This window comes from Callithrix jacchus, chromosome 15, assembly GCF_049354715.1.
Source record: "Callithrix jacchus isolate 240 chromosome 15, calJac240_pri, whole genome shotgun sequence".
Lineage (NCBI taxonomy): Eukaryota > Metazoa > Chordata > Mammalia > Primates > Cebidae > Callithrix > Callithrix jacchus.
This window is the reverse complement of record NC_133516.1, coordinates 101352335-102505767: the sequence shown is the minus strand read 5'-3', so window position 1 is coordinate 102505767 and position 1153433 is coordinate 101352335. Positions and strand designations below refer to the sequence as shown.

At 37.5% G+C, this 1153433-nt stretch overlaps 3 protein-coding genes, 2 non-coding genes and 3 pseudogenes across 42 annotated transcripts; 6 read left to right on the top strand and 2 right to left on the bottom strand.

The window, feature by feature from the left end:
- Positions 1–84288: 84288 nt before the first annotated feature.
- On the bottom strand, positions 84289–219276 carry NECTIN3 (nectin cell adhesion molecule 3). 19 transcript variants are annotated; one of them, XR_013527727.1, is made up of 12 exons: positions 218394–219276; positions 171147–171488; positions 163841–164137; positions 160856–160973; positions 156964–157115; positions 149204–149774; positions 146971–146992; positions 144082–144160; positions 138713–138851; positions 136538–136619; positions 88573–88635; positions 84289–87804 (listed from the first exon to the last, which is right to left on the bottom strand). XR_013527727.1 is itself a non-coding variant. In XM_078352281.1 (10 exons), exons 1-10 carry the CDS (start codon positions 218737–218739, stop codon positions 87855–87857), a joined length of 1629 nt encoding a protein of 542 aa, XP_078208407.1. In that variant the 5' UTR covers positions 218740–219276; the 3' UTR covers positions 84289–87854. The 19 variants fall into 19 exon arrangements, 11 of the variants coding, with proteins under 11 accessions (XP_078208407.1, XP_035130319.3, XP_078208410.1 ...); XM_078352281.1 differs by lacking the exons at positions 144082–144160; positions 146971–146992; positions 149204–149774 and adding an exon at positions 137241–137324 and having other exon boundaries at positions 84289–87860; XM_035274428.3 differs by lacking the exons at positions 144082–144160; positions 146971–146992; positions 149204–149774 and adding an exon at positions 137241–137324.
- LOC108588531 (large ribosomal subunit protein eL8-like) lies at positions 158830–160101 on the top strand (annotated as a pseudogene).
- LOC108588530 (large ribosomal subunit protein eL6 pseudogene) lies at positions 177666–178563 on the top strand (annotated as a pseudogene).
- LOC100414943 (uncharacterized protein NECTIN3-AS1-like) lies at positions 218104–390437 on the top strand. 3 transcript variants are annotated; one of them, XM_078352286.1, is made up of 8 exons: positions 218104–219814; positions 219907–220134; positions 239570–239637; positions 336364–336606; positions 378323–379008; positions 379238–379429; positions 383057–383123; positions 383218–390437. In XM_078352286.1, exons 5-8 carry the CDS (start codon positions 378784–378786, stop codon positions 383484–383486), a joined length of 753 nt encoding a protein of 250 aa, XP_078208412.1. In that variant the 5' UTR covers positions 218104–219814; positions 219907–220134; positions 239570–239637; positions 336364–336606; positions 378323–378783; the 3' UTR covers positions 383487–390437. The 3 variants fall into 3 exon arrangements, with proteins under 3 accessions (XP_078208412.1, XP_078208413.1, XP_078208414.1); XM_078352287.1 differs by lacking the exon at positions 336364–336606 and having other exon boundaries at positions 218104–220134; XM_078352288.1 differs by lacking the exon at positions 383057–383123 and having other exon boundaries at positions 218104–220134; positions 383310–390437.
- Positions 390438–440765: 50328 nt separating this feature from the next.
- LOC144579619 (uncharacterized) lies at positions 440766–1075527 on the top strand. Of its 18 annotated transcripts, none has more exons than XR_013527747.1 (6): positions 440766–443799; positions 444190–444720; positions 631736–631841; positions 735503–735597; positions 802419–802499; positions 803208–803312. XR_013527747.1 is itself a non-coding variant. In XM_078352289.1 (4 exons), the coding sequence occupies exons 1-3, from the start codon at positions 444314–444316 to the stop codon at positions 735548–735550; spliced, it is 561 nt and encodes a 186-aa protein (XP_078208415.1). In that variant the 5' UTR covers positions 440766–444313; the 3' UTR covers positions 735551–735597; positions 756843–758523. The 18 variants fall into 18 exon arrangements, 3 of the variants coding, with proteins under 3 accessions (XP_078208415.1, XP_078208417.1, XP_078208416.1); XR_013527737.1 differs by adding an exon at positions 709567–709686 and having other exon boundaries at positions 440766–444720; XR_013527743.1 differs by adding an exon at positions 612474–612526 and having other exon boundaries at positions 440766–444720.
- Positions 545140–566953, top strand: LOC118147761 (large ribosomal subunit protein eL18 pseudogene; annotated as a pseudogene).
- Positions 707442–707571, top strand: LOC118148198 (U6atac minor spliceosomal RNA). The gene has a single exon (XR_004734974.2). It is a non-coding gene; the product is annotated as a U6atac minor spliceosomal RNA (small nuclear RNA).
- LOC118148194 (small nucleolar RNA SNORD41) lies at positions 1013621–1013689 on the bottom strand. The gene has a single exon (XR_004734970.2). It is a non-coding gene; the product is annotated as a small nucleolar RNA SNORD41 (small nucleolar RNA).
- Positions 1075528–1153433: the final 77906 nt, after the last annotated feature.

Sequence of the window (1153433 nt, the reverse complement as noted above, 5' to 3'; positions counted from 1 at the left end):
ATCCCTCGCTGTGCCACAGCTGCTAGAGGTGCACCCCAGACAAGCAGGGTCTGGAGTGGACCTCAACAGTCGTACAGCGAAGGGGCTAGACTGGTAGAAGGAAAACCAAGCAACAGAAATACTTCATCATCAACATTCTGGGTGTCCACTCAGAGACCCAATCGAAAAGTCAGCAACTACGCAGACGACCAGCGGACAAATCCACAAAGATGGGAAGAAACCAGCGCAAAAAGGAGGAAAACACCCTAATCCAGAACACCTCGCCACCTAGAAAGGACCAAAACTCCTCACCAGCAAGGGAGCAAAGCTGGACGGAGAATGACTGTGATGAAATGACGGAATTAGACTTCAGAAGATGGATAATGAGAAACTTTTGTGAGCTAAAAGATCATGTATTAAATCAATGCAAAGAAACTAAGAACCTTGAAAAAAGATTCGAGGAAATGATAACAAGAATGGATAACTTAGAGAGGAATATGAATGAATTAAAGGAGCTGAAAAACACAATACGAGAACTTCGCGAAGCAAACACAAGCTTCAATGGCCGAATTGACCAAGCAGAAGAAAGAATATCTGAAGTCGAAGACCAACTCAATGAAATAAAATGAGAAACCAAGATCAGAGAAAAAAGGGCAAAAAGGAATGAACAAAGTCTCCAAGAAATGTGGGACTATGTGAAAAGACCTAACCTACGTTTGATAGGTGTACCAGAAGGGGACGAAGAGAATGAATCCAAGCTGGAAAATACTCTTCAGGACATCATCCAGGAAAATTTTCCCCCACCTAGCAAGACAGGCCAAACCTCAATTGCAGGAAATACAGAGAACACCACAAAGATATTCCGCAAGAAGAGCAACCCCAAGGCATATAATCGTCAGGTTCAACAGGGTTGAAATAAAGGAGAGAATACTAAGGGCAACCAGAGAGAAAGGTCGGGTCACCCACAAAGGGAAGCCCATCAGACTCACAGCAGATCTCTCGGCAGAAACACTACAAGCCAGAAGAGAGTGGGGGCCAATATTCAACATTCTTAAAGAAAAGAACTTTCAACCCAGAATTTCATATCCGGCCAAACTGAGCTTCAGAAGTGAAGGAAAAATAAAATCCTTTGCGAACAAGCAAGTACTCAGAGATTTTGTCACCACCAGGCCTGCTTTACAAGAGCTCCTAAAAGAGGCACTACACATAGAAAGGAACAACCAGTACCAGCCATTCCAAAATCACACTAAAAGTTAAAGTGCATCAACATAATGAAGAATCTACAACAACTAACAGGCAAAACAGCCACTTAGCATCAAAATGGCAGTATCAAATTCACACATAACAATATTAACCCTAAATGTAAATGGACTAAATGCACCAATCAAAAGACACAGACTGGCAAATTGGATAAAAATCCAAAACCCATCAGTGTGCTGTATCCAGGAAACCCATCTCACATGCAAGGATACACAAAGGCTCAAAATAAAGGGATGGAGGAAGATTTACCAAGCTAATGGAAAGCAAAAAAAAGCAGGAGTTGCAATTCTCATCTCTGATAAAATAGACTTTAAAGCAACAAAGATCAAAAGAGACAAACAAGGCCATTACATAATGGTAAAAGGATCAATACAACAAGAGGAGCTAACGATCCTAAACATATATGGACCCAATGCAGGAGCACCCAGATACATAAGGCAAGTTCTTAATGACTTACAAAAGGACTTAGACTCCCACACAATAATAGTAGGAGACTTTAACATCCACTGTCAATACTAGACAGATCAGCCAGACAGAAAATCAACAAGGATATCCAGGGCTTGAACTCAGACCTGGAGCAAGCAAACCTGATAGACATTTACAGAACTCTCCACCCCAAATCCACAGAATACACATTCTTCTCAGCACCACATCACACCTACTCTAAAATTGACCACATAATTGGAAGTAAAGCACTGCTCAACAAATGCAAAACAACTGAAATCATAACAAACAGCCTCTCAGACCATAGTGCAATCAAGTTAGAACTCAGAATTCAGAAACCGACCCAGAACCGCACAGCTTCATGGAAACTGAACAACTGGCTCTTGAATGTTGACTGGGAAAACAATGAAATGAAGTCAGAAATAAAGAAGTTCTTTGAAACCAATGAGAATGAAGACACAACATGCCAGAACCTCTGGGACACATTTAAAGCAGTCTCTAGAGGAAAGTATATAGCAATAAGTGTCCATATGAGGAGAATGGAGAGATCCAAAACTGACACCCTATCGTCAAAATTGAAAGAGCTAGAGGAGCAAGATCAAAAAAACTCAAAACCCAGCAGAAGACAAGAAATAACTAAGATCAGAGCTGAGCTGAAGGAGATTGAGACACGAAAAACCCTTCAAAAAATCAATAAATCCAAGAGCTGGTTTTTTGAAAAGATCAACAAAATAGACAGACCACTAGCCAGATTGATTAAAAAGAAAAGAGAGAACAACCAAATAGATGCAATAAAAAATGATAAAGGGGAAATCACCACAGATTCCACAGAAATTCAAACCATCATCAGAGAATATTACAAACAACTCTATGCACATAAACTAGTAAACCTGGAAGAAATGGATAAATTCCTGGACTCCTGTGTCCTCCCAAGCCTAAACCAGGAGGAAGCTGAAACTATGAATAGACCAATAACAAGGTCTGAAGTTGAGGCAGCAATTAAGAGCCTACCACACAAAAAAAGCCCAGGTCCAGACGGGTTCACAGCCGAATTCTACCAGACACACAAGGAGGAGCTGGTACCATTCCTTCTAAAACTATTTCAAACAATCCAAAAAGAGGGAATCCTTCCCAAATCATTTTATGAGACCAACATCATCCTGATACCAAAACCCGGCAGAGACCCAACGAGAAAAGAAAACTTCAGGCCAATATCCATGATGAACATAGATGCAAAAATCTTCAATAAAATATTGGCAAGCCGATTGCAACAGCTAATCAAAAAACTTATTCATCATGATCAAGTAGGATTCATCCCAGGAATGCAAGGCTGTTTCAACATACGCAAGTCTATCTATGTAATTCAACACATAAACAGAACCAAAAACAAAAACCACACGATTATCTCAATTGACGCAGAGAAGGCATTTGACAAAATTCAACAGCCCTTTATGCTAAAAACCCTCAATAAACTCGGTATCGATGGAACGTATCTCAAAGTAATAAAAGCTATTTATGACAAACCAACAGCCAATATCATACTGAATGGGCAAAAACTGGAAGCATTCCCTTTGAAATCTGGCACTAGACAAGGATGCCCTCTCTCACCACTCCTATTCAATATAGTACTGGAAGTTCTAGCCAGAGCAATCAGGCAAGAAAAAGAAATAAAGGGTATTCAAATAGGAAAGGTGGAAGCCAAATTGTCTCTATTTGCAGACGACATGATAGTATACCTAGAAGACCCCACTGCCTCAGCCCAAAAACTCCTGAAACTGATAAGCAACTTCAGCAAAGTCTCAGGATATAAAATCAATGTGCAAAAATCACAAGCATTCATCTACACCAATAACAGACTTAAAGAAAGCCAAATCAAGAGCGAACTGCCATTCGCAATTGCTACAAAAAGAATAAAATACCTTGGAATACAACTCACAAGGAACGTAAGGAACCTATTCAAGGAAAACTACAAACCACTGCTCAACGAAATCAGAGAGGACACAAACAGATGGAGAAACATTCCATGTTCATGGTTAGGAAGAATTAACATCGTGAAAATGGCTATACTGCCCAAAGTAATTTACAGAATCAACGCTATCCCCATCAAGCTACCATTGACTTTCTTTACAGAACTGGAAAAAACCACCATGAACTTCATATGGAACCAAAAGAGAGCCCGCATAGCCAAGTCAATTCTAAGCAAAAAGAACACAGCGGGGGGCATCACACTACCGGATTTCAAACTATACTACAAGGCTACAGTAATCAAAACAGCATGGTACTGGTACCAAAACAGAGATATAGACCAATGGAACAAAACAGAGGCACCGGAGGCAACGCATCATACATACAACTATACAATCTTTGATAAACCCGACAAAAACAATCAATGGGGAAAGGATTCCACGTTTAACAAATGGTGTTGGGAAAACTGGCTAGCCATGTGCAGAAAGCAGAAACTGGACCCCTTCCTGACACCTTACACTAAAATTAACTCCAGATGGATTAAAGACTTAAACATAAGACCTGGCACCATAAAAACCCTAGAAGGAAATCTAGGCAAAACTATCCAGGACATAGGAGTAGGCAAGGACTTCATGAACAAAACACCAAAACATTGGCAACAAAAGCCAAAATAGACAAATGGGACCTAATGAAACTCCACAGCTTCTGCATGGCAAAAGAAACAGTCACTAGAGTGGATCGGCAACCAACAGAATGGGAAAAAATTTTTGCAGTCTACCCATCTGACAAAGGGCTGATATCCAGAATTTACAAAGAACTCAAACAGATTTACAGGAAAAAAACAAACAAGCCCATTCAAAAGTGGGCAAAGGATATTAACAGACACTTTATGAAAGAAGACATATATGAGGCCAACAATCATATGAAAAAATGCTCATCGTCACTGGTCATCAGAGAGATGCAAATCAAAACCACATTGAGATACCATCTGACGCCAGTTAGAATGGCGATCATTAAAAAATCTGGAGACAACAGATGCTGGAGAGGATGTGGAGAAAAAGGAACACTTTTACACTGTTGGTGGGAGTGTAAATTAGTTCAACCATTGTGGAAGACAGTGTGGCGATTCCTCAAGGCCTTAGAAATAGAAATTCCATTTGACCCAGCAATCCCATTACTGGGTATATATCCAAAAGACTATAAATCATTCTACTACAAGGACACATGTACACGAATGTTCATTGCAGCACTGTTTACAATAGCAAAGACCTGGAATCAACCCAAATGCCCATTGATAATAGACTGGATTGGAAAAATGTGGCACATATACACCATGGAATATTATGCAGCAATCAGAAATGATGAGTTGGTGTCGTTTGTAGGGACATGGATGAATCTGGAGAACATCATCCTCAGCAAACTGACACAAGAACAGAAAATGAAACACCGCATATTCTCACTCATAGGTGGGTGATGAAAAATGAGAACACATGGACACAGAAAGGGGAGTACTAAACACTGGGGTCTATTGGGGGGAAAAGGGGAGGGCCAGTGGGAGGGGGAGGAGGGGAGGGATAGCCTGGGGAGAAATGCCAAATGTGGGTGAAGGGGAGCAGAAAAGCAAAACACACTGCCATGTGTGTACCTACGCAATTGTCTTGCATGCTCTGCTCATGTATCCCAAAACCTATAATCCAATAAAAAATTAAAAAAAAAAAAAAGATGCTGATTTTCTATGCTGTGGATTGAAGATAGTCCTGAGTTTTGATGTGGACATGAAATAGATTTTTATTGAGCAAAATGTAGGTGAGATTCTCAAATGTTTACTACAGGATGCTAACCTTGACATTCCCTGCTCATCTGGTATCTCAGTCAGAACGAGCTGTCCTATTCAAGAGAGTGACGCAGCTTACTCACTCCACTGGATACGATCAAGAAGACAAATCACGATGTTAGCTCATCTGCATTAAGCCTTTGTCAGTAATTCATTTGTTTTTGATAACACCAATTAGCTCCAACATGTAGTCAGAGAATCGGAATATTAAAATTGGGAGATACTCTTTTAATACTGAAATGATTAAACATCTCCTGTGAGTGACAACTTACTACCAAATGAGATAGGCTCTCAAACTTTTAAAGCACTTGAAATGGAAGAATGTTCTATTTAATGTTCTCTAACAATTATAGAACAATTGCTTCTGCCTAATTCTAGCTGAAAGCTCTCTTTTTGCCCTCTGTCACATATAGAAAATGCATAATAAACAGAAAACATTCACTTAAAACCGCTACTACGCTGACATTTTAATTATGCCAGAGGCCAAAAGTTTGGTTTTGCTCATAGTGATGTACAGCACAACGAGGTCATTTCAACACAGGAAGCTCATAAAAATAGAGTGAGCCCTTCATAGGCAGGGGCTCTGTGTGTCTAGATGGAAACAAACACAAATCGAGACTATCTTAAAATCTGAAAATAATACAAATTTTAACATGCAGTTTAACAAATATTTATATAGCATTTACATTGTAGTTGATATTGAAAGTAATCTAAAAATGACTTAAAATATAGAGGAGGAAGTGCACAGGTTAGATGCAAATACTATGCCATTTTATGTAAAGGACTTGAGCAGATGATGGTATCCATGAAGGTCCTGGAACCAATCCCCGCGGACACCAAAAGATGATTGGATTGCTTCTTGTGATGTCAGCATTTGTCTCTATTGCCTTAACCCAACTTCACCTCCCCCTAAGGTGGAAAGTAAGTCCATGCTTTTTATGGGCTGCCCCCAACACCCACCCTTTCTAAATGATTAGATTAGGGAATATGTTAGCAATTTGATGGCGGACACTTGAAAGCTGGTGAGTAAAATAAATGAATATTTAAAGAAAGGAGAATAGAGAGTATATGCAAAGGAGAACTGAGCTGGCAGATCACCAGGCCCTAAAGAATGGAGAAACCATCTTTGATTTCTGGTGACTTACTGTTTCAACAATATCTGGTTACCGTGGTCCCAGTCCTTGGATCCGATGTGCTTTGTGTCCTGTGATATCCTCCGACCTTTATATGACCTTCTGATTTAATTGAATTTCCGTTTCTAAAAAGTCGGATAGCCCTGCCTGAAGAGGAATGAAATACATACTTCCTAAGTTTACAGATAGAGAATCTAAGGTAAAGAATTATATTTACAGTAACTTAAAAACAATGTTAGCTGTAAATCATATTAGCAGTTAAAATCCTCCCAGCTAAGTTCGATTGAATTTAGCACATAAAAATTCAATGACAACATTGTTTTAGAAACCTTTACATACAAAATAATGGCAGGTATCTGACTAAAAGAAATTAACCAGGACTCCAGTCAGCTTTTATGGCTCCCAGTGCAGGTATATGCGTACGAAGAATTAAGTGCACCTACTGCCATAGAGCCTCTGGAATTTGGCTCTGTTTCATGGTACAATGCTGATCCAACACACTAACTTCTCCCAGTTTTATACTCCTGAAAACCAGGGGCTCTGACTGACCTGAGAAGGCCCCACTTTAGAGAAGACTGTGAATTTATTTTTGAAATATATATGAGGACTCTTCTTCACACACCTTATATCTTTGAATGTGCTGTAATTCTAGGAAGATAGGTTACATCTGGTCAAGAGACAGTGAGAGCAAATGAGGGACAGAGTAGGTCATGGTGGTTCTATGGGAAGATATGGGTAACATGTGAGAATGACTAGTCTGAAACACGATTCACAGTATTTTCCAAAAGGGAGTTAGTACCTCATAGCACACAATTTTACATCATGCTGCTTCATATTTTCAAGCTGCTTCTCCATTCTATTCCAGACTTTCACGCGTCGTTTTTAACACATGCTGTATTGTTCTGGACACCAGTTATTTTGAAAATAGTATAGAATAAAGTGCTCTCTCATCACTTCATATTCCTGGAGCTATTGGTAATTTCATTTGGTTTGTAATATTTCTTTTTGGAGGGCTTATGAACTAAAGCCTCAAGGTAATTATGCATGAAATAAAAACAGTAGAAAGCAAAAATCTACCCCAGAAAATTACCATTTTCTTTATGCTACAGGGAGTTCTCTATTGAGAATTAGAGTGGGAAGTAAAAAGGAGAAAGGAAAGACAAGGACCTCATAGTTAAAGTAATTTTTAGTAGGCATGGGGGTGAAGACGACATAAATTACATTCAGTAAAACCAAAGCAAAAAGGCAGAGTGAAATGAATCACAGAAATAATGTCTATTCAGAATCTGGAAATTAAAATAACTGTTTTGAATAGACAACATATGATTCCCAATTGAACAATGAGCTGAAATTCAGGAAGCTTTCAAAAATAAATAAAAGGTAGTTACAGTGAATAAGGATGAGTGTACCTTCTCATTTACATAAGCGGACAGTCGTTCTGTAGCCGCTAGCTTATTAAAATGGATTGTTACCCAGACTGCAAGGAGCAAAATGAAATGGATCATAAAGCAGTTCACTTTAATGTTACATTCTCTCAATGAAAATTTATTTTTAAATTGAGGTATAATATGCAAGATGAAATCTTAACAACATTTGAACGATCACATTGTTGGGAAAGATTCTGAATTGGCCAACAAATTATTGTTTGGTTCAATATGAGTTTTTCTCTCAGTGAACTATCATTATAATTCACGGGCTTGTTAGGAGGCCCCTGTAAATCCCTCCCTCGTAGACAATCCCTCACTCTGTGTTGCGAGAGCTCACCTTTGCCAGGTAACTGCAGCTCTGCCTTCACTCCTGCAGAGTAACTGAAATCGCCATGAGGTTATTTATCTGAGCATATGTGAGAAAAGCTCTGTTCTCAGTGAATTTTCATATCTGTAAGTCAGTTATCTATTGGTGCTTCAGAAACTATTCTGAAACTTAGTGAATTAAAACAATTTATTGGCTCATAATTCCACAATTTGGGTTGGACCACTCAGTTCTTCAGCTGATCTTAACTAAGATCACTCGTGGCAGTGTGACGAGGTGGTTGGTCCAAGATGGCTTACATAACTAGATCTTCCAACTGGGGCACAGACTGGTTCTCTTCCACATGGCTCTTCCACATTTCTTACATTGGGGCAGCTGCCTTTGAAGAGGGCAAGCTTCTATACACAAGTGTTTATTAAGTCTCAGCTTACATCATATTTGCTGATTTTATTGGGCCATTCTTGCACTGCTATCGAGAAATATCTGACACTGGGTAATTTATAAGAAAAGAAGTTTAATTGGCTCAAGGTTCTACAGGCAGTATAGGAAGTATAAAAGTTGTATCTGTTCCTGGGGAGGCCTCAGAAAGCTTACAATCATGGTATAAGGCAAAGCAAGGGCAGGTGTCTCACATGGCGGGAGCGAGAGCGAGAGAGTGGGGGAAGTGCCACACACTTTTAAACAACCGGATCTCATGAGAACTCACTCACTATCATGAGGACAGTACCAAGAGGATGGTACTAAACCACTCATGAGAAATCCGCCTCCATGATCAAATCACCTACCAGACCCCACCTCCAACATCGCGAATTACATCTCAGCATGAGATTTGAGAAGGGACAACATCCAAACTGCATCACTGATATTCCATTAGCCAAAGTCACACAAGTCTCATAGCCATACTCAGAGTCAATGTGAGGAGAGAAACCACTCAAGTATATGGCATAGCAGAAGCTGTGATTCATTCAGGTTATCAATGTACTAATCTACCGAAACTTTCACTTAAGGTTGACCATAAAATACAAATGTCTCAGCCTGGCATTCATAACTATATTCTGCTTTCCTTCTGATGTCCCGCTGAGTCCCACAGAAATGTTACCATAAAAACAGCCACATGATGCCACTTGAAGGTATATTTGCACACTGTGACCAAAATTCTTTTTTTTTTTTTGGTTCTTGTTCCTGAATTGTACCTCATGACTCACTCCTCCAACTTACCCACATTCTTCAGGGACTGAGTCCTAAGTTAACTCTTCCATGAATGCTTCTATTATTGTTCAATAAATGGGCATTTTCCCATTCTCTGAACCTAGTACGAAGCTGACACAGTGTAGTAGAAAGAACCCAGGCTTTGGAATAAGATAGTTTCAAACCTGAACCATTCCAATTATTAGTTATATAATGAGGGCACACTACTTCAACTTCCTTAGCTACAAAATAGGTGAAATAATACCTATCTTTTAGGGTTGTTGGGGGGAATGAGGAGAGGGAACATGGCAAGGCATTGAGTAATTGATGATGCTGTGTGGATTTACGTGGTACTATGAGACAAAGCCCTTCTATTTATGACCTGGAGGTTTTGCCTGTTTTTATTCACTTGTTTTGTGAATTATTGTCTGTCATAAAATATGAATCTTTAAAGATGATAGGAATAAGTGTTTTACCCCATTTTATTGCTATGGGGTGCCTCTCTACCACTCTACTCTCTAGTGCTTGATCAGTGTTAGTTGAGGCAGAAAAAAGGAAAAAAAATAAAGAGGCAAGAAGTACAGTGCTTCTTCTTATGAAGGGAAAATAGTAATTACTGCTTGGTAATTAAGGGTTATTGCAACAACTGAGTGGCTAAGACATATTACGTGTCATTTTAGGAAAACATTTTTTAAACTATGGTACGTTTCCATTTGATTAATATTAATATTATGGATTTGTATGCTAAGAAATTGGTTAGCCGAGCTTCTCCCTTCATACAGAATTGCATCCAGTTCATCATGACAAAAGAGAACCTGCCTTGGCACTAGAGAAAATAGAGATTTTTTTTTTTCCTAAGAGAAAGCATGGCAAGTCCAAAACTTGGTTGGACTCTCACTGCAGAAGTGCTGCTAGGAAGATATTAATCATGGACATGTGACCTCTAGCAGGCCATTGATAACACTACTCGTTTTCCCCCAATCACAAGGATTTGTCTACCAGCCTGGTTTGCAGCAGGGCCAAAGGGTTGTTTGGGAGATTACGGGAGGCATTAAGCTAACAGACACGGAAACTTGGGACAATATGATTTGAGTTGGGGAAAGGGGAGCTTGGGTAAGTGGGTTTAAAAGTTACCCATAGAAGAATTCTTCAAAAGAAAATTTTCATTTTTATACAGATTTTTAAATGTCCTCATTTTGCACAGAACCATATAAAAATTTCTAAACCTATAATTACATGTAGTAATGAAAAACCACATTCCTTCCCCACATCAGAATAAGGCAAGGATACAAATATTATTCAACATTACTGGAAATTGTAGCCACTGTAGTAAGACAGTAAAAATGCACACACATTGGAAAGTAAGAATTAAAACTATCCCCACTTACGTATTTCATTCTGCTCTGTATATAAATAAATAATAATTAATTAATTAATTTACAAAGCATCAAACCCTAGAACTATGAGATTATTAAGATCGGAGGATACAGGGCCAACATATAAACAATCAATTTTCTTTCTTTCTTTTGTTTTTTTTTCAGCAAGGCCAGTTTTACTTTCTGCAGAAAGGGTGCTGCTCACTAGCAATCCTGTCACAAGAGCACACCAAACCAATGGGACAGGCACATTTATAACCTGATGCAGTCACCCTACTGCTGTGTCCAGTTTCCACTGGCCAAAACGGGACCACACATTCTACACTTGACCCAATTGGGTAACAATTTAAAACTTTCCTAAACAGGCAAGTGGAGAGAGAACAAAGAAAAGGAAGAAGTTAGTCATCAGATGGTCAGGAGATGCTACCAAATAAGGAATGGTATGGACCATGACCTAGGCTTGCCCAGGCCTGTCTGAGCATGTCTGCCTCAGTTAGAATATGAAAATAACAGCGAGCAAGGATATAATAAAGGATATACTAAAAGTATAGGGAATGGCTATTCTTTAGTGTTTAAAATGAAAACTTTAAAGAAGAACTTCTCTTTTACATTCCACACATATCTATAATTGTTATTAGTAAGTTATAGAATATAGCTACAGGAGAGAGATAAATTAAGGTCAGCAAAAAGGAATCTAACAAAGGGGAAAAAAATTTAAAGTTCCAAATTATTGTTAATATTTCGCATTCCCACCAGCAATATGACACTTTCAGTTACTACGGTACTTGGTATTGTTTGATTTTTTTATTATACTTTAAGTTCTGGGGTACATGTGCAGATCTTGTAGGATGGTTACATAGGTATAAACATATCATGGTGGTTTGCTGCCTCCATCCCCCTGTCACCTACATTAGGAATTTCTCCCAATGTTATCCCTCCCCAATCTCCCCAGCTCACACTATCATTCCCCTAGTCCCACAGCCTCTAACAGACCCCAGTGTGTGATGTTCCCCTCCCAGTGTTCATGTGTTCTCATTGTTCAACACCCATCTGAGTGAGAACATGCAGTGTTTGGTTTTCTGTTCTTGTGTCAGTTTGCTGAGAATGATGGTTTCCAGCTTCATCCATGTCCCTGCAAAGGACATGAACTCATATTTTTTATGGCTACATAGTATTCCATGGTGTATATGTGCCATGTTTTCTTTATCCAGTCTATCCTTGATGGGCATTTGGGTTGGTTCCAAGTCTTCACTATTGTAAACAGTGCCACAATGAACATACGTGTGCATGTGTCTTTATAAAAGAACTATTTATAATCCTTTGGGTATACACCCAGTAATGGGATTGCTGGGTCAAATGCTATTTCTATTCTGGATCCCTGAGGAATTGCCACTCTCTCTTCCATGATGGTTAAATTAATTTACACTCCCACCAACAGTGTAAAAGCGTTCCTATTTCTCCACATCCTCTCCAGCATCTGTTGTCTCCAGATTTTTTAATGAGCACCATTCTAACTGGCATGGGATGATATCTCAATGTGGTTTTGATTTCCATTTCTCTAATGACCAGTGATGATGACCATGTTTTCATTGTATTTCTATACACACACAATACACTTATGGAAAATGAAATTAAAAGTACACTATCATTTACAATTTCTCCCAGGAAAACAGAATAGATAAAACATGTACAGAACTTTTATGCAAAAATTACAAAAAAATACAAGAAATCAAAGAACTAAATAAAGGGAGAGACATGCCATACCCATAGATTAAAAGGCTCAACATAATAAAGATGTCATCCTCTCCAAATTGATCTATAAGTTTAATAAAATTACTATTAAAATCTCAAATAATTTTTGCTAACATAGATAAACTTACTGTAAAATTTATATGAAAATTCACTGGCCTCAAATAGCTAAAACAATTTAACAAAAAGTGAAAAGAGTCTGTATACCCTATAAGAGAGAGCCTTACTCTGTAGCTACAGAACTTAAGACAATGTGAGATTGGTAGAAAGAGACACACATAAAGCTATGGAACAGAATAGAGAAACCATCAAGTCACACAAATAAGTCCAGCTGATTTTTTTTACCATTATAATCATTTTGAAGTGTATGGTTGAGTAATGTTGACTATATTCACATTGTCATAAAACAGACCTCTAGAAATTTTTTATCATGCAAAACTAAAACCATATGTATTGAGCAATCCCCCATTTCCCAACAGCCCATGGCAACCACAATTCCACTTTCTGTTTCTATGAGTTTGATTACCTTAGATACCTAATATAACCAGAATTATACAGTGTCCTTTTTGTGACTGGCTTATTCCACTTAGCAAAATGCCCTCAAGGTTAATCCATATTGTAGCAAGTGACAGGATTTCCTTCTCTCATAAGGCTGAAGCATATTCCTTTTTATGTACACACCTCACGTTCTTTCTCCATACAGCCATTGGTGACATTTGTGTTGCTTCTGTTTCTTGGCTATTGTGAATAATTCTACAGAAAACATGGCTGTGCAAATACGTCAAACAGATCCTACTTTCAATTATTTTGGATATATACCCAGAAGACAGATTTCTGAAATAAATGGTCATTCTATTTATAATTTTTTAAAGAAACTCTATACTGATTTTTCATAGCAGCTGCACCATTTTACATTCCTACCAACAGTACACAGAGGTTCATGTTTCTCCATATTCTCAGCCACACTTTTTATTTTCTATTTTTTTATAGCAGTCATCTTAATAAGTGTGGGGCAATATTACATTGTAGTTTTGATTTGCATTTCTCTAATGATTGAGTGATATTGAGTTATATCTTAGTGTTGGCATATTTGGGTTTATTCTATTTGAAATTTGTTGAGATACTTAAACTTTTATGCCCATTCTTCCTCAAATTTGAAACTTTCGGGCCATTATTTCTTCAAATAGTCTGTCTGCTGATTTTTTTCTCTCTTCTTCTGAGATTGCCATAATGTATATCTTGGTCCACTTGATGGTATCCCATAAGTTACTCAGGCTCTTTTCACCTTTCTTCATTCTGTTTTTCTATTATCTGTGTCAATAATTTGAAATAACCTATCTTCAAGTTAACTGATTTTTTTCCTTCTGCTTTTTAAAGTCTTTTATTTAACATCTCTAGTGAATTTATCAATTTATTTATTCTATTCTTCACTCTGGAATTTCTGTTTGGTTCTTTTTTGCACTTTCTATTTCTTTGTTGATATTCTCAATTTGTTCATGCATCATTTTTTCTGATTTGGGTAATTGTCTCAATGTGTTATCTTTTAGCTTATTAAACATCCTTAAGACAGTTATTTTGACTTCTTTGTCAAGTAACAATAGATCTCTATTTCTTCAGGGCCAGTTTCTGAAGATCTAGTTTGCTCCTTTAAATGGGGTTTTACTTCTTGTTTCTTTGTATGCTTTGTGACCTTTTGTTAAATTTTGATTTAAAGACCACCTCTCCTGGTCAACATGGTGAAACCCCGTCTCTACTAAAAATACAAAAAATTAGCTGGGCACGGTGGTGCGTGCCTGTAGTCCCAGCTACTCAGGAGGCTGAGGCAGGAGAATTGCCTGAACCCAGGAGGCAGAGGTTGCAGTGAGCTGAGATCGCACCATTGCACTCCAGCCTGGGTAACAAGAGCGAAACTCCGTCTCAAAAAAAAAAGACCACCTCTCTCAGTCATTACTGACTGACTTCATTCAGGGAAGGCTTTCACCAGTCAGTACAGGTAGAGATTCTGGAAACTTCTCAAACTGTTTCTGGAGCTATGTCTTATCTGTGCTTATGAATGCAACTTCCCAGTTAAAAAGTTTTTCCTCCATTATTTTCCAGGAGTTCACACTTTGCTGCTCCTTGTGATGTCTTCGCATAGTAACATTGTCTCTCCAATGCTTCAAAAGCTGATTCGTTCACCTTTTTGACTCACTTAGCATCCCCAAAGCATGCAAACTGTTCCACCTCCCATCAGGATTTTGTGTCAGCTGAGACAGAAAACGGCCTTACAGAGAGCTTTAAAAAAGTCAGAACATTTAATGTACATTTTATTTTTATTTTTCCTTCCTAAGGGAGAAGCCACAAGTTGAGAGTCTTCTTCCAATCAGACCACATTGTGCCAGCCAGGGAGAGGGGATACAGCAAGTCAATGCAACAAACTTTCTTACCTGTTTGGATGTAGTTTTTATCGGCTTTATACCCACCTGGGGTTTGCAATCTATTGAATGGTTTCTGGAGTTCTCAGAAAGGGAATCAGGCCCACATATTGGTGTTTAGTCAGTGTCTCGAGGGAGGAAATAAAGACTAGAGCTTTCTACCATCACTCTGGTCAACTCAGTCAAAAGTTTAGCTCACTTCGGCTGTATCTAACTGATTGTTGTCTCTAGCCTCCTGCCCAAATGACTTTTGACAAGGGTTAAAAAGCAACTTAATGGAGTTTTCAACAAATATTTCTACAACAATTAGACATATTTAGGGGTAAAAGAAGCCTTTCCATAAACCTTACACTTTATTTAAAAATTAACAAGAATGAATCATGAATCTCAACGTAAAACTCGACAAAACTTTTCAAAAAAGGAAAAACAGAGAAAGTCTTCAGAATCTGGACCTAGGCCAAGAGCTCTTAGAGTTCATATCAAACACACAAATAATTGATAAATTAGACCTCCTTATAACTTTGCTCTGCAAAATAGCCTATGAAAGGGATTTTTTAAAAAAGCTACAGATATAAAGTAAATATTTGCAAACTACATATCCTATATAACTACTATCTAGAATACATGAAGAAGTCTCAATACTCAACAGTTAGAAACAAAAAACATCAATATACATTTCACTGAAGAAAATATACAGATGGTAAAAAAGCACATGAAAAGATGTTCAACATCACTAACCATTAGAAGACTGCAAAATTAAACCTCAATGAGGTATCATGACATAATTATTAGAATGGCTAAAATAAGAAGTAGTGAAAACAACAAATACTGGTAAGGACTCAGAGAACCTAGACAACTCAGACATTGCTGGTGGGAGGAGAAAATGGTATAGCTATTCTGCAAATTAATGTGGAAGTTTCTTATAAAATTAGCATGTGATTTCCATACATCCCAGCAATTATATGCTTGGTCATTTATTCCAGAAATATGAAAATTTGTTCACACAGAAACCTATACATAAATGTTTATGGCAGCTCATTTTTAACAGATTAAAAACTAGAAACACCTAAATGCCTTTCAATGAATGAATGGATACACAGTGTTACATCATTATCATGGAACACTACACAGCAAAAAACAAACTATTGATATACACAATGGTCTGGGTGAATCTCCAGAGAATGATGCTGAGTTTAAAAATCCAATCTCCAAAGGTTACATACTACATGATTACATTTATAAAACATTTTTGAAATGACAAAATAATAAATATATTACAGATTGGTAGTTGCTGGGAGTAGGTCGTTAGGAGTGAGTGTGGTTATAAGAGGACAGAAAAAAAAAGATTCTTGTACTGAAACTTTTGTACTAATAACTTTATCAATGTTAATATTCTGATTGTGATGTTGTACTCTACTTTGCAAGACATTATTATTGGAGAAACTGTGTAAAATTTACAGAGGATCCTTCTGTATTATTTCTTATGCTGTATGTGACTTTAAGATTATTTCAAAATAAAAAGTTAATTTAAAAAAATCACTAGAGAAGCAAGTATAGTAGTTGAGGGTCTCTAAACACTGAATGTTTATGCCCTCCCAAAATTCATTAATTGAAACCTAATTCCCAATGTAATTGTATTTGGAGATGGAGTCTTTGAAAGGTGATTTGGGATTTTAGGATCCAAGATGGCCGACCACTAACAGCTCAGGATTGTAGCTCCCAGTGAAAGCCCAGAGAACGAGACGACGCCACACTTTTAGACGAATTTTCGTCACTCACCGATCAGCCAATTCCCAGTGGAGGAGCCCCACGGGTCGCCAGCGCGGCTCTTGTGGCCGCCACAGCGGTTTTGCCGGCATCTCGGCGCAGCAGCTCTTCATGCAGAGCCAACGGGACTGCTTCCCCTACTGACCGGAGTTTGGAGCTCTGGGAAGTCAGAGCCGATTGTTGCGGACTCAAGAGGGAAGCCAGACCAGAGATTCCCAGGCAGAAGAGCACCATCAGTTTTATCGCTGCTATTTAGGCCACCACAGTGGGTTGCTCGGATCCCAGCACTGGGAATCAATAAGTTGGACGTCAACTCAGAAACCTAATTAGAAAGGCGGTTCATCTACAATGAAGGGAAAAAAACAGCCTAAGAAGGCTGAGTATACTCAAAATCAGAACCCATCAGCAACGGAACAAGCCCTGATGGAAAAGGACTCATCAGCAACCAAACAAGCCCTGATGGAAAAGGACTCATCAGTAACAGAACAAGCCCTGATGGAAAAGGACTGTGTTCCATTATCTGAAGTAGGCTTTAAAAGGTGGATGATAAGAAACTTCTGGGAGTTAAAGGAACTTGTTCTAACCCAATGTAAAGAAACTAAGAACTGGGAAAAAAGGTTAGATGAAATGTTGAAAAGAATAGACAATATAGAGAGGAATACAAATGAATTTATGGAGTTGAAAAATACAACACGAGAACTTAGTGAAATATGTACAAGCTTAAACAGCCGAATGGATCAAGCAGAAGAAAGGGTATCAGAGGTCGAAGATCAACTTAATGAAACAAAACAACAAGACAAGAATAGAGAAAAAAGGATAAAAAGGAATGAGCAAAGTCTCCAAGCAATATGGGACTATGTGAAAAGACCTAATATACGCTTGATTGGTGTACCTGAATGTGACGGAGAGAATGAATTCAAGCTGGAAAATACTCTCCAGGACATTATCCAGGAAAATTTTCCTAATTTAGCAAAGCAGGACACTATTCAACCCCAGGCAATACAGAGAACACCACAAAGATATTCCTCAAGAAGACCAACCCCAAGGCACATAATCGTTAGATTCACCAAGATCGAAACGAAGGAGAAAATATTAAGGGCAGCCAGAGAGAAAGATCAAGTTACCCATAAAGGTAAGCCTATTAGGCTTACAGCAGATCTCTCAACAGAAACCCTACAAGCTAGAAGAGAGTGGGGGCCAATATTCAATATACTTAATCAACAGAACTTTCAGCCCAGAATTTCATATCCTGCCAATTTAAGCTTTACATTTGAAGGAAAAATAAAATCTTTTAGGAACAAGCAAGCACTCAGAGATTTTATTACCACCAGGCCTGCTTTACAAGAACTTCTAAAAGAAGCGTTATACACAGAAAGGAACAACCAGTATGACCCTTTCTAAAAATACACCAAAAAGTAAAGAGCATTAACATAAAGAAGAATTTTTATCAATGAAAGGACAAAATAGCCAGTTAATATCAAACGGCAGCAACCCTAAATTTAAATTGACCAAATCTCCCAATCAAAAGATACAGACAAAATCTAACGGTATATCCAAAGATATACATAGACTCAAAATAAAGGGTTGGAAAAAAAAAACGTACCAACCAAATGGAGAGCAAAAATAAATAAATAAAAAGCAGGAGTTGCAATTTTCACATTTGACAAAATAGATTTCAAAGCTACAAGGATACAAGGATAAAAGGATTAATGTAATAATAAGAGATCTTAACACCCAGATACATAAGACCCATAATGAGATTTAGATTCAACAGACAGATAATTGATAACGATATCCGGGACTGGAACTAAGATCCAGAACAAATAAACTCAATAGTGCTCTCCATTTTAAACACACAAAATATACATTATCCACAAAATCTAACGATATATCTAAAGATATACAAAGACTCAAAACAAGGGGATGGAAAAAAACTCACCAACCAAATGGAGAGCAAAAATAAATAAATAAAGAGCAGGAGTTGCAATTCTCACACTTAATAAAATAGATTTCAAAGCTACAAGGATGCAAGGGTAAAAGGATTAATGCAACAATAAGAGATCTTAACACCCAGATACATAAGACACATAATGAGATTTAGATTCAACAAGACAACAAATTGATAACGATATCCAGGACTTGAACTCAGAGCCAGAACAAATAAACACAATAGAGGTCTCCATTTTAAACACATAAAATATGCATTAACCACTTAAACACTCAAAATATTGATCTGCCATTATTGAAACCCATTTCAGGAATGAAGTAATATTCCTTTTTCCCTCTTTTTCTTTTTTTCCCCTTCTTTTTCTCTTTAAAAAAAAAAAAAAAAAGAAAGCATAGATTCTTTAGGGACTTTATAGTGTTAAAAATGTATAGCCATATTACAAATGTATAGCCGTATTGTGTTAAAAATGTATAGCCATATCAAAGATAATACCAATGTCCAGCTCCTGCTGAGCATTTAGGCTCTAGTTGGGAGCTTGATATAGTCAGCCTCTTTGTCCCCACCCCAATCTCATCTAGAATTACAATATGCATGAGCTTGGGTAGAGGCCTGGTGGGAGGTGATTGAATCATGGGTGTGGACTTCTCCCTTTCTGTTCCTGTGACAGTGAGTTCTCATGAGGTCTGGTGTATTAAAGTGCGTTTCACCTTCCCCTTCACACTCTATCTCTCCTGCCATGACATGTGAAGAAAAAAAAAAAGAAAGGTGATTTGGTCATGAATGCAGAGCCCTGGTAAATAGAATTAGGGCCATTATAAAAAAAGGCCCCAAAGAGCGCCCTTGTTTATTTCATCACACAAAGACTGTCAGAAGATTGCCATTTATGAATCAGGAAGTGGGTCTTCACAAGACATGGACTCTGCCAGTGTCTTGCTCTTAAATTTCCCAGCCTCTAAAACTATTTGAAATAAATTTCTGTTTTTTGTACACTACCAGTCTGTAGTATTTTGTCTACAGCAGCCTGAATGGACTAAGAGATGAGTAGAGAGTTTGTTGTCAGATACAACAAATTTGCAGTCCCAGTTCCATCAATAGCTGTTTTACTCTGGACAATGTCTCAACATCCCTGAAACTCTAATCCCTTGTCTATCAAATGGAGTTAACAACAGCATCTACCCCACAAGCATTTGGCAAGGACTTAATGAATTAACGCATAGGAAGCCTTATCTCAGAGCTGGTCATATAATAAGTACTCCATAAAAAACCAGTCCTAATTATTATTACACAGCTCCGCTCTCTCAATATTGTTCATAGTCGCAAACATAATTTTAGATTCATAGGAGAAATAACAAGAAATAAAAATTGGAAGACTGAGCTTTACATTGAAGCTGTGCAAAGATTTAGTGTAGAATTACTCAGACGCATAAGTTATAATGAGATACAAATGCATTTGTAATTAAACTAAGTAACTTTTGGGACTCCTGGCAAAAAGGTCGAATAGGAATAGCTCCTGTCAGAAGCTCCCAGAGAGATCAACACGTAAGGCAGGTGATTAACTGCATTTCCAGCTGAGGTACCAGGTTCATCTCATTGGGACTGGTTGGACAGTGGATGAAGCCCAGGGAGGGCAAGCTGAAGCAGGGTGGGGCATTACCTCACCTGAGAAGCACAAGGGGTCAGGGAGCTCCCTCTCCTACCCAAGGGAAGCCATGAGAGAATAAGCTGTGAGAGACTGTAATGGGAGGAACAGTGCACTTTGGCACAAATAATGTACTTTTCCCAGAGTCTTTGCAATCAGCAGACCGGAGATTCCCTCTGGTGCCTACATGACCAGCACCTGGGTTTCAAGCACAAAACTGGGTGGCCATTTGGGCAGACACTGAACTAGCTACAGGAGTTTTTTTCTTTTTTTTTCATACCCAGTAGAACCTGGAACACCAGTGAGCCAGAACCATTCACTCCCCTGGCCAAGGAGCTGAAGCCAGGGAGCCAAGTGGTCTGGGTTGGTGGTTCCCACCCCCATGGAGTCCAGCAAGCTAAGATGCACTGGCTTGAAATTCTCACTGCCAGCACAGAGTTTGAGGTTGACATGGGACTATCAAGCTTGGAGGGGGCATCTGTCATTGCTGAGGCTTGAATAGTTGGTTTTACCCTCACAGTGCAAACAAAGCCACCTGGAAGTTCAAAGTGAACAGAGCCCACTGCAGCTCAGCAAGGCTGCTGTGACAAGACTGCCTCTTTAGATTCCTCCCTTCTGGGCAGGGCATCTCTGAAAAAAATGCAGCAGCCCCAGACAGGAACTTATAGATAAAGCCCCATCTCCCTGGAACAGAGCACCTGGGGGAAGGGGTGGCTGTGGGCACAGCTTGCACAGACTTAAACATTTCTGCCTGACAGCTCTGAAAAGAGCAGCAGATCTCCCAGCACAATGTTCAAGCTCTGATAAGGGACAGACTGCCTCCTCAAGTGGGTTCCTGATCCCTGTGCCTCCTGACTGGGAGATACCTACCAGTAGGGGCCAAGAGACCCCTCATACAAGAGAGCTCTGGCTTGCACCTCCTGGGTGCCCTCCTAGGACAAAGCTTCTAGAGGAAGGAACAGGCAGCAATCTTTGCTGTTTCACAGCCTCCGCTGGTGATACCCACGCAAACAAGGGCCTGGGATGGACCTCAAGCACACTCCAGGAGACCTGCTGCAGAGGGGCCTGACTGTTAGAAGGAAAACTAACAAACAGAAAGGAATGGTATCAACATCAACAAAAAGGACATCCACTCAGAGACCCCATCTGAAGGTCACCAACATCGAAGACCATAGGTAGATAAATCCATGAAGATGGGGAACCACCAGTGCGAGAAGGCAGAAAATTCCAAAAACCAGAATGCCTCTTATCATTCAAAGGGTCACAACTCTGTGCCAGCAAGGGAACAAAACTGGACCAAGAATGAGTTTGATGAATTGACAGAAGTAGGCTTCAAAAGGTAGGTAATAACCTCCGAGCTAAAGGAGCATGTTCTAACCCAATGCAAGGAAGCTAAGAACTGTGAAAATAGGGTAGACAAAATTCTTTCTTTCTTTTTTTTTTTTTTTTTTTTGAGATGGAGTTTCACTGTTGTTACCTAGACTGGAGTGCAATGGCACAATATCAGCTCACCGCAACCTCCGCCTTCTGGGTTCAAGCAATTCTCCTGCCTCAGTCTCCTGAGTAGCTGGGATTACAGGCACGCGCCACTATGCCCAGCTAATTTTTTTGTATTTTTAGTAGAGATGGGGTTTCACCTTGTTGACCAGGATGGTCTCGATCTCTTGACCTCGTGATCCACCTGCCTCAGCCTCCCAAAGTGCTGGGATTATAGGCATGAGCCACCGTGCCTGGCCACAAATTTCTAATTAGAATAACCAGTTTAGAGAAGAACATAAATGACCTGATGGAGCTGAAAAACACAGCATGAGAACTTTGTAAGCATACGCAATTATCAATATCCGAATCAATCAAGTAGAAAAAAGGATATCAGAGATTGAAGATAAACTCAATGAAATAAAGCGAGAAGACAAGATTAGAGAAAAAAGAGTGAAAGGAAATGAACAAAGCCTTCAAGAAATAGGGAACGATGTGAAAAAAACAAATCTACATTTGATGGGTATACCTGAAAGTGACAGGGAGAATGGAACCAAATTGGAAAACACTCTCCAGGATATTATCCAGGAAAATTTCCCCAACCTAGCAAGGCAGGCCAACATTCAAATTCAGGTAATACAGAGAACACTACCAAAATATTTCTTAAGAAGAGCAACCCCAAAAAACATAATCATCAGATTCACCAAGGTTGTAATGAAGGAAAAAAATGTTAAGGGCAGTACAGTTACCCACAAAAGGAAGCCCATCAGACTCACAGCAGATCTCTCAGTAAAAAACACTACAAGACAGACAGAGTGGGGGTCAGTATTCAACAATCTTTACCCCTTCCTTACACCTTATACAAAAATTAACTCCAGATGGATTAAAGATTTAAACATAAGTCCTGACACCATAAAAACCCTAGGAGAGGCTGGGCGCAGTGGCTCAAGCCTGTAATCCCAGCACTTTGGGAGGCCGAGGCGGGTGGATCATGAGGTCAAGAGATTGAGACCATCCTGGTCAACATGGTGAAACCCCGTCTCTACTACAAATACAAAAAATTAGCTGGGCGTGGTGGCGCGTGCCTGTAGTCCCAGCTACTCGGGAGGCTGGGGCAGGAGAATTGCCTGAACCCAGGAGGCGGAGGTTGCGGTGAGCCGAGATGGCGCCATTGCACTCCAGCCTGGGTAACAAGAGCGAAACTCCGTCTCAAAAAAAAACCCTAGGAGAAAACTTAAGCAATACCATTAAGGACATAGACATAGGCAAGGACTTTGTGACTAAAAAACCAAAAGTAATGGCAACAAAAGCCAAACTAGACAAATGGAATCTAATAAAACTTAAGAGCTTCTGACAGCAAAAGAAACAATCATTAGAATGAACCAGGAACCAACCGAAAGGGAAAAAGCTTTTGCAAGCTCCCCATCTGACAAAGGGCTAATATCCAGAATATACAAAGAACTTAAACAAATTTTCAAGAAACAAACAAACAAACAAACAAACCCATTCCGAAGTAGGTGAAGAATATGAACAGACACTTTTCAAAAGAAGACATTTATGCAGACAACAAACATATGACAAAATGCTCATCATCACTGGTCATTAAAGAAATGCAAATCAAAACCACATTGAGATGCCATCCCATGCCAGTTAGAATGGCGATCATTAAAAAAATCTGGAGAAAACAGATGCTAGAGAGGATGTGGAGAAATAGGAATGCTTTTACACTGTCGGTGGGAGTGTAAATTAGTTCAACCATTGTTGAAGACAGTGTGGTGATTCCTCAAGGATTTAGAAATAGAAATAAAATATGACCCAAATAGAAATCCCATTACTGGGTATACCCAAAGGATTATAAATTGTTCTATTATAAAGACACATGCACATGTATGTTCATTGTGGCACTGTTTACAATAGCAAATACTTAGAACCAACCCAAATGCTCATCAATGATAGACTGGATAAAGAAAATGTGGCACACATACACCACAGAATACTATGCAGCCATAAAAAAGGATGAGTTCATGTCCTTTGCAGGGACATGGATGAACCTGGAGATTATCATTCTCAGCAAACTGACACAAGAACAGAAAACCAAACACTGCATGTTCTCACTCATAAGTTGGCATTGAACAATGAGAACACATGGACACTGGGAAGGGAACATCACACACTGGGTTCTGTTGGGGGTTGTGGGGGCTAAGGAAGGGATAGCAAGGGGTGGGAAGATTGGGGAGGGATAATATTAGTAGAAATACCTAATATAGTTGATGGGGGGATGGATGCAGCAAACCACCATGGCATTTGTATACCTATGTAACAATCCTGCAAGATCTGCGTATGTACCTCAGAACTTAAAGTATAATAATAAAAAATGAAAAAAGATGAGAGAAAAAAAGAATTTTCAACCCAGAATTTCATATCCAGCCAAACTAAGCTTCATAAGCAAAGGAGAAATAAAATCAGATGAGTTTGTAACCACCAAGGAGACCTTACAAGAGCTCCTTAAGGAAGCACTAAACATGGGAAGGAACAACCAGAACTAGCCACTGCAAAAACATACCAAATTATAAAGACTATAGACACTATGAAGAAACTGCATCAATGAACAGGAATATAACTATAATCATAATGACAGGATCAATTTCACACATAAGAGTATTAACCTTAAATGCAAATGGGCTAAATGCCCCAATTAAAAAACACAGACTGGGAAATTGGATAGAGAATCAAGACCCATTGGTGTGCTGTATTCAGGAGACCCATCTCACATGCAAAGACACACATAGGCTCAAAATAAAGCGATCGAGGAAGATTTAAGAAGCAAATGGAAAGCAAAAGAAAGCAGAAGTTGCCATTCTAGCATCTGATAAAACAGACTTTAAACCAACAAAAATAAAAATAGGCAAAGAAGGGCATTACATAATGGTAAAGGGATCAATGCAACAAGAAGAGATAACTATCCTAAATATATATGTACCCTAAACAGAAGCACCAAGATTCATGAAGCAAGTTCTTAGAGACATACAAAGAGACTTAGACTCTCACACAATAATAGTGGGAGACGTTAACACCCCACTCTCGTTTAAAATCAACGAGACAGAAAATTAACAAGGATATCCAAGATTTGAACTCAGCTCTGGACCAAGCAGACCTAATAGACATCTACAGAACTTTCCACCCCAAATGAACATAATATATATTCTTCTCAGCACCACATAACACTTATTCTAAACTTGACCACATTATTGGAAGTAAAACACTCCTCAGAATATGCAAAAGAATGGAAATCATAACAAACAGTCTCTCAGACCACAGTGCAATGAAATTAGAACTCAGGATTAAGAAACTCACTCAAAAACACATTACATGGAAACTGAACAACCTGTTCCTGGATGATGACTAGGTAAATAATGAAATGAAGGTAGAAATAAAGATGTTCTTTGAAACCTATGAGAATGGAGCACAAAGTGCCAGAATCTCTGGGATACATTTAAAGCAGTGTGTAGAGGAAAATCTACAGCACTAATTGCCCACAAAAGAAATGAGGAACGATCTAAAATTGACACCCTAACACCACAACTAAAAGAACTAGAGAAGCAAGAACAATCAAATTCAAAAGTGAGCAGACGACAAGAAATAACTAAGATCAGAGCAGAACCGAAGGAGACAGAAACATGAAAAACCCTTCAAAAATTAATGAATCCAGGAGGTGGTTTTTTGAAAAGATTGACAAAATAGATAGACCACTAGCCAGACTAATAAAGAAGAAAAGAGAAAAGAATCAATAGACAAAATAAAAAATAATAAAGGGGATATCACCACCAATCCCACAGAAATACAAACTACCTTTAGAGAATACTATAGACACCTTTGTGTAAGTAAACTAGAAAATCTAGAAGAAATGGACAAATTCCTGGACACAAACACCCTCCCAAGGCTAAACCAGGAAGAAGTCAAATCCCTGAATAGGCCCAGTTCTGAAATTGAGGCAGTAACTAAAAAATGTCAAGGACCAGATGGATTCACAGCCAAATTCTTCCAGAGGTACAAAGAGGTGCTGGTACCATTCCTTCTGAAACTATCCCAAACTATAGAAAAAGAGGGACTCCTTCCTATCTCATTTTATGAGGCCAGCATCATCCTGATACCAAAACCTGGCAGAGACACAACAAAAAAAGAAAATTTCAGACCAATATCCCTCATGAACATTGATGTGAAAATCCTCAATAAAATACTGAATCCAGCAGCACATCAAAAAACTTATCCACCATGATCAAGTTGGCTTCATCCCTGGGATGCAAGCCTGGTTCAACATATGCAAATCAATAATGTAATCCACCATGTAAACAAAATGAATGGTAAAAACCACATGATTATGTCAATTGGTGTAGTAAAGGCCTACAACAAAATTCAACAACCCTTCATACCAAAGACTCTCAATAAACTAGGTATTGATGGAATGTATGTCCAAATAATAAGAGCTATTTATGACAAACCCACAGCCAATATCACACTGAATGGGCAAAAACTGGAAGCATTCCCTTTGAAAGCCAGCACAAGACAAGGATGCCCTCTCTTACTACTCCTATTCAACACAGTATTCAAAGTTCTGGCCAGGGCAATCCAGCAAGAGAAAGAAATAAAGGGTATTCAAATAGGAATAGAGGAATTTAAATGGTCTCTGTTTGCAGATGACATAATTATATGTTTAGAAAGCCCCATTGTCTTGGTCAAAAAAGTCCTTCAGCTGATAGCAATTTCAGCAAAGTCTAAGGATACAAAATCAATGTGCAAAAATCACAAGCTTTCCTACATACAAATAATAGACAAACAGAGGGCCAAATCATGAGTGAACTCCCATTCACAGTTGTTATTACAAAGATAATAAAATAGCTAAGAATACAACTAACAAGGGACATGAAGGACCTCTTCATGGAGAACTACAAACCACTGCTCAAGGAAATAAAGGATACAAACTAATGGAAAAAAAATGTTTATACTAATTGATAGGAATAAACTTTATCCTGAAAATGGCCATATTGCCCAAAGTAATATATAGATTCAATGCTATTCCCATCAAGCTACCATTGACTTTCTTCACAGAATTGGAAAAAACTACTTTAAATTTTATATGGAACCAAAAAGGAGCCCACATAGTGAAGACAATCCTAAGAAAAAAGAACAAAACTGGAGGCATCACACTACCTGACTGCAAACTATATTACAAGGCTATTGTAATAAAAATAGCATGGTACTGGTAGCAAAACAGATATATAGACCAATGGAACCGAGGCCGCCAAAATAATCACACATCTACAATCATCTGATCTTGAACAAACCTGACAAAAACAAGCAATGGGGAAAGGATTCCCTGTTTAATAAATGGTGTTAGGAAAACTGGCTAGCCATATGCAGAAAGTTGAAACTGGATCCCTTTCTTACACCTTATACAAAAATTAACTCAAGATAGATTAAAGACTTAAATGTAAGACCTAAAACAATAAAAACCCTAGAAGAAAACCTAGGCAAATCTGTCAGGACATAGGCATGGGCAAAGACTTCATGACTAGAACACCAAAAGCAATGGCAACAAAGGCCAGAATGGACAAATGGGATCTAATTAAACTAAAGAGCTTCTGCCCAGCAAAAGGAAAATCATCACAGTGAAAAGGCAACCTACAGAATGGAAGAAATTTTTCCAACCTATCTATCTGACAAAGGGCTAATATCAAGAGTCTACAAAGAACTTAAACAATTTGCAAGATAAAAACCAACAATCCTATCAAAAAGTGGGCAAAGGGTATGAACAGACACTTTTCAAAAGGACATTTATGCAGACAACAAACATGAAAAAATGCTCATCATTGGTCCTGAGAGAAATGCAGATTAAAACCACATTGAGATACCATCTCATGCCACTTAGAATGGTGATCATTAAAAAGTCAGGAAACAACAGATGCTGGAGAGAATGTGGAGAAATAGAAACACTTTTACACTGTTGGTGGGAGTATAAATTAGTTCAACCATTGTGGAAGACCATGTGACAACTCCTCAAAGATCTAGAACTAGGAATACCATTTGACTCAGCAATCCCACTGCTGGTATATAACCAAAGCATTATAAATCATTCTCCTATAAAGACACATGCACACATATGTTTACTGTGACCCTGTTTTCAGTAGCAAAGACATGGAACCAGCCTGAATGCCCATCAATGACAGACTAGATAAAGGAAATGTGGCACATACACACCATGGAATACTATGCAGTCATAAAAAAGGATGGGTTCATGTCCTATGCAGGGACATGGATGAATCTGGAAACTATCATTCGCAGCAAACTAACATAAGAACAGAAAACAAAACACTGCATGTTGTCACTCACAAGTGGCAGTGGAACAATGAGAACACATGGTCACAGGGAGGGGAATATCACACACCAGGCCCTGTCATGGGGTGGGTGGCTAGGTTGGGGATAGCATTAGGAGAAATACCTAATGTAAATAATGGGTTGATGGGTGCAGCAAACCACCATGGCACGTGTATACCTATGTAAGAAACCTGCACGTTCTGCACCTATACCCCAGAATTAAAGTATTAAAAAAAAAAGTCATGAGAGCTGGGTGTGGTGGCTCACGCCTGTAATCCCAGCACTTTAAGAGGAGAAGGTGGGCAGATTGTGTGAGGTCAAAAGTTCAAAACCAGCCTGGTCAGCATGCTGAAACCCTGTCTCTACTAAAAGTACAAAAATTAGCCAGGCTTGGTGGCGAGCACCTGTAATCCCAGCTACTCAGGAGGCTGAGGCAGGAGACTTGCCTGAACCTGGGAGACAGATGTTGCAGTGAGCTGAGATCACACCATTACCCTTCAGCCTGGGTGACAAGAGTGAAACCCTATCTTAAAAAAGAAAAAAAAAAAAAAAAAAAAAAAGAAGGAATGAGATAGTGTTGAAGATGAAGCCCACAGCAGCAGACCATCCATATCAATGTGTGAGGAAAAATATTCATCTTGTTCGTGCCCTAACTGAAGAGGACCAATGATTAACAGCAGAAACAATAACCAACCATAGACATTTCAGTTGATTCAGTTTACACAATTCTGACTGAGAAAATAATGTCATGCAAACTTTCCACCCTAAAATTTCTAAAAGCATTGCACCCAGGTCAGCTGCAGACAAGAGCAGAGCTTTTGAAGGAAACTTTTTACAAGTGGGACGAAGATCCTGAAGCATTTCTTCAAAGGATTGTACCAGGAGATGAGACCTGGCTCTCCCAGTACCATCCTGAAGACACAGTGCAATCAAAGCTGTGGCTGCCAGGAGGTGGAAGGGTCCAGTGAGAGTAAAAGCAGACTGGTCAGGAGCAGAGGTCACGGCATCAGTGTTTTGGGATGCTCGAGAAATTCTGTTTGTTGACTTTTTAGAGGGCCAAAACTTAAGGAACATCTGCTTACTATGAGAGTATTTTGAGAAGGGTAGCCAAACTTTCAGCAGAAAAATGACCGCAGCAATACTGCTGGCTCATTCCTCCTATGGAACAAGGTTAATTCTGTGAGAGTCTCTAAGGGAAATTATTAAGCATTCACCTTCCAGTCCTGATTTGGCTCCTTCTGACTTCTTTTTGCTTCCTAATCTTAAAAAAAAAAAAAAATCTAAAGGGCACCCATTTTTCTTCAGTTAGTAATGTAAAAAAGACTCCAATGACATGGTACAATTCCAAGGACCCTTAGTTCTTTAGATATAAACTAAAATGACTGGAATCATTGCTTACAAAAGTGTCTTGACCTTGATGCTGAGAAATAATTTTATTTTTTTCATGAACTTTTTGAAGTTTTTTTATATATGCTGCACAAAGTAGTCGCTGGTTTCACTTAAAATTCTTTAGTCTAAGAAACATTCCAGATAAGACAAATAAGCAAATTTTTCCCACTAAGTGTGTTGAAAGCATGTGGCTGCATCGTTTAATGATGATAAATCTAGGGATCAAACGGCTTGTCAATCACTATTAAAATTATGTTTTCACTGACAATATAGAGGAATTACTCAAATTTACCAAAAAATATGGGAAATTTTTAAGAATGATTAATAAGCATATCCAGTGGGAACAGCGTGCTTACTTCATATTTTGTCCTTAATTCATAATATAGGACAAAATATGAAATTTATTTTTTCTAAATTGTTCATTTCTTTGTATAATTTTCTTATTCATTTGTGACTAAATATAATCATATCATTGTATCATAATTAAATGCACAAATGAGAAAAAACACCTTTATTAGTCTCTACATACAAATTATTGTTTCAAAAATAAAAAAACTAAGCAACTTTAGGAACTCAAAGCAAAATCACTGCCCAGGTTTTTGTATCTTTTTGTTTTTTTATGAAACAAAGATCCAATCAAACAGCCTGAGTGAAAGCTTGAATGAGCATTGAACAGAAACATAAGAGTGATGAAAATAATTCCTTACTCGTTTTCTCAATTGCTAATGATACTAACCAAAATGAATTCAAGTATTTTTAAGATGCCCTTTTCTCTTGCTTGGAAAAAAACTTTTGAGATATTCACCCTTCTGTGAGAATTGAATTTTCCAGGTTGGTGTGCTGCTTTCATTTGGAGAGAAACCTTTTCAAAACCAAGAGAGGACGTAATGACATGAAGACCATCCTTTCCAGAATACTAGTCGAAAGAGATAAAGCAGGCACCTGAAGACTCTTTAAAACAATGTAAATTTGTTCTAGCAATTATTTTTATCTTCTTTCCTACCAAATATCTAACCATCAACCAAATAGACTGATCAGCAGTTTGCATGTTTATTTTGCCCTATTTTAACAGTATACCACCAAGTGATAAAAAGAGGAAAAGAAAAGCTCTTAGAAAGGACATATTTTAAACAATCTGCGGTATCCAGATTATCTGGATAATATTTGTACTTTGAAGCATATTGAATTCAGGAATTTATGGAACCTACCTAAACTATGAAGTACAGAACAAAAGAACACTGCATAACATGGAGAGTATTATTTTATTAATGAGATTCTGCTGTTACTGTAGATGAAGCTATTACCCAAGTGCAAGGATATTAAAATTGACAAAATTTAGTCAAAACTGAAGCTCCTCCACTTACTAGCTGCATGACTTAAGGTATTACTAACCTCTCTGACTTGCCTTTTTTTCATCTGTAAAATTGGGATTAAAGTAATTAACATGCTGGTAGGTGTGGAATCAAGTGACATCATGTGGACGAAGTGACCACCTCAGTGGCTGGCTTGTAGCAGGAGCTGAGGATAGTGTTAGATCCTTTCCTTCTCTGCCCGTATATCTTTTGAGTCTCTTGTGTTGTGGCTCGTGATAATGCTCAGGTTATCCCCAGCTTTTGATAATGACATTTCTTCTCAAAGACTGAACCCTGACATTTCACAGTCATACTTAAGGAAGATGTGATGCCTATCGAGCATAGATACTCCCTTTCCAGATTATTGTTGATAAAAAAAAAAATCCTTCTGAATTAAATGCAACTCATATATACCAAAGCTCACAGAATGTTCATTCTTTGAAATACTAATAAAGAGTGAAGGTTAAAGAAATGGAGTTTGGAAAAGTGCTTATAACCACCGACTGGAGGTACTTCATACATGTGTGGATTCGTTCTCATAATCTTGTAAATGATCTGCCCAACACCTTAATCAAAAATCCCTGGCTAATGAAGTAAAGCTTAAAAGTCTACCTTAAACCTACTTTCAGCCACCAAAGTTTCAGAATAACGAGAGTAGAACAGTGGTTGCCTCCTTGAAAGAGAGAAGGGTAGTAGTAGCTATCGATCAAGAAGCAAGAATCTAGGTTTAAGCCAAGGTTGGAGGCTCTACTGATTCTTTATCCATTATGCGTCACTTCTGCATTATTCTTTTCATGATTGAATAGAAACAAAATACCATTTTGGGATGTATTCTGATATGTGACAAAACACTAATACTGTGCATGACACAGTACAGAGTCAGAAAACTTTAATCCATTTACAAATTTCTGGTTGTTTGTTCTTCACAGTACATATGGTAGATTGATACAATAGTGGCTTTCAGTGAATGACATCTCTCTACGTCCACACCTCTTTGCAATGTGACTTGTCATTCCTCTCATCAAGAGTTAGTCGGGCTGGGCGCGGTGGCTCACGCCTGTAATCCCAGCACTTTGGGAGGCCGAGGCGGGTGGATCACGAGGTCAAGAGATCGAGACCATCCTGGTCAACATGGTGAAACCCCGTCTCTACTAAAAATACAAAAAATTAGCTGGGCATGGTGGAGCGTGCCTGTAATCCCAGTTACTCAGGAGGCTGAGGCAGGAGAATTGCCTGAACCCAGGAGGCGGAGGTTGCGGTGAGCCGAGATCGCACCATTGCACTCCAGCCTGGGTAACAAGAGCGAAACTCCGTCTCAAAAAAAAAAAAAGAGTTAGTCTGTTTCCCCATTATCTGAAACTGAGCTGGCCTTGTGACTTGCTTTGACCAACAGAAAGTAGTGAAATGACTGTGTGTGACTTCCAGCACCAAGCTCGAAGATGCTTTCCAGCTTCTGGTTTGCCTTTCTTAGAACACTTTTGCTATCATGTAAAGAAGTTTTTTATATGGAAAATGAAAACGCACATGGGCCGTGATTCTCAGTATTATACTTGACAAAACTGCAAACATTTGGAAATTTCTTAAAGGATCTTAATACTAAGAGATTTCCAACCTGACTGAAACTTTGTATATTAAACTGCACTCAAAGTATTTTGCATCTTCACTGAGAAAAGCAAAAAATGGGAGAGTACTATTCTTATTGCAAACCCAAAGATACAGGTGAATATGAAATTCAAGTGTTAAATACTCTCATGTAACTTGCTGCTTAATTACCTTTTTGTGGTCCTCACTTCTGTATTGAAGGATGCTTCTGCCACTTCCAAATATGAATTCACATGTAGCTCTGGGCTTCAAAGAATGAAATAAAATAATAATTTCCATTTTATAAGTCCTCGGAGTGAAAACAACTGAGATGTAGCTTTTCTTTGGCTGTTGTGTGTCCAATCCCTGCAGGACAATTAATTTCTTTCAAAGCCCCAGCAAGGGCTGGAAGGTTCATTAAAATGTGTGATTTTTGGAAAAGGAGAAAAGCAAACCAAGTGTAATATCTAGTGCACATTCCTCACAAGCTGCCTTGGAATCAGCATGTAATTAACCAGCAGTGAGGCGCAGCACCTGTTATTTTCTCCATTTCTGTACAGACGCGCACTGTGGGTGCAGGCACCGAAGTCTCCGTAGCTGATGTTTGCCGGGACTACTCTCACTATTTCCTCCCCTTAAACGGGACCCTGCTTTTTGGTGACTTTATCATTGCACCATCCTAATACTTTCTCCCATAAAAAGATTCTTCCGTACTGCCCCTCCTCCAAAACTCCAAAGGAAAAGTTTTCTTATGCCTCCTATCACCCCTCTACACACAACTTACCCACATATTATATTGCTGTGCTTGTCATGGTTGAAGCTCCTTGGTTAATTAATGAATGGCCTGTGATATGCTAACCCTCTCTGGAAACACCTGCATTTTAACTGACGGTCCCGTAAGATTGTCAAGTCCAGCCATGGAAAGTGTGGTAGCCAACCTCAAAGACCCCACTGACTTCTGCTTTCTGATATCACAACTTTGTAAAATCCCTTCCTGAATTTTATGAGGGTTTATCTGAGTGACCGATAACATGACAGAAATAATGGTGTGTCAATTCCAAGACTAGATTATTTTTTAAGATTCCATTTTATTCCTCCTCCTCTTCCCCCTGACACCCCCTTGTTACTTGCTATTTGCTCTGGGGAAAAGCATACTCCTGCTTTATCTTTGGAGAATCCGCCGTAGCAAGGAACTGAAATTCACGTGCATGATCTTGGAAGTAGTTCCTTTGGCCCATTAAGCCTTCAGAGACCGCAGACTTGATCAATTCCTCGGCTGTAGCTTCATGAGAGATCGTCTTCCAGAACTACCCAGCTAAGCCCCTCCCAGACTCCTAACCTCCAGAAACTGTGAAATAAACATTTTTTTTGTTTTAAGCCACTACGTTTTGAGGTAACTTGTTAATACAACAATAGATAACTAATATAGAAGGTCAGGACCTTTCTCACATGGTGGGGCCATTTAGCAGCACACTGAGGTGACCTGCTGCAGTAGAGGGAGCTATGACCTCTTTTTTCTGTGAGTCTAGTAAGAAAGAGAAAGGAAAGCAGGCATTTCAGGAAATGTACCACATGGTATGTGGGGACTAACAGGAAGATGTTGCTGGGCAGGCTCAGCTGGGACTGGAGAAGAGAAGGGGAGTTGAATGTTCGGTGGTCCAGGGATTTTCCCTTGTCAGGTTTGATGTTGAACCTTCCTCTTTTCCACTCTTTGTCTCTTCCTGAAGCCTCAGCCACTCTCAGGCTGTAGATAAACCAAGTGTTGCTGTCAGTCTGTTTAAGACTGCCCGTCTCATGTCATCTCTGTTTAGGTGTGCATCTCTTTTCTTTCTCTGGGCCAACAAGATAACAAATAAACCCTGTGGTACTCTTGTACTTGTTCAAGCCCACAGTAGATGCCCTAGTGTTCATGTTTGAGAAACAGTTTGCTAGTTTGGAAAGCATGTTATGGCACCAGACGCCTCTGAGTCCAAATGTAGCCTCTGCAACTGAATAGTGGTAGGTGGGGTCCTCTGAGCCTTGGTTTACTCATCTATAAAATGGGAATAATATCTAACTCATTAGCTTGTTAAGTTCATTAAGTGATATAACATACATGTATCTCCAGATACAGTTTCTGGCATCCAGAAAAAGCTCACCAAGCACCAGTACACTTTCCTTCTATTCTCCCATCTGAATTATTCAAAGCCACTCTAATAACTCACACAGATTTAGAAAGAATTCCAAGGTTTACTGTGTGATTCAAGAAAGAGTAAAAGTATGTTATGACCCATTTGGATGAGCAGGAGCTTACAAAGAAGGAGAAAATCAACTGTATGCCCCGATTGTATGTTATTTATGCTCTACCACCAGATAGTACTTAAAGTACATGTGATTCAAATACACCTAGACAAGTCATGTAAATCACAGATAAAGCGGGGGTGGATTTTATAACAAGAACAATCTCTGTTAAAAAGACTTAGAGGTGAAAGGCAACTCGAAGCACACCCAGACTAAAGTCATGTCACACATGAAAACCTCAACCTGACCACCTTTTAGAGAGAGATGGTAATGAAATGAATGTGTATATTCAAATCCCAGCTCTGCCCAAGTAGCTATATGAACTTGGGCAACAAAGTCTCTGAGCCTCAATCTCTTTACCTCTAAAATGGGAATAATGATCATACCGGACTTCAGGGGTTGCTGTGAGAATTGGCGGGGGCGGGGTGGGGGGGGAGTGTGTCGATAGACAGATATGTAAAATGCTTATACCAATGCCTCACAATGACTAAACGTAAGGAGTCGCTATCATTTTCAAGTGTCCCTTGAGCTCTACGCTGAAATTGTAGAGACAGAATTCAGGGCCCTAAAAGACAGACCTTTCATTGTTGGACAGTGCCAGTTCTCCCCTGTGGGTCAAAATAAAGCAAGGTTACTCTGTATCCAGCAAGGCAGATCTCTTGATAATCAGGGGCAACTAGGTCCTTTCTGTCCTGTCCCTCTTATCGTGAAGGCTTTCAGATCTCCCTACTCTGGCCGCTTTCCTCTAATTCCTCCCCGTTTGTCAATTATCTTTCTGGTATGTTTCATGCAGAATTAACGCAGTGCCCCGGATGTGACCAGGTAAAATAGGACTAGGGTTTCCACCAGCAAGGAACAACTCCGTAGTAACAGAATCTCAGTGTGTTCTTTTGTTGTTGTTTTTATCTTGTTTGTTTATATACAATGTTGTAAGATTAACCTTATTTTGTACTGAATATAGGTGTTTGTCTCTTGAGTTTTACCTCATTTCAGCCTTCCGTCCATTCTGTCTTACTGAGAGCACTTTGAATTCTATTTTTCCCAATTTTTTGTCAACCACAAAGCTACAAACCAGACAAGTTTTCATTCAAGTCATAGGGAAAAGAACATTTTCTTAAATTGCTGATAGTGGTCGGGAGTAGGTGGGGGAGAGGAGGTGAGAATTACTCTATCTCAGTGGATTGAAGAGAATGAGGGTGTTGGGCATTTTTGAACCCAACTGTCCATGTATGATGTGGCCTATAGCGGTATAATCTCTGTAGGCCAAGAAAAGCCACTGATCGATACCAAGATGAATGAATGAATAGTTAGGAACTCACGTGGAGGAAGAAACAGGCTAAAATTTACACAGAACTAGAAATTACTAACATCAGATACTCCTTGAGAAATGTTTTATGGGAGGTAGGTGACTGGATTTCTTAACAGGGCAGGGGGAAAAAAATCATAAAACAAGATAACTGGAAACATTCCATAGAAACTTGAGTTATTTCACAATTCACTGGGCTCTAATAGAAGCAAGACTTTTCTAGAAACTTTGGAGGATTTTTTAAAATTTCGCAATAGATATAGATTTCATGTCACATAATTTAGGCCTTCTGTATATGCAGATAACTATGTTGATATAAACTGCATAGTTTTTTTTCCTTAAGGAACTTGCTTTAGAATTAAAGAGAGAAGATGAATACACGTAAGTAGAACACAGGAATCTTAAACACGAGAAGCTATGGGAGACTGAAGGAAACACGGAAAGAAAACCAAAATGTTATTGAGAGCATATTGTGTGCTAAGTACTTTTCTTTTTTTTTTTTTTTGAGACGGAATTTCGCTCTTGTTACCCAGGCTGGAGCGCAATGGCGCGATCTCGGCTCACCGCAACCTCTGCCCCCTGGGTTCAGGCAATTCTCCTGCCTCAGCCTCCTGAGTAGCTGGGATTACAGGCACGCGTCACCATGCCCAGGTAATTTTTGTATTTTTAGTAGAGACGGGGTTTCACAGTGTTGACCAGGATGGTCTCAATCTCTTGACCTCGTGATCCACCTGCCTCGGCCTCCCAAAGTGCTGGGATTACAGGCTTGAGCCACCGCGCCTAAGTACTTTTCATTCATGATCTCTTTTATTCTTCTGCAAGATTTTTTAGTGTAAATAACCCATTTTTTATAGAGGCCAAAACTGATGCTCAATGAGTTTAAATAATTTCCTCAAGGCACACAGGTAATAAGAAGCTGAATATGATTCAAAGCAGGTTTGTCTGTCTCCAAATCCTACATTCCCTTAATGCAACGCTTTGTCTGTTTGGTTTATAGTCTGTCTGGGGAGGATATATATATGTTGAACAAAACAATTTATACCAGAAAAAGTTAAATTGAGAAGTTGATTGATAATATTGATAACCTCATAATATAGATTGAAAATAGTTTTAGGGATCAAAAGCAAAGAAAACCAAAGAAGCCTGGAGATGTCAGAGAAGGGAGCTTTGCAAAAAAAAAAAAAAAAAAAATGACCAATTGATCATGTTTTGTTAAACCTTGAAGGATGGGGATGGAATTTGACTGGAGGTCAAGGGCTAAGAAAGCATAGGCCAATTGAGGAAGAAAAGAGAAGTTTCTTAAGAAAATGTATTAAGACCTAATATGAGGCAGGACATGGGACGTAAAGGATAGGAAGTATAATGGTATAACCATTGAAAAGGGTCAACGGAAATAAGAGAGAAAGATGCTTTTAGGGGAAAGATAATCCATTATATTTTTAATTGTTGAATCTAGGGTAACAGTGAATTGTACAAAATAAAGTATCAATAAAATAAAATTGATGAGAAAATAGGGCTTGGGGTAGAAACCTGACGGGTACTCTCAATTGAAGTACTAACTGAATTTAAGGATCTTACCAGTAAAGATAAGAGCGTAAGACAAGAGATAGTATATTGCTGAAAATCCACAGTTTCCTAATCAAAGGATCTAGTGAAAGGTCATCAGAAATGCAGGAAGAGACACAGAATGACAGTCACAAAAGTCAGAAGGAGAGTGTGTCAGTGTGACAGACTGAAGGAATGGCTCCAATTCGCCACCATTACCAACATCTACACCTTTACCATGGAAACAGTTGTAGTGCTCCAAGCCTAGGCTTTGGGTGTATCCACGTGACTTGTTTTGGCCAATACTGTGTGTAACAAAGTGATTGTGCCAGTCCATGCCTAACCGTGTGAGGCTTTACATGTTTCCACTCAGCTTTTGTATCTCTACCATTTCCATGAGAAGAACATGCCCCAGATCGCTTTTTGGTCATAAAAAGAGGATGAGAGAATGTGCAGAAGAAAGAGCCCCCCACCAGATGGCATTAATATCAAACAAAGCCACCCCAGCAGCCATGAGCTGACGCAAGAGCCACCGCAGAAACTCATCCTATATCAACCAAATCCCAAGCAACCTACAAACGGAGTGAGCAGTAATATGTGGTTGCTGTTTCACGTCACTGAGTTTATGTTGGTTGCTATACAGTTTAAGCCTCAAGATAGTCGACTTTGGCGAATATGTCAGAAATGATACACAGAAAAGACTATTACGTTTGTAAACAGGAGAGTCACTATAGAGCTTAGAGAATAAATAATGGTGTTTTAGGAAAGTAGCAAGTGCAAAAACTACATTTCTTTTTTTTTTTTTTTTGAGATGGAGTTTCGCTCTTGTTACCCAGGCTGGAGTGCAATGGCGCGATCTCGGCTCACCGCAACCTCCGCCTCCTGGGTTCAGGCAATTCTCCTGCCTCAGCCTCCTGAGTAGCTGGGATTACAGGCACATGCCACCATGCCCAGCTAATGTTTTGTATTTTTAGTAGAGACGGGGTTTCACCATGTTGACCAGGATGGTCTCGATCTCTTGACCTCGTGATCCACCCGCCTTGGCCTCCCAAAGTGCTGGGATTACAGGCGTGAGCCACCGCACCCGGCCAAAAACTACATTTCAAGTAATTAAGCACAGCAGAAGTTTCCAAGAAATAAAGTCATAAGGAGAGATCACGTAGTTGAGAAGTCTTGAGGTTAAAATAAATGAGAACATAGTATCATATAGTATTGGAAGTGTCCTAATGTAGAGGAAGGAGTCTCTGTGGGCTGGGGGGAGTGAGGAGTGAATAGCTTATAGAGGCTGATGATGTTATAGTGGGGAAGGGTCCTCAGAAATCAAATAGGAATAAAGTACAACGCAGACAATAAAATCAGTGACTTCTGCAATCACCAAGGGGATATAACAAAGGAACTGATGTCAGGCAGTGTCAATAGGCCTCATTTCACGAAGGAGGTATTTTTTCAGGAAAATTATTTGACTCTGTTGATCGCCAATTACAAAAGTGTAAAAGATTTTCCTGTGCTTGTCTCTAAAAGTTCTGTTGTTTATACAACTCTTGACTACAACTCTGAAGAATAAAATTTGTAATCAAGACATCATTCAAAGAGTTATAGTTTTTGTGATGAGAGAAGGAAATTGACATGCTATGTAAAATTCAAGTCCATTGCTTTGATTTTAGGAGGTTTCTAAGTGAGCAGGCATAATTTCAAATGGGAAAGTGAAAGATCAAGTTGGTCACTACGTGAGGAAAGACATACCTTGTGCTGGTATGTTGGAAGGAAGTATGGTGCACAGATGCTGTTTGCTGTTCCTGGGCCACTCCAGGCTAACTAGAGTGCCAAGATCTTAGTGTTTCTATTACCTGGAAGTTCAAGAGATTTTCCTTTGTTGAACTGACTCACAATCTCCCGTCAAATATATGGGTTAGTATCTGTGTGGAAGCCCTTTAACATGACATAATAGGACGATGGAAAATGACTATAAGCAATTTATAGATGAGGCTGGTTCTATTTTGGAGCACTGGTTTCCAGTGACGTGCATCAAATGTATTAGAGCCATCTGTGTAAAGTGGAATGGGAGCCGACTTTCTAAGATGTATTCTCTGCAGGGCTACTGCTGACTCCCCAGGATAGAGAGTGAGCCCCACATCAACCACGCTGTCATCGGCAAGTTCTTCTGCCTCATTTCCTCTCTAATAGGAAGTCAGGATTATATTTACTTTGCCTGTTCTTCTCCCAGTGGAGTGTTAAGAAACCTGCCCCATGGTGCAGTGCCTCTTCCCGCCTACATACCTCAGGCTGTATCTAGATCATCGGTGAAAATTGGACACTCAGATATAAGATGCCACTGGCCCATTGGCTTCAGCCACACCTGTATAAGCAGCTAGTACCTGGGTTTATGTATCCACAGAGCACAGTCAGGTGGGAAAGCCTACTTCTTAGGGAACAGGAGAGTGTGAGGAATGAAGGAAGCATCTCTTAGAAGTTACAGTAAAGAAAATACAAATGCACTCTGCAATTGAAAGAGTAGAATTCTGCAATCTAGCATACTCCTAGACAGTCATTTCTAGAGGCACATTTGGAAGTATTACTTGGAGCAGGAGAGAAGCGTGCAGGATGGGTCTTACGATGTTAGGTAGAATATCCCTAGGTCCCCCAGGATGAGATTTAATTTGTCCTTTGCAGATGTCAGATAGCCGATTCCTGGCATGAATAAACTCTATAAATCATAAAATGAGAGTAGTTCTCTAATCAATGAGTGAATAATCTGTGCTGGATATTGTCTGTTAAAAATCAAAGCACTCCACCCTTTTCAGCTCTGCTCTGTAGTGCAGGTTTGAGGAACTGCAGTTCCCCGATTCCCTTGGGAACCTAACGGTAGCGCTCAGTCAGATTTGGTGAACGAGAAGCACTTGTTTGAGATTTTAAGGATAGAAAATAAGCGTTTTTTTCCCCTCAGCTGTAGATCAGTGTGTAGATATCCGCAGATGGAAGGTATGGCAGGGATTTTACCTGAGGCTTTAAGGCATTCTCCTGAGAGCCACCCACTGCTCCACACAGGAGTCAGCTGAAACCACTGAGGGCAGCTTCCTAAAGCCTGTTTTTCCAGGTTTCCTGGAAGCAGCCTCCATCCATGCTAATAATATTTACTGAAGGCCTCCTGGTGCCAACATGGTTTTATGTGAGCAGCAGCTCACATTTTAGCAAGAGAAGAAAGATTATAAACAAGTGAAAATATGACACATCAGATAGTGATGGGTGCTATGGACACTGTGCTGTGGGGAAGGGTTCTTTAATATATGGCAGTTGAAAAAGGCCTCATTGATAAAGTGATATTTGAACAGTGATCTGAAAGAAATGAGATAGTCATGGAACTTTCTGGAAGAGATTTCTCTCAGTGCAAGGTCTTCAAGGCATGAAGTTACGAAGCCTGAGTGAGGAAACAATATGCCTGGAGCAGAGTGAGAAACAGGGAGAAGAGAAAGAGATTGAATCAGAGAAGTGACAAGGTCTTATAGAGACCATGAGAAGGATTCTGGCTTTTACTTTAAGTGAAATGGGAAACTGCTTCACTGAAGAGTTTCAAGTATGTAATGTTTTTAAATGAAGAAGACAACAAACTAGAAGATACCTTTATTTTAGAAGAATAGAGCTTGAGATAACATAGATACCACATTCTATCCTCAAAACTGCACTTCACCGTCGTTTTGTTCCCACTGGTCAGTGACTCCTCAGACCTAATCCTATCAGCTTCTTGGTTTTTATTTGAATATCCCAGTTTCTGCCATCCTAACAATCTGGCTTTTAAAGTCATTATAAAGGAATTCCCCATCTAGCCTTTACCATAATATTCCACAAACTTCAAAATAAAGGCTGAGTTCCTTGGAGGGATACAAAATAATGTTGCATTTAAGGAGAGACAAGAGGCTGAGAAATAATAACTTAATACTAAGAGAGAAACGCATGTAATTTGGCTGAGATGATTTCCCTGGGAAGAGTGCCCACTTGATATTAGAGTGTCTCATTGGAGGGAACTGTAGCACGAGAAGCACCATGAAAGCTTCTTATAGCTACATTCCACATTCCACTGTGCTGAAGAAGACACCAAGAGGCACTCGTCCCTTGCAAGAGTTCATTTCAGTTCTTAAGGGCTGATCACAAATACTACACTAGGACTTGTCCAAGCTCAGGGACTCCAAGCAAACCTCGTAGCTAAAAGCCAAATGGGTATTGGAAAAAATGATGGCGGTGTTGAGGGAGGAAGAAGAGGGGAAGGGAGGAGAAGAAAAGAAAAAAAAAAAGAATATTTACTGTCCTAGGCAATACTCAGTGTGTGTTGTGAGGGGATGAAGGGAATCCCTCAACAAAACACTGGGAAACAGAGAGAAAATAACTCAGTTTAATTAACTAAGCATAGCCAGTAACACAACGAGGAATTCTAATTTGGCTTTAGAAACATTTTTAATGGAAGAATGAAAGAGGTTATTAGAGCTCTTATTTGCTGTTTGGTTCAATCCGGTCCTTTTCCTCATAAACTCTTCACCTAAAGCCTAGTTTGGGAAAATAACATGTATCTTTTAAAACATAAAAATCATCAAGCTCTATGTAGACATGAGAATGTTTTAAAATATCAGTTGTACAGCCAGAATTCAAAGGGTCGCTAACATACAAACAATCACATTTTTAATAAACGCATTTCCGTCTCTAGCAGCTGACCACATCAAGACCCTCCTCCCACCCCAGCCTTCCCCCTCCCATCCCCGGCCTTCCCCCTCCCCCACCCCCGGCCTTCCCCCTCCCCCACCCCCGGCCTTCCCCCTCCCCCACCCCCGGCCTTCCCCCTCCCGCCCCCGGCCTTCCCCCTCCCCCACCCCCGGCCTTCCCCCTCCCACCCCCGGCCTTCCCCCTCCCCCACCCCCGGCCTTCCCCCTCCCCCACCCCCGGCCTTCCCCCTCCCCCACCCCCGGCCTTCCCCCTCCCACCCCCGGCCTTCCCCCTCCCCAACCCCCGGCCTTCCCCCTCCCCAACCCCCGGCCTTCCCCCTCCCACCCCCAGCCTTCCCCCTCCCACCCCACACACACAATCCATACCGCACTCCTTTCACTCGGCTATCATTATGACCAGCTGCGCCTTCAATGATAGAAGGTTGACCGACCAACCATCCCAGTTTGCCTGGCACTCAGGTGTGTATTTGGGATACAAGACTCTCCACAGAATATTGAGAGGCCTATCCTTAGGGGCAGTAGGGTAGAGAAGTTCTTCCAGAACTTTCATGTGCATAAGAATCACCCAAGGACCTTGATAAAATGCAGATTCTGATTCAGAAGGTCTGAGGTGGGCTCTAAGATTGTTCATGTCTAGCAGACCCCCAGAGTGAGCCACGCTTTGCACGGCACTGGTTTAGTGGATGGCGCTGGTTTAGTGGACGGCGCCGGTTTAGTGGACCTACACGGGGCTTTGGAAGCACCTGGGATGGCACCCTAGCGGCAGCGCTTCCCAGATGTTATTCTCACTTTCCTGATTCACTTCATCCTACTGCCCTTGAGGATGCAATCACTTCCCACCAGGGCCCACTTCAAAACTGGGGATTATAATTTAACAAGATTTGGGTAGTGACACAGATTCAGACTATATTCAGAATGCCAAGAGTTCGGCCAGCAAACATTTGATAAGATTAGTATAGACAGAAGGAAGCCAGATGCTACAATTCATCAGGACAATGGAAGAGACCCAGAAGGCATTTCTGAGACCTTTGTGGCTGCCACATCTATCACAGGCCCAGTGATTCAGGGTCTTCAAGGCACAGTGATTTCAAAGAGGAGCCCACATCGCCCCTGGGATCACGAGGCTCATTCCCCAGGGTCTCCTGAAGTTTCTTCTCCACACATTCAGGAGGAGTTCCTTGGCCACCCCAATTATGGCTCATGTGGGCCAGGTTTAGCTCAGGCTAATCCTTTAGAAGGCACAAGCATTAAGCCTTGGTGACATCTACACAGTGCCAACTCTGCAGCTGTGCAGACTGCAAGAGCTGGGGAGGTGTGGCCACCTCCACCTAGATTTCAAATTGATATCTCAGAGAGCCTAAAGGCATAGGAAGAGAACTGCCAGGGGAGCAGGACTGCAACAGAGAGCCCCCAGTAGGGAAAGGCTTAGTGGAGTCATGGAGGACAGGGTATCCTGTAGAGCTCACAGTGCGTTACCCCAGCCTGGGAGAGCCACAGGCACCAGACTAAAACCTGAGAGCTGTGGCATAAGCTGTGCCCAGAAAAGCTATGGGGGTGACGCTGCCCAGAGCCTTGGGGGCCCAACCCTCGTACCAGGGTGTCTAGAAGACAAAATACAGAGTCAAAGAAGATTACTCTCAAGCCTTGAGGTTGCCTTGTTGGGTTCTGAATTTTGTCGGGACCCATCAATCCTTTCTTCTTTCCTCTTTCTCCTTTCTGAAATGGAAATGTCTCTCCCATGCCTGTCTTAACTATTGTATTTTAGAAGCATGTGACTTGTTTGATTTCATGGGCTCACGGTTGAAGAGAAATTTGCCTCAGGATGAATTATACCTTGAGTTTCACACATATCTGATCGTATAAAATGTAACTGAGACTTTGGACTTGAACTTTAAAGTTGATGCTGTAATAAGTTAACATTTTTGGGGCTATTGAGATGGAATGAACATATTTTGTAAGAGAGAAAAGGCCAAGAATGGAATGCTATGGTTTAAATGTTTGTGTCCCCTTCAAAATCTATGTGGAAACTTAATCACTTAATCCAAGTGCCACATAATTAAGAAGTGGGACCTTTAGAAAATGATTAGACCTTGAGGGCTTTGCCCTCATAAATGGGATTAGTGCTTTATAACAGGGCAGCAGGGAACTAGCTAGGAGTCTTTTCCTTCTACTCCTCCACGATTTGCGAACACAGCATTCATCCCCTCTGGAGGACATAGCAACAGGGCACCCTGAAAACCATAAATAAAATTCTAAGCTCCCTAACTTACTGAAGAGTTGGCCAAGGGGATCCCCAAGAAACCTGAAAAACTGGTTCAATCCATGACCGGAAGTGGGGATTGGACATGCCTCATTATTTCCTCCTCCTTTTGGAGTTTAGGCACAACTGACTAGCATTAACTTTAAAATGGAGATCTTCAGACTAACAAAGCAGACTCTTTGTGGCATAAATCTATGAAATTCCAGCTTGACTCTTGTATAGCATCTCATGACAGGTAGTGGGCCCTGAAGTAAATCAAAGTATTTTACCCTAAAATGTATTCCTTTGACATATTTTGAAATGGATCTGCAAAGCTGTCTCTTATGAGAGAAATTTGCATTCTGTAGAGAATCGCCTCCTCTTACTAGGTCCTTTCCAGAGTCTGGCACCTTTTAAGGTTCAGTAAGAGACGTTTACTATCTATTCTCTCTGGAGCCTGCAACCTCAAGCTTTCCTGTACGTGACAACAACCTTGCTTTCCACAACTCCCTCTTTTCTCAACTCAAGCATTTGTTTATGCTGACTTCAAACAATTCAGGCAAAGTTTGGCACTTTCAACCAGCTGCAAACCACCTGTGACCCGGAAGGCCTCACTTTGAGAAGTCCTATCTTTCCTGGCTGAACCAATGTATACCACGCATATATCGATTTGTATCTTGGCCCATACTTCTCTCCCCCTAAAATGTATAAAACCAAAGTATAACCCGATCACATTGGGCTCATCTTCTCAAGACCTCCTGAGGACGTGTCACAGGTCATGGTTCTTAACCTTGCAAAACAAACCTCCAAATTGATTGATTCCTGTCCAAACGCTCTTTGGTTTACATCTCCCTTGGAAGCAGGCAGCAAGTCCTTAACAGACGCCAAAACTGCCAGCACTTTGATCTTTGGGTTTTCAACCAAAATAATTTCATAGTTATTTCTCCTAACTGTGAGAAGTAAATTTCTGTTACTTACAAATGACCCAGTCTACGATATTTATTATAACAGCAGAAACAACTAAGACGCCCGCCCACACCTACTCACATCCACACACCGACTCTTCTTCACTTCATTGTCTCCCAAGCACTTATTAACATTTAAAATGTTTTATTTATTTATTTTCTTTCTGTTTGCCTTTCCCTCCTGGAGCATAAATTCTGGGAGGTCAGGGATTTTGTTTATATGTTCACTCTTCTAGCCCCAATACCTACTAGAGATTCTGACACATGGTAGGCCCTCAATAAATATTAATAGATAAATATTATAAATGTTTTGCTCTATTAAGACCTTCTATATAAGAAGATGACCATAGTTAGCCAGATTGAGACACATATTAACCACAAAAAAAATGTATCTGACTTCTATTCCCTTTACAATTTTTTTTGTAGCACTTACGACCTGAGCTTAAATAATTCCAATGCCTAGGTAGGTGTCTATACATTTTCAGATGTGTACATGGGCACAAATGCACACACATACACAGACGGTTAATACAGACCACAGGAAATATGCACTATAAATGTTTCTTCTGTGGCTGAGTGAATTCTTCATGAGCCCTGAAATGCAGCATGGTGCCAATTGCCTTAGCAGAAAGCAGGAGAAAACTTGTCTTGGAAAGAAAGAGAGTGGTGATTTCTGGATAAAGCAGAAAGATAGAGGTGTCTAAAAGGCTTCTTGGCTGTTTCGCGATGGCCTTAATTTAGTGTTAATGGTTTAATTTCCAGGTTGTACCTCCTCCCTCCTAAAACAGCACTTAGTGTAATTGATGTCAAGTTAATCACTGTGCTGCCAAGAGAAGTGTCCATGGGGTAGGAACCACATGCTGCTCTACCTGTGCTTAAAGAGGAAAATGTCACGCATCTCTGAAGAAACAATGTGGACTGAAAAATAGCGCCAAGTCTCACACAAGATCTTTGTGAGGAGTAAAGCATGAGCACAAAATGAGAGTAAACCTTATCATTATTCAAGAATTAAAATGGTGATTAAGGTGATTACCTTTATCTTCTTTATTTTTAAGTAGTTTGCAAAATTTTAACAATAGGTATGCCTTATTGTATAATTATTGACAACATGGTGTTATGTAAAACAAAGTATGTTATATGAAGATATTCTCAATTTTAGTTGGAGCTGTAAAGAACTATAAGACCATGCAGTGAATCTGAATAGCGGGATTATTGCTAAACTTTATCTATTCTCCTTTGCTTCTTATTATCTTCTAAATTGTAAGCAGCGATTGTATGCTACCTTCGTAATTTAAAAATAAAGTTGGTCAATTTTCTAAAAATTGTTACCAGCTTCTATTTGCAATAACAAAGTATTTTGTCTGCATTGGGTTTATTTTAAATAAGTGTCATCTCTTTTTCTTGTGTCATACTAATAAGAAGAGAAAAATTTAATTTAGGGGAAATAAGAGGGTTTCTCTTAAAGTGTGTCACCTTTTAGAAGAAATCTTTCCATCCCACTGGTTCCTGTGATTTCTCCATCCCTAGTGGAGACAGGGCAAGCATGAAGCTTTGCACCCCGGGGTTACATCCTTTTGAGTCTAGGGCTAGAGCATACCTTCAAGATCAACCAACGGCATCTTCCTTCACAGCGGAGGAAACAGTTCCTGAGAGAGAATGAGATTTGTTCATGGTCACACAGTGTTGTGGACATTATAACAAAGCCAGGTCTAGAACCCCAGCAAGAACATGTGTCTCTCTTTTCTGTATGTTTATTCTGCTTATTCTTTGCATTCAAAAATAAAATAGGAAAAGAACTCCATGCACAGTGCCTTGTATATAGAATACTCAGTAAGTGAATAATTAATGAATAGGTAAATTAAATTAAAAATGTTGAACATCGATAATAACGACTTTACAAAGAAAAAGAGGCTCTGGAAGTAAGCATCGGCTCCTTTTTCTTATCTTAAGAAAAAGAAAGAAAACACAGAGAAAGAGCTACCTTAAAAGTAGAGAGTGTACCACTGTCTGTGGCACATGCTGGCAGTGGGTGCCCAGGACGGTCTCAGAGAGGCAGCAAATGCCTCTGATGACAGAAATGCATGGACAGACCCACTTATATCCTCCCCTGAGGGCCCAAAGAACTCAGAGGAAATATGAAAGTGTTTCTATATGTTCCTGGCAGGTCAAGAGAGAACTTGATTCGGTAGTCACAAGGGAGCTCCTCTAAGAAATTGACTGAAGCACCTGCAAAACCCAATGGGATGTTGCTTCAGTGAAAACCGAAGAAGCTGACACGTGACAAACTATAAGTAGCAAAGGGAGGTTTAAATACACCCTGGAGGACATAAAAGGAACAGAAAACATTTAGTCTTAAAAGTAGGGATGGTTTTAGAACCAATAACAACATTTTTAGGATTTAGTAAGACGTAGTAATAACAATACACAGGTTTCTTAAACGACAGATCTACATAAAATACAGGGCTTGCTTTTCTTCTATCATATTCAGACCAACTAAATTTTCCTGTTGCTTGGATTACTCTGCAAGGCACAGTCATTGCATTCAACCTTTCATGCAACTTGGGAAGCCACAGCATTCACAAAATATGGCAGCTGCCCTAGTTGACAGAAAATTCCATCATCCCCATTTCAAGATGCTCCAGCACCACACTTCATATTCATCCATCCAGAGATACCTTTCCTGAAGATTTTAAATGGTCTTTTTTTTCTTTTTTAGAGGCAGGGTCTTGCTCTGTTGCCCAGGCTGGAACATAGTTCCATGATCACAGCTTTCTGCAGCCTCAGACTCCCAGGCTTACATGATCCTCCTGCCTTCACATCTGGAGTAGCGAGGAGTGCGTCATCATACCTGGCTATTTATTTTACTCTTTCTTTCTTTTTTTTTTTTTTTTTTTTTTTGAGACGGAGTTTCGCTTTTGTTACCCAGCCTGGAGTGCAATGGCGTGATCTCGGCTCACTGCAACCTCTGCCTCCTGGGTTCAGGCAATTCTCCTGCCTCAGCCTCCTGAGTAGCTGGGATTACAGGCACGTGCCACCGTGCCCAGCTAATTTTTTGTATTTTTAGTAGAGACGGGGTTTCACCATGTTGACCAGGGTGGTCTCGATCTCTTGACCTCGTGATCCACCTGCCTCGGCCTCCCTGGGATTACAGGCTTGATATTTTACTCTTTTTTAGAAGCTGGAAAGGTAAGGATATAAATTTTCCCCTGGAGCCCCCAGAACAAATGCAGCTCCACTGATGCCTTAATTTTGGCCCCGTGAGAGCCATCTCAGACTTCCGCACAGCCGTAAGATCCTAAATTTGTTTTGTTTTAATCCACTAAATTTGTAGCAATTTGTTATAGCAGCAATTGAAAACTACTACATAATCTAATTGAAAAGAAATATTTGAGAGTTACTCATCAATTCATTCCTCACTCTTCCTTAAAGAGATGATTAAAAGATGGGAAAAGCCATCCCAGAGATTTCCAATATGGACTCTTCCACTAGACTCTTCCAACAAAACCACGCCCCAATGACCCACAAGAATGAGCACAAGAACCATGCCCACCTTTACTTTGGCCAGTGTGCATTTCACCAAGCTATACGTAATCACAGCAATCAGTTCTAAATTATAGAGAGTTTTGCTCTGAAAATCAGCTCTCTGGCCTCCTTTTTAACTCCAGATTATAACAAATTCAAATACCTCTGTAGCACATGAAACAAAGACATCGCCTAATGTGTAATTTGGGAGGGAATTTAATGATACATCTGTCTGTTTTGACAAAGCACAGCCTTGAAGTATCTATTTAAAATAAAATCAGCAGATTGGCAACAATTAAAAATGAAAGCCTATAAAAAGTTTAGGGAAAAAAGCATTAAAGTCTAATAGCTCTTGGTTTATGTGCCAGCACTATAGTAAATATTTCCAGCACCAAATTTCTCTACTGAAATCTTGGCATTAGCTACTGCAGAAAATACCACCATTAAACACACATACAAAATCCATCTTTTATGAAAAATAGGCAGTGAGTCCATCTGGGCTCCAGTAAGACTGAGAATGCCTAATAGTTTAAGATATTTTATTGGATGTTGCTAAGCATTATCTTCCAAACCAGGAAGGTAGTAGCAATGCTATTACTTTGTATAAAGTGCCTTGAAGCCTTTCTGTTCACTACACTGTTATTTTACCTGAGCAATTTACTAAGAAATTTTGGAAGTTTATGAGTTCAGGATATTTTTAATGATCTTGGAGATATGGTACATAGCCATAAAATGTATCTATATCTTTTCTCAAAAGCTTTAGAATAGTTACACTTTAAAACAATCTGCAATGATGAGACAGATACTACAAAATGAACTTCTAAGTCAAGTTAGTTATAAAATTGCAGGAATTGTCAGTGACTGAATGATACCTGTGAGAACTGTGGGGGCAAACGTTACTTCCTATGCAGCAGTCCCAGCCCTGGCACCTACTCTGCCAGCCTCTGGTACATGAATTATATCCCAATGACCGATGTCTGTTCCCTCCTGACGTTAATTTTGCCGTACTCTCTGGCTCTGATCATACTTTGCGTCTAGTTAGGTCTCCTGCTTCCTTTTCTCAAATTATCTTACTAAAATTTTTTGGGGGATTATATCTTATCTGGTGTCTACCTAGTGATATAAATTCTGTTGGCCAGGCGCAATGGCTCACGCCTGTAATCCCAGAATTTAGGGAAGCTGCGGTGGGCAGATCACGAGGTCAGGACATCAAGAACATCCTGGCCAACATGGTAAAACCCCATCTCTACTAAATATACGAAAATTAGCTGGGTGTGGTTGTGCACACCTGTAATCCCAGCTACTTGGGAGGCTGAGGCAGGAGAATCAATTGAACCCAGGAGGCGGAGATTACAGTGAGCTGAGATGGGACTGCTGTGCTCCAGCCTGGTGACAGAGTGAAACTCCATCTCAAAAAAAAAATTATCTTGCTCAAGTTCCTCATGCTATGGTGAAGGCTTAGCCACACTTAGTGGCTCTCCCAAGAATTACTAATGGAGGCTTCCTAAGAATTCTGGAGTTTTATGGAACTAATTAACTGTGTAAGTGGCTAGAGATGATTTGTGACACGGCATGGGACTGCAAATGTGGATATTTATTCTATTATCATAGCTACTTCCTAAGCATATAATTGTCCAGGCCTCTCCAAGGACAAAGTAGACGTAGAAGAGAAACTGATAAAGGAAAGATGTTTATTCTTTTAGTCAATATTTCTTGTATACCTACTATGTTCCATGGCTTGTGCCAAGTATTGGAAATACAATGAAGGATAAGACAGACATGATCATGGCCCTTTTCTTCATAGTTAAAATAAATGCTACAGATCCAGCCATCATATATACATTCCAACATGTAGGGAGGGATAAAAAAAGTACATGTCTCTTCCCTTTAAGGGAGGAGTTGTTTACACTATCACTTAAATTCCATTGACCAAATTGGAATTTTCTTAGCTTTCTTGTAGGACAGTGCGAATATTATTACATATTTTAGCTGTGTGTCCAGCTCAAAATTAGTATTCTTGTTTCTATGAAAGGAATAATAGATCCTTGAATTCAACTAGAATACTCTGACACTGCATCTTTATTTCTTTTGCATTCAATAGCATGTAACCTAACTATAAGCATAGGAAATATTTTGTTTGTATGATGATCAAATGTGACAAAACAGCTTTGCAATCTGTAAAGTGTCACATAAGTGTAGAATATTATTACTGAAGATAAAAATCTATTCGCTGTTAATTCAGAAAATTGGTACTTTCAACATCCAGTGTCTGAAAGTATATAGTAGGAAAAGACCAGGATCAATTACATTATATATAGACCTCTTCTTTGCTAAATTAATAATTATTTCAATCTCAGATTTATTTGGTTGCTAATATTGTTATTCTTATTAACATTGTCTTTTAAATATTTAATGTTTTCAATGAAGATCATCTGTTCTCAGGGATTTCCATCTAGAATACACCACATACATTTCTTATTTGTTAAAATGAGTCAGGTATAAATTCACTCATTCACTCATCCGACATATGTCTACTGAATGCCTACGTTGTGGCAAGTTTTAGATCCCAGACGATAGACCATTCAATATTTAAACAATTCTGCGATGGTTACTTTCAGGTGTCAACTTGAATAATGAAATACCTAGAGAAACGGTAAAGCATTAATTCTGGGTGTCTCCTGGAGGGTGTTACCAGGGGAAACTGGCATGAGAGTCAGTAGATTGAGGGAAGATCTGTCTTCAGTGTGGGCAGGCGACATCCAACTGGCTGGGGCCAGGATGAAACAAAGGCAGGGAAAAGGATTTCCTCTCCCTCCCTGAGCTGCGACACACAATTCTATTTCTGCCTTTGGACATCAGGTCCCCCAGCTCTTCAGCCTTGGGACTCCAGGACTTACCATCGTCAATCCTAACTCCCTCTAACCAGGCTTTCAGACCTTCAGCCTCAGACTGAGAATTATACCATTGGTTTCCCTGGTTCTCAAGCTTTTGAACTTGGACTGAGCCACTTGACCAGCATCCCAGGGTCTCCAGTTTGCATAAGGCCTGTTGGGGGACTTCTCCACAATCGCACAAGCCAATTCCCCTAACAAATGTCTTTTCATGTATATATATATACATGAGCTACATATATCTTACTGGTTCTATCTTTCTAAAAATGCTGACTAATACACATGCTTTTATATTTTAGGGGGAGAAGAGAGGAAAACATCGAAAAGATAACCTTTCTTTTTCTTGCTTTTCAATGTGTGTGTGTGATACGAAAACAGAAACAGAAAACCACTTAATGCCTCTTCTATAATGATAAGACAAGCACAGCAATAGTAAAAGTAAAGATGGTACCCAGGACAAGCAAAGTTTGTAGCATTGAATGAACAAGTTCCACAAGTCACTACTTTATGGTAAGAACAGTAAAAACAGTATAACAAGAGAGAATGTTGATAAATGTTAATTAAAGAAATAAGTGGCTGGGTGCGGTGGCTCCCGCCTATAATCCCAGCACTTTGGGAGGCTGAGGCGGGTGGATCATGAGGTCAAGAGATCGAGACCATCCTGGTCAACATGGTGAAACCCCATCTCTACTAAAAATACAAAAAATTAGCTGGGCATGGTGGCGCGTGCCTGTAGTCCCAGCTACTCAGGAGGCTGAGGCAGGAGAATTGCCTGAACCCAGGAGGTGGAGGTTGCGGTGAGCTGAGATCGCGCCATTGCACTCCAGCCTGGGTAACAAGAGCGAAACTCCGTCTCAACGTCTCAAGAAAAAAAAAAAGAAAAGAAATACACTCCCCCGCCCCACCCTATCACATCCCATCATAGCAAATGGTAATAGTGCAGAATGTTTTGCTGATGTGGGCGTGATTTGGAATCAGACAGACGGAAGGAAGGGCAGTGGCTTTTATTGTTCTTTGACATCTCAGCCAATTAAAAAGCTCATTGACTAAGTGAACAGAGGCGGGGCCCCCCAACACAGAACGGATAAGGCATCGTCAAGTTGGATTTGAATGGGAATTTATTTATCCATCCAGTCATTGTGCTACTAGGGCTAGAGATAAATAACAGACATAATCCCTGTTCGCAAGTAGTTTCTAGTCTAGAAACATAGATATTAAGGAAGAACAAATATGTATATATTTGTGTATGTGAATATATTTAGAGAATTTTTATATTATTTATAAATATATATTCATAAATTATGTACAGTTCTGTGAAAGAAAAGACAGCAATGAGGCATTATAACATGTGGTTCTTAGTTAAACTGGGATAGAGGGTGGTCAGTGGAAACCTTTCTAAGAAAGAGACCTCTAGGCACAGATAAAGATAAATAGATGTTGATGGGAGAAGAGTGCGTCACTTCTGGGAAAGCAATAAACATTAGAGGTCACTGCTGAGAAAATAAATTTTGAGACCAAAGTCACTTAAAAACTCACAATGTGTCCGTATTGCAGATGATGCATTTGAATTATATATTGTAGAGCATTTTCCATTAGTTCTGTTTAATATGTCCCTAGCACTGGCGTGCTGGAGCCAGCTCATACGGACTCACCAGAACCTATTCTACGTGTCCTTTCCAAAATCTGCATTCAGTGGCATCAAAATGGTAACAGGAAATTGGCAATAGCAGGAGTATTTACATTATGGAAATAATTGTAAAATTGGCAAATGTGACAAATCAGGGCTTCCCCGACCCCCGCCAAGATAGCTAGTTGTAAAACAGTTATGCCAGGATGGCCAAGTAAGGAACCTGGAGAGAGGCGATAAAAAGCAATAATTAAATTAAATAATTCAATTAATAAGTTAATATAATATTTTTATATTTCCATAGTGGTTTAACGTCTTTATAGAGAAAGCATCAAGGTTATTTTGTGAATAAAATATGATAATCGGACATTCAATTTGCTGTATCTTTAGTAAATTGATTAATAAAAATGATTCTAGAATATACTTATATCTGATAATATCACTTCTAAAGAGAAAGTTGGTAATTTTTGAAAATGACAGTGTGTTTTATTGATTCATGCCGCCTTTTATCTATTCAACTCGAATCATTCAAAAACTATTTTCTAATTACTAATTTTTGTGTCTGGTTCTGTGAAGGAAATACAAAAGGAAATAATAATCCCAGGATGCAGAGTTTTCAAATTCATTGGAATTAAACTTTAAAATAAAAAAATATTTAAATGTTAAAAGGTCACACTTGTGAAGGAATAGCTCAAATATTATGAAATATAAGCTAGAACTGAGGACAGATAAAAGTAATGAGGGAAGGATAACCTCCCTGAGAACTTAAATTAAGCTACGTCATCAGACATGTGTGGAATTTCATTTTATTATAAAAACAATATTGCATATTGCTGGTAGAAGTGTAAAATAATGCCGCTATTCTGGAAGAGTATGGAAGCTTCTTACAAAACTAAATATGTGCTTCCCATAAAACCTTGCAATGGGGCCGGGCGCGGTGGCTCACGCCTGTAATCCCAGCACTTTGGGAGGCTGAGGCGGGTGGATCACAAGGTCAAGAGATCGAGACTATCCTGTTCAACATGGTGAAACCCCGTCTCTACTAAAAATACAAAAAATTAGCTGGGCGTGGTGGCGCGTGCCTGTAATCCCAGCTACTCAGGAGGCTGAGGAAGGAGAATTGCCTGAACCCAGAGGCAGAGGTTGGGTGAGCCGAGATCACGCCATTGCACTCCAGCCTGGGTAACAAGAGCTAAACTCCGTCTCAAAAAAAAAAACCTAGCAATGGTGTCTTAGGGCATTTGTTACTGAGAAAGAAAATTTATGTTTAACCCCATATTCATACACAATTATTTGTAGCAGCTTTATTCATAAGAGTCCAAATCTGGAAATGAACCACAGTTTGTTTAATCATTTACCCTTCAGTAGAGGGAATGATTAAACAAACTGCAGATCTATACCGGGGAATACAAGTCGGTTAGATCTCAAGGGAATTATGCTGAATTTAAAGAGCCAGTATCAAAATATTACATATTATGTGATTCCATTTATATTGCATTCACAAAATGGCCAAAGCATAGAGATAGAGAACAGATTAGTGGTTGTCAGGGGTTAGAGACTGGGGAGAAGGAGGGAAGTGGCTGTAGCTGTAGAAAGGTAGCCTGAGGAATCCATATGAAGAACTGCTTTGGGTTTGACTGTGGGAGTGATCACAGGAATCCATTCATGTGATAAAACTGTATCACACTAAATACATAAACACACAAATGAGTACAAGTAAAACTGGTGAAATCTGAATTAGGTTCATGAATTGTATCAATGTCAATTTTTTGTGATATTGTACTATAGTTTTTCAAGATATTACTACTGGGGAAAACTGCATAAAAGATATACCTTCTATCTTGTTTCCTCCAACTGCCTGTGAATCTATAGTTATCTCAAAATGAAATGCTTATTAGAACACCATAACAGAATAGTAGGTAGAAAAGAGAAAATAATTTTTATAATGCCATCACACTGTGAAAACTATATGCCATTCCTTTTAGACTTATGATAGTAGTCAGATTAACACAAAGAATGAGAGGGAGATTATTAGAATACCCAAATAATAATGTGCTATTTTAATAAGAAAAAATGTCAGTGTTATTTATTATCCACAAACATAGACTATAAGAAGAAAACAGTGCAGAACCACAGTACACTAATGCGGTTCTGTATGTGTCCTACCCACTGTGATCAGCATGTCATACTACAACCGTGCAGAACCACAGTACATTAATGCGGTCCTGTATGTGTCCTACCCACTGTGATCAGCCTGTCATACCACAACAGTGCAGATCCACAGTACAGTAATGCGGTCCTGTATGTGTCCTACCCACTGTGATCAGCATGTCATACTACAACAGTGCAGATCCGCAGTACACTAATGCGGTCCTGTATGTGTCCTACCCACTGTGATCAGCATGTCATACCACAACAGTGCAGAACTACAGTACACTAATGCGGTCCTGTATGTGTCCTACCCACTGTGATCAGCATGTCATACTGCAACAGTGCAGAACTACAGTACACTAATGCGGTCCTGTATGTGTCCTACCCACTGTGATCAGCATGTCATACTACAACAGTGCAGAACTACAGTACACTAATGCGGTCCTGTATGTGTCCTACCCACTGTGATCAGCATGTCATACTACAACAGTGCAGAACTACAGTACACTAATGCGGTCCTGTATGTGTCCTACCCACTGTGATCAGCATGTCATACTACAACAGTGCAGAACTACAGTACACTAATGTGGTCCTGTATGTGTCCTACCCACTGTGATCAGCATGTCATACTACAACAGTGCAGATCCACAGTACAGTAATGCGGTCCTGTATGTGTCCTACCCACTGTGATCAGCATGTCATACTACAACAGTGCAGAACTACAGTACAGTAATGCGGTCCTGTATGTGTCCTACCCACTGTGATCAGCATGTCATACTACAACAGTGCAGAACTACAGTACAGTAATGCGGTCCTGTATGTGTCCTACCCACTGTGATCAGCATGTCATACTACAACAGTGCAGAACTACAGTACACTAATGCGGTCCTGTATGTGTCCTACCCACTGTGATCAGCATGTCATACTACAACAGTGCAGAACTACAGTACAGTAACGCGGTCCTGTATGTGTCCTACCCACTGTGATCAGCATGTCATACTACAACAGTGCAGAACTACAGTACACTAATGCGGTCCTGTATGTGTCCTACCCACTGTGATCAGCATGTCATATTACAACAGTGCAGATCCACAGTACACTAATGCGGTCCTGTATGTGTCCTACCCACTGTGATCAGCATGTCATACTACAACAGTGCAGAACTACAGTACACTAATGCGGTCCTGTATGTGTCCTACCCACTGTGATCAGCATGTCATACTACAACAGTGCAGAACTACAGTACACTAATGCGGTCCTGTATGTGTCCTACCCACTGTGATCAGCATGTCATACTACAACAGTGCAGATCCGCAGTACACTAATGCGGTCCTGTATGTGTCCTACCCACTGTGATCAGCATGTCATACTACAACAGTGCAGAACTACAGTACACTAATGCGGTCCTGTATGTGTCCTACCCACTGTGATCAGCATGTCATACTACAACAGTGCAGATCCACAGTACAGTAATGCGGTCCTGTATGTGTCCTACCCACTGTGATCAGCATGTCATACTACAACAGTGCAGAACTACAGTACAGTAATGCGGTCCTGTATGTGTCCTACCCACTGTGATCAGCATGTCATACTACAACAGTGCAGAACTACAGTACAGTAATGCGGTCCTGTATGTGTCCTACCCACTGTGATCAGCATGTCATACTACAACAGTGCAGATCCACAGTACAGTAATGCGGTCCTGTATGTGTCCTACCCACTGTGATCAGCATGTCATACTACAACAGTGCAGATCCACAGTACAGTAATGCGGTCCTGTATGTGTCCTACCCACTGTGATCAGCATGTCATACTACAACAGTGCAGATCCACAGTACAGTAATGCGGTCCTGTATGTGTCCTACCCACTGTGATCAGCATGTCATACTACAACAGTGCAGAACTACAGTACACTAATGCGGTCCTGTATGTGTCCTACCCACTGTGATCAGCATGTCATACTACAACAGTGCAGAACTACAGTACACTAATGCGGTCCTGTATGTGTCCTACCCACTGTGATCAGCATGTCATACTACAATAGTGCAGATCCACAGTGCAGTAATGCGGTCCTGTATGTGTCCTACCCACTGTGACCAGCATGTCATACTACAACAGTGCAGATCCACAGTACAGTAATGCGGTCCTGTATGTGTCCTACCCACTGTGACCAGCATGTCATACTACAACAGTGCAGATCCACAGTACAGTAATGCGGTCCTGTATGTGTCCTACCCACTGTGACCAGCATGTCATACTACAACAGTGCAGATCCACAGTACAGTAATGCGGTCCTGTATGTGTCCTACCCACTGTGATCAGCATGTCATACTACAACAGTGCAGATCCACAGTACACTAATGCGGTCCTGTATGTGTCCTACCCACTGTGATCAGCATGTCATACTACAACAGTGCAGAACTACAGTACACTAATGCGGTTCTGTATGTGTCCTACCCACTGTGATCAGCATGTCATACCACAACAGTGCAGATCCACAGTACACTAATGCGGTCCTGTATGTGTCCTACCCACTGTGATCAGCATGTCATACCACAACAGTGCAGATCCACAGTACACTAATGCGGTCCTGTATCTGTCCTACCCACTGTGATCAGCATGTCATACCACAACAGTGCAGATCCACAGTACACTAATGCGGTCCTGTATCTGTCCTACCCACTGTGATCAGCATGTCATACCACAACAGTGCAGATCCACAGTACACTAATGCGGTCCTGTATCTGTCCTACCCACTGTGATCAGCATGTCATACTACAACAGTGCAGATCCACAGTACAGTAATGCGGTTCTGTATGTGTCCTACCCACTGTGATCAGCATGTCATACCACAACAGTGCAGATCCGCAGTACAGTAATGTGGTTCTGTACATGTGTCCTAGCCCACTGTGCTCAGCATGTCATACCACAACAGTGCAGATCCGCAGTACACTAATGTGGTTCTGTACATGTGTCCTAGCCCACTGTGATCAGCATGTCATACCACAACAGTGCAGATCCGCAGTACACTAATGTGGTTCTGTACATGTGTCCTAGCCCACTGTGATCAGCATGTCATACTACAACAGTGCAGATCCACAGTACAGTAATGCGGTTCTGTATGTGTCCTACCCACTGTGATCAGCATGTCATACCACAACAGTGCAGATCCGCAGTACAGTAATGTGGTTCTGTACATGTGTCCTAGCCCACTGTGCTCAGCATGTCATACCACAACAGTGCAGATCCGCAGTACACTAATGTGGTTCTGTACATGTGTCCTAGCCCACTGTGATCAGCATGTCATACCACAACAGTGCAGATCCGCAGTACACTAATGTGGTTCTGTACATGTGTCCTAGCCCACTGTGATCAGCATGTCATACTACAACAGTGCAGAACTACAGTACAGTAATGCAGTTCTGTACGTATGTCCTAGACCACTGTGATCAGCATGTCATACTACCTGCATCATTCTTGGCTCTCCTAAGAGATACAGTTTCAAGATTCATAGCTAGAACATCTGATTACCATTTAGAGAGAATGCCATACCACCTGACAGCTTCCTTCCCTACCTCTTGTTAATTTTAAAAGATACGTTGACAATCAGTACCTCTATAGTCGAGTCAATCCCAAAGTCTTGGCCTGCTGTTGTATTGGAATGTAAAATTTCAGGCACAAAATGGGAGTGAACCTTATTTTTTCAGATAAGGTACAAACCTATGCATTAATCTGTTTAGTTGTAAATCAGAATCGTGGGGATTGGATTTTTATATATAATACTCCCCTCCGTCCTCTCTCCGCCGCACATTCAAAACATATGCATGTTTTATGTTCTTCTTATAAATGAACATAGGAAATTATATAAAACTTACTGATAAAACCAAGCCATAAATTTGACATTTGAATGCCTTCGCCTGTGTAGCCCCAGGTAACATCCGAAAGTCACAATTTAATTTTAGACCTACAGTGAAAGGTTTATGAGTGTGTTATTCAAACAAACACATGTTGCTGTGAAATACCACCCTTGCCAGGCCATCTGTTTATCTGGGCAATTTCATTTAGTACAGAGATCTGACAGATAAATCAGCTGCTCTTTGGAATACTGGGAGACTGCAGAGAAGCCCAAAGTCTGTAATTCCGCTTCGGCTCATCATTGGCCAAGTCAGAAGTTATAATCAGAGTCAGTGGCAAGTGGCTGATTTGAAACAGCAGGCACTGATCTCTATTTCTGAAATCTCTATAGAAGATCCTTCAAGTTCAAGTAGACATAGAAGTCATAAGTGTGTCTCTGATGCTTGTATGACCCAACTAGGTATTATGTTGAGAATGTTAATTATAGTGTTTGTCCCTTCAGTTATTTTTTATGTGATTGTTTTCAAAATATGTTTATGGTCTTAGGGTAAAAGGAAGTAGTTAAGGTTAACTGACCATTATTGTGTTGTTTAATGAAGATGTCACAGCTAAATTTTACAAATATACCTTTGGAAAGCAAAATAAATTCAGATATTATTCATTTGCACTTTTTAGTGTAAAATAGTGAAATGAATACACATCTGAGATCAAACAGACACATATTTAAATATCCACTCTCTTTCTTGACTAGTCGTGTAGCCTTGGGAAAGTCACTTTACCTCTTTACACATCACCTCTCTGAATCTGTTTCCTCACTTGTAAAACAGCAGTAAGAAAAACCAGCACTCAAGGTTTCATGAGAAGGGACTGAAATGCACACTGAGTCGGTGCTCAATGAATGCCCACTAAGTGTTCACACTGAGATTTATCTGAGTAACAGAATGTTTTGTAATGTTGTAAGAATTGGCCTAACTGACTGACATACCATAGGTGCTCAATAAATGCTTGTTCTAGCCCTTTACTGAGATATTTTGGGGGTAACAGAGTGGAACCATTGAACAGGAACTACCATTGAATTCAAGGTGCGTATGTATACTAGTTAAGAGTGTAGATCCTGAGGCAAGACAGCCAAGCTGTAAATACCAGCTCTGCAACCTTTCATTTAGACTTGGACAAGTTATCTTATCTATCAGTCTCCTCATCTGTAAAGTCTGGATAATAATATCCTACCTACTCATAATAACTAAGTGACTTAATATAAACACCACAGTAAAGCAATCGCAGGTTTGTAGCAAACCTGGGTAAATAGTAATTCTCAGCATTATTATTACTGTGTATTGTTTAAAATATTTATTTCATGGCTCGTATCTATCACTAGTCAATTATTTTCGAAGACCTTATTTTGTTTCCTTTCCTATCAATCATTTAATAAAACTATTTTTTTCTACTGATTTATATTTTTTAATGCTTGGGTAATTCCAGCTCTCTTTCTTCCTTTCCTGCTTCATCAAATCTTCCTCGGTGATTACATTTCAAATGAGGGAACCAATGACCTTTATAAATCTCTCAGGAAGTAGAGTAGGCTCTGAGATTCTATTGAATGTCTGATTATTTTTTTCTGGTAAGCCTTAAGGCTTAATGTTCTCTAGGGCTCCTTCCTGCATTAAAATTCTGTCAGGAAATTCTTTTCCACTCTTGGAGATGATTAGGGAGAAGGAAACAAGTTTATCTAAATCTCCATGGGAAATAAATGATTAAAATGGAGCTAAGACATTGTTACCCCCTCCTCTTCTTTAATGGTGACTCCATTAATATACTTCAAGGCCATTCTGTCACAAAGGATTTAAAAAAGAAAAACTTATTTGGCTTTCCATTTTATAAAACAGCATATTTAATGGCACTAAATAAGAACTTCTAAAGCCTAGCATGACAGCAATGTTTTCCTTTGCAGTCAACAAGGTGGCACCTGTTCTCCATCAGCAGGACAAGTATTTACCTTGGGGGACAGATTTGCACCTTTTTCTGAACACACTCTGTCTCACTTTGGTTGCCTCAGGCTAGGAAAGTGGGCTTTCTCCATAGCCAGGGCACAAGGCACAGCTGCCAGCCTACACCATCATTAAGCCTCTGAGTTGGTTGCGACAGTCTGTGTTTTATCGACCAGTTCAAAAAAATTGTAAGCCAGAGGGAATTGGACGACAGCTCATCTCAGTACTCTGGCTGAGAACATCTTTATCTTCTAAAGTAAGGGACCAAGATAAGAAACTATCTTTAAAAGAACATCCCGAGACTCTTCCTTGCCAAAAAAAAATGCGAGTCCTCGGCCGGGTGCGGTGGCTCAAGCCTGTAATCCCAGCACTTTGGGAGGCCGAGGCGGGTGGATCACGAGGTCGAGAGATCGAGACCAACCTGGTCAACATGGTGAAACCCCGTCTCTACTAAAAATACAAAAAATAGCTGGGCACGGTGGTGCGTGCCTATAATCCCAGCTACTCAGGGAGGCTGAGGCAGGAGAATTGCCTGAACCCAGGAGGCGGAGGTTGTGGTGAGCCGAGATCGCGCCATTGCACTCCAGCCTGGGTAACAAGAGCGAAACTCCGTCTCAAAAAAAAAAAAAAAAAAAAAAATGCGAGTCCTCATCATCTTTCAGATCCTGAGTCATATCATATCCATGAAATATTTGACTCTTCCTGGAGTTCAAGAAAGAAGAGTTCATACTTCAAAGATTAAGATCTTAAAGATAAAGGTGACCTTATACAGAAGAGGGGGTACTTAGCCACCCAGTGTCGTTCAAGAGGCTCTGGGAAGCACCCTGAAATTTCTCCCTTCCTGCCTTCTCCCTCATTAGAATTGACTATTTAGATATTAGCTGCAAGTAATTTGTAATTTGAGATAAATTGTCTTTAGTTGAACTTTGAAAAAAAAATGAAACTGCCACTGATAAATAGGGGAGGACACACCTAATTAAAAAAAAATGCTTCCCGACTATACAGAGTGTTTTAAAAGCTTAGAAGTGAAAACACTAAAGCTCCTTCAGAAGTAAGGTTGGAGATGGCTGAAAGCTGCCAGCCTGCTAGTCCACAGGTGGTAAAGTAATTATGCACAGAGCTATCCAGGGGCAAGGGCATCGGAGGGAAGAGCTGCTGCCGAATTTAGGTTGGAGTAATTCAGCCCGGGTTGGGAGGGAATTCCAGGCCAGACCTCGTGGACTCTCCAGGGCTTTCTCAGGACAGTCAGCCATAAGTACAGCGCTACGAGAAACAGATGTGCTGGGACAGCTTGATTTCATGCTTTTTTTTTTTTTTCTTTTAACCCAAAAGAAGCATTTTACTAAATATAACTAAATATGATCTAATTTGTATATTTCAAAGCCTTTTCCAAGACAAGTTGAGGAAAAGTATCGTTATTCCACATGTTCTGGTTTGAGGTTAGGAAAATACAGCTTTTCTAGTAAAGAATGCATAATTCGGAGCTGAGCAACTCGGTTCCAAGGAAAGAGGACCGATGGTGGGCTGCAAGCTGAGGCCATTGTGGGAGTCCTGGGAGTACAGGATGCCTCACCTGACTAGAATGCGGGAGAGAGAAGGGCTCAAAGCTTGTCTGCAAGGCCTTCCAACCGGAGCAGGTCAGCTGCAGCAGGGAGGAAGGGAGGACCCTGGAGCAGTATTTGACACGATAGCCGCACTGTGGCTCAAAACACCAAAGCACACGTGCACACAACGCTTAAGGCGTCTGAGGGTCGCCTCCGTTCTTAAGGACCTGACTCCTCCATCCAACTATTCATTGTCTTACTCTTCACACAGAAGACTCCAGGACAGTTTTTCTAGGATTTTACTTAAAGTTTGTTTCAGGGAAAATGAAATAAGTTTAAAATAGAAGACACTTTTTGTTCTTGAAGTTCAAAATTACTTTCTGTCTTCCTGTTATGTATTGAGTTTATTTGCACTTCTTTCTTTGAGAAGCTCCACAGTTTATGGCAACATTTTCACATCCAGAGAGGGAAGACCTGACATAGTGAGCCTACTCTGCATACCTTTCTCTGGAACTTTGGCAAGAATCAAGAGGGTATGATGTTCAAAGTTAGCTGTTCAGTTTAAGCTCTAGAAATCTTATTAAACAGGTGTGTTAGTCTGTTCTCACACTACTGTAAGGACATACCTGAGACTGGGTAATTCACAAAGAGGTTTAATTGACTCAGTTTCCTGCATGGCTGGGGAAGCCTCAGGAAACTTACAATCATGGCAGAAGGGAAAGCAAACATGTCCTGCTTCACACGATGGCAGAAAGGAGAAGTGCTGAGCAAAAGTGGGGAACCCCCTTTACAACATCAGATCTTGTGAGAACTCACTATCACAAGAACAGCAGCATGATGTAATTACTCCCACTGGATCCCTCTCATGACATGTGGGGATTATGGGATCTATAATTCAATATGAGATTTGGGTGGGGACACAGCCAAGCTGTATCAGTGGGTTGATCTCAACAAAGGAAATTTTATGCCACCATGATTGTCATACTGAATCCCTTGATAGTTTCCCTTGGATATAAAAAAAATAAGAGTTACATACATAAGCTAAGAAGCTGAAAGGTTGTAATTTCTCAAGCAATGTAATAAGAAAACTCACTGGGAAATGAACATTACTATTTTACTTGACTGTTTCTCTTATCAACTGCTCGAGAATCTGTGACTCAACAGCTCCCATAGCTAAAAATGCTTACATTGAATTCAAAATCTAACTACCTATGTGTTTTTTATTCTATTTTTGAGGTTATAAAAGTAATACATGCTTATTCTAGAAAATCTGAGAAAACATAGAAACATAAAAATAAAATAAAAATCTATTCTAGCCCAATAGAGGGGTGCTGTTAACATTTTAATGTAGTTACTTCAGCCTTAATTATAGAATTAACAAACACATGAACACACGGTACCACTGTGGACATAACCAATGTCACAGAATATAGCATTTTGAATTTTCTGTTTTCACTTAATATTATTAACATTTCCCATGCTTTAAAATATTATTTGAAAACATTTCAATGGCTGCATAATGTTCCATAGTATAAATGTATATATTACATATTAACTTTTTTCCTATTGAGTTTTTGTATTGTTTCTCAATATTTACTATTTTAAATGATACAGGAACATTGGATTGTTTTACTATATTTTTAGGGTAGGTTGTTAAGTGGGAAATTATTGGGTCAGAGTGTATGGGCTTTTTAGAAAGATGTATTAGTTTATAATCCTAGAAGCAGTGTATGAGAGTTTTTATTATCCCATTTTCAATACTGAATATTATAATTTAAAAATTCTTTATTACTACAAGGAATGAAAAATGGACACTTATTTTTTAAAGCTTTCTATTTTTAAAGAGTTTTCCTTTTCATAGAGAAAAGAGTATAACTGAGTGTATAGCATATTTTCTTCAAACCATGTATAATAGGCCTACCCATAGGGCTTCCCTTAGATATCATAAATTGAACCATTTGGTAGTGACTATGGTACTCTTAGCGCAAAGCACACCCTCGGAGTTTCAAGAGAAACCTACCAGACTCTGAGGGGATGCTTTGCAGAATCAGCGCATCAGAGCATCAGCTGCAAAAAAGAGAGGAAGGAGGGGCAGTTCTCGAGCCTGGGCATCACCATGGAAAGGGCAGGCTGTAGTCAGAACTGCTACTCCAGCATGAGGACTTTGGACACTGGGAAGGAAGATGCTGGAAGATAGAAAACAGTCTTAGATGATGTGGAAGGAATTGAAACACTGTTTAGTGGCTCATTTTGCTGGAGATGTTCCTATTGAGAAGAAAGCTTACCAAGTTTGTTGAAGCAGAAATCATTAAACACTCACATAGCAGAGGGTGTCAGAGTAAGGTGCTTGCTGGAAATGAAACAGGTCGGACCTACTCATCTGGTGAGCCGCCTCTTGTCAAGCAGCGGATGGTAGAAAGATGTCCGTTGAGGAAGGCACAGTATGCCATGTGGAGGATAAGGTGGTGGCTCTTACCCAAGCAGACAGCACTTAGCCGGGATGAGTATCTTCAGTGATCACTGATGGGTGTACTCTCATAGGGCATGGAGAGCTAAATACACTGTCTGCCCAAATATGAGTCTAGGTCAGGGTGTTTCAACATGCAAAAGCAGACTCTGAGCCCTTGGTGTAGCTCACAAGAAGGACCAGCAAGGGTAAGGGGACACTGGATAACTTGAAGATTTAGACAAGCTATCAGGTCAAGCCCTTGGGTCTGGGACATCCAAACAGTAGGCCAGTTACTAGGGTTCATGGCAAGTTACAGGCTGGCTGAGGATATCCTCAAGACCTGTGACACTGACTCAACACATTCTACCACCAAGGCCTGAGACTGGGCCCAGAGCCTGCCAACAGGTGAGGGATGAGAGGGCTCAGCTATGGCACCTGAGAAGACTGAGATAGCAAGACTTAGGACTAAGATTGAATTGGCAGGGTGCCAGGAATGTCATCAGAGAAAACAAGGAAGCTGCTCTCAAGGACACCCCAGATGAAACTCAGAATATCTCATTTCATTGTCACCCTTCAAGCTCATGAAGAACTGGAAACTTCAAATGATACATTACAATACATTTATGAGTAAAAAAGATAGGTATTAGAAGAGCTCTAGGAGGTACTGAGCAAAAAGTGCAACTATTTAGTAGACAAAGAGGAATAAAATGAGCAGCCAAAGTGAAGTGTGCATTAATACCAGCAAGGGGGTATTACAAGCAGGAGGAGGATTTGTAGGGACACATTTTTTTTTTAAGTCTGCTTATAAATCAAGAGCATGAGATTAATGATGACTTTAAAATGGCTAAGGTATTGAGCTGATTTCCTTAACCTGTCTTTAATAAGAGAAATGGAACCAAGCAGCCGTTTCAATTAGGTGGTAATGTAGAGTTTGCAGCAATGTCCACAGCTGGTAAGGAAATCTGGCGCCTGTATAAATATGCAGTTCATCAGGTCTTGATGAGATTGAGCCTTGAAAGTGATGCCCGCAAATAACCCACACAAGGCAGAAAACGGGGACGTAGAGTGGGAGAGAGCACTAAGTATGGGGAAGGAATGAGAAAGGCAGCCAGCTATTTGGCACCTAGAGCAGATAGGTATCATGTATGTGAAATATATGAGATATCTTCATTCCAGTCCTTGAAAGCAGGCATTAAGGTGTGTTACAATCCCAGGAAATACTCATTAGGAGAAATAGTTAAGAACACAAGGAACTGTAGGTGGCAGTTAGCATCACCGTGTTTTTCCATGTGTCTTTAATATATTCAATAGGTTGCCAGGTCACTATGTGAAAGCTTAGTTTTGAACAGCGTATGTTAGATTTTGTTCTGTCTAGGAAACTCTTACCAAACACATATTACCTGCCTCATCTGTGTTGGGAGGGAGAAATAATGCAAAGGTATATATCCAGTCCCTGCCTTTGTGAGCTTACGAACGCATGGAAGCACTTAACAATAAATCAGCAAATAGTGCAAAATGATGTAAGCCAAACAGTAAGTCCTGTGAACCTGCACCTCACAGTGAGCATGTGAGGTGCAGGTTCACAGGGCCAAGCCAAAGAACGGAGGTGCTCACACTGGCTTTCAATATTAGGGAAGATACTGAGCAGGTGGCATTTGAAATAGGCTTTCAGGAAAGAAAGATCTAGGCAAAAAAGAGAGGGTGGGCTTTTCTTGCAGAGGTTAGACTAGCAGGTAGTATGTATGGGGGTGGGAAGAATAAAATAAATGGACTGGAATAGGGAGCTCATGCTGGGAAGTTGGCGGGGGATGGGGAGCGGAACCAAGTAGAGAGGAAGACGGCCAAGGTGCAAAAAAGAGGACTAGAAAAAGCAACAGAACATGATTTGGTCAACAAGGAGTTACTTTGGTTTCTTAAGTAAGAAAGAACCTTAGAAAAGTGGATTTTTAGGAAGACCAATTCAGCCCTGGGGAGGCAGAAAGGATTGGAGCACGAATTGTTAGGAGGGTATGCCTTCCAGGTAAACTCTTACCTTTTCCTGCTGCCAGGGTGATCCAAGTTGCCACAGGCTCAGCTGACGCCTAGAACTGGTCTCTTAACCGGACTTCCCGCTGCCATCACTTCCGCCTTTGGGCAATTTCAACAGGGCAGCCAGAGAGATCTTGTTAAAGTTAAGTAGACCGCTCCTCTGTTAAAAACCCTCCAATGGGTCCTCTCGCACTGCAGGAGAAACCCACCAAGGAGGACCTGGTCCAGCTCCTACTCCCCATTCCTTCTCAGACCTCATCTTCTGCTATTTGTCCCCTCAGTCCTTGCCATTCTTCAATTATGATGGGCATAGTCCTGCTGTAGTACCTTTGCACTTGCTGTTCTGCTCAGATAATTTATAATTCTTCCCTTGAATGCATGACTCCTCCCCCTCTATCAGGTCTTCACTTGAAGACCAACTCATCAGTGCGGCCTGCCCTGGCCCTCCCATCTAAAACTGTTTCCCCTTCCCTTCTTCTTTTGTTGCAGTTACTACTCTCTAGCATACTCCCATGAGTTTAGGAACTCCACGGAAGGACATATTCATGTTGTTACTAACATACAATGCTTTTTTATTAAACTGTTCACTGTCTCTTCCCTCCACTGCCCCAATGAGGCAGAGATTTTTGTTTGTTTTGTTCTTTGCCATATTCTCAGCATCTAGACAAGAACCCTGCAGGCACTCAATCACATTTATTGAACTGATGGATGATTGAAGGAAGGAAAATCACAGTCAGGTGAGAATGGTTGCAGATATAAAGTGGGTGAGAGCTCTAAGAATGGAGGCAAGGAAGGTGACTACGGAGAGACTGCATAAAGGTGCCGGAGCCTTTGAATGCCTGCAGGAGGAATTAAGAAAACACGTGTCCCTTCAGGAGAAGCACTACTGTTACTCGACATGTCTGAATGATGGGCTGATAAGGCCAGAGTTTTATGACAAATCATCTCTGAAGCATGATAAACACCTGAATGAGACCCATTAAGTGACTTGCTAAATGAGCAAATCTCAACTTTTTCTTTCCAGGATATTCCCAGTGAGGTTTTGAAACATGTACTTTCTCTCATTCTATGCTTAATTCTGCTTGATATCACTGCACGAGAACCCATTTTAATACTAGTTTGAATTCTAAAATCAGTATTAGTATGTTCTAGTCACTTTGAGAGCTCATTTTTAAGGTAGCATTTTGAGGTTTTTTATTACAAACATTACAATTCATTGTTTTATAATTAGAAATGTCAATGAACCTCACATATGTGGAACTTGAAAATAAGAAATAAAACATATATGAGGTGAGTAATATGAAGGAAAGGAAAATGAATGTGAGAGTGACAAATATTGAGAATAAAACCAAGAATGCATGGGGCCAATTTTTTTTTTTTCCTAAAGTGCTGTTACAAATAATCACTTGTGGGACTGGGATTGAGGTTAGATCAATGCAAGAAAAAGCAAATGGGATGGGGGCGCGGGGAAATGCGGGCCTGTTCATGCTCTGCCATGGACAGGAGAGGACTGGGGGAGACCCTGCACCCAGTGTTTAACATACTCTTGGCATCATCTGTCAATATATGGTCCAGATGGCTTAAAGACAGACTGGGAGGCTTAGAGGACCTGAAAAATTAGGAGAGGATGTAGGGATGGAGGTACTGACATGACAGCATCCTTTACATATGTGAAGCAGGGTTTTAATCGGTCCATACAGTCAGGTGTGCAGGAAACATCACATCTCCTTATTTTCTCCTATGAAACTTCTAAACCCGTGACCCCATACAGCAAAATGAGCTGGAAATCCAAAGCTATTCTAGCAGCAACATTCTTATGCTTCCCTTTTCCATTTCAGGATTGTGCCAGAGTCCTGGGATCCTACACAGCATGGTGGTGGGGTGGCAATTGGAGATTACTGCTCAGACACCTGTGTGTCAGCCCATGTGTCTTTTTGGGTCAACCACTGCATAGTTTCTTGGCCTGGCCTGGGACACAGGACAGCCCAGCCTTTTGTATTTACTTAGTAACCACTCCCTCTGAGGCTCTACTGCGTACACAGGGAAATAGGGAAATACGAGACAACATGCTTGCTGTCTTTCTTGGGATACCTTTTATTTAGTTAGAGAGAAATTGTTTTCTCTTCAAACTTTATTTTCATAACAATGGCTTTAAGAGTTGGGGAGAAAATCAAGAAAGGAATGGAAAAAATATCTCCTAAGATGAGGAAACACAAAATGGGGGAAATATAGGGAGAAAAGTTAATAAATTAAATGTCATTTTGCCATTTATAGAACCTCCCTATCCTGTAAACAAATTAATAGTAGCCCAACAGAAGGAAAGTAGCTCCAGCCTCCTTGAATTCCTTTCCCAGTGTGCCAGACATGAGAATGCACTGGCCACATCCCCCTTCAAGGAGAGACTTGTTGCCCCAGCTATCAGCCCTTGCTGTGGTAGCTCACATCCAGACCGAGGGAGGCAGGGGTATCAAAGTCTGGCTATTTCAGCCCAATATGGAACAACTCAGAGGGGCCATACCTGCTCCAGAACTCATTGCTGGGGTAGATCAGGGTCTTGTGAACCTGCACCAGTTCTTCCGTCTCTCTGTCTAATCTTGTTTACTGACCCTGCCTTCCACAATTGTTCATTTGTAGAGAAATACCCTTTGTGCCACACTCCATTTCCACATCTGCTTCCTGAGAACCCCACCTACAAACAGTTCTTTAAGAGTAGCCCTGGAAAATAGCGAAAAAGATGACCAGGCACGGTGGCTCAGCCTATAATCCCAGCACTTTAGGAGGCCCAAGTGGGCGGATCACAGGGTCAGGAGATGGAGACCATCCTGGCTAACACGGTAAAACCTTGTCTCTACTAAAAATACAAAAATTAGCCAGGTGTGGTGGCACGCATCTGTAATCCCAGGTACTCAGGAGGCTGAGGCAGGAGAATCGCTTGAACCCAGGAGGCAGAGGTTGCAGTGAGCTGAGATTGCCACACTGCACTCCAGCCTGGGCAACAGAGCAAGACTCCATCTACAAAAAAAAAAAAAGCTAAAAAGATGTGATTTTGGAGCCAAATCCCTACCCACCTGACAGTGACAGGCAATAAGGACTGACTTGGTTATAGATAAAATACAGCCATCCCTTTACACAAATTGATGGTCCAGTGGTGGTCAAATGTCATAGTATGGCCACAGAAGAGAATGCACTAGCAGGCGAGATTTATCAGGTGTTGGAGAAGCGAGGGGAAATAGTAACTCTAAGGACAATGGATTACATGAGTATTGCTGAGAGCCACTGATAGCCTAGATAATAAAAAGATGCAGGCAACAGGCCACTGAGAACTAAATATGTAAGCCATGGGATTGCCCTGGTGGTTTTCAGAGAGATGTTCATATCCTATAGCAGGAGGGCTGAGGAGCTGAGGATCAAGCTCAGAGCTAAATATAGTGCTGCTTTCCAGATACACTTAAACACCCAACTAGGGCAGAACAGTTATTTCAACATGGTTGGGGAAAAACAGGACCCTGACACTTGAGATGGGGACATCTGGGAAGAGTCCCTGAATATGTGGAATCCCCAGAATCCTAAGGTGACCAACTCTCTTGGTTTTCCAGTGACTGGGGAGTTTCCTGTGATGTGGGGCTTTCAGTGCTAAAACCGGGACAGTACTGGGCGAACTGGGGCTGTCATTCTGCAATTCCTCTGAATCCTCTGAGCCTACAGAAGTGGCCTATCCTCCCTACTTAAAACTCGCACTTCTCTCTTGCTTGAAACTAATGCTGTCTCTTTCCCTCAAGACAGCACATACCGCCCCCCCACCATAATCTCCCCCTCACCCTCTCTTCCTGCCCATTAGATGTATAAGTAGGATTAATTCATAATCAGCCCAGAACATGCTGAGCTCGATAAGGAAAAAAAGGTACTCTATTACAAAGAAGGTGCAAATCCTAGGCAATATATGCTGGCAGATGCCAGGGCAGTACCAGTGGGGCTAGATTTTGAGGCTGCTTGACCAAGAGGAGTTGGAACATAAGATTGGAGAAGGAAAAGTTTATTGATTTCAGAATACTCTCCAGGGACACAGGATTTACACCTTGGCGAGGCCCCCAGGAAATGGTGTCACCTTGCTACTAGGATGGCTCCCAGCAGCATGGAAAAGGCAGTGGCTCATACTAAGCAACGATGGAATGCCAGAATTTCCCTGGCAGATGGAAGAATGGCTTAAAAGGCTTGAGGAAGTGGACACGTTAGACTGAAAGTACTATATATATATTTATGCGAGGACCAAACACCCTCCAAAAGACTGTGTTTCACAGAAAGGAACAGAGGACACACCACTTACTAAGGCCATGAGGAAGGCCACACAGGTGAGGGGGTTCAGCCTCATTAAAGTGTTAAACAATGAGGAAAGGACTTCGAATGTGATAGGACCCCAATATAAGAGGCCAGGTAATGATGTGTAACCGCACGAAGCAGCAGGTGGGTACAATCGTCCTAATGCGTCCTAAGGCTGGAGTGGCAGCAAAGGCGGCCTGATGTGCGGCTATGGGGATGATTGCAGCGACCCCTGGGCCAGCAGCAAAGGCGGCCTGATGTGCGGCTACGGGGATGATTGGAGCGACCCCTGGACCAGCAGCAAAGGCGGCCTGATGTGCGGCTACGGGGATGATTGCAGCGACCCCTGGGCCAGCATCACCTGGGAACTACTTAGAAATGCAAATTCTCAGGATCCTCCCAAGACCTGCGGAATCAGAAAATCCCGGGCTAGGACCCAGCAATCTGTGGTTTAACAAGCTCTCCAGCTTATTCTAATGCAAGCTAGTTTCAGAACCACTGAATTAATAGAACATGGCCTCTCAAGGATTAAAAAGGTAGACAGGTAAGAGGAGAATTGGCCATTTTGCACCATCAGAAGAAACTGAGAGATGATTAATAAGCAAGCTGGAAACTGATAATTAAAAAGTCAAAAGTTTTTGCCATTTCCGAACTTGAGACAGTTTTCAGACCAATACTTGACTGACCACAGGTCTGCATGAGAAAGAAACTTGCAGACCTACAGCAAGTATTCATGACAAGAATTTCCCCAGTTTTTGTCCAAAAAAACATATGGGTATTTATTTAGGCAACTGTACACTGAGGACACCAGACATTTCAAGGACTCTTGAGTCCAAGTTGACATTGATAGTTGGAGTCCCTAAGTGTCACTACACCCTCCCTTCATTAGAATGGGCACATACAGGGAGCTGCAGACCCACCTGATGGTCACTTCCCCAGTCAAAGGTATAGACACACTTGATAGTTGGCACAATACCCATATTAGGTCTTTGGCCTGTGATTAAGAGTTAACATAATGAAGAAGTCCAAATAGAAGTCCCTAAAACTGCCTGACTGCTGAGTCAAATAGTAGATATATAATATTGCCACCCAGGGGAGATGGCAGGAACTGTGCTACACCTAAGCGTTTAAAGGATGATGGTCTCCATCATATTTCCATCACATTTACCAGGCTAGTTCTTGAAGAAACTAGATGGAAGCTGGAGGATGAGAGTAGACTCCCACAAACTCAAAGTAGTATCCCCAGCTATATCCATTGTGCTAAATGTGGTATCTTCATTAAAGCAGATTAATAAGGTATACATGGCCACCGATGTAGCAAGCATTATTTTCTATTCTGATTAAAAAACAGGATCAAGAGATCAAGACCATACCGGCCAACATGGTGAAACCCTATCTCTACTAAAAATACAAAAATTAGCTGGGCGTGGTGGCGCGTGCCTGCAGTCCCAGCTACTCGGGAGGTTAAGGCAGGACAATTGCTTGAACCCAGGAAGGCAGAGGTTGCGGTGAGCTGAGATTGCGCCACTGCACTCCAGCCCAGCAAAAGAGCGGGACTCTGTCTCAGGAAAAATAAAATCGGACAGAGTTCACATCCATGTGCAATGGGTGACAATATACCTTCACAGTTTTGACTCAAGACTATATCAGCTCCACTGCCTGTTTCATAATGAAGTCAAGAGAACCCCAGAATCATTGAACACCCCAGGGAATACCTCAGTGACCCACCAATAGTGGGCCAGGCTTAGAACTGGCATGACACATGTACTCCAGGGGGCAGGAGACAAGGATTCCAGAGCCTGAAATGCCGGTAAAATATTCAGTAACCCAGTGATCAGAGGTAGCTAGAATATTTCCTCTAAAGTTTAAAATAAATAATTGCCTCTTGCACCATCCAGCATAAAAAAGTAGGTTAAAAAAAAAGCAAGTACAGGCCGGCCGCGCTGGCTCAAGCCTGTAATCCCACCACTTTGGGAGGCCGAGGCGGGTGGATCATGAGTTCAAGAGATCGAGACCATCCTGGTCAACATGGTGAAACCCCATCTCTACTAAAGATACAAAAAATTAGCTGGGCATGGTGGCGCGTGCCTGTAATCCCAGCTACTTGGGAGGCTGAGGCAGGAGAATTTCCTGAACCCAGGAGGCGGAGGTTGCGGTGAGCCGAGATCACGCCATTGCACTCCAGCCTGGGTAACAAGAGTGAAACTCCGTCTAAAAAAAAAAAAGCAAAAAGCAAGTACAAGGCGTGGGAGGCCTCTTCAGGTCCTCAAGGCAGCATATTTCACACCTGGGAATACTGCTTCCAGCAGCTACAGGAGTGCAATCCTCTGTGGCCAGAACAAAGAATGGGAGAGTGCGGATGTTTTTGTAAACAACTGCAGGAGAAAACAGGATTGCCTGAAAACACACCAATACCACAGGCTACACCTCCACATCACACGAGCTCAAAAGTAGTGATGCTTAAGGTTACGGCAGAGGGCACAGACCCTGGGTGTCGAACCCAGCATGGTGACAATCACTGTAACACGCTCCAGGACTTAGAGGGATAACAAGGCTGACTTTGGAAAGCAGGACTATGCCAGGAAATCCAGGACATTTGGCTGAATCACAGCAGGGCACATCTGTGCTAGAATGTCCTTTGCATTTTAGAAAAGGCATTGCTTTTTCTTTAGCCAAGAGAAGAACAGGATAGTTTGCAGATAAAATCACAAATTGTTCAAGTCCCTTTGCCCTGCATGTTTCTATTTGGGAAATTTCAAATTTGGGAAATCAGTAAGTTCTGATGAAATGATCAGCCTGTCTCTTGACAATAAATAGCTCCAGCTCTTCTACACTGAACAAGGTGAGATTACTAATACTTCTGCCCAGTAAAGCTGATTCTTTCTTTGCTTTAATTTAAACAGACAAATATAGGTCAAAGCATCAATCCTTCGCTGAACTTTTGGCTTTAACACCAGTAGAAAGGGAGATATTTAGAAAAGGTTGTGGCAGCCCAAGAGATTGTGGATAAAAAGGATTGGTTATTCTTAAATATAGTACGTGAATCCCCATTTGGAAACATATTAGACAAGAATTTCAAAAGGGTATTTATTTTTTAGAGACAGGGTCTCACTCTGTCACCGAGGCTGGGAGACAGTGGAGAAATCACAGCTCACTACAGCCTTGACTCCTGGGCTTAATTGATCCTCCCCAGTAGCTCGGACTACAGGGACATGCCCCCATACTGGCTAATTTTTCTTTTTCTTTTTTAAGAGATGGGATCTCACTATATTGCTCAGGCACACCTTGACCTCAAGTGATTCTCTGAGTAGCCGGGACTACAGGTACCTACCTGCATACCTGGCCAACTTTTTCTTTCTTCTTCTATTATTTTAGAGATAAGTTCTCACTATAATACCCAGGCACACCTTGAGCTTCTGGGCTCAAACAATCCTCCTGCCTTGGTCTCCTAAAGTGCTGCAATTACATTCATGAGCCACCTTGCCTGACTTAAAAGGGTTATTTAAAATATGAGACATAAACTGTTTATTTCCCGGATAATTCACCCTCTAAATCTCTCTAGAACTTTCTTGCAGCAATTTCAGAAGGTGTAGAACAATTTTTTTCCATGTATATTGTTGTTTTGGTAGAAACAGAAGTCTGAAGTTGAGGCTTTTCCTGGAACCTCTGGAAAAAACTCAGGCAAAATGTCTGACGGCATACTGCATATCTGACTGCTTAGACGAATCTTCTCGAACTTTTGGCTCTCACTTTTGAACGCTTGCACAAACCATCCATATGTATGAAATGTCTGTTTTCTTGTTTACATGGCCGTTTCCAGTCTATTGAACACCCCAACTGCAGGGTAAATGCTCCTGAAAGCAATAGCTTAGTGTACACTGAGAATGACCCTGTATGACACACATACCTGAATGTGTTTCCCAAGCTAGAGAATCCAACAGTGGCCAACCTGGAGATTTGCTCCTTGTCTATGAGGAACCATCTGAGCCCCTAGACCATCCTGTGGAACACCAGCCGTACAGGGGATTGGGGCCCCGAGTTTGGGTCGAATGAAGGTCGACAGATGCAGGTTGTTAGGTAAAGGAGATTCAGTGAAAATGTTAGAGAAACTGCATGCCTTTTGCAAGCGGTGGCAGTTCTTCTGGGCAGCCTGCCGCCACTGGACTCTCTCCCTAGTATGTAAGCCCCAGTAAAACCCCATGTCTTGTTTGCTGGCTCTGAGTCTCTTCTTCAGCCTCTTGAATGTAGTGCCATCCCCATTACCATCAATAGGAGTTTGGCACAACACCAAGATACATTTTCCAGGATGTTTTCTGGATGGATCTGAACATGTTAACTTCTGTTGCTTTGCCTTTATTCCAGTGTGGGTTGTTTTTTTTTTTAACATTTTTGGGAGGATGCACGTTTATATACTTATTTTACCTTGTGGAAATGTAGCTATGATTCCAGGGCAATGAAGGCTGAGAAAAAGCAAAAGGCTATCTGGGAGCTTCATAATCCAATGAGAAGGGGTAAATATTCTCCCTCCCACTGGATGCTTGTAGGAAGACCGACGACAGCCTTAAAGATGTTACCTCTGTTTAGTGATTACTTATGTCATGCAGTCGGTAGTTACACCAATAATGTGCTAGAGTCAGCTGGTACCAGCTTGCAAGTGCTGATACTGCACATCTCTCCCCAACTTCAGGTTCAGTGGTGCCATGTTAGTAGCTCAAAACTGGCCCTGGTGATATCAGGTACATTATAGAAATCAGCAAAAGATGCAAGTCAAGGTGTTTTTTTGTTTTTGTTTTTAAACCCAGCAAGCCGATTTACCAGCACTCTACCTTGTATATTCTTTTTAACCTTCCATACCTATCTTTAACGGGTTCATGCTTTCCTCTATATTCTTTAACATACAGAATGTATTTATGACAACTATTTTAATGTATTTGTCCACTAATTCTATTCTCTAAGTCAAGGTTCGTTAGCTATGGACCAAATCCAGTCTACAACCAGGTTTCATCTAGTTTATAAGCTAAGAATGGCTTTATCTTCTCAAAGGGTTGTAGAAAACAAACATCACTAGCCATCAGGGAAATCTGAATAAAATAGAAAATGCAATACCGCTTTCCACTTATTAGAATGACTACAATAAAACAAAACAGAGATAATAACACATAGTGAGAATGTGAAGGAAGTGGAACCCTCATACACTGTTGGTGGGAATATAAAATGGTGCAGTAAGTAGCTTTGGAAATCAGTTTGGCAGTTCCTCAAAAAGTTAAACCACAGTTACCATATGATCTAGCAAGCAGATACCCAGGTATATATGCAAGAGAAATAAAACGTGTTCACTCCATAACTGGTACACAAATGTTCATAGCAGCATCATTCATAATTCATAATTATTTCCAAAAAGTGAATGACCCAAAAGTCTACCAAGTGATGAGTAGATAAAATGTGGTATATATCCATACAATGGAATATTCTTCAGCAATATAAAGATACATGCATGCTATGACACGGATGAACTTTAGAAACATTATGTTAGTAAAAGATGCCTGTCACAAAGAACTGTATAGTATCTGATTCCATTTATATAACATGTCCAGAATAGACAAATCCAGAGACGGAAAGGAGATCGGTGGTTGCAGGGACTGGAAGCAGAGGTGGACGACCACTAATGTGCAAGGGCTTCCTTCTGGGGTGATGAAATACTTTAAAATTGATTGTGGTGATAGTTGTATAACTCTGTGAATATACCAAAAACCACTGAATTTCTTTAAAAGGGTGAATTTTGACCCAGGAGGCGGAGGCTGCAGTGAGCCGAGATCGCGCCATTGCACTCCAGCCTGGGTAACAACAGTGAAACTCCGTCTTAAAAAAAAAAAAAAAAAGGTGAATTTTACAGTATCTAAAAAGTTATTTTTAAAAAAGAAGTCCCTAGACTCTGGGATTTCTAAGGCCAGTAAGGCATCCCCAAATCAAAGTTCAGGAATCTATTATAGATGCCAGCTTTTCTTTTTTGGGGGTTGGAGTGGGGCAGGGGGCCAGTAATGAGAACATTTAATGATCATTCAACGCTAATATCATTTCATAAAAGGCCATTTTAATTCCTAAGGATTAATTAGGAATGAAGAACAATTATTTAAGTGGAATAAACGTAGCCTCACTAAAAAGGTATTAAGTTATTGTTGTAATTACAGTAAGTAATATCATATTTAAATTTTTTTTTTTTTTTTAGACGGAGTTTAGCTCTTGTTACCCAGGCTGGAGTGCAATGGCTCGATCTCGGCTCACCGCAACCTCTGCCTCCTGGGTTCAAGCAATTCTCCTGCCTCAGTCTCCCGAGTAGCTGGGATTACAGGCATGCGCCACCATGTCCAGCTAATTTTTTTTGTATTTTTTAGTAGAGACGGGGTTTCACCATGTTGACCAGGATGGTCTCGATCTCTTGATCTGTGATCCACCCTCCTCAGCCTCCGAAAGTGCTGGGATTATAGGCGTGAGCCACCATGCCCAGCCTTAAAAAAAATTTCTAATGCTACTTGATGCATAAGGGCATTTCTATTATTTTAAAAATCTTTTAAGAAAGGACTAAAGTATAGAAACTTAGTTGCCATAAAAAATGTTCTTTAAATCTTACATTTTATAGTCATGTAATTAGGTTTTTACATGTATTTTAATAATTTATTGATAATAATGTAAATGAAAAATCTTAGTTGATAAAAACTTTATTCAAAACATGTAAAGAATCACATAGTTCAAAACTGCAAAAATAAAAGACAATTTCTGGTAACTGAAAAATAAAGTATATCTAAAATCCACCACATTAGCATCTACTATTTATAATACAATCTCCAGTTCAAAGCTAATCTTTGTATTTCTGTCTAACACTTGAGCTAGAATCTTCCTCACTATCCAACTACACTGTTATGAAGCCCTTTGTTTTAACATTTAACAATACAACCTGGGTATAATAAAAATAGTTCAAATGACTAGAAACTAATTAAAAAAACAGGTTAGTAAAACATTTCTTTTGAACACAATGGGTGAATCAGTATTCTGAATTGAGTTAGAGCACATTTCTGCTTGAAGACTCTCGATATTAGGCACGATGCATTTATACAGCACAGAACAACTGCAAAATGTTTTTCACCATTTATTAGAACCCACAACACCTGGACGCTGGGAACTAGCTGATTACCTCAGTTTACACAGGGAACACTGAGGTGCACTGTGAGATCTTGCACAGGCCAGAGTGATACCTCATCAGCTTCTGAATGCTTCCAGGAAGGGCCAGGTGTTTCTTTGTGGAGGACATCAATTTGTTTAATGACAGGAGTAAAAGTATGTGGGATCTGTCTTTGGGAAAATTAGTTTGGGCTCCATATATAAAAAGTTCAGAGCATGAATAAGGTAGAGATTTCACTGTGAAAGGGTTAATGAGGAGAAGGTTAAAACCAGATATGACTCTTTCAGACAGATCACTTTTCAGAAATAAAAATAGCAAAACAAGACTAGGAATTTCTAACCCAAGGGGACTTGATAAAATAATTTTAAAAGAAGGATCTCTCTCTTAAAACAACCCTTAAACATCTTTTTTCCCCTCTCATCAAACCCCTGTGAGGTAGAGAGCACTTACTTGCAGGGATGAAGCTCAGAAGTAAAGAAGTTAAGAGTTTAAAACCACATGGAGAGGGAATAGGCTGGAGCAGATGTTATGTCTTAAAGCACTGGCTTAGAAATAGAAACAGAAGGTAGAGAATAAACAGGAACTTTAATGGATGGACAAGTGGGATAATGCAGTGGTCTAGTAGCAACACCAGCTACTTAACGTATCTTTTAAAAAGGACTTGGAATTTTAAGTATGCAATGAGCCCTAAAATGACAAACACTTGTCTGAGTACTGAAATGCTCAGCTGAAGGAAATACACGCAGTAAGTTCTCATAAGACCATGTGGGAAGAAGCAGAGGCCTAAATGAGCTACAACCTGGGCAAGAGCGAACTAACGCATTTAAGACAAACTGCTATTACCTCCAGCTAAAATATAATGGGCACTGAGCTATCAATAAGACTTGAGAGAGGAACTTAATTTAGCCTGATCAATATGCTAGGGTAGGTTTTTAAAAATACCAGTCATTACTGGAAAGGGTGTTTAAAACCGAAACAATGGCGCCCGTTCACTTGGAAAATCATGCACAACTCTGGTAGTCAAAGACCCACTGTGATTTATTAGGATAAATTAACTTCTGAAAGACACATAAAACATCTCTTAATGGTTGACAGACACATCTGTAGTAGGACAGGCCACAGTTCCAAGCCAGCGTAGCAAATCTGATGTTCTGGATCTCCAGGGAAGCTTTCCCTCACAGTCTCTAATCAACTTTCACAGTCAAATTCCATACCATCATAATAAATCCAACCAAGTTAGGTCATGGAACCGAGGATCCTGCTGGGTCACAGAGCACATGATTATAGAAACTTTATAAATTCTATTGCTGGGAAAAACCACAGAGGGCAACTGTTTGGTTTCCCATCTTTCGATGCAGCAAAAGATGACATAGCTCGCCTGGGTTTTATTAAAGATTGTGTGGGATGGCATTTATAATCTAATCATCTTAAGTCCATGAGTGTATCTTCTTGGGTCCAGCTGCTATGCGTCTTCTACAAATCATGTGCTAGTGGCAGCTGTAAACACAGCTACCAAATGGGAGCATTTAGGATAGCACCCTGCCCATTTTCAACTCATGAAAGTGTTGTTTTCCATAAATATACATGGCAATAATATTCAAGGCATCTATTCCTCTTAAATTAGGGAAGTGAATCAGTTTTGATACAGAATGTAACTAGGACTTTTTGATGTAGGGAGGCATGTCATTTGATAGATATCATAACCTCAGCCCCCAAATACTATCTAGAATATTCGGGGGAAGGAATAATGGAATGGGTTTATTCGTAACTAACGGAATGGAAGATGTTTTCATTTGTTAGTGGCAGTTTCCTCTCCCTGAGACTCAGAGGGAACTTGTGCATCATCACCCCAATTGATAACCTATGACAACATTTTTTATGTTCTTCTGAATTATGTTCTTTTTAATTTTAGTCTACTCTGCTTCAAACTTCTACAGTCAATTTAAAACTTGAGTGGAGAATAACAACAAACCCAAAAATAGAAAAAAAACTAGAAATAACCTAATGTTTCATGTGCTGAGACTGGAAAGGCACATGTCGCCTCTCTGCTCTTGCCTCTAACCTTTGCGCAGAGTTAATGTTAACACAAATATAATAAAATGTGTCTGCATTAGTGAGAAGTTTGCAGGGGTGTGATTCTCTTGTATATGTGAACCGCAGAATGTTTTCTGAGCTGCAAATTTTTAGTAGCATTTCTTGCACACACACACATACCTCTAAGAAAGAACAGGCTCTGTCACTAAGGATAAATGCCATTCCAATCTAGGCAGCAGGTTGCTGAGTTTAGAGTGGTAAAGAGCTCCACCCCACCCTACTGTGAGGGTATAATAATCTGCAAAATCTTTAACAAATTCTGTTCCACTTGATATAATTTCTTTAAATTATTTTGGCATATGTTAATCAGTCATAATACTTACTCTGGGGGTGGTTGCTTAACATATGACGTACCCTAATCAGGAATACAACTTCAGGGCTGTTAGCATTTGGAAAAAAAAAACAACTCTATAGTCACTTCAGAGACTATCACAAAAGCTTTATTTGTAACTTAACACCAGAGACTTTGTTAATAAGTAAATATTTCCAATGGTCAAATTAATAGTGTTAAAGCTATGTGGATTAGCCCAAGTGTTGTAGGGCACCCTTCTCCTCCCAGGAGCAGTATATACGAATCTGATAAGCCTAGCAGCTTGTGATTCCTAACTTATTCTGTTAGAAGTGAAACTAAGAGTTGACTCGCCTGACTGAATCTGCTAGAATATTCCTGGATTCACTTTTTAAAATTGCATTTTAGGTTTTGGGGTACATGTGAAGAACATGCAAGATTGTTGCATAGGTACGCACATGGCAGTGTGATTTGCTGCCTTCCTCACCATCACCTATATCTGGCATTTCTCCCCATGCTCTCTCTCTCCAACTCCCCACCCGCCACTGTCCCTCCCCTATTTCCCCCCAACAGACCCCAGTGTGTGATGCTCCCCTCCCTGTGTCCATGTGTTCTCATTGTTCAACACCCACCTATGAGTGAGAACATGCGGTGTCTGATTTTCTGTTCTTTTATCAGTTTGCTGAGAATGATGGTTTCCAGGTTCATCCATGTCCCTAGAGAGGACACGAACTCATCATTTTTGATGGCTACATAATATTCTATGGTGTATATGTGCCACAAAAATGCTTATCATCATTGGTCATTAGAGAAATGCAAATCAAAACTATATTGAGATACCATCTCGCGCCTGTTAGAATGGCGATCATTAAAAAATCTGGAGACTACAGATGCTGGAGAGGATGTGGAGAAACAGGAACACTTTTCCACTGTTGGTGGGAGCGTAAATTAGTTCAACCATTGTGGAAGACAGTGTGGCGATTCCTCAAGGACCTAGAAACAGCAATTCCTGGATTCACTTCTAATAACTCTTCTAGGTAGGATAATGTTGGGTTGCACAGCAGGACAGAGTTGGGACTTTTTTAAGCTTACAGGACAGGTTGCACGACTGCTCTGGTTGCTCATAAACACGCATGCTGCAGCACTCGGTCTAAGACCTGATGTCAGTGTAAAGCACCACCTGGTGAGGATGGGAGACCTACAGCCCTCACACATTTCTATCTACGGAAGGCTGCCGAAACAACCTAGTAATTATGAGTTCCCAAACTGGCAAAGGCCAGGTTATAATGTTCTCTAGCACAGGAAACCCAGTACTTTTATAGATGTAACAGTATCGATCCAGTCATAGTCAACAGCTGAAATAAGCTTGGAAATAGCAGCTTCTAGTTTAACAGATATGAAACTCCCTGGTCCTGCTATAAGGCCTACAAAGGAAGGAAGGAAGGGAGGGGAGGGAGGGAGGGAGGGAGGGAAGGAAGGAAGGAAGGAAGGAAGGAAGGAAGGAAGGAAGGAAGGAAGGAAGGAAGGAAGGAAGGAAGGAAGGAAGGAAGGAAGGAAGGAAGGAAGGAAGGAAGGAAGGAAGGAAGGAAGGAAGGAAGGAAGGAAGGAAGGAAGGAAGGAAGGAAGGAAGGAAGGAAGGAAGGAAGGAAGGAAGGAAGGAAGGAAGGAAGGAAGGAAGGAAGGAAGGAAGGAAGGAAGGAAGGAAGGAAGGAAGGAAGGAAGGAAGGAAGGAAGGGCCTTAGCCAAACACAGGAAGAAGGGAAGCACAGAGCTGAGCCACAAGTGGGGACTGGGACGTTTCTATTTGATGCTTTTCTATTCTTCTGTCTTTCGGACTTCTTTCCACTTGTCCAACATAGTGTTGCCACTCCTGGGAGTTCAATAAAGGTGAAACAGACAAACAGAGCAATGAGCATATTGAAGAAGCAAGTTGAGGGGGGATGTTAGAGAGGTTCGTGCCCACTAAAGTTGAGCCAACTGGGATGAAGCGCTTGTAATTTTGGTTGGCTGTTTTTGTAGCTATGGGTAATCTAATGAATATGAGATTCTGAGCATTTGGATTACCCATGGTTAAGTAAAAAAATGAGCATATGTACTTGCTTTCATCTTAATAAACATTTCTGATGGTTTTATTCTATATACTCTCTTATATCTCTGCTTTAAAAATAATTTAAACTATATTCTCCACACCCCTAAAGCAGATTTGGGAGAAGTAATAGCCAAGTGCTGCTCAGCATGCCCTAAGATTATATCGCAGGGGAGTATGAGCCTGTGTATCTCCACGGGAGCTCCTGGGAAGAGGGCAAAACAGGAGTCTGGTTCTACTCCTTGAGATCATTCATGTAAGGTACTTGCCCCGGAACCCAATCCATACTATATACTCCATAATGTCACTTGTTATTAGTAGCAACTTTTAAAATAAGAGCAAATACTGGTAATAGTAAAATGCATTTTCAATTCTAGCTAAAGCCTAAGCAGCTAAAATTCAGATAAAGAGCTTTCCACATGGCAATTATTCGTTATAGTAAAAGGAACTTCTCTAACTTGCACTTGGCTATACGTGAATTTGATCAAAGTGAAATTTTCATTTTGCCACTTGGTAATCACTAGGGAAACTACAGTACTCTAATGCTGGTGAGGACCCTGGACGTTTAGGTTCAACATGCAGCAATAAAAGAGTCATAGACATTTGTCAGTTTGAAGGAAAACTGTAATTCTCCAATTTCCCATCCATTATCATCTTCTTCAGCTCTCACCACAATTCTCAGAGGTTGCAAATGATACCCCAGGCAGGTTAAGTGACTTGCCTATTTCAATGGCTACAAAGAGGTGAAGCTGGGAGTACCTGCTCTTTTGATACTTGGTAAATGGTCTACCTTCCAAACTCCAGGGAATGAGGCTTAATAGAAAGCTCTACTGTATATAAAGAATAGCACCAAAAACCAGTATAGTGCAGGAAAAGAGTGATAAATGGAAAACCAAATAGTGAATTTTAGACTACTGTGAAAGGGGTTCCAGGAAATCATTTGCAATAACAGGAAGAAGAACCTATCTTGTCCCTATAAGTAAACAAAGCCATAGGAAAGTAATAGGGAAACCTGTTTATTTAGTTTTCAGCATATTTCTTAAGTATCTATTATGTACACAGAAGCCTAGCCCAGTAAGAATTTTATATTACATGCCCCAAAGAACATGGACTTCTTATACCATTACATCAAGCCAATCGTAGGTGGTGTGCATGCTCTGTTCTTAGTGTGGTGTGCAAAGAACATGGTGATCTGCTACCGTAGCAACAATGCACACTCCTGGAGCTTGGGCTATCTAGGCAATAAATGCTGTGTGTTAAAGGTAAGCATGCACACCCCACCCAGAAATGCAAAGCTGCAACCATAAGTAGATAAGCACGCTGGGGATTTATGTTTCACAGTGTTTTAGTAAACGCGTTATGGGAAGAGGATCTAATATCAGCTGTGGATTACAACCCTAAACCTCAATCACTGACCTTTCAGAATCTAATTTCCAAATTTAAATGGCATTGTCAAGTAGTCTAGTCTCCAAATTTAGAGATCAACAGGCTAATTTTGGATGGCAACTTCCGGTTGAGAGGGCTGGCTGATCAAACCGTTTGAAAGCTGCTTTCTATTTAGCCCAGTTTTTAGAGAGAACAGATGGAATGTACGAGGATAAGCTGTTATAGAGCTTACGTGACCTGTGTAAAGGGCCAAGAGCTATATGATCTACCAGTTAGTTAAAGAAGTATCACAGGTGACGCAAAGGCTAAGAAGATATTGAACTCAGTGGCTGCAGGAGAGGTGACACTACATCCTGAAATTTCTTTTTCATAACTACACTGAGAATTTTAAAAGGTAGACAGAAGGTTCCTCATGATAAGGAGGGCGCTGAAGACAGGCCACAGGGCTCCTAAGAACCAGTGTTTCCAAATCCCTTTCTCTTACGCAAATAGAGACAGCCACTCCCCTGGGTCTATGGTATGCTTTTGTGAAACTGACCGAATTCAACAATTCACTTCCCAGCAGGATCCTGGAAACTATCCCCAACATGTATGGCATTGACATTTTCAAAGCTTTCTAAAGGAACTGGTACACCACCTTACTGCCTCCATAACATCCAGTGTCTGTGAAAGACTTCCTGGTCAAGGAGAGCTCTGATCACAGCCATCATCCTATTGGAAAACAATTGCCAAGATTCCTATACCTTCTATGATACTAATTCAGTGTTGGTCTTCCAAATAATAAAGTTGAATATATTCTTTGCTACAAAGGGCAGTAAACTCCTACTCTGAGGTAGCACAGTAGCAATGAGCATCCTTGGAATTCACCCTTTGATCCTTCCAGCTATAGACTTTAACATTGCTAATTACCTAGCTAAAGCATTGAGTTGGAATTTAAGCATCCTTTCTCCCATAGTTGTTGGTCACTCAGGTAAATGGGGGAGAAAATATTTCTGCTGTAAAACTACCTAGATAATTTGATAAAGCATGGCGACTAAAAAAAGAAACACACAAAGAACTAGAGCCGGCACAACGTAAGTCGTTAGTGTCTTTGGCATCTCATTAGAAATCTCTGCTAACATTCTCCTCTGCCCTGGAAATTTAGGCTGCAAATATACACTACTTTATTTATTTTATTGCTTACATCACTCTTTCCTCACATATGCAGAGTTTGTAGCATTTTCTGTGTCTCTGACACACCTCTAATCTTCCAGAACACAGAGCAAGATGCTTTTCTTAAGATGTGAGGGAAGCGATGGACATTCATGTGAAACTGTGTTCCCTCCACCTCTGCTCTATAATTACCTCTGTAATTACTACTGTCAATCTCAGAGAAGGAAAGTTGGCAAAGGGAGATGAGAAAACTCAAGACAGACATTTATAGGCACTACAGCGTTACGGGGTACCATGGTAGATAAGTCACTGTATTTACTTTTTAGCACCTCGTGACTCTTGGTGACCAGGTAAAGCAGGAGAAGGGATAAAGAACATGGGGATTTAACAAACATACCATATTGAAGTGCCTTTTAAGTTTTCAAAATTTTCACCTGCTTTTAAGAGCAGAAGTTATTTCATGGTGACTTTCCAGCAGGCTTTTCTGAGGTAGATAAAACATGGATTATAAGTGGTCTGAAGAATGCAGAAGGGGAGGTAAAGACTGTCGCTGGTATTGGTTTGAAAGAAATTTCAGAAGTGAAAGCTGAGCCTGTCATGTAAAATACTAGAGAAAGAAGAACAAGGTTAAAAGCTGCACACCATTTAAACAAGGTTTTTAGAATTTAATAGGTGAAAAATAGGCTAATCTAGCTAGCAAAGAAGAGGACTGTAGGAAGAATGACAAAGCAAAAGAAGAACGTTTGTTACACACAGGGAGTCAAGAGTAGGCAGGTAACAGCAAGAGGTATGTATCCCTCAGGGAATCAGTGGTCAACAAGGAACATGTATCATAATAACAACCAGTGGGCTCAAAGTTTTCAACTGCCTTTTGTTGCTTTTGTTGCTATTTGGATGAAGAACAAACTTCGCCTCTTTCCTCAGGTATTGTAATTGTATTAAATATGTCAGGGAAATCCAAATCCCAGCTAAATTATTAGTGAAACAGATTCTGAACTCACTTTCACGCCCGTGTGAATTACAGATGAACAGGCTAGCATGCCTGAGACCCAACGAAGTTAACAGTACCAGCTGGGGCCTTTCTCTCTGGAGAATCTCGGCAGTTATCACAGGCAGATGCTGTACTGTTAAATGAAAATGCCATTGCAGGGCAAATGTCAGTAGTTAAACACCATCGGCACAGAAACACACAGGGCTGTAGTCAAGTTCACAAACACAGCTGGTGGCTAAGAAACCCTTAATGAAGACAAGAAATTCGCTATTGGCTTTGCGTCATTCATTAAGACTTCCAATACCCTTGGAGTGGGACTGTTCTATATGAGAGACAATTAAATAACTATTGGCCTCAGTTTCTCTCCCCAATCTAAGAATAAACATTTGTTAGAATGCTCCTTGGAAAAAGAGGAAAATCACACATAATGTTCCTGTGGGTTGATGTAGATTCTCTTAGCATCGTTTTGATGATGTTTGCCAGGGCTCCGGTCTTGGTAGCACATCTGATTGTAAAGACGGTACGTCTGCTGACTGCCATCTTCCCCAACTGGATTCTCGTCTTCATAGTCAAAACTCCTGCTATTTAGTACATTCTAAAAATTCAAACATTGCTTACGTTAGCAGAGCAGCTGTTTGCATCTTCCTAGCACTGGGAAAAAGAGGCAAGAACAAACTCATTACAGTTTAGTGTCCCTGACTCATTACTCCAAAAACTTAAATGACAAGGTTAAAGTTCAACAACTTATATTTTCCAGTGATTTGTTGCTTATTATATCCTGAATCAGAAAAGCCGCAGCTCCTAAATACAAAATTGTGACTAAGGGGGACTGAGATCAGTTTCAGGCTTTGAAATTTGGAGTTGCTATCAGTTAAGGTAACCTACAGAAGACTGGGATTATAAACCTCAGGAGTCTCTCAAGCAAGGTTCAAGCTTGAAATGAATATAAGAGATATACAGAGAGTTCAACCAACCAAACAAAAGCAACCTTGACTTAACTCTGGGGAACTGGGGAAAGGACACAGCAAAATGAACTGGCATTTGAACATACGCCTGATAAAACTGAAAACATCTGCCAAATGTCTTGACCTTTCCTTGTGGCTTGACCTTGGGCCTCATAAAATGAACCCCCCATGATGTTCTGTGGTGTCTCTGGTGCAGACTCTTCTGCCTGGTTATGGGTTTCATAAAACTGCATTACTTCTAAGAGTAAACAAGCTCAAGGAGTTTACTAAATCTTAGCAGAGACACTCAAATAGGGGAAAGATGAATAAAATGAACTTGTATCCAATTAAATGATATTTTAATAAGCATGTTAGCTGCCAGCTTCACCCGGGCGGACACCCACAACATGGTTACTTACAGAGTGCTGAAGACTGCCAACTTCTCTCTCTTTGAACTCAGTCTGCAAAGGCAAGTGTTCAGGCTGGAAGAAGACACAAAAAGACATGCACTTTAAAACACATGGCAAAACATATCAACCACTAAGATTCCTATTTTTAAAAGAGCCAATCATGTCTTGTTATAAATGTCTACTAACTAAGCAAAATGTTCCACGTGAGAGTAAGAAAAACAACTATATTTTTTAAAAGTTTCACTTACTCTCTCCTGGCTTGTGACTTCTGGAAGGAAGAAAATAGAGGGCTGGGCACAGTGGCTCTCTCTCGCCTGTAATTCCAGCACTTTGAGAGGCCAAGGCGGATGGATCACTTGAGGCCACGAGTTTGAGACCAGCCCAGCCAACGTGGTGAAATCCCATCTCTACTAAAAATAAAAAATTAGCTGGGCATGGTGGTGCACACCTGCAATCCCAGCTATTCGGGAGGCTGAGGCAGAAGGATTGTTTGAATCAGGGAAGCAGAGGTTACAATGAGCCAAGATTGTGCCACTGCACTCCAGCCTGGGCTACAGAGCAAGCAACACTGTCTCAAAAAACAGAAAAACAACAATAACAAAAAAAAAAAGGAAGAAAATAACATCATTTGCCTCAGAAGTTGTCATGCAAACTTATCTACCTCTTATATGAGGGAGAGCTCACCACAGAAGGTCTCCTGTAAAAGTGGTTTGGGGGTGGTGATGAGACATTATTTTTTGTCTTTATACATAGATTTAAAGAATATATGATCATCCTTTTCTTGCTTGCTACTTCCATCCCTATCCCTACCCTCACCCCGCAGAGATTACGGAGTTCATTTTCAAACCTCACCCTAAGAAGAAACTTTTTCAGTTTTCCTCAGCTTACAAACATATGACTTACCCTTCAGACTTCGGTTCTAACATCGCCTTTCATGAAGCCTTGCACAACACCCTCAGGCAGAGATAGCCACTCTTTTTGTGACTTCATAGCATTTATTATCACAATTATAAGTCTATTTGCTTTTCTCCTTTTCCAGATTGAGAGTGCTGGTTGAAGTGTTTCACAAACATTGTATCAGCTAATCCTCGTATGTACAATACTTCTACAAAACTGCTGTCTTCATTTTACAGATGACTGAGGCTTAGCTAAGCAGGTTATCTCCAGTCACAAAACTGGTAAGTGGTAAATCGTAATTCCAGTGTGGCTTTGTCTAATTCCAAATTCTGTATTTTTATATCCCTGCTTTCCTTTTAGTGTCTGGAAAATAGATGTTCAGTCACTATAATAAAATAATGCCTGAATGTCTCCACATGCAGGCATCTGTCAGCAAGCTCTGCGTTTCACTATCTTTGCTCATACTGTCCCTTTTAGTTTGGAAGGACAACTCTTTGGGAGTAGAAATTCTACCTATCCGTCATGGCCTGATGAAAGTCATTTTATTCACAGGGCTTGCCCACAGTCCCTGTCAACGTTAATCTCTTTACTCCTAGTTTTCCTATTCTTGCTTTTATCTCTATTGTAGCACACATCATGACTATCTTGTTTTATGGTCCCTAATGTCTGTAACTTTCAGCTCCGGTAAGTAGTGAGCCTTTTTTAGTCATTGCTAGTGGTCTGAGTATTTGTGTACTCCCACAGTTCCTATGTGGAAACCTAATGGCAATGTGATAGTACTAAAAGGTGGGGCTCCTAGGAGGTGAATAGGATATAAGGGTGGGTCTGTCTTAAATGGGATTAGTACCCTTGTAAGGGATTGAAGAGACTAGAGTTCTTCCCTTCCTTATGAAGTTACAATGCGAAGACAGCCATCTATCAGAAATAAGACCCTTGCCAGACACTAAATATGCTGACACCTTGATCTTGGACTTCCCAGCCTCCAGAAGTATAAGAAATAAATTTCTGTTTTAGTTACCTAGTTAATGGTGTTTTGTTACAGAAGCCTAAATAGACTAAGATAGTCATCCTCCTCCATCCCCCTACCTTAGTTTGGGTTTGTGCAATAAGAATAGTTCACTGATGAGTTTACTGGAATCTAAACTATCATCAATTCTTGATATCTTACGTCAACATTACCTGTATTATAAAGTATGTGGCACGTTCACTCCTTCTGTCATGGTCAGCATAATTCTACAGTGCTTCCCATATGATCAGGTGATATTAGCAGTACACATTGGTAAAAGTCCAAGGCAGGGCCAGTCACACAGGGCCCCTGGGGTTTAAAGCTTTTAATACTTTGCAGTTGCCATCTAAGATTTTTTAATAATTTTACTGTTAATTTCCGTTTTACAAGTGGTCTAATGAGAAAAGAGCATGTTTCAGAGACTAGCAGGCTAGGCTCCCAGGCATCCCTGCCTCCTGTTGTCTGTCTTCAATTGGTTCTCGGGCACCACTTCCCCATCTTGCTGTCCCAGGTCCTATGTGGCATCCCCCTTGCTGTCCCCTCTCCAGTGACTGCTGCTGTCCTCGGCTTAGGCAGATGCCTGGGCATTGGTTCAATAGCACATGCCGAGTCATGGTGCATATGGCAGGTATCTGGAGGCCACGACTCAGTAAAGATGAACCTCTCATTCACCTCCACTCTAGGTGCCTCATAATGCCATCTTGACAGCCTTAATTTTTGAACATAGAGCCTGGCATTTTCATTTTGCACTGGGCCTCAGGAATCACGTTGCTGGTCCTGGTCAAAGGAAAATACACTTGGGAAAAAATATCTTATATTAAAATCAGCATTTTCATTTGTTTATTCTTCTTCTTCCATTAATACAGATAACTAAGAAATGATCTCCCATTCTCACCACTGCATCTAACTTGACAAGAGGTGGTGTAATTAGAAGCTTCTCTGTAGAGGGGGTGGGTATAAAGTTTTTAAGCCACTAAAACAGTTAATCCATTTTTTTTAAAAGTGGTATCTGGATGTCTTTAAAAAACTGATTTATAAACTCATTTTCTCCCATTTCAAGTCTCTCTTTACTACAATAATAAAACCTAAATATATTTGTGTTGATTTTTAGAACAAGTCAGTAGAAGCCGTCATAACCCACTACCTCTTTTATCAGCATCAAGGCACCTCTGACAGACATGCCACCGTCTTCTACTCGTATCATTGGCTTCAGCAGTCCCTCATGTCTAACAGTGTGACTTAATTTCCAAGTCTGACACTTATAGAAGAGAAAAGCAATTTAAGTGATGTTCTAAGCAACTTTGGCTTCCAAGAAGTAAATAACAGCTACCAAATGGAGGGCAACCAAAGATTTCTGGCGGTTGTTTCTATTCCTTAATAGTAGTACAATCATGTGGAAAAGTTAAAAAAAAAGAAAAAAAGGAAAAGAGATCTTGAACATACCCTCTGCTAACAATATGGTCCTTGCCTACTCTTCATGGCAGTGTGAGGGAAAGCAGGGGTACAGTCAACACTGGAAGGGAGCATATTCTAGAAACACAGTGTTTATGGTTTCAAGAGTTCAAGGGAAGATTTGGTTAGAAGATGTGCTGTTCTGTTTATGCTCTAAAATTCTAAATGGCAAATTTAACACTACCAGAAGATAAATTATCATTCACACTTTGCTGACCACCCTGGGTTAAGACCTGCATTTGGTCACCACCTGTTAAATGTGGGAACAAGTTTCAAGTCCCCGGAAGCCAATAATGCAGTATCATAAGTAACAATATAACAAGTATTAAGTTAATAGTATTTGGGAACCACAGAAGTAAATAATCTGTCTATTCTGCTTCCATACAAACAGATTTTAAAGAGCCATAGCTTTATGAATAAAAACACTGCTGCCTTTTTCTCATGGTAGAAGATTTTTAAAAATAGCCAGAAGTGGTGCATTTGACAATAAAGGACAAGAAGGGCAAGTTCTCAAAACTGAACAGGAAAAAGTGGTGCCTGGAAACTTCACATGCACTGACTAAACAATAAATGAATGGATAAGTTCCTCTTCTCCATCCCATATTCTGAGTCTTCATCATTAAATCATTGTAACTTTTGTAATACAACATTTAATAAAATTGTGTATGGAGAGAAGGACTCAACACGCCCTAGGAAAGTTCTGCATTAGGGAAGTGAGGCTGTGGAAAGCCTTATGTATCTGTTTCTGCACTGTGTGGCTATCTAATCTCTGACAAGATTTGGTGACATTGGCTCAATACATAAGGAGCTTAATCTAATGACAGATGAGTATCTGCTCTGTCAATCCACAGACCACCCGAAATGTTGTATATACTAGCTCCTCTTTTTATTTAACCAATTTTATTTTTCAGTGGTTTTAAGTTTATAGAAAAGTTCAGTGGAACATACAAATAATTCCCACATATCCCCTGCCCCCATTCCCACAAACTCCGCAGCTATGAACATGCTTGCACCACAGTGGTATATACATATGTTCCTACTGAGGCACCTTTTCACACATCATCACCTGAAGTTTATAGTTTACATTCGAGTTCACTCTTAGTGTTGTACCTTATTTGGGTTTTAACACACAGATCATGATATGGATCTACTCTTGTAATACAATACAGAATAATTTCACTGGCCTGAAAATTTCCTGTTCCGCCATCCTCCCTACCCACCCAGCCCATTTCAATAACTTACCTTCTTACAGTCTCCATAGTTTTGCCTTTTCCACAGTATCATATAGTTGAAGTTATTCAGTATGTAGCTTTTTCAAATTGGTTTCTTTCACTCTGTAATATGCATTTAACATTGTCCCATGTCTTTTCACAGCTTGATGGCTTATTTCTTTTTAGCACTAAATAATATTTCATTGTTTGGATATACTAATTTATTCATCACTTGCATATTGGTTACTTCCAAGTTTTGGAAATTATGAATTGAGCTGCTATAAACATTCATGTGCAGGTTTTCTATGAATGTAAGTGTTCACATCAGATGGGTAAATGTTGAGGAGTGTGATTTGCTAGATTGTATGGTAAGGGTATGCTTAATTTTTGTTTTTCTGTAAAGACAGAGTCTTGTTCCATCACCCAGGCTGGAGAGTAGTGGTGTAATCATGGCTCACTGTAGTCTCAAACTCCAGGGTTCAAGTGATCCTCCTCCCTCAGCCTCCCAAGTAGCTGGGACTATATGCACACACCACATGCCTGGTTAATTTTTTAAATTTATTTTTTATAGAGATAGGGTATTGCTATATTGTGCAGGCTGGTCTCCAACTCTTGGCCTCAAATGATACTCCCACAGTGTTGAGATTACAGGCGTAAGGCACATACTTAGTTTTTAAGAAACCACCAATCTGTCTCCCAAAGCCTGTATACCATTTTATATTCCCATTAGTAATGAGAGTCTAAGCTGCTCCACATCCTCACCAGGATTTGCATTTTTAAAAATGATAATTAACAGAATATCTTACATATGTTTGAAAAGTCTCTTAAATAATACTGTACATGTTTGGTGACTAATAAATATGTACTAAATGAAACTGTAATACTTTAACTGATGGATACATAGCATATATTATTCTATTATTGTATCTTTTCCTAGAAAGCCTTAGGCTACTCTAAATCTGTAACACGTTTCAACTTCTCTACTTACATGTATATTACAGCGATTTCTATTGAGTTATAATCGATATTCACTCTCCTGATTTGCTGAAGTCACAGAGGCTTTCATCTCTACTTTCTAAAGTGCTAATACTAGTTTTTCAGGCTTCTTTTAACTTTTATTTTAGGTTCAGGGGTACATACGCAGGTTACATAAGTTAATTGTGTATCATGGGGATATAATGTACAGATTATTTTATCACCCAGCTAATAAGCATAGTATCCATTAGGTAGTTGATTTTTTGTATAAGGTATAAGGAAGGGGTCCAGTTTCAATTTTCCGTATATGGCTAGCCATTTACCTGAGCATCATTTACTGAATACAGAGTGCTTTCCCCATGCTTGTTTTTTTGTCAGCTTTGTTGAAGATCAGATGATGTTAGCTACACAGCTTTATTTTTGGGCTCTCCACTCTGCCGTAATTGATCTATGTATCTGTTTTTGTACTAGTACTATGCTGTTTTGGTTACTGTAGCCTTGTAATGCAGTTTGAAGTTGGGTAACATGGTACCTTTAGCTTTGTACTTTTTGCTTATGATTGCCTTGGCTATTTAAACTCTTTTTAGTTCCATATGAATTTTAAAGTAGTTTTTCCTAATTCTGGGAGAAACTTTAAAGTTCCATGTTAATTTTATTTTATCGTTTCATTTTTTGAGACAGTCTTGCTCTGTCACCCAGGATGCAATGCAGTAATGTGATCTCAGCTCACTGTGACCTCCGCCTCCCAGGTTCAAGTGATTCTCGTGTCTCATCCTCCTTAGTAGCTGAGATTACAGGTGTGTGCCACCATGCCTGTCTAATTTTTTTGTATTTGTAGTAGAGATGGGGTTTCACCATGTTGGTCAGCCTGGTCTTGAACTCCTGACCTCAAGTGATCCACCCACCTTGGCTTCCCAAAGTGCTGGGACTGCACTCGGCTCCATATGAGTATTAAAATATATATATTTTCTTCTAATTATGTGAGGAATGTCATTGGTAGTTTGCTAGGAATAGCACTGAATCTGTAAATTGTTTTGGGCTATATGTCCATTTTCACAATACTGATTCTTGCTATCCATAAGCAAGGAATGGTTTTCCATTTGGTTGTGTCATCTGATTTCTTTAAACAGTGTTTTGTAGTTCTTGTTACAGAGATCTTTCACCTCCCTGGTTAGCTATATTCCTAGGTATTTTATTCTTTTTGTGGCTATTGTGAATGGAATTGTGTTATTCATTTGGCACTCAGGTTGGAGGTTCTTGGTGTAAAGGAATGCTACTGACTTTTGTGCACTGATTTTGAATCCTGAAATTTTGCTGAAGTTGTTTTTCAGATCTAGGAAATTTTGGGCAGAGGCTATCTGGTTTTTAGGTAAAGAAGTATATCATATGCAAACAGATAAATTGACTTCCTCTCCTCCTATTTGGATGCCTTTTATTTATTTTGCCCGATTGCTCTGGCCAGGTCTTCCAGTACTGTGTGGAATACGAGTGGTGAGAGTTGGTATCCTTGCCTTGTACCAGTTCTCAAGGGGAATGCTTCTAGCCTTTGCCTGTTCAGTATGATGTTGACTGTGGGTTATGATTATCATAGATGACTCTTATTATAATATTTTTAAGTATGGTTCTTCAATACTTAGTTTGTTGAGGGTTTTTAACATGAAGCAATGTTAATTTTCATCAAAAGCCTTTTCTGCATCCATTGAGGTGATCATGTGGTTTCTGTTTTTAGTTCTGTTTTATGTGATGAATCACATTTATTGAGTTCCATTATATTGAACCAACCTTGCATCCCAGGAATAAAGCCTAAAAGATTGTGGTGGATTAGTTTTTTGATTTCCTGCTGGATTTTGTTTGCTAGTATTTTGTTGAGAATTTTTGCATCTATGTTCATCAAGGATATTGGCCTGAAGTTTTCTTTTTTTGTTGCATGTGTGTGCCAGTGGGGGAGGCGAGCTCTGTGTGTGTGCACTGGCAAGGAAGTAGGGGAGTCGTGGGGCATGAGTGTGTCCTGGCAATGTGGTAAAGAGAGGCTGAGGGTGGGCTGGTGCATGTCAGTGGAGGCCAGTCTGCTGGAGTTCTGCGGCAGCTAAAGGAGCTATTATGCAGGCCTCAGGAAGCACCCTGCTTGGGTATTCAAAGTTGTGTGGCAAGCAGGCGCAGCCAGACTGGGAGACGCCAGAACAGAGGGGAGCATTCAGATCAGTCTAGCCCCATCCCAAGGGCAAGACTGTCCTGTTCTGTCCAGATACGACAGTCGTCCTAAGGCTAAAGTTTCTTAGGGGAGTATGGCAAGTCTTGAGAAATGAGCACCCTTGGCCATGCCCCACTGTATCTGTTCACACACCAAACTCTCTGTTTTCCACACAGGCTGGAGTGCTGCCCCCGTCACCTCTTTAAGCAGCTTTTCCTACCTGCTCAAGGGTCTGTGGAGGTCATGGGTCCCTGCCTGCTAGGATCCCAGAAGTCCAAGGCAAGAGTGAGCCACTCCTATCTCTTCACCAGGAGTTATGGGGGTTAGAAACAAGTTCTGGTGCTCAGCCACCCTGTGCAGAGTTCCCAGCTTCCTCCCCATTCAGCCCAGTCCCAGCCTCCTCCCTCCATTCACTCTCAATTCCTTCCCTCTTAAGATTTTCTAGGATTGGGCTAACCTTCCCAATATTCTTGTCTCTCAGCAGCAGATGTTCCTCCTTGCTGCATCTAGTTGGCTATCTTGAATATGGAATCTTATTTATCTTAGTACCTTCGCTGAGCCAACAAATAAACCAGAGCCTCTCCTCTGTAGTATGTATTATATTTAATCCTGTTTCCATGTAGATAATACCATGTAGATAATTCCACCAGCAGAGCTTTCAGAGTTAAGGTTTATTCTCACTGATGATAGAACTAAGATTTCAAGTTGCTATTGTCATAGGGCATAAAATAACCCTAAACACTCTCCTGGCTCTGGCAGTGAAAAACCTTCAAGCTACAGTTCCATTTAGAACCAATGTCCCTGGTGCCAAATTTAAGTCCCTTTAATCTTCTCTTTTCTTTCATAATTTCATCCCCAAAGCTCTGTACTTCCTTCCGTAGAACTATACATCTCTTTTACCCTAACTCACTGCAATTTGTAAACCTTAAACAATGCTATTTTTAAAACACACTCTCCTACCTTCTCAAACTTTCCCCTAGCCCCTTGTCTCCAATTGCTATCACCAACTGGTAAGTACCTCTTCCAGGATTTTCTTAAACCTGGAGAGAGCAGAATTCCTTCTAGTGACCACCTGTATAGTCACAATCGCCTTCCCATCAAGGACTTTGGCATGTAGATTATTCTTCTGCATTCTGTTTGGGTCATTTTGAGGAACCTGGATGTTCACAAAAATTACTCATCTTATGCCTCCACCTCACTCTTTTTTGGCTTTTCTCTCCACTTCAGCAAGTCACTCCCACACCTTCAAGAACTTCCATATCATTTCCTTATCTTGCAACTCTCTTACTTTTCTTGCTACTGATTCTTTCCTCCTGGAATGCAAGCATGTTTGAGCTTCTCCTATCTTAAAAATAAAATTAAACAGTAATCTTTTAAAACTTCAGCTTCTTACGTTTTCAAAGGCCCTTAACTTACCTCTGAAAACCTTACCCTGACAAAATACTTTAAACTCACAACCTTCCTGATGAAGGACCATCGATCTTCCTTCAGTTCCTAAGGCTGTGAGTGAAGAAACACTAAGCACCCTACATCACACCTCATGTATAACTGGTCTGTCCTCCACTGCTGCCCTCCAATTCAAGCCGTTTCAGAGCTTCCCTGTCACATCCTTGGGTAATTTTCCATTACCACATACTAGACATAATTAAATATTTTAATGTGCACTCACTGTTTTTTAAGGAGAGAGTAGATTATATGAAGAATGCATGAATAATTAATATATTACTTAATTACTTTGATTCTTCCTGAATTCCTGTCTCATGTCTTAGAAAAAAGGAACAAATTACTATATACTGCTCTCTTATGTCTGTCAAGAAACCCTTAACCCAAGTTATAATACAAGATTTTTACATTGCTTTTTCCTTTCTAGTTTACTTCTATTTGTGCTTCTGTTATTCTCCTAATTCCACTGTTGACCAAGGGAACTGTATGTCTTTTCTTTACTCACCCACCAAACTTGAGATTAATACTGAGAATTTTTGTTGAAATTATTTTTCATTCAATGCTAAACAGAGAGATTTCTGGAATTACTGGATAATAAAAAAACTCAGTCATTTTCTCTGAGCTGAGTCTTTGTTCTATGACCTTCCTATTTATTGTGCTGGTTTATTTTCTACAAGATGCTCTGCATTTATCTGTTGGCATTTTCCCTCTCTTCTGCTTATAACTCCACATGGCATTGTAAAAGATTTCATTTGATTGACATGCCCTAATGCTTCTTCTTTATACTGACAAGTGATACATTTTTACTTCTGCTGCCAGTCATGATGAAGAACTAATACCAGACTAACCTTCTTGTCATAAACTAATAGAAAATTGGACAACATATATAAAATGACAGTTTTCAGACACTGGACAACTATGTTGTATAGGACCGGGATCCCAGAGAATGGAAAAAGACATACAGATTATTTGCACACGTGCGTGCACACACATACACATGCACATGTGTTATCTTTTGATAACTTTTTTTTTTGGTAACATAAAAAGAGAAAAATTCAAGAAAGCACAGGATCTTGCTGAACTGAGGAAACAGAGTTTGGCATTCGGGAAAGTTGAGCTGACTGAAATGTGTGGGACAGGGTCCCGAAGAAGAGAAAGATACACATAGAAGAAGCTCCAGAAATCTGCATGAGAGTTTCCTTGGTTGAATACTATGCTGGGTGTGCACAGAGCAAAGAATAACTGTTGGAGAAAGAAAATTTGCTAGGAAGCTGTTATCTTAACAATTACCAGAACTTTATCAGAGCTGAGTGAGACTTACGATCCAACCAGCTGAAGCAGAAAATCCTCACTGAACATGTGAGACATCCAGCAGAAACCCAGATTCACATCTTAGAAGGCTAAAGTAGCTTTAGAAGATAGGCTATTCTAGAACGATCCTAATAAATCTTAAAAACAAACTTCCAGAAGAACAGGTTGATTTTGAAGTAAATTAACTGATTTCCAGAAAATAACTGAATTCTTATGAAAAAATAAGAGCAAAATTCAAACCATTGAAAACATAACATACACAATGTCCAGCATCAAATTAAAATGTACTGACAGGCTGGGTGCAGTGGCTCACGCCTGTGATCCCAGCACTTAGGGAGGCCAAGGCGGGCAGATGACGATGTCAGGAGATTGAGACCATCCTGTTCAACATGGTGATACCCCGTCTCTACTAAAAATATAACAATTAGCTAGGCGTGGTGGCACATGCTTGTAGTCTTGGGAGGCTGAAGCAGAAGAACTGCTTGCGGAGGCTGCAGTGAGCAGAGATCGCACCAGTGCACTCCAGCCTGGCAACAGAGCAAAACTTCGTCTCAAAAAAAATGTACTGACCGTGATAAAAAAAAAAAAAGTGGGAAAAAAATAAGTATGTAGAAACTAAAGCAGAAATAACATGTCTTAGTCTATTTTGTGTTGCTATAACAGAATACCACAGACTGGGTAATTGGAAACAGTAGAAGTTTATTTGGCTCATGAAGGCTGGGAAGTTCAATATCAAGGTGCTACTGTCTGGCAAAGGCCTTCATGTTACATCATTCCATGATGGAAAGCAGAAGGCCAAGCAAGCACGCAATGCAGAGAGAAAGCGGGGCTGGAGTCTGGAGACAACTAACCCACTCCCAAAATAATGGCATTCATCTATTAACGAAGGCAGAAGGTGATTAGATCAACAGTACTACGATAGCAATTAAATCCCAACAGGAGGTTTAGGGGGGATATTCAAAGCATAACATGACAGATATGATGGAATTAGCAGATAAAATCTTTAAAATGGCTATTATAAATATGTTTAAGCCTATAAAGGAAAACATGAACACAACATGAGTGCTCACAACTACAGAAAAAGAACCAAAGAGAACTTCAGAGCTAGAAAAAAATATAGTATCTGAAATGGAAAAAATTACTGGATGGCAGTGGCAGAGTAGATACTGCAGAAGAAAAAATCACTATACTTAAAGGCAGAAACTATCGATACAAAGAACAGAGGGAAAAAAAGGCTGAAAAAATTGAATATGGCCTTAGTAATCTGTGAGATAACATCAAAAGAAATCTAGCATTTGTATAACTGGAATCACAAAGGAAGGAAAAATTACAATATTTAAAGAACTGCCAAAGTTTTCCAAATTATATGAAACCTGTAATTCTGTGAAGCTCAATGAACCCCCACAAGGGTAAACATAAAGAAAGCCACTCCAACACCTTTCAAAATATACCTGCTAAAAACTAACAATAAAGAGGATATCAAAGATGTAGCTAGAGGGAATAACGAGACATAATACAATAAGAGAAATAAAGCATTATCACCGGCTTCTCACTAGAAAAAAAAGGAGTACAAAAGACAATACAGCTACCATTTTAAAGTGATGAATGAGAAAGAAAAAACCCACAATTCTATATCCCACAAAATCTTCAAAAATAGGCCAGGCATGGTGGCTCATGCCTGTAATCCCAGCACTTTGGGAGGCCGAGGTGGGCGGATCACCTGAGGTCAGGAGTTCGAGTCCAGCCTGGCCAAAATAGTGAAACCCCGTCTCTACCAAAAATACAAAAAAATAAGCCGAGCATGGTGGCGGGTGCCTGTCATCCTAGCTACTTGGGAGGCTGAGGCAGAAGAATCACGTGAACCTGGGAGCTGGAGGTTGCAGTGAACTGAGACTGTGACATTGCACTCTAGTCTGGGCAACAAGAATGAAACTTCATCTTAAAAAAAAGTGAAATAAAGGAAAAACTGTCTTATCAGTATATCTGTACCATACAAATTGTTACGGAAAAGTTATCAGGTTGAAGAAAATGGACTCCAAACATAACTTTTATCAGTTTGTACAATCTTTTAAAAAGATACATTATGGTTTAAAACAAAAATAGCAATAATGTATTGTCAGGTTTATAACATAGGGAGAAATAAAATGCATAAGATGATAAGGAAAAAAGGAAAGAAATTGAAATGCATATTAAAATTCATCCAACATATATGAAGTAGTATTATGTAATATTAAGGTAGATAGTAATATGTTAAAAATGTGTATGCTAAACTCTAGATAACAACAAAGTGGTAAACCTAATAATTCAATAGACTGGCTTTAAAAATACCAAATCACTCAGCTAAATTAAAAGAAGGCTGAAAAAGTGAACAAAAGGACAAAGATCCAGTGGGACAAACAGAAGACAAATAGCAAGACGATGGACTTAAGCCCAACCACAGCAACAGGTAAGGTAAGTAAAAATGGCAATAAACACAAACATAGCAATTTAAGGTAAGGACTTTTATATTGGTAACAATACAATAATCATTGTAAATATATAAGAAATATATTGGCTAAAAGCAAAGGGATGGAAAAACACAGACTATGCACAAATCATAAAAAAAAAAATTGAAAACCAGAGTAGCTATAGTAATATCAGACAAAGTAACTTTAGGACAAAGAAAATTACCAGAAATAAAAAAGGATCTTTCATAAATGATAAAAGGATCAGTTTATTAAGAAGACATTACAATCCTAAAGGAGTAAATATTCAGTAAGAGAGCTACAAAAATCTATGAAAAACTGACAGAACTAAAAGGAGAAATGTACATATTCATAAATGTAGAACATAACACTCCCATCTTAGTTCTACAGAAATGAAAAGGGAAAATCAGTAAATATTTATAAGACTTGAACATCACTATCAATCAACTTGCCCTAAGTAACATTTATAGAATACCACACCCCACAATGGCATAATATACATTAGTTTCAGTATACATGGAACATTCACTAAGACAGACCATGTGCTGGGTCTTTAAAGAAGTCGCAATATACTTAAAAGACTGAAGTCCAACAGATATATTTTCTAACCTTAAAAGAATTGATAGCTTCTGCACAGCGAAAGAAAAAATCATTAGAGTGAACTGGCAATCAACAGTATGGGGAAAAATTTTTGCAATCTACCCATCTGACAAAGGACTTATATCCAAAATTTACAAAGAACTAAAACAGATTTACAAGAAAAAAAAACCCATTCAAAATTGGGCGAAGGATATGAACAGACACTTTTCAAAAGAAGACATATATGAGGCAAACAAACATATCAAAAAATGCTCAACATCACTGGTCATTAGAGAAATACAAATTACACTGAGATACCATCTCACACCAGTTAGAATCTTAATCATTAAAAAATCTGAAGACAACAGATGCTGGAGAGGATGTGGAGAAATAGGAACACTTTTACACTGTTGGTGGGAGTGTAAATCACTCCCAGCAACAGTTCAACCATTGTGGAAGACAGTGTGGCGATTCCTCAAGGACCTAGAAATAGAAATTCCATTTGACCCAGCAATCCCAATACTGGATATATATCCAAAGGATTATAAATCGTTCTATTATAAAGACACATGCACACGTATGTTCACTGCAGCACTCTTTACAATAGCAAAGGCTTGGAACCAACCCAAATGCCCACTGATGATAGACCAGGCAGGGAAAATGTGGCACATATACACCATGGAATACTATGCAGCCATAAAAAATGATGAGTTCATGTCCTTGGTAGGGACATGGATGAACCTGGAAACCATCATTCTCAGCAAACTGACAGAAGAACAGAAAATAAAACACTGCATGTTCTCACTCATAGGCAGGTGTTGAACAATGAGAACACATGGACACAGGGAGGGGAGCATTACACACTGAGGTCTGCAGTGGGGGACTATAGGAGGGACAGTGGGGGGTAGGGAGTTGGGGAGGGATAACATGGGGAGAAATGTCAGATATAGGTGATGGGGATAGAGGCAGCACATCACATTGCCATGTATGCACCTATGCAACAATCCTGCATGTTCTTCACATGTACCCCAGAACCTAACATGCAACAAAATATATATACATTTAAAAAAAAAGAATTGATGAAAAATAAAACATTTGAAAATTTCAAAATGTGTGGAAAATATATTTCTAAATAACTCACTGAGCAAAGAAGAAATAAAAGAAAAACTAAAAAATATTTTGAACTGAATACTATCTTAAAAAACCAAAGTTTGCATAATTTCAAGCAAAGAAGTGCTCAAAGGAAACTTTATATTTTAAATGCTTATATTATAAAAGAAGAAAAGACTCAAATTCATGATCTAAGCTTCTTAAGAAACTGAAACAAGAAGAGCAAATTAAATCTAAAGAAAGTAGAAAAAAATACAGTGAAAAATCAATAAACAAGCAAACAAATAAACATTGGAGAGAATTAATAAAACCAACAGCTGTTTCTTTGAAAAGATTAATAAAGTGGGAAAACCCCTAGCAAGAAATATGGAGAAAACACAATATCAAAATAAAAAAAGATGACGTTACTGCTGATCCCATATAAATTGAAAGGATAAAAAAGCATACTATGAAAAATTTGACACCAATTAATTTTGACAACTTAGATGAAACAAATATATTGAAAGACACAATTAAAATCCTTCCACAAAGAAACTCCAGGCCCAGATGAGATCACTAGCAAATTCTACCAAACATTTTAAAGAAGGACTAACAGTGCTCTTAAAAATTATTTCAGCAAATGGTGAAAAAGAGAACATCTCTGAAATGTTCATGAGATTAACATCATCTGGATGCTAGAATCAGACAAAGATATTATAAAAAAGGAAAAATGTTTCTTTCTTCACAACACCTCAAAACTTTAAACCAAAATGGTCCTCAGTAGATGAATAAAAAAAATTATAGTATATTCATAAAATGAGACACTTCTCCAGCAATAAAACAAAGTTTATTCATGAAATAACATGGGTGAATCTTAAAAACATTATACTGGGCAAAATAAATCGGACACAAAGGAGCACTTTGGGATTCCATTCATGTGAGGTTCTTTTAAAGTGGCGTAACTAATATATTGCGATGGAAATCACATCAATGGTTGCCTGAGATAGGAGGTGTGTGGGATGCCGGTGGTGGTGGTGATGTGACGGCAGAGGGTGTAAGTGAGAAAGTTTTCAGGGGATGGAAGAGTTCTTGTTTGGGGCAAGGGTTACATCAATGTATACATTTGGCACAATATACAATTAAAATACAGTATGGTATTATGTAAACTGCAACTCAACAGAAAAACCTTTAAAAAAGGTTAGAAAAAACCTTTACGCTCCTGTTTTATTATAATTAACTCCATTTTGGAGAAACATGGGTAGGGAGATGGAGGAAACTGAGAAGTCAGTGACACAGTACGGAATCTACTATGATAAAAATACATATTAACTAAAGGAGTAACATATAAATAACTAGCCCCCATATATAATTCACAAAATATGGATTCTTCAAGGCATATAGGCTATTACCCTCATATCTATTAAGTAACTCTCTAAAATAATTAATATGATATTATTAAAACTGTGAACCAAAGGTTGATTTCGCTTTCACTCTTATAGTTATGAGAGGGGTTGACCATCTTTCAGGATCAGCAACTATAATAACTGTGTTCTAATCAGGTCAAATTTACAACATTAATTGGGCAGTTCAGTGAGACACGTAATTGTTAGTGTTCTCCTAGATAATTACACATATGGGTGTGCTAGTCACATGAATGTCTCTTATGATAGCAGACCCTTCATATTCATAGATTTAACCTTGCTGGTTCCAAGCACTCATGAGTAAGCTTAAAATGTTTATGACAGTTTGTAATTTGTAATTTTGTTGAGACATAAATTGGAAACAAGACCATGGAGGTTTTCAATATGAGGCTAATCTAGCCATACCTGTCTCTCAAGGTGTCTTTTATTCTCAACTCTGACATATGAGTTTTATAAATGATAAGGGTTTTTAGTAATGTAGGGTTTCTCAAAATTCTATGAAGTATTCTCTGTCTGTGAATGTCAACAGGGTTGCTATATTATTAATCAACTTTTTTCTTTAAATGTGAAAATCTGTCTTTATTTTTTAAGTTCTTAGTTCTCTAATATTTATAATCGGCTGTGATCAATGCAGACTGCCACCGCATATTACACAAGTTAAATGTGTAAAGTCTGCGTGGATCTTATTCCCTAAGACTTGAGATTAATTTGCTTACAGTTCCTCTAACCCAATGTCTTCTGCTGATGTATCCCATCCCATAAATCGTCTCCTGTTGACTCACTAAGAGAATGACAGAGACTTCTTCCAGACCACACATGCTGCTATCAGAGTATGTGTTCAGTATACACTTAGTGAAAACTTACCAATATTTAAGAACTGACTCCCACTTTTAGTGAGGGGTCCCCACAGGTATCTTGGGTATTAGATTATTTTGAGAAACCTGTGCCAACTGGACTAGAAATCTTGAGGTCTTAATTACTACTTGTAAAGAACAGGGCAGAGAAGGGACTGAGACGGTTACTGGGAAGGGACTGAATGCTGTGAAAAGAGGTTCTAGATCCTTGGGGCTTAGGACTATCTTTTACAGATAGACTGCAGGAGAGGTTTAGCATTAAAGAAAGAGGGCAAGGGAACACAGCAGTTGGCTTAATAATGGCAACATGATTAAAACAGACATCATTACACTCAGCTTATAAGAACTGGCAAAACGATTTTTCCCCTACTACCTCCCTTATCCATTAGCTAATATTCTTTTTTATTTTTTTACTATACAATCTCAGGCTAAAGACTTCAGTTGCAAATGTTTCAGCGATTAAACATATCAATATAATTACATTTTCCTGAAAGTATAATATAGCCAAGTTTTATTATAGCCAAGATTTAGTAAGGCAAGCACTGTTTAAGATCCTTTGGTTAGGCAGTATCATTGTCCCCATATCACAGATGAGGAAACTGAGGCTTAGAATGATTGAGCAATGGTTGCAAGTACCTAGAGCTAAGATTCAAGTTCATATTTATGTAACTCCAAAGTCTGTGTCTTAAACCCTGACATACAACTTCTCATCTTGAGTATATCTAGTCTCTGAATCCGTTTCCAAAACGGGGCTGAAAAGCAGTAAGACAATGAACATTTGAAAGGGCAGATGGCATATAAGTGAGGACAAAGACTAGTGATGTTCAAGACTGGTCAGCTTTACCACCTGCTCTGGTTTATCTTCATCTATATAAGTCTAAATTACTTCATCTCCTGCTTGAAATCTAGCCTCAATTAAAATAAAACCAAAGCAAGGCTTTTCTCAAGTCCAGGGCCGAACACACAGTGTTCACTTGTTGTAGGATAATGCCTTGAAAATTTCCTAGGAGAGCATTTCCCCTCTCGTTTTGAGTGTTTGTGTATACCCAGAATGATATAGTTAGTGCAGCACCTCAAACTGCAATGTCTAACCCTCTCATATATAGTATCATAGATTGTAATCAGGCAGTTAAAGAAGAAATAACTACAGTAAGAACGTCCTCATGGCAAACTTTTCAAATATAGGCTAAAATAATGAGGTTCATTTGCAAGATAGAATACTGGATATTTTATCCCACAAGGTAGCAATGAATTTTTCTCATGTCACCACAGAACTGTAACAGCTTAGTTGCTGAAAATGCTGTCTTAACCAAAAGAAAGGCAGTGTTTCTTCTTATCATTGGTAAATAAACTGCATTACTTTTACTGAGTATACATTCTAGGATTTAATTTTTCAAAGCAAAATTTGATATGACATGTTTTAATGAAATTTCTTATCTCGGTTTATGATCTTGCTTAATTCTTATATTAAAATACATAAGAAAGTGATATTTTATCTAAATTGTAATATGTATGCAAAGCAAAGTATCTAATTAAAGCAGATAGATGGTAAAGGTGATGAATTGGTTGCAGGTAAATGATACCAAAATATAATTCCAAATTGTTCTTAATCATAAATCCTAACCATTTCTGTGGTACAAATGCACATATGTACTATTTTCCATAACTAATAAATGCCTACACAGTTTAACATTAGAAAACCATACTGTCATTTTCCCAAGGGGCATCTCTGCTCTTCAATGCCATGCTCTAATTGTACCTAATTATCCACTCATACCATTTTATCTCCAAATTTCCCCATAAGGTAAACCTCAATTTCATCCACACACCCAAACATCCTCAAAGATGTTAACTGCCTTTTCAGCACCAAGCACAGTATTGTCATAAAGCCAACAAGTATATAAATATTACCTATCATCATACTACTACATAGTATCTTAAAAATACACATATTAAAACGTGTTCTCAGAGAAGCAATGCCAAAAGTCATTCCATTACTGCCTTAGATGCTGTAATGATCAAAATTTTACATGCTAAAATAAAAACCAAAATTGAATTCCTCTCTAGAGATCATGAACATGGGCCTTCCCAAATCTCTTATTTAATCTAGTATTTAAGTTCCTTCTTGCTTTCATGTCTTCCTTATCTGCATGTATAATAAATAGCAATTAGAGAAAAATTAGATACATATTTTTGAATAATAAATGAATAAAAAGACAAGGGTATAATAGATAAATGTGGACTTCCTTAAAAATACCACTCTATTTCATATATTAACTTAATTCTTATTTTTAAAAAACTTAATTGTCTTTTGGAAATAACCTTAAGTAATTTCAAAGCTAACTGCTGACCCTTAACTCACAGAATTGGAAAAGACACCCTGTTAAGATTTTCTATGTGGTTAATAATTTATGCCATTCATTGCAAAAATAAAAGTAAAAATCAAAACAGAAAAGGTCTCCTAAAATCTTCAATACTAGATGTATTTTAGATCCTGAAACAATAGGCTATATACTAAGTGAAGAATGGCACTTACTTTATATTCTTTCCGATGAGGCAAAACAGAAATGATTTCCCTTATCAACAGTCTTTCCTATTGAGGGTGTAACAGGTAAAACACAAAATACAAAAGCGTCTCCATCCATTTACCTAATGGTTACTTCCTATAAGCCTCCTAATTCTAAGTTATCCCTTGAACATATTTAGTTATTACTTATATGTATTTTTCTTGGGATCTTAAATTTAATTGAATGATATTTTTCAACATTTTCCTAGAAGAAAAAAAAGAAAATATAGGTAACATATAGAATTTCTCCTTCTGAAGGAAAGATAAGCTAACAATACTTAAGAAGGTAAAATACAAAGAGAAACTATTTGCTACGAAAGTTAATATTAACTTTCAAGAACACCAATTTTGCCTGAATTAGAGAAGTAACTATAGTCTCAATTTGGCATTTTCCCCCACAGAGGCACTAAAGTTTTAAGTGACCTACACAGAGGCAGCTTGAACTGGAATCCAGCTTATGAGTTTTAGGGAAAGCCAGAGTGTATCAGTGATTAGAATGAAAGTTCACAGCACCAGTGACTTTAAAAAGGAAAGTGAAGCCGATGATACAAAAGCTGGAGAATCCTTCCAGTGAAGGTAGGTTGCATGACTAATAAAATGAGTCAAGAATTTTTCCTATGTCTTCAATTCACTTATAGTGTCACTATTTAATTTTTACATAGTGAAACTGACTTAGATGCTAATCTATGAGGCAAGAAACAACAGTGAAAACTATTTTCTCTTCATATACACGATTCAAGTAGAGTTTGGGTGTTTTCTATTGGCCCCTAAAGGAGACTAATAACTACAAGTAACAGGCCATCTACTTAGTGTGGAATTGGTAAATGTCATTGCAAGATGACATTCCTTGACCTGCTAGTGAAAGGAGTCACTCTATTAAGACAGGAGCATTTTCATTATAACAAATAACTAAAGGTAGACTTTTGGAAAAACAGTAGAGAAAATAATTTTTTTAAAATACCAATGCAAAAAAATATTTAATAGTTAAAAACAGATTATTTTCTCTACTCCCTGAACAAACTAGAATGGCCCCACCCTCTTTGTGACCCTGGCTGGAATTGGTAATACCTAGGGAGACCTCCTTGGGAGCCATCAGAGGGTGTCACTGAAGCAGAAGCAGTTCTTCCCTCAGTCCCAGGAAGTTAGTTAAGACAAAGTGTTAATGAGAAATGTCATCATGCTTGCAATATCTTATTTGTAATCTGATGAGAACTGTGTCTAGGAGAACCGAACTCTACATAGGTGAATGGACTGGAAATTAATAATTTGATCCTCTGAAATAATCTCATCATAAGTAATATCTACTTGTAAAAGAACCTATGGGCCCCTGCCCTCCAGGAATTTATAATCAAGTCACATGAAACAAATGTGACTTGTCATTCAAACAGTTAACAATTTGAACCAAGGCAGGCAATTTGAACACAAGTGGGAAGCCTTCCTATGCTTTTACTTGTCCTTATCTCTCAAGGTACTGTTAGGGAAAGAAGACAGAGAAACACTGGGTAGAAGAGGGTGTTTGCCTGGCAAAGGTCCCACCCTCAAGCCTGGAAACCTGCTGCCCTAAAAGGGGACAGGCATTCCTGTTTTCACACCCAATAAGTTGACTTTTGGCCTGCCACACTGACTATCCTGTACTCACATAAACTTGAACCCCAGGCTCCAGAAGGAGACCAGCAGGCAAAGAGAGGAGGGACAAGTAGACAGACAGTGGAACAACGTGGCAGAGAAATAGAGAAGAGGAGGAAAATCTGAATGCTGAGAGGAGGTGAGTGGGAGTCAGAGATGAGTCTGGCTGAGGGTGGTCAGAGAGGAGTTTGGCCGCTGGATGGCCAAGCTCCAGGGGAAGATCTCCCCATTCCATCCTGGCTGCCAGTTCCCAATCCATCCTACTGACAGCCATGTCCATTACTCAATAAAGTCCTGCATTCACCTTTCAAGTCCGTACTTATCCATTGAGTCCGTGTGTGACCCAATTCTTCTGGGGTGCTGGACAGAAGCTCAGGATACAAAAAGCTGTCACACTGGCCTTGCAGAAAGGCAGAGGGTCCACTGAGCTGGTTAACACTCAAGCTATCTGCAGACAGCAGGGCTAAAAGGGCACACTGTTAACACATGCCCACTTGGGCTCTTGCATCTGTCCCTCTGCATACTCACCCCCACACCCTCACTGGTTTGAGCAGCTGAAGCAACAAAATACGTGAGCCACACCCCTGACGTACATTCTGCAAGGCGGATTAAGGAACCCTCCAGTTTCAGTACCCAGTACACTGTAGGCATGTAACTACCTGATGACCTGGTATGATTAAATAGCTAAATCACTACAAGTTCACAATGTCTCATCTGAAACTTTTTTTTTTGAGACAGAATCTTGCTCTTGTCACTAAGGCTGGAGTGCAATGGCATGACCTTGGCTCACTGAAACCTCAGCCTCCCAGGTTCAAGTGATTCTCCTGCCTCAACCTTCCAAGTAGCTGGGATTACAGGCACCTGCCACCATGCCCTGCTAATTTTTGTATTTTTTAGTAAAGATGGGGTTTCACCATGTTGGCCAGGCTGGTCTTGAACTTCTGACCTCGTGAACCACCTACCTGCCTCAGCCTCCCAAAGTGCTGGGATTATAGGAGTGAGCCACTGTGCCTGGCCCTCTCATCTGACACTCTTAAAACCAGATGTGTTTTTAAAATTCAGAATTTTTTCTATTTTAGAAAAGTGATAGGTACATATTCCACATATTTATAAAGCACCTCCAGCAGGATATGGTACAGAACCCCATGATCAAGCACTTAAATATAGCTGCAGTAGAAAATTAGTGTTCATATTGAGATAAATAATGATTATGAATAATACCATGAGAGTCAGTTTAGCTCAAGGGGTTAGGAAAAACTTGATTTGCTTAGAGATTTTTGAAACTGTAGATAACACACCAAAGACTTATAGTACAGACTGCAGAAATGACAGGGGTTCACAGGCTATAGCAATCAACATAAGCTATGAAGAAGTAAAAGTTAACCAGTATTAGTGAGGACTCACACTTTATTGGTGGGATGGGAGAACTCACTGGATCATAATGGGAGTACTGAGTTACATATGGTGGGGTAAGATCACATAAGGCTAGACTGAGAGTCCCAAGCCTGCAGAGCCACCCAGAGCCTTGGTGAAAGCAACACAATGACAGCAGGACTTGAGAAACACTAATCTGGATTATGATGATGATGATGACGGTGACAATAGCTAGGTTGTCAGAGCCCAGGAGAATCCAGGGTTTTACTAGCAACAATAAGGAGTGAAGAAGGGGAATTAAAACCAAGGAGAAAGGAACACCAGCTCAACTGATGAAAGGAATGTATTTAGGGGGTGACTATGGGGAGAAGCGATTGTTCTTCAAGAGAGGAAAAGACTGTAAATTCCCTGGGTGGTGAGTAAGCAACTGTATTACAGACACTGAACCAACTGTGAGGTTCAGGGAGGTGGAGCAGAAGGTATGGGACTGCCATGAACTGAAACAGATGCGTAAGACTTCATGGGCCCTTGCAGAGGATATTCATTGAAAAAATCATGTATGATTACAGGTAAAAGATCTAGAAGAGGTGAAAGCTGTTCATGTTTGGATAATAAGATGTAAGAAGAAGGGAGGGGCTAAATGTTATCACATGGAGGAAAAGACCACTGGTCTTGTAAAGATGTGGAGCAGATGCAGCTTCAGAAATAGACCTTCCTTGTTCACAAAGATGAAGCATCTTGTATTAAAGGAGAGAGACATGCTCTTGGAATAAGAGTAACGTTTTCCTAACAGACCCAGAAAGGGTAACACATCAAAGAGAATATGCACCATCTGTGTATTGAAGGAAAAGGCACAGTTGTTTGCTTTTGACTGCAGCCCTATTTCTAAAGGAATGCGGGCATTTGTATGAAAGTGGCTTGGAGGCAAAAATGGAAAGATCATACTGGATATAAGTGACTCCAAAAGCTGCAAAAAATCTTCTATCACTTTTCTTCCAAAGCAGCTTGGAATGATTTGCTGCAATCTCGTGTTTAACTCAAAAGACCTGAGGTAGGTCTTTTCTAACATATAGAATAGAACACAAAGGTTCTCAGAACAATGGTGCAAGATTTCACAAGTGAGTCTAGATCCTATAAAGTGTTTATAGAAAAATGAGGCCTCCAACCAATGTGCATGGTAAACGGCAGATCAAGGAAACAGGCCAATAGGAAAAATATCCGCCTGATGACAATTTGTGGGTGGAGAATTCTACAGTAAGTATTATGTCACCATTAAGAATGAAAGTTGAATTTGTGAGCATGTTCAATGATTCAACTGTAGGAGCCACTTAACTTTTTCCCCTTCTATTAATACCATTTTTGAACAAATACCATCTTATATATAGTACAGTTTGAAGAAATATAAGCTTTTAAAAAATGAGCACATAAAGAAGCTTAGGTAATTCAAAGTTCTGTAGAACAAAATCCAGGATAACTCTGGGCACTTTACATGTATAAAAGTAGATGGAATGGATATTATTTTTATTTCTATCCTTCCTCATCCAAGATGTAAAAATGTTTTAATGCCACCTCATATGTATCTTAACATAGTATCATTAAGCCTTCTGCATCAAAGTGACAAGGGCACAGAACAGTACATGATGTGCAGGTATGCTTGTGGGCACATGCATGAGTGTATGTGGAGCTGGAAGTGGGGGAACCACGGTGATGAGAGGCACTACAATGAGGAAGTTAGAAGGAAGAAAGAGGATCATGGAAGGAAGCAGCTGCTACTGACACAAGGGAAAACGACAAGCATCAAAGTTACAGGGCTTACAAAATCTACTTGTAGAACTCATGGAGAAAACTCTTAAAATATGGCAAGTGGCCGGGCGCAGTGGCTCAAGCCTGTAATCCCAGCACTTTGGGAGGCCGAAGTGGGCGATCACAAGGTCAAGAGATCGAGAGCATCCTGGCCAACATGGTGAAACCCCATCTCTACTAGAAATACAAAAATTAGCTGGGCATGGGGGTGTGCGCCTATAGGCCCAGCTACTCAGGAGGCTGAGGCGGGAGAACTGCTAGAATCTGGGAGGTGGAGTTTGCAGTGAGCCGAGATTGTGCCACTGCACTCCATCCTGGTACCTGGTGACAGAGTGAGACTGTCTCAAAAAAGAATGGCAAGTGTCCACAAGAAAAAGGAGTTGTGGCAGTACAAAGTCCCCAATTTCTTTATCTTAAAATATCATTTTAGTTGAATCTGCATTTCATTCAAAACACGAAAATGCAGAATATTTAGATGACTCATGTCAGCAAAAATGCATCTTCCTTATTTTATAAGACATTGAAATAATCTACTTCAAGTACTTGGCCACAAATCTGTGTAACAGACGTTTGGCAGGGCAAGTTGGATAATGAAGTAAATTGTTCTAAGGAATATGTGCACTTTACATTGTAACATTACTTTTTATTTAAACTTACCAGGAGAGGACATGTATGTCTTTCAACCGTTTTTGAAGTTTTTTTTTTCTTTTGAGGTCCCACCCACATGTGCAGTACGGTCATATGCTATCTCTGTAAATAAGTTTCAAATGTTAATATGCACTGGTCTATGGAGCCCTGTCCTACAGAGATGCAAAGGCACTGATGTGTTGGAAAAGGATGGTACATTAAATTGTAGCAGCTGAGCATCTTCTGGGTACAATCCCACAGGCTGTAGAATAACATAACTTCTAAAGTCTAAGGTTATCCTCAACAATTGATGAATGAGACGCACACTTGCTCAACCCCTTTCATCTGATCAGTCTAAAATGTGAGTGCAAGTAGTCCCTCAGGACTACGGAGAAACAAATGCCCTCCTTTTACAAGAAGAAACTGAGTTGAGGTGAAAGGATTTCCCCCAAGGGTTCAGTCATGACAGAGCTGGGACACAAATCCAAATCTATGCTTCTTGACTCATAAGCCAGTGATCTTCTCAGTACTTGAAACACTTGCAGGCTCTTGAACTGGATTGCATGGGTTTCAATTCTACTTTTAATAGATGGCAGCACTGATGAAATGATTAACTCTCTGAGCTTCAGGTTGCTCATCTTAAAGGTGAGGATAATAATAGCATGTGCTTCACAATGTTGTTATGAGAATTTCATGAGGTAATATGCATCAAGAGCTTAGAACAATGCCATAGAGAAAATGCTAAATAAATGTAAGCTTTAATTAGCATTAATGCATGTTCTCTTGGTTGGTAGGCACCAAGGAATAAATGAACCCAGACTCAGAAGCTGTCTATCAAAGATGATCTTGGTAAAATTACTTAACCCTTGACAAAAATTCCTTGCTTGTCCAAACTTCAGTCAGTCTTCTGAAACTTCTCTGAGGCCCATCTGTGCACTTCCTCATAAAATCTGTGTTTTAGCAATCCCTGCTAAGTCAGTTTAGCAATAATCTCCCACCCACCCTCAATATATGGTCACCCTAGATAGCTCATCAGGTCCTTCATCCTCCACCATCTCCCAGGTAATGTCTCATCACCCTGCCCTGTCTTCAGCAGGAATCCTGCTAGGTTGGCTTAGCCAGAAATTCCCCTTACCTCTGATGTCGCCTCTTAGTAATGTTTTCATCCACTGACCGCCATTCTGATCCTTGGCTATAAATGCCCACATGCATATGCTGTATTCAGAGTTAAGCCCTATCCTTCTCCCCTATTGCAAGACTCCCTGTACCTATTTCCATGTTCCTGAATAAAGTCTGCCTTACCATGCTTTAACAAAAGTATCACTGAATACTTTGTTTTCCTTAATACTCCTCAAAGCCTCAGTTTCCTCACTGATAGAAGGGAGAAAACAGTGATATCCAACTAAGGGGTTGACTGTAAGGATTAAGTGAGATCATTCACATAAAGTGCTTGGAACAATGCCTACCATATGAGTAGTGCTCAATAGATTATCGCTATTATTCACAATATAGTAACTCAATAAAAGCTTCAACTTTTTATGACCAATCTAATTCCATCCTACCCTCACTTACTGTCTCCCTCTACTTTTCACTTTTCTTCATCTTCATGCCTAATAAAGAAGAACAGAGCCAGAGATGTATGCTACAACATTAAATATGGAAAGAAAGAATAAAAGTTTAAAGAGGATTTCACTTAGTACATGAAACAGCCGAGTCTATCCAAGACCTCAGTAGATAAGAGCTCACACGTTGGATAGAGACAAAGCGGGGCACACAGGAACACTTTCAACTGGCCAGGACCTCACTTAGTAGCTAATAAGGGATGTACTTTCTTCTCAAATGCTGTCAGTGGCATGAAGTATAAATTCACTATCAATAACCATCAAAATTAAAACCCATGTTTCCGTGACTTTTCACTTCTAAGGGATTCATTTCATTGGTATGCTTCCATATGCATTAATATTTATATTTGCAATTTCATTACTGCAGCTGAATGTAACACTGTTGCCCTAATTCTTACCTCGAGATTTTAGGCATCTTTCCAGGAGTGAGTTAGGAGATAAATAGAATATATGCGTTGCTGAGTGTTTTAACGGAGAAATGGCATCTTCACATTAGGCCATGGAAGTGAATGGAATAATCATCAACAACTTTAAAATGTGCTCTAGTAACTGTGCTTACAATCTATTAATTCTATGACAGTGCATTTTACGTATCCTCGAGCATGATTTACCAGGCAAAAAATATTTATTGACAATATCACAATATCATTGTTGTATTATGCTTGATGCCAAATTTTGATTTAAAACATAAAGCATCTCGAATATCCAACTGTACTCACCTTTAAAAAAAAAAAGTTTGAATAGTCCTGATAGACTAGTATAAACTACATTCATCCTAGGATTTCCCTTCTTTTTAAATAAAGAAAGCACATTTTTTTTCTTTTCCCTAATCATTATTCTAGTAATCAGAAAACTTACAGAGGCCCAGGACAAGGTAATATGGAAAGAAGTATAGAATTAAGAGCTAAATGATATAGATCTCAACCTAGTAACTACACATCCAGCCATCCATCCGTCAGTGTACTGAATGCCTAATGTGTGCCAGACATACACTAAAAGGCAGCAGTAGGGGATTCAAATAATTAAGGCATGCTCCTGTCCTCAATTCTGATTAGTTTTGAAAACCTATATTCTTTTGGTAGTGTCTGAACTTTCCTTTGCCCAGAATCTGCTTCTGCAAACTATCCCTATAGCAGCTTATGAACTGTCATCACAAAAGATAAGATCATGTCACTGCCCTTCTCAAACACCTTTGATTGATTAATCCATTCAATAAATATTTGAGCACGAACCATTTGCCAGACACTTTTGTAGATGCTTAAGACAGGCCAGTGCTGACAAAAAAATAATCCCTGTCCTAATGTAGTCTAATAGGGTAGAAAAACATATATATATATATATATACACACATACATACACACGTTTATACATATACAAACATGTTATATATATGAAACATCTTTATATACGTGTTTTTTAATATATATAAACATGTTTTATATGCCCTCTTTCTAGGTACTTGGGAGGATTATGTTTTCCTAATGTATTCTGATAGAAAAACGTGTGTGTGCATATACGAGCGCACGCACGCGCGCACACACACACACAAGGTTAATAAGTACTAGAGGAAGATATAAAAGGGAAAGGGGCTAGGAGGTCTGTGTATGCATGTGTGTAGCCACATGCTTGTGAGTGAGCATATCTAGCTTATTCCTGTCTCCCCGTCACTGCTCACCTATTTGCTCTTCCTGGGAATGTCTGCTGCTGCTTCTCTACCTACTAAAATTCTTCCTATTTTAAAAAACTACTTCAAATTACTCTCTCTGTGCAAAGCCTTCACAGATAACTAACTAGAATTAATGACTCTGTCCTATCCTCTGTACTACCACAACTCTTTGTATTTCTAGCATGTTATATTTTTCCCCTTATCCGGCTATTCATCCAAGGTTACTACAGGTTGAGTATCACTAATCTGAATATCCAAAATGCTCCAAAATTCTAAACTTTTCAATCACTGATGTGACCCTCTAAGAAAATGCTTTTTGGATCATTTTGGATTTTCAGATTAGGGATGCTCAACTAACTGGTAAGCACAATACAAATATTCTGAAGTCTGAAAAAAAAAATCTGAAATCCTAACACTTCTAGTCCTAAGTGTTCTGGATAAGGGATACCCAACCTGTATGGAGTGCCAACACAGAGGCTGGTACATAATATACAAAAAATAAGTGACTTGCCTAAGATTAGAATACTGTCCTAATCTGTTTGTTGTAAAAAAGGGGCTTTTCCCAATGACCAGATACATATACTGATGTGTGTATATAACACTGATACACAGGGAGAAACAAAAATACCAGAAGCAAAGGAGACTGCTCACCTCCACAGTTTCTAATCCCCAGCATTTAGTCTCTCATTATTTCACATAATTCACAGACTTATTTTCACTATCTTCATCAACCTACTCAAAGTTGTATCTCCTATGCACCCAGCTTTTATACTAAAATTGAGCTTTTATTTGTTTTTGTAATTATAACAACAAATATAAAGAATAGGTCAGTTTTTAAGAGGAACTCACTTCATTCTTCTATTTATGGCTAGCATAAGCACTTTTACTCAGGAAGAGCTAGTGTCTTATTACAACTCTCAATATTAGAAGAAATTGCATGTTGTTTTAGATAGTAATTATGTACTTAAAAGAGGAAAGGGGGTTAGATAATGTGCTTTTTGAGGTCCCTTCCAGCTGAAAATGCTGATTCTAATGCCTGTCTTAAAATAGCACTAACCAACTAGTCTGCTAGTCTTTATTCTTGAACTATTTCCCAGCTGTAGAAATATCTCCAGATGTAGAGTTATCGCTTTAAATATCTTTTGATTCATTGCAAGAATTCACTTCTAATTGACATTCAATTTTACAAAGTGAATGTGGCAACAAAATGCAAAAATTACTTAGCTCAAATGGGTGAACCACCTACGTGTACATCCGGTTCAGTCATTTATGGGTGCAAATCCACCTACCTACCTACCTACCTACCTATCTATGGTAAATATTACCAACGCTATTTACTACTTGTATATTATTCCTACATTACATGTATTCACATATATATAGTATATATAGTTTTAGTGATACAAATTCTAAACAGAAAGATTACTAAGGCTTGAGATGCAGCCCAAAGCAATGGACCTAAAGCTTTCGTTCATTACTGTCAAGTGAGTATCACTTCCTTCATGACTATCAAAGGCAATGTTTATGCACATCTAAGAATCCACATTCATGCTGCACGCAGGAGTTCTGTCTCTTAAAGGCAGACTTTAATCTAGATTGATCCCAGACCTCAAATTAGATGAATATCAAGTAGGCACGGAAAACAGGATAATATAAGAAATTCATTTACCTTGGGCTGATTTCCTAGTGTTAATTACAACTCGGGAAATAGCTAATGCAGTCTTATCTGAGACTTCTGCAGGTTCTACAAAGAAACCTGTGAGTTAAAAGAACATGTTGTAGCCCAATGTAAAGAAACTAAGAACTTTGAAAAAAGGTTTGACGAAATCCTAGTAAGAATAGACAACTTAGAGAGGAATATAAGTGAATTAATGGAACTGAAGAATACAATACGGGAACTCTGAGAAGTATGCACAGGTTTAAACACTCGAATCGTTCAAGCAGAAGAAAGGATATCAGAGTTCGAAGTCCAACTTAATGAAATAAAATGAGAAGACAAGATTAGAGAAAAAAGGATAAAAAGGAATGAGCAAAGTCTCCAAGAAATGTGGGACTATGTGAAAAGACCAAATTTACGTTTGATAGGTGTACCTGAATGCGACGGAGAGAATGAATCCAAGCTGGAAAATACTCTTCAGGATATTATTCAGGAAAACTTTCCCAACCTAGCAAAGCAGGTCAACATTCAACCCCAGGTAATACAGAGAACACCACAAAGATATTCGTCAAGAAGAGCAACCCCAAGGCACATAATCATTAGATTCACCAGGGTTGAAAAGAAGGAGATAATACTAAGGGCAGCCCCCACTCTCTTCTGGCTTGTAGAGTTTCTTCTGAGAGATCTGCTGTAAGTCTGATAGGCTTCCCTTTGTGGGTAACCTGACCTTTCTCTCTGGCTGCCTTTTTTTTTTTTTTTTGATTTTGTAAATAAAGTTTTATTGGAACACTGCCATATTCATTTGTTTACATGTTGTATAAGGCTTTCGTCCAGCTACAACAGCAAAATTAAATAACAGCAACAGTGACAATATGGCCCACAAAGTCCAAAATATTTAACATCTGGTCCTTTAAGAGAAAGCTAGGGAACACTTGAGCTGAAGAGTCTGTTATGGAATTTCTGAAAACATCTTTAGAACTGTGATAAATGATGGTCTAGGGTTTTCTAAGATCACATCAAAACAGGACAATTTAAATTATCTTCAATATCATTTAATAAAAAGTTTTATCTGTTTGTGGTGTGTTGAAATTTGGTAATCTGCTTCTTTCATGTATGATATTTTCTAATACTCAGATGTGATTTAACAAGATTCCCCCATTACGTAACATCATGAGATTTAATTTATTGTAAGCATGTTGAGGATTCATTTATCAACTTTCACAGATGATGTATCAACATGCATTATTATTAACCATAGCTGCCAATTAGCCTCTTTGGTAAGCCCAGTTCTTTTAACTCACAGAAGTTTCGTATTATCCATCTTCTGAAGCCTGATTCTGGTTAATGGGATGTGCTCCTTCTCCATCAAGCCTTGTTCCCTTGTTGATGAGGAACTGTGATCCTCTTTAGAGGGAGAGGCATTCTGATTTTGAGTATTCTCAGCCTTTTTACGCTGGTTTCTTCCCATCATTGTAAATTTATCCACCTGTCATCTTTGTAATTACCAACTTTCAAATTAGGTCTCTGAGTGGATGTCCGAGTTGTTAATTCCCAGGGCCGAAATATGAGCAACCCACTGTTCCGGCCAAAACAGCGGCGTTAAGACTGACGGTGCTTTTCTGCCTGGGAATCTCCAGTCTGGCTTCCTTCTTGAGTCCGTAATAGGCGACTCTGCCTTCCTGGAGCTCCAAACATCGGTCAGAAGGGGAACCAGTCCCGTTTACTCTGCACCAAGAGCTGCCACACCGAGGTGCCGGCAAAACCACTGCGCTGGCCACAAGAGTCGCGTTGGCAACCCGTGCAGTTCCTCCACTGGGAATCTTCTGCTCCGTGAGCGACAAAAATTTGTCTGAAAGTGTGGCATCCTCTTGTTCTTTGCGCTTTCACTGGGAGCTGCAATCCCAAGATATTAGCGATCAGCCATCTTGGATTGTTCTTCTTGTTTCTTATTTGCTTTTTTTCAGATTTTTGATAGTATTCTCAGCTCTTACATGTCTCATTTTTTCACTGGGAAATCTTTTCCTGATTCTGAATTGTCCATTTACTTTGTAGATCTGCTCTATCCATTTATAAAAGTTAGGAAACCCTCTTTCTCAAAATATTATTTATCCGAGTAACTGCAGTCATGACAATGCACCAAGAAAAAAAAATCACTGTGACAAAAATATTCATTAATGAAATAACCATCTATAAAATCAATCTTCCCTCAAACAACCTTCCCTAATTAATTCCTTCCTACTAGTATAAATATTTTGCCTTAAGTCTTTCACTGGTCATCAGATATTATGACCAGGTAATGATGTATAACAATACAATGCAAATATAATGGAAATTAATTATAAAGTGACATTACAAATCTTGCAAAAATTTACTGACCTATATTGATATTTACCCTGAACTTTAGTTTTATATTTTTATGTTTCAAAAAGTTCTGGATATATGACAACACACAAAGGACACAGATTGTACTTTCCAAAGACTGCCACATTATTTCTAGTCACACAGCCTTTCCAGAATACTGATACTCTGCCATTAAGAATTGGAGTTTATATACCCTTGCCTTGTATCTGAGTAGGCCTTTGTAGCTGCTTCACTATTAGAGTATGATGGAGGTAATCCTATGGAAACACAGCTTTCACTTGTCTCTCTCTCTGGGAACATGCCACTCAGGAATCCTGAGCTGTCATGTAAGAAGTCTAGCTACTGGAAGCTACCAAGCTGGAGAGACCATGCAGAAAGACTATATAGAAAGAGATCCTTGGGCAGTGGGAGTGCAAACTGTTCCAGCCCCCATCTGTTTGTGTTTTGTTATCCCGGGAACCAAACAAGCGAATAAGCATTCAGATGACTATAGCCCCAGCCACCATCTGATTGCAACTTTGTGAGAAACCCTAAGCTGCCCAGGGCAGAATCATGAAAGAGAGTAATAAAATGGCTGTTGTTCATTTAAGCCACTAAGTTTTAGCTGTTATGCAGCAATAGAAAGCCAAAAGATTTTTACACCTGGAAGGAGAGTGCTGCTGTAACAAAACCTAAAACATGTGGCAGGAGCTTTGGGATGAGGCTACAGGCACATATTGGAAGGGCCTTGAAGAGACAGCTGATAGAAGCTTGATGACCTTCAAGGAAGTTCCTGGTAAAAGCTTAAAGGAAGATCAGGAAAATATTATTGGAAGCTGAAAGAGAATCCTTATTATATAGTGGGAGAAAGTTTAACAACACTGTTGGCTTGGTGCTGTAAACAATATTATATATATAATGTATTGGTGAACTTATGAGATTTCTAGGCAGCCTGATTGCATCAGTCTGTTGTCACACTGCTATAAAGGACTGCCTGAAACTGGGTACTTTATGAAGGAAAGAGGTTCAATTGACTCACAGTTCTTCATGGCTGGGGAGGCCTCAAGAAACTTACAATCACGGCAGAAGGGGAAGCAAACATATCCCTCTTCACGTTAGCACAAAGTGGAAAAGCCCCTTATAAAACCATCAGATCTCATGAGAACTTATTACCATAGAACAATAGCACCATGGGAATAACTGACCCCATGATTCAATTACCTCCCACCAGGTCCCTCCCATGACATGTAGGGATTATGGGAACTACAATTCAAGATGAGATTTGGGGGGGGATACAGCCAAACCATATCAATGATATAAGTGTCAACTATTTTAACTGTATATGACTGGGGTGAGTTGTTTTTTTAAGGCAGTGTTTAATTTTTGAGATCTATTTCACCGAGGAAATAAATCACCATGAGTGACCTTCCACACAAACAAAAACTCTGCAAGGCATTGCCAAATTCGAGACAGAAACCTTAAGAATCTACATGGAAAGGGATCCTAAGGGGTTGGGATCAGAATGGAAGAATCACAATGTTGACTTAAAATCTGTTTATACAGATATGCTGAGATTCTGGATTCAATGTATTAGAGTGGCTGGCAGTGGCTCCAACAGGTTGGTTGGCTGACTGAAATCCAGGCCCAAAGGTGGACAACACTAAATGAAGGTGAAATTCTAGAACTTACTTGACATACTGTAGAAGAGAGAATCCAAATGCTTAAGGGGATAAAATGCTAAGGTGGATTTATCTTATGTAAGACCTATTTAATCACCTGTTACTTTTTCCTTTAGAATAGCTATCACCAACTTTTTTGGAACGAGGGATGGGTTTCATGGAAGACAATTTTTATAGACTGGGGTACAGGGATGGTTTCAGGATAAAACTGTTCCACAAGGGGCACTCGACCTAGATCCCTCACATGCGCAGTTCACATTAGCATTTGTGCTCCTATGAGAATCTAATCCTGCTGCTGATCTGACAGGAGGTGGAGCTCAGGTGGTAATGCTCACTCCCTGCTGCTCACCTGCTGCTAGGCAGCCCCAATCACCTCCTGCTGTGCCTAGTTCCTAACAAGGCACAGAAGAACACTGGTCTGCGGCCCAGGCATTGGGGACCCCTGCTCCAGAAGGTCATGAGAACATTCCCTTTACTAATTCTGTGTGAAATATATTCATGAGGTAAGATCTGCAACCTTGAAATCTCACTGGTGGCTATTCCCTGTAGGCCCAAGCATAGCAGTGAGTTAAATTAAATAAATGGCATTTTGCGGTGACAAAGGCCAAGTGGCCGCATTAAACCACAAGCAACAAGGTGGATGTGGTGCCAGACTAACACCCTGGAACAGCAATTTCTGTTAGAAACTCTAATTACCTCATTAGTATAATATACCCTATGTCTCCAGGTTGTGTTTGAAAAGCTTTAGAAACTGATACATAGCTAACATTTCTCCCTACTCTACTTTTACTCCATACCTTCACACTTATTCTTACTTTCAAGATTATTAGAGATATAAATTCATTCTCTAATTCTGTTCTCAAAAACTCATCTTCCCTAAACTCCATTCTATTTTTCTCTCCCATTAGCTCCAATTTTTCCATTAGAAATAATTTTTAAAATTAGAAAATATACGATCATCACTTTGGCTACAAAAAGAAAACAAATCTATACAGTGGAGAATCATATAAAGTAAAACAAATCATATAAAAAAGTTGATCAGAAACATGGGTAAAAATAGCAGGATACTGTCTTTAATACAAAGAAAAGGATATAATAATAACTGATTTTGATAATCTAACTGGGTTTCGTCATTTCGTTTTACTGTTGTTTTAAGTCTTAACACTTTGGTTGCCCATTTTTTCACATCAGTTCAGAGCACCAGAAAAATCAAAATTTGTGAAAATTTACTGTAAAATCCCTGGCAATATAGGAACATTAATCTAAAATAAAGGTTAAATTTAGGGAAACACAATTAGGTTGACAAAATGAATATATCTGTATGGAAGATGTCTTAATTGACAGGGATTTTAAGATAATAAAAGAAGGTAGGTGGCTGTGAAATATACATACATACATACATACACACAGAACTGGAAGCAGAGAATTTTAACAGAAGTACAGGGATTAGAAAAGAGAAGTTTATAAATTCATTTGGCACTTACCACCATGGAATATTCTATTTGTTACAGACAACACATTTCACGCAAAGTATTAGAGTTTGATGAAACAGAGGGACCAGGGAGGGGAGATAAATTACATTATATAAGGAATGGCTAAAAACACTGTGAGTACTCAAGTTGGTTTAAAGAAAATAATGGGAGCAAGTCAGAGAACTTTAAATATTTGAAAGGTTATAAAACAATTCCTGAAAGATTATTACAAACATTTAAGGTATGTATAAAAAGTGGATTAAAAAATTTATGTTCTTAATAAATGTAGCTTAAAATGCTTAAGAGATTTTAAAAAATTACAGAGATTATAATCAGGACCAGTTAAATCGAAAAGAGACTAGATTTCTAATTTGTTAGCAATTTGGCCTATCAAAAAAGAAAATGTATCTCATGAGGTAGTAAAATTGTTCATCATGAAGTGTTTTAAGTTGAAAGCTAGATGATGACCTTTTAGGAGTGATGTTAGAGGAAATTTTGCCTTGAGTAGAAGACAGAGCTTTGAGGCCTCAAATGATGTTTTCAACTCCAGGGCAATGACTCACACTTGCCATGTGCTGGCCTGACAGCTCTCTCCCTTGTCAAGTTAGGTAACTCATAATATCACATTCCTCACTTAAAAAAAAAAAAGTACAGTAGATTACTTAATTAATTCCAATTAGTTCATTATGGAAAATTACCATCAAGGACAGGATTATTCAGCTGTAGAAGACTTTATAAACTCAAGTCACTTTTCATGAGGCAAAAACCATGTTGATTTAAATCCCTGTATACAAGAACTAAAATAAGAGTGGAGGTGAAGGAATATTCCCTCAGAACAATTTTGATGTTTGGACTTATAATTACACGCAGTATTCTGAGACATAAGAATAGAAAACCTACTAGAGCAAAAATGGAAAATAATAAATTTAAGTATAAATTGTTATAAGCAAATGTAAAAATAGACTTAAAAAATGAATTGGAAGTTACTAATATCAACAATTAGTTGAGTCAGTCTTCTTAATGTTAGCAAATCTAATAGATGTGCAGTGGCAGTTCATTGTGGTTTAACTTGTATTTATCTGTTCACTAATAATGCTGAAGATCTTTTTCTGAGCTTATTGGCCATTAGTACATTTTCTTTGACAAAAAAATCTAAGTAAGTCTGCTCATTTAATAAAACTGGATTGTGGTCTTCCTATTGAGTTTTAAGACTTCTTCATATATTCTGGAAACAAGTCTTTTGTCTGATACAGCTGTAGCAAATTTTGTTTGTGTCTGTTGTTTGCCTTTGCTTTCTTAATGGTGTCTTTCAAAGGCCTATTGTTTTTAAGTTTAATGTAGTCTGACTTATAACTTTAAGTTTTGATGTTCTGGTACAATTGTTTTGTCTGTATGTATGTGTACATGAACACCTGGTTTAAAAATTATACATACAGTTAGTTCATATCTCAATGGGAAATAACAGTAAAATTATTCAACTCTGTAACTATCTTTGCTTAAATACAGCCTGCTATTTCTCAGGTTCTACTTAAAAGTAAAGCTACTATTTTACATCATTTTCTTCAAAAAGGTATTTGTGGTTTCCATGGGAACACACACATCAATAATAAGGCATCTGAAAGGTTTCAAACAAATACATTTACATACCATTTCTTTTCATAAACAGGATTGATAGTCTAAAGAATTACTGCCCGCCAAACATCTGAAATTAAGATTATTACCTTCTATGAAGTGCCAATGAATTTAAAATGGGAATCATCATAAAGCTAAGCATTTCCTTTTAAAGGCCTTTAACGATTCTCATTCTTCTGAAGTTACTTTCAAACAAAAAAGATTCCACAGATAGCAAGTTTTATCTCTCATCTAATATTCATTGTGGTTAAAGCTACTGTAAAGATATCATTTGAAGTGCATTTTAAGCTTCTAGTATCTATGTGAGCTGTCAAACAGTCATAATTGTAAACCAACTATAAGACAATGTTTAATTCACATTTTTAACAAGAAAATATTCTTTAAAAAAGCAAAAAAAATTAATTTTTGTTTACATTGTTTTCTAAATTCAGTATTTGGATTGGCAAGGGTTCTTAAAATGAAACTTGAAAACATCTACAGAATAGTGTTTGTTACTCCTATTGTGTGTGCTTTTATAATGACCCAGTAGCTAATCAACTGTATAGTTAAATGTTACGCTCTGAATCACATTTAGAACTTTGGTCTCAAGTAATACCAATGTTACTTTTCAATCTACCACCTATATTATTTTCCCAGGGGAAGAAAAGGAGTCAAGACATAGTAGGACTAGAAGGGGCCTTAAAACTGAACTTTATTCCCAATGCAGAAATGCTTCCTATAAGCTAGAATAACAGACAACAGCTGAGTCCAGTACACAATGTCAGTATTACTTTGCAAGGTATCAATCAGCCTCATTATCAGACAAACCTAATTATTGGAAATGTCATCTTTATACTGAGTATTCAAGTCTACCTACTTGTGACCTTCACCTTGCAGTTCTAGTTCTGTTTTTTTAAAATTATAAAGAAAAACTACACTCCCCAGTCAATGGAACAATAAGAAATCACCATGGACTTTGGTTTTGTGGAAAAAACAGACAAATTAACTATGTTAAATAAACTCAAGCTGGATCTCTTGAAAAACCAAAAGTAGGCCTAAAAGAACTTAATATATTTCAAGTTCTAAGTTTTTTGTTTGGTTATCATGGAAACTCATCATAAAGAATGATCCTGAATATGAATGTATAACACATGTATTTTGCTAACAAAGGTAACGACAGTCAATTGTGACATGTTCGTGAATATGAAAATAATTTTAACAGGCCTAATGCATTTTGAAAAATGTTTGTAAAGCAGTATCAATGATTCAAGCTAAGGTACTACTACAGATAGTTCCCCTCCTCTAAAACAGTGGGTCTTATTAACTTTTCAATAATAAAATTATGTTTTGTCTGAATTTGAAGATTTACATTTTAATGTACATGCCCAAGAATGCACATATGTTATTTTGGGTCTTATTTCTCAGGGTAAGATTCCCAAGTAGCAAGTGATATATATTTAAAAAGATGGAGTTACCAACTGGCTAACTGCTTGCCCTGAACGTATTCCCAATTAAGAAATATCAATAAATCAAATAACGGGATATTACCGTACAAAAAACTCAGTGGATTAACATTTTGGTTTGAGAATATGTGCCAAGAAATCAGCAAAATAAGTTTGGAATCAAATTAAAATAAATTTGGAACCAAATTTAACCAGTGGTGAAAACATGTCTGGGCAAAGAGAGAGGTAACTGTGTCTATTAGCATGCCTAGGAACAGGAAATTTGAACTATGGTAGCTTGGGAACTAAGGAAACTTACCCGACAGGTTGCCAAAGGCAGACGGGGTTAAAAATTCCCATTCTCAGAATATGAAATAATTTGGTGGCTGCAGGTCAAATGACTAAGGTCAACTCCACCAAGAATAATCTGTGGTCATGACTACTTTCCCCCAAACAAATCCTTTTGAATGTTTTTCCACATATTCAATTATTTTTAAAACTTTCTTAATTTTTGGCACTTTAAATCTTTCTAACCCAAAATGCATCTTGAATTTCATTTAGCTTTCCTAACTTATTTCAAAACTGTAGGATTTAAAAAGTTATGGTCTTTTTTTTTTAAACCAATGAACTCTTTAAAAACATTTAAATTAATTCATTCGAACATGTCTTCCTCAAACTTGAGATGTTTCTCAATAAAAATTTTATTTTAATGAAAATGTTAATTCTAATTTCATTTTATTTAAGGCATCTGAATAGATTCAAAAACACAAGTGTGCTAAGTATTCAATAAATTTGTTCTAAGACACTTTCAGAGTACTGAGAGCTTTAAGCACCAGTGAGGGCTGGTGATATGAGACAAATGTCTAAAAGAAAAGTCGTGTTCTCAGTGGAATCACTATCACAGGAGTTAATATAACACCATAATTATTTAGGAACTCAGAGTCGGGCTAGACGGACTTAAATACATACTGGCACTACAACATAAATATGTAAAATCAAGGCAATCCTAAGCATTCTAGGATGTAAGATTACTGTGCTAATACATAAGGAGTGTCTTGATAATAATCAATAGCCTGAGACAGTCTCCCCATTGGTATTTTAATGTAAACAGGTAGTAATAGATATTATTAATCTCTAATCCTGGGAAGCAAGGCAGGCACTGAGGTCTCACTGGCACTGCTCATGTCACAATATGAAGATAGATACCTTGGACAACTCTCCATTTAGGGAAGCCTTAATTTAGCCAAGGATGCTATCGTTTAATCCACTTTAAAGGAGAAGTCTAAAAAAAAAAAATCACTGAGCAATGCTTACTACAATTTACTGAAGAAATGAATTACCACTCTAAGTCTGGACATATGAGTAACATTTATCTTAATGTATTATTGATGTTATTCTCTCAAAAGTCCATATGTAGACCAATTTTCTATTTTTAACATATCAAAAGAACTTCAACAAAACCATCTGTCTAGAATAAAATGAACATGAAGTGGCCAAATCTGAAGTAAAATTAGATTGATATTGGCTATGTAAAATTTAAAATTCATGAATAATATGTCCATTCTCTGTCAACAATTTAGTTGCTTTGTTCTGAACATTTCTAATAGTTCAGCTCTCTGTCCAGACTTCTTTGTTTATATAAATTGTTCCCAATACATAAACATGAGTGCTTTTATAAAGAAAGGTACTAGGTGCTCTGAAATTGGGAGGAAATTTCATTGCACTTGGCTTACCATATTTAACTTCAATGGTTCCTTATTTCTGTTTACTCATGAGTCAATCAAATTTTGATTAAATAAAATGACAACAAAATTAGGTTCTCCACACCTCCATTCCAGAGATAGAAGCATGGCACTACGTGGTTATCACATAATCTAAACATCATAAAAATTAAGAATTTCTCTTAAAAAGTCGCTGTTGGCCAGGAGAGGTGGCTCATGCCTGTAATCCTAGCATGAGCTAGGCCTTTGGGAGGCCAAGGCAGGCAGATCATGAGGTCAAGAGATAAAGACCATCCTGTCCAACAGGTTGAAACCCCATCTCTACTAAAAATACAAAAATTAGCTGGGCATGGTGGCATGTGCCTGTAGTCCCAGCTACTGGGAAGGCTGAGGCAGGAGAATTGCTTGAACCTGAGAGGTGAAGGTTGCGGTGAGCCGAGATCGCACCACAGCGCTCCAGCCCGGTGACAGAGCAAGATTGAGTATCAAGAAAAAAATAATTCACTGTTAAAGAGAAGGACAAGCACGAGAACAGGAGAAAATATCTGCAAATCATATAGCTGACAAAGGAGTGGTATCTAAAATATATAAAGAACTCTCAAAACTCATGAATAAGAAAATGATCCAGTAAAAATGAAGTCTGAACAGATACTTCAGCAAAGAATGTAAACTGATGACAAGCCAGCAGATGAAAAATGTTCTACATATTAGTAACTAGGAAAATACAAACTTAAACTTAAATAAAATACAACCATGCAACTATTACAATATCTAAAACTTTTAATGTTTGACCATAACAAGTATTGGTAAGGGCATGAAGCATCTCACATGGCTGATAGGAACAGAAATGATAAAACCACTGAACATGACAGTTTGCTATTTTCTTAGAAAGTTAAATACACACTTAACATATGATCCAGTCACTCTACTCCTAGGTGTTTACCCAAGAGAAATGAAAGCATATATTTACACAGAGACTTGTTCAACAACTTTGTAATAGTCCCAAACTGGAAACAAAAATCTCCACCAACAGATAAATATATAAACAAAATGTAGTATATTATAGCTACCTAAAAGGAATGAACTACTGATCAACACAACATGAATGAATCTCACAATCACTATATAAAGTGAAAGAATCAAGACCAAAAGAGAGAACATACTGTGTAAAATTCCAGAATATGTAAATTAATATACAACAGAAAGCAGATCAGTGGTTAGTTTCCCAAGAATATGAAAGAGAAACTGGTAAAGAACTAGAGGGGGTAGATTACAAAGAGGCACTAGGACTTTTGGAAATGATGGCTATGTACAATATTTTGATTGTGGTGATATTTGCCAGATATATTGCGTGTGTGCACAGTATATGTAAAACATACCCAATTTACATTTTTAATATGTGTTTAGTGTGCTAATTATACTTTAATAAAGCTCTTCTTAAAAAGTAAGAAAGTTGTCATCATAGGTATTGTCCATTCATCACTAAAATGTAAGCTCCACAATTTTTTTCATCTTTTTATTAACTACATATTCTCAGTACTGGCACATATTAAATATTCAAGAAATATTAATATAATAAATGACAAAGAAGAAAATCAGAACACTACTATGAATCAAAAAGTGTAGACTCCATATATTTTAGTTTCATTTCAAGCACTACTAAGCTTATAATAAAGATATCAATATTTCCAAAAGAAATATATGCTGAATTTAAATAAATCTAAGTAGCGTCAGTTTTGTTTCTCTATTGAAATAATTTAACTGCTTAGCATCTTTAATATTTTTACCCAGTATTATACAGCTTCTTTTTAAATAACAATAACCGCAGATGCGCAATAGTTACTGTGTGTCAGGTGCTATTTGAAAGATGTAGCCTATATTACTTTACTAATCCCTATCAAACCTCATAAAGTAGCCTTATCTTTTTCTCATTTATAAAATAGATAGCAAAAGCTTCAATATTATAAAGACATCAATCTTTTAGACTTTACATGTTACAACTGTATCTCCTTTAAATTAATTTTATGATTCTTGACAAACATGTTTAGATACTTAGATTTTTAAATACTATTTCTTTTTGTTTTGAAGGGCCTTCCCCAACTAAAATTAGTTTACAAATCATTATTTTATTCAACCTCTGTTGATCACAAAATTTTTTTTCTACCTCAGAGTAGAATAAGGCCCAACAATACCTTCACTACTTGTCTGAATAATTGTCAGTACTTACTAACTGAAGGAAATATGGAAGATAAAAACTTTTTCTACTCAAGGGGAATACCATGCTAGAAACCCTCAATACTTACTTGAATAATCCATTCGGTCATATACTTTTCTATAATTTGGAAAAAAATGTTAACTGTTCTATCATATTCTTTCCTCCCTTCCCTAATCCCAAAGATCACAACTAACTACTGGTAGTGTCTAGAAACATGTTAATATATTCAGATCTTGGGAAAAAATAAGACCATCAATGATAACTAACAAAAGAAGCCTACCTAAAAATTATTATTGAAAAATGGCAATGATGTATTAGAAAAACGACATTTAAAAAGATACAATGAAAATGCATGAAACTATATAGTGTAGAAAAGTGAAAAGGTTCAAGAAAGGCTTAAATGAAATACCGCCTGATTGTAACAGAATACCTGGAGGGACTTATCGCTCGAACTTAAATTCTTAAAACCACAAAGTTTAGTAACATTTGAACTCAAGGCATAACTGTTTTGCTTTTCTTAATCTTCTTATAACATAAACCAATGGGGATATATGATTCATCTTTACTAAACTGTTTTTGCCAGATTTGGGTATCATGGAGCAATGCACATACCATTCATGCTAAAATCAAAACAAAATATTTTCACATCTACTCATAAAATGTTTACAAGTTCATCATAATTCTGTCTAATAAATAAAAAGACAAAAGAATGACAATTTTCAGGAAAAAATTCGCTTTTTAAACACCTGAAAAGACGCAGAGCTAATAAAAGATTGCAAAATTACAATCATATGTACCTGCCAATTGGTGAGGTTGTGGACAAACAGGTATTTTTAATTATTGGTAGAAGTCCAAAATGGTACAATTCTTATATAGGTTTATTTGGCAATCTCTCTCAAAACTATAAATACATTTACTGTTTGATGTAGCAAGATCAAATTTTAAAATTTACCCTGCAGATTATACTTGCATACTAACATAAGAGCACATATACCAGACAATTCATTAGAGCATCATTGGTTTATTAAAATCTTTTGACATTACAGGCTATATAATATACACACATTCCAATACTATGTAGATAGAAAAAAGAATGAGAATGCTCTCTGCATCTCATTAATAAAAGAACTCCAGTATATTTTAGAGAAAATGGCAAGATATGTAACATGGTGTATATATATGTATACACTACCTCTTATACGAGGGGGAAATAAATAAAAATGCACATCACTGTGTTTGTGTGTGTTTTCTTGCCTATGCTTAAAGAAACAGTACCAAGACAAATAAATTAATAAAAGTGGTTATCTGTAGATGCGGTAGGGTAAACAGGAATGGGAATGAGACCTTAGAAAATACCTCCTTATATTGTTTTGTATATATTACCTATACATATTACCAAAAAAATGTAAAAACATTTTTTTCTACACTGTCATGAATATTTACAAACATTTCCTAAAAAATGCAACATTTTTTTCAGATAGTTAACATTGCTGACACCATGCATAACCAGTATGACGAACTTAACACTCCAGTCCAGTGACTCAGGTGTTCAAATAGATCTCTCTTTCCCTATACTAAAAGGCTACTTACAGAGGAGAAGAAGGCACTGCAGAAAAAAACAGAAACTACAGAAAATATAACAAAAATAATATTCAGTGAGAAGTCTATTATAAAGATAATCGCTAACATCTTAAAATATTTCTATAGTCTCTTTCTCTCTGTTCGTTTGCATACATTTTATGTTGCTACCTTGTACTTGATACACTGATATTATAGACACTGACATTAAATATACTGAAATGTAATACCTGTGATATGGATATTATAAACGAGAGAGAAATTTTCACAGATCATAAACTGAAGAGGATATAAAGAAGGGCTTAATTCCTTCACCTACTCATTCAAAAACTGTTTGATATCAGAGTATGTAAGGTAATGCACATGTTAATTTGCTTGATTTAGTTATTCCACATAAATTAAAAATCACATTGCATGTTGTTTATCATAAATATATATAATTTTGATCGGTCAAATTTAAAAAAAATTATCAGGCACTTACATGTGCCAAGCACTGTGTCATGAACCAAGAATATGGTACTAAACAACAATGACATGATCCCCGCCTTCATACTGCTTACAGTTTACAACAAGAGTTCTCAAATTTTTGGCCCCAGGACCCCTTTATAAACTTTTAAATTTTGAGAACCCAAAGCACTTTCATTTATAGGAGTAATAGCTAGCTACATATATCATGTTATTCACTTAAACTATGAGTTTTAAAAAATTTAATTTATTTAAAAAGAATAGGACACCTATTATATGTCAATATAAATAGTATCTTCTAAATTTTATAAATCGTTCAGTATCTGGGTCAAAAGAGAAAAGTTTGATTTTCATATCTACTATAGCATTCTGTCTACCATAATATGTTGTTTAGTTGAAGTATACAAAGAAAAAAAAAGTTTCACACAGATACATAAGCTGGAAAAGGAATACTACTTCAATAGCCTTCAAATAATTAGCAAAATACTTCTTCAACACTAAACCAAAATGCTACAAGGGGTAGTTTCTTAAGGTTAGTTGCTATGTGGAATCTAAAAACATATCAATAAACTTTTTATATTCTGTGTCATTCATACAAGTACTTTATGAACATATTACATTTCATCACTTAGCAAATTTACACACACACACACACAAATACGTTATTTGTGTATATATAAACAAATATACATATACACAAAAATATACATATTTGTGTATATATAAACCAAATGTCTTAAGGCATGAAAATTGATATGTATATTCTTATACATGAAATACTGTTCATGAAACAGTTTCAGGGTTGTTAAAAATTAAAATTTACCAAAAATCATCTGACAGGTAACTTCCTTGAAAATAGAAGAGAAAATTTCATGAGAGTTCAAGCGATTGAAAAGCTTTTATTAATATGATATGTCAGCACTGTAAAAATAACTTCAAAAGCCTCATTCCCCATAATATTGCTGCTAGACTGAAATTCCTATTATCATTCTCAGTAGAGTCAAATAAATATCCATTCCATGGAATCTCCTGGTCATGTTCTATAAGATTAAATGCTACTTTAGGCTGGAACACAGACTATTCTAAAAGATTTACATTTACATTCAGATTTTTCCATATCAGAAATCCAATTATATTCAAAACATTAAATATGTTTTTCTGAAAATGTTCCCTAGATCATTTTAGTAGGTTTGGAAAATATTTTTTACAATATTTTATAACTCTTCCAATTCAAAGCCAAAAATTGGCATTATTAATAGAATGCAGTGTTTCCAAAAATTTTAATTTAAGGAAATTCTATACTAGTGTTCAGTTATTTCATATTAGATTTAAACTGAACAACATAAGGAAGCCCCTCATATGTATTCCCCTGAGAAATCACAATATGCAAGGGATAAAGCGGAGCACCATCATTTGCAGCAAATAGATTACATTCCTAATAAATGCAAAAAATAAAAATAAAAAACCATTAGAATGAATCAGAAATTTGATAACAGAGGCTGTATATACTATTTATATTTTTAAAAAGGCATTTTTATAGGTTAATAACAGCCAACTTAAAAAATCCATGGGAGGAGGGAAAAGAGAAATCCCAGTGACTATCAAAGTACTTAAAATGCCTAAAGTAAACCTAATAGGAATGTGAAAAGCACATAACAGAAAAGAGACTTTATTCCAGCATACAGGCACATACCACTACCACCACCAGAATAGAGGCTTCTATCTGGTTTCTAGATGGAAAGAAATAACATTATCGTAAAGTTGTCCATTCTTAATAAAGTAATTCATTGGTTCAATAAAATTTTTATGGAATCTGGGAAGGTAATTTTGAAATAGACAGGAAAAAGAAAAGTCAAGAAAAATTTTGAAAGGAAGAATAGAGATAAGGGAATTTACTGAATATCTAACTATATTCTAAAACAATTATAATAGCAATATCTTGGTTTCGGAAGAGAAAGACATAGCAATATAACAGAATTAAGAGTTCAGAAACAGATCTAATATGTATAAGAATTTATTTTAGGATAAAAGTGCTCTCAAACCATGCAAAAGTACATGTAATTTAAAATATTTGGACAACTGATCATCCCATTGGGGAAAAAAACAGGTTTCTACCTCATAATCAAGTTTAATACAGTTTCAGATTAAAATGAAACATAAACCATAAAACTATTAGTTTTCTCAGACTTTTTTTACACTCTGGCTCAGGGAGAGAGAAGGAAATGGAAAAAAGCCATTCCAGACAAGGCACAACTTCCAACAAATAAAAGGAAAGAGACAAACAGATTTTTACTAAATAAAAACTTAAAATTTTCTGTGTGACACTACAAGGTTAAAAAATAAGAGATGAATACAATACAAAAGATTACTATCCACATCAGAGTTCCTTAATCTGAGAAGCAAAGTTCAAAAAGTAACCAAAAATTTGAAAAATGATGCAAATAGGCAATTTACAGAACTATTAATACCTATAGGTAAGTGATTGAAAAGTAGATCGACTTCATCTAGGAATCTACAGAATGTTTTAATGAGCTACTTTTTCAGTTATCTAACTGGCAAAAACCCAAATCAAAACCAAAACCAAACCAAAACAAAACAAAAACAACAGTTCCAGCAATTTTGTGACATTTCACACCACTTGTCTATTTCATTTATTTGCCAAAAGAGATGTGAGACTATACTCTTCATTTGAAAACAAGAGGTCTAAAAAGATGGCACATTTTCACCAGCAGGACACCTAACTGTGCAAGATGACGAAGCTAGCATCTGCTAACAGTTGGTGCACGTGCCAGGGAATGGTCCTCCCTGCCCCGTGCGTGGTCAGTAGACTGACCACATGGTCAGCTAAGGAAGAGAAGCTGAAAACATCTTGGTTGGCAGAAACATTCCTTTAAAAATTTTCCACCAAATTAAATCAATTAACTGATAGGCTAATGATTTGCCTTATTCAGGCCAAAGATACAGGACATACTTTAGGAGGAAAGTATTATAGACTATTCCCCTAGAGGTTATAAAACCCCAGTACAGGTTTAGAGATCCAATATGTTGTATGGGTAACAGAGAAAAAGACCAAACAAACAAATAAAAAAACCCCACTAAAGTTGAGAATTAGAGACTTCAAATATCGATAGTTTAAACTTTCCCTAATACCAAGTACAGCACATTAATACAGGTATAAAATACAAGATAAAAGCACTGAATCAATACTTTCACATGAATTAATGTGAACTGATTCCAAAACAGAATAAAATACAGTACATTCCAAGGAAGAGCCCTTCATGCTACTCAATAGATACTCATTTTCTACTTTTTATTTTACAATAAATCTGTATGTCAATAAAACTGTATTAACAGTACATCTTCAACAAGTATTTAGTAAAAAGCCTAATATAATGTTGACTTGTCTTATCTATACTAGCCATAACTTTTCTTGTTTGTTGACAAAATGCAATCTCTTAAATGTTTCAGAGAAATGATTGAGCATGGTAAAACTTAGGTATTGCTATGTAATCTTTAATGCATAACGACTAAACAACATTTTGAAAGAAGTAATATAAATGGCTTAGTATTTTTTATTGTATCTTACATTATCTTGTGTATAGTCATGAACACATACCTGACATAGGTCTTTCTGAGGCAAAGGTGGGGATCGTTCTTCATACACAGGAGGTGGTTTATGTGTGGGTGGAAGGTCAATCCTGCATTGCAAAGGTTAAAAAATGTGATTGCCACATTTAGGAAAGAAAAAAAAGCAAAATCAAGGTTCTCATAAAGTTTGAGAGTATTTTCTTCATACTATATATTTATACGAGTCTACACTTTAATTCACTTCTTATATTGCCATTAATCTATGAAAGATGAAAATAAAAGTAAATATTGGTTTTTAAAGGTTCCCATATGTGGAACCAATCATGTTTAAAGAAGAAAGTAAAATAGAAGAATTGAAATTATTAAGTAATCCAATATATGACTTTACTTAAGCAGTGCGTATTTTAATATTTGACTATGTCCATCAACATTTTAGAGACAGTCAAATGCGTCACCTTTCCTCCAAAGTGTCATAATGAAAAAAGTTTACACTTTATTTTAGAAATACTTCCAAACTGATTTTCAAAAGCTCTAGCACACTTAGAATATTCGCCAGATAATATTTTCAACCTACAGACCATTATAAATTTTCCCACCTAAAATAAATAAAATCACCATTACATTTTCAGGAAATGCATTTATTTTTTCCAAAATGATATGATCTATCAAAAAAATAAATATTTTCATATTTTAAATATTGTTTACTTATAACAAAGATAGGTTTAATATACCTTGTAGCTCTCTGCATTTCACAAAATTTTGTAAATATATTCTCATGCTTTTGAAGATCACAGATAACATTTTCAGTACTTGTGCTTAGTAAATCAAACAAAAAGTTATATTACAGGATTAAGGAGAATGAAAGCTATAGATGCTGAAGTAATAAATTCTCTGTGGTCTAATAATGTCTCAATATGAGCATAAACTAGTATTTTAAATGATTAAAACTTACACTAATTTGTTAGCCTACCAGTAAATTATGTTTTTAAAATTACAGAAAAGTCTAAGATAATCTCAGAGTTAAGATTAAATTAAGCACATGCTAGTCACTCTTGGAAGACTGAAGCACTCCAGTCCCACAAGCATTATACTGAAAGAGCAATTTACCATCCTTTATTTAAAATAATTGTTTCTTCTTATCTAATTAAAATTGCAGCAAATTTCTAGCTACAAGGTGCCACAGGCCATTTAGGTGAGAAAAACGAGGCTCACTGAGAGAAAGTAACTTACTTGGTCATGGTCATAGGACTAACTTGATCATGAAAGAGCTGTAACTAACACACAAGTGTCTTTGATACAAAGACTCGTGCTAGAATTATGCCAAATTAGAGAAGCAAAGACATACAAAGCATTTTACGAAGACAGAAGAAATATATTCTCTGGAAGTCAACCTTATGTCCTAACATAAAAACATTAATAAACCACATAAGAAATAATGCCACTTGTAAAGAGCTTCACTTCATCATTTATGAAATACTGTCTTACTCTCCTCTCCTCTCAACCATGTGAAGCAGGAACAGCACTATTCAGATGAAGTAACAAAGATGTTACTTCTTTGATTTCTCAGATGAAGTAACAAAGCTGTTGATGGAATTAAGAGAACTGAGACACCAGTCATCTGATTCTACAGCAAGGTGCAATTTCTGCCTGACAACTCTATCTCAATGACTAGGCCAAAAATACTGCTTATTCTTTAAATAAGAAGATGCGTATTTTATAACTCACCAAACCAAAAAAAGTACTTTTCTTAAGGAAAAAGTTTTAAAACTCAATGTATTTAATAACTTGATAGTTAAAAGTTATATCTATACATAAGACACACATATAAAATCTGAAGAAACCATTAAACCTTCAAAGATATTTTTTACATGTCTTTTGTTACCATTTCATGAAAGGCCTTCATTTCTACTGAGAAGGCAGGACAACATGAAGTATTACTATGTTACCCTTTAGAAAGATGTCTAATATACTCTAGGTGAAAAATGTAAAGCTGTTCTTTACCTCTAGCAATTTACTTCTAGACAATGTTCATTTACCAAGATACAGTTTGAGATATTCCCATGAAACTAGGGTCATCTAACAAAGCCCTAACATTAACCTTTCTTCTATCCCTTAAGTACTTTATGAGTAGCTATAAAGGTAAATATAAATATTGACACATACTGATATTCATAGTTGAACAAAGGCAAAAAACGTTACCTACATTTTGTCAAGATAGGATGGTCTCTTTTTTCGAGGAGTCAGCAGCACAGTCACAAAGATAGCAATGATGAAAAGAGCAAGAACAGCTCCAATTACCGCTCCAGCTACAGCTATGGAAGAGGTCTGCTTAAATGGAACATCTGTAAAGGAACAAAAATTAGGCTTTTCAAATAATCTTAAAAATAATTCTTGAAACTGCATATCTTAATTTCTACAATGTGCAAACTATCTGACTGAGTATATTAACAAACAGCCAGGTTAGAGGACCCCAAATTTGATTCATTAGGTTTAGTGGCATTATGCTAAAACCCTCCCTTCTTCCTTGTATTACATTAATACACAAGCTTAATTTTTTAAAAATTATGTAAATATACCCAAACATCAATAAGAAAATATATTCTCAATGTGTAAAGAGTATCTAAGAAGACAGAGAAAAAGATGAAAGTAATTTTAAGTTTGTACTCGAAAAGGTAATTTTAAAAATCAGTATTCTCTAGTAGAAACAACCCATAATACAGACATTTAGCACTTTTATTCTATCAAAATTAAAAAAAACTCTATTAACAAAATCAAAAATTTTCAGGGGCAAAACAGAAAATATCCCAGATTAAAAAAAAACACACAGTCAAAAAGTTAACATTATACATCTTAAGATTTGAAAAATATTTAAAATATAAATATTAAAACAGGACTTGTACAAAATTTCCCTTAATTCATGCACATTTAATACAAAGTACACTAAAAATAGCTTCTCTACTACAATAAATAGAAATTCTCACTATCTCCCGGCGACAGACTTGTCATTTCTGAATATCAGTTTCTCTTTCCCAACTGCACCACAAATTTTGTAAGAAAGGATTTAAAAACCATTATTTGGCTGTTAGCATTTCACATTTTTCCAAAAAATTGAATCACTATTTTATGAACTCCCAAATAAGGTAATCTACTAAAACTATTACAAGTACTACATATTTTCAAATGTAAATATAAAAAATATAACAAAACAATCTTTAGGTGTATTAATGTTGACAATTTCAACTATATTAAATCCATCAACTAAATTTTGTGGAGATTCATGAATTACAAAGTTCCTTCACACACCTGATTATATCTTTCTTACTAATAAAAAAAGATACTGAGATACCATTCTATACATAAAGATACTGCAGTTCTCAAGTTAAATCTGCCAAGACCATTCAATCATAGTAGAAAACACAGAGAGAAATAGTTAGGTTGGAGCAGGGTGGAAGCCTCCACTGTTACCCCTTGTTCTAAGAGAAGAATGTTTTCATTAACATATATAATGCAAACTAATGAAGAGGTCTCCATTTTTACTTAAATTGACACAATCTTCACATATACACTTAAATAACTGCAATAATTCTTAGGACCCAGACATGGCAAATTTACAGAACTAGAACTGTTGATTTTGGAATATGTTTCACCTACTTACCATGATAGTATTCCCATAGAAATACATATTCAGAAGTATTTTCCAATTCTGTTTTTATTAACATGGTATTTTAGATTGCCAAAAAGAATGTTTTACTTTCTTTCAAATTATAAAGATGTCTTTAGGATATTAACAATCCTGAGACATTTATTAATGGCTCATTTTATTAAGACTCATTTTGAAATAAAAAACTTACACCAGTAAGTGCAAGTCACTCATTTCAGTAACATTTCCAATGAATACAATCTAAAAATAGTAAAAAAAAAAAAATACAAAATTATTCTGAAACACTATAACCCACTTAATCATTCATGGTGACCCCTCATTTGATAATACAAGCCTGGTTTGCCTATTGTTACTTAATTTTTTAATCTCACTATCTCCGTTTGAATATGTGCTAGATAAGAAAAATATCTGAAACCCAGTACAGTCAAATGTTATTCTGCACTTGTAAATTTGAAAGAGATTTGGGATAACTTATGGATAATCTATACTATTATTTCCCCCACCATAAAGATTATAGCTTTGACAACTTAATATAGCCATAAAGTAGATGGTCCTATTCAATCCTTAATAATAGGTAGGTTGAAACTATTAAGGTTATGCAGTTTGACCAAGGTCACACATCTCTAGTCAATTGCACAAATAAAAAATACTCATTGTCAAGTACGGTATTTACTCCATACCAGGTATTCTCAAGGTTTCCCTCTCTTGGAAATTTTTCTTTCACTAAAGATGGCCTATTATATTTGCCCAGCTGTACAGAATTTAATTTTTTGTTCTTATTTTGATGATGACAATGTTAATACCATATTTATAGGTTTTTTTCTAACTTACTTTTGAAAAGTTCACGTTCCTCTTTGAGTGAGGCCAAATTAAGATTCTCAAATCTAATGATTATAAATTTTTCAAACTATACATCCCTTCTAAGAAAACCTTTCATTTAATTTTAGCAGTAATCTGAAATTTGGTAGTGCTCTGTAATAAAACATCATAATGTCCACTTTTAATCTCTTAATTTCCAACTTTAAATAGATACTATTTTAAAAAACCTGAATACTTGTCTAAATAGATATTTCTTAAACATTTTAATTACAAGCTATCCAATTCTATCACACTAGTCTTATAACTTCTAGCTCTAGGATTCTATAACTGAGTGTTGACTGTATATCACACTTCCTTCTATCTTAATTTGGGCATCTTTATTTCACCTGGTTCCATTCATTCTTTATCATATGTATCCTCTCTTTCTCACATACCTCTTTGTAGTATTAGAATAGTCTGGTAGGTGCTAAAATGAGCAAACAGAGGAAAAACTAGGTATGAATCTATTTCCCAACTAACTTACTTTATTTAGATAAACCAAGTATGCTAAATATGCATATGGGATATATTTCATATTTTCTTTTCCAATTCTTCTAATTGAGAACAAAAGAGGTTAAGTGCTTAAGGTGTTAATAATTTAAGGGTATTAACAGTTGATAAAAACCAGTATGACCGCAGAGGAGGAGCACAAATCTTTTGTATTCAAGTAAAGCATTTTGATGAAAATTGGTAATTTAGCCCCAACACTGTTTCCCATAAATCCTAGCCCAAATGGACAAGTATTCTGATGAAAACTGAAAATTTAGCCCCAACACTGTTTCCCCATATCCCAGCCCAAATAAATACATACATACTACATAGACTGTATATTCCAACAAAACCACTACAGAGGAAAAAAATTAGTGATAAAATGTATAAACATGGAATTTTTAAACACTAAGGTAGTTTACTGAGTGAATGCCATGAAACAACATTACCATCATCCTAAAGAGATGTTCTACTAAGAGCAGTGACATGCTTACAAGAGGCAGAAAACAAGACAAAAATTATAAAATATTTGTCATTAAAAGACTGGTGCATGCATTTCTAAAACAAAGACTAGCTTGCTTTATCACAATAGTAATGGTAACTCATATTCACTGAAAACTTACCTCCAAAAATAGAAAAAGAGCATTCCCCAATACAAGAGTATGCTACTGCCCCTAACTAAGATACTATGTACATGTCTTCTGGAGAAGATGTTTAAAAATCAACTAGTTACCAATCAATATAGATATAAGAAATGAGTTTCATTACTTTTTGGGAAACAAAAGTACACAGTATTACAGATCATAAAGTTTTTTTATCAAACACAAATAATTTTTTAAAGAAAAGCTATTCAAACATATGTGTACACCTAATTCACATCTAAAATTGAGACATAATGCCCTATGTTTTCTCTTCAGGCCCTTGGACAAAACTTCAGTGATGACACCACAGATTTATGTGTTGGCTTACGAACTTATCTTCCCACCTTTGATTTGCTTCCATACTACGTATCACTGCATTATCAAATTTCCCCCAAACAATCCCATTCTTCATTTTTAATAGACCTTTTAATATTTATTTTCTCAATGTGACTTTTTGATTCAGTGATTGAAAGGTCTCATATCACGATCAGTGTATGTTGATACTTGGTTTTTACATGTGATTTGTGACACCTCTCAAAAACATAGATTCAAATGGAAGAAATACATTGTTTGAATGTTAACAGTTTTCATCCCAACCAATATTTTTAGAGCTTGTCTTTATGTTCTGGGTATTTGGTTCTTCATTGAGACCTTTCAATCAATGAATCAAAAAATACAAAATCGGAAACAAAAAATGCATGAAGCACATTTGATCACGTAGTTTTACCAAAAATGTTTTAGTAATAAAAGTTGACTTTTACAATGAAATGCAATCACACTATTTCCCAAAATCTGTTTTCATGAGAAAAAATTAACATGTTAAACATATTACCATATAGCTAAAATTTCCATTTTGTGTATTTTACAATGTATGTAGCAAACTGCTATAGTAGCACATGTATAATTGGAGTACATACTAATTTTGAACTGGTAGGTACACTCAAAGGAGTTTTGACTGATCTAGAGAAGTAAAAACTAGAATAAGATGTGAGGTTATGGTACACAGATACAAGTTGATAGGAAGCAGCATGACAATTACTAAGATATCTAAGTATATGATATGGTAAAAGAACAAGGTTAATAGATCTAGGCTTCGAGCACCAAATGGCAGCTAATAACACACAAAAAAGTAGGTATTATGTTCTTTCTGATGGAAAAACACAGCACCGCTTACATGTGATGTAACCTTGCCCTCAAATTAATCCTCCATGGTATCACTACCAATTTACAGAAAATACAGACAGATGTATGTGGGATGCAAATGACAGAATTTAAGTTGGAAAACTTTAGAACAAATAAAGCAGTTTCTAAGAAATAAATTGCAAGGGGCAATGGACTGGAGGGGAAGGAACAGAGTAAAAGATATTTCTAGCAATCATCATGTATGGATCATATTTGGAAAACCTGATTAAAACTGCAAAACACATATGACTAGAAATTTGAATGCTCACTTGACACAATGTTAAGAAATTATTACTAACTTTTGGTGTAACAATGATACTGTGGTTCATTTTTTAAATGGTCCTTAACTTTTAGAGCTATATACTGATTTATTTACTGATGAAATAATATCAGGAGAGATTAGGTAGGTAAGGGTCTAAATGAAATAAGACTGACCAGGAATTGATGACAACTGAAGCTAGCACATGGAGATCCATTTCATTATTCTGTACTGTTTTTGTATCATTTTCCATAATAAGATGTGGGGTTTTTTGGTTTTTATTTATTTTATTTTTTTAAAGAGAGGCCAAGGCACCTAGATCCTGCCCTTGGCTTTTAGAAAAAACTGATGCTTTACAATTAGGTTTTCCCTGGGATATTTCTCATAACTGAGACTGTACAACTTGCATATCATGTCTTTGCAGCAATATTTTGCTTATAAGGAAATGAGGCTCTGACCTATTCTCAAGTTTTTAAAATTACCTTTTAAAGTTATTGCTCTAAAAGGTCACTTTCAATCAGCTTCATTAGCACCCGACCAGAGAAACACAGCAGCTATTACCTAAAAGGCAAATTAAACAAGATATATCCCAAAATTGAATCATGTTTTAGCCTTCTAAACTGAGATAAACATAACTGTCACCAAGGTTCAAGAAAATAAATGATACCTAAGGGAATACAAGGCAAAAGCTTTTGCAAACAATGTTTGATTTCAAGTCTTGATAAAAACCTAACACTACTCGAGTCAAAGTAGTCAAGTTAAAGTATATATGTACTTTATAAAAAGGCGGATGACTAAACTATCAACAGAAAAAAACAGATACAAACAGAATTTAAAAAACTAAAGTTGGTTTGCTGTGCACACCCCTCAAAGACTATTTCATACATGAATTTTTTATTAGGATACCAAGAAGGGAACAAAACAACCCAGTCTGTGTATTTTAAAGAAAAACACTGCTCAAAAACAGTTTAGATACAAATATGTAATTTAAAATGTCAGAAATAGGAAACAAAGTGATACATCACACGGTGATTATAAATAATTCCAAGCAATGGCAGCCTTACTCTGTCACCCAGAATGGAGTGCAATGGCGTGACCTCGGCTCATTGCAACCTCCACCTCCTGGGTTCAAGAGATTCTCCTGCCTCAGCCTCCTGAGTAGCTGGGATTACAGGCGCACGCCACCATGCCCAGCTAGTTTTTGTATTTTTACTAAGAGATGGGATTTTGCCATGTTAGCCAGGCTGGTCTCAAACTCCTGACCTCGTGATCTGCCCGCCTCAGCCTCCCAAATTTCTGGGATTACAGGCATAAGCCACCATGCCCAGCCTTCAGCAATGGCATTTCTAATCAAAGTAAGCTCACAATAAGTAATAAGTAAAAAACACAAAATGGCAACTTAAGAAATACCTTATAAAATGTGTTAATTCCAAACTGAAAGCCAATATATAAAATATGACTTATGCCAAGGTAATAGTAAAAACATCTAAAATGGGTTTTAACAGCTAGAGCTACAGAGATATTTATAACAACAGAGAATGTTAATTCATAATTTGAAATTAAATGGTTAATTAAAATCAAATTTAATAGCTAATGCAAGCTGGGCCTCATACCTAGGTAATTGGTTGATTTCTGTAGCAAACCACCATGGCACTGTTACCTATGTAACAAACTTGTATGTGCACCACTGAACTTAAAAGTTGAAAATAAATAAATAAACCAACAACCACACACACACACACACACACACCAAAAGAAAAGAAAAAAAAAGGAAAAAAATATTTTATAGTGGCCTACATGCCAACTATCCTTAACCTGATATTACTGTCTTGTTTTAGGAAAACAGGTTTCTAATTCCCACAAAACATTAATTAAATTTTTATAATTGAACTAGGTTACACACACTTACGCACACAAACTTTAGTAAATATAATGACCATTATACAAATACACACATATATATACACACACACTTCAGAAAATATAAGGACAAAGAAGGTAACACAGAGCCATGAACTTATTACAGAAGTATGCCTCTAAAGAACTTTTGCAACTTTTATTTAAAGATTTCTTGCGTGGCTATTGGGGCTAACACCTAATACACAGCTTGGTTAAAAAATAAAAAAGTAAAAAAAACCACCAAACCAAAAGAAAACAAAACTTAGCACTGGTACAAACTAAAATCCAAACCCAATATATGAAAAATTTGAGAAAGAAGCTTTTTATGAAGGATGCATTTTCTAATTAACAAGTAGATAGGAAAGACAATTCAATCTCAAATCTAATCCCCTATTAGAATTAAAAATTCAAAATGGGTACCATTTATTCTTTCTTTATATTTTACGATTACTTTCATACATAAACAACTTCTTACTTGTTCATATACTGTGTTTTATCAGTATTTATAAAAAACAAACTTAAATCAGATGTTTTCACATATAAAATGGCTACATTTCTCTCAATTTCTCTACTTATACACTGTATTCCTACAGCTCCTTAATGCAAAATAGTTACCCATCGGTTATCTTATAAAACTTTCCTATATATGGCTATTAGAACTAACACTTACTACTGAAAAACCTTAATAGTTTCCTAACTTAACAAATAACCCTATTAGGCACATGGTAAAATACTAAATCTTTCAACTATCAAGTACTTCTCAAATATCACTCTTAAAATTAACCCCTAGTCTACTTTAGATTCAATGTATTTTAATAAAAAGGGCAGAAAAAGTAAGAGTTACATTCGTCATTATATTATTGAAATATTCTTATATTATTGAAATATTCTCAACCAGTATGAAAGAAAACTCTCAAGTGAATTTACAACAATGCAAAAACAGTTCAAACCATAAGAAAGAAAGAAATATAAATATGGCCAAAAATAGTACAAATATTCTTTCATTATTTTCCAAGATAGAATTTCTTTTTTAAAAAATTATTTATTTATTTATTTATTTATTTATTTAGAGATGGAGTTTCACTCTTTTTTTTTTTTTTAAAAGATGGGGTTTCACCATGTTGGTCAAGCTGGTCTTGAACGCTCAACCTCAGGTGATCTGCTTGCCTTGGCCTCCAAAGTGCTTGGATTACAGGCGTGAGCCACCACGCCGGGCCGATTGGAGAATTTCTATATATACCTGTCAAATGGCTATGAATATCACTGGTATTCAAAAACTAATTTGTTTATTTAATGACTATTTGTGTTTTCAAACAAGTTTCTAAGTACAGTAAATATGCATAAAGTTCTAATAAACAATAGTGCAATGCTTCCCAAAGTCTTAAGCTCTAGTATCAGATTCTTAACAAGGCAAAAATCTTTCAGTTTGCCAAATGATTGGATTAAGGATATAGAATATGTCAAATACTCACTTGTGGCTTTCCAGGTCACCCTCTCCCATCATGAAAAAAAAAAAAAACTAATCAAATACATAACCACAATGTAAAAAACGTTCATCATCAGTAAGTATTTATATTTTTGAAATATATTTCTTAAAATACATTGCTAATGTCCTTCAGATTATATTCCAGTTGAGATTTACATAGAACCCTAAATATGATTATTCTGATCAGATTCATACAGTATTTCAAACCATTACATTTTAAAGATGAAATTTTGATTTTTAAAAAAGCCACAGTTTTACATCTTTCATGGTAAGAAATTTTAGACCCATCTTCCTTGGGGCCAGCTCATCACTGAAACTTAAATTAAAAATAAAGTCACTTTAATCAATGTTTTATCAAGGAAGTTTTCTTCCAAAATCTTGCACTAAAAGTTGTAGTATCTGTATATAAGTGATTAACCCTATTAAAACCCAGACATTTTTAAGAAGATATAAGTGAACTTTTATTTAACTGTATCCTTAACCTGATACTATATATAGTCTTACACTAAGTATTTGGGAAGAGAAATAAAATAGGTTTCTAATTTCCACAAAATAGCGCTAGTTAAAATGAAGAACCTAGATTATAATCCTTCAGAATAAAGCTTTCACTATTTGCAAGATACTATGAACATGTTAAGAGTTTTGCCCCCTAAATTTTTTAGATTTGGTGATTATTGGGAAAGGGCTGGTTGGGGGGGTTTTAAAAAGTATCTACTACTTTGCCTTTTTATTAACTAAATAATATTTAATTTATGACTCTCCTACTAACATCAACTTCATTGCACTGGCAAAATAGTCACTTTTTCAAATGACTTATCAATAGAAAAACTTATTCTTTAGGCTTCAAAATAGTTGTCATTATATCATTTTATAAGACTCTACTGTAGGAGCAATTTAATTACCTTACAAACAAAAAGCACATCTGAAGTATAGGTAACATTTCTATCTCAAGGAATATATTCCTTGAGGATTCTGAAGGAATATATATGTAAATATGTAAAAAAAACAAAAACAGAAAACCTCGAGTTTCCAGTTTTAATTGTAAAAACAAAAATCTTAAAATGCGTAACATACACTTAGGAGGAAAAAGGAGATGAATGTCATTAGCTATCAGCAAGTGTTACCAACTGATTCTATAATTCAAATTTTTGTAGTTAAACCCAATGTTTCCAAGTTTATTCTAAATTTTCTTTCTGTACATTTACCCGTTTAAACAACATCAACATTAAATAACTAAAACAAGATGGTCCAGAAAATTCTTTCTATAGATTCTTAGGCTGTAATGTCTCATTTCTAAAAGTAGTACCTCAGTATTCTGAAATGCCCTTGCTGGATCTTTTCGTTTCTATGTTTAGGAGATAAAGCATTAAAATAAGGCTACTGCCAAATGTACCAAAATCAATGTTCACATGACAACATAAGAACTGTTTCTCAGAAAGGGGGAAAAAAAAACTAATAATTATCATGTTTGAAAGACATGTATTTTATTACTCTTGGAAGTATTTTGAACAAAAATATTGACCAGCTAATTATGCTCTTCCACACATCATGTTCACTGAGTTTACTACCACAGTTTTAGTGCAACAAAATATCTTTTAAAAGCCACTCTACAGTAATTATGGCAAGGCTCATTAAAATGCAGAGGTAAAGGTTTCATTTGTATAGAAATTCAGAAAATAATGTTTGAAAAGGAAAGCCATTCCATCAGGCTAAATACTTTTTGTATATTAAAAAATATATATAAATATTTCTTGAATTAGTTTTATAGTCAATTTTGATGCAGTGTCATTGAGTGGTAATAAATTTTGAGAGGTATATGTTAAACAAACATTATACTTGAGATTATAGTCTTAGGTAAACATTTAACACAAAATGCCAAGGTAGTTCCCTTTTTAAAAAAATTTTTGTACCAAATAACTCATACATTTAATGTTGACATTTCTTCTTACCTGTGTGCCTCAGATCAATAAAGTACTCTGCATTAAAATTTAAATCTTGAGACAGTAGTACAGCATTGAAAAAAAATTGTAAAGCAGCTTAGATACACTGAACTCAGATTTTACATTTTCATTTGTCAGATTAGAATATAAAAAGCTTGAAAATCAACTTGAAAAAGCTTATTCTTCCTCAAGAAAAAGTATGAACAATCTGGAAATGATCAACTAGTATGAATGAACATTGTATATAGTTAAGTCACATTTAGTGGTTACTAAACATACCACTCCCTCCTGGAAATTACGGAACCATCTACATGTGAAACTAAGTCATCTTCATTTTCATCATAATGTTCATCACTGACGAACTTCATTCCCATTTTTAGATCTTCATAATAATCCATTGGTCTTTCAAACCTATTGAGATTTTCTACATTGTTCCACTGAGTTTTTTCAGGCTCTTCTAAGTAGTCTTTACGTATCAGATTGTTCACTGGATTTTTGTTTTCTTTTTTTACACTGTCTGGGTAAGAATCAAGCTCATCTTGTTGAAGAACATCTATTTGTGATTCTTTTTGCATATCTGATGGTGGAATGTAGTTCTTGGCAAAGTAGTCTCCACGAAACGTCCGTCTTCTCCTATAGCAGAATATTCCAGCCAAAACACTTACAAGTACTATGAAGAGAGCCCCACCCACTACACTAGCAATGATCGTGGCAATTGTGTCATCCTTAATTGTTGCCAAAGTTGACAATGGGAAGGGTAATTTTTTAGGTTCTGTTGCTAGATTCTCGATGTCAGCAGTTGAGGGATGCCACTGAATTGTAGGCTGAAGGGTGGTAGTAGTAGGAGGATCTAATGGAAACAGTAAAGATAGAGAAGACACAGAAAGGCAAAGAATGTCAATGCAGGCTGATCCAGCAGCAAGTTGACAAGACAGCACAGTTAATGAATATATTCATAGTAATAATAGTTTTTCATTCTTAATTTGATTAAGATTAGAATGTAGTGGTACTTATCTATTTAAAAACAAAACAAAACTGACATGTAGTCAGTTACCAATAAAGAGAAAGGAATAAAACCTACGGTGTAAACCTATGGTGCAATTCTTCTATTCTCCAAGTTAACGAGTGATAATTTACCCTAGAAAATAGGTACTTATTTTTTTAATGAAGAATATTACTTAGGTGTCCTATTACACAGATGGCTTAATAATTACTATAACAAAAAAGTAAATCACATAAGTCAAATGTACATTTTCTTGGCCAGTAGCTCAAGGAAATAAAACGAATGAAAAAATTAAAGTTTTTCTTAATATCCATTTTTACCCATGAATAATTAATATGGTTTATTTTTATAAGATATGAGCATATCTTTAAAAGAATGAAAAACTATAGACTCTTGTTAAGTGGGCATAGTATAAGCTCTTGGTTTAATAATTCTCTCAAAAATATTTTCTTTAAATAAAAAAACTCAAAACGTTTTGGAAGGAGATATATAGTAAATATTATTTAGTAATAAAAAAAAATAAAGAAGCATGTGTTTAAACCATGTTAGCCAGACAGGCTATTATCAAAGGAGACTAACAAAGTAAAAACATGTTGCAAACTGATAAAAATGTCATCATCATGTCTAACACCCCATGGGCAAATTATCTAAACATTCAGAAATTTAAAAATTTCAACTATATCTGCAAAATTTAATGTCACTACTTTAGGACGGAATCTCAAAAAGAGCAGCTAATATTTTAGAGAGAACATTCTAATAGTACTTAAATATTAGATGCAAATGAACCTGTGTATTGACATTAGATTACAGAGTAAATAGCCATTAATATTAAAAAGCAACTAAACATGAACAATAAAAAATAAAGACTGGTTAATTATCAATTAAGTAGTATTTATAGGTCATGTAACACAAAATCGTAGTGTTTGAAGAAAGGATAAGTTTAAATGTCTTGAATTTCTTCATAGTGAAAAAAATAAATGACCCAAATGGTAATCTCCTATAATTAATTTTTGAATGAGTGATACTGATAGAGCTTTAAAAAATGAATGTTAGAAAAATACTATATCTACATGGGGTAAGTTATTCTAATATTACAAGCTAAAGAAAAGTACTTACTGAAACAGGTTTCATCACGGAATGCCGTTTGTATAGAATGTGGTAAAAATTTAGCAAGTATAGTATAAAATTTAATAAGTACAGTATAACTAATTTTCTATGAGTTTAACCTTACAACAGGTAATCCTGTCAAGTATTTTGAGATGAATATTAGTTATCAGAGTATATTTAAGTGAATCAAGGAAGTTTTAATTTATGAAAACATTCACTGATGGAACAAATTCAATCTCAAGAAAACAAGTGTAGAATTGAAGGACCATGTCCAGTAAAATAGTAAAGTCTCATGTAATTCAACTTCACAGCATTAGAAAACTAAAAATATAGGCTAAAAATTAAATCATTTGTAAGACACTTCATGTATTTTCTGAGGAAGCAGGAGTACCAACCAGGAAAGTTGAGTTTAATGTATTAAATGCCATCTTTATAACGATTCTCTAAGAAAAAAGTATTAAAATAAACTGGCATCAGCATATTTAAATAAAAGTAAAAATCATCTAATTATTTATAATTTAAATACTTTTCTGCCAGTAAAGTTTTAAAGTTTTTTTGTGGTTCTTTATATGAGTTTTTTTCAGAACAGTGATTATACCTAAGCTCTCACCAAGTAAGACAAAACTGAACATTTTTACCAAGTATCCTAAATAATGAAACTCTGACATTTATTATTTCCACTTGCAAATTTCTTTATATGAACACAAGTCGTCATCTATTGTCTATTTCACTCAGATTTAACAAAATATGGCTTTGAGAAAAATCTAACCAAAAAAATTATTTTAAAATCTTATCTTGTTAATGGTTCTAGAAATGTTTCAACCCATCATCCCGCTCCTTAATCAGTGCTAAAAATAGCTGAGCCTCATTAGTAATATCACTCCTTTAAAGAGAGGCTATTTAATACTTCATTATGTTGCATTTTAAGCGATAGAAATATGATAATGCATGCAAAATATTTTATCTGTTTTTGAATTTACAATGAGAGTCACTAGCCAGGTGTGGTGGTGCATGCCTGTAGGCCCAGCTACTAGGGAGGCTGAGGCAAGACAATGGCTTGAACCCAGGAGTCAGAGGTTGCAGTGAGCCGAGATCGAGCCACTGTACTCCAGACTGGGTGACAGTGCAAGACACCGTCTCAAAAAATGAAAATAAAAAAAAAAGAAAGAAAAAAACAAAAATCAATGAGAGTCACAATTATTATAAGGCAGTACTATTTCTAATACATCACGATTTTAAGCCCCTCCCAAAGCAGTCCTCATTTTTCAGTTAGATACTGTTTTTCATATTCTTTGCTGACTATGTGATAAATGAGTATGCAATGGATATGACAACTCTTAAGTTCTTCTCACCCAAACAAAGAACTTTAAGTTTCCTTTTCTAGTAAGTGCTGCGAAACCACAAAATGGAGTCAAGTAATGCCCTGTAAATGATATATTTTAGTCTTCTAAGGTATATTTTTAGTGTCATAAAAATTGGCTTATTTTTCGTTTAGACTTCATATAGGTTGTTTAAATATACGAAATAATGTATTTTAATGTTTAAGGATTGCTAAGTAGCAAATTCTTAAGTTTGATACTACACTTTGATCCTAAAATCCGTATGAACTGAAATTCAAGTTTTGCACAAAAATAAGGGTTTTAGGCATTGGGGGACTTATTTGACACACTAAAGTAACAGCTGTCAGTTAAGGGAAAAATATACATCAGTAGCAAACCAGAAAAACAAAATTTCCAGTAGTCAGTAAGTACTAGACAAGGAACTACTATACTCCTTGAGAGCATTATTATTCTATAATTAAGTACAATTTAATAACTAAAATAAAATATTGCTATCCTGAATCAGAAACCTCTTACCAATATCTTACATTTATCAATGTGGGAAAATGTGTAACAAAAGTAAGAACAATTTCCCTTAGAGTTGCTTACTCTGTTCTGAACAGAACTTTTCATCTCTAGTCCTAAGATGCATTTATTTTACACATATTAAAAATTATTTCTCCAATTTTAAAATACCTATTTTAATACTGAGGTAAAAATTTTTTCCTAGAAAAAAAATGAGTACATGTAACAATGAAAAAGATCAACTGGTCATTTACTGTGTGAATTATGGCTTCTTATTTTCATAAAAAACTACTAGGTTTTACTAAATAGTCATTCTGGAAAGGCAGCATTATACCTAAGATACTTGACATACTCCAACCAGTTATTAGATGACTTAACTAATCTCAGCATGGTATACTATATTACAGACTCTGGATAGAAAAGTCAAGTCTAATTACTGATTAGTTAAACAAAAAATTCTCAGATGGGTGCCCTGGCTCACTCCTAAATCCTAGCACTCGAGGAGGCCAAGGCAGGTGGATTGACCGAGATTAGGAGTTAGAGGCCAGCCTGGGCCACACAGTGAAACGCCGTCTCTACTAAATTACAAAAAATTAGATGGGTGCGGCGGCATGTGCCTGTAGTCCCAGCTACTTGAGAGGCTGAGGCAGAATTGCTTGAACCCAGGAGGTAGAGATTGCAGTGAGCTGAGATCATGCCTGTGCACTCCAGCCTGGGCAACAGAGCGAGGCTCTATCTCCGTTAAAAAAAAGAATTGTCTCTAATAACGCTACTTCTTTGAAAGTGCTTAAACTGTGATTTTGTCCATATTTACTCAAAATTTGATTTCCCTTTTTAAGGAGTTATAGTTACATAAAAGCAGATTCTGGATTTGTAAGTTGATTCCCAATTGTTTTAGTCTCAAATTTATTCATTCATGTAACAAAACTGTATTGAATGCCTATCACATGCTAAACAGCATTGTAGATAATGGGAACATAGCAGTAATTAAAGCAGACTTTATGTTTAGACTTACGTTCTAGTAAGTGTAAAAACAGACAAGCATATAAAAACAATAAAATATGTAAATATTTTACATATTTATATGGCAATACATGCGGTTACATGGCAATACGTACTGAAGAGAAAAAGAAGGGGGACCAGGAGTAGTCAAGGGGTGGGAAGGGAGGTTATTTTATTTCAATATAGTCGTGAAGGAAGACCTCACTGAAAAATGTGAGGGCAAAGGCCTTAAGAAGTGAGGGAAAGAGCTATGAGAATACCTGGTGAAAGCATTCCAGGCAGTGAAAACAGCAAATGCAAAAGACTCTGAGGTAGGAATGTGCCTATTATGTTTGAGGCACCAGTAGTGCCTTAGCCAATAAGCAAAACATAGTAAGAAATGAGATTAGAGAGATCATCTGGGAGGAGGGTATGTATAGAGCCTTGTGAGTCACTATAAGGATATGGTTTTCATTGTGGGTAAAATGGGAAGCCCATGGAAGGTTTGGCGGAGAAGAGACATGATCTGACCCGCCCTTTTAAATAACCATCCTAGCTGCTCATTTGCTGACAAAGGGAAGGGGGACAGAGGCAAAGCAGGGAGATTAAATGGTTACTGTAATAGTGAAGTAAGAGTGGCTATGGCTTAGACTAGTGTCGTAGTAGAAGAGTTGAACTGGTAAGATTCTGTATTTAACATAATGGAAGAGCTAGCACTGATTTGTTAATGAATTCAACAGGGTTTGAGAGAAAAAGTAAAATCAAGAATAACTGTCAAGGGTGGTACGCTGTACAAATGTAAGGAAAGAAGGACCAGTAACTTAAAGAAGGAAGACGGGTACAGAAATATGTGTGGTATCAAGGAACAGTAGAAAGGTGAGAACCTCAGATTTGAATATATTAAGTTGCAAATACCTATCAGACTACCACAGAGAGTTAATGATCATTAACAGGTAACTGGATGCACAAGTTAGGAGTACTGAACACTGAACTCAGAATGCTAACAGAGTATAAAGTTAGGATATCATCAATGAAATCAGTACATATAAGAGTCCAAAATAAGCCTTGATATTTATTAATTAGTTTTTATTTTTATTTTTTTGAGACAGAGTTTCACTCTGTCATCTATGGCACAATCTGAACTCACTGTAACCTCTGCCTCCCAGGTTCAAGTGATTCTCCTGCCTCAGACTCCAGAGTAGCTGGGATCAGAGGCACACAGCACCACGCTGGCTAAGTTTTATAATTTTTGTAGAGACAAGGTTTCACCATGGTGGCCAGGCTGATCACAAACCCCTGACATCAGGTGATCCGCCCACCTCTGCGCCCCAAGCAAGGTGTTGGGATTACAGGTGTGAACCACCACGCCCAGCCAAGCCCTGATATTTAAATGATTACATAGACATATTGAGTCTAATGTTTACAAGTAATATCCACACCAAACTGTACAACAGAAACACAAAATAAACAGTCCTTAAGTGTATTTTAAATGTGCATTTCCCTGGTTTACTCTCTAACTAAAGAAAGAGAGACTAATGTACTAATATGTAACCTCATTCAGATTTCCAGCCAGGCACAGTGCCTCATGCTTCTAACCTCAGCACTTTAGGAGGCTGAGGTGGGCAAGATCACTTGAGCTCAGGAGGTTCAAGACCAGCCTGGACAATATAGTGATACCCTGTCTCTACAAAAAAAAATACAAAAATTAGCTAAGGGTGATGGTGCACACTTGTAGTCTCAGCTACTGGAGGCTGAGGTGGGAGGATTGATTGAGCCTGGGAGGCAGAGCTTGCAGTGAGCCAAGATCACATCACTCATTCCAGCCTGGATGACAGAGTGAAACCATGTCTCAAACGAAAAAAAAATACAAACAGATTTCCATGAAAGCACTGATACTGGCAGAAAGGGATAGGGCAGCTCTAAGCTTTTTGCTAGAGTCATGGAAAAAAGAAAAAGTTTACATTTCTATCATGTGCCAGGCACAATGCTCATTGCTGAGTATGCAGTGGTGAATAAAGCAAGCACAAATTGCTAAATTGTGAAGGTAAATAGTAAGCAAAGAAATGAGCATACAACTAAACATTTGTGGTGCCTGCTCTAAGAAAATAATATGTGGTACTGTTCTTAGATTGATCACACAAGGACTAAGAATATAACACTTAAGCAAACACAAAATTTCTCCAAAACCTCTAATTTATCTAGTTCTAGATTTGAACAAAGCTAAAACTCTTAACTGTTTATTCCAATAATTACCATACAAACCTGCATTTCTTAGGTTCTCTTCCTTTTCCCTCTTAATTTTCCATTTGTTTGACAGGAAGATTGCTATATTCTTGCAATCAGTAAGGAGTAAGAACTCAAAATATTTTATTGAATTTTTTTAAAATAAGCATTCTACTGATAATTTATTACCTGAAGCCACAACCAGGAAAAAATGTACTTTTAGTTCTCTCTATATTTTATGAATGATCGAATTTATACTCAGCCAAATTAATAAAAATATTCACAATGAAACAAACAGAATGTGAAAAATCTAAGCTGTTAGTGGTTTAAGGACAATAAAAAGCATCATAAATTTTATTTCATTAACACATTTTCAGTAGCATAACTATTTCATCACGTCTCAGTAACACAATATGGTATAGTCCCATATTAAGTGGCAAACAATGTTATTTAACAAGCCAAGTCATCAAATTTAATAGTCCATTTTATTTACCAGACAACTGTGTACAAAGTGGCCATCAAAGGAAAAGAAAACAAAAATCATTATTTGTTCTTAGTATAAAATTAAAGAATCTAGAAAGTCATACTATTTATTAAATAGTCAATACTGCTGAACTAAAAAATTAACTGTATGTACAGGCTTCAAAATGTATATAAACTTGTTGCATAGACATTTTGACATTTCAATATAGGATGCCACATTACATACCTATTTCAGGATTAGGGTTATTTTATCACATTCCTTTTAGATTATTTGGAAAAACTTCACACTGAGGAATCTATATCTTTGCATGTAAAAATTATTGCTTAGGATCATACTGTTATGATGATTATTCAGAAATATTTTAAATAACATATTTTGCAAGCAGATAGTAACTTACCTGAAATGTAGATGACTTTTTGGTCACTTCTTTGACCAAGGGAATTGGTCACTTTACAGATATAAACACCAGAATAATTGAAAGTCAATGGATGAACAAAATGAAGAGTATTGTCTGAAGCTAATAAACCGTCAGGCCATTGTCCATCCAACCTAGATTTTAAAATGCGTAAAATTATTTTAAATATCTTCAGACTACATTTACTGACAGCTAGTTAAAATGAGACATTAAATTTGAGATGTTAGTCAAAATAAAAAGGTATCTTTTATACAAAATTCACTAAGTATACAAAAAGTAACAAATTTTCATTTTAATAAAGATGAATAAATGCCATTAACACCCATTCTTCCAAAATAGCAGTCCATGTAAGAGTTGCTATACCAACATAATAAAATGGGAGAAAAGCAGAAAAAAAATATAAAAAAAATTTATTCAGAAACTGGAAGTTGGAAAAATATATTATTTGAAGATAATATACATACATACAATATCAGAGAAATTAAAATTCTCACTGAATCAGTGAGAATTTTATGACATATCTACAATATGTCATATTTATTTATGACATATCTACAATAATCTTAATGAAGTCATCTCACTTAAATATGTAATCATGTTTTAACACCCTCTATAACATATTTATAGAGCATCATTTAATGCTAATACCAATAGACACTGTTCCATCCAAACATAGTTTCTAAAGCAGCAAAATGGGTTTTCTTATAAAATTATTGCATTTGTAAGGTGGGCATCTGTGACAATAAAAAGCGAGACACTGCCGGGTGCAGTGGCTCACGCCTATGATCCCAGCACTTTGGGAGGCCGAGACAGGTGGATCACAAGGTCAAGAGATCAAGACCATCTCGGTCAACATGGTGAAACCCCATCTCTACTAAAAATACAAAAAAATTAGCTGGGCATGGTGGCGCGTGCCTGTAATCCCAGCTACTCAGGAGGCTGAGGCAGGAGAATTGCCTGAACCCAGGAGGCAGAGGTTGCGGTGAGCCGAGATCGCGCCATTGCACTCCAGCCTGGGTAACAAGAGCGAAACTCCGTCTCTAAAAAAAAAAAAAAAGACAACCAATTGACCAGATATAGTGCTTCCTAATTCCCTAAAATCTCACCAGAAAGAGTTCAGAAATTAAAAAGTTATTAAAAACCCTGGAGGAGAAAAGAAAACAGGAGGCAGAATTCAACAGACAAGATGTTTCAACAAACTTTCAGAAGATAGAAAATAGATTTAAAAACAATATATGCCTTCTGAATTCAACAGACAAGATGATTCAACAAACTTTCAGAAGATAGAAAATAGATTTAAAAACAATATATGCCTTAGAGGTCCATGTTTCTCAACCCAGGGATGGTTCTAAATAGACTACAATTCATAGGACTGCCCACTACAAAAAAGAAGTATCAGCCTAAAATATCAACAGTGCCAAGATTGAAAAGTTTTACTTTAAGATGAAGAGTTGCTTACAAAAGGCACACGATGAGAAAGCAGCCAATTTGGTCAAATAATCCAAAAAAAAATTTGGAGTTTGATTCACTATACCTCAGAAGACTAGGAGGCCAAGAGCTAGTTAAAAGATACACAACAAAACAATAGATTCCTCCCGACTCTGTACAAATACCAGACATTTATCTCTCAGGCAAATAAAATGCAGGTTAATTCTAGAAATAAACTGGCCGTGAAGTAAAGGCTTATACTCTTCTATTAGTGATATCTGGAGTCTCCCCAGGAAAATAATCACATCTCCATATTATCACTCTAAATGGAATCTTAATGAGCAATCCCGACTACAGAAAGAGCATCCACTAAGCATTTTATTTTAATGCTTCACAGTGAAAGACCAGACAACCAACAAGATGAAGAAATATGTACACAATGAAAGACCAAACCAAAAAACCAAAGAACCTGGAAGGAAAAGAGACAATATGCAGGAAGCAAAAAAAAAACTCTCTGGGGAAGAAGTAACTGGAGTATCCCCAGGAGTAACAAGAAAGATACTACATTCATCAAACAGGTGCTATAAAAAAACATTTTTATTGTTGGCCTATTTTCAGTTTATAAGAGCATCTTCTCATTCTCTAAAGAATATTTTCTTAAGAAGATGCTCTTATAAACTGAAAATAGGCAAAAAAAAATTTTTGTATCAAGTCAATGGAAATTTTTTTTTAAATCAAGAAAATCTTCTAGGAAGAACAGTAAGATCACCTGAAAATACACACACACAAAAAGAATATTTATTATACAATAAATAGGAGTTCTAAAAAGAGTGAACAGGAATGAAAACAACAACAACAAAAAGGAGCTCTCTTCCTGCCGCCCAAGACGCCGAAAGGAAAGAGGGCCAAGGGGAAGAAGGTGGCTCCAAACCCACCCCGCCCCCCGTCGTGAAGAAGAAGGCCAAGAAAGTGGTGAATCCCCTGTTTGAGAAAAGGCCTAAGAATTTTGGCATTGCACAGGACATCCAGCTCAAAAGAGACCTCACCCGCTTTGTGAAATGGCCCTGCTATATCAGGTTGCAGCGGCAGAGAGCCATCCTCTATAAGCGGCTGAAAGTGCCTCCTGCAATTAACCAGTTCACCCAGGCCCTGGACTGCCAAACAGCTACTCAGCTGCTTAAGCTGGCCCACAAGTACAGACTGGAGATGAAGCAAGAGAAGAAGCAGAGGCTGCTGGTCCGGGCCGAGAAGAAAGCAGCTGGTAAAGGGGACATCCCCACTAAGAGACCACTTATCCTTCGAGCAGGAGTTAACGTCGTCACCACCTTGGTGAAGAACAAGAAAGCTCAGCTGGTGGTTATTGCACATGACGTGGATCCCATTGAGCCGGTTGTCTTCCTGCCTGCCTTGTGTCGTAAAATGGGAGTCCCTCACCCCATTATCAAGGGGAAGGCAAGACTGGGATGTCTAGTTCACAGGAAGACCTGCACCACTGTCGCCTTCACACAGTTTAACTCGGAAGACAAAGGTGCTTTAGCTAAGCTGGTGGAAGCTATACGCACCAAATATAGTGACAGATATGATAAGATCCGCCGTCACTGGGGAGGCAATGTCTTGGGTCCCAAGTCTGTGGCTTGCATCGCCAAGCTCGAAAAGGGAAAGGCTAAAGAACTTGCCAAGAAACTGGGTTAAATGTACACTGTTGAGTTTTCTGTACATAAAAATAATTAAAACAATACAAGTTTTCCTTCAAAAAAAAAAAGAAATGACCAAAAAATTAAAAAATTATTCAAGTTGATACACATCTGAAGATCAAAATGGGCCCTAAATACTGATAAAATATGAATAAAAACCTTAGTATAACAGTTTGAAATTTCATAGAAAATTATGCACATAGTAATTATACAAGTAAAGAGGCAAATATTAGCCATATGGAAAACAAATGGCCATAGACAAGAGAAAACAGAAGTCTGGTATATTATTTAGCTCTTAGTAACATCTACCTGTCCTAGAGAGGCAGACTCTAGGACAGGTAGATGTTACTAAGAGCTAAATGATTACTGAGTTTAATTAAAAGTAGCTAAATGTTCATGTGGACTATGAAAGGTAGAGATGTTTGTATAGGGATGTGTTTGTGAATAAAGGAGTAGACATAAAATTATAATTATTTATCTAAGAAGTCAACAGTCAATGTTAAAAAGTATTAAGAAGTAGCAGCTTAAGGCCTGTGACTGTAACTAACCATAAGAAACTGCTAAAATTGCTGAAGTAGCCTCTGAAAAACAGAACTGAGGGAGTAGGAAGGTGGGACAGGTAGGGCAAGAGAGGACAAAGTAAAATGTTCTGCTATTACTATAATCATGTATTATACAGATAAAAACAATTTTGAACGTGGATTAAGAATGTTTCACTTTTAGATAATTGACTTTTAAAGTATATGACATACCTGCTCCACACAGATTTGAATGGTGGTGGATTTGCATCAGCATTACATTTGAGATTAACACCTTTTCTTCCTACAAACCAATTTCCATCATAACCTGTTACCGAAACTTCAGGAGCATCTATAAAATAAACGCATGACAGGACAGATTATCTTTTGTTAATGATAAATGCAATATACATGGTAAAACATCTATTAACACAATAGACTAAGCCTTGAAACAGGAATCATTTTTCCTTACTCTCAACATATATAATCTATATGGAAGACACTACTCCAGAAGTATTGGCTGGCTGAAAGAATGAAATGAATGGAGAATGAGTACCCCCAAATGGGTAATTATAGTACATACAGTTTGAGTAATTAGACATGCTAAATGTTAAGGAATATTCATAAACCTATAATCACCAAAAGCAAAATAAAAGAATCCCATTATGTGAGATATAGAGATACAGGATAAAGCAAATATGTTACAGTATTTAATTAAATAAGACATGGCATTTAAGTACCATGTAGTACCAACTCACCATATAAAACAGTTTTTAAAGAGATATTTAATCTAAAAGGAAATATCCTCTAAGAGATAACAGGTCAATTACAGAGATTAGATTCCCTACGTTACAATTAGTATTTTGGGGTCATGTAAAAACACAGACTTTCTATGACTACATACTTACAACAAAAGTAAATTATCTAGGGCCTCAAATGTACTAAAACAAACTTTTATGCATTCCATGTACCCAAAGGTCATAACTAGTTGAATGAGCAATTATCCATATCTATCAGCAATGTAAATATGTATCTCCAAACTACTAAGTCCAATACCTATCATTCATTCAACCATCATTCTGTTTAGCTCCTTATAAATGCCAGGCATGGCACTTAGAAATAATATACTCTTTTAGGTGTTTGGTATACATAAAGACTTAGATACATAAAGTTTACATTCTAATAGTAATAGGGAAGATGACATTTAAAAATATTGAACTAAAACTCTATGAGGGCCAAGAAGAAAAAGAATAGGATGCTATGAGAGAAGATAAGAAGAAAGGCCTAATTTAGATTGGGGATGGGGTGGAGGAGGTGATAAAAGGCTTCCCTAGGGAGGTGTTAGTTACTTACGTATGATGCAGAGAATATCTTTCTGTGAACTACATAGAAACCTAACTTAGCAGCAGATGATCTGATAAAAAGCTAGAGAGAGACCAGGTAAGTTTTTACCTTTGCCAGGGAAGACTGTCCTACTGGAAAGCAAAGTTTACAAAAGGCATTAAAGTATCCCAAAAGGATATTTCTAAATTTTGAGGTATAAGTTTGTGATATAAGACAATATTTAAGTTTGTTTACATGTTCTATAGGTCTCTAATTTACAGAAGGAAAAAAGTCATGACTATTCAAAAACATTTTAAGGGCAAGCCAATAAATCAAAATCATGTTATAAACACTCACATTAGAAGAAATACTTCATATATCTAAGAATTCATTCAAGAAACAAAAAAATACAAATTGATGAATATATCAGTCATTATTAGACACTGAAAGGAAAACATATATGCATACGCAAAATAACTTACAATTGGGATCTGAATTTTATGAGAAAGAGAAAAAAGTTAAGACTCTGTAAAAGCAAGGTAGGAGAAGGAAAAAAAAATTTTTAATGGGATTCTCCAGAGAATTGATAAAAGATGGTATTAGCATTTAAGAATGCAATGGGAATAACATTTTGTAAACTATGGCTTTTCAAGTTAACCCTATAAATGTTGAAAAAGATCTTGGGAATTAGCTTTAAAAACCATTACACCAAAGTAATGAATTTGTGTAATTTAAAATTCCATGCATGTCATATCAAAAAGCAAGTAAGTAGCAACAACAAAAAAGAGAACAACTCCTTTAATAACACCTAGATTATAATCTGCACATGGATAGAAGTAAAAGCAGAACCTAAATACTTTTCCCAATGTTATCTCTGATCTACCTAATTTTCATTATCCTTGCTATAAACTATCTGCAGCCATCACCTTTTCTCCTACTCCAAATGTTTAAATGGTATACAAATCACAAAGATTGTATTAAAAACTAAGAAACTTTATTTAAAGGGAAAAGCAGATAGAAAAGAATATATAAACACATAGAGAGGAAAGTATCCCTTAACAAAAGTATACAAGTAACAAGGTGGCTCAGCTTTGAACCTGTATCTACAATGGTTATTATCCAATTATGTCTTTAAAATACTATTTTTTACCTAAAAAAATGCTTATAACATGATCAATGAGACAAGATTAGAAAAAATACTGAAAAATACAGATTTTCAAACTAATTAATATGTATCCAAAGAAGTCAAAGAAAACAAGGCTGGGCACAGTGGCTCATGCCTGTAATCCCAGCACTTTGGGAGGCCGAGGCCAGCGGATAACAAGGTCAGGAGTTCGAGACCAGCCTGGCCAATATGGTGAAACCCAATCTCTACTAAAAATACAAAAATTAGCTAGACGTGTTGGCACAAGCCTGAAGTCCCAGATACTTGGGAGGCAAGAGAATCACTTGAACCTGGGAGGCGGAGGCTGCAGTGAGCCAGAATTGCACCACTGCACTCCAGCCTGGTGATAGAGTAAGGCTCCATCTCAAAAAAGAAAATAAGATGGGAAGCATCGGTGAAACTAAGTAACAGCTAAGTTAGTAAGAATGTAGAAGTTGTTTGTCCTTAAGCATTGTACATTTTGAGGTACATGTTGCCAGAACTCCCTAAGTCCAGCCAACTTTAAAGATCATAAAAGAAACAGTTATACAATTTTAAGTTGGAGAGCAACTTTCAAGTCATCTGTTCATCTTTTAAAAAGTGATTAAAAATGCTTTGATTAAATACAATTTCCACAAAAACATAAAATTAAAAGAAAAACAACAAGGAAAAGCTATTAAATATTCAAAGTAAAAATAGTTTGATAAATATGCTGACAAATATTAAAAAAGCAAATGTTACTATTTACTTACACTGTATGTCTAATATGAAAGAGTATCGGATGTCCTTTTCCAAGGCTGGATGTTTTACAACACAAGTAATTCGTCTTCCTCTAGCAAATCTGGTTGGAAATAGCTTGTACTGGCTGACAATTGTTGCTGTTTCATTTGGAAACGAAGTTGTAGTGGATTCCATTTCACCAAGATCACCTTCCCAGTCAATATGTGCAACGGGTTTTCCAGTGGCTGCGATACAAATGGCTGCTACTGTTTCATTTCCTCCATCAATTAAAGAATCTGGCCCTTTTATCAGGCTCACAGTAGGTTCAACTGTTTAAATATTTTTTAAAAAATTAGTTACATTCAAACAAGAACATCTTTATCTTTCCAAGTCACATCTAGACATATTTCACAAGCTTAAGGACAACTGCATATAAAATCTACACACTTTTTTGGTAATGCCATCATCAATTACATTCGTGGAAAAAATGCATATAAAATCCACACACACTTTTTAGGTAATGCCATCATCAATTACAGTCTAGGACAAATGAGACCAAGAATTCATACTACCACTAAAAAGATGGCTTTACCTGATAAAAATATACATTCCTTTAGGGACAGATGAATTCCCTCCAACTTTATACAAAAAATTTCTGTGAACTAGATCACAATTCCCTTTATGAGATTAAAGATACTACTTCTCTGGAAGATAAGGATATACATATATATCTCTTCATTTTACAGCAAAAAAAATTTTAAAGCAAATACTTTTAAAAATAAGTTATGATTATGACTGTTAAAATGTTAAGAAAAAATAAGTTCCTTTGAGCCTACCCATTGAAGGTGAAATGTTTTTCTTGGTCCAGTAAGTGACTCACCAGTTTCATTTAAAACACTGCCTTTTAAACTTTCAACCTTTAACTCCTCATGTATCTACAACAACCAATTAGGGTTGCTAATGTGTTCTACTACTTTTATTTACAACATATACTTTAAGCTCATGCTAACATGTAACATCACTAACAGTTAAGTTTATTGGAATGTACATACCACCCATCCTTCTTCCAATATAAGAAAGTTCCGCAGGGTAAAGCAACAATTTTAGAACCTCTCCATCTACTCTGGCCCCCAGTATCTCTTAGTTATCTTTTCACGTTTTCCAGCGATCGTTATGTGGTTCTTTGTGTGTAAATTCCTCAGTAGTGGCTTCATAAATTTTGTGTCCAGTCTTTAGTTTACTGTGTGCATTGAGTTTTTATTTCAATGATTTTTTTTTCATTTCCAGGATTTGGAATTAGTTCTTTCAATACCATCAAGAACAGATGGTATTGTAAGAACCAATTTTTGTTTCACATTTTACTTTGAAATCTATTTTTATTTCACATTTTCCTCTCATGGATATGATTATTTTCCTTATGTACGTCCTTTTACAAGATGTAGTGTAAAATAACAAATGAAAAAGTACATGCAGCATATGCAATGAACAATTTTATAGCAAACATCCATGAAACCATCACACATCTTAAACAAAATTACTGGAACCTCACAAGTTCCTCACATTCCTCTGCTATATCTTAAAACCTTGCCTCCCTCAATGTGAAACCATTATATTGACTTTGGAGATCAACTGTTTATTTTTCACTATAGTTCTACAACCAAGAAATGCAAACCTAAACAACACAGTTTAGTCTGTTTCTGAACTTTTCAAGAATGGAACTGGACTATATGTATTTTTGTAGTTTTTCTTTGACTCAACGTTGTGTTCTGGAGATTCATTCATACTCAAAACATTTAGGTTAAATTTCTTGTTTTTGGAATTCATTTTATTTTACTTTATTTTTAGATCATTTGGATTTACATACAATTGTATAGATTAGTTTTAACTGCTTTACAGTTTATTGGAGGACAATAAAGTTCCACCTTCATCTGAACAATTTTACAAGAAACATTTCCATTCATGTATGTTAGCATATTTGTGTACAAGTTTATCCCTAGTAGTAGAATTGCTAGTACTTATTTTCAACTTTATCAGATAATTTCAAAAACCTTTCCAAAGTACAACGTACTCCCAATCTTAGAGCTCCTGCTGGTCCATACACTCACCAGTTGTTATTGTCACCCAGCTGATACTGTCACAGACCTTTCAGTGTTTGCAATCTGATAGGTATGTAATGGTATACCACTGAGATTTTATTTTGAATATCTCAGATTATGAATAAGGTTGAAAATCTTTTCATATGGTTATGAGCCATTTGGAATCTTTTCTTCTGCAAAATGCCTATTATAGCCAGCTGTCTATTTTTTTCTTACTGGTGAGTAAAAGTTCTACATAGATTTGGGAAAACAATCATTTGCAATTATACATTCCCTTAATTTGGTTCTACTACTATCACTCTATTGAAACTTTAATGTCATCAAAGACCCCTCATCTAAAACTCAACACTTTAATGTCTCTTCCCAATCAATTGAAAAGAATTAAATACTAATGTGTTAAAGTATTTGTTTTAAGTCATGAATTAACTCCTGGGCTGGCTATGAATTTAGAATTATACTAGCTACATGCTGTCCTTAAAAGAAACTACATAATAGTCAAATATTTTCTGTAGGGCTTACTTCTTACTGTAACTCTAGAGCAACATTTTCTTAAAAACTTTCGTATCTTTTCTTGATATATTACTCTGAGTTATTCTCATAACTCTCTCTGACTTTTTCCTATTTCTTCTAACCTCTTTCTTAATAAATAATCAGTCCTAGGCCTGCAACAACTTTTGCATCTCACTTCAAAACTTCAATCTGATAAACACTACTACCCAGATGATTCTGAACGTTCTTTGATATAAGGCTTGACACCTCAGATTCCTACACCTGGTTATCTCCACCTCAAAATCAATAAACCAAACACCAAAATCGTTTTATCCTCCCAATCACCAACACCCGCTTTTCATTCAGATATGCCCATTTAATTAGCATTAACAAAATTTAATCACAAACTTTCAAAACCTGTTACTGTTCAAGCTTTCCTTATTTCTTATATCCAGTCAGTTACAAAATTCTGCTAATTATTCCTCTGTAATAGTTCCTGTCTTCATTCATGTGGCAGAAATTACAAAATTAACTGCAACTCTTCACAGCCTCATGGCTGAGACATTATGATTTAAGGACTTCTTCATTTCAGTCGATCACAAACAGCAGACCCATCTTCCTAATCACAGCTGTCATCACATTACTCTAAATCAGGTGAGCTGTTAGTTAGGCATTCATCTATATGATACGATCAAAGCAGTGTTTCTCAAACTTCACTGTGTCTACAATCACTCAGGAATCTTGCTAAAATGAAGACCACCATTCAATAAGCCTAAGAGGGGTCTGAAACTCCATTTCTTTTCTTTTCTTTCTTTTTTTTTTTGTTGAGAGGGAGTCTCACTGTCACCCAGGCTGTAATGCCATGGTGTGATCTTGGCTGACTGTAACCTCTGCCTCCTGGGTTCAAGCAATTCACCTGCCTCAGCCTCAGGAGCAGCTGGGACTACAGGAGTGCTCCCACCATGCCCAGCTAATTTTTGTATTTTTAGTAGAGACTAGGTTTCACCATATGGCCAGGCTGGTCTCGAACTCCTGACCTAGTCATCCACCCACCTTGGCCTCCCAAAGTGCTGTGATTACAGGCATGAGCCACAGTGCCTGGCCTGAAAATATTTCTAACAAGCTCCCAAGTGATGCCAATGCTTCTGGTCCATGAACTATGTTTTAAAAAGCAAGGGTCTGAGAATAGAAGACAGGTGAGAAGCAGCACAACCATTGTATACAAAATATGAATTTCTAATAATATAAAACTCAAATTCCATATCCAAGCATTTAAGTTACTTTAACATGGTCCTACTCTATAATTCTGAACTTTAATTCTTGTACTTTATAAATCCTTTGGACAAAGGAATCACCTCAACAAAGGGTGATTCCCCACTAACTCCTGCTCCCCTTTTGAGGACACTTGGCAGTGTCTGGAGACATTCTGAGTTTAACAGCTGAGGAATGCTATTGGCATTTACTGGCATAGTGTTTAGAGGCCACAGATGCTGTCTATGACAAATAGTACAGCTCACTACAACAAAGAATCCTGACCCAAAATGTCAACAATACTGGGGTTAAGAAAACTTTGCCTTAATGTTTAGTGGTTCCTTAGCACACCCTCACGGTGGGTGGTGAGGGTTGGTTCCACGGTCCCCGAGTATACTCAAATTCATGCATCATCAAGTTCTGCAGTTGGCCCTGTGGAATCTGTGTACAGGAAAAGTTGGCCCTTCATATATGCAGGTTTCACATCCCACAAACACTCTATTTTCTATTTGCAGTTAGTTTAAAAAAATCTATGTATAAGTGGACCTACACAGCTCCAACCCATGTTGTTCAAGTGTGAAGTGCATATTGTTTTCTGCTTCCCTGCCTTGGTTCACATACTATCAAATTCTAGAATACCATTTTCCTACCCAAAACCTACTCACCACTGAGGACTGACTCAACTCTTTCTCCTACAAAATATTTCTTGACTACCAAGTTCACTAATCCATTCCTATATCCTACTCAAATAACACTGTATTACTGCTATACATTGGAAACTCTTACTGGCTTTAGGGACATAAAATTAAATTTTAAAATGCACAGTCACTGTCCACCACGTTTACAGTGGAGAAAACATAATAGTGTAGTAACTGCTACAATAAAGATAGTTCAACATAACAAATGACAGCCAAAAAAGCATCAGATTAGGGAAAAGGGGTCAAGAATGACTACTAAAAGGATGTGACTTGATGAGTAACAGTTAATATAGAATATAGGAAGAAAGAGAGGACAGAAAAAAAGGCAATCCAGGCAAAAAGAGAAACACCAATGAAAACGTAGGTTAAAAAAACTGCAAACAGTTTATTATGATGGTAAGACTTGGGTTTTTGAAAAAAGAGCAGCAAGAAGTAGAATAGATAAGCGAGAGATGTATGCATTGGCAAAATAATGACTAATCTTGTAACAAACAGCCTAGCTGTTAAGCCAGTAAGTATTGTATTAATTAAGAGGGAACTACTAAAATTTAAAGCAAAATAAGAAGTGATTTTATCCCCATGAGCTAGCTCCTTCACAGGCAAAGCACTTGTCTTCTTTTTTTTTTTTTTTTGGAAACAGAGTCTCATTCTGTTGCCCAGGCTGGAGTGCAGTGATGTGATGATCTTGGCTCACTGAAAACTTCCGACTCCCGAGTTCAGGTGATTCTCAAGTCTCAGCCACCCAAGTAGCTGGGATTACAGACATGCACTACTATGCCTGCCTAATTTTTGTATTTTTAGGAGACACGGGATTTTGCCATGTTAACCAGGCTGGTCATGTACCCCTCAAGTGACCCAGATGCCGCTGCTTCCCAAAGTGTTGGAATTACAGGAGTGAGCCATGCCATACAGTACTTTTGTTACCCTTTTTTTTTTTTTTGAGACGGAGTTTCGCTCTTGTTACCCAGGTTGGCGTGCAATGGCGCAATCTTGGCTCACAGCAACCTCCACCTCCTGGGTTCAGGCAATTCTCCTGCCTCAGTCTGCCAAGTGGGTGGGATTACAGGCATGCACCACCATGCCCAGCTAATTTTTTGTATTTTTAGTAGAGACAGGCTTTCACCATGTTGAGCAGGATAGTCTCGATCTCTTGACCTTGTGATCTACCCGCCTCGGCCTCCCAAACCTTTTTCTTTTTTCTTTTTTAAGAGACGGAGCCTTGCTCTATTGCCGAGGCCTGAGTGGAGTCTCGGCTCACTGCAACCTCCACCTTCTGAGTTTAAGCAATTCTCCCGTCTCATCCTCCCGAGCAGCTGGGATTACAGGTGCTCACCACCATACCCAGCTAATTTTTTGTATTTTCAGTAGAGACAGGGTTTCACCATGTTAGCCAGGATGGTCTCGATCTCCTGACTTTGTGATTCACCCACTTTGGCCTCCCAGAGTACTAGGATTACAGGTGTGAGCCACCGTGCCTGACCTGTGTTATGACTGATGTCCTGCAGGTGAGTTTTTGGATATTCATGCCTTGCCTTCTAATCAGAAAATTTCTCAAAAATATCAATCTCTTAAATGTAAGTTATATTTCCCCATAGCTCTTAGGCCAGTGTCTTAAACATATTAAGCCTCAAATATCTAATTTTATTTTTATTTTAAAATAATCTCTCTCAACATGAAAAAATATATAATACATTTAGACAAAATTGGTGTCCTCTATTTCAGAGACTAATATTACGTCCTTAAACATTAGGGGCTATTAATTTGTTTGGTTCTCTGGGAAGCAGACACTGTGATGTGAGAAGTATAAGAGGCTTATTAAAGAATGATAATTGGGAGAAAAGGGAGAAGGAACATTGAGTAAGGGGAGCTATCAGCACCTTGACAAAGTCTCCATCAGGCCAATGAGCAGATTCCATTAAAGGAGTCCCACTTTGGGTAAAAATCTTCACACCACTATCTTATTCAATCACTGGCCCCAAGAAGACCTTACCCTTGGCTACCACGGCCTCACTTAGTCACTGGCCTGAGGTCACTCACAAAAAGAATAGCCCTGACTCAGAAACTGAAGTAATCTTAAAGGAGCCAACAGCTGGAAGCTGTCAGCTACCCAGATTACTAGTAGCTGTCTAAATAGAGCCTAAGCAGTAGGTTATCATGTCAGCAGCCACCAGTTGCTATTACTTCTCAATCTTCATTTCTATCATTTAAAAAGAACTTATCAGCATTTCCAAACTGGTTTACATTTCACTGCAAGTAGCTTAAGGTTCACAAGCTTTTTCACCATTTTACCATCAACTTTAACAGTTATCAGATAGGAAATGGTGAAATATCACTATTAGGAGCAAAAGCACAATATTCAGATAGCTAGGCAAATTTAAAATAGCAGAAATAAAATTGGATATGAAAAATTAAAACACGAGGTGTCAATGACTTGTAGATTCAAAACTATTTTTTTTAAAATGAAAATACTTAAGATGGAAATTTAATTAGAGGCTGAAAATTTGAGGGGAAGTAAAGAAAATAAAGTGTCAAAGGAACTCAGAACTTAGTATATAATCAAAACTCAGCATGATCTTTCGTAAAGAAACCAGCTAAAACTATGTAGTATTATATAGATAAGTGGTTATATAAGAAAAGATTTTATTTAAAGAGAACCTAGGACCATAAATTTTAAGATCTTAAATCATATTTGAATTCCTTTACTTTAAACCTAAAGTTAAATAAAATTTCAACCATTTTATTGAAAATATTTTTATTATAACCGTCACCACTATCACCAAAATACATAATTCAACCATACCTACCTAACACAGTTACAGTTGTAGAGGACTGGGCATTTCCAAGCGGGAATGTAACAGCTTTGCAGATGTATTTTCCAGAATCAGAGAATCCTATGTTATGTAGAGTAATTGTTGCATCATTAAGAGAATAGTTTTTAAACAAGACTCTTCCCTGATATTCTCCTTGAACAGAGAATCCATACTGAGGATGATGAACTGCAACAGTCTGTGAACTTTTGCCATGTATCTTCTCCCATGAAATTTGTGTTATGGTTTCATTTACTTCAATTAAACACTTCAATGAAACATTCTTTCCCCATACTGCTGTGACATGTGGCTCCACGATAATTGGTCCAGCTAAGGCCCCTATGGAGGAAAAAAAAAGTACTGCAATTCTTAAAATAGAAAAAAGTTGTCAACATTCTCTTCTCTTCCTGCCCCCATCTGTAACTATCTTTAGCTACATACACACATGCACGCGCGTACACACACCCACCCACACACACATACACACGTGCACTCACACGCACTGCACACAAAACTTACAACTATCTTTAGCTACATACACACATGCACGTGCACACACACACACACATACACACATGCACTCACAAGCACTGCAAACAAAACTTACAACTGAGTAATAAAAAGAAATGAAATACAAGTTCTCTGGACTGGATATGAGATCCAAATGTGACTAGCAAATAAATTAACAATACACCAATATGTGTTGTGGTGAAAAAAGCACTAGATTAGGACTGAGTTGACTTGGAAGGAAGATCCTTCTCCAGTCAAGCCTTCACATGAGTTCCCAGCTCTGGCTGACACTTTTGACTCCAGCCTTGTGAGACCCAAGTAGAGGACTCAGTTAAGTCATGCCTGGATTCCTGGCACACAAAAACTGAGTGACAATAAATGGATACTGTCTTAAAGCTACTATGTTTTGGGGTAAATTTTTTACACAGCAATAGATAACTTATGTAGGATCTCCCAAACCAAATATAATACCAAAGTATCTTCTTTTGGAGAGTCCCTAAATCAAGTATCTCTACTGAAAAGTCACTCAAGACAGATCCTATTGCCAGAAAATACTAATGAAGAAATGGTTATATAAATGTAAAATAGTTTTTCCATTTCAGAGTTAAAAAAAAATTCACAAGCAAAAGTTAAAATGACTTCAAACTTCTTCCATAGAATACTTCCTTCCTAAAAGCAATAGAGCAAAACTTACAATGTTTTGAGGGAAATAAGGCTAATATTGATGACTACTATAGTCAAGCAAGATTCTGCTAATTGACAAGTATATTAAAATATGTATAACAATTCCTTGGAGGTCTACCACTCACATTTGCAGCCTAACAAAATAAATGAGCAAACACACAAACCAAGAAGTAAACCAAAATAAGCACTCAAAAATGGAAACTGTATAAACAATAAACAATACCTTTAAAAGTTACATCTAATTAATATTTTTAAATGAATACTGAAATGCAGAAGGGTTTCACAAGATAATAAAAAAATGCATTTAACCATGTTCAAACATGTCGAAATAATGTCAAAAACTTTATGCAATGTTATTTCCATTAATATTTTTGGAGGAAAAATCAAAAACAAAAAGTAAATTATAAGGCAAATTTTATTATCTACCAGATGACTGAGGATATTACAAAAAGGGACTCACAATGCACACTGACTGTGCTTAACAGCTATGAATTAAAAAGTTTCAGTTTTTAACCACTGCCCCAAAAAAGTATCAGGCCCCGAAAATTTGCTATCACGTTCTATAATGCTGGAGTACAGATAACTACTAAGCTTTAAAATTAATCCAAGATACATGAAATATGAAAGTATTCTAATGTATTTTAGCAACCCATTACAACCTTGGTACTTTATAAACAAATAAAAAAGCAGTCTCATGCATATTAATTAAAAAATTCATTTATTATGAAATAACAGCTCTGTATTTAAAAAAACTACACAGCCAAGTAGGACTATTCCAAGAACACAAGGACATTTTTAGACTATTCCTCACATTAAGAGCTCACACCACTTTCTTATTTGATGTTAAAAAGGCATTTAATAAAACTTAGCATTTACTATTTGATTTAAAAAGAAAATCTGAGAAAAGGACTCTTAATAAACCAGATTATTCTCAAATCAGTGGCCATTATCAACATTAAACAGAAAGAGGCATGGCTATTAAAAAAAGATCAAGATAAGATGATGCACCATCATTACTATTGTTCAACTGAGACTGGAAATTCAATCCAGTGTAATAAGAAAAAGGAAACAATAAATATTAGGAAGAAATAGAAAGAATTGTTACTTGAAAAATCCAAGAAGATGAAATAAAGGGCTATTAGAACCAATAATGTGGTTGCTTATAAACATATGCAAAATGTATATGAACTATATAATCAGCATGTTACAATGGGTGATATATTTACACATTTATTGCAGAAAAGGGTTCAATTATATTTGTAAACATTAGTATTTAAAACACTCATGAGTAAAACTGTAAAAAACAAACTTACAAATCTGACTTGAAAAAATGGAGGCTATGCCATATTCCTAAATAGGAAAACTTATTTACCTGTCAATTCTCTGTATATTAATACACAAATGAAATGCAATTATAGTGAAAACTCCAATAAAAATTTTAGAAAAACAGAGTAGAAGTAACTGCCAAAAATATTTCAAAACACTAACGGACTACTTTAGAGGAGGAAAAACATTAAAGTAAAAACAATAAAAAGTTTCATATTAGTAACATAAAATAATTCAAAGAATACAAACAGACCTATATATAATAGAATGTGGTATATAATAAAGCTAAAATTTTGAGTGTGGAAATAATAAATTAGTCAATACTGAAAGAGCCTGAGCAAAATACTTGGAAAAATACAGATCCCTCTTTGATACTAAACACCGAAAGGAAAACAAACAAAAACCCTAGATTGACTGAAGACCTAAAAGTAAAAAATGATTGCCTGTACATACGTACGCAGATAAAACTTTTCTGTATATCTTGACAAATAACACTAATTACCCTAGAAAGGCAAACCTAACATTACTGAGGACCAAAGAAAAAATTTCTAGTTTTTATTTTACCCTCAGATGGAGGTAAAACAACAACAAAAAGTAGAATAAGAGAAGTGTCACGGAGTGACTGTGTCCTCCCTAAAATTCATTCTGAAGCTGTGCCCTCAATGTGATAGTATTTGGTAGAGAGGCCTCTGCATGATACTTAAGTTTACATAAATTCATGCTGGTGTGCTCCCCTGCATGAGAGCTTGCTCCTTCTCTTTTTCTAGGTCATGTTAAGATACAGTGAGAAAGTGATTGTCTACAATTCAGGAAGAAGATCCTCATCAAGAACTGGATCTGCTGGCACATGGATCTTGGACTTCCAAGTCTCCCCAGCTGTGAGCAATAAATGTCTGCTGTAAGTCACCCAGTCTACAGCATTTTGTTCTAGTAAACTGAGATGGTTTGGATGTTTCGTCCGCTCCAAACTTCATGGTGAAATGTGACCTCCAATAATGGAGGTAGACTTGTGAGAGGTGTTTGGGTCATGGGAGTGGAGCCCTCATTAATAGGCTGGTGCTGTCCCTGTGGTAACGAGCAAGTTTTCACTCTCTGAGTTCACAGGAGAGGAGATCTGGCTATTTAAAAGAGCTCACCCTTTGCCCTTTCTTGTGCTCTCTCTTAGTATGTGATGTGTCAGCTCCCCTTCACCTTCTGCCATAATTGTAAGCTTCCTGAGGCCCTCACCAGAAACAGATGCCAGCACCATGTTTCCTGTGCAGGCTGAAGAATGGTGAGCCAAAATAAGCCCTTTCCTTTATAAATTACCCACTATCAGGCATTACTTTATAGCAACACAAATGGACTATAATACACACCCCAAATTGACTAAGACAGGTAGTACTGGCCTAATTATATCTCCTTAAAACCCAGAAAAACCACAGCCTAGTGAACCACCGTTACTAAAAGCAGTATTTGGAGATACTGTGGGGTTGAGGGGAAGTGACCCATTGGTGCAAAATTATATTTTAAACATCCTACAACATTTAGATTGGGAAAGCCTGTCTCTCAGCATGACAGCAGAGATACAAAAATCACCAAATAAAAAAGGCTGGGAGACTTAATCAGAAGGGAGTAATCCCTAATGAACAAGGTCAATATTTACAAAAAAAAAAAAAAAAAGGTATAAGTGGCTATTTTTTAAGGTGTTGGCTCTACTAATACACAAATACTAATGTAACTAACAGGATTTTTTTTTCATCTTTTAGTTTAATTTCTAGAAAGTAATGAGTGATTTTTACTTTCTAATTTTTCTATATTATGAGTTTTACTATTTGTTACAAAAGTAAGTTTTGGTGTATTTTTTGCTTGTTTCAACCCTTAAACCTTTTGGCAAAGCTTTGTACTACTCTCCTAGTATTGATAAATTTGGCCCACCCTTAGATTCCATAAGCCTCTAATTACATATCTCCTTTTTTATGTTTTAATTAGCCAGAGTTCTGTTGTTGCAAATAACAGAATCTAATACATTTCCATTCCTGGACTAAATCCAAAAGTTAAAAACCACTTCTGAGTAAGATCTTCCCCTATGGAATCTTAAAATGTGGAGAAACAGATTTCTGTTGTGGCTCTTAAACCAAACTCCAAATTAGAATGCCTCATTACTCAGAGACTACCAATCTTTGAGCCTATTACTTCATCCCTCTACTTTTCACATGAAGCTGAGTTTAACTGGAGAGCAGAAAGATCCTGGAGAAACATAAATGTTTATTATTAAAGACCTAAATTTAAAGTAAGTTCATCACTACTGGTAATGTAAGTCTAGAATACAAAGTGGCAAAAAAATAGCAGATAACTGAATCTTCAATATCTAGCAAGAAACTAACCTTGTCATAAGGTGGTCCTGGCTACTGCACACTCTCTAGAGTGTGCGAAGGAAAACCATGATAAAATGGGATACCCTGTTTCTACTCTGTCTTCCTGCTTTAAAAGTTTAGTTTTGTATCATTAGCTAATTAAGTAAATTGAACTTATTATTCTTTCAGAGAGAGAGAGAGGATTTATTCCCCTATCTGTAGCTCTGCAAAAACACTATATCCATGAAAACACAGTCTTTGGAGTCTTCAAGTGTATTTGAATAGTCATTCAGTCAGTATTTACAGAGTGCCTTGGAGATACAAAGCATTTGGAAATACACACATTCAAGACGCTTGTGACTGAAAAGAAAATGTAGTAACATATATAACTACTATGGGTTATTTAAAAAAACAAAAACAAATGAAGTGAGATCCATATTAGAGATCACACTGAAAGTTTCTGAAAGGAAAATATGAACAAAATGGCATCCATTTCCTTTCTTTCCTCCCTGACTCTCAGCAATGAACCAAGAAGTAACAGAAACCATCACAAACTTTTGATACTATTCTTTTTAAGACTCTGATGCTCTCTTTTACCACATTTCACTTCTCAACCTACAGTAATGACATGCACGTTAGACATTTCAGTTCCCAGGGATCTTTCAAATATTAAGATCTACACAATGGATATGTGCAAATATGCTATAAATGAAACATTTATTTTAGTGTGTGTCCACCTAAACACCAGCTTTGAAAATCTCTAAGATATAAATCCTTTCAGACTCCTCAAAATTATTTTAAATTTTGAGGAAACTAATAAAATATACATCAATAAACTAGCAATATAATAGCATAGAGTTATCCTCAAAAAATTCATCACAAATACATTTCAACAAAACAGATTCTGGATGAATCAAATTTATCACCAGCACATTCAGTAATTAACCTGACTTGTTTTAAACAGATAGGTAAGTCATGTCAACTTTGAAAATATAACAAAAAGGTTTTTCAATAAAATCTCCCAACAGTACTCAAAACAGAAATAAGCATGTAAGAATAAAGCCAGGTGAATTAAATAACATTCTTAACACTATAAACTGCAACCAAATATCAGAGTATGAAAGAATCTCTAACTTCATCTCGTGTCATAACTAGAAATAATAATTCTGGTATTAAAGGTTTCTATATTCTAAGGAGAACCTGGGTTACATGCCAAAAATTGGTTGAGAAAACCAACCATTTCTTCATCATTGATTTATCAATATGTGTTGGATGAACACTTTGTGCCAGGCACTGCTGTAGGTGCTGAGCCCTTAGAGAGTTTGCATTTTAACGGGGAAACAATTAGCAAGGAAGTAAAAATACAGAGAAGACAGGTGTAAATGTCAAGGATCCATCGTGCATTCAAACATTTAAATTGAGTAGCATCAATAAAGTTGGCCAGGGAAGAAGGAAGAGAACCAAGAGGGCATCCTACACATTAAGTGAAGAAAGTACCGAGAAGACAGTGGTCAGTTATTCCAAATGTTGCCAAGAGTTGAAATAAAAAATAAAATAAAACAATGATAAGTAACCACCAAATTTAGCAACTGTTTTGGTGGAGTGGTGAGAATAAAAGCTTGATTTGAAATAAGAGACTTCCTCTTTCCCATCTTGCAAGATGGCTGGTGAAAAAGCTGAGAAGCCGGATACTAAAGAGAAGAAACCTTCCTGAAGCCAAGAAGGCTGATGCTGGTAGCAAAGTGAGAAAGGGTAGCCTCAAGGCTAAAAAGCCCAAGAAGGGGAAGCCCCATTGCAGCCGCAATCCTGTTCTTGTCAGAGGAATTGGCAGGTATTCCCGATCTGCCATGTATTCCAGAAAAGCCTTGTACAAGAGGAAGTACTCAGCGGCTAAATCCAAGGTTGAAAAGAAAAAGAAAGAGAAGGTTCTTGCAACTGTTACAAAACCCGTTGGTGGTGACAAAAACAGCGGCACCCCGGTGGTTAAACTTCGCAAAATGCCTAGGTATTATCCTACTGAAGATGTGCCTCGAAAGCTGTTGAGCCACGGCAAAAAACCCTTTAGTCAGCACGTGAGAAAACCGCGAGCCAGCATTACCCCCGGGACCATTCTGATCATCCTCACTGGTCGCCACAGGGGCAAGAGGGTGGTTTTCCTGAAGCAGCTGGCTAGTGGCTTGTTACTTGTGACTGGACCTCTGGTCCTCAATCGAGTTCCTCTACGGAACGCACCAGAAATTTGTCATTGCCACCTCAACCAAAATTGATATCAGCAATGTAAAAATTCCAAAACATCTTACTGATGCTTATTTTAAGAAGAAGCAGCTGCAGAAGCCCAGACACCAGGAAGGTGAGATCTTCGACACAGAAAAAGAGAAATACGAGATAACAGAGCAGCGCAAGATTGATCAGAAAGCTGTGGACTCACAAGTTTTACCAAAAATCAAAGCTATTCCTCAGCTCCAGGGCTACCTGCGATCTGTGTTTGCCCTGACAAATGGAATTTATCCTCACAAATTGGTGTTTTAAATGTCCTAATAATCTAATTAAATAACTGATTACCTTTAAAAAAAAATAAAGAAAGAAATAAGAGACTTCTCCTTTCAGACTTGGAGTAACAAGATTTATCCTTTTGCCTGAAATAACCATTTCAAGATAATAGTCAACAAGCAACAAAGTTCTGATCCCTCAGACACAGTAGACAAACAAGGTGAAGCACAAGGACAGAGAAACTAGGGCTAAGCAGTCTTTGAGTTATATCCAAAATTGTACTGAAGGTTCTAGTTAGTACAATCAAGCAAGGAAAATAAATTAAAAAAAAATCCAAATCAGAAAGGAACAAATGAAATGTCTTTATTCATGGAAAACACAATTGTCTTTTGAGAAAATATGGTAGAATCTACAACTAAGTTACTAGGACAAGGGTGTTCAGCAAGGACAGTAGTAGTCCTTATGCAGGACCTAAGACCAATATACACATATCAATTGTATTTCTATGCATTAGTAGCAGAAAATTAGAAATCAAAAATTATAAAACATTGCTACCTAGAATAGCATCAAAAGAAGAAAATAAGGGCTGGGCACAATGGCTCACACCTATAATCCCAACAGTTTGGGAGGGTGAGGAAGGCAAATTGCTTGAGCTCAGGAATTCGAGACCAGCCTGGGCAACATGACCCAACCCTGTCTCTACAAAAACTACGAAAGTTATACAGGCACAGTGGCTCGCCCCAGCTATTCAGGAGGCTGAAGTGGAAGGATCACTTGAGCCTGGGAGGCAGAAGTTGCAATGAGCCGAGATCACGTCACCGCACTCCAGCCTCACAGAGCAAGATCCTGTCACCAAAAATAAGTAAGAAAAAAGATGAACTATGGATAAATCTGACCAAAGGTGTGAAAAAACTGTATAGTTAAACTATAAAATTTGCTGAGAGAAATTAAAGAATATCTAAAGAAATGGAGAGACAGACTTTATTCAGGGATCAGAAGATACAATATTGTTAACACTAATTCTCTTTAAATTGATCTACAGATTTAACACAATCAAATTCCCATGTTTATTCAAAACTGTCAAGGTGTTCCAAAATTGATCTAGAAATGCAAATATCTGTGATCTTAGGTTAGGCAAGTATTTCTTACGCATGTCACTAAAATCACAATGAGTGGATTTCATCAAAATAAATTCTGCCCTTCAATCCCGAAGCCCCTAATTAGGAGAAAATTGTTACAAAAACATGCATCTGGTAAAGGATTTATATCTGATAAGAACCAAAAGATATAAACAACTCCCAAAACACAATAAAAAGACAAACAAGCCAATAAAAAATGAGCAAAAGAGGCTGAGTGTAGTGGCTCATGACCAACTCCAGCACTCTGAGAAGCCAAAGCAGGAGGACTGCTTGAGCCAAGGAGTTTGAGACCACTCTGGCCAACATAGTGAGACCCCATCTCTACAAAAAGTAAAAATTAGCTGGACATAGTGGTGCACACCAGTAGTCCCAGCTACTCAGGAGGCTGAGATGGAAGAATCACTTGAGCCTAGAAGGCCGAAGCTTCAGTGAGCTGCAGTCATACCACTGCACTTCAGCCTTGTAGACAACAGAGCAAGACTCTCTCCCTCCAAAAAAAAAAAACAGAAAAAAAGAAAGAGAAAAAAACATTTAAACAGACATCACCAAAGATGATACATTAATAAGCATATGAAAAGATGATCGCTGGAGGACTCAAGATGGCGCTGTGAGAACAACCCAGGATTGGAGCTCTCGTTGAATCCGCAAACGGTGAGTCGGAGCTGCATTTCCAGACTGATCTTTGTTGCCCACAGAACAGGGAAACTCCCAAGTATAAAAAAGACATGGGACGCCAGTCAGTAGGTCTGCCTGGCGAAGCCGGCAGCCGGGGCGGCAGCGGCCGGCCCTACCCAGCAATCCCCACAGGGCGTGCTTGTCCGGGTGCCCTGTTGAACCGGCAACCTGAGACTTGAGAGGGCTGGACTTGAGACTGAACGAGACTTGGACAGTAGGCCAGCCCAGGGGATTGCAGGGACAGATTGTTTGGGACACCCGGTGGGACCAACAAAACCGCGATTTCAAACTATCCCGAGCAGACGGTCCGAGACGCTCTGTGGGGGAGGGGCGTCCACGACTACCGAAGCAACCCGCCCCAACTGAGATACACGCCCACTGCTGACACAGCCTGCCGTTGCTGAGGCAACACGCTACAACGAAGAGACTCCGCCGCAGGGCATGGCGGAAACCACAGCAGAGCCTGCAGGAACAGGGCGAATCACACAACAGCAGGGCGGAGCCTTGGCAGCCAAACAGTGGCTAATCTGCCTTCTAGCTGGGCAGGACACCTCATTGGACATCGAAAAATACAGCCCGAAACCCCCAACACAGAGCATTTGAGAAAAAAAGGGTTTTTTTTAATGAGCTCTGTTGCAGCAGAATCAAACATAGCAGCGTAACAGCCCTGAATGAACAACAGAGCTCACAGCTCAGCAATGAGCTCCAAAAAAGTACAGACTGTCTCCTCAAGCAGCTCCCTGACCCCTCTATATCCAAAAGACTGACATTTGGCAGGCATCATCCTGGAACAAAGATAGCAGAAAAAGAAATGGGTAGCATCCCTCACTGTGCCACAGCTGCTAGAGGTGCACCCCAGACAAGCAGGGCCTGGAGTGGACCTCAGCAGTCGTACAGCAAAGGGGCTAGGCTGGTAGAAGGAAAACCAAGTAACAGAAATACTTCATCATCAACAATCTGGGTGTCCACTCAGAGACCCAATCGAAAAGTCAGCAACTACGCGGACGACAAGCGGATAAACCCACAAAGATGGGAAGAAACCAGCGAAAAAAGGAGGAAAACACCTGAAACCAGAACACCTCGCCTCCTAGAAAGGACCAAAACTCCTCACCATCAAGGGAACAAAGCTGGACGGAGAATGACTGTGACGAAATGACGGAATTAAACTTCAGAAGGTGGATAATGAGAAACTTTTGTGAGCTAAAAGAACATGTATTAAATCAATGCAAAGAAACTAAGGAACTTAAAAAAAGATATGAGGAAATGATAACAAGAATGGATAACTTAGAGAGGAATATGAATGAATTAAAGAGCTGAAAAACACAATACGAGAACTGCGCGAAGCATGCACAGGTTTCAATAGCCGAACTGACCAAGCAGAAGAAAGAATATCTGAAGTCGAAGACCAACTCAATGAAATTAAACGAGAAACCAAGATTAGAGAAAAAAGCGCAAGAAGGAATGAACAAAGTCTCCAAGAAATGTGGGACTATGTGAAAAGACCTAACCTACGTTTGATAGGTGTACCAGAAGGGGACGAAGAGAATGAATCCAAGCTGAAAAATACTCTTCAGGACATCATCCAGGAAAACTTTCCCCACCTAGCAAGACAAGCCAACACTCAATTGCAGGAAATACAGAGAACACCACAAAGATATTCTGCAAGAAGAGCAACCCCAAGGCACATAATCGTCAGATTCAACAAGGTTGAAATAAAGGAGAAAATACTAAGGGCAGCCAGAAAGAAAGGTCGAGTTACCCACAAAGGGAAGCCCATCAGACTCACAGCAGATCTCTCGGCAGAAACACTACAAGCCAGAAGAGAGTGGGGGCCAACATTCAACATTCTTAAAGAAAAGAACTTTCAACCCAGAATTTCCTATCCAGCCAAACTGAGCTTCAGAAGCGAAGAAAAAATAAAATCCTTTGCGAACAAGCAAGTACTCAGAGATTTTGTCACCACCAGGCCTGCTTTACGAGAGCTCCTACAAGAGGCACTACACATAGAAAGGAACAACCAGTACCAGCCATTCCAAAATCACACTAAAAGTTAAAGAGCATCAACATAATGAAGATTCTACAACAACTAACAGGCAAAACAGCCACGTAGCATCAAAATGGCAGTATCAAATTCACACATAACAATATTAACCCTAAATGTAAATGGACTAAATGCACCAATCAAAAGACACAGACTAGCAAATTGGATAAAAATCCAAAACCCATCAGTGTGCTGTATCCAGGAAACCCATCTCACATGCAAGGATACACGAAGGCTCAAAATAAAGGGATGGAGGAAGATTTACCAAGCAAATGGAGAGCAAAAAAAATCAGGAGTTGCAATTCTCATCTCTGATAAAATAGACTTTAAAGCAACAAAGATCAAAAGAGACAAAGAAGGCCATTACATACTGGTAAAAGGATCAATAAAACGAAGAGCTAACGATCCTAAACATATATAAACCCAACACAGGAGCACCCAGATACATAAGGCAAGTTCTTAATGACTTACAAAGAGACTTAGACTCCCACACAATAATAGTGGGAGACTAACACTCCACTGTCAATACTAGACAGATCAACCAGACAGAAAATCAACAAGGATATCCAGGGCTTGAACTCAGACCTGGAGCAAGCAAACCTGATAGACATTTACAGAACTCTCCACCCCAAATCCACAGAATACACATTCTTCTCAGCACCACATCACACCTACTCTAAAATTGACCACATAATTGGAAGTAAAGCACTGCTCAACAAATGCAAAACAACTGAAATCATAACAAACAGCCTCTCAGACCATAGTGCAATCAAGTTAGAACTCAGAATTCAGAAACCGACCCAGAACCGCACAGCTTCATGGAAACTGAACAACTGGCTCTTGAATGTTGACTGGGTAAACAACGAAATGAAGGCAGAAATAAAGAAGTTCTTCGAAACCAATGAGAACGAAGACACAACGTGCCAGAACCTCTGGGACACATTTAAAGCAGTCTCTAGAGGAAAGTATATAGCAATAAGTGCCCATATGAGGAGAATGGAGAGATCCAAAATTGACACCCTATCGTCAAAATTGAAAGAGCTAGAGGAGCAAGATCAAAAAAACTCAAAACCCAGCAGAAGACAAGAAATAACTAAGATCAGAGCTGAACTGAAGGAGATTGAGACACGAAAAACCCTTCAAAAAAATCAATAAACCCAAGAGCTTGTTTTTTGAAAAGATCAACAAAATAGACAGACCACTAGCCAGATTGATTAAAAATAAAAGAGAGAACAACCAAATAGATGCAATAAAAAATGATAAAGGGGAAATCACCACAGATTCCACAGAAATTCAAACCATCATCAGAGAATATTACAAACAACTCTATGCACATAAACTAGTAAACCTGGAAGAAATGGATAAATTCCTGGACTCCTGTGTCCTCCCAAGCCTAAACCAGGAGGAAGCTGAAACTATGAATAGACCAATAACAAGGGCAGAAGTCGAGGCAGCAATTAACAGCCTACCACACAAAAAAAGCCCAGGTCCAGACGGGTTCACAGCCAAATTCTACCAGACACACAAAGAGGAGCTGGTACCATTCCTTCTAAAACTATTTCAAACAATCCAAAAAGAGGGAATCCTTCCCAAATCATTTTACGAGACCAACATCATCCTGATACCAAAACCCGGCAGAGACCCAACAAGAAAAGAAAACTTCAGGCCAATATCCATGATGAACATAGATGCAAAAATCTTCAATAAAATACTGGCAAGCCGAATGCAACAGCAAATCAAAAAACTTATTCACCATGATCAAGTAGGATTCATCCCGGGGATGCAAGGCTGGTTCAACATACGCAAGTCTATAAACATAATTCACCACATAAACAGAACCAAAAACAAAAACCACATGATTATCTCAATTGACGCAGGGAAGACATTTGACAAAATTCAACAGCCCTTTATGCTAAAAACCCTCAATAAACTCGGTATCGATGGAACGTATCTCAAAGTAATAAAAGCTATTTATGACAAACCAACAGCCAATATCATACTGAATGGGCAAAAACTGGAAGCATTCCCTTTAAAATCTGGCACTAGACAAGGATGTCCTCTCTCACCACTCCTATTCAATATAGTTCTGGAAGTTCTAGCCAGAGCAATCAGGCAAGAAAAAGAAATAAAGGGTATTCAAATAGGAAAGGTGGAAGCCAAATTGTCTCTATTTGCAGACGACATGATAGTATACCTAGAAGACCCCATCACCTCAGCCCAAAAACTCCTGAAACTGATAAGGAACTTCAGCAAAGTCTCAGGATATAAAATCAATGTGCAAAAATCACAAGCATTCGTCTACACCAATAACAGACTTAAAGAAAGCCAAATCAAGAACGAACTGCCATTCTCAATTGCTACAAAAAGAATAAAATACCTTGGAATACAACTCACAAGGAACGTAAGGGACCTCTTCAAGGAGAACTACAAACCACTGCTCAACGAAATCAGAGAGGACACAAACAGATGGAGAAACATTCCATGTTCATGGTTAGGAAGAATTAATATCGTGAAAATGGCTATACTGCCCAAAGTAATTTACAGAATCAACGCTATCCCCATCAAGCTACCATTGACTTTCTTCACAGAACTGGAAAAAACCACCATGAACTTCATATGGAACCAAAAGAGAGCCCACATAGCCAAGTCAATTCTAACCAAAAAGAACACAGCGGGGGGGCATCACACTACCGGATTTCAAACTATACTACAAGGCTACAGTAATCAAAACAGCATGGTACTGGTACCAAAACAGAGATACAGACCAATGGAGCAAAACAGAGGCACCGGAGGCAACACAACATATCTACAACTATACAATCTTTGATAAACCTGACAAAAACAAGCAAGGGGGAAACGATTCCCTGTTTAACAAATGGTGTTGGGAAAACTGGCTAGCCATGTGCAGAAAGCAGAAACTGGACCCCTTCCTGACACCTTACACTAAAATTAACTCCAGATGGATTACAGACTTAAACATAAGACCTGGCACCATAAAAACCCTAGAAGGAAATCTAGGCAAGACTATCCAGGACATAGGAGTAGGCAAGGACTTCATGAACAAAACACCAAAAGCATTGGCAACAAACGCCAAAATACACAAATGGGACCTAATAAAACTCCACAGCTTCTGCACGTCAAAAGAAACAGTCACTAGAGTGGATCGGCAACCAACAGAATGGGAAAAAATTTTTGCAGTTTACCCATCTGACAAAGGGCTGATATCCAGAATTTACAAAGAACTCAAACGGATTTACAGGAAAAAAACAAACAAGCCTATTCAAAAGTGGGCAAAGAATATGAACAGACACTTTACGAAAGAAGACATATATGAGGCCAACAATCATATGAAAAAATGCTCATCGTCACTGGTCATCAGAGAGATGCAAATCAAAACCACATTGAGATACCATCTCACGCCAGTTAGAATGGTGATCATTAAAAAATCTGGAGACAACAGATGCTGGAGAGGATGTGGAGAAAAAGGAACACTTTTACACTGTTGGTGGGAGTGTAAATTAGTTCAACCATTGTGGAAGACAGTGTGGCGATTCCTCAAGGCCTTAGAAATAGAAATTCCATTTGACCCAGCAATCCCATTACTGGGTATCTATCCAAAAGACTATAAATTGTTCTACTATGAGGACACATGTACACGAATGTTCACTGCAGCACTGTTTACAATAGCAAAGACCTGGAATCAACCCAAATGCCCATTGATAATAGACTGGATTGGAAAAATGTGGCACATATACACCATGGAATATTATGCAGCAATCAGAAATGATGAGTTTGTGTCATTTGTAGGGACATGGATGAATCTGGAGAACGTCATCCTCAGCAAACTGACACAAGAACAGAAAATGAAACACCGCATATTCTCACTCATAGGTGGGTGATGAAGAATGAGAACACGTGGACACAGAAAGGGGAGTACTAAACACTGGGGTCTATTGGGGGGAAAAGGGGAGGGCCAGTGGGAGGGGGAGGTGGGGAGGGATAGCCTGGGGAGAAATGCCAAATGTGGGTGAAGGGGAGAAGGAAAGAAAAGCACACTGCCATGTGTGTTCCTACGCAACTGTCTTACATGCTCTGCTCATGTACCCCAAAACCTAAAATCCAATAAAAAATTAAAAAAAAAAAAAGATGATCAACATCATTAAGGAAATGTAAATTAAAACTGCAATAAGGTACTACTACAATAGCCATAAGGGTGCACAAAAATTAAGTTATGAAGAAAATATGGATGAATTGGAACTCTTCTACATTGCTGTAAAATGTAAAATGGTAAAAACCACACTGGAATACATTTAGCAGTCTCTTAAAGTTAAACATACCATATGATTCAGCCATATCATTCCTGTGTCTTTATCCATCAGAAAACAAAGCATTTGTCCATACAAAGACTTATACACTTGTAGACCAATGTTCATAGCGGCTTTGTTTGTATACCTAAAAACTAGCAACAATCCAAAAGCCCATCAAGAGATGAATGAATACAGAAATTGTGGTAAACCCATACAATGAAATATTAGTCAACAACACAAAAGGACATCCAAATAGGAATGGGGCAACTTCCCCAAGTTGATAAAGAACATCTAAAAAATACCCACAGGCAACATTATACTTAATGTCAAGAAACTAGAATCTTTCCTACTAAGATCAGAAACAAGCAAGGATGTCACCTCTCACTATTCCTTTTTCAATATCACACTAGAAGTCCCTATTAAAGTAGTAAGACAAGAAAAGGCAATAAAAGTATACTGATTATAAAGAAATAATACTGTCATTGTTTTGTGGGTGACAAAAAAAAAAAAAAACTCCTGGAACTAATAATCAGTTATAGCAGAATTACAGAATACAAAGTTAATAAACAAAAGTCAGGCCGGGTTCAGTGGCTCATGCCAGTAATCCTGTAACTTTGGGAGGCCGAGGGAGGCGGATCACGAGGTCAGGAGATGGAAACCATCCTGGCCAACATGGTGAAACCTTGTCTCTACTAAAAATACAAAAATTAGCTGGGCGTGGTGGCAACGTGCCTGTAGTCCCAGCTACTCAGCAGGTTGAGGCAGGAGAATCCCCTGAACCTGGGAGGTGGAGGCTGCAGTGAGCTGGGATTGCACCACTGCACTTCAGCCTGGTGACAGAGTTGAGATTCTTTCTGAAAAAAAAAAAAAAAAAATTCTGCTCTGCGAAACACACTATAAAGAGAATTAAAAGATAAGCCATGCTTAGTTACTAATCTTGAATTAATTATAGCAGCATTAACCAGCCTTCAGCTACCTGAGTGGAGGCGTGAAGAACGCACAGAGCAAGATTTAACCCAGGTTGGACATTTTACCAGACATGCACAATTTAAAAGAGAAAAGGCAAAGGAGTTGACGGTGTAGACAAATAAGTGGTTTTAATGATGGATGACGAACTTCAACTTGGTCAAGAAGGTGGGGAGGAAGTAAGATGAAAGGATTATAAAAACCAATATAGCTAAAGAATTATTGTAACTGAGGTACTAAGCAGGATGAGGTGGAAAATGGGAGATGATAGCTGGATAGTGGAAAAGTTCATTTCTCTGGGACTCAGTCTTAATGTTTATAAAATGTCTCATCGCTTTATATTTGTATATTCTTGAAAACTGTCAAAAAGCTTTTATATACACCATTTCATTTGATCTCCACATCCCAACCCTTGCCCCTAAAAAAGTCACCCTATTAGGTGAAGGTAATTTTTTTTTCCATATGATGGATCAAGAATATAAATAGTAAAGAACAGTATCATTTGCCATAGTTCACAGGATCAGGGAAGACTTTCCTGATGTGACATTTAAGCTATACCTTGAAGGCTCATATTTTCATAGGCTGAGAAGACAATTTTCATGTTAAGCAAGGATTCAGTATGAGGCCAAAATATATAAGTACAAGTAAGACCAGAAAGGAAGGTTTAATACAAAATAAGAAAGGACAATAATCAGAAATGGCACAAAGAACTAGAACTAAAGTCTTACAATTATCCTCTGGTACACTGCTTGGCATCTTCTAAAACAGTACTGTCTCAGAGACACAGCCACATGTGGCTATTAAAAATTAAATAAAATTAAATTAGATTTTTGGTTACAAGCCATATTTCAAGTACTCAATTTCCACAATTGGCTAGTGACAAGTGTACTGAATAGTATAGCTATGTAACATTTGCATCACTGCAGAAAGTTCTAGATAACACAATTCTAGAATAGAAGTTCAATAAGTCAACTTCCTTTCTAAATACAGGTTGGCAGGTTTTCATAAAACCAAAAAATTCAGCTTCAAAAGAATTAATTTTTTAAAGTTTACATTTCTATAGTAACTTACCATAACCAATATAGAGAGTAACAGGAACACAAAATAGCAAATTTCTACTAAACTATTTTCTACACATGAACACTAACTATTAAGTTAATCCTAATGTATCATGGTATCTTTAATAATCTCTAGCAATTTCAGGCTTTTATAAAATGCTTTTTAAAATGAAGTCTTAACAATCACTATGTTTTAACTTCAAATAAGGACAGTACCTTAATTTAACCAACCAACATAAGGGTTCTCCTTAGTTGAATTTACTATATGGCTAAAAGCACAGTCTTCATATTTTCAGAAGAGAAGCACAAAACTTTAGATCAGAATGAGGCCTTAGAGGATATCCAATATACCCTCATTCTACAGAGACAGTGATTTGCTGTTATGATATGACTAGTTAGTGGCAAAACAAAGAGAAGAAGAAGCCTCCTAGCTTTCAACGGTTGTCTTCCCAACTCCCTCATGCTGAGCGCAAAATGAGTAAAACTGAATGTTTTATAAAAAGAAAATCTAGAAGAGCTACTAGTTGGGACATTCAAAAACTCAATGATTTCCAAAATACAAAGATAAAGAGGTACTGCAGTTCTTAAATCAAGCACCATGCAAGCAAAATGCAGAGATAGAGTTCTGTAACAATGATTCAGATTCTACTCTTTCCATTCCCACTTCAACCTGTGAAATTTTGCAATTTTAAAATACTAATGAATTATGTAAAAAATAATTTTAGTTTTTAAAAAAGTTTTAAATTTAGTTTAAATTACTAAATATTAAAATGAGTTTTAAACTTAATAATAAAATGTATTCCCAAGAATATTACAATAATTATATTAAAGGTTGAGTATTCCTTACCTGAAATGCTTAGGATACAAAGTGTTTTGAATTTGGTGTGGTTTTTTTTTTTTTTTTTTTAATTTTCAAATATTTGCATATATATGCAAGATATCTTGGGAATAGGACCAAAACCTAAACAGAAAATTCATCTATGTTTCATATACACCTTATACATATAGCTTGATTATACACAATATTTTTTAAAATTTTGTGCATGAAACCAAGTTTGTGTGCATGGAACCATCAGAGAACAAAGGTGTCAGCTGTGGAATGTTTCAAATTTTGGAGCACATCAGATTTTGTGAACTTGTAAATATCTTCTCAGAAATTGACATTTAAGAAACTAGCACTTTAAAGACAAAAAAAATCTATAAACGATAGCCTTCTATAGTGGTTCATGTAAAAATTTATATACCCACATGTCAACATTCATTAATAATCCAAGAATCTCAAACTTGCTGTTTTAAAGGAGGTACCTCTAAACAATTACAAAGGGAAATATGGTTCAGTAATATATACACTTCTAAGACCTAAGAACGAGATTTAAAACTGTAAACGAGTAACAGAATGAAACAAAAAAAGCAAGAACTTTGGAGTTGGACTTAGATTCAAGAACACAGTGTGATTATGGGTCCTTGAGCTGTTTTATTACCTATAAAATAGGACTATTATCACCTCATTAACAAGGTCTCAGTAAAATTTAAAATAAAGCACTCAAACATGGGAATAGGTACAAACTAAGCACCAAAGGAAGAACCACTAGAACTGTTTCAGGTCCGGTTGAAACTAAAGCCTGATTCTGTAGTGGCACTAATCTACATGGCTATATGATTTCTGTTTTGTGCCTCCAACCCTAGCATCACTAGCAGCAGCTAAGAGGTAAGCACAGAGAATGTATAGAGCTACGCTGATCCATAGTTAAATTTTGCAAGGCTGGTGTGATTGCAAAAATGTCTGAGCCATGCAGACACTCTAAGACAACTCAAGGTTGAAGAAAAAAGTGTTTGCTAATATAGGCAAAATACAGGATGCACATAGCACATATTAAGAATTCAAATATTTATTGAATTTCACTCATGGAATATAAAGTATTAATACTATGTACTACAACACAGAAGACTGTACAGCTGCAGCTTCCTAGAGCTGATAATCTAGAAAAGAAAATAAGCGCAGTGGCTCAAGCCTGTAATCCCAGCACTTTGGGAGGCCGAGGCGGGTGGATCACGAGGTCAACAGATCGAGACCATCCTGGTCAATATGGTGAAACCCCGTCTCTACTAAAAATACAAAAAAAATTAGCTGGGCATGGTGGCGTGTGCCTGTAATCCCAGCTACTCGGGAGGCTGAGGCAGGAGAATTGCCTGAACCCAGGAGGCGGAGGTTGCAGTGAGCCGAGATGGCGCCATTGCACTCCAGCCTGGGTAACAAGACCGAAACTCCGTCTCAAAAAAAAAAAAAAAGAAAAGAAGACACACAAGGCAATGAACGCTATGGCTATAGTGATGACTTAATTTGTTAACCAAGCCAAAATATTGTTTAGAGAAACATTATTAATAATTTTATCACAATAGTGTAAACCTAGATATTCCAAGGAAAATGGGGACATACTATCCTTATGAGAGCCCCCAGTTAAGGGTACAAACTTGAAAACATAGTTACAAAAAGGAATGAGAAAAGTGTGTAGTATAAGAAAAGCTACATGTACAAAGTAACATTTTTTTTTCAGCTACAACTAAAGGAGTCATTCTAATTTTATCTGGGAAGTTGTAGGAGATCAGTAGCATTTATGCTGGATATTTGGTGAGGTGAAATTTTCCAGGCAGAGTAAAGCACTAAACGAAAAACAAAAACAGAGAGATTCACAGAAACAGAAAATACAAGTGTCAGTAACAAAATGAAAGGCAATAAGGCCAGAAAGGCAAGTTCTTAATTCAGTTTGTTTGCTCATCCATTTTTGTTTTGTTTTTTTAACTAACATTTATTTAACAACCTACCTGTGTGGATCATTTCTGCCAAGGAAGGACAAAGGAGATGAAGCATGCTCCTTACCTTGGGGAGCTTAAAGTATAGCAAGGAGGAGAAACAGAATACTGTAGGCTGAAAATACAGGAAGTCAAAAAATTAGCAAGAGTATAGGAAAATTGGTCTAACAATTTACATATTATACTGGAAAAAAAGAGAGCACAGATACAGAAAGGATAATTAAATTAGGTGAAGGAAACCTGGAAGTATTATCTTATTTGGAAAAAAGGAGTCTCTGAAAATGTAAGTTAAAGGTCTCAGGATGAAATGACAGTGGATTATCCAGGTAGATCCCAAATCCAATGACAAGTGTCCTTACAGAAGATATACAGAGAAAAGGCCATGTAAAGACACAGGAAGAGACTGGAGTTATGTAGCCACAAGCCAAGGAATGCCTGTAGCCACCAGAGCTGAAAGAAGCACAGAAGAGAATCTCCCTTAGAGCCTCTGGAAGGAACATGGCTTGATTTTGAAACAGGATGCATAGCACAAATTACGGACTTCTGCGCTCCTGAACTGTGTGAGGACATACTTGTTTTAAGTCGCCAGTTTGGGCCGGCGCGGTGGCTCAAACCTGTAATCCCAGCACTTTGGGAGTGGATCACGAGGTCAAGAGATTGAGACCATCCTGGTCAACATGGTGAAACCCCATCTCTACTAAAAATACAAAAAATTAGCTGGGCATAGTGGCGCATGCCTGTAATCCCAGCTACTCAGGAGGCTGAGACAGGAGAATTGCCTGAACCCAGGAGGCGGAGGTTGCGGTGAGCCGAGATCGCGCCATTGCACTCCAGCCTGGGTAACAAGAGCGAAACTCCGCTGTCTCAAAAAAAGAAAAAAAAAAAGAGTGTACTGCACTAAATTTGACATAATACCCAAAACAACAATAGTAATATGAACAGAAACAGGGAAGATGTTCAGACTTGCATACTGCTCAAAAGTCCTAGAATCAATGCTAGTTTAAAAGTATTTCTTTTTTGCTCTGTTCTAAAATCCAGATAACTTTACAGATTAAAAGCAAAGAACTAGACAATTATAAACTCAATAGCTTCTGACTTCCTCATCTAGAAAAGCAAGGATCTAGACTAGAAAACTGGTTTTCAAATTGATCTCCATGTCCAATTCTCCTAAGGTAACTCAAGGAAAAGGTGGGGGAAAGTACTACAAATGAGAATTTCAAAGCACAAGGCTTACAGCTTCTATCAGGGCAGCTTCACTTTCATACATGTAAAATTTATATATATATATGTATTAGTCCTTTTTCATGCAGCTGATAAAGACATATGACGTGGCAATTTACTACAGGAAGAAGTTTAATGGAGAACTCATAGTTCCATGGGGTTGGAGAAGCCTCAATCAGGGTGGAAGGCAAGGAGAAGCAAGTCACATCTTACATGGATGGCAGCAGGCACAGAGAGCTTGTGCAGTGAAACTCCCCTTTTTAAAACCATCAGATATTGTGAGACTTATTCACCATTATGAGAACAGCACAGGAAAGACCTGCCCCCATTATTCAATTACCTTCCACCAGGTCCCTCCCACAACATATGGAGTTCAAGATAAGATCTGAGTGGGGACACAGCCAAACCATATCGTTCCACATCTGGCCCCACCCAAAGCTCATGTCCTCACATTTTAAAACCAATCATGCCTTCCCAACAGTCCCCCAAAGTCTTAACACACTTCATCATTAACTCGAAAGTCCACAGTTCAAAGTCTCATCCCAGACAAGGCAAGTCCCTTCCACCTACAAGCCTGTAAAATCAAAAGCAAGTTAGTTACTTCCTAGATACAATGGGGGTACAAGTATTGGATAAATACAGCCATTCCAAATAAAAGATATTGGCCAAAACAAAGGGGCTATAGGCCCCATGGAAGTCCAAAATCCAGTGGGGCAGTCAAATTTTAAAACTCCAAAATGATCTCCTTTGACTACATATCTCACATCCAGGTAACACTGATGCAAAAAACAGGTTCCTATGGTCTCAGGCAGCTCTACCCCGTGGCTTTGTAGGGTACAGCCTCCTTCCCAGCTGCTTTCAAAGGCTGGCATTGAGCGTCTGCAGCTTTTCAAGGCAAATGATACAAGCCGTCAGTGGATCTACAATTTGGGGGTCTGCAGGGCTGTGGCCCTCTTCTCACAACTCCACTAGGCAGTATCCCAGTAGGGACTCTGTGTGGGAGTTCTGACCCCACATTTCCCTTCTGCACTCCATGAGGGCCCCAGCCCTGCAGCAAACATTTGCCTGGATATACAGGCCTTTACATACATCTTCTGAAATCTAGGCAAAGGTTTGTAAAACTGAATTCTTGACTTCTGTGCATCCAGAGGCTCAACAACACAGAAGCTTGCCAAAGCTTGACAGCTTCCACCCTCTGAAGTAACAGCCTGAGCTGTACTTTGGCCCCTTTTAGTCATGGCTGGGATGCAGGATACCAAGTTCTAGACTGCACATCACAGAGGGACACTGGGCCCAGCCCATGTAACCATTTTTTCCTCCTAAACCTTCAGGCCTGTGATGGGATAGGCTGCTACAGAGGTCTCTGACATGCCCTGGAGCCATTTTCCCCATTGTCTTGATGATTAACATTCAGCTCCTCATTACTATGCAAATGTCTGCAGCCAGCTTCAATTTCTCTTCAGAAAAAGGGATTTCTTTTCTATCACAGTGTCAAGTTGCAAATTTTCCAAACTTGCATGGTCTGTTTTCCTTTTAAACTGAATGCTTTTAATAGCACCCAAGTCACATCTTGAATGCTTTGCTGCCTAGAAATTTCTTTCACTGGATACCCTAAACCATCTCTCTCAAGACCAAAGTTCCACAAATCTCTAGGGTAGGGGCAAAATGCCACCAGAATCTTTGCTAAAGCATGACAAGAGTCACCTGTGCTTCAGTTTCCAGTAAGTTCCCCATCTGCATCTGAGACCACCTCATTCTGGATTTTATTGTCCATATCATTATCAGTATTTTGGGCAAAGCCATTCAACAAGTCTCTAGGAAGTTTCAAACTTTCCCACATTTTCCTGTCTTCTTCTGAGCCCTCCAAACTGTTCCAACCTCTGCCTATTACCCAGTTCCAAAGTCACTTCCACATTTTCAGGTATTTTTTTCAGTAATGCCCTCTCTGCTGGCACCAATTTACTGTATTAGTCCATTTTCATGTTGCTGATAAAGACAACCCAAGACTGAGCGATTTACAAAGGAAAGAGCTTAATGGAGAACTTACAGTTCCAGGTGGCTGGGGAAGCCTCAAGATCACAGCGGAAGGCAAGGAGGAGCAAGCCACATCTTAAATGGATGACAGCAGGCACAGAGAGCTTGTGCAGGGAAACTCCCCTTTTTAAAGCCATCAGATCTCATGAGACTTCTATGACAAGGACAGCAGAGCAAATAATTGCCCCCATGAATCAATTACCTCCCATTAGGTCCCTCCCACAACACATGGGAATTCAAGATAAGATTTGGGAAAAGACACAGCCAAACCATATCAATACTAAATAGTAAAACTATTTGAAAAAAGTAAGGAGTAGGGGAACAGGAAGGAGGCTGAATACAACCAGATTAGATGTTTGGAGTCTTTTTCTGCACTCTTTGGTAACTTGTTCCTTCTTCTGCCTTCTGGACAGATGATGATCAAAGGTAGACCCCAGAAATGTATACTGTAATACTATAATCCAACCACACTCTTTTCTTCCAACATAATTTCCACAAAGTACCACAATAGCAAATATTCATTAGCCTTTGAATATAACACTCAATATAACACAAAATGTTTTTTGAAAAGTAACTTTAGGATCCTTCTTTCATTGACTCCAAGATGAAGATCTTTTCCCTCATGTCTCTAAAACAGATACAGGTGGTCTGTGTATATGCAAATTTGGTTATTATTCCTGGTGGCAAGACTGACCGTACGTGACACTATGACCTATGACTTTTAAGTTAACAAGAAACCTACGTTCCACTAATTTCTTCTGGTATGATGAGGCTAGCACCAGAATGAAAACTTACAGAATAGACAGTAGAGACTTAATAAGAAAAATCTCAGTGACAACTGTCTTTTATGTACTAATGAGTTAACATAGCAAGCCATAACTGCTATCCTCAAAAAAGGCCTTCCTGCAAAATTAGCCATTCACTGGCATTGGTGAATTTAGATTTGGGGAGGGGTTCTACTATTAACTGATGAAAGTTTACTCTTTGTGCAAATATGGTTTACAATGAATAACTACTTTCCTTGTAGGAGTATGGAATTTGGGTATATGCTAGGCAGTGAGTACACTCATGATCAGGTCCCCACACCCCCCAAAAAAAAAAACCCTATGCACTGGGTCACTATTCTCTAATGAGCTTCCCTGATAGGTAACATTTCATAAATGTCACAACTTGTTCCTGAGGGAACTGAATCCATCTTGTGTCTGTGTGACTCTGGAAAAGAAAGGTGGAATCTTTTGCGTGGTTTGCCTCAGGCCCCACTGCTGACTGTGCTTGGTATCCTTTATATATCATAAATCACAGCCTTGAGTATGACTCTGCTGAGTCCTGTAAGGCCCCAGAGAATTACTGAATCTGATGGTAGTCTTGGGAACCTTTTAACATATCTTTTATGAAAGACAGCATCAAGTAACTCCTCATAGCACTGAGGAAAAAGCACAGAAAGGCAAAAGCAATACAAAAAAGACTCTAACTATGAAAAATTAATAGAAGTACCTTAAACATTTTCCACTTATATTTCCATTTTCTTGTATGCACACAAATTATGATGATTTTTAAAACTATGCCTATGGGTGAAATATTGATAAGTATAAAAGTATCATAAATATAAAATAAATCAATACACATAAAATAAAAATTACAAGTATTGTCATAGATTGTTTTGTCTTTTCTTTCCTTATATTAAATATAAATCAATATATATAAAATAAAAATTGTAAGTGATGCAAAAGTGTTGTCACAGTTTGGTTTTATCTTTTCCTTCCTTAATGCTACATAAAATCATAATATCTTTTAATCTATGACAAATTTATATCCTGTGAAATAAAGTAATTGTCACAATTTGATATCCTAAAGCAATAGATCAGCATCTACAGAATAAGTGTTTCACATAATGACAAGGCAATGCAAGTTCTGACCCACTAAGAATAGACTAACAGATTTTAAAACAATGGTTTTATGTTTTTTCTACATTCCATACACTACCTAAATATTTAAATGTTTTAGTTACATGAATTAATATGTATAATTCCCAAAGTTTCTAGAAAGGCAATAATACAAACATTTTTCATTTCATTTTGTTTAAGAAATACATAAGGCTGGGTACAGTGGCTCACGCCTGTATTTCAGCAGTTTGGGAGGCCGAGGGGGGGCGGACCACCTGAGGTCAGGAGTTCCAGAACAGTCTGGCTAACAAGGTGAAACCCCATTTCTACTAAAAACACAAATACTTAGCTGGGTGTTGTGGGGGTGCTGCCTGTAATCCCAGCTACTCAAGAGGCTGAGGCAGGAGAATCACTTGAACCTGGGAGGCGGAGGTTGCAGTGAGCTGAGATCACACCACTGCACACCAGCTTTAGCAACAAGAGCGAAACTCCGTCTCAAAAAAATAAATAAAAAATAACCCCCCCACCCACACATAATGCTTAGCTTCTAATCTTGTGCAAGAACACCTTTAAGATACCTTCACACTATGGAAACGTGTGCATTATCAATTTAAATACTGAGGTACATCTTCATGAACTTGTGTTAGGCAAAGCCTTCTAGATATGGCACAAGCATAAGCAACTAAAGAAAAAAAAAAGAGATACACCGTAATTTATCAAAATAAAAAGCTCCTCCGTTAAAATGGACAACATCAATAAGGTGAAAGAAAACACAGCCTACAGACTGAAAGAAATCATTTGCAGAAGACATACCTAAAATACTTGTCTCCAGAATATATTTTGGGCAGAAAACCTCTTACAGGTCAATTAAATATAAATAACCCAATTGAAACATGGGCAAAGGATCTGAATTAACACACCTTCAGGGAAGTTTTGTAAATGGCTAATTAGCAAATGAAAATCTGCTCAACATCATTAGCCATCAAGCAAACCAAACCAAAACAACGATATACCACCTCACACCCACATGTGATGGTTAAAATTAAAAAGAATTATCAATGCTGGTGGAAACAGAAAATGGAATAGCCTCTTTGTAAAACAGTTTGGTAGTTCTTCAAAAGGTAAAATATAATTGGCAAAACCTCCAGCAATTTCACTTGCAGGTAAAGACTCAAGTGAAATAAAAATATATGTCCACACAAAAACCTGCAAGTGACTATTTACAGAAGCATTATTCATCATAACCACAAAGCAGAGATACCCAAATGTCTACAGACAAATGCTATATAACTAAATAATAGAAGACTAGTTACAATAAAAAGGAATGAAATACTGATGTATACAACAATATCAATGAACTTTGAGAAAACATTACACTAAATGAAGTAACACAGATACAAAAGACATTTATGCTAACATTTAATGAAATATACAGAATAGTACATCTATAAAGACAAAGAAGTAAATCAGTGTTTCTAGTGTTGGGGGGTGAAATGTTAGGGTAAAATGAAAACTGACTTTTTTTTTGGAGGAAATAATAAGTTTTACTGTAGTGATAGCTGCATAACTCTATGAATACACTAAGAACCAATGATCTATACATATTAAATCAGTAAATCGTAAGGTATGTGAATTATATCAATAAAGCTGCTGTATTTACTGTATAAAAATGCCTCATGAGATACACACACACACACACACACACACACACACACACACTAGCACTAATGGCAGAATGAGAATAAAGATGGTTAAACCAATGGTTTCAAATAGGTTGTTGTAAAAGTGATTGCAGGTTTCAATGGCAAAAAAAACCACAACTACTCTTGCACCAACTTATTTAGAAAGATAAAGTAGAAGTTTAAGGCAAAAAGAGAATTTTAATTACCAGATTTGCACCGCTGAAAATACAAAGAATGATCTTCAGAGAAAGAGAAAGAATTCCAGATGGAAATTTTAAGCTGCCATGAAAAAAATGAAGAACTACAGAAAAGGTAAACACATAGAAAAAAGAAATATTTGCTGTATAAAACAATAAAAATGCCTTATGAGATGAACACACACACACACACACACACACGCACGCACTAAAGGCAGAACAAGGATAAAGACAGTCAATATTTGATGGTTCCTGTATTGCCTGGGAAGTAATAATATATGTACTAATTACTATGACTTTAATAAGTCAAGGATGCATCTTGTAGTCTCTCTAGGGTAGTTAACAGTAGGGTAGTTAATAAAGTTAATATTAAAGAATATAACACCAGCAATCTAACAATAGGAAAATGGAAGTAAGAATAATTATACAAAGAAAAGCAATAAATGAATAAAGCAAAGGACATATGGACAAATAGAAAGCAAAATATAAGATGGTAGAGCTAAACTCAAAAATGTAAATAAATAAACTATAACAACTAAATAGGCCAAACAAAAGACAAAGCCTAGTAGATTGACTTTCTAAAAAATGTCTGCTGCTTACAAGTGATGCCTTAAATTTAAGGACACAGAAAGATTGGGAGTAAAGGTTGCAAAAGGATAAAATGCAAACACTAATCAAAATAAACTTCTGTAGCTATATGCAAACTAGACAAAATAAATGATAAGGCAAGAAGTAATGCTAGAGATACAGGACCATTTAATAATGATAAAAGATCCACATCTCAGGAAAGTGCAACTCCAAATTGGATTGTACCTCATAACCTGGTATGTACAGAGCAAAAATTTACAGAATCAAAAGAAAAAAATAGGCCGGGCTTGGTGGCTCACACCTATAACCCCAGCACTGCGGGAGGCTGAGGCAGACAGATTACGAGGTCAAGAGTTCGAGGCCATCCTGGCCAACATGGTGAAAGCCCGTCTCTACTAAAAATACAAAAATTAACTGGGCGTGGTGGCGCATGCCTGTAGTCTCAGCTACTCGGGAGATTGAGGCAGGAGAATCACTTCAACCCAGGAGGCAGAGGTTGCAGTAAGCCGAGACTGAGTCACTGCACTTCAGCATGGTGACAGAGAAAGACTTCATCTTAAAAAAAAAAAAAAAAAAAAAGACGAATCCACATCATGGATTAATTAGTTAATTAATGAGTTAATTACCGCTCAGTAATTAACAGAAGCTAAATAAAAATTAGAAAGGGTTAAGAAGATTTGAACAACACAACCAACTCAATTGCTCTGATACATATACATACCTGGAAAGAGAACACTTCACCAACAAGAACAACGTACATTCTTTTCAAGTGTATAGAAAATTGCCAAAACTGACTGCATACTGGGTCCAAAGACTGAAATCCTACAGAGAAAGTTCCTTGACACAATGTTAATCCAAAAATCAGTAAGAAAGATAACCTTTAAATCCCCATATATTTAGTTAAGCAAAAATTTCAAAATAATCCATGAGTCAAAAAGATCACATGGAAATATCAAAATGTTCTGAACGGAATACACAAGGGATGCAGTTAGTCATGTCTAAAGGGAAAAAAAATTATATATCTATATATATGCATACACATACATACACACACACATATGAAAAGAGAAAGGCTGAAAATCAGTAATCTATCCATCTCAAGAATGAGAAAGACTAAGAAATAAGCCTCTCCAAACAGAAATAAAAAAACAAGATAGAAAAGAAAATAATGAAATAGAAACCGAACATGAAATAGAATCAATCAACTATGAATCAAAAATGGGTTCTTTGAAAAGTATAATAAAATTCTTTATTATGAGCAAGTTTTTATCAACAGATTTGAAAGCATGAAGTTAACAAATTCCTACAAAAAATTCTAAGTGCCAAAATGACACAATAAATCTGACTAGTACTATAATTATTAAAATGTTAAATCTGTAATTAAAAACCCTTCTATTAAAAACTCCATGCCCAGATGAATTCTACAAAACAAAAAAATTTTCTATCTTAAACTCTTACACAACACACACACACACACACAAAAAAGATGAACACTTCCCAATCTTTTCATTTTTTTTTGAGACAGAGTTTCACTCTTGTTACCCAGTATGAAGTGCAATGGCAGGATCTCGGCTCACCACAACCTCCGCCTCCTGGGTTCAGGCAATTCTCCTGCCTCAGCCTCCAGAGTAGCTGGGACTACAGGCACGTGCCACCATGCCCAGCTAATTTTTGTATTTTTAGTAGAGATGGGGTTTCACCATGTTGACCAGGATGGTCTCGATCTCTTAATCTCATGATTCACCCACCTCAGCCTCCCAAAGTGCTGGGATCATAGGCGTGAGCCACCGCGCCTGGCCAATTTCCCAATTTTTTAATGAGTCTAGCATAGTCTCGACATTGAAACATAGCAGAAGCATTTTAAGAAAGAAAAACTATGGGCCAATTTAATTCATAAATGTAGGTAAAAGGAAAATAAAATAGCAAATTGAATCCACTCATATAATAAAGGACATATTCATCAAAACCAAACTGAGATTACTCCAGAAACACAAAAATGGTTTAATATTTTCATAAATGTAATTCACCATCAGTAAAGTTGTATAGCAGAAGCATGTTGGGCCCATAAAAATACAGTTCAGCATATTATTAAAAAAAGGGGAAAATCACATTCTCAACTTTAAGATAAAGCATTGATATTTTATTTATAAAATTTACTTTATAAAATGTTTTATATTTATAACATAAAAAATCCAAATAACTTGAATAAATCTATACTTAAAATTAGATTAAGTTTAATCTAAAATCTATAGCTATATAAGATCTCTACACACAGAACCAGAAAGTTTTATTGAAGGAAAACCTTAACAAATGGAGAGATAAACCAGGATCATGGACTGGAGACTCGGCATTAGAGACATGCCAAATCTAGCCCCCCATTAAGCACCCAGTCACAATAAAAATTCTGAGAAAAAATGGGAACAGAAAGAAACTTCCTGCCTTAGTCCATTTTGTGTTGCAATTAAGGAATACTTGAGACTGAGTAATTTATAAAGAAAAAAAGATTTATTTGGCTCACAATTCTGATACCTGGAAAAGTTAAGACTTGGCATCTGGTGAGAGCCTTAGGTCACTACTCATGGCATAGGGCAAAGGACAGCTGGTGTGTACAGATCACATGGCAAGAGGGGAAGCAACAAGGCAAGCCGGGAAGCAACAAGGCAAGAGGGGAGGTGCCAGACTCTTTTTAACAACTGGCTCTTGAAGGAATTAATAGAATGGGAACTCACTCATCTCCCTCTACCACCCCAGGGAGGGCATTACTCTATCAATGAGGGGATCTGCCCTGCACCCCCCAACAGGCCCCACCTCCAACCCTAAGGATCAAATCAACATGAGGCTTGGCAGAGTAAAAAATACAAACTATAACCTGATAAAAAGCCTTCTGCCAGGCATGGTGGCTCACGCCTGTAATCCCAACACTTTGGGAGGCTGACTTGAGATCAGGAGTTCAAGAACAGCCTGCTCAACATGGTGAAACCCCATCTCTACTAAAAATACAAAAATTAGCCAGGGGTGGTAGTGGGCACCTGTAATCCCAGCTACTTAGGAGACTGAAGCAGGAGAATTGCTTTAACTGGGAGGCAGAGGTTGCAGTAAGCTGGGATTGTGCCATTGCATTTCAACCTGGACAAGAGAGCAAGACTCTGTCTCAAAATTTAAAGAAATTAAAATTTAAAAAGGTTTTTTTTTTTTTTGAGACAGAATCTTGCTCTATCGCTCACGCTAGAGTACAGTGGCACAATCTCTGCTCATTGCAACCTCCACCTCCCAGGTTCACGTGATTATCCTGCCTCAGCCTCTCTAATAGCTGGGATTACAGATGTATGCCACCACACCTGGTTAATTTTTACATTTTTAGTAGAGACAGGGTCTCACCATGTTGGCCAGGCTGGGCTTGCACTCCTAACCTCCAGTGATCTGCCTGCCTTGGACTCCCCAAAGTACTGGATTACAGGTGTGAGCCATAGCACCCGGCTTCTATTTACAATAAAACAAAAAAAACAAAAAACATCATACTCAATTTTGAAATGCTAAACACTTTTACCTCTGAGATTACACATGTATCAATGCTTATAGGCACTGCTTAACTTCATACTGGAGGTCTTAGCCAGTGCAGTAAGACAAAGGAAAAGAAAAACAATACAATTATAGAAAAAAAAAATAGGCCTTCATCATCATAGATTGCCATCTATGCTAATATAGATGGAAAATCCAAAAGATTCTACAAAGAATTAAAAATAAGTGAAATTAAGCAAGGTCTCTTTACATAAGATCACAGTACCAAAACTGATTGTATTTTATATGCCCACAAATAATGAGAAAACATTTTATAAATATTTATAACATCAAAAATCCAAGTAACTTGAAATCTACAATTAAAATTAAAGTTTAATCTAAAATCTATAGTTATATAAGACCTCTACACACAGAACAAACCAGAAAGTTTTACTGAAGGAAAACCTTAACAAATGGAGAAATAAATAAGGCTCGTGGATTGGAAGACTCAGCATTAGAGAGATGCCAAATCTAGCACCACAATAATCCATACAAATTTAATGAACTCCCAGTAAAAAAAATCCTGCAGGCTTTTAACGAAAATAAACTGCTACTAAGATTTATGTGGAAAGGAAAAAGGAACAAGACTAAGTACAATAAACCTGAATAGGCGAGCTTACACCACCCAATATGAGGATATATTATAAAGCTATTATGAGACATTATGATACTGTAAAAAAATAGAAAAATGGACCACTGGAGCAGAGTCCAAAAATAAACACAGGCATATATGGCTACTTGATTTATTATAAAGCCAGGATGCATAGCAAAGAGTCTTCTCCATAAATAGTGATGGCTGAGTAAATAGTAAATAGGAGTGGGGTGGGGAAAAACACATTGAGCCCTATTCTTATATAATCACAAAAAAAAATTTTAGATGTACTACAGTTAAGGAAAATAATAAAGCTTCTGGGGGAAAAATGTCATGATAGTATATTAGAGAAAGATTTTGTAAACAAAAACACAACAAATTAATTGTAAAGAAAAAGATTGGTTTAGGCTACACATATAGATATTAAGGAACTGCTTTTTATCAACACAAACCATTCATAGAGTGAAATGGCCAGAGTAGGAGAAGATATTTGCAATACATATAATTAATAAAGGGTTCATACTTAGCATACGTGAACAATTTCTAGGAACCCATAAAAAGATGAAAGACAACCAAACGGAATAAAAAAGAGAGAATGAACAGGCACTTCACAAAAGAGGATATTCCAATGGCCCATAATCTTAAATCTCAATCATCAGGCAATTACAAATTAAAATCACAATCACCATTATATGCTGATGAGAATGGTTAAAAGAAAAATACTGATACTACAAAGGACTAGTGAGGATGTAGAGCACAACTCTCAAACATTACTGGTGGGAGTATACATCGTTATAAGCACTTCGGAAAATTATTTCAACAAAAACATGCATAATATGAACCAGCAGTACCACCACCAAAAACAGGTACAATGATGTTCACAGCGGTACCATTCATAAAAGCCTAACAGTAAAAACAACCCAAATGTCTTTCCAACATTAAAACTGGTAAATTACGGAATAATCATGGAACAAAATATTGTCCAGTGGTTAAAAATGCTGCTACATGCAACAATACAGATGAATCTCACAGTGTAAGCAAGGAAGTATTACAAAGTTCAAAAACATGCAAAACTAATGTGTGATGCTAGTCAGAACTGTGGTTGAGACAAAAGGATTTGTGACTGAGGAGTATAAGAGGGACTTTTGGAGCCTGGTAATGTTTTATTTTTTGACCAGGATAATGGTTTCATGAATATGGTCACATTTTAATAGTTCATCCAATTGCACATTTATGTATATATTTTTCTGATGTATGTATGCATATCATGTATGTGTGTGTGTGTATATATACACACATATTTTTTTTTTCTGAAGTACTATGCCCCTCAATAGTATCTTAGCTATGATTCTGGATGTAGTTCTAGATGCCTACCTTCTTTTGGTTCTTGATTTCCATACCTGAAGCATCCAATAGCTTTCAAAAATGTGTCTTTTAACCATGGGGTTAAGTTTCTAAAGTTTGTTAATTTAAAAGTTTTAATATTTCAAGAGTCTGTCTCAAGTTTTGTTTAAACCAACCTCACATCCTCAAATGATGCATTTAACCAGCACTCTGACTTCGATCAAGCCTAAAATCTCACAATTTATATAGATAAAACAAAAATCATCACCTCTGTATTACAGGTAAAACTATGTCCCCAAAAAGATACGATGAAGACCTCGCCTCTAGTGTCTGTGAATGTGAACATATTTGGAAACAGAGTCTCTACAGATGTATTTAACATGTAAATTAAGATGTGGTCATACTGAAGTGGGGTAGGCCCTTAATCTGGTATGATGGCTGTCCTATTGAGAAATACAGGGAAAATGTCATGTGACAACAGAGCAGAGATTGTAGTAATGCAGCAGCAGGCCAAGAAACACTACAGACAGACACCCGCAACCAGAAACTAGGCCAGAAAGAGGCAAGAAAGGATTCTATCCAGAGTCTCAAAGGAAACATGGCCTTGCTTACACCTTGTTTTCAGACTTCTAGGCTCCAGAACTGGAATAGAATAAATTTATGTCGTTTTAAGTCACCCAGTTTGTGGTATTTTATGGCAGCCCACCCTTCCATGTACACAACATCTAATTCCCACATCAATCTTCCATTCAATAACCTTTGCAACATTTTCCCATCTGTCTGATAACTCCAAAATCACAGATTTTCCACCATTTCTTATATCCTAGAATCATTAAGAGGTATTACTTTGCCTTTTAATTATCTCATTTCTAAAATTTTCCCTTCCATTTCTATCATTACAATGCTAATTCAGACCTCAATAACTCTACAACTAGAGTACCTCACTTATTGCTATTTTTTTAAATCCTACCTTCCTTATATCATTTCTCTCTTTTCAAACTTTCAGACACCCTATCACATCACATTCAAAAAGCACTCAGTCTGACTCTATTCTGCTTCCTTCAATACATAAACACAACTGGTTACCAGGAACACACTTTGTTCTTTATTGGCTAGTATTTCACAGTACCTACAGCAGTCTCTAGAAGACTCAGTGCTCAATTAAATATTGACAGCCACCATCATAAACTTACTAGTGCCTCCACACCATCTTTCATGTTTCGCAAGTTCATATTATGCCAATTCATGCCATTACTGACTCATTTCATTCATTCTTAATTGATGTCTTGCTCCATTTTTCACAAGTTTGATCACTTAAATCACTAAAAAACTCATCCTAAAAGTTTGTCACTTACATCACTAAAGAACAAAGCCTTTTTGTAATTTCCCTCTCTCACACCTAGAAGTGTCTCAACATCTTCACTTATTATTTTCTCTTCCCTATCTAGTAGAAAGAAGTGTCTTTTATTTCTAACACTAGCCTTTCTCCATGTTTTTAATGTTTTCACTTATCTCTCTTCCTGGACCTTGCCATTATCAATGAGCGTCTCCTGCTTCTCTCCCAAAGACCCAGAAGTCTCATCATATAAATTAAATTTTTTAAATAAAAGCTTTTCAACTTTCTATAGTGGACACTTGTGAACAATGTATTTTATTGGCCTATGGCAACAACAACATCCAGTTTCTGTGAGCAGCAGTGCCAGTGTCAGAAACAAGGCTATATACCCAGCATCCAGGAGACAGAAAGTAATGACCTTGACAAACTGCCCCTCAATAGAATCTTAGTTATGGTTCTGGGTATAGTTCTAGATGCCTACCTTCTTTTGGTTCTTGATTTCCATACCTGAAGCATCCAATAGCTTTCAAAAAAAAACTGTCTTTTAACCATGGGGTTAAGTTTCTGATGTTTGTTAATTAAACCTTCACTGATGTCATGGCTTGGGCTGCTGTAACAAAATACCATAGACTAGCTGGCTTACAGTATTTCCTACAGCTCTGGAGCATGAAAGTCTGAGACAAGGGTGCCTAAAAAGTTGGGGATCTCTGCTTTAAGATGTGACTTTTTTCTCCTAACCACGTTTACTAAAATTACTAAGAGTCTTGAATGCCCTTACCTCTAGTAAATGTATTCATTTATCAAATAAGACTTTTCTTTGTACATTATTTTTCTCCTCCCTCCCTCTGAAATAGCTTATCCAATCAAAATATCTCAATCTAAAAAAAATTTCTGGCCCCCTACACTCTTCCTTCTTTCTACTTTTTTTCTCCCCCGGCCCGCTTCTGCCTGTGTTCCCTTCTCTCTTCTGAAATAGCTTATCCAATGCGAATACCTTAATCCTGGTAATTCCGTTTCACAAATTACCTCCTACCTCTCATACCTTACCCTCCTATCCCCACCTCTCACAAATTTCCAAGTACAGCTCAAAAATACACTACAAAGGCACCACAATTAAAATGTACGTGAAACGTTACTGGATTAATCCATCCTTTTATCATCCTTTCCTACTTATTCCTAGTTATTCCAAGTTAGTTCATATCTAACTCCTCCTTCCTTGCCCACAATGATATCCAAACACCATATAATCTACTTCTCAGATACAGTCCTCCCTTCACATCCCTTTGCCAGATTGCCATTTATCTCTGTAATCCTCTCTTTCCAAGGAACATTACCATGGTTGTCACTTTCACTTGTCTCTCACAGCTCCTAAATAAATATCTTTTACATTTCTGCCAGAGTTATACAATGCTATATAAAGTCACAGATGGACTCAACAGTTAGCTGCCTTCAAAAGGTCTTCAATGGTTACACAGTCTAATCTCATCAGCAAAGTATTTAAAAATCCATGACTTCCCTCCATAAAGTTAATGCCTGAATCACAAGGGAACACTAATTCCTTCTAGAATCATCATCTCAGTGGTCTTTTTAACTTGGAATGCCCTCTTTTTCATTGACTTTCTCTCACAAATGGAAATCTCAAGTCTTCCTTTAAGATTCAGCTAGAAAATTAGCTACTCTAAGTCTTCCATCCCTAGTTAAATTGGTCCTCTTTCTATAATCTGACAATACTTTGTTTATATTTCTAACAAGATAATTCATTTTTGTTTGCTGTATTACTGTATTATTTGTTTTGTTTACATAGCACTTTACTGCAATTTAATTTCATAGCAATTCTGTGAATAAAGCATTATTTAGCCAATTTAACAGGGGAGGAAACAAGCAGAGAAATAACTGGGTTTAAAACACACACACATATACACAGATAAAGACATGTTTCATTCCAATCTCCTGACAATTAAGTTTTACATTTCTTATGGGAAAAGACTCCAAGGAACCTAGCGGATTCCTTCCTATGTAACAGATGCTTTATAGAGTTGCGGGATTTTGTTTTGTTTTTTATTTTGTTTTTTTTGGTGAGACAGTCTTGCCCTGCTGTCCAGGATGGAATGCAGTGGCAAAATCTTAGCTCACTACAGCCTCAACCTCCCAGGCTCAAGCAATCCTCCCATCGCAGCCTCCTAAGTAGCTGCAACTACAGGTGAACTCCACCATGCCGGGCTAATTTTTTTTTTTTGTAGAGATAAGGTCTATGTTGCCCAGGCTGGTCTCAAACAACTGGGCTCAAACAATCCTCCCGCCTCAGCTTCCCAGGGATTACACGTGTGAGCCACGCGCCCAGCCTGCTTTGTGTTTTAAATATGTTTGAAACCACCCTGTTTTAACTGTCTAAACTTTTGAAGACATAGCTCAAAAATCTCATTTTTAACTCTTCTAGTCCTTCATATTTTTGTAAGCTATATCATATCACTTGGCATGTTGTTACAAATGTCATTTTACATATAAGCATGCCATTAATCTTACTAATGAGTTCATAAGCTTTAGAGAGCCAGCATGCCTCATTCCACTGTGGTATCCTTTATACTCCCTAGCACACGGCTGCTGCTCAGCAGCCCCAATTTATCCCTTGTTCCAATATCTAAGTCCTTTATTATTACTATTATTATTACTTTGCATAACAGATATAGATCAACTGTGACTAAACTTTACTTCTACCCTAACAGTAAATATTACTTAACCCATTCCTGAAATACAAAGTTCATACATAGGGAAGTATTCTAAGCATCTAACGGCAGGAAAAATCTAGAGCGACTATTTTAGATGACTGTAGAGGGCAGCAAAGCAACAGTAGTATGCTCAAATAAAACCATGTATTTTTCTTAGGGAACTTCAAATTTGTTTTTGTATTTCAACAGATGCTATCAGGGTTTAAATTTTTGAAGGACAAGAGACTTTTGGGGATGCCAAATACAAATTTCACCAGCTACTTATATATTTAAACATTCTTACTATCAACTGAAAATGTCATGAAAATATATCAATGCCCAGATTTTTTTATATGAAAAACAAGCTTAATAAACAATGCAGTTTCAAAATAGCCACCATAATTGCTGAGTACATTAAAAATCTAAAAGTTGAAAATGTTTTCTTATTGAAAACTGCAAACATAATCTATCAATTTTATTTTCTTACAAACAGAAAAGAATATCAATAATCTAACTAGATAGTCTTATTTCCTGCTAGTTAGTATTACTAATTCTAAACTTGATATGCCTTTTTATTATTCAAAATCAGTCAACTATAGGGTCTATACCAGTTTAAAGCAAAAAAAAATTATAAATCCTTTGACACTGTACTAGTATACAACAATAAACAGAATGAACCTTGAAAAGGAATAGGAATTCCCTTACCGTCATTTCAATATTGAAGTTCACTCTGTTTTTAATATGAACTATGCAAAAAAACTGTATCAAGATAATCATATATTTATAACCTCAGAATTAGTTACAGGAATGGGGAAGCTATAAAAGTTGATAGTGAATACAACTGCATTATGTGCATGTTATTCATTATCAAAGATTGTTTTGGTAGTAATTTTTTACTTCCTTTAACAAGCAGAAATGAAGAGTTTTAGGGTAACTGCAGTAGCCATTAACATACGCAGACTTATGATTTAGGGAGAAATCCTATCATGTTTTAGCCCTGTGCCCTTAAAGAGAAGTAGAGAAGTGTTAGCTATATGTCTTTTTCTACTTGATTCTCGTCCAAAAAACTAAAGGAACTAAGAAAAACTTTTTTATATTCTGCATTTAAAGTAGGTAGGCTATCTCTAAGGTTTAAAAAACTAGACAGTTTACTGTCAGACTTAGTATTAAATTAAATGTATAGCCATGAATGATTATCTCTAATCGAAATCAATTTTGTAGGGAGTCTGCGTCTATAATGAAGGACATTTGTGAAATGAATCTTAATCTACCCCACACTAGCTACAACTAAATTAGAAATCTTATTAATAATCTTCAAAAACTATGGCCTAAGATTTTCAGTAATAGCAATTTTGTCTATCATGAATAATTCATAGAAATAGTTACTATATTAACTTGATTTTACTACAGTTTACCAATACTAACATTTCATTTATACTTTTTTCTTCTGAATTGAAGCAACAGAAGAGTCAAGGATACTCCTTACATTTTATATAATGTTCCCAGACACTTAGTTGGAGTATTAGCCCAGCATAGTTCTATATTAGGATAATTACATTACAAAACAGACTATCTTAAATTTACCCACTTCATTCCTAAAATTCAATTCCCAAGTCAGATGTGTCATACATAAAGCATGACACATTTCACGGAAGCTGCTTAACAGGTAAATAACATACAGCTGATTTTGAAGTAACAAAGTACAAGACTACTATTTTCCTAGAAAGTCAATTCTGCAAACATCTCAAATTCAAAATGGGTAAGGCAACAGGAAATAGAACTGAAGAGAGGAAAAGGAATTTTTTAAAAAGAAAAATCAACAGAGAAATCTCAAGTAACATTTTGAAGTCTATCAACCTTTTCTAATTACAAGAGTACAAACTTCTTTAAGAATATATTCCTATCATGTGTTCTGCACAACACAGCTTCTGCAACATGATACATATTACACATAAGAAAGAATTTGTTTAATTAGTTTGTTAAACAGGATATTTTACTGAAGAATTTCTTAGACCATTAATAAACTAATGCATATCGTAACTTCCCATGAGGGATATATCATTAGTTTTTCCAATTCCCAAATGTATTAAACCATGGTACTTTATCTTCCAAAAACCTATCTTCTGAGACTAGTGTTTCACAAAAACACTTTAACAAAGACTGTTCTCAACCTGAAAGCATGAAAAAAATGAAAACAGAATTGCATGCTCACTGTATGCAACAAGTGGTGAGGGAAGCCTTCCTGGAAAAGTCAATCTTAAACCAAGCCCTTCAGAATTTGATCAGGTAGGAAGGAAGAGCAAAGGGCATAACCCACTTCAGAGACAATGAAAGGTTTGGACTTGAACTATCCAAACTGGTAGCCACCAGGAACATCACACTTGACTATGAAGTGCATTAAATGTAGCTAATCCAAACCAAAATGATCTGTAAGTATAAAATATCTACTGGATTTCAAAAACTTACCATGAAAGAAAATGTAAAATATCTCAATTTTTAATAACAATTGCATGCTGAAATAATGTTTTGGTTACACTGTGTTAAATAAGATAAATTTCACTTATTTCTTCTTTACTTTTTTAATGTGGCATCATGAAAACTTGAAATTACATGGCTGGCATTATATTTCTATTAAAATGTGCTGGTTTAGACTAACCTTGATTTTACCATTAAACTCTTGAAATAAATAAAATATGAGTGTCTACTACATGCCAAGCACAGAGGGAAAGGAATAGTGAATGAAAGAGTGAAGGATATTTCTTTCAGAAGATAACATTTGGTAAATTCATAAACGCAAATGCTATAATAAATAGCACTTGTCAAGAGAAGAAAGAATGATCTGATGTTGTCTTTCAAAACACAAATGTCCTAATCCTTGGACTCTCTCCGCACCTCAGCTGTCTTACAAAAATTGTTGATCTACTAAAGTCCACAGCGGGGCCTGGCCATACTGTTTTAAAAAAGATTCCCTAGTAACTATGATTAACTCACACGTCCTATCTTTGCAGGCTCTAGCTATTTGAGAATAGTGATTTACAGCCCAACTCCCCTTTTCTGTTATTTTAGTTCTTATGATAAAACCTAGGCTGACAGCCTAAAGAGCCTCTACTGGGTGCGAAAGCCAACCTATTAAAGTAAGAACAAGTTTGATTCTTTTTTTTTTTAACCATTAATGTTAAAGGAAACCAAACATACATTTTTTACACATGGCTCACATTCCAGTTTATGAGTATCTACTCACAAAGCAACAGGTCTTCCCTACTCATCTTATTTAGCAGAATGAATGGTGGGCAGTCAATAGTCTCCCAAGAAAAACAATCTCCTGGATGCTAGATTGAAGAAAACAGTAAAATTCACAATGTAAGTATATAATATCCTTTCTAAAACAACTATAGTACCTGTAATATGGCTGTATCTAGACTCATAGGAGGTAAGCCTCATTAAAATTTGTAATTGAAAAGTTACATTATAATTAGTGACTCTTTTAGAAAAAAACCTTTAAGGCTACCCTTAATAAAGTTTCATAACATTTTTTTTTTCTGAGACAGAGTCTCGCTCTGTTGCCTAGGCTGGAGTATAGTGGCTCAGTCACACTTCACTGCAGTCTCCTCCCCCCAGGGTTCAAGTGATTCTCCTGCCTCAGTCTCCTGAGTAGCTGGGATTACAGGTGCCTGCCACCATACCCAACTATTTTGCATTTTTGGTAGAGATGGAGTTTCACCATGTTTGCCAGGCTGGTCTCGGACTCCTAACCTAAAGTGATCTGCCTGCCTCAGCCTCCCAAAGTGCTGGGTTTACAGGAGTGAGCCACCGTGCCCGGCTTCACAAGAGATTTTAAGTAAGTGATTAAACTCTATCAGAGCTTATTCTGATAAATAAAATCATAAATTTCATAAAATTCAGGAAAGAACATATATTCAAGAATTTAAAGACTATTTTAGACAAAAATATATATGAGGTACTCAAGCATATGACAGAATTTAGTGCTCAGATTTTGGATGTGTGTGCATGGTACACAAAATTGTCTTTAAAGTTTCATCACTGACCTAAGTGTTATTTGATTTTAATGTACATTTACATATTAATAGTAATTATTAACTGTCTCATCTTTTGCAAACCATGTAGGCTTATTGTCAATTTTTAGGAAGATTTTAATAGATTACAGAATATGTTATAGCAATGTATTATTTACTCACTAATGTTTAATGGTTAAAAGTTACAGAATGTCAAAATGCTCTCTTAATTATCATAGCCAGCTTCCCTTCAATAATTTTCAAGTAATTAGCAATAATCCTTAAGTTTTATTCCCACACATACAAAATATACATCAGAATTGCCGAATTACTAAATTGTAAACAGATGCAAATATAAGTGACATAAACGAGGTAAACACATATAATACACACAATTGACCAGCTTTTCCAATTCTTACTTCTGATGCTGTAGATAAATGCAAGAAAGGAAGATGTGATCTTTTCTGCTTGCTTCTAAATTTGGGTTACTTTCCAAAAACATCTGTTTTGGATGCAGAAAGACTCAAATCGGCAATATGTACTCTATACCCCAACTGATACCATCGGTAACTTACAGCAGAATCAAATTGTGACTCCCTTCTCCAACCTCCATCTTCAATATAATCACTAACATTTTAAGTGACCTTAGGAACTGCCAAATCTTAAAACACACTGGACACCATTAAGGAAATAGTCAACTTGGTTTTAAACAATTATTCAATTGAGTTAATTTGACTGTATTCTAATATTCCAAACATTCATCATCTGTATATTCATATGAAGTAAATTTAACAAATATTTGAAGATCACTGACTGGGCTATACAGTCAATATAAAGATGTGGCCGGGCGCAGTGGCTCAAGCTTGTAATCCCAGAACTTTGGGAGGCCGAGGTGGGTGGATCATGAGGTCAACAGATCGAGACCATCCTGGTCAACATGGTGAAACCCCTTCTCTACTAAAAATACAAAAAATTAGCTGGGCATGGTGGCGCGTGCCTGTAATCCCAGCTACTCAGGAGGCTGAGGCAGGAGAATTGCCTGAACCCAGGAGGCGGAGGTTGCGGTGAGCCGAGATCACGCCATTGCACTCCAGCCTGGGTAACAAGAGAGAAACTCCGTCTCAAAAAAAAAAAAAAAAAAAATATGTAAAGTACAAATACAGCAAGCCAATTTGAAAGCTCAATTGTTCACGACGTTGGTGTAGAATTTAAGAATCACTAACACTAGCCTAGTTTATGCTGTGCAATATAATAAATGATAATATTTAAGTATTACTATATTTCATGCACTTTCCTAAGTGTTTTATTCTGTCATTTAATCCTCACAAAATATCTATCCGCAAGTTGATAATGTTGTCTCTTTTTAAAACGAGAGAAACTTCAAGTTTCCAAGGTCTAATAACCTGCCAATGATTTACAGCTAGAGAGAGAGAAAAGGAGGGAGGGAGGGAAGAAAAAGATATCTCAGTAAGGTCTGACCCAAATGATTTCTTTAAAGTGACTTTTCCTCACTGCACATCATAAGCCTGTATCTAACGGGTTAGGTTTCCCTTTTCTGGGCAAATCAAAATACCTCAGGAACACCAAACTGTTCCATAATCATGTTTCCTTTAGGTCGATCACCGAGTTATAAGCATCTTGAAGTCAGGACTCTGTCTCATTCATGTATTATGTCCCCAAGTGCCTATCAAGTAGTCAAAAGGCTTTTAAAAATTCCATATCATATTAGATCTTCTTTTCTGTGGTCTTTTAAACATCCATCTTAAGATAAAGCCTTGCTGAAAATGGAAAGAGGCAAAGAATCCCAGAGTCAAATGGGACCTCACAAAGGTCAAACAGTCTATCTTCTTATTCATCACTATCATATCCATGCTAATTTTCTCTACATCAACCCCAAAAAAATGTGGGAAGAAAAAGTGAAATAAATCTGATCATCTATGAATTGATTATTGCCATCATGAAGAAACTTAGAATTTCATAATTAAATGAGGTTTTTCAAGTCAGATGATGCAGTCCCCTTGACACCTAAACCTAGGAATTTCTTTTTTTTTTTTTAATTGCATTTTAGGTTTTGGGGTACATGTGTAGAACATGCAAGATAGTTGCATAGGTACACACGTGGCAGTGTGATTTGCTGCCTTCCTTAGGCTTAAAAACAAACAAAAAGCTGGCAATCTGACAATCTGTAAAATTCTCATCTTAAAAGTTCAATTCTCCAAATAAGACAACATGCACCCCAAAACAGCCAGTCAGCAAATCTGATATAAATATTTTAAAACTTTCAGAATATCACATCCACCAGTTTTGAGGAATATTTTTATTAACACAATACAGTTTAGTTAAGGCCACGCTGCGTATCAAACATATCAACATATCAACAATAACAGCAAAAAGAAAAACCTGTATGTCATAAAACAAGTAAAGCATTCGCAACAGATCATCAGCTACAGTCATCTTTTTAAACCTTAAAAATCTTTTCAACTCTAAAACTGGCTCCACGCAAATACCAATCACATACCAAACCTTGTAAGTAGTACTATGAATGTCAGTATAACTCTATTAACTAACAGTAGTGAAGTCAACAATCTGTTAACAGCTTACTTGAAAATTTTGCTTCCATACTATTAAGCTCCCATAAGTCATAACAATTGTGCCTATTCAAAGACTGAATTCTAAAATAAAGGTTGATGGAAAAAACTCTTCCTAAGGGTTCACAAATCAGGGTGTTACAACACTATAAGCCAAAAAAGGAAGCTCTTTAAATGAGTAGCACACAGGAATACAAAACTGGTGTCTACCTCTACAACAAGAAGAGTTGACTCTAAAGACTATAACTACTCTAAAACACAGTCCATTTGCCTATGCTGCTTAAGTTTTTAGGTTATAAAATAAAAGAGCAAATCCTTCCAATACCACATTATTAAGGAGATTTTTTAAAAATTGTGTTCTTCCATGTGAAAACCAAGATGTTCCTTCGAACGTAATCAACAATTCATTTTCACAACTGCTAAGAAATTACAATGTAAATAATTCCTGTATCACCTATTCATATTGCCCGGCTTCAGTCTTCCACAGAGCTTTGCCTAACTAGATCCGCCCCTCTGGAGGTATACATATTCTCTGCGTCCTCAACATAAACGAAGTCAGGAGAGTAAACTGGTAAGGTCCCTCCAACTATCCTCTCACTCGATTGTGAGCAACATCCCCAACTCTCCTTCATGGTATAGAGCAGCACACAAATTCAACGTAGACCCTGGCATCCATTTGAAGCATTAAGAACTTGGTCCTGGAACCAAGTATCTGGAGATATACAAACAGTGTACAATTAATACCATTTCGCTTATCATACTATACTCTGTGTAAATCCGAAACTTTCATTACAGTGCGGGAAACACAGTGGTAAACTGGTAGTGGAAATTGTCAGCCCAGAAGCAGCACTCAACCCCATCATGCAAGGTTTGGTACCCTCAAAAGCAACTACCCTGACTCACCTACCGTGTAATAGGATTCCCCCTTCTTTTAAATCACACTATCCAAGAAATCTGCACACACCTCTCCTTTTAATGCTGGTAACACTTCAGTTTAAGGTTTCACGAAATACTGAGACCCAATCTTTGAGCAAGCTTAAGTTCTGCCCCTCCACTTTTCTTACCACGTTAAGAGCCCTCAAATAAATAACGTCTCGCAGTGTTTTAACACTGTTCCTCCCGCCAAAGACGGGTGTCCGTATTTTCCCAAATCACCGCCTTTCATTATCACTTACGTCCATTTCTCTCGCATGAAAGGCAGACTTTCTTTTTAGCAGGAACCTGAATAAGTAGGCTTCTAGTCTGCCATACCTGGGAACGGAACTCGCAGAGACTAGCTCCCGAACACGACAGGAACACAGCAAGCTAACACGAGGAAAGAGATGGAAAACTGGCGTGTGACTCTCTTGCTTAGAACAGCCGGGCACAGTGCATAAAATCAGGTATTTAACACGTAAACCTTGTTCCTGGGGGCGGGGGCGGGGGGGGGGAAATAAGACGGATAGTGTGAGAGACGTCCCGCAAGCTGGAAGGCAGGGGCCAGGTTCGATCTAGAGATCCAGAGGCTGCCAGGGCAGAGGCGGGGACCGCCAGACGGAGGCAAAGTGGCTGCAGGGGCCGCAGCGGCTGGGTGGGCTGCGGCGGTGCCTTCTCCGGGGTGGGAGGCCTGGAGACGCGGACCCGGAGGCTTCACTCCGCCGGCCTCCGGTCCCGGGGTTTCTGGGCTCACAGCTCAAGTTTCGCCGGGAAGATCAAAGCAGCCGCCACGCATCCCGGCCCCTTAACCCACGAGCCTGCGCTCTCCGCTTCCCGGCCCCGAGCGGGGAAGTAACGGTCCCCGGAGCAAACGCGGAACTCCGCGCACTCGGCACCGCCGCCCACCCTCGGCCCCCCGAGCCGCGACCCGCGAGGCCGCGGGGGAGGGGAGCCGGCCGCCGGCGCAGCACTCGCCGGCCCGGCCCTTCCAGGGCCTCGCCCCGGGCGCAGCGAAAAGTTTCCAGCCAAAGTCCTCCGCACTCGCTCGCGCAGCCAACCGCCAAACACGGCCGCGTCGCCGCCCCGGAGAGCCGCCGGGCAGAGCCGGCCGCGGCGCCCCCAGCCTCAGCCCACGCCGGCCGCCGAGATTCACCTACCACAGAGCCGGGAGAAGAGCAGCAGCGGGAAGAGCAGCAGCAGCAGCGGAGGCGGCGTCGGGGGCTGCGGCAGGAGCCCGGCTCCGAGGAGGGACGCGGGGGAAAGTTGTGTTCTGCCGCCTCCGGGACACAGCAAGGCCGGCCGCGGGGTCCGCGCCATCCCCCACCCTCCCCCCGGCCCGCTCGCCCGCCCGTCCCCCCGCTCCCCTGGCCCCGGCGCCTCGGGCTCTGGGCGGCGGCTGTGGAAGGTCCGGCGCGCGCGTCCCCAGCTCCCCGCTCTAGCGCCGTCGCTGCCGGCTCACACTCAGCCGAGCGCTGCGTGCTGCCTCGACACCGCCGTCGCCGACGCCACTGCCGAAGCTGAGGCGGGAGCCGCCCGCCGCCGCCGCCACTCCCCTCCCCCCGGCAACAGCCCGCCTCGAACTCCTGGGAACTCGGAACGCACCACCCCGCCCCACGCGGGAGGGGGGAAAGTAGCCGACCCTCAGAACGGGCTCCCGACTCGCCCGCCCTCCCCGCACAACTTCAGCTCCCGTCTGATCCCCGGGCGCGAGCCCTGTCTCCTCCCACCCCGCCCTCCTACACACGCTCCTCCCGTTTCAAAAAAAAAAAAAAGCAACTCTTTTCATCCACTTTGATACCGGGGTTTCTCCCAAAGCAGAGCTTTAAAAGGGGCAGGAATATCTGGAATAGCTTAGTCGGCCCCGCCCCTCGTTCCTGCCTGGTTTCCCCCCTTCCCTGCCTTTCCAATGGTCTCGCCCACTCCGCCCCTCTCGGGTCCACCGAGGCCCCAGCACTGACTGAGGCGAGGGCTGCGGGACGACCACGCCAGGCGCTTGCCTCTCCCGGGCGGCGCTCTCCCTCTGGCAGGCACCCGAGACGGGGAGGGGTGGGAGGGGAAGGCAGGAGGGGGCTGCTCTTCCGTTGCCCAAGCTAATGGTTCCTGTGCAGGAAGCTGGACGCAGCCTGCCGGACTAGTGAGCCTCCTCCTGGCGGGGGCGCGGGGGACTGAAGGGAGAGACCTTCTCCTCCTTCCGGCTGCCCGGGACAGCTGTGCTCTCCGACTCCCTCCCTCCTTCCCAGCCCACCTCGGCTCGGGCGTGTCTCCGGCTCTTTTCGCTGGCCGGGCGAGGAGCGGGGTCTCGGGGCTGCTTGCTCGCTCTTGCTTCTCCCTGGCCGCCGGGCGACTGGCAACAGGAGGCCGTGGATTTCCCCGACGAGTGCGTTGCTGTTTTTCCTTGCTTTTGTTTCGTTTGCATGTTCGTACGTGTAGTTTTTCTTTCTTTCTTTCTTTTTTTGTCTGTTTTCCTTTGAACCGATCGCAGAGACGCGGCCTCGGGAAGTGTTAAACATTTGCCCACCATGACCCTCGCTCACCCCAGGCGGCTGCCCGCCCTGCCCTCTCCATCCTCCCGCCTCGCACAGTACCGGCATTTGACCTTGGAGCCGCTGCCACCTCGGTTCTGTGGGGGGCGTAGGAGGGGGGACAATTTGCACGGTCCGGCGTAGGGGCGGATTGAAGGCGGAGGGCACCGGCCCGTAGGCCCGTCACCATTAATTTTATGTAGGTCCTGTCATCGCCACCAGATAGCCATAAGTGTGTTCCAGTAACGGGAAAGCTGGGCAAGGATCAGCCGCCCAGAAATCAGCCTGTCGAAGCTAAACTGATGCGTGCTCGCGGCCAAGACCACGCTGTCCTCGGCTTTCGGTCACTGGGGTCTTCCCACCTTCCGCCCGCTGGATCACAAGGCTTTACTCACCTCCAAGGCTACAAGCCTTTCTGCACCCTGCCCACCTCTTCTTTTCTTTCTTAACTTCTGCCTCCCATCCAGTCTCCCAGCTTTTCCCTCCATCCCTTTCCTCTTCCTCCCTCCCTGCGCCGGTCTGCCTCTGTCGTTCCCTGTAAGCCTGTGTCCTGCAGCCAGGGCTTTCTATCACCTATCCTCAAGATCTCAAGATGTGCTTGTGAATAAACCTTGTCCTGCATCGCTCCGGGAGATCCCCTGATGAGGATCATAATTGACAAAATGTAGCTATTGTGACATTCCTCCGCTGTGCTGACACCACCTTTTCCCTTGAGAAGATTTCTTTTCCTATATTCGCATTCCCTAAACCTAATTTCACTGCTAAATTTAGACAGCCCACTGCGCAGCCACTAGCTAATTATCTGTTTAGATAGCACTTTAACACGTTGCTGAGATTCAGTTAAATGTTGAACAACCAAAATTTTAATATCACTAGCCAATTTCATTCCCCCAGGTTTTCCCTGATCGTTCCACATCTCCAAGAAAAATAATTTAGCCAACATTTTCAAAGATGCCAAAGGCTTAACTTGGGTGGGTCCATTAGGCAATTGCTACAGAAACCATAAGGAATTAGCAGGTTTAGTTCTTCTCAAAAATACAATATGGAACTTTAACAAATATATTTCCTCCCTATTTATAGAAATTGAATAGTGGCCTGCTATGATCTTCTCTGACCTAAAGTGAAGAGAAAGCATGGAAGAGAAGTATTTATAGGTCTTATATAAGAATTAAAAGAGCACCATGCTGGTGTTTTATATGTATTATGTTCTAACAATAATAATTTGTGTTTATACAGCATCTTCAACTAAAGATGTCAGAGCACAAGCTCACATCCCACGGAAGGTAGCAATTACTATGATCTCTACTTGACAGCTGCAAGAACCTAGGCACAGAGTTCAAGTGCTCTGCTAATACTACCAGCCATATGCGGTGGTATCCTGCCAGAACCGAGTTCTTGCCTCCCAGTGGACACCACTGACCTCTCAAGATTATTCTTTAAGTTAAAAAGAATAAATTTACTAAGGTAACTCAAATTTCTACCTTCTATAGTAAAAGTATCCAATCTTAAATAACATTCTCCTCACATGAATGAATTTTAGACACACCCACCCCAGGCTTTCCTGTTGGAAACTTTTACTGGCTACAGAAAGAGATTTTACATTACATATACAACTCATTTTTTTCAAGGGCAGAAATCCTGTTAATTTTGTATAAACCTTTAACATGAGATTGTTAGTGGGTTCTATGCCGTTACAGATAAGTTCACATTTATTGTTTGAGTAATAAACGGTTTAAGGAATGCATAATTATAGCCAACATTAATATTTCTGACACCACTGAATAACAAAGTATGCATGTATTTTTTCAGAAAAAAAATTATCTGAACAGAAAGCAACATAATCCTAATGCCAACAATGGTTTTATTGTTTTGGATTAAGAGTACTGATGGTGTCCATCCTACTTTCAGTTCAAAGCTTGTTTGCCAGTTATCAAGGTTCATTAACTCTTAACTAAAAAACAAACGTTGACATCTTAACAAAGAAGTAATTATGTATAGTGCTAGGCATTTTACATTGACTCACATAATCCAAGTGAAAGGTTTGAGACTATGATTAGAATTTCATAGCGGACTCTGAAACAAAGGAAGTATTTTATAGAAGAGGTAAGACATTATATACTTCAGCTAATTCTCCTTAACATCAGCAATTTTTTTTACAACCTGCTGTGTGAGGAAACATAGCTTTTCCTATAGTAGAAGAGGTGAACAATATTTTGTGGAATATTTGAACTTGGTACTATATTTGATAATAACCTTATGTTACTCATAACAGGATCACATTTTTGTAAAGAGAATTATGTGTTGTGAGATGGAGTCAAGTTTTACTTTTTTTTTTGAGACGGAGTTTCGCTCTTGTTACCCAGGCTGGAGTGCAATGGCGCGATCTCGGCTCACCGCAACCTCCGCCTCCTGGGTTCAGGCAATTCTCCTGCCTCAGCCTCCTGAGTAGCTGGGATTACAGGCACGCGCCACCATGCCCAGCTAATTTTTTGTATTTTTAGTAGAGACAGGGTTTCACCATATTGACCAGGATGTTCTCGATCTGTTGACCTTGTGATCCACCCGCCTCAGCCTCCCAAAGTGCTGGGATTACAGGCTTGAGCCACCGCGCCTGGCCAAGTTTTACTTTTTTTTACAAAGGAATATCTAATTGACCCATTACTGTTATTGGAAAAATCATCTTTTCCCCACTTCTTTATGGAGACATCTTTGTCATAAATAAAATGTCAAGATTCAAAAAAAAAAAAAAGAAATAAACTGCAAAACCACAGAAAAGCCCATCCACTTGCAAAATGTTCACCAACCTCATTCTTATTAAATGAAATTCCTTCTTACTGAAGAGATCTTCCCTATGTACTCATATGCCTTTCTTTCTCCTATTTCCTTTGGGTCTTTGCTAAAATTTAACTTTATCATTGAGGCTCTCCAACACCACCACTCTAATCCCTATGCCCTTAACTTGCTTTATTTTCTCCATTCCCTTACCATCTGACATGTCTCTATTTATTATCTGATCCCTCTCACTAGAAGGAAAGTTCCACAAGGGCAAGCAAGTATCTATATTTTCACTGCTAAAACTCAAGTAGGCCAGGCACCGTACCTCCTGCCTATAATCCCAGTACTCTGAGAGGCTGAGGCTGGCAGATTGCCTGAGTCCAGGAGTTTGAGACCAGCCTGGGCAACAAGGCTGTATTAGTCTGTTCTCATGCTGCTAATAAAGACAAACCCAAGATTGGGTAATTTATAAAGGAAAGAGGTTTAATTGACTCACAGTTCCAAATGGCTGAGAAGGCCTCACAATCATGCAGAAGGCAAGGAGGAGCAAAGTCACATTTTACATGGTGGCAGGCAAGAGAGCATGTCCAGGGGAAATTCCCTTTATAAAACCATCAGATCTCATGAGGCTTATCACTATCATGAGAACAGCAAGGGAAAGACCTGCCCCCATGATTCAATTACTTACCACTGGGTCTCTCCCACAACACATGGGAATCATGGGAGCTATAATTCAACATGAAATTTGGGTGGGGACACAGCCAAACCATATCAATAGCAAAACCTGCTCTCTACTAAAAATACAAAAAAAAAAAAATTAGCCTGGTGTGGTGGCATGCCTCTATAGTCCCAGCTACTCCAGAGGCTGAGAGGCTGAGGTGGCAGTGAGCCAAGATCACATCCCTGTACTCTAGACAGCTGGAGAAAGACCCTGTCCCCCTACTCTCCCCTCAAGAAAACAAACAAAAATCCCAAGTACCTAGAACAATGTCGGCCATATAGGTTCCAAATTGGATGATTAAATGATTATTGTGAAAAAGCCTACTTCAGTACATGTGTCATTCATTAGAGGTTTATACTTCTTTAAGGTCTTGAACGTAGGATAGATCATGATTTTTTTTTTTTTAAGCTAAAAGGTGGTTACTCTGGTCATTGCTTAACACTCTTATTATAATTGTTATTGGTGCTGTTTATTAAACTATTATCTCTCCACTACATATTCATAGTTCTGCCCTGGTTTTGTAAGGCTGGTGCTAGGACTGTATGCAAACTATGTATCACCTTTACCAACTGGCTTCCTGGCAGCTTCTGTCAATAGAGGTCACTGGAGAAAACGTGGACCCCTGGAGTAGGACAAAAAGGGACTTGTTCCTTTCCACGTGCTTCTTGCTGTCAGCGTCACCTCAGCAGTAATAACCTGTCACACTGTCTTTAACAGTTGATTCCAGCCTCCCACTTCTTTTATACTCTAAATCCCAAAGTCCTTTTGAGTCCTCAAAAGTACCAGCCCCAGCTCGGCTGTTTCTACTTGTCGGAGGTCCAAGCCCCGGCTAAGGAGGATACCTCTTTTAAACTTCTGAATTCCAATAATACAACCTTTTCCCCTTGTCCTCCTAGCTCTAAAGGTGGTAACAGCTTCCCACAGTTTATATCTCTGGGTCACCACAGTATTCCCCTTCTTGATCTGGAGAACCACCCCTACCATCCCTGTGCAACATTTTTGCATATTCCCTTGATTATATAGTATAGTTTCTATATTCCTGATTGGACCTCAACTTATTTTTCAGTGACTATTTCCCAAGACCTTCCCTTCTAGTAGCTATTTTTTTCTAAGTTGAACTGTTTAAATCACAGAACCAACATCAGTCCATCAATTAATGTAAATAAAAACAAGGCAGATGAGCAAAATTTATTTTTTCATTGGCAATAATCCAGGTTAGCAGAGATGGATCGGAAATATGTAAATTTGGAGCTCATTATTTTGTCATGTCAGCAGTATATACGCATGCTTTGTATTCTTGTTGTTGCTTCTCATCCAGGTCATGGTAAAACAAACATAAATTTCTCACTTTTAGATGGTTAGGTGATTTTTTAAATGAACTTTGTACTTGAGAATTATTATTTAAATGAACTTTGCAGTTGAGAATTAAGAACAAAAGGAATATACAATTTAATAGATGAAATAAGACCTAGTGTTTGATAGATCAATAGGGTGATTACAGTTTACAATAATCTGTTGTGAATTTCAAAATAGCTAGAAGAGAATAATTCAAATGTTTCTAGCAGAAAGAAAAGGCCAATATTTAAAGTAATGGATATCCCAATTATACTGATTTTATATTTACAAATTACATGAATGTGTTGTCACATGTACCCCCAAAATATGTACATCTATTATGTATCAATACAAACAAATGAAATTTTAAAAATTGTTTGAGAAAAGATTTGGACTTTTCTCTTAAACCTACAATGAAAACAAACTTACATTTTACATAACTATCTAAAGCGTAGCTCTATTTATAGTATACAACTCCTATAGAGGTGCTGGTGTTCCAAAAAACATAGTTTGAGAAACTGATATGCAGGCAGAAAAAAAGAGCTATACTGTATCATTTTGGTAGGTAGGTTAAATAATAGTGTAGGTAGCTTTAACAAAGATGATTAAGCTACTATGTACTGGAATCTGTGTTAGGTATTGGAAATAGAAAACCCCAAGTCCTGACTCCAAATACTAATAACAATATTCTTGCAAACATTGGAGGGATGTACAGTATGTGACAGAGCGGAGGACTCTCAAGTCTGCCTAAAAGAGACTGGGAAACCCTCACAGCGCAGATAACATTTGAACAGTGTTAAAGAATGACTAGAAATGTTACCTATGGATGGAGAAAAAGCAGAAGAGGGAATAGGGGAGTGATAGACAGAAGGACACAGAGGCACGACTTAGTATGATGTGTTCTATAACCCGTAAGCATGTCTGTTAGGAGCTGTTTAAATCACAGCGCCAACATCAGTCCATCACACAAAGGGGAATTGGAAGATAAGGTAAAAATGAAGTTAGATGGGCAGGTCGGGATTGTTTGTGCCTTGTAAGGGAGTTCGGATGTTATCTGGTCAATCCTGAGAACAAATAAATTTTGAGTAGGGGAAGGACAAGATTAGATTTGCTAGAAAAGTCAGAGAAAAATGTGAAAACGGATATATTGTCAGGGGATTTGGGAGAATTATAAACACGAGTTTAGTAAGAAACTTGTTATAAGGAACAGAGTGAATGAAGGTCTGAACTTCCATTCCTGGATGAAATAAAGTGATAAAGCAAATGGAAAGGAGAAAATGAATTCAGGGGAATTTTAGTATTTTAAAATAAAATAGTTAATTTCCAGAGTGGGTTGAATGTATGGGGTGGCTAGCTAGGAGGCAATGATCTGAACAACTGAGAGAAGCAAGAAACAAAAGGCATGAGAGCAAGTGATGAAAAAAAGCACTCAAAGTAGGTAATGAAAACATGGTTGAGGCAGAAAGATATTAGAAAAGAGAACATAGAGAAGAAAATGGGGTAGAAAAAAACAAATGGCCAAGCTTTACAATAATGTAATTGATGATTTTATAAATTATTGAGCAAAACTTTAGGGCAGATTTATCATTTACTTCCACTAAATATTATTCCTTGGAGTCTCCTGTCTTAGTTAACCAGCTTTATGTAATGTCCAGTACAGTTTATTTTACATTGTCAATAACCAAAAAATATTTCTTGAAAGGAAGGGAAAAGAAAAGAGTAGATGGTTTTGCTGTTGTATTTAGATTGAACTGAAATAAAGAATTTTGGTGTCTTTATAGGATCAGTACAGTAAAAAGCCACTTCTTCCCCCATAGATATTTCAACAAATCCTGCCCTAATTCATCACCTAAAGCACTGTTTCTAACTTGTACCCTTTGCTATCCAACCCAAAACATATATTTATCAGACACGCCATGCCCCCATCCAAGAGAGACACACAGAAGGAGTCTGTGTAATGTAATGGTAAAAATCCCAGAAGTCACATTGCCTGGGTTTCAGTTCAAATCCTCACTTTGTAACCCTCGGCAAGTTATATCTTACTTTCCTCATGTGAAAATAGGGAAAGTGATTATTTCTTCCTCACCATATTTCAGGGTAGTTTATGTAATTACTTTATAAAGGATCTAATACATAAAGCCCAAGACGTGTTAGGTGTGGGAGTAGTTTTGTTATTAGTAGTATTAATATTAGTATTTTATTATACTTCTGAGACAGGGTCTTTCTCTGTCACCCAGACTGTACTGCAGCGACACCATCAGGGCTCACTGCAGACTGGACTTCCCCACCTCAAGTGATCCACCCACTTCAGCTTCCCGAGTAGCTGGGACTAGCAACATATACCACCATGCCTGGCAATTTTTATTTTTTGTAGAGATGAGGGTCTCACTATGTTACCCTGGCTGTATTAGTATTTTACACATACATTTAGAAATTGCATATCAATCCCAGCAGCCTGGGAGTGGAATTTTGATTAGGCTCATGTTGCCAACAATCCAATTGAAATCTCAGAACCAATTCTGATAAACTCTGACTTACATTAACCAGACTGTGTTAATTCAGCATCATTCTTGTTTTGTTTATAAACCTCTACACTTTACCTCTAGAATAATGCTCCCCAAGAGGTCTATATCTTAATCCCCCAAACCTGTGAACAATATATGGCAAAAGGGGATTAAGTTTGCAGATGGAATTAAGGTTGCTAATCACCTGATCTTAAAAATAGGGAGATTATCCTGGATTATCCAGTTGGGTACAGTGTAATCACAAGGGTCCTTAAAAGTCAGAGGAAGGTAGAAGACAAGAGTGAGACAGAGATGTGACCACGGAAGAATGGTCAGTGAGACACAGGTTGGGGCTTTGAAGATGGAAGGGAGCAGTGAGGCAAAGAATATGGCAGTATATAGAAGACTGAAAAGGCAGGCTGGGCACAGTGGCTCATACTTGAGATCTTAGTATGTTGGGAGGCAAGAATAAAAGTCCAGGAGTTTGAGACCAGCCTGGGCAACATAGGAAGACTCTCTACCTACAAAAAAAAAATAGTTGGACATGATAGTACACACGTGTGGTCCCAGCTACTCTGGAAGCTGAGGCAGGAGAATTGCTAGAGCCTGGGAGGTGAAGGCTGCAGTGACCTCAGATCTCACAACTGCACCTCAGCCTGGACAACAAGCAAGACCCCATCTCAGAAAAAAAAGAACGAAGACACAGATTCCCCCTTAGAGACCACAAAATGGAATATAATCCTGCCCATACCTTGATTGTGGCCCAGTGAGAACTGTGTTAGACTCCTAACCAACAGAACTATAAGATAATACTTTTGTGTTGTTAGAAGCCATTGAATCTGTAGTAATGTTATAGCAGCAGTAGAAAACGGATCCATCTCCCAATTCCTTTACGTTAACTTCTAGGAGCAACACTCAAGAATATTAACAAAAAACTCAGTTTTTATGTTTTGTTTTGTTTTTGTTTTTTTGAGACGTGTATTGCTCTGTCACTTAGGCTGGAGTGTAGTGTCATGATCTTGGCTCATTGCAACCTCTGCCTCCTGGGCTCAAGCCATTCTCCTGCCTCAGCCTCCAAAGTAGCTGGGACTACAGGCATGCACCACCATGCCCAGCTAATTTTTGTATTTTTAGTAGAGACAAGGTTTCACCATGTTGGCCAGGATGGTCTCAATCTCTCGACCTTGAGATCCGCCTGCCTCAGCCTCCCAAAGTGCTGGGATAACAGGTGTGAGCCACTGCATCCAGCCTATTTTTTTTTAATATACTTAAATTCTGGGATACATGTACAGAATGTGCAGATTTGTTACAGAGGTATACATGTGCCATGGTGGTTTGCTGCACCCATCAAACCGTCTCCTGCACTAGATATACCTCCTAATGCTATCCTTCCCCTTGCCTCCCACCACCCTACAGGTGCCAGTGTGTCACGATCCAATCCCTGTGCCCATATGTTCTTATTGTGCAACTCCCACGTATGAGTGAGAACATGCGGTGTTTGATTTTCTCTTCTCGTGTCAGTTTTGCTGAGAATGATGGTTTCCAGCTTCATCTATGTCCCTGCAAAGGACGTGAACTCATCCTTTTTTATGGCTGCATACTATTCCATGGTGTATATATGCCACATTTTCCTAATCCAGTCTGTCATTGATGGACATTTGGGTTGGATCCAAATCTTTGCCATTGTGAATAGTGCTGCAATAAACATACATGTGCATGTGCCTTTAGAGTAGAATGACTTATAATCCTTTAGGCATATACTCAGTAATGGGATTGCTGGGTCAATGGTATTTCTAATTCTAGATCCCTGAGGAATCACCACACTGTCTTCCACAATGGTTGAACTAATTTGTACTCCCACCAACAGTGTAAAAGTGTTCCTGTTTCTCCACATCCTCTCCAGCATCTGCTGTTTTCTGACTTTTTGGTGATCCTTATTCTAACTAGCATGGGATGGTATCTTATAGAGGTTTTGATTTGCATTTCTCTAATGACCACTGATGATGAGCTTTTTTAAATGTTTGTTGCTTGCATAAGTGTTTTATTTTGAAAAAATGTCTGTTCATATTCTTCACTCACTTTTTGATGGTTTTTTTTTTCTGGTAAATTTGTTTAAGTTCCTTGTAGATTCTGGATATTAGCCCTTTGTCAGATAGATAGAGTGCAAAATTTTTCCCAATTCTGTAGAGAACAGGCTGCCTGTTCACTCTGATAATAGTTTCTTTTGCTCTTCAGACGCTCTTACACTTAATTAGATACTATTTGTCAATTTTAGCTTTTGTTGCCACTGCTTTTGATGTTTTGGTCATGAAGTCTTTGACCATGGCTATTTCCTGAATGGTATTGCCTAGGTTTTCTTCTAGGGTTTTTATGGTTTCATGTTTAAATCTTTAATCAATCTTGAGTTAATTTTTATATAAGGTATATATACAGTTTTAGTTTTCTGTACACGGCTAGCCAGTTTTTCCAACACTATTTATTAAATAGGGAATCCTTTCCTCATTGCTTGTTTTTTTCAGGTTTGTCAAAGATCACATGGTTGTGTAATATTGGGGTTCAGGGATTCAGGGTGCCCTTAGCTCCCCTGAGAGGACATTTTTCCAGCTTCTCGGTCTCCTGCCCTCTCAAGAATGAGAGGGGACCATGGCACAGTGCATAGTAAATGCTGGTCTCAAAAGTGTAGAAAGTGATTTATTGAGAGAAAGAGAGAGAGAGAGAGAGAGAAACAGAAGGAGAGAGAAAGAAACAGCTAACTTTCATACTGAGAGAATCCAGAAAGATGGAATCCAGGAAAGGAAAGCAGCTTCCACTCTGGGGAAGGGAACAGAGAGAGATGGAGTTTAGGAGGGGAAGACAGGCTTCCACAAGAGAGTGTGGAAGGAAACTCCAGAGGGGAAATCCAGGAGAGAGAAGGATGGCTTCCATGAAGGGAGTGTTTGTGGAAGGGGACCCAAACATGGAGTCCGAAGGGTTGTGGAAGAAGGGGACTTTTAACCTGGGAGGAAGCCACACCTTTTCTAAGTCCCCTGGCCAAGGAAAGGAGTTCCTTAGAACTTCCGCTTGGGTGACCGGCTCTTAGTTTCTTCCCACGCCAGTGAAATTCAAACATAAACCATTAAGTCTCCTGGATGGAGAGAGATGGGAGGGGGACATGGCCCTAGGAAGTTCTTGCCCTTAAAACTACGCCCCCTTGTGGACCCGGAAAGAGAATACATTCCCTCGTTCCCCTGCTCTGAACAGGAAAGCCCAACTTCTGTTGGAATTATGGGTGTCAATCCTCTTTACTTCCTGCTGAAATGGGGTGTAGAAAGGGCCTTGCAGTTGAGGCTTCCTCCAGAGGGGAGCCTTTTAGGGGTACAGGTTTATCCTGAGGTCCACGATAGAGCTCACAAGCCAAGGACATCAGGGGTTCCAGCAGCAGGATTATTTGTGACCTTATGGTTCTATAAGAAATGAGTGTGACAAGGTGGTTAAAGATGAGAGGCCCAGAGGCCAACAAATAGAGAATGGTTATAAATGAGCCTAGGAGAGAATAGAGCCAGGGCATTTAGTTGTTAAACAAGCTTCACAACACTTAACTGATTTACAAAATACCAGCATTTTGCCTAGAGACAGATTCCCTTCCCACTAAGAAAAGGATACTCAGAGCTTGAGAGATAGCGAAGTTGAGGGTTATAGTCCTGTGAATGCCAGGATATAAATTAGACTTATGTGTGGTCACTTCCCTGAGGATCTTGTTGGAAAAGCAGATGTAGATCTTCTAAGAGCTCGCAGGGATACGGAGTGTCGTCTCCTAGAACTGCAGGCTGTGGAGTGGAGGGCCTATGACTTTCCTCAGGAGGGTCCAAGGCTTCAGCCGAGTGTGATGAATCCATGAGTCAATTCCCACCACTTTGACTGCCATTGAGGTAGACAGAATAACCAAAAATTGTCCTTCCCAAGATGGGCCTAGAGAGGGAGAGTCTGAGGGGAGAGATTTAAGAAGCCCAAGTCTTCAGGGCAGGAGAGAAATACTGAGAAGGCTGTGCCAGCATCCGGGAGAAGACTGACTTCCTGGACTTCTAAGATCAGCTTTACCCAGGGCTCTCTGAGGGTGATGGCTCATGCTGACACTTGCTCCAGACACCCTCAATCCTGCCAGTGGGTCATCTGGTCAGACACCTCAGGCCCTGGGAACCTTCATCCCCTGGGACAGTGTGCTTTCCAGTGATTTCCTTGGCACAGCAGGCAAGGACAAGATAGTGGTCCGTTGAGACTGCACTGGTAACAAGTTCTGCCAGACTGGCAAATAACCCAAACCTTTCCCTCATTTGAGCCCCTGGGTCTGCTTGCCTGAAAGCCATAACTAAGGCTGATCTCTCCTGTTCCTTTCAGCCTGTTCCTTCTCATCTCTATTATAAAACACTGAGGTTTCCTGGTTCAGTAATGATTCCAGACTCTGTTCTGGTCCCAAAGCCAGCTTCTGGAGCTTCCATCTGATACCTGCTGCTGACTGAATAATGGACTTGTCCTTTAGTATTAACTGATTCTTAATGGAGTCTGGTGACAGGGGGCGTACTTTATTAAGGCATCCGTCAATCGCTCAAGGAAAGCTGTTGGGTTTTTTTCCCTTCCCTTTGGGGGTTAGGTTTGCCACTCAGCAGAGGGTAATTTGGCCATGCTATTTGGCGGAGAAAAATGAGTGCCTTCTTCCTTAAAGACTATTTGTCAAATTGGTCCCAATTTTCCAGTATACACTTTAATGGGGACTTGAGCTTGGGAATAGAAGCACCCATCTGAAATCAGACACAAGGGATGCCTGCATCCACAATTAAAGAAATTATAGCTGCTTCTATCTGAGGTGTCCTCCAGGTAAGATGGGTACTAAACTGAAACATCTTTCAGTCAGTACCCTGAAATTTCATATGCCCAAAATGCGTGGTCCATCTTATCAGAGGGCCTCCTATGTACTGGATTTGAATCATGACCAACCAGCATCATAGGACCACTCTCACTGCCTACATTACCTCCAGTGACTACCATAGAGGAATGAAATGAGAGGATCTATTGGGTTAGGTAGTCATGTACCAACGAGCCCCGATGAGGCCAATGAGGCTCAGAAGATGGGTACCAATATTTCCCAGCAAAAGTCCAACTTATACAGGCCAATTTATAAAACTGCCCCAGAAGGGTAAACTTCTTGGGAGGGGTTATTAGAGCACACAATTGAAAGAAGATGGGTCACGTGGCTGAGGCTGGAACACTACCCTTAGGACCCGGGCCTCCTCTCCCCTAATCCATCTTCTCTTGTGGAAAATGTTCTTCAGGTTGTGAGACCTGCCACTGACTATTTGGGGCCCGGAACCATTTTAACTATGATCTTCTGTATGGAAAAGTTCTGCCATAGAGAGAGCCAATCCTAAGCAAGACAAATTATACACCAAACACAAAAGTCCCATAAATTTCAGCTTCTGAATTTCCCCAAAAGCTTCTGCCAATTCAGGACAGGCTCCTGGCAGGGACTTGAACCAGCAACCCTACAGTTACAGGCCCTGTATCTTAACCAACAGTGCACACAGGCCAGTTGCATCAAATTAAGGCAGAAAACTTTCTTAAGCTGTATTTTGAATGAGAATACTGCACCCTGAGATTATGTGGCCTGCCTAAAAGCTGGGTGGGGCTGACGGCCAGCAGCCGCTTCCTTTCTGTCAGCTGCACTGGCAGAGGAAAAAAGCCACTTCCCACAACAGTTTAAAAGCCATGTTAGCAGCCACTGCTGGGCCAGCCCTGCATCCCCATGTGCCCACGGCTTTCGGTCGTCATGTTGACCCTGCCAGAACCATGTGTGCACCTGGGCCACTCCCCAAGCTGCTGCCCACACAGGGACCCGCATGTCCTCGGGAGCCTTTTTACCTGGCTGCCTGGGACTGGAGAATGCCAGGGAGGCCTTCCAGAACTATGGGCCAGGCCACCACACTCCCAGGTCCCCTACAGGCTCCAGCTCTACCTTGCTTCTCCCTGCTGTTTTCTCTAGCCCGGCTGCAGCTTGCTACACAGCTGGGCTGTGAGAGGTCCCAGTTCCTGTTCAGGGGCTGGCTATTCCCAGCCAGCAAGGAGGGAAAGGCCCTGGGGGCAGTGCTCGCCTTCTCCACTCCACAGGCTCCTTCAGATTTTGGTCCCAAAGGATAGAGAAGGAGAGGGAAAGCAGAGAGAGAGCTCGAAGGCAAAGAAACTGTGCTTTTAATTCTGGCTAGCCCACACCACTTAAGACGGGCTGGGTCATGCCTCCAAGGCTGAGCATCGCTGCTCTGGTTCCCTGAAGCCCTGCCTGGCTACGCTTGCTTCAGATTTCTTAAGGAGACAGGACAGAATGGGGCCAGTTTTACTCATGATTTTGAAGTCTTCTTCTCTGGCTGTACCTCTTTCCTGGCTGTACCCCTTTTTCTGGTGTACCACTCTCCTGGCTGGCTCACCAAACATGTAATATTGGGGTTCAGAGGCCCTTAGCTCCCCTGAGAGGACGTTTCTTCAGGCTCTTGGTCTTCTGCCCTCTCAAGAATGAGAGAGGGGATCTCGGCACAGTGTGCAGTAAATGCCGGACTCAAAAGTGTTTGTAGAAAGTAATTTATTTAGAGAGAGAGGAAAAAAAAAAAAAAGGAGAGAGAAACAGCTAACTCTCACACTGAGTGAGAGAATCCAGAAAGATGGAATGCAGGAGAGGAAAGCAGCTTCCACCCCGAGTGGAAGGGAACAGAGAGAGATGGAGTTTAGGAGGAAAAGACAGGCTTCCACGAGAGTGTGTAAGGGGACTCCAGAGGTGAAATCCAGGAGAGAGAAAGATGGCTTCCACAAAGGGAGTGTTTGTGGAAGGGGATCCAAACATGGAGTCTGAAGGGGTGTGGAAGAAGGGGACGTTCAACCTGGGAGGAACCCCACCTTCTCTAAGACCCCAGGCCAATGAAAGGAGTTCCTTAGAACGTCCACTGGAGTGATTGACTCTTAGTTTCTTCCCGTGCCCACAGAATTCAAACATAAACTGTTAAGTCTCCTGGATGGAGAGAGATGGGAGGGGGTCATGGTTCTAGGAAATTCTTGCCCTTCAAACTACGTCCCCTTGTGGACCTGGAAAGAGAACACATTCCCTCAGTTGTAGATGTGTGGTGTTATTTCTTATGCCTCTGTTCTGTTCTATTGGTTCATATATCTGTTTTGGAATGAATACCATGCTATTTTGGTTACTGTAGCCTTGTAGTATAGTTTGAAGTCAGGTAATGTGATGCCTCCATCTTTGTTCTTTTTGCTTAATACTGTCTTGGCTATATGGGTTCTTTTTTGTTTCCATATGAAATTTAAAGTAGTTTTTTCTAACTCTGTGAAGAAACTCAATGGTAGAGCTTAATGAGGCTAGCATTGAATCTATAAATTACTTTGGGCAGAATGGCCATTTTCATGATATTGATTCTTTCTACCCATGAGCATGGAATGTTTTACCATTTATTTGTGTCCTCTCTTATTTCCTTGAGCAGAGGTTTCCAGTTCTCCTGGAAATAGTCCTTGACATCCCTTGTAAGTTGTGTTCTTAGGTATTTAATTCTGTTTGTAGCAATTGTGAATGGGATTTCACTCCTGATATGGCTATTTGTCTATTACTGGTGTATAGGAATGCTTGTGAATTTTGCACATTGATTCTGTATCCTGAGACTTTGCTGCAGTTGCTTATTAGCTTAAAGAGTTTTTGCACTGAGATAGAGGGGTTTTCTAGATATACAATTGTGTCATCTGCAAACAGAGATAATTTGACTTTCTCTCTTCCTATTTGAATACGCTTTGCTTCTTTCTCTTGCCCGATTGCCCAGAACTTCCAATACTATGTTCAATAGGAGTGATGAGAGAGGGCATCCTTGTCTTCTGCTGGTTTTCAAAGTGAATGCTTCCAGCTTTGCCCATTCAGTATGATATTGGCTGTGGGCTCATCATAAATAGCTCTTATTATTTTTATATCAGTTTCATTGATACCTAGGTGACTGAGTGTTTTTAACATGAAGGCATGTTGAATTTTATCAAATACCTTTTTTGAATCTGTTGAGATAATTATGTAGTTTTTGTCACTGTTTCTGTTTATGTGATGGATTACCTTTATTGATTTGCACGTGTCGAACCAGCCTTGCATCCCAGGGATGAAGCTGACTTGATTGTGGGAATAAGCTTTTTGATGTGGTACTTGATTCAGTTTGCCAGTATTTTATTGAGGACTTTTGCTCAATGTTCATCAGGGATATTGGCATATAATTTTCTTTTTTTGTCATGTCTCTGCCAGATTTTGGTATCAGAATGATGCTGGCTCAAAAAATGAGTTAGAGAGGAGTCCTTCTGTTTCTGTTGTTGGAATAGTTTCAGAAAGAATACTACCAGCTCTTCTTTGTACCTCTGGTAGAATCTGACTGTGACTCCATCTGGACCAGGGCTTTTTTTGGTTGGTAGGCCATTAAGTACTGCCTCAATTTTAGAACTTGTTATTGGTCTATTCAGGGATTTGAATTCTTCCTAGTTTAGTCTTGTGAAGGTGTAGGTATCCAGGAATTTATCCATTTTTTCTAGATTTTCTAGTTTATTTGCATAGAGGTGTTTATAATATTCTCTGTTGGTAGTTGTATTTTGTGGGATTCGTGGTGATCTCCCTTTTATCATTTTTTATTGTGTCTGATTGATTCTTCTCTCTTGTCTTCTTTGTTAGTCTAGCTAGTGGTCTATCTATTTTGTTAATCTTTTCAAAAACAAGATCCTGGATTCACTGATTTTTTGAAGGGTTTTTCATGTCTCTATATCCTTCAGTTCTACTGTGATCTTAGTTATTTCTTGTCTTTTTCAAGCTTTTAATTTGTTTGCTCTTGATTCTTTAGTTCTTTTCTTGTTTTTTGTTTTGAGATGGAGTTTCCCTCTTGTTACCCAGGCTGGAGTGCAATGGTGTGATCTTGGCTCACCGCAACCTCCGCCTCCTGGGTTCAAGCAATTCTCCTGCCTCAGCCTCCTGAGTAGCTGGGACTACAGGCGCGAGCCACCATGCCCAGCTAATTTTTGTATTTTTAGTAGAGACGGGGTTTCACCATTGACCAGGATGGTCTCAATCTCTTGACCTCATGATCCGCCTGCCTTGGCCTCCCAAAGTGCTGGGATTACAGGCGTGAGCCTCCACACCCAGCCTCGTTAGTTCTTTTTATTGTGATGCTAGGGTGCCCGCTTGAGACCTTTCCCGCTTTCTCCTGTGAGGATATAGTGCTATAAATTTCCCTCTAAACACTGCTTTACCTGTGACCCAGAGATTCTGGTACATTGTCTTTGTTTTCACTGGTTTAAAATAACTTATTTGCTTCTGCCCTAATTTCATTATTTACCCAGTAGTGATTCAGGAGGAGATCATCCAGTTTCCATGTAGTTCTGCAGTTTTGAGTGGATTTCTTAATCCTCACTTCTAATGTAACTGCATTGTGATCTGAGAGACTGTTTGAGAGTGTTTTGGTTCCAATTATGTGTTTTATCAGAGGTTAGGATTACAAACCCACTATTTTTTGCTTTCCATTTGCTTAGTATATATTTCTCCATCCCATTATTTTGAGTCTATGTGTGTTAGATGGGTCTCCTGAATTCAGCATACCAATGGGGATGGGTCTCGACACTTTATCCAATTTGCCAGTCTGTGCCTTTTAATTGGGGCATTTAGCCCATTTACATTTAAGCTTAATATTGTGTGAATTTCATCTAGTCATTGTGATGCTTGCTGGTTATTTTGCCTTTTAGTTGATGCAGCTTCTTCATAGTGTTGATGGTCTTTACATTTTGGTTTGTTTTTGCAATGGCTGGTAGTGGTATTTCCTTTCCATATTTACTTCTTCCTTCAGAAGCTCTTGTAAGGCAGGCCTGGTGGCAACAAAATCCCTTAGCATTTGCTTGGTTGTATGGAATTTTATTTTTCCTTCACTTACAAAGCTTAGTTTGTCTGGATATGAGATTCTGGATTGAAAATTCTTTTCTTTAAGAATGTTGAATATTGGCCCCCACTCTCTTCTGGCTTGTAGGGTTTCAGCAGAGAGATCCCCTGTTAGTCTGATGGGCTTTCCTTTGTGGGTAACCTGACCTTTCTCTCTGGCTGCCCTTAACATTTTTTCCTTCATTTCAACCTTGGTGAGTCTGAGGATGATGTGTCTCAGGATTGCTCTTCTTGAGGAGTATCTTTGTGGTGTTCTCTGTATTTCCTGAATATGAATGTTGGGCTGTCTTGCTAGGTTGGGGAAGTTCTCCTGGATAATATCATGAAGTGTGTTTTCCAACTTGGTTTTATTCTCCCCTGTCACTTTCAGGTACACCAATCAAATATAGGTTTGTTCTTTTTCACATAGTCCCACATTTCTTGGAGGTTTGGTAATTTCTTTTCATTCTTTTTTTCTCTAATCTTGTCTTCATGCTTTATTTCATTAAGTTGATCTTCAATCTCTGATACGCTTTCTTTTGCTTGATTGATTTGGCTACTGAAACTTATGTATGCTTCATGAAGTTCTCATGCTGTGTTTTTCAGCTCCAACGGGTCATTTATTTTCTTCTCTAAACTGGTTATTCTAGTTAGCAGTTCTTCGAACATTTTCTCAAGATTCTTAGCTTCCTTGCATTGGGTTAGAATGTGCTCCTTTAGCTCAGAGGAGTTTGTTATTACTCACCTTCTGAAGCTTACTTCTGTCAATTTGTCAAATTCATTCTCCATCCAGTTTCATTCCCTTGCTGGAGGGGAGTTGTGAGCCTTTGAAGAAGAAGAGGCATTCTGGTTTTTGGAATTTTCAGCCTTTTTGTGCTGATTATTTCTCATCTTCCTGGATTTATCTACCTTTGTTCTTTGCTGTTGGTGATCTTCATATGGAGTTTTTGCAGGGTCATCTTTTTTGTTGATGTCAATGCTATTACTTTCTATTTGTTAGTCTTCCTTCTAACAAGGCCTGTCTTCTGCAGGTCTGCTGGAGTTTCCTGGGGGTCCACTCCAGACTTTGTTTGCCTAGGTATCACCAGCAGAGACTATAGAACAGCAAAGACTTCTGCCTGCTGCTTTCTCTGGAAGCTTTGTCCCAGAGGAGCACCCTCCACATGCCAGTTGGAGCTCTCCTGTATGAGACATCTGTCAATCCCTGCTTGGAGGTGTCTCCCTGTCAGCAGGCATGGGGTTCAGGGACCCACTTAAGAAGGCAGACTGTCCGTTAGCAGAGCTTGAGCACTGTGTTGGGAGATCTGCTCTTCTCCTCAGAGTCAGCAGGCATGAACGTTTAAGTCTGTTGAAGCTGTGCCCAGAGCTGCCCCTTCCCCCAAGTGCTCTGTTCCATGGAGATGGGAGTTTGGTCTATAAGCCCCTGACTTGGGCTGCTTCCTTTCTTTCAGAGATGCCTGTCCAGAGAGGGCAAATCTAGAGAGGCAGTCTGGCAACAGTAGCTTTGTGGCATGGTGGGCTCCGCCCAGTCTGAACTTTTTCAGGGCTTTGTTTGCACTGAGTGGAAAACTGCCTACTGAAGCCTCAGTACAAGCAGATGCCCTTCACCCCACCCCCACCAAAGTCTAGAGTTCGTTGTTGACTTCAGACTGCTTTCCTGGTAGTGAGAATTTCAAGCTAGAATTTTAGCTTGGCTCTGTGGGGGTGGGATCCACTGAGCAAGACCATTGGTTGCCTGGCTTTAGCGAATGATTCTGTCTCCCTGGCTTTCTAGGCATGACTGGGGTATGAAAAAAAACTCCTGCAGCTAGCTTGTCTGCCTAAATAGCCACCCAGTTTTGCCCCTGAAACCCAGAGCCCTTGTGATGTAGGCACCTGAGGGAGAGGGAATCCCCTGGTCTGTGGGTTGCAAAGACCATGGGAAAAGCATAGTGTCTGGCAGGGTCCCTCACAGCTTCCCTTGGCTAGGGGAAGGAATTTCCCTACCCCTTGCACTTCCCAGGTGAGGCAACACCCCACCCTGCTTCTGCTTGCCCTCCTTGGGCTGTGCCCACTGTCTAACAAGTTCCAATGAGATGAATTGCGTGCCTCAGTTGGAAATGCAGAAATCACCCACTTTCTGTGTTAGTCTCAAGGTTCTTGGCTTCCTTGCATTGGGTTCCACCGTGCTCCCAACTGGGAGCTACAGACCAGAGCTGTTCCTATTCGGCCATCTTCTCTATAAGACTCTTTAGAACCCTGTTCCACCACAAACAAACATCCCAGTCTACCTTCTCAAACTAAATGAAACATGAATTTTTATCTTAAAATTGAAGATCTTTGGCAGCCTTTTCTTTAAAAAAGCTTCTGTTTATTCCACGTACTTCAACCCATGTTTCTTGAAACAGGGCTGGGTAATCTACTTCTAGACCATTATCTGTAGCCTTTATTTAACAACCTCCCCCACCTTTTGAACTTCTGTGTGTGTTTCTAAAATTCTGCTTCTACTTGAAGTCCTTGACAAAATCAGTTGTTTTCAATCTCCTGAGAACCTCTGGTCTCAGTAGGAATTTCTCATTTAAAAGTTTTTTTCTTGCCTAGCCTCCTGTTTTCCTAGCAATTTATCATCACTGTTGAATTTATGCTTTGTCTTCCAACTTTTGTCTTGTAATACTTATCTCCAAATCCATGACTCCAAATTCTGGCTTTTCTGCCTTTCTATTCAGATTGGACTTCATGGTAAACTTTTCAATATCATGCTCATCAGCCCTTGTCTGCTTTGCTAACCCTCACTAACGGCATTCAGCCCTCCTGCCGTACATATCAAGAGTTGCTTCATAAAATATCAACAGGGTGCCAATTATAATTCCTGATACTTCATGATATCAAACTTCTCTTCAAATTCTCAAAGCTATGCAAGAATCCTTACAGTCATCTTTTTGAAGACTTTGCAGTGACTGCTTCAAATTTTTCCCTTTCTCCTCAAGCCTCCATCCATTTCCTTAGCCCATACACTTTCATTGGATAAGACTGCTTCCTATTTCCCCAATAAAAAAGCACTCATAGATGAACTACATCAATTACCTCTTAATGTAACTTCCCTTCTCACCCTTTCCTCTCTCTTAGCAATAATTTCAAAGTTCGTTGATTGTAACCTTATCTCCACCTTCCCCCACAAATCAGAATCTATAAATGGTTATATTATAAGCCTCTGATGATGGAAGAGCATAGATACAACTCACCTCTTAAAAATAGAACAAGCACTGATTATTAGAATTTTTAAAATCTAATTGCAGAATCAGGAACCCAGCTTCAAAGATAACAGACTGCTGATAGCTCAGCTGCCCTCTTGTATCCTAGAGACTTTCTGTTATTGGAATAAAGAGCCAAAGGAGTTGACCTGATAGATAGAGTCAAATTGGAGCACATTCAGCCAGCTTGTCAAATGAATCAATTCTATTTCTTCCAGTATCAAATACTTTAATGCTCACATGTTGCCATTCACTATCTGAAAATATCATTATGGCATAAAATGTATGTGAATATTTAGGTAAAACAGATTTTGTTGTTTTCATATTCCCAGTAGCTGGGACCACAGGTGTGTGTCACATGTCCAACTAATTTTTTACATTTTTTGTATAGACAGGGTCTTGCTATGTTGCCCAGGCTGGTCTCAAACTCCTGGATTCCCATCTTGACCTCCCAATGTGGTAAGATTTCAGATTTTGTTGTTTTCGCATTTTGTTTTCAAATCTGTGAAAATCTGTTTTCATATATTTTGTTATGTTTCTATATCTTGATGTGCTAGAACCTCAAGATTAGAGGGTTCTTTGCTTTCTAATTTTTCTTATTTTGGATCCTTTTTCCTATCTATTTTTATAACTGTCTTCTTGGTTACTTAAATTAATATGGAATATATTAGATTATTGAAAAATATTTAGACATTCATGGTTCCAAGACACTTATATTAGTCAGGGTTTTCCAGAGAGATAGAAGCAATAGGATACATAGGTTGATAAGCAGCTAGGTAATTAGATAGGTAGGTAGATAGATAGATAGATAGAGAGAGAGAGAGAGAGAGGATTTGTTATAGAAACTGGCTCATGTAATTATGGAAGCTGAGAAGTCCCACTACAGGCTGTCTGCAAGCTGAAGATTTTGACATGGCAACAGCATTGCTCAGTACAAGTTGAAAAGCCTTGGAACAAGGGAAGTGGATTGTGTAATTCTCAGTTTGAGATTAAAGGCCTGAGAACCCAAGGTGGGAGTGCCACTAGTGTGAGTCCTAGAGTCCTAAGGCTGGAGAGCGTTGAGTTCTAATGTCCAAGGACAGAGGGAAGAGAGCATGTAAGCTCCAGGAGAGAGAGAGGGAAAATCTTTTTCTGTCCTTTTTTGTACTGTTGGGCCCCCGGCCAATTGGATGGTGTCTGCCCACTTGAAAGTTTCCACTCTGTCCACTGACTTACAGGCCAGTCTCCTTTGGAAACACCCTCACAGACACACCAGAAGTTTTGCTTTACCTGTCTGTGAATATTACTTAGTCCAGTCAAGTTGATACCTAAAATTAACCCTCACAACTTAATACGTCACTTTTGGTAAATTTCTGTATGACATAAGAGAAATCCCTGAGAAATGGACTCTTTTGCTTATGGTAAAACAGCCACTTCAAACAGTTTTTGTCCCTGAAGAGATTATTAACAATAAATGAAGGTACTTCCCTTTTGAATACTCTAATAGAAGATACGCTGCATTTATTCAGCAAATATTTATTCCCCGTCTTCCACGCTCCATCCAGTGGGGATGTAGCAATGAATAAGGCATATGTGACTTTCGTTTCTATGACTTTCTACTTTGGCATGAGTGGTAGATATTAAATGAATATCATCTATTTAATTATTTAGTCTCAGTTTTATGAATGTTATGAGGAAAGGCACGGGGTGCCAGAGGGTACATACTGAGGGAACAAAATTAATATGTTGGGGACAAAAATAGCTTTGTTGATGAACTGTCGTTTAGGCTAATACCCAAAGAATAAATTAATATTAACCTTATGGAAATTGTGTTTGTGTGTGAACGTGTGTGTGTGTATCTTGATAGAGTGGTTTAAAAGCCAAGTTTGGTTCATTTGAAAAATTAGAGTAGGAACATGTGCCTGTTATTTGTGTTCCCCTCTCAATCACAGGAGCTAGAAGCCTGCAAATTACATTTTGTTAAGTCGTTGGTAAGCACATTTTATATTAATTTCTGTCACGAGGTGGCAAGAATAGGCACAGTGCCTGCAACATATGCAAGGGAAGTAAAGACTAGTGGAAGGTGATAACAGCTTCCTGATCTCCAGGTAATATTTTATTCATTGAAACGGTTCCTGGATTCTGTTTTTCCAGCTGTACACTGACTAATACGGGATAGAAGAAGTGCATAAGAGCCTAATGAGGTCAAAAAAGACCAGGTAAAGGATATTCTTTTGGGTTGAGTATAGAGTATTTTGGATTTCGTTGTATCAGCAATGGGAACCCATTGAAGGATTTGCAATAGAGAAGTCATATGATACATTTTCCAGTTTTAAAAACAGCAATTTGACTGCCGTAAAGAGAATGGATTGGTGAAAATAAGAGTGAATTCAAGAATCAGTTAAGTGGATAGGGACTCAAATAAGAAATGATGGTAATTAGACCCAAAGTGATAAAAGTGAAGAAGCTGACAGAGCTGAAAAGAAATTGATAGGACTTGGGGCTTGGTTATATTTAGGGGGCAAGAGGGAAAAAGTAAAGGATGATTCTAAGATTTCTGACATGAGCACTGGCTAGATGATGATGTAATTCACTGAAATGAGACAATTGTAGGGGCAAATATCATAACTTAGAGTTCAAGTTGCATATGAGATACATAAGCAGATATGCTGAGCATAGTTATATATGTAGATATGGAACTTGTAACATCAATCTATGCTGAGGAAACAAGTTTAGAAGTAGTCAGCAAATTGATTATATTTCCAGCCATGTAAATATATGAAATCTGTTAGGACATGAGCATATTGTGAGAATAATAAGGTCTAATCCTGAGAAATGGGAATATTTAAATGACAGGCTGAAGAGAAGGTAGTGCCAGAAAAAGAAACCTAAAAGTGGCCAGAGAGGAAAAAAGGAAACTAAAAATGTGGCATCCTAGAAACTGAGGAACAAGAATAATTCTAGAAAGAGGAAATAATTAATTAGGTTGAATACTATGATTCAATGAGTACATTGGTAATCTCAGCAAGAGCAAGTAACAGAAACCAAACAGTTGTGAATATAAGCAGACACTGAATGTATTTAAAGGACATTAGGTAATTTATTAAATCTCTGAGAGATGCGGTAAACCAGATTAGAGTCCAGTAGCCAGAAACAATGTCCAAAAGCATGTTGCAGAGGAAATCAAGAGAAGATGCTATTGATGCAGCCAGTGGACCCTAGCTGTCACATCTGACACCAGGGAGAAGACTTGAACTGTGCGTTAGACACCACTTTTTACACTGCTGCCAATGGTCACCTCTGGAACTCTGTTTCCCTGCAACTGTCACCACCACCAAAGAGTTTCTTGAGGCCTGCTTTATTCACAGGCCAGTCTACCTGACCTGCCTGGTGACAGAAACAAAAGCTAGATTGAAACTAATGGTGGAATAAGTGGAAGATGAGAATCTGAGAAGAAAAAGAATATAGCTGACATTTGAACGATGCAGGAGTTAGGGGTGCTGACTTTCTGCACAGTCAAAATTCCACATGTAATTTTTGACTTCCCAAAACTTAATTACTAATAGCATGCTGCTGGTACTACTGATAACATAAACAACTGATTTACATATATTTTGCATGTTATATGTATGATATGCTTTATTCTTACAAGAAAGTAAGCCAGATAAAAGAAAATGTTATTAAGAAAATCATAAGGAAGATAAAGTATACTTATATTCATTAAGTGGAAGTGGATCATCATAAAGATCTCCATCCTCATCATCTTCACATTAAGTAAGCTGAGGAGGAGGAGGAAGAGAAGGGATTGGTCTTGATGTCTCTAGGTTACCAAAGGCTGAAGAGAATCCACATACAAGTGAACTCATGTAGTCCAAACCCATGTTGTTCAAGGGTCAACTGTAAATAACTTTTCTAAGACATTTAAAAGAAAAGTGAGAGAGCAGTGGCTTCATACTGATCTGCAGTATGATATCCACAGAGAGTTTTTCAAGGTTAAAAAGATCTAGCAAATAGGGAGAAGCTAATGAAGTTAGGAAGTTATAAGATGATTTAAGATATAAGATTACCTGAGTAGCAAGACAAGAAGGCTTGCTATCACACTATTGTCTAACATTACTCTGCGAATACCAAGTGTAGAAAGTGAAAAAATAATTTAGGGGTTTAAATATGAGAAAGGATGAGTTTAAATTATTACTATTTGCAGGTAACATAATTTTATTTGTGAAAATCTAAAAACAATTACATAAATACCTTTTCAGAATTGAATAAGGTGACTGACTAAAAAATCTGTATACAGAAATTAGTAGCCCTTGTATATTGAAACAACAATGAGTTAGGAGATCTAATAAAAGATAAAATCCACTTACAATAGCAATAAAAATGATAAAATACCTAGAAATGATCTTAACAAGAAATACGTAAAATTTATATAAAGAAAACATTAAAATATAAATTACAAAAGTAATAGAAGAAACCATAAGGTTTTTTGTTGTTGTTGTTGTTTTATAATCATGGATTAGAAAAGGACTTTCCAAGTATAAAACAAAAGCCAGAAGCAATTAAAGTAAAACTTGAATAAATCTGACTATAAAAAATTTTCTGCATAACAAACCCACATATATTACAAAACCCATATTTACATATAAATAATGTCTACAAGTCAACTTCCTAAAAACATAACATGAGAAAATAGAAAAAGGATATGAACAGAGAAAAAGGATATACAAATGGATTTTAAATATTTGAAGAGGCTCAATCTTAAAATAAATAGGCAAAATGTTAATTAAAATTGTATTATGAAACCAGAAAAACCTTTTTAGTGGTCTTGTGTCGGGTGAGTTTTACTGCTTGTTGGGGCTTAGAAAACAATACCCCAAAATCAAGGCTTCAGGAGTAGCCTCAGAAGCAAGGGTGTTTCTTTGACCTTCTCCTACCCTCCTGTCTCTGGCCTTTCATTCTTCCTTGAGGTTAGCCATAGAAACTAGAATCCATCTTTCCCAAGGCAGATCACAGAAACCAGAGCCCTTTTTCCTTTAAACCAGCCATAAAACTTAAAAATATTACTCCAGGTTGCCCCCATGCCCCCATTTTCTGTGTAAAAATTGGCCATACAGAAATTATCTGACCTGTCTTGTTTGATTGTAGATCATAAGACTCTCATTCCAGAGAGGGTTCTGCCCCATATACAGAAGGAAGAAATACATGCTCAGAGACATCAAGAATCTAGGCAGACAGGCCTTGCTGGGTTTCCCCACTCAGTGTGTCAGCATTAGATCATACCCTTTGTGTCCATTAATATTTCTACCTGGCTGTCCATGCTTCATTTAACTGAGTATAAAAACAGACAGTTTTCCCCGTTTCTTTGAAAGCTCCCATATACATAAAACTATAATCAAATAATTTTATATGCCTTTTTTTCCCATTATTACTCTGCCTCCTAGTGATTTTCAGCACATCGTCAGAGGGCAAAGGGGAAGTGTTCCCGTGGCCCCTACACTCTCATACATTTTTGGTGGGATTGTCATTTGATCTCTATGGATAATAATTTGACAATATTTATCAAAATTACAATTGCATTTACCCTTTACCTGTGTAATCCCATTAATAGGAATTTAACGTATCAATATATTTTCACTTATGTGAAATAATGTACAAACATATTCATTGCAATGTTGCTTATAATAGTAAAAGTTAGGAGACAATGTAAATGTCCATCAATATGGTCAGGATAAACAAAATTATGCAACATTTATAATTTATACTATGCAGTTTTAAAAGAATGAATCAATACTTTGTGAGTTAATATTATTTCTAAGATATATTTTAAGTGAAAAAGCAAGATATGCCACAGGGTACAAAGTATGTTACTTTTTTTTTTAAGCTTGAGAAAATATTTGTATACATTTACTTAGGTGTGTATAGAATATCTCTGATAGGACACCTGCCCCTAAGAGAAGATAGATGACTGGGACTAGAAATAGAAAATAGATTTTCTGTCATATTCCCTTTTGTAATTTTTGAATTTTTAGATATCTAAATATATTGCTTACTTAAAACTGTTAAAACTTGAGCAAAAAAAGGAAAAAAAAACTTGAGCAAAAAGCATGAGATTCCTGGAATTATATGAAGGAATACATGCCAGAATAGTGGAGAGATTGGCCTTACATATAAAGGTAAACATTTCCTCAGATCAGAAAGAATAGAGGGGAGTTGAGGGGAGTTGTAGCATTGATTTGGTGCAGGAAGTTGAAGGATTGAAGAAATTTTTTCTACGATTTTTTTTTTTTTTTTAGGGATGATGCAAAGTCCTGAGAGTATAAGAGAAGAGCAGATGTGTGAAATACTTACTGTGGGTATAGGAGAGTGAGTTGACTATCGGAGTGTAAAAGTGCAGGGCAGTATTAAGGGCCCAGTAAAGGTTAGGCGTTAGAGATCAAAACTGATCTCTATTTGCTCAGTTGCCTGGCATTTCTCCATCTCCTCTTACTTGGTTGGGGTGAGACAAAAAGAAAATGAAAATGAGAGGTTCACTTTTCTTGCTAAGATGAAGACTGAGGACAAGATGATATCTGTGACTGGAAAAACACCCTAAAAACGGGTGATGAAGCTGCCAAGAAATGCCACCCAGGTAGGGAAAAGTACCATTTGACTGTTTGCCATCATCTGTCACACAGAGAACAACAAATTTACAAAGATTTGCTTACACAGAACACAAATCCTATTTGGTTTTCCTGAGTTCTTAGAAGCTTTGTAAGAGCCTGACTGGTTTAAGCTCACTCTGTAAAACTAGGTTTAATCAAGTTGTCAGCTTGCAAACTGCTTTTTACTCATTTGTTATTCATGTTAAATTCAATATAGTAAGAATCTATTTTGAGAGGTTTCTTAAAGGAACTTTAAAAAGAATACTATACTAAACTAGATTTTAAAAATATTCTACCATTTAAGCCCAACTTAGAAGTAGAACTATATCCTGAGTCATGCTGATTTATTACAATGTTGAGTAGAAAGAATGTGTGTATCTGCTGTTCCTGACATATTAACTGTTAAAAATTGAAGGACATAAAAGTAATAATAAATTATTATTTTTTAGCTCTTTGGCTTGAATATAGTACTCTGTTTCTGTTCACTAGAAATGCCTTTTAAAATACTAATTTTTAAGTTTAAAAATAAATGTCATTTCTCAGTAATTTAATCTTTAGATGTATTAAGGCCCTTCTGTTGCTTAAAACTCTTGAAATTCCAATATATATGGGAAGAGCCAATCGCTTATTTTTATCATGGCCTCCTATTGAAAATGAAGGTAATATTCATTCCCCAAATGTCTGTTGTTGCAAATCCTCTTAGAAAGTGCTTTAAAAACCTCTCACTTTATTCATATGCTTATGGAGGTAGTTCCTAGTCAGTGCCCAAGCACTGCCTCCCATAGTGATATTGAAATAGCAACAATGAAAAGACCATTTCTTCGGAGTTGTCATTGAAAACGGAATTTTCCTTATGCTGGATGCAGACTCAGGACGCGATTGATAGTCCTTTGGTTATTCTTCAGTGATAGGCCAGTAGTTCTATATGTATTTGCATGGGCAGTATAAATTGTACATTCTTAGAATACAAAAAATTATTTGGCTTTCCATGTAGGTTCAATGGAAAAGTCGTTGCATTGACTAGGACCTATACTTGTGAAGAATTATGAAAACACAGAGCATTTTGCAGCAAATTATATAATCATGTAAATAGTAAACTAATAATAAACAGTAAACTGATAACAGTAAAATATATTTAAAATTTTAAGATGTAATGTCTTATATCTTCATGGTACTACAAAGGTAATGCTATTTCAAAATTAAAAGCAGAAGCTTGAAGTGTGTACAGTACTCCTTTTATTTGCTTCTGAATATGAATAGGCCAGATACTTTTTGAATCAGATAATTTTTTTACCTAAATAGGTTTAATCCTCTTCTACTTCCTATACAAGGAAGCAGGCTTTTAGAGAAGAAAAGATTTTCTTTTCTCACCCATTACTAGGTTTGTGGCTGAGGCCCCTATTTAAAAAAAGAGGTTAACAAGAAAAAAGTCATAAGTATTTATTTACTATAAAGTTAATGTGACATGGGAGACTTCATAAAGAAATGAAGATCTAAAGAACAGGTAAACCTATGCGTATTGTATGCTGGGTTTGACAGAGAAGTGGAAATCCTGGAGAGGTATGACTGGACTGAGTGGTTAGCAAGGCAGGTTTGTACACATTCTTCTCTGTGTCCCTGAGTCTTCACAGACAAGGGTGTTTGTTATCTCCAGGGACAGGAATGGTACTTCTAAGATGGGGGTCTATGACTTTGCTTCAGGGACGGAGGGTGGGAGAAGGTCAGAGAGTAATTCTCCTGCTTCTGCTCTTTTGGGGTAATATATCCTGAACCCCATCACTTGTAAGTAAGTTTTTGCCTTATTCAGGGACTTCTACCCTCTTTCTTTTGCATTCTTTTTTATGAAACATACTCATGGCAGAAATACATCTGTGAAACTGTGGGTTTCACCTTAGTCAACTTTGTCTCCACGGGCCCGAGTCACACAGGGCCTCAAAACTGTGTTAACATGTAAGATTGATCTGCCCTTCTTCTTCTGAATGTGAGAGCCTATACTGGATCTCTGAAGAAAACAAAGATGAGATGAGGTCCTTTGGACTTCATGAATTTATAATAGAATTCTGAATTTTGACCAAGACAGTATATGGAAGAATTATCTTTTCATGTCTTTATGTTTTGTGTCCCCTTTGTTGCAGTAACAACACAGATATAAGAAAAAAGGGTTTGAATCTGTTTATAGTATTAATCAGATTCCCACTCTCATTCATATTGAGATTTTAAATCCTTTTCTTACACATCTAAAGGAAAGTGTATCTGACCCGGTGGTTTTTCCTTTATCCTGTCACATTTAGTACGCCTCATTAGCATCAAATAGTAAGGTATTTTATTTGGAGTTTTCTCTCATAGTACTAGAAAATGCAATTTTGCTTGATGAAATTGGTTTCAATGCTAAAAAATAAATATTTATCTTCTTAAAAATAAGTGTTCACACTTTGATATAACATTCATTTTCCAGACATGTACACTTACTCAGAGATAATATTGTATCAGAAGATTTAGGAGAATAATTTATTAAGAATATATAGACTCATCCTCAAATATATTTTAATTTAAAAAAATTGGTGTTTTTTTTTTGCTTTTTAACCTTTTTATTTATATATAATAATTTACATATTTATGGGATACATTGAGTGTTAAATCAGAGCACGAGTAATGATCAAGTCAGGGTATTTGGAGTATTAATCACCTTAAGTGTTCATCATTTTTACATGCTAGTATCATTTCAAGTCCTCTCCTCTAGTGTGAAATATACATAGTATGATTGCCTCGTCACCCTAGTCTGTTATCAGTTATTATAATGTATTTATCTTATCTGTTTATTTGTACCAATAATCAACATCTCTTCACTTTTCTCAGCCCCCTTTCCCAGTTTGTTATTGTTTTACTCTCCATGTCTACGAAGTCAAGTATTTTAGCTCCCACCTGTGAGTAAGAGCATGTGGTATTTGTCCTTCTGTGCCTGGCTTATTTCATTTAACATAATGACCTTCAGTTCAATACATGTTGCTGCAAATGACATGATTTTATTCTTTTCTATGGCTGAATAATACTTCACGGTATACATATAACGTATTTTCTGTATCCGTTTGTCCACTGACGAGCACTTAGGCTGATTCCGTATCTTTTCTATTGTGAATACTCTATGATAAACACGCAAGTACAGATATCCTTTTCATATACTGACTTCTTTCCCTTTGTACAGACACCTAGTAGTGGGATTACTGGATAGTATATTAGTTCTACTTTTAGTTTTTTGCAAAATCTTCGTATTCTTTTCCATAGTGGTTGTACTAATTTACATTTTCACCAACAGTGTATAAGAATTCCCTTTCCACCACATCTATACCAGCATCTGATATATTTTGTCTTTTTCATAATAATCATTCTAAATGGGGTGAGATAATTCTCATCATGGTTTTGATTTGCATTTCCCTGATGATTAGTATTATTAAACATTTTTTCATATACCTGTTGGCCATTTGGATATTCTCTTTTGAGAAATGTCTATTCATGTTCTTTGCCCATTTTTAAATGAGATTATTATTATTATTATTTTAACTGTTATTGTGTTTGAGTTCCTTGTATATCCTGGATGTCAGTCTCTTGTCAGATGAGGAATTTTCAAGTATTTTCTCCCATTCAAGAGGTTAGGGCCAGACACAATGGCTCATGCCTATAATCCCAGTGCACTGGGAGGCCATGGTAAGAGGTTCACTTGAAGTCAGGAGTTTTAGACAAACCTGGGAATCATAGAAACATCCTGTGTCTACAAAAGTAAATAAATAAACTAGTTGGGTGTGGTAACATACACCTGTATGCTCAGCTACTTGGGAGGCCGAGAAGTGAGGAACACCTGATCCCAGGAATTTGAGGCTGTAGTGAGCTACGATTGTGCCACTGCACTCCAGCCTGGTGACAGAGCAAGACCCTGTCTAAAATAAACCAAAAAAGGTGTTGTCTCTTTACTCCATTTATTATTATTATTTTTTATATTTTAAGTTTAGGGCTACGTGTGCAGATCATGCAGGATTGTTCCCCCATCACTTACATTAGATGTTTCCCCTAACGTTATCCCTCCCCAATCCTACCACCCGCTGCTGTCCCTCACCTAGCATCCCACAGTCCCCAAAAAGCCCCGGTGTGTGATATTCCCCTCCCTGTGTCCATGTGTTCTCATTGTTCAACACCCACTTATGAGTGAGAACATGTGGTGTTTGGTTTTCTGTTCTTGTGTCAGTTTGCTGAGAATGATGGTTTCCAGCTTCATCCATGTCACAGCAAAGGACATAAACTCATCATTTTTTGCGGTTGCATAGTATTCCATGGTATACACGTGCCACAATTCTTTATTCAGTCTATCATTGATGAGCATTTGGGTTGATTCCACTGTTATTGTAAACAGTGTCACAATGAACATATGTGTGCATGTATCTTTATAGTAGCATGATTTATAATCTTTTGGGTATATACCCAGTAATAGGATTACTGAGTTAAATGGTATTTCTATTTCTAGATCCTTGAGGAATCGCCACACTGTCTTCCACAATGGTTGAACTAATTTACACTCCCACCAACAGTGTAAAAGTGTTCCTGTTTCTCCACATCCTCTCCAGCATCTGTTTTCTCCAGATTTTTTAATGATCACCATTTTAAATGGCATGAGGTGGTATCTTATAGTGGTTTTGTTTGGCATTTCTCTAATGACCAGTGACGATGAGCATTTATTCATATGTTCGTTGGTCACATAAATGTCTTCTTTTGAGAAGTGTCTGTTCATATCCTTTGCTCACTTTTTGATAGGGTTGTTTGCTTTTCTCTTGTAAATTTGTTTAAGTTCTTTGTAGATTCTGGATATTAGCCCTTTGCCAGATGGGTAGATTGCAACAATTTTTTCCCATTCTGTTTGTTGCTGGTTCACTTGAATGATTGTTTCTTTTGCTGCGCAGAAGCTCTGGAGTTTAATTAGATCCCATTCATCTATTTTGGCTTTTGTTGCCATTGCTTTTGGTGTTTTAGTCGTGAAGTCCTTGCCTATGCCTGTGTCCTGAATGGTATTGCTTAGATTTTCTTTTAGGGTTTTTATGGTGTTAGGTCTATGTTTAAATCTTTAATCCATCTGGAGTTAATTACTCTGTTCATCATTTCTTCTGCAGTGCAGAAGCTTTTTAGTTTAATGTAGTCCAACTTATAATTTTTGTTTTTGTTGTCTGTGCTTTCCAGGTCCGAACCATAAAATCTTTGCCTAGATCAATGATCTGAAGAATTTTTCTTATGTTTTCTCCTAGCAAGTTTATACTTTTGGGTCTTACATTTAAGTCTTCAATCCATCTTGATTGATTTTTGTATAAGGAGAAAGACAAAGGTCCAGTTTTATTCTTCTACATATGCTTATCTAGTTATCTTAGCACCATTTACTCAAGAGGGTATCCTTTCCCCAATGTGTATTCTTGGCAGCTTTGTCAAAGATCAGTTGGTTGTAGACATTTGGCCTTATACCTGGGTTCTTTATTTTGCTCCGTTGGTCTATGTGTCCATTTTTATACTAATACCAAGCAGTTTTGGCTGTTTGTAATACGTTTTGAAATCAGGTAACGTGATGATTCCAGCTTTGTTCCTTTGGCTTCGGGTCGTTTTGGCTTTTCAGGTTCTTCTTGTGTCTTATACCAATTTTAAAATTGTTTTTTCTATTTCTTTGCAAAAAAATGTTGATATTTTGATAGGGATTGCATTGGATCTGTAGATTGCTTTAGGTAATATGGACATTTTAAACAGCAGTCCTTAACCATTTTGGCACCAGGGATCAGTTTTGTGGAAGACAACTTTTCCACAGACTAGGATCAGGGGAGGGGGAATGGTTTCAGGATGAAACTCTTTCACCTCAGATCATCAGGCATTAGATTCTCATAAGAAGCACGCAACCTAGATCCCTTGCATGTGCAGGTCATTCTTCTTGTTCATGCTCCTATGAGAATCTAATGCTGCCACTGATCTGACAGGAGGTGGAGCTCAGGCAGTAATGCCTGCTCACTTGTGGCTTACCTCCTGCTGTGTGGCCTGTGTGTACTGGTTCCTAACAGACCACAGACCAGTACCAGGGGTTGAGGACCCCGATTTCAACAATACTCTCTTACAAACCATGAGAATGAGATCTCTTTCCATTTGTTCATGACTTTTCAGTTTCTTTCATCAGTGTTTTATAGTTTTCCTTGTAGCTGCCTTTTAGCTCTGATTAAATTTATTTCTAGGTATTTTCTTTTTCTTTTCTTCTTTTTTTTGTAGTTATTGTGAATAGGTTTGTCTTGATTTCTTTTTCAGCTATATTATTATTGGTATGTAGAAATGCTACTGACTTTTGTATGTTGATTTAGCATCCTGCAACCTTACTAAACCTGTTAATAAGTTCTGAGAGTTTTTGGAGTCATTTTTTGTTTTTTCTAGATATGAGATTATATCATCTGCAAAGAACAGTTTGACTTTTTGTTTTCCAATTTGTGTGCTTTCTATTTCTTGTTCTTATCTGGTTACTTTAGCTAGGACTTCCAACACTGTGTCAAATAGGAGTGATGAAAATGGGCATTCTAGTCTTCTAATGCTAGAGAAAAGCTTTCAACTTTTTCCATTCAAATTTTCAGTTATGGTCCCTCTATGTCCAGTTTGTTGATAGTTCGTTTTTACCATAAAGGGTGCTGACGGCTGTCCAATGATTTTTCTGCATCTATTGAGATGGTTTTTGTTCTTCATTCTGTTGCTATGTCACATTTGATTTGCATATGTTGAATCTTCCTTGCATCTCTGAAATAGATCACATTTGATAATGGTGTATTATCTTTTTGATGAGCTGTTGGATTTGGTTTGCTTGCATTGGTGAAGATTTTTACGTCTGTGTTCATCAGGGATATTAGACTGTAGCTTTCTTCTTTTGTTGTTGTGTCCTTGTCTGATTTTGGTGTTAAGGTAATCGTAGCCTCATAGATGAATTAATGAGAATTCTCTCCTCTTCACTGTTTTAAAATAGTTGGAAGAGATTTGGTGTTAGTTCTTCTTTACACATTTGATAGAATTCCACATTGAATCAATTCAGTCCTGGGCATTTATTTGATGGGAGACTTTTTATTACTGATTCAATCTTGCTACTCATTTTGGTCATTTCAGGTTTTCTATTTCATTCTGATTTAATCTTAGTAGGTTATATGTTTCTAGAAGTTTATCAATTTTCTCTAGGTCTTCAAGTTTCTTAACATACAGTTGTTCATAATAGTCTGATCTTATGTCTTCTTGAAGAGCAACTGTAATGTCTCTTTTTCATTTCTGATTTTGTTTATTTTGGATCTTTCCTTGGTTAGTGTAGTTAGTGGTTGATATGGTGTATTAATCTGTTTTCACACTGCCGATAAAGACATACTTGAGACTGGGTAATTTATGAAAAAAAAGTTTCATGGTCCCACAGTTCCATGTGGCTGGGGAGCCCTCACAATCATGGTTGAAGATAAAAGGAACATCTTACATAGCAGCAGGAAAGAGAAAAATGAGAGCCAAGTGAAAGAGGAAACCACTTATAAAACCACCAGATCTTGTGAGACTTATTCACTATCTCAAGAACAGTATGGGAGAAACTGCCCCCATGATTTAATGGCTTCCTCCCACAACACTTGGGAATTATGGGAGCTACAATTCAGGATGAGATTTGGGTGGGAACAGAGCCAAACCATATTATTCCTCCCCTGGCCCCTCCCAAATCTCATGTCCTCACATTTCAAAACCAATCATGCCTTCACAACAGTCCCCCAAAACCTTATTTCAGCATTAACTCAAAAGTTCACAGTCCAAAGTCTCATCTGAGACAAGGCAAGTCCCTTCCACCTATGAGCCTACAAAATAAAACACAAGTTAGTGACTTCTTAGATATAATAGGGGTGCAAGCATTGGATAACTATACCCATTCCAAATGGGAGAAATTGACCAAAATGAAGGGGCTACAGATGCCATGCAAGTCTGAAATCTAGAGTGCAGTCAAATCTTAAAGCTCCAGAATGATCTCCTTTGACTCCACATCTCATATTCAGGTCACAATGATGCAAGAGGTGGGCTCCCATGGCCTGGGGCATCTCTGCCTCTGTGGCTTTGCAGGGCACAGTGCCCCTTCTGCCTGCTTTCACAAGCTGATGTTGAGTGTCTGTGGCTTTCACAGGTGCCCAGTGCAAGCTGTCAGTGGATCTACCACTCTGGGGTCTGGAGGATGGTGGCCCTCTTCTCACAGCTCCACTAGGCAGTGCCCTAGTGGGGACTTTATGTGGAGACTTGCACTCCACATTTTCTTTTCACACTGCCGTAGCAGGGGTTCTCCATGAGGGCTCTGCCTCTGTAGCACACCTCTGTCTGGACATCCAGGTGTTTCCATACATCTGAAATCTAGGCAGAGGTTCCAAGCCTCAGTTCTTGACTTCTGGGCACCCAAAGGCTCAACACCATGTGGAAGCTGCCAAGGCTTGGGGCTTGCACCTTTTGGACCCACAGCCTGAGTTGTACCTTGGCCCCTTTTAGCCATAGCTGGAGCAGCTGGGATGCAGGGCACCAAGTCCCTAGGCTGCACACAGCAGGGGTGCCCAGATCCTGGCCCACAAAACCATTTCTCCTCCTAGGCTCCCAGGCCTGTGATGGGAGGGGCTGCCACAAAGGTCTCTGACATGCCCTGGAAACATTCCTCATGTCTTTGTGATTGACATTGGGCTCCTTGTTACTTATACAACTTTCTGCAGTAGGCTTGCAGTATTTCTCCCATTTTTTTTTCTGTTGCATTGTCAGGCTGCAAATTTTTCAAACTTTTATGTTCTCCTTCCTCTTGAACACTTAGAAGTTTCTTAGAAATTTCTTCTGCCAGACACCCTAAGCCATCTCCCTCAAGTTCAAAATTCCACAGAGGTCTTGGGCGAGGCTAAATGCTGCCATTCCTTTTACTAAAATATAGCAGGAGTCAGCTTTACTCCAGTTCCCATCAAGTTTCTCATTTTCACCTGAGACCACTTCAGCCTGGATTTCATTGTCCATATCATTATCAGCATTTTGGTCAAAGTCATTCAAAAAGTCTCTAGGAAGTTCCAAACCTTCCCACATTTTCCTCTCTTTTTCTGAGCCCTCCAAACTATTCCAACCTTTGCCTATTACCCAGTTACAAAGTTGCATCCACATTTTTGAGGACTTTTATAGCAGTGCCACACTGTTTGGTACAAAATTACTGTATTATTCATTTTTCATGCTGCTGATAAAGACATATCCAAGACTGGGTAATTTATTAAAAAAAAAAAGGTTTATAAAGAAAAGAGGCTGGGGAGGCCTTACACTCATGGTGGAAGACGAAAGATATGAACGACACCTCTTACATGATGGCAGGCAAGAGGAAAATGAGAGCCAAGTGAAAGGAGAAACCCCTTATACAACCATCAGACCTTGAGACTTATTCACTAACATGAAAAGAGTGTGGTGGAAACTGCTCCCATGATTCAATTATCTCCCAGTGAGTTCCTCCAACAACACACGGGGATTATGGGAGCTACAATTCAAGATACTATTTGGGTGGGGACACACTCATCTTGAATTGTAGCTCCCATAATCCCCAAGTGTTATAGGAGGGACCCAGTAGGAGGTAATTGAACCATGGGGTAGTTTTATAAGAGGTTTTTTCCCCTTTTTGCTCGACGCTTCTTCCTGCCACCATGTGAAGAAGGATTTGTTTGCTTCCTCTTCTACCATGATTATAAGTTTCCTTAGGCCTCATCAGCCATGCTGAACTATGAGTCAATTAAACCTCTTTACTTTATAAATTACTCAGTCTCAGGTAGGTCTTTATTAGCAGCGTAAGAACAGGCTAATACAGTGGTTAATCAATTTTGTTTATCTTTTTGAAGAAGCAACTTTTCATTTTGTTGATCCTTTATATTAATTTTTAGTTTCTATTTCAGTTAGTTCTGCTCTGATCTTTATTGTTTCTTTTGCTAATTTGGGGTTTGGTTTGTTTTTAATTTTCCAGTTCCTTGAAGTGGAACTAGATTATTTTACATTAGATTTTTTGAAATCTCTCTCTCATTTTTTTGATTTAGGGGCTTATTTCTATAAACTTCTTTCTTAGTACTGCTTTTGCTGTGTCCCACATGTTTTGATATTATGTTTCCATTTTCATTTGTCTCAAGATTTTTTTTTCCATGTTACTCGTTGACTCAATAGTTTTCAGGAGCAAGTTGTTTGATTTCCATTTATTTGTGTACTTTCCAAAGTTCCTCTTGGTGTTGATTTCTAGTTTTATTTGATTGTGGTCTGAGAAGATACTTGATATGATTTTAACATTTTTACATTTTGTGGAGACTTGTTTTGTAGGCTAACATAGGTCAGTCTTAGAGAATGTTCCATGAGCTGATGTGAAGAATATGTATTCTTCCATTTTTGGGTAGAATATTCTGTAAATGTCTATTAAACCCATTTGATCTAAAGTCTAGCTTAAATTCAATGTTTCTTTGTTCATTTTCTGTCTAGATGATTTGTCTAAAGCTGAGAGTAGGGTGTTGAAGTTTCTCATTACTACTGTATTGCAGTCTATCTCTCTCTTTAGATTTAGTAATATTTGCTTTATGAATCTGGGTGTTCCAGTGTTGGGGCATATATATATTTAGAATTGTTATAGCCCCTTGCTATAACAATTTCTAGTTTCTTTATCACATAATGACCTTCTTTGTCATGTTTTTGTTTTTGTTTTTTGCTCTTTTGGGCCGAAAGCCTGTTTTATCTGATATAAATATAGCTACTCCTGCTTACTTCTGGTTTCTATTTGCATGGACTATCTCTTTTCATCCCTTTACTTTCCATCTCTATGTGTTTTTACAGGTCATGTGCATTTCTTGTAGGCAGAGTATGACTGGATGTTTGTTTTTTTAAAAATTCATTCATCCAGTCTATGTCTTTTAAATAGATAATTTAATTCATTTACATTCAGGGTTGTTATTGATATGCAAGAGTTGTTTCCTGTTATACTTCTATCATATTGTTGTTTTCTGCGTGTTTTTAATAGTCTTCATTTCTTTTTCTTTTTCTTCTCACCAATATTCCTTGTGTTTTGGTGATTTTCTGTGATGGTACCATTTGGGTCTACTGTCTTTCTCACTTGTTCATTGGCTTTACCAATGAGTTTTATATTTTTGCATGCTTTCATGATGGAAACTGTCATCCTTTTGCTTCAAGGATTGTAACTCCTATGAGCATTTCTTGTAAGGTCAGTCTAGTGGTGATGAATTCCTTCAGCATTTGATTACCGGGAATAGATCTCTCCTTCATTTATGAAGAATAATTTTGCTAGATATAGTATACTTGGGTGGCCATTTTTATCTTTCAGCACTTTGAATATATCCTTCTATTCTCTCCTGCCACAAACTCTGTGGTAAATTGAACAGGGGCTCCTTTATATAATGAGACACTTTTCTCTTGGTGGTTTTAGAATGTTCCTTTGTCATTTACTTTAGACAATTTGATTATAATGTGCCATGGAGAATAACCTTTTTCATTTTATCTGTTTGTGGATCACAGGGCCTCCTGTATATAGATGTCTAAATCTCTTGTTAGATTTGGGAATTTTTCATCTATTATTTTGTTAAATAAGTTTTCCAACCCTTTCATTCACTCTTTGCCTGGACAAACCGGTAATTTATATATTTAGTTGTTTTATGGTATTCTGTATATCATGATGATTGTTATCATTTTTTTTTCTTTATTTTTGTATGACTGGGTTATTTCAAAAGACCCATCTTCAAGTTCTGATATTCTTTCTTCTGTTTGATCTAGTCTATTGTTGAACCTTTTGAGTATACTTTTTATTTCATTGAGGAAGTTCTTCAGTCTCAGAATTTCTGTTTGGTTCTTTTTTATAGTATTTATTTCTTTGGTAAATTTCTTATTTATATTCTTAATTCCCTTTCCTGATTCATTTGCATTGTTTTTCAGAATTCTCTTGCATCTCACTGAACTTTAGTACCATAATTTTGAATTCTTTTTCTGGGATTTCAAGACTTTATTTTTGTTTGGAATCTATTACTGGAGGATTACTGCATTCTTTTGAAGTCATGGCATATCCCTACTTTTTCATGTCTCCTTTATCCTTACTCTGATATGTGCACATCTGTTATGATAGATATTTCTTTCAGTTTTTTGGCTCAGCTCCATAGGGGAGGACTTTTTCCTGAAGATATATTAATATTGTTGATTAAGTAGGGTTCTCTGGCTTTGGTTTTGGGTATATGTAGTAGTGTAGTCTCTGTATGGTTTCTCTGTCTATAATCAGTGTCGGCGATATCTGTGATTCCCCAGTGTTTTAAGTTGTGGTTATTAATGGAGGCTGTAGCAAAGTTTTGCTAGGGACAGGGGCACCAGGTGGGCCAGTCTTTGGGCCCCAGTTGTGACAGCAGTTGGCTGAGTATGCCTGCCATTAGGCACCATGGTATTGTATGCTGGCACTGGGGTTATTTGGATCAGGGAAGCCAATTCTTGGACCTCCAGGTGGTTGTTCACATGCTGGTAGTGGCAGCGGTGGACCAAATGGATGAGCAGGTTCTTGGACCCCTAAGTAACTGGCATGGATTAGGCAATGCCAGGAGAGTGGCACAATGACCCTCTGGGTCTTGAGCTTTACATGCTGATATTGGCAGTTGCCACGGTGCAGGATCACTCTCCACAGCCTCAGACACACAGCTCTCGGGTTCACTGCTCTTGGCAGCAGAAGTACTGCAGCACCACGCAGAGAGGGGAGGGACCCAGTCCTTTATGTGCAAGCCCAGGCATGAAGGCCACACCACAAGTAGAGGTCCAGCCACCACTCATACCCTCAACACACAGTACTCTAATTCACCCACCTCAGCCTTCAGTGGCAGCAGTAGTGGCTGTGCCTGCTGTGGTGTGCCAAGGAGGAGAAAGGATTCTGCTCTCTACGGGTAAGCCTGAGCCACTCCTCTGGTGGGAGATGATCTCACCCTCCACTTGTGTGGCTGACCACAGAGTTTGTGCCACAGCTGGGGATGAGGTCACCTCTCATGGCCACTGAGAGGGAGCTCTCAATCTCTGAAAAGTATGTATTTTGGTTTCCTTTGTCCTAGGGCTTCCTTTTCAGTTCAGCATTGTCATTTCCCTAGAGGATAAGTTACTAGAGACCCTGTAGCACCTTCGGGTCCAGCCAGCACTATGGCACTGTAGCTCTCCAGGTAGACACAGGGAGATGTAATTTGGAGATCCCAGTATGTAGAGTTTTGTGATCTGTGGTTCCCAGGGCAGGAGGCTCCCGCGTCACTGCTGTGCTCTCACAGTGACAGCTGCTGCAGCTGCTTAGGTCTCAGGGAGGTACATGACCCAGCATGAGTTCCCTGTGTGGTGCAATGTGGAGTCTCCAAATCACCACCCAAGCTAGTGGCAGGATTTGTGTCAGTAGAGAAGCTCGCCCATGGTTCAGATCGTAGCAGTACATGCTGGGGATGTACACCACTAATCTTCTCTCACTTACCTTTTCTTTGCAATTCCAGAACCACCTGAGCTCCCAGCCAGTTTAGCTAAGCTGGTCTTTCGCTTCCTTTTTCTTTTGGGCTTCAGGTATTTCTCATGACTTATCTGTTGGACTCCAGTGCTCTCTCCTAGATTATGTTTGTGGTATGATTACCAATTTGTAATTTTGTTTTTCCTTTCTGGAGAGGGAAGGTGTGTGAAGTCTCTAGTCAGCCTTCTTTAAATAGGCTCTCTTTTCAGATATTCATATATGTCATTACCTGAGAAAACCTTTCCTTGACCTCACAGTCTAAATTAATTGCACCTGATTATTTATTCACATAACAAATGTTTATTTAATTTAATATGTAACTCACAGTAACTCACAAGAGTTATAACTTCACTATGACTTTGTCTATTTTGTTGACTACCATATACATACTCAGCATTTAGGTAATGTTATACAGTGATTAATTCAATGAATATTTGTTAAATGAACAAATAATAGAAGCATAGAACTGATAATGCTTTTAATGAAACATTCCACATTTATTTACTTATTTTTTTCTTCCATAAAGTGTGGTAGAAAAAAATATATAAAGAGAAGAAAAAGAGTAATTTAAAAGGTATTCTTGCACTGAGATTTTCCTCTCTTTAAAAGTCCTAAACCTGAAAATTTGGTCCAGAGGAAGTGGTATCGAGCAGTTCTACAAAATCCAGTTAAAAGATTAGAAGTACTTTTTTGCCATCTATGCAAACAGTCCAAGTTTAGAGGGAAAACACAAGGCAAAACAGTAAGAGGCATCTGGAAAGTAGGTGAAGGAGTGAGTGTTAGGCAATTTTCCCCTAGCCTTCCATTTCAGGGAGAAAAGGTAAGCATTGCTGTCATCCTCTGTTTTCAGTGCTCTTTGTCTACTTTGCTCAGGACAATGTCACATTCTACCTGAAAAAAGGTTTTCTAAAGAAAGGTGATGCTGCTACCTGTGAAACGAATTGATGCTTTTGAAGCTTCCTCATACCCTGTCCTGATAGTTGTGGTTGTTATCTTGAAGTAAAAAAAGTAAATCTTTTCATGTTTTTTCATGAAGCAATCTTTTCATGTTTTTTTTTTCTTGGACTGCATGTGTGCATGTATAACATGGTGGAGTAAGTGAAATTAGTAATATTTCAGAAAACTTGATTTCTAATTATATAAAGCCTAACTCTGAGTTACTCTCTTAGTTTTTTTTACATAAACAATCTCAGGTACATGAATCATTAAGGGGAGCCTGTTTAAAAAATGGTTTCTAGATATTCAAGGATATTGTACCTCCAATTTCACTTTTTCCCTAAGGTACTGAATTTCCTATTAAATTATACAAACATTTAATACAGTCATACATCATTTAACCATAGGAATACATTCTGAGAAATGCATTGTCAGGTGGTTTGTCATTGTACAAACAAAGAATATACTTACACCAACCTAACCGATATAGCCTACTACACACCTAGACTGTACGATACAGCCTATTGCTTCTAGACTACGAACCTATAAACAAGTTACTGTACTATAGGTAATTGTAACACAGTGGTAAGTATTTGTGTGTCTAAACATATATAAACTTAGAAATGGTACACTGAAAATACAGTAAAAAGATAAAAGATGGTGTATCTGTATAGGGCTCTTACCATGAATGGAGCTTATAAGAGTGGACATTGCTCTGGGTGAGTGAGTGAGTGGCAAGTGAATGGTGACACCTAGGACACTGCTGTACACTACTGCAGACTTTATAAACACTATGCACTCAGCCTACACTACATTTATAACATTTTTCCTTTATTCAATAATCAACTGTGCTTACTATAACCTTTTACTTTTATATACTTTAATTTTTCACTTTTGTCTCTTGTAATAATGGTTAGCTTAAAACACAAACACATTACACAACTGTACAAAAATATTTTCTGTAATCCTTATCCTATGGGCTATTTTCTATTATTATTATAATTTTAAATAACACAAACACACACATTAGCTTAGGCCTACACAGGATCAGGATTATCAATATCACTACCTTCCACCTCCACATCTTGTCCTACTGGAAAGCTTTCAGGGACAATAACATAAATGATGCTGTAATCTCTTATGATAACAATGCCTTCTGCTGGAATACCTCCTGAGGTATTTTACAGTTAACATTAAAAAAAGTAAGTCTAAAGAGTACACGCTAATTTGACAATAAAAGTATAGGTAGTAAATATATAGACCAGTAGCAGTCATTATCATCAAGTATTTTGTGCTGTATGTAATTGTATGTGTTGTACTTTTACAATACTGGAAGCATAGTAGCTTTGTTTACATCAGTGTCCCCATAAACATGCGAGCAATGGATTGAGCTGTGACATTATGATGGCTGTGATGTCTCCAGGTGATAGGAATTGTTCAACAGTATTATAGTCTTATGAGATCATTATCATATATGTGTCCCTTTATTGATAAAAACTTTGTTATGCTGCACGATTGTACTTGGTGTTTGTTTCTAAGAATTTAAGAAACAAACTTTGTTTCTAAGAATTCCTGCCATATTTTTTGGCTCAGGGAATGCCTACAAAGGTACACATACCCAAAGGCCTTTTCTCAAGGCAAGACAGCCCACAGTGACCCACTATGCCACTAATATTCACAATTCAGAGGTACACAGAGAAACTAGAGTCAGAAGCCAGGAACTGCCTGTTGGCCACAGGGCAGCAATTTGGTTCCTGGCGGTTTGTTGTTTTTCTCAAAATTGGAAGTACATTGAAAAGCTGTCTCCCTTGTAGTATGCTGGATATAAGCTATAGAGTTGAGGCAGGCACAAAATAGAGTAATTTATTAAGCTTCCCACAATTTCTCCCAGACCTGAAAAGGCTGAAAGGACCATGATATCTTATCACCCTAATTGAGACGATAAGACAGCATAAAGAAGCTATTTAATTTGTACAAAGAGAATTATCTAAAATTATATTCATGTGAAATAGCAATGGTGGCTCTAATAGCAAGTTACTGTCTGAGTCCTCTGGAAATAAGCAGAACTTTAAGACCGAGAATTCTTGTCAGTGTGTGTATTTTGCTAATTGAAACTAGGAGAATAGCTGGGTAGGTGAAAAGTTGTAGTCTAGTCTATCTGCAAAACATGAGATCTCATGAGAGCCTCGCAGTGCCTGCAGTGATATACTGGATGACTCTAGGAGTCACTTTTTGGACTAACTACAGTCTAATTTTCGTAGGTATGCTGGTCAAATATATTCAGTTTCCTTGTTTGCTGTATAGTGAAGGGAAAGAGGAAAAAAAACAACTGAAGCCAAATACTACCATCACTTGCTCTTACCTTTACTCCCTTATATCCACACAGTTTACTGAAGAAATCTTAGAATTTGTAAGAGGCTACAGAGACCAGCCCATTTTAATGTTTGCTTTTGTTGATTCAGCACAAGTATATGCAGAACTGAATCAACCGACCTAAGGTAACGTAATATGAAGGAGGATGCTGTACAGCTTGAGCAAATCAGCCAGTCTCTTTGGGGTCAGCTTCCTCGTCTTAAAATGAAAAGTTTGGATTACAGCAATGACTTTCAAAGAGTTGGGGGTGGGAGGAGCTTTCCAGTTGAGACCCACTAAACTAGATAATTGAGTAATCCTAGAAGTGCTAAGTGGGATAACTAAGTCAGGGTCTAAATATGTTTTCATTCACTTCTCTGTGGTTATGCAGCAACTTGTTTAAAAAATATAAGAAAGAAAAAAGAGGAGGAAGAGGAGAAGGAGAAAAAGAATTACTTTTGAAGTGTCAACGGAGAGCAAACATGAAGTCAATCTTCCTGTTTTAATATCATGAAAATGTGATTACATTATTATGTGAAGGCCATTCAATCCTGGGTCAGTTTAATTACTCTGAATGTAATGACCCAAGTGGACTACCATATAATCACTTTAGCTTTAGAAATAAGTAATTTCTAGGCATTTTAACATTTGGGTTGGTGACAATATGACTGTTTTCAGCAGACTTGTGCATATATTATCCGGCCATCCATCAGAGAATCAGTGCATATACATTGTGTATGTTGTGACCTATGTTATAGCACAAAGTCTCTGTCAGGTACCAAGGCCAACCTCCCTAATAACGCTGTTAACCAACAGGTCAAATTTCAGCAGGAAAAATATGCTAAAAAACCTGAATCAGTTTCAAGGTAATTCCCTTTTTAAAATTAAAGGTTTTAAAAAGTTTCTCACTGATTTCTAAAAATCGATTTTTAAAGCATTCTCACTTTTTTCAGAAGCTAAATTTAATATGCACTTTAAACCTCAATTGGCATTTAGTCATTTGTGCCTTTTAAAGATGTTTCCAATGGAGCTTCACTGAGGGAGTAAACTGTGATACGATGTTCACAATAGGTTGCTAGTGGATTTTTCCACCAACGTTATTTAAAACTAATTGATAGACTTAATTTTTTGGAACAGTTTTATGTTTTCAGAAAAACTGAACAGAAAGTTCAGAGAGTTCTCATTTGTTTTCTCCACCTTCCCAATTTTTCCCTATTATTAACATTCTGCACGCGTGGTACACTGTTATAATTGATGAGTCAATACTGAGACACTATTATTATTAACTAAAGTCCATAATTTACATTAAGGTTCGCTCTTTGTGTTATTCCATCTACAATTTTAACAAATGTATAATGACTACTCTTTTTTGTTATAACACATGTAGCAGTTCAGGAGAAAGAAAGTTCAGATGTCTTTGAAATATTCCAATTTTTAAATCTTGACAACTAAATCAGTTTTTTCTTTGTAATTTCATATTTTGTTAATTATGTCAAACTGTATCCCAAAGCCAAAATGATATTACCAGTTACATTCACAAAAGTCTTGCTTCCATTTCTTTTCATTGTGCTCTGTTTTATCCCTCTTACAAGTAATTAGTTTTTTATCCTCCATTCTATATTTTTGAAAATAAAAACATTGTGTATATATACACTCATATTTTCTTTAATTTTTTAAACAATAGCACACTACAAACACTGTCTGCCCCTTGTTTTTTCACTTACTACATTCTGAATCCATATTAGTGTATGGACATCTTCCTCATTTTTTGGGCAACTATACAGGGTTCCATTATGGGGATGTACCAGTGTTTATTTCAGGGATTGACAAATAATGGCCTAAGGACAAATCTAGCCTGACACCTTTTTTTTATCAACTTCAAGCTAAGAATGAGTTTTATGTTTCTAAATGATTGAAAGAAAAATTAAAATAATAGTAGTATTTTTAAATGAAAATTATTTAAAAGACAAATTTCAGTGTTCGCAAATAAAGTTTTATTAAAACACAGCCATGCTCATTTGTGTATTGTCTACGGCTGCTTTTGTGCTACAGTGAGAACAATGAGTAGTTGCAAGGGAGACCACAGAGCCTAAAGTATTTGCTATCTGGCCTTTTCCAGAAAATATTTGCCAACTCTGATTTTTTGAGCCCATCTACTGTTAACAGATGTTTTGGTTGTTTCCAGTTTAATAGAGTTAATAAATAGAGAAAGCTTTAAAGTACAGCCTTTGCCATCAGTCATTTTGTATTTTTTGCCAGTATGTCTTTACCACAGATGCCTAGAATTGGAATTGCTGTGTCAAAGGGCAATAGGTAGGTAATTACAGTAGAATTTGGCAAATTCCTCTCTGGAGGAATTGTATAATTTTTGGCTAGGCTTGGGTAAACAGGTATTCTAACAATGTGTGAGAGTGCCTGCCTAGCCAACATAGCATATTGTCAACTAATTTGTTAATTCAAGTGGTTTTAATACAGTAGGAGACATCAACAAAATATGTCCAAACATACGCTGCAGCTAGGGATCATTTGCAGATCTGCAGTGTATTATTGGTCAGGTTGTGCTGTGCAGGAGCGTTCAATTTTGAAGGCGCAAATGAAGACTGAAAGCCATCCCTCTTCACCTTATTTTGTGCCCTAATTCAGGTCTGCTTACATCACTGGAGGAAAGTGTGCCTTCCCTCATTGGTCCTGCCAGAGACAGCTGCCAGTTATTAGCCTCAGTAGATGCGGCTTTTTGCAGTTTATTGCTACAGGATGTGGGAGATTGGGGAAGTGAGGCAGCTTCACAATTTGTGACACATATTGTAGTTAGGTCATTCGAATACAGAACTCATTTCACCCACCTATTTATTTTTCCTGCTTTTCCCTAATATCTATTCTGCAAATCCACACTATCCTCAGCTAGCTTAGTTCTAATCTCCCCAGTGGAGTCTTTTTTAATTATTCCCATTCCACCTATTCATCTTTTATTTTCAAATTTCTATCATCTTGTCTGTAACTCACAGCCTATCACAAAACTGATTCGTTTTCTTGATTGTTTTATCTCGTTACCTTTCTTTGTCCCTTTCTTCTTCCCTAGGCCACCCTTCCCTCTACCTCCTATACCTCCTCTCTCTTACGTACTAGAGTCTTAGGCATATAGCAGATGTTTAATATATATGGTGGCTGAGTTAAATGCACCACATTTTCCAAAAGTGCATCCAGAAAGCACTTGGAAATTCCCACTGGATTAACTGGCTGGAGTGGGGTTTTGTAACTGAATGGGATCCAACGGACTCTTCCATCTGATTGGCAGGACCTGCTGTATTATGAGTAAGTGTGAGTTGTGGCTAAGAAGTGAGGTCAGAGCCATCAGGGCAAATGCGATATCAGGAGATGGATGAGGAAGCAGGAGTTGGGGAGTCAGGATGGTTTGATGGTGAAATGTGAAGTGCGACAGAAGATCTGTTTCCAGACAGAGGGGCAGCAATGTGAGTGTGCCGGAACGGTCTCATTGAATTGTGGCTATGTAGCAAGAAGTCAGGACTGGTCTAGTGAGGGTAGGAGTTCAGGAAACTTTTTCTGTTAAGATCCAGACAGTAAACATTTTAGCTTTGCAGACCATAAGGTCTGTGTTGTAACAATTTAGGTGTTATTGTATCTCAACAGCAGCCATAGACAATTTATAAATAAGTGAGTATTGCTGTGTTATGATAAAACTATTTGTGGACAATAATTTAAATTTCACAAAGTTTTCTCACAGAAAATTTTTTTCAATAATTTAAAAGTGTAAAAACCATTTTTATCTCAAAAGCTGTGTAAAAGCACAGCAGGGGACCATAGTTTCAACCCCTGGTCTAAAAGCACAGTGCTGATCTATGAAGAAGCTGAGTACTGATTTCCATCCATGAAACTCTATATGAGAATGTTTGAACTGAGTTGTTTTTGATATAGTTTTCTTGTATAAAAACTGATGCTTGGTTATTTCAAAAATAAAATTACTATTACAATTGTTCTGATAAAATAATAATAGAGGCAACTGTTTGCTGATTATCTATTATGTGTCTGAAATTACACATACATTCTTGTTAGTCCTCACAAGAACCCTATGAAATTTGAAAGATTTTGTAATTTATTTGATGTCACATAGCTAGTTAGTAACCAATCCAGGATTCAAACACTAAAACAGAGTGACTGCACAAACATGAATAAATATAGCTTGAAATTGGGTAAAGCCCTGTCATTTTAATAGCGTCACCGGGGAAACACAGGGTACAAGGCAGATTGAGAATCCAAAGTCCAAAAATTCAAAATCTGAAGTGTTTAATATCCAAAGCTTTTGAAACAATCAACATGATGCTCAAAAGAAATGCTCACTGGAGGATTTTGGATTTTCAGATTTGGGTTGCTCAGTTGAATAATGCAATCCAAAAAAAGTCTGAAATCCAAATGCTTCTTGTCTGAAGCATTTTGGTTAAGGGACACTCAATCTATTTAGTAAATCACACTGTGTTATCGTTCATGTTTCACAACTTAAGGCAGATGTATGTGCTGACTAAAATGCCATTGGTGAGGTGAAATTATGCTAATTTTATTCCATAAAAAGTTTATTAGTTTTGAGTTTCAGATTATGATGTAATTTCAACAATGATTTACAGCTTCAGTTCTAGAAAACTAGTGTTGGGATAGCTCTAAAATATGTATTGAAGTATTTGAAGCTGTGAAATGTCTGTACAGCAGTTATCCATCTATAAAAGAGGGTACAGTGAGGCACACATCAGCCTAACACTATCTGTCAATGATACAGGAAAATATTCCCCATATTATAACTCTGTTTTACATTCTTATGATTTACATACTGCTCATACATATATTATCATGTTATATAAAAGCTGGCACAATCCTAGATGGTTGGAAGGGAAGATACCTTTATCTTCCCTTGCTTTAGAATTGGAACTATAGAATTGGAACTTCCTGCTTTAGAATTGGAACTATAAGGCTCAGTGAAATGAAATGAGGGATTGAAGATTAAAGAGATGGTCTATAGATCCACATCTTAAACCAAGGCCAGCTTCACGGTATTGACCTGTACAGTTGAATAAGGCCCTGAACTTAAAAGGCCCTTGTGGTCCAGGCACAGTGGCTCATGCCTGTAATCTCAGCACTTTGGGAGACCAACGTGGGTGAATCATGAGGTCAGGAGTTTGAGACCAGCCTGGCCAACATGTTGAAACCCTATCTCTAGTAAAAATACAAAATATTATTTGGGCATGGTGGCAGGCACCTGTAATCCCAGCTACTCAGGAGACTGAGGCAGGAGAATTCCTTAAACTCAGGAGGCGGAGGTTGCAGTGAGCCAAGATCGCACCACTACACTCCAGCCAGGGGTGATGGTGTGAAACTCCATCTTAATAAAAAGGAAAAGAAAAGAAAAGAAAAGAAAAGAAAAGAAAAGAAAAGAAAAGAAAAGAAAAGAAAAAAAAAGGCCCCTGTGCTTGGTTTAATAATCTACTGTCAATATTTGGAAATTCTCCATAACTTATTAACAAGGTTATCATTTTACATTAGGCTGTGAAGATTATGTAGCCAGTCCTATTTTAAACCAAAATCTTATTGTCATGTGATCTATACCTTTTTCTTTGTTCTCCAAGAATTATTATTCTTTCTTTCCCTTAAGCTTGTACCGTGTCAAAACATTCTCCGAGAATTCTTACTATGTTTACATATGGGGGTGCCAACCTAGACCACGGCATGTTAATCCATTACCTTCTAGTGTATTCATTGTTAGTAATCTATTAGTCTTTAAAATTCTGATGGAAAATGATTTTATACCTAGAATTCTATACTTAGACGAAGTATCAAGTGTGAGAGTGGAGAAAAGAAAAACATTTTCAGTCAGGGAAGCCTCAGAACATTTGCCTCCAGCAATACCAGTGTAAATCAGGAAACAGGAAGACATGAAATCCAGAGAATCATTTCTGCAACCCAGAAGAGTAATCAGGGGTAGTCCCAGGATAGCTACGCAGCCCATCTGGAGAGCAGCAGCCCCAAAGGAAGCAGAAAGTTGAGACAGAAACTTTCCGTGGTTAGGGGTGGGGAGAGAAGGACTCATTTTATAAATACCTTATGTGATGAGACTTCAGAAAAAAAAAATTGAGAATGACTTGAAAAAATAATATATAAGAATAAAGTGAAGTAAGTACAAATTCCAGAAACAAACCCAAAAATCTGTGTAAGACAGGAAATGTAACTATAGTACAACTGGTTGGCTGATGGTCCAACTACTTGACTGCAGTGATATTTATGTATCTTCAAAATATAAACACTGTTAGGTTACTTAACTGAAAATTATGTAACTGTATTGGAAGGAATGGGAGAGAGGTTGTAGTTGTGTTATAAGAGCTAAATCACTACATATTAGAGAAAGACATAAATAGTATCTAACATTGGTGAATCAAGAATAGCAACATAGGCTGCATGTGATGGCTCATGCCTGTAATCCAGCACTTGGGGGCTGTGGTGGGAAGGATGTTTCAGCTGAGGCTTTGGAGATCAACTTAGGCACCAACTTAGGCACCATAGTACGACTTCATCTCTGCAAAAAAAAAAAAAAATCAAAAAATTAGCCAGGCTTGGTGGTGTGCCTGTGTTCCCAGCTACTTGGGAGGCTGAGGTGTGAGGATTGCTTGAGCCTGGGAGGTTGAGGCTGTAGGGATCTGTGATGGTGCCACTGAATTCCAGCCTGAATGACAGAGCAAGACCTTGTCACACCAAAAAGATTAGCAATATAAACATATTATTTATAAATGCAGAAGCTTTTAGTTAAAAAAAGGTTATCTCTAGGAAATAGAATCTGGTGTTAGAGAGAAATGGAGAAAGAAATGATAGATATATTCTTTATAACTTTTTCAGTACTGTTTGATTTTTATCAGCATATATATGCATCACTTTTATATAAACATGATTTTGAAAACTCTTTTCAATTGATTCTCAGAATTCAAAAGTTTTAAAACCTCTTTTTAGGTATCAAAATGATGAGAATATACAGATGCTGTGCTGTAATCTATTCAGTTTACTTTGATATAATATAAGCTCCTATTTCTTAAAGTAGCCTTAGTAGTTTTAGTCTAGGTGTTCTAATTCTCACTTTACTGATGAAGGTGTTTTAAAACTTAATTAGCTAATGCCTATAAAGGGATTTCAGGTATTGGATAAATGGCCTAGTCAATGTTAAAGCTATTTTTCTAATGAGAAATTTTAAGGTATGTTTATGACTTTTATTGGGTATCACATGACAAGAAAATATAGGAAACTGGACATTAGAATGACCATTCTGCCATTCTATAATAGTATGTTGTAGTTTTTAAAACTGTAGATATTTTTTAAATCAAAGAAAATTTATTTTATACCTCTTAGGGGTCACCAAAATGAAGGAAGAATAAAATATAGAGGGTAAAGTTAAATCGAATTTTAAAAGTAACAAAAAGCACCCTCATGTCATTACCTGGTATCTAATACCGTTACCTGGTATTAGATGATATTAAAGAAAGAGAAAAAGGTCGTGATATAAAAATTTAGATCATATTTATAGAGCACCTACTGTAAGTCAGACCTTGTTGCTGGCTTATTTCAAATACGATTGACTTTGAACGATATGGGTTTGAGCTGTATGGACATGATTGTATGTGTTTTCTTCCTCCAACCAAATGCAGACTGAAAATACAGTATTCTCAAGATGCAACCCAAGTATACAGAGGGCTGACTTTCCATATACATAGATTGTAGGGAGCTGACCATGGGACTTGAGTAGGCATGGATTTGGTTATACAGGGATTACCCTGGAACTAACAATCATCCACATATACAGAGATGACTGTACGTCATCTCTTCCAAACAATGTCATTTGCGTTGTGCAGATAATGAAATGAACTTCAGAAATGTTAAGTGACTTGTTCAAAATTATACAGGTAATGTGATAAACTTATAGCTTAGGCCTACGCAACCTAACTCAGAGTTGTCCCCAGTTCAACATGCCGTGAAGTTTTCTGATAAAGCATGTGAATCAAAAATGAAGATAATGGGGAAGCTAACACTAGCAGGGTACAGCGGCAGTTGTTGTATATTGCTACCAAATTTGAAAGACTTTGAGTTCACAAGCTGGGCCTCAAACTTTCTGATGAACTTGGATTTAGTGAGAAAAAGTAGAGGATGAGGATAAAAAATAATTTGGGGCGATTTCGATATAGGCTGTTGTTGAGTAACAGGGAAAAGAACTTAAACTTCTAGATTGGTGGTTCTCAAAGTGTCTCCGGAGTAGCAGCGTCAACATTACCTGAAAGCTTATTAGAAATGCAAATTCTTGGGCCCCAATCTAGATCCAGATTCATGCTTCTCAAATCTTAGTTACATAGGAATTCCATGGGCAGCTAGTTACAAAGATTCCTGGGTCGCAACTTCAGAGATTCTGATTCAGTTGGTGTGAGATGGGGACTAGAAATGTGTACTTCTAATAAACACCCAGGTGATGCTGATGCCGCCATTCTGCAGACCACTTTTGTAGATCACCGTGTCCCATAATAGGTTATTTTTGTTCAAAGAGTGAATATATGAATGTGGGAACTTTTCATCAGGACAAGGAATTGGTACAGTGCAATGGGAATGGAGGGTAAGAATGGAACAACCAGGAAGACAGGCAGAACAAATAGATCAGTCACAAAGCCTAGTAGTTAGGTTTGTACCCAGAGTGGTTAAGGTTTACATCAAGTACTTATGTTAGGAGATGATCTAGAATTTTTCTTAGCAGGCCTAGTTTTGTTTTACTCATCCTGTCTGAAACATGGCAAGAAAGGGACTCTTTTTTAGTGATTGCAATTACTTTTATCCAAAAGCCCATGAATCATTGGAGGGAAGAAGCACCAGGGAGCAATTAATTTTTTAAGTTTTAGCATCATGTTATTATTTTTTCTTCCAAGGCAACTCCTGAAATGGGATGTTTAACTAAGACCCTGTCAACATCCTCTAATCTTTTCCTTTCACATCAGGAGTAAGAAAGTGCTTGAGGATATACCATTAAAAAACAAGTTCCTTAGTATTAAAAATCTAAAATTAAGACTTTAATCTTAAAAAATTAAATATAAAACATATTTTCATCTCAAAAAAAAATTCCCACATCCCTATACCTTTATAACATTTCCAACTTCTTACCCAAATCTGGAAAGAAATGTTGAAGTCATACTTAAAGATTCAGTTGAACATACTGTATTTGTTTTCAAGAACAAAGGTTCAGAAATACATTGTGTAGGTTGTTTGTAATTTGAGGGTCAGATTTAACAAAAACAAACACCTCCATACTAGAATTCAGAAATCCATAGAAAATTATTGTGTTTTCTGATAATAGGTATAGAGCAACTTTTTCACTTCTTATAGAGAGAGACCAGAATATTCATTGAATTACAGAATGGAGAGAAACCTTGGGAGACTCAAACCCTGTTCATTCAGACCAGAGGATGAAATAAAGGGAAAAAAATGAATTTGATTTTGTGTTCTAGATACTAAAAGTTAAACAAAGATACAAACTCTAAGCCTTTGAATTAGAGAGAAGACCGAGGAAGAAAGGACCCACTCTACTGGAGAAATTTATTTTTCAAGTAGTCAAGGATATTAGAAATGTTTCTCTCAAATCTTACATCGAGTTTCTCCAGAAACAGATCCCGAGATAAGGATTCAAGTCCAAGTGGTTTACCTGAGAGCTGATCTCAGGAAATACCAGTAGAGAAGTGAGGAAGAGTGAGAAGGGAAGGCAGCCAATAAAGAGTGTATCATCATGCAAATTACCAATGAGAATAGAAGGAGCTTCATCCTGCCCGGAGAACACTGGAGTTGGTGTAGAATATGTGCTTCGAAATTCTCCCACTAACTCCAACAACCAGTCATTAGTTAGGGGTAGGGTGAGGAGGCGGGGAATTGATTCTCTGGCACTGCTGGTCTGCCTTGTGTATGGGCAAAGAGAGTTCCACCCAGGGTCAACTACAGGATTTGTGGGGCTCAGAGCAAAATCAAAATGAAAATGTGAGATCCCTTGTGGAAAAAGGCTTTTTCTAGTTTTTCCTCTCTCTCTCTTACACACACACACACACACACACACACACACACATTGTGTCACGCTCCCTCTGGCATGGAGATACATTCAGGGCAAGTGCATAGTTGTCTGGTCCCTGCCCCATTTTGTCCCAAAATTATGCACATACGGTATGCTCAACATATGTGCCTGGCCCTGACTCTCATCACAGCTTGTGCCCAGGCAACCTCTGTGGTAAGAGGGTAGCAGAAGTCACTGGGTCTGAGGCAGGGAAGCAGCAGGACCAGAGAGCGTGCAGAAGTAGAGGCTCCAAGCCCCCTGTGCAGTTCTATTGTCCCATTGAAATTCTGTTACAGAATGAAGATTCAAAGGTAAAGAGTAAGAATTGCAATACAGCAAATGCAGAGAATTAAACCTCAAGCATGTGGTACCCACTTTTGAGTACAGGGCCCTGGGTGTTTGTGCTGGTTATAACCCATGAAGTTAGCTCTGGTTCTGCCAGCTAGATGAACCTTTTAGCAAAGAGATGAAGCTGCTGGTAGTTGGAGAGTAGAGTGGACTACAGGGGTTAAAGTCCAAGGGGGTATGGATGGGACACAAACAGTGCATGCTAGAGAGTCAACGATTTAAACTGTAAACACCCACTTCTGTAACTAAGTTTACTTTTCAAATGAGATCACAGGACGTTCTTTAATTGACCCTGAATAAAGTTATTCCAACAGTTCTGGATGATCTTTCCTTTTGGCTCATTCCCATACATTAGGGACTCAAGTTATATATCTTGCATCAGCAGCTGTGGAAACAAGTATGGTTTTCCCAAATAGGCTCAATCATGTATTAAGTATTTTTGTTGCGCTCCTAATATGTACCAGACACTGTGCTATGTGCTATAAATACAGTGATGAACAAGACGAAAAAGCTCCCTACTATAATGGTAATTATTTTACAAGTTTCACTCAAGGAATCTGCTACTTGTATCTTGCTGAAATTCTCCCCACATATAGGAAGTAATACTAGTACTTGGAAAAAGAGAGCAGTAATATTGTTATTTCATGTCACTTGCAGCCTTTAAGAGTTATTCATGAAAATGCAATAGCTACATTCTTGTCTACCTTTTAAATCTATTTAAATTCTTGCTAAGCTATAAATTCAGTGGAAAGTCCCTTGGGTTAATTATAAATTTTGTAAAAATAGTTCTTTCTATTCCTTTTCATAATGATAAACTCACCAGCATATCATCCAGGATAAATATATAAGCAGTCATGTTTAGTATACTCTGGTTCCTAATTGTCCTAAGGTTGCTCTAAGGAGCAGTGCTTTGTAATAAGTCATCTGTACTCCCCACCCTAACTCGTAGGGTTCAGTTTTTTCTTATGAAAGTGAATGAAAGTGGAAACAGTCCTTTTTTTGGTATTCCACCAGTTATGATCTTAAAACTGCTTCTGAGTGTTTGGATCTTAACTTCTCTTGACTACTCCTTTACAGCATGAAAGTAGCACTGTACTGATGGCTTGCCTCTTTTTCTCTCTTTTTTACTTTATCTTTGGTGTGAAGAAGATTTTAAGAAATGACCACACCAATAAGGCATTCAGAACTGTGGAAAAAAAATCACATCATGAAACAAAATAATTCTCACTGTTCCTGGAAGAAAATGGCCATTGTTTCTCATCTCTGAGGTAGTTCTTGGGATGATGACTGAAATGGCAAGAATAATTGAGAAAAATACCTATGCGCATCACAAAAGCCAAAATGCACCTTTTCTATTATACAAATAATCATCAGCTCTTGCTGACAATTGATATGGTCCATTCAGAGAAGAAGCATTTGTATTCCTAGATATGATATGAAAAGCCTCTTACCTCTCCTTCACCATATTTGCAGTGATTTAAAACACCGTTTGCAGCATGCACTATGCATACTGTACACAGAAGGATGAAATGTATCTTAGAACATACTTATTTCAAATGATGCTGTTGGTATACTACTTTATAAATTTGATTTTAAAAGATCACAAATAGCTTGCATAAGAAATATTAAAACAAGGAAAATCACACAGAAGTCAATTTGGTTTTCAGCAGTGTTGAAATATATGTTGATGGTATATGTATATTTTACTGATAAAACCATTTGGAAAGAAAGGTTTTGAGCCTTTTAAATGCCATTTTGTGTCACTTTAGAACTGGTATTTTCTATATCATAATATAGAAAAACAATTCCAAAGCATTCCACTAGCAAAAAATGGCAATATTGGAGGCAATTTTCAATTTTTCATTTATAAAATCTCTAACACCAAAGAAACATATAAGAAATTCTAGATGAGCCACACCCTATTTCAGTGAAATAAGTATTAAATTAACTTTAACATCTGTTTATATGGGTCTTTTCCATACTTAGTACAGAGCCTTCAGCTCCAGCCTCCTGCAAACTTGGCCACAGTTATTTCTAAAGGTTTCCCCTGGGGGGGTTTTATTGTTATTACCAAGTTTTATCAGCTTTTTTTTTTTTTTTCTGAGACATTGTCTTGCTATATCACCCAGACTAGAGTGCAATGACACGATCTCGGCTCACTGCAACCTCCACCTTCCAGGTTCAAGCGATTCTCCTACATCAGCCTCCAGAGTAGCTGGGATTACAAGCATCCACCACCATGCCCAACTAATCTTTTTTTTTTTTGTATTTTTAGTAGAAGCGGGGTTTCACCATGTTGGCCAGGCTGGTCTTGAACTCCTGACTTTGTGATGCACCTGCCTCGGCCTCCCAAAGTGCTGGAATTATAGGCATGAGCCACCATACCTGGCCTTTCCATTTTCTTTATCTCCATTTTCCTTATCTCTAGCTCTGACCTATAGCTGAGGATGTCTGATGTTGAGGTGTTTGTTGTCTACTAGGCTACATGAAGTTTCCCCAAAACAGCTGTCTCAGTTTCCCACAAATGTTCTGCTGGTATCTTGCTCTGATAAGCTGCTATGTTAGGAAGGACTCTTATTTTTTCTGGGCATGGCTCTCTTCTGTCAGTGATTTCCTTCTGCTAATAAGTTCTTAATCAAGTGACATGACAGAGTCCTCCAAGAAGTCAAAATTTCTGCTACTAATCAAAAAACTTCTCTTACTCCTGTCATAAGTATATTCTCTATTGAGCCTTCATACTTCCGGTGCTTAAGTCTCAAATCCTGAGTCATCCTTGATTGCCTCATTTCCTTCACTCCCTGCAGCTAATCCATAAGTAAGCACACTTGAATCTACCTTTAAATCTATCCAAAATCTGACCAGTTTTCACCCCATCTACCTCTATCACCTTAATCCAAGTCTCCATCACCACTTCGTACTTGAGCTATTATGAAGAAGGGAATTAAATAACAACAATAATAGTAAAAACAAAACCTTATAATTTGTAGTTGCTATATAATAAATTTTGCTATGTTGTGTTCTGTTTAATACAAAACCTAATCTCCAGCTCTGCTTAAAATTAAGTAACTCTCTGTAAAACCTACTTCATCTATTCTCCCCGCATTCTCAGCAAAGTTCTTAGGCATCTCAAGACTCCTGTTTTTCTTGCTGACCAGCTGCAAGGTCACATGGCAAGATAACACCCGAAGAATGTACAATGCATTTCTCAAATGCTACTTTTCAAATGTAAAGTATATCACAAGACATGTTACAAATTAATTAGCTGTTCTTTGTTCTAGCTTCTTTGAACCTGTTAGCTGCCACCTCATCCTGGATGTATGAAAAGTACCCCATTTTCTTTCTCCTTTGCTCAACCTAGAGATGCTAATCTGCTGAGCCAGTGGCCACCTTAATAAAATCCTCCTATTTCACCCATTGGTCTCTCCAGTTCCTAAACATTCTGCAGCATTTTTTTTGGTGAGCCAGCCAGGATGTCTCCTGAATATTCTGCAACAATTATAATAGTTTCCTAACTGATGTCCTTGTTTCCAGCTTTGCCACTAATACAGCAGCCAGAACGATCATTTAAAAACCTAGTTATAATTCTGCTCTAACCAGGTCAATGGTTTCTGTCTTAGAATGAAATTTACCTTGTTTTACACAGCCCTTAGTAATCTGGCTCCTGGCTTCCTAACACCTTTTCTTAACCTCCCCTTACTCACTCACCCTTCACCCCCAACCCCTGTGTTCATAAAGCCCCCTCACTTTATTTTCTGCTCTATGCAAGTATCACTTTCTCAGAGGGGGCTTCCCTAAACTAACCACCTTACGCTAAGAAAACTACCTTTCCCTGGCCAGTTGCAGCAGCTCGCACCTGTAATCTTTGCACATTGGGAAGCTGAGGCCAGCAGATTGCCTGAGCTCAGCAGTTCAAGACCAGCCTGGGCAACACAGTGAAACCCCATCTCTACTAAAATACAAAAAAAAAAAAAATTAGCTGGGTGTGGTGGCATGTGCTGCAGTGCCAGTTACTTGGGAGGCTGAGGCAGGAGAATTGCTTTAACTCAGGAGGCAGAGGTTGCAGTGAGCCAAGATTGCAACACTGCACTCCAGCTTGGGTGACAGAGCAAGACTCCATCTCTAAAAAAAAATAAAAAAAGGAAGAAAACTTCATTTTCCTGTCACTACATCCCACTCATGTTCTGGCCCCTTAAGTGACTTTTTTGTCACAGTACTTTTTGCCATCTGGTATATTAAATATTTATTTGATATATTTGTTTATAATCTGTCCGTCCAGTTAGAATGACAATTCCATGAAAGTAGCAGTGTCATTTGTTTTGCTCGTTACTGTATCCCTGGAACTTGGCAAATAGTAGCTGCTATTAGTTTGTTGACTGAAGGAATGGGTGTTTCACCCCTCCCATGAGAATGGTGGCCACTGGAACAAAATTTGGTATTTCTGGATCGTTGGTTAAATATTATAATAACAGCAATTGTATCCTAATGTCTTAGTTCATTTTGTGTTGCCATAAAGGAATACCAGAGACTGGGTAATTTATTAAAAAATAAAAATAGGTTTATCACCTGTAATTCCAGCACGTTGGGAGGCTGAGGCCAGTGGAACATGAGGTCAGGAGTTCAAGACCAACCTGGCCAAGATGGTGAAACCCCCTCTCTACTAAAAACACAAAAATTAGGTGCCTGTAATCCCATCTACTCAGGCGGCTGAGGCAGGAGAATTGCTTGAACCTGGGAGGTTGCAGTGAGCCAAGATCGTGTCACTGCACTCGAGCATGGGTGATGGAGCAAGACTCCATATTGAAAAAAAAGAAAAGGTTTATTTAGTTCATTATTTGGATAGTTGAAAAGTTAATGATTGGGCATCTGTATCTAGTGAGGGCCTCAGGCTGCTTCTACTCATGTAGAAGGTGGAGGAGGGCTGGCTTGTGCAGAAGTCACATGGCGAGAAAGGAAGAAAAAGAAAGAAGGGGAGGTGCCAAGCACTTTTGAACCCAGGTGTTTGGGTCATGAGGGCCAGCCCTCGCTCCACTAGGGCAGAGAGAGAGAGTGAGTTCTCTCTCCCCTAGTGGAGCGAGGACTGGCCCTCATGACCCAAACACCTCCCATTAGACCCCACCTCCAATACTGGTATGAAATTTGGAGGGAACAAGCATCCAAACCATAGCACCCACTATTACTGCAAGCTATTATAGCCAGCAATAATATTGATTACAAAATGTGATTAAATATATATATATGTATGTATATATGGTATTAAACGAATGTCTTCGAATATTTGGCTCCCTTTTAGGGAAAGTAAGACTATCAGTCTGGGTGGTTATAATGATAATATCTTAGCATATGTGATAGCCATATTATATGCATCATACAATTCATACAGAGGACAATTTTTAGCTATTATTTTTGATTCAATAACATCTAAGTTTTTTCTCAAAAGTTACATTTTATATATATTTTCTTTCAAAGTTAATGGAAAATAAAGAATATATACTAGAGAGGAAGAGATCTTAAAAAAGAAAATTTGGGTTTTTTTTGTGGGTGTTTTTTTAAATTTTATTTTTTTTTTTATTACATTTTAAGTTTTGGGGTACATGTGAAGAACATGCAAGATTGTTGCATAGGTACACACATGGCAGTGAGGTTTGCCGCCTTCCTCCCCATCACCTATCTGGCATTTCTCCCCATGCTATCTCTCCCCAACTCCCCACCCCGCGCTGTCCCTCCCCTGTTTCCCCTCACAGACCCCAGTGTATGAGCTCCCCTCCCTGTGTTCATGTGTTCTCATTGTTCAACACCCGCCTCTAAGTGAGAAAATTTCTTAGTCTATTTATAAGCTTAAAAAAAAACGTGGCCGGGCGCGGTGGCTCAAGCCTGTAATCCCAGCACTTTGGGAGGCCGATGCGGGTGGATCACGAGGTCAACAGATCGAGACCATCCTGGTCAACATGGTGAAACCCCGTCTCTACTAAAATTACAAAAAATTAGCTGGGCACGGTGGCGCGTGCCTGTAATCCCAGCTACTCAGGAGGCTGAGGCAGGAGAATTGCCTGAACCCAGGAGGCGGAGGTTGCAGTGAGCCGAGATCACGCCATTGCACTCCAGCCTGGGTAACAAGAGCAAAACTCCGTCTCAAAAAAAAAAAAAAAAAAAAAAAGGAAAACGTTTTGTAAATGAGCAGTGAACAGAGAAAATGCACTGAGCTCTCTGCTGTGTTTTCCTTCTCCTATACTCTATTACGATTAATACTTTGCTCTGGCTACCAAAGCTGTGGGGGTTTCTCCCACACCAATCAATTCTGACACTAACTCAGTGCCTTACAATTCAGTTCAATTCTGACACTGACCGGAGTTAGCCCAGACCCCATTGGTTAAGGGCTGAGTCCCATAAGACTGCTCTGCACTTAAGACGCCCGTCACAAATAACTAGGTTCACAGGTTACCCACGACTTCTGTCTCAGTTGGCTACGAATGAGAGGTTCCCACAGCCCCCTTTTCAGATTCAATGATTTATTCAAATGGCTTACAGGTCTTGGGAAAACACTTTACTTATTTTTACCTGTTGATTATAAAAAGATGCAACTCTGAAACAGCCAGATGGAAGAAATGTATGGGGCAAGGTATGGTAAAAAGAGAGGGGAGCTCAGTACTTCCAAGTAGTCACCAGCCCAGAAGCTCTCCAAACCCTGTCCTTTTGGGTTTTGTGGATTTTGTTATGTAGTCATGAATGATTGAATCACTAGTTATTGCTGATCCATTCAATCTTCAGCTCTTCTCCCCTACCCAGTGGTGGAATAGCATATGCTGGGGTTGAAAGGTCCAGCCCTCTAATGATTGGTTCCCCTTGCAATCAGCCTCCATCCGGGGGCTATCCAGGACCCTACATCTATCAGTCATCTCGTTATTCCAAGACTGCAAGGAGTTTAACAGCTGTGTGCTAGAAAACAGGAACAGAGACCAAATATATATATTTATTATATCACAATATCACAGACAAGAAGTTCTTTGTACATAGCTCATACTGATTCATGTAAGTGGGAATGTGTTTTCCTGCCTTTGTCTTCAAATGTCTTTCTCCTTTCTAATGAAATTATAATTTATTTTCTTTATAAATTGACAGTGCATTTAAAATTCTTCTTCGGAACAGTGTAATTTAAAATGAGGCTATTTGAAAATGGGCCATTTATGTGCAAGAAGCTTTATTAGGCCTAAATAACTGTCCAAATACATATTTTGAAAGTTGTATAAAAGTGTTGTTAATGTCCTCAGTAAGTCTAACCAGTTTTCTAATTGATAATTAGCTTCATTAATCTCTGGACAATATTACTAGCCTCTGAGAACTGTAGACCAACAAGGAAAATCTGAGCAGCATGGAGACACATGTAGGGAAAAGAAACAAAGAAATTTGACTATAAAATAGATAGCAGTCGGATCCACTATGTTAAACAGCATTTATAACTTGTTTAAAGTTCTCAGAGGTTTCATGCTTGGGAAAACTAGGAAGGTGAGAAAAATGAAACAAGTAGAGAATGATCTTTTGAAACACAGAATAACAGTATAAAAACCTTTAGGCCAGGGGAAAACTTTCTCTGAAATTTCAATTCAAGTTGTTGAATTAGACAACCTCCTTAGACAAGCATTCTCTGTCATTACCACAGCATCCTCTCTGTAGTGCTCTGATTATGGAGAATGCCACAATTATAATCCTCAATAGCAAAAGAAAAGGACTGTAATACTATTGCAATAATTTTTACCTGAAAAATAGAAACTTGCCATCTTTTATGTGAAATAATGTAATGCTTAAAGGCTGCTGAATTGCAATTCTTTTGGTTAATCTTTATATTCCAGGCTAAATGATTAATCCATCAAGGCTGAAGAATACATTTTCAGGTGTTTTGATAGGGAATTTGTTTTTATCCGTGGCCTAGATTTTCCCCATTTTCCAATAAAGGTCATTAGATTTTAGAATGCTTTAAACCTGTGGTTCTTAAACTGTAATGCATCTGAGTCATCTGGAAGGCTTGTTAAAATTGCTGGGCCCTGCTCTTAGAATTTTTGATTCAGTAGGTTTGGAGTGGAGACTAAAGGTTTGTATTGCCAATAAGTTTCTAAGTGGTCCTTGTGCTGCTGGTCTGGGAATTGTGTTTTGAGCACACTAAACTGCTAGTTTAAATTAGGCAAGTAGTTATCCCACAAATAACTTATTTTAAAATTAAGTTCTGTTCCTTTATTGAAAGATATTACTGATCATCTAAGAAAAAATGTTTAAAATAGATTGTTCATATATGGTTCTAAAAATACACTGAGTTCTCTGCTGTGTCTTTTCAAATACTGCTTGGAGCTGGTCTACAACACATAGTCTCAAGATTGGAGGCCTATGCAAAATGTGAAGTTCTACCCATAGAAGAACATGTATATAATTAAAGTTATTGGCCCATTACTTCTTTCTCTTAATAACAATCAAACTAATTAAGAGAAGAATAGATAATGTTAAAATATAGCAAAAATTCTCAAGTTTTCATTGTATTCACTGATTGTCAGGTTAACACTTTATTGACACTGCACCAATTTCTGGAACTCTTTATAAATGAACGGAACCTTCCTTCCTTTGAAAGAGTCCTTCATCTGGACTGTACTTTTTCATATCTCCCTTGCCTGAAAAACATTTGTATGATTAGACACGCAATGCCAAGCTATTAAGATATGATTCACAACAGATAGATTCCTGTGTATAAATAAATTCCTCAGACTTCAACTATCTTTTGGTTTAATTTAATATTCAGGTTGAAAGTTATGGAAGTTACAGTTGAAATAAAGACGAGAAACAAAAGAGTAGAAAATTCACTTCCAGGTTCATGGCAATAAAAAAGAAATATTGTCTCAACAGGTTTTTCTTTTATTTTGCCTGACTGCATTTGTCTCTTTGTACATCGCTGTTTTTAAGTTTTATGTTAGAAACTGGTTTCTATTGCTCATTTCCCACATATTATCTTCACAAATATATGTTGACTTCTGCTCTCAGCCTGTCTCTCTCCAGAAAACACCAGAGTTTCTCTTGTCTAGAGGAGACCGGCAGCATCTCCTTGGACATATTGCCAACAAGGTGACATGCAATCAATAACCTGTCATCTTCCGTGATTTTTGTTATTTTCACCTTTCCTCATGGCAGAGGTATTTTATGTTAAGTAGCCTTCTTGGGCTTCTGACTTTACAGAGATATTTCTGATTTATAAAACAATGCATATCCTTTTAAGTATATCTTTTCTAAATAATATAAATACAAATATCCATGGATAAAGTAGTCTGATGAAAATTCAAATGTAATATTACTAAAAAGATCATATATAAATATTATAAATAAATTTGACATTGAACTGTAGAACATATGGAGTGGACAGCATATTCCCAAAAGCCAAACCTTTGCACACCATTAGAGCAACTTAGCACACTTTTAGAAAAGATGCCCCCACCTTCCATATCTTAGAGAACTTGTCCATTTCACATTCTCAGAGATCACATTCCTTCAATGTCTGTGAACTGGAAAAAATAGACATATGAGTCTAACACTCTGGTGAAGCTAACTGATATTAGGGGACAATCTGGGATTTATAATGTGATTTAGATATTTTATTTTAGTAAAATAAGGATTCATGTTTTATGGCTTCTCCCACTCTATAATGTTTACAAGTAAAACTGCTAGTCAAGATATGAAGCTGTAAATTTCTTATTTGGAATTAAAGTAAGAAAAATTTTGTGACCCTAAACTAACAGTCACTCCTTCAATAAATACAAATTAAAAGCAGGATGAATGGTGCTTATATAAGGTACTGCAATGAAAATTACAAACAAAAGATGTTTTAGGAAATGTCTTACCTCATTACTTAAATGAGATATTGTTGAGAAAATTCTAAACAGCTTTTTAGATAAATTATCATTCCTTTCCATAAGTGCATTTGAATAAAAACATAACTATTATAATAATAGTTTAAACATAGCTATTATTGATAATAATTATGTTTAAAACATGTAGTTGTTTGTATATTTGGTATTAAAAAAACTTCATAAAGGTCATATACATCTCATTCAATACAAGCCTAAAGTCTTTCAAGTGGAGGGTGGGTTGTCATCTCAGTTAATTCATTGTCATTTCTAAAATATATTCTAAATAGCGACACGGGTTTCCTGTTTAACAATTTGTGACTAACTAAAGCTGAAGATAGATGATAGATTTTATTTCCAAATATTCATTTTTTCAAATTTGCTCCCCAGTGGTGATCATATAAATTATCTATCGTGCATCAATGCCTGAATACTTACCTAGAGAATACCTCAGGAAAGTTATTTTTAGTAGAAGTAGCTAACTAATTTTTTTTTTTTTTTTTTTTTTTTGAGATGGAATTTCGCTCGTTACCCAGGCTGGAGTGCAATGGCGCGATCTCGGCTCACCACAACCTCCACCTCCTGGGTTCAGGCAATTCTCCTGCCTCAGCCTCCTGAGTAGCTGGGATTACAGGCGCGCCACCATGCCCAGCTAATTTTTTGTATTTTTAGTAGAGATGGGGTTTCACCATATTGACCAAGATGGTCTTGATCTGTTGACCTCGTGATCCACCCGCCTCGGCCTCCCAAAGTGCTGGGATTACAGGCTTGAGCCACCGCGCCCGGCCCTATTAATTTTTAAAATAGTTTTGATATTCCTGAGATATCAAAATAGAAAAAAAATCTTCCAGTGGCTTTCATTTCATTTAGTTTTTAAATCTTTGTTTAAAATTTTTTGAGATATATGTACATACAGAAAGGTATATAAAACCTATCTGTAGGGTTTAAATAATAAAATATATATCTCTGTACCCTTCACCCAGGGTTAAGAAACAGGATATAACCAGCACCTTGAAGGCACATTACCAATTGCATCCCTCAGACTTCCAGAGATTAACCTTGATCTTACAATTTTATTCTCCTTGCTTTTCTTTGTAATTTTGCCATCTAGATATCTATCCTTAAATACTTTTATATTTTTATTCTACATTCTATTGTCTTATTATTACATTTAAAATTTTTAAACTTTATATACATTGAATACTGTATGAATTTTTGTGATTTCAGCAAGATGGTTTTGAGATTCATTCATGTTGATGAGTATAGGTTGAATTAATTCATTTCAGTCACAATGTTTTATTGTATAAACACTTTACAATAGTTATTTATTATATTGCTGATGAACTTTTGGGTTGCTTTCAGTTTTGTTATTGATAATGTTCATGGACATTCTTAGATATTAGCCCAGCAGAGGAATTACTTAGTTCTATCAAAAAAAATTATTTTATCATCAAGAAAATCTTTGCACATAGTAGGCCCTGAGAAATGCTTGAATGAATTAATTTCAGTAATTTGATAGTAGATTAAATTCTCTTTAACATTCCCTAGCAAATATGTACTGGGGAACAAATACATAAGATACATTTGGAGATAGAATGCAAGGTAAAGTCTTAGTAATTGCTTAATTTGATTTACATGTTGCAGAAGGAACTAAACCCTTGTTGAAGAAAACACAGCACAACTAGAAAGGAATAACTCATTGTCCTTAAGCGTGTTCATGCCAGACCACCAAGCAAGAACATATTTGCCCAGCTAAGCTGTTTTAAAACCTTTAGGGGCAAGGACAGATAGAGACAAGCACAATATGTCAAATATTTGCCCAGCTGGCTTTTCCTGTCATGTTGGTCTTCATATAGGTGGCAATAAATTTTCCCTTCAGGGCTCTTCATGGTCCTTCTATTACCATTCATTACATTCCAATTCCCATCAAAAAGCATTTATTAGGTGCTTAGTTATTCACTGTATTGCAAATGAAATCATGGCTACAAAGTGGATTAGTATTCTTTGTTGCTGAAGAAAGCTGAATAACTTTGTTTAACCTCTGTCTTTTGTTAGAATCTCAGTTGTACTATCGATTCTTCCCACACAGTTTGAATGATTTAAGTGATAAGTAAAAGCCTACACATTTGGAACACAAGGCTAACTATGATGACGTCCCTGTAGTCACTTGTAGCCCCAGGGAGACTAGAATTTAGTCCCAATCTCCCTCTGGCAGGAAAAGTTAAGAAATCAAGTACTTCCAGCCTTGTATTTAAGCTCTTCTGAGTTCTTGTGGAAGGGATGTTGATTAAGACACAGTTTTCTGGATTCCACGTTCGCTTACCCTGACATTAGTTACCTATCCGATATTTTCTTACCTGAATTCCTGCCTTCCAGAGTTTAGCTTATTTCTTTAATTTCTTAATAGTTCTAATCCTTTATTTCCCAAGTGATCATTGCAGATGTAATTGGAGGTGTCCTGACTTACAGCTTGGGTGTAAATAACTGCCCCCGGCAGTGACTAGCATTTCCAAGATTATATTTGACTTTACCAATTTATATTGGTAGGAGAACAAGAAATCCAGTCTCTCTCCCTGACACTCACCTAACCTTCCTTTTGTATTTCAAGGGCTGGGCCTATTTTTGTCTTGTTGCTAGCTCTACTGCTTTTATTTTCCATGCAATTAAAATGCCCCAAACAATTCCTATGGTTAAAGTTCTCCTTTAAATCTAATATGCAATGACTCCTAGCTCAAGAGTAACAGGACTCCTCTTATAAACAGCTGCCATCTGCTATTTTTTCTCTTTTTTGTAATATCTGCTTGCCAAGGCATTAAATATACCGTGAAGTCCAATGCAAATTTTTTCTCTTATAGTATTCTCTTTAGTAGTATTTTATGTTAGAAAAAGGATATATAATTACCCTGCTAGAGTGTGAATTTAGGTTCATCACCTGATAGAGTTGCTGGAAAAAGGATTCCCAGTTAAGCATGAATTTCAGATAAACGACAAATAATTTTTTAGTATAAGTATGTCCCATGCAAAGTTTGAGACATACTTACACTAAAAAAATTATTCATAATTTGTCTAAAATTCAGATTTTGTCTAAAATTCAATCCTACCTCTTGAGCTGGAGGATTTCGCAAATGCCAGCAGATGTTTGTTGCTCTTAAAAACCACTACCTTCTCCAATATCATCCATCTGTGTACTTCCTTATAAAATCTAGTTTTAGCAAATAACCCAACTGAGTCAGTTCAACAAGAACCCCTCCCCACCCAATATCTGATTATCCTCAATATCAGATTGGGTTCCTCATCCTCCACTATTCCCTAAGTGGCAATTGACACTTCAGCCTGTCTTCAGCTAGAATCCTGTTAGGTCAGTTTAGCCAGAATCCCTCTAAGCCCTGATGTTTCCTCTCGATAATTTTCTGTCAACTGATTACCACCTTGCTCCTTGGCTATAAACTCCCATTTGCCAGTACTGTACTCAGAGTTGTGCCCGATTCCTCTCTTTCACTGCAAGACTCCATTGCAGTGGTCTCTATACCTATTATGATTGTCTTGAATAAAGCCTTCCTTGCTGTCCTTGAACAAGTATGATTAAGTTTAATACGTTTTAGCAATGTGCTGTAGGATGAGGCCTATGATGGTGAACTTTAAAATCCAGTAACTTTCGTATCAACCATTGCAGATCGTTGCCAGTGATTCTTTAAGGTTTCCGAGGATAACCTTTCTCCCTAACACCCTCCTCAGTACACTCTGAGGACAATGGTGTTCCATAATGAAATTCTCCTGAAGTCCCAATATTCTAGCTCTTTAGATTTATGCACATAGTTACTTCGGGAAGACATAAGGCTGCCCATGGAAAGACTGGGATAGGCCTGGGCCACCTCATCTATGCAGAAGCACTCTTCTCTCAACAGTCATGTGGCTTGGAATTAGTTTTTTTGGCCCTCATAGTAACCGAATTTCTGTGGCTTCTTTGCTTTTTCATTGTCACTGAATCTCTGTTGAGGTTATCCTAATCTAACGAATTTTAATAATCTTGAATTTTGGGGGAAATGTGGTTTAAGCTCCTATACTTTGACATATCTCAGGAAGCCACTAATCTTATGCAAATATGTTTCCTTCCAGCAGTCTCAAAAATTTGGATAGTACTAGTAGTTTCTCTTGAAAAATGAAGGAAGGAAAGAAGGAAGGGAAAGGATGGGAAAGGGAGGAGAGAAAGAAGAAAGAGAGGGGGAAGAAGGGAAGGAGAGAGCAAGAAAGAGAGGAAGAGAGAAATAGGGAGAAAAAGAGATGGAAAGTTCCACCTCTGAGCATACTAAAAAAGAAAGAAAGAAAGAAAGGAAAACATATTTGAAGTTCTATTTCAATGGAAACAGTTAAATTAGTATTAAACACAATTTAATACCTAATAAATAATTGGGTAAAATGAAGTGCCAATGATTCTCAAGTCTAGCAGTGATTACTATTACTATAAGGTCTTTGGTCTTTCAAAAATTTTTCTGTGAATGTTTGTGTGAGTATATGTGTGTATTTTTCTGTAGGAGTGTCTGTATACTCAAATGAATTCATACACTATGGACTATTTTCAAATATATGTATATTTACTTAACAGTATGTTATCAATATTTTTTCCATATCATTATACATCTAAAATATCATTGTAGTAACTATGGAATATTTCACTGATTGTAATGCTTAATGAATTTTTGGCTTGGATTCTTAACAGAAAAAAATAACCTATTTTGTACCTTTATTGCCAATTAACAACTTGTGGCTAAATTTTTGCACATATATTAATTTTCTTAGTATAAATTATCAGTTGTAGAGTTTCTGAAACTGGGTAAAGGGTATTTTTCATATATACACACACATATATACATGTTTAATTTTATTTTGAAATACATTTAGATTTAGGGAAGAGTTGCAGAGATAGCGCAGACAGTTTCTCTGTATGCTATATCCAGTTTCCCCTAATGATTAACATCTCACCCATAGTACATTTATCAGTACTGGGAAATTAACACTGATAAATACTCCTAATTGAGCTACAACTAGTAGTGTTAGAAGACTAACGTCTTTGGGTGTCAAGAATCCAATCCGTAAAAGCATGTTGCATTTAGCGGTCATGATTTTTTAATCTTTTTCAAATTGTTTTTCATGACCTTGATACTTTTGACAAATACCAGTTAGCTAATTTGTAGAATATCCTTCAATTTGAATTTGTCTGAATCTTTTCATTATTAAGTTGGAAACGTGATCATATTGTGTAAAGGTTTTTGCCATATTTGTTAGAAGCCCTCTCACCCAATATGAGCGGTAGGTTAAAGAAGCTGTTTAAAGCAGGAGATCTTTTTAAATGACGTATACCTCATATATTTCATTTGCTTTATGTGCCCTCACTTGCCAATGTTTTTATGTTGGGCCAGTGTTTTGTTTTTGTTATTAGTAAATTCTACTGCTTGGCGTTCTAAATCATCTACCTTTCATAAATTACAAGTAGAATGAATACATAATTCCTGATTCTAGTTTCAATTTGTTTAGAATGGAGAGAGAACTTAAAGCACTTGAAATTCAAGATTTTTACAGTTTTGTTTTGAATTTGACTCACCCACATCTGACAGCTTTCTTTCTTTTTCTTTTGAAATGCATATTCATTGAGTGTTTTCAAAGCACTTAATTACCATTGAAAAAACAAATCACTTTTAATCTCATCAGACTGGATAATATTTTATTATATAAGCATTATAATAAAAAATGCAACTGAAATGCAAAACTGACTCCTGGTAGATAAATCCCTTTAGTCACTAACCATTGAGAAAGCAGCAGTGCTTAGGTGCACTTGAGAGAAGCCTACTAGCTTCAAGTGTTGTGCATGCAGAGTACTTGGTGCTTTGTAGAGGGAATAAGTTCTGGTTAATCTAGAAAGCTGTTTAAGAAGAGACCAGTGAAGAGAGCTGCTGATGTATTTCCAATTGTCCGTCAGTGGAGTTGTGACCTAGTTATGTTCCTAATTACATGGTAGGAGAATTTCTGTTCCTCTATCTGGTAACAGTGAATAAGAGCATATCAAATGTAGTATTTCAAAATAGATTATATAGAAATGATTTATGTTAATAGAAAATTATTTCTTGGTGATGACTAAAAAGACTGATTCTCTTGGTCATTTTGCTATTAATCATCTCTATTTCTCTATTTGTTTCTGATCTTAATGTGTTTTTACACAGATAACAACCAAATTCTCTGACCTGTTTTTATTTCAAAGTTTCTAGATGGTGACCTGCTGCAATACCTGGTAACAATTGTTCTATTAACTGCTGTATTATGAATCTGGGACAGAATTATGTTTCTTTGAATCACTCTCTGTCTAGTGACTTCCAGTGTGAACATTATAAGTATCTTCTGTATTTAAAAAGCCAGCTAGAAAAAGAAAAGAATCATTTACCAACAAAGAGCGGATTTAGCATGGGAATTAGAAACAACATGTCCAGATAAGCCATGCTACTTACGTTTTTTTCGTCTGTCACATCTCTACACATATCTCTACTACTCTTCTTGTGCTGGCCTTCCTACTGTTCTTATAACATACTGGGCACATTCCCGCCCTGGGTCTTTCTGCTGCCTGTTCCCTTTGCCAGAAACATTCTTTTCCCAGTTATCTGCATGGCCAGTTCCCTCACCTCTTCCAAGTCTGCTCGAATGACACATTTGCACAGAAGTCTACACTGATGACTTACTTTAAACCTTACCACTCCAAACACTTTCGACTACCTGACTTGTTCTTTATTTTTATAACACTCCCTTCCTCATATTATACCATTTACCTTTTAGTCATATCTATTAGTTTTTTCAATTTATGAGTGCATAGTAGGTGCATATATCTATGGAGTACGTGACATATTTTGATAAAGGCATACAATGTGTAAAATCACATCGGGGTAAATGGAATATCTATCATCTCAAACATTTATCATTTCTTTGTGTTATAAATATTCCAATTACACTTTTTGTTTAAAAAATTAATTAATTAACTGACTAATAATTTTGAGATGGAGTCTCACTTTCTTGCCCAGGAGGGAGTGTAATGGCACCATCTTGTTTCACTGCAACCTCCGCCTCCTGGGTTCAGGTGATTCTTCTGCCTCAGTCTCCCAAGCAGCTGTGACTACAGGCACACACCACCATGCCTGGCTAATTTTTGTATCTTTTTAGTAGAGGCAGGGTTTTGCCATGTTGGCCAGGCTGGTCAAAAACTCCTGACCTCAGGTGATCCACCCACCTTGGCCTCCCAAAGTGCTGGGATTACAGGCATGAGCCATTGCAGTTGGTCATGCTTACTCATTTTTAAATGTATAATAAGTTATTGTTGGCTGTGGTTACACTGTCATGCTATAAAGACATGATCTTATTCATGCTGTCTATCTTTGTGCCCTTTACCCATTCCCACTCCCCCCGCTTTACTGCCCTTTCCAGCCTCTGGTAACAGTCATTCTCCCTCAATCTCCATCAGTTCAAGTGTTCCAATTTTTAGATCCCATAAATGAGTGAAAATATGTGAAATGTGTCTTTCTGTACCTGCCCTATTTAAGTCAGTGCAATGAGCACCCATGTGGTTGCAAACAGCAGGATGTCATTCTTTTTTATGGCTGAATAGTACTCCATTGTGTGTATGTACCACATTTTCTTTATCCATTCATCTGTTGATGGACACTTACGTTGCTTACAAACCTTTGCTATTATGATTAGTACTGCAATAAACATGAGAGTACAAATATCTCTGACATGTATATGGGCTTCATTTCCTTTGACTGAATAGCCAGCAGTGGGATTGCTGGGTCATAAGATAGCTCTATTTTTAGATTTTGAGAAAGCTCTATACTGTTCTCCATCTTGGCTGTACTAATTTACATTCCCACTAACAGTGTATGAGAATTCCCTTTTCTCCACATCCTCGCTGGCATTTGTGATTGCGTGACTTTTGGATAAAAGCACATTTTACTGGGGTAAGATGATACCTCATTGTAGTTTTAATTGATAGTTCTCTGATAATCAGTGAAGTTGAACTCCTTTCCATATGTTTGTTTGCCATTTGTGTGTCTTCTTTTGAGAAATGTCTATTCAGCTCTTTTAACAATTTTAAATTGGATTATTAGATCTCTTCCTATTGAGTTGTGTGAGCTCCTCGTATACTTTGCTTATGAATTCCTTATCAGATGGGTAGTTTGCAAACATTTTCTCCTATTCTCTGGGTTGTTTCTTCACTTTGATAATTGTTTCCTTTGCTGTACAGAAGGTTTTGAACTTGATGCAGCCCCATTTATCCATTTTTGCTTTGGTTACCTGTGCTTTGGGGATATTAACTAATAAATCTTTGTCCATTAAAATTTCCTAAAAAGTTTCCCCAACATTTTCTGTTAGTAGTTTTATAGCTTTAGGTCTTAGATTTAAGTATATAATTCATTTTGATTTAATTTTTGTATATAGAGGAGATAGGGGTCTAGTTTCATTCTGCATATGAATATCCACTTTTCCCTGCACCATTTATCGAATGTTCTTTTCCCAATGTATGTTCTTGACACCTTTGTTAAAAATGAGTTCACTGTAGATATATGAATTTATTTCTGGGTTCTCTATTCTGTTCCATTAGTTTATATGTCTGCTTTTTTCTGCCTGCACCATGCTGTTTTGGTTATTAAAGCTATGTAGTATAATTTGAAGTCTGCTAATATGATTCCTACACTGTTGTTCCTTTCGCTCAGGATGCCTTTGGCTATCCTGAATCTTTTGTGGTTCCAAAACAGTTTAAGACTATTTTTTCTATTCCTGTGGAAAATGTCATTGGTATTTTTGCAGGGATTGCATTGAATCTGTAGATTGCTTTGGGTACTATGAAGACATTAACAGTATTGATTCTTCCAATCCATAAACATGGAATCTCTTTCCATTTTTAAATGTCCTTTTCAATTTCTTGCATCAATGTTTTATAGTTTTCATTGTAAACATCTTACACTACTTTGGTTAAATTTATTCCTAGGTGTCTAATTTTATTTGTAGCTATTGTAAATGGGGTTACTTTCTTGATTTCCTTTTTAGATTGTTCACTGTTGGCATATAGAAATGCTACTGCTTTTTTTATGTTGCTTTGGTTTCCTGAAAATTTACCAACTTTGTTGATCAGTTTTTTTGTTTTTTTTTTGAGACGGAGTTTTGCTCTTGTTACCCAGGCTGGAGTGCAATGGCGCGATCTCGGCTCACCGCAACCTCCGCCTCCTGGGTTCAGGCAATTCTCCTGCCTCAGCCTCCTGAGTAGCTGGGATTACAGGCACGCGCCACCATGCCCAGCTAATTTTTTGTATTTTTAGTAGAGACAGGGTTTCACCATGTTGACCAGGATGGTCTCGATCTCTTGACCTCGTGATCCACCCGCATGGGCCTCCCAAAGTGCTGGGATTACAGGCGTGAGCCACCGCGCCCGGCCCTGTTGATCAGTTTTAATAGTTTCTTTGGTGGAGTCTTTAGGTTTTTCCAAATATAAGACCGTGTCATCTGCAAAGAAGGATACTTTGACTTCTCCCTTTCCAATTGGATGTCCCTGATTTATTTTCTTGTGTGATTGCTCTAATTAAGACTTCCAGTACCATGCTGAGTAACAGTGGTGAAAGTGGACATCTTTGTCTTGTTCCAGATCTTAGAGAAAAGGCTTTCAGCTCTTTCCTGTTCTGTACACTAGTTGTGGGTCTGGGATTTATAGCTCGTATTGTTTTGAAGTCAAGTCCTTCTATCGACAGTTTTTTTGGGGTTTTTATCATGATGGTATGTTGAATTTTATCAAATGCTTTTTCAGCATACCTTTTTGTAGTCTATTCTATGATGTAATGTATCACATTGATTGATTGGTGGATGTCGAACTGTCCTTACATCCCTTGGATAAATCCCACTGGGTCATGCTGAATGTTATTTTTTTTTAATGCCTTTTATACTTCATGCATAACATCAACTTCAGAATAATAAATAGAATTTTATAAACATACGCAGAACAGTAGAAACACAAGAGATAAACTTATATGGCTACAGCCAGAAACAAATCTATAATTGAAAAATTATAGAGCTCATTACTATAAGCATACCAGCATTGATATCTGGAATTAATGAGTCTTGTACAAAATAGGAAGGGTCAAGACTGAAGTTATATTTTAATAACAGTTGACAATTCTGGCCAAACATTTCTTGTAGACATTTTCTTGCTGAGGGGTATAAACTTACTGTTGTATATTACTCACAAGTACTGTTGAGTAGAGTTACATTTAATTATATCATGTAGTATTTAAAAATTTTTAAAGTATATATTCAGTTCTCCTTAATAAATAGTTTCTTCCTTAAAATTAGCTTTAAGATTAGCAGCAGAAAAGGAACTGATTGAATATTTACTATTATTTTCCTTATTGGGTAGGCCGGATCTTACCTTATGTCTAAAAGTATGTTTCATCCATATTTTGTCATATGTCCAGAAGATTATATTTCTTACTGTTTTCTTACCCTTCTTATCCTGAACCTTACAACACTAACATTTAGTTAAGATTGACTTTCAACATCATCCTTTTTGTCTGCATCGATTTGTACACAATGTGTCACTTTTGATCTATAATCTTATTTTTTTAAATCATACTTTAAGTTCTGGGGTACATGTGCAAAACAGACAGGTTTGTTCCATAGTTATACATGTGCCATGGTGTTTTGCTGTACCTATCAACCCATCATCCACATTAGGTATTTCTCCTAATGCTATCCCTCCCATAGCCCCCCACTCCCCAACAAGCCCTGGTGTGTGATGTTCCCCGCCTTGTGTCCATGTGTTCTCATTGTTCAACTCCCACTTAAGAGTGAGAACATGTGGTGTTTTCTGTTCTTGTGTTAGTTTACTGAGAATGATGGTTTCCAACTTCATCAGTGTTCCTGCAAAAGACATGAACTCATCCTTTTTTATGGCTGCATGGTATTTCATGACGTATATATGCAACATTTTCTTTATCCAGTCTATCGTTGATAGGCATTTGGGTTGGTTCCAAGTCTTTGCTATTGTGAATAGTGCTGCAGTAAACATACATGTGCATGTGTCTTTATAGTAGAATAATTTATAATCCTTTGGGTATATACCCAATAATGGGATTGCTAGGTCAAATGGTATTTCTATTTCTAGGTCCTTGGGGAATTGCCAGACTGTCTTCCACAATGGTTGAACTAATTTACACTCTCACCAACAGTATACAAACATTCCTATTTCTCCACATCCTCTCCAGCATGTGCTGTTTCCTGGCCTTTTTAATGATCGCCATTCTAACTAGCGTGAGATGGTATCTCATTGTGGTTTTGATTTGCATTTCTCTAATGACCAGTGATGATGAGAGTTTTTCTCATATGTTTGTTGGCTGCATAAATATCTTCTTTTGAAAAGTGTTTGTTCATATCCTTCACCCACTTTTTGATGGTTTTTTTTTTTCTGGTAAATTTGTTTAAGTTCCTTGTAGATTCTGGATATTAGCACTTGTCAGATGGATAAATTGCAAAAATTTTCTCCCATTCTGTAGGTTGTCTGTTCACTCTCATGGTAGTTGCTTTTGCTGTGCAGAAACTTTTTCATTTAATTAGATCCTATTTGTCAATTTTGGCTTTTGCTGCCATTGCTTTCAGCGTTTTAGTCAGCAAGTGTTTGCCCATGCCTATGTCCTAAATGGTATTGTCTAGGCTTTCTTCCAGGGTTTTTATGGTTTTAGGTTTTATGTTTAACTCTTTAATCCATCTTGAGTTAATTTTTGTATAAGGTGTAATGAAGGAGTCCAGTTTCAGCTTTCTGCATATGGCTAGCCGGTTTTCCCAACACCATTTAATAAATAGGGAATCCTTTCCCCATTGCTTGTTTTTGTCAGGTTTCTCAAAGATTACATGGTTGTAGATGTGTAGTAGTGTTATTTCTGAGGCCTCTATTCTGTTCCATTGGTCTATATCTCTGTTTTGGTACCAGTGCCATGCTATTTTGGTTACTGTAGCCTTGTAGTAGAGTTTGAAGTCAGGTGATGCCTCCAGTTTTATTTCTTTTTGCTGAGGATTCTCTTGGCTATGCAGGCTCTTTTTTGGTTTCATATGAAATGTATAGTCACTTTTTCTAATTTTGTGAAGAAAGTCAATGGTAGTTTGATGGGAATAGCATTGAATCTATAAATAACTTTGGGCAGCATGGCCACTTTCATGATATTGATTCTTCCTTCATGAGCATGGAATGTTTTTCCATTTGTTTGTGTTCTTTCTTATTTCCTTGAGCAGTGGTTTGTAGTTTTCCTTGAAGAGGTCCTTCCCGTCCCTTGTAAGTTGTATTCCTACGTATATAATTCTCTTTGTAGCAATTGTGAATGGGAGTTCACTCTCTGTCTATTATTGGTGTATAGGAATACTTGTGATTTTTGACATGAGTTTGTATCCTGAGGCTTTGCTAAAGTTATTTATCAACTTAAGGAGATTTTGGGCTGAGATGATTTTTGTTGTTTGTTTTTTGAGACAGTCTCTCTGTGTCGCCCAGGCTGGAGTGCAGTGGCACAATCTTGGCTCAGTGCAACCTCCACCTGTCGGGTTCAAGTGATCCTCCTTCCTCAGCCTCCTGAGTAGCTGTGATTACAGGTGTGTGCCATCATCCCGGGCTAAATTTTGTATTTTTAGTAGAGATGGGGTTTCACCACATTGGTCAGGCTGGTCTCAAACTCCTCACCTTGTGATCCACCCTCCTCAGCCTCCCAAAGTGCTGGGATTACAGTCATGAGCCACCGCACCCAGCCTGGGGTTTTCTAAATATACAATCATGCCATCTGCAAACAGAGACAATTTGACTTCCTCTCTTCCTATTCGAATATCCCTTATTTCTTTCTCTTGCCTGATTGCCCTGGCCAGCACTTCCAATACTATGTTGACTAGGAGTGGTGAAAGAGGCCATCCTTGTCTTGTGCCGGTTTTCAAAGGGAATGCTTCCAGTTTTTGCCCATTCAGTGTGATATTGGCTGTGGGTTTGTAATAAATAGCTTATATTATTTTGAGATACATTCCATGAATACCAAGTTATTGAGAGTTTTCAGCATGAAGGCGTGTTAAATTTTATCGAAGGCCTTTTCTGCATCTGTTGAGATAATGATGTGGTTTTTGTCATTGGATCTGTTTATGTGATGGATTACATTTATTGATTTGCATCTGTTGAGTCAGCCTTGCATCCCAGGCATGGAACTGACTTGATCATTGTGGATACGCTTTTTGATATGCTGCTGGATTCAGTTTGCCAGTATTTTATTAAGGATTTTCACACTGATGTTCATCCAGGATATTGGCCTGAAATTTTCTTTTTTTGTTGGGTCTCTGACAGGTTTTGGTATCAGGATGATGCTGGCCTCATAAAATGAGTTTGGGAGGATACCTTCTTTGTGTATTGTTTTGAATAGTTTCAGAAGGAATGAACAAGCTCCTCTTTGTACCTCTGGTAGAATTCAGCTGTGCATCCATCTGGTCCTGGACTTGTTTTGTTTGGTAAGTTATTAGTTACTCCCTTAATAACAGGACTTACTATTGGTCTATTCAGGGATTTGACTTCTTCTTATTTTAGACTTGGGAGTGTCTATGTGTCCCGGAATTTATCCATTTCTTCTAGATTTTCTAGTTTATTTGCATAGAGGTGTTTACAGTAACTCTGATGGTAGTTTGTATTTTTGTGGGATCAGTGATGATCCTTTATCAGTTTTTATTGTGTCTATTTAATTCTTTTCTTCTTTATTAGTCTGGCTAGTGATCTATCTATTTTGTTGATCTTTAAAAAAAAACAGTTCCTGTTTGATATTCTGAAGGGTTTTTTGTGTCTCTAACTCCTTCAGTTCTGCTCTGATCTTAGTTATTTCTTGTCTTCTGCTAGCTTTTGAATTTGTTTGCTCTTGCTTCTCTAGTTCATTTAATTGTGAATGTTAGGGCATCTATTTTAGAACCTTCTTGCTTTCTCTTCTGGGACAAAGGGTATAAATTTCTCTTTAAACCCTGCTTTAGCTGTGTCACAGAGTTTCTGGTACATTGTGTCTATGTTGTCATTAGTTTCAAAGAGCATCTTTATTTCTGCCTTAATTTCATTATTTACCCAGTAATTATTCAGAAGCAGGTTGATCAGTTTCCATGTAGTTGTGTGGTTTTGAGCAGGTTTTTCTCTGGCTGCTCTTCACATTTTTTTCTTCATTCAACCTTGGGGAATCTGATGATTATGTGTCTTAGGGTTGCTCTTCTTGAGGAGTGTCTTTGTGGTGTTCTCATTATTTCCTGAATTTGAATGTCGGCCTGTCTTGCTAGGTTGGGGAAGTTCTCCTGGATAATATCCTAAAGAGTGTTTTCCAACTTGGTTTCATTTTCCCCATCACTTTCCGGTACAGCTATCAAATGTAGATTTGTTCATTTCACATAATCCTGTATTTCTTGGAGGATTGGTTTGTTCTTTTTCATTCTTTTTTCCTCTAATCTTTTCTTCATGCTTTATTTCAGTAAGTTGATCTTCAATCTCTGATGTTTTTCTTCCGCTTGATTGATTTGGCTGTTGATACTTGTGTATGCTTCACGAAGTTCTCATGCTGTGTTTTTCAGCTCCATCAGGTCATTTCTGTTCTTCTCTAATCTGGTTACTCTAGTTAGCAATCCCTCTAACTTTTTTTCAAGGTTCTTAGCTTCCTTACATTGGGTTAGCATATGCTCCTTTACCTAAAAGAAGTTTGCTATAACCCATCTTCTGAAGCCTATTTCTCTGTCAATTGGTCAAACTCGTTCTTTGTCCAGGTTTGTTCCCTTGCTGATGAGGAGTTGTGATCCTTTGGAGGAGAAACAGCCTTCTGGTTTTTGGATTTGTCAGCCTTTTTGTGCTGGTTTCTCCCCATCCTTGTGGATTTCTCTACCTTTGGTCTTTGATGTTGGTGACCTTCAGATAGGGTTTCTGCATGGATGTCCTTTTTAGTTGATGTCGATGCTCTTCCTTTCGGTTTGCTAGTTTTCCTTCTAACAGGCCCCTCTGCTGCAGGTTTGTTAGAGTTTGCTGGAGGTCCACTCCAGCCCTGTTTCCCTAGGTATCACCAGCAGAGGCTGCAGAACAGCAAGGTTTGCTGTCTGTTCCTTCCTCTGGAAGCTTTGTCCCAGAGGGCACCTGCCAGATGCCAGCTGGTGCTCTCCTGTATGAGAAGTCTGTCAACCCCTGCTGGGAGGTGTCTTCCTATTAGGAGACGGGGGGGTCAGGGACCCACTTGAGGAGGGAGTCTGTCCCTTAGCAGAGCTCTAGCAGTGTGCTGGGAGAACTGCTGCTCTCTTCAGAGCCAGGAGGCAGGAATGTTTCAGTTTCCTGAGCTCCACCCACAGCCACCCCTTCCGCCAGTTGCTCTGTCCCATGGAGATGGGGGTTTTGCCCCTGACTGGGGATGCTGTCTTCCTTTCAGAGGTCCCCTGCCCGGAGAGGAGGAGTCTTCTGGCTACAGCAGCTTTGCGGAGTTGTGCAGGGCTCCTTCCAGCTTGAATTTCCTGGGGGCTTTGTTTACACTGTGAGGGCAAACCACCTACTCAAGCCTCAGTAATGGTGGCTGCCTTCGTCTCACCAAGCTCCAGTGTTCCAGGTCAACTTCAGACTTTGCTGCTCTGCTGGCAGTGAGAATTTCAGTGGATCTTAGTTTTCTGGGCTCTGTGGGGGTGGGATCTGCTGAGGTAGACCACTTGCTCCCTGGCTTCAGCCCATATTCCAGGGGAGTGAATGGTCTGTCTCAATGTTCTAGGTGCCCAGTGGCACCTAGACAACAAAATTTCCTGCAGCAGCTCAGTGTCTGCCCAAATGACTGCCCAGTTTTGTGCTTGAAACCCGGCCCCTGTGACACAGGCACCCAAAGGAATCTCCTGGGTTGTGAAGACTGTGGGAAAACCGTAGTATCTGGGCTGGAGTGCACCATTCCTCATGGCGTAGCCCCTCACAGCTTCCCTTGGCTGGGGAGGGAGTACCTACCCCAACCCCTTGCATTTCCTGGGTGAGATGATGCCACAGCCTGCTTCAGCATGCCCGTTTTGGGCTGTACCCACTGTCTACCCAGTCTCAATGAGATGGGCCAGGCACCTCAGTTGGAAATCCAGGAATCACTCCCTGCATTGATCCTACTGGACTCTGGACTGGAGCTACTCCTATTCAGCCACCCTGGATGCCCTCTATTGATGTTACTTTTAATGTGTTATTATATTTGGGTTGCTGACATTTTGTAGAGAATTTTTGCATCAGTGTTCACCAATATATTGTCTTTTTTTCCTTTTTAATGTGTCTTTTCCAGCTTGGGCATCATGGTAATATTAGCCTTGTAGAATGAGTTTGGAACAATCCCCTCTTTCTCTATTTTTAAAATAGTTTGAGTAGAATTTGTATTCTTTAAATGTTTGATCAAATTCATCAGTGAAGCCACTGGGTCCTGGGCTTTTCTTTGCTGGGAGACTTTTTATATGATTTTAATCTCATTACTTGTTATTGGTCTGTTCAGATTTTGGTTTTTTTCCTGGCTCAATCGTTGTAAGTTGTATGGGTCTAGGAATTTATCCATTTCTTATAAATTTTCCAATTTATTGTCATATATTAATAGTTACTCATGGTAGCCTCTAATGATCCTTTACATTTTTGCAGTATCAGTTGTAATGTCTCCTTTTTCAACTCTGATTGTATTTGACTCTTCCCTCTTTTTGTTTTATTTATTATGGCTAAAGGTTTGTCAGCTTTGTTTACCTTTTCATAGAACTAACTTCTTGCTTTCTTGATCTTGGTATTTTATTTGTTTGTTTTGATTTTGTTTATTCTTGCTCTGATCTTTACTGTCTCTTTTCTTCTGCTAATTTGGGGTTTGGTTCACTCTTGCTTTTCTAGTTTTTTAAGATGCATTGTTGTTTATTTGGATTTTTAAAAACTTTTTCGATGTAAGCACTTATTGTTATAAACATTCCTCTTATTACTGCTCTTGCTGTCTCCCAAATGTTTTGGTATAATGTGTTTCCATTTTCATTTGTTTGAAGAAATTTAAAATTTTCTTTTTAGTGTCCTCATTGGCTCACTGGTCATTCAGAAACATATTGTTTAATTTCCACGTGTTCGTATAGTTTCGAAAATTTCTCTTGTTATTGACTTCTTTTATTCCATTGTGGTCAAAGAAGACATGATACAATTTCAATTTTTTGAAATTTTAAAGACTTGTTTTGTGGCCTTACATATGGTCTAACCTTGAGAATGTTCCATGTGTTGAGGAGAAAATGTATTCTGCAAACATTGAATCACTATCACTGTTGAATATCTATCAAGTTTATTTGGTCTACAGTGCAGAGTAAGTCTGATATTTCTTTGCTGATTTTTTGTTTGGACGATCTGTCCAATGCTAAAAGTGGGGTGCTGAAGTCTCCAACTATTGCTTTATTGAGGTCTACCTCTCTTGTTAGCTCTAGTAATATTTGCTTTATATATCTACGTGCTCCAATGTTGGGTGCATGTATATTTACGATTGTTATATTCTCTCACTGAATTGGCACTTTTATCATTGTATAATTACCTTCTTTGTCTCCTTTTATAGTTTTTGTCTGGAGATCTATTTTGTGTGATATAAACATAGCTACTTCTGCGTTTTTCTGTTTGTATTTATAGGTGATATGGATTTCTTGTAGACTACAAATCACAATTTATCTCTTAGGACTGGAGAGTTTAGTTCATTTGCATTCAATGTTTTTATTGATAAATAAGGGCTTACTCCTGCCGCTTTGTCATTTGTTTTCTAGTTGTTTTGTGGTCTTCTTTTCCTTCTTTCCTGTCTTCCTTTTATTGAAGGTGATTTTCTCTGGTGGTATGTTTTTATTGCTTGCTTTTTTTTTTTTTTTTTTTGAGACGGAGTTTCGCTCTTGTTACCCAGGCTGGAGTGCAACGGCGCGATCTCTGCTCACCGCAACCTCCGCCTCCTGGGTTCAGGCAATTCTCCTGCCTCAGCCTCCTGAGTAGCTGGGATTACAGGCACGCGCCACCATGCCCAGCTAATTTTTTGTATCTTTAGTAGAGACGGGGTTTCACCATGTTGACCAGGATGGTCTCGATCTCTTGACCTCGTGATCCACCCGCCTCAGCCTCCTAAAGTACTGGGATTACAGGCTTGAGCCACCGCGCCCAGCCCATTGCTTGCTTTTTTATGCATCTGTTGTAGGTTTTCAATTTGAGGTTACCATGAAGCTTGCAAATATTATCTTATAATCCATTATCTTAAACGGATGACAACCTAGCACTAATTGCATAAGCAAGGAAACTAACAATGAGATAATTTACAAAATTTCTACACCACCCCACACACGACTTTTTAACTTTTTGTTGTTTCTATTTACATGTTATTATACTATGTCTTGAAAAGTTGTTTTTCAAGTCATTTTTGATAAGCTCATATTTTAATCTCTCTACTGTAGATGTGAATAGTTTACATGCCACAATTATAGTGTTATGTGTTTTCTGTGTTTCTGTTTACTTACTATTAGCAGTGACTTCTTATTTCTCCTTAATATCCTTTTCTTTCAGATGGAGGAACTTTCTTTAGCATTTCTTGTAGGACAGGTCTGGTATTGTTAAAGTGCCTCAGCTTTTGTATGGAAAAGTCTGTATTTCTCCCTCATTTTTGAAGGATATTTTCACCAGATATGTCATTCTAGGATAAATGATTTTTTTCTTCAACACTTTAAATATGTTATGCCACTCTCTCCTGGCCTGTAAGGTTTCCACTGAGAAGTCTGCTGGCAGACAAAGTGGAACTCCTTTATATGTTATTTGTTTTTTCCTCTTGATGCTTTTAGGATCCTTTATTTATCCTTGACCTTTGGGAATCTATTTAATGTATTGAGGCCATCTTATTTGGGTTAAATCTACTTGGTGTTTTATAACCTTCTTATATTTGAATATTAATATGTTTGTCTAGGTTTGGGAATTCCTCTGTTATTATCCCTTGAATAAACTTTCTACCCTTTTTCTCTCTCTCTTTCTCTCCTTTTGAAGGCAAATAACTCTTAGATTTGCCTCTTTGAGGCTATTTTCTAGATCTTGGAGGCATACGTTACTCTTTTTTAATTTTCTTTTATTTTGTCTCTTCTGACTATATATTTTCAAATAGCCTGCTATTTGCTCACTAATGCTTTCTTTTGTTTGATGAATTCTGCTGTTAAGAGATTCTGTTGCATTTTTCCATATGTTAATTGCATGTTTTTAGCTCCAAAAATTCTGCTTGACTCTTTAAAATTATTTCAATCTCTTTGTTAAATTTATCTGGTAGGATTCTGAATTCCTTGTCTGTGTTATTTTGAATTGTGTTGCGTTTCCTCAAAACAGCTATTTTGAATTCTCTATGTGAAAGTCACATATCTCTCTCTCCAGGATTGGTCCTTGGTGCCTTATTTAGTCCCTTTGATGAGGTCATATTTCCTGGATGGTCTTGTTACTTGTGGATGCGTATCAGTTTCTGGGCACTAAAGAGTTAGGTATTTACTGTAGTCTTCACAGTCTGCGTTTGTCTGTACCTGCCCTTCTTGGGAAGGCTTTCCAAGAATTCGAATGAACTTGGGTGCTGTGTTCTAAGTTTCTGGTCACTATATTAGGGGGCACCCTAAGCCCAGTAATGCTGTGGTTCTTGGAGACTTCTAGAAGTACTCCCTCGTTGGTCTTGAGTAAGAGCTGACAGAATTCCCTGAATTAGCAGTCGGAGACTCTTGTTCTCTTCCTTGACTTTCCTCCAAAGGGAGTCTCATTCTCTGTGCTGAGGTCTCTGGAGCTGGAGGAGGAGTGACACAAGCACCTCTGTGGCCATCACCGCTAGGCCTGTGCTGACTCCATATCTGAAGTCAACACAGCACTGGGTCTTGCCTGAGGCTGGTGGTGACCACGGTCTGGCTACTGCCTATGTTTACTCAAGGGCCTTGGGCTCTGCAGTCAGCAAGTGGGGGAATCCAAGGAAGGCTTATGTTCTTCCCTTCAGGGTGGAGAGTTCCTCTGGGCCCTGGCAAGTTCCAGAGATGCTGTCTGGGACCCAGGGCCTGGAGTTGAGACTCTGAGGACTGCCTGTTGCCGTATTCTACTGTGGCTAAATTGGTTTCCAAGTTATCAAACAAAATCCTCTTCACCCTCCACTCTCCTCTTTTCAAGCAGAAATAAGCATTCTCTCTTGGAGCTGCAAGCACAGCTGCCTGAGGTTGAGGAAGGGTATCACAAGCAATCCCTTCGCTTCTCTTACTGGTGGCTCACTAGATAATGTGCATCCCAATTCCACTGGCTCTGAGCCCAGCACAATACCAAATTTTGCCCAGGAATTGCGGTTCTCGTAGCCTAGTCTGCTTTCAAGTTTATTTGGGACCCTAGAGCACTTTAGCACATGGCAGTAGGGCTTGCCAGATCTCTATTACAATTTGCCTTTGGCCAGGGCTGGTTTAAATGGTCCCTCCATGGGGCATTTAGTGTGAGTAGTTAGTTGTTCAATATTGTGTTACTGTGGGGCAATAATTGCTGGAGGCTTCTGTTCCGCTCTCTTGCTCTGATTCTCTCTATATGCATTGTTTAATTCTGACTCCCATTACTAGAATGAAAACTCCATATCATAAGTAAGAAACTTTTTTTTTTGTATTCTGATATATTCCCACATCCCAGGGCAGTGCCTAGAGCATGGAAAGTACTCGATATTATTTGTTAAATGAATAAATCAATTTGAAAAGAAGGTGTTTACACGTGCAAAGGAGAGATGCAGGAAAGGGATGTCCCTAGTAGGATACTCTATCTGGGAAAATGTGCTTTAATTAGAACCTTTTGAAGATGTTGTTCCCACTTTGTTGGCCATCTTCATAGGAGTAACTTTTGGATCTTCAGGGCACATAGGTGCATTCCATGTATCTCTTCTAATGGTTTGGTTCACCCAAGTAAGCCTATCTTGATGTTACACAGAAGCCACACCATAACTAAAATCTCTCTAGATTAGAGATTCTCATAGCCCAGTGCCAAACCACCACGGTTTTTGCTGGTCTAAGGATTTTTCTGGACAAAATTCTAGACTGCTCAATACTGGATGATTGGGATCCTGAGTTATGCAGGCCTGAGTATGAGAAGATGGAGGAAACACTTCTCATGCCCATCTTTCGAAGCTTACCAGCAGAGTATTTGCCTAAGGCAATAATGTTTTTACCTTTGTCCTCTGAGGAAAAATCCAAAGAAATTTCTGTATGCAAAGACATTATTGTTCCTCATTTTCTTTTAGTTCTCTGTGACTATTATATTCTGATTTAAAAATTTTATAAGAAAGTTTTAAGAATGTTTTATTTTAGATAATAATAAAAAACTGGAGGTTCCACTTTTGCTTAACTATGTAGAAAAACACAAAAAATGCCGCCCCCATACTAACAACAAGAAAAGTCCAGATATAACCTAATATATATATATATTTTCTTAAACTCATCATATAACTGAAGTCGCAAAACAGGTAAGGGAATTAAATCCCATGAATATCAAGCCCCTCTGTGCAGGGATAGGGCATATGATCTGCTTCATCTTTGGCACAGTATGGGAGGAAGAGGTGGCTTCCATGAAAGCAGGGAAGAAGCGATCAGCTAAAATGTGAATATATTTCTAAAGGCCAAATGTGGGCTCGCATATCAATTTACAATAACTGGGAGCTCCATTCAAGTCACTTGCAAAATCTTCTCCATGGGTTTACACTGGATGCTCACAAGAAAGATTGGAGGTCAAGGAAAAAGAATAATAATAACTGTTCTTCGAGCTGCCAGAAGCAAGACGAGGTTTGTTTGCAAGGAGATAGAGGCAGACATGCTGAGAGGGCCCAGTTTCCAAGGCCCAGGTGCACAGATTCTGCCTAACACTGAGGCTAGACCAGAAGAACGGGGCATTACTACAGTTCCCAGCATTAGCCTAGCACCGAATGATAAGCAATAAAAGTCTACTGCTGAGGGAGGGGGCAAGAGTTTGGAGAGACATGACCTCTGACGCATGTGTGTTCAGGGTCTGATGAACTCTGGAGGTAGAGCAGGGACACTGAGAAAAGCCCTTCAGCACTTCCATGCCTCACACTACACGCAAAGCCATCAGTGGAGAAATAGGAAGACCGGTGGGCCGAGAAGACGACAGCAACAACAAAATTCAAACAGGGCTTTTAGATTCCTTGAAGAAGTGTTAAGGAAACATAATTTTGATGGTCTACTTTTTCAATCTTTTCCACATTACATTTGGATCAAGGCTTTTGATTTAAAAAAAAATAAGTGCTTGTATTTGAGATTTTTGGTAACTCCACTATTGGCAGTGGAGGCCCCTGCATAGGAGGTAACTAGGAAAACAGAAGGTTCAGGGAAGGAGGAACTAGGAAATTATCCTTCTGCTCTCATTCTTTAGTCCTCAGTTAGATCAGACTGTGGCGTTCTACGGTTCTAAATCAAATGTTAAGGGAAGAATGTAAGCTTCGGAGTCCTATGCCTGCTTTCACCTGTTGCTGCAGTTGTGGTTTGATTTTGTATCTACTGCCTGGTCCTTGCACCAATATTCATGACATTGAAGCCAGATTAATGGCTGTGGCCAGCGTGAATTATAAGAAAATTTATTTATCATTGTTTCCGGTGGAATGATTTTTTTCAAATATTATATGCTGGAAAACATGTACAGGCAATTTGTCTTTTTAAAACTTCTGCTAAGGAAATCAATATAACATTGACAATGTTAAATGTTAAGGTTATTTTTTAAAGCAATATTTCCCTAGATTTTCCAGCACATTCTCTAGCAATTCTTCTGTGAATTCTGTAAATATTCATAAGAGGCTATAAACATTTTACAATTACAATTACAAAGAGATAATTCATTTTTCAAGGTTAAATTTACTTAGAATGCCTTCTTAGAAAGCTCTCCACTTTATATTCTGCACGTAAACATAATAGCACAGTTAGGAAACACAAACTCAAATATGTTGATTACAATATAATTCCCATCATATATGAATATGAATTGAATGAACATCATATATGAATTGCCCAAGATTTCAACTTCAAGTTTAAATATAACATATTTAACATATAAAAGAGAGAGAGGAATAAGACAGTAACAACATTTACTCATACCGTTGTTCAGAATTTCAAATGAAAATTTCTTCATTATTAACTAAAAGTTGAAATTCAAGATTACACTGAATTGTACAGATACAATTTTTCTTTAAAAAGCAACAACCACCTGAAGCAACTGTTTTCTATTTTATATTTCCTGCAATTCATTTTTATTATATTTTATTTTTTAAAGTAAATTTTCTTTTAAAGATATTGAGAAACAGAAGGAAAATGTTTTCTATTTACCTGCATATATACCATTTCTCGTGCTCTCATTTCTTGGTATAAGTCTTGAGTTTTTATCTAGTCTCATTTCACTTCAGACTAAAGAACTTCTTTTATGATTTCTTGTAGCACAGATTTACTGCTAAAAAAAAATTATCCCTTTCTTTTTATGCCCATAGCCATGGCCACGCTTCCAGGGTCATTAGATCCTGCATTACCAGGAATCTTTCATTTGGCCCCTGACTTGTCCTTTTATCACTAATGTTATTTTCTTTGTATCTGCTCTTCACGTTTCTGCAAGAATCATCCTTCCAAAATGTCAGTCTGATCCTGTAAATTTCTTCTTAAAATCTCCAATGGCTTCCAATAGTCTTCATAACAAATGTCAAACTCTTAATTTTGGCATTCAAAGTTCCTCATTTTCTAGTCTACGCCACTTCTCCATTACTATCTCTTGTAATTCTGTGACCTGTACCCCATTAAAGTGCCAAACCACACTTCTTTCAGTTCCTAGAATTCCAGCTATAATTTGTTTTTAGCTTTATTTATTTTTAGCAACATTTAAGATAACCATTTTATTGTATAGAATAGATGAAAACAAGAAAACTTAAGGTTATCAGGCAAAATTACAAAGTACTGTCTCAAATGTAGAGCAGAAGGGAACAGAGATTTCTTGCAAAGAAGTCTGTCAAAAGTTCTCTTCACTTAAATTATCTCTTTTAAGACAGGCAGGTTCTGCCATTTTGAGTAGGGATCAGCAAGTCTTGACCCATTGTTAACTCTTATTCCAATACAAAAGTTATTAATAGTCTCCATTTATTATTTGCCATGATTTGGTACCTTACATATATCAATAAACTGAGAAGTGAGGCAGTTTGGCTCAGGTAAAACAGATGGTGGATAGTACTTAACCTCAGCCATTTATGACTATAAACCCTCTAAGTATCCTACTAAACACTCTGGAGTTCCAGAACCCCTTCTTTTTTCATGCAGTACACTATTGTTAACTTAGATAGTTGTCAAAACTATCCTACTTGTGTTCGAAAACCTTGGATCATAAACACAGAACCTACTGTAAGAATTGTTACTACCTGTTTAGTTCTTTTACTAGTGAATAATTCCATCAAGATTCCAGTTCTCTTGTTTGTAACGTTTTATTCATAATCATTCCTTACAGGAGAGAATGAAAATTATTTGTAAAATGTCATAAGACATTTCGAATGCAAAAAAATGCCTTATAAACTCCTTTGAGTTGCTTGAAGAAATGTGTAATATGAAGGCAAGTTTTTAGTGGTTGAAAAGTATTTTTCTACAAGTCCCACTAGTTGTTTTAAACACAATCTCATGGTAACAGTTTGTTCATCCAAGATTAACATAAGCCAATATACACATTTGTAGAAAAATGCAACCCAATTACTTTGAGAAATGCTAACATATTTTGGATCAAAATGCCAAAAAAATGGAATTTTCTTAATAATTATTTCAAAAATGACATTTTTAAGAGGAAAAACTGTTCTTAAAAACACCTCTATGCCCTTATGTTACATCTATTATTCCAGATATTGAGTTACATAAGTAGGCAAAAATAACAAGAGCAACTCATCTTAATAGTTATAGCTCACGTTTTTTTTTTCTTGTTGACATATGAGGCAAATTGCCTTAAAGGTCATTAACCACATGTTCTGCAGATAAATCTCACAACTGTTACTGTTTATCTTGGCAGCATTGTAAAATATTAGAAAGCTTTGATTAAAATTCTAAGTTTCTGTAAAGCCCTAAAACAAAACTTTTAAGCCATGAAAGGATTTATTCAAGTTTTTATGTTGTAAAATCAAACAATAGCAACTTCTGGCTGTTTTACCTCCTCAAATACAAATGTCCCTTTCTTGGTCTAGAGAAACATATCTATAGATTTATAATATATAAGAATTCAATACGCATATGTGATATTTATTAGAACTTTGGGAGAAAGCCTTGAGAAATATACCCCTTGTATTACTTTATTTTGTTATTCAGAAGATTTAAGGAAAATTAACAGACTCTGAGGCTAAATGAGTAACTTATAACAAAACATTTTGGAGATGAACCCTAGGCAAGGACTAGCTAAAAATCATTATAATTTCAGATGGTGACTGCATAAAAAAGTTTAAACTGCAACATGTAGCAAATGAATTAAAGTATTTTAGAAGTTATGAGAGCTGATGAGGAGAGGGAAATTTAGAATAGATCAATTCTAGACTTAAACCATATGTGTAAAATGTGTTAGAATTTGAAGTTCTTATTTCATCACAATTTGGTGTAATCTTTCATACACATAGTTCTTTAGCTCCTTGGGCCTGGAACGCAGTCTTGATTCTTCCTAAATTTTTAGAGCCTACTGGTTCTTCAACATCGAGGTCACATATCAATCAATCTTCTGTCTGAACAGTCATGTTAGTTCTTGTCTAGACCATTCATTTGGATGTGTACTGGAGCTACTCCTGAACTATTATCTAAAAGTCTAATTTAATTTTTAAGGTTTTCATGCAGAAAGCAAATCCTTTACTCCTTGCTATGCATCCTATTACCAAGCATAGTAGAAAACTTTAAAATTCACTGAAACCTGTCAGGTAAACATGGCTGATTAAACAAATGTGTTAAATCTCTGCTCCCTCTCAAATTTCCAGCAAAACTACAAGAAGGTATAGAAAATGTACTGATTTATAAGTGACAAGACAATGAAATGTAAGAGAAGGCTGCAATGGGAAAGAAAGAGAAAACTTAGAGGGGAAAATGACAAGGGATGAAAGAAACAATAAGTCACAGGAAAATAAACCTTAAAAGCAGGCAGAAAAAGATAACAAGGTGCAAACCTATTGATGTGTCAAACCATTGAAATATTGAGGTATCAGAGGTACCAGTTATCAAGAAGGAGGGGTAAGATGGGGAATAAACACAAAGGAATTGGTTTGAAATATAAATAGAGTTAAGATATGAATTAGAATTAGGCAGACATCCAGGCCTTCACCTTCATCTGAGAAGCAGATGCCCATCCTTCTTCTGCCACCTCCAGAGGAGATGAAAGGTTTGATTTCACAGAAATGTCACCATAAGGATTAGACTTGCGGTTATCAGTTACAAAGGGTAAGTTGTCTAAATCAAGTCAGAATAGATTAAGTGAAAGTGTACAATAAATGATGGGAATACATCTTTCCCCCTTTTCCTGCATAGCGCTCAGAAAATCAGCACACCTCCTTCCTGAAGGCAGGAACCTGGAGGGTACTTTTCTGAGGATGTTGAAGAGCCAGAGTGAAACTAACCACAGGTATTTACATGTTGTATACCCTAAAAAAGAGGCTAGCTGGCCATCCAGTCCACACAATGAATTAAGTATTCTTTTTTTTGCCAATCAGTTTGAGCTTTATGAGGTTGCTCAGGTTAGCCTTGAACTGATGACCTCGCCTTCGCAAGAGCCATGACCTCCGGCGGGAGCCACTTTGGACCCCTAAGTATTCTTAAAAGACTCACCCACTTATGGAGTTTCCTCTAAGCTTTATTGTATGCCACTTTCAAATATGAATAAATCATTAAGGATAACCTGATACTTGAGGAACTTCTCCCAACAAGAAAGACAAAACAAAGAAAAGGAAATTGACAAAAACAGAAAGAATCCAAGAATCAGAGGAAAACTAAAAAAAATTATGATTCTCATTCACAGAAAAATGAAATGATGCCATTTTCATTGAAGAACTAGATGCTAAAAAGGTAAATGATTGAAAATTAATAATGAAGTCTTAGAAAATAAAACATGATACCTGAATTAATTTAAAAAAATAAGTATACTACTTGGAAGACAAATCCTTGGAAGGAAATAGCTCAGAAGATAGAACGAAAGGTTAAAAGGAGAAAAAAGCATTTCCATTTGATTTTTTGTTACACTTTCAGTTCTGTTACTGAAATTACCCATCTGGCTTTGTATGTTGTCTCATTTTTCCACTAGAGCCTTTTGTACGTTAACCATAGCTATTTTTAATTCCTAGTCTGATATTTTCAACATCTATCCTATCTGAGAGTGGGTATATTTTTTGCTTTGTTTCTCGACAATTTGTTGTTTTTTACTTGGTTTGTTGGACGCCTCTTACTTTTTTGTTGGCATTTGGACATCTCATCTAGGACAGCAAAGACTGAGATAAACAATTTTTATGTCTGGAAATGGTGTAGTACCTTTTCTTTTGCTAGATCCTTAGTATAAGGGGAAGTTGAGTCCGTTAAGTCAGAAACTGGGCTCCAGTTACACTCTGTTGCTGCTATGGTAACTGTGTGAGCAATACCAGCTTTCAGTCTTAGGTTGAGGGCTGGTTTGTCAGAGGTTTTTTTGAATGTTTGCCCATCTCTGCTTCATGTCTTCTCAGGTCTTACTCCTTTCCTTTAAGAACACTATTATTCCTTGACGGATATCTCAGCTTTAGTTGCGTGGTGGTAGATGTGTGTGTGTCTGCTGCGGGGAGCCGGGGCTGAGGTGGCTGGTGTGGCTGGTGGTGGCGGTATTCTCTGTTGTTTTGATAAAGCGGCAGACTTGGGCTGGCACTGTGTTCTGGGTCACGAGCGTGGGACTTCTCAGGATGTCTCTGAGGAAACTTTTAATAGTCTGTGCCCAGCACATGTTCCTGTTTCTCCCCTAGTGGTAGAGAGTTTTTTTTTTTTCCCACTCCTTAAATACAAGTGGTTTTCAACAGTCCTGCTCTGCCCCCTCCCCCTACCCAAGGCAGAGAGGATTTGGTTTTCTTCAAAAATTTAAGGCATTTGATCGTAGGAGAGATCCAGGAGGAGATGAAAGGTTTGATTTCACAGAAATGTCACCATAAGGATTAGACTTGCAGTTATCAGTCAAGTCTGATATAGGAGAAAAGGATCCAGACAGGTTGTGTGCTTTTCCAGCAGGACTTGTCCCCTTCCAAGAATTGCATCTCAGGAGAGGTTTTCTGAGTCTTCTCGCAGTTGTTTTCTGAACATGTGGCAAGGTCTGTGGAGAAAAGCCTGAAAGTGGGTGCAAGTTCTCCTTGTGTCTGCAGCTCACAGGAGTTATGTACTCTCTTGTTAGCCTAATTCTTTAAACAATTTAGCTAAATTCTTGTTATACTTGCCCAGCAGCATCTACTTGAGGTCAGCAGATTCTTACTTTCCGTCTGTCTTGGGAGGTGCCTGCCTTTCCTTAGATTTTAGGTTAGTTTGTTGCTCTGCAACCTCGGCTAAATGATGGAAGGATTACTGATTTTTCAGTATTTTACTGTTGTGCACTCATTGTGAGGTTATATGAAACTTAAATACTGAACCACTACACTTTGAGTGCAGAATTGAATCAGGTATTGAACGCATAAGGACTCAAGCGGGTTAGCCAGTCCATGCACCTGTTCTATTCTTAGCACTTGGCCGTTGGGGGTTACTCGCAAACTGAAAAGTCTTAATCCTTTTCTGGAGGAGAAGACTCATCTTGTTAGACTGCTTGTAAGAACAGGGAAGAGTGATTTCTGGGCTCTTTGGAGTAGTGACAACACAATTAAAGAGTTGGATTTTACAATTCTTGTTTTCAAGTGCTCTTGATACATGTTTAAACAAAAAGAAGAAAAGTGATAAAATGACAGCTGAGCTCAGAATAATGCTGAAGAGTGCTGGAAAATCTCTTGGCCATCCCAGTTAACTCATACCCCATCATCCATTTGCCTGTAATCTTAAAGGATATTTGATAAATTAAATATGGTTAATTGTAGTCATGATGCCGGAGGCAGGGCAATACAGGATAGAAGAGGGTAGTTCCCTGACAAAGGCCCCACCCTCAAGCCTGGAGACCCATGGCCCTAAATGGGGACAGGCATTCCTGCTTTTGTGCTGAAAAAGTTGGTTTTTGGCTTGCCACACCCACTATCCTGTACCTATATAAATCCGAACCCCAGGTTCTAGAAGCAGATGAACAGATGAGACAAGCAGATGAAACTTGGGACAACACAGCAGAGAAAGAGAGAAGAGGAGGAATGTCAGAACACTGAGAGGAGTTTGGCTGGGGGGTCAGAGAGGAGTTTGACCATCCAGCAGGATGGTCAAAAGATCATCTTCCCACTCCATCCTCCCTTCTGTCTCCCCATCCATCCCAATGAGAGCCGCTTCCACCACTCAGTAAAACTCCCATGTTCATCCTTCATTCAACTCCACGTGTGACCCTATTCTTCTAGGACACTAGACAAGAGTTCAGGATACAGAAAACTGTCACACTGGTCCTCTGCCCTTGTAGAAAGACAGAGGGTTCACTGAGCTGGTTAACGTTCAAGCCATACACAGACAACATGATTCTTTAAATATTTTAGCTAAATTCTTTTTATATTTCCCAGCAGCATCTACTTGAGGTCAGCAAGTTCTTACTTTCCATCTGTCTTTGGAGGTGCCTGCCTTTCCTTAGATTTTAGGTTAGTTTGTTGCTCTGCAACCTAAGAGACTGAAAGGACACACTGTAACACATGCCCACTTGGACTTCTACACCTGGCTGTCTGCATACTCCTCCTCCCATCAGGGACTTCAGCAGTGGCAATGATGGAACAGATGAACCACACCCCTGTCACATGTCCTGTGAGGGGGGTCTGGGAACTCTCCTGTTTCAGCAAAACTGGTGGCTTTTTGGCATATACATATATACCATCTGGATAAACAAGCTTAGGGCCCTGTTGATTGAAAGACAGTACAGCTATTATTTACTGTGACATTCAGCCATCTCATTATAGGTGAACAAAACTCAAATTGTCACAGTATCGAGTATAATAAAAGCTTTATCTGCTTTCCTGTCCTTCCTGCCAAATATGCACTACAAACACACATTTCACTTTAGGAAAAGACTTAAAAGTACTCTGAAGTGAAGACCATACAAAGGTCTCCAGTTTCTGCAATAAGAACACATAACACCAAGGCAATTGCAGATCAGACTGATTTTTAAGGTAAAAGGATACTCTTCAAATCCTTAAACTATGTCTCTTTTGTATATCGACACCACAGAAGTATCAGAGAAAAGGATGGAGAATCCCATAGTACCTTTAGATCTTCAGTTTTAAAAATTGAATTCTTTTTATATTCAGTCATAAAAAATGTAGGTCCTTAAAACCTGATGTTCTGTAGTTTACTTGATGGGTTTGTATTGTTACTGAACACTGCCAGGATAATCTTTAAATAGTAGTCTTCTTTGTTCTATTTCTCTGCCTTCTGTCACACCAAGGCCCTTCCTTTGAGCTTTAACATTTCTGCACAAACTCTCCATTTTTATGCAGCTTTCAGATACATGGCCCCAGGGCCTGTTCTCTCAGCAACAGTGCAGCTCTCATGTCTGATCCTTTGCATAGCTGAAACTAGCTGTGTGTTTTTCTCTGTGTTTTTATATACTTATGTTTATTCTATCTAGCAGTAGATATGCTTTTCAAGTACAGAAAACATATCTACTCCCTTCACAGCTTTATGCAACATCTATTGTACTGCTCTAGTATCATCTTTTTCCTTTGCATTAGAAATAGATATACAAATCAAGCTACAAAGTACTAACATTTTGGAAGATCTTACTAACCAATTATAATTGCAAATTGACTGGGGCATGCAAAAGAAACATGCTAATGTTTCCTGAGCACAGAGTAATGGACAGGCAGTAATTTAATTTAATATTTATTTTTCTTCAAATTCTCTATATGTATATGTGGTGTGTGTGTGTGTATACATGTGTATATGGCAGTCTTTGTTATTCTAATCCTCATGGGGGGAAAAATGAGCTCAGAAGTTAATACACTTTTTCAAGTCACTCATGTAATGTTTGGAAAGAGAATTTAAACAAAGGAGTGTTCACCTATTAGTATATAGCTGGTATGGTAGCCATCTACTGCCTGTCTGTGTAAACTCACCAGTGTGTCTCGTTTTTCCACTAGAGCCTTTTATATTATTACTTATTGATCACTTCCAAGGGTAACATCTTGGCATCTCAGTTTAAGTATTAATTATTTATTTTGTAAAGAGCACATGTCAGGGTACCATTGTAGAGCAGCCTCTTTCCTATTGGTGTTATTGGTAAGACCTGATGGGTAAAAAAATCCAACTGGGTTTAGAAATTTCTGCTAAAGATTATACTTAATGGCGTTATTGTATTGGGCCTTTGGAAATAAAAGTATAAATCAACACTGTTTTACTAAATGGTTGTCTTATGGGCATGTATAACATTCTATAATTGGGACGTAAAATGGCTGTTTAGAATAAGAGCCAATGACAGAAGCTTTGTATACAAGGGAAGCTGCAAGATTCTTACCAGTGAGCTACTATTGGTTTGGAAATGGAAACAATGACAGATATAACAGACTCACCCTTCCTGGATTCATGGTCTAAAATAAGGATTTGGAAGCACCTATGAAATTTAAAAAATCCTAATATCTGGGGCTGGAACCCAGACAGTAGTAGTTTCTAAAGATCTCCAGTTGATACTAATGTGGAACAAATTTGGAAACACACTGGTTTAGAATCTTGCTACTCAAAGTGCGGTCCTGAACTTGTTGGAATTGCAGAATCTTGGACTCTACTCTAGGTCTACTAAATCATAATCTGCCTTTTAACAAGATCCCCAAGTAGAGCTTACAAAGACTAAAGCTCAAGAAGCACTGGGCTAAAATGGTTTTCTAGCTTGTGCATTAGAATCTCCCGGGGAACTTTAAAAATCTAATGATATTCTGGCCTTTCTTAGTGAGACTGTAATTCATTTGATGTGTGGTGGAGCCTGATCTTTGATATGCCATATGCTCCTCAGATGGTTCCAGTGTGTGATGGTGATTGTGATATAGAGGGCAAAGAGAGCTGAATGCTGCTTAACTTTGCATTAAAAAATCTACAGTTTGCTCAGGTAGCCTGGGAGATAGAGGTTAAGGACCCTTAAAAAGGAGAAATGTAAGGACGTATACAGTGAGGGATACGGCAATGTATTAGGAAACTGGACTTTGAGAGAAAATGTTTTTCAGTGCAAACTTTCCTTGGGGAGAGGGCTTGGTGGAGGGAGGAATAGGGTTCGGTTGAAAGACTTTAAAAACACAGAAGTGTAATCATTGATTTTAGATTGTTATTAGTGCTGTTATAAAGCAGGAGAGGTGACCATGAGAGAGCTCAGATTTCCTGTGAAAAGTGTCAAAATTCTCTCAAGATTAAGAAGGAATGGAGGCTTGAGTTATTTAAAATATAGCTAAAGGAAGACTGACCCCAGAAGGCGTTTTGTCATTAATAATTTGGGAGATAAACATATCATGGAAGGAGAGTTCTTCCTTGGACCACTGCCTGCTTCTTCAGAATAACGAGTAGTATCTCTCCAGCCCGAGTCGAGGGTAGTGTCTCGTTCTTGTCTTCTGTTATCTAGCCTTCTCTTCTTTGGTTACTCATGCTGACAACTTCTTGAGTACCATGTTGCCCTTTACATGGAGGAATTTTCAGAGTTTCATGTCTAGTTACTAAGCCATTATGACTTTTCATTATGAATTAAAAACACTTAATGCTGCTCTTGGTCTCTGGCTCTTTGCCATTACATTTGGATACTTCCTAAGCAATGATGAAACCTGTCTGGCTATTGAGTTCAGGATACCTCACTTCTAAAAAAGAAGGCAAAATAACACAAAGAAATGACAAACTCAGAACTCTTACCCTTACCCTCTAGAATAAGAGATGTTATTTATCTCTACCTACTGATTTCAGAAGGAACTAAAAAAAAAAAAAAAAAACAAACTCATCTTGAGGCATTCAAGTCATTTTCCTTAAGCTTGGGTTTACATTTACATTTTGTGGCTGTATCTTGAAACAAACACTCTTAAACCAAAAAAAAAAAAAAAAAAAAGGTGTAGTAGCAAGAGCTTAAATTATTGACCAAACAGATTTTCAGTGAGGAAATGTTTTACCTCTACCTCATTGCATTGAATTTCTTCTGTCCACTTCTGAAAGAAGGAAAAGTGAACCAGAAATAGGTCTGGGGGAAAATTTTGCATTTAAGGTTGTTATATATTTCCCAATTGTATTATTTTTGTGTACCACCTATCCTGAACTTCGTAACAGATCAGGGCTTCTTTGGAGCTTTTGCTTGAACATAGAAGTAGCCGTGTGAGAAATAGGAAAATGATCAAGGCTGATTATGGACAGTTGGAACAAAGTTGAATGTAAGGGGAAAATCAGAGATGAGGGAAAGCAGGGTAACACCAAGGCACACCACCTCTGCAGCTATCAAGTAGTATGAACTTTTATTTTCCAAAATTTAGTAGGAAATATCGTTAAATAACAGCCAATGCACAAAGATCATATGTTTTGCTACTTAAAGGGAAATTATAGTTTTCCTTTTTTGAGTCAGTACTACAGGAGATAAAAACTAATTTTACCACTGTCAATCTTTACTTAATGTGAGATTCCAACCAGAAAGCAAGCAAGGTGGAGGGTGGTTGTCTAGGAAGCCAGCCTGGGGATTAAGGAGAAAAAGACTGATTAAATAATTGGAGCAGCAGACAGTCTAAGGTCACTGGAGTTGTGACTGCCGTTTATACCATTGGAACTGCCACACAGGGAAGAGATACCAAAATTGTCAACTTGAATAGACTTAGTAGGTGGGAGGAATTCAGTGAGCTTGGTCTGAAATCTGTAGTCCTCATTGTCCTTGAGACATTCAGAACATGATGCTCATTATAAGGATTTTGTGTTGCAGGAAAAGGTTAAATCTTATTCTGTATGTTGATTTGAGCAGGAAAGAATATTATACTTACTGAGTCTTGTTTTGAAATATATTTCAAAATTGTATATTGACAAATTATAGTTGTATATATTTTTGGGGTACAAAGTGGCATAATAAATTATGAATTATGAACCGGAAAAATTACATCAAGCTAATTAACATATCCATCACCTCAAATACTTTCTGTGGTGAGAAGATTTGAAATTTACTCTCAGAAATTTTGAAATGTACATTATTATTTACTGTATTCATTATGCTGTGTGTTTATCTCCAAGAAAAAAAGTCTGTCTTTTTTTTGGCGGGGGGAAGGGAGGAAGGCAGGAAGGGAGGAAGGGAGGGAGGGAGGGAGAGAAGGGAAGGAAGGAAATCAGGCAGTGAGAGAGACACTGCCCACCTGGATCTAGAGGTCTACGAGTTGATTTCTTTCTTTTTTTTTTTTTTTTGAGAGAAGGTAAGAAAAAGAAAAAAATGAGTAAAGGAGAGGAAGAAAGAGGAAGAGAAAGAGGGAGGGTGAACGGAAATATTGCTTTATTCTGAAAAAAAAATGGGTATTAATAATGGCCACTCAATGTTTCATTTAAACCTATGAGTAGGTGTGATGTGGTATTGACAAGAATGTATATTTTGTGTATTTGAAGTGAAGAGCTCTATAAATATTTATTAAGTTTACTTGTTCCAGATCTGAGTTCGAGTCCTTGATATCCTTATTAATTTTCTGTCTCATTGAATCTAAGTCTCTATGTATCTGGGTGTTAGGATCATTAGCTCTTGTTGTTGTATTGATCCTTTTACCACTATATCTTTGTTGCTTTAAAATCTATTTTATCCGCTATGAGAATAGCAACTCCTGTTTTTATTTATTTATTTATTTATTTTTGCTCTCCATTTGGTTGGTAAATCTTTCTCCACCCCTTTGTTTTGAGTCTTTGTGTATCCTTGCATGTGAAACACGTCTGGATGTAACATGCCATTGGGTTTTGGCTGTGTCTTTTGATTGGGGGATTTAGTCAATTTAAATTTAGGGTTACTGCCATTTGATGTTAACTGGCTGTTTGATCCATTCATTGATGTAAATTCTTCTTTATGTTGTTGCTCTTTACTTTTTGGTATATTTTTAGAAAGCCTAATACTGGTTGTTTCTTTTTGTGTGTAATGCTTCTTTCAGAAGCTCTTGTAAAGCAGGCCTGGTGGTAATAAAATCTCTGAGTACTTGCTTGTTCATAAAAGATTTTATTTTTCCTTCAGTTGTGAAGCTTAGTTTGGCTGTATATGAAATTCTGGGCTGAAAGTTCTGTTCTTTAAGGATATTGAATATTGGCCCCCACTCTCTTCTGGCTTGTAGAGTTTCTGCTGAGAGATCTGCTGTAAGTCTGATAGGCTTGCCTTTGTGGGTAACCTGACCTTTCTCTCTGGCTGCCCTTAGTATTATCTCCTTCATTTCAACCCTGGTGAATCTAACGATTATGTGCCTTGGGGTTGCTCTTCTTGAGGAATATCTTTGTGGTGTTCTCTGTATTACCTGGGGTTGAATGTTGACCTGCTTTGCTAGTTTAGGAAAATTTTCCTGAGTAATATCCTGAAGGATATTTTCCAGCTTGGATTCATTCTCTCCATCGCATTCAGGTACACCTATCAAACGTAAATTTGGTCTTTTCACATAGTCCCACATTTCTTGGAGACCTTTGCTCATTCCTTTTTATCCTTTTTTCTCTAATCTTGTCTTCTCGTTTTATTTCATTAAGTTGGACTTCGACCTTTGATATCCTTTCTTCTGCTTGAACAATTCAAGTGTTTAAACCTGTGCATACTTCTCGGAGTTCCCGTATTGTATTCTTCAGTTCCATTAATTCACTTATATTCCTCTCTAAGTTGTCTATTCTCAATAGGATTTCATCAAACCTTTTTTCAAAGTTCTTAGTTTCTTTATGTTGGGCTACAACATGTTCTTTTAACTCACCGAAGTTTGTTATTATCCATTCCTTGAAGAGTGATTCTGTCATTGGGATGTGCTCATTCTCCGTCAAGCCTTGTTCCATTGTTGATGTGGAACTGTGATGATCTTTACAGGGAGAGGCGTTCTGATTTTGAGTATTCTCAGCCTTTTTACGCTGGTTTCTTCCCATCATTGTAAATTTATCCTCCTGTCATCTTTGAAATTACCAACTTTCAGATTAGGTCTCTTGAGTGGACACCCAAGTTGTTAGTTCCCAGGGCCAGAACAGCGGTGTTAAGACTGTTGGTGCTTTTCTGCCCAGGATTCTCCTGTCTGGCTTCCTTCTTGTGTCCTAATAGGCGACTCTGCCTTCCCCGGGCTCCAAACCTCAGTCAGAAGGGGAGCCAGCCCTGTTTATTCTGCTCCGAGAGCTGCCGCCATGAGGTGCGGGCGAAACCACTGCACCAGCCACAAGAGTCGCGCTGGCGACCCGTGTGACTCCTCCCCTGGGGATCTTCTGCTCCGTGACCAGAATTTGTCTGAAAGTGTGGCGTCCTCTGGTTGTCTGCGCTTTCACTGAGAGCTGAAATCCCGAGATGGTAGCAATCGGCCATCTTGGATCGTTCCAAAAGTCTGTCTTCTAAGTGAGTCGTTATTGTCTTTGACATTCATCTTTCCACCCCACCCAAGCCCTGGTCTCTGGTAACCACCATTATTTTCATTGGTTCTTTGAGTTTGATTGTTTTAGATTCTACATATAAGTGAAAACATACAGGAGTTTCTGTCTTTCTGTGCCTGGCTTATTTCACTTAGCATAAAGTTCTTTAGTTCCATTCAGGTTGTCACAAATGACAGAATTTCTTTCCTTTTTAAGGCTGAATAAGTGTTCCATTGTGTATATATTACATATTTTCTTTATCTATTCATCTGTTGATGGACACTTAGGTTGATTTTATAAGTTGGTTATCATGAATAGTGTTGCAGTGACCATAGGAGAGGAGTGCAGACAACTCTTTGACATAGTCATTTTAATTCTTACAGGTAAATACCCAGAAGTGGAATTGCTGGGTCAGATAATAGTACTGTTTTTAGTACTTTGCGGAACCATGATACTTTTTTTCACAATGGCCATGCTAACCTACCATCTCATCAAATGTATACAAGGATTTCCTTTTCTCTATATCCTTATCAACACTCGTTTGTTTGTTTGTTTTGATAATGGCCACTCTGACAAGTGTGAGGCGCTATCTCATTACATTTCCCTAATGTTTAAGAATGTTGAGCATTTTTTTCATTTATCAGTTGGCCCTTTGTATGTATTCTTTTAATAAATGCTTATTCAGGTCCCTTACCCAAACTGCAAAACCATTAAGCAGTTTGTTTCCTTTTTATAGAGTTGTTTGAATTACTGTATATTTTTTATATTAGCCCTTTATTGGATATGAGACTTGCAAATGTTTTCTCCTAATCTGTAAGTCATTCCTTCATTTTGTTAATTATTTCCTTTGTTGTGCAGAAGCTTTTTATTTTTCTGTAATCCCATTTATCTGTTATTACTTTTGTTGCCTGTGTTTTGGGGGCCAAATTTAAAAAATTATTGCCCCCACCAATGTTGTATAGTTTTTGCACTTGTTTTCCGCTAGTAGTTTTACAGTTTCAGGTATTATACTTTTTATGTATTTTGAGTTGATTTTCTGCTTGGTGTGAGCTAAAAGTCAACTTCATTCTTTGGTATATGGATATCCAGTTTTGCCAACACCATTTATTGAAGAGACTGTCCTTTTCCCATTGTGTATTCTTGGCACCTTTGTCAAAAATAAATTGACCATATATGTGTGGATTCATCTCTGTGCTCTTTATTCTGTTCTATTGGTCAATGGGTCTATTTTTACACCAGAACCATACTGATTTAATTACTATTGCTTTGTAGTTTAGTTTGAAACCAGATAGTAAAGTGTCTCCAGATTTTTCCATCTTGCTCATGATTGCCTTGGCTATTCAAGTTTTTTGTGTGGTTTGATGTGAATTTTAGGATTGGTTTTCTCATTTCCATGAAAAACGACATTGGATTTTGGCTAGAGATTGCATTGAATCTGTGGATTGCTTTGGGTAGTATGGACATTTTAACACTATTAATTCATTCAATCCATGAATGTGGGGTATCTTTTTATGTATTTGTGTCTTCAGTTTTCTTTATGCTGTTTTATAATGTTCAGTGTATAGGTCTTTCACCTCCTTGATTAAATTTATTCCTAATTATTTTATTTTTTTGTAGCTATTGTAAGTGGGATTGTTTTCTTGATTTCCTTCTCAGATTGTTGCTAGTATATATAGATGCTACTGATTTTTTTTATGTTGATTTTGGATCTTGCAACTTTAGTGTATCCATTTATTAGTTCTAATAGTGTTTTGGTGGAATCATCTGGATTCTCTAAGTATAAGATCATGCCATCTGCAGACAGATATAATTTAACTTTTTTATTTCTAATTTGGATGTCTTTTTATTTCTTTCTCTTGTCTAATTGCTCTGCCAAGGACTTTCAGTACTATGTTGAAAAGAAGGGACAAGAGTGAACATTGTAGTGTTGTTCATGATCTTAACGGCAAAGCTTTCAACCTTTCAGCATTAAATATGTTGCTATGTATGAGCTTCTTGTATATGGCCATTATTGTATTTATGCACCTTCTTTCTATACTTAATTTGTTGAGAATTTTTATCATGAATGTATGCTGAATTTCATTGAATTCCTTTTCTGCATCTATTGAGATGACCATATTTTTTGTTGTTGTTGTTCTGTTAATGTGGTATATCACATTTATTGATTTGTTTATTTGAGTCATCCTTGAGTCTTGGGGATATATCTCACTTCAGCATAGTGAATGATCCTTTTCAGGTGCTACTGAATTTCATTTATGAGTATTTGTTGCAGAATTGTGCATCTATGTTCATGAAAAATATTGGGACTGTAACTGTATATTCCTGTACTGTTGTTACCTGGCTGATATGGTATGGTTGTGTCCCCACCCAAATCTCATCTTGAATTCCCACATGTTTTGGGAGGAACCCGGTGGGAGCTAATTGAATCATGAGGACATTTCTTTCTCATGATAGTAAAAAAGTCTCAAGAGATCTTATGGTCTTAACAGGGGTGTTTCCCTGAATAAGCTTTCTATTCTTGTATGCCACCATGTGAGACATGCCTTTCACTTTATGCCATGATTGTGAGGCCTCTGAAGCCACATGGAACTGTAAGTCAATTAAACCTTTTTTTCTGTATAAATTACCCAGTCTCAGGTATGTCTTTGTCAATAGCATGAAAACAGACTAATACACTGACTTTGGTATCAAGGCAATGCTTACCTTGTAAAATGAGTTTGGAAGTATTTACTTGAATTAGTTCATTCTAACATTACTGTAAAGAAGTTCCTGAGACTGGTCAGTTTATAAAGAAAAGATGTTTAATTGACTCATGGTTCCATAAGCTCTTCAGGAAGCATGATGCTAGCATCTGCTAAAAACCCTCAATAAACTAGCTATTGATGGAACATATCTCAAAATAATGAGAGCTATTTATGACAAACCCATAGCCAATATCATACTGAATGGGCAAAAGCTGGAAGCATTTCCTTTGAAGACTGGCAAAAGACAAGGATGCCGTCTCTCACCATAGTGAGAGTATTAACATAATATTGGAAATTCTGGCCAGGGCAATCAGGCAAGAGAAATAAGGGGTATTCAAATAGGAATAGAGGAAATAAAATTGTTTCTGCAGATGACATGATTGTATAGTTTGAAAATCCAGTTGTCTCAGTCCAAAACTCCTTTAGCTGATAAACAACTTCAGCAAAGTCTCAGGATAAAAAAATCAATGTGCAAAATTCACAAGTATTCCTATACATCAATAATAGACAGAGAGCCAAATCAAGAGTGAGTGTCCATTCACAATTGCTACAAAGAGAGTAAAATACCTAGGAATACAACTCACAAGGAATGTGAAGGACATCTTCAAGGAAAACTACAAACCACTGCTCAAGCAAATAAGAGAGGAAACAATCAAATGGAAAAACATTCCATACTCATAGATAGGAAGAATCAATATTGTGAAAATGGCCATACTGCTCAAAGTAATATATTGATTCAATCCTATCCCCATCAAGCTACCATTGACTTTCTTCACAGAATTAGAAAAAAACACTTTAAATTTCATACAGAACCAAAAACAAGCCTGTATGCCCAAGACGATCCTAAGCAAAAAGAAGAAAGCTGGTGGCATCATGCTATCTGACTTCAAACTATACTATAAGGCTACAGTAACCAAAACAGCATGGTACTGATACAAAAACAGATATATAAACCAATGGAACTGGACACAGGCCTCAGAAATAACACTTCAAATCTACAACCATGTGCTCTTTGAAAAACCTGACAAAAACATGCAACAGGGAAAGGATTCCCTATTTAATAAATGCTGTTGGGAAAACTGGCTAGCTATATGCAGAAAACTGAATCTGGACCCCTTCCTTACACCTTACACAAAAATTAACCCAAGATGAATTAAAGACTTAATGGTAAGACCTAAAAGCATAAAAACCTTAGAAGAAAATCTAGGCAATACCATTCAGGACATAGGCATAGGCAAAGACTTCATGACTGAAACACGAAAAGCAACAGCAACAAAAGTCAAAATTGACAAATGGGATACAATTAAACTAAAGAGCTTCTACAGAGCAAAACAAACTATCATCAGAGTGAACAGGAAACCTACAAAATGGGAGAAAATGTTTGCAATCTATGCATCTGACAAAGTGTAAATATCCAGAATCTACAAAGAACTTAAAAAAATTTATGAGGAAAAAACAACCGCATCAAAAAGTGGGCAAAGGTTATGAACAGACACTTCCCAAAAGAAGACATTTATGTGGCCAGCAAACACATGAAAAAAAGCTCATCATCACTGGTCATTAGAGAAATGTAAATGAAAACCAAAATAAGATACCATCTCACACTAGTTAGAATGGGGATCATCAAAAAGGCCAGGAAACAGCAGATGCTGGAGAAGATGTGGAGAAATAGGAATGTTTTTATACTGTTGGTGGGAGTGTAAATTAGTTCAACCATTGTGGAAGACAGTGTGGCTATTCCTCAAGGATCTAGAACTAGAAATACCATTTAACCCAGAAAACCCATAACTGGGTATATACGCAAAGGATTACAAATTATTCTACCATAAAGATACATGCACACTTAAGTTTATTCCAGGACTATTTACTATAGCCAAGACTCGAAACCAACCCAAGTCTTAATCCAGTCATCAATGATAGACTAGATTAAGAAAATGTGACACACACACACACACACACACACAAAAATAAAAATAAATAATAATAAAAAAAAGAAAATGTGACACATATACACCATAGAATACTATGCATCCATAAAAAAGGATGAGTTCATGTCCTTTGCAGGGACATAGATGAAGCTGGAAACCATCATTCTCAGCCAAATAACACAGGAACAGAAAACCAAACACCGCATGTTCTCACTCATAAGTGGGAATTGAACAATGAGAACATATGGACACAGGGAGGGGAACATCACACACTAGGGCCATTAGTGGGGTGGGAGGCTAGGGGAGGCTTAGTATTAGGAGAAATACCTAATGTAGATGATGGTTTGATGGGTGCAGCAAACCACCATGGCACGTGTATACCTATGTAATAAACCTGCACTTTCTGCACATGTATCCCAGAACTTAAAGTATAATAATTAAAAAGAATATAAATATATATATATATATTAAAAGAGATTTATTCTGCCAGATACCCTAAACCAAACCTTTCAAGTTCGAACCTCCACAGTTCCCTAGGGAGAGGCACAATGTAGCCAAGTATTTTTTGCTATGGCATAACAAAAGTGACCTTTGCTCCAGTTCCCAGTAAGTTCCTCATTTTTATCTGGGACCTCCTCAGCCTGGACTTCATTGTCCATATCACTATTAGTATTATGGTCACTACTATTTAACCAGTCTCTAAGACAGTCCAAACTGTAACCAATCTTCCTGTCTTTTGAGCCCTCCAGACTCTTCCAAACTCTACCTGCTAACCAAATTCAAAGCTACTTCCACATTGATTTGTTTTTGCTGTGTTCACCCAAATCTCATTTTGAATTATAGCTTCCATAGTTCCCACATGTTGTGGGATGAACCTGGTGGGACAGTATTGAATCGTGGGGGCAGTTTCCTCCATAAGTTCTCATGGTAGTGAGTAAGTCTCATGAGATCTGAAGGTTTTATAAGGGGAAACCTCTTTTGATTGACTGTCATTTCTCTCTTGCCTGCTGAAATGTAAGATGTACCTTTTGCCTTCTGCCATGATTGTGAGGCCTCCTCAGCCATGTAAAACTGTGAGTCCATTAAATCTCTCTTTTTTTAATAAGTTACAGATCTTGGGTATGGCTTTATAAGCAGCATGAAAATGAACTACTACAGTAAATTAGTATTGGGGCTGGGGTACTGCTCTAAAGATAGCCAAATATATGGAAGCAACTCTTTAATTGGGTAGTAAGGAGAGGATAAAACACTTTGGAAGACTGAAAAGAAGACAGGAAAATGATGGAAAGTTTGAACTTCCTAGAGACTTGTTGAATGGCTTTGACCAAAATGCTGATAATGATATGGACGATGAAATTCAGGCTGAGGTGGTCTCAGGTGGAGATGAGGAATATTGGGAACTGAGCATATGTAACTTGCTGTGCTTCAGCAAAGAGACTGGCAGCATTTTGGCCCAGCCCTAGAGATCAGTGGAACTTTGAAATTCAGAGAGATGGTTTAGGATATGTGGCAGAAGAAATTTCTAAGTGGCAAAGCTTTTAAGAGGAAGTGAAGTATAACAGTTTGGAAAATTTTCAGCCTGATATGATAGAAAAGAAAAATCCATTTTCTGAGGAGAAATTCAAACCCGGCTGCAGAAATTTGTGTAAGTAAGGAGGAGCCAAATGTTAATCACCAAAACAAGGGGGAAAATGTCTCCAGGGCATGTCAGAGATTCTTGCAGCAACCCCTTCTATCACAGGCCTAGAGGTGGAGAAAAAAGTGGTTTCCTGGACTGGGCCCAGGGCCCCTTGCTGTGAGCAGCCTGGGAAATTGGTACCGTGTGTCCCAGCCATTTCAGCCATGACTAAAAGGGGCCAACACACAGCTCAGATCGTTTCTTCAGAGGGTGCAAGTCCCAAGCCGTGGCAACTTCCATGTGGTATTGAGCCTGTGGGTGCACAGAAGTCAAGAACTGAGGTTTGGGAACCTCTGCCTAGATTTCAGAGGATGTATGGAAATGCCTGGATGTTCAGGCAAAAGTTTGCTATGGGGCGGGGCCCCCATGGAGAACACCTGTTAGGGCAGTGTAGAAGGGAAATGTGGGGTTTAAGCTTCAACAGAGTCCCCACTGGGGCACTGCCTAGTGGACCTGTGAGGAGGGTGCCGCCATCTTCCAGATCCTAGAATGGTAGATCCACTGACGGCTTGCACCATGCACCTGGAAAAGCTGCAGACACTCAATGCCAGCCCATGAAAACAGCTGGGAGGGAGGCTGTACCCTGCAAAGCCAAAGGGGTGGAGCTGCCCAAGACCATGGAATCCACTTCTTGCATTAGTGTGACCTGGATGTGCGACATGGAGTCAAAGGAGATCATTTTGGAGATTTAAGATTTGACTGCCCTGTTGGGTTTTTTACTTTCTTTTTTTTTTGAGACGGAGTTTCACTCTTGTTACCCAGGCTGGAGTGCAATGGCGCGATCTCGGTTCACTGCAACCTCTGCCTCCTGGGTTCAGGCAATTCTCCTGCCTCAGCCTCCCGAGTAGCTGGGATTACAGGCACGCGCCACCATGCCCAGCTAATTTTTTGTATTTTTAGTAGAGACAGGTTTCACCATGTTGACCGGGATGGTCTCGATCTCTCGACCTCGTGATCCACCCATCTCGGCCTCCCAAAGTGCTGGGATTACAGGCTTGAGCCACCGCGCCCGGCCTGGATTTTTAACTTTCTTGGGGCCTTTAGCTGCTCCATTGTGGCCAACTTCTGCCATTTGGAATGGGTATATTAATCTAATGCCTGTACCCCTATTGTATCTAGAAAATAACCAACTTGCCTTTGATTTTAAGGTTGCATAGGTGGACGGGACTTGCCTTGTCTCAGATGAGACTTTGGACTTTGAACTTCTGAGTTAATTTTGAAATGAGTTAAGACTTTGGGGGACTATTGAGAAGGCATGACTGGTTTTGTAATATGAAGACTTGAGATATGCAAGGTGCCAAGGTTGGAATGATAGGGTTTGACTGTGTCCCCACCCAAATCTCATGTTTAATTGTAGCTCTCACAATTTCCACATGTATGGGAGGGTCCTGGTGACAAATGATTAAATCATGGGGGTGGTTTCCCCCATATTGTTCTCATGTTTGTGAATAAGTCAGAAGATCTGAAGGTTTTATAAGAGAAAACCCATTTCACTTGACTCTCATTTCTCTCGTCTGCTGCCATGTAAGATGTCACTTGCTTTTTCACCATGATTCTGAGACCTCCCCAGCCTTGTGGAACTGGGAGTCAATTAAATCTCCTTCCTTTATCAATCACCCAGTTTTCAGGTATGTCTTTATTGGCAGTACAAGAACAGACTAATAAACACATTTTCAGGTATATTTATAGCAATTGCCCACTCCTGGTACCAATTTTCTGTATTAGTTCCTTTGCTCATTGTTCTAAAGCAATATCTTAAGACAAGTTACTTTTTAAAGAAAAGTGGTTTAATTTGCTCATATTTCTGCAGTCTGTACAGAGAGCATGATGCTGGCATCCCTCAGCTTCTGGGAAGCTGGGAAGCCTCAGGATACTTATAATCATGGCAGAAGGGAAAGGGGATGCAGGCACATCACGTGGCTGGAACAGGAGCTAGAGAGTGGAGGTGGAGGTGCTACACACTTTTAAGAAACCAAATCTTGCAATGACTCATTGTCACGAGAGCAACACCAAGGAAATTGTGCTAAACAATTCCTGAGAAATCCACCTCCATGATACAGTAGCCTCAAACCAGGTCCCACCTCCAACACTTAGGACTTTTCAATGTCAGATTTGGGCAGGTATACACATCCAAAACATATCATCCAATTGAAGAGTTTGAGAAAGACTGGTTCATTCTTTAGATATTTGGCAGAATTTATCAGTGAAGTTATCAAGTCCTGGGCTTTTATTTAGAAATGTGTTGTTTAATTTTCACATATTTGTGAATTTTCAGAAATTTCTTCTACTATTGATTTCTAATTTCTATCATTATAAAAGGAAAATACCTTATATGATTTTAATCTCCTTAAATTTTTTAAGGCTTGTTTTATGGCCTAACACATGATCTATTGAGAATGTTCTGTTTATGTTTGAGGAGCATGTGTTTTCTACTGCTGTAAATGTCTGTTAGGTTAATCTTGTCTGAAGTTCAATGTTTCCTTGTTGATTTTTCTGTATTGTTAATTTGTCTAGTGCTGTTAGTGGAGTATTGATGACACCACTGTTATTGTATTGCTGTGTGTCTATTTTTTTAAGTCTAGTAAAGCTTGTTTTATAAATCTGGGTGATCAGGTTGGGTGCATATATATTTAGGATTGTTATGTTCTTTTGGTGAATTAATCTTTTTGTCATTAAATAATGACTTTCTTTAACTTATTTGTTTTCTTTTTAACTTTTCATGCTTAAAATCTGTTTTATTGACATAAGTATAGATACTCCTGCTTGCTTTTGGTTTGTTTGCATAGAATATCTTTTTCCACCCCTTTACTTTCAGGCTATATGTGTTTTTATCAGTAAGGTGAGTTTCTTATAAATAGCATATAGCTGCACTGTGTTTTATTTTAATTCATTTCACCAATCTGTGTACTTTAAGTGGATGATTTACTCCATTTACATGCAGGGTTAATTTTTATATACTTCTCTCATATTGTTGGCTTCTCTCATATTTTGCTTCTCTCATATTGTGGGCTGTTTGTTTTATTTTTTTTTTCTTATATCTCTCTGTCTTTGTGTTTGGCGGAGTTCTGTGGTATTGCCATTTGATTCCTTTCTCTTCCTCCACTGTGTAATTTTTAAATAAAATCTGTGAATTGTATACTTTTGGTTGTTTTTATGATGGCAAACAAGAAACTTTTGTCTTCATGTTTATGGCTTTTTTGAGCATTTGTCAGTCTTAGTGAGTGTTGATGAATTCTCTGTGTTTGCTTGTCTGGGAAAGACTTTATTTCTCCTTTATTAAGTTTATTTTAGCTGGATATAACATTTTTGGCTGGAAGGCTTTTTTATTTTTTTTTATTTTTATTTTTTAGCACTTTGAAAATAGCATCCATTTTCTTCCAGCTTATAAAGTTTCTGCTAAGAACTCTGCTGTTAGTTTGACTGGGTTTTAATTATAGGTGAGTATACAGCTTTCTCTTCCTGATTTTAGGATTTTTTTTCCTTTATGTTGACCTTATGCTGACCTTTTGCAATTTATTTTCTTACTAGTTGTTGGAACTGCTGTATTTGGATGTCTAAATCTCCTGCTAGACTAGGGAAGTTGTCATCAATTATTTCTTTAGATAGGTTTTCTAAATTTTTTGCTTTTCTTGTCTCCCTCAGGAATATTGATGATTCATAAGTTTGGTTGCTTTATCCCATACTTTTAAAAGACTTTGTTTATTCTTTTTACTTCTTTTTAAAATTCTTTCTTCCTGCATTTATAAAAAGACCTGTCATCAAATTCTGAGATTCTTTATTCTTTTTATTCTAGTTTATTATTGAAAGTTTTAAATGTATTCCTTTAATGATGTTTTTATTTTCAGAAGTTCTTTTTGTTTTTTTTGAAAGATATCTATCTCCTTATTAAATTTCTTCTTCATATCCTGAATTGATTTTCTGATGTCTTTGTATTAGTTTTCAGATTTCTCTGGCATCTCAGTGATCTTTTTTAAATTAATGTCCTGAGTTCTTTAACTGGAATTTTTAGAATTTTTTTTGGTCAGCATCTATTGCCAGAAAAGTACTGTTTTTCTTTGGAGATGTCATAAGACCTTTCTTTCTCATACTTCCAGGTTTATTATACCGACTTCTTCACAGCTACAGAAACAGTCACTCTTTTTGTTTTGTTTTTCTGAAATTTCTTTCTTTAGGATGGGACACTTTCTTCCTGAAGATGTGACTCTGATGTATACTGAATTGGGCTGTTTGGCTCTGCTTCTAGATATGTTCAGTAGCAATTACTCTGTGTGATTTTTTGTTATAAATAGCTATAGTGAGATGGCTTTTTCAAATGTCAGTTTTACCAGTAGTGTGTACCAGGAAGGCTCATAGCCTCTTGAGTAGCTGAGGAAGCATGATGCAATGGTTGTTGTAGAGGTTACAAAAATCTTACCTTGTTTCCAAGAGCTGTGCACCTGCGTCAGCAGATGTAATGAAAGGGCTGTGTGGGTCAACCTCTAGGCTGATAGGTGGCATTTGCAGGTAGGAAATTGCTATGGTGGCAGCAGTAGAATTTATGCTTGACTTCTGTGATCCAGGAGAAGTACCTGGGTGTCCAGGTGATGATTTGGGACACGGAACATTCAGTGGTCTGGGTCCTGCATTCTGTTTCAGTAGGGGATCAGGGAGGGAGCTTGGTAGAGCTGGACTGGGCAAGCCTACACTTGGGCCTCCCAATGGCAGGCACAAACACTGGCCCTGATCGAGATCTAGAAGTCCTTGGTTCCTGTATAGAGATGCCTGGGCAAGGAGTGAAACGACCGATGCCACACCAAGGTATCAGCATGGGAAATGAGGGGTGGCCCAGGGCACTTAGCAGAGGTGAGCAAGAGTGGGACATGTTTTCTTCTCATGCCCAGACCCACCAGGGCTCATTCCCCTGTCTCAAGTGTTTCTTACTTAAAGTCACACACAGTTGGCTTTCAGTTTATATAGTTGCCTTGGGCTATAAAACTTGCCACCCAGGTTCAAATCATACTTCTCAGGAAAATAGCCTTCTGCTTTTTGAAGGATGGGGCCAAAATCCAGCACCCATGGATGGAGACCACGCTACCCTTGTTCCTCCATTCTGGCTGTGGGATCTCCACCCTCCACTAATTTGAGACCCAGATCTGCATTTCCTGGCCTGAGATTCTCTAATGCCAGTGGCTACTGCTTTTGCTAGTTTGCAGGATCCTGTGCAGTCTGCTGTGAGCTAGGCTTGAGAATGGTATCCTCATATCCATGCTTTGGTCTGGGAAAACATGTGAGACACACCCTGGCAACCTTCCTATTGTCAGTCTCCCAGCCACTCCTAAAGTTATATCCAGGGATTGAGAGGGTCAAGGTGCTCTCTTGTTACCTGTATTACATGGTTCCCCTGCAAGAAGGTGGATTGCAGAGAGACACTCATTCCCCTTCTCCTGTATTGGGGATTCACTCATAGTTTTCAGCCAGACTGCAACATGCAGTCTGCCTGCCTACCTTCTCTTTTCTGATATCTGAAGTTTTATTTTGCTTTGCCATTGAACTTCTCTGTTCCTTTTTGGATAAAAGGTTACAATTTTTCAATCTCTCCACCCTATTTTTCTTTGAAGTGAGTGAGGCACAGTGTAAAATCCTCTAGCCTGCCAGCTTGGGGGGGTAGGATTTCTATTTTTTAATTGTTCTTACATCATTGCCAAACTTTTCATTTTGTTTGTGTATTATTTTCCAAATTATATTTCCTTTTTATCCATATATTGTTATGTTAATAGTTCATGAACTTCAAGAGGATTATTTTGAATTCTTTGTCATTTCATAGCTCTCCATTTCTTTAGGGTTCTTTATTGAAGCTTTGCTAGTTTAGTTTCTTTTGGAAGTGTTCTATTTCCTGAGTCTTTTTAATCCTCATGTCTTTGTGTTGGCTTCTGGGCATTTGAAGACCCAGCCACGTTTTCTGGCTTTTACAGATGTTCTTTGGCAGGAATGGATCTTCACTATTTAGTCTAGTTTGTAATTCAGGATGGGCCAACTGGTAATGACCCCAGGCAAGTAGAATTGCTCTTGGGTTCTCTAGATGGCTTCAGTAGTTTTTCCCTCCCTGGTTGTGGACCTGCGATAGTGTAGAAGTCTGGCTGCCTAGGCATTCAAGTCAGGCAGAACTTCTCACCACCCACCACCTGCTGGAGCAACTGGCTTGGGTTTTGGGGTAGTCAGTACTGTTAGCTGGTACCTTTGATTGCACACTACTGCTGGCAGGTACACAGAGCTCCTGCCAAGATTTGCATGCTAGTTGCTATGAGCTTTGCTTCCTTGCTTTATTTCGACCTGACTCCAGGTAGTCTTACTGTGCTGTTCTCCCGGGCAATCTCCATTAGGTGAGACCAAAGTTTCCTGGGAAGCATCTGGGAATGCTAGGGAAGCTGCATGTCTGCCTTTGGTTTTTCTCCACTCTGCCCCCCACGCCTCCCGCCCCCCACCGTAAAGACCATGGTACCTGGGGAATCCTTTCTGTGTGATGTTGAGCTGACTTGGAGATGGGAGAAAGATGATATGGTCAGAGTGAGACCATTTCTTTTACCTTCTATGTGGATTTTATTCTGTCCCATGGATCATCCATGCAGGTGACTCAGGCTTATTTCCCATTTTTGGAGTTTCCACCATGGTGTTATTGTCTGTGGATAGTTGCTAGTGGAACTTTCTTATGGGGCTAGTAAAGCCGGATACTTCCTAATTTACCATCTTGCTCTTTCATTAGATCTTCAACAAGATGATTATATTGTTTTGGAATGAGATTTAAGGGCATAATAGTTTATCATATTAGATAATTACTCACTTGTAAGACCCACCTCCATCTTCCAGGGTTGCCATCTTGGAAAACTAAGGTGTCATGATATAAACATTTGGTATTGTCTTAGTTACCAAATAGCATGTTTCTTCCACATCTACTTTGCTACTTACATCAGTCTTTTTTTTTCTTTTCTTTTTTGAAGAAAAGAAAAAGGTAGAATTTGCAGTAAGCCAAGACTGTACCACTGTACTCTGTTGCCCAGACTGGAGTGCAAACCCTGCCTCCCAGGTTCAAGTGATTCTCCAACCTCAGCCTCCCAAATACCTGGGATTAAGGGTACACACCACCACACCTGGCTAATGTTTTTTGTATTTTTTAGTAGAGATGGGGTTTCACCATTTTGGCCAGGCTGTTCTTGAACTCCGGACCTTAGATGATCCACCTGCCTCAGCCTCCCAAAGTCCTGGAATTACAGGCATGAGCCACCATACCTGGCCACACCAGTCCTTTTAACTATATGTTAACATGATGATTACAAATTAACTTGAAATTGTATTTAATTGGTTGCTTAATAAAGTATGTTGGTATGGGCTTCTCTCTCTTCCCTTTTTATCAGGCATTTAACGTACCTTCCTTTCTCCACACATTTCTAAACTACTAGCCAAATTTAATTGGTTCAGAATGTTTCATCTATCTTTGCAGCCTCTTGCTCTGTTTCTCATTTCTTATATTGAAACTAACACTTAGGCAATTTGTTTCTTGGTCATTGTCATTGCTCACCTCCAATTTTAGTTCTTCAAATGGTATCACACTTCTCTTTCAACACTCGTGCTAGTAATTCAGCTGCTCAATGTGTTTACTCCTCACACTTATACAAAACACATTTAAACTTTCTCTTCTCATTTTCATCTGCACTTCATCCCTTTTAGAAGAAACATCCCATAAGAGAAGCATCTCCAGCCAGGCGCGGGGGCTCAAGCCTGTAATCCCAGCACTTTGGGAGGCCGAGGCGGGTGGATCACGACGTCAAGAGATCGAGACCATCTTGGTCAACATGGTGAAACCCCGTCTCTACTAAAAATACAAAAAATTAGCTGGGCATGGTGGCACATGCCTGTAATCCCAGCTACTCAGGAGGCTGAGGCAGGAGAATTGCCTGAACCCAGGAGGCGGAGATTGCGGTGAGCTGAAATCGCGCCAATTTCACTCCAGCCTGGGTAACAAGAGCAAAACTCTGTCTCAAAAAAAAAAAAAAAAAAAAGAGAAGCATCTCCCAGGGACCCAGTTCTCGTTTCAATTTTATTGTGCTTATCTTTTTTTCTTTTTTGACTCATTTAGTAATGAAAGAAACTATGCCATAGTTTTATAGCACTTGGCCCTTACTGTATCAAAGCAGCAGTATTTCCTTGCTAAATTTATACTTGCATAAATAGACTTGGCAGTGATATTTCTATATGTGGATTTGTGTAACATGTATGGATGCACATGGTCATATATGTAACATGTTATTTACAGTAAGGTTAGAAGATTGGCAGTTTGACTGTCAGTATTTATCAGTTAGGAAGCAAACCTGCCTCTTCTATGGCACGAAACCATCAGAGACAGTTCTGTTTACCAGTTGCTTTCAGGTGAGTGATCAGTTGTTTGCTTCCAGTTGTACTGGTGAAATTTCTACGCTGGGCTAGAAATACTCTACAGCAACAATTTACTCTTTCGGTTTCAGACTGTAGCCCAGGTCATAGAACTGGTATCTTAAGAACTCAGTTTTTCTTTCATTTAATTGTATCCATGTAATTGTTTCTTGGTCTTTACTTCAGCCTCATAATTCACGCAAATATAAGTAAGTAACTGCTAATGATGCAGCAGGAAATATATGAGTAAGAAGACAAGCTGTTTCGGTAGCTAAGCAACAGTCCTAGAAGTGATAATTTATAATCTGCATTACTTTGTGATCCTCAGCCACTTTTTGCCTTATTTCTGATAAGTAGGGGCTAGTGGGCTGATAGTGGGTATTGACATGGCTTGTAATAGGCAAAAAAAAAAAAAATTATTCCTTAAATCATAGAATCTCATTTTCCTATGATCGTCAGTGAAACTTTCTTAGATAGTCTGAATTTTATATTCAAGGCTTCTTTTCTGCTTGAAGGATATCTAAAAATTACTTTTTATGTCATTGTTTTTTCCCCTTCAGATGTAGGATTATCTGTTGATTCTATCTCCTATCAACCTCATTGTATGTGACCCCAGGAAATTCATTAACCTATCCACTTCTTTGGGCTACTAAATCTTCTGCACAATAAAATGCACAAATCAATTTGTTTTCTATGTACTTGCTTCTATTATTTTGTCTTTCAAAGCACTCCAATTTTTCTTTGCCCAGCTCTGCAATTATTTAGAGTCCTGGAGACTTTTTGGCTTGAAGCTTTAAAAACACCGCTCTCATATGATGTGAAGCAGCTCTCTTGCTTGCTAAGCATACCCTATTAGTAAAAATCTATGCTTGAAGTATCTATTATATCCTCATCTTGATTTATAAGAAAAGTTTCCTTCTGGAAATATATCTAATGAATAAGAATTTTAAGTGAGGGAATTTTAACATTTCAAACCGGTGGTGTGAATAGACCTAGAAAACACCACCTTGACTAGAATGCTATAAAAGCCCTCATATTGGGCAACCTAAACTTTGCTCCCCAGGAAATTCTTGTACTTTAGCTCACAGTGCCTATCAAACATGGTAATGTGTCTGCAAATTTCAGTTGACAGAAAACATGTCAGTTAATCAGCAACCTTAGAAAGTAAACAAAGCTGAGCTATAGACAACAATTGCAAAGCAGCCAGAGTATTTCCTGAAGGTGGTAGGAAAAACATACCGAGACTAGAAGGAGAACAAAAGATCATTCCCCTTATGCTTGGTGAAAAACTGCCTTCCAGTCACTTCCAGATGCTGTGACATTAAATACTTGTCTGTCTCCCTGGGCTGGTAATCGTGTACTTTGCTATGTCACACTTTGTCCTCAAAATTCTTTCTTTCTTCTAAGACAAACACACTTGACCATCTCTCTCTCACTTTTAATTAAAAAAAAGTTTTAAAAACAAGACAAGAACACACATTTTAAAAATTCAGAGTAATATAACAAACACACATGTACTCAATCGGAACTTAAAAATATGGCTGTTGTCACATTTTGCATTGGACTTAACGGACAGATAAAATGGACAATCTTTTGTTCGTTTTCCCAGTCTTGTTAGGGTGCCATTTTATGAACTGAATGTAATTTTTTCAGTCAGTTTTAAAAAGTTAGTTACAAATGTATCTGTAAAACACCTATAATTTTGTTTGGTATATATGAAAGTTTATATAAATGATAGTCCCATGTACTTTACCTAAACAATTATTTCCTCATTTTTTATGCTTATTCTTTTGTAGCCCTGTGTTTCATTTTTTTTGTTATATATTCTTTCTCCTCATTTATACTTATATGTAGCTCACTTCCTACCTTTCATTTTTCCCTTCTTCATCTTTGTTCTATTTTCTTACTTCTGAGACAGACACACTTGACCATCTAAACTGTGCAGAGGAAAGATCAGCACAGCAGTCTTCGCCTATCCTCTTGCTGATAGACCTACACAGGGATACCTTGGAGTGATATAACCTCTACTACCATTAAAAAAGAGCACTGAGTCTGCACCAAGAAAGGAGGATAAGTAGATGAGCATGGATTCTCCAACCTCTTGACCAACTCAAGTGTCTAATGATCCTCTTATGGAAAATGAGCCATCTGTGGGTTATAGGTAAGCCCTGTGAAAATTGACCAGTGAATGATGATGTGGCTGCTTAATCTTGCCTGGGGATGGAAGCAGCTGGAGTTTCTTACAACTGGTACAGAGTTATAAGGGATTTGACATTTAAAAAGACCTCAGGACCCACTTTTCCCCAATAGTTTTGTGCTAGGTCTTAGAATTTCCCCAGAGAATAATAAAATTATCATTTTTACTATTTATCTACATATTGATTTATCTATGTATTTATCTATATTCTGTTGTAATTTTCCAGTTCATTTACTGAACTCTCACTCAGATCAAAGAGCCCTATGTATTGACTCATTGCATTCTTTACCAACTCTTGCCCTCTCCTAGGTTACCTGATGCTTTTTCCACGTGCTTTGTTCACCGCACGCTCTACCGTCAGCCAAATGCTGACATGCACTAGTATTTCCTGGCATACTTCTGATTTACTTCTTCTTGTAAGATTACCAGAGAACATACTCATACTCAGACACATTTTCAACCTCTTCTAAGGAGTTTGAGTTACATGGAATCCTGTCCTTCATTCCCACAGAACTTCTTTTATAGTTCATAGAGATGCTGAAGAGAGGAGGTGGCAGAGAGGTGAGGTCCCCTTTCCTCATACTGATTTGATAATCTTTGAACACTTCTATGTTGTTAATCCTTGATTGAGTCATAATTTAGTCTTAAATGGATTTAACCTATTTGAGAGAAAGGCTCACAGCTCTGTCCATTCAAGGTATTTGCATGAAGCTGGCCTTATAATAGGAACTCTCTATGCTCCAGGCATGCTGAACATTTTTTAGTTCCTCGAATATAGTATGAATGTACCATAGGCCCTTGAACATATGGTTATCCTTGCCTGGAACAGCCCCGATTTCCCACTCTGTTATCATAATCTACCCTAAATATTCATCTAAATAACCTACCTTAATATATTATGTCTCTAAAAATAATTATGGATATTCCAAGTCAGAGAAAAGCCCTTACTACACTACCTTTCTTGCTGGCTTCATCATAGGACTCCCCAACTAGATTGCAAGCTCTGTGTCTGTCATGTTCAAATAGCGCCTTGAATGACTCTCTGTAACCTGGTAACATGTCTTCGAATGAGCTAGCATTCTTAGATTGAGAGAGCTTTTCTTTCACTTTGTCCAATAACTTTGTAAAAGCACTTAGCTTTTCCCATCTACCCCTTTCTATTTGCCTAGACAGTTTTCTGCAGCATATTTTAGGGGAAGGAAAGTTGGTTTGCTCTTAACCTGTTTATGAGTTAGTACAGTGCACATTTGCCCAATCCAAGGGGTAGAAGAGAAATGTCTTTACACATTATTAGCTACTTAGGTTTTCCTGTAAAACCTTGAGTTAAATGAGTTGAAACTTACTTTGCTAAAAAATCTTCATCTTAAATATGAAGCATATTAAGAAGAATCCATATTTCAACGGAAGAAATTGCAAATAATGCTGCTAACACATTCACCAATATCTATGTATAATGCGTTGCATTTTTATCTTAGCATATCACAATGGATTAACTAACACTAACTGGTAGAAGCAAGGTCCCATGTGCAGAGATAAAGAGATGACATCAATAGCTCCTTTTAACACTGTGAACTAAGAAACCTGTAGATTCTTATCCATCAATGAGAAAGTATACATTATTATTAGTTCAAAGCATTTCTTTTTACAGGAAGCTTTTTTGTTCTGTGGCACTTAGTCATTCCTATATACATTATCCATTCCTATATAGGCTACTTGAAAACTTTGAAAACCTTGACCCCTGAATGCATAGCCAAGCCAAAAAACCCCTAAGAAGAGCCAAGTGATTATTTTTTCTATCCTTTCCTGTATAGTCATTTGCATGTGAGAGGGAAAAAAAATCTGATAACTGATGTCAAACAAGAAAAGAAAAATGACCCTGAAGCACAGCAAATTGCAGTACTGAGTCACCACATTTACACTTACATTATAGCTTATAGTAATGTAAATTCTGACGCATCACATTTACACTTACATTATAGCTTATATTAATATAAATTCAAGCTGCTAGAAATTACTCCCACAGGCAGCTGTGTAAAGTCACTTTTTTCACACATTTTCTTGTAATAACTGAAGTTTTACAGTAATTTCTTTAAATAGTTGAGGAAGAGAAAATGGAGATTATGTGCCAGTTTCCAAACTAGGAAACTTTACCTCGGTGCATTGCCTATTTCCAGAGAGCTGAGATTCCCCTTGCTTGGGAAAGCTCACTCCTTTCCAACACAAAGTCTTGGTTCCTGCTAGGCTAGTCTCCTTATTATCTGGAATAGGTACCAAAAGTAGCTTCTAGATTCAGACAATCCTTGCTCAAATATTCTGTCTTCTTCCAGCTGTGTTACTGAGTTACTGTTACAATCTATTTATCAATTATACTTTACCTCCTGGACTTGCTGTGAGGATCAATTAGATAATGTAAGTCAGGTGTCCAGTGGTCTGCCTAACACGTAATGTGACTTAATAAACACCACTTCCTTCCTCTCTCCTCTGTGCCGTTGCACATTCACCTTCCCTCTTAGTAGATTCTCTATTACCTTCTGACCTCAAGGAGTAAGACGTATAACACTTACCTTGAGAATTTTCTTATGATTCTAGCCCACACTGAGTGGCTTCCTGCTTTAAAATATTCTTTCTTTTTTTTTTGAGACAGAGTCTCGCTCTGTTGCCAGGCTGGAGTACAGTGGTGTGATCTTGGCTCACTGCAACCTCTGCCTCCCAGATTCAAGCAATTCTCCTACCTCAGCCTCACAAGTAGCCGGGACTAAAATACTCTTATTTTTAATTGGGCCATCCATTTGTTATTGCATTTTTCTAGTTATATGTCTAAGTATATCCAGAGTACTCAATAAAAATGCCTGGAGACTTGTGGCATTTCATTTCATTTTTATGTAACTATCATAGTAACTAACATGTCTACATAATGGGGTTCCATAAATTATGTAACTGATTATTACTATGTAGGACCCACCTAGATTTATATAATATCTAAAATGCTAACCTCTGGTGAGAAACACACAGTGCCTTACCCACTTGGGGTTTCTAGCTTCCAGTTAATTAAATTGTCATCCTTTGATTCTGCAAGCTGACCTACTTTTTAAGATAAACTGTCAGCTGGTTGAGGATTTTTTTAAAACACTTTTTTCCTGAAAAAATTAAAACAAAGTATAACTTCTCATTCTGTTATTGTATTTGAATTTCAGTGACTTTGGATAGCTAAGCAGTTCCGTGCAGTCACTGATTCTATCCTTAAGTGATACATGGTAGATTTAATTTTGATGGCAGGAGAAACAAGATTCAAGAAAATTAATCAGTAACATTTCTGCCAAATGTAGTAAAAATACACCGGGAAACCAACATAGAAACAATTCTTTGAAAGCTCCTAACATAAATTAAAAATATGAGATTCGGACTTAAATGTAGCCAAGTCTTTCTATTTAAAGGTACATGAAAAGGTTTCCAGAAAAAACAATTGCAGATTATGAGGTAAACTGAAACACCCTAATACTTACAATTTCTTTCAAATAGTGAGTATTGCTCTAAAGAAATTATTATCTATCATTAAATATATAAATTCTTCCTATGCCTCAGTCTAGAGCACTATATACGGCATTGCCCATTCCAGAAGCAACTCAAGTATAGAATAATACTCCTTAGTCTAGTTTTGTAATTTTTTCCTGTAAGGCTAAGGTGACCATATATTAGTTTGTTAAGAATAGTTTGGCTTATATCTGTTGTCCTAACATTAATTGTACTCACTTTCACTATCAGAATTAATTTAGTTTGGACAGCAATTTTTTCTTTATTGCTTTTAGAGTTCTAATTGCAGTCCTATTTGTTTTCTGTGTTCATAGCACCTTATATCCTGGGGCTCATCTTCCTAAGCTGTTATTCAGAGGCTGGCATAAGATGGCTTCTCAACTCATGATGGGCACATGATTTATGTTTGCTGAATTGTGTCAACCAAAAAGATACATTGAGGTCCCAATCCCTGGAAACTGTGAATGTGACCTTATTTGGAAAAGGGTCTTTGCAGATGTAACCAAATTAAGATAAGGTCATACTGGCTGAGGGTGGGCTCTAAATTCAATGACTAGTGTGCTTATAAGGTGAGGAAAATTTGAAGACACAGAAGAGACATAGGGAGGAAGGGCATATGAAGACTGTGGCGGAGATTAGAGTCATGTTATCACTAGGCAAGAAATGCAAATGATTGCCAGCAACCACCACAAGATAGAAGAAGCAAGTAAAGACTCTTTCCTAAAGCCATGAGAGGAAGCATCCTGATTTCAGACTTACAGTTTCCAAAACAGTAAGAGATAAATTTGTTTTAAGGCACTCAGTTTGTAGTAATTTTTTATATAGCAGCTATAAGAAACTAGTAACAATGTCCCCAATTCATCCTTTGGGACTCACAAAGTGAAATTTGTGTCCTCCATATAACCCACATCTTAATTCAGAGCATCCTAACTGCATACCACTGACCCTTGAACAACACAGGTTTGAACTGTGTGTGTCCACTTACACATGGAATTTTTTCAAAACATATATTGGAAAAATTTTTGGAGATTTTTGAAAATTTGAAAAAACTCACAGACGAACCTCATAGCCTAGAAACATTGAATAATAAAGAAAATATTAGGTATGTTGCGAGTGTTTAAAATATATGTAGATACTAGCTTATTTTATCATTCACTACCCTAACTTATACAAGAATCTAAAATAAAAAGTTAAAATTTATGAAAACATATGCAAATAAATGCAGACCATATGTGACATTATTTATAGTTGAGAGAAATGTAAACAAATGTAAAGATGCAATATGAAATCATAGATGCATAAAATTGACTATAGTATATGCCATGCTACTGCCATAACTTCATGGGCGCTTCCTATTGCTAGTGCATTGAGTCCAGGTGTCGGGAGTATCCTCTTAAAAACATCGTGTGATAATAATCATTTGAACATGCACAGGTTGTTTCTCCCTGCAGTAACATGTGATCTCTCATGGGTCGTCAGTGTTTCTCACCGTGCTTAGTTAAATGCCATGAAACTTGAGTAGCACTATGAGTAACAGACCCATATGAAATGCCGTAGTGATGCTAGAAGTGCTCCCGAGAAGCACAGTCATGCTGTTAGCAGAAAAAGCTGAACTGCTTGATGTGTGCCTCGGGTTGAGGTCTGCAGTATGGTTGCCTGCCATTTCAGACAAACGATTGATTCATCTTGTAAACAGATGATAGCGTATTACAGTCTTCATAAATACAGTACAGTACTGCAAATTTATTTTCACTCCCTTATGATTTTAAATAACATTTTCTTTGCTCTAGCTTACTTTAAGAATACAATATACAATACATGTAACATACAAAATGCATTAATCAACTATTTATGTTATCCATAAGGCTGTTGGTCAGCAGTAGGTTATTGGTAGTTAAGTGTTTCGGGAGCCAAAAGTTACGTCCAGCATCCCTAACTGCTGTGTTGTTGAGAGGTTACCTGTATGTAACCTCTTCAGATGAGGTGAAAATCCATCCTCAGTTTTGGCTACCTAAGAAAGCCTCCTAGATTGAATTTGGCATTTGACAGAGTTTATATTTTAAGTCAAATCATCCCAAACACGCTCTTTAAATTTGGTGAAAATCTTTGTAGCTAGCTTGCCTTACATATTATGGCAACCACAGGTAAACTGACAAATTGTCAGAAACTCTTTAAAAATCTTATATGGATAGATGAACATGGATATATCTATAATATTTTAAAAGAGTATCTATTGTCAGTTTAAAGAATTTTATGTCTATATCTGCACAGAAGTAGCTGTAGATATAGATATCTACATATACGTATGTCTATGTCTCTATATGTTATTTTCAAACAATTTCTGTTCATCTATCAGTTTGACATAGCTATCTGTGATTTGTTAGATCAATTCAAGATATAGATATACAAGTATAAGGGTCATTTATATATTTAGGAAATGCTATGAATAAAAATCAACTTTTAGAATACTCCATAATTGGACCTCATCATATTGTATAAAGATATTTCATCTTTTCCAAAGCTGACTCTATTCTATGGGAATAAATGCTTTACTAAGCTGCTGTTAGAATTTAGGGAAAACATTAAGCCTGATGGCACTAATGGCAGAGAGATCAGGAAGGGGTGGATGCTGCTGATACCCTGCTGGGAAATGAGGAATGAGCCATCTGGATCTCCAGCTGAGGCCAATTGGATTCAGACAAGGGCTGCCAGTGGGAATGGTCTGGATTTGGATGAAGTTCATCACTGCTTAAGGAAGTGGGCTGGCCCTGGAGCAGAGAGAAAAAGATGGTCTTCTTAGGAGAACGGACTTGGAAGACTAGTTCTCTTGGAGGTCACAGTAGGGAAATACATGTTATAATTACTAACATTGACTGAAGGCCAGCAAGATGATGAGTACTGTTGAGAACATAGAAGCATTCTTGCTTTCTGTCCAGAGAATCATTCTGGTAGAAAGGTCAACTGTTTGGTGTTCTTTCCCCATGACTGTTTGCTCAGTAGAAGAGTTATTTACTGGAACCAAAGAGATCAACCATTTTCTTTTATGAACTCCATCCCAGATATGATGTTTCAATTGAAACCGTTTTTCCTCTGAGATTGCTGTCATGGTCTCTTTATTCTCATTACTTTGCTGTCAACTCTAGAAGAAAAAAACCACATCCTGGATAGCCTAATCTTTTCTAATAGTATCTTCTGGTTACTGTAGTTTAGTAAAATTATTATAGCTTCATTTTTATAAATTAAGAAGTTACTAGGTTTGCACAGTTACCCTATTAATTCTAGAGCAGGTAAAAAGGAACTCTGAAAAAAGTCTCGGTCTTTATTGCAGTCCATTCATTGGGTTTGCTGTGGTTTGAACGTGCCCCCAAAATGTATGCATTAAAAATGTAATCCCCAATTAAAGAGTGTTGGTAGGTGGTTGAGTCACGTGGGCTCTACTCTCACGAACAGATTAATGCCATTCATGAGGGCATTAGGGCTGCAAGGCTGCCTGTCTGATTTCTTGCTGTCTTGATGTGTGATGCCTTCTGCCATATTATGACACAGAAGGCCTTCACTGTGTGTGGTCCCTGGACCTTAGACTTTCCAGCCTCCAGAATGGGAAGAAATAAATCTCTGTTCTTTATAAATATGTCATCTGTGACATTCTGTTGAGTAGCCCAAAACAGACTAAGACAGAGTTTAAAATGTGCTCTTGGTGAATTTTTTCTAAATATATGATATTTTTAGGGTCACATTTTTTTCTTCTTTCTTTAATAATGCTAGAAAGCTATTGATAAATTAAAAAGTCTAATTGATGAGGGAAATTATGTATATTCAAGGGGTATAATGTGATCATTTGATATATGTATACATTGTGAAATGTTTACCACAATCAAACTAACACATACACTATCATACTTTGTTCTCATGTATATGTGTGTATATCTGTGTATATGTGTGTGCCTGGTTGTGTATGTGTGTGGGAGGTGGGGTAAGGACCCTTAAGATCTCCTCTGTTAACAAATTTCAAGTAAAAAATGCAGTATTAACAGTAGTCGCCATGCTGTATGTTAGATTTCCAAAACTTATTTATCTTATAACTGAAAATTTGTACCCTTTGACAGTTTCCTCCCCATTTCCCTTATGCCCCAGCCCCTGCTAACCACTGTTTTATGCTTCTGTGAATTATCCATTTTTTAGATGACTCATATAAGTGAGATCAAATAGTAATTGTCTTTCTGTGTCTGGCTTATTTCACTTAGCATAATGTCTTCCAGACTCATCTATGTTATTGCAAATGGTGTGATTTCCTTCTTTTTTATGGGTGAATAATATTACTTTGCATATCAAATATGTAATATATATAGTATATATAAACACATTCTTCTCTATGCATTCGTTCATCAGTGGACACTTGGGTGGTTTCCACATTTTTCCTGTTGTGAATAAGGCTGCTGTGATCATGTGGATAAGATGTCTCTTCCAGATGTCGATTTCCTTTGGATATATACCCCGAATTGGGACCTTCATATCGTATAGTTCTATTTCTAATTTTTTGGGAAACTTTCATAATGACTGTACCAATTTATGTTCCCACCAAACGGTAAACAAGGGATTTTTCTTTTGTCCATTCCTTTGCCTATACTTGTCATCTTTTGTCTTTTTTATAATAGGCATCCTAAAAAGTTCGAGGTGATACCTCTTTCTGGTTTTAATTAAATGTGTGATTTTTCAGTCTAGATCAGGGTAATTGAAGGAGGTTGCTGTGTTTATTGATTTGATCTGCTATATCAGACACTTCACTGTGCATCAGTCGCATGAAAAGCATATTAGCCATTGTCACCATGAGCACAGGCAGAGGACCCAAGGACAAATTCGTGCCAAGGAGTTTTTATTCTTTACCTACCATAAACTATTTTATTAACTTTTAATTGAATTAATCTGTTTTGGCACTATGTGGGCAATAATTAAGCAGTGATTTATTTTAATTTATAATGTGCATCAGACCCACCTGGATAATTTGATTTATCATTTTTAAAATACTTGTGTTTAGGCAACCTCTGGAGCTTTGGATTGATTCTTTTAGCGTAGACACCAGCTATGTGTATTTTTGCAAAATCAGCTCAAGTGAACTTGATGCATACTCCTAAATATAAACCATTATTTGCAAGTACGTTCTGTTGTATATTTAATAGTTAGCAACCCGAGGGTTTCAATACTAACCTTGCCTTTGTCTCATTTCTTCCTCCCCCAAAATGCTAAAATTGCACTCCGTACCTGGTAGCAGGTTGCTCAGTCGTCCCTGTATATGTATATGTGGGTCTGCGCACCCAAACACCTCAAATTTCGTATTCCTAGTAGTCAAACATTTTCTCAGCTATAAACATCAGAATCTTTCATTAATGTGCGAGTTTTTACTTTTCTACTACTGACAATAAGCAGGGCAAATGAAATTAGCCTTTAGCTTTTTGTTCTCTCCTGTATCCTCTGCTGGATGTGATGCTTGAACAGTGAAAGGGTCAAGAGGGAGACTGGCTGTAGCAAGACGAAGCGAGTATTCACATCACTCAGGTAGAATTAGTCACTAGACAGGCATGTCCTGGCAATGGAGACTAGACTGAGAAAGGTTGAGACAGGTGCAGCAAAGCAAAGACCGAGGTGAACTAACACAGGCTGCCATAGCTGTAAACGTCAAACCAAATAAAGTATCAAAAAAGGATTAACGAAACAATGGAGGGTTAAATAGTACTGTAATAGACTATCTTTCATTTGAGGCTGCTTCCACTGGAATATATCAGAAACCTAAATTGGAAATAAAGGCTGTGAAGTTTCAGTCAACCCATGGAATTATTGCCACAAACATTCATTACTTTTCTAAGCTGTCTATTGACAGGCCCTTGCCTGAAGGGTTATATACCCAAGTCGCAGTGGAACACAATCACTGAGTTTCAGATTATAAATTCATCATTGTGTTTAGAAGTCCTTGCTGTTGTTTCAAGTAATATTTGGGTACAATGTATGTTTATTTTTGCTTTTTAAAACCCTTTTGGTGAGATGTGTTATCTGATACAAATTCTAATGTTGAAAACCAAAATGTGTCCGATTATGCACAGAAGTCAAAATTAGAGTAACTTTGTGTAACATTAAAATATAGGGAATAAATAGAAAGGTCTGAGGATACAATTTTAAGCATGTATACAGAGTGAACTACCTATTAAGTGAATTTTTATTTGATAATATTTGTCATTTATTCATTGAAATCAACATTTATTGAGTAGCTGCTTTGTTCCACATTTTGAGCTAGGCAATGGGAAAACAAAGTTGAGTAAGTCATGCTCCTTGTTATTAAGGACAAGTAGAGAGTAAGTCAAAAACTGTAGGGCAGAGTAAGTAAATTCAGCTTTAGAGTTGTACATAAGAAGCTATGAGAGCACAAAGGGGGGACATTTAAGTGGAACTTGATGCTTAAAGGAGCACTTGCCTGTCATAGAGGCGACACTTGAGCTGAGTTTTTAAGGGACATGTTATTTCATATTTTGCTTTGGTGTAGAGAGAGAAAAGGGGGAGAAAACATGAAAAAAATACGTTATTCTGATAGGATGCTAAATGAAAACTTAGATCCCCAATACCCTTTAAGTCTCTTACAATGCCCCAGGCCTGATAGAATTGCTAATCTTGGAGACTGAGTACCCACCATGCCTTTGGATACTTGATCTTCCGGGCTTAAAGACTGAACAAAACCCATTTTGAAACTTGTTTGTTATTTTTATTTCTGAGGAGTCTATTTTTAAGGATGACAACTTCAAAAAATTATATTTTTATTATGATTTATCTTCAGAGAGACATTGATTTTATAGAATTTAAGAATTCTACAGTCATGCTGTACATACTGACATTTTGGTCAACTGCAGACCAATTATAAGACAGTGGTTTCGTAAGATTATAATACTATATTTTTACTGTACCTTTGCTAGTTTTAGCTATGTTTAGATATACGAATACCATTGTTTTACAGTTGCCTACAGTTCTCAGTACAGTAACATGCTCTGCAGGTTTGTAGCATAGGAGCAATTGGTTATACCACATAGGTTAGGTGTGTTGTGGGCTATGGCATCTGAGTTTGTGTAAGTACACTCTATGATGCTTGAACAGAGATGAAATAACCTAACAATGCATTTCTCAGTACATAACCCTGTTGTTAAGTGACACATGACTGTGTTTTCTTTATTCATTTAGAGTTTAGTGAAGTGCCATATACAGCAAAACAAATCTGGGGAATGGATGATTCTCCTTCGTAACAAAGACACTATTGAAGTGATCTGATACATCAGTTCTGATTAGAACAAAGCAATCTTCAGTTCAAGTTGAGATATCCATTTACATAGGGCTTCTATTTTCCAAATCAAGACAAATACTTTTTACAGGTCAGTGTACTTTGAGAACAGAATTTGATACATTTTCAGCATAAACAGTGTTAAGAACCTTTAGATTTCTATCCTACATTTACTGGGTCAATAGAAACCTGGTAGATTTCTGAGTTTTTCTTGTCTTGGCAGGAAAATACAGAAAACACTTTTGTTTGATATTCTATAGAGATAGTAAGGCACACAAGCATGAACATATATATTCTAGAAATAATGAAGCAATCCTAAAGAAAATAGATTTAGAAAATTAGTGTCGGAAAGGAAAAATTGGGTATTTGCTGAGTTATCATTTGTTTGTTAATGTTTGGTTATCATACATAGAATGATTTTAAACAGATAGTATAGACTCGGTTGACTACAATGATCATAACTAAATGTACATCTTGTGTGCACTTAGTACATACTTGGTATAATCGTAGCCTGAAAATAAATTGAGTCATGAGATAAAGTATTTTGAGAAGCCTAGGAATAAGGGCAATAAGGATGAAGAATACGGAAGGGAGGGGAAAGAAGAGAATAGAATGGGAAAACAGAGCCTAAAGAAATCAAATCCATAAATTACCCCATGCTCTTATAGTCCTCAAAGTTATTTAAAAATAAACTTCATCAAAAAACTTGATGAAGTTTCCATGTAAGTTGAATTTGTGGCAGCAGCTGAAGAGAAGTTCATTTTTCTGGTTTTTTTTTTTACTATAAATTTTGTATATCAAATGACTTTCTTTCTCCTACCCCATTTTCTAAAACGTTGTCAGTGGGTTAACATGTGCCAATGATAGAATTTCAAGTGCTTTGAAGACTGTAAGAACATGAAGGACTTCAAGTACTTTGGAGACTATAAGAGCACGGAGGTAATCTATGGATTTAATTTCTTCAGGCTCTATTGTCCCATTCTCATCTTTCCCTTCCCTTCCTTTTCTTTCTTCAAGTTATGTAAGTCAAACTTTAAAATAGTCCATTTATTTCTCTTCTGATTGTTAAAAACAACACCAGCCTCAACAATTTTAGCCATCTAGTGAGTATTGAGTATCTAACATGTATGCCTCCAGTGTGGTGGAGTTTTCTTAGATCAAGATTGATCAGTGTGAGGAGGAGACGTAGATGAGCAGCTGAGAGAGTGACTCTGATTTATATTTTTCTAGGATTTGAACTTTGTGTGCCTACGTTTGTCACTTGAAATAGTTCCAGTCTCCTGTATCCATCTATGTGTCTGATACTTTGAAGTTCATCAGATTTTGCAGTTTCTCCTCCCCTGCTTCTTTATTCATGTTGGTCTTTCAATCTCCATCTATTGAACCTTTCTATATCTTGGTGGATCAGTTCAAGGTTGTCTCCTTGGTGTGGTGGAATGGTATTCAACACAGAGAGGCCTGGATACAACTGTCTGTTACAGTTCAACTATCCTGGGCAAGTTTTTAGATTCCTGTGCCCTTTAATATTTAATCTGTAAATTGGGGATAATATAAGATTGTTAAGCAAGAAAAAATTTCTTCTTCTTCCTCTTCAGCCTCCTTCATTTGTGAAGCTTTCTCTGATGACTGTAACCGTTACCTCATGATGAAAATCCTTCCTATGTGTTATCTTGCTTGCTTTGCCTCAATAATAAAAGTACTCTGTTTTATTATAATTGGCTTTTTACATGTCCGGTTATTTTTTCATTGTGTGTTTGTTTTTTTAGTGAACTCAAAGCCCCTCGAGGACAAGGGTAATATTTTGCCCAGTGTATACCGAATATCCAATAAAAACATGCTGAAATGTACTAAATGGGACTGCATGGTTCCTTTCCAGTCTCCTCCCCGTACCACCCAATTTTCTATATCCAGAATCATTTCTAGGCATTTTCTAGGATCGGAGGCTATGAAATATATATGACACAAAAATGGTAACAGACTGTGGCATAATCTCAGTTCAGTTTGTCTAGCTGGTAGTTTACTTTGTGTTTCTTTGTATTTAGGATCAGATAATTGAGTTATTCCTGAGTGAATTTATTCTTATATTGTTGATACATTGTAGGATGCATTGGGGGTTTTTTTTGTTTAGGTTTCTATAATGATGAGGTAAGAAGTCAATGATGAGCCGGGCGCAGTGGCTCAAGCCTGTAATCCCAGCACTTTGGGAGGCCCACGCGGGTGGGTCACGAGGTCAAGAGATCGAGACCATCCTGGTCAACATGGTGAAACCCCGTCTCTACTAAAAATACAAAAAATTAGCTGGGCACGGTGGCGGGTGCCTGTAATCCCAGCTACTCGGGAGGCTGAGGCAGGAGAATTGCCTGAACCCAGGAGGCGGAGGTTGCGGTGAGCCGAGATCGCGCCATTGCACTCCAGCTTGGGTAACAAGAGTGAAACTCTTGTTAAAAAAAAAAAAGAAGTCAATGATGAAATAAGACATGTGACTGACCCTCTCCCTGCGTCTTACTTCATAGGGAACTGTAAACACTGCACAGCAGCAAAGGCTTCTTCCTCACTTTGACTATGTAGTCCACTTCAAGTGCAGGGCAGGAGAAAAAAAGTGTGTAGGCGATGAGTGTGTGTGTGTGTGTGTGTGTGTGTGAGAGAGAGAACAAGAGTGAGCTCACACACATGAGATTTAGGTGACATTGGTGACAGAACATTTGGCATGCGTCTCCTACATCTGTTGGAAAGAGCCAGCCAAGCCACCTGTTGCATTTCAATTTCCCATTCTTCAGGGACGTGCTACTTCCAGCAAAAGGTGTAAGATAGCAGAAATCCACAAGAGTAAAGGAGTTATAGGTCACCCAGTTCTTTACCCCAGGGATCCCCATCAGACTGTTCTCTACCATAAGCTCTTTAATACAATATAGAACGTTTCTGAAACAGTGCACTCTTTGTCTAGCCTAGTTTAAAACATTCTAAGGGACAATGGCTTCACTCCCTTTTAAAGGAGATGAATCCAGAAGTTCCATTGTTTACAAGGTCAAGAAATGTGTCCCTGATTGTCAGCGGATAGAGTCACTTTTAAAACTTCCTGGTATTCTCTAGTTCATTTCTTTTGTACATTTGTGTCTTGAATGGAGAAGGCTGTGATTTGTCTTGGCCCATAAAATACCCTGCAGTCTGTTTTAAAACACCGAGGAAAGGTTTAATCTATTTCTATTAAAACCTGGAGAAGACCTTTCACCCCTTTCTAGGCGCTACTAACCTTGGGATGTCTTTTCTCTCCCCCTTCTTTTTCTGTCATCTGTTTTACCTTTCTTAGAGTCACTAGAGTCACTATAATTCTAAACCCCTGCCCTTATTAGCTTATTTTTGAAGTGTTAATCTTTCTTTTCCCTCCCTCCCTTCCTTCCTTCCTTCCCTCCCTCTTCCCTTCCTTCCCTCCTTCCTTCCTGCCTGCCAAAAGTTTATGGTAAAAATATAAAAGCTGCTTTCCCAGGTTTCTAACTCAGAGAGTCTTTCTCTGATCCCACAGAAATTCAGAGTGAGCTGTTCCAACTCTTTCATTTTATAACAAAGAAAACTAATACGTAGAGTGAGGAAGTACATTTTTAGGAAAAATCAGGAAGGGTTAACATCTCTTTAAGCCTACCCCAGGTAAGTACTGCACATTGACCTTCCCACTGTGCAGAGAGTGTCTGATTCCTGCTCTGTACACATGAAAGGAATAAGAAATCCCCCAGATGAGCACGGTGGCTCCTGCCTGTAATCCCAGCACTTTGGGAGGTCAAGGTGGGCTGGTCACTTGAGGCCAGCAGTTTGAGACCAGACTGGCCAAAGTGGTGAAATCCCATCTCTACAAAAATTAGCTAGGCCATGGTGGCGCACACCTGTAATCCTAGCTACTTGGGAGGCGGAGGCAGGAGAATCACTTGAATCAGGGAGGCAGAGTGAGCTGAGAGAGCGCCATTGCACTCCAGCATGGGCGAAAGAGCAAGACTATAAAAAAAAAAAAAAGGAAAGAAAAAGAGAATTCCGCCAATGTCATACCCAACCTCTGTGAGCACTTCCCATGGAGTCTCAAAGACAGTGTGGCAGCAGCTGCAGGAGTGGTGAACAGCCCTGTACCTGCCTCAGCCTGTCTGACTGTATGTCGGGTTGCCTGCTCTGGGATGTCTCCTAACCAGGCTATGGAGATTCTCTGGCTCATTTGAAGAGTGAGGTCCTGTCCCCTACATAGCTGTGGTACATAACTCAGCTAATGTTAAATGGCTGTACCAATTCTAGCCTTTGTTGAAACAAAGAATTTGTGTTTAGTTTTTATAAGAAGCGCTCCTAGCTCCTTCCATAGTGCAAGCAAGTAGCCTATATTACTTGTGGCTATCCATCAGCCTCTGGAAATTCATTAAACCCTCAAGGCTATTGCTGATCAGCTCCTAGCTTTAGGGCCATTTGCTTCATCTGTCTAGGACTCGGGTTTCTTACCTCTAAAATGAAGATGATAGTAGTACCTTTCTCATCTAACTGACTTGAGGTAAGTAAAAAATGCCTGTTCAAAGCATTCAGTAAACACTAGCTATATTGTTATTATTTCCACCCAGTGCCTCCTGAGTAAACATGGGGTCATTTTGGTAGTTACGTCGTATTTCACGGCTGTCACCGTTCATGCAGACTCTACCCTCTAAACACCTTTACTTCCCCTTCCAGGTACTGCTGAGAAGGCAACAAGGGTGACTGCCATGTGCATGTGAGCAAGGCTGATTATAAACTATACGGTGCCTTCTGGGCCCTGCTGGCACATTTTACACGGCGTTGCTGCATCGTCTGTGTGCAGGTGTTGCTGATTGCTCACATTAGGTCTCTCCTGCACTCCTGCCTCTTCCGCTTGGGACTACTTTTCCCATTTTGGGAGGTATCCTTTATTGGAGGTTCTTTCAAAGTAGTAGTAACTCGCACCCCAATGTTGTTTAGTGTTTTACTTACAGCCTTCTGTCTTTGGACCCAGATATGAGTACCTGGGGAGATGGCATGACAGAAACCATACTGATTTTTTCAGCTGAGGTTTTGGGCCTGATTCCTTCTTTCCTTAGAAAGAAATATCTTCCAAGAGGTTCCAGATTGCCTTGGGCAAATAGACTAGCAACCAAATATCTAGTTCACAGCATCTCCCAAGTGTGTTTGAGTCTCAGCTGCGAGACCCTTACTAATTAATGCTCATCTAATATGACATAGCAGAATTCATATCAGTAATGCTCATCTAAGCTAAGTTAAGGAAGATGGTAACCCATTTAAGAGGAGGACTGTAAGGCACAGTGTGTGTAACCAGCCACCATCTGAGCCACTATTGAAACTTCTTTTAGGCATTAAAACCTTACACGCAGGAAAGCTATGGGACTTCACTTTCTGATTTTACAAACAAAATTCCGTATCGGTCTCAAAATGGCTGACTTGAACCTCCAGTCTGCCTGAGGCCTGTCAGTATTTAAATTAATGATATTGATTCACATTCTTTGCTTCAGCTTTCAGCATCCCGTAGAGCTATCACTTGATAATGGGCTAGGTGTGGAGGATGCCAGGGATAACAAGGCAGTGATTTGCCAGCTTAAGGGATGTCACTGGTCATCAAATAGTCTTTTTTTCTGTGGTATGAGCTGCAAAATCCATTTGAGTCACAAAGTCAGATTGTGACACTTGGTACATCTACGGACACTGAACATTTATGCCAATTACATACTCTGTACATGGAGACGAACAGAACTCCTCCATAGGGCCCTGAAAAAAAGAGCTTTATGTTAAGTAACAACTAAAATAAGAGCTAAATTTGACCTGACTAGTTCTAATATGCTGCTATCACTCTATTTCATTTAAGGTCATGGAAACAAATCCTCACAGAGGGGGGATGGGTTTCCAAAATAAGTTAAATGGAACTTTATGAGGCAGAAATAGTAATATTTATATACAATATAGAATTTATACTTATAATATTAATAGTATAAATATATATGTAATAAGAAGTGCCATGGAGAATTAACAACATGCATGGCGTAGTTCCCCCTCTCAAGTTTCTGCAGTCTAGTTCAAATAAAGACATATACATGGAAAAGAAACTGGCAATTCCATGAAATAATTTTGTGCTAAATAAGTGGAATAGACACCTCACATTTATAGTGAACTATCTATTTCATTTGGGATGGTCAGAACATTTTCCTATAGGAAATATGATCTAAGTTGAACTTTGAAAGATGGGAGAAGAATGAGTTTAGGAGAACAGAGTTGGAAGGGAAGATAGAAATGCAGATTGGGGCTTGGTTGTGGGTTCTCTTGAATACTAGGCTGATGATTTAGTATATTCTTGAATAGTTAAAAAGCGCTCCATTGAAACTGATGTACATAGTGTTTCGGTGAGCTGAGTCAGTTTTGGGATTGCATGGTATGGATCAAGAGGTAAGACTGAAGACAGGCAGGCTGATGAAGAGCCTTGGTATATTGTGTGAGGTGATCATCAGTGGAGTTTATAGTGGCTAATATTTAATCTAGAAAGAAAAACCACCTCAAGAATGTGGGGTAATTAAATAAGTAAGTTAAACGTCACAGGCCTTGGTATGTATATAAATATGAAAGAAGGAGAAAGAGAAGTGACCTCAGGGGTTTAATCTTGGGTTGAATGACAGAGCACAGTGGGACCAACAAGAGAAGTGAGGAAATGGGAGTGGTGTTTGCTTGGATCATTGCTAATACTTTCAAAGTGTCCTTCCTTTTTCTTTTCCTTTTTTAAAGAATAAGAAATAAACCTTTTTAAGTTGGCGAGTTAAACTTTAATTCCATTCAAATTACCATCTATGGAGAGCAATTAAAATTACATATGGGAGGGTGGATTGTACAGTGTAAAACATATAGAAACAAAGTATTAAGTCTACTAACAATATCATTGGCTGCCCTAAACTTAGAATTTCTTAGAAATTATTCTCTAAAAATGTAATTTTTAAATTGTACTGCGTTCATTTTTCTCTAATAAATCAGTACTATCCCTAGGGGATTGGTTTTAAGAGATTAAGTAGCTAATACCTTAAATGAACAGGGCTTCAGCTAATTATTATTTTCTTTACAAAGAGATTTTCATAATGGCATTTGAAATTTGAGATTGGTAATACTGGCTGATTTCTTCTGTAGTGTTAAACTAATCTTGAATCAGATGCGACTGAGTTTGAATGCTTGCGTTTCACTTAACGATTGTGTGATCTTTTGTCAAAGCATGACATGGTAATGACAAGAATCAGACATGGTGAAGGTTAATATGTGTGAAGTGCCTGCTGCTGTGTCTGGCATATACTAAGTTTGGAACAAATGTTAAATGATGTATTTTGGCATAGATTCACTAGCAGTTATGAACCTCAGAACCAAATGGGGACATATCTCTTAAAATACTCAATTCAGCTTGACCTGGAGCAGCCATCTTAGCATTATAAGGATATCACTATTCCAGGAGAGCTCCATAATCCAGAGGCTATCTCAGATTCTGTGAGTAATTGGGATTATAACCAAATTTTATCAAGAGGAAATCAGTTGATTGGTTGTCTGTAGTCTTTGGCTTCACTGAGTAGGTGTTGGCTGTTGAAAATGGTGCTGCTTTCTCATTGTGCCCTGCTGAGATTCCAAAGGTGTATGTAGGTCTGAATAGGCAGGGGAAGCTTTCTGAGCTGTGGCCACCTCAGCCATGGTACACCTTGCCAGCAGACAGTGGACCCAATATCATGCAGCCACATATATATACACACTCTCAACACATAGGTGCTCACACAGCTTGCTGATTTATTTTCTTTTTGTGGCAAACCAGCTGTGTCAAGGTGGTTTGTTAGGAAAGTTTTCCGTGGAAGAGCACTGTGCCTAAGAAAACGCAGGCTTAATCTGCAGCCTGACTCTATAGTCCAGAATCTGGGCCTTGTGGTAAGTTTTTCAGGGGCTTCTAAACTTCCAGCTAAGCTCAGCCACATCCTCCAGCCTCAAAGAAACAGGGTGAGGCTTTCCATTACTTTCCTTCCAGAAACCATCTTTGTCGAAATGGGCCCATCCCCCTCACGGCACTTTTAGAACTTCATATCCTAAGGGATTTAGAGTGCAGCAGCTTCAGTCATGGAGGAAAAGTAAAAAAGAAACCTACTACACTTTCACCGCAGAACAATGGATGCCTATTTGTCTTACACCCACTTAATTAAAAATGATTCTTCTCACAGCAAATTGATGTCTACACTGGTAAAAGCCAAAGTATTTGGCAGTTTTTAAAATGCATAATTTCTCATTAGAGGACTTCAGGTTCTGCCTCAGTAGTCATCCATCTGTCCTATTATTTTTATTCTTATTGTTATCATTTCAGAATTGAGGAGGTTAAAAAGTCCCTTGAGAAGACAACTTGAGATGAAGCGGCAAACCTGGTTCTTTTAACATCCGGTACTCTAGTCAGTTACCATTCTGGCTTTGGTTTGTCATACACAGGAAGATACCTTAGCCTTCTAATGAGGTTTCTCAAATGATAGATTGAATTTTAGTTTTATTTCACATGACCACAGCTATCTTTTTTTTTTTTTCAATTAAAAATTTCTTGATAGTTTGTTCCTTTGAAAGAGTCTTTGGAAATTCTGACTTCTCATAGTTCACTGAAATCCAGATAACTTCTTTCGACCTTCCTTCCTTAATAAAGGGGCGGAAAGCCCTGGTTGTTACAGTGTGATCACTGTGTCAGTTTGTCATCCATATCAAGGAAAACAGCTCTCTAAGCAAGGCTGCTCTTAAAGCTAGAGACAGACTTGTCAGTAACTCAGAGCCAGAAAAACCTGATTTCCAGAACTGTGATCAAACTGTCAGGGCAATGCTGCTTCCATGAGAATCAAGACAAGCCCCCCTGTCTGATTTTTTCCCAGACATAACTAAGAACTCCAAAGGTGAGCCAACCAGCCAAGTAAAAGACATCAAACAATTGCATCACTATTTCCCTTGAGGGTATTTGTCCTAAAGACTGAGAAAACCTTCTTAAATTAGCTCTAATTAAATGCTGTGAATCTATGGTTCCACCATTCAGAAAATGGATTGCTTTCATTGTGTTTTTTTCATGTTACTAAGAGATTTGTATTCTTTTAAGGAAGATGAAGAGCATGGAAGGGACAAAAGGAAATGGGGTGAAAACAGAAAAAAAGAGAAAAAAGTAAGCTCAAGTCTATTCTGGGTACTTTGTGGATAGATGGTCTATCATTCAGTATGTGTTGATGGAATTGGTTAATGCTGTCACTCTCACGGTATGCTAGCCATATTGATTATGGGGTGATACATATAGATGAATAAGATGACTAACAGTGCTTTTCACACCACACTGGCTGACTACATATACAAAGATCAAGTTATTCTGTGTAGACTATTCCTTAGTGAGTGTTGGGAGAAGTAAGGGTAGGGGGACTCACCGGGCACTCTGCTGCTAAGTTATCCTGACAAGAGCATTATTTTAAAATTGATCATAAAGTGTTTCCATACAAAGGAAATGTTTTGTGGAAGGAAGTTGTGATATTATACAAGTATGCTTCTTTAATTGGAAACCAGACACACTCTACTAAACATTTTATTGGAATATTTATTTCACACTTCACAAAGGATCCTGAGAGAAATGCTTTGTGATTAACTGTGATTGTCCATATATAAAAAATGAGGGCAGGATAAGAATAAATATGCAATTAATAGGGCAGGCCTCCGATTCTTTATTTGTTTTCTGACATTTCCAGCAGTATCTTCTCCCACAGATGACAACATTGAGCAGGGAATCTCACAGCAAATCTTGTCAGATTGATACCTTGTTATTCTTTGTTGTTGTTTTAATCTTTAATACAAGTTGGCTGTTAATAGAAAGCTTTGTATACTATTATAATCCTGCAACCCGGTTCACTTGAATGAAGGGAAAAGTGAGGCACAAAACCCATGCTGTTTTTTTTTATTTTTTGAGGCGGAGTTTCGCTCTCGTTACCCAGGCTGGAGTGCAAGGGCGCAATCTCGGCTCACCGCAACCTCCGCCTCCTGGGTTCAGGCAATTCTCCTGCCTCAGCCTCCTGAGTAGCTGGGATTACAGGCACGCGCCACCATGCCCAGCTAATTTTTTGTATTTTTAGTAGAGACGGGGTTTCACCATGTTGACCAGGATAATCTCGATCTCTTGACCTCGTGATCCACCCGCCTCAGCTTCCCAAAGTGCCATGCTGTTTTTATGTTATTAGACAACACCCCTTACCCACTTGCAGACCAGTGGCTTTTCTTTAGTTTTAATTTGGTAATTTGAGGGTTCTTTTTTCTTTTTTGGTTGATTGTTTGGTTTCTTTTTAATGGCTAGATCCTTTAAACTATGCCAGTATAGTCTCTGGAGGAGTAGCATCAGCATCACCTGGACACTTGATAGCAATGCAGACTTTCAGGTGAATTCTTGACCATTGAAGCAGAAACTCTGTGCTGCGATCTCCGTTTAACAAGCCCTCCAACATGATTCTGAAGCCCACTAAAGTTTAAGAACCACTGCATTCCTCTGTCAGACGTTTTCCTCTCATTGTTTTGCGTCTGGAAGCACACCATGCCCAGACTGAAGTTACGACTTAACACGAAGTGTAGTGCCTCATCATCGTCACCTGATGGCTTTGTAGTTTTGTTCCCACAGTACTGCAAACAACTGGGCTACATATACGTAGACAAAGGACATAGGTGAATTTCTTCCCACTTTCCCTTTTTTGGGGAGGAAGCATGGTATTTCAAGGCAGATAAGTTAATTTTAAGTTCTAATGCATCTCAGTAACTGGGCTATTTAACCCCTCTAGCTCTCGTGTTCTTCACCTATAAACATACATTCTTTGTGGTGGTGAGCTGAGTATGAAATGAGATCAGGGCTAACACGAGTTCATACAGTGCCTTTCTGTGAATTAGAAAACGGTACCCTCCCGGGAGGGGGACCAATTAGGAGAAAGCATTCATTTGTTAGGGCTGACATTGTCCCTGTCTCTTAGACTCGGCAAAGAGAACCTGAACTGGATTTCTGCCCTGACTTCTGCCCGCTCATCTGAACAGTTTTGTTTAAGGCAAGATTGTGGGCAGAGTTCTTGATTGAAATGATGTATGTAAAGCAGCTGGCCTATGGCACTTGCTTTTCATACACTGTATTACATATATAACACATATTCCACATAAATATTTTTTCTTAGCTGTATCTATTATAGTTCAGGGAGGGTAACATATGTGATCATTTGGTTATCACTAAAGATGCTTAGACTCTCTGCGAGCTTCTACTTCTAAGTCTGCATCCAGTCAGAAATAAGATTTCTTGAGTAACAAATAAGATCAGACTCAGACACACAAAAAGATGCTTAGACTACCTCATATAGTAGGTTTAAAAATAGTTATCTTATGCCTCAATTTTCTGACTCATGGACCAAATTAAGAATTTAATTGAAAGGATTTAATTTTATCCTTCATGCAGTGCAGACATAGCCTCTACCTGGAAAGAAAACTGCATGCACATTTGCTAACCAGGTACTACCCATGACGACTGGCTGATTAATTTAAGTGGGAAACTGATATTTCAGAATAATAATGCTTAGATACATATGAAATCGGGAGAGTAAGTTCTTTGACATGATATTTTCTAGGTGCTAAAGCCTGATTTCAAATCCTTTCTTGAGGGCAGGGGTCAATAGGGAGAAAAGCCGGATTTCTGCAAAAGAGGATAAGGACAGAGATGCAAGAATGGGACGAGAGAAGCTTTCTGCTTTGTTGCAAGATTACCGAGGATTAATTCCTCCTGAAGTTTTGTATTTAAGGACTTGAGCGTTGTTATCCTAGGAAAGACACATAACCCACTGTAACGTTCGGTTGTCTTAGATTTTGGTATTCACTTTAGCACAACTCATTCTTACTTATAAGGAGCTGAGATCCTGCCTAACACTTATCATTACATATTAAATCAGCACAATAAAAATGACAGAACAAAACATTGGCTTTAAAGGCAACAAATTCTTTTAAGGCTACACTAAATCCTTGTCTATCTCTACAGTACTAAGTTACAGTACTGCCACTGTAATTAAATGTCTATCTCTACAGTACTAAGTTACAGTACTGCCACTGTAATTAAATGCTGTATGAGGAAATGTAACAAGATATTACATTGGCCAAAGTAAAATGCTAACCTCAATAGCATCATTAAAACATAACGCACAAAACACATGAAATAAAATTCAAAATCACTTTTAGAACACCGCTCATATTACAAGATGTCAGAATCATGCATAATGCAAGAGTGGAACTGCTTACAGAGTTTACACAAGAGAATCTAAACTTGCTTCCATGGACGTGAGGAACTGCTCTTTGCAGCATGGGCTCTGATGAGATTCTGCCTGGCTCTAACGACATTCCCAGGGAATGTTCTCTTTCTATCTGATGCATATATATTTATAGGGTGCTGAATGAAGGCGCCTTCATACTAGATGGCAGATTGCACCTTCACCATATTTTTCATTAATCACCTTTTCTTCAGCATCTTCACCATTGCTTTATTATTGATCTGTTTTTTTGAATGCCCTTGTGAATAAACCTACAATCACAAAGTTACTCATAGATCAATGTCAGCAAACACGTTCCCGCAAAGACAACCTTTAACTCCTTTTCTCCCTGAACCCTCATTCCATTTCATCTCTTGGGCAAAGCCTGAAAAAACAGATGATCCTCGTATTATTCCCTAAAGGGCAGCAAATCCAGACCTTGCTAGGTTTACAAGTCTGAACGTAAAGGTCATCTCAGTGACAATACTTTTCCTCTGCTGCTCAGATTTTAAGTCAAAGGGTCCTACTTTCTCACTCCAACAGTCCCCGTGCTCTGTGTTAAAGACTATTGATCACCTGTTGGTCTTTGTTGCCACATGTAGAGAAATCACCATCTCTGAATACAGGAACCAAACACAAACATATTTATGCACACACTAACCTCTCTAATTTGGACATAATTAGAGAAAGGGCTATTTAATTAGTGAAAAGTCTTAAATTATAGATTGCTGATTACTTTTGAGTACAGAAAGTAATAGCAGGAAATGACCAGCAGTGTTGCCAAGTACAGGACCTGCCAGGCCTGTTTTAATGAATAGCTAAAGATCACTGAAATTAGCACATTAATTGTATGCATGTAAACTGCTTCTGCTAAGTGCATTAAAATGTTGTTCTCTTTGTGATCATATTGAGATTATTTATTTGGTTAGTATACCCGTTTCATAATTATTCATGAAAGACAAAAAAGTGAACTTCAACGTAATTCCTGCTGAATCAGAACCCTATCATTAACAAACCTCCGCATTTTACTGTGCATACAAACTACTCATAACTAATTTTTTAAAAATTCAACATGCACATTTAATAAAGCCTCTCTTTAAGTTACCCATTTCCTTTCTTAGTGTCTTTCTCTCAGTGTCTTGTAGAGGGTAATATCTCAGACTCCAGGTCAAACTCCATCACTGTGAGTCCCTCTCTATCATTTATTAGCTGTGTGACTTTGGGCACATTGCTAAATAACTCTGAAACTCAATTTTCTCATCTGCCCTACAGGATCATTGTGAGGATTCAATGAAATGATGTTTTGAAAAGTATTCTTAAATGTCTATGGTGATAAAAATCACTTGGAGCACTTGTTAAACCCAAGTTTCCCAGGCTTCTTGTCCGACTGCCCCAGGTGATTTGTATGCTCTGGGAAACAGTTGGAAGCAACTGGCTCATAGCAGCTTCTCTTCTGTCATATTCTGTGTACTGTATATTGCACTCATGAGCCAAGAAAAACAAAGGAAAAATAAATGGAAGATACAAGGAATCAAAAATGTCATCACAGCATCCCTGACAGTTTTTCCTGAAATGTGTCCAAGGCAGAGGCATTCACTCTCTTAGAGAGACTAGTTTTCTCCACATTTGAACAGTTCCATTGGTTCAAAAGACAAATCTCTTATTGTGTAGGAACCTGTTTCTTTTGAAGTTCTATTCATTGTTCTTGCCTGATATTTGGAGCAATGTGGAACAAGTCGGCTTGCCTGTCCATTTGACAGCCTTTCAAACATTAAAAGAACTCTCTTATCTCCTCTTGATCTTCTCTTTCTAGGCTAAATATACCAAATTCCTTCATCCATTATTGGTGATAGCACATGGTTCCTATAGTTCTCACAGTCTTGATCACCCTCCTTTGGGGCTAACTCGAGACTGTCAATTTTCCACTTAAAATATGTTTTGTGACAGAATTGGACAGAATGCCATACATTTCTGAACAAGACAGAATATAGGCAAACCATAGTTCTCTTAAAGATACTTAAAATACATTGTTTGAAAAGAATGATGTGCTGACATTAAAAGTGTCTGACACCGGTTTCTTGACTTACTGTGTGAGTCGGACCAGTCATTTAACATTTTCAGAATCTTCAAGACCTTGTCTCTGAAACTGACATAGCAATATTTCTCTGCCTACATGCTGTTCTTATAGGATTGTTCGGAGAATAACACATAAAGTAAAGTGGCTTGAATGATTACATGCTACTTTTATCACCAAGTTAACATTAAAACTGTATTCAAAATAGTAGTTATTAAGAACTAAGGTATAATTTAAATGCTAATTTTTTCCTGTAAACTTTATGCCATAAAGTCTCTGAATTTGCATTGTCCAAGGTATGAAGCCTCCACACTTCAGTAACAATGTGAAGGAGATTCTAGCCAGATTTTTTAAATCCCTGAATTTGTTCTTAAAGGATAGATTGTTGTCCAATCAGTTTACTTTGTGCTACATTTGTTCAACCAAGTCTTTGAACTGAAATTCCAAACTTTACTTAAAAAAAAAAGTCTATGTGCTTCTATGATGAGGGTCTTTAGTCAGGAGCCTGGACTTTACTATAAAATCACAAAGACCTACCTGTTAGATCTGAAGAGAGAATTGGACACCACCCTCACCTCTGTGACTTTTCTGGAATGCTCTTCAGGAAGGAAAGTGCCATTTGCAGAAATGTCCTATTTCTTAATTCATTTCAGAGATTTTTATTAACAGTATTTTCCTCTTTTTACTTTTCCTTTGGTGTGTTCTCAAGGTAAAGTTTAAGGTATATGAGAAGCAGCTCTGTTTTTCTTATAAAAGAGGTGAACTTAGATGAATGGGAGAAATAAACTCATTATAAGTATGAAGATAGCCTTGCTGATGTTTATGCAAACACTTTTTATGTTTAATGATGAGCGAAAAATGCAGGAGGTATGCAAAATGTTTGTATATGTGTGAATACTTATTTGCATAGAAAAATGAAGGACACTGGAAAGAAATAAAACCAAGATGTTGGAAGTGATTATCACCAGTTAGTGAGCTTACAGGTTTTCTTCTCTTTATACTTCCCTATGTTTTATAAATTTTCTACAGTGTGCATCTATTATTTTTATAATCATAAAAAAACTAACGAGAAAGTGAAAGAAAGAGCTTTGCCGTTGGGTGAAATGTTGCTGTTTGTATTACAAACACAATTTCATTTCATGAATATTTTTTCACTAGTGCCAACTCCAGAAGGTGGGAAAAAGACCTTCTCTTATTCTTCCCCCCATTTCATGTCATCTGACATGTAGGAGTTTCTTTTAATGATAGATTTCACTGAGGGAAAGGCACCTGGAGCAACAACGGAGGGAGATTGCATTACACTGTGACAAAACCTTTAGAACCGCCTTTCTGTCTGGGTCATCAAACAGATTGAGACAGGTGTAAATTCTTTCTGTTTTTTAAAGTAATTTTTAAGGAGATTTCTTACACATTGAGGTACACATTTGATATTTTTAAATCTCTGGCCTAAGTGGATTATCACTTCCACATTAATATTTCTGGTCTCTTATCTAAATTTAGGAAGTCAGGGCATTGGTACCTGACCACTAGAAAGCTCCATGACACTAGGAACGATGTTTCTTTGCCTGTTTGTTTGTAATTCATCTTTCCATCCTCAGCATCTAGACTAAGGCCTGATACTTGTGAAGTGCCAGCAGAACAAGGTGGAAGCAAGCCCTCCAGCCAGCTGACTAGGATAAAGCAGAGCTCTAGGGTGTCAGTACCTGGATAAAGGACAGAGAAAACCTGAAGGGCCTTTTCAAAGTGGAACTGACTAGTCCCTGCCAAAATATGGGCAAATGCGGGAGGAGCTGGTAGAGAAGGGTGGGGAATCTGGCTGGAATCTCCTGCACATCATTAGTGAAGTGTGGAGGCTTCATGCTTTGGACAATACCTAGAAAAGCACACTGATAAAGCTCTCTAGCTTGTTCTCCCCTCCCCGTTATTATTATTATTGTTATATTATACTTTAAGTTCTGGGATACATGTGCAGAATGTGCAGGTTTGTTACATAGGTATACACGTGCCATGCTGGTTTGCTGCACCCATCAACCCATCATCTACATTAGGTATTTCTCCTAATGCTATCACTCTTCTAGTCCCCCACTCCCCAACAGGCCCCAGTATGTGATGTTCCCCTCCCTATGTCCATGTGTTCTCATTGTTCAACTCCTACATATGAATGAGAACATGCAGTGTTTGGTTTTCTGTTCCTGTGTTAGTTTGCTGAGCATGATGGTTTCCAGCTTCATCTATGTCCCTCCCTGCAAAGGACATGACCTCATGCTTTTTTATGGCTGCATAATATTCCATGGTGTATATGTGCCACATTTTCTTAATCCAGTCTATCATTGATGGGAATTTAGGTTGGTTCCAAGCCTTTCCTATTGCTAACAGTGCTGCAATAAACATGTGTGTTCATGTGTCTTTACAGTAGAATGATTTATAATCCTTTGGGCATATACCCAGTAATGGGATTGCTGGGTCCCATTTCTTAATTGAAAGGGTTGGATTACAGATGGCTGAAAATTTACTCTAAAATGTTTGAGAATGTATTGGGATGGGACCCGGGCTGACAAAGTGACAAATGTCTGTGTCAGTAGGCCCCCCTCATCTGCAAGAAATGGAGACAGGGACTTTGGCATACACTATGAATGACCAGAACAGGTGAACAAAGCAAAGAGGGGCCAGGTCTTGGGAACAAGAAGCTTAATGTGACTTCAGATAGACTCCCCTATTATTGAGTGAAACTCTGTAAACTTATGACAGAGGTCAGGAATGGCCTTTGGGTTTGGGGTAAGGGGAAGGGCAGATGTAAGTCAAGTAGCTAAGAAAAGCTGTTGGGACATTTGGCTTGAGGAGGCTGAGATAAGAGTGGATCGTGTGACATGGCGCTACGAGGCCTTAGCTATGCTGAAACAGTAAAGACCTTTTGAGGGGAAGTGGAAAAGACAACTTGGTAACAACCACATACCTTCAATTTGCTGACAGGCATATAACATGTGTTCAAAGACTTCCCATCATGTAGTAAAGCTGTGGAGATTCTTACGTCTTAGTTGCTGGAGTGTTTGAGGATCCAAATGACTCATTATGAAAAAGAACATTGTGGAGAGCCGAGTTCCTAAAGCTGGAGTTTCGAGAGAAATACCACTTTTGTTCTCTGGTGGTGACAGAAGGGGCAAGAGTTTGAGGTGCAGGCTAATATATACTAACTTTAACGGGCCTTAGGGAGTCAGCCCCTTTACCTAAAGTAGGGCCTGAAATGGTAGGAGTTAATGCAGGGAGAAACTTGAGAAAAATATAGAAGCTCTGAACCTCTTCTGTCTGGATAATCTGGACAACTCCATGTTAAGGCTGTATGTGGTTTTCAAGAGATTCTCTATCATCTCTGAGAGATTTGAACACAGGAGGGCCAACTTACCCTTATTCAAGGTTCTGTTCCATGCATTAGGAATCCTTCTGAACTAAAGTCAGCCAATAGCAACTTTGTGCTAGTCAGCCTAGTTCTTTGAAATCTCAGCCTTCTGTCCTGGATCATTTCCCGCCCTGGAGCTGGCTGTAAATCTGTCACCCTCCTTCTAGTGGCTCCTACCCACTGTCTCTAGATTAACTTTCTTAAAACACTGTTTCCATCATCTTGCTTTATTTTCCCCTTCTGCAGTAAGTAAACTCTGATGGTTTCTTTTTTTTTTTTTTTTTTTTTTTTGAGACGGAGTTTCACTCTTGTTACCCAGGCTGGAGTGCCATGGCACGATCTCGGCTCACCGCAACCTCCGCCTCCTGGGTTCAGGCAATTCTCCTGCCTCAGCCTCCTGAGTAGCTGGGATTACAGGCACGCACCACCATGCCCAGCTAATTTTTTGTATTTTTAGTAGAGACAGGGTTTCACCATGTTGACCAGGATGGTCTCGATCTCTTGACCTCGTGATCCACCCACCTCGGCCTCCCAAAGTGCTGGGATTACAGGCTTGAACCACTGTGCCCAGCCTGATGGTTTCTTATGGAGCATTGGATCTCAAGATGTTCTTGAACCAGCCCCATGAGCATTACCGGAAAAGTTGTGAGAAATGTAAATTGTGAGACCCTACCCGAGGCCTGCTGAATTAGAAATCGTGCTGGTAGTGTACGGTGATTTGCTTAACAAACCCAGCTGTGTACTAGAGTTCACGAACCACTGCGGCAGAGCTCTTCAGCTTGGTATTCAAAGCAGTCTCCTCTCTGCTGTCTTGTAACACTTGCCTCTTGTATTTCCAATTGCATGGCACTTATTCATCCTGTCATATATTATTGTTATTTTCTTTGTATAATCTGATTCACCTTCAGAACTGTAAACTTCCTAAGGTATTGGTCTGTGCGTTTTTTTAACTTATAAAATCATAAAGCTAGAAAGGACTTAGAAAAGCAACCCCTAAATTTTGCAAACTTTTGAGCAGTACCATGCATAGAGTGGACATTCAATTCACATTTGTTGAAGGAAATGTGCCCACAGGGGCTGAATTAAGACTGCCCAGACTTCAGTGCCATCACCCTAATTTAGATCATTGCTTTGAGCACCCTCAAGGGTCTGTGAATACCTGGGGGAAGCCTTGGATGACATTGCCAGCTTTTCCCTCATGGTCTTTGTATGAGCTTTGGAATTTTCTTACTGAATGCAAGGCAGTTTGGTGGTTTGAGACACAAATAACAGAGCGTTCGAAGTGAGAGGAAAATAAAAACAAAAACAACATTGATGTTTTTATCTCATTGCTGCTTCGAGACTCAACATGAAGTGCGAATCCATCATAGACAAGAAATATTGCCTTGCCTGGATATCTAAAGCGAAGTAAAAATTGATGGCAGCACACAGCTGTTCATTATCAGGCTTTGGAGCATTCCAGAAGTGGTTGCTCATGAGTACTTATTCAGCTAATATCACGTGCTCATTAGGACATGCCGAGTCGGCTATGAACACACTTGCCAGTTGTTGATTCTTGTTGCTTCTGCATAGTCTGGGGTCAAGGCTGCCAGTGGTCTGGTTGTTGCATTTTAGGGGTAGGCTGTCACAACAGAAATGGGCACATTTGGCATTTGAAACTACTCTTTCTTCATCTTATGAGTGTTCATACCAAAACAGGAGATCCTTGACTTCCAAGGATGGCTATGTGGTGATTCTTCTCCAAAACGAATTAGGCCATGGATATGACAGACATTTGGGTGTGTGTGTGTGTGTGTGTGTGTATGTGTGTGCGCTACTTTATGGCAGGCGTAAGTCATAGTGCTAAATACATTAATAATTTTTATATTGCATTTTTATTAGGGTTCAATGGTTTAGGACCCTGTTAGAAGATGTTGCTCTCAGAAGAATGACAAAAACATGAAAAATATATTTATTGTTTTTTAGAGAGAGAACAGGGCATAAAGACCGTCTTTGTATTTCAGAAAGGTGATTCATTTTCATAGGTTAAATTTACACACTAATGAAAAGGAGACAAAAATAGGAAAAGGGTTACTTTTTTTTTTTTATCTTCCATAGACAGTAGACTGAGCAGCATAAATAACCTATCTTGTTCCTACAGGCCAATTCCTTACGACAAACATACATGGATTTTCCTAATTATATCTGCGACTGTTGTACTGAGATTTGATTTAAATCACAGTGCTGCTACCTGTTGCTTAGAAAATTTCAGGGTAATTCTATCGATCACAAAATTGGGACGTTGAGCCTGGTTTTTCTGATCTTCTTGTGTCAAGTCCTTCCTAGCTTCCAGTCTCTGCAGACCTCTGCTCACCGTGACCTCAGCCTTCTCAGACTTCTAAGCTCCCTATGGCCAGGCTTTACTTGGGAGAGGAGGCATTTAAGGAGTTCTAATCCAACACTTTTATTCTTTAGCATCAAGTTAGGTTGGCTTCTGGTCTGTTTTTGGCTTTTGCTGTAATTTCTGCAATCACGTATGTCTCTTGTTCCTTGGATTCCATATCGACCTTATGCTGCAGTTCTTATACCTGCATTCTTCTCCCATTACTCAGAATCGAGTTCCTGTTTTAAAAGTTTGCCAGGACTGCCCAGGCCCTCTAAGAACACCTAAGACCCGAACTTACATTTACCTTTCTTTCTTTCTTTTAGCCACCAGGGTCTAGCCCCTGCTGCACAGACTGACTGTGGCTCCACTATTGTGGATTAGGCTTTCTGATGCTGCCTGCCTGAATTTTGGGACATGTTTTGCTGCTTCTTGGCACCAAGCCATGCTTTCATATTGAGCGAACTTCTGCTCTTTCATGTTTGCCTCCTGATACCAATTTCCTGGCTGCATTATCAATCCTTGTGTTCGGCCGTATTCCTGAGTTACTTTGTCTGCTTGCCAGGCTGGACATTCTCCCAGCACCTGCAACTGAGCCATCCACTCTGATGGTTGGGTCTAGTTTCAGGCCCTAGTTTCTTCTATTATGACCTGACCAGGCAGGTGCCTAGGGTTTGACAAATTCAACAAATGTAAAACATGCCCTTCTAAATGTTTGTTTTAAATGTAATCCTTACATCAGTTTTGTTGCAATTAGCTTGTTACATTTAAAGAATTACTCTCATACTTTTTTATTATACTATGTGGGTTGTGGAAATTGTTGCCTTTCCATATTTGCAGTTCTTTTAAATAATAACATGCAAATGAACCTCACTTTTAATTGAAATTCTGAGAAAAGTTCTTGGAGTAACTTTACATTTAAGGGTGCTTTAATTTGACTGAATTGGGCCTATTTATGGCCTGATTTCTGAGGCAGAAACTCTGGGCCTAATTATTGTGTTTCTTTACTGCTCTCAATTATATTTTACATATGAGGAGTTGAAGAGCAAGAAAAAGTAATGAAAATATATGTGTGCATGAGTGAGTGTGTGTGTGTGTGAGTGTGTGTGTGTGTGTAATGAAAATATATGTGTGCATGAGTGTGTGTGTGTGAGTGTGTGTGTGTCTCGTGTTGAGAGTGGGGGGAAGATAAGGGCAGGGGAAAGCAACTCTCTTAACTTGAAAATGTAAAAGGGATCCTTGTTAATCTAACCCTGTCACTGATGTGAGTGCTTATTATGGTGTATCAAGTAGTGTGCTAATAAGAACTGGGGTTACTTCATTTAAGCCCGATTAAATAGTGACTAATTTCATTCCTACTTCACTGTGGGAAAGCTGAGCTTTGGAGAGGTTCATTTACCTGAGTTCACACAGAAAATAATTGCCAGATCAGGGATTTGAACCCCTTCTGAGTGACTCCAAATTTGAGTCCTCCAAATTACATTGCTTTCCTCTTCTTTCGTATGATATTTCCAGATTATTCGTGTATAACCTGGGAAGTAATAGGGAATGTGGAGGGAAATAAGTGACATTAACTAGTTATAGTAACATTTACTACTTATAATTTTCTAAGGGTTTGTCCATACAGTATCTGCTTTATTTTCAAGAAACTAACAAGGTAAATGATATTGTCTTCATTTACAAGGTCAAAACAGAGACTCAGAAACATTGAATAACCCAATGTTGTTGTAAGGAGCTGTAGTTTCTTCATTTGATGCTTACCCTTCCCCCATGAGAGTCTACTACGGTATCCTGACAATGGACACCTGAATTTTTTTCCAGGTTTTTGCTATTGTAATTATACCACTATGACCATTTATATGACGACTTCTAGTGCATATTTTGCAAAAATTTTTCTCAGCTATATACCTAAGAGTATGTGTGTTAAAAATGCTGATTTAAGGTTTTAAATTGAAATTTAAAAAGAGGTCTGTGCATGGACCAATGGTCAGAGTGTGTCATAAACCGGTGATGCTGATTAAACAAATTCTGTGAACTAAGGTTTAAAAAAAACCTGTAAACCTGAGGCCTCACTATTCTAACCAAAAAACAGTCATGTGACTTGGTGATTTATCTGGGGCAACAGAGTGCTAGAGCTGGGACTAACCCTGTAGTTCTGTAATTACAGACAATTCTTAGGCCCGTCCCACTTTAACACACGAACATTATTCTCACCATTCTACTAGGGTGGCCTGAGAACTACAGACTTCACAGGCTCAGAGGAGAGATTATACACCGCTGGGTAGCTAGTCTGCTTCTGAGAAGAGATTTGGTTTAGAGAAATTACTCCAGAGTGTTTACGTTGCTTCAGCCACGGGCCTGTGGGCCGTTAAGCTTGAAATGAAAAGAATGACTTCGTGGTTTAGTTTTATGAGGGAACCAAAGCCATAGAATTATGATCTAGTGCATACAACATTGAAGGATCACAATTTAAAGTCCAGTAATTCTTGCCATTTGTCTTCACAAGAAGATCTCAAAGAGTTTTATGAGAAATTATAGACTAAGAATTTGGGAGAGTTATGTGCAATTTATGGTTAAAAAAGGAAGTGCTAAAGTTTTCTGGAATGCTTCAAGGCTGCCATTAGAAAAGGCATGAAGAGAGCTTAGGGTCATTGAGTCTTTGGCTGGGAGCCCCGGCGAGATGAAATGCAACCAAACAATTCGGTGATTCTGCATGGCTTCAGCCTTCTTTGAGTGACAATTTTGCTTTTCTGGGGGCCCTACTAATTGAAGGAAAGCATAGAGGAGCCAGAGTAAATGGATTCTTCAGAATCTTTAAGGAATATTGCAGTGGTCATGTTAATATAGCTTTTGTGGTATACTTTCTTTCTGATTAGTTTTTTTCTCTTTAATGGGAATTTTAAGGACTGTAATGGCATAAGCCAACAGATTTTTAAAGAGCACTAATATAAATGGTTATTCTAAATTGTATTTGGAAGAAACTCTACTTGAGGTATTTAAGTTAGTAAATAAAGACATAAAATTAATAGAGACTATTTTAAGAATAAATATGGAATGCTCTAAAATTTTGGTGATCTGTATGCTTTCTGGTGGCTGACCAATAGGATTTTTGATTGAATTACTACAGAAAATTCGGCACAAAATATTATGAGATTTAACCACCCACTGAGTATATTATTTGTTACAATTTTATTAGGCTAAATCAAAGGTTATAGCATCTCATCTTCTACATTGATTTTCAGCCCGGGGGTAAAGTTTTAAAACGAGATGATGAAATTTTAGAAAAGAGCAGTACTTAATAAAAGGATAATACTCAATTATTTTATTTAGAAAAGTAAAACTATTTTGTGATTGCTTTATATGTGCATTACTAGCCTTTAAATAGACAACTTTTTTTGACATTAACATTTGGAGCTTTGCAACTAGTCTGAGATTGAACCTGGGATGGACGTGTGGGAGTGCAGAGGTCCTCATGGAGAAAAGATGGGTTGGTAAACCCAATGTCAAAAGTACCCACATTTCCGATATATTGCCTTTGGCTATAGTCTCTGAAAAGCCCGAATATGGTGGACAGCATGGCTGGAGTTTAGAATCCCCAGATAATCATTTCAGAATTGATACATCTTACATTTGGTCATTTTCAGTGGTTAGAAATCCTCTTTTTTCCTTATTTTGTGTCAGTGTGCCTCATCTTGCAGCTGTTCTCAGAGTGCAGTATCCAGACCAGTAGCATCACCCAGGAACTTGTTAGAAACACAAATTCTCATATTTTTGTTGGCTGCATAAATGTTTTCTTCAAAGAAGTATCTGTTTGTAGCCTTCAAATACTTTTTGATTTTTTTTCTTGTAAATTTGTTTAAGTTCCTTGTATATTCTGGATATTAGACCTTTATAGATGGGTAGATTGCCAAAATTTTCTCCCATTCTACAGATTGCCATTTCTTTTGCTGTGCAGAAGCTCTTAAGTTTAATTAGATCCCATTTGTAAATTTTGGTTATTGTTGCAATTGCTTTTGGTATTATAGTCATGAAGTCTTGGGCCATGCCTATGTCCTGTTTGGTATTGCTTAGTTTCCTTCCAGGGTTTCTATGGTTTGGGGTTTTATATCTAAGTCTTTAATCCATCTTGAGTTAATTCTTATTCAAGAGAGGGGTCCATTTTCTGTTTTCTGCATACGACTCATCATCACTGGTCGTTAGAGAAATGCAAATCAAAACCACAATGAGATACCATCTCATGCCAATCAGAATGATGATTATTAAAAGTCAGGAAACAATAGATGCTGGTGAGGCTGTGGAGAAATAGAAACATGTTTACATGATTGGTGGGAGTATAAATTATTTCAACCATCGTGGAAGACAGTGTGGCCATTCCTCAAGGATCCAGAACCAGAAATACCATTTGTCGCAGCAATCCTATTACTAGGTGTATACTTGAAGGATTATAAATCATTCTACCGTAAAGACACATGCACACACATGTTTATTGTTGGACCATTCACAATAGCAAAGCCTTGGAACCAACCCAAATGCCCATCAGTGATAGACTGGATAAAGAAAATGTGGCACATAGACACCATGGGATACTATGCACCCATAAAAAAGAATGACATTATGTCCTTTGCAGGGACATGGATAAAGCTAGAAGCCACCATTCTCAGCAAACTAACACAGAAAAAGAAAAGCAAACACAGCATGTTCTCATTAATGTGGGAGTTGAACAATGAGAACACATGGACACAGGGAGGGGAACATCATACACCAGGGCCTGTTAGGGGATTGAGGGGTGAAGTGTGGGAGAGCATCAGGTCAGATACCTAATGCATGCAGGGCTTAAAACCTAGATTATGGGTTGATAGGTGCAGCAAACCACCAAGGCACATGTATACCTATGTAACAAACTTGCACGTTCTGCACATGTATCCTGGAACTTAAAAGAAAACAAACAAACAAAAAAAATGCAAATACTCCTGAATCAAGACCTACTGAGTCAGAAATACTGAGATGGAGCCCAATGATGTGTTTTAAAAGCCCTCCATGCGATCCCATATCTGTTAACATTAGAAAACAACTATTTAAATTATGTTGATGAGTTTAAGTTTTTTGTTACCATCTTGAAGAGCTCCTATTTCAGTGTTTGATTCATGGTAGATGCTCAGTGTTACCCCAAAAATGGAAGAGGCACTTGATTTGTAATGTAACTGTCTGTGTTGTTTACTATCATATTTTAGTCTCTCTCTCTCTCTCTTTTACTATATATGTTCAGGAGTGAATAGTTCCCTCACAGATTATTTATTAAAAATGTGCGTTTTGAATGAAGAGACCCCCAAACAGGTTTTGTATGAGCAACATGGCTGTTTATTCACCTGGGTGCAGGTGGGCTAAGGCCAAAAAGGGCGTTAGCAAAGGGCAGTGGGATAGGAGTTCGTTTTATAGGTTTGGGGTGGGCAGTGGAAAGTTATAGAGTAAGATCAGTTACGGTGGTGGGGGTAGGGGCAAGGACTATACATTACCATAAGTTCAGTTGCAATGGTGGGTACGATAAGAGTAGTTAAGAAGGTAGAGTGGGGTGAGGAGTAGTCACATGATCATAATAACAGTTAAGATGGCAGGTGGGGTGAGGGGAAGCTTATGTCCCTGGAAGCTCTGGGCAATCAGGGATAATGGGGAATGCAGGCAGGGGTTGGGGGTGATCAGCTGATGCAGGCAGGACTTTAGACTTTCTGGGTCTGGGCTTGCCATGGAGGCCTGAAATTATTAATTTTATTTTCCTTTGAGACTAGTTCTTCAGCTTTTCATTTACTATGAAAAAAGGTCATCTTCAAAGAAAATGGTTGTTTGATGCTTCAGTTATTTAATTCTCTAGAGAGTTACTGAGAAGCAAAGTTGGTTCATGCCAATCATTTCTTTCCCATTAGAAAAGGAAAGTCACTTCATTATCAATAACGATTAGTGAATTTTTCTCTGGTCTCTACTTCAGGAATATCCAAAACTTCAGTGGCCAAGAGTTTGTTGTTAAGACTTCTAAGTTCACTTTGAGTCTGTGTAGGCAGCAAATTTGTATAGGGCTATGCACTTCTCAGCTTTGCTTAAGGTAATATTGAAAATGGGGAAAAAAGTTAATCACAAATAAAGTTGAAGTGCAACAGGTTTGGGGAGACAATGGACTCAGATTGGGATGTGAATTCATATGCTTCATATACCCAATTATTTCTGATGTGTGAAATCCAGGGAAATTATGTTCCAGACTCTGTGAAATTCATGTGGTACAAACCTGTTTTGCATCTTTTCAGGCAAAAGATCCGTGTGGTTTGAATAGCATCCTTGTGTGTAAGCACATCTAGTCCTTGGGGAAGAGGTTCCTCATGGTAGGGACACCACACAGAAGATGTTGGGTGTGTGTTCTCTGGAAATGAGATAGCTTATTATGGGTTAAAAAAAGGATACTCAGGAATCATTGAGATTTCAGGGATGTTCCACATACACTAGGGTAGGGAGGTAGGGATTGCCGTAGCATGCTGAGAGTCTACCAGGAAGACAGAGAAATCTGGTAAAGCAGGAAGGAAGTGGGTCTGCAGAGAGCCAGGGGTCTGGATAACCAAATGACCTCCTTAGGTAGCATTCCTTACTTTTATGATTCTAACGATGTGGGTGGAAGAATGTTTCTAGGATAGAATTGTGTGGGGGTCCGGCACATCTGCTGGGGGGCTTCTGACCAGCGGAGAGCCTCGGCCCCACTCAAATGTTCTCAACCTGGAAGAGGGAGTTCACGGAAGAAAAGATAGATAGACAGTGGGGTCTGGAGGACTGCCAGGCAATGCCAGAGCAGCGAGTTTATTTGTGCACACCACAGGTTATATACCTTTCAGTGCTTGAGGAGTGACGTACATTCCATTGTATCTTAAAATAAAATCAAGAACAAGAATCACAAGAAAAGGGCTACAGAAATATGACTCTTAATCATAGAGTGTACAGCAAAGGGACAATAAAGTTTGCAAAAGGGGGGTCACAAATCTAAACATGTGTTTATCTAAAATCAGTCAAACAAGCAAGTAAGATTGTTAACAAGGTACAGCTGGACCTTTCCAAATGTCATTCTAACCTTGCCTATTCATATAGGATCATATGCAAACAATATGATTGAGTTAGCAGAGGTAAACAAAGTCATACAGTTATCGTGCAGAGAAGGAACTAGGAGGCACACAATGTCTAACCACACAATGTCTCATTAGACCACAAAGCCTGAGCTCAGCCATCCTGTTGCAAATGTCAGAGGCAAAGACTGATGTTTATAAAATCAGTGCAACCAGACTTCCTCCTTTCCCTTAGCTCAACAGCCTCCAGGAGAGGAGAAACGTGTATAGGCTCAAGCTCAAGATGGCAAGGGTCCTGTCAAGGGCCCTTCGCAGGAGCGATCCCCACAAAATTGGACTTGAGAAGCTCTTTTCTGAGTACCTAGCCAGACCTGTTCAGCTTTGACCTCCTCAGAAAGAGACCCAGATAAAGGGGAGAATCGGCACCTAGAGCCCAGGTTCTGGGAGGCAGTCTATAAAAACTTGCATTTTGAAGTCCACAAACATTGACTGAATACCCTTCTTGTGCCAAGTGCCATGGAGATGCCAGGGATCAAGTACTGAGAGAGCTCCTGCTCTCAGGGAGCGCCAGGCCTCATGAAGGCAACAGATATTTAAACAGCTTGTTATAATTCAGTTGAATGATATTTTTAGGGAAAAAATGTTATGCAAGAATACAAATCAATTTTTTTCTGCCTGAGGAAGTCAGCTACGTTTTCTTAGAAGTGATAATATAGGTAGGCCAGGTAGTGAAGAGGGGCAGGGTCATGGCAAGTAAAAGGCTGAACTTTTAAGGAAGTATGGTGCTCTCAGGAAATGGCAAGCAGTCTGTTTCTGCAGCAGCATAAGATACCTGAGGGTGAGTGGAGTTGAAGTTGGACAGATGGCATGGCATCAGATCATCAAGGACCTGTATGTGACTTTGCTGGGGGAATAGGGATGAGAGCTTTAGTCAGAAGAGTCACATGATCAGATTTCTTTTAGGAAGATACATTCTAGGTATTTTATGGATTCGAGAGAACAGAGGCCAGACTCAGAGTAGAATCTTGTAAAGTACACTTGAAGGCATGATGTGGGTCTAACTCAGGGCCATTGCTAAGGGGGTGAAGAAGCAAGGTTGACTTTTTTAGGCTTGAATTTATCATGCTGACTTCCTTTTTAGTCATGTCTCCACCTGTCTGTGGGCTTCTATGGTTGATACTCTTTTAGTTACTACCTCTATAGTTGCTCTTGATGGAAGGAACAGAGAGAAGGTGGGCCAGCGTTCTCTCATATTACATGGGCCTTTTTCCCTCTCAGAGACTTTACCAAACTTTCCTAACAGTATTAAACTAAACCCAATTATTAATTAAAGAATTTTGTGTTATTATATTAGTAAATAAGTTCTCTCTTTTGATACCACCTTTTGTGACAGGCAATTATAACTTAAATGGCCTCAAATGGATTAATTTATTCATGAAACTTTCATTGACATTTGCAACATGAAGGCACTGTTTGCTTCACTGAAAGGTAGTAAAAGAGCTCTGACTATCTTCTGGCAGAAATTGCCAGTTCTGCTTTATTCTCTGCGCCACAAACCAAAGAACTTTCTCAAAGCATTAGGTTTATATATTCATTCACTCATCCATCAATTTATGTCAACAAACATTTGTTCAACATCACTACGTGAAGACAAAATGATGACATGAAGTGAGAAACACATTAAAGGGGGAGGAAATATAGAACAGAAAGTTCGAGATGGACTTCACAGTTCTCAGAAATCCCCAAATTTTAAAATGCCCTCACGACTTTGGGCACATTAATCTTTAATACTCTTACTACTTCTGTTGTTAAAGAGCATCTTGGTTTAGGAAGTAAAGTTTCGCTTATTAGATAGCCTAGGAATCAAATCTCTGTTTCCACATTTCTCTGACAGTTACTTGGAACTTTGATCCCTGGACTTTGCAATGTGGAACCATATTCACAGGTCACAGTAATTTCAAAAGATGGGCAAAGAAAGTATTTTCCATTGTCTATCTGTAGGATTTTCTCTTGCTTAAAGAGAGACTAAATAGGATGGTTTTCTAGGCAAGTGTGATAGAAAATATGGAACCTCCTCCCTCACCCTTTCGGAGGTCAGTCTATGAATTTGTTTGAAAATTATTGTCCAATTTCAGAGTTTAGCTAATTAGTTGTTTAAATGACTAAGGGTAATCAGAGAGCATAAAAGTATTATTTGCCCAGGCATATTTTGACCTCTTCTTTTAAAGCCCTTCCTTTCATTGAAAAAAAAATTCTTTCTCATTCTAGTCTTCTGCTCTTTTGTAGAAAGAGAACTTACTGGGAGTTAGGTGACTTGACTTCTGGTCTCAGTTTTGTGGCTAACTAGTTGTAGGACTTTAGGTCTGACGTTGCCAAACTATAGCCTGCAGGCCAAATCTTCACCACCATCTGTTTGGAAAAATAAAGTTTTATTGGAGCACAGCCATGACTATTTGCTTGCACATTGTTTATGGATGCTTTCTTGCTACAACACTGGGAACAAATACTTCTGATAGTAGCACATGGCCCACAGAGCCTCCAATATTTACTGTCTGGCCCTTTACAGAAAAAGTTTGCCAGCCTCATATTTGGTCAAGTCACTATCTTACTTCTGCCTCATCTTCCCCATTTGCAAAATTTGGAAGTTGGAATTTATACCTTTCTTACATTTGGTCATTGTAAGTGCTTGGAAATCCCTCTTTTTTACTTATTTTGGGTCAGTGTGCCTCACCTTGCAGCTGTTCTCAGAGTGCAGTCTTCAGAGCATTAACCAGGAACTTGTTAGAAATGCAAATTCTCATATATTTATGGACGTTTCAGAGAATACAGCCAAAGGCAATGTGCCTGACATGTGGCATATTAACATGTGGATACTTTTGACATTGGGTTCACCAACAGGTCATGTTCTTCTTACATTGTTACTCTAGAACGCTTCTGACAGAGCAGTCTCATCTCAGGTCAATCATTTTATACTGGGACATAAACCTATTCAAATTTTTTTCAATTTACTAAGCTCCTAATACTGGCAAACCAGTGTGGAACACTAAGTCTAAGAGAATCCCTGCCTTTGAGAAACTTATAATCTGGTTAGAAAAAATAGCTACAAGGTTTCAAACTTAAATTACAATAGAAAGTAATATGGGATAACGTACCACATTAAGTGATAATGATTAAAAGATTTCAGAGGAGAAATGTCATTGTGGACTGACATGATTAGGGAACACTTGTAGGAGAAGGTAGGATTTTGCTTATAGTCATCTTCATGGCCCTCTAAAACACTGGGTCAGTGTCCTTCCAAAGCAGTAGTTTTCCAGATTTTAGGATGCATAAAAATCACCTGAATTAGCAGGAAAAAATGCAAATTCCTTACACCTAGCTTTCGAGATTCAAAGTAGGTCTGGGGTACAGCCTAGAAGTGAGTATTTTCACTAAACACCCAGATAATTTTGATACCCATTCTGATAAGTTGTGAAGTATAATTACTACCCAGGAATTTATGCTGTTTGGTAGAGTTTTTGTGAACTGTGGTTATGTATGACTAGAAGGAACTCCATTGTTCATGGAGCAATTACTTCAGTGACTTTCTCTTTTAGAAAATGTGAGACCTCCTAGGCCAAGAAGAACAACCTGAGGACCCTATTTCTGAAGGTCATTGAACTCCTTTAGTAAGTCCGGAGGAGAAATGTGAGATCAGTACATCTTTTGAATCTATGACAGCTAAGGGTACATCTCTTGAAATAGTCACTGTACTAACCACTTCCTTCAGCATTTGACTCTTGGCTCCTTGTGTTGTGAGCTCCTTGTTCCTGCAAAGCTGGCTGGGGTCACCACAGTAGGTCAAAAAAAATCTATCAATGACAGAGATAGGGAATCTCCAATCTCTATCCCAAGACATGTTCTTGATGACTTGAGCACATCATTAGATGTTCAGAATTCAGAAGAGAGATTTCATCTATGGGAAAATGACCCTCTGAAAAGAAGTATAAAAGCATCAAAAGAGTCATTGGAGTGGACACCTGAGAGTCATGTGGCTGAGGTTTCACAAGATCCCACCATGCTTCCAGTCCAGAGGAGAAAGCTAGACCCATTCCCCAAAAAGAATAGGCATCATAAGAAGACCAGAAGGACAAAAAGAATGAGGAAGGAGGAAATGGAGGCCCTGCGCCCCCTCGTTCATCCAACGCCTTCAACACCAGCACAAAGTGAAGAAGATGAGGCTGTAGACAAAAAGCCAGCTGTACTCAGTGCCCAGCAAGATAATCCTGACCTTCTCCATGAGGTAGGGATAATGCACAGGGCGGCAAAATCCTGGGATTATCACTCTTCCATAGGAAAAATAATGACAGCTCTTCACTTGGCGTGGGAAGAATTGGGGGTAAGGAGCTTGAGAAACAAATTGGGATCATTGGTCCCAGAAAGAACATAGAAGAATTGGCTCCGAGAGTCATGTTCTTTTTGCTTATGGTTATTCGCTTTGAGGGCTTTTAACCCCTTTCTTTTACTTACAGGACAGATTACAGAGTCTACAGGAAGAAGGCTTCAGTGTGATGCATCAGGAATGTCAGATCCGGTCCGATGACCTCTCGGTGGCTCAGGTGCCCTCTTCTCCAACATCACCACCATTCTGCTTTAGCGGTTTCCTCGGCTGTGTCTGCCCGACCTTCTCAAGGTCTAGGAAGCGAAGCCTCCCAGAAGGAAGGGTAAGGCAGGAGGTGATGCTGAGGTCCTGAGGCCTGGCCTACTGGGGAGTCTGCGCAAAACCAGAGTTGAGCCTCAGCAAGATGTGTAGCCACTCGAAATTGATACAGCTTCCCCTTGTGTTTAGTTTTATAGTTCTCTCTGTATGTCATCATTCCTCTTAGTTGAGTTTTTGCCTGTCAAAGAGAGAGCTGCTTTTATGCTAAGATCCTCAAGCCAAAATCCACAGTAAAAGCAAAGTTAAACTTTGAGACTTTTAACTTTTACTCAGTGATGGAATTACTTTCTACTTCCTTCCCATTAGGTAGAAGGTGGGATTCTGTCTGGATTAGTTATTCCCAAAATTCATATGTCTATAGCTCAGGATTGAAGTGATACCATTTCATCATTTTCAGTAATGTTTCCCGATATCAACAACCAAATGGAGACCTTCCATGTCCAATTCCTTTTATTTTCTTTTACCTTTTACTACAGATTCATTTTGTATCTTTCTTCTTATTCTTCTCCTTCTTCTTCTTCTTCTTGTTCTCCTTCTTCTTCTTCTCCTTCTTCTCCTTCTTCTCCTTCTTCTCCTTCTTCTCCTCCTTCTCCTCCTTCTCCTCCTTCTCCTCCTTCTCCTCCTTCTCCTTCTTCTCCTTCTCCTCCTTCTCCTTCTCCTTCCCCTCCTCCTCCTCCTCCTCCTCCTTCTTCTTCTTCTCCTTCTTCTTCTTCTTCTTCTTCTTCTTCTTCTTCTTCTTCTTCTTCTTCTTCTTCTTCTTCTTCTTCTTCTTCTTCTTTTTTCTTCTCCTTCTTCTTCCTTCTTCTTCTTCCTCCTCCTCCTCCTCCTTCTTCTTCTCCTTCTCCTTCTTCTTCTTCCTCTTCCTCTTCAATATTTTGTTGAAATTCTTCCATTTTCTAAGATGAATAAGCCTCAGGATGTCCTGGCTGCTACACAGCTATGACTTTCTTCATCTCTAACCAACGCTTGGTTTCTTTTTTGTCACTTGTTAGTGAGGTACCTGGCTCTCCCTTCTGAAATGTACCTTTGGTGTTCTCTAGCCATCTGTATTGAAAGCATAATCACACAGGTAATATTTCTTCCTTGTCATTCTGTAGTCAGACTTTCACAGAATCCTGAGTTCTGAGAATCCTAAAGAAGATAAGTACTCTAAGAAAAGTTCAAGATCATTTCAATTCCCTCTTGTTCTGGTATGCTAGGTTAATCCTTTTCCTAGGATGTAAGAGTTTAAATTAATCTTACACCTTCTTTTGAGGGAGTATGTTTAAGAAGTGTTTAGGAGTTTCCCTGTAGCTTATCATTTGTTGTTTCCTAATTGTCCCAGTTTCCCAAGTCATGTAAGAATAATCAATAAAAGCACGAATATAAATAAATGTGCAAAGTATCTGCATAAGAAAGAAATAATATAAATTATTTTATTTTGTCCTTAGCACTGACTTTGATGCTTACTATAAAATCAGAAACGTGACTGACATGTTGATTGTTTTCTTGACTGAATCAAGGCTTTGTACGGTTAGAAGAATATAAATTTCAGATAAGGAAAGATCTACACAAGCACTTAGTTTCGAAACTTTTCTGCTCCCATGTGTCTTGACCCCTTTGCTCACAAGCAAGAGAAGGGGAGTTTACATCTCCTCTGATGCATTTGGAAATAAGAAGGTGTGTTTCCAGGTTTCAGCGTTTGTGTTGCTGTATTCAGGAAGGGAATAGAATGAGTTGCAAGAGTGATGGCAAATGTCCTCAGGGGTGCTTTGGAGGTAATAGGTAAAAACCACATTTTGAAGAAATTTCATGGTTTGGTAAGGATTTCAAATTAGAATAAGAAATTCTGCAAAACGTCATAGTACTTAGAGTAAAATCGGACACCTTTCTAAAGTCAGTCATGCTTTAAACGTTTTAGTTGTCTAAAAAGCAGTTGATTTCCCATTTTAGACAGTATTGAGTTTTCTTGAGCTAATTGACCATTATAAATGGGTTTATTATTTAATACAAGAAGCACACTCCCAGGTAAGGCATAATGTATGAAAGTCCTGAGTCATAGAGCCTATTATTAGAAGCTCACCAGAATGTAGGTATTAATGTTGCCGTTATACTTTATTAGATGTTTCTGCTGTGTGTCTTGACCCTTTACTCAGAAACAAGAGAGAGGGTGTTTATATATCCTCTGATGCAATTTGTAAGTGGGAAAGTATATGTTCCTGTGTCTCAAATTTTGCGTTGCTTTCTTTATGGTTTGAATTATTAACCATGATTTATGACTTAATAAGGCTATTTTTGAAAAATATACTTAGAAAAATAGTATAGCTGTTTCAAAGTAAAAACAAATTTAAAAATAAAACTTGCTAGTATTGATGAAAGATACAGGTTATGAGTCATTTAAAAAAACTTTTCCCCTGCAAAGCAGATAAACAGGTATTGCACATGCATTGTAAATAGTCATAATTGACAAGTACAGAGGTGACCATATTTAATGTATTTAGTCCCCATGGGGACTCACAGAACTAGTAGGTATCAGATGTTGCTGTACTCATTGTTACAGATTGAATAAGCTAAGGTTCAGCAGGTCAGTTAAACTTTTCCAGCGATTTTTCTAAGATCACTCATTTAGTCTGATAAATGATTATAATACAAGTTTTTGAAACAAATCATCGAACTACGAGTTCTGTGGTTTTATCATGTAAACAGGATTCTTTTGCTCTGATTTTTGTCCCAACATTCAATATTGAAACATTTCCTACTGACCATTTTGTTTTTGTCTACTTATTCTCACATTACTGTCTAAATTCCAGCTAGCACCTATGTTACTTTCTGGGAAATTTTAACATGAAAATACTGTGGCTAAAGTAAAATTATACCAAACAAACAAACAATTAAAAGGGTTTACTTATTTCCTGAGTTTTGACAGGAAATGTTGAAAGTATCTAGTCCTGCCCTCTTATTTATCAGAGGAACCTGAAACAGAGAAATTAAATAGCTCTCTCAAAGAGACATAGCTGGTTAGTGACAAAGCTAAAACAAATAACAGCTAACATTAGATAAATACTGTGCTAACTCACACATCAGTAATCTTCAGGCCATCTGCATGGAGTTGGTATGATGGTTTAAGTTCAGAAAAGTCCCAAGACTGGCGAGTCCTGATGCAGAATCCAAGCCTATGACTGCTAGTCTCTGAAGCCTATACTTAGTACTTTGTACCTCTAAGTATTATAAATTAAAATGCCTTTGTTACAAGTCTGACTGTAATATTAAGAATTAATAATTTCTCTTATTTGCCTAAATTTAGATTTTAGCTGTAGCACATATACAGTAAAAATAGTCTAATAAAAAAGTCCAATTAAAAAGACTATTTCTTTGGGTAAAATTTCTGTATTGGGCTCTAAGTAATAAAATAGTTAGAACCTTAGTGTGATTGATAGAAGAAAACTTCAGTGTAATATAAACAAACTTTTAATCATTACAACCAATTAAGCAGAGACAATTACTTAACGGAAAAGTGATTAAGAAAAAAGGAATAGCACATAATCAAAGGAGGGTCCTTGACTTGACACGGTCACAAGACAAAGCACAACAAAGATGAATTAGGCTCCGCAGAAAGCTAACAGACTTAAAGGCATTTCTCAACTGTTGTCAGGTGGAGTTTGAGACTTGGGCAGTAGAAAGACAGGCTCTTCACCGTAAGCCAGTGACCCTTGAAATAAGTAAGTAGACTCCTGCTAATGAACTCCAGGCTTTAAATGGGAAATTTGAATTTTCTCACGCTTCAAAACATTCTTTTCATTCTGATTTGACAAGGCCCTTTTCAAGACAGAAGAAAGAACAACAGAATTGGAAGAGTTAAATCACTTGGCTGCGTAATCAAGGAATTTGGTTCTTCATTTTTGCAGATTCAAGACACGAGGACAAGTGCTATTGTATGCAGGAGAGCAGATTGGTGCACATTTCTGGAGCTATCTTCTGACAGCTATAAAGAAATATGGCACTGCCCCCAGCCTGGAACCTTTGTGAAGAACTGTCTCAGACACATACAGTTATCACCCTCTTGGTTCACAATGCTCACCTAGAGAAGGGCTTTGACTGTGATCCGTGGTTCTCCCCACCCTCAATACCTTGTGCCTTAGAGTCAGTCCTGCAGTTGGTGAGAGGGCCGTGATGTCTATTTTAATAGTAGTTTAGATGAAAAGATAAACTTCTAAGCAGATGACAAAATTCTTTACACAATTACGTAATTTTAATGAATTCAACATTCTGCAATTCTATTACAAATGATTTCTAATGTGAAATTGACTTATTTTCTAGTTGTAATCGGCATTCTGATTCTAGAATGCCTGTGAAGGTACTCAGTGTTGGAGCCTTATGATAGTACTCTTCTGGCAGATGACACAGTGGATCTATTGTGATGAAGAAACAGTAACTGAGACTTTTAATAACTACTGTGAGAAAGATCTTTATACTTGTCCTTATATTTGGAAGAAATAATTAAAACGACTTGAAAAATTTTTTAAAACACACACACATTTCAACCTGCATGTAGTACCAAAACTTGTTCTTGGCCAGTGATGCTCAAAACTAATCTCTGGCTAAAATTTATATATAAACCAAAATAGATTTAAAAATAAAATAGTAATCACATAACCTCTTCTCTAAAGCTACCATTCATCCTAATTTAAAATGTCTCGTTTTAAAGTTAAAATTGTGAAGCAAAGGTCTATACCCAATTCTATAAGTCATCTAATTCTAAATATTTTGTAATTACCTAATAAGTATTTGTGAAATATCTGCCTAAGTCTGGACTTAGAAGATAGATATTAGCTCCTCGTTTTGCCATTTATTACTCCGTAACTTGGCTATTTATTTAAACTCATTTATCTCTGGTTTCCTCATCTAAAAAAAAAAAGGAGGGTATTAACATATCAGGTGTTTTTTACTGAGGATTCTATGAGATAATATCGCTGAAAACCTAGTGGTTTTTTTATAGTAGAAGGCTTTTGCAATTATCATGTCTATTGAATTCCTATAAAGCAAGACATTAACTCCACTACATGCTACAGGAGGGTAAGCTACTCATGTAAATTCTTATTTGAAAGGAAATTAAATTTATGTCTGGGGGGAATAATGTACCAGCAAATAGATTTAATATGTGTTTATTTCCAATTTTTGTGTGTGTAGAGAAATTTTTTACCCCAGAATTAGACAAGCCAAAACATCGTTGCAACCTGTGAAATCAATATTAGTTGAGCCTTTGTCTTTGATTTATAGGGCTGCACAGACACCCATCTGGTCCTAAACTGCTGTGATTTTTGCAACCGCTTTTAAAAAATAAGTCATTAGTATTTTCTTAAAAGACTTAATTGTAAAGACGGTTGTTACTCAATGGCTGTCATAGGGTAGTGGTGGTGATTTTTTCTGCTTCAACCCTCTTGAGTGACACGAGATATTCTATCAATAGCAACACTTCAGTATGGCAATGACTATTAATGAAATGAGGATAGAAGCGCCTCTCAGATACATTAGAATTTTGAAGAAATTTTCATTGGAAAAGCTCCCCGCTATTCTAATATTCCCGTTTGCCATTTCTTCTGTCCACCTGTTGAATATTACACCAAGACTGACTAGGTAAGGAACTATTAAACTTTTATGATCTGTATTTTATTTTGCTCCATTCAATAGGTATGTGTGGAACATCTGTGCCTAAACTGAAGCTATTTTATCTCAAAGTCAAGGAAAGTAAACATAAATAAAAAGTGGAAGAACCTGTCTGTGCTGTTAAATAATATACAGTATGTTCGGAGACAGTAAGACAAGCACTTATATAATGAGCACTAAGAAAAGCAAAAGTATCTGAAGGTGCTCAAGAGGATGCTACACAATGTGATTAAGTAAGAACTGAAGCAGTGCCTTGTAAAGGAAGGATTATTGCAAGGGGGAATATAGGGACATCTTCTCTGATAGGTAACTTTTGAGCCAGACCTTGAATGAAAAGAATATGGTCTAGATTCATCCAATCCCACATACAAAGAGGTTAAAACCACTTTACTGGATAGAGTCATTTTGGAGGCTGGTGAAACCAAAGAGCACTGTAAGCCAGATCCAGGATAGAAGCTGATAGAAACTGTGAAACCGTTATGGACAGGTCATTATGCCCAAGTGTAGGCAGTCCAAAAGATGGGTCAGGAACAGAACAGAAAGCTAGAAAGTTGGGGTTTGAATAAAGGCAGAAATGGCTTAAAGGCATTCACAAAGGCTGGAATAAAGAGAGCGCCCAGGACTTTTATCTGAACAAGAGAAAGGTCTATGGGGTCCTGGCCATGAAGTGTTTTTGGTGGAGAGCATTAGCTGTACATAATGCTCTTCATCTACACCAAGACAACTCTGATTGGGGCACATTAGGGGAGATCCCCCAAGAAGATTGAGTGTGGATTACTCATCAGTTAAACAGGTTGGGATGAGATCAGCATTGGGCTGATTTTAGAAAATAGATTCAGAACTGCTATATTCAGTGATTAAGAAGAAGTAATGCATTCCCCCCTTTCAGTCCTCTCACTACTTTGCTTTAAAATGCACACAGGTGCACACACAGACAGACATAGATGCACAGGCACAAATATGAAAATGCATCACAGTTAAAATATCAATTTATTAATTTTTGGTTAAGTGCTACACAGCAATCCACCTGAAAACTTCATAGCTTAAAACTATGACAATCATTTATTTAACGTATGACTCTTCAAGTTGGTTGGAAAGACTATCTGTGTTCCATGCAGCATCAGCTAGGGTGGCTAGAATTTTGACTGGAGGGTTCACTTTCAGGATGGCACAGTCACATAATTGGCAAGGTAGTGCTTGCTGCTGGCTGGGAGCATAGCTAGGCTGTAGGCCAGGGGCCTCAGTTCCTGTCTACATGGGCCTCTACAGACTGCTTGGCTTCCTCTCACAGCATGGTGGCAATGTTCCAGGGATGAGCTTCCCAAGAGAAACAGGTGTAAGCTAGATTCTATGATCTAGTGTAAAAGCACTTAGAGTCAATTCTGCTGAAGCCACAGGCCACCCAGCTTCAAGGGGACCCTCTCCCTTCACACTTCAGCCGTTATCTCTATGGAATGACTGTCAGTATCCCTGTGTTAGTCTGTTTTCATGCTGCTGATAAAGATATACCCGAGACTGGGAAGAAAAAAAGGTTTTATGGGACTTAGAGTTCCACATGACCCTCCCCTCCCAGCTGGGGAGGCTTCAGAATTATGGCAGGAGGCGAAAGGCACTTCTAACATGGTGGCAGCAAAAGAAAAACTGAGAGGGTTGCAAAAGTGGAAACCCCTGGTAAAACCATCAGATCTCATAAGACTTACTACCAGGAGAACAGTGCAGCGGAAACCGCCCCCGTAATTCAAATACTCTCCCAGCAGACCCCTCCCACAACAAGTGGGAATTATGGGAGTACAATTCAAGATGAGAAATGGGTAGGGACAGAACCAAACCATATCAGTCACATCGTTAGAAGAGCACGTGGCATGGGAGATTTGTGGCTGTCTTGGATAACACAATCTGCCACAGTGAGCTCTACATTTTTGGATACTATTTAAAGGAATTTTTAATTCAGGCGCCTCTGAATTCCCAAAAGTGACAAGTCTATTGTGGTATGTAGGAAATATTTTCAGAAAGAATTGCATTCTAAGGGAGGAAATATTTCTGTGGAGATTTCAACCAGATGTGAAAGGTGCCATGAATACAACAAAGGGATGGGGGCATTAGCAGACAGGTGATTTAACACCAACAGCTGAGTGTAACGATTTAAAAACTGAAGTTAGGAAACCCCCTACTCTGCTGATGTTAGTGAAAGGGAATATTACAAATAGCCAAGAACCTTCAGATGTGGCTCTTTTGAGACAGCGTAGAGTACACATTGCTAAATCTAGATTTCCCTTTCTTTGACTAAACAACATTTTTTTGTGATGTCTGGAGGCTCAGAAAAATCTTATGATAGGAATCTGACCCACCATCTGGTCTAAAAGCACCAAATTGAAAGTGGACAGGAAAATCGTAGGTAAGTGTATGTCTCAAGTATGCTTCAACATTCTTTGTTAGTAAATATTTATTTAGCGCTTACAGGTGAAATATAAATAATGACTGTAGTATTCCTTCAAGTCTGATTAGAGCTTAGCTGAAAACAGCAATCAGTGAATCAAATGGGAGAGCTTTGACCCTCCTGCCAGAGGAGAGCCATTTAAATGAGCTTTTAAATGATCTATTTCAGGACTTTGAGCGGACACCCAGCAAAATCAGTTTGCTAAAATCTATACCAGCTGGCCCAGGTGGCTTTTCCTAGTCTCTGTGTCTGTTTTATTCACAAGTGCACTGCTATCGATTTGTATAATGAGGCAATAGCATACCAATGACAGCTTCCCCGAAAGCCATCTCATTTCTCTGTCTAGGATTTGGAGCAGGAAAGAGACAATAAACAACACATTTTCCTTCTGAAAATATATTTGTCACTTTCAGCTTGCTTTCTTCCTTGCAAAAAAGACTATCAAAGGCAAATTATAATTGAATATGGCAATGCTTTTCCTTTTCTTATGGAATGTTAACTTGGCAGAAAGAATCTGCCCTGGCAGAAGAGAAAATTAATCATGTTTGATCTCTCACTTTACTGGCCTCCAAGAAGTATTCTTGTCATTTGTTTTCCACCATTGTATTATTTTAACTGATCTAATGTCCTTCAGTAATTTTCTTTTGTTTAATCATTTAGCTTCCTGATGAAGAACCAGGGTAGTTAAATGATGATGCATTTGTGAAAGTTATGTCCACTCTGTATGTGACCACTGTTGTCGGGATAGGAAATCTCTGGTAGTTCAAGGGAAAATGCTAGACCTGAAGAATTAGGAACACACAATGAAAAAAGGATTTTTATCTCTTTATCTGGGCACTTCTTAGAATGGAGCTGTGGGTGCATTTACCTAGGAGAGCTGAGGCACAAGCAGGATTATGTGACTGTCAATGTCATTTAAGCCTTCTTGCCATTTACTGATTTGTATCGGATAATTTATCCAGCCTAGACAACTTCATGTACAGGATTAAAGGCTAGGATCACAGCACCTAAATTTCAACACCTTCTGAGGCTGCCGGGGCATAGAAATTGTGTGACTGGGTTTGCTGCTAAGGTTACTCTCCCTGACTCTAGGCAGAGATTGAAAATGAACTTGCAGTTTTTATTTCATCTCCTTTAGTGATGACAGTCCACAAGGTTGAAAATTGTGCATCTTCTGCGAGTCACACAAGTTCTTTGACCCAGGACCTATAACTGATTGCATGCACTTAACATTGTGTTTGGAAGCATGTTCCAAAAGGAGTTATTTTGAAGCTCAGTATTCTCTCTCCTTCCAGTTTAATTCTTTTTCTATTCCAAGTTCCATTTCTGTTTTTGAATGACTACCTTTGAGTTCAGAAAATTCATTCTAAGATGTCTGGAGATACTGATATGACATAGACCACATAAACAGTTGAGTTTTGCAGTGTATATGCTTCTCTTCTTTCAGAAGAAATGTTAAATGAAGCGCTTATGTTTTGCTTTAAGGACTTAGGCTTAGAAAACCTTTCAAACAGCACGACTTCTTTAGACAGGTAGTAATTTATTGTTAGGCATTCTGAAATGGTTTGCCTGGCAGAAATAAACATACAATAAAATTATCCGAAAACTATTCAGGTGAGTATTTTGATTCAACGATTGACAGGAAAATTTAGAATTTGAATATTTTGTGAATTGTAGTAGCGTCTTTAGCATTTGAAGGGATGTGATGGCAAATCAAATGGAAAGGAATTTTGATATTAGTATGGAAAATGTGCAGTTATGTAGAAGATACTGAAGGTACTGAAAAAAAGACTTCAACAAGGAACTGAAAATTATATTCAAAATCCATGAAGATCAAGGACACTTGGTGATTGACAAGTATTAATAGAACTGTTAAAAGATGTTTTGTAGCAATTGCACATGACACATTTCAGCATTTCTTCAATGATTTCAATATTATTTTTTTTGTTTATGTGCTGATTGAAGTTTAGCAGATGATATGTAAAAAGCCAAAAGGCTACATGACATGAAGAGCTTTATAATTGTCTAGCTGCCAGTGTTTTAAAATATATATACACACATATATATACACACACACTTTATATATATACATATATATACACACAAACAATAAAAAATATTTTAAAACTTTGTATACACACACGGACACCCACATTCCAGAAAATAAATCGGCAAATAGGTTGCAATTTTATAACTGGTAGAAAAGACACAGGCATATTTGATTGGAATATCACACATTAAAAACAAGTACATTTATTTATATCAGACAGAACAAGATTCTTTGAATCATAATTTTATATGCTATTTTTTTTCTAGGAAGTAATGTGAGAAAATTTTTTTAGGAGAACAACACTATAGTTTTCCTCAAGGAAATATTTAAGTAGTAGAAAATCAACACAATGCCAATTTGAATAAGAGTCCAGTGTTGGAGTAGAGATGTTATAAAGATTCATTAATTGAAATTGTGTTAACATTTATCTATTCTTGGATTTCTCCACCCTGAAAGTCAAGTATACAGTCAATGTTTCTCAAACTTTATGAGCATTGGAATCACTGAAGAAGCTTCTTAAAAATATTTTTGCTTGAGCTCCACCCTCAAAGAGTCTTATTCAGTAGATCTGGGCTAAGCTTCAAGGACCAGTATTTTTAACAACATTCTTTGGCCTTCTCCCTAAATGTGTTATGATGTACAACAAAGTCTGAGGGCGATTGGAACTGGCAAGATACACACACTATGATAGGATACCATAGGACTTGAATGGAAGGACATTAATTTTTTTAAATGTCAGCACTTATCTGAAGTCTATGGTCTACATGAAGTATTTTTGTCTAGATTTTGCTTCCAGATTAATCTTGCCATTTACTTTTTCCATAATTCCTCTAAGAAATACTCAAAATGTATTTAGATTTTCGTGTTTATCAGTTTGTGAAAGGGCCAGATTATTAGTTGCTTCTATTAATGGCTTCATTTTAACCTGTTACACTTTTCTTTTGGCTTTGGTGGCAGATGAATAAAAATTACAGCTGTTTGGAATACACAAAATTTGTGCATGTACAGGTATTTAAGTCAAGAGAAATAGTATTGAAAGATGCAAGGTGTTCACATGTTCTCACTCATAAGTGGGAGTTAAACAATGAGAACATATGGTCACAGAGAAGGGAACGTCACACACCAGGGCCTGTCAGGGGATGGGGGGCATGGGGAGGGATAGCAATAGGAGAAATACCCAATGTAGATGACAGGTGGATGGGTGTAGCAAACCACCATGGCACATGTATACCTGTGTAACAGACCTGCACATTCTGCACCTGCATCTCAGAACTTAAAGTATAATTTTAAAAAGAAAGATGCTATATTTAAAGTGCCATAACTTCTCTACTGCTGCATTAAGAATACACATTAATATTCCCTTCCAACTGGCTATTTGCCCTCAAATCACTGTCCTATTAATTGGCAAGAACTGAAGATAAAGCATTTTTAATAGGCTTGCAGCAAAGCTGATAATGTGGGAGATAGCTAGTCCAACATTTTGGGTAGAGAGTAACAGTTTGTAAAGAGAATGCTAGCTTTGGTTGGATAGCCCTGATTGTTTGAAGCATGGAAAGAGATGGTATAATTGATGTGTTCAGGCCACATTTTAAGGTGTGATTAGAAGACAAAGAGGTGGGGATCCTGGCCATCAAACTAACTAGGACCAAGTGACATATGAACAAGTTATTGGGAAGGCGGTATAAGATCTGTTTGAGAAGTGACCTGGTGTGTTCAGTATAGCCACAGACTCAAGAGCTAAGTTCAGAGGTTTCAATCACAGATCTGTCACTAGTTATCTGACCATTGACAAGTCACTTATTCTCTCTGGTCATCGTTTTCCTCATTTGTAAAATATAGATAATAATATTTAACTGTATTAGTTCATTTTCATGCTGCTGATAAAGACGTACCTGAGACTGGGCAATTTACAAAAGAAAGGGGATTAATGGACTGACAGTTCCACGGGGCTGGAGAGCCCTCACAATCATGGCAGAAGGTGAAAGGCACAACTCACATGGTGGCAGACAAGAGAAAAGAACTTGTGCAGGGAAACTCCTCTTTATAAAACCATCAGATCTCATGAGACTTATTCACTATCATGAGAACAGCATGGGAAAGACCCGCTACCATGATTCAATTACTTCCTATGGGGTTTCTCACACAACACATGGGAATTGTGGGAGCTACAATTCAAGATGAGATTTGGGTGAGGACACAGCCAAACCATGTCACTACCCTCAGAGCAGTTTTATGTGTATTAAATAAGTTGACACCTCTTTTAATTGAGGTAGAGTAAATAACAAATATTCTCAAATATCTTACACATATTGAGAGTAGGTACTATTTGAGATGGAAACATAACCGTTAAAACAGGAATGGTTTCTATGAAGGCTACATCTAACATTATGTATATTGGAATTCTTTTATTTATTGAAGCATTTATTGTATGGACATTTGTGATTATTTATTATGAGCTTATTGTGCTTGGCAATGTGCCAAGCACTGGGGAGAAAAAGGTAGATAGACGCCTTCACAATAAGGTGTTAGGAAACGCCTTATAGTCATAATAACTATGGTACTTTGTTATTTAAAGGGAATTAATTCAGTGAATTAACTTTTGAAATTAGTGAATATTGGAGGCTTAAGGAAGTCCCAGCAATTTACCGCTCCCAACTTCCCACCTTTTTCTCACTGGAGTATCTAGCTAACATATAAGATGAAGGGATAAATCATATGGAGATCAAGATATTCAGTATAATTTCCTGAAATTGAACAATGTGGCTTCTGTCTATAAGGAAGCTTCCTAGTACTGAACTCTAGAATTAGTGAGACTTACCTAAGTCACAGTAAGTGTTGCACCATGCATAGCTCTCCTCTAAGGACAGAACTGTTGCCGATAAATTTCTCATTTGACTCAGAGTAACTGAGAACACAGTTTCTTTATAGGAAAGAGAAGAGGGGAGATGATGTAGCTGGGTGGCATAATCCCTTCTTTTTCTTCCAGACTCATCGATTATTTTAGTTACTCCTAATTCCTTAGGGAACAGTAGGTTAGAGTGAAGAGAGAAGCCTGATGTGTTACATGGAAGGATATCTAAAGATGGGCAAAAAGTCCCCCACCCTGTTCTCTATTTTTAGGGTTTTAGCTTGCCAAACATATTCTATCATTCATTCTTCTTGCTACACATACTCCTGTGAGATAGGTTTCCTTTCTCTTCTCTCTGTTATCATCCAAAATTTAGGAATTTTATAAAATGGAATTTTGGATTATAGACACAATGGAGTAAACATGCTATACCCTACTTTTTCCACAAACTGCAATAAATATCAGAAAAAAATACATTAAGCAACTAACATAAGAATTAAAGGTAGAAAAAAGCAAGTGGACTAGTTACAGATCTTAGAACTGGAGGCATGATCTTGCAATGAGTTTCCTGTTTAGTTTTTATTCACTTTTTTTTTCCTATTTTGATGCCTTTTCTTTCTTTCTTTTTTAACTCTATTTAACTTCAGGTGCATACTGTATCTGACATTCCTCCCCATGTTATCTCTCCCCATGCTCCCCTCCCTCCCCACCCCCCACTGTCTCTCCTCTACCCCCGCAACTGCCCCCAGTGTGTGATGCTCCTCTCCCTGAGTCCACGTGTTCTCATTGTTCAGCACCCACCTATGAGTGAGAACATGAGGTGTTTGGTTTTCTGTTCTTGTGTCAGTTTGCTGAGAATGATGGCTTCCAGATTCATTCAAGTCCCTACAAAGGACACTAACTCATCATTTTTTATGGCTGCATAGTATTCCATGGTGTAGATGTACTACATTTTCTTTGTCCAGTCTATCATTGATAGGCATTTGGGTTGGTTCCAGGTCTTTGCTATTGTACACAGGGCTGCAATGAACATACGTGTGCATGTGTCTTGGTAGTAGAACAATTTATAGTTCTTTCCTTTCCCACCGGCACACTGAGACAAATCCTGAGGAGAGGAGCCCTGTGGACTTTCCTAACCTTACACCAAGAAGGTGGCAACAAAGAGGTGGGACCTCGTCACTTCCCCACTGTCATCACAGCAGCAAACACTGTAGGGTTGAGCCCTGTAAAATTGCCCAGCCCTACAGTCCTTTAGAGTGCCATTAAAAAGATGGACCCCTTCATTGGTGTGGAAGAGGCAGAAAGTAGAAAGGGCAGAACACTGGCATCAGTGTGGGGAGGCTAACTTTCCATATTTCTAACAAGAACACCCGGAAAGGGAAACCCTAGAAACCGAAGTCAGGGAAACGATCATGGAAAACAAGTAGCCAAAGAAGGTGACCATTTAAATCTGCATTTAAAGTCCCGGACAACCCCAACTTGTTCAGGCATGAAACTAAGTGAAATCAGCTCAGCAAAAACTTTGAACACTGAACTTTAGTGAAGACCAGTGCTCAGGCTGCAGTTTAAACTCTGAATGGCTCCCACACTGGGCAAACCAGATATAATTGCAGATTCTTTGAACATTAAATTGATATGGGAAAGACAAACCACAGAATACGGCCAGGATATACATTTACTGCCTGTTAAACAAAACAGAAAATTAGTGTTCTACAGAAAATTTAAATAGGACCAGTACCTCAAGATATAATACTTGAAATGTCCCAGATACAACCCAAACTATTCTATCTACAAAGAATTAGAAAAATATGAGCAACTAACATGCAAAAGAAAGTCAAGAGGCACCAACTGCAAGAGGACTCAAATGTTGGAATTATCAGGAATGAAATCTCTGAAGTATTTATTTAACTGTGTTCCAAAAAGTAAGGGCAAGCATTCTCAAAAATGATGGAAAGATAGAAGTTTCCAGCAAAGAAATAGAAGCTATACCTCCCCCCAAAAAAGCAAAACAAAACAAACAAAAAACTCAAAATTTTAGAACAGAAAAATAGAATAATAAAAATTTAAAACATCACTGGAAGGGTTCAATAGCAGAAAATATGTGAGAGAGGAAGGGGTTAGTGAACTTGAAGATAGAGCAATAGAAAAATAATCTAAACAATGAGAGGAACCAAAGAAGGAAGGGAGGAAGCCAGAGGGTTGGGGAGAGAGAGAGAAACAGAACCTCAGGGATCTGTGAGACAATATCGACAGGCCTAAGATTCAGAACATACAAGAAGAGAAAGTTGAAAAAAACCACAAACAAAAATCTCAAAGTGTATATGGAAGACTTAAATGACATCAGCAGCCAGCTTTACCTAATTGACATTTATGGGACCTTCCACCTCACAATAGCAGATTCATTTCAAACACAAATGGAACATTCACCACTAAAATAGTCCATATTATGAGTTACAAAGCAAACCTTAGTATATTTGAAATAATTAAAATCATTAAAATTATGGTTTCTGATTATAACAAATTAAACTAGAAAACAGTAACCGAATCATATCTGGAAAACACCCACATATTAGAAAATTAAATAAAATATTGCTACACATCAGTGTATGTCAAGGGGGGAAATCTCAAGGGAAAGTAGAAATAATTTTGCATGGAACAAAACTGAAAATATAACCAATCAAAATTTATGTGAATCAGGTAACACAGTGCTTAGAGTGAAATTTATAGCATTAAAAATTTATATGAGAAAAGAAGAAATGTCTCAAATCAACAATTTAAGCTTCTGCCCAACAAAATGCAGAAAGGAGCAAATAAAAAAGATGAAATAAATAAAATTGAGAACATAAAATCAATGTATCCAAGCTGATTATTTTTTTAAAAATTCATAAAATTGACAAGCCTCTGGTAGATTGACCAAAAATATATGAGAACACACAAATGATCAACATCAAGAATGAAAAAGGGAATATTATCATGGATCCAATCGGTTAGAAAAAGATAAAGGAAATTATGAGCAACTTTATGCACATAAATCTACAGCGGAGATGAAATAGACCAATTTCTTTGAACATGCAGATATCAAAACTGAATTAAAAAGATAGATAATATGTCTTCCTAGAAGTATTGTAAAACATGTTTCATAGGTAAAATCCTTCAAAAAATTATTTCCAGGCCCAAATAGTCTCACTGAGGAACTCTACTACATCTTTAAGGAAGAAATAATGTCACTTCTTCACAGTTTCTCTTAGAAAAGGAGAAAACATTTTTTTAGCTCACTTTGTGGCACCAGCATTACCCTGATATCAGAGGTAGCACAAGAAAGGAAAACTACAGATCAATATTCCTCTTGAACACTGACAGAAAGATCTTCAACAAAGTATTAGTGAGTCAAATCTAGCAATATATAAAAAGAATAATAAATATGGCTATGTGAACTTTATTCTGGGAAAATCTCAAGATATAAGAAACACCAGATCATGTAATACTCTAAAATTAATGAATGCATGTAACCACATTAACAAACAACAAACAGAACACATGATCATATCAATAGAGGCAGGTAAAGCATTGGACAAAATTAAACATCCAATTGGTGATAAAACTCTCAGCCCACTTGAAATGGAAGGCAGCATTTGCAGTCTGTTAATGGGCATCTATGAAAATCCTACAGCAAACATTGTACTTAATGGTCAAAGGCTGTTTTCTCCCTAAAATGAGAAACTAGGCAAGGATGTCTGCTCTTACCAGTCCTATTCAATATTGTGCTAGAAATCTAGCAAATGCAGTTATGTCTATAAAATGAAATAAAAGACATTTTCCTTTTGTTTATTTTCTTTGTAAATGATTAAGAAGAAAAAAATAAAATTGCTCTATCTTGCAATGACATGATTGTCTGCATCAAAAAAATCTAAAGAAATCTTAAAAATTACAAGAATTAATAATTGAGTTTAGCAAGCTTGCTATATACAAGAGCAATAGACAAAATTCAGTTTTATTTTAATACACTAGCATTGAACAATTGGAAATTGAGGTTTTTTTAAAGCAATAATGTTTGTGATAGTTTGAAAATGAAATACTTTGAGATAAATATAACATAAGATGTACAGAATCTGTATGCTGAACATTAGGGCACTGATGATATTAATAGCAAAACAATTTGTATCAGAATAGGTAACAAACTCTCAAAACTCAACAATTAGAAAATAACTCAATTTGAAAAAGTGGGGAATAGATTTATACAGTCACTTCACTAAAAATAATATACAAATGGGAAATAAACATGTGAAAAGATATTTTTCATCATTAGTCATTAGGAAACTGAAAATTAAAACCACCAGGAGATAGCATTGCACATCTATTTATTTGGCTAAGATTTAAAAATACCCATAACACCCAGGGTTGATAAGGATGAAGAGCAAAGGGAACTCTCATACATTGCTGATAGGAATGCAAAATGGTATAGCCATTCTGGAAAATATTTTGGCATTTTTTCAAAAAGCTGACTACATACTTAAGTTTAACTTTTTGAAAAAAATGCCAAAATATTTTATGACAAAAATTATGCATATGACTCAGCAACCTCACTTTTAGGTAGGCATATTAGAGAAATCAAAGTTCATGTTCACACAAAAACCTGCACATAATGTTTATGGCACCATTATTAATGATCTAAAACGAGAAGTATCCCAGATGTCCTTCAGCGCGCGGATCTCTGGATAAACAAACTGTGGTGCAGCTACATAATAAAATGCCAGTAGCAGTGACAAGGAACGAAATACTGATAGACTGCAAAACTTGGATGAATCTTCAAAGAATTATGCTACGGTCAAGAACTGAAACTCAAAAAATTATATACTGTATGATTTTATTCATTTAAAATTCTGGAGATGTTTTGCCTCTACCTTCCAGAAAAAAGGAATAGAAAACAGATCTATGTTTCCCAGGGTTTAGGATTGAGGAGGTCACGGTGAAAAAAAGTGCCAGTAGAAGAGATCTTTTTTGAATGCTGAAACTGTTTTGCATCCTCTCTATGATGGTGGTTAAATAATCAATATATGTAAAAAAAAAAAACAACAAAACTCACAGAACTGTACATCAAAAAGGTGAATTTTGCCATTTGTAAATAGAGTTTCATCTAAATCATCATCACTGTGTCATGTAGAATTTAAAATAACTCAATATGTTTTCAACTTTATAATATCTGTAGTTATATGCTAAATGAAGCGTTTCAATATTTTACTCTTTTATTAGTGTATTTTAATATTTAGTGACAAACTTAATAGGTCGCCCAAAGGATAATATGAAAACTAATAGCTTTAAATTATGATGTTTTCAAGTATTTTAAGCCCCCAGTATCCTTTCTTCATATGGTAAATTACCCAGTATGCATTTTAATTAAAATGGTAATTTACATAAAGTTATTCATAATTTATCTTCAGTAATGCTTTCTTTAAGCTAGAATAATATGAAAATTCTTTTATATTCTTCTCAGTACCTATTTCTCCAGCCTTCTAAATTTGTTCTGACATATAAACTTTTATTACTACCAGAGGAGACTTAAGATGAGACCTTCACTTAAATTGGGTGGCTGTACTAATGTTTTCTTGAAATAAAAAAGGTATACTGGAATGTTTCACCCCAAAAAGCAATACTTTTTCAAAACTAGATATCAGCATAGTGTATATTTTCACAAACTTCTAATGAGAGGTTTCGAGACCATTAGAGGTCATAAATTGTGAAGGAACTGAAATTGGGCAGGCTAACAAGACAGCCTGCTGGAGTTTCACAGATGCCTTTTGCCAGAGTCTCCAATCAGCAACATCATCAGTCACAGAGAACTGTAGCTCAAAGAGCACATAGTTTTGGGGCTCCGAAAGTAGATAGTGTGTTCCAAGTTGTGCAGCCTCCAATTCAGCTTATTCGTCGGTCCACATTCAAAGGATACTTATTTGCAGATTAGCAGATAAAAATGACAACACGAGGTACATACTGTCTCTAATATCCAGGAATATAAAACAAGTGCTGTTTTGTTTTTTTTGGGAGGGGGAGAAGGACAGAGTTAAGGACAACAGTTTTTCCTTTACTGCTAGAGATATCAAGTGTTGTAAACCTGCCCACATGGTTCTAAGAGTTTCCTTGGTGAAGTTTCCTCCTCTGAATTTTAGTGGGGTTTATCCACAACCTCCGCTGATAAAAGTTAGCTAACATGACAGTCAGGGCTACACAGACTGAGGGTCCAGATTTGCTAACCCACAGGACATCAACTAGAGTGAAAGCTTTAGACAACATAGGATAGAGGCTCTTGGGCTAAACCCTAAGCTCTCATTGGTGGCAAATAACAGTGGCCTTTAAGTGCCTTAGCAAACTACTGGAAGCCTGGCCACATGAATGCAATTTGGTCTTGGTAGTCAGGTGCCAGTGGCTAGGAAATAAGGCATTGCCAATGTGCAAGGCAGCGTACCAAGTGCTGTCAGTCTGTGCAGTGGATTCAATTCAGTCGCAACGTCGGAAACACCTGAGGCTATGGGAGTATAAATACTGATTGAATTGGTGACGATGCCACTGTAAGATTCAGCGGGCACTTTCGCTTGCCATATAAGTAGTTGCATTTTTTTTAAACACTCTTGCTGCTTTTTCGTTAATCACAGAGTGGCAATTTCTCTTTTCTTTTTCTCCTGGGATTCTATACTGTTTGTGTTGGAATATTTAGGAAGGAATAGGGAGATGAATTAAAGAGCCACTTAGGTGTTTCCCTAGCATGTCTCTAGGGAGACACAGTACTGGTAAGCATTTAGAGTCCAGGCATGTGCAACATCAATACCAAATATACATTCAGCAGTGAAAGCCACAACACTGAATTGATAGCACGGTATGCCCCTTGAGGACAGGGAGATCTTGGCCCTACCCCTAGGTGGCTTTCTCTTAAATGTGGTTAAGTTTGGATTAGAGGAGGAGAGAGGACAGCAGTCACAGAGGGAGAAAATGACTTGGCTCCAGTAAGCAAGTCATATTTACTTTCCATTTTGTGTAGTGGAGCAGCTTTCTCAGGCTAAACCAAATGAACCTCCAATGTCTTTGATGCAGTCAAAATCCAGTACGAAGCAGCACGATCATAATGACCAACACCATCAATTTCAGTTTTGGAGACCCTTGAGCCACATGGGTTCTATTTGGGGTCTCCAGATTTAGATCCTTTGTCTGACTTGGCCTTGATTCTCATCAAGACAATTTTTATAAAGGAGTTCACCTTAATCTGGGGTATCTGCTGCCACCTCAACAAGGTAACTTCTCTTAAATTCTTACTTGGTTTCAACATGAGGCCTAGGGGAGTTTTTCAAAGCAGCAGGCTGACAGCAAGAATCTCCAGATTTTTTTTAGAACAGTTTCTCATTCTCTAGTGAGTTACTTTCACCAACAATATAAACCCAGTCTACTGCACTAAGGGTCTAAATACTAGTCAGTGCCTCCTCCGTGACTTCTCATACATGTTTGCCTGCCTCTCAGTAATCCCTCCATACAGGGCAACCGTCTGTCAGAGCAGCCAAGATCAATTGAAAACATCTCTGGGACTTTTTACTGTTGCCTTTCAATGGATCTACTATTGCCATAATAAACTGTGGGAGGGGCTGAGTCATACACAGCCCAGCCGTGTTGCCGTCCTTTCTTAACAAGCATTGTTCATACCCACCCACCCCAACCCTCATCTCCCAATTGAATCAGTCAGAGTCCCAATGATTTGCCTGATTTTCTCTCCATTATGCTCACAAATTTTCCTCCTTGCACATTTAGTGTGTGTGCCTCTTAGTAAGTTGCCTAAAAGGAAACAAAATCTTATGCTCATTCAGGATGAATCTCATATTACAATAAGGTGGACCTGAAGCTGACTATGAGATTGCCCAGGACGTCTCCTTGCTCTCCCATGGGCAGCTGTCTTTGAGCTGACTTCACGCTGCCCAATCTGCATCCATCTCCCCAATATTTCCTCATTAACAGGCAATAAAGTGGGGGACCATTCTGTGCACAGCTGGCCATACAATTTAGTTACATGTTCAATATTGATCAGTTTGGCGAGGGCAAGGGAGACACAGAGATAGCAGTTTTCCATCGCTGCCATCTTCCCCTCTGGCTTAATATGGAGATAATTGATTCTGTTTTCCCGTTAAATCACACAGACTTCTGTTTAAAGGGAATCAGAGGAAAGAAGAAAATCATAAATTTCAGTTTCCAGAAGGAAGAATTCACTTTTACCTAAAATAATTTAATCCAAAGAAGAATGAGATGTTAAACTCATGTATTTTTGAAAAAACATGTGAGGTGGTTGTTGGATATTGATGCCTGAGAGGAACGTAACAGTTTCTAATTGTCCCTGAAATGTCTAGGTGAATTCTGATGAAATTTGCCACAGGCATAAGCATCAATGGCAGAAAGAAAGCAAGATGTAAGACACTGGACAAGTTACAAAGAAAGGTCAGTCTTTCATTTCTTTGCATTTTCTCAGTACACACATTTGAAATACTTGAGTTAGTTTTGGCATACTAATGTGAAATAGAACGTCCAGGTTAAAAGCCCAGCTTGGAAATCTGACAGACCTAGTGATAACTTCCAGCCACATCACTTGCTCATGCGGTTTTGTACAATTCTTTTCAATCTTTTTACACCAAAATTTCTGTATCTCTAGCTCTGCAACAACATGTGATTTATATGATTGTTATGAAGATCACAGGATGAGATAATATACATATGTAATTAGTATAGTGTTTAGCATATGAAATTTGAATTAATGATACCCAACTATTATTATTCAGAGATAAAGATGATAACAAAATCTTTCTTTAGTCTTACAAGGATAGCTAAAATGTAAAACAGGATTAACTAGTTTGAATAATGGTAGCTTCCTAAATAGCGTAAATTCAGAAGCCAAGAATTATCTTTCAGATAACTGTTTATGAGACTGATTTCTGGAATTCTGTTATTAGAATTTTATTACACTGGGATTGAGGTATAAAAATGCTTTCTAAGGTGGTAGCTTATTACCCCTTTTGGTCAGCTTAATCATAGGAAACCGGATTTGATTCTACCCTTTCCTGAGAGTAAATGGTCAGGAAAGAGGGGAGGCAATAAGCATCAGGAAGTTATACATAAGAAAGAGTTGCCTCAAGGAGGAGAAAGTGGATAAGTTAAGGATGCCATCCAAGATGGGTGAATAGGAACAGCTTTGGAGTGCAGTTCCCAGTGAGAACAATGCAGAGGGTGAGTGATCACCACATTTCCAAAGGAGTTTTTGCTGCCCACAGACCAGGAGATTCCTGGGCTGAAAAGTGCCACAAGTCTCTAGCACAGCTGTTTCAGCCGGTGAAGTGGGTCTCCACAAAAAAACTCACACAAATCAGGGCAGCCATTTCAACTGACACCTGGAATGCCTGGGAGATAGAGCCGCCCATTCAACTGAAAAAAAGGGGGCTAAAACAGGGAGCCAGGTGATCTTGCTTGGCGGTTCCCACCCCTACAAACACCAGCAATCTGAAACGCTCTGGATTGAGAGGTTCACAGCAAGCACATCTGGACCCAGGATGGTCCAGCTCTGTGGGGGGAGGGGTATCTGCCACTATCAAGGCACTCCACCACTGAGGCAATCCACCATTACTGAGGCAGTCTGCCATTACCGAGGCAGTTCTAACTATACCTCTGTAAACAAAACCACAAGGAAGTTCACGCCCCAGCTAGGCAGAGCTCACGGCAGCTCAGCAATGCCTCTGCTGGCAGACAGTGACTAGGCTACCTCCTAGCTGGGCAGGGCATCTCTGAAAAAAGGAAGCAGCATGTCAGGAACTTATAAATAAAGCCCCATCTTCCCAGGACAGAGCACCTGGGAAAAAAGGCAGTTATGAGTTCCACTGCAGCAGACTTAAACATACCTGCCCAGCAGCTCTGAATGGAACAACAGAGCTAATAGCTCAGCACTTGCTCTCCCATAAAGGTCAGACTGTCTCCTCAAGCAGCTCCCTGACCCCCATATATGCAAAGAGAAACCTCATAAAGAAAAGCTCAGGCTGACATCTTGTGGATATCCTTCTGGGACGAAGATAACAGAAGAAGAAACTGGCAGCAACACTTACTGTTCTGCAGCTGCCGCAGATGGCCCAAGACGAGCATGGTCTGGAGTGGACCACCAGCAGTCCTGCAGCAGAGGAGCCTGACTGTTAGAAGGAAAACTAAAAAACAGAAAGAAAAAAAACCTCAACATCAACAAAAGGACATCCATTCAGAGATCCCATCCGAAGTCACCAACTACAAAGACCACAGGTAGATAAATCCACAAAGATGGGGAAAAAAAACAGTGCAAAAAGATGAAAACATCAAAAACCAGAATGCCTCTCCTTCTCCAAGGGATCACAACTCCTCACCAGCAAGGGAACAAAGCTGGATGGAGAAAATCTGATGAATTGACAGAAACAGGCTTCGGAAGGTGGGTAATAACAAACTTCTCTGAGCTAAAAGAACATGTTCTAGCCCAATGCAAAAAACTAAGAACCTTGAAAGAGACAAACAAGGGCATTGCATAATGGTAAAAGTATCAATGCAACAAGAAGAGCTAACGATCCTAAATATATATGCACCCAATTTAGGAGCACCCAGATACATAAAGCAAGTTCTTAATGACCTACAAAGAGACTTAGACTCCCACACAATAATAGTGGGAGACTTTAACACCCCACTGTCAATATTAGATCAGCGAGACAGAAAATTAGCAAGGATATCTAGGACTTGAACTCAGATATGGACCCAAAGGACCTATAGACTTCTACAGAACTCTCCACCCCAAATCCACAGAATATACATTCTTCTCAGCACCGCATAACACTTACTCTAAAACTGACCACATAATTGGAAGTAAATCACTCCTCTGCATATGCAAAAGAACGGAAATCATAACAAACAGTCTCTCAGACTACTAAAAAGAGGCATCATGCTACCTGACTTCAAACTATACACAAGTCTACACTAATCAAAACAGCATGGTACTGGTACCAAAACAGAAATATAGACCAACAGAACATAACAGAGGCCTCAGTGGCAATGCCACAGATCAACAACTGTCTGATATTTCACAAACCTGACAAAAACAAGCAATGGGGAAAGGACTCCCTGTTTAATAAATGGTGTTGGGAAAACTGGCTAGCCATGTGCAGAAAGCAGAAACTGGACCCCTTCCAGATACCTTACATTAAAATAAACTTCAGATGAATTTTAAAGATTTAAACATAAGACCTAACACCAAAAAAGCCCTACAAGAAAACCTAGGAAAACTATTCAGGACATAGGCACAGGCAAAGACTTCATGACGAAAACACCAAAAGCATTGGCAACAAAAGCCAAAATAGACAAATGGGACCTAATCAAACTCCACAGCTTCTGCACAGCAAAAGAAACAATCATTAGAGTGAACTGGCAACCAACAGAATGGGAAAAGAATTTTTGCAGTTTACCCATCTGACAAAGGGCTAATATCCAGAATCTACAAAGAACTTAAACAGATTTACAAGAAAAAAACAAACGAACATCCAAAAGTGGGCAAAGGATATGAACAGAAACTTTTCAAAAGAAGACATACATGAGGCCAATGAACACATGAAAAAATGCTCATCATCACTGGTCATTAGAGAAATGCAAATCAAAACCACATTGAGATACCATCTCACCCCAGTTAGAATGGCGATCATTAAAAAATCTGAAGATAGGGCTGGGCGCAGTGGCTCACGCCTATAATCCCAGAACTTTGGGAGGCCGAGGCGGGTGGATCACAAGGTCAAGAGATTGAGACCATCCTGGTCAACATGGTGAAACCCCGTCTCTACTAAAAATACAAAAAATTTGCTGGGCATGGTGGCGCATGCCTGTAATCCCAGCTACTCGGGAGGCTGAGGCAGGAGAATTGCCTGAACCTAGGAGGTGGAGGTCACAGTGAGCCGAGATCGCGCCATTGCACTCCAGCCTGGGTAACAAGAGCGAAACTCTGTCTCAAAAAAAAAAAATCTGAAGACAATAGATGCTGGAGAAATAGGAACACTTTTACACTGTTGGTGGGAGTGTAAATTAGTTCAACCATTGTGGAAGACAGTGTGGCGATTCCTCAAGGACCCAGAAATAGAAATTCCATTTGACCTAGCAATCCTATTACTGGGTACATATCCAAAGGATTATAAATAGTTATATTATAAAGACACATGCACACGTATATTCATTGCAGCACTGTTTACAACAGCAAAGACCTGGAACCAACCCAAATGTCCATTGATGATAGACTAGACAAGGAAAATGTGGCACATATACACCATGGAATAGTATGCAGCCATAATAAATGATGAGCTTGTATCCTTTGTAGGGACTTGAATGAATCTGGAAACCATCATTCTCAGCAAACTGACACAAGAACAGAAAATCAAACACCTCATGTTCTCACTCATAGGCGGGTGTTGAACAATGAGAACACATGGACACAGGGAGAGAAGCATCACACACTGGGGTCTGTTGGGAGGGAATAGGGGAAGGACAGCTGGGGGTAGGGAGGTTGGGAGGGATAACATGGGGAGAAATGCCAGATATAGGTGACAGGGGGATGGAGGCAATAAACCACATTGCCATGTATGTACCTATGCAACAATCCTGCATGATCTGCACATGTACCCCAGAACCTAAAGTACAATAAAATCATAGATATATATATATATAATGTATATTATTTATCATATATTATATATATCATATATGTGTATATATATGATATATATAGATATATATATGTACGGACATACATATACGTGGATATATATAAAAGAAGAAAGTGGAGAGTAAGGAAGTGAAGTTTATTTAAAGCTAAATTTTACCATCTTCATAGTTTAGCCAAAGTTCAAGTCTATTTCAGAAGAATTAATATTATAAAGAAACATACTGGTTAGCAAAGGATTGAATGGTTAATAAAATTTTATCATTTTTCAATTCATGTCTAAATCTTTTAATTCCACATAAGTAACTATAAATTTTGAATGAAATTTTGAATTTTCACATTGCTGAAGTAATTCGAGTTAATTACATCCTTGATAATGATCTCTTGCTGTGATTTTCCTTCATGCATGCCCATCAGGGGTGGAGTTTGATTATCCTCCATGGCCTGTTGGGATGACCCATCGCACTCTAGAAAATTTCTAGTTTTCCTTTTCTGCATTAGATTTTCTCTGTCTGCCTTGGTTTGAATGCAGCCTATTTACTAATACTTGAGATTCTTGGTATTACAAAACCAAAAAGTTATCATATTTTTTGTGATAATAGCTATTTGCTATGCTCTTCAAAGGTCTTAGGAACCATGTATACAATTCCTGACTTACTGCAGAAAACATTCCACCGTACGCGTGAAAGATATCTCTTCCTCCTCAACTTGAATGCATTCACAGTGTGAATCCATCCTCACACTCACAGTGAGGAGAGCACTCTGGCAAGGCAACCTCTTCTGTTGTTGGGCAGTTCTGAAAAAAATATTTTTCTTACATTGAGCCTGAATCTGCTTTTTGATTACATTTCTGATTTTTGACACAGGAGAGAAGAAACCTTTTCACTTTGCTGCATGATTGCCCTTTGAGTAGGTTTATGTTGCCTTCCTTTGGCCTCCAATGCGCACACACACACACACACACACACACACACACACGTCCTCACAGTATCAGACTTACCTTCATGCTGAATATCTTCATTGCACTCATATTATACAATTTCCAGAATTTCAAACATTTCACAACTTGGTTTTTCCCCTCTGAAAGGCAAAGTATCTAGGGTGACCACATGTCCCGGATTTCCAGGGACAATCTCCCTGTTCAGATGGTAATAGTAATAACGTTCTCTTTCGTCTTTAATAATGTACTTGTTTTAACAATGAATTATACTGTCCCTGTGTGCAAATAAAGGTGAATTTCAAAATAGCATTCACACAAGGCCTACCAGTGTAGTGTCCTGAAAAATGAATCGGTACTGAATCAGTAATACATTATGGGCACATCTTCCACACCGTCCACAACTGTTCATTTTAGGGCAGTGCACAATGATCTATCAGAGTCGTTCATCAGACTCCAGCAGAGGGATTCTTGTCTCTTAGGTTATGGGCTTCTAAACTAAATAATTTAAAAGGGGACAAGTACTTCTTTAGTGTGATTGAATCTGGAGTACAAAACTATATGACCTGGCAGGACATTGGCTATAGCCTTACTGTCACCTGCATGTGTTTCAGGTTGGGTCTCTTGCCTGACTTGTTCAAGCATTGCAGTAGGTATCCGGGTCTGCTCTGCCCATTGCAGTTAACTGTGACTGATTGCCTTAATCACCGGGCTGTTGGCAAGTCCCATGGAGCTTTGCAAAAGATCACCTCTTTTTATGTGAGACTAGCTTTTCTCTCAATGCTCCCTCTTCTCCCCAGATAAGAAGTAGTGTCTAGGCATTATAAGCTATCATTTTAATCCGTAAGAGGTGTGCGGCTAGCCACAGCATCACTGCAGTTGACACTGGAAGACACGTAGGAATGGCTAAGAACTCTCAGAGGAATTCATGTTTACTTAAGGCAGAGTAGGAAGGGACATTAATTTGAATATCCCTGGAGATATCTAGTTGCAAAGTATAATAGGGTCATTATTTGTACCTCAACATGGGGAATGAGAAAAGGCTAACCATGACAGGCATCATTGCTGTCTGGTTTCTTCCAATGAGCCGGGACCCTCTGTTATTCCAGTGCTATTGTATCCTGGCCCTGCATATACCAGGGATGGACTCACACATCCATAATCGTGCATTTAAATTCCACAGTCAAGGGTTTCATACAGAGTCCCAGAAAAAAAAATGGGCAAGAGGAGACCTGGATACCTACTGTTCATGATGCCTTCATGGAATGTTCTCCAAGAGATGCTGTCCTAGCAATATTGTGCCAATATTTCCCTGGCCATTGTCCCTTGCGTTGCACACAGTCACTCTAAATCATACATCATTTCATAGATATGAAGAAGAAAAGCAAGTTAGATGGAGGAGACAATTTGTTAGTTATTACTCTTTATTTATTTTGTACCATTTCTTCTTACCTATTAACTATTGTTTAACTATTATGTGGAATAGTGTGGGTTTCCCTGGCCTTTAACTTGCTCTGGGCTGTTTCACTGGCTTGCTGTAATTTCTTGGATAAATCACTTAAGCTTTCCAATTCTAATATTCTTTAACTATAAAATCTGGAGGTATGGGGCAGGTGCATGACTGTCATTCTTTGGGGCTGAAAGCATGTCTTACTTGTATTTCCCTGCTCATCCTCTACAAACACAGTATATAGGGGTGCTTTGTAAATATTTGCTAGATGAATAAAAAAATGGACACCTCTCACTTTTCTTCCTGTTCGTGTTTATATGCTGTTTCGACCTGTTGAAATACTTCTAAATCTGATTCTCCCTTTCATCATAAAAACTAGCTTTCCCTTCTTGGTATCCTCTGCAGCTTGAATTATGACTACCTTTCATGTATTCATCTTAGTCACTGATTCAATGGTTTAGTGGAATAGATTGCTGTATGCATTTTTATTTGTTTCATGGGATAGACAGGAAGTAACAACTGTACAAATAAGACCCCCCATATTCCCCACCATCTTTATATGTATTAGGAAAACCTCCGAAGAAGAGCATTCAGGGTTTGGACTGACTAAAGTACAAAATCACCAAGAACTAACTGTTAAGAGTGACTATTCGTATGGAACATTATTAAAAATTAATTTGGTTCTTGCCTTTAACGTTGTGTTTGTGAATTGTATGTGCCAACTTGATTAGGCTAGGCTACGGGGTGCCCAGATAGATGGTGAAACATTACTACATTATCTCTGGGTGTGTTTCGGAGGCTGTTTCAGAAAAGTATCAGCATTTGAATCAGTGGACTGACTAAAGATCTATTCTCACCGATGTGGACAGGGAGTAGCCAATCCATGGAGTGCCCAGATAGCAAAGAAAAAAAGGCAAAGTAAGGGCAAATAATTTTTCTTTCTTCTCGACATCGGACATCCTCCTGCTTCTGCCCTTGGACATTGGAGGTCCTGGTTCTTAAGCCTTTGGACATGAACTAAATTCCATCACTGGCTTCTCTGATTCTGCAGCTTGCAGACAGTATGCTGTGGTAATTTTTGGTCTCCATAATTATGTAAAACAATGCCCATAATAAATATTTCTTATATATCTGTATATATCCTTTTGGTTCTGTTACTCTGGAGAACCTGACTTGCCCAATTGTCTTGGTCAATTCTGAGTCTTAAGGGTGGGAAATGGTGAGGAGGACATTGTTGCTCTGTGTTCTGGTACCCTGATCCTAAAGCATACCAAAACTTTCTTAAATAAAGACGAAAGTGAGAAAAGGGGAAATAGTAGCTTTTTATTGGGCTACATTTTAAAATGATATTAGACTATTAGTTAATATTACACTAGAAAGACTTAGGCTAGAAGCACGGATCAATACTGCAAGGTTGAAACTCAGATAATTTTTAAAGTTTAACTTGTTATATAGAGTTTGAAGAGTGAAACCAATAAGCCTGGAGAGTTGCAAGAGAGTTGTCAGTGTCTGAGTCCTAGATGATATGTCCCGTTCAAAAGTGAGAAATACCTTTTATTACCTGAGCTTAACTAAAAGCTTATAGTACTATGAAGTGTGAGAATTATACACACAGTTCAACAAGTAACGAGAACAGTTTCTGGTATACTTGGTTAATGCAGAATCATCAGATTTGAGGACTGAGAGGGACTTTTACAGTTATCATTTTAGGCCAGGATGTCATAAGAATTGTGCCACTTCCAAATCACATTTATTTTTCTTCTTTTTAAAAGTTATTTCATTTTTTTTACCATAAGTTATATGGTTATAAAATAAGTGTGTGCTGCTAAAATCTTGGAATAGGAAAGGGGCTTAAATTATCTCCTAGTTAACTCACTAACTTATGCAACTAAAAGATTGCTCAGAAATTAATGATAAACTTGGTGTGCAAACATAAAATTGTTTTACTTATTCCTGCTAAAAAATACAGAAATGACTGAATTTGGTGTCAGGACAATTTAGATGGGCAGCCCTGCTCTTGTAAGTCTTGCAATTTAAGCTCTCTGTTGTTGGGCCAACGGAAGTTTTAAATCTAACTTCCTTTAGTGAGGCTAAATATGGCTTGCAGAGAGTCAAATGAGACCAAGCAACAGTATAACAATGACACTGCTGGTGACAATGATAACAACATTTATTTAGCTCTTCCATATGCTAGGTGTTGTGCAAAGTGTTTTAAACTTGTTTTAAAACTTAATTCTTGTAAGCCATATAAGGTGATTGCTCACCTCCTCCCCTCCTGCAAGTATATATGTTGAAATCCTATTGCTAAGGTGATGGTATTGGAAGCTGGGTCCATTTGGGAGGTTATTAATTCAAGGGAGCTCTGCCCTCATCAATGGAAATAATACTTTTATAAAAGAGTTCTCAGAGAGCTGCCTTGTTCTTTCTGATATGTGATGACATGGCTAAAAGGCATCGTTTATGAACCAGGAAATGGACCCTCACCACACCCAAATTTTCCTTGATCTTGGACTTCCTATCCTCCAGAATTGTGAGAAATAAATTTCTGTTATTTCTAAGATTCCCAATTTGTGGCATTTTGTTTTGTTATAGCCACTCAAATTGACTGAAATAGTGGGCGTTATTAGAGTTGAACCCTTGGACAAGGTGGGCGTTAGGAGCACTGACTCCCTGCACAGTCTAAAATCTGCACATAACTTTTGACACCCCAGAATCTTAATGATTAATAAATTAATGTTTACTAGAAGTCTTACTGATAACATAATGAATTAACACGTATTGTTTATATCACATGTGTTATATACTGTATACTTAAAAATAAAGTAAGCTAGAGGAAAAAAATAATATTAAGAAGATCATAAGGAAGAGAACATATATTTACTGTTTAGTAAGTGGAAGTGTATCATCGTATAGGTCTTCATCCTCATCATCTTCACATTGAGCAGGCTGAGGAAGAGGAGGAATAGGAAGGGTTGTTCTTGGTCTTGCCTGTGTCAGGGTGGCAGAGGCAGAGAAAATCTGTGCATAAGTGAGCCAACGCAGCTGCCTCGCCTACTCTGGCTAATACAGGGCACTGTGCCTTCCTCATAACTGTATCTTCCCCTGAAGGATAATGTTTATTCACCCAATGAGTCAGGTTTAGTACCCTCAAAATATATGACACTTGGGTTGGGATTCCTAACATAAAACACATTATTTTTTCATTAGACGAAATATACTACTACTCATAATACTTCATGTGAATACATCCTCTTGAATTTTTTAATTTTTTCCATATATAAAAATATAGTTGACCTTTGAACAACATAGGCTTCAGCTGTTCTGGCCTATTTGTACACAGATTTTCTCTAACTCTGCCATTCCTGACACAGCAAGACCAACGCCTCCTGTGCCTTCTCCTCCTCGGCCTACTCAATGTAAAGATGATGAGGATGAAGAGCTTTGTGATAATCTGCTTCCACTTACTAAATGGTAAATATATGTTCTCTTCCTTATGATTTTCTTAATAACATTTTTTTCCTCTAGCTTACTTTATTGTTAACTACAGTATATAATACATATAATATATCAAATGTGTGTTAATTGTTCATGTTATCAGTAAGGCTTCTAGTCAATATTATGCTAGCATAATGTGATAGATAAATGGAAGACCTGTTTGGTAAGTAAGAAATGTCTTGCAAAGTAATATGAGTAATACAGTAAGAGCCCATAACTTCATAAAGTAAGTACCTGAGATACAGATAGGCTAGATTTAAATGCTTGAAGTACTAAAGATCACATTCTTTCCAATTCCTGCATATCACTGCACTAACAAAAGATGATAGTGTTTATTTGGCACACCTGGATAAATGGTTGTGTTTACTCAAAGGTCAGGGTAACTGGCCCGGGAGTTCAGTCTGCCTTAGGTCTTCTCAGGCATGCCAGGGTCAAAAGGATCAATATCTTCACTCATTTATGCCATCCCACTTAGGTAACCCACCTAAAATCAGTCTAGGTTTTACCATGCTGGTTCTGGAAAACAGATGGAAAAAAATTCTGATTCCAGAAAGTATTTTCCTCCTGATTTAACTGCACCAATCCAATTGGACGCATTTTGATTCTTCAGTTTCTTCATCTATAAAATAAAGAACTAATCTCTAAGTCCCCTTCTGGCTCAAAAACTCTGTGATTCTTTATGAACCAGGGAATATCCTGCATGGTATGTGGAGCTACCACAAATCGAAATGACTATGTTGTAATAATACAGTAACTCTGATCAATGCACGCAGCTAAACCGTTTCATTCTATCCCTGAAGTGGGTTTTGTTCAGTTTGGCTGTCTATATTCATCATGTAAATTGAGTAATTAGGTAACCACGGTCTCTGTGTGAGAAGCCAGCAGTCTGCAGTCAAGCTGTGGATTCTGAAGGGACTGCCCACATTTCACACAGATCACACACACTCAAGGCTTATGCCTGTGAAAGTGCTGTGTCGCTCGAGCTCATGTATAGAAAAGTCACCGAGAGCTGGAAAAACTTGATTCAGGTTCTTACAAAGAAAAATTATTTAAAACAGATTTAATATTAAAATTTTAAAGTTAATGAAACACTTTGGGGCTTGGAAAGTTTTCTGTTCACATGTTTTGTTTTACTGTTGAAACAATAAAAATATTATCTTATTGACTTAACCACTTCTGAACTAGTAAAATATTTTAATGACTAAATTCACTATCATTTCAAGTGTCCATCCAGAAGTGGACAGCACATGAGAAGGTTCCTTCTGCCAAGGGGTAGGCTGGATAGTTATTTTGCCCAGCTTTAAAAGTGGTATGTACCATTTTGTACTCTTTTCTCAAATTATATTAATAACTCTCTTATAGTTGTCACATATGGCAAAGAGACCAGGAGCATAACCCCTGTCTGTAGCATTTAATGAAAATGCATATTTTGCTTTGAAGGATATTCAAGATGAGTAATGTTTCTCTTAAAGAAATAGAAGGCATATCACCAGTTGATTTTATGATCCTTAATTAAAAAATATGAAGATAGCATGCTTATTTTCTGTATTGACAAGCGTATACCACAGGTCCCTCTGAACTGTTATTCCCTTCCCCTTGCAGCTTTCTTTTTCTCCATTAAGTCACGTAAGTCTCTCTCACAGTTAAGACCATGCTGGTGCACTGAGAGTTAATCCAATTAAAAGAGTATAACTAAATAATAGAAAAATATTTGCTGCATGTAGAGGGAAAATGACATTTGAGAACTCATTTATTAGACTGACGAACTGAGACTTCCATTGCAGTGCTCTCCTGATATGCCTGGCTGGTAGTGTGGGCTTCAGTTCCTGGGTGAGTTGACAGATTATGCCTCATTAAGGTGGACTTAATGCTGACTACATCTGTAGACTCTCTTGTATTTTTTGTTTTATGTTCAGTGTGAAGAATGTAATATGTTTGTAAGATTTCTTCTGAATATTCTTTCTGGATATTCAGATAAATGTGGGCATAAAATGACAGTTTCTCATTTAGGCCTCATGTAGTGGAGTCAAACTTTATTAAAATTCATTCTGATGGTGTGCCTGCACTCATCTTTTGTTTCTTTACACAAGGTTTATCTTTGCTCCTTCCCTTCACCCGCCCTATGCTGTAGTCTCATTGTTTCCCCCAAGCCCCCACCACTCTGTCCCACTTCCTGATGATGCCTATTCATTTAAGACAGAGTCCAAACATCTCCTTTGGCTCCTGGGGTGCTGGCAGTGGCAGTGACTGAAGGAGGCCTGAAGAACACTAGCACTGCCTTGGCACCATGCATCGTGATTTATTGCCTATACTGTCAGTTAGCTTTTCACCTGTTTACGCTGTGTCTTCATTAGGCTTCTTTGAACTTTATCTTTTGCTTTTATCATCTTGTTCTTCAGCTAAAACCATCTTTTCTTTATTTTCATGAAGATTTAGCTTTACCGTGACCATATCATTCATTTGCGACCTGTACCAACTCTGGTGCCCACTAATGACCTGTGCTTTGTCATTTCACTTTCTACAACTGCGCTTCTACTTAGGTTCCTGATAGGTGATACCTTTTCCCTCCGGTTTCCTTGACTGAGGAGGTCTCCCACGAATAGACGTTGACTCTTGCTGCTGGAACTTACAGTTCTTCCATTGCAGGCTGGTAGAGTCTAGGGTGCCTCAAAGACTTACATTTATGCAACTCTGAAAGTGAAAGTGGCAAGAAACTGTTATTTTTGGAGGCTTCTGTAGGGCTCACGGTGTGGATTTTTAGTGGAAGTAACTCTGGTGCAACAGCCAGATACAATTAAGTTAGATACATGAGCATGAGAGAAGTACAAAGGGTGCATATGAGGGGTTCGGGGTCTCTAAAGTGACTTGGAGTAAATTCTACACAATGGGTGCACTATAGAGAATGATGGCATATTATCCTTTTTTATTTTGAAATGTGTAACTTCTGCGAGAGTCCCAGGGTGAAGATGCAGAACACATTTTCTGAATGGCCTGTAAATCTGAATCTTAGCATGATGATCAGGCTGATGGGGTGACCTTCATGTGACCTTGTCTTATTGTGTTCTTGGAATAAACATTCACCACTGAAGGTAAACCACAAGCGTTTCTTCCTTGGATTTCTTAGGTGGAAAAGTGTCTACCTGTTGGGGGCTCGCAACCTCTTGGTGATAAAGTGCTCACTATTGCCTGAAGCATGCTAGGTCTTGTCAAGGCTTCTGCACCTTGGGCTGCACGGTTATCTGGACATGTGCCAGGGCCAAGCTTCATCCTTTCTCCTACTGCCCTTTCTGCTCTAAGGCAAGATAGATGAAAGCTCTCTGAGGGTCTGAGGTGGTGTTTCAAGCTTCCATCCTATGTAGCACAAATAATATATAGATTTTTCAGTAAATATTAGTTGATTGATCCAGAGTCAATGAGGTGGCTACTATCTAAGATAAATTCTCAAATAAAAGTGAGTTTGGCTCCCACAAATATGTGTGTATATGCATGCATGAGTGTGCATATACACAGAACATATATCATAAATGCTATGCACACATACATATTTCCAATGCTTGGAATTTACCTGACGTAATTACCTGCTGCCATAGCCAGAAAGTCAAACTTGGCTTCTTTATGAGAATTTTTAGCAAAGATGAATCAAATTCCTTATTGTTCAGTGCTTATCCCAGGAGGCGTCTCCTCCTATAATGTATGCATGCACACTGTTGCCAAGTATAGCGGCCGCTCCTTGTTCCTCCAAAGGATTTGTTTTGTTTTCTGGTGTCATGGTACCTCAGCTAAGTGCTGCTGACTCATTACAAATGTGGCTACACTTGTCGAGTGGTTTCATTATCACCATGGCTCTAATACTGTCTCCCAAAGGAGAAAATTCTGTGGGGCAAAAATATTTAAAAATGGATGTGCTTCTATATAAAATCTCAGTTGAAAGATAATACCAGCTATATTTTGGCTTCTGAAGTATGAAATACTATTTTTTCTGAGGTGGAAAGGTTTGGCCTTAAGGAAGTTATATCAAATGATTCCTCCACAGCTGCCATCAGTTTTTACTCTGCAATCATTCCATGTCTCATCCTGGCACAGTTTCTGCTCCAGTAAAACAAATGTACTTCTTTTGTATATCTCTGATAAATGGCCTCCAAGTTGCACTGTTTTATTCCCTCTGGCTGGAATGCCCTAACTCCTTCTTGCCTTCCAATCTTCTTTAAAATTTTGGCTCACAACTCACCTTTTCCTTGTTATCTTCCTGGATGAAAGTCAGGGAGATGTGATTCCCCTAGTCGTCCCAGCACACCCCTAGGGTAATCACATCTTCCTGACTTTAACAAGGAAAAGGTGAGTCCTCCCAGCACACCCCTAGCACGTCCCAGAATGAATACCAACGATGATTGCTGCAGTTTCCGCCATTTGACCATGACTTTGACACACACACAGTGACGTCTTAGTCATTTGAGACTTGTGAGGAGGATGGGAGTGGTGAAGTGCTGACGTGTAGCTCAATGCTTTGAAATCTTGAGATTTGGACACTTTGGGAGCATCAGGAGAAAGCACCCTTGGATTCCCTTTGCTGGCTTCTGGCCAAAGTGGCCCTTTCCTTCAAGTATCTCAGAACTATGAACATTGGTGTGGGGGCCAAAGAGAAAGGACGGGAAGGATGACTTGTGAGCATAAGAGAGCGTCACAGAGACTTTTGTCTCTGAATTGATGCGGGTAACAGAATGTGTCAGCAGAACACAGATGATTAGCTTAATGTGAGAATATGGTTGTCCTTACAGGAGATCTACCTTCTCTTGATTTATCAAAATGCCACAGAGAAACTGAGGCTTCTTCAGGAGTACCAACTGCATTTCACTTTGCCCGTCAAGTCGCCCCACCCTCTTTACCATGCTGTAGCCTATTATGTGGGTATAGAACTATTCTCCTTCATGGTGTTTTCCAGATTCATATGCGAGCAGCATCTGCTTTCAGTGTGCCCCTTACCTTATCTAAAACACAAGTATTGTCAAGTATGGAGAAGGTTCTTTCCTTCTACCTTAGGGCACTGAATCCCTTGGCCTAGTTTCTTTTTGTCTTGTCCATAATGGGAACTCTATGGTCTGAGCATGCTTGACTAAATATACTAGTGACAGTTAGAAAAACTCTCTTTCCATCTTGATTTTCAAGCTTATTTATTATTTTGCCAATAAATAAATCAAATATTTGCCCTTGCTTTTCATGGGGCAATAGTATTCAAGGTTCAGTCTTGGAGGTGGGAGTTTAGTAGGAGTTCTGAGATAAGGGGCAATTATCTCATGATAATATATCACCATATGTGATCTGGAAATACTGAGATGCTTTACAAATATTGTAGTGATGTATTTATACTGCAGCATGCTAGGTATACTTTAGAATACCACAGTGATAGATAAATTATCTACGCATGTATACATTATAACATGTAGGTATTCTTACATGCGTATATGGCCTCTTGAACTTGTAAAATGTGGATCAGCTCATTCAGAACATGCAGCTTGTCTAAAGATTACTAGTTTCTTACATAGTGGTTGAGTTTATCAAGTTATCTAATTTGTTTGAATGTAGTCAGCTAAGCTGAATAAAATTCACTTTGGGGATTAAAGTAGCCGGTGCTCTGTCTCTAGTGATTATATCAACTCTATAATGACAGAAGAGTAACTTCATTTGGACTCCTTCCCTTCAACACGGTGTCACCGCAATACACGGCGAAGTGAATTCTTGTTAATGAAAACTTGTGTTAGAGCTGAAAGGATCTTTACAGATTATTTAAACCTCTTCATTTTCCAAGTGAAGAAGCAGGTTCACAGAAATGGCGATTCAATGGTACAATTAAATTTAACTCGAAACACTTGATAGAAGTCTGAAGTTGTTCAGTCAGTGTGGTGGAAGAGAATAGGACAGAGAAGAATAGGTCTGTGTGTTAAACCGTCAGCACAGGCCGTCGCGAATGCTTCGATGTCTCCACTGAAGGAAAGGGCAACCACTGGAAGCTCTGAGCAGAGGACCAACATGGTGCAACTTATATTTTAAAAGGATCATTTTAGTTGTTGTACTGAATGGATGAAGAAGGTTACGAATAAAAGCAGGGAGGTTAGGTGGCTTTTGGAGGAATCCAGGGGAGAGCGATGCTACCTCAGATCTGGGTAATAGAGTAGAGGTAATGGGCAAAATAATATATTTTGGATGTATTTTGAAGGTGGAGTCAACAGAATTTCCTGGAAGGCTGAGTACGGAATATGAGAAAAAGAAAGGAGCCAGGAATTACACCCACCAAGGATTTTGACCTGAAAACCAAGACAATAGAATTGCCATTTAATAAGACAGAAAAGGCTATGAGTGAACAGGTTTTACGGTAAGAGATCAAGAGTTCAATTTTGGACATGTTGAGTGTGAGATGTTTTTAAGATATCTAAGTGGAAATGTCAGTAGGTAGTGAATTGCGAAGATGAGAAGAAATTCTTATAAAAGATGTAAGTGCGGGAGAATCTGGCATAGAGATATAGTGTAAAACAGAGACAAAATGGGATTACGTAGGGACTGTATTCATTTGACAGGGTTATCATAACAAAGTATCATAACCTGGGTGGCTCAAAAACCAGAAATTGATTGTCTCACAGTTGTACAGTTCTGGAGGCTAGAAGCTGGAGATTAAGGTGTCAGAAGGATTGGTTCTTTGAAGGCTATGAGGGAGAATCAAGTATCTGTTTTATGCCTTTCTTCTAGCTTCTGGTGTTTGCTGCCAATTTTTGGAGTTCTTTGGCTTAGAGATGCATCCGCCTAGTCTCTGCCTTCAGGTTTACATGGTGTTCTCCTTGTGTGTATGTCTGTGTCCACATTTCCCCTTTTAAAAGAATACCATTTATAGTGGATTGGGGTCCACTCTACTCCAATATAGCCTAATTTTAACTGATGACATCCGCACCAACTTTCTTTTCAAATAAGGTCACATTCTGAAGTACAAGGGGTTAGAACTTCAACATGAGAATTTTGAGGGAACACAGCTCAACCCAGGAACTAAGCATAGATTTTTTAAAAAGGAAAGAAAAGAGACTCAAGGATGGAGTCTTTAGCATATAACCTTTAGAAGCCCAGGAATGAAAGGAGAAACTAGGAAGGGAGACTGAAAATGAGTGATCAGAGAGGTGGGAGGAAAAAAAACAAGAGATTTTTGTCCTGGAATCAAGGGAGGGAGGGGAACTTACATTCATTAATTACTGTTAGTTAGCCAGTATCAGTTCATACCCACCAGACCATAATAAGCTCCATGAGTACCAGGAACAATTCTCTTGTACTGCTTTTTAACCACAGTAGATGTGTAATAGATTCTCAATGCAATATTCATTGAGAGAACTAATAAATGAATGAATTTCTTCCCTTAAATCCCTATGCCTCACAGTTTACCCCACAGCATGTTCTATTGCTCTGGGGTTCTAGTTTCATTTAACTTTATTAATATTATAATACAAATACTCCAAAACAAATCATTCTAGAATTTGGTCTGTTTTTTCCAGCTTTTTATTTTTTCTATTTTTGATTTTACACAGCTTTGTCTCTTGTCCTTGGGTGTGTTTGCATATGTCTTGTCTACTTTAGCAGATCCTGAGAATATTGAGCCAAGAAGAATTTATGTCTTCCTTTCTTCCCTTAGTGGCATATGGTTCAGTAGGTCTCCCCCAAAGTCCACCCTGTGAACTTACTACTTGGGATTTGCAATAATTATTCAATGATGAATTAACCGCATGATTCCCATATTCACTTTAGAGAAGATGTTCACTGTTTTTTTCTAACCCCTGTATATCCTTAGTCTCTATAATTCTGTCTTGTGAAATTAGCAACAGATGAACACTTTGCTTAAAACAGATAAAATGCAAGATGACATCTTCAGGGCCTTTTTGATAAATAATGTTCAGAGAAACACTCTCTCATTTAGAGCACGTATCCACTCTGTAATACACCCAAAACACTGGGGCTTTGATTTTGTTTTTAAGCACCTATTTAGGCACTGTGATTGAGAGTCAAGTGAGAAATAGAAAAGAGAATTAGGCAGCAAGCCTGGATCACTGCAACGAGCAGCAACAAAAACTCCCTTCATAAGCAATTTGGGAGAGTAAAAGGAGGTGGTTAAGGGTAGGAAGTAAATATTTTTCTTTTTAATGAATGTTAGTTGTTTTATTTATCAAAATGTGTCCACTGGAGGTGGTTAAGGGTAGGAAGTAAATATTTTTCTTTTTAATGAATGTTAGTTGTTTTACTTATCAAAATGTGTCCACTGGAAATATTTTGAGTTTTTCCTAACTATAAAATTAAAATACAAATTAATGACTATTTGCTTTAAATCTTGGCAAAATAAGTAAAACATCATTGAATGCTATGGTTTAACTAATTGAGCCACACTTTGAACAGAATACCCAACACAGAGAAATGTCTTTCAATTTGCTATATGAAGCATCCTGCAAATCCGTGGCAAAAAGGTTTCACGTATTCACCAAATGTTCACGCTAGACTTTTAGCTGGTTCACTGTTGGCAGAGAAAGATAATTATCTTCTTCCAGAAGCAGCTATACCAATTTCTAGTTGCTTTTCTGAGAGGTCGTTCTTCTACCATCATGAAAACTAGGGTGTGTCTGACCACAGGGATAGACTGGTAAGAGTGATATATATATCTATGAACACATTTCCAGTAGGAACGCTTAGGTGATCACAAAATGACATAGAAGAGAGAGGAGTGATTGAACCAAAAGAAAGGAAATGAAAAAGGAATAGAGCCTTAGTGATCTATAGAACAATATCAGTAAGTATAAAACACATGTAACTGGACTTCCAGAAGGAGACGAGAGAAAATATGAGACTGAAAAATGTTAAAAATTAGTATGTACCAAAATTTTCTAAATTAACCTACAGATGCAAGCTCAGCAAACCCCAAGCAGGGAACACAGAAAGATGCCACACTGATACACATCACAGTCACACTGATACACGTCACAGCCACACTGATACACGTCATAGTCACACTGGTACACGTCATAGTCACACTGATACACGTCACAGCCACACTGATACACGTCATAGTCACACTGATACATGTCACAGTCACACTGATACACGTCATAGTCACACTGATACACGTCACAGCCACACTGATACATGGCATCACAGTCACACTGATACACATCACAGTCACACTGATACATGTCACAGCCACACTGATACACATCACAGTCACACTGATACACGTCACAGCCACACTGATACACGTCACAGTCACACTGATACATGTCACAGTCACACTGATACACGATACACGTCACAGTCCCACTGATGATACACATCACAGCCACACCGATGCACATCATAGTCACACTGATACACATCACAGCCACACTGATGATACACATCACAGCCACACTGATACACATCACAGCCACACTGATACACATCACAGCCACACTGATACACGTCACAGCTGCACTGATGATACACATCACAGTCACACTGATACACGATACACGTCACAGTCACACTGATGATACACATCACAGCCACACCAATGCACATCATAGTCACACTGATACACATCACAGCCACACTGATACACGATACACATCACAGTCACACTGATGATACACATCACAGCCACACTGATACACGTCACAGCCACACTGATGATGCACATCACAGCCGCACTGATACACATCACAGCCGCACTGATACCCGATACACGTTACAGCCACACCGATACACATCACAGCCACACTGACGCATGTCACAGCCACGCTGACGTACGTCACAGCCACACTGATGCACGTCACAGCCACACTGATACATGACATCACAGTCACACTGATACATGTCACAGCCACACTGATATACGTCACAGCCACACTGATACATGACATCACAGTCACACTGATACACATCACAGTCACACTCATACACGTCACAGTCACACTAATACATGACATCACAGTCACACTGATACACGTCACAGCCACACTGATACACGTCACAGCCACACTGATACATGTCACAGTCACACTGATACATGTCACAGCCACACTGATACATGACATCACAGCCACACTGATACACATCACAGTCACACTGATACACATCACAGTCACACTCATACACATCACAGTCACACTGATACATGACATCACAGCCACACTGATACACGTCACAGCCACACTGATACATGTCACAGTCACACTGATACATGTCACAGCCACACTGATACATGACATCACAGCCACACTGATACACATCACAGTCACACTGATACACATCACAGTCACACTCATACACATCACAGTCACACTCATACACGTCACAGTCACACTGATACATGACATTACAGCCACACTGATATATGACATCACAGTCACACTGATACACATCACAGCCACACTGATAAACATCACAGCCACACTGATACACGTCACAGTCACACTGATACATGACATCACAGTCACACTGATACACGTTACAGTCACACTGATACACGTCACAGCCACACTGATACATGTCACAGCCACACTGATGATACACATCACAGCTATACCAATACCCATCACAGCCACACCGATACCCATCACAGCCACACCGATACACATCACAGCCACACCGATACCCATCACAGCCACACCGATACACATCACAGCCGCACCGATAGCCATCACAGCCGCACCGATAGCCATCACAGCCGCACTGATACACATCACAGCCGCACATCACAGCCGCACCGATACACATCACAGCCACACCGATACACATCACAACCGCACTGATACCCATCACAGCCGCACTGATACCCATCACAGCCACACTGATACACATCACAGCCGCACTGATACACGTCACAGCCGCACTGATGATGCACATCACAGCCGCACCGATACACATCACAGCCACACTGATACACATCACAGCCACACCGATACACATCACAGCCACACCGATACACATCACAACCGCACTGATACCCATCACAGCCACACTGATACACATCACAGCCACACTGATACACATCACAGCCGCACTGATACACGTCACAGCTGCACTGATGATGCACATCACAGCCGCACCGATACACATCACAGCCGCACCGATGCACATCACAGCCACACCGATACACGTCACAGCCACACTGATACACGTCACAGTCACACCGATACACATCACAGCCGCACCGATACACATCACAGCCGCACCGATGCACATCACAGCCACACCGATACACGTCACAGCCACACTGATACATGTCACAGCCACACTGATACACGTCACAGTCACACTGATACACGTCACAGCCACACTGATACACATCACAGCCACACTGATACACATCACAGCCGCACTGATACACATCACAGCTGCACTGATACACGTCACAGCTGCACTGATGATGCACATCACAGCCGCACCGATACACATCACAGCCGCACCGATGCACATCACAGCCACACCGATACACGTCACAGCCACACTGATACATGTCACAGCCACACTGATACATGTCACAGTCACACTGATACACGTCACAGCCACACTGATACACGTCACAGCCACACTGATACATGACATCACAGCCACACTGATACACGTCACAGCCACACCGATACACGTCACAGCCACACTGATACATGTCACAGCCACACTGATACACATCACAGTCACACTGATACACATCACAGCCACACTGATACATGACATCACAGCCACACTGATACACGTCACAGCCACACCAATACACGTCACAGCCACACTGATACATGACATCACAGCCACACTGATACACATCACAGCCACACTGATACACATCACAGTCATGCTGATACACGTCACAGCCACACTGATACACGTCACAGTCACACTGATACACATCACAGTCATACAAACTGCTGAAAACTAAAAGAGAAAATCACAAAAATAGCCAGAGGAAAAAAGACTTTACATACAGAAGAATGATGACAGAAAGACTCTTAAAAAGCTGAAAGAAAAAAAATATTGTGATCTCAGAGTCTATATTTCATGAAAACATCTTTTAAAACGGGGATGAAATAAAGACAATTTTTTTTGTCTGGCAAAGTTTGTTGCCAGCAGACTAGTGTTACAAGAAACACTAAAGGAAGTTCTTCAGGTGGAATGAAAATAATATAAGATGGAAATTCAGCTCAGCAGACAGGAGTGAAGAGTTTGAGAAGTGGTAACTATTATGAGCTAATATAAGCAACTGCTTATATTTTTATCCTTGAAATTTTAAAAATAGGCAACAGTTTAACACAAAAATAAACATCTTTTCTTGTGTTATTTACAATGTAGGTACAAGTAAAATAGGTGACATCAGTAGCACATAGGATGGAAGTAGGAATTATACTGTGGAAAAATTGTTCCATTTCATGTAAAGTGGCAGAACAGTAATTTTAAATACACTGTGATTAGTAAATAATGCATATTGTAATCCCTAAAGAAGCAAGTAAAACGATAATTAATGCAACGTGGTCTAATGATAGAGCGAAACGAGAAAGCAAAATGGAACTCCAAAAGTTACAAGACAAAAGCAAAAGCAGCTTTGGCTTCCTTAGTGGCTTTTCTCTCTCTCTAACATCTCAGATTCAGTTGTTTAGAAAATGTTGCTGGCTTTACCTTCTAACGACACCCACACTCTGGCTATTTTCTGCCACCTCCTCCGCTACCAGCCTGGTCTAAGCCCCTAGACTTTCAGCAAAATCACCTAACTGGTGTCTGGGATTTTATCCTTACTCCCAGCGAGTCATTCTTTTTTGTTTTTTTATTTTTTATTTATTTTTTATTTTTAAAAGCCTCTTGGTTGGTGCTCAAATTATATTGTGGCGAGAACTATCATTTTCCTTTTTTTTTTTTTTTTTTGAAAGGGAATAAGTGCATCACAATTATGATTCAATGTTATTTCTTTTTTTTTTTTTTTTGAGGGAAAAAGAGAAGAAGAAGGGGAAAAAAAGAAAAAGAGGGAAAAAGGAATATTACTTCATTCCTAAAATGGGTTTCAATACTGGCCGATCAATATTTTGAGTGTTTAAAGTGGTTAATGCATATTTTATGTGTTTAAAATGGAGACCTCTAATGGGTTTATTTGTTCTGGCTCTGAGTTCAAGTCCTGGATATCGTTATCAATTTGTTGTCTCGTTGAATCTAAATCTCATTATGTGTCTTATGTATCTGGGTGTTAAGATCTCTTATTGTTGCATTAATCCTTTTACCCTTGCATCCTTGTAGCTTTGAAATCTATTTTATTAAGTGTGAGAATTGCAACTCCTGCTTTTTATTTATTTATTTTTGCTCTCCATTTGGTTGGTGAGTTTTTTTCCATCCCCTTGTTTTGAGTTTTTGTATATCCTTAGATATATCATTAGATTTTGTGGATAAATGGAGAGCTCTATTGAGTTTATTTGTTCTGGATCTTAGTTCCAGTCCCGGATATTGTTATCAATTTTCTGTCTCGTTGAATCTATATCTCATTATGGGTCTTTATGTATCTGGGTGTTAAGATCTCTTATTATTACATTAATCCTTTTATCCTTGTAGCTTTGAAATCTATTTTGTCAAATGTGAAAATTGCAACTCCCGCTTTTTATTTATTTATTTTTGCTCTCCATTTGGTTGGTACTTTTTTTTTCCAACCCTTTACTTTGAGTCTATGTATATCTTTGGATATACCGTTAGATTTTGTCTGTATCTTTTGATTGGGAGATTTGGTCGATTTAAATTTAGGGTTGCTGCCATTTGATATTAACTGGCTATTTTGTCCTTTTGTTGATAAAAATTCTTCTTTATGTTAATGCTCTTTACTTTTTGGTGTATTTTTAGAAAGGGTCATACTGGTTGTTCCTTTCTGTGTATAGTGCTTCTTTTAGAAGTTCTTGTAAAGCAGGCCTGGTGGTAATAAAATCTCTGAGTACTTGCTTGTTCCTAAAAAATTTTATTTTTCCTTCAAATGTAAAGCTTAAATTGGCAGGATATGAAATTCTGGGCTGAAAGTTCTGTTGATTAAGTATATTGAATATTGGCCCCCACTCTCTTCTAGCTTGTAGGGTTTCCGTTGAGAGATCTGCTGTAAGCCTAATAGGCTTACCTTTATGGGTAACTCGATCTTTCTCTCTGGCTGCCCTTAATATTTTCTCCTTCGTTTCGATCTTGGTGAATCTAATGATTATGTGCCTTGGGGTTGGTCTTCTTGAGGAATATCTTTGTGGTGTTCTCTGTATTGCCTGGGGTTGAATAGTGTCCTGCTTTGCTAAATTAGGAAAATTTTCCTGAATAATGTCCTGGAGAGTATTTTCCAGCTTGAATTCATTCTCTCCGTCACATTCAGGTACACCAATCAAGCGTATATTAGGTCTTTTCACATAGTCCCATATTGCTTGGAGACTTTGCTCATTCCTTTTTATCCTTTTTTCTCTATTCTTGTCTTGTTGTTTTGTTTCATTAAGTTGATCTTCGACCTCTGATACCCTTTCTTCTGCTTGATCCATTTGGCTGTTTAAGCTTGTACATATTTCACTCAGTTCTCGTGTTGTATTTTTCAACTCCATAAGTTCATTTGTATTCCTCTCTATATTGTCTATTCTTTTCAACATTTCATCTCACCTTTTTTCCAAGTTCTTAGTTTCTTTACATTGGGTTAGAACAAGTTCCTTTAACTCCCAGAAGTTTCTTGTCATCCACCTTTTAAAGCCTACTTCAGATAATGGAACACAGTCCTTTTCCATCAGGGCTTGTTCCATTACTGATGAGTCCTTTTCCATCAGGGCTTGTTCCATTACTGATGAGTCATTTTCCATCAGGGCTTGTTCCGTTGCTGATGGGTTCTGATTTTGAGCATACTCGGCCTTCTTAGGCTGTTTTTTTCCCTTCATTTTAGATGAACTGCCTTTCTAATTAGTTTTCTGAGTCAACGTCCGACTTACTGATTCCCAGTGCTGGGATCCGAGCAACCCACTGTGGCGGCCTAAATAGCAGCGATAAGACTGATGGTGCTCTTCTGCCCGGGAATCTCTGGTCTGGCTTCCCTCTTGAGTCCACAACAAGTGGCTCTGACTTCCCGGAGCTCCAAACTCCAGTCAGTAGGGGAAGCAGTCCCGTTGGCTCTGCATGAAGAGCTGCTGCGCCGAGACGCCGGCAAAACCGCTGTGGCGGCCACAAGAGTCGCGCTGGCGACCCGTGGGGCTCCTCCACTAGGAATCGGCTGATCGGTGAGTGACGAAAATTCGTCTAAAAGTGTGGCGTCGTCTCGTTCTCTGGGCTTTCACTGGGAGCTACAATCCTGAGCTGTTAGTGGTCGGCCATCTTGGATCGATCGGTTTGCGAGTCATTCTTTTTTTTTTTTTTTTTTTTGAGACGGAGTTTCGCTCTTGTTACCCAGGCTGGAGTGCAATGGCGCGATCTCGGCTCACCGCAACCTCCGCCTCCTGGGCTCAGGCAATTCTCCTGCCTCAGCCTCCTGAGTAGCTGGGATTACAGGCACGCGCCACCATGCCCGGCTAATTTTTTGTATTTTTAGTAGAGACAGGGTTTCACCATGTTGACCAGGATGGTCTCAATCTCTTGACCTTGTGATCCACCCGCCTTGGCCTCCCGAAGTGCTGGGATTACAGGCTTGAGCCACCGCGCCCGGCTCGCGAGTCATTCTTAATACAGGAGCCAGAGCAATTCCATTAAATATCAGAGTCCTGACAACGGCCTGCAAGGCACGACATGCTCCCGCCCCGTGGTTTATGTCTACCCTGGGCTCCTCTATTGGCCCCTTGGTTCTTTCTACTCCTGCCACACAGTCCCTCCTTACTGTTCCCTTACAGGCACACCAACCATGGACTTGCCTGAGGGCCTTCACACTGGCTGTTCTCCTTGTCTAGTTTTCCCAGATGCTTACAAAGCTAACTCCTCACATTCTGCCACTTTTTTGCTCAACCGCTCCACGAGACTTACCTTGATTAACCTATTACAAATCATAATACTGCCTCAACTGTCCTTATTCCCTACCCTTCTCTACTGTTTCTTTTCCCCCTTTTTTGTAGTATGGAACACCTTCTAACATATTATATAATTTGTTCACTTATTACATTTGTTGTCTATCTTCCCTAATAAAATAAAGTTCCACAAGGTATATATCTCATTTTCTGTTTCTTTACTTTAAGCTATGCATATCAAGCACATAGAACAGATGCTCAATATATAATTATTGTCCAAACGAATAAATGAATAAGGAAGTGAAGTTAGCTGTTTTGTCCATTGAGAGTACCTGCTACGTATTCTCAGTACATAGTAGAGAGTCTGGACATAGTAAATGTTCAATAAAAATTTTTGAAGTGAGTTAAGTGGTCGCTCTGAAAATGGGAACTCAATTCTTTCAGAGTTGTTTTATGTGGCCCCATTATACAGTGGCACTTTCTCTCTCCAATTTCAAGTTTAATAAGACATAAATCAAGCGAGAAGACGAGAGCTAAACTGCCGTCATTACTGCTAAGACTGATGTTGATGAACATGGCTTTTAACTGCAGGCACTCTGTTTATTAGTAGTGAACCCCACAAATAGACAGAGTTATCTACTCTGTCCCAAGCAGGGCTGTATCACACATGAGTGGACCCCATGCCTGGAAACTTGCAAATGGAGGAAGGGAACAGAATGTATGCTCTTTGTGCCTGATTTCTAAAGAGAAAAAAGAAAGTAATTATCCAAGCATTTTTACTTTATTCTCAAAATTAGCATTTGACAAATAATTCCTTCTCTCTTGGGGATGAACAAGAAAGGTTATAGAGAAACTGGGCATGTTGCACTTATGGGAATCTATAAGAAAAGAAACAAAAGGAGTGAGAGAATTATCTTCTTCATACTAGACCATAAACCAAAATAAATCATCAGTGTGAGGATAGTCATTGATTCTGTGTGTTTGTACAAACTTATTTAGGAAGAGAACACAGAGGGTGAATAGCCTAGGTCAGATGATTGTAGAAACATCTGGCCTAGCTCCTGGGTGGAAGATAACAGGCTGCCAGTAGAGAGGGGAAGGGGATGGGTGTTGTCACAAACGCTGGGCAAGGGAGTTGTCACAGAAGCTAAGGACCCAGAGTATTTTAACAAGAAAGGAGCAAGCAATAGCTTCAAATGTGGCTGACGGGGCAAGTAATGTGAGGACCAGATGTCCCCTAAATTGATGACATCCATAATTTTGCTGTCCCTGGACTGATGGAGTTGATGTCAGGGTGGAATTGAGACAATAAGTGTAGACAGCTGCTTTGAGAAGTTGGCTCTGAACAACTTTGATATGCTGGGTGGAAAAGGAGGAAGGGAGGATGACACTGGGAAGGCACAGAGGCAGGTGTTCACGCGGTGAACTTACGGGGCAGTCTGTAGCCAGATCGTTCTGAGCAGAGACAGGGAAACCGACTTAAGGGCTGATGGGTATGTGGTTAAGTAGAATAGGGCCAGATTATGACTGTTTGTGAAACTCCAATGAAAATAATTGTATTTGATGTAGAGGGAAATGGATAGACTGGGAAGGTTTTTGGCAATTTAGTAACGTACATTTATTACCCACTTGTCATTCGGTAACTGCTGTGACTGGTACGGAAATGAATATGTAGCATATAACTCTATGTGTCTTTTTATAAAGTTGAGACAGCATACGCATTTTTGGGAGCTCAGTTTCAAGTTCTTCTCTAATGATTTGCAAGGGACGCACTCATATGAGCCTAAATATAAAAGTGTGTATTGCAAGGACTCATGGGAAATCATAAAGAGGATGGACCATCCTAGGAATCTGAGAACAGTAAAACGGTAACTGGAAGCCAAATACTCTGAGTTGGTTCATTCGATTCCCCTTTCGTCATACTTTTAGATAAAAAGTTGGAGAACTAAAAACTTTATGCTTCTTTCTTTGCAGCCCCAAAGCTACATTTCTGGATGAGAACTAGATTCTACCAATTAGGTTCACCTGCACAAGATTTTGGAGGCACGAGTGAGGCAGAGGCTGAGGCTGTCTTTTTGCATCTTTTCCATGCAGTGTTCTGTAAATGTGCAGTTTTTATGCAGCAGCTCTCCCGTGTCTGTTCTCCAGCCTTCTCTCTGTTGAGGGAAAGATATATACTGGGGGCAGAATTGCCTTCTTTCTTCTGGCAAAGCTCCTGTGGTAGCCTTAGAGGTAATAGCTTCCTCAGTTGGTTGGTTCTGAATGCTGTTAAAAGCCACTCCAGGAAGCTTACCCTAAACCAGCAAAAGGGAAACTTTTACTTTACAGGGCAGAGGGTAACATTTTAGGCTTTGTGGCCCATTCAATCTCTGTTGCAATTACTCAACTCCGTGATAGCTTTAAACTGGCTATAGAAAAAACATAAATGAGTAGACATGACTATGTCCCAATAAAATTTTATTTACAAAAACAGCAGGTATGTGTTTGATCCTCAGGCTGGTTTGTCACCCCCTGACGGAAATCTTTCTCCTTCAAGCTTCCCAGTGATTTTGTAGCACCTAGTCCACTTTGCCAAAAGCGTCGCTACTAAAAGAATATGTGTGGTTGTCTTTGGTTCCTGTATTGATGCTGACAAACAGGGATAAGCTTGTATATCAGTAAGGATGGAAATAGTCCCCTGATTGAGATTTGGAACAGTCTCCGAGTCTCAGTGACTTAATACAGCAAAAGATGAATATTGAAAGACCAGCTCCCAATATATCAACGTGGATTCAAGATCTCTCCAAGTGACTGAGTGGTTGGTGAAAAAGAAAAAAAAAAAAAAAGACAAACAGTTTCCCTTAAAGCTGGGCCCAGGGGAGACACCACATAATGTGGCTCTGTGGGTGTCTAAACTTTCCCTGAAAACCTCAGTTTTTTATTAGGCTCTTCCCATGTGGGAGGGTGACTGAGGTTACATAACATTGTAGTGATGATCATACAAAAAGAATACATTTGCAAAACTGGTGCACAAAGATCACAATGTCAGTATAGAAACCATAAACCTTAGCAAGAATAGAGGTTAAACATAAACTTATAATCATCAGCAAGAAAAGCATTGGGCTCACAGCTGCAGGGAGAAAAGGATCTGACACAGGACAACCAGCCTGACCACAAACTACAAGAGGAGGGGGCCTCTATGCAGGCCTGGAGGAGCAGTGGGAGAAGAAAAACTTTGACATCCTTATCTCAACCACAGCGTTTCCCTCAAAACAGACGCTCCTCATGGTCCGTTTATAGGCTCTCCATAAGGGTATCATTGACTTTCCAGGGCCACGATCAATACGCCTTTCCTGGGAGAGGAATCAAGTATAAGCCTCTCCATTACGTGTCTGTTCATTGGCTCTCTGCAACGAGAAGCTTGTTATGTGCTGTCATCTCTCTCCGGCAGTCAGGCTAAGTGGTTAGTCTCCTACACAGGGTTCCTGTTTTTACAAGAACAGCTCAGCAGAGCCAAAGTTACAAGTTACAGCTTCAGCAGAGCCAAAGTTACAAGTTACAGCTTCAGCAGAGCCAAAGTTACAGCTCAGCTTTTCACATTATTCTTCATTCTTCAAATATAATTGAGAAGTAACAAGCATCACAAAGCAAACTCATTTTGGAGAAAACAAATTCTTTTTTTTTTTTTTTTTTTTTTGAGACGGAGTTTCGCTCTTGTTACCCAGGCTGGAGTGCAATGGCGCAATCTCGGCTCACCGCAACCTCCGCCTCCTGGGTTCAGGCATTTCTCCTGCCTCAGCCTCCCGAGTAGCTGGGATTACAGCCACGCGCCACCATGCCCAGCTAATTTTTTTGTATTTTTAGTAGAGACGGGGTTTCACCGTGTTGACCGGGATGGTCTCGATCTCTTGACCTCGTGATCCACCCGCCTCGGCCTCCCAAAGTGCTGGGGGGAAAACAAATTCTAAGAGAATTTACAGGTTAAAAACCAACAACAATTTCTTCTTGTTATTTCAGATAGCCTGGGTTTTGCCAATTCTTCCAGAAGCTTGGGGTTGCTCAGTCACTACCGAGGAGTCCACAGTGTCCCCAGCAGGTGAATTTCTTATACGCGCTTATCAAAAGCAAGTCAGCAGAGGATACTGTTCCATGTCTCCTGACTTGGAGTCTTGGGCTTATATAGCGCCTTCCAGTGAAGTATTGCTGGTACCCACATTATAGAGAAAAGAGACAGCTGGAGAATCACACTGGCGCTGACAACTTCTGTCTAGAAATGACGCATGTCGCTCATATTTCATTGGGTAATATAAGTCACATGGCCATACCTAACTTCAAAGGGTAGGGAAAAACAATCCTATTATGTGATAAGAAAGCGAGAACCAGAGTATTTTGGAAGCATCGTAATGACCCCCACACGTGGAATCCTGCAGCCACTGTAGTGGGAGAATAACTCTGGACTGAAGTCGGTTGAAAAGATGTTCATAGAACATTACATTATTTTACTATCAACAAGGTTGAACTATGTTATATTGGTGTACTCCATTCTTTATATTTGTGTGAATTCAGTTTACTCCACTGAATAAGAAGAAGAATAACCATAATGCCCACATTTTTTCTTCACTTGGAGGTGACTTCCCCCAGATTCTGAGTACTGTGAAGTACCTTAGGAAGGTGCATAGTTCTTCAATGCCGCTCCTGTGTGGATTCGCTGATGTCCGTTCATCTAGTTCTCAACGTTGCCTTGCTTTCAAGAGGAAAGCAATTTGGAGTCTCAGGAAATAGAATTCAATCACTGCATAATTATTTTTGTAGTGCTGTTTTGTCGTCGTATTTTTATTACTGTCCTGTGAAAATGGCACTAATTATACATCTGGTATTAAAAGCCAAAACTAGGCTGACCCAGTTTGAATTCTGTCTTCAAAACTTACTGACAGAGGGTCATCATGCATATTATATAACCTCTTTGACACTGATGCCTCTTCTATAAAATGGGCTTAATACTGCGAGCTACCTCATAGGGTTGTTGAAAAATTAAGTGTATATATTTATAGCACTTAGAACTTGACATAGAGTATCAGCTGAATGTTTCTTCTCCTTTTCCTTATCCTCACTCCATGGCACGATAGACATGACTACAAGAGAAAACAAATATGAAAGCATTTTCTGTTAGGTCTGAAACAGTTGATCAATGTTATTAAGAAACACATTATGAAATTCAGAGAAGCTAATCAATTTCCCCAAGATCAAACTGATCTCAAGGTCACATGAGAACTCCACGTGACTTCCTTTTTTTAAAATTTATTTATGATACTTTTTTCTGGGGTACATGTGCAGATCGTGCAGGTTTGTTACACAGGTGTACACCTGCCCTGGTGAAGTTTGCTGCATCCATCATCTACATTAGGCATTTCTCTTTTATCACTATATTTGTTACTTCACAATATTGCACATCCTTCCAACGATTGCTTGGCCAGGCCAGATTTGAGTCTTTTTCTTCCACTTGGCATCGGAATATTTTTATTTAGCTCAGTTTCATTTTTTCTTCTTTCTGTCCCTATTTCTATTTCAGCATTTCCATTATGCTTCATCTCCCAACAGAAGGGGTTAGTTTTTGTTTGTTTGCTTGGTTTTTGTTTTTATACTTTAAGTTTTGGGATACATGTGCAGAACGTACAGGTTTGTTGCACAGGTATACACCTGCCGTAGTGGTTTCTGCACCCATCAACCCATCATCTACATTAGGTAATGCCATTCCTTCCCTAGCCCCCCACCACCCGACAGGCCCCACTGTTTGATGTTCCTCTCCCTGTGTCCATGTGTTCTCGTTACTCACCTCCCACTTATGAGTGAGGATATGCAGTGTCTGGTTTTCTGTTCCTGTGTTAGTTTGCTGAGAATGATGGTTTCCAGCTTTATCCATGTCTCTGCAAAGGACATGAACTCATGCTATTTTATGGGTGCATAGTATCCCGTGGTGTATATGGCCACATTTTCTTTATCCAGTCTATCATTGATGGGCATTTGGGTTGGCTCCAAGTCTGTGCTGTTGTGAATAGTGCTACAGTAAAAATAGGTGTGCATGTGTCTTTGTAGTAGAATGATTTATGATCCTTTGAGTATATACCCAGTAAGGAGATTTGGTTTTCTGTTTGTCTGTTATTGGTGTATAGGAATGCTTGTAATTTTTGCACATTGATTTTGCATCCTGAGAGTTTGCTGAAGTTGCTCATCAGCTTAAGGAGATTTTGGGTTGAGATGATGGGGTTTTCTAAACATATAATCATGTAATTTCCAAAAGAGACAACATCCTCTCTTCCTATCTGAATATCTTTTATTTCTTTCTTTTGTCTGTTGCCCTGGCCAGAGCTTCCAATACTATGTTGAATAGGAGTGGTGAGAGAGGGCATCTTTGTCTTCTGCTGGTTTTCAAAGAGAATGATTCCAGCTTTTGCCCATTCAGTATGATATTGGCTGTGGGTTTGCATAAATAGCTCTTATTATTTTGAGATATGTTCCATCAGTACCTAGTTTATGGAGAGGTTTTAGCCTAAGGGATGTTAAATTTATTGAAGGTCTTTTCTGCATCTATCCAGGAGCTTTTTTTTTTTTTTGAAAAGATTAACAAAATAGTCATACCGTTAGCCAGACTAATAAAGAATAAAAGAAAGAAGAATCAAATAAGCACAATAAAAAATAATAAAGGGGGATATTACCACTGATCCCACAGAAACACAAAGTACTGTCAGAGAATACTGTAAACACCTCTATGCAAATAAACTAGAAAATCTAAAAGAAATGGATAAATTCCTGGACACGTACACCCTCCCAAGACTAAATCAGGAAGAAGTTGAATCCCTGAATAGAACAATAATGAGTTCTAAAATTGAGGCAGCAATAATATCCTACCAACCAAAAAAGCTCAGGACTAGACAGATTCACAGCCGAATTCTACCAGAGGTACAAAGAGGAGCTGGCACCATTCCCTCCGAAATGATTTCAAACAATAGAAAAAAGGGACTCCTCCCTAACTCATTGAGGCCAGCATCACCCGGATACCAAAACCTGGCAGAGACACACACAAAAAAGAAATGTTCAGGCCACTATCCCTGATGAACATCAATGCGAAAATCCTCAATAAAATACTGGCAAACCGAGTCTAGCAGCACATCAAAAAGCTTATCCAGCACAATCAAGTCAGCTTCATCCCTGGGATACAAGGCTGGTTCATACAGCAAATCCACACAGGAGCGGCATTGAAGAACTATGCACCTTCCTAAGGTACTTCACAGTACTCAGAATCTGGGGGAAGTCACCTCCAAGTGAAGAAAAAATGTGGGCATTATGGTTATTCTTCTTCTTATTCAGTGGAGTAAACTGAATTCACACAAATATAAAGAATGGAGTACACAAATATAACATAGTTCAACCTTGTTGATAGTAAAATAGTGTAATGTTCTATGAACATCTTTTCAACCGACTTCAGTCCAGAGTTATTCTCCCAAATCAATAAACATAATCCATCACATAAACAGAATCAATGACAAAACCCACAAGAAGGGGTTCGTTTTGGCAGTTCCAAACTGACTCCTAAGAAATGTGTATCCTCCCTTTGCCTCCACAGGTTACACACAGTGGAGTGCTGCAGGTTTCCCAGAAGAACTTACTCTACTGCTGGGAGGTCCCAGGGAAATGTGCTCTAATTCTGAGCTCACTGGCTCTTATGCTCAGTGACTCTGCCCAAAGGGAACTTTACACAGAACCTTTGCAGTGGAACCCAAGCTCATTTGATTCAGCTCGTCCTAGATAAAGTAGTTTGAGCATAGGTCACTTGGGATGGACTGACTCTTCAGCTGGAATCACACTCTCATACTAAATGCCATATCACCAGGTTTTAGCCTTGATTTTCCAGCAATAGCTTAAAAACCAAAGAAGCTGTTCTCTTTGTCTGGACCACACCTTCCAAAATTCATGACTGACTCTTTGGCTGGTGCCATATCACCTAAGGGAATCTCATCTTTAAGTACTTAGTCATAAAAAGAAATATGACATTCATTTCCATCCCATCCAAAATATTTGAGCTCAGAAAGACCAGTAAAATCAATATTTGTTTAAAAGAAGAGGATAAAATTTGTGGGTGGTTCTGTAATCTCAAGATGTGGCACACAGGTACTCAGAAAATAAACTGAAAATATAAGAACAGAAAAGAATTTCCTGAGTGTCATTTTAAAAGAGAGCCAAATAAGAGCTGAATTCATCCTTTGATATTTTCATGCTTACTGAGTAAATAACTTAAAAATTTCCTATAATAATCATATGCATGTTATTGGTGTGCCTCCAAGTCTGAGGTATTTGGGAGGTTTTCACCGGAGTCTGAGAAAGCTGTGTCAGAGCACCAGCACCCCAGCTAGCTCTCCGGGTCTGTACTGACCCTACACATGGAGTAGCTGCAGTGCTGTCTAGTTCAGAAGGCTAAACTGATATTCCATCTGACATCTGCTTAAATGGTATTCTTTTTCTTGTTGTTCTTTCCTTTGAGTTTGTTTTATATATTTTCCTTTAGCCAAATGGAGGGAAAGACAATGTATATAGGATATTTTCTTGAAATGTCGTACCTCTCGCAGAAGGTCTGAAAGGTAGAATATAGAAAACTACCTTCATTTAATATTTTTAAGCTCAAGGGCTTGAAGGGTAAAAAAGTTGAAGGCAGATCATAAATCAGCCGGCCTTTAAAGGTGCCAATATGGTCATAGAACGAGTTTTCATTTCGTACATTCTTTCCCATTTTCTGAAGTAGATATGGAGTTCTTTGACCCGGCAGTGCCAGTGATAAGCAGTGACTGGGCAGGAAGAGGTGGGGGAGGTAGGGCCACCAAGCAACCATCATAATGCCAGCCTCAACAGCAATACTCCAAGTGTGTCTGTTTTTGTTTTTTGGTGAAAAATTTTATGTATTCAAAGCAGCTATACAATTTTAATAGTGACATTTCCTCAAGGTAGCGTTTTATGGGAAGCCCATTAAATACTTTCTCATAGTAGAAATATGATTAATGTGGTTATAGTCCTCAATCCTACCTTCTACATAGATAATAAAGCACTGATATTAAACTGTAATAAGGAAATGATGAAACTGAAACCACCACTTAATAATCATATGACCAAGCCTATGGAAAACAATAATTTCACAGATGGAAGGTCCAATTAATTTCAACCAAATGTTTCAGTGCCAACTAGACGTCTGAAGATGAATAGACCATACTATGTTTTTACAGAATGCTTGTTTGTATTTTCAATTTTACACACACAGTGTCTTGTTTTACAGTAGCCAAGCTTGCAGTGTGATCTTTGGGAAAACATGAACTGCTTTAGTTCTCTGCTTTATGGGCATTGAGGCAAGCCTACTTTATTTTTGGTATTTCTTATTTCTATTTCAATTATTGACCATTCTTTTTAGAAATGAAAACTCCTTCATTTGAAGCTACAGTGAAAAGGATGGTTCCTTTGTCTTTTTACATCAGCCAACATAGGGTCTTCATTTGTGAGTATGGATCTTCGTGTACAAGTGGAGAGGTGCATGGTAAGGGTGGTCCCTCAAGGCATTTCATAGAAAAAAGCCCAGCTTTCCAGTGAACTCGGTTATTTTAGTCTCTGAAGTACAGCTTTTATTTATCTAATCTTTGAACTACCTCAGAGAAAACCATATTGTCATTCTCAGCCTGCAACCCTCATTAGACCTAAACTCGACTTTTCTCTCCTATCTAGCTCCTCAACCCTGAATTATGGAGACCTCAGATACCTGCCTTCATATTCCTTTGTTTATTCTCTCTTATCATCACTGTACTTCTCGTCATTCTCTACTCTTATTTTGGAACTGAGTTTGTGGACAAAGTTCCCAAAATGACAATGTCTTTAGCTCAGAGGCCTTTCAGGATTTAATAATAAGTGACATCAACACAGACATTCTGTAATTCCTCCATTCGCAGTGACTCCTCAGTTTTAAAAATTATTCCCACTTCGCGGATGACAAGAATAAGGTTGAGAAAGATTGAATAACCCATTAAATCAGGCAGTTTGTAAGGGTATAAGGCTGAACTTAAGTACATGGTATCTGACTGCATATTCGTGACTTTTACTTTTTCCACAAAATCTACCTGCTTGTAAGGGATAAACTCCAGGACTTGAAACATAATTTAGTGAAGTATGCCCAATAACCGATCTTCTTCTTGACTCATCCTCTTCTTTCCAAATGTTCTCACCTCATAACCCTAGATTCTTCCTCCAGAGCTCTCAGGTCCAGCCGCAGACTTTATAACCTGCAATGCACTTCTAAAGATTCACCAGTGCACCTTACCTAAAGCCTCCTTGGTCTCTGGTTTAAGTCAGTCTCAATCCTTGGGTGCACATTAGAATAATATGAGAAGTTTCAAGAACTAGAGATGCCTGAAATTTACCAACATAAAACTCTGTATTCAGTAAAAGTGCCTCTCAAAAATGAAGGAAGATACAGAGATACAGATATTTTTTAGACAAAAATTATAGAGAACTAATCACCACCAAACCTGCACTACTATTAACTTGATGGTAAGAAGAAATGATACCAGATGGAAATTTGGGTTGATACAAAGGAACGAATAACACTAGAAATTTTAAATCTGTGGATACATATAAAAGACATTTTTCTGATTTCAATTTCTTTAAAAGATAATTGATTATTTTAAACAAAGGAATAAAACTCCATAACATTTGAAGAAATAAAACATATGACAATAACAAAAAAATGACATGGTGAAGAAAATATACATATGTGGCTTTTGTATTATTTGGTGTAGACTTCAATACATGAAAGTTGTATAATAAATCCTAGAGCAACTATTAGCAGGGTAAGACAGAGAGATATGTGCTCACAAGCCAATAGTAAAGGTTAAAAAAATAGAAGTAAAAAGGGTGTATATTTCTTTTAGAGAAATGCTATTTCTGAGTTTCAAAAATATTGACTATTGTTTTACCTAGGGTCAACAACCTGGTGGAAAGAGAAAGAAGTAGTTTTACATTTTCCTTACGTACTTTTAAAATTATATACATTTCATTATATATACTCTCATATGAACGTATTAGTTTTAAATTTATTAATTTTTAAAATGGATTTATGGGCTATTTTGTTTCATTTTGTTTTTACTTTTCTAACTTAAAAACAAATAATTGTCATTATTAAAATAATGATCCATAGCTTACAACATATCTTACATTTTTACAATCATAGTTTAACAAAGGCATAATTATAAGTCTCCTCTAAATGTTAAAATTCCATGTCATTTATGAATAAATTTATTAAACTAAATCTTTACTTTTATTGTTGGTCTTCTACATATTATCCTTCTTTTTAGTAAACATCCAAATATAAAATAATGTAAAAGATCACATGTGAAATAGAACTGGATTACAAAATATTATTTGTTAATAAAACACAATAAAATTAGAGTTGAACAAAATCCAGTGAATTACACATAAAATATCCATTTACCATTCTGAAACCACTATTGTTGGGAAAGCACATGTTTTGAGATGACCAGCACAAAGCCTTCCAGGGACTGTTTAATAAACAAGGGTCTGTCCCATTTCAGCATCTATCAGGTCAGAGAAGAGCCATGATGGAGACTCTAGAATCTAAATGCCAATCTAATGGAGTGAATAATATTTTGGGGCGTATTTCCTGCCTTAATACCACATTTAATTTATATTAATGTTTCTGTTTTATTTCCACACCTACGATAAAGTGTAAGGGCCTAATACAAAGAGGTGGTATCTGATTTGTTGAAATACCTTATAATAACCAACTTTTTATGATTAGTTTATCAGATTGTGTGGCTGCAAATGGAAATAAGCATGTGAAATGTTATTTTAACAGAGCAAGGTATAAATGCCCTGTCATTAAATAAGTATATTTATAAATTTGTAAATTGCAAAGCAACCTTAATTTTTCTCTTTGCATAAAAATTCAAGATGCCCTTTTGTTTCACTTTATCTTATTCATAAGAGTGCTTAGAGAGATATGAATGGATAATAGTTGTTTAGCCTGTTTTTGGAGCTCCTTCCTGAGTCAGTTCTGAGGGAAGAAAGCTAAAAACAATAAAGAGTGTTGAGAAGTTCTAGAAAAACACTAGAACAAGTATAAAGTTGACTTCATCTGAGTAAAGACCGTCTTTGGGCAGGAATTTCATATCATAGTCTCATCACCTTCCCCCAGCAGCCAAAGAGGAGCTTTTTAGTTGGGGCGCGAGTAAAATGGGTGGAAAGTTCTGAGTTAATTATCCATTTATGTCGCATCTTTTGCAACTATACCTCCTAAATACAATACGTTCTTTTGTTCATTCATTTATCGATTTAATTATAAAATATTTACAAAATATCTAATGTAATAAAGGACTTCATATACCACATTAGAAAGCTTAAACTTCATTCTACAGGCAAGAGGTGGCTACCCATATGTTTAAAGCAGAAGCACTATACGGTCGAAATTGGTTTTCAGTTAGTTTAATGGTGGTGTGGATGCTGGATTGGAGGAAGGTCACTCTAGACAAAGAGAAACAAGGTTGCAGTTTTCTAGTGGAAAATAATTAGCCCTTATAGGTAGGTAGTACCAGTGCAGGTAGAAAGAAACAAATTCAGTAAATATTTAGGAGTTTAAAGCAACCGGGAATTTAGGAGAATGGGTGAAATCAGGAAGGTAAATGTGAAACGGAGAGGACCAAAAATCACTTTTGCGCCGGTGACGTGGCAAGCATCTCTGTCACTCCAACGCTGGCCTTTCTAGCCAAGTCGCTGTTTGGCACCCCGCCAACCCCCACACCCCCATGCCCGTGGAGGTGGCAGTGTGCTGTATTTGGCCTGGACTCTGGCCTAGGCTCTGTGCTCCCTCTTTCTCTGTCTGCCCTATTTCTTAGAAGCCAACAGGCTTCTTGGTCTGGCTCAGTGTCTTCAACAGAGAACACTCTCCAGTCCAGCAGGGGAAAACTACGTGGGGATGCGTTTCATGTCCATGTCCCTCTCCAAAGCTGTTTCTGGATGACTGGGCAGGTCCCATGATACTGGAGCTCTGGTCTTCCATCGCCGTGTGGGACAGGGATGCTCCTTCGGTTTCCATGTCCCACTGGAGGTTGTCTGGCTGGCCTTTACCCTCTCCACAAGGCGGTGTTGCAATTCACCTGCCCTTCCTCTCTCATTCTTGAAAGACACCCGGCTACTCTGCCCCTTGGAAAAGTGCCTTCAAGCACTTTATCTCTTGCCTGTCACAGTTGAAACGGAGCGAGCCAAAGTGATTGGATTTCACTGGGTGCAAAGGAGGTTGCTACAGGGTACCTGCCTGGTGGCAGGGTGGTGACACCACGCCTTGGGACCCAAGTGATCTCTCTGTGCCCCCGCGAGGTCCTTCCCGCCTCTCTCCATTGTAAACCCATTCCCACTTACAGAGGTGGGATCCAAAATAGCATCTGAGGCGGAGCCAGGAGAGCCCATCGGGAGCCCTGAATCTCTTCTTCCGCAGGAGCCGAAGCAGAAGACGGCTTGCTCACGGAGGCCCGGAGGACACGAATCCTATGGGTTTGAACCTGGCTTGGTCTCCCCCACGTCCCGTTCCCAGGCCTCCCCAAATCTGCCGCAGCCATTTATTAAAGGGGCCACAGCCTGACTTCCCAGAGCCAGGCACGAGTAGATTCGGCCTCGCCAGTGCGCACGCTAGAGGCACGAGCTGCTCCTGGGTCACAATGACGTTCACCGTTGCCCCGGTGATGGGTCCCTGAGACGTCACAAAGGAGGAGCCCCTGTGGCAGTGTTTCAGGAACGGGGCTCAGGCCCCTCCTCGCCAATGATGTCCACAGGACAGTCTATGGAGACCGGGATTCGCTGAAGGTGGGCCAGGAGGAAGAGACCTCAGGCGGCGGGAGCAACTGGGAAGCAGCGCCGGAATCCCAGTCTCAGGCCTGAGCCGACGGGGTACAGGTGAGTCTCCCCAAATGTCGTGCCCTGGTCATCTCCAGGACACCTCTGCCTGTGTGCCCGTGGGCTGCTCTCCCACCCGAGGGTCCTAGTGGTGGACAGCAGAACTCTGCAGCTTCAGGGGCTGCCTGAATGTGAGTGATACTCTGCCGCTGCTGTGTGTGTGTGTGTGTGTGTGTGTGTGTGTGCGCGCACCCGTATGTCTCTCTCTGATTTCTCTCTCACTTCTTTCCCGCTCCCTCCCTTTCTCACTCTCTGCGTCTGTGTGTGTGTATGTCTGTTGGGCCCCTATGCCCTGTGAGCCTGAGGGCAGTTTCTTGCACGAAGGTCTCTCTTTTGGTGAGCCTCTCCCCACCTCTCTGCCTGAGTTGCGTGGCCGGTCTTCAGTTATTTCCCCGGCTGTTCCAGCTGGCGTTTGTGAAGGCCTGGGCAGTGTGGGGAGGGAGCTGCGTTGGACCAGCATGGGTTTCAGTCACCACCCCATCCTGTGCGGCCTCTTTCTTAGGACCAAAATGACCACACCTGCCAGCCATGGACAAAAGCCTCACCACAGCTCACTGTCCACCTGCAGGAGGGCTGCCCACTGACCTCAGAGAAGATGGTTCTCACTTCTCTTGATTTTGCCCTCATTGAGAAATCTAGTCACAGCTTGACACAGGGCTGGAACAGGGCACCAAGAATGGGATGTGGCAAGCATCTCTGTCACTGCAACACTGGCCTTTCTGTCCACATCGTTTGGCACTCCCCCACCCAGATGCCCTTTTGGTGGCATTGTGATGTATTTGGCCTGGACTCTGGCCTAGGTTCTGTCCTCCCTTTCTCTGTCTGCCCAATTTCCGAGAAGCCTAGAGGTCTCTTGGTCCTGCTGATTGTCTTCAACAGAGAACAGTCCCCATTCCAGCAGGGGGAAACTTCGTGGGGATGCATTTCACGTTCGTTTCCCCCTCCAAATCTTTTTCTGGATGATTCTGCAATGGCGATGATCATGGAGCTCTAGGCTTCCATCCCCGTGTGGGACAAGGATGCTTTCTCAGTCTCCATGTCCCACTGGATGGCTGCCTGGCTGGCCTTTGCTCTATCCACAATGCGGAGTTGCAATTCACCTGCCCTTTTCCTTTTATCCTTGAGGGCCATCCGGCTCCTTTGCTCCTTGGGAAAGTACATTCGAACACTGAATCTTTTGCCTGCCACGGATGCCAGGGAGCAGGCCAAAGGGATTGGGTTTCTCTGGGTAAAGGGGAGGTTGCTAGGGGGTTCCTGCCAGGTGGTAGGGTGGGGACATCATGCTTTGGAGCCCATGGGATCTCTGTGTCCGAGCGAGGCCCTCCCCGCCTCTCTCCATTGTAATCCCATTTGAGATCCAGCATGGGATCCAACATGGGATCTGAGGCAGAGTCCAGAGGGCCCATCGGGTGTCCTGAATCTCCCCTTCCACGGGGAGCGGAAGCAGAAGACCGCTTGCTAGTGGAGGCCCCGAGGACATGAGTCCTGTGGGTTTGACCCTGGCTTGGTCTAATGCACGCCCCTTTCCCAGGTCTCCCCAAACCCGCTTCTTTTGCGGCTGCTTTCTTCGCGGCCACCTCCGCTACAGCCATTTCTTAAAGGGGCGATAGCCTGAGTTATGGGAGCCAAGCGGCCGGGGTGGGGGGGGGGGTCTTGCCAATGCGCATGCGCGAGGCAGGAGCGGGTCCTCGGGTTGTTGCCCAGGTGATCCGTTCCTGAGACGTCACAAAAAAGGAGCCACCTGTGGCCGTGTCAGGAACCCGGCTCAGGCAACCCCTCGCCGGATATTTGCTGAAGGTTAGCCAGGAGGAAGAAAGTTCAGGTGGAGGGAGCGTCGGGGAAATAGCTTGGAATCCCAGTCTCAGGCCTGCGCCAAGAGGGTACAGGTGAGTCTCCCCAAATGTCGAGCCCTGGTCATCTCCAGGACACCTCTGCCTGTGTGCCCGTGGGCTGCTGTCTCACCCGAGGGTCCTAGCGGTGAACAACAGAACCCTGCAGCTTCAGGGGCTGCCTGAGGGTGAGTGATACTCTGCCACTGCTGTGTGTGTGGAAGAGGTGTGCTTTGTGTTTGTGCGCCCGTATGTCTCTCTCAGTTTTCTCTCTCTCTTCCTGCCCGCTCCCTCTCATTCTCACTTTCTGAGTCTGTGTGTGTGTTTGGGGACGCGTGTGTCCTGTGCACCGGAGGGCAGTTTCTTGCACGACAGCCTCTCTTTTGCTGAGCCTCTCCATGCGTTTCTGCCTGGGTCGCGTGGCCGGTTGTCAGTCGTTTTCCCGTCGGTTCCAGCTGGCGTTTATGAAGGCCTGGGCAACGTGGGGAGGGAGCTGCGTCCGATCAGCATGGGTTTCAGTCACCTCCCCATCTTGATTGGCCTCTTTCTTAGGACGGAGACAAACACACCCGCCAGCCATGTAAAAAAGCCTCACCACAGCTCACTGTCCACCTGCAGGAGGGCTGCCCACCGACCTCAAAGAAGATTGTTCTCACTTCTCTCACCTTCGCCCTCTTTGAGAAATCTAGCCACAGCTCAAAACAGGGCCAGAATACGGTGCTAACAACGGGATGTGGCAAGCTTCTCTGTCACTCCAATGCCTGTATTTTGGCCAAGTCAACAGCTTGGCACTCCCACCGCCCGCCAGATGCCCGTTGAGGTGGCATTGTGCTGTGTTTGGCCTGGACTCTGGCCTAGGCTCTGTCCTCTCTCTCTCTCTGTCTTCTCTGCTTCTGAGAAGCCTACAGGCTTCTTGGTCTGTCTTGGTGTCTTCAACAGAGAACACTCCCCTGTCCAGCCGGGAGAAACTTCGTGGGAATGCGTTTCATGCCCGTTTACTCTTCTAAACCTGTTTCTGGATGATTGGGCAGGTGTGATGATCGTGGAGCTCTGGATTCCATCGTCGTGTGGTACAGGGACGGTCTCTCGGTCTCCACGTGCTGCTGGATGGCTGCTTGGCTGGCCTTTGCCCTCTCCACAAGGCGGTGTTGCAATTCACCTGCCCTTTTTCTATCATTCTTGAGAGTCATCCGGCTCCTCTCCTGCTGGGGAAAGTGCCTTCAAGCACTGAAAATTCTGAAGCACGGATGCCAGGGATGGAGTCAGAGGGATTGGGTTTCGCTGGGGCAGGAGAGGTGGCGTCCAGGATACCTGCCAGGTTGCAGGCTGGGTACACCATTCCTTGGGGATCATGGGATCTGTCAGCCCCAGCGAGTTCCTTCCAGCGGCTCTCCATTGTACTCCCATTCCCGCTTACCCAGGTGCGATCAACGATGGGCTCCGAGGCGGAGTCCAGGGAGCCATTGGGCGCCCTGAATCTCCTCTTCCGCAAGGAACCGAAGCGGAAGACCGCTGGCTCATGGAGGCCCTGAGGACACGAGTAATATGGGTTTGACCCTGGCTTGGTCTCGTGCAGGCCACTTTCCCAGGACTCCTAAAACCCGCCGCTTCCGCGGCCTTCTCCGCTGCCACCTCCGCCGCGGTCATTTCTTAAAGGGGCGGACGCCTGACTTCCGGGAGCCAGGCACGAGTGGCGTCGTCCTCGCTAGTGCGCATGCGCGAGGCGCGCAGTGCTCCTTGGGTCATGCTGACGTTTCCGGTTGCTCCGTGATGGGTTCCTGGGACGTCACAAAGGACGACGCCCCTGAGGCAGTGTGTCAGGAACAGGGCTCAGGCCCTTCCCCGCCAGGACGTCCGCACAAAAGGTGGGCCAGGAGGAAGAAACCTCAGGTGAAGGGAGTGCCGGGGAAGCAGCGGGATCCCAGCCTCAGGCCTGCGCCGAAGGGTTCCAGGTGCGTCCTCCCGGATTTGTGCCCTGGTCTTCTCCAGGACACCTCTGCCTGTGTGCCGTGGGCGGCTCTCTCACCCGAGGGTCCCGGGGCTGGACAGCTTCAGGGGCTGCCTGGGGGTGAGGGGTACATTGCCACTGCTGTGCGGCGGGGTGTTTGGAAGGGGTGCTGTGTGCCCCTCTCTCTTCCATCCCGCTCCCTCTTTCTCACTCTCTGCCTGCGTGTGTGTCTGTGTCCGTGTGCGTCTGTGTGTGCGCGTGTGTCCATGTGTGCGCGTGAGTGTATGTGCGTGTGCATCTGTGTGTGCGCGAGTGTGTCCGTGTGTGCGTGTGCATCTGTGTGTGCGCGTGTGTCCATGTGTGCGCGTGTGTGTGCGTGTGCATCTGTGTGCGCGTGTCCATGTGTGTGCGTGTGCATCTGTGTGTGCGCGTGTGTCCATGTGTGCGCGTGAGTGTGTGTGCGTGTGCATCTGTGTGTGCGCGAGTGTGTCCGTGTGTGCGTGTGCATCTGTGTGTGCGCGTGTGTCCATGGGTGCGCGTGAGTGTGTGTGCGTGTGCATCTGTGTGTGCGCGAGTGTGTCCGTGTGTGCGTGTGCATCTGTGTGTGCGCGTGTCCATGTGTGCGCGTGAGTGTGTGTGCGTGTGCATCTGTGTGCGCGTGTCCATGTGTGTGCGTGTGCATCTGTGTGTGCGCGTGTGTCCATGTGTGCGTCCGTGTGTGTGCGTGTGTGTGCATCTGTGTGTGCGCGAGTGTGTGTCCGTGTGTGCGCGTGTGCATCTGTGTGTGCGCGTGTGTCCATGTGCGTCCGTGTGTGCGTGTGTGTGTGCATGTGCGTGAGTGTGTGAGCGCGCGCGTGCGTGTGTGTGTTGGGACCGGGTGCTCTGTGCGTCGGAGGGCGGTTTCTCACACGACGGCCTCTCTCTTGCGAGCCTCTCCCCGCGTCTCCGCCTGGGCCGTCCTGTCGTCTGTCGGCAGTTCCAGCTGCCTTTGTGAAAGCCTAGGTAGTGTGGGGAAGGAGCTGCGTCGGACCAGCCTGGGTTTCACCTGGACTCCCCAGGTGATTCCCCATCCAGACCTTAGTCAAACCCAAGCCTACTTAGTAGCTTCCTGGCCAAGGCGCCCTCAGGCTGCTATGGCCCACGAGGCCTGCCAGGACAAACCCGCACGAAGAGGTCCTGGGCTGTGGCGAGAACAGTGGTGGGTGAGGGCCCCTAGCAGCACAGCATCCTGAGGATGCTTCAGCCCAGAAGCTAAACAGGCACTCCCCCCCACCCCCGGGTGCCCATTGAGGCGGCACTGTGATGTATTTGGCCTGGACTCTGGCCTAGGCTCTGTCCTCTATCTTTCTCTGTTGGCCCTGTTTCTGACAGGCTTAGAGGCTTCCCGGTCTGGCTCAGTGTCTTCAGCAGAGAACACTCCCCAGTCCAGCAGGGGAAAACTTCGTGGGGACGTGTTTCTCGTCCGTTTCTCCGTCTAAAGCAGTTGCTGGATGATTGAGCAGGTGCAACGATCGTAGAGCTCTGGACTTCCATCCCAGTTTGGGACAGGGACGCTCTCTCGGTCTCCAAGTCCCACTGGATCGCTGCCTGACTGGCCTTTGCCCTCTCCCCAGGGCTGTGTTGCAATTCACCTGCCTTCCCTCTCTCATTCTTAAAATCAGTTTTGGTTCTGAGGAATGCGACACTGGTTGGATGATAACCCTTTACTAAGACAGCAACGATAAAGAAAAGAGAAAGTTTAGAAGGCAAAAGAACTTAGTGTTATATGTATATACTTACATACATATGTATTCTAAAAGCCTATGGGTTATTTATGCAGTGAAATCTAATGGGCAATTATTAGCCATGATTATTTATTTTAAAAAGCGTTGATTTTTTTTCTGATTTTTAAAGTAGTGTGTGCTCTTTGTAGGTACTTTTGTGGGAAAGTAGGAGAAGGAGAAAATAAAACTCATCTATAAATTCTCTATCTTGACATATCTCCCGGGACTAATATTTGGAAGTAATTTATTTTCCATTGACTTTTTTTCTTCACAAAATTGGGAAATAATTTTGTCTAGTTTTGTAATGAAAATTTCTCATGTAATATCTTTCCAAATGCGATATTTTAAAAGAAAAAAATTACGTGCAGTCCAAATCACTCAATTTTGGTATGTGGTTCTATGAGCTTTGACAACTGCAGAGTTGTACAGTCGAGACAGAGCGCTTCCCTCATCACTGCCCTCAAATTTTCATGTATTTTGTTTTTGTTTATCTACTCTTCAGCCCTCAAAACGTCAAAACTGGCAACCACTAATCTATTACTAACCAGTAATCATCACTATATTTTTTCCTTTTCCATAAAATCATAAAGTGATCTGATATTCACTTGTGTTGTTGCCTTTCATTGCCAAGTTTCTTTTTACTGCTGATTAGCATTTTACTGTGTGATGGTACCAGGGTTTGTTCATTCATTTGACAACTGAAGGGCAGTTGAGTGTCTTCCAGTTTTTGGTGATTATGAATAAAGCTGTTAAAACCTCCACACAGGTTTTTGTGTGAACATAAGCTTTAATTTCTCTCGAGTAAATATCTAGGAATGAGATTGTTGTATCATAAATGTGCATCTACATTTACATTTAAAACAAACTGGCAAGCTGTTTTCCAAAGTAGCCATAGCAGTTTATATTCTCACGAGCAAAGTGTTAGAGCTCTGGTGGTTCTGCATACTCATCAGCATGTTGATATTGTCAGTAATTTTAAACCATTTAGAACCATTTCAATAGGTGTAATGGTATCTCATTGTGATTTTAATAAACATTTGCTTGATGGCTGCTGTTTAATTTTTTCACATGTTTATTCAAATCCATACTTCTTTTGTGAAGTTTCTTTTCAAACATCTTTCTCATTTAAAAAAATAGATAATTTGTTTTTTATTATCAATTTTTCAGAATTCTTTAATATGGATTAAGTATACACTTATACAAGTATGTGATTGGCTAATATTTTCTCTAGGTATGTGGCTTGCTTTTACTTAACAGGGCAAAGTTTATATTTTTAATGAAGTTAATTTGTAAATTTTTTTAGTTTTAGTTTGCATTTTTGGTCTATCTAAAGTCTTTTTGTTTGACCATACTTAAAAATTATTTTCTTGCACTTTTTTCTATGAGTTTTATAGTTTAAATTTTTGTATTTAGGTCTATATACTATTTTGTGTTAAATTTTGTATAAGGTATGAAATATGTGTTGAGGTTCACTTTATTTTGCATATGTGTGTGTAATTGTTTCAGTATCATTTGTATAATAGACTATCATTTCTCCATTGAATTGGCTTTGTGCTTTTGTCAAAATCTATTGGCCATATTAGTATGGGTCTATTTCTGGACTCTCTTTTCTATTTGATTGACCTCTGTGTCTATCCTGATCCCAACACCACAATGTCTTTATTACTGTGGCTTTTATGGTAAGTCTTGAAATCAAATCATCCTCTGTGTTTTTCTTTTTAAAAAATTTTTGGCTCTTCTTGTTCCTTTGCCTTTCCATATACATTTTGTAAATAGCTTATTAATATCTACAGAATAAATCTTACTGAGAAGTTTTGTAATAAAGTTGTTGACCAATCTGGGAATAATCAAAATACTAAATACTTATATTTTAGTTAGCTAGTTCATGAACAATGTGATTTATCTTTCAATTATTTAAGTCTTTGATTGTTTCTTCAGTATTTTGTAGTTTTCAGGATGCTGATTCTAGACATTTGACTTGTATTTTCTGACTCTACTAAACACACTAATTGGTAATAAGTGCTTTTTGCAGCTTTTAAAATGTTATTTTATATAGACAGTTATTTCTGAGACTAGAGTTTATATTCCTCCTTTCCAATTTGTACATCTTTTATTCCTTTTTATTGTTTTATTGCATTGCCCAGGACTTTCAGTATAATGTTGAGTTGGAGCATTAAGACTGGGCATCCTTGTGCTGTTTCTGATCTTAGGGGAAAGATATTCAGACTTTTACCATTGAGTATCATATTAATTGTGTGTGTGTGTTTGTGTGTGTGTGTGTATTTTGGTAGATGACCTTTTTCAAACTAAGGAATTTTTCTTGTCCTCATTTGCTAAGATCGTGAATGCGTATTGAAGTTTTTAAAGCCCTTTCCTGTATTTATTGAGATGATCATGTTTTTTAATCTTTAGAAGGTTCAGATAGTGAACTGTATTGATTAACTTTGAAATGTGGAGCCAGTCTTGCATTTTCAGGGCAAGCATCACTTAGCTGTGGTACAGTGTATGTTTCATACCTTTCTGGATTCAATTTCATATTAATTGGTTTAGGATTTTTGTGTCTATGTTTACAAGCAATATTAGTCCATAGTTTTAACATCATTTTCTGGTTTTTGTATCATGCTAATTCTGGCTTCATGAAATGATTTGGAAAGAATTTCCTCCTCTTACAATTTCTGGAGTGTGGGACTGGTTTTATTTCATCCTGAAGTATCTGATAGAAGTCATCAGTGAAACCATGTTGGCCTGTAGTTTTTTATTTTTATTTTGGAAAGTGTTTATAAATTAAATATCTTTTATAGATACAGAGGTATTTAGGTTTTTTATTCCTAAGATTAGATATTTTTATCTTCCAAGAAATTCGTCTGCTTTATCCACATTGCCATTTTTGTGTATGAGTTGTTCATGATTTTCTCTTACTATCTTTTAAGTGTCTAGTAATGTTCCCTTTTTCATTTCTGATGTTGGTAATTTGCAACTTATCTCTTATTTCCTTGATTATTCTTGCTATATATTTATGAATTTCATAAATCTTTTCAAATAACCAACTTTTGATTTTATTGATTTTTAAACATTTTTCTATTTTCAAGATTATTGATTGTCATTCATGACTGGTTCCTTCTTTTTGTTTGCTTTGGTGTTTTTTCTTTTTTGAAAGAAAAAAGTGAAGGAGAGGAAGAAAGGAAAAAGAGGGAGAGAGAACGGGAATGTAGCTTTAGCTTCGGTGTTTTTTCTTGTGTTTTATTGTAGAAGTTTAGATTATACATTTCTTCTTTTCTAAAATAATCATTCAGCGCTAATAAATTTCCCTTTAAACATTGCATTAGCGCATTATTTTCATTGTTTTTAAACTCAAAATGTTTTCTTACTTTTTATCACTTTCTTTTTGATCCATAGGTTTTTTTAGAAGTATATATTTCATTTTAAAACATCTGTGCAAATTTCCTGATATCTTTATGTAACTGAATTCTAGTTGAATTTCTTTATGAACTGAGAATATTTATTGTATTTGCTATGGTTTGTTTTGTGGCCTAGAATATGGTTTATTTTAATTAATGTTTCATGTCCACTGGATATAAATATTTTTATCTTGTTTGAGTGTTTTCTTAATATCAGTTAGGAAAGAAGGTTATAGTGTTGGTCAGATATTGCATCTATTAGCTTATTTTCTGTCTATTCTGTCAATTTGTGGGAGAGGAGTTTTGAAGTATCTGAGTATAATTACGTTTTGTCTGTTTCTCAGATTTCTTTCTGGTTTTGCGCCAGCTATTTTAAAGCTTTCATATTATGTTCATAAACAATTATGATTATAATGTCTTCTTGGCATATTGACATGTTTATCCTTATGTAATATCCTTCTTCATCGATACTAATATTTCTTGTTCTAAAGTCTATTTTTTGATATTAATATAGACACTGTAGCTTTTTAAAATAAATGTTTGCATAGTATATCTTTTACTTATTGTATTCTTAACCAGTTCCTTTATATTCAAAATGGGTTACTTATAGACAACATATACTTGAGCCTTCTTTTTTAAAAATCTGAAAATATCTCAATTAGTGAGTTTAGATCATTTAAGATTAATTTAATTACTGATATGGTTGGATTTAGGTTGATTATTAATTTATTATCTTTTTATTACTAATGTGCTTTTTCTCCTCTATTTCTTGTTTCATAGTTTCCTTTTCTTGACATTTTTGGTAATTATGTTGGTTTTAGTGTTCCATTTTAATTAATTTCTTGGCTCTTTGATAAAGTTTCTATTTATTTCAGTAGATTTTCTATGGATCACGGTATGTCTACTCAACACTTCACTGTCTATTTGAGTTAATATTTTACCACTTAAAGTAAAATGTAGAATTCTTACAACCATATAGGTTTGTTCACTACTTATTATAGGTGACAAGTACATTACATATAATTATATTTCAAAGTCTCACAAAATACTTTTATAATCAACAGTTATATACATATTTTAAAAACTGAAGAAAGGTTATATTAAGTCAAAATGTTTCTGTACAGCCAAGGAAACAGTCAACAAAGTGAAAAGAAACCCCAGAATGGAGAAAATATTTGGAAACTATCCATCTGACCAGGAATTAATAAGCAAGATGTATAAGAAGCTCAAACAACAAAATAGGAAAAAATCTAATAATACAATTAAGATGTGGGCAAAAGATGTGACTAGACATTCCTCAAAACAAGACATACGGATGACAAACAGGTATATGAAAAGGTACTCGATGTCACTGATCATCAGAGAAATGCAAATCAGAACTATAATGAGGTGTTAATATCAGTTAAAATGGCTTTTATTCAAAAGACGGGCAATAACACATGCTGGAGAGGATGTGGAGAAAGGATAACCCTCATACATTGTTGATGACAATGAAAATTAGGACAGCCACTGTGGAGAACAGAAGTTCCTCAAAATACAGAAAGTAGAACTACTATATGATTCAGCAATCTCATGCTAGGTATATATCCAAAAGAAAGGAAATCAGGATATCAAAGAGATACCTGCACTTCTGTGTTTATTGCAGCACTATTTACAATAGCCAAGATTTGGAATCAACCTGTGTCCCCTGATAGACAATGTGGTACATATACACAATGAGAACTATTCAGTTGGAGGACATTATGTTAAGTGAAATAAGCTAGGCACAGAAAGAGAAACTTCGCATGTTCTCATTTATCTGTGGGAGCTAAATATTAAAGTGATTGAACCAATGGAGATAGAGAGTAGAGTGATGGTTACCGCAGACTGGGAAGGGTAATGGGGGAAGTGGAGATAGGTAATGGATACAAAAAATATAATTAGAATGAGGCCGGGCACGGTGGCTCAAGCCTGTAATCCCAGCACTTTGGGAGGCCGAGGCGGGTGGATCATGAGGTCAAGAGATCGAGACCATCTTGGTCAACATAGTGAGACCCCCATCTCTACTAAAAATACAAAAAATTAGCTGGGCATGGTGGCACGTACCTGCAATCCCAGCTACTTGGGAGGCTGAGGCAGGAGAATTGTCTGAACCTAGGAGGCAGAGGTTGTGGTGAGCCGAGACTGTGCCATTGCACTCCAGCCTGGGTCACAAGAGCGAAACTCTGTCTCAAAAAATATATATATATATAGTTAGAATGAATAAGATCTATTATTTGATAGCACAACAGGGTGACTACAGTCAACAATAATTTATTGTACATTTCAAAATAACTAAAATAATATAATTAGATTGTTTGTAATACCAAGAAAGAATAAATGCTTGGGGTGATGGATACACCATTTACTCCATTATTGCACATTGTATGCCTTTATCAAAATATCTTGTATACGCCGTAAATATATACACCTACTGTGTTCCTTCACTTTTTTAAATAAAAAAGAATAAGGAAAACAGTCTATTTATCAGATATTTACCATTTCTGTTGTTTTTTTCTTCATTTCTGAAGTTTCAGGTCTCCCTGTGATATTATTTCTCCTAAGCCTAAAGAAATTCCTTTAGTATTTCATTTGGAATAGATGTGATGTTAGCAAATTCTCTTAGTTTTCCTTCATCTAGTAAGGTCTTCGTTTCTTTCTTTTTAATATATTTTATTGCGTTTTAGGTTTTGGGGTACATGTGAAGAACACGCAGTATTGTTGCATAGGTACAAACATGGCAATGTGGTTTCCCGCTTTTCTCCCCATCACCTATATCAGGCATTTCTCCCTATGTTATCCATCCCCAACTCCCCACCCGCTGCTGTCCGTCCCATAGTTCCCCCCCCACAGACCTCAGTGTGTGATGCTCCCCTTCCTATGTCCTTGTGATCTCATTGTTCAACACCCACCTATGAGTGAGAACATGCGGTGTTTGATTTTCTGTTCTTGTGTCAGTTTGCTGAGAATGATGGCTTCCAGGTTCATCCATGTCCCTACAAAGGACACTAACTCATTGTTTTTTATGGCTGCATAGTATTCCATGGTGTATATGTGCCACATTTTCCTTGTCCAGTCTATCATCAATGGGCATTTGGGTTGGTTCTAAGTCTTTGCTATTGTAAACAGTGCTGCAATGAACATATGTGTGCATGTGTCTTTGTAGTAGAATGATTTATAGTTCTTTGGGTATATACCCAATAATGGGATTGCTGGGTCAAGTGGAATTTCTATTTCTAGATCCTTGAGGAATCGTCACACCATCTTCCACAATGGTTGAACTAATTTACATCCCACCAACAGTGTAAATGTGTTCCTATTTCTTCACATCCTCTCCAGCATCTGTTGTCTCCAGACTTTTTAATGATCAGCATTCTAACTGGCGTGAGATGGTATCTCAATGTAGTTTTGATTTGCATTTCTCTAATGACCAGTGATGATGAGCATCTTTTCATATGTTTGTTGGTCTCATATATGTCTTCTTTTGTAATGTGTCTGTTCATATCCTTTGCCCACTTTTGAATGGGCTTGTTTGTTTTTTTCTTGTAAATCTGTTTTAGTTTTTTGTAGATTCTGGACATTAGCCCTTTGTCAGATGGGTAGATTGCAAAATTGTTTTAACATTCTGTTGGTTGCTGGTTCACTCTAATGGTTGTTTCTTTTGCTGTGCAGTGGCTGTGGAGTTTAATTAGGTCCCGTTTGTCTTTTTGGCTTTGTTGCCAGTGCTTTTCATGTTTTAGTCACGAAGTCCTTGCCTATGCCTAAGTCCTGAATGGTTTTGACTAGATTTTCTTCTAGGGTTTTTATGGTGTTAGGTCTTATGTTTAAGTCTTTAATCTATCTGGAGTTAATGTTAGTGTTAGGTGTCAGGAAGGGGTCCAGTTTCTGCTTTCTGCACAGTGCTAGCCAGTTTTCCCAACACCATTTATTAAACAGGGGATCCTTTCCCCATTGCTTGTTTTTATCAGGTTTGTCAAAGGTCAAATGGTTGTAGATATATGGCATTGCCCCCGAGGCCTTTGTTCCATTCCATTGGTCTATATCTCTGTTTTGGTACCAGTACCATGCTGTTTTGGTTACTATAGCCTTGTAGTATAGTTTGAAGTCAGGTTGTATGGTGCCTCCAGCTTTGTTCTTTTTGTTTTTTTGAGACAGAGTTTCACTCTGTTGCCAGGCACCAGGCTGGAGTGCAGTGGCACAATCTCGGCTCACTGCCACCTCTGCCTCCCAGGTTCAAGCAATTCTCCTGCCTCAGCCTCCCAATTAGCTGGGAATACAGGTGCACACCACCACACCCAGCTAATTTTTGTATTTCTAGTAGAGACGGGGTTTCACCCTGTTGGCCAGGATGGTCTCGATCTCTTGACCTGGTGATCCGGCCGCCTTGGCCTCCCAAAGTGCTGGGAGTACAGGCTTGAGCCACCGCGCCCAACGCCAGCTTTGTTCTTTTTGCTTAGAATTGACTCGGCTATGTTGGCTCTCTTTTGGTTCCACATGACGTTTAAGGTGGTTTTTTTCAAATTCTGTGAAGAAGGTCATTGGTAGCTTGATGGGGATAGTGTTGAATCTATAAATTACTTTGGGCAGTATGGCCATTTTCACGATATTGATTCTTCCTAACCATGAGCATGGAATGTTTCTCCATCTGTTTGTGTCCTCTCTTATTTCATTGAGCAGTGGCTTGTAGTTCTCCTTGAAGAGGTCCTTTACATTCTTTGTTACTTGTATTTCTAGGTATTTTATACTTTTTGTAGCAATTGTGAATGGCAGTTCATTCTTGATTTGGCTCTCTTTAAGTCTGTTATTGGTGTATAGGCATTTTTTTTATTTTTGCACATTGATTTTGTATCCTGAGACTTTGCTGAAGTTGCTTATCAGTTTCAGGGGGTTCTGGGTTGAGACAATGGGGTTTTCTAAATATACAATCATGTCATCTGCAAATAGAGACAATTTGACTTTCTCCTTTCCTAGTTAAATACCCTTTATTTCTTTTTCTTGGCTGATTGCTCTGGCTAGAACTTCCAGTACTATATTCAATAGGAATAGTGAGAGAGGGCATCCTTGTCTGTGCCAGATTTCAAAGAGAATGCTTCCAGTTTTTACCCATTCAGTATGATTGGCTGTTGGTTTGTCATAAATAGCTTTTATTATTTTGAGATATGTTCCATCAATACCTAGTTTATTGAGCATTTATAGTATAAAGGGCTGTTGAATTTTGTCGAAGGCCTTCTCTGCATCTATTGAGATAAACATGTGGTTTCTGTCTTTATTTCTGTTTAAGTGGTGAATTATGTTTATAGACTTGTGTATGTTGAACGAGTCTTGCATCCCTGGGATGAAACCTACTTGATCGTGATGGATAAGTTTTTGATGTGCTGTTGCAATTGTTTTGCCAGTATTTTATTGAAGATTTTTGCATTGATGTTCATCATACATATTGGCCTACAGTTTTCTTTTCTTGTTGAGTCTCTGCCAGATTTTGGTTATCAGGATGATGTTGGTCTCATAAATTGATTAAAGAAATGAGAGAATAATCAAATAGATGCAATAAAAAAACGATAAAGGAGATATCACCACAGATTTCACGGAAATACAAACTACCATCAGAGTTTACTACAAACAGCTCTATGCACATAAACCAGTAAACCTGGAAGTAATGGATAAATTCCTGGACACTTGCATGGAAGAGGTCTTCATTTCACATTCGTATCTAAAATATATTTTCATTGGCTATATAAATTTGTCTTGACAGTTCTTTTGTTTCAGAATCATAAAGATTTGTTTTGCTGTATTCTGGCTTTCATGTTTTCTGATGAGGAAACTTCGATCATTTGAATTCTTGCTCACGTTATGTAATGTTTCATATTTACCACTTTGATCATGATTTCTTTGAGTTTATCCTTTTAAAATTGTTCTGAACTTCTTATAGGACTCAAGTGACAAGGATGTTATAACTTTTGATATTTTCCCCACATTAGATATATTTCTCACTAGAGTTCTGTTGTTTATTTTCCACATTTTACCTTCTCTTTCTTAACTAACAAATAAATTAGCAGATAATTTTTGTTGGGCCATCTCCAAGTTCCCAGTCTCTTTCATCTGTTTTCTTCATTCAGCGAGTATACTCACCAGTGAGTTTTAGAATTTTATCTATTGTATTTTCCTTTTCTAATGTTTTCATTTTAAAATTGATTTTTAATTCACTGCTGAAATTTACTACATTTCAGTTTATTTTCAGTGTCTTTACTTTGACCTAATGTACCTATAACTGAAGAATAGTTATGTTCTTTGCTATACAGTCATTCTGTGTAATTCCAACATTTGGGTTGCTTTGTGGTTCGCATTAGTTGATTGTATTTTTCCTAGATAATTCATCATATTTTCTTCGATTCATGTAAGTACAGTTTTTGGAGTGTACGCTACACATTTTAAATATTGTTATGTGAGATTGTAGGTTCTATCAAAAGCCTGTTGACAATGTTGTTAATTTATAAAAAGTTCCATTGCCAGCCACAATGGATAAGCTCACTATAGCTTAAGTTCCCAGCTGATTATAACTAAAGCCTCTAATCAAAATATAGGAAGTTGTTGTTTTTAGCAGGCATTTGACATATTATTGCCTTATTACAATTTTTTCTTACCTTTTTGGTTTCAAAAGGTGATTAGTGGTTTTAATATCATTTTAGTTTCTATACCTTTGCTACATTGTTTTGAGCCTGTGCCACTCATGTGTTGCCTGGGATTAGTCAGGAACTAAGAGGTGGTGCTTCCTATTGGAGCTCAATTCTTAAAGCTTTTTCTGTGTTACTTTGGGGTTTTCCTACACATTCACAGCTCAGAGATGAGCTCAGGAGTTTTGCTAATTTATACATAGAATTAGGAAATTTCCTTCTGCTCTGTTTTCTACTGGATTCCCTTACATTTTCTGTTTTGCACAGGATGTTTTGCCCAATCCTCTGACCAAAAAGATTAGGTTTGTCTGGCAGTCTTAGGTGTCTGTGCTACTCCCATATTTCTGTAATTGGAGTTCATTCTCAGGTATTTAATGAAAGAAAAGAAAAGAAAAAAAAATTCCCAGGAAAATTATACTCACATGAGTTTCCTTTTTCAGGCTTGACTTTCCCTCTCTAATCTGCCTGCTTTTTTATCATGTTCAGGTAATTACTTTCCGCATTTTTTTCTACAGGGTTTAGTTGTAATCAGTTAGGGAGCTAAGCTATAGCAGGCTTATTCATTTCTGTTGGCAATAGAACTTTCTATAAACATAATTTTTGATGGTTACATTGTAATTCACCTAACGGATATTTTAAAATTTTAAATAGGTTTTCTATTTGAGAACATCTGGGTTTCTATTTTCTTTGGTTCTTCTAAATAGCATTATAGAGAATATTGTTAAATAGACATTTCTCTCAATCTGATTATTTCTTAAAAATAAGTTCTTGTAAACTAAATCACTGGATCAAAACATAAGAAAACATATAATTCACTAGGTCAAAGCGTTTTTACTGCCAAGTCACTTTGACTTTATCTTGAAAGTGATGACACATGTGCTGTGATGACATTATCAGTGTTGTGGTTTAGACAAAAAGCTCTGGTGGACAGAAGAATGAGGTGAAAGGGACGAAGGAGGTGGGAAAATCACTCAAAAGTCAATTACAGTGTTTTGAATTAGCAACTCTAAGTGTATGAACTAAGGCATTGTTACTAGACACAAAGGGGGTCGATGGCTGCTTTTTCTGAAACAACCTTGCTGACAGAGAAGATGAGATTCCAGGATAAGTCATGGGTGACCAGGCTTTGTATGACTCAGTGACCAAGGGAACAGGGTGCAGGATGGAGAATATAAAGAGTATACTTGGAGGTTGGTGAGGGAAGTGGTTTTGCCACAGGAAATCCAGGTTTCAGTAGGAATGAGGAGATAAATGGATCTTACATGGAAAGCTTTAAGAAAATAAGAACATTTCTTTGAAATGAGGCATGATGGCATGAAATGAGATTAAAAATAACTGAGGAGAAAACAAGGAAAAGAGGAGATCTAAACTAAATAGAAATGAGGGTTTGAGAGGAGGTGAGTGACTTCGGTAGAAAATTTGCAAGTTGATAGGAATGAAAGAACAACTTAAGAATTAAAAACCTCCAGTACCCAGTAGGTCTGTGGTCAGAGGCGTTTCCTTGTGAATGCCACTTTGTTGCCCAGATGACTGAGAAGGTCTTAATGCCATAGCAGGAAGTCCGCCCTGCTTTGTGGTGAAGTCACTGGCAGTTTACTTTGCCTGTTTGGAAACAACAGGCTAGTAACTACTTTTGTTTCCCAAACTCCCACCCTTCCCTACCTCAAATTCTGTAGCCTCTATCCCCATCCAGAGGCTGAAACCTGTTATTCACAAATTCTGATACAATTCAAAGAACTTTGAAGTCATTATCTTACAAGTTGTATGACCCTCAGGAATTTGCTCAACTGCTTGTGCATGTTTCCTCATTTGTAAAATGAAAAGGCCAGAAGAGACGACCTCAAAAGTACTTGTGGCTCATTTTGAAATCATAACCTTAGCCCAATCATTTTTATAAATCAATATGGTATGCATATGGAGACTATAACTAAAACAAACAGCTTGGGGAATGACTCAGTCCTTGACCATAAAACCATTCTGTATGTATTGTTATTAGACTAAGCAACAGCTTGCAGAATGAACTATGAATATTAGGCAGATACTTCTAAGGGGCAAACTGTGAGTTAGAAGTTGTGGATGTGGAAGCGGAAGCAGTGCTAAATCTTTCTGACTCAAATTATAGTCACCAAACTGATGATTTTGGAATTGGTAGCTAATGGTATCTGTTCCGTAACTGACTAGTAAAACTTTGTAGTGGAACCAGAGTGAATAAAATTCTGAATCCTTACTACCTAATATAGGGGCAAATCAAATACAGACAGTAATTAGGAAATGATTGTGTAGTGAGTGAGAGGGGAAATAAAAGTTAACACACTATTTCAGAAGTTAACAAAGATACCTTGGAGGGTCTCATGAAGAATTCCTTATAGCTATACCAGGACCAATATTTAGGTGTGGCTATGCTGGGTTTAGAATATTATGAAGCTTTCAGGTCTCCGGAATGTCCTCCTGATATCCTGGCTGCTTTGGCCCCTTGCTTAGGACTTTCCAAACCTCTCTGATGACTTAGCAACTAAAGATATAATACCTGGAGTACCCTGCTCTTATTAAGTGGCTAATGTTGATATCTGTGTGTCTAGCCTATGGAAATTATTACTCATTTTTCTTTTAACTCTTGCCATACCTAAAACTGCTTTGTTTTTCTAAAAAAATACAATCGCTGCATTACTAACATGAAAACATCAAGATATTTCAGATAACATGGAATTCAGATGGAATTTTCTGTTTTTTCTTGACAGATCAGAAGATCTGGTAACACTGGGTCTGAATTCCTACATACAAATAACTGTCTAGAGTTGCATAGTTCTTGCCATCTCTAGACCAATAGAACTTCTTTCTTTTCCCCAGAAAAAGCAGAGGTACATGTACTTTACCTATCTGCCTACTTCTAAAAGAGGGTGACCACATTTTCTAGTCTGCCTGTGAGAATCTCAGTTTACTCTGTTGACCTATAATTCATTATTATTATCCCATTTTGCTTTAAACCTGGCCTGGTGGGAATGAACAATTCAGAAGACTCTAGATCTGTACTCTCTAAGGAAAGGATGAACTCAACTATCAAAAATTGTATGCTTAACATATTACTTTTTATTTCAGTTAAAATTATTTATATAAAAACCTTATTAAGCATCCACTACTTACAAAGCACTGTATTAGAAATTGAGGATAGAGTGAGATCAAGAAGAGACATATTTCTTTTCATAATAATTATGGACTGTATTGAATAAGACAAGTATAAAAGAAGTAAAGTATTATTAATAATAACTTAGAATAATATATAGATGGGAACCTAATGTTATGTAGACAAACCAGAGGTGGCCTCTAGATAGAAGCTGAGACTTTACTTCTAAAGCTGAGAATAGAATGGGGAAAGTGCTCCAGAGAGGGAGAAGTTCATGCTTGAAAATCTAACATGAGAATACGGCAGGTCAGTTTCAATGAATAGAAAATATTTCAGTGTCACTATAGAATAGGCTGGTTTAGTAGGGATAAATGATGCAGGTGGGGACTCACATGCTGCATTAAAGGATTGCTCATTCATTATAAGGTCAATGGGCAAAGATTTTGGCAGGGTATATCAGTACACATGCATGTTTAGGAAAAGTATTCTAGATTAAATTAGGAGGCAGTTCTGGTAATCTAGGGAGATAATGATGGCATGGCTTAGAGTTAAGTGAGATGGAGGGAAACGAGTAGATCTAAGAAGTATTAAGGAGATAAGACTGGCAATATAGAGTAGTTAAAAATATTGGAGATGAGGAGCGGGGAGGGATAAAAGATGGCTCCTAGGTGGATGGCTTGGAAAATGAAGTGGATGAAGCTGCCTTGCTGCCTGTGACTGAGATAGGGAGACCTGATGAATCAGTTCTGGACAATCCGAGTGTGAAGTGCTATGAGACACGTGGGTGGAAAAAGTGCAATAGATCGTTGTGATTGGATTGTAAATCCAGACAGTAGCCCGGGAACACAGATTTATAAGTCGTCTATGAATTAAAATAATCTTGGTACATATAAGTAGAAACAGTCGTGATGCAAGTGATAAGACCTTAGAAAATACTGCATTAAGTTCTAGCAAGCATTTTTAATTGGACAAATAAATATTGAGGATTATGTATAAAACACAAAAATAATTTGAAGAATTAGATTGGACAATCACTGGAGAAGGTTGTGGGGTTTAGAGGGTTTTTAAAATTTGTTTTAGATGAATGAGCTATTGATTATGTTTAAAAGTTCATGGAAGGAAAACCAGTAGAAAGTGAGATGGAGGTGACTCGTGAGAAAGTACAAAGAGATTAGGGTCAAAAGAGGTTGAAAAGAGTTGAGAAAATGAAAATTAGCAACTCCAGATATTGAGTTAAAATTATTTCCTCCAAAGAATGTTGCCTATTAATTACAAACTGATCAGTTTTTCAAGTAATGTGATGCCAAATATAGATAATCACTAGTACATTTAAAGTCCATTTACATACAAACCATTCCCCTGTCAAAAAGACGTTTCTTCATGTGAGCTTGTCTTCCAGGTCACCAAACTGACAATATCTTCAGTGCTTAATTAACTTAAATAGGTTCACTTGCAATATTGCTGGGTGTATTAATAGCTACTTTTATCCCTTCTCTGTTCCTTCTTCACCTCCTGAGTTTTTGAAAGGTAACTCTCAAATTCTGTCACAGTGTCTCCGATGCTCACATCTGATGCTCTTACAAATAGCTTTTGAATTTTTGTTAAGTAAATCTAACATCACGGTGAAGTACCAAACCACACACACTAAAGCAATGGCAATCAACGCATTGCTGAAATTTTTATTCCTGAAAGTCTGGAGGTAGAAGTTAAATCATTAACTGATTTCTATGCTAATTTGGTCATTGAAGCATAGCTTCATTTTTTTTCTGGGACTAACAGAATCAAAAAGCCACAAACATTCAGTCAACTTAGGCAAGATACCAAATAAAGGAGAACAAAAGAGGACAGCATCGCTTTTCTTAAAAGCCCCTTCTTTCAGGGAACTCAAAGGACATCACATGCATGAACTCATTAATCTCTTATAATTTTCGCACAGTGGGAAAAGCATTTTATAGTTAAAGCAAGATACTATTTTAGTAGTCTTTGGAAAGTTTATCAGTAAAAGCCTGAACTAAAACAAAAATTCCTAATTCCCTTGGTGATCTGACACTGGTTACACTGAGAAAGTTCCCATGCTAGAACATAAAGATGATTGGAAAAAACAATATAATTATTTAGCATTTTGAAGAAAATGTCACTGAGTCATTGAAACATAAATAACATTTTTATAGTTAGAGCCCTCTGATGTCAGCATACATCATTATTTCCCAAATAATCTGTTCTTCTCTGATCCCTGTTCCAACCAGAACAGAATGAAGATAGGCTCTGGAATTGTACAGAGGCAATTCCATTCCTAGCTTGGCCACTCTAAGATCTTGGATATTTTATTGAAGCTCATTTTTTTTAATGTGTAAAGCAGGAAAAAATACTCTCTCATACAGTTGCCATGAACATTAAATAAGGTTATGAAATGACCTGACTCATTGTTGAAACTCTGTAAGTTTCCAGTTTTTTTCCTTTCTTCAAATGGAAATGAAACTTCTAGGCTAGTACACATTCTCCCTTTCCTGCATCATTCTTTGCCATTGTTCCCAGACACTCACTGTCCTTTACACATTTCCAAATCCATATTCCCTACTCCATTTCTGATTCTTTCCTCTTTTATTTTTCAGCTAGTGTATAGCATCTGTATAAAGAAAAGTAGGTAATATTACTTTTAGGAAGCCAGAATACAATTTGTAGAAACTAATTACTTTCGTCTCTCTAAAAAATATTTTTCATTGGCAGAAGCTGAAGTTTCTAATAAGGTACACTGCATCAATACACTGAAAAGTTTGGTTCACAATGTTAAATTTTTGACAAAGAAAGTTAAACAATATTTTAATTGTTAGGTTGATTTGGCACTGGTTTTAAAATCTGGTAAAATACGCACTCAATAATTTAGAGATTAATTTGTAAATTGTTCGTATTTTCAACAGCTCATTTATCTATTGAATAGTAGCAAATGAATTCAAATATCCCTCTAGGTGACTATCAAATTTATATAATTATTTCTTTGGCAAACAAATTCTTTTTTCTGACTTATATTGAAAAGTCTGAATTTTACTTTTGAAATGTGATCTCTAAAGACAAAACAAGGTTGCCAGGCTGGGGAGAGAGGGTATTTCTTCTATTTAATATAAAAAACTCTTGTGTTCAGCCACTTCAGGAATGGAGATAGGATAGAAACTGAGGCTAGCCCAATAATTATTGCTCATTTAATTTCTATCAGGCAAAGGAGGTTCAGCACTGATCCTGATCCACATCAACCATTGAAATTACTCATTCACGTGGATGGTTTGCAAGCAACACCCAGAGATCATAAGGTTGTGTACCATGAAGAATAAGTATTAGGATATTATTTTAAGATTTTGTTATCATTTTTTCCTGTGTTGGTGAACCTTATAGAAAATACCCCAGTTCCTCAGTGATTTGATAGTACTTCATCCTTAGGTGACTATTAGAGGATCAGTTGGTTGAGGTAAAAAAATTGGACATCTTTTTGTCTCCATAATTTGCACTTACAACTTTTGTTCAGTAAGTATCAGGTAACTGGATAGATAGATTAATGGATAACTAATAAAAGCACTAATGATATTGATGGTGAATATTTACTCACCAGCTTTAAGAATTCCTCATTGGCAGGTGCCTCTTCTTTCTGGGCACAGTAGCCTATTTTATCTCATTTAACATTCTAAGGAAGAAAAAGAAGAGAGAGACCAGTTACAGACAATTATAGAATCAGCAGAATTCCTGAATATCTTTGCGTTTATAGAACTTATCAGCTCTAATTGATGGCCTTTTCCAGAATGGAAACAGGTCAACTAAAGACTAATAGTGTTTAAAGCTGGTGGTACTCATTACAGCTGACAGTACAGGGTAGAAGAGAGGCACCTCTTTTAACACCTATACATTTACTTGATGAACTTTTTGAATTTATTCCTAAAATAATTCCTTCAAATAATTTATAATAATTGCTTTATCTTCAAATCATATGCAGGCATTTAATTATGTTATTGTATACAGTGATTTGGTAGCTTTGTTTTGGTAAATAAGTTGCCAATCAGAAGATTAAAACCTGACTTAAGTCTCAATTGGTTTTATAGTGTGGAAAAATGGCTAATTTATAAGAAATGTTTATTACACAAACAGCTGATTTAGCAGTTGGTTTCAGACAATTTACTTTCTGGGGAATACACATTTATCTGATTTCTCACCATATTAGCAAGACTATATATTCAGTGAATCAAAGAATGTACCTTATAAATTGCCTTAAGAATAGTTACCATTGCCTTTCCTCAGGCAGATTGTGATAGTATCCATCAAAGTGATCCTTTAAAAAGAACAACTCTTTTTGAAAATGACATTAAAATAATATGGAATTAGAGAAATTTTCATACTTCAAATTTTAGATTTTATATCTATATATATTTGTTTATATAGACATATATAGTTCATATACATGTGTATGTAAATAAGTGTGCGTATCAGCTTTCTCTTTCAGTGATCTTTTTTTTTTTGAAGTAACTATTTTTCTGGTTGAGTGGTGTCTCAAACAGACTGTATTAGAAAATACAGTTTGTGTTTTTGTGATAGGATTATTGTCCCAGACATTGATAGAATGTGTTTGAAGTGATTGTAGCACATCATAGTTCTGGAAGATTTGGAGCGTATTTAAATATATTTTTCCATTTTTTGATTGTAGAAATTTTCTTTGATATGTGTACTGCTATATTAAGGCATAATATGGTGATTTCTTTTAAATATTTATAAGAGAGTTGCTTATTTTAACTTATGAGGAAACAGTGCTTACCATAGCAATTTAAAAGTTTATCTGGATAGATGAGGTAAGCAAAAAGCAAAATCCCTAGTGTGAATACAACCCCTTGTTGAAAATATTTTAATGTAAAAACTGGACTTTACCCATATATCATTGTTGGGCAAATGCAGCTCTTGTATGTGACTTCTACTCAGCCAGGTACCTGTTTTCTTTCCTTTCTTCCCAGCAGCCCTAGAAATACAGCCTCCTTACTCCTTATTAACACTCACCATGTAATCTCTTTCTTCGGGGTTGTCTCTACCCATGATAGATTTTGAATGTTGGCCTTGTACCCTAACTTATTCAATTCTATTGAAAACCAACATTCAAACCCTTTACCTTTTAAGATTTTGGCCACAAGTCTTTAATTTAAGAAAAGTTTTGGGCAAAGCAGAACCCTGGAGTGGTTTCCTTGGGGGATTTTCTCTCCAGCTTTTCCAGTGCAGGTAATAACTACACTTTATCTTACTTGATTATCACAATGGTAGGTTATTGTCTCCTTTCATTTTACAGATGAGGAAAAGACCCCAACAGGAGACTACTGATGAGCCCATTAATCTCTTGTGTATTAGAATTTAAATTCAGTTTTCTAGCTCTAAGTCTGGAACTCATTGACATATATGTAGATTTGATTTGTTTGCTTTTTTGTATAACTTGAAATCTATCTTTTTGAAGTGTAATTTGTAGTTCCAAGCACTATATAATATTTTCCAGGCTTCAAGAGAATGTGAGAAGCATAGCCACTTCTAGAAGTAAGGTTCTGGAAGGTTGTATCTTGTCATGAGGTCTTCTCTCTGCAAAAGCATTCCTAAGATTCTAGGTTCGAAAAATGTTAAATTGTGGATGAATTTTTGATTAGGTCTAGCCCGGGAAAGGGAGAGAGCATACAGAATTATAGTTGGGGGTCAATGTACATAAACTCTTTTACAGGACATAGGAAAGGTGTGTGTATTGGGGAACACTAGCTAGCAATAGCTTCTGACAGTTGGACCCTTAATAAGCAAGCTTAGAGTTCCTAAAATAGAAAACTGTAAACAGTAATGTGGACTGTGGGGCCTAAAAAGATGTACTTAATTAAAGTACAGTGCCAGCCCGGATCACAGAACAAGACCTTTCTCCCTGAGACACACAGAACTTTCACCCTCTTTTGCATTAATGTTTCTTGGTAGTATCTGGGCAACAACCATGGGGGCAGCAGCATGGTCAGAAAAAACTTCCCTGAGGGCTGGGGTCGGGAGTCAGGTTGGGGTAGGTGAGGACAGATATGCGATAATAGCCTGCTCTCCAGGATTGAGACCATTCTCTTTCATTACCTACACACTAATATCAGAAAGTCTCACTCGATGCAATTCAACCCTCAAGCATTTACACTAAATGCTCACTATTCATGGCACTTATGCAACACAATAGCCAATAATTTTCATATATCTTTTAAAATGTACCACAAAATTTGCATACTATGTTCAAACATTGTAATGATGCTGCTTATGAATATATTAATAGTTATTACTTATACTGTGATTTTTAGTGTTGTTAAAGTAATATCTAGATCTACTTAGTAATTCTTGAGTGCTTCTTTATTCATAAAAAGCTATCTTTTCTTTGAAAAATTTTAGCAAGTATCAAAATAAAAGATACAGGATTTTGAGGCTAGAAGCCACTACATTCCAACCTGGGTGACAAAGTGAGACTCCAACTAAAGAAAAAATGTATAAATTATAGTTTAAAAAGATCAGACACTGCTTACTGGGTACCATCCTCACTATCTGGGTGACAAAATTGTTTGTACACCAAACCCCAGCGACACACAGTTTACCCATGTAACAAATTTGCACATGTAATCCTGAACTTAAAAGTCAAAAAATGAAATAAAAATAATTTTTAAACATTAAAATTTAAAAAATCACTATTCCACAACCAAGTGGCCATGTGTTGATACCTTAACTATGTCTTTTTTTTTTCTGTATTCAGATGCTTTGACTTCTGGGGCCTTAGAAGGACTGCTTCTCCCGGGGTTAGCCAATTTACAGATATTTTAAATATATTTTTCCATTTTTTGATTGTAGAAATTTTACAATCTTAGAGACATAGTGAACAACTAGCCTATGAGTTCACTTTTCAAATACAAACCAGCCAACCCACAGCCCACATTCCAACTACCTTTATAGGTTTCTCACACTCTAAGCCACTGTTCATACTCACTCCAGGGCTGGGTACCAGGCACCTAAGGGCAGTTCCTGTGCCCTAGAGCCCACTGAGATTCAAAGAAGCCAGTCCTAGGCCTGCCTACCCTGTCTCACTCCTTATTTCTCATGAAAACTGCAGTAAACAGTCTTGTTCACAGTTCTTCCTTCTCCCTCTGCTTCCTGGTCAACTCTGGTGCTTTCCTGTGGCCTCCTGTGGCATGCTGTGGCCCCTCCTCTTGGGAACTGTGAGTCATAAACTATGTTTTCAACTGTAGTCATTTCCTAGTCTGTTGGCTTTATTACTTTTCAAATTTATGTTAATATACTACATTTTACAACAGTAGGCAATGTAAAAAAAAAAATGGCATCATGCTTTCCAGTCTCTACTTGTGTCCTCCATTGAGTAATTTGTCCTTTCACTCTTTCTCCTCATTCTAGTGTTTGAGCTGATTATTATGTTTCTTTCTGGGACCACCTTTCTTCTATGGTCAGGATTTTCCTAGCACCAGTCACGAAGAGAAAAGGACAAACAAAATGTGCAGTTTGTCTCTTCTATGGTGTAATCAACAGAATACGCTTAAGAAATTCCAGAAACCTTTATGCATCTAATGGTTGAAAATATAAGAATTTAACCAGCGCTAATAAAAACTGATACAAAAATTGATCTGTGGAGGAAATTGTGTGCCAGCAAGAAACATCCTGGAGTGAGGATGTCAAATTAGGGGTCTAATTTAAGTCACTCATTATGTGACTTAAAGTAGACATCTGATTACAAAGAAAGAAAAAAATGAGCTTGGTTTCTGAAACCAGAATGAAAGACCAAGAAGAAAAGCAGTAAGTCAATTTTGAAGACAGGCTGCTTGACCGGGAATAAAGTGGTTCTGATGTTTGCCCTTTGTGGAGATTACCCTGGGTCCAAAGTGCTGGGTGGGGCTATGTTTACAGGAGTGCTTAAGCAACACCAGTGGGAAGATTAAAACAACAACAACAACAAAATTTAGGAAGATGTGTGAGACTGATTAATATAATTAACTTGGAAGAGAAAACACATTCCAAACACAGCGCTAAAATATCCCGCAAACTACTAACAATGTGAACTGGACAAACTGCAAAAAATTCTCTAGGCCTTAGCTGTATTATCTGGAAAAAAAGATACAATAACATGTTAGTCACACAATTTGGTCAATGCTACCGAAGATTAAGTAAAATTAAGGAAGATAACTAATCAAACCAGGTGATACAGTTTTACATATGAAGTAGATACTCATAAATATTTTCTTTCTTTTTATATTGATTATAACACAAAGTCGCTGTATGACTTTGATCTCTGTGCCTTACTTTCTTCACTGTCATTGTAGAAACTACTTCATAGTTTGTTGTGAGGATTAAATAAGATAATACACGTAAATCTGCTTTAAAAATTATCTCTTACAAGCATTAAATAATGTTAGCTATTTCTCTTTTCTTGGAATTGCCTCAAGAAATTGTGCATTCTTTCTAAAAAATCCAAAGTGGTTATAATTAGAAGTGGTTATATCTAGAAAAAAATATTTTAAACGTTACTATAAAATAATGTCATGCATGTATGTATGATCTATAAATAATTCTTAAATTGGGAGTTAAAAATGCGAACACAAAGAAAGCAATGACTTAAGACATAGATCTAGTGTGATCACAGATCCTAGTTGTTTCTTGCACCACAAAAAGGTGTCACTTAGAGGATGCAAAAATCCAGATATCTAAAGAATAGTGTTTGGATTAATGGCTAAGTTTTTATGATAAAATATTGAGAGAAGGACTGATACGCTGATCTAGGCTCAGAATTTGGAAGTCAGAATAATTTCTCTGAATCTCTACATATTCCCAGGGTTCCTGTGGAGGAAAGGAGAAAGAATGAAAACACTCAAGTGGGTTTTTTGTGTTTCTCCCTCATATAAGTTTGCTTAGGGCTTCCATAATAAAGTACCACAAACCAAATGTGACGGTGAATTTTGTGTGTTACATTGATTGGGCTAAGAGATGCCCAAGTAGCTGGTAAAATATTATTTCTGAGTATGTCTGTGAGGGTATTTCTGAAAAAAATTAGCATTTAAATTGGTAAGCTTAGTAAAGAAGATTATCTTCAACAATATGAGTGAACATCATCCAATCTGCTGAGGACTTGGAGCACAAAGGTGGAGAAATGGTCAAGTCACCTTCTCTTGAATGACAACATCCATCTTCTCTTGCTCTCCGATGTTGGTGCTCCTGGTTCTCAGGCCTTTGGGTTTAGACTGGAGCTAAACCACTCCTTTTCCTGGGTTTCCTGCATGCAGAGAGATTGTTGGGCTTCTTAGCCTCCATAATCAAATGAATCAATGCCTCATAATAAATCTCTATATAGTTTTGTTTATGTGGTTTGTTTCTCTGAAAAACCCTGACTAATACATTAGATGACTTAGCAGAAATTTATTATCTCACAGTGTTGGGAAGTAGGTGTTCTCAGATCAAGGGTTGTTTGTTTCTGACGGTTGTAAGAGAAAATTTGTTTCATGCTTCTTGCCTAGCTTCCAGTGATGTGGTCTTCCTTGGTATTGTTTAACATTCCCTGATCTTTGGTGTTCCTTGGCTTGTAGAGGTATCTCTGTGCTGCTTCCTTCAATCCCTGCCTTCATTTTCACATGTGTTCTTTCTGGGTGTATGTCTCTGTGTCCAAATTTTTAATTTTTTTAAGGCAGTTGATTATACTGGATTAGGACCCATCTTACCTCATCTTAACTAATTATATTTGCAATTACCCTATTTTCAAATAAGGCCATATTCTGAGGTACTGGGAGTTAGCACTTTAACATACATTTTGGAAGAGGGGCACAATTAAACCCACATGGCCCTGCTTAGGGCAGATTAGTTGGTGGTGGTACTGGGCGGGTACCTGGAATCAGGAAATTGGGCAGGAGATGAATGTCAAGACTCCATAACAGCAACCAGATTAATATCAATACTTATAAAAGACATGCATGCATTCTTACCTCTCTGGCTTGATATAAGTCATCCTCTCACCTAGAAGACACTTCCTGCTTTCTCTTTTAGTCACATCCTATCCTTTAAAGCTGAGATCAGTTTCCGCCTTCTCCACTAAGCGTTCTTTGACAATACCAAACTCTTTGGTTCGCTTCTACCACCTCTAAGTTCTTACAGCCCTGTTAGGAGAACTAATCTGTCACTTCATGTGTGAAAACCTATATGGTTTAATTATATGAAATTGATAATATTCAACCATTTTGACAAAAATGGCAAATTTATCTTTCAATAATTCATCTATTATATTGCATTGTAATAGTTAAAATCCTAGGACTCAGAATTCAGAGTTTCTGCCAAATAATAGATCTGGGACCAAGACTGTAGGCATGGCTCCTCACTGACTATAATTTTCTCATCTATAATATGGGAATGATAAGATTACCGATCTCATGGAGTTGCTGGAAAGATTAATGAACTCATTTATATAAGTTTATGATGCTGTAATTGTGGTAGGATACTTTATAATTATCAGCTATTATTATTGTTATTTACTTTAGATTCATGTTTTATATACCACAGTGTTCTAAATATTATAAAAATTATATTAATATTTGTGGAAATAACTGAGTGAACAGATAATGTGTTTTTTCTTCAGTTTTTTTTTTAATTGTACTTTAAGTTTTAAGTGTACATGAGCAGCTTGTGTGGGATTGTTACATAGGTATACACATGCCATGGTAGTTTGCTGTATCCATCATCCCCCTGTCACCTATATTAGGTATTTCTCCTAATGTTGTCCCTCCCCAGTCCCCCAACCCCCTTGCTCTCCCTCCCTTAGCCCCTTTCCCCTTTTTCTTCAGTTTTTAAACAATTTTATTATATATATTTAAGGTGTACAACACGATGTTTAATATACATGTAGGCAGTGAAATGGTTATTATAGTCAAGTAAATTAACATATCCATTGTCTCACAGTTACTTATTTTGTGTCAAGAACATCAAATAGCCACTCTTAAGCAAAAATCCCAAATACAATACAGTATTTTAAAAATATAGTTCTCATGTAGTTTTGTTTATCCTGTGTATCTGCTACTTTGTATCCTTGGATCTACATCTCCCCATTTCCTTGCCTTGCCCTACCCCTGGTAACTACTGTTTTATTTTCTTTCTCCGTATTTGATTTTTTTTTTTTTTAGATTCCATATATATTGTGAGATCATGCAGTATTGTTCTTTCTGTATCTGGCTTATTCATTTAGCATAATGCCATCCAGTTACATCCATGTTGTGGCAAATGAAAGGATCTGCTTTTATTTTAAGGCTGAATAACATATCATCATATATCTACATAGTGTCTTTATCCACTTGTCTATTACTGGACACTTCAGTTGTTTCCATATCTTGTATATTGCAAATAATGCTGAAATAAACATGAGAGTACTGCTATCATTATGAGGTGGTGATTTCATTTCCTTTGGGTATATACCCAGAAAAGGGATTGCTCTATCCAGAAACTTCTATATAGAAATAATGACCTATCTGAAAAAAATCAAGAAAACATCCCATTTATGATAGCATCAAAAATGAAAAATACTTAGGAGTAAACTTAACCAAGGAGGTGAAAGTTTTACACACTAAAACCTATAAAACATTGATTAGATTGAAGAAGAGCCAAATAAATAAAAAGATATCCCATGTTTATATATAGGAAGAATTAAAGTTAAAATGTTCATACTAAAGAGTGATATATAGAGTCAGTGCAATTCCTATCAAAATTCCAATGCCATTCTTCATGGAAATAGAAAAAAAATCATAAAATTCATATGAAACCAGAAAAGACCCCCAAATAGCCAAAGCAATTCTGAGAAAGACAAGAAGGCATCACACTTCTTGATTTGAAATTATATTACAAAGCTATAGTAATCAAAACAAACCTGAGCTTTTTCTTCTGTTCCACTGGTAGAACAGAATGGGGAGCTCAGAGACAAACCCAACTGTATATATGTTCAACTATTTTTTGATGGAGATACCAAGAGGAAACTGAGGAAAGAATCATATGTCCAATAAATGGTGCTGGAAAAACTGAATTTCTACATCTAATAGAATAAAATTGGACCCCAATCTTACACCATACACAAAAATTGAGTCAAAATGGATAAAAGACCATTTTTGACAGGTAGAACATATCAAATTAAGGAGATAAAGTTAACTATTTTTTTACTCCTTTTTAAAAATAAAGGTTGAATCCAGGTAAAGTAAAACAAAAATACTATTTGTAATTAAAGCACTTTATTAGAATAGTTCGAACTGCCAGAAAAATAACTTGTAGAAAAAGAAAGTTGATAATAAAATACCATGGCACTTTAAAATGTATTTTGAAATCATGAACATTGAAAATACTACTTTAAAGAAATTTTTATTGGCAGCCAAATATCATGGGAATTTTTTCCAGAAAAATTAAATGGAATTTTTAATTATATAATACTAGGAGTTATTCCTCCCTTTGCCTGTTTTAAACAGCTATAAGACATTCACATCTGAGAAAATGAGTCAAAAAATACCAAATTGAGTCAAAATGGATGAAAGACCTAAATGTAAGATCTGAAATCATAAAATTTTTAGAAGAAAATATAGCAAAAACCTCCTTGACATTGCCAAGTTTCTGGGCAACAATATTTTGTATATCACACCAAAAGCTCAGATTACAAAAGCAAAAATAAATAAATGGGACTATACTAAATTAAAAAGCTTCTGCATAGCAAAGAAAACAGTCAATGAAATGAAAAGTCAGGCTATGAATTGGAAGAAAATATCTGCCAACCATGTATCTGATAAAGCGTTAATATCTAAAATATATAAAGAATTCACAAAACTCAATAGCAGAAAAACAACCTGATTTTAAAACTTGGACAAAGGACATGAATACACGTTTCTCCAAAGAAGATATAAAAATGGCCAATAGGTATATGAAGAGGTACTTATAATTATCAAGGAAATGCATATTAAAATTGCAATGAATTATCTCTTCACACTTGTTAGAATGGCTATTATCAAAAAGACAAGAGATGACAAGTGTTGGCAAGGATATGGAGAAAAGGAATCTTTGTGCACTTTTGGTAGGAATGTTGATTAGCGCAGTCATTGTGGAAAACAGTTTTTAGGTTTCTGAAGAAATTAAAAATAGAACTACAACCTGACCCAACAATCCCTCTTCTGGGCACAAGCCCAAAGATAATGCTTTCTTGATTACATTCATTCTAACACAGAGCAATACACAATCTAGGTTAGGTACTCAATAAATGCTTGCTAAAAATTATTAATTTAGTAATTCATTCATTATATTAACAGAAATATGTAGTCAAATTGCTCTGCATAAATAATAACCTCCATAATTTAATTTGGGGATTATTATTAATCTGATTTGTTTTTCTTCACATGAAAATGTTCAGTTTTAACTCACTTTTAATGAATATTTAAGTATTTCAGATTTAAATGAAAAATATGCTCTGGATTGCAATCTAAATTAACCATCTGTCAGTTGCAGGCTCTTGGCTCTCCCTTCTTTGAGAGTCTTACAGTTAGTTTTCAATCATCACCAAAGAAAGGCTTTAGGCTGGTCACTGTAGTGATTGTAATAATGCAAATCTCCTTAAGTTTGTTCACCTGGAGTGTTGCAAGATTCACTGAAGCTTAATCATAGTCTTGTCACATGACTCTCCACTGGCCCCCAAACTACCTCAAAAGTTTGGTTCTTTGACTCCTTACACTAGTAAAATTCTGTCCAAGGTTGAAACTATGGAGCTGACTTGAGGAAATTTGAACTTAAGCTTAAAATCTATTATTTTACAATACTTTCTGCGACCTTTAGAGTAGAAAGGTAGGAATTAGGCTTTGGCATGTGAAGCCCAGGTCTCTCTGATCTGATCTCACTTTCTAAAACAAGCCTATTCAATGTCAGTACTGTTAAGAAATGTATTACAATGATGGGAGTGTTGCTATACATGGTTAAGAAGTATCTTAAATTCAAGTGATAATTAGTTCAACCATTTTGGAGGACAGTGTGGCAATCCCTCAAGGATTTAGAACTAAAAATACCATTTGACCCAGCAATCCCATTACTGGGTGTATACCCAAAGGATTATAAATCATTCTATTATAAAGACACATGCACATGTATGTTCATTGTGGTGGTGTTCACAATAGCAAAGAATTGGAACCAACCCAAATGCCCATCAATGATGGACTGAATAAAGAAAATGTGGCACATGTACACCATGGAATACTATGCAGCTATAAAAAGTTCATGTCCTTTACAGGGACATGGATAAAGCTAGAAACCATCATTCTCAGCAAACTGACACAAGAACAGAAAACAAAACACTGTGTGTTCTCACTGATAACTGGGAGTTGAACAATGAGAACACGTGGACACAGGGAGGGGAACATCACACACTGGGGCCTGTGGGGGGTGGGGGGCCAGGAGAGGGATAGCAAGGGGTAGGGGATAGGGGAGGGATAGCATTAGGAGAGATACATATTGTAGATGACAGGGTGATGGATGCAGCAGATCACAATGGCGTGTGTATACCTATGTAACCAACCTGCATGTTCTGCACATGTACCCTAGAACTTAAAGTATAATAAATAAGAAGTATCTTAAATTTAACAAGCATGATGTAACCCATCAACAGCTTTTGGAAGTTTATGTGGTCCAATGTTTTCAGTTTATACATGAGAGCACTAAGTGCAAGCTATTTCCCAAGCCAACAGAATGAGTAAGAAGGTTGAACTAGAATTTGGGACTCTGGTGGTTGCCCTGTGACATTTTTTTGGATATATCTGTTTTTCAAAGGGTTAAAATAAAAGAGTGAGACTATTATGATGTTTTTAACTTCAGCTGAAAGTGTATCTCTGAACTGTAATTACTGGAAGATTTTTAGATTATTAAGATGAATGAGGCAATGTGGAGGACAGCACTGTGGTGATCTATAATCTAGAAAATACACAAAGGAAGACATTTAAATGAGCTCTAGGGAACTCTGTAAAATCAAGCACTATAAAAACGAATTCATATTTTAATGAAATTAATATAAATATTTTGACAGGTAGAACACAAATTAAGGACATAAAGATCATTTTGTACTCCTTTTAAAAATAAAGGTTGAATCCAGGAAAAGTGAAACAAAAACACTATTTGTAATTAAAGCACTTTATTAGAATAGTTCGAACTGCCAGAAAGAAACTTATGGAAAAAGAAAGTTGATCACAAAATACTACAGCACTGAAAAATGTATTTTGAAATCACAAACATTGAAAATATTAAAGAAATTTTTATTGGCAGCCAAAAGTTACAGGAATAATTTTCCAGAGAGATTGTTAACTAAATTGAATTTTTAGTTGTACAGAACCAGGAATTATCCCTCCCTTTGCCTGTTTTAAACAGCTCTAATACATTCACATCTGAGCTAATGGAGGGAGGCAAATCTGTCCAGGTAGCAGATGGCTGAATGGTAGGGTATAGGCGGGGAGAGGAGTGATAGGATAGCCAGAGGAAAGGGCCTTGATCGCACTTTTGGAAATAATGGTCTGATTGGGAAATAATGTCAGCTGGGCGATTTGAGAGATTTGCAAAAGAGCCTGGCATAAAGTTTGGACAGAAGTAGATTATGTTTCTGTATGTGGTCAGGGACAAAGTTTTCTTTCACAAACATTCAAAGCCTGTAGATGTGACTGTTGATGCCTTAGACAGCATTGTTTCTATAGACAGCATTATTTCTATTATAAAATTTCATGCTCATCATACAAAATAAAAAAATTCAGAAAAAAGTTATAAAAAGAAAATTCAAAATTTCTTATTTCTCAAAAAGTACCTCCATTTACTATTTGGTGTGTTTTCCTCTCAGATACAAACTCTACTTACTATTTGGTGTGTTTTCTTCACAAATACAAATTAATGAAATTGGGAAGAAAATCTGTATATAATTTTTGATACCGTACTTTATGAGACTTAGCAAAAATTTCTCAAGAACTTTATTCTAAAAGTCTGCCTCATTGTAGCACATGGATTCATCTACATTCATTCAATTGTTTGCATTCAGTAGTTTTGCTCCTGTGATTAGAACTGGAGACAGTCTTTGACTACATCTCTGGTGTTTTCCTTAGGATACATTGCTAGGACTGGAATTACTGGGTGAAAAGATGTGAATATTTTTAAGGGCCTTGATGTATACCACCTAGTTGCCTCTCCTGACAGATGATAGCAATTAATTCCCTGTAGCAGCATGTAGAAGATCAGCCAATTTGGGTAATTGCAAAAGGGGAAACAATCTGTGGGCAGAGCTATGTAGAAACCTCAAGAAAGAAAGAGGATTGAAACAATGTTTCCAAACCCTGGCTGCGCGCCCCCCCCCCCCCCCCGCAAAAAGATGTATTTTGTTTTTTTCTTACCTTTTTATTTTGAAATAATTAGAGATTTACTGAAAGTTATACAGATTACACAGAGGTACAGAGAAGACATGTGTACCCTTCACTCAGTTTCTTCAGTGGTTCTATCTGACATAATTGTAGTATGATACCCAAACCAGGACTTTAACATTGGTACAATAAATGTATATAGTTCTATGTCATTTGTCATATATATGCTGATTACTGAACTGTTGCTGGAAAAGGGTCCTAATCCAAGCCCTAAGAGAGGGTTCTGGTTTTCAAAATGCAGTCCCTGGACCTGCAGCATCAGCAGTACTTGGGAACTTGTTAGAAATGCAAATTCCTAGGCCTCACACTAGACCAACTAAATCAGAAACTCTTGAGGGTGGATCCAGCAATCTGTGTGTGTGTGTGTGTGTTTTGAGATGGAGTCTTGCTGTGTTACCAGGCTGGAGTGCAGTGGCCTGATCTTGACTCACTGTAACCTCTGGCTCCCAGGTTCACACGATTCTCCTGCCTCAGCCTCCCAAGTAGCTGGGACTACAGGCGTGCACCACCACACCCAGCTAATTTTTGTATTTTTGGAGAGACAGGGTTTCACCATTTTGGCTAGGATAGTCTCCATCTCCTGACTTGGTGATCTGCCCTCCTCGCCTTCCAAAGTGCTGGGATTACAGGCATGAGTCACCTCTCTAGGCTGTAATCTGTGTTTTAACAAGGACCTCATAGTGATTGTGATGCACTTTGGAGTATGAGAACCATTGATCTATAAGTTAAAGGCAAGAATAAACCGGTTTTGACAGAAGACATTCTCAGAGTTGAAAGGAGACGGAAGCCAGAGGTGAAGATGAACTTGATGGTATGCTAAAATAAAAAAAGCTTTAGCCAAATTAAATTTAACAGAGCTTAACTGAAAAAACAATTCATAGATCAGGCGGCCTCCCTAGGCAGAGAAGGCCCAGAGATTCCAGCGCAGCCACGTGTTGGAAGAAAAATTATGGACAGAAAGAGGAAAGTGACACATGGAAAGAAGTGAGGTACAGAAACAGCCAGATTGGTTACAGCTTGGCATTTGTCTTATTTGAACAGGGTTTCAACAGTTGGCTACTTTCGCCTAAACTTGGTGATTGGCACAAGAGTCGGCTACACTGTGCATTTAGGTTATAATTCGGGATGTGCAGAGAAGCTTTTAGGCTGAAGTTAAAATAGGTAAGGAGGCAGCTTTAGGCTGAACTTGATTTGACAGCAGCTGCTACCTTCCTGGGACGGGTGATTAGGTGCCAAAGAAAGCACAGAAGACCATCTGGGGTCTTAAAAAGTCAAGGGCCAAGGGATTGGGTTTCAGTAGAAGCTTTGGAAACAAGTAACAAAGACTTAGAACTCCGAGGCACTAGCTGCTTGGGCTGGCTGTGGACTGTATCTAGAGAGGTATTCATTTATTTTTAGCATGGACTAACACTGCTAGGTTTAATTTATATTTTCAAGTTGGAACAACCTGAGGAGCTAAACCTGATTCAGCTGATAATTGAACTTCAAATAACCTCTTCTATACTAATGATCTTTAATCTGTTATCTGAAAATCATTGCAGTTTTGTATGAGTACACTAATACTTGCTCGGACAGTTATGGACAAATGTGAAGAATTTAAGGGATGACCAGAAGAAAAGGGGTAAAGGGTTGCAGGGGCATGATCTGAGATGGAAAGTAAAGCATTTTAAATTCTGATCCAACAGGTGGTAGCTGAATGAACTTATACAAATACATTTCATCTGTTTCCTCATCTAGACAATGGGAATGCCTGAACCGGCTCTGGAGAGGTAGTCCTAGATCACCTGGTGGCCTTTAACTGTAGGTTTACCTATACCCTACAGGTGAGGTTCTTAATCATCTTAATGATGAGGGTTCTTAATCATTCTATCGTCACTTGGACTGTTTTGTTGCATTTATACTGTATAACATGTTTTATCATTGAACATGGTTTTCTTACTAAAACATGTTTGGAATGAGTCATATAGAAAAGGATATGGATGTAACATCATAATGTTTTGTTTTCTTTTTTTAATTTCATTTAGTTGCAGAGAAGGTCAGTTTTGTTTAACAATGCATCTCTGACAGCTAGAAAAATTCCTGGCACATAGTATGTGCTTAATAAATATTTGATAACAACTGAATGAACAAAAGACATGCCAGTGAATGTTTCTTAGGTAACAGAGTTTACCTTTGGGCTGGTACAAATTCCAATGTAAAATATTATTTTAAATGGAGAGATCCGGTGCACGTAGACCCACAGAACACTGTTGTCCCCTATGACATGGCACTATAGCTGGACTTTCAAGTAACCTCTCTCAGAGATTAACAGGGAGTCTTTGAAAGCTTCTATTTCCCTGATCCATAAAAAAGATAAAGATGATAGCATTGCGGCTGGCTTAACACTAAAGCTGTCATATGGCCAGTGTTCTGGAACCAAGGTGAGCTGTAGAGTGTCTGTGGGAATATCTAGCTTTGGTTTGCGTCTACCTCTTAGATAATGGAGTAAACATAATAACCTATCTAGACCAAGGAAGATTGCAGAAGGGTGAATTGTCTTCTTAAGAGTGAAGGGGAAGCCTGCTGCCTATGCTATCCTTCATTCTGGAGCCAGAATTGAATTTTGGGAGTAGCTCACACTTGAATTTGGAGAAGTTTCCCTATAGCATGTGTACCCTTGTTATGCCCTTCAGAGGATTATAGACTTGATTCATCATTAGAAAAACAGTCTATTCTTATTTATGATTGACCAGGGATCCAAAACAGGGCACATATCTTTCTTTATTCTTTACCTTAAATGTTTATCAGTGCTGCGCAGAACTTCTCATAGGCGCTCGAAATCCTTCCTCCTTTTGATTTCTTTCCCTTTGTCTGCTCCTCTGTCTCACCTTAATCCTGTTGTTCTGTCTCAACTTAATCCTGTTGCAATGCCTGGTGCTCTAAGCTGGCAGCTTCTATGTTACATCAGTTCCTGTATTTCTCAGAATAGAGAACCTACCAAACAAAAACACCATTGTCTCTTGCTAATATCTGTCAGCTTTTGCAGAAGAACTTCTGTGAATTATTGAATTTAAAGCTACCCTTCCTACCAGTGGTGGGGCTAAGGTGAAACAAAAAGCTTTAGCAGGAGGAGATCTGTGAATAATATCACTGTATCTGTTAGGCAGATTGAATGATACTGTCTTCATGCTCCAATAGTAGTTTGTTGTTACTATCTGATGTCACTTCTGATCTCATTAAATTTTAGTGGCCACTCTAGTCTCATGCTGTGTGAAAATGAAAGATAATTCATCTTTGTCTTTTTAAGTGACGACTATAAAAGTTATATAAAAGGGTTACCTTTAAATCTCCTAACACCGAGTTTACTCACTGAAACATTAATTATTTGCGACCACCTTAGCAGGGACTTGTTAATAACAGTAAACAGCCAGTTGTCAAGACAAAAATGAGACACTAGATGATTGATATTTGTCGGGGGTTCTCACGAACATGCAAGGGAAACATGACAGACCTTCAGGAGCCACCAGTATCACTAGGTCACCGTTACCCTTTCCTTGGGAAGCTGATGAAACTAACTGCCTGACAGCATTGCATTATTCTTAAGCGAGTTATTACAAGGATCCGTGTAGGCAGGCTATTTGCAAGAAAAACCCAGGATGCCCAAATTAATGTTTAAGAAATGAGTTTCCCAGAAACTGAGCTTTTAGGAGTTTATTGGCTTTCTCAGAAGAAGAAAATTATGTAAATATGGACTGTTTATTCATATATTCAATTTAAGTTCATCTTTCTTTAGTATTACTGAGTAAACTCCATGAATATTATGTGTCTTTTGTCTTTAAAAGTCCAGGCAATAAATGCATATGTGGAAGGCATTGTTGGCTTCTATCTAACTTTTATTTTTTTCTTTTCTTCTTCCCAGGATAATTCTTTAAAAAATTGTTTCTAGGTATTTTCCTTTTCCTAATCCAGCCATGTGCCTATGGAAAAGCTAATCACAATTCCAGTTTCTGTAATGCCCCCATTAGATTAAGGATAATCTTACTGACTCTTTGAGACATGAACCCATGAACCAATTTTGCCCAATGAAATTAAAAGCTAATTTTGAAAGAGTTTTCCTTACTTCCAAAATTCCACAGGAAAAAATAATATCTCTGGACATTGTCATGATTACATGTCTCAAGAAACTGTGGTAGACATATCACACTCTATCTAAGGTTGGTGCTAATTGTGAACACAGCTGAACTGAGAAGAAGAAACCTGGGCTACTGTTGTAATCATTGATCTGCTAAATCAAGCAGTGTTTAAATTTCTCTACATATAGACTTCCTGTTATGTGAGATAACACGTTCTAATGGTTAAACTCCCTTGAGACAAGGTTTTTGTTCTTTACAGCTAAAAGCCCGCTAAGTTAAACAACATCCAAATGCATCTGTGAGTGTAGTATGAACTGAATATAATGTCAGTAAATTAACTTATTTGAAGAACTGTTTGAAAAAGATAGTAAATGACTAAAAAGGAGGGTTGGGAGGAATCAGAGTGACAAAGATTTGGGCATTCAGGGTGACCTTTTCATGTGAATATTTGGAATAACTTTTCATCTTCTATCTGCTGTAAAAGTCTTTAGAGCCAACATGTGAAAATTTTTTGAGTTCTTTTTTTCTTTGTGGATATTAATGCAAGAAAATAAAATATTTTCTTCCATACCATTTTTCATACTTTCTTTCCTTTATTTAATGACTGTGCTTTGCAAAATAAATACTTATCTCTCAAATACTAATGAAGATCTGGACAGAGAAATCAGGGATATACTGTATTCTGAATTTTACTGAAAATGACACAAGAAACACTTTGTCTATAGTTTCTTATTCCAAAACAGGGTATCTTTATATTGTAATCTGCTGCTAGTAAGCCACAGCACACTTAAGACCCTGGATACTCTCTTCCTTATGTCATAGAGAGGTCTTGTGTCTCTGACTGTCTTACTCTGTTCACATTATCTTCCTCTTTCACTGTTCTATCTACTTCTCTATAAAATTCTCTCTCAGCTATTTTCAGATAGGTGAGTTCATTCATTTAATCTTTGAAGTCATTGTTAAAATTTAAAAGCAGTTGATTTTTTTTGAATATTATTATAAAATAGTCAAAATTTTATTAAAAAGATAAATTTTCATAATGTTGTAAAAGGTATATAATATGCGTATTATCTTTCAAAATAGTATGCATACATAGACTTAGTTTCGTCTCATTTTATAGAAAGCATATGATGCTCAAAATTTTTAGGAAAACATATTCAAAGGACAGTAAATATCTGTGATCAGATTATAGTTGAGTAGTTTTAATTTTTATTCCTTAACAACTAATGTAAATAATAAATGTTACATTAGTTGTTAAGGAATAAAATCTATAACCAAAAGATTTCAGGTTAACAACCTAACATCACACCTAGAGAAACTAGAAAAATAAACCAATTTTGAAGCTAACGTCTCATTAGAGAAGTGCAAATCGAAACCACGAGCTCCATTCTTGAACCACAGTGGTTATTATTCAAAAGTTAAAAAACAACAGATGCTGGCAAGGTTGTGGAGGAAAGAGAACACTTATACACTACTGGCGGCAATGTAAATTAGTTCAACTATTTTGGAGAGCAGTTTAGGGGTTTCTCAAAAAACTTAAAACAGAACCCCTATTTTACCCAGCCTTCTCATTACTGGGTATATACCCAAATGAACAGAAATTGTTCTGTCATAAAGACACATGCACTCATATGTTCATCACAGCACTGTTCACAATAGCAAAGACATGGAATTGACCTAGATACCCATTAATAGTGGACTGGATAAAGAAAATGTGGCGTATATACATTGTGGAATACTATGCAGCCATACAAAGAACACAGTCATGTCCTTTGCAGCAGTATTGATGTGGCTGGAAGTTATTATCCTAAGTGAATTAAGAAAGGAAACAGAAAACCAAGTACTCCATATTCTTACTTAGAAGTAGGAGCTACACATTGAGTACATAAGGACACAAAGAAGAGAAACAACACTGGGGCCTACTTGAGGGTGGAGGTTGGGAGATGGGTAAAGATTGAAAAACTACCTGTCAGACATGATACCTGCTACCTGGGTGATAAGACAATTTGCAGAGCAGACTCCAGTAACATACAATTTACCTATGTAATGAACCTGCACAAGTAACCCTTGAACCTAAAATAAAGTTGGAATGTACAAAAGTCAGATGAGTTGCCTCGTCATTAGATCATTAGTGGTTTCATGGTCTTCTTCCTCCTCCTCTAAAAAATGCCTAAACCAGACTGACAGGATATTTATCTTATGTTCCATTAAAAATGGGTTCTTCAGTCAAGCAAATTGGGAAAATACCACATGCTGTTTCCTCTTGATATTAATAATGTACATCATCATATGAGGGAGTCAGAGAAACCTAGTGGTAAATCCTTTTTGTTTCACTCAGAGTATTAATCACAGGACCATTTCATTCTGTCAGAGCTGTGAACATCTCATGGAATTAGTGTTTCATTTAACACACTTTGGGAGATACCAGAATAAGACTTATTGTCTTTCTATCAATATCAATAGCCATTGGAGATTCTCTGGTTAGGAAAACATAATTTGTTTTCTTATTAAATTGCTTGAATTTTTATTTATTTTTTCTGTTTTGGAGGTAGAGTCTTGCACTGCCTAGGCTGGAGTGCAGTGAGATGAACATAGCTCACTGCAGCCTTCAACTCCTGGGCTCAAGTGAACCTCCCACCTCAACCTCCTAAATAGCTAGGACCACAAGTCCATACTACCATATTATGATTTTTTTTTTTTTTTTTTGGTGGAGAGAGGGGCCTCACTGTGTTGCCTGGGCTGGCCTCAAACTCCTGTCCTCAGGTGATCCTCTTGCCTTGGCCTCCCAAAGCAATGAAATCACATGCATAAGCCACTGTACCTGGCCTTTTAAAATGTTTTCATTGATAATTGCTGTCTCATGTCGTCATGAGAATCCTTGCTAACAAAGTGATACCACAGCTGATGTCCCAGGCCTGGAAGTATTCAATTTCATTGGTTAAGAGTTTCTTTTAACAAATTTCCTAATTTACTAATTGCATTTTTTGTCACTGGCTTCATAGTGTCGTGAAGTATGAGGTTTGAAGGATTTGAATTTTCTTTTCACCTGAATCCATTTTTGCTGGATGTTTCATTTGTAAGGGTGGAGAATGGCTGAATGAATAGTGCAAATTGGATAGTAGTGATTTTTTTCAACAACGCTAAGGGAGTTTTTCACTCATGGCAAAGGTCACTTTTAAGTTTTGTTTTTTTTGTCCCTTTCTTACATTGTTATGCACAAAACATTCTAAGCTTGATTGGAGATAGGAAACAAAGAATGCTGTGCCACATGCTGACCTTCTTGTATAGCCTTGAGATTGTGAAGACGCTGCTTGTTCGCGCAGGCTGTCATTGCATGATCTATTGCTTGATAAAGAAAGAGAGTCTGTATTCTCTGACCCCAATTCCTTCAAGCCTGGAACAATGCTTCACATTATAAATTTTAAATTGACCTATCAAGTTACCATTAGCTTCCCATATATATGAGAAACATTTCTCCATTTATTTAAAAGAAGATATTTAGGTGTTCAGGTTTCTCTTTCTCATTAAAAATGTGTAATTCATTTTGTTCCCTTATGTTTTTCATACTTCCCTGATATTGCCCATCCCCTTGGGAGAAATTTTCTTTTTAAGATTCAGCTTCAATAAGGGAGATTACTAATGACTTCTTTTCTCATTAAAATCAGAGAGTGAGTGAAATCAGAGAAACAGATAAAGTAGCATTCTCTTAGGGTTCTAGGCGTCTGATTCTCAGTGGTGTATTTGGAAGTAAAACCAGTCAAAATAGAAGGTATACTTTAGAGATTTCATTTTCTGTTTTAACTTTTTAACAGCATTGAATGATTAAAGACAGGAGAAAAAAAGACAAGGAATTAAATTTGAAGTGATAATTTCATCTTAACAATTTATCCTTTTATAATTTTGGAAATGTAGTCATCATTTACTCATCCTCTTATTCATTGATTTACTTACTTGTAGAACATTTATAGAGCATCCTGGCTTTCCAAAATTAACCTTTCACTGTAGCTGGGTAGATATACTGCCTGTCTTGTGTCATCGACCCCTCAAAATTCTAAAACTGTGCCACTAATTTTTGCCGTTAAAGTTTTGTTCCTGTTTTTCTCTTGGGCTGTAAGGCCTTCTCATATACTCCCTGCAAATTTAAACTCGATGCATGTTCCAAAGAATGTTCTAATCCTATCTCCTTAGGAATCCTGATCTGTTTCACTTAGTGCTTGTTTAATAATTTTTCCTCTGAACTCTGACGGTACTTCCAGAATAGGCCATATAATATAGAACTTAATGATACACCATCTCTTATAAAATTTATCTGTAAAAGATGTGTTTTCCTGGTTGCAACTTGGCATTGTAAGACCATAGAACCCAGGGATCCTTGCTTTTTAGCATTCTCCACAGCATCTAGAATATAGTATTTGCCTAAAATGCTTGTTTATAGATTTGCTGATTTTCTCATTTGTTTGAGGAGACAAATCAGTTTAAGGGAATGGGCTATGGTAACAGAATATCTCAAATCTAAATGTTTAGTAGCTGTAGCCTTTGCGTAAACTGCTTAAATCAATTTTCTCATCTGTCAAATGAAGATACTAATATCCGCTTCTCCCTTATAAAGGTTTGTTGGGAGAATTAAATGATATAGTACATGTAAAATATATAGCATAGTATGCTAGGAATTTGGAATTCCATGACTCCTAGTTGTATTTTTACCAATACAGTGAAAAAATGATCTTCTTTCCATCTGAAATGTAATTGTTGGAAAGAATATTACTATGCAATAATTAGGAGTAGGGTTACCATACATTAGATAGGAAAGGGAAATATGACTCTTTTACCTATATTCCTAATAAATCTCTCTTAGATCTAATCCTGTCTTGAAATCTGTTTCTCAGAGGACTTGAACTAACACACCTACCTAACTGGTAGTTTCAAAAAATATTGTGTTTATATCTATTTATGTATGTGTGTGTTTGTGTGTGTGTGTGTGTGTGTGTGTATCCTTGTATCTCTGCTAAGTTTCATTATTTTTGCTCAGAAGTTTCTGTTAACTATATTTCCATACCTTTGTCAACCAATCTTATGTAATAGGATACCTCAGTCAAATTTCCCTTTATGGGACTGAAGACTCCGTAATTAAAATGAGTATACCGAAGACCTATAAAAAGTAATACTTTTTCATGTGAAACTAATAAATTCAGAAACATTAAGTGACAATAAGATTTTGTGCCCCTTCACCTGTTATTCAGCAAGGGAACAGGGTATGTAATGCTGGCATAACTCCCATGAGAAGACCCTCACTGTCCAGAAATCTGCTTATTTAGAGCGTATTTCTGCTAAAGAAGAGAGAGAAGTTAACCTGTTAACTGAAGTGAGGAACTGTATTTGGATGTCACACTGAACACACCCCAAATGAAGTAAGAGCGTGACTGGATATCACCTAAGACCTATGGCTTCTCTAACTGGGAGCTGATAAAAGGAGGCAGACTACCTCTTCTCTTTGAAATACTTGCTCTGTGTACATAAGATATTGTCTGTAGGATATGCCATATTGGCCAAGTCAGTTTACCAATTTAAGGGTCCTGAACTTTAACTGTTTGAGGTAAGCCCACCTTCAGCTGAGGGCTGAAAGCAATGAAAATGTTATTTGTGTGTCTTGAATAGGGAAAAAAGGAACAACAACGACAAAAAACTTTGTTTTTTGTCTCTCGATAGCCTGAAACTTTTATTTGGTGATATTTTAAAAATCAGAGCAAATGCCTCACCCAACGTGGGGGGTCAGTATTCACTTTAGCATGGTTTAAGCATTTCATTTTTCACATGAGCCCCTCACCTACATCAGTTACCTTGTGATTGTTACACTTGAACAGAAATACAACCTTGTGGAAAATTAGCATTTTGGAGGATGAGTTTGTGGTCATAATCTGCATTAATATGATCACTATGCTTTTTGAGAAAGTAGAAGCATGGAGATGGTTCTCTTGAGTGGGTATGGAAAGTTGGCTTAGTAGCCTCCATTTGGAAGCATCAGATTTACTTACCCATGAACTATCCACAGAAAAGATAAGTTGAATAACGTATCTATCTTGACAATTACGTGAAAAAATGTGTAATTAAACCTTGATGATGTGGCAGTGGAGAAATCTAACAAAGGAGTGTTTTTTAAAAATAAATTTCAGTTGCCAATAGCTAATAACAGTCATGTACTTTAAACCTTCCTGTAAATGATGAGATATTTATTTACTTAATGTCAAACATGAATTAGATGAATTATAATAATAAGAGTAAAGTAAAACAATATTCTCACAGTCTGAATTGATCCTATGTGCATGTGTGTGTGTGCAGGATGCAAATTGTCTATAACATGGGCTGGGTTGCTCCTATCCCTGTTGTCATATCTCAGGCTTCTTTTGCCATGTATGAAAGAATGATGCTTAAATAAGTGAAATCTCTACATTTCTTCAGGTTCCTGAAAAACAACTGCAGCACTAACAGGATAATGTACACACCTTACTTTGAGAGAATTAGAGATTCATCTTGCTATAAAATGTTTGGCATGAAGAATATGCTCAATAAATATTTGTCAACTGTTCTATCTGTCCAACATTTTGAAAACAAATTAGGAAGACCTAAAACATCTCTTAAGTTACCTTACTTGTGATCATATCTGCATCTTTTCATTTTAAAATCCTTGCATCTTACAATAATGAAATCTCTCTCTGGCATTTGGACAAGTTTTGCTGTTATTTTTTCCGATGACATAGTACTGTTAGCATAGAATCTTTGATCATCTAGCAGTCAAGTCTGGCCTCTACCAGAAGCATTAGTGTAATTTGGGAAACTTGTTAGAGATAGAAATTCACAAGCCCCATTCCAGACCCACAAAATCAGAAACTGAATGTTTCCAATTGAAACAACAAATGTTGTAACACTCTCTGTGATGGCTCTGAGGCACATTGAAGTTTGAGAACCACTGGTTATATTAAGTTCTTTCATTTCACAATAATTGAAATGAGATTGAAACTACCTGAGTTCTCTATGCTCTCTCCAGGCTTTTATACCACACATGACTTGAAATACTATATATATGCTTCTGACTTCTGAATTAAAATGAGATTGAAACTACCTGAGTTCTCTTACACTCTCTACAGGGTTTTGTACTATGCACGACTTCAAATACCACACACACACACACACACACACACACACACACACATATGTGTTTCTGACTTCTAAATTGGTATCTGCAGACATTTTCCTAAGACCCATATATCGACAAGCCTACTTGACACCTTTACTTGAATGTTTCATGGGTACCTTAAATTTACAGGTACAAACCAACCCCTCATCTTCTCCTTTAGTGTTAAATATCTCTTTTGCCCAGCTGTTCCAACCATAAACCTGGGAATATTTTCTCACACTTCTCCCTCACCTTCCTTTATTTTATTCCATCTCTATTCTGAAACAGCTTAATATAATTTTCTCTCTATCTCTACTGTTACATGTCCAATGCAAACCATCATCATCCTTTCTGATCTGTTTATTATCCAATAGATTTTCTAGGAGGAGGAACAGTGATCATTAATAACTGGTCACATAAATTCCCTGCTAAATGTTTAATAGGTTTCCATTGTACTTAGGACAAAACTCCAAATCTTTCAAATTGCTCACATAGGGACCCAGCTCCAGTGTCCCTGCCTAGTCCATTTCTCAGTGCCTGCTTTTTAATTCCTTAATGTGGCAGGCGGTTTCCTGTGCTTTGCCAAAGGTGGGTTTTTCTGCCTTGGAAAGTTTTATTTCTTCATTCTACTCAGCTTCTTCCTGCTTTCCAATATCTGCTGAAATCAGTGGCCCTCAATGCTGGCCATAAATTATAACCACTCAAGAGAAATTTTAATACATGCTACTATCCAGACCTCATTCATAGCTTCAGTTCTTTTTATCTGGAGTAGGGCCAGGCACTCATATAGTTTTTACAGCTCCCTAGGCGATGCTAATGTGCAAAATTTAGACTGTTGGTTTAAATGTCACTGTCTCAGAAAGGCCTTCCTTAACTCAACAGGCCCCTTGTTAGAATCCCTAACTATAATTTTTATTTATAGTATTTATTATACATTATGTGATAATATTTAATATTTGTCATCCCTGTTTGATCATAAGGTTCATGAGGGCAGATGTCTTGTAGATTTGTTTGCCTCTATCTCCAATAATGAACAGCGTCTGACACAGAGTTGGCAATTCATAAGTTATTATTGACTAAGAAATTTACAGTTTTAAAGCTAGCTCATGGCAAAACTCGGTGTAAAACCAAGTGTCCTTGACTTTTGGCTTCATCATGTTAGAATAAAGATAATTTAATGGCTCTTTGAATCTTACATGCTCAAACTGGAACAGTTCAAATCCAGCCCAATCAGTTCTGGTGGGAGACAATGTGGGCTGTTAGTTCTATTCTTATTGGTAGCAGCCCCATACCACATGGCTATGTCTTGTTTCATTTTGGAGCCCAAAACTCCAGATCGAATCTAATGTCTCCTGAGGATATCCTGGACTCTTGTAATAAAATAAGTATTATTAAATTTTTATGAGACACACATATGTTTTGTCATGAATTTCAGTTCGAATCTCGTGATAGAGAGCCATTCAGAAGTAGAGCTCATATTAGTTGGTCAGTTCATGTTCACATATGTACTATTTTCCTCCTTGTATTAAAATTCTATTGTATATCATTAATATACAACTGTAAACAAAGGGAAAACATTTAATGGGTTAGACAATATGGAAAGATCAAATTCATTTATATATTTTTCTTGTAGAAGTTATAGTTCATTGGGATAAGCTAAGAAGATGTGTCCTTAGGAACACCCCACAGCCTCATTGATGTGGACCGGGTGTGGCTCCTCAGAACTCCCAGTTCCCCACAGCAGACATGCTTGATTGGTGGCAGTGGTAGTCTACTTGTTCAGGGAAAAGTCCTGCAATATCCCTGTCCCAAGAAGGAGCTTGCTGAGCTTCGTTACTCCCAGTCATCGAACTTGGAACCCTAGCAAGCTGTATCACCTAGATCGACGATCTAGGTATCATGTACAACGTTTCGTTTCCTGGACTACAAATTACATTACAACAACTAGGGATTGCATAGTCCCAGTCACATTGCAGCTTTATCAGGAGGACTAGTTTGTGGACCTGTGCGGTCACATGATGCATTATTTCAAGGGCTTGATGAAAGTGACTGCAGGCAGTCTGGGCCTAGCCACCATGCTGTTCATTTAAGAGTTTACTCTCAAACTTGCATACAAGAAAAATTAGCAAATGTGTAATTTTTGAATAATAGTCTTCTTCCTCCTAAAATAACATATGCAGTTGACAATAGTTGATTGGCAGATAAGCACTAATTATGGATTTTTTTATTATTCAAGGAGTCATAGTGCGTCTTTTATTCTGAGCAAGGAGTCTAAATTCAGTGGCCAGTTCTGGGCTATCTCATCAGCTGTTATTGTGAAGATTTCTCTACAAAACATTATTTATTATTATTTTGTGGTGGTGTTCTTAAATCAGATTGAAAAATTTTCCAGAATAGTCCTGATTTTAAATATTCTACCTTGCTTGTACCTCAAAACATCAAAATGTTCCAGGAATTCCAATATTCTGGCAATAACAATGGAATGGCTCAAGTCAGAGACTGAAGGAAAATAGAATACTCGCAAAAACACATACAGAAGCGTACATGTGTTCCTAGTCATGCTTTCTGTGACCACTTTCCTAGTACTAACGCCAGAGCAATTGTTGCATTTGTTTGATTCAAGGTGAAAAGGATGGCAAATATTGAAGAAAGTTACTTTTCTTACAATGGTAGTGTTATTTGAAGTGTATTCAAAAGAAATTAAATTCCATTTTAATGTCAAAATGAATGTAAAAAATCAAGGAAAGTTGTGCTTTCAAGTCAACTTGGGAAAAGGAATATTTTATTAAAAAAATAACCAGTAATCACAAGTGATACTGTATACAATATAGGAGTGAGATAAGTATTGCTTGCTTTGGGAATTTGATATGCTTTTTATGGGCTCAGAGAAAAATTGATTCATTGTAGGCTCTATTAACTTATAGGTAGAAAAAGTGAGGCTTCTTTTTTTCTTTTTGTAAATTCACAGAGGGTTTTATTACTTTTTAAGGAAATGACCATTTAAACAAACATGTTCTTAAATTATATTTTGGTGATAATCTGTGAGCAGAATGAGTTGAGAAGAAAGGCTACAAACCAGAGAGAGCTAAGATGTAAAAATGGTATGAGGATATTAGGATTTTAAACATAAAGAAATTATATGAATTCATTGCCTCGTTATGTAAAGATGCTATGACAAGATAATTTTCTTTCTTTTTTTTTTTGAGATGGAGTTTTGCTCTTGTTACCCAGGCTGGAGTGCAATGGCGTGATCTCGGCTCACCGCAACCTCCGCCTCCTGGGTTCAGGCAATTCTCCTGCCTCAGCCTACCGAGTAGCTGGGATTACAGGCACGCGCCACCATGCCCAGCTAATTTTTTGTATTTTTAGTAGAGACGGGGTTTCATCATGTTGACCAGGATGGTCTTGATCTCTTGACCTCGTGATCCACCCGCCTCGGCCTCCTAAAGTGCTGGGATGACAGGCGTGAGCCGCCGCGCCCGGCCAGATAATTTTCTTTAATGACTTTTAGACATAAGGAACACCTGTACTTCAAAAATGTTCATAATCCACATGAAAATCAATTGGCAAATTCACAATTGCCAAGGTTTTTAGAAGAAAAATAGTATTATATTTTAAGCCTGAAGTCCTTAAATCTAGTAAGATATTATCAATCTTACCAGGAATAAAATAACAAAAGTACACCCTAAGTTTAAATAATTGTGTTATAAAATTTTGCATTGTATTTCATATAATTTTACTTTTTCAGGAAAGAGTATTTATGTGGACTGTCCTTTAATATTAATCTATAAAGTGGAAAAAATCTCAACAATGTGCCTCAAACTTTGTCATGAAACATATAGATAATAATAAGTGTTAAATTTCTGTTTTGACTCCAGGGCTTCATTACAGTAACTTAATTTCTTCATTTTGGAAGTGGGCCTTTTAACCCAGAGAACTCATTCACTGCCACCTGCTCATCAGCTCTGGGGAACAGGGTTGAGATTTTCAGGCCTGGGTATCAGCAAGTATTTCCTAAGAACCACGTACTATGTTAAGTGTCAGGCCTACAGATGTGTCTGGCAAGTGGTGCCGGCTGTGTAGGGTTATCTTACCTGATGAAAAAGGCAGACGCACTTGATGACATAATTAAATGTGGTAGGTACTCATGTCTACCAATAAAGAAAAAAACTGGGGGACCAATAGGCAAGTAAGGTTAAATCTTACTGAGATAAGCCACTGAGGACATGTCACTTGAAAGAAAAAAGTTTCTTTCTGTTCCCGTGATGTCTAGTATGTCTCACATATAGCAAGTGCTCAACTGTTGAGGTGACTTAAAGTTAGTATAGGCACATGAGCCATCTTGGCATAGAGTAGCATGGAGAAGACCTCATTCATTCTTTTATTATTTTTGAGATAGAGGCCTAGTAGCCTTAGTTTTATTCAGGGGACTGAATCATAAAACAGGAAATTAAACATTCAGGAAGGTAATTTTCTTTTAAGCTTTACAAAGTTTTAAAATTTTTTCCAAGAAGACTTTGCCTAATATCAACAGAGTAAGCGGATCTTGAAATGACATTTTATGGGAGGAACTGGAAAAACAATTTGCCTCAAAATATATTTCCTGTATTTTTCTTACTTAAAATTCTACAACTGAAGGATAATTTCTTTACTAAATAACATTTTTGAATGCAAGTGACCCTGGGAAGGCTCACACATTATTCTGTTATGAATTATAACATCTGAGGGTGAGTCCACTGATCTTTTTCAGACCTCTAATGTTTTGCTGCTTCAAAGTCAGTGAGATGTGTTGGAGAGAAGTTGCACATATTCATGGAAAAAAGGGGAACCTTGGCTAGTGTGGATCAGTAAGAGGCAGACTCAAAAGAAGGGATTAAGGTTTTAGAAGAGGATGGAGGAGATGTTTGCCAAACTTCACTAGGATTTGTTTTAAGTGCAATGTTGTGCTGTATGTTATGGTTGTTTGAGAAGTCTAGTTACCACATTTTATGAATGTAGGTCATTCCAATTACTTTAATTAAAATTAAAATTTAATTTAATTGAAATTAATTGGACTTTCTACAAGCTGTGAGAAGAGTTTTGCTGGTTAATGACAGAAATGCTGGGTCAAGCATCCATAGTCACATCTCAGGAGTTCCTCACTATACCTACAGAATAAAGAACAAAGGCATAAACTATTCTTCCTATTTTTCCCTTATTAATAATAATTCATGTTATATTTGGTATTGAGAGTAAATAATATAATGTGTATCAATAGTTAGCTTTTATTAAATACCCACCTTTTATGGCAATTCCTGCCATTCAGCATCCTATTTAATATTCACCAATGAGATGCAAATTAATGGACCTAGAATCATGCATACAGCTAACATAAACAGAAGTAGAATTGCAAATCATGAGTATCATACCTGAATTTAGACCTCTTGACCATTTTGTAACATCACCCTCAGAAAGAGAGGAGAAGAAAGACAGTTGATTCTGCTTCAACCTCATTGTACGTTTCTGCTGACCACGTACTGTGTTATGATCACATAAATCAAGGAGAGGCGTTAAGTAACTTAAACTTCTCCTCAAGCTGAAATGTTCCATTTTTTTTAACCTTGGGAGTCTATTTGTTGTGCTAATGAGGTAGACATTATCTCAGAAGGAACTCTGTTCCTTACTTCATGAGAGGCATATTTGGCAAATGAGAGGACATTTGTTTCCTTGCCTGTGTGGAGCTCAATGTACGTGACCTGTGGGCTCCCAGACCCTGCTTTATTTGCAGAGTATCTTGGCTGTGAATCACAGGGCATGCCATTGCCGTATATGGGGACAGCACATTGGGCTGCAGGAGTTAACTGGGATTACCAATGACTGTAGTGTTGGTGTCTTGATCCTCAGCAACTCTGCTTTGAAGCTGAAGGGCAGAGTACAAGCATACTTACACATCTTAATTTGGTAATAATAGCATGCTGTGAGTACCCAAGTTTATACTCTGCACTCTGTTGATATTTGATATGATGTTAAGTTAAACTATGGCTTGTCCATTTGCCTAAATCTTGTCACTTAAACTCTAAACAGTTGTCATAAATAGACTTGGAATGTGGTGGAAAACTAATTAGGAATAGGATTGTTTCCATTTTCAGTTCTGGAGTCATACTTTTATTATCTTTTCAGAAATTTCTCAGATGATTTTGTTTGTCTTAGCTTACCCTTAATTGTTAAAATAAATATTAATTTCAGGTTGCTTTGTTTTGAAGTTACTGTAGTCACAGGCAAATATCACTGTGTGGATTTCTAGACCCATGGAATATTTTTTTCTTCTTGAAGTTCCTGATTAGTTTATAGATACACACACACATATATGTACATATATATATACACGTATATATGTGTATGTATATACACGTGTACATATATGTATATATACACATATATATATTTTATTGCACTTTAGGTTCTGGGGTACATGTGCAGAATATGCAGGATTGTTGCATAGGTACATACATGGCATGTGGTTTGCTGCCTCCATCCCCATCCCCTATATCTTGCATTTCTTCCCATGTTATCCCTCCCCATCTCCCTACCCCCTGCTGTCCCTCCCCTGGTTACCCCCCAGCAGACTCCAGTGTATGATGCTCTCCTCCCTGTGTCCATGTGTTCTCATCATTGAAACCCCACCTATGAGTGAGAACATGCGGTGTTTGATTTTCTGCTCTTCTTTCAGTTTGCTGAGAATGATGGTTTCCACATTCATCCATGTCCCTACAAAGGACACAAACTCATCATTTTTTATGGCTGCATAGTATTCCATGGTGTATATGTGCCACGTTTTCCTTGTACAGTCTGTCATCGATGGGCATTTGGGTTGGTTCCAGGTCTTTGCTATTGTAAACAGTGCTGTAATGAATATACGTGTGCATGTGTCCTTATAGTAGAATGATTTATAATCCTTTGGATATATACCCAGTAATGGGATTGCTGGGTCAAATGGAATTTCTATTTCTAGGTCCTTGAGAAATCGCCACACTATCTTCCACAATGGTTGAACTAATGTACACTCCCACCAACAGTGTAAAAGTGTTCTTATTCTCCACATCCTCTCCAGCATCTGTTGTCTCCAAATTTTTTAATGATCGCCATTCTAACTGGCGTGAGATGGTATCTCAATGTAGATTTGATTTGCATTTCTCTAATGACTAGTGATGATGAGCATTTTTCCATATGTTTATTGGCCTTATATATGTCTTGTTTTGAAAAGTGTCTGTTCATATCCTGCTCCCACTTTTGAATGTTTTTTTTTTTTTTTCTTGTAAATCTGTTTTAGTTTTTTGTAGATTCTGGATGTTAGCCCTTTGTCAGATGGGTAGATTATAAGAATTTTTTCCCATTCTGTTGGTTGCTGGTTCACCTGAATGATTGTTACTTTTTTCTGTTCAAAAGCTCTGGAATTTGATTAGGTCCCGTTTGTTTATTTTGGCTTTTGTTGCCAATGCTTTTTGTGTTTTAGTCATGAAGTCCTTGCCTATGCCTATGTCCTGAATGATTTTCCTTGGTTTTCTTCTAGAGTTTTTATGGTGTTAGGTCTTATGTTTAAGTCTTTAATCCCTCTGGTGTTAATTTTAGTGTAAGGTGTCGGTAAGGGGTCCAGTTTCTGTTTTCTGCAGATGGCTAGTCAGTTCTCTCAACATCATTTATTAAACAGGGAATCCTTTACCCATTGCTTATTTTTTGTGAGGTTTATCAAAGATAGTTGTAGATGTGTGGTATTGCCTCTGAGGCCTCCATTTTGTTCTATTGGTCTAAATCTCTGTTTTGGTACCAGTACCATGCTGTTTTGATTACTGTAGCCTTGTAGTATAGTTTGAAGTCAGCTGGAGTGATGCCTCCAGCTTTGTTCTTTTTGCTTAGAACTGACTTGGCTATGTGAATGCTCTTTTGGTTCCATATGAAGTTCAATGTGTTTTTTTTGAGTTCTGTGAAGAGGGTCATAGGTAGCTTGTTGGGTATATCATTGAATCTATAAATTACTTTGGGCAGTATGGCCATTTTCACGATATTGATTCTTCCTAACCATGAACATGGAATGTTTTTCCCTTTTTGTCCTCTCTTATTTCGTTGAGCAGTGGTTTGTAGTTCTCCTTGAAGAGGTTCTTTATGTTCCTTGTTAGTTGTATTCCTAGGTATTTTATTCTCTTTGTAGCAATTGTGAATAGCAGTTCATTCTTGATTTGGCTTTCTTTAAGTCTGTTATTGGTGTATAGGAATGCTTGTGATTTTTGCACATTGATTTTGTATCCTGAGACTTTGCCGAAGTTGCTTATCAGTTTCAGGAGATTTTGGGCTGAGATGATGGGGTCTTCTAAATATACAATCATGTCGTCTGCAAATAGAGACAATTTGACTTCCTCCTGACCTAATTGAATACCCTTTATTTCTTTTTCTTGGCTGATTGCTCTGTCTGGCTAGAACTTCCAGTACTATATTGAATAGGAGTGGTGAGAGAGGGCATCCTTGTCTAGTGCCGGATTTCAACAGGAATGCTTGCAGTTTTTGCCATTCAGTATGATATTGGCTGTGGGTTTGTCATAAATAGCTCTTATTGTTTTGAGATACGTTCTGTCAATACCTTGCTTATTGAGAGTTTTTAGCATAAAGGGCTGTAGAATTTTGTTGAAGGCCTTCTCTGCATCTATTGAGATAATCATGTGGTTTTTGTCTTTGTTTCTGTTTAAGTGGTGAATTATGTTTATAGACTTGTGTATGTTGAAGCAGCCTTGCATCCCTGGGATGAATCCTACTTGATCGTGATGGATAAGCTTTTTGATGTGCTGTTGCAATCGGCTTGCCAGTATTTTATTGAAGATTTTTGCATCAATGTTCATCATGGATATTTGCCTGAAGTTTTCTTTTCTTGTTGAGTCTTTGCCAAGTTTTGGTATCAGTATGATGTTGGTCTCAAAAAATGATTTCGGAAGGATTCCCTCTTTTTGGATATTTGGAATAGTTTCAGAAGGAGTGGTACCACCTCCTCTTTGTATGTCTGGTAGAATTCAGCTGTGAACCCATCTGGACCTAGGCTTTTTTTTGGTTGGTAGGCTCCTAATTGCTGCCTCAACTTCAGCCCCTGTTGTTGGTCTATTCAGGGTTTCAGGTTTTTCCTGGTTTAGGCTTGAGAGGGTGCAAGTGTCCAGGAATTTATCCATTTCTTTTAGGTATACTGGTTTATGTGCATAGAGTTGTTTGTAGTAATCTCTGATCGTAGTTTGTATTTCTGTGGAATCTGTGGTGATATCCCCTTTATTGTTTTTTATTGCATCTATTTGATTCTTCTCTCTTTTCTTTTTTTATCTATCTGGCTATGGTCTATTTTTTTGATATTTTCAAAAAGCTAGCTCCTGGATTTATTAATTTCTTGAAAGGTTTTTTAGTGTCTCTCTCTCTCCTTCAGTTTTGCTCTGACCTTAGTTATTTCTTGTTTTCTGCTAGCTTTTGAGTTTTTTTGATCTTGCTCCTCTAGCTCTTTCAATTTTGATGATATGGTGTTGATTTTAGATCTTTCCTTGCTTCTCATTTGGGCATTTATTGCTATATATTTTCCTCTAGACACTGTTTTTAATGTGTCACAGAGATTCTGGTATGTTGTGTCTTCGTTGTCGTTGGTTTTGAAGAACATCTTTATTTCTGCCTTTATTTCATTGTTTATCTGGTCAACATTCAAGAACAAGTTGTTCAGTTTCCATGAAGTTGTACGGTTCTGAGTGAGTTTCTGAATCCTGAGTTCTAACTTGCTTGCACTGTGGTCTGAGAGACTATTTGTTATGATTTCCGTTCTTTTGCATTTGCTGAGGAGTGATTTACTTTCAATCATGTGGTCAATGACCCATGGAATGTTAATGCTCAAAGCAGTGGTAGAGATGATTTAGCCTAAAAGTGTTATCACAACTAATCCCTTTTAGTAAGTTTTAATTTAATGAGAATTAGATTGAAATTTTGTCTTGCTGTGTAGAAGCTGTGTAACTATCAGTAAGTTATTAAACTTCTCTCTGCATAACTATCCTCAACTTAAAAAAAAAAAGGTCACTTATAACTACATTATATAGATCTGTATTATCTGTGCACAGTAGTAACGTAATATGTGGCTTGCCTAGCTCCAGTCCTTGGTACAGAGTATTAGCTCAATTATTGTATTTTCTTCCCTGTGACACTATAACATGTTTTGTTTCCATTTCAGTTTTATTTTAAGTTAAAATAATGTATGCTTTGAGGTATCTAAATAAGGTTATAAGATGTGCCATCTTTTTATAAGAGTACTCTCTTTTTTATTATGAGACTGTAGGAGTGGCTGTGAGGTTAGATACAGGTGTCTAGATGGTAGAGGAAACTGTAGTAGGAGAATAAAAGAGGATTTACTTTATTTTAAATTTGCAGAGAGTAGGAATAGGGATATTAAAATGAAGGAAGAAAAATGTTTGCTTGAAAAATTTCTGAAATGGAGATTGGAGTGAATTTATATAGAGACTTGATATATAAATTAAATAGTACTATCAAGGGTTAAGATTTAAGATAGACTCCATGACAATGAAAAATAAAACCCTTTAATATGAGCACCATAAATCTAGTCAACATTTTTCAGATTCTAAAAGCCATGTAAGAGGCAGAGGTGAAAGCCTGAGCTAAACTAAAAATAGATTCATCAGGCACATTGTCTGGAAGTAAGTGAAGATGGTAAAAGGCAAATTCCTTCCCTTCCTGTGCTCTGTTCTGGAATAAAGACATGTAAATTGTCAAATTTAGAAACATCTTTTAACATTTTTTGAAACATTAATTAATGTTTCTGCTTAAGGCGATATTAAGCAAATATGTATTAAACATCTATTGGGCATTCTTCTATGTGCTGGGATATAATTGTGAATAAAACCCCAAAATAACTCTAGTCCACACAGAGTTAACAACTTAGTAGGGCAAGATGTCAACAATTACACACACACACACACACACACAGATAAAATTATGAAAAACCTAAAGCAAAGAGGTAGTAATGCTGAAGGAGAGGGCTGCAGTTTTAAGCATTTGGGTCAGGAGAGTTTGAGGGTGGATTATGTCTTGCATTTTTGAGGGAAAAAAAGGCCAATGTGGCTACAGCAGAGCTGATGGTGAAGGGGGATAAGGTGTGGGAGATGGGGTTAACAAGGTAATAGGAGCCATATCATGCGGGTTTTCTAGAGTGTTGCAAGGATTTTGGCTTTTACTCTGGTTAAAGCAATTAGTCTATAATATTTTCAAGAATATCAGCAATGAAAATTAGTGCAAGAAGTTGTCCCAGAGAACGCTCAGACCTTTATTACCTTAATGTTCCCCCTTATCTCTTTGCTTGATCCAATCATTCACTCAGGGCTTAGTTTCTCTTACTCTTTGTCCAAACCCTCATCATCTGGTATCTGGAGTCTTGCACTGACCTCTCAACACCTTTCTCTGTGTCTGTCTCTCCATTATCACAGATCCATCCTTCTCACTGCCAAGTGATAATTTTTAAAAACATTATCTGTGTTCTGATACTAAAATATCCTTTGAAGTTTATATTTCTCCTGAAGTCTGGCTCCTTACAAGATTCTCTACCATCTGGCTTGGATGCACATATCTAGACTCAACTCTGCCACTCCTCTGTATGTATGACATCTTCCTCAAATACGTCGTGAGCATTCACACCTTGGGGCCTGTGTGTTCCTGTCTGCATGTTTTGAGGCTGTCAAATTGTTACTTAATACCCAACAACAGCTCATCTTTTCTGAGGAGTGATTCCTGTTTTTTTTTTGTTTTTTTTTTTTTTGTTGTTTTTTTTGTAGAGCCAATGTATCCTCCTCCTGGGTACTCATGAAGCTGTCCCTTTCTTTGTCATAGCACACTTCCCCTTCAGTTAGGTTATATGTATATTTCACTCTACCAGATTCAAAACAACTGAAGCATAAAGACAATGTTTCCCTCACTCCCGTATCTGTAGTACCTAGGGTCATGCTTAGTATTTGGAGATTGCCCAGAGATTTTTAAAAAAATAGATAGTAAATCCTGATTTGAATGCATCTATGTGAGTAGTTGGATATAACTATGTTAAACATAATTAATATGAGCAAAACCAGTCAGAGGGATTATCAGACCCATTCTTTGACTTGGTCTGAAATTAATAAAGCTTTTGGGAAATGTATTCACTTATGAGCAAATATTTTGGACTTACACTTTTTTTCTTTGATAAACTGAGAAGGTTAAACTTGATGGCCTTGTAACACCCTTTGCCACCCTGAGACACTAATCATTCATTCATTCATTCATTTAAACATATTTAAGTGCCCATTATGTGCAAAGCATATGGCATCACCAAAATGCAACCATTCTCTTTTGGTGTTTTCTATTTCTATTCGGTCCAATGCTATGATGAGGCTATCTATACAAATAAATGTATGGTATTTCTTTCTGGTCCGCCACAAGCTCACAAGATTAGAAGTTGTTCAGGTGCAGCCTAAATACACAGCATTAAAGGAATTCAAGACAGAAAATGGATACTGGAAACTTAAAATAGCATTTGACACTGACTGACATCTTACTACCACTACAGACATGGAAAACCCATGCCATCCTTTCTACATAAGATAAAGGGATTTGGAAGAGTATCTGTTACTATACATGCTGAAACGTATCTATGGAATTGCTATAATAAAGTGTCAGCATTCTAAAACAAATTCTTTCATTTAACAGATAATAAAATACACTGAAATCTATACTACTTGGACTTAAATTTTACCATAAAGTGAAAGCAAATAATGAAATTTAAAATGGAATTGGCTATTTCAAACTATCAGTGTTTTCCCCAAAGTAGAATTTCTGTCTTAAACAGAGAATGCTGGCCTTCAAGACTGCTATTAACAATAAGGCAAAGGCGAACAAGCTGCTTTATTTTCTAGGAGTGAATGGAATTTTAGATTATTTTTCAATTAAGAAGATGTATTCTTTTCTTCTTTAACTCTCTTTATCTTCCCTCCTTGAAATTTCTTAAATTAAAATATGCCAACATACAATGCTTATTAAAAGATTATTTGGATCCTATTTAGACTTTCATGAATGTGCCTTGATGTAATTACGTGTGACTCTTATGTTAACCAAGGAAATGACCCCGGGATCTGACTATGGAGGGTATGTCGTGTGCTCTTCTATGAAGGAAATCATGTAGAATTTTCTATAACAGAAAGAGTTCAAGTAAAAAAATGAGGCAAACTCCTGTATAACAGAAGTTTTCTGGATTTTGTACTGTAACTCCTATCCTTCAGGTCACATCTTTTCTGGATTTTTACTGCAATTCCTTTCCTTCAGGTCAATATATATGTATATACACATACATATACACACATATATTCAGCTATATATCTACACACCCACGTGTGTGTGTGTGTGTGTGTGTGTGGTGTGTAGATATATAACTTGCTCTTGGTATAACTTATACTTGCACTGTTCTTCATTTAGACAAGTGGTCCTTCAACTGGAGGTGATTTTGCATACCAGGGGGCAATTGGCAATGTTTGCTGAGTTTTTTATCATCACAATTTGGTATAGGGTACTACTACCTTTAAGTGGGTAGAGGCTAGGAATGCCGCTGCTAAATATTCTGTAACATGCAGTGCGTCCTTCTGCTCTCCAACAAAGAATTATAAGGCTCAGAATGTTAACATTGCCAAGATAAAGAAACTATTCTTTAAATTTTCTCATAGCTGATTCTTTGTGTCATTTAAATATACATTTTAGCTTTGTATAACTTATTCAGAGAGGCCTAACCTATTCAGAGAGGGCTTCTCTAACTATCTAAAACAAATATTTCCACCTCTCTTATAATCTAATCACTCTTTATTCAATTAACCTACTTTTATAAATTACATTTTCTGAAGTTAAAATTAAATGTAATTGTCCTTAGATAGAAGTTCTATTGATCAAGGCATTATGTAATCCACTATCAAATCCCTAATACTTACAGAAGTGCCTCACAATACATATATTGAAAGACTATTGGAAGAAAGATGAGATCAGTAGGATCTATATATTTAATTTATAAAATTTTAGCTCGAAGTAGAAAAAATGCCATTAGTGCTGATGTGAAACATTATGGCAGAAAAAGTTTAATTTTTACAAGTTTAAAACTTACAAACTTACGCTTTTTGTAATAATAGAATAGCTTTTATCGGACTATCTTTCTGACAGATACAGATACCAATTGTAACCTTTGGATATAATCTAACAAACAAACAAACAAACAAACAAAAATCCCAAGCAAAAACATACGTAAGTATGAAGGCAGCGGATACTGACAAAAACGAAAATTGTAGCAGCATCCATCCTTAAAAGAAAAACACCAAACAGCGCATTTGAGATTTATACAGCTTTTCACCTGAGAATATTCCCAAGTCCAAGTGCCTTGGTATGACTAAAACTTGAGCATTAAGGTATAATCACAATGACTTGAGGAGATAGATAGCATTCAAGACTTCCAGAATAGTGGAAAATGAGAGAGAGAGAAAAAAAAACTAGCAATGTAAGTAACAATAGAGGATGGAGTCAAAAATCTGTGTATAAACATTGATCAAAATTCGGCTTATCTTCAAAAGGTACATGCACAGAGAAGACTATAAGAAGATGAATGAGTGAAATTAAAACCAAACTGAACAAACAAAATACCAACTAAGGCCGGGCACAGTTATTCACACCTGTAATTCTTAGCACTTTGGGAGGCTAGGCGGGCAGATCACCTGAGGTGTCAGGGGTTCGAGACCAGCCTGACCAACATGGAGAAACCCCGCCTCTACTAAAGATGCATAATTAGCCGGGCGTGGTGGCACATGCCTGTAATCCCAGGAGGAGGCTGAGGCAGGAGAATTGTTTGAACCTGAGAAGCTGAGATTGCACAATTGCATTCCAGCCTGGGTAACGAGCAAAATTCCATCTAAAAAAAAAAAAACCAACTGGAAGATTGAAACACTATCACAAGAAAAGCAGAAATTTAAATTTGAGTCCAGGAAAGAGAATTGCCTCCAATAAGAAAATAAACTCCTCAGTTTTTACAATGTTTTGTCCACATTATCCAGTATAAAATAAAAATTACTAGACAGCTGAAAAAAGAAAATGATATCCAAGATCAAGAAAAATAATAATATAAACAGATGATGAACTGAGTCAGATGCTGGAATTAGTAGAGAAGAACTTTAAGGTAGCTTTTTAAAATTTCAACCCTGTGGCAGGAATCATCATGTTTTATAGCAGCCTGCTCCTGAGAAACTACAGGCATCATTTGCCACTGAGGAGACCAACAGCCATTCCCACAAGGATACCTTAGAGAGGGAGATGTGGCTCCATACCCGGTTGCTGACCTAAGAAGCAGCCACTGATTATCCATGTTGGGAGAGGAACTGTCACCTTTCCCAACCTAGCATGTGCCCAATGAATGCCAACAGAGCATTGGCCACTCTGTGGTGTCCATATCCAGACCTGAACTCTGTGGTTACACTGGATCTGCCCATGTCTCAGACATTGGAGTCATGGCCATAACAAGCTAATTTGCACTCTGGGTTCTGGAGCCAAGTTCTTGCTGCTCATGTTTATGCCCCAGGCACCAGCTTAGCCACCATAGAGTTTCACTCTGACTCTGTATGCTTCACTAAGATCCACTCTGAGTTTATAGATGCTGAGGCTAGCCTGGATCCTGGCTACAAGGCTGCATTGTATGCCCCCATACCTCAGACATCAGAGCCACTGCCAGAGAGAACTAGTTGATGATAATCCAGGCCTGGAGTCAGACCTGCATGTGGCTACAACTTGAGGCACTAGTTCAGCTGCCGTAAAGAGCAAGGTCCTGCCCAACCCTGGAGCTACTCTAATACTGTGCCCACTGATGCTCTTATTCTTGCCTTCCCTGGCTGCTTTGTAACAATCCATACCTCACAATTTGTCACCAACATAGCAGCAAGGGTATCTGCAACCTAGGCACCAGTACCAATACTGCCCTGGAACCCTAGAACCCCAAATCATAGTTCTTTCATGTGTGACAATGTTTTCACCCTCAGTTGCATGAACTCTTCATAGGGGCCACTCATCAGACGCTGGTGCCACCATTACTGCAAGTGAGCGCACCAACAGCTCCAGTGGTAGGAGGGATCCCCTCAGCTACAACTTCCCAGCGGGAGAAAAAGAGAGCAAAGCCACCTTGGCAGTTAGTGCCTCTTAAGACCCCAGTGAGCCTACCTGCTACAGCAAAATTTTATAGCATTGGATACTGGATTCCTGCAGTATTCATCAACACTTATTTTGCTTCCAGAGCTGCACAGAGACTAACCAGCTGGAATCTTCACTAATGCACTACCTCTAGCAAGTGCCCTTATACCCTTTTCGTAAAGGAAACTTTTTCCACGGCTAAACTAACCTTTAAAGTCTGCAAGAGGTGACTGCTGCACTAAATAAATAAATATCAACATAAGGCAATAAAAACATGAAAAACCAAGGAGACGTAAAATAACACAATAATCTCTCAGAAGCTGATCCTAAAGAAGTAGAAATGTACATACAAACTGTCTGACAAAGAATTTAAATTATTTTAGAGAAGCTCTATAAACTTTGAAAAATATGCAGAGAAACAATTAAGTGAAATCAGAAAAAAACAGTAAGTGACCGACATAAGAAATCTAAGAGTTTGAAATTGTAAACAGAAATCGAACATATTCTGAAAGTGAAAAATACAATGGAACAAATGAAAAATGCAATAGAGAGCATGAATATCAAAATTGACCATGTAGAAGAAAGAATGTGTTAAGCTGAAGACAGATTTGAAAATACGTAGTCAAGAGGTGGGGGGAAAAAGGAAAAGGAATGAATAAACTTACAGGGTTTATGGGACATCATCAACAGGGTAAATGTTTGAGCCATAGGAGTTCAAGAAGAAGAAGAGAGATACAAAGTACAATAAAGCTATTCCAGGAAACAACAGCAGAAAAATTTCCAAATACAGAACAAGTTTAAATATTCGGGTACAGGATAAAAGTACCTGGCTATTTTAAAGTACCTGAACTTTGGTACAGTCCCAGAGTCCCCAGTCAGATTCAATCTAAACAAGACTATGCCAAGGCATTTTATAATACAACTGAAAAAAAAAAATTTTACAAGCAGCATGAGAAGGAAAAAAAATTACACATAAAGGAGTTTAAAAAGGCTAGTAGGAGATTTCTCAGTAGAAGGGGTATAGGCCAACAGAGAATGGGATAATAGGTTTAAAGGGCTGAAGGGAAAAAAAGGTGAAAAACAACGAAAAACCAAAAATCTTGCCAGGCAAGAACACTGACAAAGCTATCATTCAGAAATGAAAGAGAGATAAAGACTTTCCCAGACAAAATAAAGCTGAGGGAGTCCATTACCACCAGACCTATTTTACAAGAAATGCTGCAGGGAGTTTTTGAAGCTTAGAGAACAGGATCCAACTTAGTAACACAACAATATATAAAAGTATAAAACTCACTGGTAAAAGTAAATACACAGTCAATATCAGATATTTTAATACGGTAATGATGTATAAATCATTTATATTTTTCATATGAAGATTGAAAGATAAATAGTAGCTACAATAATTTGTTAAGGGATATATAATATAAAAAGTTATAAATTGTGCTATCAAAGACATACAATTTGTGAGAAGGTAGAATATAAGTGTAGAGTTATGTGATAAACGTTTTTGACTTAAAATAGTTTCTTATAGTGACAAGCTTTTTAAAAAAATTCAATAGTTTTGGGGGTACAGGTGTTTTTGGTTACATGGATAAGTTCTTCAGTGGTAATTTCTGAGATTTTAGTGCACCTATCACCTGAGCAGTGTACACGGTACGCAATTTTTAGTCTTTTTATCCCTCATCCTCTTCTCAACCTTCCCCCGTGAGTCACCAAAGTCCATTATATATCTCATGTATTTGCATTCTAATAGCTTAACTCTCTCTTATAAGTGAGAACATATGATATGTGCTTTCTAGTTCTGAGTCCCTTCCATTAGCATAATGGCCTTTAGTTCCGTACCAATTGCTGCAAAGACATTATTTCACTCCTTTTTATGGCTGAGTAATACACCATGGTATATATGTACCCCATTTTCTTTATCCACTCATTGGTTGATGGGCACTTAGGTTAGTTCTATACCTTTGCAATTGCAAATTGTGCTGCTATAAACATGCATATGCATATGTGTTTTTTATACAATGACTTCTTTTTTGGGGGGCAGATACTCAGTATTGGGATTGCTGATAAAATGGTAGTTCTAGTTTTAGTCCTTTAAGGAATCTGCATACTGTTTTCCATAGTGGCTATACTAATTTAAATTCTCAACAGCAGTGTAAAAGTATTCCATTTTCACCACATCTATGATAACATCTATTGTTCTTTGACTTTTAAATTATGGAGTCCTTGACTTTTTAATTACTCCTACTTATAGGAGTAAAGTGGTATGTCATTGTGGTTTTAATTTGCATTTTCCTGATGATTTGTGATGCTGAGCATTTTTTCATATGTTTGATGGCTGTTTGTATGTCTTTTCCTGAGACATGTCTCTTCATGTATTCATGCCTTTTGCCAACTTTCTGATGATTTTTTTTTTCTTGCTGATTTGTTTGAGTTTCTTATAGATCTGGATACTAGTCCTTTGTTGGATGCATAGTTTGCAAATATTTTCTTCCACTCTGTGGGTTGTCTGTTTACTCTGCTGATTATTTCTTATGCTTGGCAGAGCTTTTTAGTTTAATTAGATACCATTTATTTATTTTTGTGGCATTTACTTTTTGGTTTTAGTTATAAATTCTTTGCCTAAACCAATGTCCAGAAGAGTTTTTCCAATGTTATCTTCCACGATTTTTCTGCCTCTAGAATTGAACCAATAAGTTTCTTTTCATTATAAATTACCCAGAAGAAAAACTCTTATCAAGTGTCTTTTATAATCTCAGTGGTATGAAACTAGAAATCAATAACAGGAGGAATTTTTAGAAACATACAAATATGTGGAAATTAAACAACATGTTCTTAAACAACCAATGTGACAAAGAAACAATTAAAAGAGAAATGAGAAAATACCTAGAGACAAAAATGGAAATGCAATATACCAAAACTTATGAGGTGTAGCAAAAGCACTTCATAGAGGAAAGTTTATACCAATAAACACCTAAGTTATAAGGAAGAAAGATCCCAAATAAAAAACCTAATGTTATACCTCAAGGAACTAGAAAATCAAGAACAAAGTCTAAATTTAGTAGAAAGAAGGTAATAATATGAGAGTATAATAAATACAATAGAAGCAATAAATAAAAAAGGAAAACAAAACTAAGAGTAGTGCTTTTTTTTAATAGACAAAATTCATAAACTTTTACTCAGACTGAAATTTTAGACAAAACTTCAGTTAGATTAGATGAAGGCAAAGACTAAAATATACATTTTTGTTTAGACCTAGACAAAACTTTAGCTAGACTAGACCAAGAAAAAAAGAGAAGACTTAAAAAAAAAAGAAATCAGAAATGAAAGAGGAACATAACAACTAATACCATAGAAATACAAAGGATCACAAGAGGCAAATATGACAAAAATTTGGATAACATAGAAGAAATGGATAAATTCCTAGACACATACAACCTATCAAGTCTGAATCATGAAGCAATAGAATATCTGAACAGGCCAATTAGAGGTTATGAGACTGAATCAATAATAAAAAGTCTCCAATCAAAGAAAAGGCTGGAATCTTCTGGATCCACTGCTGAAGTCTACCAAATCTTTAAAGATCTTCCAAAAACGCTGATGAGTAGGGAACACTTTCCAACTCATTTTACAAGCCAGCATTACTCTGATACTAAACTCAGACAAGGACACTACAAAAAAAGAATATTATAGGCCAACATTACTTCATAAGTATAGATGCAAAAATCCTCAACAAAATTCTAGCAAATCAAATTCAATAGCACATTAAAAGGATCATTCACCATGATCAAGTGGGTTGCAAGAATGTTTCAACATATGCAAGTCACTAAATGCGACACATTACATTAACAAAATGAAGACCGAAAATTATATAATCATTTCAATAGATGCAGAAGAACCATTTGACAGAATCCAACAACCTTTTCTGATAAAAAGCTCTCACAAAATTAGGTATAGAAGAAACGTACATCAACACAGAAAGGCCATATACAGCAAGCCCATAGCTAACATATATTCTCAATGGTGAAACTTTGAAGGTTTTCCTGCAAGATGAGGAGCAATACAAGGAGGCCCACATTTGCCTCTTCTATTCAGCATAGTGCTGGAAGTTCTAGTCAGAGTATTAGGAAAAAGCGTTAAATAAATGACATTCAAATAGAAAATAAAGCATTTTTTTTCTGTTTACAGATGACACAATCTTACATTCAGAAAACCCTAAAAGTTCCACCAAAAAACTGGTATAACTAATAAACAAATTCACTAAAGTTGCAGATATAAAATTAACATTAAAAACCATTAGTGTTTTCATACACTAACAATTAACTATTCAAATATGAAATTAAGACAATAACCCCATTTATAGTAGGAACCAAAAACAAAATACTTAGAATTAAATTTAACCAAGCAGGTGAAAAATCTGTACACTGAAGATAAAACATCTATGAAAAGGGAAGATTCAATTAAATGGAAAGAAACTCTGTGTTTATCGATTAGAAAAATTAATATTGTTAAAATGTCCATATCATCCAAAGTAATTTAGATTCATGGGAATCCCTATCAAAGCTCTAATAACATTTTTTATATAAATAGAAAAGAAATCTTAAAATTTGTGTGGAACCACAGAAAGTTCCAAATAGCCAAAGCAATCTTGAGCTCAAAGAACAAAGCTGGAGGCATCACTCTACTTCATTAAAAAATATACCGCAAAGCTATAGTAGTCAAAACAGCATGGGACTGTCATAAAAGCAGACATAGACACAAATGAAGCAGAATAGAAAGACCAGAAATAAGACCATGTATTTATAGTCAACTTATCTTTGGTAATGTGCCAAGAACACACAATGGGAAAAGGTCAATCTCTTCAATAAATTATGCTGGAGAAACCAACTAGGCATAGCCATAAAAATAAAATTAGACTCTCATCTCACACCATATACAAAAATCAATTCAAAATAAAGACTTTAATGTAAAATCTGAAACTATAAAATTAGTAGAAGAAAACATAGGGTAAAAACTTCATGACATTGGTCTGGACAAAAGATTTTTTTTGTGTGTAACCCTAAAAGTTTAGACAACAGAGGTATAAATAGACAAATGGGATTATATCAAGCTAGAAAGCTTTTGTAGAGCAAAGGATGCAATTGACAGAATGAATAGATAACCTATGGAATGGGAGAAAACATTTGCAAACCGTATCTCTGATAATGGTTGATGTCCAAAATATCTCAGGAACTCAAACAACTTAATAGTGAGAAAACAAGTAATTCATTAAAGAATGAACAAGTACTCAAATGGACATTTCTCAGAAGAGACATACAAATGGCCAACAGGTATATGAAAAAATGCTCAACATAATTATCAGGAAAATGCAAATCAAAACTATAATGAGATATCACCTCACACATGTTAGGATAGCCATTATTCAAAAGATGAGAGAGAAGTGTTGGCAAGGTTGTAAAGAAAAGGGAACCCATGTAAACTACTAATGGGAATGTAAATTAGTACAGCCATTATAGAAAATAATACAGAGGTTCCTCAGAAAATTAAAAATAGAACTATGATGTTATCCAACAATCCTACTACTGAGTATGTATCCAAATGATATGAAATCAATATGTGGAAGAGATATTTTCACTCTCATATTCATTACAGCATTATTCACAATAACCAAGATATGGAATCAGTGAATGAATAAAGCAAATGTGGCATATGTAGACAATGAAATGCTATTCAGCCTTTTTTTTTTTTTTTAAAAAAAAAAAAGGAAATTCTGTCTTTCACAACAACATGGTTGAACTTAGGGACACTATGTTAACTGAAATAAGCCAGGCACATAAAGAAAATACTGCAAAATCTCATATGTGGAATCAAAAAGTTGAACTTAGAGCAGCAGAGAGAATGGTAGTTACCAGGGCCTTGGGTGTGGAGGGTCAACTGGGGAGATGTTGGTTAAAGGACGCAAAATTTCAGTTAGATAGAAGGAATATATTCAGGAGTTCTATTGTACAACATAGTCACTGTAGTTAATAACAATATATTGTACACTTGAAAATTGCTAAGAGAATTGCTCACCACAAAAAAGTATTACAAGTATGTGAGGTAATGCATGTTACAGAGCTTGATTTGACCGTTTCACAGTGTATACATGTATGAAAATGTCGTAGTTTACACCATACACATATAAAAGTTTTACTTGTTAATTAAAAATAAAAAGAGAGGGGGATGGACAAAATGGCTGACTAGAAGAAGCAGGTGTGTGCCATTCTCAGAGAGGAACAGGAGGGGCAAGTAAATACAGCGACTTCAACATCCAGATACATGCATTAGACTAATTAAGGACACAATTTAACCTATGGAGAATGGAGAAAAGCAAGGCAGCACAATGGGTCATCCAAGAGCAATGCAGAGCCAGGGGAACCTCCCTGACTCAGGAGAGTGGTGAGTGAATGTATGAATCCAGAAACCCACACTCAGGTCAGGAGATCCCCCTCATGGTCCAACTCCACCAGGGCCTCAGTCTGTCACACTGAGCTATGTGGAGTCTTGGCAGAGCAGCCATTCAGGCATATGTGGAGACCCAGGAGCCTTAGATAACCAAGTTTTTTGGGATTCACAGCAAAAGTAGCTGTAACTCCGACAAAGCAGAGGATTACATCATCATACATACTCCTAGGAAATAGCCTGAATTTAGGGAGCAGAGTAGCATTAGTCTGCAGGTCCCTGTGGTGTTCTCCACTGGACAGGATCTCCCAACCAAGGACCCCCACTACACATGCTGGTGTTTTCTGGCCGACAGGTTTCAAACATCCCTGGGATGGAGCTCCCAGAGGGAGGAGTGCGCTGCCATCTTTGCTGTTTGGGTGACACAGTAATTCTGGCTTTGGAGAGTTCAAGGCAACCAAGGGCTGAAGTGGATCCCAGCACGGGACACTTTCTCTACAAAAACATAGCCAGAAGGCTTTTTAAAGTGGGTCCCTGATCCTGTTCCTCCTTTCTGGGTGGGACCTCCCAACCAGGGTCTCCAGCTACTTTTGCTGGTGTTCTTCAGCTGACAAAGGTTATGAAATATCCCTGGGATGGAGCTCCTAGAGGGAGGGGGAGGCCACCATCTCTGCTGTTTGGGTGACTTAGTCATTCTGGCCTTTGGGCTTCAGAGAGTTTGAGGCAAGCAGGGGCTAAAGTGTATCCTCAGCACAGCACAGCTGCTCTGCAAAAACATGGCCAGAGTGCTTTTTTGAGTCCCCAGTCTCATTCTTCCTCACCAGGCAGGACCTCTCAACTGGATATCAGTTGGTTGACTCTTGCTCAGTTGCATTGCTCCCCTATGTTTCCTCACAGTTGCAGTCATATTCCTTCTCAATCCTCTGAAAGTGTGGGCTTCTCTCTCTCTCGAGTGCTGGCTGTAAATCACAGTTTGGCATTCTTGGTGAGGCCAGCATTCCTGATACCAAAACCTGGCAGAGATAAAACATGAAAAGAAAACTTCAGGCCAATATTCTTGATAAACGTTGATGTAAAAATCTTCAGCAAAATACTTGTAAACGAAATCCAGCAACACATGAAAAAGTTAACCCACTAAGATCAAGTAGGCTTATCCTTGGGAACAAGGTTGGTTCATCATATTCAAATCAACAAATGTGATTCATCATATAAACAGAAGTAAGGACAAAACCGGCTGATTATCTCAATAGATGCAGAAGAAGTTTTTTTTTTTTTTAAATAAAACTCAAGATCCCTTTATGATAAAAAAAAACCTCTCAATAAACTAAGTATTGAAGAAACATACCTTAAATTAATAAGAGCCATCTATGATAACCCTGCAGTCAACATTGTACTGGATAAGCAAAAGCTGGAAGAATTCTTCTTGAAAACAAGCACAAAACAACTCTCACTTCTATTCAACACAGTGTTGGCAGTTCTTGCCAGAGCAGTCATGCAAGAGAAAGAAATAAAGGGCATCCAAATAGAAAGAGAGTAAGTCAAACTATCCTTGTTTTCAGATGACTTGATTCTATATTTGGAAAACTCCATCATTTTAACCCCAAAGCTCCCTTAGTTGATAAACAACTTCAGTAAAGTTTCAGGATTCAAAATCAATGTATGAAAGTTACTAGCATTCCTATACAGCAAAAACAGGCAAGTGAAGCGTCAAATTAGGAATGCAATCCCATTCACAGTTGCTATGAAAATGATAAAATACCTCTGAACACAGCTAACTACCAAGGTGAAAGATCTCTACAATGAGAAATACTGCTTAAAGAAATCAGAGTAGACACAAACAAATGTAAAAACACTCCATACTCAGGGATAGGAAGAATCATTATCATTAAAGTGGGCATGCTGCCCAAAGAAATTTATACATTCAGTGCTATTCCTAGCAACGACATTCTTCACAGAACTAGAGAAAACTATTTTAAGATTCATATGGGACTAAAAAAGAGCCTGAATCGCCAAGGCAATCCTAAACAGAAAGAACAAAGTTGGAGGCATCATGTTACCTGAATTCAAACTATACTACAGGGCTACAGTAACAAAAACTGTATGGTACTGATGCAAAAACACGCATATAGACCAATGGAACAACATAGAGAGTCCAAAAAAAAAGGATGCACAATACAGCCATCTGATCTTTGAAAAGCTGAGAAAAGCAATAGGTAAATACTCCTTATTCAATAAATAGTGTTGAGATAACTGGCTAGCTATATGCAGAAGATTGAAACTGGATGCCTCCCATATACCATATACCAAAATCAATGCAAGACAGATTAAAGACGTAAATGTAAAACCCAAAAGTATAAAATTCCTGGAAGACAACCTAGGCAATACCATCCTGAACATAGAAATGTGCAAAAGATGCCATGACAAAGACACCAAAAGCAATCACAACAAAAGCAAAAATTGATAAGTGGGAACTAATTAAACTTAAGAGCTCTGCACAGCAAAAGAAACTATTAACAGAGTATGCATCTGACAAAGGTCTAATATCTAGCATATATAAGGAATTTAAACAAATTTACATGAGTAAAACAAGCATCCCATAAAAAGTGGGCAAAAGACATAAACGACACATTTCAAAAAAAGAAATAATGTGGGCAACAAACATATGAAAAAAGGATCAATCTCATGATCATTCGAGAAATGCAAATCAAAACTACAATGACATATCTCACACCAGTCAGAATGGCTATTAATAAAAAGTAAAAAAGTAATAGATGCTGATGATGTTGCTGAAAGAAGGGTATGCTTATACATTGTGGGTGGGAGTGTAAATTAGTCCAACCATTGTGGAAAGCAGTGTGGCATTTCCTCAAAGAGCTAAAACAGAACTACCATTCAACCCAGCAATCCCATTAATGGGTATATACCCAGAAGAATATAAATTATTCTACCATAAAGACACGTGAACATAAATGTTCACTGCAGAACTGTTCACTATAGGAAAGGCATGGATTCAACCTAAATGCCCATGGGTGGCATGTTGGAAAAAGATAGTGTGGTACGTATACCCTGTGGAACACTATGCAGCTGTAAAAAAGAGATCATGTCTTTTGCAGAAACATGGATGGAGCTAGAGGCTATTGTTCTCAGCAACCTAATACACAAAGAGAAAATCAAATACTTAAAAGTGGGAGCTAAATGTTGAGAATTTGTGAGCACAAAGAAGGAAACAACAGACATTGGGGTCTACTTGAAGATGGAGGGTGGGAAGAGAGAGAAGAATAGGAAAAAATAACTGTCGGGTTCTAGGCTTAATACCTGGGTGATGAAATAATTTGTACAGCAAACCCCCATGACAAGAGTTTACCTATTTAACAAACCTTCATATGTAACCTCAAACCTAAAATGAAAGTTAAAAAATAAAAAGAAACAAAATATAGGTGGTTTTTTTAGGGGAAGAAATCTGGCAGATTCTGTTTTTCATTTGATCAAATATATGTGCCAAATATTGGAACAATTTAATTTCCTGTGCCCCCGACCTGACGCACATGATCAAACTCAAGCTGGTGAACATTTGGCAAAAACAGTTGCCCTTTGTTTTCAAAATACAGAACTTTAAGAGCTTTTCCAGTTTACACAGTAAACCAGAAAAAAGGAAGAATATTATTGAAAAAAGAATTGGGAATTGAATATGGACTGTGGTTTAGATGGTAATGCTGTAGGAATGTTAAATTTCATGATTTTGATAATTGTACTGTGACTATGCAAGAGTCGCACACGCCCTAAAATATATGGGGTAAAGGCACATTATGTCCCACTCACTCTCAAATGATTCAGCATGATAAAACAAATGGGGCAAAATGTAAATGATTGGTGAGAATGTTCAAAGGGTACACAAGCATTCCTTGTAACTTTTTAGTATGTTTGATGTTTTACCAATACAAAAAGTGACAAAAAGATTTTAAATAGCTGATCATCTTGCCAATCCATATAGTTCCAAAACTCCTGATTGGGAATCATTTATTTGATCTTTGTGTGGGGTGGCTCAAGTACTTAGTTTCTTCGTTTCCAAACCTGTCATATTTCCCATTGGAGACCTACATTATTCTTTTCTTAGGGAGATGTTAGGTCAGTCATTTTACAAACTTCCCTGGAATGTTGAGTTAAGTGTGGAGATTATTCCTTTATCCTTCAGTGAGACTAACTCTTATTGTAAGAAGCAAGGAAGAAGAAAGGAAATGAAGAGGCTTCCCTGTTTTACAATTCTAGATCCTACTAGTATGACTCACTATGGAAACTCTCATCAGCAAGGGTTTCAACCTTGCTTTCATTCAAATGGTTTCTAGCATCTCCCACATACTCAGTTTTTTGTTCATTTTTCAGCAGCATCTCTTTTGAGATGTCCCATAGCAGCTGCAAGGAGTCTTGTTTTGTTTTATTTTTTCTGAGAAAAACTTCTGAGGAACAAGTTTAAATTTTATTAGCTTTATACTCAGGGAACTACGGTAGTACATGTAACTATTAGAATATGATACTCATAGCTCAAACTCTGTTGTAGGACACGTATTCATAAATTCCTTATTTGCTTCAAAGATATTCTTACAGTCCCCTAGGGCAGAGGCCACCAAATCTGGCCCACTGCCTGTTTTTGTAAATAAAGTTTTATTGTAACGTAGTCTGATTCATTTGTTTATGCTTTGCCTATGGTTGTGTGTGTTCTATAATGGCAAAGTTGAGTAGTTGTGACAAAGATTGTGTGGCTTGCAGTGCCTAAAACATTTACTATCTGGCCCTTTAGTTAAAAAAAAATTACTGAAACCATTATAGATAGTTTCCTCCCTAAATATTACAACAAATCTCACACTGACTTTCTGTTAACATTTAAAAGCAGACCCTAAAGGATGGGGAGGTGGCACGGGAGGTGCCATTGGGCAAAGTTACAAATAGACGAATCAAATCCCTGGAATAATCAGTCTCCAAAGTAAACATGCAAATTAAACTCTATTCCTCTTATTTGGCAGGAAGAGAAACCTGAATTAGCCATAGGTTATAGCCTTTCAAATCTATGAATTTTAACCAAGCTATATATATTTCCCTACTATCTATGATACTATGATAAGTACCCGTATTGGGTATGTAAAGACTTATTCCCCAATGTTTGGGTTTCCAGTTGGAGGAATCTCCACTGGAAGCGTAGTGCCCAGTCTCTTTGGTTTTGGAATCTCTTATACTACTTGCAATTATAGAATCTCAGAGAACTTTCCTTTATTTGAATTTTATCTCTATATATTTACCATAGTAGAAATAACTAAAAATTTAAATAGTGTTTATTAAAAAACATCTGATACAGCTCTGATGAGTGGAGGAACACCAGCATTCTTAGTCTCCAGTTGAATTAGAAAAAAATGACACGGAAACACATGGAGTGGTTTTAAGGAGTGTAGAGTTTCATAGGCCAGAAAGAAGGGGAGAAGGCAAAGGAAGAAGCTCCCTCCTACAGAGACAAAGGAAGAGGGGCTCCAAAGCCAGTAGAGGGAACCCCAGGTGAGGTGGAAACCAGCTAGGATATATAGAGAGGCTGGAGGAGGGTTGTCTGATTTGCATAGTGCTTAGGGGATTGGTTTGACCAGGCATGTTACTCTGGAAGTTTGTGGAAAAAGCTGGACCTCCCACCCCGGGTTTTAATATGCAAATGCAGTGGCCCTAATGTTGTACACACAGGGGGATATGTGGGGGTGGCCATGTTGCCAGGAACATGTGGGGCAAGGGCAAAAAGGCCTGGGAATCACCATGTTTGGGTGGACCCAGTTTCTAATGGCTTATATTTGCATATCAAAGGTTGCCCACCTGGCTCTAAGAGCTGGGGCTTTACAAGAAACTTTTCCTGAGATGCTTTAAAAAATGAAAACTTCCCAAGGACACCTTTTCCTCTCTATCTGCCTAAAATAATTTCTTATTAACTCCTACAACATAACAATAACGAGCACATTGCTTTTCATTTCTTGTATCATTTTCTCTTTTACAATAAAAAAACTGTATTTTCCCAAATTAAAAATAATTAGAAAGATGGCCTTGCTTATATTTTGCAAGTTTCTTAAATGTCTGGGTTAATGGAACACAGCTGGAGTCTCCTGTCTTCTGCAAACCATTTATGTTGTCATAGTACCTGTCATGTAGCCTCTGGAGAACTCCTCTGTACACTAGCAAAAGGGCAAATATTTTAGTATTATTATAAAATAGTCTTGGTCTGTAGATCCCTGAAAGGGTCTTTGGCGCTACACTACCAGCTGCTGCCCTAGAATGACATCTTTGACCTCTTTCTGCCTGCTCACTCACTCTTACTCTGGTTGAGGAGTGTCTTTGGTCTCAGTTGTGTGATTAGGGAAAGGAACCCAACCCTTGTGATTCAGTCTGTCCCAGTCTTCTTGGAGAAGCAGCCTGCCTTCAGGTAGTACATCTTTGGCTTCTCTATGACATAAGTTTCCAGCTTTGTGACTAATTCTGGATTAATTCTCGGATCCAGTATTAGGGAGCCTCTTGTTCCTCTATTTCTCAGATATGCTGATCTCCATATTTTCGACCTCAATGTTTGTCTCTTAGTTCGTTCTATACTTCAACAAAAAACAGAATAATATTATTAAACACACTCAAAATTCCTGCATTAGGCCCTTTGGGGTAAAGAGGAATAAAATTGTAGATATTTTCTGATTAAGATGTCATCAAGATACATGTCAGTGACTAAAACGTAATTTATGTTCTACGTAATTATTTTGACAGTTAGCAGCCCTTTGTAACAGAGTTTTGCTTGAAATCTCTTTCAGTTTCCCTTCTAATACAATTTAAACTACCATTTATTGAGACCTTACTCTGAAGCAAGTCCTGTTTGAAGCAATTTACATATATCGCTTGACCTCATCCTCACAGCAGTTTAGAAGTTGAGTTTTGTCTTCACTGTTTTAAACATGAGACAACTGCAACTCGTTCAAGGCACTTAGGTAGTATAAGCGGGCAGAGCCACGATTTGAAATCCTGTTTGTTGTAAGACAAAAATCCAAGGCCTCAGCTCAAAGGACACACCCCATCCCTGCCCTCAGGCCCCACCTCTTACACTGAATTGTGACCACCAGTCTCTTCTCTCACCAGGGAGAGCACTGTGAGGAAGAGGATTTCTCTAACTTTCTGGTTTTCCAAAAACCCAGGACACTGCTTTGATCGAAACTGCTTAGTCAATATAAGTAGTATAAATGAGGTTTTTAAGGGCCAACAAAGGCAAAGTTTATGTTTTGTGTATTTTTTGTAGCACCTGTTCTGCCCAGTATTATGATGGAATATGGTGTGATTAATCACCTTAGTGGTAATTTAGATAGATAATTCGGTGAAACCGATTTCATTGGTCATGTGGAAAGAAACCTTTCTATTACTTGTAGTTTGATTTTGCCTATTAAAGAAAATGCAGTACTTGCTTCCCTTTATTATTTATTTATTCATTGACTTTAAAGACTGTAACAGGCTCTTATTGAAGAGAATTCATTGAGCCAGCTTTATTTTCATCACTTTGGCTAGATTTGTTATTTAGATCCCTCAGCTGATTCTCAATCTGGCTTTTTGTTATTTACTTATTTATACAAGTCCTAATGGGGTAGATGGGGTGCAGTGTACATCTCTAGTCTTCACAGCACACACACACCGCTATGATTATCACCCAGAGGACATCACTTTCTGTCCTGCTCTTAAGATTTGGTGTTGATATTCTCCCTGCAAGTCAAGCCCCTTAGCACATCTGTATACAATGTGCAGAAATGCAGAGGTGTCAAAACCTGGGACACAAGCAGCCCAGGACTTGACAAGCAGAGTGTTATTAGCATTGGTAATAAGACTACCTGGGTCTGTCTGCAGAGGTCCCTCAGCTTGAGATTATTTACATTCACCGCACACAACATTCAAACCTGGCTCCTAAATGACACAGCTTTAGAGAAGACAATGGAAACCCTGACAGTAAACTGAAAATTTCAGGTAGAAATCTATTTATCCTAATTAAGAGAACCTCTCAGACCTGCCTCCTGGCAATTAACACAGTGGTGTGTGGTCCTATTATTTAAACTGACAACAGCAATCTTAGGTTCTACAGGCTCAAGGAGCCCTCTCTCCTTCAGACCGCCAGAGCCTGTAAATAGACTCTCTCTGACTTGTAACAGCAAACACTTTGAACATTTGCATTTCACTCATTACTTGTGCTGCTACAGGCTGAGCGTGACCCTGCCATAGAAACAAATCCAGTTGAAAACTACCTAATGGCCTTGGTTATATAACTACTGGGTTTCCTTAAAACATACTTCCTAGGACCAAAAGAAAAATATGAGATATTTGCACCATGGAATTATGTTGGTCTGGTCTTGTTTTTCATTTTTATCAAGAAATGCTCTTTCTTTAAACTCAAATTATAAGAACTCAGCTCTTGTCCATAGTAAGAAGTCAATGGAATGTTAAATTTTGTATTAGAAAGCATGGTGGGAATTTAAAATTTCTAATGGCCCCCTTTTTTTTTTGAAAATTATTATTTTGACAGCTGGAGATGGGGGTCTTTAGGAATGGTTGGCAACTAGATTTTTTTATGTGTGGGTTAAAAAAAATCTTGAATTAAGTTTGAAAATCTCAACTGGTGCCCTTCCTTCCTTTGATCTGTCACATTGTGTTTCAGTCCATCACATTTCTGCACAACTCCTCGAATTTAAAGGAGCCAGTTTTTTTTTTTTTTTTCAGGTCAGATACAAATTTAGAAATTTGGTGTGAAGTAATGATGAATAATGGATGAACTGACTTTCTGAATTGAAGTTCCAGATTCTGAGGAACTTGGGAAATCTTCAAAGCTAGCTGGAATGTGTGAATTTGAGTGTCAAGAGAGACCTATCTGAAGGAAGAGTTAGCTTCTCCACCTGCCTGGTGCACCATTCACTGCCAGCTGGATTTGTTTCCCTCTGTGTTGAGACCAAATCAAATTATCACATGTGAAAATAGTGAATCGTTTGGTTCTAAATTGCATTTGAAATCTAGAAATCCTGCTTTTGGTTACCTGCTAATGCATAGAGCCTTGGCATAGGTGTGGAAAGGGCACCATATTGCTTTCAGGAATCTTTGATCTGCCAGTATCAGCCATGATCTGTTTCTGCTATCTATGCTTGTTGTTTATGTAAGCTTCACATTCTTTTCTCTGAGAAAAAGTTGTCTATTTATTGGATGAACAAATGACACTAAATAGAGATTTATTTTTCAGAAAATTTGCAGTATTGCAAAGTAGTTTAATAAGTACTACATATTCATCTGAAATTTAGAGTTTTTGAAGTTTGAGTTTCTAAAAATTCTGCCTGAAAAGATACTAAGTGATTAAGAAGTTCCCATCCAATTGTAATTTTTTTTTCTTGACTTATCCAAATTTTCTCCAATTTTTCTTCTGGATAAGGCTTTCCATGGTAGCCCCTGGGACACAGTGGAGAAACAGAGATCAAGTGGTAGTTACCTTAATTATAGTGCAAATAGGAGATTTTCAAGTGGTTGAAGGACTTCTCACAAAAAGATAATTCAGTGGCACTGAGTTATCCTGCAGTGGGAATTTCACATGGTGGTGTTAAGCCCTGTGTTAGAGTTTTAAATCAGATTCATAGATATCCCCAAAGTGGGAACAGTGTTGAATATACTGGATGATAGAATCAAGAATAAAATCATCTTTACAGGCTGAAATAACAAGACCAGATTTATCAAAACAAACCTTAATAGGAACAAATCTGAGGGTCAGTTCTGGGACTTAAAAACAACTTAACCAGTAAATAATGTAGGAGATGTTTCTTTTTTTGAGATGTGTACAAAAGGTGATCTTGTATCATAGCAAGTGCATTGTGAGGCAACAAAGTGATGCAGCTACCATAATATAATTGCAATCTTAAATATGCAAGGGCCAAGGGAAAGCTTCCCCTTTGCCCTCTGAAAGTTTGCTGAACAATCAACTCACAAAAAGCAGAATAATTGCAGAAAAGGCATACAAATGTGCACATTAGAGAGAACCACAGTGTGATCACTCCAATACCCCCAATCCCCATGGGGTACAGTAGCTTATATACATTCTTGAGAATACAAATGAATGGGGGCTTGGATTGTAGCAAAACAGGTTATAGTGGTAAAACAGGTTATGAGAGGCAGAGAAAAGGCCTGGCTTGCAAAGGTGGTCTTGTTATGAAGATGAAACCTTACAGGTAGCAAGTAAATAGTGAACATTTCTTTCAGACCTTTCAGAGGTGTCAGACTCGGTTAATCTTCCTAGATAGGACCTAGGAAGCTTCAGAGAATGCCTAGCTGCATCAATGAAGATTTTCTCAACAAAGGTAAATCTCCTCCACAAAAGATAGCTTTTCATCTATTCTTGTATTTCTATCCCTCCTGAATAGCCGTCTCAAAATGTCAAAGAAATATATTTTGGGGTGAAGTTCCCTGTGCTCTTTTAGATGCTTTAGTGAATGAAGAAAGTGATGGTATTGTCCTTCTGAGGTATTACTGCATCTTCACAATTTGTAAGACAAAAACAAACCAGAGTGGTATAAGCAGCAAGCTACATGATATTGTATATGGAAAGTTGAAAGCCACCAGAGAAATTTAACCAGCAGATATGAAGCTTCAAATAGGTTTGATGCCAACGTTTGTAGATGTCAAATAGAAGAAGATAAAACTTTCAGTGAGTTGAACAAGATTGGGTACAAGTTACAGGAACATGGTCTTGTTCAAATTAAGACAAGGAAAAGCTTTCACACAGAAGTCGCAACAGATGCACTGGAAATTTCCAGAAAGCTGTCCTTCTGGAAATTTCAAGCCAAAGCTAAAGGATTACTTTGAAGAAATCATATAGGGAGGATTTAGACGGGTAGTTAGGTTTAACAGCTGACTGTGACTTTTCCCCTGAAATTCCTCATTATCAATCTTACTATGGCAATGTGCCCCAATGAACAAACCTAATGAATTAGAGCTTTGGTAAGCAATTATATACTTATTATACACAAGAAAAAGTTGTGATATACAGGTGATAGAATAGTAATCCCAGGGAGTTCTTGTCCTCAGAAATTTTTGAAGAGTGGGAGAGAAAATTACTATGTTGGCCTAGAGAATGTCATGGTTACGAACTGGCTTATGAAGCAGCTAGTTTCTTGTGTTATGATTATTTGTATACCAGGATTCTGTATTTTATCTTTAAAGTCATTCTTGGTTAGACTCTTTCTACAGCCTTTAAGATGACTCAACTATGCATAATTTCACTTTATGACATGGAATAGCCTTCTCATAAACTTTTGGCTCACCCCAGGCAAAGAGAAAAACATGATTATCTGACACCTCCTTACAAGTTGCTTCTCAATTTCCACCTTAAAGGATTTGAAGAATGATAGTTAAAATGTATGACTTGATCTTTAAAATATTTTAAGTTCTATCCATTAGAAAAAGGGACCTCTACACTTTGACATTAAGTGATGTTAAAATAATGATGCAATTATGCTTAGAGCACAGACAACCAATTTGAATTAAAGTTATTTTTTAATTTCCTCACTTTGATATGTATATGTTAGGTGAAGTTACAGGAAGATACATATGAGGGTCAGAAAGGGTCACAGAAATGTTTGGAGGCAATTAGCCCAAATTTCTTCATTATTAAAATTACCTGGAGAGTAAAAATTATCTGGGAAAGTTTCTGAGTGTGTAGCTTTGGAATGGAGCTAAAGAAGCTGTGTTTTTAACAAGTATCAGTGGGGTTTCTTATGATCAGACAAAGGGAATGCTCTTCTAGAAAATTTCAAGTCACAGTTCAAGCCAGAGAGAAACTATAGATAAGCAGGAAGCTGTACTAGTTTAAAAAAAAAAAGGGGAGGGGAGGGTTGTTATTTTCCAGCAAAGGTGTCACAGAATTGATCTGCTCATTTATGCAGGTGGTGCTACCTAAAATACTTTCTGTTTAAGTCTTTAAATCATGAATTATTGAATTGGCTCATGTATTCTAACTCAGCCAGAATGTTTCTTTCCATGTACATTTTGGAAAGAATCTCAGGTAAGCTATTTGCCTTTCATGAGTCCGTTTTGTTACTTTCAACATAAACACTTTTTTTTTTTTTAAGTAACAACCAAACCACTAGTGGATGATTTAATGAGCAAAATGTTCCTTCTCCTTGTGAAGGAAAACAAAGGATGTCACCAGCTGCTTAACTGTGATGCGTGGGAAGGGATTTAGTCAATACTTGTTCCTCTGCTCTTACCAACTGCTTCTCATGTCCTTGTTCCTTCATTTCCCCTTTCACAGACTGGTCATTTAGTGGTTTCTTTTAATTCACTTCTGCCCTTATGGGCAAAATTACAACATTTAACGGTGCTTGAATTGCTAGGCCTTTTTCCCTTTAGAATAAAATTTGAGACAAAATTTGAAATGTGAATGGGCGCATTATACAAACTATATTTCGATTAATGCAAGTTATCTTCCTGTCTTTATGTTTTCCCAAAAATATCCACAAACTTTATTAACAGAATTTGCTTTAAGCAGCTTTTTTTTTTTATGTATTGGTGAGATTTTTAGGGCAAATAGAAATGTTATAAATGCTGGATAGCTGTGAACTTGCTTCCAACAGTTATTTAATTCTCATGAGTCTTTGCTATTCAGTACATGAAAGAAGAATCTCAAAGGCTATTGTAATTTTAAGAGTTGATAGTAGATGAGGGATTTAGACTTTAATGTTAATTTCCTTCCTTTCCCTTACCTTTACAGAGGAAACATTCAAAATAATAGGCTGAAGAGATTATGAGACTAAACAGGGTGGTTCATACAGAGAAATGATACAAAGATGAATCATGGGAAATAATTCTATTAATTCACCTGCTATTTGAATTGAAGCTTACATCACTTAAAGTGACAGGGGTTTAGGGACTTCTGTGTTCTTCCTGGCTGTGATATTGCAAATGAAAGATGTTTATTATTTCTCTCTTGCTCCCTACATGTCTATATTTTTTGTATGTGAGATCATAATCTGGCACTATTCTTTCGGAATCTGAGAGTCGAGAACAACTTGAACCCAGCTCGATGGCTCACATTATTTTATGGAATTCTTCCCTTTCTTACTGCAATTTCTCACCATGTAAAGATACCCTTAAATCAGCAGTTCCCAACTTTTTTGCCACCAGGGACCAGTTTTGTGGAATACATTTTCCCATGGGCGGGGAGTTGCAGTGGATGATTTTGGAATGAAAATGTTCCACCTTAGATCATCAGGCGTTAGATTCTCATAAGGAGCACATAACCTAGATCCCTGGCATGCGCAATTCATAATAGGGTTAATAGGGTTTGCACTCCTATGAGAACCTGATGCTACCTGATCTTATAGAAGGCAGAGCTCAGCTGGTAATGAATGCTCACCTGCTGCTCAGCTCCTGCTATGCCCCTTTGTTCCTAACAAGGCCCAGACCAATACAGGTCTGTGGCCTGGGGTTGGGGACCCCTGCTTTAAATGGTTTTCAGGCTATGTAGCGTTCTATCAGATCAAACTGAATATTTCCCTGCAAAAAAATTGGTAGCATTGTTTCAAAAATCTTGATTAAAGCTTATGGCAGTCCATCAATTTTATTACTTTCCAATAATTTCTTTGAAAAATTGCTTTGCTTTTAACTGGATTGTCTTAAACAGATCCAATTGATATACATGAAGATTATTTCCTTTTGGAAACTCTAACCTTTCAATTACTGTTTATATTAGTGATTGCTATTTAATATTCCTTTACACTTTATGGATTAAACATATACATATCACATATGCAATTTTGTTAATATATTTATATTTGCGTTTAATTTCATGTGGCAGTAAATAGAATTAATGGTATACACACAAATGCATGCACACAAATTAGCTAATAAATCTCATAGATAAAGAACCTGAGATTTGGCGAAAGAGGTGAAGTGATTTTTCCCAATGTTGTATATTCAGGAAGTGGCTCAGCTAGTTTGCAGACTCAGGTGTGTGTACTCTTTGTCCAATGTCATCTCTGCTTACATTATTTTGTCCAGTGATAATTGCCGAGATTGCTTTTCTTTTTAACATATTGTGTAGCTTATTTGCATTTCTGTTATAATTTTTTCGCATCTATGTTTCTAATTTATCTGATTTTCAAGCTGCTTGTGGATTATAAACTAGACAATTGCTTCAAAACCTATAGTCAATAATCACTAAATTGATGATTTTCCCATGGGTAGTTTTAGATTTTCAACTTACAGATCAACTTATTTAACCGATAGCTGCCATTCTAATTAGTGATACCTAGTCATTTAGCGGTAGATGTTTATGAAAATTAGCCTTGAATACAAAAGAGCACAAACCAACACACATTTTCAACCCATTAAGCTCACTGAACACTTACCACTTTAGACCCTGAACACTTACCACTTTAGACAATATTGGGGGAAATTATGAATGAATTATTAAAATTTTTGAAATATGCAAGTTTCCTAAACATTGTAGAGTATGAAGTATAGCATAATAAAATGGCCATATTTTAAAATAAATGCGGCTCTGATTTCAAGTACTGACAGTAAACTGTCCTGCCAAAATTATTTACTGGGCAACTACTATGAAAAAAGTAGTGCGGGGTAGTGGAAGGAAATGGGATTTTCCGTTAAACTGTTCTCGATTTGGATCTGGGCAAGCTGTGGAATTTCCGAATGCAGTTTTCCCAATTTTATTAATATTTCTGAACATCTCTTGTCATAAAGTAGTGGTAATAATACTCTCTCCATAGGGGATTAAATGAGATTAGGTAAGTAAACTGCCCATCATGAAATAGCTGATCAGTCCCAGCCTGCCCCTGCTCTTCACTGCTTTCCTCAACACCTTTCTGAGCTATAGCAAAGAGAAATGATAGACTACGAATGAAAATTATTGAGTTATTTGAAGTGAACTTCATCATAATCTCCTTGTTTATTTTTATTTTTCTTAACTCATTTATACATTATTTATTTCTTTTTTTCATTTTCTTTTTCTTTTGTTTTTTAAAAAATTTTATTGTAGGTTTAGGTGTACATGTTCAAGTTTGTTGTACAGGTAAACGCATGTCATGGAGGTTTGTTGTACAGATTTTTTTGTCGCCCAGGTCCTAAGCCTAGTATCCAATAGATAATTTTTCTGATCCTCTCCTTTCTCCCACCCTCCAACTTCAAGAAGGTCCCAGTGTCTGTTGTTCCCCTTTTTGTATGCATGTCTTCTCATCTTTTACCTCCCACTTACAAGTGAGAATATGTGGTATTTGGTTCTCTGTTCCTGCATTAGTTTGCTAAGGATAATGACCTCCAGCTCTAGCCTTGTTTCTGTAAAGAATATGGTTTTGTTGTTTTTATGTCTGCATAGTTTTCCACAGTGTATGTATACCACATTATCTTTATCCAGTCTGCCACTGATGGGCATTTGGGTTTATTCCATGTCTTTACTATTGTGAATAGTGCTGCAATGAACATCTGTGTACATGTCTTCACAACAGAATGATTCATTTGGAGATATATATACTCCAGTGTGTGTGTGTGTGTGTGTGTGTGTGTATCCAGTAATGAGAGTGCTGAGTCAAACGGTAGTTATTTTTTTTTAGCTCTTTGAGGAATCCTCTTTGAGGAATCACTACACTGCTTTCCACAATAATTGAAATAATTTACACTTTAACCCACAATGTATGAGTGTTTCGTTTTCTCTGCAACCTTGCCAGCAGCTGTTATTTTTTGACATTTTAATAATAGCCATTTTGACTAGTATGAGATGGTATCTCATGGCCATATTTTTCCTACTCATGAGCATGAAATGGTTTTCCATTTGTTTATGTTTTCTCTGAGTTCTGTGAGCATTGTTTTGTAACTCTCATTGTAGAGATTTCTCACCTCCGTGGTTAGCTGTATTCCCAGGTATTTTATTCTTGTGGCAATTGTGAATTGGATTTCATTCCTGATTTGGCTCTCAGCTTGGCTGTTGTTGGTTTATGGAAATACTAGTAATTTTTGTATATTTATTTTGTATCCAACATTGCTAAAGTTGTTTATTAGCTGAAGGAGGTTTTAGGCCAAAATGATGGGTTTTTCAGATATATTAATAGAATAATGTCATCTGCAAACGGGGATAGTTTGACTTCTCCTCTTCCTATTCGGGTTCCCTTTATTTCTCTTGCCTGATTGCTCTGACCAGGGCTGCCCATGTTATGTTGAATATGAATTGTAATAGCTGGTCATCCTTATCTTGTGCCAGTCTTCAAGGGGAAGGAATACTTCCAGCTTTTGCCCATTGAGTATGATCTTGGCTGTGGGGTTTTTGTGGATGGCTCTTATTTTAATGTATGCTCCTTCAATATCTAGTTTTTCTTTATAGTTTTTAACTTTAAGGAATGTTGAATTTATAAAAAGCCTTTTTGCATCTACTGAGATAATCAGGTGGTTTTTATCTTTAGTTCTGTTTATGTGATGAGTCACCTTTATTGATTTGTGTATGTTGAACCACCCTTGCATTTCAGGGCTGAAGCCTACATGATCCTGGTGATTGCTTTTTGATGTGCTTTGGGATTCATTGTGCAAGTATTTTGTTGAGAATTTTTGCATAAATGTTCATCAAGGATAATAGTGTGAAGTTTGTGTGTGTGTGTGTGTGTCTTCTAAGTTTTGATATCAGGATGATGCTGGCCTCATAGAATGAGTTAGGGAGGAGTCTTCCTTTTCTATTTCTTGAAATAGTTTCAGTAGGAATGGTACTACCTCTTCTTTGTATATCTGGTAGAATTTGACTGTATACATCATATATTACTTAAGTGCTTACAGTTTGTCAGGTAATGTTTGATAAATGGAGTCAATAAGGAAATAGTGCTTAAATTACTAGCTAACATCATAAAGTTCTCTTGTCTTACTCCAGTTTAGAGCTTTTTTTTTCATTGCACAGTGTATAGCAAGAAAAAACAGTCATGCAAATAAAACAAGAGGGGACTCTGTAAAATAATGAATAATTGGTTATAAGATAAAATAATACGATACAATACAATAAATAATAAATTATTGTAAAATAATATGTAATTGAAATTAAACCTGTTACCCATAAATGTTTGAGGATCTTAACAAATGGATTGACCAACCAAGCTGGAATAAGATAGGAGCCAATGGGCTTTGAGGCTTGGAAGACACAAATGTTTCTTGCAGTGAAGGCATGGAGGCAGGAAATTGCATGATCTTATCTAATGGTGAAGTGGCCCAACCTAATGAATGGAAGGTCTTATTATAAAGTTATGTAAAAGAAGGCTATTAGGTGGAGGCAAAATTTGATTTAGGGGACCTTAAGAATTAAACAGAAATGATTTTTCATAATAAAAATAGCTGTTATTTATTCCACATTAATTGTGTGTCGGGTATTGTTCTAAATAATATGTTAAATCATTTAATTCCTATAGCAACATTATAATGTAGATATTATTATTATTACTATTTTACAGAGGAAAAAACTGAAGTAGAACAAGTTTAAATCATTTGACCAAGGCCTTATGACTAAGATGTTGCAGAGCTGGTGTTTGAATTCAAGCAGCCTGACTCTAGAGTCCATACTCTTATCACTACTGTTAAAATACTTGTTAAGGTGTAGTGCAGGTAAAAAATGGAACTTTTAAATCAAGGGATGGACACAATTAAAGCTTACATACACACTTTCTAAATTAAAGTGTATCTATATGTACTTTAATGTATATAAATATACTTAATATATTAAAAATAGATGTATATATCAGCTTTAATTTAGAAGAGAGAGAGTGTGTGTGTGCATGTGTGCATATACCCTTCTATACAGAAAAAAGTGTATATTAACGAAGAGTAAGGGTCAGGGATTCCAGGGGGTATTTCAGTATGGGTCAATGGGTATGTGGCTTAGGATGCTCTTATTAGTATGGAGCAATTTGCAGTTTTCTATATGTGCTTTATACAAAAGAAATTCTAAATTGCCCCAAGATATCAAGGCTGACTGGCTGGAAGAAGGATGGTGTCATTAACTAAAATGGAGAAGTTAGGGCAGGTGGTAGGTTTTGGGGAAAACACAATGAATTTGGCTTTATGAATAAGGAATTTTATTTAGTGCTTGAAACTTTGAAGCTGGCACCTGGAAAGGATTGAGAGAGGGATACCTGAGTTTGGGAATCATTAGCAAGGAGGTGATAAGGAAATCACGAGAATAGATCCACTCTCTAAGGGAGAGACTGTGAAGAGGAAAGAGCAGATGGCAGAAGGAGTGGGTTAATTAGTAACACCAACTAATGGCTAACCAAGGGTTTCCAAGGAAAGTACCTGCCAGATTTGTTTAAACAACAGCTCTTTAATTATGTTTACACTAGTAATTTGCTTAGGCACACCCTGTCTTCCCCTCCCTCCTCCACCACATCTTTTGTGGAATAGGGTAACTTTGGATCAGTTTCAACAATAGAACGTTAATAGAAATAGAAAATTAATAGAAATGAAAAACAAATAAATGCAGTTTTTTAAATTAATTTTTATTTTTTTAAGGCTAGTGAAGTGAAGCAGTGGGAGTGGAGAAGGAACAAAGAAATCTGTAACTGGCTGTGATCGATTAGTTGTAAGTGCTACTGCACTGGGACCAGCCATAAATGCAGTTTTTATTGAATGTATCTGATCTCCACCTTCCTGGCCATCACCTTTCTCTTTTAACTGAGTATGTTTTGCTTATCTCCCCAAAGGAGCATACTATTCTCATTTTGTACCTTATTGCTCCTAAAAGCTTCTTTTTATTTTTTTACATAAAGGATAATTAAAAGGAATTTAGTGTCTCAGTGTTTTACCCATCATGGATTTAATAGGTCTAGTTTATTAAGAAGCTTACATATACTGCCTTTTCTCTTTTCTCCTTAAAATAGTTATAACAATCTCTTACTCCTTTTGAATTTTATAGCTCTTAGCTTCCTCTGGAAACACTTCACTTCATGTATCATTTTTTTTGTTTATCACCATTTTATCCTTTACTCTCCAGTCTTAAGACATATAAAAAACATTTATTGACACTTTTTGCTTTTCTGTTAGGAATAAAAAAGTATTTACATATAGAACAAACTTTCCTTTGATATTCTATGTCAAATTCTATATGTATATAGAATAAAATATTAAATCTTTTATTCCGATACATAATCCTTTAAATTGACTTCTTGCAACTGATTTTCCTGCATTAAGCATATTCTATTAGTAAAAGCTTAATTTACTAATTGTCACCTGAAACTGTTATTTTCAGATTATATTATATCCTGATTCTTTCCTTTTTTTACAAAAAAAATTGACACTAATTCCTTCAAAAGTGTCTATTCCTTTTTTTGACCCTTGCAAATCTTTGATGATACTTGATTAATACATGTGGCTCAATAATTTTATTAATAAAAACTTATCATATTACTATGATTTTCACCTTAATTACTGAGAAGTGAACCCTAGATTTGTATTCTTCATTTCAATCTTGCAGAATGATTTTCAACTTCTTCTGATAGAGCTTTAGTCAAGCATCTCCCTCTTTACAGTCACATTGCTTATAGGGTCCATGTCCTTTGTTTCCTCTTTTATTAATTCCAGATGGCCTGGGCTCTATTTGGCCCATGTATCATGAAGAGCTACCTTAACCTCCCTTAGGATTTCAGATCACAGAGCTGGAGGCACTGACTGTAGTCTCCCTAAAGGAGAGGTGACACCTTTAGCACTTCTGTGGGTGCTGCAAATCTCTGCAAACCATGAAGAGGGGGAGCTGGACAGAACTTGCTTATCTGCCAGCTTAGGCTTTGAAATTTGTTGATGCTGATCTATGATTGGAATCATCTGCTTTAAGGTAGCATTTCCCAGAATGAATTCCTGAATGCTATAATATATTAATAAATATTAAAAGTAAAAAGTGTCACATAAAATTCTGACTTAAACTATGTTGAGTGTTTGCCTTTGCTCTCTGATATCTCAAGGCCTTCAAATATACTAATATGTAGTGTAAAGCTCTGTGAAAAATATATTGTGTCTTCTGCATCTCAAACTGTTTTGTTCCTTCTTGTATATTAGAAGACCATTTCCTCAGACCACATTTTATTAAGTGCAGGCATGGACAAAAGATTCCAATATATAAACTTTTTTTAGTGGGTTGATCAATTTTTTTAAATTTGCTTTCCTTCATCTTAGGTTAACATTATGTAATCTGTTTAGCCTTTTAAGTGTGAATATTTAAATGGCATTTTAAATTTTTAAAAATTAAATTAAAAAATTCTGATGACTGAGTAGAAAATGAACTGTGAGGTTAAAAGAGGTTATTGTAGAAGTGTAGGTGATAGATTATAGTGTCATAGGGAAGGGTAGTAACTATTGAGGAGAATATATTTTGGAAATATAATTGACAGGAATTACTTATGGATGGTATCTAGGGATACACTTATGTTTTTGGACTAACCAAATGACTGGATGAAGGTTTCATTTACTGAGATGGGGAATTTTAGAATAGGCAGAGCTTTGGTAGAGAGAGTATCTGTGGATCAAGATTTCTTGTTTATTAATGCAAAGTCTGGGTTGTAGGGCAGCAATCAAATGCAAATATCAAGCAGAAAGCTGGATGTAGAAGTCTGGCCTTATTGTAGAGGTCATACACTGAACAATATATTTGGAATCCATTGCCATAGAGATAGCACTTAACTTTATGAGACTATATGATATTACCTAGGTAAAAAAATTTAAAACATGAAAGAAAGAAGGCCCATAGCTGCAACTTGAGGTCAGACTCTCCCTACCTTTTCACAGGGATTAAGAACTGTGGCTACTCAAAGAAACTGCAACTATATTCTAGAGTTGGCTCTGTCTTAGCTCTTATGTTCCGTAGGCTCCTCAAGATTTGGGTAACTAGGTTCTGAGGAGAGGTCCATTACAATCAGCTTGCTGGCTTTATCTGAGACTTTCTTCAGTTTTCTGGAAATTGGAGTTTTTTAGGAGATCTTAGATGCTATAAGCCAATCTATTTGAATATTATATTCTTCCAAATGAGCAGCTCTTGAGGTGCTGATCTTAGGTGTGTTAGTTTCCTAGGATTGCCAGTACAAAATACCACAAACCCTATGACTTAACAAAAATATATTATATTACAGTTGTAGAAGTTAGTTTGAAATCAACATGTCTGCAAGGCTATGCTCCTTCCCAAGGCTCTAGGGGAGAATACTTCCTAGCTTCCGGTGGTGGCTGTTCGTCATTGGTATTTCAAGGCTTGTTGCCACTGTATGTTGATCTCTGCTTTCATTTATTATGTGGTATTCTCCTTAGGTGTGTCTGTGTTTTTGTGTCCCTTCTCCTCTTCTGATAAGGACACTAGCCATTTTGAATTAGGACTTATAACCTAATTATAAGTCCTAACTTGATAATAACCTCATCCTAACTTGATTTCATCTGTTAAGACACTTTTTCCAAATGAATTATGTCCTCAAGTTCCAGGGGTAAGGACTTCAACATATTCTGGGGGAAGTGGGGAACAATTCTAGCCATTCCAGTTGATATGGAGATAGGATTTAAGATTTAGCTAAGTGTTGAGAAAACATCCCAACATCCCATCGTTTTCTTGGCATGAGGATATGGACCCAGCTTTGGTTACTGCAGAATTTTCACAAATCCCACAAAGGAGGCTCCATTCCTTCAAAGAGGACTCTGACTCTTAACTGTGTAACAGAATAAGATTTTGTTATACTTTCACTCTTGGAAATTTATTTTGCCCCATTATACTTTTTCACTGAGGTGTCCAGACATAACTCATAAACTTTACAAGTAGATAAAATGAAAAGAACCATTATCTATTAACAGACTTTTATACTACAGTAACTAAGGACCTTGAATAAAACAATAGAATTGGAAGAATAGCTTCTCTTTCCAAATTTTTCCTAAATCAGAAAGAGATAAAGATTTTATTATCTGGGAAAGAAGCAAATAATTCTAAAAAAAAGCAATATATTAAAACTGAGGAGAAAAAACAATAGAAGAAGTTGCTGGTATGGATGTCTGAGAGGAGGCCCTACCTTTGCCTCCTTGGGTTGTGAAAGCAATAGAATTTTCATATAGATTCAGGACTATGAGAGTAAAGGAGACCGGTACTCACTTAACTGGGAACTCTGGGTGTGACAGCCTTACAGATTTTCTTTATTTAACATGATGTGGAATCTCCATAAAAGATAGTTCAAGAGGTATTGAACAGAGAGAGCCTGGGATAGCTTCAGAGTGTGTAAGCAGTATTTTCTGTAAATCTGAGAAGGGTGAAAATGGATAGCTGAAAGGGCAAACTGGTTGACTTAAGGTCTTGAGGGATGGATGAAGGGTCGACTATTCAGCTAGCTATTACTAGGAATATAAATAATCCTGCAGTTGCTAGCCTAAGATCATAGTAATGATGGAGGAGACAATGTGATACATCTTTTGTTGAATGCCAGAGTTGACAGACAGCTCCCTGGGACCAGATAACCAAACAGCTTGGTGTTATGAAGTCTGAGGAATGGAGATGGAACTCCATGGGAAAAGACTCTGGGATGTTACAGAGTGAACTCCAAACTAATTAGGATTGCCTTTTCTACTACCAGACAGAACGAGGCCTCTAGGATAGGAACTAAATTCATTTATGAAAAAATAAACTTCATTTGTTGCTTTGTGAGTTTATGGTCTGAAATATTATACCCACTAAACCTTTGCAATAAAGTTTTTCCCAGTGTACAGAGAACCTCAAGGTACTCTGCATGAGGACATACCTATGGATTAGATAGTAATCCTTTAGGAAACAGGGCCAGATTTCTGCCATGATTTTATGTCAAGTGCATGACATAGTAATGTAGGATGCTGTGACGGGGACATACTTGATTAATAATGAATGAGTAATTAGATGTCTGTTTTCTAGCTCCAAAGGAATCCCACAGCATAGTAAAATGAAACTTACCACATGTAAGAGAGCATGGAAGGCAATGACAAATGCAGCTGGTACCATTAACCTTCTCAAAGAAGTAGCCAAGACTCTGAAGTTTTGTACATATTGGCTCAAGGAGTAATAAAATGCCCGTCAACATTTCTGAGCCCTAATTGTCTCACACATAGCACAGAAATAGTTTAATATCTCTTCAACTTCTTTCTAGCTATCTAGTTTTATATTTTTATTAATATATAAAATATTTAATATAATAACTGACATTTGTGGTAAGTACAAAGATGTTAAGTTCAGCTTTTTACATATTTATCTCATTTAAGCAATGCAGTAATTCTAAGGGGTAGAATTACTCTTCCCATTTTTCAAACAAGGAACCTATGGCTGCGAGATGATTGGTAACTCAGAATCCTATAGCTGGCTAGTGCTAAGACACAAACCCAAGCCTTGCTTTTCACCATTGTGCTATATTGCTTCCAAACTGTGAAAAATGTACAGGCACATCTCATTTTATGAGATATTAAGATTATTATTTTTTTAAACAAAGTGAAGGTTTGTGGCAGTCCTGTGTTGAAGAAGTCTATTGGCACCATTTTTCCAATAGTGAAAAATGTACAGGCACATCTCATTTTATGAGATATTAAGATTATTATTTTTTTAAACAAAGTGAAGGTTTGTGGCAGTCCTGTGTTGAACAAGTCTATTGGCACCATTTTTCCAATAGCACGTGCTCACTTCATGTGCTTGATATCTCTGTCACATTTTGCTGTTTCTCACAATATTTCAAACTTTTTTGTTATTATACTTTTATGATGATCTATGATCAATAATTTTTGCAGTTACTAATGTCATTGTTTTAGGGTGCTACAAACCATCTCCATATGAGACAGCAGACTTAATCAGTAAATGTAGAGTATGTTCTGACTGCTCTACCAAGCAGCCATTCCACCATTTTTCTTCCTCTCCATGGGCCTCCCTATTCCCTGAGGGTAACAGTATTTAAATTAGTCCCAATCATAACCTCTCAATGGCCTCTAATTTTTCAAGTGAAAGGAAAATCACACAGCAGACTTCTAATCAAAAGCTGGAAATAATTAAGCTTAGTGAGGAAGGCATGTCCAAAGCGGAGACAGGGCCCAGCATGGTGGCTAATGCCTGTAATGCCAGCACTGTGTGAGGATGAGGTGGTAGGAATGCTTGAGACCAGGAGTTTGAGACCAGCCTAAGCAAAGTAGTGAAACTCTGTGTTTATTAAAAAATAAAAAATTTAGCTGGGTGTGGTGGTGTGTTCCTATAGTCCCAGCTACTCTGGAGGCTGCCGTGGGGAGATTGCTTGAGCCCAGAAATTTGAGGCTGCACAGCACTTCAGCCTGGGCAACACAGCAAGACTCTGTTTGAACAAAGAAAGAAAGAGGAAAAAGAAAAGAAGAAACAAAAAGCTCATATAGGCTGAAAGCTATGCCTATGGCACCAAATAGTTAGCAAAGTTGTGAATGCAAAGGAAGAGTTCCTGAAGGAAATTAAGTGTTACTCCAGTGAACATGTGAATAAGAAAGTGAAACAGGCTTATTGCTGATATGGAAAAAGCTTTTCGTGGTCTGGACCGAAGCTCAAACCAGCCACAGCATTTCATTAAGCCAAAGCCTAATGCAGAGCAAGGCCACAACTCACTTCAGTTCCATGAAAACTAAGAGAGGTGAGGAAATTGCAAAAGAAAAGTTTGGAACAGCTTTCTACTGCATGAAGATGCCATCTAGAACTTTCATAGCTAGAGAGAAGAAATTAATGACTGGCTTCAAAGCATCAAAGGGGCAGGCTGACTTTCTTGTTAGGGGCTAATGCAACTGGTGACTTTAAGTTAAAGCCAGTGTTCATTTACCATTCCTAAAATCCTAGAGCTTTTAAGAATTATGCTAAATCTACTCGGCCTTTGCTCTATAAATGGAACAACAAAGCTTGGTGAGAGCACATCTCTTTATAGTGTGGTGTGCTGAATATTTTAAGCCCACAGTTGAGATATACTACTTAGAAAAAGGATTCCTTTCAAAATATTACTGCTCTTTGACAATGCACCTAGTCACTCGAAAGCTCTAATTGTGATGCACAGAAGATTACTCTTGTTTTCATGCCTGCTAACAGCACACTCACTCTGTAGCCTGTGGATTAAGGAATACTTTTGACTTTCAAGTGTTATTACTCGAGAAATACCTTTGTTAACACTACAGTGGCCATAGATAGTGATTCCTCTGGTAGAAATAAACAAAGTAAACTAAAAACCATCTGGAAGGGATTCATTATTGTAGATGCTATTGATGATATTTACGATTCATGAGAGGAGGTCAAAATATCAATAGGACTTTGGAAGAAGTTGATTACAACCTGATGGATGACGTTCAGGGGTTCAAGACTGCAGGGGAGAAAGTAAGTGCAGATGTGGCGAAAATAGCAAGAGAATTAGAAGTGGAGCCTGAAGATGTGACTGGGTTGTTGTAATCTCATGATCAAACTTGAATGAGTGGGGGGAGTTGTTTCTTGTGGATGAGAAAAGAAAGGGGTTTCTTCAGAAGAAATCTATTCCTGGTAAGGATGCTGTGAATATTGTTGGATGACAGAGAAGGATTTAGAATATTCCATAAGGATTTAGAATATTCTTACAAACTCAGCAGCAACAGGGTTTGAGAAGATTGAATCTAGTTTCAAAAGTTTTGCTGTGCATAAAACTCTGCCAAATAGCACTGTATGCTCAGAGAAATCTTTCATGAAAGGAAGAGTCAGTCAATGTGGCAAATTTAATTGTTTTGTCTTAAGAAATGACCACAATCATCTCAACCTTCAGCAACCACCACTCTGATCAACATCGAGGCAACACCCTTTACCCACAAAAATATTATGCCTTGCTGAAGGCTCAGATGTTGTTAGCATATTTTAGCAATAAAATGTTTTTAATTGAGGTGTGTACATTGTTTTTTATACATAATGCCATTGCATACTTAATAGACTATTGTATATTCACTGTACACACACACACACACATACACTATATATAGAAACAGAACTATTATATGCACTGGAAAACTAAAAATTTAATGTAACTTGCTTTATTGTGATATTTGCTTTATAGCAGTGGTCTGGAAACAAATTCCCAATACATCCAAGGTTGGCAGGTACTTGGAAACTATTTGCTTTTAATTTTTTATTTTAAAATATCAAGTACTCAGTATTTTAATCACCCCTATAATATCTACCTGCTTCAGTTGTTGCCGTCTTCCTTTCTATCCCAGCCTATCTTATATGACAGAGAGTGGCGGAACAGTCCTGCCAAGATAATAACTGCAAACCAGTGAATCTGTTGAAGCCAGTGAGGGCAGAGAGGAAAATTGCTGCCAAGAGAGGTCACTGAAACCCATCTGTGTTTGTCTCCTTCTCCTGATTGCAGAGCTCGGTCTTGTTGACCATATCTAGGCTACAATAAGTGCTAAAGAAAGCCTAACCATTCCTGCAGAATGCTTTTGGTCAGACCAGTTGCTTATGGAAAGCATCACACAAACATGCCCTTTTAGCTCTTGGTACTCTCAGTGCTGTTGAGGAGGCTACTCCACTGGTGCACATCTCTCTCCTTCATCCTTATAAAAGCTGGCTTCAGGTGCTATTAAACACTGAGTGTCTAGATTGCTGAAATGGATAGAATAGCATTTTAAAACACTACTTCATGCAATATTTATATCCCCTTTTTCTTCCTAGCTCAAAATGGGACTTTAAAATTGCCTACTGCCCTGCTTTCAACTTCACCTTGTGCATTGCTCTACCTTGTTCCCTACAATGTACAAGTCCCAGCAGGGCTATAGCTAGGTATGAGTTAATTAGGCGTACATTTCTGAAAACCTGCTTTTCCGTAGTATGAATCTCTCTATTCCAACTCAGTCTGCTGAATTGTCCTCTTTCTTTCCAAGCTCTCTCTTCCTATTTATCCTGAGGAAAGGCAGGCATGTTCCTGAGGGTGAAATTCAATTGATAGAATGAGAACTGTTCTCTGAACATGATGTAAATGCTTTATCACTTGCAGCCGTGCATTAGGGTTCCCCATACGTGACAGGCCTCTGCTTCCAATATTCAGGGCTTGCTGAATATACTGGAGACGACTGCCCGACCCTTTTTTGAACAGTCTTTTCTGCTCATAGTATAGTTGTAGACCAGGGTTCAGCAAACAGCAGCTTAAGGAACCAATCCTGTCCTGTCCCTATTTTTGTAAATAAAGTTCTATTTTCACAAAGCCGTATCTATTCATTTATGTATTTTCTATGGTTGCTTTTGTGCTACAACAGCAGAATTGAGGGATTTTGACAGAGAACCTGTGGTTCCCAACATCTAAAATATTTACTATGTAGCATGTATTAGTCCATTTTCACACTGCTGATAAAGACATACCCAAGACTGGGCAATTTACAAAGAAAAGAAGTTTAACGGAGAACTCACAGTTCCATGGGGCTGGGGAAGCCTCACAATCATGGCAGAAGGCAAGGAAAAACAACTCGCATCTTACATGGATGGCAGCAAGCAAAGAGCTTGTTCAGGGAAACTCCCCTTTTTGAAACCATCATATCTTGTGAGACTTACTATCACAAGAACAGCATAGCAAAGACCTACCCCCACGTTTCAGTTACCTCCCCCTGGGTCTCCCCACAACACGTGGGAATTCATGATGACATTTGGGTGGGGACACAGCCAAACCATATTATAGCTTCTTTACAGAGAAAAATTTACCAACTCTTGGTGTAGACTATTGTCATGACCCTCATTGCGCAGTTTCCGTAACACAAATGATCAATACTCACTGGAAAGCGAGACAATCTCCTCTAGAGAGCTTATCTCTTCTAATTAGAGTCTCTCCTCTGGGAACTTGGGATGACAGTAGTCAGGTAATAGTAGGAGCATCCATATCAAAATTAAAGAATGAAGCCAATCTGTAGAGAGAAATAGATGTAAGATCTTGCTTCCCTGAGAGAACAGAAAGTTGAAAATAGCAGGGGTTTTGGCTACTGCTGACTTTCCTGTTCTTGGTTCCAGTTTTTCACAAAGCCCAGCTGCATATTTTGACCTTGGGTTTCAACAGACAACCCTCTGTGCTTTCAATAAATTTCCCTTTTCCCTTAAGTTCATTTTGTCACCAAGTCAGTGAGTTTAGGCCTTAGGTATACCTAGGGTTTTCATTCAACATTCTTTCTTTTATAAAGTTTGCTTCATTTTTCCTGGGCTGCACAGTTCTTTTCTTGGACAGCAAAACTCAGGGATATAATATCTGACAGCAACATTAATTAGATTGGGCATTGATTCCCGTGGAGGGAAGAGTGGGTGCTGGTTCGAGAACAGGGTTAGGAAATGATCGCCTTGTGATAATTTGGGACTTTTTCAATGCAGAAAAGTGTAGAACACTTCACTACTTTTACTTTTGTGTTTTTGTGACAGTAGAGATGAAAAACAGTTTTTGGTTTTTTTTTTTTGAGACAGAGTTTTGCTCTTGTTACCCAGGCTGGAGTACAATGGCGCGATCTCGGCTCACCGCAACCTCCGCCTCCTGGGTTCAGGCAATTCTCTTGCCTCAGCCTCCTGAGTAGCTGGGATTACAGGCACATGCCACCGTGCCCAGCTAATTTTTTATATTTTTAGTAGAGACAGGGTTTCACCATGTTGACCAGGATGGTCTCGATCTCTTGACCTCGTGATCCACCTGCCTCGGCCTCCCACAGTGCTGGGATTACAGGCTTGAGCCAGCGTGCCTGGCCCCGAAAGACAGTATTTTTTATTAGCTTCACAGTAGCATGGCCCTGCCTGATTTATTCCAATTTAATGTTTTTGGCCTCACTAATTCTGTGATTTTTTAAGTAGTATTTGGATTCTCCAAATGCATTCCCAAATATACTATACAGGGAAGAGAAAAAAAATTTCTGGACATTGGAAGCCTTTTTAATATCTAATTCACATGATAAACAACAGAGAAAATGACATTTTGATTTAGGCTGATAAATGTGATGTCCTGTTACCAGACCTTTCCTTTTTGCATTGAATTCGTTAATAATTTACTTTAAAATTTGGGTCTCATGAACTCTTTGAAAAGAAGCACAGCAAACAAACAACAACCAGTAAGATCATTATGAGGTGCAGCTGTTAAAATACTCTTATTAGATCTATTCTTTCTTTAAAAATTATAATCTTTTATCCTTAGAGGCAGACATTTGATGAAGGCCCAGCTTGAGAAGGAAGTGATAAAATTTAGAAGGCAGAGCAGTTACTGATCTCTGGTGCTTCAAACCTTTGTAGGATTAACAGAACTTAAAATTTTTCTTCTCTGTGACAATAAGGCACTGCCCTCATAAAATGCTTTAAAAACAATTAATGCTTTTCTTAAAAGGTTTTAAGTATTACTTCGTGGGTTCTTGAGAACCGTAAAGTTAGATCGAGAAGAGGTACACTGGCTATTTAGAGAACCATCAGCTGTCTCAAAGTTTGTACATCTTCCTCACCTAGTAGAATACTTTTTAATGCAGCATCCTGTTAACTTGAGAAACCGTAAGACTCCTGTACTCACGTTATTTGAAGTTTTCAAAAATTCAAGATGTATGTCACCTGACTTTAATGTATCTTACAGATTTGAAGATGTATAAATTTGTTCTCTTCAGTCTTTCCCCCTTGGTAATTTTAGGTAATGTTCTGATGATATTTATATACCTTATATTTGTCTGCAGATTATTTTAAAAAACGTTTTACAAACAAATACTGCCTTCTGTGTGTTAGACACAGTTGTACATAAGCACTTTATAAAAAGCAGCTCATTTAACCCTTACAAGCATAAGAAGGGTTATTACCTGTGTGCAGCTGAGGAAACTGAGACGTTAGATTGTCCAGTGTTTGCTTTGCTGCCAGTCAAGTGCAGGATCCAGGATTTGGAGCTAAATCGTCCAGGTCCACAGTTAACAGTTTTGACCACTCTGGTTTTGTCAAATGCTCGCATTAACTTCACTTTGTAGAGAGATACAGATTTGACTCCAAAGAAATTGTCTCTTACATTTGCCTTTAGGGTCAGAAATAAGCTTTTTTAAAATTAATAAAACATTATGTCAAGGGAAAAAAAAGAAAGACTCTTTAGTCAGTGAGCTCTGCTGCTCAGGAGTTCAGCCGTCAATGATTTCTAACCACACTACTCTGCCCTGGGCAGAGGAAGAGTTGAAACTGGGCTTCAGGGAGCCAGGAACTTGTTTAAGGTCAACGCCAATTCCAAACTCAGGGGGCTGCAACTTTCCTCTTTTCAGAGGACAGATTGAGGGCAGGGCAGAAATGACCTGTTGAGTGGTCTTATTTATAGACTGCTTTTCTGGGCCCAGTAAGAGGCATATTTACTCTGATTAACCCAGGTTTCTTGCATGACCACAACAGCCTGAAGTTGCCTTATGAGATAAAGGCAAACGGGCCCAAGGTCTTAAGAAAAAAAGTTGTTTCTCAAAAATTTCTCCAACAATCAGAATTGTTTCACTGTTTAATTAATTTAATTTTTTACCATTACAAATTTAAAAACTTGATTTGACTTAAGTTTTAGTTGCACACATTGTGGCTTATTTGCACACATTGTGGCTTATTTGCCATTTACTAAGAAATATGTAGATACTGGAATAATCTCACATTTTTTTTCTGTCTTCCTTTCTTGTTTCTTTTGTCGTTCCTTCCTATGCTCCCTTCCTCCTCCTTGTTTCTTTCTTTGAGTCAAGGAAATAAATTCATTGAATATCTACTGTGGCCAGGAACTTCTTTTAACATTAGGGATAACAAGGTGATAGAGGTCACAATACTCACTGTTAAGTAGTTCCAAGTTTCATGGAAGAGGCAGACATCAAAACAAATAAATGTAAACCAACAAAATGAACCCTCAAATGGGGACAATTCCAGTGACTCCTGGCATGGGCATCCCTCATGCCAGGATTCAACACTGAAGAATTAACAGGTGAATCAAGAAAACAGGCAAGAGCAGAGTAGAGGGAAGCCATCATCAGTGCCTGGCGTCAAAGGAAACCCATGAGTACAGTTAATCTCAGGATCCTGAGGTGTTCCAAAGAAGCAATGGTGAGTAGGTGGCGGAAAAATCTGTTGGAGGTTTATTTTTCTTCTGCTTGACTATGTCTTGCCATCACAGATTTCTTTTATAGGAGTAGAAATTGTTGTGGGACCTTTTTTTCCCCTTATTTAGTTCAGCTAAAGATGGGGGTCCTTATCACATGGCCATGAAAATTTAGGCTCACAGACAATTTAAAGAGTGAGAAAAATGGGATTTATTGGGCAAAAAGGGGTAACAGAGACTCTTAGCAAAGCGAGAGTGTGCTTCCTGCCCTTGGGCTTCCCGCCTGGCTGATTGAATTCCAGGTTCCACCCGGAGAGAGGAGGGACAAGGCTCCTCCCCATGACAAATGGTGGGAACTTCTGTGGCTCCACATCACTGTGTTTCTCCCAGTGCATGGGTCGGTTGGAGGCTCTGCCAGGGAGCCCTTCCCACCTGGCTGTCTCAAATGACAAGATTGCCACACAGACAACTTGTGTCTGTACTATCGATGATGGGTTGCATAGGACATGAAAGGAACACACAGTAGGCAGTGATTTATTCTGCCCATGAGAACGTGAGAAACTTTGCTAAAGGGGTTGTTCATTGCTGGAAGTTAGCCTTGTAGACTAATAAACAGCACTTCTCCAGGAAGAGAGTTGGGAAGTGGGAGTGGAAAGAGTGGTAGATGCTGAAGGCAAAAGTGCGTGGCAAATTTAAAAAAGGCTGACTTGTTCTTTTGACCGTGGTTGGAATATGACTCCCTCCTGACCCTGTTGTTTTGATCTGCCTAGCTCACTCTCATACTCCAGTCATGTCCTGTGGTCAGGTGGGGATGTCAGTTGCAGCACTCCCTCACTCCTCTGTGAGGGTGGACCAAGGACTCAGGAACAGCCAGTCAAAATTCCTTTTCCCCTGACCACACTGATTCTGTAGAGGTGTTGGATGTCAGAGTCTGCCTATTTGATTTTGTGTTCTGGCCCTGCCACGTCTCAACTTGGTGATCTTGGGCAAGTTACTTCACCTCTCTGTGCTTCAGTTTCCCTGTCTCCAAAATGGGGATGATAGTAGGGCTGTTGTGAGGATCAAATCATTTATGTGAAAAGTAGGTGGAATAGTGCTTCAAACATGGTGTACGCTCTCCATGCGGTAGCGTTTTTCTTTTTTAGAGCAGAGGAAGAAGTGTTCTGCATTTTTGGTCAAGGAGTTGGAAGAAAATGAGGTAGGAGTTGCTGCTAGTTATTCTGCCACATGGAGCAGTTTTGTCTGAACCCGGAGTAAATGAGGCCAGCATCTAGGGATCAACAGTATCAAAATAGCCATTCATCTATTTGTCTATTCATGTGTCTGACTATGCATTGACATTTGTTTACTTGTTGTGGAACCAACAAGTTCTTTGACCAGTTTGGGTTAGATTCCCGTCACTTGCTACTGAAAAAGACCGGAATCAGTCAGTATTTATAGAAGGGCATTACAGAAAGTTGAGGTGGAATAGGATTAGTTGGGAAGGGTTGCTGAGTCTGGACTTGATCCTTTAAGCCGTGGTATAGCATTAAAGCTTTCAACAGGGAGTAGCACAATCAGACATGTATTAAACAAGAAAACTCTGTTTGCGGTGTTGAGAATAATTGAGGCTTTTTCATACCTGTAGTTCCATTTCTGCATATGTCAAAATTATGCTATGATGCTGTGATCAGACCATTACTCTAATAAAGGGAGTTTCATCCCACATGACACTATACAGAGATTAACTGCATTGATTCATTTTCATTAAAAGCAACAGTGATAAAATTAGGTGCATAGAGGGGTGAGACTTTACTGGAATAGGAATTGCCTTTCACATGTAAGAGTGTTTGGTTTTTTCATGAGAAACATGGTATACTTACACAATGTTGTATCACTAGGCTGAGCTGCTTTGGAAGAATTTGTGAAGAAGGGGTGTGTGTTCAGGCCCTGTTTTAACATTGCAATATACTTCTAATCTAACTTCAGTTTCTCCTCTGTGTTTCTCTTCCACATAGAACCTTCTATAATAGTACTCTAAGTATATCCTTCCTCTGCTGAGAAGTTTGAGTGGCTCTCTTGTCTGTTAACTACAGTACAAGATCCTCAGCCTGACTGAGGCTACAACCTGGTTCCAGCTGCAGTTTGTTAAAAAGCATTTTGTGGAGTGCCTACTGTGTGCAACGAATAGGCTAGAACAGCTCTGTCTAAAAGAAATATAATTCAAGTCACATACGTAATTTAAAAGTTTTTAGTAGTCATATTAAAAAAGTTTAAATAGATGAACTTAGTTTAAATAATGCATTATATTTAATCTAACATAAAAATATATTAAAAATCAAAATCTAATCAATATTAAAATTTGTTAATGAGATATTTATATTCTTTTAAATATTAAGAATTGAATGTACGTGTTATACTTAGCAGCACATCATCTCAATCAGATGGTAAATTTTCATTGAAAATTCTTTTTTTTTCTTTTTTTTTGAGGTGGAGTCTCGTTCTCTCTTGCCCAGGCTGGAGTGCAGTGGTGCAATCTCAGCTCATTGCACCTCCTCTTCCTGGGTTCAAGTGATTCTCCTGCCTCAGCCTCCCAAGTAGCTGGGACTATAGGCACCTGCCATCACACCTGGCTAATTTTATATTTTTGGTAGAGATGGGGTTTCACCATGTTTGCCACGCTGCTTGAACTCCTGACCTCAGGTAATCTACCTGCCTTGACCTCCCAAAGTGCTGGGGTTACAGGCGTGAGCCACCATGCCCAGTGGAAAATTTCTAATTTATATTTAGATTTCATAAAATGAACAGTTGAAAAATATCTACATATCTAAGTAGTTCAAACATACTTAAAATTTTTTAATAACTGAATCAAGTGGGAGTTTTAAGATTTAATTTTAAATTAAATTAAAAATTCAGTCTCTTAGTCTCCCTAGCCACATTTTAGATGTCACATGTATCTCATGATTGCTGTACTAAACAGCATAATTCTATAAGCACAGGCCCTGCACTCTTTGAGTTAACATTAGCTCACCTTTCCAGCTCTATCTTCTATTTTTTTTCCGACAATGCGGAATGGATTGTACCTGATCTCAAGACCTTTGCTCATCTGTTCAGGTAAGGTTGTTTTGTCCTTCAAAAGGCCTAGCTCTTATCTATTGAAATTCTTTCTACCTTTACGCTAAGCTCAAATGTCAACCCACCCAGGGAAACCATTCTCAACCATCGAAGCAAAAAATGTTCTGCATTCTCTGAACTTCTGTAGCACTTGGATTACATCCTTCTTTTCTTTCTTTTTTCTTTTCTTTTTCTTTTTTTTTTTTGTTAGGCTAGTTAAGTGAAGCAGTGGGAGTGAAGAAGGAGCAAAGAAACCTGTAACTGGTTGTAATAAAGTAGTTGTAAACACCCTTGCACTTGGACCAGCTGATTATACCTTTCTTTTGACACTGATTACATACCTCTTTGTGGTATGTGGAGTCACATAAACTCAGGTTTGAAATCTGGTCCTGCCACTCACTGGCTGTATGAGTTTAGGCAACTTCCTTAACTTTTCAAAGCTTCATTTTCATCATCTGCCAAATGATGAGTTTTCTCATTATCTATGCGGTCTTAAAGATGAGCTTTACTACAACTTAATGGAGTTGTTGAGGTGAAATAAAGTTGAAAAAGTGCTTAGCTCGGGATTCAACCTATTAGTAGAATATTTATGTGTATGTATATATACATATATACACACATACATACATATATACTATGCATATATTTGTATATGTATGCAAATATATTTAAGTGCTGTGTATGTATGTGTGTGTATCCATATATGTGCTGGATATATGCTACTAATAGATTATTATATAGTAGTATATACATATACTACTTATATATATGTTTATGTGTATAGTACACTACAATAAATATTATATATTAGTGGATATTCACAGATACTTTAATATTTTATATATATTTAAATACAATATTATACTAATTATAGCATTAATATTAATAGTATATATACACACACACACACACACATTATCTCCCTAAGTAAAATAATTTACAAATTATAATGATAATGATACTGATAATATTAATAAGAAGCTTACGTTAGAGGCTGTTCAGTGACTTTATATATTATATTCACTGCACCAATTATTTTGAAGTATGGTGAATTATTATCCTCACTATGCAGATGAGACAACTAAAGCAAAAATTGATAAAATGGCTTGCCTAATGTCACACAGCAAGAAAGGAATGTAGTTTGTATTTAAATAATAGAAGAGATAGAATATAGTTTGAATATATTTTATTAATTTTTGATTTTATATAGTTTTGGAAGTTGTACAGAGGAGTCAGCAAAAAATTTGGAATCAAACACTTGATTTTGAATGCTGACTCTGTAAATGATGAAAGATCTCCACCTTGGCAGCCTATTTAATCTCTCTGAGCCTCAAGTTCTTGTACTGTCAAATGGAGTAATAAAACCAGCCACGCAAAGATAACGTAGGGGTTAATACACAGTGCTTGGTGCTTAAGTTTGACCTTTGAAATTCTTAGCTCTACAACATTTAGTGAATTACTTAACTCGGTGCTACAATTTCTTCATCTGAAAAATGGGAAAAATAATAATGTTAAATTCATAGGTTTGTTTTAAAACTTTAAATGATGTAATCCATATAAACGTTCAGAATATCTAGCAATAATAAACACTCAAAAATATTAGCTATTATTACTCTTACAAAGTTGGTTCTTGCGTAGGTAGAACACTAAAAACATTTAGTTAGGATTCTCTTTTCTTCTTTCTATACTTCTTTTTCCTTGTATGTAATTCATCAATTATAATACTAGAGTATATGCTATGTGCTCAATAAGTAGTTAACTCAGTGGAGTCTCAAACGGACTTTTGTGTTTTTATTTTACATGAGTGCATGGATATTATTTTCCAGAGGTGTAAAATAATTGCTTGCAAACTAGAGATAGTAAACTGTTACTAGTATGTATGACTTTTTATTTCTCTTGGGCTTGCAGCAATTTTAGTTTGGTTTGAGGCATTTTAAAATTCAGATGCATAAAACTTCAGATTATTCACTCAATGTAGTCCACTGTCTAATTCTGATAATCTTAAATTAGAATATCTTTCAGAATCAACTGCAGGGCAACATTGTACTGAAAATGATTTCATAAGGGAAGCAAATATTGTCATAAGCGGTGATAAAAAGATTTGAATAATGTAAGATGCTATAGCAGAAACTACAGAGTAGTAGTGAATATTATACATATTCTTCTTTGAGTTCTTAAATATGACCTTCCTTCTCTTCTGAGCTCCTTTTATTGCACTTCCCATTTCATTTAGCAATTGCTATGGTTCGTTCAATCTCTAAGCAAAACTGTTCTCACTTACAAAATATCTGAATTTCTCAATTTCTCATCAGATCTCTATTTTGACTCAGGCTTTCTTAAATTAAAATTAAGTACATCATGGTTTGCATTTTGTTCTTGTATATTGACAATGTGTAAGTTTTAAAAGCTCACTAGTCACCTTTTTGATCATGAGCTGGATGTATAGCCCCCTGCCGCACATTGCAGATCAGGAATGGGATGGTCCCTGGTGTTGTGGAACTCAGAGTCCAGTGAGGGTGGTGTCACACATGCATAGAAACCTACAACAAACAAGAGGAGAATATGTCCTATTCTAGTAACACCAGTAAAGGCTTTTGAAAATATGGAGAGAGAGAGATGAGTTCCATGTGCAGCGGGCAAGTAAGGAAGTGGGCAGAGTTCTCAGTAGAGGTGAGCCAAGCTTTGCCTAGCTGGTAAGAGGCTAAGCTGGTGAGTTGCCGAAGGAGCATGCTAAGGAAGTGTCACAGGCAAAGGCATATAAAAGGGAAGATAACAATAAGTAGACTATCAGTATGGTGAGGTCAGATTATAGGCTGAGAAAAAAACCAGAGTCTAACTGTGGAAAATGTTTTCAGAGTGAAGTTTACAATGTACTTTGAATATGTGGAGATGCCATTGACGATTTCTATTTGCCTTGAAATAACGGTGCATGCTTCTGAAACACTGACAGTCTTTAGTTTGTTCCACTACAATTTACTAATCTGTAATCAAAATGTATTATTTAGTCCTACATGTCACCTAATTGAAGATATTCATATATATTTTTAAGACTGAAAATGCAGACGTGCAGATGATTTTAAATCAGTACCACTCTGAGACCTTTTCTTTTTGCTTGACATTTAAATTAAAACTCTGTTTAGGAACATATCTTAACAATATTTTTCAGTGTAGTAAATCAAAGGATCATTTTGAAATCCAGTCTTGTTTTTTAAAAAAATTGAGACTGTATAAGCATTTTGTAATTGTCATTCTGAATGATTGTATTAGGTTCCTGTTGCTGTGTGAGAAATTATCATAAAGTTAACAGCTAAAAACAACTGAAACATTATTTCACAGAACTGTAGGTCAGAAGTCTGGGCACAGCATACTGAGTCCTCTTTTCAGAGTTGTATAAGGCGGAGATCAAGGTGTCAGCTAGACTGCATTCTCTTCCGAGGCTTAGAGTACTCTCCCAGATTCCATTCAAGTTGTTGGCTGAATACAGTTTTGTTTTATGGTTGTAGAAACTATGACTCATCTGCTTTCTCCTGCCAGTCAGAGGTCACTCATTTCCTTGAGTTCACCTTTAATTCTAGCCATGGACTTTCAATTTTATGGCATGATTATTTCTTCTTACAGAGTAGGATGAAGCAGCACACTTCATCCTACTCTGTAGAGAAAACCATTGGAATTTGTAAACTTCCAGATCTTTATCTGTACATACACATATATTTTTTCAGTATATATATATAGGTATATCTTTACCAAAATATGACCACTCTATCATGGACATTTTGTATACCAATTAAAACAGATTACATTATTTTTAATGATTATATGGTGTTTGATGATATGGTTACACTATCATTTAAGCCTTTTGTTTTTGTTGGATATTATTCCTTTCTTCAAATTTTTCATATTAGAAATAAAGCTGTAATCTACGTACACATTGCACGTACAGCCTTGACATGCCTGTAGGATGGGTTTTAAGTCATTAAATATCAAACTTGTCACTGTTGATAGGCAGTACTAGAGACTATTGTAATCATTACATTTAAGATAATTCCTATATTAGTGTTGAGACAGATTGCGATATAACCTATATTACTTTGATAAAGTTGTTAGTAATGTTAGTGAAATAAACAGTTTGGGATAGTGATGAAAAGGATACAGAGTGGAATGCATCCCACACATCTTCCATATGTTTTATTTGTGGGGGAAATAAAATCATACATTGGTATAACAGGTGTTTGAGTCTCAAAAGCAGATAGAAGCACAATATCCTGCAATCAGGGACCTCTGGTTTTCTTCTCTTTTTTTCATCAATTTCTATTTTAAGTATCAGGATACACATGCAGGATATGCAGGTTTGTTACACAGGTATCTGTGTGCCATCATGGTTTGCTGAACACATCAAGCCATCACCTAGGTATTAAGCCCAACATCCATTAGCTATTGTTCCTGATGTTCTCCCTCCCTCCAACCCCACAATAGGCCCCAGTGTGTGCTGTTTCCCCAAATGTGTCCATGTGCTCTTATCATTCAGCTCCCACTTATAAGTTAGAGCATGCGGTGAAATAGAAATCTCTTATCCGAGAAGGTGAATCTTGGCTTTCTCCCCTGTAAAAATCGGTTTAGTTGTAAGATTTACTTGAGATAATTTCATGGACCTGGTGAATGGTATGTGCTTCACAAAATGTTCACCTTTTTTCCCCTCCTTCTTAAGAATTTTAAAAAGTGGGCAGTCTCTTTCATATATCTCTGGGAACCAGGTTCCCAGATTCCTTGATTAGAGGCCATGTTCACTTGTATGAGAGCAGTTCTTCAGTGAATTCATACTGCCTAATCCTGATGAATTACTTTTTAGCAATGTCCCATTCTAAAATACAGAGTGGTGCTGAATAACTGCAATACGAGTAAAGGTTATTATGTTTTCATTAAAAAGAATGTTATTGGCTGAGCATGGTGGCTCACACCTGTAATCCCAACACTTTCGGAGGCCGAGGCAGGCAGATCATGAGGTCAGGAGATCTAGATCATCCTGCAACATGGTGAAACCCTGTCTCTACAAAAAATACAAAAAATTAGCTTCTCTCTCCAAACCTGGCTGAGCAGGAGGTGCCATCATGGGAGTTGATATCCATCACAACAAGGACCAAAAGGCGGAGGAAGGAGCCCAAGAGCCAGGATATCTACCCGAGGCTGTTGGTCAAGCTGTACAGCCGTCACTGTTGGGACCATGACGGATGACGTGCAGGTTCATGAGGTGCCCAAACTGAAGGTGTGTACTGGGTGCAGCCGCATCCTCAAGGCAGGGGGCGAGATCCTCACCTTCGACCAGCTGGCCCTGGGCTCCCCCAAGGGCTGCAGCACCGTCCTGCTCTCCAGTCCTCGCAAGGGCCAAGAGGTGTACCGGCATTTCAGCAAGGCTGCAGGAACCCCACCCAGCCACACCAAACCCTACATCTGCTCCACGTGCCAGAGTTCGAGTGTGCCAGAGGCCCACAGGCCTGCTGAGGCTACAAAAACTAACCCTGGATCCTACCCTCTTATTAAAAAGATTTTGGATGAAAAAAAAATTAGCCAGGCATAGTGGCTAGCACCTATGGCATAGTAAGGAAGTGGGCAGAGTTTTCAGTAGAGGTGAGCCTCTCTACTCTACTCAGGAGAGTCCCAGCCTCAGGAGGCTGAGGCAGGGGAATTGATTGAACCTAGGAGGCAGAGGTTGCAGTGAGCGGAGAATGCACCACTGCACTCCAGCCTGGAGACAGAGCAAGGCTTTGTCTCAAAAACAAAAGAGAAAAAAAGAAAAGAGTATGGTACTATAAATAAGATCCAGCTTATCCCCACCCAGTATCACTATAACCAATAAGTATAGGAACACCAAATGTGGGGGTCCTTTGGCATTAATATACAATGCAGGAGTGGTAGGACCATTCATACTTTTCTGTTTAAATGCAAGTATACTTTTAATTTCTCTCTTCCAAAAATAAATTGAATGAAGAATCTTTTTATTACATGTTCAGCACAAAGAAGAAAATTACCCTTAATTTGATTGAATTAAAAAATGTTTTGCTATATCTTAATAAAATGAAATGAAGAATTCTTTTTAAAAGGTTAAAAAACATTTGAAGGCCTAGATGACTGAATAAGAACAGCTCTGGTCTGCAGCTCCCAGTGAGATCCACTCAGAAGGCTGGTGATTTCAGCATTTCCAACTGAGGTACCCAGTTCATCTCATTGGGATTGGTTAGATAAGTGGGTGCAGCCCAGGGAGGGCAAGCCAAAGCAGGGTGGAGTATCATCTTACCCAGGAAGTGCAAGGGGTCTGGGGATCTCTCTCCCTTAGCCAAGGGAAGCCATAAAAGACTGTAGCGGGAAGAATGATGCATTCCAGCCCAAACACTGCTATTTTCCCATGGTCTTTGCCATTGGCAGACCAGGAGATTCCCTCTGGTACACTGGACTGCCGTTTGGGCAGGAACTGAGCCAGTGGCAGGAGTTGCTTTTTTTTCCATACCCCAGTGGCACCTGGCATGCCAGCGAGACAGAAGCATTCACTCCCCTGGAAAGGGGCTGAAGCCAGGCAGCCAAGTGGTCTGGCTTGGGAGGCCCTACTCCCATGGAGCCCAACAAGTTAAGATCCACTGGCTAGAAATCCTCGCTGCCAGTACAGCAGTCTGAGGTTGACCTGGGATGCTGGAGCTTGGTGTGGGGAGGGGCATCCTTTATTGCTAAGGCTTTAGCAGGCAATTTTACCCTCAGAGTGTAAACAAAGCCACTGGGAAGTTGGAGCTGGGTGGAGCCTATCACAGCTCAGCAAGGCAGAGGGTGCCACACTGCCTGTCTGAAAAAAGGCAGCAGCCTCAGTCACAGACTTATAGATAAAACCCCCATCTCCCTGAGACAGTGTGCCTGGGGGAAGGGGTGGCTGTGGGTGCAGCTTCAGCAGACTTAAACATCTCTGCCTGACAGCTCTGAAGGGAGCAGTTCATCTCCCAGCAGAGCATTCGAGCTCTGATAAGGAACAGACTGCATCCTTAATTAGATCCCTGACTGTGTATCTTGACTGGGAGACACCTTCCAGTAGGGGCCAACAGGCACCTCATACAGGAGAGCTCTGGTTGGCATCTGGTGGGTGACCCACTGGGATGAAGCTTCCAGAGGAAGGAACAGGCAGCAATCTTTGCTGTTCTACAGCCTCTGCTGGTGATTCTCAGGCAAACAGGATCTCCAGAAAACTACAGCAGACCTGCAGCAGAGCGGCCTGTTAGAAGGGAAACTAACAAACAGCAACAACAGCAATAGCATCAACAGCAACAAAAAATAGCAACAAAAAAGATGACCATTCAAAAACTCCATCTGAAGGTCACCAACAGCAAAGACCAAGGTAGATAAATCCAGGAAGATGAGGAAAAACCTGCACAAAAAGGCTGAAAATTCCAAAAACCAGAATGCCTCTTCTTCTCCAAAGAATCACAACTCCTCTGCAGCAAGGGAACAAAACTGGACCGAGAATGAGTTTGATGAATTTACAGAAGTAAGCTTCAGAAGGTGGGTAATAACAAACTCCTCTGAGCTAAAGGAGCACGTTCTAACCCAATGCAAAGAAGGTAAGAACCTTAATAAAAGGTTACAGGAACTGCTAACTAGAATAACCAGTTTAGAGGAGAACATAAATAATGACCTGACAGAGCTGAAAAACACAGCACGAGAAATTTGTGAAGTATACACAAGTATCAATAGCCAAATTGATCAAGCAGAAAAATAAATATCAGAGATTGAAGATCAACTTAATGAAATAAAATGAGAACACAAGATTAGAGAAATAAGAGTGAAAAAAAATGAACAAAGCCTCCAAGAAATATGGGACTATGTGAAAAGACCAAATCTACATTTGATTGATGTACATGAAAGTGATGGGGAGAATGGAACCAAGTTGGAAAACACACTTCTGTATATTATGCAGGAGAACTTCCCCAACTTAGCAAGACAGGCCAACATTCAAATTCAGGAAATACATTAATCATCAACCACAAGACACATAATAGTTGGATTCACCAAGGTTGAAATGAAGGAAAAAATGTTAAGGGAAGCCAGAGAGAAAAGTCAGGTTTCCCACAAAGGTGTGCCCATCAGACTAACAGCAGATCTCTCTGTTGAAACCCTATAAGCCAGAAGAGAGTGGGAGCCAATATTCAGCATTCTCAAAAAAAAAAAAAAAAAAAAAATTTCAACCCAGAGTTTCATATCCAGCCAAACTAACCTTCATAAGTGAAGGAGAAATAAAATTCTTTACAGACAAGCAAATGCTGAGGCATTTTGTCACTACCAGGGCTGCCTTATGAGAACTCCTGAAGGAAGAACTAAACATGGATATGAACAGACACTTCTCAAAAGATATGCAGCCAAGAAATATATGAAAAAATGCTCATCATCACTGATTATTAGAGAAATGAAAATCAAAACCCCATTGAGACACCATCTCATGCCAGTTAGATTGGCAATCATTAAAAAATCAGGAGACAACAGATGCTGGAAAGGATGAAAATACAGGAATGGTTTTACACTGTCTGTGGGAGTATAAATTAGTTCATCCATTGTGGAAGACAGTTTGATGATTCCTCAAGGATCTAGTGTAGCAGGAGGAGCCACGAGAAACACACCTCTTGAACACTGAACTGCGAAGGAAGAAGTTTATTATTTTATTATTATTATGGCTGGGAGCCAGGCAATGATTTGTCTAAGTAACAGAGCTCATTTAACAAAGAGAGGCTCTGTCTTTATATAGGCTTACAGTCTAGATATTACACGTGAAAGAATCTTGGGTTTACAGCCTTAGATATTATGGGTGAAAGGGTCTTGGGTTTACAGTTTTGGAAATCACATATGAAAGGATTTTGGGTTTTCAGCTTCCAAAACTACATGTGAAAGATTTCTGTTCTCTGGATGGAGGAGTAGGGTGGGGGTCTGATCTTGTTCAAGTAAAAACAGTGTCTTCTGCAGAGATTCCCCAATACCAAGCATACTATTTACAGGAAGGTGAATCAGGAGGTGTCAGTCACCCAGACTTTTCTTCTATTGAAATGCAGTGTGGAAATCAAGGGGGAGGTGATCCCAGATGCCTGGGTCTCCTTCCTCACCAGAACCAGAAATACCATTTGACCCAGCAATCCCATTAGAAATTCTACTATAAAGACACATGCACGTGTATGTTTATTGCGGCACTATTCACAATAATAAAGACTTGGAACCAACCCAAATGCCCATGAATGATAGACTGGATAAAAAATGGGGCACATGTACACCATGGAATACTATACAGTCATAAGAAAGAATGAGTTAATGGCCTTTTCAGGGACATGGATGAAGCTAGAAACCATCATTCTCAGCAAACTAACCCAAGAACAAAAAACTAAACACCACCTGTTCTCACTCACTAATGGGAGTTGAACAATGAGAACACATGGACATACACACCAGGGCCTGTTGGGAAGTAGGGAGTTAGAGGAGAGATAGCATTAGGAAAAATACCTAATGTAGATATGATGGGTTGATGGCTCCAGCAAACCACCATGGCACATGTATACCTATGGAACAAACCTCCACATTGTGCACATGTACCCCAGAAATTAAGGTATTTTAAAAAAAAGAATAGTAGCAAATAAATAGACATTTGAGTAATTTAGTACACTTTGAGTTCTGTTTGTTCTGCAAAAAGCTTATTCTCAGATGCTCTGCATCTCCAGAATTTTAATTTGACTTTGATTATAATATAATTTTATTGAAATTGATTCTTGTATTTTAACACTTGTTAAAAATGTCAAATATGCTTGCAGCAATAATATTGCCCTTATTTTGAAAAATGATTGATTTCAATTGCCTAATTGTCAGATACAATGGACTTTGGCTTAATGACATGTATTCAGATGATTGATTGTTCATGAAATATTGATATTTGCTTCATTTGTTTACCTCTTCAATCATCAACTAGGCATTTTCCCTTTTCTTCTGGGAACTGGCAATACAATATGAAATGGAATAGTAAGTCCAAAGGTGTCTGTCTACTTCTGATGCTTTTTCATCCATCCTTAGGTTGTTGGAGTCTAAATTTGCCTTCTTGCTTTCATTCTGTACAAGACTTTCCATAATGATCGTAACATAGTCTCTTCACTTTATCTGTTGCAGATGCTAAGGTATTCTGATAGGGAGAAAGTATTATATAGAGGAAAGAGAATGTGTTTGATTTAAAGACAATTAATGGATTCAAAATCTGAGCTACATTGCTTCAAGACTGTATTACCTTGGGCAAATACCTTTGAAGCTTTCTGTTTATTCAGACAGTGGGCACATAATACCTACTGTGTAACTTTTGATTAGTATGAAGGTCATCTATCATTCCTCTATCTGTCTGTCTGTCTGTCTGTCTCCATCTGTCTATCTATCTATTAATTGCTCTATCATCTATCTCTCTTCCATTGAGAGAGTCATAGGACCTGATGGCTAGTATGTACTTTATTCAAACTAGGGCCAAAGTGCCAAAGGCTTTGGCTAGTGTCAGTGTTTTTTCAAAAATATCTCATTAGAGTGTGTCTTAAAGGAAGATACCTCACTAAATGTTGCTTGAGAATGAAAGGTAAAATTTAGATATCCAGAAGTAGCTAAAGTTATTAATATTCCATTTTTTTCTAAGAATAATCTCCATGTTTAGTCTAGGTATGCTCTCCTCCCAGACATTTTTCATAAAGCTCACTTCTCCACCTTTTCTGTACCATAGACAATCATCTTGAAAACTTAAGGCTGTTTTGACTCTCATGCTCTAAGCTCCTTCCTAAATTAAATTTTAAGAAGCTACTAACAGGGTGTGCTTTGGTAATCTCTAGTCCTACCAAAAATAACATATATAGGGGCCCATTTCTATTTAATGCAATTATTAATATGGTAATAATTATCTCTGCTATTTGCTATTTATTTTTTTCATCTTATTTCTTTCTGGTTTATCTGTTCTTCCTTTATTGCCTTTTATGGTAAACAAACATTTTAGTATAATATTTTAGTTACTCTTTTGGCTTTATTGCCATGTACGTTCACATGATTTCTTATTGACTTCCATGGGGGTTACAATATGTATCTGATTTCACTTCAGTCTTCTATAAGTTAACATTGGAGATTTCAGTTCTCGGTAAGATGAAGTAAATACATCAACCTTCCTCTTCCACTGAAAGCAATTATAAACACAACAGAATGCATAGGCAGCTATTTAACAACTCTGAAAAGCAAATATTAGCATATAAATTGGAAGAGAACACCAGATTTTGAAGTACCACTGAACTGGAGTTTACCATGTTTTTTTTTCCTCTCCAGGATACTTTAGCATAAATTTAATAGCAATCTGAAACCCTGACAAGAATACTGTGGGGCAGACAGAGATCTAGGGGAAATTCTGTAGTTCTGGCTTAAGAAAAAGAAAACAGGAATTCTAAAGCTCAGAGATAATGGCGAAGATATCCTGTTTTTGTGCCTCTTCTTTTATTCTATTCTCCATTGCCAGGACAAAGCTATGGTACAGTGAGGATGGTGGCATACTGTGGAAGAGTATCCTTCCTTTCCTTTGGTGGAACTGGCTCCATAAGGTGAAGCCAAAGCCTTTTTTTTTTTTTTTTTTTTACTTTTCTTTGTGTCCTTTCTTCTCATATAGTACAGTTATAGAAGTTGGCAATTTCTGGCCAAAGAAATGAAAAGGGGGAGCCACAGGTAACCAGAAAAAGAAAAGTGAACTACTAGGCTCATTCTTGACCTGCACATATATTCTTATCCTTATTATCATCCCAATATCTTTGACAACTGAAATAAGGTGTAGCTACATGAGTAGCTAACATGCAGAACAAAGTCTAATAGCACTGCAAATAGGGCTATCATATTTAGCAAATAAAAATATAGGATGACAGTTTAATTTGAATTTTAGATAAATAATGAATATACATATTTCTAGTAGGTGTATGTCTCATGTAATATTCGGTGCTGGATATTTTATTTGGCACCTTTAACTAGAATGGCAGTGGTAGTATAACTGACTTTGGAACTACAGGCCACAGAAAATATATTGTAACCTGTAGGCTCAAACAAACCAGGTAAAGTATTTGGTACAACAAAAATATTAACATCTCTATATGGTTTAAACCAGATATAGATTGTCGTAAGGTAATGTTCAAAGTACCCAGTATACAATAAAAAATTATTTTGGTTGCAAAGAATCACAAAGATCACAATTCACATGGGGAAAGATGATTAACAGATGCCAATGGCAAGATGGAAATGAACTGACAAATATTTTAAAGCAGCTGTTATAATATGCTTGAAAGAGTAATTGCAAAGACTCTTAAAAAATGTTAAAATAAAATGGATTGACAAGGATATACGTCATGTAAACAAGAGCCAGACAGAAATTTTGAATTGAAAAATATAAAAACAGAAAAGGAACTTGGAACATCAGGAATGAAGGAAAAGCAACGAAATTGCTAAATAGAGTAGACATCTTCTCTTGAGTTCTTTTAAATAATATTTGACAGTTGAAAACAAAATGAATAGCATTGTCTGATGGGGTTTCCAAAGCGTATGGATGTAATGTAAACATGACAATTATGATTAAGAAGGAAGAGGAATTAAATCTGTATAAATGTAAGGTTTCTAAATTATAATAGAATTGGTAAAGTATGATTCTAAATAGACTGAATAGTTAAGTGTATATTTTCTAGTTACGAGACCAACAATGAAAATATTTATACTGAAGGATATTATCAAAACCACAATAGAAAAATTAAAACAGAATACTAAAAGTTACCAATGAATTCCAGTAAATATAGAAAAATTAAACAGTATAGTTTCACTTACCTCACCTCTTTTGTGCTATTGTTGTGATATATATTCCGTTGATAGAGTTTTTTTTTTTGTTTTTTTTTTTGAGACAGGGTCTCACTCTGTGACCTAGGTTGGAGTGCAGTGGTATGATCTCGGTTCACTGCAGCCTCCGTCTCCTGGGTTCAAGAGATTCTCCTGCCTCAGCCTCCTGAGTTTCTGGAATTACAGGTGCCCACCACCGTATCTGGTTCATTTTTATATTTTTAGTAGCAATGAGGTTTCCATTTTGGGCAGGCTGTTCTCTAACTCCTGACCTCAAGTTATCAGCTTGCATTGGTCTTCCAAAAAGCTGGGATTACCGGCATGAGCCACTGCACCTGGCCTTTGATATAGTTTTAATATGAATAATACAGGGTAATAATTTTTGCTATTATATGACTTTTCAAGAAATTGAGAAAAGAAAAAATATATATCCATACATGTAGTCGTTTGTATTTACACATGGAAGAGGGTACGACCATATGATTTGTACCAGACAAATCATATGCACTTTGGTGATGCTTCCATTAGCTTAATATGGATGGGACAGTGATGGTAAGTCAGGAGTGATGGGAAGTAAGAGAGATGAACAAGAGCCAGATTATGAAGGATTTCATGGAATTTTCTTGTTTCTTTACTCTGAAAAGTTTATGGATTGATCATCTGAAAGTTCCATGAAGCCTAATAACTGTCAGTTCTGCTTTTGTATCCCTAGAAGTTAGCCTAGTGTCTGGTATATAATAGATGTGCAACACATATTGACTGAATGAGTAAATTACCTGAGAGTTCTGAATGAGGATACGGTTCCCATTATGACTTCATATCCATCTCCTTACTGTGGATACATACCAATCTTTTCCTTTTCTCGCACTTCATTCTTTTCGATATCCTTGGCCAAGGACCGCATGCCTCTGGAGGTCTATAGTCTCAGGCACCTACTCTAGTGAGGAGGGGTCTGCCTATGGAACAAGGCGTGTTCTTGGGAACAGTGTATGTAGTTACCATTTTTAGAGATCTTATTGGTACTTGATGACTTTTGAAGGGGAGTAGTGTTGGTAATGGTTGATACTATTTTCCTATAAAGTGGCTAAGCTCAAATATTCCCCCCACACACGTATGCATACACACACCTTATTATGACCAACTTTTATAAAACTTTAGAGCAGCTGAAGTGAGAAAAGAGAAAGAAAGGAAGGAAAAGAGAATCAGAAAAAAGAGAGAATACTTTTAAGCAAAATTATTAAATAAATGTTTTCAGATCTTTCTATGAGGCTGGTAGATGTGTTGACCGTACTTACGAGTTCTGGGAAATGCCTTGAAATCTTGTGCCTGTGCTTTGTCATGTTGCCGTATTTGACAGGAAGGCTAATGGTGTGATGCAAAAGACCTTGCATTATGTCAGGGTCTCCTTAATTAATTATCATTGACCAGCAACAAAAGTGTTAATTTAGATTTGAGAAGTCTCCAGTTACTTTGGGATATAGTTTATTTCCAACCTTGAGAATATCCTGTTTGAATAGTTTCTGAATTTTTAAATGTGTTTTATTTTTCCTCAGCTCACTTTATTTTCTAAGGTGAGATCTACATTTTCTTCCTGTCTTTAGTCTCATGAACGTTAAATAAGTTAAGTCCTGTAAAATAAAACATCCATGTTTGAAGAATGTTATAAAGTGTGGTTATAGAGTAATGTGGCCCTAGGACCATTTAGAAATAGGTGTCTCAGTTGGCAGCGCACAGCTCATGTTACCATTTTACTTCCACCTCCTTTCTTTTAATTGTAGGCTTAAAAAATAATTGAGGAAATTTTACTTAAAAAAAAAACCAGTTTCTTTAAATTCATCTTATTGCAATTTTAATATTTTATAGCTACATTTTAACTTTTATTTTATAAATTAAAGATTAACAGTCATGCTTAAACTGAAATATCTTATCCACTTACAAAAATGCATTGACTAACACTAATTAAATTTGCTTAATCAAGCTTAACAATGCTACATGCTGTTACTCATCAGACAGCAAGTGCCATACACATTTCCCAAAGTGCTCAAGCTAGAACACCAACAATTTTTTTCCACTGGGGTATCCAAGGGTTCAGCCATCTGTTATTTACTCTAATTTTTAATAAAAAGTTATTATTCATCTTTATTGCTGATCATTTGCCTTACAAACAAAACACATTTTATGATTATTTTTTATCATTTTAACTCTACTACATCCAAGGAAACACACAAAAAAATGATTTGCACTCGATTGCACCACATTAATATTTGCAAATGGCTTAGCTTCAGTGGCAGGAAGAGACAGGTATTATGCAAGTAATACCTACTATCAAATTATACACAGTAGCGCTTAATCACCCTGCCCTAATGCTTTCAGCACAATGAGCTTTTTCCGACCAAACAGGAAAATGTGATCAACCTTAACATCCTGAAGGACAAGACAGTGGCTACATCATTTTTATCATGTTTTGCTTTTGTTCATAGCTAATCATATTTTGAGTATTCTAATACACACCCTGCAGTTATACAATAAGTCATACCTGATAGAGCAAGACTAAAACCCATTGATGGAACTGCCTTCAAGCTGCCCTGGGCCCAGAAGAAAACATGGATAGAGATAGGTTGGGGCAATATCAGAATGAAGAGAGATGAATGAAGTTCCACATAAAGAGAAATTGTTTGTTAAAAATATTTAGTGGAGGCTGGGCACGGTGGCTCATGCCCTTAATTCCAGCACTTTGGGAGGCTGAGGTGGGTGGATCATTTGAGGTCAAGAGTTCAAGACCAGCCTGGCCAACATGGTAAAATCCCCATCTCTACTAAAAATACGAAAATATTAGCTGGGCATGTGGCCCACACCTGTAATCCCAGCTACCGAGGGAGGCTGAAGCAGGAGAATTGCTTGAACCTGGAAGGTAGTGGTTGCAGTGAGCTGAGATTGCACCATTGCATTCCAGCCCGCATGACAGAGTGAGACTCCAGGCTGAAGCACCACAACAACAATAACAACAACAACAGAAACTTAGTGAAAATATCAGTGCAGTGTCTTCGATTAATCTAAGTATCTTGATATGAAACAGCTGGCTCCAGGGTGACATTTAAAGATGGTATTCAGGAAGGTTCATGATGTTGGAGAAGAGGGATATGATAACATACCCAAGTATTAAAGAGTTAGGAAGAAGAAGAAGAATAATGAGTAACCAATACTGAGTGTTAACCATACACCAGATACTGAGTAGGGTGCCTGATATGTCACATCTTAATCACACTGACTCTCTTAGGTAGCTGCTTTCACACACACTTTGCAGCTAAGGGCACAAACTGAGAAGAGTTAAATAACTTCTCTAAGGTCATGTGGAATTGAGATTTATAGCCTTGCAATGAAGCTGGGTTCTTATTCCTTTGAATACCCTTCGAAATTCATGGGCTCTAACAAGGAATGTAAGCCATCGGCCAACATTTTCTGTTTTTATTGGAGGGAAGCAGCACATTCCATAAAAGATAATTAATGAGCGCACTTCTCTAAAGTGCAAAATTAAAACCAACTTGAATAATAAAAATTCTTTAGCAAAAGTAATGTACTGAGATTGTCTCAAAGATGGAATAACACATAAATTCTGAAAACAAACCAATGTTGTGTTAACTTAAATCTGGCTTCCAAGGCTCTGAGGCCACTGACTTCTCTGTTTAAAGGGTGGCATTCATTCTGAAGGGAATGGATGTTCTGAATGTTTAGGGAATGTGTTAATTTTGAACAGTGAAAGTCTAGGCAGGGTTGGTATCTTTGACTTTTTGCTAGTGCTGAAGTTGGAACATCTTCTATTTCTTAGACAGTCTAGTTTGGATTCCTGTTTTTAGTTAATTTATTTTTATTCTGTTATTCTGGCCCAGGCTTTTCTCTATTTCTTCCTGCTTTTGACTTTCTGGGAAACATCAAGGTGCACAGAGGAGGCAAGCTTGGCTTATGCTCTACATCTGCTGAGGCATGAGAGCTCTCTCAGGAAGTACACGTGGCATGAACAGCATGAGACACAGCAGAGCAGTTCAAGCACTCAGAAGGAAAAGAATATAGGGTCAACCAGACCAGTTCCCTAGTTTTTTAGTGAGTAGGAGTCCTCTGAATGTTTCTTATAGTGAATTACATATGTAGAGAATTAGGAAGGCATGTCAGAATGTGAGTTTACTCATGCTCAACCTGCTCTTTAGTTCTCTCACCAGACACTTGATTTAAAGGTGGTTTCTAATCTTATTCCATATAGAAGTGGAAACCAGGGAAATTTCTTTAGCAGGTGGAGTCAAGTTTTAATATCTGGGATGGTGAAGGCTATCTATATACATTGCTATCATTTGTCAATGCAATTTTAATGAACCTAATTTCTGTGGGAATATACTGCAAACAGTGGCTGAGCACAGCAAGTAGAGGGAGAGGAAAGTAGAAAAACTTGCCTCCTGAGCTCTTTCTTTAATGTCCTGCCATCGTATGAGAGTTACCAAAATGCACATGATGTTTCCATGACCCGGAGAAGCTGATAATTATCTGGGGAAAAGGGAAGCACATAGATTAGAAAATGAAACAAGATGTCAGTTGTCCCCAGACCTTCCTCAGGGAAATTTTCAAGTCTTGCTTCCCTTCTTACAAAATCACTATCCTGGTGTTTTAGTTGTTATTAGCAGGGCTTAGAAGATCTCCCATTTCTTAGACAGTTCAATTTGGATTCCTGATTTCAGAAAGGCTGCTTTTAGTTAATTTATTTCTTTTTCTGTTATTCTGACCCAATCTTTTCCCTCCCTCCCTCTTTCCCTCCCTCCCTTCCGTCTTTTCTTTCTTTTACTTTATGGGAAACATAGAACTCCACAGAATGGGTTATTCTTGGCACCACAGTACGTTTAGACTATTAATTGTCATCATTTCTCTTGCTCTGCATTTAAACCACAACAAATTAATCTTAGGAAAAAGTGATTGTTCTCAGTCTGGGTATCCCTTTCAAGTGGTTGAACAGTGAGAGGTTTGTGGCATTGGAGGGAACTCCCCACAGCCTGCCGTCTAATAGTACACCTGCTGGAAACTTCGTCTCCTGTCTAGTAAAAGTTTTAGAAGAGAGTTTGGAAAATCCCTTTCCTCCTTGTGAATCAACATATCATGATGGCTAAGAGCTTGGGCTCAGGAGTCAGACTGCCTGAATTTCAGTTCTGTCTCCCTTATTTCTTATGCATGTGATGCTGGGAAATATCCTTTCTGTGCTTCAATGTCTTGGACCACCAAATAAGGTCATTCATTTCTTCGGCTAGGAGTTTTGCAAGGTAATGTACACAAACAAACTAGTAAAAATCAGGTAGCCATTCCATAAAAATTATCTGTTGGCTGGGCGCAGTGGCTCACACCTCTAATCCCAGCACTTTGGGAAGCTGAGGTGTGTGGATCACAAAGTCAGGAGTTCGAGACCAGCTTGGCCAAGATGGTGTAAGCCCATCTCTACTAAAAATACAAAAATTAGCCAGGTGCAGTGGCGGGCGCCTGTAATCTCAGCTATTCGGGAGGCTGATGCAGGAGAGTCACTTGAACCCGGGAGGCGGAGGTTGCAGTGAGCCGAGATCCCATCTTTGCACTCCATCTAGCCTGGGTGACAGAGCAAGACTCCATCTCAAAAAAAATTATTTGTTGCAGTTATTATTATTATTGGGGTGTATATTGCCACATTCACACGAGGGTGGGTAAGTCAAAATGTACATAGAACCTCAACTGCAACTCTGAGGGTTTCATGGAATTCTTCTTGGCATCGCTATAGTATCCTGTGGAGCTAATCTCCGCAACTCTTTTCTTTTCAAACACACTCAATATTAATTGATGCTGCTAGGTAGGCAGGACATATTAATTTTCTCCTGTGTTTACTTACATGGCTCGTTGGACATTAATAGGAAGGAAAACGCTTCTTGACTTTTTGTGCATAACAAATACAGACTAAGCTCCATTACATGGGGGAAAAAAAAAACAACCGTCGGTGGTATTCCTTTAAAGGGAGAGCTGCTAGAATGAAAAAGGCTTATTCTTATTAACGTGCGTTCCTAAAGCCATGTAAAAATGCAAACATTTCTTCCAAAACCTCAGCCTTCAGTTCTTTAAAAAATATTTGTACCTCAGAGAAGCAGCATTTCTAGAAGCCAATATTTATAGAAGTGATGAGTCAGCTAGCCCAGCTGTTATTAACACCTATCATATCATCTAAGTACTAACTTTCCTTATACCACCTGGAAATGCGGAGAATTATAATTACATAACATAATTAGCTACATATTTTAAAGTGGGCCTATGCCTATGTGAATTTGAGCCCTTTGGAGTTGTTTAGGATAAATTGTAGTTTAAAACTCAGACTCCCGAGGGCCCTTGAAACTAAGGTTGATGTCGGGGAAAAACTAAGTAACACAGGACAAGTAACAGCCCAAATAAGCATTTTACCAGAGTCCACTTTATATCAGATAGTGGCTTTTGTGCATATTTAGCTTTCAGGTTGTGGCAAGCAGGGAGCTGTGACCAAAGAGTGTTACTCATCTTCGCCTCAAGAGCACACTCTGGTAACTCCACTCCAGCTTTGTCCCGTCTCTGGGAGGTCTTCAATTTTAGGCCCACATCATTTGCATCCCCATCCTTGCTTATTCCTTTTGATCTGGCTTTTACTGACCCCATGACTAACAGTCTTTGTCACATTCCACGTGTGTTGGGGGCCTTTTTACATGTTCTACTGGCATTCGCTTTTTCTGCAACCCTGGGCCCCTGTGAGTCAGAAATTTTTAACATCTTTACTGAGAGTTACAGACTATATGGAACCTAAGGGCTTGGGACAATTTTCTTAGTTTTCTACTTGGCCATCTTTATTCAAATTGGTTCTGGATTGCATATACATTTTGGCAGCTGCCATGGCCTGAGAAAAAATAAGAATATGAAACTGAAGCAACATAGAATAATTAAGTAAATGAAATTATGCACATTAAAAACATAGCATAGAGCCAGGTACATGGAAAACACTTGTGGTGAATTTTGGCAACGAGTGTACAGTAAGGTTTGGAATAGTACACATGGTTGTTTTCTGCTGAAATGGCATACTAGGTTTCAGAAACAGCCACTACATGTGAAAACTACAGAGTTGGGTTTGTCCCAACAGAAAAAATATTGCTTATTTCATTTTAGAGAACTTAAAATCACACCATGTAGTCTCTGCTCTGTGCTTCACCTTCCTGTAAAATTTGTTCTTATTTGTCCTTGTAGACTTTCACGTGTTTGCTTTTGTCTCATTGATGCCTGACCAAAAGGCAGTGAAATTTATTTGCCTATTTTTATTCTAGAGCATGCTTCTCAAACTTGAATGTACATATGAATCACCTTGAGGTCTTCTTAAACTGCAGATTCTGATGCTGTTGATCACTGGGGTTGGAGACTGAGTTTCTGCATCTCTAAAACGCCGCCCGTCCCTCCACCCCCAGGATGCTGCTAATGTATGAATTGCACTTTGAGAAGCAGTGTTCCAGAAGATCTAGTCCAATGTAGTATGCGGAAACTGGCATGAATGAGATGTAAAATACACCTGCTATGTTGGGAAATTAAAACATAGGCAAATGTCATTGGGCATCTAATTCTAACCAAGATGTAGGAGTAGGAAGATCCAAAGATACTTAAGTATCTTCATGTAAAAAGTGAATATTCTTTGTTGCATTTCTTTAGAGTCATGTTTTGAATGTGTTTAAAAGAAGAGTATTCTTTTTGGTATTCTCTAAGTTCAGATGATACTAGATGTAATTTCTTTAGCATCATTTTAGAATATAGATGATGCCTGGGGCTAGTGTTACTGTTTGTGTTGACTTTGGGGGAAGAAACAGAATTAGCCCTTTGGACAGGGTGCCTCCTCTACTCTTATGGGACTAGGATCACGTATGAACTCCAGAGTTTCTAACTTACTAACTAAAATGGAAACTGATAAACTACCTTTTACAGGTAGTTCTGAGCAGAAGAATAACCAGATTACACATATGCCTTGAAAACAATTAACAATGATTTCCAGCAGGTTCACTATGGTGTAATGTGCTTTGCCAAGCATTTGCTTCACTGACTCAAAGAAGATTTCAAGAATGCTTAATCCTGTGCTTCTTGTCCTTTTCTATTTATTCTTCAAAAACATATCTTTGGACCAGGCGTGGTGGCTCACACCTGTAATCTTAGCCCTTTGGGATGCCAAGGTGGGTGGATCACTTGAGGTCAGGAGTTCTAGTCTACCCTGGCCAATATGGCAAAACCCTGTCTCTACTAAAAATACAAAAACTAACTGGATGTGGTAGCACATGCCTGTAATACCAGCTACTCTGGAGGCTGAGGCAGGAGAATCACTTGAATCATGTGAACCGGGAGGTGGAGGTTGCAGTGATCCACTGTATTCCAGCCAGGGTGACAGAGCAAGACTCTGTCTCAAAAAAAAAAAAAAAAAAGGAAAAGAAAAAAATCCATTTGTACTATTTGTATCCTAGAATATTAAGATTAGGATCAACCTTGCATTTTCACTAACTATAAATGAAATTCAAATATCAGGATTGCTCGTGTTTTTCCCAGGAAGAAAAAGATACTTAAAAAAGATCAGACGTTTCTCTTAGCATATTTGTTTTAGTCCTCCTCAAAAATGAAAAATGTCAGATCCTCCCAGTGTTTGAAATGACGTATCCATGAATGAGCGAATTGAGGCGCTCACCCTTCCTGGGTTACATGACTTACCTGAAGTGCTCTTGCATCTCCAGCTTTGATAGTTTTGCCCCTCCTTTGCCCCAGGTTCAGCAAACAGGCTGTTCCAAATTGCAATTATTTGGAGATTTGACAGCACAGGAAGGGAAATTCCATGACAACCACTTAGTCAGCATAGGGGCTGATATTGTGAGTCTGCTGACCGTAGCAGGTTTCCTTATGTAATTCTGATGCTAATGCATGTTCTATACATACAGAAAGAGACAGGAGTGTGCGGTGATGCAGAAAAATGGAGAGGGATTAAGAGGGCAGCCATATCATCCCTCTCCTTATCTCAAGGTGAGGCAGGGATGCCTCTGTCAGACAGGGGAAATCACAGAAGGAAATACATTTGCCTTTTGATCTCAGGGAACAAAACCATGTTTCTGTTTTTCTGTAGGTTCTGGCATGATAAAGAGAAAAATCTATCTGTATATTAGGGGCAGGAGTGGGTCTTGAATAGCTAATGTTCTTAGATTTCTTGACTTCCAATAGGAAACTAATTTTCTCTTGGTTTCTTATTTTCTTCATTTTGATTAAATTATATTTAAGATAATATATGTGAAAAGTAGGCGTTAGTGTACATTTGATATACATTTATTGATGTGGAGTACATTCCCTCTTAATGAAAGATTAAATTTTATATAATGTTTTAAAAAGTATGCCTTTACAATTGATGAATGAAATTAAAGATAATGGCGTGTAGATAGCAGTCTCACTACTTTCTCTAAATAAAAATTTCAGGGAAAATTCTATAATATAATAATGCAAGAGGTCACCATTTCTATTTCCTTGGTGATGTCTGTCCAGATTCTGTACTGATAATGATTTTTGGCTGAATCTATTCTTAGACATTGAAAGAGTTCTGGAGTTTGAGATGAAAGGCGCTGTTATCCAGCAAGCTAGGAGAGCAGACGAATTGGGGTAATTTGAAAATAGAAGAAAAAAATTATTATCTTTTCATTCACAAAATGAAAGCTGGGAACGTTCCATAGAAGGATAATAAAAAACTTGAATTTAAAATATCAATTCGTTTTCTTGATTCATTCTTTAATTTATTATTTTATTTGTCAGTTCATTTATTAACTTCTTCTTCCAAAAACTTTTTATTAAATTTTTTTTTATGTTAGATATTGCGTTAGAAATAGAAAAATAAGACATGGGTGTTACTTATTAAAGCAGTTCACAGTGGTAGAGGAGGTAGATGTGTTGAGAAATAATAACACGACTTTCACATTAGGTACCAGCTTGGCCACAGCAGTAGAGCACCAAACGGGCTCTTGGGGTGACTGATTCCAGGCCTGGAGTGAATAAAATCAGTAGCCAGGTAATGGTTTTAGCAGGTCTTTGGTAAGATCCACTGCTGTGCTGGTTTCAGTTCTAACCCAGCACAGTCCCAGTGGTGGTTGGTGGCTACAGGAGTGCTTGTGTCACCTCACTTCCAGCTCCAGAGGGCTTATCACAGAGAGAGAGAGTCCATTGTTTTAAGAGTAAGTCAGGGGAGGGAATAAGAGGCTCTGCTTGGTAATCTAGAGAATTCTTTCAGACTTACCCAAGACCATCAAGACAGTACCTCCATGAGTGTGCAAGAACCACAGCATTCCATGGTGTGGGGTTCCCACTAAAGTAGATATGGGTTAGATCACAACACTCAAGTCCTTTTGAATACCTGAAAAGACTTTATAAGGTGGACAGGCACACATAAGCTCAGACTACAAAGACTACAATAAATACATAAGTCTTCAATGTCCAGAAACCGATGAATATCCACAAGTATCAAGGCCACCTAGGAAATCACGACCTCACTAAGTGAACTAAATACTGGGGAAACAGGTATGTTACCATTCAGATAGAGAATTTAAAATTGCTATTTTAAGGAATCTAAAAGAAATTCAAGATAACAGACTCTTATCAAAGCAATTTAACAATAATGACAAAAAAAGCTTTAAATAAATAAAAAGAATCAGGCAGAAATTCTGGATTTGCAAATGCAGTTGACATATTGAAGAATGTATCAGAGTCTTTTCTAATAATGTAATTGATCAAGCAGAAGAAAACTTTAGTGAGCTGGAAGACAGGCTATTTGAAAATATACAATGAGAGGAGACAAAAGAATAAATAATAAAAAAAAATGAGGCCCAGCTACAAGATTTAGAAAATAGCCTCAACTGTGCAAATTTAAGAGTTTTTGGCATTAAAGCGAAAGTAGAGAAAGAAATAGGCACATAAAGTTTATTCAAACAGATAACAGAACTTCCCTAACCTAAAGAAAGATTAATATTTAAGTACAGCAATACGGAGGTTATAGAACCCCAAGCAGACTACCTCAAGGGATTTAATAAAAAAACTCCCAAAGATCAAGTTTAAAGAAGGAACCCTAAAAGCAGAAAGATAAAAGAAACAATAATATACAAAGAAGCTCCAGTATATCTGGCAGCACACTCCTCAGTAGAAACTTTACAGGTAAGGAAAGAGTGGCAGAACATATTCAGAGTGCTGAAAGGGGGAAAAAACCAAAAAACTTTTACCCTAGAATAGTGTATCTAGCAAAAAATATTCTTCAAACATGAAGGAAAAATACTTATTCAGAGAACCAAAAACTGAGAGATTTCATCAACAGGAGACCTGTCCTAAAGAAATGCTAAAGGGAATATTTTAATCAGAAAGAAAGAATATTAATGAGTAGTAAGAAATCATCTGAACATGCAAAATTCACTGGTAGTACTAAGCACACAGAAAAACACAGTATATTATTACACGGTAATAATGGTGTATAAACTACTGTTAGGTAGGAACACTAAAAAACAAATCCACAACATAATAACTACAACAACTTTTTAAAGACATAGACATACAATAAGATATAAATAGAAACAACAAAATGTTAAAAAGCAGGGGGATGAAGTTAAGGTGTAGAATTTTTATAAGTTTTAATTTTTTTTGCTTGCTTCCTTGCTTGTTTATGCAAAGTGTTAAGTTGTTATCAGCTTAAAATAATGGGTTCTAAGGTACTATTTGCCAGACTTCTGGAACCTCAAATTGAAAAAAAATACAATGGATACAAAAAAATAAAAATAAAAAGCAAGTAATTAAATCATACCACCAGAGAAAATCACCTTCACTAAAAGGAAGATAGGGAGGAAGGAAAGAAGACCACAGAACAACCAGAAAGAAAATAACAAAATGACAGGAGTTAGTACTTACTTGTCAAGAATAACATTAAATGTAAATAAACTAAACTCTTCATTCAAAAGACAGACTGGCTAAATGGATTAAAAATAAGAACCAAGGATGTGTTGCCTACAAGAAATATACTTCACCTATAAAGACTCATATAGACTGAAAATAAAGGGATGGAAAATTATAATACATGCCAATGGAAACCAAAAAAAGGGAGAAGTAGCTATACTTATATCAGACAGATTTCAATACAAAAACTGTAAAAAGAGACAAAGTCATTACATAATGATAAAGTGCTAAATTCAGAAAGAGGATATAACAATTTTAAATTTATATGTGAAGATCCAAATTAATAAAATCAGAGATAAAAAATGAGGTATTGGGAGGCCGAGGCAGGTGGATCACAAAGTCAAGAGATCGAGACCATCCTGGTCAACATGGTGAAACCCCGTCTCTACTAAAGATACAAAAAATTAGCTGGGAACGGTGGCGCGTGCCTGTAATCTTAGCTACTCAGGAGGCTGAGGCAGGAGAATTGCCTGAACCCAGGAGGCGGAGGTTGTGGTGAGCCGAGATCGCACCATTGCACTCCAGCCTGGGTAACAAGAGCGAAACTCCGTCTCAAAAAAAAAAAAAAAAATGAGGTAGTACAACTTATACCACAGAAATTCAAGGGATCTTAAGTGGCTACTATGAGAAACTATATGCCAATACATTGGACAATCTAGAAGAAATGGATAAATTCTTAGACACGTACAACTTCCCAAGACAAAACCATCAAGAAATACAAAAACTTAAAAGGCCAATAACAAGTAACAAAGTCAAAGGTATAATAAAAAGTCTCCCAGCAAAGAAAAGCCTGGGACCTGATGGTTTCAATGTTGAGCTCTATCTAGCAAACATTTAAAGAAGAACTAATACTAATTCTACTCAAATTACATCAAAGACTAGAGGAGAGAACACTTCCAGACTCATTCCATGAAGCCAGGATTAGCCAGATACCAAACCAGAGGAAGACATAATCAAAAAAAGAAAGTGGAAAGAAAGAAAAAGGAAGGAAGGAAGGAAGGAAAAGAGAGAGAAAGAGAGAAAGAAAGAATAAAGAAAACTATAGGCCAAGATCACTGATGAATATTGATACAAGAATACTCAACAAAATGCTGGTAAACTGAATTGAATAGTACATTTAAAAGATCATTCATTATGACTAAGCAAAATTTGCTCAAGTGAGGAAAGGATGCTTCAATATATGCAAATCAAACAATGTGATACATCATGTCAACAGAATGAGGAACAAATCCATATGGATTATTTCAATTAATGCTGAAAGAGTACTTCATAAAATTTAACTTTACTTCATCATAAAAACCTTCAATAAAGTAGGTAGAGAAGGAACATACCTCAACATAATAGAAGCCATTTGACAGACACATAGCTAGGGCAGTACTGATGGAGAAAAATGGAAAGCCTTGCCTCTGAGATTTGGAACATGACAAGGATGCCCAGTGATACAGTTTTGCTGTGTCCACGCCCCAATCTCATCTTGAATTGTAGCTCCTTTAATCTTCATGGGTTATGGGAGGGACCCAAAGGCAGGTAATTGAATCATGGAGGTGAGTTTTTCCTGTGCTGTTCTCATGGTAGTGAATAAGGGTCACAAGATCTGATGGTTTTATAAGAGCAGTTCTCCTGCATGTGCTTTCTTGCCTGCCACCATGTAAGATGTATCTTTGCTCCTCCTTCATCTTCTGCCATGATTGGGAGGCCTCCCGTAGCTGTGTGAAATTGTGAGTCCATTAAACCTCTTGTTCTTTATAAATTACCAGGTCTTGGATATGTCCTTACAGCAGCATGGAGAATAGGCTAACATAGTAAATTGGTACCAGGTAGTGGGGTGCTGCTATAAAGATACCCAAAAATGTAGAAGTGACATTGGAACTGGGTAACAGCAAAAGGCTGAACTGTTGGGCAGGCTTAGAAGATAGGAAAGTTTGGAGGGCTCAGAAGAGAGGAAGATGTGGGAAAGTTGGGAACGTCCTAGAGACTTTTCAAATGGCTTTGACCAAAATGCTAATAGTTATACGGACACTAAACCTAGGCTGAGGTGGTCTGGGCTGCGGATGAGAAACGTGTTGGGAACTGGAGTCAAGATCACTCCTGCTATGCTGGGCTGTGGATGAGAAACGTGTTGGGAACTGGAGTCAAGATCACTCTTGCTATGCTGGGCTGCAGATGAGAAACGTGTTGGGAACTGGAGTCAAGATCACTCTTGCTATGCTGGGCTGCAGATGAGAAACGTGTTGGGAACTGGAGTCAAGATCACTCTTGCTATGCTGGGCTGCGGATGAGAAACGTGTTGGGAACTGGAGTCAAGATCACTCTTGCTATGCTGGGCTGCGGATGAGAAACGTGTTGGGAACTGGAGTCAAGATCACTCTTGCTATGCAAAGGGACTGGCAGCAGTTTGCTACTGCCCTAGAGATCTGTGGAACTTTGAACTTGAGAGAGAGAATTTAGGATATCTGGCAGAAGTAATTTCTAAGTGGCAAAGCACTCAAGAGGAAGCAGAGCAGAAACATTAGGAAAATTTGCAGCCTGATGATGCATTAGAAAAGAAAACCCCAATTTCTAGTGATAAATTCAAGCCCTCTGCAATAATTTGCATAAATAATAAGGAGCCAAATGTTAATCACTAAGACAATGGGGAAAATGTCTCCAGGGCATGTCAGAGACCTCCAAGGTATCCCTTCCCATCACAGGCTTGAAGACCTAGAAATGAAAAATGGTTTCCTGGGCTGGGTCCAGGGGCCCCTGCTGTGTGCAGTCTCCAGACTTGGTACTCTGTGTCCTAGCCACTGTACAGCTTGGGTTGTTGCTTAAGAGGGTGCAAGCTCCAAACCTTGGTGGCTTCCATGTGGCATTGAAACTACAGGTGCACAAAAGTCAAAAAATGAGGTTTGGCAACCTCTGCCTAGATTTCAGAGGATGTATCAAAGTTCCCAAATGTCCAGGCAGAGATGTGCTGCAGACATAGGTCCCTCATGGAGAACCTATGCTAGGGCTGTGCAGAAGAGAAATGTGGGTGGGTGCACCCATGCACAGAGTCCTCACTAAGTCACACTGCCTAGTGGAGCTGCGAGAAGAGGGACACCATCCTCCAGACCTCAGAATGTAGATCCACCCACAGCTTGCACCGTGTGCTTGGAAAAGCCACAGACACTCAATGCCAGCCCATGAAAACAGTCAGAAGGCAGACTGTACTCTGTAAAGCCATGGGGACAGAGCTGCCCAACACCACAGGAACCCATCTCTTGAATTAGTGTGAGCTGGATGTGAGACATGGAGTCACAGGAGATCATTTTGGGCTTTTAAGGTTTAATGACTGCACTATTGGATTTGAGACTTTCATGGGGCCTATAGCCCTGTTGTTTTGGCTAGTTTCTCCAATTTGCAAAGGCTGTACTTACCGATGCCTGTATCCTTATTGTATCTAGGAAGTAATGTTAACTTGCTTTTGATTTTACGGGCTCAGAGGCAAAAGGGACTTGCCTTGTCTAAGATGGAACTTTGGACTGTGGATTTTGTAGTTAATGCTGTAATGAATTATAACTTCGGGGAACAGCTGGGTGTGGTAGCTCATGCCTGTAATCCCAGCACTTTGGGAAGCTGAGGTGGGCGGATCATGAGGTTAAGAGATCGAGACCATCCTGGCTAACATGGTGAAACCCCATCTCTACTAAAAAATATGAAAATTAGCTGAATGTGGTGGCACACATCTGTAGTCCCAGCTACTTGAGAGGCTGAGGTAGGAGAATTGCTTGAACTTGGGAAGCGGAGGTTGCAGTGAGCCCAGATTGCATCACTGCACTCCAGCCTGGTGCCTGGTGACAAAGTGAAACTCTGTCTCAAAAAAAAAAAAAAAAAAGACTTTGGGGAACTGTTGGGAAGGCATGATTGGTTTTGAAATATGAGGACATGAGATTAGAGAGGGGCAGGGATGGAATGATATGGTTTGGCTGTGTCCCCACCTAAATCTCATCTTGAATTGTAGCTCCCATAACTCCCATGTGTCATGGGAGGGACACTGTGGGAGGTAATTGAATCACAGGAGTGAGTTTTTCCCATGCTGTTCTTGGGATAGTGAATAGGTCTGAGATCTGATGATTGTATAGGGGTAGCTTCCCTGCACGTGCTCTCTTGCCTGTCTCCATAGCAAGACGTGCTTTTCCTCCTCCTCTGCCTTTCACCATGATTGTGAGGTCTCCCCAGCCATGTGAAACTGTAAGTCCTTTTAACCTCCTTTTTAAAATAAATTACCCACTTTTGGGTATGTCTTTATAGCAACATGATAATTAATGAATACACCCATTTTCATAACTCTTATTCAACATAGTACTGGAAGTCCTACCTAGAATAGTCAGACAAGAGAAAGAAATAAAGGGCATCCAAACTGGAGAGGAAGAAGAAGTTAAGTTATCCTTTTTGCAGGTGATATGATCTTATATTTGTAAAAAACCTAAAGACTTCACCATAAACTATCAAAACTGATAAATTCAGTAAAATTGCAGGATATAAAATCAGCACATAAAAAACAGTAGCATTGATATATGCCAACAGTGAACAATGTGAAAAAAACTCAGGAGCTGGGCATTGGTTGCTTATTCCTATAATCCCACTCTTTGGGAGGCCAAGGTAGAAGGATTGCTTGAGCTCAGGGGTTTAAGACCAGCCTGAGAAACATAGTGAGATCTTGTCTGTACTAAAATTTAAAAAAATTAGCCAGGTGTGGTGGTACATGTCTATAGTTTTAGCTACTTGGGGGATGGGGCCTGGGCTGAGGTGGGAGGTCTGCTTAAGCCCAGGGAGTCTAGGTCGCCCTGTACTCCAGCCTGGGCAACAGAGTGAGACCCTGTCTCAATTAGAAATAATAATAAAAACACTCAAGAAAAAAAAAACAAGAAAAGTAATCTCATTATCCCATTTATAATAGCTACAGAACTCCAGCCTGGGCAACAGAGTGAGACCCTGTCTCAGTTAGGAAATAATAATAATAATAAAAACACCCAAGAAAAAACAAACAAGAAAAGTAATCTCATTATCCCATTTATAATAGCTACAGAACTCCAGCCTAAGCAACAGAGTGAGACCCTGTCTCAGTTAGGAAATAATAATAATAATAAAAACACCCAAGAAAAAACAAACAAGAAAAGTAATCTCATTATCCCATTTATAATAGCTACAGAACTCCAGCCTAAGCAACAGAGTGAGACCCTGTCTCAGTTAGGAAATAATAATAATAATAAAAACACCCAAGAAAAAACAAACAAGAAAAGTAATCTCATTATCCCATTTATAATAGCTACAGAACTCCAGCCTAAGCAACAGAGTGAGACCCTGTCTCAGTTAGGAAATAATAATAATAATAAAAACACCCAAGAAAAAACAAACAAGAAAAGTAATCTCATTATCCCATTCATAATAACTACAGAACTGCAGCCTGGGCAACAGAGTGAGACCCTGTCTCAGTTAGGAAATAATAATAATAATAAAAACACCCAAGAAAAAACAAACAAGAAAAGTAATCTCATTATCCCATTTATAATAGCTACAGAACTCCAGCCTAAGCAACAGAGTGAGACCCTGTCTCAGTTAGGAAATAATAATAATAATAAAAACACCCAAGAAAAAACAAACAAGAAAAGTAATCTCATTATCCCATTTATAATAGCTACAGAACTCCAGCCTAAGCAACAGAGTGAGACCCTGTCTCAGTTAGGAAATAATAATAATAATAAAAACACCCAAGAAAAAACAAACAAGAAAAGTAATCTCATTATCCCATTTATAATAGCTACAGAACTCCAGCCTAAGCAACAGAGTGAGACCCTGTCTCAGTTAGGAAATAATAATAATATTAAAAACACCCAAGAAAAAAAAACAAGAAAAGTAATCTCATTATCCCATTCATAATAACTACAGAACTGCAGCCTGGGCAACAGAGTGAGACCCTGTCTCAATTAGGAAATTAAAAAAAAAAAGAACCCAAGAAAAGTAATCTCATTATCCCATTTATAATAGCTACAAGTAACATTAACTACTGAGGAATTAACTAAATAAGTGAAAGATTTCTACCATAAAAACTATAAAACACTGATGATAGAAATTGAAGAGGACATATGAAAAATGGGAAAATATTTCATGTTCATGAATTGGAAGCATTAATAGTGTTAAAATGTATAATTCTACCCAAAGCAATCTACAGATTCAAAGCAATCCCTATTAAAGTATCAAGGATATTCTTCACAGAAATAGAAAAAAAAATTCTAAAATTTATATGTAATCACACACAAGAAACAAAACACAAAACAAAACAGAATACACGAGGCTATCCTAAGCAAAATGAACAAAACTGGCAGGATCACAGTACCTGACTTCAAATTATAGTGGAAAGCTATAGTCACGAAATGGCATGGTACGGGCATAGAAACAGACACATATACTAGTGGAAGAGAAGAGAAAACCCAGAAATAAATCCATACATCTACAGTGACCTCATTTTCGACAATGTTTCCAAAGCATTGGGGGAAAGGACAGTCTCTTCAATAAATGGCACTGGGAAAACAGGATATACATATGGAGAAGAGTGAAACTAGACCTCTATCTCTCATCATATACAAAAATAGAATCCGCCAGGCTCACGCCTGTAATCGCAACACTTTGGGAGGCCAAGGCGGGTGGATCACAAGGTCAGGAGTTTGAGACCAGCCTGACCAACATGGATAAACTACATCTCTACTAAAAATACAAAATTAGCCTCACATGGTGGCATCTGCCTGTAATCCCAGCTACTCAGGAGGGAGAGGCTGCAGTGAGCCGAGATCATGCCACAGCACTCCAGCCTGGGCAACAGAGTGAAATTCCATCTCAGGAAAAGAAAAGAAAATAGAATCAACATGGATTGAATACTTATATCTAAGACTTCAAACTATGAAACTACTTCAAGGAAACGTTGAGGACATTCTCCAGTACATTGGACTGGGCACAGATTTCTTGAGTAATATCCCATAAGCAAAGGTGATGAAAGCAAAAATGGACAAATGGGATTCCATTAAGTTAACTTTTGCATAACAAAGGAAACAGTCAACTAAGTGAAGAGACTACCCACAAAATGGAGGAAAATGTTTGCGAATTATCCAACTGACAAGGGGTTAATAACCAGAATCTAAAAGGAGCTCAAACAAGTCTATAAGAAAAAACACCTAATAATCCATTTAAAAATGGGAAAAAGGTTCTGTATAGACATTTCTCAGAAGAAGACATAAATGGCAAACAGGTATATGAAAAGGTACTCAACATCTTTCATCATCAGAGAAATGCAAATCAAGACTGCAATGATGGTATGAGGTTTTTTCCCTCGTATTTAACATTCTGATTCTTCATTTCCTCCTTATAATTTTCTTATGTTTATATACTAGGTGAGATGACTGGTTAAATGGCAAAGAAGAAGGAATGAACATTGTAACATATCAAATCAACCCATCATTACCTTTTGTTGTTTGTATTACATCACCTCCATCATAACAGAGTAGAAATATGTTTTGTGGAACATATATGTTCTTTGGAACAATCTCTGTGCATTTTTGAAAGATGTGTTTCCTTTGATAAGTGTGATAGGTGGCCACCAGAGGTATCTAGATGCTAGATAGAACCTGTGTTTATTACCTTACTGCAGATCTGTTTAAGGTAGGGATCTTGAGATGGAGTGATTATTCTGTACTTTGTGGGTAGGCCCTTAATGTAATCAGAATAAGAGAAAGGCAAAATACAATGCACAATTGATCCTTGAATAACATGGGTTTGAACTGTGCAGGTCTACTTAGATGCAGATTTTCTTCTGAAACAACAAGACCAACCCTTCCTCTTCCTCCTGCTCCTCAGTCTACATAATGTGAAGATGAGCATGATCCACTTACACTTAATGAGTAGTAAATATGCTCTCTTTTTCTTATGACCTTCTTAGTAACATTTTCTTTTGTCCGGCTTACTTTATTGTAAGAATACAGTATATAATATATATAACATATAAAATACGTGTGGATCAACCTTATGTTATGGGTAAGGCTTCCAGTCAACAGGAGGCTATTAGCAGCTGTGTTTTGGAAGAGTCGGAAGTTACACATGGATTTTTGACTGTGTGGGGGATGGACACTGAATCCCCACGTTTTTCAAGGGTCAACTGTGCTGTACACTTAAAAATGTGTTGAAAAGGTAGACATATTAAGTGATCTTACCGCAATAATATAAAAAAGTATTCTGGGGAGAAGAAGGGAAGTTTACATGTGGGGGAAGGAGTAGTGTGAATGACATCAGATGCCACAGGGAAGGCTAAGAAAAGGCCTCTGGTGACTACGGGAGAAAGTATAAATTGAGAATCAGGACAAAGTGGGACCGCAGAAGGTAAAGAATGATGAGAAGTTAGGAAACCAAGGTAAATTCAGACCACTTCTCTCACTGCAGCAGAGGAAGGAAGATGGTGTTACGTAATTAGCAGAGTCATGTAAACGCTTTTAAAAATGTTAATTTAAAAGCAACAGAGGAGGAGGCACAGGAGAGACTGATTATTTTAAGAAAAAAGAAGAATGTGAAAACAATATTCAGCTCCAAAAAAGATAGGATGAAGACTACAGTTGGGAAAGAATGGATTACATTTTCTAGAGAAATAGTTGGGAATTATTTGTCCCAGGCATGACCTCTGCTTTCTGAAGGAAGGAATCATGTTGATTTTATTCACTCTGTATCCCTCTGTATCCATGGAAACTAATACAGTGCTTAATGCAGTTGCTCAATAAAGCATTGTTTCTAAGAGGGACAGGGAGAGCGAGAGATTGAGATTTTACTACACAGAAGGGAATGGAATGTGATAGAAGCAGAGAGACGTTTGAAGATGCTGTGCTGCTGGCTTTGAAGATGTAAAAAGAGGTCACAAGTCAAGGAATGCCGGTGATCTGTAGACTCTGGAAAAGGAAGTGAACTAGTTCTTCCCTGAGCTTTCAGAGGGAGCATGGCTCTGCTGACATCTTGACGTAAGCCAAATGAAACTGACTTCACACTTCTAGCCTCCAAGACTGTAAGATAATAAATTTGTGTTGTTTTATGCCTCTAAATTTGTGGTAGTTTATTATTATAACAATGGAAAGCCAATACAATAGGATTTTCATATTTTTTATAATATATCACACTATCACATGGAACACTCAGAAGTCTTTGTATAATTCATCCCAAGCTATATTTTGGTCCTGAAAATATAACTCTGTAAAGACTAGCCTTCTTTATCTTCTCTAAGGATGGTCCATCTGGCCTTTACCTCTTAAAATTCCTTGGAAGTTCAGTATTCAATAAATATAAGACTATTCAGGCGAGTAGAAAGCAATAGAGCAGGAATATAGTCTTCTAAGAATTATACTTAAATGAACAGTAAAGTTTCAGGATTCAAAATCAATGTGCGCAAATCATTAGCATTTCTATACACCAATAAGAATAAAGCAGAGAACCAAATCAAGGGCTCAATTCCATATACAGTAGCTACAGAACAAAGTACCTCGTAATACATTTAACCAAGTACATGAAAGATCTCTACAAGGGGAGCTGTTAAACAGAAGTGAAATAAATTATAGATGATACAAACAAATGGAAAGAATCACATGCTTATGGATTGGAAGAATCAATATCATTAGAATGATCATATTGCCCAAAGTTATCTATGGATTCAATGAAATTCCTATCAGTTTACCAATATTGCTTTTTCACAGTATCAGATAAAAAGGACTCATATCCAGAATATACAAGGATCTCAAACAACTCAGTAAGAAAAAAACAACCCTATTAAGAAGTGAGCAAAGGATAGGAATAGACATTTTCAAAAGAAGACATTCAAGTGGCCAAGAAACATATGAAAAAATGCTCAGTATCACTAATCATCAGAGAAATGTAAATTGAAAGCATAATGAGATATCAACGTATACCATTCAGAATGGCTACACTTAAAATGTCAAAACAACCACAACAACAACCAAAACAGACAATGGCAAAGACGCAGGCGAAAGGAAACAATTTATTCACTGTTTGTGTGAATGTAGATCAGTACAGCCTCTATGGGAAACAACGTTTCTCAAATAACTAAAAATAGCACTACCATTCCACCCAACAGTCTCACTGTGGGTTTCCACCCAAAGAGAAACAAATCATTGTGTAAAAAAGACAATGCAATCATAGCTTATAGAAGCAGTATTCACAATAGCAAAGTCATAGAATCAACCTGTGGCCATCACATCTGATTGAATAAAGAAAATGTAGTATGTAAAAACCATATACTATTCAGCCATAAAATGATAAAATCATGTCATTGGCAGCAACATGGATGAAACTGGAGGCCATTATCTTAAGTGAAATAACTCAGAAACAAAGTCAAATACCATATATTCTTTCTTTTAAGTAGGAGCTAAACAATGTGTGTACATGTTCATACAGAGTAGAAAAACAGTCATGGAAGACTCCAAAAGGCGGGAGGTGGGAGAAGGGTAAGGGATGAGAAATAAATTACCTATTGAGTATAATGTACACTATTTGGGTGATGGCTACACTAAAAGCCCAGACGTCACCATTGTGCAGTGTAGTCATATAACAAAACTGCACTTCTGTCCCCTAACTCTATAAAAAATAAAAATTTAAAAAATGAAGAGATTGGACCAGATAAAACTTAAGCTTTCTGAGGTATATTTGTAATGAAATAGTATAGATGTGGTTTTATTCTTTGAATATTATTCTCTTGAGGATCATCTTTGATTATGCTTAGTTTCAACTCTCACAATATTTTGAGGGTATTACAATGTAAATAACTGCACAGCTAGCTTCTGCTCAGTGAATATCTTGTTTTAAAAATACTGTCTTTTACTATTGTTTTCTAAATTGTCACTTTTATGATTTCATACTAGGGAACTGTGATGCTAGAGGCTGGAGCATCACAGACATTGAGGATATAATTTGGACAGATTGGTAGTTTTATGTTTGGGGAATTTCCATAATGTGATTTAAGTGAACCTGACTTGCGTTCACCTTTAACAATTGCTCCTTTTCTTTGAGGTCAAGTGTCTTGCAAGAGTAATCTGTGTTTCACTAGGTCTCCATTTACTCATCTTCATTCATTCTTTATCTCACCAACATACTGAATTTTTGTTTTGTTTATCCTTGTTCCTGTGGTGGCTACAACAGCAGTTGCTACATTTTAAGTGTTCAATAATTCTTTTGAAATCGATCAGGTTTCATCACCCGCCTTCCTGCAGGAAGAATTCCTTGAGAAATCTTGATTGTGCCCTTTATTTTCTATTAAAAAATAGCAACGTAATCTCTAATGAAAATAAAATATAGGAAGCAGCAGTTTGCAGATATCAAACTTATAAAAAATACAGTGAGGGAAGTAGCATTTTAAGGGCACAGAAGCCAATTATTTTTCTGGATGTTCTCCATTCTCGCCTTGAATCTGAACAGCCTCTGTATCCAGGGGTCAGAAGTCAATGCTCTCACATCATATGTTGGTGAACTGAATGATATTCTAAGACAATATGAAACCTGTTACATTTTCTGTAGAAATAGTTTTGAAAACATTGTGTCCCTATAAAAAAGCCTGCATGGGAACTTTATTTTATAGAAAAAAATATTTTAAAACATTCATTGCTTCTTTTAGGAACTGCTTTGATTTTACCTTTTTGCCAATAAAAACTATGCAGCATCCTTTTTTTTTTTTTGGCTGAGCTACTCGAGAGCATATGTGGGTTACTTTATTTTAGCTGTAGCTTTGATCTTATGGTTAAAGTCTGGGATTGCGATGAAGTTTTAACCTGTGCAGTAATCCCAGTCAGCTGTTTACAGATGTCTGGAGCACCAGCCAGAGAGTCAGGTATCTCATGCATACTCAAATGGGAGAGAGCTGTGATGAATTGCCTTCTCTGCCATCAGTGGGAATTCGAGAGTGGTGACATGAGTGTGTGCATTTTCTGGTCATAGTCTAAGTATTCTACTTATTTGCTCCACTTTTATCTCTATTTAATTTTCCTTGGCACAGATTAAAAAAAAATAACATTATAATCATTTAATTTTGTATCAATTTCACCAAACAATTTGTTTCATGAAGTATTTCAGGGTATCCAAATCAACAGAGTCCCAAAACTCTGTATAACATATGAAACACAGGTTAAGCAGTCTACTCACAAGTAGTTAAGAAATTTACTTAATTCTAACACTCTACTGTATACTAGATATGTATGTATTCTATACATTTATACATACATATATATATTTAAACACATATATACATAGGTAAAAACTTGAGACATACCAAATGGATGCAGACATTAATAATACCCAAAGACCTTCAGTCTGTAAAATCTATTCAAATCATCACTTAATAATCTACAACTCTCATACAGAGCATGTTTTTTTTTTTTTAACTTTTATTTTTTCTTATATCTTCCAATTCTTTCAAATTCCCCAGGACTTGAGAGTACGGGCTGACTTTTAGGGGAATTCTTTCCTAGCTGTCTGGGTCATTCACTCTTGTCTACTGAGTATTTGTTGACATGCCAAGACTTTTCCTATGTGCCAGTAGTTCTGGAGTGAAGGCAGATGGCCATAGTGCCTGCCCCCTGAGGACTTAAAGCCTAGATCCTGCCTCCTTGAGCCAGAGCTCTTGACCCGTTTTTGTTCTGGAAGTCATGATGGTAAGTAGCTATTCTCACTGAACAGAGGACCATGTGTCACAAATACTATTCCTAATGTCACTGAGTTGGAAGGCCATCATCTCTTACTTTTCATGGCTCTCATCCTTTTAGAAATGTATTTTGACTTGGAGGGAGAGTTGCTTTCTCCATTCTGTTTAATGGCTAATATGTCCACTCAATCAAACACCCCCCCACCTCCAGTTATATCCATTCATTTAATGTATTTATAGTAAATTGTTTCATTTTCTATTTATAATGATATGGTATACAAATGCTACCCTAATGAATACGTAGCATCCATGGGCTTGACGTTTCTGTCAATACAAATGTAGATACATTAAATACCTGGATCTGCAAGATTCCTGGAAACTAATATTCTATTTAGCATAAACATCCTATGTTCAACTTGATCTCTTCCCTGGTCTTCGCTTTTTCTTTCCCCCACCTTCTTTCTTTATGTTTTCTGCGTTCTTTCTTTCCCCTTTTACTACTTGCTGACACTAAGCAGTTTTCATGTCAGTGGGTTAGATCTATGCTCTCCATGAAAGTAAGCCTTTAGTAGAGAATTCATTTTTGGTGTTCCCTCAGATGCTGCCTAATTTTTATCTTCACAGAGAAACTGTGGAACTTGCTGCCCTATATGATGATAACCTGTGCTTGAAAAGTTACAGTCAGAGCTAATCAATGCTGATGATGGCTTGAGGAATTTCTCTTTTGACAATGATGCTAACCTTGGTTAATGTGGTGGCTGGTTGGCTGAAGCAGGAAGCTGTTTAAAAACAACAGCAACAACAAAAACTTACGAAAGCATTTTTATCCTGAAATTTAATAAAAAAGATGCCTTACCTTATTCTTAAAATTTGATATGCTATTCTCATAGGCTGAGGGATTTGCTCTGTTCTGAATGTTTGCTGAAACACCTTCTGAAATGTGTTTGACCCAATTGGATATTATTAGGTGATACCGTTTGGAAATGTGTCCCCACCCAAATCTCATGTTGCATGGTAATCCCCAATGTGGAAGATGGGGCCTGGTGGGAGGTAACTGGATCATGGTGGTGGGTTTCTCATGAATGGTTTAGCATCATCCCTCTTGGTACTATGCTATTGACAGTGAGTGAGTTCTCACGAGCTTTGTTGTTTAAGAGTGTGTAACCCTTCTCCCTTCTCTCTCTTTCTCCTACTACTGCCATGTAAGACTCACTTTCCACCATAATTGTAAATTTCCTGAGGCCTCCCCAGAAGCTGAGCAGATGCCAGCACCATGCTTCCTGTACAGCCTGCAGAATCATTAGCCAAGAAACCTTTTTTCTTTATTGCAATGCAAGAATGGCCTAATACCCTGGGTAACAAGGCATGGTCTACACATTCTTTAGGAGAGTTAGCTCCTAAAAGTTCACTTTTTCTTCTGCCGCTATTTGAGAAACAAAGCAAAACAAAGTATTTAACTGCCTTTGAGTTGCTGAGACCCTCCCAAGCCTGCCCAGGTAGGTCTCATTGGCTGGGGGCTGAGGTTGTGGTAGGGATAAAACCTTCCCAGACTCTAATAGAAATATAAAGGAAGTTGATGATGGAAGTAGAAAAATCTAAACTCTGAAGGAAAGCATGCTTTACTAAAATCCATCATCAGTTCTTTAAATCACCACCAGGAGACTCCATGTTGGCTGTTTTAACTTCTGCTAAAGCAGTCTAAGAATCTGCCCAGTTTACTTCTTAATAAAACTTCTTCACAAAAAGTTTTATTAAGAGTTAGCCATCAGGATCAAATGCATGGTGAGCTCTCTGGGTGAACAGTTGTTTAAGACCAGAGCAACAGTTTGATCTCAGATTCTTGCAGTCCAGTATTTCACTTTGTTTTCCGTGACACTTGAACAAAACCTCAGTGTTTTGTCCCTTCCTTTCTCTTTGATTATTTCACAGTCAAAATGTCAGTGAAGTTTTCAGCTGATGACATAAGCATTTCTTGTAGGAACAAAATAAGATCCAACGGGTATGAAGTTAGGTTAATGTACCCACTTTGGCAGTGATCAGTTCTTCCTAGCAGCTGTGGCTTCAATATACCTTCCAACTGACTCTCCCATAGCCATCAGAACCACAGATGGGGGGAAAAAAACCTTGACAGACAACCTGGTTCAGGTTCGTCCCTTTGGGAAGATCATAGCCTAACCCTGCCAAGTCCCCCAAGAGCATGTGTTTTTCAGGATGACTCTCAGGAGCAGCACAGTAAGGTGAGTAACATTGCAAAGTAAATCACATTTAACTCTCGGAGTTTTCCACTTTCCTGAGATCCTTTCCCACTTTCTCATCTCGCTTTCCTTCATCTCTTAGTGACAGTGTCCTATCAATGATCAGAGCAGGTCATTTGGCTGTCTACTCAGGTTCTTCCTTTCATCTTCCTGTCCCTGAGCCTCAATTTTTAAAATATAAGTGTGCATCAGAATCACTTGGGATGATTATTAAAGAAATTTAAGATGAGGCAGAGGTGGAGGGGAGAGTGAGATGTAGAAAAAATTTCAATTTGAAAACAGGAAAAAACATGCACAACATCCTACCAAATGAATACATAGATGACAAATAAGCACATAACATCATTAGCCATTAGACAATGCAAATTAACATCACAATCAGATACTATTACACACCTATCAGAATGGCCACAGTGAAAAATAATATCAAATACTGGCATTGTGGTATATCCGTAACATGGAAAACTAATCAGTGATAAAAAGAAACTATTACTGCACACAACCACTTGGATCAACCTTGAAGAAATTATGTAGGTAAAAGCAAGTCATGATTATGAGTTGAAGGCTTCATTTAGTTGTCAGGCACTCTCATGTATGTAGGAACCTGTCAGCCCTCAACTTGTGGTATAGGTGAATGTTCCAGGACCCATTAATTTATCTCTTCTTTGAATTCAGCCAAATTTATCTGTGCTAAATCAGCACTTACAGAATTATGTTTCCATATGTAATCATGTTTTTCGAAGGTGACTGTTAAATTTCTCCTGAAAATGGACATCCTCTTAGTATCTAACACAATGTAGCCACATATGTAATAGAGATTTCAAAATGCCTTGATTACAAAATATCTGAAAAGCGAGAAAATGGAAACACGACCTAAAGACTGGATTGTTTTACTGAGTACTTGCTTCACTGGTCAACAGTTTATTCAAAGAAATGTAGCATTTCTAACAAGATCTAGCTAGAATACTGTTTTCCGTCTTTGTTAACATGGAAGAACTGTGTCTCAAGTTTGGGTGCTTGCCTATGATGTTCCTATTTCTCTCCCACTAAACACACTGGTGCCATCACAGAGAGCTTTCATTTGTCAAAAATCCATTAAAATAAACTTGTCATCAGATATGGATTATAAATAGGTTATTTGGTAACTGTTGCAGAATTTTATTTTATCTTTTGAGACAGGGTCTTGCTTTGTCACCCAGGCTGGAGTGCAATTGTGTGATCTCAGCTCACTGCAACCTCTGCCTTCTGGGTTAAAGCGATTCTCATGCCTCAGCCTGCCAAGTAGCTGAGATCACAAGCATGTGCTACCATGCCTGGACAATTTTTTGTATTTTTAGTAGAGATAGGGTTTGGCCATGTGGGCCTGGCTGGTCTCAAACTACTGGCCTCAAAACTAATCCACCTGCCTCGGCCTCCTATATGCTGGGATTACATATGTGAGCCACCACAGCTGGCTGGAATTTTTAAAGGAAATTATGGTGAATTTGTGCTCTGTTCACTATGAATGAAATGTCTGATCTCATCTTTCATTATTAACAGAAACTGCTTATTGTGAAACATTTTCTTGTCATTTCATACCAGCAGGGCTGGCCAATGGGTAAGCCTGCTGCCTATGAGAAAATGCCTCCTTTTTTGGAACTGCCACAGTTTCTAAAATTTTGAAAGTCCTTTGGGGTAAAAGTATGTGTTTCTGAAGGTTCACTGTTCTACTTTAAGTTACGTGAATGAAGAATATATCAGTATATTATCATCTTGATTATTGATGTATCAATTGGAGTAGTAAATTTTGGAAGCTGATAGTTTAGTTGCTTACAGATTAGGAATGTATTCTGACAAGTTTTATATGGAATTTAAGAGTCAAGAAAAACATCATATGAAGGCCAAAATCAAGGACCCTGGGATGTGGATATTTTGGGGCATAAAAAAGGGTGATGAATACAGAAAGAAAACCACACTTAAAAGGGGTATTGAAGGCTTAAGATTTTTCTCTCCTTGACTGTTTTTTCCTAATTCTAAAAAGTCTAACATGGTAACTACATTTTCTAAGGGCTTTTACACTTAGAACTTGAATAAGGAGAGCTGTTTGTTGCTTTAGGGGAATCACCAATTAAAAAGTTTGTAGAGACTAGACGCTTTGCATGTAAGAATGGTCTTGGTGAGAGCAGTGGTGAACTAGAGAGTGTAGACCTCCAAAAAATACTTTTCCATGGCCCAAATTCAGCTGGTGAGCCAACAAGTTTGCAATGCTTACTTTTAATAATTATTATCTTATTTGACAGATACAGTTAAAATAGAACAGCAACTGATTTTTTTTTCCTGCACTGAAGAGAAATTTTCACAAGACATTCTGATATTTAAAAGTCAATATTCACAACCTTGGAGGCCAGAGCAGGAAGCAGTAAATGGCTTCTTTTTTTGATTTACTGCCTAAGCCAACTTAACGCACTTTTATTAAGAGTGTACCAGATAGACGTCTGGATTGAATTCTTGATTTTGTGTTTTAATTTTCTCATACGTTAATTTCCCTATCTACAAGTTTAACTTTGGTTCCACTCATTAGCTTAATTCTAAGAAACATTTCTTCAACATGGAAGGAATCTGAATGGCAGATGCCTCTTCTGATGACTTTGAGGTGTCCCTGCAAGGCTGGATAAGTGGATTTTTTGTGGTGCTGTTGAATATGAAAAACTGTAGCGTCATTGAGTCCTGTGATTTTTCATGAAATTTCATGGCCCTGCCAAATGTAAAAGTGTGGTGCTATTAAATTTCTCTAGATCCCAAGTTAACTTATTATCAAGACTTACAATTCTGGCACTTAAAAAAACCAGATGGGTTGTAGAGTTTCACAAAGTTTAACATTTTCTGACCTTCTGTGGTGAAAGAGAATTAGACTGGATGCCAGAATCCGTGGGTTCTAGTCTTGGCTCTGTCACTAACCAGCTGTGTAATTTTGGATAAGTTAGTTTTCCTCTATGATCTAGGATTTTTTCCTATTATAAAATAAATAAGTTAGGCTAAGAGGTTTTATAGGTCTCTTCAAAGCTGATCCTATGTTATGCCAATAATTTCTGGGTTCAGATTCTAAATTTATCACATACTAGCTAAGCCTACTTAAGTAAATTCATTTCCTTACTTCTCAATTTTTTTACTGGTAAAATGGGTATAATAATGGGACAATATGAGGGAAAGAAATGAGCTAATATATGTATAAAAATTAGCATATAATTAGTGTTCAATATAGAGTAACTGTAGTTGTGAGTCTGAGATTAGCAAGCCAAATACTGAATTTGAATCAAATCATTTTTACTTAAGGCCTGCACTCTCTATTGACCACATGACCTTAAAAAAAGTCTCTTCATTTTGAGTGAAACAGATTGTACTTTTTCCAATCTCCCCCATTAACGGTTTGGATAAATTAATAGTAAACATCAAGATATCTAAGGCTTTAGGAGTCTGTATGTTGCACAAGTAAGAAAATGGTGATAGTATGTTCTCAAACACATTTCTTTGTCAGGGTTCTCTCACAGGGCATTCACATTTTCATTGCAGAAAGCCTGTGTGGGATGATTAGAAGCATGAATTGATCTGTAGGTCTTAAAAGTTTTATATTAAATGTGATGGCACTTCTAACTCTAGTCTAAAATTATCTCGGTCTTTGTTAAAAATCAGAAAGCTATAACATTTTAAATGAAACAACTCAAACATGTCCTTAATCTGAACGTTAGAGACCTTTCCTTGACTCTTAAAAAGAGGTTCTTGAGCCCTTCCTCAGTTTCCACTTCAATGATAATTACTTATCTATCCGAATTTTTGTTGACTTTAGAGAGTAAATAGGCAAGGATGGCGCTGAAAACATCTTGTTACGTGGATATTGTAAGTAATCAAATAACACAGAAATTTTTATAACAGAAAAGTGACAGATTCTTACTCTATCCTTCTGTATTTTCAGTGCCACTTGTCAGAGGAAGTGTTTCTTACAATTTTTAAATTTAGTTCTTCTGGTGGTTACCTCTATAACTCTCTTAACCATGCAGTGTAACTACTATTCAACTATATACTTTAGAAATTATTTTAAAATTTACCTCCTACTATATGATATGTAAACGTTCTACTATCTTACTTACTGCATATATATATATGTATATATATAAAACTTATTGCTTATGTATACTTTCCACTTACTGCATTAATAGGAGAGCATATATAACCAATAAAGTCCATTTCTTTACTTCAACTTCTTTCCACATAATTTAAATATTTATATCTTATTCTTATGTAGAATATATTGTTCCCCACCCTGGAAGATGAGGACATATTTCCTTCACCTATTTTCACTGCTTCTACCTGGCAACTTAAAATAACATACGCATGTTCAAGTTTGATGGCCCTTATTTCTCCATACCCTAATCTTAAAAGTTGAAAAGTAAAATTGCTTACATCATTATGAGAAGTCAACATTTTTATCTGTATAGCCAAGTACTTTATTATGATTACATATCCTTTTCTACAGTTCCAGTATCATAACCTTTGTGACTCACAAAATATACCAGTCCTAGTATCAAGTTCAAGTTTTTGGTGTATATTTTACCAGTCACTCAAATTCGTGCTGCTCTGTTATAGCTTGCCTTTTGTTTGGATCATGCTTTTCTTGTATATTTTTATTTATTTACCTTCCTGGAGTTCTGATTGCTTTATTTCATGCATGACAGGAGTTTTCAAAGTGTCAAGAGTAAATATCCGAAGTCTGATATTCTCTTGGTTAAAGGTAAGGTAGCTCTCTGTCTCAAAACATCACATTGATATGGCAATATAAAAAATGGCAACTTGCCACTTGCTCTGGCAACTAGATGCTGAAGAAAGCCAGGGTACCAGGGCCAGTAACAGGATATAAGAGAAGTGCTTACATTCTGCTTGCATCTTGTTGCCAAGACAACCAAAGGCTACCTTAATTGCTGAGGACACCATCACCTCTTTGAATAATGAAAATGGTTTTATCATTTTCAGCCACTCATTTATGAAAGGTTGGAGGTAAAAATGAATTCCAGAAGACGCCTTTGTAAAATCTTTGATACTTAGGGCTCTGATGGTAATATCAAGGTGCTTAGAAGCTGTTATTAGTTCACAGTGGAGTTGTGCCAATATTTTTGTCTCTTGAGGCTGCTGAACTCTGCTTACTTAGGACACAACCTTGGGAAGCATATTTAGCTTTAATCTCTGCAGTGTTTGGTTCACCTTGAATCTTTCTAGAATGCCTATTTGATATCTGAGAAGTTGATGATGAATTAGATGCAGATCACAATTTGCTGATGGAAATTGGCACTTGATTTGAGGGGTATTTAAACAGATTTAAGGTGGTATGTGATTCACTGATACATTCTGGGATCTTGGAGACAGATACACTGGTTGTTTCTTGCTGGCTGTGGCAGCAGGCAAGTGGACTTGTGCATGGGGTTGATGATATTCTTAAACTTTTCACAATTTAAAGGCTAAGGCAAGATCTAATCCTGCTAACCATAGAGTAACAGATTTTACAGTTGATCTTGCTCAGATATGCCCTTTTGTGTTCACTGGAGGCTTGAGCATAGGACTTCAGACATTTCTGTGCTCTTTCTGATGCCTTCTTCACCAAATGCCACATTTTGGCAAGAATATACACAGAAGAGAGGGAGAAAAAACCTTAGCCCATCTAACAGTCAAATATACTGAATCACAATGCTGACATTGTAAGGATGAGAGATATTAGAGCCAGCTCACTCTACTATCCAGGGGGTCCCCACATATAATCCCCTTTGCAAAAAAATATTTAAAATAGGATAGCTGGCTCTCACTTTGCAGGGTTTCAATGCAATTCTATCACGTCAGGAAGGTAAATAACTACTTAATTCCCCAGCTAAGTGGAATAGACTCTCTGTGCTGCCTATTGTGGATCACAAGAAGGGATCGTAAAAATGGGTCTCGACTTTATTTAGGTCAGGAAAGAAAGGTTTAAAAGTGGACTTTGCTACCACTGTGGCCTTGCTATTGTCAATTCCACTATTCTCCAAAAAACGGCTCAATTTCCATGTAAAAACGTGCTCTGCTTTACGAAAAGTAAGTGGAATGAGGTTAGAAAGTCAAATGCCCTAGAGTCTCAAGCATAGAGGCAACAGAGCAGACTAGAATTTTCTTACCAAGGTGAAGTAAATTAATAATGTTTTCTGGGCAATAGGTAAAATTATTCATTTTTATTTAGCCTAAAGGACTCAGTGCTTTTTTTGTGTGTATCTGTAGGATATGCTTGTGGAGGAGAGACTTGATTTATTAAGTGCAGCTTCAGGGAGCCAAAGTCAGACCAGTGGGTAGCTGCTAGAATCTCAGAGGCAAATTGATGTCCCATTTTTAACAAATTTACAAGATCAGGGAAAGTCTTTTTATGCAATAATTCAGTTTCTGGTTTTACTTTATTTTCCTTTTCATGTTCTCTAATTTCTTAACTTGCCTCATTTAAATTTTATCTTATAATTAATTGTATACACTTCTAAGTAATGAGACAGACCATTAAATTAACAAATATACAAATAAATTTTATTCATCTTCCAATGAATGAAACCTGTAGAGTAGCAGATTTGCAGTTACCATTAGGAAAAAGCCTCAAACTTACAGGTGGTGTGGAAGTCACTTCTGGCGCCCAGGACCACAGTGATATATATGTAGGCGTTGGGAGTTACCCACTTTTGAGGGTTCACAGATTTAGCAGTTTCTTCCAAGCTTATGTAAAGTTTTATAGAATGTTTTATTCCCTATGAATTTGTGGTATAAAGGGAAGAAACAAAAATCTTTTGGATTGTAAAAAGAAGAATATAAAGAAAAGATATACCATGAATATTTCTTCTTGGATATTATTGCTAATTTGTGTTACTTCTGCTAAAAGTGGAAGGACAAAACTGACTTTTTCAGTTGCTTCTAAACTGCCTGGATAACAATCACAAATGATTATGCTTAGAATTTTGAAGACAGCTGCTTTATAGAGAACGTGCTTTCCATCAGCTCATTTAGGTTGTAGGCTAAAAACTGAGGCAGAAGAAGTTGAAGGGATTTGACCACCGTGGCAGCCAGTCAGATAGGAAACAGATTTCATCCTCCTATTATTAAGGGCAATTTGCCCTTCACCAGACTCTGCTCATGATGACACATACTAAGGTGTGATCAACTTTAGCTGGATGCATATCTAAAAGAATCATTTTGATAAGCATTTGAGAAAATGAGCCAAATTCAAGCCCTCCAGACAATTGCAGCTAATGGAAGAGATGCAATCTCATTTTAAACTGGCATGCAGTAGACCATATATGCAGTCCACATCTGGCCACAAGAAGAGATCTGCCTTAACAATAGACCTGATCTGAGCTCTACCTTAGATTTGATCTTGATATAATCTGGACATAATTATAGTATTTTCTGATGCTCCTTTAGGAGATATGGAACTATTTGTCATCCCGTCAGTATTTCCTGTTTCTCCATTAGTTTTTAGTTAACAACGAGTATATGAAGCTCATGGCCCCAGCTTATTGAGTGACAGTTCAGAGAACGCCAGCATTGTTACTCAACGGAGAAATGCAATAGACAGGGCAGAAACAAGTCAGGCTTGATTACTTGCATTTGTGTCATTTGGCGGAGTTGAGAGTATGCTATTGAAGTATCTGGACATAGAGACAGAGGATCAAACAATGGAAAAGAATACAATAATAAGAAAAAGAAAAATAAAGAGAGAATGAAGTTTGAGAAGGTTTAAACAATTGTCTATGAAGAAAAAATTGGAAATTTTTGACAATTTCATGATTTTCCCAATAGAATTATGACTATATAATTATACTTCACAATGCATTTACACTATACTTTTGAAGATAGAAAATACAAAGTGGTTAAGAATAACGTGATAAATTCTTAAAGTATTAGCTTTCCCTTCAGCTCTAAATGCTATGAGAAACAGCCATCCAAAACAAACCGTAGCTACTCATGTTTTTAATGCGTTGACACCCGTGTTAGTTTAATCATGAGGTTACCAGAGCATACGCTATCTGCTGAATCAGATTCTCCAGTGAGGTGACCTTGACAATCTGTAATTTTAATCAGCACGCAATGTAATTTTTAAGACCTGGCAAGTTTGGACAACAGTACATGAGAAAATGTTGCTTAGGTGCCAAAATCTTGGACATAAGCCTCATCTATGGAGGGAAGGCAGCTTGGGTCAAAGCAAACAGTGTGACCCTCTCATGTTCATTGGTCATTCAACATAAATTCTTGTTCATAATGGATTCGTGCCCATATTCATAGAACGTTAATACAAAATCAAAGCTGTTTAAAAATTCACCTTCTATTGGTTCTCATCTCTGTGAAGAAGGGAATAAAAATTACATACTATCCCTGTTGCTAGCTGCAGTCTCCCTCTTGAGCTAGAAACAGAAAGCTAAATTTACTTTTCAAGTCTCATAAAAGATTTTATTTTAAGCGACCACACATGGCTAATTAGTAGCACATGCTATGTGGAGTCCACTGACTGCAGCCACAATAGATAATTTATATAACAATGAAAGTGAGCGTCACTGTAGGGCCAAATCCATTTCTTTTTTAGGGCTAAGACCAGAGGAGTGATTGATGCTATAGACTGTGAATACCTTCATTTGTTTTTGTATCTTTATCCATTTCACAGCAAAAAGGGCTCTACTACCTGCGAAATCTCAACTTTTCTTTTTATCTAGGAACATGAGTGCTATAAAAGGGGTTACTGCTGCCATGAACATAGTAAGTGCTCCGTACAATCAAAGCTACACCTTGTTCAAATTCTTACTTTTGCTCTAAGAGTCTGCTGTGTGATTTTGAATCTTAAGTTCTCAGAGCCTCAGTTTATTCATGCTGGTGGTTCCTCCCTAATCAAGGATACGGTTCTGTTTTTTCATTTGATGGTGACTCTTAAAAGGTAGAGTCAGTATTTTACCAATTTTTTTATCCTCCGCACTTTATATAATAGACAAGCATGTTGAGAAAGCACCCCACTGCCCTGCTTTTAAAAATACAAGCTGAAAGGGAAAAGGGAAACGTCTCTCAGATAACTTCTGAAATCAATGAGGATGATACTTATTATGTAAGATTAAAAAAATTTACTCTTCAGTTTATCACTAAAAGTGATTTATGTTTCCTGTTAACTTTGTTTCTGACACCTGCACTCACCAGCTAGAGTTTTCTTGCTCCTGATGCTGAGCTTCATTTTTTTTTTCTTTTTCAAATAAAGAAAACTATTCATTAAGGGGAAGAGTTCTTTAAGTAAGAAGAAGATTGCTTTGCTTGAGGTTTATTTGATTTTTACCTAGGTATAATGGGAGATAATGAGTCTGGTGTTCTTTAGTCTTGTGCATTTCTAAAATAGAAGACGAAGACCTTGGGCCTTGCCTTGCATAGATGGTATAAGATACCTTACAAAACATCAGCTATGATTTGTGTAGGGCACTGTGCCTTCAAAGACTATGAGGAAGAATAAGACACCATTCGTCCTCTCACAGAGATTTCACTGTAAGGAAGGAGATTGGAAAGATCCATGGAGACCAAAATACAGAAAATTAAGGCAAATGCCATAAATACATTCAAGCAGAGAAAGCATTTTGTGTTCAAAGAAGGTCCCAGAGAAACCACATGCCTGTAGCCAAATAAAGCCAAGAAAATGATAAGCACTGATTTAGTGCTTATCACTCAGAAGCTTGGCCAGAGTCAAGTGTGAAAATTCAGTCTTGAATGTGTGCTCTCTTAATGGGGGTTTGAGGGTCTACACAGTAAATACAGAAGAGCATTTTCTGCATACGTTAGCAGCCAAATGGGATATTAACCTGATGTGTTCATGAGTTCTTTGGAAGTACTGCTGAGTGCCACTGCAGTGCTAGAGTTTAAATGTCATTCATCTCAACTGCCTCTGTCCTGAGCTTGTGTAAAAAATTGGGAGGGTTTTTATCTGAGTATGTGGAGGGAAAACAGAATCTATGAAGAGTAGAAAAATAAAATAGGCGCGGTGGCTCAAGCCTGTAATCCCATCACTTTGGGAGGCCGTGGCGGGTGGATCACGAGGTCAGCAGATCGGGACCATCCTGGTCAACATGGTGAAACCCCGTCTCTACTAAAAATACAAAAAATTAGCTGGGCACGGTGGTGCGTGCCTGTAATCCCAGCTACTCGGGAGGCTGAGGCAGGAGAATTGCCTGAACCCAGGAGGCGGAGGTTGCGGTGAGCCGAGATTGCGCCATTGCACTCCAGCCTGGGTAACAAGAGCGAAACTCCGTCTCAAAAAAAAAAAAAAAAAAAAAAAAAAAAAAAAGAAAAAGAAAATAGGAATATAAGAGATTAAGTAAAGAAAACTTTCGTACACGTACAAGGCTGTGATGCTGTGACTATCCCCTCTCCCAATTTAATGTCCTTGTCCTGTTCCTTTCTGCTTAGGTCTCACTTAAGTTTCCAACACATGGTCTTTAGAGGACACATTTAAATTAACCATAGAATGTACCATATAAATCTTCAAATACTATAATAAGGGTTTGATTTACTGTTTTGATGATTATCTTTTTTTTTTTTTGGCCTTATAAAAGGCGATAGAAACTATTCTCTCTTTTTCTGTTCTTTGAGAACTTTTATGCAAGATCAGCATAGTTTCTTCTCTGAAAGGTTTTAGAGGAATTCCTCAAAGAAGTCATCTGGGCAAGGGTGTGGGTGGGTGGGTGGATGAGTGTGAGAGAGAGTGTGTGTGTGTGTGAAGATTCTAAATTATGGGTTCATTTTCTTTCACAGACATAGGCTTATGCATGGTTTCCATTGTGTGTGTCAGTTTCATAAGTAGTGCTTTTCAAGGGATATGTTAGTTCCATCTAAATTGTTAAATTTATTGAAATAAAGCTATGCATTCACATCCATTTAATACCTGTAGAATCTATTGTAATACATCTCTTTTCATTCCTGACACTGTTAATTTGTGTTTTCTCTTTTTTTTTTTTCAAGAGTGGAAGAAGTTATAGAGTATGAAAAAATTATTTTTTCTTATAAAACTTGAACATTAGTAGGAATAGTTTTATGGAAGGCATGTTTCTTATAAAACATGAAAACATGATCATTAGTAGCATAGTATTATTAAGGATTGAAAATTATATCAATAATTTTGTACTAAGCACTGTAAAGTGGAATTGGTAAGTGCTAATCTTAGAAAACTGGCCACCTTTGTAACATTGTATTTAAATTCACTAAAATAACAATTTAGTGTGGGAAAGAAGCCAAATTATTTTTAGGGAAAGAATACAAAAGTGGAAAAAAGAATAGAAAACAGGAAGAGGTGTCTTTCTGTTTAACAGGTATAGAGAGTCAACCAAAAATTTCTTCTTATTTTTTTTTTTTTTTTTAATGGATTGGAGGTTTCAGTGGGACAGGAGAATCACGAGGAATCAGGTGTTCAGAGGAATGTATTGAGTAGAGGTGAGGAACTAGGATGTTGAAAAGTAAAAAAAGGAGAGAAGGAGAGGAAGAAAGAGGAAGAAAAAGAGGGAGAGAGAACAGGAATATTGCTTCATTCTAAAAATGGGTATTAATAATGGCCGATCAATATTTTGTGTATTTAAAATGGAGAACTCTATAAATATTTATTGAGTTTACTTGTTCCGGATCTGAGTTGAAGTCCTGGATATCCTTATTAATTTTGTTTTGATGATTATCTAGACTGAAGAAAGTGATAAGAAAATGTAAATAATAAAGATGAAACTTGAAAGTGTGTCATTGTTTTTGAAACTAAGTTTCAGTTTACTGTATATAATTTGTACAAAAGTGAGAACTAGCTTAGTCATATATTACATTAAATGATAATAAATTTATTGGGAAAAGAGTTAGTGGATTGGAACACAGTTCCATTTGGCAAATCATGGTTAGTTTGTACCGTAAGTTGGCTACAGATATAAAAAACTTTGACAAATATTAATGAATGCTTTTCAGGAGAATGATTGGCTACATAGAATTTATAATGCACAGTCTTATATTTTATTGTGTTTTATAAATTGTGTGCTACACATATTTTATATCATGAAAATTTGTAGTAAAATTACATATTGTGCACACTTTGTTAATACAGAAAATTGATTGCTAAACATTTACCAGTACATCATTGGGAAAAATAAAACAAAATTATCATCTAACTCTAATACTTCTTAATCAAATCATTATTAAGGTGGGAAATTCTTTAACTCTTTTGATATTGGGAAAAATACGGCATATGGGAAGAAAAGAAAATACCTATGGATTAAAAACAGTATTTGAAAACACCGAACCAGCCAACCTTCAAGGTCGTGTTTAGTTCTTACCTAAAAGACACTGGCAGTTCAAGTGTGAGTAGATTGTAAATTAGACTCAATGCAAGATTTTTTTTTTCTTTTTTGTCACTAGCATCTGTTGTCTTTCTCAGGAAACGTGACTTTATTATAAAGATTAAAAATTTTGAGACCCCTGGAGTTTTAGTCAAATATTTTAGGCTTAGGATAGGATTTAGAAGGATAAGGGGTCTTCCTTTCATTCACTGGAGGGTTGTGGCACCATCTGACATTTGTATTTCAAAGGAAAAAAATAGTTTCATCAAAACTGCAACATAATTCTAAGCAATCGACTGATTCTTTTAAGCCAGGTAATCAATATAGAACATTATTTCTTTATTAACTATGGATAAAAGTAGTATCTAAGATCTTGTCTGTATCTGATGCTGAACAAAGATGTCAATTAATCTATAAACATAAACATGCATTAATTTAGGGGGCTAACTATTATCACCGTGATTAAACTTTGAAAAGCACTTTCAATTAATGATTTGTGAGGGCTAAGGCAGCAAGAGCCAAACTTGTTTTCAGACTAACTTAATCCACTGTATTGGTTAATAAACCATCCCAAAACTTAGTGGCTTAAAGCAATAATTTATTATGTCTAACAGTTCTGTGGTCTGGCTGTGGAATGCTCATGCTGCTCTTGCCTGGTATCACTCATGGTTTTAATTTATTTAGGGGATCAACTGGGGCTAACATGTCCTCATCTATATGTCTGAGGATCTGGTGAGAGAGCTGAAGGCTGGAACCTTTCTTCCCATAGGATCTCTCCTTATACTGTAGCCCAGCCTGAGGTATTTTTCTTTTTTTTCCTTTTTCTTTAGTCATTGATTCTTGAAAATACTTTAACTTTTATTTTAGGTTCAGTAATCCATGTGCAGTTTGTTATACAGGTAAACTAATGACTTGGGAGTTTGTTGAGATTATTTTGTCCCCAGGTATTAAACATGGTACCAAATAGTTGCTTGTTTTTTTTCTGAACCTCTCTTTCCTCCCATGTTCACCCTCAAGTAGGCCCCAGTGTCTGTTGTTCCTCTCTTTGTGTACATGTGTTCTCATTATTTAGCTCCTAGTTGTGAGTGAGAACATGCAGTATTTGGTTTTCTATTCCTGTGTTGGTTTGCTAAGGATAATGGCCTCCAGTTTCACTGTTTCTGGAAAGGACACAATCTCATTCTATTTTATGGCTGCATAGCATTCCACAGTGTATATGTCCCACATTTTCTTTATTCAGTTCATTGTTAATGGCCATTTGGGTAGAATGTTTCAGTGGAAAGATCTGGGGCACAAGGCCGGCTATTCAGATTCTTTTGTCCCACAGTGTGATCCCTTGAGTAGTTTCCTTCCCCTTCTGCTAGGGATGGTGCATCCTGAGAGCTGGACTGCAGTGACTGTTATTGTCCTTCTGGGTCTACCCACCCAGTGGAGCTACCAAGCTCTGGGCTGGAACTATGGAAGTGTCTGCCAAGAGTCCTTTGATGTGACCTGTCTTCAGATATCTCAGCCATGGTTATCAGCACCTTCTCCAGTGGAGGTAGCAGGGGAGTGAAGTGGACTCTGTGAGGGTCCTTGGTGGTAGTTTTTTTTAGTGTACTGGTTTTCTCAAATGCTGGTTGTGCTGGCAGTGAAATTGTCACATGGACAGACTCAGGACCTTTGGTTAGCCAGGATGCTACAGATGGTGGAATTTGCGGTTTTATTTTTTCTTTGAGTAGGGTTGTTCTTTTATGAGTTACTATAATGGCTTGAGTTGGTTGACCTTTAACCAGCAGGTGTTACTTTCAAGAGTTGCATCAGCTGCAATAGTATAGTGGGGATACAAGCTTTCCCTAAGATCACCTGGGTCAGTATTCGAGTTTCTCAGACAATAGGCAGAGCCACAGAGCTCCCAAAAGATTATGTCTTTTGTCTTTGGCTGCCAGGGCAGGTAGAGAAAAATCATCAGGATGGGGCAGGGTTAGAGGTGTTTAAACTCAAGTCTTTTCCTTGGGCAGAGCTTGCTGTAACTGCTGTGGGGAATGGGGGTGTGGTTCTCAGGCCAATTGAGTTATGTTTCCAGGGGGATTCTGGCTGCCTCTGCTGTGTCATACTAGTTGCCACGGAAGTGGGGGAAGCCAGCAGTGACAGGCCTCATCCAGCTTCCATGCAGTCAGCAAGGCCAGTTTCACTCCCACCATGCCCCACCAATACTGAGTTTATATCCAGGCAGCTGGTGAGCAAGGCTGAGATCTTGCCCCAGGGTACAAGCCTCCCCACTGAGAAAGCAAAAAGGGCTTTCAGGCGCTGTCGCTCCCTGCCTGCCACAGCTTCTGTGCTCTTATCTACACATCTCATTTGCTCACCCACCCCTGGATTCTGTCCAGGAAAATTCACACCCAGTAGAAATTATTATGACGTTCAGCTGGAAGTTGCCTTCTTTCTGTGGTCTCTCCCAATTTCAGTGGCCCTTCCCAAGGGCCCGCTGTGAGATAAAGTCAGAAATGGCTTCTTTGGAGAACAGGAGTGCCTACAGGGTGGGCTCTTTCTGCTACTTCTATTTTTATACTTTACTTGGCTCTTTAAATTCATTTCAGGTCTAGGTAAGGTTAAATCCTTCTCTCATGATCTGGAGTTTCAGATTACCCAGTGAGGATGTATATTTGGAGGCAGCCTCCCTCACATTTTGAGCACCCACAGTCTTTCAGCTCTCTCACAGAGTTTGCAGTGGCAAGCCGCTTCTTTTCCCATATCTACATTCTGAATTCTGTTTCTGTCATATCAGCCATCTCCGTTTGGTTAAGACCTTTTGCTGGAGAACTACCATGATCGTTTAGAGAAAAGAAGGAACTCTGGCTTTTTGAGTTGCCAAGAATTCTTGTGCTGGTTTTTTCTCATTTGTATGGGCTGTTTTTTCAGTCTTTGAAGTTGGTGTCCTTTGGGTGGATTGTTTTGCCTTTTTCTTCTTTGATGCCCTTGGGAGTTTGATTATGGTACAAGGTGGGTTTGGTTGACTGTCTTCAATTCTAGATTGTTCCTGGGTCTTAGAGGAGCCCCCTCCAGTTACTGTCTTATGTCTGGATTTCTTTTTTTGGGTATTCTGGTCTATGAGGCTTCTTCAGCCTGGGGCTACAGTTGGCCAACAAGCTGTTTCCTTGTCTGCTTGGCCTTAATCTTCTATTTGTGTATTTCCTGGGGTAAGAAGGAGTTGCATCCACCAGCAGATTTCAGGCTGAAGCGTAACAATTTTCTTGGAAACTCTCGTGGATATGATTTATCTAGCTATGGGATAGATGGGGTTGTCAGCATTGCTATTTGGATATTTCCATCAAAAAAGGAGCCTGTGCCCCTTGGCAAATTGAGGCAGGTGCAGGACTTCTGGGCTGGAAGTTCTAGCACGTATAGCCCACCTGGCTATCAGTGATGTGGTGGTAGGGTCATGTGCCTTGCTGACCAAATGTTTCCTGAAACATCAGGAGGCTGTACCCTGCAGCTGAGTTTACATGGAAGTGTGGCTGCTGCGTCAGAAGCTAGCAAATGTTGCCTGCCTGGCTACCAGTGGTGAGGGCATGCTTAACCAGGTGTTTTCCAGGACAGTAGGAAGCTGCACTCTCCACAGAGGCAAGACTGCTAGGCTGGTAGCTTTAGCACGCATTGCCTGCCTGTCTGCCAGTGGCAGCGATGGGTGAGGTGTTGGTTGGGTCCGAAGAGGAAACAACGTAAAAGGGCTTACAGGACTTTTGAGAGGTGGGCCTGAAATCGGTACACTATCATTTTTGCCACATTTAAGTGGTCCAAGGAGTCACAAGTTCAGTAAAGAAACATGGGAAAAAGATAGGAATGCCTCCTGAATGGAAAAGCTTACAAGATTTCATTGCAAAAGATCATGGCAAAGATTATTGTTGCTCTTTTAAAACAATCACCAGTCACATCTACTGCAGTCTGTAAAGGATGTTTGATGATCTTCCTTTATTTTTGAGTTTTTACTTTTAATTATATATCAATGATTAAATCAGGCACCTCACAAATGTTGCCTGAGAGCAAATTAAATCATAATTATCAATTACTAAAATATGTGTCATATTAAGGATAAATTGTTCATGCTAATAGGTAAGATTAAAACTCTGTGGTCACCCTGTTAAAGTGAAAATATCACATTTACATTAATTTTAAGTCTCTGATACTGCTAATCATGGAAAGCTGGCTAATAATAATTCTGTAGCTGAGTGCTCAACCAACATGGAATGTCCATTCTGCCAAAATATAATGTGTCTATATTTGGAATTTGCCCACCATTACTTCCTTTTCTGAGAGCCAAATTCCTTGACTTTTTCAATAAGAGCAAAGTAAAATATAATGTCATTGCATTAGCATGAACATATTTTGAATATCTTTTTAAGAAAACAAAAAAGAGAACATGGAGGTTGGCAGGGTTTTAAGGGGTGTGGTACTTCATGTTGTACTTCATATTGGCAATGAAGTAATGCTTGTTTTCCCCACAATCAAATTCCTCTTCCTGATACTCTTAAATCCAGAGTTCCTGGATCTCACTCCTGAAATACTTAAGAGAAGCAAGGTCCCTGAGAAGGAATGCCATAGTGGTTGTTACAGAGAGAAAAAGAAGATAACGGTTTTTGTTTTTTTTTTTTTGGGAAGGAGTCAGTGACACACTGGAGAATAATTAGAATTAGATTGAACTGTAGTCTTCTTAAACTGAGGTGTTAAGGACATTTTTAAACATAAAAGTTTTGATGCCACAGTTTACATGACTTCAGGAGGATTTTATTTCAGGGGTTCAGAACATAAGTTTGGGGTTATGTAGCCTCCCTTAGTGCCTAATTCTGCCACTTATAGGATACTGAGAAAGTTATTTAAGCTGTTTTGCTCTGGAGATAACAAATAATAATATATATCTCAAAGGATTTTTATGAGGATGATGTAAGATACTGTCAGTAAATAGTGCAGTGACTGGCTCCACTGAATTCTAAATGACTAGAAGCTACAGTTATTATTAGTTATAATTAGCTATTAAAATTAAAAAGCCACCATTTTACAATAAATTATCAAGTCAAACATTGCTCAAAATGAAAGTATTGCAATAAACTTAGGAGCTGTTATATATTATATTTATATATGATTTTCAAGTGCATATTTATTTGGATTAAATCTATAATTTATAAGAGTTATAAATCTATAACTCTCTAATTTGTATTGCTTTCATAAAATGAAGTTAACAATAAGAAAAGTACAAAACTTTTGTACTTGCTTCAATTTCCGAATATCATCTGAATATCTTATAATTAATTGCAATTTTTGTTTTTAAAACTTCTCTGCTATAGAGGGATAGGGTAAATGTTATATAGTTTTTCACTTGATTTTAGATCCCATTTATTTCTTAAAAAGAAATTTATTTATTTCCATATCACTTATTTGGAATATTCTCTTATCTCTTCTCTGTTTGTTTACTGTAGGGTCTTCTAACTCTTAACTCTTCATAGTTTTATACAGCATAAAGAGTTTTTTTCCATAATGGTATTAGTTCATTTTCACACTGCTCTGAGGAATATCTGAGACTGGGTACTTTATAAAGGAAAGGTTTAATTGACTCCCAGATCCACATGGTCTCAAGAAATTTATAATCATGGCAGAAGGCCAAAAGGAAGGAAGGAATGTCTTACATGGCAGCAGAATAGAGAGCAAGTGAAGCAGAAAGTGTGACTTTAAACCATTAGATCTCATGAGAACTCATTCACTATCACAAGAACAGCATGGGGGAAACTTCCCCCACGATCCAATTACTGCCCACTAGGTCCCTCCCTTGACACATGTGTATTACAATTCACAGTGAGATTTGGGTAAGGACACAGAGCCAAATCATATTATTCTGCCCCTGGCCCCTACCAAATCTCATGCTCTTTTCACATTTCAAAACCAATCATGCTGTCCCAACCATCCCCCAAAGTCTTAGCTTATTCCACCATTAACTCTAAAGTCCAAGTCCAGTATCTCATCTGAGACAAGGCAAGTCCCTCTGCCTATGAGCCTGGGTAAAATTAAAAACCAGTTAGTTACTTCTAAGATACAATGAAAATACAAGCATTGGGTAAATGTTCCCATTCCAAATGGGATAAATTGACCAAAACAAAGAGGCCACAGGCCCTATTCAAGTCCAAAACCCAGCAGGGCACTCATTAAGTATTAAAGCTCCAAAATGATTTCCTTTGATTCTATGTCTCACAGCCACAGCACCCTGATGCAAGAGGTGGGCTTCCAACTCTTGGGCAGCTCTGCCCCTGTGACTCTGCAGGGTACAGCTCCCGTGGCTGCTTTCATGGGCTGCCATTGGGTGCCTGCAGCTTTTCCAGGTGTACACTACAAGTTATCAGTGGACCTAAATGGTTGGTGTGCTCTTCTCACAGCTCCACTAGGCAGTGCCCCAGTGGCGACTCTTTGTGTGGGTTCCAACCCCACATTTCCCCCTCTGCATTGCTCTAGCAGAGGGGAAATGAGGGCTCTACCCCTGCAGCAGACTTCTGCCTTTACATCTAGGCATTTTCGTATATCCTCTGAAATCTAGGTAGAGGCTTCCAAACCTCAACTCTCGTTTTCTGTGTACCTACAGGCCCAACACTACATGGAAGCTGCCAAGGCTTGGAGCTTTGATCCTCTGAAACAGTGGCCTGAACTGCACCTTGGCCACTTTTAGCCATGGCTGGCACTGGAGCATATGGGACACATAGTGCCTCGTCACAAGACTGCACAGAGAAGAGGTACTGTGGGCCTGGCCCACGAAACCATTCTTCTCTTGTAGGCCTCCGGACTTGTAATAGGAGGGGCTATTGTGAAGATCTCCAAAATGTGCCCTGGAGATATTTTCCCTATTGTTTTGGCTATTAACATTAGACTCATTGCAAATTTCTGCAGCTGGTATTCTCTTGAATTTCTTCCCCCTAAATAGGTTTTCCTTTTCTGCCACATGGTTAGGATGTGAATTTTTCAAACCTTTATGCTCTATTTTTCTTTTAAATATCAATTCCAGTTTCAAACCATCTCTTTGTAAATTCATATGAATGTATGCTTTTAGAGAAAGCCAGTTTGCATCTTGAATGCTTTGCTGCTTAGAAATTTCTTCCACCGGATACCCTAAGTCATCTCTCTGAAGTTTAAAGTTCTGTAGATCTCTAGGGCATGGACGGAACGCTACCAAATCTCTTTGCTAAAGCATAGCAAGAGTAACCTTTACTCCAGTTACCAACAAGTTCCTCATCTCCATCTGAGACCACCTCAGCCTGGACTTCATTGTCCATATTACTATCTGCATTTTAGTCAAGGCCCTTAAACAAGCCTCTTTAGAAGTTCCAAACTTTCCCATGTCGTCCTTTCTTCTGAGTCCTCCAAACTACTCCAGCCTCTGCCTGTTACCCAGTTCCAAAGTCTTTTCCACATGTTCATCTTATCTTTATTGCAGTGCCCCACTCCTGGTACCAATATTCTGTATAAGTTCATTTTCACACTGCTTTAAAGAAGAGCTGAGACTGGGTAATTTCCAAAGGAAAGAGGTTTAATTGACTCACAGTTCCACATGACTGGGGAGACTTCAGGAAACTTAAAATCATGGCAGAGGGCCAAGGGGAAGCAAGGCATGTCTTACATGGGAGCAGGGTGGAGAGAGAGAGAGAGAGAGAGAGACAGAGAGACAGAGAGACAGAGAGAGAGAGCGAGAAGCAGGATGGTACCACTTTAAAACATCAGGTCTCGTGAAAACTCACTATCACAAGAACAGCATGGGGGAAACTGCCCCCATGATATAATCATTTCCCACCATGTCCCTCCCTCAACATGTGGGGATTGCAATTTGAGATAAGGTTTGGATGGGGACATAGAGCCAAACTCTATTAATAACCCCCTACTTATCCCTAAGTGTTAGCTTGGTAGCATGCCATTCTTTCTAAGAAGTATTAGCATTTTTGACTTCTACTGTAGCCCTGTAACCCTTACAAAGTACATTTCTGACAAGAAAATATCTGCCTCCAAAAATAAAATTTCCTTTATTCTTTTTTTTTTGTTGTTGCTTGGTTTTGTGTGTGTTTTTTTTTTTTTTTTTTTTTTTAATTTTTTATTGGATTTTAGGTTTTGGAATACATGAGCAGAGCATGCAAGACAGTTGCGTAGAAACACACATGGCAGTGTGCTTTTCTTTCCTTCTCCCCTTCACTCACATTTGGCATTTCTCCCCAGGCTATCCCTCCCCACCTCCCCCTCCCACTGGCCCTCCCCTTTTCCCCCCAATAGACCCCAGTGTTTAGTACTCCCCTTTCTGTGTCCATGTGTTCTCATTTTTCATCACCCGCCTATGAGTGAGAATATGCGGTGTTTCATTTTCTGTTCTTGTGTCAGTTTGCTGAGGATGACGTTCTCCAGATTCATCCATGTCCCTACAAACGACACAAACTCATCATTTCTGATTGCTGCATAATATTCCATGGTGTATATGTGCCACATTTTCCCAATCCAGTCTATCATCAATGGGCATTTGGGTTGGTTCCTGGTCTTTGCTATTGTAAACAGTGCTGCAATGAACATTCGTGTGCGTGTGTCCTTATAGTAGAATGATTTATAGTCTTTTGGATATATACCCAGTAATGGGATTGCTGGGTCAAATGGAATTTCTATTTCTAAGGCCTTGAGGAATCGCCACACTGTCTTCCACAATGGTTGAACTAATTTACACTCCCACCAACAGTGTAGAAGTGTTCCTTTTTCTCCACATCCTCTCCAGCATCTGTTGTCTCCAGATTTTTTAATGATCGCCATTCTAACTGGCGTGAGGTGGTATCTCAATGTGGTTTTGATTTGCATCTCTCTGATGACCAGTGACGATGAGCATTTTTTCATATGATAATTGGCCTCATATATGTCTTCTTTCGTAAAGTGTCTATTCATATCCTTTGCCCACTTTTGAATGGGCTTGTTTGTTTTTTTCCTGTAAATCCATTTGAGTTCTTTGTAAATTATGGATATCAGCCCTTTGTCAGATGGGTAAACTGCAAAAATTTTTTCCCATTCTGTTGGTTGCCGATCCACTCTAGTGACTGTTTCTTTTGCCGTGCAGAAGCTGTGGAGTTTGATTAGGTCCCATTTGTCTATTTTGGCTTTTGTTGCCAATGCTTTTGGTGTTTTGTTCATGAATTCCTTGCCTACTCCTATGTCCTGGATAGTTTTGCCTAGATTTCCTTCTAGGGTTTTTATCGTGCAGGTCTTATGTTTAAGTCTTTAATCCATCTGGAGTTAATTTTAGTATAAGGTGTCAGGAAGGGGTCCAGTTTCTGCTTTCTGCACATGGCTAGCCAGTTTTCCCAACACCATTTGTTAAACATGGAATCCTTTCCCCCTTTCTTGTTTTTGTCAGGTTTATCAAAGATTGTATAGTTGTAGATATGTTGTGTTGCCTCCAGTGCCTCTGTTTTGTTCCATTGGTCTATATCTCTGTTTTGGTACCAGTACCATGCTGTTTTGATTACTGTAGCCTTGTAGTATAGTTTGAAATCCGGTAGTGTGATGCCCCCCGCTGTGTTCTTTTTGCTTAGAATTGACTTGGCTATGTGGGCTCTCTTTTGGTTCCATATGAAGTTCATGGTGGTTTTTTCCAGTTCTGTGAAGAAAGTCAATGGTAGCTTGATGGGGATAGCGTTGATTCTGTAAATTACTTTGGGCAGTATAGCCATTTTCACGATGTTAATTCTTCCTAACCATGAACATGGAATGTTTCTCCATCTGTTTGTGTCCTCTCTGATTTCGTTGAGCAGTGGTTTGTAGTTCTCCTTGAAGAGGTCCCTTACGTTCCTTGGGAGTTGTATTCCAAGGTATTTTATTCTTTTTGTAGCAATTGGGAATGGCAGTTCATTCTTGATTTGGCTTTCTTTAAGTCTGTTATTGGTGTAGACGAATGCTTGTGATTTTTGCACATTGATTTTATATCCTGAGACTTTGCTGAAGTTGCTTATCAGTTTCAGGAGTTTTTGGGCTGAGGCAATGGGGTCTTCTAGGTATACTATCATGTCATCTGCAAATAGAGACAATTTGGCTTCCTCCTTTCCTATTTGAATACCCTTTATTTCTTTTTCTTGCCTGATTGCTCTGGCTAGAACTTCCAGAACTATATTGAATCGGAGTGGTGACAGAGGGCATCCTTGTCTAGTGCCAGATTTCAAAGGGAATGCTTCCAGTTTTTGCCCATTCAGTATGATATTGGCTGTTGGTTTGTCATAAATAGCTTTTATTACTTTGAGATATGTTCCATCGATACCTAGTTTATTGAGGGTTTTTAGCATAAAGGGCTGTTGAATTTTGTCAAATGCCTTCTCTGCGTCAATTGAGATAATCATGTGGTTTTTGTTTTTGGTTCTGTTTATGTGGTGAATTACGTTTATAGACTTGCGTATGTTGAACCAGCCTTGCATCCCCGGGATGAATCCTACTTGATCATGGTGAATAAGTTTTTTGATTTGCTGTTGCATTCGGCTTGCCAATATTTTATTGAAGATTTTTGCATCTATGTTCATCATGGATATTGGCCTGAAGTTTTCTTTTCTCGTTGGGTCTCTGCCAGGTTTTGGTATCAGAATGATGTTGGTCTCGTAAAATGATTTGGGAAGTATTCCCTCTTTTTGGATTATTTGAAATAGTTTTAGAAGGAATGGTACCAGTTCCTCTTTGTGTGTCTGGTAGAATTCGGCTGTGAACCCATCTGGACCTGGGCTTTTTTTATGTGGTAGGCTCTTAATTGCTGCCTCGACTTCTGACCTTGTTATTTGTCTATTCATAGTTTCAGCTTCCTCCTGGTTTAGGCTTGGGAGGACACAGGAGTCCAGGAATTTATTCATTTCTTCCAGGTTTACTAGTTTATGTGCATAGAGTTGTTTGTAATATTCTTTGATGATGGTTTGAATTTCGGTGGAATCTGTGGTGATTTCCCCTTTATCATTTTCTATTGCATCTATTTGGTTGTTCTCTCTTTTCTTTTTAATCAATCTGGCTAGTGGTCTGTCTATTTTGTTGATCTTTTCAAAAAACCAGCACTTGGATTTATTGATTTTTTGAAGGGTTTTTCGTGTCTCAATCTCCTTCAGTTCAGCTCTGATCTTAGTTATTTCTTGTCTTCTGCTGGGTTTTGAGTTTTGTTGATCTTGCTCCTCTAGCTCTTTCAATTTTCATGATAGGGTGTCAATTTTGGATCTCTCCATTCTCCTCATATGGGCACTTATTGCTATATACTTTCCTCTAGAGACTGCTTTAAATGTGTCCCAGAGGTTCTGGCATGTTGTGTCTTCGTTCTCATTGGTTTAGAAGAACTTCTTTATTTCTGCCTTCATTTCATTGTTTACCCAGTCAACATTCAAGAGCCAGTTGTTCAGTTTCCATGAAGCTGTGCGGTTCTGGGTCGGTTTCTGTATTCTGAGTTCTAACTTGATTGCACTATAGTCTGAGAGGCTGTTTGTTATGATTTCAGTTGTTTTGCATTTGTTGAGCAGTGCTTTACTTCCAATTATGTGGTCAATTTTTGAGTAGGTGTGATGTGGTGCTGAGAAGAATGTATATTCTGTGGATTTGGGGTGGAGAGTTCTGTAAATGTCTATCAGGTTTGCTTGCTCCAGGTCTGAGTTCAAGCCCTGGATATCCTTATTGATTTTCTGTCTGGTTGATCTGTCTAATATTGACAGTGGAGTGTTAAAGTCTCCCACTATTATTGTGTGGGAGTCTAAGTCTCTTTGTAAGTCATTAAGAACTTGCCTTATGTATCTGGGTGCTCCTGCATTGGGTCCATATATGTTTAGGATCGTTAGCTCTTCTTGTTGTATTGATCCTTTTACCATTATGTAATGGCCTTCTTTGTCTCTTTTGATCTTTGTTGCTTTAAAGTCTATTTTATCAGAGATGAGAATTGCAACTCCTGATTTTTTTTGCTCTCCATTTGCTTGGTAAATCTTCCTCCATCCCTTTATTTTGAGCCTTTGTGTATCCTTGCATGTGAGATGGGTTTCCTGGATACAGCACAGTGATGGGTTTTGGATTTTTATCCAATTTGCCAGTCTGTGTCTTTTCATTGGTGCATTTAGTCCATTTACATTTAGGGTTAATATTGTTATGTGTGAATTTGATACTACCATTTTGATGCTAAGTGGCTGTTTTGCCTATTAGTTGTTGTAGATTCTTCATTATGTTGATGCTCTTTAGCATTCAGTGTGATTTTGGAATGGCTGGTACTGGTTGTTCCTTTCTATGTGTAGTGCCTCTTTTAGGAGCTCTTGTAAAGCAGGTCTGGTGGTGACAAAATCTCTGAGTACTTGCTTGTTCGCAAAGGATTTTATTTTTTCTTCACTTCTGAAGCTCAGTTTGGCTGGATATGAAATTCTGGGTTGAACGTTCTTTTCTTTAAGGATTTTGAATATTGGCCCCCACTCTCTTCTGGCTTGTAGAGTTTCTGCCGAGAGATCTGCTGTGAGTCTGATGGGCTTCCCTTTGTGGGTGACCCGACCTTTCTCTCTGGCTGCCCTTAGTATTTTCTCCTTTATTACAACCTTGTTGAATCTGACGATTATGTGCCTTGGGGTTGCTCTTCTTGCGGAATATCTTTGTGGTGTTCTCTGTATTTCCTGCATTTGAGTGTTGGCCTGTCTTGCTAGGTGGGGGAAGTTTTCCTGGATGATGTCCTGAAGAGTATTTTCCAGCTTGGATTCATTCTCTTCGTCCCCTTCTGGTACACCTATCAAACGTAGGTTAGGTCTTTTCACATAGTCCCACATTTCTTGGAGACTTTGTTCATTCCTTTTTGCGCTTTTTTCTCTAATCTTGGTTTCTCGTTTAATTTCATTGAGTTGGTCTTCGACTTCAGATATTCTTTCTTCTGCTTGGTCAATTCGGCTATTGAAACTTGTGCATGCTTCGCGAAGTTCTCGTATTGTGTTTTTCAGCTCCTTTAATTCATTCATATTCCTCTCTAAGTTATCCATTCTTGTTATCATTTCCTCATATCTTCTTTTAAGTTCCTTAGTTTCTTTGCATTGATTTAATACATGTTCTTTTAGCTCACAAAAGTTTCTCATTATCCATCTTCTGAAGTCTAATTCCGTCATTTCGTCACAGTCATTCTCCATCCAGCTTTGTTCCCTTGCTGGTGAGGAGTTTTGGTCCTTTCTAGGAGGCGAGGTGTTCTGGTTTTGGGTGTTTTCCTCCTTTTTTCGCTGGTTTCTTCCCATCTTTGTGGGTTTATCCGCTTGTCGTCTGCGTAGTTGCTGACTTTTCGATTGGGTCTCTGGGTGGACACCCAGATTGTTGATGATGAAGTATTTCTGTTACTTGGCTTTCCTTCTACCAGCCTAGCTCCTTCGCTGTACGACTGCTGAGGTCCACTCCAGGCCCTGCTTGTCTGGGGTGCACCTCTAGTAGCTGTGGCACAGTGAGGGATGCTACCCGTTTCTTTTTCTGCTATCTCTGTCCCAGGATGATGCCTGCCAAATGTCAGTCTTTTGGATATAGAGGGGTCAGGGAGTTGCTTGAGGAGACAGTCTGTTCTTTTAGGAGCTCAATTTCTGAGCTGTGAGCTCTGTTGTTCATTCAGGGCTGTTAGGCTGTTATGTTTGATTCTGCTGCAACAGAGCTCATTAAAAAAACCCTTTTTTTCTCAAATGCTCCATGTTGGGGGGTTCGGGCTTTATTTTTTGATGTCCGATGAGGTGTCCTGCCCAGCTAGAAGGCAGACTAGCCACTGTTTGGCTGCCGAGGCTCCGCCCTGCTGTTGTGTGATTCGCCCTGTTCCTGCAGGCTCTGCTGTGGTCTCCGCCACGCCCTGCGGCGGAGTCTCTTCGTTGTAGCGTGTTGCCTCGGCAATGGCAGGCTGCGTCAGCAGTGGGCGTGTGTCTCAGTTGGGGCGGGTTGCCTCGGTAGTGGTGGATGCCCCTTCCCCACAGAGCGTCTCAGACCGTCTGCTCGGGATAGTTTGAAATCGCGGTTTTGTTCGTCCCACTGGGTACCCCGAACGCTCTGTCCCTGCAATCCGCTGGGCTGGCCTACTGTCCACGTCTCGTTCAGTCTCAAGTCCAGCCCTCTCAAGTCTCAGGTTGCTGGTTCAACAGGGCACCCAGACAAGCGCGCCCTGTGGGGATTGCTGGGTAGGGCCGGCCGCCGCCGCCCCAGCTGCCGGGCTTCGCCAGGCAGACTTACTGCCTGCGTCCCGTGTCTCCCTTATACTTGGGAGTTTCCCCATTCTGTGGGCAACAAAGATCAGTCTGGAAATGCAGCTCAGACTCACCTCTTTGCGGATTCAAGGAGAGCTCCAATCCTGGGTTGTTCTCACAGCGCCATCTTGAGTCCTCCCCCCAAATTTCCTTTATTCTTATTTGTATTGCCTGGCCACTTGACTTCTTATTGAATGACATTGCCATGACAGAGAATGAAATCACAGCCTCTTAGAAGGTTTCTCGTTCAGATATGGTTTATAAGGCATAATAGGAGTAAGTTGGGCCTGAAGTGGGAATTTGAGTGAATCTCATTGTTCCATCTGAAATTATGGAACAGTTACTTAGCCTTGTCTTCAGTGCATGAGCACCTATTTACATGAGTTGAAATGCATGCATACGAGGAGTCTGCTATTAGGAAATTTAGGAGTAAACTTCCTTGGAGAGAAATAGTGAGCCTGAGATGACAAAAGACCTTTGTGCTGGGCTAAGAATCTTCGGTGGCTTCTTTGGGAAATGTGTAAAGCAGAAGCCATGAGGCTTGTTTTTATGAAGGATTCTGTAGTATTGGGGTAGGCATATACTTGGAACTTATGTTCAAATTCTGACATAGAATTGGGGAGGTTGGTATTCGCAGTTCTGTGTTGAAATATGTGTAGCTCTAATGAAGGAGGATTGCTTCAGCTATGTAATGCTGTATGACAGAGCACCCCAAACAGTGGCTTAAAGCAATAACAACCTTTCTTTTGCTCACATTTTGCAATTTGGACAGTTTTGCAGGGATAACTCATTGCTGCTTCATTAGGGGTCAACTGAGCAACTCCAAAGCTAGGAGTAGTAATCATCTAAAAATTTATTTATTTATTTATTTATTTATTTATTTTTTGGAGAAAGAGTCTTGCTTCATCTCCCAGGCTGGAGTACAGTGCTGCAATCATGCCTCACTGGAGGCTGGAACTCCTGAGTTCAAGAAATCTTTCCATCGTAGCCTCCTGAGTATTTAGGGGTACAGGTGTGTGCCACCGTGCCTTGCTAATTTTTTATTTGTAGAGACAGAGTCTCGCTATGTTGCCCAGGCTGCTCTCGAACTCCTGCACTGAAGCAATCTTCCAGGCTCCGCCTCTCAAAGTGATGGGATTACAGGTGTGAACCACTGTACCTAGCCTGAAGTCCACTTTTTGTGCAGATCTAGCAACTGATGCAGCTGTATACTCAAATCGTAGCTGGGGATGCTGGTGGGAACAGCTACACATGGTATCTCCATGTGGTTTGTGTTTCCTCACAATATGGTGGTTGAGTTCTAAGTGCTAAGATCTTAAAGGGGGCAGCTGGAAAGAAGCTAGATGTTTTTTGTTATCTAGTCTTGGAAGTCACATAAGTCACTTCTGCCTTATGATAGTTATTCTATCATTTCAAGCCTGCCCAATTTCAGGGGGAGAAAGAAGAGAATCTACTTCTTAATGAGGGAGTAGCAAAGTCCTGGAGCAGCATGTGATATCAAAAGTTATGCTGTGACATATTTGAAGGCTACATCTTTCTTAAAAACCCGAGGGCTTGCAGAAGTTCCTGTGACATCAGAGTTAAGTGGTTTCTGGAGAAAGGCTGAGGACATTTGGCGTGCAGCTTTCTCATGCAGCATCCAGATACCAGTCTGAGGGGTAAAGTGTGCTTTTCTCAGGGAAGAAATGACGCTAATCCTCTGTCCAGTACCCTGAAAACCTTGAAGATTTTGAGGCAGTTATGAGAGTGATAACTGTTTTCCATGGAAATTTGTGTTTCAATGCTAATGTGAACTCATTTGTACCACAGGCTGCTGAGCCCTAGGGCGACGTGGGATAACATGAATATGCAGTAAGAAGCAAGTATGTTGTATCATTTAAAAATCCATGAGTAGTTGTCTTTGTCACCATAATTTTATAGAAATTCATAGATAAACATTTAGTATTTATACAACTGATTCATGTTATAATTGCATTCCTCTCTTGTCATTTAACTATTTATATAGACATTAGATTGTCTTTTAACCAGTTTACTTTGCAGAATAGATTTCAGAGAAGTTTGCATTAATTTCTGCTGGTATGACTATTGATAGAAGTTGAATTGTAAGTGCCTTCATTTCTCCATTGGTCTCAAAATGCTGAATTCATGTGATAACTGTCATTGTTCTTGACGAACTTTGTCCACCTACCTAAAGCAGAGTCATTGGCAGATTTGGCAGTCAAATCCTACGTCCCCACCAATGCATCTCCCAGTTTTCCCACCGTTGTCTTATCAAATACACTGTACTGAGCAACGCTAGGACCAGTGCAGGAGCCCTGGATGTCTAATGACTAACTTTACTCTCAGTCACCGCTGCTCACTAAGACTCCCATGACTCTGCACAGCAATTCTTGGCAGTAGTCTGTCCTTTACCCTCTACTGATTTCTTTCCCTTATAATCTGTTATAAAGAAACTTTTCAAAAGGTTTATTAAAAAATTCTGAGCAAATTATATCTACTGGATCACTTATGCAATATGCTGTATCTTATTTAGCATAGGAGGAAATTTAGATTAGAGACTTTTTGTTGGAGTTGTTTCATTGGCTCTGTAAACTTAGCAGTACAATGGCTGGATTTCCTTTAATTAAATTCCCAATGGATTTACCCAAAAATTAAAATATTCATTTTATTAGGATTTAATTTCTCATATTTTGTTGGGAAGTTGCAATATTTTTATAATGTATGCTATATTAACGGCAGTTTTCAGGCATATTGATCATTAGTTTAAATTTAAAATATACAACTTACCTCACAGAAATTAATCATAAAGTTAGAAATGCATTTGTGAATTTATTCCCATACACCTTCTGGCCTACGTTGGCTCAGACTTAACATACTAAATTTACTAAGAGACCCCGGTGTTGGAGACACAGCTGTAAACAAATTTCCATTCATTCTTATAAGGTCTATACCATTTAAGAGACAAAACTCAGGGTGAAAGAAAGTGATCGTTAAGGGTGGGTACAAGGTATAGTGGAGGAAAATTCCCAAACTGTTATTCTCCCGAGACAGTGCTCATGTGAGCAGAAAGCAGGGGAGTTGGTCCTAGAATTGCTGACCACTTGCAACAGATCCCACCTGCAGAAGATTGATGAAGTGACAGAGAGGTCTGGGAACTGGGGCAATGTGTCAGGCTGTGCCTCAGGTTCCCTGCTTTGGCTGGTCCTAGTGCCTCATTGCTGGAACCGTAGATGATCCCCACTGCCAGAGTAGCTCCGACTTAATCCGATGCTGACTATCCTCAGGTCAGCAGCTTTTGTATTGCACAGGGGTAGATTTTAGAGTTGTATTCCAATCCTAAACCAATCTCTGATGACAAAATTGATAACTGAATCACTGGTCTGCCGGATTGGACCCAGATCCCTCCTTTCCAGCATACCATCGCCATCCCACAACATACATGCACACAAACACAGACACGCACCCCACTACCACCTTCACTCCACCCAATTTGGAGTTACATTGATCAGATTTCCATCTAACCTGCCCCTCAATTGATTCTGAAACAGGATCACCGGCCTTTGGTAGTGTCTTAGGAGTTGGATCTGAAGAAGAAAAGTGGTGGAAGTGATCCCAAGTAGGAGCCAAGAGGAAGAAGATCTAATTTCCGGAGAGATTAGGGCTGAATTGGGAACTTGATATCTTGATTCAAGATATCAAGTAAAGGATGTCAGAATTAAAGCATAAGCAAAGAGAAACAGATCAGTTGATAGGACAGGTTTGGAAGACAGAACCCGGCTGTATCTGCTGAAAGCTAGTCTACTAAAGGCTGAAGGCTTTGTGATAGGCAGCGGACAGCTCTGCCTTCTGCTGGGGTGAACAGCTAAGGGCACCCCCTAGAATCAGTCTTTTTCTCTCTATGTGATCTTTGGTATATTACATAAATCCTTTGAGTTTCCTTTATTTATTTATTTTGGTTGATAAAATGGTAATAGTGCTTGCTTACAGTCTATCGTAGGGATTACAGATACAAAATTACTAACAGATATGGCTGGCGTAAGTGCTCATCATATGGTGACCCTTGGTACAGCTCTATTACTAGTTTGTGGTCTTGGGGAATTCATTCTTGTTTTGGAGCTGCAGTGTCTTGTCCTATGAATGAAGAGGTTCAATTAGATCACCTCTTAGTCTCCATCCAACGCAAACACCCTAAAATCTATTCCAAATTCTTATTTGGTGGCAAAGGAGTCTTGCTCTCTAAGACTGCCTTGCAACTACCCTGAAATTCAGGTCCAAACCCAAATTAGATTAAATCCTAATAAGGAAAAAACTCCTTTGAAACATTAATGCCCGCATATATGTTTAAATAACCTTGTCAAATTTGCTCTCCCTGCAGAGGGCTTTCCATTATTCTTTTTCATTAAAATAAAAATCCCTCTGGTTGACTTTCTAAATGTGTTTTCGATAGGCCCTCAGCCTGTCGTTAACCATTTTCAAACTAGTATTAAACTCTGTCTGCTTGAAACTGAATGCTACCCCCTGAGAAGTCCCCCACAATAATGATAGAGTAGACACTTAACATGCTAAATAATAATAATATAAAATCAAAATGTATAGTGATCACTGGCTGCCCAATAGGGGTCTGTCACTCATTTCCTTTATCAGTAATTTGCACTATAAAATTCCTCTTTGAAAGGGGAGGGCAGAAAACCACTCACAGCAAATGGCTCCAGGCTCCAGGCTGTGGTAAATAGGGTATCTAATATCCAGAAAATGAATATACAGCCTCTAGGGAAACATATGCAATGAAGGTAAATGGATTCTCAGATTAGGAAGTTTAATCCTAAGGAAAAAAAGGAACTAATTTGCAAGAGAAAAGAATAGATGTAGTTGGATTTCACCCTGCTGATAAACTGTACTTCCGTAGAGTTGTTCCTCTTCTTTATTTCTAAAGCTGTAGAAGTCAAGGATTTCCTTTTCCTTTATGTTCCATAAATGAGTTGTTCAGATAAGCAGCCCATTGCTCTATCAACTAATTACTTTCTGATTTGCTTTGATCTATTATTAAGGCAGTAAATTCCAGCTTCATTGCACCCGTAATGTAAAACTCAAATGTAATCACTGTTGCCAAAAGGAGATAACAAAGTTGTCAATTTGAAAACGGCATTTCCTTTTTGGCAAGAATTCTAGTGTGTGATACACATGCTTTCCATGTCGTTCAAGCAATTGACCTTGATGCAAACCCAGTCTATACTCTATGGATCTTTTGCCAGAAAACAATCGTTTAGGAATCGAGCTTTCTTGGAATTTTGATTTATATGTGAAGCCATTTTGCCTGCTATTCTCATAGTTATGATATGCTGCTATTCATGAATTAAAGCATCTTCTGGGTGTGGAATATGGAATCAGTACTTTATAATCAAATTTTCATGTGCATTAGCACTTTACTATAAAGTTATAACCTTTTTATTGTAACCACATTATAAGTTATTCCTTCATCCGCTTTTTTTTTCCTAATTCATCTGAACAAATTGAGTTTGTAAATTAGAATTCTCCTACAGTCTATTGTAGTTCATATGTTCAAAGCCAAAAAAGGCCTCTGAGAATGTTAAAGATCTCTAAGATTCCTTTTACTTCAGTCTCTGTGAAACCATAACTCACTATCCGTTGAGCTTTAGGAAAATCCATATTTCCAAAATTACATGCAAACAAGAGTTTGATTTCTACAGATGGTTCTATAAATTGAAAGACATTCTGATGGCTGACTTGTCTTTGAAACTGGATTTTTGTTTTATCGTCTCCTCTCTTTCTCCCTCTTCCTATTTCTGCATAGTGGATATGTGTACTATGCCCTTATTTTGTTCGTCAGACTGGTTTTGGGCATCAAAGGTGTATCAAGAGACGTGATTTCCAAAGCGCTTCAGTCTTTAATGGATATTTCTCCTCCAAACAAGGACCGGATAGCTTTTAAGTTTCCATGCACAGTAAGAGAGCAGGCAATCTTATTAGATTACCTCTTCATTTAGTAATGTTTTAATATACATCACTCGAGCTCTACCATTTTACCTTAGGAATAGTTGATTATCTACTCTGAACTGTCTGTCTTTGTGGCTTTCAAGTGTTTTACTCTCTCCCCGACTCCCTCCCGTTCCCCGTCTCCCAGCCTCATGTAACAACTTTTCTTCCAAATTTTATCTGAATCTTTAAAGTTGTTTTATTCTAGAGAATAAAGAATTTGGTTCAGAATAAAACTGCCATTTTCCTCCCACTTTCTTTTACCTGGCAAGGAGTTTGGAACAAAGTGACTTTTGGCCTCTTTTTGAGAGCTTGGAGTTTGATAATAATTAACTTTTTCGATAACAAGAAGGCAGTGAGGAATTTAAAGGCGTTTGTATCTGTTGTATAAATTGGCCCACAGCCTTGTTACTTGTTCTTTTATAAAAGGAAAAAGATTAGATTTTATTCAGATCCTGTCTGTTGGTAAAAGGTTTCTGGTTTATAAACGGAATTGGAGAGATTTGGTACAGCACAAATAAGGTATCTGGTAAATTTTCAGATTGTTGTTCCTAGGAACACAATTATATGACTTTGCAAATAAAGAGGTAGTTGATATTTAAGACCAATATTACAAATATAAAAGTAAATGACTGTGAAGATGCTTGTATTAGATAACTTCTGCTGTTGACCAACCTTGACCCCATTAAATCACCTTAAAAGTTCACCGCAAAGTGCTTTCGGATTTGCCTTATCTGCCTTTGCACTAGCAGGAGCCATCCTTTCGGTTCTGTGAACTTGAGCAAGTTAGTTGACTCTCTGAACTGTTATTAGTAAAAAAGAAAAAGTGTAGTTTCTGCTCATTAAGCTGCTATAGGATTAAATGTGATCATATAAGTCGATCAGGTAAGAGGTGTAAAATGTATTGGACAGTGTCTGACATAGAGCAAGCATGCATATCTGCCATCATTATCACTACCATGATCACAGAAGTAATTTGGCTCCCAATGCGTTTAGCGTTGGAAAGAAATTACTAATTCAAGTTTTAGTAATTGGAGGGTAGGAGACTTACTGGAAACTGTACTCTTATTACTCTGTCATCAGTTTATTCAATCCCGGGAATATGCTCACCATCAAAATACTTTTGCTTAAAGTATTATTGATAGGTAAGGACTTACTATTGCCATTTCATTAGTTGTTTTCTGGTTTTTATTCTTGTAGTTTCTTCTTTAATTTCTTCCTTTCTCGCTATCTTCCTTTGTGATTTGGTGATATGCTTTAATTCTTTTCTCTTAATCTTTTGTATGTCTGCTACATGCTCAAGACCACTTTGGAACCCTCATTGTAGGTGGACCAAGATAAATGCTATCAATTATGGTAGGACTATATGTTAAGAAAAACCTATCTTTATTCATCCATTTATATAAATTTTGTTTTCCATTGACTTTTAAAGTATAAAATAATAGAAATTCCCCAAATCCACTCATTCCTATTTTTAATCATCTAAGTTGTTTGAGCATTCTTGGACATTTTTATGTTCATCAAACTAAAATTTCCTAATTGCGCAGTCTACTGCAAAAATGCTTTTGCTGTTGGTTCATGTTTTTGTCCTATTTTGGCCATTATTTACAGTTTTGAATGACTTATTAAGGAAGCACTCGGTGCATATTGCTGAGTTTTATCAGATCACAGAGCATATTACTTCTACCGATGATCATGTAGTGATAGTGATTTTGAGTAGGGGAGCAGGACTGAGATCTTGTTCTGTCCATCTTAGAAGCCAGTAGTGTTGTCCACCTTGATTCTGTGCTTCTGAGAGGTGGCCAGGTATATAGAACAGATTGTAGGCTAGGGAAATACAGGTGAAAGGAGAAGAAAGAAGAAAACATTTAATTGAGATAGAAACCAAGAAAGGGGTTGAATTAAGGAAATAACATTTCCTAGTAGACGGCTGTAGAGTAGTCATTCTCCTGGGTATTACACCCTCCAGTAGGTCCAAATGAACGGAAAGAAGAGAGCTTATATTTATCGAGTATCAACTATGTGCAAGTTACTTTATGTAAAAAAGACTAATATTTACATAGAGTTTTTTATATGTATTACATAATTCAATGTATTGAATTCTGAGATATAAAGTCCATGAAATAGATACTGTTATTATCCCTGGTTTAGAGATGAGAACTTAAAACATAGCAAAGTTAAACAACTTGGTCAGGCTGTCTATCTGGAAAGATGCAGAATTGAGACTTGAAGCTGGAAAGTCTGTTTTTTTCTTTTCTGCCATGGTGTCCTCTTAGTTCATTTCTATAGTAACCCATTGTATGGATATGACTTTCTCACTGAGGAGAAAACAGAAGCCGAGAGAAGTGGAGCCCCATGTACTTTTCCTCTAGCCTGTACACATTCAGACAGAAGAGGAAACAAATGTCATTTCAAACATAATGGCGGCCCATTATTTCTTGGTTAAAGGGAAACAAAGGGCAAGTTTGGATATGGCTGTGCCTGCCTGTGGCTGCTGACTAGAGCCCTTTATGCTGTCCTGGCTGAGCGAATCCATGAAGATGCTCAGGGGAGCTGAGGGAAGTAAAAATTTAGTGATGTTTCTGCCTGGGAAGCACATTTGAAAAATATGTTTGCAGGCTTCTTAGCACACCTACTAGCTGGTTGCAGGCTGGCTAAAGGTTCTAACATTCCGAAGATGGAAATTGCTTATTCTCTATGGCCATAATCCCTGCTATGCCCCTCTCCAACATGCTGGCAAAGGAGGCATCAGAGATCAGAGTCAGGAGACTCTTCCATTCTGAGGCGTGTCAGTGAGGAGTCTTTTTCTGCCATGTGAGATAGGATTGTTCCCTTGACCTAGACACCCTTCATAGGCAGGAACTAGAGTGACTTGTTTCACTCAGCCCGCCACTGGCCGTTCCTCATGAGAGGTGGAGTGTGAGCAAGAGAGTGTGGGAAACAGAGTGAATGAATACTGGAACCAGCTGGTTCCTCCTCTCTAGCAGGAGCAGGTTCTGTGTGGACCCCACAGCAGCACTTAAGCCCCTGCCCTCTTCGCACCCATGTTCTTGTCCCACATCCAGGAAGAATCAGGTCTCAGGAACAGATTGAAGGGTAGTATATGCAGACGATTTTATTGGGTAATGGATGTGGCTCTCAGCAGGATGGGAAGTTGATAAGGGGATAGTGCGGGAAGAAGGTGAGTTTCTCTGAAGCGGCACTGTCTGAGGTTAGCTGCATGTATCTGTAGTCTCTGAAGCTCAGTTACTTCCCTGTTCGATGATCAGCCACTTGCATAGTCACTGCTCAGCCACTTGTGTTGGTCTGCCAGCTGAAGTCCTTTTTATGGGACAGGGGCATGATAAGGCAAAAAGGCAACATTTGGGTGGAAACATGGGGTCAGCTGTTTTCACTTAGTGTTGCGGTTCCAGGCTTAAGGGGTTTAGCTAAGAGCTCAGCCTTTCTGCAGCAAATATTACTGGCCAGACTAAAACAAAGGCAAAAGAGGGGCAAAGAGACAAACTAGGGGAGACAGTAGAGGGAAAGAAAAGTAGCTAAAAGAGAAAAAAGGAAGACAGGAAAAAGGAAAGGAGGCCAGGGCTGGAGTTTGTTCATCCCCACCAGAGATGATAACAGGCCTGCTATGGACTTCTCCTTTTGTCCTGCTCCTAGGTAGAAAGCATATTCATTCCCCTCAGGACTCTGAATCCTGCATCCAGTTGAAAATTCATTTGGAAAATCAAATTGTGTCTGAGAAACAATCACCTCCCAAAAGGCCCTGGAGGTCAGAACAATCAGGATTTAAATTAATTGCTTAATGGAAAAAAAACATTTCTGCGAACAATGCTGATAATTTGCTAAACCAGGGTATGTTTATAACTCTTTGAAATGAATTGAATTGCTGGTTTCAAGAATTAAGGCTTACAGAGAAATTGTGATTGAAATCCCCAAAGTTAAGTATTAATTCCTTAAAGCAATTGGTAATTAGTGAAGAATTGTGCACTTACAGTCAGTATTACATTCAACACTTAATTATACACTGTCTCAAATTGTTTCCTAGATGTTGCATGCATGTTAGTCTTGTCTCCCACAGCCTGATCATAAAGTCAGTGAGAAAAGTGCTGAGTTTCTTTTCTTGGAGTTTTTATTGGTATCTCCTGCCATACCTAGCATAGCACTGAATACACACAGATACTCAAAAGTTGACGGATACTGTTTGAGATAAATCAGTGATTTTAGAAAACATTGGCTTTTTGAAGGAAAATTCATTTAGTTATCCCAGCATGCCAAGAACAGGGCACATTTCTCAGGAAAGACAAAAAGTGAATAAACACTTTAGGGAGCTAAAGATTGCATGTGCTAAATGGAATGGAGAATTTGAAAGGAGACATCCTATTTGAGAAAAAAACTGTAGACAATTTGAGGTTAGGCATTTGTTGTGGAACAGCTTGATTTTGGTTCTGTTGGTTTATCTATGTTTTGCAAAGATTGAAAATAGTCATTAGGCTGGGCGTGGTGGCTCACACCTGTAATCCAAGCACTTTGGAGGCCAAGTCGGGTGGATCACCTGAGGTCGGGAGTTCAAGACCAGCCTTACCAACATGGTCAAACCCCGTCTTAAAAAAAAGAAAAGGGAAAAGAAAAGAAAATAGTCATTAGTGCTGGAAGGGGACTGAGATCAGAGGACTCCAGTGCTACATGACTGCCTCAGAATTTTCTGGGACCGCTACACTTTTCAAAAGCTTTAGTTGTGATTTCTGTATTTAAAAAAATTTTGAAAAAATGAGATTTTGCTACTGTTCATTTGTAAGTGACAAAAATAAAAGACTTACCATTTTGTTTGCTAAGTTGAAATTCATTCCTCCATGCCACAGGCATATTAAAAATATCACCTCTGCTGTTAGGAGTATTCACACATATTTAAATTTTTTTTGTTTTGTTTTCAGCTTAAAAACATTAAAAGCTTGCATGATAATGATGGCTCTCTTTAAAATAATGCTGAAGAATTGTCCATGTTTTATATGTTTGCTTTAATTTTGTATGAAAGGGGGCAGTGGTGATGCAAGTTGGGAAAATATAAACAAATCTACTTTGCAATAATTATAAGGTAACCAAGCAATGACTGCAGATCCTGTTACTTTACATTGATTCCAGGCAGTACTCTTACACTAAGGGACAAGCCCTCTATGAACTTGCAACTATCTATCTGCTGACTTCTCTCCCACTGCTCTTCATATTACATGCTATATTCCAGGAACTTCCTTGCTATGCTTCCCAGCACACAACACATTTTCTTAGTGCGGTGATGTGGTTTGGCCTGGAATGCCTTTCCTATTCTTGTTCAGTCATTCATTTTATAAGACTTCTGCTGGGCAAATCCTTCAGAATGTCCTTTTGCCTGCATCCCCAGATTAGACCAAGTGTCCTATTGATATCTCTGTGGCATTCTTGGTACTCTCATATGCCTCATGCCACCTCTTTCTGTATTATGTTAAATATGTCTATCTTCTGCATGTGTTGGGATTCTGTTTCCTTCCCTAACAGCTTTTTGGAAAAAAAAAAAAAATCTTAATTCTCATCACATAAAATGCTGTTTTTCCTGGTCTATTCTCTTTTCCTCTTACCCCAATCCTCATCTGCCCTAAGATCTTTTTTTTCTGTTGTCTTTCTTCTTATTGTCTCTGCTCCCCTTTTGCTTCTTAACTACTTTGCCTTCATGGCAACCATGATAAATGCGCAGAATGAGCTTAAAAATAAATGTTAGTTTGTAAAGTATAATTAGCTAAAAATGGCCTTGTTTTCAATTCCTGCATGTGCTGTATTTCCTATTATACTTTAAGCTACTTAAGTGTACACATGAAAACATATGAAGTATTTGATTTTGGTTTACTTGCCTAGTAGCAATAAAATAAGATACATTGTTTTATGATACAGGGAGGGTTAGAAAATTCTTATTTTTTATTATTGATCTCATCCATGGGAAGACCAAATTATAGGATTTTGTACTTGCCCTTTCTCTTTCTCTCTCTTTAAAAAAAAAGAGAAATATTCAGTATTTCTCTTAATGCATCCAAATTCCTTTTAAAAATGAGAACCAGAAAACCTAAAGTATTACTTGATAATTATAGCAAATGTTCTAAAATTTTGTATGATGTTATGGTTATTGTGAGGGGAAAAAAAGCCAGAGGAGATAGGAAGAAAAACTGTTAAAATGAAGAAACACCTATATATGGCACATACATGTATAGACCAGGGTGAAGGCAAATATGCAATAATGGAATAAAGCAAAAACAGGTACCTCACATTCTGTTTGATATAATTTTCCTTTCCAGCTTGCTACTTTGTTTTTTTTTGCTATGCAATGTACCCAATTTAGCTTAACATTGGTTTTTTAATTTATTAATAGGGAACAATAATACATATGCTATGGTGTTACTAGTGGGATTAAAAAAAATGAAGTCTTCATTCTAGAAATACGTGCTGAGTTCCTGTAATAGATACTGCTTTCTGCTGTAGCAATTTGCTTCTAGTACTTACCCCCGGCTTTAATCAAATTTATCTTATGTTCACTGCTTATGCCCATCTGTCTTGGACTTGACTTTCATCTTATGATACTCTGAATAAAGAAGCAGAGCTAGAGAGGGAGGTGTTACAGACAGTAAAACACATTCAAGGGCCTACATAGAGAGGTGAATATCCTGCACAGAAACGAAGAAGAAACAGACAGGAAACATGCTTCACAGGCAATTGCTATATCTTTTGCCTTAAAGTTTTAAAAGGCAAGTATTAGCAATATAATGAAGTCTTTCCCTTCAACGGTGTGTGTGTGAGCTATAATATTTGGCCAAGAACTGGTGATTTTCAATGCTGGCTGAAAAGAGACCAGGAGAATATGTAAGTGGAAACTGAATATCGTTGGATTCTTTAGTTGATCCTTTATCTGACCTACCGTTTCACACACCTTCTCAACATTAACTGTTGTTATCATGATGGACTTATTGATATAACCATGCTACAGGCCTATAAAAGATGCAGGAATCATACTGCATTCCATTTATTTCTGTCTTTCAGTTTCTGGTGGTATTTTCACAATCGTTGAAGCCATTTTTATGGTGGAATGAATACCTGTGCAGAAATCAAACTCACAGAAATACATGGAAGAGCATCTGGCTGATTCAATCATGTTAACATTTGAAGTCAAACTTGGCTTATTAATATTTATAACTTGAAAATACATGCTTGGATTTTATCTAACAGTCTCCAGTGTGGTATTTAATGATTGGGTGATTTGATTTTTCAGTTATTTAAATACTGTGGCTTGTATCTTCTGTTGTTTGAAAACAAACAAGCCCTTAAAAACCAATTTATCGCTTGTTATTTTTTCCCCTTTGGAATAATAATACTCAATTTACACATTTGATTATATTTACATAGGGGTCAAGTATGTGATTACAGAAAAGGTATAGAAATCAATGTTTTGTTCATGTTAGCTTAGTACATCTTAAAATTTAAGGCCAACATGGTGAAACCCTATCTCTACTAAAAATTCAAAAATTAGCTGGGCGTGGTGGTACGTGTCTATAATCCGAGCTACTCAGGAGGCTTGGGAGGCTGAGGCGAGAGAATTGCTTGAAGCAGGGAGTCAAAGGTTACAGTGAGCCGAGATCGCACCACTGCCCTCTAGCCTAGTGACAGAGCAAGACTCCATCTCCAGAAAAAAAGAAAAATTTGAGGCTCTAATAAATGAGAGGTGCTGTACAGGTACCCAGTGAGTTTCATGATCACTGTGATTGTGAATAAGAAAGTGTGTGTCTCTGTCATGCACTAGTGGGCTTGAGAACTAAATCTTAAAAATATATATTTCAGGCTGGGCACGGTGGCTCAACGCCTATAATCCCAGCACTTTGGGAGGCCGAGGCGGGTGGATCACAAGGTCAAGAGATCGAGACCATCCTGGTCAACAAGGTGAAACCCCGTCTCTACTTAAAATACAAAACAAATTAGCTGGGCATGGTGGCGCGCACCTGTAGTCCCAGCTACTCAGGAGGCTGAGGCAGGAGAATTGCTTAAACCCAGAAAGCGGAGGTTGTGGTGAGCTGAGATCATGCCATTGCACTCCAGGCTGGGTAACAAGAGCGAAACTCCGTCTCAAAAAAAAATAATAAAATAAATAAATAAATATATATATTTCAAGTAATATTGAGTTAATGCTTATAGTTACCTCTGTTGAATACTTATATTTTCATACACAGCAACATAGCTACATGTCCTATCTCATTTCATACTTTCACAGAAACCTTAAACTAGCTCATTTTTGTTATTGATTAAAAGGTGAGGAAACTGAAGCTTATTAGTCCTGTGTCTACTAAGTGGAAAAGCTAAGATTGAAATCTGGTTTGTTTGATTCTAAAACCTGAGCTTCTGTCTGTTAGGTTAATTGATGCTCCAAACATTCTAATAAGGTAAAAGAAATTTAGTAATGTCTTTTGCATATATTATTTTATTAAAATATTTTATTTAAATTATTTTATTTAAATCAGTTATTAAAATATTTCTTTTTATTTTATTAAAATATTTTGATTTTGATTTTATTGGACTTAATAAATATTTTACTAAAATATATATTTACTAAATAATACATTATTTACTAAAATATACATTATTCTCTAAATGTAAAAATACATTATTTACTTAAATACACTTTCACTAAATGTATATTTTAGTAAAATATGTCTTAAGAAAAACATATTAATACTATAAGAGTTTGCATCTTTTCTATTTGAGAATAAATTATTGCCACTTACCACTTCAGAGTCTTCTGAGAATGCCAAAAACCTTAGTTCAGAAATAATCAATAACAAGATGTCTATGAACTCTCTGTCCCTTAAGAGCCAAGCTCTGACCATCTCTAAGGCAAGTACGGCATGACATACTTTGCAGAGCTACCTGCAGAACTGTCTTTCTTGACCTGATGTTAGCTTGATTCCATTGCTTGTCCTTCTGTTTCTTCCATAATAGCCCAGCAACCTGAGAATCTTGGATACGTGAGATAAGCAAGCACATTCTTCACAGTTTTTTGGGGGTGAATCAGATATTTACATATTGCTACTTTTAGTTTAGTGTATAGATTGGGTGGTTCATTCCCTTTGCCCATGGCCTCAGTCTTTGTCTTTAGCTCATGATCGAGTTAATTCTATAGCCCAAAGTAACCCTCATTAGGTGTATCATTTTATCTTTCCTTAGACCTCCCATCATCATTTCCGAACATCTCTTTTGGCTCCCACTCAAAGAGGAAGTGTAGTTCAGCATCATGGCTTCCCCCACCACCAACAGTCGATGCAAATGGCAGCCTCTTGATCCCGTGAGAAATAGTCCTCACGGTTTCCATTCACAGACATTTCTACAAATAATACCTGTCATTTTGGGGCACCAGGACTTCAATGAGATACTCTGATTTGTTCCCTGTCCTTTCCTCTCCTTAGTGTTTTTACACAGCTGTCTTCACTACCCTGACTTCTCACTTGACTTTCCTTATTTCTCTGTTTTAAATTTCTTCAAGGCAGATTCCAAAGCTTGTTGTATCTACCTCTTTCTGCTGTGTTCAGTCTTTTAAAAGCTGCTTTTTCTCTTCTCATATTTATCTTATTTTGACAATTGAGTGAGTGTTCTTTGAAAGCTTCTGACCAAAAACTTTTCACTCTGAATATTATTTGACCAACATCTGATATTTGAATTGTAGTTACTTCTGCTCTATCTGGAGCCCTCCCAGTTCAGTTCTTAAGACATTTCATCTGTGATTACAGAGAGTCAGTGTTAAGCTGTATTTCTGCCTTTAGTTTCCTAGTGTTTCCAAAAGCTTACTTCCCATGTAAACTCACAAGCATAGAGGCAGCCTTGGTAGAGGTTAGCCACTACTGTCTGTGGGTAAGGATAAAGTTTGAAAAACCTCCGAAATGTTCATAGAGCACAAAATGGATGCTTTTAAAATACAATCTCGTGCAGCATTACACACTTATAAATATATAATGTATACAGAGATGCTCCTTTTTAGAGAGAATGAGTGTTGGCTTGCATTTAAAAACTATGGTGAGTCAAAAAAGTATGCATGTGGGTATGTGTGTGTACATGTATATATATATGTACATATATAAATCTTTAAGTATTTAAATTACATTCAATGCAGAAAATTGCTCACATACACAGGCATGCTGGAAATGTAAAAGACTAAAACAGGAGTTACACATCTCCCATCTCACACTCATTTTAGGAGAAGGTATATGCCTGCTGGATGTAGTGGTAGACAAAATTAACTGCACTACTTACACTGTTTCTATTTTTACTTACTTATTTTTAATTTTTTGATTACTTACAGACATCATAAAAATAGAGGAACAAGTAAGATTGAGTTCTCCTGAATTCAGTGATTATATGATGTAACACTGCCAGATTCCTATTTTTCGTGTTTTATTTTATCTCAGTATACTATAGGTTTATGTATCTTTTCAGTAGTTTCAGTCAAGGGTCCTGATTTCATTTAACAAGGATAATGAGAGGAAAATCCATGGTTTAGATATGTACCTTTGATCTGTACTTCAGATCCATGCTTGACTGGTAGAAACCACTACGGTTACAAAACAATGCAACAACAAACCTCTAAATCTTGTAAATCTAACAAAATATTACAAAGACAAATCTCTAAAATGACAGCAAACATCACAAATGCAAGTCTTATTATTTAATTCTGCTTTGTGGAGCTTAAAATAATGATCAGACTTCAACCGTAACCGCCTATTTCACTTCCAATTTGTTATCTAGCATGCATATTTATTTACATAAATCTAAGCTGACTCTTTTTGTTTATTGACTAAGGTATACACTGTCTCCTTTGCCCCTAACTCACACAGTAATGGTGCCAGAAATTGTAGGTAGGAATATCTTAGGTTTGATCTGTTTAGAAGGTGAACAGGATTGTTTCTTCTGAAGCCATATGTGTGGAGGAATCACACTCCCTTTTCTTCGTCCCGGTCTTTCCCTGGGGAAACCGTAGGGATTAAATGGTGAAGAGCTATAGCTAGTGGTTTGCTCTTTGCCTAGACTGAAATTCAAGTATGCCCCTCACATCCTAGATTTTATGTACATGGAAGTCTCTTTTTTCATACTTGTTTTTTATTTTTTCAAAAGACGTATTTATCAAATATCAGACTGTTTAATTAACTTCTTTCAGGTTATTTAAGCCTTGAAGTGTAGACCAACTTTCTCTCTCTCTTTTTAACTTTCTTTCAGTAGAAGTTTCTTTTGGTTTATTTATGCTCCTGAGATTATGTTCTATTGACATAGATCACCTGGTCTGGTAAGTCTTTACCCTACTGAACAATAATCTCACCTTAATAGGTTTATATCTTTCACATTCAATTGCTTGGCTTCTAGGTAAAAAGGCAACAGTATAGTGTATAAAAAATGTGAGGAGTATAGTACCATATATTGAGTATCTGTCCCTTATCCCATTTAATCCTCACTTTGGGAAGATTATTATTCATATCTTATTGATAAAGACACTGAAAACTAGAGTTAGAAATTACAAAAGGTATATTGCTGACATTCATTCAAGAATATTTAACTCTTCCATGAAGCTAGTGACGCATAATTTTTTATTGTTTCTTAGAAATTTTGTGTTGTTTTTGTCTTTTCAACTATGTTGTGTGAGGGTAGAGACCACGCTTCATACTTTTTCATGTCCTTACATTACTCCATCAATAATTTTCCTTCAATAAATCATTATAAAATTTTTCTCTCCATTTTGATTAGCTTTTTGTCACTTTAATAGAGCAGAACTTTACAGGATACCACTTCTGTTAGTTTCCCTGGGAATCAGCAACTGAATTCAGGATGATATTCTCTTAAACCTTACACAGGAAGAATTGGAAGAAGTAATCACTATTCATCCTCTTTACTTTCAATAAAGTTATTGCTATTTCTTAATTTTGATAATTAATCTCTGAATCCACATGAGAAAAGTATAATTTTCTTTTTAAATTTTAGTGTGGTGGGTAAGGGACCACAGATGGGAGAATATATTAAGCTGTAGTAATTGCATCACAGAGATAAAAGTCAAAGGCAGTAGCTGATCTGATAGAAAAGGAATGGCTTCTTAGCTGTATTTGCTTTAGTTCCTACATAAAGAATGTTTCTGTTCTAATGTGTCTAGGCCTTTACAATACTCTAATGAGACCATCACAAATGGAAAATCACAGCTTTTTTAATACCAACAAGGATTTAAGGCTATAATTATAAATAAATATATCTTGCAGATGAATTAAGTAAATGAGTATCAAAATTCAGAGTGTCACGTAATTCTTAAGTGTAGGTTGTGAAGGACTCATCACACTGTCCTGAAATGATTCCATAACATTTTCTCATTTGGAATTGTCTAAACTGAGTTACTTGGTAATCCTCTGTGTATTAGTCCATTCTCACAGCGCTGTAAAGATATTGTACTACCAGAGGCTGGGTAATTAAAGAAAAGAGGTTTGACTCCCAGTTCCACAAGGTCTGGGAGGCCTCAGGAAACTTATAATCGTGGATAGTGAAGGGGAAGCAAGGACCTTCTTCACATAGTGGCAGGAGAAAGAAGTGCAAGCAAGGGAAATGCCAGATGCTTATAAAACCCTCAGATCTCATGAGAACTCATTCATTATAGTGAGAATAGCATGGGGGAAACCGCCCCCCTGATCCAATTACCTTCCACCGAGTCCCTCCCTTGACATGTGGGGTTTATGGGAATTATAATTCAAGATGAGATTTGGGTGGGGACACAGTCAAAGCATATCACTCTGCCCATATTGGCCTCAATTTTTAGTTGGCAGCCTGAAAAGTCTGATGTTTTCATATCAGTTTGAGAGATTTTAATTTCTTGCTCAAAGAATGCAATGATTTTCTTGACAAGACTAACTTTGTAGAGAATGAAATAGAAAGAAAGCCTTACTGAACACATGTCTGTGTCTGAATTATTTCATCTTATTAAGAGTTCAGTGTCATTTCTACTCTCCTCCTACTTAAAAAGTCAAAAGAGCATGTTATAGATTTTGGTACATACAACAAATGCAAAGATTTACCTTCTCTAGGTTAAGTTACCTTCTCTAGGCAAGAGAAAAAATAGCGGATGTTATCCTGGAAATTTTGGGGTGCTAAAGTGAGATATTATAATAAATGGCTTTCTTTTGACACCGAAACCCAATTCAGCACTGTTGGTTACCAGAACTCAATAAAAATTATCTTTAAAAGCTCAAGTAATAGAAAAAAGTGAATTTGAACTGGGGACTTTTTTGGGGTCAGGGTTCTCTCTTTCTTCCCGTCTTTTCTGTCTGCTTCTTTTTACTTGTTGGTTTCATAGTCTCTTCTAGTAACTCAAGTTTTTTTTTCCAGAATTCAGTGAACAAAGAGTTAGAGAGCAAAGCCATTGGCCTAATTTTAGTTTAGTGAGTGAAAATCAGTTTCCCTGTTGGACAGTTAAGAACCATCCTGTAGAGGTTCTTAACTTTGGTCTTGTTTAAGCCAAATGGTAATGCCTGGGCCATTCAAATTCCAGGCCACTGTTACTTGGTTTCATGATTGGTGTGGATTGTCGCAGGCTGTTTGCTAGGGTCAGTGGGAAAAGAATACTGTGACTAATAGCCTCTAAGAGAACTATGTGGTTGGAATTTGTGGTGACCATTTTACTAAAGGAAATATGACTTGCTTCTAGAAAAAGAGGGAAAAGTGATGGGTAGATGGAAAGGAAGCAGAAAAAAATAGTAGTTATTCAATACAGATTGAATGTATTAGTTTTCTGTGCTGAATAACAAATTACTACCAATTCAGCAACCTAAAATAATACTCATTTCTTATCTCAGTTTCGGTAGGTCTGAAGTCTGGATATGGCATATCTGAGTTCAGTGCTCAGGGCCTCTCAGACGTCTGAAATCAAGGTGTAAGCCAGGGCTGCCTGCCAATCCGGAGCTCAGAGTCCTCTCCCAAACTCACTAGTTGCTGACAGAATCACTTCCTTGGGATTGTAAGACTGAGGTCCCTGCTTTTTGTTTTGTCAGTCGAGGGCCATTTTCATCTACTGGAGGCCCCCTGCCACATGGCCTTATCCAAAGCAGTTTGTTTCTTCAAAGTCAACAGGAGAATTTATCTCTTTGAATTTCCCTTTTAGGAAAGACTTGGACCCTCTTTTAAAAGGGTCACCTGGTTAGGTCAGGCCTACATGGGATAGTCACTCTTTTGATGAACTCAAACTAATCTGGGACTTTAATCTGCAAAATCTCTTGATCTTTGCCATATAATATAGCATACTCACCAGAGTGACATCTATCATAATCACAGATGGCACCTGGATTTAAATGGAGAGTGTTGTGGGGATGTGTACTCTAGGGAACAGGAATGTTGAGGTGTATTTTTAAATTTTGCATACCACATCAATGTTTTCTAGAAATAGATACAATGCATTAAAAAATAGAGGATCCCAGAAAATTATACAGAGGTGTGTATAAATTCATGTACTTGGCATAAGTTTTATTTTTGTTTGCAAATTCCAAGTAATATTATTCTGTATAAAGTTGCTTCAAAATCTGTGCTTCCAAATGATATGTAAACAGTAATCTCTAAGCTTCTTTCATATATAGTTCTTGTCTTTAATTTTCCCTTGCCTATGCCTTGAAATTTCCAAAACATTGACTTCTACCTGTCACTATTATCTAGTTTTATGTCTCTGAGGTGTCCTAGAGAAAATTATTTTTAAAGTCCACTAAAGCCAATTGCAGTAGGTGAATCAGGGTCTTGGCCACCAATCAATTACAGAGACATCCTTACTTCTTAGATTCTTGCATTAAGGGCCATGATTGCTTTTAGGAAAATGTGAAAAGCAGTGGTTTTGGTTGACATAGGGAGTTGTGGTCTTTGGAGAATCAAATGTTGCAATCTATGCTGTTTGTTATTTAGGCAGTGCATGGAATACAACTTTGTTTGCATTGCTAGTTTTCCATGTATTTTAATTATTTGAAAGATGTGCATTAAGTACTTTCCTCATTTCTAAAGCAGTGTCAGTTTCTCTACAGTTTGCAGATACCAGACCGGCAGAGGGAAAGTGCAGCTAGTGGCCTCAAGCTGCCCCTTAGGAGACCGAAGGCTATAGCGGGATTCATAAAGTCTTTGATCAGTCAGGTAAATGCTTTCTTTTTCTATATTCTTCTCTTTGCTCTCTCCCCACCTGTGAATATATATGTTAAAGTGACTATCTGAATGCTCTTATAATCCTTGTCTTGGGTAGTAAAAATATATATTTTAATAAATGCTTCAAACCAAAATACTCATCTACAGCTGTTTATTTAACTAAAAATGGATCATTGTAGATAACAATTATGAAGTTAATAATGAAGACTTTCATTTGTTTAACAATTTTGAAATGTTTTTGAGGCTGTCAATAACAGTATAAGTTTAATTTAAGCTATATTTTTGGATTCTAATATATTTTCTATTACTGTGCTATTGTCAGTATTTTCACAATATATTTTTTGTTCATGAGGATAGACACGTGTGTGCACATGCACACACACACACACACACACGGAAAGGAGAAAGGAAAGAGAGGGAGAGAATTTTACCCCTACCCCTTCTCTGTAAACATATATCATTTAGATTGAATGGAAAGAAAATATAATTCTAAAATACATTTTTGGTTGCCCCAAGATTGTTTTGATATTTTGAGGCAAGTGTTATTTATATTCCTGGTAATTCTGTTCCTAAATTAATACATTAATAAGCTCTGGAAGCACTCAATAATTCCTGGAAGAGCTATCTATCCTCTCTTCATTTGTGATGAACTATTGGGAGTATTTCTGGCTCATTTATATAGACACTAAAAATGCCTCTACTTCACCAAATATGGGACATATTCTAATCAATTCATGTGGCATGTTCTTCAAGTGTATTAGGGGTCAACACCTACTTAATGCATCAGGCTTTGTGAGTATATATGATCTGTGTTTCCAGAGAGCAAGAGAATGCTTAGTAAGTATGGGAATGGGGAGATCAATCATTTGTCCCATTTCTCTACTTCCTGATTTGGTATTAAAAAAATATATATACCTATCAGCATTTCAACCCATTTTAAGTTAGTGTCAGAATCATAATAGAAAGGACTTTTTGTCTGAAAGCTCGATTTTGGAACAAAGTGTACTTGGAGCTTATGTCATTGAGATATGGCTATGAGTTGGTCTAAAACTCTCATTTTCCATTACCTAGAAATTGTCTGATTCAGCCAGAAGAATTTAAAATTCCCCTTATCTCTTCCACAAGCTCCCTGACACAATCGCTGTAAACACTTGGAACCTTACTTGCTGGCCTTTTCTCTTGGTATTTCTTCATTTAGGGTGTGTGTGTGTGTGTGTGTGTGTGCACGTGTGTGTGTATGTATTTCTCTCCCTTCCACTGTGGAAAACCTTCCTATTATTCAAAACCCAGTTTAATTATCATTTCCTTCAGCCCATAAATCTTTAGGGAAATTCTAAGTAATTCTGTCTTTTATTATTAAATGCCTAGTACTGTTATTCCATATTTTATGGATATACATATTGTTTTCATAATGGGATTATGAGTTCTATGAAATTAGAGACTTTCTCTTATGTCACCTTTATTTTTTTTAACCTCTGGTTACCTGTAGTACAAAAGTGTGTGCTCCATAGGAGCTTTCTTTTGCAATCAAAATCAATAGAGTTCTTTACCCATCTCAATAGCTGTTTAAATTTATATAGTGCTTTCTTTTTTATTCCATACCACGGCTTTACTTCTTCCTAATGCATTACTTAAGGGTATTTTTTACATGTGAAATGTGATGAAACATGCTAGGGGAAAACTATTTGAGTTTATTGTGAATAAAGCACAAATCATAGGTTGGAGAGCTGGAGCTGAGCTTTAGGTAGAGCTGAAGGCTGATGGAGATTCAGAGCTGATAAAATGTTATACCATCTATTTTTTTAAGCCATGTTAGTTACCTGTTATTGCTGAGGAATTAAATCCACCAAATGTAAGCACATTATGTGATAAAGTCCAACTGAGAAGATTACTCTCATGTTGAGTCAATTTTGATTAAGACTATGAAGACTATTAATGAAAAATTATCATCTTCACCTGCATCGACACAACTCCATTATTTAATTTAAATTCAAACCACACTCAATGACTTCTGCTTTCTAGTCACAACAGCTTCTCCATTCCTGCTGCTCATAATGTCTTAATGACCTTAGTAGCTGAGGTCCTCACAGCACTGGCAAGAGCATGGAACGGCATTGGAATGGGAGGGGTGGAGTAAGTTTCTTCCACAAAAGAGAACATTAGGTGCAAGGTATTTAATTAGTTGTGACCTTGAACAGGTCAATTCCTTTTCTGAGTCTCAGTTTACACATTTGGGTGGTAGTCACACATTTTTGGGCATTAAACACCTTTTCCTCATCTTATATCCATAACTACCTAGTGAAGCAGTTCTCATTTCACAGATGGGAAAAAGATAAATTAGATTAATTTGGTGACTTGATGAAGGTAGCACAGCTGGTAAGTGGTAGGGTGAAGAGCTTGGTTCTGAGCTCCTGCCTTCAAATGCTCTCCCTGTTCTTCCACCACAAACTACTTCTCTATCCAGTGGAAAACACAGTGGAGTACACATTACCTTTCTGAAAACCTCCGCCAAAATGCACATCCAAATATCTCAGCTATCCAGTCTAAAATGACTTAGCTTAGTGCTGTCATTAATTCGTCAATGTAGTATTTGCCCTGCTTTTCTTTACAGCAATGGTAAAGATGTGTGTGCGTGTGTGTGTGTGTGTGTGTGTTTAAAGACAACACAGGAAAATAAATAGTATCAGTACCCCAGAAGGGTGAGAATTTAGAATTTCTCATTCTTCATATTTATTTCACTTTTTAGGTTCACTGTCAAGTCAGTACAAACACATACCTGAAAATACAACTTACTGGTTGTGACATTATCACATATGATTTGATACAAAACAAAGGCAGAGCTGATGGTTTCTATTATCTGCCAGCCTGTGACATAAGCTGCAGATGTGAATGAATCTGGGCATTTGAGCTGAATTGGCTACAAAAATGCATTCTTAGTAGTGCTCATGAACTTCAAAGGATACGTCAAGCAACCTATCAATAATTCAAAATTTAAGGTGTTAGTCATGTACTAAATATTTTAATGGAAAGATTGCAAATGAATACACTTAAAAACCTCCATAAACAAGGAAACAATTTAGTGAAATGTGGCTTGTTTTAGCAGAAATCTTGCTTCTTGACACATAACATACACATCATAGCAATGTATATCAATGTCAAAAACTGCTCTATTTTAGCAAGCACATATAGCTTGTGTCTCAGGAATTTTAGAGTACTCTCGGCAAATATGTTACATACCTCTTGACAAAAATGCTTTCCAAATGTGCTTGTTAGAATTTGGAGTTCTGTGGAAATCCTGAGTTATATGTTATCTGTATATTTCCTTTACTATCTTTTATTATTTTTAATGTTATCTGTGTTATGCTTCATAATGAATACAGAAAAGTACAAAGAACATTCAGTAATCATCATAAAGAGATCACTTGCATAACTACCACTCAGTTCAAGTGAAATAACATGGCCTGGGCACAGAAGCCTCTTTTACGTACAAAGGTAACCATTATCCTGAACTCTAACTGCCATTTAGTTTTGCCTGTGTTGGAGTCATACAGCATGCATTATTACATTATTTCGTGTCTGGTTTATTTTGTTCAACATTACTTGTGAAATTCATCCTTGTTGCTGCATGTAGTTGCACTTTATTTTTATTTCTTTAATGGCATTTTTTTTTTCTGTATGAACATACCACAATTTGTGTATCTCCATTACTGTTGATCAATGTAGACTTGCAGACTGTTACATAAAATGCTGTTGGATTACTACTTCCGACCAGTGTGGAGTAACAGGATGGGATAAATTATACCATCTGAGATAGCAACGACGACAAAATTGGGACAAGATATATAACGACTGTTTTCAAAATACACCATGTTGGACAGTGAAGGGCAGTGATACCTATGAGATGAGAAATAAATGAGGTGGTCAAACAATTGATTACTAAATGAGTTTACAGACCATGGTGCAGGAAGGGAGGTTCCAGGTAGGCTCCCCGAGTTTACAAGAAACACCAGAGAGGGTACAGCTACATAGGGAGAATTTTATGAATCTTCAGGGTCTCTTTGGGTATTCTGGATAAGACTTATCAGCATGTGCATGTGAGAAAACTCTCTGAGGTAGATGGGAAAACTACCTGAGAATGTTAGAGAAAATATCCTGCACTCACACAGTGCTGGAAACAGCACCTGATCCCTCCAGTCCAACTGGAAAATCTGATTATTCATGGGGTTTTGGGTGGAGTATTTTGCAAAGTCTTGCTTCAGTAGTAAAGTATACTCAGCCCTAGACTAAACAGTGCTCTGGTCTCATCTAATTAATCTTAAAAGTGGGAGCAGCCATGTAATTTGAGGGACCCAGTGCCAAATTAAATGCCAGACCCCTTAGTCAAAATTATTAAGACTTCCATGTTGGCAAGAGTAGTGTACTGAATTAAGCCTACAGCCTCTGTAAACTTTGGTCCTGTGTGGACTGACCAGGTCATATACCTGTGAAGCAGCCCTGCTTAAAAGCAAGACTAGAAAGAATCAAGCTGTTTCCAAGTGACTTAACTTTGCCTCTCAAACCTACTAATGTCTGATCATTTTTTATTTACTGCTAGTTATTTTATGTGAAAAATTTAAAAAATCATTCCAGCTTAGCATGATGATATCTTTCTCTAGAAAGGATATATGGTTTTGTCAGAGACATGTGAACCAGAGCAACTCCATCTTAAATAGGAACTGGGTAATGAGGCTAAAACATGCTGGGCTGTATTCCCAGAAGGTTAAGGCATTCTAAGTCACAGGATGAGGTAGGAGATCATCACAAAATACAGTTCATAAGGACTTTGCTGATAAAACAGATGGCAGTAAAGAGCCCGCCAAAACCCACCAAAACCGAAACAGCTACAAGAGTGACCTCTGATCATCCTCATTGCTACATTCCCACCAGTGCCATGACAGTTTACAAATCCCATGGCAATGTCAGGAAGGTACCCTATATGGTCTGTGAATAATCTACCACTTGTTTAGCATATCATCAAGAAATAACCATAAAAATGGGCAACAAGCAGCCCTGGGGGCTGCTCTGTCTATGTAGTAGCTGTTCTTTGCTTTCTTTTCTTTCTTAATAAACTTGCTTTCACTTAGCACTGTGGACTCAGCCTGAATTCTTTCTTGTGTGAGATCCAAAAACTCTTTTTTGGAGTCTGGATCAGAACCCCTTTCCTGTGACAGCTTTTTAAATTTCTGGTAATTTGTCTGGGGCAATTGAAAACCAAGATTTTCTTAATTTAGAGAATTGAGTTAATTCAAAGTCTGGCTTCAGTACATAAATCACCTGCTTCCTAACCTCTCTGTGTGGTCCTTCAGCATTCAGACCTAAAGCTTGCAGTTTTGAAGAGACCTCAACTTTAGAGGACCCTGGAGTCCAATTTTTTTTTATTTTTGGTTTGATCCCTTTGGCCTGTTGGAAGTTCTGATCAGCTTTTTAGACTTTTAGCTACTTCTTCCTGAGTTAGCAATTGCCCTTAGGGAAATCTTAGCTCCTCACAACTACCCAAGGATAATGCTTGTAGTTAGATTTAAGCAATAGCTTCACTTTTAGGAGAAATGGCAAAATAAGCTTTATGGTTTTCTATATGTTAGATACATTTACAAATGTTAATATTTTTAACAATCCTATTTGCTAGTTAGTAGTATAACTGCCCGATGGGTTCGTCCTGCCCACTGCATACACAAAATCAATTACTGAGACCACAGCATTGTAATAAAGAGTTTAATTATTCTCTCAAACCAAACACTTAAATCAATCTGTCTGAAAATTTGGAGGCTAGGGATTTTCCAGGATAGTTTGTTGAGCCAGGGATTCTGCTTTTATTTGGGCCACAGGACCAGTTGGTGGGTCCAGGTGGAGCCATTGGTTGTTAGAAATGCAAAAACCTGAAAAGACATTTCAAGAGAGCAGTCTTAGGTTCTACAAGATATATATTTTCTGCAGGAGTAATTGGGAAGTTGCAAACCTTGTGACCTCCAAAATAATGGCTGGTGATCATTTATGTCTACACCTTGGCAAAATTTAGCTTTCTCATCCTCCTGACCTGGTGATCTTTCATTAGCTTTATAATGGTGGTTTAGTTTCGGGCATGGGCTGTTATCATTTAAACTATAAACTAAATGTCTCTCAAAGTTAGCTTGGCCCTAGCCCAGGAATGATTGAGAGCAGCTAGGAGGTTAAAGGCAAGATGGGTGTTAGTTACATCAGATCCCTTTTATTGTCATAATTTTCTCATGGTTAAAATGTCTGCAAAGGCAGTTTCAATAGTATCCTTGTTTTGGAGTGCTGGACTTTTTTTTCTCAGATTACTTAAATAAGGTACCCAATATCACATAATTAGTAAGTGGCAGAGTCACAGTAGAATCTGTTCTTGCTGGCTTCAAGCCTATTTTCTTTAAACAAACTTATATTCTCTCATTTAATGTAATAGAGAGTGTAGATTTTACAAGTAATATGTGTAACGTTATACGTACCTCTAGAACTAAGTTTAAAAACTATGCTTAAATACGTAAAATAACTAAGAATATAAAATGTGAAGGGGGTCTGCTTTGGTTAGCTCAGGCTGCTATAATAGAATACCACAGGTCGGGTGGCTTAAACACCAAGGTTATTTCTCACACTTCGCAGGCTAGGAAATCCAAGATCAGAGTGCTAGCAGGTCTAATGTCGTTTAGTGAGGACTCTCTTCCTGATTTGGCAGAGAGCACAGAGAGGTAGCTCTCTGGCCTCTTCTTGTAAGGGCACTAATCCCATTTATTAGGGTCCTACACTCATGACCTAGTTACCTCCCAAAAACCTTACCTGCAAATATCACCTTGGGATTTAGATTTCAACATATGAATTTTAGGGGGACCCAAACTTTCAGTTAATAGCAGGGTTTTCTATAATTACACTCTCCTTAAGGACCAATTTTAAAATTTATTTTAGTAGATTGGTTGGATAATGGAGATTTTTGCCCACATATGGTGGTAGTTTGAAGACTCACTGGAAGAATGAGGTATTTATAAATGCCTTCCCCATGATATGTTGCAATTTTGGAGTATCCATTTCTCTTCGCTAGGGCTGCTATAACAAAATTTCATAGATTGAGTGGCTTAAATGGCTGACATTTATCTCTCACAGTTCTAGGAGCATGGGAAGTCTGACATTTGGGTAAGAGCATGGTTGGGTCTAATGAAGGCCCTCTTTCAGGCTTTTAAATGGCTGCTGTCTTGCTGTATCCTCACATGGCAGAGTCGGGGGGACTGGGGAGGCAGGGAGAGCTCTCTTGTGTCTCTTCTTATGAGGGTACTGAACATGTTCGTGAAGGCTCCATGCTGATAACCTCACCTAAACCTAATCATGTTGAGGACTAAGGCTTTAACATGTGAATATGAGAGAGCACAATTCAGCCCATAGCATGTATTATACAGTCAGGTGTGTGTGTGCACGTCTGTGCATATGTCTGGAGATTAAAAAATAGATACAGTCTTGGGAGTATTACAGTCACTTTTTCATACGTATGCTCTGGATTGGGTTCATCTGCTGGCTAGAAATAGTAATGACCTGGTGAGGCATTATACCTTTATACTCTATTTGAACAGCTCTGATGGCCTTACTAAATCTCTGGGAGTTGAGGTTTTATTGTAAACGGAGACATGAAATCCAATAGGATCTTTTCATAAAAATTTGGCAGTGTAATATTTGTCACTTGTACATGTGAACATGTGTAGCTAAAGCTATTTTCTTCTTATTCTAAACCTTGTATTAGCATGTTATCATATCCAAAAAAATACAAATCCAGTTTTAAAAGCCCTGAAGGTGTTTCGATTTACAAATGGATTTACGCCACCCATCACAGAGAAAACATCCCTAAGACTTTCCCTTAGGAATCTCCTTCTTTCCAAATTCCACTCCATTTAGCAGCTATCTAAAGCTCAGTGTTTCTTATCTCTCCCTCCCAGTCCCCCTACAGCAGCTCAGTCTGTGGTATGGAACTTTGAGGTCACAATTTGATACCCTGCAGTCTGAATATAGCCCTTGGGCATCTGGAGTTTTGCCTTCACCTACTGTTGAAAAATTTGAATTGCTTGCCAACCTTTGAAAGTCAGGATATTTCATGTTAAAATCCAGACATCTCAGCATTTCTTGACAAACCAGAAGATCTGGTGACCCTAGACTTTCTTCTCATAAGGCACTTTTTGCTCTGGTTCAGAGCAGCTCACAGCTCCCACTAAGCCCCTCCTTAGGCAGCAAAGCTGTCAGGTTGCATTTTGCTTCTTCCACCTGCATTCACGTCAGTGACCTCACTCACGCAAAACTGATCTACTCATGGCCCTCTATTCCTCAAAAGGCAGAATCAGGGGAGTCTTAATGGAAAAGTGTAACTGTTAATAAATTAAATGTTTCTACTGCAGGAGAACCAACAAGAAGTAGAAGTGTCTGCCCTTCAACAATCTACATGATAGTGGAGGTGTTACTTGCTCAGGCCTCTGCTCTCTAACTCAATGCTGGTCCATCTATTAGTATTACTTGGACTATTAGGGAAAGAGATGCTTGGAAGACAGAAGGTCAGGGTTGATGGTTGGCTGTTTTCTCCCTGAATCTGTCCAATATCTTTCCTCACAATGTGACAGTCTGCTTCACTGCTCTATTACTTCTTTACGCCCCCACATGTAGGTAGCATCGAGGTCTCAGTTTCCTAGAGGGTCTCTGTATGTGAGATTTTTCATATTTTCTCACCACGCATAATACATGATTTTCTCTGAAGTTCAGCATATAATTTTTTTCTCCACAGGCTAGCATCTGAGACATTTTACCAAAGGAAGTTTTGAGTGGTGACGTTTCCTTAAACAAGTTAAGCTGAAACTCAGCAACTGATGGGAAGGAAAAAAGATGTAAAGAGCTGCAGCTCCTTACTTGGGCCCATAAGAGAAGCAGGGGGGTATGGATGCTGCAGAGTGGCAAAGAGGGGGTAAGAAGATAGATAGCATAATACAAAATGTGCATGCATACAGTTTCAAGCATTGCAGTCTCAGAGATAAATAGCAAAATCAAAATTTTTTAAGGTTTACAATCTTGTAGATGTTTATTTATCAAGCTTCTGGAAGTTAATAACTTCTGGATGGAGGCTCTGTTTCATTTTACAAAATTTGATCTCCTAGACAACTATCTTATTACATTCACAATTCCTCACATTGCCTAATTTTAAGGTATTTACAAATGCCAAAATTACCACTTTACGATTGGTATTTAGATTTTGCAATTTAAATTTATACAGATTTATTATAACCAAGTGCTTCTCCCTGAACCATTATGTTCTTGCTCTATTATCCAAGACAACTTTTATTTTTAAAAATTTAAAATATTAAAGTCTATAACATAAAATTTGCCATTTTTGATATTTTAAAGTGTGTAATTTACTAGTGTTAAGTACATTGTTATGCAGCCAATCTCCAGAATTACTTTTGTGACAAGTTTTTTAACCTCCATCAAGGATTTAACGTCTTAAAACCGTATCATTTCAAGTATTAATTATCCTTTAAATTTAATAATAATGCCCTTTATAAAAGGGTTGATAAATTCTTTAATCCCAGCCTCAGAATTTAATGTGCTTTTTGAAATATGAAGAAATATTTTGTTGCACGTTACTGTTAAAAAAACACTTTAGACAAATAAATTTATCAGAGTTTATTTGAGCACGAATTCATTCATGAACTGGGCGGCTTCAGAACCAGAGAGTTTTGGAGAGCTCTGTTTTAGCAATGTTGGCAGTGCACTTTTATAGGGTGATTACAAAGTGAAGAAATCACTTGATTGGCAACAGCTCAGCATTTGCCTTGTTTGGGCATTATCTAATGGAAAGTCCCTAGTTAGAGGTTAGCTGGACGTTTCTGATTGGTTAAGTCAAGTTTTGTTTTATTGTTTACCTTGGATTTTGGTTTGTTTACACAGAAAATCTAAGTGGCAGAGCTCTCTCAACCTGATGACTTCCCTATTACCTTTTAAACTGTATGTAGAAAGCTACTATTAGTGAAATATCCTTTTAGCATGATTGATTCGAAATGTAAAAGTGATAAGAAAACAAAAATCACTATTTTAAAAATCAACTTTTTATAGTAATCTTTCCATGGACACCTGTCCAGTCTCTTTCAGGCCAAAACTGTCATTCTCTTTTAAGTGTGACTCCCACAGAATGTTGAGAAAACTCAGACATGTTGTTCAGAAAAACAGGCATTTTCTAATAATTCGGTCTTTTGTTTATTTTCTTTTCTAGTTATCATAGTTAAATTTCTTATATTTTCATCATTTGTTTAATCTATTTTATTTCAACTTTATTTTTCTAGTCATTTTTCTTCCTGATTTTCATTTTTAGTGATAGTGTTTCTTTCTTTCCTTTCTTTTCTTTTGATTCCTTTCTCTTCCTTTGCTTTTTCTTCCTCCTCATTCATTCTTCCACTTATTTGTTTATATTATTTACTTATTCATTTTTACTTATTTTGTGTGTGTATAAAAGATCAGCTGCCATGTATTCTGTCCCTCTAATTTTCACAAAATGTAAGAGGGTGCAACCTTGTGCGTAGGAAAGGAATTGTGTATAACCAAAGTGTTTCCACCTGCATAGTCTCCACCAAGAGGCACCAGGATCCCATGTGTTCCTACCTCTTCTCCTTTCAAGAGTCACCTTTCTCAGTTGTACAGTGGTCCACAAAGCAGCCAGCTCCTCTGTCCCTCCAGGCTCCTGTGGCTATTTTTTGTTCTCTTTCATATATTGCTCCAAGGATGAACCCAGGTTCTACAGAGCACAATTAACATAAGACCATTGGGTACTGGACAGCTTAGACTGTTAGAGAAGATTGAGGATATTGGGGTAATTACTGCAGAGCCAGAAAAAAACTTCACCTAAAGTTTAGATATACATTTTTCTGGAAATGTATCAGCCCTTCTCCTTCAGCAGAAATATTTTTTATCATAAGCAATGTTTCTTCTAAAGTTTTGGGCTTCCCTGTTGATATTCAGACTTTATTACATATGGTTGTATGTCAAGATTTCCCTCCCTCCCTCCCTTTTTGTTTGTTTGTTTCTTTCTTTCTTTTCTCTCTCTCTTTGTTTCCCTCCCTCCCTCCCCTCTCCCCCTCCTCCCTCCCCTCTCCCCCTCCTCCCTCCCCTCTCCCCCTCCTCCCTCCCCTCTCCCCCTCCTCCCTCCCCTCTCCCCCTCCTCCCTCTCCTCTCCCCCCCCTCCCTCCCTCCCTCCCTCCCTCCCTCCCTCCCTCCCTTCCTTCCTTCCTTCCTTCCTTCCTTCCTTCCTTCCTTCCTTCCTTCCTTCCTTCCTTCTTCCCTCCCTCCCTCCCTCCCCTTTCCTCCCTCCCTCCCTCCCCTTCCCTCCCTCCCTCCCTTTCTCTTTCTCTTTCTACTTCCTAACTTTTTCCTTCCTTCCTTGATAGAATCTCACTCTGTTGCCTAGGCTGGAGTGCAGTGGCACAATTTTGGCTTACTGAAACCTCTGCCTCCTGGATTCAAGTGATTTTCCTGCCTCAGCCTCCTGAGTAGCTGGGATTACAGGTGCATGTCACCATGCCAGGCTAAATTTTGTGTTTTTAGTAAAGACGGGATTTCACCATGTTGGCCAGACTGGTCTTGAACTCCTGATCTCAAGTGATCTACCTGCCTTGGCCTCCCACAGTGCTGGGATTACAGGTGTGAGCCACTACAACTGGCCTGTATGTCAATATTTCTTTAAAGTCCCAGATTTCCCTAAGTCCATTTGAATTTAGGGCATGTTCTAGTCAACATAATAACATTTTCCAACTTTTGAACCATAGGGAAACTGTGTTCAGAATTTTCTGAGTAAATATAAACTATGTAATAGTTTAACTCAGCACCCATGACAGAGAAGTTCTACTTCATTTATATATCTGGAATTAATCAATGACATTTTCTGTTATTCAAGAATGAAGCTATTAGCTTTACTAATTAGAATAAAGTTTATTTTTAAAACTTCACCAAGAGACAATGAATCAAGCTATCTCAAAATATGACTCTCGTTCTGTTTTCAGTATTATAATATAGCTAAATTTTGCTTGACAAATGTGTATAGTAACACAGATATCAAACATCTTTATTTAAAACTCCAAAATGAACTAGAGTTCCATCACCCTAACAAATCATTTTATTTTTTCTTATTCCATATTCACAAGCAATGAGATGTAGTTCCCTGTCAAGGAAACCGATGATTACATTCAACTTTTTAAGTTATTTGATTGTACATACACAGATGATGCAACACATATACTTAATTTAACAGGCATATAATATTTGGTTGAAAAATATCATTGTCCATGTAGCCATTCCACTGTTGGACATGTAGGTCATTTCCAATATTTTGCTATTTTAAATAATGCTGAGATAAATATCCTTATCCTGTCATTGAACAAATATTTATTGAGTACCTATTATGTCAGACATTATTCTAGGCAATAAAATATAGTAGTCAACAGAACAGATAGAAATTCTTGTTCTCATGGATCTTATAGCTACTGGGAAAGAAACAGGCAATAAAAGTAAGCAAATTATGTTGTATACTTGAAGACAATAAGTGCATTGGAGAAAAAGCAAGAAAGGGGCAGGGGAATGATGTCATTTGAATAGTGTGGTCTGGAAGACCTTGATAAGAAGGTGACATTTGATCAAAGGCATAAGGAGTGAGGAATATGTTATGGGATATCTAGCCTGGGGCAAGAACATGCCCAGCATGGTTGTAGTCCTAGGAAGATAAAAATTCTGTGGAGTAGAATAGTAAGACATGAGATCAGACAGCTAACTGGGTCCAGATCGTATATGGCATTGAAGAACTCTCTGTGAGGGCTCTGGTTTTCTTTCATGCTAGAACAGATAGGAGGCTACTGGAGAGTTTTGACCAGAGAAATGATGTAGACTGACTTTTAACAAAATTACTCTGATGGTTATGTGGACGCTTTTGGGGTAAGAATGAAAGCAGTTAGAAGCCTGTTGCAATAATTCAGGTAGGAGATGGCAGTGACCTGGACCATCAATGTAGATTTGCTATTCATGGAACGTGTTCACATATATTTTAAAGGTAGAGCTAGCAGGATGTTTGAAATGCCACCATCAATGTAAGTATGTACTTTCTAAACATATGGTAATTATGTATATATATATTTTTTTCTATATGTTTTATTGTTTCTTTTTCAAAATATAAAAAGTAACTCTTTGATGTTATAAAACTTATCAGCTAACAAAAACAACATAAAACACTCTTGCAGTTCTTGTAGCCTTTAGTAAAATATTCACACCTTTGATATTATATTTTATTTAAGAGCATATTCCTAGGAGAGGAGAGCTAGACCCCCAGAGAAGCCTACACTAGTTATGGCAGGTGTTCTCCAGCTCTATAATACCATTATGTCTGAGACTGATGCTATGGAGGGCTTAATCTCTGTGTTCAGAAGCTCATTATCTTCAGTAACCCACTTTGGGTAGTCAACCTTGCCCAGCTGCTGAATCCTTTATCTTTCCATATTACTTGAAATTTCCAACAATCTTAAAGCTATTATTCATTTACAGTATTCACACATGCCAAGTTTCTTTCAGGAGTCAACATGCCTAGTTTGTGTATTAGTTTCCTTGGGCTGCCGTAACAAAGTACCACAAACCAGGTGACTTAACAGAAATTTATTCCTTCACAGTTTTGGAAGTTAAATGTCTGAAATCAAGGTGTCATTTACGTTTACGCTTTTTTTGGAAACTGAGTGAAAGAATCTGTTTCATGCCTTTCTCTTAGGTTCTGGTGTTACTGGCAATCTTTGGAACCCCTTGGCTTCTAGACACATCACTCTAATCTCTTCCTCCGTCATCACATGACATTCTCTGTGTGTCTTCACACTATATTAATTCTGTGTGTATCTGTCTCTGACTCTCCTCTTATATGAACACCAGTCATATTGGATTAAGACTCATTCTATTCAGTATGACCTCATGTTAGTCTGATTACATCTGCAAAGACCCTATTTCTAAATAAGGTAACATTTCCTGGTACTGGGAATTCAGCCTAGTTTTTGAGGGCAACATCATTGAGCCTGTAAGAGTTTCCAAAAGAATCAGTTTAAAAAATGGTTTTCAGCATTAATGTTGTGGGTAGAATCTAGCCATCATTTGGAGTGTGATTAGTGATACCTGGAGAAGATACAAATTTTTAGCTTCACTGCCTACCCATTGGTCAAGCCTCAGCTTAGCTCTGCCTTTCAGTTGAAGACTATCAAGTGACTCTGAGGAGCTCTCATGCAGTAATATTATTTATAACACTTGTCAGAGTCTTTTTTTTTTCTATTTTCTTTTTTTTTATTGCATTTTAGGTTTTGGGGTCCATGTGAAGAACATGTAAGATTGTGGCATAGGTGCACACATGGCAGTGTGATTTGCTGCCTTCCTCCCCATCACCTATATCTGGCATTTCTCCCCGTGCTATCTTTCTCCAACTCCCCAGCCCCCACTCTACCTCCCCTATTTCCCCCCAACAGACCCCAGTGTGTAGTGCTCCCCTCCCTGTGTCCATGTGTTCTCATTGTTCAACACCCGCCTATGAATGAGGACATGCGGTGTTTGATTTTCTGGTCTTGTGTCAGTTTGCTGAGAATGATGGTTTCCAGGTTCATCCATGTCCCTACAAAGGACACGAACTCATCGTTTTTGATTGCTACATAATATTCCATGGTGTATATGTGCCACATTTTCCCTGTCTAGTCTATCATCGATGGGCATTTGGGTTGGTTCCAGGTCTTTTATATTATAAACTGTGCTGCAGTGAACATTCGTGTGCATGTGTCCTTATAGTAGAATGATTTATAGTCCTTTGGATATATTCCCAGTAATGGGATTAATGGGTCAAATGGGATTTCTATTTCTAGGTCCTTGAGGCATCGCCACACTGTGTTCCACAATGGTTGAACTAATTTACACTCCCACCAACAGTGTAAAAGTGTTCCTATTTCTCCACATCCTCTCCAGCATCTGTTATCTCCAGATTTTTTAATGATTGCCATTCTAATTGGTGTGAGACGGTATCTCAATGTAGTTTTGATTTGCATTTCTCTAATGACCAGTGATGATAAGCATTTTTTCATGTTTGTTGGCCTCATGTATGTCCTCTTTTGTAAAGTGTCTGTTCATATCCTTTGCCCACTTATGAGTGTGCATGTTTGTTTTTTTTTCTTGTAAATCTGTTTTAGTTCTTTATAGATTCTGGATATCACCCCTTTGTCAGATGGGTAAACTGCAAAAATTTTTTCCCATTCTGTTGGTTGCCGATTCACTCTAATGACTTTTTCTTTTGCTGTATAGAAGCTGTGGAGTTTGATTAGGTCCCATTTGTCTATTTTGGCTTTTGTTGCCAGTGCTTTTGGTGTTTTCATCATGAAGTCCATGACTATGCCTATGTCCTGAATGGTTTTGCCTAGATTTCCTTCTAGGGTTTTTATGGTGTTAGGTCTTATATTTAAGTCTTTAATCCATCTGGAGTTAATTTTCATGTAAGGTGTCAGGAAGGGGTCCAGTTTCTGCTTTCTGCACATGGCTAACCAGTTTTCCCAACACCATTTATTAAACAGGGAATCCTTTACCCATTGCTTGTTTTTGTCAGGTTTGTCAAAGATCAGATAGTTGTAATTGTGTGGTGTTGCCTCTGAGGCCTCTGTTCTGTTCCATTGGTCTATATCTCTGTTTTGGTACCAGTACCATGCTGTTTTAATTACTGTGGCCTTGTAGTATAGTTTGAATTCCAGTAGTGTGATGCCTCCAGCTTTGTTCTTTTTGCTTAGAATTGACTTGGCTATGCGGGCTCTCTTTTGGTTCCATATGAAGTTTAAGGTGGTTTTTTCCAGTTCTGTGAAGAAGGTCATTGGTAGTTTGATGGGGATAGTGTTGAATCTGTAAATTACTTTGGGCAGTATGGCCATTTTCACGATATTGATTCTTCCTGTGTCCTTTCTTATTTCATTGAGCAGTGGTTTGTAGTTCTCTTTAAAGAGGTCCTTTACGTTCTTTGTTAGTTGTATTCCTAGGTATTTTATTCTCTTTGTAGCAATTATGAATGACTGTTGGTTCTTGATTTTGTTCTCCTTAGGTCTGTTATTGGTGTATAGGAATCCTTGTGATTTTTGCATGTTGATTTTGTATGCTGAGACTTTGCTGAAGTTGCTTATCAGTTTCAGGAGATTTTGGGCTGAGACGATGGGGTCTTCTAGATATACAATCATGTTGTCTGCAAATAGAGACAATTTGACTTCCTCCTTTCCTATTTGAATACCCTTTATTTCTTTTTCTTGCCTGACTGCTCTGGCTAGAACTTCCAATACTATGTTGAATAGGAGTGGTGAGAGAGGGCATCCTTGTCTAGTGCCGGATTTCAAAGGGAATGCTTCCAGTTTTTGCCCATTCAGTGTGATATTGGCTGTTGATTTGTCGTAAATAGCTTTTATTATTTTGAAATACCTTCCGTCAATACCTAGTTTACTGAGGGTTTTTAGCATAAAGAGCTGTTGAATTTTTTCAAAGACCTTCTCTGCATCAAGATAATAATCTGGTCTTTGTCTTTGCTTCTGTTTATGTGGTGAATTATGTTTATAGACTTGCGTATGTTGAACCAGCCTTGCATCCCTGGGATGAATTCTACTTGATCATGGTGAATAAGCTTTTTGATGTGCTGTTACAATCAGTTTGCCAGTATTTTATTGAAGATTTTTGCATCTTGTTCATCATGGATATTGGCCTGAAGTTTTCTTTTCTTGCTGAGTCTCTGCCGGCTTTTGGTATCAGGATGATGTTGGTCTCATAAAATGATTTGGGAAGGATTCCCTCTTTTTGGATTGTTTGGAATAATTTCAGAAGGAGTGGTACCAGCTCCTCTTGGTATGTCGGGTAGAATTTGGCTGTGAACCCATTTGGACCTGGGCTTTTTCTGGGTGGTAGGCTCTTAATTGCTGTCTCAACCTCAGACCTTGTTATTGGTCTATTCAGGGTTTCGACTTCTTCCTGGTTTAGGCTTGGGAGAATGCAAGTGTCCAGGAACTTATCCATTTCTTAGAGGTTTGCTAGTTTATGTGCATAGAGTTGTTTGTAATAATCTCTGATGATGGTTTGAATTTTGTATAATCTGGTGATATCCCCTTTATCGTTTTCTATTGCATCTATTTGATTATTATCTCTTTTCTTTTTTATTAATCTGGCTAATGGTCTATTTTGTTGATCTTTTTGAAAAACCAGCTCCTGGATTTATTGATTTTTTGAAGGGTTTTTTTTTTTGTGTCTTTATCTCATTCAATTCTGCTCTGATCTTAGTTATTTCTTGTCTTCTGCTAGGTTTTGAGTTCTTTTGATCTTGCTTCTCTAGCTCTTTCAATTTTGATTATAGGGTGTTGATTTTAGATCTCTCCTTGCTTCTCATGTGGGCATTTATTGCTATATATTTTTCTCTACAGACTGCTTTAAATGTGCCCCAGTGATTCTGGTATGTTGTGTGTTCGTTCTTGTTGGTTTCGAAGAACATCTTTATTTCTGCCTTTATTTCATTGTTTATCCCATCAGCATTCAAGAGCCAGTTGTTCAGTTTCCATGAAGCTGTGTGATTCTGAGTTAGTTTCTGAATTCTGAGTTCTACCTTGATTGCACTGTGGTCTGAGAGACTGTTTGTTGTGATTTCTGTTCTTTTGCATTTGCTGAGGAGTGATTTATTTCCAATTATGTGGCCAGTTTTAGAGTTGGTGTGATGTGGTGCTGAGAAGGATGTATATTCTGTGGATTTGGGGTGGGGAGTTCTGGAAATGTGTATTAGGTTTGCTTTTTCCAGGTCTGAGTTCAAGTCCTGAATATACTTGTTAATTTTCTGTCTCGTTGATCTGTCTAATATTGACAATGGGGTGTTAAAGTCTCCCACTATTATTATGTGGGAGTCTAAGTCTCTTTGTAAGTCATTAAGAACTTGCCTTATGTATCTGGGTCCTCCTGTATTGGATGCATATATATTTAGGGTCGTTAGCTCTTCTCGTTGCATTGATCATTTTACCATTATGTAATGTTCTTCTTTGTCTGTTTTGATCTTTGTTGGTTTATAGTCTATTTTATCAGAGATGAGAATTGCAACTCCTGCTTTTCTTTGCTCTCCATTTGCTTGGTAAATCATCCTCCATCCCTTTATTTTGAGCCTTTGTGTATCCTTGCATGTGAGATGGGTTTCCTAGATACAGCACACCGATGGATTTTGGCTTTTTAGCCAATTTGCAAGTCTGTGTCTTTTGATTGGTGCATTTAGCCCATTTACATTTAGGGTTAATATTGTTATGTGTAAATTAGTTCCTGCTGTTTTCATGCTAGCTGGCTGTTTTGCCCTTTAGTTGATGCAGTTTCTTCAATGTGTTGATGCTCTTTACCACTTGGTATTTTTTGGAGTGACTGATACTGGCTGTTCCTTTCTATGCGTAGCACCTCTTTCAGGAGCTCTTGTAAAGCAGGCCTGGTAGTATTGAAATCTCTGAGTACTTTCTTGTTTGCAAAGGATTTTATTTTTTCTTCACTTATGAAGCTTAATTTGGCGGGATATGAAGTTTTGGGTTGAAAATTCTTTTTTTTAAGGTTGTTGAATATTGGCTCCCACTCTCTTCTGGCTTGTAGGGTTTCTGCTGTGAGTCTGTTGGGCTTCCCTTCATGGGTAACCGGATCTTTCTCTCTGGCTGCCCTTAGCATTTTCTCCTTCATTTCAACCCAGGTGAATCTGACGATTATGTGCCTTGGGGTTGCTCTTCTTGAGGAATATCTTTGTGGTGTTCTCTGTATTTCCTGGACTTAAATATTGGCCTGTCTTGCTAAGTTGGGGAAGTTTTCCTGGATAATATCCTGAAGAGTATTTTCCAGCTTTTGTTCATTCTCTTTGTCACATTCAGGTACTCCTATCAAACGTAGATTAGGTCTTTTCACATAGTCCCATATACCTTTTTTTCTCTAATCTTGCCTTCTTGTTTTATTTCATTGACTTGATCTTCGACCTCTGATATCCTTTCTTCTGCTTGGTCAATTTGACTGTTGAAACTTGTGTATGCTTTGTGAAGTTCTTATTTTGTGTTTTTCAGCTCCATCAATTCACTTATATTGCTCTCTAAGTTGTTTATTCTCATTAGCATTTGGTCAAATCTTTTTTCAAGGTTCTTAGTTTCTTTGCATTTGGTTAGAACATGTTCTTTTAGCTCACAGAAGTTTCTCATTACCCACCTTCTGAAGCCTGTTTCTGTCAATTCATCACACTCATTCTCCATCCAGCCTTGTTCCCTTTCTGGTGAGGAGTTGTGATCCCTTGTAGAAGGAGAGGTGTTCTGGTTTCAGTTGTTTTCATTCTTTTTGCACTGGTTGCTTCCCAATCTTTGTGTGTTTATCCCCCTGTTGTCTTTGTAGCTGTTGATTTTCAGATTGGGTCTCTGAGTGGATGCCCAGTTTGTTGATGATGAAGTTATTTCTTTCTGTTTCTTAGTTTTCCTTCTAACAGTCTGGCCCCTCTGCTGCATGACTGCTGAGGTCCACTCTAGGCCCTGCTTGGCTGGGGATCACCTGTAGCAGCTGCAGAACAGTAATGGTTGCTGCCAGTTTCTTCTTCTGCTATCTTTGTCCCAGAAGAATACCCGCCAGATGTCAGTCTGAGCTCTCCTTTATGAATTGACTCTTTTGATATATGGGGGTCAGGGAGCTACTTGAGGAGACATTGTGTCTTTAATAGGAGATTAAGTGCTGAGCTGTGAACTCTGTTGTTCATTCAGAGCTGCTGGGCAGGACCATTTAAGTCTGCTACAGCAGAACTCATAAACCCCCTCTTTTTTTTTTCCCCCCAGGTGCTCTGTCCTGGGGAGTTAGGGCTTTATTTATGAGTTTCTGTTGTTCCATAGCCTTTTTTCAGGGCTGCCCTTCCCAGCAAGGAGGCAGCCTAGTCAATGTCTGCCTGTGGAGGCTTTGGTAAGCTGCTGTGGGCTCCGCCCAGCTGCTGTCTAAACTTCCCTGCAGTACTGTTTATATGGGTGTAGTTAGACTGCCTCAACAATGGCGGCCCACCTGTATATAATGGTGGACTCTCTCTGTCATGGTGGGCTGCCTCAGCAATGGCAAACTACCTCCGTAGTGTTGGACTGCCTCGGTAATAATGGGCACCCCTCCCCCACAGAGCTGGACTGTCTGGGGTTCAGCTGTGCTTGCTGTGAAACTCTCAATCCAGAGGGTTTCCAATTGCTGTTTCTTTTGTGGGGGTGGGACCAGCTGAGCCTGATCACCTGGCTCCCTGCCTCAGAGCCGTTTTATTTTTTTTTAGTTGAACGGTCGACGCTCTCTACCAGGTGTTCCAGTCACCTGTTGAAAAGGTGCCGGGATCTGTGTTATTTCCTGTGCACTGACCCACTGCACCAGCTGAAACAGCGGCACTGAGATTCATGGCACTCTTTTTTGCCTGGGAATCTCCTGGCCTGGCTCCCTGTTTCAGTCCCCTTTGTAATCAGATGAATGCGTAACTCTGCCTTCCTGGAGCTCCAATAGCCAGCTAAAATGGCACCCGGACCCATGTATTTTGTACTGAGTGCTGCCACGCCAGGGCACTGGCAAAACAATCATGGTGGTGAAAACAGCTGCGGTGGCCAAAACAGCCATGCTGGTGACCCATGGGACTCCTCCACCTGGGAATCTCCTAGTCTGTGGGCAGTAAAAATCCGTCTGGAAATGCAGCATCCATTCACCCGCCACGCTTTCACTGGGAGCTGCAATCCTGAGCTGCTCCGAATCGGCCCTTTTGGATCCGCTCCCCTTGTCAGAGTCTTTAACCCAATATCTTCTACTGTCTCCTAATTAATTCAAGTGTTTTGACTCTGCTTTCACTAACAGAACTGCAGTCTTCTAAGGGCAGCCATCTTGGTATTATATTTTTTTGGCATCCTCCTACAATTTCTATCAAAGTGTTAGAAACATGCAAAATTTTCATAAGCGCTTATTGGTTTAAATTGAAAGATTTATGGGCCAAGCTTGTTTGGATGGCAAGTAAGTTTGGCAGTGAGTTATTTTTTGGCTTATCTAATCATCTTTAGGTCACAAATGTTCCTTCTTTTGGAAACTTATTTACTCATCAAGACTAAGGTAAGTGTCTATTTTGTGAGCTCCTATACCATTCTTACATTTTGAGCTTGTGCTTATCAAAGTACTGATCATACTGTATCTTAATTTCCTGCTGATTTGTCTGTCACCTCTTATCACCATGCCAGAGACTGGTGGTAAGCCTTATCACTATTGAATTCCTGGTGTCCAGAACAGTGACTGCCCTGTAGTTGGCACTTAATAGGTTACTGTGGAATTAGTTTAATGAATGACTAAACAGCAGGCTGAACAATTTTTTCTCCCCTTGCTTCATTTTCTCTATATGTAAAATAAGAGTGGAGAGATTGTGATGCTTTAGTAGAGCCTGCCTACAATTCAACTGAGGTTAGGTAAACCTGGACATGATTAGACAGCTGTACCAATATATGTGACCTTCTTTCCATGGGGCTTAGAAAACTGTAATTGGGCTATTGGTTTCTGCTGTGGTTGTGGCCAGGTTGGCAGAGGGCTGTACCCTGGGGCAATTTCTATGCCAGTTCTGCGAAGGAATCCGGCTGACATTGTTAAAGTTCAAGTGCATAAAATGCCAGGCCAGACAAGACAAAAAGATATGCTGCTGGTAACAAACAGAAGCCAAGAGGCACAATAGTCAACTTCCATCAATTTATTTCCATCTGTTCATATCCACTTAACGACCCAGAGTTTATTTAGAGATAATTATCCATGGTAAAAAACTACATGAGTCCCTCTGAGGAGTTTGGAATTTTTCATAAAAAGACTCAGTGAAAATTCAAAACCAAGAGATATCACAGAATAATTCCCAAACTAGTTATTGTTAATTACAAAATAAAATTAAACCTGCTGAAGAGGAAGCAACATAATGCACTCCACTCTTTATAGCAGTGTTAAGAGGAAGAAGTGTAATTTTCTTCAGAAGGAAACACTCATGTAGAAGATTATGGGTGAAGCAAACAAATCATACCTGGCTACTGCTTTGGAAATCCTAAACTTCTTTGCCTTGTCTGAGCAAAGCCAGTATTCTTACTATCAATCATATAAACAAATAAAAATATTGACTTTCCTCTCCACTGGTGCTTTAGAAAAAGTTTCCATGGACTTTTCAAGTGTGAATTTAGTTGTTTTCTTCTATTTAAACATTTTGCAAACTAATTAGCAGGATAAGAATGTAATTCACCTATAAATAAGTTTAACATAAGTTTTGCAAATAATCCAGCTTAAAAGTTGAAATTTCCCATTATGCTGGACATTTAAATTTAGATATTTAGCATGATTTAAACTCTGTGTACCTGCAAATTAATCATCTTCCCTCTCGCGTGGTTTCTTGTTTTACCTTAAGTCTTTCTGTAGACAGTGTCACCAGTCTTCTGGATCTTGACTAGAAACTTTGAAGTCATTGTTATAGCCATCTTTTCTTTTTTAATATTAATGGTAATTAACATTAACATTATTAATCAAAAAGACATAACTATTTAAAAATGTGTTCTTTGCCACATTTTAGCACTCATTCCACCCTTCTCACTATAATTGTGACCACTGTCATTTGTGCTCTTCTCATCACGTATATTATGAGTCTCCTAATCTCTTTCACTCACTTTGCCACATTACTAATTAATCTTCCTAAAAAAGTTGGTTCAATATCCTAAGCAGTTTGCTAAAAATGTTTCTCTAATCAATTTTTCTGATTTTTGCCATTGTAAATTATTTTAAAATTTTATTTTCTAATTGTTTTCATAACTCAGAATATTGATATAGGGATATTCTAGATTAAACAATCAACTATATCATTTTATCTTGTCTGGAGATAATTTTTTTAATTAATTTTGATTTCTCACTTGCCTTATAGACTCCAGAGAGTATTAATAAATGCCATTAAAATATTGGTTAATTGTTGCTAAACAGAATATTAATCAGAGCAGCCATTGTGGCTCACACCTGTAATTTCAGCACTTTGGGATGCTGAGGCAGGGGGATTGTGTGAGCCCAGGAATTTGAGAGCAGCCTAGGCAACATAGTGGGACACCTTCTCTACAAAAGAATTTAAAAATTAGCCAGGCACGGTGGTGGGTGCCTATAGTCCTAGTCATTTGGGAGGTTGAAGTGGGAAGATATCTTGAGCCCAGGAGGTTGAGGGCGCAGTGAGCTGTGATTTTGCCACTGCACTCCAGCTTGGGCAATGGAGTGTGACCCTGTCTCTCCAAACAAAACACAGGAAACCAAATAAAACCAAAAAACATAAAGAAGCAAACAAAAAAGCACATGAATCAAATGTTGGCATTATGAGGGGAAGAGTCTCCTGTAAAACAGGCAATATAAATATCCAAGTCTCGAGAAGGCAATCACTTCAAAGGGCTAAGAATGAAGGGCACCTACATGTGGTTTATATACCCAGACAGCTGAAACTGAACGCTGCTTCAATAATTCCACACATGTATTACTGTCGAAACAGTGAAGAGGCATAATGGTGTGAAGTCATGAAATGATTGTAGTTAGTATGTATTTTCTGCATTTGAATTAGCTTTTATACTATGTCTCCTGATACCATATACAGTCAGTTCACTAAGTAATGCACATTAAATACCTACCGCCTGCCAGCTAATGTGTTGGATATAACATAAGTTAATTTTCGTCTGTTCACAGTGTTTACACAGACATATGGACAACACACATCTGAATGCATAGCATACTTACATCAGGACAAACCTTGTCTATAAGGCAAAGTCCAAATACAGAGATCACTGTAAACATTTTAAACAAGAAAATTAACTCTTGGAACTGATTAAACAGGTGCTAGGATCTCTGGGAAGCCAAATAGCATAGTGAACCAATAGAGTAATTAGGATCAGCTGGAAGTCCCCTGCACCTGGCTAGAGAGACAGAAAGGAAGACTGTGGTCCCACAATAACTGGACCACAGTCCATCTGTCCAACAGGAGCTATTGTCATGGAGGAAACACAGCCACTGCTGAAGACACCACAGGAAATAGAGAAGGAGGAGAAGTACCTCAGCTTACTTCCTCATTCTATCCTCCAGTCCTCTGCCACTGCCTTCTTATGGGCCAAATCTATCCAGAGGCCCAGATGCAGAAGATCCTAGGAAACATCATTTCCTTGTGGAACAAAAACAGAGCAGGGGGAAGGGGGAATGCAGCAAGCGGGAGACTGATAGGAAGCCCTTTGTTAAGTGAGGCTGTGTAACTGAGACAGGAAAACGTCTAGATTTACTTGTTCACTCTAAGCACTGAATTCTAATACATTTATCCCAGTCTGGGATACAGAACACATAAAAAAGCTGTAAAATGAAGAATGGGCTCTCACTTAAAGGGTCATGGTAGCCGGTGTTTGTGATCCAAGAGAAGCTCTGAGTTTGGAGAAAGTAACACAAGATAGAATATAATTTATCGACTGGCTTCTAAACCCTTCACAACAGAGCAGTAGTGAGGGAGAGGCACAAATATTTGCTTATTTGTGGTTTTCTACTACTACAGTTATTCAACAAATATTTATTGAGCTAGTATTGTGTGCCAGACATTGTGTGAACATGACTTTTGGACAGTGTTTTGACACTTAAATATTATTTTCTTGTGGGCAAAAGGGAAGCAAGTAAATATTTCACAACAAGCTACATATGTCCGGTACTGATAATACGCCACAAGACAAAAAAGAAAAATAAAAAGAAGAGCAGGGTAAGATGATAGGCCAAAAGAGCCGAAGGCTAACATTATACAGTGTGAAGAGATGACATCTAAGCAGAAACATGACAAGATGGAAAAGCAATAATATGGATATTGAGGAAATATTATTTTTTTACTACTCTTATGTTAAAATTGTGTGATCTTACCTTTCTGCTTTATTCACTTAAAATATCCTCTTCCTTCTCAAATTTTAGCATTGAAGGGCTCAGTTCCTAAGTACCTTGGTTCTAGGCAGTCTTGAGTAAATTCCTCTTTTTCAATGTGCTTTCCTTTCATGAGCCTAAAGATATTCTTCTGAATTTTCAGTGTGCAATTAATTTTTTCTTTCTTCTAGGGAAAAATTATATTAACAAATGTGACAATAAAGTGTATTGCATAAGGCTTTGTATACCCTGTCTCAGAAACAAAATATTGTAATTAGTAATCTTAGCAAAATTTTTGTGAGAAGATTCTTAGTACAGAAACTTGTCTTAGATTTGTTAATGCTTATCCTGAAGATCAGACAAAGTATAACGCACTGGACCCTCAAATGAGGTTGCAAATTTAGCCCTGGATGTAATCACTTCCCATCATTCCTCAGCAAGCGTAGGGAGCATCTTGGAACCCGTGCTAAAGTGGCGGGCAAACCCTCATCTCTTTTCCCAAGGACAAGAGAAAGAGTATTTTGAGCTCCTTGGACTTTTAGTCTGGGCACGGTGCTCATGCCTGTAATCCCAGCATTTTGGGAGGCTGAGGCGGGCAGATCACAAGGTCAAGAGATCAAGACCATCTTGGCCAACGTGGTAAAACGCCGTCTCTACTAAAAATGCAAAAATTAGCTAAGTGTGGTGGAGTGTGCCTGTAGTCCCAGCTACTTGGGAGGCTGACGCAGAGAATCCCTTGAACCCAGGAGGTGGAGGTTGCAGTGAGCTGAGATTGCACCACTGCAATCCAGCTTGGTGACAGAGCAAGACTGTGTCTCAAACAAAACAAAACAAAACAAAACACCTTTATTGAGGTATAATTAACACAAAATGAACTGCATATACTTAAGATGTGCAGTTTGATAATATGTGACATATGTATGTGTATGCACATATGCTAATGGTATATCTGACTTTTTACGATACTGTCAAACTGTTTTCCAAAGTGGTTGAGCTACTGTACATTCCTGCCAGCAGTGTATGATACTTCCAGTTCTTCCACAAACTTGATAACAGTTGGAATGGTCAGACTTTTAATTTTAGCCATTCTACCAAGTGTATAGTAGTATCTTATTATTTTTTAAATTTACATTTACTTAAGGACAACTGATGAACATTTTTTGTGTGTGCATATTTGGCATTCCTATGTCTTCTTTGGTGAAGTGCCTCATCAAACTCTTGGTTTGTTTTTTACTGAGTTTATTACGATTATTATTGAGTTTGGAGATTTCTTTATTATTCTAGAAACAAGTCCTTTACCAAATACATGATTTATAATATTTTCTCCAAATTTGTGACTTATGTTTTCATTCTGTTAATAATGCCTTTCAGAAAATAGAAGTTTAACATTCTGATAGTTCCAAATTATTTATAGTTCTATGGACGATCCATTTGGTGTTATTTCCAAGAAATCCAAGCCTAGTACAAGCTTATAAAGATTTTCTTCTATGTTTTCTTTTAGTTTTAAGTTTATGACCATTTTGATTTTTAAAAATATATAATCTGATGGCTATAAAGTTTTTGGTTGTTTTCCAAATAACAGAAAAACAAGAGAAAAGAAAATAGACTACAGCAACCTAAGTTTAAATGATTAATTTACTAGTATTATTATGCATTGATAGAAAAAAGTGGCTTAACTGCTTAGTTAAAAAAAAAAAAAAAAGAAGAGAACATTACAGAATGGAAATGTAGGACCAGAAGGCATTTTTAAATTAAAGAAAAACCAAAAAATGGAAAACACAGAAAGAGGATAAGAGACTACATGACATAAGAAAAAGCCTGACATATATGAAAGTGGAATTCTTGTTGGAGAAAATAAAGAGAGAGAATGGGAAGGAGCAAGTTTTGAAGACAAAATGGTCAAGAATTTCCCAAAACTGATTAAAGAAATGAACCCACAGATTTAAGAAGTTTAGTGAATTCCAGAATTAATACAAAGAAAATCACTCCTAGACATAATAAAATTTTTGGAAGCTAAAAACAAAAGATCTGAAATGCATGCAGTTATGGAAGTAGTGAATGCTCATTAACTTCAACAAAGCAAAAATATATCAGCAACATATATTGTTTGGAAAAATAAAGGGAGCCAGAAGACAAATAATCACATTTAGAGCACTACAAAAATAACTGGCAACTTGGGAAAATTATACTCAATAAGATTCCTTATAACGAAAGTAAGGAAGATGTTTCAAATTAACAGAAACTTATTGCTAGGTGACACGTTATGAAAGCATACACTAAAGACAGCTCCCGGCAGGAGAAAAATAATCTCATACTGAAATATGATGAAAGAAACAATGAAGAACAACAAGAAAGTTATTTATGTGAGTGTTGACAACAAAAGCCAAACCGTAAAAGCTTTAAAGAGGCTTATTCTAGGCTTCATATTTGAATAGTTTTTACCCACGACACAGCCTCAGGAGATCCCAGGAATGTGTGCCTAAGGTGATTTGGTTACAGGATAGCTTTATACATTTGAGGGAAACAGAAGTTATAGGCAAAGACATAAATCAATACATGTAAAGTATAAATTGGTTGGGCCCAGAAAGGCGGGACATCTCAAAATGGGGACTTCCAGGTCACAGAGAGCTTCAAGGATTTTCTGACTGGCCATTGGTTAAAAGAGTTACGTTTTACCTGAAGAGTTTAAGTCAGCATAATGAAAAGCATGAGTTAATATAAGAGGAGTTTGGAAGCCAAAGTTTCTTGTTACGTAGATGAAGGTTCTAAGTAACAGATTTCAGAGAGAATAGATGTTAAATGTTTCTTATGGCACCTTAAAAGGTGTCAGACTTTTAGTTAAATCTCTCTGGTTTGGGGAAAAGACCTGGAAAGGGAAGGGTATTCTCTGCAGAATGCAAATTTCCTCCACAAGAGAAGGCTTTGCTTGACCATTTCAAAATATGTCAAAGAAATATATTTTGGGGTAAAATATTTTGATTTTCTTTGGAAAAATCTGTCATATGATGTTATACCAGAATCAGGTTGGAATTTATTATCTTATTTCTACAAAGAGCCTTTTTTGAGAATCTTATGATTTCTATTTTAATGTTAATGCTTGTCAGTTGTACCTAAACTCCAAAGGAAAGAGTACATAAGGAGGCATATTTGACCTCCCTTTCCATTATGGACTGAAGTAATTTTTTAGGTTTTATTTGAAATTTGATTGATAAAGATGGGGAATGTATTCAGTCAGTTGGGGGACTTAGAATTATTTTTATTTTTTCTCTGATTTTTTTTTATGGTACTTTGGGCTCTGGGGTACATGTGCACATCCTGCATCCTGCAGGATTGTTGCATAGGTACATACATGCCATGGTGGTTTCCTGTCTCCATCCCCACTCCTTCACCTACATTAGGCATTTCTTCCGGTGTTATCCCTCCCCATCTTCCCCACAACCCCCCACTGTCCCTCCCTTCCCCTCCCCTCCACCCCCCTACCTATCCCTTTGAGTGTTGTTCCCAAGTGTTCTCATTGTTCATCACCTACCTATGAGTGAAAACATGCGGTATTTGGTTCTCTGTTCTTGTGTCAGTTTGCTGAGAATGACTCACAATGAATCATAGATTCATCCATGTCTCTACAAAGGACACAAGCTCATCGTTTTTTATGGCTGCATAGTATTCCATGGTGTATATGTGGCATATTTTCTTTATCCAGTCAATCATTGATGGGCATTTGGGTTGGTTCCAGGTCTTTCTATCGTAAACATCTCTGCAATGACCATATGTATGAATATGTCTTTACAGTAGAATGATTTATAATCCTTTGGGTATATACCCAGTAATGGGATTGCTGGGTCAAATGGAATTTCTATTTCTAGATCCTTGAGGAATCACCACACTGTCTTCCATAATGGTTGAACTAATTTACACTCCCACCAACAGTGTAAAAGTGTTTCTATTTCTCCACATCCTCTCCAGCATCTGTTGTTTCAAGATTTTTTAATGAGATGGTATTTCAATACCATCTCACACCAGTTAGAATGGTGATCATTAAGAAATGGTATCGATTTACATTTCTCTAACGACCAATGATGATGAGCATTTTTTCATATGTTTCTCAGACACATATATGTCTTCTTTTGAAAAGTATTCATATCCATTGCCCACTTTTGAATGGGTTTATTTATTTATTTATTTATTTTGTAAATCTGCTTTAGTTCTTTGTAGATTCTGGATATTAGCCCTTTGTCAGATGGGTAGATTGCAAATTTTTTTTTCCTATTCTGTTGGTTGCTGGTTCACTCTAATGGTTGTTTTTTTGCTGTGCAGAAGAAGCTTTTAAGTTTGATTAGATCCCATTTGTCTATTTTGGCTTTTGTTGCCAATGCTTTTGGTGTTTTAGTCATGAAGTACTTGCCACTTGCCTATGCCTATGTCCTGAATAGTTTTGCCAAGGTTTTCTTCTAGGGCTTTTATGGTGTTAGTTCTTATGTTTAAATTTTTAATCCATCTGGAGTTTATTTTTGTATAAGAGGTAAGGAAGGGGTCCAGTTTCAGCTTCCTGCATATGACTAGCCAGTTTCCCAATGGCATTTATTAAACAGGGAATCCTTTCCCTATTGCTTGTTCTTGTCCAGTTTGTCAAAGATCGGATGCTCAAGGAAATAAGAGAGGACACAAACAGATGGAAAAACATTCCATGTTCATGGTTAGGAAGAATCAATATTGTGAAAATGGCCATACTGAGCAAAATATTTTATAGATTCAATGCTATCCCCATCAAGTTACCATTGACCTTCTTCACAGAACTGGAAAAAAACACTTTAAACTTCATATGGACCAAAAGAGAGCCCTAATAGCCAAGATAGTCCTAAGAAGAAAGAGCAAAGCTGGAGATATCACACTACCTGACTTCAAATTATGCTACAAGGCTACAGTAATCAAAACAGCATGGCATTGATACCAAAACAGAGATATAGACCAATGGAACAGAACGGAGGCCTCAGAAGAGACTTATAATTTTTGGTTTACATGAGTAAATGTGAGTTAATACTGACTATTTCAAGTGATATTTATTATAATGGCTTGGCTTGTAGTGTTTTGTGTGTGTGTGTGTGTGTGTTTGTGTTTATTGTTATTCTAGCATTAAAAAGGCAGAGTTGAGTATTTGTGACAGACCATATGGCCCTCGAAGATTAAAATATTTACAATCTGATACATTACAGAAAAGATTTGCTGATTCCTGTAGATATTCTTACTATTTACAGGGTTGATTAGTTGTGGTACTTCAAAGCAAGTGCCATATGCTCATGATTTGAACGCCATGCAATTTTGTCCATAGGTAGGACCAGGAAAATTAACAGATCTGTGTTTTAGGGCTAGGACTAGGTCCTGGAATTAGTGAAGTCTAATGGATGAGCTTTTAATAGAAACTAGGGTATTCTTCTTAATTGAAGGCTAACTGGCTTTGATAAATTAATTTTCCTTTTAGAGCTGCTTTGCCTGTAAAACAGAAATAATAGCTGCCTGTTTCAATGTTTGCATCATACAAAAGTATGATAAATAGAAATAATTATAATACAATTATTATTGACTTTCACTGAAATAGAAATAGATGTACATGGCAAAATGTGAAAATGAAAAACAGATATCTAGATGACTTCTAAATTGGTTCTTGTTTGATTTATTTTATCTGCTTTAGTTGATCTTTTCCACAATTGATCAGAATAATCATATAATCAATTTCACTTTTAACAACATCTCTTATCTTTAAACCTCCATCAAATTCTGCTCCTTCTTCTCCTTTCATCTTTATTTTTCACTCTCATTTTGGCTGCTATTTGTTGAATACCTACTGTGTACCATGTATGGTATAAAGTACATATTATAACGGTCCTCACTTTTTTAGAAGAAAACACTGATATAAAATAGTTTAAGTATTTTGTCCAAGTTTTTAAAACTCTTAAGTGGCAAACTTGAAGTTTAAACTCAGGTCTTTCTGAATTTATAAAGTACAGTATTGCTATTCATTTTCTACCTCTCTTCTAGAGTTTACTGCATTTCAAATTTGAGACTCATGTTTTATCACTCTACATGTTTTGCATGCCTACCCAGGTCAATGCTTTTCATGGAGAAAGCCAGTAAGAAAAATAGTAAAAATTAGTGATAATAATGATAAAGTATCAAAATATTTAAATAAATGAATATAATGGTTTTCTTGGGTTAAAAATTGGAAAGTTCTGTGATCAAATAGGTTTAGAAAATATTAGTGTTATTCATTTCCAATCGTACCAAATATTAAACACATTTAATAAAGAGATCTTCCACACAGGCTTTGTTTGGGTGACAAGGCCATTTGATTTCATGCTTGGGTACAAGTGGGCTGAATCCAAGAAAGAACTAGTGAAGGGAGTAGGGATGGGAATTGGTTTTATACGTTGCGGCAATTTTTTGTGGGGGACAGAGGTGTTAACAGAGTGAGATCAGTTACAGTGGTGGGGGTAAGGGCAAGGAGCATTTTTTTTTTTTTTTAGTGGGTGCTGGTACTCAGCCCCTTGTAGGGCTATTTTCATTAGCAAATCACATTACCATAAGTTCAGTTGCAGTGGTGGGTGGGGAAAGGCAGTAGTTAAGATTGTAGGGTGGGGCAGAGGGATATTCAGGAGCAAGAACAGTTAGGATGGCAGGGTGGGGTGAGGAGCATTCACATTATCCTAATAGCAGTTAAGATGGCAGGGTGGGGAGAGAAGCTCAGTGTCTAGGAGAAGCTCTGCTGGGCGATCAGGGATAATGGCAATTGCAGGTCAGGGGTAGGGGGTGATCAGCCGAGGCAGGCAGGACTTCAGACTTTCTGGGTCCAGGCTTGCATGTGGAGGCCTGACAGTTAGGTTGAACAGATTTTCTAAAGCAGAAACTTTGAGAGGTTTTCAGAAGAAATGTATAACATTCACTGAAGATGTTTGAGTACAGAATTTTGAGGAAACATCTTCTTGGACTTTGGAAAAGTTAAAAATAATTTATTAAAAAAAGATACAAAAATAGTTAAGTTATACGTTTAGGCAGCAAATACCAAATTTTATTTAAAAGTAAACATTTCTATCAATTTAGGCATTTTCAAAAGAAGAGTTCATAATTTACCATTAAGGAATGATCTATAAAATCAACATTTTTACTAAATATTACCATTAGACTTTTGGAACAAATTCCCCATTAATACCTATGAACTATATTTTATACTGACATAAAAATGAATATATCATTAATGACATGCTGGGAGAAGAACAGAAATACCTAGATCAAGTTCCCTTATTACAAAATGAGAGGGAGGTGCACAAATCAGTAGTAACCACTAGTTTAGAAAAAAATAATACTTTGAGAGAATTGTATTTTTCCCTATTCCCAACCTCTGGCCTAAGCAGAGCTGGGATATAAAAACTCCAGTAATACAAACTTATGTCAATTACTTCTCTGTTTAACTGGAAGACCTGTATTTGAGTATATTCCATTATTTTGAGTACACTAAACTGTTAGTTCAGTAACAGTAGATATATTCACTTTACAGTGAAATAATCAGAATATTTTTGTTTCATTTTCACTGACAAATGGTGATTTTGGAATTTCATAAGAACAACTTCAGACATTTGCTAAATTTTGAGCTAAAAATTGCATGGGGCAAATAAGGAGTGGTGGTAGAGACTAAACTCTGTACAGCATTAATAGTGTCCAGAGGGTCTGCATTAGAAGGTTCAAATTTTATTTACCCATTCATCGAATCATTTCGTCATTTAACCGAACCTTCCTTGTTAACAAGGAAGACAACTACAGTGTCTGCATAGAATGCTAGACCTCAAGGTACCTCACCCACCTGTTGGCCTGTGATTTAAAATAAGAATATGTATGCTGTGGTGATCTCTAAGAAACTCAGTGATTCAGGAGATGAGAGTATGCTCCAATACAACACCGATACATGGTGCTGTTTTATGGCAGAGATAGGACTAAGTAACAGGTAGAGGCTCAGGAAAGCTTTCCACTTAAAGGTTAAAGAATGGGTTAGAGTAAATGAAGCAGGAGAGGAAGAAAGGGAAATAACAAAGATTTAAGAAGAAATTGCTAGGGGAAAAAGATGTGTAAAGGAGAAGAGGTTAGAGAAATGGGTTCATCTGAGGAACTCCACAGAGGGGCAAAAGCAGGTAATGAATAAAGAATAACTGAAAGTTTTTTATTTAAAAATTTTTTTACATGCAACACATAAAGAAAAGTCAACACATTATAAGTGTGAATAGTCTTTGTAAAAATTCAGGACCTAGATTGAAAAATGAAACATTGCCAGCACCCCTTTACACATATTCTACTCGCAACTCCCATGGGTAACCATGGTTTTGTTTTCCAAAAGCATAGCTTAGTTTTATATGTTTTTGAACTTTGTTTAAAGATTTGTATAGATAAACATTTTGCTTGTGTATAGTTTAGTTTGTTTATTCTTATTGCTATATAATATATAATTTTGTGACTATGCCACAATATTTTCATCAACTAGATTTGGACATTTAGTTTCTAGTTTTTAGCTATTACGAGTAGAGCTATCATACACATTCTAGTATATACCCTTTGGTTGAACAGATATGCAATTCTGTTGGGTATCTCTCAAGGAATGGATTTGTTGGCTCACAGTCTATGTTCGATTGTACAACTACAGGAAAGTAACTGATATGGTTTGGGTGTGTGTCGCCTTCATTCATGTTGAAAGATAATCCTGAAATTTGGAGTTGGAATCAGTGGGAGTTACTACATCATAAAAGAAGATCACTCATAAATAGCTTAGCACCGTCCACTTGCTGATGGGTTGCTCTGGCGGTTCACATGAGATCTGGTTGTTTAAAAGAGTGTGGCACTCCCTCGCCACATTGTTTTCTTTCTTGCCATGTGATACACAGGCTCCTGCTTTACCTTCTAGCATGATTGTAAGCTCCCTGAGGCCCTCATCAGAAGCCAAACAGATGCCAGTGTCATCCTTCTTGTTCAGCCTACAAAGTCATGAACCTCTTTTCTTTTTAAATTACCCAACCTCAGGTATATATTTACAGCGATGCAAAGGCAAACCAACACTGAAAATTGGTACTGAGGAATAGGGTGTTGCTATAAAGATACCTGAAAATATGGATATGGCTTTGGAAGCAGGTAATGCGAAGGGTCGATGCGTTTGGAGGGCTCAGAAGAAGACACTAAGTCAGAGGAAAGTTTAGAACTTTTTAGAGACTTGTTAAGTGGTTGTGACCAAAACACTGACAGAAATATGGACAGTGATATCCAGGCTCATGAGGTCTTAGAAAGAAATAAGAAAGTTATTAGGAATTGGAGCAAAGGTCATTCTGGTTATGCTGTAGCAAAAAATTTGGTGTAATTGTTTCCATGCTTTAGGAATTTGTGAAAATTTGAATTTAAGAGTGATAATTTAGGGTATCTGGCAGAAGAAACTTCTAAACAGTAAAGCATTCAGGATGTGGCTTAGCTGCTTCTAACATCCTATAGACTATTTTCAGATGCAGGGAAAATAAATGACTTAAAGCCGGAACTTATATTTAAAATAAAAGCAGAGCATATATATTTGAAAACTCTTGCCTCTGTTGTAAAGAATCCAAGCAGGTGGTGGAACAACCACTGCTAGAAAGATTAGAATAATTAAAAGGGAGCCAAGTGCTAATATTTAAGACAATGGGAAAAAGACCTTAAAGGCATTTCAGAAATCTTTCAGGCGGCCCCTCCCATCACAAGCCCAGAGGCCTAGGAGAAAAGACTGGTTTCACAGGCCAAGCACAGGGCAACACTTCCCTATTCAGACTTGGGACACTGTCCTTTACATTTCAGGCTCTCTGACTTCAGCTGTGGCCCAAGGGCCCCAGTTTGGGATGTCTCTTTGGAGACTGCAAGCTTCCATAAGCCTTGGTGGCTTTAGTGCCAAGTTTGCTGATACACAGAATACGAGAATTAAGGAGGCTTGGCAGTTTCCACCTAGATCCCAGAGAATGTCTGGAAAAGTCTGGGTGCCCAAGCAGAAGCCTGCCGGATGGGCAGAACCCTACATAGAAACTCTGCTAAAGCAGTATATTAGTCTGTTCTCACACTGCTGTGAAAAAATGCCCAAGGCTGGATAATTTGTAAAGGAAAGAGGTCTAATTGACTCATAGTTATACAGGGCTGGAGAGGCCTCAGGACACCTAAATCAAGGCAGAAGAGGAAGCCAACACCTTTCTTCATATGGCAGCAGGAGGAAGTGCAAACCAAATTGGGGGAAAAGCCCCTTATAAAACCATCAGATCTGGTGAGAACTCACTCATATAATGAGAACAGCATGGAGGTGACTGCCTGCATAATTCAATTACCTTCCACTGGCTCCCTTCCATGACATGTGGGGATTATGGGGACTATAATTCAAAATGAGATTTGAGTGGGGGGGATACACACAAACTGTATCATTTCACTTCTAGCCTCTGCAAAATCTCATGTCCTCACATTACAAAACACAATTATACCTTTCCAACAGTCCCCCAAAGTTTTAACTTATTCCAACATTAACATAAATGTCTAAGTCCAATCTCATCTGTGTATGAGCCAAGGCAAGTCCCTTCTGCCTATGAGCCTGTAAAATCAAAAGCAAGTTAGTAACTTTCTAGCTATAATGGGGATACAGGCATTGGGTAAATACACCTGTTGCAAAGAGGAAAAATTGGCCAAAACAAAGGGGCTACAGGCGCTGTACGAGTCCAAAATCCAATAGGGGAGTCATTAAACCTTAGAGTGTCAAAATAATCTCCTTTGACATCGTGTCTCACATCCAGGTCAAGCTGATGCAAGATGTGGCCTCCCATAGCCTTGCACAACTCTGCCCCTGTGGCTTTGCAGGGTACAGCCCCCACTCCCAGATGCTTTCATTGGTTGACGTTGAGTGTCTGTGGCTTTTCCAGATGCACAGTGCAAGCTTTTGGTTGATCTATCATTTTGGGTTCTGAAGGATGGTGGCCCTCTTCTCACAGCTCCACCAGGCAGTGCCCTGGTGGAGACTCTTTGTGGGAGCCTCCAGCCCTAGAATTCTCTTCTGCATTGCCTTAGCAGAGGTTCTCCAAGAGGGCTTCACCCCTGAAACAAACTTCTGCCTGAACATCCAGGTTTTTCTGTACATCCTGTGAAACCTAGATAGAAGTTCCCAAACCTCAATTCTTAACTTATGTGCACCTACAGTTCCAACATCATGTGTAAGCCACCAAGGCTTGGGGCTTGCACCCTCTGAAGCAATGACCCAAATTATACCTTGGATTCTTTTAGCTATGGCTGGAGCTGAAGCGGCTTGGATGCAGGATACCATGTCCTGAGGCTGCATAGAGACCTGGAGGTCTAGCCCAGGAAACCATTTATACCTCCTTGGTTTCCCGGACTGTGATGGGAGGGGCTGCCTCAAAGGTCTCTTATGTGTCTTGGAGACATTTTCCTCATTGTCTTGGGGATTAACATTTGGGTCCTTGTTAGTTATGCAAATTTCTGAAGCTGGCTTGTATTTTCCCCAAGAAATTTGTTTTATACTGCATCATCAGGCTGCACATTTCTCAAATTTTTATGCTCTGCTTCCTCTTGAATGCTGTGCTGCTTGGAAATTTCTTCTGCCAGATACCCTAAATCATCCCTCTCAAGGTCAAAGTTCTACAGATCTCTAGGGCAGGGGCAAAGCACTACCAGTCTCTTTGCATAGCAAGACTGATCTTTAATCAAGTTCCCAAGAAGTCCCTCATCTCCATCTGAGACCATCTCAACCTGAACTTTGTTGTCTATATCACTGTCACATTTTGGTCAAAGCCATTTAACAAGTTGCTAGGAAGATCTGAAGGTACCCATTTTTTCCTGTCTTCTTCTCAGCCCTCCAAACTGTTCCAACTTCTGCCTGTTACCCAGTTCCAAAATTGCTTCCACATTTTCAGGTATCCTCATAGTAATACACCACTCCCAGTACCAACTCCATTTTCATTCTTTGTAGTCATTCTGCTACAAAGACATACTTGAGACTGAATAATTTATAAAGGAAATATATTTAATAGACTCACAGTTCTGTAGGACTGGGGAAGCCTCTGGAAACTTACAATATGGTGGAAGGGAAAGCATGTCATTCTTTACATGGCAGCAACAAGGAGAAGTGCAGAGTGAAGGGCCGGGGAAGCCCCTTATGAAACCATCAGATCTTCTGAGAACTCACTCACTATCATGAGAATAGCATGGAGGTAACTACCTCATGATTCAGTTACCTCCCACCAGTCCCGCCCACAAAATTTGGGGTTATGGGAATTACAATTCAAGATGAGATTTGGGTGGGAACACAGCCAAACTGTAACAGGCAGTGTGGTAGGAAAACATGGGGTTGGTGCCTCTTCATAGTCTCCATTGGGGCACTGCCTAGTGGAACTGTGGAAACAGGGCCACCATCCTCCAGAAGCCAAAATGTTAGATTCACTGGCAAGTTGCACCCTGCACTTAGAAAAGCCACAGGCACTCAGCTCTAACCCATTAGAATAGCTAAAGGGATGCACCCTGAAAAGTCACCATGGTGGAGCTGCTCAAGGTCTCAAGAACCCAACTCTTGGACTAGATACAGGACATGGAGTCAAGGATTATTTTTGAGGTTTAAAATTTAGTTCCTGCCGTGCTGAGTTTCAGACTTCTTTGGGGCCTATAGCTCTTTTCTCTTGGCTGATTTCTCCTTTTTGGAATGGGAATATTTATGAAATGTCTGTATCACCATTGTATCTTGAAAGTTAAATACCTTTTTTTTAAAATACAGTATTATTTTAGAGGCTTATAATGGAAGAAACTTGAGTTATGTCTCAAGTGAGACTTTGGACATTAAACTTGGTGTTGAAATGAGTTAAGACTTTGGGAGGCTATTGAGAAGGAGTGATTATAGTTTGCACTGTGGGCAGGACATGAGTTTTGGGGGACCAGGGACAGAATGATATGGTTTGGTTGTGTGTCCCATCCAAATCTCGTGTTAAAATCTAGTTCTAAATGTTGGAGGTGGGATCCAATAGGAGTTACTGGATCGGGATATGAACCCTTCGTGAATAACTTAGCACCATCCCCTTGGTAATGAGTGTGTTCTCACTCTGGAAGTTAACATGGGATCTGTTTTCGCAAAAGTGTGGCACCTCCCCTATTCTCTCTCTTGCTTCCCCCTTTTCCATGTGATACACCGGCTCCTGCATCTTCATCTGTTATGATGTAAGCTCTCTGAGGCTCTCAACAGAAGGTGAGCATATGCCAATGCCATGCTTCCCGAATAGCCTGTGGAACTAGCCAATTAAACCTCTTTTCTTTATCAATTACCCGGCCTCCGGCATTTCTTCATAGTAACAAAAAAAGTGATCACAGAAACTGATTACTAGCTTTTTAAAATCATATTTTTCACAATGAGAAGAATGGGTTAAAGAATGGTGAGAATTGATAAGGATTTGAACTAATTCATGTCAGTGATATAGGAACTATAACATGAATTTGAGAGCTATTTAGGAGGAAAATACTTGGACTTGATGGCCTAATTAGACATGAAGTGAGGTCAGGATGACTTCCAGGTGTTTAGCAAAGTGGTTATTGGTGCCATTCATAGAGAGAGAGGGTATAGAAATCTCATTAAATAAGCTAAATATGCTTCATGAATGGTGTTATTTGTCTTGGAGATGAGAAAATACAGACTGATAAAAATAATGGCTAGTAAGTGGCTTATAAGTGCCTTACTTCCTCCAAGAAGTTTTACCAATTCCTTAAATAGCCAGAATAATTTTCAGCTTCATTTATTAATTGTTATGCATTATAGTATTCCCCACAGAGGGCTGTCGTTTATAAATTATATGGACTTAGGCTGGTTCTGTAAGGTCTAAGAGACAGTCTCTTCACATGTAACACAAGGATAATAATATTCACCTTGCATAATTCTATAAGATATATAAAGCATCTATTAGTACCTGGAACATAGTGATTTCAAATGATAGATATTATTTATATAGCATTTAGTTATTATATATTAATGCTTCTTTTTTTACCGCTTATATTCTCAAATAAAGAGAGGTCATCTTTCTCTTATCTCCTCCTCAACAATGTACTCTAAAAACTGAGCATTTGAGTGTTAAGTAAAAATTGACATCATATTTAGCAGCTTTAAACTAGACTAAACCATTTCTACCATTGTAGCCTCTAATATAAAATAAGAACATATGCACTGATGTCCAATTCAATTCTGTTTTGCCATTTCTATTCAATTTTAATGATTTCATCAGTTGCTTTTATATTTTCCCATTTGTATTGCTATCAATTTCTATCTCTATCTGATTTTATTATTTTCAGATTATATAAGATCATGTGTACTTAATACATTAATACTAACAAATTATTATTTTTATTCACAATTTTTCAATATGTTGCCATATTGTAAAAAAAATACAGCTTTTTATTTAACCAAGCTTATGTTCATAATAGATAATTTCATATTACAAAGAAATTTACATAGTTTTCATTTAAAATAGGTGAATTACTTTGTGGGATTTTTTTTTTTTTTTGGCAATGGAAATGGAACTAACAAAGTTCTATGATGTATAATTTGCTAAGAACAGCATCGTAAAACATGGAATGTAGATTGATCTCATGCCTTGGGAAGACCATTCATAGCACTAATGAACGCTGCTTCGGGAAGTCATGAACTAAGGTTACAGAGTTGTTCTGTACCTGGAGGAAGATGGATTATTTAGGTTATGAAGTTCACAATGAAAAAAACCGATGGAGTGACTACTTTCTCTGAATCAGGGCAGACAATATACTGAATGAATCTTCCTCTAATTCATGAAATTTTGCTTCTTCACCCATAACCAGGAGCAGAAATTGGTATGATTAATGTTGAAATTCTGCCCTGGGGCATTGATTCAGGAAGTCTGCAGGTTTTCTTAAAGGTTTACACAGTTTCCACCAAGTTTACTGAACTTCACTGAATCTATGCACCCTGTCTAGCTTTTCGCAGACAGTTCTCTGCTACTGATCTTAGTGGCCTAAAGATGTACCAGTGTCTGCTGCCCACATTAACTTTATAACAATCTATTTCCACAGTAAGTCTAGCCAGAGAGATTAACAAGGAGAGACAATATTTGTTCAATTTCTTTCAAGTCTGCTGCCTAATTTCTTACCAACTGGATGGTTTTGGGTGTGTGGCGTGTGGGTTAATGTGAGGGGACAAAGCAGGAATCCCAATCCAGTCATGTATTTATAATCCCTGAGAAAAGGGTTTCCTGATCCTAGTTGTAGACAACTCCCTAAAGAGTTTTAAAATATTATTGTGGGCAAGACCGTACCAGCCAATTAAGTCAGAATCTCTGAGGGTATATTCTGGGCAATGTGAATTTTTCAGTTCTCAAGATGATTCTGATTTGTAGCCAAGGTTGAGAATAATGGCTTTAGTTATTTGCGATGATTTTAGAGACAATGCAAGGCCCCTTAGAGATCATCTGATCCAATATGTGTAACAGATTAAAGTAGCTTTGGTTAACAGGGAGAAGAGGGTTTCTGATTTTTGTTCTTGTACATGAATCAAGGAGAGGACTATTCTGATTATTGAGTGAAGAATACTTTAATTCCACATGTGTATTACCAAAGTGAGACTATAAATCACAAAATTTAGTGATCTACCTAAAGTTACATAGCCTGTAAAAGACCATTCATGCCTCCTGATTTCAGTTCCAGTGTTTCATTTTTACATACTGCGTTGGCCATTTAAAATTAAGCAAGTGGTGCTTATCACTTAAAACAACTTCTAACATTATAATTATGAGGAATTTGAAAGCATCAAGTATGGTTTGTAAACCTGCATTATTTTCATTGTATATTTTTTCACACATAGTGTTTGATGTTTCTCTGCCTTCATTGCAAGATCTGGGACTCTAGATCTTAACTAATTTGAATGTCATGTTGTAACATCTAATCCAGTGTAGATTTCCACCATCTCGTTTTTACAGGCTTAATGCCAAAATTTTTTAAAAGGTCATATGTACCCATGAATGTTCTTTTTCCAGCAAGACTGAAGAAGCCATAGGCTCTCTGGTCATTGCAGAAGGAAAAATGAGAACCCAAGCCTGAGCAAGAGAAAATGGGATAATGAGGCTGAATAGGAATTTAGGCAGCTGCCAGTGGTTCTGTAATGAGCAAACTGATTTTTTATATAGCCTCTATTCACATTTTTATGTTTGATTTTGTCCTTTGATTGTAATGACAGGTTGTGGTTACACATTATTAAAGATGAATACTAAAGAAGTGACTAAATAAAAAGGCAAGAAATTGAGGATGATTGGTGTCATCCTAGCAGAGAAGCAGATAAGGAAAGGCAGAAGAGAAAGTATTTTTTCAATGTCTCTGCTACTGCATGCTCCTCACCTACTCATGTTGAAATCAGCTTAGAATATTTCCTTTATCCAGTGGTGGTGGTGTGCTATTTTCCAATGATCCAAATCTATGAATGGTGAAGGGACTCTTCAACTCTGTAATCCTTCCAACAAGTAAACCCAGTAATTTCAATTAACATATATCCTAGGGAAATTTTCCCCATGGCAAAAAGAAACAGTATGAGTATGATTGCTGTGGTTTAAATGTCCTCTCCAAAACTCAAGCTATTAAACATACTCATTTGAAGGTAACACATATTATCTAGGCAGGTTGTGGCCCTCGTTACTTCATTTCTCAAGTTATCCTCTCAAACCCTTTCTTTCTTTCCAGAAACACAGCCACCACTGAGTCTCTTAGGAGAAGAAGCTAATCAGTTTTTACAGCTTGGGAATACTGTATCACAGCTGATTTTTGGGAAACCTTTAGAAATACTCAGGACTTGGTTATTTGAGCCTAGAGTTTAGACATGGATATATTATCTAAGGCTTACTCTCAAATTTGGGGCATGTTCTTGTCTTTAGGATACCTATATTTTGCATATACTATGGAGAAACATTTGCCAGGGGACACTAAGAACCATATACCAGAATGTTTGTATCAGTGATGTTTGTAATAGTAAGAATGGAGAACAATTCAAAAGTGTTTTGAAAGAAGAATAATTAAACTGAGATAAGTGTAAATACTGGAATACTTTATAAGAATGACGATGAACAAAATATAGCTAGTCACATTTACCTTGGGAAAAAGTCCTGTAATAGCAAGTGCTGATGAGTTAGCATGACCTCATACCATCACTAGTGGAAGCGTAAATTTATATGACCACTATGGAAAATCATTTGTGATTTTCATGGTTGTTGAAAATACAATAAACATTTGTGAGTGTTTGCTTTGTATTAGTTATTTTCCTAAATGTACAAATGCAAAATCACTTTATGCTAATAATTGTGAGGTATATACTGCCATTTTCATTATTTATATATGAGGAAACTGACAAAGAGAGATTTGGCAACGTAGCCAAAAGAAAAAATCCTATTCATGGTTCAAACAGCATTGAACCCAGGCAGTCTGGCTTCAGTTTGTCTCCTTATAAGGGGCCATTATATTAAGCTGTCCCTTCCAACAAGTAAAGCCAGTAATTTCACTTATTGACATATATCATAGAGGAGTTTTCCCCATGGCAAAGAGAAAGAGTGTGAACATGTTTGCTGTGGTTTACATGTCCTCTCCCAGACTCATGTTGAAATTTATCATTGTCTTGGTATCAAGGCTGAGTTCATTGAAAGGTGATTAGGTCATGCGGCTTTGCCCTCTCGGATGGATCAGTGCTATTGCCATTGAAGTGGGTTTGTTATCATGACAGTGGGTTGCTATGAAATTGAGTTCAGGGCCAGCAACGGTGGCTCACGCCTGTAGCCCCAGCACTTTGGGAGGCTGAAGAGGGTGGATCACCTGAGGTCAGGAGTTTGAGACCAGCCTGGAGAAACCCCATCTCTACTAAAAATCCAAAGTTATCTGGACATGGTGGAACTAATTATATAGAGCGAATCGTATGTATTTACATGTGAGTTAGGACTACAAAGTTTACTCATCACAATACCATGAAAAAAGGACAATAACCATTACAAAAGTTATATTTCACTGTAATCTTTTAAAATGCAAAATGAAATACATTGAGTGATGTGATTTTTTTTTTTCCTACTGAATTGAGGAAAATGTTATATGTTTGCAAAGTACAACTTTTCATGAGGCAATTGAAAAGTATATATAAAGCCTTATTTATTGATATTTTTAAAAGACAATTTTTTTGTAAAAATTTTGTGCAAGAGAATAATCAGATGGGCCAAACATTCTGTGAAATTATAATCTTATTTATCAAAATAAAAACTTGAAAGTAAAGTTTTTCTATTATAGTAAAATACCACAATCTGAGTGACTTAGAAATACAAATGAATTTTCTCACTGTTCTGTAGGCTAGAAGTCTAAGATGAAGGTGTCGGCAGATCTGCTTTCTACTGCCCTTCTCTTCATTTTGCAGATGCCTGCCTTCTTGCAGAGTTCTCACATGGTTATCCCTCTATATTGCCTCTGATCTAATCTCCTCTTTTATCAGTTACAATGGATTCAAGACTCGCCCTAACAATCCCATTTTAACATAATTATTTCTTTAAAGCCCCTACCTCCAAATACCATCACATTCTATGGTGTTAGGGGTTAGGGCTTCAACACAAAAATTTAGGAAGTATATACATCAGTTCATAACAGTAAGTAAATACTAACTGATCCCAAACTGATATAAAATAATCTAATATAATATAGTTAATAAAAAACAGAAACTTCTTCAATGACATGAAACAGTACATATAATATGTTGTGAAAGAATAAATTTAGAAAACATAAAAATGTATTTCTACTTTGTTAAACTTATAAAAGAAAAAAGATTAATGTTAGTCATGTCTAAGTGACAGATTTTATTGGCCATTCAAATGGTAGTATCTTGATCCTTTTTTAAATGTATATACCAGGTTATCTAGGATGAATAATATTTTTATAATAAGAGTTTTTAATTTACTACATGGAGAAGATAACACATCAAGAAAAAACATTAATATAGTAAGAGCAACATAGTTAAGTTTATTCATGCATTAATTCAGCCAGGATTTACTGATTGCTTACTCTATGCCTGGCACTGGGGATGGGTGAGAAGATTAGGAAGGAAAGTTCTCATTTCTTTTTATGTAAATGTTTATGCATTTACATATATTTGTGACTGAGAATGCAACTCAAACTTTGTGATTTTAAAATAACGTTCCCAGGGCAAACTCAGCAAATTCTATCATGTACCTAAAATACAGGAGGCAGCCATATAGGAGGACACAAGAAAGAGAAAATGAGCCACATGATGATTTTCTTTAAATATCTGAAACTATCTTGCATGTTCTGCACATGTACCCCAAAACCTAAAATGCAATAAAAAAATTAAAAAATAAAATAAAATAAAGGCATAAAACACTGTAATGTGCAAAAAAAATATCTGGAAGGATAGAATGTAGAAGAGCATGTGACTAGAAGGCTAATTTTTGAGAATAAAATTTAGAATAAATGAATAGATACTTGAGGAGTTTGATTACAAATATGGAAAAAATTCTAACAAACAATATTGTAAAAGTATTAAAGTACTTGGGAGCTAGTGGATTTACTGTAATGAAAGTACTAGAGCTTAGTCTATATCATCACTGTCTAATATCACCTGTGATGGGGGAAGTCATTCATTTCTGTGCTGTGCAATATGGACACTGATAGCCACATGCAGCTTATGAGCACTTGAAATGTGGCTAGTACAACTGAAGAAGTGAATTTTAACTTTACCTGCATTTTATTAATGTAAATTTAAATGAAGCTTTTCATATTGTACAACGCAGGTCTAGCAGACCTTTTGGGAGGAGTGGAACATATCTGAATGGCCAATGAATAACACTGCTGGAGTTTATAACTTTTTTTTTTTCTGAAATGGATTGTCACTCTGTCACCCAGACTGGAGTGCAGTGGCGTGATCTTGGCTCACTGAAATCTCTGCTTCCTGGATTCAAGCAATTCTCCTGCCTCAGCCTCTGGAGTAGCTGTGATCACAGGCACATACCACCACACCTGGCTAATTTATGACTTTTTAAAGTCTCTTCTAGTCTAAGATTGTATGATTCTTTAAATTTGAGGTTATGAAATTGTATTTCCTCTATGAGGAATAAGGGACATATATCTAGGAGGAAAAGACTGATGAATATGCCTTCGATTGTCTCAAGTACTTTAAAAAACATGTTTGCCAAAGTTGAGAGAGTGGTAGAGAACAGATGTTCAACAAAATATGAATTATCAGAAGCTTCAGAATATTCACATTGTTGTATTTCAGCTAGAGATAACAGAGAATGAACATGTTTGAAATACAATATAATCACTTACAAAAATCATAAATTTATAAATTAGAACAATGAGACCTGGGAAGTTTGAGAGACAGGACTCTTGTCTACTAGGCTCACATATAAACTTTTAGGCAGCTCCTGAATTTAAGAGTAGCATGTAAACAATGCTAAGTTAAAAAATAGGGTATGTTAGTGTGGGCATTGTAACACTGGTCTGCTTAGTCCAGTCTGCATTCTCACTTGCCTTCTGTAAATGATGAACACACCAAGGGAATTAACACAATAGACATATCCAGGAATGCCAAAGACTTAAAGTTCATTAGATGCATGTACATACTAGAGACAAAGCTTGAAACCCCAATTGAGTTTAAAGAAATTGTACTTAATATGTGGCTTGTGAAAGAATGGGCACCATAAGATGGTTGTTTCTGTAGAGCATTCATAAAGCTGAGTAAACAGTGACTGATAGGATAAATATGTTATCTATAATAAGCAAGACTTTGAAGAAAGAGCTGCAACTTAAAACGAGTTTCCTGGTTTACAACAAGCATTAATGTCAGGAAAGTCAATTAAGAAGTGACCTCCAATAGCAACCCTTTGTCATTTAGGTTTAGGCAACATTCTTTGTTAGCCTCAGTGTGAGTAACACTAACTGTTGACCTTTTGCTTTGCATTGAAAGGTCATTAGGATAAGTTAAGCCTCCTATGTGTTCACTACTTTTCAACCTGTGTCTCATAACATTCCATTAAAGGGGTTGTCAAAGGGTGATGAGAAGGAAAAGGAAAATGTCACTATGAACTTTTTAATCTGCATTAAGCAGTTCAAACTGTCATCTGTCATTCAGCTGTATAATTAGAAATACTTTCAAGTTAATACAAATGCCACATCTCATTGTGATACTAACAGTATGTTGTCTTCACCAGTGCATAGCTGTGTTTGTTTCTATACCCTCAAATGTTTAGAAGCAAAATTTCCTGTTTCTCTAAGCTCTAAGTTTCGTTTTTTAGTAACTCTTCCATACCAAAGACATCTCAGAGAACCTCTCAAACTGAACTCCTGTGGGCATAAAAATTATATAAATAAATGTAGTAGAATCTCATAAAGTGGTTTAGAAAAACACTGGCATATATCTGAGAAAATTTCATTTTAATCTGGGGGTATGTTTTAGAACCATGTGTAGGAACCATTGAAGAATAGCTATTTTATATATTTAAAGTTGTTTCTAACTAAGTAGACTTTGTTATAGTTGCCCAAATTGTCTAAGTCAGTCTCTGTCAGAGAGGTGAAAGATCTATATAAGGAGAAGTATGAAGCACTGCTTAAAGAAATAATAGGTAACACAAACAAATGGAAAAACATTCTATGCTCAAGGATTGGAAGAGTCAATATTGTTAAATGATCATACTGCCCAAAGCGATCTACAAATTCAATGATATTCCTATCAAGTAATCAATAGTATTTTTCAGAGAACTAGAAAACACTATTCTACAATTAATATGGAACCAAAAGAGAGCCCACATAGCCAAAGTAGTCCTAAGCAAAAAGAACAAAACCAGAAGCCTCACATGATACAACTTCTAACTATACTATAAGGCTACAGTAAACAAAACAGCATGGTATTGGCACAAAAGCAAACACATAGCCAACGGAACAGAATAGATAACTTAGAAATAAAGCTGCACAACTACATCCATCTGACTATTGAAAAAGTTGACAAAAATAATCAATGAGGAAAAGACTCCCTAGTTAATAAATATTACTGGGATAACTGGCTAGCTAAATGCAGAACAATGAGACTGGACCCCCATATTCAGCATATACAAAACTTAAGATAAACTAAAGACTTAAATGCCAGACCTCAAACTGTAAGAATCCTAAAAGAAAACCCGGGAAACACCATTCTGGACCTGAGCCTGGGCAGAGAATTTAAAACTAAGTTCTCAAAAGCAGTTGTGACAAAAACAAAAATTGACAAATGGTGCCTAATTAAGCTAAATAGCTTCTGCACAGCAAAGAAACTATCAAGAGGACAAACAGGCCAGGCCCAGTGACTCATGCCTTTAATCCAGCATTTTCAAGGCCAAGGCTGAAGGCTCGCTTGAGTCCAGGTGTTCAAGACTAGCCTGGGCAATGTAGTAAAAATTTGCCTCTACAAAAATTACAAAAACAAAAGCAAAAAACAAAAACCTCAGCCAGGTGTGCTGACTGACACATGCCTGTAGTCCCAGCTGCTCAGGAGCCTGAGGTGGGAGGATCACTTCAACCTGGGAGGCAGAGGTTGTGGTGAGTGGAGATCATGTCAGTACACTCCCATTAAACCCAGTGCAACCCCATTAAAAAATCAGCAAAATACATGAACAGATACTTCTCACAGGAAGCCAACAAACTTGAGAAAATGTTTAATATCACTAATCATCAGAGAAATGTGAATCAGAACCACAATAAGATATCATACCAGTCAAAATGACCATTATGAGTAAGTCAAAACAACAGATGATGGCAAGACTGTGGAGAAAAGGGAACACTTATGCACTGTTAGTAGGAATGTTAGTTTAGTCACTTTATAAAGCAGTTTGGAGATTTCTCAAAAAAATTAAAATAGGCCTTCCATTTGATCCAATAATCCCATTACTGTGTATATATCAAATGAAAATAAATTGTTTACCAAAAAGACACAGACACTAATATCTTCACTGCAAGACTATTCACAATAGCAAAGACATGGAATCAACCCAGGTGCCTATCAATGTTGAATTTGATAAAGAAAATGTGGTGTGTGTGTGTGTGTGTGTGTGTGTGCATATATATATGGAATACTATGCAGCCATAAAAAAGAATGAAATTATATCCTTTGCATGGATGCAACTGGAGGCCATTATCCTAAGCAAAGGAATTGAAGGAACAGAAAACCAAACAACACATTCTCACTTATAAGTGAGTGCTAAACATTGAGTACTTATGGATGAGAAAATGGCAACAATAGATACTGGGGACTGCTGAAGGGGTGGAGGGGGCAGGGCTAAAAAGCTATTGAGTACTATGCTCAATTTTTGAGTGACAAGATCAATTATATCCCAAACCTCAGCATCACACAAAATACCCATGTAAAAACCTGCGCATGTACCCCCTGACTCTAAAATCAAAGCTGAAATTATTGAAAAATAAAAAATAAGACTGGGTTCATGCCTGTAATCTCAGCACTTTGGGAGGCTAAGTGGGTGGATCTCTTGGGTCCACGAATTTGAGACAAGCCTGGGCAACAAGGTGAAATCCCATTTCTATAAAAAATTCCAAAAAAAAAAAACCCACCAAAAAAGCCACACATGGTGGCGTGTGCGTATAAACTTTTTACTTAGAAAGCTGAGGTGGGAGAATCACTTGAACCCAGGAAGTAGAAGCTACAGTGAACTGGGATCACATCACTGCACTCCAGCCTGGGTAGACAGGGAGAGACACTCACAAAAAAAAGATAGTAAAAATAAAATAAAATAAATTTTTAAAAAGTGTGTTGCTACACACATCTATTACTGTAAACAAAATTTTGGACAAGGGGAATATTTAAAATCCTGGATGGGTGATAGCATCAGAAACAGTATTTGATTTTACAGGTATGGCATTCTTAAACTCCATATTCCTAGGGTTAGAACATGCAGCTTCACAAGAAGCATCTCAACCAAAAACTGTGACTTGGCTTTTATAGAAACGTGTAATTTTCCTGAAAGCTACTATGTTATGAATTACATAGAGTAATAAGTATAGGCCTTTGATAACATGTTATCTTATTTTGGGCTCTAATTTGTACAGTAGTGAGTATAGTTGCAAAAAGTGTCCTCTCAGTGTGAAGATACATACCATATTCAACTGCATTACTGAGAAGCCATCCTTTTAAAATTTATTTTTAAATATTCCTACTGTTTACTGAAGTAACGAAGTGAAGTGGTAGGAATATTCTAAATAATTTTGAAGACAAAATGTATTCTTTCTGTATTTCTGAAATTTGCTAGACATGAGGATTAGGTGGTTATGGAAGTTACAGAGATGGATTGCCACAGAAATCTAATGTTTTCCTTTTCGTCACTAAATGGATGCTGCTGTGTCAGTTGGCTTCTTAGCTCGCCAGAATGCGGTGATTTTTGTATGTATTCTATGGGCTGATTCACAATTCTGACCCTGCTTTTTGAAAAGATATAATTTCCAGCAGGTTTTTTGTGAAGGTCATACACATATTGTGTTGATGTCATGTGGAAAGCAGTGACTCATCACAAGAGCCCTGTGGCTTTTAATGAGTTTTGCCATTGGAGAGGTATTTGAATACTGTTCAGTAGCCTTGTGTCTCATTATTATATTTTGCTTCAAACTTGGATTAAAAAGAGATGCAAGGAAGATCCTGGCAAAGCCATTTATGTTTACTTCGTGTATAAACCCTCGTAGCAGATCAAACTTAAAAAAGATCTCGTGTTATTTAAGTAATACCTAATTGGACCCCCACAAACATAAATCATAGGTCTCTAACTTGGCAACCCCAGCATAAATGGAGTGGTTACTGACACTAAAGTGGTCTGTTTATCCTGGAATGAGAGAGGAATTGCAGTTAGTACGAGGGTGGGTAGTTTCTGAGTCATATGCTCTAGCATGGAAGAGGAGATGGGAGGTATTGTTAAAAATAATTTGCTATGCAGGCATTTCAGAAAATATACTTACCTTCAGCTTTAGATACCTCTAAATCCCAGCCTCAGGGTAGAGGTGTCTGAAGCTGATGGTAAGCAGGCTACCTGAGAGAAAATGTAAAACGTGGTAGAAAAAGAATAAACAATATTTTTTTATCCAACCCACTGTGAATTCTGCTTTTAATTTTTCTGGTGCTGTTAAAATGGTCATGAAATAAAGGGGTGAGAAGATGCTCAGTTACTGGAACGCTTGTAGTGAAGACAACCATGGGTCAAGCACCTTCTTAGTCGCACTGTGATGAATACCTCCAGAGTCTGATGTGCTTCAAGTAGCTCACACTGTTGAGTGGCAAATCCGGCAACAGAGGAAACGACTTCGGCATATCCTCTGCAGAGTGTGTGACAGACCCTCAGTTGAGGAATTCTCACTTTTACCTCCAGCGAGTTCTGCTGCTGCCACCCAAGACATGTAAGGCTTTTCTCTTCTTCTGGGACGATTGCTGTGACTACGACAAACATGAACGCGGTAACCACTGCTGCTGCTATTTACTGAATAGGGTCTGTTAGGGTCGGTACTGCACTCCTGTTATTAATCCCCATTATAGCTCAAATGTATTGGCCACCCCATTTTGCAGGCGAGGAAACTGATTTAGAAAGATTAAGCACATACAGAAAGTAAATGGTGAACACAGGATCTGTAGCTGTCAGTATGGCCTCCAAATGCAAACTTAGTCTTCATTTTGTTACTATACAAGAGGTGCTTACCAGAGTGAAGAGTTTCATTCAGTAACTCATGTACAGCAAGCCACATCTGCAGAGCTCTTTCTCCTACTCTTTGTGGTCTGATCTCATTTGTTCCTTGATAGGCCATCCTGGTCAGCCCTGCTTGGAGATCACTAGTCATGGATTTATGTGACCACTTTAGTCCCACTCTGTTGCTCTTTATGTGGCCCAATTCATTTTAGTCCCAATTTTTCAGTTTTCTTTTTATAGTTAAGAGATTCGCTTCACCATACATAATATTAGTCACATACTTACTCTTCAATTTCCTTTAGTGTGTCAATTTATTCTTTAAAAATGTATTGAATTCTTACTATATGTTGAGGAAACTAATACTAATATCAATTGGTCATGATCATAGGAAACTTGTAGGTTAATGAAACTTAGATATAGATAAACAGCTAAATGCAATTCAAGGTGATGCGTAGGTTTATAGCCATACGCAGAGAACAACACGTTAAAGGTCTCTTCCTAAAGGAAACAGTGACTAAATTTAGTGTTGAACACCAAAGATAAGTTAGTCAAGTGAGGAAACATTTCAGAAAGTAGAACTAGAATGTTTAAAGACAATGTAAAAGAAAATCTCAGTTAACGCCAAACGAGTGGAAGTTAAGACTGGGAGAGGTAGAGGCTTGTGGGATTAAATTGAGGAAACATTCAGAGAGAACGTCAGGAAGGACCTTGAAGTTCACAGCAAGAAGGCTGCATATTATCCAATGAACAGCCCCTGGGCAATTTTGCATACTATCTGAGAAAGGGAGTAGGAGGGGCTTGAACTAAAGCTCCTGTAGCTCTGTGGACTGCAGAAAGGAAGCTCGAGAACAGCGTCACAACTTGCCTGGGCAGTATTTCCTCACAGCTCTTCAGACTTCTCTGTACCTCAGACTTGCCAAGAAAATGGAAATGCTGCATTTCTCTAACAATTAGACTTCTTCACACTGAAAATTTCCTTTGAAAAGAATAAGGACATTTTAATATGGAGCAGAAGTGTAGTAGTTATTTTTTGCATGTCTGTGTGCATGCTAATTTCTGTCGGACTTGGTCATAATCTTAATCCTTCTTGAAAGCAGAGAGAGATGAGTCTGACCTTAGGGAGAAGCTGGGCTGTCTTTCCTGGCATCTCGATATTTGAATAGCTTTTAAGATTCTGTCAGGTATACTGGAAGGAGAATCTACCAACATCGTACATTTATTAAAGACCTACTGTGTGCCTACAGTTTTGCTCTATGCTCTGAAATGTAAAAACAAAACCTAGTGTCTCTGTCCTCAAGTTGCTAAAATACAATTGGAGAGAGTAAAAAAAATCCCCAATATTATTAGATAAGATTTTGTGCTTATACCATTTTTTATAAACGTGGTGGTGCCGGCTATGAAAACAATGGCAGTTTAGGGAAGAAAAGATGTCCTAGCAGGAAATGCTTGCCTAGCGGGGAGTTAGAAGGGATCTTCCTTGAGTTGGAGGTCTTGGCTGAGTATCAAGTATGGTTAATTTACAAAAAGGGAGTAAGATTTGCTATTGAGGGTGAAGGGGGCCAGGGTTAAGGTACAGAGTATTAAAAACCTTCAATTCTAGGCAAGAAATTTTGGTCTTACTGGGTTAGTTGTGAACAGAAAATAATAATGAAGGGTTTTTTAATTTACTTTTTAAAATGGGTGTATGAATTTGCAGCCACATACCTACCTGGATTTGTGCCTCTTGTGGAAATTCACTTCCTAGCCTGACTTCACCTATTGAAAGCAGGGCCTGTGACACAGGCTTGCATGGAGGTAGGTTATTTTGAGAAATCATCCCGAATCAGGAGAGAGTGGGGCTGGGATGAGAGAAATGCGGATGGAGGACAAGTGAATGCAAGGTTTAATAAATACTAAACTTGCAAGATGTCCTTGCAAGGGCATCTGGGGCTGGTTAGTCTGGGCTTTCTGTGGAGTCATGTCACAAAAACTACCCAAGGAACAAAAGATCAGCAGATTTATTCACAGTTGCTCCACGGGGTATTGAATCCCTCATTGTTTGCATTGCGTTTGTATGACTGCTTGATGCTGAGTCAGAGATGCCCAAGAACAGAATATGAGAAATGGTAGGTTGAGCTGAGAGTAGGTGCTGTATTTGTACAATATCAAAGGTTGTGCATAGAAAGGGCTGGAGTTTAAGATGAACTGAAAAGTCCTTGCCAGAGGCAAGAGGTATCAGATATACTCATCATTTCATTTTTAAGTAAAAATTTTAAATCATTACAAAATATATACAAATGTATTATTAGCAAAAGTATTATTTCAACAACTAGCCAACAAAACAATGCCTAGAAATCATTTGGACACATCTTTAATGAATAACTAAAAATGGTTTATTATTATTTTCTTTCTAAAAGCCTAATATGGTGCCTGACATGAAGTGGTGTTTAGTGCTGGCATATGAAAAAATTGAGTGCATTACTTCATGTAAACAGGTGCTTTCAAAATGGATTGAAAGGTATATTCATCAGTACAGCTGAGGTAGCAATGATGTCAAGGAGTGAACTACAGGGCTCGTTTAGGAACTAATTTACAAATGTTTACAGTTGGCACCAGGGAAAACAATAGTTTACCTTGAAACCAAATTATTCCAAAACCCATTTCAAATTGTAATTGATTAGTTTTTGAAGTCAAAATTGTTATGACCGTATTTTGTATAAGGGCAGATGAAGATCTGTACTTCAAGATGATTTGCTATATCATACTTAACAGTTTTTTTCTTTTAAAATTAAACCCCTTATCAAAGAGTTATAGTTTGTAGTAACCAGGAATGGCATAATGTGAAAATGTAAATGCAAAAAATTAAAAAGCCACTGAAGATTTTTACAAATAATCAATAAAAGTATGACTGTGTAGTTTTAAAATATGCTGATAATGCTTACATGTCACATATATAGCATATAGTATCATTTGTAAATATTCTGGTAAAGTGAGATATTTCAGGACATGGAATTGTAACTTTTCTGTCCTCTTTTCAATGCTTTTTGTTCGATGAATACATCATCGAACAAAAATTTACAAAAGGAGATTAACTGAAAAAGAGGCATAAAAATGTGAGAATGTGTACATGGGAGAGAGCCACAGAATTTAACATTCCCACGGGGTTCACCATTCCCACAGGGTTGAGAAGCTTATTTATCATCTTGAGGTTATAGAAAGAATAGGGGTTTGGACTGTGGCCAGACAGGTTCTGGTAGTAAACAGCTATCAGAGTTGGGGAAGATGAGGCCTGGCAAGCAAGGACAATCTTGTGTTCATGAAACCTCACAGGTGGCACGCAGAGAGCAACCCTCAGAGAGAATAGATGGCAAATATGTCCTTCAGACTTATAAAGATGTCAGACTCTCTGTTAATTTTTCCTAGATCCAGGCAAAGGAAGGCCTCAGAGAAATCCTGGCTGCCTCAGTGCCGATTTGGCCTACAGATACAAATCTCACCCAAAAAAGACAGCATTCAAGCTTACTTCTGTTTGCAGGCCCTCTGAACAGCTATCTCAAAATATGCCAAAGCAGTATATGTGACTATGAAATATTTTAATTTTCCTTATTGGAATTTCTTACCTATGAGAGCATAATAAAAATTTTATCCATTATGATTGAAGCCCTATCTTCTACATCAACTGCGAATGAAAACTCTCTTTACCCTTTGAGCAAGGGATATCTGTCATGCTCCTTTAAAAATACTGCCCACATATAAAATTCATACAAAAATACTGCCCACATATAAAATTCATACATTTAAAGCTATGCTTGATGAATTTCGGTAATTGTATACCATTCTGTAAGCATCACTATAGTCCAAACTCATTTTAAAAGTATTCTCCATCCCTTTGTATCTCCCCTGAAAATCACGGATCTATTTGATGTTACTATAGATTTGTATCTCCTAGTGATTATTTGACTTTTTTACCTTAGCGTAATGTTTCTGAGATGCATTCATGTTGTTGAGTGTGTAGGTTCACTGAAAAATCAACTCTCAAAAGGTATATTGATTGTAGAAAAGATGTGTAAATTTATTTAATGTGCATACAGGGGAACCTTCAGAATAAAGACCCAAACACACGGGGGAAATTATCCATTTTTATGCTTAGGTTCAACAAAGTATGTACAACCACGTAGAAATAGGACTGGAGAAAGGGGTATGATCTAATGTTAATAGATAGAGTAGGGAAACCCAGCAAGGCCTGTCTGTCTCGATTCTTCTTGGCCTTTCTGAGCATACATTTCTTCCTTCTGGGTGTGTGGCAGGACCCTCTCTGGAAGAGCGGTCTTAGGATCCATAGTCAAACAGGGTAAGCCAGGTAATTTCTTTACAGCAGTTTTTATGTAGAGTACTTCTAGGTTTTCTGGCTTTTACAAAAAGGGGTTCTAGTTTCCTGGACTTGCTTTGGGGAAAAGAAATTCTGGTTTCAGGCTGGGCGCGGTGGCTCAAGCCTGTAATCCCAGCACTTTGGGAGGCTGAGGCGGGTGGATCACGAGGTCAAGAGATCGAGACCATCCTGGTCAACATGGTGAAACCCCGTCTCTACTAAAGATACAAAAAATTAGCTGGGCATGGTGGCCCGTGTCTGTAATCCCAGCTACTCGGGAGGCTGAGGCAGGAGAATTGCCTGAACCCAGGAGGCGGAGGTTGCAGTGAGCTGAGATTGCGCCATTGCACTCCAGCCTGGGTAACGAGAGCGAAACTCCTTCTCAAAAAAAAAAAAAGAAAGAAATTCTGGTTTCTATGGCAAGCCTCAGGCAAGAATGAGACTGAGAGACGGCAGAGCAGGAGAAGGTCAGAGAAAAACTTTTGTTTCTCAGGTTCTTGCTGGAGTCCTCATTTTATGTATTATTTTCTGAGCCCCTACAGGTGTACTAAAATTTTATTTGTACTACCGAGTGGCATTTCACAGAATGGATACGTCACAATTTGTTCATCTATTGCCCAGTTTATGAACATTTTATTTGTTTCCAATTTTTGGTTACTATGAAAATGTTGCTGTGAGCATATGTGTGCACATTTTTGTGTAGACATGTGTTTTATTTCTCTTAGGAAAATTCCTAGAAGTATAATTAATATACTTAATTATATAAGATACTGTCTTTATTAGTTTCAAAAGTGCCTGTAACATTTTACATTCTTACCTGCAATATTTGAGAGTTCTAGTTGCTGCATATAGTTACTAAGAGTTGATATGGTCAGTCTTTTTAATTCGGGATACTCTAACGCATGTATGATGATCTCTCATTGTGAGTGTCATATTCACTTCTTTAGTGCTTGCAATGATTAGCAACTCTTTATGTGTGTAGTATGCATGCACATATATAGTTTTGTAAAATATCTATTTGAATATTTTATTTACCTTTTTAGTGTCTTATAATTGAGTCATAAGAGTTTTTAAAAATATATTTAGGAGATAGGTTGTTTATTGAATGAATGCTTTGCAAAATCTTAATTACATTTTGTGACTTGTCTTTTGGTTCTGGTAACGATGGCTTTCATAAAGGGTTTTTATAAAATTGATTTTATCAATGTTTCTTTTTTAAATTTATGCTTCGTAGGTCCTGTTTAAAAACTCATTGCCTAATATTATGTCACAAATACTTATTCTGTGTTTTCATTTGAAGTTTAATAGTTTTAGTCTATGACCCATTTTGACCTAATTTGGTATATGCTGAGAAATGAGGATCAAAGTTCATTTTTCCATACAGATATCCAATTGTTCTTGCAACTATCACTGAAAATAATATATTTTTCTCAATTATTTACTTTGAACTTTGTCAAAAATTAGTTTACTATAGATGTATGGTTTATTCCTGGACTTTCCAATCTGTCACATTGATCCATCAATCTACCCTTCTTCCAAGATAATATTGCTGAAGTATTTTTAGGATACATTTTTAAATTAGTTGATGGAAGTGCCCAACATTTGCTCATATTTTCTGAAATTATTTTGGCTAATCTTGGTCTTTTGCATTTCAATATAAAGTTTAAAATAATTTTACACATTTCTTCAAAAAGTCTGGTAGTGTTCTGATTGTGATTGCATTGTAACTAGAGTTTAATTTGAAGAAGATGGTCGTGTTATCACTACAGAATCTTCCATTCATAAATATAGTCTATTTCTTTGTATACTGAAGACCTTGAAGACCTTCTAGGACCCTGAAGTTAAGGTCTTTCTTACCTTCAATTTTTAAAATTTCACACTTTCAACTTATGTTCTTGCACAATTAGCCTTAATTTTTAAATATTTTCAACTGTTTTTGTAAATAATGTTGCTTTTAAAAATTTTATTTTCTAATCATTTTTACTACCATATAGAAATATAACAAATTTTGTATATTGATCTTGTGTCCCCAAAACACTGTAACATACACTTATTTATATAAGTAAAATTTTTATGCATTTCTTAGCTTATTTCTACATATACAATCATATCATGTAGAAATAAGAATAGTTTTATATGCACCCAATACAGGAGCACCCAGATACATAAAGGAAGTTCATAATGACCAAAGAGACTTAGACTCCCACACAATAATAGTGGGAGACTTTAACACTCCACTGTCGATATTAGACAGATCAGTGAGAGCGAAAATTAACAAGAATATCCAGGACTTGAACTCAGATCTGGACCAACCGGACCTAATAGACATCTACAGAACTCTCCACTCCAATCCACAGAATTTACATTCTTCTCAGCACCACATAGCACTTACTCTGAAATAGACCACATAATTGGAAATAAAACACTCCTCAGCAAATGCAAAAGGATGAAAAGCATAATGGCCAGTCTCTCACACAACAGTGCAATCAAATTGGAACTCAGGGTTAAGAAACTCACTCAAAACTGCACAGCCACGTGGAAAGTGAACAACTTGCTCCTGAATGTCTCCCGGATAAATAATGAAATGAAGGCAGAAATAAAGATGTTCTTCAAGACCAATGAGAATGCAGATACATCATAGCAGAATCTCGGGGACACATTTAACACAGTGTCTAGAGGGAAATTTATAACACTAAACACCCACGTGAGAAGCAAGGAAAGATTGAAAATCAACACCCTATCATCACAATGAAAAGAAGTAGAGGAGCAAGATCAAACAAACTCAAAAGCTAGCAGAAGAGAAGAAATAACTAAGATCAGAGCAGAACTGAAGGAGATAGAGACACAAAAAACCCTTCAAAAAATCAATGAATCCAGGAGTTGTTTTTTTGAACAGATCAACAAATAGACTGCCAGCCAGACAAATAAAAAAGAAAAGAGAGAAGAATTAAATAGATACAATAAAAAAATAATACAAAGGATATCACTGATTCCACAGAAATATAAACTACCATCAGAGATTACTGCAAACAACTCTGTGCACATAAACCAGTAAATCTAGAAGAAATAGATAAATTCCTGGACACTTACATCCTCCCAAGACTAAATCATGAAAAGGTTGAATTTCTGATAGACCAATAACAAGGTCTATAGTTGAGGCAGTAATTAATACCTTGCAACCAAAAAAAGTCCAGGACCAGACAGGTTCACAGCCTAATTCTACCAGACGTACAAAGAGGAGCTGAGATCATTCCTTCTGAAACGACTCCAAACAATACAAAAAGAGAATCCTCCCTAACTCATTTCATGAGACCTACATCATCCTGATACCAAAACCTGGCAGAGACACAACTAAAAAAGAAAATTTCAGGCCAATATCCATGATGAACATCAATGCAAAAATCTTCAGTAAAATACTGGCAAACCAAATGCAACAGCACATCAAAAAGCTTATCCATCATGATTAAGTAGCCTTCATCCAGGGAGTGCAAGCCTGGTTCAGGATATGTAAATTTATAAACATAATCCATCACATAAACAGAACCAAAGGCAAAAACCACATGATTATCTCAATAAGTGCAGAGAAGGCCTTTGAAAAAATTCAACAGCTCTTTATGCTAAAAAGTTTCAACAAACTAGGTATCGATGGAACATATCTCAAAATAATAAAAGCTATTTATAACATACCCACAGCCAGTATCATAATGAATGGGCAAAAACTAGAAGCATTCCCTTTAAAAACTGGCACTAGACGAGGATGCTCTCTCTCACCATTCCTATTCAACATAGTACTGGAAGTTCTAGCCAGAACAATCAGGCAAGAAAAAGAAATAAAGGGTGTTCAATTAGGAAAAAAGGAAGTCAAATTGTCTCTATTTGAAGATGACATGATTGTATATTTAGAAGACCCCATTGTCTCGGCCCAATATCTCCTTAAGAAGATAAGCAACTTCAGCAAAGTCTCAGGATATAAAGTCAATCTGCAAAAATCACAACTATTCCTATACACCAATAATAGACAAACAGAAAGCCAAATCATGAGTGAAATCCCATTCACAATTGCTACAAAGAGAATAAAATACCTAGGAATACAACTAACAAAGGACATGAAGGATCTCTTCAAGGAGAACTACAAACCACTGCTCAAGGAAATAAGAGAGGACACAAACAGATGGAAAAATATTCCATGCCCTTGGTTAGAAAAAAATCATTATTGTGAAAATGGCCATACTGCCCAAAGTAATTTATATATTCAATGCTATCCCCATCAAGCTACCACTGACCTTCTTCACAGAACTGGAAGAAACCACCATAAACTTCATATTGAACCACAAAGTAGCCCGCATAGCCAAGACAATCCTAAGCAAAAAGAACAAAGATGGAGGCATCACACTACCTGACTTCAAACTATACTACAAGGCTACAGTAATCAGTACAGCATGATACTGTAACCAAAATAGAGATATAGACCAATGGAATAGAACACAGGCTTGGAATACCACACATCTACAACCATCTGATCTTTGACAAACCTGGCAAAAACAAGCAATGGAGAAAGGATTCCCTGTTTAATAAATGGTGTTGGGAGAACTGGCTAGCCATGTGCAGATAGCTGAAACTGTTCCCTTCCTTACACCTTATACAAAAATTAACTCCAGATGGATTAATTATTTAAACATAAGACCTAACACCATAAAAGTCCTAGAGGAAAACCTGGACAATACCATTTAGGACATAGGCATAGGCAAGGACTTCGTGACTAAAACACCAAAAGCAATGGCAATAAAAGCCAAAATAGACAAATGGGATCTAATTAAACTCAAGAGCTTCTGCACAGCAAAAGAGTCAATTATTAGCATGAAACAGCAACAGATGGGAAAAAATTTTTGCAATCTACCCATCCGACAAAGGGTTAATATCCAGAATCTACAAAGAACTAAGACAGATTTACAAGAAAATAATGAAACACACCCATTCAAAAGTGGGCAAAGGACATGAACAGGCATTTTTCAAAAGAAGACATATGTGATGCCAACAAACATGAAAAAATGCTCATCATCACTGGTAGTTGGAGAAATGCAAATCAAAACCACATTGAGATACTATCTCATGCCAGTTAGAATGGTGATCATTAAAAAATCTTTAGACAATCGATGCTGGAGAGGATGGAGAAATAGGAACACTTTTACACTGTTGGTGAGAGTGTAAATTAGTTCAACCATTGTGGAAGACAATATGGTGATTCCCCAAGGACCTAGAAATAGAAATTCCATTTGACCCAGCAATCCCATTACTGGGTATATATCCAAAGGATTATAAATTGTTCTATTATAAGGACACATGCACACGAATGTTCATTGTGGCACTGTTTACAATAGCAAAGACCTGGAACCAACTCAAATGCCCATGGATGATAAACTGAACAAGGAAAATGTGGCACATATACACCATGGAATACTATACAGCCATAAAATACCATGAGTTCATATCCTTTGTAGGGACATGGATGAATCTGAAAACCATCAATCTCAGCAAACTGACAGAAGAACAGAAAATCAAACACTGCATGTTGTCACTCATAGGTGGGGGTTGAACAATGAGAACACATGGACATAGGGAGGGGAGCATTATACACTGGAGTCTGTTGGGGAGGAATAGGGGAGTGACAGTGGGGTGTAGGGAGGTTAGGGAGGGATAACATGGGGAGAAATACCAGATATAGGTGACGGGGGGATGGAGGCAGCAACCCACATTGCCTCCATCCACACACATGCACACACGTAATAAATCAATTATAGAAGTCTTGAAAACATGTAGATCCATATTACCTTCCTTTGAGTTATAACAGGTAGTTGTTATATATAATATATAGGCACATCCATTCTGCAAGAAAATGTTTTAAGTGTGTTTAAAACATTGACATGGTATATAAAGACCCAAAGAAAAAAAGTAAAATGAAAAAAACTTGTGGTTTTACAGGTATTTACCATTTTTGTGTTCTTTAATGTTTTCTTGGAATCTGGGTTTCGATCCGGTATCACTTCTCTTCATTTTGTAGAATTTACGTTAGTATATCCTATAGTGAAGATCTGCTATTGCTGAGTGTCTGAAAATGTCTGTATTTTGCCCTCATTTTAAAATAATATTTTTACTGGTTATAGAATTCTGGGTTAGTAGGTTTTCCTCCCTCCTTTTATCTTCTTTTTCTTTTCAAAACATTCATCACAAAGGTGTTGTTTTGGTCTTTTGTAGCCACCTTGATTTGTGGTGAAAAGTCAGCTATTAATGGGATTGTTGTCACTCTACATAGCATGTCATCTTCTATTTGCTGCTTTCAAGTTTTGTTCTTTATATCTGTCCTTCAGCAGTTTCACTATGATGTACCTCAGCACAGACTTGTTTGCTTTTTTCTATTTGGGGTACGTTTAGCACCTTGTATCTCCAAATTCCTATCTTTTAACACTCGTAGAAAATTTTACACTATTATTTCTTTAAATATTTTCTTCTGATGTGTTTCCTAATATGTTGGTGTTATAATAACATGTATGTTTGACAGTTTTGTATAATCTAACAAGTCCTTGTGGCTCTGTTTATTATTTTCTCTGTATTTTTCACCTTTGATGATTTCTGTTATCTGTCTGAAAGTTCCCTTCATCTTTCTTTTGCCTTGTCCTTTTAGCTCCTAAGTTAATCCAGTAAATTTTTATTTCATAATTTTAGTCTGGAATTTCCATTTTGTTTATTGTCATTTTTATTTTTTGGCTGATTTTTTTTACCACTTTGCTTATATTTTATTTATAAAAAACATTATGTTTTGTTTTATTTCATTCAGAATAGATATAAAGATAGCTTGAAATTCATGCCTGTTGGTTTCAATATTTTCTCTTGATTAAGTGTTCCATTTTCTTCTTATTTTACATAATTTTGGGTGCATATTAGACATTCTGAATGTTAAGTTATAGAGGATCTGCACTGTGTTATTTTCTCCAATGAGCATTTCCTTTGTTGTATAATTTTCTTTCAGATGGGATTGAGTTGCAAACTCTGCTTCCTGGACAGCTCTCTGGTCTCAATTTAGATCTGTGGTCTTTAAGTGAGTTGTTTTTAGTCTGTTCTGTAAATGCATGATTCAGGAATTAGTCAGAGATGTGAGAAAACTTTAGGGATTCCCTCTATGACTCTTTCCCTTCAGCTATTGCCCGACTCTCTGCAGCATTTATAGTTTCCCTGCTTCAGTATTCTGGTTCTGCGTACCAGATTGTGGCCTTTGGTACATGTGTCTTTGCTACCACTGGGTGAGAGGTGTGGACTGAAATTGGTTCAAGGTTAAAAGCCATGGAGACTGTTACTTCCCTGTCCAGCTTCTGTCTTTCTTCCTCAGCTTAGTCTGTGTAGAATCTGTTTCTGCTCAATCTCCAGCACCTTCAGGGAGTTGCTGTTGGCAATGTTTTCAGATTTTACAGTAGTTTTCTTCAGCATGTTCATCCAGTAAAGCCTTAGATTTTTGTACCTACAAGAGGAAGAGGCTCCCTCTTGATGCATTGCCATAGTTTTTGAATCTGCTTCGAAGTCTTCCTTGAATATATAATATTTCATGGGCTACTCAACATTAAGTATCTTTAAGGCATAGGCAATGTCATGTTCATCTTTGTGGCTGTAGCACACAGTGAATGTTCAATATGCTTCTGCAGAATTTAGAGCTGGAATTAAACCTCACTGACATAAAAGTAAAACATATTTTTAATTGCACAGATTCTGTGGCTTAGCTTCTCCCTTTGCTTTACAATTTCCCACAGTTTATAATCAAGGCCCAGGCTCTTGCCATCTTATCTAAAGCCTCATCTGGGATGGGTCTTTTCCAAGCTTCTTGGATGATTGTGGATAGCTTAGATTTTTTTGAATGTTGTTGACCTGAGGGACACAGTTCCTCATTACCTGTTAGCCAGAGGCCACCCTTAGCTCCTTGTCACATGGGTCTTTCTCAAGTGGTGGCTCGCTTCATCGAAGTGTACAAGACAGGAAGGGAATAGGAAGGGAGATAGTCAGCTATCAAGACAGAAGTCACACTCCTTTGTCACCTAATCATGGATGTGCTGTCTCATCACCTTCACATATGCTGTTGGTTACACGCAAATCACTAAGTCCAGCTTAGTGAGTGTGAACTCAAGGGGAGTCATTATAGAAGGTCAGGGATGCCAAAAATTAGAGTTAATTAGAAGTCTGCTTATGATAGGCCTCTGAAGTCTGCTTATCATAGGCTTCTGTTGTTCTTTTCAACACATGGCTCAGAATTCAGTAAAAAATACAAAAACTGCAAAAATTAGAGAAATGTCGATGGAAACAGGGACAGATAATCAAAATGTTGAAAATATCAGTCAAGGTATTTAAATTAACTGTGATCAATATGTTAATGAAACTACAGGAAGATAACCAAGTAAAGTAAGGAAAAATTCCAGAAGGGTTTAGAAGAAAAATCAAATATGATCAATAATATTAATACCTGATTGAACACAGCCAATAAAAATCAATAAGTTTAAGGACAGGATAGCACAATTATTTAATTATTTCTAAACATGCTTAGATGCAGACATGCTAAAAACTAAATATAAAACTCAAAAAGGAGCATGACCTCTGCCAAGTGGGAGTAGGGATTTACATAAATGCAAAAAGATTCCCAGTGTGTCAGTAATCATGTCAATGGAAACAGCAAGTGCTTCTATGTGGATCTTCTTTTTCTTAATCTCTTCCGATGGGGGAGCAAGTGAATATGGGTCTAAATCTTTGCTATTTATGACAGTAAAATTGGAGCATTAAAAGCACAAATGTTAACCTGCTATATTATCTGAATGAGAATCTCTCCAGGCATTATCTCCTAATCTTCTTGCCTCCTGTCTTATGCTCTGGTCTAGTATTCCCTGCTTTTAAAATATATTAAAATTGGATTTTTCTACGCAAAGCATAATAACTGAATAGAAGCCCCCACTGATCATCTCCTCTCCTAAGATCACCAAATTAAACACAAAAACAGCACCTTTATAACACCAAAAATTAGGTTTTAACCAGATATTTAAAAAGAGACACTGAAAAGAGTAGGCAAGATGGTTTTGAATTGCTGACACCATTCCTCCCCTATCCCCTGGCACTGGCTGCCTGGCATGGAAATGCTGTACACTTGGAAGAAGAACATTGGGACTGCATTGAAACTCAGTACTGCCCTGTCACAGCAGAAAACAACACCAAGTACAACTTAGCCAGTGCCCACGGAAGGAGCACTTGGACCAGCTTTAGTCAGAGGGAATCGCCTATCACACCAGTTGAAAACTGAGTTTTGACAAACCTTGCCACCGTGGCTAAAGGGCCATGTTTATAGATAAACATGAAAGGCAGTTGAGGCCATAATAATTGCAATTCCTGAACAAGTCATGGTGCTGTTCTGGGCTCAGAGTCAGTAGACTTGTGGGGCATGCAACTTACTGAGGCACCACTTGGAGTAGCCAAGAAAGCATTTGCACCATTCTTCCCCAACTCCAGCCAGTTAAGCCCACAGCTCTGGGAAAGACACCTCCCAGTCGCTTGAGGAGAGAAACAAGAGTAAAGAGGACTTTGTCTTACAACTTAAATATCAGCTTAGCCACAGCAGAGCAGGATAGGGCACCAGGCAGAGTTCTGAGGTCTCCATTCCAGGCCTTAGCTCCTGAATAATGTTTCTTGACACACCCTTGGTGAAAAGGAATCTGCTGGTTTGAAGAGAAGAACCCATTACTGGCATAGCTTTTCACCTGCTGACTAAAGAGCCCTTATGCCCTGAATAAACAATAGTGGTACCCAGGAAATACTCTCTGTGGCTTCAGGTATGACCCAGCACTTCTCCTTGAGAAAAGGAGAGAGAAGAATAAAGGGATAAAGGGGACTTTTTCTTGTAGCTTGGGTACCAGCTTGGCCATATCTGGGTAGAGCACCAATTGGGCTTTCAGCATCTCTGATTTCAGGCTTTGGCTCTTGAATGGCACTTCCGGACTTACCCTGAACCAGTGGGGAGCCAACTGCCCTAAACAGAGAGTCCCAGACCTGATGGCATTCACTAGAATCTGACTGAAGAGCCCTTGGGCATTGAATGAACATCAGCAATATCCAGGCAGTACTTGGTGTGGGTCTGGGGCATTGGTGGCCACAGAGACACTCCACTGCTTTTGTAAAGAGAAGGAAATAATGGGAAGGATTTTGTCTTGCAGTTTGGGTGCCAGCTTAGCTGAAGTAGAATAGGGCACCAGGTAGATTCCTAAAGTTTTTGCCATCATGCCCCACCTAGGAGATGGCATCTCAGATTCCACCTGGGTCCTTGCCACTTTCAAGGGAAAGACACAAGCCTGGCTGGATTTGGCACTTGCTAATTGTAGAGCAAAAAAGGCAGTGGCAATGCAGCTATTAAAGCGGGCTTTTGGTGAGACACAGTGCTGTGCTGGCTTGTGGTGGCAGCCATAGGAGTTATGTGTCATGCCATCCCAAGCTCCAGGCAGCTCAGCACAGAGAGAGAGAAACTTCATTTATTTGGAGGAAAGTCAGGGAAGAGAGCAAGAGACTCTGTGTGGTACTACAGATAATTATTCCAGATATTATCTAATGAGACTATCAAGTTACCTCAATGAGCCTGCAAGATCCAGTGTTACTGGGCTTGAGATGTTCCCTAATGCAGATAAGATGGCAGTCACCAAAAACTTAGACAACACTCCAGTCCGTTTGAATACCTGGAAGGTGTTTCCCAGAAAAGATAGGTACAAACAAGAATAGACTGTGAAACTTACAATAACTACATAACTCTTTAATTGCCCAAACACTGACAAACATCAACAAGCAACAAGACCATCCAGGAAAACATGACCTAAACAAACCAAGTAAATAAGGTACCAGTGACTAACCCTGTAGGCACAGAATATGTGATCTCTCAGATAGAGAAATCAAAATACTTGGTTTGAGGAAACTCAACGAAATTCAAGATAACACAGAGAAGGAATTCAGAATTCTATCAGATAAATTTAACCAAGAGATTAAAATAATTAAAAAAGAAGCAAAAATTCTGGAGTTGAAAAATTCAACTGATATACTGAAGAATGCATTAGGGTCTTTTAGCCGCAGAATAGGTCAAGCAAAAGAAAGAAGTGGTGACCTTGAAGACAGGCTGTTTGAAAATACACAGTCAGATGAGACAAAAGAGAATAGAGTAAATTTTCTAAATCTTCTGGTGTGCTTCGCTCTTTTATACTTTTATAAGTAAAAGCACAACTAGAAGATTTAGAAAATAGCCTAAAAAGGGCAAATCTAAGCGTTATTTGCCTTAAAGAGGAGGTAAAGAAAGAGATGAGGTAGAAAGTTTATTCAAAGAAATATTTTCTGAAACCTGGAGAAAGATATCAGTATTCAAGTACAAGAAAGTTATAGAATATCAGGCAGATTTAACCCAAATAAGACTACTCAATACATTTAATAATCGTACTCCCGAAGTTCAAGGAAAAGAAAGGCCCTTAAAAGCAGCAAGAGAAAAGAAACGAATAACATACGATGGAACTCAGATATGTGTGGCAGTAAACTTTTCAGTAGAAACCTTAAAGGTCAGGAGGAAGTGGCAAGATGTATCTAAAAGTGCTGAAGGCAAAAATCTGTGCCCTGGAATAATAGATCTAGTGAAAATATTCTTCAAACATGAAGGAGAAGTAAAGACTTTCTCAGACAAACAAAAGCTGAGAGATTTCATTGATAGCAGACCTCTCTTACAAGAAATGCTAAAGGAAGTTAAAAAAGAACATTAATGAGCAATACGAAATCAACTGAAGGTACAAAACTCACTGGTAATAGTAAGTACACAGAAAAACACAGAATATTAAAATATCCTAATTGTGGTGTATAAACAATTCATACCTTAAGTAGAAAGACCAAAAGATTAACCAATTAAAAAAAAACTATAAAACTTCTCAAAACATAAGGAGTACAATGAGATATAAATAGAAACAACAAAAAGTTTAAAAGTGGGACAGTGAAGATAAATGTGGTGTTTATTATCTTTATTGTTGCTTGTTAGTTTATGCAATAAATGTCATCAGTTTAAAATAATGTGTTTTAAGATAGTAACTGCAAATTTCAAACCTACAAAAGACACACACACAAAAAAAGGCAGTAAAAATATACCACCAGTGAAAATATACTTCACTAAAAGGAAAACAAAAAGGGAGAGAGCATGAAACAACTAGAAAACAACAAAATGACAGGAGTAAATCCTTATCAATTTTATTACTGAGTATAAATGGGTTAAACTGTCCAATTAAAACACAAAGAGTGGCTGAGTCAATAAGAAAACAAGGACTAAAACTCAGTTACCAAAAGAAATACACTTCACCTATAAAGACACACATAGACTGAAAATAAAGGATTGGAAAATATTCCATGTAAATGGAAATTTTTAAAAGCAAGATAATCTATAATTATATTAGAAAAAATAGATTTCAAGACAAAAAGTATAAAAAGAGATAAGGTCATTATATAATAATAAAGGGTTCAATTCAGCAAGAGGATATAACAATTTTAAACATATATGGACCCAACACTGGAGCACCCAGACATATAAAGCAGATATTATTAGAGCTAAGAAGAGAGATGGATCCCAAAAGAATTATTATTATGACTGGAGAACTTAACACCTGCTTTCAACATTGGACAGATTATGCTGACATAAATTCAATACTTGTTGGATGTAAGCTACACTATAGAACAAATAGGTTTAATATTCATTTACAGAACATTTTATCCAATTGCAGAAGAATGCATATTCTTCTCCTCAGCATGTAGATTCTCAAGCATAAGGTTATATGTTAGGCTGCAAAAGAAGTCTTAAAAATTCAAAAAAATTCAAATTATTTCAAGTATCATCTCTGACCACGATGCAGTAAAACTGTAAATCAATAACAAGAAAAATGTTGGAAACTATACAACACTTGAAATGTTTCCAAATAGCCAGTGGGTTAATGAAACTAAGAAGGAAATTGAAAAGTTTCATGAAGCAAATGATAATGGAACACAATATGCAAAAACCTATGGGTTACAGGGAAAGCTGTGCTAGGAGGAAAGTTCATAGCAATAAGGGTCTACATCAAAAAGTAGAAAAATTTCAGATAAACAACCTAATGATGCATTTTAAAGAATTAGCAAAGCAAGAATAAAGTATACCCAAAATCAATAGGAAAAAAGAAATAACAAAATTTTATTTATCAGAAAAAATTGAAATTTAAATGAAGAAAATAACACAAACGATCAATGGAATGAAAAATTGGGCTTTTAAAAAGATGAACGAAATCTACAAACCTTTAGCCAGACTAAGAAAATAAGAGAGAAGATCCAAATAAATAAAACCAGAGATGAAAAAGGAGACAATATGACTGATAATGCGCAAATTAAAAAGATCTTTAGAGATGGCTATGAACGACCATGTGCCAGTAAATTGGAAAATACAGAAGAAATGAATAAATTTCCAGACACATGCAACCTAGCTAGATTGAACCATGAAGAAATACAAAGCCTAAACAAACTAGTAACAAGTAATGAAACTGAAGTTGTAAGGAAACACCTGGCAGCACTGAAAGACCCGGAACCCCATGGCTTTATGGTTAATTTTTACAAACATTTTAAGAAGAAGTAATATCAATGCTACTCAAAATACTCTCCCCATCCTCCTTCAAAAAGAAGTGGAGCAGAAACTACTTCCAAACTTGTTCTATGAGGCCAGTATTATCCTGATACCAAAAGCAGACGCAACATATAAAGAAAGAAAGCTACAGGCCAATATCCCTGATGAACATTGATGCAAAAATCCTCCGTAAATTTCTAGCAAACCACATTTAACAACACATTACATTAACCATAATTATTACCAAGCAAAATTTATTCTAGGGATGCAACGATACTTCAATATATCCAAAACAATCAATGTGATACATCATATCAACGGAATGAATGACAAAACCCATATGGTCATTTCAATTGATGCTGAAAACCTAATGAATGAAATTCAACATCCCATCATGATTAAAAAAACCATTAAAAAATACCAAAACACGATAAAGCCATATATGACAGACCCATAGATTGTATCATAGTGAATGAAAGACTGAAAGCCTTCCCTTTAAGATCTGGAATAAGAGAAGAATACTCGCTTTTATCAATGTTATTCAACATAGCATTGGAAGTCCTAGGTAGAGTAATCAGACAAGAAATAAAGGACATCCAAATTGGAAAGGAAGAAGTCATATTATTCTTGTTTCCTGATGAGATAATCTTATGTTTCGAAAAACCTAAAGACTCCACCAAAAAAATGATAGTACTGTTAAAAAATTCAGTAAAATTTAAAGCAAGAAATAAAGGGCATCCAAATTGGAAAGGAAGAAGTCATATTATTCTTGTTTCCAGATGAGATAATCTTATGTTTCGGAAAACCTAAAGACTCCAACAAAAAAATGACAGTACTGTTAAAAAATTCAGTAAAATTGCAGGATAAAAATCAGCATACAAAAATCAGTAGCATTTTCATATGCCAACAGCAAACAACCTGAAAAAGAAATTAAGGAATATGGGAGGCCTGGACCAGCAGATCACCTGAGGTCAGGAGATTTTTTGACCTCAGGTGATCTGCTGGTCCAGGCCTCCCATATTCCAGCCTAGTCAACAAGGTGAAACCTCATTTCTATTAAAAATACAAAAAAACATTAGCCAGGCATGGTGGTGCATCCTAGTAACCCCAGCTACTCAGGAGGCTGAGGCAGGAGAATCCCTGGAACCCAGGAGGGAGAGGTTGCAGTGAGCCAAAATTGTGCCACTGCACTCTACACTCCAGCCTGGGCGACAGAGTGAGACTCCATCTCAAAACAGACAAACAAACAAAGTAGAAATCAAGAAAAAATCCCACTTGAAAAGGCTACAAATAAAATAAAATAATGATTAACCAAAGAAGTGAAAGATGTCTACAGTAAAAGCTGTGAAACACTGATGAAAGAAATTAAAGAAAACATAAAGAAATAAAACAAATTCCAAGTTCATGGATTAGAAGAATCAATATCATTAAAATATCAATACTAACCAAAGCAACCTACAGATTCAATGCAATTTATATTAAAACACCATAATATTCTTCACAGAAATTGAAAAAAAAAATTCTAAGACTTACATGGAACCACAAAAGATCCAGACTGGCCAAAGCCATCCTGAGTAAAAATAACTGGAGGTATTACATTACCTGACTTCAAATTATACTACATAAGTTTTGTAACCAAATTATCATGGTACTGTAATAAAAAGAAGCACATAGACCAATTGAATACAGTAGGATCCAGAAATAAATTCATACATCTGCAGTGAGTTCCTTTTTGACAGAAGTGCCAAAAATGTACTTTGGGGGAAAGAACAGCCTTTCAATAAATGATGCTAAATAAAGTCCATATGCAGACAAATCAAACTACACCCCTATCTCTCACCATATGTCAAAATCAAATCAAAATGGACTAAAGACTTAAACTTTAAGACCTTCAACTATAAAATGAATGAAAGAAAACTTTGGGGAAACTCTCTAAGACATTGGACTGGGTGAAGATTTATTGAGTACTATGAACATAGACAACAAAAGCAAAAATGAACAAATGGGATTACATCAAGTTAAAAAGCTTCTGCATAGTAAAGGAAACAATAGGGTGAAGACACAACCCAAATAGGGGAAGAAAATATTTGCACACTATGCATTTAATAAGGTATTAAAACCCAGAATATGTAAGGAGCTCAAACAACTCTGTAGGAACAAATCTAATAATCTGATTTAATAATGGGCAAAAGATCTGAATAGACATTTCACAAAAGAAGACATAGATGGCAAATAGGTATATGATAAGGTGCTCAATATAATTGATTGTCAGAGAAATGTAAATCAAAACCATAACAATATATCATCTCATCCCAATAAAATGGCTTTTATTCAAGAGAAAGGTAATAATAAATACTGGTTGGCATGTGAAGGAAAGGAACCTTTGTATACTGTTGGCAGGAATATAAATTATTATCATCACTATGGAGAATAATTTGGAGGTTCCCCCAAAAACTGAAAAGGAACTACTTTATAATTCAGCAATCCCACTGCTAAGTATATGCTCTCCAAAAAGAAAATCAGTGTCTTGAAGAGATATTTGCACTCCCATGTTTACTGCAGCATGATTCACAATAGCCAAGCATTGGAAATAACCGAAGTTTCCATCAACAGAGGAATGAATAAGGAAATGTGGTACATGTACACAGTGGAGTACTATTTAATCATAAAAAATGATATTCTGTCTTTTGAAAATATATGGGAGGTACTGGAGTTCATTTGGTTAAGTAAAATAAGCCAGGCATAGAAAGACAAGCTTCACATGTTTTTGCTTATTTGTGAGATCTAAAAATTAAAATAATTGAACTTGCAGAGATAGAGACTAGGAAGATGGTACCAGAGGTTACAAAGGTAGTGAAGGTTGGAGAAAGTGGGAATAGTTAAACGGGTACAAAAAAATAGAATGAATAAGATCCAATATTTGATAGAACAACAAGGTGACTATAGCCAACAATAAATTATGGTGCAATTAAAAATAACTAAAAAGTAAATTGGATTGTTCGTAATGCAAGAAAGGATAAATGCTTGAGGTGATGGATACTCCATTTACCCTCATGTGATTATTTTGCATTGTATGCTTGTATCAAAATATCTCATATTTGATATCCCATAATATATATACATACTATGTAGCCATCACAATTAAAATTAAAAATAAATTGGATTTTTGTATCTATACCTGGTTTATTTGGAGTGACACCTCAGTAGATGGTATATGTTCCTTTCATCTCTACTGTGTTGGATCACGCTGAACACCCATTCCGTACCTCTGGCCAGTACTTGGCTCCTATTTATCCAAAACAAGAGAGTGGTTCTTAATATTGTTCTCAATGTGTAGTTTTTCTAGAGGAATGAGAAATACTATCTTGGTGATTAATTGTAAACTAGACATAAAAGTAAGTTTTGGCAATATTGGCACGATGCTATGGAAACTATGCAGGAAGCTTAAGCATGTATTCCATCGGGCTTGCCTCCTCTGGAAAATTGTGTCTGGTTTAGAGTTTGAGGAGTGAGGCAAGGATAATATGAGATTTTTGCCATAATCTTTACTTATTTAATCCAGTATTTATTTTTCACTTTTTGTATACTGGGCACTTTTGTAAGCACTGAGAATTAAATGGAGAACATGACAGACAGGCATCCGTGAGTGTTGAGGCTTCATGGCTCAATCCTGTTGAGGAAAATCATCAATTTTGGGTTTTCTCTGCTTTTTTACCAATCCTCTCCAGAGAAGGTTAAATGTTTTATCTGATGGAGAATTTAGGATTGAGTACTAGGCATACATGGCTTCACGCCTGTGGAAGTACTCAGATCTAGAATCTTTCTGCTTGCAGGAAGCAAATGCTCATATCGGCTTTCCCTTAGGCAGTAAAAGGGAATTTTCCACAGATCAGACAAGGCCAATGTTAGAGTCCAACTACGACATCTAGTAAAATGAGTATTAGATATCTAACTCAGTAATGAATATTATCACGATTATTTGGTCATACATCTTTATTCCAAACTTTTTCTTCTTTTAGTAAGTCAGTAACAAAACTAACATCTTAAAATCTCTCTGTGTTCGCTTCCTGTGTCTACCTTTCTTAGACAAGGAATAATTTATTTGTTAACCCCTAAAATCACAATAGTGGGGTTGGACACAAGTACATCCAGTATAATGAGGGTGAACATACCATAGTAAAACCAATGGCACAGGAAAGGGATACCTTCTCCGGACTGGGAGGGCTGCAGTCATCAGAAAAGGATGTTTTAAATGTGTGCTCATAACATTTTCTGTTCTCTTTAGCTAATGGCATGTGAAAAACAAAAGCCAGTAGATTCTTACATTTATTGGGACTGTATTAATTATGAAATCGGGCCACTGAAAATAATTTTAAAGTTTGGGTCAATATAAGTAATTACATTTAAATTAAGAGATTATCTAATTGTTTATTCAATAAGTTATTATTAAATGCATATCATGTGAAGTAAAATTTCTTTGAATAAGTAAGCTATACTCCCAAATTAGGGCCTTCCTTTACATTGACTGTTTCTTCTTCTTAGAATAATGTACCTCCAGATATTCATACAACTTACTCTCTTCTGGGTTTTAGGTTTTTTGTGACCCAGTCTGTTTGATATTATTAGGGTGCAAAAATAATCGCAGCTTTTGCCATCCCCTCTCACACCAGTCTCTCCTTCCCGACTTCTCTGCTTTATTTTTTCTTGGAGCTATTATCACCATCTGACATAAAACAGTCTGCTCAAAACATTGCAAAATCTCCCCTCTCTCCCACAGAAGAATCCCAAGCTCTCAAGAAGGCCTTCAGAGCCCTCATGATAGGTGCCACCTCCATTTCCTCTCTTAGTCTGTCTCTTTCTTTCATTCTGGAGTGATTTTAATCTAGGAAATATGAGAAGAAATTTGGGAAGAGTTTCATGCCACGACTTGGGCTTAAAAGAATCTCTCTGGCTTCTGGGTTGAGAACAGATTGGCAAGGGGTAGAAGGACTGTGGCCAAGATTGGAGCAGGGAAACCAGTTACAAGGCTACAGATTTAATCCTGGTTAGAGATAATGATGATTTGGAACTTATATCAGCACCTGGGAAGTGAAGAAAAAGAGCCAGTTCTGGACATATTTTGAAAATAGAATCCACAGGATTTTCTGAGATTGAACTTGAGACTTGAGAGGAAAAGAAGAGCCACCACTGATTCTAGTGGGCCGGTCTCAGCAACCAGAAGGATTTCCATCACACTTACCAGATGGAGAAGATTGTAGAATGTAGGTGGGGACTGATACAGAACTACAGTTTGGGACATGTTGCATTTGAGTTGTCTATTTGATATCAAAGTGAAGGGGGAGTTGGAATATAAGATTACAGTTTGAGAGAAAAATAGGCTGTAAGTCTAAATTTGGGAGTGTTTGGCATAGTTAGTATTTAAATTTTTAGAGTGCATAAGATTACCAAGAGAGGGAGTGTAGGTAAAGCAAAGATCAATGGACTCATCCTTGGGGCACTTTGATGGTTGGAGGTCAAAGGGATGAAAAATAGCTAGAAAGGGACAAAGGAGCATTCAATGATGTGGAGGGAGAAATGATAAGTGTGGTGTCCTGGAAGCCAAGACAGAAGAGTTTCAATGAATAAGAAGTGATTAAGAGTGTCAGATACTCCTGATAGGTCAAGTAAGATGCGTTAGCTAGAATACATTGCCTAGATCATTAGAACTATGTTTGAGCAAATGTCAGGAGGGTAAATTAAACTGCTGCTATCTTTTAGCTATGTGAAAAGGCAGGGAGAAAAGGTTAGGTAAATTTGCAGTGGACACAAAACATAGTCACAGTCTCATCCGAAATAAAATAAGAAATCATAAACACATAAATATGCACTCATACTTTTTTTTTACATCATGATTACTGCTGATAGATATCCTGATGTGGTATAGGCCCAGAGTACAATTCAAGGTGATATTTATGTGGACACAGTTCAGGAGTATATCATGGGATCTATCAAGAGGCTGGCCATGGGGTGGCAAAAAGATGTTTTATATTTTACCTACACAAAACTTTCATCAGGCAATTTTCAGGTTATGTTCTTCTACTCGTTGCCGCATCATATTGCTCCACACTGAATACCATCAGAGCATTAAAGGATATTTTATCATATGGTTTATTTTGTATTCCATTGATAAGTACATCTCATGAGGACATACATTGTAATTCTCAGAATGACTGATTGGAGAACTCCTAAATAAAAAATCTTGATAAAGGAATATCCTTGGACTAAAAGGTCTATTGAGTTTCTTCTTGACTAGCTTAACCACTGATAACCTCTTGTAAACACATTTCCTCACACGCTGAAAGATTCTTGTAATGTTATTCTGATATTGTATTAACTTAGAATTTTTTAACCCACTGCTTCCTGAGCTATTTTTATAGCAGTTATCAAAAGCACTGTCTATTTATTTATAGTGAATACAATCAGTATTATTTATGTTGAACTTTGCTACATTCAACAAGAGAGTATTACATCTGTTTGATGTGTGAGATAAGAATCTAAAATCAAGCACAGGTGTAACTTGTCTAAACATCTGTATAGTCATTGAATTTTGGAAATGTTAGTAATTTTAATAATTCCTTTCTTCCCTTGCCATTCTGTTTCTTTCAAGAATCATCAAATGACTATCCTTAAGCATCTCTTCCTGCCAATAACTACAGGTTTTCAAATTTGGCTTAGTTATCAAGATTTTAATAGTATTGGATATTCCCCAAATATAAAAAATACTCTCTTTTTTTGGTGAGAATTACATCTTCTAAGGACATTTTACTGTGTTGTATAAAAGGAGAGAAAGTTAGCACTCACGTTGACAAAGATGGAAGAGGCACTTGGGCCTGACAACATGTGAGACAATGAAGGCATTGCCACCTACTTCCAAGGACATTTTATTGAGTACCTTCTAATGCATTTGTTTGTATTCTTTAATCGTTTTATTATGTCTGTTGTGGATCCCTAACCAGGCTTTAAACTCTTGAGAATCAGGATCATAAAACAAAATAGTAAAGCCGTGGCAACAAAGATTAGTTTTCCAAACATACAGGCAATTTCATACCTCACAAAAGAATTGTCACCTTGAGAGTGTCTTACATTTATTTCAATGACAGTGCTTTAAAAAAAAAAGTCTTTGCCACTATTTTTGGAATTTTCTGTACAGCTATTTGGAGTAAAATGAGTAAATAAATATTTTATTTGTGAGTTATATTTTTTCTGAAATACACCCCTAAAATGATGTTAAGTGAACTCCTTTTTTCACATCACATTGGCCTCTGAAAGACATTTGAGAGTCTTCTTAAAAAAAACATATCCTCAGATAATGTTTTTGCTAAAGTTGAACCTGAATCTTCTGGAACTTGTAAAACTATCAATTTGCAGAAAACCAAAGGGACAGAGAAACGTGTCATATGTGGCCATGGAAATGCAATCTATGAATTCAAAGCTGAAAAAAATATTTCAGGACAAAATTCAGAATTTTTCAAAAAATAATCTCTTGTTCTAACTTCTCTGTTTGGCCATTGTCTCTCATAAAGTTGCTTTACTACAAGGATGAATATTTATTAGAGTATAAGCCAAGTGCAAATAGATAACTGAAATTAGAGAGTTGTAAAGAGCTCAATTATGTTCAGTTGGGGAGTGTAAGTATTTAATCCAGGCCCCTTTGCTATCATTCACTTCAAGTCTGCCTATAGCAGGGTTTCCTCGTATGCTCAATGTTTGCTGCATTGAACTGCATAAGACTTTGTGGTCTTAGTCCCAGGGACATATTGAGTTCACTTTCTCCATCCATTTTCTTGTCCTTTTGCAGAGATGTAAATAACAATGGACTGTTCTTTTTTTTTTTTTTTTTTTTTTTGAGACAGAGTTTCGCTCTCGTTACCCAGGCTGGAGTGCAATGGTGCAATCTCGGCTCACCACAACCTCTGCCTCCTGGGTTCAGGCAATTCTCCTGCCTCTGCCTCCCGAGTGGCTGGGATTACAGGCACGTGCCACCATGCCCAGCTAATTTTTTGTATCTTTAGTAGAGACGGGGTTTCACCATTTCGACCAGGATGCTCTCGATCTCTTGACCTCGTGATCCACCCGCCTCGGCCTCCCAAAGTGCTGGGATTACAGGCGTGACCCACCGAGCCCGGCCCAATGGACTCTTCTTAAGCTTATAATTATAATTCTTTCGTATCATAGATTTGCTGTCCTTGACTTAACTTTTTCATTTTCCATTTTACAAACTTTCCTTCTTTTATCTATGGAGAAATATTGGAGTCCATATCATGTGATTGGAGATGGAGATAGAGAGTTGAATGAAGTTACATGGTCTCTACCTCTAAAGGGCTCTCTATGTGTTACAGTGCCCATTGCAGATTCTGAAAAATTTGCTACTGCTTATCTTCAGTCACTTGTCTCTTCATTGTCTGGAAGAGTTGCGTGCTTCTGAACTGTGAGATTTCACTCTGTGCTTCTGCTTTGGATCATTTATAAGATGTTAGATAAAAATGACCCCAGAATTATTCATGAAAAACTCCACTCTTTGCCCTTTGCTATAAATAGAAGTAATCAATTCTCTCTACCAGCAATTTGCTTTTGAAAAAGCAAAGAGTGAGGTTTTTCATGAATAATTCTGTTATTTTCTGATCAAATGACTTTTTCTTTTTCCCAGCGTCTTTGACTCATTGTTTAAAACAGTCTTTAATGCAGTTTAGCCCAATTCTTTTCAATCTACCTTTATTCATAGGTACCCCAGCTTAGATGTGCCATTCCACTCTCCACAGCCATAGCAAAATATTTAATTTTCTTTACAATGGCAAATGTAATACATACAAATTGTGAAAAGTTAGAAAAATAACGATTTAAAAGAAGGAACTGTAGTAACCCGTAACCTCGGATGTTTATTCTTTTATCCAGAATCCATCAAAGGACTAAGCAAATGATCCCATCGTGATCCTATCAAACTCCTGTTTGTTTGGTTGCTTCAAGAATGTTTTCCTTTGTTACTGATCTTACCAGCTTGCTTAGTGTGGAAACGTAAGTGAGACTTACAGTTCTATGGTCATGAAAATTCTTCAGGATTTCTTTTCATGTACAACATGAAAAAATACTCGCTCTTCAAGTCAGGGAAGTGAGGAAACTTTACACGTTTGTGCTTCAGAATTAACTGGGCTATATCTTTAAATTATAAAGATGTTTGTAACGTGATTTATCAGCCAGATTTGGGGATAGGGAGAGTAGTAAACAACATGCCTTTGGAAGTAAACTGCTTTTGTCTCTGTTAAAAGACCATTAAAACTTGTTTTGTTATCTTTTTTTCCTTTTGCTTTTGATGTAGTTTCAGAAAGTCATGAGTGTGACCTCATATCCGCCTCTGGATTGTGTGCTCCTTTCTAATATCTCTCTACGATGATTGGCTTTTTTTGAAAAAAGTCTTTGGAATTGGGAAGGCAAATGCAAGCTAATGTCAAACAAACCCTTTACAACCTCTGGGCAATAAAAAGGTTGATACTTACTAGACAATGTTGACATGTTAAATAAACTATTTGAGAATAGCTAGTGTTTGTGAACCAGAAAAATGCTTATAATAAAATCCCAGTTTTGTGTGTCAGATTTTTTTCCTACATACTATGAATTAGAGGCATGTCTTTAAAATTGTCTCAATTTTAATTGAGTGCCATTAATGGTCACAAGTGCCATTAATGGTCACTTTCTGCTGGAAAACAATCGTAATTTCACAGTTTATAATGTATTTTACAGTTCAGAGTATTTAAATATGAAATAAGACACCAGAGTCGGTTACTTTTGTGATTCTGATTATTACTATTATCATTTGATTATTTCTGGTCAACATTTATCAGGGGTTTAGTTGACAGATTTTTTTTTCCTTATACCAAATTTCCTTTCTTTTCCCAAATACTAATATTCAAAGACTTTGTGTCTATTAATTCAGAAAACATACTTTGCTTTAGAATTTTAAAATTAATAGCTTATTTTGTAAGTTTAATGACAATAACTTTCATGATCTTAATTAATTAAATATTGTAAATAGGATTTCTACAGAATAAAAAGCATCTGGAGAAATACTGGTAAAAGGGAACTCAAGTACAGGAAAAATAAGAGAGGCTTTGAGATCTTTGAGTAAATGTAAGGTTGTAAACTTAGCTGAATTACGTAATGGAGGCTCAGAAGTCTTACACGTCATTCTAAGCCCCATGTAACCCCTGTCTAAAAATGTGGAAAGGCTCTTTACAGGATGAAAAGACTCCAGAAGGTTGCAAACAGGCAGATGAAATTACCCATCCATAGACTACTGGTGACTTCGATGTTCACTATTGGCAATACATTGATTGATTAATTTTTGATTCAACCATTTAGTCATTCATTAATCATTTATACCATTTATACCAGTGTGCCGGATGTGGTATTAGGTGTTAGAAAACTGACTTGACCTTTAACAAGTTTATGATCCAGAGATTACATACAAGTAACTAGGCAGTTAATGCAGAAGCAGATAGTACAAAATGGGATCCAAAGAGTATGAAGTAAAATATTTTAATTTCTTTTTTTATATATATGTTATTGTGTTTTAGATTTTGAGGTACTGTGAAGAACATGCAAAATTGTTGCATAGGTACATACATGGCAATGTGGTTTCCTGCCTTCCTCCGCATCACCTATATCTGGCATTTCTCCCCATGTTATCCCTCCCCAACTCCCCAGCCCCCGCTGTCCCTCTCCTAGTTCCCCCTCACAGACCCCAGTGTGTAAGGCTCCCCTCCCTCTGTCCATGTGTTCTCATTGTTCAATACCTGCCTATGAGTGAGAACATGAGTTGTTTGATTTTCTGTTCTTGTGTCAGTTTGCTGAGAATGATGATTTCCAGGTTCATCCATGTTCCTTCAAAGGACACGAACTTACTGTTTTTTATAGCTGCATGGTATTCTATGCTATATATGTGCCACATTTTCCCTGTCCAGTCTATCATCAGTGGGCATTTGGGTTGATTCCAAGTCTTTGCTATTGTATACAGTGCTGCAATGAACATATGTTTGCATGTGTTGTTATAGAACGATTTATAATCCTTTGGGTATATACCCAGTAATGGGATTGCTGGGTCAAGTGGAATTTCTATTTCTAGGTCCTTGAGGAATCGCCACACCATCTTCCACAATGGTTGCACTAATTTACATTCCCACCAACAGTGTAGAAGTGTTCCTGTTTCTCCACATCCTCTCCAGCATCTGTTGTCTCCAGACTTTTTAATGATCGCCATTCTAACTGGCGTGAGATGGTATCTCAGTGTGGTTTTGATTTGCATCTCTCTGATGACCAGTGATGATGAGCATTTTTTATATGTTTGTTGGCCTCATATATGTCTTCTTTTGTAAAGTGTCTGTTCATATCCTTTGCCCACTTTTGAATGGGCTTGTTTGTTTTTTTCTTGTAAATCTGTTTGAGTTCTTTGTAGATTCTGGATATCAGCCCTTTGTAAGATGGGTAGATTACAAAAATTTTTTCCCATTCTGTTGGTTGCCGATTCACTCTAGTGACTGTTTCTTTTGCCGTGCAGAAGCTGTGGAGTTTGATTAGGTCCCATTTGTCTATTTTGGCTTTTGTTGCCAATGCTTTTGGTGTTTTCATCATGAAGTCCTTGCCTACTCCTATGTCCTGAATGGTTTTAACTAGATTTTCTTCTAGGATTTTTATGGTGTTAGGTCTTATGTTTAAGTCTTTAATCCATCTGGAGTTAATTTTAGTGTAAGGTGTCAGGAAGGGGTCCAGTTTCTGCTTTCTGCACATGGCTAGCCAGTTTTCCCAACACCATTTATTAAACAGGGAATCCTTTCCCCATGGCTTGTTTTTGTGAGGTTTGTCAAAGATCAGATGGTTGTAGATGTGTGGCATTGCCTCCAGGGCTTCTGTTCTGTTCCATTGGTCTATATCTCTGGTTTGGTACCAGTACCTTGGTGTGTTGATTGCTGTAGCCTCATAGTATAGTTTGAAGTCAGGTAGTGTGATGCCTCCAGCTTTGTTCTTTTTGCTCAGGATCGACTTGGCTATGTGGGCTCTCTATCGGTTCCATATGAAGTTTAAGGTGGTTTTTTCCAGTTCTGTGAAGGTCATTAGTAGTTGATGGGTATAGCATTGAATCTATAAATTACTTTGGTCAGTATGGCCATTTTCATGATATTGATTCTTCCTAACCATGAGCATGGAATGTTTCTCCATTTGTGTCCTGTCTTATTTCATTGAGCAGTGGTTTGTAGCTCTCCTTGAAGAGGTTCTTTATATCCTTTGTTAGTTCTTATCAATTATTAGCAACAGTCAAGAAAGCAGGAGTGAAAAGCACCCAGAAACTATGTCCAGGCTTGCAATGTGCTAATCAGGTAGCATAGTATTTCTGCTAAATATCTGTTTTTACCAATTTGTTTAACTATATTCTGTAAGAAAGAATGACCAGAATTCACAACTATGTCATGATTCCATGCATATACTCCTTTTTCTCAGATTTCCTTTGAAAGTGAAGCATTCAAAATGGAGCACAAGATTTTCAGGTTGCTTATGGGCTGAAATGTGCACCTCCTAAATTCCTGTTGAAGCCCTACCCCCTAGTATCACAGATTGTGAATGCATTTGACGCTAAAGCCTTAAAGCTGTGATTATGTTTAAATGAGGTGATTAGGGTGGGCTCAAATCTAATCTCAGTGGTATCTTTATAAGAGGAAATCTGTACACACAAAGAACAGGGATTCATGTACACAGAGGAAAGATCATGTGAGGACATGGCGAGGAAGGGCCATCTGCAAGCCAGCAAGAGAGAGGGAGGCCTCAGGAGATACCAAACCTGCCACATCTTGTTCTTAGGCTTCCAGCCTCCAGAACTGTGAGAAAATAAATCTCCATTAGTCAAGCCACCAAGTCTGTGGTATTTTGTTATGGTAGCCCTGGAAACCAGTACAGTGTCTTTATTGATACTTCTTAAGTAAACTTATTTATAATTTTTATGATAAAATAAAGGGATAATGCATTTTGAATTATATCATTATTTGGATCATGCATATTTGAACTATATCACCATTACATATACTATAATAAAAGAAATTAAAGAAATAACCACTAGAGTATTCTCAAGGCCCTATATATCCCAAAATGCCACTTTTTTTTCTACTAACCCATTTTTTTCCACTGTTTTTCTTTTTCTTCCAGTTTGAACTTTCCAATTAAAATAATCTTTATGGAACAACAGGAAAGAAATATGCAAAGAACCTCTAAATATAGGTCATGGGGTGGGCCTGGTGGTTCACACCTGAATCCCAGCACTTTGGGAGGCCGATCACCTAAGGTCAGGAGTTTGAGACCTGCCTGACCAACATGGATAAACCCCATCTCTACTAAAAATACAAAAAATTAGCTGGGCATGGTGGTGCGTGCCTGTAATCCCAGCTACTCAGGAGGCTGAGATAGGAGAATTGCCTGAACCCAGGAGGCGGAGGTTGCGCTGAGCCGAGATTGCGCCGTTGTACTCCAGCCTGGGTGACAATAGTGAAACTCCATCTCAAAAAAAAAAAAAAAAAAAAAAATACACACACACACACACACACACACACACTCTCTCTCTCTCTCTCTCTCTCTCTCTTAGCTAGGTATGGTGGTGCATGCCTGCAATCCCAGCTACTTTGAAGGCTGAGGCAGGAGAATAGCTTGAACCCAGAAGGTGGAGGTTGTGGTGAGTCGAGAGCATGCCATTGCACTCCAGCCTGAAAAACAAGAGCAAAACTCCGTCTTAAAAAATAAATAAAAATAAAAAGTCAAATTTAGGTCATTTTATTATCTCCTTTCCTATCCTTCCACTGGCATAGAAGCATTGATGAGCTTATCATGTGAGTAAATTCCTGCTCTTGGAAGTTCACAGAACGTGAGACCTAGGAAGGAGCATGTACAAGTAGACGAGTGGTGGCTATGTAAGGAAGAAATACGGGATAGAAAAAAACATTTTTTTTAAAGAAAAAGCAGGTATACATTGTCATTTATTGAGAGATCAAATGAAGTCCCAAACCTGGGGAGGAAAACACAAATCATTAATCAAACCCTTAGCCTTGTACTCGAGTAGGGTGAGACCCAAGAGAGGTAACAGAATCAAACTTTTTTCTGATGATTAAGAATAGAATATGTTCTCATACAAATTGCTTAGACATCTCATACAATATTTTTAAACAGTTCCATAATTATGGTTTTGAAATCCATATCATCCTGGAATTGCTATTGCACATTGTGGCCAAATTAGCTATTCATTATCTGATCGGTACCTTTGTAATGCTGGTAGCAGGAGAAGCTTCACAAAGCATCGCTTTGGAATGCCCTGAGTTATCCAGTGCTTGCTGCTCTGTCATGAGAGGCTGTAAAAACCAAAAGCCACCTGCTGGAAAGTATGGCCCCTGTGTGTGGGCAGCAAGGGGTTTGTACTGATACTTCAACAAACAAATGTGCCTTAAAGCTACTGAGAATTTCCTGGTATTTTAACTTGAACACAGTGGCTATGCATTTTCATTTCTAACTCAGTAATCTGGCAAGCAGAGGGGTCATGGTCTGTTTGACTTTGAGAGTCTTTCTCCAAGATACGGCGTATACTTGGAAGCACTGCAAGGTTGAGTAGACAAAGAAAACATATTTAAAATTGCAGATGTTATTTCTAAATTGTTCATAAGTAACAGGAAACTGCAGGATGATATTTAACTACTCTGTAGGTAGCAGGCAATTTGCATTTGTAATATTAGCATAATGAGTTTAAGATGTGCATTGATCCCATTTCGTTTTATATGGAATGCAACAAAGCATGTTAATGGGTAACCTAAAAGCATATAAATCAGGGAAAAATAGAAAATGTCATAAAATGCAGAGCTGTCCATAGTAATTGTGCTTGCTTGAAACATTTCATCTTATACGTCCACTATGTCTACGGCAATTAATACCAAAGGTGATGACAGGGAATGGAGAAAGTAAGATTTTCTATTTTTAAATTTCCGTGAGATGCAATAGTGGATGACTTGTTCTAAAAAGATGCCCCACAGTAAAATCTTACATGATTGATAGTTCTTTAATTAAAAAGAAGAAGCTATTTCATAGTCATGTTGGTTTTTCTGTCTCAGAAATAGTTGCTAGACTTTGGTCTTGCTGGTCTTTCTTGGTATTTTAGTCCTTGCTCATTAATTAAATGTATCATCTTCATAGCTCACTTCATTATTCAAAGGGTCATTTTATCCCAGAGAGGCATGTGACAGTTCTCTCATTCATGGCAACCTTGAGAGAAATGTACTCCATTATTTCACATTATTTTTATGTTTTAGTTTTTCTCTGTGGTTGACAATTACTTTAAGAAGGGCAGAATAAGTACATAAGAATTGTGAGGATGGTATGCTGTAATACAAAGGCAACAGTCAATGTAAGCTATTACACAGATGTTTATGTGTGTGTCATTTATAACAGAAATATATATTTACATTTTTATTATATATTATATGTGTGTTCAATATATAAATATCTATTTCTGTTGTGAGTGCAATGTCCAGGCCATAATTAGGCAGGACCCACTCATTTCTTTGACTTACCAGTTGGACTTTGTGTTTGTTCTCCACTCAGCTCACTTCCCAGGCCCTTAATAAGACCAAGAAAAAGAGGTAAATGTAATAATAAGGGAACTGTTGAAAGATGCTTTATTTATTTAGTAATTAGAGCAAAACAGATTAAAAATACATAATTATATACCACTTTATACACTATCAATCTGTAAAATTTAAGAGTGTGATACTATAGTAAAGTTAAGATAAATAGCCTTTTGGGTAAGAGGTTGCTACCAAAACTTTGGAAAGCAATTTGTCAGAATCTTATAGGACAAAGATACCCATTGATTCTACTCTATATCTAAAAGAGTAGACCTCTAGATATCTACTCTAGAAAATTTTTCCAAAAGTTGCAGAAGAAAGGTAATTTTTGTATTTTTATGATAGAAGAAAATGACAACAATCTACCTAACCATCCCTTACTAGAGTAATAAGTGGATATCTTTAATTAGTAAAGTGCAATGCTGCATAACAGTAAAAATGAATCAGAGCTTCGTGTTTCACAATACATATAACTAAAAAGATCAATAGATTGAGTGATAAAATGTATGTATGTAAATTAGAAAATACACAAATGATATGTGAGTGTGATATGTATGTAAATTAGAAAATACACAAATGACAGTATAAGCATTTTGAAAATATGTTTGAAACTGATAAACCTTAAGATCAGAATGGTGGTTACCTCTGGAAAAGTAGGGAGAAGAAATAAGGAGTGGGGTCTTGACTGTATTTATGATGTTTTATTTCTTTTACAAAGCATGATCTGGAACAAATATAGCAATACATTAACATTTAATAAATCTGAGTTTTCTACACATAGAGTCTTAGTCTGCTTTCTGTTGCTATAAGACAATACCATAAACTGGTTAATTTATAATAAAAATAAACTTATTTATTACAGTTCTGGAGACTGGGAAGCACGACACTAGCCTCTGGTAAATGCCTTCTTGCTGCATTATAACATGGTGGAGGGCATCCCATGGTGAGACATCTAAAGCAAGATTGCCGAGAGAGAGCTTGTGTTTCTAACAAAACTACTCCTGCAGTAACAAACCTGTTCCCGTCATAGTGACATTGATCTGTAATTCATTCATAAAGGCAGAGGAATTAAATTTCGAGCACATAAACTTTTGGGGGATGCATTCAAACCACAGCACACAGTTATTCATTGTATTATTTTCAGTGCTTTTACCTATGCTTTTGTACAACGTATTGAGTATTTCCTGTTGGAAATGTTAATGTAAGTTAACATATTGTCTCCCATATTTTATAATTATAGCAGTGCCATTTATAAGTAAAATATTATTGCATACTGTTCTACCTGTGTTAACTACTTTTATCCACACGGTAACTCTGTCAGGTAATACTGTTATCTACATCGCACAGATAAAGAAATGGAAGCACACGCAGAATTTCAAATTGAGGCAGTCATCTGTATTCTTACTCATGCCTCTATTATCCCTTAAATTTAATATTAAACATTCTCTCATTTATCATATGAATGTAGTGCTTGCATGCCTTCATCTTTTGTCCTGGGGTATTGTATCTAAGAATAGATCTGAGGCATTGCTTTTAAGCTAATTAGGGATAACTGTAGATATTGATCAGATCCACGGACTCATGGAGATGTTTAATTTTTGTAATTTCTAATCCCACCTTCATCAATGCCCTGCGAATAATTTGTGGAATCTTCTTTCAGTATTCTAAGTATCAGCTTCTCCACTTTGAACACAATGGATCAAACCCGTTTAGCTCAGAAGACTACCATGAAGATGAAAAAAATAGAATCTATTTGGAAGCATATTGAATAATATAGAATTATTAAGAATATTATAATATCAAATGTTGTTTATATTTTACACAAAATCTGAGAAAATAGTCCACACTCTGTCCCGAATCATTCTAAAAATATATTCTCTTATGTATAGACCATGATTACTAAATTAAAAAAAATAATGAAATTCTATTATGGATTTTTTTTTTCATTTGGATATGCTGCTCCTATGGACATTGCCTTCAACACTGCAGAGTTGAGCTAGTTTCTATTTAATGACTCTTGCTTCACTGTGTTCAACAGAATTCATGATTTCTGGCCTGAAGATAAGATACAAGGTCCAGCTCCCTCTGAGCACAGTCAGCATGGCTCTCAGAAAATGCAGTACACAATATCAATCTTTTTTCTGTGAATGAAGTTTGGAATTAACCAGGAGTCAATTATTCTCATATTAAATTGAAGTTGAAGTCACTGGGAATTGCAGGGCAATTTAAAGAAAATGTGTTAGTGAGATTGGATAATACCAGACTTGAGGCTCTCACACACACAAGTTCCATGTGGTATTCCATATACATAAAAAAAATGGGCAAAACCTTGTAAAAATGTGGTAGGATAACCACATTGAAATAACTGAGGTGTGGAATCACTGCCAGGATCTTTAACATTCTGCTATCAATTGCTCTTTTAATTTTTAGCCTCTAACCTACAAGTGACCTTAAACTTTTAGTTTCTTAATTTAATTTTTACTTTTTTGGCTCCTTCTGTCTCTTTGTCTTATCTCCTGCATCTTCAATAAGGTCTTAAAATGGCAAATTCTAAAATAGGGATTCTTTAATTTTTATTTGGAGTTCTCAAAGCCCTGTGGTGATATTTGCCACACAATGGTTTTCAAAATTTAAAGCCCATCAATTTCTTGTAGAAACTACCTCTTCTTACAAATCAAGCTGGGCTATCCCTGTTTAACATGGTTCATGGTATAAAACAGAAATGTAGGAGAGTAACTCTTATAATGCCAGAGGAAATCATGACCCTGAGGCAATGTAGCTGAAATGTGTAGCTATTACAGTAGCACCTACTAGGTAAATAGGAACTACAAAAGTACATAAATAAAGTTAAGGTTATGGTAAAGATAATTATCATATAATGCTATATATAAATATTATAATGAGAGGTAAACTCAGGTTGTGCTCATTGAGATCGAGATAAAAACAGATAAAATTTGATTATGGCAGATAAAATTTGAGTCACAGTTCAAGGGACTTTGAGAAGGTCAATTTAGGCATGGAGTCCAGGGGATAAGTTAGAGTTTCAAACAGAAGAGCGCCTTGCGTTTTCTGGATGTCTGGAGGGAAAGTTCAGCCTGAGGCTATGAAAATAAGTCCTGAGCATAGAGGTGGGTCTAGAAGAAAAAAAAGTAATAACATTTTGACAACTACAAGACTACAAGTTGGGCCAAATGGTGAATAACACATAATTGTGTATTTACATCATACAAAAAATGCATGCATTTTTCTCCTAAACTGACCTAATAAAAATTATTGTTCATCTTCAAACGTATTACAGCATATTCTAGACTCTGAAATATATTTGAATATTTGTTTCTGATGATATTTCATGTAAAAAATTTGAACTGCATACCTGCTTTTGTATATTCTGTAGTGCAGAGATATTCCAAACTGATTACTGGAATTACCCCAGGAGTTAACAAAAATAGATAGACAGAGGGATGGAAGGATGGTTGGTTGGGTGGATGGATAAATAGATAAATTTTTTGTTTTCTTACCAACTGGAAGTCTTACGAGTGAGATGAAGCAGGAATGCCCTCTTTAGGACCTGTGTCCCCTGAACCAAAAGCATAGAAATAACGTAAAATTTTGAATTCCTTCAAGGGATATTCCTGGCACCTAGATAGCCCTGAGAAGTAAATAATCAACTTGATAAACAAGAAGGTAATAGTAGCCTAAAACAATAGTCAAGGAAACTAGACCCATAGGATATTTGGTGCCACTATAGAACTAAACATAACATCTCAACGTATGTTTCAAAGTTGTTTTTCAGAAACTTTGATCCCAATGAATGGACCGACTGGCAAATAGAATTCAGTTAAGGAGGAACTGAAGACTCAACTCTGGCCACTCTTCTTTGCTCTCAGTTTCTCCCTTAGGGGCCTGGAAGGAGTCACAGCCACAAACCAGAGCTAACATTTCTTTTCTGCTGACCCCAAATTCTAAAACAAAGCGTCTCCTCCATAACCAATTGAAATTTGGCAAATCTTTGAATCTATGACCTATAGCCTCCTGCTTCAAGATGTCTTTCCCTTTTAGGTTGAAATCAATGTGTAGCCACCATTTATTAATTTATAATTTTTTGCTTTCCTAAAATGTACCACTGCCTTTAAAATCCCTTATCTTCAAGACTTTAGAGAATTCAGGATTAAAGTGTTAGCTCCCTACTCCTCTTTTCTTGGTGCCCTGCAAATAAATGCCGTCCTTTCTTCCCTGGCAAACCTCAGTGTGGATATCTAGTCTTACAGTGCCGGGTGAGCAGACCCTAGTTCGGTTTTATAATAGCAGTGGAGGTCTGGCATTGCAGTGGAGACTACAAGAGAAGCATACAATATATAACAACAACAACAAAATGTGAGAACTGGGATTTCCAAGAATTTAGTCCCTAGAGAAATGACCCTCTCTTTATCCAGTGATGACAGCATCCGGTTCTCAAGAGAAGCTCCCATGGGAACTGCCCGGGGGAGCCTTCTGTTGGAGTTGTTATAGGAGTATTGGTTCATTTCTTCAGCAGTCAGATGAACTAAAAGGAAACAACGACCCAGAGAGCTAATGTCTTATAGTTTCATTAACAGGCTATTACTAATGGCCCCTGAAAAGTGTTAAGGACAATATTTGGGAGTTCCTTAAAGAAGGTGAGAGTAGGAATTACAGGATTGGCCCAGTAAAGGAATAATAGGGTTGTGTCTGAGGATTCTGGGACTGAACCATGCAAGTCACAGGAGGTGGTTTTTCCCAAATTTTGTGGGGAGGCTCCAGTCCTGCTGCAGTGGTTACATATCTGAAAACAGGTGACCTTATGATCCTACTCTATCTTTAATGGTGGTCCCACATTTCCCTCTGGTAAAAATGCTTGTATCTCTTTCTTGCTTCTGATGTCATAGACAAAGCATCTTTCCTAATTGACTTGTCTGTGATGTGCTTCCCTGAGCCTTGCTCTATTCTTAGTCTGTTCTGTTTACCTCATTGTATCCTCACGATACAGATAATTCCCCACATGTAAAGCAACACCATTACCTCTTCAGGAACATTAACTCTCCTCACCTCTTGTTAAGAACTTTAAGGATGTAGTTATGCATATGGTCATCTAAATTTTTAAGCCCATTTTTTACAAGGGCGATAGAAACAGAAGTGTTCATTTTCCTTTCCTGAACAGTGTGTTTACATGTTAGCAGTACAGTGTAGTGGAAAGAGTATGTCCTCTCATATCAGAGACACCTAATTTTAAATTCCTCCTGTTGCTTTCTAATTGTGTGACAAGTTACTACGTCTCTCTGAGACTCAACCGTAAATTGAAGGTAATTCCTACTTGTAGGGCTATTAGAATTAAATGAGATAAGGAAGAAAAATATTTAACATGTAGGCATTACTCAACAAATATTAAAAATAATTTCTCCTACTGAAATTCTTACAAAATAGAGAAAAAATGCTTTTTTCTTTTCTTTCTTCAATTTTTTCCAGATTACCAAGATGTGCAACATTCTAAATCAGGGGTAAATAGTGAGAAGTATAGGCTTCAGGGTGTAATAGTCTGTTTTCACACTGCTATAAAGACATACCCAAGACTAGGTAATTTATAAAGCAAAGAGATTTAATTGACTCACAGGTCCACAGAGATGGAGAGACCTCAGGAAACGCACAATCATGGCAGCGGGGAAGAGGCATATCTTACATGGTTGCAGGCAAGAGACAGAAGAGCAAGGAAGAGCAGAGAAAACTGCCTATAAAACCATCAGATCTAGTGAGAACTCTCTCATTATCACAAGAATAGCATGGGGGAAATTGTTTATGATCCAGTTATCTCCACCTGGTCTCTCCCTTGACACACAGGAATTATGGGGATTATAATTCAAGATGAGATTTGGGTGGGGACACAAAGCCTTACCAGCCTAACAATATTATAGGGGTTCCCTATATTAAATTTAAGTTGTAATAGTTGTAGGCATATGTATTTTTGGGGTGACAGATTATGACTTTCTTCAGATTTTTAAATGATCTGTGACCTATGCACCCATTTAAAATGTTAGGAATCACTGTTTTACCTGCCTTACGAATCAATCTAATTTTTTTTGTTAAGTTGGAAGTTCTTATTCTGTAAACTTCCACAATTCTGTCTTCAAATATTCTCAATTCTGTGAACATGTTTAATTAAGGAGCATTTCATAGAGTAGGTGTGAGATAAAATGAGGTAATGTATATAAAATATTTTCTTAAGCTGTAAAACTCTATGTAAATAAAGGCATAGTTAATATTAGCAACAACCTGTGTTGTGCTGCTGCCTTTGTGGCTGTAGAAGATCTCCTCCTGATTTGTTATGATAAAAATTATCACAATGATTACAGCATTAATCACAATTATATTGCAGTCTTATCACGATGCTCACAGCTTAGTAAGTTAATTGAAAACCTAGAAAAACCTAGTTGTGACTATTTATAATTTTTCTTAGGCAACATTTATAATCTCCTATCAATTTAGAGCTACCATTATTTTAATGCTTGAAGAAATCTTTGATGGCATCTAATTTAACCTCTTTGTTTTTAGATGGGAATAGAACCCTGATGAAAGAAACTGACGGCCCATAGCCATACAGCTAGTTTGCTGAAAGTTAGGACAAGTGAATGTAATCAAGCTATTTCCCTGCATCCTTTGCTTGGTTGAAATAGTAATGTAAATAATATTTCCAATTATTTAAAGGGAATGACACTTAAGGAAAGTCCTGTTTAAAGTGTTTGCTGTGGTAGATAAAAGAAAAGAGATATATTATTGTGAAGGACAAAAACAATCTATCTTCCATTGAGTACCTCCCCTCAGAGTATATTTTAATGTGTATGGCCCAGAAATTTTACTTCAATTGTGTAATGTGTTTTCCTCAGCAGTTAGTAGCTTGTGCCTCAGATTCTGGTGTTATTGTAGAGGCAATTGGTAATAATGAACCATTTAGACAAGCCTAAATGGAAAGATATCTTGAGGAATAATGAAGCAAATCTCAGCCTGGCACCATGGGAGATCTATGACCTTTGAACGGGAGGGACCTTTAGGGTCAAGGCCTTCCTTCCTATTTTGTTTCCTTTGTATTTAAGCCAAGAGAATAGACCACCTTTGTATGCATCTCATCTTTGAACATGTGATCACAAATGGAGTCAAATGTGACCCTATGTGAACCTGCAGGTCAAGTACCTAAACTGTTGTACTAAAGTCTCTGTATCTCTTTCTTCATGTTAGAGAGAAAGAGATAATCTGATCCTTGAGTAGCTAAACATTGTCCCCTAGGCTGCAGGGCTCACCTCTGGTCCATCCAATGGCTGGAGGTGAAGTATTGTTAATATACTGTTCCATCAGTCAGCCAGTGCCACATTTTGGTAGAATTAATATAGTGCTCAGTTACTCAAGAAGAGGAAATTGCAGCTAACTGACAATTTAAAACTAATTTAAAATACCAAGATAAAATAATGGTTCTGAAATTTCTAGGGTTCCATTTTTTGTTTTGTTTGCAGAATTATCTTTAGAGACATATATTTTAGTATGTGGTCTCGCAATGAGACAGGCTATCTTAAATAGGTATGGTTCTGTGTAAAGCCAAATATATGATTACTATATTTTTAGTATCAGGAAACTATATAAGATTGTTTTCCACTGGAAAACAAGGAAACAGCAAGGATATAGGAAGTCTATGGGTGATTGTAAATGACGGTGAGGGAGTCCAGTACTATTTTTTCCTGGTTTAATATAGAATTACACGAACCCATTGGTATAAACAATTCCCATGAAGGTTATTTCTGGCTATCTTCTACTTGTTGTCATCACCTCTCACTCTCAATGCTATCCTGAGTGGAGGGCATAGTATTTAAATGGCTGCCAAGTTACACAAGGAATGTGGGGTTATTCACAGTGAAATACCTGCTGAGAGGTTGCACATTGCTTTTTGTTTTATCAGGTTAATAAGTTGTTATGTTTTTTAAAAATTAATATTTGTTTTAATGTGTATGTAGTATGCATACATATTTATGGGTTAGATGAAATACTCTTTGTTTGATACAGGCATACAAAGAGTAATCATCAGATCAGGAAAAATGGGATATATCACCTCAAGCATGATCATTTCTTCATGTTATAATTTCAGGGGTTTTTTTTTAGCTATTTAAAATGTATATTATTATTAAGTGTAATCATCCTGTTACGCTATCAAATTTTAGATCTTATTCATTCCAATTATTTTCGTACACATTTATCATCCCCACTTCCCCTGTGTTGCTCCACTCTCCTTCCCAGTCTCTGGGAAACATTCTACTCTCTATCTTTATGAGTTCAAGGGTTTTAATTTATAGCTTCCACAAATGAATGAGAACATGCAAAGTTTTTCCTTCTGTAACTGGATGGGCTTATTTCACTTAGCATAATAACCTACACTTCTACCCATGTTGTTACAAATGACAGGGTCACATTTTTATGGCTGAATAGTACTCCATTTTGTATAATACCACATTGTCCTTATCAATTTATCTGTTGATGGACACATAGATTACTTCCAAATCTTGGCTACTGTGCACAGTGCTGCAATAAACATGGGAGTGCAGATACGTCTTTGACATACTGATGTCATTTCCTTTGGAAAAATACCCAGTAGTGGGATTTCTGCAATAAACATGGGAGTGCAGATACGTCTTTGACATACTGATGTCATTTCCTTTGGAAAAATACTCAGTAGTGGGATTTCTGCAATAAACATGGGAGTGCAGATATGTCTTTGACATATTGATGTCATTTCCTTTGGAAAAATACCCAGTAGTGGGATTTCTGGCACATATGATAGTTCTATTTTTAGTTTTTTGAGGAATCTTCACACCATTCTCCAAGGTGGCTGTACTAATTTGCATTCCAACTCATAGCGTATGACAGTTCCCCTTTCTTCACCTCCTTACCAGTATTTGTTTTTCTTGTCTTTTGGACAAAAGTCATTTTAAATAAGATGAGGTATCTCGTGTAATTTGGATTGGCCATTTCTCTCATGATTAGTGATGTGGTGCACCTTATTATATACCTATTTTCCATTTGTATGTCTTCTTTTGGGAGAAGTTTATTCAGATACTTTGCTTATTTTTAAATCAAATTATTAGATTTGTTTATTTAATATTGTTTGAGCTTGATTATTCTCGTTAGTAATACTTTGTCAAATGGATAGTTTGCCAATGTTTTTCCCACACTGTGCATTGTCTCTTGACGTTATTCATTGTTTTCTTTGCTGTGTAGAAGTTTTTTAACTTGATGTAATTATATCTGTCTATTTTTCCTTTGGTTGCCTATGCTCGAGAAATCTTTGCCCAGCCCAATGTCCTGGAGAGTTTTCCTCAAGTTTTCTTTCAGTAACTTCATAGTTAGAGGTCTTAGATCTTGTATATGGTGAGAAATAGAGGTGTAGTTTTACTCTTCTATGACTAGATAATCCAGTTTTCCAAGAAAGATTTTTTGAAAAGTCTGTATTTTCCTCAATTTATGTTCTTGGCACCTTTGTCAAAAATGAGTTTGCTCTAGATATATGGGTTAATTTCTGGTTCTTTATTGTATTTCATTGGTTTGTGGGTCTCTTTTTATGCAAGTACTGTACCATGCTGTTTTGCTTATGACAGCTCTGTAGTATAATTTGATCCCAGGTAATGTGATTCCTCCAGGTTTGTCCTTTTTGCTGACGATGGCTTTAGTTCTTCTGAGTATTTTGTGGTTTTATATAAATTTTAGGATTGTACTTTCTATTTCTATGAAGAATATAATTGAAATATTGATAATAATTGCATTGAATCTGTGGGTTGCTTTGATTAGTAAAGACATATTATCAATATTGATTCTTCCAATACATGGACATAAAATATTCTTCTATTTGTTTTATGTCCTCTTTGATTTCTTTCGTCAGTGTTTCACAGTTTTCACAATAGTCAACTTAAAATAATAATCACAGTGTATAAATTTGGAAAGGAGAGAAGATTTTATTTCTTATAAAGGGTTATAGCCTGTAAGGTGGCCATCCTGCAGGTTGGGAAGTACAGCCACCAACCAGGATGAGACACAGGCACTTTGAAGGAAGAGAGATTGTGGTACAGCTTTATGCTGAATAGTTTTGCTAAACTTATGTATTCGACGGCCTACAGGAAGCTCTGCAAATATGCATGAAAGTGGTCCTCACACATGTGTATTGCAAAAACATGCATGTAACGTAAGACCTATGTTCAATTTGAGATGGAAACTTAATATTCAGATGTATTACAATTAGGCCTTATATAGCAAAAGGTCCTTTCAGGACACAGAGGCATGTAAGTGTGCAATCTCGATAAACCAGCTGGACCCAATCCATGGTCGGTGGTCTTATCTGGAGAGAGTTACTAAAATCAGTCTCTTGTCCAGTGAAAGCTGTAGTTACATATAGCTGGTGGAACAGGAGGTAGGGGTTAGTTAGCACCTGGTGAAGTTGCAAATTGATTTAATATTGTTTATCTTGTGGCCAGTGCTTGTTTATCTGGTAGAGAAAAAGAAAAAAATCTATGGCAGTTAGAGCATAGTTTATTCTTTGAATGCTTTAATAGACGTACATGGTGTAGCTCCTGCCTGGCATGGCCTCAGGTCCTGTTAATAAATTGATATGTTTTAGAAAGAGGCTGTTCTGTCAGTCTTATGATGTGTATTTTGACATTAATGCTGATCAGTTACTGTATCTAAATCATAAAAGGAAGTGGGGGATATAGTGAGTCATGTCAATCTCCCATGCTGTCATGCCAAGGAATTCAGTTTTAAGGTTGTCCTGGGGTCCCCTTAGCCACAAGGGTGTTTATTCAGTGGGTGTTGGCCTTAAGATTTTATTTTAGTTCATATATTATTATTTTGATCATTCTTATATTCAAATTTAACACTTCAAGTTATTAATTAACCAGTTAAAATTATATTCATCTAAAATGTGATTTCCATGTGAAGAATGGTATATGCTTTGTTTTTGTTCTCTTCTTTAAAATTTTGTACCAAAAAATACATACAGTGAAACATGCATGTACAATGTGATGTTTTGAGTATCTAATTCTTTTGCCCATTTTCTAAAATTGAGTAGTTTTTCTTTTCTACAAAGTTTTAGAATTCATTTGTATATTCTCAATACATATACTTTGTGACTTCCTCTCTTCCAGGACCATCTCTTCTCCTGAAAGTTGAAATGACTTTGGCAACCTAAAATCCATCGTTCCATCATCAGACCAGTAAAACTTCAGCTTTCTTTTTAAATTCTAGCTGCTCTATATCCCTCTGCTGACTGAGGGATTTCCTGGGGGAAAAACATATAAACATGAATCTCTTTCTTTCAATCTTCTTCAGTTTATGTCTGCTTTTGGTCACTCTCCTGTGCTTTCAGATAGCTTCAAATAGTTTTTCCCCTCAGATTTTTCATTATTAACAGTGGAAGGGCTAGTTCAGTACATGCTAATTCACCATCAATAGGATCTGAATCAGATTTCTGCTTTTGTCATTGTTGTATTCCCAGATGCTATAACTATCCTTTCTATATGGTAGATACTTTATATATATTTTTTGAATTGTTTTTATTATTTTTTTTGAGACAGAGTCTCACTCTGGCTCCTGGGCTAGAGTGCAATGGCACAGTCTTGGCTCACAACAACCTCTGCCTCCGGGGTTCAAGCAATTCTGTCTCAGCCTCCCGAGTAGCTGGTATTACAGGCATGCACCACTATGCCTGGCTAATTTTTTGTATTTTTAGTAGAAATGGGATTTCACCATGTTGCCCAGCTGGTCTTGAACTCCTGGCCTGAACTGATCTGCCTGTCTGGCTTCCCAAAGTGCTAGGATTACAGGCTTGAGCCACTATACCTGGTCAAATTATTTTTGAAGGATTGCACTTCTTTTTCTCTTGAAAATGCAGTCTTTCTGCTTTACAAAGCAGTGTAAAACCTAAACTATTGTTGTTATAGTACCAAACTCATGGCACAAGACTATGTAATCTATAGTGTTTTATTATTTAGTATAACTTTTTACTCCCTGTATTAATTATCTCTTGTAGTGTAACAGATAACCCAGAGTTAGACGCTACAACAGATATCTATTATCACAGTGTCAGGGATCAGGAATACTGGCCCAGCTTAGCTGGATGCCTCTGACTCAAGGTCGCTCAGGGTGTTGCAGTCTCCTTTGAAGTCTCACTTGGGGAACAATTGCTTTTAAATTCATTGGCTTTATGGTTGTTGGCAGAATTTCAGTTCCTCTCAGGATACTGGACTGAGAATCTCATTTCCTCTGTGACTATTGACTAGAATCCTCTTTCAGGTGAAATGTAGACCTTTTCATCATGTGCTCCTAACATGCCTTCCTCAAAGAGGAAGAGGAGAGCGAGAACAGGAGAGAGTAACCAAGATGGCCATCTCAGTCTTTTTGTAACCTAACCTTGGAAGTGGCACCCCATTCCCTCTGCTGCATTATCTTCACTAGAAGTGAGTCATTAAATCCAATTGAAGGGGATGGCATTTTACAAAAGCATGAATACAGGAGGCAAAGTTTATTGGAGACCATCTTAGAAACCACCTACAATACTTTCCTTACATCAAGAGATGAATCATTTTAAAAAGTACATTTCAAAAATGCATGCATCTCCTATTTTATTTCAGGCACTGCTGTGCTCTAAGGGGTGGAATGATAAGGATGGAACTATGTAATGGCTCAGTTCTTATCTTGCAGAAACTTATGTTCTGGTTCAGGAGGCAGAACTATTGAAATGTGATCAGTGCTATAAAAGCTGTAGGAGTTGTGGGATCAGAAAAACTTTTTAAGATGTGAGAAATGTTCCTTTGTAAACTAAAATAAAATTCTAAGCCCTCTAACCATCTGAATGAACCCCTCTTCTAGGCCAAGGGCATTTCAAAGTTAACCTGAAAACGCAGTTCAGGCCATGATGGGAAGTGGAGGTCATACATATCTCCTTATACCCTCCTCCCTTTAGAATCAGGCACAACTAACTAACATTAATATTAATTCCAGCCTGACTCTGGTATAGTGTCACATTACAGCAGGCTCTGAAAGAAATCAAAGTATTGTACTCTGAAATATATTTCTTTGAAATATATTGAAATGCCCCTTCAAAACTGTCTTTCATGGGGAAAATCTAAATTCTGTAGAGAATTTATTTCCTTTTCCAGTTGTTTTCCATGATCCAGGAGAGAATTAACTGCATCTGGTGCCCTTTTTAAATCTGATAAGAAACATTTACAATCTTTTCTTTCTCAACCCTGCTACCTGGAAGCTTCATCTGTATAAGAACTTGGTCTCCACAACCTCTTATCTTAATCCAGACACTTCCTTCTATGGATTCCAGGCCTTTAGATAAACTTTTTCAATCAATTGCTGATTGGGAAATCTCTGAATCCACCTATGACCTGGAAGCCCTGCCTTTGAGCTATCTTGCCTTTTCAGACAGAACCAGTGTACATCTTACATGTACTGATTGATGTCTTCCGTCTCCCAAAAATGTATAAAACTAAGCTGTAGCCTGACCACCTTGGCAAGTGCCATCAGGACCTCCTGAGAGCATGTCATGGGCATGTCCTTAACCTTGGCAAAATAAACCAAAGTGATTGAGACTTGTCTCAGATAGTTTTTGGTTTACACCTTCATAAAGAAAGTGAAGCTTGGGCTGTGTGTTGAGAGAAAGCATCTTCCAACATGTACCTGTGAGAACCTTGCAAGAACTGCAGACACTTTTAATGACGAAGCCAGACATCTGCATTGAGAGGAGTGGTCAGGAAGAAGAGGTTATATGAAAGAGCCAGAAGCCATGCTGGGAAGGGCATATTAGACCACACTAAGGACTTTGAACTCTGCAGTAAGTGGAGTGGAAACACTGAAGTATATAATCAGTTATGCACAGAATAAAGAATGTTCTGAGCCAAGCTCACTATGCATTGTTTTACCCATAAACAGACCAAGAAGAAGAATATGTGTCATCTCCCATTTCACAACCTCTAAGACTTCCCTATCAAATGACTAGATTATACTCTAGGTGGAAAGCTTTGTGTGAGTTCCTTTACTTCAAGTCAAATTACACATCCCAATGACTGAATACCTCATCTCAATAACATGTAATTTCTCACAAACACAACATTTTGTGCAATAACTGGAAGAATATGATTCAAGATTGTTTCCAGGGAAGAATGAAAGAAAATAGTAGTGTTCCTGTATAAACCATGAGACAGCTCAACCCATAGCTCCTTTATTTAGTTTGGTAAATTAAATGAATCTCTAAATACTTTAATTACTTCCCCCATTGCCTTTCTTCCTCCACAGTGCAAACTCTATGCTATTCACTTGTTAAAGCCTCTTTTGAAACTCATTTCTCACATTTCCCCAAAGATCCATAAGCTTTCTATATGGAAGTAAAAAGAAGCAGTGAGGCATAGAGTCAGTGATACTTAAAAGTGGATGAGTCACCCCCAGAGAATGTCTCGGAGGTGTTTAAGGGCTTAAACATGTGCCGCAGCCCACAGTCTTGCAAGTATTTCAGCAGACCAGCTTCTTGCTGAGTGAAGGCCATGATTTCTAAGATTCTAAATTCTAAGATTCTTTCCAGTGTCATATTGTCTGATATCTCAGGAACCAAATGACCTACTAATATTTATAAACATACACCATCATTTAAGGAAAAACATCTGGCTAAATCTGGGAGGTGACATTGCCCTCGCAGAACTGTATGACCTATAATCCTATAGTGTTCTTCTGAGCAATGAAGAATTAAACAATTTGCAGGTGCTATGCCTCCATGCACATTAATCCTTGCTCTAATATTGTTCAGAGAAATCAGGACCACTCAGTCAAAGCTATAAGTGAGATCTAGGTTACCTATATGTAGAAAGGTTGTATCTTCTTTCAAAAAAGTAAAATTTTCTATATAAAATTTTAACTTCAGAAACAGTTAACTTTCAGGAAAACTATAATTATCATCAAAAATTTCGTTTGTTTTATATTGCTATATTTTATTCACTTAGCTATTAAAAGATGCTTTCTTTTCCTTCTTAAGTTAGATTAATTTATATGCAGTCCAGCCGGAAGTTCAGATATCGGAAGCAAAATAACATTCATTTTATTACCAACATCTTCTTAGTCTGGATCATGTAGGGCTTTAAAATTATCATTTAATTATGACTGAAGAAAGGCACACTTTTGGGAAGATTAAAGGATCTGGCATGGCACTTTAGAGAAGATGATTATCAGAGAAAGTTAGCAGCTATATATTAGAGATAAATTTGATTGATGACAGATACAGACAATGAATGACACAGGATGAAATGGAAGACCACTAAATTAGAGAAGCTTTCTCTAGTCCATGGTGTTATATATTGTCAGGCTGAGAGATGTTTTTGAGATGAAACATGAGCACTTTGCCATCAAATATAAGTTGCATTAGTCCGTTTTTAGGCTGCTGATAAAGACATATCTGAGACTGGGCAATTTACAAAAGAAGGAGGTTTCATTAGACTTATAGTTCCACATGGCTGGGGAGGCCTCACAATCATGGCAGAAGGCAAAAAGGAGCACGTTACATCAGGTGGATGGCAGCAGTCAAGACCAACTGCCCACACCAGTGGTACTCACTGTACTGATTTATTTTACCATCAGTTTGTTTTGTCTGTTCTTAAACTTCAAACCACAAAATCACATTATGAATATTTTTATGTCTGTTTTTTTAAATCAATAATGGGTCTGTGTGATTCGTGCATATTGGTATCTGTGTTTATTCCTTTTTGCTCTGTAATAGTCTAATATATGCCTATATATCATACTAGATGCTATGAGATTAAACCTTTCTCTACATTGTCACATCGACACCAAATAACTGTCCTCTTACAATTTATATTAATAGGAAGATAAAGCTGGAATAAACCTTAGAGATGATATACTATGTTTTCACATTTTTATAGATGAGGAAGGTGGTGCCAAGGAAGGAAGAATGTGCCTGAGTTATACACTGGTTAGCAGCGGGGCTAGATTCGGATCTCAAGCTTGACTTTTCCAGTCTCATATTTCTTCCAATATGTCAAGTTGTTTATACAGACTCCCTTTTAGACTGGAAGATACTTAGAAAATGAAAGTAATGAAATTATTTAGAAATGTCCATTGAGAAGCTTTCTGAAGTTTTAGGATATAGATGAACTAGGAATGTACTTCATGTAAATGATATTTTAATACACCTCAGAAATCCATGAACCCTTTGCATCACTTAGTTGATTTGGCAGAGGCTGCAGGTAATTATTTTCTGGGCCCTCTGAGAACTCTTCAATTCCTACTCTTCCAAGCCAAATCTCTGTTGAATGGTAAATACTGTTCAAGGCACATCTTTGCAAAAGCTCAGGAAAAAATTTCCTTTTTAAAAAAGTGGCTCTTTTAGGAGATATGAGAGAATTTTATTGGAGTTTGATGATGGAACAAAAAGAACCTCCGTTAGTTTAGTTAATATCAGAGATGTGTTAAATAGGCCAGTATGTCTGCCCCTGGTTGCTTGAATCTCGAATTTGGGGCTTTAGTTTAGCTGAGTCATCTGCAATAAAAATCCATTTGGAGTTTACCAAGTTTCAGCATTAAATTTTCTTGGCACCAAAAAAACAACATACTACTATCCCTGAACTCCCAGCAGAGTTCTGGGCAGTCCTCTGGGAGTTCAGCAATAGGATTGCACAGCGATAGGATTACACCGTGATAGGATTGCTGGACCACAGGATCGATGCATTTTTATTTTTGAAGAACTTCTATACTGCTTTTCATAATGTCTATACTACTTTACATTCCTACCATCAGTGTGGAAGAGTTCTCTTTTCTTTAAATATTCTCCAAGACTTATCTTTTATCTTTTTTATAGCAGCTATTCTAAAAGGTATTATCTCATTATGGTTTTAATTTGCATTTCTTTGATGATTAGTGATGCTGAACCTCTTTTCATATAAAAATGGCTTGGCCATTTGTGTATCTTATTTTGAGAACTTTCTATTTAGATCCTTTGCCCGTTTTTTTAATTGGCTTATTTGTTTTCTTACTACTGAACTGAGTTCCTTTGGTTGAAAGCAACATAAACACAAACAGGTAACATTTTCAACTAAACGGATTCAATTCCGACCTTGCTTCTGATGATTGATTAATAAGAAAAAGCTTATGGAAGAATGTAAGAAGTTGAAAAGTACATCAAAATGTTCATTGTTTTCCTATATTAGTAGGATACTTATTTATTAAAAAAAAATCCAGAAACTTGTCTAGACGAGATAAATAAAATTTTCTTGAGAGTATGATCAGATATAGCTCACAAATTTTTTTTTTTCTCAAATTTAAGTTCTTGGGCTGATCATTAAAGTCAGGGAGTGTGTGACTTTACCCAGTCATATACTTGTTTCAGGGAAAACAATGTTGACTAAGGTTCTATGGTACTTTCAGGAGTTTTCAACAGAGCTTGAAACTCGATTTCTTTTCTTACTCTCAGGCCCAAACAATGAAAGAAACGTTTTAAGATTTTTTTGCAGCAAGATTTTTACAAATATTGTTTCCTTTTATATCCAAAACCATGTGACTCACAGTCAAATCATTTTATCCAGGACCTTGCAGAGATACGTTCAAATCACTGCATGTGATGGAAAGTGTTTGCCTACTGCTATGGACCAGTGTTCTGCAGTCAGTCTTCATCTTCAAAGCTTTTTAACAAAATCTGGCCAATTATTTGCTATCGGTTCTGCAGATTCTTTCAGTGCAAACACACTGTTAAAAAGTTCCTTTACTAAGCCACCAGATTTCTGTGTACAGCAAAAGATTATATGTTTTACACAGTGTTATAAAACTTTTTCAATGTTTAACACAGTTTTCTAAAAGTATTCTTCAGTGATACAGTTGATATTTACTAAAACCATGTTTGAAACATCATTGAAAACTTTGATCACTTCATCTTCAAGAGGATTCTACGTGATCTCCTTTCTGGTGTGAAGAAAGCATATTGTGGCCATGTTCAGAATATTCATTTTTTCTTGAGAGACAGAAAAACCTTGTGGAGCACCACGAATAAAGATATCAAGGCAGTTCCTCTAAGAAATATATTGTGGTTCCAAAAATCAAGACAAAAAATTTTTGGCTTTTCCTTTTTGGGGTAGCTTTTTGCAGCAGAAAAACAATTATAAATTTCAAAATCATTCTCAAATCTTACAAATGCTAAATACAAAAAAACCTATTGATGACTGTGATGGGTAATATTAAGTGTCAAGTTGATTGAAGGATGTGAGGTATTGTTCCTAGGTGTGTCTGTAAGGGTGTTGCCAACATTTGGGCCAGTGGACTGGTAGAGACAAATCCACCCTCAATCTTGGTGGGCACCATCTAATCGGCTACCAGTGTGGCTAGAATAAAGCAGGCAGATGAAGGCAAAATGAGCAGACTTGCTGAATCTTCCAGCTTTCGTTTTTCTCCCGTGCTGGAAGCTTCCTGTCCTTGAATATCAGACTTCAGGTTCTTGAGCTTTTGGATTCTTGGACTAATACCAGTGATTTGCCAGGGGCTCCTGGGCCTTCAGCAACACACCTAAGGCCGTACTGTCAGCTTCCCTACTTTGAGGTTTTGGGGCTCGGACTGGCTTCCTTGCTCCTCAGTTTGCAGACAGCCTATCTTGGAACTTAACCTTGTGATCATGTGACTTACTCCTTAAAAAAACTATCCTTCAAATATACATATATCCTATTAGTTCTGTCCCTTTAGAGGGAAGCTTGACCAGACATGTTTAGAGAAGCAATTGATTTTCAGTTTATTGTAAAAGTTTGCAACATCATATATAACAATATCAATAAGTTGACTTATTATACAGTCTGTGATTGCAATCCTTCTTTATCATGAAATCTATCAGCATTATCTTTTTTTTTTTTTTGAGACGGAGTTTCACTCTTGTTACCCAGGCTGGAGTGCAATGGCGGGATCTCGGCTCACCGCAACCTCCGCCTCCTGGGTTCAGGCAATTCTCCTGAGTTAGCCTCCTGAGTAGCTGGGATTACAGGCATACGCCACCATGTCCAGCTAATTTTTTGTGTTTTTAGTAGAGACGGGGTTTCACCATGTTGACAAGGATGGTCCAGAATTATCTTTTAAGACAGATCTGAAATTCCCCTTTTCCTCCTTAGACCTCATCTTCAAAAATCACCACACTGGATCTTCAGACATGTTTGTAGACCAGGAAACACTAATGAAATATGCAAGAGAAGAGCATAACAAATGAGTAAGTAGAAAAAATTGTTTAAAAGTTAAAATGTTCCACTACAATTAGTTTTTACCTGATATGTTAGGTGTATTACAAAGGGTCCAACAGTAGAGAGGCAGATGCAGCTGCCGTAGAGTTTAAAATAATTCCTTCTTTAGAATAAAGTTTTTCTTCTAACTCCTTCTTTACTATACAGCTTATTCATGCTGATAACGTTAGTTGGTAATGTGCTGACAGGGAATTGAGGAAAGTAACTGGGGAAGGAGAGTTTATTGCCACGAACTAACATTGCCTGCTTTGAAAATACTGATTGTCAACAGCTTCTCATGACCCAAAATTGACTCAGCCAAATAAGCACAGTTCCACTCTTTGCTTTCATGTGGATCAGTAATACAACTCAAAACAGAACTGCTTAGTCACTGCCCATCAGTCTATGTAGAAGTATTGCATGGTTTGCAAAGTTCAAAAATTATGCTTTTTTCCCCCTAAGACTACTATCTATTGTAGAACATTTCACAGGACTCTAAACTATTGCAAAACCCCACTGAAAAATGTGTCCTAAGAAGGTAGATTTCCAGAAAGCTTTTATACTTTTCCAACTACTTATTGCTAAGTAGTAATAAACTACTTATTTATCACATTTCTTAGGTTTCCTGGGTCAGCTGGGCAATTCTTCTTTGGGGTTTCCCATGTAATTGCAGTCAAATGGATAGTAGCCGGGGCTGGAGTCATCTGAAATTTCTTCATGTGTGTATCTGACACATGGCCTGAGAGGCTGGAGCTCTGAAAGTTGCTTTGCTTTCTCTCTCCATGTGACCACATGGCTAGCTTAGGCTTCCTTATAGTATGGCAGTCCTAGACTAGTGTGTTTACATGTCACTGAATTTCCAGAAGAGGCATTTCAAGAGTCCCAGATAAAAGATGCAATTAGTTTTGTGACCGAATCTCAGAAGCTTCAGAACATTATTTCTGCATTCTTCTACTTGAGTAATTCCTAGGGCAAGCTGACATTCAACTCGAAGCATGACTTCATTTCTCAAGAGACACAATAGCCAGATTCTGTGACTGCCTCTAATCTAACCTATGCTATTTGTTTAACTAAGGCCCCATATTGGTAGGGCTTATTCATGTTTTAAAAATAATGAAGACACAGAGGCTGGAGCAAAAAACTTACTACCAAGGTTTTTCCGTAAATTGGTGTCAGAGCAGTGAAAATAATTGTATATGCAGCTCTTCATTTTTTAAGTAGCAGATATTCTACTTGCAGAAGGGTTTTTAAGTGAATAATCTATCCTGTATGTTAAAATCCACCCAAATGACATCTTAAAGATTCTTGTTTATGTGCATTAGCAGCTTTTGTGCAAATAAAATCTTTTCTCAATTTACTGTTTTTTTTTTTCATCACTAAATCTCCTAATGTTTTAGTTTCTGATGTACTAGAGACATGCTACAAAAAGCTATGGCACTGATCATTTTTTCCATGGTGATTTTATCCAGCTGATTCTATAGATTGAAATTGCTATTTTCCCTTATCTTTTGAAAATTAGACTGTCATGTCAAGTAGATATTACAAAGTTTTGGCTAGTTAACTTACTTTACTCATGAAAATCTACTTAAATCTCAATAAGCAGAAGTTGAAATGTTAGAACTTTTGGCTCCATACATTTGTTTTTAACAACTGGTTTCAGGGAAAACAAAGAGAAGGGTATTTTCTACGGTCTTGTTTATGTGAACATCTTGGGGAATTAAGCTGTTTTCTTTGGGCTTCCTCCTAGTTTTCTATTCAGTTTCTCTCTCATCCAAATCTATTCTTTCACTTCATTTTTTTTTTCTGGGTGAATTCTGCCACTTTAGTTCTCTGTGAGGTTTCTTGTTTTGTTTATAGATGAAAACTTGGTGCTTTTCTTCAGTTGCCAGTAAATATTTGTGTAGAATTGCCTAGTTAGCCTCTGATGATGATGGTGTGAGTCAGCCCTCTTTCTGTGTTTCTGTAGTTTCCCCTGCAATGTGTAAAGGCACCCTGTTTCATCTTATCTAGCTTTGGCATTAGTGCATAGTGTGTGTAAGTGCATATGCACATGCAATGCCTTTGCCTGCCAAGTGAAAATGCACAGTACCTTCCCCAGAAACTGCAGTGCAATAGAAACAAAATCCCAAACTCTGCAGCAAAGTTAGAACTTGTTTGTTGAAAATAACTTTACATTAATAAAAATAATCAAACATATATTATATGACATCAGTGCCTTGTTTACAAAGCAATTCAGATAGGCCATCTATTGTCACTCCAGTTTCAGAGTCAGAGGTTAAAGGCTTGTCTGTTTATGGCAATAATTATTAAATGTATGACCAAAACTGTTTTGAAATAGTTAAAAGTATTCTTAGGAATTGGGAATGAATCTATGAAATGAGAATTAAATTATGAAGAAGTTTTTTTTTAAAGTAACTAGAACTGTATATATTTGCCTCACTTGAAAAAAACGATTAGTAAATCCATTAAAGATTCTTAGAATGTCAATTTTAAAGTAGCTTGTTGTTAAGAAGAATATACTTCTAAGGGAAGATGCCTGCATGGCTTATGGAAGGTGGGCATTCTGAAGGCACATCCCTGCTAGTACATTCTAACTTATTAACACTGTATTGGCTGCTGAGCTGGTAGACTTCTGCGTGAAGAACAAAGCATCCACATTTTTGTGTCAGAAGACACAAGTCAAACATCACCCACAGTACTGGCCTGGCTCACAAAACAATTATCTGATTAAAATTTCATAATAATTTATGTTAATTTTCCTGTAGGTGAGAATTAACTGACTCACTGATTAGTCTTTCTGTAGTTGCATCTCTCATTTTAAATGAATCTATTGCCAAGTGTGGTGGCTCATGCCTCTAATCCTAGACACCTGGGAGGCTAAAGTGGGAGCATCACTTGAGACTAGGGATTTGAGACCAGCCTGGAAAACATAGTGAGACACAATCTCTAAAGTAAAACCAAATTAAAAAAAAAAGGCTGGATATGGTGGCATGTGCCCATAGTCCCAGCTACTTTAGTGGCTGAGGTGGAAAGGTTACTTGACCCGAGGAGCTGGAGGTCATAGTGAGCTATGATCCTGCCCCTGAACTCTAGCCTGGGAAACGGAATCAGATGCTGACTATAAAATAATAATCATTATTATATTACCAATATAGTCACATGTATTTTGAGATAGTTGCTCTCATTCTGGTCACCTTTGTGTTTACTGGCCAAACCAAATTTCTGGACCTGTGAAAGTGTGGACTAGACTCTAGACTGTTTTTTTCAACTGTTCTAATGGTCATCATTATTAAAATCATTGAATGGTTTTTGAAAAGACAGGTTACTTAAGTCCTTCTGTGATGCACTGAGTAAAATTATCTTCTGGAAGAGGCTGACATCTTTTAAGTAATTTCCCTTGGTAATTATTATATAAATAAAAGAGGGAGAGTGATTACACCCTGTTATGTTAACTTCTCAATGGAAAAATATACAGTAAGCTTTTGCTGTGTGCCAGGCATTTGAGTAGATGCTTGGGACACACGGTTGGATGAGGCAGAGCTCCGTCTTCAAGGAAGACATCATGAAGATAATAGGCCAATAGTCAACTATCTACAATACATCGGAGTGCCTTTTAAAATAAAATTCTATCAAAAGATTTTTTAAAAAAAGAGCAAGTAACTTTTAGAACTTTTTAAGGACAATAATATAGAAAGTTCAGAATCATGGGCTTAAGAAATAGCCAGATTTGAAGCAGCACAGGTAATGAGAAGATAATACTGCCACTAATGTGGGAAGAAAAATCTCAAGAGGCATGGAAGGCAAAGTATACAGAGGTTTAATGAGTTTCATTAACACCATTAGAGGCAGAGTGGAAGAAGACTATTTAGCTGAGTCTTAAATCAGAGGAAGGAAGCATTGGTTGCTGACCATGGGAAGTTCCCAGAATCAGCTAAAAAATTTCTGCTTGCTCATGTCCAACATCCCTGTTTTTCCCAACGTGGGAATGGTTTCAGTATATGAAATAGAATAAAGCTGTAAAAGTAATATTGTAGTTTAGTAAAACTTGCTTATGATTTTTCTTCATACCCAGTTTCCCATTTGTGCTTTACTGATAAAGAAAAGCACATTTGCTTCATATTTAGGTTTGCTTCATATTTAGGCTACCAGCACTGTAAACCATTAGACACAGTTTTCAGATACATATAGTAAATAAAGAATGGCATAATCACACTGTAGAAAATTGACACTGTGAGTAGCAAAATCAGACTGTACTTTGTATTTTTTGGTTCTGAATGAGAAAATCTAGAAAATAGTCTTGAATGAGAAAATCTAGAAAATAGTCTTTTTAGACTTGTATTCTCCATCAACCATGCTTAGAAATGTTTATCTACCTCTACAAGAACTTGATTTTAGGAGATGGGTCAGGGTGCTGGGAAAAACCATAGGAAAGGCGCAAACCTTCTTGGAAGGCCAGGAGGTTTTGTAAAATCTTCAGTAAAGGGTTATGGCTGAGGGCAGCCTAATCCTCTTACCTTGAGCTAATAGTAAAGAGTAGATAACAAGGGAATGTAGAGGAGTTTATCTAAATAGTTGTATTCATGTTGTCCTAAAACCAACCTTTGATCATTCCTGGGCAGGATTGCTCTCTACTCAGGGGATCAGCAATATTAATTACCCACAAATGGTGTTTACTCAAGACCTTTGTCATTAAATCTGTTCTAAAATAAATACGAGCATCTTCAGCATATTGGGGTTGCACAAGCAGACTCCTTCTCCTGGGTCTGTAAGCCATGGGGTCCCCTAGCCACACCCTCACAGGCAAAACACCTGTGTCTGTGAACTCTTCATCCATCGCTCGGCCAGGGTCTGCAGGTCAGACTCAGCAGATGATCATCATCTGTTATTAATGTGACCATAGTCAACTGAATTGTGGATCAGTGCCTAGCAGTAAATTAATTTTTAAAAGTAGCATTGTAGTGCAGATTCATAAGGTGAAAATTAATCCTAAAATAACATGGAAGAAAAAGAAGGAAGAACGAGATTTTTAAAATCTAAGTAATCACTGGTGTAATAATGGAATAAAAATACAGTATCTTTTAAAAACATAAATTTGGCCAATAAAATTTAGGCATAGAAATGCCAATTATATCTGATACTATATAGTGCTTATATACCGGCAATTGTCCTAAATATTTTACATGTATTAATCTACTTAACTCTCACAGTACCATTATTATTGCCACCAGTAGGGTCTTTATTGTAAATATTGGGACAATTAAGCAATCAAGGCTAAGTAATTTGTGTAAGATCACTTGGTACCAAACATATTCTTCACTGTCCCAACTGTACAATAGCATCCCAAACTTCAAAAAATTGATTTCTCATCTTTGCCTGTTGGTGTCTTGGCACAAGGAGCCTGAAATTAACCGGCAGGCACCTGTATCCTGAGGCTTAATAGGACCATAAGGACAGCCCATAGACTATCACACTTGTTCACTATTTACTACATCAATGAGACCATATTTATTGAAGTGAATGAGCTAAAAGTGGCAAGTATGCAGGTTTCATATCCCATGAATACTGCATTTTGATCCCCTTTTGGATGAAAAAAATGCACGTATAACAAAACCATAGATTTCCAGTACATGTTGTCCAAGGGTGAACTGTATGCTGAAGCTCTCTAGCTGCAACGGATGAGTCTCCTAATATGCTGCCATTAAGATCATCTGTGTTTCACATTTAAGCCTTAACTGGTGGTTAATCACCTTTTAGTCTTCCACTGGCATTTTTCAAAATCATAAATTTCCCTAACAGCAATTATCAAAAGTCATAATCTTTGTCATCATTCCCGCATATTTCCCAATTGCTTTATATATTGCATCTACCAGTGCATTTCTTTTTGCCAGTACCATCTCAATTCACAACAAGTAGAAACTGGAACAATGGTACTACGATCACCTGCAAAGGACTGTATCTGTGGAAAGTACTACTTGCCAGCTAGTCAGCTGGTGATCCAGTTTTAAAATTCTATTTTTGAGTTGCTTTCTCAGACCACTTTCAGCAACAACTGTTTCAGTTGGGTTTCCCAGAAAGCAGCTTCTGAGATTAAAAATGTGCGTGCAAAATGTTTACTAGTAATTTCTCCCAGAATCAATATCTAGGAATGGTGGAAGTGAAGAAAGCAGAATCTGGCAGAGGTAGAGATTTAACAACAAGGAAGTTATGTAAGAGACCCCAACTCATCTGACTGGAATGCTGGTCTGAGATAGATACAAGGGTCTTTGTATTCTCATATTAACCAGTCATTGGATATGCATGGCTTTAGGAAACAGGGCATGACTTTGGGTAAGTACTGGAAATGTACTCACGTGAGGATACTTAGCTGCCAACACTGAGAAACTGGGGGATTAAGTGTCTCAGATCTGGATGAGAGATCTAGGTTGTACACAGCAATATCAATTGAAATTATTTTGTCTATGAACTAGAGCATCGGTTGAATGATTCATGGAGAACTTCCCACAGTAAATAGACCCCCACTCTCTTCTGGCTTGTAGGGTTTTTGCTGAGAGATCTGCTGTTTTTCTGATGGGCTTTCCTTTGTGGGTAACTTGACCTTTCTCTCTGGCTGCCCTTAACATTTTTGCTTTCATTTCAATTTTGGTGAATCTGACAATTAGTTGTCTTAGGGTTGCTTTTTGTGAGGAGTATCTTTTTGGTGTTCTCTGTATTTCCTGAATCTGAATATTGGTCTATCTTGCTAGGTTGGGGTTGTTCTCCTGGATAATAACCTGAAGTGTGTTTTCCAACTTGGTTCCATATTTCCCGTCACTTTCAGGTACATCAGTCAAATGTAGGTTTGGTCTTTATACATAGTCCCATATTTCTTGGAGGCTTTGTTCATTCCTTCTCATGCTTTTTTCTCTAATCTTGTCTTCACACTTTATTTCATTAAGTTGATCTTCACTCTATGATACCCTTTTTTTCACTTGATTAATATACCTACTGATAGTTGTATATGCTTCATGAAGTTTTCCTGCTGTTTTTTTCAGCTCCATCAGGTCATTTATGTTCTTTTCTAACTGGTTATTCTAGTTAGATATTCCTCTAATCTTTTTTCAAGGTTCTTAGCTTCCTTATATTGGGTTAAAACATGCTTCTTTAGCTCAGAGGAGTTTGCTATTACCCACCTTCTGAAGCCTACTTCTGTCAATTTGTCAAACTCATTCTCTGTCCAGTTTTGTTCACTTGCTGGTAAGGAGTGGTGATCCTTTGGCAAAGAGGTGTTCTGGTTTTTGGAATTTTCTTTTCCTCATATTCGTGGATTAATCTATCTTTTGTTTTTGATGCTGGTGACCTTTGGATGGGGTTTCTGTGTGGACATTCTTTTTGTTGATGTTGATGCTATTGCTTTCTGTTCATTAGTTTTTCTTCTTACAAGCCTCTCTACTGCAAGTCTGCTGAAGTTTTCTGGAGGTTCACTCCAGACTCTGTTTGCCTATGTATCACCAGTGGAGGCTGCAGAGCAGCAAAGATTGCCGTCTGTTCCTTTCTCTGCAAGCTTTGTCCCAGAGGGGCACCCACCAGATACCAGCCAAGCTCTCCTATATGAGGTGTCTGTCAACCCCTGCTGGGAGGTATCTCTTAGTCAGAAGGCACGGGGGTCAGGGACCCACTTGAGGAGGCAGTCTATCCCTTAGCAGAGCTTGAGCACTGTGCTGGTAGATCCACTGCTCTCTTCAGAGTCAGCAGGCAGGAATTTTTTAGTCTGCTGAATCTGTGCCCATAGCTGCCCCTTCCTCCAAGTGGTCTATTCCAGGGTTATGGGAGTTTTAGCTACAAGCCCCTGCCTGGGGCTGCTGCCTTTCTTTCAGAGATGCCCTGCCCAAAGAGGAGGAATCTAGAGAGGAAGTCTGGCTATAGGGCTTTGCTGAGCTCAGTGGGCACTGCCCGGTTGGTACTTCTCGGGTTGCTTTGTTTACACTGTGAGAGGAAAACCGCCCACTCAAGCCTCAGTATAATAGTGGATGCCCCTTGCCCCACCAAGCTGGAGTATACCAGGTCAACTTCAGACTGCTGTTCTGGGAGAGAATTTCAAGTTAGTGAATCTTAGCTCACTGGGTTCCATGGGAGTGGAATCTGCTGAGCTAGACCACTTGGCTCCTTGGTTTCAACCCCTTGTCCAGGGGAGTGAACAGTTCTGTCTCACTGGCATTCTAGGAACCACTGGACTTCAAAAGAAAATCCTGCAGCTATCTCAGTGTCTGCCCAAATGGCTGCCCAGTTTTGTGCTTGAAACCCAGTGACCTGCTGATGCAGGCACCCGAAGGAATAGCCTGGTCTGTGGGTTGAAACGACTGTGGGAAAAGCATAGTATCTGGGCCAGCAAGCACATTCTGTCATGGCACTGTACCTTATGACTTCCCCTGACTAGGAGATAGAGTTCCCAGACCCATTGCGCTTTCAGGGTGAGGCGATGCCCCACTCTGCTTCCACTTGTCATCTGTGGACTGCACCCACTGTCTAACCAGTCCCAGTGAAATGAACTGGGTACCTCTGTTGCAAACAGAAAGTCATCTGCCTTCTGTGTTGATCTCCTTGGGTGCTACAGACCGGAACTTTTCGTATTGTGCCATCTTGCCCAAGAATCCCGTATTTTTTTTAATAGAAAAAAAGGAGCATACAACTTTTAATTGATGTGCATATGAACAGGAGAGCCATATACCAAGCCTCACATATATGAAAGTTTAAGGAGGAGCCACGTGGTTCAGGCTCAAATCTTCTTACCTTTCAGAGATTCTAGTTAATTATTTTAGCTCTTACAGAAACTCATAGCAATGAATATTATTTATTCACAAGGTACTGCATGGGTGGAGGTCATACATACTATCAAAAGCCTAAAGTCAGTAGGGGCTTTATTCTAATTCAGAACCTCTGCTACCCGTTTGTGTAGCCTGGGATACTTGCTCAGAGTTCAGTTTCACAAAAATCCATGTCTTATAGTGCTGGCATGAATAATACAGTCTTGTTTGTATATGTTCACACATCTCTCTCCTGCCAACTGTAGGACAGCCTTTTTTATGTATAATGCTTTATATACATATTTTCTGCTGCTTCCGAGTAGTGACAGATTGTTTTGTGACAGCACAAACACAAAATCTCTCCTTAGTTCAACTCCTAGACGCTGTAAGAAACTTTAGAAGAGGAAATGGCTAAGGAAAGGTAGTTAGCTGCCATCCTCAAAGGAAAGAAGGAAATGATCTGGAAACTAGTCAAAACAGCACTCCTATAGCTGGCCAACTATTTTTGTGGTTTTTAAAGAAGGTGGTCCCTTTATACTCCTGGAGAAACATACCTAAACCTCCTGAGTATGTCATCACTATTTATGTGTGCCATCATGGCCTTGAGGGACCTATTCTGCAGTATGAATTTCTAATTTTGAAATCTACAGCATATGCAGACCCGCTTTATTTGACTCAGCTTGGGAAGACAGACTGCTACTGGGCAATATCACTAGGTAACCAAAGAGGAGGCAAGAGAGTTCAAACCCCATTTTCTATTTAAGTAAAAGAACAGGTAATTATTCTGCGGCATGTTACTTGGGTTGTATCATATCTTTTAACACCAGGGTTTTATTTTTAGCTGCTTAGTTACTGAGATCACTATTCTAAGTAAACAATATCATACACTATAACATGAACAAGAAAAAAGCCCCAAAACTTTGAACAGGGAAGCAAAATAGCACTGTAAATAGGTCTACTTAGTAAGTAGCAGGGCAAATTAAGGGAAAAACAGATAGCTAATGCTGTATTTTGCAGCTCTCCTTTATTATTTATTTATTTATTTATTTATTTATTTTGAGAGGGAGTTTTGCTCTTGTTACCCAGGCTGGAGTGCAATGGCGAGATCTCAGCTCACTGCAACCTCCGCCTCCTGGGTTCAGGCAATTCTCCTGCCTCAGCCTCCTGAGTAGCTGGGATTACAGGCCCGCGCCACCATGCCCAGCTAATTTTTTGTATCTTTAGTAGAGACGGGATTTCACCATGTTGACCAGGATGGTCTCGATCTCTTGACTTCGTGATCCACCTGCCTCGGCCTCCCAAAGTGCTGGGATTACAGGCATGAGCCACCGTGCCCGGCCTGCAGCTCTCTTTTATATGCAGTATGGCTTACAAGTCAATAAAACACTGTTTAAGACAAGGAGATAAAATTTAAATGCCTAATATATATATATTATTAAGATGTGTTTCTCTAATTAGTATAAAGTAATGGATATATATTTAGACTTTCATTACGGAGAAAAGGCAGGAAATCCAGAACACGTGAGGAAATAGCATGTCTCCTTTTGCCTGCCAAATGCTTCTAATTATTTATCTGTACTTACTGTTTCATTTTTCTTGTCTACACTTACTCTTTTTACCCTAATCTGTTTGTGCCTTCAACCCTTGTTGAGATTATTTTCCAAACTATCGTAAAAGTCTAGTTAATTGCCAAATTCTGTTTGACCTCTTTACAATGTCTGACATTATTGTCGATGTGATTGCCTTGAAATGCTCTTTTTCCTTGCATTGCATTCTCCTAAGGGTACTTCTTTAACAGAAGCAACTACTCTGTGAAACCTGATTTTGTTCAATGCAGCATGCAGAACTATTAGCTATGTTGGGCAAATGACTTTAAAAATGTGTGCCTCAGATTGTTCATCTGTAAAATGGATGCAATAATAGTAGTACTCCCTACTTACATGGTTCTTCTGAAAATAAAATGAGTTGACTGATGTCAAGGATTTAGAACAGTGCCTGGCAAAGAGAATTATCCTACTCTTGCTTGTGCCATTACTGTCTAATGGAGTCTAGTTCTAAAAGACGTTGTTCTTGACAGTTGTGATTTTTTTTCTTGATTATTGTATCTACTTCCTGGCTTACACTTGTATCTAATTGATCATCATTCATGAATGTGACCTCTTCCCTCTTGAGCTCTACTCTCATATCACTAAGTTTGCTAATACCCTCTCATGGATGTCTAATAGGGAATCAAATTAATTAACACAGGATATCAAAAATTTCATTCATGTATTAATTCATTTACTATTTTCTAGACACTGTATTTGGCCCAGGAACACTGTTGGCTTGAGAACAATTTGTTGGATATAGTATCTCAATGTTTTTTCCATCTTGAAAGCTTTGGGTATTGCCCCACTGTATCGTGGTGTTGAATGATGTTGCTGACAGTGTGTCTAAGGACAATCTACTTTTTTTTTTAACTCTTTTTTTTTTAAGTCCAGTAATTTTACTAGTATATTTTTTGGTACTTATGATTCTACATAATTTTTTTTCTGGCATCAAGTATGCTCTTTCAATTTGTAAATTCAACTTTTTACTTTTAGAAACATTTTAAATTTATATATTATTTAAATATATTATCTCTGGGATTAATAATTTTTTTTATTGGGAGTGGTATCACCTTTGACTGTTTTCCCTATTTCATATTGTCTCTACACACCTTTACACTTTTACTTTATTATTCTTTGTTGTGTGTTTTTTATCCATGTCTTTGTAAATATTTCCTTTATTTTGTCATGATTTTTCTTTTCTTTCTCTTTTTTTTTAACTGAGGATTGTTAGCTCGTATTTGTGTCCCCCTGTCTCACTATTGCTACCTTCAGTTATTGTCTTCACTGTGACAACTTTTCTTGATTTGTTAAGTTTCTTGAATTTAAAGAAGCATGCTGTTTTCTGATCATGTTTTTCTCCATCTCCGATTCATTTATCCTGTTCTTTCTCTTATGTTTTTAAAATCATTTTAAGTTTATTTTCTATTATTTCTCATCTCTGAATAAAACAAGATGACTTAATTACAGAATATCTATTGGAAAAGTAAGTAGTGCAAGTTCTCAAAGCAGATATTCTTCCCAATTCACATAGAAATCCCTGTGGACACAGAACTGTAGGGCCGTATGCATTTGGTGAACTGTTTCTCTGGTTTCTTCAGCCAGCAGGCTTTGCAGCTACTGGAATCCTTGTGATTCAGAATCTCTTTCCCTAACAGAGGGTTTTCCATGGAAACAGCAAAGAAGACTCCAACATCAGTTTCCACACTACTTTTTTATTATTTCTGATACGAAATTCTGTTTTTTCTTCCTGTGGGCAGCTAGGCTCTGATGAGATTTGTAGCTTCTTCCAGCCTGGTTATCTTTTTTATACCCATTGTACCTTCACTATATTTGAAATAGTTTCTCACACATTTTAATTTGAATTATGAATATTTTCTATTTCTCTGAAGATGGGAGTTTTCTTTCTGTTTCTTGTTCTCTTTTATTACATGCTTTACAAGCTAAAAAAGGACGAGACCATTTTATCCACCATTTAAAAATTAAAAGTGAAATATACATTTCACTATAAGGTATACTATGACATCCTCAGAAAGCAGAAAAGTACTTGTCCTCTTCTCCTCGTTATTAAGATTACATATCCAGTCCAATTCAAATGTATGTATTTTTACCCAATTAGAAAATACTCCCTCCACCCTAAAACTTGTCACTGTACCAGATAAATGCCAAAAGTTAACCTGGACAATAAAAATGCTGGCATTGAACATGTGTTAGGATACAACGAGTTTAACACTTAAGTGAATTTTAGGCTGTAGTCCTTTGAGGAATTAGATCTGCGTTGCTAAAGTAGCTGATTAAACAAATTAAACTAAGTAAATAAGTGAATTAGCACTCAAAGGTCTATATATTTTCATATTATTATATATTGTCAATTACTGTGCTAGAGATGTGTGTGTGTGTGTGTGTGTGTGTGTATTTAGGTGTGTGTATATATATAGGCGCTTATAATATGAACAATTCATATGCAGTAATTGTCTAATGGCATTCTAAGACTGATATGAATTCACTTTAGAATTTCAATGTCAGTTATGTCACAGGAAATTTTCCTTTGTCCTGGCTTCAGTTAGGTATTATTACATATGCCTGTGATGGGAGAAATTAGAAAAATGGTAAATTTAAGGCCAATGTCATTTGTTTTTGTTTCTTCTATTTATGCATAGGCTTGGAATAAGTGACCCTTCTGCTATTTCATGACTAGGTCACATACTTGGTGCAAGATCTATAAGAGAGAATGAAGGGGACAAAACACAGAAAGGAAATTTATATTTATAAAAATGGAACATGATAATTGGAAAAAGTAGATTTATGTTTTGGAAATCTGTGGTTTGGTATGCACCTTATGTGTTTAGATTTCATATAATTACCTTAACAAATTGTTCTTATCTGAAATGTTTATTTTTATCAGCAACAGAGGGAAATTTTCTTGATAGGGTGATTTATATATACCTACTGTGAAATTTCTACATGAAGATCAAAGTTTAACAGGCATCTCAAGGAACATGGTATAGTTTTTAAAGGATCAGCTTTCAACATTCTCAGATTAGTAAGTTCTTAGTGGGTTACTGTGAAATTGGGTTTATTCAAAACATAACCAAAAGAAACATTGTCTGGGGACAAGCTGTCTCAGGAAATTAGTAACAGGTGACATGGAAACTTAAACCTCAAGGTCAATAGCCCCAATTTGTCCTGAGTCAATAGTGGCTAGGAAGTCATCAGAGTACAAATGTTGGTCAGTTATCCAGGAGAAAGAAGGAAGGTGTTCTAATCTTGTTCTTTGAAATTGTTTGTATCACAAGTTCTAATTTGAAAATAAGAGAGGGTGTATACACACATGCAAGCATACATAAACATACAAACATAAACATAACTATTAAGATAAAACTGAATGTCTGCAGGTATATGGTTCTAATCAGCAGGATTAAAGATATTTTACGTTTCATCTTTTTGCCAATTCTTGTTTTCTAAATGTTTTACAGTAAAATATTTTGCTTATGCTACAAGAAAAAAAATTAAAACATTTTTCTTTCCCAGACTGATTTCTAAAGAACTAAAAGATAATCTCAACATTATCTTCACTTGTTTATCTCTTTAGATCCTGTCTTTAATTACTTTAGCCGGTAACTCTTCTGTGAACCATTCAATATTGTCTTAAGCACCTGGCCTAATAGTTAATCTACCCCACTTCCTCATTATTTAGTACTTATTTCTCCATTTCGGGCATCAAATAGGTTAAATTCTCATGCCTCCAGAAATCTCCAAGGGATTACCCACATGTTTTTCAGACTCAATATCATATTAGAACAATTTTTAAATATTTGACCTAGTTTATCTTTTTTTTAATGTAATTTTCAATCTGAGTGAGTGAATGCTCACTTAAAAAAATGTTATAGAATAATAAGGCTTATAATGACAAAAACAACAAGCCTCTGTTCTGCCACTTCACAGCTCTCATTTTGCTTCTCAGAGATAACATTTAACATATATTATTTATTTACCCAATAGCTGATGAAGGGCCATTATATTTCAGACACTGCTGAAATTCAGCAGGAAAGGAAATATGATATATTGGGGGGGTGAAATATTAAATAGATTTTATAGGACAAGCTTAATCGAAGGGTGACTTTTGTCACCTGAGGGAAGTGCAGGAGTTACTTCAATGGCTGTCTAGAATCAGAGATTTCTAGGCAACAAATGCAAAGGCCATGAGATAGGAATACGCCTGTTGATTTCAAAAGCACTTCAATATTCACAGTCCTCCTGGTATTTTGGTATTTTCCTACATAACTAGTCAGTGTGTTATTAATATCAAACATCTTATCTTGAATTCCACCAATACAGAAGTCAATTGCTCTCTGCTATACTACTGTCCCATCTTCTTATCCTCCCTTGACCCCCAGCTCAGTAATATTAGAATATTTGGTTAAGTTGATGATCAGATATTATGTTATTCTGGCTATGCAAATTATATTCATAATAAGTACTAGATTACAACCAGACATTTTTTGCATTAGTTAAATTTCTAAAATCAATAGCTACTACATTCTTTATTTGCTCATCATGCTGTCCAATTTTATTAATATTTTCCTAAACACTTCAATACTTTTTTCAACGTTTTTGTTTGTCTTTGATTTTTGGTATGTCTTGCTATACGCCTCCCTGGATTAAATTTGATTTGAGACCTCTATGCTTTCTGTACTGGGTGTTGGCCATTTCCCAGATTAGGGAAATTTCCAGCCATTATTTATTTAACTATGATTTTTTATCTTTTTTCTCTTTCTTTCTCTTCCTTCTGCAATTCTTATGATATGATGGTTTGTTCTCTTGATAGCATCCCATAATTTCCATAGGCTTTCTTTTTTTCTTTTTTATTCTTTTGTCTTTTTGCTTCTCTCACTCAATCTTAAATTCTCTTTCACTCATTGATTCTTTATTTTGCTTCATTGAGTGTACTGTTGAAGCTTTTCTTTGAATTTTTCAATTCAATTCTTATATTTTTTACTTCTAGGATTTCTAGCAAGCTCTTTGCTATTATTCCTTTTCTTTGTAGATCTCATGTTTTCATGCTAATTGTATTACATTTTATATTTGTATATTATTGTAGTTTACTGAACTTCTTAATGAATCTTGTTCTGAATTCTTTGCCAGTAATTTTATACATCTCATTTATTTGGTATCCATTACTGGAGCTTTATTAGTGTACTTTGAAGGTTTCATGATTCCCTGATTTTTTGAGATTCTTATATTCTTGCATTGTTTTCTCTGTATTTTAAGGAAGAGCCATCTACTCTAGCCTTTACAGGTTTTCTTTGGCAGGGATGAAACTTCTCTACTTTGTCTACCCTGTTGTTTTAGAAGGGCCAACTGATAACCCTAGGCAGGCAGAACTTGTTGTGAGTTCTCTAGTTGACTGGGCCTCTGGTTTTGCTCTGATGTTGAATGATGCTATTGGCTGAACTCAACTGACTGATAAGACCACTGGCTGGGTTCTTTTATCAGGCATAGCTGCTGGCTGGATACTTCAGTGGGTTCTGCCGAGTCTGGTTACAGGAGATAGTATTTGGCTAGACATTTCCACTATTTGAGATGGCCAGTGCTGCAGATTGAGCTCTAGGATTAAGCAGAGTTGCTCCTCTGGACAGGCAGGACATAAAGCTTCTTAGGGATACCCAGTTGAGTGTTACTGTCTGGCTGGAGCTATAGTGTAGGCTTTTGGCTGAGCTGAGTGGCTGTCTGACCTCCGAGTTCAGTATGTAGACCTTTAACTAATTTCTCTTGTCTTCCAATACCTCACCCCAGCTCTTCACTCTGCCTAGAATTTCCCAGTCCAGGCCCTTCTAGAGAGTGATGCTTTATGAAGCAGTGACCCCTAATCTCCAGCCTGAAGAAGGGTGTATTATGACTGTTTAGTCATTGTGATCAGATTGTTAGAGCCTACAATTCTGTGTAAATGTTTTGTGTAATGTAATATTTTATTTCTCTGGGATATATTTCCAGGAGTGTAATTTCTGAGTCATATTATATTATAGTCTTTAAAAATCCATCAAACTATCTCCCAGAATAGGTATGTCATTTATATTCACCCCAAAAATGTATGTGAGATCCATTTTCTCTGCATTCTCACCAACTTTTGGTATTGTCACCCTTTTTAATTGTGCTCTTCTGATACATAAAGTGTAATGTTTTGACATGGCTTAAATTTTAATTTTCAAAGTAGCCAATGATAAAAAGCATAAAAATCGTTAAAAAATATATTTTATTGCACTTTAGTTTCTGGGGTACATGTGCAGAACATGCAGGATTGTTGCATAGGTACACACATGGCAATGTGGTTTGCTGCCTCCATCCCCGTCACCTATATCTGGCATTTCTCCCCATGTTATCCCTCCCCAGCTCCCTATCCCCCGCTGTCCCTACCCTAGTCCCCCCAAAAAAGTCTTAAATACTTTTTTTATTCATTTACCCTCTCCCTTTTATATTATAAATATCTTTAATATTTTGTCTATATACATTAGAAATCATATCAGACAATGGTATGATTTTTGTTTCACCCACCTGACATAATTTAGAAGACTCAAGATGAGAAAGAAAGTATACTGTATTTACCCATATTTCTACTTTTTCGGTCTTTATCTCTTCATTCTTGATGTTCCAAGTTTCCTTTCTTTATTATTTTATCTTTGATAAAACTTTCTTCAGACATTATTTCAGGAAGGCATGTTGATGTCAAATTCTCTTAGATTTTCTTCATCTGAGAATGTCTTAATTTAACTTTTGTTTCTGAAGATATTTTTGCTGAATATACATTTCCAAGTTGACTGGGTTTTATGTTGTTCATTTTTTTTTTTGGTCAGCAGTGAAAAATATGCCATTTTTTTGGGACCTCCATAGTTTCTGATGACAAATTTGCTTTCATTCACAGTGTTATCCCTCTATAGATAATGAACCATTTCTTTCTGGCTGCTTTTAAGATATTTTTGTTTTTAATTTTCAAAAGTTTCACTATGTTGAGTGTTGGCATCAATTTCTTTGGGTTTATTCTGTTTGGAATTTTTCTCAGCTTTTTGGATTTGTAAGTTTATGTCTTTTTGCCAAAGTTTGAATTCATCAGTTATAGGTTTTTTTGAATACTTATTAGATCTTTTGTTTTAGGTCTTCAGATTTTAAAGGCCCTGTTCTTTCTTTCTCTTTCTTTCCTTCCCTCCCCCCTCCCTCCCTCCTTACCTTTCTTTCTTTCTTTCTTTCTTTCTTTCTTTCTTTCTTTCTTTCTTTCTTTCTTTCTTTCTTTCTTTCTTTTCTTTCTTTCTTTCCCTTTCTCTCTCTCTTTCTTTCTCTCTCTCTCTCTTTCTTTGTCTCTCTCTCTCTCTCTCTCTCTCTCTCTCTCTTTGTCTCTCCATTGTTTAGTTTGGGTAATGTCTACTATTCTATATTTGAGTTTATAAATTTATTTTGGTGCCCTCCATTCTGCTGTAAAACACATCATCAAGCACTTTATTTGATTAATTTATATTTCACTCTAAAAGTTTCATTTGCTGCTGCTTTGTATTTTCTTATTTGCTGAGACTTTATATATTTCTATTTGTTTCAAGTGTTTCTGAGATTGCTTACTGAAAATATCAGTGGTAACATCTTTTTTTCAGATATATTCATTATCTGTGTCATCTTGGTGCTGGTATCTGTTTATTGCCTTTTGTCATGTAAGTTCAGATTTTTCTTGTTTTTAGAAAGGATAGATTTTGAAATTCTTTCCTTGGTATTGTAGAAAGTATGTTGTTAGACCCTAGATATTTTTTAGTATCCTTTTTTTCTGCCAGGGAGTCACATTATGTAGGTGTGGAGTAAAGGCAAAAGCTCAGTTAACCACACTAGGTCCCATTGATAGTATCACTATCACAGTGAAGAAATCAGAATGCCAATTAACATCAGATTTGTACCATGTCATTTCACCTCATTGTTTCTTTATGCGCATAAAAATTATACTTTCTATTTGGTCTTATTGAAGTATATCAGGCAAAGGGAAGTGGAAGACTGACTTGACCTACTTTCTATCATTGGACAGAAAGACAAATTTAACTCTTTAGCAACCCCAGTGATTCTGCAGAAAAAAGGCTTTGTTTCCTTTTATGTTTGTCTGGGTTAGGGTTGGTATTACTAAAAATGTCTTTTATACTTCTACACAAACTTTTTCTGGTCCTTTTTTTAGAGGGTATAGGCATACTTCAAAGATACTGTGCGATTTTCTTCCAAACTAACTATCTAACTATCTAACTATCCCAAGAAAACACATCACACAAACTTTTTGATCATCCACTACATATAAAAGTTATATTTGTGCTATACTATAGCCTATTACATGTGCAGTCACATTGTGTCTAAAAATACATATTTCAATTGAAAAACACTTTATTGATAAAAAATGCTAATGATTATCTGTTCACACACTGAGTCATAATCTTTTTGCTGGCAGAAGATGTTGCCTCAATGTTGATGACTGTTGACTGATCAGGGTGGCAGTTTCTGAAGATTGAGATGGCTATGGCAATTTCTTAAAATGAAACAACATAAAATTTGCTACCTTAATTGATTCTTTCATGAAAGATTTTTCTGGAGTAAATGATGTTGGTAGCATTTTATTCATAGTAGATCTTCAAACCCTGCTGCTGCTTTATCAACTGAATTTGTGTAATATTCTAAATCCTTGGTTGTCATTTTGACAATGTTCACAGCATTTTCACCAAGAATAGATTCTTCTTTAAAAAGCACTTTCTTTGCTCATCCATAAGAAGCAATTCCTCCTCTGTTCCAGTTTTATTATGAGATTGCAGCAATTCAGTTATATCTTCGGGGTCTGCTTCTAATTCTAGTTATCTTGCTAGTTGCATTATATCTGCACTTCTTTCCCAGAAGCCTTCAACCCCTTCAAGTCATTTTTGAGGGTTTGAATAAACTTCTTCCAAACTCCTATTGATGTTAATATTTTGACCTTCCATGAAACATGAATGTCCTGAATCCTGAATCATGGATCCTATCCAGGTTTTCAACTTGCTTTGCTCAAATACATTATAGAAATAACTACCTATGGCTGCTATAGCCTTATTAAATATGCTTCCTTACTTTTCTCTGCCTTCATAGAATTAAAAAAAAGTTAAGGCCTTGGTCTGTATCAGTCTTTGGCTTAAGGTAATGTTATGGCTGGGTTCGACCTTCTATTCAGACCACTCAGTTTGTCAGCATCAGCAATACAACTATTTCCCTTCGTTGTCATTCCCTTTGTTGTGTTCACTGGAGTAGCATTTTTAATTTTCTTCAAGGACTTTTTTTTTTTGCATTTACAATTTGACTAACTAGCACAATAGGCCTAGATTTATGGCCTGTCTCAGCTTGCAACATGCCTTCCTCATTAAGCTTAATATTTCTAGGTTTTGATTTAATGTGAGAGGTATGTAACTTTTTCATTCACTTAATCACTTTTAGCCCATTATAGGGTTATTAACTAGTCTAATTTCAATATTGTTGCATGTCAGGGAATAGAGAGGCATAGGATCGGGAAACAGATGGGTGAATGCTAGTCAGTGGAGCAATCTGAGTTCACATAAAATATATGAAGTCAACTGTGGGCACAGTTCATGGCACCCCAAAACAGTTACAATAGTAACAGCAAAGACCACTGATTATAGATCATAATATTAATACCAGATATAATAATAATGAACAAGCTGGAAATATTGTGAGAATCACCAAAATGTGACCCAGAGACACAATGTGAGCACATGCTGTTGGGAGTTTGCTGTTGACAGACTTGCTCAATGCATTGTTGCCACAAATCTTCAATTTGTAAAAACTGCAATTTCTGTGCAGCACAATAATGGGAAGCGCAAAAACATGAGGTAGGCCTGTGTAGGCTTGTATTTTGGGCTTTTAAAATTGTCTTTGTCTGTTAGTAGTTCTGGGTTCCAGTTTTCTCCAATGCTCCATCTAAGATATATGAAAGGAAAAAGAAAACCCAAGGAACTCATTTCTATGCTGTTCTTCAGTTATGGAGGTTCCTAGCTAGTCTACCTTCTTTTTCAGCCGTTCAGACTTTCTGTGTTTTCTTACAGTATTTATGCCCAGAATTTTCAGTTGTCTCAGAGAAGACTTGCAAGAAATGGGGCAATTTCATCTTAGGAAAGCCAGAAGCCCCAATATTCATCTTTAGGTTCATTTTATAATATTATTCTAGTCAGTTGACATATAATGTTGAACTGTGTTATCCATTTATCCAGCTATTTCTTTTTCCATGCATTTATTTATTCTTTCTTCATCTTTTTTTTATTCACAATTTGTTTGTATGGCATAGTTGTGAGGTTCTATTCTGGTGGTTACTGGACATGAGATCAGAACCATTACTATCAAGACCAATAGAGCCCTAGATATGTCCACACTTTATTGTAGAAGACATTATTTAAAAAATGAATTTTGTTTCAAGTAGGAGAACATAAGATAAATCATTACTGGCTTTGTTTATATGTATAATATTTGTTTACAGTGAATAATAAACATTTTCTTGAAAGAGAACATTATCTGCAAAATGTAAATATCTGGCACAAAGGCTTGAGGTAAAAGGTTCAAAGACCTCCTCATCCATTAGTGTTGGTATTGCTGGTTATGTGGATACAGTAAATTATCTCTTAGCATGAGAGTCTCTACCTGAGTCACTCCTGCCCTCCTCCCTGCCTTCAGCTCTGAAAGAGTACTTTGTGGTTCTCTGAAAGTTTTAAAACACCTGGGCAGTATTACCGTGAGGATTAATGTTCATAATTACTATGAATATTATTCACAAGGTGACCTGTTTATCGTTGATCCTGGCTAATAATATTTCATTTCCTTCAGTAGTGTGTTTTCTGCTGTAGCTTTGGTGTCTCCCGAAGCATGGAGCACAGAGGGATCACCTTGCTTACTGTACTCCAGCGACAGCTGCCACCAGTCACAGATAATTACAAACTCTCGGGTCAGATATACCAGGCCAACCAGAGTGTCATAAATTGTGTGTGTGAATTGCCCAGGGGCCCCTGACTACGTCTGAAACAGAGCCAAAAATAAAACTCCTGACTCTTCCCATACAACTGACTTGCTTCTTTAAATCAAAGTCTCAATTGCCTGTGCTTTTTCTGTCCTATGTATCTCCCGTTGTTATTCTTTCCAGCTGTCTCCTCTAATCTCAGCAAGATTGGTAACAATTTTCATTTTTTCTCTGACCTTATAAACAGGTGGTACCAAAGATATGATATGTGTCGTTATACCATGGAAATAGACGTCTTCTTAGTTTGATCTTACTTCTGTCTTTCTGCTATTATCTTACATGCACATACACAGGTGATTTTCCTATGTGCTTTTTTGTAAGCATTATGGGTCTTACCCCTGTGTTGTGTTCTAAGGAAGCTTAATCTGTAAAGCTGCTTCTGTTCCAAAAAGTTTACTTACTACAGCTTTTTTGGAAATTAACAGTATCTATTAGTATAATGTAGTTTATTAGTACTATTACTCCATAGTGCTATTTAAGGCCAAATATAGTACCATTTGTACTATCATAGAAAATCTACTTGGTTTAACTCTGGGTTTTTTCAGACTTATTATAAAATACTTTTAATCAAAGTTTTATTTATAAACATTGTAGTGCACTGATCTCAAGATTACAGCTTGTCTAGCTTTGACAGATGCAAACACCTAGGTGATCCACACCCCCCATCAAGATGCAAAACATTATATCCCTGAAAAATTTCCCTCATGTCCCTTCCCAATCTTTATGAGTTCTGATGCATCTGTGAATCTGTGTTCTGCCATTGTAGATTATTTTTGCCTTTTTCATATAAACAAAATCATACATATATGCCATTTTGTGTCTAGCTTTTCTTGATCAATATACTGTTTTTAAGATTGTCATGTTGTTGCATGTTTCACCAGTTTAATCCTACTTTTCAGTAGTATTTCATTGTATATTTCAGTTTGTTTATTAATTACTTTTTCTCTTGACTGGTACAATATTATTTCTACTTTTTTGCTACTGTGAATAAATCTGTTAGGAGCATTCTTTTGCAAGCTTTCTGTGGACATAGGCATTTTTTCTTTTGGATGTATTCCTAGAAGTGGATTTGATGACTCACAGGGTAAATATATGTTTAACTTTTTAGAAAACTGCTAATATGTTATCCAAATTGATTGTACCATTTTACATTCCCACAGAAGTGTACGAGAATTCCTGACTCAAGAATTTTTGTCAAACGCATGGTAATAGACTAAGATATACAGTGTGAAATGTTGACATAAATACTATAAAAAGGGGTATAGTCAAAAGAGATGAGAAAAATAGGAGCCTATTCTTTCAAGGTCTAATTCAGATAAATTTAGCTGTATGTCTTGTTTGTTCTGCTCATGACTCAAAGTATTCTCAAGGTATAATTAATCTCTGGTGGCTAAGAGATTTTAGATGTTTCTTCATATTTCTATGATGTGTCCAGATAAGTTCACTGCAAAGTATTTTTCAGTTAAATCATAAAATCTGATGCAGAATTTCGAGTCCAGTTTATTCCTGTATAGTAGAATTAGTAGTCCTGCTTGAAATTCATAATTTACTTCTATTTTTAAATAACAAGTGTTAAATGAAAATAAGAGATTGAATATTGAAAGAAGGAAATTTTTTCATATCTATAGATTGAAACTTCACAGTATTCTTAAATTTTGAGATTTGCAAACATTTATTGAAATCTGGGCTCTTCGAAATACAGTTTGGCTAATAATATTTCAGGCAGCTCTATTAAAGTATTTTAAAAACATGTGATTTGAAGGCTCATTAAATCACAGTAAATAATCACGTTTGTGTTTTGAATGAGAGAATGGCTATTTAGGGAGTAAGACGGGGTAAATTAAAGAAGAACCTACTGACTTTTGAGTGGGGGATTAGCAGACAGAATGAGAATATGGTAACTCTTGACCACTGAGTGGTTCATATCCACTTTGCTTGACTCCTGGGATCTTCTAAACATTTTATTAGGTTTTCTTTTTATAAGTGCATATGATAATAGGGTAGGAAAGTACCCTAGTATCTAGACAGAACTTTTATTTGATGTTTACATTTTCTCCAAACCATTTTCCCCAGTTTATTTACCTTTCAACAATAGAAGGATTTGCTTCAGTGGCATGGAGAAGGTCAAGGGAACATATACTTATGGACCGAAAATGAATTTTATTACTCTTTTCTTAGTCGTATTCATCAGGCTCCCTTTATTATTCCAAGACAAAAGACAGTAAGGAGAGTGTACATGATGACCAAAGGCATATCTACCTAGTACTAACGTTCATAAAAATGGGAGGCTGTTTGATGCCTGTCAAAATGGAAAGCATGGATTAGAATAGCTAGAAAATACTATGGTGTCTATACCCGAAAACACCATGGTCATCCGAAATGTCTTCTTTTATTACCTTAGATTTAGATTCTTCAGTGTCCTTTATATCAACACAGTTGAACAGAGCCCTGTCTTCAATTTTCTGATATTGCATCAGGTAATTTTTGCCATTATTCTAGTTTGTTATTATTTGAATGTTTTATTGTGAAGTATTTTCTTTTTGAAGAGAACAAATGATTATTTTAGGAATCACTATTTTATCTACCCTCACCAACCCCAATTATAATAACCCAAATAAGTGCATTTTCTTTTTTTAACTAAGTCTTCTTTTAAAGAAACGTGATGTGGGTGTCAGAGAGTAGGAGGCTGTCTGACTGAAATCAGCTGAGAATTCTTGTCAAACTGTTGTTGTTAATAAAAATCATAATTTCTTTTTATTTTAATACAGCAACCTCTCATTGTGGATATTAGCAGGAGCCTGTTATAATCCTGTAAATATTTAAATTGCTTTAGAAGGGACAGAAGAGTGCCAGAAAAACGGATGAGAGCAAAACCCAGAGATTTCAGGAAGCTGGTTGATTCCAGTTATCTTTGCTGATATCAGGTGAACTATGGTGTAGTGGAGTCTCACGCATCAGCCTTTCATAAGATTGCAGCAGGCAGAATTCTAAGATGCCCCCTAAGAGTCTGAGATTCCCTGAGGTACATGTCCTATATACTCTCAAGAACTGTGAATATAATTTATTTCGGTCTGGTGTTTAGGTTATACAACATGACAGAATTGACTTTAAAAGAAGGAGATGATCATAACTGTAATCAAGGTACGGGGCTTAGTTTATATTCAAAATAATCAAATTATGCACTTTAAATTCTTTGTGTATCAATTATACCTCAATAAAGTTGTTTAAAAAGAGAGAAAGGGAGATTACCTAGGTGTACCTAATCACATGATCCTTTAAAAGCAGAACATTCTCTCTAGCTGATTCAAAAAGAGAACCTAAGGGAGACACTCTCTGGCTGGTGGGGGAAAAAAAAGAAAATGTGCATGCTGTGAATGGCCTTTGGAGTTTATGTGGCAAGGAAGTCGCTAGGACCTAAGAGTGGTTCCCAGCTAACAGCCAGCAGGAAAATGGGGACCTCAGTACTGCAACTGTGAGGAAATGAACTCTGCCAATAACCAGTGAGCTTGGAAGAGAACTCCAAGTCCCAGATGGCAGCCCGACATGACTCTTTGATTTCAGCTCCCTGAGACCCTAAGCAGAGAATCCAGCCATACCATGTCCAGACTTCTGACCAAAGAAAAACTAGAACATAAATTTGTGTTATTTTAAGCTGTTAATAGAAAACGAATACACTGAGGCAGTCAAGGTGAGCTGGTTTATTAGAAACAGAAAATCACAAAAAATGCAGTTATCTATAAATTTTTAAAGACTCAGTATATAAATATTTATTAATTTCTTGATTGCTATGGTATGACAAATAGATTCTTCAATTGAAATTATAATTACCTTTTTATGTAAATTACACATATAATGCTTCTTTATTTTCTGGTTTTGTGTTCTTTAAAGTGTAACAAGATCTTAAAGTTAGTTGCAAAATAATCTGATTTCAGAATCATTTAAAATGTTGTGATTCCCGCCCTCTATCTTTTCAATTATTTGGCTAACAGTTAAATAATGTCCACAGAAATAATTTAAAGATTAACCTTTATAAGTCTTTTAAAAGCATTAGATTTAATTTTCATCAACTCAAGATTTTTCCCTTCTTCTATTTTAGTATTTATAGAATAGTTAATTAAATTATTTATTTTTAGTAGCATATAAAGCTGGTATATAAGCAAGTTTGGGAGCAAACACCAAAGATTCGGTAAAAGCTACTTATACGTTTAACTTAGAATACATACGGACAGGCATCCTGGAATATTGGCTATAGTGTGTAACATGCTGTGGCTCTCAGTAAGATATTACACAATGATTGGTGGATGTCTCTCAGTCAATCTAACATGTAAATGAAGTGGAAGTACGTTATGAGACTTTTTATTGAACACATGCATATATAAACATATATAGATAATTATCAATAATATTGGTACTGCTCTATGAATATTCATCAAAATTCAAGTACAATAATATTAGCTCCACAAAAACACAGCTGCCAGAGGCTCTAAATCATTTAAACTACTTTGTTAATACAAAACTTATTAACTTTTTAGGGTCAAGTGAATATTATTCATTTATCCATGCTCCTATCCGAAGCACAGATAGGAATGAGGTTGAATCAGATTCTCTGGCTCTGTGGTTTTAAACAAGTCACTCAACAGTTTCAAAGCTCCACTTGCTACTCTCTAACATGGACTCATAGAATCCCCCAGGACTGGTGTGAGGTGAATGAGATAACCTGCAAAGTGTGCCACTAAATGTTACTCTTTCCTGTTTGGGCTTCTGTGCTATGGTGGAATTACCCTTAGCATTTGGTTTGTATGATGTGGGTAGACACCTCTAACTCTAATCCTTCCCTACTTTCAAGTATAGCAATTTGCTACATGTGTATGAAAAACTAATATAAGTATCATTAGGTTGTTTTTAAGAATTCAGATATAATCCCTAGACTTAATGTCAATAAATCCACGGCACTAGATCTACTTTGTGCTTAAATTTTAGTGCTTGTTAAAGCATTTTTCTAATATTAAGCATAATGAAGTTTAAAATTGAGAAATATTTACCCCATCTCCCTACCACAATACAATAATTGTTTTTTTTATGTTCCCTGTTATGTGATTTCTTGTTCCCCTGCAAAATGATAGTGTTTTTAAAAATACAGGCTTTTCTTCCTCCCTTTCCAGTTGCCTTATGAGACCATCTTAATGGTACCTGCAGTTAGAAAAACTATAGATGAGCTGAGCATTACTCCTATAGGTACTGCTAGTCAGTGACATGCTTCTAACAACCGTTTCCAAGCATCCTCCATCGTTCTGCCTGCCAAGTTCAGAGCACACACATCTAGAGAGGATTGACATGTGAGATGCAGAACAGAGCTGGTATCAACAGAAAAGCTTGCTCCCTGCTGAAAATTATTTGAAATTTCTGACAGACCATTTGTTTCTTCTTGAGAGTAGTGCATACTTGTTGGTATTGGATAGAGCTAATTTCAGGAATAGTGAGGCAAAGTAAGGCTCTTTCCTCACCAAATGGCATGCTGGGAGAAAACAAAAAAATAATGGAGATATTCTAGAACTGGGAAAACTGGTGCTCTTCAGAAGAAAGAAAAAATGATATGTGTGGAACAAAATTAAGCAATCAAGAAAGAAAGGGGGAAATGGATTAACATATGTAATTAAAATTAGCAGAATCTCAACCTTAGTTTTGAACTCTTACTGTTTATTGGCATGTGGAAATTCAGTTGGCCTCTTGAAACTCCAAATGGAGGCTAAGCTTCCCAGGTCACACATGTTGCCTTGGATGAGGTCCGTGATTTATGTCTGTGTAACTTCTAGGGGCTACTGCGGAGCCATGGGTTCTATGGAAAGGAAGCATAAATATAGCGCGTTCCCCTGTGACACACACACACTCTCTCTCTACCCCAAAACCTTTTATCTGTGAGCTTCAAACATTTGTGTTGGCACCTGTTAGGCCAGCTGTACTATCTTTACAATAACATCTTCACTAATAGAAGAAAAACAAAATTGAACACAAACTCTGATGTTTTGCCTTTGTTTTGCTATATTTTATTTATGCCTATTTCAGTTATTAAAGATATGTTTTGAGCATCGGATACATGCTGTTCTTTATTCTTGGAGAAAGAGTAAGGAATAAAGCAAATAAGACCTTCTGGAGCTTGAAGTTTATTTGAGAGAAATAGGCAATAAACGTTTTAAAGGTGACTATCTAGTATATATAAAGTCTATAGTAGAAAGAAGTAACTATTTTATAGAGCATAGTCAAGAAAGGCCATCCCTGATAAAATGGCATTTGAATAGATAACAGAAGGAAGTAAGGGAGAAAGTTCCCCAAATGGCTCTGGAAGATGCATTTCAGTCTGGCTCAGGAAGTGCGAAGGCTCTAAGCTGAGTGTATGTTTAGTGAGTTTAAGAAACTCTAGGAGATCCAATATTGTGAAGGACAATAAAGAAAACAAAACAAAAAGCATGCAAGACAAGTGTATGAGGTGAAGTTAGGGAAGTAGCAAATAATTTACAATGTTTGAGACCAATGTAAAAAATTTTAAACTTTTTAGATTTTGGATTTTTTTTTTTTCTGAGTGATTTAGGAAGGCATTGAAAGGTTTTGGCAAGATCATATGCACTGGCACTTGGATTCTCAAGCTGCCTGCTTGGCCCTCTTCCAAGTTGTATGTTCCTTCTTTCCTTTCCTTTCCTTTCTTTCCTTACTGTTCTAAAGCCTTTTAACAAGCTTCAACTCCTGCTCTGAACCTTGCCTTTGTCTCTTCTGCTTTATGCTCCTCAGTCAAATTCTTTCTTCTGAGGAGGCAAGGGTTGAAATTGCTGTGCACATGTATGGATTCACCACTGGTCAGTTGGGGTAACTCAGATCTCTTCCACTGGTAATGTATTTGGTGCACGTGACTCGAATATTTCCTAGTAGTTGGTAAGAGATTTATGCCTTGTCTTCTTCGGCTGGAGGCATCCAACCCCTGTGCATGGCTTTTTCTCTTTCTCCTGCTTTCTCTAAAAAAGGAAAAAAAAAAACAGATTATCTGCACTAACGTAGATTTTCACAGACAAATGTGGCAGTATGTTGGGAATAGACGTTGAATTATGCTCTGATGGCCCGTGTTATGTCTCAGGAGTCTCTTCCATCCATGAGGAAAATGAGAATCCAGATTTCTTTTACAACGTTCGAGAAAAATAAATGGATGTTAAATTGATGAGACAATTTTTTTATCACCTTTATAATAAAAATATTAACGATGATTTTACCCCATAATGAAAGGCAAAGATGCTCTGGAAATTAGCCTTCAGAAGTAAATTCCTAAGCAAAGGCACATTGTACCTGTTTTCACATGTGATTTTCTCACATTGGTAATGTTGAGCCAGAAAATTCACTGAATGCTGTGCAAAAATCTTCAGAAATTAGCTACTTTCTTTCTAAGATAAACATGTAAAAAAAATACAGGTAGTGATCTCATAGTAAGGTTTATAGCCAACCTCTTGATTCACTAGATAAATCAATTATTTATTCTTGCCTCAATTGCTCAATTTTTCAAAAGTAAACTCTATTTTGACTTGCCTTATGAAAGTCTCAAAAGCTTTTTAAATTCCCGAGCATGCACTATTTTGAGAATATTAAATACTGAAATTTTTCAACCCTCAAAAATCATTATATAAGTCACTATGGATGGTTGAAAAACCAAAGAAATATTCAACAAATTGGCTGTTCATATTATAGTAGAATAATATTTAAATGAGGGAGAAAGAAAGTTTACAAGTTATTCAATGCAAAGTATGTAAAACACTGGAGACATCTCCAAAGTGAACATGTTTTTCATAAATATTAGGTAGTTTTGGAAATAATTTCAGGATATGATAGATATTCAGCTTTTGACTGAATTTTGACAATATAGATTTATCAGGATTGAATGATGGCTTAGTTTACAAACCTGAGCTATTAGGTTTAAATATCACAAGAAGTCCAAATCCAATAGCACATTCCAGAGAACTTCTTCAGAAACAATCTCTGTGTGATAATGTGTGTGATGATTCACATACACATGCCCACATATACACACATGTATGCATATATATATTATTTTATACTGAGGACTACAAAAACATTTGGACTATTTTTTAAATTCTGTCTCACTGATTCTTGGTTCATTTTCTAATGGAATATTCAGGAACCTAACAAGGCAATTTCAAAGTCAAATTAAATGTTTATTCAGTAATTTCCCAGTTACATTATCTATAAAATATGACTACTGTTCAACAAATAAATTAAAATGTGGTTTTAATTGTAGACAAAGAATGATCTGTTGTCTGAGTTGGTATGTCCATTGACACTATGCCACATAAATAGTAAAGTTTGGTGTCTTATTTTTAACCATCACTGGAACTTTCTGACAAAGACAAAGCTAATGCTGGGTGGAATGAGATGCCAACCACCATTGCAGGAGGTTTTTCTTGTCAGCCAAGGGCTTGGTGCAGCGTCCTGGAAAGAAAAAAGGATAGAAGGTAATCCTGCATATTTGATGCTGGTAGTTTAATCATGATACATGGGAAGAGAGAGGGGTCCACAGCCGAGTTAGGAAGGGTTCAACAGAAAGTGGTGCCTGGCAACAGGCAAGGGCATGGGAAGAAGTGAGTGGGACTGGGAAGGGTGTGACGTGTTTGAGAAAGGTGACCCCCAGGTCTAGAATCTACTTTACTTCTCTCCTTTCTTTCCTACTTACAGTAAAAGTAAGATTTCCTAAGGCTTCATCTATTTGCCTTTCCTCCACTGGTTCTTCCTATCACTCTGTATCTATTAGCCTTCCTTATGCCAGCCAATCTAATAAACCTATACATGGTAATATGATAAAATATTCTACAAAATGTATGCATATAAAGTCCTCTCAGATAGCATTTGTTTTAATGTAAATTTACCCTCTGTAACTATGATTAAGTCAAAGGAGGAAGTGACTTAAATTTGAAATTTGATGATAAAATGTTTAGAAGATAGAACATTTGAAAGTTCTATTTTGGTGGCAGGCTGTCCTGATCAAGCACAGAAAATTCCTTCAAGGCTGTAAGTGAAAAATTTTAAAAGATTGTAGTACTTAGGAATTACCTGGAAAACTTCCCAAATATGCATCATTTAACTATAAAGCAATTAAAACAGAATGCACTATTAATAAACTCAACAACATGGATGAATCTAGAATACAGGATATTGAAAGAAGGTAGTCAACTATGAAAAGCATATATCATATATTCCATTTGTATAAAGTTCAAGATGAGGCAAAATAGTAATATTTTTCCTCTGAATGTGTTATTGCCTAGAAGAGCATGAAAATTCCTTCTAGAAAAAATTGCCATATGTTGATTCTGAATCACAGTTACATGGTATATTCATATATAAATATTCATCCAGCTGCACATTTGAGATTTCTCTCTTTTATTGGTATATTTAAAGTTCAAAAATCATTTAGAGTACTTAGTAAAAACATAGATTCCTGGGCTCTCCTATACATATTTTAATTAGTAGCCTAAGACAGTCCTAGGAACCTGTATTTTAAAAGTAAGTCTTTCAGAGTATTATGAGGTAAATGGCCTATCAATCACATTTTTTAAAACAGTGGATAAAGAGGACTCTATAACTCCACTGAGAACCCAGTATCCATCTGGTTTATTGGGTCTTTCTAATTTGATAGTTTGTATTATGATTATGAGTTTATGCAATTCTGACTGAATTCTTCTTATTGTGAATCAAACCATAATTCCACTGCCAGATTATTTTTATTTAGTTCATACAGAGGACAAAATCTTTGGTCAAGGAACTTTTTAGAATTTGGTTATGGTATATAATTTTATAGGCTATCTTCTAATAGCCGTCAAAGCCCAAGCTAGTAGCACCTACAACCTCTCCATATCCTGAAATCATCCCTACTTGACTCTCTAATGAGAATCAAGTTTTGAGTTCAAATATAAGGAAAACCATGTAATAAGGCATATTGGGTGACTTTCAAGATGATCTATTTAAAACAACTGGCTTCTTAATTTGTTAACTGTAAAGAATGCTGTGTTTCAATATGTAACTATATTCTAGAACTTTTAAAATAAGTTCTATTTGCTTAGAAATTGAATATCTGTTTTCTTCCCATAAACAATTCTTCCATGAATTCTCACAGGGATGCAACTGTTAAGAAAGAATTCAAATTTAAATACAAGTATTGTAGATTTGCATCGAAGTCTACAGAGCACATGAATTTAATGTTCTTCACTTTCAATTTGCTTACAAGTGATTCAACTCAAGGTAATATAGTCACTCTGCTGAATTCTTTTTTTTTTGAGACGGAGTTTCGCTCGTGTTACCCAGGCTGGAGTGCAATGGCGCGATCTCGGCTCACCGCAACCTCCGCCTCCTGGGTTCAGGCAATTCTCCTGCCTCAGCCTCCCGAGTAGCTGGGATTACAGGCACGCGCCACCATGCCCAGATAATTTTTGTATTTTTAGTAGAGACGGGGTTTCACCATGTTGACCAGGGTGGTCTCGATCTCTTGACCTCGTGATCCACCCGCCTCGGCCTCCCAAAGTGCTGGGATTACAGGCTTGAGCCACCGCGCCCGGCCCTCTGCTGAATTCTTTTGTCAAATGTTGAAGGTGTTCAAGGGTGGCTATTATGCTAAAGAGGAATTTGAATTTACCAAATGACAGCTAATTATATTAAATCTTTGTAAATCTGTTGACTTTAATAAACATTGTAGGTAGAGAATTCTTTCAAAATTTAATCTCTGTTTGTATGACTTTACTAAATCGTACTTTTATATGCATTGACTAAAGTGGAAATACATTAAATTAAAAGTATAATGCAAATATTTAGTTGAGAATATAGAATATACTGATGAATTTAATGACCCTGTTTTTCAAAACATTTAAGAGAAGTGAGAGTGAGAGGAAGTGAAAAAAGAGGGCGCAAATACAAGTAATTTTAAAAGGATTTAAATGTATTGAATTCAGTGTTGAGCTCATATTAATAGACATACTAGCAGAATACCATTGAAGTATGTGCAGATTAATTTAAGAGCTAAGACTGATAATTTTTATGGTCACATTAACTCAAGTTCAACCTTCACTACTAACTGTGAATCTTTGGTCAAGTAACTTTTATGAAAAAATGGTATTTATTGTAAGTATTAAATCAGTTAATACTTGAAAAATACCAGAGTTCTGGGTACACAGTAATTGCAAAAAATATGTTACTGACATGGTGATGAGAATGACACTTCTACATGATTGATGTAGGGCACTAGCTGAGACAGACGTATTCTTGTTCAGAATCAGAAGAAGAACCACTAGTTCAAAATGCTGCTCCTGAATCTCACTATTTCAATTTGAAAACATTTAATCAAACCTAATTGAAATACAAATGAGGATACATTTATTTCTGTTAAAACCTATTTTAAAACCTAGCAAACAAGGAGTTTTATTTTTATTGTATTCAGCACTGACCTAATACGTTAGTACATACACAGAGTTTATAAATGTTTTCAGTATATGGAAAGAACAATTTAATTTTACTAAGAGACTTTAATAATTAAGACCAAATAGCACAATTAAACTAAATAAAAACAATTTATCCAAACTAAACCAGACCAGAATAATTAAAATATTAAAATCAAACCAAAGAAAGATGCTACTCTCAGAAGAAATGGCATACAATTGAACATGAGGCCATACAATGTTTAAAATATTCTTAAAAATACCTGTATGATTTTGTAATTTTGGCTTTCACACTATTTCTGCATGGTAAAGCTTAGAAAATTTGAGCTAATGGTGTCCCCAAAAAGATATCAAAGAAATAATATAAAAAGAATGATACATTTTATTGGCTTCCATTTCTGGAAGGCTACTTTAATTAATAATGAGATAATTTATATTTTAGTTATTCTATGACAATGTGTTTATACTGTCTCACACATGAGATTAAGAGAGATTGAGAAACCATTACCTCTCCCTCCCATCTCATATGTCCCCCCATGCTGACCCTATTGCTGATGATTCACATTATCAGTCAACACAGTTAGGAAAACTCTTTATATTTGCCTAAAATTTACAAATCCTATTTTCAGGAGATAGGCATTCTGAAATTTATAAAATACTTAAAGAAGATAATTATTGGCAGCATAATTTTTATTTAACCAGTGGGCTTGTGGAGGTACTTGTCCATTTCATTGGGCTCCTCTATCTCAGAAAGTGACATTGTTTCATCGGTTATTACCAGGATTAATCCACTTTGGTTACGGTTACTCATTGCAGCCTTCTTTTCTCACTGCTTGGAGCATGTCCTTCTCAAACCCATATACTTGCTCAAACATTCCCATTTCTGAGGGGGGACATTTGCTAAAATGGGAGATAGTTGAAAAATATTTATTATAGTATCTTGTTACTTTGCATCAATTTTACAGATGAGACAACAGGCACAGAGAGGTTAATTAACTATTGAAAAGTCACATAATAAGTAGCTGGGCTTACAATATGCATCCAGGAGCCTCTTAACCACTGCATTCAACATCTTCACTCTTTTCCCCCTAATTATCAGTGTGGTTACTTTTAAATTAAGAGGATTTGATCAGGTAAGCCTGAACTTTGCTTTAGGAGAGCCCTAGTCTCTGGAAGACATGGTCTTTTTGAGCATGGAACTTTCAGATGTGTAAAGCTAGTGCAAGTTGCCAGCAGCCCTTTTGGTAGATGTTGCTCCAGTGTTTTGTTGATGGATCCTTGAAGTTATCGCAGAAGTGGATGCCCTTAAAATCATGTGTTACGCAGAGTAATTCATCTGCCCCATGGGATTGGCAGCTGAAATGAGACACTTGTATTGCAAGATTTAGTGGGAAGACAAGCATGGTATACTAAAAGTATCAATGACTAAGATGAGAGAAAATTCTAAAACTCTAGTGACAACTCCACCTCTCCAGGCTTGAGCTGCCCCCACCTATGCTATTGTTTCAGTTTTATTACACTGAGAAATCAAAACTAGGATTAAAGCTTTTATTTTAAGAACTGTCTTAGCAAACCTTTGGTTGAAGTCTGACTATGTGCAAGCACCATGCCAACTGGCTTATTTTATAAGATACCAACGAATAATACTTGGAAATTTATTAAATTGCTATACTACAGGTGAGGCAGAAATGTGCACATTTTTACCTTCAGGTAATAGAAAGAAGTCGGCCTCAATGCTTAGCAAGTATCACTGAACTTGCTCGATCAACCCTATTGAGAACTCTTCCCAAGGCCAGTTTCTGGTATCTGTTCTCCTCTTTCCCTTGGTTTATCCTTCATAAAGTTCTGTGTCATAAAAGCAAGGAAGCAAACAAAAAACAGGGTCAAACAAATGAGGGTGGGAGGGAACCTAAAAGGGATTTTAGTGATCTCTCTCTCTCATTCTGCCCTCTCAAATTATAGGTAAAGCAATTGACCCACAAAACACTAAGTTGCTTGACTGAGGTAAGACAGCTAATGCTACAAAAAATTAAACCAAAAAAATCAAATATAGGCTGCTTATTTTAGAGAAGATAGTACAAATTAATCACTCCTTTGGAATCAAAAGGAATCCAAAGCAAAGTAGATAAATCACAGTACCCTAGAGTTTTGAAATTTAAAATGATTTGGAATGTATCCTTCAAATCAAGTAACTGACTTCAGACCTCACAGTTACGTCTGTGGTATAGCTAGAAGCAAAGGTTCCACTGATGGCCTGCCTTCAGCTTTTCAAATTTCAGAGCATCTCAAATGTTTCCTGCTGCATTCTTTGACTACAAAACTGTTCCCCTTTACATCTGGTTTCGTATAATGTTTCAAGACCCTTTCCTCTTAACAAAAGGGCATCCGTGTGACAGGAATTGCAGGAGAATTTAGGAGTGCAAAAGACTGATTGAGACAAGTGAAACCTCCACCTTAGCAAGCAGACATGTTTATTGTCTATTTCATGGGTAATCTGACAATAAACATATAAACAAATAAATAAGCAAGAAAACTGGAAATTGTTGTTACCAAGAAAGGAAACAATCATGCAGTGGGTTACGGAGTGAAATTGGGAAAGCCAGCTGGGACAAGGTGGTGAGGGAAGTCTCTCTGCCTTGTGACGTTTGAGCTAAGAAAAGAAAATGGAAATGAGGCAGACATGCCTAGGTGCTGTGGAAAAACCACTGAGGCAGAGGGATGGCTCTGCTCTCCCTGAGGAAAAAGTGTGAGTTGTCTCTGTGACGATAGGGAAGGAGAAGTCTCCAGGCAGATAAAGACACAAATGTGAGAGCCAGCTTGAAAGCTTGGGTTTAGTCAGGAATTGCAAGAATATAAGGTGCAATGGTGGAGATGAACCCTGGGGCCGAAGGGTAGGCAAGGAATGGTGAGTGTCAGCCTAAGTGCTCTGACAAGGCTTGAGAGATCTGGAGACATAGTGTGCTATAAAACATTTTGTTCCATTATTTGTTCAAAAGCAAATTTTATTTGGTTGATTCAGACTTTAAAGCTACCAGGGAACTCATCCTTTTAAGAGTCCCCAGAAGAGTCTTTTCAAAAAGAAAATGATAAAATTTAACTTGTGGTTATTGAGTTTGAAATAAGCTTAACTAACATTTTAAAGAAAGCATGAAATGTGGCAGTTTGACTGCTTAGTTTATAATCATGAAACTTTTACATTTTAAATCAGCATGAAAATATCGCATTTATTTTCCATCGCTTATTTCCGTAATATCACTGTTTCCTATTTTTTAAAATTAGGAGGTATTTAGGAACACTTAAAAAACAAAAATGTCTTCTAATTTATCCCAGATGATTATCACTATTTCAGAAAGTCATTTTGAATGAGAGACAATCAGAATACAGCAGAAAGGCCTTTAACTGCCAGTAATAATGACTGAATTTCCCAATGTAATGGCAAAAGAGAGAGCAGCTACTTGATAGAGTTGCATTATTGTTGTGTGTATTTTTTAAATTACAGAGGTTCACAATGTTTAATTTACTTTTAAATGCAATGTCAATAATTTTATCAGTAAACATTTATTAAACTTTTACAAGATTTAAGTTGCTTTTCTGAGTGTCCGGTGGTGTTCAGACATGAACACCATAGGGTTACACTATAAGAGGGGAAAAGCTAAATACTCTTGAAAAGAGGACCAATAAAATAAGATAGCATAGGATAAATTAAAACTGGGTACAAGCTAGAAATGCAATTGAAATCAGATCAGGGAGAGGCATTGCAAGATAGATATCAGGGCTGGGGTTCAGACTAAACTTGGAAAAAAGTGAATTTGAGACAGGGTGGAAAGAAGGGAGAAAGCAGAGGAGGGAGCAATCAGTGGGATTAGCTAAATACTGCAAATGCTACACGACTGCTCCACTCTAACTCATTTGTCCCTATGCACAGGAACCCAAAGGGGAAAAAAATAGATTAAATTAACAACTTTTAAATTCTGTTTCTGTGGCTCTATCTCTCCATCAGAGAACTTGCTGAAATTCCAGCCCCTAAAACTTCCGCACTGACCCCTTAGCCTCAGTCTTTCTGGGAGCCCTGAGGAGGTGTGGCACATGTGCTCCTCTCTGCCATCTTACACAGTTCTATCACTTCTAGTGTTCTCGAAAGCTGCTGCTTTCAGTGAAGGAAGACCTCACCACTGTCCTAGGCACTCTGTTTTCAGTGAGGTCTGGGGTTCTTCCCAAAGTCGTCATCTCTATTTCCCATGACTTTCACTCATATTTTGCTGCTAAGATGTTGAATGTCTCAATGCAGAATACATACCGTATTCTCTCTGGTATACACTGTGCAAAGCCACTGATAAACAGGAAGAATCTCTATCCTCCAGCACTGTGCTGCCCACCCTGCAATATGGGCCCGGAAACAAGACTAACTCCTGATCCAATGTCTTTCCTACAAGGATTTTAGTGAAAAAAAAGAAAGAAACTCATTTTTTATTTTTCTTAGCAGAATTACTCACCTCAGGAGAGAAATCTATGTATTACCACATAGATTGATGGAAATGGGACTAGATGTCAAAGTTAAAACCACAGCTCCGAAACTCTTAGGGGCTCACTGTGAAGAATAATACCACTCTGTGGATAACGGACTGGAAGAATGGTGTTGTCTAAATATGACACTAAACACCGAATTTTCCCTAATTGAAGGAAGAGATTTCCTCTTCTCAATTGAACAATTTTTGAGGGCCAGACTGGCTTAGGTGTCTTATGCAGGTAGGCAGTGCCGAGGCTGTGTTCCCGGAGACGTGAGCCTTGGTCACAACTCTGCCTCTGGACATCCGTTTTCTTAGTGACCATGCCATGACTTTGGATTTCAGATTTCTTTTTTTAATCTGAAAATAAAATGTGCTGAGCCTAAATTTTCTTTTGTTCATTTTTTAAATATTCTGTAAGTGTACAAATATAACAAAGGTTACTGTGTTCACATTCACTTTGAAAACAGCCACTAAATCTAAGTAAGGGCCGCATTTCTACTTGGGACCCTTTAAATTCTGCAAAAAGGGAAGCACCTAAGTTAGCCTTGCTATAAACACTATGATTAAGCACATGCTACAAAGGAATACTAATCTAAAAATGTAGTAGTGAGAAAAACAAAAATGCTTTTAGAACTCTCTTAAAATCAACATCAAACTGCTGCCAAACCTCTCCCTTGTTCATTCTTCTATATTCTGGAAGAAACGTTCCATTTTTATCAGTGTCAGGGCGCTTCCTTTCAGCAAGGTGGCTCCAGAAACTGGAAAGATCATGTGACTGCTGAAATACAGGAAGATCCTTCGGCCTTTACTGAATGATGATTGATGCTGCTACCCCCATTTTCTCCATCTGGTAGAACCTGACTTCTGAGTTACTCATCAGGCATTGGCATACCCAGGGGCCCACCTTCCATGTGCGCCTGCTTCCATGCTCTCTGAGATCTGACTTCCTCCCCAGGGCATTACTACCGAGTAGGTCTCAAGAGACCTACTCTCACGTGACATCAGGGTCTCGTGACTTTTGTTTCTTCCTGATTTCTAGGAACGATTTCCCTTTTCTTTCTCTATTCCCATATCTTCAGTTTGCTGTGGCATTTGCTGAACATAATAAGAAACATTATCTTCAGGAATCCTCTGATTTATCTCCTGAGTAAATTATCTGAGGCAATGAATAGGTAGGCTTGGCCACTCAATTTAGTGGGAGGAGAGAAAATTAAGGAAAAACTATACACAAACGAATATCCCAATAGATTATCATGCTTACACCTGCTGACTTAAGAGGAAAGGTAAGAGATTAATTTAACAAGCCTTAAATGAAGATGAAAAATTAACACTAGCTTTGGGTAAATCAAATTAGGTTAATGAGTCCTATTTTGCTAGTTTTTAAATGGGCTTTAAGTCAGGTAGATAATTCCCTCTAGTTTATATTGCCAAAAACAGGAAGAAAAACAAAATAAAAACCTTCAAGTCTCATTGAAGATAATTATAGCAATTTCTTAGTTCAAAGTCCCAAACATGAATTTCTGAATCATTATAATAAACTGCCAAGGTTTTTTTTTTAATCCAAGCACATTTCACTCTCCAGTCAGCTGACTCCATGCTCCCTTTTGAGATTGTCTTGCTGCTATAGTTCAAATGTATACCCCAAAATTCATGCATTGGAAACTTAATCCGAAATGCAACAATGAGTGGAGGTAGGACCTAATGGGAAATGTTTATGGATGAGGGATGAGGACTCACCCTCATTAATGGAATAATGTTGCTATTAAAAGGACTTGTGGAGTAAGTCCTTTTCCATCTTCCACCCTCCACCTTTGTGAGAATGCAGTTAAGAAAGTCTACAACCAATGACACCCCTTCCTCTTCAGTTTCCCAGCCTGTGGAACTGTGAGGAAATAAATTGCTCTCTTCGTACTCAGTCTCAGGTGTGCTGCTCTAGCAGTACAAAACAGACTAAGACACCTGCTCAGAAGCAGTGTCTTGCCCTGGCTGGAAATGCATTAAGAAGGTCATTGCTGAATGTTGTCTCAGCCATAGCTTCTGGGATGCCGATGCCTCATGGTCTCCCTTTTTCAATTTTCATGATTGAGTTCCTGCTTCTTTCATTCTAGACTACCCAGTGTGCCCTTTCAGATTTGTAAGATTTTGTTTTAGCTTGTCTGAAAGGTTCTGTTTTTGACTCATACATATTTCTATGCTCTGCTCACAGGGCCTGATGCTAATAGTGCCTTCCCTCATTTCCTAAACCAGTTTCCACCTACACACATGGCACAAAATGGACTTGAGTCCATGTTGACCCAGAGCTGCATTATCTCAGAAACCGTGTATTCATGAAGTTTCAAAGAAATGTTTTCATGCAGTGTGTTCAGCACATACTAAACATTAATAATAATGTAAGATGTATAACTTACAAAGTGAATGAGTTATCTAGACAACTTAATAACTCAGATTTTCTCTAAGAAATATTATCCATTTTCCTGTGTACCTGTCAACCCATGTTCAAAAAATAGGGGTAAGTTCAGCTTTGTTCTTTACAGAAAAATAATCTGATAAACTCTGATGATTATACAATTGATAGCTCTGGAGCATTAGAAGAAACATAGAAAGGCAGCACTATTATATCATATTGTTAATAGTGTGTCCCTTTAGTTACAGTGTGGCACCGGGTATACTGCTGTTACCTACCTAGAAAGCTCCAGGGAAAATAAAGAACCTTCTAAAGAGAAGCATTTGCATCAATGTTTGCTCATGAAGGACACTTGTCTTATGTGCCACACAGTGGGTCACCTTGGGAGAGAAAGGAACAACAGATAAATAAAATACTTCACTTGCTTCTGTGTTCTTCATCTACTAATCACAAAAACCTAATAATTAATAACTATCTCCCCTATAATGCTATAATGACTGGGCATGGAGGCTGACACCTATAATCCTGGTGCTTTGAAAGGCTGAGGCAAGAGGATCACTTGAGGCCAGAGTTTGAGACCAATCTGGATGACCTAGTAAGATCCCATCTGTACCAAAAATACTAATAACAACAATAATAATCTAAAATTAAAAAAAAATAAATTATATAAAAATAATATAATGGAGAGTGGACAAAATGCTGAATCAGACATCTACCTTGTTAGCTCTCCAAGCCTGGGTTTCCTGTTCTTTCTCTAGGGTAAGTGTCTATATGGTAACAACTTATTTCACAGGGTTGATATAGGAGCTAAATGTCATGATGGATGCAAATGTATAATATTGTACTGGTCACAGAGTGGGTATCATCAGTTTTAATTAGTCTCCCTTATCCCAATTTTTCTTCTTGGGAATATATCTATAAACTATTATCTATCATAAGACTCCTCATCTAGAAACAATAAATAAAAGAGATTTAACTCAACACCTATACAAATCTATATAATATATACACATTATAGATGTGTATAGGCGTTGAGTTAAACCTCTTTTATTTTTTTAACCTCTTTTATACATATGCATTTATATATATATATAAATGTAAATGTATTCTTGGTAACATATCTATAATCTATTATCTATCATAAGACTCCTCATCTAGAAATAGTAAATAAAAGAGGTTTAACTCAACAGCTATATGAAGGCTGGGACAGGAAACCTGAATAAAGATACTGCAGACATCTTTTCTTACTTTAGATTTCATATTGACCTATGGCCAAATCCAGTCTTTGTGGTGTACCATTTGTGAGTTGTGAGAGTGCTGCGTATCTACTAACATGAAACAGAAGTTCTGTGCTGTTTCTCTGTAGTCAGCCCCTCGTCACAGTTTCAACCTCTGCAACCAGTATTTTGTACTCTGTCCCAGTGGTTTTATCTTTTATAAATGTCACACAAATTGAATCACACGGAATTTAGACATTTAGTTCTGACAACTTTTATTTACTAAAAATAAATTGAGATTCAGGCCTGTTGTATGCATCAAGAGGTGATTTCTTTTATTGTGTTTTATGGCTTTAACCACAGTTTATTTCTCATTCACTTGTTGAAAGATATTTGTGTTGTTTCTAGTTTTTCATGATTTTGAATAAAGCTGCTATAAATATTCACTTACAGGTTTTTTTTGTGAACATACGTTTTCATTTCTTTTGGGTAAATACCTATGAATAGAGAATATGAGAAAAACTGCCATACTGTTTTCTAAAGTAGTTGCAGCATTTTGAATTTTTACCAGCAATGTACAAGAAAAGTTCGTTGTTTTATATCTCTGTCAACATTCAATATCGTCACACGTCTCCCCCCGCCATTCTAATAGATATGTAGTAGTATCTCATTGTAGCACTAATTTGAATTTCACTGGTGAACAGGAATATTATACATATTTTCATGTGCTTAATTGCCACCTAATTATGTCATCTGATAAAATGTGTATCCAAATCTTTTGCCATCTTAAAAATAGTGTTGTTTTTTTGTTTTATTTTTGAGTTTGGGAAAATATTTACATTTTTTTTAAAAAATACCTTGTCAGATATGATTTACAAATATCTTCCCCCAGTTTATGGTGTGTCTTCTCATTCTTTTAACAGAGTCTTTTGTAGAGAAAAGCCTTCTAATTTCAGTACAGTGTAATTTATCTTTTTAAAATTTTAGTGATTATACGTTTGCCAGAGCATTGTATTAGTAAGAGTTCTCCAGAGAAACAGAACCAAGAGTAAGTGTACATAAGTAGAAGATTTAGTTTAAAAATTAAATAATCGGATAATTGAGGTCTGGCCAGTCTAAAATCTGCAGAGAAGGCAGGCACTTTGAAAACCCGGGGAGCAGTGGAAGTGGTGATCCAAGTTTGAAGGCCATGAAACTGGAGACCCGGGTGAGAACCAACACTGCAGTTCAACTCTGAAGGCTATCTGCTGACAGACCTGCTCCCTATGTGGGGGATGTCAGTATTCTATTAATACTTTCAACTGATTTAATGAGGCTAATTCACATTATAGCGGGCAAACGCTTTGACTCAAAGTCCACCAATTTAAATGTCATCCAAAAATACCCTCACAGAAACATCCAGTATCATGTTTGACCAGATAAATGGACACTGTGGCCAGGCCAAGTTGACACATAAAATGAACCATCGCAAGCATCTAAGAACTCTTGGCGAAACAAAAGAACGTGATAATTTGTTTATATTTTCTTATAAAAGTTTTATTTACAGTTTTAATTTCAGTAAGAAGCTCAATTTAAAAACTTTGTGAAAAAATATTTTAAATAACAAAATCCAAAAATATATAAAAGATTTTTATGGTAAAAATTATAAACTGTTCAGTAAAGAAAACCTAAATAAATAAATATTTATAAAAAGGAAGACTTGATATAGCAAAACTATAAATTCTCCACAAATTAATCTATGAAATTCTTCTGACTTCAAGAGGGTTTTCTGTTTATTTATTTGCTTGCTCTTTTTAAATGAAACAAGTTGATTCTATATTTTATATTAATGTATAAAGGAAACAGACTAAGACTATTATGCAGAAACACCTTTCTAGGTAGCAAGACTAATGCTAAATCTTTATTTAGACAGTCTAGTTTTGATTCAGAGATAAACAAGTTAACTAATAAGATAAAGCATAAAATAGAGAAATAAAACGATTTGAACAGATATAATAAGAAGGGCATCAAAAATGAGTGGGAAGGGAGGTGGAGCAAGACTGCCAAATAAGAAGCCCCCCCCGATCACTGCCCCTACTCCTGCAAAGACACTGAGTTAACAACAGCTTTATAAAGAATCAGGGAAAAACACCTTCATAAGAACCAAAAATTAGGGGAGCACCCATAGTACTTGGTTTTGACTCCGAATTGGTGAAAGAGTTAGAAAAAACAGCCCTAAATCATAGATGCCATCTCTACCCCACCTCTAGCAGCAACTGCATGGTTCAGAGAGCAGGTCTAGGTGCTGGGGGAGAGAGAACATAACACCGTCATTGTGAGGCATTGAACTCAGTGCTGTCCTCATAGAGCAGAAAGGAAAATGTATCTGATGCCTGCCCACAGAGAGACCAAACCCAGCTGATGCCGACCCACCGAGGGAGCATTTAAACCAGCCACAACCAGAGGGGAATCACAGATCCCAATAATCCAAACTTGAGAGCTCATAAACCATTTAGATGGCTTATTTATCCAAAAGACAGGCAGTAACATGCTGGAGAAGATGTGGAGAAATGGAAACACTTGCATAACATTGGTGGGAATGTAAATTAGTACAACCATGATGGAAAACAGTTTGGAGATTACTAAAAAATCTAAGAATTGAGCTACCATATAGCCTAGCAATCCCGCTGCTGGGTATATACCCCAAAGAAAGGAATCAGTATATAGAAAAAATATCTGCACTCCTGTTTGTTCCAGCACTGTTTACAAGAGCTAAGATTTGGAAACATCCTAAGTGTCCATCAACAGATGAATGGATACAGAAAATGTCGTATATATACCCAGTGTGGTATGAGCCATAAAAAGGAATCAGATCCCATCATTTGCAACAACATGAATGGCACTGGAGATCATTATGTTAAGTGAAATAAACCAGACACAGAAAGACAGGTAACACATCTTTACTTCATTTGTGGAATCTAAAAATCAAATCAATTGAACTTAAGGACATAGAGAGTAAAAGGATGGTTACCAGAGGTGGGGAAGTGTGGTGGGGGTGGGGGCTTTGAGAGAGGAGGTGGGAATGATTAATGGGTCCAAAATTTGGAAAGAATGGATAAGACTTACTATTTGATAGCACAATAGGATGGCAATTGTATATTTTTAGATAAAGAATATAATTGGATTTTGTAATACAAAGGATAAATGCCTGAGGGGATTTACCCCATTCTCCATAATATATTTATTTCACATTGCATGCCTCTATTAAACATCTTATGTGCCTCATACATATATACCTACTATATACCCACAAAAATTTTAAAAATATCAGTAGGAAAAGAACGAACTATTCAATATATGATTCTAGGACAACTGGCTGTCCACATGGACATGGAATTAAAATGAAGTTGGATCACTTGTGCATAAACTATTTAAATGTTAAGTCTGTGAAAATGAAAGATGTAAATCTAAGAAGCAAAATTTAAAGCTTCTAAAAGAGAATTAGGAGGATATTTTAGTAATCTCAGAAAATAAAAGGATTTTTAAAATAAATTACAAAAAGCACACACTGCAAAGGAAAAGACTGATAAAGAATATTAGGATAAAGACTCCTTAAGAAAATTCTGTGGGAAACACACCCACATGCATAAAGACACCATTAAAATTAAAAAGGTAAGCCACAAACTGGAAGAAGATATTTGTAGCTTGTATAACAAAGGATTAATGTAAGAATATATATAAAATTTCCATAAACCAAATTTTTTAAAAAGACAAGCAAAACAATTTAAGAAAAGGCAAAACATAAATAAGCAATTCACAGATGAGGAAACCCAAATGTCTAGAAAATACAGGAAAACATGCTTAGTTCCATCAGAAAACTGCCAGTGTAAACTACATTTTTATTTCAAATACTTCATTTACATTAGACTGGCATAAATAATGATAATACTGATAACAGAAATTATAGGCAATTGTATAGTACAAATGAGGTCTTTATTTACAATTCACAACTCAAAAACAAGTAGCTGATGGTTTTTCATTATTCACTTTGCAGTAAGATCTAACTTGACTAAACCTTATTTGTAAGCAAAATCTTATCCTAACTGAAGTTAACATTTTATATTTTTAATCCTACTTGTAATCATTTGTACCTTTCAATGCAAAAATACTAATATCGTTTTGGATGCTTCTGTAGGGCCTGTTGGGTTGTTAAATGATATATGGGGATGACTATCGTATTACCTTCCTAAAACGTACACATTACGAATGCTAAAATATAGCTCGTGCAAGAATTCTGCATCAGCGATTGAGACTTGTTCAACAATTTGCACCATTTAGGAAAGACATATAAAACGTGTGTATCTCCGAAGCAATTCCATTCTTAGAAATTCTAGGATACGTGTATTAAGATACATGAACGAGGATGGTCATAGTAGCACTGCTTATAACCACAAACAGTTGGAGGCAACCCACTGTCCATCACCAGAAGAATGCACAAAAATTCATAAAATTTTATACTGCATTAAAAATGATCAAATGCTTGTCACACATAGTAACATGAATGGGTTTTATAAATAAATACAAAAGAAAAAACAATTAGCAAATCAACACCTAATGCTTTATACCATTTATATAAAGCTTAAAGTATGTAAAATAACATTAAAAATCCTTATTTTTATGGACAAAATGGTTATTTTATGTGATGGTTAATTTCATGTGTCAAATTGATTAGGTTATGGACACCAGTTGTCTGTTCAAACACTAGTCTAGATGTTGTTACAAAGGCGTTTTTAAGATATGATCAACATTTACGCTCAGTTGACTTTAAATAAAGCAGACTTCCCTCCATAATGGCTGGGTCTTATCTAGTCAATTGGAGGCCTTGAGAGCTGAGACTTACCTTTCCCAAAGAGAAAGGATTTCTGCCTCCAGGCTGCAACACAGAAATTCTGTGTGAGTTTTCAGCCTTCAGACTTAAGGTTGCAAAAAGGAGCTTTCATCTGAATCCCCAGCCTGCCATGCATGTATTCTGGACTTGCTAACTTCCATAATCAAGCAAGACAATTTCTCATTTCCGTAAAATCTCTCTTTTTCTTCGTGTGTGTGTGTGTGTGTGTGTGTGTAACCAATAGGGGATACATATATATAACCAATAAGGGCTATACATATATATATATATATCCTATTGGTTCTATTTTTTTCTATGAACTCGAATGCAAATGTATATGTAATAAAATTAGAAGGAGATTTATGGAAATGGTAAGAAATAAGATCATGATTTCATCTGGTAGGAAAGGAGGGGCATATGTTCTGGAAAGGATACACTATGGGTTTAAAATCGATTGCTAATTTATTTCTTAAGCCATGTGGTAACATTACAGTATTCATTTTTCCTATCTGTATGTCTAAGCATTTTATTATAAATTTTTAAAAATTTTAAAAGTTAGGCCAGACAAAAGACATTTGAAGATAATAATTATGGAAAATATAAATTAAGTGTGTATCTAAAGGAAAAATTCCCCAAGTGAATTTTAAGAAGAATGTTGACTCATGGTTGAGATTTAATGAAAGCATACCAATAGTTTATAACCTAGATTTTTCAAATTATTTATATTACCATGATGAGGCAAGGTGACTCAGTAAGATAACTTTTTGTTGCTTGTTTTGTCACTGTATTTGCTCAGATAATGAAACCAGTATCAATACAGCAGCCTAAACTGCTAATGGCCAACAACCTGTAATTCTGCTTGTCCAGCAGTGCTCAAAAGATCAAAGTGGTGCTTTGCTGGTGTGGCCATAATCCAGACCAGCTTTAGCTAAATAGCCATTCAGAACTAGTGCTATGACCTTTTTAACTCTTGATTTTCTGGTTGATGCCAGTATCATTCTCTATACACGTCTGAAAGCTATGGAGTTTTCAAATATCTATCTTTTTCTTCAGAGAATATTCAGTACATGAAAAGGATTCATAATGAAGAATAAAGTTGATACTTCACAATTTAAAAAAAATATTTGTCATGTTCTTTCACTGCCTCTTTTATGCTCTAGGAGAAGATTGAATGGAAATTAATGCATGTGGGTTGAAAGAGTGGCATCTGTTTACATTTGGGTAGCCACATCAGAATTTGCTTGAATAATATCTCTAGGGTTAAAAGAAGCTTATGAACTATTCCTTTAGATTCTAAACTACTTATTCTCAAATGGAAGTATATGCTTTCTGTTGAGCATTCCCAAATGTTGATTTACCTATAAATTTTATATTTGAAGCTGAGCTTAAAAATTAATATCAGTATATATTTATTAAATACTGTATTTTCAAGTACTCCACCACGATTTCTTTGCCCATATTTGGGATTGCTTTTAAAAAGTAATCATCACCACATGAAATATTGTCACTACATGAAAGGTGCATGAGCTCACGGCACACTGTAAAAAATCAAATATTTTACAGGTAGTCTGAAGAGAGAAAAATGTGCTAGAAAGATTGTGTTTTAAAACAGGATTTCGCCTACATAGCAAACTAAAACGTTAAACCTATACTAGAGAAAAACATCCTGCTTTTTTTTTTTTTTTTGCAGCTAGTGGAATTGTTAACATGAAACAAAAACATTTTATTTTCCAAATTACATGAGTAATCAAGACTGATGTATATTTTGTGCACATTTTAATAATGTGGCAGTGCTGACTTGACTTTCAGGTGAACAAGTTTAAAGATTTTTCAATTGATATTACATTTAAATTAGCACCTGCAGCTCACTGGTAAATTCTGATGAATGATATGTGCTGACTGAAGTCACTGCTCTCACCACATTAGTATTATTAAAGTCAAAATGCAGATATTGATTAAGCCTGGACTTGAACCTGAGGTACTATTTCTCTACCATTAAAACCAATATCAGCTATTAACTTTAAACAGAATAAGAATAACCATTATAATATGTTGATGTTGGTTTTAATTTTTATTAGCTTTGTAATTTATTTTTATAATATGATGAGATCTATGTGTCCACACATTAAGCACACGTAGTTTTAAGATTGCATTAACTGAACTGTATTCTAATGTGCAGAGTTAAAATCATAATACTGTTTACACACAGTGGACAAGTTTAGGACTCCCTGAATGTGTATTACTTAGTATCTACAGTATGTGGCACTGGACCAGGTGACTTAAATTCTGTGCCCAACACACCAGTAATTTTTACTGCTTCTACTTTTCTCGATACTCCCTTAACATCGATACTCTTAGTTTTCCAGTTAGTCACTAGATCATGACATAGCAATTCCATTCAAGAAGAAAGCAAATCTGGCTTTAGAAAAAAATGATTGATCACTTTTTACTTCAGGAAGTTGAGCTGACTTTTCTAGAGGCCAACCTCTTCAGCAAACATATTTATCAATATGCTGGATTATATTTGCATACTACTAACTGTTTGCAAAGCAAGTGCACATGGTTTTGAATGTCTACACACTGACCCCATTCTAAGAAAGAAGCCTCCAGAATACCCCAACCCACATTCACACTCCTTGTAAGTACCCCATATGACTAGTACCCCAAGGTCTAGCTTGTGGCACCTGTATGCCCTTCAGTGACTTTTGATGAATGTTGTGTCTGAACCAAATATCTGTAAGCCTCTTCAGTTTAAGTTCCATGCCGTATTAGTCTTTGAGTTCCCAGGGTTTCATGTAACACTCAGATTTTTAAAAAAATGTTTAATAAATATTTAGTGAATAAATTAAATGGCCAAATCTACAAAACTCTGTGAGAATTTCATAATCTTAAATGTCTTGGCAGGGTTCCAATTACACTAAGCATTTTAAATAATCTCACTGGCTACATGAATGGATAAATTATCCTTAATAGTAGAACTACATGTACTAACAAATTTTATTACATTTTTATTTTCCCTGGAAATGACATTCTCCGCAAATTGTTTGTATCAAAAAGATAGAGAGGTGAAAAATGATAGATAGATATATGATTAAGTAGATGATTGATACCATGTAAAGATACTAGATAGATGACAGATACCATGTAAAAATATTTTTGATTATTCAAGTCAATCCAGTAAACATTTGTTTAACACTTACATTGTATAATATGCTATGTCTGAGAAGCTATCAGCGTGACAAAGATACATATAGTATTTCCTTATAAGCAGCTTAAATTTAATAGAGAACTGTACAGTACAGCATAATGAAAAACAGAGTCAAGGTTAAACAAAATGTAGTGGAAAAAACTTAGAGACAGAGAATAACCTGATTTGAGTGGAGAATGGGAATGGTAATAAGGAATGATTTCACAGATTTTTCAGTCGTTTATTAACTATTATTAACAGTACACTTTTAGGTACTCAGGATCATTTTGAGGAAAGGGTATTTAATAATTTATAAAGAATTGATAATTTTTTATTCTATTGTTATTAAGTTGAAATTTTTTTTAGAATATATTTGCACCTATTGAAATGACCTTCAACTTAGTGTCAACACACTAACACTTGTTAATATAAAAAATTATAAACAGATTTTTAAAATTTTGAAATATACATTCAAGATAAAAGCTCTACGTCATGGTATACTGTTATTTTTAATGTCACAATGTGTTCTGCTTACATTTTACCTAGAATTTTTTCCTCTTATATTCATGAGTGACATTGTTTTGTGTTGCTTTTCCTTTGTTATGATGTTGGTTAGTGCTGTCTTGGTAAAAATGAATTAGGAAGTTCTTTATAATTGACTTTATACTTTCAAACTCACCATTATTTTTTAATCTTTCTTCAGACTTTCCGTAGGTTCAGTCTCAACTCTAAGGTATTCTAAAACCGTAAAATGCAGAGGTGTAATGGATGCAGCTGATTGGCTTACCCAGTTCCAAACTTTATGTAGTGTGGTTTGTTTTGCTGCCTAGGCTGGAAAGCTAAAAATGAAATAGGCCAGATCCTTCTTGTAGTAAGACAGAAACAATAAAGTGTTCATTTCATCCTTCTAGAAACAGGCTTTCAAAAAGGAAATTAATCTGTATTTTTTCACTGGAGTTTATATTTTTGTAAAAGTTACATTCAATGAGCTAAAAAAATAAGCCTGGGACTTAAATAGCATTCACTGTAATCACCATTGTGTCCTAGTGTTGTAAATATTGCCTTTCTTTTCTTTGGCAGAGCATTTTCATTTATATGAGACCAGACTGAATGAGGAAATATGGTTCAAACTGTGAGAGAAGTTTTAAAATTTAAATAGTGTTACATGGCAAATAATAAAAGTTAAAAGTGTACTTCTGTAGAGCTTTAAACATGACCAGCCTCAGGGGTTTATAGCTCTTTTCAAAACATCATTTCTGAAGCACAAAGATACAATGCAATTGAAAAGAAGTGCGAATTTTGCAGTAAGACAGATCTGGATATGAATCCTAGTTCTGCCACTTACTAATTTTGTAACCTTCAGCATATTGCTTAATCCTTCTCAAACACAGTTCTCTATCTCTAGATACAAAAAATGGAATATCTAACCAAACTTACTGTACAGATAAAAGCAGAGAATATACATGAAATCACCATTATCAGCATCAGGTATACTGTGCGACTTCAATAAATAGAACTATTTCCTCACAATCTGGTTTCAAAATCTGGAATTCTACCTAATCAGAGACACAGATTTAGCTGATATTTTTTTCTTTGGGTTTGATTCACTACATTTTCTTATTAAATTATTATATACTCCCAATTATTTACATATATGAAGGAGTATATTTGTCAGATCTTTCCCCAAAAAGACCTTTACAAGTAGAGGGGAACATTGAGGGAAACAATATATTAGAAGAGAGACTGATTACTGTCATGGGAGAGAGTTGGGAGGGAACAGGTTTACTGAGACATTAAAAATAGTTATAAGAAGAGCTAAGAGTCAAGGAAACTCGGTCAACAAGAAGATATATTTTGCCTACTTCATACCTTTTTCTAAGCACAAGGCTGATGAAAAGTAATTGATTTTTTTGAAGTGAATCCTTTGAACATTACAGTCAGTAGAGAATAGAATAGATGAGGAAGATCAAAATTTTTTCCAAATACTGCAAGTGACGGAAAGTGCTGATCAAATGGTAGATTCTCAATAAAACACATCAAATAAATTATCATTCAAATAAGTATGAGCCAGGAGAATAAAAATGTGTGCTTTCACAATTTTTTAAGAACTCTCTCTCTTTTTTTTTTTTTTGAGATGGAGTCTTGCTTTGTCGCCCAAGCTCTGGAGTGCAGTGGTGCGATCTTGGCTCTCTGCAACATCCACCTGTTGAGTTCAGGTGATTCTCCTGCCTCAGCCTACCGAGTAGTTGGGATTACAGGTGCCCACCACCAGGCTGGCTAATTTTTGTATTTTTAGTAGAGATGGGGTTTCACCGTCTTAACCAGGCTCATCTTGAACTCCTGACCTTGTGATCCTCCCGCCTCGGCTTCCCAAAGTGCTGGGATTACAGGCACGAGCCAACGCACCCAGCCAATTTTTCTAAGAACTCTTTATAATGATTTTTTTTTGCAGTAGACAAATTTAATCTAGTAAATTTTCAAAAAAATGAGAAATTATAGGGACACATTTACTTGTCTAGAGTGAGGAAGGAGGTTGGTAATAATGAAGGGAGAATGAACATCTATTAATAGGTCTTTATATTGCACTTTACCTATGGCTGTTGAAAATAACATTAAAAACTGGAGTTCAAAAAGTGAAAATTTTCAAGTGGTTTTACTGAAAGATACTATGACTTAAAATAATCATCAAGTACATTTAAAACATATCTTGATTCTTTCAATCTCCTTAACTTACAAAAATGCATCTGTTAAACCTTATTATAATCGTGATCATCGACTGCTCTTGGAGTGGGGAGTAAAATTTTTCTGCTGCTAATCACCTGGAAGTTTTGACATAAAAGTATAGCATATCAAACTGTAAAGGTAATTAGAGATTTTTTATCCCAGTGCCTTTATTTCATAGATAAGGAAACTGAAACCTAGAGGCATTAGTTAACCAGATGAAGGGCATAGGACTAGGACGTGGCATAGCCAAGACTCATCCATAGGTATTCTGACTCTCAGACTGCCTGGCCTTTCCATGATTGATTGTCTGTCATTTTGCATATAAATAATTAGCACTGTAAATCAGAATTTCATTGTCTGCATTGATAAATTACCCACACACATATATTTTTATCTATTTGCATACATACACATGTGATAGTAGTGGAATAAGAAGCTCTGAGATCTGAATTCATTCATTTAAGTAGCTAGGTGCGTTGAGCAGGATATTTAACCCCATAAGTCAGTTTCTTCATTAATAGAAAGGGAATATAATTCTCATCCTGCTTCTTTTAGTGAGATCACCAGGGATAATATGCACGAATATTTCTTGTAAATTCTAAATTGTTAAGCAAAGGTAAAGGATTATTAGGTCTTCACACACAGTGATACCACTCACAGTAGTGAGTGCAGTGGAGTGTATCATGCATTTCTAACTGTGGTGTGGAATGAGACTTTCTTTAGGCTTAGTTTCCTCTGCTTGCTGGAGAAATAGGTTGCCTATTTTATTAATCAAAGTAATCAATTCTAGCAGCTGTAATGAAAAAGGGCATCAAAAATTGCAATGGCTTGGCAGAAAAGTTTGCTTCTTGAAATTGTGATGCAGATTGCTGGGAAACATTTGGACTTAGAAAACACCATTCACCCAGCTGTGACAACCGTCTCAAGACATGACTTCTAAGCCGGAAAGAGATGAAAGAGGCAAATTGTCTCCTAGCTGCTTTAGCCCAGAAGTAATACTCATAGTTTTTCTGCACAATTCATTTGCCAATGCTAGTCCCATGGCCCTAACTTAGTGGCATAGGAAGCTAGGAAATGTAGGAGAGTAATTGGAGAATTTGCTGAGCATTATTTGTCTATGGCACGTCTATGGGCCATATTGGGATATTAGTCTCTTCACTCACTTTCGGTGTCCAAGCTTCATGACATGGATTCCTGCATCCCAGGCCCAACAAAAGTAAGGGATAAATCGATAAAATCACAAAATAATCATGTTCAGGGAAATTCAAACAGAAAAATATTTCTAACACTGGATTCCGTCACTTTAGCCACAAACAAGGAATCTATGATTTTTTCTTTGTTTAAATGTGTATATATGTGTGTATGTATATATGATGTGCATATGTTTTAATATATATATATTTTCACATATATAATGTATATCATATAAACAAGATATGTTTTTTGATTTATATATTATATATCATATATACATGTACAATATGTGTATATATATTTTGTTAATATATAATATATAATTATGTATGTCATTATTATATATCATTCTCATATATAATGTTAATATATAACAGATCATATACACACTGTAAATATGTATTATGTAATATAATAGTATATAATATCTTATATAATTAGTTATATAATATATATTTTTATATATTATATATACTCACTATATATACACATATATGTAGATATAACATATAATATGATATATATCATATATGTGTATATATAATATATATTATATATGATATGTGATTATAGATGATATATAATATATATTAATCACATAGTAATGTATTGATTTTTTCATTAATATGTATACTGAATAATATATAATATGTATAATATATAATTAAAAATATGTATATAAAAGCCTCAACAAGCTCTCCACTCTACAACCTAGACAAGATCCCCTGGTCTGTGAATTCCTGCCTTCTGACCCCACCTCATGCCATAATCCCTTGAGCTTGTTATACTCTAGCAACTTTAGACTATTCTTGATTCCTCAATTATAGAAAGCTTATTTCTCTCTCTAGGACTCCCTACTTTCTAATCATTCTGCTTTCAGTGTCCTTCACCCAGATCTCTCCTTGGTTTGTTTTGCTGCCTAGGCTGGAAAGCTAAAAATGAAATAGGTCAGATCCTTCTTGTAGTAAGACAGAAACAATAAAGTGTTCATTTCATCCTTCTAGAAACAGGCTTTCAAAAAGGAAATTAATCTGTATTTTTTCACTGGAGTTTATATTTTTGTAAAAGTTACATTCAATGAGCTAAAAAAATAAGCCTGGGATTTGCATTCACTGTAGTCACCATTGTGTTGTAGTGTTGTAAATATTGCCTTTCTTTTCTTTCTCCTTGGTTGCTCTTTCTCATTCTCTCAATTTTGGCCCAAATGTTGGCCTCATAGCTTCCTTTCTTAAATTGCTATTGTACCTTATATAATATTACTTTTTAAATAATCATAAAATTTGTTCAAATTAATGTATTTTCTGCCTTATGTGATTATATCTCTTAAAATTACCCAATTTATTGTCAGCTTTGTTGGAATAGGGACTATATAAAACTTTAAAAAAATTTTCCCATAATGTCCAGTGCATAATAAAATGTCATAATTAGTTGTTGCACTGAATTTGTCAGTTACAAGACTACTTAATAATCTAGGCATTTGGTTCTGAACTTGTGATAAAAAGGAGACGAAAACGTGCACCAAAGTTAGTGAAATAGAAAAGGGAACTTGATAGTTTTCAATGAAGCAGCATCACTTCTATTTGTTGCTCAGTTTTCCTGTCCTGTTCTCCTTTTCAAATTGCTGACTAAGCAGGAGGCTATTATCCAAGTGAATTAATGCACAAACAGAGAACCAAATGCTACATATTCTCACTTATAAGCAGGAGCTAAACATTGGGTAAACATTGGGTAAAGATGGCAACAACAGACACTGAAGATTTCTAGAGGTCAGAGGGAGGGAGGGGGCCATGGGTTGAAAAACTACCTATCAGATACTATGCTCACTACTTGGGTAATGGGGTAATTCATACACCAAACCCCAGTGACATGCTTGTTTACCTGTGTAACATACCTGGTCACTGGAGAGACCAAGGAAGAGAAGCAAGGGCATGAGCGTCTTTTTAGAAAGGAGAAGTTGTGACTTCTTTAAAAATATCTAGTGAATGTGAGTACTTGTGTAAGAAAATGATTCTAACTTGGAGTTTCATAGAAACATTATCTTGGTAGAGAGAAGACAAAAAGTACTCACAATATGGAGAAATATATGTAAAGCATAAAAATTTTAAGAATAAGTGATTGGTGCTTTTGGATTATCAGTTCATTAATTAATTCAGCATAGATTTGTGCATTCATTTTCCTCAAAATCCCGGTGAGAATTGTGAAAGTTTCCTTAATCTGTCTTCATGTAACCTATTCTATATAATCACAGCTCTATTCTATGTCTATATGTATAGTATACTCTACCAGGTTATAGGCTAATTTCTGGAGTGCCAATGTACTTGAGTTGCATTTTACCAAGAATTGGATCTAAACCTGTTCCCTTAAGAATTGTATATGCAGATTAAAAATGACTACAAAAAGTTAGTGTTTGTTTCCATGAAAACTCCTTAAATGCTTGGAACAGTATAAGTGAACTGACTAGCATAAATGTAGCTGTCAAATAAGGCATAGAAAAATAACTGTGTAAGACTGGTGAAAAATGGAAAATTGCCATTTGAAGATAGTATGTTAAACAGATGTATGCAGCCCCCTGTTAACTGAGCACTATTCGTGACAGCCAAGTTAGGGAATCAACCCAGGTGTCTAGCAAGAGATGAATGGATAAATTAAATGTGGTATATGTACAGAATGAAGGCTTAAGCCTTAAAAAAAAGAAAGAAGCTTTGTCATTTGGGAAAATGTGGATGGAATTGAAGAACATTATAGTAACTGACATAAGCCTGGCATAGAAATGACAAACACCACGTGTTCTCCCTTATTTGTAGAATCTAAAACACTTAAACTCATTAAAACAGGGAGTCAAATGGTGGTTACCAGAGGCTAGAGGGTAGTGAGCATGAAAAATCAATGGTAAAAAGGTACAAAGCCTCAGTTAGACAGAAGGATTAGACTTTTTTTGAGATCTATTGTACAGAATGGTGAATATGGTTAGTAATAGTGTATAGCACATTCAAAATTACTAAAAGAACATATTTCAAGTATTCTAACTCCCCAAAATACTAAGCATTTGAGGTGATGAGTATGTTAATTAGTTTAATTATTCCACATTGCATTTGTAAATCAAAACATCACTTTGTACCTCATAAATATATCCAGCTATAATATTTTCATTTATAATAAAAATTAATTAAAAATAAACCCTAGTTGGATTTTTTAATCACACTGCAAAAATAAAAAGTCAGAATAATTAGCAGATATAAATTCAAACATATGGATCCTAGTTAAAAGGTTATACTGACATGTGCGTTGTTTAAATGTTCAAATTATATGTGTGTGTGTATGACATAAATAAATCATTAAAATGTATTTTCCCATTTAATGATCTTTTCTCCTAATTATCAGTTCACTAGCTCTAGATAAGAGATTTTCAACTCTATTATTTTAATTGAACTTATTTGAAGAATAGAGCATCCCTGGACCTGTGTGACTTGGCCCACTGATAAAGCAAAATTCTCCTAAATTCTAGGCTGGTGTTCTTCCATTGTATGAAACTGTATCCCCTAATCTATCTGTTATTGTTCTTGTATTTTACAGTTTTAATTCTGAGAATGACTTTATAATGCAAGTGGTAAAAATTGCAAGTTCATGTTTACTGTGGGGATATGGGGATGCACTTTACATATCCCTTCAGGAGAACTTGCAGTGGGGGACACCCTGGATGTCATACCTTTAAATATACTTCAGTCTTAACACCAAGGCATTCAGCAACACTGCTTTTGCTGCAAGATGTTCCCAGCCAGTGTTGGAGCACAGTGGGGAATACTAGAGCCAGGTAACTATCCATTCCTGTGGGACTCCTGTAACAGGAACCTTTGTCTCTTGTGGGAAAACTGGAAGAGATTCCATGTAGGCTGAGACTGAGGAACTACACTATAGTCTGACGCTCTTTCTATCTCATCCTTTCTTCCCTCCTTTTTTCACAGAGGTCATTCGTGCATCATAGCCAGAACACCTTCTCTGTCCACTTTTGCTTTTTCCCACTTCAAAGGCATTCATTCCCCCCAATAAGTTGCATATACATCTAAATCCAGGGTTGATGTTTGCTTCTAGGAGGACCTAGGTTGGAAGCTGGTACTGAGAATGGCCTGAAAAAAATATGACAAAGTGTGGAAATTTTTCATTCATTATCCTGCTGGTAATAAGTACTATCCTGAGTTCCCTATCTTGAGTGCAAAGTGGGGCAAGGCCAGTTTCCTAACACAAGAGGACAGTCTCATTGCTGAAGATTTCACTAGTGGAAAAGATGTCCCAGTAGAGATTTGCCACTGTGATGATTCAGGCATTTAAAAGATATGGGGAAAGCAGTGTCTACAAGGACAGTGGAACTGGCTATTTATTACTAAGTTGTACTGATGTCAGGCAGAAGGTAAAGAGAAACTGATAACTATTGACAAGAATAAAAGGCTAAATGTACAAGCAGACAGCTTCTTTGGTGTACCAAATGGCCTTAATTTCCTGAACAGAAGACATCTGAGGAGAAGGCTGGGATGTAATAGTTGAGGTCTTGGAGCTTTTGGGACCCTAAGGCTAAATTGTTTTGCCAAGGTAGGTATCTTAATCCATTTTGTGCTACCATGATATAATATTTTAGAATAACTTATAAAGAATACAAGTTTATTTTTCACAGTTCTAGAGGCTAGGAAGTCCTTGATCAAACCCCTGACATGTTTGTGTCTGGTAATGGCCTGGTCTCTTCTTCCACGATGGTGGCTTGACCATGCAGAGTGGTGAGGAGATACTGTTCTTCACATGGCAGAAGAGCAAAAGGGATAAGAGATGATGAGAGAGAGCAGAGGGGACAGAACTTGCCCTTTGTGAGATGCTTACTCACACAGTAATGATGTTAGTCCATGCATGGGGCAGAACCCTCACTTATCCTCTTAAAGGTCTCACCTCTTACTACTGTTACAATGGCAATTACATTTCAGTGTGAGTTTCGGAGGGGACAAACTTTGAAATCATAGCAGCAGATATTATTTCCTTTGGGCATATGTCCTCAGGTTTATGACTTTTATACCCTATCTGAACTGCCAGAAATTACAGATTCATAGTAGCAGCCAGAATGTGAGAACATAAGAGAAGCCATTTTCTCTTACCTAAGACCACATATTTCTGCTATAGAAACTATCCCATTCACTTTTCTAGTAGTCAGGCCAATAGCTATGATTAACTTACAACATATTTGGAAGCATACAGAGCGTAACAAGGAAAAAGAAAATTCTACCCTGAAGAAGTGCAAGAATTCGCTGGCCTGTTTCTATAGAAGCCATGGTGACACCCCTAGGATTTAATTTGATCAGGGGCCTGGAACATAGGATTGGACACATAAGGATTTATTGATTTGGGGGACAGTGTTTTGGGGGACATAGGATTTAATAACCTGACAGGAACCCCACGGTGACACATTACTATAGTAGCTCTTAAAACCTGAAGAAAACATGGTTCATACGGAGAAAAGTAGAAAAGCGTGTTTCTCTAGGAGACTGAAGAAGAAGAAATAGAAGGATTGTGGAAAGCGGGTGGACTGGCTTGAATATATAAAATAAAGCCAGAAAATCCATGAAATTATTATGTTTCATGGCAAGGCTCCAGAACATACTATTTGCCAAAGCCATAAAGAGTGGCTGGTGAGAGGGCTGCAACCTCACTCAGTTCTTCTTTGGTGGCTCTCTTCTTTAGGCTAGGGCCGATGGTAGGATAGGCTTTACAGAGTTAGCTTGTGAGTTGCCAGGAGGATCTGGCCTCAGAGTAATAGAGGAAAAGAGGCTGGGCTTCTCTGACAAGAAAATTGGGGACCACATTATGACAGTCAGTAGAAAAGTCAGAGAGCCAAGGGAAGGTGACCTTCCAGGAGTTGTGAAGACGGTGACTAGAATATGGTGTTCTATATCCAGTGCATGCTCTGGATAGTAACCAAATGCTGTTTAACATCTGCAACCAGAGGACAGCAATAGTGAAGAGGCGGCTATTTTGAAATTATTATTAGTTATAGTGGTATATTTCAAAGTAGCTAAAAGAGGATTGTAAATGTTTGTACTACAAGGAAATGGTAAACATGTGGGTAAGGGATATAGTTATTAGCGTCATTTGATTATTCAACAGTGTATACATGTGGAAAACATTACATTGTACTCCATAAACATATACAATTACTATTTTTCAATTAAAAATAAAATAGAGGCCGGGTGCGGTGGCTCAAGCCTGCAATCCCAGCACTTTGGGAGGCCGAGGCAGGTGGATCACGAGGTCAAGAGATTGAGACCATCCTGGTCAACATGGTGAAACCCCGTCTCTACTAAAAATACAAAAAATTAGCTGGGCGTTGTGGCGCATGCCTGTAATCCCAGCTACCTAGGAGGCTGAGGCAGGAGAATTGCCTGAACCCAGGAGGCGGAGGTTGCGGTGAGCCGAGATCGCACCATTGCATTCCAGCCTGGGTAACGAGCGAAACTCCATCTCAAAAATAAATACATAAATAAATAAAAATAAAATAGAACTAAAACCAAAAAGGAATGGAGAAGACGGAGTCTGAGGGCAATCAATCACTCTAATAAATAGTTGCTCCGTTCCAGGTCCTGAGCCAACATTCAGATCTGGAAACTATTCTCTGTAGCCTATTGCTATAAGGCCACTAAGACTTTACCCTTATGACCTAACTACTTCCCAAAGGCCCTGCTTCCACATAGCATCCCATTGGGCATTAGGACTTCAAAATAAGAATTTTAAGGGGACACAATCACTCAATCTGTAGCCCCCTAAGTGATTGTATATCTGGAATGCCCACTAGAAAGCTTGTCTTGAGCTGGGCTTACTATGTCATAAAAACATGTTCTAGCAGCACACTATGAAATAAAAAATAGTGCATCTGCTACTGTGCTCAAGCAAGACTGGAGGATGCAAGTCAGCCACACCACTGGATAGCACAGACTTTCACGTCTCGTTTCACTGCAGTACTTTCATGTGTCACCTGTAGATACATAGGGAAAATTCTAATTAACCATCTGGAGGAAAAGAAAGAAGGTTGGCTAAGGTTGGGTTAAGGTTGTATTAGGTCATTATTTTGGGTAAAAGCTAAAAATGGATGGTGGTTGCATCACAGTGACATTTGGGGATGGCCTTAAGAAAAGTAGTGAGGGGCAAATATCCCAATGAATAAAGCTGGAAACGGTTCACCTGATCTTTTCTCCACTTTGAAGTGAAAGTGACTGAAAGTGAGAATATATGTCAGTGGCCTGGAAGGGAAAGGATTAGAAAATTGCAAATGAGAAATTGTAGGGTAGAGGAATGTTGTTGAACATATGGGAGTGGGTGCAAAGTGAAAGCTTTTGTATTACCAAACACACACACACACACACACACACACACACACACACACACACGAAAGCACCCACCATGGAAGAAGCACTGAAAAGCCAAAGTAGACAAAAGGACTGAATCAATTCATGTCAGCCTGTCCTTGTCAATGTTCTTCTTATTCCTTCCTTCTAAAGGAGAAACAATGTTCCTGAGATGTGAGCCTGAAGAAAACACAAGTAACTCTTTTTCTCAAGACCAGGCAGTAAGTTTTGCAGAACCAAACCACTTTGTAGGGTGAAGTTGTGGGAAGGGAGATGTTAGAGCTGCCAGTGACTGACAGGATGAAATTCTTAGAAGGCCCAACTTGGCTAATGAGCCCAATGATACATACTTCATCAACTCTGACAGTAATGAACTGGAAGTTTCTCTCTATCTGCCAGACTTCCATGTCCATCTCACCTTTGGCTTTTCATGTGAAATGTATTCATTAGCTCCTCAAATTCAAATATCTCACAAAATAGAAGGTGAGGACTATTGAAGAGTCCTGTATATATTTTTCATAAAGGTGATTTTTTATTGAAAGGGTTATGTATGAGGAAAAGGAGACAATAGTTCACCTTGCTTCTCTTATTTTTGTAGGTGATTGCGTTTTTTTTCCTTTCTCTCTATGTAAAACTTTATTTTTAATAAGATGGAAATTTAAATTATTCAAAAATCATACTCAATGTCTATATTTAAATTATTCAAAAATCATACTCAATGTCTATATTTATTAAGTTTTAAATTCTAGAATGTTGGGATCTTACAGTCTTCTTAGAGCAAGCAAAGTCCAGAATATACACTTTTTTGGCAGTAGGGGTAGAAAGAAGCTCCTGCATTCTCCGGCACAGAGTCACCTTGATCATGCAGGCCAAGTAGGACCTGAGCTGAGTGAAGAAGCTTCTTTCCTGGCCACCTCTGGGTTCGACATGTACTCCTTTAAAGACCTCTTATATTCATTCATTTGTTTGATTTTATACTTAAATTTCTAGGTTTTCAAAGGCAGTAAACCATATGTGCATTCATATTACCAATGGAGGGCATTTTTAAAATTTCTAGTTGGATAATACTCTTTTCTTCTTGAAAATCAGTGAAACACATGTTTTTTTCCATGACAAAGTTCATGGATTAAACAAATCAAAGAGAAGCTATTCTGTTTAAACAGTAGGGGGATACCGCAATAGCACATTTTTTTTCCCTTGAAGCAACCCTACTAAACTCACAGAATTCTTGAGAGTTCAGTTTGCAGATCACTGACAGAACATCCTCTCCTTATGTTAAAGGTGAAGAAATTGAGAGATGCTATGTATCTGCCACAGTATGAGATAGTCGGCAAAACTGTTGAGTAGACCAAATTTAAACATTGATTAATATAGTACTCTTGAGTCTATAACAGCATGTGTCACCTTTCAAAATGGCATAAAGAACATATACTTTAGACTCCAATAGACCAGGTCCTCCAAGTTTCTTAACTCTTTCAAGTCTCAGTTTCTCTGATTATAAAGTGAGTGTTAGCCCTATCTCATATCATTTGTTCTGAGGAATAAAGTAGAAGAAGTATAATGGCACCTATTGTGGGCCTGGTTTTATTAAAAACTTGAAAACTGTTAGTTTCTTTCTCTCAGTTAATTTTACTTTTGCCTTGGATAGCATACAATGTCATGGTAAAATAAAGAGCACTGGACCGTCCCAATACACTCGTATTATTTGTCAGTTTCTTTAATAGTAGAATGGAAATGGGCTTCACATCAAGCACATTACAACAGACACTTAAGCAACAAAAAATTGGTGACTTGTGAACCATTAGCCCAGATGGCAAAATATTGATTTTGCTTATTTCATAGATGGCTTTATAGTGGGGAAATGCAGAAAGAATAGGACTGTGGACCTGAAGAAAAAAACTGACACATATCTATACCTAATCCTTCAATAAAGGGTGCTTATGAGTATTTATTTTATTTTAAAAATATATATATATGTAGCCTTTTATAAATTTATGAAAAAAGAAATAAGAAAAAGTGAAACAAACAAAACTCTAAGGTAACTGACCACCCTGACATTTTTGGAAAGGCTTTTGAAGGCCATTCACACTTTTCCTAGACCTCCTGTAGATGATTCACAAATACCAAGATTATTTTATTTACACTGATTATGTTTTTCATTAACAAAAGGAGAATATCTATGCCAAAAATGTCAGCATAAATCAAGACAAAGAATTGATTTAGATTTGTTACTCTTAAGTGCTATCCAACACTTAGTAAGAAATATCTAGACCAAGAACAATGAACACACAGTCTATTATCTCATAACCTTAAAAATACTGAATGGCTTACTGGCACAGTATGAAGCTACCTTCTGTTGAGAAAAAATTAAAGTTGCTCAATACTGCTATTTTGTGTAAAAAAAAAAAGCAGATATGTATGTATTCTTTCAAGAATATGAAATATATTCTTTCATTATCATATTACAATGTTTGCTGTTTTGAATATTATCATGTTCACTTTTTAATGTTATCTTTTCATAATCTGTCTTTTTGCTAGGGGCTGCCATAACAAAATACCACAGATTGGCTTAAACAAGAGAAAGTTATTTTCTCTTGGTTCTGGAGGTGGGAAATCCAAGGTCAAAGTTTGACAGGACTGACTCTTCCTCAGGTCTCTCTCCTTGCCTTGCAAATGGCAGTCTTCTCACAGTGTCCTCATGTGGCCTTTTCTCCTTGCTATTGCATCTTGTGTCCCATTCTCTTTCTTTTTTTTTTCTTTTTAGGATACTAGTCAGATTAGATTAGGGTACATGCTGTTGACCTTATTTTAACTTAATCATCTTTTAAAGACCCTATCTAGAAATATAATTGCATGGCTTGGAGGACCTCATTTAACTTTAATTACCGTTTGAGAGGCATCATTTCCATATACGGTTACATTCAGAGGTTCTCGGGGTTTCGACTTCAATATATGAATTTTGAAGGACACAATTCAACCCATAAAACTTTTCAACTTTCAAACTTACAAAGTGACTAATATATTAGTCAATGAGTTCCACAGTTGCTATTGGATTTAAACATTTGTTTACAACTTCAGAGACTTGTTTAGGCTACTAGGTGGGTGAACTTCTTCTGTCTATGCCCAAGGAAAGTTTCTACCTGTGCTCTGTAATTGTATCAAGAGAGATGGCCAATTTGCTTATGGTCTAAGTGTAAACATTTATTTTTGTGTGTGTGTTTCTTTCTGCGTGGTCCTGCATGATATTATATCCTGTCAAACACCTATGGGTAGGAATTTCCAAATTGTCTGATTTCTCCAGAAACAACCTAATGGTTGTGAGCTGGAACATTGTTGTGTACAATCTGTTACAGTCTGTGTGGGTGCATGCATCCGGGCATGATGCATGTGTAGCAGCAGGAGGGGTGTGCATATGTCTTTGTACAAACTTTCATTTTCGTTTTCCCTTTTCTTTTCATTTATCTTCTGAAGTCTCTTTTTAAGTTCTTCATATTCTGTCTTCTTTTACCATAGAATTCATACTTTTGCAAATATAACAGAGTTTCTTTTCCACACCTAGTCCATCCCATTCTTGCAATTTCTTCCACCATGGACGTAGGCTGATATTAATGCAGTCTTAGTCTGCTGCTTAGTCTTATTTGGGCACTAAAACAGGCAATTTCCCCTCTTAGGATGAGAATGTGTTAATACAAATAATTGGTTCCTCAAATATAATTCTTTGATCACTAGCAATGGTAGTGCTAGCTCTTCTCCTAAAGCAGTGGCTTTCAAACTTTTCTGATCATGACCCACATTCAGATTCAGCATGCAGATACCTACATATCAACAGTGATCAGTCAACTCCACTGTTAGTTGCTGTCTTGAGTTCACATGAACAGTCAAAATCATGAGACACAATAGGTTTTGCTTATCTTTAAGACACAATAGGTCCACTATTATGTCTTTAAGAAATAATACCAGACAGGACCAAACACAGCGTGCACAGAAACAGCAAAGTGGAGGTGTTGTGAGCCCCAGGCCCAACTTCTAATGTCGTAGTTATTCTGTTTGAAACGTGCAAGGTTATGAAAGATAAAGCTTAATGTGAGCAGATGAATTTGACTCGGAAAGCATCAGCTCTGAAATCCCTTCAGCTTGTATATTAGCTACTCACATAGCCCTCAAGTACCCATTACTAGATAATCTTGGGAATTCCTGAGGAATACACCACAAGTGACCATTTTCTGGAACAGCTTTATCTCAGCAATGCCAGGTTTTAATTAGTCTTGGCCACAAGGGACATACAGTTGGTCTGTAACATAGTTCTTAGCCAATTTCTCACTGATCTTGGCAGAGGAAATCTAGCAAATATGGATGGTTGAAATAAAAATAGTAAATAATGTTATCTTAAATGGTGGAATTCAGGTTGGACTATGGTACTTTATGCTCACTCTTAATTAGAGGTTATTCCCACGATCGCTCTTTTTACTTTCTGTCATCTCCCCATTACCACCACTCACTGCCTTCGTCACTATCATCACGAACATTACTATCTCTTACTGTTATCAGGGTGCCACTGCAAAAGCTCAGATAATCTCTTAGTCTGTTTGGTGCTGCTATAATAGAATGCCTGAGACTGGATAAGTTATAAGGAGCATGAATTTATTTCCTACATTCCGGAGGCTAGAAAGTCCAAGATCAAGAGGCCAGCATCTTTTAAGGGCCTTCTGGCTACATCATCCCATAGCAGAAAAATGGAAGGGCAAAGAGAGGGCAAGGGAGAAACAAAAGGGGGCCAAACTTGTCTTTGTACAAGAGACTTACTCTCATGATATCGGCATGAATTTGTTCATCGGGTGAAGTCCTAATGGCCTAGTCACCTCTAACACGCTACCTCCTAACACTTCCATTGGAGGTTAAGTTTTCAATGCCAGCTTTTGGGGAGACACTATCAAACCATAACAAAATCAAAACGTAGAATGTATGAAAGAGCTGCTTTTCTACAACCATTGTCCTTTAAAATGGTTGACCCCAATGATATACAAATGACTTTCAGTTAAAAAGTTTGAAATGCACTGTTTTTGAATTCTCACAAATCTAGCAAAGAATAGATAATTTATGAAGAGATATGAATATAGAGAAGAAAGGCACTTGATATAATTGGTCACAAAATGCTTCATATTTAGATAGCAAGGCACTCCAATCTAAGAGAGGAAATTGAAATAAAGAAGCAGAAAGTATTTCTCTCTTAGGGGATGGAGAATGGAAGATACTTTATCTATAGAAAAGGGCAGTGATGATGTGGTGATATGTGAGGATTTACATGTTCCAAAATATTATTCCATGTTGCTTAACATTTCTATCATTAAATAATACATCTGGGTTATGCACACATAACACACACATGCATAGTATTCAGAAGAAACAGTTTTGGTAAAGGTAGGCTTTGTGCTCTTTTAAGTATATTGCAGGCACGTCTGAACTGAGATAATAGGGGCGATGGGTACCTGGCTTTATAATAATGTTTTCCCCTCCTTGAGTTTTTCTTCTGTTAATAGAACTGGTTTTATATCGTGTTTGTGATGGTTAATTTTATTTGTCAACTTGGCTGGCCATGGTACCCAGATATTTGATCAAGCATTATTATGGATGTTTTCTGTAAAGGTGTTTTTTAGATGAGATAACCATTTAAGTCAAAAGACTTTTTGAGTAAAGAAAAGAGCCTCTATAATGTACGTGAGCTTCATCCAATCAATTGAAGGCCTTAATACGGAAAAGACTCAACTTCTACAACAAGAATGAATTCTGCCAGCTGATGACCTTTGGTCTCAAACTTCAACTGTTCTCGAAGTCTCCAGCCTAGTGACTTACTGTAGAAGATTTTAGATTTGCCAAGCCTCCATGTTTACCAATTCTTTAAAATGAACCTCTGCTTATATATACATTTAGATATTAACATATAAACACACACACTCATATCCTATGGATTCTGTTTCTCTGGGAAACTCTAATACAGATTTTGATACTAGGATTGGTTCTATCAGCAACTGTTTTTAGTCAGTATAGCTCTTTCTTTTTTTTTAATAATGAAAAATGCAGTTGACTATTAAACAGTTCAGTTGTCAGTGGCAAAACTCCCATGCAGCATTTGGTTTTCCTGACTTTTAGCTAGCCTACTGTTGACCAGAATCCTTATTGACAACATAGTCTGTTAACACACATTTTATATATGTATCACATACTTTTATACATGTATTATATACTTTTTAGTAACATTATTTTTCCTCTAGCTTATTTAATTGTACAGTTGAATTTGTACAATTGAATTTGTACCATTAAATAAGCTAGAAGAAAAACAATGTTACTAAGAAAATTGTAGGGAAGAGAAAACATATTTGCTATTTATTATGTGGAAACTGATTATCATAAAGGTCTGCATCCCCATTGTCTTTACAGTGTGTAGGCTGAGGAGGACTGAGAAGAGAAAACACTGGTGTTACTGTTTCAGGTGTGGCAGAGGCCGAAGACAACTCAAATGTAAGTGGACTCGTGCAATTCAAATGCATGTTGTTCAAAGGTCAACTGTATTTGCAATTGTGAGAAAAGTGTAGACTCTGCTGTCAATTTTTGTAATCTGAAGGAAAACATGGTTTTGTTATGCAAAAAAGGTAAGAGTTTTATAATTTTCTTCCTTCCTTTCTCCCTCCCTTCCTTTCTTTCCTTTTCTTAAAAATAATGATGCAGTGATTACACAGCTGGAATGCTGTGACTCAGAAGTGAAAAAGCAGCAGGTCCAATAAATAAAGGCAGAAGCAATACTTGAAATTCACAACACATAGTAATTGGCATGGGTGGTTAAACCGTAGAAATCTGAGTTAGGACGAAGTTTCTAAGATGCAGTGTTGAAAGTTTAGCTTACTGTCTTTATCACAATTGTGAATGGAGTCATAATGCTTTGTTTGTCAAGATTCTATTAGTTTTATAAATTTTCTTCAAGATGTATTGTGCCTTGTTCTTAAATATCTAGCTTAAGAAAAAAAGACATACATTTTCCTGTGGTTCTCAGGACTTCATACAGTTTCTTTGTTAATTCATATATTTGAGAATGATATTTGAGAATGTTAGTGGCATGATATGAAACTGTTGTCTGTAATGATAACGGGTAACCACCAAACATCCAACCATAAAAACATAATAGTGGCGACATTTCTCAAAATTAATAAAAACAAAATTTTTCTTTATTAGAGATTTTGATATTCAAGATTTCAAGATTCAACTAAGGAATGCACTTCTCACAGGAAAGGCAATAAAGTACAAATTCACCAAGTGACCAATTACGAATTTCTCAAAGGGTGATAAACTTCCTTCATATATCCTGATACTCAAACAAGAGTCTGTTCTGTGTATCAAGAGATACTAATAAACATTTATTAATGTGACCAGTTACTACAAATAAAAATTCCTATTCTGCAAAGTTCTCCATATTTAATATGGAGAACTAAATGGATAGGCCAATTTAGATTTCAAAAGAATGGAGATAACCTATATGCAATGTTGCTATAAAGCAGATATTCTGTAGAATCAAAGTAGGTTTAGTATAGTTACTAAAAAATCTCGCCATAGTGGACTTGTGTGTCCAACTCAAGTGATAGTCCCACAACGCTCATCTCCTTACTTGAGTAGCTCAGTAAATTGATTTTAATTTGCATGCTGTAGGACTTTCCACCCTGTGGCAGGCTCATTTCTATGACCTGGTGATTCCTATGTCATTTTTGTTTTGTACTTTTCTTGGTGACTTTCTTCTTTGACTTATCCTAGACCCAAAGCTCATGCCTGTTCAGTTCTACCCCATACATTTTTTTCTAAAGTTTCTCAAAGTTCTTTTTTTTTTTTTTTCTGTATTAAGCAGTCTTTAAGAAGGCAAATGGTATGTGAGGTAAGGCATTCAGGAAAACCTCTCTGCTATTTAACAGTTATGAAACTGTTTCCTTGTCTGTCCCACACTTAAGCTTCTTGATATTCTCCCTGCTTTAGCCTGGATGTTAAATTAGATGGCTAAGTAGAAGTTGCCCAATTTTTTTTTCCTGCTAGGCAACAGAAAAAAAACAACAACTTTGAAAGCCTAATCTTATTTTTGTGAGGTTGAAGAACAGACAGGTAACATGATGATTGGCTGGACAAAAATATATTTTATTGATATGCATTTATTATATTAATTACACATAATATACTCAGTGATATACACATCTATGTTGAAGAAACTTTTTAAAAATCATTTTTACTCTTATTTTAGATTCAGGGAGTATATGTGCATGTTTGCTATATGGTTACATTATATGATGCTGAGGTTTGGGATGATCCCATCACCCAGGTATGAGGGTATACCCAAGAGGTGGTTTTTCAACTCTTGCCCCCTTTCTTCTCTCTCCATTCTAGTAGTTTCTATTGTTCCGTGTCTATTGTTGCTGTCTTTATGTCCATGAGTACCCAGTGTTTAGCTTCCACTTGTAAGTGAAAACCTGCAGTATTTGGTTTTCTATTCTTGTGTTAATTTGCTTAGGACACTGGCCTCTAGCTGCATCCACATTGTCACAAAGAACACAATTTCATTATTTTTTATGGCTCCACCATTGATGGGTACCTAGGTTGACTTCATGTCTTTGCTATTGTGAATAGTCCTGTGATGAACATGAGTGCTTATGTTTTTTGTTAGAGCAATTTACTTACTTTTGAGTGTGTACCCAGTAGTGGTATTCCTGGATCGAAGGATAGTTCTAAGTTTTTTGAGAAATCTCCAAACCTCTCTCCATAATGGATGAACTGATTTCTATTATAACCAAAAGTGTATATGCATTTCCTTTTCTCTGCAGCCTTACCAGCATATGTTGGGTTTGTTTGTTTGTTTTTTAGTAATAGCCATTCTGACTGGTGTAAAATGGTATCTCATTGTGGTTTCGATTTAGATTTCTCTGTTGATCAGTGATGCTGAACAGTTTTTATGTTTGTTGGTTACTTATATGCTTTCTTTTGAGAAATGTCTGCCTATGTCGTTTGCCCATTTTTTAATAAAGTTGTTTGTTTTTTGTTTGATGAATTGTTTAAGTACCTTATAGATTCTGGATGTTAGTTTTGTTGAATGCATAGTTTGCAAATGTTTTCTCCTATTCTATAGCTTGTCTGTTTGTTGATAGTTTCTTTTGCTTTGCAGAAACTCTTTCGTTTAGTTAGGTCCCACTTACAAATTTTCGTTTCTGTTGCGACTACGTTTTAGGACTTTCTCATAAATTCTTTTACAAGGCCAATGTCTAGAATAGAGTTTCCTAGGTTTTGTTTTCTAGGATTTTTATAGTTTGATGTTATACATTTAAATCTTTAATTAATTTTTTATATAGTAAAGGTAGGAAGCCACTTTCACTCTTCTGTATGTAGTTAGCCAGCTATTCAAGAATCATTTATTAAATAGAAATGACTTTCCCTGTTGCTTACTTTTTATTGAATTCCTCAAAGATCAGATGACTGCAGGTGTGCAACTTTATTTCTGAGTTCTCTATTATGTTCCATTGGACTATGTATCTTTTTTTTTTTTTCTTTTTAACAAGTATCAGACTGTTTTGGTTCCTGTAGCCTTATATACCATAGTTTGAAGTCAGATAATATGATGTCTTCAGCTTTTTATATGTGTCTGTAGGTTTGCTTTGGCTATTTGGGGTCTTTTTTTGGTTTCATATGAATTTTAGAAGAGTTTTTTTCCTAATTCTGTGAAAAAAATTACATTGGTAGTTTGGTAGGAAAAGCACTAAATGTGTAGATTGCTTTGGGCAGTGTGGCCATTTTAATAATATTAATTCTTAATGTATGAGCATGAAATATTTTTTCTATGTTTTTATGTTATCTCTGACTTTCTTCATCAATGTTTGTAGTTTTTCTCATAGAGATCTTTCACCTTCTTGGCTGGATGTATTTTTAGGTATTGATAAAACTGGTCTTAAATATATATGTTTGTAATGGTTAATTTTATGTGCCACCATATGTGTGTGTACATATACACAAACGTTCACAAATGATATATGAGATACTTCCCAGTATTTTATGAACATATTCATATCTAATCAATGAGGTTAGCTTTGCATTGTGGACGTTTCAGCAAATATCTCTAAAGAAGAATAACCACTGCACAACTACACCACGATTAATTTTAGAGTTACTCATGAAGGTAGGTTATAAGATAAATAATGAGGAAAAGATGTCTGTGTGGTGGTGGAATGACCATTGGTTACATGATACTTACAATAGCTGAATGACTGTAGAAGCTTTCTACAGCCAGAGACAAGGAAACTAAAATTAAAGGATGCCATAGTATTTACACACATGGAACGTTCCTTATTCAAAGTTTTTCTGTTTCTACTTCCTTGTTTATGTAGGCTAATCATTTAACAGGGAACTGCTATCTCAGTGACTACTATCTCCACTTTTATTCTCGGTGAAGTGGCAGTTTATTGATGACAGAGTTGACTGGGATATTTAAAAGGAAAGTTGTAATAAAGGGTAGAAGAACCAGCTGATTCTTTTGAGGTGTTTGGATTACTTGGGGAAAAATATATGTTAAAGTGGATTATGGCCAAGGATGGCATTAAGAAAGCTAAGCTGCACTGGCTATGTGATACCGTGCCGGTCACTACCAGCTATGTGTCATTGTGTAAACCACTGTATTTCTCTGTCCACAAGTTTTCTCACCTATAAAATGGGTCTTGTATCAATTCATTGCTAATGTCTTTTCCAAGTCTAACATTTTATGTTTAAAACACTTAGGAAATTTATCTCTGAGCTCTTCTTCAATTATAGTTAAATCAGAACCTTTGTTCTCTTGATAGCCCAATGGATTACTATATTTTTAAGAGGCTAGAGAGTGGCACAGCAAGGCAAAGTGACCTATTCAAGGACACACTCTTCAAAAGGGACAAAGCCAGAATCTATTTCATTGGATTCACTTTTTTTTTAACAGATAGTGATGCATCTTTGCACCCTGCCTTGATTGTATAAACAAGAATACAAATGTTCACCAAATATTTTCCATATTCCAGAACTATAATTTTTTAAAAACAGAAGGCTCTTTTCAAATCTGCCAGTGCATATTAAAAGCATTACCCTTGTCAAGGTAATGGGAGAATAATGCAATATATAGAGAAAAAAGCAATAATCTGAGTAACTCTTTGACTTCCTAAAAGCCAAGGCCAATCTTTATGTAGTCAAACTTGTTGAGTTTTAGTGAAGACCTGGTCTGGGCTGAGGCTTCCCTAGCTCCTTGTAGCAGATGGCATGAGATACTGAAGGTTTTTGATAAACTTGAGATACAGTCTGTTGAGATTTAATGTTGCTTTCAAAAAGGTCAAGGAGAAACTGAGAATTCTTTGCTCTGCATCTATACCCACAGATTCATGGCTTTTGAGATTAGCAGAATTTTTAGGATTAGAGTATGTCAGGGCAACTGAATATAAATTGTTGACATGGTGTATCAGTTCCCTATTATTATAATAAATTACCACATATTTAGTGACCTAATTCAGCACGATGTTTTTCCTTACATTAATGGAGGTTAGAGGACCTAAAATCAAGATGTCTTCTGTAGGATTTAGGGTAGACTCCATTGCCTTGCCTTTTGGCTCTGGCTCCTTTCCTCATCTTCAAAGCCATAAATATGCATTTCAAATCTCTCTTTCTGAGGCTGACAATCCTGCCACGTTCTTATAAGGATTCTTCTGATTATATTGTGGCCATCCAGATAATTAGAAAGAGTCTCTCCTCAAAATCCTCAGCTGAGTCACATCTGCAAAGTCTCTATTGCTACGTAAGGCAACGCATTCACAGGTTCTGGGCATAGGCATGTGAATATCTTTGGGGACCAGTATTCTGTCTACCACATATAATAAACTGAATGGGCCCATTTGGATCTGTTCTACTAGCAGAACAGTGTTTGGTAAGTTGTTCATGGACCTTCAATTAAACAAAACCAGATTCTCAGTTGTCCCCCAGGAACAATAGCATGTGAGTCTTACAAAGAAGGACAGACTGTAGAAGCTCTAGGGAGGTAATGGACATAACACAGATGACTAAAGTTTAACCCTCTGGGAAGCCTTTTGGAAATTAGAAGAGTCAGTAAACTTTGATAATGTTCCAACACTCTTTTACCTTTAAGCCAGTTCAACCCAAAAGCACCTCCAGCCTCCTGTGGTTAAGGCATACTTCTGCTTCAGGGCACACACTAAGTGTTCCTCCTGTCTGGAATATTATTTTCTCAGATATTTCATGTAACCCTTCACCTTCTTCAAATCTTTGTTTAAATGCCAGTTTCTAAATGAAGTTTGCTCTGATTATGTGAAAATTGCAAACTATCCCTTTCTTCACATGTCTAATACAAATTGTTCTGTTCTAGTTTGAATTATTATATTATTACTTTTTTATAATTATAAATTTTAGCTGATTATGTCTACAGAGAGTACATTATCTCCTTTTACCCCCTCCGTGTAGAAGTTAAGTTCTAAGATATAAAAGCTTATCTGATGTTTTTCATGGAAGTATCCTATGTGCTAAAAGCAGTGCCCAGTGTATAGCAGGTACTCAGTAAAAAGTTTTAAAGAATTTAAGGACTAAAGATTAAACTCCAGCCAATTCACTAAAATGTATCCCAATCAGCTTGTTTCCAGCTGTTCTCCTATTTTAATTTAAATTTTATTTGAGTAACTATTCCCGTTTTAACTGATTCCTAAACTTTAGCTTGTCAACTGTTTTTGCTCTTCTTGTATTTTAAACTAGTAGCACAATACTTGGCACTCACAAGGAAACAGGCTCAGAGTTCTCTCTCCAGTTCTTCCAACCCTGGCTACTCACGGAAGGAAAATTTACTGAAGCTTTGGTCCTGAGACACAAGTTTACTTGGCAGAGCTCTCAACTGGGCCCACATAACCTGAGATTGGAATTGGACAGCCGTTTCTATGACAGATGCTTCTTAAAGTACACACATATTGGTTCCACCAAACTTTTGGAGTCTAAAAGTTTCCTTTTACTACTCAAAATTAATAGAACCTGGCTTTGTGAACCTTATGAAAGACATAACTAGTTTCCTCTTGGCCATTTCCTGTGTCATTGCTTTGTTTTCTTCCTTGGAGTAGAAATGAACATGTTTTTCATTCTTCCAAAGTGATTCATTTCCTCTGAGAGATTTCTGCAGAGTAGAATCTCACAGATTTGCCAGCATGGTTTTGAGCCCAGTGCTAGATTATCATGAAAAAGAAAAAACCAAAAACCACTAAAAAAATAAAACAACAACAACAAAAACCTGTATAGAAAAAAAGTTGTAAAGCCAATTTTTGAAACAGTTGTTAGTAACAGATATTAATGTTTGCCCAATTTGGTGACCTTCTAACTTAGCCTAATAATTGGTCATATCTTTTGAACAAACAGTCTGTGTTATACATACGGTGTTTTCAAAATGAGATCGATGTAAATACATAGTTCTTTTGACATCTACCACGTCATAAGATAGTCGGAGTGGTAGAAAGATTCACTAAAATGTTAATAAGCAGGTTGATGAAAATATTTAATTTGGCATGTCATGTGGATCTTCAGGAAGTGAAAATCCTCATGCTGCCATAGGTATAAATCCTTTAACTCTCCCTCTGCTGGCTTCACCAGTCTGCACGCTGAGTTCACTTCTCGCATGTCATATTTTGCTGAAGAAAACAGAATGACAAGGCTCATTCTGTGTCTGCAGCAGCACAGCGGGTGAGTTTTACTTGGAGGAGCCAGAAACCATTCTCTGCCAGAGAGACGTCTTATTAGCAGGCATGAAGGGATAAAGCAAATTCAACTAAAATACAGACTACAGAAAATATTTTGCAAGCAAATCAGAAGTCATCTATATTTATTCATCGATTTCTTTATATGGAAAATCATTTGGTAGTTTAAAAATACTTATGGAATAAGAATGAGCTATAGCTCTCTAGTCAGTTTATGTCACAAAAATGACCAAAATCTTCTTTTAAATGCAAACACATGCGGAGATAGCGTATTTATATTAGAAGTCTTTAGCATTCACGTATTAGATAAGTTAACCAATGCACAATGCCAAATTTGAGACCAAGTTTTGCCCTAAGATTTTCTGTTTGTCTCATATCATAAAATTTGTAATAGTTCCCATTTCTCCAATATCTATTGTGTAAATGGATTAATCTGAAAGGAAATGGAATATTTCAATCATGGCAGAAAATGACACAGGTGTTGACAGTAGATTGGAACATGTCATATCTTCTTAAATACACTTTTTCCAAACACCCTCATTTCTTTCACTAAATCCTTACATTTTCCAGAAAGCCAGATTAGAAGCTTTAAACACTTCTCTTTTTTCTCCTTTCCCATATATACTTTATCTCTTAACAAGCCACGTTCTCCAGCTTTCCCAACTCTTTCTTCTTTGTCTGACCACTGTGTAGTTTCCACTCATAGATCTTCAGACCTAACTGAAGGTATCAATTGAAGGGCCTGATTTGGCTTCCTCACTAACCTCTTGAATTTCAGTTATGGCCACTCGCCTGCCCTTGCTCCAGTCTTCTGCCTCTCCACCTTCCTTACATACTTCTTTTCGTCTGGATAGTAATGGAATTGCTGGATCAAATGATAGATTTACTTTTAGTTCTTTAAGGAACCTCCACACGGCTTTCCATAGGGTTTGTACTAGTTCACACTCCCACCAACAGTGTAAAATTTCCCTTTCCACCACCTTCACACCAACATCTATTATTAACTCATGTTCTGAAAAAAATATATAATTCCCAATGATGGAATTGAATGGAATAATAGAGAACAGAAGATATTTAGGTGTGTTAGTCCAATCTGAGTGAGCTCTGTAAGTAGAAATCGAATTTATTCTTAGTGAGTCTGAAACAAATGCCTGGGATTGGCCTCATGTTCTGTGAAGAGTAATGTTGTGCAGTAATTGCATGGGGAGTAGTACTTTAATTATAATGACTATGGGCCAGGAAGTACAATGCCACGTAGAAATTGAATTGAGCAAATATCAGCATCTGAAGCAAGAGAATTTTGTAGAAAACAAAATATCGTCGGTAAAATGGAATTTAGAGCGATTACCATTTGTTGTATTTGAGTCACATCCTATCTCTTTGCTCAATACTTTTGAAGCAATCTATAATGAAGGACAAAAAAGTTAATAAAATTAGAATTACTAGCAGTGGTAGAAAGCAAGCAAACAGAAGGGTGAATCACTCTGAATTCCTGGTTACAACTAAGAGAAATAGACCCTACATGATGTAAGCAGGAAAAAAGTCTTAGAAACCATGAAACTCGGGTGGTCCAATCCCCTCAATTTTTAATTAACACAATTAAGAATGGTTTCAGCTACTCTTTGAGGTCTCATAGGCAAACTGTATTAATGCCATGAGAGTCACTAATCTTCTTTTTTCTTTCTTTTTTTTGAGTTGGAGTTTCGCTCTTGTTACCCAGGCTGGAGTGCAATGGTGCGATCTCAGCTCACCGCAACCTCCGCCTCCTGGGTTCAGGCAATTCTCCTGCCTCAGCCTCCCGAGTAGCTGGGATTACAGGCACGCGCCACCATGCCCAGCTAAGTTTTTGTATTTTTAGTAGAGACGGGGTTTCACCATGTTGACCAGGATGGTCTCGATCTCTTGACCTTGTGATCCACCCGCCTCGGCCTCCCAAAGTTCTGGGATTACAGGCGTGAGCCACCATGCCCGGCCCTACTAATCTTCTTTATACTAACTTATACTTTTTAATGTGTTTTATATGACCTCTTGAATAATTTCTTATGCCTCTGGGGTATGAGCACTTATATAAATTTGCATTCATTTTTTTCCTATTTTTCTGACATATAAGAATATGTGATGAATAAGTGAAAAGTGATTAGAAAAAAAGTGTTACATTTAACAGTAAAATTTATACATAAGTGCAAATTAATTTGTTTTTTGAAGTAAAAAGATGTTAGAGGTCATTCTTCTAATCTTCAAGAGTTTTTGAGAAAGGATGCAAATATTTTATTGGCATTTTCTTGGTGTGATGTTTTTTACTTGCCAAAGCTTTGTCATTTGTGAGTAATATAGATAAAATAAATTCCTGGCCAGGCGCAGTGGCTTATGCCTGTAACCCCAGCACTTTGGGAGGCTGAGGCAGGTGGATCACCTGAGATAGGAGTTCAAAACCAGCCTGACCAACATGGAGAAAACCCATTTCTACTAAAAATACAAAATTAGCCAGGCATGGTTGCACATGTCTGTAATCCCAGCTATGTGGAAGACTGAGGCAAAAGAATCACATAAACCTTAAAGGTGGAGGTTGCCATGAGCCGAGATCACACCATTGCACTCTAGCCTGGGCAACAACAGTGAAACTCTATCTCAAAAAAAAAAAAAATAAAGGAAATTCCTATCAGTTTTTAATATTACAGAAATGTATTTAAGTGTCATATATTTAATGTTTGCAGAGAAATACTTTTAGTGCTATAGAAACATGTCCTTTTGACTTTTTATGGAAAAAATTATGTTAAATGTACCTATGTCTATATGTGCAATGCAGTTAATTCTTTTAGTTGTAGATTTAAATAACACCAAATACAATTTTTGAAGGTTTTTTTTTTTTTTTACAAAACAGATATTGTCCAAATAAATAGTTATACTTTTACTATTCACCTAAGGGCCCTTTCTTGACTTTTAATCACAGTGTAAAACAATTTCAGGAATTCAACATGAAGAATTAAGGTGTGGTACTTACATGGCTTGTTTAGCTCCTAGGCTAAATGAAGAGTTTTAAAAACATAGTTAGAATCTACTACTTTTTAAAAGACATATTAAATCTTTTAGTAAATTAGGATCAATGAAAAAATTAAGGGGAAATTAGAAAATGCTTTGTAATGAATGAAAACAAACCACAACAACAAAAAACAAAGACAACATACCAAAATGTAAGTGACATGGCAAAAACAGTGCAAAGTAAAATTTGTAGCTATAAATGTTTACATTAACAGACCAGAAAAATCTCAAATCAATAACCTAACTTTACAACTTACAGAAATAAAAAAGAAGGAAAAATTAAGCCTAAAGTAAGCAGGAAGAAGAAAATAATAAAGACTAGAGAAGGAGATATATAAAATAAAGAACAGCAAAGCAATAAAGAAAATAAATAAAAATCAAAATATGCTTTTCAGGAGAAGTTTAAAAAATTGACAAATCTTTAATTAGATGAACTAAGAACAAGAAAAAGAAGCTTCAAATTACTGAAACCGAAACCAAAAAGTGAGGGCATTACCACCACTTCAGTTGTATAGCAACTAACTGGGTAAGCAAGGAGAAATGGATGAATTTTGAGGAACAAAAACCTACCAAGACTAAATCATGAATAAATTGAAGGTTTGAATAGAACTATAGTAAGAAAATTGGATTTGTAATAATAATTTTAAAAACATCCAACAAAGAAACACCTGAGACCTGATGGCTTTACTGGTGAATTCTCCCACTCAAATAACTAGCAGTAATCTCTCTCAAACTTCTCTAAGAAGTTGAAGAAGAGATAACATTTCTATATCATTCAATGAGGCTGGCATTATCCTTATACCAAAGCCAGACAAAACAAACAAAAAAGAAAATGGAAAATCAGTATCCTTTATAAATCTTGATGGAAAAAAATTCAACAAAATACTAGCAACTGAATTAAGTAGTATATTGCAAGCATTATGTACCATAGCCAAGTGGAATTTATTCCTGGGATGTAAAAGTAATTTAACATGCAAAGCCAATCAATGCCATACATAATATTAACAATGTGAAGGAAAAAAACAAAACTAACTACATGGTCTTATCAACTGAGGCAGAAAAAGCATTTGACAAAATTGCATGTACTTTCATGATAAAAAGTCTCAACAAATTAGGAATAGAAGGAAACAACCACAACATCATAAAAGCCATATTTGAAAAACCCACAGCGAATATACTAAATGATAAAAGACTGAAAGTTTTCTTTCTAAGATCAGCAACAAGGCAAAAATGCCTGCTTTTACCACCTCTATTCAATGTTGTGCTGGAAGTTCTAGCCAGATCAATTATGCAAGAAAAGGAAATAAAAAATCATTCAAATCAGAAAAGAAGAGGTAAAATTATCTATTTGCAGATGACATGTTTTTATATGTAGAATATTCTGAAAATGTTTAAACAAAACTGTTATAATGAATAAATAAATTTCGGCAAGGTAGTGACAAAGTCAACATAAAAAATCAGTTGCATATCTTTACACTAACAAAAAAACCCAAAAACAAAATTAAGAAAATTTATAATTCCATTAGCAAAAGCATAAACAAGAGTAACATACTTAGGAATTAACCGAGGAGGTGAAAGACTTATACATGACTCTAAAGTACTGATAAAGAAATAAAAGCAGTCACAAATAATAAAAACCCTATGTTCATGGATTGAAAGACTTCATATTATTAACCTGTCAAATGTCAATTAAAATCACTAAAGGACTTGAGCATATATTTCTCCAAGTAAGACATACAAATGACAAATGGCCAACAGGTATATGAAAAGGTGCTTGACATCACTAATGATCACAGAAATGCAAATCAAAACCACAATGAGTTATTGCTTTACACCTGTAAGGTTCTGTTTGGACTACAAAGTTTAAACAAAAATAAAAAATAAAACCACTTTGTTGAGGTATAATTGATATACGAAAAGTTATACATTTTTAATACAACTGGTTAAATTTAAAATTTTGTTTTCATTATTTGAATATTGGGAGATTTCAAGATAAAATGTGGATTTGGGATTTTTATGAAACATCGAAATAACTGGCAACACTAGGGTTACACTACCATATTGTAAAAGTGGCTAGAACCCAGTAGCTACTGCCCCTTTTAGAAGATGCACTGGGTCTCAGTTGTCCGTATTTTCGCTTCCCCTAATCAGCCTGCTTCACTCAGTCGTTACCTGCCTGGCTCCTATAATCTCTACTAGATCACAATACTGCTTGCTTCTTAGGAGAAGTCAAAGCCTTTTAAGATTGATGTGTACATCCCAAGCTGATAATATAGTACCTTTTGATGTATTTAGGAAATTTCAAAAATTAGAAGAGTAAATGGAAAGGCATGGCTTGTGGGCATAGTGTGTCTTACTGCTCTCCCATGTGTAGAAGGAACCAAGAAGCAGTAGACAAGAATTCGACTTCAAATTAGGGGTCATCGAAAGTTATAATTTCCAGTGCAAAATAAGCATTCTGCTTTCCCAAAATTAGTAATGGTTACATTGAAACAATATTTATTAGAGAAATAACTAATAATTCAGGACTAGCCTCGATATAACTAGCAGTGCAAGCTTTCATTTAAAATCTGAATTCACTAGGCCTCAGTTTTCTAATAAGTAAATAAAGGCATTTGAAATTAAGATTCTGTAAAGTTCCTTTTATCTCTAATATTCTATTATTCCATGCAGAAGCTTTCCACTCTTAATTATGAGTGTTGAGACTCTTCTGAACAGTGTCTAAAAGTATCTGACCTCTTACCTCTTAAAGGAGGTGATTTTATTTGAAACTAATACAGCAGCTTCCTGATCTGGTTTTCTGTCAAAAGACTAACAACATTATCAAAGCAAGCTCTTTTTTTTTTGGAGACAGTCTTGCTCTGTCACTAGGCGCCAGGCTGGAGTGCAGTGGCGCAATCTCAGCTTACTGCAACCTCCGCCTCCTGGGTTCAAGCAGTTCTTCTGCCTCAGCCTCCTGAGCAGCTGGGACTACAGGCGCATGCCACCACGCCCAGCTAATTTTTGTATTTTTAGTAGAGACAGGGTTTCACCATGTTGGCCAGGATGGTCTCTATCTCTTGACCTTGTGATCCGCCTGCCTCGGCCTCCCAAAGTGCTGGGATTACAGGTGTGAGCCATTGCGCCCTGCTAGCGAGCTCTTTATCTAGGAATCTGAGTCTATAATGTTCAATAAAGAAAATCATGAAATTCAGTATATATTTTTCAGCATTAGCTTCTGGTGTCAAATAGCAATACCTGCTTCCGTGCTTATTTTATATGTGCTGTAAATCAAGTTTTCTAACCAGGTAGTTTCTATCTAGAGCATGTTTCATTAGCGTTTTTCCTTTGCACAGAACTCAAAATTTTCTTTTATCATGACAAGGGGAAGAAAACATGACTTAGGTTGTTTATTTTCTAGCATAAATGTGCTGACAACTGTAATTTCTGTTTGGTTTCTTTCAAGGTACCATTTTATTACAGCACAAAAATATACATTTTAATGCTGTCTAGACAAAACCATTGCTCCAAGTCAACACCAGAAGTGATGTAAATTGTGTTTTCCAAGGTCTAACATTATGTATGACATCCCCAGTAGGCAATATAGTAGGATTCAGGCATCAGGCAGTTTTGAGTGTTCAAATCCCAGCTCTAGTCTTTCCTAGAGATGTTAAATTGTGAACATTACTCAGTACCTCTGAGGCTTTTTGCCTGTTATAAATTGATCTGATGTTAAAATATATTAGCTAATTCATATGATTATGAGAGTATTAAAAGTACTAATGTGCTGAGCTCAGAACTTGTACTTGTTGTTAATAATAATACTGCTAATACTGCTACTAATACAAAATTACACAAACTTATCACTAAAAATGCAAATCTTGTTTCCAGAAGTTGTCATTAACAGATGTGCCCAATATATGAAACAATCTTTGTACTTCCCTTCAGTACCATAAGGGGCTAAAGAAGAGATGCATCTGCTTCAGCTTTCTTTAGGTCATTCCGTGACATCTGGCACCTTGCTATTCAAACACTCTCCACAGGTCATTCTAAATTACAAATTTTGCAAATAGATTGTCTTGCACAGTCAACGAGTAGATAGCAAAACCAAGAAAGCTGATTATTTTCAATGATATATATATATATATATATATATATATATATATATATATATAATTTCAATATATATATCATTCATGTATATACACATATATATCATGTATATATGTATACACACATATTTATATATACATTTATATATATATATATACATTTGTGTGTATATATATATATATATATATTTTTTTTTTTTTTTTTTGAGATGCTGTCTCACTCTGTCACCCAGGCTGGAGTGCAGTGGTGTGATCTCAGCTCACTGGAACTTGCACCTCCCAGGTTCAAGTGATTCTCCTGCTTCAACCTCCCAAGTAGCTGGGACTACAGGCATGTGCCACCATGTCCGGCTAATTTTTCGTATTTTTAGTAGAGATGGGGTTTCATTGTGTTAGCCAGGACAGTCCCAATCTCCTGACTTCTTGATCCACCTGCCTCAGCCTCGCAAAGTGCTGGGATTACAGGCATGAGCCACCACGTCTATCCAATAATATTTTATAATTTTATAATAATATGAATTAGTAACTAATTGATCACTATTGATTCCGAATAAACTAGGAGAGACTAGACAAATGGGGGAGAAAAGCGTTTAGACTAGCTTCAGCAAATTTACTTTAGACAGAGAGAATGACGCAATAATCCTTTGTAACCTATGTCAATGATCTCTGAAAACTATGCTTCCCTACCCATAAAAGAAATTTTAAAAGTTATGTAACTTCTTGCACATTTATAACTTGACTTATAAACACTTTCATTTCATTGTAGATTTATATCATTCCAAATGCTGTGATATCTAACACACTATAATTATTGAAGTTTTTAAAATAAAACTTTATGTTGCCCTTTTAAATAAAATTCTATGTCGTCTAAATACTAATCAAAGTCATATCACCCTTCATTTGTTTAATATACAAACTGACTTTCCTTAATCAGACAGAACTGTCTTCTCTCTCTTCCACTACTATTTCCATTTTATGTCCTGATAAATGATATCTCTAAGTAGCATATTTACTTTTGAGAATATTGTTCATTATTCAGTGATACTCTGCACGAAGATTTTGTATGCTAATTAATCTTATGTTTTTGAAATATTTAGTCATAATTTTCTGTTATTTTCTTTTGGATTGAGTTTTGTTATAATTATTAGTGCAGAATTTATCAAAATAGCATATAATTCAAGTTTTGATGAGACTATAAAATTGTACATTAAAATATGGAAATGCATATATTACTTCATTTGTATATGAATTATCGTTATGTTGATACATACTTTAATATCAAATTTATTCCAACTTTTCTGTATGCATATATAAAACCTTGTTCATATAAATAAGAAACTGGCAACTGAAGGTGAGTTATAATCACAGTGTACCTCAATTCTTAAACTTCTTTTTATGTTATGTGTTAAAAATTATACTGTGATCCAGCATCAAAACTCATCTTTAGTGATCCACCACACATACATCAATTAAGTCTTTCTGTAAATTTTTAAACAGCAAAGAACTAGTTTGAACTAGCAAAGAACAATAAACAATCTAGTTTGCAGAACGATTTCATTACCCAGTCGTTAGGTTTTTGAAAAGTAAACTAAAATAATTTTACTAAGAGTTGTCAAATGATGACTTAGGTGCTTTATACTCTTTCACTTAGAGGTACCTTTTTTAAGACGACATTTTATAAAGTTTTCCAAATCAAAATAACATTCAATTTAAATATATCTTTTCCAGTAATTTTCTGATAACATGGTTCTTTCCGAACATGTCCTTTAAATACATTTGGGGTTGCAGTCACAGCTCAAACAAAGATGTGTGCATGCTCCCCAAGCTCTTCCTCATTTGCTTCCTTGATTCTTTACCAGTGGTTCAAAGTTGCTAAATAAAGATTACTCATGCTGCCTACTCTACAGTTTCTCTTAATTTATAGTAAATACACTTTGGGGTTGCAGTCACAGCTCAAACAAAGATGTGTGCATGCTCCCCAAGCTCTTCCTCATTTGCTTCCTTGATTCTTTACCAGTGGTTCAAAGTTGCTAAATAAAGATTACTCATGCTGCCTACTCTACAGTTTCTCTTAGTTTATAGTAAATACACTTTGGGGTTGCAGTCACAGCTCAAACAAAGATGTGTGCATGCTCACCAAGCTCTTCCTCATTTGCTTCCTTGATTCTTTACCAGTGGTTCAAAGTTGCTAAATAAAGATTACTCACGCTGCCTACTCTACAGTTTCTCTTAATTTATAGTAACCCAGCATGTGCCATAATACACACCGTCTAATAACCCACTGCCACCTTAAACATACATATGTATGAAATTTCAAAAGACATAAAATGCTATAGTGCCTTAATTAAAAGATGTTTGACTTCCACTAATAATTTGAATTATTTCTTCATGTAATATTCAAAGAATTTTATACTCTGGAGTAGTCATAGTAATATATAGAATAAGTGACAGGCATACTTTTCTTTCATACAATGGAAGAAGAGTGATTATGAAAGGCAGTGTGGGATAGAAAATAAAATACTTTATTATCTACAGATTCATGGTAAAAGCACCAGAGTAAATTTAGAAGCTGATTTTTTTTTATTAAATGGGTATTACCCATTTTGAAGACTGCTAAACCATATTATAGAACATAGTTCCTGCTAAGCATGGAGAGTCAGGGGCACATCTCTCTTGTGCCTGCTCTTTGACAAATATAATCAGACTGGAACTGCCTGGAACTAAGGAACAGTGGAGATGGCACCTTCCCCAGGCATTGCAGCTTCTTTCTCATCTCCAGAATTGTTACAGGAGGCTGTGAAGGGATATTACAGAATTGCTTAGCGTAAGTTTGGAAAGGGCTGGAGTTCTTAAAGAATGAATAGAGTCAGAAACAGGGAAATATTACTTTATTTTTTTGTTATTTGTCTTTTAAATCCTTATCCAGTGTAAACTTCCTTTTACTATGGGTGTTTATTGAAAAACAAACCAACTCCATTACCACCACAAAAAAAAAGGTGAAAATTTTTTAGGTTAATTGCAAAAGGAAAAAATGAGAAATAAGATGTCCATAGGCGGCTTTAAAAAACAGCCCTGACATATTATTGGGAATCTAGAAAGCCACATTCATGTCTTGGGCTATGTTCATGCTCGGGGCTGTGCACATGCTTGAAAAAGACCTGAAAATGTGCTAATCTCTAATCTCTGGCCTTTTCTGAGGCTGTGTACAAGCAGAAAATAAAAGCTGATTACCTAAGGGTTAAGGGTTTGTCTCAACATATATACAGAGCTCTTCAGCAAGGACAGAGACTTATTGGTTCGGTATCTAAGAAAATCTCTACCTAATCATTAGCGGGTGATTAAACTAACTGAGCAGAGATTTCAGTGATCACCCATGAACAAACACAGACTTCACAGAATTAGGTCAGCAGAGTCACTAAACAAATAACAACATACATAACAAAGAGCAACAACAACAACCTATGGGAAGGGGAGAGATTGTGATTTCTGAGTTATTGTATTATATTATTTGCAATGTCTAGCTCTCAACAGAAAATTATGAGACATGCAAAGAAATAAGAAAGTATGGTGTATATGCAGAACAAAAGGGAATCAACAGAAACTGTTTCTGGTGAAATCTAGATGTTGGGCTTCACAATGACTTTACATCAGCTATTTTAAATATGTTTAAGCAGTTAAAGAAAATAATGTCTAAAGAACCAAATTGAAATGCAAAAATTATGTCTCACAGAATGCAGAATATTAACAAAAATATGTGAATTATAAAAAGAGACAAATAGAAATTCTGGAGTTAAAAACTGCAGTCGCAGAAATAAGTAGTTCACTAGAAGGGCTCAACACCAGATGTCAGCAGGCAGAAGAATTAGTGGACCTGAGAATAGATCAACTGCGAATATCTAGTTTGAGGAATGGAAAGAAAAAAAAGAATGAAAAGAAGTGAACACAACCTCATAGACTTATATCATCAAACATACCATCATATATATGCATAATGGAAATCCTAAAACAGGAGAGAGAGAAGGGAGCAGAATGAATGTTTGAAGAAATAATAAAAATCACTAGTCTACACATCCAAGAAGCTCAATGAATTTCTAGTAGGATGAACTTAGAGATCCACTCTGAGACCCATGATAAAGAAGGCATTTATGCAGCCAATGATCATGAAAAAAAGCTTATCATCACTGGTCATTAGAGTAATGCAAATCCAAACCGCAATGAGATACCATTTTATGCCGGTTAGAATGGTGATCATTAAAAAGTCAGTACGCAACAGATGCTAGAGAGGATGTGGAGAAATAGGAATGTTTTTATATTGTTGGTGGGAGTGTAAGTTAGTTCAACCATTGTGGAAGACAGGGTGGTGATTCCTCAAGGATCTAGAACCAGAAATATTATTTGACCCAGCAATCCTATTACTGCGTATATACCCGAAGGATTATAAATTATCTACTATGAAGACATATGTGCAAGAATGTTTACTGCTGCACTGTTCACAATAGCAAAGACTTGGAACCAATCCAAATGCCCTTCAATGATTGACTGGATAAAGAAAATGTGTCACATATATACCATGGAATACTCTGCAGCCATAAAAAAATGATGTATTAATGTACTTTGCAGGGACACGAATGAAGCTGGAAACCATCATTCTCAGCAAACTAACACAAGAACAGAAAAGCAAACACCGCATGTTCTCACTCTAAGTGGGAGTTGAACAACAACACATGGACCCAGGGAGGGGAACATCACACACCAGGGCCTGTCAGGGGGTGGGGCGAAAGGGGAGAGATAGCATTAGGAGAAGTACCTAATATAGAATACAGGTTGATGAGTGCAGCAAACCACCATGGCACATGCAGACTTATGCAACAAGCCTGCCCGTTCTGCACATGTATCTCAGAACTTTAATAATAATAAAAAATTTCTTTCAGTGAAAAGTAATATTATAGGTTATTATTATAATTTTCAAAACAATATATAAAGCTAACTTATTTTTTTATGATGAAGGATCTACACACATTTACATAAAATTGGCAAAATGGTGTTGATGGTTGTGGTAAAATATCAGGATCAAGTTTTAATTTTAAGAGTGATAACAGATATGATTTATGTTGCCCAATTTCTCCATTTTTTTCTATCCTTCCTGTTTTTTTTTTATTAAAGTAGAGATTGAAGTGACAAGATGGATCTGAAAGAAGCCTGGAAAAGGTCAACAAAATATCAGCCACTTGTTTATGAAATTCCAGATGGGATTTGTTCACCAAAAAATTATAATTCTGATATTGATATTAAAAGCAAAAAGTTGGCATTATTCTATCAAGACACACTGTGACATTTACCTTACCTAATAAGTTTGGAAGTACAAGGCCAATCTTGGAGACAATGTTTATGTCCTCTTTGATACTCTTCTTAAATATAACTTTAGATGAATATTAATTCTTTTGATTGGGCTGCTTATTCTCAAAAATATGCTTTTATTCAGATGTGAATAAGTGATACCATGTTCAAAATTGAGGGGACATGTTTGTAATACCTCTGTCTACTGTGTATGCAACTTAGATAAAATCTCTACTCTTGGGGAGATTCCATTTTATCAGGGGAGACAAAAGGTAAACGTATTAGAGTAAACAAAATGGAAACAAGTAAGACCAGATACATAATTTGTGATACCAGTAAATAAATGAAAATTCAGAGCCCCTTTTCAAATAATATTCGGAATTTCAAGACAGCAACAGTTGAGCAGTAACCAGCTGTGAGGTCCTTTGAAACTTCAGACTCACTGGAACTGTACAGATTGCGAGCTCATGAAGCCAGCCCTGGAGATAAGTGCTATATAGAAAATAATGCAAGTTAAATGGCTTAAGTAAATTAGATAAATTGGCTTAACAAATACCATTAAAGGTTAAAGAATTTAAAGTACTTAAAAATACAATTATTTATCCAAATAATTGTACATGCTATTTAGATGAGTTTCCGTGTGTTTTAGAACTTTAGCCAGGGTATCTTAAAAATGCAGCTAGCAAGAAATGGTTTAAGTTCATGCTCTCATTAAACTAATAAGATGGAGTACTTTTGTGGGGGAATACACTCGACTTTTAAATTCAGCAAGCTTTTCTGCCCTCTGCAAGTTTTCTGACCTTGGCCCAGTTACTTAAATTTTTGAAGCCTCAATATAATGGGGATAATAGAATAGCATTTGAAGTTGCCTTTGTAATGAAATAAGGTGATAATACAGGGTGCTTAGCCAAGTGTCAGGAATATAATAAATATTCAAAAAATATTCAGTAAAAGCAACTATTACCATTGCTGCTAAATATCTTACAGACTTTATTCTCAGAAATAATTTCACTTTATTTAACCAGTTTTGCTAAGAGAAAAGTTTCTGTAACTTGACTTCACAACCATTAACCAAAACCTTCTTGGTTTGTAATTTTAAAAGAAAAACACTTTATGAAACATAACTGCATTAACAAAACACTTGATAACCATCCTTATGTTTGCTTTTGGTTATAGCGAATTACTGATACTGTGAAATTCTCACTTAATTACTAATAATTAACTAGATCTTCTCTGAAAAAAGAATTTACTTGTTCGCCTGTGAGAAGGTTTCAAACTCGTTGAAGAGCTTGTTTTTATACTTTATTGCTTCCTCTCTCCTGTGGATAAAGCAAAAAGGTGGGAAGTGGGGGGAAGTATGTTATTTATTTATTTTTCTATTCATATATATATTTGCAAATGGACATTAAAGTTGTGAAATAATGATGGAAGGAATATAAAGCTGAATCAGGTCACAATGTGTTGATACGAGTTTACTATGCAGAAGTTCTTGGTGTAATGTTGTTGCTCTAAGAGTTTGAAGACTAACGGCTTGTTTGGTGGGCAAAACATGGATGAAAATGTGGTCTATACGAAATTAAGTTGAAAGACCAGCACTGCCTTGGTATACTGTAGAAAAAGAGATCCAAAAGATAGGGAGATTAAGGATTTATCATGCGATATCTGCTTACTTACCCTGGGAGGACACAGTGGACTTATCTTTCATGAAATTAGTGAGAAATAAACGTGTGAGAAGAGTTGTAACATTCTCGAAGAGCTCTATGGTTGCTTTTCTCTGTAGCTAAGAAATTAGAGTGGAGACTGCTGCTTCTAACCTGGAAACCCAAATATAATATGAGAAATTAAATCCCTAATTACTCCTATTGAAGTAATTAAATCCTTAATTACTCCCATTAGGGTAGCAAAGACTATGGAGCAGCACTTCATCACCAAACACAAGGAAGACATGCTTACTAATTCAGAATTTTCGGATATGTGGAGACCTAAGGCATTTCCTAGTTGATCAAGGAGTCCCTAGAAGTGAAAAAGATGGGTACTCTACTAAATTTTTCTGATGTGATTTTTGTAAGCAGAAGAGCTCTAGGTCAAGTGAACAGAAGCCTAATTTAAATCATAAAAAAAGAGATTCATAGCCTTTCAATCCATTCCCAGACTTGAGCCAGTTTACAGACCTAGAACGCCTAGAATAAAGGGGAGGCTGAGTCCCCTTCTGGAAAAACCCTGCTTCGCTGCCAAAATGTTACTCTGTTAATATTTCTTCTGTTTTCCCCCAAAGGTATCTATAGCCTTTGACAAAGGTGGCAGTGCAGTGAGGGAAATGAAATAATCCTATTTTTCAGGGAATGATTGGAGACCAAGAATATCACTTGTATAACACTAGTCAAAGTAAGGTCTTAGTAGGTCTGTTGATCAAGGTAGTTTTAGCTCAGGTCAATCTCAGTGGATCTAATGTGTCCTTGAACCTACTCCAAAGTACCAGGATAAATAATTGGAATAGATACTCTTAGCATCTGGCAGAGTCCCCACATAGGCTCCCTGACCTTTGGAGTGAGGGATATTATGGTAGAAAAGGCCAAATAGAAGCCATTAGAATTGCCTTTATTTGGAAGAATATTTGACCAAAGGCAATACTGTATTGCTAGAGGGACTGCAGAAATTAGTGCCATCATCAAGGATCTGAAATATGCAGAGGTGGTGATTCCCCTTCACCTTACCGATTTGGCCTGTGCAGGAGGCATATAGAGCTTGGAGAATGACCATAAATTATTATGAACTTAATTGAATTATGACTTAAACTGCAGCTGCTGTTCCAGATGTGGTTTCATTGCTGAAGTAGATTAAAACACTCCCTCGTAATCCATGTGCAGCTACTGATCTGGAAAATGATTTTTAAAAACATCTTTCAGTAAAGGTCACCAGATCTGTTTGCTATCACCTGGCAAGGCCAAAAATACACCTTCATTGTCCTAACTTACAGAGAAATTAACTCTTTCCTATGTCATAGTTAGTCTGCACAGACCTTGGTTATCTTTCCTTTTCACATGACACCATAATGGTCCATTGCATTATTATGTTAAGTGGACAGTAGCAACTTCTGTAGTATATTTGTAACATGTTTGCATGTCAGGGGATAAGACATAAATGAATATTCTGGGGTCTCCCATCTCACTGCAATGTCTAGGAAGTATAGTTGTGTGGAGCATGATGATATATCTGACATAAAAATTATCATGCCAAATGGATCTTTCTGGATTTCAGAGGCAACACATTCCTCTTTTGGGGGTACTACTCTGGCCTACTTATTGAGTGTCCTAAAAAACTGTTAGTTTTCAATAAGGCCCAGAACAAGATAAGGCTCTGCGACATGTCCAGGCTGCTATACAAACTGCTGGGCCATTTGAGCCAAAGTGGCCACTTTGGCTGATTGAGCCCTAGGATCCAATAGATCGTACAGTCCTTGAAGTGTCAGTGGTTATAGAAGGGCTTTGTGAAGCTTTTGGCAGTCTCCTGTAGTGTACTCTGCAGAGACTGCATTTTTTGCAAATTGATGACTTGTGGCAACCTAGAGTTGATCAAGTCTAATGGCACAAATTTTCCAGCAGCATATGCTCACTTCATGTCTCTGCCACATTTTGATAATTCTCACAACAGTTCAAACTTCTCATTAGCATTATTCTCATGGTGACTTGTGATTAGTGATCTTTGCTGTCACTACTGTAAATGTTTTGGAGTACCATGAACCACACCCAAGTAGGATGGGGAAATTAATTGATAAATATTGTATGTGTTTCAACTGATCTATCAACTGGTCATTTCCCATGTCTCCCCCATCTTCTGGTCTCCCTATTTTCTGAGACATAAGACTACTGAAATAGATCAATTAATAACTTTATAGTGACTTCTTAGTGTTCAAGGGAAAAGAAAATAGGACATCTCTCACCTTAAATCAAAAGCTAGAAGGGATTAAGCTTTGTGAGGAAGGTTTGTGGAAAGCTGAGATGGGGTAAAAGCTGGGTACGTTGTACCAGAGTTAGCCGAGTTGTGAATGCAAAGGAAAAGTTATTGAAGAAAATTACAAGTACAGCTACAGTGAACATACAAATGAGAAGAAATCAAAACAGCTTAAGTGCTGATATGAAGAAAGTTTGAGGACTCTAGATAGAAGATCAGACCAGCCACTGTATTTACTTTAACTAAAGCCTAATACGGAGAAATGCCCTAACACTCTTCAATTCTGTGGAGGCTGAGAGGGGTGACAACACTGCAGGAAAAAAGTTGGGAGCCAGTAGAAGTTGGTTCATAAGGTTTCAGGAAAGAAGCCGTCTCCATAAATAAAAAAAGTACAAGGTAAAGTAGTAAGTGTTCATGTAGAAGCTTCAGCAAATAATATAGATTTAGCAAAGATAATTGATGAAGGTAACTACACTTAACAATATTTTTGTTAGATATTAATGGAGCTAGTAATTTTAAATTAAAGCCAATACTCTTTTACCATTTTGAAAATCCCAGACCCCTTATAGTGAAATCCCATCTCTACTAAAAATACAAAAATTATCCAGGCGTGGTGGCGGGTGAATGTAGTCCCTCCTACTCGGGAGGCTGAGGCTTGAACCTAGGAGGCGGACGTTGCAGTGAGCTGAGATTACACCATTGCACTTCATCCTGGGTGACAGAGCAAGGCTTGGTCTCAAAAAAAAAAAAAAAAATTATCCTAGATCTACTGTGTCTTTGCTCTATTAATGAAACAACAAGGCCTGGTTTACAGCACATCTGTTTAATGCTTGGTTTACTGACTATTTTAAACATATTATTAAGACCCACTTCTCAAAAAAAAGAGGTTTTCTTCAAGGTTTTACTGCCCATTGACAATGCACGTAGTCACCCAAGAGCTCAGATGGAGATGGTCAAATAAATTAATGTTGTTTTCCTGCTAACACAACACCCATTCTGCAGCCCGTGGATCAATATGTTTTTTCAACTTTCTGATACTATTATTTACCTCTTATAAGGCTATAGTTGCCATAGATAGTGATTCCTTTGATGAATCTGGGCAAGGTGGTGAAAGCCTCCTAGAAAAAAAGAATTCAACATTCTTGCTACCAAGAACATTTGTGACTCATGAGAAGAGGTCAAAATATCAGTATTAACAGGACTTTTGAAGAAGTTGATTCCAATCCTCATGGATAACTTTCAATGTTTGAAACTTTAGTGGAAGAAGTAACTGCAGATGTAGAAATAAAAGGTAACTAGAATTAGAAGTGGAGCCTGGAGATGTGACTGAATGGCTGTAGTCTCACGGTAAAACTTGAACAGATTTTTTTATGGATGAGCAAAACATGTTGTCTCTTGAGATGGAATATACTCCTGGTGAAGATGCTATGAACATTAGTATTTAGAGTATTGCACAATCTTGGCTAAAAAAGCAGTGGCAGGGCTTCAGAGATTTGACTCCAATTTTGGAGGAAGTTCTATTATGGGTAAAATGTAATCAACAGCAACAAATACTACGTAGAATCTTTCATGAAAGAGCCAATTGATGCACCAAACTCTGTTGTCTGAATTTGATAAATTGCAATAGTCATCCCAACCTTCAGCAATCACTCCCCTCATCAGTCAGCAGCCATCAACATTGAGGCTGCAATTTTCACCTGCAAAAGATTATGAGTTGCAGAAAGCTCAGATGTTTGTTACAATTTTTGGGGTGAATAATGCTTTCTTAAATTAAGATGTGCACATATTTTAGACATAATATTATTTTACGCTCAGTAGGCTACCATATGGTGTAAACATAACTTTTATATGCTTTGGAAAACCCAAGAAACATGTGTGACTTGCTTTAGTGAGGTATTTGCTTTGTTACAGAGGTTGGAACAGAAACTTCAAAATACCTGAATTATTCCTGTATATGACAAAGTGGCTCCAATGTTCATGGGTCTTATTTACGGCACATTTATTTTCTCCCAGCCCAGTTGTCTGGCTTCATGCGGAGTTATTTACTATCAATTGACTGAGGGAAAAAGAACACCTTACATATGGTTCTGCACAACATGTGGGCACTATCTGAAAGTGGACAGCTATAGCACCACAGACTCTTTTTGGAACAATGGTGGAGTGAAATTCTCCCAGGAAGCAAAACTTGAACAGTGCACCTTGTTGTGCATTTTGCATGGAAGGAGAAATATACAGAAGTGCAAATGTATACTGATCTATGAGCTGTGGCCAGTGATTTGGCTGGATGGTAAGGGATTTAGAAGGAACATGATGAAGAAAAAATGGTGACAAAGAGGTCTGTGGAAGAGGATGTAGATAAACCTCTATGAATGGGCAAAGAATATGAAGACATTTGAGTACATATGAATGCTTACTAAATGTAATCTCTGCAGAGGAAGATTTTAATAATCAAGCAGATAAGATGATACATTTTGTGGATATAAGTTAGGCTCTTTCCCAAGCTCCCGCCTCCCCCCACCCCCAAACCCCGTGACAACTCAGTGGGTTCATGAACAATGTAGCCATGGGTTTGCAAGAGGCATGAGATGCAGGGATGGAGGTCAAGCATGGGCTCAGCGACGTAGACTTCCACTCACCAAGGCTGATCTGGCTAAAGACATTGCTGAGTGCTCAATCTGCCAGAAGCAGCGATCAGTACTAAGCTCCTGATATAGCACCATCCTCTGGTGTGATTAGCCATCCAGCTGGGAGCAGGTGGAAACCATTGGAAGACTTCCATCATGAAAGGAGAAATACTTGGTTCTTATTGGCACAGACATTCTAGATATGGATTTGCTTTCTCTGCATGCAATGCCTCTGCCAAAACTACCATCTGTACATTTATAGAATGCCTTATCTACCATCATGGTATTCCACACAACATTTCTTTTGACCACAAAACTGTGTAGCAGATGAAGCATGACAATGGGCTGTGCTCATGGAATTCACTGTCCTTATCTTGTTCCCCATTATCCTGAAGCAACCAGCCTGATAAAATTTTGGAATGGCCTTTTGAAGACTCAGTTTCAAAGCCAGCTTTATGCAAATACTCACATGACTGGGACAATGTCCTCCAGAAAGCTGTACGTGCTCTAAATCAGAGTCTAATATATGATGTACTTTCTCAGATCAGGAATGAAGGGGTAGAATAGGAGTAGCACCACTCACTATTACAGTTATTGCTCCACTAGTAAACTTTTTATTTTTCCCCCTTGGTCTTATGCTCTGCTGGTGTAGAGGTCTTACTCCTAAAGGAAAGAATGCCTCTCCCAGGAGACACACAATAATTGTATTGAACTGGAAGGTGAGAATGCCACCTTGCCTCTTTGGGCTACTCTTGTCTCTGAATCAACGGACAGAGAAGAGAGTTACTCTACTTGTTGAGATGATTGATCCTGACTACCACGGAGAAGTTATGCTGCTAGTACTCAGGGATGTAAGGGAGAGTATGTCAGGTATACAGGAAACCCTTACGGTGTCTTTGACTACTACCATGTCCTATGATTAAAGTCAGTAAAAAATTACCCCATCTTTTTCAGGCAGGCCTGAAATGGCCCAGACCCTCAAAAAATAAAGAGTTGGGTCACCAAATAGGCAAAGAACATAGCCAGCTGAGATACATGCTGAGGGCTAAGATAACATAGACTGGGTAGTGGAAGCACATAGTTATAAGCTGTGAACATTTGACCCATTGTAGAAATGAGAACTGTAATAGTTATGAGTATTTTTCATTTATTTTGTTATGAATGTGTGTACACATGTGCACCTGTGTGTGTGTATGTGTGTGTGCATGTGTGTGGCGTATTGGGTAGCCTAATTTTATTCAATCTACATGTTCTTACTAATTTTTACTACTGAGTAAGGAATTCTACTTTTCATGGCAGAATGTCTTTCCTGCTCTGTCAGTTTTAAAAAGCAAACAACAAGCTTTTTTTTCCTCTCTTTTTTTTTTAACTATTTTGCTTTGGGGAAAGAGTAAACATTTTAAAAATCATCATATAGTGTTTAGGGAAAATGCTTCTGGTTTTCTTTTACTCCAACTACCGTTTCCTCTGTGTATGTGTGCTTACATCTATCAGGTCATAGATTTCAAAGAATTTGCTGAGAGTTAAGCCTTTTGGGGGCAAATACATTTGGATTTTTAAAATCATGGTTGAGGAATAGGCAAAAGACTCACGTATCCTTCAGCCATTCTTTATAAAATGATGAAAGGATAGGCCAGATATTCTCTTGAGATTCCAGATATTCACAATTTAGGGGATGATATTCAAACTTCACAAATCTTCACCGAAGGGACCTTAACACCCCTCCAGGGAGCCTGCTATCTTAAGCTGAGTCACTGGGGGCTGTGACAACAGTCAGAAGACTAGACCAAAAACAGGGATGAATATTGTTGCCTTTTATATCCAACAGGGCAGGCAGGGGTTTCTTCTGTGAGGAGGACTATCAAAATTAGCTGAGAGCCCCTTAAGAGCAGGTGGTGTTGAAGGACAAAGAAGCAGTCTTGAATTCTGTTCCCTATTTATGTAGTCTAGAAAACCCCTTCCATCATGCCTTGTTGATGTGATTTTTCTCTTATTTTTTTGAATTGAATTAAGCTAATGAGTCAGGATGGATAATTCCTTAATAATAACTACAATTGGAAGTTACCCCTGACCTGTGGGGCTGCTCCTGATACATCAGCAATGTGTCCTCAAAGAGAAGTCTCCTTTCCATTTTCTCCCATGAATATAACTTGTTTCTCCCTTGGTTTAGATGAATCACCAGGTACTGAGAACGTCAGGGCTTACAGGGTTAAAATGATCATGCTTTTAAATTACCTCCAGACAAAACTGCTCACTTGTTTGCATGTCAGTCTTCGAAGAGAGCTTTGCTAATTCAGGGCATATAAAAATGTGTTATAGTAATTCAGTAGAAAAACTTGGGGGTCCTTAATGATTGGAGAAATAACTATGATATGCTTCAGCTGAAAACCCTCAGACTAAATATATAAATATTAAGAGCCTTCTTCTGTGACTCACTTCCCCATTCTAGTCTTTTCTAGTGCTCCAAATGTGACGTATTTTACTAGTCCAACAATACTTCAACATTTGTTACTACATTTTGAAAGGATAGCCATAGGTAAGACTGTTCTTTTTGTGTTTCAGAAAACCTCCACCATCATGCTTTGTTGGTGTGATTTTTATTTTATTTTTTGAATGGTATTAAGTTAACGAGTCACAGTGGATTAATATGAATGAGCGAGAGTCTTTTCCTTAATATATTTTTTATGTATGATTTTTCCTATTGGTAACATGAGCTGTTGTCACTATAAGCTTGTATACTGTTTCCAAAGAATATGACCTTAAGACTTCAGGAAAACCCGAATAAAAAATATTTTATCTTTGCACCTTGCCATTCTTTATTTCCTTAAAAAAAGACACACGGAAGCCAAAACTTTTGTTCAACACACACTGTATGCAATTCCTATCTTATTCTAAGTCCAAGCAGAGAGGCAGACAGTATAAGTGGGTCCCTGTGTCCTTAACTTTTAAATTCCCAGGAAATAATTTAAATTTCTGCTTGCTGCATGAATATAACTTGTTTCTGTGCAAGTGTAAGTCTATAAACCTTCCCTAAAGATCTAATGAGAGTCTTTATTTGCAAGTATTCACCTGACACATGCAAGCTAGGCACTAATGACAGAAAGAATGTTTCTGCACTCAGATTAATTCAGAGAATAAATCTAAATTTCTCTGCTTCTGTTCTTGTTATTCAGAAGAAACGATTATATCTTTCTCCATTTCTCTTCCCCTATATATTCAATTATAACATTGAAATAATGTGTTTCACCAAGTCCATGGTTATTAAATTATATTTAGGGTCTGTCGTAAACAGTCTTGTATGAACTTCATAAGGAAAGGTGCTATATAAATAAGCACTTGGAATGGCAGCTGGCATGTGATAAGCCTACTATCAATGTTCTCTAGTTTGTCCTGAGAGTCTCTCAGTTACTTAGTCGTAAGCCGTTTACAGTTTTAATGACAAGGACTAGTTACAGAAATCACAGACTTTTCTGTACACAATGCATCTGTACAATTTTTGTCAATTAACAAAAATGTGAAATTGTGTCAATCTATCATAATGGTCATCCTTGTGCCTACTGAGTGTAAAAGATAACAGTGGTACATATGTAAGAAGAAACAGAGTATGCAGAGAAAGTCGTCTTAGAAGGGTGAGCTCACCCTGGTCTTTTGTGTGAAATCCCAAATGGTAAGTTCTATGAATGAATTGCCTACATTTACTGTATATACCCAACAATATGTGAGTATTTACTTTTATTTAATTCTAATTTAATCAGTAATATTGGATTTCTTGCACATCATCTATGCTCTTTTTTAAAAAAGTAAATACTTAACATACCTAGCAACAACCTAGCTAAGTAGGTTTCATATTTTCATTTTCATCTGAGGAAACCAGATGCAAAAAATTCTGCTGTGAGATGGCACAGCCTTTATTGAGTGCAGCCAACTTAGTCATTCTTGCTACTACACTGTGCCAAGTGGTTGGGATCAAAAATTAATTTTGATTTGTAGCATTAGTTTATGGTGAACATTTTAGCACAATTTCAAAGCTAACATTTTTAAAATTTCATATTCTGTTTAAAGGTTCCATATAAATTTTCAGTTAATTGCCAAGAATGGCTAATCCAGAATGAAGGGCTTAATAGATGTCTTTTTTCCTTATTCATGGTATAGTTGGAGTTCTGTATGGCCAATATATCCATCTGTCTGCACCCCGCATCGTGTATGCTAGCTGTGCCTTCAGAATATGCTTCATCCTCCACCTTCCAGTAGGCCCCTATGTTGTTCCTGTCTGTGTCCGAAGAGGGAGAGGATCAGGAACAATGGCTAATGGATACTAGGTTTACTACCATATTGATGAAATAATCTGCACAACAAAACCCCATGCTACAAGTTTCCCTATGCAACAAACCTGCACATGTAACCCTGAACTTAAAGTAAGAGTTTTAAAAGAAAAATGAAAAAGGTATATACACCATAGACTTTAAAAAAATATATGCAGGAATGCCTTGGAAGAAGCGGGAGAGAAAAAAGTGAAGTTAATGCTAAAAAGAAACCATGAAGAATTTTGTTTCTGGAGTAGAAGATGTATATAACCCATCCTAGTCATTTATTTCAAGGACCTCCCTCAAACGTGAATTCACCAGCAATGAGGCGACTCTAAAATGGTGAACTCGCAGAGTGTCAGCTTTGCATCTAAATATAAAGCCATGTCCACATAGAAACCAGCTCATACGGTGACACAAAAATGTTATTTGAGTAGGTGCACGTACTTTTCTACCTTTCTTTCTATACCTTTCTGAGAATGGGAGGTGATATTTTTTTGGAAATACTCCAAACAGAAATGGTGTTGAGGTTTGTTGTATCATTTTCTTGTAATTAACCTTTTCCATTCCCTGATGCTAAGAATGGTGGCAGAATTTTGGACAGCTAGTATGGTCTGTTTTCTACGTGAAAATACTGCTGAAGGCTGATGAAACAGAGAAAGAGACCATAGAGCAACTCAGGCGGTTGGTGGCGAGTGCTTCTCCAACCACAGGTGGTATACAACAGCACAATAAACACAGTATTGTGCGCACTGCTTAGGTCTCTCAACAGGTAGCTTTTTCCCGCCTCTTCTCTATATGTTCGTCTACGTTAATGAGAAATGCTTGATATAAAAAATTTAACTCAATCGACGAAAACCCATACAGTCAAACTATACCAACATTTATTAATGCTATACAACATTGTCATGGTTGTTTATCAAAGTCTTGGCAACGTAAACATCGAAAGCACAGAAGTAATATAAATTACAGTGAGAAAGCAGAATTTACAACAAAACTGTGAATTTTAATCTCTAGGGAAGAAGAGGATGTTTACAAAAAATGGTGACTTAATCATTTGACGGGTATGTTTTTTATTGGTTGTCATTAGCTTCCAAACTAAAACAGTCCAATTTCAAGAGGCTTTATTCTTGGAGTCTCAGCAAGAAGCATGGTTATGCCTTTAAAACAAAGAGTACATTTGTTTTGGCTCAAGTGTACCCAGTTAGACAATAGACATCACAGGCATTGTTGTCACTAAATAGGGAAACGAAAGACTGGTAGTGCTGAATCTCACCGCAGCTCCCCAGGCAGACATAATTTGAAATAAGTTGACTCCAATTTAGAATCAATCAACAAAAACATATTGAATGCTTAATTATGTGATTAGATCGAATTTCCTGAACAGTATCTTTCTGGCTGTGTTAGGCCACAGTAACTTCTGGCTTGTGGGAGGTCCAGGTGTAATGTATAAAACAAGTAGGCAGAAATACTTAGACAGCAGGTCCTCAACTAATGTCATTTTGCTGTAATGTGGCTGAGAAAAAAAAAAAAGATTCTTGGCTGGGGCCACTGTCTTTGTGGAATTAGTACATTCTCCTCATGTCTGCATGGGTTTTATTTGGGTATTTTGATTTCCTCCCACATCCTAAAAATGTGCATATTAGGTTAATTGGTGTATCTAAATGACCCCAGTCTGAGTGAGTATAGGTATGAGGGCGCCCTTAAAAAGAGTGGCATTCTGTCCAGGGCTGGTTTCCACCTTGCTCCTGAGCTGTCGGGATAGGCTCTAGTTACCTATGATTCTAAACTGGAATAATTGGTAAATAATTATCCTACTTATGATTGTCAATCTTTCTTAAATGTATGGATAGCTTACATTTATTTCGTTGTTTAGTATTAGAAGTGTTTCAGGTCTTTATTTAGAAATTTGGAGATGATTTTATGACCAGAAATATATAGGAACTTTAACTCTTGATGATATGGATTAGCCCGTGGTGAAACTGATTTCATTTTCCTTTAAGGTTTTGTTTTTATATTTCACATATAAGTGAGATTTTGCGATATTGTTTTTCTTTGTCTGGCTTATTTTACTTATCATAACATCTTCCAGGTCCATCCATGTTGTGGCACATGGTAAGATCACCTTCTTTCGTAAGGATGAATGATATTCCATTGTGTGTGTGCACTGTGTGTGTATACATTTTTTAAAATCAGTTTTTCTGTTGAAGAACACTTAGATTGTTTTCCTATTTTAATTATTGTAAGTGATGTCGCAATGAATATGGGAGTGTAGATATCTTTAAAGCTGGTGATTTCATTTCCTTTGAGTATACACCCAGAGGAGGGATCGCTGGATCAGAAAATAGTTCCATTTCAAATTTCTGTAGGAAACTTCGTTACGTTTTGTTTTATAATGGCTGTTCCAATCTACATTCCCACCAACAGTGCTCTAGAGTTCCCTTTTCTCCACACTTTCACCAACATTTTTATGTCTTATCCTCTTTGTCTTTTTTTATTTTTTTCAAGACAAGGTTTCACTGTCATTGTCCAGACTGGAGAGCAGTGAGTCGATTAAGCTTACTGCAACCTCTGACTCCTGGGCTCAAGTGATCCTCCCATCTCAGCCTCCAGAGTAGCTGCAATTACACGTGTGTGCCACCATGTCCTGCTGATTTTTATATTTTTTGTAGAGATGGGTTTTGCCATGTTTCTCAGGCTGGTCTCAAAGTCCTCAGCTCAAGTGATCCACCTGGCTTGGCCTCCCAGAGTGCTGAGATGACAGGCATGAGCCACTGCTCCCAGCCTTGCTGTTTTTCTAAGAGCCATCTTTATGGGTGTGACGTGATATTTCGTAGTGGTTTTAATGGTTAGTTCCTTTCTGATTAGTGATATTAAGCACTTTTTCACATACCTGATGGGCATTTATATCCTCTTTGGAGAAATGTCTCCTCAAGTTTTTTCCTCAGTTTACAGTTGGGTTATTTGTTTTTCAGCTATTGAGTTGTAAGTGTTCTTTATACTTTTGGGGATATTAATACTTTATCAGGTATGTGGCATGCAATCATATTTTTCCATGTGTTGGTTGCCTTTTCATCTTGTTGAGTGTTCACTTTGCTGTGCTGAAGCTTTCACTTACACGGAGTCTCATTTATTTATTTTAATTTTGTAGCCTGAACTTTTGGTGTGATATCCAAAAGAATTATTGTCAAGGCCAGTGTCGAGGAGATTTTCTCTATGTTCTCTTCTAGGAGCTTTCTGGTTTCAGTTCTTACATATAGCTGTATTATCCACTTAGAGTTAATTTTCATGTATGATGTAAGATAAGGGTCTAACTTCATTTCTCTGCATGTGGAAACCCAGGTTTTCCAACACCGTTTACTGAGCAGACTGTTGGCTTCCCCATTATATCCTCTTAGTGCCCTTGCTGAAAATGAGTTGGCATATAAGTGTCAACTAATTGACAAATGCTTTTGTATTTGTTTCTGAGATCTCTGTTCTGTTCTGTTGGTCTGTGTCATTTTTAGCCTGTAACATACTCTGATCACTATAGCTTTGTAATAAAAGTTTAAATCAGGAGGTATGATACCTCCAGCTCTGTTTTTCCCTCCCAAAATTGCATTGGCTATTCAGGGCTTTTGTAGGGTCATACAAATTTTGAAAATTTTTTTTCTATTTTGATGAAGAATTCTATTGGAATTTTGATAGGGATTGTGTTAAATCTGTCTATTGCTTCGGGCAGTATAACATTTTAACATTATCGATTCTTCCCATTTAGGAGCACAGGACATTTTCAGTTTGTGTCTTTAATTTCTTTCAAAAATGTTTCATAGATTTCAGTGTATAAATCTTTCACCTCCTTGGTTAAATTTATTTCTAGGTGTTTTTTTAAATTCTGTCATATATATGTGATTATTTTATTGCCTGTTTTTTTTTTTAGCTATGTTGTTATTTGTGTGTAGAAATGCTTTCACCAAAGTCTTCATGGGGAGATTCTGTTTTTTACTTCTAGTTTCTGCTGGCTCCGGGCCCTCCTTGACTTCTGGCAGCTCCGATCTCTGCCTTTATGTTCACACACCTTCTCTGATTTCTGTCAGGTCTCTCCTGTGTGTTTCTTATAAGAAACCCTGTCATTGGATTGAAGGCCCACTGGGTAATCCAGAACAATCTCTCCAAATTCTTAATGTGGTTGCATATATAAAGACCTTTTTCCCCCCAAATAATGTAACCTTTATAGGTTCTATGAATTAGGATATAGGTTGGGGGTAGGACAGATTTTGTTTGGTTATTTAAAAATATCATGCTAAAAACACAAATTACTACTGAATTTTTGTCAGACTGTTCAAAATAGGTTAGTACATAATTCTGAGTGTATGCTAGTGATGTAAGTATTTATATCCTCACACACTTACCTTTAAAAATTATCTAATGTTCTTATGCTGCTAAAATATGCATAGCATGAAATTTACCATTTAAGTGTACAGTTTAATGGCATTAAATATAGTCACATTTTTGTGCAGCCCTATAGGGTTTTACTGTGAACTGTGTTCTGTTATTTCCTTCGGTTCCAACTTTGCTACATAAAAAAATCTAGAATTAATATTATTATCAAATTACTATTATTCATATATTGAGATGATAAGATAATTTTTCTTTTATATTCTCTTAATGTCTTTTTGATGTTAAATCTAGGACATATCTTGATAGAAAGTATTTTCAATATTCCATTATCTTTACAGGAAAATTCATGCCACATACAAATGCACACAGTTGTGAAGGAGAGCAAAAATTTAGACCAAAAATGTAGCTTAAAAAGAGGAGCTAATTTTGGCAACACATATGAAACTAAAAGCAAACTAACCATGATTCTAAGTTATTTGGGAATGTTTGTTTAAACATACAGTTTTTGTATAAAATGAGTGAGTCAGTCAGTGGATGTCACTTCTTAGTTTTGCCGTTTTCAAAAACAACCTGTAATCACCAGGACACATTCTGTGAATATTTTATTGTCAAGACACATTGCTAGACTTAATAAAAACATTATTTTGCTTACTTTTATAATTCTTCATCCCTTCACAAACCTGTTCCACCCATTAGCCCATGATATTTCTACAGAAACTGAGATACTTTCATGATGCTTGTTCTTCTATCGTGGTTGACACTTTGAGGCTTCCTCATACTATTAATCTCAAAGTATGTACAATGAAGACACTGAACCGTTTTAGCAGGTGAAAGTCAAATTGGTTATTGTTCATATAAGTAAAGCCAAAACAGGGCAGGCAAGGTGGATCATGCCTGTAATCCCAACACTTTGGGAGTCGAGACCATCCTGGTCAACATGGTGAAACCCCATCTCTATTAAAAACACAACAATTAGCTGGGTGTGGTGGCATGCACCTGTAGGCCCAGCTAATTGGGAGGCTGAGGTGGGAGAATCGCTTGAACCCATGAGGCAGAGGTTGCAGCGAGCCGATATCATTCCATTGCACTCCAACCTGGCAACAGAGTGAGACTCCTTCTCGGAGAAAAAAAAAAAAAAAGGCAAAGCAAATTTCTTTCTTTCTCTTTTTTTAAATTGTACTTTAGATTCTGGGGTACATGTGCAGATCATGCAAGATTGTTGCATAGGTACATCCATGGCAAGGTGGTTTGTTGCCACCATCCCCCCATCACCTATACCTGACATTTCTCCCCACATTATCCTCCCCTCTCCTCACTCCCACTATCCCTCCCAAAGCTCCTCCACAACGGACCCTAGTGTGTGATGCTCCCCTTTTGTGTCCAAGTGTTCTCATTGTTCAACACCTGCCTATGAGTGAGAACATGCCATGTTTGGTTTTCTATCCTTGTGTCAGTTTGCTGAGAATGATGGTTTTCAGGTTCATCCATGCCCCTACAAAGGGCACAAACTCATCATTGTTTATATGTGCCACATTTTCTTTGTCCAGTCTATCATTGATGGGCATTTGGGGTGGTTCCACGTCTTTGCTATTGTAAACAGTGCCACGACAAACATGTGTGTGCATGTGTCTTTATAATAGAACTTATAGTCCTTTGGATATATACCCAGTAATGGGATTGCTGGGTCAAATGGAATTTCTACTTCCAGATCCTTGAGGAATCACCACACTGTCTTCCACAATGGTTGAAACTATCCCCATCAAACGACCAATAACCTTCTTCACGCAACCAGAAAAAAACACTTTAGACTTCATATGGAAGCAAATTTCTTTAGTTAACTTTTGACTAAAATGCGCAACTACAATTTATTCCAAAGAGAGAACCATTCAAGTATAAACTTGACGCTGTTATTATCCTCTCAGCAGGAACAGAGAAAATCTCTTTTGAGGGTCTTAGCAGGCCACTGGTTGCCATGCAAACTTGACTCATTCATTACGAATTCACAGAAAATTTAAAATACTAATTGGAGCTTCCATGAATATTTGAGGAAGAAAAAAGAAAACGTACTAGTGAATGCAGACAAGAACCCAAATTTGTCTTTCTTTTCCTATGAAAGGTTAAATTTATAGACCACCATTTGACTTAAACATAAAAATAATTTTGAGCTGGGCAAGTGGATGCCTGCAGTTGATTTACAGTCAAATCACATCCACTTGGAATAGTAGGGTTGAAATTAAAATATGTTGATACGCTATTTACCTGTTAGTCCTTGGTAAGCACAGGGATAACAAATGTCATTTATTTTGTTAACATGATGAAGTTACCATAATCAAGTAGTTGGTAAAGAAACAAATCTATTATGAGTTAACATTTCCAGCCTTTTGATGAAGTTTGATGGTCCAGGAAATGGATATCACAGGGTTCAGCCAATAGGTGGATTAAAGGACTCAGCCAGAAAAGTCGCTACTGTAATTCTGGTCAGATCTTTTTAACGAGCTAATTTTTGTCAATTCCTGGAAACTCTCTCAATTTTCTGCTCCATGAAGTTCTTAGGAATACATACCAGTTTAAATCAGACCTAGAGGTGAGTTGAAATGTTTTTGTCCTATTTCAAACCAAAATATACATTTTAACTCTTTTTTGTCTTTTCAAAAATACAGCAAGTCATTAATGAGAGCCTGTGATAAAAGGAAGTAAGATACCCAAGAAAGGAGTGAGACGCTCTGAGCAAATTTAACTGGAATTTGGATTTCCAAATCGATGAATCACATTCTGAAATCTCCTTCAGTTAAAGAAATTGAACCAAGCAAAACACATTTCTTCTTCTATTGTGATATAGTCCAACCAAAAAAGATTCAAAGAAAAATAGAGTGTGGTTGTTCCTCAGTCATTACTGTTGTGCCAAATTCAAAGAACAGCAAGGACAGAGGACTGCTTTATAAAAGTGAGGTCGATAGGGCACTAGAATTCCATGGTTTGCATTAATGAACTTTTATATATTCACTTTGTCTTTAAAAGAGTAACCTTTTAAAAAGCATTTTATTTCTTTTAAAAGAATGCTGTGTTTATAAGAACAAAGAATGTGACCATCTAGAGAGATAATCCATGTTGACTTAATAGTGATGTAAGATTGTATATAATATATATTAATTATAAGATTATATAAAATGCCACCATATTTATGTTGTACACAGCTTTTTTTTTCACTCAATAATACAATGTAAAACTTTTTTCATGCCATTCATGTTATTTGGACTGTCCATAAAAATAGCAGATTCATTGGGAGGCCGAGGCGGGTGGATCACAAGGTCAAGACATCGAGACCATCCTGGTCAACATGGTGAAACCTCGTCTCTACTAAAAATACAAAAAATTAGCCAGGCGTGGTGGCGTGTGCCTGTAATCCCAGCTACTCAGGAGGCTGAGGCAGGAGAATTGCCTGAACCCAGGAGGCGGAGGTTGCGGTGAGCTGAGATCGCGCCATTGCACTCCAGCCTGGGTAACAAGAGCGAAACTCCGTCTCAATAAAAAAAAAAAAAAAAGCAGATTCAATATCCTGAGTAACATAACTACTCCAGTGAGTAAACTATATCTTAATATTGCTTTGCAAAAATTTATACAACCCATCACCTATTAGTGGCTTGTAGAATTATTTTTCTTGCATTATTAATGCTGCAATGATTGTAATTGTAGCAAAATTTTGTGCATATCCATAATTACTTTCTTGAGCCATTTCTAGGAGTACAGTTTTGCCGATGCGGTCGTATTAAAGCTTTTGATACACAATGCACATTGTCCTCTGGAGGTAACTAATTCCTGCATCCACAATGTAGTTTGGTGAAAAATGAGGTTTAGATGAATTGATTGTCCATTAGAATCCTCTGTAATTTTTTTGTCAGTTTTGTTTTGATTTGGGGGCTTCTGTTTTGTTTTCTTTTGTTTGTCTGGGTCTTCAGGTCCAAAGGCATAGTGATCCTTTGGACCTGAAATGGTTTTATTGTCTTTATATGTCACTGACAAAATTTCCCTCATTACTATTATATGCATTTTGTGATGTGACTTTGCAACTACTCCCATAAAAAGGAGGAGTCAACTTCCCCTCCTTTCAACATGGGCTGGCCCTGTAGCTTGCTTTATTGACACAATAATAGAGTGATAGGACATGCTTCCCAAGCTCAGGACTCAAGAGGCTGTCTAGCTGCTGCTCTTGTCCTCTTACAAATCAGATGTTGTATTTTAAAAAGTCCATGATAGCCTGCTGGAGATAGAATGTGAATGGGACTGACGTACCCTGGCTGACAGTGCCTGCCAGTTGCCAGCAATAAAAGCCATTCAGGGCCAACCAGATGACCTGCCAACTGACCCACAACAGTGTGGATGAGTCCAGCTGACACCCCATAAGGAGCAGAGATGAGCCGTGCCCTCTGAGCCCTTCATATGCTGCCAATCACTGGTGTCCTGAGCAAGAGAATGGTTGTTGTTTTGTATCACTAAGTTTTGGGGTAGTAAAACACTCAGAAATAAATAAAAATAATAATTAATGCAGTTGATACACCTTAAAGTTCATTTACAGCTCCATCTTTTTCTCATGTCCCTTACCAAACAAATCAGTTGATATAAGAATATTAATTTATTTGAATAGAGGTGTTTCACTGTTGCTGAGAAGAAAAGATCCTGGCTTGCTGAATGCTGTCACCACCAATTAAATATACCGCTGCTGCAGAATAACCCACTTCCTTGTAGCATGAATTGGCAAAGTTTGATTTAACTTTATGATGGATAGAACTTGCATGAGTGACACTGTATGAAAGGTGGATTTATTGGACAAAATGTAACTAACTCTTAATAAATGAGACTATATGTCCACCAGTGATAAAAAATCTATCTTGTGGATAGATGAAGTATCATGTTTGATGCCAACATATTTTTTTTTAAGTTGAGTTGAGTTTATCTGAAGATAATTGAAGCTTGCTTTGGTCTGCTGACTGATTACACTTTTTGTTCAACATGACCTAGTGTCCTTTGGACCTAAAATGGTTTTAGTGTGGCTTTGAATGCATGGATATTTTCACAGGATGATTTATGATGCTTACCAAGATATTCATTTGTAATAGCAAAATTTAAGTTAGAGTCAATTTGGCAGCTTTCCAATTCAGTACCTACTACATCCAATGAAAAACTCCTTAAAAGCAGAAAATCATTAAACAAAAATAGCATCTGGTGGTCCATACTGTATTTCTAAGATTAGTAGAAAAAATTTTCCCCAAAACAAATAAACAGATTTACAAAACAATGTATCAGGCAACTCTTCATAGAAACAAAAATGACTCACATCGATGCTCTTCAGTATTATGGCTCCTTTAAACAATATGGTAATATATTTCCTGCATACATTTCCTTGATCATCTCTCTACAGAGCTGCGGAAGGTAGTGAGCAAGTGACTATGTATGAATGAAATGGAATAAGGCTCAGAAACAATTTAAATAAACCTTATATTTTATTTGCATTTTTAAGTGTTTTATTGTTTGGAAAAAGAAAAAAATGTAAAAAATGCTCATGGTTTTCCAAGCCAATTGGGTTTGGGTACAGTTTTGTGAAGGAAGTATCTGTAGTCCGGTTTTCTCACTTATTCCCAAATTATGAAGGCTAGATTCTGTGTAAACCATGCTTTAAACAGGTCATCAAAAATAACTAATAATCTAAGTGGCAGAGCAGACCAACTCTATTTCATATTAAATTTCTATTCTTTCTTGACCCATTCATATTTTCCCACCTTTTTTACATAATTTAAGTGTATATAATAGGTATAAAAGTAACACAAATAACTATAGTACAACCTTGTGCTGATTCCCTATATTGTTAATATTTTGCCCACATTTGTGTTCTTTTCTATTTAATGTAGATATGTATTATATTTATGTATTTATATACTGTATGTATATATTATATATGCATATAAAGTCATACATTGTTTAATTACAGAGATACTTTTTGAGAAATTGGCTTTTTGGTGATTTTGTTGTATAAACATTATAGAATGTACTTACAAAAACCAAGTTGGTATAGCCTACTACACATCTAGTCTATATGGTGTAGCCTACTGTGCCTAGGCTACAAATCTGTGCAGAATGTTACTGTGCTGAATACAGTAAGCAGTTATACCACAATGGTGAGGTATTTGTGTACCAAAACATAGAAAACATACACTAAAAATATAGATTTATAAGCGTTGAAACCACCATCACATATGCAGTTCATAATTGTCCAGGACACCATTCTGCAGTATATTACTGTATACACATAATATTTTATTGAACTAGCTTAAAGTAAGATTCAGGTACAGTATGATGTCTTTTTCCATAAATACTTTAATGTTTATTTTCTAAAGCAGGGCAATTTTTTTTTTTATTTGAGATGAAATCTTGCTGTCACCAAGGCTGGAGTGCAGTGGCACGATCTTGGCTCACTGCAACCTCCACCTCCCAGGTTCAAGCTATTCTCCTGCCTTAGTCTCACAAATAGATGGGACTACAGGCACGTGTCACCATGCTTGGCTAATTTTTGTATTTTTAGTAGAGATGGGTTTTCACCATGTTGGCCAGGCTGGTCTCAAACTCCCAACCTCAGATCATCCACCCGCCTCAGCCTCCCAAAGTACTGGGATTACAGGAATGAGCCACCTGGAAGCAGGGCAATCTTTTGTATAATTACAGTAATTTTAGGACATTAATCTCTGTGATATCTATTCTTACTCTTTTGTTTTAGCAGTATATCTCCTCTTCTAGTAATACTCGTCTACCGCCCATTTGAAATTCGCTCCCCCTGCTATGTGTTCAGAACGCACCTTATGTTACCACTGCAGGATACTCACTGTTTTTAAATTTCACCCTCATCTTGATAGCTATCTCTTCAGTGCACTACAAGCTTAGTAGTGACTAGTATTATACCTATTTTATTTCCTCCCCCAAGGTAGCACAATTCTTGGCACTGATACACTTTTCATAAATATTTTTAGAGAAATGTGTTCCTTTGAATTGTAGTTGAGACATTCCCGTCTTCGCCTCCGTTAAGAATAAGTAAAATTGCTATACAGTTTTAACTTTCTAAAATTTAAACCAGTGGACATCCAGACTTGAGAACTCATGAAGGAAGAACTCATGAAGTACCTAGTTTGAAGCAATTCATTTTAGCATTTCGAGGATTAATTTTGTAGTTTCAATAGAAACTTAAACTAACTTAAAGGATCAATTATTTTCAATAGTACTTATAATAGCATACATTTATTAAAAGCTTGCTATGCTTGAGGCACCTTGTAAGTATTTTAGATAACTGTTAGTTAATCAGAATAATAATATTTAACAAAAACTTACATGTTTTTGGCACTATGTCAAGCATATTCCATGGGTTATGAAATTTAATAATAAATTGACAAATACTTAGGAAACCTTTTCTATGTTTCAGGTACAGGTGAAGTGCTTTACACATATTAATTCTCATTTAATTCTTACAACATTGTGACAGGATATTATTATTATTCCTATTTTGCTGATGAGGAAACTCAGACTACAGAGATTCTAAATTTTCAACAGGAGTTATTATGTCTCTCTAAAGAGGGAAAATCCTGAAATGGGAATAAGTTAGGTTACTTACCTATATTAATGTTACAGAGTTGCTATAACAAATTACCACAAACCGACTGACTTAAAACAATAATAAATTTATTGTCTCACAGTTCTGGAGGCTAAATAAAATTCTGAAATCAAGGTGTCCGCAGGCCCATGCTCTTTCTGGAAGTTCTAGGGAGAATTGTTTTTTCACATTAGCTTCTGGTGTTGCTAGCAGTCTTTGACATTCCTTGGCTTGTAGACACATTATTCATGTCTCTGCCTCTGTCATCACATGGCATTCTCCTCTCTGTACATTTGTGTCTGTTATTTCTTCTCATCTTATAAGGCCTTACTGGATTAGGGACCACCCTAATGACTTCATGATAATTTACTCACATCTGTAAAACCCGAATTTTCAAATAAGGCCACATTTCAACATGCCAGATGTTAAGACTTCAACATATCTTTTTGGGGACAAATTTCAACCTATAACATTACCCAAGGCCATTAAGCTAATTAATGACCCTACTGGGATTTGATCGTGGCCTTATCTGACTCTAAAGCCCACATTTTTTACCCCTGTGTTCCACACAGCATACAAGACTTGAGTCACCTTTAGTTCCACAAGCTAACCAAAGTTATTAATAACAATGGCAGTCATCAAAACAAAAGCATTCAACGTCAAAAATATATATCGCTTAGATATTTACTTAAAACATACATGAATAACTTTTGTAATATTAATACTTCAGTTTAATTTTTCAAACTATAATATGAAATTTATTTATAAATAAATGAAACAATTTTATACATAAAAATCTCATTTGTTTATGCTATTACTAGCACAAATACCTACTTTTAAAGAAAATTATTTATCAAAAGACTGCTTATCTGACCTTAGTAAGTTTTCTTAATGTTTTTTAGTGAAATGGTTTGGTTTTACTTATGTGAGATTTCTACTTTCTTTAAATTTTATTTAATTAAAATAACTAAGTATTTACTAACTTTAAATTTATGTTCTTATATTTTATTTATATTTATATAAATATAAAAAAATGGTGTTATGTGCTTTTTTCCACATTACATTTTACAATTAACCATTATTAAACCCATATAAAAAATTGATTCAATATTTTTATACTTGTAGAAGTGTCTGTATTCACATGGTAATTTTACCAAGTAACTGTAAACACAATTGATATTGCTAGTAGCATTCAAAAAGTTAACATAATAAATTTCTCTAATCTTGGCGTTATTTCTGTAGATCCTTTAGAAGTATCTTCACGATGGAAGAAAGTTTTAGTTTAACTAAACAGTTACATCTGCAGCATTTAACTTACCTTGGTCATCGCACACACTGTCCATCTCATGGACGCGTTCTAACTGGTTTTCCAGTATGTCTTCTTCCCTTGGAATACATTCTGCATGCCAAGGACAGAACGATCCTGGTAAAGGTCCAGTGTAGTAAGTCACTTTCTTGCTCACAATTATGCTGTAGTTTAACATTTCCTGTAGAAATGAAGTTTACAGAATTGCCTTGAACAAGGGAATAATAAACAAAACAAAAAGCATAAGCAGTGAATAACAAAATAATACTTAGGAGGGGCAGGTGGAAAGAATTTTCTTAGTAATAGGAAAACAAGGCAGAATCAACTCAAGCATTATCAATTAAAGGGATTAATTCAAATGTGCATATTTAATCATGTGTGTTAGCATTTTTATTGTGTTACACTTTTGAATCTATTTTAATAAATGAGGTTAGTCTGTAAGTTTCTATTCTAGCTCTCCAATTTTTCTTTTTGTTTATAGCTTAGACAGATAGAAATATAGACTTTTTTATCTATTTTATTACCTTGCTTAATTTTGATTGATATTTATTTTTATTAATTTTTCCAAAGAACTAACTTTTAATTGTGAATATTTGGTCTGTTTCATACGCTTTAACTATTATCCAGATTTCTCATTTCAACTTTCACTATATTACCTCCAACAATCTTAGCTATTCCTTTAAAAGCAACATTTAGGCATCATTATTATTAGGTTATATGGTTACTTTTATCTATGTGATCTTTGGCAAGTTTCTTACACTCTCTGAGCCTGGAACCCCTTATCTTAAAGCAGACAATTCTGTCACTGGTTTAATAGAGTGGCTCTTATCATACAAATAATAATTTTAAGTGATTAGCACAGTGCTGACACTGAGTGGGTTTTCTCATAGACAATCCTGATGAAGATGGTGATGATTATGTTGGTGTTATGCTGTGCCTATTTAAATCAGGCACAACATTCTAAATCTTTTTCTGTCTGAGTCATCTGGATTGGTATTTCAATTAGCCATTCTGTGTGACTTCTATGAATAATTACATATAGGAGCTTATGTAAAACATATCACTTTGTCTACAGATAAATTTATTTTATTCAGTTTACATATTCTACATGGCCTATTTAAGGCAATTAATTCTTCACATGTGCTCCCAAATAAATGTTAATGTCTGTGTACTTATATCTTAGGATTAATGAGGTAATGTCTAAAAAGAACTGTGAATTCTTTGGAGGAAATACAAGGTCAAAGTCCAAATTGTGATACGTATTATGCTTGTGTTTACAAACTAGAAGGAAAGCGCTTCTACTTCACAGGACATGAGCTGTCAAACCCTACTGTATTTGAAGCACTAGCACAACAGCTAAGGAGGAATACAAGAGGGAGCAAGGATGCAAAACTGATGAAATGGGGAAAAATGGGTCCTAATAAGAAAAAGCTGAAATGAAAAATGCCAAAGTAAAGCAAATTTGAAGAAACAAAAAAATGACATAGGGTCATCTTTCTTAGCAGCCTCTTACACTTAGTTAATCATTCTTTCCTAACTTTCTTGACTTGTTTCAGGATAAAACATTCTGTCTTGGTCTTCTTTCTTCCTCTTGACTTTGTTCTCTTGGCTCTGGTGCTGGCTCCCCTTCAACTCCCTGACCTCTAAATGTGAGACATGTTTTAACACCCAGTCATTGAATTTTTTTCTAGCTATGCATCCTCCCTTGGTGATCTCATACAGACTCGGGCTTTAAATATCATCTATAGGCTAATAATTACCAACTTCATTTCTCCAGCTCGGACCTATCCCCTTCCTCTACACCGGTTTATCAGCTGCTTATCTGACATTTCAACTTGAATGTCTAATATGTGTCTCAAATTTAGCCTGTCTAAAACAGCCATGAAGAGCTTTCATTCCACCATTTGCCTGGTCCTTTGTAAATCTCTTATCACATTCTTTGATATTTCAGGACATGGCCAATCATTTTTCTCCCTTTCACTCAAGCCCCAAATCTTCTCATCCTGGTTCTTCTGCTTCCATCACACCACACATCCAGTCCACCAGCATGCTTTGTCAGCTTTGTATCTTCAAGTTATATCCAGAATCTGCGCACTTCCTACCACCAGTTTTACCCCCTGAACTGCTATAATAGCCTCCTAGCCAGCGTCTCTGCTTCTACCCTTGCTTTGCTGTAAGCTCTCAAGCAGTGGTGTGGTTGGCAGAACACAGCTTCAGTCGATCATTTCCAGCCGCATTCATTTGTCATCTTATAATGCATCTCTAGCAGAGTCAGTATCACATCAGGAACTGTTATATGAAATTTAAGTTTAGTTCCACTTTGCAGACACCATGGCCTTGCTCTAGAGCTACAGCAGGCTACATTATAATTTTCCATTAAGCATTAGATAAAACTTCCATAATGTCTTTTTCTATCACAGATGTACCTAAGACCAAAATATCTGTCAGGTTAAATTACCCAAGCTTAGTGTCACTTATACCAAAGTCTGGAAACCTGGATTGCTAAAAAGCCTTTTCCTGCACCGTATGCTACTAAAACGTTACAGTTACTAATGTCATTCTGTATAATAGCCAGAGAAATCTTCCCGAATGTGGCCTAGAAGCGACGGTGCTTCCTTCTTTGAGATGAAAGCGACAGGATGCACTAATTGTTACTTGTTTTGGAAGGTGTTTTCTGGAATGCCATAAACCACTGGTTCTCTAAAAATTGTATTAATATGGGAGTATCTTAACGCTTTACAGAATTCACGTCTCACTCTCTAAAGTGCGTGTGTCTTCCCAAGGCCTCCAACCCACTTGCCACTTGCTTCGTACTGGGTTTGATTAGTACAATGTTATCAGTGTAGTGGACCCATGGGACATTCTGCTGGATGTCTATCAGTCTGGATTTCATCAGAAGATGTCCCACTGAACATCTGCAGAATACAGTTGTAAATGTCTTCCGACTCCTTCTCCTACATATTTTATAGGTGCTATCGTTCTTTCATGGTAATTTATTTTTCCTTTCTTAGGAAGTTCGGGACATCCTTGACCTTGCTATGTGGTGATTCATCTAGTTGTTGCCATAGTGGGTAGGAAGGAAAGCAGGGAAATTTCTGAGGCGACAAGAGTTGTCCTATGGGGGTTGTAAAAAGACTGCAAAAAAACGATGAAGCATTCAGCTCTATTCCAGCACTCACAGAGGTTTTAGAAGAATTTGGTAAAAGAAGATTCTCAACTGTGCTAATCCCAGATGTCCTCATCCTATGTTTTACATTTACACGGACACCCTGTACTGTAAATCTACCAGCGCATTATTGCCAGGAGAGCAGGTAATTGAACCTTTAAAATCAAATTCTTACCTCCACCTCAAATTTTTTCTGGAACCAAACTCAGATGGACAGTAGTGTGTAGAAATTTTTATGAGGAAAAGCTCCAAAGATCAACATTTCTAGAGTAGAGAGAAGGAAGAATTTGGGAACTAGTGATTGTGGGTCACAGCACAGTCAGAGTATGACTTCAATCCACTTCACAAAGAACTCTGACGCTGTAACCATGTTTTATAGTTTTCCTGAGTGAAATAAGGGGGATGGGTGTGTATACTCCTAATTCAATTTGTGATTAGATGCAGGTCCCCGGGGAATGGGGGAGTGATCTTGGACATAGAATATCACTTTATTAAAGGTAATTTTCAAAGATAGCTGGGAGCAGTACAGGACACATCCACAACAACCTCCAAATTTGTTATCAACGTTGTAGCAATTTTTCCAAGCATAATTTTTGGTTAATATGGAAGTGGTACTGGCACAAATGAGTCTCTCCCTGTGTAAATATCAACCAGCTTTAAGACAAATGAAAGTCAAAGGCTTGCAGAGTTGGAAGAGGCTGAGAAATCCTTTAGTAAACTGCTCGGTTAGAGCTTTGAACCCAATTGACAGCATTCTCGACACATCTATGGGCATTTGTGTTATTAGAATACAACTTTCATAGATTTGATCATTTTGAAAATTTTCACCTCTTGTTGAGAAGACTCTGCCTCCTCATAACTTCTACCTTTTCTTCTATTTTGACGTGAAGAATCCCATATGTGTAGTAAATTCTAATGAAAGTGTTTCAGATACATGAAGATGACTGTTAAATAATACGCCACGCATCCCCATTCGCCAACTTCAACCATCTTCATGTGGCTGAATTTTAATTCTGTCACGATCTGGTTACTATGTTGTGACTTCACTCCAAGTTGTTAATTTTTCTGTGTCACTTTCAGAACTGAACGCAGGGTATCCAGGCATAACTCACACAGAACATGGGATATCCCATTTTTAAAAGAAAATGTACTCCTGTTAAAACAGTTTCATCTCTTATTAGTTCTTTTGGCAATTACACCATGAGGCATGTTACTCAGTGCTTGGAAATTGTCATATCATTGTTATAATTAAAGCAAAGGTTTAGCTAATGCATTGATATAAACTTTCTTGTTTAATCTTCTAGAAAATTATGAGAGTGAGATATTATTCGATGCTATTTGAAACAAGGAAAAGTGCAGATAGATGTGAAAATAAAACAAAAAAGGGTAATGAAGATGATAGCATACCCCTGAGGAATAGGTGAAATAATATAGAAAACTTTTGTTATCATATGAATATAAGCTTTGTATTTTTAAAATTTCATTTGCTGAGGAAGAAATATCATGAAAGGGACGGGCGCGGTGGCTCAAGCCTGTAATCCCAGCACTTTGGGAGGCCAAGGCGGATGGATCACGAGGTGAAGAGATCGAGACCATCCAGGTCAACATGGTGAAACCCCGTCTCTACTAAAAATGCAAAAAAATGGCTGGGCATGGTGGCGTGTGCCTGTAATGCCAGCTACTCAGGAGGCTGAGGCAGAATTGCCTGAACCCAGGAGGCGGAGGTTGTGGTGAGCCGAGATCGCGCCATTGCACTCCAGCCTGGGTAACGAGAGGGAAACTCCGTCTCAAAAAAAAAAGAAAAAGAAATATCATAAAAGTCATGCTCTACAAATGAATGGCAAATGTGACATGGTCTGGAAATCCAGAATGCTTTACAGATGCCAGCAAAGGTTAATCATGTTAGCTTTCTCTAGGAGTGGTCGTATCTGTGTAAGAGGATAAGCTTATGGACTGTGCTACCTAAATTGTTTATTAAGAACCCTTTCCCAGCAAATGCTGAGAATAGAAAGAAAGTTAAGCTTTGATGAGGCAGCAAAATCCTGAGTGAACACCTTGTGACAGCAGCGTCACTATAAAACTGCTATTTGGCTTTTATTGTTATTTAAAATACTTCAATGAGACTTCAACTGCTGCCATGATACCAGCAGGACATTAAATTGTGTATTTGAAAATGGCTAAAATATCAATCTGTGGTTAAGCATACGACTGTATTTATGGAGTTTCCCTATAATCATCGTAAGGCTTGCTTTCTCAATTGACTTTCCGCTATGGATGACAAACATCTTACCAGAATTGAACCTTACTATAGCATTGGCCGGCAGCTAAAACATCCAAACTTTGTCCTGCTAATACTGAGCATTTATTTATTTATTTGGGTTTTGTAAACATATGCTTATCAATTCATTGAAGGCTTAAATAGTTGGCAGAATGGTAGGTGTGCAGAAAACTACAGAAACCAAAGGATGAAGACATAACTTAACCTTCAACATAAGTAGAACTAAAGTTTTAGGCCATTCGTTTCTAAATTGATTCCTATAAATTTTGAGTAATTAGGTGTGGTTGATCTGTAGGAACAAGACCTAGGTCCTAGTTTCATACTATATAACCAAGTAAGTGGCTATAGGCCAACTTCTTTCATTTTTCCAGGGTCAGGTTTTCAAACACAGGAATTGGAATAGCTGCTCTTAATAGCTTATTGTTTTTCTAAGATTTGGGGATTTTAATCTCTCATATATATTATTAGGTCATGTGTATACGGCCTTTTTGCTCCCTTATCAAAGCTTATACATATATACATACTGTAAATTCAGAAAGACTTGGTTTCTAGCCACCAGAAATTGCAATTGAATGCTGATAGAACCTAAACCTAAGTTAATATAAAGAGAACTATATCATGCATATTAAAAAACAAAGTAGCTAATGACTTCACTTATGACCAAAAATTGACTGAGATCAGTGTTGCCCATCTGTAGGAAACAATTTGAAAAACAAAATACATGAAAGGTAATTTTAAAGATGTTGAACATCATGCAATGAAGGACAGTCATCTACATGTGGTAGGAACCAAATGAAGCGGGCCCTACAACTTTCTTAGCTAAATCCCTGGAGAACGTTTCCAGGCTGTGACACAGAGAGAAGCAATCCAGGCAAAGTCCAACCGTTTTCCCGAGTTGTAATAAAGCTGGAGGTCAGGAGAGAACAAGGCAGTCATAATTCTCAGGCAGAGTGTCAGCACGGTACTAAGAGAACCTCACAGAGATGGAACTCTCAATACCTGCAGAGGGTCTCATTAACGAATTAGTGTGAATGCTGATTAGCACAAGCATATGAGGGGAAAGAATCATCCACATAATTACAAGAAAGAGTGACTTTGATCCTATACCTCAAAGCTTGCATGGAAAAACTTCACAAGTCACAGGGTATCAGGTAGTGTAAGAAGAATCTTGTCTCAGCAAGGACAGAAAAGCTTAAAAACAAATCTAGGAGGAGTAAGAAAACGTCCAAGTAACTTAATCATGTTCCAAAACAGTGATAGAATGTATATAAGAATATTAAAGCACACAGCACCCAACAAGATAAAACTCACAATGTTTGTTATTCAGTCAAAACTAAAAGCATGCAAAAAAGCAGGAAAATATGACCTAGAATTAGAAGACAAATTAGTCAATCAAAACCAATCCAGGACTTATATAGATGTGAGATTAGCAGCAAAGATATTTACATAGTTATTAAAGTCATGTGTCATTTGTTCAAGAATTCAGTGGAATGATTGAAAATGTTAAATAGAAATGTGTCAGATATAAAATAAAAATTTCAAATAAACTTCTGGAGATGAAAAATTTAGTATTGGAGATTTTTAAAAATATACCTTTGGGGGTTAACATTAGATCAGACACTACACAAGAATAAACTGGTGGATTTAAAGACATAATAATAAAGGCTTTTCAGAATAAAATGCAGACATAAAAGAAGACACACACACACACACACACACACGCGCGCACGCGCGCGCGCACACAAAATGTCCATGATAGATAATGTCAAGTGGTCAAGTATATGTGTAATTGGAGTCTCCAAATGAGAAAAGAGAGAGGAGAGAGACAGAAGAAATAATTGATACAGAAAGACCAATTTGTTTTCAAATTGATTCAAACTATAAACCCCACAGATCCAAGAAGCTCAATAACATTCAAGCACAGGAAGATGAACAAAAGTACTACAACGCATATTATAATTAATCTGCTAAAAGTCAGTAATAAAAGCAACCAGAATAAATATTACATTATTATTGGGAAATAATTCTTAATGGATTTCTTATGTTTTCTCCCCCCCATCTTATAAGGAAGGCAACACTGCCTTTTATTCTGGACTTCTTTTTAAGTGCATTTAGTGAACAGTTTAGCCTCCCTCCAGAGCAAAGAGCAGTCATACTTAATATACATTATTAACAATTTAGGCTTCCTAAGCTCAGGGTTTCTCTGATGTTACTCAACCCATTGCATGTGCAGGTATTATTTCTCTATCTCTTTGCATCACTCTGTGGGAATTGGGGCCCTGGGACTTGCATAAAAACACTGATACTTTGGCTACTGTTAGTGATATGAGTCATACATTTTTATTCATCTCTGACCCATGAATTTTATGTCTTCTCACAGTTTCCATGAAAATATAGCAGGCTGGCACGCTAGCTTACAAGTCAGGTAAACTCTTAGACCCTTCACAGTTCTTGACAGTTTTGGCAACAAGATTAGGGTGCAAACATTATCATTAAAGGGTTGCAGCCAAATGACGGTCAAAAATTCTGTTATCTTCAGTTTCCAAGATCACCTTTATGCTATTCACATCTGCTGTTTTTCTTTGTGAATGGGTAACTCAGGAAGGACGTTTCCATTAGTAACTGGGGAGAGTTACCTGCCTCTGTTCTAGTAATAGAGTGAGGAAAGGGAAAGAAAAGAGACAACAGGCTAATACATTTTCTATTTTGAAATAATTTAAAACTTACAAAATATTTGCAAGCCAGTTGAAATAACTTTTTTTCTGAATCATTTTAGTATGTATGGCCAATATTAATCCCTATTATCCAAAGTAAGTAATATACATTTTTCTACAAAATAGAGCATTCCTCTATAAAATTATAATCAAACATAAAATCAGAAAATTAACATTGATAGGCTGCTACTACCTCCACTGACCCGATTTAAGTGTTATGAATTGCCTATTTTAAAAGAAAATAAATTAATCCAAATTCGTGCTTTGCATTTAGTTGTCATTTTTTGGGGTCCCATTAAATCTGGATTAGTTCCTCAGTTTTTATTTTTTGACTTTCAACAATTTAACATTTTTTGAAGATTAAAGGCCAAATATTTTATATAATGTTGCTCTGTTTTTATTTGTCCCATGTTGCTTTATAATTAAATTCAAGGTATATATTTTAGACATTAATACCACAGAAGTGACCCTGTATTCTCATTGCATCTTCTCAGGTGGTAAATAATTTTAATTTTCTTTAATTGCCCATTTTTTGATTGAGTTTGCTTTTCTTGTAAACTTGTTTAAGTTCCTTGTAGATTCTGGATATTAGCCCTTTGTCAGATGGATAAATTGCAAAATTTTCTCCCATTCTGTAGGTTGCCTGTTCACTCTGATGTTAGTTTCTTTTGCTGTATAGAAACTTTAGTTTAATTAGATCCCATTTGTCAATTTTGGCTTTTATTGCTATCGCTTACTGTTTTTTAGTTATGAAGTCTTTGTCCATCCATACCTATGCCCTGAATGGTATTGCCTAAGTTTTCTTCTAGGGTTTTTATGGTTTTAGGTTTAAATCTTTAATTCATCTGGAGTTAATTTTTGTATAAGATGTAAGGAGGGGTCCAGTTTCAGTTTTCTGTATGTGGCTAGCCAGTTTTCCCAACACTATTTATTAAATAGGGGATCCTTTCTCTATTGCTTGTTTTTGTCAGCTTTGTCAAAGATCAGATGGCTGTAGATATGTGATGTTATTTCTGAGGGCTCTGTTCTGTTCCATTGGTTTTGGTACCAAAACATGCCGTTTAACAGATCTATACATGCTGTTTTGGTTACTGTAGCCTTGTAGAATAGTTGACATCAGGTAGCATACTGCCTTTCGCTTTGTTCTTTTTGCTTACGATTGTCTTGGGTATATGGGCCCTTTTCTGGTTCCATATGAAATTTGAAGTAGTTATTTTTAATTCTGTGAAGAAAGTCAGTGGTAGCTTGATGGGAATAACACTGAATCAATAAATTACTTTGGGCAGTATGGCCACTTTCACAATATTGATTCTTCTTATTCACGAGCATGAAATGTTTTTCCAGTTGTTTGTGTCCTCTCTTATTTCTTTGAGAAATAAGTGGTTTGTAGTTCTCCTTGAAAAGGTCCTTCACATCCCTTATAAGGTTTATTCCTAGGTGTTTTATTCTTCTTATTGCAATTGTAAATGGGAGTTCACTCACCATTTGGCTCTCTTTTTCTATTTTTGGTGCATAAAAATGCTTGTGATTTTTGCATGTCGATTTTGTATCCTGTGACTCTGCTGAAGTTGCTTATCAGCTTAAGGAATTTTGGGGCTGAGACGATGGGTTTTTCTAAATATACAATCATATCATCTACAAACAGAGATAATTTGGCTTCCTCTCTTCCTATTTGAATACACTTTATTTCTTCCTCTTGCCTCATTGCCCTGGCCAGAATTTCCAATACTATGTTGAATAGGAGTGGAACTCACCAGTTATTTCATTGCTGTTTCTTATTTGATTGTTAGTATGATGGTAAGTGCCAGTGATGATTTTCTAACTGCATTTTTCTATGCTAATAATTTTTAATTCTGCTCTAAAATAACTATTTGTCTTCTTCCTTATATATCCATTTATATAAGATTTATATAAAGCCAGAGATTTGTGTTTTACTTAATGGTTTATTATCAGTGACAATCTTCATTTCATGCTCAAATAGTTTCATATTTGACGAGTGGGAGTCCTTTAATGTTTTGTTTTGTTTTGGTGTCCTTTTTAGTCTTTGAACACTTCCTTACTTTATGACTGATATGGTTGGCTTTGTGTTGCCACCAGAATCTCATGTTGGATTATAATCTCCATGTGTCAAGGGAGGGACCTATAATCTCCACGTGTTAAGAGAGGGAGGTGACTGGATCATGGCGATGGTTTTCCTCATGCTGTTCTCGTGATAGTGAATTCTCAGGATGGTGAGTTTTCATGAAACCTGATGGTTTTATAAGGCATTTTCCCCTGCTCTTGCTCACCCCTTTCCTGAAGCCTTGTGAGGAAGGGGTTTGCTTCCCCTTCTGCCCTAATTGTAAGTTTTCTGAGGCCTCCCTAGCAATGCAGAACTGTGGGCCAATTAAGCCTCCTTTGTTTATAAATTAGCCAGTCTTGGGTAGTATCTTTATAACAGTGTAAAAATGGACTAATGCAGTGACAAATAAAATGTTAAAAGACTACCTTGTATTTTTCCTGAGTCATCCCTGAAAGCCAAGTTTTTTAATCAAAAATGCTATTTAGAAACCAAGATCTGGGCTCTGGGAGTGCTTGAAGCTATTGAGTGTCATCACTCACATGTCCTCTCAGTGGACAATCTAGGGTATGCATATGTATGTATATGTGTATACATATTCATATGTATATGTGTGTGTATATATATATACACTTCTATGTGTATGTGTATATATATATATACACTTCTTTGTGTGTATGTATATACGTATATATGTGTGTATATATATATGTATATATGTGTGTGTATATATATATACATACATACACACGTACCACCTACATGCATCTCTCTATTTATTTATCTATATACACATACATTGAAAACCACAAATTTATACCAATACCAATACAAATACCAATACCAATCTACTATCATCAGTTAATTTTTATTTCCATCCTTTCCTATTAACTTTAGTTTAGGTACTTATTTTCATTCCTCCATGATGTAATAGATTTCCTATCACAGCTGCCAGTCCTCTGCATTGAAATTCTTCTTAGTTCCATCAGGCTCTGACACCAAGTCACTCTTGTTTCCCCAAACTTTCAACTCACATACACATAAGACACATAATGCCACATGGGCATCTATCTACCTTACTCTGACCCATCAAATGGATTTGGGGACTAACTTATTTAGGAAGTATAAAAGGAAGGAGGGAATTAAGGACAGCTGGTTATTATAAATGTGTATGACCCTGGGCTGCATAAAACAAAATTTGAGAAATGTTTAACCAAAGGCACTTCAGTTGTTTTTCATTCTCATAAGCAAATGAGGACAGGTAGAAACAGAGAGCTTTGGATATGCTTTATTTCAACCTTTACTTGTAGTGCAGTAGCTTGTGTCTAATAGTCTGCCCTCCCTTGTGAAAGTGGTGGTGTGGATGGTGTAAGAAAATTGGAGAGAGAATTCCCGCATAGTATGTTCAGTAACATGTTTACCAAAGTTTTTTTGGTCATCCAAGGGCTTAAATTAGATGTATGTAGAAGAAATTTTTTTGCTCTAATCTATGAATTAACTTTGGGTTAGGATTAGAACTTCACTGGCCTTTGTTTCTTAACTCAATTCTATTTCTTCCACTGAAAAAATGCAGTCAGATGTATTGAATATGTCAGATTTCTGGAATGGAGATATAAGACTTGTGATACATATATTGCTAACCATAGCTAGTAATAGTTCAGCCAATAAAAATCATAAAAATTTCATCTTTTTTTGCCTGCAACAGTGAGTGAATGTCTGTGGATTTCAAATTGATTATACCTCATCTTTATATTTTATTTTACAAAAGAATATAAGTGCACAAAGTACAAAGAGAATATATCACCTATAATTCTGCTTCCTTGAAGGTCTTTAAAAATCTATTGATTAATCTCATATATATGTATTCTTTCAAATGTTTAGTGACTATATTTCTTATATATATAAAAGAGATTAATCAATAGATTAATATATATATGTATATATATATATATATATGCCAACATATGCACATGTAAATTTAAGGTTTTTAATTAATTTTTGATCTCTTGTGCATTTTTCAACAAATGATCTTTTTAATATATCAACATGTCATCAAATATTAGTTTACAAAAGGCTTTTTGTTGGCATAAAATTCCATTTTATACATTTGTCGTTATTTATTTAACTAAATGGCTCTTGGGGACATTTATATCATTCATTTCTTCTTTATGAATGTGTTGCCATAAATATCTTAGTAAAATTTTTTTGTACTTTTTTTTCCAATAACCTCTTAAAAGTTTGGTCAAAATAAAACTTTTAAGTTTAAATTTTTCTTCAGAAAATTTGAAATAATGCCTTATGAGAGTATCCATGGATCCCATCTTTTTTTTTTTTTTTTTTTTTAACCAGATCTTGGTAACACACAATCTTTAAAATTTTTGAATTATCTTTACCAAATTGATAAATGAATGTGGCATACCATTTCAATATGCATTTTAATTAAAAGAGCCACTAAGTATCCTTTCAAATGTTTAGTGACTATATTTCTTCCTCTGGGAATTACTTATGTATATTAATTCACTAAGTATTGTTAAAGGCCTAATCAGCCACAGACCACCAAGCAGCAATCTAAAGCTAAGGGAATTAGCCTGACTGACTCCACGCAGGCATGGAGGGCACTCCAGAGGAATGACAGAACGCCACCTGACGAGAGAGAGAGCAAGGGAAGCATCGTAAGGTTTTGGTTCTTGCTGCATGACTCTGCAGAATGTTTAAGGGTAGAGGGTATTAATTCTGGATTCATTGCTTCTTCTAGACAAAACCGAAAGGAATCAAGTTCATCTAGGGATTGGGTGCTGACATGAGGTAAAAGCATTTTAGCAATCAGGTGTTCCTAGTAACAGATAAGAAAAGCAAAGAACTTCTGGGGGCATAATCAGTAAACAAACAGAAGTCACAAAAAGAAGAGTTTGCTTGTGGAAATAATATTTTCCACTAATTTAGATGCTAGCTTTTTCTGTGTTCAACCTTTCATTCAGCCTGATTAATGGCAAAGTGGCCTTTTCCTTTTCAATTCCAGTTGATATTTATTGTTGCAGTTTCTGACAGAGCTTTACACTTGATAGAATACAGTTAAGCAAAGTATAGGCAGTGTACATTATTGGATAAAGACACAGAATTTTCTATTATGCATTCTTAAATTTGAGGTTTGGCATCTCCTTTCATAACTGAATAACTGTAAACAAGGTATTTAATCACTTTATTTTCATATTTGTAAAAAGGGACTAGTAACAATAATTTAATATCTATAGACAAATTGAGAAAATTAAATGTAATTATATAAAGCACTTATCAAAATGTCTGACTTGATGTAACTGCTTAAAATAGAATAGCAACTAAAATGGTTTTATCAGTAAGAGTTTCAAATGAGCTAACTGGTGGGGACAATTAGTGACAAGCACATGATTGTATGTGTGTACATGTGAGAATTAAAGGACATCAGACTGTGTGGAAGTTGTTAACACATATTTTTATAATCTGATAAATTGTGGCGGGGGGTGTTGGTTGATGAATCATGGTATTGGGAAGGGAAAGAGGAGCAAAATTTTGTAGATTTAGATGATATTGTAGCCCAAACTCTCCTATTACCCTAGCATAGAAATGCTGAAGAGATCAGTGAGGTATAGGTCTAGATATGACAGACTACTAGGCTGTGGCTTCTATTACAGAAACAAGAATGTGCCCATTTCCAGGATTTTCCTGGCAGAAGACTAAAGTCTTCATGATTCTTGATGTAACTTAATTAACTTGAAAGGCATGTACAAAATAAAGAGAATTGAAATGTTTCACAGAACGAATTAGTAAAATGAGAGGCAGGGATGTACAAGACATGAAGAAAACATGGTGGGGGCAGGTATTCAAATGCTAATTATCAGATTAGAATAAAGAAACATCTCAAAAAGTGGAGAACCATCATTCCATTATGAAATGGAGGAGAAATAAGATGCCAGGCATATGTGGATTCAGAGCAAAAGTCATGAAGGCAGATGGATTAGAATTAAATGCAGTGAAATAGTTGATGTCAATGATACATGCACTTTGGTTCTTCTACAAATGCCACTAGATCAGTCCACTGTTTGGGCTGTAATGTGCAATGGTCTGGGATGGTGGAGAAATGGTGTACTCTGCCAGGAATAGTATACTAAATCCGGTCAATAAAATCAGCGAGACACCATTTGAAGAGGTTCTAGACGTTATCCTGCTCTCCTGATAGCTGCTATTTTGGCTTCCACTCAAAAACATGACCTTGGGGAGGCAGTGGTCTCTGTGTCCTAAACACGACAAATCACTGAGGAAACCCAAGTTGTTGGATGCAACAGCCAATCTACTATCGTCATTCAGCCAGGAGAATGCACAGTATTGCTGCCAACTGAGTAGAGCTCAGGGAATGTTACAGAAACTGTGAATGAAAGAGAGGAAGTGAATAAAATTTAGATGCATTTGCTGCTTTCTTCAATAATTAGACTAGAAAAAAATACTTAAATAAAAACTATGCCATTAATGTGTGATATCAGCTCAACTTCACCCTGGACCAACCAGCTTTTTAAAAAAATTTTTTTAATGTAATAGGTCAACTTTGAGTCATTGGTGGAACTAAATTTAGCTGAATTTGGATGATTTAACACCTGCTCTAATAATGTCATTCTTATATTATTGTAGGGGAAGAGTTGTGTTTTGGTTTTTAACTCTATGCATTTTGTCTTATTTGACTTATGTTTTTTGGTAAAGCTAGACATACTTAGAAAAGAAGAAAAATTAGTCTATGTTAAGTATGTCAGTTGAGAGGATGATAGACACTCAGAATTAGTCTCGTAAAAATTCTGGAATTGCCCTTTTGTTGTGACCAATTTTAACATTATACTATTTTGAGCATTTTTCCTCTGCCCCATCTGACCTTTAAATACTTACACAAGCATTAATTGCCTTCAGCAGTCATGGAACAACTGTTCAACCCCTAATTACAAATTTCTGAAAGTTTTCACCATGCTATTTTCAACTTATTTGTAGACCAGTGTTAGGAATATATTCCTGGAGATTATCCAAGGATATATGTGTAGGTGTCTATGTGTGTGTGCGTAAACATATATGTTTGTATACATATGTTAGAAACTTTAGCATAAATTTGGAATAAATAAAATTCATTAACTTTCTGTGGCAAAATTAACTGTAAAGCCAATTAAAATTATATTACAAAATGTTCTAATGTAAGAAAAAATTAATTTTATCTCAACAATGTTATATTTAAACTTCCAAAACTTACTTGTTAGATTGTCACAACAAGATGCTGCTGTGACCTTTCGTAATAGAAAATCACAAATATTCATTTAGGTATGAAGCATCTGATCTAATTTTGGAAACCTTGTAGCTTAATAAACAAAATAAGATATTTCAAATTATGTTGAACTCTGCAGATCACAAAAATGATGTGAATTTTTTTTTATGTTTTTCTTAGGAACAAAAGGAGCCATTTTGTCCCTTGAAATAATATAGAAGAATCCAAAACAAAAAATATGGTGCAATAAGTGAAAATATATTTAGTTCATTGACTCTGCTTTAATAAGCTTGCATACCAGGTTATTCAGGTTATACATAAAAAGTTTTCCTAACTTTCATTACAGGCTAGGTAGTAAGAAGAGACACTTAGCAGCTTCGCGCTTATAATAATTAATTGTTAGTTTATTTTATCTGTGTTCAATAATTATTTAAAGCATAATAGAACAGAACTAAATACTCTAAGAAAGCTTTTGGTAACTCAACATTTATTTTTAAAAATTTATAACAAAGTTGATACAAAAATATTTGTATTATTTTAATATAAAATATAACTGTGAACTGGACAGAAATATGCAGATCTAGTCCTTATTCAGATTCTTCTTAGTCATTGTCACATATAAACTTAACTCTATATTATTGTTCAAGTTCTAAAACAGTTTTTGCAGCTTCAACAACACTTCCCATTGAGTCTAAATTGGTTAGGTAGGCTGGGCACAGTAGCCCATGCCTGTGATCCCAGCACTTTGGGAGGCCGAGGTGGGTAGATCATCTGAAGTCAAGAGTTCAAGATCAGGCTGGCCAACACGGTGAAAGTCCCTCTCTACTAATAATACGAAAATATAGCTGGGAGTGGTGGCGCACATCTGTAATCCCAGCTACTTGGGAGGCTGAGGCACAGGAGAATCGCTCGAACCCAGGAAGCAGAGGTTGCAGTGAGCTGAGATCACACCATTGCACTCTAGCCTGGGCAACAAGAGGGAAACTCTGTCTCAAAATAAATAAAGAAAATAAAAGAGAGAAGAAAAAAAAGGATCATTCACAGTTCTAGTGTGAGCAAAGAGTAAATATTAAAGCCAGGATTTATTCAATACATGAAGCAACTGAGAGCCAATAAATTTGCCCAGTATACCCTGCTATCAAGTGACAAAAGTGGGATTTGAACTCAGATTTCTCTGACTTTAAAATATTTCCTCTCCATCAGTAGTTCCCACCATTTCTGTTATGTAGGTGTCTATTTAACCATTAGAAAGTGCAGATACCAACATTAGATATTTTAGAGATTAAGAAGTTGGCACTGGCATTAGGTTCTCTGGATTTGAATCTCACCTCTTCCTCAATAGCTGCATGGCCTTAAATAAATTGTTTGCGCTCTTTATGATTTAGGTTTTTAATCTCATAAAAGAGTAAAATAATAACCCTCAAAATGTTCTTATAAATAAGGAACTAGGTATGATAATCCATGCTAAAATAAGTAGTAGGCCAAGCTTATAGTTGGGGACCATTGTGCTATACCTGCTATATATTATTTAAATTATTTATATTTTTATAGCAGGTAAAAATTATCTTCCCTTCTTTTTGCTGCAATAAGGCATGGCTTTCTACTTAATTATTTTTCTTTATTGACACTTTGCCCTGAATATTCTCCTAATGGAAGCTACTTCCATTGTTTGCCAGAGTTAACTTTACCCAACATGGTTTTTCCTTTAAACGCATCAGAAAACTCTTCACAGTGAATGACCTTACTTCCTGAAGCTCACATTAGGCCAAGGAACAGGAACCCTTTCTGTATATATGTGGATATCAGAAGCTATTATAGTATAGACGGTACTGCTAGAAAAACTCCGCTAGCTGGTAACACCTTGGGTTGTATTACTTCGCAAAAGTTGAATATCTATTCAAGTTTACACTGATCATAATAGGGACTTTTTTTTTTTTCAGAGACTGAGCTCCATTTAAACCATGATAGCGTCTACTTTCTGTTCAATTTCTCTTCAAAACTTACGTTTCATTTGAAATTGCCTGTGTGCATCATTAAAGAAACACATTTATATTTATTCCTTAAGAACAACTTGCAGAAGACAAAGAGCTACCTTGGATCTGGGATATTTCCACATTCAAGAAGAAATGATTCTGTTGCAACGACTTCTATAAACTGTTCAGACTACTGAAGCTTAGAAAACATGTTAAAATGGAAAAGTGCTTATAAGTAAAATGGAGAATCATAATTTCAACTGCCTTCACCCTCTAGTAAGCCATAAGAGACTTGTTTGCCAAATGCATCTGTGCGAAGAGAATCTCTGTCATAATGAATTTTGCTCGCATATCTTAAGCACGTGTGAAGCAGTGATCCTAAGGTGCTCTTCTGAGAAATATAGAAAGCTGTATTAGTATCACCATGAAATTGGTAAGAATCAATGGTTCCAATATTTGCGGAAAAGACAATTTCATTATCAGAAATACTTAGACACCAACCTCTTCTATGAATGCTGTAACAAATTTTATACATATTTTTGTAACCAACATTTAAACACAAGCTCACGTTAAATTTTTTTTTTTTTTTGAGATGGAGTCTCACTCTGTCACTGAGGCTGGAGTGCAGTGGCGTGATCTTGGCTCACTGCAATCTTGGCCTCCTGGGTTCAGGCAACTCTTCTGCCTCAGCCTGGAGAGTAGCTGGGACTACAGGTATGTGCCACCATGCCCAGCTAATTGTTTCGTGTTTTTAGTAGAGATGGGGTTTCACCATCTTGGCCAGGCTGGTCTTGAACTCCTGACCTTGTGATCCACCCACCTTGGCCTCCCAAAGTGCTGGGATTACAGGCATGAGCCACTGCATCCAGCCGACCCCTCTTTTTGAAACAATAATATTAAAATCGGGAAACACTACACATTGTAATGAAAGCAAAAAACGTTCTGTTTCATTGTCACTAAATATGCTTGCCTTTGATTTTTCAGTGTAACAAAAATAGTACATAAAAACAAAATAATGAGCTCAGATTTTTTCTTTAAATAATCACATTTGTGCCACTTTATCTGTTTTAAGCTTCGTTGCTAGAAAGCATGACATAGCACCAAAAGAATCAATATTTATAGAACTACAAGATTTTGGAAAGCTACCTTCTGCTCTAACTTCTACCATAGGAACATAAATTTACTGAGTGAGTTCAGCTTCCCCAAGCCTCTGGGCTCCTTTCTGAAAATGAGAGATTTGGTCCCGATATTTTCTAAAAACCACGTTTTGCAATAAGAGTTCGAATTTCAACCACTGTCCAAATTTTACTAAGCGAAGACTGAAGTGAAAAGGGACCTTCCTCTATATCAGACATAGCTACTGGAATTTAATTTGGTTATATGCGACATTGTTAACAGTAGTTATGTCCATGACTGCAACTTCAGACTCCTATAACTGTGTCATAGAGCATTATTAGATTAAAGTCAAATCAGGCTAGTTCTTGCCTAATGAAGACTAAATATAGTCAGTGGGATTGTTACAGTAGAATGATTCTTGGTAATGATATATGGCCAAACCGTTTGACTGTAGGGCCCTACGTGAATAATGGCATGGAACAAGTAATGAAAGTGTCAGTGGGCTAGATTCCAAGAGTTTGATTTTGAAAAGTGAATGAGGTGGTTTAGTTAGCGCATTGCCCAAATACTTTGCTTTCATTTCTTCCTTCCTTCCCCTTCCTTCCTTCCTTCCCCTTCTTTCCTTCCTTCCCTCCCCTCCCCTCCCCTCCCCTCGCCCCCTCCCCTCCCCTCGCCCCCTCCCCTCCCCCCCTCCCCTCCCCTCTTCCCTTCCTCCCCTCCCCTCCCCTCCTCTCCTCCCCTCCCCTCCCCCCCTCCCCTCCCCTCCTCTCCTCCCCTCCCCTCCTCCCCTCCCCTCCCCTCCTCCCCTCCCCTCCTCCCCTCCCCTCCCCTCCTCCCCTCCCCTCCTCCCCTCCCCTCCCCTTCCCTTCCCTTCCCTTCCCTTCTTTTTTTGACAGAGTCCTGCTCTGTGCCCAGGCTGGAGTGCAGTGGCATGATCTTAGCTCACTGAAAACTCTACCTCCGGGGCTCAAACAATTTTCCTGTCTCAGCCTCCTGAGTAGCTGGAATTACAGATGAGCGTTACCACACCTGGCTAATTTTTTTATTTTTAAAGTAGAGACAGGGTTTAACCATGTTGGTCAGGCTGGTCTCAAAGTCCTGACCTTAGGTGATCATCCGCCCACCTCAGTCTCTCAAAGTGCTGGGATTACAGGCGTGAGCCACCACGCCTGACCTGGTTTCTTTAATTCTGCTGATTTACCTCCAAGTTCAAAGCAAAGAATGGACAGTATCCCTAGAGAACTAGCAAGGTAAAGATTCTTACTGTAAAATTCTCTCTTGTTGTCATTGATCAAAATGTGTTATGGAAAGTCGTTCAGTCCTGGGTACTCAAGTAGTCACTTTATGCCAACATCCATTTCTTTATCTCTTATATTTCTTTATCAATAATGATATTTGTGTAGAATTGCGGATTAAAGAGAGAGAAGATGAAGTCCTCACCTTGACAGGTTTTAGTCTTGCTGAGAACATAATTGTTAAAGGGGTTTGCAATCAGGAATCTCACCTAAGAACAATAAAGACTATCATCAATACACTAAGCATTCCCATCTAACTGATTTTTTAATCACAACATTCTAAATCTACGTGCATAATTAGTCCATACTTGATGTAACTGGGTGTCCACACAGTGATGAGTTTGCCAGAAGAAGTTATTACTAGCTTTCCAGAAAAAGAAAAAGCCGTCTTAAATTTAGCTTTTGATGGAATGTCCTCAGTAAATTTGTATTATCATGGAGTTTTTGTGTAGAAACTAATTATGTTTATTCTTTGGTCCAGCAAATATTGAGCAGAGAACACAAATTTTATCCTAGGCATTATGCTAAGCATTGAGTATTAAGCACAGTTCTCCCTCATAAGCGTGGGTGTAATATGCGGCCTCTCTACTACATAATTGGCCAGTTTTGAGGGCCAGTTGCCTACTTTGATGATGACCAGTACTCTCTAAATTTAAACTCAATCTCTTGAATGAAGCTAGCATCTTATTCACCAACCACCTTGTGGTTTCGGTGTCTTGGCAAATAATATATGATACAGCATAGATGGAAAAATTAGTATCTGAGAGCACTTAATGACCTTGTTGAGAGCGCTTCAGAAAGCCCAGCTTGTTGGGGCTTAGAAAGGAAAATAGGAGACTATGTAGAATTTTCTGTGAACCTGAAGGAAAGACTTATATGATAGAAAAAATTGAGAAGTGCTTGCCTCTAGGGCAGCAGTACTGTGTAAATAAGTAAGGTTTTTTACTTATGTGCTGGAAATGTGAGGTGTGGAAGATGAGGGTCAAACAGTGAGAACCGTGTCAGAGTTTCATGGTGGTGGGGTGCTTTGTCTTCTACTTCTCTCTTAAACATTGTATTAAGTAAAGAGTTCACTACAGAGAGGATCTGTGATGCTGAGTCTATTTAGATAAACTATGGCTCAGGGAAACCATAACTTTTCTTAAGGAGCTGCACCAATATAACTCAGCATCCACTGGATGGTCTCAAACTACTCTAACCTGAATCATTCAAATGATAGAGGAATTATACAGCTCTAACAAATGGCCCCCTAATTCTTAGAAAGTTCTCAAAATCACTCTCAAAAATGAAAGAATAAATTTGATCTACACTAACATGCTGACATTTCTAATTTGGCTTATTTTTTACATTTCATAAATTATCAGAATTAGGTCCTAAAAACCTGATGGAACTTTTTAGGCAAATATTGTATTTTTTTCAATGTTACAAAGCTTTATATCACCATGTTTATTTCATACAAGTCACCCAATGCCCAATTCGATATGGTTTTATTACTTGGTCTTAACCATTATTTTACTTTAAATTTTGTTAGTGAATAATTCATTTTAATGTCACATGCTACTCTTTAAACTTTTTGAATAAGATGTGTATAAGGCAAAAATTGTGTGTGTGAATGTGTGTGTTTTGCTGGCAAAACTTTTTCTCCTTCCAGTCCCTTTCCCTATTCTCCTATCCTCCCAGTTCCCACTCCACAGCACTCCCCATGACATCCCCCTCACCCACAAATAAACACTGTTATTACATTTTGGTATCCTTCCAAATATTTTTATACATGAACAAGTAAGTAGCAATAAGTACTAGCTTTTATTTTTTCCCCAGCAGGGTAGCACTCACTCTGCACAGTACTTTGCTTTTGAAGATGTTGTCATATATTATCTAAGGACTTCTCTGGCCTTCATCCATTATTTTAATATTTTTTAAAATGTCATTTGTCATAGTTCTTATTTCAAACCATTCTTGGAGATAGGAGTGAAGTGAATGAATGTAGGTACAGGTGCTAGAGAAGGTCCCCAAACCAGCCATAACCACCATTTTTATTTTTATGTATTTAAAGACAGGACTTACGAAGGTGTAATTAGCCATTTCCTGTTTGAAATCTTCAGGAGAGATCTCATAATAAATTGTTTATTTTTAAGGTTTAAACCAGAAGCAAAATCTTCTCATATGATGTTCATGAAATCCATTGAGACTGGGTCATCTCAGAAGGTAAAAGGTAACCCAGCAATCCCATTACTGCATATATACCCAAAGGATTATAAATCATTCTATTATAAAGACACATGCACACATATGTACACTGCATCACTGTTTACAATAGCAAAGACCTTTAACCAACCCAAATGCCCATCAGTGATAGACTGGATAAAGAAAATGTGGCACATATATGCCATGGAATACTATGCAGCCATAAAAAAGGATGAATTCATGTCCTTTGCAGGGACATGGATGAAGCCAGAAACCATCATTCTCAGCAAACTGACACAAGAACAGAAAACCAAACATAGCACGTTCTCACACATAAGTGGGTATTAAACAATGAGAACACATGGACACAGGGTGGGGGACTTCACACACTGGGGCCTGTTGGGGGGATGGGGGACTGCTGGAGGGATAGCAGGGGTTGAGGGGATTGGGGAGGAATAGCATTAGGAGAAATACCTAATGTAGATGACAGGGGGATGGATGCAGCAAAACACAATGGCACATGTATATCTATGTAACAAACATGCACGTTCTGCACCTGTACCTCAGAGCTTAAAGTGTAATAATAATAAAAAAGTAACCCGGCTATAGTTTCTCTACATGGAATATTTTTCAAAGATAAGCAGACATCACTATACCTCACCACAACAGGCATGCTGTGCAATCTGTGCCCCTCGAGATTTCCCTGCCAGGATGTTCTAAGGTAACTTTGCAACCAGTGATTTATTAACACTGGAGAGGGGAAGCAGAAACTCTTGACATCTGAACACTATCTCAGCTCTGTGGCCAAAGTCATTTCACATGCACCATTCTTCATTCCATGAACGTGAAAGGAAATTGCATCCATATTCCAAAGAGCTCTTCCATTTTACTCCTAAACCAAAGTAGCCTTGTAAGAAAATTAGATTAATATTTCAAATTTTCATGTTTGACACTGAAACTGTTAATGTGTCTTATTAATAGAGTCAAATGAATATAACAACCCTTTTAGTGAAGTGTAAACAAATGCTAACTTTGGAGATTATTGAAGTATAGAGGGCTTAGCGTGCCGGTACCTTCAGAATGCCGCGTTCTGAACACTTTCACTGGACACTTTCCTCTGTTCTGGTGGCTGCAGATACCTTTGGTGTTACCTCTTTCTGTCAGTAGTGATGCTTCTCACCTCTGTAACTCCTGCTTCCTGCCTCTGCCTCCATTTCAGCAGCTCAAGCTGTATTTCGTTTTCCGGACACTGGGGTTTCTTTTTCTCTACGTCTTGCCACTTCTTTCTGTGCTTCCTGATGTTTGCAACGGCAGGTCTTGATCCTAACAGTGAGCTTGGCTGCAGTGCCAGCTATTAATGCTCTTTGTCAAAACTTCCACTTCTCCCGATTCCAAGCATTTGGTAGATCTTTTCGGGCTTGGGTGCGGTCAAGCAACTAATTCTGGTAAATGCGTTGTGACAGAAGTATGTGTCACTTCCTGGATGAATACTCAATGCCTATGTGAGGCATAAAGAAATGCTCTCTTCTCCTCTGTCACAAGAGTTGAAAATGTTCAAGACACTAGCAGATAGGAAGGGTTGAAGCCTCGAGTGATGGCAGGAGGAGACCCTTCCTTACCAAACCAATGTGGGGGTAAGGTATTAGCAAGAAATAAGTGCTTCTTTTTTGCTTGTTTGTTTTAAACCACTGAGATCTGAAGGTGTTTCTTACCATGACCTAACCTGATAAGCCACTGAGAGTGTTTCTTCCTTCTTGCTGGTAAATACACCACACATCAGAGTTGCTGGGCATATTCCATATTCATAGGGAAAGGTAAGAAGAGGCTGCTCTTCCAGTGCTAGAGCTTTGGCTTATTGCTACTCTGCTTCCGACTTCAAAACTTCTGGGGAGGCTGAGGACAACAGCAATATGAAAGCTGAATCGCTGACGAAGTGAGATCCAATTAGGGAAAGAAGATGAGGTGATACAGAGCTAATGCTGGGACACTGAGCCTTGCTATGATAATGTTAGGAAGGCCTATACAGCAGTCTTCCTAACGCAGACAGCGTAGCGTAGAGTAAGAGATTACACAAGACACCATCTGGCATCAGAGGGAACGCCACCTGAAGTGGCAGGTGCCTCTGGCTGACAAGCAGAGCAAAGTGAAGAGAGCCAGGACAGCTCGGGTAGCAGGAGAAACAGGAGCTGAGTCACACATGTGGCTTGTAGTCACAGGCTGTCATTCCTGGAGACTGGCAAAGACAAAAGGATTCCAAACCCGGGGTCACTGTACTGTATAGCAATCAAGACAGATGCCTGGACTAGAGGGCCAAAAGCGCAATCCTCTTTTAAGACTTCGGGATTAGGAAAGAGTTAACCAGAGAAATACGGCAGAGACTCAGTTATTGAGACAAGATTAGACCAACCACATTCCTGAGAATGCTGAGTGAGTACATTTCGTAGACCTTTCCCATCTATGTTCAGGATTGATTCTCAATATTGGAGTGGACTTGATGATGTAACTAAAGGTCAACTTGTCCCAACCTTAGAAATAGGAAATGTTCTGAGCAAAGCAGATCTGGAAAAACCGTACAAGCTAAATAATAATTGTTTTTTTTCTATTTCTGATTTTTTTTCTGCTTTGTTCTTATTGTTGATCACAGGAATAAGTAAAACTGCTGCAAGTGACTAGCAAAGTAATGACAGAACAGATGAGACCTGTAGTCAGACCGGGTCTTCACTTACGCATCCCATGTGTAAAGTGAACGGGTTAGGGTTCCCTCCAACCCTACATGGTTCTTTTGTAGCACCTGTTCCTGAGTGATGCACAGACGTGGCATTGCATAGAATGATGTCTTAACATATTTATTACTATATCTATTCATCTTTATCACTATATATTTTTCTACTTCTATATTTCTCACTTCTCAATTTATTTTAGGAAAATTTTCTGATATGCTTTCAATTCACCCAGCCTCCCACCAGTTGTTCATGCTGTCTTTCGGTCTGGGCTTTCAGATCTGGTGCTCAGCAGTTTGTTTCCAAATGTGACCTTGGTTGTCTTTCAATCAAATTTACTCTATCACTCCCACCCCCAGCTGTACGGCATCAGGCTCCCTCAGAATTTACCTGTACTCACAGAACTTTACTTCAGTGCTACGCTAATCCAGCCATATGGCTTGACCCAGCTTTTAAAATAGGCTTCAGACAGGCTCCATGGCAATAAATGTAACTATACCTGCTATAAAGGAAGCATCCTAATGCTTCTTAGAATCTAAAGAGCTTTCTTGGATGTAATCTTTCTATTGAAAAGACAGTTTTTTTTCCAATGTAATGCAAGTCATTTGGGCAATTACGTATTTTATACAAATATAGAGAAATACAAATTTATTTTGAAGATAATGTAGAGAAAAAGAAAAAAATAAACCTTTTGCTCAACGAAGTAACAGTTTTATCAGATGAAACAAATGTAGCTATATGTGACATGATATGTTTTAAAATAATTTTTGAACGAAAGTCTGCAGGTCTCTACTATAAGCATGATTTTGTCTCTGAATAGCTTTCAACCTAGACAAAAATTATATAAATTCTGTACTCTTAAATAAGAAAAATGAAAGAAGATAATCTAGACTAGATGAACTCCAAAGTCACTTTTAATATGTGATTATAATTACTATTTTGAGAGAAATATTCAGGTCACAGTGTCTGATTTGTTTCAAGAATTAATAAGAAATTTGCAATTGTATTTTATTTTAGGATTACCCATACAGAAATATTCTGCAGCGGATCCTGAGAACTTCTGTATTCTAAGAACAATAATTTATTGAGTTTATTTTGCGCCAAGCGCTTGCTAAGGCTTTAATCATGTGGTCTCATTTAATGCTCACTATAACCCTGTATTCGTTTGCAAATGCTGCCATAACAAAGTGCTACAGACTGGATGAATTAACAGCAGAAATGTATTTTCTCACAGTTCTGGAGGCTAGAATCAGGGCGTCAGCAAGGTTGATTGCCTTTGAGGGCCATGAGGGAAGGATCTGTTCCAGGTCTCTTTCCTTGGCTTGTAAACTGCTGTCTTTCTTCTGTCTCTTCACGTTGTCTTCCCTTGGTGTCTAAATTTCTTTTTATAAGGACACTAGGCAAATGGATTAGGGTCCATCCTAATGCTCTTGTTTTAACCAAACCACCTGTGTGGAAACCTTATCTCCAAATATAGTCACAGTAAAACGTATTTGGGCTTAGGATTTTAGCATATAAATATTTTTTGAGAGGGGTACAATTCCTCCTGTAATAAACATCATGAGATACTAGTATTTTTTTTTTTGTTTGAAAAATAAAGAAACTGAAAAATTAGAATAATTTGTCTTGGATCACACAACTAGTAAATAAATTAGAATCCAAGTTCATTTAACTCATAGTCCTCTACGTCATCCTTGCTTTCAGAGAATTACGGTTAGAAGGGATTGAAAGCTTCAATTCCTAAGTCTATAGTCACAGAGGGAGGTTATTTTAAGAGTTAAAAAGTCTTAAGTGGAAGTCAAGTACATGTTAATTATCAGAGGAAGAGGAAAAAAGAATACAGTGCCTGTTAACTTTGAAGAGATGGATGTTTGGCTTTAAACTATGTAATTACTTATATTCTTAAAACAAGAAACATACACATACCAGAGAGTCCAGCTATTCCAGTCTATACTTCACCAAGAGAAATGAAAGCACATGTCTATATAAAGACTTGTAAAACAATGTTCATAGGTATGTAATTTACAGTAGCCCAAAACTGGAAACAACCCGTTTGTCTATTAATATGTAAATAAATAAGCAAATTTTGGTTAGCCCTATGATGGAATGTTACACAGGAATGGATAGAAATGATTTCTTAATACCTGCAGCAACATGGAATATAATAATTATGCTGAGAGATGGAAGCCAGAACCAACCTCCTCAAAAGGTATATTTTTAAGGGTCCAGGTAGAAAATTAATAATAATTTTAATTAATTTATAATTACAGAGATCAGGTCATTGGTTGTGTGGGGATAGGAATGATGAGAGCAAGGGGAAAAGAAGGAGGGAGAGAGACACAAGATTTTTAGAAGTAAGGGATATGCTCATTATTGGATCTTATTATTTTACATGCACTAGTTTTTCAATTTCTTGAAGGTATAATTAGACATGATAAACCACACAGAGTTAAAGTGAACACCATTTAATTTACAGTTATATCTCAGTTAAACTTTCATAAAGCTGAAAAAAATTAGTCTCTAAAATAACAAGAAATACTTCTAAAAAAGTTCTAGACTATTTACATAAACATTAAATTTTACAAATAAATACGCATTAATAAAAATATGTTAATGAAAACAAGAGAAAAGAGAAGAGAAAGAATCCCAAGGAGATAATACACAAAATATAAAGTCTCTAGAGTAGAAAACAACTTTTTAGTAACCAAAAGAAAATGAATGTGGCTAAAATTGTATGAGAGGTAGTAGTGGAGACAGGAATCAGATGAGGTTGAAGAGGCCAGCGAGTACCTGTTCCTGCAGGATTGTATGAGCCTCTTTAAGTTTTTTATCCTACATTAAATGCAAAGGGATACCATGAAAGGACTTAAATAGGAAGGTACTCTCTAAATTGTAAAAGAATACTTGGGCTTGTAAGTGGAAAATAACTCTAAGACTATATTGGATGTTAGGTGATCAGTTTGAAAGCTCTTTGAGTAACCCAGGTGAGAAAGAGTGGTGGTTTATTCTGGGGTAGTAGCAGTGGAAATGGAGGTAAACAGACAGTCTCCCTATAATTTGCAGGCAAAAATGATGGTACATGGGTCAGATGTAATGGAATAAGAACGAGACATGTGAAAAGAAGTTTTCCAGTTTACTATCCTGAAAATATGAAAAATGGAGTGCCAAATAGTAAGGTACAAAAATCAGCAAAATTTCTATACACCAATAATGTTCAAGCTCAATGCCAAAAAAAAAAAAAAAACGCAATCCCATTTAAAATAGCACCCCCCCCCCCACACACACACAAATAAAATACCCAGGAATACAGCTAGGCAAGAAGGTGAAAGATGTCTACAAAAGCATAGCTGGCACAAACAAATGGAGAAACATTTCATGCTTATGGGCTGGAAGAATTAGTATGGCTAAAATGACCATACGGTCCAAAGCAATCTACAGATTCAGTGTTACCAATGCCATTTTTTTTTTTTTGCAGAATTAAGAAACACTATTCTAAAACTTATATGGTACTGAAAAAGAGCCTAAGCAAAAAGAACAAAGTCAGAAGCACTACATTATTTGACTTCAAACTATACTACTAGGCTACAGTAACAAAAACAGTGTGGTACTGGTACAGGAACCGACACATAGACTAATGGAACAGAATGGAGAGCCCTGAAATAAGGCTTCAAACCTAAAACCATCTGGTCTTTGACAAAGATGAAAAAAATAAGCAATGGGGAAAGAACTCCCTAATCAATAAATGGTGCTAGGATAACTGGATAGCCATATGCAGAAGAAAGAAACTGAAGCCCTATCTCACTACACAGAAAAATTAACTCAAAATGAATTGAAGACTTCAATGCAAGACCTCAGATTATAAAAATCCTAGAAGAAAACCTAGGAAATACCATTTTTGACAGCTTTGGCCTTTGCTTTATGGTTAAGTCCTCAAGAGCAATTGTAACAAAAACAAATATGGACAAGTGGAATCTAATTAAACTAAAGAGTTCCAGCACAGCAAAAGAAATTATCAACAGAGTAAACAGACAAACTATAGAATGGGAAATAATATTCACAAATTACGCATCCAGCAAAGGTCTAAATTCCAGGATCTATAGGTAACTTAACAAACAAAAACTAAATAACCCCATTAAAAAGTCAACAAAACATGAAAGCGTACTTATCAAAAGGAAGTTATATGTTAGCCATGCAAGTGGCCAACAAACATATGAAACAATGTTAACTATCACAAATCATTAGAGAAATAAAATCAAAACCACAATTAAATATTATCTCCCACCAGTCAGAATGGCTATTATTAAAATGTCAAAAATCAACAGATGCTGCCAAGGCTGTGAAGAAAAGGGAACTCTTATTTTGCAGTCATGTTTATTTCAGCACTGTTCACAATAGCAAGGACATGGATCAACCTAGGTGCCCATCCACAGTACATTGGATAAAAAATCTGATACATATGCACTGTGGAATACTACACAACTATAAAAAAAATGAGATCATGTTCTTTGCAACAACATGGATGCATCTGGAGGTGATTTTCTTAAGCATATTAACCCCAGAACCTCTTTTCATAATATCTCTTTCCCTGAAGCAGACTTCTGCCTGGGCATCCAGGCATTTCTGTACATTCTCTGAAATCTAGATGGAGGCTTTCAAGCCTCGACTCTTGTCTTATGCACACCTGAAGGCCCAACACCACATGAAAGCCACCAATGCTTGGGGTTACACCCTCTGAAGCCATGGCCCTAGCTATACCTTGGCCACTTCTAGCCATGGCTGAAGCTGGAATTTCTGGGACACAGGGTGCCATGTCCCAAGGCTGCACAGAGAAGCAGGGCTGCCCCAGAGCCTGGCCCACAAAACCATTTTTTCCTCCTGGGCTTCTAGGCTTGTGATGGGAAGGCCTGCCAGGAAGATCTCTGACATGCTCTGAAGACATTTTTTCCATCATCTTGGCTATTAACCTTTGGCTTATTTTTACTTATACAAATTTCTACAGCTGGATTGAATTCCTTCCCTGCCTCCCTGGACCCCCAGAAAATGGGTTTTTCTTTTCTACCACATGGTCAGGTTGAAAATTTTCCAAACTTTTATGCTCTGCTTCTCTTTTAAACATAAGTCGTAATATTAGACAATTTCTTTGTGAATACAAATGACAGTACATTGATAGAAACAGCCAGACCAAATCTTGAATGCTTTGTTGCTTAGAAGTTTCTTCTTCCAGATACCCTAAATTATTGCTCTCAAGTTTAAGTTTCTAAAGATGTCTAGAAGAGGGACAGAATGTTTCCAATCTCTTTGCTAAAGCATAGCAAGAGGGAACTTATTCCAGTTCTGAATAAGTTCCTCATTCACATCTGAGACCACCTCAGCCTGGATTTCATTTTCCATACCACTATTAGCATTTTGACCAAAATGATTCAACAAGTCTCTAGGAAGTTCCAAACTTTCCCACATCTTCCTGTCATCTTCTGAGCTCTCCACAGTGTTCCAACTTCTACCCATTACCCAGTTCCAAAGCTGCTTCCACATTTTCAGCCCTCTTGATTACAATGCCCTGTCTTTCCTGGTACCAATTTTCTGTATTAGTCATTTTCACACTGCTCTAAAGAACTACCTGGGACTGGACAATTTAGGAAGAAAAGAAGTTTAACTGACTTGCAGTTCCAAAACCTTAACAGGAAGTATGACTAGGAGGCCTCAGTAAAGTTACAATCATGGCAATAGGCAAAGGGAAAGCAAAGACCTTCTTCACATGGTGGGAAGAGAGACAGAGAGGGAAGGGGGAAGGACCACACACTTTCAAACAACCACATCTCATGAGAACTCACCTACTATCATGAGAACAGCAAGGGGTATGTCCATCCCAGGATTCAGTCAACTCTTACCAGCTCCCTCCCTTGACAAGTGAGGATGACAATTCGAGATGAGATTTGGGTGGGGATGCAGAGTCATACCATATCAATGCAATTATGTAAAAAGGCCAAATCTACAAATTATTGGCATCCCTGAAAGAGAGAGTGAGACTGCAAACATGGAAAACATATTTTAGAATATCATCCATGACAACTTCCCCAAGCTTGCTAGAGGGGCCAACAATCAAATTCAGGAAATAAAGAGAACTGTTGCAAGATTCTACACAAGAAGATGATCCCTAAGACACCTAATCATCAGATTTTCTAATGTTGAAATGAAAGAAAGAATGTTAAAGGCAGCTGGAGAGAAAGGTCATCTACATAGGGAACCCATATCAGGCTAACCAACAGACCTCTCAGATGAAGCCTTACCAGCCAGAAGAGATTTGGGGCCTATATTCAACATTCTTAACGAAAAAAGTCTTCAACTAATCTTGTCTTTGTTGAATTTAGGCTTTTAAATACCTTTTGTTAAAACACAAATAATTATGCATACATCTTAGTGTCATTTATTCACTGAAATTATTAAAATAGTTTAGGTAGTTTAAGAATATTTAGTTAAATCATTAGTTTAAAATAATTTAATTAGGTAGGTTCTGTGTACTGGGCATGGTGTTAACTACCAGTGATTGAAAGATGACTTTGACATTGCCCCTGGCCTCAAAGAGCTCTCAACTTGGTAAGGTAATTTGAGCTTTTATAAATACTCTAAGTCCTCAGCACATAATTTAACATTTCATCAATATAGTTTGGGATTGTTGGTTATTATTTTCTGTCTATTCTATTAGATTATTTTCTATTCTGTAAGATTTTGTCTATCCAACTAAAGGAATACAATTATAGCAATAAGAGTATCTTCATTTCATTGAGCTCAGCTCCTCATTTAACATAGAAGGAAGCTAAGGTCATGGACCATATGGGAAGAGGCCCACAGAGAGGACGGCAAGTTCTAGTTTCTTACAATGACAGACTCAAAGCTGTTGCTCAGCTCTCCGTGCTCCTGTGCAAGACTCTGTTTTTCTTTACCCATCACTAGATGATAAACCCTTAAGAGCATGGATTTGCCCTGCACTCTGCAGCACTTTCTACAGACTAGATTTTGTCTGTCCTGACAGCTTTAGGGCATCTCTTAGGTATGCCAAAACCTGTCCGTGTGGCCCATTGAGAATAATGTTATAATCTGTATTGTATGCAAGTTGCACTAATCTCTGGGTACAAATGAGGTCTATTGAAGTAAAAATAATATCGTGGCTAGTAGGTCCCTATTCCTGATGCCAGACTTCAGTCCACTCTTATGCATTCCTAACAACTGATTCAATTATCTCAGAGCACCCCACAACCGATTCAATTATCTCGGAGCACCCCACAAAAATATATTGCAGGCCACATGTGTTCTCCATTCTCTACCAGGACATCTTTCTATTGGTATTTTTTAAGGAATGCTTTCCCGTGTGGCGTGGCTGTCTCTCCACACCTGCTCACTCCTGATGCACTGAGGTCGGCGATGGAAGGTAAGAGTGTGTTTTTGAGGGTGAAACTCATGGTGTGGCACTGCTGGTTAAATGGTGAAATCTCCCTCTCACCGAAGAAGAGCCCTCAAGCGGCACATTCTAAGGGAAGTAGATTCTCCCAGCATTTTATGAACAAATCTTATTCAGCTGCTAGATATTTACCTCGAATTTCTTTAGAGCTTCAAAGTAGTCACACAAACCTGGTAAAGTAACGTAGAGGAAGGTGGCGAGGATGAGGGGAAATCTCAGCTTTCCTTTCTCTCCTTTCTATTGCCCCTTGTGTGTGTGTGGGGGGGTAACATACAGCAAAACCAAAAATAAACAGCTTCTTTCTTGATTTATTTAAACAATTAAACAAAAACCTCCATGGATATCACCTTATGTAATAGATGTTCATAGTAATTATTGGCCACGAGTTTCATAAACAAACAGAAAATTCTGAATTTTTTAAAAGAAACATTCTTCTTACAGAAAAAAAAAAAAACAACTGGAAGCCTACAGAGGCAAAATGACTTTCTCCCACATAATAAAACAAGTTGGTATTGTGCTGGAATTAGTACCCAGAATTAGGTCTGAGCCAACTGCCACTTCTAACAGCAGAGGGATACAACTGTCTCACTATATGAAAAAACAGCAATTAAAAATCTCACCTCTCTGAATAATGTCAATAAAGTTTTCTATTATGAATGCATGTGATATGTCATGTGATGAATGACATATAAATACAGATATATGTGTGTGTGTGTATATATGTATATGTGTGTGTGTATATTCAAAGTTGGTTGTTTATACTTGAAACAAGCCTTCACAGTGAGTTTGCTGGTTGCGCTATTAATATATTTTATGTGGGTACCACCCCTGAAAAACAGAAAAGGATATTAATATTTCCTTATCTTTCATACAAACAGAATACCTTGAGACAAATCTTATATCTCAGAATCTTTAGGACATCTCAGCTCTAAGCTAAAACCATGGGAGAACAAATAGATCTTTATTTCTAACTTTCTTTGAAAACCGCGTTTGCTCTGTCCTTGCATCCATAATATGTGTAATATTTCCAAACCAAATACATTGTTTATGTATAAGCTAGATAAGCCAACTTCAAGAAGCTCACTGAATATATTTTCAAACTTTCTGTGGTTGTTGCTGTTTGGAGCTGACTGAATCTGTAAAGTAACTCAATCCAGGTATTGCATGGAAACAAGGTCATTGTCCTAATTACTTTGCTAAGATAAGTTTTGCTGTGATAGATAGGCAAACCGTGATCCTGTGCTTAATTTTCTTTTTAAAATTCAGACAGATCCTCTCTTTTTGGTCAATCGGTTTTCTTATTTTGTAGTCTGTGTGATACTTTAATAAAAGAGACCTCTCTCCTCTTTTAAAACGGTTGCTGCAACGTATCTTTGTTTTTTGGTGAAGTTAATTCTCAAACTAGTGGACTGTGTTCTGATGGCCTCAGTGTTCTGTCTCCAAATAATCAAAACAGTTCTTTTACTTTTTAGTTTTTCTCTGTTTCTTCTTCAGATTCTGTTTAAAAGCATGAACAGACAATAGTCATGAAGTTGCTTCACTTGTCAAAGGCAGTGTGTCCTATACTAGCATAAACTAAAAGACATGGTTAAGATGTGGTAAGATTCAACATGTAGCATTCAAATGATTTTTTGCAAATCAAAAGAGAGTATCACACTCAAAATCTCTTTGATATCTGGAAAGGGCATGGAAAGTTTCTTTACTGTTTTTTTCCTTTTGCTCAATACTTTAAATTCTTAAATTTTTCAAATATGTTTAACGACTTATCTTTTATCAGATAAGCATTTTAAATGGTGAACATATACAGGAATGTCATGCCACCTTTAAATCCTTACAAGTCTCAGGGGTATCACCATGGTAACTTGAGATCACATTATGATCTTTAAACAAAAGCAAAGTGTCGTTTTTTCAAATCCCCTCTTATGGTGAAGAGCTGCAGGGTGAGTGAGGCACAGAAATGGAGTCTGCTTGGCTTAGGTTCTCATGGCACTGGCTCTTGGAGATGTTAAAAAATGCTATCTGCACTGCCCTTGAGTGGCTAATCATAGAAAAATCAGTGTGAACTTCTTTGAGAATTATTAATGTGTTTATTTTTAAGCATTTAAGACATAGTAAAAATGCATTAATATTTATACAGAAATTGTCCTGGTATTACACATTTGAATAACTTAGAAAAACACATATATATAACATCAAAAATTTAAAACATTTGTAGGGTGAATATTTGTTTTATTAGTAGAGAATACATTTTAAAATTGTATACTCTAAATCTCATGGCTGATATTCAAGATATAGTTACTTTCTTCCTTATTCTTCATTAGATATATAAGATGTGAATAATATTAACTTACAATTCTTCATGCTTTTAACATTTCAAAACATCCATGTTCCCAGATATTTTTCTATATATTCTAGAGTGTTTCTGCTTCTCTTTCTTAAGATGTACAGAGTTAGAGGAGAGGTATATGCCAGCTGCAAAATGATATAAGTCTGAACGCTTTTGCAGACAATAATTCTTCTATGAAAGATACAGACATCATTCTTTGTGAAGCAAGAATAAAATCATGCCCTTTATTCATTGTCAATGGACCTGCTCCTCCAGAATACATTACTATCTTTTATCTAATAGCCTATTACAGACTGCAGAGCATGTAAAAGCAGTGATATTGCTCAGAGTCTAGAGATTTCATTTTTTATTTCAATGCCATTATTAAATAACCCCTTAGATGGAAATTCAATACTGGCATGCTACATGATAAGCTATGTTAATAGCTCATGTTATGCAAGAATTGAGCAATTATTTGAAACTTAATAGCAGGCCTGTGAAAATGTGTAATTGGACAGATTTCCATCCACTGTAATGTTATGTAGTTACCTTAGTGTTAGCAGATTAGGATGAAAAAAGTTCATGAAACAGGGCCAGATTACTAAAGAGGGGATTTCTTTTATGTAGCTTTTTGGGGATGAGGAGGACAGAAATACTTGTGAATTGTTTGAACAGAAATTGTAGTGCTAGAATGAGATTTGCACAGTAGAAACTTGAAAACATTTATGTTCTTTAGTTTTATACATATATATGTCTCCAAGAAACAGGGTTTTTTTAAATAGAGAGTCTTTATAATATGAAAAAATTTTTAAATGTAAACACATAGTAAATAGAAAGATTAGTTTAAATTTATTCACTGCTGCAGAAAAAATAAGGAATCAGAAATGAATAAGGAAAAATAATCACCAGCTGGTAGATTAGGTGTAATTATAATTAATGATGATGATGTAATTATATTCAGAAAGAAGTGATACAGGAAACCACAGTGGAAAGAAAGAGTAATTATGAAAATTGTAAAACCTTGGCTTATCAGCAGGAGTCACATAGCTGTGTACTCCTTGAGTTGAAATAGATGGATCTCATGGCATTTCATAATTCAGTAATAATATCTTTTGTTGTATACCAGTAAAAACAAATAAACCCTAGAAAATCACTGATCTAAAAATTAAATCAGGGATGGGATTTTAAAGGGGGCTTTAATTTGAAATTCCAAGAATTTAAAGGAAAATAAGTCAAGTAAACAAGAAAATTTATACCCTGGGAATGAGAAAAGAATGGAAGAGGAAAGAATTTGTTATGGAGTATAAATTCAAGGCTCCTGTATATGCATGTGGTAGCTGAAGAACCGACATCCCTGATATGGTTTGGCAGTTTCCCCATTCAGATCTCATCTTGAATTCTCATGTGTTGTCGAGGGAACCAGTGGGAGGTAATTGAATCATGGGGCAGGTCTTTTCCATGCTATTCTCGTGATAGTGGATAGTATCACAAGATCTGAGGGATGTATTATAGAGAGTTTCTCTGCACAAGCTCTCTCTTTTCTTGCTGCCATCCATGTTAGACATGACTCCTCCTTGCCTTCCGCCATGATTGTGAGGCTTCCCCAGCCATGTGGAACTCTAAGTCCATTAAACTGTTTTCTTCTGTAAATTGCCCAGTCTTGGGTATATCTTTATCTGCAATGTGAAAACACACTAATACACCCCCCTTTCTAACAGTGTTTGTCCTAATCCTCGGAACATGTGAATATGTTGTATCACCTGGGAAAAGAGAATTTGCAGATATAATTAATGATCTTGAGATAGGAAGATTATTCAGAATTATCTGGGTCAGCCAATGTATTGTAATCACGAGCATCCTTACAAGAGGGAGACCGAAGAATCAAAATTGGAGAGAGACACAGAAGTAGAGGTCAGAGAAAAGGGAAGATGCTACCCAGCTGGCTTTTAAGATCGAGGAGGGTCTGTGACTCAGGGAACATAGGCAGGGTCCGGAAGCTGCAAAAGGCAATGACTGGATTCTCCCCCAGGGTCTGCACGAGGAATGCAGGCCTGCCAACACTTGGATTTCCACCCACTGACACTGACTTTGGATTTCTGATATCTAGAACTGTAATGAAATAACTTTTTGTTGTTTTAAGCAACTACGTTTGTTGCAATTTGTTACAACAGCAATAGAAATCAAATATAATGCAGGCTTTCTGTATACTAAGTCTGTATACTACATGCTCTTTATAATTAACTATGCTCTTTATTAATTAGATTATGATATGAAGTTACTAAGCCTTGTGTCATTGTAGTTGCAGTATATCTCCCTTAGAAGTCCCTTTGTCTGTTGCAAGGACCTGATCTATCCATGCTAATTCTTAGAAAGTGCCTTTCTTCTTTCTTCCTTTCTCAGCTTTCTGTTTAAAATATGCATATACATGAAAACTGATTCTTCCCAGGCCTCATGGACATGGAAATAGTTCTATAGTCATGGCTATTTTGATTCCTCAGATTTTGTGGGCCTTTGTCTCTACTTTGCAAAGACCCTACCTCCAAAATGTTCCTGGGAGTCTCCAGAGGTTGCTTTACCTTTGCTTACAAAACAACCCATTTCTGGGGAATCACACTCCTTTCTGGACACTACAGTACTCCAAAGGGTATCTCCGTAGATTCTGTTGTGCCAGTGTATCCTCTTCTCTGTTATAAGTACCACTGTAGCTGTCCTGGAGACATCCACAAAGGATTGTTCCAATTCACAGGTCAACTTTTGAGGAAAAACAAAACAATAGCTCTTCATTCTTGGTACTCTATTCTGCTAAATGAATTCCAGGCAGTGCTCCCAATATCTGATGGTTTTTAGTGACACAGTTGTTTCATGTTTTATTTAGGTCCCCTCTGTTATCCGTGGGATCCCAAAGTGAATCCAAGTGGAACATACCTGGGAAACCACTTGAATGTAGCTGCCATGCTGTCCTCAGAATTGTCCCCTTCCCTTGACAACCATGCACTTGTATTGACTCTCTTTTCTCCATCTCAGAAGCCATGCCAGCTTTAATTGTGGCTTGAAGTTTTTGAAAGCTCATGAAAATCAACTCACAGGAGGTTTTCTCCACCTGTTCACCAATGGTGACGTATTATCTCTTGAACTTGGCATGGACACACCATTACCTTCATTTCTATGCTTGTCTAAGCCTGGTATTTTTAATAACCAAGGAGGGACTGTTTAGTATGCTTCCTCACGGTGTCAAGGCAGGATGAAAACACTGATCTACTTGAAGAGATTGCGAGGTAAATAGCTTTGTGTCTAAAAAGTAGAATCTACTTTAAGTCCTCAGTTTGAGGTTTTGTTGTCACAATATAAAGGATCCAATCTACCTGTGAATGTTGTTGGCAAAGTTGTTGTCACCCGCAGGATTTGTAAGAAGTGTTTATCCATCCCAACAGGAGTGGTGAATTTGAGATCTGCCCTGATTAGGTGGAGACTCGGTAAATAGCCAGAAATGGTAACTGTGGCCAAGGCGGTGGGTAGATGAGGGGTGCCATCAGTGCTTTCCATCCCTGTGATCGAATAATGGGGCCATTAAAAACGATCATTTCCACTTTGAACTAATTACTGAACTATTTTAACTAATAACTTTAACTTTCTTTATATCATTGTTCAAGTGTGTTGTTAAAACCTGAAAACAAACAATACTGATTCCATCCTTTACTCGAGAAATTTCTATCTGCTTCGCAAGAACATGATGCTCTGCTAACAGGTCTGCCTCCATATTATTACTCTGTTACAAATTTACCCTAACATGAACATTTTAAACAACTAAAACTTTTTATCTCACATAGTTTCTGAAGGCCAGGAATCTGGGGGCGGCACAGCTGGATGATTCCGAGTCTCTCAGGAACTTGTAATAAACGTGTTCTCTGGGGCACCACTCATCTGAACACTTGACTGGGGATATGAGGTCTCTTTTGAAACTCCCTCCCATGGCTATCAGCAGGAGACTACATTTCCTTGCCATTTGGGCCTCTTCTTGACTTGGCAGCTAGCTTCCAACAAAGGGATAGAGAGAAAAAATCATACGAGTGCTTTCACTGATTACATTTATTAGAAGCAAATCACTAAGTCCAGCCCATATGCAACAGGAAAGTCTTCTACCAGGACACGATTACCAGGAGGTGGGGACCCTTGGGGGCCATCCTGCGTGATGCTGTCAGAGCCACCAGTTTGCAGACTGAACCTGAACAAAGCACTATGCCTCTTGGATTCTTTGGTTCCTCACTTTACAGTTTTAGAGATTTTACTATATAATGCTTTCTACATCTATCTGAGCTCTCAAAAATGACAATACACTGAATGATTAAATGCTAGAATGCTAGAGGACTTGGATAGAAACATCCTCAGTGAGTGGGATCATTTCACCTTATTATCTATAACCCAGTTTCCCAATATGACTGTGAGTTTTCTTCACGACTCAGACATCCTCCAAAGATTTTTTATTACAATGATTGGTAGCAATTGTAATTTATTATCATAGATTATTTTGCCATTCACTGTTTAAGGGCCATTTGTGAGATTTCTTCATCTTACCATTAAGGAAATTAATTGAGATCCAGAATGTTTTCTATGTTGCTGCCAGTCACAAGGCTAATTATTGAAGTTTATCTTTAAAAAATATCATATGCAGTAGGACTAGTTTTGCTAAAGGAACAAAATAAATCACATGTACGGAGAACTTACTGTATATCTGGCACTCTTCTAAGTGCTTTTATTCCTCCTAATAATCCTAGTGAAGTAAAACCAAAATGATATGCTGTGATTATATATGTGTGTGTGTGTGTGTATATATATGCACATATACATATTTATACATATATACACACATATATACATATATACACATATACATATATACACATAAACATATATATACATATACATATATACATATACAGATATACATTTGTGCATATATATACATGTATGTATATATACACATACACATACATATATAAACATATACATATATACATATACATTTGTGCATATATATACATGTATGTATATATACACATACACATATACATATATAAACATATACATATATACATATACATTTGTGCATATATATACATGTATGTATATATACACATACACATATATACACATATACATATATATATGTATATGTGTGCATGCATTGGCCCAGTCAGGAGACGATACCATGCAGTCTGGCTCCAAACCATAGGCTCTCAACCTCTATTCTACTTGTATAGAGGGGTCACAGAACTTACATTTGATTCAAACAAAAATTTGGGGAAAAGACCAGGATGAGAATGCCACTTACTGGTACAGTAACATACCCTGAGAATTACAGTCATGGCAGAGGTTGCTGTGCTTCCACAATGGCACGACACTTCTTTAAGTCTGTTCACACTCAAGAATCTTCAGCAAAACAAAGAGGCTGAGTGCATGAAATCTAGTTCAGCACTTTGAGTACATCAGACATTCTTATATTCTAGGAAGCTAACATGAACCCCCGTTCGTAGTTTTATGTCAAACTAAGTACTTTTATATTCTAAAGGCACCAAGTTTTCCTGTTGCTATAGTGCCTGTTAAATACGATGATCTCATCTTTTGTCCACCCATGTTAGGAGGAAGAGGGTTTCAGTGTGGAGTAAAATGAAATGGTAGCTAGGTATGAGCTGGCAAACACTAGTCTCAGTAAACACCAGTTATTTCTCTTGTTTTTGTTTTCAGAGTGAATCATATGCTAGAGATTCCCTGGAATAGCTTACAATGAGAGACACAGGATGACTAAAACTTCTCTGAAGGCCTTTTTCCAGAATTTGATCTGTTTTGTAGCTATACTCAACAATCACAGAAAATTCTGGGTTTATTTGCTGGCTGCTTCTGTCAAAACAGCATGGAAACCATAACTATTATCTAACGCTTTGAAGAAATACCCATTTGATTTACAGTGTCAACACTGAACATTTTTGTCAATTTTTACATATTTTAAATAAATTGATACAGGAAGTAAATGTACTGAATATAATTGACCAGATAAAACAGAGAAAACCCAGTTAAATTTGAATTTCGGATATATCACAAAGAAAACAGCATAAAATGTTTGGGATATATCAATACCAAAAAGTATTCGTTGCCTATCTGAAATTCAGATTTAACTAGCATTTGTACTTTTACTCGCTAAACTGGAAACTTTAATGTTGAGGTCTCAAGAATGAGAATGTTCTTGCCCATTATGGTTTTTAGGTCTGGTGGTCTCATTCCTTAGGACTCCACTTTAAACTATAAGCTAAGTAACAGCTGAGCCTCTGCATCTTATGAGAAGAAGCAAAGACTCTGAGTTTAGATGATCCTAGTTCCAGCCTAGCTGTGTTATTTACTGTATGTACGATCAGAGACAAAGCACCTAAGTTATATTTCATTTTTCACAGTGGAATTATAGTGATGATACCCACCTCAGGCTATTCTTCTAAGGATCAAATGTATCTGAAGTTCTTGAGTTTCTCTCATACAATAGCCCTGGAACACATTTTCGTTACTGCTTCCATCTTTCTTGTTGCTGTAAAAAATATATGGCTTGAATTCCTTAGGCCTTGCCTGCATATGAGTATAAATGGCATTAAATTAACAATAATAATTTGAATTTCATCAGTTGTTTCCTTTTATGAGTAATGGTTTTGACCCAGTCTCTGGATTTTTCCCATACAACCTGGGAAAACTCAGGGTGTGTCTCCTATATTCTTATAAATCCTTCTCCATATTTTCCATCTCCAGCTTGGTTTTTTACCTGATGACTGTGAGGCATTTTAACAATATTTATTACCTTCTGTCTCTGCAGCTTCTAATATCCTTGAGGCCGCCAATACTTTACTCAGAGTATCGTGTCTTACTCTTCCAAAGATGGAAAGCCTTGTTGAGGTACAAAAATATATACTATGTTTACTCCATGCTCAGTACTCCAGGACCAAATCATATTATGATATTAGTGGGACAGTTCTGCTCTGTCCCTTACATTTGAGGTATTTAAAGGGCTATTGTTTTGGTTCTCATATTTCAGAGGTTTTCTTGTAAAATAACAATTTGTGAGGCCCACACCTCCTCACCTAAGCCTATCTTTCATCCCTTTCTCCCTCTCTCCCTCCTTTCCTTCTCTCCCTCCCTCCCTCTTTCCTTCCTCCCTCCCACCTCCCTTCCTTCCTTTCTTTCTTCCTCCCTCCCTCCTTCCCTTCCTTCCTTTCTTCCTTCCTTCATTTCTTCCTCTCTCCCCTCCTCCCTCCCTCCCTTCTTTCCTTCCTTCCTACCTGCCTTTCTTCCTTCCTTCCTTTCTTCCTCCCTTCGTTCCTCCCTTCTCCCCACCCCCCTTCCTCCCTTCCTTCCTTCCTTGCTTCTTCCCTCCCTCCCTTCCTTCCTGCCTTCTTTCCATCTTCCTTTCTTCCTACCTGCCTTTCTTCCTTCCTTCCTTCCTCCCTCCCTTCCTCCTACCCCCTTCCTCCCTCCCTTCCTTTCTGCCTCCTTTCTTTCCTTCCTCCCTCCCTCCCTCCCTTCCTTCCTGCCTTCTTTCCATCTTCCTTCCTTCCTACCTGCCTTTCTTCCTTCCTTCCTTCCTCCCTCCCTTCCTCCCACCCCTTCCTCCCTCCCTTCCTTTCTTCCTCCTTTCTTTCCTTCCTCCCTCCCTCCCTTCCTTCCTTCCTCCCTTTCTTCCTCCCTCCCTTCTTCCCTTCTCCCCATCTCCCTCCCTCCCTTCCTTCCTTCCTTCCTTTCTTCCTTCCTTCTTTCCTCCCTCCCTCCCTCCCTCCCTCCCTCCCTCCCTCCCTCCCTCCCTCCCTCCCTTCCTTCCTTCCTTCCTTCCTTCCTTCCTTCCTTCCTTCCTTCCTTCCTATAAAAATGGAGTTTGGAAAATACTCCATTTTAACCAATAGAGAAAAACAAAACACAGAGCAATCTATTTTTTCCCATTCAGAATACAATATACATTTACCTATAACCACTTTACTCATTCAGTATTCAATGGATTAAATAGAATTCAATGTAGGTGTAGAATGAAAGCTAGGCAAAATAAGCTCAAAAACATTTATCAAAATCGCACAGTATTTACCAGAAGGAATTGGACAAATGACTGTACAAAATTTAAACTGCATAAAAGAACTTGGAGGAAATATTATGCAGTAATTCTGTTTTGGGGTCCATTTTTATGTGTAGTAGTGTCTGTATGTTCTGTTTTAGCGGAAAGTTATCCAGACTCTTTGGATATAAAGTAACAGGACTTAATGACCTGGTGTGCTGGGAAATGCCAGAACTAAGAATCAAAACAATTTTCATTGTATTTATGTATAAGTCCAAAGTGTGACAGTGGCAGAAGCATCAACCTGTGTGTCAGCCAAACGGAAATGCCTGAAGACTTCCCAATGTAGCTGACGGTTTCCTGCTACTGGACAGTTTCCTGCAAAGCCCCTTTTTCTCTGTCTTTATAAACTGCTCTCGTTCTTCTCAGAAACCGTCATTCTTCTGTCCCATGTCTCTCCCTCAGAGTCAGCGTTTTTACGGCCTGTGCTCCCTGCACATATTCTTCAGTTGCATTTGCCACTTGCTATTTTAATTGTTCTTCTTTTTCTGCATGTCTCTCTCATCTCCTTGGAGGTAGGAATCATATGCTATTCATCCCTGTGTTACCAACGTCCCCTTAGCACAGAGCTTGGCAAATTGAACATAGCGGGGCCATTGTCTGTAAAATGAGACATGCACATTTGGATCATTTCGTTCTATCACATGTATTATTCTCAACTAGTAAGCACTTCTAACGCTCTAAGAAATTATGAAAAGGCTACAGAAATGTGAATGATTTGATATAACAGGAGTTGAAAGATACTCATCTTCTGGTATCTAGGTGTTCCTTCCAACGCTGATATGTATCTTCAGTTTGGTTGTCGTGCCCAGAGTCCAGATGGATTTTTATTAGTTCCTCAAACAATGCAACAGACTTGACTTGTATTTAAATCAGTATAATTAGTATAATCTTAAAATAAAACAAATAAAATTGCTGAATGGCCCTGAATCTTTATTTATGACTCTTTTTGGTGCTTAATAAATTTAAATGATAGAAAAGAGCAGGATCCTTTCCTGTGACCTGATGCATAACTTTTTGATGGCACCAGCTGATATTACAGACTTTGCCTAATCTTCTGAGTTCCATCCAGCATCTTTACTTGATCCAATTAAAGTTTCATTTATAGGAAAATTTCATGGCTTTTACCCCAAAAACAAATACACTTTTGTTTCTAGATGAGAACTTGGTTTGTCTGTAATGTACGTGGTTGTGTGATGAAGTTTAGTTTGTCTGACACTTCTGTTCTTTTGATTAGAGGCTCTAGTCCAGAGGTTTTTCTGAATAAAAGTTCTTTTCCACAAATTGGCCGTAAAGATGAATAGTGAGTGTTTATTAAGCATTTACACTTACAACATTGTTCTAGGTACTTCGCATTTAATTCTTACAGCCTTCTGGAAATAGGCGCTCTCTTCGTTTTACAGGTCTGCTGGCTCTGGGAGGAGCACGCATCCAGATCCTATTCTCTTCAAAGTTGTTCTAGTCAGTTGTGGAATGGGCACACAATATTGATAAAAGCTGTGATTAACATTTGCTAATTAAGTAAATTAAGTTTTACAGGCACCAGGTTCACTTTACTCAGAGGAACTCATGATCAATTTAGTTGAGGCACCGCCATTGAACTCCAAGCAAAGTCATGTCCCAAACCACAGCCCATGTGCTTATTCACACTCTGGCCACAAGGGGGAGATTGCTAAAGGCATGGGAACGTGCACCTGCTCTTTTTCTGCTGTCAAGTGGCTTTCCTTCAAAATGTGTGCCTTGATTTAGAGTGACGCCCGGGCTGGGGTTTTTTTTTTTTTTATAATTTTTTTTTGATTTGTTGTATTTTTTTTTATTTCATTAATTTCTGTTCTTGTCATTATTTCCTTTCTTCCACTTTTTTTTTTTAAAATTTTTATTGGATTTTAGGTTTTGGGGTACATGAGCAGAGCATGCAAGACAGTTGCGTAGGTACACACATGGCAGTGTGCTTTGCTTTTCTTCTCCCCTTCACCCACATTTGGCATTTCTCCCCAGGCTATCCCTCCCCACCTCCCCCTCCCACTGGCCCTCCCCTTTTCCCCCCAATAGACCCCAGTGTTTAGTACTCCCCTTTCTGTGTCCATGTGTTCTCATTTTTCATCACCCACCTATGAGTGAGAATATGCGGTCTCGCTACAACTTTTCCAGTGTGTTATGAAGGCCTCCCTGTAGCTCTGTGCTCGTTATGCCTAATCATGTCACTGGATGGCACATTTCATGAAAATAAGGTAGCTTTAGAGAGAACGTTTCAGGGTGGATACTAAAAAAAATCGTAATCATCTAATACAACACAATTCAGCTACTCTTAAATGATATTCTTTCCTTTTTAGTGGCTCTTTCCTATAGTGTCCTGGCAAGTCTTCTAAAGCTACAAAATGGATAAATCAAGAACTTTAGCTTACAGCAAAGGGGAATCTGATCATTAACATAAAATTGGATAAAGGATGCAGTCTGGGACCAAGAGACTGAAATTACAATTTTCTCTACTGAAGATAATTCTGCCAAATGCACTCACTTAATTTAATAACTATATCATTATACTGTGGATTAAAAGCATATGCCACAATCAAAGTTTTGAAGAAAGCATTATACAAAATAGAAAATTGACTCACTTAATAAACTTCCAATGAGTCTAAAAACTCATCTTAAACAGCTGTAGAAACTTAAGGGTTTAAAGTAATCTCTTTCTTCAGTTTCTTTTTTTTTTTACTATTTGAAGTACCTATGTAGGTCATCCTATATGGGCCTATTGAGGTTTCATCTCTCCATGAGTGGTTTTATGAACTAGATGTGGGAAGCAACTAAAAAAGAATGATCATGAAAACTTAGATTTCTGTTTTTATGTTTGCATGTGTGTTCCACATTTTCTTTTAAGATTTGTAATATAGTGTGATCAGCACAGTATTATATAGTATAATACTATATTATAATACGGAATAATCATATGCAGCATATGAGTATACTGTAATTCATGCTATAATAATACAGTTATTATAGGCGAGTACATTTGGCATAATTATCTTAAGTAGAGAAAAACTATAATTTCAGACACTTGGTTCCAGACTGCATTCTTTATTTAATTTTACATGGAAGATCAAATTCCCAATAATGATAATTGAATACTATCTTCCATAGTGACATGATAACTAAATGTATTTATTAAAATTTTATGGACATTTATTGAAATCAGTGACATATGCCAGTCATTGATCCAGGCACTTGGGATGCTTTACTAAGCACAAGAGCCCTCAGTCACTTGCACTCAGAAGAGAGCATTCTAGTGGAAGAAATAGAGACAAAAACATTACTAAGTAAATTATATGGCATGCCAATATAGAAATAGTATGAAAAGTAGATTAAGGAAGATTGAGAATGCCAGGAAGAATTGAAATGGGGTCAGAAAAGATCTCCCTGAGAAGGTGAAATTTGGTCAGAGTTGTAGCAGCAGAGGGAGTATGCCTTGTAGACATCTGGAGCAGAGGGACAGGCCCTCCAAACACAGGCAGCAGCCAGCACAAAGGCTACCTTCGGAAAAACAGGTGTATGATGTAATCTGATGTCCGTTTTTGTTAATGTGTGTGCATGTGTATGTTGGGATGGGTAGAGAATCTAGGCTTTCTAAAAGAGATACTAACTACTACCATAATGGTAATAGTGAACTTTGAATTTACTTTGAAAGTTTATCGAAATGAATATCCTGAGAGACTGGATGAAAGAGTTGAAAGAGAAATTAGAAATGCCTCCAAGCTGCTTGCACTGAGCAGCTAGAAGGATGAAAGTCTTCACCTGGTGTAAAGAAGACTGCAGGTAGAGTGAGAGCGAGTGAGTGGTAGGGACAGGGAGAAGTTCACTTAGCGACAGGATGAGTTTGCGATATTGATTAAACATCTCAGTGACAGTCGGCTGTATCCCTCTTCTTCCATAAAGAATAATAACTCCTGGCTCAAGGGCTACCCTCCCCCTCTCTCATCTATGGCAGCCATCCCTAATCTAAAAGGCCTTTATTCCTGCTGACATGATGCATTTCAGACTTTTCTTAACATAAAGACTTAGGTCGCCAATACTACCTGGCTGAAGTTTGAGAGTCAATGTAACACAATTGATTTCCTTGCTAGGCTACATGTAAAAGTGGCCAAATTCCTCCTAGTCATCTTATTGTAGTCAAATATTTCCTCAATTTAGATACTTTATCTGTGTTTAAGTGGGGGTAGACATGCCCAAAAAGCCAGGTCATTCCAACTGATTACATAGTTCCCTGCAAAATAATTATGGATTTCTGTATTTTCCTAAGATAGGAAGGAGCCATGTACTGTTTCAGAAATTGGTTTCAGGCTTGCCTGACAGCAAACTTTTCCCAAATTGTTTTGTAGCTGTCAATCTACTCTCAATGGCTACTTAATTTTTTTTTTAATTGGTAGAATGCGAGGAAGTAGAGCAGCTATTTTGGATTCCACCAGCAATGCAGGCATGTCTGACATGAGGGAAGACTACACTTCTAATTTCCTAATGAGAAAACACTTCATTGACGTGAGGAGCACAGTGGTCTGAATCTTTCTTAACAATTAAATCTCTGCATCTTGCGTGTTATTCCTCCAAGACAGTAGCATATTCTCTCTAACATCTACTAGAATTTAACAGAGTCAGTGAGAGTTCACAGGAAATTATTTCCTTGACACTTAGATGCCAGTGAGTATTTAATAAATAGTAGTAATAGCGTTCAAAGAATGTATAATAAATATACAACAGTTCTTCATTTCAAGAGATGTTTATATTGAGTGTGTCCAGACTTTTGTTCAGTGAAAGAAAAATGTTTAACATTTTTTGAGAGTGGGCAATAACCCATTTGGTAATAAGAGACAAGAAATGTGTGTGTAATTTATGCTGGTTAGTAGATTGCCTTTGTTTGTCTTGCTTGTGGGACATAAACAGATGTCAAGAGAGAATCTCTTTGTGCATTAATCTGAGTATGGAAACTGCTGGCGTAGCAGCTAACATAGCTGTATCACCAGTCGACATGCTTGTTCTTTCCTGATTTATAGAGTAGGACTTTTTGTCTGAATATAAATCAATAGAAAGAGAGCTTTCGAGCTATTTAAAATTCTAGCCACTTGCACTAAAACAGGAACCCCTTGGATGATGCAGTATTCCCACACATTCACTCAGTTAGTGAGACCACAAGTGTCTTCCTTTCTTCATCCTGAATTCGTGAGTCTGAAAGAACACGCTTAAAAATACATTTCCAGAAACAGTCATTCATTCGTTTAAAAAGGTAACTGTTTTGCAAATACCAAATTATTATGAAAATCTTTACTAGTAAAAAATAATTTTAATAGAGTTTTTCTGTTAAAGCCTATAGGAAAAGCATACTTCTTCAAGCTATAGCCATGCAGAATTGTATAGCTTCCCATTGAAGGTTACATGTGCTGAGGAATGCAAAAATGCTACACTTGGTGAAGTACCTGGGAATTTGTGCTTACTGGTTTCTCTAATTATCAATTATTTTTGGTGGGTTCTTTTTATTAGATTTTATTTTAAGTTCAGGATACATGTGCACGATGTGCAGGGTTGTTATGTCGGTAAATGTGTGCCATGGTTTATAATAAAGTAATAGAGATAAAAATGTTTTGTTTTGTTTTATGAGACAGAGTCTTTCTCTGTCACCCAGGCTGGAGTGAAGTTGTGAAAACTCAGCTCACTGCAACCTCCGCCTCCTGGGTTCAAGCGATTCTCCTGCCTCCACCAGCCCAAGTAGCTGGGATTACAGGCACCCACCACCACATCCGACTAATGAATTCCTGACCACAAGTGATCTGCCTGCCTCGGTGTCCCAAAGTGCTGGGATTACAAGTGTGAACCACTGCACCTGGCCTGGAAATGTTCTTAAGATAAATAATGAAGTGTAAAATAAAATTCCTGTAGTTAAGAATTCTCCAACTTGATAACTTGTTTTGCACACAGACTGTGGAAAAAAGTTGGCAGAAAATAAGTCAAGAAATAAAATATACTAAATTTGACTTATAAAGCCACAGCTTTTCCATTGCAATGTTAAGACTAATGAGTGTAATATTTATTCAAAGAATCATTTTCTCTTTCCAAATAACCCCATTGTGCTGCTTCTGCTTTTTTGTTGTTCTTACAATTACCTTCATATCGTGCAGCATACTTTCTTAGATGACCTCACTGGGAAGAATGATTTATTTTCTCAGGGTGGCTTTCAGGAAGCTACTTAGTCACCTAAAGATGGCTAGTGATAAGATGAAATGATCAAAGTGATTAATATTAATTTGGACAAAATAAAACAGTGATTCCTAAAGTGTGATTTCCCCAGATTAACAGCCTCAGAATACCATGGAGGGCCCATTAAGACCCAAACTGCTGTGTCTACCCTAGAGTTTCTGACGACTTAGTTTGGGGTGGGACTGGAAAACGTGGTTTTCTAACAAGTTTACAGGTGATACTGATGCAGTCTGGAAACCACATTTTGAGAACCACTGAAATAATATTTATCCAAAAAATAATTATCCTGAATTCTATTATTATTTTAAACTACTTTTGAAGGCAGTTACCAAAGAGTTCTTAAAAGTCAGTAGTATTTGGAAAAGTTTAAAACCTTTTGAAGTTTCTGCTTTTACAGGAAAATATTCTGTAAATTATTTTGCCTTGGTTTGTAAGCAAAGCACCCAGGGCTTTATTGCTAGCCCTGGAATGCCAAATTAACATAGCCTGGAAGGAGCCGGGGTTGTAGAATGGAAACACTTAGTGTCACAACTGCCACTTCTCCTTCGGTATCACAAGAATGGGGAAAGATGATTTTTGGTTCCGCTTTCTAACATCCAGAAATGCTACAAGAAGCTTAAGGTGCATTTTCACTTCTCTATCCAAGGAAAAAAATAAACAAATTTGAATTAAATTTAAAAATTCAACTAAGTTAAAATTGGGAGATCTGATTCTTAGGAATTGTTAAAAATCTGATAATGTAACGTAACCATATGAAATTCTTCAAATGAGTTCCCCCTATTGGGGATTGTGTATCTTCCCTGTAAGATACTGAGTTCCATGAGGCCAGAAATCATTTCTTTCATGGGAACTGTTGTATATTTAGGGCTTCAGATGGTGCTTAGAACAGAATAGGCACCCTGTGAATTTATTTTGGGTATCAGACTCCAAGACCTTTGACACTCGATAATCCTCCTGTTCTGCTCCTTCCTTAGTCCTCCCTCCACTCCACCTTGAATCACACAGAAGTACTGATTTTGCTCCGCCGTCCTGAAAAGTGTCATGACTTTGTCACTGACATAGAACCAAATTACCCTCATTTTTACCATTTGTTGACAAATGCCATTGTAGTCTTTCAAATACTATGGTAGAATCAGGCCTGATTTAGTAATTTGCTGCTGGTTCCTGAAGACGTTAGTATTTTGTCTGCATAGTTTAAATGAATTATTAACTAGCAGAAATAATAACTGTTTTAGATGTAATAACAGATCATTACATAATTCCCTCAAGTAGCTCTGATGGGAATAGTCAGTAAAAGGTGAGTTTTAATCTAATCAAAATTGGAGGTGGGGTCTGGGGGAAAAAGAATTTCGGTGACATTTTCATGGCCCTTGAGAAATTTGACATTCCATTTGAAAGTCAGTATTGTCTTTACACCACTTAACTTGAAAATGTTTTACTTGTTTTGGTTAGAAAGGGTAAAGTAGAGGTTTTTGATTCTGAAACTCTAAATGTCAGCAAGCAGTTTGAATCCTCCAGACTGTAATGGGCTAAACTGTGTCCCCTCAAAATTCATATGTTGCATCCTTAGCCTCCAGTACCTCCGAATATGACTGTAGTTGGAGATACGTTCTTTAAAGAGGTGGGTCAAGTTAAAATGAGGCCATTAGAGTGAGTCTAAACATCTGAGTGGCTTCCTTCTAAAAAGCGATTTGGACATAGACATGTAGCGGGAGAAGACAATGAGAAGACAGGTAGAAGATGAAAAAACTGGCCATCTACAAGCCAAGAAAGGTCTCAGAGAGAAACTAACCCTGCTGACTCCTCGCTCTCAGACTTTTAGCCTCCACGATCCTGAGAAAATATATTTTGTTATTTAAGCCACCCAATTTGTGATACTTGGTTATGACAGCCCTAGCAAAATTAATATGTAGATTTAAAAAAATGTGTATGTTTAATTAAGTCAAAAAGTGTGAGATACTGTGTATTATAATAATAAAAAGGGAGAAATAGAACATTCTTTTAAATAATATTCTGAGTTACAAGGTTAGGCCCACTGAAGAGCAAAATATAGGAACCCATGGACATACAGTCGAGATGGCTTAGAAGCCTGCTTTTGTAAACACTGACTAAATGACTGCAGTCAATTAACCTCTTAGCCCACCTTCCAGGAATCACACGTGGGTAAGTGCAAGTGATGTGTAAAACAACACAACAGAACACTCCGAGGGACTGTGTTCGGGAAAGCTGCCTGTATTTCAAAGGCAGAAATTTCCCAGCGCCATACCTCCATCCACGCCCTCATCCGGGGACAAGAGGGGTTTCAAACGTTAAGTTCTTTGTCTAACTTTCCCGCACACGGGGGCTAGGTAGAAACTCCACGTGAGCTTCTTTTGTTCAGAAAGCCCTCCAAAAGCCCTGGAAGAGAGGCTCTGCCTTGGGCCCAAGCAACCAAGCCAGGATCACAGTTAAGATCAGTCACTCCAGAGGAAGTTTGAAAGAGCTGTCTCATTAGAGGAGAACATGAATGGGGCCGGAATAACTAGGGGGTTAAAACCCCCTGCCCCCTTACCTCTGCAGATTTCCCTCTCTGGGATCCCTCCCACAGCAGTGTGGGAGCTGTCTCTCCCTCTCTGTCTACCTGTGCGGATATACCCTTTGGATTCCGTTCCCACGGGAGCTTGGGAGCTCTCTCTCTTTCTCGTTCTCTCTCTGCGTAATAACTCGCTTTCTGCTAAATTCTTTGAGCCCAATATTGACTTGAATATTAAGCTCAGCGATCCACCAGGGCCCTTTACCCATTCCTGGGGTAAGTGAGCCCGAAAACCTGGATACACCCAGTTACATCTTTGGTGAGCCTGGGGAGGGAGCTGAGCTCCTATTCTCCCACCACCTGGTTATAACCCTAAAGTACAATAGTAATTCATTTATTATCAATCATTATATTATCATTTAATATTATCAAATTTATCAATATTATGAATTTCATAATATTATTATCAAAGCCAAGATATGTTTAGATATTTAACCTAGCATAGAGGTTGAGAGTGGTAGGCCCTGAAATGAGATGTACTTGAATTCAAATTTCAGCTTTATTGCTAAACAGCGGTGTGATCTAAACACCAAATATAAGTTAACTCCTTGTAAACTGAGGCTCCTAATAGTACTAACTTAACAGGAATGTTTTAAGGATAATCAGTGTAAACTTCTCTGCAAAAGCAATTGCTTAATCCACCAGCTCCTTTTATTAGCATAATATTTTTCTATTTGCGACGTGTCATGACACAGACCTGAGGACACTGACTTTTCAGGGTGTCTCAGCTTTTCTGACAGTAGCTGCTTTTCTTCATGAGATCACCAGTTGCTTCTCTTTATGTTAAGCGTGTTGTAGAGGCAGATTCAGCAGCAGTAGCTCATTTATTCACCAGAAGATCCATCGCACACACAGCGTGTTTCCTAAGGACCTGGTTTTCCTGAGTCAACTTTCTAGCATGACAGCTTATACTTAGTTCACATTCCTGCAACTCGGCTCACTGATTTAAAATTGATTCCATCCATCCTTGTGCGTTCATGGATGATGAGTCTGAATTTAGACCAAGTTTGTGGCAACAGCTTTTTAACATAGCAATATGAAATATTCTCATCTTAGGTGCTAGACACAATATTTCAAAAAAGCAAATGCACTCTGTGTAGCTCAAAGCCATAAACAAGTATTCTACTCATTGGAATTTACTCTCACTCTAAAATGCACTATTAAATATTATCCTAAGTTTTATAAAAACATCGATGAGTTTAAAGTGTTTGACGAATTCAAACAAACAACAGGTGCTCACTTTATGGGCAGAAACAAGAGGCCTGAAATAGTTCAGTTTGTCTCTCTCTCTTTTTTTTTTTAATCACTACCTAAAGGTGGTTTCTGTGCTTTTTTCTGAAACATAGTATTTGTTTGTTCTTGCTCACTGTTAAATATCTTATCAGAAGCAAGAAAAACCACACTTGTGCCTGCAGCCCTCATCATCACATCCACATATAAAATACCTGGCCTCGGGAGGGTGAGCTTGCATCACCTCCACCGTTTGCCACACATAAGGGCGGCAACATTCACCTCTGTCCCTCAGAACTGTGCCTCTTAAGGTAGTTGGGAGAGCTCCAGACTTCTGAATCCTATCTCAGCCCATCTCCAGGGCCACCCCTGGCATATGCAGCTTGCCCAAGTCTTCAGAAATGAGTGATTCTGGGTCAAAACTTAAGTCTCTGCAAAGTACTAGAAAAAAAATAATGTTTCTTGGTTTCCAGGGACCTGATTTATGTTTTGCTCTGCTGTAGAATATCTGTTTTCTCTACTAGTGGTGGGTGGTTCTCATTTATCCCAGTCAAACAAAACATTGTACTCCGGAGATGAGGGTCCTGATCAAATAAGATGCCCTTGATGAATAGGAGAGGCCAACACAACAGCACTGAGTTCACGATGACAAACATTGTGAGAACAGAACACACACTTCAAAGGAGAAGGGCAAGAAATGAAACGACTCCATTTTGCCCCAAACGCTGGAGCTGAACTCTCTCTAACACTTGAGTCTCCCAGCCCTTTTCACACTGTAGACACCAAAGCTTAGCACCACCACCCCTTTCCTTAGCCTGTGGAACAATTCAGACACAAACAATGGGCCATCGATTTAGGTGTTGATTATATGGAAATGAATGAGAAAAATATAAAATTTAAAAGTTACAAGTCACTAGAGTTTTTCTCTACTAGTGGTGGCTGGCTGAATTTATTCAGTTTCTGCAAATCCCTAGACTTTTTATCTTCTGTGTTTAATTTCTTAAACCTGTCTTCCTAACCACTTTTAGTTCATTCTTCTCTGTAGAAAGATTGAGATTTCCCATTTCTATTTTTCTGCTTCTCTCTATTAAACTTGCCTGCTGCCTGCAAATCTCTCCCATCCATGTTCCCTACCCGACTCAACAGATCTGGTCCTTCCTGTAGCACATGTTCATGGCAACAGCTGTTTAACATCGCAATTTGAAGTATTCTCATCTTTTACTGTGATAAAACAACGTCAAAATAGAGGATCAGAGGAATAACTTTTCTTGATTCACCAATATACCTTCTAAACACTTAATGCTGTGAATAGATGGACTTGCCGTTAAGGTGGCATACCACTAAGATAAAACAGAGAGGTATGGGATTTTTTTTCTTTTGAGATGGAGTTTCGCTCGTTACCCAGGCTGGAGTGCAATGGCGCGATCTTGGCTCACTGCAACCTCCGCCTCCTGGGTTCAGGCAATTCTCCTGCCTCAGCCTCCTGAGTAGCTGGGATTACAGGCACGTGCCACCATGCCCAGCAAATTTTTGTATTTTTAGTAGAGACGCGGTTTCACCATGTTGACCAGGATGGTCTCGATCTCTTGACCTCATGATCCACCCGCCTCGGCCTCCCAAACTGCTGGGATTACCGGCGTGAGCCACCGCACCCGGCCTCATACCATGCAACTTGCAAAAAAAACAGATAAACTAATACTTTGTGATGTACACAATCAAATATGGTAGTGGGTGGAAATTTGTTATAAGCAAAAGGAGTTTACATACCTAAGTCCCATTTTGTTAATCTTTAGCTTGTGCCAACTGACAATCCTTCCAACGCTGTGGAGTATTTAATCATCATTCCTCTTAGCAAAGATCTGAATTTGAGTCTATAGCTGCCATGCGCTCTTGTTCATGAGTTCATCACATGTCTCAGCACAGGATTTTCCTTCTTCACCTATGTGTTCCATCTTTTAGGCCACTTCCATGTGACATCATGTACCTGAAGGCTCTTTGAGAAGTGGTAGCTAATTATGCCACTGGGTCCTAGATCAAGAGGCAAGAGCTCTGAATCTCTCGGAGGAGACATCTCAGCTCGTGGGGAGCAGGCATATAAGACACCGAGAATGAGCTCTTCTTTGGGATCTCAGAGTAGGTGAATAGAAGAAAATGTTATGTATAAAGAATGAGGAATAGGAAGTGTGGCTGTTAGTGGCCCCCCCTCAAAAGTCATTTTTCTTTTTGTCCTTATACTGATAAACTGTCCTTCTTAAAAAAATTTCCAAGCACCAGATATCCCACCAAGGGGATGAAACACGTCCTATGTAAGTCATTCATGGCACTCTGATTGTCCTCAACAAATGATTAGAAATGTCTCCCTTTTGCATGCAATCCCTCTTGTCCAACGACATGTGGGAAGACTTCTATTAAGTTGGTTATGGAAACTATTTTTCTCTCTAGTATACTTTTTTTAAGCCAGTGGGACAAAACTATTATTTCCCTGGTATTTATTGTAACTGTATTTGAATATGTTTGAAGCTGCTGTTGCTTTCTTCTTTGGGAAATATCCTTAACATCCAGATAATGATGGAGAATGCAATGAAAAAGAAGATTAGTGATTCATGACATCACTAAACTGCTACATTGACCTCAAATTACCTACCGGGTGAGCAATTAAAATTTACTTTACTATATAGGGAGTAAAGATGGAATGCACACATTAGTATTAGCTCTTCCCTTTAGTTTTTAACTATTAAAAACATCAACTCTTTCTTCAGGGCCTACATTAAATTTCATCTCTTCTGGGACCATTTTCTGACTACTTCATACTAAACTGATATTGTAAAATGTAAAATTCCTAGAGGTTTATTGCTTGGGCATTTAATCCCATATTTGTATGACCTATTGTCTCTTCAGTGGGACTCTGTAATCCTCAGGGGCACAGCCTGAAACCGAATTCGTCTTTTTTTTAATACCTATTAGAGTTTTTATCCTTGTACAAACTATCCATTAGGACTTCAATAAACATAGCTTTAATAGTTAACAATTTCTGAGCCCCCACTCTGAGCCAGATCATTGCTAAGCAATTTGTGGCAGTGAACCCTCATGATATCACTGCAGTAAGTATTGTTACATTCCACAGCACTCTCCCGAATGAGGCTGGGTGCCTGCTCGATGCTGTCCTGGTATTCTATACTTTTTCTTGATAGTACTTACCATAGTTTTAATTGTCAAAGGAGTTGAGCATGCGTTTGATTGCTTGTGTCTACTTCTCCCCCAGTAAAGTCCATGAGGGAAGGGATATTTTCTGCCCTATGTTCCCAGGCTACAGAACAATACCGCGTATGTAGTAGTGCCTCAAACATTTGGTGAACTAATAAAGAAATACTAACATTTTTGGAATGGGAGATAGAAGCTGATTGTATGAAATATCTGGCTCAATTTCACACAACTGGGGCTAGGGTCAATACTCAAAGTCCAGAGGCCTTGCCCATAACGCCTGTGCCACATTGTTTTCCACAGGTTTGAGTTGTTTCAAACTCCAACTGCGGCTGAGTTTACCACGCCCTTTGTTGTGTGGAAAAGTAAAATCACAGGTTTAACAGCCAACACAAAGATTTTAAACTCCTGAAGTGAGCAGCTGGGAGTGATGATAGTGATTATATCATTTAGAGAGCACTCCATTTTTGCTAGAGATATTGTCTCCAATTCTTACATTATCATTACAAGTTAGGGTATATTCCCTGTTATTAAAAGAAACTAATAATCATAAAGGCTGAGAAATACAGCCAAGGTCACAGAGCTAGCAAGCCGTAGACATATACCATGAACTCTGATCTACCTCCGAGTAAAGTTCAGGGTCTTTCTACCCTGCCATGGTACAGCTGTTATTCATCAAGCACCTACTGCATTTCAAGAATTCTTTTAGATACTTCTTCAATCATCAAAAAACAAATCCTATGAGGGAATTATCGGAGTAAGAAAGGTGGCCACAGTTACATGTGGATAAATTTAAAAGCAAAATAAGTTAAGAAGTAGGCTTAAAGAGTGGAAGAATTTTCTACAAACATGTCAAATTTTTACAAGAGTTTTTTTTAACTTATTTATGATAGACAAATGTTTATGTTCAGCGTATCTATACAATAGAGCCCAGCAAGAAGGCAATGGATTTCAGTAAGAAACAAAGTGAGGAAAATGCATGGCAAATCATATTTTGCAGGCATGGGTAAAGTAGTTACAGGCATTCTAAAGGGTCAGACAATGATGGGACGCATTGAAACCCTAGGTTTAGGCTTGGCACAGTGGTTTATACCTGTAATCTCAGCACTTTGGGAGGCAGAGGCAGGAAGATTGCTTAAGTCCAAGGGTTCCAGTCCAGCCTGGGGAACACGGTGAAACCTCCTGTCCACAAAAAATACAACAATTAGCCAGGTGTGGTGACACCTGCCTGCAGTCCCAGCTACTTGGGAGCTGAGACAGGAGGATTGCTTGATCCTGGGAGGTGAGAGGTTGCAGTAAGCCCAGGTTACACCACTGCACTCCAGCCTGGGTGGCAGAGCAAGAAACTGTCTCAAAAAAGAAAGTGAGAAAAAGGCCCCAAGTTTAAAATAGGGCATCCATCTTGAGGTTGGTCATTTCTAAGGACATCAACCCTTTTAAAGAAAACATAATTATCTAAGAGATGATGTGAGAGAAATTGAATTTTTATCTTTGATGCTGTATGAAGAAAAGAGTTGAAATAGGAAGTCACATCAAGAATAGCTGTTTGTTTGTTTGTTTTTGTTTTGAGATGGAATCTTGCTCTGTGTCCAGGCTGGAGTGCAGTGGTGCGATCTTGGCTCACAGCAACTTCTGCCTCCCAGCAACCTCCACCTCCTGGCATCCTCCACCTCCCTGATTCAAGCGTTTCACCTGCCTCAGGTTCCCCATTAGCTGAGACCACAGATGCACGCCACCACGCCTGGGTAATTTTTGTATTTTTAGTAGAAATGGGTTTCACTAAAAATACAAGGCTGGTCTTGAATTACTAACCTCGTGATTTGGCTGCTTCAACCTCCCAAAGTGCTGGGATCACAGGCATGAGTGCCCGTTCCCAGCCAAGAATAGCTGTTTTTAAACTACAGTGCCCAGTCCAGCATCAGTGGCCACAATTATGTTTTCATTACCCAGCTCCTTCCCATAAGACATCTGCTGGTGAAGATTTAATTGTATCTGTAACTTCAGTAATCATGTACATGTGTGTTTTGAAGGATGAATTGTAGATGTCCAGTTTAGGGCTAGATGGCCCAATGTGCAGCTGCTAAGCATTTCATCTGTCATCTATGACTGTTAGCCTAATGGCCACTGTGAGATACACTTCTCTCCATAAATGCTGCATTATAAAATCAAGACAGGCAACATTCAGAAAATTAACAGATGCTGAAAGCTGAAGAATTCACTCCTCCAGGAGGAAATCTTGATCACTGCAGCCCTATGGAGTACGAAGAGGAAAGAAACAGCAAGCCAAGTCATTTATTTCTAACAAAATGTTTGCTTCTCTTTATCATTTTTTTGTATTTGAGCATTTTATTCTTATTTAAGAATGTTTTTGAGATAGTTTAGAGTACTGAAAAATTCAAAGAGAAAAATGTTGAAAAGGATTGAGTTTATTTAGCCTGAATAAAACCCCAACATCACCTTGTCCATAAATCACACAATTTTGATATCAAGCAATCATTTCATCTGTCTAATTTTTGGTCTTTTTTTCTGGAAAAAAATAGTATATAACTAGATAAACTCTCAGGTCCCTCCTGATAACTATCTCTAAACCAACTTACTTTAGCATTTTTAAGAAACCTACTTTGACATGAGCAGAAAAAAAAACTGCCTCCAGGTTATATTTAATGTACAAAATTATTCACTCGTTCTAAATGCCATGGTACCATGGTGCTGGAAAGAGTGTAGGAAAACAGTCTGTGAGATGATGGACCACAGAGGCCATTCTACTTTTACTCTCTCAAAGGAGGAGTAGAGTGTGTCAGCAGAGCTTCAAGGCTGTTTCCGAGAATCAGGAAAATGATTAGATGTTTCATAATTTCTCTTTATTTTTTATAATTGCATCCCAAGTTAAAGAGATCATTGACTAACATGTGCCATATTAAATTCAAGAATTCTAATAGAGAGTTCAAACTATAAGGTAGTTCTTAATCATACAAAGGTAAACAGAACTATAAATATCAAGGAAAATCCCAGGAGTAAAGATAAAAAGGCTGCTTTCTTCTTCTTCCACTATTCTACCTGCCATATCCTTGATGCTTGTGATTAATTAGAGCCCAGAAGTACACACACACAGACAAACACACACCCACACACTCACAACAGTGATTAAACAGGAATGAAAGAAGTCTTGCATAACAGACCTTCTTATTAAAAGAACTTACAGCATCCTGTTTTTCACCTTCATAGCACACTTAGCAAAATTGCAAATGCATAATTCATTTTGAAATTGTTTGTTTAGTATCTGACTTTCTGTCATGTTCTCACCTTTGGGCAACATTTAACATCTTGATTTGTATTTTATAGATGCTCAGAATATTGGTTGAATAAATAAAGGAGTGAATGAATAAATACTTTTTCTTTATCCATGGTCCTAATTGATAAATATGCAGTGTTTTTCTGTCAACTCTTCTTGAAGCATGATTAAGCACACTCATGATAGCTATGATATATGCAATATATTGTATATTGTGTATCATGTTATATTCCATGTACAATATATATGTATTATTATATATAATTATTAGATAGCCAAAATTGTGTGTGTGTGTGTGTGTGTGTGTGTGTGTGTGTATATATATATATATACAACTTAATGAAACAATCAGTGTCACTCTGGAAAGCAAAAATTGACTTGATCATCCAAAGATTATAATTCATCATTGAGCCCAGTGACTACATCATTCTTACACACACACACAAACACATACAACATGCATTTACCATACATCTATACAATTGGGTCTTTATAGTAAGACCATAGTAATCATCTTTAGGGATCCCTGCTCTGTCCCTAAAGCCCACCATTTGGGAGAAACAAGAAACCCATTATAAATGAGCAGTTGGCAGCCTCATGGGAGTCATTTACAGAGGTTGATTTTCAAAGTCTGGCTAGTGCTGTTTCAAACAAACCTGCATTTTGGATCTGCGTGGCTGGATAGTGGTATATGAACTCATGTGGGGATAAAGACTCATGTCTCTGATAATGACAAAATATTAAAATACTGAGTACAGCTCAAAGAATGCCTTTGGCAGGAATAAGAAATTCTAAATTATGCTTCTTTTCTAGGTCTCAACTTATGATGTTCTTGGGTACTGCATCTCCTTTGTTTTTTAGATGGAAGCTTAGAGTATATTTAAGATCTCACTCTGTCACCCATTGGAGTGCAGTGACATGAACATAAATCACTGCAGCTTCTAACTCCTGGGCTCGAGGAATGCTCCCACCTCAGCTTCCTAGACAGCTGGGTCTACAGGTGTACACTACCCAACCCAGCTAATTAAAACCAACTTTTTGTAGAGTTTTTTGTAGAGATGAGGTCTTCCTATGTTGCCTAGGCTGGTTTTGAACTCCTGAACTCAAGCCGTCTACCTCGACCTTACAAAGCTCTGGGATGATAGGCATGAGTCACTGCACCTGGCTCCCCATGGTGGCTTTGATTTGCACTTCATTAATGATTACTGGTGTTGAATACCTTTTCATATACCTGTTGGCTATTTGTACATCCTCTTAGAAAGAAATATCTGTTCAGGTCTTCTGCTAATTTTTGAATTGGGTTATTTGTTGTATGTCATTGAGTTCTGTTATTTCTGTATATAATTTGAATATTAACATCTTATTGTATCCAGGAAACTTACCTCTACATACTCATCCAAGGAATTTAAATAGGATATTGAAGAGATACCTACACACCCATATTCACTGAAGCATTAATTATAATGGAAACGACCTAAAAGTCCATTGATAAATAAATGGATTTAAAAAATGTGGTGTGTGTGTGTGTATATATATATATATATATATATATATATATATATATATATATATATGTCTCTGTGTGTATACATATATGCACACATTGGAATATTATTATGCCTTGAAAAACAAGAAAATTCTGCCATTCACAACAATATAGATGGGCCTGGAAGACATTATGCTAAGTGAAATAAGCCAGATACAAAAAGAAAAATATTGTGTAATCTCATTTATATCTAAAATTCAAAATAGTCAAACTCATAGAGACAGAGAGTAGAAATGCAGTTGTCAGGTGATGGGGGGGAGGGTACATTAGGAAATGATGGCCAAATAGTAGGAAGTTCCAGTTATAAAAGAAAAATATGTTCTGGAGATTTACTCTCCAGTATAGTGCCAGCAGTTAACAATCCTGTACTGCATAGTTAAAACTTGCTAAGAAGGTAGAGCTTATGTTAAATGTTCTTAGCACTCACACAGAAATAATGATAATAATAAAACAGCACGAGGAGAGTTTGGGAGGCGATGAAGACGCTATGGCCTTGATGGTAGTTTAGTCTCACAGATGGAATAATAATCCCAGACTCACTGAGTTGCATAAATCCCATAGGTACTGCTTTTTCATGTCAATCACAACTCAATAAAGTCGTTTTTAAAAACCGAGTATTATTCCTAGAAGCACCAAAAATATGAAACGTGTGGGTGAAAATATAACAAAGCATTTTAAGCATATGCTGGCAATTATAAAGTGCTAACAATGAAAGATATAAAAGAATAGTTAAATATATATGTACATTTTCATGTGTTTTTAAAATAATATTATTTCTATATCAATTTTGAACTGATATACAATTCAGTAGATTCCAGTTAAAATGCTAGCAGGATTTTGAATAGATATTGATAAAATGATAATGAAATGTACATAGAAAGATAAAGAAACCAGAATACCCATAAACAACTTTAGAAGATGGCTAAATATGGAGCATTAGATATACTTGATATCAGAGTTTACTGTAAAGCAATAGTACTTTACTGTAAAGATAGTATACTCTTGGCAAAATATTAGCTACATAGGTTGGAATAGAATGGAGAGTCCATAAATAGACTCACACTGATAGAATTAGTGATTGAAAAAAGCATCAAAATAAATTCAATGAAGGAAAAATAGACTTTTCAAAAAATTGTATGGGGAAAAGTGGACATCTAAATGTAAATATTTAGAAGTGGCATTATTTCTTTCTTAAATGTTTTAAGTTTGTTGAATATTTTTTTTTTTTTACTTTTTTATTGGATTTTGGGTTTTGGGGTACATGAGCAGAGCATGCAACACAGTTGTGTAGGTACACACATGGCAGTGTGCTTTGCTTTTCTTCTCCCCTTCACCCACATTTGGCATTTCTCCCCAGGCTATCCCTCCCCACCTCCCCCTCCCACTGGGCCTCCCCTTTACCCCCCAATAGACCCCAGTATTTAGTACTCCCCTTTCTGTGTCCATGTGTTCTCATTTTTCATCACCCACCTATGAGTGAGAATATGCGGTGTTTCATTTTCTGTTCTTGTGTCAGTTTGCTGAGGATGATGTTCTCCAGATTCATCCATGTCCCTACAAACGACACAAACTCATCATTTCTGATTGCTGCATAATATTCCATGGTGTATATGTGCCACATTTTTCCAATCCAGTCTATTATCAATGGGCATTTGGGTTGATTCCAGGTCTTTGCTATTGTAAACAGTGCTGCAATGAACATTCGTGTACATGTGCCCTTATAGTAGAAAGATGTATAGTCTTTTGGATATATACCCAGTAATGGGATTGCTGGGTCAAATGGAATTTCTATTTCTAAGGCCTTGAGGAATCGCCACACTGTCTTCCACAATGGTTGAACTAATTTACACTCCCACCAACAGTGTAGAAGTGTTCCTTTCTCTCCACATCCTCTCCAGCATCTGTTGTCTCCAGATTTTTTAATGATCGCCATTCTAACTGGCGTGAGATGGTATCTCAATGTGGTTTTGATTTGCATCTCTCTGATGACCAGTGACGATGAGCATTTTTTCATATGATTGTTGGCCTCATATATGTCTTCTTTCGTAAAGTATCTGTTCATATCCTTTGCCCACTTTTGAATGGGCTTGTTCGTTTTTTTCCTGTAAATCTGTTTGAGTTCTTTGGAAATTCTGGATATCAGCCCTTTGTCAGATGGGTAGACTGCGAAAATTTTTTCCCATTCTGTTGGTTGCTGATCCACTCTAGTGACTGTTTCTTTGGCTGTGCAGAAGCTGTGGAGTTTGATTAGGTCCCATTTGTCTATTTTGGCTTTTGTTGCCAATGCTTTTGGTGTTTTGTTCATGAAGTCCTTGCCTACTCCTATGTCCTGGATAGTTTTGCCTAGATTTCCTTCTAGGGTTTTTATGATGCCAGGTCTTATGTTTAAGTCTTTAATCCATCTGGAGTTAATTTTAGTGGAAGGTGTCAGGAAGGGGTCCAGTTTCTGCTTTCTGCACATGGCTAGCCAGTTTTCCAAGCACCATTTGTTAAACAGGGAATCCTTTCCCCATTGCTTGTTTTTGTCAGGTTTATCAAAGATTGTATAGTTGTATGTATGTTGTGTTGCCTCCGGTGCCTCTGTTTTGTTCCATTGGTCTATATCTCTGTTTTGGTACCAGTACCATGCTGTTTTGATGACTGTAGCCTTGTAGTATAGTTTGAAATCCGGTAGTGTGATGCCCCCCGCTGTGTTCTTTTTGCTTAGAATTGACTTGGCTATGCGGGCTCTCTTTTGGTTCCATATGAAGTTCATGGTGGTTTTTTCCAGTTCTGTGAAGAAAGTCAATGGTAGCTTGATGGGGATAGCATTGATTCTGTAAATTACTTTGGGCAGTATAGCCATTTTCACGATATTAATTCTTCCTAACCATGAACATGGAATGTTTCTCCATCTGTTTGTGTCCTCTCTGATTTCGTTGAGCAGTGGTTTGTAGTTCTCCTTGAAGAGGTCTCTCACGTTCCTTGTGAGTTGTATTCCAAGGTATTTTATTCTTTTTGTAGCAATTGTGAATGGCAGTTCGTTCTTGATTTGGCTCTCTTTAAGTCTGTTATTGGTATAGACGAATGCTTGTGATTTTTGCACATTGATTTTATATCCTGAGACTTTGATGAAGTTGCTTATCAGTTTCAGGAGTTTTTGGGCTGAGGCAATGGGGTCTTCTAGGTATACTATCATGTCGTCTGCAAATAGAGACAATTTGGCTTCCACCTTTCCTATTTGAATACCCTTTATTTCTTTTTCTTGCCTGATTGCTCTGGCTAGAACTTCCAGTACTATATTGAATAGGAGTGGTGAAAGAGGGCATCCTTGTCTAGTGCCAGATTTTAAAGGGAATGCTTCCAGTTTTTGCCCATTCAGTATGATATTGGCTGTTGGTTTGTCATAAATAGCTTTTATTACTTTGAAATACGTTCCATCGATGCCGAGTTTATTGAGGGTTTTTAGCATAAAGGGCTGTTCAATTTTGTCGAATGCCTTCTCTGCGTCAATTGAGATAATCATGTGGTTTTCGTTTTTGGTTCTGTTTATGTGGTGAATTACGTTGATAGACTTGCGTATGTTGAACCAGCCTTGCATCACTGGGATGAATCCTACTTGATCATGGTGAATAAGTTTTTTGATTTGCTGTTGCATTCGGCTTGCCAATATTTTATTGAAGATTTTTGCATCTATGTTCATCATGGGTATTGGCCTGAAGTTTTCTTTTCTTGTTGGGTCTCTGCCGGGTTTTGGTATCAGGATGATGTTGGTCTCATAAAATGATTTGGGAAGGATTCCCTCTTTTTGGATTGTTTGAAATAGTTTTAGAAGGAATGGTACCAGCTCCTCGTTGTGTGTCTGATAGAATTCGGCTGTGAACCTGTCTGGACCTGGGCTTTTTTTTGTGTGGTAGGCTCTTAATTGCTGCCTCAACTTCAGACCTTGTTATTGGTCTATTCATAGTTTCAGCTTCCTCCTGGTTTAGGCTTGGGAGGACACAGGAGTCCAGGAATTTATCCATTTCTTCCAGGTTTGCTAGTTTATGCACATAGAGTTGTTTGTAATATTCTGTGATGATGGTCTGAATTTCTGTGGAATCTGTGGTGATTTCCCCTTTATCATTTTTTATTGCATCTATTTGGTTGTTCTCTCTTTTTTTTTTAATCAATCTGGCTAGTGGTCTGTCTATTTTGTTGATCTTTTCAAAAAACCAGCTCTTGGATTTATTGATTTTTTGAAGGGTTTTTCGTGTCTCAATCTCCTTCAGCTCAGCTCTGATCTTAGTTATTTCTTGTCTTCTGCTGGGTTTTGAGTTTTTTTGATCTTGCTCCTCTAGCTCTTTCAATTTTGATGATAGGGTGTCAATTTTGGATCTCTCCATTCTCCTCATATGGGCACTTATTGCTATATACTTTCCTCTAGAGACTGCTTTAAATGTGTCCCAGAGGTTCTGGCACGTTGTGTCTTCGTTCTCATTGGTTTCAAAGAACTTCTTTATTTCTGCCTTCATTTCATTGTTTACCCAGTCAACATTCAAGAGCCAGTTGTTCAGTTTCCATGAAGCTGTGCGGTTCTGGGTTGGTTTCTGTATTCTGAGTTCTACCTTGATTGCACTATGGTCTGAGAGGCTGTTTGTTATGATTTCAGTTGTTTTGCATTTGTTGAGCAGTGCTTTACTTCCAATTATGTGGTCAATTTTAGAGTAGGTGTGATGTGGTGCTGAGAATAATGTGTATTCTGTGGATTTGGGGTGGAGAGTTCTGTAAATGTCTATCAGGTTTGCTTGCTCCAGGTCTGAGTTCAAGCCCTGGATATCCTTGTTGATTTTCTGTCTGGTTGATCTGTCTAGTATTGACAGTGGGGTGTTAAAGTCTCCCACTATTATTGTGTGGGAGTCTAAGTCCTTTTGTAAGTCCTTAAGAACTTGCCTTATGTATCTGGATGCTCCTGAATTGGGTCCATATATGTTTAGGATCGTTAGCTCTTCTTGTTGTATCGATCCTTTTACCAGTATGTAATGGCCTTCTTTGTCTCTTTTGATCTTTGTTGCTTTAAAGTCTATTTTATCAGAGATGAGAATTGCAACTCCTGCTTTTTTTTGCTTTCCGTTTGCTTGGTAAATCTTCCTCCATCCCTTTATTTTGAGCCTTTGTGTATCCTTGCATGTGAGATGGGTTTCCTGGATAAAGCACACTGATGGGTTTTGGATTTTTATCCAATTTGCCAGTCTGTGTCTTTTGATTGGTGCATTTAGTCCATTTACATTTAGGGTTAATATTGTTATGTATGAATTTGATACTGCCATTTTGATTCTAAGTGGCTGTTTTGCCTGTTAGTTGTTGTAGATTCTTCATTATGTTGATGCTCTTTAGCATTCAGTGTGATTTTGGAATGGCTGGTACTGGTTGATGCTTTCTATGTGTAGTGCCTCTTTTAGGAGCTCTTGTAAAGCAGGCCTGGTGGTGACAAAATCTCTGAGTACTTGCTTGTTTGCAAAGGATTTTATTCTTCCTTCACTTCTGAAGCTCAGTTTGGCTGGATATGAAATTCTGGGTTGAAAGTTCTTTTCTTTAAGAATGTTAAATATTGGCCCCCACTCTCTTCTGGCTTGTAGTGTTTCTGCCGAGAGATCTGCTGTGAGTCTGATGGGCTTCCCTTTGTGGGTGACCCGACCTTTCTCTCTGGCTGCCCTTAGTATTCTCTTCTTTATTTCAACCCTGTTGAATCTGACGATTATGTGCCTTGGGGTTGCTCTTTTTGTGGAATATCTTTGTGGTGTTCTCTGTATTTCCTGCAATTGAGTGTTGGCCTGTCTTGCTAGGTGGGGGAAATTTTCCTGGATGATGTCCTGAAGAGTATTTTCCAGCTGGGATTCATTCTCTTCGTCCCCTTCTGGTACACCTATCAAACGTAGGTTAGGTCTTTTCACATAGTCCCACATTTCTTGGAGACTTTGTTCATTCCTTTTTGCAATTTTTTCTCTAATCTTGGTTTCTCATTTTATTTCATTGAATTGGTCTTCGACTTCAGATATTCTTTCTTCTGCTTGGTCGATTCGGCTATGGAAACTTGTGCATGCTTCGCGAAGTTCTCGTATTGTGTTTTTCAGCTCCTTTAATTCATTCATATTCCTCTCTAGGTTATCCATTCTTGTTATCATTTCCTCGAATCTTTTTTCAAATCTTTTTTCATGGTTCTTAGTTTCTTTGCATTGATTTAATACATGATCTTTTATCTCACAAAAGTTTCTCATTATCCATCTTCTGAAGTCTAATTCCGTCATTTCGTCACAGTCATTCTCCGTCCAGCTTTGCTCCCTTGCTGGTGAGGAGTTTTGGTCCTTTCTAGGAGGCGAGGTGTTCTGGTTTCGGGTGTTTTCCTCCTTTTTGCGCTGGTTTCTTCCCATCTTTGTGGATTTGTCCGCTGGTCGTCTGCGTAGTTGCTGACTTTTCGATTGGGTCTCTGAGTGGACACCCAGAATGTTGATGATGAAGTATTTCTGTTGCTTGGTTTTCCTTCTACCAGTCTAGCCCCTTCGCTGTACGACTGCTGAGGTTCGCTCCAGACCCTGCTTGTCTGGGGTGCACCTCTAGCTGCTGTGGCACAGTGAGGGATGCTACCAGTTTCTTTCTCTGCTATCTTTGTCCCAGGATGATGCCTGCCTAAGGTCAGTCTTTTGGATATAGAGGGGTCAGGGAGCTGCTTGAGGAGACAGTTTGTACTTTATAGGGGCTTAATTGCTGAGCTGTGAGCTCTGTTGTTCATTCAGGGCTGTTAGGATGCTATGTTTGATTCTGCTGCAACAGAGCTCATTAAAAAAACCCTTTTTTTTCTGAAATGCTCTGTGTTGAGGGGTTTGGGCTTTATTTTTGGATGTCCGTTGAGGTCCTGCCCAGCTAGGACGCAGACTAGCCACTGTTTGCCTGCCAAGGCTCTGCCCTGCTGTCCTGAGGCTCGCCCTGGCTCCGCTGTTCTGCTGTGTTCTCCGCCACGCCCTGTGGCGGAGTCTCTCTGTTGTAGCGTGTTGCCTCGGCAACGGCAGGCTGCGTCAGCAGTGGGCGTGTATCTCAGTAGGGACGGGTTGCCTCGGCAACGGCTGGCTACGTCAGCAGTGGGCATGTATCTCAGTAGGGACGGGTTGCCTCGGCAACGGCTGGCTGCGTCAGCAATGGGCGTGTATCTCAGTTGCGGCGGGTTGCCTTGGTAATGGTGGACGCCCCTCCCCCACAGAGCATCTCGGGCCGTCTGCACGGGGCTTGTTTGAAATTGCGGTTTTGTTCGTCCCACTAGGCCACCCCTAACGCTCTGTCCCTGCAATCCCCTGGGCTGGCCTACTGTCCAAGTCTAGCTCAGTCTCAAGTCCAGCCCTGTCACGTCTCCGGTTGCCGGTTCAACAGTGCACCCAGACAAGCGCGCCCTGTGGGGAGCGCTGGGCAGGGCCGGCCGCCACCACCCCGGCTGCCGGCTTCGCCAGGCGGAGGTTCTGCCTGGCGTCCCGCGTCTCCTCTTCACTTGGGAATTTCCCCGTTCCGTGGGCAGCAAAGATCAGTCTGGAAATGCAGCTCAGACTCACCTCTCTGTGGACACAACGAGAGCTCCAATCCTGGGTTTTTCTCACAGTGCCATCTTGAGTCCCCCCTCCAGTTTGTTGAATATTCTACGGAGTCATCTCTACCTGCAATTTTGTTGTTGTTGAAATATTTTTAAACATAAACAGAATTTCTTTAATAGATCTTTTTAGGATATGTATTTCTTCTCAAGTGAGGTTTGATAGTTTTTAATTTTTCAAAGAATTTCTAATGACAAAACAATGTGCATAAATGTAATCATAATCTCTTATCTTTAATGCTTATATGATATGTTATGATTTTATCTTCATTCCAAATATTTTTGTATATTTGTTTCTGTTTTTTTCTTTTTCTTCTTGGCAAAGATTTGTCAATTTACTGATTCTTTCAAAGAACAAACTTTTGGTTTCATTGATATTCCCAGTTGTTTTTCTGTTTACAACTTTGGTCATTTATGCTTTCCCAATTTATTTTATTCTGGCTGCTTGGTATGAAATTAATTTGCTTTTTTTATTAGATTCTTTAATTGGGATTTTAAATAATTTATTTGAGACTTTTTTTCTAATAGAGCATTTGATACAATAAATACCTTTTTTTATCTTTTAGCTGCATCCAACATATTATTTCTTCATTTTCTGCTAAAATTTCACATCTCTTCATTCTTTCCATCTACCTTTCCTCTTAGTCTGTAATGTATTAATCATAGTTGTTCTAAATTCTTCATCTAAGAGTACCTATATTCATGTTGTTTATTAGTGTGGTTACACTGATTTCTTTTTCTTTTCAGATTTTTATTTTCTCTTGATTTTGTGTGTGTCAGAAATCTTTATTTAAAATATACATCTTATGTAGGCCAGCTGAGACTGAAGTAAGTAGCATTATCACCTGAAAATGGGCACATACTTTTTTGCATGCTAGGCTTTTATCATTTGCTTAGGTAATGGAGAGGTGGTGATTTAATTTAGAAAGGAATTGGGTTAGGCTTGGGTTTTGTTTTTCCTATGATTACCACCAGTTTCAAATTCCTATACCGTTAATTTGTGTGTTAGTCAGTGCTGAGGGGTGGAGGGGGAAGCTGATATGAAAAGTTTAACTCAGTATTTATTTGCTTTCTACTTAACTTTAGGCCTTCTTTGTGTGTTTATGCTTCATCAAATAACTTTTGCCATGGTCTTGCCTAACGAGTTCGCCTGTATTAATTGAGGCTGGCTCCACTGGTGATAGTAGGTAGAAAGATTTTGTTGTTCTGTTTCTTCTTCATTTTGTGTGTCTGAATTTTGGGGACAAATCTTGCTTGCTGATTCTTTACCTTCTCATAGAAGAACATTGTGGCTAACAGTTTGGAGCTAGAATTGTTTTCTGCCCCTGCCCTGGGCGTAGAGTGGTTTTCCATTTTCCTTTCTCTAGCCACAGGTTTTTAGAGAACAGTTTTCACTGTTCTTTAGAGAAAACAAAACCAGACAGTTCTTTGTGTCTTTACTGCAGCAGCGACTCCTCCCCTTTACCAGGCTTATACCAGTAAAAGAAGCTTTCTCCAGTCTTTTCCTATAGCTCCAATCTTTCCTGTGAGAACTTAATACATTTTTATGCAGTAGAACGTGTAAATGAATGCAAATGCTCCTTTTGTCAGAAGCATTTTGGAGTTTCAAACTTTTCTGATAGCCCAAACTCAGCCTTTAAATAGCTAAAAATTGTAGCTGAATTGTTCTTGTTCACTTTTATGGTAATTTTCTCTTTCTTCCTCCCACACTTTGCCTAGTTGAGCCAGTGCTTATGTTATGTTTCTCCTTGAAGGCACTTGTTGTTACATAAATTTCAAGGTCTTTTGTTACCTTATGACGTCAACTCTCAAGAAAATGCGTGATTTTGTAAATTATACACATTCTTCTTGCTGTTAAATGGAAATAATATTATTTTCAGATTTCTACATCTTAAGTAGAAGGTAGATGTCACCAGTGATATTATTTCTTATTCAGGCTAGCATTCATTTTAATCACATTGTGCTCTTTCATTTTGTTTTTAAGCTTAGGCTTTTCTCTCCACATGAAGTGATTCATTCCTGAATTCATTTTTAGAGGACCTATGATATAGATAGGCTTGATGTCCCCACCCAAATCTTATCTTGAATTGTAATCCCTAGGTAGGGGAGGAACCTGGTGGGAGGTGATTGTATCATGGGGTTAGTTTTTCCTATTCTGTTCTCATCATAGTAAGTAGTTCTCATGAGATCTGATGCTTTTATAAGTTTTTGGCAAGTTACTTCTTTGCTCACATGCTTGCTCTGTCTCACCTGCCACCATGTAAGATGTGCCTGCTTCGCCTTTCACCATGAGTATAAGTTTCCTCAGGCCTCCCCAGCCATGTGGAACTGTGAGTCAATTAAAGCTCTTTTCTTTATAAAGTACTCAGTCTTAGGAAGTTCCTTATAGCAGTTTAAAAACAACTAATATAATACAGTAAATTAGTACCAAGATAGTGGGGCACTGTTATACAGATACCCAAATATGTGGAAACGACTTTGGAATTGGATAACAGGACAGTTTCGAAGTCTCAGAGGACAGGAAGATGTGGGAAAGTTTGGAGCATCGTGAGACTTGTTTAATTTTGACCAAAATGCTGATAGTGATGTGTACAATAAATCCAGGGTAAGGTTCTCTCAGATGGAGATGAGGAACTTATTGGGAACTGGAGTAAAATTCACTTGTGCTGTGCTTTAGCAAAGAGACTAGCTCCTGCCCTAGAGATCTGTAGAATTTTGAACTTGAGAGAGATGATCTGAAATTGGAACTTATATTTATAAGGGAAGTAGAACATAAATGTTTAAAAAATATGCAGCGTGATGATGCAGTAGAAAAGAAAAACCTATTTTCTGGGAAGAAATTCAAGCCAGCTGCAGAAATTTGCATAAGTAAAAAGAAGCCAAATGTTAATCACCAAGACAATGGGAAAAATGTCTTCAGAGCATGTCAGAGGTCTTCATGGCAGTCCCTCCCATCAGAGGAGGCATAGGAGGAAACAAACAGTTTCCTGGGCCATTCCCAGGGCCTGGCTGCTTTGTGAAGTCTTGGGACTTGATGGTCTGCATCTTAGCCGTGCCTAAAAGGGACAAACATACAGTTCAGTCCATTGCTTAAGAAAATACAAGCCCCAAGTCTTGGTAGCTTCCATGTGGTGTTGGGCCTACAGGTGCACAGAAGTCAAGAATTGAGGTTTGGGAACCTCCACCAAGATTTGAGGATGTATGAAAATGCCTGGATGTCCAGGTAGAAGTTTGGTCCAGGGGTGGAGCCCTCATAAAGAACATCTACTAGGTCAGTATGGAAGGAGAATGTGGGGTTGGAGCTCTGACACAGGATCCCCACTGGCACTGCCCAGTGGAGTTGTGAGAAGAGGGTCACCATCCTCCAGACCCCAGAATGGTAGATCCATTGACAGCTTATACAATGCACGTGGAAAAGCCACAGACACTCAACACCAGCCAGCGAAAGCAGCCAGGAGCAGGCTGTACCCTAAGAAGCTGCAAGGTTGGAATTGGTCAAGATTTGGGGAGTCTACCATGCATCAGTATTACCTGAATGTGAGATGTGGAGTCAAAGGAGATTATTTGGAAGCTTTAAGATTTAATTACTACCCCACTTGATTTTGGACTTGCATGGAGCCAGTAGCCTCTTTGTTTTTGTGAATTTCTCCCATTTGGAATAGGATCATTTATTCAATACCTGTACCCCATTGTATCTTGGAAGTAACTAACTTGTTTTTAATTTAGCAGGCCCTTAGGTGGATGGGACTTGCCTAGTTTCAGATGAGACTTTGGACTTGAACTTTTGGGTGAATGCTAGAATGAAATAAGAATGTTGGGAAGGCATTATTGGTTTTGAAATATGAAAGGGACAGGAGATTTGGGAGGACCCAGGGGTGCAATAATACAGTTAGACGTTGTGTCCTCACCCAAATCACATCTTTAATTGTAATCCCCAGGTGTTGAGGGAGAAACCTGTGGGGAGGTCATGGGATTATTGGGGTGGTTTCCCAATGCTGTTCTTGTGATAGTAAGTGAGTTCTTATGAAATTTGGTGGTTGTATATGTTTGGCAAGTTCCTTCTTCACTCATACACTCTCTCTGTCACACCTGCTGCCATGTATGGATGTGCTTGCTTCCCCTTCCACCATGGTTTTAAGTTTCCTGAAGCCTCCTCAGTCATACAGAACTGTGAGTCAATTAAACCTCTTTCCTTTAGGAATTACTCAGTCTTAGGTAGTTCTTTATAGCAGTGTGAGAATGACAAATACACCCTGTATCACTAAATGTCATTGACTTACTCACAAAATACTATAAACCCTGCCATTTTGACAGCATACTCTTTATTCACTTGTTCTGGATGCTATTCTCTTTCCTTTGTTCTGCTCATTTTTTGAGTGTCTCTTTCCTGGTCTTAGATAAAGTGAGATTTTATTATCCCAGCATTTACACCTTACAGGATGTATGTAGCTTGACTTTAGACCAGCTTTCTGTTCAATTACGTGTTGGTCAAATCTCTTTATAAAATCGTCAGTGGGAGTATGGTTTGTTGTATAGCTGTCCATTCAGTTCCAGGTATTTGGCTATTCTAAATCATCACTCAACACCCAAATCAAAGGATGCTACATCTGTGTCACATTTTCAGCTCTTCTTTATTAGACTGGCTTCTTTTCCTTTTGTTGTTTTATAGTATGATATGACTGCCTTGAGTTGGTAGTGATTCCATTTAATCTTATATTGTATTTAGTTGTTTAATGTTAAATTCTGTAGAATCAAGTCCCAACTGTTAATTTCAGCATGCTCACAGCATCTGGCAGAATATGTACTCTATATTGTTGGCTAAACATTGGATCCATGTGACATAAGTAAAAGGAGAAGATAGACTTTACTTAAATTTTCCAACAACTTGAAATATATTTCAAAATACATTATTCTAACCAGAGGCAGAAGGCAGTAGCTACTTGTCGATGATCTCCTATCATGTATTTCGCAAGATATTTGTATTAAACAAGTTACCTTCTGTACTTAAAACCACTAGAAGGTAATGACTATCAGTAACCATGTGAGATCAAGACTGATAGATTCCCTCATGACAAATTGCTTATGGGCTACTTTTCCTATTTAAAAAATAGGCCATAATGAAGAGATTGAAAGCATCAACCCAATGGCATATTTGGCAACATTATTTGAGATATTATTAAAATTTCCACTAGTCTACCCATATGTAACAAATTATGAATCAAGGATTTAGAGGGACAAATTTTAAAAATACACTTGGATAGCTAACATTTCTTTTTACAATTTAAACAGTTGCAAGGACAACTTCTAAAAATGGTTTTAGGTAAACAACCCACAATTTGAAATATACCTGAAGAATTATGCTTTACATAATGAAAATGTGTATAGTCCCAAATCAAAAATGCTGTCTGTTTCTATTTTTATATTAAGGAAAAATGAAGAATAACTACTTCTGGCTAAATATAATAGCAGTGAAAAAGTGTCAATTTCTTTTGTTTTCTGTAGTTTCAGATGCAAATAATTATGAGATATATATCCTCTTCCACTGTCTCTATTCATAATACTTTTAACTAATATAAAAATTACTTATTATGTGTTAGCTTTTTATCTAAGTATTTTACATGTATAAAATAATTTAATCTACAAATCTTCAAAGCAGGTGTCAGCAAATGTTTTATACAAACAATCAGATAATAATACTTCACGTTTTTCAGGCCATATGGTCTCTGTCTCAACTATTCAATTCTGTGCTATAGCTCGGTGGCAACTGCAGATAATACATAAATGAATAATCAAAGCTGAATTCCAACAAAACTTCATTTAAAAAATCATGTGATGGAATAAGCTTGGCCAACAAGCTATGGTTTGACAAACATACATAATGTAAAAACCATTTAAGTTTTTATATCACAAGTTGAGAAAATTGATATGAACCACAAGCAAACAGCTAAGGAAATTGAGTTTTAAGTAGAATAGCATTAGCCCATGTAGTCTTGCTCTGGCACTACACTATTAAATATGGTATGTACTAGTTACGTGCTTCCAATGGGCACTTGGTATGTGGCTAGTCTAAATTGAAATATAAGTGCAAAATATGTAAAAGCTTTCAAAGATTTAGTATGAAAAAAGGAATCTAAAATATCTCAAATATTTTCATGTTGGTTGCCTATTGCATTGATATTAATTTGGGTGTATTGAGTGTAATGCATGACTAAAATTAAGTTAACCTGTTTGTTAATTTTAGTTAAATTAACTAAATTTTTAGTTAAGTTAACTAATTTTGATGAGCAGGGCTCTGTTGCTAAGGCTGGAGTGCAGTGGTGCAATCTTGGCTCACTGCAACCTCTGCCTCCCAGGCTCAAGGGATCTTCCAACCTCAGTCTCCTGAGTAGCTGGAACTACAGGTGTATGACACCATGCCAGGCTAATTATCCGTAGAGATAGGGTTTTTCCAAATTGCCCAGCCTGGTTTCAAACCCTTGGCCTCAAATGGTTCTCCTGATTTGGCCTCTCAAAGTGCTAGAATTATAGGTGTGAGCCATTGCACCCAGCCAAGCTCACCTGTTTCTCTTCGAGTATTTTAATATGACAACTAAATATTTATCTTAAAAATATATGTCCTGCATTTTTTTGCTCACATATTTATATTGGATATTACTCTAGTCCATTCCTAAAAATTGCTTTTATGCATGTACATTGAGGCAGTTATATTAAAATATTCCTCTTTAAGTGAAGAATTTAGAGTTAGAACCTTCATAAATATATCTGCTCATTTAAAAGAAAAACTAGCAGAAATATGTCAAAATCAACTTTTTCAGAGTTCTGAAAATTAAGAAAATCCTTCAACACTCGGAGCATTCATTTAAGAAAAATTAATCATTCTCAGCAAGAATAGCAAGATTTTTGGTTTGTTTGCTTTAACTTCGCCAATATCTAATCCCCATGCCCAGCTCCACAGTAGCCTTGAAAAGAGCAGTCTTCCAACATGGTAGCTGTAAAAATTAGGAGATCTGCAGCGTACAGAGGGCAGAGCATACTTGAAGCTTCCCAAAAAGTTCCATCTCCAGAGCACATTCACTATTTCACCTGTTTTCACCTTCCTCTACAGAGTGTTGTCATTATTTAACCTGACTTAAACTTATTCTATGGGAAAAGCTCTGTCCTCAAAAAATTGGTTAAAAGCAATTAGAAACAGTTATTAAACATTGCCCTTCCCTAAGGCTGTGATTCAAGTTAGGACAAATAAGAATCTGGTGATAAATTTTTAAAAAAATATCAGAAGATACCTATAGCAGGGTTTTTAAAACCTGAAAATTTCCAAGGAATCTAAGAGGTAACATCTGTGTAGGACTTTGTGCATGGCCAGGAACCACATGCAAGGATCAACTCTCTCATTCTGAATGACCTCTAGGACTTTTGCAGTAAGACGCAAAAGCCAGCACAGAATTGCCAATATCATCAATGTTTTAAGGCATGCTGAAGTATACACACAGAGCTCCTTATGTATTTAAGAAAATCTTTCACCAATCTTTGACTGATGACCAAGCTAACCAAGCTAACAATAGCAGAAAACTATTGTTGTTGTGATTATTTACACACAAATCAATGTGTAACAGCAGCAATTATGGGGAGACCGGCAGAGGGATTAGATTTCTAGAGTTGCCCCAGTGTATAATTTAAAGTATACAATTTTCATTAATATTATGATACACAAAAAACAGAAAATTATGACTCACACATAGAAAAAATACATCAAGAGAAATTATCCCTGAAGTAATGTAGATATTGGATTTAATAAACAAATATTTAAAATAAGTTATGAATATGTTCAAAAGAAAAGAAAATCACATATAAAGAATTAAAATAATTACAATAATTAAAAAAATTCAGCAGTTACATCAATAAAGAGGTAAAAATATTATTGTTTAAAAATTGTTTAGAATAAAAATTCTAGAGTTGAAAAATACAATAATTAAAATAAAATGTTCATTAAAAGGTTTCAACAGCGGATCTGTGGGACATTATAAAGCACTCCAATAAAAGTCTCAGAAGAAAAGAAGAGACAGATGAATAGATACAAATGAAAAATAGAGATGAATAATAATGTCTGAAAACTTTAAAAATTATCTGAAAACATTAATTAACACATCAAAGAAAATCAATTCATTTCAAGTAAGATAAAATCATGGAGATCCACACATAAACATGTCATAATCAAACTTTCAAAGAGACAGGGAATCTTTAAAGTGGCAAGAAAGAAGTCATCACATACAGTTAATTTTCAATAAGAACAACAGCTGACTTATTATCAAAAGCCAAGAAGAGCAGAAGGCAGTGCAATGACATATGCAAAATACTGAAAGAAAAAGTTCATCAGCCCCAATGATTCTAAATAAAGCAAAGCTATATTTCAAAAATAAGGAAGATATTAAGACATTACCAGATTAATGAAAAACTGACAGACTTGCTATAAGAAATCCTAAAAGAAGTTAATCCACCTGAATTGAAAGAGCAGAACTGAATTTGAGTTACTTGATGCTAACTCAAATTTATGTCAAGAAGTAAAGAGCGGCCGGGCGCGGTGGCTCAAGCCTGTAATCCCAGCACTTTGGGAGGCCGAGGCAGGTGGATCACGAGGTCAAGAGACCATCCTGGTCAACATGGTGAAACCCCGTCTCTACTAAAAATACAAAAAATTAGCTGGGCATGGTGACGCGTGCCTGTAATCCCAGCAACTCGGGAGGCTGAGGCAGGAGAATTGCCTGAACCCAGGAGGCGGAGGTTGTGGTGAGCCGAGATTGCGCCATTGCACTCCAGCCTGGGTAACAAGAGTGAAACTCCGTCTCAAAAAAAAAAAAAAGTAAAGAGCATGGATAACTTCTAACTACCTTTAGAGTACATAAAAGGTTGACATAAGAGTGTATGTTTTTTGGTTTATAACTCTTCTATCTAATTCAAAAGACAATTACATGAAGCAATAATTATAAAACTTTTAGATGGGATTAGACTGTATTTATTTGTGGATATGTGTGAGAATATATATAAGTAGTTCCTATATATTATGTGTAATACTGTACAAATTGTGTATATCATATATAAATCTTGTAAGATCTACATGGCAACAATAGCACAGAAGAGGGTGGATGTAATGGATGTATTTTGGAACAAAGTTTTTACATACTTGTTAGTATTTATATACTTAAGTCAGTATTAACCCAATCTAGGGTTTTTTAAGCTAATATGCCAATTTTAATTCTGTATTAACCACTAAGAAAATAACTAAAAAATGTATCAAAAGAAATGATCTAATTAAAATGCTGCACTAGAAAATATCTAACACAAGATAAGGTAGTAATAGAATAGAGAACTAGGTTGGAAAGGGTGCTTTACACCTATAATCCCAACACTTTGGGCGGCCAGGGCAGGCAGATCATTTGAGGCCAGCAGTTCAAGACCAGCCTGTGCTACGTGGTTAAATCCCTTCTCCACTAAAAATACAAAAGTGAGCCAGATGTGGCACACTCTTGTAATCCCAGCTAATCAGGAGGCTGAGGCAGAAGTGTCGATTTAACCCCAGAGGCGAAAGTTGCAGTGAACAGAGATAATGCCACTGCACTCCAGCATGTGCCACTGGGCAAGACTCTGTATCCAAAAAAAGATAACTATATTAAATGTAAATAGATTAAGTATACTAATCCGTTAATGAAAAGTTAGAGATTAGCAAAACAAACAAAAAACAATGTAACCATATCCTGTCCACAAGAGACACACTCTAGATTCCAAGAAAAAAATAGGTTGAAATTAAAAAGATGGGGCTAGGCATGGGGACTCATGCTTGTAATCCTAGCACTTTGAGAGGCCCAGGAGGGCAGATCACTTGAGGTCAAGAGTTCGAGACCAGCCAGGCCAACATGGCGAAACACCGTCTCTACTAAAATACAAAAATAATTAGCCAGGTGTGGTGGCACATGCCTGTGGTTTCAGCTACTTGAGAGGCTGAGACAGGAGAATCACTGGAACCCTGGGAGGTGGAGGTTGCAGTGAGCCGAGAATACACCACTGAACTCTAGACTGGGTGACACAGCAAGACTCCATATCAAAAAAAAAAAATAGAAAAAGATATGTTATTCAAACAATAATTAAAGGAGATTTAAATTGGCACTGTTAACATCAGAAAAAAATAATTTAAGGCAAATATCTTTGTAGAGACAAAGAAAATAATTCATGATAAAAGATCATTCTATTAACAAATGATAACAATTAAAAACATAAATATACCAAACAACAGAATACTAAAATACATAAGGTAAAAAGTGACAGAATTAAAGGGAGAAATAAGCAACACAATTATAGTAGAGGGCTTTAGTACCCCACTACTATAGTCTGAATATTTGTGTCCCTCAAAAATTCATGTGTTGAATCTTAATGTAGAAATATAGTTAGAGGTGGGGCTTTTAGAAGGTGATTAAGTCATGAGGGCAAAGCCCTCATAAGTGGAATTAGTGACCTAATATAAGAGGTATGAGGAAGTTATTTGCTCCATGTGAAGATTCATCACACAGCACCATCTATGCAGCAGAGTGAGCCTTACCAGATGTCAAGTCTGCCTGTGCCTTGATATTAAACTTCTCCACCTCTGGAACTGTGAGAAATAAATGTTATTTATAAACTGTTCAGTAAGGTATTTTGTCATATAGCAGCCTGAACAGAATAAGACACTTACTTTTAATAATCATTACTACAACCAAGCGTAAGAAAACAAATAGAACAAGCAGAGAGAAGACTTGAACAACAATATAAATCAACTATACTTAACAGACATTTATAGACATCTCATCCTACAACAGAATATGCATTCTTTTCAAGTGTGTGTATAACATTCTTCAAGGTATACTTACATTGGGGCATTTTTAAAGCCTCAATAAATTTAAAAGCCTTAAAAGCATGCAAAATATGTTTTTGACCACAATTGATTAAAATTAGAAATAAAGAAGAAAATTTCAGATATTTACAAATATGTGAAAACTTAAGAAAATTATTCTAAATAATCAGTAGGTCAGAGAAGAATCACAAGGGAAATTAGAAAATGCTTTAAGATGAATAAGAATAAAACAAAACATACCAAAATTTATAGGATGCAGACAAAGCAGTCCTCGGAGGAAAATTTTTAGCTGTAATAGCCTATATATAAAATTAGACATATTTCAAACCAATATTTTACTACTATTTCTTCTACTGTAAGAAACCAGAAGCAAAAGAGCACAGAGAACCCAAATCACACAAAAGGAAGGAATAATAAAGATTAGGGAAGACATAAATAATGTAGAGAAAAGAAAAACAGAAGAGAAAATCAATGATACGAAAACTTTGCTCTTTGTAAAGATCAACAAATTCACCAACCTTTAGCTAGAATTACGTAAAAAAAAAAAAAGAAAGAAAGAAGGTACAAACAACTGAGGTCAGAAAAAAGTTGAGGAAAAGAGAGGATATTACTACTGATCTCACAGAAACAAAAATAATCTTAGGGGAATGTGATGAATAATTATGCCAACAAGTTAGAAAACCCATATATGAAATTAAAAGTGCTGGAAAGACACCAGTTGCTCACACTGACTTCAGAAAAAGTATATTTGAATATCCAAAAACAAATAAAGAAATTAATAATTTGAAAATTTTCCACAAAGATTTTCAGGCCAAGATGGTTTTACTGGTAAATTCTACCAATATTTAAATGGTTAATGCCCATTGTTCACAAAATATTTTGAAAGGTAGATGAAGACAAAAAACACTTTTCAATTCATTCTTTGAAGCCAGTACTGCCCTACTACTAAAACCAGACAAAGATAACACATGATAAGAAAACTGTGCATCAATATCCCTTATAAATATAGATGTAAAAATTATCAACAAAATACTAGCAAACTGAAGCCACAGAATACAAAAAAACATTATTTATCATGGACTCATGGGATTCAGTCCAGAAATACAAGATTATTTTAACATACAAAACTCATTCAATGAAATACATCAAGTTAATACATTAAAGAACAAAAAATACATAATATGCTCAATAGGACCAGAAAAAACAATTGAAAAAATGCAACATTTTTCATGATAAACAAAGCAAAACAAAATACAAAGACTCAACAATCTAAGAATAGTAAAAAATCCTCTCAACCTGATAAAGTGCTTCTAAGAAAAAAATCACAGCTATCTCACATCTAATAATAGAAGACTACATGCATTCACTTTAAAATCAGGAACAAGACAAGAATATTTGCTTTTACCACGTCTACTCAACATTGTACCCTATCTTCCAGCCAGGGCAATTAAGCAAAAATAAGAAATAAAGTGCATCCAGATTGGAAGGGAAGGAATAAACTATTTCTGTTTTGCAGATGACATTATCTTGAACATAGAATTCTTAAGAAATGTACAAATAAAAATTATTCATCAAGTTTGCAAAATTCATTGTCAATATAAAAATCAATTTTATTTCTATAAAGGAACGGTGAACAATGTAAATATGAAATCTGTAAGTGCTATTGTCAATAATGTGAAAAAGAATGCATAGAAATAAAAATCGCAAAATATATGGTAGACTTCTTACTGGAAATTTGTTAATAAAAACAAAAATTATTGAAATAAGGAAAACAAAAATAAATGTTAATAAAAAATTAGATCATCATCATGGATTAGAAGACTTAATATTGCTAAAATGGCAAACTCCCAAAACTGATCTGCATATTCAACACAGTCCCTCTCAAAATCCAAGCTGGCTTCTTGGCAGAAATTGACATGCTGATCCAAAATTCACATGGAAACTTAAAAAACCCAGAATAGGCCTGGCACAGTAGCTCACACCTGTAATCCCAGCCCTTGGGGAAGCCGAGGTGTACAGATCATTTGAGGCCACGATTCGAGACCAGTCTGGCCAACATGGCGAAGCCCCATCTCTATTAAAAATAAACAAAATTAGCTGGGCATGGTGGATCAAGCCTGTAATCCCAGGTACTCCAGAGGCTTAGGTGGAAGAACCACTTGAGCCAGGGGGGCACGGGTGGCAGTCTGCTGAGATCCCACCAGTGCACTCCTGGGCGAGTGCAGGAGTGAGACTCCATCTTTAAAAACAAAAGAAAGAAAGAAAGAAAAAGTCAGAACAATCAAAATAATCTTGAAATAAATTACAAATATAAAATAATAATAAGTTACAAATACAAAGGACTCATATGTTCCTGTTTAGAAACTGACTACAGAGCTACACTAATAAATAGTGTATCAAGCCAGTTAAATGAGAGTAAGAATAGTCTTTTAACAAATAGTCCCAGAGTTGGTTAGCCGTATAAAAACAATACACCTTGACTTCTACCTCACACCATACAGGGGCCATAGATCTAAAAGTGGCAGCCAAGATTATATCAATCTTAGAAAAGAAATAGGAGTGTATATTTTTTGCCTCAAATTAGTCAGTAGATTCTAGATGTAATACGCAAAGCACACATGACAAAAGAAGAAAAGATACATTGTACTTCATGAAAATTAACTTCTGTGCTCCAAGCTATGTTATCAAGAAAGGGAAAAAGCAAACCAGCAGTTACCACCATCTGGCTGCAAGGACTAAAGGAGGATAGAGCATTACCAGATTGTGAACTAAAACTGGGTTCCACATCAACAGGTGGTACCTGGGAATCGGGGTAATTTTGGTAGGACTTGAAGCTAGAAGAGAGAACAAAGTCACTGCCTACCACAGGAGGCAGAGAGAATACAGACATACGCTGGCTTTTCTCTTTCCCTTGTCCTTCAGTGTTATGCCAGTTTCCTCCCATTAACTGAATCTGATAGAAGCAAGATAGGCTGAGAAATATATTTTAAAAGAGCTGGACTTTTTCATAGAATGAGGCACATCAAGTAAGGAAAGGCATCAAGGAAAAAATAGAGAAATGACTGACAATACAACATCATTCTCTGGATTTATGCTTTTATACCACAAATTAATTGTCCTGGTTTTCCAGTAGGTAAAACACAAAAATAGGGAATATTCCTGCCACAATATTCCTCTTTTCGAATCCGTGAACAGCATGAACTCCTAGCCTGGATTTGTGTGTGGGGGGGTGTGTTTTGTGTTTTTAATTCCAAAGAAGCTTGGGAAGGTGGAAAGAGTGTTAGTTGCTTGGGTTACTGTGTGTACATAATATCCCTCCACCTCGTTGGTTAAATAACATTATTGTTACGTATTCAATTACTTAAAAGGCTAAATGGAAGAATATATGTACAATTTTTAGTACAAGGTCTTGCACATAAATGTACGTAGTTACCATTCTGTTACTTCACTACAATCCTGTTATAACAGTGCCCTTCTAGACGATTTTTCTATGTGGTAAAGTTACGTTTTGTTCTTATTAAGAGCTCTACTCTCTCATGAACGATGCTTGGTATGCAGCCTGAGGGCCATTTTAGCTGGCAACTTCTAAGACTGCAGCCTTTGGCAAAGGGAAGTGGCTGCTGGGTTGTGTGATTTACATTACACAGATTCCTGCTCAATTCTCATATGCAATCTGGCTAATATCCATTCACTGAAAATAAAATGCACGTGTAAAAAGTTAGTCTGAGACAGGGAAGCCATAACTAATGGACAAAAGTAAAACTGGTGCTGAGAAGAAGAGGTGTTCCAAGTGGCAGCAAAAGCGGTAGTATGTCCTTATAGGTGATATCCACTTTACTATTAAAATACTAAATCCGTGATAGGAATTCACTAAGCAGTTTTGCAGTCTGACACTAGCAGCCAAATAGCATGGTTGCTATCCTGTAAAATTAGTCATTTAATTGAACTGAACAATTTGTGCAGGGGTCCTCATTATCCACATGGAATTCACAGAATCCCTAATCTGTGGTTCTGAGTCAGTAGCCTGCAGTAGGGGCAGAGGGAAGGAACAGCCTAGCATTGCTGTTAAGTCTTTTTGTGGGTGGAGCATAAGACTCAAGGTCATGACCATTTGTGTTCATTAAAAATCCCACAGAATTTTGAGACAGAATAGGGATGTTCACTCTCTCTGGTGTCCTGGCTAACTTCCAGCTGGCTACTTACTTTCTGCTTGTAAAAAAAAAAAAATTGATTCTTCTGCATTTGGTGTTAGCCGAGGCCTTTATTTATTTATTTTTCCTATTTCCAGTTTGTATCTGTTGTGAAGCTGGTGCTGAACTCCGATAGAAGCAAGACAGGCTAAGAAATAGATCTTGAGAGGGCAAATGCTATCTGCTCTTTCTGGGATGGGTTTTTGAACATATTCTCTGCCACCCAGAAATCTTTCATGAACCCCAGAAGTTTAGGGTTATGTTGTATAATCATAACCTCTGCCACGTTATCAATTTTCTAGGATTAATTGATGGACTAATCTATTTTCAAGCATTTTCTTGAATTTTTGTCTTCTCTGGATTTTATTATATTACATGCATATATGCCTATTCAATATGCATTTTCATATGTGTGAACTGAAACACAATTTCACAGTGTTTTCATAACTATTCATATATGCCTTTACAGTGTTTTCATAACTATTTTGATGCACACATAGGAAAGCCAGGACAGATGGATATCTAGATATTATATCACAATAGATTGCTCATTATTCTATCATTTGTTTCATATTTCTGTAACATAAGCTTGTGTGTCTTAACATGCATAGTCATTCACCACAGAATATATCTTCTTTTAAGCTCTGCTTTTGATCTAAACATCTTAGGAATTTTATATAATACGATTATTTCTGAAGATTAGAAGGATAATGGCGCTGCCAACTCTCTTCCCACAGGCAACTTTTAATCAAGTGGATTTTTCTCCCCCGGCTTCTTGTTTAGCATACCTGTGGGAATCAAAGAGAAATTCATATTGGAAAGTCACCTGGAGGTTGACTGCTATTTTTTGAAAAAGTTGAATGAAGGTTGATTTCAAAGAAGAGAAATGTTTCTGCCTCCTCTTTTAAAAGCACTTTCCTCCTCTATTTCCATCCCTGAGGATAGTAGTTGTTCTCTACTCAGAGAGCAGCATTTATTCTAAGTCTGGATTGCTATGTTGATAAGCTGTAAGGAATCAGTTTAGCTTGTATAATTACAAAGATTTCATACATTTAATTGCAAATCCAAAGCGTAAGGTGGGTGAATTGTTTTTGAAAGGGAGTCTTCCCTCTCTCCCTCAAAAAAAGTGGTCAGGCTTAGTCACTTGAAAATCCAGTCCTATCTATGCCTGGTATCAAAGTTTAGATTAACCAAAGTCAAATGTTAAAATGTTTTAAATTGTTATTTGGGCCAATCTTTTATTGATATAAACAAGAAAATTAAATTGAATTTGTTGCATCAAAGTTACAGAACTAAAAGAGGCAAGACTAGAATCTAATATTCTTGTGACTCTTCCTGCTATCCGGAAAATCTTACTAGGACCTCAAAATTTTGAAAATTTTAGCTGATACTATCATATCCTCTACCTTTTTCTTAATATATTTTCTGGAATAATTGGAAAAACATTTCTACTAGTCTTCCTAAACTTACGCCTCTTTTGGACTTCATTACATTGTTTGCTATCAGCCAAGTCTCCTCTATATATTCATGGTGGTATATATACAAGAGATGAGACTTACTATTTCCTGTGCCTTATAAAAATAATCTTAAATTGAATCTTGGTTATTCAGAAAGCCTGGGATCTGTGCTACAGAAGGAAGACATTGAGCTGCAAAAAATGTCAGACATGACATTCACACAAAGATTCATCCAATTTATCAAGACAGAGATAGAAAATTGGATGCTACATGAAAAGGAGGAGCATGCCCTGTGGAGGTGATTTCGATGAGTGGTTTGTGGTGGTTGAATAGAGCTGTGATCAGTTGCTTCACGTGAGAGGGCGAACAGAGTAAAAGAGAAATTTAGTTTATTCCATAGGAGTTGCCAGCCTGGATAAGATTACTGATCCATAAATGTTGGATACCTTCCCATAGTAACAGGGGCTTATTTCAAGAGCTTATCAAGAAGTCAAAATTATTTCGTCAGATTCCAAGCCAAATGAACTATGCAAATGAAAGTTGAAAAAGATTTGAGAAGACATTAGAGGAGAAATTAAAAATCTACAACAATGGCCATAAGTTTTTTGAATAATCACTTGTACCACTTCTTTTGAATATTTAATTACACATGATATTCATTAATAATTATATCATTGGCTCATGCCTGTAATCCTAGCACTTTGGGAGGTTGAGGCAGGTGGATTGCCTGAGCTCAGGAGTTTGAGACCAGCCTGGGCCACATGGTGAAACCCCGTCTCTACTAAAATACAAAAAATTAGCTGGGCGTAGTGGCATGCGTCTGTAGTACCAGCTACTTGGGAGGCTGAGGCACGGAATTGCTAATGCAGAGGTCACAGTGAGCTGAGATTGTTCCATCACACTCCAGCCTGGGCAACAGAATGAGACTCCATTTCTACAAAATAATAGTCATATCATTTCATTAAATTGTACTCTGGCTGCAATGGAAGATCTTGAAACTGTTGTGTCCACGATAAACATAGATACCTTTTAAGAAATGTGGCTTTAAAGATCTGTTTCAAATATATGATGCAGTGGCATGTAAAATCATAATTGAATGTGACTATATGCATCCGCCCCAACTGATTGAGGTAGAAAGCAGCAGTAGAACTAGACAAACAATAAGATTAGACAGGAGAGAGGCTGGTCACACTAGAGATATCTGGATATGAGAGTCTATCTAATAGAGCACATTGGATGGTGGCTCCCCAACACACACACACATATATGCAGGTAATTTAAGATTAGGTTTCAATTTTATTATTTTCTATAATGCTATCTAGTTGGAATAATACCACTTATTAAGACTTCCATCTTTCTGCACCTAATTTGAGATGTCGCCTTCATCAAATATTTTGTCAAAGGTCTATATTCAGATACTAAAGGTTTACCTTTTTTTTTTTTCTAATTTTTCTCTGTTAATTAATTTTCCTATTCATGGTTTAGTACAACACTATTTTAATTATAGGGGCCTTACAATATATTCTAATGTTAGCAGAGACTGCTCGCTCCCACCTCTACTCTCATATACAATTGTTTTTACTTTTGTTCTGTTTCCCTTTTTCTAGATATTTATGCTAGTTTACTTTTACAAGCAAACTTGATAGTCAATTTAAGTTCCAGGGATGGGAGATAGTTGAAATTAATAATGTTTATACTGCAACTGTTTTAATTTTATAGTTTATTGTAGGGATATTCATGACTTCATAATGTTGAGATTGCTTAATCAAGAACAGTGTATGCCTTTCCATGTCTTCCAGTCAAATTTTGTATTTTCTTAAGTTTCATCTATGTATTTTATATTTACTTGTCTTTGTATCTTTTTATTACTATAGTGATGAATTCTTTTCTTCCATTATATCATCTAACCAATTTTGTTGCATATATGAAGGCTATTAATTTTGTATGTTGTGTTTTATAACTATATATATATATATATATATTTTTTTTTTTTTTTTTTTTTTGAGATGGAGTCTCACTCTGTCACCAGGCTGGAGTGCAATGGTGCGATCTCAGCTCACTGCAACCTTCAACTCCCTAATTCAGATGATTCTCTTGCCTTAGCTTCCCAAGTAGCTGGGATTACAGGCATGTGCCACCACACCCAGTTAATTTTTGTATTTTTAGTAGAGATGGAGTTTCACCATGTTAGCCAGGATAGTCTCGATCCCCTAACCTCGTGATCTTCCCGCTGAGGCGGGAGGATCTGTTCTGGGATTACAGGCATGAGCCACCGCGTCCGGCCGCAACTAGTTATATTTTTAATTCTCACAATACTTGAGGTAACTTTCTCATTGTGTGTGTGTGTGTGTGTGTGTGTGTGTGTTTTGTTTGTTTGCTTTTCTATCTATTTTCATATTTGAAAGTACTGCATTGGCCAATAATATCACTGAAAGAGAGACAATTATATGTTACATATAATCTAATAGAAATGCACATCACAATCTATGACATGTACTTGGTAAAAAGAAATCAAATTCAAATCAAATAAAGCCTCTATATCCAGTTGCTAATTGGAAAGAAGCACATAGAAAAACATATTAAATGACAATACAAGGTGCAATCAGCAAAATTTTGACTAAGAAACTACTACAGGGAAGCAAATAAATTTTTCAACAAAAGGGTGAGAAAATTGATAGGAACTTGGTTGAAAATTTTATTGGAAGCAGAAAAAGTAACACTTTATATTTTATATTCATTTAAATTATATTAAATTTTATCATATGAATATACTAACTGAAAAAAGCATTTTAGGTTCTTTACAATAGCTACTAAACATAATAGTAAAAGAATGCTGGCCTGGCGTGGTGGCTGACACCTGTACTCCCAGAACTTTGGGAGGTCAAGGACAGTGGATCATGATGTCAGGAGATCAAGACCGTCCTGGCTAACACGGTGAAACCCCATCTCTACTGAAAATACAAAAAATTAGCCGGGTGTGGTGGTGTGTGCCTGTATTCCCTGCTAATCAGGAGGCTGAGTGAGGAGAATAGCCTGAACCCTGGAGGTGGAGATTGCAGTGAGCCGAGATCATACCACTACACTACAGCTTGGGCGACAGAGAGAGACTCCGTCTCAAAAAAAAAGAATGCCTAACATTTTTCTCTTTAACTTTTTCCTTTAAAGGGAAATGTCATATAATAAAACTAACTTAACAACAGCCAAAGTGGAAAGAGAATATTAAAAAGATGGAAACATAAAACAAATCATGATGATAAATATAAAACGAAATATATCAATAATTTTATAAATATCCAATTATTCACTATTTACAAGATGTACACCTCAAATACAAGAATTTACCTTAACTTTAAATATAAAAACATAAATCCAAAAGGTTAAACTTACTACAGAAAGAGATACGCTACGCAAACATTAAGCAGAATAAAAGTGATGAAGCTATATCATAACCAAAGTCAACTTTAATTCCATAAGACATATTAGAAATAGAAATATATTTCATGAAAATAAAGGTGTCAACCCCTAAGGAAAATATGTAGATAAATAAAATCTATATCAACTGAGTATCAGAGCTTCAAAATCTATAAAGCAAACACTGAAGAACTAAAAGAAAAAATTAAAAATCCATGTCACATATGAAAAACTTAAACACAAGCCTTTTTTTTTAGCTGATGTAATGTTAAAAAAATACATTAGAAAAGTCATAAAAAGATCTAAAAAGAGATTAATATGATTAATGCTAAATTCAACATGACTGAAAAAACTTTTCTTCAAATGCCCATGAAATATTTACCAAAATGGCAATATGTTGAGCCCTAAAGTAAGACTAAAAATTTTTCAAAGCTTTAAAATCATTTCCAAGCATGTTCTTTGACTATACAGGAATTAAGTTAGAAGTCAATTTTTTAAAAATCTAAACAATACCAAAGTTTTGTAAAGTAAGCATATTATGCTAAGATAAACTATGAGAAAAAAATTACAAACCAAATTATAAATTAATTGGAACTAAATTTAATACAAATATAATATGTGAAAGCCTGTGGAAGGCAGTGAAAAGTATGCTTAAAAATAAGAAGGAGGAGGAGGAGGAGGAAAGGGGAAAGGGGAAAGGGGGAAGAGGGAAGAGGGAAGAGGGAAGAAGGAAGGAGGAGGAAAGGAAGAGAGAAGGGAGGGGAGGGGAAGAAAAGTGGGGGAAGAGGAGAAAAGAAGAGAAAGAAGCTCTGTCACTCAGTGTAGCCACCTGCCACATTCATCAATTATTTTAGCTCTACCGTCTGGATAATTTGTGACTGCCTCTACATTTCTACATTAATACTTATTACTTCCCCTGGTACTATTTTGTTATTGAAATGGCTTCTTTTCTTAAACCTCAAGAACCAATCTCTGATAGCTTCCAAATTTCCTTCTGTAGCTTCTGCACTTCTCTCAGCCTTCTTAGAGTTGAAGAGAGTTCAGGTCTTGACCTGTACTAGGCTTCTGTTAAGAGAATGTTGTGGCTGGCTGGATCTTCTAACCAGACCATTCAAAATTCCTGTATATCAGCAATAAGGTTTTTTGCTCATGTGTTATTTGTGTGTTCACTGGAGTAATATTTTTAATTTACCTCAAGAACTTTTCCTTTCTAGTCACAACTTAGCTAACTGGAGCAAGACACCTGACTTTCAGCTGATCCAGGAAACAAGAGAGGACACAGTTGGAAAAACATTCCATGCTTATGGTTAGGAAGAATCAATATCGTGAAAATGGACATATTGCCCAATGTAATTTATAGATTCAGTGCTAACCCCTTCAAGCTACCTGTGACCTTCTTCACAGAACTGGAAAAAACCACCTTAAACTTCATATGGAACCAAAAGAGAGCCCGCATAGCCAAGACAATCCTAAGCAAAAAGAACAAAGCTGGAGGCATCATGCTACCTGACTTCAAACTATACTGCAAGGCCGCGGTAATCAAAACAGAATGGTACTGGTACCAAAACAGAGATATAGACCAATGGAATAGAACAGAGGCCTCGAAGGCAATGCCACACATCTACAACCATCTGATCTTTGACAAGCCTGACAAAAACAACCCTTTCTCTCCACTATGTGAGAACACAGCTAGAAGGTGAATATCTATTATAAGACAGGAAGAGGACTCTCATAAGAACTAAACTACACTTACACTCTGACCTAGCCTCCAGGACTGTGAGGAAACAAATATCTATTGTTTAAGCTACCTAGTGTATGGTATTTTATTATGGCAGCCTGAGAAGATTAATGTAGGAACATATTGAGTGAATGAGCACAATACAGGTTGTAGAATAAAATTCTTATGGATTTGCATTCTTGTATTTTGTAACAGTAATTACTATTGTCATCGTATTCTTTAAGGGTTTAACCAGCCTCAGTTCTTAATTTCTTCCACTCCAGCTCATATCACTGAGGGTCAGTTCTACTCCACAGAGATTTTTATGGTGTCCTTTGTAATGTTCATCCTTAACTTCTCAATCTGCTTTATTGTCTGATTCCTCTGACCTGCTACTTGAAGTTGCTTCAAGCCTCAAGCTTGCAGAGTACTTTCCCTTTATTTCTTTGGTAAGGTACGTCACCATCACTGGCAGGTCTTATATGGATCCAAAACTGTCAGTGAGAACACAAAATAAACGGCAAATAAAAACTCATGGCAGAACAACAGTCATTGCAACCCACACTCTAGTGTGTGCCACGCTAAGTGGCTGAAGGTGTTTGTAGTATGCACAGCTCACATTGACTGTGACTGTGAATACACAGAGATAGTTGTAGAGAAGTTGAAGAGGAAGAGATTTATATATTTTTTAACATCTCAGTGTTACATACAGTAATAAATTACTTCATATAGAAGTTTGTTAGGTGAAATTTGGATATAGTACAAAAAATTAGGCTTTTTTCCTGTGTTTGTGGATTTCATTTATATTTCCTTTTCTATCAAGAAGCTGAGTACAACAAAAACTGTCTTATGTTAACATCTCTGAAAAGGAAAAAAATATTGCTTGTGACTCAAATTGTATTTGTTTTCTGAATTCACTGGCTATCTTTGTTTGTATTTTTGAGTGGTCCATTAACAGTCATAGTGAAGAAATACAGTGCATGGCAGGTGATAGGGTGTGGGGCATAAAGAGGGGAGAACAAGGAGCATTACTTCTTTCTCTCGTCATTTATGATAGCTATAAAAAAACTTCAGACTTGACCCATACAGGACATGTATTATGGAGGCATTGCTGCGCTAACCGTTTTGATTTGTGTACTATTAGTATATGCCTTATTTTTGTCTCCTCACTTATGAATGAACAACTCTGTGTCTCTACTATGCAACAGCAATATTCAGAGAAGGAAGGGAATGAATGTCTTCCCGTTGTATAAAGGCCAAGGAAGAAAACCTGTGAAGTGGGCTGAGGAACAAAAGTTTGTGCTCTCCAGGCAGGTACAAAGAAGACTTGCGGTATTAAGATTTCTGAATATCTTTTGTAATCATTATGCTGCTAATTACCCAATACAAAAATCTTATTACATAATAAAAGAGAGGACCCAGTGGTCCTTTACTAAAGATTATTTAGCCACACATGGAAATCAAATTAGAAATTTGGTATCCTTAAATCTCTAGACACTTCCTGTGTGTGATTAATGTTTAGAATTCAATTGTCTTCTACACATTTTGGCTAAGATCAAGTGCAGAATTCAATTGTCATCTAAAGAAGTTGCCGTGCTGCAAATACTGGAGGTGTTTTGTTTTTGTTTTATTCTGCTGGGTGAAATGGATGACATAAAGATGATAAGCTATTTAATCATTATTTTGTCTCAAAATGCTTAGTATCTTCATTCTTAGACATACTCACTTCCACTAAGGGACATTAGAAGACCTCTTTTACCTTATCCAAATAGGGACATTGCTTTTTATCTAGATTTAGCTCAGAATTTTGGGAAAGCAGCAATTAAGACAACTGACATTCTCATTACCTAACTGTCATATAATTTTTCAAGATCGATTACCAGGATTTCTGCATGCTGAGGTATCTGAGAAGATGTTGGGCAGATAACTACAACACAAGACTCCTACACACACAAGCACACACACACACACTTTCCCACACACACACTCCTTTGCACTTCAATGTAAGCTGCTGCTAAAACTTCCTTTTTTCCCTAGCAGTGCCAACATAACAATTTTGCTTTGCAATTGCAAGAAAACAGACTAGGAATAAACACTGGACTAGTGCAGGCCAGAGTACGAAATACGACATTTTAAGAGTCACAGAGGGAGAAATCTTCTCCCTTTGCAGCATCCCTACAAGTGGCTTCCAAGAGATACCCCATGTTCCCATTCCCATGTTCACCTTGAGACCCTCTAATTTCTGCAAATCTGTACGCCTGGGGGTGACTTCCTCATAAATATTGTTACCAGTAAATGCTAATGAGATTTGTGTGCTTTGACTGATTTTTTTTTCAGAGAGTAAAATAAATTTCTGCTCTATTCAACATGCGGTGATACTTGTTTCTTGAAAACTCTGTACTTCAAAATGAAATTTCCATACTTACCTATATGTGTATAACAAACCATGACTCACTTTTCTGAAGATATTTGCTAACATTATGCGTCAGCACAGAAAATAAACTAAAAATATTCTTAAACAACAAAAATACATTCTTAAAGGCTATGCGCTAAAACTGTTTAACTTTTTGTCATAAAAATTTCCTTAGATTGTCTGCCAGAGTCTATTTACTTCCATTTTACACAGACTTAATAAGTTGAATTATTTGATAGAAATCCACAGATACTATAAACAGTTTATTAGAAATGGAAGGCCTGCTCACGCCTGTAATCCCAGCACTTTGCGAGGCCGAGGAGGGTGGATCACAAGGTCAAGAGATCGAGACCATCCTGGTCAACATGGTGAAACCCCGTCTCTACTAAAAATACAAAAAATTAGCGGGACATGGTGGCGTGTGCCTGTAATCCCAGCTACTCAGGAGGCTGAGGCAGGAGAATTGCCTGAACCCAGGAGGCAGAGGTTGCGGTGAGCCGAGATCGCGCCATTGCACTCCAGCCTGGGTAACGAGCGAAACTCCATCTAAAAAAAAAAAAAGAAATGGAAGGCTTCTAGAGTATGATACCCTGAGAGTGGAAATAAGTAATAATTGAGAATACGAAAGTGGGGCTAAAAGTGGAAATCTATGAAAGCTGAACATAAGACGTCCCAAAATAGAAATTTCCAGAGTTACTTAATACATAGAGAATAGTTATCAGTTAGGTTGTTTATTCATTCAAAAATATTTATTTGGCATCTGTAGAAATAGGCACAATAATTGTTAACGCTTAAATTGTGCTTACTCACAGTCAGGCACCTCTTAAGCTTTTCTCTGTAATTAACTGATTTAAGTCCAGTGTAGAGAGTCAATATTACGGTTATACCCATTTTGTAGACAGGAAGCGGAAACACAGAAAAGTTAAATGACTTGGCAAAGTCACACACCCGGAAATGACTAGAGCTGTTTGATCTGCCTCTAGGACCTATACTCATAAACACTACACTGTATTTGTTCTTGAAATCCAATTGCATTTCCAATAAATTGCTTTGGGCTGTATAAATAATTTGAAAAGAGAAATTTACTCAAATTGCTGTTTGTCCTCTAAAATTGGTTTCCTGCTGTTCCCATAATAATACATTATTAGCTGGGTACATGACCACTCAGCTAGATACTGCATTTTGTGTATTTTCTAGTCTTCTTTGTTGCTAGATGTCTTCCTAATGGAATGTGAGCTGGCATAATATTCCTACTTCACAAGATTAAAGGAAATCTTGTTTTCTACCTCCCTCTCACCCTTTCCTACAGGTTTTCAAGTGTTGGTACTGGCAACATAGCTGCAACTATGTAGCCAATAGCAACAAAAAAATCCAGACAGAAGTAAGTGGATTTTTATGTTGTTTCTGAATTACTTCAAGGAGCAGAACCATTTTACAGCCTAGACCAATTATTTCTAGGATGTTATGTAGGACAGCAGTAAATTTTAATTTTACTTAAGCTATATGGTGGTCTTTCTTAAGGCATCTGAATGCATTTCTTATCTTACACAGAACTAATCATGTATTGTGCAATAATAACATGCATTATTGGAATAACTATATCATTTTTCTTGAAGGCAACTATTTTCACAGAAGGTGGCATTAGGAAAGGGAAAATCATTTGGACAAGCTGGAAGAGACCTAGTCCTTAGTTCTAGATTTATTATGTTCTATCTCGAAATGTGCCTTATTATATATTGAGGATTTCCAAAGGGCCTGTCTCCTTTCTCTAAAGAGAAAGACAATAAAAGCTACAAGTATACTTTTGTAAAAGTACAGTAACAAAGAAAAGAAATTCTCCTAAAAGGAGCAAGTCTGAAATGACAAGAAGAGAGGGAAAAAAGAGCATAGTGATTTCGCAAGATAGCTGACCCTTGAGGTAAATAGGAATAAGTAAGAATTTCTTGTGCAGAAACTTTGGGGAAAGGTATTCTGAACATAAGGAACATCATTTATAAAAGCAAAGAGACATAAATTAGCATGAGACAATGAATGAGCAAAAGTGTTTCCTTATTCTGGAATATAAAATGGAAGAGAAATGAAAAGACGATATGGGAGAGGTGCTTAAGAGTGTGTGCTTTATACTGAGAACAATGTGAGGGTCATTGAAATTTTTAAGCTATGGGACATGCAGTAATATGTATTTATTATATTTAACATATACCATGTGTTATGTTCTCTGCTTGATGTAAGAGATACAGCAAACTGAAACATGGTGTGTGTCCTCAATAAGCTCACAACCTACTGGAAAAGCACTTAAAGAAATAGCAGTCATGCTTTGTGATAAGTGTGTGATCAGTGCTATGAGGAAGCAAATGCATTGTGCTTGTGTTATGGAAGAAGAGCAGGATGTGAGAAGTTAAAGATGAGAAAGGGGACAGCTCTTTTACAGAACTGCAAGTAGTTTAATAGCAATGCTTGCAGGTAGGAAACAGCCAGAGTGACAGAGAATGAGAGGGGAGACTAGTCAGGAACCGTGCCAGGGAGGTCTTGAAGCCGTACTAAAGACACAGGCTTTTATTCTAAAGCCAATCACAAAATACGAAAAGAAAAGTTGAGGAGGTAGAGCCAATAGAAGTGATGCATGAGGGAAAGAAAAGAGTGTGAACATAATTATGTGCCTCACTGGACAACTGGAATGATGGGGCCTTTAACTGAAAATGGGAATAAAAGTGACAGGGTCAATTCAGGAACAGAGAAAGAATGTGCTGTTGCAGTAGGTGTCCCTTAAAGGGCCTGCCCTGTCCACAACCCTTGATGAAGAAAGAAACCCATTTTCCTACACGACACCCTGGCCATAGCTGCAGTAACTAAATTAAGAATCTCACTGAGGAATAGCTGATTTGTAGTCAGGGCCTGATAGCAATGATGTGTCCCAGCATAAAAGAAGAGCCGGAGAGCACTATCCAGGTAATGAGGTAGTTAGAAGTGGAAACTGACTTTGTAAGGTTGCAGTGCAGATATTGAAACTTTTGACAGACCATGGTGAGCCATATACAAATCAAAGTTCTGAGGAAGGTGATGATGTGTAGAAAGAAGCAGAGATGCCCTGAAGAGACTGTAAGCTCTTGACAGGGTGGAGTGAGAAGCAGTCACCTGAGTTTCCTTACTACTGATGGCACTCACTATTCATCCCTTATAACAAACTCATTTTTCCTTGAGGGAGCATCTGTGATTTTCTCTTGCTTGCAACCCAAAAACTTTAAAAGAGTCACCAACTAGCTGTGTGCCTTTTCTCCCTCAAACTCTGGAAGAGATTTTAAAAGCGAGGATCATAGTTGAAATTATTTTAGAAGCAATTTTTTTTCTTTGAGCTAATTTTTATTTAACCAATGAATAAAACCTTTAGATTTACTGTTAAGAAAGTCATAAGTGGCACAGTTTTTAGAACTATAGGAGTTGAGACAGAGTTGTCTCAGTATAAAAAGAAAATCCATTCAGTATAAAAAGAAAATTCACAGACCTTGCAGGAGGTAATGAAGTGAATCTTCCCTTCCCACACTCTTCCCCTCTCTCCTCTCCTGGGCAAGTGGCTGAAAATATATGTTCAGGTGCTACCACCACAGGGGAGAAATGGCTGTTGCCTTGCCCTGCCTGGGGACACCAGGAGGTATGTGACCCAATGTTCCTTGTGCACCCACTCAGATCCCGAAGAAGGCATTTGGCAGCCTTAGTCAGGAGATGACAAAGAGGAGGGGGAGACAAGGCCAGACGCACCAGAGAGCAGAGATCAGCCTTAGAGAACCTGTTCCAGAAAAATATATGTGGTGTAAGATGGACCACCTATTGGCTGAGATTCCAAGACCTCAGTACATGTTTCTTTCCCCGACTGGACTCTACTTACAAAGCATAAATGTAAAGATAACCTTATGAAGAATTTCAAAATGTAAACTTCAGAGCATTAAGCCTAAAATATGAACCATACTTAGTTTGGGTTTCTATTGGACTGTATTGGTAGCATGCCCATGAAACCAGCCTTCAGTTCATGGAGTCAGCTTGGAAGGAAGAAGGAAATTTATGAGTAAAATATTTTATAAAATAAATTCCAATTTCTTTTCAATACAAGGAAATCTTATTTATAACTTACTTGGTGAAACAGAACAATTTGATATTTTTCCCCCCAAAAGACTATTTATTTGCTAGACAGAATTCCCAGGAAATTATCACTCTTGCTAAAAAACAAAAACAGCAGGAACAGTAACAGAAGTACCATAAAAGTCGCATTGTAAAACAGTATTTACAAATTCTCACAATATAGAAAGTCGTTCTGAGAATTCACCATCCCCATGAGTTACTCAGTGCTCAACTTTTTCATCTGTAAGAATTTGTTTTTTTACCCGTACAAGATAAAATAAAGGACTGTGGTTTCTAAGCATTTGTTACCATGTCCTATTGGCCAAATTCCCATCAGAATGTATGAAAAGGAGAAGTCTGTCAATGAAGATGTAGTTTGGGACAGTGGGCTTTGAATCAGAAACATGGCCAGACTTTGAGAAGTGGTTTCACAATTTGCACTTACTTCTTACCAAGCAGCTATTTCTTTCCTGCAAGCAGCAAAATAACAGTTTTTTGTTGTTCTGTTTCCTAAAAGGGAGAGAGTTTCCAGACCCTAAGCAATATGCTTATACTTCTAATCATGCAGAAAAATCTTGGAAAGGGTGGTTGTTAAACCAACCTCTTGTTTTGTTTTGGAGGCCTTCAGTAAAATGCAGCGTTATTCATAACACGCTTCTCACTGAAGTTGCAGCAATGGCTTGCTCAGAGCTTCTGGTTAACAGAAGAGAGACAGAGGGAAAGAGTTTAAGCATGAGACAGTAAGGGTAACTTCAAAATCACAGAAGTACATAGGAGCAACACAGTGGCCAAAGAGGACAAAAGACCACACAGTGAGCTTTTGACTCCCTTAGTCAAACTCCTTTTGACTCAGGAGTTCTTTATTATTCAAGCAAAAAATGAAAAGATGATTTCCCCCTGGCAATGATTAGTACACACCATTGAACAAGGAGCTGTTGGGATTACAATGTGCTATGTCTTGGTTCTCACAGAAGTTTTCTTTCCTCTGATGACTAGCCAGTACAGTGACCTGTGGTGCTAGCCTAAAAAGTCATGCCACAGTCCCCATAAACGATGTTCCAGATACCACCAGCCTGTTGTCACCTCTCTGTGCCGTCTTTTGTTAGCAGCAGGGAGACCCTCAAAGCTGGAGATTTGCAATGTAAAGGACAAAACAGAATAGACTTTATTATTCAGCTGGGCTGTTGCCCATATGTCCACGTGTGATAATAGTGTTCTCTCTTCCTACATGTGTCTTCAAAACGGACAAATAAACGCTATAGCACTGAGTTAGTTTGGGGTGCACTGATGCCCTCTTAATGTTTAATTGCAGGAGAAGCATTCCCTGGAAAAGAGCCAGGGTATCTTGTGAACTGAGCAATTTGCATTTAGTGCTGGCTCTGCCTAGCTGACACTGAAGTGCTATGATCTTATTCACTGCCTCATACCCAAAAGATGTGTGCAATTTTCTGCTCTGCCTGGTAAGGATGATTTAGCCATTGTTGTGTTTAGGTGATAGCTAATTTAATCACTCGTGATGTTAACACACTGTAATACGTATGTTAATACTCATGGTACCTTGCTTAGGGAGCCTTTGGGTTATTTAGTGTCAGCCCATTTTACTGGCATAGACAGGGCTCAGGAAGGTTCATTCCCGTCCCAAAGGCATTTTGCACTCATTAATTCTTGCAACGTTTTGAGTGTGAGGCAGATTATATATACCTGCAACAGCAGCACTGGATGTATTGGTATTTTCTGGCACATTTCTATGTATGTAGCTCTTTTTGACATTATTTAACATGTAAAGGATACAGTTACCTGCTGAGCATTAAGCTTATGTTACCTCAAGCCTACATTGGTTTAAGTCATTATGTTAGCTCCTTGCTGCACTGGGCATTCCAATGCTCAGAAAACAGCAATTTCCTTGGTACACTTGCTAGCATAACCATAATCCCATCTTGCTGTTGGAAATTATCATGAACTCTGGCCACAGCATTGCCTACTTTAAATGGAGTCCCTAGGAAAAGTTTAATTATGTGAGGTGGTGAGTGGGGTTACAAGCAGGGGGTTAGCTGGATTGTCAATAGAATCATGCACTCCACAATATTCTATCTAGAAGTTACTCTAGAAACAATCTCACTCAATTCATATGTGTATGTAGAGAGAGACAGAGAGAGAAAGAGAGAGGAAGAGAAGAAGTGAGAGAGAAATACTTGACGGTCAATGAGGGTAAGCGTTTTGCCAAAATCATCTAACTTACTAGTTTCAGAGATGAAGGAAAACCATATTCCCAAAATGTCTTGTCCCATCACCTCCCACTCCCTCCAGAAACGGTTTGACAAAGCCATGACTGAGCTTTGCAGAAACTTGAGATTCTAGGACCAATGTCCTGATCCTCTTAGGCAATGCTATGATTCATTCTGCCACAAATCATTTGACCAGTAAATATAGAGCACTTTAAAGTGTTAGACACTGAGCTTAAGACACAGGAAACCAGATATAAAAGCCATATTGAGCCACTCTCTGCAGACATATCCCTGTGTTAGGCCATATCCCTCTGGCAGCCAAGGTGCCAGCTGAAATGTTACTGTTAGAGAAATTTGAGCTGAGAAGAACAGAGAGATGGAGAGACACAAGAGAATCTCTACTGGAGCTTCAGCTGATGGTGGCCTTAATGCTTGTAATGGCTGCCAGCCCTACACAAAGGAAAATACCTTGCTTATATAAATTTTGGCACGGGAAGATAAGCCTGGGAAAGATGGGTTTAAACAGACAGTCATTAACTTGTGACAAGTTTTACAACCTTGAGAATACATACACTTTCTACATGGTATCTCGTTCCCATGACTGGCAGCTGGAGAAGAAAACAGATTCTTACAGAAATATGCTTGTGGGCTGTGGGTACAAAGATATGCTTGGATGCCTCATCTTGGAAGGAGGAAGCTATGCTGGGTCTGCTTTAGCTAACTGCAGGCAATTTGAGGCAGGGATGGGTGGTTCACTTGCTCCTCTGTTCTTTATAATTATTTTTGTGGCCTAGTCTTAAAGCCTCTTATTTATTCTAAATTCATTTCTATTTTTAATTTTATTCTTCCTCCTGAACAAATCTCAGTTACTGAACAGAATTAGATGGTACAGGGTAAAAACAGTTTTCAATGAATCCGAAACATGAACATATAACTCAATTAATTTGCAATATTATCTACAAAATATCGACGCATTGTCAGGGCTCAGAACATGCTATCCCAATAATGGTACCTCAGTTACTCTTGAACCTTTACCTTCCTTTCTTCTCTGAAACAAGGTTGTAAAAAAAGTCTCTGATCTATCTGTGTTGAAAGAAGGCTATACAACCCTCATTCCGAAAGGATCCTCCACTACACCCTGAGGCCAAGAAGAATCTGAAAAAAGAGTCTTGATGAGTTTCCCCAAGTTTATTACTGTACACTCACACATAGCCTTTTGTCCTCCAATTACACTTCTTCAGGACTGTCCCTGAGTCTTTGCATTTTTATTTCTGAAGAGTCAGGTCATACATCACTTCCATGAAGTAAATCTGTTATGCTTTTCTTTTTCTACTCTGCCATTGCCATAGGGTGTAGGCATAAACCTGGAGCTGGGTAAGGAAAAGATAATACTTTTTCTCCCTGTAGTATGCACATGGGATGGCAACATAAACAAATAGTTTTAAATAAACAACAAAATGAATATAGAGTATCTTTTTACTGGCTGTAAACAGTGGAAATAAGTGCATTTAGTAGACATGTAGGAATAGAAGAAAAGCACAATGGAAGTGGCATATTGGAATTAATAATTTTTTCTCTAATTTATTGGAATTGCTTCTTACGGGAGATGAGATTTCAAGACTGGTTTGAGTGATGAAGGAAGGGAACTTGTCTGGGAGAATCAGAAGTTTTGTGAGAGAAAGCAATTTGCCCAAGGTCAGGTAACTAGCCAGTGTCAGAATAGGGAATTAAACATGTTGAAAAGAAATGAATGTTTCTATAGTGAATCTCTTTATAAGAGCACCTTCAAGTTGATGTCAAGAATTTTCTTCAGGAGGTAGACGAGAATTACAGTGACCTTCATGAAATAATACATTGTGTCTCAGAGAAAAGAGACTCGGAGTTTTTCAAATGAGAAACCTGGGTTCTAAGGGCAGGTCTGAACCTACCTTCCACATTATCCATGACATGCTCTCCAAATCTCTGTCTAACCTAGAGCAAGACAAACTACCCTGCTGCAGAAGATAAAAACATGCTTTGTTCAACCTTTTATCTCAGGAGTATAATCCAAATTTTCTTCTTGAAAATAAGACTAATAAATGAATGCAAACATTCAGAGCCGATTTCTGTCAAGAATCTCTCCCAACTCATTAACCTGAATATACATGGAGCAAAGCAAGCAGGTTAGCTGATCACAGAAATGCCAAGTCACAGAGAAATGTCTTTCGATTAGTCATATCATCTGAACCTGCAATTTTACTTTCCTTAAGATCAAATTCCATCCATTTACTGAACACCCTCTCCTCTTCCAGTCCCTGGCCATCCTCCTATTTGCTTGTTTTTTTTCTTAACAAACATCCCTATCAGAATTTTTATATTTTTTCCCACTGTCTTCCCCTGCTGGAGTGAAAGCTGTGTGAAGGCCTAAGTTTTTGCTGTAACCACCGTACCTAGAATTGGATACAGCTGTTAGTAACATTTAATAAATATTTATTAAGCAAATGTATATCTAACAAATTCAATAAAATCTTCTAATTTTTTTCATTTTTAAATAGCAACAAACATTTCTAAAAGCATACAACTATTGAATCAAAATTGAGAGTAAACATTTATTTTACATGACACTATGCTATGCCATTAGTGTTGGCGATTGTTACTATTACACGTTATGTTTTGTAAACATTATCTTCTGATAAGTGTGTTATGTATAATTCAACCTGAAGAATATATATGGATGCTTCACTTGAGACACCAAAGATTCAGAAAACATGTGTTGAGACTCACCGATACAAGTTACTTAAAACAATCCATATTTTATTTATATTTATTTTTTAATTAAAAAATTTTAAGATATGTAATTAAAAAGTAAAAATTGTATATATTTAAGGTATATATTTTTATCTACATTATATACTGATTACTCCAGTGAAATTAATCAACACATCAATCATCAAGCATAGTTATCATTTGAGTGAGTCTGTGTGTGTACTGAGGCACAATATCTGTCTTATAATTTCAAGGGAACAATAAAATATCATTACCTATGGTAAAGTATTTTACCGCACTATACATTAGACCCACAGAACTTAATTATCTTACAAATAAAAGTTCATACCCTTTGACTAACATCTCCTCACTCACCCACCCCCAGCTCCTGGCAACCACCATGCTGTTCTGCTTCTACAAGTCCAGCTTAGATTCCACATAAGTGAATTATGTTTCCCAGCACTTGTTTTTCTGTGTCTAGATAATTTCACTGTTTTAAGAATCACTGATAGAAGTTACTTAAAACATTACACTTTTTAAAAATACATAGTTTTTAAAATATACATAAAGCTATCCAGATGAAAATAATAGAATTCCTTAGAAGATATCTTATTCCAAGAATGGCCATAGACCTTAGAGTGGGTTAATCTTGGGATTTGGGGCTTAGATCTTCTGCTCACTGAGCCCTTTACCTTGGCTAACTTATCATTGCAAAGATTACATTTCCCTCTCAGTAAATTGAACAAAATAATATCCACCTTGTAGTAATGTTGTGAATATTATATGTATTGTCAGCATGATATTAAAGTATTACTTATATATTAATATATAATAATAATAATTATTAGGCATTGCAAACCATTAACAAAGACATGTTCTCGCCCAGGCTGTCCTGCACACCCCACCTATTTCTCCCAGAGTCTCCTGGCACTCTGCCCCCACTGCCCAAATGTTAATTGCATTGGTATTGATAGAATCTGACTTCTTCCCAAGTTTTTGTGAAAATGAATTTTGGAAGGCGGGACTTCACTTACTCAACTAATCAATTGTAGATCATGCAGCACTTTATCTCTGTGTCTCCAGCTTTTGCCAGTGTCTCGGGTGTGCTTCAGTGATTGGTGTGCATGTTCTGTTTCTCCTACAAGATCATGTGTGCCTTCAGGGCAGGATGTGAGTGCTTTCATCATTATATGCCCTGAAGAATCTCAGTGCCCTTCACATTGTTAGTACTTGAAAGGTTTGTTTAATGACTAAAAATGGATTTGATGAGAATCTCACAGGCATATTTTATATGTTTGCCACATATAATATGTACATTTAATTGATACACAGAAATACAATTTTAATGTTAAAAATTTTGAAGCTTTTTAAAAGCTTTATTATAATACAGTACATCATTACATAAATCAATTTTGAGTGCAAATACAAGTGTTTGTGACTTATCTATCTTGGTAACTTATTGTTAATGAGATTACCAACATCTTAGGGTTATTGAACATTTTTGTTTCCAATTTTATGAACTGGAATTTATAATCTTAAGCTTTTTGATTGTTGAAATCAAAAGTTAGATCACTTTGCTCTGCCTAGCAGGACAGGCAACATGATTCATGGGATCCAGCATAAAATGAAACTGTTGGGCTCCTTGATCCAAAAGAATTAAGAATGTCAACATGATGAGAGCAAAACATTAAACCAAGCATACAGAGCCAGTCCTCCTGTCTGGCCACATCCTTGTGATAGTTGCTATGTGCTTTTGAGTCATTTCTCACTGTTTTCCCTTCAGTCAGTCTGTCCTTTTTTTCTAGAGCTTCCATGCAACTCTACAAGCATTGCCTATTCTTATTATTTGTCTTTATTGCCCTGTACTTTCTGAATTTCATATGTGGTGTCTCCAGGGTCAATAACCAGAGCTTCACAGTGCCCTACTGGCACAGGTGTTCTATCTGCCAGGCACACATATCTTGTCAGTAGCAATGTCAGCGTAGTCAATACACATGCTACTGCTAACTCTCAGGATTCATTTCCCACACCTTTCCATTTTATGTAATACCATTACAGTTTTTACATTCCCTAGGCTACCTTTCTGTCCCTCAGAGAACTCAATGTGCTTTCTGACTCAACACCTTTGTATTTTTAGTTCTTTCTGCCTAGAAGATTTTTAAGCAGATCTGCATATGGCCAGCTTCTTTTTAACATCTAGGTTTTGACCCAATATCACCTTCCTCAGAAGTTTGCTTGGTCAATAGCACTTTTTAAAGTCATATAAGTTATTTACTTGCCAAGTCATTACGTGTCTCTTCCTGCTAGAATGAAATTTGCCGGAGAGAGAAGCCATGCTTGTTTTGTTTAGCTCTGTATTCCCTGTTTAGTTACTCAACATAATAAATATTTATTAAATGGATGGATAAATCCTAGAGTTTTAGCAGATGGAGGGAATAGACAGTTAAGAATCTTTCAGGGGGCTGGGCTTGGTGGCTCACGTCTGTAATCCCAGCACTTTGGGAGGCTGAGGCAGGCAGATCACCTGAGGTCAGGAGTTCGAGACCAGCCTGGCCAACATGGTGAAAACCTCTCTCTACTAAAAATACAAAAAGATTAGCCAGGCATGCTGGTGGGTGTCTGTAATCTCAGCTACTCAAGAGGCTGAGGTAGAATAATCGCTTGAACCTAGGAGGTGGAGGTTGCAGTGAGCCGAGATTGCGCCACTGCACTCCAGTCTGGATAACAAGAGGGGGAAAAAAAAGAAAAAAGAAAAAAGATTAAAAGAAAAGAACCTTCCAGGGGAAGAGTACAAGATACCAGAGGGTGGAATGAGTGTGGCATGTGAAAAAAAAAAAAAAAAAAAACAAAGAAGAATTAGAGGATTTTAGTGGACAGTTTCCAGAGCCTTCATATTGAAGCTATTGTTTTTCCATTTATACACTGAATTCCTTAAGGGCAGGGGACTGGGTTTCATTAATCTTGATGACTTTAAATCCTAGCACAGAATGTCACTTATGTTGGTTTTTTTGTTAATGGTTATTGAAATAAACATATTTCTCTTAAACATCGTAAAAATATATTATAGCTTTATTCTTAAGCCAAGGAGAGGTTTCTTTTCCTTTTGCCTTACTAAAAGAAAGTTTTGGGGCCAAGAAGCGGTGGCTCACGCCTGTGATCCCAGCACTTTGGGAGGCCAAGGTGGGCAGATTACGAGATTGGAGATCGAGACCATCCTGGCCAGTATGGTGAAACCCTGTCTCTACTAAAAATACAAAAAACTAGCTGGGTGTGGTGGTGTGCACCTGTGGACCCAGCGACTCAGGAGGCTGAGGCAGGAGAATCGCTTGAACCCAGGAGGTTGAGGTTGCAGTGAGCCGAGATTATGCCACTGCACTCCAGCCTGGCAACAGAACAAGACTCCATCTCAAAAAAAAAAGAAAGAAAGAAAGAAAGATTTTCTGCGTTAGTTCAAGAAATTGTGTTTGAAAGCAGGTCACACAGGTGCTGCACTGTGAACAAATTCTGGCTTTGTTTTATTACCTGAGGTGGCATATGATAAATTTACCAACAGAGGCTTATGATGGTTATTAGGTTGGAGATTCTCTTAACCATGCAAGTCTGAAAATGACCTGTAAATTCATTTTTCATAAAAGTTTAAAAGGCTGTCTGGGCCCTCAGCCTCACACATGGCACCACTACAGTTGGACATGGAAGGCAGTGCCACTACCCTCAGAAAAGGAGGCACTCTTTGCAACTGCCTGACTTTGAAAGTTCAAAGTTACCCAAAGGCTTCCTCAACATTTCAAGTGACAGACCTATGTGCTATTGATGTATTTTGTCAGATATGAGGCTTTATTATGTGAAGTTCCTTTCACTCTCTTTGAGTGATGGTAAAGGATATATATTGAGAATTGGATGTAAAAGTAATTATTGTTTGCAATGAGGAGGGCAACAAGTTTCAGTGAATAAAAGTCAAATATATATCACAACAAATACTCGCAGAGTAGTAAGTGATATAAATTTGGCTGCCCACATAGTCTTGAATATCATTGAAAGGGATGACAGATTCAATTTTTTTTTTTCTCTTTAGAACATATCGTGGATATTATTTTAGAAAGTGAGTATAGACTGTTGGTCAGTTTGGAAGAATGGAAGATGGATTCTTTACTCACTTGCTAATGCCTTTAACCTGTTTGTATTCTGACGTTAAGCAAAGATTAATTGAACACACATATGTTCAAGATAGAAATTTAAACCTCTGATCTGAAAGACTGTAATATATAGCAGAAAAGATTTTGCAAGTAGAGTAGTCACTATAATACTTATGAAAGATAAGAAGAAGAATGAAGAGACTTGGGCCACCTAAGTAGTATCACAAAGTAAAATTCTATAGCTGTTTGAGGTGAGAGAGATGAGGTCCAAGAGAGGTAGACAGTAAAATATCATCACAATATCCTTCTTGCATGCCTTAGGGTTGAAAAACATTTTGAAATAGGGGAAATAGAAAAAAAATTAATGAGGAAAAAAATCTGAGTATAACAGAGTGTGAGGCAACAGGATAGGAGGTGGGGGAAGGTGCAAAATATGTGCTCAAAATAAGAAGGACACCCACATGGGGATGCTATATAAGAATATTTGATAAGAGCTTAGACAGACAGATTGGTCACAAAGAAATGTTAGTGACAGTAGATGCTAGTCCTTTAGTTGCTAGATGAAGACAAGCCACTGAAAGATTTGGAAGAATACTTTTCTTAAAGGAAAGATTAAGAAAAATTGACTTAGAAAAATTGATTTTCTTAAAGGAAAGGTTTAGAAAAATTAATTTTCTTAAAGGAAAGGTTGAGAAAAATTTTCTTAATTAGGAAAGGTTTAGAAAAATTACATTGTGAAGAAGGCAATGTAAGTGAGAGGGAAAAGAAACAAAGGAAACCATTAGGATATGACTGAAATTATTCAGAACGAATCAGACTTTAAGATCAAGAACGATGGAAGCAGCATTTAAAATTGAAGGCAAGTAGTAGAAAAATAACAACCAGAAAGTAAATATCATATGAGCAAGAGTTGGGAAGAAGTCACAATTTAGATTGTGAATGATTAGAAAAGAATGTAATTCAACAAGTTCTGATTGGGAGAAAAAAGAAAATTTTTTTTCTTTTATTTTCCTTTTGTCTCCCTTACTTTTTTAAAAATCAACCTGTGGCATACACCTACCATATAAAATAGTGATATAAGAATAAAGAAGACATGATTCTTATTCACAGTTTTAATAATCTAATCAGGGAGGTCAACAAATAAATTTCATACAGTGTTGATTTATAAATGCTAGAATAAAGCATTGTGTAGCATACAGGAAACACAGGGAGCACATTTAATTAAGACTAGGTATCTGTGGAAGTTTCCCAGAGAAGATAATGAATGACATAAATTTTATTTGATAATTAAAAGATATTAAGAAAAAAAGGTTGAGGGAGGGCATAATAATCAGAGGATAAAACACACACTTGGTTACACTTAGAGACATGGAACAAGATTATACCTTTGAGAAAAAACCTGGGTCTCAACAGGTGGAGGAAAGCTAAGGGATATTTGTGTGATATAAAACCATGCTTGCTGGAAAATTCTCTTCCTAAAATGTAGGAGAGACATTACATTTGGTTTTAGACATTTCAGGTTTGAGGCTTTAGCAGAAAAGAAGTTTAAAATGTCTGTTACATAAAAAATAACCATGTGGAGCCTAATGAAAAACAGGATTGAGGCTGGGCATGCTCATGACTGTAATCCCAGTACTTCGGGAGGCTGAGGCAGGTGGATGACTAGGTCAAGAGTTCAAGACCAGCCTGACCAACAAGGTGAAGCCCTGTCTCTACTAAGAATACAAAAATTAGGTGGGTGTGGTGACATGCACCTGTAATTCCGGCTACTCAGGAGACTGAGGCAAGAGAATTTTTTGAACATGGGAGGCAGATGTTGCAGTGAGCCAAGATCAAACCACTGCACTCCAGCCTGAGTGACAGAGCAAGACTCCATCTCAGTGGGGGGAAAGAAAGAAAGGAAAAACCAAGACTGGGGCTGTCAGATTTATTTCTAGGCATTACACACACATAAAAGAAGATTTTTAAGATAGTGTATGAGAGATTATGGTGCACACTAAAAAAGCTTAGAAAAGACTCTTGAAAATGTATATATTTAGAAGACAGTGGCAAGAATGATAGAGAATAAGATTTTTGAAAGGTAAAAATATTAAGACATAACAAGGCTTCATGAAGAAAGAAATTTCAAGAATGAAGAGATATTCAATACAGACAAACAATGTAGAGAAGCACTTGGCATATTACAACAAATGTTTAGAAATCGTTAATAAGTCAACATGAAAGCTAAGAGCCACAAAAAGCTGATTGGATTGAGAAGTTTGGAGGTTACTGATGACATGAGAAAAGAATTTCAGTGAATAAACCCGAGGGAAAATGAGTTGCACGATATTAAGAAACTGGTTGACTGGAAGGAAGGACAAGCCATGAGTACAGATGACTCTTTCATTATGTATAATAGCAATAAGAGCAAGACCAGAAATATGTGACTGACAATTTTTAACACGGAAGATTATCCCCTCCATGTGTACGCAGAGGCACAGTAACTTTGGAGAGTGAGCCAACAGGGGTATGAAAAAAAGAAGATAATCAAACAATCATGGTCCAGCAGAAGACTGGCTCCAGGATGCAGCAAGTTATCTCTATTGTCCATAAGAAAAATTATAAGTGAAGATAGGTTAATTTTTGTATTGTGGTATGAATACTTAACATGAGATTTAAACAAATTTTTCTGGGCACTGTACAATACCGTTAACTACAGGCACAGTGTTGCACAGGAAATCTCTAGAACTTCTTTATCTTGCATAACCAAAGTTTATATCTGTGGAACAGCAAATCCCCATTTCCCCCACCTCCAACCCTGGCAACCACCATTTTACTTTCTGCGTTAATGACTGACTATTTTAGATATCTCATTTAAGTGGACTCATGAAGTACTGATCTTCTGTAACTGGCTTACTTCACTAAGCATAATGTCCTCCAGGTCCATCTATTTTGTAGCAGCTGGCAACACTTCCTTTTTTTTAGGTTACAAAATATTCTATTGCATTCATAAACCGCATGTTTTTTATCCCATCATCTTTTGGTGGGTACTTAGTGGTTTTCATGTCTTGGCTGTTGTAAACAACGCTCCAATGAACATGAGAATAAATACATTTCTTAGAGATCCTTACTTCACTTCTTCAGTTACGTACTTCTAATGATATTGCTGCTCATATGGAAATTCTATTTTTAACTTTTTGGGGAATTACTATACTGTTATTCATAGTGGCTTCACATTTTACAGTTGCACAAACAATGTAAAATGATTCTAATTTCTCTGCTTCCTCACCAATACTTGCCGTCTTCTTTATTTTTATTTTTATTTTATTTATTTATTTTTTTTGAGACGGAGTTTCGCTCTTGTTACCCAGGCTGGAGTGCAATGGTGCGATCTCGGCTCACCGCAACCTCTGCCTCCTGGGTTCAGGCAATTCTCCTGCCTCAGCCTCCCGAGTAGCTGGGATTACAGGCACGCGCCACCATGCCCAGCTAATTTTTGTATTTTTAGTAGAGACGGGGTTTCACCACATTGACCAGGATGGTCTCGATCTCTTGACCTCGTGATCCACCCGCCTCAGCCTCCCAAAGTGCTGGGATTACAGGCGTGAGCCACCATGCCCAGCTTTATTTTTATTTTTTATGATAGATATCCTAACATAGGAAAGACAATACCTCATTGTGGTTTTGGTTTTTTTCCCCTCATGGTTTGTGATGCTGAGTATTTTTTCATATACCTGTTGGCCATTTGCATGTCTTTTTGGAAGTAATGTCTATATAAGATTTTTGCCTATTTTAAAATTGTATTATTTGTTTTATTGTCATTGTGTTGTAAGAGATCCTTCTATATTTTGTGCATTAATCTCTTACCATGTAGATGTTCTGCACATATTTTCTTTCAGTCTATAGGTTGTCCTTTTACTCTGTTGCTTTTTTTTTTTCTGTGTAGAAGCTTTCTTATTTAATGTAGTTTTACTTGTCTAATTTTGCATTTGTTGCGTATACTTTTGGTCTTCTATACATTAAATCTTTGCCAAATTCACTGCAAAAATTCTTAACAAAGTATTAGCAAACCAAACTCAATAGTATGTTAAAAGGATCATACACCATTACCAAGCGAATTTATCCCCAAAATTCAAGAATGTTTTCAACATATGCAAGTCAATAAACATGATATAGCACAACAACAAATTAAAAGATTAATATAACATAATTATTTTAATAAATACAGAAAAAAGTGACATATTCAACACATTTTTATGATAAAATCTCTTAACAAACTAGGTAAAGAAGGAAAGCTCAACCTTATAAAGGCCATATCTGAAAATCCCACTGCTAACATCACTCTCAGTGGTAAAAAACTGAAAGCTTTTTTTTTGCTGTTGCCACTTCAATTTGACATACTACTGGAAGTTCTAGCCAAAGCAATTAGGCAAGAAAAAGAAGTTAAAAGATCAAAATCAGAAGGAAGAACTAAAATTGTCTTCATTTTTAGAAATCATAATCTTATATGTAGAAAATCGTAAAGACTCCAAAAAAGTGTAAGAACTTAAAATGAATACAATAAAGTTTTCAGGATGCAAAACCAGCATATAAAAGAAGCTGTATATCTATATAATTATGAAATTATATAAAAATCAACCGTAATATCAAATTATATGAAAATGAAGTGAAGAAAATAATCCCATTTATAATAGCATCAAAAAACAAAATTAATTAGGAATAAACTTGACCAAAGAAGTGAAAGATTTGTATAGTGAAAACAAAAATCACTGATGAAAGAACTTTAAAAAGTTATAAACAAAGAGAAAAGCATGCATGTTGGTAGATAGGAAGATTTAATATTGTTAAAATATACACTACTACCCAAAAGGGCATACAGATTCAATGCAATTCTTGTCAAAATCCCAGTGGCCTTTTTTTTTTTTTTACAGAAAAAGAAAATACAATTCAAAAATTTATATGGAACTAAAAGACCCTGAATAGCCAAAGCAATATTGAGAAAGAAGAGCAAAGATGGAGACATTACACAGTCTGATTTCAAAATTATAGTGATTAAAACAGTACAGAACTTGTGTAAAAACACACATTTACACAGAAAAGAATAAAATGCTCAGAAATAAATCCAGGCATATTCAGTCAACTCATCTTTGATAAGGGTGCCAAGGATACACAATGGCAAAAGAACCATCTCTTCAACAAAAGGTGTTGGGAAAACTTGCGAAATAATGAAATTGGTCCCTTGTCATCATACACACACAAAAATCAACTCAAAAGAACTAAAGATTTAAATCTAAGATCTGAAATTATAAGCTCTTCGAGAAACAGACTGATTTTTAATGTAGACAGTTTTGTTTTGTTGCAGTCTTTGAAAAGTTGAAAAACAACAAAATATTTAGCCTCTAAATTTCCTGAGAAAATTGACAGAATTTGGTGATAGTTGTAGAGTACAAGGGCAAAAGAAATGTTGAAGATGCAGCCCTCAGTTTTAGTCTGACAACTAGGCAAATGAAAGTTGATTTGTGTTGTTTTGCTTTTTCAGATAAGCAACAAAGGGTAGGTTTGGAAAAATAAGGATTCTGCTTTTCGTTCAGTGAGTTTTAGAACCCCCTAAATATATAGAATAAGTATTTAAATATTTGGAGCACAGGAGACAGATTTAATTCATCATTGATGTATTCAACCGATATATACTGAGTGCCTCCTGTGTGTCAGTCAGTATTCTAGGCACAAAATTACTCTTAGGGAGATTACATTCTACTGGGTCTTTTAAAAGCAATAGACGGAAACAATTCATTCAAGAAGAATATGCTTTCTAAGATAATGAAACATGGGACTGAACACTCTGAGACTTAAAGAGACAGCCAAGTGGCAGAGTCAGGTCACTTAAGCCAAGCTTAGAAAACCCATAATTAACAAATATTTTCAGTTTTTGCCAATGTGATTCTGTGGTTGAAATAGCAAACTGACCTATCAACTAAGATAAAGATGAAATGATTTTAATACATTTAGTAATAAAAAAGTGTGTATGTGTGGACGTGTGTGTTTTAATGAAGTATGATAGCAAGAGGTGATTTAGGAATATTGATACTCTAAAAGTTTGTCTAATAGCAGTGTCACTCAATTGATTTTTTAAAATATTAAAGCACTTAAAAAAAAGCATGTATGATGCCACATGCATTCTTTTATGTGACAACAAGATTAAATTTTAAAAGTTCTCTCTGTGGCACAAAGTTCCTTATATACATTGATACCATAGCTGAAATTTAACAAGAACAGAAAAATCTGTTGAGCTGACAACTACTAACATCCATGGAGTTTGAATTCCAACTACCAACTGACTCCAGCTTGCTACCCCACATTACCAGCTGCAAGCATGCATAGGCCACTGGATAGGAATAGTTGATCATGAAATAAATTATTTTGATTTGTTTGTGTTTGTATTTACATGTTATTGTGTCGTTAACATGTGTTTCCACAGAAAATTTCTGGACGGCTTCTCCATAGGGCTTAAGTTAATGAACCACTGTTGACCCATAGACAATTATTGAACACCAGAAGTCTAGAGATTCTTAAAACCTCTCTGATTTCAAAGATAATATGTGCTGTTAAACCTGTGTTTGAATCTGTATGTGATGCTTTCTAGTTTACTGACCTTGACAAGATCCTTGAAATCCTTCTTGTTAAGGTACAGAAATACATATATACACACATTTTTATTGTTAAATATATTAAAAATTGTTTCGTCTATCATACTTGACATGTCAGTTAGCTATTTCAATTAGAGACTCTCACTGATAAACAGAAAATATTTATTAATTATGGGTTTTCTAATTCTGCAAATGTCATTTTATTCATTTGAGAAATAGTAATTAGATTATTCAAGAATTTGTTATAAGGCTAAATGTAGCAGTTACAAAAAGGTAGCTATTAACATATATGTCGTCATCTGGCCACACATGTTCTCACAACGTAAAGGGAAAAAATCAAACTTGCTTACCTTGACATTTAAAATACTAAGAAATCGCAAAGCATTTAAAATACTAAAAAATCTAAAAGGCTGAATACCATGTAATTTTTTGTTAAAAATTAGAATTTTTTTTGAATTCTACAAGAAAATAAAGCAGTAGTAGAGAATAAAAAGCAACAAACTCAAGGTCAAATAGGGGAATGAAAACAGTTACATTAGACAGATATGAAAATAGCTTCATATTTCATGTGGCCTAATTAGAGTGCTTGTGGAAAAATGAGATGTACAAGAAATAATTTTCAAATACTGCTTCTTTCTTTAAGTGATGAAACATTGAGCTGTGTGATTGGCTACATTAAAAGGAAGGGAGAATCCTGAGAAACAAAATGTCTGTTTTCATTCTGGATTAATGATTCACTATCCAAGTGTGAAATTAGATAAATACATTTTCCTTCATGCAGAGCTCACATTTTGAAATGCCCAGGGATTTTTGACAGTTTCACACAGTGTCTGTTTTTCCTTTCTGCTTATTTTCCATAACTTCCAGAATGGTGTCAAAATGTATGCCACTAGGGTGAAGAAAGAAGGGGAAAAGAGATTTTATCATTCACAAATAATAATAATAATAATAATAATAATAATGAAAGTTACTTATGAAGAGCTCTCCTTCCCTAATACAGCAGACAAAAGCAAAAATCTGCTTTTGTGCAAATTGAGATGGACTTCCGTTTTAGTAATTCTTTAAAAGAGATCTGTATAAGCCTGTCTTAAGAGAGGGAACATCCTTATGCACTGATTCATCTTCTTTACTTTTTCCAGTATATTTGTGAAACAGCAGCAACTGAACAAAAAGCATTACTTAAGAAACATAGTGAACACCAGGCTCTCTTAGGAGACTTTTTACTAAGAACTGTATTTGCTTCTGAAACAAAAACTTGTCATAGAAGACAACAGTACAATTAAGTGCGTGGTTTTATGCACATTTACTATGTTTTGTTTCATCAGGGAGTGTTTTACTGACTCCCTTCAGAATTTTACAGTTTTGATAAGAATAAGGAAGTTCTGCCACATTGAAAATATTCTCAGAGCAGAGCAAACGAACAAAGAAACTGTGAAACCAATTTTGCACCAGAACGATTCTTTTTGTTGTTGTTATGCAGTTTTATGATGCTGCCGGACATTCCCTTTCATGAGAGGGAAAAGATGCAATTCCAGAATACATCTTTTGGGGGAAAATCCTTTTGCGGCCACAACTTTACCTTGTGTGTACAGCAGTCTTCTGGTTCATTTTAAGCAGCATCACAACATTCTATGTGTTTAGTCTAAGAAAAGATGGGGAGTTACTTGTACCCTGGATATAGAATCAAATCCTATGAGATCTGCAGGAATTCAATAATAAATACTTACAGACCTTGCTGATTCAGTATTCAACACATTTAGATAAAGCCAACATCTCCCAGCTGTTTCCCAACACGGGAAGCAAAGTTGCATTGGAGAAGCCTCAACCAAAAAGCTGACATTTTCACAATTTTGAAGGGGCACGTTTGATGACCCAGAAAATGGCACCCCAATGAATGCAAGACTAGGTGTCTCCAGGTCAGATGGGATATTCTGACATCTGGAGACCGCATAGGGACGATTAGCCTCCCTTGCTCAGGAGAAATACACCAGGAAGCCTTCCAACATGGTTGAGGGGGTTGGTAGAAAACCTTGGTTTTTATGGCTCCCTATTTTAAAAAATGAACATGTATTGTCTTTTTGACAATACACTGAATTTTTGACTTTTAAGAAGGAATTTTTCTTGAGAGAAAGTTGTCAGCTCATGTAGAGTATTTCAAAGGTCTGAGGAAAAGTACATATTTGTCTTGACCTTAGTTCTCATCAGAACTGGTGTGAATGCCATAATTTTCACTTTATCTATAGGAAATAAAGAGGGTGAAGAATAATAAGTAAAGTGGCAGTAAGCATTCTTTGTGTTGCTAACAGATTGTGTTCCTGTTTCCATCCCTGTCGCTGGCCCTGCGTACCCCTTAAATGCAAATAATCACACTTATTCATAATCATCATCTCAAGAACCACACAATTTAGAGCTCACATTTCATGTGCCCCTTTTCTCCCTCTGGATCAATTCTGACCAATACACTTGGATAAAAGAGAAATCAATGGCTCAAACTAACAAATAAGAAAGGGTTTTTTTTTACCACCTTCTTTAAAAACAAACCTTCAGACAAAGAAAGTATCAATGACAAGCTAACTCTTCTTCTGAAGGTTCCTCTTTCTTAATTTTTCTCACTTCTCTGGTGGTTGAGTGACAGCGTCAGTTCCCTGTTCAAGGGACAGCAAAATAAGACAGTTAACAGCAGTTAGTGCTCATGTCCTAAAGCAGAAAGAGAAGAGGCTGACAAAGGTATCTTACCCTCAGTAATGAACTCCAGTCATCTTATATGCCAAATAGAAATCCCTATAACCTCTGGGTTGCTATGGTAACTTGGTGACTATTACTTCCATTCAATGGAAAAACTTAGCTAGCAGAAGCGTTCAGTTACACAAATGATTGAAGATGTTTCATAAAGTTAGTCTAATAGTGTGCTAGCTCTGGTTTTGAGATGAGTCAGATATTATTGAAGATGTTCTTGCTATCTTCCATTAAGTTTTATTTTTATACCAACGACAAATATGTATCATATGCAGAAATTATATATTTTGCCATTTGTCACCCTAAATCATTTACATAGCACTAACTCGGCCTAGAGAGAAAAATTGGGGCATAGAAGATATTGCACTATAAAACTGTTCAACTTGAGAAATATATACCTGGAAATTTTTAGCATGTTTTTAAAAGAATTCTTTTGAAAGATAACTTTTATGCCCATTTAGTTAAAATACAGCATTCTTTGGATATACTGAAGTCAAATCATGTCACAGATACATATCTGCATGTAGTCCACCAGATGTCATTTTCACGTATATATCATGAAGCTTTGTCTAGTCTTTGAACTAAATGACTAACCAATTGTCCATTCTCCTAATTCTGATATGGAAAGCTGTTAAACTCCACTGGCTGATGTTTGATGCTTTACAGGTAAACAAAAATATCTATAAATGATGATTTCTGGATGCTTCCATCTGGATCAGCCCTCCTGAGATCATCTTGGCTCTTTGGTCTCTGGCCAACTTTCCACTGTTGGCAGAATGCTGGATATCCAAAAGTATTGTATTCACACACCAATCACCTGCACCTTAAAAGAGAAAAAAAAATTATTGGTTATCTAGTCTAAAAAACAATTGCCTCCATCTTTTAGGCCACTTGCTAGAAATTATCTCACTCATTTTTTGGATTTTTTCCCAATCCATTCTTCTGTTGAAGCTATTGTGGCTCAGTATTTTATCTCCAAAAAGAAGAAATCTTAATTTGGATTAACTTTTCACTTTTCTTTAGCCCCAAATAAGTGTTCTTGTCCACATGTCTATGTATGTTGGGTGTGAGTTCTGCTGAAAACATTAGATCAGGTGGTAAGGTAGAAATATTTCTTTTTCTTTCCTCAGAGTGAGGGATCTTGTATGGCTTATATACCCAGGAATGACTTTAATTTTTCACAGATTAAAATCTCACTGGAAAATATTAGTCTGGGTATTATAGAACAGCTTAACAGACATAGTAATGATCTGGAAACTTGTTAAATTTTAGTCATTAGATAACACATGGAGTAGCAAGGTAACACGTGTTCCTTAAAATTTCTATAGTTTATTATTTTATACTAAAATTGTGCAATCATTCCATTTTTAGAGGGTCCCAAGGAGTATTCTGTGGAATACTAGTTTTGTTCCAAAAATAAAAATTTGGTCATAAAATTTCAGGAAATATTTACTATTTTCTCTTCTTGATTTCAAATGCAGTATTATCATACAAAAAGGCAAAAGTCCTACCAAAAGAAATCTTTTTACATTCGTCTCATCCCATGTTTTCCACTCATATTTGATAAACAGAACATTTTTAAGCATAACATCTATAAAAGTGAAAAGGTAGTTTTACATGAAAAACACTTTAGAAATTCTGTTTCTAAATAGACACCACTATTCACTTTTTGTTTGTTTAGATTTTCTAGTTTCTGATGGGTCCAGAGCAATGACAGAACATCCTCTAGGAAAACCAGTATAAGATTCAGAGGCTGACCTGAGTTTGAACTATACCTCGGGAACCAAGGCAACAGTCCTGTTGCTGAGCTTGGCGTGGACTGTGTGGGTACAGTCAGCAAACCCCACTAACATCACCAAAAACACGACAGACTGCTGACTGCAGGCATTTCTCTAATTTCCTGCTATGAGTGGGAAAGACCTCCATTAACAAATGTCCACCCATATTTCTTGATAACACAAATTGACGTCTCAGAGCTGAATTTTGTGTGATTTGGAAATAAAGTTAACACAATGTAATAGTTTTGACATATTAAATATTTTAGAAGAGTTCATATCTATTCTATCGAAAACACATGCATAAAGTAAAATTTTACTAATGACAAGAACAAATAAAACTAATTACAAGGGAGTTAAGGAGAACCTAAATAGAGCCTTACTAATAGTAATGGAATGCATACATAGAGCTGAGACGTACAATAACTATTACAAAGTGGCAGAAGTTAAAAAGGGAGAGAGGAGAGAAAGGGGTCCTGAGGCTAGGAAGGCATGTGACTCATGAACTGCCACTCCCCTGTTCCATTCATGCTCCACCATCATATTTTAAAATGACCTTTTATCTTCAGATTATTTCTGAGACCTTGGGCTAGACTGAAGAGTCACCACATCTCAAAATGTGTGAAGTTTGCATCATTTTAGAAGCTTCTCACTGTATCATGAAACAGTTTTACTAGAGGCACATTATTAAAGTGTAATGAAAAATATTATTAATGAAACCACAGGAATTCTCAAAGTTGGACCCTGTATTGACATTTTAACTGTAAATATATTTACTATTATCATCATTCGACAAAAAACATTTTTGCAAAATATAGCATTTCCAATATATTCATAAATGATAAAATTGGTTTTGATGCCTAGCTATCATTTAGACATTTAGAGTTTAAATTTAGAGTTTCCACTCTTTTGACATTTATTATAAAAGAGCAGGTATGAAACCTAAGTAAAAGGAAACAAATTCTTTTGTTAAAATGAACACTAGTCTCAGGGTGATGGTTAAATTTGCTGTACTAGTCACACATACATTTTGTAGAAATCAAAAAGGACGAGTCAAAATGAAGGTAACAAGTTAAAATTTTTAAAAATCTGAGAAATTTTATTTTTTGGCATACAATAACTTTACTTGTCTTATTAACTCTGATGAATAATGATGTAATCATTCCAACATTATTGAGATCTTATAGATTTGCACACTGAGATCAAAACATAGGCATCTATTTTTACTACTTCATTGTGTAATTTACCGTTATTTAATTTTCTTTCATATATTTTATGAAACCAGCATAAAAGGCACTCATTAGAATCAAATATGTTTACTTCAAGAGACCCCCATCCAGGCCGTATGGTAAATTGTTCCAAAGTTATCTTTTTTTTTTTTTTTTTTTTTTTTTCCATTCACTCATTTATCATTTAGGAATTTTATTTAGTCCCAGATGTTCTGTTAAGTGCTAGGGGTACAAAGTCATGATTCCATCACACTAAGTACTGAGAGTTTTTTTTTTTTGTTTTTGTGTTTTTTTTTTCATTTTAAAGTAATTTATTTTTTTATTTATTTATTTATTTTTTTTTAATTTTTTATTGGATTATAGGTTTTGGGGTACATGAGCAGAGCATGCAAGACAGTTGCGTAGGTACACACATGGCAGTGTGCTTTCTTTTCTTCTCCCCTTCACCCACATTTGGCTTTTCTCCCCAGGCTATCCCTCCCCACCTCCCCCTCCCACTGGCCCTCCCCTTTTCCCCCCAATAGACCCCAGTGTTTAGTACTCCCCTTTCTGTGTCCATGTGTTCTCATTTTTCATCCCCCACCTATGAGTGAGAATATGCGGTGTTTCATTTTCTGTTCTTGTGTCAGTTTGCTGAGGATGACGTTCTCCAGATTCATCCATGTCCCTACAAACGACACAAACTCATCATTTCTGATTGCTGCATAATATTCCATGGTGTATATGTGCCACATTTTTCCAATCCAATCTATTATCAATGGGCATTTGGGTTGATTCCAGGTCTTTGCTATTGTAAACAGTGCTGCAATGAACATTCGTGTACATGTGTCCTTATAGTAGATCGATTTACAGACTTTTGGATATATACCCAGTAATGGGATTGCTGGGTCAAATGGGATTTCTATTTCTAAGGCCTTGAGGAATCGCCACACCGTCTTCCACAATGGTTGAACTAATTTACACTCCCACCAACAGTGTAAAAGTGTTCCTTTTTCTCCACATCCTCTCCAGCATCTGTTGTCTCCAGATTTTTTAATGATCGCCATTCTAACTGGCGTGAGATGGTATCTCAATGTGGTTTTGATTTGCATCTCTCTGATGACCAGTGACGATGAGCATTTTTTCATATGATTGTTGGCCTCATATATGTCTTCTTTCGTAAAGTATCTGTTCATATCCTTTGCCCACTTTTGAATGGGCTTGTTTGTTTTTTTCCTGTAAATCTGTTTGAGTTCTTTGTAAATTCTGGATATCAGCCCTTTGTCAGATGGGTAAACTGCAAAAATTTTTTCCCATTCTGTTGGTTGCCGATCCACTCTAGTGACTGTTTCTTTTGCCGTGCAGAAGCTGTGGAGTTTCATTAGGTCCCATTTGTCTATTTTGGCTTTTGTTGCTAATGCTTTTGGTGTTTTGTTCATGAAGTCCTTGCCTACTCCTATGTCCTGGATAGTTTTGCCTAGATTTTCTTCTAGGGTTTTTATGGTGCCAGGTCTTATGTTTAAGTCTTTAATCCATCTGGAGTTAATTTTAGTGTAAGGTGTCAGGAAGGGGTCCAGTTTCTGCTTTCTGCACATGGCTAGCCAGTTTTCCCAACACCATTTGTTAAACATGGAATCCTTTCCCCATTGCTTGTTTTTGTCAGGTTTATCAAAGATTGTATAGTTGTATGTATGTTGTGTTGCCTCCCGTGCCTCTGTTTTGTTCCATTGGTCTATATCTCTGTTTTGGTACCAGTACCATGCTGTTTTGATTACTGTAGCCTTGTAGTATAGTTTGAAATCCGGTAGTGTGATGCCCCCCGCTGTGTTCTTTTTGCTTAGAATTGACTTGGCTATGCGGGCTCTCTTTTGGTTCCATATGAAGTTCATGGTGGTTTTTTCCAGTTCTGTGAAGAAAGTCAACGGTAGCTTGATGGGGATAGCGTTGATTCTGTAAATTACTTTGGGCAGTATAGCCATTTTCACGATATTAATTCTTCCTAACCATGAACATGGAATGTTTCTCCATCTGTTTGTGTCCTCTCTGATTTCGTTGAGCAGTGGTTTGTAGTTTTCCCTGAAGAGGTCCCTTACGTTCCTTGTGAGTTGTATTCCAAGGTATTTTATTCTTTTTGTAGCAATTGTGAATGGCAGTTTGTTCTTGATTTGGCTTTCTTTAAGTCTGTTATTGGTGTAGAGGAATGCTTGTGATTTTTGCACATTGATTTTATATCCTGAGACTTTGCTGAAGTTGCTTATCAGTTTCAGGAGTTTTTGGGCTGAGGCAATGGGGTCTTCTAGGTATACTATCATGTCGTCTGCAAATAGAGACAATTTGGCTTCCACCTTTCCTATTTGAATACCCTTTATTTCTTTTTCTTGCCTGATTGCTCTGGCTAGAACTTCCAGTACTATATTGAATAGGAGTGGTGAAAGAGGGCATCCTTGTCTAGTGCCAGATTTCAAAGGGAATGCTTCCAGTTTTTGCCCATTCAGTATGATATTGGCTGTTGGTTTGTCATAAATAGCTTTTATTACTTTGAGATACGTTCCACCGATACCGAATTTATTGAGGGTTTTTAGCATAAAGGGCTGTTGAATTTTGTCAAATGCCTTCTCTGCGTCAATTGAGATAATCATGTGGTTTTTGTTTTTGGTTCTGTTTATGTGGTGAATTACATTTATAGACTTGCGTATGTTGAACCAGCCTTGCATCCCCGGGATGAATCCTACTTGATCATGATGAATAAGTTTTTTGATTTGCTGTTGCAATCGGCTTGCCAATATTTTATTGAAGATTTTTGCATCTATGTTCATCATGGATATTGGCCTGAAGTTTTCTTTTCTTGTTGGGTCTCTGCCGGGTTTTGGTATCAGAATGATGTTGGTCTCATAAAATGATTTGGGAAGGATTCCCTCTTTTTGGATTGTTTGAAATAGTTTTAGAAGAAATGGTGCCAGCTCTTCCTTGTGTGTCTGGTAGAATTCGGCTGTGAACCCGTCTGGACCTGGGCTTTTTTTGTGTGGTAGGCTCTTAATTGCTGCCTCAACTTCAGACCTTGTTATTGGTCTATTCATAGTTTCAGCTTCCTCCTGATTTAGGCTTGGGAGGACACAGGAATCCAGGAATTTGTCCATTTCTTCCAGGTTTACTAGTTTATGCGCATAGAGTTGTTTGTAATATTCTCTGATGATGGTTTGAATTTCTGTGGAATCTGTGGTGATTTCCCCTTTATCATTTTTTATTGCATCTATTTGGTTGTTCTCTCTTTTATTTTTAATCAATCTGGCTAGTGGTCTGTCTATTTTGTTGATCTTTTCAAAAAACCAGCTCTTGGATTTATTGATTTTTTGAAGGGTTTTTCGTGTCTCAATCTCCTTCAGCTCAGCTCTGATCTTAGTTATTTCTTGTCTTCTGCTGGGTTTTGAGTTTTTTTGATCTTGCTCCTCTAGCTCTTTCAATTTTGATGATAGGGTGTCAATTTTGCATCTCTCCATTCTCCTCATATGGGCACTTATTGCTATATACTTTCCTCTAGAGACTGCTTTAAATGTGTCCCAGAGGTTCTGGCACGTTGTGTCTTCGTTCTCATTGGTTTCGAAGAACTTCTTTATTTCTGCCTTCATTTCGTTGTTTACCCAGTCAACATTCAAGAGCCAGTTGTTCAGTTTCCATGAAGCTGTGCGGTTCTGGGTCGGTTTCTGAATTCTGAGTTCTAACTTGATTGCACTATGGTCTGAGAGGCTGTTTGTTATGATTTCAGTTGTTTTGCATTTGTTGAGCAGTGCTTTACTTCCAATTATGTGGTCAATTTTAGAGTAGGTGTGATGTGGTGCTGAGAAGAATGTGTATTCTGTGGATTTGGGGTGGAGAGTTCTGTAAATGTCTATCAGGTTTGCTTGCTCCAGGTCTGAGTTCAAGCCCTGGATATCCTTGTTGATTTTTTGTCTGGTAGATCTGTCTAGTATTGACAGTGGAGTGTTAAAGTCTCCCACTATTATTGTGTGGGAGTCTACATCCTTTTGTAAGTCCTTAAGAACTTGCCTTATGCATCTGGGTGCTCCTGCATTGGGTCCATATATGTTTAGGATCGTTAGCTCTTCTTGTTGTATCGATCCTTTTACCATTATGTAATGGCCTTCTTTGTCTCTTTTGATCTTTGTTGCTTTAAAGTCTATTTTATCGGAGATGAGAATTGCAACTCCTGCTTTTTTTTGCTTTCCATTTGCTTGGTAAATCTTCCTCCATCCCTTTATTTTGAGCCTTTGTGTATCCTTGCATGTGAGATGGGTTTCCTGGATACAGCACACTGATGGGTTTTGGCTTTTTATCCAATTTGCCAGTCTGTGTCTTTTGATTGGTGCATTTAGTCCATTTACATTTAGGGTTAATATTGTTATGTGTGAATTTGATACTGCCATTTTGATGCTAAGTGGCTGTTTTGCCTGTTAGTTGTTGTAGATTCTTCATTATGTTGATGCTCTTTAGCATTCAGTGTGATTTTGGAATGGCTGGTACTGGTTGTTCCTTTCTATGTGTAGTGCCTCTTTTAGGAGCTCTTGTAAAGCAGGCCTGGTGGTGACAAAATCTCTGAGTACTTGCTTGTTCGCAAAGGATTTTATTTTTCCTTCACTTCTGAAGCTCAGTTTGGCTGGATATGAAATTCTGGGTTGAAAGTTCTTTTCTTTAAGAATGTTGAATATTGGCCCCCACTCTCTTCTGGCTTGTAGTGTTTCTGCCGAGAGATCTGCTGTGAGTCTGATGGGCTTCCCTTTGTGGGTGACCCGACCTTTCTCTCTGGCTGCCCTTAGTATTCTCTCCTTTATTTCAACCCTATTGAATCTGACGATTATGTGCCTTGGGGTTGCTCTTCTTGCGGAATATCTTTGTGGTGTTCTCTGAATTTCCTGCAATTGAGTGTTGGCCTGTCTTGCTAGGTGGGGGAAATTTTCCTGGATGATGTCCTGAAGAGTATTTTCCAGCTTGGATTCATTCTCTTCGTCCCCTTCTGGTACACCTATCAAACGTAGGTTAGGTCTTTTCACATAGTCCCACATTTCTTGGAGACTTTGTTCATTCCTTTTTGCGTTTTTTTCTCTAGTCTTGGTTTCTCGTTTTATTTCATTGAGTTGGTCTTCGACTTCAGATATTCTTTCTTCTGCTTGGTCAATTCGGCTATTGAAACTTGTGCATGCTTCGCGAAGTTCTCGTATTGTGTTTCTCAGCTCCTTTAATTCATTCATATTCCTCTCTAAGTTATCCATTCTTGTTATCATTTCCTCAAATCTTTTTTCAAATCTTTTCTCAAGGTTCTTAGTTTCTTTGCATTGATTTAATACATGATCTTTTAGCTCACCAAAGTTTCTCATTATCCATCTTCTGAAGTCTAATTCCGTCATTTCGTCACAGTCATTCTCCATCCAGCTTTGTTCCCTTGCTGGTGAGGAGTTTTGGTCCTTTCTAGGAGGCGAGGTGTTCTGGTTTCGGGTGTTTTCCTCCTTTTTGCGCTGGTTTCTTCCCATCTTTGCGGATTTGTCCGCTGGTCGTCTGCGTAGTTGCTGACTTTTCGATTGGGTCTCTGAGTGGACACCCTGAATGTTGATGATGAAGTATTTCTGTTGCTTGGTTTTCCTTCTACCAGTCTAGCCCCTTCGCTGTATGAGTGCTGAGGTCCGCTCCAGACCCTGCTTGTCTGGGGTGCACCTCTAGCAGCTGTGGCACAGCGAGGGATGCTACCAGTTTCTTTTTCTGCTATCTTTGTCCCAGGATGGTGCCTGCCTAATGTCAGTCTTTTGGATATAGAGGGGTCAGGGAGCTGCTTGAGGAGACAGTTTGTACTTTATAGGGGTTTAATTGCTGAGCTGTGAGCTGTGTTGTTCATTCAGGGCTGTTAGGCTGCTATGTTTGATTCTGCTGCAACAGAGCTCATTAAAAAAACCCTTTTTTTTCTCAAATGCTCTGTGTTGAGGGGTTTGGGCTTTATTTTTGGATGTCTGTTGAGGTCCTGCCCAGCTAGGATGCAGACTAGCCACTGTTTGCCTGCCGAGGCTCCGCCCTGCTGTTGTGAGGCTCGCCCTGGCTCCGCTTTTCTGCTGTTCTCTGCCACGCCCTGCGGCAGAGTCTCTCTGTTGTAGCGGGTTGCCTCGGCAACGGCTGGCTGCGTCAGCAGTGGGCGTGTATCTCAGTAGGGACGGGTTGCCTCGGCAACGGCTGGCTGCGTCAGCAATGGGCGTGTATCTCAGTTGGGGCGGGTTACCTCGGTAATGGTGGCCGCCCCTCCCCCTCAGAGCGTCTGGGGCCGTCTGCACGGGGCTTGTTTGAAATCGCGGTTTTGTTCGTCCCACTGGGCTAATCCTAACGCTCTGATCCTGCAATCCCCTGGGCTGGCCCACTGTGCAAGTCTAGCTCAGTCTCAAGTCCAGCCCTCTCACGTCTCCAGTTGCTGGTTCAACGGGGCACCCGGACAAGTGCGCCCTGTGGGGAGCGCTGGGTAGGGCCGGCCGCCGCCACCCTGGCTGCCGGCTTCGCCAGGCGGAATATCTGCCTGGCGTCCCACGTCTCCTCTTCACTTGGGAATTTCCCCGTTCCGTGAGCAACAAAGATCAGTCTGGAAATGCAGCTCAGACTCACCTCTCTGCAGACACCACGAGAACTCCAATCCTGGGTTGTTCTCACAGTGCCATCTTGAGTCCTCCCAGTCCAAAGTTATCTTTTTTAACATATGTTCTCACATATAGCTTAAGTTCATCATTGAGAATGTTAATATTTGCATTTATTGAAGAAATATTTATTGGCCAGCTGTGTGCTAGACAGTGCATTAGGCACTGGGGACAAATCAGCGAATATTTAAAAAGAAAAGATTCTATTCTCGATCCTCTCATTGAATTTGCATTTTAGTGTGAGTTGGGGATATGAAGAGACGCTGAGGGAGACAATGTAAAATGGAGCAAATAAATAAACAAAATACTTCCAGGTAATGATAAATGTAAGAAGATAAAATGATGGTGTAAAAACAAATAATTGAGCAGGGCTACTACACAGTTGAGTAAGGGCTTACTGAAGAAAATAAATTAGGCTGCAATTTTAATAAGGAGGACAAATCAATAACCTGAAGAGACAAAAGAAGAATATTCTAAATGAAATTTGACAGCAATTAAAATGTCCGTGGGAAGAAAGAGGTTTTGTTTGCTTGAGGAAGGGAATAAAGGCCATGGGAGGAGCATAATGAGTGAGGGACAGAGTGGTAGGGTGCCCAGTAGCAGGCAGCAGCATATTAAAGGAGGATTTGGGATTGGTCCAACCCAGAAGACAGGCAACAGCCCCTTGCTGCCTGCACCTGGGACAGAAGTGGCCTGTCTTCCTCACCCCTACATATGCATAAACACCGGAAGTGGCCTGTCTCCCACACCCCTACATATGCATAAACACCGGAAGTGGCCTGTCTTCCTCACCCCTACATATGCATAAACACCGGAAGTGGCCTGTCTCCCACACCCCTACATATGCATAAACACCGGAAGTGGCCTGTCTCCCACACCCCTACATATGCATAAACACCGGAAGTGGCCTGTCTCCCACACCCCTACATATGCATAAACACCGGAAGTGGCCTGTCTCCCTCACCCCTACATATGCATAAACACCGGAAGTGGCCTGTCTCCCACACCCCTACATATGCATAAACACCGGAAGTGGCCTGTCTCCCTCACCCCTACATATGCATAAACACCGGAAGTGGCCTGTCTTCCACACCCCTACATATGCATAAACACCGGAAGTGGCCTGTCTTCCACACCCCTACATATGCATAGACACCGGAAGTGGCCTGTCTTCCACACCCCTACATATGCATAGACACCGGAAGTGGCCTGTCTTCCACACCCCTACATATGCATAGACACCGGAAGTGGCCTGTCTCCCACACCCCTACATATGCATAAACACCGGAAGTGGCCTGTCTCCCACACCCCTACATATGCACAAACACCGGAAGTGGCCTGTCTCCCACACCCCTACATATGCATAAACACCGGAAGTGGCCTGTCTTCCACACCCCTACATATGCATAAACACCGGAAGTGGCCTGTCTCCCACACCCCTACATATGCATAAACACCGGAAGTGGCCTGTCTTCCTCACCCCTACATATGCATAGACACCGGAAGTGGCCTGTCTTCCACACCCCTACATATGCATAGACACCGGAAGTGGACTGTCTCCCACACCCCTACATATGCATAAACACCGGAAGTGGCCTGTCTCCCACATCCCTACATATGCACAAACACCGGAAGTGGCCTGTCTCCCACACCCCTACATATGCACAAACACCGGAAGTGGCCTGTCTCCCACACCCCTACATATGCATAAACCCCGGAAGTGGCCTGTCTCCCACACCCCTACATATGCATAAACACCGGAAGTGGCCTGTCTCCCACACCCCTACATATGCATAAACACCGGAAGTGGCCTGTCTCCCACACCCCTACATATGCATAAACACCGGAAGTGACCTGTCTCCCACACCCCTACATATGCATAAACACCGGAAGTGGCCTGTCTCCCACACCCCTACATATGCATAAACACCGGAAGTGGACTGTCTCCCTCACCCCTACATATGCACAAACACCGGAAGTGGCCTGTCTCCCACACCCCTACATAGGCATAAACACCGGAAGTGGCCTGTCTCCCACACCCCTACATAGGCATAAACACCGGAAGTGGCCTGTCTCCCACACCCCTACATATGCATAAACACCGGAAGTGGCCTGTCTCCCACACCCCTACATATGCATAAACACCGGAAGTGGCCTGTCTCCCACACCCCTACATATGCACAAACACCGGAAGTGGCCTGTCTCCCACACCCCTACATAGGCATAAACACCGGAAGTGGCCTGTCTCCCTCACCCCTACATATGCACAAACACCGGAAGTGGACTGTCTCCCTCACCCCTACATAGGCATAAACACCGGAAGTGGCCTGTCTCCCTCACCCCTACATAGGCATAAACACCGGAAGTGGCCTGTCTCCCACACCCCTACATATGCATAAACACCGGAAGTGTCCTGTCTTCCACACCCCTACATATGCATAAACACCGGAAGTGGCCTGTCTCCCACACCCCTACATATCCATAAACACCGGAAGTGGCCTGTCTCCCACACCCCTACATAGGCATAAACACCGGAAATGGACTGTCTCCCTCACCCCTACATATGCACAAACACCGGAAGTGGCCTGTCTCCCACACCCCTACATAGGCATAAACACCGGAAGTGGCCTGTCTCCCACACCCCTACATAGGCATAAACACCGGAAGTGGCCTGTCTCCCTCACCCCTACATATGCATAAACACCGGAAGTGGCCTGTCTCCCACATCCCTACATATGCACAGACACCGGAAGTGGCCTGTCTTCCACACCCCTACATATGCATAAACACCGGAATTGGCCTGTCTTCCACACCCCTACATATGCATAGACACCGGAAGTGGACTGTCTCCCACACCCCTACATATGCACAGACACCGGAAGTGGACTGTCTTCCACACCCCTACATATGCATAAACACCACCCTTGGCAAACGACTGCTGAGCAATACAGAGGTGCAAAATCTTGTCTTAAGGGTTAGAGCTGGTCCACATGTGTGCTTTATTCAGCCTGCATAATATTTTACCAAATAAAATAAAAAAATATTTTTAATATTAAAAAATCAGCTATTTTACATAAAATTGTGGGTTTCAAATTCCTCTTGAAAAATTAGATCATCACACAACACTGACCCTACTTTTCTCCATGCTAGTCATGCCATTTAGGTAGGGAAGTCACCTTTCATTTTGCCACAGAACCTACTAATCCATCCTGCCACAACTCTGTTCAACTTCACTCATTTGTGTTCCTTCCTTCTCCCTGGAGGCTCTTGCTTTGTCATTCCATGGAGAAACTTTGTTTGCCTAGCTATGTCCAGTTTTCTCCTTTTTAGAAGGATGCTAGTTTTATTAGATTAGGGGTCACTGTACTTCAGTATGGTCTCATTTTAACTCTGTATTGACACAATTTGCAAATAAAGTCACATTATAGGTACTTTATAATCGCCGTTGTTATTCTTTCTACCTGGTGACATTTGTTCCTATATGAGGGTTACATTTAATCTGGAAACTGCAGCTATCTATCAATATATTAACTATAGTTGTTACTTTTTCAATAAATACTTGATGCCTTACTGTCATATATGAATGCATAAAACTCAGTCACAAGAGTAATTTTGAGGTATCCCAACTAGCATCCTCCAGTGTCAAGTATGGTATGTTAGTTCTGAACAAGCCAAGCAATTGCTCTTCAGCAAGTGAGAAAAACCTACAGGTTATGGAGATGACTTATAGTATGCCTTGTAAGCCAGAGCAGAATTGCTTTTCCTTAGGAAAAAGCAAAAGGCAAAATGGATGGTTAAAGTAAAGACAAAGCAGGGGTTGGTGAAGAAGGAGGGATGAATAGGCAGAGCACAGAGGATTTTTGTACCTCAGTGAGCTACTATTAGGGCATATGAGTGAATTTATAAAATAAATTCTAAATAATAGTAATATAGTAGATAATATGAATTGAATGCCTTCTATGTGACAACTGTTCTTTTTTGTTTGTTTGTTTTTTTGAGACAGAGTTTCGCTCTTGTTACCCAGGCTGGAGTGCAATGGCGCGATCTCGGCTCACCACAACCTCCGCCTCCTGGGTTCAGGCAATTCTCCTGCCCCAGCCTCCCGAGTAGCTGGGATTACAGGCACACGCCACCATGCCCAGCTAATTTTTTTTTTTACATTTTTAATAGTGACAACTGTTTTTTAAATTTTTTTTTAATTGTGTAGTTTTGCGTTACATACAGGAATAGAATAAAATAGCAACTATTATTGGTCCATTAAACAAATGAGGAAATTGAAAGACAGACAGGTCATGTAACTTGTCCAAAGCCACAAGCTAGTAAATGGAAGAGTCAAGGTCAGGCTCTTGTGATTACTGTCTGTTTTTAACCAGGCTGACATAACCCTCTTTCCTTGAGTTCTCTTACATCTTCTTCTGTCCCACATGCTTTGGTGTGAATGTTGGTGTACTGCCGAAACTCATATATTGCAACCTAATACCCAATGTAATCATATTAACAGTCTGGACCTTGAGAAGGTGATTAGGTCATGAGTGCTTTGCCCCCATGAATACAATTAGTACCCTTATCAAAAAGGCTTGAGGGAGCTGATTTGCTCCTTCTGCCATGTGAGGACACAGCAACAAGGCACCATCTTTGAAGCAGAGAGAGAGAGAGAGCTGTCACCAGACACTGAATCTGCTGGTGCCTCGATCTTGGAGGTTCCAGAGTCTAGAACTGTGAGCAATACATGTAAACTATTCAGTTTAAGGTATTGTGTTATATCAGGAGGAATGGACTAAGAGGCTATCCCTCCTGAAACAACAGTTTAGGAAATTTACAGAACTTGTATATTGCAAGTACACAACCCTTTTACTATTGTGACTAATTCTATCATGTAGGGTCCAGTTTACATACTGTCCATCTTGTGAAAAAGAAAATATTACAATGTATACAATATTATTTTATAAATTATTACTTCAGTAGCATGAAGTGTTTGTGAACTTCTGAAAAAGTGTGTTATAATAACAAATATTTAGTCTTTGTCTCTGCTTCCTGGCACAGAGCACCTAGAACCTTTGACATTTCCTGAATGAGTGTCTTTTTGCTTTTCATAAGGAGTCCCTTCTGATCACACCTGAGTTTATGAAAATGATACAATTTAGGGTAGAGCCCCTGTATAGTTTCAGGATAAGAAACGAGGGGATGGTTGAGGCAGCTGGATTTAAGCTTTATATAAATCCTTGAACAATGAGTTTGAAGAGCTCCCAGGTCAGTGAATACATCAAGGTGTTGGGAGGTTGGCCAGCCTGGAGAAGGCATGGAAGCTTCACCCTTACAGCAATATTAATTAACCATGCTACTAACAAATGGAAACCAGTAGCTTTTCCTGAGCCCACACAATGTAGAACAGAAACTGGAGTGCTAGGAGAGACAGTTTTGTTTTTTCTGTGCTATAGCCCTATGTGGAGACTGGAGCTTGCGGTGAAAACCTGTGAGCTTTTTTCCATCACAAACTACTGCTACTTTGGACTAAAAAACTTCCCTTTGAATGCCATTTACCAGTGCATTATTGGACATTAACTGAATCTACCTCTAAGACTGGAGGACATAAAATGATCTTGAAATCTGAACATGATTTTTTGATAATGTTGGAGAAATTTCTATAATAACATGGAAATAGGTCATACCAAATCATGTTAGCAGGAGAACACACAAACAAATACTCACCTCTTTTCCTCTAGGATGGACTTCGGAACTACAGGAGGAGCTGCCAAACTTTTCCATCACTTAGACAGTACCTTATAAATAGCACTAGATTGACCAACAATGAGCTGCATGGTTTGTAAATGGAAGTTCCAAGGTGAACAAACATCTTGTCTGGAAGCTTTCCACGCTGACCAAACACAGTAAAAACAATCAGGTTGGGAGGCTGAATTTCATGCTGCAAGTGATGGAAGAATTGAAGAGCTGTGAAAACTTTTATGTTTGGGTTTTTACTGACCTATCAGATGTGGCCAATAGCCTGGGTATATTATCAGTCAGAAGGGCAATGGAACATTGGCCTACTGAGGGAATGCCCATATGTGGGGCATAGCGCTGTGGAGTTCACTATGGGCATTTGAGGGGTGCATTAAAGTAGGACAGATCAATGCCTACTGGAAAATCTCCTTTCCAGTATCGGAAGGGGATTGGAACCACCAAGTGGATACTTTGTTGTACTTTCTTGAGTTCATGACATAGATGGACCTCAGACGGTTGCAGTAATGCAAAGATAGGCTAAATCTAGTCATATTATTCTTGCATCCTCCAAAGTGCCAAAGACCAATGAGAACTATTCTGTTTGCCAACACAAGCGACAAATATACAGGCAGATTCCCTGGAGGAAGGTTCTGAACACAACTGTCAAGTCAGCCTCATTCTAGTATGTCTAAAGGGCTACAAAGGGTCTTGATAAGAATAGACACTGGCTTTGGTATGGTCTTTGATTATCTGGTGATAGATACAAATACTCAGAGTGCTATACAAAACTAGAATAGAAGATATTGAACCAAGTTGGAAGGCTGACCACTATTTCTTCAGACCAAGAAATATACTACATAGATTATAATGTCCAACAGTGGGCAGACAGATATATTCCTCAAGGTAATAGATTGATAAAGAATTGAGGCAAAAAGAAACCTTGGTTTTCTAAAATTGGGAGAAATAAAAGCATAAAGGCGTAGCTTATACACCTTCGTGAGTGTGTGTTCACACTTGGCAAGAGTGGAGCTAAGAAAGTGTCCCCAGTAGATGTATTATCCCATTTTTCCGGTGCATCTGGGAAAGGAAAGGTGGGGAAGGATGCTGGCATGATTCCAAGTGTTTTTAAGGTAGCAGATTGCTGGTATGATAAATATACTTATTTATTTATTTATTTATTTTGCACATCACGTCAGCTATGTTGTTGTTGTTCCTACCTGATTCAGTGATCACAAGACCAGGGCTACAACTACAAGTGCAGGAAACAGGGATGACTCCTAAGAAACTATCTATATTATTAAGCCTTTGTTTCAGAATTCCAAAGTGCCACAGGAGACGAACTGTGCCTTCATTCCAGCTGGCAAAATGGAGTTAAGTGTAAAGAAATAAAAATAAGCCAGGCGCGGTGGCTCAGCCTGTAATCCCAGCACTTTGGGAGGCCGGGGCGGGTGGATCACGAGAGCAGGAGATCAACACCATCCTGGTCAACATGGTGAAACCCTGTCTCTACTAAAAATAAAAAAATTAGCTGGCCATGGTGGTGCGTGCCTGTAATCCCAGCTACTCAGGAGGCTGAGGCAGGAGAATTGCCTGAACCCAGGAGGCGGAGGTTGCGGTGAGCAGAGATCGCACCATTGCACACCAGCCCGGGTAACAAGAGCTAAACTCCATCTCAAAAAAAAAAAAAAAAAGAAAGAAAAATAAAATCCTAAGTATCCCAACAGACTTAACAGACCCTTTCTTGGCCAAGGAGACCACAGAGAAACCTTAAAAATTGAGTTTCCAGCCATGAAGGGATGAGAGGTTGAATATACCGTGTTATACGTCCTCTCTTACTAACTGCCATTAAACTTTCTTTCTAAGAGTTAAGCAGAAACCAACCCTTTTGAAAGACTTGCTCTGCTACTGAATTCAATGAACTGCCTGATGCTGCTGTTGGACTCACCTCCCTTTGTTGAGGTTTTGACACAACTGACCAGCCTTCCTTCCTGTTACGTGATCAATAACCACTGTCTGGTTCTGGCTGGCTCACAGAGGTTGCAAACAGGGTGCCTCTGGGTCCTCCATTTCACCTTTTAATATATAGAGCTCAATTTTACTGTATTCAAATGTTAAGTCATGACTCCAAAGTGAACATGGGATGTATGTAATATGCATGTTTGCTTACCACATATGCACTCACTCCTACTTTATATTTATAGCTCCTCCTATAATCTGTTGAATATGTATGCTGCACCATTGCATTCAGCATGAATTCCTGTCTCACCCTTCCTCCTTCAAAGTATCCACTTTTGATTTCAATCAGAGACTATATTTCTTGGTCTGCAGGATCACCAGCCTGAGGGCAGCAACCATTTATAAAAAAAATAAAGCTCTCTTTTACAGATCTACAGATATTGTGCTCTTTAAGCCAGCATATTAAAGGTAGCGATACTGCCTAGTAATCAAAGTGGTCCACTAGTTCGGTGTCTTCTGACCCTACTCTGGATGGATGGTAATGAACTCAGGGAAAGGTGCTTGCTAGGCTGGTATTCCTGCCTGCAATCTAGACCAGAATAGTGATTATACCTAATGTTTCCAAGGTCGGAAAACTTTGGTTATAAATGGAGAAAATGAGAAATAGTAGTTGAAAGTAAAGTAATGAATAAATGTGTTAAGTAATGAGAGAAACCCAATATCCAATATTACCTCGACATCTTGGAAGAGCCCAGAGCAAGATATTTTCCCTTAGCTCAATTCTGCCAGATGCGTGAAAAGATAAGGCAATATATTGCTGAGACCACTTCCTGCTTCGGGAACCCGACAAGATTTAAATGAAAGCTTGCAAACCTGAATGGTCTTCCCTGTGAGACATGTCTATATGATATAATAATGAACTGGACTAATTACTAATGACCAAGTGAGACTTTAACAGTGTAACAATATCTTTTAATTGCTATTAGCCTTGGTTATAAAAGATCCATTGTCAAAAACCAGGGGTGGTATATGGCATAAGAAATGTATTTGCTCTTTGTTTCTGCCTCCTGGTGCAGAATTTCTAAAACCCTTGAAATTTCCCGAGTGTTGGAAGTGTGTTTTGTTATTCATATAGAACCCCTTCTGATCACATCTGAGTTTATGCTGTTGAAGTAACACAGGTGAGGGCCTAGCTTCAGGATGGGGCTGGACACCATAAAGACTAAGTGACTAAATAAAATATTGGAAATTTCAGCCTCACCCACCAATCTCCAGGAAGGGGAAGGAAGGTAGTGGCGGAGATTAAGTTCCATAAAAATTTTTTAACAAGATCTGATGAGCTTCTGGGTTGGTGAACACATCAATGTGTTCGAAGGTGGCATACCCAGAAAGGGTGAATCTTAGGAGGGGGTTGTGGGAACCACAGATTTATAGCTGGTCAGTCAGAAATACTGGTGACAACCTGAGACTTGGAACTGATGTCTGAAGTGAGGACAGTCTTGCAGGACTGAGCCCTTAGTCTGTGGGGTCTGGATTAGCTCCAGGTAGTTAGTGTCAGAAGTGAAGTGAATTATTGGACACCAACTTGGTGTGCAGAGAATTGGAGAATTGCTTGTTGGTGTTGGAAAACACCCCAGAAAAAGTAATGCAAACTTACTAGGTAATAGCATTTTAGAGTCGTAAAGAATTCTAGGAATCAGCTAAATCCAACATTATTTATGTAGATAAGGAAACCAAGGAAGAAACTGTAAAATGGCTTGTCTAGGTTCATAAAAAACTAATAGGAAAGGGTAATTTTCCCCCCAGGCATTCATCCTGTTATTCTTAACATTTTTAATACAATCATCAATTGTAAAGACCGACATACTCTCAAATTGTATTATGTGTAACAAAGAAATCAATAAATTGGGGTCCAAAATGGCTCCCGCCGGAGGTCATGGCACTCGCGAAGGCGAGGTCATCAGTTCAAGGCTAACCTGAGCAACTTCATAAGCTCCAACTGATTGGCAAAAAAAAAAGAAATCAATAAATGCGCCCAGAACATATACAGTTAACATATTTGAAAAGAAGAGGTTCAGTGATCCTCTGGCTAGTAAAATAACCCATTCTTTCCTAATATGTCATCTTTTAATGATGGTGAATACAATGGCAATATTCATTCTGTAGCTTAGAAAACAGAGAGCTAGTGCTGATTGTCTTCTGTTTCAATTCATATTTTTACCATTATTTTATTTCCCTATGATTTTTATTAACTGAATCTTTCTTAGAGATTTTTGAATGTGAATGTTCATTGAATACCTAAATTCAGGACAGTCACTGGTTGTATTCCTTTTGTCTTATTTATTTTTAAGTCGTAATTCTAGTATTGCATGTTTTTTATTTAATCAATAATCTGTCTCCTTCATAAGTGCTTTAAACATAAAATTATAAGCATAGCTTTTCCAGGCTGACCTGAATAGTTACAAATATAACTGAGTGTGTACAATTGCATTCTTTCTTCCAGTATATTTACCTAAGAGGCTGAACAGCTGTCTCTCAAGCAAACGATGTAGTCTTTACCATCCTGACACAAGAGTATTCTATTCTTTAAAGAGAACTCTAATAGGTACTAAATGTCAAAAATGAACTCGAAAACTCTTAAAAATTAAACTTGAACTAAAATAACCAAGGAAACCTAATATTAAGGTTTATGTCTCAGAGTAAAATAATTGACAACTCTACTCTACCCAGCCTATCTACTAGAAAATTTTACTGGGAATTCCTAAGATATCTTCACCTTAAGTACTCCCTTAAGAAGCTTATTTAAATGAGTCCCTTTGTAGTTAAAAACCTATTTTCCTCTCCCATACAATTAGAATAATATGTGATTGCCTGGCAATGGGTGCTCTGGCCATCCACACATTCCTTTGTGCTGGTATTGCTTGCATTTCAGTTTTAGAACATGTGGTTTTCTCCAATATGCTTTACTTTCAATAATTCCAAGTGCATTATTTTCTGGTATGAAAAGCCAGAATACATTATTAGACGCCTTGCATTCTAAAGGGATGCAATTGATTCTTAGGATAAAAGAGGCTCTATCCAACATACTTTAGCGTAAGCAGGTATAATGCGCCACATTCCTTAGGACGGTTGAAACCCACAGAAGCACCAATTTAGATGTATATCTAAACACTGCAGTGATGGTTTCCTGTACGTACGCATAGATAATAAAATGCAAATAAATACAGCATTTAGGGCTGCCACTACAGAGGCAGGTGTGGGAAGATAGCCCAGTTTTTTCTTAACTAAAGTTTTATACTTTGCTCCAGTTAGTCAATTTAACATTCTTGAAAAGGCATAATGTGTATAGTGAGCTAGTATTTAAACAGTGAGAGCAGCTTAACATTCAGATTCTGCAAACTGTCTGACAGTCTTTTTGGAAGAATCTCTGAAGACTAGGTGGTATCTTTAATTGTGAACAAGTAAACATTTGTCTGGATCCTGTGAACAATTCAACAGATGAAATGCGACAGAAGTTCTCTCTGCAGGTGGGTCAACAGCTAATGCCAACTACCTCTCCATCTTCACATCTTAGAAAAAGTCTTATAGCAGATAGGTTGAACAATTTTTTTTCTGTCATCAATCTCCAAGACCTGAAAACATCTTTCTCATAAAAAATGTGATGCATGCCGAAGCCTAGGCCCTCACACTCTCTAAGAAGCAAAGCTTTTGATCCTTTGAAACAATACCATTTCATTTAGTAAGATGTATTTAAACTCTCTCGTATCTTATTTCTCTGAAGCTGAATCATTGGAAAGATTAGCCCTCTAAATTTAATTGCCTATAATTTTGCTATCAAGACAGCCCATCACAGTGCTTTACAAACAGAGGAGTGATTGAAAATGAGAGACAAGTGTCTAGCTATCTGCAAAACTAATTTGAGCGCTAAATTAGAATCACCCTGTTTCTGCCTTGCCTGTTTCTCCTTCATTTGCATCTTGTGTACATACCACCCACGAAATACATACCTTTCTTTCCTGCATCTCTCTACCTTTTTAATATTATGCTAAATGATGATACCAGGATGCATCTCTCGGGCTGACTTGCAATCAGATTGATTCTAAAGAATCAAATCCCAACTGTAGGAAATGAACAAATTTTAGAGACGTTGTTGATTTAAAGATCTATAAATGTGTCGTTGAAGGGAGGAGGCAAAGTACACATGAGAACAAAATGATAACCTTTAATTAATATATGGTTATTAAAGACATCTTTGTGACTTTTCAGAGTCCCAATAAAATGAATGATTAATTCTGTAATTTCTCCTACCTCAACCATAATTAGCGTCACGTCATCTTTCTGTATAACCACTTGCTTAATTTTTACCTTTTTTTTTTTTTTTTTGAGATGAAGTCTCACTCTGTGGAGTCTCAGCTCAATGCAACCTCTGCCTCTTGGGTTCAAGTGATTCTCCTGCCTCTGCCTCTCAAGTAGCTGGGATTACAGGCACATGCCATTACACCAGACCAATTTTTGCATTTTTAGTAGAGACAGGTTTCCTCATGTAGGCCAGGCTGGTCTTGACATCCTGATCTCAAGTGATCCACGCAGCTCAACCTCCCAAATTGTTGGGATTACAGATGTGAGCCACCGCACCCGGCCAATTTTCACCTTGTTTCAAAAACCATTGCTCCTCTTGTTTTGAAAGATATTGTCCTTCCTCTTTCAATAGGTGTAACTTCAAATAATGATGTTAGCATAAGACTGTAACAGGTAAGACAGGAAATATTTTGCTGTAGTATGCTGTCCTGTGATTCATGAGCCTCTTCCTCTCAAGAAATTAATGTCAGCGTTGGCCCAGGTTAGACTAGGACTGCCTCATCACCTGTCGTATGGTCTTTCTGATGTCTTGTTTTTACTAAAATGAATGATGAGGCATAAAATAGAGGTGAACACATGTAGTAATTTTCCAAGTATGAAAATTTAGGAAGGTTATGGTTTTATGAGGTTGCTGGTCTTAGATGATCTATGAGCTTTTCAAAAAGCTAGGCAACTTTAATTTAATTCAAATATTCTAATTCAATTTTAGTCTTTGCAATACAGAGATCTGTTTTTTTTGAATCCTTAAGAGAATGAAAATGGATGGAATAATGATGTACTACTTTGAGCTGTTTCTCAAATCAAAGAAAGAAGATTTGCTGCTCCCTTTTCTACTTCCTCACATTTTGCATTCACTGAATGTGAAAGTAATACAGATATTACAAAATATTAGATGATGCGTAAGAACTTCCTAGAATTTTCTTGGACATAGATGTAGAACACATGAAATAGAAAATGTTTAAAAGGTGAAGGACATTTTCCGTATATGTGTGTGTGTGTATGCGGGTGTGATTTTAGATGTATAAGTATATATATGTGTGCATAAAATTTTTTAGTGAAAAATAAAACAAGAGAAATTAAAGCATTCAGGAAGAGGGGACCCCATTTTTATCATAAGACTGTGGCTCCACTCATGCCATTTTATGTGCATGTTTCCATCTGTGGTGCTTGCCTCTGCCTGGACTGAATGCGCTTGTCACCCTTTGTGTTCTCTGAGAAGCAGATTCTGAGATGCAATTAGCATGCAGAATTATTTTTATTCCCAGCTTTATTGGGGCATAATTGGCAAATCAAAAAAGTACATGTTGAAGGTATATGATGTAGTGTTTTGATACACACATATAGTAAAATGATTATCACAATTTCACAGTCAAACTAATTTGCATATCTATCACCTCATGTGTTACTTTTTGGGGGGTACAAATACGATCTGCTCTCTTAGCAAATTTCAAGTACACGATACATTGTGATTAACTGTTGTCACCATGCTGCAATTAGACCTTCAAATGTATTCATCCTTGCAGCTGAAATTTTCTGTACCCTTGAGCCAACCTTTCCCTCTTTCATCTACTCTGCTAAACTTGCACTTCCAAACCCTGGTAACCACACTTCTAATCTCTGTTTCTATTAGTTTGACTTTTTTAGATTCCACATAAGATTGTTATTAGAGAGTGTTCTTGGTCTTAAAACCTATGGAAGGGGCCACACCTATAATCCCAGCACTTTCAGAGGCTGAGGTGGGTGGATCACGAGGTCAGGAGTTCAACACTAGCCTGACCAACATGGTGAAACCCCATCTCTACTAAAAGCACTAAAATTAGCCAGACGTGGTGGGCACGCCTGTAATCCCAGCTACTCAGGAGACTGAGACAGGAGAATCTCTAAACATGGGAGGTGGTGGTTGCAGTGAGCTGAGATTATGCCTTTGCACTCTAGCCTAGGAGTGCTGAGTCTCCATCTGAGTCTCCATCTCAGAAAACAAACAAAACCTATGGAAGAGAGAAAATGTAAGTAGGATTAGATAGAGAGAGAAACTGATTAGTGATTCAGTCTCAACAAAGTTGTCAGCCAACCCCACAGAATGTTCTTCAGCTGGACCAGATCTTCAGAATTGTCCCAGTTAAGGGTGAGAAGTCTGAACATTTATACCCTGATACTGATCAGTCACTGGGGACGGGTTACCCTAGAAAGAGGCATGCACTTAGCTGAAGTTGTTCGTTTATCGTTTTAATTGAATTGTCAGCTGAGGACCGTCTTGCTGAACTCCCTGCAGTAGGGGCAGTAAGTCTTACCTTACTCAAGGGGAGAGGGAGTGATTCCTGGCATTTACCAAGCACTTCTTGTTTTATACAGTGTAAATTTCTATAAATATCCTAGGAATCAGGGTAAAATATTATCATATCTATAAAGGCTCCCCCAATTTCTCATGTGGGATTAGCTATCTCTTTTTCTATGCAATTACTGAATCATGTACAAACATACATCATGAACTTTTAAAAACTGTATTACCATCCTTTTTTAATATTGGTGTTTCCTACTTACACTCTAAACTGTTTGAAGACAAGGCACTATGTCTTACTCAACTCCGTATTTTATCACCTAGCATAGGGCCAAGTACACACAAGTGTTCAATAAAAAGAGATACACGAACAAATAGCAACAAAGAAATCTGAATATGTTAGTCCTTACTGAAAAGAACTTGAAATAGAACATTAAGAAAATTCCATAGAATAAATAAAAGGGGAAAGTTTGTCCTTTGAAAATAGCATACATTGAAGAGAATGAACAGCCCACGCTGTGTAGTGGCTGTTAAATGTCCTATAGAGTATAGTAATGATATGTTTGATTAAACTGAGCAAAGCGTCAATCAATTACGAGTATATGCCAGGAATGGGGCAGAATATTTTTAAAAGTGGCACAATAGTGTCTATCCTCTAATAAGAGAAATAAAGCAAGGGACAAATTCAAATAAGAGGGGATAGTTCTTACACAATTCTCATAAAAAATAAATACAATTTTTTTATGGGAAAGAGTTCAAAGAATGAGATAATATAACCAATTAGAAAAATTAGAACAGACTTCATGAAGGTATGGCATTAGAACTTGGTCTTGATACTTTATAAGCGAATGTGATCAGTTTGGACATGTGTCTAGTTCAGGGATTCTGAGAAGCAGTGCAAAGAGGGAATTAAGTGTGGGGAAGATTTGTTGGACAAAATATCTGTGAGGAATATAGGGAAATGTAGCAGGAATAGGCAGGGAGAGACCATAGGAATGAATGCAGGCAGGTAGAAGATTTGAGTAAGAAGAGTCTCAGATTACAGTAAAAGCCTGAGAAAATGTTAGCATGTTAGCAGGCTGATGGGGAAATCCTCAGAGCAAAGATTGCACATTCCAAGACCGCCACCATCAGTCACCGGCTGGGAGCAGCCCAGGAAGGACATGGCCCTGGTATGAATGTTGTGCTGGGTCACAAAGAGGAGGCAGCTGGAGACTGTCAGCATCCCTCACTGTGAGCTCTCTCTTGAAGTAAGATTTGAGTAGTGCACGCCCATGGATGCCACAGGTGACGAAAGGAAACATTTTAGGAGAAGAAATATGTAGCTTAAATCATGGGGACATGCAGCTGAAATCTTTGGCTGATAAACATCACCGTGACTATGAGCTGCCCGTGGCCTCTACGGTAAGAAGTAATGGCAAGCAAAATTCTTAGTGCCAATGCTACTTTATTTATTTTCTTGGTTTTGTTTTGTCAATTTGTTTATATTTTCCTTTTTTCTCTTGCACCAAGAACATAGCCATGTGCTCAACAGCCATCATGGCTTTCTAATATTGGTTGAAAAAAATATAAAGGCCAAGGTTAGCTTTCTCTCACCAATGGCACTCAATCATCGTGCATTACCACCTTCTTATCTCTCTAACTCATCATGCTCTGCCTTTCTCACCAAGGATGTGAGCCTTTCAGTCAGTTTTATTACATGCTGTTTTCTAACATAAAGTATTTTCAGTGCCAAAAATATTCTAAAATTATTCACATATGGGTATGTTGGTAAAATATCTGTTGCTGCATCTCAGCTCTAGTATTTAACAACCATCTACAGAAAATCAGATTTTGACAGGTGGTTTATGAGTTCACTTCTAAAGAGGTGCTTTCCCTGAAAGAAAACAAGAAGCACGTGGCAGGACATCCTAAATACCCCTTGTAAAAATGTTTTGGCAATAACGTATATGTATGATTTAAAAGTATCCCGGCCGGGTGCGGTGGCTCACGCCTGTAATCCCAGCACTTTGGGAGGCCGAGGTGGGTGGATCACGAGGTCAAGAGATCGAGACCATCCTGGTCAACATGGTGAAACCCCGTCTCTACTAAAAATACAAAAAATTAGCTGGGCACGGTGGCTCACGCGTCTAATCCCAGCACTTTGGGAGGCCGAGGTGGGTGGATCACGAGGTCAAGAGATCGAGACCATCCTGGTCAACATGGTGAAACCCCGTCTCTACAAAAATACAAAAAATTAGCTGGGCATGGTGGCTCACGCCTGTAATCCCAGCACTTAGGGAGGCCGAGGCAGGTGGATCACGGGGTCAAGAGATCGAGACCATCGTGTTCAACATGGTGAAACCCCGTCTCCACTAAAAATACAAAATAATTAGCTGGGCACGGTGGCGCATGCCTGTAATCCCAGCTACTCGGGAGGCGGAGGCAGGAGAATTGCCTGAACCCAGGAGGCGGAGGTTGCCGTGAGCCAAGATCGTGCCGTTGCACTCCAGCCTGGGTAACAAGAGCGAAACTCCGTCTCAAAAAAAAAAGAAAAGTATCCCTGGTGACTGTGGCAACCTGATCAAGGGCAGGCGCTGGGCTTCAATTTGTTATTTCTTTCAGCTTCCTCTGAAAATATGCTCCATGTTCTTAAAGCTGTGAAAATTTTCTCTACAAGTTCTGTGATGACCAATTGTATTAATGGGTGAGAGACTTTGCTCCAATAACAGCATCCTGCATGTCAAAGACGAACTTCTTTGCTCACCCTCTTGATTATCTGTCCGCAGCGGAGCATGCTTCCGGAGGGCAGGTGCACACTGCCTTAACGTTTTTACTTAATGAATGGGAGAATTCTGTACTGCACATCTCTCCAGCAAAACCAACAGGAGGCCTGAACAAAGCCAGTGATTTCTAACACTGTGCTGTATGCTACCAGGTGATGTCCAAGAGCAAACAAAAGGGGAAAACAAATGGATGGGTCAGAAATCACTACAGAAAAAAAATGAGTGCTGGAGCAGGAAGTGCTATGTGGTGTGGCACATAAGCTGTAACGACCAGGTTTCAGATCTGGGTCCTCACTGAGCATTGCAACCGTCTCCTGAGTTTTCCTGATACAGAGGTCAGGCAGAAAAAAACTTAGGGTGAACTGGAGATGGTAGAGTAGGAAGAGTTGTTTGAAAGCCTAAAGAGAAGGTTGCCGGCATCAAACATTCTTCTCACACTGGCATCTTAGAAATGAACAACTTATATAATAACAAGCATATGGGGTAGGCATAGGAAATGAAAGAATGAGATGACCTTTAAACAGTCTCTATCTTGTATGCCTTTAATTTACATCAAGACTTTTCATCTCTATGTGTTTTGTTTTTAATTTTATTCTTAGCTATGCTTATCTGCCATTCTTTCTCATCAGAAAGGGGAATTCCAGAACCATGTACTGAAATTATACTTAATACTGGAAAAAAATGGACAATATTTCACTGTCAGTATATACCATATAGTATCAGAGATTGAAATTCTGTTCTTTTCCAGGAACGATTTTCAGTGTCTAAGAGAAAACGGACCTCCCTTCTACTGGGACTTGAACTAAAGACTTTGAAATCTCAAGGCACTTGCTTCTTTACAGGGCCTCAAAACAGTTTGCTTGGAATAAACGAATCTCTGATTAATGTAATTTATATTAGAAATAGCACAGATGTGACCTGAATTTCTAGGAGAAAGATGAATCAACATTCATTGTCTATCATAAATTCTGCATTATTTAGGCCCTCTCACTGAAGAGAGCAAGGCCTTTGCTCACTGAAGAGAAAAATCCTGCTGCGTGGCATACTATTAGAGTTGGGCCAAGGTAAACTGCTGATTACCCCGACTTTCTAAAGAGAACTCACAATCTGATTTCCATGCTTCTTTACCCTGTCTTGTCCTCACCCATAAAAATAATTTTGACAGAACAAAGAACCAAAACAAAATGGACTGAAGTTTGAGTTATCTTTTCTCATTTTATATATCCTCTGAAGTTTTGTATGTGTTCTTCCATATTTTGCCTTTCTGTTGAAACATCTTTTCTGAGTGGCATTTGCCATTTGAAGTATTATTATGTGGACTCTAGAAAATAAAGTCCTATACCACAAAAGGTTCAAATTGGAAATATTTTTGAATATACAGTTCTTCTCTTATTAATCACACACTTAGTGATCCATAAATATACAACTTAATAATTTGCCACCAGCACCTTCACTGCCATTTCCATCACCTCTCAAAATGTCTCTACAATCATTTACTCCTTTATATAATTTTTAATTTGTTCACTTCTGAACTCACAAGACTTTTGTACCAAACTGACAAACTCATTTTTCATTAAAGCAAATATATAGCCTTGTCCTTTGCAATTCTTTGTTTCTAACTTTATATATGCTCTATAGAAAAATAGCTCTAGAATTAAAGAATATTAAGATATTCTTTACTAGCAAAATGTTTTCATATCTAATTATGATATATAACAATTAGATATTATGAAAGCGATACATTTCTTCTGAAGTAGAGGTCCTGTTTAATATTGAACTAGAAAGAACACTGGAGGAAATGGCAATGGACTCAGCACCGTAACAAAGGGACCAAATGCCAGAAGATCCAGATGAAGGAGAGGTCAGTTCCAGTTGGAGAGATCAAGAAAAGCTCCCTGAAGGAGAGTATTTTGGTCTGGTCATTGAAGCATGGATAGAACTTGGTCAGCTTCAAGCTGCTAGATGCTGCCCAGGGAATGGTAGTTGGAGACAAGTGAGCACAAGAGCGAACAAGGAAGCAGAGTGGTGAGGAAGGTTAACCAACATTTCCATTCAGAAAGTGCAAACTAATAATGTGCCTTAATCTACAACTAATCGGTGCCATAATCTACAAGTGTGTTTTTGAGATTGCAGGCAGCTCATGTCATCATTTTGAGCTAAAATGGAATTAAGTTGCATGGTCCAAGAAACTCATCATTTTATTCTTTCTTTCAGAATCTTTTTCTCTTTTTACCTTTTAGAAGATATTTTAGAATTTCATTAATTTCAGAACATGAATATTATTATTTAAAGCCATTTACTTATTCATTTATTTCTTGACATTAAGTATCAAATACCTAATGTGTTTTTGATACATCTTAATAGAGATATGCCTGGAGAAATACTTGAAAATAGTTGTTTAAGTAACTTAAATAATTATACTTCAAACTATTCTTTATAAAATAAAATAATGGTCCTATACTTCTTACATAACAAAATACATAATTTTGTTATCACTGAAAAATTTCTGTTGGTGAAATCAAAATTTCTGTTTGGTATTGGATAACTCTATTTTAAGTTTCTCAATTCTCTAGAGACTTTCTTCATATTGTCATTTTGTTAATCAAGATTTTATAAAACTCTATGCCTGATCATTCCGATATCTGAATGAGCTGTAGGTCTATCTGTTTCTATTATTTAACTTTTTGGTTTTCTTACTTTCCTGTTACATTTTACTTGAATTCTGAGTGTACTTTATCAGAAATTACAGAAATGCTGATCAATGTATGTTCTCCCAGAAAAGCTGTACTCCCCCCTTTTTTTTAATGACCAAAAGTTAAAATAGAGAAAATTAGAGTAATTTTCATCTGGAACTGAGGAAATTTTGAAACTTGAGAAATGTTCTATTTCCTGTTTATCTAACATCTCTCATAGATCTCTAACTGAAAGTTTGAGATATATATATATGTATGTATAGACACACACACACACATATATATATACCTTTTTATTGCACTTTAAGTTCTAGGGTACATGTGCAGATCGTGCAGGTTTGCTACATAGGTATACACATGCCGTGGTGGTTTGCTGTATATATATATATTTTTTTTTCACAGTACTTCTCTCATGGATATTAAACCTCACCACTTTCCTAGGGGCTGCCCAGCATTGTGAAGACTGTCAAAAGCCTCACTTGGCTTCTCAGCAACTCTGCTGCTTTGTTCAGCTTTCCTCTTGCTCCTCTGACAAATCTTCAAATGTCTTGAAAGGAAAGACACTGTATAATCTCAGCGTGTTTCCTATTTCTCCTGAACTTCAGCCCCTCAAAACTGGCTGTTTGGGAAGACCGAATACCAAATTTTGCCTCTCCAGTAACATGACTGCTAAAAACTTGGCATGGGTTTCTAGTCCCTTAGTTATTGCTTTCTGCTTAGCTGTTTTGACTTTCTGGTCTTGCGTTATTATTTGTGAGGAAACGTTTTGAGGCTAAACAGCACCATAATGTGCTTCCCTACTTGTGTTATTTTGTTCAGGCTGCCTTAAGAACATACCATACACTTGCTAGCTGAATGGAAGTTAGTTATCTTACAGTTCTGGGGTGTAGTGGTCTAAGATGAAGCACATGTGGCAGGACTGATTTCTCCTGAGAGTCGAGAGGGAATGATGCAGGACAAGCAAGCCCCAAAACTGGGACTTAGTTTGGGAGGGTTCTTGGCTGTGTTCCGGAAAGAATTCAAGGGTGAACCGGTGGTGTCTGATGGCAACCTAGTGTTCAGCGGCAGCAGAGGTACTGCTCCTTGTGGATTAGGGCTGCTCCATGAGCAGTGTGCCCCGAATAGCAGCTCTGCAGTCATGTTTACACCCACTTTTAATTACATGCAAATTAAGGGACAAGTTATTTAGAATTTTTCAAAAAAATAATGTCGTTTTTGGGTCATTGCCATGGAAAGGGTCAATACCTCCTAGGTGTTGCCATGGCAATGGTAAACTGACATGACACTGATGGGCATGTGTTATGGAGAGGTGCTTTTGCCTCTTCCTGGTTAGTCTTCAGTCTGATATGGAGTCAATTCTCTGGCCCTACCACGGGAAGAATGTGTTTCAGGCCTCTCTCGTAACTTCTGGTTATTTTCTGCCAATCTGGTATTCCTTGGCTTCTGAAAGCATCACTCCAATATCAGCATGACATTCTCCCCGTGTGCATGTCTGTTTTTAAATTTCCCTTCTTGTTTCTAAATTTCCCCTTAAGGACAGCAGTTATAACGGGCTAGGTACCCCTCTTATTCTGAAAGGAATTCATCTGAATTTAACTACATTTGCAATGACTCTATTTTCAAATAAGTTCATATTGGGAAGTACTGAGGGTTCAGACTTTAACACATGAATTGAGGGGACGTAGTTCAACCTCTAAACTACCCTCAGAGCTCTATAATTCTCAAGGCCTGTCTCCTTGGGTAGGTTTCTACAGTCTTCAGACAGATGTTTTGCATTTTTTCCAACTTTTCAAATTGCTATTGACGGTATGATTGATCTGATACCAGCTGGTCAATAATGATCAAAAATGGAGTCTCGGGTTTGATCTGAAATTGGTAATGAGTCATAAAAGTATCATACCCTCAAGCTTCTCTTCAATAATTTGACTAACCAAGGGTGGGAACAGAATTGAGAATGTCTGTCCTAATGCCTCATTAGTTTCCATTTTACTTAATAATCTTTCAATCACTTTTGAATTTGACTTATCTAAGTTATTCTGAAGGTCATAGATGACAGTGTTACACAAAATTCAAAGAGAAAGGAGGATGGCTAAAATGGCATTTAAGAGGGTCCAGATCTGTGCAGCTGTAGAAGAAACACACATTGATCAGTTATTGGTGAAGGGTAAACGTTAAGGCCATAGAGTGAGTGACAGTTTTAAGGTTTTCCAGAATTCACCTAGGAACTTGTATGACTAAAGATTTTGAAGTAGTTTCCAATTTTTATCACAACAGCAATAGCGGTAAGCAATGTCATACAACAAAAACAACAAAGAATTTCCACACCCAGTAAAAAGTTTCATTTTGCATTCTAAAACAGCATTACTATGGATATCACAGGTAAGTGATAGTAGCATTGGATTTACCTCTTTCCTTATTTTTCATGTTTTGTTTGGTTATATCAGTTCAGAGGTATTTGATTTGTTATATTCAAGGGAAGCCACTAGGATATCACCATATTTTATTTCCTCATAACACATTTTTTATCTCTTGTGAAAATTGATCCATATGTTTTTCAAGAGGTAGCCCAACTCTTGTAGTACAATGGTTGATATATGTTACATCCTTTCCCATTTTTTCATATGCATTTGCTTTTTGAAGACTCCATATTCACTTGATTTGTTGCTGCTTCATATTGAACAAAATTGTATATTGAGGGGCTTAAGCAGTCAGTTTTTTTTTTTTTAATCACAAATGCTGACTTCAAAATCTAATTATAGAATTTTTGCTGAGTAAAATCATGGGTGATTTTCGTTTCGCACTATGGGTTAACATATAGGAATAATGCATATTCCAGACTTCTTATAAACGTTAAAGGAGATAAGCAAATTTCTTAGAATGCCTCCCACATGTTAAATGACCAAACAATGAGAGTTATTATTATTAATGAACTCAGAACTAGCTCAAACCTACATTTCCTACTGCACTGAAGAGGGATTTCTCTATTTGAGACACATATGCTTTCTCAGTTTCCAAATACACACAGACACACATGCACACACACAAAATCAGACTATAGATGCATAGATGCATTTAAAAATATACACATGCACATGTATATGTACTCATATATAAATGTATATGTGCACCTATATATGTGCATAAATATGTGTATATATTTTTTAAATTTTATTAAATTTAATTGTGTTAGGGAAAAAAATCACAAAACATTTATCTTGCCAAAAAAAGATTTTAATGTGGTCTAAAATGATATAAAAGGAAAGCAGAATTGTTAAAGCTTTAAGGAGAGGAATGGGAATGAAAGCAGGGTAAGAAAAGTAAAACTGAGAGAATATTTTATAAGAAAGTCTTCACTGACTTTATTATGATTCATTTTTTATTAAAGCATAGATTTTAAATGTTTTATTATTGCTAATATTTGGTATACCATCAATGATGCATTCTTTAAAGGTTATTCTTGTTTTATTCAGCATTATTTTTAGAGAGTTGCTGAATCCTGAAATATTTTATTTCTGTCTTCCTTTATTCCAAAAAAATAAATTGGAGGCAAGAATCCTTTGATATAATAACATAGAATGGACTGAGTATCGATTAATAAATCTCCTTGGAACCTTTTTTAAAATTAAAGCCTTTTAATATACAGCAGAATGAATTTAAATGAGGGCAATGAGTGAGAACCACAAATAATTTCTTGCCTATGACAATTATTGTATAAAGATATTACTGAGGAATGATACTGAACACAGTCATATACTCATTCATCATTGATACATTTTAGATTCTTATGAGTCTATAATTTAAAATGCTGGTTCTAAATAGCTTTGATATGGTATTCTATCTTATTTAGAGAAAAAAATAGACATAATGAAGCATGCTTATCAGCTAAATATATTTTCATTGACCACATTTCTAAAAAAAAAATACAAAAATTAGCCCAGTGTAGTGGTGAATGCCTGTAGTTACTAGCTACTTGAGAGGCTGAGGTGGGAGGATTGCTTGAGCCCAGGAGGACGGCATTTCAGTGAGCCACTACACTCCAGCCTAGGCAACATAGTGAGACCCTGTCTTAAAAAGAAAAGAAAAACCAATTATTGTTAGCCATACTGCTATGTAATTAATCATAAAGAGAATAGACAAGGAATTCTATCTTTTGTCAAAAGTCATGCCCTCATCTAGCCATAGGAAGAAAAGGAAAAACTAGATGTTGATCATACTTTGAGATATCTCTTAAGATTATCCATATTATGTTTATGTTATAAATTTGTACAGAAACACTTACCCTTTTTGAAAAATTAATCATATATCTCATTAGTATGGTAACCAGCCTTATGAGGTAAAGTCTTTTAGTTAAAGAGATAAAGTGTAACATTAGAATGTGTGATTGTTAATTTTAGGTGCCAACTTGTTTGGCTCACACAGCGTGCCCTGATATTTGGCTATCATTATTTCTGGGTGTGTCTGTGAGGGTGTTTCCAGATGAGATTAGCATCTGAGATCTGTGCACTCAGTAAAGCATATTGCCCTCCCCAATATGGGTATTATCCAATTTGTTGACGGCCTCAATACAATAAAAAGTAAAAAAAAAAAAATCATAATTCGCCCTTATTCTTTCTGCCTAAGTGTTGAACTGAAACATTTGACTTTTCCTGCCCTTGGACTAAAACTTTGTTCTCAAGCCTTCGTATTGGGACTAAACTGCACAGCTGGCTTTCCTGGGTCTCCAGTTTACGGATGGCAGAATGTGGAACTTGTCAGTGTCTATAATTCTGTAAGCCAGTTCCTCATGATAAATCTCTCTCATTCTCATTCTGACTCTCCTTTACTGGTTCTTTTTCTCTGGAGAACCCTGACTACTACATACAAATGCCCAAACTATCTAAGATGCTGTTGACTGATAAATCAATGTACAGCTCCTTGACTAGATCTGTCAGACTGTAACATGGAGAAATTTGTATAAAATTTAATGTCTATGGCAACATCAAAAACATATATTGGCCGGGCGCAGTGGCTCACGCTTATAATCCCAGCACTTTGGGAGACCAAGGCGAGTGGATCACGAGGTCAAGAGATCAAGACCATCCTGGTCAACATGGTGAAACCCTGTCTCTATTAAAAAGACAAAAATTTGCTGGGCATGGTGGCGCGTGCCTGTAATCCCAGCTACTCAGGAGGCTGAGGCAAGAGAATAGCCTGAACCCAGGAGGCGGAGGTTGCGGTGAGCCAAGATCCCACCATTGCACTCCAGCCTGGGTAACAAGAGCAAAACTGCGTCTCAAAAAAAACAAAACAAACAAACAAAAACCAACCATATATTATTTGATAAACAGCTCCATTACTGGTCTAAGACCAGCTTTTATGCTGGAAATGCTGAAAGAAAATGAGTAGGTTCAGCTCAGGACCAGTGGTGTCAACATAAAGAAAAAAGAAGGAAGCAACAAATTCGTTCTATGATTGAAACACAGCCAATATGTCATTAGTGGATCCAGACGGAATCTATCACTCCTGACTGGTGAAAACAGCTGATTGACAACAAAGATCTTTTATGCTGTATCAATTTTGTCTTTTTTCTTATGGACTTCTTATTATAGAAAATACATATTATCTCATATGCACTCCTCCTTTTCCCACATCCTCTCAATTCAATTGTTTGAAACAGTAATCAACGTATGTGTTATTGTAACCTACAGCCAAGTAACGTCTGTAATTACTTTCTATTTTCCCACGTGACTTTCTATTTTCTTTGAATTAATAATTGCCTAATATTTTTATTTGCCATTTTTGAGTTATATAATTTCCTGCATGAACCAATTATTTGGAATATATTTATTCCTTTTGTTTTATAAAGACCTCTGCCCTGGAGCATTTCTGCTTTCATAATCTAATCAAGATCTTCATTGTGTAGACGTTTATTACAGTAAGAATCTTTTTCTGTTTTCTGTTATGTTTTCTATACTTCATCATAGATCCATTTCTCCCTGTTTCTTACTATGGCAGTGGCCCTTCTCTATTAGCTTTCTGAGAAGATATGCGAGAGACAGGAAAGCTTTCAGTCTTTTCCTCTCTGACCATTTATTTGTTATACTCTCCTGTGTGTTTGTAGTTTGACCGTTTATCAAATTCTATTTAGAAAAGTTTCAAGCTATTGTTCTACTGTCCTCTAGTATTTGAAATTGCTATTGAGCAGTCATGTTTCACTGTGATTCCTGTTTTTCGAAATGTATGTTTTCTCCACTGATACTTTTATTAATGTTCCATTTGCCCTCTGTACCCTAATGTTTTATCACGATAGCTACTGGAAGGTACTTTTATTAATGTTCCATTTGCCCTCTGTACCCTAACGTTTTATCATGATAGCTACTGGAAGATACTTTTATTAATGTTCCATTTGCCCTCTGTACCCTAACGTTTTATCACGATAGCTACTGGAAGATACTTTTATTAATGTTCCATTTGCCCTCTGTACCCTAACGTTTTATCACGATAGCTACTGGAAGATACTTTTATTAATGTTCCATTTGCCCTCTGTACCCTAACGTTTTATCACGATAGCTACTGGAAATGTTTATTCATTGTACTCTCATTGAGATAGTTCACATGGAAAAATAAACTTTACATGGATGATAACTTTTCTCATAGTATCTTTGGCAGTTTTTCTCCCCAATAGCTTCTTCTTCTTCTTTTTTTTTCCTGGAATACTTACTTTTCAGATATTGGACCCAGTAGACTGATTCACAGTTTTTTAATCTTGTCTTTGTTAATCTCCTTACTTCCTATGAAATTTCTTTAATTATATCTCCCAACCATTTTATGTTTTAGCTATCATGTTTTTAATTTCTAAAGGCTTTCCTTATTCTCTGATTCTTCCTTTATTCTAATATCGTGCTTTTTTTCAACGTCTATCTATCTATCTATCTATCTATATCTATCTATCTATCTATCTATCTATCTATTATCTGTCTATCTCTATCATCTTTTTGAGATGTAGTCTTGCTCTGCTGCCAGGCTGGAGTACAGTGGCATGATCTCAGCTCACTGCAACCTCTGCCGCCTGGGTTCAAGTGATTCCCCTGCCTCAGTCTCCTACGTAGCCAAGATTATAGGCGGGTGGCACCACATCCAGCTAATTTTTTGTATTTTAGTAGAGACAGGGTTTCACCATGTTGGGTAGGACGATCTCAATCTCCTGACCTCATGATCTGCCCAGCTAGGCCTCCCAAAGTGCTGGAATTATAGGCTTGAGTCACCGAGCCCTGCCTCAATATATATTCTGTTATCTTACAGAGAATCTGAGTTAGGCTTTCCATGCAGAGGGTTTTTAAAAAATTTCTCATATTGTCTATTTTCTCTAAGTTTCCATTATATTTGATCTCCAGTCTCCTGCTATAAGCTTTCCATAAATGTCTGTTGTTTCCTGGCTATGTATTCCCATTTAGGAGTAAGTAACTGGAAAGTTGATTTGAAGGTCTTTTTGAATAGGCATGGCTTATCAACGACTGGGGTTACTAAGGGTGATTAGTCTGGCAGTGAGATACATTTTGTACTTGAGGGACTTCAAATTTTATCATGTCTCACTTTGAGACACTTTGGTTTCTTCACAAATAAAAGTTCTCTTCTCTCCTGCCTGCATGGTTGTAAGCTTTGTTTCTGACTCTTTGTATAATGGTAAAGAGAGTGAAGACAAAAGGGGTCACACTAGTTAGTATACTGATGTTCTATGAAATTCCCTGCTTAAAACCAAGCGTTCTAACTCTTCATCCCTTGTCTTGCTATCTCCATGCGTGGATATATTCTGGTCCAGTTGCTGTCTTTTGTGAGTTACCAGTAATAAGACATAGAGTGAAATTAGAGAACGGGGGAATGTCACTGTTTCTTATACAAATTTCCAACAAGTATCGCTTATCCGATATGGAATGTCTACAACTACCAAGCTTTTCTACGGCGTGATCACAAATGAGTTTATGTCTTGTTACTATCATCCTCCTTATATACCTAGACTTTTAAAAAATTTCTTCTGCTAAATCATGCACAATTCTACTTTCCCCTCCATATTTTTTTTATGGTTACAGATACCATCAAGTTTTATTATTGCTGGAGTTTGACGCTTTGTTTTCTTACTCTTCAAGAAAGAGAGAGAGAGAGAAAGAGGGAGAGGAGAGAGAGAGATTGACAGAAGTAAGAAACTTCTCTTGTTCCCCAACTTTAAACAGTAATTTATAGATGACTTCTAATTAGCCTGTTACCTACACATCAAAATCCCCGTATGTGGCAATAAAGAGCAAAAGTGAAGTGGATAAGGAGAGCCAAAAGAGGACATAGTCAGTAGTAATTTTTCTCATAGAAGCCAGCACTGCTTTTTCATTGTCTTTTCTTTCCCCCATACCATTCCCTAAACATAATAACCAAGAAATTTTGCCGTGACCATAATATTTAGAGCTTCAATAAGAAGCAGTATATTGGGCTATGTGTAGTTCATATTAGAATAAAATAATTTGGCCCCAAAGAAAAGATGCTAAGGCATAGATTCAGCGTGTCTCCCTGCCAGGGGTTAATCAAACAAAGTACATTTTAATCAAAATGTCTCCATTTAAATTGCTTATTTATGCTTATGAAATTTGCCATTTTCCAAAATGCATTCAAATAATCTACCCCTTTGACATATGCTGTATAACATAGTGGTCAAAAGCATGAGTTCTAAAGCCAGATTCCCAGTTTTGAATTTTTGCATTGTCTATTTAACAACGGAAGCAAGTATTAATCTTCCTTATGCCTCAAGTTCTTCATCTGTAAACTGAGAATGTTTCTGGAAACTACCCCACAGAGATGTTATAAAAATTCAATTAGTTTAAACATACAAAAAGCTTAGGACAATATGCAGTAAATTATAAGGAATTATTTATATAGTAGAACTGCAATTGTTCTCTGAATTAGGGCTTTTATCTTTAAAATATACAATTTGTAAGAGTTGCAGACTTTGGCCTTCTAGATTTATATGAGTAACATATTGTTATCTGAATGTTTGTGTCCCCCAAAATGAATATGTTGAAACCTAATCCAAAATGCAGTAGTATTAAGAGACAGAGAATTTAGGATGTGATTAGGCCGTGAAAATGGAGCTCTTGCTAGTGTGATTAGTGCCCTATTGAAAGCAGCCCAAAAGAGCTTGTTTGTCCATTATACCAAGTAAAACACAGCAAGAATTCTCTGTCTACAAGGAAAAGGCCCTTACTAGCCATCAAATCTGCTGGTTCCCTCAATCTGGAAGACTTCCCGGCCTCCAGAACCATTAGAAATAAATGTTTGTTGTGTATAAACTGCAGTTTATGGTATTTCTGTTATTGCAGCCCCAAATTACTAATACACATAAAACTTCATAAAAATATCTTAAAATTTAAAAGGAATGTTTGCATAATATCGCCACCAATGACATGGCTACAAGTGGAATTATTAATTAATAATTTTTAGTGAAGCAGGAACAAAGAAAACAGTGGGCTACACAAATAATGTACATGTGCCTTAAATGATGGGTCAGAAGAGAGAAAGAGGGGAAATAAATGGGCCTAGGATTTGGGTCAATTAATGTCTGCCATCAACTTTAAAGATGGTTGCAAGATTTAGAGCAGGTGATGCTCATACATTGTTGAAGATGTAAGTGCTGTCTGCATGGGAAGCAAATGGTGCATAGTTCACTATCTTGAAAAAACCTAATTTAACTTTTTTTCACCCTCTGAGATATATGGCAAAGTCTCAACCCTTCACAATTATTTACTGCTCCATACATATGTATTTTCCAAATTTTTAAATTTTATCAATGCCAATCAATCCACTCATTAGTCAAATCAGTGTTGATTGTCAAAACCTAAGTCAGATGATAATTTGCTTAAACTTTTTAACTGCTACATTGAATAATAGAAAAATGGTCAAATTCTAAAATGTCTCATTGGAATACACAGGATCTTGGATCATATTATTTTTCTACCTGGAAGCATTTTGTCATTAATATTATTTGTTCGAAAGTAAAATTATGTTCCAGGTTCCAGATTATCAATAAAACTCACAGGAAGTAGTAATGGTGTCCTTTTTTGAAAATTGTAACACATGTAAATATCTGTCAATCAAGACAATTTTACCTCATGGTATTTTCCTAATGAAAATGAATTTCTAGACTAATGGAATATTCAACATTTGTTTCTGGAACAAAATGCTGTGCCTCCAAGTACAAAGTTTCTATGAGGAAATTATATTTTAACTTGAAATTAAAAAAAATATATAATTTAAGGAATATTTCTTGTTAGAAATCTCATATTAATTTACCTATCTGATAGTTGCAAAATCTCATTTGTATGTGAAATTTTTTATAAGGTTAAATAAATATACCTGTGGTTGCCAGGAAAGAGGGAGCAGAGAAATGAGATGTAGGTCTCTGTATTAGTCTGTTCTTGCATTGCTGTAATAAAATACCTGAGACTGGGCAATAAATATATACCTATAGAACATAATCTTAAAAAACTACCATACATGCTGAAGGATTCTCCCAATGGTAAATAACTGCTTTTTGCTGATAGTATAGAAAGTGTGATTTTCTTAACCAATCATGTGCTGGTAAATATTTAACAACTGGTTCTCTGGAGAAGCAGAAGCCATGAGGTGTAGTGTAACTATTTCAACAATGGGTGATTCCAATCTACTAATGAGATAGATGTTCGTCAACTCACAAAATTTCTAAAAATTTTAACAATTGACTGACTCTATCTTGTCATTGCATCCATTCTGTAGACTAAAGATACAGTGTGTATTTTTATGAGTTCCTGTTCAAATTTCTGTTAGAACACATTTGAAGGTACACACCTTTAGCATATAACAAGTGTACTTTTGCAAGGTCTCTTACGTTTCTCCTCACAAAATTACATTTTTACTTCTATGGTGACTGTTAGAGATGGGCAATGTATGCTTTACTATATATTTCACAAATCATTACCTATCCCTTGTACCAAGTCATTATACCAGATGGTATAATATTGTGATGAGCATGCTTCATTTTGGCACTTAATAATTATAAGTAAGGTTGTGTATGCATATTTGTGAAATGCACTGTGGGTAAATTTGCTACTCACAGGTGATTTCAATGAAGAGTGAGCTTAAACATGAGTTATACTTCCATCTATCTTTGCTGTTACAAAATGCCTCAAGCTAATACCTGTGAAATCAAACTGAATTTCAAAACAATTCACAAACACTCTGCAATTTGTACCCAACACCAAATTTGCACACAGTATATTTAAATCTGCATTTCATTTAATAAATATTAACTTGCTAACTGATTGCAATATAATATGCTTCCATCAAGTATAAGTTAAAATATTTAATTTTAGATAAACCGCAAAGTTGTATATTTTAATTTAAAATAATGTTTTCTTTAAAATAATGTCTCTCTCGTTTAAAACAAATGTATTTTTTTCTTCTTACTGTCTTTTTTCTTTATTCTACATCATGTGACATCTTTTCAAAAAATTTACTGGTTGCTTTCCTATATATTTAATACTAAAATTTCTTCAAGGTTATCCCTCAAATGTATTTCACATCACCTTATGTATTTTTCCTTCTGCAAATACATCTTGTCTTTATATCAGTAATTTTCTAAAATCTTCACACACAAAGCTACTGAAGTCCAGACTTCCTTTGTAATAGCTATAAAATGAGCAATCAATGGATCTTTGTCCTTTCCTACCCAACTTTTAAAACATCGCTTAATGTTTTGTGTGGAAATCAATTATAGTTTATTTTGAACAGGTGTGATACCCTACATAACTTTCCATATCAAACCGTTCTTCATCAGATGGTGACAGCCTTATTGTGAGAGTTAATGCCAATTTACTCAAAAACTGTACTTGGAGCTTTCAATACATTCTCTCAATCAATTTTTAAGACAATTTAACAAAGTGGTTATTGTTATCCAAAGTTTACAGATAAAGTTATTGAGACTCAGAGATGACTACAGAAATGATACCGCTAACGAGAGAAAACCAAGTTCTATCTAATCAAAATCTATTTTCTTTCTGTAATATCATGTCTTTTTAAATTAATAAATCAAGAATGACAGTAAATCAGTCATGCTGCTTTTCTATAAGGAGTACTTCTTTATAAGAAAATTAAAGGCATCAGAAAAAAATTATTTCCCTCTCTACAAAACAAGTCCTAGATGTTAAGCAGCAGTAATTATAAAGTAAATATAGGATTTTGATCTGCAAATAATTGTCCTAAGTAAAATTTTTGACCGGTTGGATTTTTTTTTTTTTTTTTTTTTTTTTTTTTTTTTTTGAGACGGAGTTTCACTCTTGTTACCCAGGCTGGAGTGCAATGGCGCGATCTCGGCTCACCGCAACCTCTGCCTCCTGGGTTCAGGCAATTCTCCTGCCTCAGCCTCCTGAGTAGCTGGGATTACAGGCATGCACCACCATGCCCAGCTAATTTTTTGTATTTTTAGTAGAGACGGGGTTTCACCATGTTGACCAGGATGGTCTCGATCTCTTGACCTCATGATCCACCCGCCTCGGCCTCCCAAAGTGCTGGGATTACAGGTGTGAGCCACCGCGCCCTGCCCCAGTTGGATTTTTGATTAAACAAGCTAAGGGCCTACTGTTTAAGTTGAAAATGATAAGTAAGTGATAGGTCCTTGGAAGAAACTAAGAATAAAAAGAAATGGTATAATTTCACCAAGGTTTATATACTAAAAAAAAAAAAAAAAAAAAAAAAATTAAGTAGAGATTTTGAGTAAGTGCTGCTCATTCAAGAAAAAAAGAAACACAAAGAATAGCCTCAGACATGGAGATAAGAGGGGAACAGCTAAATAAGTCTGCTGACTGAAACGAAATGATGGGTAATACTGAAATAAAGCAGAAAACTTTTGCTTTTATAATGACAGAACTACCGAAGGGAAGTCATCTCAAGTAAGAACAGAAACAAAAGTAAATGGAGATTAGAATAAAACAAATCTTGATAAAAAGGGTCTGATGGATCCTGCAGGTTCGTGGAATTGCCAAAAGGGAGATGATGAATGACCCAGAAGTCAACAGGGAAAATACAAGTGGTCCCCACATTCGAGATTAAAGGAGAGAACTGACAAGGCAGGGATGATCCACAGTTTCTCATTTAAGACTAAGCTTTTTAAGGAAAGGTGCTGCTTGGTTTCCAATGTCTTTCTTGGATATGCCTATTATATAGAAAAAACATATTACTCCTTACAGGTAATTTTTAACACTCGAAAATTCCAGCTAATAAAGTACTCTTTCATCCTAAGAATTTGGTCAACTGTGGACAAAGAACTCTGAGGGAATTAAATGACAGAGATTACTTAACCAAAGAAAAAGAAGAAAACTTTTGTTTGTTGTGTAGCTGAAGCAGAAACTCACCAATTAATTTTAGTGTTTTTAAAATTTTTACCTTGTTAAAGTAAAAACAGCATAGTTTACTGTCACTTTATTATGGCTTCATTATATTTATATTAAAAGCATATCTTTTTGTGCTTTAGTGACTTTCATTCTGGGAAATATTTATTTGTGATCTGGTAAAATTTTATTTATTCACCCTATACATGTCCTTCATGATTTCTTAATCTTCAGCTACATTTTCTCTGAGATTTTGTGTTTCTCTAAAGGATTCCTAAATTTTAGTGATTATCCTTATATGAAAACACCTCTACAACAAAGTTTAACTTCACTATATTTTGCTAAATTTTTAAAAATTGTCTTATAGTTAATTTTTACGAGTATATAGCAGGTATATATATTTATGGGGTACATGATATGTATTGATACAGGAATGAAATGTGTAATAATTATATAAGAGTAAGTGGGGTTTCCATCACCTTAAGCATCTTTTTTTTTTAATTTTTTTTATTGCATTTTAGGTTTTGGAGTACATGAGCAGAACATGCAAGACAGTTGCGTAGGTACACACATGGCAGTGTGTTTTGCTTCCTTTCTCCCCTTCACCCACATTTGGCATTTCTCCCCAGGCTATCCCTCCCCACCTCCCCCTCCCACTGGCCCTCCCCTTTTCCCCCCAATCGACCCCAGTGTTTAGTACTCCCCTCCCTGTGTCCATGTGTTCTCATTTTTCATCACCCGCCTATGAGTGAGAATATGCGGTGTTTCATTTTCTGTTCTTGTGTCAGTTTGCTGAGGATGATGTTCTCCAGATTCATTCATGTCCCTACAAACGACACAAACTCATCATTTCTGATTGCTGCATAATATTCCATGGTGTATATGTGCCACATTTTTCCAATCCAGTCTATTATCAATGGGCATTTGGGTTGATTCCAGGTCTTTGCTATTGTAAACAGTGCTGCAATGAACATTGGTGTACACGTGTCCTTATAGTAGAACGATTTATAGTCTTTTGGATATATACCCAGTAATGGGATTGCTGGGTCAAATGGAATTTCTATTTCTAAGGCCTTGAGGAATCGCCACACTGTCTTCCACAATGGTTGAACTAATTTACACTCCCACCAACAGTGTAAAAGTGTTCCTTTTTCTCCACATCCTCTCCAGCATCTGTTGTCTCCAGATTTTTTAATGATCGCCATTCTAACTGGCGTGAGACTTTAATTTTTTGTGTTATAAACATTCCAATTGTACTCCCTTAGACTTTTCTTTCTTTCTTTCTTTCTTTCTTTCTTTCTTTCTTTCTTTCTTTCTTTCTTTCTTTCTTCTTTCTTTCTTTCTCTCTCTCTCTCTCTCTCTCTCTCTCTCTCTCTCTCTCTCTCTCTCTCTCTCTCTCTTTCTTTCTTTCTTTCTTTCTTTCTCTTTCTTTTCTTGAGATGGAGACCTGCTCTGTCGCCAGGCTGGAGCACAGTGGTGCAGTCTCAGCTTACTGCAACTTCCACCTGCCGGGTTCAAGCGATTCTTCTGCCTCAGCCTCCCGAGTAGCTGGGACTACAGGCGCATGCCAAATGCCCGGCTAATTTTTGTATTTTTAGTAGAGACGGGGTTTCGCCATGTTGGCCCGGATGGTCTCGATCTCTTGACTTCGTGATCCACCCGCCTCGACCTCCCAAAGTGCTGGGATTACAGGCGTGAGCCACCACGCCCGGCCTAGATTTTCTAAAATGTGCAACAAGTTACTGCACATTTGACTATAGTCATTGTGCTGTGCTATCAAATGCTATATCTCATTTATTGTAGGTAACTATATTTTAATATTTTTGTACCTATCAACCATCTGCCTTTCCCTTCTACCACTACTCTTCCCAGCCTCTGGTATCCATCATTCTACCATCTATGTCCATGAAATTGTTTTAATTTTTAGTTTCCATAAATGAATGAGAACATGTAAACTTTTATCTTTCCGTGCGTGGCTTATTTCACCTAACATAATGCCTTCCGGTTCCATCTATGTTGTTGCAAATGACAGGATCTCATTATTTTTTATGACTGATTAGTACTCTATCGTGTATATATACCACATTTTCTCTATCTAATCATCTTTTGAAGGACATCTAGGTTGATTCCAAATCTTGTCTACTGTGCATAGTGCTGCAACAAACGTGGGAGTGCAGACATCTCTTTGGTATACTGATTTCCTTTCTTTGGGGTATATACTTAGCAATGGGATTGCTAGATCGTATGGTGGTTCTGCTTTTAGTTTTTAAAGGAATATCCATATTGTTCTCCATAATGGCTTAACTAATTTACATGCCTGCCGACAGTGTATGAAGTATCCACTTCCTCCACATCCTTGCCAGTATGTGTTGTTTCCTATCTTTTGGAAAAAGCCATTTTAACTCGGGTGAGATGATATCCGGGAGTTTTGATTTTCATTTCTCTGATGATTAATGATGGTGAGCATATTTTCATGTATGTGTTTGCCATTCGTATGTCTTCTTTTGGGAAATGTTTATTCAGATCTTTTGCTCATTTTAAATTGAATTTTTATATTTTTTACAGAGTTGTTTGGCCTTATGTTTTCGGATTATTAATTCCTTGTCAGATGGATAGTTTGCAAATTTTTCTTTCATTATGTGAGTTATCTCTTCATGTTGATTCTTTCTTTTTCTGTGCAGAAGCCTTTTAACTTGATGTGATTCTGCTTGTCCGTGTTTACTTTGGTGGTCTCTGCTCGTAGGACATTGCTAGAAAAGTATTTGCTAAGACCAAGGCCCTGGAGAGTTTACCCAAAGTTTTCTTTTAGTAGTTTTATATTTAGAGGTCTGAGATTTAAGGCTTTAATCCATTTTGATTTTTTCTATATATAGCAAGAGATAAGGATCTAGTTTCATTCTTCTGCATAATAGTATCCAGTTCTCCAGCACTATTGAAGAGACTATTCCTTCCCCAACTCTGTTCTTGACACCTTCATTGAAAGCGAATTCACAGATGTATGAATTTATTTCTGTGATTTTTCTTCTCTCATTTGTCTATGTGTCTGTTTTTGTGCCAGTACCATGCTGTTTTGCTTACTAAAGCTCTGCAGTTTAACTTGAAGCCAGGTAATGCGATTCTTCCAGTTTTGTTCATTTTGCTCAGGGTGGCTTTCGCTATTCTGGGGCTTTAGTGATTTAATATAAACTTTAGGATTGTTTCTTCTATTCCTATGAAGAATGTCATCGATATTTTTATAGGAATTGTACTGAACCTCTAGATTGCTTTGGGCAGTATTGACATATTCATGAGCATAGAATATCTTTCCATTTTTTGTGCCCTCTTCAATTTCTTGCATCAGTGTTTTATAGCTCTCCTTATAGAGATATTTTATTTCTTTGGTTAATTCTTAGGTATTTTGTTTTTTTCGTAGCTATTGTAAATGGAATTACTTACTTTTTTTCAGATTGCTTACTTTTGGCAAATAGAAAGTTACTAAATTTTGTATGTTGATTTTGTATCTTGCAACTTTGCTGAATGTATCGGTTCTAACAGTTTTCTTGTAGAATATTCGGGTTTTTTAGAATATAATATATCATCTGCAAACAAGGATAATTTAACTTGTACTTTTACAATTTGAATGTATTTTTTTCTTTCCCTCATCATTACTCTAACTGAGACTTCCACTACTATACTGAATAACAGTTATAACAGTGGCTATCCTTGTCATAGTCTAGGTCTTAAAGGAAGGGCTTTCAGTTTTCCCTGCTCAGTATGATATACATCTCTTATATATAGTTTTGATTGAGTTGAGGTATGTTCTTTATATAACCAGTTTTTTTGGGTTATTCTCAGGAAGAGATGTCAAATTTTATCAAATGATTTTTCAGCATCAGTCAAAATGATTATATGGTTTTTGTCATTCATTCTGTTGATAAAAGGCATCACATTGATTGATACATGTATGTGGAACCATCTTTTCATCCCTCGGATAATCCTCCTTGTTCATGATAATAATCTTTTTTTTTTTCTTTTTCTTCTTTGATAATAATCTTTTTAATGTGTTATTGAATTCAGTTTTTGAGTATTTTGTTGAGGATTTTTGCATCAATGTCCATCAGATATATTGACCTGTAGTTTGTTTGTTTGCTTTTGAGTCTCTTTGTCTAGTTTTGGTATTAGGGCAATACTGGTCTTGTATAATGCGTTTTCTATATTTTGGACTAGTTTGAGTATGCTTCATATTAGTTATTTAACTGTTTGGTGGAATTCAGCAGTGAAACAATTAAGTCCTGATCTTTTCTTTGCTGGGAGACATTTTATTACAGCTATTGGTTATGAGTCTATTCAGGTTTCATATTTCTTCATGGTTCAATCTTTATAGCCTGGATGTGTCTAGGATTTATCCATTTCTTCTTGTTTTCTGGAATATAGCTGCTCATAGTAGACTGCAGTTTCTATGATCCTTTGAATTTCTGCAGTTTTGGTTGTAATGTCCCCCTTTTCATCTCTGATTTTATTTATCTAACTCTTCTCCATTTTTTGTTTAGTCTGGATAAAGTTTTGTTAATTTTATTTTTTCAAAAAACAAACTTTTCAGTTTTCGATCTTTTGTATTGTTTTAATTTCAATTTCTTAAATTTCTGCTCTAATATTTATTATTTATTTTCTTCTAATGTAAGGTTTTGTTTGCTCTTGGTTTTCTGGTTTTTTAAGATGCATCATTAGGTTGTTTTTAAAGTTTTTCTAATATTTTGATGTATGCACTTATTGCTATAAAATTTCCTTTTACTATCTTTTTTGCTGTATCAAATAGGTTATGAAATGTCATTTTCAATTTTCATTTGTTTCAAGAATTTTTTTAGTTTTTTTTCTTAATATATTCAGTGACCCACTGGTCATTCAACAGCATAGTATTAAATTTACATGTTTGTTTAGTTTCCACCGTTCTTCTTAGTGATTTCTAATTTTATTCAATTTTGTCAGAGAAATATTTGACATGATTTCAATATCTTTAGGACTTTTTAAGACTTGTTTTGTTACCTAACATATGATCTATCTTTAAGAATTATATATGAGCTGAATAGAAGATGTGTTTTCTGCAGCCATTTAATGAAATGTTCTGTAAATATCTATTGGACCCATTTGGCCTGTAATGCAGATTAACTTCAAGGTTTCTTTGTTAATTTTCTGTCTGGTTGATCTGCCCAGTTCTGAAAGTAGGCTGTTGACATCTCCAGCTGTTATTGTGTTGGGGTGCATCTGTCTCTCTCAATTAATATTTGCTTTACATATCTGGGTTGTTATAGTGAACCCCAAGTTTTTCTTTAAAGAATAAGTATGTCAGTATGTGCAGCTCTCTTTTTCTTTAAATCTCTATTTTAAAGTTTAAATTCCTTGTAATTCCAGTAAACGACCTTCTCCACCAGTTCATCAGTAGTTCACATCTGCTCCCTATCCTTCCCCCGCTCCAACCTGCCACTCCAGCTTGGACCCCAGCTCTTTTTAAAATAGCCAATCAGGATTAACCTAGTTTGTGCTGTCTAACCCTAGACAACAGGGGATAGCACAGCAGTAGGGATGACCCCCATCAGGCATAAGTACCCCTTCCCTGCTTGTCCAAGCCTGCGGTGGTCGTCATTGCTCCATCTGTGTGCCCTGCACCCTCCTATAGAAGTAAACTGCCTTGCTGAGTGGACATATCTTTGAGTGCTATTTCTTTTGCAAGAAAATTTACTTATAACAGGGTGCTCCAGTGTTGAGTACATATATATATAAATTGTTACATTCTCTTTCTAAATTGATCCATTTATTATTATTTAACAACCTTGTCTATTTTTATAGTTTTTATCTTGAAATCTATTTCTTCTAATATAAATATAGCTACTCCTACTCGTTTTTTGATGTTGATTTTCATGGCATATCTTTTTTCCTCCATTTATTTTTGCTTTCTGTGTGTCTTTATAGGTAAAGTGTGGTTTTTGTAACACAGATCATTGGGTTTTGTTTGTTTTTGTTTGTTTAATCCATAGAGTCATTCTATGCCTTTTGATTAGAGAGGTTACTCCATTTACATTCAATGTTACTGTTAATAAGATAGGGCTTACTTTTGTCACAGTGTTTGTTTCTGTGTTCTTTTCTGGCTTTCTCTTTTTTCCTTCCTCCCTGTCTTCCTTCTGTGAAAATAATTATCTCAGGTGGTATATTGTATGTGCTTACCTTATATTTTTCTAGGTACCTATTTTAGGTTTTTTAAATTGGAAGTTACCCTAAGTTTTGCAAATAACATCTTATAACTCCTTATTTTAAACTGATAAGAACTTAACTCTGATTGTAGAAACAAACTAACAAGCAAGCAAAAAGAAACTAATAAATTTCTACATTTTAACTTTATTGCTCCTGCTTTTAAATATTTTATTGTTTCTACTCACATTATATTGTCTAGGTCTCAAGAAGTTGTAGTTATTATTATTTTTGATAGTTTCCCTTTTCAATCTTCTTAATCAATTTCTAAGTAGTATATATGCCACAATTAGAGTGTGATACTATTGTGTATTTGTCTGTGTAGTTACTGTTACCAGTGAGTTTTGTACCTTTAGATGATTTTTATTACTCATTAACATCCTTTTGTTTCAGATTGAAGAAAACCTTGTAGTATTTCTTTTAGAACAGGACTTCTGTTGAAAAAAACCCTTTTTTTTCATTTTTGTCTGAGAAAGTCTTTATTTCTCCTTCATGCGTGAAGAATATTTTTCATTGGATATAATATTCTAAAAAGTTTTTTTTCCTTCTGCACTTTAAATATATCATGCTACTCTCTCCTGGCCTGTAAAGTTTCCACTGAGAACTCTTGCCAGACATATTGGAGCTCCTTTATATGTTTTTCTTTTCTTTTACTTTTTTTTTCCTTTTCATTTGGTGATTTGGGGATTCTTTCTTTGTCGACCTTTACAAGTTTGATTTTCGATGCCTTGAGGTAGTCTTTTTTGAGTTAAATTTTCTTGGTGTTCTATAACCTTCTTGTATTTGAATATTCTTATGTTTCTCTAGGTTTAGGAAGTTCTACTATTATTTCTTTTGATAACTGTCTAGCCTTATCTCTGCCTGTCTATCTCCTCTTAAAACCAATAATGCTTAGATTTGCCATTTTGAGGCTATTTTCTATATCTTTTTGGTGTGCTTTATTCTTCTTAAAAAAATTTTGCCTCCTTTGTATATTTTCAAATAGGCTATCTTCAAGTTCATTAATTCTTTCTTCTGCTTCATCAGTTCAGGTGTTGAGAGACTCTAATGAAGTCTTCAGTTCATCAGTTGGGTTTTTCAACTCCATAATTTCTGTTTGATTCTTTTAAATTAGTTTACTTTGGTTAAAGTTATCTGATAAGCCTATTTTCTGTGTTACTTCTGTGTGTTAGCCTGGATTTTATTAAGCTTCTTTAAAACAGCTATTTTGAGTCCTCTGTCTGAAAGGTCACATATCTCTGTCACTCCAGGACTGGTCACTGGTGCTTTATTCAGTTCATTTGGGGTGAGGACATATTTTTTTCTTGATGGTCCTGAAGCTTGTGAATGTTCACTGATGTCTGGGCATCAAAGAGTTAGATATTTAGTCTTATATTTGCCATCTGGGCTTATTTGTACTGATCCTTCCTGAGAAGGCTTTCAAGTATTCAAAGAGTTTTGAGTGTTGTGATTTAAGATTTTGGTCACTGAAGTTATATGTGCATTAGGAAGAAGGACACATTTCCTATAATACTGTGACTCTTACAGACTCATAGAGGAACTGGGTAGTTTGTGAGATTCAATTCCCTGGATTGCCAAGCAAAGTCTCTTGTTTCCTTCCTTTATATTCCCACAAACAGTTTCTCTTTCTCCTGCTTAGCTGCCTGGATTTGGAGGGGGGTAATATAAGCTTTCCTTTGGACACCACCACTGGGACTGTGTTGGGTCACTCTTGAAGCCAGAACAGTACTACGTGTTACCCAAGGCCTGTGACTACTATTTTCTGGCTACCACTGATGTTTATTCAAGTGACAAAGGCTTTTAGTTGGCAGGTGATTAGTCCTGCCAGGCCTGGGTCTCTCCCATCAAGGTATTGGGTTCTCTTCTGGCCCATGGTGGGTCTAGAAATGTCCTCCGAGAGCCAACACCTAGAATCAGAGACATTAGGAAACTGCTTGGTGCTTTATTTTACTGTGGCTCAGTTGTTTCCCAAATTGCAAGATACAGTTTTTTTTTTGTTGCTGCTGTTATTGTTTTTGTTTTATTTTGTTTCTATACTTCCCTTTCCTTTCCTTTCTTCTCCTTTTCTCCTTTCTTCTCCCGTGGTGACTACAGCTGGGAATGTGTTGGGTCACACCTGAATCCAGCATGGTACTGGGTTTTACCCCATGCCTGTGGTGACTGCTGCCTGGATACCACTGATGTTTATTTAAGGCCCAAATGCTCTTTAATCAACAGGTGGTGAACTCTGCCAGGAGGTTTAGGACTCTGCTTGATACTTTACTGTGGCTGAGCTGGTATCCAAGTTGCAAGACAAAACTCTCTTTACTCTCCCTTCTCCTCTCCTCAAGTGGAAGGAAGTAGTCTCTCCTGGCGCTGTGAGTGGCACTGCCTGTGTTTGAGAGAGTGGTGACGTGAGCCCTATCTTGGGTACCTCAGCTGCTGTCTCACTAAGTCTTGTACACCCCAAGTCTACTGCGTCTGAGCCCAACACAGCCCCAAGACTTGCCCAGGAACTGCATTTCTTGTGGCTTAACCTTCATTTCAAGTGTTTTTAGAACCTCAGAATGCTTTAGCCTGCAATGGTGGCACTAGCCAGAACTCAGGTTCTGACAGCTGGGATGAACAATTTCTCTTTGGCTAGGGCCGGTATAATTGCTTTTTCTGTGGGTGTCAGCCCAATTCTGCCTTGTGTTACTTTCCACTGTGGCAAGGCAGCACTAAGTTTGAATGTGAAATCCCAATCACTTTGCTCTTTCTCGAGTACACAGTTTCTCTGTCCACATCACACTGTTCTGTTGAGGGATCAGGAAGGGGTGACATAGGCAATTCCAGGCTGTCTTACCCACCCTCTCCAGTGCCTCTTTCCTTTATCTTATGTTAAAACCAAGTATTGTGTTCACTCACCTGATTTTTGTTTTTTCTGAAGATTTTATCTTTGTGTGGATACTTGTTCTATTTGGTGTTCCTGCCTGGGGATCGAAGATGATCTCTAAAGATTTCTATTCAGCAGTCTTGTTCTACCTCCTTCAAATTTTAAAGCCTCAGCAAGTTTATCTCCATTAATTTGGCCCTTTAGTGATGGAAAGTGTTTTATGCCATCTATAAATGTGAAGATAATAAAGCTGTTCTCTCATCTTTTCTTTTTTTTTCTTTTTTCTTTTTTTTTGTATTTTTGTCTTTTTTCAACTCGCCTTGGGATCAGCCGGTACCAATACAAGAGAAATCAGTGTCACAAAATAATCACAGGTGTCATAACTTCCCTCCAATTTTCTTTTTTTAATTATTTCATCTTTTCATTAATCACTCTACTATGTATTAAATAAAAACTACCTCAAACATAATTAGTTAGGGATCACATTGAACATTTCACTGTCCAAAGGTGTAACACTTTCAGAATTATAAACTTCTTTAAAAGTATTTTGGAAAAAACTATTTGAGCACATGACGTTTGGCCGCCATCTGCACAGGGGTCAGCCAAGTCACTGATTCATTCATTGGTTTCTTCCCATTGATTTTTGTATCTCCAGTAGTTCAGATAACAATGAATTCATATCAATACCATGGTGACACCATTTTTTAAAATGGCATCAGTTATAACATGTTAGTCAAGATATTCTGGAACCTTGAATACATTATTCCATGCATATTTACTCCCTGAAGTGACGAACGGTCCATCATGATTGCACCTATAGAAACCACATTTCCTTTCTTCTAATGTCTTTTCGGTGATGTTTTCTTTTATTACATATTCCCACAGATTGCCTTATGGGAAAGACAGGGTCTAGCTCTGATGATTTACTCTGAAGCCCCCTTGGCCAGGGGATGTGTTTTGGCCGTTCACCAGTCATTTATCTGCCTAATTGTGGAGGAAATTGATTTCCTTCTAGATTTTTAAGTGACCTTGCCTTTTTTTTACTTATAAATCATAATTTAGTTATAAAATTTAAAATTCATTAATATTTTATCCCCGAACTGTCTGCTTCAAAAAAAAAGTCTTTAAAACTCTATGAATATCTTAAAGACTTAAGATTGGTCTACGCTTATTTTCATTGGAAAAAGCTGTGATTATTATCTTGTATTATGCTTCCAGCATAATCTAAGCCTGCAACTGTTGCCTTGAAAGTTACGATAGCAATGGACCACTTATTTTCAATCCTCCCCTTAATAGTACATTTTATTCACAATGGCTAGAGTAATAACTTTATTCAAATTTCCATTATATAAAATATAAATAAATTTGGAAATATTTTAACAACTTTAAAATTTATTTAGTATAATGTTAAAATTACTCACCTGGACAAAAATAAGTCTTACATGATCATGTCTTCTTTTCTGACCTCATTTTTACTTTTTCCTCATTTATGATACTACAGCCACTGTAGCTTCTTTCTGTTCTTTGAATAGATTAAATTCCAAATTACCACTTCAGGGAACTAAAAACTTAGATTGTCAAGACCCAAAGTTGCAGAGATAAAAAGCAAAATTTTAATCATTGGGTTACTAGGTCCAATAGTGAGGTAAGTCACTCACATTTCTACTTCTTCCACTTCAGACCTTTGGAATACAACAATGGGAATAATACCAATTACAACCATATAACATCATCTGGAGGATATTATCCTAGTCCTGTGATGCATTACAATAAAATTATTGCCATAAATGATTCTTCATAAGGACATTCTTCATTTATATCAAGCCATCTGATTAAAAGATAGGAAACATAGTATGTCCAGGGAATTTCATAAACATGGGCCTGTTGAAGAATTTCGTTTGCTGTCTTGCCATATTATATGGAATTGTATGCTTGTAAGTCTACAGATGGTTGTTTTGGCAAAAGGATTATTGGCAAGAGAAGGAAATTCATATATATATCTTGTATAAATGCCTGTTGAAGTGTGAGCAAAGTGCTATTCTTTCCAGAATGAATTTTGTCCAGTGTAATTACACTACTCCTAGGCAGCCAGCTGATACTTCCAAGAAAACTGTCCTATAGTCAGGTCACAGTGTTGGTCTCTGTGGTTGGCAGATTAGACATGAAGCAGTGGCTATCGGTAGATCATCTGTGGTGCGTGGAAGTCCATATTATTTAGCCCAAGTATACCCTCTAACCCTACTAACATGAATGCTTTGCTAATTAGACCTCTGCACAAGTTCAGACTTGGAAAATAAGCTGATTGACATCTGTAGAACTGGTCAACTTGCCTAACATGTTATTAAGACCCTCCTCTGCTAAAGTCACTCTCGGGTGAGTCATTCTTGGGCATTGGGAAACCTGCTCAGGCAAGTTATTGTGCAAATGTAAAGCCACTTCAGGATTTGCAACGAGCACGCTTGTTACTTGGCTTCCTTCCTGTGGTATGCAGAATTCTGAGATGATCCCTAGCATTATGTACATATCTTCTATAATACCCTCCCCTTGACTGTGAGTGGTAATTATAAATGTGATGAAATAGTCACATCATTATGTTATGTAACAGAAGAGCTTATGTAATGTAATTGAGGTCCCTAATCAGTTGACTTTGCTAAGCAAGAGCACGATTATTTTGAGTAGGCGTGACAAAATAGGATTAACTCTTAAAATATGTCAGAAACATTCAAAACAAGCAAGACTTTTTTTATAGTCTGAATTTTTAAAAACCCACAATTTCTATCTATATTCACTTCTATTAATCTTAAAGCTATTTTATAAAGCAAAATATTATGTGAACAATATCATTTAATTCTAGGATTTTTCATTTCTTAAATGATGTATAAATACAGAATCACAGGATTTTATAATAGTTACTTAATACCTCTTGTAATATCCTTCCTTTTTTACGGACAGAGTAATAGAATAAGAATTATATAAATATCCCTCATTTGTATATGTGTACCTTTGAAAATTATTTTTAAAAGCCTGAAGCACAATATTAGACTATGAGTATATTTTTAAGCTCTAGGGGCATAAAAAGTTAATATATTTAGTACACAGAATATAGAAATGTTAACTTTCAAATAATTGGTAACATAAGAAACTGGACAATCTCCCGTTATCCCTTTTCTAGTTTCTGACATTTATTATCCATGTTACCAGCTTAAATGGGATGTTTGAAAACAAGAGACCAGCTTATTGGGAATATCTAAGTCAGAAATTATCAGAATTTGGTGGCTATCAGAATCCTCCTGGCTGTTACAGAAGCACGTTTCCTGAAAGCCTTCACTACTCAGCATTCTGACTGTCACATTGATAGGGAGGAGAACAGCATTGGAAAATGAATGTTTGATAGCACTCCAGGTGAAATATCAAGTAGGTATTTTTAGGATCACACCTTGAGAAGCATGACTCCAATCACAATTACTACCACACTCCAGTATTTTCAGTAAGATGTGCTGTCTCCTTTGCCAACCCTGTAGGTTGTAGGCTAAACCACTTGCTCACTGCCTTTAATATTACACTTCACCTTCTCTCAAAATTCCCTCAGATACTTCAAATTTAGAGCTTTAATTTCTTTCAACATTCTGCCTTCTCCTCCTGATTAGGTTGTTTTGGGTTTTTTATTTTGTTTTGTTTTGTTTTTCTTAAAAGAATCACCTGTCTTCTTTTCACACCTTTTCCCCTCCATTTGGCTTTCCAGGAACATTTCTTTCCAGACTCCTACTCTTTTCTGCTATCCTTGTAAACTTCAGTGATATTCCTTCTATCATTGCTAATGGGAAGGCAAAGTTTAGGCTAAGGATTTCTGAATGAAATCTTGCTCCAAAGTAAACCTCTTGTTTTTTTCTTTTTCTGACCCATCTGGCTCTTGAGAAAAACCTACATTTTTTAAATGATAAAAGAAATAGATAATCACTATTAGTGATTCTTTTCTGTAACTATTTAGATGACATGTGGTTTTCTTTCATTAAAGATTTCATGATCTGAACTACATCAAAGTCATTTAAATTTTTGTTGTAACATTTATTATAAGTTCAGGCACATAAGCACAGGTTTGTTATATTGGTAAATTGGTGTTATGGGGGTTTAACATACAGACTGCTTCATGACCAAAGTATTAAGCCTAGTATCCATTAGTTATTTTCCCTGATCCTCTCCTTCTTCCAACCCTCCACACTCTGGCGGGCCCCAGTGTCTGTTGTTCCCCTCTATATATCCATGTGTTCTCATTATTTAGTTCCCATTTATAAGAACATGAATAATTATTTTGCATTTGCTGAGAAGTGTTTCTGTTTGATTATGTGATTGATTTTAGGGTATATGCCATGAGGCAATGAGAAGAATGTATATTCTGTTGCTTTGGGGGTAGAGAGTTCTGTAGATATCTTTCATGTCCATTTGATCCAGTGCTAGGTTCAAATCCTAAATTTCTTTTTTAATTTTCTGCCTAGTGATCTGTCTAATACTGTCAATGGGGTGTCAAAGTCTCTCACAATTATTGTGCATCTGTCTATGTCACTTTGTCAAAATCTAAGTTCTTTCTTTATGGATGCGGGTGATTCTGTGTTGGATGCACATATATTTAGAATAGTTAGATCTTCTTGTTTAATTGAACCCTTTATCATTGTGTAATGCTCTTCTTTGTCTTGTTTGATTTTGTTGGCTTAAAGCCTATTTTGTCTGAAATTATTGCAACCCCTGCTTTTTCCATTTGCTTGGTAGATTTTTCCCCATCCCTCTATTGTGAGCTTGTAGGTGTCACTGCATATGACATGGGTCTCTTGAAGACAGCTTATCAAGGGGTCTTGGTTCTTTGTCCAAGTTGCCACTCTGTGTCTTTTAATTGGGGCATTCAGCCCATTTACATTCAATGTTAGTACTGATATGTGTAGATGTGATCCTGTTATTATGATGTCAAGTGGTTATTATGAAGACTTGTGTGATTGCTATATAGTGTCACTGGTCTGTGTATTTCAGTCAGTGTGTTTTTCAGCCAGCTAGTGAATGACCTTTTCTTTCCATACTTAGCACTTCCTTCAGGAGTTCTTGTAAAGCAGGTCTGATAGTAACAAATTCCCTCAGCATTTGCCTGTCTGAAGTGAATCTTATTTATTCTTTGCTTATGAAGTTTAGTTTCGCTGGATATGAAATTCTGGGTTGGAATTCTTTGTTGAACATTGGCCCAAAAATTTTTCCAGTTTTTAGGATTTCTGCTAAGATGCACACCATTAGTCTGATTGTGCTTCCCTTTGTAGGTGATCTGACAGAAATTTCTGTCATTTCTGCTTTGCAGAAAACTCAGAAACCTTGCTGGAGAGGTGGTGTGGTTGACTGGAGAAAAGATTTTTTTTTCTTTTTATCCTATTTGATGACCTTGAGGGTTTACTAATGTAAATTAGTAAATAATTAATAGACTACAGGACATGCTAAAGATGAAATGAATTTCAATGTATGCTGAAAAAAAACAGAAGTGCTATACAAAGATTAAAAAAGACAGAAAGGTCATATACTGAGAATGTATCCTATAGGCTAAAAGCTACCTCATTCCTATAGAAAACAACCAATAGGACAAAAGCCACCTCATCCCTATATAAATCACCCAATGGCAATACCTAGCCTAGTCCTGTCACAGTCCCAGATATATCCTGTACAATTGGCAAGCGACTTACCTCTGCATCTCTCTGATAGAGAAAGGGGTACCTTTGCCCTTGGTAACTTTTGTCTATGAGCTGCTTGAACATACTTGGGTTTTTATTCGCAAAAGTATGTCATTAGAAGGGAAGGGGATGGTGGAGGAGAGAAAAAGAGACGGGATGCTTGTACATTGTGTATCCCAGAACTTATGTAGCAGGTAGTTTTTCACACTCACAACCTATCTGAAGCATGTTAACCTGCCCCACCTCTCTCCCTTGCTTCGTACTTCATATTTTAAATATTTTTAATAAACTGTGAGTTGTTCTATAATAAACTGTGACTTTCTGCTTTGTGACCTCTGGGGTAGTTTGTTAGTATGCTTAGAATCTATCATTGCATCAAGTGATTTCCTATATAGTAGATAATAATAAAATCATCAAACATACTTGCTAATACTCTTTACAATGGATATTTAAGGCCAATTATTTAAAAATTAAGATAGCAAGATATACTAGGATTAAGAACATCCAATTGTACTTGTAGAAAGCAGTATTTGTCTGTGTGACTTCTAAATAACCTTGACCAATACCAGATATTTCTAAGGATGAAAACAAAAGTAAATTCTCTATAAAGCTGTTATTTAATCTTTAAATTACCCTGGGAAACATTTCTTCTGATACTACTTGGAAATGATTTTGTGTCCTAGAGAATGGAAACTTGTGGTTCATAACATTTTAATTCCATTTATATACTTAGATAGTTTGCTTCTTATTAATCTACAATCCTTTCTAAGGTATTGTTCTTTCCTAGTGGGTTTCACATACTGATAGCATATTGAAAGCTGCATTCCAACCACGCCTGCAGAATTTCACTGACGACACTCTTGTCTGTCTTGTGTCAGTGCCCTCATTTATCATGTACTCTTTTGTCAGACCAATCTTGCTACAGAGATGCTTTAAGTCACTCTTATTTTTAAAAAGTGTTTCAGTGGATCAAAGATTGGATTTAATAAAGTCTAAATTTGTGACTCAGGCATTCTAAAACCTTAGAGAATCAGGCCATGCCTCTTTTCCAGGCTTATATGTTCTACTATTGTCAATCCAAGCTATGGTTGCCATGCTTCAGTGTTTGGTCAGAACTTCAAATCTAACAAATGCTAAGTAAGTTCAGTATGAGATTTGAAACTGCAAATGCATGTCTGTTATCTGTGACAACCTAGTCATTACTTAATGTTTTTGTAATAATCTCATCATCTACAAAATGGGAACATAATCATAATCAAAGCCATAATTATACCCTCCTTACAAAATTCTAAAGATTAAATTAGATGGTCTATAAGGTGTTATTTATTGTGAGAACCCCTTTCTCTTTATGTACATATCTATAGATGTATATTGATAGACATATACTTTCTAAAAAGTTCTCTGTGGATCAGCTGCATCCACATTTTAAAAATTTCCCCTATTGTTTTTAAAATCAACTTGATTTCTATATACTAGTAATGAAGAATTGGAAATAAAAAGCAATGTGACATGCATAGTAACATTCAAAAACACATATCACACCAAGAGTGAATTTTAATAGAAACTATAGAAGCTGGGTGATAATGACATGTCAACATAGGCTCAACAGTTGTAACAAATGTACCACTCTGTTAGGGGTATTGATAATGGTGGAGGCTATGGATGTGCTGGCCAGGGAGTATATAGGAAATCTCTCTAATTTCTGCTAAATTCTGCTGTGAACATAAACTGCTCTAAAAAATAAAGTCTCTTGAAAAGTAAACATAAAAGTTATGAACTAATGAGTATATTTAGTATATATGCTGAAAGCCAAACAAAAGAGTTCTGGTTTCAGCCATGACATGTAAAGAGCTTGGAAGTCACCACTTCATTTATTACTAAAAGAGAAGAAATAAATAAATGTAAACTTAACATTTCTTGGGTTCATCAGAGAATTCAGGTTACAGGGCAAATCACCACTCTGAAATCAGGAGAGACAGGCAAATACACAAAAATGCAGTTGGGATCCACTTACCTAGAACAAATGTTGCTAAAGGCAGAATTGTTAGAAATGTTTATTTAAATAATAATATAGACAAGTTGGTGGAGACTGAGTGTGGACATTCTTGAGAGTGAGAAGCTCCTGAGAGTCATAATTTTAGGGGAACCCCCACATTCTTGTGGGTTTTACATTCAGGAAACTCACAAGGTTCTCAAAATGCAGAGGTAAGAACAATCTTATCTTCCAGAGCTTTATGCCACGTAGCAGAAAAGGCAATTTACCCAACTCTAGCCCCTTCTTTCTTTTTTTTTAAGAGTCTTAGAGGGAATTTAATGAGATCACAGTTATAAAGCAGTTACATGTACATAGAGTAAACATTTAATTAATGGAAACTATTATTATTTCATGTTAAGGAGTTTTTTCTTTTATTACATTTTAGGTTTTGGAGTACATGTGAAGAACATGCAAGACTGTTGCGTAGGTACACACATGGCAGTATGATTTGCTGCCTTCCTCCCCATCACCTATATCTGGGATTTCTCCCCATGCTATCTCTCCCCAACTCCCCATGCCCTGCTGTCCCTCCCCTTTTCCCGCCAACAGACCCCAGTGTGTAGTGCTCCCCTCCCTGTGTCCATGTGTTCTCATTGTTGAACACCCACCTATGAGTGAGAACATGCAGTGTTTGATTTTCTGTTCTTGTGTTAGTTTGCTGAGAATGATGGTTTCCAGATTCATCCTGTCCCTACAAACGACACGAACTCATCGTTTTTGATGGCTGCATAATATTGTAAACAGTACTGCAATGAACATTCATGTGCATGTTTCCTTATGGTAGAACAATTTATAATCCTTTGGATATATACCCAATAATGGGATTGCTGGGTCAAATGGAATTTCTATTTCTAGGTCCTTGAGGAATCGCCACACTGTCTTCCACAATGGTTGAACTAATTTACACTCCCACCAACAGTGTAAAAGTGTTCCTATTTCTCCACATCCTCTCCAGCATCTGTTGTCTCCAGATTTTTTAATGGTTGCCATTCTAACTGGCATGAGATGGTATCTCAGCGTGCATTTTGATTTGCATTTTTCTAATGACCAGTGATGATGAGCATTGTTTCATATGTTTGCTGGCCTCATGTATGTCTTCTATTGTAAAGTGTCTGTTCATATCCTTTGCCCACTTTTGAATGGGCTTGTTTGTTTTTTCCTTGTAAATCTGTTTTAGTTTTTAGTAGATTCTGGATATCAGCCCTTTGTCAGATGGGTAGATTGCAAACTTTTTTTCCCATTCTGTTGTTGGCCTATTCACTCTAATGACTGTTTCTTTTGCTGTGCAGAAGCTGTGGAGTTTGATTAGGTCCCATTTGTCTATTTTGGCTTTTGTTGCCAATGCTTTTGGTGTTTTGGTCATGAAGTCCTTGCCTATGCCTATGTCCTGAATGGTTTTGCCTAGATGATTTTCTTCTAGGGTTTTTATGGTGTTACGTCTTATGTTTAAGTCTTTAATCCATCTGGAGTTAATTTTAGTGTAGGGTGTCAGGAAGGGATCCAGTTTCTGCTTTCTGCACATGGCTAGTGAGTTTTCCCAACACTATTTATTAATAGTGTTAACAGGGAAGTCTTTCCCCATTGCTTGTTTTTGTCAGGTTCGTTAAAGATCAGATGGTTGTAGATGTGTGGTGTTGCCTCCAGGGCCTCTGTCTGTTCCATTGGTCTATATCTCTGCTTTGGTACCAGTACCATGCTGTTTTGATTACTGTAGCCTTGTAGTATAGTTCAAAGTCTGGTAGTGTGAGGACTCCAGCTTTGTTCTTTTTGCTTAGAATTGACTTGGCTATGCGGGCTCTCTTTTGGTTCCATATGAAGTTTAAGGTGTTTTTTTCCAGTTCTGTGAAGAAGATCATTGGTAGCTTGATGTGCATAGCTTTGAATCTGCCAATTACTTTGGGCAGTATGGCCATTTTCACGATATTGATTTTTTCTAACCACGAGCATGGAATGTTTCTCCATCTGTTTGTGTCCTTTCGTATTTTGTTCAGCAGTGGTTTGTAGTCCTCCTGGAAGAGGTCCTTTACATTCCTTGTTAGTTTTATACCCAAGTATTTTATTCTCTTTGTAGCAGTTGTGAATGGCAGTTTGTTCTTGATTTAACTCTCTTTAAGTCTGTTATTGGTGTAAAGGAATGCTTGTGATTTTTGCATGTGGATTTTGTATCCTGCCAAACTAAGCTTCGTAAGTGCAGGAGAAATAAAGTCCTTTATGAACAAACAATTACTCAGAGATTTCATCACCACCAGGCCTGCTTTACAAGAGCTCCTGAAAGAAGCACTAAACATAGAAAGGAACAACCAGTACCAGCCACTCCAAAAACGTACCAAATGGTAAAGAGCATCGACACAATGAAGAAACTGCATCAACTAACGGGCAAAAGAGCCAGCTAGCATCAAAATGGCATGATCAGATTCACACATAACAATATTAACCCTAAATGTAAATGGGCTAAATGCCCCAGTCAAAAAACACAGACTGGCAAATTGGATAAAAATTCAAAACCCATCGGTGTGCTGTATCCAGGAAACCCATCTCACATGCAAGGATACACAAAGGCTCAAAATAAAGGGATGGAAGAAGATTTAGCAAGCAAATGGAGAGCAAGAAAAAACAGGAGTTGCAATTCTCATCTCTGATAAATTAGACTTTAAACCAACAAAGATCAAAAGAGACAAAGAAGGACATTACATAATGGTAAAAGGAATGATGTATCAAGAAGAGCTAACGATCCTAAATATATACGCACCCAATACAGGAGCACCCAGATACATAAGGCAAGTTCTTAATGACTTACAAAGAGACTTAGACTCCCACACAATAATAGTGGGAGATTTTAACATCCCACTGTCAATATTAGACAGATCAATGAGACAGAAAATTAACAAGGATATCCAGGACTTGAACTCAGACCTGGACCAAGCAAACCTAATAGGCATTTACAGAAATCTCCACCCCAAATCCACAGAATATACATTCGTCTCAGCATCACATCACACCTTCTCTAAAATTGTCCACATAATTGGAAGGAAATCACTCCTCAGCAAATGCAGAAGAACGGAAATCATAACAATCAGTCTCTCACACGGCAGTGCAACCAAGTTAGAACTCAGAATTCAGAAACTAACTGAGAACCATACAACTTCATGGAAACTGAACAACTGGCTCTTGAATGTTGACTGCATAAACAATGAAATGAAGGCAGAAATAAAGAAGTACTTCTAAATCAACGAGAACAAAGACACAACATACCAGAATCTCTGGGACACAGTAAAAGCAGTGCCTAGAGGAAAATATATAGCAATAAATGACCACATGAGAAGCAAGGAAAGATCTAAAATCAATACCCTATCATCAAAATTGAAAGAGCTGGAGGAGCAAGATCAAAAAACTCAAAAGCTAGCAGAAAACAAGAAATAACTAAGATCAGAGCAGAACTGAAGGAGACAGAGACATAAAAAAACCTTCAAAAAATCAATAAATCCAGGAGCTGGTTTTTTGAAAAGATCAACAAAACAGACAGACCACTAGCCAGATTAATAAAAAAGAAAATAGGGAATAACCAAATAGATACAACAAAAAATGATAAAGGGATATTACCACAGATTCCACAGAAATACAAACCATCATTAAAGATTATTACAAACAACTCTATGCACATAAACTAGTAAACCTGGAAGAAATGGATAAATTCCTGGGCACTTGCACCCTCCTTCAAGCCTAAACCAGGAAGAAGTCAAAATCCTGAATAGACCAATAACAAGGACAGAAGTTGAGGCAGCAATTAAGAGCCTACCACCCAAAAAAAGCCCAGGTCCAGATGGGTTCACAGCCAAATTCTACCAGACATACAAGGAGGAGCTAGTACCATTCCTTATGAAACTATTCCAGACAATCCAAAAAGGGGAAATCCTTCCCAAATCATTTTATGAGACCAACATCATCCTGATACCAAAACCCGGCAGAGACTCAGTAAGAAAAGAAAACTTCAGGCCAATATCCATGATGAACATAGATGCAAAAATCTTCAATAAAATACTGGCAAGCCGATTGTAACAGCACATCAAAAAGCTTATCCACCATGATCAAGTAGGATTCATCCCAGGGATGCAAGGCTGGTTCAACATACGCAAGTGTATAAATGTAATTCACCACATAAACAGAACCACATGATTATCTAGATGCAGAGAAGGCCTCTGACAAAAATTCAACAGCCATTTATGCTAAAAACTCTCAATAAACTAGGTATTGATGGAACTTATCTCAAAATAATAAAAGCTATTTATGCCAAACCAACAGCCAATATCATACTGAATGGGCAAAAACTGGAAGCATTCCCTTTGAAATCTGGCACTAGACAAGGATGCCCTTTCTCACTACTCCTATTCAATATAGTACTGGAAGTTCTAGCCAGAGCAATCAGGAAAGGAAAAGAAATAAAGGGTATTCAAATAGGAAAGGAGGAAGCCAAATTGTCTCTATTTGCAGATGACATGATTGTATATTTAGAATTCCCCATTGTCTCAGCCCAAAAATCTCCTGAAACTGATAAGCAACTTCTAGCGCCTTCTTGTCTTCTTGTCTAACTTAAGGGTGTGTATGGTGGTGGAGGAGGGGAAAGTTAAAACAAACAAACAAACTACAACAACAACAACAAAGCCTGTTGTGAGAAACAGCCCCAGGACACAAAACACTAAAGGATTGAGCTTTAATCATAAGATTGTGCTTTTCCTCACTACCTAATACTTACCATCACCTAATGTATAATAAAAATGGATTATAGCTGAAAAAACTGCAAGAGACAGACTCTCTATTCCTTAGGGTTATCAAAAGACAAAAATTGATAGAATTGAACACAGACGTAGAAAAATTTACTATTGTAGTTGAAGAAGACCATAACACTCCTCTTTCAGCAATTGGCAGATCAAGAAGGTAGAAAACCATTAAGGGTAAAGTTGACCTGAAGACCATTATCAATCAACTTGATATAATTGACATTTATAATGTACTCCATAAAACAATAACGGAATACACATTCTTCACTGTCTCACATGGAAATTGACCAAGATAAATTACATTCTGAGACATAAGACACACCTTAACAAATTGAAATAATAGAAATTATACAATTCCTTTGTGCTCTGAAACCACAAAGGAATTCAACCATAAATCAGTAAAATAGTAATAGTTGGAAGATTTCCAAATATTTGAGGATAAAACAATATACTTTATATGAAAATGAGTAAAAAATTTTCTCAAATAAATTTTTAAAATATTGTACTAAATAAAAAAATAGAAATTACTAAAATTAGTTAAAACAGTGAAAGTTGTGCTTAAAGAAACACTTATGCCACTAAATACACATATGAGAAAAAGCAAAAACTCTAAAATAAATAATACAGCTTCCTTCTAAGGAAACTAAAGAAGAGAATGTAGTGCTAAAGCAATTAAAAGAAACGCAGAAGAAATAATTAAAACAAAATCAATAAAATTAAAAACAAGAAATCAATGGAGAAAAACAATGAAACCTCACTAGTATCTTTGAAATATATTGATAAATTGTTTTGAGGGTCTTTTTTTTTAAATTAAATTGTTAAAACTCTAGCCAGGCTAACCAAACAAAAGTGAGAAGACACAAATTACAAATATTAGAAATGAAAGAGTGGTCATCACTACTGAATTCATTATATTAAAAGATAATAGGAAATACTGTGAACAACTCTATCTCACAAATATCATAAATAGCATAACATAGATGAAATGCACCAATTTCTTCAACCACTCTATCAAAACTCCCACAAGAGAAATAGATAATCTTAATAGGATAATTATTAAATAAATTGAATCAATAATTAATAATATGAAATATAGAGCATGGGCCCATATATTTTTACTAGCAAATTTTATCAATTCTAGTATCAATTTTCTATATTACCTCATTCTCACACTGCTATAAAGACATACTGAGACTGCACAATTTATGAAGAAAAGAGATTTAACTAACTCACAGTTCTGCAGAATGTACAGGAAGCATGGCTGGAGAGGCCTCAGGAAAATTACAGTCATGTTGCAAGGGCAAAAGTGAAACAAGCACCTTGACATGGCAGAACAGGAGAGTGAACAGGGAAGTGTTACACATTTTTAAACAATCAGATCTTTACTCATCACTACTGATATCCCTTCTTACTTATACTTATATAAATAAAGAATCATATGCTATATTTAGTCTATATATATATATATATATATATATACATATATATATATATATATATAACACAATCCCCACCAACAATACATCAAGTCATATTGGGGATATTGACAAAGTCATTGTAAAATATAGCCTATATTCATTAAATATATTTTAAATATAGCCTATATTTATTAAATATCATAAAATATAGCCTATATTTATTAAATATCATAAAATGTAGCCTATAATTATTAAATATAGGTATATATTTAATATTTATATTAATATAGGATATATATTAATACAGGGTATATATTTAATATTTATATTAAATATAGCCTATATTTAGGCTACATATAAATGAGTATACATAAGAAGTGATATCCGTTTCCCAAATCACTTCCAGAAAATATAAGCAGAGAAACATTTCCTATCTCATTCAAAGAGGTCTCCACTATCTTAATATCGAAATTAAAATAACACAGTTAGAGAAAACTACACATCAATATATTTCATTTACATATATTCTCAAGAAAATATTAGTACATTGTATGTAACATGTACAAAAGAATTATGCTCCATGACAAACTGAGCCTTATTCCAGGTATGCAAAACGAGTTTAACATTTGAAAATTAATTAATGTGGCTTGCCACGACAACATCATAAAGAACCAAAATTATATGTTTATATAATTAAGGTAGAAAATGATTTGACTAACCTAACACCATGTTTAGTAAAACTTTTTGGCAAGTTAATAATAGAAGAAAAATCCATCATCTACAAAGCCTATAGATGATATCATACTTCATGATGAGATACTTAGGTGGTTTCTCTTAAGACTGAAAACAAGGCAAGGATGTTCTCTTTCACCATGCCTAGTTAACATCCTAATGGAAGTTTTAGCAAATGCAATAAGATAAGAAAGTAAAATAAAGGTATGAAGATAGAGTAGGGAAGTAAAACTGCCTGTGTTTGCCAATGAATAATTATGTATATAAAAATTCCCCAAAATTGTGGCCCAAAACACCGAAATAACCCACCTGGAACTAATACATGAGTTTATCATAATCACAAATAAAACATTAATGTAACAGTCATTTCTGCCTATATCCCAGCAATAGATTATTGAAATTGAGTTTTTAAGTAACATAGCATTTACAATGATTTATTTAGTTATACATCTAAAAAATGTCCATGGGATCTGTATGCTAAAACTATAAAACTCGTCGATGACAGACTGGACAAGGAAAATGTGGCACATATACACCATGGAGTACTATGCAGCCATAAAAAATGATGAGTTTGTGTCCATTGTAGGGACATGGATGACCCTGGAAACCATCATTCTCAGCAAACTGACACAAGAACAGAAAATCAAACACTGCATGTTCTCACTCATAGGCAAGTGTTGAACAATGAGAACACATGGACACAGAGAGAGGAGCATCACACACTGGGGTCTGTAGCAGGGAATTAGGAAAGGGACAGTGCAGGGTGGAGAGTTGGGAGGGATACCATGGGAAGAAATGTCAGATATAGGTGATGGGGAGAAAGGCAGCAAACCACATTGCCATGTATGTACCTATGCAAAAAAAAAAAAAAGTAATTCAAATCTTGAATCCAAAGCAAAGTTTTATTTTATATACCCTGTGCAAGTTCTTCAAACTCTCAAAGTCTTAATTTCCTCACAGAAAACAGAAATTAAAATGTTTCTATGTATTCTTTGTGAGACTGAATTACATAAAGCACCTGAGACACCAGTGACTGTTACAATGAACAATTGCAGTGAGCAAATATTATTGTCATACATTCTACTGTAGTAATTCAAAAACAATTCCAAAGAAGGTACTACCCACAGTTAAAATTCATTTTATAATTAATATTTGGAGAAAAGTATCTGATCTGTTCTTTCTTTTCTAATAACATCTGAGAACTTTAAAAATTTCTATTCATGTATGAACATGTAAGAGTATCCAAATGATTTTCAGCAACTGAGTAGTCAGAGAATATATTACTTTATTTAGCTTAACACAGAAAAACTGAAATTAGACTCACCTCAATTTTCTATAAAAGTTAAATTCCAGGCCGGGCATGGTGGCTCATGCCTGTAATCCCAGCACTTTGGGAGGCCAAGGAGCGTGGATCACCTGAGGTCAGGAGTTCAAGACCAGCCTGGCCAACATGGTAAAGTCCTGTCTACTGAAAAATACAAAAATTAACCAGGTGTGGTGGCAGATACCTGTAATCCCAGCTATTCAGGAGGCTGAGGCAGGAGAATTGCTTGAACCCAGGAGGCAGAGGTTGCAATGAGCCAAGATTGCACTCCAGCCTGGGTAACAATTGCATTCCAGCCTGGGTGATGAGCAAGACTCTATCTCAAAAAAAAAAAAAAAAAAAAAAAGGTAAATTCTGATTTAAAAATATAAATTGGCTGGCCTCAGTGGCTCATGCCTGTAATCTAGCACATTGGGAGGCTGAAGCACGTGGATTTCGAGGTAAGGAGTTTGAGACCAGCCTGGCCAATGTGGTGAAACCCCATCTCTACTAAAAATCAAAAATTAGCCAGGTGTGGTGGTATGTGCCTATAATTCCAGCTACTCAGGAGGCTGAGGCAGGAGAATTGCTTGAACCTGGGAGGCGGAGGTTGCAGTGAGCTGAGATCCCACCATTGCACTCCAGCCTTGGTGACAGAACGAGACTCTGTCTCAAAAAACAAACACACACACACACACACACACACACACACACACACACACACACAAATTAGTGCTTTATGTTCATGAGGTGGCTTAATTTATTAATTGCATTTAAATATGAAATTATTTACATATCATATGCTTGGTTTAATTAGGGTCAACAGTAGGTTTAGGATTTCAAAAATTGCTAAATTATAAAAGAAAGACTTTCAACTTTCATTTTTCAAAGAATCAGATTTCTACATGTATTTTTTGTTAGAAATTATTTGGAGGTAGTGAATTTGACCCAGCTCGGGCACAAACTACTTATTTAGGCAAGCAGTTTTGAAATCTATGAGTTAGTGCATCATTTTCAGTCACAATAGTTGAAAGCAGTTTTGTATTGGTTCAGACGCTTTGCTTTAGTGCCTTTTACTCTGTCATATTTGATTTCTACAGTGTAGTAATATTGAGAACATACTTACAGAAAATATATATTGTCTTTTCACTCATGTATTCTACTAGAAGAGTATGTAGTATTATAAGCAATAGTATCAATTCCAAACTTTCAGTTGGAATTATAAGCACACTTATGCATGACCTCAGTAGAAAATATTGAAGCTTATGATTATCTGAATAACATACATATATGTACTTTTAACCTCACAGAAAAATACATGGATTCAATAAGGTACTTTAGAAATAGGTTTACATCTTGGGGTTTAACAGTTTTCACTAAAATGAGCCAATCTGTTCCCAATTTATTTCATCATTCATTCTCTAGTAGGCAGCATAAATGTAATAAGCAGAAAATACTGTGTCCATATTAAAATAACTCTTCTAAGTTGTGTTAAATGATTAGCAATACTTCATGATCAACATAAAGTAGGCACAGGATTTGCTTTGGAGATGCACGTAGATGAATTGTATTGGAAGAAATAATACATCGTTAGAATTTGTACAGATTTCATCTGGAGACCTTTGCTAGATTTGCCTTTCAGTGCTATGGCAACAGATTCCCAGCAGGATACAGAGATAGTCATGTGATTAATCACAGTGGACCTCATGTCCTTGGGTTGCAATACCAAAACTGACATTTTTTTATACCAAAGGGTTTGAGTCCTGACAAGCATCTGTGAAGCTTTTCTGCTTAATCTCACCCTGTCTATACTATATCTCTTTCTAGAACAGGAAATGTGATTATTGGCTTAAAAACTCAGGTTTAGAGATGTGTAAAATAGAAATTAGCATTTTTTTTTTTTTTTGAGACAGAGTTTTGCTCTTGTTATCCAGGCTGGAGAGCAATGGTGCCACCTTGGCTCACTGCAACCTCCGCCTCCTGGGTTCAGGCAATTCTCCTGCCTCAGCCTCCTGAGTAGCTGGGATTACAGGCACGCGCCACCGTGCCCAGCCAATTTTTTGTATCTTTAGTAGAGACGGGGTTTCACCATGTTGACCAGGATGGTCTCGATCTCTTGACCTCGTGATCCACCCGCCTCGGCCTCCCAAAGTGCTGGGATTACAGGCTTGAGCCACCGCGCCCGGCCAGAAATTAGCATATTTTTAAAAGACACACACATATGCAATATACGTATATATAGTACAAGTATACCTATGCATATGTATTTATTTATTCAGACAAAAAAAAAATCTTACCTGTAAGAATGTTTATATTGAGAAGTATGTCAAAGATTAACTTTGAATAGCATTTATAGTGTTGATAAAGAAAAGAGAAAACCATTTCACAGATTGCTTTCTATCGCACAATGGAAAATATTGACATGGAAAGAAAGAAATTTTCCAAATAGAAATACTCTAAGAAAAGAACATATATATTACTGATAGGTTCTATTTTCTTTGCAACATATTATCACTTAAAAAGCAATAAAAGTTTACACAAGAGATGGATGGGCAGTTAAATTAAATGACATTGATTCAAAGCTTGGAAAAAAAAGTGGCGACTCAAATCTACTATTTGATTAAGTACTGGCTCTTGTTACTTAGGAGTCTGCCAAAAAGTTTGAATTTTATCCAAAGAGGTCTATTATTCTTTTCACCATTTTTAAACCCTGAAAGCAAGAGGGACATAAAATACACATGCATTGAACAAAAACTGAAAGGAAGCAATTAATTTGGAACAAATGTCCATTCATGTGTTAAAAATAAAAGCCCTAACAAGAGCCTAGTGGAAGCATATAGGTGTTATGTCTGCCACCAAATTCTGTGCCCAGACGTAAGATTATTCTTAAATCTTTGGCTGAGCATTTTAAGTTTTCATACTCATAAGACATTGTTCCTTCAAATTTTGAACATTAAATTAGCTCTTAGTATATTCACTTGATATATAGCAAATTAATATCAAGATCTACAATCTAAGCTCTAAAACAGTAGTTTTTACTTTTTCAACAGAATTTCAAAAAATACATTTAGTTGTATAAAGAAGAAGGGATTATATATGCTTATTATTATCTCGTTCATTTAGATGGACAGTGAGATTTGGATGAGGTTAGAAAGTATTGCATTGAATTCTATTAGCAGTAAGAAAGTGTTTTATGTATTATACGGTAAATTATAAGACTATAGGTTTGGCCGGGCGCGGCGGCTCACGCCTGTAATCCCAACACTTTGGGAGGCTGAGGCGGGTGGATCATGAGGTCAAGAGATCAAGACCATCCTGGTCAACATGGCGAAACCCCGTCTCTACAAAAGATACAAAAAAAAAAAAAAAATAATAGCTGGGCATGGTGGCGCGTGCCTGTAATCGCAGCTACTCAGGAGGCTGAGGCAGGAGAATTGCCTGAACCCAGGAGGCGGAGGTTGCGGTGAGCCGAGATCGCGCCATTGCACTCCAGCCTGGGTAACAAGAGCGAAACTCCGTCTCAAAAAAAAAAAAAAGACTATAGGTTTAACAGATCACTAGATATAATATTTTCATTTTTCTATTAATTATATTCTACCTGGTTGTACAGTTTTGTTTAATGTACTATTTTCTAATAGTTTAAAATTTACTATAAGTGTAAATACTTTTTACATTTCAAAATTCTGTGGTTTTAATCACTTTATAGAGAACATTTCGGTGGCATAATCAAAATTACAATGTCAAGTGAAAGTAATATGTTATTAATTAAAAATTATTTAAGAATATTCAGAAGATAAATATAAGTCAAAAGAAGAAAACTTAAAATACCCATAACATTCTCCACAACATAATCATTCCGAACACATTGATACAAACCTTTTCAGATGCAAGTGGGTTCTTGACTTGATGTACATAATTTCAGTATAGTACAGTGGGGGCATTTCAAATAGGAAAATTAAAGCTACAAACATTATTTAAGGTCATGTTTTTATATGATTTTGGTTAAATAGGTACAGAGTCTCTGATGACATTACCAACTCTTAACACACTGAAGATGCTTAATAAATTTTAAAGCACTTAGATAGAAATGCTATATATGTGTAAATATATGTTGATGAATTATACTCCCTGACATACAAAAGAGGAAAAGAGGATTGACTAAAGACAGTATTGCAATTAGGGCATCAGAGTATTTCATGTAGGTCTAACCTGAATATGGAAGAAATCCACATCAATACTATTCATCAAATAATAACTCATTAAGCAGTCACAATGTCTGTATACTATCTATCTTTTGCATGAGATGACTGTCACTACCCTAATTTTATAGGAGAGAAATGTGAGATAAGAGACAATAAAAGCATTTAGGGAAAAGAGAATATAACTGATAGAGCTAGAAGTTGGCCACATATATCCAACTAAGAGTTTATTTTCTTAACCATTCTGCATTACTGATTCACAGTTGTAGCTGGTGATTCTAGGTGCTATTAATAATGATGATAGATTAATTCCATCTCATCTACTGAACTCTGAGAGAAATTCTGGACAGTCTGGAGTTATCTATAGTCAGTCATTAGTAAAAGGTAAAGCTTTTACAACTATCACTCTTATTTAAAAAGCAATATTTAAATTCGGGTTACATTGCTCATGGCATTGCAAGTTTATCAAATTCCAGCTGCCAGCCAAATCTTTGCAATTATAGGAAATTAAGACAAAATAAAAGAAATGGTCAAAAATTTAATTTGCTATATTAATATAAATTTTATTCCCCTCTTTTTTGAGAGTAAGAAGTGAGAATAGTGCAGTTGTCAGGGTCAGTTAAGACAAAAAATATATGGGGCTTCCTAAAACACATATTAAAATATTGATTATAGTGTTGTCATGTTATTGGTTATTTCATTGTAGAACTACCATATATGGTAAAGATAAGAAAGTCACGTATGAATAATCAGCTTCAAAAATAAAAGAGTGCAATTCACTGCATAGGTGTTCTGTGGGTGACAAAAAAAAATGACATCAAATTGAAGTTTGCAAAATACTAGAGGAAATGTGTATGTTTGAACTCCAATACAATTCTCAACTACAGAGTAGCTTTACAAATATACCATTCACAAGATACCACCACAAACCAGTTAAATTAGTGAACTTTGGTAGCCATCTATGCCTAGTGTTCCATTATTCCAATGATAAGCGTGTGGGAGGTATTTATATCCTACTGCTCAAGGTCATCGCCAAAATCTGATTGCAAACATCCAAAAAAATGGCAACCGCAGGCATAAATGGGTTAATAGAACCCTAGCAGTGATAGTCTTTTATACCACAAGGTATAAAAACTTGTTCTACCAGATGATTCCAATGGGCTGCATCCATTAGAAACTGTACCCCTGTGAAAGGGTACACGAAGGATTCCGTTTTCTTGCATCCATCTAATTCTCTTCTTTTTACCATCACCCGATATACTAGCATCTTAAACTGACAATCCCTTAATCTCTGCTGAAAGAAGCATTTTCATGCCCTTGGTTTAAAGATGAAAATGTATTAAACAATTTCTCTAAATATATTCAGAAAAAATACTGCTTATAAGCTACTATAGTGGTTTCTAAAAGGCTAGAGTGAATTAAAAAATAAAGTTTTCCTATACGCTAGTAGATTCTGCTTCTCATTGAGATGATTCTTATGCGCAACTAGTTTGCATTTTTAGAAATTTCAAATCAATAGAACTCCTTCTTTTCCTAATAAACTCATATACGTTATTTCAGTTAATAAATATAGGTTGGACTACTTGGCTTTGTGAAGCAGTGGGGGAGGAGGTAGAAGGCCCAGAGTTATTTATTTTACCCTTTTATGTGCAATTTGGCAGGCCGAGAAGTAACATGTGGCTCTAAGGGATGAAAAATGTAGCCTAGCTTCATGGTTTCCAAATTAACGTACCAAGAAATCCAGCTGTACTTTTTTGCATCTCTTTGGATTGTATGAATTGCATTCACTTTTTTATAGTAGTCAACGTACTTTCTTTCTGGAGTTACATGTTTCTGATTATCACAACTAAAGATCTACTACTAGAAGAACACCAGAAAAGTACTTACATTTTGAGAACTTTTATTAATCTGTCAGCATGCTTTGCTAGTTTCTGTTTTTTCCAGGTCCTTAATGCCGAGTTCTCTGATGCCCCTAACAGCCTACTGAAACCCATCCCAGTGCGTCAGTCAGTACTCACAGAAATAGGACAAATAAGATTGGCATCCTTTTATCCTTCCTATCACATGCATTGCATTCATTCCCTCCATGCCCCTATTAACCACAGCCATTAAGAACACACTCTATTATTACTAAAATCCCAGATGCAGCTGACGGCTTGCTGTGTTAGAACTGCCTCTTGGCTTGCTCACAGCTTGTTTTTACCACTCGGTAATGCTTCTCAGAGCTAGTTGGCGCTGTGACTGTTTATTCGTCTGAACTTGGCTGTGCTTTTGGTCTCCTCATCTCATTTTTGGCCCTACTCCTCAGCAGAGAGCAGAGACTGGTGTCTCACAACACCACAGATGTGAAATGACTTGAAAACAACACCCCTAGCTGCTGCTACAAGGAATGATATTTAAGTCAAGGCACTCCCCAGTGAGGGAAGAGACTTTTCAGCTGGGATTCTAAGTAAAAAAATATTCTGCCTCTGTGGTGTGAATTTAAAATAACCATCCTAACACCACAGTGATGACCAAAGCAGGAGAGAGCATTATGACAATTATCACTCAGGTAGTAGAGAGGCACCTGAAGCACCATTCTGACCGCTGACAATGCCACCCATCTGCAGAGTGTATAAAAGAAAAGTCAAAGCTTCCATAGAAATTAAATGAAGATGACTCAGACCTGAAAAAATCTTTTAAAAGTTTAAAAAAAACCGCAAAATTGTGAGTCTAGAAACAAGGCTCTGCAGTTAGAAACTAGAATACTTAGAGCATGTAGGAAGATTCCTTAAAGGTCTGAATAAGAAATCCTGCACTAATACTGCATCATTTTACTTATGAGTAGAATCTAAAATAGACAAATTCACAGAAGCACAGAGAGGAATCGTGGTTGCCAGGGTTTGGGGTGAGGGGTGAAGAATGGGAAGGTGTTGGTCAAAGGGCACAGAGTTTCAGTTATACAAGATGAAAACGTTTTGGAGATAAAATGCACAGCATGGTGACTGAAGTTAACAATACAGTGTTACGCACCTGAAATTTGCTACGAGAGTACATTGTAAGTGTTCTCACACCTCTACACACACATCACCCCTCCCCATCACACACAAAGGTAAATAAATGAGGTGATAGAATTGTTAATTAGCTTGATTATATTGATAATTTCACAGAGTACGCATATATACGTTTAAAGTGCACAACTTGATTGTACGTATATACGTATGTACGTATGTATATATATAAATACACACGCATCAAGTTGTGCCCTTTAAATGTATAATTTCCATCAGTCAATTATATCCCAATAAAACTGAAAAAAAAAAGAAGTCTAGAACAAAAACAACTATTTTGATCTCCCTGGAATTAGCTCTTCTTGAAGACAGAATAGAAACTGACTGGCAGCCCCTCTTTACCCTTTTTGGCTCTTACAGTATAATTATGTAAAATGTATAATTATAGGATAGGGTTCACTTAATCCCACAAAAAGCATTTGTTATCTTTTAAATCCTGGATGAAAAACAACACAAACAAAAACCAAAAGACAACAACAAATAGACAAATGAAAAACATAGATGGTCTTGCTACAGCGAAGAACCTAGACAGGGTGCTTAGATTACCATTTTGGTAGTCAGGCTAGAAAGAGTCCATCTGAAAGCAGCTCCAGTCCATAAAAATGCTTGATTTTTCTGAGATCCTCACTTCACCTACAAATTATCTATATATGTAGTTTTGCCCAAGCCACATAAAAGACAAGAAGTAAAATATGCTCAGAAAGAGACTTAATCTGGTGATAATTTCTAACCCCATGTATGTATCCAGGCAGTCTAATAATCAAAACTGTGGAAATATGCAAGAACTAATTTTTTATTTCTGAAAGATCCCTAAATGGAATTAATCTGACTGCTGCAAATGGAACACTATAATCCATGGAGTGTCTGTTGTGCAGAGCCCCTGAAGACTGGCTGCTGTGAAGTTTGACACAGTTCTAATTTGGCTTCCTTTCAAAGGAGGTATTCCAATCTTATCTTTGAATAATTGAGCAAAGCAATTATGCAGTCTCTAGGAAAGCATTAATGTGCCCGTGGAGGACACTACAACGTATTTCCCCATCATTTCATAATTTATTGATTTTAGAAAACAGTTAATTTCTCTTTAACTGACCCATATTCTGCAGTACATGAAAACCGCCCAGTTAACCACTTCTTAGGTACACATTTAAAGAAGTTTGCCAAACCTAGTTGTACATCACTGATTTTACAATTTGTCTTCCTTATTGTAAGGCATTATTTTAAACATTGGCAGTTTTTAGTTTAAATATTGATTTAAACTCTACTATTTATTTCCACTAGCTCACGGTCTATAATGCTTTTGGGATTATTCATAGCAAGATCGCCCAATTGCTAATTGAGAGTGTGAAAGGCTCATTCTTATCTCAGAAGGTTGTAAAATGTGAGTGATAAATATATTGCAAAAGGGGAACATCCATCAAATGAACAGGGTTTGAGACCTTGATATTCTAAACTGTGACTACAAATAAAAAAGGTAGGTATTATGAAAAAAACAACAGCAATATTTGAAGCCAAAATAAAATAAGGCATTAATGCTTGAAATCATGTGTAAAAACCGAGGGTAGAGGAAATTTAAACATTTTCAGAGTAGGAAGCCTGCTGGTTAGTGTCGAGTCAGGTGGGATATTTTTCTTTGTCCATCCACCATAACTACTTTATTCCATTCATTCCATTTTGACAGCTTTCTTACAGCTCTTTTTTTAAAAAAGTCCTGTTTTTAGGACTTTACTATTTTTAGACATACTAAAAATATTGGCAAAGGAGAGAAAAAAAATCAATAATTCAATTTTCTTTCAGATAAAATCCCTGGAAACATTTTAGCAGATATACTTCCAGTAGTATTTTGTTCATTTTATCTCTTCTTACTGTTGTAATATACAAGTATTAGATAATAATCTGAAAAAAGAAGCTAGAAGTAATAATAATCAAAGCTAGTAAAACAATCTCTAAGGCCAAAATCAGTGTTAGCATACTAGTGCATATTTTTCCATAACACGATGACCTGTGAATGAGAATGAACACTCAGGTCATCGAACCTCAGTGGGCAGCGTGAGAAAGACAGACTAGCTTGATGTTGACCCATTTAGATTGCACCATTGTTGTCCCACTTATAAGAAATCCATGACTGCTGCAATCTCGTGGGATTTTGGTTAAATCCAAACTATCCGGCTGCAGCTCTGCACAAGAATAGGCTTTACCTTTCAATGGAATGGATGGTTTCATTGTCAATTATCCTCAGATAATTTTGCAACTATCCATACTTTCCTAAAGGGGATGAGGGAGAGGACTCAGGATAGTACTTAGATTTTAAATAGATACATTTTTCCTTTTTCTGAGGGAATTTCTGAATATCAGATATGTATTGCTTTAGAAATCTCAAATAAGAAGGATTATAAAAAACATTAAGAATTTTAATTTATATTTTTAAGCTACTCAAAATGTTTTATGTAAAACTTAGACCTATGAAAGAATTGTTAAAAATAGCTTGTTTGACACTCTCTTCCTTTCTCTCCTGGCCCTGCTCAAAGGTGTCAGTTATATGATGATTATTATGTTGTAAGATCTATACTACTCATACTATGTTTTATAGCCATAATTCTTGGAGATAAAAATACAGAGAAATAACTATTAAGAAAAAAGATATCTAAATCTCTCTCTATATAGAAATATATGCACATACACATATATGTAGTTATTAATAAGAAAATAGTATGCAAATACACACTAAACACTAATTGTTTTTAATTTACAAAAGTATCTTATGTTTTATAAAACACATGTTTGTCTCAAAATGGGATATGAACAAGTGATATGATTAAAATGTGTTAATTATGTTAAAGATGTATTTACCAAATAAAAAATACAAATAAGATTCAGTTTCATTAATTTTTTTCAAAATTTCAGAATATTGATAATTTCCAAATCATATCACGGTACAATTCACAACTGATTTTGTGAATCTAGTAAAATGAATCTAATACAGTTTTTTTGATAAAGAATTCTGTTAAGATGTTATAGACTGAATGTTTGTGTCCTCCCAAAATTCACATGATGAAATCCTAATCCCCAATGTAATGATATTAGGAAGTAGAGACCTTTGGAAGGCAATTAGGTCATAAAAGTGGAGTCCTTGTGATAAGATTAATGCCTTTATAAAAGGGAAAGGGACATGAGTATTTCTATCTCTGCCTCGTGAGGATGCAATGAAAAGATGGCTGTCCGCAAACAGGAAGAGTGCTCATACGTGCCACAGAATCTACCAGTGCCTTTAATCTTGGACTTCCCAGGCTCTGAAAGGGTGAAGAATAAATGGTTGCTGCCTAAGCCACCTGTATATAGCAGCCCAAACTGACTAATACATAAGATTTTTAAAAATTTACCAGCAGATGCATGAATGTAAGCACATAAAAATATAAAACATTCAAATTCAATAATATAACAAAATATTAATCTGCACAATCAAGTATATTACTATGCTTTGTTGTTTTATAATTGAAACTATTTTCATGTACCTTATATCACATTAGTAGTAGAAAACCTACATCTCAATAAATGTAGAAAAAGTTTTAGTGAATGCAATTTGACATCATTCTTAATCATAACCAACTAGTAATTTAAAAATACTTTTTAGTTGTGATAATAAAATATTTTGAAAATGCATCTAAGAAGTGCTCGCCATTTGTAACAAGCTCCTTGAATACAACAGGGCCCTAAAAAAGATTAAGTGTTATAAAAGACATTCTATATTTAGTATCATACAATTTAGGAGATTGTTTTATTTAGGAGATTGTAATAAGAAAACATTCATTAAGAAGGAATGACTCAAAGAAAAGAAGAGATCTGAGATCAAATAGACATCAGAGATCTACCTGAGATCAGGTAGACAAATGAGTCATGTGAGATTTATGGGATTTGCGACAAAGGTTAGAGATGATTCTTTTATCTGAGACATTCTGGAAAGGTGGGGATAGATCTTACCTTTGAATACACAAGTGCAGGGTGGTCCTCGTGATGATAGGTTTCCTAGAACACAAAAGAGTGGAGAAATGTCTTAATCATTGACATTTTCTGGAAGCACAGAGCTCAGATAAAGTTCAGTATTGTCAATGTCTACCTGGTACATCACATGAGTGTGCAACTAAAGTTATCCACCATGACTTGGCATTATAAGATCCATCACGTCCTGTAACCAGATAGCCACAGTGACCATTGAAAATGCAAACGGTGGCTGGGCACGGTGGCTCATGCCTGTAATCCCAGCACTTTTGGAGGCTGAGGCTGGTGCTTACCTGAGGTCAGGAGTTCTGGACCTGCCTGAACTGAAGAAACTCTGTCTCTACTAAAAATACAAAATTAGCCAGGCATGGTGGCGCATGCCTGTAATTCCAGCTACTCAAGAGGATGAGGCAGGAGAATTGCTTGAACCCAGGAGGCAGAGGTTGCAGTGAGCCAAGATCGCACCAGTGCACTCCAGGCTGGGCAACAAGAGTGAAACTCCATCTCAAAAAATTAAAAAGAGAAAAAAGAAAATGCAAATGGCATATTTTGAATTGGGTCCAATAAGCTCCAAACTCATAAGTAAGTTTTTTATATGGATGGCTCCAATTCTCATGTTACCTAGTTCTATTGTACCTATGCTTCTTCCTCAAGTCAAATTATGATCTAATGAAGATATTCATATGATCAACTTGCAAAGAAGAAAAAAATCAGGACTGGTTAAAATACAAGTGTACTATGTTGTTCTAATTATCGACTAATGAGTACAATTTTGAAAAAAATTTACCAGCAGATGCATGAATGCAAGCACACAGATGTATTTGTGCATCTAAATAATATACTTTAATATAAAGTGTGTTATTTCATATATAAGATTATACATATATTATATATAATAAAGTATGTTAATTCTGTCATTACAGACCTACTCAGTGCTTGTCTTAATGACATTTAAGGGACTAGCCTTCCAATAGCAAGACTTGATTATCATATGGAGAAAAATAACTTGAAGTATGAGTATACACAGACTCTTCAGCAGGAGGGAGTGGCTTTTCCTGATTGATCAAGGTTCTAGAAGGAACAATATTTGAAGACTAGGGACAAGAAGCTCTCAAGAAAATGTATAGGGACACATCTGCCAGAGAGCATGTGACTATTAATGAGTCTATTCACAGAAGAAATTCTAAAAATATTTTAGATGAATAGAATGACTCATCCTGTGGCTGTAAGTCTATTTCTGTTCAGTGCTGATTCAGTGAACAGAGCAACCATGGAGACAAAGGTCCAAATGTATACAAATCCACCACAATTAGTTCTCTTTAAACTAATCACACTTCTGAATGACCAACTTGCTGCCCAAGACACTAATGCTGAACAATTGATATAGCATCATTCCCAAATATATAACCATTTCTTTGGTGGCAATTAAATGATATTTGGCCATATCTTAAAGGGAACAGGTCATATTTAAATTACATCTTACCATGGATATGGGCTTCCGTTTCCCATCCACAATGCAACTGACAGCATTACTAACAGTTTGAATAATCATGGGTGTACATCATAGCTGATCTATTAAAATGGTACTCCACACAATATTCCTGCAAAGGATTGCACACATTGATTAAAAATGAGGGGCCATAATGGGTGCACAGCCATGGGATACACCAGTCTTATCATACAACCTGTTAAACAGAAGCAGTTGACCAATGGTATGGTTTGTTAAAGGCTCAGACGGTGCATCAGATTAGGAATTACACTCTCCAGATTAGAGCATTACTTTTCAGGATGCAGTGTATGCATTGGACTATCAGCTGAAGTCTGGTATTTTGTGCTCTATAGATGGACCAAGAGATGGAAGTAGGATTGGCTCTATTACTTTTACTTCTAGTGAACCAAATACGCAATTTGTTTTCATATTTCAATTACCTTAGGCTCTGCCTGTTTACAAGCGGTGGTTTTCAGCAGAAAAAACTCAGCTAAAAGACACGGTAAGGGCTCCACTCAACCTGAAGTTGCAGCTGCTCCCTGGCTTCTCAGGACTCTTCATGTTACAAGTACTAACTGTACTAGCAGAAGAAGGTCATTGCTTCTAGTCGTCATCAGGAAATAAGTTTACGTCTATGAAATGCGAGTAGGGGAGGTTATACCTAGAATACAAGGAATTCATTGGGAAATGGCTCGGTGTTTCTGTGTCCAATGATATAAGTAAATAGCCTAAGAGGGTAGCAAATTAAGGATTTCAATCCTTGGGAGTAGCCTTCTAGGTCTAGGCCACACCAGTAGGCAAACAAACAATCCAGGCCAGCTGTGGTGCCGATCTAAGACGAGGGAAACACAGAGTTGTAACAGAGAAGGAAGATGATTAATATCAATTATGATATTTGGACCCGCTGCAGCAACAGAGATTATTTTGCTTTCCCTTACCTCTCTGTCCAGCTGTCACTATGGTGACAACACACATGTTCTCTCTGCTGGAATGCGCTTTCCTCTTGATATTCATTCCCACACATCATTCAAGTCTGCTCAAACGTTACCCTCTTAATAGTGTCTTCCTGGTTATTTTAAATGACATTTTTTCCTACTCTCCAGTTTTTCTGTCCCCTCTTTTCCTACTCTACATCATACTTAGCAATTTTAAACAAAATTACTTGCATATTTATAAATTTATGCATTAATTACTTATTTATATATATATATTTGTTGTTTCTCTCCTCATATGAAAAATTCACAAGCTCAGGAATTTCTGGGTTTTTTTTTTTCCACTGTTGTATCCCTATCACGCAGAAGAGTTCCTGGCTCATAACAAATATTTAATAAATATTTATAAAACAGATGAATTAATTTCCTTTATATTTTGGATGATGACTCCTGAATCTACAGCTTCAACCTACACATCCACATTTCTCTCTTGCTCCACGCTTTCAGGTTACAGACAGGCTAGTGGTAACACTGTGTATAAGCAGAGTTGGCAGGGTGTCTTATGGCACAATTTTGGTGCAGAATTAAATACTTTTTTTCCTCATATGCCAAAGAATACCCCCCTTAGCTTGATTACTAATTTTCACATTCTTTACAGGGAGTGATGATAAGGTTAAAATATAAATAGTATTGGGGAGAAGTAAGTATTTACATAAATCTATTCCCACTGTGTTGAAAGAGTTTATAAAAAGTAAAATTAAAGACAGGAAACCAAGGGACCCTGAGTAGCAGAGGCTTCAGTAAAAGTGTAAGAAAAAATATTTTTAAAGTGAGGGTTAGATATTTAGAAACAAATCCTACATTTACATTGTTTAGCAGGCCTCTGTGGTTTTCTCAAGCTTAACACTCTTGCCTTAAAGTTTAATTACTTCATATTTATGCTACTATATCTTTCTGTAAATTTCTTAATTCCTTCATCCACCTTCTCAGTTTCAGTCAGTGGACTATCATTTTTCCATCCCTCTGAGCTAGGAAATGTTTAGATCTTCTCTGTTCTTTGTTCACCATATACAAATCAGTCATCTAGTGTTGTCAACTCTTATGTCAAGATCTTTAACTGAAATCAAGACTCCAAAAAGTGTAGACTACACCTGTCCTGCCATCCGTTTCCTGTGGAGATTATGTTTTTTGTTTGTTTGTTTGTTTGTTTTTGAGATGGAGCTTAGCTATTTTTGCCCGGGCTGGAGTGCAATGGCGCAATCTTGGCTGACTGCAACCTCCGCCTCCCAGGCTCAAGGGATTCTCCTGCCTCAGCCTCCCAAGTAGCTGGGATTTGAGGCACCTGCCACCATGTCCCACTAAGTGTCTATGTGTGTGTCTGTGTGTGTGTGTATATATATGTGTGTGTTTATTTGAGACAGGTTTCACCATGTTGACCATGGCTGGTCTTGAACTCCTGACCTCAGGTGATTGGCCTGCTTTGGCCTCCCAAAGTGCTGGGATTACAGGCGTGAGCCACTGTGCCTAGCCGAGACTGTTTTATACAAAATGAATTACCCGGCTGGGCACAGTGGCTCACACCTGTAATCCCAGCACTGTGGGAGACCGAGGTGGGAGGATCATGAGGTCAAGAGATCGAGACCATCCTGGCCAACATGGTTAAATCCTGTCTTAAAAAAAAAAATTACCCTTTGCTTGACTTTAACCCCTGTGTTTCTTGCCATTGTGCTTACATAGCCTCCTCCACAAACATGTCCATAAAATTGATATCTATCATTTAATATTCATCTCAAATGTCATCTTCCACCTTGGGAAACATCAAAGTGATGGCATTTCTTCCCCCATAGGTGTGACTATCGGCGTTACATCACTTGACTTACATCACTTTCTGTTAATGTTATCTGTGCACGTACTTTCCCACCATTATGTGAACAGCATCTAAATCGCCGAGACTGTTCTTTAAATCCCCAGCAATCCTCATAAGCACCTATCGAACGACAATGAATAATGTCACTCCAGGTATAATTTATTCTCCACTTTCTTCCTGAAAGGATCTCTGGATCTCACTGGTGCTGCCTCTAGGATAAACTTTTATGCCTCTCATCACACCCTCCGATTCACTGGCTCTCAATAATTTGCTTCCCTTAACTAGTTCTGGCTTATTTTCTACCACCATTACATGGTGCTCTGTACCCCAATGACTTCATTATTCAAATAGTTAAGTTTCTTAGACAATTAGAGAGAGAGAATTACGTATGGACAGAACTGAGAACCAGAGGCAAAAACGGAGAGTGAAAACTAAGGTGTTCTCTCCGCCTCTCAGAGTCTTTATAGTCTTGTCTCTATTTTTACCTTTTCTCTCTTGACTGTCCTGTAGTCAAGCTGAGTATCCAACACATATCTATGTATTCTTCAAACTCCCTGCATGCACTACAAATTTTTATGTTAATTGTATTTATTCTTTCTAAAGGAAATTTAATTAACTTAGCCCAGGACAAGAATTGTCTTTCCAGGGGTCAGAGAGGCCCTTGGTACAATCAGCTGAGACCAGAGTGAAGAGTCATGGAGGCGAGGGTGCAAATCCACTTCATAACAGGATAGTGAACAAGGAAGGCAAGACAAAACACTGAATATTTCATTTTTATTTTAGTTTTCTAGAAAACTAAACATAACTAGAAAATAATTTATGCAGAACCAGTCAAGACAAAAATATGGCTTTCATTAGGTTTTTAAAAATAACTGGAGACCTCATTATGATTTTATTACCATCATTTAACTAGAACCCCAATCATAGAATCATTGATTTTAATGCTCATTTGGATACTTTATCAGTGTATTTCCTTGACAAGGAGACATCAGAATAAAATTACTGATGCAAGAGATTTACTGGATGAAATGCCTATAAAGAATAACAAAGGAAGGAGCAGAGGTGAGAGGGGGCTTCAGATTTTAATGCAGGCTGAGTACCTGACATGGATGGAATGTATCCTCCAAAGTTCATGCATTGAAAACAACCCTCAATGCAACAGTGTCAGGAGGTAGAACCTAATGGAACATGCTTAGGCTATGAGAGTTCTACCATCACGAATGGATTAATGTAGGAGTGGGTTTGTTATAAGAGTGAGCTTGGCTGTCTCGTGCCCTCTCTCTCCTGCTCTCTGTCACCCTGTTGCCTTCCACTACTGGATTATATGAGAAGACGGCCCTCACCTGATGTGCTTCCTCAGTTTTGAACTTTGCAGCCTGCAGAACCATGAGCCAAGGAAACATCTGTTGTCTGTAATAATCCAGTCTGTGGTATTCTGTTATAGCAGTTCAAAACCAACTAAGGTACCTGTGAAAGGAAAGAAGAAAGGAGGATTAGGGAAGAGCCTCGGTCTGTGGTGAAGCCCTGAGAAAGCTGTGGCCTGCCTGATGGGACGCCCCAGAGCAGAACTTGCCTTTTAGATGAGTGACACAGGAGGCAACAGTGGAATGCCTGGAGTACCCCCGCCATGCACAGTCATTAGGTAGGAGGAACCTGAGGAGAGAAAAATCTCAGTGTGAATGGCGCATCTAAGGATACTCCTTTCAGCAAGTTTTCTCATGAAAGATTTGAGCAGTGACTTCCCATGGCTTCCTGAGCCATTGACTTGTCTTGTTCTCTTCCCAACAGAATGTAAGCACCACAAAATAAAGTAACATACATCTTTGTTATCTCCTGAATATGCCTAACCCAATGCCTAACACAAGGAAAGCATGCTTGCGACTGTATTTGTTAAAAGGTTACATTTAAGAGATGATTTGATATGATAGAATGGGTTTTCCGAGCTCTGAAAGAAATTTATTTTTTAAAATTAATAGATCCAGAAGTGTTAGATCCCTGAAATATTCGATATATATATGAGTAATGGAAATATTTTAGTATGTCATATGTTCATTTCAACAACCTGTTATTGTAGGTTAATTATACCTCATAGTTTGACTTTTCATAGTATCTTTTATCATTTTCTTCCTCACAAGCAAACTATAATATTGAACTGTAGTGTCCCATTTTAGATTTACAGATGATACTATTGAATCAGATAGAATGTGAAAAGCTAAAGACTTGTTCACGTTCAGGAAATCTGTGAATGGAAAAATTGAAATTAGAATTGACAACTGATGTACCTTTTAATTATTTCCTCTGATTGACTTACATGGTCTTTGTTTTTCTGACTTTCTATTTTGAAACAAAATTGTCTGAATCTCTGTATGGGAAATGTTTAAAGACCGAACGCTCAGTGAATGTCTGTTGGTCATCTTTAATGAATCAGATTGTCCTGATTAGGACAAGTCGGCAAGTACGGATCTGTTGAAAAGTAAAGGTGCTGTAGAACTACTTCAGTAAGAATTACAATTTACTTATTCGTTTCCAAACACTCTGCCAAGCAATTTATAAACCTTATAGCATTCCTGAAATGGCCTTATTCATATTTTATAGTTGAGGACACTGAGCTATAAAAAAATTAATTGCCCAATGTTAAAGAGCTAAAAAATGGCAGAAGTAAGGTTAGAACCCAACTCTATATGACTCTAAAGTGTGTGCTTATTTACCACAAGATCATGCTGTCTTCTTCATCTGAGACCATTTTTTTCATTGAACAGCCTTGGATTTCAAAGGAATTCTTGAAGAGGTGAAATGTATTAACTTTGACTGCAAAGATAGAAGATACAGTAGAATTCAGATTTACTAAGATTAAGAATTAAGCATTATTAAGCTTAGAATTAAGCATTATTTCAAGCATTATGCAATCTCTAAAGGAGAAAACAAAAGAAAAAGAAAATCTATGCATATATAGTGTTTAATCCATGCCAGGCTAGGTTTTATACTGACATACATATTTACAGATCTCACCATAACCAAAATTAGCCTATTTGATATCTAATTTTTTCTGTGCCAATCACTTCTCTGATTTTTGCTTTGCGTCCCCTTATTTGGGGACCTGCTTCTCTCCTTACTTCAGTCAGTACACTCCAGTGGCTGCTCTCAATGATGTTATTTCATCTTCCTGGATTTATATGTAAACAATTAAAGTTGAACATTTTAATCAAAGCTCTTCCCTGGAATAGTTTCAATTATATCTAAGAGACATAAGTTATTTCCTTTCCAGTGGCAATGCTATACAGATATTTTAAAAAATGATCCAAGAGAAAATACGTGAAGGGAAGGGAAGTGAAGAGAGAAATCGTAGTGGTACTGGAGTCTCTCTTTCTGGACATCCCTGAACTCCATTCCTATCCTTGGTTTAATTTTATTATATCAGTCAATACATTATCATCATTGTCTAATTTTTTTTATTGAGTTTCAAACTCTGAAAGACTCCTGACTATTTTGACAAAGCAATAAGGAATTCAGTTCCTTAGTCTACCATCTCTACCAGTGAGTGGAACCCAGGCCTATTTCTGTTTCAATATAGGCTTTCTTTTTGTTTTCTTTTTATTCCTATTCCATAATAGAATGTATATGTCGGATGGCTTAGAGAGGGGAATTGCCAGAAAATGTGGATGCAAGTAGGGATGGTTACATACTTCCATTTTTTTTCATCTAGACTTGTAAGAGCAAACACAGTATCTTTATATACTATTTCTACATTGTCTTTACCTTCAGGGGTGTGAATATTATCTTAGTGGTGATAAAGAGTTAATCTAATTTATCCAAACATCTATTAGACCGAAAATACTTTAATTCAGGTTTTAGCTAAATAAAATAGGTGCGATCAGGTGAATTCCTATATATAGGTGACCTAACTTGCTTTTCACCCAAAGAAATAGAACCTTCACACATTTCCTCCCAAATATCTTGGCATACCTGCAATTTCTTTTCACACATATCTGAGCAACTATTTTCTTGATGCTCTGGTTGCTTCAAAACACAGCTATAAAAAATTTCCCCAGAGAAGGTTATAAATGCAACTCTAAGCATAGGAGCACTGGAGTCAGTTCAAGGAATGAAAGTAGAAAGGCTGAAAAAGGAGACGATACATAGTAATGCACTGGGGTTTTGCACATGCTTCATCTGCTTTTCTCCCAATATTCAGGATCCTACATCAAACCAAAATTGTGGCACAGAAACAAAATAACATTATTAGTTAATTGAGTTTAACTGGAGTAGATTAATTATAATGAAGAGATGACAGGCAGAAATTAAAGTTTTTTTAAAGATGAATGAGATTTTGGAAGTTGTTTATTTTTTAATTTTTAGTTGTTAAAGATACATATTTGTACATAGTTATAGGGTACAGGTGATATTTTGATTCAAGCATACAATTTATAATAAGATCAGGGTAATTCAGTTATCTATTATAAGCATTTATCATTTCTTGTTTTAGGAATATTCCAATTCCATTCTTTTAGTTATTTTGAAATACAAAATAAATTATTGCTAATTATAGTAGCCTTATTGTGCTACCAAACACTAGATCTCATTTCTTCTATCTAACTCTATTTTTGTACCCATTAACTATCTCTTTTTGAGGGGCTTTTTTTCTGGTTTTACCTCCATTCAAAATGTAAAGAAATACTTGGAATATTATTCATCTTTAAAATAATCATTATACAGTATTTACTGTTTATAAAATTTTATGAGTAATAGAAATGCAAATAGTTATCTATATGTCTATATTTATATAGGTATAGCTATACGTGATCCAGTCTTCGCCTACCTCAAATCTAAGAAAGTCTTATAACCAGCTTCGGGCCATATAATTTAATAATTTAAATTATTTGTTGAAGCAATTGCTAACTACTCATCCTATATGTTAAGAGTTTATGTCTTTGTAAATGGTTATGTAGAAGAAATCAGTCAATACATGTAGTTTGGACTATTCACTAATTTGTTGACCACGACTCTGACTCCACCCTGCTTTTGCTGCCATTTATATCTCTTACCTATTACAGCTTTCAACACTTTATTTTCTTCTCAGTAGCCAGAGGGAATCATTTATAAATATTCATATATATGATTTTGCGGTACACACATAATTGAAATTCTTCAGTTCCCTCCTGGTGTCATAAAGATGAAGTCCGATGGCCTTAAAAAAATGTTAAGTTCCTAAATACTCTGGCTTCTTCCTCCCAGCCTTCTTAAGAACTTTAATAAAACTACGTTCAGCAAGAATGTTGTCTGCTTAAATGTGTTTTTCAATTCCAGAACGAAATGGGAAATAATTCCTTCTAAGAAGAAACTCATGAAGGAAGAAATCTGACTTACCTTGATGTTGTGTTTATTTAAAATGTTTCATGTCTTTTATATCTTAGAAGATAAATATGCAGAGATTAACAAAGGAACACCTTTTTACTTTAAAATTTAACAGTGACTTATTTGCCTATATTCTTATAGTTCTCTGAGTTATTCAAACCCGGGGTTCAGCCTACTGCATCCGAACTCAAGGAATCCACTTTTATTTAAGGCTGATGCTATAACGAAATGCATCAAGCCCTGTAATTAACCCAAGTCCTTTAAAACACTGGTTTTGAGACTTTGTGCCGTCATTGTCAACAGAGCTTTAAAATAATAGTAGCGTCATTTCATCAACCATGTAATAAACCAACAAACAAAATGTAATTTGCCATTACCATTGTTGTTTAGAAGAAGGTTCAAATTTCAAACATTAGTAACAAATCTCAGAACAAAGCGTTAGGTATAGTGAACTCCAACTTTCTCTTCAAAGAATCAGGATGTCAGTATGTTCAGTTCTTTGTCCTCCATTTTTAAGTTTAACTTCCTTGTATTTCAGTAAACAACCTTTTCTACCAGTTCTAATTAGTAGTTCGCATCTGTTCCCCTGGTCACTGCTCCATCCTGACTCATCCCAGTCACCTGCTCCAGTTACCTGCTCTGGTCACCTGCTCTGGTCTGACCTGTCCTGTAACCACCCTTCCTACCAAACTACCCACACTGCCACTCTGGCTCACACCCCTATTCCCCTAAAATAGCCAGTTGGAATTAGACCAGACTGTGCAGTCTAACCCTAGCCAACAGGGGAACGATGGCAATAAGGGCTACCTCCATCAGGAATAAGAACCCCTTCCCCACCCCTTGTCCAGGTTTGTGCTCGCCATTGTTCCATTTATGAGCCACACCCTTCTATAGAAGTAAATTGCCTTGCTGAGGAAATTTACATTCAAGCACTTCTTTTGTGGCACTGAAAATTTGCATATAACGAAAGGCCATTTCTTTAAAGTGAGTGAATTTCACATTATGAAAAAGCTCTCTATGATAAACTTACTCTATCCCTCTCATCTGACCATTGCATAACTTAAAATAAAAATAAAAATAAAAAATTAGGGAGGATTTTAGATGTTTTCACCTGAATGATTTTTAAACTCCTCTATTTGAGAATGATTTCTCTGTGGACCTTGGAAATCCATTCTTTCAATATTAGTAGGTATTGTGAAAGGACAATAAATCTTGGGGCCCCCAAATCACTAAGCTAAAGAAAAAATTCAAGCTGGGAACTGCTTAGGGCCAACCTGCCTCCCATTCTGTTCAGTCTTCCCTCTGCTCACCAAGATAAATGCATATCTAATTGCCTCCTTTGAAGAGGCTAATCAAAAATTCAATATGATGCAACCATTTGTCTCCTATCTACCTATGTCCTGGAAGCTCCCTCCTTGCTTTGAATCTTTCTGCCTTTGCTTCCAGTTGTCCCTGCTTTTCAGACTGAGCCAATGTTTGTCTTGCATATGTTGATTGATGTCCCATGTCTCCCTAGAATGTATAAAACCAAACTGTGCTCTGACCACCTTAGGCACATGTCATCAGGACCTCCTGAGGCTGTGTCATGGGCACATTTCCCAACCTTGGCAAAAAAACTTTCTAAATTAACTGAGACTTGTCTCAGATTTTTGCAGTTCATGGTATCATGTTGCAAAGACCCGAAGTAATGTTACTGTTGTGTTTTTGTTTTAATTTGGTCTCACTTGCTTCTATATTTGTTAGCAATTCCCCTAAGAGCTCTGTAGTCTGTAAATAAAGCAGGAAAAAGGCCGCAAAACAAACCTCTATCAACACCGAACTGGGAAGGACGGAGTGAGGTAGCACAGTTGCCTAACAGCCAAGCTCATCTAATGAAGAACGTCCCTGCCCTTATAAAGGCTTACAACTCTAGAAATTACATGTGAAAGGGTCTTGGTCCATGGAGTAGGCGTGAGGCGGGGGTTTGATCCTGTTTAAGTGAAAAAAACAATGCCACCTGGAAAGATTCCTCCATACCATGCCTGCATCTACAGGGCGATTAAGATGGCCCCTGGTAAGCCTTTACTTCTATTGAAATTGCAATGTGAAAGTCAACGGGGAGGTGGTCTTAGATGCTTAGGTCTCCTTCCTCATAAAGACATATGAAGCCAAGAGTGCCCACAGTGCTACATAAATTAGTAATATGTACACTCTGTGACTGTAAGAATAAGTAATAAGTTGGAACCAACTATTATTAACAACAAAAGAGAGAATCAAACTCTACATCTATATCTATGTACCTTTTAAAATCCACAAATGACACAAACAGATGATACAGTTTAAATATGTGTTTAACTTGAGAGCAAAGACACGGTTTCTGGACCAAAGATCGGTTTTATTTTTTAAAGCAATACTGACACAAGTTTCCCATGCCCCCTTCTTTTCCTGAAACTGATATGATGAGAGAAAATGGACTCTGTGCATATAGAGAGAGTCTCCAGGACAAGAGAGAATCACTAAGATTATACATTTTGCAGCTTATATAGAAAGAGCTGCAGCCCGTCTTTCTCTCTAGAGAGAAGAAAAGAAATTCTGTTTCTAACAAACATATTCTCTCCAAGGAAAGTGAGAATGGTCCCTAGATGTTTACAACCCTTTGGAATGTAAATAAATGGCTCCAGGGAAGATGGGTCTTCAGGCTTGTTTACCATTCAAACATCTTTTAATCCTGATTGCCAGGAATTTTTGCTTAGAAAGCCCTGATTGTACAGAATAGGAAATATTACTTGTTTCAACAACCAATACATGATAGTCATGGTTTACTTTCCCTGTATATTATACTTAGGTCATTTCTGAATCCCCTTGGGTTCTTTTCCTATAAACAGTAACACTGTTCACAGTCAGGCTCTCTCCACTGAGCTTCTATGCTTCTCTGAGTTAATGAAGCTGTTTCAAAGTAATAGTATTCTATTCGTTTACAAGACACAGTTTACTTCTGACCATTGTCAGAACACCGAGATCTCAGCAACAGAACAGTTTTTTTTTTTTTTTTAAACAACACCCAACTCTATTCTACTCTGGTAAAAATAGAGCTTAGAACGGTTTTGCTTTAACTTGTTCAACCTTCTTTAGACATCTCTGCAGCTAACTACCTAATTGAGCATGGAGCAATATTTTCTCCACCTACTCATTAACAATAAATCTTTAAACGACACCATCTGCTATAGGTGTTTAAATATATATATATATATATATATATATATATATATGTACGTGTGTGTGTGTATATAATACTAGTGATATTGTTATAAAAGAACCACTGTCACAAGTTGTTGATATATAAAATAATGGTGGAAAATAGTTTCTGCTTATGGAATTGCTGGCCTTTTCCATTTGCTTTTGATTTTTCATTGACAAAACATTTTTTTTCACAGCCCAGCCAACACACACCTTTCCTTTCTGATTTCCTCAATTCATAATTTTGTATAAAAATTATTTTTTATTGTACCAATGTTTATAGGACATAAACTAAAAAAACAACTGCAATAACATATATGGCCTATCCTTATTATCATTCGCTTGTTTGTATATACTTTGCCAAGCTCCCAAAATGTTTTCAAAAGTGTTTTGACTAGAATGTAGAGAAAGCTTGGAATAAGGAATGTCACAGAACTTCAATGTTTTGAGTGAAGAGACTAGGGAAGTTTTATCTTGAGCTTAGCTAAATAAATATGCTATTTGACAGAGGGGAAAACGGTAAAAGAAAAGTTCGTTTACTCTTCCCATGTCAATTATATATTCATGTCATTTTGTGCCATACTATAGTGTAGTTCTGGTAACACCGATTTGTTCAATTGCAAATACTCAGCATGCAGTTGTACATGCTAAACTTATACTCAGGGAAGATGCTGGCAATGCTGAACATGCAGATTTGAGAGTCACCAGAAATGACCACTGAAGTGGTTAATTTCCTCAAGAGACAGTAACTAAACAGTCTAGACAAGGAAGAGCAAAAAACTGAAGTTCCCATCTTAACGCACCCTTTGATTTAGGAAGCTGGAGAAGGACTCAAGCTCGAGGAATTTAGGTTGGACGTGGCTCCCCGGATGAAACCAGAGCAAAAGAAGTGGGAGGAAAGGTTTCCAAAAAAGGTAAAATATTAAAGAGACTCAACGCTGGAGAGGGTCAATATTCAGGGAATTTAATTATTTGTAAATTACTAGTAACCTTGGACATAGCATATTCTTATAAAAAGTAGAAGTTTAGGAGTTAGTCTGTGACAGTAGAAAAGAAGATGACAAACTTTCATCACTGTTGATGGGAGTTAATTGTTAACAGAACAGAAAAACAGGGTAGTATGTACACTGGGCTGAAAGGCTGCAACGTGATTAGGGAAACAGAAAGCTCCAGAGGAGCTAACAGATTCTACGAGAAAGGGCATGATAGATATAATTGTATCACTTCAAGTATTTGATCTTAATTATTTTACAACACTATCCCATAAAAACAGATACAAAGTTTGCCTCTTATACATATCTCCTACTTAAATCCCTTTCTCATCTTTTTAGAATAATACAACATACAATTAGTACCATATTAGCAGTTTCAAGGATGCATTCTTATATGCTACTAATTCGGCTATTTCAAGGACACATAATTTTCAACACTTTAGAAAATCTCTAGCCAAAATTTACAGGAAATGGAACATACGGATTCCTTTTGTAATTAAAGATGCTTTGTATGTATAACCTGTCTTCTAGAACAGTGGTCCCAACCTTTTTGGCACTTTGGACTGGTTTCAAGTAAGAAAAGTTTTCCACTATAAAGTGAGAATCGAGCAGGAGTGGGTGCCAGGGAATGGTCTGGGGATGAAACTGTTCCACCTCCAATCATCAGGCATTAGTAGATTCTCATAAGGAGTGTGCAACCTAGATCCCTTGCATGCGCAGTTCACAGTAGGATTCGCACTCCTATGAGAATCTAATGCTGCTGATCTGACAGGAGGCAGAGCTCAGACAGTAATGCTCACTCCCCTGCTGTTCACCTCCTGCTGTACAGCCCAGTTCCTAACAGGCCACAAACAGGTACTGGTTTGTGGCCTGGGGATTGGAGACCTCTGTCTCAGAATATAAGATTGTATAAATTACTTTCCTCATATTGGAGGAAAGCTAGTAAGCCCATTCTTAACTCAAAGCCTACCCTTGTGTCAGACAAGTAGTCTACAGAATTCTGTGCAATTTGTGGCAAAGAGATCATATCATCATCCTAGCAGTAAGAGGAGGTTGCAAGCAATGGAGCTATTGGATAATGCTTAACAAAACACAACAAATGGTGTTCAGGACCATAAATGAAATACCCTCTAGTAGAACGTTTCCAGCTTGCACTTCTCATTCAGCAATTGACAACACACCAAGCACAGCTGACAATGTCAAGAACTGATATTTATGGAATTGGAGTTGTCAATGTTAATTTACTGTTAAGAAATCAATGTGTTTATAGTCTTTCGTTTATTTTTTTATTAAAGATTTTTTAAAGCTTTTTATTATATGTTGACAAATTATAATTGTATATAGGGTAGAAAGTGATGTTATGATTTTTAACACAACGTAAAACGATTAAATCAAGCCAATTAACATATCTATTATCTCAAATATTGAGCATCTTTTGTGATGAGAACATTTGAAATGTAGTCTCTTAGTATTGAAACACACAGTACTAAATTATTCTCTATTTGCCTTGCTGTGCAACCGATAAAAAAAAAAATCAAAGTTATTTCCCCTATCTAATGAGGCTTTTTAACATTTAAAGCAAAAGTACTTTAGGGGACAGCTGATAAATATCTGGAAATATCACATGCTTCCCACGAAATTCTTTGCCACCTTGGTTAGGTGAATGTGAGGGTCATATCATGAAAAGGCCACCAATCACCCCCACTCATGATAGGTATGCACATTCGTACTCCTGTTCTCTTGTGTGTGAACTGAACCAAGTGACTTTCTTCTGAAGTAAAAGGTATGGGATGTCACTTCTGGAATTAATCCATAAAAAAATGTCATTTCCATCTTGTTCACAATCTCTTTGGCATTTCTTACTCTTTTGATCTGATGAAACAAGCTTCCATGTTGTGAACTGCCCTATAGAGGAATCTACTAGGAAAGGAGCTAAAGGTAGCATACAGACCACAGCCAGCCAATAATGGAAACCCTCAGTCCAAACAGTTTCTGAGAAATTGAAACCTGGTAAAACTGCATGACCGAGCTTTGAAGGGTCCATAGTTGCATCCCTAAAGAGAGTGCGGCTCCAGCCAAGACCTCTAACGCAGCCTTGTGAGAGAACTTAATGCAGAGGACTCTGCTAAGCCTCTCCCAGATTTCTGACCTAAAGAGAATGTGAAGTAATAAATGCAATATTGATGTAAGCCATTAATATTTGGGCTAATACGATAAATATGCTTACTTAGCTCATGGTATAGATCACTATCACTTTTTAAAAACGGAGCTCATCTCTAGAGTAGTGATTCTCAGCAATAAAGACAACAGCATCAACAACAAAAGACGAAAGTTATTTTAATAAATCATCCCTGGATGATCCAGGAACTATTCTTCATAGTAATAACTCAAAACATAGCTAATCTCTCACTCATCTATAAGCTATCCTTGAGACCGTTTTTTTCTATGACTTTCCGTTGTATTAACAGCACCAAAATTATAAAATTTGTTACAGTAACCTAATGAGAAATTTTTAGATACCAAATACCTGAATTGTTGTCTTCATTCTATAACCTTGAGAAAGACATTTTTTTTCCATCCATAAATTTCAACGTTTAAATATTGAGGAAATTGAATCTCCTTGATCTTTGTAACTGACATAGGCATCACTAGCCACATATTACTATTTGAATTTAAATGTAAATTAATTTAAAAATTTAGATCCTTAGTCATCCTAGACATATTTCAAGTGCTCAATGGTCACATGTCACGCACAAATATAAAACATTTATATTGCACCAGAGAGTTCCACTGGGAAGTGCTATCTTAGGTAATCACTTAGATTTTCTGTCTTTCTTAATATTATGTAATAGTTTACACTGAATTTGCAGCTGATGAAAAACTATATATGTAAATATAAGTAATGCATAAGTATTTGTTAGATAAGTATTTATCCACAAGGTTAGGACTGGAACTTATATATATTTTTTACCACTAGAGATAAGTACTGCCTACTTGGTCACATTACCATTTAAATAGTTCTTTTTTCCCCAGCAGATCTAATGTTTTAATATTTAATAATTTCACAGTCGTTTTGGAGGTTAACTATTAGTATATAGCAAAAATTAATAGCTATTGCTATGTAAAGTTCTGTGCTTTGAGAAAAAAATATTTCATATAGGCAGCACAGAATTTGTTCCAATGTTATTGCACTCACTATAGTTGTTCTTGTGAGTCATCTGCAATTGTTTACACATAATTTGAAGTATATGTCAAATTTATCCTTGATAATTAGGTACAGTTTTTTAATGTTGTGTTGTGATTGCCAGTGGGTTGTAGTATACTTGCTCTTGCTTAAGTAAAGTAGCACTTACTGTAAGACGAATTTATTTTCAGTCATTCAAAATTTTATTTTCAGTGGTTACCATGTAGCAATCCATGAGACATAAATAATATTACAATGTAATTACATTAAGCAATGTATATGTCAGTGATGTATTTGTAGACATAGAAAGATACGGTGGCTCACACCTGTAATTCCAGCACTTTGGGAGGATGAGACGGGTGGATCACGAGGTCAAGAGATGGAGACCATCCTGGTCAACATGGTGAAACCCCGTCTCTATTAAAAATACAAAAAATTAGCTGGGCACGGTGGTGCGTGCCTGTAATCCCAGCTACTCAGGAGGCCAAGGCAGGAGAATTGCCTGAACCCAGGAGGCGGAGGTTGCGGTGAGCTGAGATCGCGCCATTGCACTCCAGCCCGGGTAACAAGACTGAGACTCCGTCTCAAAAAAAAAAAAAAAAAAAAAAAAAAAGAAAAGAAAAAGAAAGAAAGATACGGTGGCGTTAGAGTTTTTAAAATATAATTTTAGTTACTTTTGAAAACTGCAAAACACAGCAATTTCTTTATATATACTGGTAAAATTTCAGCCCAAACTACCATCACTCTCTGCATGGACTACTGCGATAACCCAGTAACAGCTTCAATCGCATCTCTTTCCCAATTATGACCAAAGACTCCTTTTTAAAATGTATACATGATGTGTCAAACCTTACATAAAACTCCGATGGCTTCCTATTGTTCTTGAAATAAAAACAAACTTTTTTGTTGTGTTTTGTTTTTTTTTTTTTCCTGAAGACCAAGTCTAGTTCTGTGGTCCAGTGCAGTGGCACAGTCTCAGCTCACTGCAACGTCCACCTCCTGGGTTCAAGTGATTCTCCTGCCTCAGCCTCTCTAGTAGCTGGGATTATAAGCACCCACCATGGTAACCGGTTAATTTTTGTACTTTTAGTAGAGATGGGGTTTCACTACGTTGGCCAGGCTAGTTTCAAACTCCTGACATCAGGTGATCGGCCTGCTTTGACCTTCCAAAAGTGCTGGGATTACATGTGTGAGCCACTGTGCCCAGCCAAAAAAACCCCAAGCATTTAACATAGTCAAGAATGCCCAGAATGGTTGGGTCTTTACTTGCACATTTTAGCCCATGTGATACCACTCTTGCTCCCCTTCTTTTCATCCCAGCCCCATGGCTATCTTTCAGACATCTATACATCCTGTGCTTCTTCTCAATGTAGTAGCCCACCATAAAATGCTCTCTTCCATACCCGCTGTTTTCTTCCCGTCTTCACGTTGTAAACGCTTATTCATCCTTTAGATCTTGCCACGGTATTACTTTCTCCGAGAAACTCTTCCTGAATCCACTGACCAAGAGAAATCTTGTTTTAGATTTTATAACATCACAAGCCTCTCCATTAGGACCATTAACCTGTTCTTCCTAAGGACTGTCACTAATTGAGATTTTGCATTGGATTGGGTACTTTTTAACAAACAAATGAAAGTAAGCCATGCATGGACCAATGGCCCTGAAAAGGAGATTTTCATTAATATATTATTCAATTTTGGATAACAGAAGGAAAATAGAGAGTATAATTCTTACCTAAGTTACTTTGGCATTAAATTAAGTGTCCCAAAGTCATAGATGAAAATGAGTGGAGCAGGCAGAGTAATCCTTTCTCTGAGAGTTGATTTAGACTAAAAATGTTGTAAAAAAATAAGGTCACATATTCATTTGGTTATTGCTAAAATAAAAAGCACTGGAGAAAACATCATTATGAGACATTTAGAAAAGTTAAACAAAAGAAGATATGTTATCTGTAAGATTTCCTGTTCCACCAAGCCATGGTACAGACTCCATCCTCCAACCTCAAATCCTCAACCCAGATTCATCCAATCATTCACTCCCTGTGAGAGCTTAGATATTTCTCTAGCATGTCCTTCACCCCTTCCCAACCAGATGTGCTTGTGCTCACTTTTCTCTAGGGTTAGTTCAAACTACAATGCATTAGATCTCCAACATTCTAAGCCAATTTGATGAGATTATAATTTTTAATCAATTTAAATCATTTTCACCTAAATGCATCATCCTGTAACATAATTAGCATAAATCCTACGTTTATAAAGACAGCCTACTCTAATATTTATTCCAAAATTAGCAACAGTTTACAATGGATATTATAATCATTTTATCTACCCAGAAATAAATAAGTTACAGCTGATCTCTTATTATGGAACATTATTATAGTTCACATTTCCAAACACTAATTTTTAAAGTCTCACAACCACAGTTTTTATTATAGCCAGAAAATATATTGAAACATGTCATACAGCTTTACTCAAATTTAGTTTATTAATTTTCACTAGTGTATTATCTTCATTAACACAGGGCACTATTTAGATTGCATTTTTACTGTGCACAGTTCCACAGAGATTTGGAAAACAAAATTGATGTGGAATGATGGAGACTTCAAACAATTTAAAGTATTAGTGAAGAAAATCTAGTCTCCAAAGCAGTATTTGATATAATTTTGCATGTTACATTTAAGTGCTGAAACAAATATGTAACCTTTTCCTCATGTAAAGAACTAAATCAAGACTATTAAATTACTCGATATAAATTGTCCATAAGTTAATCTTTGAGGACAGTCTTCGCGATATAGCTAATGCAGTTTTTTTTTGAAGTATTTCTGTTTAAATCACCCCACATTTTACTTGATGGATTGTGGAAAACATCCATATACATAGATAATGATGAAAATAACCTGTAGTTTTCTCATTTCTATTTTGAAAGACAGGACATAATGTTACTGAATTGAGAAGACTCATTTTAGTAAATAAGTTTCATTGTGTTGGCCTTATCGCTCTGTCAACTGTGAACTTCTTTTCATTAACCATCTTACAAATATGTAACATTTATTCAACAATTAGTTGTTTCTAGACACTACGCCAAACACTTTACATTATTTATCTAAGTCTTAGACACCCTCTGTGAAGTTGATATTATTACAGCACAAAATTTATCAACACATAAATAAATATTTATCGTGTTTAAGTAAGTTGCCCAAACTTATAGCAAGTCACCACACTAGACTCAAACTGAAGTCTGTTTCATTGGCAGTCTGAGCTCTTAACCATTACACTCTATGGTGTATTTTGAAAGCAACACTTTCATAGCTACGATTTTGCACTATTACATTGAAAAGCCTAAAAATACACATATCCAAAGATATGACACCCATTTCTCAATATTTATAGAAACCAACTTGCCTTAAATTATTTTACAGCTCTATTTTTGTAACTGTGGATTAGACTCGGCTTTTCTATTACATGCTTCACTGATGACCTGCAGCAGCAGCACTGTGATATTCTTATCCTGTTAAGAGTCCACTGTGTCTGCAGCCATATATATGTTAGTCTAGATATGTATGGCAGCTTTCTGGGTGGCTACTGGACCTATTCCAAATGGAAAGCTATTGAAGAATATGTGATGATTTAATTTAAGCTTGTCGTCTCAAATAAACATGCCTGTGGACACAGTAAATCTTCATTATGCAAAAGCATGAACTGAGTTTAAGAGGTTCCTTCTATAAAAAACCTCTCATCTTGCTCAGAGTGATTTCGTATTGCTGCCTGCTGTAAGTATCAATACTTTTTCAGTTCTAGGGCAAATACTTTTTGAGTTCTAGGGCAAATCTTGAAGCCTTTCTGTGAATCACCTCTAAAATGAAGAGATCAAAAATAATGGGAATAATTCATTGTGCACTACTCATGTTTTATAAAATATTTAAATAATTTAAATATATTTAATATATTATTTAAAAATATATTATTAATATCTAAAAGTTATCAAGATGTCATTATTATAATGTTGAACTTTAAAAAAATCTACCCTATTAAAATATATGTCATTCACACCACTAAAATCAATGTTAACCTTATTGTATTTCTTTGAGGAAGCCAAAACTACTGCTAATACAAATACGGATAGTTAACTGTAAATGACAGTTTATGCTAGCATGCTAGACACAAAGTTAGTTTATGTAAATTGTTTTTAGAATATCAATCCTGGAATTATATTTTAAAGAATGCTTTCCATCTTTGCAAGTACTATAATTATTATTTTCTAACATAATTATTACATCCTGGTTTTCACTGACAATTACAATATTAAAAGAGCCGTTCATTCTAGATATTAAAATACAGCTGCCCCAGAATATGGAAATCTGATAAGAAACATTATAGAGACTTCATTCACAGTCTCAGATACATATCATACATGTATACATAAATTTTGGAGATCATTTTACTCTCACTATGCTCAGCTTTGAAATACTTCAGGTTGGTGATGGCATGAAATATTTTAAAAGCCCACTGTTTGTAAATGAACCCAAAGATACCATGTATCATGTTAAAAATAGTCATCTAGATCTTTCATAGTAATCACTGAAGACATATGCAGGTGACGACTTTGGAGTTTTGAAAACCTGTCCATTTCTGAGTCATTATACCTAACATTTGCTTCAGCTTCTTATTGTTATAATCACTGGATATTAATATATAATATAATACAATATATGATGTTAGCATGCTTGTAAATAATATATAATATAATACAATATATGATGTGAGCATACTTGTAAATAATATATAATACAATATATGATGTTAGCATACTTGTAAATAATATATAATATAATACAATATAGGATGTTAGCATGCTTATAAATAATATATAATATACAATATATGATGTTAGCATGCTTGTAAATAATATATAATATAATACAATATAGGATGTTAGCATGCTTGTAAATAATATATAATATACAATATATGATGTTAGCATCCTTGTAAATAATATATAATATAATACAATATAGGATGTTAGCATACTTGTAAATAATATATAATATACAATATATGATGTTAGCATGCTTGTAAATTCAAAATCATGTATCCTTTCAAGGTTGAAGTATATTTTTAACTGAGAGAGCTAATCCATAATTTAATTTTAGTCTGCTAATGCGGTTTTATTTCTATTTGGTTTTTTCCTGAGCCTGTTTAAGAAAAGAATGCACCATTTTCACCAATAAACCTTCTCTTTATGGTTGTAATCTTTTTAAGTATCAGTTTATTTTTTGCATATGGGACAAGCTCTGGACCTAACACACTTGTTCTGAAAGCAACTAGTGGTCTCTTAGTGAGTTTATTATAAATGTGGCAGCTTACTGCTTTGCCTTCATTGAGCTGGGGAGTCTTCAGTCAAACCCTCCCAGCACCTAATTCACAAACTCTGGGAAGTAACTGACTGGTGTTTGGATCTCAAGATTTTCATATAACCTAATTCATTAATTCCAGTCACGTTTTTGATATTAGAAAATTCCAAAATTTATGTCATTTTAAAGCTATTTTTGGAGGGAGGAATGTAAATTACTGTTGCCAGTTAGAAAATTCTAACTAAATCATTGTTAAAACGTTAACTTGTTTTGTGAACACATATTTGCAGAAAAAATGATTGTTTGCCAATTCTAATTTCAATAACTGGTCCTACTATTAGTCAAACAACATATTATTATTACACTATAGCTTGTGCAGAATTTTGACAGAAAAAGGAATCAGAACAAAAGATATGACTATATTTAGAATCTCAGAAATGTTTATCATACATAAAACCATGTAAATATTTGCCAGTTTTAATCTAGAAGTTACAAACTGAGCTCGATTTAAGTTATCATCAAATGTGGATCATCTGATACATGTCAATCAACCTTCATGAAATGTCATTGTGCTTAATACTGCAAAGGATGCAAATAAATGTGAATTACAGGCCTCGTACTCAAGAAGTAAAATGAAAATAGCGACGCAAGGGTAAAAATATCTTCAGTAGCAGATAGTATATAATTTCTAACTATGTCCTTTTGAGTGTAAGAGCTGTAGGAGTTAACAGGACTAAAATTTTATTGAGTGAATGTTATCAGAGGATAATTTGATGTTTGAGTCAAGTCTTACATGGTAACTAGAAGAGAAGAGTTTTAGATGAAACAAGCACAAGCTAAAATACCGTTGGAAGAAAATACAAAATCATTAAAGGCTCAGAAGGTTTTACGGAACTGTGGGTTCATCCAAAGAAACTGAGGGAGCTCTGAGATCCATTCTGTACAGAAGCCTAGCCAATATCGGCTAGAGTTTCATGTTTAGATTCTTGCTTGTTATATAGGAAGATGTTTTGCCTATACGTAACAGCCCTGGGGTCAATTTAAGTAAGCTAGTAAAATCTAGCAAAAGTCAATGAGGGGAAAACTATCTATGTTTAACATTACTCTTGGATTTGGCTTGAGTGTCAGCTCTAAAATAGATATGAAAAATCCAGCAAAACCTTTCCTATGATAAACGTTTCCTTGAATAAACAAAGAGCAAGCCTCATTTTGCAAAAGTTTAGAAGATATTAAGTAGACATCACAATGATCTCTTTATTGTGGACGAGGACTCTAAAGGCTCCAGCCTTCAAGAGGTTTTTTCTTTTTCTGGTCTGCCAGGACTAACGGTATCACATTTAAGACATTTTACTATTCACATAAAGTGCTGCCCTTCACTGAATTTCCCATGTATACACCCATTAGTTATGGGAGACAAAGCTATTTGCCAGATGTTATTTGGAATTAGTCTGCATAACTTTATGAGTTATCTATAAAAACAGGTTTAGAGATTGAGGTGCTAGATGACGCAAAAGATAGCTGAACTTTTGAAAACATGGTCTAAACTTTTCTTATGATAATTTCAAAGAAATAATTTAAAATGTGATAAGATTAAATAGGCTTATGAGCAGAAGGCTATGAATATTTGGACCAACATAGAAGAAAGGTAAAATTGTCTTGGGTCAAAACTACTCATTAACAAGAAAAGTATTATAGGAGCTGGAATTTAGCTTTCTTCCAAGTTTTAAAAATAATAAACCAGAAACCCAAAACCAAGTAATGACAAGAAAAATAACCCCTGTCTTGATATTTAGCTTTGCGGCACGCACAGTCTCCTTAGCGATAATATGACTATACACTGCGTTTTGATGTCACCATAGAGATATGAAAAGAGGTTCTCGCTATAGTAAATATTCAAATAGTTTTCTATATTTTGAGAAAACATATTAAAATGATACTGAAATTAAATAGATGAGAAAGAACGTCAACTAGCACATTTAAGGATAGACTTAGTTTCCCCTTTATATAGGGTAACCACTTTATGTAAACATTTATTATATATGTCATCATATTTCAGGACACAATTTGATTTGTAGAACAGATAGTTCTGCAAAGTTCCGCAAGATACATTATTTTTTTTTATTCCTGTCTTTTCTAAGATAAAAACCTGCAAAGCAGAAAAACAATTTGTTGGTTAGAGAATAATCTCTCTTCCACTTTATGGTAAAAATTTAAAAAATTACTGGGAAATCACAATATTCAGAAAGCCCTTTAAAAATTGGCTGTAAGTCAATCAACAAGGATTTATTGGGTTCCTATATTTCTCTCAGCATAAGATTTGAATCTTCCCCTCATTACACTCACTAAACTAAGATAACTGCACAAGCAGGTTTGATGAAGATAACTTTCTTATATCAGCAAACATTATGATTAATATTATGGTATATGTGCAAGAGAAATGCATATATTTATAAGAACACACATTATTAATAATATTCCAATACTGAAATCTTCCCAAATATTTAAAATATAATGAATAAATAAATTGTGGTATGTTCCCAAATAACATACTATGCAGCAGTTTTAATAAAAGACCTATACATTTACACTACGAAATAGTTGAAACTCATAAATAAAATATTCAGCAAAAGAGGCCAGGCATAAAACACTATGTGCTCTATACATATGAAGTGCAAAAATAAGAAAATACAATGCATTGTATTAGAAGGTAGGTTATGTTTTCTTCTGAAGAGTAGTAATTAAAGGGAGTCATTGCAGATTTCTGTGGTATTGGTAATATATTTTTGACCTGCATGCTGATAACATGGGTATATTTAATGTGTAAAAATGAACAAGCTATCAACCAATAATTCATGCTTTGTATGTAAATGTAATATTTCAGTAAAAATTTTAAAAATTTGTTTTTTGTCTGGGCATGTGGCTCAATTCTATAATCCCAGCACTTTGGGAGGCTAAAGTGGGTGGATCACCTGAAGTCAGTAGTTCAAGACCAGCTGGCCAACATGACGAAATCCCATCTGTACTAAAAATACAAAAATTAGCTGGGCGTGGTGCATGTGGCTGTAATCCCAGCTACTCGGGTGGCTGAGGCAGGAGAATCACTTGAACCCAGGAGGCAGAGGTTGCAGTGAACTGAGATTGAAGTGCCACTGCACTTCAACCTGGGCGATAGAGTAAGAGTCTGTCTCACAAAAAATTAGGGAAAAATAGCATTTGCCTTTTAATGTCATAGCTTTAATGGCATGGCAGTCGCATACAAATAAAAACAGTAAATTTCTTCTTAGCTACTTAAAAGTTAGACAAAGAAAAGATGTATTCTGAAGTTATCTTTGTTTTGACACTCTAAAATTTTGAAATTTTATTAGCTTTTATATTTTCATTAAAAAATTATTTTCAAATTTTGCTAAGTAAATGAGTACATGCCCTTATACAAGCCTATAAGTCTAAGCAATTAATACATTTTCATTTATCATTTTGTTCCTCTCTGTGAACTTCATATTGTGTGTTTTTCATCCTGTAAACATCATTATGGTTCATAAATCTTTTCACTGACTAGAGACTAAGTTTATTTTACAAAAGTAAGAAATTGTCACTTTATGCAGTTTGAAAAATATTGGTGGTATAAACAGATAGTCACTATTTTTGTGGATATCTACAATCACTTGAATAATATACTTTGCCCTCAAGGAAGAAGGTCATAGTTACCAACTCTCCACTCTTTGTTTAAGGACTTCACATATTGAGATTTTTCCCAAGAACATAGTTGGGAGAGGGAATAAACAGGGATAACTTAACAGTGGGGAAATGTGATAGACACTACTTTTGTCAGGTGATCAAGGCCAGCATTGACAGTGACAGCTCATGTTATGACTGAAGTTGATGTCAGTGACTGCTGAGCAGAGAGAACAGAGACACCCTCCTTCAGTCATGGCTTAACCAAAGAACATTGTGCATTGGGACTAAGCTACATTGAAACAGCAGTTGAAGTTTAAGTTGTTACCAGATTAAAACAGATAGAGTTATTAGTTATAGTTATAGATTATAGTTATAATTATAAGACATTTTATGTAAGCTCCATGGTAGCCACAAAGGGAAAAAAACTCTAGTAGGAAAACAAAATATAAAAAAGGAAGAAATCAAAACATATCACTATAAAAATCAACAAATCACAGGAACACAGCAAGAAATAAATAATTGAACAAAAGAATTATAAAATACTCAGAAAAGAGTTAATAAAATGGCAACATCAAATAGTTATCAATGACTACTTTAAATGGAAATGTATTAGATTCTCCAATCAAAAGAAACAAAGTGACTGAATAAATAAAAAACAAGGTGCAGCAATGGGCTGACTACAAGAGACTCATTTTAGTCTAAAGGAAATACATAGAGTTAAAGTGAAGGAATGGAAAAAGATATTTTATGCCAATACTAACCAAAAGAGAGCAGGGTTGCCATTCTTATACCAAACAAAATAAACTTTCAGTCAAATTCTGTAAAGATACAAAGCATGTCACTATATAATGATAAATGGGTCAACTTGTCAAGAGCATATAACAATTGTGAATATATATATATAATGTTAGAGTACATAAAAATATGAAGTAAATATTAACAGAATTGAAGGCAGAAATAGAGAGCTAACCACAACAGCACAGAACTTTAATGCCCCATCTTCAACAATGGATTGATTATGTAGGCAGAAGATCAATAAGGAACAGCTGACTTGAATAACCCTATAAACCAAATGGGCCTACCAGACATACAGAGCATTTCACCCAACAACATCAGAATATACATTTTCCCTCAAGTGCACAGGAAATATTTTTAAATATAAATACTGGAAGCATAATACCGGAAGTCTTAGAATAATTAGACAAGAAAACAGAAATAAAATGTATCCAAATTGAAAAGGAACAGTTAAATTGTTCCTGTTTGCAGAGGAGATTATTTTATTCATAGAAACCCTTAAACATTCCACCAAGAAAGAGTTAAAAGAAATAAACATATTTGGTAAGTTGAAGAATACAAAATCTACATCCAAAAATTAATAGTGTTTCTATACACTAACAACAAACAATTCAAATAAGAAATTTAAAAAATTAGCCCATTTACAATATTGTCAAAAAGAATAAAATACTTAGGAATAAATTTAACTGAAGGGTGAAAAATCTATACACTGAAAAAACAAGGCATTGATGAAAGAAATTTATAAAGACAAATAAGTGGAAGGGAAGTGCCGTGGAAGGGAAGAATCACTAATGTTAAAATATTTACACTACCAAAAGCAATCTTCAGATTCAATGTTATTTTTTGTTAAAATTCCAACATTTTTTAAGACTCATGATGTCCAAAGCAATCTTGAGAAAAAACGACAAAGCTGGAGGCATCACACTTTCTGATTTCAAACTATGTTACAAAGTTATAGTAATCAAAATAACATAATACTTGCAAAAAGACCCAGACACCTAGACCAATGAAATAGAATAGAGAGCCCCCCCAAAAACATGCCCAAATATGTTCGACTAATCTTTGACAAGAGCACAAAGGATACACAATAAAGAAATGATAGTCACCTGGGCATGGTGGTGTGCAGCTGTAATCCCAGCACTTGAGAGCCTGAGGCAGGTGGATCACTTGAGCCAAAGAGTTCAAGACCAACCTGGTCAAAATAGAGAAAGTCTGTCTCTACAAAAGAAGAAAAAGAAAATTTAGCCATGCAGGGTAGCATGTACCTGCAGTCCCAGCTACTTGGGAGGCTTAGGTGAGAGGATGACCTGAGGCCAGGGAGGTTGAGGCTGCAGTGAGCTGTGATCTTGCCACTGCACTCCAGTATGAGCAACAGAGTAAGACTCTGTCTCAACAAAAAGGGAAAAAGGAAGGAACAGTCTCTTCAATAGATAGTGATGAAAAAACCGCATATCCACATGCAAAGTAATAAGGTTCGACTCTTGTCTTATAACATATGCAAATATTAACTCAAAATGTATTAAAGACCTAACTGTAAGATCCAAATTGTAAAATCCCTAAAAGAAAACATTGGGGAAGTTTGGGCAATTTTTTTCTATGACACCAAAAGCACCAGCAACAAAAGAAAAAGCAAACAGGTAGAACTACCTAAAACCAGCTTCTGCAGAATAAAGGCAATAACAACAAAAAAAGGCAAGTTACAAAATGGTTTTAACCATCTGTGTTTTAGCAAGCCCTCTACGTGGTGCCAATGCACAATACATTTTGAACATCACTGTTATACTGAGTTAGAATCAGGTGCTTTAAATGCTCTTTTGGAAAAAGGCTGTACGATAAATCAATGATATTAAATGGATTGCAATCTCACTGTACAATTGAAAATAAAACAGGCAGAAAACAATATTAACTTGGAGGGTCACTGAAGCACACAGTATCCCAAATCCATTTATCTTTCCTAAGGAAAACTCCAATTTGTCTCAGTTCCATACCATAGGACAACCATGTAAAGCAGTTCTAGCCCATGTGCTATAAACAGATGCAAGTGTTTTTGTGTTTTTAAAAGCACAAAGGCTCAGCCAATATGTTTCGTTTGACTCCCCCACCCTCTTTTTTGGCATATGGATGGCCTGCCTATAGGTATAGTGGTCATCTTGAAATGAGCAGAATGGAAGCCATATGCTAAAGATGGCATGGGAGAAAACTTGAAGCTGGTTGGGGACATTTTTGACATCATGAGCATGACACAATTTCATAGGCCCACTATGACTTATCTTCAAACTTCAAAGTAAATTCTTATTTGGGAAAGCCACTGTCATCTCATGCAATTTGGATGCAATCCTAACTAATATAGCAAATGATACGGAAGGTTCAATTTCAGTCAGATAAAATAAGTTCAATAAAATGAGACGTGGAAAAGGGAGCAGTGAGAGTTATAAAATGTATATGGCACAAAAGAATACAGGTTGACAAAGATCAGTAAGAAATGACATTCCGTTCAATTCATGCTTTAGATGCGCTAAATTTAGATTTGAATTTTCCTTAGTACTCTGTTATAAATGTGCCTGCCAACATTAGGCTCTACAGTTGTCGAGGAACAGCCTTCATATTTCTATTATCTAGGACACCATCTGACAATTTTTTCACATAATCAGGAAAACGCCCCCAAATAGATGCGAACTGCTTGTTTGTAAGACAACCACTCTTCAGACACTTGGAAACAAAGTTTTAGGAAGCTAAGTAACAGGACTCCATCCTGTTTTACTGTTAACTCTTTTGGATCTTCAGATTCTGGCAGACCTTGGCCAGAATCCGAGGACTCTTTTCATGCTTGTACAAAATTGTAAAAAGGACAGACAAGTCCTTTAAAAAACTTTATCCCATTATTCTCTCCCAGTTCTTTTGAGGGAAAGATGACTCTTCAGCACTTCCCAGCTCTGCTTTCCAGTGAGTGACAGGAACTGTTTCCCCAGATAGCTGGATATCATTCTCTCACACTTTTGAGTTCTTGATTTCAGATATAGCTGTAATCTAGTGCTGAAAGCACTTTCCCACATGTCTTCTTACCTCCCATTACAAAGGTGGGCTCATTCAATACACTTGCTTTGTGTCATATTGTCCGTGGATGGCACTGGTGATTTCCAATCCTCCCTGGAGCCAGTATGTATTCATTTCCAAAGAAGGCTTTGCCACTTGTTTTCTCCTTTCTTATAGTAGCAGAAATAATTCCAGTTTTTGGCATGAAACACAAAACATCATTACTTACTACTAGATCTTGACCAACTTTCCACAGCCTTGTGTGTATTGTGCTTTCACCTCTGGGAAAGTGGATTAACGAAGTAACTTTTGGTAACATTTATATATAAATGTCTGAGAAAAAGGAAGATGCAACTAAATGTGTACTGGGAATTTTTTATTGTTCAACAGTGTTTTAAACGTACAAACAAAAAATTTCCTGACCTGACTACAAGGTTAGAATACATTTTGTCCCTTTGACTGTGACGGCACAACTCTTTTGCTAAGACATAATACATCTGCTCTGCAGCTTCCCAGCATCTTATTTAATACTAGCTAGTGAAATAGGATGTATTCCAGGCAGGCCACATAAATGGCTAATTTTTCCTCCTTTTATTTACACATCTATGTGCATATTTCCTTCCATAAAGAGTCAAAGAATTCTACATTTTACTAATAAGACATCAGAAGACAACTATTCTCTCAGCTGTTTCTATTTCCTTAACGGAAAAGCTGGAACATAAGAAGGCTTTGATTTTTGTACCTAAGTGTGATGCTCCATCTGAGCACATTTCTCCTCAAAGACAGCAAATGGTTCTTTTGATATTTATAAGAGCTCTGTAATTCCAAGAGAATTCAATTGAAAGGGGGGCAGGAAATACAGTGCCCTGAATGCAGAGCGCCGGTTCCTAAGTATTCTTTGCTTTTCTTGTGTCATTAACTGTGTGTACTTTGCTCTTCAACTTTAACAGAAACAGTGCCAGTTCACAGGAGGCTGAAAATGTCTTGGAACATTTCAATAAGTACTTATAAAATTAAGATGTTTCCATCCACAAGTGTATTGTTGATGATGACTCACTGCGAATTATAGGTGGCCACTTGATTCACAATACACTTCACCGAAGTGTGACCCCTGACAGGCAGGAGCAGCCTTCCTTGGTCTGGTGTAAATCAGTACAGTTTGCCCAGTCCCTATAGTACTATAAAGCATCTGTAACTCCTGGCACAGTCCAGAGGTAGTAAAGTCACTATGGCGTTTTGCTTCTTCTATTGGGGCAGGTTGGGGAGGGGTGTCCCTGAGAAGAGAAAGAAGCTATTTGAGGAGGTCTCTAGCTACTTCTAATGTGCATTAGAGCATGTCAGAGAGTTAGCTCCAGTACAAACTCATACTTCTCTGAAAGGGTTGGTCTCCCACATGTTTTCCACAGGTACAGCGTGAATTAATCTTGTTCAATAACTGTATAGCCTTCTGCTCCTTCAGAGGATTATTTTGAAAATATTGCAGAAATTATTGAATGGTAGTTAGAGAATCAACATAATTATTAAAATTCACAAAACTATAAATCAAGAAAAGAGTGCATGTTACTGTACGTTAGTTGGTAATTTTTTTTAAATTGCATTTTAGGTTTTGGGGTACATGTGCAGAACATGCAAGATAGTTGCATAGGTACACACATGGCAGTGTGTTCTGCTGCCTTCCTCCCCTTCGTCCACATTTGGCATTTCTCCCCAGGCTATCCTTCCCCAGCTCCCCCCATGCTGTCTTGCCCCTATTCCCCCCAATAGACCCCAGTATTACTCCCATCCCTGTGTCCATGTGTTCTCATTTTTCATCACCCGCCTATGAGTGAGAATTTCATTTTCTGCTCTTGTGTCAATTTGCTGAGAATGATGTTCTCCAGATTCATCCATGTCCCTACAAAGGACACAAACTCCTCATTTTTGATTGCTGCATAATATTCCATGGTGTATATGTGCCACATTTTCCCAGTCCAGTCTATCATCGATGGTCATTTGGGTCGGTTCCAGGTCTTTGCTATTGTAAACAGTGCTGCAATGAACATTTGTGTGCATGTGTCCTTATAGTAGAACTATTTATAGTCCTTTGGATATCTACCCAGTAATGGGATTGCTGGGTCAAATGGAATTTCTATTTCGAAGGCCTTGAGGAATCGCCACACTGTCTTCCACAATGGTTGAACTAATTTACACTCCCACCAACAGTGTAGAAGTGTTCCTTTTTCTCCACATCCTCTCCAGCATCTGTTGTCTCCAGATTTTTTAATGATCGCCATTCTAACTGGTGTGAGATGGTATCTCAATGTGGTTTTGATTTGCATCTCTCTGATGACCAGTGATGATGAGCATTTTTTCATATGTTTGTTGGCCTCATGTATGTCTTCTTTTGTAAAGTGACTGTTCATATCCTTTGCCCACTTTTGAATGGGCTTGTTTGTTTTTTTCCTGTAAATCTGTTTGAGTTCTTTGTAAATTCTCGATATCAGCCCATTGTCAGATGGGTAAACTGCAAAAATTTTTTCCCATTCTGTTGCTTGCCACTTCACTCTAGTGACTGTTTCTTTTGCCATGCAGAAGCTGTGGAGTTTGACTACGTCCCATTTGTCTATTTTGGCTTTTGTTGCCAATGCATTTGGTGTTTTGGTCATGAAGTCCTTGCCTACTCCTATGTCCTGAATGGTTTTGTCTAGATTTTCGTCTGGGATTTTTATGGTGTTATGTCTTATGTTTAAGTTTTTAAACCATCTGGAGTTAATTTTAGTGTAAGGTGTCAGGAAGGGGTCCAGTTTCTGCTTTCTGCACATGGCTAGCCAGTTTCCCCAACACCATTTCTTAAACAGGGAATCCTTTCCCCATTGCTTGTTTTTGTCAGGTTTATCAAAGACTGTATGGTTGTAGATATGTTGTGTTGCCTCCGATGCCTCTGTTCTGTTCCATTGGTCTATATCTCTGTTTTGGTACCAGTACCATGCTGTTTTGATTACTGTAGCCTTGTAGTATAGTTTGAAGTCTGGTAGTTTGATGCCTCCCACTGTGTTCTTTTTGCTTAGAATTGACTTGGCAAGGAGGACTCAAGATGGCGGAGTGAGAACAACCCAGGATTGGAGCTCTCATTGAATCCGTGGAGAGGTGAGTCGGAGCTGCATTTCCAGACTGATCTTCGTTGCCCACAGAACGGGGAAATTCCCAAGTATAAAGGAGATGCGGGACGCCAGGCAGTACCTCTGCCTGGCGAAGCCAGCAGCTGGGGTGGCGGTGGCCGGCCCTACCCAGCGTTCCCCACAGGGCACGCTTGTCCGGGTGCCCTGTTGAACCGGCAAACTGAGACTTGAGAGGGCTGGACTTGAGACTGAACGAGTCTTGGACAATGGGCCAGCCCAGGGGATTGCAGGGACAGAGCGTTTGGGGTAGCCCAGTGGGACGAACAAAACCGCGATTTCAAATGATCCCGAGCAGACAATCTGAGACGCTCTGTGGGGGAGGGGCGTCCACCATTACCGAGGCAACCCGCCCCAACTGAAATACATGCCCACTGCTGACGCAGGCAGCCGTTGCCAAGGCAACCCGTCCCTACTGAGATACACGCCCACTACTGACGCAGCCTGCCATTGCCAAGGCAACCCGCTACAACAGAGAGACTCCACCACAGGGCGTGGCGGAGACCACAGCAGAACAGCAGAGCCTGCAGCAATAGGGCGAACCTCACAACAGCAGGGCGGAGCCTCGGCAGGCAAACAGTGGCTAGTCTGCCTCCTACCTGGGCAGGACACCTCAACGGACATCCAAATATAAAGCCCGAACCCCGAACACAGAGCATTTGAGAAAAAAAGGGTTTTTTTAATGAGCTCTGTTGCAGCAGAATCAAACATAGCAGGCTAACAGCTCTGAATGAACAACAGAGCTCACAGCTCAGCAATTGAGCTCCTGTAAAGAACAGACTGTCTCCTCAAGCAGCTCCCTGACCCCTCTATATCCAAAGACTGACATTTGGCAGGCATCATCCTGGGACAAAGATACCAGAAAAAGAAACTGGTAGCATCCCTCACTGTGCCACGGCTGCTAGAGGTGCACCCCAGACAAGCAGGGCCTGGAGTGGATCTCAGCAGTTGTACAGTGAAGGAGCTAGACTGGTAAAAGGAAAACCAAGTAACAGAAATACTTCATCATCAACAATCTGGGTGTCCACTCAGAGACCCAATCGAAAAGTCAGCAACTACGCAGACGGCAAGTGGATAAATCCACAAAGATGGAAAGAAACTAGCGAAAAAAGGAGGAAAACACCCGAAACCAGAACACCTCGCCTCCTAGAAAGGACCAAAACTCCTCACCAGCAAGGGAACAAAGCTGGACGGAGAATGACTGTGACGAAATGACGGAATTAGACTTCAGAAGGTGGATAATGAGAAACTTTTGTGAACTAAAAGAACATGTATTAAATCAATGCAAAGAAACTAAGGAACTTGAAAAAAGATATGAGGAAATGATAACAAGAATGGATAACAGAGAGGAATATGAATGAATTAAAGGAGCTGAAAAACAAAATACGAGAACATCGCGAAGCATGCACAACATTCAATAGCCGAATTGACCAAGCAGAAGAAAGAATATCTGAAGTCGAAAACCAACTCAATGAAATAAAACGAGAAACCAAAATTAGAGAAAAAAGCACAAAAAGGAATGAACAAAGTCTCCAAGAAATGTGGGACTATGTGAAAAGACCTAACCTACGTTTGTTAGGTGTACCAGAAGGGGATGAAGAGAATGAATCCCAGCTGGAAAATACTCTTCAGGACATCATCCAGGAAAATTTCCCCCACCTAGCAAGACAGGCCAACACTCAAAGGCAGGAAATACAGAGAACACCACAAAGATATTCCACAAGAAGAGCAACCCCAAGGCACATAATCGTCAGATTCAACAAGGTTGAAATAAAGGAGAAAATACTAAGGGCAGCCAGAGAGAAAGGTCCGGTCACCCACAAAGGGAAGCCCATCAGACTCACAGCAGATCTCTCAGCAGAAACACTACAAGCCAGAAGAGAGTGGGGGCCAATATTCAACATTCTTAAAGAAAAGAACTTTCAACCCAGAATTTCATATCCAGCCAAACTGAGCTTCAGAAGTGAAGGAAAAATAAAATCCTTTGCGAACAAGCAAGTACTCAGAGATTTTGTCACCACCAGGCCTGCTTTACAAGAGCTCCTGAAAAAGGCACTACACATAGAAAGGAACAACCAGTACCAGCCACTCCGATATCACACTAAATGATAAAGAACATCAACATAATGAAGAATCTACAACAACTAACAGGCAAAACAGCCACTTAGCATCAAAATGGCAGTATCAAATTCACACATAAAAATATTAACCCTAAACATAAATGGACTAAATGCACCAATCAAAAGACACAGACTGGCAAATTGGATAAAAATCCAAAACCCTTCAGTGTGCTGTATCCAGGAAACCCATCTCACATGCAAGGATACACAAAGGCTCAAAATAAAGGGATGGAGGAAGATTTACCAAGCAAATGGAGAGCAAAGAAAAGCAGCAGTTGCAATTCTCATCTCTGATAAAATAGACTTTAAAGCAACAAAGATCAAAAGAGACAAAGAAGGTCATTACATAATGGTAAAAGGATTGATACAACAAGAAGAGCTAACGATCCTGAACATATATGGACCCAATGCAGGAGCACCCAGATACATAAGGCAAGTTCTTAATGATTTACAAAGAGACTTAGACTCCCACACAATAATAGTGGGAGACTTTAACACTCCACCGTCAATATTAGACAGATCAACCAGACAGAAAATCAACAAGGATATCCAGGGCTTGAACTCAGACCGGAAGCAAGCAAACCTGATAGACATTTACAGAACTCTCCACCCCAAATCCACAGAGTACACATTCTTCTCAGCACCACATCACACCTACTCTAAAATTGACCACATAATTGGAAGTAAAGAACTCCTCAACAAATGCAAGACAACTGAAATCATAACAAACAGCCTCTCAGACCAATCAAGTTAGAACTCAGAATACAGAAACCAACCCAGAACCGCACAGCTTCATGGAAACTGAACAACTGGCTCTTGAATGTTGACTGGGTAAACAATGAAATGAAGGCAGAAATAAAAATGTTCTTTGAAACCAATGAGAACGAAGACACAACATGCCAGAACCCCTGGGACACATTTAAAGCAGTCTCTAGAGGAAAGTATATAGCAATAAGTGCCCATATGAGGAGAATGGAGAGATCCAAAATTGACACACTATCGTCAAAATGGAAAGGGCTAGAGGAGCAAGATCAAAAAAACTCTAAACCCAGCAGAAGACAAGAAATAACTAAGATCAGAGCTGAACTGAAGGAGATTGAGACACGAAAAAGCCTTCAAAAAATCAATAAATCCAAGAGCTGGTTTCTTGAAAAGATCAACAAAATAGACAGACCACTAGCCAGACTGATTAAAAATAAAAGAGAGAACAACCAAATAGATGCAATAAAAAATGATAAAGGGGAAATCACCACAGATTCCACAGAAATTCAAACCATCATCAGAGAATATTACAAACAACTCTATGCACATAAACTAGTAAACCTGGAAGAAATGGATAAATTCCTGGACACCTGTGTCCTGCAAAGCCTAAACCAGGAGGAAGCTGAAACTATGAACAGACCAATAAAAAGGTCAGAAGTCGAGGCAGCAATTAAGAGCCTACCTCACAAAAAAAGCCCAGGTCCAGATGGGTTCACAGCCGAATTCTACCAGACACACAAAGAGGAGCTGGTACCATTTCTTCTAAAACTATTTAAAACAATGCAAAAAGAGAGAATCCTTCCCAAATCATTTTACGAGGCCAACATCATTCTGATACCAAAACCCAGCAGAGACCCAACGAGAAAAGAAAACTTCAGGCCAATATCCATGATGAACATAGATGCAAAAATCTTCAATAAAATATTGGCAAGCCGATTGAACAGCAAATCAAAAAACTTATTCATCATGATCAAGTAGGATTCATCCCGGGGATGCAAGGCTGGTTCAACATACGCAAGTCTATCAACGTAATTCACCACATAAACAGAACCAAAAACAAAAACCACATGATTATCTCAATTGACGCAGAGAAGGCATTTGACAAAATTCAACAGCCCTTTATGCTAAACTCAATAAACTCGGTATCGATGGAACATATCTCAAAGTAATAAAAGCTATTTATGACAAACCAACAGCCAATATCATACTGAATGGGCAAAAACTGGAAGCATTCCCTTTGAAATCTGGCACTAGACAAGGATGCCCTCTTTCACCACTCCTATTCAATATAGTTCTGGAAGTTCTAGCCAGAGCAATCAGGCAAGAAAAAGAAATAAAGGGTATTCAAATAGGAAAGGTGGAAGCCAAATTGTCTCTATTTGCAGACGACATGATAGTATACCTAGAAGACCCCATCGCCTCAGCCCAAAAACTTCTGAAACTGATAAGCAACTTCAGCAAAGTCTCAAGATATAAAATCAATGTGCAAAAATCACAAGCATTCGTCTACACCAATAACAGACTTAAGCAAAGCCAAATCAAGAACGAACTGCCATTCACAATTGCTACAAAAAGAATAAAATACCTTGGAATACAACTCACAAGGAACGTAAGGGACCTCTTCAAGGAGAACTACAAACCACTGCTCAACGAAATAAGAGAGGACACAAACAGATGGAGAAACATTTCATGTTCATGGTTAGGAAGAATTAACATCGTGAAAATGGCTATACTGCCCAAAGTAATTTACAGAATCAACGCTATCCCCATCAAGCTACCATCGACTTTCTTCACAGAACTGGAGAAAACCACCATGAACTTCATATGGAACCAAAAGAGAGCCCACATATCCAAGTCAATTCTAAGCAAAAAGAACACAGCGGGGGGCATCACACTACCGGATTTCAAACTATACTACAAGGCTACAGTAATCAAAACAGCATGGTACTGGTACCAAAACAGAGATATAGACCAATGGAACAAAACAGAGGCACCGGAGGCAACACAACATATCTACAACTATACAATCTTTGACAAACCTGACAGAAACAAGCAATGGGGAAAGGATTCCCTGTTTAACAAATGGTGTTGGGAAAACTGGCTAGCCATGTGCAGAAAGCAGAAACTGGACCCCTTCCTGACACCTTACACTAAAATTAACTCCAGATGGATTAAAGACTTAAATATAAGACCTGGCACCATAAAAACCCTAGAAGAAAATGTAGGCAAAACCATTCAGGACATAGGAGTAGGCAAGGGCTTCATGAACAAAACACCAAAAGCATTGGCAACAAAAGCCAACATAGACAAATGGGACCTAATGAAACTCCACAGCTTCTGCATGGCAAAAGAAACAGCCACTAGAGTGGATCGGCAACCAACAGAATGGGAAAAAATTTTTGCAGTTTACCCATCTGACAAAGGGCTGATATCCAGAATTTACAAAGAACTCAAACAGATTTACAGGAAAAAAACAAACAAGCCCATTCAAAAGCGGGCAAAGGATATGAACAGACACTTTACGAAAGAAGACATATATGAGGCCAACAATCATATGAAAAAATGCTCATCGTCACTGGTCATCAGAGAGATGCAAATCAAAACCACATTGAGATACCATCTCACGCCAGTTAGAATGGCGATCATTAAAAAATCTGGAGACAACAGATGCTGGAGAGGATGTGGAGAGAAAGGAACACTTCTACACTGTTGGTGGGAGTGTAAATTAGTTCAACCATTGTGGAAGACAGTGTGGCGATTCCTCAAGGCCTTAGAAATAGAAATTCCATTTGACCCAGCAATCCCATTACTGGGTATATATCCAAAAGATTATAAATCGTTCTACTATAAGGACACATGTACACGAATGTTCATTGCAGCACTGTTTACAATAGCAAAGACCTGGAATCAACCCAAATGCCCACTGATAATAGACTGGATTGGAAAAATGTGGCACATATACACCATGGAAGATTATGCAGCAATCAGAAATGATGAATTCATGTCGTTTGTAGGGACATGGATGAATCTGGAGAACATCATTCTCAGCAAACTGACACAAGAACGGAAATTGAAACACCGCATATTCTCACTCATAGGCGGGTGAGGAAAAATGAGAACACATGGACACAGAAAGGGGAGTACTAAACACTGGGGTCTATAGCGGGGAAAAGGGGAGGGTCAGTGGGAGGGGGAGGTGGGGAGGGATAGCCTGTGGAGAAATGCCAAACGTGGGTGAAGGGGAGAAGGAAAGCAAAGCACACTGCCATGTGTGTACCTACGCAACTGTCTTGCATGCTCTGCTCATGTACCCCAAAACCTAAAATTCAATAAAAAAATTAAAAAAAAAAAAAAAAAAGAATTGACTTGGCTATGTGGGCTCTCTTTTGGTTCCATATGAAGTTCATGGTGGTTTTTTCCAGTTGTATGAAGAAAGTCAATGGTAGCTTGATGGGGATAGCATTGATTCTGTAAATTACTTTGGGCAGTATAGCCATTTTCACGATATTGATCCTTCCTAACCATGAACACGGAATGTTTCTCCATCTGTTTGTGTCTTCTCTGATTTCATTGAGCAGTTGTTTGTAGTTTTCCCTGAAGAGGTCCCTTACTTACCTTGTGAGTTGTATTCCTAGGTATTTTACTCTTTTTGTAGCAATTGTGAATGGCAGTTCATTCTTGATTTGGCTTTCTTTAAGTCTGTTATTGGTGTAGACGAATGCTTGTGAAATTTGCACATTGATTTTATATCCTGAGACTTTGCTGAAGTTGCTTATCAGTTTCAGGAGTTTTTGGGCTGAGGGGATGGGGTCTTCTAGGTATACTATCATGTCATCTGCAAATAGAGACAATTTGGCTTCTACCTTCCTATGTGAATACCGTTTATTTCTTTTACTTGTCTGATTGCTGCAGCTAGAACTTCCAGTACTATATTGAATAGGAGCGGTGAAAGAGGGCATCCTTGTCTCGTGCCAGATTTCAAAGGGAATGCTTCCAGTTTTTGCCCATTCAGTATGATATTGGCTGTTGGTTTGTCATAAATAGCTTTTATTACTTTGAGACACGTTCCATCAAGACCGAGTTTATTGAGGGTTTTTAGCATAAAGGGCTGTTGAATTTTGTCAAATGCCTTCTCTGCGTCAATTGAGATAATCATGTGGTTTTTGTTTTTGGTTCTGTTTATGTGGTGAATTATGTTTATAGACTTGCGTATGTTGAACCAGCCTTGCATCCCTGGGATGAATCCTGCTTGATCATGATGGATAAGTTTTTTAATGTGCTGTTGCAATCGGTTTGTCAGTATTTTACTGAAGATTTTTGCATCAATGTTCATCATGGATATTGGCCTGAAGTTTTCTTTTCTTGTTGAGTCTCTGCCGGGTTTTGGTATCAGGATGATGTTGGTCCCGTAAAATAATTTGGGAAGAATTCCCTCTTTTTGGATTATTTGGAATAGTTTCAGAAGGAATGGTACCAGCTCCTCTTTGTGTGTCTGGTAGAATTCTTCTGTGAACCCATCTGCACCTGGGCTTTTTTTGAGTGGTAGGCTCTTTATTACTGCCTCGACTTCAGACCTTATTATTGGTCTATTCAAAGTTTCGGCTTCCTCCTGGTTTAGGCTTGGGAGGACACAGGTGTCCAGGAATTTATCCATTTCTTCCAGGTTTGCTAGTTTATGTGCATAGAGTTGTTTGTAATATTCTCTGATGATGGTTTGAATTTCTGTGGAATCTGTGGTGATTTCCCCTTTATCATTTACTATTGCATCTATTTGTTTGTTCTCTGTTTTCTTTTTTATCAGTCTGGCTAGTGGTCTATTTTGTTGATCTTTTCAAAAAACCAGCTTTTGGATTGATTGATTTTTTGAAGGGTTTTTCGTGTCTCTATCTCCTTCAGTTCTGCTCTGATCTCAGTTATTTCTTGTATTCTGCTAGGTTTTGAGTTTTTTTGATCTTGCTCCTCTAGCTCTTTCAATTTTGACAATAGGGTGTCAATTTTGGATCTCTCCACTCTTCTCATGTGGGCACTTATTGCTATATATTTTCCTCTGGAGACTGCTTTAAATGTGTCTTAGAGATTCTGGTTATGTCTTCGTTCTTGTTGGTTTTGAAGAACTTTTTTATTTCTGCCTTCATTTCATTGTTTATCCAGTCAACATTCAAGAGTCAGTTCTTCAGTTTCCATGAAGCTGTGCGGTTCTAAGTTAGTTTCTGAATTCTGAGTTCTTACTTGATTGCACTATGGTCTGAGAGACGGTTTGTTATGATTTCAGTTGTTTTGCATTTGCTGAGGAGTGCTTTACTTCCAATTATGTGGTCAGTTTTAGAGTAGGTGTGATGTGGTGCTGAGAAGAATGTATATTCTGTGGATTTGGGGTGGAGAATTCTGTAAATGTCTATCAGGTTTGCTTGTTCCAGGTCTGAGTTCAAGCCCTGGATATCTTTGTTAATTTTCTGTCTGGTTGATTTGTCTCATATTGACAGTGGAGTGTTAAAATCTCCCACTATTATTGTGTGGGAGTCTAAGTCTCTTTGTAAATCATTAAGAACTTTCCTTATGTATCTGGGTGCTCCTTCATTGGGTCCATATATGTTCAGGATCATTAGCTCTTCTTGTTGTATCGATCCTTTTGTCATTATGTAATGGCTTTCTTTGTCTCTTTTGATCTTTGTTGCTTTAAAGTCTATTTTATCAGAGATGAGAATTGCAACTCCTGCTTTTTTTTGCTCTCCATTTGCTTGGTAAATCTTCCTTCATCCCTTCATTTTGAGCCTTTGTGTATCCTTGCATGTGAGATGCGTTTTGGATTTTTATCCAATTTGCCAGTCTGTGTCTTTTGATTGGTGCATTTAGTCCATTTACATTTAGGGTTAATATAGTTATGTGTGAATTTGATACTGCCATTTTGATGCTAGCTGGTTGTTTTGCCTATTAGCTGATGCAGATCCTTATTTTGTTGATGCTCTTTAGCATTCGATATGTTTTTGGAATGGCTGGTACTGGTTGTTCCTTTCTATGTGTAGTGCCTCTTTCAGGAGCTCTTGTAAAGCAGGCCTGGTGGTGAGGAAATCTCTGAGTACTTGCTTGTTCACAAAGGATTTTATTTTTCCTTCACTTCTAAAGCTCAGTTTGGCTGGATATGAAATTCTGGGTTGAATGTTCTTTTCTTTAAGGATGTTGAATATTGGCCCCCACTCTCTTCTGGCTTGTAGTGTTTCTGCTGAGAGATCTGCTGTGAGTCTGATGGGCTTCCCTTTGTGGGTGACCCGACATTTCTCTCTGGCTGCCCTTAGTATTTTCTCCTTTATTTCAACCTTGTTGAATCTGACGATTATGTGCCTTGGGGTTGCTCTTCTTGCGGAATATCTTTGAGATATTCTCTGTATTTCCTGGAATTGACTGTTGGCCTGTCTTGCTAGGTGGGGGAAATTTTCCTGGATAATGTCCTGAAGAATATTTTCCAGCTTGGATTCATTCTCTTCTTCTCCTTCTGGTACACCTATCAAACGTAGGTTAGGTCTCTTCACATAGTCCCACATTTTTTGGAGACTTTGTTCATTCCTTTTTGCGCTTTTTTCTCTAATATTGGTTTCTCATTTTATTTCATTGAGTTGATCTTTGACTTCTGATATTCTTTCTTCTGCTTGGTCAATTCGGCTGTTGAAACTTGTGTTTGCTTCGTGAAGTTCTCATGTTGTGTTTTTCAGCTCCTTCAATTCATTCATATTCCTCTCTAAGTTATCCGTTCTTGTTATCATTTCCTCGAATCTTTTTTCAAATCTTTTTTCAAGGTTCTTAGTTTCTTTGCATTGATTTAGAACATGTTCTTTTAGCTCACGGAAGTTTCTCATTATCCACCTTCTGAAGTCTAATTCCATCATTTCATCGCAGTCATTCTCCGTCCAGCTTTGTTCCCTTGCTGGTGAGGAGTTTTGGTCCTTTGTAGGAGGCTAGGTGTTTTGGTTTCAGGTGTTTTCCTCCTTTTTGCACTGGTTTCTTCCCATCTTTGCGGGTTTATCCACCTGTCATCTGAGTAGTTGCTCACTTTTCGATTGGGTCTCTGAGTGGATGCCCAGATTGTTGATGATGAAGTATTTCTGTTACTTAGTTTTCCTTCTACCGGTTTAGCCACTCTGCTGTTAGGACTGCTGAGGTCCACTCCAGGCCCTGCTTGTCTGGGGTACACCTGTAGCAGCTGCGGAACAGTGAGGGTTGCTACCAGTTTCTTCTTCTGCTATCTTTGTGTCAGAATGATGCCCACCTAGTGTCCGTCTGATCAGTCCTTTGTGAGGTGACTCTTTGGATATACAGGGATCAGGGAGCTGCTTGAGGAGTCAGTCTGTACTTTATAGGAGCTCAAGTGCTGAGCTATGAGCTCCATTGATCATTCAGGGTGGTTAGACTCCTACATTTAAGTCTGCTGCAGCAGAACTCATAAAACCCCTTTTTTTCCTCAGATGCTCTGTCTCGTGGAGTTAAGGCTTTCTTTGTGAGCTTCCATAGCACTGTCCTGCCCAGCTAGGAGGCAGTCTAGTCACTATTTGCCTGTCGAGGCTCCGCCTGAAATTTAGCCTTTTTACACAGCTAGAGAACTTCAATTGATCTTGTGAAGGACCAAGAAGCAGAAGGACTTCCCGAGGATGCTGGGTTTCTTTAACAGAGATAACTCTGATTGCTAGATCTCTTGATAAATATGGCATCATCTGACTGGAGAATCTGATTCCAGAGCTGTATGTTGTTGAAAAATTCTTCAAGTTCCCGCGATCCTTCAAATTATCTTCTCCACGAGGTAGAATGAAAGGACTACTTCATTTTTCCCAGTAGGAGAACCCAACGCCCACAGACGTTGGTCAGGCAAAGCGGCCGCAATGCTTCTGGGCAAAACCTGTAATTTTTTCAGTGAGGAGACAAACGTAAACCCCTTCTTAATCAAAGAGTTGAACTGAAAGGAAGAACACCATAGCCACAGTAACGTCTTAAACTAATGCCTTATACATTTTTGGTCATTCCTGTTTTGGTAATAATTTTCATTTTCTTGATAGAATGAGATTCGTATCAAACAAAATTTTCATTTCTTGATTAAGCAAAGTTTGGGCTTATTAACAATAGTTGACAATTTATTTGAGCGAATACATAAATTCTGGATGAGGAACCTTGATTTTCTTTTCTTTTATATCCAACTCTTATTTTAAATTCAGGGTTACATGTTCAGGATGTGCAGCTTTGTCACATAAGTAAACGTGTGCCACGGTGGTTTGTGGCACAGACCATCTCATCACCTAGGTATTAAGCCCAGCAACCATTAGCTGTTCTTCCTGATGCTCTCCTTCTCCTCATCCTCTACCCTCCAACAGACCCCAGTGTACATTGTTCCTCACCATGTGTCTATGTGTTCTTATCATTCAGCTCCCACTAATAAATGAGAATGTGCAGTAATCTAATTTTCTGTTCTTGTGTTAGTTTGTGTTAGGCTTCCAGCTCCATCCATGTCCCTGCAAAGGACAAGATGCTGTTCTCTTTTATGGCTGCATAGTATTCCACAGTGTATATGTACCACATTTTCTATGTCCTGTCTATTATTGATGGACATTTAAGTTGATCCCATATCTTAGTTACTGTAAATAGTGCTGCAATGAACATACATGTGCATATATCTTAATAACAGAATGATTCATATTCCTTTGTGTATATAGCCAGTAATGGGATTGCTGGGTCAAATGGTATTTCTGCCTCTAGGTCTTTGAGAAATAGCCACACTGTCTTCCACAATGGCTGAAGTAATTTATACTTCCAGCAACAGTGTAAAATCATTCCTTTACTCTACAACCTAACCAGCATCTGTTGTTTTTTGAGTTTTAAAAAATAGCCGTTAAGACCGGTGTGAGATGGTATCTTATAGTGGGTTTCATTTGCATTTCTCTAATGACCAGTGCTTTTTTAGTATGTTTGTTAGCTTATACACCCAGAGTTTGGCCTTCTCTGGTTTCAAAGTAGGAATTAATATAGTAGAAATAATGTTGAATTATAAGTGAATTGAATGACTTGATTTTATTCTTCATTTTAATATTTATACACTGAATGGAATTCTGTAAAGCACTTGAGTTCACATTCTATTATCTATAAAATAAGGGTCCTAACATCTTATTCACCTAACTTCAGTAGATAAGTTTCAAGTAAGGTTTAAGTGAAATCAATTTATAAAACTATAGAGACAGATTATGTCATTTTCTTTTAGATATATGTGGAATACTTAAAAAATTTACCATGTCCTAGATAACTAATGATGACTCAAACTTCCAAATGTAAGAGTATAGAGATTTTATAAGAAAATGCCATGAAATAATGTTATATTCAAATTTTTTTAAGTACTATAAGCCCATAATCTTTAAGGTAAAAAGCAATGTCTCATGGACATTTAAATAAAAATTAGAACCAAAATTGATTATAATACAAAACTGCATTTTAAAATTTATGGTAAAGAGCTGAAGCAGTACTTAGAACTTTACTAAAATATGTGTATTAAAGATGTGTATAAAATATGTGTATAAAAGAAAAATTAAAAACTGGCAGCATAAATATAAATTTTTAAAAGCAAACCAGTTGGCAAAGACCAAATTTTTAAATAAAAGAATAAATAACGTAGGTATGAGCAGAAATCAACGAAATAGAGAAACACAACAAAAATGATAACAAAATCAATATTAACACCACCAAATTTTTCTTGAAAGTATAAATAACATAGAAAACTCTGTGGTTAAAAAATCATGAATAAAAGAAAAAGAAGCAACAAACAAAACACAGAATATGAAAACTAAATAGCTGCAACAACAACAAAAAACCCCAAACACTAAAAACGTAATATGAAGGAGTTTTTTTTTTTTTCTCCTTGGATGTAGAAAGCCACAACAGAACACTGTCCCCACCTAACAATGTGTAGAAACTACATCATGTTACTTTTTATTTTTTGACCCCAAAGTATGCCTGAGGTTACAAAACAACTTAATTTCAAAATGTCCAAGTCTTTTTTGGGAGAGATAAGACCAGTGAACTCTTTCACACATGAAAGGGCACAGGAAGTAGAAATGGTAGCCATAAAAGTGAATAAGAAAAATAAAATAAAATACAATTTTCTATAAATTTCTAAAGACCAAGTGTGTGTAACATGTCAGATTAGGATATCTGAAAGCCCAGGCACTAGAACAGTCATACCCACTCGTTGATTCTTTTCCAAGGCCTCTTCCAGGTGCTTGTAAGAAAGATCATGGGCAGAACAAGAAATACAGACTTACATTGTGGTACTGGCCTTCAGGAGGTGATTAAAGCTTGCTGTGGAAAAGACACAGAGCTCTGCATCCCTGGATCCTTCCCTTCTAGAGAGAAAAAAACTCAAGTCTCTGAAAGAAGGGCAACAAACCCTCTGACCCAAAATATTCATTCTATGATCCTTGTTCATGTGGGAAAGGTGTAAGGAAAGCTCTTCTACCCAAAAAGATAAACAAAATCTAGGAAACTAGGGAATTTCAGCAGAGAAAGGGAAACTTTTGACCTTTGAACCACATAGGTTTGAACTATGTGGGTCTATTTATAAGCTGATTTAAATGTAGTGTATTTTCTCTCTGTGTACATACATCCTTTTCCAATATAAGCCTGTTTTGCCCGCCTTGAGTATCTGTTGTTTAGTGTAGCCACCTGCATCAGTGATATTAAAAGATCTGGATAACTTGTTACAGCTTCTCCATCAAAAGTGCTCCCCCTTGCACTTTTATGTTATGGGACATCTTTCCTTAAACGTCATGAATCAATCTCTGCTAGCTTCACATTCTTCTTCAGCTTCCTCTCCTCTCTCAGCCTTCGCAGAACTGAAGAGATTCAGGGTCTTACTCTGGATTAGATTTTGACTTAATGGAAGCTTGTGGCTGGTTTGATCTTCTAACCAGATCAGTAAAAGCTTTTCCATAGGGCTTTTTCACTTTCTTATTACTTTTATAGTTTTCCTCATGCCTTTTTCACTAAGCTGCATCAATTCTAGCCTTGATTTAAAGTGAGAGACACATTACTCTTCTTTTCACTTAACTGGACACTGTAGGGTAATTTGTTGCCTTAATTTCAATATTGTTTTGTCTTAGGGAATAGGGTTTAAAACACATGAGAAAACACTTTGATTTGTAAATAAATATTTTGAAAACAAAACAAAAATTTGTGAGATGCAGTTATGATTAATGAATTTGTAACTCTAGATTCCTATTTTAAAAAAATTCTCGAATCAGTGACCTAATATGCTACAAAAAATAAAAACAAGAAGAGCAAATAAAAACCCAAAGCCAGCAGAAGGAAGAATTTTTAAATAACAGCAGAAAACAATTGTATTTGAAGTAGAAAAACAAATAAATGAAACCAGAAAAAGAGCAATGAAATTGATAAACTTCTAGTCATATTAGTTTTTTAAAAAAGAAAAAAATCACAAATTACCAATATTGAGAATGAAAGAGGTGTTACCAACAAAGTTTCAACAGATAATAAAGCCATGAGACTATTATAAATAAAAATGCCAATAAACTTGATAACATACATTAAATAATTTAAATTAATTTATTGAAAGGACCAACTAAGTTCATTAGAGAAGTAAATACTCTAATTAACATTTCTATATCTTTTAAAGAAATTGAGTTCAAAATGTATAAACATATACAAAGTTAAAATCCAGTCCCAGATCACATTTATCATGAATTCTACAAAGTATTTAAGGAAGAAAACATATACTTTCTAGACTAATGTTACAAGAAAATAGAAGAAAGGAAAATATTTTTCAACTAGTCTTTTGAGCCCAGCATTGCCTTGAAACAAAAGTCAGTGAGACATTTCCAAAAAGAAGAAGGAAAAGAAGATGGCAAACTACAGATGAGTATTGCTTACGGCCTTACACACAAAGACCCCTAACACCACATTAACTAAAGGCTCTTAAACACAATATTAAATACTCCATATTGCACAGGTAGCAGGCCCATGAAATAAGGTAAGAAAAAAGTACTCAAAAGCATAAAAATTGGAAAATGAAACATAAACATTTCTTGGTAGATAATAATCCACATAGAAAATCCAGAGGAATCTACTTCACGTTTTCAGAGTAAAAAGCCACGGAACCAACTCCTTTTATAATTAATTATCACATAGCAATCATTTCCACACTCGACTTGATGTTTGCTATATATTGTTATATAAATTTATAATGAAATTAGTTTTTCCATAAATTGATGGGGAAAATAACCTATATTGGTTGAATCACTTAATTTCCTGATGGTCTATAATAGATCACATGAAATATATATTCATTTGCACTGGCAATCACCTCCTCTAGATACCTGTAAAGCTCTCTGCCTTACTTTCTCAAGTCTCATAGCAAATTGAACCTCAAAGAAGCTTTTCTCAAGAATGAGAACATAAGTCACAGACTGGGAGAAAATATTTGCAAAAGCCACATTCAATAAAGAATTGTTATTCAAAGTATACAAAACTCTTAAAATGCAACAATAAGAAAACAATGAAATTTAAAAATGGGCCAAAGACCTTAACAAACTCCTCATGAAAGATTTACAGATGGAAAATAGGATATGAAAAGATATCCACATCATATGTCATCAGAGAAATGCAAATTGAAACACAGTGAGATAACAATACACACCTGTTAGAAAGGTCACAATCCAAAATCCAACAATATCAAATGCTGACAAACATGTGGAGCAACAAGAACTCTCCTTCATTACTAATGGAAATATAAGACGATACAGCCACTTTGGAAGACAGTTTGTCTGCTCACAAAACTAAATATACTCCTCCCATACAAACCAGGAATCATCCTCCTGGGTCTCCACTCAAAGGAGTTGAAAACTGTTGTCCACAAAAAGCCTACACACAGATGTTTATAGAAGGTTTATTTATAATTTCAAGACTTGGAAGCAATCAAGATATCCTTAAGTAGTAGAATGAATAATAAAATGTGGCATTGATATCAAGATATCCTTCAGTAGTTGAATAAATAATAAAATAATATCCATGCAATAGAGTATTATTTGGTGCTAAAAAGAAATGAATTGTCAAGTCATAAAAAAATGGAAAAATTTTAGATGCAAAATACTAACTAAAAGAAGCCAGTCTGAAAGATTACATATTGTATGATTCTGACCATATGACATTCTGGAAAAGGTAAAACTGTGGAGACAGTAAAAATATCAATACTTGCCAGGGGTTGGGTGTTGGGGATGTTTAAATAGGTGGAACACAGACAGTTTTCAGGGAAGTGAAACTCTTCTGTCTGACACTATCATGTTGCATACATATTATTATGCATTTGTCCAAACACATAGAATATAGAACCCTAAGAGTGAACCCTAATGTAAACTGTGGGCTTTGGGTGATAACGATGTGCCAGTGTAGGATCATCAGTTGTAACGAATGTCCTATTTCAGTGGAGGATGTTGAATATGAAGGCTGTGCGTGTGTGGGGACAGGGATAATATGAAAATCATCTTTGTAGCTTCCTCTCAATTTTGCTGTGACTCTAAAACTGCTTTAAAAATAAAGTCCTTGGTGGTTACTACAGACTGAGAAGGATAGTGGGGGCTGGGAAAAGGCATGGTCAATAGGTACACAGTATAATTAGATAGAATAAGATCTAATATTTGATAGTGCAACAGGATGACTACAGTCAACAATAATTTATTATCAATTGAACAATAATTACGAGAGTACAATTGGATTGTTGGTACCACAAAGAAAGGATACATGCTTGAGGTGATGGCTGCCCCATTTACCCTGAGATTATTATGCACTGTAAGCCTGTATCAAGATATCTCATGTACCATATAAATATATGCACCTAGCATGTACCCGCAAAAATAAAAAAGACTTTAATAAATAATATAGAAAGGTGAATTTTTTCAAAAAGGAAGGGCTTTCTTGGCCACCATGTCTAAATCAACCCTTTCTTACTCTTTTCCAGTCTAATACAATCTTCTATTTTATTTTTAATGTAAAGTATTCCTTATTATCTCAATTGCACACACACAAACACAGCTTTCATATTTATTGTCTGACTCTTTCAAAGGATGTAACTTTCTTGAGATCAGAGTTGCACTTCTTTTGTTCACAGATATATACTATTATCAAGCATACAGTGCACATTTGAGCTCAACAAACCTTTTTTAGGTTAGCTAATTAATAGTTTATCATCTCTGATATTTCTTTGTTGTGTTACCCTTTGTGTACTCTTTATTTCCTTTCTACAATGTAAACACTCCAAGCCTGTTTCACTCCATGCCTGAGGTCCATGGCTTTTTAAATTGATAATTCCCTTAAAAAATGAACTTAAGATATTTTAGTCAAACTCTCTTCGTGTATTTATAAAATAAATCTTTCTATGAAAGCCAGGTACATTCACATCTGTCATATTTATCTCTCTGCACCTCCATTAGAAAAGGGTGGTGCTCATCATGACTTCTATAGGAAGAGTTTTCATTTAATGTCATCTTATTTGCTTACACTTTTCCACCTCATTCTTTTTCTTTTCAGGAAGTTTATTTTTGCACTGTATTTACCATAATTTCTAATATTTAAAATACTATTACCATTTTCTTTTCTTCTTCCCTGTTGGTTAAGGCATAAGAACAAATAAATACAATTGATCCTCCATCAGAATAGGATGCAAATTCTAAAATATATTGTCCTGACGCCTTTTTACAAGTTAGAGTAAGAATGTTAGAAAGATAAGCAATTAAGACTGTGATCATCTAATTCCAGCCATGTCATTATATGTGTGCTTCTTAGATAATGGCTGAATTGAAAACCCAAATTATTAAAAACCTCTTGCTCCAAAATGTCATATTTTCTCATCTCTTTAAGAAATAATCTACAGATTGCTCTTGACTTTTGATAGTTCAATGCAATGATTGTTTAACTTTACAATGATGTGTAAGTGATACACATTCAGTAGAAGCCACACTTCAATAAAATATTCAATAAATTACATGAGATATTTAATATTCTATTAGAAAATCAGATTTGTGTTTGGTGGTTTTTCCCAACTGTAGGCTAATGTAAGTGTTCTGGGCACATGTGAGGTAGAGTAATCCATGCTAGTGTTTGGTGGCTTAGATGTACTAAGCATGTTATTGGCTTACAATATGTTCAGTTTTTGATAGGGTTTATGAAGATGCAACCCCATCAAAAGTTGAGGAGCACCTGTACAGTGTTAACTCATTAATAATATTTCAACAAACTTTCCTGCAAGTATCTGATCCTTGTTTTTGTATGTATTTTTCTTCATTTGCCAATACAACTAAATCGACCCATCATTTGGTGCTAGATAAAACCTTGTATTAGTGGCAACAATTTCTAAAGAGACTGTTTCTACTAAGGCTTTATTCTCACACAATTTAGAAATAATTGTCCTTTGTGATAAACATCAAGGTTAGTCACTGCTTTTGAGGTTAAGGCTATAATAATCCTGAATGGCAACAGCTCAAAACTTGGCTTTAAATCTCTGGAATTCTTTATTCCTCATATTGTCCCCCTCTAGATCCTTTAGGGTCAATGTACAAAGTTAATCTATGTTTTGTGTGTGTGTGTGTGTGTGTGTATCAGACATTTGAAGCCAAGATTTCTGTGGTTCTGAGTAAATGACTTCTGCTTCAAGAAGCTAACTCTATAGCCACTACAATGTACTGAAAGACAGCATTTCAGCAACTGAAGTTAAAATGCTTCAATCAAGGGAGAGATGCTAATAGGATCCTGAAATAGACTGTCTATAAGATCAGTTTTCTAAGATATTTATAAATACTTCATGTGGTTAGCTTTAGACATTTTTTCCTTTCTCTTTTCATTCTCCCCTCCCCATTTCAACTAATATATTTGTGAATATATATGTGTATACTTGCATGATGTATTGTTTTTCATTTTTGAAGTTAAGTATTAGGTCCATTTCCAGTGTTCAAATATCATCCACCATTCTGAATCCTTCTTTCAGAGGTTCTCTTTCCTTAAGGCTGATCATTGACCCAACAGACTTGCCTCGTCTCACGATTACATCCCTATAGTTCTTCAGCTCTTTCATGACTTCCCTTCTTCATAACTGACAAAATAAGATGCCTCCTACTTTTGTTTTTCTAAGAAGCTAATGTATCATTGTCCCCATAGGTGTAACTGATCAATTTCTCTGCTTGAAGATGTATTTGGATACTCTCATTTTCTATACTAGTTTTACTCCTTCTGTTTACTGTTTGTTACCTGAGGAAAAGAAAGTTCTACATAAAATAACATTTAAAGAAGGTAAGTTTCTTATTCAATAATTTTCAGTAGCTAAATGTTTCTTCCAGATTTTAACTTTTTCCTTAGTCTCTGACTGTCTACCTTAAGAAGAAAAATGCTACAACACTTCCGAAGCAACCTCAAGAACTGTCAATGAAAATCACAGAGGATAGGTGTTTGGAACATTTCCTCCATGCAAAAGCCAATTGGATATATCATAATGGTGCTAACAGCAGGTTAGCTGGTAGGACAAGAACAGAAATAGGTAGCAACTGGAATCCAACTATCAGTGTGATGTTATGGGAAACTCTGTGATAAATCAACAAATAAGTATTGAGTAGTGTTTGAAGAACAGTAGGCTGTTCACTTAAATATAGGAAGTGGGAAAAATTTTGAATTTTTTTTGCAAAATAATAGAAACTTAAAGTCAAAATTAGCACTTTCAAGTCTTGCCTAGTTTGCAAAGCCTTCTGAACTATGCAGAACAGTGAACTAAAATTTAAACCAATATTCACTGCTTGCCCCTAACCTCCCAGTTATGCTAAGAAATAAATTATCAGATGACTTTCCCAAATTCTTCTATCAATACTTCCAAAAGTGCCATCACAACTAAAACAATAAAAGCATGGAAATTTAAACTTTTGCAAAGTTTCATGAGTTTGAAAAAGACACAGCTTGGCTAGTGGGTGGATTTATAAAACAATTTTTTTGGTATATCTTTAGTCTTTCTTCTTCTAGGTTCCATTTGGTTATCTATTTCCTCTGTTTTTCTCACACATTATATCTTTGCACTTGTTTCTTGGTTGGATCACATTTTTAAGTCTCTAATTGAAGGGACCACCTGTGGACGGTGCCTACTGTCTGCTAACATGGCCACTGAAAATTCCCTTTGTTTCTCTAACATTTGGGTTTTATGCAGTTTCACCAGCCTCAATTTTTAAATTTTACAAACTATAGACTTTCATGAGACTGGAAAGTATAGAAATTACTCAGGTTAATAGTGCTCAGCAATGTGTTGTTTAAGAAAAGAAATGGTCATCTATTTTGTAGAGTTATTAATCCATCCAATTGTCAGTGAAGTCATGGCCTGCCTTATTTCATGGTTGCCTTCTGAAGGTCAGTCTAAGCCACCTCAGCCCATGCACCCTTTCATCCTGCTATTTTTTCTTTTTTCTCTTTTTTCATTTGCCTTGGGATCTTCCGGAACTCCAACCATCAGTTCTCCAACTTCCCTCACCAATGTTCATGGACAATCTAGGAAGACTCTGATGGCAGAATTTATTTAAAAAAAATTGGGAACAAAGGAAAGGTTACTTCTCCCAGTGATTCTTTTTTCTACCAAAGGAGAGCAGAGATGTTTCCACAGTGTAATTACCACCCCCTCCGACCATCCTTCCTTTGTTCTTTACTTCAATCTATGAGTCATTTACTTATTTATTCAATTTTTTTCTTTGTACCCACATGATAGGCACTGTACTATATTTTAGGGATATAGCAGTGAGCAAAAAGTATTAGAAATTCCTTGTTTTTAGGCATGCAGGTTGGCATGGCAAGATAGACATCAATAAAAGAATCACATGCATGAATATATAATCACTCTGTGATCAATGCTACAAAAAGTTGATGATGCTATAATGGAGTATAAACGGGAAAAATGAACCTGGTCATGGAAAACTACTGGGAACTGACAGTTGACCTGAGTCTGTGGAAAGACTGAGAGTTAGCTAGGCCAGAAGGGAGAAACAGATATGCACTAGGTTGAATAGCATCCCCCTAATTTATGTCCATTTGGAACCTTATTATGTGACCTTTTTTGAAAATAGTCTTTGCAAATGTAATCAATTTAGGATGAGGTCATAGTGTATAAGAATGGGCCCTAATCCAAAGACCAGTGTCCTTATCATAAGAGGGAAATTTGAACATATATATGCAAAGAGGGAAGATGATGTGAAGACATATAAGGACAAGGCCATGTAAAGACTGAGGCTGAGATCAGATTCTTATGTCTCCAAGCTGAGGCATGCCAAGGACTGCTGGCAACAAGCAGAGTCTAAGAGAAAGTCATGAGATGGTTTCCCCTTCAGAGTCAGAAACTGACCCAGATGACAGATCATTAGCCTCCAGAGCTTTGAGAGAATAAATTTATGTTGTTTTAAGCACCCAGTGCTTAAACTTTGTAACTTTGTTGGGGCAGACCTGATATTGGGTAAAAAAACAAAACAAAACGAAAAACTAAAGAGAATATAAAGAGGCCCTGTAGCTTCAGAGACTATGCTGTCTGGAGGTGGGTATAATTGTGAAGAGCATAATTGATGCATTTCATAGTCTCCTGTTCATTCACTCTGAGATTACATTTCTTACAGAGCCTTCTCAGCCAATGAGAGATCATGATGGGGCTGTTAATGTGGGCACATTTCTGTGAGATAGAGATTCTCTCAATGGGTGACATTAACTCAAGAACTTCCAATCTGACTGGTTGAAATTTTCTTAGAATTGTATGGCAGCCTCTGACTCTTCCTGTATGATTTTCCTTTCTTCCCTTTCTCCTTCACAGGTGTTATACCTACATTGTGGTTTTAAGGCTTCCCTAGCCTCATGCTCCCTTTCCTTACTCTTTTCAGGAGTTCTTTCCAAAAATACCTGGCACATCTCATTCCATCTTGATGTCTGCCTCTAAGTGGACCTAAATGAACACAAGTGGTGTTAGCAGTGATCCAAAAAATAGACAATAGTAATAGGGTTTGTAATTGTCTCGTTCACCACCTAGAAGGCAAAGAAGATTCCACTCCAAGTGCCACATGGAACAGCCAGCTCATTAAAGATATCCATTGGAAGGAAATGCCATTGAAGGTATTTGGAAAATATGAGTAGGTTGATTTAGTGGCTGCCATGAGAATACACCTTGCAGAACTTCAACTATTAAAAACATGACCAAGAGCTCCAGCTGCTATGCACTGAAATACATCACATTTATTCCCAAGGCGATGCTTTTTATAAGCTTACCCCAGCCTATGACTGAACACTTGAAGAGCCGTAAGGCAGGCATGCTCCTGTTAGACATGGAAGACCTAGCAGGCAATTTTATCTGTGGGACACTTTCTTGTGCATGACAATGATTCCTTAGACTTCCATTCACAATGAAAGAGGAGCATCAGTGAATCTGTGACCATCTTGGGTGATATCCTATCCCCTGCCATCCAGAGGCAGCTGGTCTCACAGATCACTGGAATGGCCTACCAAAGACATAACTGAAAAGTTAGTTTTGTCTGAAAGATTGGGGTATCATCCTTTAGAATGAAAGATATTCATTAAATTAAAGATCTTTATATGATGCTGTATCCTCAGAGGGAAGATTCCATGGATCCAGGAACCAAAGGATTAAAAAGGAGTGACTTTAATAGCCACCACTCCCAACGACCTAATGGAAGATCTTGGGTTTCCTATCCTCACACCTCTGGCATCTGCATGCTTGAAGATCCTTGTCCCAAAAAGCAGGAACATAAAAACGGTCTCACTGAAGTACAAGCTAAGGCTGCCCCCAGTACACTTGAAACTCCTTGTGTACAGGAACCAAGTAAGAAAAGTAATCACATCCTGACAGGCACAATTAAACGTCATCAGCAGGAGGGGGTAAGGATGGTTTTGCACAGTTTACTCATTGAGGAATATATAAAGATCCAGGTCACCCACAGGGGTATCTCCTGGTAGTGTATTTCTCACTGTGACTATGAATGGACATGTGTAATAACCCTGGCCTGAGAAATATATACTTGCCACATCTCAGATCACTAAAGAATGGAAGCTTGGATCACATCATCAGGTATGTTTGTCTCTACGGATCACCCTAGTGATGGTTGAAGATGAAAGAAATGGAGAATGAGAACAAAAGGGGAGAAGGTCAATATCAATTGTAGCCTGGAGATCAACTGCAGAAATGTGAGCTATAGTTTTTCCCACTAACCTCCTTCTTCTGTGTTGTCTCTCAGACATACAGGCCTACAGAAATTATGAAGAAGCTGTTTCCTGGAAAGGCATGGAGAAAAAAATTCTGTTTGGAAAAGTGGGTGGACACGGCGGCCATAAACGATGAGCTTCTCAGGTCTGCTGCTGCAGGTAGCATAAGTGATTGACAGCCCTAGCTGCTTACTTTTAGATTTCTGCCAAGTTCTGAGCTGAGTTGGGAGTACTAACAGAGGGTCATTCTTATGAGACAAAGAAGCTTTTTCATAGTGAACTTCGGCTCGATGATTGATTTCTTAAGAGCATGGCTGAAACACTGGAACTGCTCTGCAGTCTTTGACTCTTCTTCCCTGCACTTTTGCTCTACAGTTATCTGATCTGTGTTGTAAAGTCTCTCCTTTTCTTTTCTAGCCACCTCCTTTTTATCCCTCTTAAGAATCTCTTGCACATCTATTCCTGGCACCTGCTTTTTAGAGGGCATGAGCCAGTACAGTGCCCGAGTGTAATTGAAACAGCATTGTGATTACAAAACGTAAAGTATGGCCGAGGCGGGTGGATCACGAGGTCAAGAGATCGAGACCATCCTGGTCAACATGGTGAAACCCCGTCTCTACTAAAAATACAAGAAATTAGCTGGGCATGGTGGTGTGTGCCTGTAATCCCAGCTACTCAGGAGGCTGAGGCAGGAGAATTGCCTGAACCCAGGAGGCGGAGGTTGCGGTGAGCCGAGATTGTGCCATTGCACTCCAGCCTGGGTAACAAGAGCGAAACTCCGTCTCAAAAAAAAAAAAAAAAAAAAAAAGTATGGTGCCACATTAGACCCAGATGCAAGTAGGAGCCAGCGATCAGACCATGTAAGGACTTATGTTTTGGATTTTTATCTTTACCTTAAGAAAAATGAGAAATATTTTTAAGAGGACAATGCTAAGCAAAGCCTGTAGTGAAATGCTTACTTGAAATATTAACATTTCAGGGGAGTCTACAGGTAAAGACATGTACAAAAGAATGTACTAATCCTGTGGATGATAAAAACGAGTCATAAATCTTCAGTAACAACCGGTACCAATAAAAAATCACTTAAAGATAGACTTCAGAAAAGTCTGTCTTTGATAAAAGTTGATAATGACTGCAAGAAAATAAGACTGAATAATTTAAGCAGAAAAAAAACATTTCTGAAACAGTATCAATCAACGATTTATAGAATTAGTGATAATTCAGAGACCCAATGTGCTGGCTATGAAAACACATCTTTGGAGCCACCCCGACATTCACATCAGACAAGACCTCCTCCATTCTGCTCCCAGCCAGTGACTGAGCACTGGGCAGATGCAGCTGGTAAGTTTTGCCATTTCTGTTCGTGTAGGATTCCTCTAACGTGCACCTTTTACTCAGGTGCATCCCCTTGGTCCGACCAAAACTCTCAGAAATACTCAGTCCTGACCTCTTCTTCCCCTCCTTTCATGAACTTTAGACCTGCAGTCTCAAAACTTTCCTGGCTTATTTCTGCTTATTCCCCCTTCATTGCCTTCCGGAATGTTACTCAAATGAATCTCTCTTACGTCTTCTTCCCCCTGCTGTTTGTTTCTTGGAGTAAACCAAGGCTTTGAAAATAGACAAAAAGCAAGAAAGAATGACTAAACTGCGAAACTACTGCCAAGTTCAGCCCACAGGAACTGCCAGGTGAAACACTGCTGATGGCAACACTGCCCCTGCTCTACTCAGTATGGTCATCACTAGCAGTCCCCACTGCTGCTCCTGGACTCTCCCAGCTGTCTTTCATGCAGCACCCCCATCCCAGTAAAAGCTTCTCCACTGTCTCTGCACTTCACATTACTCCATCAAGATTCAAAAATCCCAGGAAGTAGTGAATGATTGGCTGATTCTGGATATGTGTCTATAAGGCCAATGACAGAAAAAGCACTATTTTTTCTTAGATTATTTAGAGGAAGGCAACATATTGCATTCCACACATTGCATGCAATGAGGAGTTAAACCAACTATGTAGAGGGTTAGACATTTGAAAGCAAACAAAATTATTCACAACAAATGCAGACCGAAACTTATTGTTAAGTAATGAAAAAAACTTTAGGACTTCAAAAGTAAAGCTAAATTTTATTAAAAATGAGGTTTCTTTGTCATACACTTAACAAAATTAGACTCTGCATTAAGTTCTGCAAATCACGAATTGTTTATATGTGGTTATTCCAGCCAAATTGTGTATTAGCCTAATGAAATATTCTTAAATTTTAACATTTAAAACACAACAATAAAGATGACAGTTTCTTCAAATTATTCAAAGACTTTATCAATTTCCTTGAGAGCTTTCTCTAAGCCTTTTACATTCAAGTCATTCTGTTTTCAAATATCAGTCATACCATTATTTTTAAATTTATTTTGAGCTGATTTAATTCTGCCAGTACAAGAGACAGCTGAGTGTTGTGTCCTCTGATTCACATTGCCAGAATTTGAAGCCTAGCTCAGTCCTTCTGATACAAATTACAGAGACAAGTTACTAATCTCTGTATATTTATTATTATTTTCTCCATCTAAAAATGGGGATATAATACCTTCTTCATAGACTTCCTGTCACGACTGAAAATAGATGTATATTTTAGGACAGTGCCTGACACATAGTAAGTGTTCAATAAGTGTAAACTGCTATCTTGATAGTATTTTGCCTGGTATTTCCGAGTATCTCCAAAATAACTTCCTTGGACTTTCTAAAACCATGTGTCAGTTTTAAGCATTACAATTTAAGCTTGAAATTTATTTACGTTTTACATAGTTTTTTTCCAATGCTCATGATAGACAGCTAGATAATACAAAGTAGTTAGATGTGTTTTTGCACATTTGTAAGAAATTTATTTAAATGTTGACCAATTATTGGTGTATAGGTGATGATAAATGTTACGTTAAACAAAGAGGAATGTCTGAGTGGGGACTAATTGAATACGTGGTGGTTTAATTAGTGAATATTTGTATATTATGACGATGTTTGTATGCATTTCAATTGTAGATTTGTGGAAAGGATAATCACAGTTATATAAAGTAAAAAGGAGGTGGTTGAATAGGTGTTTTCCAGACCAAAGTTTTACTTCACTTTTTTAAAATTACTAATTTGTTTTCCCAATTATTACAGTTTGAAAATGACTATTTTGAAATGTAAAACATTTTCTTCCTGTTTTGGACTTGACCAAAGGCTCATAGAAATGACATTCTTTCAGATAAAATGATTTTGAATACCATTATCATAATCACTGTTGAAAAACAATATGGAAAATATTTTTAATGAAATAATATGTAGATGTTTTGAGGGTCTCAGATAAATGTTTTATAGGATATTTTATTATGTAATTTTGGCATTGGGCAGAACTTCAGAGAATTTTTCCCACTTCTAGGATAAAGACTAAACTCCCTACTAATTGTAAAAGAGCGTGCTTTCCTCCCCATTCTCACCTCAATGCTTTTCTAGTCTTTGCTTTCTGCTCTTCAGAACAACAGTCTTTTTAAAACTTTCTCTTTGTAGATCATGCTGTTTCTTGCCACAGGGTCTGTGCACTGGCTAATCCCTCCTTACAAATTACATTTTCCCCACCACTACCTTTACCTATTTTTACTCATTCTCAAAATCTCAGTTCTAGTTTTATGTTCCTGGGGAGTCTTTTCTGACCATCAATTTTTCAGTGCTTTCAGAGAATTAGATTTCTTTGCTTCGTGGCAATTCTTATTTATTAGTGTGGTTATTTTATGAATGTCTTTAACACTGAACAGATTATAAGCATCATAAAATCAGAAAGCATAACTTTATTGTTTCTAGCTGTAATCCAATACCTGGCAGGGTCTGGCCACATAGTAGGTGTTCAGTATATGTTATCACATAGAAACAGAGAGATATTTTGTGCAAAATAAGTTAGTGGATGGGCTTCATTAAGTCAATAAGCTCATTTAAATTTTATTTACTTTTGCCAGGGTATATCAATAGTTTTAGTAAATTCATGTTAGTGTCTTTACCCTAGCATTGAGGAAAATTAAGGATCAAAAAATTTAAGATTCTTCTCAAAGTTATTAGGCCAATAAGCAGAAAAGCTAGGGTTTAAATCTGGTCTTTCTGCTTTCAATTTCAGGACTTAATTTGCTACACTATATTGCATATTTTAACATTTATTCAAGCAGCAACACTTTTAAAACACATGGTATGTGCTACATACTATCTTAGGCGCTGAGGAGAGAAAAGACAGACAATTCCTAGATGCTACCCATAGAATGATGTTTACCATGAAAAATGCATTCATTGCATACAAAATAATACCAAAATTAGAAATAAGAGAATATTTTCAGCTCAAAACTTAACAATCCCAGAAAAATACATATGTATAGATGTAAAATTATATATTATTTTCACAGAATATCTTCAAATGCTTTCATATTTGCTTTTCTACAACAACCCTGTGAGTTGTTTATATAATGTAATTTCCCTTATTTCTAAAATAAGAAACCTAAGATATTAGTAAGTTATTCAAAAATAAACATCTAGTTAGGATATATAAGAGTTGTAGTCAGGACTAGAACCCCTGGAACTAAGTGTCCTAAAGTGGGCTTTTCTAAAAAGATTAATGGCATTAAAGAAATAATATCTTAGGATAAGAGAAAAACTCAAGCTCTTAGGCTGCTAAACAAAGAATAATTTTCTCATTATGATAAAAAATGAAGGTAATGATTATGATCTTCTCATATATTTTGTAATTATTCAGAATGACCTTTTGAATGTCATAATATAGAAAATCTATTGTTAGTAGTGCATTTTTAATCATAATATTGCTGATTAATTGTGGATATGTTGATGTTTTGTCAACTGCAGTGTATTGTGTGTGAAGAGAAATTTGGGCATATGCTGAATAACTCTTTGTCTGCTTGTAAATACATATGTAATATGGGTACTTTCTCTATTGCTTTTTGACGTAAAAAATCCAGCCTTAGATTAAGATCAAAGGGACAATTATGATACCTGGTTCAATGCATATTATTTCACAGTCAAGCTCACTACTGAGGTGCATCAGCAACCCCTTTCCACTTCCTTCTTGATGATTCAAATTCCACGTGCTTTTGGTGCTTAAACGCATTCTCTTTTGGATGAGTATTCAATGAAGTATGCCAGCCCATACCAATCTGATTTCTTCCTTCCCAGATTTTTTTTTGGCCTGTGCCAATGATCATTAGTCTATTTTTAGCTAAGAAATAATAGACAATCACATTCATAATTTTCTCCCTAGGAATACCCATATTATGATAATTCAAATAAGTTTTGCAGCAATATAAATATAAAGCAAATGGTTGCACAATACTTTCCAATATAGCATTTGTATTGACAAGATGAATAAATATTAATAGCCTTTCAAAATGGTAAAACATGAAAACCTTTAACATATTGGTTAACACTTACATATTACTTTCCATATGCCAGGAACTCTAAGTCAGCTATTCCTCACAACATCTTGATAAGGTAGGAATATTACTATCTTATCTCCATTTTATAGATGAGAGGATAAAAATACAAAGAGGTTAAATGACTTGATCAGGAAAGCAAAACTAGTAAGTTGCAAAGCTAAAACTTGAATTTGTGCCTAATCCAAAGCACTCTAAACCGATAATTGATGTTTAGGTTGTGTGCACAATTTCTAGATCTTAAAAGCTGCAACCGCAACTCCTTTTTTTCCAATCAGAAAACATTCAAGATTTCAATGGAATGAAACATTGCTTTTTTAAAATAAAAACAAACACTATTCAAAACTGTAGAGAATTACAACTCTTATGAAAAGCAGATTTCTTAGGTACAGCTTGTAACTGATATATTAATAAATGTAAGTCCAGCCAAAGCCACACTTCGTCAATTGATCACAAATTATTTGACATATTTCCTTAACAAACAGGTAATGCCCAACATGGTAACTTATTAACTTAGGTTATAGAAATTCTTTTTTATACATCTCAGTTTTCAGCTGCAACAAATTTATAAGAAACATGACGGCAGAGCCTTGCATTTATGCTGCTCCTACTTGCCAATAACACCGAGGCAATTGCTGAGTCAGCTGTGGGTGTTTAATTTGTAAAAACCTTTTGACTTACGGTGTTAACTCTACCTGAGAAGGTAGTTTTTCAAATCTGCCTGCACATTGCAATCAATAAGAAGGCTGATTAAAACACAAATATCAAGTGTCACCCTTCCTGAGATTCTGACTTAATTTGCCTTGAGTAGGTGTGCTCCTCGGCTGATTCCATTGTGCAGTGAGGGCTAAGAACCGTGCATCTAGCACGTGATCACTTTCAGAGTAACACTGAAGGAGGCATTAAGCCTGGATGGAAGAATGGAGTGGCAGTAGAAAAGAGAAAGAAGAAGAAGAAAGTTAAATTTAAAAGTCACTCATTTTTATCTTCATCCTTAAATAACCCTTACAATGAATTATACTTTTTCCCAATGAACACTTTTTGCAACCATTTGATTTAATATTTTCTTTCTTCCCTTTTTAAATATATATATTTTATTGTACTTTAGGTTCTGGGGTACATACGCAGATCATGCAGGATTGTTGCATAGGTACATATATGGCAATGTAGTTTGCTGCCTCAAATTTTCAACCTAGAATTTCATATCCAGCCAAGCTAAGCTTCATAAATGAAGGAGAAATAAAATACTTTATAGACACGCAATTGCTGACAGATATCATCACCACCAGGCCTGCCTTACAAGAGCTCCTGAAAGAAGCACTAAACAAGAAAAGGAACAACCAATACCAGCCACTCCAAAATCGTACCAAATGGTAAAGACCATTGACAAAGTGAGGAAACTGCTTCAACTAACGGGCAAAACAGCCAGCTAGCATCAACACGGCAGGATCAGATTCTCACATAACAATATTAACCCTAAATGTAAATGGGCTAAATACCCCAGTCAAAAGACACAGACTGGCAAATTGGATAAAAAGTCATCAGTGTGCTGTATTCAGGGAACCCATCTCACGTGTAAGGACACAAATCAGCTCAAAATAAAGGGATGGAGGAAGATTTGCCAAGCAAATGGAGAGCACAAAGAAGCAGGAGTTGCAATCCTAGTTTCTGATAAAATAGACTTTAAATCAACAAAGATCAAAAGAGACAAAGAAGGGTATTACATAATGGTAAAAGGATCAATGCAGAGCTAATGATCCTAAATATATACACACCCAATATAGGAATACCCAGACACATAAAACAAGTTACTAACAACCTACGAAGAGATTTATACTTCCATACAATAATAGGGGGAGACTTTAACACTCCACTGTCAATATTAGACAGATCAATGAGACAGAAAATTAACAAGCATATCCAGGACTTGAACTCAGATCTGGACCAAGCAGACCTAATAGACATCTACAGAAATCTCCACCTCAAATCCATAGAATATACATTCTTCTTAGCACTGCATTGCACCTACTCTAAAATTGACCACATAATTGGAAGTAAATCACTCCTCAGCAAATGCAAAAGAACAGAAATCATAACAAACAGGCTCTCAGACCACAGTGCAATCAAATTAGAACTCAGGATTAAGAAACTGACTCAGAACTGCACAGCTTCATGGAAACTGAACAATTGGCTCTTGAATGTCTACTGGATAAACAATGAAATGAAGGCAGAAATAAAAGTGTTCTTCAAAACCAATGAGAATGAATACACAATGAACCAGAATCTCTGGGACACATTTAAGTAAGTGTCTAGAGGGAAAATTACAGCAATAAATGCCCACATGAGAAGCAAGGAAAGATCTAAAAACAGCACCCTATCATCAAAATTGAAAGAGCTAGAGGAACAAGATCAAAAAAACTCAAAAACTAGCAGAAGATAAGAAATAACTAAGATCAGAGAAGAACTGAAGGAGATAGAGACACAAAAAACCCTTCAGAAAATCAATAAATCCAGAAGCTGGTTTTTTGAAAAGATCAACAAAATAGACCACTATCCGGATTAATAAAAAAGAAAAGAGAGAAGAATCAAATAGATGCAATAAAAAATGATAAAGGGGATATCATCACCAATTCCACAGAAATACAAACTACCATAAGAGACTACTACAAAAAACTCTATGCACATAAACCAGTAAGCCTGGAAGAAATGCATAAATTCCTGGACACTTGCCCCCTCCCAAGCCCAAACCAGGAAGGAGTTGAAACCCTGAACAGACCTATAACAAGGGCTAAGTTGAGATATTTTCATGTAGAATATATACAGTTTCCACCTCCAGAACAGTTCTCCCCAACAATAATTTTAGATTGAGGCAATATTGGAATAATTTTCTTAAGTTTTTACGTAGAATTAAAATCAAATTATCTTTGACCACAATTTCAGGAAAATTATATTCACATGTTGGGTGTATGAAAGTATACCATCAATGAATAAAAGTTCATGTAATTAAGGTCCTCAGTCTTCAACTTTCTTTCTGTTGAAGCTGGGTTCTGATTTTCAACCAACTCAGCCCTTTTTAGAACAGGGCCATTAGCCTTCAAAGTCATACATTAGCCTTCAAAGTAATTCATATGCACACTAATCCAGACCTCGATTTGCTTCTACCAGCTCTATTCTCATATTACTAAGATATATGTATGACTAATTGGCTGGAGTCAAATTTCTAATTTCAGTTCACTCCCTAACTCGTCCACTATTAAATAAATGTCCTTATTTCTTTGTTAGTGCTAAATATTACAAAGACTCTCAAAGTACTTTCACTTCTGGAAGTCACAGGTTATCATAGTTTCTTCTCACTCTATATTGATGACAGGCTTTTTCTTGACCAATGTATGTTGAGTTCAGCTGGAGACAAAATCTAATCCACAATATATTCTGGAAATTTTGATAAATTTGCAAAAGAAAACCTATGAATTATCCAGAAACCTATTTCCTTGTCTGTAACCTAGAAAAATCTTACTGGTGCAATGGCTTTGAGGCATAAAAGAGAGTTAAGTTTGTGCTTAGAGAAAATAAAGAAACTCAGTGACAAGATCAGAAAATCGATTCAATACATCTCATTTTCTGTTGAATATTTGTTTATTGGTAATTCGTTTTTTGGCAGTTTTGATTAGATTTTTGATCACATAATATTATTTGTTATTGTTTATTACTCATGTTTCTTTTTATTTTGACACATAAAAAACAAATTAAATTGTATAGGATTGATTCATTAAGTTTTGAAACAATCATTTCACTCTATTTCTTTTTTTAGAAAAATAGATTTGTAATAAATTGTGAGGATGCAATTCCTTAAAATTACAGTTATATGAAAATTTTTTGTCAAAATAATGTTAGGTTGAAAACACCATCTTCAGCATTCTTATTTACAGATGTTAACTTTTTCCTCATATGAGCTTAACTTTTTTAAGGAAATTTTCTTTAAATCTCAATATTTGAGTTTTACAATACCATTTTCATCTTTCCCTATTTAACTGAAAGAGAATAATCAAAAGGAAGAGGTTCAATTTCACAATAAAAATCTTGATATAGTGGCCAGGCGGAGTGGCTCATGCCTGTAATCCCAGCACTTTGGGAGGCCAAGGCAGGTGGATCACGAGGTCAAGAGATCGAGACCATCCTGGTCAACATGGTGAAACCCCGTCTCTACTAAAAATACAAAAAATTAGCTGGGCAAAGTGGTGTGTGCCTGTAATCCCAGCTACTCGGGAGGCTGAGGCAGGAGAATTGCCTGAACCCAGGAGGCGGAGGTTGCGGTGAGCCAAGATTGTGCCATTGCACTCCAGCCTGGGTAAACCAGAGTGAAACTCCGTCTCAATAAAAAAAAAAAATTGATATATTCAATTTTGTTTTTTATTATCATAATTTATGTATTTCAATGTTTTAGAGGAAAAATGCTATTAAAATTTTATTCATTTTGGTTGCTTTTGTTATTATAACAATATGCATAAGTATATAAGTATGAAAGCCAATTATTAATTGATTTCACTGTCAGCTGCTACAACACTTTGCGATCATTCCCAACCTGTCCCAAATGTAATATATCTTTCAAAACAGTAAAAAACAAAGTTCTTGCTTATTATTTCAAAGTTAAGAATTATTGTTGACACAGTCATATTGGTGAGAACAAAATATGAACAAATCAAGCAAATTTCTATTTGTGCTGTCACTTAAAACATTATATGTCAATTATACTTACGAAGGATACGCTTCCATCATTCTCCAATTTTTGTGTCAGAAAAGAAGAAAAGAAAACCTACACAGTAAGCGGTTAAGAGTGGAAAAGTGATGAATAAGAAGAACACAAAGGATTTTTAGGGCAATGAAACTACTCTGTGTGATACTATGATGTTGGCTACATGTTGTCTAAACCCATAAAATGTACTACACTGACAGTGAACCCCAATAAAAGTATAAACTTTAGATTATAATGACAAGTTAATGTAGGTTCAGCAATTGTATCAAATGTGCCACTCTGGTGGGGTATGTTGATAATGGAGGGAGTTATGTATGTATAGGAGTAGTGAGTGTATGGGAAATAATTGTACCTTTTGCTGTGAACCTAAAACTGCTCCAAAAATAAAGTCCATTAAAAGTATCAAACTTCTTAGTTTTCTATTCTGTTTCATTGGCCTCTATGTATGATTTTGTTTCAGTTCCATGCTATTTTGGTTATGGTTGCCTTATAATATAGTTTGAAGTTTGAAGTCAGGTAATATGATGCTTCTAGCTTTGTTCTTTTTGCTTAGAATTTATTTGGCTACTTGGGTTTTTTGTTTCCACGTGAATTTCGGAGTAGTATTTTCTAATTCCGTGAAAAATAATGTTGGCAGTTTGATAGGAATAGCGTTGAATTTGTACAGCTACAACCATGTGATCTTCTATAAATTTGACAAAAATAAACAATAGGGAAAGAACTCCCTATTCAATAAGTGGTGCTGGGATAACTGACTGTCCATATGCAGAGGAAGGAAACTAAACCCCAGCATTTTACCATATACAAAAACTAACTCAAGATGGATTAAAGAATTAAATCTAAGACCTCAAACTATAAAAACTAGAAGAAAATGTAGGAAATACTCTTTGACATCAGCCTTGGCAAAGAATTCAGGGTTATGTCCTCAAAAGCAATTGCAGCAAAACCAAAAATTGACAAGTGAGAGCCCAGTAAACTGAAGAGCATCTACACACCAAAAGAAATTATCAACAGAGTAGCCTATAGAATGAGAGAAAATATTTATAAACTATGTATCTGACAAAGGCCTAATATCTAAAATCTATAAGAAACAAACAATTGGCCGGGCGCGGTGGCTCAAGCCTGTAATCCCAGCACTTTGGGAGGCCGAGGCGAGTGGATCACGAGGTCAAGAGATCGAGACCATCCTGGTCAACATGGTGAAACCCCATCTCTACTAAAACTACAAAAAATTAGCTGGGCACGGTGGTGCGTGCCTGTAATCCCAGCTGCTCAGGAGGCTGAGGCAAGAGAATTGCCTGAGCCCAGGAGGCGGAGATTGCCGTGAGCCGAGATTGTGCCATTGCACTCCAGCCTGGGTAACAAGAGCGAAACTCCATCTCAAAAAAAAAAAAAGCAATCAGCAACAAAAGAAAATTCCATTAAGAAGACACACAAGCAGCTAACAAATGTGAAAAAATACTCATCATCACTAATCATCAGAGAAATGCAAATCAAAACTACAGTAAGATACACTAGTCAGAATAGCTGTTATTAAAAAGTCAAAATAATAACAGATGAAACCACAGAGAAAGGGGAAGCTTTATACTATTGGTGGAAATGTGAATCAGTTCAGCCACTGTGGAAAACACTCTAGATTTCTCAGAGAACTTAAAACAGAACCACCATTCAACTCAACAATCCCATTACTGCTAAGATACCCAAGGGAAAGTAAATTGTCCTACCTAAAAGACACATGCAGCCACATGTCCCCATGTTCACTGCAGCACTACTTACAATAGCAAAGTCATGGAATCAACCCAAGTTCTCATCAGTGGTGAACTGGATTAAAAAAATGTGGTACATATGCACCATGGAAAACTGCACAGCCATAAACAGAATGAAATCATGTCCTTTGCAGCAACATAAAGGAAGCTGGAGGCCATTATCCTACACAAATTAATGCAGAAATAGAAAACAAAATACTGCATATTCTCACTTATAAGTGGGAGCTAAAGTTTGGGTAGACATGGACATAAAGTTGGCAACAATAGACACCAGGTACTAGGAGAAGGAGGAAGAGGGGCAAGGACTGAACAACTACCTATTAAATAATATACTCACTACCTGGGTGATTGGTTTTGTCATACCCCAGTCTTCAGCATCACACAATATACCCTTGTAACAAACCTCCACATGTATCCCTTGACTTTAAAATAAAAATTGAAAATATACATCAAACTTCATTAAGAGAATGGAAAGACAACCCACAGACTGGAAAGAAATCATTGTAAAACACATGTTGGTTAAAGGGCGAGTATCAAAATTAGAAATAATTCAAACTCACAATAAGAAAACAGAGAACCCAATTTAAAACTGGGAGAAAGATTTTAAAAGATCTCCCCTTACCAAGAACATATACAGACATAAAATAAGCATATAAATAGATGCTCGGGAGGCCGAGGCGTGTGGATCACGAGGTCAAGAGATCGAGACCATCCTGGTCAACATGGTGAAACCCCGTCTCTACTAAAAATACAAAAAATTAGCTGGGCTTGGTGGTGTGTGCCTGTAATCATAGCTACTCAGGAGGCTGAGGCAGGAGAATTGCCTGAGCCCAGGAGGCGGAGGTGGCGGTGAGCCGAGATTGCGCCATTTGCACTCCAGCCTGGGTAACAAGAGTGAAACTCAGTCTCAAAAAAAAAAAAAAAGATGCTCAATAGCATATGTCATTAAAGAGTTGCAAATGAAAACAACAGTGGAATACCACTACACACGTTTTACAGTATTCTTGCTGAAACAAAGACAGAACCTCAATCTAATCATGAGAAAAATCATATAAACCCAAATTAAGAGACATTCTGCAAGGTAGCCTACCAATATTCTTCAGGAAGATCAAGGCAAAGTAAGACAACAGAATCGTTAGAGATTGGAAGAAGCTAAAGGGACACAGGAAGTAAATTAAATATGGAATTCCAGATCTGATCCTGGTACAGAAAATGACATAACATTGATAACACAAAATGCTGGTGAAAATGTAGAGCAACAGAAACTTAAGGTGATGTCAGCTAAGTTTTATACTGTAAAATTACTATGTTTTCATTTGTAAGTAATTAATATCTTGGAAGATATATTTGGGTATGTAAATATTCTACTTTTTCTCAAACCTTCACCCACTGCTTTTAGCAACCTTCAATACATCTTGTATGCAACAATCATTACTGTGTGTTTCTGGTGGTGATTCTATCTGTCACTTTTTTCTTCTACATTTATTAATTGGAATTCTTTTGTAAGGAGACACTCTCCCTCTTCTCTATTTGTTTATTTATTAAATTGTTGATTTATATTATGAATATTTTATTCTAGGGGTTATGATCCAATACCATTATTAGATCTTCTATTGCATAATTGTTCCAACTTTGAAATTAAGATCTCTTTTAGATTGGCTCCTTTCTCCTTTTTGTGAGCCCCAGATTTTTTTGAATACTTACTTAGTTTCCAGAACTATAAGGTACTCTGGATTTATCTTGTATGTTTCTTGCTCCATTCTTGAAATAAACCATTTCTACAAGGAGCCCTGGTTCCTTTAATTAGAGAATTATCAATAGAAACTAAGGTAAATGTGGAGAGTGTGTCCATCACTGGGGTGTCAATCATTTTAGGCCCTCTAAGGACAGTGTTAGAAAAATCACATACACACACATTCTTCACGCACCCACATACATCTACATTGATCTGTTTTCCTATCAATGGTCTATGTGAGTATGTATTTTACAAACTGAAACTCATATTGATATTAATGATTTCAATCCCATACCACAAAGTTTATTCTAGCTTTCATCCTTTCTCGATATGTAACTTCCTTTTCTCGTAAGGAGAACTTGGCTTATGCACTTATGCATTCTGCCTTACTATACAAATAAAGCTGTTTATGAATGGCCATTCATGACCGAATTTGAGTTGAAGTTGTGAATTTCTCACAGCAGTATCCTTTTCTATGACTTGGTATTTGCATGTCTTGCTTTTGACAGGGGTATCATTGAATTTGTCATGCCCATAGTTTAGTTTCAGTATTCAACTTATTTAGAACTACGTTTAAACTAAAATCACCAAAGTGATGGTTCTCAGAGGTTGTATCAGTAAGAGGAAGGCCTTTGAGGAGTTACCTCATGTATTTGCTTGTAAAAGTAGTTGGGGTAATAAAATATGATTTGAAAGAAAGACCTGTGGAATAAGACAAAATATATAATTTTAATTGTGTAACTCATGGTTTTGTATTAGAGTCAATTACTCTCTCATTTTCCTATTTATTTTGTTTCCTTTCCTCAAATATCAAAAACACACATCACCATCTGCACTTTTGGTTGATGACCTTACTTGACATTCTCTGAGAAAATAGATGTAATTGTTTAAAAAAATTGGCCACGTGCGGTGGTTCAAGCCTGTAATCCCAGCACTTTGGGAGGCTGAGGTGGGTGGATCACGATGTCAAGAGATCGAGACCATCCTGGTCAACATGGTGAAACCCTGTCTCTACTAAAAATACAAAAAATTAGCTGGGCATATATATATATATATCTATATATATATCTATATATAGATAGATATATATATATATATATATATATATAGAGAGAGAGAGAGAGAGAGAGAGATTTGATGCTGTTTTTTCAATCACTCCCTTTTCCTAGAAACACTTTCCTCACTTGGCTGTCTGGACAGCAAACTCTTCCTAACTCATCCCCAGTTTCATTTCATGGTTCTTCCTCATTCTCCTGACTTAAATAAACCTTGGAATGCCCCAGGATTCAATTCTTGTATAAACTTTTTTTTCTTCTCATACTTGGTTTCTTGATGGCCTCATTTAATCTTGTGCTTCCAGTGCCATCTGTATGTTTATGGATTGAAAATGTAAATCTACAACCTAAACTTTTCCCTGAATTTCAGACTTATAGCTACAATTGCATACCTAACATGTGACTTGGATGTCTAATGAGCGTATCAGATTTAACATGCCAAACGGAATTAATCTTCCCTAAGACTCTTCCCACTTCTACACTCTTATCCAGCTCAGAAATTGGCTACCTTATTCTTTCGTCATTTAGTCCAAAAGTCTTGAAGATATTCTTGCTTCCCCCTTTTTTTTCACATCTTCCATCACTTTTCACGCAAATACTGGTAGCTTTACTTTCCATCCAGAATATGATCATTTCCCATCACTTCTGCTATCTCCCTGTACCAAGCCACGATAAGCTCTAACTTGAAAATGGTTTCTATCTTGGCATCTTTTTTTCCACTGTAGTGTATTCTCAACACAATATTCAGAGCAAGGCTCTTAAAAGGTAAATAATTCCTCTATTCAAGTCCCTCCATCAGAATTTTCTGATCTGATTCAGAATAAATGTGAATGACATTACAGAGACCTCCAAGTTACCTCCACAGTCTGACCCCTGGTCCTCTCTTGATCCTCTCTCTGACATTTCTTCCCTCACATACCAGGCTCCAGTAACAAAAGTATCATTTTCATTTCTCAGACAACTAGACCTGTTCCTGTCTCAGGGCCTTTCACCCACTCCTTGCTTGTCAAAATTTCATTCCATCCTTGCATTACTGTAGTTGGCTCTCTCATCTACTTTGTGTCTTTGTTCAAATGTCGGCTTCTAACTGAACCTTTTCTTGACTTTCTCATTGAGGTTTTTACCCTTGGGATTTCATATCCATATTCTCTAACTTTTCTCTAAAACACACATATATATATTAAATAGCTATATGCATCATTGATTTGGAAATTGTCTTTTTTTCTCCATGAAAATGAAGATAATGAAGGTAGGGATATCTGTCACACTCTAGTAATTCAAAAAATTAACAGGACTTTCACATATATTAAACGGTGCTAATTTCTCTCTCTGCTTCTGCTGTTACTTCAGTTTAAATCGGCATTTTTTCCTGTAGACAGTAGCTCCCTATGTGATCTTCATGATTGTTACCCAACCAGTTTGGCAGAGCAATTTTTTCTAAATTTGCTACACTCTTCCTAAACCTCTTGTGAGTCTTCACTATTTATTGCAGTGGTTTTCAAACTTTGTTCTATAGGGATTTGCCAAGTCACTTTAGAAAGAATTCCCCATGCTTTTGACCTGATAGCTCTCAATATCTAGTTAAAAATTCCTCATAACCCATCCTTGGCATCTTACCCCCTGGCCTGCCTTCAGCAGGAATTTTGTTAGTTTGGCTCAGCCAGGATTCTCCCCAGACATGTTGTTTCCCCTTGGCAATTTTTCATACCAACCTCCCTGCCCCTTGGCTATAAATCCCCCACGTCTCCCTGCTGTATTAGGAATGGCGCTCAGTTCTGTACTGGGGCATCATTTCTCCTATTACCATAGCCTTGAATGAAATTTGCCTTCACCGCTCTCACTTCTGTCTGGCTCTGGTTTTCTTTGACACTGTACCACATAAATCCTCAGGAACCAGGATACTAGTATTCAAAGGGAAAATTGGGGCTGTGCAAAAGCTCTGTTGGCACAAGAAACTGATTAAAGCAAATGTGGACTGGCTAGCATGGCTCAAAAAATCTTTCATCCAGCCTATCCTTTCAAAAACCAAGTCTAGGGATTTCAACCTAGGAAGACTGCTCTGGCCAATGCTGTTTCTCCCTAAAGCAAAATGCAGACCTAAGGAGTTGCACAGGGGAAAGCCAGCAGAGTGCAGTGATTAACACTGTTTTCATGGGCTTGGTCCTCTGCCCTCAATATCACCTTCCTCCTTTCAAAATCTTATTGAGGCACGATTTCAACGCACACTTCTTCCTCAGTATACACTATTACGTCATATAGTTGATGTTTCATGGGAACATAGGTGGCCAAGAGAAAGTACACTAAAAACAGCTGTAAACTGAAATACCATCTGATGCAAAACTCTGAAACTCGGGAAACAAGAATTTAAAATAAACATTTCAAAATATATTTGAGATATAAAGAAACAGATTGGCAACGAGAACAAAACCTTTAAAATCAAGTGGTGTTATTAGAAATAGACATTAATAAAATTGATTAAAGTGCAATATTTGGAACCAACAGCAGAATAAATGGAGAGCTGAAAGAAGAATAGAAAACTGGATATCTGATTGAGGAGCTTATTTGGCAGGCAGCAAGAAAAAAAGTGACAAAAAGGTGTTAAAACTATGGATATTAGAAATCAATGTGTAATCACCTTGAAAATAGGACCCTTCAAAAAGGAAGAGGATAGATGGATAGAAGAAAATATTTGAAGAGATAATAAAGATATGTTTCAAGAATTCATGAGGCTGGGCTCAATGGCTCATGCCAATAATCCCAGCACTTTAGGAGGCCACAGTGAGAGGATCCCTTCAGGCCAGGAGCTCAGGAGCAGCCTGGCCAATATAAAGAGAGCCTCTTTCTACAAAAATGTTCTTTTAAAAAGCTGAGCATTGTGGCGGGCACCCATAGTCCCAGCTACTTGAGAGGTTACTGCAGGAAGATGGCTTGAGCCCTGGAGGTCAAGGCTACAGTGAGCTATGGTCATGACACTGTACTCCAGCCTGTTTGAAAATAAAGACTCTGTTCTAAGGAAGGAAAAAAGAAGTTAAAGGAAGGAAAAAAGCATTTTCTTTAAGTTAACTAGAGATATCTAGGGAAAACCATGACTAAATTATTAATAATCACATAAGTATAAAGCATAGAGGGGTAAGAATGACAGACTGGACTGTAAATGCAATGTCTTTATTTTCAGTCAATAATGTCTAAATAGCCAATCAACAGTGTTATATGCCTATTGTTTATACCTAGGAAAATAATCCGCAAAATATATGAAAATACAAAAGATTAACAATAGTTTTTTCTGGAGTGAGATACAGGGAGACTGAAGGAATAAGCTGAAACTGGAAGTTGCTAGCTTTTTATTTTAGCCTTCCTGTAGATTTTGTTTTAACCTTTCTGTCAATTTTATCATTTCTATCAATTTAATTTCATTATCATGTGCATGTATAAATTTATCACTTTATCATTTTTTTAAACTACACAGGAATATTATTCTCGGCTAGCTATATAAAAGAATCCTATCCTAACTTAGCTAATACCTTTTCTACCCATGGTGTTGGGTTACCCAGGAGTCTTAGGAGCTTGACTCAGCCATAATGGATACCTTAACCATGCAGCCAGAGTTGAATGTAGCACAGAACTAGTAGGTGCTAGAAATATGTCAGAAGGGAAAAGCCCAGAACCCAAAAAGCAGATGTTTGTAACACATGGCTATGAGAGAAAAAAATCCCTGACAAGTCTGAACCTATGTCCAAAGCTTTTGTCTCAAGTGCAAATTGAGACCACAAGAAAGCAGGAATAGCTCGGACCCAGTAATTATTCACACACACACACACACACACACACACACACACACACACACACACACGGCTTACTTCTTCAACCCGCCAGTGTTTAGGAAAATTGAGAAATATCGGCACTTGCATTTTATTTTTCTCCCATTTTTCCTGCTGATTTTAAAGAAAAAGGACTATTATTCTCAATGCAAAAACAGCAACCTCTTGGATTTATCAGGCTACAAGTGACATCAAATTTGAATTATTTTTCCAAGCTCGGCAAGTATGTTGGAGGCGTTATAATAATGACGATAGTAGTCATAAAACCATTTTATGCAGTTTCTTTCATATGAAAATTAACATGTACCTTTCACATAACCATCTTATAATTAATGCCATATGTCTTTTTTATTGAAAAGACAGTTTGGTATGATGTACCAGGAGAACATTCTTTCAAGCCTGTTCTAAATTACATTACTCACTAAAAATCTCATTTCCTGCAAGCACTATCAGAACATCATCATTTTTCTTCATAATCAGATTTTATTTCCACACAACGTATTTAGTTATTGTTTACATGGAAAAGTATCTATTAGTATAAATAATTCTATCCTTCCTTATCCACTTCTTTTTCCCCCTCTTGTTTTCATTCTGTGTCTGATTTTTCTTTAGTGACTTTAGATCCTTTGGTAGTCTTTTGAACAATGCTTTTATCGTGTCCTTTTTTTCTAAAATAATGACTGTTAAGAGGATTCTATAATATTTTAGCTCTATATTCTGATTTTTTTACTATGTACATTTTGGTCATCATCTCTTCTTAAAGTAACTTTATTGAGGTATGATTTCTAGAAATAAAATGCATTTTTAAAGTATATGATTAATGAGTTTCAATACATATGTATACTTGTGTAGTTATCATCAAAATTAAGATTTAAAATATATCTATTACCCCCCCAACACACCTCTTTGCCTCAAATTTTTCCCATCAAAGCCCCTGAAAATTATTTACATGCCTTATGTTACTAAAGATTATTTTGTCTTTCTAACGTTTTATGGAAATGATTCATATAGTGTAGATTTATTTGCATCTTGCTTTCCTTAGGACACTATCTATCTTTATATCCGTCCATGCTAGAGAAGTAGTTTTTTTTTTTAATTTGGCAATACCTTGTTCTATAAATTTATGAAAATTTGTTTGTCAATTCACCTGCTAATAAATATTTTAATTCTTTTTAGTTCCTGGCTCTAATGAATAACACTACTATGAAGATTCATGTTCAAGTCTTTATAATGGACAAATCTTTTCATGTTTCTTGGACAGATACTTAGAAATGAAATCATTAGTTGATATGGCTGGTATATGTTTACATTTATAAAAAACTGCAAAACAGTTTTCCAAAGTGGCTCTGTCAGTTTATTTGCCACCTATATTGTCTAAGTGCTCAAGTTGCTCTAAATCCTTGCCAGCATTTGTTGTTGTAAATCTTTTTAATCTTAGCCATTCTATTAGATGAGGAATTGTACCTAGCTGTAATTTCAGCTTGGCTCTTCCTGATAACTAATAATGCTGAGCATCTTTCTCATGTTACTTTCCATTCATATACTCGCTTTTGTGAAATGTCCATTCAAGTATTTTACCCATTTTCCTATTGATTGATTTGCTTTTCTTGATGGGATTGCATTTATGTTTTTATATATACACATATGTTTTTATATATAGACACACACACACACACACACATATATATGAGACGCAAATTCTTATCAGATATACATATTGTGAATATTTTTGTCAGTCTGTGGCTTTTCGTTTGTGTTAGTCCATTCAGGCTGCTATAACAAAAAACATATAACTTGTAGCTTATAAACAATGGAAATTTCTTTTTCACAATTCTGAAGGCTGGGAAGTTCAAGACCATGACACTGGCAGATACAGCATCTGGTAAGGCCCTCCTTTCTTTACAGAAGGTACCTTCTAGCTGTGTCTTCACATGGTGGAAGGGGCATCTTAGCTTCTTGGGGTCTTTTTTTAATATCCCAATCATGATCTAATCACCTGTCAAAGGCCCTACCTCCTAAACACCAGCACCTTGGCGATTAAGAACCACCATTTGTGGTTCAATTTTCATTTGTTCACTGTTCTAATATCAAATTGGTGAAAATATTGTTCTTTTACACAGTAAATTATTTTGACGTTTTTGTCAAAAACCTGACTACCTATGTGGAGATCTATTTCTAAAATCATTACGGTTTCATTAAACTCTATGTTTATCCTTTTGCCAATATCACATTGTCTTGATTACTGAAGCTTTATAGTAAGATTTGAAACCATGGTAGTGCAAGATTTCCAGCTTTGCTCTTATTTTACAAAAATGCTTAACTATTTTACATTGTTCACATCTTGAAATACATTTTAGACTCAACTTATCTATTTTTACCAAAACATGTCTGTTGAAATTTCTATTTGGATTTCATTGCATTATCTATGATTTGGAGGAAAATTTACAACTTAAAAACATTGAATCTCCCAATATGTAAATTTGTTATATTTCACCATTTATTTAGGTCTTTTTCCATTTCTCTTAGCATGTAGTTTTCAGTGTACAGGGTTAATACATATTTTGATAAACTGAGGTCAATATTTTATACTTTTAATGTATCATTGCCTTTTAAATTAAATTCCACACTTAATCCCATATAGTCAGAAATAATCAAACTTACAGGACACACTGATATACGGTTAATTCAAGTATGAATTAGCTCTTCTATTTTATTATATAGCCTCATAACTCAATGACTATTTAGGTGTTCCTTTAACATTTCCAGGGCAAAAAAAAAAAAAACACTGTTATTTTTAAGGAACACTATTACGGTTTTAATAAGCAGTTCTAAATATTTGGAGTTTTCCTATATTAAAGTGAAAATTTATAGCATTACATTTTTCACCTACATCCTAACCCCTGAAGATCTTAAAAAACAAGTCAGGTTGATCTTCACCATAAGAGTCCCTCAAATATGTGCAAACCACTATTAAGTTTGTCAGTTTGCTTTCTGATTGGACTCTTGTCTACAGTGAATATCCCTAATTAGTCCACTAGTTCATTATATGGTATGATCTAAGGTCTCAGTCATCCACGCAGCTCTTGTTCATACAGACTGCACCATATGAATATCCTTCTTCAAAGGTGGTGTGCAGAACAATATAAAATGCTTATGGTGTGGTCTTTACAGTACTAAATATATTGGTAAGATTATCTCCCAAACTCCGACAATCTGTATTCTCACAATTTATTCCTAAAAGCTCTTAGAATTGGATGTTCAACAATTAGATTAATCAGTTTTTTTGGTTACATATTACTGAAGCTCTTGATCAATATTAATTTTTGTTTGCTTCTCAAAGTTATCATACTTTTATGTTGCATTGAATTAGAGTGCTAAAGCAATGGCTGTTGCAATTTAGAGCTGTTTGCTGAAAAATCTCTTTTTTTTTTTTTGACAGAGTTTTGCAATTTTTGCCCAGGCTGGAGTGCAATGGTGCAGTCTCAGCTCACTGCAACTTTCGCCTCCTGGGTTCAAGTGATTCTCCTGCCTCAGTATTCTGAGTAGCTGGGATTACAGGTGCATGCCAACATGCTCAGCTAATTTTTATATTTTTGGTAGAGATGGAATTTCACCATGTTGGCCAGGCTGGTCTTGAACTCCTGATCTCAGGTGATCTGCCCACCTTGGCTTCCCAGCTTCTGCCACCGCACCTAGCTGAAAAATCTCTTCTTTATGTGCCAGATTTTTATGCTAGCTACATAAGACATTTATTACTGCATTTAGACTTTATATATGCCATATTATGTAAACATAAAATATGTCCCCAATTGTAATTGGATACAGGCTTAGTTAATCAAGAGAAAAGGTCAAAAATTAACATAAATGAACAGGAACACTTGACTTCTGAAGGAAGCCATATAAAATAAAAATTTTCTGCAATCAAAGAGAAATGTACATTTATAGTTAATTAACCCTTTTCCCCATTGATAAGTTCAAAGTTGTTAGTTGTACATTTTCAAAGAGGAATGTGAGTAGATAGCTAAAAAGGCAAAGTGCTTAAAGAAACAGCAAATATTTAAAAATAGGTAGTATCACTTGAAATTCAGGTTTAAATGACTTTAATAATATCTAATTTGCAAAGAAAAGATCCATATATTATATAATTAAATGTTTACTGATGCTTAAATGGCTATTAATTTATATTTCTTTATTATAGCCTTGCTTATTAAAGGAAGCTCTTGAATATATTAACCCCTTATTATTAATGTTTCAGCTGATCAAGTGGTCATCTCTGATTAATATATATCAAAGTGATCAAAGAGTATTCATGTATTAAAAACTCAACGATGACCTTGAACAAGGAAATTCTGTTTCCTTAAGCATACTATTTTCGATATATTCTTTTGTAGGTACTGAAGACACATGAAAGAATGCCACATTAAGAATTATCATTTTGAATTTAAAATGCTTCATGAACCACTTCATTTCAAGGTTAGGGGTCAGCTATAGGAAATGAAATTTGAGCTTGAGGATACCAAAGTAAATCTGGAATCTACTAAGATCAGTATTGTTTAATAGGTAATAGAAATACCTATTTCTATTTAAATAAAGAAAAAGAAAGAAAGAACTACTGCTTGAATTTGTTTCAGTTGATAGAGGGAGGTGGAGTGGTTACTGAAATGTAAGGGTCCCTTGGCATTAAAGACAGTTCCTTTGCTATAATTTTGGAAAACAGCAGCTATGACTACAACACAGCCAAGGCTCCATGTGCAGCTCTGAGAGTTATGGACCTTGGAGCTATGGTTAAGGCAGTTACCGGGTGCCACCCCAGACCATGGAATATAATATAGGGAAATAAATAAATACGTACATACATAAATTACTCTGTTTTGGCAAAAAGTAATAATATAATCAGTCCTAGGCACTTGGTAAATGTTTTCTGTATATTATTTTCAAGTCTTCAAGAAGGTAAAGTATTTCTAACTTTATAAATGAGATAGCCTGTGCATGGAGATACAAAGTAACTTGCATAAATTCAAGTTTAAAGTTGGAGTTTTAAATAATTAAGTTTCGTTTATTTTTAACATTTTATTTTAAAATTTAACTCATTTACTTGATTATATCTAGTGTATATAACATATTATATGAAATATGTATACATTGTGGCATGGCTAAACTAGGCTAATTAACATATGCATTACTTCACATATTTACATCTTTTTTGGTATGGTGAGAACACTTAAAATCTATTCTTACCAACTTTTAAGAATACAATACATTGTTATTAACTATAGTAACCATGTTGTACAACAGAGTTCTTGAATTTATTTCCCCTATTTTAGTGAAATTTTGTATCCAACATCTCCCCAAACCCTTCTGGCCCAGCCCTTGGTAAGGACCATTCTACTCTCTGTTTCTATAAGTGTAACCTTTCAATATTCTACATATAAGTAAGATTGTATAACATTTGTCTTTCTATGCCTGTCTCGTTTCACTTAATAAAATGTCCTCAAGGGTTTATTCACGTTGTTGCAAATGACAAGATACCTTTTTTGTTTAAGGGTTGAAAGTATGCCACTGTTTATATATATCACATTTTCTTCATTAATTCATTCATGGACACATAGTTTGTTTCCATATCTTGGCTACTATAAAGAATGCTGCAATGAATACAGGAGTGCAAGTATCTCTTTGACACATAATTCTACATCCTTGGGATATAGACTCAATAGAGGGATTGTTGAATCATATGGGAGTTCTATATTTAATTTTTTGAGGAAACATTATGTGAGTTTCCATGACTGTAATCATTTATATTTTCACCAATGACATGCAAGGGTTTTCTTTTTACTGTATCCTCTCTAACGCATAATCTTTCACCTTTTTGATAATTATTCTAAAAAGTGGTACCTAACAGGGGTGAGGTGATATTTCATTGAGGTTTTAATTAGCATTTTTACAATGATTAGTGATTTTTGAGCAATTTTTTTAGATACTTGTCGCCCATTTGTATGTCTTCCTTTGAGAAATGTCTATTCAGATAGGTTGCCTATGCTTTTCGGTTCATGTTCAAATAATCATCACCTAGAACAATGTCATAGAGCTTTCCTCTGTGTTTTCTTCTAGTAGTTTTATAGCTCCAGGTTTTATGTTTAAGTCTAAAGATCTAATTTAATTATTCTGCATGTGGATATTCACTTGTCCTAAAACCATTTATTGAAGATACTATAAGACCTTAATGCTTTTTCTCTGCAACAAGATATGGTTGTGTAATTCTATATGAAGATAGAAATAAATATGACCACTATATCAGCCAGGGTTCTCCAGAGCAATAATAGGATAAATAGATACATAAGATAATGTTCATTATATAATTTGGCTTACAGAATCATGGGAGGCCAGGAAGTCCCACAGTATGCCATCTGCAAACTGTAGAACCAGGAAAGTCAGTGGTGTAATTCAGTCTGAGTGTGAAGTCCTGAGGACTAGGGGAATGATAGTATAACTCCTCTGCGTGAGGCCAAAGATCTGAGAATGGGAAGTGGAGAGAGTCCAAAGGCCCATGAACCAGAAGGTCTGATGGCCAAGGGCAGGAAAAGATGGATGTCCAGCCCACAAAGAAAGACAGAATTCACCCTTTGCACACCTTTTTGTTCTCTTCAGGTCCTAAACAGATTGGATAATACCCACCTACACTGATGAGGGCAGATCTTCTTTACTAAATCTATGGATTCAATGGCTAATATTTTCTGGAAACCTTCCAGAAACACACGTTAAAATAATGCTTTACCAGCCATCTTGGCATCCCTTACCCAAATGAGGTTAAAATTAGGCATTACAACCCCTAAAAGTAAGTGTGTACATTTTGATGAAATTACCAGATTTCTTAGACATTATTGCTTTGTTTGACAGAAAAGCATTGGGAATATTTTATTGAGAAATATTTTTATTGTGAATGTCATTGCTCTCCTGAAATATAAGTGATTCCACCGATTGAATATGAATCACTGTAATATTGTTTACATTATACAAACGTTAACTGTATAGACCATGCCATACTGCAGCTTTCAAACAAACTTCCAGGAAATATTTAGAAGTTGCTATAATTAAGAAATATTTGTGGGGGGGGTCATGGGGGAGGATCCAAGGTAGCCGAATAGGAACAGCTCCGGAGTGCAGTTCCCAGCAAGAACAATGCAGAGGGTGAGTGCCCACTGCATTTCCAAACAAATTTTCACTGCCCACAGGCCAGGAGTTCCCTGGGCCAAAAAGCGACACAAGTTTTCAGCATGGCAGTTTCAGCTGGTGCCGGGTTGGTGACCAGAAACTCACACAAATCTGGTCAGCCATTTCAACTGGCACCTGGAAAGCCTGGGAGACAGAGCCACCCATTCAACTGAAAGGGAGGGGCAGAGACAGGGAGCCAGGTGATCTGGATTGGTAGTTACCACCCCCACAAAAAAAGCAATCTGAAATGCTCTGGATTGAGAGTTTCACAGCAAGCACAGCTGGACCCACAACAGTCCAGCTTAGTCAGGGGAAGGGTGACCACCACTACTGAGGCAGTTCACACAGCAGCTGGTCAGAGCCTATGGCAGCTCAGCAATGCCTCTGGTAGCAGACTGTGACTAGACTACTCCATGCAGGGCAGAGCATCTATGAAAAAAGGCAGCAGCATGACAGGAACTTATAAATAAAGCCAACCTTCCTAGGACAGAGCACCTGAGAAAAGAGGTGGTTATGAGTTCTGCTGCAACAGACTTAAAAGTACCTGCCCAGCAGCTCTGCACATAACAACAGAGCTCCCAGCACAGCACCTGAGCTCCTGTAAGGGACAGACTGTCTCCTAAAGCAGCTCCCTGACACCCATATACCCAAAGAGACACCTCATAAAGGAGAGCTCAGGCTGACATCTGGCAGATACCCTTCGGAAACAAAGATAACAGAAGAAGAAACTGGCAGCAGCCCTTACTGTTCTGCAGCCCCCATGGGTGATCCCCAGGCAAGCAGGGTCTGGAGTGGACCTCCAGCAGTCCTGCAGCAGAGGGGCCTGACTGTTAGAAGGAAAACTAAGAAAGAGAATGAAATAATTTCATCATCAACAAAAAGGATGCCGACTCAGAGACCCCATCAGAAAGCCACCAACTACAAGAACCACAGGTAGATAAAGCCACTAAGAGGGGAAGAAACCAGTGCAAAAAGGATGAAAACACCAAAAACCAGAACACTTCCTCCTCCAAAGGGTCACAACTCCTCACCAGCTAGGGACCAAAGATGAATGGAGAATGAATCTGATAAATTGACAGAAACAGGCTTCAGAAGGTGGGTAATAACAAACTTCTCTGAGCTAAAGAACATGTGCTAACCCAATGCAAAGAAATTAAGAACCTAGAAAAAAGGTTAGATGAGATGCTAAGTAGAATAAAGAGCTTAGAGAAGAATATAAATGAATCGATGGAGCTGAAAAACACAACACGGGGACTTCAGAAAGCATACAGAAGTTTAAATTGCTGAATTGACTAAGCAGAAGAAAGGATATCAGAGATTGAAGATCAACTCAATGAAATAAAAGGAGAAGGCAAGAAAAGAGAAAAAAAGTGAAAAGAAATGAACAAAGCCTCCAAGAAACATGGTATTATGTGAAAAGACCTATCTACGTCTGATAGGTGTATCTGAATGTGACAATGAGAATGAATCCAAGCTGGAAAATACTCTTCAGGATATTATCTGGGAGAACTTCCCCAACCTAGCAAGGCAGGCCAATATTCAAGTCCAGGAAATACAGAGACCATCACAAATATACTCCTCAAGAAGAAAAACCCCAAGGCACATAATAATCAGATTCACCAGGGTTGAAATGAAGGAAAAAATGCTAAGGGCAGCCAGAGAGAAAGGTCAGGTTACCCACAAAGGGAAGCCCATCAGACTCACAGCAGATCTCTTGGTGGAAAGCCTACAGGACACAAGAGAGTGGGGTCCAATATTCAACATCTTTAAAGAAAAGAACTTTCAACCTAGATTTCATATCCAGCCAAACTAAGCTTTATAAACAAAAAAGAAAGAAAATCCTTTATGGACAAGCAATTGCTGAGAGATTTTTTCACCACCAGGCCTACCTTATAAGACCTCCTGAAAGAAACTCTAAAACATAGAAAGGAACAACCAATATCAGCCACTCCAAAAACGTACCAAATGGTAGACAGCATCAGTACAATGTAAAAGATGCATCAACTAATGGGCTAAATATCCAGCTAGCATCAAAATGGCAGGACCAAATTCACACATAACAATATTAACCTTAAATGTCAATGGGCTAAATGCCCCAATCAAAAGACACAGACTGGTAAATTAGATAAAAAGTCAAGACCTGTCAGTGTGCAGCTTTCAGGAAACCCATCTCATGTGCAAGGACAAACACAAGCTCAAAATAAAGGGCTAGAGGAAGATTTACCAAGCAACTGGAGAGCAAAAAAAAAAAAGCAGGAGTTGCAATCTTACTTCCTGATAAAATTGACTTTAAGCCAACAAAGATCAAAAGAGACAAAGAAGGACATTACATAATGGTAAAAGGATCAATACATCAAGAAGAGCTAATGATCCTAAATATATACACACCCAATACAGGAGCACCCAGATACCTAAAGCAAGTTCTTAACTTCCTACAAAGAGACTTAGACTCCCATACAATAATACTGGGAGACTTTAAAACTCCACTGGCAATATTAGACAGATCAACAAGACAGAAAATTAACAAGGATATTCAGGACTTGAACTCATATTAGGACCAGCAGACCTAATACACATCTACAGAACTCTCCACCCCAAATCCACAGAATATACATTCTTCTCAGCACCACATTGCACCTACTCTAAAATTAACCACATAATTGGAAGTAAATCACTCCTCAGTAAATGCAAAAGAACAGATATCCTAACAAACAGTCTCTCATACAACGGGGCAATCAAATTAGAACTCAGAATTAAGAAACTAACTCAGAACTGCACAGCTTCATGGAAACTGAACAACTGGCTCCTGAATGTCAACTGGATAAACAATGAAATGAAGGCAGAAATAAAGATGTTCTTTGAAACCAGTGAGAACGAAGACACAATGTACCAGAATCTCTGGGACACATTTAAAGCAGTGTCTAGAGGGAAATTTATAGCAATAAATGCCCACATGAGAAGAGTGGAGAGATCCAAAATCGACACCCTAACATCAAAATTGAAAGAGCTAGAAGAGCAAGATCAAAAAAACTCAAATCCTAGCCGAAGACAAGAAATAACTAAGATCAGAGCAGAATCAAAGGAGATAGAGACACAAAAAACCCTTCAAAGAATCAATAAATTCAGGAGCTGGTTTTTTGAAAAGATCAACAAAATACACCACTAGCCAGATTACTAAAAAAGAAAAGAGAGAATAACCAAATAGATGCAATAAAAATGATAAAGGGGATATCACCACTGATTCCACAGAAATACAAACCACCGTCAGAGACTACTACAAACAACTCTATGCCCATAAACCAGTAAACCTGGAAGAAATGGATAAATTCCTGAACACTTGCACCCTCTCAAGCCTAAACCAGGAAGAAATTGAAACCTTGAATAGACCAATAACAGGGTCTGAAGATGAGGCATCAATTAATAGCCTACCACCCAAAAAAAGCCCAGGTCCAGAAGGATTTACAGCCAAATTCTACCAGACACACAAAGAGGAGCTGGTACCATTTTTTCTGAAACTATTCCAAACAATCCAAAAAGAGGGAATCCTTCCCAAATCATTTTTTGAGACCAACATCATCCTGATACCAAAACCTGGCAGAGACTCAACAAGAAAAGAAAACTTCAGGCCAATATCCATGATGAACATTGATGCAAAAATCTTCAATAAAATATTGGCAAGCCTATTGCAACAGCTTATCAAAAAGCTTATCCATCATGATCAAGTAGGCTTCATCCCAGGGATGCAAGACTGGTTTAACATACACAAGTCTATAAATGTAATTCACCACATAAACAGAACCAAAGACGAAAACTACATGATTATATCAATTGATGCAGAGAAGGCCTTCAACAAAATTCAACAGCCTTTATGCTAAAAACTCTCAATAAACTAGGTATCAATGGAATGTATCTCAATGTAATAAAGCTATTTATGACAAATCCACAGCTGATATCATACTGAATGGGCAAAAACTGGAAGCATTTCCTTTGAAATCTGGCACTAGACAAGGATGCCCTCTCTCACCACTCCGATTCAATATAGCATTGGAAGCCAGAGCAATTAGGCAAGAAAAAAAAATAAGGGCTATTCAATTATGAAAAGAGAAAGTCAATTTGTCTCCATTTGCAGATGACATGATTGTGTCCCTTGTAGGGACATGGATGAATCTGGAAACCATCATTGTCAGCAAATTGACACAAGAACAGAATATCAAACACCACATGTCCTCACTCATAGGTGGGTGTTGAACAGTGAGAACACATGGGCACAGGGAGAGGAGCATCACACACTGGGGTCTTTTGGCGGGGGCAAGGGAGGGACAGCATAGGGGGTGGGGAGGTTGGGGAGGGATAACATGGGGAGAGATTCCAGATGTGGGTGACAGGGGGATGGAGGCAGCAAACTACATTGCCATGTGTATACCTATGCAACAGTCCTGCATGATCTGCACATGGACCCCATTACCTAAATTATAATTTAAAAAAAAGGAATAAACTAAATCTTAAAAACTAAAGATAAATTAGAAAACAATACATTGACAGCATTTTTGCTTTAAATCTGTGAAAGTAATTCATAAAACATAGACAAAAGTGAATATTATGAAAAATACACATAATATTAAAAGTATTATAAAATGGGAGTAATTATAAAACTAAAATTCTAATTAGTATAAAATTCCAGCACCATTCTGAGATCATAATAAACAGGCCATTATAATAGGTTGTATTATAGGCAACATTTAAGATATTCAAAATTTAAGTCATACTCCAAAGGTTTTTCTGGATAAAATATTTAAAAAACTATATTTCTAGCTCAAATACTGTCAATGTGGTTACAAATTATGATTACTCATTTATGCATTTGATGAACTATTTATTCCACAGTTAGATGGAACTCCTGTGGTTGGCATATATGCTATAATGATAGAGGTAGGAAGAAATAATAATTGGGTGAAATGGTCTGCAGAAGTCATCACTGACCATCAAAATGCCTACAATCTTGAGTGGGCATTAATATTCTTAATAAAGCAAAAATGTTTAAGATGGTTACATTTACACAGCTTTAGTCTAGGACTAAAGAGTTAGAGTAATACATAAACATGTATCACTCTTTTCTCTTATCAGAGCTTTACATCCTACTCTTTTATGATTCTCAGTGAACCTTAAAGATGACTCCCTGAGACAAATGCTTGGAAATATTAGATTGTCTAAGCTGTGTCACCAAAGAAAAAATTGAAAAAATTAAGAAACTATTCATTTATTGTACTATGGTAACTTTTCCTTAGTATCAATATTTTTAAAGTTTTTTAAATTTAGTACACAGATATGAATTTAATGTTAAAATAGGCCAGATGCTGATAAGTTGCTAGTGAGATGATGGCAAAACATGATGTGGATTCAGCTCTGAAATAGCGTATTTTTATGTAGGAAATACAGATGAGCAGTTTAGAGAAAAAGAAATATTAACACTAATGTTAGGAACACAATTTTTTCATTTTTTAGAAAATTTATTTTTAAAAAGTGAATTATTTTTCTTAGCAAAATGCCTTATGGAGAGATAACCTTTAAATCATGACTAGAATTGGCTCAGATTCAGATACAATTAAAGTAATCTCTATAAAAAATGATAACTAGATAACTGAGAAAAGAAGAGAAAGCTAATGGGTTTGAAAGAGGGCCTGAGGATATTGGAGGGGATTAGAAATTTTGAAGAGATAAGCGATTTCTCTAGTAGTGTACTAAAGTGAGGGACTTTAAAATACAGAAATGTCTATTATTAATTCTTCATTTTTGCTGTTTGGATATAGTTTTCCCTCCTGCATTGCATTTCTGAATACCACACGAATCCTATGCATATGGTTATAAATATGGCTATGTATATACACACACACACACATATATATATATATGTGTGTGTGTGTTTACATAACACACACGTATGAGAGGCTAAACAAATCAGAGACTATGTATACATATATAAGTAAGAGACTTTATATATATAAAGTCATATAAGAGGCTAAGCAAATAAGTCTTTATGTATATAGACTTTATAAAGACTTTATGTATATAAAGACTTTATATATATAAAGTCTCTTATTTGTTCTATTTCTCCAAATTATAGGAAAAGTACATAGAAATAACTCTATATGTAGAATCAGGAAACGGTTTCTCAAAGAGTTTATATGTAATCTGAGATTAAGTTTTCAATTGAAAAAAACAATATGTGAAAAGGACAGAAATTTACAGAGAGCACAATTCGTGTGGGGGAGTAAAAGGTGTTTCATTCATCTGAAATAAACAGGATAAGTAATAAAAGATGAGGCTAGAAGGGCAGAGTCCTGCAGGTATTCTAAGCCTATTAAGTATTGAAGTGAGGAACTACTAAAGTATTCGTAACAGCTGTGTTACAGGAAGGTGGTGAGATTGGTGTTTATAAATATTTCTCTGGCTACAGATGGGGAGTGGTATTTGAGAAACAGAATAATCCAAGAAAATATCTGAGACTGTTAATCAGATAAAATTTAAAAACTGCTGAGAGATTGGCTACGGCGTGCAATAGTGTAAGCGAACGTGATGAAACAGTTACATTTCTCAGGTTTCAGGAATGGACATCGGGGAATATTGGAAGATGACTGGATTGGAGAACTGTGGGGGTAAAGGAAAGAAATGAGAAAGGAATGACAGGAGATTGTATGGGTCAAGTTCTGGATGAATGGGTACATCCGTGAGAATATGCCTCACTGGCAATCAGATGTCAGAGTCCAAAGATGAGGAAAAAATCTAGCTCTAGATCCTAGAGATATCTAGCAGGATATCTCTGTTGTAATTTTTTCAAATCAACAGCATATATGTGGTAACTATGGCCATAGATTACCCCAAGAAGTAAGAGAGGGTAAGAAGAAAAGAGGACCTAGAAACCAGAGGAAATATTAACATTTAAGGGATGAGCAGAAAAAGAACTCATTAAAAAAAAAAAAAGAAAGAATAAGCAATGACTATCAAAATAGGGGAAAACCAGAAGAGCGTAGTGTCTTATTTTCAAAGAAGACAACATGGGGAATAGAGGTCACATAGCAAAACGGACAAATGTCAGTAGATTCAGTCATTCATACTTGACAAAAATTGTTCCTGTGGAATGCTGTGGCGAAAAATCTCAATTGCAATGTGTTAATCAGTAATAACAAGTGGCAGGAAACTGAAAAAAGCAAATGTCATTAACTCTTTAAGTGCAGGCTGAGTAAGAGATGTAGCGGACAAAACTGTGGCAGAAAGTCCTTTATTTTTTACTATGAGATAAACAGAAATATTAATGGAAGAAAACCATCTAATAGAAGATTGAAGATATAAGAAAAATATAGTAAGATATAATACAAGGAAAAGGGTAGTACTCTGATGATATTAGAGATCAGAAGTCAGAGGAGCAGAGCTTCCAGTATAATTAGCAGTAACGTTTTAATAATGGAAGGAAGTACTGTAAATAGTCTCGGACAATATGCATAAACCGAGACTGTCTTGAGCAGTCTTTTCTAACGATGGGAAGAAAAAAAGGGGATCAGAAACATGGATAAGGTGGCAGAGAGATGAAGGAGTTTATTTGGTCATTTCTTTCTACTCTGTGAAAATGGAGCTAAAGTGAGAATAAAAGTGAGGAGACAGGAAGGTTAGCAGTTAGAAAGTGGCAAAGCCTTGGATTCCTAGCTGTGGAAGATGAGGAAGAGCTAACTGTGGAAACAAACATTAATTGGTGGCGCTGTGTACTCAGTTCAAATGGAGAACACATATTTATAATAAAAACCAAAAGTTGTGGTTCTTAGTCTACCAGAGCTCCACAGCCTGGGTACAGAGAAGATGAACAGTGGTTGGTTTGATTCAGAATTAGGATTTTTCAGATGGGTTGACTGTAAGAGAAATGGGCCCAAAATAGAATGCAGTCTCCAAGGTGTGGCTGATTTACTGTGGTGATGCAAGAACATTTTTAAATTAGTATTTCTATTTTGTATTATAATGACATTTTAAGATTTTAATTAATTGCTATTTAATACTAAGAATATTAACATATCAAATCACTTAATAATTTTAAATAAATGTTTATATATAGGGAGAAAGAATGAGAATGACTATTTAAAATATTTCTCTGATAGCGATATGAAACTCAAATAAAAAAGTTGCAAGAAATATTTATCTTAGTCTATAACAGTCGAAGTGATGCTGAACTGTGAAAAAGCTGACTTCATGAAGACTTCTAATCCTTTTCCTTACCTTTTCCTCACATTCACGTTCTTATTAATCTGAAATGTGTAATAAGTATAATTGAGCAAGATAATTGAAAGTATAGGAAGTTCCATCACTTAGAACTATTTCATCTCAGAGTTCTAAAAGCTAATCGTTCCAACATTTGTTATAAAATAAAGGTTGCTGCTGTAGGGGTACTAAAACTAGTGCGGTGCAGGTCATAATGCTGGGGAGAAAATAAAAACGATGTTAAATAAATTGAGAGATTAGGAGTATGGATAGGGGTTTTACACAAACATTAAATTACCCGCATGATAGTGAAACTGGCTAATAATGAGTGGAAGAAGATGATCTAGGTGTTCAAGTCTTCAAGAATGGTAATCTGGAAACAGGCAGCCGCTATGATGAATAAGGACAGTAAGAGACTATAAAATATGGAACATGGAACCTGGTGTACATAGGTTTTTAAAGTTTTATAAGAAGTGGTACATGAAGATATAAACGAAACAAAGCTAAAGATTACTGGATTGGCCAGGATTGTGAGGTCCTGACAAGTTGCCCAGATGGTCAGGGCTATTTCTTACCTTACGGAAAGATGGTATTAAAAATTGACTACAGGCCAGGCAGGGTGGCTCACCCCTGTAATCCCAGCACTGTGGAGGCTGAAGAGGGTAGGTCACCAGGTCAGAAGATCAGACCACCCTGGCCAAAAGGGTGAAACCCTATCTCTACTAAAAATACAAAAATTAGCCAGATATGGTGGCATATGCCTGTAATCCCAGATACTTAGGAGGCTGAAGCAGGAGAATCGCTTGAACCCAGGAGGTGGAGGTTGCAGTGAGTCAAGATCTCACCACTGCACTCAAGCCTGGCGACAGAGCAAGACTCCACCTCAAATAATAATAATTATTATAATGATAATTATAATTCACTACAGCCTGGGTGAATTTCACTTTGGAGGGCTCTGGCAGACGGAGAGACTCTTCCTTTTCTAGAAGAAGCCCATTTCTGCCTAAATTTACCATGTGGCTCTAACTTTGAGGCTGCTTATCCACAGACTCTGAGGGAGTGTTGAGAGGTCTGATTTGTATACATTGAGCCAAGAGGCAAAGGGCTTTGATTTCAGAAGCAATGTTCATCACTGAGAACCTGTTCGAGCTCAGAACTAATGGACTTCACAGTTCAGAGTTTAGCCAAAGAGTACTGGTACAGGTAGGGAGGAGGCAATGGTCCTGGGGAAGCCCATGACAAGGAGGCCATACAACTAAGAGATTAAGACATCCCACAACCTGCCACAAGACCAATTTCTACAGAGGTCAAAAGATAATAGAATCAAGACTCATACCGATCAGCATTGTTGCTTAAGTTATTTAATTCTGGTAGTGAAAATATTCAATCGAAGTAAACCTTTGTATACTTCAGTTCGAGCACTTAACCAGATGCTAGAGAATTATAAAACAGCATTGCCCGCTGCTCTGCATTCCTTCACATTATGGAATTTTCTTTATTTTGAATAAGGATAAGGAAATGAGGTTAAAGAGTACCGGCTTGCAATCCACTTTCTTCTAAAGGAAAACTGCATCTTTGAACAATTTAGTTAACTTCTCAGAGTCTTCATCTAAAAAATGTCTCAACATTTAATATTAAAATATTGATTTTAGAAATCCTTAAAATACACTTAAATGCATATAATGTACTTTTTATTTTGTTCTTTGAAGAGGATATGTCACATTTTAAGTGGTTTGTCATATATGAAACAATCTTGTACTACATTCTTACTCATAGAGTTGGATTTAGAACTCAGGTCTATACAGAATTCTACAAATTTTAATTATAATTGTTAATTGTATTTACCTCTATTTTATGAAATAAAAACTGTCATATTACAGCGAATTAAAAAATAAAATTCAACTTAAAAAAACAGCTGATAATAGAGCAAATTCTAAAACAGTAATAATAAAGTTTCCTCCCAATATAAAAAAAAATTACAGGAATCTTCTAACTCTGTCTTGACAAGACACCCTTCCCGATAAATTTATTATGACAGTTATTCTATACACAAGGAGTAATTCTACATACAAATGGGAAAAATGTCAATACAAATGACTATGCAATTACAGAGAAGGCTAAAGAGAATGGAGCATTGAAAGAGCTGAGAAAAATGGGCATTGCCAAGATACATACATGTTATCTATGTGTATGTATTTATTTACACAAAGATGTTTCCTGTAGACAAGGGAAAACCAATTTATGGTAGCAAATATTGTAACTCTAATTGCCTAAGTGGCATTGTGATTTCACTAGAAGGAAGAATAATGGAACTTTGTGGATAATAGAAATGTCTGATATCTTTATCCGGATGTTGGTTTTCTAGGAGAACATATTGACTGGCTCTTATGAAAATTATATCTCTGTCCTCTCCTACAAAAAGGGAACCTAGGGGTTGCTCATGCTTGCAATCCCAGCACTTTTTGCTGAGGCAAGAGGACTGCTTAAAGCCAAGAGTTTGAGACCAGTATGGGCAACACAGTGACACCTAGTCTCTTTTTAATAAAAGTGAATCTAAAAAAAGAAATGATGCTGTCATTCTAATAGCCCGAGCCTCACTTTCTGGCAGGACTATGTAAACATTGTGACAATCTCATCAGTGGTTGTTATATTATGCCATTCTTGCATTGCTATAAAGAAATATCTGAGACGAGGTAATTTATAAGAAAATATATTGAGTTGACTCATGGTTTCACAGGTTGTACAGGAAACAGTGATGTCTGCTTCTGGGGCAGCCTCAGGAACCTTCCAATCATGGCAGAAGGCAAAGAGGGCACATCACATGGCAAGAACAGAGCAAAAGAGAATGGAGGGGGTCTGCCACACACTTGTAAACAATCAGATCTCATGAGAACTCAGAGTAAGGGCTCACTTATCCCAAAGGGGATGGGCTAAGCCATTCATGAGAGATAAATCCTCATGATCCAAACACGCTCACCAGGCTCATTTTCAATATTGGAGATTATAATGCAACATTAGATTTGGGTGGGGACATATATCAAACCATATTTTTCTGGCCCTGTCCCCTCCCAAATCTCACGTCCTTCTTACATGGTAAAATATGATCATACATTCTCAATAGTCCCTGCAAAGTCTTAACTCATTCCAGCATTAACTCAAAAGTTCAAAGTCTCAATTGAGACAAGGCAAATCCTTTCTAAATATGAGTCTGTAAACTAAAAAACAAGTTAGTTAATTCCAAGATACAATGGGGGTATAGGCTTTGGGTAAACATTCCCATTCCAAAGAGGAAAAATTGGCCAAATGGGGCTATAGGACCCACGCAAGTTCAAAACCTAGCAGGGTAGTCAATGAATCCTACATCTCCAAAATAATCTTTTACTCTCTATCCCACATTGAAGGCTCACTGCTGCAGCGAGTGGGCTCCCAATGACTTGGGCATTTCCACTCCTGTGATTCTGCAGGGTTTAGCCCCTGCGAGTACTTTTACAGGCTGGAGTTGAGTGCCTGAAGCTTTTTCAGGTGGTGGAGCTACCATTCTCAGGTCCTGAAGATTGTGGCTCCCTTTTCATTAACTCCACTAGGCAGGGCCCCGTTGGGAACTCTGTGTGTGGAGGCTCCAACACCACATTGTCACTCCCCTTTGTGAGGGCTTCATTCCTACAGTAGGCTTCTACCTGGCACCCAGGCTTTCACTCATACATCCTCTGGAATCTAGACAGAGGCTCCCAAGAGTTTTTCAGTCTTGCATGTTCTGCACCCACAGGCTTAATATCACATGGAAGCTGCCAAGGCTTACAGCTTCCATTCTCCAAAGTGGCAGCCCAAGCTGTACCTGGCCCTCTTTGAGCAGGGGCTGGAACTGAAACTGCCAGGATGTGAGGAGCAGTGTCCCAAGGCTATGCAGGGCAGCAAGGCCCTAGGCCTTGCCTATTAAACCATTCTTCCTTCCTAGGCCTCTGGGCCTACGACAGGAGGGCTACCTCATAGGTCTCTGAACTGTCATTGAGGCCTTTCCCTAATATCTTGACTATTAGCACTTGGCTCCTTTTTAGTTATGCCAGTTTCTCAGTTTGCTCCATGGCCTGCTTTACTCTCCCCCCAAAAAACTTTTTTTTCTCTGCCACATGGCCAGGCTGCAAATATTCTAAATGGTTTTGCTGTACTTCCTGTTTAAATAAAAAAATCCAAGTTTAAGTCATTTCTTTGCTCCTGCATATGAGCTTAGGTTGTTAGAAACAACCAAGCCACACTTTGAACACTTTACTGCTTAGAACTATCTTCCTCCAGATGGCGTAGGTCACCACTGTCAAGTTTAAACTTCCACAAATCTGTACGGCACGGACACAATGCAGTCAAGTTCTTTGCAAAGGCATAACACATGTGATCTTTGCTCCACTTTCCAATAAGTTCCCCATTTTCATTTGAGACCTCCTCAGCCTGGTCTTCATTGTTCATGTCACTACCAGCATCTTGGTCACAATCATTTAACCAGCATCTAAGAAGTCCCAAACTTTCCTTCATCTCTCTGTCTTCTGAGTCCTCTAAACTCTTCCAACCTGTGACCATTACCCAGTTTCAAAGCTTCTACATTTTCAGTTACCTTTATAACAATGTCCTACTTCTCAGCACCCATTTTCTGTATTAGGCCAGTCTTACACTGCTATAAAGAAACACCTGGGAATAGGTAATTTATAAGAAAAGAAATTCAATTGGCTTGTGGTTATGCAGGCTGTACAGGAAGCATAGTGGGTGGCATCTGCTTCTGGGGAAGCCTTGGGAACCTTCCAGTCATGACAGAAGGCAAAGTCGGAGCGGGCACATCACATGGTGTGAACAGAGCAAAAGAGAGAGGGGGTCAGTGGGGGGAGCTGCCACACACTTTTAAATGAACAGATCTTGCTAGAACTCAGAGTAAGAGCTCACTTTTCCCAAAGGAGATGGGCTAAGCCTTTCATGAGGGACACACCCCCAAGATCCAAACACCTCCCACCAGGCCCAACCTCCAACAATGAGGAGTATAATGAAACATGAGATTTGGGTGGAGACATACATTCACACAATATCAACTGTTTTCCCTCAGTCAAGACCAATTGAGACTTGGAATTACTTCTAACAAGTTTTGTTTCTCCTGTAGACTAATGTATTAGTTAAATGATCGAAGCTGATATAACACACTCTGAATTCTGAATTATATAACACATTCTGAATTCTCAGTGACAACGAAATTCTATTTTGTGCTTTAAAAAATTTACCTTCCCCAAGACACAGAGATAAAGACTAGAGCTCTCTTTATAAGTTAAAGATCCTGCCAAAATCAATCACTTACTTTTTTTCTCTTTCATTTCCCCCACCCAACAGCCATCTTTCTGAAATGTTAAGTAAATGAGAAATCCAGGCTGTGGTTGGTTAACCAAATAATAAAAGGTTATCTGGAAATTATTGCCTTTTCTGATATGTTTCTTTTTAGTCTGAGTCTCGCGTTCTGGAAAACTGACATGAATATAAATTGACCAAGAGGACTGTATTTTTAAATACATAACTGTGAATCAGAGGTGAAATAGATGGGTTAGGACATTGAAATTTGGGGTTAAATTTCAATAGGAACAGAATTGTAACTGCATAAAAAGTATACTTTATTTTTTCATAAATTCAGCTCTTTTTAATGTGCCCTCCAGCTGGAGGATATATGAAAGACTTTGACTTTTTCTGTTCTGTAGTCTTTTCAGTTTTCAAAAAGCTTTTCTCTCCACTGTTGCTAAGAGGGAAAAGAAACTGTTGCCAAGTAACAAGAAAATACAGTGTCCAGCACTTATCTCTTCCTCCTCAGCTGCATGTCAAATGCACACCCTCAGCTGTTCTCAAGGACGTGGTGTGAGTAAGATATCATCCAGAACTTTGCAATACAGGAGTTTCAGGCCTGTTTGACCTCATGTAGTTCATTGTTTCTGTAAATGTGATGCTCAGCTCTATATATAATTTTTCATATTCCACCTTGAAAAACAAGTACATTACTAATGCAATTGCACTTTTCATTTACCTGAAGCTCTTTGTTTAATCGTGAGCAAGTAATTTGAAGGAAGCTTATCTTACTTGTTTCATTTCTTCTTACTGACCAGGAACAGATGCCACATCTGACTTGCTTAACAAACTTCCTCTCTGTTCACAAGTAATAGGTAGGTAAAGAAATATATTATGATTCACCTTGATGTAACACAGAGTCACTTTGTGATTTGAAAAAGTTGCAGATACATATACAGGAAATTGACTTATCCAAAAGGCACCAAAATCCATAAAATATTAAATGAAAACTGACTTGAGAAACCACCAGAAATTACCTATCTCTGGTGTCCCCTTCTCAGAAAAATTTCACCACTTTTGCTGTCTTGTTTCTACCAAGAGCCCACACCTAACTGGACCAGTGATTGACCTAAGGAGAGTCCATCTACTACACGAATTGAGAAAACTAAATGTCTTCTCTTGAAAATATGTATTAGGGAACACACAGTGAGATCACAGCTTGCACCGGGGCCATATAACCTTAGGGCATGATAACCCATGTTCAGGCAAGACAAACTCATGTAGATAAAGAGATAGATGTAAAGAAAATAAGAGAATGAGAGAGACTGTGCCACACCTGAGATTGGAAGAAGCAAAGGATAAGTATCCCTTGAGAGAAGTAGAAATTGACTTTAATTAGACTAGATTTTACTAACATTAATTAGTTTTACTTTTCAATTATTCCTTTCAAATGTGCCCTACTCATTCCTTCTTTCCTTTGCTTTTAGAAAGGCTCTCTAAGTTTTTGGTAACTGTTGTGGTTAAAGTTTAGTTCCACCTACTGTAATACTCAAATCTCATACCTGATTCTCAGTATTTGTTCCCCACCTTGCCCCTCTCATGTTTACCCCTCTAGTCTCTTACTTCTCTTGTGGCTATGAGATCAAGAGGAAGGACATAAACATTAAGGTGTTTGTCCCACTTAACTTGGCAATATTATCTCTGGTGTAAGTATCCCTAGATATTTACTGCAGTCTGATTCCATCTGATGCTGGATGTACCTGAGAAAATGATAGTTGTGATTTTCCTAGAATGGGCTTTACCTTGATCTTAGATCCCGTTGGTGTTTCCCCAGACAGAGGTAGCTCTTTTCCTCTGTGATCCCTTTTTTAATTTTCATATTTGGTATCCCATTGCTTTGCCTAGTAGCTGGGCAGGTCTTCTGCCACTATATTAATCCACTTCCTCTTTCAATCAATTATCCAACAACTGCTGAGATATTCTCTCTCTCCACCTGTTGGTAAAAGAGAACTAAGATACAATAGAGGTAGACCCCATCATTTTTCTAAATATGTGTCATCATGCTGCCTCTTAGCCCTAATATAATGAGATATTCCAGATGATCCTTGGCCGGCTGAAATTTTTAGACAATAAATGGACAACACCCCAAACCCAGGAGACACAAGTTGAGGTCTACTAAGAACTTCTTTGTTATTTATTGCTTTAATTATAACACAATAGTAGGCTTTTAATTTCTGCAGTTTGACAAACATCCAGCCAGGAAAAAGATGCCCAATTCTTTTTTTTTTTTTTTCAGCTGTCTCTCTTTTTTTAATTTTTATCTTTTTAATACTTTAAGTTCTAGGATACATGTGCAGAACATGCAAGTTTGCTACACAGGTATACAGGAGCCATGGTGTTTTGCTGCACCCATCAACCAGTAATCTACATTATGTATTTCTCCTAATGCTATCCCTCTCCTAGCCCCCCACCTTCCAATAGGCCTTGGTGTGTGATGTTCCCCCTCCCTGTGTCCATGTGTTCTCCTTGTTCAACTCCCACTTATGAGTGAAAACGTGCGGTATTTGGTTTTCTGTTCTTGTGCTATTTTGCTGAGAATGATGGTTTTCACCTTCATCCATGTCCCTGCAAAGGACATGAACTCATCCTTTTCTATAGCTGCATAGTATTCCATGGCATATATGTGCCACTTTTTAAAAATCCAGTCTATCATTGATGAGCATTAGGGTTGGTTCCAAGTCTTTGCTATTGTGAACAGTGCAACAATAAACATGGGTGTGCATGTGTCTTTATAGTAGAGTGATTTATAATCCTTTGAGGATATTCCTAGTAATGGGATTGCTATTTCTTAGAATTATGCCCAATCTTTCCTAGTGATTATCTTTGGCTGTTCCTTAAACTTGACTTTGATAGTGGTAAGAAGACCTCACTTTCTCTTTTTATGTTTGAGAAGGGGCAAGTGGTTTGGAAGGACTACAGAGTAACCTCTGCAGAGTAAACTCATTTTGGTGTACTGTTCCCAAGTGTACAGCCAACATCCTCTGGCTCTTCTATCTGCCCACGAGACTGTCTTTTCATTCACCAAATAGAAAGTGCTGGAGTGATATTTGGGACATCTGGCATCCATTGTACATTGCTTATTGGAATCTTCGTTAGAAAGTGAAGCACTTAGAGCCTCTTGTCAGCTTAGCTTACAATTAGCTTTAACTGTGATTCCCAAATATCAGAAAAAGCTCCATTCAACGTCATATATACTGACTACAGGCCTGGCTCTACTTCCTGTCCTTGGTTTCTGTGACATCTATTATCAAAGTAAACCAACGACTTACTTTTCCAGTTTCTGCCTTATGCCCAGACATGAACAAGCCGAGACAACAGACAAGTTCCCATTAAAATTTCTGTAGAGCAATGAGAAAAGGGACTAAGAATCTACTTGAAAGACAATCTTACACACACAAAATAACAATATGCCATATTATTTCAGGGAGTACTGAAGGGACTTTAAAAGACAATCGTCACTCCAAAAGCTACTGGTTGATAGCTGATAATCATGTGATCATCATTCAAAATCAGTAACTGAAAAACAGAACCATAGTTTTATTTAGAAGAAAAAAGACAAGCTGCCCCTTTATTTGGAAAGCTTTGAATGTTGTCTTAAGACAAACATCCTCATACAAATAAAAAAACTAATTTATATACCTAGGAATCAGAGTAGTGCCTAGGGTAAAATTCTTTAAAAAATAGAAAGTTAATTCAAAAATTTTTTCGTGTCTGCGGGTGTGTTAGGAGTTTCTATGTACATCTCATACATGCATGTATATACTATAAATGTACAGTCAACCCTTAAACATCATGCAGGTTAAAGGCACCAATATCTCATGGAGTTGAAAATCCATGTATAATTTTTAACTCCTCCCAAAACTTAAGTACTAATAGCCTGCTATTGACAGGAAGCATTACTGATAATATAAACAGTCAATTTATATATATTTCATATGTTATATACTATATTCTTACAGTAAAGTAAGCTACAGGAATGAAAATGTTATTAAGAGAATCATAAGGAAGAGAAAACATATTTACTATTCATTAAGTGGAAGTGAATTTTCATAAAGTTTTTCATCTTCATTGTCTTCACATTGAGTGATTTGAGGAGCAGGAGAAAGAGAAAGGGTTGATCTTGCTGTCTTAGGGGTGGGGGAAATGTAAGAGGTAGAGGAAGTAAAAGGAAAGGCAGGAAAAGCAGGCATACTCACTGTAACTTTTATGAAAAAGCGAGAGTGAGCCCGTACTGTTCAAACTTGTGTTGCATAAAGGTCAGTTGTATGTGTGTATATGTATATATTTATACACATAAAGTTTAAACAGAAAGTTGTAGAAATAAAATAAAATTTGGTTTATATTTAAGAAATATATTTGATTATTATAGGTGTTGAAAACAACTAATTTTTAAAAAAGAAAACCTTAGAACACATTTTTACAGTTATTCTAATGTAAAACAGTAAGGTGTGCTTTACTTTCAAACCTACTTTGGAGTTTTGTCTCTGTTACTTACCACTTGAGTAGTATGAAGCAAGTTGAACTTTCTAAATATTATTTTTCTTCACCATCAGATGTCCCAAGTGTACGATTTGTTGGATAGTGACGTTAATGGACAGCTGCTTCAGCTGGTCCTTCCTAAAGCAAATTCCACAGCCATTTTTAGTCCAGTAGCGAATGCCTGGTTACAGACAAGAAAACAGCTATAATAATTAATATACTAGTGAAAACACAGAATGTTAATAATTCCTAAGGAAAGAGACTGCTTTTCCAACTACTCTTTGGACTCTTGTCCCAGAAACTTGATTCTTAAGGGAGAAAAAGAGACAGAGAAAGATAAATTTCTTAATAAACTGTTTTATAGTTAAAAAACAAAACTACACTAATTAGAATAAATTGAATCAGATGATTCAAGCATAAGTTTCATATCCTTTTCGTGTACCAAGTTACTTGGAATCTCTATTTCTATAGGTCGGTTAAGAAAAATGTTTAGGAAATTATGATTTCTTTTTAATAAGCATTATTCAGGAAACAGATTACTTTTTTTCTGTGTGTGTGGTTTTTTTTGGAGGACAGCAGTATTGGGATTTAATCTAAAACATATTTAGAAAACATCAATCCAAGTATTTTATAGATAGATAGTTTTTTAAGTATTGTGGGCCTATTTTGACCTATAGCCAAGTATATTACTTTACTTTATAATTATGTCATACCTACAAAATGTACCATACTTGGAAATGCCAAGAATCTGAACTCAAGGGCATTAAAGACTCTGCCAATATTAAAGACTTTGCCAATATTAAAATTTTATAATGTAGGATTTCTGTTCAGATGTCTCATAAAGTGTCAGATTTAAATGTAATTTTTTTAAGCCCTCAAATTAACTATAGAGATATGGAAACTTAGGATCCAATATTTGCTATTTCACTGATTTCTCCATTTGCTGATATGTTATAATCTTCAAATTGAAGCATTCACAAAAAATTTGCATTCCCATTTGCAACAACATGGATAAACCTGGAGGACATTATCAAGAGTGAAAAAAGCTAGAAAGAGAAAGAAAAAGACTGCGTGATCTCACATACAGATGGAATGCTTTTTAAAAGTTAAATACATAGAAACAGAGAGTAGAACAGTGGTTCCCAGGGGTTCAGAAAGGGAAAAATGGAGAGACGAATGTAGAAAGGGACAAACTTGCAGTTATGTTGGATGAATAAGTCTAGAGGTTGAATGCACAGCATGAGGAATATAGTTATAATATTGTATTGTGTACTGAAAAGTAGCTAAGGGAGTAGATTTTAGGTGCATTTACTACAGTGATGGATATGTTAGTTGTGTGACTGTGGTTACCATTATATTGTGTATATGTATATCAAAACATTATGTTACACACATTAAATATATACAATACAAACAGATGAATTAAGTAAATTTTAATTTTCTTGTTTATTGGTGATAAATTTGAACCTACCTCATAGTTTAAATGTTATATGATATTTTATTTAATGTGTGTATACGTATCTATAATATAGTATTATATAATATAGCCTATATTTCATATGATAAAATATATGTTCTATAAAATACATAATATATAATATATGCATATGTGATATATAATACCTAACATACCATAGATAATAAAGTACCTTTTATTTGAAAACTGCTCAATGGTTCATTGGACTATTAGTCATTCCATTAAAAATTTTAATGTGGGCCTGACATGGCGGCTCATGCCTGTAATCCTAGCACTGTGGGAGGACAAGGCAGGCGGATCATGAGGTCAGGAGTTCAAGACCAGCCTGACCAACATGGTGAAACCCTGTCTCTACTAAAAATAAAAAAATTAGCCAGGTGTGAAGGCGTGTGCCTGTAATCCCAGCTACTCAGGAGGCAGAGGCAGGAGAATCTCGAACCTGGGAGGCAGAGGTTTCTGTGAGCTGAGACTGTGCAGCTGCACTCCAGCCCGGGTAACAGAATGAGACTCCGCCTCGAAAAAAACGTAATGTGATGCATTAATCCTTTAATACTATTGTTATTAATATTTTATAACTGTGGATTTTATGCCTTTATCTCCAATTTTGAAAAAAGAGAAACGCTTACAGATCCTTATTCCAACACCTGGCTGCATAACATGACTACTCAAGAGGCTTTCCTCTATCAATAAAGAAACTTGCAGGTTGTTATGAACTGAGTTCCTGTGTCGCTCCCAAGTTCAAATGTTGAGACCCTAACCCCTAATCTGTTGGTATGAGGAGGTCAGGCCTCTGGGAGGTAGGTAGGTTTAGTAGATGAGGTCATATTGGTAGATCCTGGTGATAAGATTAGTGTTACTATAAGGAGCGGAAGAGACCAGAGCTCTCCTTCTTTCTGCCTTGTGAGAATGTTGCAAGAAAGTAGCTATTTGCAAGCTAGGAAGAAGACAGTCTCCAAAACCAAAGTGGCCAACATCTTAATCTCAGACTGCCTAGCCTCCAGTTACTAAGTATAAGAAATAAATGTCTGTTGTTTAGGTCACGCAGTGAGTAGTCTTTTGTTATAAAAGTTCGACTAAGACATATGTCTTTCTAGAAAGGCATTTTACACAATGTATTTAGAGTTGCTATATCATTTTCTGTTTTTAACAAGTAAGTCTTCTAGGAATATATCCTAAAGTAATAGACATTTGCACAAATATGGATATGTCTGCATATGTGGGTATATATATATATATATATATATATATATATTATCAAATGTTATTATTTTAAGAACTTAAAGTATCCAGTGTTTTTATAATAGCTAAAAATTAAAAACAAAGAGTCCCAAAACAGAAGAATAATTACATTGCACTAGTAGAATATTAGGCAACCACTGAGAGTGAAATTTTTATAGCTGTCATAGTGAAATGGAAAATGTTGTGACAAATATATCTTAAGCTGGACATCATATTTCTAGATGTATACATCATATCACAAATAAAAGCTACAGATATCAAGTAAAAATACACATAGGGATACAAAATATTTTAGTACATTAACATTAGTTAACAGCATAATGAGCATATAGATGATTTTTTTAAAATTTACCTTTCTTTAACTTTCAAACTTTTCAGATAACTGTGACTACTAATTAAAACCAAAAGTTCTAATAGATAAAAAATGTTGAGGCTGTATCACATAATAGAAATAAGAATGTGACTTTTGTGCATTTGAGTGTTATTCTATCACTGTCACATTCTACATGACCTTGATAACATTTCTTAACCTCTAACGCCTCAGTTTTAAGTAAGGAGGGTGACCTCATAGAGCCAGTGAAAGGATTACCCCAGCTCATACATAGAAATTGGCAGATAGAATGCACTCAATAATTATTAACTACAATTAAACTAAAATGATATAATTTTCACAAGTATTTTGTAATCTCCAAAGCAAACTCTAAGACAATCTATGTCTTTACTATTTATGTATTTTGATGATACAGTATTCTCATTTTGAGCTCTGGTGTGTGAGTATCACCCTGGAGGACATTTCTTAAGATTGCTGTTTCCGTAACGTGTATAGTCATCACAGTTTACTAGGGAACTCTCTAAAAATACACCAGGCTGACTCTATTCCCCAGTTTATACACGCTGGATAAATTCTCATCCAGTTAGTTCAGAACTATGTCCAAGAATTTGTACAGTTACAAAGTGACCCAGGTAATTCCATGAAATAAGAACCATTGGTCCAGATTCACCAAATATCGGTTAGAACTTGTTAATTTTAAATAAATAGACACCTATTCTGAGTATCATGCAGAATGCTGAATTGTCAAACTAAAGAAATACAAGCTGGAATACTTAAATTCCCAGAACATTTAACCTGACGATTTTCCTTCACAGTACAGGCCAGTGGCAAGGAGTTTTGCCTTAGGCATGGTGTCATCAGGTAGCACAAATAATTCATGAAAAATAAATATGTTACCGAGGCAGTTTGTTCCTCAGGTTTTTGTCTAAAGAGCAAAATTACAGTTTCAGTGAGACCAGGAAGGCTGTGAGGGTACTGAGTCACAGGAGTTGCCAAGTGAGGGGAGAAAGGGTGACGCTCCTTCCATATCACTTTCTTCCCATAGATATGGACAAGGACTTTCTCCTTGACCAAACATTAGCTAGAATCCCCTGAACCCTCTTTTCAACTAGGCCTTGGTTTGGTCCCATTCGTGGCCTGCTGAGCCTAGTTTTATCAACGAATCCTACTAAGCCAATTTAGAGAGCTTCCTCCAACTCAACATCCAATCAAGTTCCTCTTCCCCTACTCTTGATACCTAACCAAGTTCCTCTTCTCCCATCCTTAATACTTAACCAAGTTTGCCTTAGTAAATTTCCATCCATTTCTTCACTCTGCACATTGGCTATAAATCTTTACTTGCCCCTGTTATATTCTGAGTTGAGTTCAAGCTCTCTTTCCTATTATATTAGTCTTGACCCAGTTGCAGTGGTCTTGAATAAAATCTTCCTTGACTGTTTAACTCTGTCCAGTGCAATATTTCTCTAATGGTATCTGAAGTTCTGCTATCACAGAGCTTTCTCATGTTCTGGCAAATTAGAAGGGAGCTTTCTAGCCAGGCCTTCTTAGTCAAGTAGGGACTGAGGAGAGTCAAATGGCTTCACTGTTCCTGGAAAGTCTAAAGGAGGCACCCTTGGTGCTGCCTAAGGAAGTCCTCTTGGCTAATGGATAGTGAAGTTAGGTTTAATCCTTGGCACAAGTAAAGCTTGTTGATCAATGCTTGGAGGCTAGGGGTTCTGCAGGGCTAAGCATTTAGTTCCCAGGTGTAGGTAATGGATGAAATTATCTCAAGTGGCTGCTAGTGACGGTGGGCATTCTGAATGCTGACTCTTTGTGTACATTTTGTATATCCAAGGTACACTTGCACCTTGTACATTTTCTTTCTTCAAAGGCACAAGTGTACCTTGTAAACTTTCTTGTATAATTTGTACCTTAGTCCTTCCTTTTGGGACCCTCCTGTTACTGTTTACATTTTCTTTATTTTTCTCCAATCCCCCAAACTCCAGGATATTTCTCTGCTCTAGCATTACAATATTTTCTCTCTTTTTGTATATTTTCCCACAGTAATTGTCTATATACATGAGTGTGCACCATTTCATTAAGGCTTTAACATTTTATGTTCAAAAGCAACAATGCTTTACTTTTGTTCTGTCTCTGCATTTCTGCTATATCATGCCATACTTGAACCCTCATACCTGAGTTAGAGTCCAGTTAGCAAAAGAAAATAATAGAAACAAAATTACCTCAGCTATACTTCAAAAATGCCATCCTACAACATAAGTAAAACAAGACACAGAGGTAAATTACTGCATAAATGAATCAATTTGGAAAGCCACATACTCTTACATTTACAATTTATCCTGTGTCATTGCTCCAAAAACTCCAGTGGCTTCTCAGACACTCAAACATGTTTGACACCTTCAACTATTTCTAACTTTACTCATTTTTAGGTGACAAACGCCATGTGGATTTAATCCATGCTCCCCTACACGTTGGGAATCGCCAAGAATCTCTTTGTCATTTTCGCATTCCAAAGATACATCAATATCAGTCAGATTAAGGACAGTTGAATGAAATTTGAATTTAGCTCTAGTTGGCCCAGGCATTATGATTACCTCTGAAGATCATGCATCCAAATTTCTCAGCAGAAAATTTTCCCTCTGACAATATGTGGTATCATATTAACAAGTCAAAAAATTAAATTCAAGTCTGTTGAAACTTTCCATATGAAGCATAACTTATTTCTATATGTATTATATATTTTATTATTATATTTTACATTTATTAGACACCTAGAAATAAGTAAGAGGATGATGATTTCTACATACAGTTACTACCTCTAACTGGGTATTAGGTGTTCATATATTATATTCCAGATTTCCTATTTCTGAAATAGATTTATCTGCTCTAATATGTTGCCTCTGAAAAAAAAATTTGTTTACATATTTTTACTTAGAAAAATCTGTGTTCAGATTACCCAAAGAATATACTTAGGCAGCCATCACATAGCAAAGCATATGAATGTCAGCTCTTCTGATATGTCTGAAGACATTCTATAATACAAAAAAGGTTGAGCTGCTAACATTTGGGTAAAGAAACCTATTTTTTGTAAAAATATTTACAGAAATATTTTATAAAAATAATTATTTGAGAAAATATTTACTGAATGATTTTTTTCAATTGTTTGTACTTTCTCATGCCATTTCACCTGGGGTATGTATTTCCCAAATAAACATTTACCTTAGTGACTCTCGTGCATGCTAGGCATTATGCTCAGTGCTTTCTATTACAGGAAAATAGGGTCTTTGCCTTATTCAAGCACATAATAAAGTATGCTTTATTACAGTCAACTAACATCTGTGGTCTCTGGCCACTCAGGATGTTTGTGGAGGAGACAGCAAGGCTGAGAAAGTTCTAGTGCTGAGAGTATTGTGTGCTTTTCAAAATTTAAATGTCTCATTGTCAAATAAAGATTGAACATATTCAAGGTATATAGTTGATATATATTATGTAATGATTATTATAACTATTTGACATACATATGCACTATGTAATGATTTGATAACATATCAAATGGATTTAATTTGATTTGATATACATGTATATTATATAACTATTATTATGACCAAATTAACATAGCCATCACCACCTATGCTGTATATTAGATTACTATAACATGCTCATCTTATTGCTAAAAATTTATCCCCTCTGATTTATTTCTTCCAGTCCTTAGCCCATGGCAACACCATTCTACTATCTCTGCTTCTGTAAGTTCAACCGCTTTAGATTCCACATATAAGTGAGATCATATAGATCATATGTCTTTTGGTGTCTGGCTTGTTTCACTTAACGTAATGTCCTCCAGGTTTATTCATGTTGTAGCAAATGATAGAATTGATTTCTTTTTTATAGCTGAATCATATTCCATTGTAATATGTACTAAATTTCTTTATCTATTCATCAGTCAGTGAACACTAAAGTTGTTTTTACATCTTGGGTATGGTGAGTAATACTGCAATGAACATGGAGGTACATATATCTCTTCCACATACTAATTTGGTTTTTTTGGATATATACTCAAAGGTTATATTGTTGGATTATATGGTAGAATTACTTTTAATTTTTTGAGGAACCTCCATACTGTTTTCCATAGTGGCTGTTTCTTTTTTTTAAAATTTTATTATTATTATTTTTTGTAAATGAATGACAGCTTCTTATGTTGCTCAGGTTGGCCTTGAACGCATAGCCTCGCCTCCTCAAGTGCCAGGACAACTGGCCAGAGCCACTGCAGCTCCAATAATGGCTGTTTCAATTTACATTCCCGTAAATCATGTACAAGAGTTTCCTTTTCTCCACATCATTGTTATTCGCACACTTATCTCTTGTCTTTTTATAAAAGCCATCCTAACAAGTGTGAAATGATATCTCATTGTACTTTTGTGTTTCTCTGATGATTAGTGATGTTGAGCATCTTTTCATATACATGTTGGCTATTTTATGTCTTCTTGGGGAAAATGTCTGTTCAGGTGTTTTGCCCATTTAAAAAAATTAGGTTATTTAGATTTGTGGGGATTTAGAGGGTGGGGTTGGTTTTGCTATTGAGTTGTGTGTACTTCCTGTATATTTTAGATATTAATGCCCTACCAGATGTAGGATGTGCAAATATTTTCTCCCATTTCATAAGTTGCTTTTTCATTTTGTTGTTACCTTTGCTGTGCAGAAGCTTTTTACTTTGATATAGTCACTCTTGTTTATTTTTGCTTTGGTTTTCTGTGTTTTGGATGTCCTATCCAAAAATCATTGCCAGGACCAATATCAAGGAGCTTTCTTTCCATGTTTTTAATCTGGGCAGTTTATGGTTTCAGATCTAACAGTTAAGTCTTTAATGCATTTTGAGTTAATTTTTGTATATGGTGTAAAAAAAGAGTACAATTTCATTCTTTTGCATGTGATCACCCAGTTTTCCCAGCACCATTTATTGAGTGTGCTTCTGATATTCTTTCATCCCTAGCATTCTAAGATTATCTCATTCTTATGACCTCGGTTATTTCAAAGTTTCTTATTTTTAAAGATGTTTTGCTTCTTTGAGGGTTAAGGCTCATGACAGTATACCATTTCTGTGGAAGATCCTGCATTAACTCTGTGGAAACTGTGGATAAAATGGGTGGAATATATTTTCATTTTCTTGGAGAAAATTACTTCTAATGTTATAGTCCAAGTGCTTGTTCATTTTTCCATATGCTAAATCTGTCTGAATTTATTTATCATCTACTCCTAATACGGTATTTATTTTGGAATGGATAAGAAAAAGCTGTAATTGGAGCAAGAGAAAGAAGATCTAACAAATGTAAACCCTCTTTTTAATCACATTTGTATTTAGTTTAATGGCTCTGGAGTCACATGGACATCTGTTTTACCATCACTCTTCCTTTATTTATCTGAACTTCCAACTGATATTAAATAAATGGTTACTATTACAATTTACAAATCATAATAGTTAACTATTTAATATCAGTTGAACTCTAGATATTATTTATATGATAACATAATCTCAGAAACCCTTCAGGATATTATATCTCCATTTCATAGATAAAGAACTTTATTTAGAATCAGAGAATATTTTAATTAAATCTCCCATATTGCTTATGAACATACTTATACTTCACTCATATAATAGCAACTCTTTGTAGGTTTCCATGTTGGTCAATTGTTAATGAGAAAGAGATTTGTTTCCTCTTATGGGGCTTAAAATCATCCATCACTTAAACAGAAATTGAGTAAACTACCCTAGGCTTACTATTGAAGGAACAAAAGTGCAAATTACTTTAAAACCATGTTGCCAATTTGGCCTTTTCTCTACATCCCTTTTACTTCTCTAAGAAAGTGACTTCCATAACCACAACTATGCCTTTCACTGCCTCTTTTTTTCTTGGAATGGTTTATTGTTGGTTTGTCATCAGACTATGAGTAAAGTTGAAACCTTTTATATTTGCAATGTTGGTTCTATGTGCTCAATGTGCTTATCTATTGAGATTTTATACAGAGGAGGATGTGCATACCCCTTAAGCCATTGATTCAAGACAGAATGGAAAAGAGGCGTTCAGAAACTTTTGGCCTTTGTTCCACACTTGGGCATGTCAATGGCCAATAAATGAGTTAATGACAAGACATCCCACTCCATCTCCTTTGCTGATTGCAGCCATCCTGCTTTATTATTAAGTTGTATGTAGGCTGCTCTGGTGAGAAGGAATAGGCACCAAGGTGAGAAGGAATAACCTAGAGAAGTAAACCTAGATAAAATTTTATAAAACTCTATTTTTATAATCTGGACTGAGACACATCAGCTGTCAGCAGGACAGCATCAGGAATCCTGACGTCAATACAATCCTAGATTTCTTTGAGCTAGACTGGTCTCTGCCTTCACTGTATTACCAGGTGATACAGGAGAGGCCACCATTACTCTAAGCATTTGTTGCCTGTGCCTGGTTTCCTGGAGAATTCTACACTTTCCCGTTTCTGTCAGTTGATTTATTAGGCACATACCACCTCTACACTCGTAATTTATTATAGCTCACGATCAAAATAGCTTTACAAGCTCAGTATGTTTCATGGTCATGGGGGAAAAAATTCATTTTCACAAATTCTTTATACATACAGTTTTCTTGAATTCTAACTGTAGTGGTTTTAAGAGTCTCGACTTGAAATTATGTTACTGTTAGTATTTTCCCTTTCAATACATGTATGTGTGTGTGTAGGGGTTATCATCTTATCAATTATACTTGCCACTGAAAAAGCACCTTAGCTGGCTAGGCATGGTGGCTCATGCTTGTAATCTTAGCACTTCGGCAAGCCAAAGCGAGAGAATTCTCTGAGGCCAGGAGTTCAAGACCAGCTTGGGCAACATAAAGAGACCCCCCCATCTCCACAAAAATACAAAATAAATTAAAAATTAGCTGGTTCATGCCACTACACTCTAGCCTGGGTGACAGAGCAAGACCCTGTCTCTATTAACAAAAATGTAGCTGATACTTGAGTCAATTTAATATGAACTCTGTTTTCAGGGCTTCAATTTTCAGAATTCCCTTAGACATTTCTTTAAGAACTCAGTTAAATGCGGACTTTACAAAGGTACAAAATGACACTGAGCCTTGCCCCTATTTATATTGGTTTCTTTGTGATATTTGTCATAAAATTAGAATAGATGAGCAGCAAAATTTGCCCATCGGTTAACTAATGGTATTAATATATTCACTGCAGAAAGCTCTTCCTTTCTGAGTTAGAAATTTCCCATGGGGCTGGTTGGATTTGCCCTTTTCTTTGCAGAGTTGTTATGGAGGTCCAGTAAATTAGAGAGGGGGGTGCCAGGTAATGTAAAAGCACTATAAAAATCCAGGATAATATAACTAATGCATCTTGCTTTCCAGATGTTTGACAATACTTGGTCTGTTCAGTTTATATTTTAGACATTTGGTATTTCTATATTCAAACCTGTTTACATTCTTGGTATAATTTTAATTTTTTATATATACTTTAAATTTTAAAAAATCAAAACGCTTTAAAAAATCTACTTACTCTGAAGAACATTTAAGGAAGTATAATTTGGGAGAGTAAAGTTTATTCTGACAGAAAACTACCCTTAATATGACTGATTGATGGTCAGTGTCTCAGGCAGAAGCACTATTAGAATATTCTCAGGTCATATATTTGATTTAGAAATGTATTTCAATTCTACCAAATAATTTAATGGAATAATACAAAGTAGATTTGTTAAATTTATAATTTGTGTGCACCTAATAGAAACAAATATAAGAGAGAGGACTCAAGATGGCGCTGTGAGAACAACCCAGGATTGGAGCTCTCGTTGAATCTGCAAAGAGGTGAGTCGGAGCTGCATTTCCAGACTGATCTTTGCTGCCCACAGAACAGGGAAACTCCCAAGCATAAAAAAGACACAGGACGCCAGGCAGTAGGTCTGCCTGGCAAAGCCGGCAGCTGGGGCGGCGGCAGCCGGCCCTACCCAGCAATCCCCACAGGGCGCACTTGTCTGGGTGCCCTGTTGAACCGGCAACCTGAGACTTGAGAGGGCTGGACTTGAGACTGAACGAGACTTGGACAGTAGGCCAGCCCAGGGGATTGAAGGGACAGATCGTTTGGGGTACCCAGTGGGACAAACAAAACCATGATTTCAAACTATCCCGAGCAGACGGTCCGAGACGCTCTGTGGGGGAGGAGCATCCAACACCACCCAGGCAACCCGCCCCAACTGAGATACACGCTCACTGCTGACGCAGCCAGCCGTTGCCGAGGCAACCCGTCCCTACTGAGATACACGCCCACTGCTGACGCAGCCTGCCATTGCCAAGGCAACACGCTACAACGAAGAGACTCCGCCACAGGGCGTGGCGGAGACCACAGCAGAGCCTGCAGGAACAGGGCGAATCACACAACAGCAGGGCGGAGACTCGGCAGCCAAACAGTGGCTAGTCTGCCTTCTAGCTGGGCAGGACACCTCAACGGACATCGAAAAATAAAGCCCGAACCCCCCAACACAGAGCATTTGAGAAAAAAAGGGTTTTTTTAATGAGCTCTGTTGCAGCAGAATCAAACATAGCAGCGTAACAGCCCTGAATGAACAATAGAGCTCACAGCTCAGCAATTGAGCTCCAAAAAAGTACAGACTGTCTCCTCAAGAAGCTCCCTGACCCCTCTATATCCAAAAGACTGACATTTGGCAGGCATCATCCTGGGACAAAGATAGCAGAAAAAGAAACGGGTAGCATCCCTCACTGTGCCACAGCTGCTAGAGGTGCACCCCAGACAAGCAGGGCCTGGAGTGGACCTCAGCAGTCGTACAGCGAAGGGGCTAGGCTGGTAGAAGAAAACCCAAGTAACAGAAATACTTCATCATCAACAATCTGGGTGTCCATTCAGAGACCCAATCGAAAAGTCAGCAACTACGCAGACGACAAGTGGATAAACCCACAAAAATGGGAAGAAACCAGTGAAAAAAGGAGGAAAACACCCGAAACCAGAACACCTCGCCTCCTAGAAAGAACCAAAAGTCCTCACCAGCAAGGGAGCAAAGCTGGACGGAGAATGACTGTGGCGAAATGACGGAATTAGACTTCAGAAGGTGGATAATGAGAAACTTTTGTGAGCTAAAAGAACATGTATTAAATCAATGCAAAGAAACTAAGGAACTTAAAAAAAGATATGAGGAAATTATAACAAGAATGGATAACTTAGAGAGGAATATGAATGAATTAAAGGAGCTGAAAAACACAATACGAGAACTTCGCGAAGCATGCACAAGTTTCAATAGCCGAATTGACCAAGCCGAAGAAAGAATATCTGAAGTCGAAGACCAACTCAATGAAATTAAACGAGAAACCAAGATTAGAGAAAAAAGCGCAAAAAGGAATGAACAAAGTCTCCAAGAAATGTGGGACTATGTGAAAAGACCTAACCTACGTTTGATAGGTGTACCAGAAGGGGACAAAGAGAATGAATCCAAGCTGGAAAATACTCTTCAGGACATCATCCAGGAAAACTTCCCCCACCTAGCAAGACAGGCCAACACTCAAATGCAGGAAATACAGAGAACACCACAAAGATATTCCACAAGAAGAACAACCCCAAGGCACATAATCGTCAGATTCAACAAGGTTGAAATGAAGGAGAAAATACTAAGGGCAGCCAGAGAGAAAGGTCGAGTTACCCACAAAGGGAAGCCCATCAGACTCACAGCAGATCTCTTGGCAGAAACACTACACGCCAGAAGAGAGTGGGGGCCAATATTCAACATTCTTAAAGAAAAGAACTTTCAACCCAGAATTTCATATCCAGCCAAACTGAGCTTCAGA

Bases quoted from the DNA above. Each gene is read 5' to 3' on its own strand.
- NECTIN3 (XM_035274427.3), bottom strand. From the start codon at position 218,739: ATGCCGGTACTGTGCGAGGCGGGAGGATGGAGAGGGCAGGGCGGGCAG. The intron at 171,489-218,393 runs GTGGGCTGGGAA...TTTCCTCCATAG, and splicing joins GGAGACACGCCCGAGCCGAG to GGGCCTTAGCTGGACCAATT. The intron at 160,974-163,840 runs GTAAGTAAATAG...TTTATTTTATAG, and splicing joins TTTCATATTAGACATACAGT to ATGCTCCTGAAGTTTCGGTA.
- LOC100414943 (XM_078352286.1), top strand. From the start codon at position 378,784: ATGCTTCCAGTCCAGAGGAGAAAGCTAGACCCATTCCCCAAAAAGAAT. The intron at 379,430-383,056 runs GTAAGGCAGGAG...AACTGTTGTCAG, and splicing joins GAAGCCTCCCAGAAGGAAGG to GTGGAGTTTGAGACTTGGGC. The intron at 383,124-383,217 runs GTAAGTAGACTC...TGATTTGACAAG, and splicing joins GCCAGTGACCCTTGAAATAA to GCCCTTTTCAAGACAGAAGA.
- LOC144579619 (XM_078352289.1), top strand. From the start codon at position 444,314: ATGGGTTTGACCCTGGCTTGGTCTCGTGCAGGCCACTTTCCCAGGACT. The intron at 444,721-631,735 runs GTGCGTCCTCCC...GTTTCTCTACAG, and splicing joins CCTGCGCCGAAGGGTTCCAG to TTTGCAGATACCAGACCGGC. The intron at 631,842-735,502 runs GTAAATGCTTTC...TTTCCTCCTTAG, and splicing joins TAAAGTCTTTGATCAGTCAG to ACCTCATCTTCAAAAATCAC.